Consider the following 1153433-nt stretch of genomic DNA (forward strand, 5'->3'; position numbering starts at 1 on the left):
TATGGATTATTTCTGTGATTTACTGTTTGACCCACTTATTTTTTATCATTAAATTATTTAATTTCCAATTGGTTTATAGTCTATCTTTACCTGACCCTTTATTGAAAAAAAATGTATTGAATTGTGATCTGAAAAGAAAACATTTATTATCACTGCCTTGCTGCATTAGATTTTTTAGGACATAATAACGTGGTCCATTTTTGTGTAATTTCCATGTACTGCCAAGAGAAAAGTGTATTATTTTCTGTCTCCATTCAATTTTCTTCAAACATTTGTCATATCTAGGTTTTCTATTATTCATTTTGTGGTTAGATATCTAATTCTGATAGGAGAAGCTTGAGATCTCTCCATTAATAAAATTTTGCTTTCTTTTTCCTCCTATAACTGGCTTATTATATTATCTAGGAATATGGCTGCTTTACTACTTGGGGCATATACATTTAACATATTTACTACTTTATTGTTTCCTATCCTCTTTATCAATATGTGCTTTCCTTTCTTATCTCTTTTAATGAGATCTATTTTTGCTTTTGCTTTATTTGAGATCAGAATAGTTACTGGTGCTTTTTCTGGCTTCAGCTGAAGCACAAAAATTCTGTTTTATCCTTTTAGCTTTGATCTGTATGTGTCTCTCTACATCAGATGTGTTTCATGTAAACGACATATTGTAGGATTATGTTTTTTAATCCACTCCACTATTGACTTCTATTTTATGTGAGAGTTCATCCCATTCCCATTCCCATTTATATTTACTAATTCTGTATTTCCCTCCATCCTATTTTCTCCCCTGTATAAACTTATCTTCTCTCTTTTCTCTCTATTTTTAGTAGTGTTTTAGCATTTTTGACCCACCCCACCCATTATCTTATCTCCTATCTTATCCCTTCTCTTACTAGTGTTTTAGTTTTTAACACATCCCACTTAATATATTACCTTCTATCACCCCTCCCCATTCTCTTACTTTTGTTTTCCTAGTATTTCTGCCTTCCCTTTTATATAGCTCCTTCCTGTCCTTTCCACTTTCTCCTCCTACTTCTTTATAGGTTATATACTCAACTGAATGATTAAGTTATTTCCTTCTTAGAGCCAAAATTGATGAAATCAAACTTCATGCAATGCTCATCCCTTTACCTTTCTTTCTCTTGATTGTCACAAGTGTTTATCTGAGAAGAGTTGAACACCCTTTTTACCCCAGTAAGACTGGCCTTTCTTGAAGTTTCCCAATCGGTGTTAAACTAGATAATACTTTCATTCCATCTGACTCTGTTCAGGGCTTGGTTTTGTGTGGTTTTCTAGGTAAACTGGAAGAACTCAAAACAGCTTCCTGGCTTCACTCTACCATCTTTGCTCCACCTCCAGAAGTCTGATCTTGTTATTCTGATGAAAAATAATATTCATTCTTTCTCATATCTCCCTTCTCATCCTCCATTTTAAAAGCTTTTTCTTTCATCTTTTCCATTCTACTTCTCCATTTAATCTTCCTCCCATTACATTCCTTTCTCAACCTTTTTTTTTTTTTTAGTTATCATCCCTACATAGTCACCTCAAACCTCCACCCGCTTTTTATATTCCTTCTAAATAACTTATTAATGAAAAGTTTATTATGAGTTATAAGTACCATCATTCCATTTAGGAATGTAATCAATTTAACCCTATTGAATCCCTTATAATTTTTCTTTTCTGTTTACATTTTAAAGCTTCTTAAGCTTTTTATTTGAAAGTCAAATTTTCTATTTAAAGCTATTCATTTTTGGAAAAATTCTTGAAAATCCTCTTTTTCATTGAATATCACTTTTTCCCCCTGAAAGATAATGTTCAGTTTTGATAGAGATGTATTTTTTTTTTTAGATTTTTATTTAATAATTACTTTATATTGACAGAATCCATGCCAGGGTAATTTTTTTTACAACATTATCCCTTGAACTCATTTCTGTTCTGATTTTTCCCCTCCCTCCCTCCTCCCCCTCCCCTAGATGGCAAGCAGTCCTATATATGCTGGATATGTTGCAGTATATCCTAGATACAATATATGTTTGCAGAACCGAACAGTTCTCTTGTTGCACAGGGAGAATTGAATTCAGAAGGTATAAATAACCCGGGAAGAAAAACAAAAATGTAGATAGTTCACATTCGTTTCCCAGTGTTCTTTCTTTGGGTGTAGCTGCTTCTGTCTGTCATTTATCAATTGAAACTCAGGTCTCTTTGTCAAAGAAATCCACTTCCATCAAAATATGTCCTCATACAATATCGTTGTTGAAGTGTATAATGATCTCCTAGTTCTGCTCATTTCACTTAGCATCAGTTCATGTAAGTCTCGCCAATCCTCTCTGTATTCATCCTGCTGGTCATTTCTTACAGAACAATAATATTCCATAACATTCATATACCACAATTTACCCAGCCATTTTCCAATTGATGGGCATCCATTCATTTTCCAGTTTCTAGCCACTACAAATAGGGCTGCTACAAACATTTTGGCACATACAGGTCCCTTTCCCTTCTTTAGTATTTCTTTGGGATATAAGCCCAATAGAAACACTGCTGGGTCAAAGGGTATGCACAGTTTGATAATTTTTTGGGCATAATTCCAGATTGCTCTACAGAATGGTTGGATTCGTTCACAACTCCACCAACAATGCATCAACGTCCCAGTTTTCCCGCATCCCCTCCAACATTCATCATTATTTTTTCCTGTCATCTTAGCCAATCTGACAGGTGTGTAGTGGTATCTCAGAGTTGTCTTAATTTGCATTTCTCTGATCAATAATGATTTGGAACACTCTTTCATATGAGTGGTAATAGTTTCAATTTCATCCTCTGAAAATTGTCTGTTTATATCCTTTGACCATTTATCAATTGGAGAATGGCTTGATTTCTTATAAATTTGAGTCAGTTCTCTATATATTTTGGAAATGAGGCCTTTATCAGAACCTTTAACTGTGAAGATGTTTTCCCAGTTTGTTGCTTCCCTTCTAATCTTGTTTGCATTAGTTTTGTTTGTACAAAGGCTTTTTAATTTGATGTAATCAAAATTTTCTATTTTGTGATCAGTAATGGTCTCTAGTTCATCTTTGGTCACAAATTTCTTTCTCCTCCACAAGTCTGAGAGATAAACTATCATGTGTTCCTCTAATTTATTTATAATCTCATTATTTATGCCTAGCAAGGTTGCCCACTATCACCATTATTATTTAAAATCTTATTAGAAACACTAGCTTCAGCAATAAGAGTCGAGAAAGATTTTAAAGGAATTAGAGTAGGCAATGAGGAAACCAAACTATCACTCTTTGCAGATGATATGATGGTATACCTAGAGAACCCCAGAGATTCTACTAAAAAGCTATTAGAAATAATTCATAATTTTAGCAAAGTAGCTGGCTACAAAATAAATCCCCATAAATCCTCAGCATTTTTATACATCACCAACATAACCCAACAGCAAGAGATACAAAGAGAAATTCCATTCAGAATAACTGTCGATACCATAAAATATTTGGGAATCTATCTACCAAAGGAAAGTCAGGAATTATATGAGCAAAATTATAAAAAAGTCTCCACACAAATAAAGTCAGACTTAAATAATTGGAAAAATATTAAGTGGTCTTGGATCGGCCGAGCGAACATAATAAAGATGACAATACTCCCTAAACTAATCTATTTATTTAGCGCTATACCAATCAGACTTCCAAGAAAATATTTTAATGATCTAGAAAAAATAACAACAAAATTCATATGGAACAATAAAAAGTCGAGAATCTCAAGGGAATTAATGAGATGTATTTCTTGATTGTACCCCTACCTCCTTTGCCTTCTAGAAAATAATATTTTAGGTCATCTAATCATTTAATGTAGAAAATGTAAATCTCGTATTTATGCCTCTGGCTCCGTGATATTTGAATTGTCTCTTTGTAGTTGCTTAAAATATTTTCTTCTTGACCTGGGAGCACTGGAATATGGCTATAAAATTCCTGGGAGTTTTCATTTTTAAATATCTTTCAGAAGGTAATTGGTGAGCTCTTTTAACTTCCATTTTGTCCTCTTGTTTCAAGATATCCGGAGAGTTTTCCTTACTAATTTATTTTTAAAATTTTTTTAAATTTCTTTTAAAAAAATTTTTTATTATAGCTTTTTATTAACACAACATATGCATGGGTAATTTTTCAATGTTGTCCTTTGCAATCACTTCTGTTCCAACTTTTCCCTTTTTTCCCTCCCTACCTTCCCCTAGATGTTAGGCAGTCTCATACATGTTAAACATGTTAAAGTATATCTTAAATACAATATATATGTACATATTTATACAGTTCTCTTGTTGCACAAGAAAAATTGGATTTAGAAAGGTAAAAATAACCTGGGATGCAAGTAGTCCATATTCATTTCCCAGTATTTTTTCTCTGGGTATACTTGGTTCTAATTCATCATTGACCAATTGGAACGGATTTGGATCCTCTCATTGCTGAAGATAGCCACTTCCATCAGAATTGATCCTCATATAGTATTGTTGTTGAAGTGTATAATGATCTCCTGGTTCTGCTTATTTCACTCAGCATCAGTTCATGTAAGTCTTTCTAAGCCTCTCTCCATAACATTCATATACCACAATTTACCCAGCCATTCTCCTATTGATAGGCATCCATTCAATTTCTTGTTTCTAGTCACTATGAAAAGGGCTGCCACAAACATTTTTGCATATAAAGTTCCCTTTCCCTTCTTTAATATGTCTTTGGGATATAAGCACAGTAGTAACACTGCTGGATCAAAGGGTATACACAGTTTTATACCTTTTTGAGTATAGTTCCAAATTACTCTACAGAATGATTGAATCCATTCACAACTCCACCAAGAATGCATCAGTGCCCCAGTTTTCCTGCATCCCCTCCAACATTTATCGTTATCTTTTCCTGTCATCTTAGCCAATCTGACAGGTGTGTAGTAGTATCTAAGACATGTCTTAATTTGCATTTCTCTTATCAGAAGTGATTTGGAACACCCTTTCATATGAGTAGAAATCATTTAAATTTAATTATCTGAAAATCCTTTGACCATTTATCAGTTGGAGAATGGTTTGATTTCTTATAAATTAGAGTCAATTCTCTATATATTTTGGAAATGAGGCCTTTATCAGAACCTTTAACTGTAAAAATGTTTTCCCAATTTATTGTTTTCCTTCTAATCTTGTCTAAATTACTTTTGTTTGTACAAAACTTTTAACTTGATATAATCAAAATTTTCTATTTTGTGATCAATAATAATCTCTAGTTCTTCTTTGGTCACAAATTCTTTCCTCCTCCATAATTCTGAGTGGTAAACTATCCTATGTTCTTCTAATTTATTTATAATCTCATTCTTTATGCCTAAATCATGAACTCATTTTGATCTTATCTTAATGTATGGTGTTAAGTGTGGGTCCATGCCTAGTTTTTGCCATAGTAATTTCCAGTTTTCCCAGCAGTTTTTGTCAAATAGTGAATTCTTACCCCAAAAGTTGGGATCTTTGGGTTTGTGATTCTCTTTGATGAAATTATTGATTGTGTCTATGATTTGCTGGTTCACTCCATTCATTCTTTAGAATCAGATTATTTAATTTCCAATTAATTTTTGCTGTATTTTCCCCTGGCCTTTTATTGAATGTAATTTTTATTGCATCATGATCTACAAAAATGCATTTACTATTTCTGCCTTTCTGCATTTGATTTTGAGGAATTTGTGCTCTAATACATGGTCAATTTTTGTATATGTTCCAGTAACCACCAAGAAAAAAACATGTACTTCTGTCTTTCCCCATTCAATTTTCTCCAAAGATTTACCATAACTAACTTTTCTAAAATTCTATTTACCTCCTTAACTTCTTTCTTATTTATTCTGTGGTTTGACTTATCTAGTTCTGAGAGAGCAAGGTTGAGATTCCCCCTAGTATAGTTTTGCTGTGTATTTCTCCTTGCAGCTCTCTTAACTTATCCTTTAGGAATTTAGATGCTATACTACTTGGTGCCTATATATTTAGTACTGATATTACTTCATTTTCTATGATACCCTTTAGCAAGATCTAGTTTTCTTCCTTTATTTCTTTTTAATTAGATCTATTGATTGGTACCCCTGCTTTTTTTTTTAATTTCATCTGAAGCATAATAGATTCTGCTTCAGACTTTTACTTTACTTTGAATGTATCACTCTGATTTAAAAGTGTTTCTTGTAAACAAGATATTGTAGGATTCTGACTTTTAATTCAGTGTGCTATCCACATCCATTTTATGAGAGAGTTCACCCCATTCACATTCACAGTTAAAATGACTAATTATGTGCTTCCTGCCATGTTATTTACCCCCTAAATATGTTTTTCTCTGTTAAGTATTTTCTAAGTGAAAAACACTGAGCTAAATATTGGGAGTACAAATAGAAAAGTAAATATAACTGAAAACACTCAAATTAAGCTTTGATTTGTTACTAATACGAAACAGGTAGTAGTGGGAGACAAAGATGCTTTATGAGAAAATCTTTTTTTTTTAAATTGGAAGAAAAACACAATGCTCACATTCTCATACTGTTTCTGCATACTTTAAATCTTTAAAAACAGGTATCTGAAAATCATGAATATAAAATGTTCTCAGAAAGAAAAAATATGTACACAAAAAAGGGACAGGAAGGAGAAAGGTAGAATAATGAGCATAAAATGCCACTTCTTAATCTATTTACAGTCAACTAATAATATTCAATTTTAGCTTAAAATTGTAAAGAGCAAGTTAACCACATCCCAAATTAATGTACATCATAAATGTTCTAGAAAAACTTGGCTCAATATTAGTTAAGTTTCACTGCCCCTTGTATATTCATCATGCTTATTCTATGATCTTTCTTGAGGTTATATATTCTTATAGAAAGCTATGAACCAAAGACAGAACTAGGTACTGAAAAGTACCATAAATAATTTTAAATGCCATGGAAATTATCTTGTTTCCTTACATTTACATATTGCAACAAAGTTTTTCTTAAAACAACTTTTACTTTGAAATTCCATTCCTATTTATTAGGGACACAGGCCTTTTGTAATAAAAAGATGTGATATGTCAAAGTGTATATATATATATATATATATATATATATTGCTGTCAGAGGGTGGCAGTAGCTGAACTGTTTTATTCCATGAAGAAGAATTTCTTTTAAAAGTAGGTTTAATTATGCCATATACATCAGCATATTTAAACAATAAAGTACTGGGCCTAGAGAAAAAGCCTTCTATTTATATTACAAATTTTCAAGAGAGAGGCTTACAGGTTGGTGATTTATTTATTAATTTGTTTATTACAAGCTATGATTCTCTTTGTTATTTTATGAAAAATACAAAATGTCAAAGGACAGTATGATGTAAAATCCTGAAGTTCTCACCATTCTGGGAACTGAACCAAGTTTTACAATGATAAATATTAAAATGAATAGTATCTGCTTTTATAACCATGGAGGATTATTGCTGATTTCAGAGCTCTTGATGCATCAAGACTATAACAGATTCTTTACTTAGTTCAACATTGCTCAGTTATTATATATAAAAGAGGAAGGAAAATGGAGAAATAATTATTCCAATTGCAGTAGAAGAAATGAATAACGGAAGAAAAAAAGTACATTATTTTCTTCAAGCTTTTTTTTTTTTCATTTTTTTTTAAGGTGGAAGGGAGAATAATGGGACAACAAGTGGGACAATATAAGTTTTGCATTTTTTTCTTTTTTCTTTCTTTATCAAGTATGAAAAGTGCTTGTTTTTTTTTATTAGATTATCCAAAGACCAGAGAACAGAATGACATAGACACAGCATCTAGTACAATGGCTTGAACTTAACAGGAATTCAATAAGAAGACTTTGCTCTTACATCAAAACATTAAAACTGAAAACAAGGCTCCTGAGGATGTGAAATATGTGTTAGGTGCCTGAAGACATTAATTATCATGTATTGTCTTACTCTCATTCTTCTCTTTTTCAGAGATCATTTTTCATAGGCGGTTGCCATTCTAACAGTTCAGAAATATTATGGAAGAAAAAAATATCAATCCCTCATATTTAGGCCTAATGATTTTGTTCTATTTAGGGCCTAAATAACTCCTCAGTAATTAAGCACTGGATGGGTATATTCACATTTTCCCAAGCACTAGCAAATTCTATTCCTCCTGCGTCACATGAATGTTTATAGAAATATAGAATAGCTAGGGATTTGTGTGGTTGTAAAGCATCACAGCACTGCCCTCCTTTACAAATAGTGACAGATGAGGACAGAGAAATCATCTAGGCTAACCTCTTCAATTTATAGATATAAAAATGAGTAATAGAATAGATTGACCAAAGTCATAAAATTAGTTGATAAGAGAATCCAGATTAGAATTCAGATATGAGACAAGTTCATTGTTCATTTTACTATAGCATTATCATTCAGTTTCTTCATTTGTAACATCTATGAGCTAAGAGGAAAGAAAGATTAAAATATTCACTCCTTAAACTGATACTTAATATCAATTTGAAGTGATGTTACAACCTCAGTTTTTGAAAAGCCACTTGTAAGGAACTAAACTTTGGAAATAGGTACATGGAAATGTATTGTTCACATTTATAAACAATGGTTTGCTTTAATAAAATATTCTCTTGCTATATTCCTTTAATTGAAGATTTTCTTATTATTTTGAAATGTTTGTCTCATTCTTTTATTTGTAACCCCAGCAACATCATAGTGCCTGAAATATAGTAGAATATGATTAAAACTTTCTTGATTGACCTATTCACTGAAGATCATCAGCTACTTAAAGGAAGGAGGAAAAATTCTTAAAATTAAACCATGAAAAACCATCACTAATGAATTATTTATTCATAAACAGAAATAATACATCACATGCTATAAAGTGTTTCAAAAAGAAAAAAAAAGGTAAAGTAAGATTTACATAACAGAATTTATATTTTCTGAGCTACATGTATTGTTAAAATGATGGGTTTCTGTAAATTTGTCTTCTTGAATAACTGCATTTCAAATTTGAAATGCAAGTCTACCTTTAAGCATTATATATGTGTAAGACAATTGCAAAAATAAGTTGATTTACTATGGGTTCCTATAAAGTTGCAATCTACTCCAATCTGACATTGTTAATTAATTTCTTAAGACAATCAATTTTATTCTAATCTACTGGGGAAATACTTATTGTAATAAATCTTTAAGCTAGAATCATTTAATAAAAGGCAATGGACCTGCCTCTACCAGTATAGAATTTACTTCCTTTTGGAAGGTATTTTGTATAGCTGAATTCTTGGACACATTTTACACAATACCATGATAAAATCAACAAGGCCTTCCCAGTATCACAAATCAAGAACCTTTCACAATTGTTGAACTGGAAATTGTGGTTCAAAGTACCATGAAAAATGAGAAATATATATGTTCATCAATAAAAGCCTTGCTGATTGTAATCCTAATGATATAAGGTGTCTAAGCCATTAAGTTTCAACACTTGTATATTTAAATTGAAAATTTTTACGGAAACATGTTACTACTATTAAATTTTTCTGATTTGAAGTCTTTTAAAAGAAGGTTATTAATGGAGAGCTTTGCTTCTCTTCTAGTACCACTAATTCAGAAGTAAAACAATTCAAAACTAAAATAATATAATATGATGTGTCTTTTTTTTTTTTTTCATTAGGGATTAGCGGGGAGTATTGGTTTTTCTTTCTAAAACTTAAGAGTACATTAAGCTCACAAACACTAAAAATGGATCCTAAAAAGTACCCATAATGGTTTGAAAAAAATTGATAAAAAGCATAGTTTTCAGAATATGATATATATATATATATGGTTAGATAATACTTTGATCTATTTGATATGTCTGTTATCTATATTTATTTCAAGTTTGTGGTTATTGGAAAAAATTCTACAATTGCTTACTTTACTGAGTAATGCCTTAGTCCCTAAGCAAAACAGAATCATTTTGTAATAACATGAGGGACTGACATTTTCCCCATGATATTTCATAATTGTTACTATATAATTCCCCCATTGAAAAATAAGGGGGAAGAGAATTAAGACAATATTAATCTCATACAACCTATTTATATGAACACATATATGTATATTTTAGATAGTAATAATAGAAAGATAATGATCTAGGACCAAAGTTAAGAAAAAGCAGAAGGATATTGGGTTAAATTTCTTTGTGCAGTGTTTTCAATTGTTCTGTACAGCTTGCTGTTGCAAAAACTGATCTTTTAAACATAATATGTTCCTAGAACAGCTATGAATCATGGAAATCTATGAAGTCAGAATCATCATAATGGCAGATGGCATAAAGGAAAAATGAAAGACATGGTTATAATCAGACTGCAATATATTATCAACAATAGCTTGAAATTGAGTAGAGACATAAAATATATTATAAAAAATGTCTTACCAAAAAATGACAGTATTCTAGTTACATAAGAATGAGACCTGAAAAATATACAATCTGAGTATTATTGGATATCTAGCAACATAAAGGAATTAGAGGAAAGTCTCTTGTTGATTTGATTTTTCATATAATATTTGAAGATGAATGAAAATCAAATATGTATAAGATGTAAAAGATTTCTAGGAATCTTCCCTAACCTACAAGGATGAAAGAGAATAGAGAATGCTATGGTAAAAAGAGCATTGGCTTGGGTTCTTAATTCAATTCCTTTTTCTGATGCTCACTTTCTCTGTGATCTTTGGTACAAAAATTAACCTTCAGAGATCTCAGTTTCTTTATTTGTAAAATAAGGAAATTAGACTAGATGTTCATTGATGTTCCTTCAGCTGTTTGTGATTTATTAGGACAAAGTATTTTTTTTCTTAAGGTAATGCTATATGAATAAAATTAATCCATCTTAGAGAAGCAGGATAACATTTAATAGCAACATTAAGGAAAAGCAAGTGTAGAGGAAGAGAAGCTTAAATAGCAAGCAAAAAAAAAAAAAGCCCCAAACCTTTGAGATGTTAGGCTGTAAAGGGCAGGAACTCTGTATGATTGTTTTAATCCTACAACAAGGTGTTAACTCAATAGAATTAAGATAATGATTCTCTAGTATTTAGTATAGTTTTACAAGTTGACACCTATTCTACAAGATTGAAACCTATGATGAAGTACTTATAATAGAGTATATAAGAGCTAAGAAATCTGGGAGAAGAGACAGGCTTCAAGATAGAGACCCTTGGTGGTGGTTTTCCTGCCTTGGTTTGAACCCAAGACCATGCTTAGAAAAGAGCCTTCCCCACCACAAGGGAAGTGTGTAGAATGCATAGTAAAGCTAATGAAAAAACAAGGTTTGATTGTAACTTGGAAGCAGATCACTTAACCCTTCAAAACATTAAAATACACATCTCCTTGGTTCTCTAAGGAAGAATAATTAGAACCAGATAAGTGGAAACTAGTAGGAGATGTTACAATGATAATGGTCCTAATTCAATTTCTAAAGAAACATTACATATATATTATATGTATGTATATATAGGTATATATGTATACATATGTAAATATTATGTATAATATTATATAATGTATGATATATATTATACTATATTATAGATATAATTTAATATAATTGGCTTTAAAGAATTCCATAAATATTTGAATAAGGAAGAAGAAGAAAGAGCAGGAAGGGGAGGGTGCTGATAAAACAGCTGAAAAGCATGAAGAATTATACAAGAAAGGAGTTAAGTATAGTGTTGATGAAATTAAGGAGTGTGGCACTTCACAGCAGGAGCTATTAGGGCAATCCCCAACCTCTGACCTACCCCCTTCAATTAACCATTCATAGATGAGTGGAGAGGGAGGGGGGAGAGGCAATGACACAATCAGTGTCACCCATGAAGCAGCTTTGTCCACCCCCTATGAGAAGATTAAAAAAGACATTGATTAAAACTAAAAAAGAAGGACAGAATATATCTGATTTAAGAATAGATGCATACACTGTTGTTTAAAAAGTTGACTCTTCAGGCCAAGAAAGGAGAAGATACACTCCTTTTGATCTAGAAATTATCAAAGATCTGAAAATGGGTTGCATTCTATGGGGTTACATAGTCTTATGTTAAGATAGTATTAGAGATTTTAGCTTATCTTTTAATCTCTAGTGATTGGAAATCTATATCAAGGACATGTTTAGAACTCAGACAAAACTTGTGGCTTTCAAAGTATAGTTAACTTTATAGAATACAAGCCTAATGAAATAGGCAAACTGGAGTTAATATACAAATCACCTTTGATCAACTAGCAGGTATAGGTCATTATTCAGAAGCTTTAGCACAGATTAATTATCCTTTTATAGCATATGAGCAAATTATTGTTGTTGCTGCTGCTGCCGCTGCTGCTGCTGCTATCAAAGCATGGGGCACCCTCCCAGGAAAAGAAGATAGAGAGAAAGCCTTCACAAAAATAGAGCAAGGTCCAAATGAACCCTTTGCTGATTTTATGGGTTGTCTGCAGACAGCTGTCATATGAGCTATTGGTGAAAATGCAGAAACAGGAATAATGGTAAAACAACTTGCTAGAGAAAATGGTAATGAGGTTGGTAGAATAATTATACTGAGCCTGCACAAGGATGCTCCTTTAGAGGAGATGCTGTGCCACAGTGAGCACAAATGCCTTTTATATCCAAGCCATAATGGAGAAAATGGGAAGATAGGGTGCCTCTTGGCAAGGGACTTCTAGAGAGACTCAACAATGCTTTCAATGTGGTAAAGTAGGGCATCTACATATCTCAAGGTAGGCATAGAGACAGAGTGAGAAAACAGGGTAATGACCCAGGGAAATGAAAGGAGGGGCCTAGCTCCAGGACTCCAGTGGACATCAGAATATAGATTGGCTCAGGGCAATGAGAAGCATGACCCAGCTCCAAGACCTCAAACCAAAAATAGATGGGGCATGATGGCAGCTGAGGTTACATCCAGAGAGTCTTTTGAAGTTCAATAATCTGATATGATCAATCAGCCAAAAAGCAATCTGATGGGAGAAAGGGATTACAATTGGGGAGAATATAGGCTTTTTTTTCTTTTTTTAATTTTTATTTAAAATTACTTTATATTGACAGATCCATGCCAGGGTAATTTTTTTTTTTTTACAACATTATTCTTTGCACTCGTTTTTGTTCCAATTTTTTCCCCTCCCTCCCTCCACCCCCTCCCCTAGATGGCAAGCAGTCCTTTATATGTTGGATATGTTGCAGTATATCCTAGATACAATATATGTTTGCAGAACCGAACAGTTTTCTTGTTGCATAGGGAGAATTGGATTCAGAAGGTATAAATAACCCGGGAAGAAAAACAAAAATGCAGATAGTTCACATTCGTTTCCCAGTGTTCTTTCTTTGGGGGAGGGGCTGGGTGTGTTACCCAGCTTCCTCTACAGACTGCGGGGGGCAGCAGTGAGGCACTAGCCCTACTGTGCTGCGCCTGCGCTTGAGATCCCAGAGCGTGCTTAGTCACTGTGGGGGGGGGGGGGAAAGGGGGGGCGGCCAGGTCCCGAGAGACTCCAGCTGTTTGGGGTTGTATTCTTCAACCCCGGTGTTTTTAGCTTCTCTGCTGGGCTGCTGACTTGCTGCCGGAGCAAAGTATCCAGTCCTGTAGTGAAGCTCTCCCCGCAGAGACGGCTGCGATCACTCCCCACCCCCTCTCCAGTCTGCTCCCGTGCTCTCACTGCCGCTGCCCGCCGCCTGTGCCCGATCTAAAACCGTCCCAGCCCTCCAGTAAAGACAGACCTTTCTTGGTGAATCTCAAGGATGGCTTCTCTTGGTAACTATTTGTGGGCTTTTTTTTTTTCAGTCAAGCATTAATTCAGAGGCTTGTAATGAAATGGATAGTGAGAGATAGCATGGAGCTTACACAGCTGTGTGCCTCCTCTCCACCATCTTAACCGGAAGTCTGAGAATATAGGCTTTTAAAGCCAATAGAATGACAATAAACAGTGCTAGTAGCTCCAATATAATCTCCAGTGATTTGGAGAGATCCAGAAAATGGTTAATGGAAGGGACCAGATAGGTTAACTGCTTGGGGAAGAGGATTTGCTTGTTTCTCTACAGATGCAGAAAGAATCAGATGAGTGCCAACTAGCAGTATTCCTCTTGCCCATGGGAGAGAGACAGAGAAAAACCTCAAAACAAAGGAGAAAACTCAAGAAACATTGGATGGTTCCATCTGACTACATGTGCCACTGAAAAAACAATGATCATTAGCCAAATGTGTATGGCAATTGACTCATGAACATCAAAAAAAAAATGTTGATAAAATTGTTACACTGCTTCAAAACCCACAGGAATCATTGTATTCCCTGAGATGAAAAATTGTCGATAAGACTGATACAGGACTTCAAAATCTGTCGGAATCATTGGATTCCATCACACATGATGAGACTATTGCAGGACTTCAAAACTTGCAGAAATCATTGGATAACCTGACACATGAAGTAATGGACAATAGATTAGTTCTGGACTATTTCTAGGACTTATAGATATGAATAACTCCTTATGTTGATTTATGTTGTTTGTTACATCACTACTAGCCTGTGTCATATTACTATGTGCTTGTGTAATCCCTCCCATGCTGATGGATTTATGCATACCCCTTTCAAGTGAGACCCTTCAGAAACCCACTAACAAAATTTGGTTTGATTCCCCATTTCCCTTTGGTGTCTTCATCTCCCTTCCTGAGACATTAGGGCGGGCATGATCACCTTCTTTTTGATGTTTTCACCTCCCTTACTGAAATGTCAGGGAGAGTGTGATCACCTACTTTTCCAGGTTATCACCACCTTGAGAAGTCAGGAAGGGTAGGACCACCTATGTTCTAAAACAAATGAAAGCAGGAGATGTAAAGGGAAGAAATCCTGTATGATTGTTTCAAAACTAAAACAAGGTGATAACTCAGTGGAATTAATAAGATACTCTAGAATGGATCTTGGTTTCAGTGCAGGATGCAGGAGAGCCACCACAAGGGTCTCTATCTTGGAGTCTGTCTCTCCTCCCAGATTTCTTAGCTCTTATATACTCTATTATAAGTACATTATCATAGGTGTCAATCTTTTAGAATAGGTGTCAACTTGTAGAAGTATACTAAGTACAATAGAATCATTATCTTAATTCTACTGAATTAACATCTTGTTTTAGAATTAAATCAATCATACTGAACTAGAGAACTCACATGCTAAACTAGATAACCCAATTCCACTGAGTTTAACACCTTGTTGTAGGATTAAGTCAATCATACATTTTTGTATGCCCTTTACATTAGGCTACATTAAAAGAGAGAATATTTCAAGAATTTAGAATGAACTCTTTTCAGGCCACATCTATAGACTGTATCATTTCAAGGATCCCCATTTTAGGAATATTATTTATAAGCTAAAGAACAATCAGCATTGATCAAGCAGAATGGTGAACATTATTGAGGTCAGGTCATATGAGGACTGGTTGAAGGATATTGATTTGTTTAATGTGGAGAAAAGAACATTTAATAGGTAATAACAACAGTTTTCAAGAATTCCAAGGATTGTCCACATGAAAGAGGAATGAAACTTGATCACGTCGCCCCTAGAAGGAAAGACCTAGAAGTAATGAGAAGAAGTTTTATAAAGGCAAATTTAGGTTTGATGTTAAAAACATCAACAACAATAACTTTTCAATTAAAACTCCCCAAAAGTGGAATGGAACACCCCGTGTGGTAGGCTTTTCTCTGTGTCCAATATTTTCAAACAGAGGCTAAGGATGATTTGATAAGCATTTTGTGCAATAGGAGCTCTTATCTTTTTACAAAAAAATATTCTGACAGTTTGAAGAAGCCTATGACTCTCTTAGAGTGATTTTTGTTTTTTACATTAAATTTTTTTGGAAACATTACATTTCAATTAGAGATTAATAAAAACAAAATGAAATTTTTTTCTCCATCCAAATTTATAGACTCCTATAATCTATCCACAGTACCTTGGACTCAAGGTTAAGAAGCCCTCTTGTAAAGGATACATAGATAATGCACTTAACAAGTAGTTATTATGTACCAGACACTATTTTAAGCACTGATGATGCAAATATCAGAAATTAAAATAGTCCCTGACTTTAATTTGAAAAATTATATTCTAATATGGTATTAAATTATCTAGATTTTATTATTAAAGTGATTAAAACTTAAAGTCCTGTTAGGATTTTGGGGACATACTGTACAAAATGGATCAGGAAATTAGGAGAGATGTTTTGAATAGTATTGTGTGATGGCTTAAATACAATCTAAGATGAAGTTAGGTATTAGAGTCTACCAGGTACGCCAGAGTATACCAGGAGTTTAGTTCAGATTATGGGCAGCAGGGAAGAATCTGGAGACAAAGGCTTAAGCAGCAGAAACATGGTCTGGAGATGGGCAGATGGTCAGAGAGTAAGATGGAGACATGAGTTTGGGTAAGATGAGAAAAAAACTCACCTATGGAAATAATTGTTATTCATTTCAGGATTAGATGTTTCTAAAAATTCTTCCATCTGAGGTTCTGTGAGCCATGAAAGACAAAGGGCAGGCAAAATTCGAACCCCCAAATTTTCTAGTTCATTTTCAAAGGCAAAATAAAATACCCAAAAAGGCATTGAGTATATTTTAAATCCAAATACTTACAGAAAGTTGGTTCCTTTTATTTAAAATGCTGATATACTATACCCCAACAGGAGCTGCCTTCAGGAAGTGCTCCAGAATCCAACAAAAGTCTTGCCTATGCCATGCTACTAGCCCATATAAAAAAGTATATATATGTATTTATGTGTATACCTCCCTCCCTCTCTCTCTCTCTCTCTTTATATATATACATATATATATGGATACATACACACACACACACACACACACACACACACATATATATATATATATATCACACACAGATATATATATTCATACCAATTCTTAAAATCACAATAAGAAACTATATTTTCAATAAATTTATAATAAATTTAAATAAATAGAAATTAAATAACATTAAAATTAAATTAATTAAATAAAATTAGATATATAAATAAATTTAAAAGATACTGAAGTCCAAAATAATTGCCAAATAAGGGTGATGTGTGATGACTGCGTATTTAAAATCAGCCGGAGTCAGGAATTCAGGTTAAGGGAAAAATCTTCTATCTTTATTCTCAGTAGAAGTGAGGGGGGATTGCAATAGCAATATGGGCAAGAAGGATTGTGATAGTAATACGGGTAGCTGCAACAGGAAGCCCTCTAGCAGAGGGGGATTGGCGATGAAGGCCGGTCGCCATAGCAATGCAAGCAGCTGTGTCAAGATGCCAGCCAGCAGTCTCTCCTTCCACTTCCCTTTTCACTCCCTTGCCTCCACCCACCAAAAATGTCATTTCCTATAAAACACATCAGGACTTGCATAAAGAGTGGGCAGGGCCATTCTTTCTCCAAGCATATATATTAATAGAGTATAGTCCAATGACTATTGGTAGTATAAATAGTATAAATGTACTATTTAGCCTCACGTGCTTGGGACTTGAGTGAATCAACTCAAGCCTCAGCCCCTTACATCTCCCACTTTCTTGTGTTTTAGAACACAGGTGGTCATTCCATCCCTGACTCCTCAGGGAGGTCAGAACCCCCAAAGGGAGGTTATCACACCCTCCCTGACTTCTCAGGAAAGGAGGTGAAAGCACCAAAAAGGAGATAATCACGTCCTCCCTGACATCTCAAGAAGGGAGATGAAAAGCACCAAAGGGAAGTGGGGATTGCTAGCGGGTTTCTGGGCTGAAGGGTCTTATTATGCACAAACCCATCAGTATGGGAGGTATTACACAAACACATAGCAATAATGCAGAGGCTATTAGTGATGACTCTCCCCACAGTCAGTGCAGGCTTGATGTGATGTAACAAACATGAATTGTACATGCAAGTAATGATATAACAAACAATATAAATCAACATGGTGTTGTAAAAGATTGCCAGAAGTCCTAGAAGGAGAATATGTAAACAGCAGTCATACATACGCCTTCTTCAGCAGCCAAGATAGTCCAAAACCAATCTATTGTCCATTGCTTCAAATATCAGGGAATCCAATGATTCCCCCAAGTTTTTGAAGTCCTGCAAAAGTCTTTTTATGTGTTAGGGAATCCAATGATTCCAGCAGATTTTGAAGTACTATAAGAGTCTTATCATTTCTCAGAAAATCCAATGATTCCTGAGGGCTTTCAAGTCTTATGTCTCTAAGAATCCATTGATTCCTGAGGGTTTTCAAGTCCTACAACAATCTTATGTCTCAGAGAATCCACTGATTCCTGAGGGTCTTCAAGTCCTACAACAATCTTATGTCTCAGAGAATCCAATGATTCCTGAGGGTTTTCAAGTCCAACAATTTTCCATGTCCATGAGTCAAATGCTATAAGTGCCACGCTCTTTCAATGATGAGCACAATCAGCAACAGAACCACCCGATATTTCTTGAGTCTTCTCCTTCGTTTCAAGGGTCTGCTCCATCTCTCTGTGATGGACAAGGCGAATATGGCTTGTTGGCACCCATCTGATTCCTTCTCCTCCTGTAAAAATACAAGCAAACCCTCTTCCCCACGCAGTTAAACTATCAAATTCCCTTCTATTTACCACTTTCTGGATCTCTTCACATCACCTGGTGATTATCTAAAGATAGTGGAGCTGTTTGCACTGAACACTGTCCTGTTGTGTTAAAAGGCCTGTAACCTCCCCAACTATAGTCCTGATTGCTTTTCAGTTGGTTGATGACATCAGAGTCCTGAATTTCTAAATACTCTCTGGGTGTAACCTCAGTTGCTATCATGCCCCACCTATCTTTTGATTGATACCTTGGAGCTGGGCCTGGCCTCTCATTTCTCTGGGTCCCATCTACAATCAGAGGCCCAGTGAAAGCCTCAGTTACATTTTGGACATGGGGTTTTGGGTTTTATTCTCTCACCCTGTCTTCTCATTCTATCTCAATATCTACAATGAGCACTCAAATGTCCTACTTTTCCACACTGAAAGCATCTACGAGTTTCTCTAGAATTCCATTGCCAAGAAGGACCCTCCCTTTCCATATTCAACATAGTTTGGGTATAATAAGCATTTGTGCCCACTGTGGCACAGCGTCTTATGATCTCCTCTAAAGGAGTATCCTTGTGCAGTCCTAGTATAATTCTTCTGCAAACCTCATTAGCATTTTCCTTAGCAAGTTGCCTTATCAAAATGTCTGTTACTGCATTTTCACCATTTGTTCTTGTGATAGCTGTCTGCAAACATCCCACAAAGTCAGCAAAGGGTTCATTTGGCCCCTGTGTTATTTTTGTGAAGACCCCACCCTTGTTTTTATTGTGGAGAGAAGCCCACACTTTGATAACATTAGCAGCAATTTGCTCACATGATGCTATAGAATAATTAATCTGTACTGCAATGTCTGCATAAGAACCTACACCTGTTAGTAGGTCACAGGTGATTACAGCATGAACTCCACTTTGACTATTTTGTTGGGCTTGTATCCTACAGAGCTCACTATATTAAAAAAGCCACAAGTAGTTTTGTCCAGGTTCTAGGCACACCCTTGCTATAGATTTCCAATCATTAGGGGTCAAGATTTCAAAAGCCAAATTCTGTAATAACATCTTAACATAAGCTGATGTAGCCCCATAAAGAGTGCAAGCCTTTTTCAGGTCTTTGAGGATTTCTATATCAAAAGGAGCGTATCTTCTTCTTTCTTGACCTGAAGAATTAAACTGCTGAATTACAGGAAAAATATGTTGTTGAAATTCCAATACATCTTTCCCTTCTGCTTTGGCCTTAATTACTCCCTTTTGCAATCTAGTCATAGGAGTGGCTGGATGCTGGGGGAGTGGTGGGTGGTTGGTGCTGTCACTGCTCCCTCCTTTCCCTCCCCCTCCCCCCAGTACTTCTCCTCCCTCCATTGAGGAGGATGGAGTTGATGGAGGGGAGTCAATTACCTGCTCCTAAGGTGGGGCTGAAGCTGCCTCAGATTCACCACACCCTTGAGCCTCACTTAAATCTCCATGCCCTATGGGGATATGGCCATTAATCTGTTCTTTGTCTTCCTCCTTTCTCTTAGGCTTCCCCATTTGGTTATTCCTAGAGTTTTTTCCTTTTCTTCTATAACTTATCTGATTTCTTAAGGCCAACTGTATTACATTGTATAAATAGACTGCCTCGATGGAAATTGAATGAAGACTGTTTTCATTGTAATATGTGCAGAGCTGTTGCCCAATTAATGTCCAATTATCTGGAGAGATTTGCTCTTCCTCTAAGAATCAAGGGGAGGTGCGTTTTAATGTACCAAGAAGTCTAGCTGTCTGTTCCCAAGTTATAAGTAGCCCTTGATCTTCTTTCAGCTTAAGCAGGCTTTCTATAGCTCCACTCCTGGGTGGGAGTGGGGGTGGGGGGGTTGGAATGGGGGATGGAGAATCTTTAGCTAGCATCTGTCCCATTTCAGCCAAGAAAGGTTACTAGTTTAGTCTATTATACTCACCTAAGTTCCTGGTCACTGGAAACTTCTTCAGTGAAAATAGGGTCCTTGGTTCCCACTCTTAGGCGCCAAATGTGCTGACTGTGTATTTAAAATCAGCTGGAGTCAAGAATTCAGGTTAAGGGGAAAATCTTCTATCTTTATTCTCAGTGGAGGTGAGGGAGGATTGCGATAGCAATATGGGCAGCTGTGACAGGAAGCCAGCTAGCAAAGGGGGATTGGAGATGAAGGGCTGCTGGGATAACAATGCAAGCAGTTGTGTCAAGACACCAGACAGAATTCTCTCCTTCTGCTTCACTTTTCACTCCCTTGCCTCCACCCACCAAAATCGTCATTTCCTATACAACACATCAGGACTTGCACAAAGAGTGGGCGAGGGCCATTCTTTCTCCAAGCATATATGTTAATAGAGTATAGTCCAATTACTATTTAACCTCATGTGCTTGGGACCTCAGAGCATCAATTCGAGCCTCAACCCATTACAAAGTGGTGTCTATAGGGGAAGAGCTTCTGTTCTTTGGGACTATTACTTGTGCCTAAAGATTTTATGTTTCTATAATACTCGATATAAATGGTACAGACCCCCTATATCTCTTAGTTTATAATCTGTAGCCCAGACAAATTTATGGAAAATGGCAGATCCAGTGAGTGGAGGTGGGGAGGAATGGTCTCATACTAAAATAGATCTCAAATTTAGTCAGCCTCTGTATCATATCTTTTATGTGAACATTAATATGTCCAAATGTTGGAAGAGGAAGTATAGATGCTATTAGGTGATGTAGTGGATAAAGCAAAAGACCTGGAGCCAAGAAGATCCAAGTTCAAATCAGGTCTCAGACAATTACTATGTATATGACTTTTGATGAGACATTTAAACTCTGTTTGCCTCAGTTTTTAAAACTTTAAAACAGGTATAATAATAGCACCTACCCCCCAGGATTGTTATGAGAATCAAATGAGATTGTTTAGCCCAGTGCTTGATACATAATCAACACTACTAAATATTATACATACTAAATATATAAATACTAGCTTTTATTATTACCAAGAAGTTTAAGAAATTAATGTTCTTTTAATGCTTATACAATGTTCTGATTCTTTATCATCATATTTTATCCAGTTTATTATACCAGAGTTGCAAAAATAAAACAAAGAAGAAAACACATGTTAAAAAAAACTCATGAGGGTTTTAAATTGTGATAGGTTCTCTCTTCGGTGTCCTTTGTCAAGGGCCTTCAGTAGCAGTACTGCTAAACAGAATGACAACTCAAGAAATGATTGCTGTGCTAAAATATTTTGGTGCTCAAAATGCTAACAAAAAGGACACACTAGATTATTTTGGAATAATTATTTCTGTCAGACAGTTGGATTATTTCACATATATAACACATGATAACTCTTCTTGCTAGATATTTGGTTTTTAAATATTTTAATACAAAATGTATTCATTTTCTGAATCTTCTGATAATATTTAATTGTAGTAATCTATATGAATTTTCAAGCTAAATTGTTCATGTATGCAGTCAGAGTAATAGGGAAATGAAGTCATAAAATATACTGGGACACCATGACATCTACACATAGTACCATATGTAGGTAATGTTTGGAAATGATGTTAGGGAAGTTCCCAAAGTATACTGATTTCATTTAATAATAATCAAAGGCTAGATAGAAGAAATGTTTGAAACAAGTGTCAGAATCAAGTGGCCCCTTTAAGATAGGGGCTGAGGTATGGTAGTTTATCTAAAATAAAAGAGGCAGTGTTTTAACATACCTCAGAACATTGATGGTGTATTTCTATAGTGAATTAACTTAATATACTTGTGTTGATTTTTCTGTGGCTTCAAAATTACCATTTGCCATCCCTCCCCCTATTTGATACATATTTTTCCTGTGTCACTTGAACTGAGGTTCCCAGAGCATTTTCTGGATCTTGTTGATTTATCTTATTCTCCTTTCCCTTTTCTGCCTGCAGCTTTGACTTATCGTTGTTCATTCCCTACTTACTCTCTAACTCACTACTCTAAATCTCATCTCATACACATTAGCTTTCCAACAAAATTCCCATGATGCTTCATTCTAATTGCATACATATGACCCTTAAGCATTTTTAGAGTCCATTGATAATGAAAAGATCTTCTCTCTTGTAGATTTTCTGTCTTAATCACCTCACAGAATTCAAGTGCAGAGGTAATCAGGCTAATTTTCTTTATAGGTAAAGAAAAGGGGTTGAAAAGGGAGCCAGAAGAATGAATAATAAAGTCAAATGAAACAGAATGTGTGCAAGAAATGTTTAATTCAGTAGACTACCTTAAAATGCTGTAATGATAGAGACAGAAAAAATCAATAAAGAATTAAATTGCAGGATTTAAAAATGCACTGAGAACATGGAGAAAATTATTTACAAATAGAAACATTCTCTATTTATATATGTGATAAAGACAAAACAAGAAATATGATCACATTTGTGATTGCTTTTTTTTTTAATAATTACTTTTTATTGAGAGAACCAGGGTAATTTTTTTTTTTACATTATCCCTTGCACTCGCTTCTGTTCCAATTTTTCCCCTCTCTCCCTCCACCCCGTCTCCTAGATGGCAAGCGGTCCTATATATGTTAAATATGTTGCAGTATATCCTAGATACAATATATGTTTGCAGAACCAAACAGTTCTCTTGTTGCACAGGGAGAACTGGATTCAGAAGGTAAAAATAGCCTGGGAAGAAAAACAAAAATGCAAATAGTTTACATTCTTTCCCAGTGTTCTTTCTTTGGGAGTAGCTGCTTCTGTCCATCATTTATCAATTGAAACAGAGTTAGGTCTCTTTGTCAAAGAAATCCACTTCCATCAGAATACATCTTCATACAGTATCGTTGTTGAAGTGCATAATGATCTTCTGGTTCTGCTCATTTCACTTAGCATCAGTTCATGTAAGTCTGCAATTGCTTTAAAATGATGAAACAAATGTGCCAGCATTTGATTCCATTTAGATTTTATATCTTTACTATCTGTGGATAGAAAGTAAGAGGAACATTAGTTAGGTCAAATGCATCCAAATGTTTCTTAAGATGATGTTAAAGAAACACGTTATATAAAACTGCTTTTATAATTGTGTTTTCATAGTTTATGTGGTGTCTTATGTTTATTAAGTTGTAGATTATAAAGGGAATAGAAACCAAGCTCTCTATTCCATTTTATGGTCCAATGTATACATAGTGCTCTGAATATAGTATATTTTTAAGAAATCCAAATTTTCATATTTGTGTGTATAGTGCTTATAAATTGATGCTAAATAAATGCTAGACAAATTGAATAGATATGATTACTTAATACTATATAATTTTGTACCAGAAAAATGCATAATTCATGGCAGAACAATTTTCTCTATACATCCTACCTCAGAAAGGAAGAAAGGGCAGCAGAAATTCTCAGTTAACATTTCATGCAGTCTGACTATTTTGGTCATTAAGTATTGCAGAATTTGAGCAAAAAAAAAATTAAACTGGAATCTGTGGATAGCTTTCAGTGGGACTGTTAACTTGGATGGCAAAAAATACATTTTTTAAAATTAATTTTTAACCAGTATTTACTATTTTTTTATGATTGAAAATAAAACACATTATTTTGTGAAGAGGGGCACAGGCTTTACCAGACTGCCAAATGTGTCTATGATACAAAGAAAATGAAGAATTTTTTATTTAAATTCTTTAGTCTTCATCTTTTCCCTTCACTATTTAACTAAAATTTTCTTGATTATTTTCCATCTTGACTCTGCCATTTTGAATTTGTGACTGATTTTTTGAGGGAGTGTGATTCCTTCTCCACCTGTAGAGACACAAGCAAACCCTCTCCCCCAAGTAGTTAGCCTATCTGGTTCCTTCCATTCACCACTTTCTGGGTCTCTCCACATCACCTAGATGATTATCTAAAGATAGTGGAGCTGCTTGCACTGGATACTGCTCTTCTGGTGGGTTATAAAACCTGTCTGCCAGAGCTAGTGCATCTCTGTCAAAAATCAAGAAGTTAATAGTATAAAGGGTTAGATTTAGAAGTTTCTAGGATTGCCTGTGGTTCCTCCTTTCTTTTGTTTTTGGAGGAGCGTCTTAATGTCTCTGTTTCTCCTCTCTACCATTGCCTGTCCTTGAGGATTAAAAGATATGCCACTGGTGTGCTTATACTGTACACAAAAGTGTGCAAAATGTTTGGAAGCATATGCAGGACCATTGTCTGTTTTTATTGCTTGTGGCACACCCATAATGGCAAATGCTTGTGTGAGGAATTCAGTGACCACTCGGGCTGTCTCTTTTGTTGCTGGTATTGCAAAAATGAATCCTGAAAAGGTGTCTACCACAACATGCATAAAAGACAGACGACCGAAGGATTTACAATAGGTCACATCCATTTGTCAGATTTCATTGGGTCTCAAACCACGAGGGTTCTTCCCTGGAGGCAATGTAGGACTGTGGAAAGGAAAGCAAGCCATAAAAGCTTTTACTATGCTCCTAGCTTCCTCTTTTGTTATTCCAAATTGTAAACGTAAAGCTCAAGCAGCCTGATGGTATTTAGAATGGGATTACTGGGGCTCCTGAAATAAAGGTGTACTGGCTTACATAGTTAGAAGGCTATCTGCCTTTGAATTTCCATCAATAATAGGATCTGGAAGTCCACTATGTGAGTGGACATGCAAAATATAAATCTTTCCTGGAAGCTTTCTTACTTGCTCTTGAAGTTCCTTAAAGAGCTGATATATATTAGAAGCTGCAAATTTTATTTGGGCTGTGGCAATTCTTTGTAGCACATCTACTGAATTGGCTGAATCAGACATTATATTTATGTCTCCTGGGTAATAAGTAAGAGCTAGCATGATCACATATAATTTGTTCTGTTGAGTGAACTGAAAAAGGAGTTCTGACTACTCTTTTTATGGTTAAATCATGAGAGTATACAGCACAAATATTATGTTTGGATGAATCTGTAAAGATAGTTGGTCCTTTAAGAGGAACTTTATAAACTTTTTCTTCAAGAATCCATTGCCAAGAAATTAGGTATGGACCGACACTTAACACCATATACCAAGATAAGATCAAAATGGGTCCATGACCTAGGCATAAAGAACGAGATTATAAATAAATTAGAGGAACATAGGATAGTTTATCTCTCAGACTTGTGGAGGAGAAAGAATTTTGTGACCAAAGATGAACTAGAGACCATTATTGATCACAAAATAGAAAATTTTGATTACATCAAATTAAAAAGCCTTTGTACAAACAAAACTAATGCAAACAAGATTAGAAGGGAAGCAACAAACTGGGAAAACATCTTCACAGTTAAAGGTTCTGATAAAGGCCTTATTTCCAAAATGTATAGAGAACTGACTCAAATTTATAAGAAATCAAGCCATTCTCCAATTGATAAATGGTCAAAGGATATGAACAGACAATTTTCAGATGATGAAATTGAAGCTATTACCACTCATATGAAAGAATGTTCCAAATCATTATTTGTGGTGAGCTTTTTCTTCTCAAAACGCAGCCAGGTGATAAAAGTTCAGATCTTTTATTATTTCCAATATAGCCCGGTTAGCTTGGAGGCTTATCTCTCTGCTTGGTTCCAAGAGCTCTCTCCAAATGTCTTTAAATCCAAAGGTCTGGTCCTTCAGCCTCTGCCTCTGCTTTCTTCAGCCTCCCCAGCTCCAGTCTTCATGTCATTCCAGTGAAATCTCGACTTGTAGCGTCTTCCTCTCTAGAACCTCTTCGACTGGCCCATTGGCCTATTTATGCTCCTTCCAGAGAGAGGGATTATGGGTAGTTCTACTTAGTACCTTGTTTCAGGTTCTGCCCAAAACATCTTCTTGTAAGATTAGATCAACTCTAATTAATTAGCAGTTAGTAAGGATTCCAACATCTCCCCCTTTCTTTTGTTTTAAAACATAGGGGGTTTCTGAGGGGATACACATAAATCCATCAATATGGGCCAGAACTTTGTAACAGATATACATGGTATACATAAATCCATCAATATGGGAGGCATTATACATAATTTACATAAGCACATAGCAATATAACACAGGCTAGTAGTAATGTAACAAATAACATGAATCATCCTAAAAATTTACACATGTCCATAAGTCCTAGAAACAGTCCAATAGGATTCCATTGTCCATTAGTTCATGTGCCAGGAATCTAATAATTCCTGTAAGCTCTGAAGTACTGCAAAAGGTCTCATCAACAATTTTTCATCTCAGGGAATCCAGTGATTCTTGCTGGTTTTTCAGGAACTGAAAGCTGAAGATTTTAAAGTTCTTTTGACAGTCTCATTGTTAGCCTTTTCCACCTGTGAAAATATAAGCAGATCCTCTTCCCCAAGCAATTAACCTATTTAATTCTCTTCTATTTACCAAGTTTGGGATTTCTCCTCATCATCTGGTAATTACATTGGAGTTGTTTGCATTGGATATTGTCTTGTTGTCTTAAAAGGCCTGTATTCTTCCCAACTGTAATCCTGATTGCTTTTCTGTTGGTTGATGACATCAGAGTTCTGAATTTCTAAAGTCTCTCTGGGTGTAACCTCAGCTGCTATAATGCCCCACCTGTCGTTTGATTGATACTTTAGAGCTGGGCCCTGCCTCTCATTCCTCTGGGTCAATATACATTTAGAGGCCCAGTGAAAGCCACGGTTACATTTTGGACATGGGGTTTTGGGTTTTCTCTCACCCTGTCTTCTCACTCTATCTCCATATCTACAATGAGCTCTCAAATGTCCAATTTTTCCGCACTGAAAACATCAACGAGTTTCTCTAGAATTCCTCTGCCAAGTAGGACCTTGTCTTTCCATGTTCATCATAGTCTGGGCATAATAAGCATTTGTGCCCACTGTGGCACAGCATCTTATGATTTCTTCTAAAGGAGCATTTTTGTCTAGCCCCCATATAATTCTCTTGCAAATCTCATTGGCATTTTCCTTAGCCAAATGTCTAGTCATTATTTCTGTTGCTGCATTGTCTCCAATGGTTCTTATTACAGCTGTTTGTAAACGTCCCATAAAATCTGCAAAAGGTTCGTTGGGACCTTGCTCTATTTTTGTGAAAGCATTATTTCCATCTTTCTGTCCAGGGAGAGAATTCCAAGCTTTTATTGCAGCCTTAGAAATTTGCTCATACACTGTTATGGGATAATAAATCTGTTCTGAACTCTCTGCATACTGACCTTCTCCAGCTAGTTGGTCAAAAGCAACTTGTACAATAGCTCCTGTTTGCCTATTGCATTGGGCTTGAAGCCTACATAATTCATGAAACTCTGAAAGCCACAATAAATTTTGTCCCGGTTCTAGACAAGTTTTCGCTATGGATTTCCAGTCATTCGGGGTTAGGATTTCATAAGACAAATTATCTAGTAACATCTTCACATAAGATGATGTAGCCCCATAAAGAGTGCAACCCTTTTTCAAATCTTTAATTTTTCCCAAATTAAAAGCAGTGTATTTTCTCTCTTTTTGACCTGAGGAGTTGAGCTCTTCAATCACAGGATATGCATTTATAAAATCAGATATATCTTCTCCTTCATTTTTTGCTTTAATTAATGCTTTTTCTAATCTTGTCAAATTCTGCTTTACAGGAGAAGCTGACTGTGTTTCTGTCTCTCTCCCTCCCCCTTGTTCCACCCATGAAGGGTTCATTGTGGGGGGAGGGTCATGAGATGTGGAATCACCTAATTCCTCCTGCTGTGAAGTATCACACTCAGAATTGTAATTAACTCCATTCTCATCTGATCCGTCCTCCTTTTCACCTTGTAAAGTTGGCACTTCTTCCTCCTGTACTTTCCTTTTCATCATTCTATCACTTAAATAACCTCTTATAGCCAATTGTATTACATTATATGTATTAATAATTGAGTTAGGCCCATTTTTATCATAGAATTGACAAAGATCCTCTCCAACCAATTTCCATTCATTTAGATCTAATTCCTTATCAAGAGAGAAACAAGGACATATGTCCTTTACAATTTGTAAAAATTCAGTGATTTGCTGTAAACTTATAATTAAACCTTGGCTTTCCATAATTTTGACAATGCTCTCTAAACATTTTCCTTGAACAGAAACAGGCTGTTTTCTAAATATCTGTCCCATCTTAGCTGAAATTCTACTTTAACTCTTCTAACAAAATTTCTTTGTTGCACTCACCCTAATTTCTGGGTTGAAGTCTTTTCCACTGGATCAGGATCAGAGGCTTTTCCACTTGAATCAGGATCGGAGCTTTTCCACTGAAATCCACTGAGGGGTCTGTTTGTCCCTGTTCGGGCGCCAAAATGTGGTGAGCTTTTTCTTCTCAAAACGCAGCCAGGTGATAAAAGTTCAGATCTTTTATTATTTCCAATATAGCCCGGTTAGCTTGGAGGCCTATCTCTCTGCTTGGTTCCAAGAGCTCTCTCCAAATGTCTTTAAATCCAAAGGTCTGGTCCTTCAGCCTCTGCCTCTGCTTTCTTCAGCCTCCCCAGCTCCAGTCTTCATGTCATTCCGGTGAAATCTCGACTTGTAGCGTCTTCCTCTCTAGAACCTCTTCAACTGGCCCATTGGCCTATTTATGCTCCTTCCAGAGAGAGGGATTATGGGTAGTTCTACTTAGTACCTTGTTTCAGGTTCTGCCCAAAACATCTTCTTGTAAGATTAGATCAACTCTAATTAATTAGCAGTTTGTAAGGATTCCAACAATTATTGATCAGAGAAATGCAAATTAAGACAACCCTGAGATACCACTGTCAGATTGGCTAAGATGACAGGAAAAAATAATGATGAATGTTGGAGGGGATGCGGGAATACTGGGACACTGATGCATTGTTGATGGAGTTGTGAGTGAATCCAACCATTCTGGAGAACAATTTGGAATTATGCCCCAAAAGTTATCAAATTGTGCATATCCTTTGATCCAGCAGTGTTTCTATTGTGCTTATATCCCAAAGAAATACTAAAGAAGGGAAAGGGACCTGTATGTGCCAAAATGTTTGTGGCAGCCCTGTTTGTAGTGGCTAGAAACTGGAAATTGAATGGATGCCCATCAATTGGAGAATGGCTGGGTAAATTGTGGTATATGAATGTTATAGAATATTATTGTTCTGTAAGAAATGGCCAGCAGGATGAATACAGAGAGGCTTGGCGAGACTTACATGAACTAATGCTAAGTGAAATGAGCAGAACCAGGAGATCATTATACACTTCGACAACGATATTGTATGAGGATGTATTCTGATGGAAGTGGATTTCTTGGACAAAGAGACCTAACTCAGTTTCAATTGATAAATGATGGACAGAAGCAGCTACACCCAAAGAAAGAACACTGGGAAACGAATGTGAACTATCTGCATTTTTGTTTTTCTTCCCGGGTTATTTTTACCTTCTGAATCCAATTCTCCCTGTGCAACAAGAGAACTGTTCAGTTCTGCAAACATATATTGTATCTAGGATATACTGCAACATATCTAACATATATAGGACTGCTTGCCATCTAGGGGAGGGGGTGGAGGGAGGGAGGGGAAAAATCGGAACAGAAACGAGTGCAAGGGATAATGTTGTAAACAAATTATTCTGGCATGAATTCTGTCAATATAAAGTTATTATTAAATAAAATAAAATAAAATGTTAAAAAAAATAATCCATTGCCAATTATGTAATAGTCTGGTTATCTTTAATGGAGACCCATGTGCATAATTTGGAGCCATGGCTAATAAAATTTGCCACTCTGGGATGGTCTCACAGCACACATTAATTTATGTATTGGTGTAAAAGGTGTATATCTTGTCAGGTCTTGTCCCAGATAATTTTACTGCTCGCTTAATGGCCTTTAATAAAATTCTAGCCACAAGCACTGGGTAAGGAGTAAGGCTTTGTTCTGGTTGTGCTGGGAGGTTCACCCACTCTATCACACTGTCTCCTTGATGAAGTACTGCTGTGGGTGCCTCTTGTGTGGCAAAAACTGATAATTCCAAGGGTTTTTGAGTGACTCTTTCAACCACATTGGATAAAGCCAGTTCAATTTCTCTCAAAGCCTCTTGAGCTTCTTTTGTAAGCTGGCGTGGTGAATTTAAAGCACTGTCTCTCCTTAAAATGTCATATAAAGGTTGTAACTGATAGGTAGTCAAGCCTAATACTGGTCGCATCCATTGGATATCTCCTATCAATTTCTGAAAATCATTTAAGGTGTTTAGCTTCTCTGTTCTTAAGGACAGTTTTTGTACTGTAAGCACTTTAGGGTATACTTCGTATCCTAAATATTGAAAAGGAGCATGTCTTTGAATTTTTTTTCTTTAGCTATGTAAAATTTGTAGTATCTTAGTGTTTCTATGGTCTGTTGTAGACATGCTTCTAGCATTTGTTCCTCAGGTGCACATCCCAATATATCATCCATATATAGCATAACTTTTGGAAATGCTTTTCTTCCTGGAGTAAGAGCAGCAGCAGCATACATTTGACACATAGTGGGGCTGTTTTTCATTCCCTGTGGCAAAACTGTCCATTTATATCTTTTATAAGGCTCAGCTAAGTTAACGCTGGGCACTGAAAAGGCAAATCTTTTCATATCCTCCTTATACAGAGGGATAGAATAGAAACAATCCTTAATATCTATGACCAAAGAGGCCATTCTCTAGGCAACTGAGTAGGAGATGGAAGTCCAGACTGAAGAGTTCCCATAGTTTCCATCTGTTCATTCACTTTTCTTAAATCAGTGAGCATCCTCCATTTTCCAGATTTCTTTTTTACAACGAACACTGGGAAATTTCAAGGACTTAGAGAAGGTTGTAAATGCCCTTGTTCAAGCTGCTCCTGTCCTATATCTAATAAGGCCTGAATTTTATCGCTACCTAAGCGCCACTGTTCTATCCATATCGGTGTATCAGTTTTCCATTGGATAAGAACAGATGAAAGTGTTGGCAGGCCTTCAACAGCAGGCCTGCTTAAAAAAAAAAAAATGAAGTACTCATTTTTAACCCTAATTGCTGTAAAATGTCTCTTCCCCACAGATTGATGGGTATTTTTTCAATGAGTAAAAATTCCTGTTTTGCCTTCAAAAGTCCATCTCATAGGGGCAGCACTAACTTCAGCTGCTATTGATCCTCCTATGCCAGACATGTAGGTGTCTCCTTTAATCTTTGGCCAATGACTGGGCCAATTGACACCTCTAATGACTGTATGATATGCACCTGTGTCTACCAATCCTTCTAATGGTAGGCCATTTATATAGATTGTGAGCATAGGTCAGTCAGCTGTTACAGCTGCTGTCCAGTATATTCCTGGATTTCGTGGTCTGGAGTCAGAATCTGGGTGACTATCATCAGGTTGCTTATTAGGATTCTGTATGAGTAAACCTGATGCTACTACTTCTCCTGGGTGATGTCACACATTGTCTACCTGTATTAGTGACTGGGATATTATCTACACATTCCCCAGTTTCCTACATCACTGTGTGGATGGACACTGTTTTGTATGTATAAAAAGGAGGTGAAATGATCAAGCCTACTGTGCCTGGAGGCAAGGGATCCATAGGCTAGAGAGGAACAGATTTCACCTTTCCAGGGGTTATCTCAGTTGTCTCAGCTGCATACAGCTCTATCCTCCTCAATTGTAATTCATTTCTCCTATCAGGTTGCTTCCTGGCTGGTTGATTGTGTAATCCCCCTTCTCCCATCATATGGCTTTCTGGCTGATTGGTCATGTCTGGGTACTGGACTTGTAGGCACTCTCTGGATGCACCATTGGCTGCCATCATGCCTCAAGTGTTTTTTGCCTTGGGCCCTGGGGCTGGGCCCCTCATCCCGTTTCCCTGAATCTGTCTACATTATGAGGCCCAATGGAAGCTTCTGTTGCATTTTGGATATGGGGTATTGGGTCTTGTTCTCCCACCCTGTTTTCTCATTCTGTCTCTATACTGACACTGAGATTTCAGATGCCCTACTTTACCACACTGAAAGCATCTACGAGTCTCTCTGGAAGTCCCTTGCCAGGAGGGACTCTGTCTTCCCATGTTTGGATTTTGGGAAGTCTGCATCATAGCCTGGCTATAAAAGGCACCTGTGCCCACTGTGGCACAGTGTTTTATGAGCTCCTCTAAAGGAGCATCCTTGTGCAGTCCTAGTATAATTCATCTGCAAACCTCATTAGCATTTTCCTTAGCAAGTTGCCTTATCAAAATGTCTGTTACTGCATTTTCACCATTTGTTCTTGTGATAGCTGTCTGCAAACATCCCACAAAGTCAGCAAAGGGTTCATTTGGCCCCTGTGTTATTTTTGTGAAGGCCTCACCCTTGTTGTCTTTATTGTGGAGAGAAGCCCACGCTTTGATAGCATTAGCAGCAATTTGCTCATATGATGCTATAGAATAATTAATCTGTACTGCAATGTCTGCATAAGAACTTACACCTGTTAGTAGGTCACAGGTGATTGCAGCATGAACTCCAATTTGACTATTTTGTTGGGCTTGTATCCTACAGAGCTCACTATATTCAGAAAGCCACAAGTAGTTTTGTCCAGGTTCTAGGCATACCCTTGCTATAGATTTCCAGTCATTAGGGGTCAAGATTTCAAAAGCCAAATTCTGTAATAACATCTTAACACAAGCTGATGTAGCCCCATAAAGAGTGCAAGCCTTTTTCAGGTCTTTGAGGATTTCTATATCAAAAGGAGCGTATCTTCTACTTCCTTGACCTGAAGAATTAAACTGTTGAATTACAGGAAAAATATGTTGTTGAAATTCCAATACATCTTTCCCTTCTGCTTTGGCCTTAATTACTCCCTTTTGCAATCTAGTCATAGGAGTGGCTGGATGCTGGGGGGGAGGTGCTGGTGCTGTCACTGCCCCCCTCCCCCACTACCCCTCTTCCCTCCATCGAAGAGGATGGAGTTGATGGAGGAGAGTCAATTACCTGTTCCTTAGGTGGGGCTGAAGTTGCCTCAGATTCACCATACCCTTGAGCCTCATTTAAGTCTCCATGCCCTGTGGGGATATGGTCATTAATCTGTTCATTATCTTCCTCCTTTATCTCAGGCTTCCCCATTTGGCTATTCCTAGAGTTTTTTTTTTGGTTTTTTTTTTTTCTTTTCTTTTCTTCTATTACTTATCTGATTTCTTAAGGCCAACTGTATTATATTGTAAAAATAGAATGCCTCGATGGAAATTGAATGAAGACCATTTTCATTGTAATATGTGGAGAGCTATTGCCCAATTAATGTCCAATTATCTGGAGAGACTTTCTCTTCCTCTAAGAATCAAGGGGAGGTGAGTTTTAATGTACCCAGAAGTCTAGCTGGCTGTTCCCAAGTTATAAGTAACCCTTGATCTTCTATCATCTTAAGCAGGCTTTCTATAGCTCCACTCCTGCGTGGGGGTGGGGGTGAGGAGCTTGGGGTGGGGGATGGAAAATCTTTAGCTAGCATCTGTCCCATTTCAGCCAAAAAAGACTGGTTTAGTCTTTAAGAAAATAAGTTCCCTGTTTGTCTGTTACAATACTCACCTAAGTTCCTGGTCACTGGAGACTTCTTCAGTAAAAGTAGGGTCCTTGGTTCCCATGCTTGGGCACCAAATGTGATGAGAGCATGAGATTCTTAGTTTCAGGGTCATGGGTTCGTGCCCCATGTTGGGCACCAAATGTGATGACCGTGTATTTAAAATCAGCTGGAGTCAGGAATTCAGAATAAGGGAAAAATCTTCAATCTTTATTCTCAGTAGAGGTGAAGAAGGATTGAGATAGCAATATAGGCAGCTGCAACAGGAAGCCAGCTAGCAGAAGGGGATTGGAAGTGAAGGGCGGTCGCGATAGCAATGTGGCTGTGACAAGACGCCAGCCACCAATCTCTCTTTCCACTTCCCTTTCCACTCCCCTGACTCCACCCACCAAAAATGCCATTTCCTATACAACACATTAGGACTTCCACAAAAAGTGGGCAGGGGCCATTCTTTCAGCAAGCATATATATTAATAGAGTATGGTCCAATTACTATTTACCTTTACGTGCTTGGGATCTCAGTGCGTCAATTCAAGCCTCAGCCCATTACAAGGGAGGAAAATAACTGATTTCATTTAATAATAATCAGGAAGACTTGAATTAAAATCCAGCATCAGGTAAAATACCTGATAATAATAACTTGCTATGGGACATTGGGCAAGTCACTTTAACACTGTTTCCTCACTTGTAAAATGGAGATAAGATTAGTACCTGCTTCCTAGGGTTATGGTACAGAACAAATGACAATATTTGCACAGGTTGAATATATTAAGTGTTTTATAAATGCTATCATCATCATCATTATCATTTTTATTATTATTTCAATGACTAAATAAAGTCAATAAGTATTTATTAGGCACACTGCAATGTTATCTTCTATGAAAATTTTCCTTCATAAAACCTGATTCCTTTTCCTTTACTTTGAATTCCTGAAGTGTATATGACTATTGCCTGTAGCATTTATATAAGCCAACCCACACAATCATTTGCTCTATATTAGGTCCTCTGATTAGAAGGCTAAACAATGAAGCACTAAATTCCTGAGAAGCCAGCTTTCCTTTATTGCCATAGGATTTGATGTTTACAGGCCACTCTCTTCTTTCTATATCTCTACTTGTTTAAATTTTATCAGATAGGCTCCCCCAATGCCAAGTACCTCCCAATATTGCCCTCATTTCCAGATTTCTTCTGCATGTTGTCTTCTTCATTTTTTAAAATTTATAGCCCCAATGATTAGCAGAGTGCACGACACTTAGTCAACAATAAATGTTTATTGAATTGAAATAAAATGTGTTGTCTTTATTCATTTCTTGCACATAATTATTTTGTAGTTGTTTCATATATGCCTTATAATATCAACAAGCCTTTAAGCTGTTCAAGGCAGAGACCTTATATATATAATTTTTTTCACAATTTCTAGTATACTATTATTCTCACAGGTGATTCACAGTTGGTGCTTGTTTAATGCTTTCTCTTTCACATTCACTATGGACTTCCTTAGTATCTTAGAATTGGAGCAGAAAATGTGTTTGATATCATACATTCTCACTTTTTTCCTTTGGACTTAATGGTTAACAAAAAGATACAGATGAGAGAGGAATAGAAAATAAAAGGGGGATAAAAAAAAAGAAGAAGAAAGAGGAAAAAGAAGAGCAAGGCAAGGAAAAAAAAGTGATGAAAAATCATCTTACCAATATCATTCTTAGATAGATTCCAGTCAATGTATTGCCTCATAATAAATCCATACAATATACTAATATAATAAAATGAATATGTATTAAATGCCTACTATGTACCAGGCAATGTGGTGAGGGTACAAAAAGAGGAAAAAAAGCAACTATTGCTCTCAAAGAGTTTTATTGTTGTTCAATCATTCAGTAATGTCCAGCTCTTTGAGACTCTGTGAAGCATAGAATGGCCATACTATCCATGGTATTTTCTCGATAATGATACTAGAGTGGCTTGCTATTTCATGGATTAGGAAGAAGAGAAATTAAGTGCTTTGCATAAAGTCACAAAGCTAGTTGGTATCTGAGACTGGATTTAAACTCTGCTCTTCCTGATTCCAGACCCAATGCTCTATCCACTGAGATACCCAGTGACCTCTCTGAAAAAGCTAACACCCTATTTATTATCTATACTTATAGGGATAAACCCGACTTTTGGGGTGATTTCAATCTCTTCTTAGCTAAGGCCATGTGAAAGTGAAGCCTTCAGTTTTCTTCCCTCAACAAGGATTTGATTTTTCAAGAAATGAAAATTTCAATAAATGAAATTAGTCTTAATTTTTGAAAATTCTTGAGTTCTTTAGAACTTCATATTGTATCTATGATCAGCAATATGCTTCTTTCCTCTTGCAGTTTACAAATAGATATTTTTGCCTTTTATTTAAAAAAAATGTACTTGGGAAATATATTGAATAATTGGGGATTGAGGTATAGGTACCCGAGATTCAAGCTGAGTTACCATCTGGATATTTGATTCTAAGATACATTAAAATCTAGAAATTGAAAGATTATCTTTTTATTTTTCCTCCACTTTCCCCACTCTCCCATTTCTGACAATACATGTGTTGTTCTGCAAAAATAACGTATGCCTGTTTTAAGAGTATTTGTTCACACTTATTTTCCTTCCTGTATTTTTTCTCAGGAGACAAAATTCATCTTGAGCATGGAACAGCATATTTTGCTCTGGGCTTGACATCCTGGGGAAAGGAAGGCATGGATTGATGTCTAATAAGAATATTGTTGGGAGTTCTTTATGAGGAAATTACTACTACCAAATGCAGATTTATACTTTCAGGGGGACTTACAGTCTTATGGAAGTTATGTGAGGGTAATGAAAGATTAAGTGACTAGTTAAAGATCACATAGCTAATCTGTATCAGAGTTAAGGATTGAACCCATTTTTAATTTTTGTTTCTAAATTTTCTTTCATCTCTAAACTTTATAATTCTACCTTTTACTTATAATAATAAATTATATATGTCTACATGTTATGAGGAAATATCTTGTGATCAATTTGAATAGTGACATGTGACACATTGAGATTATTATTAAAATGAGGAAAGTGTAATTCATAACTAAACCCTCAAAATTGTAAACTTGGAAAACCTTTAGCTGTTTTGGGGTCCAACTTAATATGCTCATTTCAAAATAATAAAAATAATTGAATTATGTGTCATTTCTAGAATTAAATGACACATAGAGAAAGCTTAGCTAGAAAATTCTTAAAGTTAAAAAAATTGAAAAGGACAATTAAAATTTTATGTTAGTTCAAATAAAGATTACATCCAGCTATTATTTTATTAAAATTTAATGTTCTTTTGGTTCATTCTCATTTTAATGTGGTCTGTAAAATAAAAATCATATTTAAAGTGATATTCTGAAGGATATTGCACAATATAATTATTTTAAAGCACTCACATAAAAGCATGGAGTTTCAACTTAAAGTTTATGAATAATATCCCTTTGGTTTACTATACCACAACTCTGTAGAAATGCATCTACTTGCTAGTAATTATTCTGTATTCACTTTTATAATATAAAATAGGTAAAGTAAAAAAAATACCTACCAAAAATATGACTTAAGAGTCATGTCAATTGAGGGTTATTTCTCACTTGAACCCTCCCACAAAAACAAAAATAAAACAATAGATTCTTTAGCAGGTGTTAGGGAGATGCAAAGATTTCAAATTTTTGTCCCCCAAAAAATATTAGGTCAGGTCTGATTTTACTGTCTTTCTTTTAAAAAATATATATTTTAACATTCATTTTAAAATAATGAGTTTTGAATCCTCTCTTTTCCTCCTCTTCCCTCTATTGTGAAGTAAAGAAAAATGATCTCAACTACATATATGTGAAATCATGTAAAACGTATTTCTAAACCAGTGTTACCAAAAAATGCATGATAAAGTGAAAAAAAATTATGCTTAATTTAATATTCAGGCTCCATCAGCTCTTTATCTGGAGTTGGATGACATTTTTTATCATAGGTCCTTTGAATTGTCTTGGATCATTTTATTGATCAGAATGGCTAAACCATTCAAGTTGATCATGTTACAATATTCCTGTAACTGTGTACAATATTATCCTGGTTCTTCTCACTTCACTTTGCAACATTTTAATAAGTATTCCCAGGTTTTTTTTTCCTGAAATCATCCTCTTCATTTATTATAGCACAATAAAATTCCATTATAATCACATACCACAACATGTTCAGCCCTTATGCAATTGATAATATCCCTTTACTTTGCAATTTTTTGCCATCACAAAAAGCTTCTATTTTTCTTGATGTATGTCTTTTTTATTTCAACTTTGGGATATAAACCCAGTAGTTGTATTACTTTGTCAAATTCTATGCAAAGTTTAATTGCCCTTTGGTGATCTAAGTCCCTTTATTTACAATCCTATCAATACTGAGTTAGTATGCCAATTTTTCCACATTCCCTCTATCAATTGATAACATGAGTCATGTATGCACAGCAAAAATTCATGAGAAATTGAAACTCTATAGCCCAAACTTCTGTTTCCCTTTCAAACCTCTTGAGGTGGGGTTTAAGAGGATGGTCTCTATAGCTCTAGCTGTCAACTGTGTTACTGTTTATACAAGAAATACTTTCTGATAATATTTTTTTTTACAAAAAATTCTGCAATACTATGTATTCTTCACTAAACTGGACAAGATATAGCAACTTCAGAATTTTATTAATTTTTTTTTGCACTTTTGAGAACATGAGAGGAAGAGTGAAAACAAGGGTGTGAGAGAGAGCTGGAAGGAGGAAAAGAAGGAGAGAGGGAAGAAGAAAGGAAGGAAGGGAGAAAGAAGTGAGGGGGAGGGAAGGAGTAAGAAAGGAAGGAAGAAAGAAACAAAGGAAGGAGAGAGGGATGAAGGGAAAAGAAAACAAAACAAAGGAAAAATAGAAAATTTTGGAATTATAACAATTCATTTAAGTATTTGCTATATGTAAAACACTGTTTTGGACAAAAAAAATATCATGGCAATCCTTGCTTTCAAGGGACTTTCTAGTAGAGGAGACTATCTATAGACATCAGATATAAATCAGATGAAAAGACATTGTGTTACTTAAATTTTAGCAACAAAGTAGATGGTAATACATCTTCTTTTATTTTATTTCCATTAGTAAAATCACATCAACATATTATTTTGACAATTCGACAGTGAATTTTGGTGGCAAAAACTTTACCAGGTCTTCAGTGATGATGGTTTCTGAGGAAGCAAGGCCCACAGTACCTTCTGAGGGAGTTGCTAGATTGAACCTCACCAAAGCACTGCTTCCCTGCTATTGAAATGGGCCAGCTGTCTGAGAGATGTTTTTGCCAAGGTTCTATATAGCTTACCTGCCTAAATGTCAATTGGGATGGCAGTTGGTAATGGTGAGAAATGGCACGTCTCTTCTCCCAAAGAATTGTTCTTTTCAGGAAGTACAAAGCTGGGGGAAAAAGTTCTTATAGCCAGTGTTTCTGATAAAGGTATTTTATGCTATTGACAGTTATTTTGAATGCATTTTCTCTTTGTATCTCTTGCTGCTGGATTTTGTTGGTGATGTATAAAAATTCTGAGAATTTATATGTATTTATTTTGTATCCTGCAACTTTGCTAAAGTTATGAATTATTTCTAATAGCTTTTTAGCAGAATCTCTGGGATTCTCTAAGTATACCATCATATCATCTGCAAAGAGTGATAATTTTGTTTCCTCATTACCTACTCTAATTTCTTTTTTTTTAATTTTTATTTAATAATTACTTTATATTGACAGAATCCATGCCAGGGTAAATTTTTTTTTTTACAACATTATCCTTTGCACTCGTTTCTGTTCCAATTTTTTTCCCCTCCCTCCCTCTACCCTCTCCCCTAGATGGCAAGCAGTCCTTTATATGTTGGATATGTTGCAGTATATCCTAGATACAATATATGTTTGCAGAATCTAACAGTTCTCTTGTTGCATAGGGAGAATTGGATTCAGAAGGTATAAATAACCCGGGAAGAAAAACAAAAATGCAGATAGTTCCCAGTGTTCTTTCTTTGGGTGTAGCTGCTTTTGTCCGTCATTTATCAATTGAAACTCAGTTAGGTCTCTTTGTCAAAGAAATCCACTTCCATCAAAGAATGTTCTCATACAATATCGTTGTCAAAGTGTATAATGATCTCCTGGTTCTGCTCATTTCACTTAGCATCAGTTCATGTAAGTCTCGCCAGTCCTCTCTGTATTCATCCTGCTGGTCATTTCTTACAGAACAATAATATTCCATAACATTCATATACCACAATTTACCCAGCCATTCTCCAATTGATGGGCATCCATTCATTTTCCAGTTTCTAGCCACTACAACTAGGGCTGCTACAAACATTTTGGCACATACAGGTCCCTTTCCCTTCTTTAGTATTTCTTTGGGATATAAGCCCAATAGAAACACTGCTGGATCAAAGGGTATGCACAATTTGATAATTTTTGGGGCATGATTCCAGATTGCTCTCCAGAATGGTTGGATTCGTTCACAACTCCACCAACAATGCATTAGTGTCCCAGTTTTCCCACATCTCCTCCAACATTCATCATTTTTTCCTGTCATCTTAGCCAATCTGACAGGTGTGTAGTGGTATCTCAGAGTTGTCTTAATTTGCATTTCTCTGATCAATAATGATTTGGAACACTTTTTCATATGAGTGGTAATAGTTTCAATTTCATCCTCTGAAAATTGTCTGTTCATATCCTTTGACCATTTATCAATTGGAGAATGGCTTGATTTCTTATAAATTTGAGTCAGTTCTCTATATATTTTGGAAATGAGGCCTTTATCAGAACCTTTAACTGTGAAGATGTGTTGGAATCCTTACTAACTGCTAACTAATTAGAGTTGATCTAATCTTACAAGAAGATGTTTTGGGCAGAACCTGAAAACAAGGTACTAAGTAGAACTAATTAATACAAGGCTTGTGTTCACACCTTTACTCATTGGAGTCCACAAGTATGCTAGCTTCACAAAGTACACTTTCTAACTTCAAGGGAGTCCACACCTCCCTTGAAGCTCTTTGGGCCAGAGAGCACTAGAATAAATAGAGCTTCAATGGGCCAGTCAAGGAAGTTCTTCAGAGTGAAGAAGCTACAAGTCGAGATTTCACTGGAATGACATGAAGAATGGAGCTGGCTGGAGGCTGAAGAAAGCAGAGGCAGAGGCTGAAGGACCAGACCTTTGGATTTGGCGACATCCGGAGAGAGCTCTTGGAACCAAGCAGAGAGATAGGCCTCTAAGCTAACCGGGCTATATTGGAGATAGTAAAAGATCTGAACTTTTATCACCTGGCTGCGTTTTGAGAAGAAAAAAGCTCACCACATTTTGGCGCCCGAACAGGGACCGATTCAGATCCATCTGAACTAGATCACAACATTTTGGTGCCCTGAACGTGGGGCTGACAGACCCCTCAGTGGATTTCAGTGGAAAAGCTCCGATCCTGATTCAAGTGGAAAAGCCTCTGATCCTGATCCAGTGGAAAAGACTCTTCAACCCAGAAATTAGGGTAAGTGCAATAAAGAAATTTTGCTAAAAGAGTTAAAGTAGAATTTCATCTAAGATGGGACAGATATTTAGAAAACAGCCTGTTTCTGTTCAAGGAAAATGTTTAGAGAGCATTGTCAAAATTATGGAAAGCCAAGGTTTAATTATAAGTTTACAGCAAATCATTAAAGTTTTACAAACTGTGAAGGACATATGTCCTTGTTTCTCTCTTGATAAGGAATTAGATCTAAATGAATGGAAATTGGTTGGAGAGGATCTTTGTCAATTCTATGATAAAAATGGGCCTAACTCAATAATTAATACATATAATGTAATGCAATTGGCTATAAGAAGTTATTTAAGTGATAGAATGATGAAAAGGAAAGTACAGGAGGAAGAAGTGCCAACTTTACTAGGTGAAAAGGAGGATGAATCAGATGAGAATGGAGTTAATTACAATTCTGAGTATGATACTTCACAGCAGGAGGAATTAGGTGATTCCACATCTCATGACCCTCCCCCCGCAATTAACCCTTCATGGGTGGAACAAGGGGGAGGGAGAGAGACAGAAACACAGTCAGCTTCTCCTGTAAAGCAGAATTTGACAAGATTAGAAAAGGCATTAATTAAAGCGAAAAATTAAGGAAAAGATATATCTGATTTTATAAATGCATATCCTGTGATTGAAGAGCACAACTCCTCAGGTCAAAAAGAGAGAAAATACACTCCTTTTAATTTGGGAAAAATTAAAGATTTGAAAAAGGGTTGCACTCTTTATGGGGCTACATCCTCTTATATGAAGATGTTACTGGATAATTTGTCTTATGAAATCTTAACCCCGAATGACTGGAAATCCATCGCTGAAACATGTCTTGAACCAGGACAAAATTTATTGTGGCTTTCAGAGTTCCATGAATTATGTAGGATTCAAGCCCAACACAATAGACAAACAGGAACTATTGGACAAATCACTTTTGACCAACTAGCTGGTCAAGGTCAGTATGCAGAGAGTTCAGAACAGATTTATTATCCCATAACAGTGTATGAGCAAATTTCTAAGGCTGCAATAAAAGCTTGGAATCCTCTCCCTGGACAGAAAGATGGAAATAATGCTTTCACAAAAATAGAGCAAGGTCCCAATGAACCTTTTGCAGATTTTGTGGGACGTTTACAAACAGCTGTAATAAGAACCATTGGAGATAATGCAGCAACAGAAATAATGACTAGACATTTGGCTAAGGAAAATGCCAATGAGGTTTGTAAAAGAATTATATGGGGGCTAAACAAAGATGCTCCTTTGGAGGAGATCATAAGATGCTGTGCCACAGTGGGCACAAATGCTTATTATGCCCAAACTATGATGAACATGGAAAGACAAGGTCCTTCTTGGCAAAGGAATTCTAGAGAAACTCGTCGATGTTTTCAATGTGGAAAAGTTGGACATCTAAGAGCCCAATGTAGAAATGGAGATAGAGTGAGAAGACAGGGTGAGAGAAAACCCAAAACCCCATATCCAAAATGTAACCGAGGCTTTCATTGGGCCTCTAAATGTATATTGACCCAGAGGAAGGAGAGGCAAAGCCCAGCTCCAAAGTATCAATCAAAGGACAGGTGGGGCATGATAGCAGCTGAGGTTACACCCAGAGAGACTTTAGAAATTCAGAACTCTGATGTCATCAACCAACAGAAAAGCAATCAGGATTACAGTTGGGAAGAATACAGGCCTTTTAAGACAACAAGGCAATATCCAGTGCAAACAGCTCCAATGTAATTACCAGGTGATGAGGAGAAATCCCAAATTTGGTAAATAGAAGGGAATTAGATTAACTGCTTGGGGAAGAGGATCTGCTTATATTTCCACAGATGGAGAAAGAATCAAATGGCTGACAAGGAGACTGTTAAAAAGACTTTTAAAATCTTCAGGAATCATTGGATTTCCTAACACAAGGTGAAACTGTTTTAGTTCTTGAAAAACCAGCAAGAATCATTGGGTTCCCTGAGATGAAAAATTGTTGATGAGACCTTTTGCAGTACTTCAGAGCTTACAAGAATTATTAGATTCCTGGCACATGAACTAATGGACAATGGATTGCTTATGGACTATTTCTAGGACTTATGGACATGTGTAAATCTTCAGGTTGATTCATGTTGTTATATTACTACTAGCCTGTGTTATATTGCTATGTGCTTATGTAAATTATGTATAATGCCTCCCATATTGATGGATTTATGTATACCATGTATATCATATGGATGGATTCATGTGTACCCCCTCAGAAACCCCCTATGTTTTAAAACAAAAGAAAGGGGGAGATGTTGGAATCCTGACTAACTGCTAACTAATTAGAGTTGATCTAATCTTACAAGAAGATGTTTTGGGCAGAACCTGAAAACAAGGGACTAAGTAGAACTAATTAATACAAGGCTTGTGTTCACACCTTTACTCATTGGAATCCACAAGTATGCTAGCTTCACAAAGTACACTTTCTAACTTCAAGGGAGTCCACACCTCCCTTGAAGCTCTTTGGGCCAGAGAGCACTAGTATAAATAGAGCTTCAATGGGCCAGTCAAGGAAGTTCTTTAGAGTGAAGAAGCTCCAAGTCGAGATTTCACTGGAATGACATGAAGAGTGGTGCTGGCTCTGGAGGCTGAAGAAAGCAGAGGCAGAAGCAAAGGACAAAGCGGCAAGAACTCTTGGAACCAAGCAGAGAGATAGGCCTCTAAGCTAACCGGGCTATATTAGAGATAATAAAAGATCTGAACTTTGATCACCTGGCTGTGCTTTGAGAAGAAAAAGCTCACCACATTTTGGCACCCGAACAGGGACCGATTCAGATCCATCGTACATATGAGTATGCAGGATTTTTTTTTTTTAATATAAAGCCAATAACTACTTGCAGTTTTAAACAGGATTGTTTATTAAGTTGAACTTTATTCTCTGCATCCTTGATAGAAAAGCTGTATTGACTGATGTATAGAAACAATGAAAAATGGGAAACTGTAGGGAGAGCAATTTGCCTCCTAAAAGTTAGCAAGCTAGCATCTAACATCACACCATAAAGAGGAGATGTTCTATTTGAAGGGAAATTTTCATTTATAGGCAATTATTTATCTACAGTTAAGCAACTTGTCCTAAGTTTTGAAAATAAAAATAGGGTTTCCTCCTCCAATTTTAAATGACATGTAATGCCAAATATTAATTATTTGCTGATAGTGTCTCTGAATTTGTGAATTGCTTTCTTCAGCCTCCAGAGCCAGCACCACTCTTCATGTCATTCCGGTGAAATCCCGACTTGTAGCTTATTCACCCTGAAGAACTTCTTTGACTGGCCCATTGAAGCTCTATGCTCTTTCAAGAGAGGGATTGTGGGTTTTCTCCCATAGTGCTCTCTGGCCCAAAGAGCTTCAAAGGAGGTGTGAACTCATTGAACTCCAATGAGTAAAGGTGTGAACACAAGCCTTGTATTAATTAGTTCTACTTAGTACCTTGTTTCAGGTTCTAGCCAAAACATCTTCTTGTAAGATTAGATCAACTCTAATTAGTTAGCAGTTAGTAAGGATTCCAACAAAGATGTTTTCCCAGTTTGTTGCTTCCCTTCTAATCTTGTTTGCATTAGTTTTGTTTGTACAAAGGCTTTTTAATTTGATGCAATCAAAATTTTCTATTTTGTGATCAGTAATGGTCTCTAGTTCATCTCTGGTCACAAATTTCTTTCTCCTCTACAAGTCTGAGAGATAAACTATTCTATGTTCCTCTAATTTATTTATAATCTCGTTCTTTATGCCTAGGTCATGGACCCATTTTGATCTTATCTTGGTATATGGTGTTAAGTGTGGGTCCATGCCTAATTTCTGCCATACTAATTTCCAATTATCCCAGCAGTTTTGATCAAATAATGAATTCTTTTCCCAGAAGTTAGGGGCTTTGGGTTTGTCAAACACTAGATTGCTATAGTTGACTATTCTGTCTTGTGAACCTAACATTTTCCACTGATCCACTAATCTATTTCTTAGCCAATACCAAATGATTTTGGTGACTGCTGCTTTATAATATAATTTTAGATCAGGTACAGCTAGGCCACCTTCATTTGATTTTTTTTTTCATTAATTCCCTTGAGATTCTCGACTTTTTATTGTTCCATATGAATTTTGTTGTTATTTTTTCTAGATCATTAAAATATTTTCTTGGAAGTCTGATTGGTATAGCACTAAATGAATAGATTAGTTTAGGGAGTATTGTCATCTTTATTATGTTCGTTCGGCCGATCCAAGAGCACTTAATATTTTTCCAATTATTTAAGTCTGACTTTATTTGTGTGGAGACTTTTTTATAATTTTGCTCATATAATTCCTGACTTTCCTTTGGTAGATAGATTCCCAAATATTTTATGGTATCAACAGTTATTCTGAATGGAATTTCTCTTTGTATCTCTTGCTGTTGGGTTTTGTTGGTGATGTATAAAAATGCTGAGGATTTATGGGGATTTATTTTGTAGCCAGCTACTTTGCTAAAATTATGAATTATTTCCAATAGCTTTTTAGAAGAATCTCTGGGGTTCTCTAGGTATACCATCATATCATCTGCAAAGAGTGATAGTTTGGTTTCCTCATTGCCTACTCTAATTCCTTTAATATCTTTCTCGACTCTTATTGCCGAGGCTAGTGTTTCTAATACGATATTAAATAATAATGGTGATAGTGGGCAACCTTGCTTCACTCCAGATCTTACTGGGAAAGGTTCCAGTTTTTCCCCATTGCATATGATGCTTACTGATGGTTTTAAATATATGCTCCTGACTATTTTAAGGAAAAGTCCATTTATTCCTATGCTCTCAAGTGTTTTTATTAGGAATGGATGTTGGATTTTATCAAATGCTTTTTCTGCATCTATTGAGATGATCATATGGTTTTTGTTTGTTTGGTTATTGATATAGTCAATTATACTAATAGTTTTCCTAATATTGAACCAGCCCTGCATTCCTGGTATAAATCCTACTTGGTCATAGTGTATTATCCTGGTGACGATTTTCTGTAATCTTTTTGCTAATATTTTATTTAAAATTTTAGCATCAATATTCATTAGGGAGATTGGTCTATAATTTTCTTTCTCTGTTTTCAGCCTACCTGGTTTAGGTATCAGTACCATGTCTGTGTCATAAAAGGAGTTTGGTAGGACTCCTTCAATCCCTATTTTTTCAAATAGTTTATTTAGCATTGGAGTTAATTGTTCTTTAAATGTTTGATAGAATTCACATGTAAATCCATCTGGTCCTGGGGATTTTTTCTTAGGGAGTTGATTGATAGTTTGTTCTATTTCTTTTTCTGAGATGGTACTGTTTAGGATATTTACTTCTTCCTCTGTTAGTTTGGGCAAGCTATATTTTTGGAGGTATTTTTCTATTTCATTTAAGTTGTCTAATTTATTGGCATAAAGTTGGGCAAAGTAACTCCTAATTATTGCTCTAATTTCCTCTTTGTTAGTGGTGAGTTCTCCCTTTTCATTTTTAAGACTAACAATTTGATTTTCCTCTTTCCTTATTTTAATCAGATTTACTAAGGGTTTGTCTATTTTGTTGGTTTTTTCATAGAACCAACTCTTAGTTTTATTAATCAATTCAATAGTTTTTTTACTTTCAATTTTATTGATCTCTCCTTTTATTTTTAGAATTTCAAGTTTAGTGTTTGACTGGGGGTTTTTAATTTGTTCCTTTTCTAGCATTTTTAGTTGCAAACCCAATTCATTGACCTTCTCTTTCTCTATTTTATACAAATAAGCCTCTAGAGATATGAAATTTCCCCTTATTACCACTTTGGCTGCATCCCATACATTTTGGTGTGATGTCTCATTATTATCGTTTTCTTGGGTGAAGTTATTAATTATGTCTATGATTTGCTGTTTCACCCAATCATTCTTTAGTATGAGATTATTTAGTTTCCAATTATTTTTTGGTCTACTTCCCCCTGGTTTTTTGTTGAATGTAATTTTCATTGCATCATGGTCTGAAAAGGATGCATTTACTATTTCTGCCTTACTGCATTTGAGTTTGAGGTTTTTATGTCCTAATATATGGTCAATATTTGTATAGGTTCCATGAACTGCTGAAAAGAAAGTGTATTCCTTTCTGTCTCCATTACATTTTCTCCAGAGATCTATCATATCTAACTTTTCTAGTATTCTATTTACCTCTTTGACTTCTTTCTTATTTATTTTGTGGTTTCATTTATCTAATTCTGAGAGTGCAAGGTTAAGATCTCCCACTATTATAGTTTTACTGTCTATTTCTTCTTGCAGCTCTCTTAGTTTCTCTTTTAAGAATTTAGATGCTACCCCACTTGGTGCATATATGTTTAATATAGATAGTGCTTCATTATCCATGCTACCCTTTAGCAAGATATAGTGCCCTTCCTTATCTCTTTTAATTAGATCAATTTTTGCTTTAGCTTGATCTGTGATCAGGATGGCTACCCCTGCTTTTTTGACTTCACCTGAAGCATAGTAGATTTTGCTCCAACCTTTTACCTTTAACCTGCATGTATCTCCCCGCTTCAGGTGTGTTTCCTGTAAACAACATATTGTAGGATTCTGGTTTTTAATCCATTCTGCTAATTGCTTCCTCTTTATGGGGGAGTTTACCCCGTTCACATTTATGGTTAGAATGACCAATTCTGTATTACTTGCCATCTTGTTAACCCCAGTTTATGATTTTCTCCCGTCCTTCCCCTTTCCCCCCTTCCCAGTATTAAGCTTGTGAGCACCACTTGCTTCTTACAGCCCTCCCTTTTTAGTATCCCTCCCCCCGCCTTAGAGTTCCTCCCCCTATCTTACCCCTTTCCCTCCCAGTTTCCGTATTTCCTTCTGCTTAGCTTATTCCTTCCCTTTTCACTTTTCCCTGCCCACTTTTCAAGGAGGTGGGAGAAGTTTCACCATAGACTGAATATGTCTTAAGATTTTTCACTTAAAGCCAATTCTGAAGGCAGTAAGATACCCACTATATTCATCCCCCTCCATTCTTTCTTTCAGATATAATAGGTTTCCTATGCCTCTTCATGAGATGTACTACCCCCACTTTACCCTTTTTCTGGTACAATGTCCTTTCCACATCAATTTCTAGAACAAGGTATACATGTATTCTTTATACATCTATATAGTCAAAATATAGTTCCCAAAATTAATCTTTACCTTTTTAGATTTCTCTTGAGTTCTATATTTGTAGATCAAACTTTTTGTTAAATTCTGGCTTTTTCATCAGAAATGGATGAAATTCGTTTACTTCGTTGAATGTCCATCTTCTTCCCTGGAAAAAGATGCTCATTCTCGCTGGGTAAGTTATTTTTGGTTGCATACCAAGTTCCTTAGCCTTTCGGAATATCATATTCCAGGCCCTTCGATCTTTTAATGTGGATGCTGCCAGATCCTGGGTGATCCTTATTGTGGCTCCTTGATACTTGAATTGGGTTTTTCTAGCCGCTTGCAATATTTTTTCCTTCGTCTGAGGGTTCTGGCATTTGGCCACTATATTCCTTGGTGTTTTGATTTTAGGATCCCTTTCAGTTTGTGATCGATGAATCCTTTCAATGTTTATTTTTTCCTCTGTTCCTATGACTTCTGTGCAGTTCTCTTTGATAATTTCCTGGAAAATAGTGTCCAGGCTCTTTTTTTCATCATGTTTTTCTGGAAGTCCAATGATTCTCAGATTGTCTCTCCTGGATCTGTTTTCCAGGTCTGTTGTCTTCCCCAGAAGGTATTTCACATTCTTTTCCATTGTTTGATTTTTTTGGATTTGCTTGACTGATTCTTCTTGTCTCCTCGAGTCATTCAATTCCACTTGTTCAATTCTGATTTTCAGTGAAGTATTTTCTTCACTCACTTTTTAAAAATCTTTTTCTAATTGTCCCATTGAGTTCTTTTGTTCTGTGGAATTTTTTTCCATTTCGCCAATTTTGTTTTCCAGTTCACCAATCCTATTTTTCAAGGATTTTACTTCTTTATCCACTCTCTCTTCAAATGACTTCTCCAGGCTCTTTTGCCAAGCCTCCCTCTCCTTTTTCCATTTTTTTTCTAGCTCCCTTGTGAGAGCCTTTTTAATCACTTCTATGAGGTTCATCTGTGCTAAGGAACAGATGATCTCCTCCTTTGGGGATTCACCTGGAAACTGTCTATTTTTAGTCTCCTCAGGATTTAGAGTCTGCTCTCTATCTGTATAGAAGCTGTAGGGTTAAAGTCCTCTTCAGTTTCTTGCTCATTCTGTCTAATAATCAAAGACAAACTAGCAAAGAAAAACAGAAAAAAACTGGAGTCTTTCTTTGGGGGAAGGGCTGGGTGTGTTACTGAGCTTCCTCTCCAGACTGCAGGGGGCAGCAGTGAGGCACTAGCCCTACTGTGCTGCGCCTGCGCTCTGACATCCCAGAGTGTGCTGAGTCACTGTTGGGGGGGAAGGGGGGGGGAAGGGGGAGGCGGCCAGGTCCCGAGAGACTCCAGCTGTTTGGTGTTGTATTCTTCACCCCTGGTGTTTTTACCTTCTCTGCTGGGCTGCTGACTTGCTGCCAGAGCAAAGTATCTAATCCTGTAGCAAAGCTCTCCCCGCAGAGATGGCTACAATAACTCCCCACCCCCTCTCCAGTCTGCTCCCGTGCTCTCACTGCCGCTGCCCGCTGCCTGCGCCCGATCTAAAACCATCCCAGCCCTCCAGTAAAGACAAACCTTTCTTGGCGAATCTCAAGGATGGCTTTTCTTGGTAACTATTTGTGGGTTTTTTTCAGTCAAGCATTAATTCAGAGGCTTGTAATGAAATGGATAGTGAGAGAACGCGTGGAGCTACACAACTGTGTTCCTCCTCTCTGCCATCTTAACCGGAAGTCCCTCTAATTTCTTTAAGATCTTTCTCAACTCTAATTGTGAAGTTAGCATTTCTAATACAATATTGAATAGTAATGGTGATAGTGGATAACCTTGTTTCACTCCTGATCTTATTGTGAATGCTTTCAATTTATCCACATTATATATGATGCTTACTGATGGTGTTAAATAAATATTACTAAATATTGTATAGAAAAGTCCATTTATTCCTATACTCTCTAGTATTTTTAATAGGAATGGATGTTGGATTTTATTGAATGCTTTTTCTGCATCGATTGAGATAATCATATGATTTTTGTTAGTTTAGTTATTGATATAATCAATTATGCTGATAGTTTTTCTAATATTGAATTAACCCTGCATTTCTGGTATAAATCCTACTTGGTCATAGTGTATAATCCTGGGGATGACTTTCTTTAATGTTTGTAGATGCCATCAATTGGGGAATGTTTGAACAAATTATGATATATAAAAATAAAGCAATATTATTTTTCTATAAAAATGATGAACAAGCTGATTTTATTTTATTTTTATTGTATTTATTTTTAATTTTAAAACTTATTTTCAAATAAATATTGAATTTATTTTCAAAACATATGCATGAATAATTTGACAACATTGACCCTTGTATAGCCAGTGTTCGGGATTTTCTCCACCTTCTCCCCTACTCCCTCCCCAGAGGATAAGCAATCCAATATATGTTCAATATGTTAAAATATATGTTAAATCCAATATGTATAAACATATGTACACAATTCTCTTGCTGCACAAGAAAAATCAGATAAAAAAATAAAATATATGAGTAAGAAAACAAAATGCAAGCAAACAACAAAAAGGATGAGAATGTTGTGTTGTGATCCACATTCAGTTCCCACAGGCCTCTCTCTGGGTATAGATGGCATTCTTAATCACAAGAGCATTGGAATTGGTATAAATCATCTCATTATTGGAAAGTCATGTTCATTAGAATTGATCATCATATAATATTGATGTTGTCATGTATAATGATCTCCTGGTTTTGCTCATTTTACTTAGTATCACTTCATGTAAATCTCTCCAGGCCTATCTAAAATCATCCTCCCGATTATTTTGTATTGGAAAATAATATCCCATACCATTCATATATCATAACTTATTAAAGCCATTCTCCAACTGATGGGCATCCACTTAGTTTACAATTTCTTGCCAGTATAAAAAAGGCTGCCACAAATATTTTTGTACATGTGGATCTCTTTCATTTTTTTAAGATCTCATTGGGATATGGTCCCAATAGAAACACTGCTGGATTAAAGTGTATGCACAGTTTGATAACTTTTTGAACATAGTTGCAAAGTGCTCTCCAGAATGGCTGGATCCATTCACAGTTCTACCAACAATGTAATAGTGTCCCACTTTTCCCACATCCCCTTCAAAAGTCATCATTGTCTTTGCCTGCCATCTTAGCCAATCTGAGAAGAGTGTATTGATATTTCAGAGTTGTCTTAATTTGCATTTCTCTGATTTAGAATACTTTCTCATATGATTAGAAGTGGTTTTAATTTCTTTATCTGAAAATTGCCTGTTCATATCTTTTGACCATTTTTCAACTGGAGAATGGGTTGAATTCTTATAAATTTCAATCAATTCTCTATATATTTTATAAATGAGGCCTTTATCAGAACTCTTACATATAAAAATGATTTCCCAATTTATTGCTTCCCTTCTGATCTTGTCTGCATTAGTTTTATTTGTACAAAACCTTTTTAACTTAATATAATCAAAATTATATATCTGGTGTTCAATTATGTGTTCCAGTTTTCCAGACACAAATTCCTTCCTTCTCCATAGATCTGAGAGATAAACAATTGTATGTTCTTCTAATTTGCTTATAATATTACTCTTTATGTCTAAATCATGAAGTCATTTAGATCTTATTTTGCTATGTGGTGTAAGGTATGGGTCAAATCCTAAATTTTTCCTTCCTAGTTTCCAATTTTCCTAGCAGTTTTTTTTTTTTTTTTTTTTTTTTTTTTTTTTTTTTTTTATAATAAATTTTATTTTATTTAATAATAACTTCGCATTGACAGAATCCATGCCAGGATAATTTCTACACGACAATATCCCTTGCAATCACTTATGTTTCGTTTTTTTTCCCCTCCTCCCTCCCCCCCCCCCCCCCCAGGATGGCAAGCAGTCCTATATATGCTAAGCATGTTGCAGTATATCCTAGATACAATACATATTTGCAGAACCAAACAGTTCTCTTGTTGCACAGGGAGAATTGGATTCAGAAGGTAAAAATAACTCGGGAAGAAAATCAAAATTGCAAATAGTTCACATTCATTTCCCAGTATTCCTTCTTTGGGTGTAGCTGTTTCTGTCCATCATTTCTCCAATGAAACTCAGTTAAGTCTCTTTGTCAGAGAAATCCACTTCCATCAGAATACATCCTCATACAATATCGTTGTCGAAGTGTATAATGATCTCCTGGTTCTGCTCATCTCACTTAGCATCAGTCCATGTAGGTCTCTCCAAGCCTCTCTGTATTCATCCTGCTGGTCATTCCTTACAGAGCAATAATATTCCATAACGTTCATATACCACAATTTACCCAGCCAATTCTCCAATTGATGGGCATCCATTCATTTTCCAGTTTCTAGCCACTACAAACAGGGCTGCTACAAACATTTTGGCACATACAGGTCCCCTTCCCTTTTTTAGTATCTCTTTGGGTATAAGCCCAATAGAAACACTGTTGGATCAAAGGGTATGCACAGTTTGATAACTTTTTGGGCATAATTCCAGATCGCTCTCCAGAATGGCTGGATTCGTTCACAACTCCACCAACAATGCATCAATGTCCCCGTTTTCCCGCATCCCCTCCAACATTCATCATTGTTTTTTCCTGTCATCTTAGCCAATCTGACAGGAGTGTAGTGATATCTCAGAGTTGTCTTAATTTGCATTTCTCTGATCAATAGTGATTTGGAACACTCTTTCATGTGAGTGGTAATAGTTTCAATTTCTTCATCTGAAAATTGTCTGTTCATATCCTTTGACCATTTATCAATTGGAGAATGGCTTGATTTTTTATAAATTTGAGTCAGTTCTCTATATATTTTGGAAATGAGGCCTTTATCAGAACCTTTAATTGTAAAGATGTTTTCCCAGTTAGTTACTTCCCTACTAATCTTGTTTGCATTCGTTCTGTTTGTACAAAGGCTTTTTAATTTGATATAATCAAAATTTTCTATTTTGTGATTGGTAATGGTCTCTAGTTCATCTTTGGTCACAAATTTCTTTCTCCTCCACAAGTCTGAGAGATAAACTATCCTATGTTCTTCTAATTTATTTATAATCTCGTTCTTTATGCCTAGGTCATGGACCCATTTTGATCTTATCTTGGTATGTGGTGTTAAGTGTGGGTCCTTGCCTAATTTCTGCCATACTAATTTCCAGTTATCCCAGCAGTTTTTATCAAATAATGAAATCTTATCCCAAAATTTAGAATCTTTGGGTTTGTCAAACACTAGATTGCTATAGTTGACTATTCTGTCTTGTGAACCTAACCTTTTCCACTGATCAACTAATCTATTTCTAAGCCAATACCAGATGGTTTTGGTGACTGCTGCTTTATAATATAATTTTAGATCAGGTACAGCTAGACCACCTTCATTTGATTTTTTTTTCATTAATTCCCTTGAGATTCTCGACTTTTTATTGTTCCATATGAATTTTGTTGTTATTTTTTCTAAATCATTAAAATATTTTCTTGGAAGTCTGATTGGTATAGCACTAAATAAATAGATTAGTTTAGGGAGTATTGTCATCTTTATTATATTTGCTCGGCCTATCCAAGAGCACTTAATATTTTTCCAATTATTTAAGTCTGACTTTATTTGTGTGAAAACTTTTTTGTAATTTTGCTCATATAATTCCTGACTTTCCTTTGGTAGGTAGATTCCCAAATATTTTATGCTATCAACAGTTATTTTGAATGGAATTTCTCTTTGTATCTCTTGCTCTTGGATTTTGTTGGTGGTGTATAAGAATGCTGAGGATTTATGGGGATTTATTTTGTATCCTGCTACTTTGCTAAAATTATGAATTATTTCTAATAGCTTTTTAGTAGAATCTCTGGGGGTTTCTAGGTATACCATCATATCATCTGCAAAGAGTGATAGTTTGGTTTCCTCATTGCCTACTCTAATTCCTTTAATCTCTTTCTCGACTCTTATTGCAGAGGCCAGTGTTTCTAATACAATATTGAAAAATAATGGTGATAGTGGGCAACCTTGCTTCACTCCAGATCTTACCGGGAAAGGTTCCAGTTTTTCCCCATTGCATATGATGCTTACTGAAGGTTTAAAATATATGCTCCTAACTATTTTAAGGAAAAGTCCTTTTATTCCTATGCTCTCAAGTGTTTTTATTAGGAATGGCTGTTGGATTTTATCAAATGCTTTTTCTGCATCTATTGAAATGATCATATGGTTTTTGTTTGGTTGGTTGTTGATATAGTCAATTATGTTAATAGTTTTCCTAATATTGAACCAGCCCTGCATTCCTGGTATAAATCCTACTTGGTCATAGTGTATTATCCTGGGGATGATTTTCTGTAATCTTTTTGCTAATATTTTATTTAAGATTTTAGCATCAATATTCATTAGGGAGATTGGTCTATAATTTTCTTTCTCTGTTTTCAGCCTACCTGGTTTAGGTATCAGTACCATATCTGTGTCATAAAAGGAGTTTGGTAGGACTCCTTCAATCCCTACTTCTTCAAATAGTTTATTTAGCATTGGAGTTAATTGATCTTTAAATGTTTGATAGAATTCAGATGTAAATCCATCTGGTCCTGGGGTTTTTTTTCTTAGGGAGTTGATTGATAGTTTGTTCTATTTCTTTTTCTGAGATAGGAGTGTTTAGAATATTTACTTCTTCCTCTGTTAGTTTAGGTAAGCTATATTTTTGGAGGTATTCTTCTATTTCATTTAAGTTGTCGAATTTATTGGCGTAAAGTTGGGCAAAGTAACTCCTAATTATTGCTCTAATTTCCTCTTCGTTAGTGGTGAGTTCTCCCTTTTCATTTTTAAGACTAACAATTTGATTTTCCTCTTTCCTTTTTTTAATCAGATTTACTAAGGGTTTGTCTATTTTGTTGGTTTTTTCATAGAACCAACTCTTAGTTTTATTAATCAATTCAATAGTTTTTTTACTTTCAATTTTATTGATCTCTCCTTTTATTTTTTGAATTTCAAGTTTAGTGTTTAATTGGGGTTTTTAATTTGTTCCTTTTCTAGCATTTTTAGTTGCAAGCCCAATTCATTGACCTTCTCTTTCTCTATTTTATACAAATAGGCCTCTAGAGATATGAGATTTCCCCTTATTACCGCTTTGGCTGCATCCCATACATTTTGGTATGATGTCTCATTATTATCATTTTCTTGGATGAAGTTATTAATTATGTCTATAATTTGCTGTTTCACACCCCAATCATTCTTTAGTATGAGATTATTTAGTTTCCAATTATTTTTTGGTCTACTTTCCTGTGGCTTTTTATTGAATGTAATTTTCAATGCATCATGGTCTGAAAAGGATGCATTCACTATTTCTGCCTTACTGCATTTGAGTTTGAGGTTTTTATGTCCTAATATATGATCAATTTTTGTATAAGTTCCATGAACTGCTGAAAAGAAGGTGTACTCCTTTCTGTCCCCATTACATTTTCTCCAGAGATCTATCATATCTAATTTTTCTAGTATTCTATTTATCTCTTTGACTTCTTTCTTATTTATTTTGTGGTTTGATTTATCTAATTCTGAGAGTGCAAGGTTGAGATCTCCCACTATTATAGTTTTACTGTCTATTTCTTCTTGCAGCTCTCTTAATTTCTCTTTTAGGAATTTAGATGCTACACTACTTGGTGCATATATATTTAATATAGATACTTCTTCATTATTCATTCTACCCTTTAGCAAGATATAGTGCCCTTCCTTATCTCTTTTGATTAGATCAATTTTTGCTTTAGCTTGATCTGAGATCAGGATGGCTACCCCTGCTTTTTTGGCTTCACCTGAAGCATAGTAGATTTTGCTCCAACCTTTTACCTTTAACCTGCATGTATCACCCCGCTTCAGGTGTGTTTCCTGTATACAACATATTGTAGGATTCTGGCTTTTAATCCATTCTGCTAACCGCTTCCTCTTTATAGAGGAGTTTACCCCCCGTTCACATTTATGGTTAAAATGACCAATTCTGTATTACTTGCCATCTTGTTGACCCCGGTTTATGCTTTTCTCCCTTCTTACTCCCTTACCCCCTCCCTTACCCCCCTTCCCAGTATTAAGCTTGTGAGCTCCCCTTGCTTCTCACAGCCCTCCCTTTTTCAGTATCCCTCCCCTCCCCTTAGAGTTCCCCCCCCCAACTTACCCCTTTCCCTCCCAGTTCCCGTATTCCCTTCCACTTAGCTTATTCCTTCCTTTTTCACTTTTCCCTTCTCACTTTTCAATGAGGTGGGAGAAGTTTCACCATAGATTGAATATGTCTAAAATTCTTCTCTTACTGCCAATTCTGAAAGCAGTAAAATACTCACTATTTTCATTCCTCTCCATTCTTTCTCTCAGATATACTAGGTTTTCTTTGCCTCTTCATGAAATGTAGTACCCCCACTTTCCCTTTTTTCTAGTACAATGTCCTTTCCTCAACTAGTTTCTAGAACAAGGTATACATGTATTTTTTATACATCTTTACAGCCGAAATATAGTTCCCAAGATTAATCTTTACCTTTTTAGATTTCTCTTGAGTTCTGTGCTTGTAGATCAAATTTTTTGTTAAGTTCTGGCTTTTTCATCAGAAATAGATGAAATTCGCTTATTTCGTTGAATGACCATCTTCTTCCCTGGAAAAAGATGCTCAATCTCGCTGGGTAAGTTATTTTTGGTTGCATACCAAGTTCCTTAGCCTTTCGGAATATCATATTCCAGGCCCTTCGATCCTTTAATGTGGATGCTGCCAGATCCTGGGTGATCCTTATTGTGGCTCCTTGATACTTGAATTGGGTTTTTCTAGCCGCTTGCAGTATTTTTTCCTTTGCCTGAGGGTTCTGGCATTTGGCCACTATATTCCTTGGTGTTTTGATTTTAGGATCCCTTTCAGTAGGGAATCGATGAATTCTTTCAATGTCTATTTTACCTTCTGTTTCTATGACTTCTGGGCAGTTCTCTTTGATAATTTCCTGGAAGATAGTGTTCAGGCTTTTTTTTTCATCATACTTTTCTGGAAGTCCGATGATTCTCAGGTTGTCTCTCCTGGATCTGTTTTCCAGGTCTGTTGTCTTCCCCAGAAGGTATTTCACATCCTTTTCCATTGTTTGATTTTTTTGGATTTGCTTGACTGATTCTTCTTGTCTCCTCGAGTCATTCAATTCCAATTGTTCGACCCTGATTTTCAGTGAGGTATTTTCTTCACTCACTTTTTTAAGATCTTTTTCTAATTGTCCAATTGAGTTCTTTTGTTCTGTGGAATTTTTTTCCATTTCGCCAATTTTGTTTTTTAGAGAGCTGTTTTCTGTTTCCAGTTCACTAATCCTATTTTTCAAGGATTTGGTTTCTTTATCCACTCTCTCTTTAACTGACTTCTCCAGGCTCTTTTGCCAAGCCTCCCTCTCCTTTTGCAGAGCCTCCCTCTCCTTTTCCCATTTTTCTTCTAGCTCCCTTGTGAGCGCCTTTTTAATTTCCTCCATGAGATTCATCTGTGCTGAGGGATATAAGGTCTCCTCCTTCGGGGATTCACCTGGGACTGTTTGTTTTTAGTCTCCTCAGGGTTTGGAGTCTGCTCTTTATCTGTATAAAAGCTGTCCAGGGTTAAATTCTTTTTCAGTTTCTTGCTCATTCTGTCTATTTATCAAAGACAAACTATCAAAGAAACAGAAGGAAAAAAAACCCCTTGAATGGAGGCTGCTTTCTTTGGGGGAGGGCAGGGTATTCGTGAGGCACAGGTCCTACTGTGCTATGGCGCCTGCGCACTGAGATCCGAGCGCTCTGAGATCCGAGCGGGCTAAGACACTGTGGGGGAGGGGTGGCCAGGTCCCTAGAAACTCCAGCTGTTTGGGATTGTGTTCTTCACCCCCGGTGTTTTTAGCTTCTCTGCTGGGCTGCTGACTTGCTCCTATAGCAAAGCTCTCACCGCAGAGACGGCTGCGGTCCTACCCCCCTCTCCGCTCCACCCGGTTCTGAGCTGCTATCTGTGCTCTGGTTGCAGCTGCTGCTACCCGCAGACTGCTTCCAAATACCGTCCCCGCCCTCGCGCAAAAACAGACCTTTCTTGACGAGTCTCAAGGATGGTTTCTCTTGGTAAGTAATTGTATGGTTTTTTTTTTCAGTCGAGCATTAATTCAGAGGCATGAAATGAAATGAATAGTGAGAGAAAAACACGGAGATTACACAGAAGTGTATTTCCTCTCCGCCATCTTGGCCGGAAGTCCTTTCCTAGCAGTTTTTGTCAAATAGTGAGTTCTTATCCCAAAAGCTGGGTTCTTTGGGTTTGTTAAACACTAGATTGCTATAGTTATTGACTATTTTGTGCTGTGATCCTAACCTATTCCACTGATAAACTACTCTATTTCTTAGCCAGGCAAAATGGTTTTGATGACCACTGCTTTATAATATAGTTTTAGGTCTGGCACAGGTAGTTCACCTTCATTAGCATTTTTTTCATTAATTCCCCTGCAATTCTTGACCTTCCAGATGAACTTTGTTATTATTTTTTCTAGATGTGTAATTCCCTGATAGTTTGATTAGTATAGTACTAAATAAGTAGATTAATTTAGATAAAGTGATCATTTTTATTATATTCACTCGGTCTACACATGAGCAGTTGATAATTTTCCAACTTATTAGATCTGACTTTTTGTGTGGAATGTGTTTTATAGTTGTGTTCATATGGTTCTTGACTTCCCCTTGGTAGATAGATTTCCAAATATTTTATACTATCTACAGTTATTTTGAATGGAATTTCTTTTTGTATGTCATGTTGTTGGACTTTGTTGGTAATATATAAAAATGCTGATGATTTATTGTAGAGTTCTTGTTCTTCTTTTAAAATAATATTAAGATAATGGTTCTCTCTGGGAGAAAGCAGGTTTCTTGGGCAGGATTTATGGAGGCAGGCTTAGTTTCGCTTAAGAGTAATAATTACCCAAAATGTAGCCAGCTGGTAAAAATGCAAACATTTATTTTCTCCTTCCAAAATAGCCCGGTTAGTTGAAGGCTATCTCTCTGCTTGGTTCTAAGAGCTCTTGCAGTTTTGTCCTTTGCTTCTGCCTCTGCTTTCTCCAGCCTCCAGCTAGCCAAGTGGAAAATGGAATGAATCTCTCTTGCCTCTGAGAAAGGGCTTCTGGCGCTCAGTCTCCCAGAGTGCTCAGTGTCTGTCGCAGTGTGCTCCTCTCCAATCTAATTCAGCTGAACTCTGCTGACTGGGCTCACTGAAGTTCTATTTATGCTCCTTTCAGAGGGAGGGATTGTGGGATGTGAGAGAGATGGATTATGGGTTTCTTCCCAGAGTATTCTCTGGCCCTAAGAGCTTCAAGGGACATGTGAATTCACAAAGTTACACAGTTAACTTTGTGAATCTCCCATACTTGTGAATTCCAATGAGTACTTAAATACTTCTTGCTCATATGAGTTCTCTAAAGGTGTGAACACAAGCATTATTGTCTATCAGTTCTACTTAGTACCTTGTTTCTTCTGGCCCATAACATCTCCTTAAAGGAATAGATCAATCATACTGAACCATGCTAAATTAGATAATTACTGTCTCTATCAACTCTAATAACTTAACAGTTTGTAAAGATTCCAACAATTTATGTGGCTTTGTTTTGTATCCTGCAATTTTGCTAAAGTTGTGAATTATTTCTAGTAGTTTTTTAGTTAATTCTCTAGGGTTTTCTAGGTATACCATCATATCATCTGCAAAGAGAGATAATTTCCTCATGAACTACTCTAATTCCTTTAATCTCATTTTCTTTTCTTATTGCCCAAACTAACATTTCTAATACCATACTGAATAATAATGATGACAGTGGGCAGCCTTATTTCACTCTGGATCTTATTGGGAATGGTTCTAGTTTGTCCCAATTACATAATATGTTTGCTGATGTTTTTAAGTAGATGATACTGATCATTTTAAAGAAAAGTTCATTTATTCCTATATTTCTGTTTTTTAATGGGAATGGGTATTGGATTTTTTCAAATACTTTTGCTGCATCTATTGAGATATGATTTTTGTTAGTTTGGTTATTGATATAGTCAATTATAGTAATAGTTTTCCTAATATTGAACCAGCCCTGCATTCCTGGTATAAATTGTACTTGGTCATAGTGTATAATCCTGGGGATGACTTTCTGTAATCTCATTGCTAATATTTTAAGATTTTTACCTCAATATTCATCAGAGAAATTGGTATGTAATTTTCTTCCTGTTTTCATCTTACCTGGTTTAGATATCAGTACCACACCTGTGTCATAAAAGGGATTTTGTAGGAGTCCTTCTTTCACTATTTTTCCAAATAGTTTATATAGCATTGGAGTTAATTTTTATTTAAATATTTTGTAGAATTCAGAAGTAAATCCTTCTGGCCTTGGAAATTTTTTCTTAGAGCATTGATTAAAAGCCCAACAAGCTGATTTTAGAAAATTCTGAAAACATTTACACGAACTGATACTGAGCAAAACAAGCAGAACCAAAAATAAATTATACACAATTGACATGTGATGTATGATGATCAATTATGAAAGACACACATTATTAATCAGAGAAATGGAAATTAAGACAACTCTGAGATACCACTACACACCTGTCAGATTGGCTAGAATGCCAGGGAAAGATAATGTGGAATGTTGGAGGAGATGTGGGAAAACAGGGACACTGATACATTGTTGGTGGAATTGTGAATACATCCAGCCATTCTGGAGAGCAATTTGGAACTATGATCAAAAAGTTATCAAACTGTGCATACCCTTTGATCTAGCAGTGTTTCTACTGGGCTTATATCCCAAAGAGTTTCTAAAGAAGGGTAAGGGACCTGTATGTGCCAAAATGTTTGTGGCAGCCCTGTTTGTAGTGGCTAGAAGCTGGAAAATGAATGGATGCCCATCAATTGGAGAATGGTTGAGTAAATTGTGGTATATGAATGTTATGGAATGTTATTGTTCTGTAAGAAATGATCAGCAGGATGAATACAGAGAGGACTGGTGAGACTTACATGAACTGATGGTAAGTGACATGACCAGAACCAGGAGATCGTTATATACCACAAAACAATACTGTATGAGGATGTATTCTGATGGAACTGGATTTCTTTGACAAAGAGAAGATCTAACTCAGTTTCAATTGATCAAGGATGGACAGAAGCAGCTATACCCAAAGAAAGAACACCGGGAAATGAATGTAAACTGCTTGCATTTTTGTGTTTCTTCTCAGGTTATTTTGACCTTCTGAATCCAATTCTTCCTGTTCAACAAGAGAACTGTTCGGTTCTACACACATATATTGTATCTAGGATACACTGCGACATATTTAACTTGTATAGGACTGCTTGCCAATTGGGGGAGGGGGTGAAGAGAGGGAAGGGAAAAGTCAGAACAGAAGTGAGTACAAGGGATAATATAAAAAAATTACCCAGGCATGGGCTCTGTCAATAAAAGTTATAAAAAATAAAATAAAACAATACATAAATAAATAAATAAAAATACAGGGTGATCCAAAAGTCTGAGTTTAATTTAAAGCAATTAAAATTTAAAGTAAAACTAAAATAAATTCAACATGTTATTTTCAAAAAAAATATGAAAGACTCAGTTCTTCTCAGTGATTCATTGATCCAAAGCAATCCCAATAGACTTTGGACAGAAAAGGCCATCTGCATCCAGAAAAAGAACTGTGGAAACTGAATGTAAATCAACATATGTTATGTTCACTTCTTTTTTCTGTTTTTTTCTCTCTCCCATAGTTTTTTTTTTTTTTCTTTTGCACTGATTTTTTGTCCCAACATGATTCACAAAGCAATGTGTATAAAAATTATAAATTTACTAGGAAAAAAAGGGGAAAAAAGAATTGCTCTTTTCAATAATGGTTATTAAATCAGCTTAATTGGAATCAGGTAGAGTAGTCTGGGAGCACTACTATTTTCAGATTACTTGACTTTAGAATCCTTGTCTGTCTTCAAGAGAGTCTTAGAAGAAGTACCAATGATTTCACCCTATTACTTTCTGTCTTAATCTCTGGGTGTCTTATTACTTCAGTCTGGTTGGCTTGTCCTATAGATAGAAGTCTCTTGCCAGGAAAGGATCTATTTGTCCATCTACCAGAATCTTCCTCATTGCATTAAAAAACAAAATATACACACAATATAAAACAAAATGAAAACAAAAAGAGCAAAACAAAAACCCATGTGCAAGAAAAATAAATGAATTGCTTAAAGTCAACACTACTACACATGAGAAAAGGAATTTGAACCTAGGTTATCTAAATGCACAGCTTTTATTCTTTGTCTTCAATTTGATGCCTTATACTGTCAATGAGATGAGAAATTCAACCAAATGATAGATTCTCATTAAAGCATTTTCTGTTTGAATATGAGTTTTTGGAAAATTGGTTCTCCTCAGGCTATTGGTTTCCCCCCCCCAAAAAAAAATTTTAAAAATGTTTTCAATCCTAAGTTACAGTTTATGGATCATGATGCTAACCATGGTTTTCTTGTTATTTACCCATAATTCATGCTTAAGAGAGCACTTACTTTGACAGATATATATTTCAGAATATAAATTGGATCCTTGTGTGAAATAATTCCAACTCTACACAATATTAAATAAAAACAATCTAATAAAGTCCCTGGATTCAAGCTGAAGAAAGAAATTGTTATGACACTGACCTTCTGAGAGTCCTTGAATTTATAATCTATATAACAACATCAGTACTGTAATTCAAAGAACTTGCATGTTCCAATTTCCTTAAGAGGACAGATATGATTGTAAGTAGCCCAATATCAGCAACATTCCAGAACAATTTTAGCAAGATATATGATTTTTAAAAAACAGCTTTGGGGACTAACTTTATATAGATATATTCCCACAATGTTTTTAAATAATATTTTTAAAATAATTAGGAGTATTTTTCTATGGATTTTGAAGAAATTTAAAAATCTCTAAAATATCTGCTTCCTCCTGGTATTTGTGTGTGCACATATAATACACACACACATACAAACATATATACATGTATATATATACATATATATGTATATATATACATATACAAAACACATTTATGTATATATGCATATCTTAAATAAAATTCAGAGTTTTTATATAGTGGTAATATAATATAATGTTCAGGGATAGTAATGAGCAAAAAGGGATTGTAGTCTAAGTGGAAATAGCATAATGTGAAAATGGGATATAGAACAGAGACCACGTACTGGGTAAAATAAAGAAAAAGCTTCCCTGGTGAGCTCAGTGTCCAAGAGGTATTTACCATGGTCCTGATAGGGAATGGAAGATGTGGGGCTGAGAGTCATAGTATAGAGATGGATAGAATTGGTTACTTTTACATAAAACATCATCTAATGATCCAAAGGATTTCTGGAGAAGCCATAATTCTAGAGGCCATCTAATAATAGAGTCAAGGTAGGTTTGAAACACTTCTATAAAACAGTTTAGTTAAAAAGTAGTTGAATTATTTACATGTAGAAAAATATATTTCTCTAATAATTATTCCCTTTATTGTTATTTTTATGTACCTCTTATAATGGATAGTAAACCATAATATCTGAAAAATATCATTGTTGATATAAATATACATTTGATATATTTTTATTCAAAATATCTAAAACAACTTATTATTCCTTTCCTAAATCCTCCTCCCTTACAACTTTTCTCTAACTCAAGGTATCATTATTCTTCCAATCATGAAGGATCTTAACCTCAATGTTACCTTTTCCTCCTCACTTGCACATAACCCAAATTTCCAATCTGTTGTCATTTCTACTTTCAAAACAAATCTTTCCTAAGTACCTTTCTTTCTACTCAATGCTACCACCCTGGAAAGATGCTCATCTCTTTTTCTCTTATGTCTGTTCTCTATGTCTAAATATTATTTTCCCCTCCTAACTTTTTTCTATTAATCATTCTATTAAAGAAATGTATACAGAAGATTCACTTTCTATTCTATCATTATTTTTCTTTTAATTCTTCCTTCATGAAAATAAACTCTTGCAAAACGACTTGTATGAGACTTACAGTTAAGATGGCGGAGAGGAGGCACACAGCTGCATAAGCTCCACACTTTCTCTCACTATCCATTTCATTACAAGCCTCTGAATTAATGCTTGACTGAAAAAAAAAAAAAACCACAAATAGTTACCAAGAGAAGCCATCCTTGAGATTCGCCAAGAAAGGTCTGTCTTTACTGGAGGGCTGGGAAGGTTTTAGATCGGGCACAGGCGGCGGGCAGCGGCAGTGAGAGCACAGGAGCAGACTGGAGAGGGGGTGGGGAGTGATCGCAGCCATCTCTGCGGGGAGAGCTTTGCTACAGGTTTGGATACTTTGCTCTGGCAGCAAGTCAGCAGCCCAGCAGAGAAGCTAAAAACACCGGGGTTGAAGAATACAACCCCAAACAGCTGGAGTCTCTCGGGACCTGGCCGCCCCCCCTCCCCCTCCACAGTGACTCAGCACGCTCTGGGATCTCAGAGCGCAGGCACAGCACAGTCGGGCTAGTGCCTCACTGCTGCCCCCTGCAGTCTGTAGAGGAAGCTCGATAACATACCCAGCCCCTCCCCCAAAGAAAGAATCCAGTATTTTTCTGTTTTTCTTTGGTAGTTTGTCTTTGATTATTAGACAGAATGGGCAAGAAACTGAAGAGGACTTTAACCCTTGACAGCTTCTATACAGATAGAGAGCAGACTCTAAATCCTGAGGAGACTAAAAATAGACAGTTTCCAGGTGAATCCCCAAAGGAGGAGATCATCTGTTCCTCAGCACAGATGAACCTCATAGAAGTGATGAAAAAGGCTCTCACAAGGGAGCTAGAAGAAAAATGGGGAAAACAGAGTGAGGCTTGGCAAAAGGAGAGGAAAGCTTGGGAAAAGGAGAGGGAGGCTTGGCAAAAGAGCCTGGAGAAGTCAGTTAAAGAAAGAGTGGATAAAGAAGTAAAATCCTTGAAAAATAGGATTGGTGAACTGGAAAACAAAATTGGCGAAATGGAAAAAAATTCCACAGAACAAAAGAACTCAATGGGACAATTAGAAAAAGATTTTTAAAAAGTGAGTGAAGAAAATACTTCACTGAAAATCAGAATTGAACAAGTGGAATTGAATGACTCGAGGAGACAAGAAGAATCAGTCAAGCAAATCCAAAAAAATCAAACAATGGAAAAGAATGTGAAATACCTTCTGGGGAAGACAACAGACCTGGAAAACAGATCCAGGAGAGACAATCTGAGAATCATTGGACTTCCAGAAAAACATGATGAAAAAAAGAGCCTGGACACTATTTTCCAGGAAATTATCAAAGAGAACTGCCCAGAAGTCATAGGAACAGAGGAAAAAATAAACATTGAAAGGATTCATCGATCACCCACTGAAAGGGATCCTAAAATCAAAACACCAAGGAATATAGTGGCCAAATGCCAGAACCCTCAGACGAAGGAAAAAATATTGCAAGCGGCTAGAAAAACCCAATTCAAGTATCAAGGAGCCACAATAAGGATCACCCAGGATCTGGCAGCATCCACATTAAAAGATCGAAGGGCCTGGAATATGATATTCCGAAAGGCTAAGGAACTTGGTATGCAACCAAAAATAACTTACCCAGCGAGAATGAGCATCTTTTTCCAGGGAAGAAGATGGACATTCAACGAAGTAAGCGAATTTCATCTATTTCTGATGAAAAAACCAGAACTTAACAAAAAGTTTGATCTACAAATAGAGAATTCAAGAGAAATCTAAAAAGGTAAAGATTAATCTATATTTTGAGCTATATAGATGTATAAAGAATACATGTATACCTTGTTCTAGAAATTGATGTGGAAAGGACATTGTATCAGAAAAAGGGTAAAGTGGGGGTAGTACATCTCATGAAGAGGCATAGGAAACCTATTATATCTGAGAGAAAGAATGGAGGGGGATGAATATAGTGAGTATTTTACTGCTTTCAGAATTGGCTTTAAGTGAAAAATCTTAAGACATATTCAATCTATGGTGAAACTTCTCCCACCTCATTGAAAAGTGAGCAGGGAAAAGTGAAAAGGGAAGGAATAAGCTAAGTAGAAGGGAATCCGGAAACTGGGAGGGAAAGGGGTAAGATAGGGGGAGGAACTCTAAGGCGGGGGGAGGGATACTAAAAAGGGAAGGCTGTGAGAAGCAAGTGGTGCTCACAAGCTTAATACTGGGAAGGGGGGGGAAAGGGGAAAGAAGGGAGAAAAGCATAAACCGGGGTTAACAAGATGGCAAGTAATACAGAATTGGTCATTCTAACCATAAATGTGAACGGGGTAAACTCCCCCATAAAGAGGAAGCGGTTAGCAGAATGGATTAAAAGCCAGAATCCTACAATAGGTTGTTTACAGGAAACACACCTGAAGCGGGGAGATACATGCAGGTTAAAGGTAAAAGGTTGGAGCAAAATCTACTATGCTTCAGGTGAAGTCAAAAAAGCAGGGGTAGCCATCCTGATCTCAGATCAAGCTAAAGCAAAAATTGATCTAATTAAAAGAGATAAGGAAGGGCACTATATCTTGCTAAAGGGTAGCATGGATAATGAAGCACTATCTATATTAAACATATATGCACCAAGTGGGGTAGCATCTAAATTCTTAAAAGAGAAATTAAGAGAGCTGCAAGAAGAAATAGACAGTAAAACTATAATAGTAGGAGATCTTAACTTTGCACTCTCAGAATTAGATAAATCAAACCACAAAATAAATAAGAAAGAAGTCAAAGAGGCAAATAGAATACTAGAAAAGTTAGATATGATAGATCTCTGGAGAAAATGTAATGGAGACAGAAAGGAATACACTTTCTTTTCAGCAGTTCATGGAACCTATACAAAAATTGACCATATATTAGGACATAAAAACCTCAAACTCAAATGCAGTAAGGCAGAAATAGTAAATGCATCCTTTTCAGACCATGATGCAATGAAAATTACATTCAACAAAAAAGCAGGGGGAAGTAGACCAAAAAATAATTGGAAACTAAATAATCTCATACTAAAGAATGATTGGGTGAAACAGCAAATCATAGACATAATTAATAACTTCACCCAAGAAAACGATAATAATGAGACATCACACCAAAATGTATGGGATGCAGCCAAAGCGGTAATAAGGGGAAATTTCATATCTCTAGAGGCCTATTTGTATAAAATAGAGAAAGAGAAGGTCAATGAATTGGGCTTGCAACTAAAAATGCTAGAAAAGGAACAAATTAAAAACCCCCAGTCAAACACTAAACTTGAAATTCTAAAAATAAAAGGAGAGATCAATAAAATTGAAAGTAAAAAAACTATTGAATTGATTAATAAAACTAAGAGTTGGTTCTATGAAAAAACCAACAAAATAGACAAACCCTTAGTAAATCTGATTAAAAAAAGTAAAGAGGAAAATCAAATTGTTAGTCTTAAAAATGAAAAGGGAGAACTCACCACTAACGAAGAGGAAATTAGAGCAATAATTAGGAGTTACTTTGCCCAACTTTATGCCAATAAATTAGACAACAAAATAAATAAGAAAGAAGTCAAAGAGGTAAATAGAATACTAGAAAAGTTAGATATGATAGATCTCTGGAGAAAATGTAATGGAGACAGAAAGGAATACACTTTCTTTTCAGCAGTTCATGGAACCTATACAAAAATTGACCATATATTAGGACATAAAAACCTCAAACTCAAATGCAGTAAGGCAGAAATAGTAAATGCATCCTTTTCAGACCATGATGCAATGAAAATTACATTCAACAAAAAAGCAGGGGGAAGTAGACCAAAAAATAATTGGAAACTAAATAATCTCATACTAAAGAATGATTGGGTGAAACAGCAAATCATAGACATAATTAATAACTTCACCCAAGAAAACGATAATAATGAGACATCATACCAAAATGTATGGGATGCAGCCAAAGCGGTAATAAGGGGAAATTTCATATCTCTAGAGGCCTATTTGTATAAAATAGAGAAAGAGAAGGTCAATGAATTGGGTTTGCAACTAAAAATGCTAGAAAAGGAACAAATTAAAAACCCCCAGTCAAACACTAAACTTGAAATTCTAAAAATAAAAGGAGAGATCAATAAAATTGAAAGTAAAAAAACTATTGAATTGATTAATAAAACTAAGAGTTGGTTCTATGAAAAAACCAACAAAATAGACAAACCCTTAGTAAATCTGATTAAAAAAAGTAAAGAGGAAAATCAAATTGTTAGTCTTAAAAATGAAAAGGGAGAACTCACCACTAACAAAGAGGAAATTAGAGCAATAATTAGGAGTTACTTTGCCCAACTTTATGCCAATAAATTTGACAACTTAAATGAAATAGAAAAATACCTCCAAAAATATAGCTTACCCAAACTAACAGAGGAAGAAGTAAATATCCTAAATAGTCCCATCTCAGAAAAAGAAATAGAACAAACTATCAATCAACTCCCTAAGAAAAAATCCCCAGGACCAGATGGATTTACATGTGAATTCTACCAAACATTTAAAGAACAATTAACTCCAATGTTATATAAACTATTTGAAAAAATAGGGATTGAAGGAGTCCTACCAAACGCCTTTTATGACACAGACATGGTACTGATACCTAAACCAGGTAGGCTGAAAACAGAGAAAGAAAATTATAGACCAATCTCCCTAATGAATATTAATGCTAAAATCTTAAATAAAATATTAGCAAAAAGATTACAGAAAATCGTCACCAGGATAATACACTATGACCAAGTAGGATTTATACCAGGAATGCAGGGCTGGTTCAATATTAGGAAAACTATTAGTATAATTGACTATATCAATAACCAAACAAACAAAAACCATATGATCATCTCAATAGATGCAGAAAAAGCATTTGATAAAATCCAACATCCATTCCTAATAAAAACACTTGAGAGCATAGGAATAAATGGACTTTTCCTTAAAATAGTCAGGAGCATATATTTAAAACCATCAGTAAGCATCATATGCAATGGGGAAAAACTGGAACCTTTCCCAGTAAGATCTGGAGTGAAGCAAGGTTGCCCACTATCACCATTATTACTTAATATTGTATTAGAAACACTAGCCTTGGCAATAAGAGTCGAGAAAGATATTAAAGGAATTAGAGTAGGCAATGAGGAAACCAAACTATCACTCTTTGCAGATGATATGATGGTATACCTAGAGAACCCCAGAGATTCTTCTAAAAAGCTATTGGAAATAATTCATAATTTTAGCAAAGTAGCTGGCTACAAAATAAATCCCCATAAATCCTCAGCATTTTTATACATCACCAACAAAACCCAACAGCAAGAGGTACAAAGAGAAATTCCATTCAGCATAACTGTTGATAGCATAAAATATTTGGGAATCTATCTACCAAAGGAAAGTCAGGAATTATATGAGCAAAATTATAAAAAAGTCTCCACACAAATAAAGTCAGACTTAAATAATTGGAAAAATATTAAGTGCTCTTGGATCGGCCGAGCGAACATAATAAAGATGACAATACTCCCTAAACTAATCTATTCATTTAGTGCTATACCAATCAGACTTCCAAGAAAATATTTTAATGATCTAGAAAAAATAACAACAAAATTCATATGGAACAATAAAAAGTCGAGAATCTCAAGGGAATTAATGAAAAAAAAAATCAAATGAAGGTGGCCTAGCTGTACCTGATCTAAAATTATATTATAAAGCAGCAGTCACCAAAACCATTTGGTATTGGCTAAGAAATAGATTAGTGGATCAGTGGAAAAGGCTAGGTTCACAAGACAGAATAGTCAACTATAGCAATCTAGTGTTTGACAAACCCAAAGCCCCTAACTTCTGGGAAAAGAATTCATTATTTGATCAAAACTGCTGGGATAATTGGAAATTAGTATGGCAGAAATTAGGCATGGACCCACACTTAACACCATATACCAAGATAAGATCAAAATGGGTCCATGACCTAGGCATAAAGAACGAGATTATAAATAAATTAGAGGAACATAGAATAGTTTATCTCTCAGACTTGTGGAGGAGAAAGAAATTTGTGACCAAAGATGAACTAGAGACCATTACTGATCACAAAATAGAAAATTTTGATTACATCAAATTAAAAAGCCTTTGTACAAATAAAACTAATGCCAACAAGATTAGAAGGGAAGCAACAAACTGGGAAAACATCTTCACAGTTAAAGGTTCTGATAAAGGCCTCATTTCCAAAATATATAGAGAACTGACTCAAATTTATAAGAATCAAGCCATTCTCCAATTGATAAATGGTCAAAGGATATGAACAGACAATTTTCAGAGGATGAAATTGAAACTATTACCACTCATATGAAAGTGTTCCAAATCATTATTGATCAGAGAAATGCAAATTAAGACAACTCTGAGATACCACTACACACCTGTCAGATTGGCTAAGATGACAGGAAAAAATAATGATGAATGTTGGAGGGGATGCGGGAAAACTGGGACACTAATGCATTGTTGGTGGAGTTGTGAACGAATCCAACCATTCTGGAGAGCAATCTGGAATTATGCCCCAAAAATTATCAAATTGTGCATACCCTTTGATCCAGCAGTGTTTCTACTGGGCTTATATCCCAAAGAAATACTAAAGAAGGGAAAGGGACCTGTATGTGCCAAAATGTTTGTAGCAGCCCTGTTTGTAGTGGCTAGAAACTGGAAAATGAATGGATGCCCATCAATTGGAGAATGGCTGGGTAAATTGTGGTATATAAATGTTATGGAATATTATTGTTCTGTAAGAAATGACCAGCAGGATGAATACAGAGAGGACTGGCGAGACTTACATGAACTGATGCTAATTGAAATGAGCAGAACCAGGAGATCATTATACACTTCGACAACGATATTGTATGAGGGCATATTTTGATGGAAGTGGATTTCTTTGATAAAGAGACCTGAGTTTCAATTGATAAATGACGGACAAAAGCGGCTACACCCAAAGAAAGAACACTGGGAAATGAATGTGAACTATCTGCATTTTTGTTTTTCTTCCCAGGTTATTTATACCTTCTGAATCCAATTCTCCCTATGCAACAAGAGAACTGTTCGGTTCTGCAAACATATATTGTATCTAGGATATACTGCAACATATCCAACATATAAAGGACTGCTTGCCATCTAGGGCAGGGGGTGGAGGGAGGGAGGGAAAAAAAATCGGAACAGAAACGAGTGTCAATATAAAGTAAGTATTAAATAAAAATTAAAAAAAAAATTAAAAAAAACTACTTGTATGAAAGATTTTGAAAAAAGGGAAGAAGGTAATACAAACATTGGGTAATTAGAAATTGTGATAATAATTTGAAAAAGAAGACAATAAGTCTTTGGGTTGCCTATATCTTAAATTATTAAGCAAAATATTGATGCAGAAATGATATAATTAATCTTTAAGATCTAGATAATACATTAATTCATTTTACAGTAGGTGCAAACATTTCAGCTAGATTTGAAACTATATCATTATAATTCAATTATTTGGTATGGTGTAGATCCATAGCAAGCTAGAAAAACTGTTCTTAAAATGTCAGTGTTGGGTAGCTAGGTCTTCCTGACCAATTTGAATGAAAACCATGGTTCAAAGAGTTGCTTTTCTATGAACATAATTCTTCATCTTTCATTCAAACATTTAGTGCAAAAATTCAAATAAGATATATTCCATACACAATCTGCTACATCATCCATGAATGTTTAAGCCATGAAAAGCAGTTCAATTTCTGGGTTGTTGGAATTCTACACCTGCCCTAATGCCACTTCCTATATGTAGGATGTGTGTGTGTGTGTGATGTGTGTGTGTGTGTGTGTGTGTGTGTGTGTGTATGTATACATACATACACATATTCGAGTTTGTCCTTTGAATTCCAGCATATGATTGGAAAAGAAATGTCAGAGCTCTATATAATTCTATAATAATATGAAGTAACACTATATTTTGAAAATTGGAATGGTGACCTCATGGTTCACTTTAAGACATAAATTTACATGTAATATACTCTACTCTCATCAAAAAATCATCAAAAAATTTCCATTCAAATTAGATTTTTATTTACTGAAAATAGTGCTTTTCCTTCAAGGGCAAGTCACAAAGTCTTTTGCATTTTGTGCTTCCTGGATACAACTTAACTTTTCATTGGTGCTCAAATTCTTTGCTACTTTTTGTTTAGATCTGAAAAATTTATGCCCTCATTAAATAAATTCCAGTGATTATCTACCATATCCAGAATCAAATAGAAAGTCTTTTGTTTGGCCTTTAAAGGCATCACAAACTGCTGTCTACCTCTCTTACCAACCTTTTTATACTTTACTTCCCTCCACTCACTCCATGATTTAGTTACCTTAGCTTAATTGAATTTCCTTTAATGTGATCCTGTATCTGTCTTTATTTCTATACTGTTTCTACCCCTACCTCAACCCCTGACTGTACCTTTAAAGCTCCATACCTTTACTTCTATCTTCTGGTTTAATTTAAGATATAGCTCAGATAAGAAAGTCCTTTATAAGAAGCGCGTGCACACACACACACACACACACACACACACACACACACATGTACATTGTATTATGTTGTGTGTGTGTATATATATATACATATATACACATATGTACATATACATACATATAATGTACATATATACTGTTGTATGCAGTTATTTCTCTTACCCTCACTATTACTGAAAAATTCTTTTAAATCCAGCTATTTTTTTTTTTTCTTTCCTTGTATCTCCACTGCCTGGCACATAACTGGTGCTTAATAAACACTTATTGACTACTTTTCTAGAAAATTGTTCTGATAGTTACAGACAAGGTAACTATAAACCTGGCACCTGTGTGTATGTGTGACAAGGAAGGTAGTGGGGGTGGAGACATGAAAATAAATTCCCCTAGTGGGCAATGGATCCTCTCCTTCTAACAACTTTGGGATGTAAGCAGAAAACAATGGGCATGGTAAGTGGACAGCATCAAAAGAAAATCATCCCCATCTAAATCTCTCTTTACAATAGAACTCTGATATAAGAGTTTAGAGTCTTGAGTTCAAGTACATGTTGCTTCCTTCAGTTACATTGTAAAGTCTTCTAGGGTAGAGATTATTTTATTAAGTAATTAATAAATACTTGTTAATTGATTAGATGTCAAGGGTATCTACAATAATATTAAGCATGGATACACACACACACACACACACACACACACACACACACATATATATCATCCATACACATTCATACACATACAACGATCAACTTAGTAGCTCATACTATACTTTTAGGACATTGGCATGGATGGCACTATCATGCTGCTATACATAACTCATACAGCCCAAACTAAATGAGACTACTTAATGGCTAATATATAGCACCATGAAGATGCATTGCAGAACTTAGAGATGGCAGAAATTCTAGGCTCAGTTCTATGATTAACTAGCTGTGGGCTCTTGAGCAAGGCTTTGTCTAAACATACTTTTAAGTTTTATCACTTAAAGAGGTAGCAATATATGCATCTCTGAGATTCATTCTAGCTCCATAATTCTACTCAAAACAGCTATGTGCAAAATAGTTAATTTCCTCACGATTCAAAAATAATCCTTTGCTAATAATATCATTGCGATTATATCTCGTTCCCTTTCTTGATTTTTTGGAATAGGAACACACCATTTTCTAGGCTTTGTGTTTCTTTCTCTGATTTTCTTTCTTCCTTTCTCTCTTCCTTTCCTCCTTTCTTCTTTTCCTTTCCCTTTCTCCTATTATTTCTTCTTCCTTCCCCTCCCTTCCTCTTCCTAATCTCCTCTTCATTTTTTTTTCTTCCAGATAAATTTAGAACACAAAACTGTGTTCTATACAATACCATACACCATATATGTATGTATAGTCTTAATTTATATAATTTGTATATTATAATTTATTTATAATTCTAATCATAAAGAAAACCCTATATTTATATATTAACCAGTGGTGGTAGAGCTGTGAACTGTAGTTTGAGGGTGCTGGTTTTTACCACTTGCTACCTGTGTGAGTTGGGCAAATCACTGCTCCTGTCTGGGTTTTAGGTTCTTGATGGATTCAATGACTTTGCAGTCACCTATGCACCTATGATCATATAAATTACACTGGATTATCTCCAATATAATATAAACCACAATCTCTGATATCAAATACAGAAGTCATGTATCATAAGATAGGAATAGAGATTATACTGATGTTCTATAATAGTTTAGATAGATGCAAGAGGAAGTGCACTTTACCAGAAACAAAAAGTCAGATTTAGGATTGATATTAATTCCAACTCCTTCCCTTTCCTCTTCTCAAATAGTTTATTAGCAAGGGTGTGCTGAAAAATGTTTAACAAACAGCTCTTTGAAGATAAAATGCACCCAGGACAAACTTTTAAAGTTTAATCTACATTATTAATATTCTCCATTCTTTCTCCATTTCCACAAATCAATAATTTCCCCTGCTTTGTGGCATTTGCTGATTTCTAAATCATTAATGGTAAACTGAAAATTTAATAATCATGTCTCTGAAGTCAGTTCAAGCTGACTGTAACACTGTTAGGAAAGGCAAAATAATATTTTAATTATGGTAACATGAACCTTTATGTTCTTCCCCTAATTAATAAACAGTTATAAAGGAGTGGTGTCATTCAATTTAGTCCTAGTATGAAATGTTTTCTATTACATCCATCTCACATTTACAAGAATATCAGTGTCCCCATGCTTTAAAATGTCATGTATACAACTAAATGAACAGGCAAGAAGATTGTGCTATTTGGTGTTTCACATAGTAATTTTGAACATCTGGCATCCTCCCTGCTTACATATGTAGAATTTAATGCAAGTACATGTTCAGAAGTCAAAAAATGATAGATGATTTGAGAAACTGCCAGTATGTGTAAATGTTCTTAAGCTTGTCTTCACTGAAAAAGTATCTGTTAAATAAATATCTCTCATCATGTTGGTTAAGGGCTAAAGTAAAAAGGGTGTAAGGAGCTTACATAAAAGACATAATTTATTGCCCCCTAGAAACATGCGATAATTTTATGTGACATTTATATGCTGTTTTATTTTTTTCTAGTTTGGTAATTTTGCTAGTATAGGAAAATCTCAATGATGAAATTCCATATTAAATCCATGTCAACACCTCTACTACAGTTTATAGTCTTAGGGAGTATTCTGGATTAATGACAGATAGTCTTTGCTCAAGATCACAGAACTAATATTCATCAAAAAAGTATTTGGTCTTCCTTACTCTGCTATTCTGGACTCCAAAGCCAGTTCCTGTCCCACTATAAGAATGATCTTTCTAAATACAGGGCATTTTTCATGTATATGCACACCTCTCAGTTTGGCTAAGATGACAGGAAAAAAAATAATGATGAATGTTGGAGAGGATGTGGGAAAACCGAGACATTAATATATTGTCAACATTAATATATTGTTGAACGAGATGTGACCTTATCCAAACATTCTGGAGAACAATTTCAAACAATGCCCAAAGGACTATCAAAATGTGCATACTTTTTGATCCAGCAGTATTTATCCTGGATTTGTATCCTAAAGAAATCATAAAGGAGAGAAAGTGACTATAATGTTTGGGGTAGCCCTTTCTGTAGTGGCAAAAAACTGGAAATTGAGGTAATGGCGATCAGTTGGAGAATGGCTGAATAAGTTTTGTAGATGAATATTACGGATATTATTGTTCTATAAGAATTGATGAGAAAGATGATTTTAGAGAGGCCTGGAGAGACTTACATGAACTGATGCTAAGTGAAATGAGCAGAATCAGGATATCATTATACATGGCAAGAAGAAGACTCTAAGATGATCACTTATGATGGACATGTTCTTTTCAAGGTGATTCAGGCCATTTCCAATGGATTTGTGATGAAAAGAGACACCTGCACCAAGAGGACTATGGGGACTGAGTGTGGATCACAACATAATATTTTCACTTTTTTTGTTGTTTGCTTGCATTTTGTTATCTTTCTGATCTTTCCCCCCTTTTTAATCTGATTTGTTTTTTTGTGTGCAGCATGATGATTGCAAAAATACATATAGAAGAATTGCACATGTTTAACATATATTTTATTATTTGCCATCTATGGGAGAGGTTCGGGGAAGAGAGGGAGAAAAATTTTGGAACACAAAGCTTTGAAAAGGTGAATGTTGAAAATGATCTATGCATATGTTTGAAAATAAAAAAGCTTTAATTAAATAAGTAAATATTAAAGACAAAACAGAGATAATCTTGCTTGTTAAATGCTTTAAAAAATTCTTCCTGAACAAGAGAGAATAGGATACTTTGAGAAAGAAGCTGCTTTTCTTTTAATATACAATACAATCAAGTTACAATTAAAAAGAGCTTGATCAGTAAGGCACAGAAGAACAAAAGAATTGTAGTGGCCTATTGACTCTATCCTGAAGAACAATGAGCCAGGTGGCCTGATAACAAGAAAAAGTAACATGTTTTCCCAGAGTAATAGAGACTTTCTATATTTGTCAAAACAAATGAATCCTATCCTCTTTTACTAATTTAGTATGGGAATAGATGATACTACTGAAAGAGCCTCAGAAAGCACCACCAACAATAATAAAAAGGTAGGCCAATAAAAAGAAAAGAAAAGAAAAGAAAAGAAAAGCTATAGGGCACAGGTGATTTTCTCATTACTCTATCATAATGAAGGCAGAAAGAAAAGCTATTTGGAAAACTGAATATCTTGCTTAGAAAATGATATCTAGGTATCAGTTTTAAAGTTCTAGACTATAGCTTTAAATATGTTAGTGAAGTGCTCTGAGTCATTAATGAACTTTACCTAACAAAGACAGGTTTGAATATGCTTCCCTCATGTCTCAAATATTTAATCAAAAGGGAAATACATTGAAAAGAATAGGAAGGAAGTAAGTAATCTGGGCTGGTCCTAGAAAATAACTGGAAGGAGGTGGAGCCATGATGGTGAACAGTAGACATAGTTTTCTGTGACCTCCTCCCACCTTCTCTCAAACTAATAGCAGATTAAGCTTCTGAACTGGTTTTAGTGTGGCAGAATTTACAAATATTTGGAGTACAACATATTTCCAGAAGAAGATACTTTGGAAGAACTTCAGAAGAGGTCTGTTTCAATCAGGCAGGGGGACAGTCTGCCAGCTCAGATCACAGAATAGAGAGGGAAGGAGCACAGAGAGCACCAGAGCAATAAGGAGTCCACTCATCTAGAGAATTGTCTGTAAAGCTCTTAAGCTACTATGTCCTAGTTGCAAGCAGGTGGGTTTAGCAGATTTGCTGTTAAATGCCCCAAAGCAAATACAAAAGGCAAACCATAACCTACTAAACTGCAGAAGAAGGTGGGACCTGGCCACATTTACCCAGCCCTGGAAGTTAGCAAAATTGCCCCAGAGCAAACTAAAGCAGCTGTTGCCCCTTAGCCTTGAGAGCAGACCTCAATGCTTAAAATAAAATGAGCAAAAAAGCAAAATGAACTCTGACCATAGACAATTTTTATGGAGAGAGAAAACAGACCTCAAACTCTGAGGTTCCTGAAGGCAAATCAACTTTAGATGAAGCCCCAAAGGGAAATATGAGCTGCTCCCCATACTACAAGGTTTTCTTGGAAGATTTAAAAAAGAATCTTAAAAGAGATTTAGAAGAAAAAAGGGGAAAAGAAATGAGATCTTTGCAAGAGGGAAGGAAAAGGAAAATAAAAATCATCTGAGCAAACATGTTAAAAAGAAGTGTGATGAAATTGGAAATCATGTAACTCCCTAAAAATAGATTTAATAAATTGGAAAAAGCATATAACTCCTTAGAAAATAAATATGAAAAAGAAATTAATTCATAGAAAAACAGAATTTGTGAAATGGGAAAAAAATGCAATGAACAAAACAACTCATTAAAAAATTTAATTGGCCAAATACAAAAGGAGCTAAAAAAAAGGTAACTAAAGAAAATAATACAATAAAAATTAGAATTGAACAAATGGAAGTGAATGATTCAATAAGACTTCAAGAATCTGCCATACAGCACCAAAAAAAAAATGAAAAAATAGAATAAAATGTGAAATATCTCAAACAATGACCTGGAAAACAGATCTAGTAGAGACATTCTAAGGATTATTGGACTTCCTGAAAACCATGATGAAAAGAGCCTAGACTTCATCTTTAAGGAAGTCCTCAAGGAAAACTGTCCTCATGTCCTAGAATCAGAAGGTAAAATAGCTATTGAAAAGATTCACCAATTCACCTTCTGAAAGAGACCCTGAAATGAAAACTCCCAGGAATATTGTAGGAAAATTTTCAGAATTATTTGATCAAGAAAAAAAAAATATTGCAAGCAGCCAGGGGAAAAACAATTCAACTATCTAGGAGCCAGAATCAGGATTATTGAGGACCCTACAGCTTCTATCTTAAAGTATCAAAGGGCCTGGAATCTGCTATTCTGAAAGGCAAAGGAACTTGGATTGCAGCCAAGAATAAACTTTCCAGCTAACTTTAACATTCTCTTTCCAGAAAGAAGTTGGACATTCAATGGCAGGTTACTTTCACTTATTTCTGATGAAAAGACCAGAACTGAACAAAAAGTTTATCTCCAAAGGCAGAACTCAAGAGAAGCCTAGATAGGTAAAAAAGGAAAGAACTCTTGAGAACTATATCTCTGGTATGGATACACTTAGAGAGTATGAATATAATTTGATTTTATGTGATAATATGAAAAAGAAACTAAACATGGAAAGGGAATTGTACTGGAAAAAGAAAGAAATTGAGGTAAAATTAGTGAAACTACATCTCATGAAGAGGCAAAAAAAAAAAAAACTATTATAATTGAGGAAAAGAAGGGAGGAAGATGAGTGTGGGAATATTACTCTCAACAGATTTGGCTCAAAGAGAAAAATCAAACATATTTGGTTTCATAGAAAAACTTGTCTCAACATAAAGGGAAGTGGAAGGGGAAAGGGGAAAAGAAAGGGGAAGGCTAATAGAAGGGAAAACAGAAGTAATAGGGGAAAGATGTAAGAAAGGGGAAGAGCTCTAAAAGGGGAAAACTGTTGGAGGCAAGTGGTGGTTAGAAGCCAAAGACGGGGAAAAAGAGAAGGGGGAAAGTAAAGATAAAAATATGAAGTGGGGTAAATAAGATGGCAGAAAATACAGAATTAGTTATTTAAACTGTGAAGTGAATATGATGAACTCTTCTATAAAAAAGAAATGAATAGCAGACTGAAATAAAAGCCAGAATCTATAATGTGTTATTTACAAGAAAGCCATTTAAAGCAGAGTGATACATACAGAGTAAAGGTAAAAGGGTGGTGCAGAATCTATTATGCTTCAAGTGTAGTTAAAAAAAAAAAAAAAAAAAAGCAGGGGTAGCAATCCTGATTTCATGGCAAACAAAAGCAACACTAGATCTAATTAAAAGAGATAAGGAAGGAAACTATATCTTGCTAAAAGGTCTTATAGATAATGAAGTAATATCAGTTCTAAAAGCATATGCATCAAGTGGTATAGCCTCCAAATTCTTAGAGGGAGACATTAAAACAGAAGCCAAACTACACTAATGGGGGACCTCAACCTTGTTCTCTCAGTACTATGTAAATTGAACCACAAAAATAAATATGAAAGTAAGGAAGTAAGTAGAATTTTAGAAAATTAGGTATGATAGGTCTTTGGAGAACATTGAATAGAGACAGAAAGGAGTGTACTTTTTGTTTATGGAACCTCTACAAAAATTTTGCACAACTTTATGCAAAGAAATTTGATAATCTAAGTGAAATGGAGAAATATTTTCCAAAATATAGATTGCCCAGATTAACAGAAAAGAAATTATTTAAATTGTCCCATTTTAGAAAAAGAAATAGAACAATCAACTAAGAAGATAAAAAAACTCCAGGGCCAGAAGGATTTATTTTTTAAAGTTTTTTTTTTTTTTGTTATTTTCAAATCATATGTACAGATAATTTTTCAGTCTTGACCCTTGCTTAGCCTTGTTTTTCAGATTCTCCCCTCCTTACCCCCACCTCCTCTCCTAGAGGGTCAGCAATTCAATATATGGTTATACATGTTAAAATATATGTTAAATCCAATATGTATTAATTTATTTATACAATTCTCTTTTTGCACAAGAAAAATCAGATCAAAAAGAAAAGAAAATGAGTAAGAAAACAAAATGCAAGTGAACAACATCAAAAAGAATGAGAGTGTTCTGTTGTGATCCACATTCAATTCCCACAGTCCTGTCTTTGGATGTTCATCACAAGTTTATTAGAACTGGCATCAATCATATCATAAGATTCCTCATAAGGAAAAGTCCATTTATTCCTATACTCTCTAATGGTTTTAATAGGAATGAGTGTTGGATTTTATCAACTACTTTTTCTGCATCTATTGAGATAATATGATTTTTGTTACCTTGCTTATTGATACAGTCAATTATGCTAACAGTTTTCCTAATATTGAACTAGCCCTGCATTCCTGGAATAAATCCTCTTTGTCATAGTGTATTATCTTGGGGATGACTTTCTGTAATCTCATTGCTAATATTTTATTTAAGATTTTTTTGCATCAATCTGCATTAGGAAAATTGGTCTATAATTTTCTTTCTATGTTTTCACCTTATCTGGTTTAGCTATCAGCACTATATCTGTGGATAGCATTTTTTCATCAAAAATCCTCTGTAATTATGTTGATAATAGCATTGATCTATATTATATCTTTCACAGTTTTTCTCTTTGCAATTTTGCTGTTATTATAACAACTCATCTTCTGGTTCTATATGATTTACTTTGTATTGGTTTGTACAAGTCTTCCAGATTTTTCTGAAACCATCTCTTTTTTCATTTTTTTCATTAAAATAGCATTTTGTCATATTCAGATGGCATAACTTGTTCAGCTACTTACTAATTAATAGGCACCTCCTCAGTTTCTTATTTTTGCCCTGCCCCTCCCAAGAGGGGCTATACATATTTTTATACGTGATGTTCCTTTTACTCTTTCTTTGATTTCTTTGGAGGTATAGACCATATATAAGAATTGAGTAATATTACTTGGTCAAAGATTATGCATTATCCAGTTAATAGCTTTGGAGGGAAATGGTACAGAACTGTTTCCCAGAATGGTTGAACAACTTTTCAACTCAATATGCCTGTTTCCTCACAGTTTATCTAAAATCTGTCAATTATCTTTTTTTGTCAACTTTGCCTATCTATCTGAAATAAAGTGGTATCTCAGTATTGTTTTAATTTATATTTCTCTGATTATAGTGATTTTCAGAATTTTTCTTATGCTTATTGATAGCTTGGATTTTTTCCCTGAAAATTATCCTTTTATAAACTCTAATTTTCAGTTAGGGGGATGGCTCAAGTCTCAGAAATAAGACTCTATCAGAGAAAGTTATGGAATTTTTTCCAACCATATTTTTCTTTATCTTATAACTTTAGTTATATTGGTTTTGTTTGTGCAGAACTTTTTACTTTATGTAAACAGAATTTTTCATTTTACTTTCTCTGGACTTTTTTATCTTTTTTGTGTTGTCGTTATGAACTCTTCCTCTATCCATATATTTGACAGATGATTTGTTTTATGCTTCTCTAATTTATTTATATCACTCTATATTTCAAACTTGCCCTCATTTTTAGCTTTTCTTGTTATATAATGTGAACTATTGCTCCATACCTAATATTTTTTGAAATTGCTTTCCATTTTTTCCCAACAGTTTTTTTAATCAAATAATGAGGTCTTGACCCAATAGCTATGATCTTTGACTTTAACAAACAGTAGATTGCTCTGTTAATTTGCTTCTGTACATTTTGTACTTCATCTTTTCTATGATCAAGCCTATTTCTTACTCAAGGCAAAATTGTTGGTTTTTTTTAAACAAATATGGCATTGTAGTATAATTTAAAGTCTGGACTGTTTATATTTTAGCAAAGTATTTAGTAAAAAAAAAATCTTGTGCTATTTAGAGGAAGAGATGTAAAGTAGATAATAGGTCATTTAAATGGATTAAGAGTTTTTGAATGATCAGATTCAAAAAGTTTTTTAGTAATAACTCTCTCAGTTTAATAGGACTTCAATATTGGAATACCTTAGGAGTCTGTGCTTAACTATGTACTACTTAATAGTTTTCTCAATGACTTCGATAAGGCTTAGTCAGCATGTCAATAAAACTTATAGATGATAAGATACAGATTTGGAGAGAATAATGGATAATACAATGGGTCACAGGATCAGGAGTAAAAAAATAGGTTACAGCATTAGGAAAAATATAAGATGAAATTGAATAAAGAAAAAAATTTGACACATTTATTTAGAGTTTTTTGGGCTTTACAATTAGAAGATGTGGTGGAAGGCATTGGCAGACAGAAGTTTGCTTCTAAAAAACTTAGGGCCCTGAGTTAACAACGTGATATTATTGCAAAAATAAATAAAAACAAAACAAAAAAAAAGATAGTGTCATTTGGAGCTGCATTAAAATCTGGAGTATTATGGTCAGTTCTTATCATCACAAGTTTGGAAAGATACTGGCAAATTGAAAAATCTCCAGAAAAGGGCAACTAGAATACAAAAGCTTTTTCATATCAGGAAAGGTTGGAAAATGGGGAGATACTTAGACTGCCAAAGAAAAGATTCTAGATGTATTTAATTGTTTTCAAGCATTTGAAGTGCTTTGACATAGAAGAGGGATTAGACAGTTTTGTTTGATCTGAAGTGACAATATTAGAAGCAACGTCAGGAAATTGCAAAGAAGGCATTGTAGCATTAATGCCAAGGAAATCTTTCTGATCTATCAAAAAATGGAGTCAGCTGCATAGGGAGGTGAAAGGATTTTCTTTCACTGGATATATTCCAGCAGAGGTTGAATGCACATTTGTCAGGGATATTTTCATATAGATTTTTATTTGCATTGATTGGACTAAATTCTATGGTCAGACAATTAATATATTTTAAAAATTATTTAAAATTTTACTTGCCAAAGTTTTTCATTATCTCATCAAAAAGATAGGACACAAATTCCAGTCAATATTTGGAGGTTCTAAAATTTTGTACCGAACAAGCCTGGGTATGAGATATTTAATAATTAATGTAGAAAATTACATTACTTGGAATAATGGAAAGAGACATAGACCTTGTATCTCCCTAATATTTACGAGCCCTACAACTTAATCCTTTCAAGTTCTTCTTTCATAGGATTTATTACTATATATGAATCATTTAAAAGTCTTATGTAAATAGAGGATTTTGAATGTACATATAAAGAGCATAGGATAGTCTACCTCTCATACCTGTGGAAGAGGGAGGGATTTATGACCAAAGAAGAACTAGAGATCACTCGACCACAAAATAGAAAATTTTGATTATATCAAATTGAAAAGTTTTTGTACAAACAAAACAAATGCAGACAAGATTAGAAGGGAAGTAATAAACTGGGAAAACATTTTTACAGTCAAAAGTTCTGATAAAGGCCTCATTTCCAAAATATATAGAGAACTGACTCTAATTTATAAGAAATCAAGCCATTCTCCTATTGCCAAATGATCAAAGGGTATGAACAGACAATTCTAAGATGAAGAAATTAAAATTATTTATAGCCATATGAATATATGCTCCAAATCATTATTAATCAGAGAAATGCAAATTAAGGCAACTCTGAGACACTACTACACAACTATCAGATTGGCTAGAATGACAGGGAAAGACAATGCAGAATGTTGGAGGGGTTGTGGGAAAACAGGGACACTGATACTTTGTTGGTGGAATTGTGAACACATCCAGCTATTCTGGAGAGCAATTTGGAACTATGCTCAAAAAGTTATCAAACTGTGCATACCCTTTGATCCAGCAGTGTTTCTACTGGGCTTATACCCCAAAGAGATATTAAAGAAGGGAAAGGGACCTGTATGTGCCAAAATGTTTGTGGCAGCCCTGTTTGTAGTGGCTAGAAGCTGGAAAATGAATGGATGCCCATCAATTGGAGAATGGTTGAGTAAATTGTGATATATGAATGTTATGGAATATTATTGTTCTGTAAGAAATGACCAGCAGGATGAATACAGAGAGGACTGGTGAGACTTACATGAACTGATGCTAAGTGAAATGAGCAGAACCAGGAGATTATTATATACCTCAACAATGATACTGTTTGAGGATGTATTTTGATGGAAGTGGATCTCTTCGATAAAGAGAGCTAATTCAGTTTCAATTGATCAAGGATGGACAGAAGCAGCTACACTCAAAGAAAGAACACTGGGAAATGAATATAAACTGCTCGCATTTCTCTTTTTCTTCTCGGGTTATTTATACCTTCTGAATCCAATTCTCCCTGTGCAACAAGAAAACTGTTCGGTTCTGCACACATATATTGTATCTACGATATACTGTAACCTATTTAACATATAAAGTACTGCTTGCCATCTGGGGGAGGGGGTAGAGGGAGGGAGGGGAAAAATCGGAACAGAAGTGAGTGCAAGGGATAATGCTGTAAAAAAATTACCTTGGCATGGGTTCTGTCAATAAAAAAAGTTAAAAAAAAAAAAAAAGAATGTACATATAGCTGTGTTAGGTAAGAAACAGGTGCCTCCACTTTCTCTCTTTTCATTCTCCCCTTAATCCCTTATGATATGACTTCTGACTTCAAGACTCCACCAAAACTATTTGCTCCAATGTTGTTACCGATCTCTTAATTGACAGATCTAATGATCTTTTCTCAAATCTCATTTTTGTGGCCTTTGATAATTTTTGTTGCTTTTCATTTTTGACACTCTCTTTTATGTTTCCCTCCCTTCTTCCTTCCTTTCTTGCTCCCTTGCCTCCTACCTTCCTTCTATTATTTAATTACTCCATTTCACTGAAGAACAATTAACAATCTACCTGAAGAACAACACTGGATCTCTTCCCCTTAGGTAATTAAAATATCTTTATAGCATTGCTTACCTTGACAGGCAGTGGTAAAAGATAAAAAAAAATAATAATAATGCAGACTTAGAAACTGGAGGACTGGGCACAAAGTACTGGATTTGTCTCTTAAGAGTTTTACAAGTTGGGCAAATCATCTTACTGCTTCATTTTGGGTTCCCCTATAAAATAAGTCAAGAAATGTGATCTGTATTAAAGGTGTCAAACAGATGGGGCTAAGGCTGCATGTGCTCACAATACTTCCAAGTATAGCTTGAATCACATTAAAATTAAATGGAAAATATTAATGAAATAATTAAAAATCTCATCAAACATAGATGTTATAACATTAAAAAAAAAAAAAAACTAAGTCAGTATACCACCTACAGGGATTCGTATGTACTGGTCAATGGGCCCAGTCTCTGTTGGAGTTTGTCACTCTTAACATCTAGATAAATTCAGAAGTTCCACTTCCAGTGAAGCCATGATTCTTGCTTTGCTTAGATTATTATTGTTAATTACAATTATAAGGGCTATAACAACCACTTTTTAGAACTTAAACACACAAAAATTAAAAAAAATAATAATTTGTTGAAACTGTTACTGTATTAATGCATGGTGCCTTATGTCTTTTAAGGCAAACTTGATTATTAACATATTTGAATATCAGACATTGCTTGCCCTATATAGAGTGCTCAAGAAAACTGATTCTAAGAAGTACCTTCTTGTATTGGCAATTTTCTCTCGACACTGAAACGTGGTTATATGTTTCAAACTTGCCATAAGAAGCAAGCTGTGCAAAAAAAGTGCTGGGAGAAGACAGCTACTGCATATTAAATAATTGTTCACTTTGCTTGCATTTGGGGACCCATCAAATTGATTATGATTCTACAGAAGGAAATCAACTGGGGAAGGCTCTTTTGAGGACAGTGCAAATCATAAACCTCTGGCATTCAAAGAATCACATCCTTCTGTCATTAAGGTGATACTTTATAACTCTTTCAGATGGTGTTACATAAAAGTGAGATCTCTTTGGGACACAAGAGAATATGGATAAATATCATGGCATCTGGTAGCAATTTCTTTGCTCTGGGAAATCTTTGATTTCTTTCCTAAAGTATGTTTTTCTTAAAGCTTTTTAAATCCAAGTTGTTCTAATTGTTGGTTCAAAAAAAAAAAAAAAAAAAAAAGAAACTACTGCCCAGAGCGCTAACTCATTTGAGATGGGTAATAGGGGAACCAAAATGATTTTGAAAACACTGGACATGGTCTTCACAACTCATGTTTTCAATTCATCAGGGTGGTCATTTATTCTATTACACAATTCAGTAGATGATGATTTTTCCTGAAGATCACTGCTTTTCAAATTTCAAATTTCATCAGGTACTTTGCTAATAGGTCCAGATTATGTTGAGTCAATAAAGTTGTGCACATGTGTGCATAAACATGCACAAGAAGCACAAGAATGGCAAGAATATAAGCAAGTAGCCCTAAAGCTATGAGGACCAATATTCAAATTTCAACTCTGATGCATGTTAAATGTGTGAGCCTAGGCAAATCATAACCTCTTTTGTAACTATCTTAGACCAAAGGTTGTTAAGAAGGTGTTGATCTATACTGACAGAAACAGTTTCCTCATGTGAGAGTTCATATACCAGTGAAATTACAGAACTCTATTCCTCCCTCCCTCCCTTCCTCCATCTCTCTCTTTCTCACCTCTCTTTTTCTCCTCACGCTCTTTCTCTTTCTATGTATGTGTATAGAGATATAAACACATATTTGTACATTACCATTATATAGAGAGATGCACACATATACATACATGTGTGCATCTCTCTATATAATTCAACTTTGATTGAGTATATTTTATTCTTATTTCAAGAAATTAAAAGTGAAACAATCTTCAAGGACAATTTAGATATATACTCAAAACCAATACATAAAAGAACAAAATAAGTAAACTATAGTTATAATGTACAATAAAAATAAGGTAATGGCAGCCCACATTCCTTATTTTAAAATATATTCAAAACTCTTTATATACATTATTTCATTTGAGCCTGACTACAATCATATGAGACACATGCCATTATTTTCTTCTTTTATAAATTAGTACAATGTTAGGGGTAGGAAAGTGAGATTCCTGTCCTGGGAGCATTTTCAAATATGTGTTTATTGGTAGGTTAGAGAGAACATGTTTAACATTGTCTGTGACCAGTCCACCACCTGATATTTCAGAAATTAGTTTTAGGCATGAAGATTCATAGCTAATACCATAGCATGATGAAAAGTCTTCAGGTTTAATGAGAAGTTAAACATTTTAATAGTGAGTAGAGATTGAGCCAAAATTGAGTGGTTAAACAAATGATTCAAAACCATCATCTTTCACTTTATTTTCTGGTTTATTTTGAGTGAGAGTCCTGCAGTAAGTCATGAGGTTGGGGGTAAGGGGGTTAGGAGACAGTCAGTAGCTGCCTTGACTGCCCCATCTGATGCCATGTATATGAACACTTGTTTTTTTTTTTTTTTATCTTTCATGTTTATTCTTTTTTCACATAATATTAGTATCTAGAGAAAGAATTAGCCAGGTTAATTGTGAGCTTTGAAATATCAGCAGAACCATCATGAGGTCCCTTTTGCAACTAGAATCTACTCCTGAAAAAGTAAAGGAGAGATTCAAGCATTTATTAAGTACATACAATGTATAATGATACCATTCCTCAGAGAGGCTAATTGATAGCTATTCTGGGAAGGGAGTAGAGCACCCCAGAATCAGAAAACATAAAGTACTCCTTGTACATGTGTTCCATACATGTGTGACTCACTATTATGGTACTTAAATTCATTCTTCTTCTTATGTCAAATGACTAAGCAAAAGGTAGGGTATGCCCCCACATTGGGAAAATATTTCATATCATTTAATTTAAGGTTGAATTCACTAGCCTTCTGAATGAATTGTAATCATTCAGGAGAGGAGAATGTTAATGATCAATAGCAAAACAGATTATCTTTGTCTTAATATTAACTTCCTGATTAATTTGAAGAAACCTGTGGGGGCAAGGGGAGTGAAGTAGCTTTTGTATTTTTGCATGTGTCTTAAAGGAGAGAAGGAAGGTTTAATTTGGGGAATTGTCTTATGTTTTTGCTATCTTTTCCTAGTAACTCTCCATTTGCAAGAATTAATTCATAATTGATTGATAATTGATGGTTAATGTTTCACTAATCGCATAGGATAGGGGCTTATTATTCATAGTTTTAGAAACCAAATTCACTCAAGTTTATCTTCAGAATTCTGATAGAAGTAGTTAGCTGTTAGCACTTGTCAGTGCCACATAAAGGGAGTACATGGCCCAAAATAAGATAACAAAGAGTCATAGAGTTTAAATGAAAAGAAACATCTCACAGATAGCTGGTAGATATTGGAAGACAGACTTCTGACTAGGATATTGTAAAAGATTTCAGGAAGAAAGTGCCATTTGGGGTGCACATATAAGGCAGTGAACTCATTTTTTTTAGAATGGGTATTAATAGCATTTCTGAAATAGGGAGTAGTTTGAGCAAAGTCACAGAGATTGAAATGTGATACATTTTCAGAGAAGAATGAGTTTAAATGGAGTGTTGAAAATGTGAAAATGTGAAGCAGATAATGTAAGATAAGGCTGAAAATGTAGGTACAGGAAGGAAATTATAAGGCCTAAGATGGAAGGGTAAGAAATTTGGCTTTGATTTGTCATAAAAGTATGCCAAATCATTCATTCAATTATGATTTTGAGAAGTAAAATGATATGATTGAAGTTTGACTTTGAGGAAAATATTGTAGCAAAAAATGATAAAATAAGACAGGAGAGAATGGAAAAGGAAGGGTGATATTAGACATCCTATAATGAGAAAGTGGGGGCCATTTAGGAGTGAATTGTAATCATCCAAGAGAGGAGAATGTTAATGATCAATGGCAGGACAGATTATCTTTGTCTTAATATTAACTTCCTGATTAACCTTAAGAAAACTATTCTTTGTATCTCAGCAACCTAATATGAAAACTAGACTATAAAAATTCAATATTCACCTAAAAAATAAAATATGAAACTAGTACTTTATTATCTATTAGTATTGTAATACTAGACTAAAATTGTTGACTTCTAGTTCTAAACTATGATGGCTTTTATTCTATTGATGTGAAAATATAGTAGAAGTATAATTACAGAGAACCACATTATGAAATAAAACTAATTTGTGCTTTGTACTTCCTTATTCATTGTGAAATGAATAGAGAAATAATTTATTTTTATCTTATCAATCTCCTATCAATTTTCTCAGTCTCTACTGTCATTAACTACCTTTTACTGCTACAAAGTTCAAGTGATATTTATTTGAAACCTACTTCAGTAAGTTACTCTTCACTATTTTTGAGAATGTCTTTATTTTTAAGTTCTTTTAGTATTTTAAGTTAAGGCTTCAACAGCACTTAAGTTCTACCTATCTAAATAACTGATTTAAGCTATCTACAATCATTAGTATTGGGTCAGAAAAGAAAAGATGCTTCATACTATTTGAAATTCAAAGATAGTAATAAGAAAGTATAAACACACAATCTTGAACACTAATACCCTTAATCAAGGAAAAAAGATTTAAGTAATCAGTTTCATTATCATTGACAATAGAAGCACAATACATATTCTAACAGATGATTCTGCTAATTAGTTTTTACTGCTGTGGATAATAGCCAATCATATAAACAGTTCTAAATTTTAGCCATTAATAGATAAGGAAAGAAAAACTATTACAAACTAAGCTAAAATAATGATTAACTTTAAAGTTCACTATTGACTTTGGAATAGTCAGATACATGCAGTTGTGTACAGATTTAGCATGTGGTGGTAAGGAAAGTCATATAATGGATACTTTTGCTGCATATGATATTTTTGGCTGGAAGCCTAGTTTTTTGATTGTTAATATATATTATTCCAGCAGCTGTGCTCTTTCATTGTGACTGCTGATAAGTCTTGTATAATTCTAATTGTAGCTTCAGCATATTTGAATTTTATTGCTGTTGCTGCTTGTTTCATGGAGAATATTCTCTTTGAGCTGGGAGTTTGGGATTAGGCGGTAATATTTTCTATGGGTTTTCCATATAAGATCTTTCTGAGGTGGTGATCAGTGGATTTGTCTCTATTTCCCCTCATGTTCTATCACTAAAAATATTTTTTGGATTATTATTACATTAAATATTAATGTATTTTAATTAATTAATTTTATTAATTTAAAATTTTAAATAAATAAGTGAAAATTTAAAATAAAACAAGATTAAATCTTGTGTTAAGATTCTTTTCAGTCACAGCTTTCAGCTAGTTCAATTATTTTTATATTTTACCTTCTTGATTTGTTCATCAAGACTTGTTGTTTTCCTTATAAGATGCTTCAACTTCTGTTTTATTCTTTTTTTCATTTTTTACATTTTATTTTGTTATTTCTTGGGCTCATAGCTTCACTGGATTCCCTTTGCCCAATTATAATTTTCAAAGAGTTATTTTCATCTTTGAGATTTTATTACCTTTTCTAGTTATTTTTTAAAATAACTTTCTTATTTTTTCTTGGATGGTTTTGTTTTTTGATTTTTTCTTAGCCTATCTCATTTGCTTTTAAAATTTTTTTTTGAGTTCTGTAAATTCTCTTTTCACTTTGCTATGAATTCACTGTATGAGCTTAAGCAAATCATTGAAATTTTCTGACCCTATGTATCCTAGACTGCAAAATGAGAATGTAAGTTTGATTTATATTTAGATCCCTTTTAACTTTTAAGCTATGATGCTACATTATTTATAGATATTTGCTATTATAAAAACTGCTGTTAGTAATATTTTGGTCAATGTGAAATCTGTCTTTTTGTTTTGTTTTGTTTGTTTTTCACTTTCTTAAAGATTTTTAAGCCAATGGGATAAGAGCATTTTGTCATGTTTTCACCATAATTAAGAATTGTTTTCCAAAATTATTGCTTCAGTTCATAATTTTGCAAACAGTATGTTAATATATCTATGCTTCTGCAGATTTTCAAGCATTAATTTTTCCCATTTTTATCACATTTTTCCATTTGGTCATTGTGAATAGAAATCTCAGATTTACATATTTGCATTTATTTTATTACTCTTTTGAATAATCTTTTGCATGATTATGAATTTGTAATTCTTTTGAGAGCTATTCACAGGGAAATGGCTCTATCTTATATATTTATGTGTATTCCATCTGTCTAATATATCAGATTCTTTGTTCAATTGACAAACTTTATTCCTACTCCAAATGTACTGTTATTTTGCAAATATTTCAATTTTGTGTAAACAGGATGATTTGTATTATCTTTTGTCATACTTTCCCTTGACTAATTAAAACTCCCTCTAAATAGGGATTTGAAAGGTGTCTGATATGATTCTCTTGTCATTTTTTAAAATAGCTAGTGACACTTCATATGAGATTGTTTGTGCAACTGCTCATAAGTTTCTGATTAGAGCGTATTTTGAGATGGAGGCTCACCCTGATCATAAAATTGAATATACTGATAGTCCGGAGAGTGAAAGAATGAAAATAAGTCCTAGGTTAAGGGATAGGAGTGTATTGGGTATGAGTAATGCTGTTCAAATTGATGTAAATTTTATTGTTAAATTTTACATCCATTTTGAGCTCAGTGTGGTATATGGTGTTAGGTGTTTGTCTAAATTAAAATTCTGCCAGACCATTTTTCAGTATTCCTAATATTTATTTTCAATAATAATTACTTAATTATAAAATTCAATGACCTTTTCTTTCTTCTTTCTGAAGCATATGAAAAAAGTTGGCCTTTCTCTCTACTAGAAATTCTCCTTTTGCTATTTTTACATCATTTATTTTTCTTGGTTTTTCTTCTAAGTGAGAACTTCTCAGTTGTTTTTGATAAATCAACATCCACATTCTACATCTTAACTGTGGAGTACCTCAAGATTTTGTCCTGGACCCCCTTCTCTGCTGTTTCTACAACTTTCTTAGTGACATCTTTAATTCTTAATGACATTATTTTCCTTTTCAGATGACTCCAAAATCTATATTGCTAGTTCAACTATTTCTTCTAAGCACTAACTCTGCATCATCATTTTCCCCTTGGAATGTTCCAATGGTTATTTCAACTGAAAATTTTATAGGTATCTTAAATTCAATATATCTAAACAGAACACATTAATACACTAAAACCCAACTTTCTTTTTAATCTCCCTATTCCAATTACTGCCATAATTCTAATGATCTAGGACTGCAATCAAATTCATCTCTGACTTCTCATCTTTCTATTTCACTTAATCATTCCAGATGCCAAATCTGTAATATTTATTTGCACAAAATAAATATCTTTCTTCTAAGCATATTATTCATTCAATTTTTCAGTCGTGCTTGACTCGTTGTGACCCCATTTAGGATTTTCTTGACAATGATAATGTTTGTCCTTTCCTTCTCCAGCTGCTTTTTAATGAGATAATTGAAGCAAACAAGGTCAAATGATTTTCTCAGGATTACACAATTTTAGTTTCTGAGCCCAGATTTGAACTCAGGAAGATGAATTTTCATGACTTCAGGCTAAGCACCTCCATTGTTCCACCTACCTGCCCCTGCATGTACTATATAACAATTGTAAGTTAGGTTATCATTCTCTGTGGATTAAGAAAATAGCCTTCTGTTTGGTATCATTGCCTCATCTCCTCCTTTTCTTATCCTTCCTCCACACAAATGTAAAAGTGATGGTCTTAAATCATAGATATGATCTCAACTCCTCCTACAATAAATTCTGGTGGCTTCCTATAACTTCTGGTATCTAATGCATTACCTTTTCTTTTGGAACTTATGTTTATATGATTATTTATTACCTGACACACAGTAAGCATTTAATACTTGTTTTTTGATTGACTGATTGATATATAATCTTTCATAACTTGACTGTCTGTCAGTTACTACATATTTCTCTTCACTTATTCTGAGAAGAAAAAAAAAAGTGGTGTTCCTTTTAAATCACATTCAATTAAATCATAATCAAAACCTTTTCAGACCTTTCATATTCTCCATAGCTGTTAATACCTATCCCCTAAAAGACCATTTATCCTCTTCTAAATATATTAATATATTCTGTATATATATATATATATATATATACACACACACACATGTTTCATTACCCTTATAGAATGGAAAATATCTGAGGACAGTGAAATATTCATTTTTGTATAAGTGATTTAATAAAGTCATGAGATAATACAGCAGTGCTCATTTATAAATAGAGTCAGAACTAATATCAGGTCTTTTAAAACCTAGTCCAATAATCAGTCCATTAGGAGAAGAACAAAGTCGAAAGTTTATAGGACATTTTAATCAAGAATTGAATGACTTTGCCAGAGTCTCCTCTTCTCTTAGGGTATGATTTTGCTCATATGTAAAAGCAGACAATTGAGCTATGTAATCCCTAAGGTGCCTGAGTCTAAAGATAATGTTTTTTCTGTGTCAGCCTGTTACCATATACTCTTCACCATTTTTTTAAAAAATGTGTTTTGTCATAGGAAGCAATTTCCTAACTTTTCATTTTTTTTGTCATACTATCACTTCCAAAGGCATACAATATAAAGTATTTTTGGACAAATCTGCTTTTTTCTACAGCCTTTTTTGGGATTCTTTTTTAGTATTTAACAACTTTCTCATGAAGACTTTCTTCCTTTATATTAGCCTAAATTCCCCTAACATTATTTTAAAGCAGATCTGTCCTTGTTCTGTCCTCAACACAGATGGAGAACAGCTGGGTACCATCTTCTATATAACAACACTTTGTGTATTTATAGATATTATGCCAACACTCAATCTTGCTTTGTCCAGCCTAAATAATCCTAATTCCTCTAGTTTTTTCCATATGGTTCTTTCTACCCTCTTTCTAATTTATTAACTGTTTTCATTCTTCCTTTAACTCTTTTCTAGGATATGGATGTCCTTAAAGAGAAAAGATTTGAAAAGTGAAAATTCTATGAAATTTATTTAGGTTGGAAATAAGAGAAGTGTGGGGTAGCTAGTTTGTCCAGTGGATAGAGCACCAGCCTTGCAGTCAGGAGGACTTGAGTTCAAATCTGGTCTCAGACACTTAACACTTCCTAGCTATGTGACCTTGGGCAAGTCACTTAACCCCAATTGCCTCAGCAAAAAATAAATAAATAAATGAACAAATAAATAAATAAATAAATAAATATAAGAGAAATGTAACACAAAGGCAGTATTTTGAAATTCTTTTCTGTCAAAAAAATTCTTTACTATACTGTTATTAAATTGGTTTTTTTTTATTATCTTTTTAAAAAGTTTTTGAAAAGGATATAAGTGTAGTAGATAGAACCCTGGGCTTATACTTAAAAAAAAAAAAAGTTCAAATTCAGCCTTAGACACTAACTAACCATTTATTACCTTAATCCTGTAAAAGTTACTTAACTTCTTTCTGCCTCAGGGATAATAACACAACCTACTTCTCAAAGTTGTTAGGTGAAAAAAATTTAAAAAATTATAAAACTTTCTGAAAACCCTAAAACAGTACATAAAAGCTATATAGGTATAATGAATAAAAATTCACTAACAAGACTATCCTAAATGATAAGATATGAGTCCTTAATTTGTTTTAATTCATAACCAGCATTACAATATTAGTATGTTCCATGATTACTAAGCTCTATATTTAATTGCACTTTACAATATGTTACACTTTATTTTTTATCACTTTAAGCAACTAATCCAGTATAATCAATCAATATTTGTTGATCTATAAAATCTTGTATTTTGTCTTTTTTCATGTTATACATTATTTCCTGCAACTAAATATTAGGTGATCATAATAGCACGTGGCATAATAGAAAAAGCACAGAACCAGAGGAAAACAGACCTACTTAGAAGTTTAATAGTTGTATGACATTGAATAAGTCACAATCTTTGGGTCTCAGTGATCTCATTTGTAGAATGTATTGGCAGAGATTGATAACAATAAATGTTTTTAATTTCTGCATCTAAAAATTGTTCACATTCTTTAACAATTTATCAGTTGGACTTCCGGTTAAGATGGCGGAGAGGAGGCTCACAGCTGCATAAGCTCCACGCTTTCTCTCACTATCCATTTCATTACAAGCCTCTGAATCAATGCTTGACTGAAAAAAACCCACAAATAGTTACCAAGAGAAGCCATCCTTGAGATCCGCCAAGAAAGGTCTGTCTTTACTGGAGGGCTGGGGCGGTTTTAGATCGGGCGCAGGCGGCGGGCAGCGGCAGTGAGAGCACAGGAGCAGACTGGAGAGGGGGTGGGGAGTGATCACAGCCGTCTCTGCGGGGAGAGCTTCGCTACAGGTTTGGATACTTTACTCCAGCAGCAAGTCAACAGCCCAGCAGAGAAGCTAAAAACACCGAGGCTGAAGAATACAACCCCAAACAGCTGGAGTCTCTCAGGACCTGGCCGCCCCCCCTTCCCCCCCCCCCCCCCCCCGCCCCTCAGTGACTCAGCACGCTTTGGGATCTCAGAGCGCAGGCGCAGCACAGTCCTGCTAGTGCCTCACTGCTGCCCCCTGCAGTCTGTAGAGGAAGCTCGATAACACACCCAGCCCCCCCCCCAAAGAAAGACTCCAGTTTTTTCTGTTTTTCTTTGGTAGTTTGTCTCTGATTAATAGACAGAATGAGCAAGAAGCTGAAGAGGACTTTAACCCTTGACAGCTTCTATACAGATAGAGAGCAGACTCTAAATCCTGAGGAGACTAAAAACAGGCAGTCCCCAGGTGAATCCCCAAAGGAGGAGATCGTCTGTTCCTCAGCACAGATGAACCTCATAGAAGTGATTAAAAAGGCTCTCACAAGGGAGCTAGAAGAAAAATGGGGAAAGCAGAGTGAGGCTTGGCAAAAGGAGAGGGAAGCTTGGAAAAGGAGAGGGAGGCTTGGCAAAAGAGCCTGGAGAAAGTTAAAGAGAGAGTAGATAAAGAAGTAAAATCCTTGAAAAATAGGATTAGTGAACTGGAAACAGAAAACAGCTCTCTAAAAAACAAAATTGGCGAAATGGAAAAAAATTCCACAGAACAAAAGAACTCAATTGGACAATTAGAAAAAGATTTAAAAAAGTGAGTGAAGAGAATACTTCACTGAAAATCAGAATTGAACAAGTGGAATTGAATGACTCGAGGAGACAAGAAGAATCAGTCAAGCAAATCCAAAAAAATCAAACAATGGAGAAAAATGTGAAATACCTTCTGGGGAAGACAACAGACCTGGAAAACAGATCCAGGAGAGACAATCTGAGAATCATTGGACTCCCAGAAAAACATGATGAAAAAAAGAGCCTGGACACTGTCTTCCAGGAAATTATCAAAGAGAACTGCCCAGAAGTCATAGGAACAGAGGAAAAAATAAACATTGAAAGGATTCATCTATCACCCACTGAAAGGGATCCTAAAATCAAAACACCAAGGAATATAGTGGCCAAATGCCAGAACCCTCAGATGAAAGAAAAAATATTGCAAGCGGCTAGAAAAACCCAATTCAAGTATCAAGGAGCCACAATAAGGATCACCCAGGATCTGGCAGCATCCACATTAAAAGATCGAAGGGCCTGGAATATGATATTCCGAAAGGCTAAGGAACTTGGTATGCAACCAAAAATAACTTACCCAGCGAGAATGAGCATCTTTTTCCAGGGAAGAAGATGGACATTCAACGAAGTAAGCGAATTTCATCTATTTCTGATGAAAAAACCAGAACTTAACAAAAAGTTTGATCTACAAATATAGAACTCAAGAGAAATCTAAAAAGGTAAAGATTAATCTTGGGAACTATATTTTGACTATATAGATGTATAAAGAATACATGTATACCTTGTTCTAGAAATTGATGTGGAAAGGACATTGTACCAGAAAAAGGGTAAAGTGGGGGTAGTACATCTCATGAAGAGGCATAGGAAACCTATTATATCTGAGAGAAAGAATGGAGGGGGATGAATATAGTGGGTATCTTACTGCCTTCAGAATTGGCTTTAAGTGAAAAATCTTAAGACATATTCAATCTATGGTAAAACTTCTCCCACCTCATTGAAAAGTGAGAAGGGAAAAGTGAAAAGGGAAGGAATAAGCTAAGCGGAAGGGAATATGGGAACTGGGAGGGAAAGGGGTAAGATAGGGGGAGGAACTCTAAGGCAGGGGGAGGGATACTAAAAAGGGAGGGCTGTGAGAAGCAAGGGTGCTCACAAGCTTAATACTTGGAAGGGGGGGAAAGGGGAAAGAAGGGAGGAAAGCATAAACCGGGGTTAACAAGATGGCAAGTAATACAGAATTGGTCATTCTAACCATAAACGTGAACGGGGTAAACTCCCCCATAAAGAGGAAGCGGTTAGCAGAATGGATTAAAAGCCAGAATCCTACAATATGTTGTTTACAGGAAACACACCTGAAGCGGGGAGATACATGCAGGTTAAAGGTAAAAGGTTGGAGCAAAATCTACTATGCTTCAGGTGAAGTCAAAAAAGCAGGGGTAGCCATCCTGATCTCAGATCAAGCTAAAGCAAAAATTGACCTAATTAAAAGAGATAAGGAAGGACACTATATCTTGCTAAAGGGTAGCATGGATAATGAAGCACTATCTATATTAAACATATATGCACCAAGTGGGGTAGCATCTAAATTCTTAAAAGAAAAACTAAGAGAGCTGCAAGAAGAAATAGACAGTAAAACTATAATAGTGGGAGATCTTAACCTTGCACTCTCAGAATTAGATAAATCAAACCACAAAATAAATAAGAAAGAAGTCAAAGAGGTAAATAGAATACTAGAAAAGTTAGATATGATAGATCTCTGGAGAAAATGTAATGGAGACAGAAAGGAATACACTTTCTTTTCAGCAGTTCATGGAACCTGTACAAAAATTGACCATATATTAGGACATAAAAACCTCAAACTCAAATGTAGTAAGGCAGAAATAGTAAATGCATCCTTTTCAGACCACGATGCAATGAAAATTACATTCAACAAAAAAGCAGGGGGAAGTAGACCAAAAAATAATTGGAAACTAAATAATCTCATACTAAAGAATGATTGGGTGAAACAGCAAATCATAGACATAATTAATAACTTCACCCAAGAAAACGATAATAATGAGACATCATACCAAAATGTATGGGATGCAGCCAAAGCGGTAATAAGGGGAAATTTCATATCTCTAGAGGCCTATTTGTATAAAATAGAGAAAGAGAAGGTCAATGAATTGGGTTTGCAATTAAAAATGCTACAAAAGGAACAAATTAAAAACCCCTAGTCAAACACTAAACTTGAAATTCTAAAAGTAAAAGGTGAGATCAATAAAATTGAAAGTAAAAAAACTATTGAATTGATTAATAAAACTAAGAGTTGGTTCTATGAAAAAACCAACAAAATAGACAAACCCTTAGTAAATCTGATTAAAAAAAGGAAAGAGGAAAATCAAATTGTTAGTCTTAAAAATGAAAAGGGAGAACTCACCACTAACGAAGAGGAAATTAGAGCAATAATTAGGAGTTACTTTGCCCAACTTTATGCCAATAAATTCGACAACTTAAATGAAATAGAAAAATACCTCCAAAAATACAGCTTGCCCAAACTAACAGAGGAAGAAGTAAATATCCTAAACAGTCCCATCTCAGAAAAAGAAATAGAACAAACTATCAATCAACTCCCTAAGCAAAAATCCCCAGGACCAGATGGATTTACATGTGAATTCTACCAAACATTTAAAGAACAATTAACTCCAATGTTATATAAACTATTTGAAAAAATAGGGATTGAAGGAGTCCTACCAAACTCCTTTTATGACACAGATATGGTACTGATACCTAAACCAGGTAGGCTGAAAACAGAGAAAGAAAATTATAGACCAATCTCCCTAATGAATATTGATGCTAAAATCTTAAATAAAATATTAGCAAAAAGATTACAGAAAATTGTCACCAGGATAATACACTATGAACAAGTAGGATTTATACCAGGAATGCAGGGCTGGTTCAATATTAGGAAAACTATTAGCATAATTGACTATATCAATAACCAAACAAACAAAAACCACATGATCATCTCAATAGATGCAGAAAAAGCATTTGATAAAATCCAACATCCATTCCTAATAAAAACACTTGAGAGCATAGGAATAAATGGACTTTTCCTTAAAATAGTCAGGAGCATATATTTAAAACCATCAGTAAGCATCATATGCAATGGGGAAAAACTGGAACCTTTCCCAGTAAGATCTGGAGTGAAGCAAGGTTGCCCACTATCACCATTATTATTTAATATCGTATTAGAAACACTAGCCTCGGCAATAAGAGTCGAGAAAGATATAAAAGGAATTAGAGTAGGCAATGAGGAAACCAAACTATCACTCTTTGCAGATGATATGATGGTATACCTAGAGAACCCCAGAGATTCTACCAAAAAGCTATTGGAAATAATTCATAATTTTAGCAAAGTAGCTGGCTACAAAATAAATCCCCATAAATCCTCAGCATTTTTATACATCACCAACAAAACCCAACAGCAAGAGATACAAAGAGAAATTCCATTCAGAATAACTGTTGATACCATAAAATATTTGGGAATCTATCTACCAAAGGAAAGTCAGGAATTATATGAGCAAAATTATAAAAAAGTCTCCACACAAATAAAGTCAGACTTAAATAATTGGAAAAATGTTAAGTGCTCTTGGATCGGCCGAACGAACATAATAAAGATGACAATACTCCCTAAACTAATCTATTCATTTAGTGCTATACCAATCAGACTTCCAAGAAAATATTTTAATGATCTAGAAAAAATAACAACAAAATTCATATGGAACAATAAAAAGTCGAGAATCTCAAGGGAATTAATGAAAAAAAAATCAAATGAAGGTGGCCTAGCTGTACCTGATCTAAAATTATATTATAAAGCAGCAGTCACCAAAACCATTTGGTATTGGCTAAGAAATAGATTAGTGGATCAGTGGAAAAGGCTAGGCTCACAAGACAGAATAGTCAATTATAGCAATCTAGTGTTTGACAAACCCAAAGCCCCTAACTTCTGGGAAAAGAATTCATTATTTGATAAAAACTGCTGGGATAATTGGAAATTAGTATGGCAGAAATTAGGCATGGACCCACACTTAACACCATATACCAAGATAAGATCAAAATGGGTCTATGACCTAGGCATAAAGAACGAGATTATAAATAAATTAGAGGAACATAGAATAGTTTATCTCTCAGACTTATGGAGGAGAAAGAAATTTGTGACCAAAGATGAACTAGAGACCATTACTGATCACAGAATAGAAAATTTCGATTACATCAAATTAAAAAGCCTTTGTACAAATAAAACTAATGCAAACAAGATTAGAAGGGAAGCAACAAACTGGGAAAACATTTTCACAGTTAAAGGTTCTGATAAAGGCCTCATTTCCAAAATATATAGAGAACTGACTCAAATTTATAAGAAATCAAGCCATTCTCCAATTGATAAATGGTCAAAGGATATGAACAGACAATTTTCAGAGGATGAGATTGAAACTATTACCACTCATATGAAAGAGTGTTCCAAATCATTATTGATCAGAGAAATGCAAATTAAGACAACTCTGAGATACCACTACATATCTGTCAGATTGGCTAAGATGACAGGAAAAAATAATGATGAATGTTGGAGGGGATGCGGGAAAACTGGGACACTAATGCATTGTTGGTGGAGTTGTGAACGAATCCAACCATTCTGGAGAGCAATCTGGAATTATGCCCCAAAAATTATCAAATTGTGCATACCCTTTGATCCAGCAGTGTTTCTATTGGGCTTATATCCCAAAGAAATACTAAAGAAGGGAAAGGGACCTGTATGTGCCAAAATGTTTGTAGCAGCCCTGTTTGTAGTGGCTAGAAACTGGAAAATGAATGGATGCCCATCAATTGGAGAATGGCTGGGTAAATTGTGGTATATGAATGTTATGGAATATTATTGTTCTATAAGAAATGACCAGCAGGATGAATACAGAGAGGACTGGCGAGACTTACATGAACTGATGCTAAGTGAAATGAGCAGAACTAGGAGATCCTTATACACTTCGACAACGATATTGTATGAGGACATATTTTGATGGAAGTGGATTTCTTTGACAAAGAGACTTGAGTTTCAATTGATAAATGACGGACAAAAGCAGCTACACCCAAAGAAAGAACACTCGGAAATGAATGTAAACTATCTGCATTTTTGTTTTTCTTCCCGGATTATTTATACCTTCTGAATCCAATTCTCCCTACGCAACAAGAGAACTGTTCGGTTCTGCAAACATATATTGTATCTAGGATATACTGCAACATATCCAACATATAAAGGACTGCTTGCCATCTAGGGGACGGGGTGGAGGGAGGGAGGGGAAAAAAAATCGGAACAGAAACGAGTGTCAATATAATGTAATTATTAAATAAAAAATTAAAAAAAAAAAACAATTTATCAGTTGAAGAATGGTTTGTATTCTTATACAGTTGAGTCAATCAATTCTCTCTATATTTTAGAAATGAAGTCTTTATTCAGAAACCTTAGATGTAAAAAAATTTTTCCAGGTTTATTGCTTGCCTTCATTCATTTTATTTGTAAATAAAACAAAACTTTTAACTTTAACATAATCAAAATTATGCATGTTGCATTCCATTTGGCCACAAATTCCTTCCTTCTCCATAGACCTGAGAGATATATCATCTGTTTTCCTTCTAATTTGCTTATAGTATCACTCATTATGTTTAAATCATGAACCCATTTTAACCTCATCTTGGTATATGGTGTTTGTTAGGTGTTGATAAATGTCTAGTTTCTGCCATTGTAATTTCCAATTTTCCTAGCACTAATTGTCAAATAATGAGTTCTTATCCAAGAAGCTTTGTGTTTATCAAACACTAGATTACTATTATCATTGACTATTGTGTCTTGTAAACCTAATCTATTCCACTGATCAGCTACTTGTTTTTTGGCCAGTAAAATGGTTTTGATGACTGCTGCTTTATAAATAGTTTTAAGCCTGGTACAGCTAAGACACCTATTTTGCATTTTTTTCCATTATATTCTTATGAAATTCTTGAACTTTTCTTCTTCTAGGGGAACTTTGCTTATTTTTACTATTTCTGTAAAATAATTTTTTGGGAGGTTGATTTGTATTACACTGAATAAGTAGATTAATTTAGGTAGTATTGTCATTTTTATTATATAAGCTTGGCCTACCCATGAGTACTTGATATTTTTTCAGTTGATTAGATCTGACTTTATTTGTGTGAAAAATGTTTTGTAATTGTGTTCATATTATTCCAAACTTTGCCTTGGTAGGTACAATCACAAGTATTTCATATTCTCTCCAGTTATTTTAAATGGAATTTCTCTTTGTATCTTTTGTTGCTGGACTTTATTAGTAACATATAAAAATGCTGACAATTTATGTGGATTTATTTTGTGTTCTATAGCTTTGCTAAAGTTGTGAATTGTTTTTAGTAGTTTTTTAGTTGATTCTCTAGGATTCTCTAAGAAGACCATCATACCATGTATAAAGAGTGATAATTTGGTTATGTGATTACCTACTGTAATTCCTTTAATTTAAATTTCTTCTTCTAAAGTCTATATTTCTAATACAATATAGAATAGTAATGGTGACAATGGGCAACCTTGTTTCACCCTTGATTTTATTGAAAATTAGTCTAGTTTATCCCTATTACATATGATGATTGCTGATGTTTTAAATAGATGCTACTAGTCATTTTAAGGAAAAATCCATTTATTCCTATAATCTCTGATGTTTTTAATAGGAATGGGTGGAGGTGGAGCCAAGATGGGGGAGAGGACACACACTTATTTCTGAACTTCTCTTTGGACCTTTAACTAATTTCTAAAATCAGCCTCTGAATTATGGCAAAATCTATGAATAATGGGAGTCAAGCAAATTAACAGCAGAAGATAATTTTGAAGATTGCCAGAAAAGGTCTGTTTTGGTTTGGCATGGGAGGTGGCCAGGCACAAGCAGTAAGCAGGCAGAGCATGGAGGCCAGTGCATGCTGTGCAGACACAGGGCAGGGTGCAGACTCTGTGTGGTAGAGAATCTACAGGAAGGACTTATCACAATGTTGTCTACTCAGTCCTGGTCGCAAGCTAATAGATCAGCAGAGAAGGTACAAAACATCCAAGACAAACGCAAACAAATAAAGAGTGATCCCCAAAGTGCTAGAGTCTCACAGGACCTGGCCACACTCACCCAGCACCAGGAATGAATCAACACAATCCCAGCACAACTGCTGCTGCCCCCACTGGTACCTTTGTAGGAAGCCTGGAAAATCTTCCTTGCTCTAAAAGCAGATCCCAACTTAAAAAAAAATAAGTAAAAAGGGAAAGCAAACTCTAACTATAGATAGTTTTTATGGCAAAAGAGAAGAACAGATTTCAAACTCTGAGAAAACTAAAAGCAGATTGTTCCCAGATGAAGACCCAAAGTGTGCTATAACCTGTTCCCCACCACACAAGGCTATCCTAAAAGAAATTTAAAAGGATCTCAAAAGGGAACTAGAAAAAATGGGGGGAAAGAAGGAAAATTCAGCAAAAGGTTTGGAAAAAGCATATAATTCTTTAAAAGAATTTGATAAAGTGGGAAAAAAAAAAACAATTCCCTACAAAACAGAATTTATGAAATGGAAAAGGTAAAACAAAAACAAAAACAAAACTCCCAGGAAAACAGAATTTGTGAATTGGGAAAAAAAAATAACTCCTTAAAAAATAGAATTTGTGAAATGGAAAAAAAATCTCATTTAAAAACTCAATTGGACAAATACAAAAAGAAGTAAAAAAAAAGTAATTGAAAAAATAATTTAATAAAAATCAGAATTGAACAAATGGAAATGAATGACTCAATGAGACATCAAGAATCAGTCAAGCAAAACCAAAAAAAAATGAAAAATTAGGAAAAAATTCTCCTACTTAGGAGAATAACTGAATTGGAAAATAGATCTAGGAGAGACAATCTAAGGATTATTGAACTCCCTGAAAATCATGATGAAAAAAAGAGTCTAGACACTATTTTTCAGAAAATCTTCAAAGAGAACTGTCCTGATGTCATAGAATCACAATGTATATAACTATAGAAATAATTCACCAAAAACCTCCTGAAAGAGATTCCAAAATTAAAACTCCAAGGACGATCATGGCTAAATTTCAGAACTATCATGCCGAGGCAAAAATATTACAAGCATCCAGAAAAACAAACAAACAAACAAACAAAAAAACCCTCAAATACTGAGGAGCCACAATAAGGATCACCCAGGATCTAGCAACTTCCACATTAAAGGATCAAAGGGCCTGGAATCTGATATTTCCTGAAAGGCAAAGGAACTTGGAATGCAACCAAGAATAAACTACCCTACTAAACTGATCATTTTCTTCCAGGGAATAGATGGGCTTTCAGTGAAATAGGTGAACTTCATGTATTTCTGATGAAAAGATCAGAGCTATACAAAAATTTTACCTCTAAATATAGGACTCATAGAAGCATAAAAAGGTAAAAAGAATTCTTGAGAACTTTATTTCTGTTGTGGGTATACATAGAGAGTGTATGTATAGTTTGATTTTATTTTTATAATATAAAAAAAAAAGGAACTAGAGGTGGAAAGGGGTTTGTATAAGAAAGAGAAAAGTGGAAGTAAAATGAGGGAAATTATGTCTCAGGAAGAAGAAAGGAAACCTATTACATATGAGGGAAAGAAAAAAAGGGGGATGAACATTGTGTGAATCTTTTATCAGATTTGGCTCAAAGAAAAATATTAGACATATTGGATTAAAAGAAAAACTCTCATCTTATTGAAAAGAGGGAGGGGAAGGCTAAAAGGGAAGGGGTAGGCCAAATAGAAGGAAAAACAGAAATAGTAAGGGAATCATATAAGAAAGGGGGAGAGCTACTTGAGACAAGCACTGCTCTTAAGTTAAATACTGAGGATTAAGGAAATGGGAAAAAGAAAGGGAAAATATAATCTGGGGATAATAAGATGGCAGGAAATACAGAATTAGTAGTTTTAGCAGTAAATGTGAATGGGGTGAACTCTCTCTCATAAAGAAGAAGTGGATAGCAGACTGGATTAAAGACAGAATCCTACAATATATTACTTATAAGAAACACATTTAAAGCAGAGTAATACATACAGAATAAAGGTAAAAATTTGGAGCAGAACCTTTTATTCTTCAAGTGAAATAAAAAAGCATGGGTAGACATCCTGATCTCAGATGAAGCAAAAGCAAAAATTGATCTATTTAAAAGTGATAAGGAATGAAATTATATCTTGCTAAAAGGTTCCATAGATAGTGAAGCAATATCAATACACCAAGTGGTATAGCATGGAAATTCTTAAAGGAGAAGTTAAGAGAACTTCAAGAAAAAATAGACAGCAAAATTATAATTGTGGGAGATCTCAACCAATCAAACCACAAAATAAATTTAAAAAAATAAGTTAAAGAGGTAAATAGAATACTAGAAAAGTTAGGTATGATAGATCTTTGCAGAAAATTGAATGGAGACAGAAAGGAGTACACTTTCTTCTTGGCAGTTAGCGGGACCTATACAAAAACTGACCATATATTAGGTCATAAAGACCTCAAAATCAAATGCATAAAGACAGAAATAGTAAATTCATTTTTTTCAGATCACAATGCAATAAAAATTGCATTCAATTAAAAAGCCAAGGGAAAATAGACCAAAAAGTAATTGGAAACTAAAGAATCTCATCCTAAAGAATGAATGTGTCAAAAGCAAATCATAGACACAATCAATAATATCATCCAAGAGAATGACAATAATGAGACAACATACCAAAATATATGTGACATAGCCAAAGCAGTAAGAAGGGGAAAATTTTATCTCTGTATGGTTACTTGCATAAAATAGAGAAAGAGAAGATCAATGAATTGGGCTTGCAACTAAAAAAAAGCTAGAAAAAGAACAAATTAAACCCACCCAATCCAATACTAAACTTAAAATTCTAAAAATAAAAGGAGAGATTAATAAAATTGAAATTAAAAAAAAAAACTATTGAATTAATAAATAAACTAAGAGTTGGTTTTATGAAAAAAAAAACAAGCAAAATAGATAAACCTTTAGTAAATTTGAATAGAAAAAGGAATGAGGAAAATGAAATTGTTAGTCTTAAAAATGAAGAGGTAGAGGTACTTTCCCCAACTTTATTCCAATAAATTTGATAACCTAAGTGAAATGGATGAATACTTACAAAAATATACATTGCCCAGATTAACTGAGGAAAAAATAAATTTTCTAAATAGTCCCATTTTAGAAAAAGAAATAGAAAAATTATATTAATGAACTCCCTAAGAAAAAATCCCCAGGACCACATGAGTTTACATGTGAATTCTACCAAACATTTGAAGAACAATTAACTCCAATACCATATAAGCTATTTGAAAAAATAAGGAATGAAGGAATCCTACCAAATTCCTTTTATGATACAGATATGTACTGATACCTAAACCAGGTAGGATGAAAACAGAAAGAAAACTAAAAACCAATTTCCCTAATAAATATTGATGTAAAAATCTTTAAAATATTGTCAAAGAGATTACATATAATCATCCCCAGGATAATACACCAGACTAAGTAGAATTTATACTAGGAATGCAGGGCTGGTTCAGTATTAGAAAACTATTAGAATAATTGACTATATCAATAACCAAATTAACAAAAAGCACATGATTATTTCAATAGATGCAGAAAAAGCATTTGATTAAACTCCAACATCCATTCCTATTAAAAACACTAAAAAAAAAAGTATAGGAATAAATAAACTTTTCCTTAAAATAGTAAGTAGCATTTATTTACAACCATCAGTAAGCATCATATGTATTGTGGATAAATTGGAAGATCAGGGGTGAAACAAAATTGCCCAGTATCACCATTACTATTCAGTATTGTACTAGAAAATGCTAGCTTTGGCAATAAGAGAAGAAAAAGAGATTAAAGCAATTAAATTAAGTAATGGGGAAACCAAATTATCACTCTTTGCATAGGATATGATGGTATACTTAGAGAACCCTATAGAGTTAACTAAACATCTATTAGAAACAATCCACAGCTTTAGCAAAGTTGCAGGACACAAAATAAATTCATATAAATTATAAGCATTTTTATACATCAGTAACTAAATCCCATTGAAAGAGATACAAAGAGAAATTCCCTTTAAAATAAGCATTGAATAACATAAGATATTTGGGAATCTATCTGGCAAGGGAAAATCAGGAATTATATGAGCAAAATTACAAAACATATTCCACTAAAATAAACTGAGATCTAAACAAATGTAAACATATTAAGTGCTCTCGGATAGGCTGAGTGAATATAATAAAGATGACAATACTCCCTAAACTAATCTATTTATTTAGTTCTATAACGATCAAACTCCCCAAAAAACTATTTTAATGACCTAGAAAAAAATAATAACAAAATTCATCTGGAAGAACAAAAAGTTAAGAATTTCAAGAGAACTAATGAAAAAAAATCATATGAAGGTGGTCTATTTGTAACAAATCTAAAACTATATTATGAGGCAGAAATCATCAAAACCATTTTGTACTGGCTAATAGACTAGTTGATCAGTGAAATAGGTTAGGTTCACAAGACAAAATAGTCAATAACTATAGCAATTTAGTTTTTTGACAAACTCAAAGACTACAGCTTTTGGAAAAATAATTCACTATTTTACAAAAACTACTGGGAAAATTGGAAATTAGTATGGCAGAAACCAGGCATTGACCCACACTTACCACTATAAACCAAGATAAGATCAAAATGAGTTCATGATCTAGGTATAAAGAATGAGATTATAAATAAATTAGGTAGGCTAGTTTACCTCTCAGATCCGTGGAAGAGAAGGAATTTATGCCCAAAGAAGAACTAGAGATCCATATTGATCACAAAATAGATAATTTTTTATTATATTAAGTTAAAAAGTTTTTGTACAAACAAAACTAATGCAGACAAGATTAGAAGCGAAGCAATAAACTGGGAAAACATTTTTACATTCAAAGGTACTAATAAAGGCTTCATTTCCAAAACATATAGAGAATCAACTCAATTCTATAATAGTTCAAGTCATTCTTTAATTAGTAAATGGTCAAAGATTATGAACAGACAATTTTTAGATGTAGAAATTGAAATTATTTCTAGTCATATGAAAAAATGCTTCAAATCACTATTGAGCAGGGAAATGCAAGTTAAGAAAATTCTGAGATATCAATGTATACCTCACAAATTAGCTAAAAAGACAGGGAAAGATAATGACAAATGTTGGAGGGGATGGTGGAAAACTGGAATATTGATACAGTGTTGATGGAACTGTGAACGGATTCAGCCATTCTGGAGAGCAATTTGGAACTATTCTCAAAAAGTTATCAAATTGTGCATACCCTTTGACCTAGCTATATTACTACTGGGCGTCCCAAAGAGATATCAAAGGAAGGAAAGGGACCCACATGTGCAAAAGTGTTTGTGACAGCCTTCTTTATAGTGGCAAGAAACTGGAAATGGAATGGATGCCTTTCAATTTGAAAATGGCTGAATAAATTATGGCATCTGAATGTTATGGAATATTATCGTTCTTTAAGAAATGATCAGCAGGATGATTTCAGAAAGGCCTGGAGAGACACGAATTGATGCTAAGTGAAATGAGCAGAACCAGAAGATCATTACATAGGGCAACAAGAAGAGTATATCATGAGTATATTGTGAAGACTGAGTTTTAACTCTAAAAAATAATTTAAAAATATAATCAATTGGGAGTGCCTTTTGTTCTTTACATGTTTAAATCAGTTCTGCAATATTATCAGTCTTTATAGACCAGAATTGCTCAGGGCAGTTAGATGCCCAGTGAATAAAGTGCCAGATCTTCAAGCAAGAAGATTCATCTTTGTGAGTTCAACTCTGACCCCAGACATTCACTAGATTCATAATCCTGAGCAAGTCACTTAATCCTATTTCCTTCAGTTCCTAACTTATAAAATGATTTGAAGAAAGAAATGGCAAACCACTTTAGAATTTTTGCCAAGAAAACTTCAAGTGAAGTCATGAACAGTTGGACATAAATGAAATAAATGAACAACAGAATTGCTCACCTCCTTTTTGGCATTCTATTTTTTTTAAAAAAAATCAAGAGCTAAATTAATAAATGGGAAAGACAATGGCTATTGTATGGGTGCTGGTATTCTTTAAATGAAATCATTTTCAGTCATGCCACATGCTACATGAATGAAACATTTACTTCCATGTCTGCCACAAAATGTCAAAGTAAATATACAGCCTACACATGCAAATGTCAATTTGTGATTCCTCTTATTTTCTTTTAAATAGAAGTCTTATTTATCAAATATAAAATAAAGGAGAAACAGAATAACTGTATAACAGGTACAGTGAAAAATCAACAAAATTGAGTCAAAAAATTAGTCAGTGCTGTTGAGTACAGGCCCGGAGGGGAAATTCCCAACATGATTAGACACTCTTCTACTTCTCCTGAAGGACTGGCAAATTGCTTGTTTGCTGCTTATCAAGTCAAAAATATTTTAAAAGAACACTTTGACTCCTTTATACTTCAATGTGTTTGTAATTGGAGAGGGAAAATCCTTTTGAGCTTTCTAACACAAGGAAAGCCTTTCTCAAGCATGAGAAAGTCTGTTTTTAAATGAACTTCAGGTTCAAACTGAAGACAAGATAAGAGATCTCTAAAACAAAGTGAAACTAGATAGACACTTCAAAGATTATAGGTGATAAGGAATTGAATAGTAGATAGGTAGAATATTGCTTTTAAGAAAGAAAATAACTTTCACAAATCTGTTTCCAAGAAAAAAAAACACTCATATTGGAAATAATCTTTTCAGGTAAAATATTACAATAGTGAATTCAGATTTTTATTGAGACTTGCAGTTTTAGGTAAATTAACAATATCTCCAAGTCCTGTTAATGAGGAGAAAATATTAGCCTTTGTTTGATCTAACATATCACCACCCTTTAAGTAGAACACTGTGGTGGTAAAAAATGCACACTAAGAAACCTATTCAAGCCTATTAGGATGGTCTGTGGAATGTTAGATTTCATTTTTATTTATGCTACTTGTAAGGGCATTGTACTGGCCCCACAAACTAACTAGGAAGCCAGGAAGTTCTAAAATTTAGTGATGTTGTGATGTTGGGGAGCAATGAGCAAAAAGAATTAAGGTAAACAGAAGACTGCATTGCCTTAACAGGTTGATCCAGTTTTTGAGGGGAAAGCAGCAAAAGTTGACAATGGGATTTCTTTTTGGAAGTGTAAAGGAAAGATAAAATAATCTACTTCATATTGGTAGGTATATGATGGACTGCTCATTTTACACTGACAATATGCTTAGTTTACATATGGTTAAAAAAGAATTTGGAAACACACCTGTGTCCATTTTGTATGAATTGTCTTTTCATGGTAGAAAAAAGCATTAAGTGCACAACTATTAAAATTTTATCATCACAATCAATTGATGATTCCCCACTGAGACTACTGAAGCAACATTTTGTCAGTTTGATCATAACTACTAAGTAATGTTTTGCAGTTTCAGAGCAGACATATTAAAGATATCACAAAAAACAACTCTAAACAGATCAAACTAAACCTTAGTTACTCATTTCTTTGATTTACATGGGAAATGGCAATTTTAGAAGGAACCTAAAAAGTATGTCCAACAATTATGGATTTCCAACATGAAAATGAAAACACAAAAGCATATGTTGTGTTTTCCTTATTTTTGACCATTGAAGGTAAGGAATGGAGTACAGAAAAATTAATCTTGGAAAAGAATAGTTTACTAAGAAGATGTTATCTGAGAATATTTCATGAGTTACAATTTAAAATATAAAGATAACGAATTACTCTACAGAGATGGAGTATTCCCATCAAAACCTGCTAATATTATTTGTTGGGCTTCTTCCAAGTCAAATTAAAAAGACTTTGAACTTTGGAGTCAGAAGACAGATTATATCTAGTTGTTGAGATGTAATAGTAGAAATATTGAAGGAAATCACTATTCCAAGACTTTGTGATATAGAAGAAATCCAGGCACTGTCTCACATGTACTTTATATTTTGGGTAAACAAATTGGAAATGATTCAGAGAAAAATTTGTTAAGTTTCCTGTGAACCAAAATGCTGGAGGGAAAATTGGACCAAGAGGAGTGCAAGATGCTAAAGAATAAAATCTGAACAAATAGTATGAAGGAATGATTAGAGGAAAAAAATCTTATTTATCAAAATGTACCCATGTGGATGTGCCTAAAACTCAACTAAAATTTTTTTAAAGGTAGCTAAGATGAAAGAAAGACCAAGTAACAGAGGTTGAATAAAAGATTCACATTTACCTTAAAATTGTTTCAGGAAAATTAAAATCAAATTAAGCTAAGGCTGACAAGGACATTAGGATTACAAACAACTTTTAGTTATGAAGGAAGAACAATTAGCATTTATTATCACTAAGCATTTTTAAGCACCTGATATTTTAAACAGTGTGCTAAGCATTAGAGATAGGTAGAAAGAGCAAAACAAAATAATAAAACAAACAAACAAACAGAAAAACCATAATTTCTGTCCTCAAATACCTAACAAACAGGGGATACAACCTTCTAAAAACTGAACACAAATCACATACATAAAGGATAAGTAGGAAATTCTCATAGAGGGAAGACACTAAGATAAAGGAGCATTGACAAAGGTGGAACATTAGTTGGAACTTTAAAGAAGCCAGAGAAACTAGGGGTCAGAGTTAAGAAAGGAAACCATTGCAGTTATAGAGATAACTAGTGAAAAAAGACCCAGAATTAGAAAATGGAGTGTGGTGTACAAATAACATAAAGCCAATGTCACAGAGTATAAGTCACAAGAAGACTGGAAAGGTAGGACCTGGCCTTTTATGGAGGGCTTTTAAAAATATTGGGATTACTTGCACAATTAATTAGTTTTATTGTTTTAAAAAACATTTAATGACATCAACTTAATGTAATTCTATACATACTTCCATGATTATCATACTGCACAAAAACCAGATCAAAATAGGGAAAAAAAAGAGAGAAATAAAAGAAAAAGCAAGAAAATAACAACTAAAAAGTGAAAATTCTATGCTATTATCCAGACTCAGTTCCTACAGTTCTTTTCTGGGTACAGATGGCTCTCTTCATTACAGTAGCATTGGACTGAATCACCTCACTGTTGAAAAGAGCCACATCCATCAGAATTTATTATTGTATAATCTTGCCTTTGCTGTGAACATTCTTCTGATTCTTCTCACTTTACTAAGCATCAGTCATGTAAGTGTCTCCAGGCCTCTCTCAAATCATTCTGCTGGTCATTTCTTATTGTTCTATAAGAAATATTCCATAACATTCATATACCATAATTTATTCAGCCATTCTCCAATTAATGGGCATCCACTCAGTTTCCAATTCTCCTTGAATAATGAGCAATATAAAGAAAGGGGACATTCCAGTGGGTTATTACAATAATTCAGCAAAGAGAAAACGAGGGCATGCATCAGGATAGTTTGACTATATCTGAGGAGAGAGAAGTCCCATGTAAGAGAAGATAAAAGAGCAATCAAAAAAGCTATATGAGTTTTCCCTTAGCTGGATAAGATAATAATATCAACAACAAAATCAGAGATGTTTAAGTCTTATTTTGATTTTGTTTTCTTTGCCAAATTTAATTACTTTTACACGAGAATTTATTTTTAAAAATTACTAATTGACCTTCAGAGATAAGTAAATAACTGATTTTAAAAAGTATGAATCATCCCTTAATGAATTCAACACAATTGGGTCAGAGAATCCATATCTATATCTATATCTATATATTTTCCTTTTCAAAAAATATTTTATTAAAAATGGGAAAAAAGAAAACCAGAACAGTAATAAAAAGCAGATGTAAGATTGTCATGTACCCAGCAGAACATTAGGGAGGATTCAAAATGCATAACAACAAAATACCAGTTCAAGAAAGTATATATAGGGGCAGCTAGGTGGTGCAGTAAGTAGAGCACCACCCATGAAGTCAGGAGGACCTGAGTTCAAATCTGATTTCAGACACTTAACACTTTCTAGCTGTGTTACCTTGGGCAAGTCACTTAACCCCAACTGCCTCAGCAAAAATTAAATACATAAATAAAATAAAATCTTCAAAGTTTAAAAAAAAGAATAAGAGAAGTTTATCTGTGGACCCAAATATCTCTGATATCTCTCTTTGAGCCAAATCTAATAAAAGAAAGATTCACACAATATTCACCCTTTTCCTTTCTTCCTCTCAATAATAATAGCTCTGCTTTGCCTCTTCATGAGATGTAATTTCCCTCATTTTACCCTCATTCCCTCCTTTTTCAGTACAATCCTCTTTCTAGCTCTAGTTTCCTTTTTATATCTTCATAGTAAAATCAAATTATGCCTCTAATCTCTAAGTATGCCCATAACAGAGGTATAATTCTCAAAATTTCTGTCCTTTTTTATCTTTTTATACTTCTCTTGAGTTTTGTATTTGGAGAGCAAATTTTTTGTTCAGCTCTGGTCTTTCAACATAAATAAATGAAATTCACATTTATCATCAAATGCCCATCTTATTTCCTGAAAAATAATGCCCAATCACATTTATCATCAAATGCCCATCTTATTTCCTGAAAAATAATGCCCAATTTAGCTGGATAGTTGATTCTTGACTGCAATTCAAGTTCTCTTTCTTTTTGGCTGCTTGCAATATTTTTTCCTTGGTCCAATAATTCTAACATTTAGCTACTGTATTTCTTGTAGTTTTCATTTTGGGGTCTCTTTCAGGAGGTGATTGCTTAATTCTTTCAATGGCTTCCAATGGCTATTTTAACTTTTGTTAATACCTGTTGGTTTTAGTATATCAGACAAGTTTTCCTTGATAATTTCCTGAAAGATAATATGTAGGCTCTTGTTTTCATCATGGTTTTCAGGAAGTCCAATAATCCTCAGATTGTCTCTCTTAGATTTATTTTCCAGGTCAGGTGTTTTTCCAAGAAGGTATTTTACATTTTCTACAATTTTTATTCATTCATTCATTCATTCATTCATACATTTATTTATTTATTTTTTACTTTTGCTTCACTGATTGTTGATGTCTCATTGAATTCATTTCCAATTGTTCGGTTCTAATTTTTAATAAATTGTTTTTTCAATTATCTTTTTTAGCTCCTTTTGTATTTGGCCAATTGAATTTTTAAATAAGTTGTTTTGTTCAATGTTTTATTATTCTTTTTCTTCATAAAAATTATCTGTGGTCAAAGTTCTTTTTGCTTTTTTGCTCATTTTTTTAAAAAAAGGTTGAGGTCTGCTTTTAGGCCAAAGAGGAAGTTGTCCAACTTCTTCTTCAGGTAACAGTAGCTCTGCTGGAATAATGCTGACTAAATTCTGGTCCTAGGTGGGCTTGGCCACATCCCCTGATATTCTGGGATTTAGGGGCTCATAATTTGCCTTTTTTTTTCACATTATATGTCTTGTAATCTTGTAGTTAATGGACAGCATAACCAACACTTCTGTAGATTCCTCCACTTATTCCCCCCCCCCCCCCCCCGCTCTTTACCCCCCACCCCTTTCCCCTGGACAGCACATCATCCTTGGTTCCTGCACTTACCTGTGCTTGGCTCCTCTCTCCATGCCAGATCGAAACAGACTTTTCTGAAGTTCTTCCAAAATATCTTCTGCTGGAAATTTGTTATACTCCAAATATTTGTTGGATCTGTCGCTCCAAACCAATTTAGAGGTTTGATTTAGTGTTGGTTTGAGGGATATAAGGGAGAGAGCTCAGATAAAGACATATGTTCTCTCCACCATCTTGTTTCTGCCACAGGGGTTTACATTTTTATTATATAATTTATAAATTTGGGGATTATTAGCCTGAAAAAGAGTGAGAGGTATGTTTGTGTGTGTGTGTGTGTGTGTGTGTGTGTGTGTGTGTGTGAAACGATAAATGTCTTTAAGTATTTAGAAAGTTTTTTAAAAAATACTAATTCCATTTGGCCCTGGGAGACAGATCTAGAAGGAGGCATAGAAGCTTCAGGGGGTTAATTCAAATTTGAGATCAGGAAAAACTTCTTAAGTACAGTGGGGTTAAATCAAGAGCCTAGATGATCTACTTATTAGATATATTATAATAGAAATTCCTTCTGTGCATATGTTGAACTAATACTCTACTGAAGTTTCTTCCAATTACCAAATCATGTGATTTTATGAAGCTATCTCTAATGGAAAGTGAAGAGGCAGAAGAGGTTGACTCCTTATTTCTTTTCATAATAGGATTCTTGCTCCAAAATTTTTCAATCATTGTCTTATCAGCTGAAGTAGCTCAAATTAGAAATAGGATTGAAACGAATATTTACAAGACATTAATTGAGAGGAATCCAGCTCTATTCATATTATTTTGGATCCTGCTAAAAAATCATTTGTCTTAAAGGCTAACTGCAGGCAAAATTATAGTACAAATGATAATTATTCATTTCCTTTTAGCATATATTTCCTTCCACTGGACCTTCTCCTTTAATCATTTGCTTAAAACCTCTTTTTTATTCCCAACCTGGTCTCAGAAAAAAAAAATTTGTCAGGCATTGATATATTAATATAATTTAAGATAGATGAACCTTGTTCCTATTGCAAAATTAAAAACCTTCTTTAAAAGGAATTTTCATCATTAGCAGACTAGATAGGCTAGAGATCTTTAAGGAAAAGGAAAACTTGTGTGTATTCTGGCCAAATGGGCAGATGTCCACTTTGTATTAGGGATTTTAATCACTGATCAGCCATCAATTAGATGAATCTTCCTGAAGGCTCCTTCCTCTGCCCATGCTGCAGCTGTGCCTTCAGGCAGAGCAGGCATAAGCAGCAGGTGGAAGCAGGAGGGGATGGAAATAGAGTTGGGCAGAAAGTGATCATTAGTATAAGCCCTAAACTCTGTAAAATAAAGACAGTGAGACCAAGAAGAATCTATATGGCCTATTGTGTGGATTCATAAGCAGAGTCCCAAAATTATAATTATCCTGTTATTTGGGAGGAGAGGTTGATTTTTATTTTTATTTTAAATTTCTTTCCTTTTTCTTCTTCCTCTTTATTATTTAGGTATATTGGAAACAGTGTGATTCTTTCTCCAAATGAAATTGGATAGAGAAAAAATTTAATTTAAAGGCAAAATAGCACTCATACTAAAGCCCATCCTCTGATACTTTGTTACCCATTAGAGCTTGGACAAGTCTCTTTACTGGTTGACTTCATTTAAGTCCTGTGCGTGGCAGGGGAAGGGATTTCTTGAAATGATCTTTGATATCTGATCCAAATCTAAGTCTTATTATTCTATTAAAAATTTCTTAAATTTCATCTAACAACTCCTTGTGTGTTTGATATTATTCAAAGAGAAATTAAATGATTTGCTCCCTTAAGTAACTTTAATTACTTTGGTGAGTGTATATAATGCTAGTACTTTAGTGAGCATGTACATTGCTAGGAAAAGATTAACTTGAATGAAATGTCACACTAAGTATGAAAACATTGATTTTAATAAGGTTTTCTATTGGTTATTATATACCACAATTATTGAGAGTATACCTTGTTCAATATACTCTGCTAAATGCTGAAATTATAAAGACAAAAATGATATTGTAGCTTCCTTCAGAAAGCTTAGTTATTACATGAGGAAAACAAAATGTGTGCAGATAACTAAATAAAAATTAACTGTAATTATCAGGAAAAGATTATTGTTGGAGGTGGCTCCTGAGTTGTCCTTTGGATATATTTATGGATTTTGTAAACAGAAGTGAGACAGGGAGAACAGTCCCAATTCAGGAAAGGCAGGCAGATGTGATTGGTAAGTTGAAAATTTTGATTATTTAGCCAAATTCATCCAGCATATAAATAATAACAATTTTCAAACTCTTTGGAAGATTTATCAATAATTATTTAATGGGGGGGGGGGAAGAAGACAAGGTGGCAGAGAGCAGATAAGGCTTTCTGTGACCCTCCTTTGACCTTTTATCAAACCAAAAGCAGATCAAGCCTCTGAATTGGTTTTAGAGTCACAGAATCCACAAATATTTTTAGTGCAACACATTTCCAGAAGAAGATACTTTGGAAAACTTTCAGAACAGAACAGGTCTGTTTCTTTTTTATATACCTTTTTATTTACAAGATATATATATATATATATAATATATATATATATATTATATATATATATATATATATAGAGAGAGAGAGAGAGAGAGAGAGAGAGAGAGAGAGAGAGAGAGAAGAGAGAGAGAGAAAGAGAGAATTTACAAGATATGAATAATTTTTCAGCATTGACAATTGCAAAACCTTTTGTTCTATTTTTTTTCCCTTCTCCCTCCTCCCCCAAATGGACCAATACATGTTAAATATGTTAATGTATATTTAAATACAATATATGTATATATGTCCATACAGTTATTTTGCTGCACAAGAAAAATCAGACTTTGAAATGATGTACACTTAACCTGTGAAGGAAATAAAAAAGGTAGGTGGACAAAAATAGAGGGATTGGAAATGCTATGTAGTGGTTCTCACTCAACTCCCAGAGTTCTTTTACTGGGTATAGCTGGTTCTATTCGTTATTGAACAAATGGAACTGGTTTGGTTCATCTCATTGCTGAAGATAGCCATGTAGAACAGGTCTGTTTCAATCGACAGTCTGTGAAGCCCAAGCCACAGCATAGGGAGCCTGGGGAAGGAGCTGTGGTGGGGAGCCAGAGCATTGCTACATCTGTGTACTGGGAAATCTTTTGTAAGGCTCTTAGGCTACTCTGTCCTGGTTACAAGTGGGCAGTTTAGCAGATTTGCTGTGAAACACCTAAAAAACAAATACAAAAAAAAAAATGTAAGCCACAGAATCCCAGAAGAACTTGGGATCTAGACAGGATCACTCAACCCATTCCACACAAATAAAGCCAGATCTAATCATTTGTAAAAATATGAAGGGCTCATGTGTAGGCCGAGTGAATAAAATAAAAATTAATCTACTTATTTAGTGCCATACTGAGCAAACTGGCAGGAAATTAATTTCCAGATGTAGAAAAAATACTAGCAAAGTTCATCTGTATGAACATCTGTAAAAGGTCAAGGATTGCAAGAGAATTAATGGAAAAACATGTCAATAAAACTGGCCTATCTGTGGCAGACCTAAAACTGTATTATACAGCAGCAGTCATCAAAAATTTGGTACTGGCTAAGAAATACAGCAGTAGATCAGTGAAATGAGTTAGGTGCACAGTCAATAACTGTAACAATTTAGAGATCGACAAACCCAATGACCCTGACTTTTGGAATAAGAACTCATTATTTGACGAAAACTGCTGGAAAAATTGGAAACTATTATGGCAGAAATTATAAGGTCAAAATGGGTTCATGATTAGACACAGAGTGATAGCATAAGCAAATGAGAAGAATATAGGATAGTTTACCTCTCAGATCTGTGGAGAAGGAAGGAATTTGTAACCAAAGAAGAACTAGAACTCATTACTACCAAATAATTTTGATTATATTAAGTTAAAATGTATTGTACAAACAAAATTAATGCAGACAAGATTAGCAAGGAAGCAATAAACTGGGAAAATATTTTTATACTTAAGAGTCCTGTTAAAGGCCTCATTTCTAAAATATATAGAGAATTGACTCAAATATATAAGAATTCAAACCTTCTCCGATTGATAAATGGTCAAAGAATATGAATAATTTTCAGATGCCGATATTAAAACCATTTTTAGTCATATGAAAAGGGGCTTTAAACCATTACTGTTCAGAGAAATGCAAATTAAAACAACTCTGAGATACCACCACACACCTCTCAGATTGCCTAAGATGACAGGAAAAGATAATGACAAATGTTGGACGGGAGGTGAGAAAACTGGGACACTAATACATTTTTAGTGGAATTGTGAATGGATACAGCCATTCTGGAGAGTAATTTGGAACTATGCTCAAAAAGTTATCAAACTATCCATACCTTTCGATCCAGCAGTGTTTCTACTGGGCTTATATCCTGAAGAGATCTTAAAGAAGGGGAAAAGACTTACATGTGTAAAAATATCTGTTGAAACTGAAATGAAAATGAAATGAAATGAAATCATCTGGAGAATGGCTGTACAAGTCATGGTATATGAATGTTATAGAATATTATATTTCTATAAGAAATGAGCAGCAGGATAATTTTAGAGAGGCAAGGATGATGCTAAGTGATGAACTGATGCTAAGTGAAATGAGCAGAACCAGGAGATCTTTACATACAGCAACAATAAGATTATACAATGATCAATTCTAATGGACTTAACTCTTTCTAACAATGAAATGATTGAGGCCAGTTTCATAGATCTTATGATAAAGAGAGCCATCTACACCCAAAGAGAGAAGTGTGTGAACTGAGTGGGGCCCACAATATAATAATTTTACTCTTTTTTGTTCTTGTTTGCTTGCATTTTGTTTTCTTTGTATTTTTTTTCCTTTTTGATTTAATTTTTTTGTGCAGCTAGATTATTGTATAAATATGAAAACATATATTGGATTTTATGAAAAAATAAATTATTGAATAAGTAAAACTTCTAGTTTTCTAATTGGGGGGAAAAAACCCTTGTAGGGTATAAGTAGTCTAAAAGATGAGGAGTTTTGCAATGATCTAAAAAATTTAAACTACTTACTGGTGATCAGTACTATATTTGGCCCTGTACAAATAGAATAAGCTTTCTTTATGTTAAATTTTGATGGGTACCCATAAGGGTCATTACAAATCAAATATTTTCCCTCTTAGACTGCCTGAAATTCTTCCAATTCGAGTTATTCTTTTAATTTAAGGAATTGTGTCTTTAGATACAATGAACGAATGTTATCAAAATTCATCAAAGGTCTCTTATATAGAATATTTATACAGAGTAATTTCAGATATTGTATAACAGAGCTCAAGACCTTCAAAGAATAGGTCATAGAAGTGTGAATGGGTGCCACATCCATATACTATTTTAGAATATAGAAACAAGTGTTATATGACACAGATTACATAAATGTATTCATTATCATATCATAGCTTTTATTAATGGGAACAGTTATTTCTGGCCAACTGAGTCTTGTACTAGTGAGCATTCATATGCAAGTCTTCTATAAAATGTATGTAACTTGAATTTTCTCACCTCAGCACACATGTATTATATTCTTATGCAAAAAGCATTATATTAGCCCTTCAGAGAATATACCCTAGGGGCAAAGGAGGTAATTGAGTTGGTCTATTCCATTTAAATTAATTCACTCCAACCCTGATACCTTCATCAGCTGAGAACTCCTCTACTTAATCAAAGAACTAAAGCCATTAAGCTAGAATGTACTCTGTGGGTAAAGATGTAAAATGGCACACTAACTTGGAACCCAAGATTAGTTAAGACAATAATCTTTTCTCTTCAAATGCTCATTTTGTATCATAAAACATAAGAGATGTCCATATATAGGTATAATACAAAAATTTGCAATGAAAAAATTTAAAGTGTTTAAGGTTGAACAAATCTTTTTAGCTGATATATTGAAGAATCCTTCATTCAGATGACATGAGCTAGATTTGACCATGAAGAATAGCTATGGATTCAAATGGTGGAAATTAGAGCAAAACAAAGTAGGACATTCAGATAATGTTAAAGATCATGAGTAAAATCATGAAACCAAAGAGCCCAAAGAATATTAAAAAAAAAAAAAAAAAAAGCAAATAGCTCCGTTTAGCTAGAATGGAAAGGAAAAATTTATTTTTTTTTAATTGTCCAACAATTTCTGTTATTGTTAGCTTGAATTTTTGTTTTTCTTCCCAGGTTATTTCTACCTTCTTTTTAAATCTGATTTTTCTTGTGTAGCAAGACAATTTTATAAATATGTATACATATATTGTATTTAATATACTTTAACAAATTTAATATGTATGGGACTATCTGCCATCTAGGGGAGGGGGTGGAGGGAAGGAGGGGAAAAGTTGGAACAGAAGTTTTTGCAAAGGTCAATGTTGAAAAATTACCCATGCATATGTTTTGTTAATAAAAAGCTACAATAATAATAATAATAATAATAAAAATGGTCATCTCTAGGAGAGGCATAAGAGCACTAAATATCAAAAAAAAAAAAAAGAAACTCTTTAAATTAAAGAAATTATATTATTTCTAAAAAACGAATGAGGGGCAGGCTTGAAGTCAATTCAAGTTAATAGGCATTTATTAAATGCTTATTATGAATAAGGAACTGTTAAATATTAGGAATATAAATATAAGGTCAAGGTGAAATCATTGATGGGTTTATTGTTACATGGACATTTCTTCTACAACTTCCCTCCCCCAACCATCTTCTCTTCTTGGATTCATGTGGACTTTTTTTTTTAATTCAAGAAATATTTATTTTACTTTCTTGCAAGAATGATTGTCTAGGCGAGTAGACACAATTTAAAAAATCTAAAGGCAGCATTTTATTTCCTATCCTGAAGCACAAGTCCCACAGGGGTGGGACCCTTGATTTCTCATTAACTGGATGTTACAAAACTAACACATCATGAATCTCCACCTCTCATTACATAGTTATTGCCTGCCCCAAAGGAGTTTACATTCAAAAGTGATAGAGTAAGACTAAGAGCAAAGAACAAAAGATCCTTTTAAAAGGAAGAAGGAGTTTAGGAGGTGGAGCCAAAATGTCAGATTAGGGCCCAGGTGAACTTTTCCAACTTTCCTCTCCAAACAACTTTAATATAATGCATTGAATCGAATTTTGGAGCATCAGAGTCAACACAAAGTTGGGTCAAGATATTTTTTTCTGGCCTAGTAAAACTTAAGAAGTAATCAAGGGAAGCCTATAACACCCAGATGGTCAAAGTCTACCTGGAGTCCACACATAGACTATAGCAACAGAAATAGCAACATGATAAACTCTTAAGCTCAGAGATGGTGAGGGAGTAGGAAAACTACACAGAAAGAGATAACGGAGGACCCTTTGTTGAAAATGGGTAGAGTTAGCACTCATTGGTAACTCTAATGCTTATACACAGTTTCTAGTAACAGTTTCAGAGTACAGAGGAGCACTTGTGGAAGCAGAGGCCCTTGTATTAAGCAGAGAGGAATGACACCACATGCAACTGCAGGAAATCAGCTATCCTTCCCAGTTGTAGATCAGAATACTTGCAAAAAAAAATGGTAGTTATTCCTCAACTAGGATCACACTACCTTAATAATACTTTTTAAAACATGCAGAAACCTATAATTAGCTCTGAAAACAGCAGCACAAAAAAAAAAAATCTAAAGTTTGGGAGAATGGCTCTCAATCCTGAGGGTAGCAGAATCTGATTTTAATGTAAAGTTCAAGGTACAGAAATAGAATGGAAAAATGAGAGATTTTTGTATGTTTCTAGGCAGGGCTCTGTTCCAAGAAAATGTAATTTCTATTGAAATGGAGTATAGATTCCTCTTTCTCACACTCTGGTTTATTGTACTCCTATCTTGATGGTCTAGAGAAGAAAATGATTCAGAACTTGAGCTTTCATTTATATCTAGGATCCTCAAGAGAGGTGAATAGAAAAGTGTTAAGTATGAGAATAAGGTATGGGACAAGTATCTATTTCCTATATAGAAATGACTCACCTATTTGATTTACAAAACAAGTTAAAATAGATTTCAGTCCTTGAATAATGACATATTATGAACTCTAAGAATGCTAGCTAATCTACTTAAACCTCATTAAGAGAAAAAACATATTTTAGGACAGTTAATAATAATGGCCACTTTTCAGTCTGCTTTCCATTTTTCAAATAACTTTACTTCATCCTGCTAGGACTTTATATATATATATATATATTTGCTGAGAAAATTGGGGTTAAGTGACTTGCCAGGGTCACACAACTAGGAAATGCTAAGTGTTGGAGGTCACATTTGAACTCAGATCCTCCTGACTTCAAGACTGGTACTCTATCCACTGCACCACCTAGATGCCCCAGGACTCATATTTAATGAAATAACTTCACTGACAAACAATAGATTCCAACACATGGACCTGATAGACCCCTGTAATGTTAAAATCATAAGATCACCTCTAAGTTTAAATATGTCTTCTTGAGGCTGATGATTTGCCACATATTTAGGAAAGGATTCACAAAATAAAAAATACATCCAAGAATCTAAGTGTAAGATTATATAGCTGAATGCTTTGTATAGTTGCCAAAAGGTATATACATACTTGGTTATGGATTTGACCTATGGAGGTCTCAACTCTACTGATATGGGATTAAAACTCCCTTTTTTGGTACTCTTCAACTCATTACATTCCTACGTTGGTAGTTTGATGAAATATTATGCTGCTGCAATGGTCCAAGTGTGGGCTTTGGATAGACTTTTATCAAACCACTCCCTGGCGTTATAGACTTCTGCCTACTTCTTATGTTTTACTAAGAAAAAATATCTTACTCCAACTTTTTGTTGAGTCTGACACCCCAAAATTTGATTCAAGGCATTATTTTAAAGTTATTTGGAGGGAAATATTGAAAGAATTCAGCTGAGTCTTAATCTGACATCTTAACTTCTCCTACTAAGATTGTTTTTAAAGTCCTCCTGAACCATCAGTTCCCAAAGCTTAAGTGCCAATGAAAAGATTATTACATCATTTAAAAATGTCCATGGCCTTCATTGTTGAGTTATATGTATACCTTTAACTGAATTAGTGCACATAAGCAAAAAGAACTCTGAAATTGTTTAATGGAATTGCTCTTGTTATCCCCTCCAAAAAAAGCTTTTTCTTTTCTTTTTTTGATTGTTTTATTTTTTAGATAAAATATAACTGTACTTGTTGGCAGAATAAAAGGAGTTAATAGATTGAAGATGAAAAGGAATAAGGAGTGATCGAAAAAGGTCTGGGTCATGTATGCAAAGTCATACTTTCAAGAGCAAATGCCAAAGCAGTAAAGAACCTCAAAGGTTCATATGATACAAACACTATTTCAACCAATTCTGTATATATAATACATACATACATACATATATATATATATATATATATATATACATAACATTTCATAGATCCTTTTTGACTGACTCCTCCCACATTTCACTTTGAAACACATAAGAAAGCTTTTTTTCTTATATTGAATTGAAATCTGCCTCTCTGGAACTTCAACACACTATATTAAATTTTCTCTATTCTGGGCCATAGCAAGCATGTTTAATCCCTCTTCTCTATATGCAGCCTTCAGATAATTGAAGACAACTATCATCTTTCCCTACATACCTCTTAAGACTTCTTTTCTCCGTTCAATACATGTTTAAGAAATGTTTACTAACTTTCAGGTCCTGTGCTTTCTGTTGGAGAAAGACAACAAGGGAGCAATCCCTGACCACAGGGAACTTGTTTTCACAGATTCCTTGATAATATTCCATATCGACAGGAAAACCATTAAAGTTCCCAAGCTCATACTTTCTCACAACTGCCAAACTGACTCTCATTCACATCCCATTTTGTTTCATTTCACATTTCTTCTTGCTGCTCCGGTTATACTTCTTTACTCTGATTGCAATATGAATTTTCAATCCAACTTCCTTTCATAATCCAGGGATTAATCTCTATCACCACTATCAAACACAATAGATTATCCTAATGCTTACTAAACAAAATCAGGACAAAACTAGTAGCTATGAAGGACTCTGTACCCTATCCTTCCCATATAAGGCTGCATTTATGTAGTCAGGCTTTTTCAAATGTTAATAGTTACTTTTTTTCCCCTGGAAAATTTTTATTTGTCAGTATTATTAAAATGATAGTATTATCACAAAAGGTTAAAATAAAGAAAATTATAAACCAATTTCTCTAATTCATATTGATGCAAAAATCTTAAACAAAATATTAGTGAACAGATTACAGAAACTTGGCAGCAGGATAATACACTTTGTCCAAATGGGATTTATACCAGAAATACAGGACTAGCTCAATATCAGGAAAACTATTAGCATAATTGACTATATCAATAACCAAACTAACAGAAATCATGATTACATCAATTGATGCAGAAAAAGCATTTGACAAAATACAACGCAAATTTCTTTTTAAAAACCTAGAGAGCATAGGAATAAAATAATAAGGAACATCTAAAAACATTAGCAAGAATTATATGTAATGGGATTAAACTAGAAGTATTCCCAATAAGATCAGTGGGGAAGCAAGATTATCCACTATCATCACTACAATTCAATATTTGACTAGAAATGTTAGCTTCAGCAATAAGAGAAGAAAAAGAAATTGAAGAGAAAATAAGGAGGAAACAAAATTATCATTCTTTGAAAATGATATGTGGTATACTTAGAGAATCCTAGACAATCAACTAAAATCTGTTAGAAACAATGAGCAACTTTAGCAAAGTTGCAGGATATAAAATAAACCCACATAAGCCATTGGCATTTCTATATGTTACCAACAAAGTCCAAGGGACACAGAAAAATTCCATTTAAAATAACTTTAGATAATATAGAATATTTGGGAATCTATCTGTCAAGACAAAGCCAAGAACTATATTAACACAATTACAAAACATTTTTCACAAAAATTAAGCTAGCTCTAAACAGTTGAAAGAATGTCAATTGCTCATGCGTAGGCTGAGGTAATATAATAAAAATGACAATTCTACCTAAATTAATCTATTCAGTGCCATGCCAATCAAACTGTCAAGAAATTACTTTATAAAGTTAAAAAAGAATTCATCTGGAAGAAGAAAAGGTCAAGAATTTCAAAGGAATTAATAAAAAATACAAAGGATTGTCTACCTCTACCAGAGCTAAAACTATTATTAATCAGTGATCATCAAAACCATTTAGTATTATAGTGTGGTGGGTCAGTGGAATAGGTTAGATTCACAAGACATAATAATCAATGACTACAGTGTTCTAGTATTTAATAAACCCAATCTTCTGGGAATAAGAACTCACTATCTGACAAAAATTGCTGGGAAAAATGGAAAATAATATGGTAGAAACTAGGCATTAACAAACACTTAATATCCTATTGCAAGATAAACTCAAAATGGGTTAATGATTTAGACATAAAGGGTGATGCTATAAGCAAAGTAGTAGAAGAAGGAATAATTGTCTACCTCTCAAATCTATGAATAAGGAAGGAATTAATATTCTTTGGAGAAGAAAGGCCACAAAAAAACTAGAGGACAAAATAGACAATTTTGATTATATTAAACTAAAAGGCTTTGTGCAGAGAAGCCCAATACTGCCAAGATTAGAAAGGAACCCAAAAAATAGAAAAAAAAGTTAAGTCCAGTGTTTTTGATAAAGGCTCCATTTCTAAAATACATAGAGAATTGACTTAAATTTATAAGACTCCAAGGCATTCTTCAATTGATAAATGGTCAGAGCATATTAATAGACCATTTTTAGATGAACAAATTAAAGCCATTTCTAGTCATGTGAAAAAATGCTATAAATCACTGATGATTAAAGAAATGCAAATTAAGACAACTCTGAGATACCACTTCACACCTCTCATATTGGTAAGATAAGAGGAAAAAGAAATAATGATGAATGTTGGAGGGGATGTGGGAAAACTGGGACACTAATACATTGTTGGTAGAGTAGGCCTATCCAAGCATTCTGGAGAACATTTTGGAGTTATGTCCAAAGGGCTCTCAAACCATGTATACTCCTTGATCCAGCAGTGTTTCTATTGTGTCTGTATCCCAAAGAGATCATGAAAAAGGAAAAGAACCCACATGTAGAAAAATTTTTGTAGCAGCCCTTTTTTATTGTGATAAAGAACTTTACCTGAGTGGATGCCCATTCTTTGGGGAATAGATGAATAAGTTATGATACATGAATGTAATGAATATTATTGTTCTATACAAATGATGAGCAGGGTGAATTCAGAAAATACTGGAAAGACATACATAAATTGATGCTGAGTGAATTAAGTAGAATCAAGACATCCCAAGATTATGTGACGATTTGGCTCTTTTCAAAAATGAGATGATTCAAGGCAATTCCAATACATTTGTGATAGAAAGAGCCATCTGCTTTCAGAGAGGATTATGCATATGGATCACAACATAGTAATTTCACCTTTGTTGTTCTTTGTTTGACTGTTTTTCTTTCTCACTTTTCCCCTTTTAATCTGATTTTTCCTGCCCAGTATGATATATGTGGAAATATGTTTAGGAGACTTACACATGTATAACTTATATTGGATTACTTGCTGTCTGGGAGAGAGAGTTGGGAGGGAAGGAGTAAGAAAAATTGAAAACATAAGATTTTATAAGAGTGGGTATTGATAACTACCTTTGAATTTATTTTGAAAAATAAAAAGCTACTATTATTTTTTTTTTTAAAGAAAGAGGTAGCCTCAGCATCAAGAAGGTCTTGGTTACAGTCCCTTCTCTGACAAATACTGGCTATGGCATATGGAATAAATAATTTATCCTTTTGAAATCATGCATTAAAAATTCTTCAGTGCAATGAAGTCATAGAAAATCTGAACAAACAACAAGATTTGGGTACACTTGTCAGATGAAAGAATAGAAGCAAATTAGATTTTAGATAAATTAATGTGTTCTCCTTTAATTCAACAGAGCTATTTCTATGTGAGAGGATTTAAGTATATTATACCCATATAGTACCAGGCCAATTTTCTTATGTAAGCTATGTCAAGGAAAGAGCAATTCCATTTAATGCTATTGTGTGTATATCGTGTGTATATGGGAGTTGTAAGATAGATTGTTCCAATAGTTATATGTCTTATAAAAGCTGAAAAACTGTTTCCTTCAAATAATAACATATTTCGAATTGTGCCAATGTTGCTTGGGATCTTTATAAATTCATCACATCCTCACATTCAAGCACTGGTTTTCTTCCTAGAGCTCTAGGGCCATTATACTTCTTAATAATTTACCATCATTTTATATTACAAGAAAAAGAAAATAAATAAAGCTTAAAGGACTTATTTATTTTGTCACAGAGCAAGACTTACAATGTGAAATGTAAGTGACATAGTAGATAGAGTGCTAGGTTTAGGAGCAGGAATATCTGAATTCAAATCAGATACTTAGTAGTTGTGTAAACTTGGGCAAGTCACGTAACCCTGATTGCATTAGTTTCCTTATGTATAAAATGAGGTGGAGAAGAAAATGGCAAACTTTTCCAGGATTTCTGCCAAGAAAACACCAAATGAAGTTAGATATGACTGAAACAACTGAACAAAAGAACTCAATAGCAATTTAAAATATTGTTTGGATATTTATCTAGTTTTAAGGTCATATTATACATGCATAGATGGTGCATAAAAAGAAATTTCTAGTAGTGTTTTTTGTTGCTTTTGACTTTGTGCTTTAGGTTCTAATATGTTTTATCTAATATTCAAGGAGAAGAGTTATTCATAAAGATAATAACCTTATCAAAAAAGGGGGAAAGAAAAGTGTTAACTAAGACAGTAATTTCACAAAATATATGAGAGAAAATGCTGAATATTCAATTATAAGGAAATGAATAAAAAGTGAACATAAGTACAAAATTGTTAGAACTTTCAGTAGTAAATAATTGTTAGCAAAAAAAAAAAAAAACATCGTTGGGAGTAAACATTTCAGTTGGCTAAAATAAATGTTATTTAATGACTGCCATTTCCTAATTGCTTGATCTTAGAAAAAATACCTCCACATACATTTCTTTATCTATAATATGGAAATGATAAGTGCAATGTGTTTCCAGTAGCATTGTAATGCTCAAATAGTATAATACTTATAATTATTACAATGTTGTTTTTTAACAACCGGTTCTCTAGAAATTAAAGAAAGCATGATATACTTTCAAATTTAATCTATGATTTTCCAATCATTTTTGTAAATATAGAAATCAACAAAATTATAAATCAAGCCCTGATTTACAGCATTTGCCAATTTCTGACTTGTAAATGCTCAATTGAAAATTTAACTGTCAGCTGTCCTGTGCCAATTAGTGTTGACACCAGCACAACCTCACTTCCCAAAATAATAATAAATAATAATAATAATAAAAATTTTTCTAGTTTATAAAGTATTATCTGGATGTTTTTTTCCAGTTTAACTAGTACTCCCCAGATGTCAGGGCTGGATATAGAAAATATTACTATGCTCAACACTAAAAAGGAAAATCAAGCTACTAATTAAATAAATGATCGAGGCCACAGCATGTGAAATACTAACTACACAAAAACCATCAGACTCTGAGATACCTAGCAATAAAGATGCTATCAAAGCATTTGTCAAATAAAAAATCGATGGACATTATTTGTGATCAACTCACCCAGGTGAGCAAATTATGAGTGTGGCCTATTTTTTGTTTAAGTAACTCTAGTCAGCAGAACTTCAGATTCTGAATTAGTTAACAGCAATATCCAAGGTCAACCAACTTCAGTGTGACTGACTATAAGTAACCATTAAAGTCTAGTTTTTTAGGACAGAATTGAGTTCTGCCTCATTAGGAATGTATGCAACAACTGTGCTATTCAATCACAGACAGAAGAAAATCCAGAGGAAAAAGGGAGCTTGGGGATATCAAATCACAAGAATAGAAAGTGTGGACCATTAGATCTCAACAGATGTTAGACCTGTTATTAATGAACTGCAAAGCAGCATAGCAAAATGAATAAGGGCTGGCATTGGAGTAGGGAAAATCTGAGGCAAAATCTTTCCTCTGTAAAATACTGATTCTGTATGATCCTGAGCAATCACTAATCTTTTACTGTCCTAAGAAAATCCTTAAAACTTCAGATTGTAGAGCATTGTTGATCTGATTTGTTAGCACAAGGAGTTCTTTGTACTATGAGTTTCCAAAGGGGTATACTTACCCAAGGGTATACAAGATGATCTTGGGGATGAGGCAAAAAAAAAAAAATTAGGACTTCTTTTTATATTTTATATGAAAAAAGAGAAAGAGAAAGACTTGAGCCTTACTAATTCTTAATTACAAAATGACATTAATACTTTTATTTGATCCATCTGTCAGATGGTTAGCTATCATACAAAATATAATAGGAAGAATATGAATGAAGAAGAGTTCAACCTTAGAGATAAACAGAGAGTGGGCATCTTACATTTCATGTGGTTTTAATGCCATATTGAAGTTATTGTGAGTCTGATGACATATATCTAGTTTACACATAATTAGCTATGAAAATAAAAGATGTTTGTTCCATAGAGGGAAATCTATGGCAAATCAGAGACATTATCTTGCCAACAAAGGTCTGTATAGTCAAAACTATGGGTTTTCCAATACTAATGTATGACTGTGAGACTTGAGCTATAAGGAAAAATGAGAAATGGAGCATCAACTTTTGGATGCAGCTGAAGAAGATTTTTGAGAGTCCATTGGGCAATAAGAGGATCAAATCAGTAAATACTTAAAGAAGTTAATTCAGACTTTTTATTGGAAAGGCAAATACTGAAGTTAATACCTAAAAACTTCATCCACATAGTGGGAACACAGAACTCATTGGAAAAGATTCTGATGTTATTAAAGACTGAAGGCAAAAGAAGAAAAAGATGGCAGAGGATTAAATAGATAGATAGTGTTAACAGACTTTGAGAAATAGTAGAGACAGAAGGGCTTGGTGTGCTTTGGTCCATGAGGTCATGAAGAGTCAAATACAACTGAACAAATGAACAATTAGCCTCACAATTAACAATTAACCTAACAATTGACCAGTGGCTTAAAAAGATTCATACCAAATCAAACAAACAAACTGCACCCTTGCAAATTGAAGACACCATTTATGATGTAATTATAAGTGAATGAAAGCTTTAAAAAAGGCTCAGTTTATTTTTCCAGTTTAACTATGAGCTCTCTGTAAGTTACATTATGAGGTATAAGGAATGAAGCTCTAACCAGATATAATGAAAGTAGCCTAAAATTAAAAATTTCCAAGGTTATTTAAGTATGGATTTATATGCATTGTCATTAATAATGTACCTTTCACTCTGTCTATAGTTTCCCTTGAGATATTAGCTAATGATATTATGATGCCATCATATTTTGAAACTAAGCTTTTGTGAATAAAATATTACCTTTACCATTCTGCCATATAAGCATACTTAAAGCATATGGAAATTATTTTACAACTTGCATGAAAAATCTTCTAATTGAAGATTTCATTAATTATTAATCCCTTTGTTAAAAATACTATAACACTTTACAGATATCAATACAGATGGAAATTTACTAGCCAGATTTCAGGAAAAAAAAAAAAAACTTTACATAATTGAGGATGGGATTGAACTTTGAGTAACTTGATTAATAAATGCATCCAGTAGTATATTTTTCCCATTTGCATCTAACTCTTTTTCCATTTGTATCTAAATATATTTTGCAGGAAAAACAGTCATTAAAACCAAGAATCAAAATAATTTAAACTTGAAATCAGACTTTGGTATCACAGGACATTTTTTCTGGCTGTTTCCTAGGGCTGGGATGTTCTCTCTTTTCATGTGTATTTCCTAGCTTCTTAGACTTCCACCAAGTAGCAACCGAAATCCCATCTTCCGTAGGAAGTCTTGCCCAGCATCTTTTAATCTTTCTATCAGTTATTTTCTATTTGTTATATACACTAATCAACTATGTATATTTCTTTACTTGATGATTCCTTTGTTAGGTTGTGATTTGCTTGAGAGTATCCTCTTTTGTATACCCAGTTTTTAGTACAGTGTCTGACATTATAGGTATTTAATGAGGGTTTATTGGTTAGGATTGGATTAGGTACAAATAGCAATACTCACATTTGAAGAGGAGGTATCTTGCTCTTGCTGCAAAATGATGGCTGTCATGTTAGGTTGATTGGAAAGACTGTCTCAAAAGTTTGAAACAAAAACATGTGCACATTTCTACTACTAAAATAGCATTACCATCTTTACTAAAATATATTAAATTATTATTTTTTCAAATGAGTATAACAATTTTGTGCTTTTGATGGAAATATTTTTTTAAAATATTATTCAATTTGTTATTTTATTTCCTACCCTACATGGGTTCAGCTCCATAGTTACCCTTTCTACTATAAACTCATTGCTTCCAAACTCATCACATTTCTTGCTGAAATCTTGTTTGATACTACCTCTCTCAGCTTCCCCAACTTTCTAGAAGGCTGAGTGTTGAGTACCAAACTCTTCTCAATGCTTTCCTAGATAGAAAGCAGAAACTAGACTTGATTGTTCTTGACTGTTCAAGAATGAGACAGCTCATTCTTGTTCCCCTGTCTGGTTTCAACTTCATGGACAAGATGCCTGCACATTAGGTGCCACACAATAAGGTTTCCTCCCTTTCCTCCCTTTTATGTCTTATCTCTACCTATAGATCATAAACTTTTGAGGGCATGGACTGTTTTTCATTTCATTAACTAAGCCACAATGCTTAGACAAAGTGCTTGCTTGGTATATATTAAGTAACTAATAATTATTGATTTAATTGATTTGTTGGACTGTATCATCCATTTTAATTTGTATTTTGTGTGTGCTCTATAATGAATACAATAAATTAGAATAGTGCTATATGTATATGATTTATAAATAATATCAATTTTTAGTGACTGGTGTGTGTGCCCTCCAAGTTTTGAATATAATTATGGCAAACACTTTAAGATTTGTAAAATACCTTATAAATATGACATTATTTGATTCTCATCACAAACCTATGTGGCAAATTATTATTCTCAACTTTATGGACTGGAAAATTGAGTACAGATGAGGATAATTTACTTGGCCAAGGTCATATAGCTGATAAGAGTATATAAGGTAGTATTTGAACTCAGATTTTTCTTGATTACAAGTCAACAATTCTATATACAGGACAGTATCAATATTTATTATAAATAAATAAATAAATAAATAAATATTTATTCAGTATCTACTATATTTCAGATACTATGCTAAACACTGGGGATAGGAAAAAAAAACAGAAAAGATATCCCTTTTCCTCAAGGAGCTTAAACTCTAACAGGAGAGAACATACACACTTATATATACAAGGCAGGCTATCTCTAGGAAAAGAAATAATTAATAGAGAAGGCACTAGAATTAAGAGAGGTTGGCAAAGACTCCTGTTAAAAGCATAATTTTAATTGTGACTTATCAGAAGGCAGAGAGTTCATTTATCAGAGTAGAAGAAGGGGAGAGTTCCAGGAACAGGGACAACAGAAGAAGAATGAAGAGCAGGAACAAAATGAGGAGGGTGAGGAGAAGGAGAAGAAGGTGAAGATTCTTAAAAAATGAATGGGTCAAATAACAAATAAGAAACGATACAGAATTCCATTCAAGAAAATTATAATAATGAGACAACATACCAAAGGTATGGGATACAGCCAAAGCAATTCTTAGGGGAAATTTTGTAACTCTATATAGCTACATAAACAAAATAGGGAAAGAGGAGCTCAATGAAATAGGCATGCAACTAAAAAAGCTAGAAAAATAACAAATTAAAAAGCTCCAATTAAATACCAAATTAGAAATTTTGAAAATCTGAGAGATTAATAAAATAGAAGCAAAGAAATCTATTGGATGAATAAACAAAATTAAGAGATGGCTTTATGAAAAAACTAACAAAATAGATTCAATTTTTTTTGACCAGAAAAAGGGAAGAAATCCAAATTGCTAATATCAAAAATGAAAGGGGTGAACTTACTACCAGTGAAAGAGAAATTAAAACACTAATTAGGAACTATTTTGCCCAACTTTATAGCAGCAAGTCTAACAATTTAACCAAAATGGATGAATATTTACAAAAATATAAATTGCTCAGGTTAACAGAAGAGGAAATAAAATATTTCAATAGTCCCATTTTAGAAAAAAAAATGAACAAGTCATTAATGAATTCTCTAAGAAAAAAGTCTCCAGGGCAGAATGGATTTGCAGGTGAATTATACTAAATATTTATAGAACAATTACTTCCAATACTATGTAAACTATTTGGGAAAAAAAAGTGAAGAAGGAGTATTGCCAAATTTCTTCTATGATACAAATATGGCACTGATGCCTAAATCAGGAAAGGTCAAAAAAGTGAAAGAAAATCAGAGACCAATCTCCCTAATGAATATTGATGCCAAAATTTTAAATAAAATATTAGCAAAGAGATTGCAGAAACTTATCAACAGGATATTATACTATGATCAAGTTGGATTTATACCAGGAATGCAGGGCTAATTCAATATAAATACATCTATTTCCCTAATTAACCATATCAATAACAAAACTAACAGAAATTATATGATAATCTCAATAGATGCCAAAAGAGCTTTTGACAAAATACATCATCCATTCCTTAAAAAAAAAAAAAAAAAAAAACAAAAACACCTGAGAGCAAAGGGATAAAGAGGAGCTTTCTTAAAATAATAAGCAATAGCTATCTAAAATCTATAGCAAGCATTATTTATAATGGAGAGAGAAACTGTATGCATTCTCAATTAGATCAGGGAGGGAAAAGGATGCTCATTATCATGACTATTATTCAACTTTGTCCTGGAAATGTTGGCTTTACCAATAGAAAAGAAAGAGAAATTAAAGGAATTAGGATAGGCAATGAGGAAATAAAACTATCACTCTTTGCAGAAGATATGATGATATACATAGAGAATCCTAGAAAATCTTCCAAAAATCTACTGGAAAAAATTTATAGCTTTAGCAGATTTGCAGAATATAAACTAAACCCACACAAATCATCATCATTTCTATATATTACTGACAATGCCCATCAGCTAGAGATAGAAATATAAATTACTAAAGACAACATAAAATACTTGGGGATTTACCTACCAAGACAAAGTCAAGAACTATATGAACACAATTACAAAACAATTCTCACACAAATAAAATCAGATCCAAACAACTGGAAAAATATCAATTGCTCATGGCTAGGTCAAGCTAATATAAAAATGACAATTCTGCCTAGATTGACCTACTTTTTCAGTGCCATGACAATCAAACTACCAAAACATTATTTTATAGAAGTAGAAAAATTAATAATAAAATTCATCTGTAAGAACAAAAGGTCAAGAATATCAAGGAAATTAATGGAAATATGCAAAGGATGGTGGCTTAGCAGTACTAAACCTAAAACAATATTATAAAGCAGCAGTAATCAAAATCATTTGGTAAGAAATTTAGTGGTTCATCAGTGGAACAGATTAGATACATACAACCCAATAATCAAGGCCTATGGCAATCTCATATTTGATAACCCTCCAAACTCCAGCTTCTGGAATAAGAACTCGTGATATGACAGATTTGCTGAGAAAACTGGAAAATAATATATCATAAACATAGCATAGACCTACATCTCACACCCCAAACCAAAATAAAGTCAAAATAGATACATGCTTTAGGCACAAAGATGATACCATAAACAAATTAGGAGAACAAGGGATGATTTACTAATGAGATCTTTGGAGAAGAGAGGAATATATGACCAAAGAACACCTAGAGAACATTATGAAAGGCCAAATGGACAAATTAGATTATATTAAATGGAGATGTTTTTGCACAAACAAAATCAACAGAAACAAGATTAAAAGGGAAATACAAAGTTGGGGATAAATCTTAACAGACAGTATTTGTGATAAAGGTCTCATTTCTAAACTATATAAAGAACTATGTCAAATTTAGAAAAAATACAAGTTATTCCCCAATTGATAAATCTTCAAAGGATGTGAACAAACAATGAGGAAATTAAAGCCATTTTTTGTTATATGAAAAAATGCTCTAAATCACTATTGATTAGAAAAATGTAAATTAATACAATGCTGAGGTTCCATCTCATACCTCACAGATTGCCTAAAATGACAGGAAATAATAATGAGAAATATTGAAGGGGATGTGAAAAAAGTGGAACACATGCATTACTGTTGGAGTTGTGAAATGATTAAATCATTCTGGAGAGCAATCTGTAACTATGCCCAAAAAGTAATAAAAGTATACATACCTTTTGGGTCTGTAACCCAAGGAAATCATAAAGGAGGGAAAAGAACCCACATGTGCAAAAATATTTGTTGTCGCCCTTTTAGTGTTAGCAAAGAATTGTAAAAAGAGCAGTTGCCTATCAATTGGGGAAAGGCTGAACAAGTTGTGGTGCATGAAGGTAATGGAATATTATTGTTTTATAAAAATGGTGAACAATTTGATTTTACAATGGCCTGGAAAATTTTACATGAACTGATGCTAAGTGAAAAAAGCAGAACCAAATCTCAATCTCAAATGGACTTTGGACAGAAAGTACCATCTGCATCATTACAAAAAAAAGAATTAAGGAGACTGAATGTAAATCAAGACATGCTATGTTCACTTCTTTTTCTTTTTATGTCTTCCATGTTTTTTCTTTTTTGCTCTGATTTTTCTTTCCCAACATGTTTCATAAAGCAATATATATTAAAAATAAATAAACATACTACTATAAAAAGAAGGAGAAGGAAGAGATAGAGGAGGGAGAGAAAGAGAAGAAAAAGAAAAAAATAAGGAGGAAAAGAAGGAGAAGAAGAAGAAGATGATGATGTTAATAACTATGATTATTCATGTTACCTTTTGTATATTACAGAAGTTTTAGTCACTGGAATTATAGCACTTTAAATAAATAAGTGAATTCACCTGTTATATACATGTTAACTCCAGAATTTTAACATTTATCTTGGTCAGCTTTAGGTTACATTCTCTCTAATCTCTGACTTTTTACATCAATTCATTAAGGACATTAGTAGTAACTATTTAAGTCCCATGACTAAAAAGATGTAGCTATTACTTTTAGTTTGCAAATGCAAATTTATTGAAAATTCAGAAGAGAAATAGGTCATAAAGGAAAAAAAAAATCAACAGTGTAACTTCAGGTTAACACCACCCCACAAGCCCTTAATAGAGCTTTTTAAACACACCCTGTTGTAGATGCTTAATTATTTCTTATCAGTATTAAACTTCTAGGATTATGTGTACTCTATACAGTATAGGTGATCTGGTTAGTTTTAGGCATAGACACATTTGGAAACTATAAATAGAAAGGACATTCCATCGGATATAGGATCCTATATTTACAACTTGAAGAAACTTTAGAGGCCATCTATTCCAATTCTGTCATTTTTGTTATTTAGCCATTTCAGTCATGAATGATTCTTTGTGACCCAATTTGGGCTTTTCCTGGGAAAGATAATGAGGTAGTTTGCCATTTTCTTCTTATTTTTTTTTTCAGACAAGTGGCTTGGTTATGATTATACAACTTAGTGTCTCAGGCTAAATTTGAACTCGGGTCTTACCAACTCCAGATCAGCATTCTATCCTGTAAGCCATCAGCTACTAGTGTTATTTTAAAAATGAGACAATTCATCTGGCTGCAGAGAATTAATCTAATTTGCTCAAAAATACACAATACTTGGCAAGCCAAGATTGGGAAACTAAGTCATCCAATTGGATTGTACCAACACTGACTTATTTCACATGTTTTTAAAGTCAGTTCTTTATAGTAATAAGTAAAAACAAAATGTTTTTAGGATATATTTATTATATGTTTATTAGGATAAGGTATTCATAGATAAAATAGAATGTAATGGGCTGAAGCTCGAGTTAATGCACTGAGGTCCCAAGCACATGAGGCTAAATAGTAATTGGACCATACTCTATTAATATATATGCTTGGAGAAAGAATGGCCCCACCCACTCTTTGTGCAAGTCCTGATGTGTTGTATAGGAAATGACGATTTTGGTGGGTGGAGGCAGGGGGGCAGAGAGGGAAGTGGAAGGAGAGACTGCTGGCTGGCTTCTTGACACAGCTGCTCACATTGCTATCATGACCCCCTTCAACTCCAATCCCCCTTCACCTCTGATTCCCCTTCACCTCTGCTTCCCCTTCACCTTTGATCCTTCTTCACCTCTACTATGAATAAAGATCAACGATTTTCCCTAATCTGAATTCCTGACTTCGGGATTTTAAATATGCAGTCATCACAATAGAAAGTCCCATTTATGGAAAAACAAGACTAAGGTTTGGAAGAAAACTTTGGTTGAAATGAAAGCTATGATATATCACTTCTAATGAATAACTGTGATAATTCTATATTGACATTAATATTCTCACCCCACCTTTTGTTTTTCCTGACTGCTTTACAGTCAGTGTGTGTAAATTCCAGGCTGACATCATTTTTCTACTTATGCCACTTATTTTGTATTCATCTGTTCTGATTCTTTCTCAGTTCAGTAAAGAACCTTTCTTATTGAGCTATCTGACTTATGAAAACTGATGTTTTCCTAAAATTGCCCTGACCTTTCTGTTTTGAATTTGTCCTTTAGAGAGTCACCAGGTGAATAATTCAGTGACTTAGAAACATGAGTCTCTTTAAACAAGCCCTATTATTTTATACCTCAAACACACATTAAACAAAATTGGCCCACATGAAGAGAAGAGAAAGGGAAAGACATCCTCTTTGAAAATCCCCTTTTACCAAGTGTAATTAGAGTTGATATTCCTTTGGAATGTATCTGAATCAATTGCAAGGAATATGGTGAGAGAAACAATTGGCTTAACACAAAACTAATTAACTACTCATCTCACAATACTATTATTACAAAATGGTTAAGTGCAATTGATTCACTCCACTCTAAAAATTCATCTAAAAGTAACCTACTTCTTCTTTCCTATGACTCCTATTTGAAACTTCAATTGATGAAGGCATTCACAAAGGAAGAATAAAACTGTCACATATTATCTAGGTACTGTTTTTGAGTAAATTCACCATATAGTAACTATTAACTCTTTTTTGAAGATTGGAGTAAGGGAAAGGAGAAAAATAGGAGGAAAAAGTTTATTTTACTGGCCTCCTTAATTCAATCTCCTCTTTTAGCCAATTTCTTTAAGATTCATATGTTGCAGAAAAGGTGCTGACCTACATTCTTAGAGATTTTCTCAGTCAATGTCTGTTCATTAACCCAGCTCTGTGATTGTGGCAGTATAGGCATCCTGAGTTCCTTTCTCCCTCTTTGCCCCCTGTTCCTTCTTCGCCCTCTCCTTTTCTTTGTTCTGTTCCTCTTACTTCTCCAGGCTCCTCAACCCTCCATTCCCAGAGGAATCACACAGGTTAGATTCTTTCTGCTTCTGGACTCGCACTGCATTCCAACCTTGAGGAAATAAGGTACCAAATTGGGATGCTGTCTCAGTCACCAAGGAGGCAATGGTGGCAAGATGGACAAGTCCAAGAAGATGTCCTAATCAGTGGTATCACCAACCAGGATGATTTATATTTGGATGAATTCTTCTTGGGAGGTGGTGATAAGATCTATGGAATTATACCTCAATTATATTCCTTCAATGCCAGTGGATTGGATATCTCTTTAAGAACCCCTGGATTCATATTGAAGGAAATTATAAAATTATATTATACAGTTCTCACTGAAAATACTTGAAGATAATGATGTGAAACTTGCAGAGATCTACTAGTAAGAAGCCCACTCTACAGCTTCTTGATTCAAGGAAGACTTGTGGGCTGTGAAGTTCTACTAAATCTTAACAAGTAAACTTTATGGAAAAGTATAAGAAATACAGTAAAAAAAAAAACTAACCCTTTTAATCTTCTCTCACCATTTGGAGCAGCAAAACTATGTTTACTGAATTTTGGTGAAGTTCTTCAAGGCCTGCAATCTGTTTGTTGTGAATGGTATTTTTTTTTTCAAACATGAGAATCCCTGGGACTAATTTTGTAACTGTAAAAATTAGCCAATCTGTAGTTGAAATTCACCATGGACAATTGGAGAGCTTTGGTTTGGGGAATCTGGATCCCAAGCAAAATTGGGGCCATACCAAGGACACTGTTGAGGGTATGCAGCTAATCTTTAGACCAATGAGCCAAAACTTTGTCATTGCAACTGATGAAGTCCACAGTGTTCCTGAATTTTTAGTTAAAACATTTTTTTATATTGGGAAAATTATTGTATAGGAAGGAAAGTATAAAAATGAGGTGTATTGATATAAGGTGACTGGCAAGATCCATGTGACTGTAAATCTAGTGCAAGTATTACAAGTATTATTACAAGTAATTACAAATATTAAAGGCCAACTGCAAGGAGACTGTACTAAAGCAAAATAAAAACTAAACTGGAAATCTACTGTCACTTTTGATGAACTAGTGAAAAACATGGTTGAAGCTAATGTGGATCTGTTGAAGCACAAATTCAATGCCTAACATTATGACTTCTGATTCCCATCTGGGCAGCTGGTCTCCTGAAGAGACATGATCACCTTAATCAACCCTAAGGTTAAGATGAAGAGTTCATTTTTATTTCTTGATGTGGTAGAGAAGAGGAAGATTTAATCACCTCCAACATTAATCCTCCCCCTCCTTACCCCCCTCCCCAATTCTTTGAAGCTATTGATTGTCTCTTATTGTCTGGAAAAAGTATAATTTTTCATTCTCAGAAAGACGGTAAAATGAAAACTATTAACATTCCAATGCTTAGTTCCACATTGTCTCATTATAGATGTTTCATGCAAACTATTTTATGTAATAGATAGGATGGTTTTAATTGGAAAGCATTCATTTTACTTAAAATTATGTCATAAGACAACAGAAAGAGTAGGTCTTTAAGTTGTCTTCTTTTTTTATATTAAATTGGTCTTTTTACAAGTCAGGATTAAAAAAATAACTCAACCAAGTTTATTTTCTCATCCAGAGATTCCCTACACCAATGAAATCATAAGTCCAATCCCTAACCCTAAATCATTTTAAGACCTGAAATCAATTAACTAGTTAAGTAAAGAATAAGGAAAATATCTGCAGAGATGGCTTTTAAAATCCATTAAAAAAAAAAAAACACTTTTCCAGTGTTTGACAGCTCCTTGAGGGTTAGAATCTTTGTTGAATATCTTTCTTTCTATTCCCACAGAATAAATATATATTGTATTGAACTGATAATTATATTTGTTATTCCTGGGCAATTAACTCTTTGTCAGCCTCAGGTCTATAAAATGGAAGTAATAATATCTACCTCACAAGATTGCTAAAACAATCCCTTGAAATAATATTTATAAAAGCCCTTAGGGGTAGGTTGAATAGGTCAGAAAATTCCATACTCTCCTGATTTCCTCCACAAACAAAGTTAAATTGTACCTCAGGGCTAACACAGATGATAAAGAACAAACAAGACTTGGAGAAGAATAGGCATCTTTCTAAGACAACCATAGAAGGCATGAAGAAAGAATCCAGTGAGAAAATTGGAATTATCCGGAATGGGTTATCAAACTGCGCATACCTTTTGATACAGGACTGTTTCTACTGAGCTTTTATCCTAAAGAGATAATAAAGGAGGGAGGGGGCAGTTAGGTGGTGCACAGTTAGGATAGAGCACCAGCCCTGAAGTCAGGAGACCCTGAGTTGAAATCTGGTCTCAGGCAACACTTTCAGCTATGTGACCCTGGGCAAGTCATTTAACCTCAATTACCTCAGCAAGAAAGATAAAATATAAAATATCCCAAGTTGTCCCTGAAAGTTTGTTTACAGCCTCCAGAGGTAGTAAAATAGGTTCGCTGAGACTGAAGTTCTTGCTTTAGGATTTTAGATTAGAAGGGAGAACTGAAGTGATGCTAGAGACACTATTGCCTTGCTCAAGAACTAAAGGTGATTACACTATTGCGTTATTATTAAAAAAAAAAAAAATACCAGGAAAATAAGAAAGAACCTGACCATAGAAAGCTACAGGGAAACAGGGAAAAGCAAGGTTCATCTTCAGAGGAGGATTTTGAAGTAAAAACAAAACAAAACAAAAAATCTCAGCTATTTCAAAGTTTAATGTTAAATGACTACTGACTCAAAAATTTCAAAATCAAATGAGAGAAATTAAGGAAAAGCTAAAAAAATCAATTCAAGAAAAAAACAAGATCATGATAAGAAAGTCAACCAACTAGAAAATGAGATCCAGAGTCACAAAGAAGAAAGATTCTTTGAAAATTACTCTTGATCAAGGGGAAGCCGCTGAAATTACAAGTAATCCTGAAATAATAAAATAAAATACAAAGAATGAAAAAACAGAAGAGAATGTGAAACATCTTATAAGAAAATCAATAGCTCTGGAAAACAGATCAAGAAAAGAAAACATAAGAATAATTGGATTATCTGAATGTTTTTACCAAAAAAAAAAAAAAAAAGAAAAAAGAAAAAAAAAAGAACCTTGAGTCAATAACAAAAGAAATAATTCAATTGTCCTGAAGTAAAAATTAAAATAGAAAAAAAATCCACTGATCACTACCTCAAAGAGATTCTATAAAGAAAAACAGATAGAAATTCATCGCTAAATTTCAAGAACCCCAGATCAAAGAAAAAATTTATAAGAAACAAAAACAAAACAAAGAACAATTCAAATATACTGGCATTACAATTATAATTGCACAGGATTTATCATATGTTACAATAAAGAGCCAGGGAGGGAGAAAAAAGGACCGACTCTTTTCTGAGATGTTCTCAAAAAGAAAGAGATTGATATGAACCAGATAAATTGTATTAATTCATATTTTACAGCTTCACAAAAGAATGAATTAAAAAAAAAGATTTCAAATGTGTCTTACATATATGTTTAATAATAGCTTTGCTAAGGGGTAATTTGAATCTGGCATGTAAATTGACATCTCTGCTTTTTCTCCATTCCCTTTGTTTTGCACATGAGAAATTTTAAAGATCTATTCTCCTCTCATCCTCAACCCTAGAAATACAATAGAGTCAAGGGCATTGATTAGAAAGAAAGTCATGACCCTAAAGGAGAGCTAGGCAAAAGGAGTGATATCTCTTGTTATCATTCTTTCACTAAAAATAGCTAGGCAATGTTCTATTTTACTAATAAGCAAAACAAAATTCTGGGTAAATTAGGTAGCACAGTGGATGGATTGCCAGAAAAACTCATCTTTATGAGTTCAAATCTTGCTTCAGACACCTACTAGTTATATGACCCTGAGCAAGTACTTAATCATGTTTGCTGCCTCAGTTTCTTCATTGGTAAAATGAACTAGAGAAAGGAATGACAAACCACTCCAGCATCTTGATACTTTGATACTAAATAGGGTCATGAAGAATTGGACTGGAATCTTTCTACCTTTGGACTCAGAATATGCTTGTGAGAGTGTGTGTGTATGTGTGTGTGTATGTGTGTGTGTGTGTGTGTGTGTGTGTGTGTGTGTGTGTGTGTGTGCGTGTGCATGAACACACACAGATCAACCTGCTGCTTCTCCCCAAGGACAACAAAAACTGAGTCTTTCATCTCCTAACAAAAGACCCATCCTTTTGCCTTCTTAAATACCATCAATTAAACACTGCCTCTGAATGCTGGAAAGATGAATTTGTGATATCACTTACTCATTTTTTCCCAGTTCTTCAGGGGTCTTTAATTACAATGCTAACACAATCTTAGATTATCCAAAGGATTAGTCTGAATAGTGTTTCCTTTTACATAGTATTTTGCATTTAAAACACATTTAATTAGAATATCTTTGTAATTGAATATTATTTTATATTTTACAAAAAGCCCATCTCACTATGACTCAGACAAGAAGGCAGAGGGTGGATTATGCTGTTTATCTTACTTTTTTTGGAAATTGGGTCTCAGAGTGTCAACGTGACTCACTAAAGAAACCCCCAGCTAGAAAATACTGGAGCCAAGACATTGGACCCATACCCCTGGATGTCTTTTATAATGCTTGGTTTTCCTAAAAAAAAAAAAAAAAAAAAAAAAAAAAAAACTTTTATTGATGTATTTTGTTTTTATATTACGATTATGTAAAACATACTTTTACATCACTAGAAATCACAGAAGTCTTGTTAAAAAATTAAAATGGTTAAAGGAAAACTAATAATAGAGGGACTTCATCTGAAAATACATGAAACATTTCACACCTGCAATATTCTCCCCCACTCATAATACCCTCTATTAATTTCAAATTAATAACAGTATGTTTTCTTTTCTTTGACCCTTCACCCCATTGGAAAGAAAGAGGAAACAAATTTCTTCTTCCTTTTTTTTTTGGTAAGGTAATTGTGATTAAGTCACTTGCCCAACTTCATGCATTTAATAAGTATTTAGTGTTAGATGTCAGATTGGAACTCAGATCATTCTGACCCCCGGGCTGGTATTCTAGCCATTACACCATCTATCTGCCTCCCAAAACAAAATTTTTTGCAACAAATATGCATAGTGAAAACAAATTTTCTCAATAGTATAGAAAATTATATACTTACAACCTAGAAGCATATGGTAATATATGTGTGTGTATTTCTTATTTGGTGCCCTGTCACATAGCTATGATGAATAGCATATTTCATCATCTGTTCTCTGGAGTCATGAATATACATAACAGTTCTTCAATGTTTTAAAATTATTTGTTTTTACAGCATTAAAAAAAAATCCTCCCAGTCCTTATCATTTCCTTTTATTTCTTAGTAGTTATTTATTTAACATTATTCTTACTCCTTTGCAATCACAAAAATATGAAATTGCTGTTTTTTTGCATTTCTGCAGGGTTTTTATGTCTTAAGACATGATAGATTTTTGTAAAGGTGCCATACTCAACTGAGAAATAGTTCTGTCACCTGCTCTTTCTATAAAATCATACCAGGAGAGGGCAATTCCTCAATGACAAATAGCTGTCTTTTAACCAAGAGCCTCAAATGCTTTGGGCAAAGAATCACGGCTAATCATGAACAAGTCATCAACTATAAAATTTCTCAAGTTCTGGAAACATATCTTTGAAACTTTAAGTGGTTATTCTACATCTAAGCAAGGACAGTTTTAACCAGCGATACATCTGAGATTTGTAGCTGAGAAAATGACAGAAAATGTTAAACTGCCTTTTGGAAACACTTTCATAGGCACGTTTAAGGAAAAAAAAAAAAAAGAAGACGTGCTTGATATTCACATCACTGAACTGATGAAGAAGGAAAACTTATGAAAGTCAAAAATAAGAAAACTTTCAAGCTCTTTAAAATAGATTTTGTTTGAAATCCAAGTGAACATGTTGTTTTATTTTAGCCAGTGCCTGATAGCATTGCCAAACCTCCTAACCATCCTCATCCATTACACCCAACTTTCCATTCAGCCCACACAAGCCTGCTGTTACTTTACTTCTATCATTGTAAATCACTGACATCAGATAATGCTAACTCCAAACTTACTGACAATGCCATTTCCCCTATTAGAATGAATTCTATATCATGCTAAGCTTTTGATTTAATTTCTTCCATTTTTGTTTGCTGGCCTTTTCCCTTTCAATGGATTTGTTATATGAAGAAAAAGGAGAGATTTGAAATGAGATCCTGAAGCTTTTTTTTTTAATCTAGCAAATTTTAATTTCAAAGGGTGAAGAGAATTGATGTTAAAGGATTTAAAAAGCACTGTTACTTGAAGTGAAGAATTGTGGCATTTTTCCTATTATCTTCCATTTAGCCCACTCATTATGTAATGGGGACAAGCTGGAGAGCTTTTGTATTATTCATTCTTTATAGTTCCAGGGCCTGGGCCAGTGCTCCACCTGTTCCTGGTCCCAGACTTGGTTCTGTTTAGTTATATTTATATGTCTGTACTCATATGCAGAAAAGCAGGCAGATGTGAATATTGCTTCTCTGGTGATCTTTTGTCCTCATTGTTGTTATTCCTATTATTTTTCTTATCTAATGTTATTCCTATTATTTTCTTATTAACTTTATTTAAATGGGGGGAGGCTGTGAGATTACTTGCCTCACTTTCTCCTTCAAAGTCATGTGGATTCAATGGGCAAATATAGAGATAACTCTAGATGTAGCACAAAGATCTCCTCCTTTTAAAGCTAAGGTCTTTAACAGGTCTGGGTTTGACTGAGGTCACACCCATTCAGTGATTAAGGATGGGAAGCAACTGAGGCAAAAATGATCTCTTTCACTTAGTCAAAAAAAATTAAATTAATCTTGGAAAGAAAGATGCTCAGGATTTTTGGCCAAACACAAATGATTGTTATTTACATTCACTCTGAGTCAATCAGGATGCAATTCACTTGCTTAGCATCAACTCCCTGAAGTCATGGTCCTGATATGGTATAGTCCTTAAGAAGAATATAGCACTAACTCTAAAGCCTGCTTGCTTGAGAGTAATATACTTAGAAATGATGAATTTTTCCCCTAAGCTATCCTGCCCCAGTTTATTCTATATGACAGAATACTAAGACCACAAATATTGCTGGCTGTCACAAAACAACCTGCTTCCTGTGATAAGGAGGTTTTTGAAACTAATAAGCAATAATAAGGAGGTGCTTAAAGTTGACATAGGCACAGAAAAATGTGGGTGTCCGCCACCTGACCTAGTGACATTTAAACCCTAAAAACACACCACCAAAATGTTCCCTATGAGCTCTACCTAAATAATTACTGGTATTGTAGTTGCACATAAAGTCACACTTGGACCACTCATCAACACCACCTTTAAGGTATAAAATTAGCTTATCAGTGACATGAAGCACCTGTTTCTCTAACTTTTCCTTATAAATTTATCTTTCTGCTCCTGGTTTTTTGCTAACTTATTTTGGAATTTTTCCAGCTCTAATTAGTATTACAATTAAAATAAACTTTGCTCCTTGACTTGGAAACGGGTCAGAGCCTGCAAATTCTTTTGAGATATTTCACAACAGCAGCCTGAAACCCAATCAATTCTCAAATGGAATATGTCAGTTTCTTCATTGTCTTGACTAGCCTCTGCCAAAAAGCTATGGCTTCTTCATAGCTAGGATTGATGTGATTGTAAAAACCAAGCTAGCTGGCCTCGAAAATAATGACCTTAAAAATGCAACCCTTGAAAATAATGTTGTATACGTCTTCTTGGGATTTAGGTATCCCTGACTTTAGATTATTTTGCCCTAGTTTATGTTTTGTGGCCAGCTTTAATAAGATGATTAAAATGAGGTGCCCAAACTAACCAATCCCCAACTTCACCTCTAAACTATAAAATTAGTATATCATTTATAGTCTGGAGCTAACTAGTAGCAATAATGAGATGCTTAATCAAATCATTCCCCAACTACACTTCTAATATCAGTGACATGAAGCACCTGACTTTTTCTCACTTTTTTCCCCTACAAAAATTACCTGTTGACTTTTCCCTGCTTTTGCACTAGTTCCATTTTGTAACTTAGTCTACTATAAATGGCTTTATAATAATAATAAAAAAAAAAACTTACCTCTTGATTTGGAAATAATCTAGGCCTATAAATTCTTTTGAGACACCCATGATTGCCAAAAAGGACAGAGATTGAACCTGTGATTTTATTTTATTTCATGTAACTCTCAGGGAAAGATATTCTCTCTACCAATGTTCCCTTTGTGAATGCATATCTGTATCTTTTCTGCAACTTATAACTGCTATTTAGAGAGTTGCTTAGAGTATCAAAAGAGCAAAAGCAGGAATAAATCTAACTAAAGTTATAAAGAATATTTGTTTCAGAGACAGGGCTTGAATTCGGGTCTTCCTGGATTAAATGTTATGGCAAGTCTCTCTTTAACTTTCCTTTTTAAAATGTATTCATTTAATATGTCCCCTACTTACATTTAAAACATTTTTTTACATGTTTCTAAGAATTTTTAAATTCTAGATTCTCTCCTTTATTCCCACCCATAATTAAGAAATCATTTGTGAAGTTATACAAAACATTTCCAAAAAAGTCAAGTTGTGAAAGAAAAAATACATTTCTTACCCTAATGAAAATAAAAATCCTCAAGAAAAATTAAGTTAAAAAGAGACAGACAGAGACAGAGAGAAAAAGAGAAAGAGAGAGAGACAGAGAAGAGAGAGAAAGGGAGAGAGAAAAAAAGAGAGAGAGAGAAGAGAGAGAGAGAGAGAGAGAGAGAGAGAGAAAGCTTTGATTTGTATTTAGATTCAATTAGTTCCTTTTCTGGATATGGATAAGATTTTTCATCTTAAGTCCTTCAGAGTAATTGTGAATGATTATACTATTGTGATTATACTATTGAGAATAGCAAAGTCATTTATACCTAGTAATCCCAAAACATTATTATTTCTTTTTATACAGTATTTTTCACTTTGTTCATAAAGGACTCTCCAAGTTTTTGTTTTTGTTTTTGTCTTTTTTGTTTGTTTGTTTGTTTGTTTTTCCCCTGAGAGCATTCTACTCATCATTTCCCAGATACCAATACTATTTCATCAGACAAACTTGCTTTGAATTTTTTTTTACAATTACTATTTCTAATTTTATTTCTCCCATTTATTCTCTCTCTCATTTCACCCTGTCTCTCCTCAAAAGTGATTTGCTGCTGATCACTCCCTCCTCCAATATGCCCTTTCTTTTATCACCCTCTTCTCACTTTCCAATATTCCTTTCCCCTCCAATTTTCTTGCAGGATAAGATAGATTTCTATATCCCTATTGAATATATATTTTACTTTCTATTTGAGCCAATTTTAATCAGAGTAAGGTTCACTCACTCACCGTCTTCTTATTCTCTTCCCCTCAACTATAAAAACTTCTGCTTGTCTCATTTTTATGGCAGATAATTGGCACCATTCTACTTCTCCTTTTCCCTTCAATAAAATGTCTTTAATATTCCTGGGAGTTTTTATTTTGGGATCACTTTTGGAAAGTGATCAGTGGATTCTTTCAATTTCCATTTTACCCAATACTTCTAGAATATTATAATAGTTTTTTTTTTCTTGATAATTTATTGAAAGATCATTCCCAGGCTCTTTTTTGATGATGACTTTCAGGTAGACCAATATTTTAAAATATCTCTTCTGGATCTATTTTCCCATTTAATTGTGTTTCCGATTTTATATTTCACATTTTTTTTAATTTTTCTTTTTTGGGATTTTGTTTTATTATATCTTAATTTTTCATAAAGTTGTTAGCTTCCATTTGGTCAATTCTATTTTTAAGCAATTATTTTCCTCAGTGAGCTTTTGTATCTCATTTTCCAATTGACCAACTTTCATGTTTTAAGGCATTCTTCTCCTCCATAGTTTTTTTTTTTTAATTTTTTTATTTTGTACCTCTCTCAATTCTTTCCCTTCTTACTTGATTTTCAATCCCTCTTGAGCTCTTTCATGGCCTGTGTTCAATTCTTATTTTTCTTGGAGGCTTTGGATGTAGGAGCTTTGACTTTGTTATCATCTTCTGACTATATGTTTTGATCCTCTTTGTCACCATAATAATTTTCAATTATAAGAAACTTTTTTTTTAATCTCTACTCATTTTCCCAGCCTATCACTCTGTTTTTAACTCTTTGTTAAAGTAGGATATGTTTCCAGGATAGAGGGTACACTGTCCCAATCTTCAGGAGTTTTATGAAGCTGTTTTCAGAAATTCTTTTAGGAATTTGACCACAGTCATACTTGTCTATCCTGGAACTGTTAGTTATGTCCCTGCCCCACAGTAGCTGTAAGATCTTTTGGGCCAGCCAGTGTACTGATTGGGGCTGCACTGGGACTGCACGCCAGCCCCCCAACTCATTGCCACAGACCCTCTCCAATGACCTTCTGAGTCCCCTGGTGTCCCTGGTCTGAAAGGTCCAGAAGCCTCCAGCACTACTGCTGATCTCAGGGTCCCACGTTGATGAAGCTTGGTGTCCAGGTCAGAATGGGGCCAGGCCCAGCCTGCACTGGGATTGTGGTTCCCATTATGGTTCCACAGACCTTTTTTGCTGACCTCTCAGATCCTTTTTGGTGTCTCTAGGTCGAGAGGTCTGGAACCCATCAGTAATACTGCTAATACAGAGGTTTGACTCTGAGCCAGGGCTTCACACTGGACTCCAACCCTAATGTCACAGACCTCTTTGTTGCTGAGCTTCTAGGTTGGCTTCAGCTGGAAAATTTGCTACTCTGTTTATTTAGAGTCATCATTTTAAGGAATTAGGAATTTAAGGAATTAAGGAATTCAAAGCTGTTTGTGGAGGAGGTTGGACAAGTTCCTGACTTTATTCTTCCATCTTGTCTCTACCTCTCTCTGAAGTATCATAATTTCTTCAACTCAACAAGGCAAAATGGTCAAAACTAAAAACTTTGCTTCCCATGAGTCCTTCTTCTCACTCTAATACAACTCCACTCTAATTGAGGATGTTTCCTTATGGTGAGGTAGTGAATATTTAACAACCAAATCTTGGGGAATGGAGAATGTACACACAACACATTGAGAGTTTAATTTTTATTAATATTTTCTTCATCATTTCAGAAGTCTAGTCAATCATTAAAACAACAAATCAAACCCTGATTGGTAATGTTTTCCAATTTCCAAAGCACATGTGGTAAAAACTTAATAATCAGCTCTTATCAATTATTTCAAGTTGGATATAGCTCAACCTGGATTGTCCCCCAAAGTCTAGGGTCTTATAGGGTCATTTTATTTGCTTACTATATGCTGTCTAAGAGGTCCCAATAGCCTCACCAATCAAACTATTGCCACTACGAAGACAATTCCCAATTCTCCGTTTCTAGTTCAAATCTCTTGCCAACTCCATCATTTAATTTCCAATTCCCTGCAAAACCTCTCCTTCAGGATGCCCATAAAACTTCAAACTTAATATGTTTAAATATAACTTTTAATCATATCCTGAGAATTCTAAATAATCCCTTTGACTTCCTTTGTTCTACTGGAAGCCCTAAATATCCCTCTTATGAGATAGGTTTTCAACTTTGGTATAATTCTTGCCTCCCCTTCTCCTCTATTGCAACCCTCAAATTCAATGAATTGCCAAACTTTGTCAGGTTTATCCCTTTTCCCTTCTTGCATGAACTACTATAATAGACTCTGAATTTGTTTTGCTCCTTTCAATATCTTCTTTCTCCAATTCATCATATTTACATCTATAAGAACACAAATGTAATATATAAATCATATTTTCCTTTAAAAATCTCCTTTTGAAAAAAAATTGAGCCACAGAGTTATAAATAAGTGTCTTACAAAAGTTCATATCATTAATCACACTGGAAATTTTCCAAAACTAGAATCCTCAAAATGTTGGTATCTTAAGTTACATTTCTAGAAATTTCATTTCAGCATATCTAGAGTACTTGAAATAGTTCTTCTTTTACATGCTAGAAATTTATAAAAATCTTCTAAAGGCAGAAGGACCATGTAATTGTATACAGCAGCAGGACCATGTAATAAGGAACTTCTGGATGCATAGGGACAAATGATAATTACTCTATTTGCTCAGTTTATCTAATTAATGTGTATCCTTGTATACCAGAGAAAAATGATCTTAAATTCAGGAACCAGTCAATCAACAAACATTTATTAAGAGGCTTTTAGATGCTAAATATGGTTTTGGCTAATGGGAATAGAAATGCAATAAATCAAATACATACTGATTATGACTCTGGGAAAATCACTTAACATTTCAGTACCCTGGACAGCTCTCAGAACAAATGTCATTCTCCATTGATAGTTAGAAGGTTTCTCATCAGGAATTCACTATTTTAGCATTGAAATTAGAAGTCGTTTTCCCCAAAATATTCTATGTATATTCATAATTAATAACTATATGCACATATGTACCCCTTAAATATTATAAAAATGGAGGTAGAACTGGATGTAGCAATATGACAATAAACTAATTGCACACATGTATCAATGAAAGTGCAAATCTGGAATCCATTTTTCCTGTAAAAATAATGAAATAAAAGTATCTAGGATGAATAACAAAATGCATGCATTTTTATGAGAAAAAAACTCAGTTCTTTTCCATCTTCTTGCTGTCTGAACTAAGAAGCCAGTTGGGCATAAAGAGGTTGAATGTATTTTTCATAAGATCTCTTTGACAATGCAAATGCATTTATTTTCTAATTTATTCTTTCAAGGGAGAAGTTTTCTCTAACCCACAGCTGTTGTCAATAATGAACCAAACTTGTTTCTACTAGATTTCAAAGTCACATGTCTACTGTTACAATGTTTACAAAAAATATAATGGGTTTTCTTCTTCCCTCTTCAAAAAAACAAACAAATAAAATCCACCAAAAAAAAAAAAAAACTTCAAGGATGGGAATGGCACCTTTTCTGAAGAAATTTAAAATTGTTTACTTGATTTAAAAGAAAAAATATTTTTAAAAGCATCAAGCAATATCACATGGGACTCAGTTGCTGTTATGCCACTTGACAGGCGATTAGCACTTCCCCATATCTGTTTCTTTGCATTTCACTTTGATTGAGACAAAGAATGATTAGGACTTAAACTGATATATAATTCATATCCTGACTATTGATCATCTTCTAATTCCTCCTTTCAAAGTCAGATGATAATTCAAAAAGCTTCTAAGATCTAAACAATCTAGTCGCATTTAGGGGATAGAAACTTTAACCAGATAAAAATGTATGTCACTTTCAGCTGCCCCTGAAGCAAGTAAAAATTAAGCTTTTTATTTTCAAAAGATAAGGCGTAGGTTGTTATAATAACAATACAATTTCTTATTCTTCATATTTTTGTGGCAACTTTTTTTTGAAAAGCTCTTTCTGCAAATTTAATATGGTAGATAGGTGCAAAATCCATGTTGAGCGATAAATTCAGGCAAATATCCTTATCATTCCCTAATGAAAAATGTATTCCTTATTTCTTTTCAATATATTCCTGTATTTTTATGTTTGTTAATGCTTGTTCAGTTCATAATAAAGGACATACATACATTTCAACATAATCCCTATATACATACTAACTTATTAAACCAGAAACTTCAAAAATCAATAAATAATAATTTATTAAACATGCAACATAAAAAAGGAATTGTGTGGGGTCATCCCTTCTCATGCAGTATCTTTTATCGACTGAGTCATACTCTATATCAGACTCATACATTTAAAGATGGAAAGGACCATATGGACTGTTTCTTCTTAAATCTCTTATCTGGCTTCTTATTATTGAAGTGAAATTTCTCATTCCAAAGTTCCCAGTGATCTCTTAATCACCAAACACTTCTCAATTTTCATTCTTCTTGACCTCTCTTCAGCTTTTAGATCACTTTCTCTTTCTCTTTTAAGCTGAGTTCTCTGGTGTTAAGGGCTGCTAAGTCTTTTTCAAGATTTCTTTCTACCATTAGTGTCCACCTGATCCACCTCACTCTCATTTGTACTCCAAAAAGCTGTAGCATGCACAGCAGTCTCACCTTGTAAAACATTTTGGTAGATGGGCTAAACCAGGGTGAGGGTAACTGAAGGATCTTTTTTTTTTTTAGCTTTTTATTTTAAAAATATACACCTAGATAGTTTTCAACTTTCACCCTTGCAAAACCTTGTATTCCAGGTTTTTCTCCCTCCCTTCTTCCCACCCTCTCTCTTAGAAAGCAAGTAATCCAATATGTTAAACATGTGCAATTCTATACATATTTCCACAACTGTGCTACAGAAGAAAAATCAGATCAAAAAGGAAAAAAAATGAGAAAGAAAACAAGCAACTGAACAACAAAAAAGAGTGAAAATACTATGTTGTGATCTACATTCAGTGTCCATACTATTATATCTGGATGAATATGGCTCTCTCCATCACAAGTCTATTGGAATTGGACTGAATCACTTCCTGGTTGAAAAGAGATACATCCATCAGAATTGATCACCCCATAATCTTTTTGTTGCTATGTACAACATTCTCTAGATCTACTCACTCCCCTTAGTATTAGTTCACTTAATTCTCTCCAAGCCTTTCTGAAATCATCCTTTCTAATAGTACAATACTGTTCCATTACATTCATATATCATAATTTATTCAGCCATTCTCAAACTAATGAACATTCACTCAGTTTCCAGTTCCTTGTCACTACAAAAAGGTGAGCTACAAACATTTTTGCATATGTGGGTCTTTCCTCCAATTTTTATGATCACTTTGGGATACAGACCCAGTAGAAATACTTTTGGATCAAAGGGTATGCACAATTTGATAGACTTTTGGACATAGTTCCATATTGCTTTCCAGAATGGTTGCATCAGTTAACAACTCCACCAACAATGAATTAGTGTCCCAATTTTCTCAAATTATCTCCAACATTCATCATTATCTTTTCCTGTCATCTTAGCCAGTCTGAGAGATGTGTAGTTAACTGAAGGATCTTAAACCCATCAGTGAATCAGGGGGCTATTTTCCCCAAGCATGTGAAGATTTCTCTTGATGGGTAGATGAGAATGATTTGTTCCAATTGATCATGAGGTAGCTGAAGCAGGTATTGCAGATCATTTAAAGCTTAGTTAGGCAGGAAGATGCCAAACTAATCTACTGCATCTCAAATCATCACCAGTTATCATGCCACTAGACAGTGATGACTTTGGATGAGAGAGTGAGACTGACTTCAAGCAACTGTGCCTTATTAAAAACCAACTTACACATGAATCGGAAAACATCACTCAAACCATTTTAGAATTTATACCTATCTCAAAGTCCTGTAATGACAGGCAAGTAATGACAGGCAATAAAGCAGCAGATGTGGACACACTGGGAGCTCTAGTCACAACCCTGCACATCTTCTCAGTGGAAGCACCAGTGGTGTTTGGCAGTTTTGGCAGCTGTCTGTCCAGAAAGTAAAACTCCATCAGATTAGCCACATTGTTCTAATGTCAAACTTAAATTTGTCTAAAAGATAATTCTATGGAGAACTTAACGTGGCAAATGTTCATATGAAGGTCATAAAAAGAAATACAAGGACAATCTCAAAGTCTCAATAATTTTGTAATTGATTGTGTGACATGGGAGGCAATGAAATAGGACCACAGAGCATGACATGCCCTCATCAGAGAAAGGGCTGTGCTCTCTGAGCAAAGCAGAATTGAAGATGTATAGAATTAGAGAAAGCACCCCAAATGCTCACATGGACTATTTGTGCCCAACCTGTGGTAAAGCATTCTGAGATCGTCTTGGCCTGATCAGCCACATTTGGACACACTGTATCTTGAGTCTAGTATCTTGAGTCTAACATAGTGATATCATTTTGGTCCTCTTTGAGAATGAAGAAGAACAACCAACCAACCCTCTTTACGTGTTCAAAATGAAAACCATTATTTCATTTCCTTCCTATTCTATATTCCTAATTATGCTACTACTATTGAGGGCACTATCATCCTCCTATTCTGAAAATCATTCCCAACTCTGTGTTTTCTCTTTTCTTTCCATATTGAATTAGTTGCTAGGTCCTTACTGTTTCTACCTCTTATATAGGCTTCCTTCTCTCCTTTGCCACAGAATACAAGCCCTTATCATCTTATAGCTGGACCACTGGAATAGGCTAAATGTTAGTCTCCATGTCTCAAGTCTATACCCAACTACAATCCATCATCCAATAAACTGTCAAATTGATCTTCCTAAAATACATGTCTGTGAACTGATGCTAAGTGAAATGAGCAGAACCAGGAGATCATTATACACTTCGACAACGATATTGTATGAGGACATATTTTGATGGAAGTGGATTTCTTTGACAAAGAGACCTAACTGAGTTTCAATTGATAAATGACGGACAGAAGCAGCTACACCCAAAGAAAGAACACTGGGAAACGAATGTGAACTATCTGCATTTTTGTTTTTCTTCCCAGGTTATTTATACCTTCTGAATCCAATTCTCCCTATGCAACAAGAGAACTGTTCGGTTCTGCAAACATATATTGTATCTAGGATATACTGCAACATATCCAACATATATAGGACTGCTTGCCATCTAGGGGAGGGGGTGGAGGGAGGGAGGGGAAAAATCGGAACAGAAACGAGTGCAAGGGATAATGTTGTAAAAAAAAATTACCCTGGCATAGATTCTGTCAATATAAAGTAATTATTAAATAAAAATTAAAATAAAATAAAATACATGTCTGACCATTCTATATCTTTATTCCTTCAACTTCAGGGGTTCTTTATCATTTCCAGAATCAAAGATAGAATCTTCTACTTGGCTTTTAAAGCCTTTCATAACCTGACCTCTTTCTACTTTCCCAGTCTTATTATACCTTATTCCTCTTCTAATCTGATTACATACTTTGAGATACAGTCCTCCTTGTTGTTTCTTGAACAGGAAATGGGATCTCTCTAATAAGGAGATTTTCATTATTTGTCTCCATACACGGATTTCTTTCTCTCTTTTCTATCTTCTGGCTTCCCCAACTTCCTTTGAGTTTCATCTAAAGTCTCACCTTTTACAAGAAGCTTCCAAATTCTCCTTAATTTTAGTATCTTCCTTCCTAATTATTTCCTATTTCTCTTGTATATTTCTTGTGTATACACTTGTACTTTACACACACATATATAGACATAATCCTACATTAAACTGTAAGATTATTGAAAAGAGAGCCTTTTTGGCCTTTCTTTTAATTCTCTGTTGTTGTTGTTTTATTTTATCATAATCCCTGGCAAATAGAATTGCTTAATAATTGATTGCTTCATTGAATACTTTCTTATTCTATGATAAATATGCCTTTAAATTTATATAGTATAATTTGTTTAGCTGTTCTCTAATTATGGACATCTGCTTTATTTTCAATTCTTTCCCATTACAAAAGAGTTGTTACAAAATTTCAATATAGTTAGATCCTTTTCTATTTCTTTTACTTTCTTTGAAGGCATAAGTCAATTAGTCCGACCCCCTGATTTTACAAATGACAGAAGGCCCAGAATACTTCTGTGACTTGTTCTCCATCATAAAGGAAGTAAGAAGAAAAGATAAAATTTAAAAACAAAGTGTTTGGTTCTAAATGCAGCATCTTTTCCTTTGCATAATATTTCCTTCTGGAATAATAGTAGTTTCTTCTTCCATATGGCAACACTTTTAATTCTTTGAAGATATGTATAATTCAATTCATTTCAATATCTCTAAAGTGAACAAAATTCTGTATTAGGTACTGGGGAGATAACAATGCTAATGAAGCTTTCAGCATAGTTGGAGGCACATATACCAATAATGCTAATACAAAATACTATTTGATAAAAAAGGTAAAGATAGTAAAGAATGTTTTAGGAAGCTTAATGAGGATCCAGTCATTTCCTTCTGGGCTTATCAGAAAAAAAATTCTCAGGATCAGGAAGGGTATTTGAGTTAAGCTCAAAATATTTTTTTTTTTGTTTCAACAGAAAAAGAGATGGAGAAAAAACACTCTATACCAGAGAACTCAGTCTCAGATGTAAAAAAAGCTATTGTATTCCCCTGTATCTTCCCTTATTTAGGCCAAATAGCTCTAGTTCCTTCAACTGTTTCTTATATCACTCTATTTCCAGACCTCTCACTCTCCTTTTTGCTGACCTCATTTGTCACTGTATGTCTTAAATCTCAGCAACCCAAATGCTGACAATACTAGTCTAATCATTGCTATGAATTTTTGGCTGATTCCCTGCCTTGATCTGGACACCATGCCTCTAATAATGCAGCTTGACATTGTATTTAATTATTCTGGAAGCTAATGTAAATAAAAAAGCTTTCATGCAGAAAGAAAAAAAATGACCAAAGGTATGCAGTGAATAAACATACAATAATAAAAAGGATTCTGAATTGTCATCCAATTGCTAAGGTAGATGAGCCATTGAAAAAACAATTAAGATATCTGATTGGTCTATAAAGAAATCATCAATTATCTCAAGTTATCAACACAAAAGTAATCCATACACCTCTTTTAATTGAATTCTCATTCATTAATGAAAATAATAACGTAAAGATAGAACATTTCCTAAAGATTGATGTTTGGCTGTTCTATCGATTACTCCTATGTTTGCCATTTATCCCTAGATATTTTCCAGCACCTTGATCATTACTGCTAATTTAGAAAATGTAGCTATGAAACCATGAGACCATTACAAATCAGCTAAGACAAAAAGACAAGAGTGATTAAAGAGCACTTTCTGGAAAAGTATATTCAGCAAATAAGTCCTTCACAAACAATATTGTTAATTGGCTCCATTATGGTCATCCAAGGCCTTAACTCCCTGGAGATTGAAGAAAGACCCAATTTACTTAGAAGAGCCATTTTAGAAAACTTTGAATTTGCAGTCTAGATCTGCCAATTCCCAATTTATCTGCGGATAAAATGTAGGACTTGAATTTCCTTACTTATAAAATAGGGACAATAATAATTACAATATATTTCACAATGTTGTGAAAAAAGTAAAATTAAAGCATTTATGTTTTAAATCAATAATGTTAACTGTTGTTTCTGATATCATCTGATACATCATCATCATCAGAATCATCATCGTAATCATTGTTGATTTTTACCAGGGTGTCTAGGGATCATGAGGTAAAAGCCTTTACCAAGGTACACTCTCAATTTTAGTTCCAAAAATGTGGATGATAACATATCTTCAGAAAGTATGTCTCCCTGGTCTCAAGCCATATAAAACTGAGCAGAGATTATGGAAACTTTTTTTAAGTTGACAAGGAGTAAGAAGGGGCAGAAATGGTACCATCTTCTCTACAAAACACTCTGTGAGGATATACTGTCTAAAAGTGTATAGCCTTCCTTCAAATCTTGATCATGCTCTCCCACAAAATAACCCATAAAAAAATCTAACCAAAGGTAAGTAACTATGCTCCAAATCTTTGAATATTTTGTGGGTGTCAGAGAATCCCTGGGGTTGTTATTCTCATTGTATTGCCAGCTTACCTTCTTGTTATAAATTTTTTTGGATGATAACTGAATTTTTAAAATTATCTTAGTAGAAATAAATGGGAAAACTGTTTAATAAGAAAAATTGCTTCTTTATGAGAATAAAAATCTAAATTTTTGATATTCATCATTCCTTATGTTTCAAAAATATTCTATTATATACAGATACTGTTTGCTTATCCATTTCTCATTCATTGTGTATTTGTTTCAAGTTTTTTTTTTTTTTTTGCTACTAATGACAATGCTATTAACATTTTGCAAACTGATAAAAACAATAATTAAAAATTATATAGCACTTTTAAGATATACAAATTCCTGGACATGTTTTTCTTTTGATTCTTATAACAACCTTGTTCAAACTTATTCCCATTTTAAATATGAGAAAATGTGTTGAGAGATCATATGAGTTGCCCAAGTTCACAGAGTTAGTAAATATCGAGTTGGGATTTGATTTCAAGTTAATTCTTCCTAGATGGTGCTGTGTATAGCATTCCAGCCCTGGTGTCAGGAAGCTCTAAGTTGAATTTGGTCTCAAACACTGATTAGCTGTGTGACTCTGGGCAAGTCATTTAACTCTATTTGCCTCAGTTCCTCATTGCAAGATGAATTGGAGAAAAAAATGGCAATTTCAATACCTTTGCCAAGAAAACCTAAATATTGTCACACATTGCCAGATAAAACTGAAACGACTAACCGAGAAGTTTAAACAAAACAACAAAAAGTCTTGTGATTTTAAGTACACTGCTCTCTTTATATCTATAAAAACAACAATATACTTCAGGGTACTCTACTAGCAGGGTACACTAGCTAAGAGTTATAAACAATTTTTACCACTTTCCTTGTATAATTTCAGATTATTTTCAAAAGCAGTTGAAGCAGAATTCAATCAGCATTAGAATGTCTCTCTTAGAACTTGTCCAATAATGCATTTGACCATTTCTATTTTTTTTTCAAACTCCATGGATTGTATTTCAGGGTTTTTTTTTTTTTAAATATGCATTCCTGGGGCACCTAATTAATGTAGAGGGTTAATGTAAAGGGTAGAGCACCAGCCCTGATGTCAGGAGGACCTGAGTTCAAATTTGACCTCAAACACTTTCTGGCTGTGTGAACCTGGGCAAGTCACTTAACCCCAATTGTCTCAAGAAAAAATAATGTATTACCTTTATAATTAATTGGTCTATAAGAAATGATGAGGAGAATGATTTCTGAAAGGCCTGGAGAGACTTAAATGAACTGATGTTAAATGAAGTAACAAAATGAAACAATAAAATTATGTACCACAACTCTCATGGACTTGGCTCTTTTCAACAATGAAGTAATTTAGGCCTATTCTAATAGACTTGTGATTGAAAGATGTAAAGGGCTGAATCTCTGAGGAAATGCACTTGGATAACCAAACACTTAAGGCTAATTACCAATTGGACAATACTCTATTAGCATTTTTTTGGAAAATGGCCCGCCCTACCATTCCGTGTGGACTTGATCTGTTGGCCTATAGAGAGAGATTTGGAGGAGGGATTAAAGGGTGGAGTAGGACTAGCTGGGTGACTCCAGGCGGAAGAAGAAAGAGAAGATTCCTGTGTCCACTCTTTCTCCTCTCCCTTCAACAAAGAATAAAGATCAAGGACTTTTGCTTATCCTGACTCTGGCTGATTTTAAAGTATCCAGGGTGCTAATGTGGTCTTCACAGAGAGAACCATCTGCATCCAAAAAGAGAAGTGTGTGGACTGAATGTGGATCATAATGTAGTATTTTTACCTTTTTGTTGTTGTCTGCCTGCTTTTTTCTCTTTCTCATTTTTTTTTCTTTTTGTTCTGCCTTTTCTTGTGCAGCATGATAAATCTGGAAATATGTGTAGAAGGAGTACACATGTTTAACATGTATTTTATTATTTGCTGTCTAGGGGAGAGGATGGAGGGAAAGGAAGAGAGAAAAACTTGGAACAAAGCGTTTTGCAAGGGTGAATGTTAAAAGCTATCTTTGCATGTATTTTAAAAACTAAAAGCTATTTTTAAAAATAAAAATAAAAATGTTTTTTTGATAATTAGTGATTCTGAAATAAACATTACTGGTTGTGTATGAATTTCTTTAATCTTTTGAAAAAAATTTGTTCATATATTTTGATTATCTGTCAAATCATTAGTGGTACTTTCCTGCAACTATTCTAACCAATGATAGTCCTCTGGGTCATAATTTTGATTCTCTAAGTTTTAGTATTTCATGTTTTGTTGCAAGATAGTACTACCAGGAGAAAGTTTATGTCCAAAAGATTTATGTTTGTATTAGACTGAGATTACTGAAATCATGGTATGATTTCCCAAATGTAGTTTAACTTATTCTCTTCGTTCTTTTCATTTCTGGGCTGATCTCACTGTCCATTCAACAATGCAACAACTATTTACTAAATATCTAACTCATGTAAGGTGCTATGTTGGGCATTGTGTATCCAAAAAGCACTACAAAATACTCTCTAATATGCCTGTTTGTTTTTCATGTTTAAATGTTTTTTTCGATTTCTGTCCTTCAGCATTTTTTAGGCTACTTAGGAGATATATTCACAATTAAATATAATTCAAAACTATTTGAGGAGAGAGAGAGAAACTGGGAGAATCAGTGAAGGCTTTGCAAATAAGGTATATGATAGGCTATGACTAGACTTATGTACATTAAAATAAAAGTAGTAGGTACTAGGTAATAAACAGGATTTAAGGAGCAAAGCTTTGAGTATGCATTTAAGGCCCTAAAATATAGTTTTCCATTGTTTAAGAATAATTGAAATCACAGATATAACATTAATTGCTAATAAAAACCATATGAGAGTATGAATGAACAGATATCATGTTTAACTATGTACCTCAACCCCCCCAAAATTTGAGATTTATAAGGACTGATTTAAATTCAAGGGCTTTTCACTAAGTATCTCTATTTTATTTCTTCCTTTCATGATTTTTTTTTGGAAGTGTCACTACTTGCCTTGTTATTTTCCATTCAGAATTTCTCCTATGAACATAAAAATTTGATTTATTTCTCAGACCCTAGATTCAGTTGTAGTATTATCACAAAAAAGAAGAATCTAAATATGTGCCTATGTAAGTGCACGCGGTAGTCTATAAATTGGCATTTGTGTGTGTGTGTGTGTGTGTGTGCGTGTGTGTGTGTGTATGTAAGAGACACACGCACACACACACACACAGAGAAAGAGAGAGAGAAAGAGAGAGAGAGAGAGAGAGAGAGAGAGAGAGAGAGAGAGAGAGACTTGTTAGATTTACTTCTTTTAGTGACAATTGATCTTATTCAGTAGCCCCTGTAGCATTTGGAGTTTAATGTCATTATGATAACACCATTCATAATGAGAAGAATTCACAATCTCTCAGTATTTATTGGCATCTTCTATTTTGGATTCTGCTCACAACATCTATGGCATTGTTGACCACCTTTGTTAGTCAACCTTCTACAAGTTTTATACTTCAATTAGCATCAGTAATCAGTAATCATAAGATTGTAGAACAAAGGTGTCTTTTTTTTTTTAGCAAAGAATATTATTTGCTCTTAATATATATTAAGATATCATAGTGAATACAGTGCTTGACTTGGGAGACAAAAAAAGAAATTCAAAATCCCCTGCATGATGCTGCCTGAGTAACTTAACTGCTTCAGTTTCCTCATCTGAGTTAAATAAACAAACATTCTTGACAAGCAAGAGAACCTACTACTGTGTAGTATTTTCAGCTTTTTTATTGTTGTCTACTTTCTTTTTTCTTCTTTCTCATTTTTTTTCTTTTTGTTCTGTTTTTTTTCTTGTGCCACATGTATTCCAGAAATGACAAAAATGCACTTTCCATTTACTTGTATTATTTTACACTCCAAGGATCTGCCATTTCCTAAGTACAAACACTTCTTCCTCTTGTGTGGGCCATAGTTCCTATTCATGTAATAGCTCATCTTCATAGGTTATGGTGTTAATGAGACTAAATTTGTTTGACTGACCTCATGTGGCAGATAGTCCTTAAGAGTTCATGGCAAAGACCATGCTTGAAGTCTTTCAGCTTGATATGGTTTACCACAGCTTGTGCCCAATTGGAGTAGCTTCTAGATTCTAGAGTCTCCTCCATTGAAAAATAAAACATTAGCGTTTGGCAGGAGTGGAAGTGAACAACTCCTATATCACTACTGTAGTTCTGTAGGAGGCAAAAGAGTTAAAACAGAGACAACTAGTTGCTCAGACTTTAAAATAATCTTTTCACATGGGCTCTTCTGTGTTACTTGGGGCTGTGCTCATATAGGCTTAAGGTATCCAATTAAATCCAATCAGTATCCCATAATATTTAATTCAATAATTGGATGCAATAAACATTTCAATTTGATCCAATATATTTTAACTAAATCCAAATAGTAATTATTAAATGTTTCCTAGCTTTGAGGTGCCCAGATCATCCCACTATTCTTTAGTTGGGACACCTTTTAAGAACAATTCCAGGAAAATAGTGTCACTAAGCTTCTTGTTTCTGGGTTAATTTCTATTTTATTTCCTTAGTACTGGATTAATGATATTTTTTAAGACCCTTAATGATGATTGGATATTGCCTCATAGAAATGACCTAAAATGAATTATAACATGTTAAAAATAACCCTGTGGCTTGTCATAGTCACATGGATGCCTCTGAGATATCTGCTGAGCCACTTTTAAAGCTCTGAAGGAATGACTGTTAGAATCTAGAGCATGAATGTTTTCCTTTGATGTCTGTGTTTCTATTGCAGATATTGATTTTTTCTTTAAGTCGGTTACCTCATAAGAAAGCTGTAATGTGTGAAATGGGATTTTAATTACTGCTTGGTGACAACTCTTCAGGCTATAATTTTTCTTGTTGATATGAACACTTTTTAGAAAGAAAACCCTATTTTTCTGTTTCCTTTAATGATTAAGATATATTCTCTCTTGGAACTCTTAGGACTGGCATATCACAGCAGAATATGATGAATTTGATTAGGCTAAGTGACATCAATACATTATAAGCATGGCAAGTTTTTCATCTATTATCCTAAACAAACACTTTTATGTTGGGACAAGAGGGGGTTGGGCATCACTTTTCATTTGTAAAATAGTTGAGTATATTTTGATTTCATTTTGCTTAAACCTTATAGGATGATGCTGGCTTTTCATTAAGGATGCTTGGGAGCCCCTTATTTAATGTGCAAATCTCATGGGCAATTACATTTGAGCTGCATTTTTAAATTATTATTACCAAGAATGAACTAGTAGGAAGAATAGAGAATCATGGATCTGGATTCCTTCTATAATTTTTATGGTATGATCATATGAGTTATTAATTTTCCCTTTTACTATTCAGAGCTGAGGATGGAGAGTAGATGGTATTCAGGGGATTTAATGAGATATTACAAAATTGCTTTTACTACTATCAATGAAAATAATGAATAAAATGTAAATATAAGCAGATTGCTTTAATTTTAAGTGTGTTGATAAGAATACTTTATACTAAGGCCATTTTTAAGTGAGATCATATATGTAAAGCAGTTTATAACCCATAATGTACTACACAAATATCATCAATTATCATGATAATCATTATCATTATATTATCATCATTGTCATCTAAAATCTTACATTCATGCAAAATGACTACGAATTAAGAGGAAGCAAAAAGGTCTCAAAACAATCAAAATAAAAGAACTTCTTTATAGGCAATCTATAAGCAAACCTTCAGTTATAGATCATTTACTCTTTGATTATTGTTACTCATTTCCAACAAGATGGATTACCTGGTTTCCTAACCCACAGCAAAAACATATGTTATGTATGTAGGAGTTATAAGTAAATGGGATATCTACTAGAGGGTAGAATTATAACTAACACAGAAAGGACCCCCCACCTTCCACTCTGCTCCCCTCAAAAACCCTAGAAAAGTCAATAGTAAGGATTCAAAAACTATAAGAATACAGGGCCATTTTATAAAGGTCAAACAAATCTATATCCTTTGAACAGTTCCTAAGAACAACAGAGAATCATTAAACACTTGAAGACTTTAATGATTATCAGGAAAATGTCAAAATATATTCAGTGTTTGCTTTTTAAAAAGCAAAATAGTACACAATTGAGTTTAGAAAACTTTTGTGAGAACACTCATAGTATTTCTAAAAGATACCTTACAAGGCATCTGCACTAGACAGCTTAGGCCTGTTTGGCAAAAGGAGCCAACCAGGAGCCTACAGTGAGCCAAAGTCTTTGCTCCCATATACCTTTGCTGGTGTTCACTGACTGACCTTGATGAGCTGTGCTCTCTCATCCCCCTCTAAACTATCCTGAACCAATTTTGCAGTCAACTATTCCTGCAAATCATCCTGCTTTTTTATCTTACCAGTTCCTGGACAAGACTGTACATTTTTTCCCTAATCTCTCCCTGAACCTCCCTTTTGTAGTTTTCAAGTATAAATCTCCCCTCCCTTTTCTGGGCTGAGGACTGCCTTGTACATTGTATCAAGGTGCTTCATTCAGCATGTATATCATTTTCTTCTTAATAAAAACTTTTTCTACTTTCAATTCAGCTTGTTCTCTTCTTTATTTTGAAGGATAGGAGTCACCCAATTAACATGTTGTTTACAATGTTATTTCACTACCCCAGAAATATACATAAAGTACAAGGGAGCTAATTAAAAAGAAGATTATTAGTGTGTGATCATGAAAATATATAAGCTCTTCTATAATCAGAGAGGTAGCATCTTGAAAGCCCAGTTGTATAGGATAAGGTATGTTAAGATATACAGGGCTTAAACCTATAATTTAACTATAGCAAAGTGACCCAAAGGGTTAAATTTCATTTCTCTGGAAAATTCTCTACAATGGAATACATAATTTCTCAATGAGATGTTGCTGTAGCCAACCATTAGAGATGAGAATATTTTTTTTTGTCTTCATAAATGTTGCTCTATTTTACTGGAACAAGGGGATTGACATTTATAAGCCAGTATTAAACAATTTTGAGGAAAATCTGTGTTTATCTAATCATATGACTATTAATGATATTAATTTCTGACTAATCCTCTATCACACTTCCCATGTCAGCTTTCCTAAATTTTCTCTTCCCTTGGCTCTTTAAATCTATTTTAATCCTATTCTCTCTTTGTATGTGATGTTTATTCAATAGATAATAGGATAACAATATGGCCTCCCAGCATACAACCTTTCCTATCCTTGGCACTTTTCAGGTTAGTGACTTTTCCTATTCTTTCCTCAGGCCCCAGAGGACAGCATAGATGGCTAATCCTTGTAGCATTATACCTTCCACTTGTGTCCTTTATTATATTTACCTCATCTCCAAGATGAGTAATGCTTTATGGCTTACTCTCTTTTTCTCTATATTTTCCCTTTTGTATAAAAGAATACAGTTTTCTCTAATAGAAAATTTTAGAAATACATTCTTGACACTAAAAATCAGATAATAAGGAAAATTTATTTAAAAAGAATCTTAAAGTATTGTCTAAAATTTCTGGAAAGAAGTGGGATGTGCTCCTTTTTTAGAAGACGGAGACCTGATCACAGAAGTGAGAGAAGGTTTATACTTGTTAGTTTGCTACAGCCCCTCCCTTCAGGTAATGGATTAGTCCATTCCTTCCAGGTTGCAATCTTTCTGATACATTCACTACATGTTTTCCCACTAAATATGAATAAACATGTTCCCATGCTCTCATCATACTCCCATATCCAAAAATGACAGAAAACTCCTACGAGGTGTGTTGTTTAATATTTGATTAGTCTATTAAGCAGGTGCAACAGTGATTTGGTCGTCTGGTCATTGACCCCAAATAGTTTGGGTTGGATCTGCTCTTACATTAAATTTGTTGTTTTCTTAAACCACAAGACCCTTTCTGATGGACTGAATCTACCTGTGCCTTCCTAACTCCCCAATTCCTTGTTTGCTCAAGGCTTCTATTAATCATTTAATTATTCTGTGGAATCTTAGCCTTCCTTAAATTCTCACATTCTGAAAACCCCTTGGTCAGTGGTACCCACTATCCCATACTACCTTAAAGCTTACAGTACTATGGAAACCCAACTTCTCAGCCTTTCTCAGGAAACAAATCAGAATAAATTGATCCTGCCATCCTCTCAAGTCAACTTCATTTTGCTCTACTACTCTTTTTTACTAAACTTCTAGAATGTTTCATATATATTATTTCTTCTTTCTAACTACCATTCATTCTAAATCTTTGTAATATGGTTTCAGTCTCCAGCACTGTGGAAAGTGCTATCTCTAAAGTTCCTACTTAACTCTCATTTGCCAAATCCTATGGACTTTTTTTTTCTAATTCTGATCCTTCTAGATAGCTAGTAAAATGATTTTCCTTAAAACCAACCAACAAAAAAAATGCAGTTCTACCCAAGTGATCTCCTCCTCTTCCTGTCCCCCCAAACAACTCCAGAGATTCCCTATCACTTTTAAGTAAAATATAAGTGGCTGCTTGATATTTAAATCATTTTTCCCCAGCCCCAATGTATCTTTTCAGTCTTAATACATAATATTCCCCTCCATGGTCTCAATGGTTTAGTCCTCTTACTGTTTCTCACATTCCCCATCTCTGTGTCTTTTTATTAGTAAGAATCTGATGAGAGGGACAGAGAGACAGAGACAGAGATTGACACAGAGGCAGAGACAGAGAAAGAACATTCATTAGATACTTAATATGGATATAACATCAACATATTTTAAACTGAACTTAATTATCTTTTCGATAAAATCTTCTTTTCCTTCCAGCATGTCTATTTCTGATGATAGTATCATTATGTCATCTTGGTTTGAAAACTTTTATGTTATTTGAAGTTCTCAAATCTTATTATCAAATAATGATTGTTTTTCTTGTCTTCTTCCAACTGCACATATTCACATAAGGCCCATGCCTAGAATACATCTATATATCTCTATATCTTTACTTATCAGTATTTTTTTTGCTTCAGTTATGAACTCTCTTCTAAAACCCTCAATTCTTCTAGATGAAAAACTCTTTTTTTTTTTTAACACTTTACATAGTTTTCTTTAATCTTTCCTTAAATCACATTTCATAATATTAATCATAATGATGATGATACATTTATAAAGTGAATAAAATTTTGAAAAGTATATAATGTCTATCTCATTTGAACTTTACAATAACTTTCTAAAATAGCTACCATTTTAAATATGAAGAAGCTGTGATTCTGAGAAATCAAGTATCTTATCATTACTTAGCTAATGTTTCTAAGAAATTCAGACTTAGACTTCACCTCTAAATCTAGTGCTCAATTCACTATATAGTTTTTTTTCCTTTGATCAAGATCATTAACACACATATATAATCTCTTCCTCCCATGTAAATTTCTTTAGAATAAGAGTTATGCCTTTCTTGAGTTTCATTTTCTACAATCAGCACTGGAAATCTCTACAACTTTGCCTTGTGCAAAGTGTGATCAGTGGGGGGATGATTTTGATCTGGGTATACATATGTGATTATCAGATCAGTTTTTAGGATTACATCATTATATATTCATACTATACTGATAGCTTTCTTAAGTCATTGTTCCTTTCTATCAGCATTTTTTATCCATATCTTAAGGTCCAAGAAAATTAAAGATGGCTATGCTGGAATATGAAATTTGTCTGATTCCTTATTGGAGCTACAAGCTAGCACTATAAACTAAGTTTTGTAAATCCAATTATTCCCTATTCATTCCTGGAGTGAGGGGAAGAAACAATTTTTGTTCTATTACATTTGTAAACCACCAGTAGCCATGGCAGTAGAGGCTTTAAAAATCTTGTCAAACAAATAACATCCTGTAATTTTGTTTTCATTCATAATATCTCTTTCACCAATCCTTACTTCTAATTGTTTATATCCCATTCCAAGTCATCATTTCCTCATGTCTAAACTGTATTGAGTAGTATAATAACCTTGGAATCATGAAGATCTAAATTCAAATTCTGTTAAAAAAATTCTTATTAGAAGGGCATCTCACTTAATTTCATTTTGTCTTATTTACTTCACATTTAGAATAAAATGATTAGATTTATTGCCTGTTAAGATCAAATTTAGTTCTAAATCCATTATCCTATAGTAATTTTCTCATAAAAGATTCCTGGCTGTTCACTGTCTAATTTAGCATATGGTTAACACTATTTACCACTGTTAATTTAATATCCTTAAGACAAAGGTTTTCACACAATACAATGGTGCTCAAAATATTTTTTTAATAACTTTTTATTGATAGAACACATGCCAGGGTAATTGCTCAAAATATTTTTAATGGCTTTTTATTGCTTTCAGGGAATATCAGAACTTTTTAGTCTGTAATTTATGCACATCCCATATCAAGTGGCATTCTATTTTCCAAACTTATCTCCTGATGCTGCCATACATACATCCATTGCTTTGATGGAATTAACCATTACTTTTTAACCATGTTTCATGCCTGCCTTTATGCATTTGTTCTTCCTACTTTGCTATCTGGCATGTCTTTTCTACTTCTTTCAATTTACCTAAGCCTTCTTTAAAGACATAACTTTTTAAAATGAGTAAAATTAAGTAGCCATGACAATTTTGTATGTGTTTACCTTTATGTTTTGTTTTAATTTGATGTTCAAATCAGTCAATAATCCAAGAGTTCACAGACAGCTGATTCTGAAATACTGCTAAATCTATAATTAATTATCTTGCTTTTTCTAGCTTCTTCTAGAAATGATGATGATAATGATAGCTAGTATTTTATCATTTACATAATGTTTTAAAACTGGTATTTCATGGGGCACTACTTTAGATAGTGCAGTGGATAAAGAACCAAGTCAGGAAGACCCGAGTTCAAATCTGTCCTCTGACACTTAAAACTACCTAGCTTTTGTGACTCTGGACAAGTTATTTAATTGCCAATTGTCATGCAAAATAAACAAAGAAAACCCAAATATTATCTCACACAATAAACTTAGGAGGTAGGTGATGATATTATCCCCATTTTATAGAAGAAGAAACAGAAAACAAGAAGTGACTTGCCTATTCACATAGCCAGTAAATGTCAGAATTTGAACTTAGTTCTTTGAATGTAGCATCTTAATTACTTGTTATTAATGTCAGAATTTTTTTTTAATGAAACAAACTTCAAATCTTCTTTATAAGACTGTTTTCATGGGGAAAATGTAAGATCCAAGAAACCAATTCACAAAATAAACTTTTTAAATATAACATATTTGTAAGTCAACAATTGTTTGTATAAAATATATAGCACACAGATAATCCATTTCATTTTTTCAAGTGATGACTTTTTATATACTTTATTTCTACTATTTTCCAACTCTGTTCTTGTGGAGTAGATCTAAGTTTTGTGAGGGTGCTATTTCTGCATGGTCTCCAATCTTTGGACATTTTCAGTTTCTGATGCAAAACCATACTCTCCAAAATAGGTTTTATTGTCATGCATTGAGCCTATTTTCTTATTGAAGTAACCAAGTAGCAAGATATATTTCTAATTAATTTTGAGGATCTTGTTGAGTTCTTCACAGAATACTGATCTTTTTCTCGTTGACAACAAATGCTGCCTCAAAATTTACAATAATTTAGTGTTTGCTTTTGCTTACTGTGAGCATAAGTACACTTTACTTACAATTTTAAAAAATTCCTCTTTTAACATCTCTATTTTGTGTTAATTCTTCAATGATGTCATCTTATTCCTCCAATGTAAAGTTTTCTTTCCTCCTATTAAGGCAAGAGTTCTGTGAAATGATATGGTTTGTTGATTTCAATTGTGTGGGAAAAAAAATTCTAAAAAACAATTTATTCACCTGGCCAAAGAGAACTTTCCAACTTTTTTTCTATTTAGCTATAATGTCATATTCTTTAGTATTATTTATGAGAATTTCAGCATTCAGCAGATTTCTCCAGTAAATTGTCAACTCAGTGGTTACCAGACAAAGATTTAACAATTAAAATAATTGTTGATCTGACTCTATTTCTATCTTATTTTAACAGATTTAGCAGAATCATAAATTCTCATTGTTAAGAATGGACTTCACTGATAAAACCTGTTATTACCCTACTTGCACAGAGATAATGAAATAAGTGTACTGAATGAAACATAAATTTGTACAAGTACAATGTTGGATTTTTTTCTGCTTGATTTATGTATTAACTAAAATGATGTAGGTTGAGAGAAATAAATTTTTGTTCATTAAAAATAATTATAAAAAAGCAACTTCATATTATTTAGTTCTATATATAATGGAATAGGTACAGCTAAGTGGTCTAGAGCACTGCTTCTGGAATCAGTAAGACTCATCTTCCTAAGTTCAAATTTGACTCCAGATAATTACTTGCTATGTAATCCTGGCCAAGGCATTCAAGCCTGTTTGCCTCAGTTTCTTCATCTATAAAATAAAATGGAAAAGGAAATGGCAAAAAACACTCCAGTATCTTTGCCAAAAACAACAACAAAAAAAACAAACAAATCCAAAATGGGGTCATGAGGAGCTGGCCACAACTGAAAAAAAAATAACATTCTTTTCTATAATATTCATATGAAAATAATCAGCTAACTGAGAATTAAAATTCTGTAACTTTGGGAACTTACTAACTTCCAAGATAATCAATGCCCCTTTTATACAATTCTAAATATTAGAACGAACTCCCTTCCCTCTTTTTACATGAACATAGATTCTTCTTTTCTACATCTTTTCACATTGATCCACATTCTTTCCTCTGAATCCAATAATGAAAGTCTAGTGCTTCATCCACAGAATGGGTTTCCAACGACTAATATATTGTACATAAACCATATTTCTTCTGTTTTTTTCTCTCTAAACTAAATAGTTTCAGATCTTTCTAATAATCTTTGTATGTCATATTTTTTTTTACTTTTTTATCTTTTTATTTTTTTTTACATAGTATTTTCCTAAAATGTGGTACCAACTGTGTCAAATTTATAAAAATAATAACCAGCCCCCAGGTGACAAATGGTCAGAGAATATGAAAAGGACATTTTCAAAATATATTAAGGCTATCTTGCTCTTACAACTGATTAGAGACATGAATGTTAAAATATCTCTGAGATACTCTGTCACACCTGTTAGATTGGCTAATATGACAGAAATGAAAAATGACAGACACTGGAGAAGATGGAAATACTGGAAAATTCTATCCATCTCCAGAGAGAGAATTTATGAATTCTGAATACTGATTGAAACACACTGTTTAAAGTTTTATTTTTCTGTTTTTTTTTTTCTTTTCTTTGTGTTTTCTTTTTTATCATGGCTAATATTTCTATATGTTCTGCATGATTTTACATACATAACCAATATCAAATTTCTTGCCTTCTCAAGAAGGGAGGAAGATTTGAATCTCCCTTAATCAAATTAAAAAGAATTTTAAAATGTTATTTTTAATATATAATTGACAAATATTTAATGAAATAACTTTAAAATTAAAAATGAAATATGGCATTGAGAACACAATCTGTCAATTATGGTCTGGCTATAACAAGAGGTGATCACATAACTTTGGATACTTATAATTCAACAATTTAAAGTATAGATTAGCATCTTGATATGATTGCTCACTACAACACTTCATATTGCTTAAGTGCAGAAAGAGTTTTTGGCAAAAACACAGTACCCATTTTTATTAAAAACATTAGAGAGCATAACAATAGTTATCCTTAAAATGATAAGTAATATCTATATAAAACCACCAGCAAACATTATATGTAATGGAGATGTAATTGAAGCCTTCCCATTATGAACAAGGGTAAAACAAGGATTCCCATTATCACCTCTATTATTGAATATAGTACGAGAAATATTGGCATTAGCAATAAGAAAAGAAAAAAAAAAAAGAAATTGAAAAAATTAAAATAGGCAATGGAGAAACAAAACTAACATTCTTTGAAGAAGATATGATGAGATACTTAGAGAATCAACCAAAAATTACCTGAAGTAATTAAGAACTTAGCAAAGTTGTGAGATATAAAATAAGCCCACCTAAATTAGTGAAGTTTCTGTATTCTACTAACAAAGTTGAGCAACAAGAGATGGAAAAACTGACACTTAAAATAACTATAGACAATATAAAATATTTGAGAGTCTACTTTCCAAACAAATTCAGGAGCTATATGAACACAATTACAAAGCCTTTTTTCATGAAAATAAAGTCAAGTCTAAACAATTGGAAAAAAATATCAATTACTCATGGGTAAGCCAAGCTAATATAGTAATGATGATAATTCTATCAAAATTACTTTACATATTCAGCATCATACCAATGAAACTACCAAAAATATGTTACAAAGCTGGAAAAATAATAACAAAATTCATCTGGAAGAACAAAAGGTCAAGAATATCAAAAGGATTAATAAAAAATGCTAATGAAGATGGTCTAGCAGGATCAATTAAAAAATTATGTTTTAAAGCAAAAGTCATCAAAACTATTTGGTACCAGCTAAGGAATAGAGTAGGGGTATACCAGTGAGATAGGTTAGGTTCACAAGACATAGTAGTCAAGACTTCAGTTTCTGCAAAAAGAACTATTTGACAAAAGCTGCTGGGAAAACTAGAAATAATGTCAGAAAATAGACATTGACCAACAACTTACAATATGTACCAAATTAAGATCAAATTGGGTACATAATTAAGACATAAAAGGTGATATCATAAGCAAATTAAGAGAACAAGGAACAATTTACCTGTCAAATTTATGGAAAAGGAAAGAATGTGTAAATGAACAAACTTTAGAGAACATTATGAAATACAAAATGAGTAACTTTGATTAAATTAAATTTAAAAAAAAGTTTTTGCACAAATAAAACTTAAAGATCATGCCTAAATGAAGGGGCAGGTCAATTCTCCAAGAGCCTCCACAGTTATAAATCATAACACTTGAAGGAGTTGGAAAATAGCCTTCACAGATGTTCCTTGTGGATTGGGAATGAAATAAATTGGAGGCAGAGGGAAGAGGACAGAGGTTTAGAGAATGCAAATGCCTCTTGGTTTCCTTGTATCATCATCCTCCTCTTACATAAAGAGATCCATTCTACAGATCTGAGTTAAACCTCCAGCAGCCACTGGCAGGTGGCTTCTGTATCACAACAAAAACTGATGTAGCCAAAATCAGAAGGAAAGCAGAAATCTGGAAACAATATTATAGCCTGTGTTTCTGATAAAGGTCTCATTTCTAAAATATAGAGAGAACTTAGTCTAATTCATAAGAATACAAGTTATCACTTCCCAATTGATAAACAGAGAGAGGATAAGAATAGGCATTTTTCAGAGAAAGAAATCAAAACTTTATAGTCACATAAAAAAATGCTCTAAATCAATAGTGATTAGATAAATATAAATCAAAATATCTCTGAGGTATTACCTTTCACCTTTAGTTTGGCTAAGATGACAGAAAGGGAAAATGATAAATTTTGGAGAAGATGTGGGAAAATAGGAATGTTGATGTATTGTTGGTGGAATTGTGAATTGTTCCAACTATTCTTTAGAGTGTTTTGAACTATAACCAAAGAGAAATTAAACTGTGTTACTATTTGATCTAGCAATACTAATACTAAGTCTGTATCCCAGAAATCATAAAAAAGTGGAAAGGGCTCACATACACAAAAATATTTATAACAGTTATTTTTGTAATGGAAAAGAATTAGAAGTTAAGGAATTATACAACAATTGGGCAATTTCTGAATAAATTGTGGTATATTAATAAAATTGTTCCATAAGAGATGATAAACAGATGAATTTTAGAAAAAACCTGAAAAATCATAGATTAACTGATATTGAATTAAGTGAGCAGAATTAGAGTACCATTGTACATAGTAATAGTAACACTGCATGATCAGCTTTGCTAGACTCAGCTCTTTTCAGCAATTCAAAGATCCAAGACAATACCAAAACCTTATGGTGGAAAAAAGCCAGTCACTTGTTGTTGGAATCCTTACTAACTGCTAACTAATTAGAGTTGATCTAATCTTACAAGAAGATGTTTTGGCCAGAACCTGAAACAAGGTACTAAGTAGAACTAATTAATACAAGGCTTGTGTTCACACCTTTACTCATTGGAGTCCACAAGTATGCTAGCTTCACAAAGTACACTTTCTAACTTCAAGGGAGTTCACACCTCCCTTGAAGCTTGTTGGGCCAGAGAGCACTATGGGAGAAAACCCATAATCCCATTCTCTCAGAAGAGTCAGATAAAAGGCCAGCGATGAGGGCTCTATGGCAGAATACATTTTTTCCTCTTGGCTGGCTGATCGCGCTGGACTCGAGAGGAGCGACTCTGGTGCAGAGAACACTTTGAAGGATTTCAGTGGAGCTAGAAGCCCTCTCTCCGCGGCAAGTTGGTGGCTGGGCTCCCCAGAAGGAGATAAGAGAGACCTTCCATCTCTGTCTTGGTTGGAGGCAGAAGAAAGCAGAGGCAGAGGCTGAAGGACAGAACCTTTGGATTTGGAGACATCCGAAGGGCTCCAAGCCTCTAAACCGGCTTTGCCTTGAGAAGAACAAGAACTCCAACATTTGAACTCATATCAACTTGTAGAAAAGGAGCGATGGAGTCTGAATGCAGATGAAAACATACTATTTTTACTTTTCCCCCTTTCTTATGGTTTTCCTTTTTTGTTCTGAGTCTTTCTTTACAAGATGATTTATGTGGATATATGCAGCTATATCTATATCTATCTATCATATTGCAGTCCATTTATACATTCCCAATCTATGCTGTTCATTTTTATATTTTCCAATATATCTTGCAAAAAGTATATATATATATATATATATATATATATATATATATATAGTCAATATATTAAAGATTAAATATCATTTAATACTTCAGGGATACTGTTAATATACAGACTTGCAATTATTGTCATCATTTGACTTGTATTACCTCATTTTCTGACATGTTTTCTGAATGATTTCCTTTTTGGAATTTCTTGCATAAAAATCATATCATAGTGCACAGAGAAATAAACTTGTAGTCAAAAATACCAGAGTTTGACACTTACTGATCAGAATTTCTACCTTTGAGACCCTAGGCAAGTCTTTTAACATCTTTTTATATAGTAGATTTTTATTTTCAAATAGATGCAAAGACAATTTTCAGCATTCACCCTTGCAAAACTTAGTGTACTGTAGTGTGCTTTCTAAAGCCCCCAAGTTGGAGTGCCAAAATATACCATCCAGACTACCTCTCTGGAGGCCCTTGAGATCACCTGGAGTCCTTGGTCTTAGTGGAGGATTGAAGAAAGCAGGAGACCCATGAGGATGGTCATAGATGGAGTCTGTCCTCTCAGCCCCTAAATATCTTAGTACATTCACATCACTACAGCACATTAAGCATGTGCCAACTATAGAACCATTACATCACCACATCACCACAGCACACTGTGCAAGTACTAACAATAGTAGCATTACATCACCACAGCATGTGTTAACTATAAGCACCCTGCTATAGATATGAAAATGCCTTTTACTGTAAGTATCCTTACTTCAAGTAGAACACAGGTAGGCACACCCTCCTTGACTTCTCAGGAAGGATGACAGCACCACAAGGAGGTGGGGAGCTAACCAGATATTGTCAGCAGGTCCCCTCTGGGCTGAAGGGTCTTATACCTTACCCACAGTTCTCCCACTATCTGTGGGCCTCCAAATGTTTCTCCCTTCCTTCCCCCTACTCCATTTCCTAGACAACACAAAATTCAATATAGGTTAAACAGGCAATTCTTCTAAACATGTTTCCACATTTTAACATGCTGCACAAGAAAAATCAGATCGAAAAGGAGGAAAAAAGCAAGCAAGCAAAGAACAACAACAAAGGTGAAAATACTATGCTATGATCCATATTCAGTCCCAATAGTACTCTTTCTAGATGCAGATGACTCTTTCCATCACAAGTCTACTGGAATTTGTCTGAATCACCTCATTGTTGAAAAGAGCCAAGTCTATCAGAATTGATTGTTACATAATCTTGTAGTTACTATGTACAATATTCTCTTGGTTCTATTCATTTCACAGTTCATGTAAATCTCTCCAGGCCTTCCTGAAATCATCCTGCAATCTTTTCTTATAGAAAAATAACATTCAAATACCATAACTTATTCAGTCATTGCCCAACTGATGGGCACCCACTCCATTGACCAGTTTCTTGCCACTACAAAAACAGCTATTACAAACTTTTTTTTTTGCAAATATGGGACATTTTCTCTTTTTTTATGGTCTCTTTGGGATATAGATCTAGTAGAGACACTACTGGATCAAAGGGTATGCACAATTTGATAGTCCTTTGAGCAGAGTCAAAAATTGTGCTTGAAAATTAACTTCTTTTTTAAAATCTGTAAAACAGATAATAATGATATACCAAACTAGGATATTGTGAAACTCAAATGATATAATACATGTAAAACACTTTGCACATCTTAAAGTATTGTGTAAATTGTTTTCATAAATATTTTCTCTTAGATTGTATTTCATTGTTTCTATTTTCTCATGTGCCTTTTAACATAATAAATTCAATAAATATTTATTAAGTACTTTCTATATGCCAGGTACTATACTAGGCATTGAAGATATAAATAATAGTGAGAAAAACAATCTGGGATCTCTAGGTGCTTAAAATCTAATTAGGAAAGAAAACACTCAAAAGGAAGCTGGACAGCAGGAGTAGTGGGAATATACCATAGATAACTTGATAGGGAGCATCTTGTTAAAAGGAAGCAGAGTTATAGATCTAAAGTAGGGTTAGAAAATCTAAATGCTGCCTCTTTGGAAGAACACAATGGGAGTTCAATGTTCTACCCTCTATCAATCAGAGGGGAGAAGAGACTGAGAATGGGGAGGAGGTGAGCATCTAAGGCTGACTTAGTAGCATGATTACGAGATTTACAATGAGTTACTTATTCTTGGAGGGACATGTTATTCTTTGGAGTTGTAAACAAGCAGAGTAGCAGAAAGTATAGTGAATAACTTAATAGCCTTCCTATTTTTTCACATTGACTATTTATACAGTTTTCAACTTCTTTCTTTAGCAGTCATTTTGTTTTTGTCATCATAATTTTATTTTGAGAGTAGGAGAGTATTCTTACTGTCTTGGGATGACTTCCTCTACAGAATATTAGATCATGAGGTCCTTCCTATTCTCAGTAGATATCCTTTGATATTTATTCCTGAAAAATCCAAAGTCTGTTTCAGTCTTTCCTTAGCTTTCTCTTCCTTCTCTATCATGAATTTTAAAATGGCATGGCCACTTTCATTCCAAAGTTTCTGTCAATACCACTTCCTGAAAGAACTTCTGTTTGGTCAGAATCAGCCCCATTCATGACTTTCTCCACTTTGGAAAAATGAACTTATCTTTAAGTAAAATGTAAAACAACCAACCACCAAAATAAAACAAAACAAACTTTTTAAAAGCTTTTCTGCTTATGGCACAGGTAGCTCTAGCAGATGTTGAGGGTAATTCTTACTATTATTTCATATTTTCAGGTAAGATTTGCGATTTATGTTTTCTACTTATACATTTTGACTAGATCTTTTGTATAGAACTATATTCACAATATATTTCTGTTTCTACCTCTACTGATTTTCATGCAAATCTTATTAGCATAAAATATTAAATTATGGTTCATTGTTTTCTTCAAATAACTATATCTTCTTGATGAAGAATTCTGTTCTACTACTTCTTTATATAGTTCAAGTGTTTTGCATAAAACATTCCTTTCTGCTGTGATACTCCAAATACCAGTCTCTACTCCACATAATCTAATCATTTCAGTTTGTGAGACACAGAATCTTGTAGAACTAGAGATTGAGATCAATGTGTCCATTATCTAGTTATGTATGGTCTTACTTAATGGGTATTATTAGTAAGATCATAATCACATGACAATCCACAACATATTTTTAGTTTAAAAGTAGTCTTCAGACTCAAAAATGTTCTTAGCCTATTATGCATTCTCTACCTTAGTCATAAAGAATGACTCAGATTCCATCTCTGTGACTTTGTTCACACTGCTCCCCCTCCCGCACAGGAACAGACTGCCCTTATCCCTCCTCCAGCATTCCATCTGCTGAAGTTTCTCTCTTTATGTAAAACCCAACTCAGATTCTACCATTTTCATGAAGCTTTCTGTGACCCTCTTTGGTTCCAGAATAAATGATCTTTCTTCAAATTTCTCTTAGCTTTTTGTTAGGCCTTTTCTTGGACATTTCCCTCATTTTACCCTTGCCCTACTTAGATATGGAGAGTTTGTAATCTACTCATTAAGCCTAGGTAGCATCTATCTATCTATCTATCTATTTATCTATCTATCTATCTCTTTATCTCTTTTTATAACATCTATATTTATGGATTTAGACTAGTATCTTGGATATAATAGTCATCAAGTATATGTGTATTTACATTTCCTCACATGCATTATTTCTGTCTCAAAATAATTATATTATATGCCTGAGAAAGAAAATAGGGCAACGGAACTTTGCCCAAGAGTGCTAATATACATTGAATACTTGTTCTACTGTGCCAACTCTCTGCTCTACCTCCTAAATATGCTTTCTCTCGAGATTTTCATGTCTTCTCACTTTTGGTTAATGCTTTACATGTTTGGCTGCTTTTTCCTTATAAGACCATAATCTATTATAGGTCTGTCATTTTGAGAATACTCTTAAGACCCTATTCTAAGAGATGTTTTTTTTTTTTCTTTTTTTCTATAGTCATTTATTTGGTGATCTCACAAACTACCATGAGTTTAATGATTGTTTCTATGAAGAAGATTTATCACTTTATTTACTCTTTTGTAGTCCTCTAGTCTTAACTCCTCCATTGTCAAATTCCTGTGACATATTTCTGAAAAAAAATTTATTTATAGGAACATCAAACTAAACAGGTCCAAAACAAAAACAGGATCTATTTTCACCAAGACATAGCCCTGTTCTGAATTTCTTTGTTTATGTGAAAGTCAACATTATTCTTTTAGTCAATCAGTTTCATAATTATGATTTTCAATACCAAGTACTTGTTCCATATACTCAATTACTTCTCAAATCTTGTCATTTCTGTTAGCAATATCTCATGTACATATTTTCTTCTCTATACTTACACAACCATATTCCTAATTCAGGTCTTTATCATCTGAACATTTTAAATATCTTCCTTGGAGTATTAATTTTGTCATTTATAAAATGGGATTGGGAGATGAGGGAAGAACTTTCTGAAAGCTCTAAATGTGTAATCTATAGTGTTCTTTTTCTCTCCTCTCTCAGGGATCTCAGAAAACATAGAAACACTATGTGTATGGTACTGTTCTAAGTATCAGGGCTACAAAGAAGGAAACAAAATATTTTTTCTTAAATATCTTTTAGTCTAATGGAGAAGATAACATATCAACCCCAGCTTTTTAAACTGGCTCACAACCCCATATGAAGTCTTCTAACTGAATGTGGAGGGGGGGTCACAAAATGATGATTTGTTATCAGTAAATGTTTGATTTATATACCCATTTTATATCCCTATGTACCTAAAGATACATAAAAATTTCTTGGGTGAAGAGAGGTCATGAGTGGAAAAAGTTTAAGAAGTTCTCATATAAACAACTATCTGCAAAATGACAAGACATATAGATAGCAACCGGAGGTTATTTAACAGGTAAACAAGGGCCTAGAGGCAACATTAAAAAGGCTTCTTGAAATAGCTTCAAGAATTAAGGAAATTTAAAATTTAAAAACTTAAGTTTAAAGAAGTCAAAAAAGCTAGGAGGAAGGAGGAAATATGAAAGAAGTAAGCATTTATATAGCAACTACTATGTTCAAGGCATTGTGCTGTGGTTTCTTAACAAATGTTATATCATTTAATCCTTATAAAAACCCTATGAAGTACATGCTATCACTATTCCCATTTTATCATGAAGGAAAATGAGATAAAAATAAGTTAAATGACTGCCTCATATATAATAAATGTCTGAAGCTGGAACTGAACTAAGGCTTTCCTGATTTCAGGCTCAGTTCTCTAGCCACTGTATCACCTAGCAATAGAGGGGAGAAGTGAGAGTATTTCAGGCATGGGAAAATAGTGAAAAGGCTTAAAGTGGGAAAGATAGAGCATCCTGATCCAAGTATATTAAAAGAGAATAGCATGGAAGTTGCAGTTATTGGATGGTACAGTATGTGGACAAGACCAAAATATAAGAGCATGGGGAAGATTGAAAGGTACCAAGTTATAAAAGGATTTTAAAGTCAAATGGGTCATATTTGGCAGTAGAAACAACTCATTCAGTGCTCATAATTTTGAACATCATCTCCATATAGATTATTCTCAAATTTACATACTCTGTCCTAATTTTCTGCTTGATTTTCAAACCCAAACAGTGACTTCAGGAAAATTTTCCCCCAAGATTCCATAATATCTCAAACTCAACATGGCAAAAACAAATATATTATCTTTTTGACCATCCCCCAGAAAGGAACCCTGAAAGTCTCCCCATGTTATGCCTTTTTTCTAGAAGTTTCACTGATACTTAATTGCCTTTCAGAAAAGACTTTCAAAATCATATTCCAAACTACTTTTCCATACTTCTCACAAATAACTCTCCTTTGTGCACTGTTACAATAAAACGTTCCTACTTACTGTGCTCTATACATGATATTATCCCTATTCTCTCTTCTTTTGTACATTCCATCTACTATGCCTTGAGTAATCTTTTCCTCATCTCCACCTTATAGAACCCCTAACTCTTTTTTCAGGTACAACTTAGATACTATCTACTATAAGAGGCATTTCTTGATCCCCAAAATTAGAGCTGTGCCTCCTTCCTGAACCAGTTTTTATTTATTATTTATAACATTCTGCATATGGAGCAACACAGAGAGAACTGACCTCAGAGCCAGGAAAACCTGGATTAAAGTCCATCTTGGTAGTGTTTCACTGGGCAAATGACAGCCACCAAGGCAACTTTGAAAAACTAAAAAAAAAAAAGTTGCTAATCTTTACTAGGAGAGCAAGTTACTTTGTTTTGAAATTCCCACGAACCATGAAATAATAGACGTAGACTAAATTCAAGCAGTTTATATATATGCCTTTTTATGCGCGCGCGCGCGCGTGTGTGTGTGTGTGTGTGTGTGTGTGTGGTATGAGATGGAGGATTTGATGTGAGTGTGTATATGTTGCTTTTCTCCAATAGAATTTGAGCTCCTTAAGGCTATAAGGCTATTTCATTTTTTTTTTTCATTTCCAAGACCTTGCACATAATTGTCATTCTATATTTTTTTAATTGAATTGAACCTAAATGAAATGAATATTTCTTTCTTGTTTGCATGTTAATGTTAGGGAAGAATATATCTCCCTGTCATGTAAAAAGAACTCTTTCAGAGAAGTATGCAAAAATTCTATTTCCTCCTCAGAATATACAATTTTCGAGTTCCTTTGAAGTACCTCAGAGTATGTATGGAATGGTAGCTCCAATTTCATTAAGCTATTCTCCTGATTCAGAGGAATGTAAGTGTGTCTTTTCAGTGATCTACCACACATCAATTCCCTAGAAAATAATGTCCAAATGGTAGATAGGAGCATAAAGTCTTTCAGGTATGAAAAATAGAGCCAAACGTTGTTTAACCAATGCAAATTTATATTATTCTCATATCATAATAAATGTTATGATCACTGCCACTGTTTTCTTTTAATACTACCAAGCTAGCAGAAGAAAGTTTATGAGTTATCAACTTAAAAGCTAGAAATTCAATGCATATAATAAAATAAGACAATGAAAATTTTATAAAAATGCTAGGTTCATTTTATAGCAAGATAAAACAAAGTAATACCATTGTAGCTGTTAATGTTATTGTGATACATACAAAATTAGTTCCATATACACTGGTTTCTTACTAAACAAAAAATGTAAGTACTGAATTATTTAATTAATCCACCTTTATGAATACAATGAAATGCACAGGTAAATATAAATCCCACAAAATGAAAAGAGATTATTCTTATTTATATATTTATGTTTGTCATTAGAAAAATAATATTTAAAGTTTTTTTCAAATCATCTTGCATTAAAGTGGTGCAATGTAAAGAACATTGACTCAGAGTGTTGAACTTATTTTTGTGGGCTCTAAATTCAAATCTCAATTTTGCCACTTACTTTTTAAATAACTTTGGGTAAGTCATTTAACCTTTGTGGAGTTCGATTTCCTCATTTGTTCAACAAGGGAGTTATACTAAATGAATTTTAAGGTCTCTTCTAGTTCTAGAAGTATAATCTTGTAATGCATACATGGAATGATCATTATATACTATAGGGCCCCACATACTTCACACTGGGCATTTGGATGACTAATTATTTGTTGGACTGATTTACTCATCCCAATCTGTTTTTATACTGACAAAACGAAGATTCCAGAGAAGAACAACCACAATAATCTCAAACTCTCTCATAAACATAGGAGTAACTTTGTTGTGGGGGGACAGATTTCCTACTTATTGCTATAGTACTTAAGTCCCCACCAGGCACTTCCATTTACACAAACCTATCTCCTAACAAAGAAGAGATATTTAGATCTTAAAATTGACTATTTACTTAACCAAAAAAAGAGAAAAGAAATAGTATCATTTACAGGTACTCCGTATTGAAGAAAATTTACAAATAATAACAAACATACCACACTCTACAAGTATAAACCTAGGTCACATTTTTTTTTTTTTTAACAAATGCACTCGCTTGAGAGAAAAAATACATACTTAAAAATACCTCAAAAAGAATATGAATATACAAAAATGTATTTAGGGTAGCTTGCAATGCTGAAATAGTAAATTGTGAGGTTCTCTTTTTATCTCAGGAATTATATATAAAAATCCCTTAAAAATAACTTCACTGTTGGGCAGTTGCTTCTATTGTTAAGCTGATAAGATCCAGCCTGCTCTTGACTAATACTTAACTGTGCATAGCTTTCAAACTGTTTGATTTCCTGAGTGATTTCTCTGATTCTATGCTTCTGATCTGTCTCTCTCTTCTCAGTCTCTCAGTCAGTCTTAATCCTCAACAGGAATCTTAGTATCCATAATTTTCAGCTTCAGGCTTAGTTGATAAAGTCTAAAATCTGTCTTTTCACCTCTCTTATTTTCTTGGATTCAGTTAAGGGTCCTTTCTGTGAATAACTCAGCCTAAGTTTTTGACAAATAATCAAATTTCAATTTTTTTTTCATGGCCAAATAAATGCTATTTATCCCATACTCTTTATCTCTGGTTATTAACCCAAAAGTTCTCTGTTTTTCCATATACAAATGACAGAAATATATTATGTTTTAAATTCATTCCAAAATTCAAAAGCTTATCATCTTTAAAGGTAAGCAGTTGCTATCCCAGAATTCTGAGTCAGGCAATTTCAGTAATTTATTTTCTTAGAATTATAAACAGATCTATACTCCTAATAAAAGATCTATCAGCTCAAACTTAACTCATAAACTGCTTTATCTTAGAAGGCTTCTGTCCTGGAAAATTCAACTGTCATTACCTATAAATCTATAGCAGATGTAAATTTCATCTATGATTTTTTATCTTTTCTATAAATTTGCATTTTTCAAGTTTTCTTAAAAGTGAATAATTTTTTTAAAAAAATATATTTATGACCTACTTTTTTGATATACAAATTGAATATCTTTTTCATTTAACAATAACAAAAGTTTTATTTTCTTGTATATATCAATTTCCATAGACAAGGAAAATATGGTTGGATTTGGGGTTAGGAAGACCTGAATGCAAATCATGTCTCTAATACTTACTAGCTATAAAACCCTGGAGAGATCACTTCTGTCTGCCTCAGTTTTCGCCATTGAAAAATGGGGATAAGAATGTCTCCTATCTCATTGAATTGTGAGGATAAAAGGAAATAAAATTTGTAAAGTGCTTTATAAACTCTGAAGTCTTATATAAATGCAAACTATAATAATGACAATAATTATTAATAATGATAATAATTTTATTCACTTTTCTGCTTATAGATTTACATAAAAAGCTTCATTTTAATGTAGTAGAATAAACTTTCCTAAAAATCCCCATCCTCTAGTCTATGTACCTTGAATACTTCACAATTACTGTATATTAAGGTATCGCGTGATTCTTAGTGGGAACAAGAGAATTGCTATAAATGAGCAATTATAAGTATGCTCCAAGAAATTTCTGTGGGTGAACACCTGCCTCATCCTTTCCTTAGAGATATACAGCATAGATAATTCATCAGGGAAAAGGCCAGGTGAGATGAATCATGTTTTCTTCTGTTTTATTTTTTATTTTGAAGGAGAATTTATAATGAAGACTAAGAAATTATGATGTGGCCTTAAACTGTTGTTCAGTCATTTTAAATTTCTTTTTGACTCTTTGTGACCTTATTTGGGGTTTTCTTGTTAAAGATATCAGAACAGTTTGCCACTTCTTTCTCCAGCTCATTTTAGTGATGAAAAAAAGTGAGACAAACAGGTTAAGTGATTTGTCTGGGATCACACAGGTAGTAAGTGTTTGAGGTAGATTTGAGCTCAGAAAGGTGGAAACTTCCTGATAGTATGTAGCTGAGACAACTGCTTTATCTTAGAAGGCTGTCACTGTGCTACTTAACTGTCCCTAGATTAAACTACCCAATCACCAGCATGTTTGATGGGAGAATTAACAACTCTCTGTAAGAATTTATTTACCATTTACCATTTCAAATTTTAATTGAGAAAGCATGATAATGTGTATAGAGAGCTTGCATGTAAATCTGGAAGATCTGTGTTCAAATTTTGTCTCTGATATATGTTATCTGGGTTACTCTGGGAAGGTTAAGTACACTTCCAATGTCTTGGATAATTATTCTAAGATAAAGTAAACTTCCTCCTGGCGAGACTTACATGAACTGATGCTAAGTGAAATGAGCAGAACCAGGAGATCATTATATACCTCAACAATGATACTGTTTGAGGATGTATTCTGATGGAAGTGAATCTCTTCGATAAAGAGAGCTAATTCAGTTTCAATAGATCAAAGATGGACAGAAGCAGCTACACCCAAAGAAAGAACACTGGGAAATGAATATAAACTGCTTGCATTTTTGTTTTTCTTCCGGGTTATTTATAACTTCTGAATTCAACTCTCTCTGTGCAACAAGAAAACTGTTCGGTTCTACACACATATATTGTATCTAGGATATACTGTAATGTATTCAACATGTAAAGGAGTGCTTGTCATCTGGGGGAGGGGGTGGAGGGAGGGAGGGGAAAAATCGGAACAGAAGTGAATGCAAGGGATAATGCTGTAAAAAATTACCCTGGTATGGGTTCTATCAATAAAAAGTTATTTAAAAAAAAAAAAGAAATGAAGGACAAACAACAATAAATAACTTCAAAGTTCAGCCTTCTTGGTGTAGCAACAAATAACATTAATAGCTCCCATTTCCTAGTAAGAGAACAATAAAGTGATGATGAGAAGAATAATGACAAAATATAAAAAAAAGTGAACTTCCTCCTTGGAAGCTTATATATAAAATTTATTTTAAAAATTAACAATGTCAAAGGTTTGGGAATTTTTCAATACAAAGTATCCTAATGTCTAAGTTGGTCAAATTTTGAAGCTTGAAGAGTTTATGAAAAATGGAATTTATACACTTAGAAGGGAAGTAAGAGGTTTGGAATAGAGAGATGGAGTGTCTTGTGCAAGAAGGAAGATCATAGTGTACCCAGATGGAAGTGACATAACATATAAGAAAAATGAAAAGATAGAAAAGTTTCAGGCTTTGAAGGACTTCAAATACTAAACAGAGGACTTGATATTTGATTCTGGAAATTCCGGGGAGTCATTCTAGCTCATTAAATGGGGGACTGATGTGGTCCAAAGAAATTTGGCCAAAATTATCCACTTGATTACAAAAAGAGAATTAAATCATATTTCTCCTGGCTCCTTGAACAGGATGCACCCCATAGAGCCTCTCCTCATTTTAAAATGGTTTGGTATGCTAAGGAATACTACAAATTCCTATGCCTCATCATTTATTTCTGTCTCTCAGATCTATGATCAAATTTTATTTCAACACCCAAATTCTTCCCTAGAGACTGAAATACTACTTAAAAGTATAAACATATTATTATAATATTTTGGATATACACTAACATCTGCCTTAGCACAATCTGTATTTATCAAAATCAAGTGCCTAGAGTGATTATGCAGCTGCCTCTGTAATGAATTAATCCTATACCTTTCATGTTCTTCAGTCTCTTTAATTAAAGTGTTTGTTCAGATCTATATATTGAGGAGAATATTTGATTCTTTCAGAAGATGTCAAGAACAAAGAGCTGAGAACTCTTTTACTTGAGTGACTATTAATAAGTTCATTAACTTTTCCAAGTTTTGATTTTTTCATCTGTAAAGCAGATATAATTCTAAGGTACTTAGATCACACTTATAGTGTGATCATGGGCAAGCTCCTTAACTTTTTTTGAATTTATTTCCCCCCTTCTAAAATCAGGAAAATCATATCCATAGTTATGATGGAGGATTGTTGTGAGGTCCAGGTGATCTAATATATGTAAAATGCTCAGCAAAACTGACATAGTTGATTCTTATGATTTTCCTTTCAGTACAATTGTGAAGAAAGCTCATGCAGATCATTCCCACATTTGCATTTTCAGTTTTAGTCTCATTTGAGCTGCAGACCTTTAACTTTAGCTGCCTATGGGATTTTCCCATTTGGTACATATAAAACCTACAAGACATGCCCACCTGGAACACATCCAAAATTAAATTTACTAACCTTCCTCCACAACCTGACTCCTTTTAGCTTCATTATTTCTATTTTCATTTCCTCAAGGGTTTCTGTTATTCTTCTATATTGAACTCATCTATCATATGCAGGCCATTACTTGGTCTTGCCAATTTTGTCTCTTCAATATGTCAATAAATCTATCCAATCATTCATTCAATCAACAAGCATTTATATGTGGTAGGCACTGCGCCAGGTGCTAGACATCTAAAGGCAAAGAATAAAACAATTCCTACTCAAAAAAGTTCATATTATAAAAAAGAAAAAAGCAAGTGTATATCTGAATATTTAGCATAAATTTGATCTATAAGTGTATATTAAAATTATAAGACTGCCTATTTCAGCTAGTCTGGAAGAGGCACTGACATTCATTGACAGAATATCAGTGCTATTTGGAACAGAAGATTTCTAGTATATTTCATCCTGCAGTCTGAAAGAATCTCTTTGACTCCAGATATCTAGAATTGGAACATTATATTTCTTAGGGAATTAAACTGATAACAAGGGCCTGAATTAGTGTAGGGAAAATGGAAATAAATGCATTAGACTCACTGTGTAGATTATACATGGACTATTTATAGAAAACAAGACCAGAATCACAGAGGGTGAGAAAGTACTAGCGAGGGTTTTATCTGGTCACTGGAAGAGAAACCTACAGTGATGACATAAAAGACAGATCTTACTATCTTAGCAAAATGTTAACCAGTAGTTAGAACTGCATATCAGAAATATGTTATCTTTCATGGACTAAGAGATGACAAATTTCCATGCTATAAATATATATATATATTTCAAATTTCTCCAAAGATCTCAATCAGTAAACTGTATTGAATCTAGTCACTTCTTACAATGTAAAATATTCTTCAAAATTACCCAGATATAACTGATCCATACAAATGCAAAAACAAATAGCAATTCAACAAACGCTAAACCAAAAATTTATAATGTCCAAGTTATGTGAAAAAAAATAGAGTTGAGTTGTGGAATAATGTAGATTCATGCATTTTGAGCACATTTGGGGAGTTTCAAGAAATATTTGAATATTTTAAAATTACAAAAGTTTAAATTGTCTGAAAAAAAATCAAAATTCTACCTAATGGCAGTGTACTTGCATATATTAGCAGTTACACTTTACAAAATAAAATATAAAATGTTAGGTTTACCCATTAAAGTAATTTAAGTAAATTCAAAGGCCGGAGGGTGGGATGAGGTGGGAGATAATTCCCAAAGAAATGAATGAAGTTGATAAACTATCTAAAATAAATAACTAAGCTTTTCTTAGTGACATGCCAAGTGTACACATACATATAATGGCATGTAAAAGGTCAGTCTCACTCTTAACTGCCAAATAAAAATCCCAAATGGTGTTCTTTCTTTTGCCAAAATGCAAACAGACCTTTGCTTTGTGGTAATTCATTCACTACATAGAACCAGGACAGCAGGAAACAAGATGCCTTTAGCTAGGTCAGATGGAACAAAGAGCTTCTAGGGAATGCTAAAATTTCGAACATAACCATTTTCTAATCTATTTGACTTGGAGGAAATGTGGAGAAATTAGATTTAAAGTATGCTCATTTCCAAAAGCATCAAGAAATGTTAATTTGTTTTAAAAGGAGCCAAATGAGTGTGTTTTCATGTATTCATAGAATTACATATATTGAGAATTTTAACACAGAGAGAAATTTAAGGTCACACTCAAAGTTCTGTCCATTAATATTTTTTCTATGATCATTTTGGGAATGTGAGAAAATTTAGATTTGTACATGACACCTGCTGAAAATGTTAATGTCTGCGCAAGTGCAGCTGTGTGCCTAATTAATTCAACAATTGGCAGAATGAAATATGCACAAGAGAGCATATCTTTTAAAACCAAAGCAGAAGTGCTTAATTGAGGCAAATACTCTCTATGGTGTGTCCTTCCTTGGAGGAAAAAATGTCTGAAAGTTTCCAAAATTTACTCATGCAGACAGAAGATATTGATATTATTAGGGTCCAACTTCTAAACCCACCTGACTAAGGTTGGAAGCAATTAAATCTCAGCCATTTTTCTCCATGGAAACAGGTAAACATCTGTAAAAATCTGTAAATAAAAAATTTAATAAGCCAAAACCAACCCACTGTTTAAATATACAATCAAACCACTTTATTTCTTGCTAAAGCTTTCAGATCTCTGTTAAGAAAAAAAAAAGAGAATAAAAAGGCATTTAACATCACTTGTTAATGTCATTTGCTTTTATCTATCCTCTAGACTGAATGGGTTGATGAGAATGTTAATAGAATGGGTTTTAAATTTAATTTGAATGCTTCATTCAGCCATGGTTATCTCAGAGAGTATACACACTTGCTTGAGGTGCTATTTCATTAAATATTTTCTTTCCTTAATAACACTAGAAGAATTCTGTGGAGTTTACCAGAATTTGCATTGTAAAATAAAAGGGCCTCAATGATAAAGCATCATTTTCCCTTAGTATTTTTATATTTGAAGTTGAATTTTATTTGTGGAGTATTTGATTTTAGATCTTTTTAAAGCTCTTATATTTAAATCTTTTAAGGTATCATTACTTATTCATGTGACACTTAAGAATTGTGTGGCATTGGTGAATGGATACTTAAAAAAAATAAATAGAAACTAATCTACATATCCAAGGTAAAAGCCACTTTTAAAACAGCAAATATATAGGCAAAATAAACTAGTCAATATGGAAAAAGCTCTCCCATGAAAAGATAGATCATACATCTCCATCTTTTTCAACTTAAATTTCCTTTTTGCTGCAGATTTGTTTTAAAATACTAGATTCTTCTGGATCATCTCCACTTGCACTTCCTTTGGATATGTCAAATCTCAAACTAACCTTCCCGAACCATGCTCATGTCTTTGCACAAACCACATATCCTATCTATTAACTGAATTTTACTAATGATTTATTCTCCCAAGTCAGAAATCTTGGGGATAATCTTTGTCTTCTTCCTTATCACCTGAAATCAATTTCACATTAAATCATATTATTCTTTCTTTCAAATGTTTCTTATTTGTTTCTAATAAAAGCCCTAAACACTATACACTTGGGTTATGGCATTAATTTTAGAACTGGTATCTCTGACTCTTCTTTTATTTTAATGAGAAGTCATTTATTCTTATCAAGATAATTATTTATTTATTCATCCCTTCAACAAATATTTATTAAGTGATTTCTATGTGCAAAGTATAATGGTCCCTGATGCTGGGTTGCACAGGGGTTACTTTAGAAGTTGATATAAGCTTTGCCCAAGTTTAACAACAGTCCATCAGTCTCAATTCCAGTCTTGTATTTCCTGCTCAAAACAAACAACCAACCAAAAAAGAAACAAACAAAACCAATTTTCTATTGCTTTCTTGTCAAGTTTAACTTTCTTTATCTACCTATACAGAACCTGTATAGACTAACATCTGCCTATATAATTTCATTACTCAACACTTCCCAATATTACACATACCTTTCTGATTCAAACAGTCCATTCTCTTCATTTTATTGTCAACACACAATATTCATCACCACATCCCTACTTTTGCTTCTCCTATCTTCTATGTTTAGAATCTCTTCACAGCTGATAGATCAACAAATATTTTCAGTGCCAAGGAGTATACTAAAATCCTGGGGATATACAGAAAAACAATCATAGTCCCTTCGCTAAAGGAGCTCACATAATAATAGATAAGGTCATGGATAAATAAGTACATCAAAGTGGATAGAAAATGAATTTAGAAGCAAAAGTTTTAGCAGCTGCAGAAATATCTTCTGAAGTGTCATTTTGAGGTAATTTTTAAAGAAAACCAGGTAATCTAAGAGGCAACAGTGATGAGTGAGAGCATTGGAGGTATTGAGGAAAACAGGGTAAAGGCAGAGAGGAAGGATAGAGTATTTTGCATTAAGAAATAGCAGATAGATTATGTAAGTTCTTTGTCTATCTAAAATTTATACATCATGTTTTCTAAATCTTCTATCAAAACTGAGCCTTCTATAATCAACATACTACTCCTAGATATCTTCCTTCTTCAAACTGCTGCATATGGGTTCCATATCAGACAAATCATTATTTATTTTTTCTTTATTCTAATTGTGCTAGCCTTGTCTCTCCAGCAGAAGATAAGATCTTTAAAGACAATGAGTCCTTATTTCTGTGTCTTCCATTGCACAGCACCATTATCTGCTTAGAAGACCAGGTAGATTGCCGGTAAGTACTATTTGATGGATTATTTAATTGAGAAATCAGTTGAGTGTTCAGATAGTTTACAGCACAAAAATTAACTCCTGCTAAAAAATGTCCTATTTCATAACATCCATAGTTTTAATACTGCTTTATGACAGGTGAAGCAATTATCCCTGAGTACTTTGGCCTGACTAAAAGATTTGGTAGGTCAAGGATAATTCACTGTTACTATTCCTGATGATACATGCATAGTAGGAAGAGATTCATCTTAGCAACAGGAGTTGTACCAGCAAGGCATAAAACATGGAGAGAAAAGGTCTGGCTTAATTTTTTTCTGTGATGCTTGCTATCTGAGTAACTTGGGGACAGTTACTAAACATTCCTCCTGCTGTCATGTCATCTGTAAAAGGAAGGATCCCTAAAATCTCTTCTAGCTTTCAATCTTTTTCAAAATATACATTTCTTTGACATCCAAATCAATATCAAAATCAAAAAAAAATCTGTGACTATTAAAAAGGTTTGAAAATGTAGTTTTTAGGTGATTTAATCATTTTATTAATAAGACCAGCACAATATTAATAAAAGGATGGTAGTTTAGCTATCTGTCTTAGATCAAAGAAAATCATGGTGGCAAAATGACAGTTAATATATCCTTCCAAGAATAGATGTTAGTAATGTGCTGAAAGTGATATCCTGTTATCTTTGTACAGAGAGACTTATTTTTATGACCAGACTATCTTTAGCTTTGTGCAGTCAGTCAAAAAATAGAAATACCAAACAATTTGAACAAAACACAATGGCTACTCCATTTGGGTGGCGTCTGAACAAGAAAGTTCAATCTTGTCACCAGCAATGTGCTTCAAGAGACTGAAACTTTAAAATCAGGACTTTAGAAAAATTGAAGATGGGGGGGGGGCACTCTGGATCTTCCCAAATCATTGTTTATAATAGTTATTTTTCTAAAATCTGAAGCCAAATATAAAATAAAATTATAAATAAAAACAAAACATTGTGTTGTATTCTACCCCACTCTACTTTCCTGCCTCTTTTGTGTATTTCTGTCTGTGTTATTTTCTCCTAGCTTCCTTGTTTCCCTGGTTTTTAGAACAGTACTTGGCACATGGTAGACACTTAGTAAGTATTTATTAACTTGGAGTGGATTATATTGGGAAAAAACTGAAGGAATTTATCATTCACACAATTTTCTAATCATTTAAACTACATATCAATTCACTAAGATATGACAAATAATATAGTATATGTTATGTATGTCTGCATCTATATCTATCTATCTACACATTGCTAAATTAAACTTACACTTTCCTGTTTTATATATAGCAATCCATATGAAGAAAAAAAAAAGATCAGTATGATGATGGATAGCAGCTGTCTAACGAAAAGCTCAGACTCAATACAATGACCAGTATACACACACACACACACACACACACACACACACACGCACGCACGCACACACACACACAGTTGAATCTGGGATGAGACAAGCAATAAAATAAGAGTGATGGATATCAATAGGACTGAACTCTGTGGGATTTAGGTATAGTCAGTGCTATTAAAATGATATAAAAGGTATTCTAGGACTCAGAGCTCAGCCTTCAGAGAAATCTGTATTTTGGAAGAAAAACAACAACAACAAAAAAAGATGCAGTAATGCTTTTTCAGATAAAAGAAGATTTAGACTGAGGGGCACTCATGCAGAATATTAGTGTCACCAAGCACAATAATAAGGGAACAGAACATTGCTCAGTGTGTAGTATATAGCAATTGATCCGTGCCAAAAGTATGAAAAGGTAATTGTAGATATGGGAGCCACCTGTTTCCTGCTGTTCCTACTATTTTTATGTAAATACTAATATATATTGGAATATATCCTGCTAGTCATTAGTTTATTTATTTATTTTTTTGTTTGCTTCATTTTTAGATTTGTTTTCTAACAAATGAACAAAACATGATAGCACAGCAACCCTACAGATTTTTTTTCAGTCTGGCTTTATAGAGGTAGCTTTGACAATTTGGTGCATTTTTCATCCCATTTTAAATGGCCTAGATGAACAAACCAAAAATCACTATCTTTAAAGCTGTACAGTTACATTTGACCTCAAGGCTTTCTTTTTTAAGGGGAGAGGGAGTGGTGGTGAGAGAATGCACTGTAGAGAAAAAGAGTGATGTTGGTTAACAAATACTTATTTAATTAAAAATGTCCTCTTGCTAAACATATTTGGAAGCCTTCAAAATTCTTAGGCATAAATTGTCAACATTTCATATATTTAAAGTTACTTTAAAAAAATGTTTCAATTATCCTATTTGTGGAAATTGTAGTGAAAAGAGTGTTGGACTCACAGTTAGGAGATGGAGATTCAAAGCCAAGATCTTGTGCTTATTACCTGTGTGACTATAGATGTCAATGTACCTGGGACTTAGTTTTCTTATCACTAATGGGAATAATAGTGGCTGAATTTCCTATCTCAGAATTATTGTAATGAAAACATTTTGAATATAAGCTTTTGTATGCATATTACCAACAGTTTTATTATCCCTCATACTTGCTTAAAGGGTTATAATTCCATTCCACATATGCCAATTAATGGAAAGTACTATAGCCATTCTTCTTTTGTTCATATTTTATTCCATGTAAAATTGCATTTACACTTGCATTACATCAACCTGCATTACACAGTAGACATGCAAATACATAGTGCCTCTAATATTAAAAAAGGAAGTAGGGAAGGATGTAAATATTTTTTAGTATTTATTATATATTGGCAATTGTGATAAATGTTGAAGTTACGAAAAGAAGAAACAGTTTTGTCAGAATTGAAGACTCAGATGGTCAAGAATATGAATTTATGCCACAAAATCATATCCAATTTTTATGTTTTTCATTTATGACTGTTACTTTAATCCTCAAAAGATCACTTTTACCAGTAATTGCACTTAAACTTTCATAGAATTTTAGTTTTTCTTTTCCATTAAGTTGATTATTTCTACAGAATATTTTTTGCAATTGTGTTTTCAATAGCACTAGCTTGCCTATTGAAAACATCTTAAGCTTTTCAGGGGTCAATTAATACTTGTCCAATATAACTTGTTTTTAAAGTATTTCATCATCATCAGACCCTCCATTCTAGCAACTAATCTATTGGAATAGCTCATCTATATTTCTAATTTGTCATGACCATCCTTTCCTAGATGGTAGAAAATATTCCATCTTTTCAGTTGGTAATACAACTCCTTCTTCCTCCATAATGTCTTCACAGATATCTTGGCTAGAAGCCTTTACTTTAAACTCATATAGTACTTGTTGCATGAAGCTTTGGGTTTCCTTTGTAATTTTATGCATGATTTATTTCTTAAAGGAAATTATAAACATTTTAAAGAAAGACAGCTCTTATTATTATTTTTTTTATTAAAGAAAGACATACTCTTTGCATATCTAGTGCCTAGGACAGTATTACACCTATGGTAGATGTTCTATAAGTTCATTCCTGTAAAGATGGAAGATGATATTTATAAATGTAAAAGCCAATATTAATTCTAATGGTGACAAATAATTACTCAGAAAATAGATTCATTAAGATCAAAAATTTAAAAGTAGAATTTCCATTATACTTTTGTTTGATTGCAATCTGTTTAATTATGAAATTTATAGCCAGTTTTCTCTGCAAACAATTGTTATTGAAAAATCACATTTTAATATAGTATCTACCATGTGCCAGGAACTGTGATAAGTGCTTTACCATTATGATCTTATCTGATCCTCACAACAACCCTGGGAGAAAAATGCTATTGTTATCCTGGTTTTACAGATGAGAGAAGTAGGGCAAACAGAGGGTAATACACTTGCCCAGGATCACATAGCTAGTAAATGTCTGAGACCAGAATTAGAGTTGGATCTTTTTTGATTCCAGGTCCAGTATTTTCTTCACTGAGACTTGAAGAATCTACTAGGACAAAAGGAAAAACAATCACTTCCTGTTGTTAAAATATAATTGATTATACAAAAAAACATATATATCTAAGCTTACAATATGTGGATAAAGGACATTGCAGTGGAGAGAGCCACCTTTGGAACATAAATACCCGTGTTTAGGTTCAATCTCTTATACATACTTGTGTAATATTGAACATGGAATTAAAATTCTCAGTACTTTCAGCTATTTTCTAAGATTATCAGCTCTAAACAAACTGCTAAACTGCATTGGTATCCTCATCTGGGAATTATCTAATGCTATGAAATTATACATTTAGTCTCTATCCTCTCTGGAATTAAAATGGATACGAAACTTCAGTAAATAATTTGCTTTATTCTAAGTACTTTAAATAAATAAGGCTTATTTCTCAGTAATTGACAGTAAAAAGTTTTAAATGAGGATGCTTGAATATGGCAAGTTAACGTGAATTTTGAGCAGTTGCAGCACTGTTCAGAAGGTTTAGATAAACTTATCCATAGCACCAGGTTTTTCTAGAACACACACAAATGACTCATATTTTCTGGTTCATAGAATAATTTATTTTATTGTTATGGGTAGAAAAGTCAATACCCTGCAAACATCCATCTTAGCTCATCACAGATTATTTCTTAGTCTTTTTTTTTTTTTTTCCTGAGGCAATTGGAGTTAAGAGATTTGCCCAGGATCACACAGTTAGTAAGTATTAAATATCTGGGATCAGATTTGAACCCACATACTCCTGACTTCAGGGCATCTTTGCCATCCAATTGTCCCCTTTTTATGTTAAGTAATTTGCTCAGCATCACACAGCCAGGAAGTGTTAAGTGTCTCAGAATGGATTTGAACTCAGATCCTCCTGACTCTAGGACTAGTGCCCTATCCACCATACTGTCTAGCTATCACTCTTATTCTTAAGATAAAGAATGTCACTAGACTATGCTTTGGTTAGAGGAGGGCAGCATAACTGGAGAAAAAAGTAAAAAATATATGCATTAGTATGGTATAGCAAGTGGTCACTGAACTTTGTCAAGAGATTCTAGTTTACAGCCAATTTCTGACACTTGATAATTCTCTGACCCAATTCAAGTAGTTACATGCATTTTCTAAACATTAGTTTCCTCATCTTTAAAATGGTGGTGACTTCTATTCCAGAGGATAGTAGTAATAGAAGTACTTATAATGATATGAAAGCAAGCTGTTGCTATTTTTTTTATTAGACTTGATTTTCTCAGTAACAATAAAATGATAATAATATTTTTATTCAGCTCTGAAAGTAGTCATTTGCTCAACTTCACTCTAGTTTCTAAAACATTAAATAAAAAATAAAAAGACTTGTAGCATAACAACTTATTCCTTGGCTATATGATAAATGAAGGACATTTATATCTTACTTTAAGGTTTGAAAGTACTTTGCAAAAATTATCTTATTGGGATGGAGCCAAGAGAGCAGAGAGAACACACACTTCCTTCTGATCTTCTCCCTGGAATCTCAACTAATAAGCAAATTCAGCCTCTGAAATAGTTCTAGTTTGGCAGAATTCACAAATATTGGGAGTGCAGCAGATTACCAGCAGAAGATAATTTTGAGGATCAACAGAAAAGGTTTGCTTTGGTTGGGCAGAGAGGGAGGTGGCCAGGTGCAAGACACCAGCATACTCTGTGCAGACTTGGGGTAGAGTGTGGTCTCCACAGGGTGGTGCAGACTCTGCCCAGTAGAAAATCTACAGCAGGACTCTACCACAGTGTTGGCTGCTTTGCCCTGGTTGCAAGCCAGTAGATCAGCAGAGAAGTTATAAAACATCCAACAAAACAGAAAAGATAAATAATGAACCACTAAGCACTGGAGTCTCATGGGACCTGGCCACACCCACCCAGCACCAGTAGTGAGTCAGTATGATCTCATGCCATGGCCACTTTTAAAGGAATCTTGGAAAACCTCCCTTACCCTAAAAGCAGATCCCAACTTAAAAAATAATAATAATAAGTGTTGTGATAGGGGAGCCACCTGTCAGTGGCTGCTGGAGGTCTAACTCAGATCCTATAGAATGGATCTCCTCATGTGAGAGGATGATGATGATATAAGGAAACTGAGAGGCCATTGCTATACTCTGATCTCTCCACTAAGAGATCATTGCATTGTCTGACCTCTCTCCTCTTCTCTCTTCCTTCAATTTATTCACATTCCCAATCCACAAGGAACATCTGCATCAGCAAAGGCTGCCCTGCAACTCCTTCAAGTGTTATGATCCACAGCTGTGGAGGCTCTCAGAGAATTGACCTGCCTCTTCACTTAGGCATGATCCTTAACAATTCCCCATTTTTTGTTTTATGGAAACACGATTATTTTCCCCCACAGCACAGTCAGTTGCTATATGCATTAGCTATTATCTAACTCCACATGCTAAAACATATCTGAGTGTGCATGTTAGGGAATGCAAATAGCACTATAGCAGGTGTGGAATCTTGTGAGATGTCATGGACACAAACTTTCAAACAGAGAAGAAAATTATAGTAAGAAGATTTTCATAATTCTCTCATCAGTCTTCTAGCTAGCCCTTTGATGTTTTGGCCCACTTAATTATCCCGACTAAAAAAGTCTTACCAAGCCCCTTCTCCCTTTCCTTCCCCACATGTTACCAAAGGAACTCTGGGAGGATTCTACTCTCGAATAATTCTCAAGAGCTCCTGCTTTGAATTTCTAGGCCAAGATGGTGGAGAAGGCACATGAAACTTTCTAAGCTCCTCTCATACCCTCACGACCAACATTAAATTCAGCCTCAAAAATAGCACTGACTGCTAAAATTCACAAAGATTGAAAGCACAACAATTTACCAGCAAAAAATAATCTGGAAGATTGCCAGAGCAGGTTTGCCCTGAGGGGTGGGAACAGACCAGCAGAGAGATAGGAGAGACTAGCGTCCTGAGCAGAACAGGGGCAAAGGTGACCTCTATGGCTAGAAAAGTTATAGAGACGACTCTACGAGAGGCTAACTGCTCTGCCTTGATTACAAAGCAGTAAACCGGCAGAGAATTTAAAGCCCAAGACAGAGGGTACTCTCTAAAATACACCAGAACCTAACAAGATCTGGCTATACCCACCCAAAACCAGAAGTGACTCAGCACTGACCACAGCACAGTAGTGCAGCTGCATCCTGAAGGCAACTACAAATCTGCATGGTAGGAGAGCACAGCCCAGGGCAGCCTCTAATCTGCACAGTGGGGGGCTCAGCCTGGGGCAATAAAACTTTTGCAGCCGACTGTGCTTCCCTGAGCAGGGACACTTCCGGTCCCTAAGGGACTGTTCACTAGTTACCTGCTAATACCCACAGCTCCACTGCAGGCTTTGGCCTGGGGTAGTGATACTAGTCCCAGGGAAGTCGTTAACCTGCACAGCATGGCTCTTCATAGGGCACTCCTGCAGCTTGACCTGAGTCACTTCCAGTGGAGTATTCTTTCGCAGAGCACTCCCATACCTCACTGCTCTTTGTAGCTGGTTGGCAGGACAGCTACCCATCCATACACCTCTCACTGTTCTGCAGAGAAAGTGGTAACAAAAAAAAAATGAGTAAAAAATCAAAAGGATGATTGATAGCTTCTATACAGATAGAGAGCAGGTTTTCAACCTTAAGGAGACTAATAACAGACAATCTCTAGACAATTGTTGGTCCCCAACATAAAAAGCTCTCCTAGAAGAGACTATTAAAAACCTTAAAAGAGAACTAGAAGAAAAATTGGGAAAGGAAAGAGAAGCTATGCAAGAGAGCAACAACTTCCTGAAATGTGAATTGGAAGAGGTTAAAAAAAAAAAAAAAAACTCCCAAGAAGTGCAGGGAAACAGAATTTGTGAATTGGAAAAGGTTAAGAATTCCCAAGAAAGTAGGATTTGTGAATTGGAAAAAGAAAATAACTCACTAAAAAAAAAAAAAATAGTGACATGGAAAAAAAATTCCATAGAGTAAAACAACTCATTTAAAAACTCAATTGGACATATACTTGATATATATTGTATCATTATCATTCTCTCACGTAAAGGGAACTATTCTACAGGTTTGAGTTAGACCTCCAGCAGTCACGGATACTGGTTCCTGTATCACAACAGTTTTTAAGTTGATTCTCTAGAATTTTCTAAGTATACCATCATATCATCTGGAAAGAGTGATAATTTGCTTTCTTCATTACCCACTCTAATTCCTTTAATATCTTTTTCATCTCTTATTGCCAAAGCTAGCATTTCTAATACAGCAGTGAATAGTAATGGTGATAGTGGGCAACATTTTTTCACCTCTGATCTTATTGGGAATGGTTCTAGTTTATCCCCATTACATATGATGTTTTTGGTGATGATTTTATTGTCAAGTCGCAGGAGTCTTCTGCAGTGAGCATCCCCACACAGAAAGAAAGCTCTGCTTGAGCATAGAAGCTCCAGACAGCATTGATCATGCTCTGGGGAGTCAAACTGTCTCTCCCTGCTATAGAAAGGGTGGGGTGGTGGCTTACCAAAAAACAAACAAACAAACAAACAAAAAAAAAAACCTAGTGAACAGTCAGTCACCAAATGGGAAATCAGCTATCACTAGAAACATTGAAATCCTTGACTTCTAGTGAAAAAAAAAAAAAAAAGCTTTAGTGTTCTCCATTCAATAGCTCCTCACCGGCTCTAGACAGTATCCAAATTCTCTAGCCCCTCGTCCTTCTCTAGAGAAGGAAAGCAACAAAATGCTCCTTGAGCTGTAATGCCAGAGAAACTGAGGCAAGATAGAGATCAGTTTAGGAAAACTGAGGCAGTAAAAGAGAACTGCAGCACAACAAAACAAGGGAGAATTTGTCAGGGCCCAGCTATAGAATAGAGAACAAGTCTAGAGAGAGACACAAGGGAATTCTGCAAGCTAGAGAAAAGGCAACAGGAAAGGCCTCTTTTCCTTTAAAGGTGTTCACCAAATTGAAAGTAAAGAGTTTTAAAATACTTTCAGTCTCTCCTTCTAATTCATTTCTTGCTGCAGTCAAGGTAGGAGAAGAGAAAAGAAAGAAAGAAGTTATCTTCACTCTTAATAATTTAATTAAATTTGTTTTGGAATTTTATTTCCCAACCATCATTGCAAAGGTCTTTCTTGAAGCTGCAACCTGGCCAGTATTGAAACTTAGAAAATAAACCTTTAATTGCTGGCAGGAACATAGAATGCCAATCCAGAAAAATAGGAGAGAATATGCTAAGAGCAAAAGTTCTTCGGTCTGAGAAAATTAGGAGTGAAAAGTTCCCACCTGTAAAGTTGGGTAGGAGAGAGAGAGAAAGGACATAACCTGCTTTCCACAGCTGGATTATTCATCTCCCCACAAGGAGCTGAGGAAGTAGCACTTTAAGCAAGTGCCCTGAGACTAGGAAACAAACAAACAAAACAAAAACAAAAACAAAAACAAACAAACAAACAAAACGAGAGCAATTTGAAACCCCTTGTCTTTAAAAAGGCTGTGACAGGAGGCACTGCTCTAAAGCAGGATGGCCAAATCAGGGAAACCAAGCGCGCATTTGGGACAAACATGTTTCTTGAGAAGACTGGAAGCTGTGGCTCCTTTAAGAACCAGGCAAAGGTACTGGGAGGGGTGTGCCTCACTTGTTCACATTGCCGGTAAACTTCTGTTAGTTTAAAAGTTGGTGAAAACTTTTCCAGAGATTTGAGAAGATTGATAAGATTGAGTCCCCAATCTCCCCACTGTACAATATCCCAATAAGGGGACAGGACAGGAGCATGTATATAACAGGTTGCCAAGCCATATGAGAGAGGTCTGAAAAAGGCCTTGATTTCTCTGCAATCCCCTCTCCATTATCTCCCCAAGACAGATCAAAGACAGGGCTGGCCTTGGACCTCCGAGAGGGGTCCCAGAATGGACATGTATCTCCTTGTTCTGGGGAGGGGTTAAAGAGACATTTCCTCTCACATCTAGGAGTTCCTGCCTGAGGGTAGGGCTTTCTGGTAAGAGAAAAAAGAATTTAGGAATGCCTTGAGATTCAAAGGAAGGTCCTTTGTCTTTGGAGGGGCTGAACAGAGAGAGGGAGTTTTTTCAAGCCAAGTATCTCTGTGCAAGGAAGCATTTTTAGAGGCCGAGGTATAGATTGCAGAAAAATAAAAGCTTTTAGTTTTCCCAAATTCTTGTAGCATCTCTAGCATCTCTTGTGTGTCTATTCTGTAGAGAACTGGGAAAGAAAAAAGGTCTTTTACTTGTCCGGAGTTAACACAGGTATTCTCTATGGGAGAATACTGCTCCAACAGCTCAAAACCCAAATTGGTTCTGCGTGTCCAGAGTTTTAGTGTTCTGTTTGGTTGCCAAATGATATCTAGTATTTTTGGGTTCCGTTTGGTCAGGGAGCCAAAATGATAACGTTTAGATTTATGGAACCAAAATGAGATTAGGGTTTCTGGTGGTCAGGGAGTTAAAGGTCTAGTGGCAGGTTCAGGGTTCAGGGAACCAAATGGAGAATTTTGGCTCCCCTGCAACCTCTTGGAATTTGGCCCAAGGGTAGGGAGTTTTGGGGACTCCCTTCTGGCGGCACAGAGGTTCTCTGTAAAGGAATTTACAGACCTGAAAACCTACATTGATAAAAGGTTTATTATGGGGATTGGAAGTAAGGTTAGAAATACTGATAGAGAGGCATAAAGTCTGGTTAGGGAAATAGATGAGGGTAAACAGAGAGTGGCACTGGAAAGAATATTCCAGTGGACAGAAGCTCCTTGGCATCCCAAGCATGGCATAGCTGGCATGTTTGGAACCTCTGCCTATCAAATGCTTTTTCTGCAGGGTGCGATAGTTCTGAAATTTAGCCACAATATTCCATAGAGTTTTAATTTGGGGGTTTCTTTCAGTAGGTGTCTACTGAATAGTGTCTACACTCTTTTTTTCATCATGGTTTTTGAAGTCCAATAACCCTTAGATTGTCTCTTCTATATCTGTTTTCTAGGTCAGTTGTTTTCCCAAATAAATATTGTCCTTTTTTCCTATATATATATATATATTTTGGAGTTTTATTTGACCGATTCTTAATGTCTCGTTGAGTCATTCATTTCCATTTGTTCAGTTCTGATTTTTAGTGAATTATTTTCTTCATTTACTTTTTTTTACTTATTTTTATGCTTGTCCAACTGAGTTTTTAATTGAGTTGTTTTGTTCTATTTTCCATTAATCTACTTCTATTTTTCAGGGAGTTGTTTTCTTTTTAAGGAGTTATTTTCTTTTTCTTTTTCACAAATTCTGTTTTTGTGGAAGCTGTTTTCTTTTCCCATTTTGTCAAATCTATCTTTTAATGAGGTATATCCCTTTTCCAAACCCTCTTACAAAGTTTTCATTTCCTTTCCCCATTTTCTTCTAGCTCTCTTTTAAGATCCTTTTTGAGTTCTTCTAAGAGAGCTTTTTGTGGTGAGGACTACATTATATCACCCATTTGGACTTTATCTGGAGACAATCTGCTTTGAGTCCCCTCAGGATTTGAAATCTATTCTTCTCTTTCACTATAGAAGCTATTTAAGATTAAAGTTCACTTTGCTTTTTTACTCATTTAAAAAAAAAAGAAAAAAAAAATTAAGTTGAGGTCTACTTTTAGGGCAAGGGAGGTTTTCCAAGCTTCCTCTACAAGCAGCTGTGGATGTGCTGGGTTAGTGCTGATTCACTTCAGGTGCTATTTGAGCATGGCCAGGTCCCATGACATTCTGACACTTTGGGGTCCACTATTTACCTTTTTGTGCTTGTGTTGGATGTTTTATAACTTCTCTGCTGATCTACTAGCTTGCAACCAGGGCAGTGTAGCCAATACTGCTGCAGTAGATTCCTCCCTGTACATTCTCTGCTTATGGAACTTCCACCACTGTAGGACTCTGTGCTGGTTTTTGGCAATCTTTGAAATTATCTTCTTCTGGTAATTTGTTGCAGTCCCAATAGTCATAGATTTTGTTGTCCAGAACTCATTCAGAGGCTGGATTTGTGAATTAGTCTGAGGGTTGTGAGAAAAGATCAGAAAGAAATGTATGTCCTTTTTATCATCTTGGCTCTGCGCCAAAGTCCCTCATTTTTAACCTAAAGTGGTAAAGTGATTTTATAAAGATTATAAGATTGTACATAGCTGCATTGACATTTGAACTCAAATCTTATGACACTCACCCTTGTATGCTTTATCTTTCTTTTGACAATTTGAAAATTATCCTTTTACATATTGCAGCTTCCTTGTTTTTCTTGTGTCTTCTGGCTTCACTTACAGTAATAGAATTAAGTTATTTTGACATCATTTCATTTGTAATTAGACAAAGATCTCATATGTAGAATATCAATGATAAATCAAGCTTTGTTGTAAGTCTAATCTTTATTCCCAGCACCTTTGGCTCTTTTTTAATTGTTTTAAAAAAAGAATTCCAATTTTTTGTTTTTTTTTTTTTTATTTTGGAAGAGGAAGGGGATAACACAAAGTAAAGACTAAAGTTTTTATTTGTTTCTTAATCCGACAAGATCAAAAACATTAAGCAATTTGGTTAATGTGCTAATGATTAGCTTCACCATAATTTCTAAGTTGTTCCTCAGAAAGACGGCATTGTTTGTCCCTGAAGATAGTGTTAAAGACTTTCCTAATTGGCAGAAAATGCCAGACTTTCTGTTCACCTCAAATAGTTAAGCTCTTAGACTTACTTCTGAGACAGAATAAGGCACAAGAGTAGAGCTTTGTTGATTTAATATATTTAATTTAATTAAAGCAACAATTCTTTCCAGGCTGCTCTTGTTACTCTCCTTTTGACTCTATAAGTTTTCATTAAAGTTCACCCTATAATAACATACCTTATTTACTACCTTGTGGTCCCAGGCTAAGCCATTGTACCTCATCTACTTTAATTACCGAAATAGCAAGATTCTTGGGAAGCAGAGCCAATATGGAAGGGTAAAGGCAGTGACTTATCTGAGCTTTCCCAAATTCCTGTTTAAACAACTTTAAAATAATACCATAAATCTAATTCTGGAGTGGCAGATCCAACAAAACATCAACCTGAAGGAATTTTCCAGCCTGTGGTAATTGAGATGGTGGGCAGAAAATATCTGGCCCACCTGTATGTTCTGAACCTAGAGCACTGTGAAATACAATATACTCTACAGCAAATCATCATCACAATTTGGGGGCTGCTGCATCAAAGGTCAAATTCCTTTATGAGTTCTCAGTCCACAGACAGGAAAGGAATCAAACAATTGGTTGGGAGATTACAGAAGACTGCTGATACAGAGTACAAGGCTGTGTTGCATTGCCCAAATAAGATTCAGGTTCATAATTTCATCATGAAACTCAATCAGGGAGCAGGGACCCTAGAGTAAAGTCCAAGGAAGAAAATAATACTAACACTTGTGATCATAGGAGAATAGAAGTATGAATCACAATTCTAGAGTGAAAATACTTGTATTTACAAGGGAACAAAATCTCTGTTCACAAGTCTAGAATAGAGAAAGGTACTTGTGGTCACTCACAGAGCAGGACTCAGAACATACCTCTACTTAGATCATTCCACCTTCATCAACATGTGCAATTCTATACATATTTCCACAGATATAATGCTGCATAAGAAAAATCAGATCAAAAAGGGAAAAATAAGAAAGAAAACAAAATGCAATCAAATAACAAAAACAAAAAATTAAAATACTATGTTGTGATTATCACTCAGTCCCCATAGTCCTCTCTCTGGATGCAGATGGCTCTCTGTCATAAGACCATTGGAATTGGTCTGAATCACCTTGCTATTGAAAAGAGCGATATTGGTCAGAATTGATCATTGTGTAATCTTGCTGTTGCTGTGCAATATGTTCTCCTCATTCTGCTCTTTTACCTTAGCATCAGTTCATGCAAGTCTCTCCCAGGTCACTCTAAAATCATCCTGCTGATCATTTCTTATAGAAAAATAATATTACATAACATTCATATACCATAACTTATTCAGCCATTCCCCAACTGATGATCATCCACTCAGTTTCCAGTTGCTTGATACTATAAAAAAGGCTGCTACAAACATTTTTGCACATGTGGGATCTGTCTCCTTTTTTATTATCTCTTTGAGGTACAAGCCCAGGAGAGACACTGCTGGATCAAAGGGTGTGCAGTTTGATAGTACTTTGGGCATTGCTATCTGGAACAAATAACTATTTCCTACTGGAACAAATAACTTTCTCTACACAACAAGGCTCTCTATAAATTAATCTCTAGCCTGCCTCTATATAGAAATGATATATAACTTCATTTCTCATTATTTTTGAACACCCTCCATTTTCCTTATTGTAATTCCAACACATAAACAAAAATACATACATATACAGACATGCACAGAGAGAAACAACTTATCACCACCTTCATGGCTTTGCTTCTATTTCCTATGCTTAAAATATCTTCACAATCAATTAATAGATCAATAAAAGTTTACTATTTCAAAGAGTATACCAAAGTCCTGGGGATACTAAGAAAGGCAAACATAAGTTCAAAAGTTCATATTTTAATGGGCAAGATAACAGTAAATAAGAATAAAAGGCAAATAATATCAGAGGAGAAAGTTATAGAAGTTTCAGAGAGTAGAAATATCTTATGAAAAAATTAGCATTTGTTCTGATTCTTGTGAGAAATTAGAGACAATAGTGAGAAGTAAGTATTTCAGGCAATGAAAAAGTCAGGATAAAGACTCAGACTTAAGAGATATTCTGCCTATCTAAAATGTATACATCATATGATCTAAATCTTCTATGAAGATGGAGCCTCCTATCATCAGCATCCAAGTACTTCTATCTCCCAATATCTTCATATCAAGACAATCTGGTACTAGTTAAGAAATAGGGAGTAGATGAGTGGAATAGATTAAATAGACAACTTAGTTATTTAGTTGTTTCATTAGTTGTTTGACTCTTCATGATCCTATTTTAGTGATTTCCTTGGAGCTATTTTCTAGTCAAGCTTATAGATGACAAAAAAGAGGCAATCACAGTTAAGTGACTTGCTCAAAATCACCTTACTAGGAAGTGACTTAAGGCCAGAATTTAACTCTGAAACGTGAATCTTGCTGACTTCAGGTTTAGTGGTCTATCTCTGTGACAGCAACTGTCCCTATACACAGTAGTAAATGAACATAATAATCAAGTGTTTGATAAATGAGAACAAAAAGTCACTATTTTACAAAAATTGTTGAGAAAACTAAAAAGCAGTTTCACAGAAACTGGGTATAGACAAATCTTTATCTACAAAATTAAGGACAAAATTGGAATGTGATTTGGACATAGTGGGTGATATCATAAACAAATTAGGGGAGCATGGAATGTTTTATCTGTCAGATTATAATCTGTTCAGTTTGGAGTGAGTAAATTAAAAAAAATAGAATAAAAAAATTTCTCTTTCTGTACCATGTCATTTCCTCTATGAAGTCTTCCCTGACTTTTCAAACTAAAAACAAACACTGCCTCTTCAAATATTTCATGCCAGCACATATAGACATTGCATTTATTACATTCTAATATATTTGTGCATCTTATTTGCATCCAATAGATTGTAAACTCCTTGAGAGCAAGAGCTTTGTCATTGTTTACTTTATTATCCCTAAAAAGTAGCATTGTGCCTTGAACATAGTAATTGCTTGATAAATGTTTATTAAATTTTATGAAACTTGAAATCTTTGATCTCCTGTCTGGTATTACATTTTTATCCACAATCACTGTTTTTGAAAAGGGTTACTGTTGATTATACTTCATCACAGAAGGAAAAAATGAATATAGATACTATGGAAATGCAATGTGATACACTGAATAAATATCTGTAAAGCAATGAGAAAGGTGCTTTACTAATCACTGAAGATATACACAGATGAAAAAAGGCATTACTCCTGCCTTCAAGAAATTTACAATAGCAACAATAATAACTAATGTTTATATAGTACTTTAAGATTTAAAAAATATTTTATATATGTTAACTCAGGAACTACAAAGATAGAAAAAGATGATTTTTTGGTTCTAGGAAAACAATACAAAGTTATTCTTTATTCTAGATAATATAAAAAACAATCTTAGTATAGGTAGAAGTAATTTTTCTAGACCAATCTACTGTCAGAAGATTATACTATTCCAGCCTGGGAAAAGAATAGTCCTTACATCATATCTTATATGGCAGGAAAATTATTTCTCTGCTTCTCTCTAACATAGAAAAAAATGGAGATAGGCTAGTGGTTGATAGGATGAGAATTTCTATGAGTGGTATTTAATTATTCCAATGAATAGGATGGAGAACAATTTGTTTAGAGCATGAACAGATCAAGTATCATGGGGTCATTGGCAGTGATATAGCACTAGGTATATTCCATGATGGACATAGAATGTTTGTGTGAAAAGTGAAATAAACATGAGTAATCAAGGCAATGTTCATCACTAACTGCACAGTTTAATCTTGGGCCTCCTCATGATGTCATGGATATGTGTGTATGTGCATGTATGTGTGTACGAAGGGGATGGAAATAGGAGATATATGCATGAGCATTTATGTTGATCTGGATAAGTGGTTTGCACTGCAATCTTACTTACCTCCTTACTCTAACTTAAAAATGTACAACAATATGGAAAATGAGTAATGATGAAGCTGTGATGTCAGTTCTAATCCAATATTGACTAGCAGAAGAGTAACAGCTGAGTTTTCTCCTATTTCTAGAACAGAATGCTAGAAATGGATATTTATAATTTAGTTGTTGTTTCTTTTCCTCAGAGACAATGTAGTGTAGTGAATAGAAAACTAGTCTCGGAGATGATCTGGATTCAAAACATGGTTCTGTCTCTGATTTCCTGACTCTAATAAATCACTTAACTTTTTAGTGACCCAGATATTTTTCTACTACTATCGGTTGCAAAGAAGATACCTTCTTACACTCAAAGAGGGAAATTCCTTCATTGGGAAATTACTTTCCCAAAGAAATTAGAAGTCCATTTTCTATCCTTCTTCAGACTTTTTTTTCTCATGTCATACGAGTTACTTTTTTTTTGAAGGGGAATCAGAAGGTAGTTTGTTATGTCTGTAGTTCTACTTTCTTTAAAAAAAAAAAAAAAAGAAATACTTGACAGCTAATGAGACAAGTTTAGTTCCTCCTAAATATTCATAAAGGAATTCTCAGTGTTTTTCTGGCACTCTGATTCAATTGTCATACCAGTCTAAAACATTAAAGATAGAGAAAACACCATGTAAAACCTGAATAGATATTGAGGGAAAAGCTACAGAGTTTGAACAATATAAAGTTGATTAAAACCAATATCTGACCTTTTAGCTTGCATTCACCATCTTCTGGTTTCAGCTATTTATTTTTGAAGAGGAAGAAAAAATGATCTTTATCTTGAGATAATGTCTGTATACTTTGGAAGAGGCAACACCATTCTTTGTACTATTTCAGCAAAACCATACATAAAGCACATGTAACTTCAATTTCCCCTGCATTCTAATAGGGTACCAGTCCAAAACAGATTCATTTTCAGGTTTTGCCATTCATTTCCAAGGGTAGGAATACAATAGAACCAAGATTACATCTTTCTCCCTATACTTTTAAAGTGTGAAACCTAGAGGTAAAATATTTTCCCCTGAAGTAATCTAACACTGTATTAAAGAAAAATATGTGTGTATTGTAAATACACACATATGTTTAACATACACATCTTCTATTTTAACTTTCATTTAGCTTAGAGATTTCATCTGAGCCATTATATTAGTATAGCTTATGTAGTATTCTATAATGATCAGTTGAGCTTAATTGTCTATCTTTTGTTGCCATTAATTTTTCTTTTCATTAGGCTATGTAATTATGTGGTAGGGAGTAGCATAAATAAACCAAAACAAAACCTCATTAGTTTAGGGAAAAGCTTTTGGCAAAGACCCCCATGGATATTTGTATTTCATGTTCTGCTGAGTCTTTTAACTTCATTTAAGACACCTGGTTCTTGGTAAAGAGAATGCTTTTATGCTTACAGAAGCATTGGATACTTTTGCTGATTCAGCTATTCTTCATGTCTCTCCTCCACTGTCATTTCAATGAGTCAATGCAGATTATAATGGAGAAATCGTCAACTAACTGCATTTCCTAATGCCATTTTTATGACATTTTTCTTTATGATTTCAAAATGCTACAAAGCATACATATAATGTGGAAATAGCTAGCTCTTATTAAAACAATTATTAAATGTTCTTTTTTGTATTTGTTATACAAATCAATTTTTCATGCATTTTAATACATGAGCAAGTTTCTATTAGTAAATTATTTAAGAAGTTAATTTGTTGGTAAGTTACAAGTCATGTGTGTATATATTTTTGCTTTCAGAACATAAACACATGGTTATGTACCCCAAGTTAGTGAAATGAAAACCTCCTAGTGTTATAGGTACAGAGACATAGAGCTGTATGTGATATCAGAGGATATGTAGTCCTACTCTCTTATTTTATTTTTCTGGAAACTGAGCATAAAATTGAATGACTTGTACATTTATAATTATACATTTATAAATGTACATATACTTCACTGCTAATGTAACTAGAATCACTCAATGATTAATCACTCAATTAACAAAATATTATTAACTATTTACTACATGCCAGATACTGTGTTAAGTACTAATGATCCAAAGATAATAATGAAATGATCCCTGAGTTCAATTAAGGGGTTTGCATTCTAATGGAGAAGAAAACACATATAATTACAATTATACAAAGTAGTTAAGGGAGGAAAATCATTAGCTAACAAGGGCATCAGAAAAAGGTTATAGATGGTAATACTAGCTGAATCTTGAAGGAAAGTTTAGACTTCAAGAAGTGGTGATAAGGAGGGAGTACTTCTTAAGAATGAAAAATAATCAATATAAAGGTAAAGAAAATTTAGAGTATAGACCTTCATGTAGACCAGTATGACTGAATTCATGAGTATAAGGAAAGTAATGCTTAAAAACATTGGAAAAATAGAAAGGAAGTCAGATTTTGAAGAGTTTTAAATACCAAATAAACATTTATATTTGCTCTGATAGGCAAAAAGGTAGCCATTGGAATTTGCTTATCAGGGAAGACAATATGATGAGAAAAATTTTAGGAGAAATCAAGTAGGCAGTTATATAAAGGATGGCTTGGACTGGGCAGACCTGAGAAAAGAATATCCAATAAAATGCTACTGTCATAGTCCAGGAAAGACATGATAAGAGCCTGAAGTAGGAGGTTGCTGTATGAAGGCATAAAAAGAAATAAATGCAAGAAATATTGAGCATATATCAGTTCAGCCACTTCTATAATTTATACAAAGAACATGTTATTAGCTGTTGGATGTTTTCTACTGAAGCAATAATTTACTGAATCAATTCTTTCTGGCCTAAAGGAATGCAATTTTGCAAAGACATCTACCATCTTAGGAAATGGCCTTGATTCTTACTGAACTTAATTAAACCCCTGATAAAAAGTGAATTAGTCTGCAATTCATATTTACTAATTTTCCCACTAGGGAATCATTTCAGGTAATGCTGAATTGGACTGAAATAATTAGGGAAACATTTACCAGTGTTTGCCAATGTTAACCAGTATGCTATGTACCTAATATAAAAATTCATGACTCAGGCATGGGGGGAAAAAGAACCATATTTTGTTGTTTAAAGGGACACACATGTTCTTAATTGTTGGTATAGTGTCAAAAAAAAAGTCATCATAGCTAAAATAAGGACTCACTGACAAAGGGGCTTTGAAGAAATGGTCATTTTTTTCGCCAAAATATCCAAACACTATTGGGGCAGCTCCCATTCATAATGGAGAAGGGAAAGAGGAGGAGATATTCAAACTGGAATCCCTTAGAAACTTGAAAAATGCATAGTAAGCTTTTTTTCTATCTGGAAGCTCCAAAGTATATTCAAAAGATTAGTCCTTTCCTCTTTTTATTTTAAACATGGTAATCTGATACTATTCTTCTTGAAGATATTTTTTCCTAAAAAATTACTCCATTAAACACATAAATAGTAAAAATATTTCAAATTTCTGCAATGATAGGTTATACAATTAAATTTACATATACTATCATGTTTCATCTTCATATAAACCCTGAGAGGTAGGTACCATTATTTTTTCCCTCCCCCATTTTATAGAAGAACATGAGAAAGAGAGAGGTTAAGTGACTTCTCCAGGAATACACCTTTGTATCTAAGACGTCTTGACTTCATAATGTAATTTTCTATATAATACATGAGAAAATTATTTTCAGTGATACTGTTTCCTCTAACCAACCTAAGCTTTTAGATCAGAGTGTGTTATATTGTTGTTTTAATGAGATATAAAGGCAAAACTAAACTCATATTATTAACCACTTAAATCTAAAGTTCTTATACATCCTTATCTTTGATATTATCCTTAGATTCATATATAGAAAAAACATGGAAGAAATATTTTAAACAAAAAAAAAAGTGTGCTCTAAGCACACATATTCTTAGCTGATAAAGTGGCATTTGAATTCCATCGGTAAGTGGAAAATACTTGTGGAGGTTGTGTCATTGATTATGGTTCCAACTTCATCCTTAAGAGTTGGATGCTCAACTTTAAGAGTTGAAAGTTAACTATGTGCTTAAAGGTTAAAAAGAAAACCAATAGGAGACAAAAAACACTAAAAGAGGCAGTCTTCTGAAAGTGAAAATTATCTGCTGAATTGCAAACTGAGATAATTAAAGAAGAACAAAATCATCAAAATAGAAATAAAAATTGGGCAAAACAAAGTCTACTATAGAAAAGTCTCCAAACAAAACAGAAGTGACCTAGGAACAAAAGTCTTATTTAGAGACAAGTTAGAACAAATTTGAAACTGGTAATGTAAATTTGTTGTTATTTTATGCTTTAAGTCTAACCAAATTTATATTATAGTTTTTTTTTTATCTTACTTCTTCTCCCTCTCTTCCATCTATGAGAATAGAAGCTCCATCATGACAAACAATTCAGAATTCTTGGAAAGAATAAGTACCTGGGAAATGCTTGTTGATGATTCTTTGCAATGACCTCTAGACCTGCACCTACTGCTGGAAAGCTCCACCTTAGATTTCAAGTTCATGCCTTCAAAATTCATTCTTCATGTTCAACCAGAAAGCTATTTTCTTGTTAACTTCTCCAATTTGTAAAGATCAAAAAGACAATATCATCTTCAAGTCACCCAGGCACTTAACTTTTAGCAGACTTTGGATTATCCTCTTTTAAATACTTCCATATCCACTAACCAAATTCTATTAATTCTGCTTCCAAAGCATCTTTAAAATCCACTAACTTCTCTCCACTAACATTGTCACTACCATCATTCAAGCCTCCACTCACTAACCTATCAAGATAGGCTTTTGCATCCATGGAGTAATATATGGATTTTTGACAGCATTTTTTATTGTTTGTGTAATATTAGGCAAATTCTCTAACTTCATTATTATATTATTATAATTATCTAACTATCTAGGACAAATTTTCATCTTTTATACAATGTGTAGGCTGTACAGATGATCTTGAAGGCTGTAAAATCTCTGAACATTAAAAGAGAAGAAATAAAAATAAACAAATGCATAAGAAACCAAGAATTATTAGAACAGAATACAAAAAACTTGAAAAATAGAAGAAAACATCAAAAATCAAATTATATGAATATCATAATTTGGAAAAAGGAAAATACTTTAAAAATCATTCTATTTCCTAAAAAACATGTTTTAAAAGTCTGGAGACTAAACTTCAATAAAATATAAATTGAAACATTCCAAAATTATTAGAACAAGCAAGCAAAGAACATAGCAAGATCCCACTGTTTACCTCATGAAAGGACTTATAAAATAAAATCTCCCATGAACAACATAAGAAAAATATTTTCCACATTAAAAATATTATTGCAAGCAGATAGAAAGGAGTTTAAGGAACTTCAGGAGAACTTATACAAATCTTCTAGTTTTAAACTCTAAATGAGAAGATACTGGAATGTAATGACCGCATATTTAAAATCAGCTGGAGTTAGGAATTCAGGTTAAGGGGAAAATCTTCAATCTTTATTGAAGTGAAGAGATGAAAAAAGATTGTGATAGCAATATGGGCAGCTGCGACAGGAAGCCAGCTAGCAGAGAGAGACCTGAGCTGAAAAGCCGTGGCAATGGTAATGCGAGCAGTCTCTCCTTCCCCTTCCTTTTCCACTCCCCTGCCTCCACCCACCCAAATCGTCATTTCCTATACAACACATCAGGACTTGCACAAAGAGTGGGCGGGGATCATTCTTTCTCCAAGTTTATATATTAATAGAGTATGGTCCAATTACTATTTAGCCTCATGTGCTTGGGACCTCAGTGCATCAACCTTAGCCTCAGCCCATTACACTGGAATGCAATATCTATCTATCTATTTATATATTCTTAGAATTAGGAATAATAACATGCAAAGATGAATATAATATCATAGAAAAAAGTAGATCTTTAATGGCATGGAAGACATTTAACCATTTTGGTTTGCAAGACCAGAGATGAATATGGATTTTGAATGCAAATACAAGAAATCAGAGAAATCTATAAAAGTAAATTCAGTCAAGCATGAAACTGCCATAAAGTGTAATCCTTGCTGTCACCATTCAATGAGCTAATGTTATCTATAAGCCATAAGTTTTTTTTTTAATTAAGATTAGTTTTAATGAAAGAATCCATTGTCAATAAGAAATAATAGGAATGTGAAATGGAAAAGATGATTAATAATTAATTTTAAAATAACTGTTTTCCCTTTAAACATTTGTTATATTTATGTAGTATTTTATTTTCCCCTGATTACTTGTGAAAATGGATTTTGATATTCATTTAAAAAAAATAAGTTCCAAATTTTCTCTCTCTCTTAGTTCTCCTCATTGAAAAAGTAAACAAAATGATATAAGCTAAACATATATAATAAGGAAAACATACTTTCATATTTACCTTGTTATAAAAGAAAACACTGACCAAAAAAGAGAGAGAGAGAGAGAGAGAGAGAGAGAAATAAAAAGTAGGCTTCAATTTGTATTTAGGCACTATTAGTTCTTTCTTTGGGAATGGATAGAATTTTCTATCATAAATCCTTCAGAGTTGTCTTGGATCATTGAATTGAAAAATAGCTAAGTCATTCATAGTTGATCATCTTACAGTATTGCTGTTACTGTCTACAATGCTTTTTACAATTCTACTAATTTGACTTTGTATCAGTCCATTTAAGTCTTTCCAGGTTTTTCTGAGAGCATCCTATTCATTATTTCTTACAACACAATCCTGTACTAAAACTTGTCCAGGCATTTGTTGGGTAATTGTTGAGTAGACCCTCAAATTCTAATTCTTTGCTATGTGAAAATAACTGCTACAAATATTTTTGTACATATAAGTCCTTTTTCATTTTTTAACCTCTTGTGGTGTACAGCACTAATAGTGTTTGCATTCAGCCAAAGGGTTTTACATGCTTTTTATAGAATTTTGGTTATATTTTCAAATTGTTCCTCAGAATGGTTGCATCAGTTTAAGACTCCATCAACCATGCATTAATCTCTCAATTTTCCCACATGTCCTTCAATTTTTGTAATTTTCCTTTTCTGTCTTATTAATCTATCTAATAGGCAAAAGGTAGTAATCTTAGAGTTGTTTTAATTAACATTCTCCAATCAGTAGTGATTTGGAGCATATTGATATGATTACAAATAACTAATTATTTTATCTGAAAATTTTTCATATCTGTTATTCATTTATCAATTGGAGAATGGCTCTTTCTTTTAAAAATAAATTTGACTGAGTTCTTTATATATTTGAGAAATGAGGTCTTTATCAGAAAAACTCACCAATAAAAGTTTTTCACAGTTATGATTGCCAACTATTTCCCTTCATTTTCTTTCCCCACTGTTGTTTCTATTCTCTCTCTCCTTTCACCTTATCCCTCCTCTAAAGTGTTTTCCTTCTGGCTATACCTCCTCTAATCTATCTTTTCTTCTGTCACTGTCCCTTCTCTTATCCTCTTACTTTTCTGTAGGGTAGATAGACTTCTATACACAATATTCTATATGTTATTTCCTCTTGGAGCCAATTCCAATAAGAGCAAAGTTAAAGCATTTTCCATGACTTCCTCTAGCTTTCCCTCCATTTTAAAATTTTGTCTCTTTTCTGTGAGATAATTTAGTCCATTCTAGCTTTCACTTTCTGCAGGCATTCCTCTTTTTCATTCCTTAATTTTATTTTTAAAGGTCTTATCCCTTAATATTTAATTCATACCTGTGCCTTCTCTATATATACACTCTTTCTAACTACCTGAATAATGAGAAAGTTCTCATGAGTCTTAAATATTATCTTCCCATGTAGAAATATAAATAGTTCAATCTTATTGAATTTCTTATTATTTCCCTTTCTCAATTATCTCCTTATGCTTTTCCTTTATCTTATAATTAAAAGTCAACTATCTCTTCAATTCTAGTCATTTCATCAATAATATTTGAAAGTCCCCCACTATTTGAATGTTCATTTTTTCCTCTGAAGGATTATACTCAGTTTTGCTAGGTAGTTGATTTTTGCTTGTGATGCTAGTTTCTTTTTCCTCCAGAATATCATATTTCAAGTGCTCCAATCCTTTAATGTAGAAGCTGCTAAGTCTTATGCTGTTCTGACAGTACTTTAATTGTTTCCTTTCTGTTGCTTGCAAAATTTTCTGGGAGCTGTGGAATTTGGCTACAATATTCCTGAGAGTTTTCATTTTGCCATCTCTAGGAGGTAACTGATATAGTCTTTCAATTTCTATTTTATTCTTTGGTTCTATAATAGCATAGTAGTTATCTTTGATAATTTCTTGAAAGATGATATTTAGGCTATTTTTTATCATGGTTTTCAGGTAGTCCAATAATTTTAAATTATGTGTCCTAGATCTATTTTCCAGGTCAGTCGTGATTCCAATTTTTTGACTTAGTTTTCTTCTTCTGAGTGTGTTTTGATCTTTCTTATCAACATAAAATATTTATTTCAGTTCTTTGCTCATTTTTAGTCTATTTCTTTACTTTCAACTGTTTGCTGAAACTGGGGTTCTGCTTTCAAGTTGGAGGATACATTATCTGAAGTTTCAGAGGTTTTGCACAGCTGTTTTCTAGAGACCTGTAAGTTTTCCGTTCTTCCATGTAGGATAATCTAAGGTAAGATATGTTTTATCTATTTTCCTGGATTGTCCTCTGGTTTATGAGCCACCATAAGCACTCTTTTCTTCCCTGGAACTGTAAGGAGAATCCCCACTTCAACTCACTTCTAACCTCTGGTATGTTACTGCTCCTTTTCCCCCTGGGACTATCACCTTCCATCTGGATCTGGGTATAGACAAAGCAACAGAGTTTTCTGATCCCAGTACCAGCAAGGAGATCCCTATGATCTTCTTTTGACCAATTGTTTAATTTCTTTACCATCCATGAGTTGAAATCTCCAGAAGCTTCTAATTCTGCTGATTCAGTCACTCCCAAGATCTCCTACTAGTTTGCTGAGGTTTGGTATATACCTGTGTAGACTGCACTGGCATAACTAGCACTAGTAAGACCTACACTGGACTGTGGTCTACTTTTACCTTGATGAGACACAGTTTTTCTGTCAATTTTCTAAGTTGTTTTGAAAAAATACTTCACCTCATCCTTTTGTGAGCTCTGTTGCTCCAGAATTTGTGTTAGGACATTATTAATTGATGTAGTGAAGAGTTTAGTGGAGAGCTCAGGTGAATTCATGACTTTTCTCCATCATTCTGGTTCAAAGGTCTATAACCTTTTATTTTTTAAAGGAAATGTGATCTTGAGGTTACACACCCATGATTTTCTCTCAATATATACCCACTATTCTTATGTACTTTAGACTTAAAGATAATATTTATTAAAACTAAACTTTTTATTACTAATTTAGAATGCAAGAAGTTAGTTGAGGACAACAACCAAGTGCAGAGATAATCAGGAATTGATTACATTTTGAATTCTTAGGAAACCTTTATTTAAAAAAAAATGTGAAAATGACTTTTTTCATTTAAGGCGGAGTCAGGATAAGAATGACACTGATGTTTTAATTCTCAATTTCTATATACATATCCAAAGGAACCTGAATCCTAAATAATTATGAACATACACAAGCAAAATCTTTTCAATAAAATTAGAAAATGTGTGAAGTAGGATCATGCATTCAACTTTATTTTTATATCTCAGTGTATTTATATACATATATATGTATGTATAATTATACCAAATACTTTGTAAATGTAAATTGTATTATATTAAACATATTATCATCAAAGGGTGTATAAAAGTAGATGAATTCCTTTCTCAGAGGTTTCACATAGAATAATTAATCTGCTTTTATCCTTCTCTAGATATTATTACTCAAAACACAGGCAACCAGGTGTTCTTGAAACACCTACTCTCTTCTGGATATCATATACATGACAATATATGAATTTGGCTTACTACATCTATTATGATGGTATCATCCCTAATCATTGTGATATATTGTCAAGTCCTATTAAATAAACCTCATTATTTTCTCATCATGTCACCTGCTGCCCCAATTATAGATTCCATTATCTTTGATTTCAACATTTCCTTAAATAAAATTATACATTTATTAATGTTTTAAAAGATATCCCAGAATGAATATTATTAGAGCCATAGTGAAAAATGTCAATTATAGTTTGAATTTAATTATAATTATAGTTTATAAAGGAGTCTGATGTGTACTATGTTATGTTCTGCTTTAATTCATGGTGGTCACTTACTGAATGTGTTGATGGGCACACTTGCTGTCTAGGATTTGATGCTCAACTTTAATTGTATGAGGGAAATGCTCATGATAATAAAGTTAGCTAAGATCACCTAAATATTAATCTCACTTGAATTTAAAGGAAAGAAGGGATCTAAAGATTTCTCAGTCTCGCCATCTCATATGATAGATTAGGAAACAAAGGTAAAGAAAATTTAGCTAAGTAAGTCTTTCCTCTCTTCACTCCTTTTTCATACAGGTATCATAGGGATATTATTAAGCCAGGTCTGAAAATTGTCTCTTTCTTGCACAAGAAATTCTTTTGGTTTCCTGTTAACTTTTGGATAAAAGTTTAACATTTACAACCTGTCCCAAATTTGTCGTATTAGTTATTATATACTCTTTAGTCAAAACTAACTGGTTTTCCTGCTGTTTTAACATAGTACTCAATTTCTTATCTCTGTGACTTAGTATGGACTGTCATCCATGCCTGGAATGCAGACAGCTCAACAATTTCTTTTCTAATCCTTATTTTCCTTGAAGGTTCAGCTCAGATAAGACTTTCTACATGCTACTTTTCCTGATGTGCAAATATCTGCTTCTGTAAATTGACTGAAACCCACCCCCTCAAGATACAGAGGAATCCAGCTAAGTTAAAGCGGAATAGTTTTAATTCAGAGGAAAACCAGGCACTTAGTACTGAGCCACCCCAGTACAAAGTGCAAGGGAGCCCACAGCCCAGGAGAGTCAGGGGAGATTTATGTTTGAAAACCCAAAGGGGAGGTTCAGGGAGGAGTTGAGAAAAATATTGGACAGTCTTTTCCAGTAATATGTGGACAAAGGAGCAGTATGTTTTGTAGGAACATCTGATCACATGACTGGTTTAAGCTAGTTTGGTAATGGTGGTGATGTGCACGGCTCAACAAGATCAGTCAGAGAATTTCAGCAAAGGCAACTGGGAGTGATTAAGATTTTGGCTCACAGCAGGTTCCTTTTGACAGATGAGCTTATTCTTTATACAGTGCACCTGCCCTGGTAAGGTACCTCCTAGGAAATAGACATATTAATCTCAGGGATACTTCCACATTTCCTTCCTCCATATTATCTTGTACTTATTTTGTATATAGATATGTGGAGACAGTATCTGCTTATTTGTAGAGAAAATACTGCTCTTTTTTTTTGAATTTGTATCCTCAGTATCTAGCCTAGTGCTTGGCATAATGCTTGATAGATAGATGGATTGATTGACCTACCTAAAGTCATACAACTGATTATTAGTTATTTTAAGACTAGTGCTCTTTCAATAAAAAAAGAAACAGACAAAAAAAGTCTAACATATAAAATGCTTAATTTTTAAAGGAAGGGGTAATTTGTGTGAAATTCATAATGAAGAAACAGAAACTATGAATTGGGAATAAAATAATTTTTTGTTGAACTAAAACTTTTTTTAAATTATACATAATTTTTCATAGTTCTATTATCAATTGTTTTATTTAGACAAAATGAATTCTTGACTCTATACCTAATTTCACCTTGGACTGACTAGGATATAATTTTGATTAGAAAAGCAAACAAATTTACACATAACTGTGTCATAAAAATTACCATTTTAAAGACTATCTCTTGTTCATAAATATGCATATATATTTGAAAAAAAATTTCCTTGGGAATATGTCATTTCAATCTAAGAAGACTTGCTTCAAATTCAAAAGAATATATGCCTTCAATTTTTCTAAATTTAAGGAGAAATTTTTTTCTACTTAAAACTCTTCTGAACTGCCTATGAAATTGTAGCATGTATTTTGCTGAAAATATATGTTTCAATACATTACTTCAGTTGGTTCTTCTGTGTTTTATCGAAAACAAAGTTAAGGAAAAGTCCAGGACTTATTTAAATTAAAAAACAACATCAAAGATAACAAGCCACTATCACTAACCAAAGTAATAGTTACCCGAAAGTTTAAAAAGTTAAAATAACTTTTAGACAAAGCTATTATATTACATTTATATATCATAATTTATTCAATCATTTCCCAATAATGGAGAATCCACTCAATTTGAAATTCTTTGCTACCTCAAAAAGGGGTGCTACAAACATTTTTGCATATATAGATCCTTTTTCCTTTTTTATGCTCTCTCTGAAATACAGACCCCAGAGTGGCACTGATAGATCAAAGAGTATACACAGTTTTATAGCACTTTGGGCATAGTTCCAAATTGCTTTTCAGAATAGCTGGATCAGTAGAAATTCCACTAACAATATATTAGTGTCCCAGTTTTCCCACATTCCCTCCAACAGTTATGTTGAATAAAATATAATGATCTTTTCCTATCATATTAGCAAATCTTATAAATGTAGAATGGGATTTAGGAGTTGTTTTAATTTGCATTTCTTCAATCAATAGTAATTTAAAGCATTTTTCCTCCTATAACTATTCATAGTTTTAATTTCTTCATCTGAAAACTCTTTGCTCATATTCTTTCATCATTTCTCAATCAGGGAATGGCTTGTATTCTTAGAAATTTGACTTCATTTTCTCGGCATTTTAGAAATAATACTTTACTCATTTCTAAAATATATAATTAACTCAAATTTATATTGCACATGAAGAATTGCACTTATTTAACATACATTGGATTACCTACTGTACAAAGGAGTGGGGGGGAAGAAAGGGAGAAAAAAAATGGAACACAAGGTTTTGAATGGGTAAATCTTGAAAACTGCATATATTTAGGGGAAAAAAAGAAATGAGGCCTTTATCAGAAACACTGGCTGTACAAATTGTTTCCCAGCTTTCTGCTTCCATTCTAATCATGCAACCATTGGCATTTGTGTAAAAACTTTTTTTTTCCTCTGATGTAATCAAAAATATCCATTTTGTATTTTATAATGTTCCCTCCTGTTTGCTCAGAAATTTTCCTCTTCTTCATATATTTAAGTAAACTATACCTTGCTCTCCTAATTTTCTTATGATATCAACCAATTTGTCTACATCACATACCTATTTTGACTTTATCTTGGTATACAGTGAGATGTTGATTGGTGCCTCATTTCTGCCATATAGTTTTATAGTTTCCCCAATCGTTTTTGTCAATAAAGAATATTGCAGTAGCTAAAGACCAGGAGTCTTTAGTTTTATTAAACAATATATTATATAGTCACTGAGTAATGCGTCTTGTGTACCTAATCCATTCCACTAATCCATCACTATTTCTTAGCAAATGGTTTTGACAACTGCCATTTTATAATATAATTATACATCTGATATAGCTATGCCCCCTTCCTTTGCAATTTTTCAATACTTCTCTTGATGTTTTGACATCTTACTTTTCCAGATGAATTTTGTTATTTTTCTAGCTAATAAAATAATCTTTGATAGATTGATTGGCATTGCATAGAAAAGTAAATTAATTTCCATAGAATTGCCATTTTTATTATATTAGTTTACCCTGTCTGTGAGCAATTGTTAGCCTACCAAATGTTTAGATATGACTTTATTTGTGCAAGTATTTTCTAATTGTGTTCATATAGTGCCTGAGTTTGTCCTGGAAGGTAGAATCCCAAATACTTCATATTGTCTACAGTTAATTTGAATAGAGTTTTTACCTCTTGTGCAAGGCTTTTTTAATAAAATATAGAAATAATGCAGATTTATGTGGGTTTATTTTATATCCTGAAACTTTGTTAAAGTTGTTAATTATTTTAAGTACTTTTTTTCCTGTTGATTCTCTAGAATTTTCTAAATATAATTATCATGTCATCTGCAAAGAGTGGTGGCTTTATTTTATTATTGCCTATTCTAATGACTTCAAATTCTTTGTCTTCTTTTATTCCTAAATCTAACATGTCTTGTACTATATTGAACAATAGAGGTCATGATGGACATTCTTTTTTCAATCCTGATCTTAATTGGAAGGTTTCTAGATTGTCCCTGTTGGAATCCTTACTAACTGCTAACTAATTAGAGTTGATCTAATCTTACAAGAAGATGTTTTGGGCAGAACCTGAAAAGTTCACCTGAAAAGGTGTTCACACCTTTACTCATTGGAGTTCAATGAGTTCACACCTCCCTTGAAGCTCTTTGGGAGCATAAATAGAGCTTCAATGGGCCAGTCAAGGAAGTCCTTCAGAGTGAAGAAGCTACAAGTCGAGATTTCGCCGGAATGACATGAAGAGTAGAGCTGGCTGGAGGCTGAAGAAAGAAGAGGCAGAGGCTGAAGGACCAGACCTTTGGATTTAAAGACATTCGGAGAGAGCTCTTGGAACCAAGCAGAGAGATAGGCCTCTAAGCTAACTGGGCTATATTGGAGATAATAAAAGATCTGAACTTTTATCACCTGGCTGCTTTTTGAGAAGAAAAAGATCACCACATTTTGGCACCCAAACAGGGACCGATTCAGATCCATCTGAACTAGATCACAACATATTGGCGCCCAACGTGGGGCACGAACCCACGACCCTGAGATTAAGAGTCTCATGCTCTACCGACTGAGCTAGCCGGTTTCTGAAGGGGTACACATAAATCCATCATGTCCCCATTACATATAATGCTTGCTGATGGTTCTAGATAGATACTGATTTTCATTTTAGGGGAAAAAAATCCATTTATTCCTATGCTTTCTAATATTTTTATCTTTTTAATTCAATAGTGTTTTATTTTTTCCAAACACATTCAAGGATAGTGTCTAAAATTCATTCCTATAAAATGCTGCATTCCAAATTTTTCTTCTCCTTTTTCCTCCTTCCCCAAGACATTCGCTATGACTTTTATAGGAACAATTATAATCATCTCAATAACTAGATTCACAACTATGGTATCAGACTTGATTCCTCACTCACACTAACATCAAATATCAAATTTATTAACCCATCTTATCATTCAACTTCATCATCCCCCTATTCAACAAATTCTGGTGATTCTCTATCACTTCCAGGATCAATATAAAATACTCATGCATTTGAAGCTCTTTACAAACTGAACCTCTCCTATCTTCCCAGTCTTCTTACATCTTAATACTCCACATCTCTCCCCTTGCCTCCCACGTCCATATGCATGGCTTCCTTGGTTTTCTTTTATTATTATTATTATTAAAGCTCTTTTATTTGCAAAACACAAAGACAATTTTCAGCTTTTACCCCTGCAAAATCCCATATTACAAATCCTTCTTTTCCCTCCCTTTCCTTCAGCCCCTACCCTAGATAGCGAGCAATCCAATATATGTTAATCATGTACAATTCTTCTATACATATTTCCATTTTTTCTTTCTTTCTTTCTTTTTCTTTTTCTTTCTTTTTTTTTTTTTTGTTTTGTTTGGTTTGGTTTATTCCTGTACTTCTATCGAGTCATTCATTTCCACTTGTTCAATTCCAATTTTTAATGAATTATTTTCTTCTATTAGCATTTTAATCTCTTTTTTCTATTTAGCCAGCTGAACTTTTAAATGAGGTGTTTTGTTCATTGGATTATTTTTTCCATTTCACAAATTCTATTTTTCAATGAATTGGTTTCTTTTTCATACCTATTTTGTAAGGAGTTATATGCGTTTTTCCATTTTGTCAATCTATTTTTCTAAGATGTTATTTACTTTTTCCATTTTATCAAATCTATTTTGTAAGAAGTTTGATGATTTTTTTCATTTTCTTTCTATACTCCCTAATGTTTTTAATAGGAATGGGTGTTGGATTTTGTCAAATGCTTTTTCTGCCTCTATTGAGATAATCATATGGTTTTTGTTAGTTTGGTTATTGATATACTCAATTATTCTAATAGTTTTCCTAATTTTGAACTAGCGCTGCCTTCCTGGTATAAATCCTACTAGGTCAGGATGCATTATCCTGGGGATAACTTGCTGTAATCACTTTGTTATATTTTATTTAAGATTTTAGCATCAATATTCATTGGGGAAATTGGTCTATAATTTTCTTCCTCAAAAGTGTTTTGACCCTATCTGATTTAGATATTATCCCCATAAAAAGAATTGGTAGGATTCCTTTTTACCCTATTTTTCCAAATAGTTTGCTTAACTGGAATTAATTGTTCTTTAAATGTTTGGCAGAATTCACTTTTAAATACATCTTACTCAGGAGAATATTCTTAGAGATTTCATTAACACATTATTTCCTTTTCTAAAATGGGACTATTTAAGTAATTTATTTCCTTCATTAATTTGGACAATCTGAATTTTGGTAAGTATTCATCCATTTCACTTAAATTATCAGATTTATTGGCATACAGTTGGGTAAAATACTTCCAAATTATTACTCTAGTTTCTTCTTCATCAGTGGAAAGTTCACCCTTTTCATTTTTGATTATAACAATTTGATTTCTTCATTCCTTTTTCTAATCAAATTAATTAAAGGTTTATCTATTTTCTTGATTTTTTTTCATAAAACCAACTCTTAGTTTTGTTTCTTAATTCAATAGTTTTTTTTTTTTTTAATTTTCAATTGTATTAATCTACACTTTTATTTTCAGAATTTCAAGTTTGCTATTTAATTGGTGGGTTTAAATTTTTTTTTTCCTTTTTTTTTTTTAATTGTGTGCTCAATTCATTGATCTCTTTCTCTATGCAAGTAACCATCTAGTAATATAAAATTCCCCTAAAAACTGCTTTAGCTGCATCCCATAAATTTTGGTATGTTGTCTCATTATTGTCATTCTCCTGGATGAAATTTTCAATTATATCTATGATTTGTTGTTTTACCCACTCATTCTTTAGGATTGATTATTTAGTTTCCATTTAATTTTTGGTCTATTTTTTTCCCTGTCACTTTATTCCATGTGATTTTTATTGTCTAATGATCTAAAAAAGGAGCAATTTCTATTTCTATTTTCTGCATTTGATTTTAAGGTTTTGATGCCCTAACCCATTTAACCATGTGTAGTTGTTGTGTAGGTTCCTTGTACTGACAAGAAAAAAAGTGTGTTCCTTTCTATCTCCGTTCAATTTTCTCCAAAGGTGTTTGAACCAAATCTAAAGAGAACAAAACAATGGTCACCCTCCCCCACCTTCTATCCCTCAATTGTATTAGGTCCATTTTGCCCCATGATGTGATATAATTTACCCCATTTTACCTCCCCTTCTCTCTTCTTCCAGTACAATTGATTTTCTATCCATATCTTTTTTTTTTAATACCATCACAGTAAAGTCAAATTATACCTATGCTCTCTAAGTATAGGCCTAACAAATATACAGTTCTCAAGGTTTAACATGCTGCCTTCCCTTTGGGGCATGCAAGCTTTTTAGCCTTTAAAAGACTTTTTTCTTTGATTTTTACATTTTTATGCTTCTTTTGTGTTCTATTTTTGAAGATCAAATTTTCATGCTTTGTTGACCCACATTATGCTGGGGTTCAGGGCCTCACTATTTGGCTTTTGTAGTTGCATTGAATGTCTCACAGCTATTCTGCTGATCCACTGGTTTCTGCACCGGGACAGTGTAGCTAATGCTGCCGTATTTTGGCTGAGGGATCCAGTAGATTTCTCTGTAGCATAGATGTCATTCCACCCTGGGTTCCTCTTCTGTGCTTGGGTTTCTTGAGTTGTCCCATCTCCCCTCACCCAGCCAGATTAAAGCAGACCTTTTCTGCAGTTCTTCCAGAATATCTTTTGCTAGAAACTTGGTACACTTCAAATGTTTTCAGGTTCTGTCACTGCAAAACCTGTTCAGAAGCTAGATTTGGTATTGATTTGATGGAAGCCAGGAAGAGTTCAAACAAAGACCTGTATTTTCTCCATCATCTTGGCTCTACCCCACAAGAAATTATTTCCCTTAGTGGATTTTTTCCCATTTGGCCAACTGTGTTTTTTACAAAATTATTTTCTTTAGTCAACTTTTGTTTTTCTTTTCTTTTTGAAGCTATTGACTGTTTTATTGCATACTTCTCACTTTCCCCACCAATTTTTCTTCTATTTGTCTTATTTATTTGACTTTTGAGATTCTTTTTGAACTCTTCCAAGAAGACTTTTTGACATTGACATGAATTAAAATTCTCCTTTGATGTTTTGGCATTTTTGCCTTCCTGTGAACTAATGTTTTCATTTTCTTTGTCACAACAGCAGCTTTTTATCATCAGGATTCTTCTCTGTTTCTCTCTCTGTCTCTCTCTCTTTCTCTCTCTCTCTCTTTCTCTCTGTGTTTTTTCTCTATTTCTCTCCTTGTCCCTTTTTTCCCTCTCCCCCTATTTCATGGCTTTTAAATCTGAGCTGTACCCCTGGGGTTCAGGAGGTACTATCTCACACTTCTTGTGCTGGGAACCAGATGCAGGGTCACTTGCTTTGAGCTCTAAGATCTTAGTTGCTTAGTGTTTTGATAACTGCACTGGGATATTCTGACCTAATTTTGCTTATTGTTGCCTGGTTTTCAGGGATTGGGATTTGCCTTCTGAGCTGGGGCTAGAATTTCCATAGCTGGTTTGCTGTGGCACTGTCTTATGAAAAGGTAGCAAGGATTTTTGGTTGTTGAACTATGCTGTAACTAGTAGTCTCCTGCTGGCTTGCCTGTATACCATCCTGACTAGGCCACACTGAGCTTTTTTTACCTTTCACCCAATTGAGACTCACCTTTGCTAAAGTCATTCCAATCTATTTTAAACTGTTTCATTCTGTCTCTTTTTAGGTTCTGTTTGGCTCCAGCTTTAAAGGTTTTTTGTTTGTTTTTTCCCCCTAGGGAACTTAGGTAAATTTTTGGCTTCTTTCCATCATCCTGTCTCCACCCCACCTTTTTACTTTTTTACACTCTTAATCCAGCAACACTGGTCTCCTTGCTCTTCCATGAATAAGAAACTCCCTCACTTGGTTGTGGACATTTTCTTCTGTTATTTCCCATTGATGGAAAGATTTCCTTTCTTCATCTCTACCTCCCAGCTTCTGTGATTTTCAAGTTTCAAATAAAATCCAAATTTCTCCAGAATGTTTTCCCCAATCTCTCTTAATTCTGATGTTTCTCCCTTTTAATCATTTTTGTTATATCCTCTATAGCTTATTTTTATTTACTTATTAGCTTAGTCTTTCCCCCATTAGATTGTAAGAAGCATGAATAATCAGAATAGCAGTTAAAAAAAGCACTGGGACTTTAGACTATTTATTGAATGGCTTTTAATAAATGGAATAGCTAGAAATCTAGTTGCACATAATCTGGAATGAATTAAGATGTGATACTAGATAGAGGACCAAAGTTCACCCACAAAATAGCATACACTTTGAAACATGGACGTGGTTCATTGTTAGGGATAAGGAAAATAAATGCATAGTTGAACCAAGATATCTTTTTTTTCCCCCAGTGGGCTTAGTTGTCATGTTTCCAGAAGTATTCAGTATTTTGGTTAGAAACACAAAAGGAAGTAGGTGGGTATGATAAGGGATAAACTTACTACGTACAAAAGATTTTGCCAATTATTTCATTGGATTCTCATAATAACCTGTGAGGTATGTAGGTGTTATAATATTTTTACAGTTGGGAAAACTGAAGCAAACAGAGCTTAAATGACTTTCTCACAGTTACATAGCCAGTTAATGTGAACTCCACTCTTCCTTATTTCAGATCCAGATCTCTATCTACTATGCTACTAGCTACTTATGAGGACTTACAGGGCAGGCTTCTAGGGTAGGATGTGAATAACATTAGAACTAAAGAATGGGTGCATTTCTACTTCAACACTTCAACTACAAGATCAAGATTGTGAAAAGAACATAATGATGCTGGAACAGGGATGTTACAATGAGGAGAAATAAGAGAATGGAGTTAGGCATAGGGAAAACTATATGTTTAGAAAATTAACATCAAAGATGGGAACTTGTGAGTTGAAAATACAAAAAGTTATAGCAAGTGGTGTGAGGCAAAATCTCATTTGATAAATTGGGAAACCTTGTAGTTTTAGAGGATATTGGTGTGTATTTTGAAGTGCCCAAGTGAAAGAATAAGAATGTGTTAGAAAGAAAAAAAAATTCTACAACCTAGATATGGAAGTTTGTGGAAAGGGGGAATATGAAAGTTGGTAAATCTTATCAACAAAAATATGGCCAGATGGTGTAAACATATTGGAATAATCTTGAAAATCAGCAAGTTTGCTGAATGACAGTGGTTGAGAAAGGGTCTGTAAGTGACCCTAGAGGGCAATGAGTATGGCAACTTCTTCTGACTCAGTTTGTCTAGGGATATAAGAGAAAGAACAAAAAGCCCTAGGGAAGGTGGTCAGTTATGCAGTGTGTTCCAGAGAAAGAGATCCATAATTCCAAGAAAATGGAAAGAGTATATACAAAAAGAGAAATCAGGAATCAAAAGAAATTTATTTTTAACTGAAAAGAGATTTAAAGAAAGTAAAAAAGGAAAAAAAGGGATTAGAGAGCATCAAGACTAACTTGGTTGGGGACAAGAATTTAAAAGAAGGTAGAAATGAAAGGAGAATTTCATATTCAGGTAAATTAATTCCTGCTCATTAAGACTGAAAACATAACAGGACATATGTACTTCTTAAAAATATCAACATTGCATAGTTCTGTGACAGCAGATGATGATGGTGCTTTATTCTTTCCTCATACATTAAAGATCTGGGCATTGGTAACAGGGAGTGGTTAGAAATCTTGGTCCCCAGGAAATGGAATGATATGTGGTACTAGAAATAAAGTGTCTTATCCAAGTTCACAAAATTAGTAAGTGTCTTTGGCCAGATTTGAACTCAGTTTTTCTGAATCCAGCTTCAATGCTCTATCCACTAAATCTTCTAACTGCATGATGTAATAATTATAATAAATAGACATTCCAAATATTTGCAATTTCAAAATACATGGAATTAAAAAACTCTCAAAATATAAGTACCTAACTGAAAAGATCAAAACTGGGGTAAAAGTTTGAATAAATATCCTCTCTGTTACTTTGTCTGCTATTGAATCTATACCAAGAAAACTGAGAAATGTCTTATTTCTTAGGCTTCAATCATGAATCACTCATTGCCTGTTGAACATTTCATATCAAACACTCCCAGAATTATCTTAAATTCAACACATATAAAGCTGAATTTAATATATTTCCTAATTTTATTCTCTTCTAAATTTTTATATTTAATAGGATTACCAACATCACTTCAGTGGCTCAAATTTGTCATCTTATCCTTATTGTTAACTTCTCATTCTTTTCTACTATATATCCAATCATTGCCACGTTGATATGTCTGTCTTTGTAATATCTCCCAGAACTCCCAGAACTGATTTCTTTCCCCCACTCATATAGTTACCACTTCACCTCAGGCCCTGATCAACTCTTACCTAGATTATTCTGCTTGGCCTTCTAGCCTCAAGCCTCTTATTACCCTATTCTCATGCTACATATTGCAGCCAAATTGTCCTTAAGCACCAAGCAGACCCTGAGATTTCTTTACTCAGCTAACTCCAATGGCTTCTTATTGCTTCAAAAACAACAAAAACAACAAACTTCACCAATGCATACTTTCTATATATCCTTCTATCAACAAACATATTCATATTCATATATATGTATATATATTTACATATGTGTAATTATACACATATGTACATAGCTTTTAAAGCCTAGTAGAACTTGGTCCTTTCTTGGAAGTTATTCTCTACTTTATGCCATAATCCAGAATAATTCTGTTTATATAATTATACCACTCCTCTACTAAAAAAATCTCCAGTACATCCTTGTTGTCTCTTAAATAAAAGTGAAAGTCCCTTTCCCTGATCTTTAAGATTTTTTCATATTCTAGCAATATATTCTTGCACTATTCTTGCAATATATCTCATATTTTAATTCTATTTTTATTGAACATTCTAGCCAAACTGGTTTTCTTCTGACCTTTGTTTATACCTTTCCCCATTTCTGGAATGCTTTTCTTCTGTTTCATAACTCCAATGGCATGTACTCCAAAAGCCTTATTTAATTCTTCTTCCTCACTTTGTAGGGAAAAAAAGAACATTTCTATCTTGTAACTTTCTGAACCTTTTAAAAAGTCTTATATTTCATTTATTACATAACATTTTATGTAATAATTGTGATTTTTTTCTAATCTTTTTAGTAAGTTGCTTTTACAGAAACCTTGTTTTCTCCAAACTTTGTATCCATTTTAGCACCTAGCACAGTGCTCTAGAAATTTTAAGTTCTTTATAATTATTTAGTCAATCCATGACTATTGGAAATTTTAGATAAGTTTGGACTATTCTGTGTACACCATCAAAAGCCATTAAAGGATAACTAATGGCCAAAATTCATGAGCTACTTAATATGGTTCAGGTCTCTATCCTAATGAATCTTGTCATTTTACTGACAAAAAAAAATCAACCTAGCTTTTTGGAGCTAAGTTCACTTTATCTTACAGACTTAGGTCATATAAAGAGGCTGTGTTAACCTTAAAGTTTCAAATAAATTTAAATGATTTTCATTTCAAAGGAAAAAAAAAATAACACTGTGAATTGACATTCCTGAGAAGGTATACTGACTACATTCTTCTGTACAATATATGGAAGGAAGATTCATTGTGAAGATTAATGAATAAAAATGATTATAAATAATGTTGAAAACATAAATAGCCCAGAAATTTCAAAACTGATAAAAAACATGGGATAAAACTCAAATTCTTTTGTTTCCCTAATTAGTAAAATCTTAGTTGCAAAATCATAAATTTAAAATAATAAGGATCTTGACAGATTATAAAATCCATTCACTTGAAGAAACTGAGGTCCAGAGACATGGATGTTAAGTGGTAGATATGAGATTCAAACTCATGTCCTCTGTCTCTAAACAAATTCTTTTTTCATTGTAAAACACCATTCTGTTGTGTTACATGATTTAATTACAAGTTCTGACTTTGGAGATATTTTGAGTAACTTTTGAAGTCAGAAACAACTTTTAGTAAATATTTTAAAATATCTATGAAGTATGTAATACATATATAGCATATGTACTTATGATTCTGGACCTTTTCACTAAACCTGCAATATGGTTATTTAGGATAGTCAGTAATGCAGTTTATATCCAGAATCCTTATCCAGTAAAATGTTTTTGTAAGAGAAAAATATAAAATCAATATTAAAAGCATGTAATTGAATTATGAAAGCATAAAAATATTATCAGCAATAAGGTACTGATGGGAAGTGAATGTTTCCACCTGGAATTACAAAATAGTGTCTCAGATCAGGAAAGCCTTGGGATTTTTGAACTCCAAGAAGATGAAAGAGATCTGAGATGGATATACACTGATGATGAGCCAATAGTAAGTGAAGAGTACTGCTAAAATTGAACATAATCATGAACAGCTGGAGCTTTGTCAGTCTCACTGATCTGCTTAGGCACTGAACTGCTTTAGACAGATTTTGTTCTTTGACTGAATATATCTGATTTGCCACTCCATGGGAACTGCTTAGAGTATCAATTCTCCCTCCTTCTACTCTCCTATTTTTAATGCTACTGGTATAGCCTGAAGAATAACAGTTAGGAGTTTTCTGAACACATACATAGACACATAGGTTTTCTGTCTGTATTTTTATAATGGGTTTTGTCTCTAGATAGCAATAAGCTGTTTTTTATCATATGAATGCTTTGTGATAAAGGAGAGTACAAAGTATATCCACAGTGAGGAAAGAATAAAGGATAAAAGGGAACCTGTGAGACCAATTGTTCTAGACATTAAACCTTCCTTCCAAAGACAAAAAAGGAAAGCTTTAACAAGGGAAACACAGTGGGGATAGAAATTTCCTGGAATTCTAAACTTTTATTTTTTTCTTAAATTTAATATTTAGGTTTCTTGATTTTATCTCTAATTTTCTCTGTATTTTACCCAAATTAAATATTTTTGTGGATATGAATACTTTTGTATTGTATTGTATTGTATTGTAGCTGGACAAGTTAAATTGATCACTTTGTACATTGCTTTTTGGTGATTAGTTAAAAATTGTAATTACTGATGCATATGATATATTTTTGACAGCAATGCTTTTAAAATATGTTAACTTTTTTGTTGTTGTTCAGTCATTTCAGTTGTAACTGATTTTTTTGTAACCCCATTTGGAATTTTCTTGGCAAACATATGGGAGTAATTTGCCATTTCCTTCTTCAGCTCATTGTACTTATGAAGAAACTGAGGCAAAATTAAGTTAATAAGTGTCTAAGATCAGATTTGAACTCAGGAAGATGACTCATTCATCAAACCCTGTGATGACCGCGAATTTAAAATCAGCTGGAGTCAGGAATTCAGGTTAAGGGGAAAATCTTCAATCTTTATTCTCAGTAGAGGTGAAGAAAGATTGCGATAGCAATATGGGCAGCTGCAACAGGATGCCAGCTAGCAGAGGGGGATCGGGGGTGAAGGGCGGTCACGATAGCAATGGGAGCAGCTGTGACAGGACCCCAGCCAGCAGTCTCTCTTTCCACTTCCCTTTCCAGTCCCTTGCCTCCACCCACCAAAATCGTCATTTCCTATACAACACATCAGGACTTGTACAAAGAGTGGCCGGGGCCATTCTTTCTCCAAGCATGTATATTAATAGAGCATGATCCAATTACTATTTAGCCTCACATGCTTGGGACCTCAGTGCATCAACTCAAGCCTCAGCGCATTACAAAACCCAATACTCTACCTAGTGTTCCACCTAGCTACCCATACCGTCAACTAGTAAATGATAATATTTATAAGAAATTACTGATGCTGAGGCAACCTTGAGTAAAAGAAGGAAGGCCTTATAAATGTTCTTAAGAATAATATGAAGTTATTTGGGGGATTTTGGAATAGTCCATTTAAGGATATCATTAACAAATGCATACTAAGGATATTCCATGTTTATTGCCAGACTTATGTAGAATCATATATTCATTTAATACAAAAACAGAATAATACCTTAGTATTGAACTTGATCTTCCATAAGGGGAAAATAATGTAAGGACAAGAAATGAAGTAGTAGAAAAATTTTGCTCTATACACAAGAAGATATGAGTTCCTCCTCCTACTTCGTGGAAGTAAAATAGAAACTCCTCAGAGAAAACTTATTTGCTACTGATGAAATGCTCCCATTTCATGAAAGGCCTGTGATTTCATTGTGTATTTAAATCTCAAATGAAAAAATTTCCTCTGCCAATTCACGTCTATGACTTCTGTGCAACTTATAGACAAAGTTTAAGTCATCTGTCCTGGATCACACAGTTGGTATGTATCAGAGATAAGTTTTGAATCCAGGTTTTCAGTGTTTGGAGGCCAGCTCTCTACTATCAGAATACAATTTTTATCCTTAACATATAATCAAATCAAATCAAATATCTCTTCTGTTTATCCCTCAGTACATCTCAACTGCTAGCAGATGGGATTTGCTAACTCCTTGTCTGTAAACTGCAATATGCTAAACTTCTTGGTTTAGGACCATCAGTATTTATTTTCTCTTTGCATCCTCCAGCATTTCAGTCCAGTCTCTTGTATCATTCTTTAATTTTATTGCCCCTTCCCTCCCCTGGATTCCTTCCCATCCCACATCAAAAAAAAAAAAAAATCAACTATTTAAACTCTCTCTTTAGTTAAGGATTCCTCATCAAATCATGTCCTTGCCAATCAGATGGCCCCAATCTGTAGTCAGAATACAATATTCTGGGGTATGTAATCCCGGGAATTTTTCTCTTGGCAAAAAGCACCTTGGGAAATATAATTGAATTCAGCTGAAGAAAATTAAAAATCCATAGATCTTGCAAATCATTTTTGGCTGCTAAGAAATATCTGTAAGCACATATTATAAATATCATTTTTTTGCTTGGAATATATAACAATCACAGGTCTTTCAAAAAAAAAAAACTTTTTTGGACAATAAGATCAATGGAAAATGAAGTCCATTGATCTTTTTTTTTTTTATAATAATGTGGAGCCATTATATGGGGATATGATCAGTTTGTCATTGAGAATAGTATCACATCTCTAAATACAGGTGATAAGAATCTTAAACTGGGATAACTGTAGGCAAGATTGGACCTTAGACAAAATTTGTCTGTCACCTTTCCATTTTCATAAGAAAAACCCCAGATTCATCTTCGGATAACCTCAATAACTTATTTTCTCATTGCCTTGCCCTCAGGTATTTATCCTATGGAAATTGATTTGATGAATATATTCATAAAATGATTACAATAATGACGATATTTATGAAAGCTCTGAAAGTCTTTCTAGAAGATTTCTATAGAAACAAACAAATGATATAATTTCACATCTTACAAGATAGGGATAGGGTAATATTTTTGAAATAAAAGTCTCTTCAATTAAGCACTTAGTTAGTAGTCTTAGAATTAACATTGAGTAGCATTCTATAAAAATGTCAAGAAATGTATCTGTACCTCCATATGCCTTCCCTGTCTCATTTCCTCCATAACTAACATAAGCACATGCATTGATTTTTATACCCAAGTCATAGAAATAAATATGCAAATCTAGTAAAAAGTATTTATTTTCTATTTTCCAGTATGCTCCAATACAAAAGTACAGTTTATTAGTAGTACATTAATGAACTTAAACATCTAAGTGACTGTTTGTCACAAATATTAATTTACATTTTACAAACATCCACCAAAACAATTAAAAATGAAATAAATATATTTATAGTTTAACTTTCTATTTTCATTGCAGTTTTTCATATTTATAAAATATATAACACTTTTAAATTTTATTTTCAAAAACAAATTTAAATGTGCAAATGAATGATAGGGTGTTTTAAAATTTTTCAAAAATAGAAAGAAATTAAAAAGTCAAGATTGTGGAGGCATGAAACAGTAATTCTTTAAGAAGGCCTATTAAGTACAATGATTTTCATAGAAACTCAGGGCAGTGGTTCTTAATTATGAAAGTGTTTCCACTTACCTTAAAGAAACACAAGACTTTGCTTATACTTTTTAAGTTTCTTCTGCCTTCTGCCTTCTGGCAGTAGACCTGAATTTAGACAATATGATTACTTTTTTCAAGGCCAGTGTAGTGTGGGCTTCTTTAAAATTTTAGGATTTGACCTCTAAATTATAGTATTAGAAAGAAAGGATTATATAAGAACTAATGAAATTACCCTGGCATGCGTTCTATCAATAAAAAGTTATTAAAAAAAAAAAAAAACTAATGAACACAAAAGTACAACTCTCTGCTGACATAGCTAACAGGGAATTAATGCAGTTTTTCAAGTAGTTGCTGAATGGAAATCCAATGAACAAATATTTTCAAATTAGAAGTCAGGAACACCTCTGAAACATGAGCAAGGAAAGATTTCTTTTTCCCACATAAAAACTTTGGCAAGATATTTTGATGTTAATACCTAGGTGATATGTTCTTGTTTTCTCTTAAATATTAACATTTCCTCCAAAAAATAAATATCCTTTGATAGCTCCTAAAATGGCATATCCTTTAAAAAAAATTCTGTAGCTAAATGCTAAATGGAAAAAAAATAAAATAGAAGTATCCCAGAGAGAAAACCATATTACTGATATTAGGATATCAGGATATTAGGAAGGGTATAAAGTGATACTTAAACCCCTTCTATGGTAGATAATGCTTCAAAATGTCCCTTTTAGATCTGCAGTATGTACACTATTGTACAAAGAGGAGGACTTAAAAGGATTTTTATAATGCAAAAAACTCCAAGGCACTGAAGGGGTTAACATTTGTAACATATATTTAGGTGCCTGAAGGTTCTACTATTCAAGTGTTGTATTACATACAACTGTAGATGTCTCTAGGGATTGTAATAAATAAATTTCATGCAGCTAAATCTAAATTATATGGGAATATAGTTTACCTGATCACTATTTCACCATTTCTAAGAATTCTCATTCATAAATTTTAAACAATAATAAATAATAGTATTTAACAATTATGTAGCAAAAGTAAAATGAAATTATTAATTGATGAATGGATTAAAATACATTTTCTAATATGAATGATGGTAATCATGTAACATCAATTTTGACTTGTGACTCATTAAAACATCAATAATAAGAATTTGGAAAGTGTTATGAATTTTAGCTCAAAGTATATTTTGTATTCTAAATTAGGGAAAAATATGTGTGCATGAAATGCATGTATATTAACAGGTCAGCATTTATAGGGAATATTTTTGGTAGTTTTTAATCATCAGTTTGCATATTATGGGATACAAAATTTATACACTTCTCATTTGCATAATAGACTAGGCAAAAAATCAGTAACCTAGTATCCAGTGAGTTTCACAATGAATTGCCCGTTCATTTTTTTCCTCTTTAATCACAATTTAAAAAGGTTAATGTTGATGTTCCAAATTAGTTTTCCAATATACTAGTGCTTTACACTGAAATTATAATATTACAACAGTGGAATTGTTTGCTTCCTGTAATAGTGATTCCTTATTCTCTATAGGCCAGTTCTCATATTACATAATAGTACACATTTTACAAAACTCAACATAGGTTTGAGGCAATAAGGATAGTTCAGAATCAGTGCTTAAATATTTGGTGGGTTTCTATTCTACCCCTACAGTGCATACTACCCAGTTGTCCGTAATTAGGCCTATGAAGATTACATTTATGAAGACTTCAATATGATTATATTGGCCTAAAATTGGCTATTATGATAAATTGGGAACATGAAGATGCCAATTCTGCCATTTGCCCAGGAATAGGACAGCTTCTAGTGAAGTGAGCTGGTCACGGTGAATCAGTTTTGCCACCCACAGAGATTCAGGGCTAGCTCTTCTTACTAACTCACACATCTGATGTGTCACATCTTGTTTCTCATTGAAATCCTAGAACCTCTGTTAATGAAATTCATTAAAGTAGTTTGCTGGTAAATGTTTAACAACTGGCTCTCCAAAAACATCCACATATGATATACTTAAGTTTAATTTGAATTATTAACATCATCTCCATTGCTTTCTTAATGAACAAAATAGGCTAACCTTAATTTGCAACATTTGGCAATTTCTTATGTTTAAATGTTCATACTCACATTTTAACAATTGGTTCTTGAGATCTCATAGGAATTCCAGCACTTCTCTGCCTCATTATTTAGATTTCTTAAGCATCCCACTGCTTCTAGAATTAGAGGAAGCTTTTTATAGAATTATCCAAATAGAGAATATGACCCTATTTACATGAATATGAAAATATCAGATTTGGCTTTCTTTTTCTGGTTGAATCCCATCATAATTAGAACCAAAAACTGTGTCAGTGTACTCCTGCCTCACCTTGTAGTTCTCAAAATAATTTTATAATGATACTTTGAAAACTAAAATAGAAGATTAAATAATATCTCACAAAATATTTTCTCATTCTATTGTATACTTGATTTTGAATTCTTTCTGTCTTGGGGAAAATTAATTTTTAGGCCACAGTTTTATATGATTTGAAAAAAGTTAAAAATTAATGTTGACATTTAAGACTTTTTACTTTTTTATATCAAATGTCACCAAGATACTTAGGTTACAAGATCTCATTATGAATTTTCAGATGGAAAAAGGATATTAATAAATATAGAGCATATTTCTATCTCAGCTTTTAGAAATGAAATAATCACTTCTGCCTCAGATCAAATCTACAAAATTTCCCCAGCTGACCATCTATAATTCAATTGAATTGTGACTGGTAAACTGATCTGGTCTCCTAAATATTAAAAAAAAAATCTATAACCAAATGTTTTGGTTGATAAGCTCAAATCAGCAACCCTTATTCAGCTACCTGATAATATTAGACTAACTAGCTTGATTCCCAAATGGTTGTTCTATGCAGAACACCATAAACATGTGCTATGTAATTTGAATGTTCTAGCTATTCAGAATTAATACTAATAAAAATAGAATTACAGAAGAAAATATAACATGTTGAAATTGGGTTTTTCATGAAGTTTGCTTTTTTATCAACAACTCAAAAGATATTTTCCAATAAAATTTCATTAATTTATGATTGTTTCACATTTAGAACCTTTGGAAAGTATGCTTCCTCACATATGTATTGGAAAGGTAATTTTGCACACCTTACATATGTATGAGAAACAATAACCACATACTTAGAAAATATTTTCATAACTAAATTCTTCAAGACATAAAACATTTAGATCACTTGTCAATTATGACAAACATTCCAAACACACTCAACGTACTATTATTAGACCCAAACCTTCAAAGAGCTAAGGCAGAGTGGTTTTAAAAGAATATCAAAAAATTGAAAGCAAAGCTCACCATTGCCTAATAAGCAACAACTGACTGTTGAATTCAGTGATATCCTACAGTAAATGAATTATAAGGAAATGCTTTAAAAGTGGAAAATTCCACTTTCTTTGCTGGTTCTTCTTGGTCCTTAGAAATGTTTTCCATTCAGCACATTTGAGAACCATTCAGAATAAAATAAAATAATCACTAGTTACTCATATCATAAAATCAATGGAAACAATAAAATATGAATATAAATTTCATGTACTCTCTATAAATAGAGTTCTGGTGTAAGCTTCCTTTTAAGGGAGCCTTCTTTGCTTTAAAGAAAAGATTTTCCATCTTTTTTTTTTTTTTCAATATTAGGTCACACACACATAGTAAACATTTTGTCAAATTCACAAGTGTGTGTTTGTGCAAAATTAATTTGAAAAAAGATGAGGGGTGAGACTTGAATATTCATATGATGCTCCCAGTAAAGCCATAGCTTAGGACCAAGAAGATGGTCCAGGGTATTCAAGTAGTGTATTTTTGAAATCTGACCAGTGGAAGAAGCACTAACCATTCCAAATTTACAGCTCCTCCATTTTTACATTCACCATGAGTTAAAACATCAAGAATATACAATACATTCTTGTATTATGAGCAAGATGCAATCTTCAGAGAGTGAAATGTCTGTAAGATAATATTGTTCTATCTTCATAGCTTACTTATTTCATTTTCCTCTAATAGTGATATTATAAAGTAGCCATGCCATTGAACTAACAAATCCCTGCCTATAAGACTGTTTTGTAAGTAAATCTGAGTACCTGATTGATTAATCAAATCTGAATGACAAAGACTCCCTCACCTGTTCTCTCTTATATATTCTAACCTTTTTAATAATGAAAATTTCATTAGGTCACAGACACTAGGCTATTTCAATTAGGTCAATAAAGTACATTAGAATAAAAATAAATTTCCCCACAATAAAGATAGAAAAAATGAAACTACCAAATCTAGTTACATTACATATAACTAAAATAATGTGTATTTCATTTTCAATTGGCATTAAGGCCTATGTCTGAAAAGTTATTTCAGCAGTGATCCAAGAAGTCATTTTGTATTTTGTCTGTAATGAGTCAGCATGATTACCTGTTACAGATGATTACAAAGGACTAAAGATAAAACAATGAGAACAGAATGACAGTGTTACACACACTATGGAGCAGGGGTATAGGTAAAAATTTATAATAAGAATTAAAGTGCTTTCTTCTTTGAGGAGATATTTAGACAAATGTTTTTCATGCTAGTCTCCTTGTAGCCATAGGGGTCTGTCTTTTGCTTGCTTTATGTCACTTATAATACATAGCTGGGATATGAGTTCAGGTTCAGGATCTAGCACATTGTCATAAAAAATAACCTGGAAACAAGAAAATGACCATTCCATTTGTAGTTTCTTATTGGGCAGTTGAAAAATTTATTCCATATTTAAGTGTTTCTTCATATTATTAATTCTTTTGTCTCTACTTTTGCTTAAAGTGTTAGGTTGGTACAAATAGATCAGTGGAAAAGCATATCGATCCTCTGCTGGGTTTTCAGCTAGGGTTATTTACAGATGTCTTGCAGAACTGAGAGTAGTTTGTGATCCATTGGGACATTTATGTTTGCCAAAACTGCAGTATGAACTTGTCTCTTGGATTGGTGAATTTGTGATTCTTCCAGGGTCTGTAGTGATGAATATTTGTACACAGTTTATTTGTGGCAGTATGAAATATTGGGTATCAAGTTGTATATTTTCCTTTGCCAGCAGCAGCAGAAGAAGCAGAAGTAGAAGCTGAGGCCGAGGCCTGGTTGCCTAAATATAAAGGGTCCAAACAAGCTACTTTGGCAGCAAAGAAGGAATGGATACAATGGAGAACAGCAAACAGATTGGAAAACTCCAGCTCCTGAAAGGAAAAGCAGAAACCAGGTTACATGAAAATAAGCCAGCCACTAATTCTTGAGAAAATTCACAATAGCAATGAATATATCTGGATATCAAGCCTGGAACAATGATTGATTATATTTAATATATAGAAACTACATGCATTCTATCAGTCTTAAAAAACAAAAACAAAAAAAACAAAAAAAAAAAAAACCCTATTTCTATATTTTATGCTCTGCAGCTCTGCAAGCGTATTTCAACTAATGGAGGAAAACAAAATTAACATGTATAGACTATAGTTTCTTAAGTCACATCTATTAATGAGCAATATATGGTAATAAATCACCAAGTTATAGTATTATTAAAGTGAATTCTATTTTGGGATGAGTAAATTTCACAGTCAGAAAGGCTGAGTAGTTGGGTTGTAGGTAATAAGTGGGCCAATAGTGCTAAAGAGAGCATCAATCCCTTTCGCACTCTGAGGCTGCTTATACAGAGAACCCAAACCTGATGCGGGAAAGATTCCTTTCTAGATTCCCACCCTCTCCTAGTAAATAATGTAAATGGCCCTTTAACTCACAAATCCTGGTCCCTTTGAATTCCAATAGAAGATCTGACCTGTTCCTAGCCCCACCCGGATATGAGCCAACTTTGGGGCTACACCCGAAAGCCCCTCGAGGAGCTAAGTCTCCTGTTATAAAAAGGCCACGCTGGGACCCCCTCTTTGCAGAGATTCCAAACATGGCTACCATGTGAGGACCCTCTGTCCACTGGACCCTCTGTCCAGTGCCCTCCTTATCTCTACCTTCACCTATACTTTAACTTTGCTTATCTAATAATAAACCTCTTTTATCAATCTAGCTCTCTGGGCCAATAAATGCTTTTATTGGGAACTGGCACCGCTACTAGACCCCCTTGAGCCGAATCTATACCCCAAACCTGCCATTAGACCTTAACCCTAATTTCATTTAGGTACCCCAAAGCTAGACCTCAACAAACCCATGACATTTTTATTAAATTAGACTTTTTCCCCTAAAATGGCAAAAGTAGTACTTTTTGGAAGAAAGGAGAACAAAGAAACTAGGTAATCTCCCTTCAAAGCCCAATAATTTGGCTCTAGGGTATGGTACCTTCTCCAATTTGCCATTATCATAATCTTTTTTTGTTGTGTAAGTCTCTGGGGAAGCCTTTTTCTATTGGGCTTCTAGACAAGCTACACCATATATGGGGCGATTCAAAGAGAGAAGTTAATATGTTAGCTTAAAGAGAGCTCAATGTGAGCACATATTGAGTGCTAGTTGTAGAGTTAAGAATACCTGGGTTCTGCTTAGAGTTGAGGAACACCCTCAAACATTTTCTGGGGCACTTGGGTAATATGATTCTGGTCAAGACACATAACTTTTCTCAGCCTCAGTTTTATTTCAAATGTAAGATGGAGGTAACAATAGTACTTAATTAAAAGGATTGTTGTGAGGATTGTGGAAGCATAGTAAAATGATTTTTTTCATTTCTCTAGAAATGCTAAAGATAGTGTTTCTGATGACTGATTTTCTAAAATGGCCTTCCCAGTCTTCAGATTTAAAGGTGGATTATTGAGGACAAAAGGGCTTTCTTAGATAAATTAAGCTATAACCAAAATTTTAACAAAGAATAACTCGTGTTCTTTTTAGATTATGCCTTCCTCACCCAGAAAATAATTGAGCTCTAGATCTAACTAAAGGCTGTTTTGTTTGTTTGTTTGTTTGTTTTTTCCTTATTTCCTGAATTGTTTGATTCTATGGCCCACTTTTCTCTTTTGAGAAAGGATTTAAGATACTGATATCATGAAAAGGCCCTTTGTTTTATTTCTGGAAAACACTTTGAGATTATAGTCCAGGGAGGAAGGAAATAGTGTCTAATTTGGGGGGGGGGGGGAGACGGGGGATGTTATTACCACAGACTGTATTCTAATATATTATAATGATTTTCTTGTTCAAAATTCTCATTAAATATTACTTAACATGATCTTGCTATAGAAAGTCCTGTCTCAAAGTATAGAAATAATGTCATTTTGGACACCTTTCTACTAGTTTAGAAATGCTTAGATATTCGATTAGTATTAAATTAAATGTAATTCTTTTGGCAGTCTTGTGCCTATAAGACAAGACATAATATTTCCTTCCAGAATCAAATGAGATAGCATGTGTATCCAGCTTTGCAACACTACTGACATGGAAGCTACAGTACTAAAGAGCTAGAATGATGATGACTTTCTCACATAACATCATCAAAATCAGCATTCTTGACAAAATTTGAGGTTGGACTAGATTGTCTTAGGTTTTGTCTACCTTTCAATTTTAAGACCTTTTAAAATTTTCATGGAATTTTAGAGCTAAAAAAGTCCTTAGAGAACATATATTTTAAAATCCCTTACTTATCTGTGAAAACTATATTTAGAACAAAATAAATGCTTTACACAAATTCACATAGACAAAAATGCTAAGTCTCAGACCCATGTCTCCTGACTACTCCATCCAGGGTTTCTTCTTTTATATCAAATCTGCCTTTGGTTAGCATTTTGCCTTAACTAACTTTCAGTAAATCAATTTACATTATTATTGGAGCAGACCTTATGACATCTTTTGTCATGGTTTTTGTTTTATGAAGCTGGGATTTTATCAGTGTGGGAAAGTTCTGTATAGATTTGTCTTCTATTGCAGCACATCAGGAGCTAATCTGTACTTTGTGGTTTTAATTATCTAGCCCTTTTAGATGTTAAGTGACTTGACTGAATATCAGTGGCAGAACTTGAAACCAGACTTTCTCTCCTTAAGACAGGCTACAATGGCTGGCTGCCTCTCAAGGTTCTGCATGCTTTACAATGCACTGTATAGAACTACAAAGGAATTAAATGACATCATTGATGTCACAAATAAACAGAATACTACAATTAAAATGAGAAAAGAGAGAGATTACAAAAACACTGTTTGCAACTGTAAACTCTCTTCTCCCATCCACTTATCACTCCAATCTAGCAAGGCATTGGTTTTCTTCCCTCCCTCTTTGGACAGCCCAATACCAGCATTTTGCATAAAGTTAGGGATACTTCAGGAGTTTCATCTCACTCAGCATGAAAATTATAGTCTGTCTTTACTTTCTTTTCTCTCATTAACCCTCAATCTTTTGCATTCTGGCTTCCAACCTTATCATGTAAAACTGCTCTTTCCAAAGTTATCAGTGATCTCCCTGGAGGCTCCTTTCTCAATTGTCATCTGTCCATTCTATGCTACATTTAGCATGACTGGTCTCTCTCTTTCCTGGATAACCTCTGTTCTCCAGGTTTTGTTGACATTCTAGTTTTTTTTTTTTTTTTCTACCAGTCCAATTCTTCCTTCTTAGTCTCTTTTGATAGTTTATAATTTATATCATGCCACCTAACTGCATTTAGAAGTATTCCCAAGGCTGTGCTCTGGGCTAACATCTTTACCCTCTTGTTTGGGGAACCTCATAAACCCACTAGAGTTTGATTAACCATTCATATGACTCCCATTCTTAAATAATCATCACCTTAATTCAAATACTTTTCACTTCTTACCTAGATTATTCCACAGGTTTCCTACCCCAATTGGTTTCCCTAAATGAAATCTCTCTTCATTCAATTCCATTCTCCTCCAGACTACCAAAGTAATTTATATTAAGCATAGATCCCTAGATGTTCTTCTCATCAATAAAATCTACAAGCTTCCTATTATAACAGGATACTCAAGCCAAAATAATTTCTCTGTTCCTTAGATGTAACAATGCAGAATTCTCTCAACTCTGAGCTTTTTCATGGACCATCCCTCATTACTGGGATGAATTTTCTGCCTACTGCATCTTTATAGAATAAATCTATTTCAAGATTCAAGGAAAGGATGACAATACTATCTAAGCTAATCTATTTATTTAGGGCTATACCAATCAAAGTCCCAAGAAACTATTTTACTGACCTAGAAAAAATAACAATAAAATTAATTTGGAAGAACAAAATGTAAAGAATTTCAAGGGAATTAATGAAAAAAAAAAAAAAAAAAAAAAAAAAGCAAATGAAGATGGCCTAGCTATACCAGATCTAAAACTATATTATAAAGCATGGTCATCAAAACCATTTTTTACTGGTTAAGAAACAGACTAGTTGATCAGTGGAATAAGTTAGGTTCACAGAACAAAATAGTCAATCGCTATAACAATCTAGTGTTTGACAAGTCCAAAGATCCCAGCTTTTGGGATAAAAATTTACTATTTGACAAAAACTGCTGGGAAAGTTGGAAATTAGTATGGCAGAAACTAGGCATTGACCTACAAATAACACCATATACCAAGATAAGATTGAAATGGGTTCATGATCTAGACATAAACAATGATGTTACAAACAAATTAGAAGAATATAATATAGTTTTCCTCTCAGATCTGTGGAAGAGAAAGGAATTTGTGATCAAAGAAGAGCTAGAGGGACTTCCGGTTAAGATGGCGGAGAGGAGGCTCACAGCTGCATAAGCTCCACGCTTTCTCTCACTATCCACTTCATTACAAGCCTCTGAATCAATGCTTGACTGAAAAAAACTCACATATAGTTACCAAGAGAAGCCATCCTTGAGATCCGCCAAGAAAGGTCTGTCTTTACTGGAGGGCTGGGGCGGTTTTAGATCGGGCGCAGGCGGCGGGCAGCGGCAGTGAGAGCACGGGAGCAGACTGGAGAGGGGGTGGGGAGTGATCGCAGCCGTCTCTGCGGGGAGAGCTTCGCTACAGGTTTGGATACTTTGCTCCGGCAGCAAGTCAGCAGCCCAGCAGAGAAGCTAAAAACACCGGGGCTGAAGAATACAACCCCAAACAGCTGGAGTCTCCCGGAACCTGGCCGCCCCCCTCTTCCTCCCCCCCCACCAGTGACTCAGCACGCTTTGGGATCTCAGAGCGCACGCGCACACAGTCCTGCTAGTGCCTCACTGCTGCCCCCTGCAGTCTGTAGAGGAAGCTCGATAACACACCCAGCCCCCCCCCCCCCCCCCCCAAAGAAAGACTCCAGTTTTTTCTGTTTTTCTTTGGTAGTTTGCCTTTGATTATTGGACAGAATGAGCAAGAAGCTGAAGAGGACTTTAACCCTTGACAGCTTCTATACAGATAGAGAGCAGACTCTAAATCCTGAGGAGACTAAAAACAGGCAGTCCCCAGGTGAATCCCCAAAGGAGGAGATCATCTATTCCTCAGCACAGATGAACCTCATAGAAGTGATTAAAAAGGCTCTCACAAGGGAGCTAGAAGAAAAATGGGGAAAGCAGAGTAAGGCTTAGGAAAAGGAGAGGGAGGCTTGGCAAAAGAGCCTGGAGAAAGTTAAAGAGAGAGTGGATAAAGAAGTAAAATCCTTGAAAAATAGGATTAGTGAACTGGAAACAGAAAACAGCTCTCTAAAAAACAAAATTGGCGAAATGGAAAAAAAATTCCACAGAACAAAAGAACTCAATTGGACAATTAGAAAAAGATTTTAAAAAAGTGAGTGAAGAGAATACTTCACTGAAAATCAGAATTGAACAAGTGGAATTGAATGACTCGAGGAGACAAGAAGAATCAGTCAAGCAAATCCAAAAAAATCAAACAATGGAGAAAAATGTGAAATACCTTCTGGGGAAGACAACAGACCTGGAAAACAGATCCAGGAGAGACAATCTGAGAATCATTGGACTCCCAGAAAAACATGATGAAAAAAAGAGCCTGGACACTATTTTCCAGAAAATTATCAAAGAGAACTGCCCAGAAGTCATAGGAACAGAGGAAAAAATAAACATTGAAAGGATTCATCGATCACCCACTGAAAGGGATCCTAAAATCAAAACACCAAGGAATATAGTGGCCAAATGCCAGAACCCTCAGATGAAGGAAAAAATATTGCAAGCGGCTAGAAAAACCCAATTCAAGTATCAAGGAGCCACAATAAGGATCACCCAGGATCTGGCAGCATCCACATTAAAAGATCGAAGGGCCTGGAATATGATATTCCGAAAGACTAAGGAACTTGGTATGCAACCAAAAATAATTACCCAGCGAGAATGAGCATCTTTTTCCAGGGAAGAAGATGGACATTCAACGAAGTAAGCGAATTTCATCTATTTCTGATGAAAAAACCAGAACTTAACAAAAAGTTTGATCTACAAATATAGAACTCAAGAGAAATCTAAAAAGGTAAAGATTAATCTTGGGAACTATATTTTGACTATATAGATGTATAAAGAATACATGTATACCTTGTTCTAGAAATTGATGTGGAAAGGACATTGTACCAGAAAAAGGGTAAAGTGGGGGTAGTACATCTCATGAAGAGGCATAGGAAACCTATTATATCTGAGAGAAAGAATGGAGGGGGATGGATATAGTGGGTATTTTACTGCCTTCAGAATTGGCTTTAAGTGAAAAATCTTAAGACATATTCAATCTATGGTGAAACTTCTCCCATCTCATTGAAAAGTGAGAAGGGAAAAGTGAAAAGGGAAGGAATAAGCTAAGTGGAAGGGAATACGGGAACTGGGAGGGAAAGGGGTAAGATAGGGGGAGGAACTCTAAGGCGGGGGGAGGGATACTAAAAAGGGAGGGCTGTGAGAAGCAAGTGGTGCTCACAAGCTTAATACTGGGAAGGGGGGGAAAGGGGAAAGAAGGGAGAAAAGCATAAACCAGGGTTAACAAGATGGCAAGTAATACAGAATTGGTCATTCTAACCATAAACGTGAACGGGGTAAACTCCCCCATAAAGAGGAAACGGTTAGCAGAATGGATTAAAAGCCAGAATCGTACAATATGTTGCTTACAGGAAACACACCTGAAGCGGGGAGATACATGCAGGTTAAAGGTAAAAGGTTGGAGCAAAATCTACTATGCTTCAGGTGAAGTCAAAAAAGCAGGGGTAGCCATCCTGATCGCAGATCAAGCTAAAGCAAAAATTGATCTAATTAAAAGAGATAAGGAAGGACACTATATCTTGCTAAAGGGTAGCATGGATAATGAAGCAGTATCTATATTAAACATATATGCACCAAGTGGGGTAGCATCTAAATTCTTAAAAGAGAAACTAAGAGAGCTGCAAGAAGAAACAGACAGTAAAACTATAATAGTGAGAGATCTTAACCTTGCACTCTCAGAATTAGATAAATCAAATCACAAAATAAATAAGAAAGAAGTCAAAGAGGTAAATAGAATACTAGAAAAGTTAGATATGATAGATCTCTGGAGAAAATGTAATGGAGACAGAAAGGAATACACTTTCTTTTCAGCAGTTCATGGAACCTATACAAAAATTGACCATATATTAGGACATAAAAAACTCAAACTCAAATGTAATAAGGCAGAAATAGTAAATGCATCCTTTTCAGACCACGATGCAATGAAAATTACATTCAACAAAAAACCAGGGGGAAGTAGACCAAAAAATAATTGGAAACTAAATAATCTCATACTAAAGAATGATTGGGTGAAACAGCAAATCATAGACATAATTAATAACTTCACCCAAGAAAACGATAATAATGAGACATCATACCAAAATGTATGGGACGCAGCCAAAGCAGTAATAAGGGGAAATTTCATATCTCTAGAGGCCTATTTGTATAAAATAGAGAAAGAGAAGGTCAATGAATTGGGTTTGCAACTAAAAATGCTAGAAAAGGAACAAATTAAAAACCCCCAGTCAAACACTAAACTTGAAATTCTAAAAATAAAAGGTGAGATCAATAAAATTGAAAGTAAAAAAACTATTGAATTGATTAATAAAACTAAGAGTTGGTTCTATGAAAAAACCAACAAAATAGACAAACCCTTAGTAAATCTGATTAAAAAAAGGAAAGAGGAAAATCAAATTGTTAGTCTTAAAAATGAAAAGGGAGAACTCACCACTAACGAAGAGGAAATTAGAGCAATAATTAGGAGTTACTTTGCCCAACTTTATGCCAATAAATTCGACAACTTAAATGAAATAGAAAAATACCTCCAAAAATACAGCTTGCCCAAACTAACAGAGGAAGAAGTAAATATCCTAAACAGTCCCATCTCAGAAAAAGAAATAGAACAAACTATCAATCAACTCCCTAAGAAAAAATCCCCAGGACCAAATGGATTTACATGTGAATTCTACCAAACATTTAAAGAACAATTAACTCCAATGTTATATAAACTATTTGAAAAAATAGGGATTGAAGGAGTCCTACCAAACTCCTTTTATGACACAGACATGGTACTGATACCTAAACCAGGTAGGCTGAAAACAGAGAAAGAAAATTATAGACCAATCTCCCTAATGAATATTGATGCTAAAATCTTAAATAAAATATTAGCAAAAAGATTACAGAAAATCGTCACCAGGATAATACACTATGACCAAGTAGGATTTATACCAGGAATGCAGGGCTGGTTCAATATTAGGAAAACTATTAGCATAATTGACTATATCAATAACCAAACAAACAAAAACCACATGATCATCTCAATAGATGCAGAAAAAGCATTTGATAAAATCCAACATCCATTCCTAATAAAAACACTTGAAAGCATAGGAATAAATGGACTTTTCCTTAAAATAGTCAGGAGCATATATTTAAAACCAGCAGTAAGCATCATATGCAATGGGGAAAAACTGGAACCTTTCCCAGTAAGATCTGGAGTGAAGCAAGGTTGCCCACTATCACCATTATTATTTAATATCGTATTAGAAACACTAGCCTCGGCAATAAGAGTCGAGAAAGATATTAAAGGAATTAGAGTAGGCAATGAGGAAACCAAACTATCACTCTTTGCAGATGATATGATGGTATGCCTAGAGAACCCCAGAGATTCTACCAAAAAGCTATTGGAAATAATTCATAATTTTAGCAAAGTAGCTGGCTACAAAATAAATCCCCATAAATCCTCAGCATTTTTATACATCACCAACAAAACCCAACAGCAAGAGATACAAAGAGAAATTCCATTCAGAATAACTGTTGATACCATAAAATATTTGGGAATCTATCTACCAAAGGAAAGTCAGGAATTATATGAGCAAAATTATAAAAAAGTCTCCACACAAATAAAGTCAGACTTAAATAATTGGAAAAATATTAAGTGCTCTTGGATCGGCCGAGCGAACATAATAAAGATGACAATACTCCCTAAACTAATCTATTTATTTAGTGCTATACCAATCAGACTTCCAAGAAAATATTTTATTGATCTAGAAAAAATAACAACAAAATTCATATGGAACAATAAAAAGTCGAGAATCTCAAGGGAATTAATGAAAAAAAAAATCAAATGAAGGTGGCCTAGCTGTACCTGATCTAAAATTATATTATAAAGCAGCAGTCACCAAAATCATTTGGTATTGGCTAAGAAATAGATTAGTGGATCAGTGGAAAAGGCTAGGTTCACAAGACAGAATAGTCAATTATAGCAATCTAGTGTTTGACAAACCCAAAGCCCCTAACTTCTGGGAAAAGAATTCATTATTTGATCAAAACTGCTGGGATAATTGGAAATTAGTATGGCAGAAATTAGGCATGGACCCACACTTAACACCATATAGCAAGATAAGATCAAAATGGGTCTATGACCTAGGCATAAAGAACGAGATTATAAATAAATTATCTCTCAGACTTGTGGAGGAGAAAGAAATTTGTGACCAAAGATGAACTAGAGACCATTACTGATCACAAAATAGAAAATTTTGATTACATCAAATTAAAAAGCCTTTGTACAAATAAAACTAATGCAAACAAGATTAGAAGGGAAGCAACAAACTGGGAAAACATTTTCACAGTTAAAGGTTCTGATAAAGGCCTCATTTCCAAAATAGATAGAGAACTGACTCAAATTTATAAGAAATCAAGCCATTCTCCAATTGATAAATGGTCAAAGGATATGAACAGACAATTTTCAGAGGATGAAATTGAAACTATTACCACTCATATGAAAGAGGGTTCCAAATCATTATTGATCAGAGAAATGCAACTTAAGACAACTCTGAGATACCACTATACACCTGTCAGATTGGCTAAGATGACAGGAAAAAATAATGATGAATGTTGGAGGGGATGCGGGAAAACTGGGACACTAATGCATTGTTGGTGGAGTTGTGAACGAATCCAATCATTCTGGAGAGCAATCTGGAATTATGCCAAAAAAATTATCAAATTGTGCATACCCTTTGATCCAGCAGTGTTTCTATTGGGCTTATATCCCAAAGAAATACTAAAGAAGGGAAAGGGACCTGTATGTGCCAAAATGTTTGTAGCAGCCCTGTTTGTAGTGGCCAGAAACTGGAAAATGAATGGATGCCCATCAATTGGAGAATGGCTGGGTAAATTTTGGTATATGAATGTTATGGAATATTATTGTTCTGTAAGAAATGACCAGCAGGATGAATACAGAGAGGACTGGCGAGACTTACATGAACTGATGCTAAGTGAAATGAGCAGAACCAGGAGATCATTATACACTTCGACAATGATATTGTATGAGGACATATTTTGATGGAAGTGGATTTCTTTGACAAAGAGACCTGAGTTTCAATTGATAAATGACGGACAAAAGCAGCTACACCCAAAGAAAGAACACTGGGAAACGAATGTGAACTATCTGCATTTTTGTTTTTCTTCCCGGGTTATTTATACCTTCTGAATCCAATTCTCCCTATGCAACAAGAGAACTGTTCGGTTCTGCAAACATATATTGTATCTAGGATATACTGCAACATATCCAACATATAAAGGACTGCTTGCCATCTTGGGGAGGGGGTGAAGGGAGGGAGGGGAAAAAAAATCGGAACAGAAATGAGTGTCAATATAAAGTAATTATTAAATAAAAAATTTAAAACAAAACAAACAAAAACAAAAAACAAAGAAGAGCTAGAGATCTTTATTGATCACAAAATAGATAATTTTGATTATGTACAAATAAAACTAATGCAGGCAAGATTAGAAGGGAAGCAAGAAACTAGGAAAATATTTTTTATATTTAAGGGTTCTGATAAAGGCCTCGTTTCTAAAATATATAGAGAACTGACTCAAATTTAAAAGAATTCAAACCATTCTTCAATTGATAAATGGTCAAAGGATGTGAACAGACAATTTTCAGATGCAGAAAGTAAAACCATTTCTAGTCATGTAAAAAGTAGCTCTAAATCACTATTGATCATAGAAATGCAAATTAAGATAATTGAGAGCACTACACACCTCTCAGATTGGCTAAGATGACAGGAAAAGATAATGATGAATGTTGGAGGGGATGTGAGAAAACTGGGACACTGATACATTGTTGGTGGAACTGTGAATGGATCCAGATCTCCATTGATGTGGAAAGCAATTTGGAACTATGCTCAAAATTTTATCAAATCATGCATACCCTTTGACCCATCAGTATTTCTACTGGGCTTAAACCCCAAAGTGATCTTAAAGTAGGGAAGGGATCCACATGTGCAAAAATATTTGGGGCAGCCCTTTTTGTAGTGGCAAGAAACTGAAAACTAAATGGATGCCCATCAATTGGAGAATGGCTGAATAAATTGTGGCATATGAATGTTATGGAATATTGTTGTTCTATAAGAAATTACCAGAGAGGCCTGGAAAGACTTACATGAATTTATGTCAAGTAAAATGAGCAGAACCAGGAGATCATTATACACGGCAACAACAAGATTATACAATAATCAATTCTGTTGGATGTGACTTTTCAACAATGAGATGACTCAAATCAATTCCAATAGTGGAGTGATGAAGAGAGCTATCTACACTCAAAGAGAGAACCACAAGAACTGAGTGTAGGCCACAACATAGCATTCTAACTCTTTGTGTTGTTGTTTGCATTTTGTTTTCTTTCCCAGTTTTTTTTTTCTTCCTTCTTGATCTATTTTTTGTGTGTGTGCAGCAAGATAACTGTATAAATATGTATACATATATTGAATTTAATGTATATTTTAACATATTTAACATGTATTGGACTACCTGCCGTCTAGAGGAGGGGATAGGGGAAGGAGGGGATAATTTGGAACAGAAGGCTTTGCAAGATCAATGCTGAAAAATAAATACATTAATTAAATTAAATTAAATTAAATTTAAAAAGAATAAAGGAAACTATTATCTTCTATAGGAAGACTTTCCTAAACTTTCCAAAATGTCTTCTCTCACTAATTATATTTTATTTTTGAATTTACTTCTTATTTTTGTTTACTCTGCATACACATGTACATGCATGTACATATATATGCACAGCACATATATACATTCATACATTCATATTCACAAGAGCATAACTATCCATGCATTTATATTTATATACATGAATGTATATAGACATATACATATATACATGCATTTGTGTTGGTGTGTGTATTATATGTGCTTGCTTACACAAAGTTCCTTGAGAATGGAGATAATGTTAAGGACCATGTCTAGGTGAAGGAGCAGGTCAATTCTCTGAGACCTTTGACAGTTGTAATTCATAAACTTGAAGGGGTGACAAAGCAGCCTTCACAGATGTTCCTTGTGGATTGGGAATGAAATAAATTGGAGGCAAGAGAGAAGAGGAGAGAGGTCAGACAACGCAACTGTCTCAATCTCCTTGTATTATCATCATCCTCTCACATCAAGAGATCCATTCTACAGGTCTGAGTTAAACCTCCAGCAGCCACTGGCAGGTGGCTCTCATATGATAATTATATTCTTTTATTTGTATTTTGTATGTTCAGAGCTTAGCCCAGAGTAGACACCTAATACATGTGAAAACATATTAATTGATTAAAAAGAAGTTGCTTTTTTCTAGTGTTCTGTTTACATCTCAGAATCTGATCCATTTGCAAATAATTGTGCCTATTTATAAATCACCTCCTCCCCAAAAAAGAAAAAAGAAAAAAAAAAACCCTTGAAATTGAATTAAAAGGTGATTTACAATTAATTGAAAAAAAATCAATAAACTTTCAAAAAATTACTAATGCCAGACTGATTGCTATCTGAAATCAGTCTTTGAATCACAGGCATTGATGAACGAAACATCCATCTAAAAAGCTTGAACAGATGAGGATGATAAAGTTGGTCATGTATCTGAAACCTATATTATATGAGATGTTCAAGGCAATGAGGCTGTTTTAGCCGCAGCAAAGAAGACTGAATGGAGCTATTATAGTTGGCTTAAATTCTCCGAAATATAATAAATAAAATGTGGAAAACTAATTAAATTTATTTTCTGTAACTTTAATTGAATTGCTTTAAATCAGATCAACATCTTTCTAAGAACTTGTTATGTGGGAATATTCACTGGGGAGCTGATAGGGGAAGTACTTTGCCTCTTTTGGATTATCTGGGTAGCAAGCACTTTAAAACTAAGACTTTAAAGAAAGGTGATATCTCAGATCATGAGGAAGGTCAGAGGACAACTTCATCAGAGACCGCCTTAATAAAGCAGAGATTTCTTCCTCAGCTTTTTTATTGCAATTTATACAATTTTAGACCTTATAGATATTTTGTTTAAATGAAGATCTTTATACTAGTCTTCCTTCTCTTATACTCTTATTACATTACCATGAACAAGTCTTTTCATTTTTTAATGATTTCATGTAAGGGGAATCTATAAAAAATTGTTTTGTCTTAATTCCACATTAAATTTCAGGTCTGGATCTCTCATCCCTATCCGCATTGAAATCTCTATCCTTATTCTTTTAATAGTCTAATATTAGAACACCATGCCTTTGCCAGTAAGAGAATAATGACTCCACTGTTCTGCATAACTCCTTCTGTGAGATACACCTAGTAAGACATAAATTCAAACTCCTCTATTACTTAATAGATAAGTATTAAAGCAAAAGTTCCAAATCTTTCTTGAATCATGGTACCTTAAAGGCTCAGTATTTTTTTTTCAAAGCTCCTTTATGCCAAAAGTTATACCTAATAGTCTATTAAGCAGTTAGCTTCAAACAACTCCATAATCTATATACTAAAAGCTCAGTGGTCATTAGAAACAAATGGATAAATTGAAAGAAATAACAATATTTTTATTACATTCTTAAATATAGTTATTGACTAAAAAGATGAATGTGTCTATTGAACACTGTTAAACTTTTTAAATGAGATTGAATACTCCTACCCTCATTTCCTTTTCTACAATGATTATTATTGATAATTACATATTACTTGCTTTTTATTGCAAAGAAAATGATCTAAAAATTGTAGGCATAGCCTAAAGCAAAAATAATCAAAAATATCTCAAACATTGGTGAACATAACAGATGTGGAACACTATTGTGTTTCCCTTGAAAATGTAAAATAGGAGCAGCTAGGTGGTGCAGTGGAGAGAGAACCAGCTCTGAAGTCAGGAAAACATGAGTTCAAATATGGACTCAGATACTGTACATTTCTTAGTTGTGTGACTGTGGGCAAGTCACTAAACCTCAATTGCCTCAGCAAAAAAAAAAAAAAAAAAGAAAAAAGAAAAATATGTAAAATATCCCAAGTTGTCCCTGGAAGTTTGCTACAACATCCAGAGATGCTAAGTACACAATTAAAGCTTGTAATTATTAGAGAATTGTTGAAGTAAATAATGGTAAAGTGCAGATTTGACCAATATCATACAAACAGTAATTGCTGGAAGTTATGACTCTAAATGTAATAATCTAATAAGTACACCACTGAATAATCACTACTGATCTTGCTTTTACCATTTTAAGGGTCACAGGAAGAGGAGGAGTCATGCACTCCACAGTCAGGAAGTTAACAGAGGCTTTGAAGCCCTGAGATCCCTGGTTGTGATTTGCTATGAGCAAATAAGGACCATCTCATGAGCGGGAACTCTGGCCACATTGAGATTGCATCATCAATGGGAAGTGTCTCCTTCTCTGATTGGCTGTGCATATGACCTCATAAATCCTATTTAAGCAGTGGGATGAGGAAGTAGGTCCTCTCTGACATGGTGTTCATTTGGGAGTCAGCACAAGGTCATCAAGAGGTAAGATATAAACACATGAATAAAAGACCTTGAGCTTGCACATGGCTGTTTTCTAGCATGCTACCGTGTATCTAAACCATTGTTCTTATGAAACAATAGCCAGAGATCTCTGAAGATCTCAGACAGAGATAAGCTTGGTAAAATTGTTTTAAGCACTGCAAAAGACAGTCTGAAGATATCTCTGAGGGCCTGGGAATTAGGAAAGATGGGCAATGGTAAATGCAGAGTGGTATAAGGGTGTTTCCAAATGAAGTGAATGCCTAGAGTAAGTATTTATATACCATATGTTTAGATTTGTATCTCTTCTAGAAATCTTTTAACTATATCCATTTCAAATGCGAATGATTCTTGGTATAAGGAGATTTTTTCTTTCTAACTACATACAAGTGTATTCCACTTCTATGGTAATAGGAAGGGAAGATTTAGAGCATGTTTTTCAGCAAAGAAAATGCATTCAATTCCTTTTATAATGCTGAATTTTAAGTAACAAAAAATTAGCTTCACTAAGGAGAGACTAATAAGTTATGTTAGATAATATATCAGGGAAACTAATTCTTAGTAGAACTAAACTGTGAAATTTCCATAACTACTACTAGGTAAGAAGCTTTTTTTTTGCAAATAGATGCTTCTTCTTGTTTGCTTGAATATCTACTAATAGAAAGTTCCATACCTCTTCAAGTAAATAAACTTCAAATATAGTATTACAGCTATGTTATCATTAACATAGCAATATACAATTTATTAATTTACTTTTATGCTTTTTCAACTTCAAGTTATTTTTTAAAGTTAAATACTGACTAATAATTTATCCACATGTGGATTTTTTTTACAAATCCATTGAAATATATTGGCTATGGAAAATATATGAGATATGGAAAATGTGTGGGAAGGAGGACTGGGGAAAGGAGGACAGCAATGGATCTTTTAAAGAACTTCTGAAAGGTGGAGCGAAGATGGTAGAATAGAGACCAGGATTCTCCCCTAAACTCCTCCAAATACCTTTAAATAATGACTAAACAAATTCTAGTATTTCACAACACACAAAGAAATGGGAATGAAACAATTTTCCAGCTGAAGACAACTTGGAAGATCAGCAGGAAAACTCTGTTGCACTTGGGTGAGGATGGAGCAAAGACTGTTGTTCAAAGCTAAGGCTCATATCTGGAGAGAATTTGGGGCAATGTCCCCTGTAAAATAACTCATTTAAAAAATAGCCAATCTAGAAAACATATCCAGAAGAGAAAATTTAACTATATTAAATGTATATGTATCAAGTGGTAGAGCAACCAAATTCATAGAGAAGATTTTAAGCCAGTTACAGGAAGAAATAGAAAGCAAAACTATAGTTGGGGAATTCAACCTTTGTCAGAATCAAACATATCTAACCACAAAATAAACAAGAAAGAAATTAGGGATCTTAATGGAATCCTAGAAAATCTAAATATGATAGACTTCTAAAGAAAATGGAATAGGAATAGAAAGAAATAGACCTTTTGGCAGTACATGGCACTTACACAAAAATTGACCATGTATTAGGGCATAAAACACTCACAATCAAATGCAGAAAGGCAGAAATAGTAACTTCTTCCTTTTAAGATTATAATGCAATAAAAATCATATTCAATAAATCAACAGGGAAAGATAAACTAAAAACTAATAGAAAATTAAATAATCTAATTCTAAATAATAAGTGGATCAAACAACAAATTATAGAAATAATTCATAATTTCATACAAAAGAATTACAATAATGAGCCAACATATCAAAATCTATGGGATGCAAAGCAGTTCTTAGGACAAATTTTATATTTCTAAATAGTTACATGAATAAAATAGAGAAAGAGGAGTTCATTGAATTAAGTATGCCACTAAAAAAGATAGCAAAAGAACAAATGAAAAACCCACAATTAAATACCAAATTACAAATTTTGAAAATCAAAGGAGAGATTAATAAATTTTAAATTAAGAAAACTATTGAGTTAATAACACAGAGGTAATATTATGAAAAAACCCAACAATATAGATAAACCTTTGTTTAATTTGATTAAGAAAAAACAAAACAAAACAAATTACCAATATCAAAAAATAAAAGGATGAATTTACCACCAATGAAAAAGAAATTAAAGCAAGAATTAGGAGCTATTTTCCTCAACTGTATCCTAGCAAGTCTGACAATCTAATTGAAATGGATGAATATTTACAAAAATATAGATTATCTAGCTTAACAGAAGAGGAAATAAATTACTGAAATAGTCATATTATAGAAAAAAAATTAAACATGCCATCAGTGAACTCCCTAAGACAAAAATTCAAGAGGTCGAGATAGATTCATAAGTGAATTGTATCAAACATTTAAAGAACAATTAATTTCAATATCATGCAAATTATTTGGAAAAGTAGGGAAAAAGGGGGTACTGTTGAATTCCTTCAATGATACAAATATGGTATTGATGCCTAATCCAGGAAAAGCCAAAACAGAGAAAATTACAAAAAAAAAAAAAATTCCCTAATTAATATTGATACAGGGAACCAAGCTAAGATAATGGAAAGTAGACAAGTCTTTGTCTGAGCTCTTCCTATCTTCCACCAGATCAAGCCCCTGATGCGTTTTGAAGTGAAAGAATCTATAAATATTTGAAGTGAAACACATTTCCAGCAGAAAATATTTAGAAGAATTTTAGTAAAAGTCTGTCTCAATCTGGCATGGAGTGAGTTGTCCAAGTGCAGGAACAGAGCAGGGAGACCTTGAGTAGATACGCCTCCATGTACTGGTGGAATCTAGTGGTAGACTCGGCCAAAGTACATCAGTATTTGCTATTCTATCCTAGTTTAGAAGTCAGTGGATCAGCATACTAGCTGAACTCCAATGGAATAACAGAAGGCAAATAGAGAGCCCTGAAACCCCAATGTAACAAGCAGGACTTAGCCATGCCCACTCAGCTTGGAAAGGAAGATGGCAGCACTGACTCAGGCCAGCATGAAGCCTCTGTTTACTACAGAGGAAGCTTGTGACAATTCTCTTTTTGCCATAAGGGCAGACCTCAACCTTTAAAACTGAGCAAAGCAGCAAAAAAGAGCTGTGAACATAGACAGTTATTACAGAGACAAGGAATAACAGACCTCAAACCCTGAAGACATTAAAAACAAAATGTCTCCAGATGAAACCTCATAGTTTCACACATAGGGTGATATGTGTTGCTCTCCAACACAAAAGACCCTCTTGGACGAATTCAAAAAGGTTATTAAAAGAGAGTTAAAAGAAAAATGAGGAAAGGGATTTATAGCTCTGGAAAAGGAAACACAGAAATTATGTGAAGAAAATCAGCCCTTAAAAAATAGTGTAATGGAAAAAAACAAACAAACAAACAAACAAACAAACAAACAAAAAACAAAAACAACTCCTTGGAAAAAAGAATCGGTGAAATGGAAACTGAGAACAACTCCCTAAAAAATAAAATTGATAAAAATAGTTCAAACGGCCAGAAATAAACAATTCAAATATCGAGGAGTCACAATCAGGATTACCCAAGACTTAACAACCTTTTAAAGGATCAAAAGGCTTAAAATATTATATTCCCAGAAGCACAAAGCAGCTTGCTATACAGCTATGCAGCAAAATTATGCACTATTTTTTCAGAGGAAAATATGTACAATGAAATAGGGGAATTTTATTTATTTTTGATGCCCTTTGGGCATATTTCCAAATTGTTCTTCAGAATGGTTGGATAACTTCACAACTCCTCCAACAATGAATTAGTGTCTCAATTTTCCCACAATCTCTCCAACATTTATCATTATATTTTCCTGCCAGCTTAGCCAATCTGAACAGAAAATTTGATCTTCAAATACCAAACTGAAGAGAAGCATAAGCATGGAAAAAGAAAAGAAAAATAAAATTTTTAAAGATTAAAAATTTTACATCCCTATATGGGAAGATGATATGTTTAATTCTTGATAACTGTAATTTTGTTATGGATATGTAGGTATAATTTGACTTTATTGTGATGATATATATAAAAAAAATAGGGATGGAAAAGGGATTGTACTGGAGGAAGAGGAAAAGGGAGGCAAAATGGGCTAACTTACATCAGTGATGAGGCAAAAATATAACAATTGATAGTCATCTGAGTATTGTGTGAACTTTAATCTCATCAGATTAGGCTAAAAGATATATAATAAAAAGTGAAGTAATATCAGACATATTTTGTTCGATAGAGAAACTTGTCTCACCCTATAGGAAAGTAGGAGGGGAAAGAGAAAGGAAAGAGGAAGGCTAATAGAAGGGAAAACAGAAGTAGAAGGGAAAACAATAAGAAAGGTGGGAGGGGCTATAAAGGAAAAACATAATTCAGGGACATGATGGTCAAAAGAAAAATACTGGAGAGGAGTGAAAATGTGAAAGCATTAACTTGGGCAAAGTTAAATGACAGGAAATAGTAATTTTAACTGTAAATGTGACTTGGATAAACTCTCCCAGAAAATGGAAGCAAATAACAGATTGTATTAAAAGCCAGAGTCCTACAAAAAAAAAAAAAAAAAAAAAATCCTTGTTTGCAAGAAACATATTTAAAGCAGAGTAATACATGAAGAGTAAAGGTAAAACACTGCAGAAAAATCTTATTGTGCTTTAACTGAAGGTAGCAATCCTGACCTCAATATAAGCAAAAAGGAAAAAATAGATTTAATTAAAAGAGATAAGGAAAGACAAGACATTTTGCTAAAGGGTACCACAGACAACAAAATAATATCAATACTAAACATATATGTACAAAGTGATATAACATCCAAATTCTTAGAGAAGTTAAGAAAACTGCAAGAAGAATCACAGTAAAACAATACTAGTGAGAGATCTCAAACTTGCCCTCTCAAAATTAGATAAATCAAACCACAAAATAAACTAGAAAGAAGTTAAAGCGACATATAAAATTTTAGAAAGTTCAGTATGATAGACCTTTGGAAAAAACTGAATGAAGACAGAAAGAAATGTGCTTTTTACTTAGGATATATAAAACCTAAACAAAAATTGACAATATATTAGGGTATAAAAACCTAAAAATCAAACATAGACCAAAACTTATTTGGAAACTAAATAATCTAATCCTAAAACGAGAGAGCTAAACAACAAACCATAGAAACAATTCATAATTTCACCCAAGATAATGACAATCATAAGAAAACATAACATAGGTTGAAGCCAAGCAGTTTTTAGAGAAATCCTTAAATCTCTAGATACTTACTTGAATAAAATAGAGAAAGAGAATATCAATGAATTGGGCATGCAAATGAAGTTTTCCTTAAAATAACCAGTAGGATCTATTTGAGACCATTAGCAAGCATCATATGTAATATGTAACTAATAAACTAGAAACATTCTCAATAAGATCAGGGATGAAACAAGGTTGCCATTACTATTCAATATTGTATTAGAAGTGTTAGCTTTAGCAATAAAAGAGGAAAAAAAGAAATTAAAGGAAATCAAATAGGTAATGAGAAAACAAAAGTATAACTCTTTGCAGATGACATGGATATAATTAGAGAATCAACTAAAAAACTAGTAGAAAAAATTCACAACTTTAGAAATTTACAGAATACAGAATAAATCCACATAAATCAACAGCATTCCTATATGTTACCAACAATGTCCAGCAGCAAGAAATAAAAATAAAAAAAAAATCAATTCCATTTAAAATAACTATAGATAATATAAAATATTTTGGAATATTTGTAGATAATGTAAAATATTTGGGAGTCAGGAATTATATGAACACAGTTACAAAAACTTTCCACACAAATAAAATCAGATCTATCAATTGGAAGAATATCAAGTGTTCATGAATAGGCCAAGCTAATATAATAAAAATGACAATTCTACCTAAATTAAACTTCTTTTCAGTGTCATGCCAATCACATTGCCAAGAAATTACAGAGCTAGAAAAAATAACAACAGAATTTATCTGGAAGAATAAAAGATCAAGAATTTCAAGGAAATTAATGAAAAAAAAAATGACAATTAAGGTAGCCTAGCTGTATCAGACCTAAAACTATATTATAAAGCATCAGTCATCAAAATCATTTGCTACTATCTAAGAAACAGAGTAGATGAGCAATGTAATAGGTTAAGTTCGCAAGACACAATAGTCAATGACTATAGCAATCTAGTGTTTCATAAACCCAAAGAACCCAGCTTCTGGGATAAGAACTTACTATTTGACAAAAAGTGCTAGGAAAATTAGAAGTTAGTATATCAGAAATCAGGCAGTGACCCACATGTAACAATGTATATTAAGATAAGATGGCTTCATGATTTAGACATAAAGAGTGATACTATAAGGAAATTAGAACAAAAGATAATCTCTTTCTGAGATCTGTGGAGAAGTAAGGAATTTGTAGCCAAAGAAAAACCAAAGTACATTATGGAATGCAGAATGCATGACTTTGATTATATTAAGTTAAAACATTTTTGTACAGACAAAACCAATGCAAATAAGATTATCAGGGAAGCCATAAACTGGGAAAAAAATTACATGCAAGGGTTCTGATAAAAGCCTCATTTCTATAGAGAATTGACTCAAATGTATAAGATTTCAAGCCATTCTCCAATTGATAAATGGTCAAATGTTACCTACAGACAATGAAGAAATAAAAACCATTAGTATTCAAATGGAAAAAATGCTCTAAATCACTAATGCAAATTAAGACAATTCGGAGGTACTACACACTTCTCAAATTGGCTAAGATGACAGGAAAATATAATGATAAATGTTGGAGGGATATGGGAAAACTGGCACATTGATACTTTGTTGTTTTAGTTAACTTATCCAAGCATTCTAGAGAGCAATTTGGAACTATGCACAAAAGGCTATCAAAATTATGAATATGCTTTGATTCAGTTGTGTCTCTACTTGGAGTAGTATCCCAAAGCAATCATAAAAAAGGAAAAAGGATTCACCTGTACAAAAATATTTGTAGCAGCCCTTTTTGTAGTGATAAAGAAATGGAAAGTGAGTGAATGCCCATCAGTTGGGGAATAGGTGAATAAGTTATGATATATCAATGTTATCAATTATTATTGTCTTATAAGAAATAATCAGCAGGATAATTTCAGAAAAACCTGGAGAGACTTGCATGAAATTACGCTAAGTGAAGTGAATAGAACATTGTACAGAGGAACAAGATTATGTGATGATCAATTCTGATGGATGTGGCTCTTTTCAACAATGAGATGATTCAGGCCAATTCCAATTGACTTGTGACGAAGAGAGCCATCTGAACCAAAAAAATTAATTGTGGTGACTGAATGTAGAACACAATATAGTATTTTCACCTTTTTGTTGATATTTTTCTTCCTTTTTGTTTCCTTTTTGATCTGATTTTTCTTGTGCAGCATAATTGTGAAAAAATGTATAGAAGAATTAAATATATTTAACATATATTGGATTACTTACTGTTGAGGGGCAGAGGTAGAAGGTAGGGAAAGAGAAAAAATTTAGAACACTATGTTTTGCAAGGGCAAATGTTGAAAATTATCCATGCATACGTTTTGAAAATAAAAAGCTATTATTTAAAAATGAATTTCAATGTAAACTTTAAATAAAGTTATAATGAAAGATTATAACAATTTATTAGCATGGTAATATATTATATATAATAATAACATATAATATACATAATATATAATAATATAAACAGGTGAGATTTATAACAGAAATGCAGGTTTGATTCAATATCAGGAAAACTATTGCCATAATCAACCATAGCAATAACAAAATTTACAGAAGTCATATGATAATCTTAATAGATGCAGAAAAAGCTTTTTGACAAAATACAACACCCATTCCTAATAAAAATATTAGATAGCATAAGAATAAAAGATACCCATCATTAATGCTATTATTCAATATCCTACTAGAAATATTGACTTTAGCAATAAGAAAAGAAAAAAAAAGAAAATAAATACAATAGGAAAGGAGGAAATAATTGCAGATTATATACTTAGAGAATCCTAGAAAATAATATAAAAGCTAACTCAAAATAAGTCACAGCTTTAGAAAAGTACAGTATATTAAATAAACTCACACAAATCATCAACATTTCTACATATTACTGATAAACCCCAGAAGGAAGAGATAAAAAGAGAAATTCCATTTAACATAACTGTAGACAAAACAAAATCTTTGCAGGTCTACAAACCCAGGAACTATATAAACACAATTACAAAATATTTCTCACACCAATAAAATCAGATCTAAACAACTGAAAAATCTCAATTGTTCATGGATATGCCAACTAATATAAAAAAATTACAATTCTACCTTAATCGGTCTATTTGTTCAGTGTTGTACCAATCAAACTGCCAAAAATTATTTTATAGATCTAGAAAAAAAATAATAAAATTCTTCTGGAAGAACAAAAGGTCAAAAATATCAAGATAATTAATGAAAAAAAATACAAAGAATGGTGACTTAATAGTGCTAGACCTAAAACTATATTATAAATTAGTAGGCCTCAAAACCATTTTGTATTGGCTAAGAAGTAGAGTGGTAGATCACTAAAAGGTGTTTTATATATATATGACACTAGCATATGACTATAGCAATCTAATATTTCAGAAATCCCACACTCCAGATTCTGTGATAAGAACTCACTATTTCACAAAAAAATGCTGTCAAAAATTGGCATAGGCCTATATCTCATGCCCCATACCAAAATGAGGTCAAAATGGATATCTGATTTAGGCATAATTTTTAAAACTATAAACAAATTAGGAGAGCAAGGGATAATTTACTTATCAGATATTTAGAGCAGGAAGAAATTTATGACCAAAGAACAACTAAAGAACATTATGAAATGCAAAATGGATAACTTCAATTACAATAAATTAAAAGGTTTTTGCACAAACAAAAGCAACAAAAACAAGATTAAATAGTAAGTCCAAAGCTGGGGATATTTTTTTTTTTTACAACCAGTGTTTCTGATAAAGATCTCATTTCTAAAATTTATAAAGAATTTTTTAAGAATTCAAGTCATTCACCAATTGAGAAATGGTCAAAGGAAATTTTCAGATAACAAAACTAAAGTCAATAGTTTTTTTTTTTTCATGTATAGTTTTATGAAAAAAACTCACTATTGATTAGAGAAATGCAAATTAAAACAATTCTGAAATACCAACTCACTTCTCAGATTGACTAAAATGGCAAATGTTGGAGGGATTATGGGAAAACTGGGACAGTAATGCATTGTTAGTGGAGTTATAAAACGATCCAGTCATTCTGTGGACTAATTTGGCACTATGCCAAAGGACTATAAAACATTGCATATCCTTTGACCCAGCAATGCCACTACTGAGTCTGTATCCCAAGGAAGTCATAAAAGAAGAAAAAGGGCCCACATATGCAAAATGTTTGTAGCAGCGCTTTTCATGGTAGCAAAGAATTAGAAAATAAGTAGATGTCCATCCATTGGGAAATGGCTGAATAAGTTGTAGTATATGAAGATAATGGATTATTATTGTTCTATTAAAAAAAAAAATAACCAACAAGCTGATTTTAGAAAGGCCTGAAAAATTTACACAAACTTACGCTGAGTGAAACAGGGCAGAACTAGGAATACATTGTACACAATAACTGTAAGAATGTGTGATGATCAACTATGAAAGAGTTGGTTCCTCTCTGTGGTTCAGTAATTCAAGGCAATTCCAATAGACTCTGGATAGAAAATGCCATCTGTCTCCTGAAAAAGTACTATGGAGACTGCATGTGAATCAATACAACTATGTTCACTTTTCCTTTTTTTTTTTTTAACCTTCTCATGGTTTTTCCTTTTTGTTCTGTTTTTTCTCTTCCAATATTGTTATGGCCAGAATGTGAAACAAAGTGCTAAGTCAGTGGAATTGAGACAATAGTTATCTAATTTAGCATGGTGCTTAACAGTTTTCTAGTTCAGTACATTTACTTAGTACTTACTGTAGTTCTACAACATTTACATCTTTAAGAGAGCATATATAAGCTAGCAGCCTCAGCCAGATTGCAGTTGGGGACATTCAGAAGCCAGAGAAGGCAGAGGGGGAGCTCAAGCTCTTGGAACCAAGGCCAGACTGAAAGGCTCTTCAGAAAGCTGCCCAGCCCCAGGAAGGCTATAATAAAGGATCTGCACTATAAGAAAATTAACAAGGCTGCAGGAAAGGAGACAAGACTTGGAAAGAGACAATAAAGGATTTGGACTTTAATCCCTGCCTGCACTCGTGTGGTGATTACTGAACTGAAAGGAAGGCTGCTCCCAGAGAGTCCCAAAGAAAAAGAAACAGAACATGACATTTTAGAGAGAATATTACACAACATGAGTCAGAAAGAAGTGTGTATTAAAAAAGTTAATATACATATATAACCAGAAAAAAATAAACAATCAAAAAAGATAAATTGGAGTGCTTTTCACATCAGAAAATAACTTCTGAGTCACAAGAAATCAACTCACAAAAGTAACTTTTGAAATATAATAGTAAATCGGCAACTGTTTGTAGGCATTATTATAATTTAAGAAAACTCATATATTTCAAAAAAGGAATATGATGTGTTTATAAATATATAATACTAAAATAATAATTACCATGTGTCATGTTCTATGCTAAGAATTTTTCTTCAATTATCTCATTTGAGCCTTGCAACAACCTTATGAAGTAGGTGCTATTATTATTCCCATTTTGCAGATAATTAAATTGAGACAGATAGAAGTGACTTTTGGGGTAAGTAAATGTGTGGGGCTTGACTTTATGAGCCTGGATTTTTACTCGTGTTAAACTCCAGACCCTGTGCTCAATCCACAGTACTACATTATACATGATTGTGTGAGCCTCTGATTTCTTTATAGCATCACAGAATCTATCTTGGGAAATATAGAAACACTAATTTGTATAGAAACTCAATGTGTGGCACTGAGTAAGTTTTCTCTTTTCTGGGCCTCACTTTCCTCATTTTGGAAATCAGTTGCTTGGACTGAATGGACTAAGGTATGTTTCAACTTGAAAAATCTCTAAATATAGTCTCTTTTCATTTCCAAAAATAATAAAGCAAGTTATTGTGAATTTGCAAATAAAAGCAGTACTTCTCATTACTTTGATGTGCAACATTATACATTTTCATTCCACCCAGGAATCTTTAAAAGTCATTAAGAGACTTTCAGAAAAAAAGAGAAAGAAAAGATAGAATTATTGGCTTTCTGATTAATGAAGTGAGAATTTATGAGCCTCTGCAGTCAATGATAAAAATAAAGTTGACTCCGTAGTTGCAACATCATCAGTATCAGTATCATCAAAATTAGTATTTTTTTACAAGTTGTTCTCTGTTTAGACAGAGAATATAGAGAATTAAAGCAACAGAACAACAACAAAAAACAAATATGCCTTTGGATACTCAGCAGAATTTCTAACTTCCTCATAGCCTAATTGCACTCAGCAATCATTTCTGAAGCGACGATTTAAGTTTTGCCAAGGACTGCCATTGTAACCTCACATATAGAAATACTAATCAGTATATTTTCAACAAATTTTGTTCCAAATAATGTATAATAAGGAGCCAATAATTAACATACTTGATATTAAATAGCATAAAAGAGCCCCTTTTCACCTCATTTCATATGCCCCAATTTTATAGTAGAAATATAGATTTTTAGTTTTTTTTTTCTTTCTTCCCAGTGAGTTTGCAATTGTCACTAGCACTAGTTCTGAATCTCTGAAGGGACAGGATATAAAGATTTTTTTTTAGTATTTTCATAAACATTCTAGTAACATTAAACATGCTTGTTAATAAACTGGGAAAACATTTTTACAATCAAAGGTTCGGATAAAGGCCTCATTTCCAAAATATATAGAGAACTGACCCTAATCTATAAGAAATCAAACCATTCTCCAATTGATAAATGGTCAAAGGATATGAACAGACAATTCTCAGATGAAGAAATTGAAACTATTTATAGACATATGAAAATATGCTCCAAATCATTATTAATCAGAGAAATGCAAATTAAGACAACTCTGAGATACCACTACACACCTGTCAGATTGGCTAGAATGACAGGGAAAGATAATAGGGAATGTTGGAGGGGATGTGGGAAAACAGGGACACTGATACATTGTTGGTGGAATTGTGAACACATCCAGCCATTCTGGAACTATAATTTGGAACTATGCTCAAAAAGTTATCAAGCTATGCATACCCTTTGATCCAGCAGTGTTTCTACTGGGCTTATACTCCAAAGAGATACTAAAGAAAGGAAAGGGACCTGTATGTGCCAAAATGTTTGTGGCAGCCCTGTTTGTAGTGGCTAGAAGCTGGAAAATGAAAGGATGTCCATCAATTGGAGAATGGGTGAGTAAATTGTGGTATATGAACGTTATGGAATATTATTGTTCTGTAAGGAACGACCAGCAGGATGAATACAGAGAGGACTGGCAAGACTTACATGAACTGATGCTGAGTGAAATGAGCAGAACCAGGAGATCATTATATAACTCAACAATGATACTGTTTGAGGATGTATTCTGATGGAAGTGGACCTCTTTGATAAAGAGAGCCTTAATTGATCAAAGATGGACAGAAGCAGCTACACCCAGAGAAAGAACACTGGAAATGAATATAAACTGCTTACATTTATGTTTTTCCTCCCGGGTTATTTATACCTTCTGAATTCAATTCTCCCTGTGCAATAAGAAAACTGTTTGGTTCTGCACACATATATTGTATCTAGGATATACTGCAACCCATTCAACATGTAAAGGACTCTTGCCATCTGGGGGAAGGGGTGGAGGGAGGGAGGGGAAAAATCGGAACAGAAATGAATGCAAGGGATAATGCTGTAAAAAATTACCCTGGCATGCGTTCTATCAATAAAACATTATTTAAAAAAAAAGGTAATTATGATAATATCTTTTGATGATGTGCTATTCACAATGAGAGCAACAATCATTATTTCCATCTATACTATTGCCAAAACTGTATCATATTTTTTTATTTGCCATGTCCTTTAATGAGACATAATTTAGGCTGAAACAACTCCAATTGATACAATACGTAGTTTGGTGGTTGGCAAGAAAAAAAGAAATGGCATATTAGATGGTGATGTGATTATATTTTTTTACAAGTTGTAATAATAGATTTAGATCACTAACCCTTTCAGCAGTCTTATTAAACTTAAGGAACCCCTTCTCAGAATAATGATCGCAAATGGATATCATAAAATATATATAATTTCAAACAAAATCAATCACATATGCACATATTTAATTATATATGCACATATACATATATGAGTACATTTTATACACACACACACATATAGAGAAAAAAGAGATGAGACAAAGAAAAAGAAAGAGAAGGAAAAGGGAGGGAAGTGGAGAGAGAGAGAGAAATATCAAAATATATATTATTTATTTATCAATTTATTTATTATATTTACTCATTACTATTTATCATTATTTATTATTTTTTATTTTAAAGTTCATAGACCCCAGAAAAAGAACACTTGATGTATGTGTTTATATTCAGATATGGAAAATAAGGTTGATCTTTTAGAATATATTCCAGATTGGAAAGGAAAATAATGTCCTTTTTAATTTTTGCCTTTTTTGGAGTTTCTAGCATGTAGCAAAAATTATGCCTTCTAATATGTAGGACATTTATCAGAAAAGTGGGTGTACACAAATATATACACACATATGTATAATACATATATACACATATACTGATATTTACATGCATATATACACACATATATATCTATGTATATGTAACCAGCTAGGTGATATAATAAATATATCACAGGGCTTGGAGTAAGGAAGACCTGAGTTCAAAAGTGGCCTCAGACACTTCTAAACCTTGTGATTCTGAGCAAGTTGCTTAATCACATTTGTCTCAATTTCTTCAAATATAAAATGAGTTGGAGAAGAAAATGGCAAACTACTTCAATATCTTTACAAATAAAACTTCAAGTGGGGTCACCCACAAAGATATATACATACACATACATACATACATATATTTGCCTATAACCATCATTTTACTAATGACTTTAAAATATCTTAGTTAAATATCATAGTTAAAACTAATAAACTTAAAAAGGTCAAGAAATGAAGATTTAAAAAATCCCAAATTAAAAATATCTAATTTTCCTCCCTATATATGTGTCTACTTTGTAAGTGCATAATTATTTTTAGATAAGTTTTATCAAGGAGATTTGCATTTATATCCTGAGCCTGACATATATTAGCTATTTGATTCTGAATAAGAGCTTATTTAACTTTTCTAATAGTAAGGGTATTAATTGAAGTTGTTACATTAGAAGGAGTTTCTTACATCAATGAAACCATAGATCTACATAAAAATAGGTATCTAAATGTACAAATATCTCTGTGTTTTAATGCTTTATAGTTGCCTTATTTTACTTTTTACTGATATTTATGAAAGAAAACAAGTTGTCTGTTATGGGCCAGAACTCTGAAACAAGGATTCTTTTTTTTTTTTTTTTTTTTAACTTTTTATTGATAGAACCCATGCCAGGGTAATTTTTTACAGCATTATCCCTTGCACTCACTTCTGTTCCGATTTTTCCCCTCCTTCCCTCTATCCCCTTCCTCAGATGAGAAGCAGTTCTTTATATGTTAAATAGGTTACAGTATATCCTAGATACAATATATGTGTACAGAACCAAACAGTTCTCTTGTTGCACAGGGAGAATTGGATTCAGAAGGTATAAATAACCCGGGAAGAAAAACAAAAATGCAAGCAGTTTATATTCATTTCCCAGTGTTCTTTCTTTGAGTGTAGCTGCTTCTGTCCATCATTTATCAATTGAAACTGAGTTAGGTCTCTTTGTCAAAGAAATCCACTTCCATCAGAATACATCCTCATACAATATCGTTGTCGAAGTGTATAATGATCTCCTGGTTCTGCTCATTTCACTTAGCATCAGTTCATGTAAGTCTCGCCAGTCCTCTCTGTATTCATCCTGCTGTCATTTCTTACAGAACAATAATATTCTATAACATTCATATACCACAATTTACTCAACCATTCTCCAATTGATGGGCATCCATTCATTTTCCAGTTTCTAGCCACTACAAACAGGGCTGCCACAAACATTTTGGCACGTACAGGTCCCTTTCCCTTCTTTAGTATCTCTTTGGGGTATAAGCCCAATAGAAACACTGCTGGATCAAAGGGTATGCACAGTTTGATAACTTTTTGAGCATAGTTCCAAATTGCTCTCCAGAATGGCTGGATGTGTTCACAATTCCACCAACAATATATCTGAAACAAGAATTCTTACAAGATGTTTAAGTCAGTGGAATTGATGAGATAATGGTTATCTAATTTAGCACTGTGCTTGATAGTTCTCTAAGTTCAGTATGATTGATTTAATCTTACAACAAATAAATGATATAATGATTAATTTATATTCAGTGTAGAGCACATAAGCTGGGATCCTCAGTCAGATTCATAGGTAGGGAAATCAAGCAGACTGGAGACTGAAGCACAAGCCCTTGGACTTTCATTCATTTATCCCATCTCACACCCTGTGGTGGCAGGCCTGTCCTCCTGAATTTTCTCCACTGAAACACAAGACTCCAGGAAGGCTTTTAAGAAAGCTAACCTGGCCCCAAGAAAGGAGACAAGACTTTGAAAGAGATAATAAAGGATTTGGACTTTAACCCCTGTCTACTCTTGTGGTGATTACTTAACTGAAGACTGCCCCAGAGACTTCCAGAGAAAACGAATTAAGAACATTACAGTTATCCAACATCATCTTCCTTTGGTTTGCTGAAATTCTACATTGACATATGAATACAAACATATTATCTGCTGTTTGAATGATGAAAACTTTCTACTCTGTTGGATCTTATACAATTCCGATATAAAATCCTTGTCATCACTGTACTCAACTCCAGCTATGTACATAGTTACAAAAATAAGTTGGTGCACTTAATTATATTTGGTTCACAGCCTTTACTGTAAGCCTTATGATGTTTACTGACATCCTCAGATTCCTTTTATGTTGCTTACTATATCAGGACTTTAGAAATATGTATGAATTTGCAAAGAGCAAATACTAAAAAATTCTCTTACAAGTTTCCATGAAAACCAGATGAAATGAGTAAACATTGATGTTATTTTCAGAAACTGATTTTCATTATTCCACCTGTGTTTATTTAATTTTTGGATAAATGGGAGAATAAGTATTTTGTACTTATTTCATCATATTTAGCCTGGAAAGAAATGCTCATGCTTTCACAATATATAATCAATTCAAAAGAACTTCAGAAAGAATTCATGTCTGCAAAGATTTTACTACTAAGCATGTGTATAGGTTACTTAAAAAATAACTTCAGCATATAGCTTTCAAAACATTTTTCATAAAGTCTAAAAAAATCAATGGAATAATTTTGCCCTCATCATGTGACTCAAAATCACAAAGGAACAAACATGTCTGATTGGTCACATGTTTCTTCTATTTATTTCTGAAAATAGTCATCATTTTTCTCCTTAAAGAGAGCCATGCACTTTAGGAGGGAAAATATAACATGCTACTATAAAGGAAATAGATAAAACCCACATACTGGGAATTTGGAGATATTATCTCCTCAGGGAGGGAAAAAAAAAAGTAGCCATTAGAGATCAAAGAAATAGAATTGCAGGGTTTTGTTAGTAGATAACCTCTCAAAATGTATTTTAATACAGCTAGATAAGTCCATTGATTCTATTTTCAGGGAAGGGTCCCTTATTTTTGGAGACCTTCTGTTCTGATGAGAATAACTGAGACCTTTTTTATCTCATGCCCCAACAAGATGCTTTGATGGAATTGATGGAAAAATTCCTACTAAAACAAATCTGATTTTTGCTTAGCTAAACAACAAAGTTAACAATTTATATTCTCAAGATTAAGCCTTTGTACTACCCATATCACTTGACATGCTTTCCTTTTTATTCAACCTTCCCAAGTAAAGAAAGTAGCTGAACAGCATCATTTGCTAGTTCACATTTGCCACTTGTACTGTTGCCCTAAAGTTGTATTGTAAGTGCTTATAGAGTTACTGTCCTCCTAGCAATTGCTCACAAGCTGATGTCAATTGAATGATTTTATCTTCTAATGTTTTCCTCTTCATTTACTGATCTTCAGCCAAATGGACTAAGGTATGAGGAATTATTCTCCAGGAGAATTGTGAGATCTCTGAATTGAGGAATTCTTCAATGCTACAACAGACTATCAGTACTCCTCCCTCTCCCCTTCCCATATTTCTATAATAACTGTTGATGAACTAGAAAACTAGAATTATTTCAAAACTTTCTTCATGTCTTAGTATAATAATAGGTCTATGAAGAATTTTGTCGTTATGCTAAGGGAATTTTATTTTTATTTTTAATTTCCTTTTATTATTTGTGACTGAGGGCCTTTTCTTTTACAAATTTTGATTCAATGGAAGTATGTTTTCAATTAATATTAATTTTACCTGACCAAAATCTGACTCATCAAATAAAAGAAGATTATTTGATGTTCCCCAGACAGAAGTCAAAGATGAGACAGAGTATTAGTTATTTGTTAGCCTCTCTAGCTAATTGTTGAAAGAAAGATTTTCCTGACAGTCTTTTTGATTATCTTGGTGACATATACATTTCCCCCTCAAAGTATTTGTTAACTTGCTAAATATTAAACTTTAAATTAACTTAGCTAACTTATAGAATTGTTTGATGGAGTTTATTTCCTTAGGGTCTGTATGAGATTAGAATTATTTTAAAAAAATTATTCACTGTCTATAGCATTGGAGGCATTGAATTTTTCTTTAAGTTTTATGTATAGTTCAAGAGGAACATACAAGATTGATAGATGTCAAATACTCATTTCTCTGCCCTCTGACATATTTTTTCCTATAAAAAGGCTTCTGAATCTTAATAATTGTTCAGGTTTCCTCTGAGCACTAACCTATGCTTGATCATAGTAATAAGAGCTAAGGTATTAACTCTGTGATTTATGTGTTATGGGGAAAATATTTGGGTAGTGCTTACCTACAACATGAACTCAGAGAGGAGATTTTTTTTCCCTATAAAATGATGCAACTTTTATGAAAATGCAACTTATGTCAGGGGCTACCATAATACTCTACTTTGAAGTAAGTTCATTGTTATTATCATGATTAAACTCTGCAATGAGTTTGGTATTTACATTATGATATTATTATTTGTGACTTGGATTTGAGCAGAAATGGTGGTCAATTATTTTAAGCAATAATAAACTCAAAAATAGAGTGGAAAGCCTGATAAAGTAGAGTGTAATCTGCAAGTTGGATAACAGATGAAATTTGCTTCTAGGAAATATGAAAAGTGCTATTTTCATGTTTAAAAGTAAATAAAATTATTATTTATTTTGTTTTTGACAAAGATTAATTTTACCTCAAAAAAAGTTAGTCATTATTCTTGAATCAATGTATTCAACACAATTCTATTTATATTCCTTTGAAGTGGTTTTGGCATTTTTTTACATTCTAGTTAAATCTTTTCCCGAGTTCATTTTAGCATGTTAATGAGTATGTACCTTGGATTGTATGTGTGTGTGTGTGTGTGTGTGTATGTGTGTGTGTGTATGTGTGTGTGTGCTCAATAAATATAGAAATAAAATTAAAAACTAATGGAAAAATAAAAATATGAACCAGGCTGTGCTTCTCATTCTATATTTTAGGCAATTACATAGAAAATCATCTTATGACTCAAGTAATTTATTAAAGTCCATATTGAAATCTGAAATCCATACATATAGATTCATATGTACATTTTTGGCATAATATATATACACACACACATATATGTATATGTATATGCATATGGTAAATGTATTTTGTAATTATAAATATGTGTGTGTGTGTGTGTGTGTGTGTGTGTGTGTAATTTGTGGTAGTCCTACATATAGGAAATAAGTATCTATACATTTAACAGATCTGGAAATACGCAGGTATTGAGTCTTAAATCAAGAATACTTTGGTATGCTTCACAAATCTGGGCAAATCAAAAAACAATCTCATACTTTTATATTTTCTTAACAATGACAACATGTTTTTAATGTGTTTTTTTTTTTAACAATGACTTAACAATAGTAAAGAAAGCAGAGTAGATGAAAGGAATTAAGGGCATTTCACATAAATAGATCTTGTAGTAAACATATCTTGGCTGATAAAGTAAATTTGCTTTACTGCTCACTTTTCAGAAATCCATATAAATTTTATGTTTATCCAATTAATTCTCATTTTAAAAATAAAATTACATTCCATGGAGGAAGTATTCATCCAAGAAAAAAAATCACATTTGAGAAAATATTATTTTCCCCAAAGATATACCTAATGAAAAGCAATAATCTCTTGAGAAAACTTTGATAAAATTTAAAAATAAACCACAAAATAGAAATACCAGATACTCTGAATTCTGTGGGGAACTTTTCACGTCAAAGATTCTAATTGCAGTTTCATTTCATTCCCAAGTGTGACCACTCCATCTTTACTTTATATAGCTATGATTCAGTCCAAATTTTATGCCTCAATCATGTGGATTTAACAAGTGTGAAAGTATTCTTTTATCAAACTTTTCTTCTTTTGAGTGACTAGATGGAGATGTTAAAAGCTTCTAGTTGATTAGTTTTTGCTTGTTTAGAAGTGACAATTTAGAAGGTATTCAAGGACTTTGTAATGCTTTACAATCTTAATCTTTAAATTTAACTCCCTTGCCTTCATGCCACTTCATAATGAATGAAGTAGTGAAGTAGCATATTCACATTATAAATATGCAAAGCAATTATATCAAATAAAATATTTTTCTTTCATTATATATTATTGAGAAGCAAGATGATATAGTGGATAGAGAACCATCCTGGAAGGAAAAAATAATACTGGGCTCAAATCTTATTTCTGTTGCATATCTACTTTGTCATATTTAGTAAATGACAGCTTTTCTATCCTTTAGACAATCCTCAAACACTCTAAGCTAAAAAAAATTGCTAGCTAGCATTTTTGGAATGCTTTAAATTCTGAAACACTTTTTTATATTAACTCATTTAGACTACATAACAATCCTTATATTCTTTTTGCAGATGACAAAACTGAGGCTGAGACAGAATTGAATTCAGGTCCTCTCACTCCAAATCCAATACTATTATCCACTATTTAATCTAGCTGTCTGTATGTCAAGATAGGTACTAGTGGAGGGAATTTCCCCATTAGAATTTCTCTACATGAAAGAAATCAAAAATCTGTCTTTGTCTCCTTTCCTTCCTACCAAGTAAATTTTAATAGTCTTTTATTTTTCCAAGCATATGCAAATAGTTTTCAGCATTTACCTTTTCAAATTCCTGTGTTCCAAAATTTTTTCTCTCCCTCCATTCTCTCCTTTCCTCAAGCAATATAAGTTAAACATGTGTAATTATTCCAAACACATTTACATATTCTTTATGCTGTGCAAAAAAAAAAAAAAGATTAAGCCAAAAGAGGGAAAGAAACATGAGAAAGAAAATAGATAACAACAGCAAAAGGTGAAAATGCTATGCTTTGATCCACAGTCTCCACACTGCTCTCCCTCTCTATACAGATGGCAATTTCCATCACAAGTCTATTGGAATTGCCTAAGTAAAAAATTTTTTAAAAAGGTTATCAGTTATACTTTCATAAAAATACAAGAAAGATAACTTTGTCTTTAGAATGATTGGTGATGGACTGAGATCACTTCACTTCAGATAGGTAGAAAAGACAATGATATAAATAAATAAGGGAAAACTTATTCTTTAATTGATTACTACCCTTATTCTTCTCCCTATTAAGTTTTTTTTTTGTTTCCATCCATTATTCTTTGTTTCTTTTTGCATTTCTGGACACACCTGTTCATATTTCTAATGGTTTGAGTTGCATGATCAAATTTGTGTATTACTTATTTTATCACTCATGAATAAAGATAACATAATTATCATAAGATCAATCAAATATTTTGAAAGTAAAAACAAAACAATAAAAAAGTCATTGACTCAATAATGAGTTTATATGATGATCATGCATTTATTATAATTTCCCTCTCTTATACAATTATCTTCATTTTCTTCTGATAAGGAAGGATAAGCAAGGTAGGTGAACGATAGTTTAATGTTATTCTAGTTTTTCCTTAATATCTAAGAAGAACTAGAAATATGTCAAATAAACATAAAAATAACAACAACAACAAATTAAAGAGGAGGAAGATATCTAATAAGGAAGATTGTATTATAGGGGAAAATCAGCTGAGAAACTGAATAATTTAATCAGCAAAAAACAATAATACAGTTTATAAGTACTATAGTATAAAAGAATTTCATGATAAAAATTAAGAAGAGAATAATTGTGCAATAACTAGATAAGATCAGGATGGGAGTACGGAATGAAAACTAAAAATAGTTTCAAAGAATTTAAAAATGGAAGGAAGGGATAGCAACTAAAATAGAAATATTGGATGGGATAGAAGTTCAGGAATTTAGGAAAGTAGAAAAGATCCTTAAAAATAAAAGGAGTTTGATTTGAAAAATCCAATAATATAGCAAAGAACAGGAAATCAAAAGATAAAAAACTTGAAGAAAAAAAAAATCAAGTACCCAAGCAAGCACTTATTAAGGCCTTGCTATAAGCTTGAAACTTTGTTAGACTCTGAGGAAAATGATAATAATAAAATAAAACCTGTCTTTTAAGGAGCTTACACTATATCACAGGAGATATTTATTATAACAATTCAATTTGAAATCAGATCTAAAGAACAATTTTAAAATTTTCATTTCCTCAAAAACTAAGTTTAATAAAAAGCACCTGAATATTGGAATATATTGAATCCCAAAACAAATTATCAGTAGTATTAGGTGAGAATGGAATGTAAATTAATAAAATTCACAGAGAGAAATATGAGGCTTCAGTACTTATATTCAGAAAGGTGAATTAATTTCAGTTAATTTTTGATCTTGACTAGTTATTAAATTTAGAAATATTCTGAGACAAAATAAGAGGAGGAGAGAAATACATTTAAAGCTCCTCATAATATAGAAGAAAGGAAATCATAAATCTGGACTTTAAAAAAGGAAAATTAAAGGAGAGAGAGAGGAAAACATTGAAAAAGGAGATAGACACTGAGTCATAGACTGAGAAACAGAGAGAGAGGTAGACTGAAAGACATAGAGACAGAAAGAGGTATAGAGAATGAGTGAGGCTACATTTAATGCAAATATATAAATTAAACAGCAGTAGATATTTTTGAGTTTGGGAATAGAAGAAAAAAACCCAACAGATATTTACATCACTGATTTAAAAGAAAAGACAAGATAACAAAAACAATTATGCTAGGTTTGAATTGAAAGAGAAGTGGGAATTAAAGTAAGTGGATGAAACTATTCTACTATATACTAATCACTAAAATATAGTAAAGATTGAATACGTTTCACAAGAAACACTATAACAGAATATCTTGTAGAGTATTTAATAATTATTTGTATTAATATGAAGGCATTAACTTACTCATAAAATAAATGAGGGTGGCAGAAAGGGTTAGGAGACTAACCCTAAAAACTTACAGTGTAAAGTCAACAAAAAGTTTTAAAGAGAACTAAAATTAAGAGTTGGAATATAATGCATTATGTTTCAGCTGAATTTTTTTAATAGAGTATGACTGACAATTTTAATCCTAGAAAAAATTCTCCATGACACAGATATAGCTGAGAAAGTAATATTATCCTTAAAGCATAAATGATAGAAAAAGAAATAGGGAGGAAGATTTTGGAATGGCATCTAAGGAAAATCTAATTAGAAGGCAATCACTGTTGGTGACTTCTAGATATGCCTTTCCTCACAACTATATATACCAAACCTAGAGACACCAAAAAAAAACCCCAAAAAACAAAAACAAAAAAAAAACACTAATTAGGCATTTAGTTCATTGTGGCATTATTTATACTTTTATCACTAAAAATAATAATTTCTAAACTACCATTTTCTTATCTTTCTGAGGTATGATTTTTTTTTTGGTGAAATATATATTTCCACATAGTAAACTTTCAAGAACACATCTATACTGTGGAATTGTATTTTATTCGTGTTTTACTTCAAATAAAAATGGTGAGGAATACAGTCGTTTTTTGCTATTAAAATACTTAATTCATTTTTATAAAAGTTCCTGTAATATGTAGATATGAGAATATAAAAAGAAAAAAAAAACTCCTTATAGACACCACAAGGAATAAAACACTAATGGGACTACAGTTTTCCCTGTCACATATAACATTCTTGAGTTGTGAGGGTGGAGCCAAAATCCTGGAATAACTAAAGGCAGTGGCTCTAGCTCTCCCAGTTTCCCATGTAAACCATATGAAACTAAGCTTCTGAAAAGAGTCTGACAGAATGAACCACTCTCAAGTTCAAGATAGCTTAGAAAAACTTTGAGAAAGTCAGTCTCTCTAAAGTGAAAAGGATGCTCAGCCCAGTTTGGACAGAATCTGGAAAAGCCAGTGAGAAGTGCTTAATCACAGCAAATCAAGACCTGAGACCTTCAGTGCTGGCTCAGTGCAAGAACAGATCAGTAAGGTTGCTTTTAGTCCCAGTTCATAAGACAAACTCTGAGAAATCAGGCTGTTTCCTAAAAAGAGCAGACAAAGCCTATGCCTTGCATAAACAAAGGGTGCTTGTGCTCAAACCAAAGAGTAAGATCTACATAGGAAGCTTGGGATAGTGACTGTGTTACCCCAGGTGCAGTTATATATAAGACATTAAATAAATAAATAAATGAGGAACAAAAAAGAATCTCGACCACTATTATGGAGTCAGGGAAGAGCAAAACACCAAATAAAATAAATACAAAATGTCCACAGAGGAAATCTCAAAGAGTGATATGACTTTATCTCAAGCCCACTTTCTTCTTAAAAGTGCTTACCAAAAAAAAAAAACCTATAAAAAACAAGTGAGGTAAAAGAAAAAAAATGAGAGATATTCAAGAGGAACTCAACAGCTTGTAAAAGGAAGGCAGTTCCTAAAAAATCAAACTGGAAGAGAAAAACAAAAGAGATTAAAGGAATTAGAGGAAAAAAAGATTAAAGGAATTAGAGTAGGTAACAAGGAAACCTAAGTATCACTCTTTGTAAATAATATGATGATATACTTGGAGAACCCTAGAAAATCAACTAAAAACAATTAAAAATAACCCACAATTTTAGCAAAGTTGCAGGATACAAAGTAAATCCACATAAATGAGCAGCAATTTTATACATCACTAACAAAGTCCAACAACAAGAGATAGAGAAATTTGATTTAAAATAACTATCAATAGGATAAAATATTTAGGAATCTATCTGCCAAGGGAAGGTCAGGAACTATGTGAACAAAACTACAAAACACTTTCCACCCAAATACATTCAGATCTAAACAAGTGGAAAAATATCAAATGCTCTTGGATAGGTCGAGACAATAAAAATGACAATACTACCTAAACTAATCTATTTATTTAGTGCTATACCAATCAAACTCCCAAGAAACTATTTTACAGAGTTAGAAAAAATAGTCACAAAGTTCATCTGGAAGAACAAAAGGTCAAGAAATTTAAGGGAATTAATGAGAAAAAATGCAAATGAACATGGCCTAAGTGTACCAGATCTAAAACTATGTTATAGAGCAGTGGTTACCAAAGCCATTTGGTACTGGCTAAGAAATAGAGTAGTCAATCAGTGGAACCAGGTTAGAGTCATAGGACAAAATAGTCAATGATTATATTAATGAAAATCTCTTTGTTAATCTCTTTGTTAATATCTTATTTAAGAATTTTGGGTCAATATTTCTTAGTCTATACTTTGGGTATATATTTTTCTTGAAAAATTTGAAAAAAAAACTGTTGGGAAAATTGGAAATAAGTATGGCAGAAATTAAGCATTGACCCACAATTAACATCATATACAAAGATAAGGTCAAAATGGCTTCATGATATAGACATAAAGAATGGTATTATAAATAAATTAGTAGAATATAGGATAGTTTATCTCTCAGACATGTGGAGGAGGAAGGAATTTGTGACCAAAGAATAACTAGAGATCATTATTTATCACAAAATAGAAAATTTTGATTATATCAAGTTAAAAAGCTTTTGTACAAAGAAAACTAATGCAGACAAGATTAGAAGGGAAGCAATAAACTGGGAAAACATTTTACATTTAAAGGTTTTGATAAAGCCCTCATTTACAAAATATATAGAGAATTGACTCAAATTTATAAGAAATCAAGCGATTCTCCAATTGATATATGGTCAAGGGATAGGAACAGACAATTTTCAGATGAAGAAATTGAAACTATTTCTAGTCATAAGAAAAGGTGCTCCAAATCACTATTAATTAGAGAAATGTAAATTAAGACAACTCTGAGATACTACTATACACCCCTCAGATTGGCTATGATGACGGGAAAAGATAATGACAAATGTTGGGGGAGATGTGGAAAACTGGGATACTGATACATTGTTGGTGGAACTGTGAATGAATCCAACCATTCTGGAGAGCAATTTGAAACTATGCTTAAAAAGTTATCAAACTATGCACATCCTTTGATCTAGCAGTGTTTCTACTGGAATTATATCCCAAAGAGATCTTAAAGAAGGGAAAGGGACCCACATATGCAAAAATGTTTGTGGCAGCTCTTTTTGTAATGGCTAGAAACTGGAAACTAAATGGATGCCCAGCACTTGGAGATTGTCTGAATAAGTTGTGGTATATAAATGTTATAGAATATTATTGTTTTGTAAGAAATGATCAACAGAATGATTTCATAGAGGCTAGAGAGACTTACATGAATTGATGCTAAGTGAAATGAGCAGAACCAGATCATTATACATGGCAACAACAAGACTATGAAGATCAATTCTGATGAATGTGACTCTTCTTCACAATGAACTGATTCAGACCAGTTCCAATTATTCAGTAATATAGAGAGTCAGCTACACCCAAAGAGAGAACGATGGTAAATGAATGTGGACCACAACATAGTACTTTCATGCTTTTTGTTGTTCACTTACATTTTTGTTTTCCTTCTTAGGCTTTTTCTTTCTTTCTAGATCCAATTTTTCTTGCAGCAAGGTAACTGTGTAAATATGTATACATATATTGGATTTAACATATATTTTACATGTATTTCAGTACCTGCCATCTAGGGTGGGAGTGGGGGGAAGAGGGAGAAAATTTAGAAGAGAATGTTTTGCAAGAGTCAATGTTGAAAAATTACCCATGCTTATGTTTTGTAAAGAAAAAGCTATGATAATAATAATAATAAAGAAAAGGTGCTCTAAATAACTATTGATCAAAGTAAAGCAAATTGAGACAACTTTGAGATATCAATACACACCTCTAAAATTGGCTGAGATGATAGGAAAAGATAATGACGAATGTTGGAGGGGATGTGGGAAAAGTGGAACACTAATACGTTATTGATGGAACTATGAATGGATCCAACCATTCTGGAGAACAATTTGGAACTATGCTCAAAGTTATCAAACTGTGCATACCCTTTGACCCATCAATATTTCTACTTGGGCTTATATCCCAAAGAGATCTTAAAGGAGGGAAAGGGTTCTATATGTGCAAAAACGTTTGTGGCAGTCCTTTTTTATCGTGGCAAGAAACTGGAAACTGAATGGATGCCCATAATTGGAGAATGTCTGAATAAATTGTGGTATATGAATGTTATGGAATATTATTGTTTTGTAAGAAATGATCAACAAAATGATTTTAGAGAGTCCTGGTAAGATTTATATGAACTGATTCTGAGTGAAATGAACAGAACCAGGAGATCATTATCCAAGACAACAAGAAAACTATATAAAGATCAATTCTGATTAGATGTGTGGCTCTTCTCAACAATGAGCTTACTCAGACCAGTTCCAATTGTTTAGTAATGAAGAGTTAGCTATACCCAGAGAGAGAACAATGGGAATTGAGTGTGGACTACAACATAGCATTTTCACTGTTTTTGTTGTTTGCTTGCATTTTATTTTGCTTCTCTTTTTTCTCTGGTTTGATTTGATTTTTCTTGTGCAGCAAGATAGCTATATAAATATGTATACATATATTGGATTTAATATATATTTCTACCATATTTAACAAATATTGCATTACTTGACATCTAGGGAAGGGTGTGGGGAAGAGGGGAAGTGGAACACAAGGTTTTGTAAGGACTAATGTTGAAGAATTGAACACATATGTTTTAAAAATTAAAATAAAATAAAAAATATATAAATAAAATAAATAAAAATTTAAAAAGAAATAAATTAATTAAATTAAATTAAATTAAATTGGCCAAAGGAAAAAAATCCACTGAAAAAAACACCTTCAAAAGTAGAATTAACCAATTGGAAAAACAGATACAAAAGACCTCTATGTCATTCTTCAAGAGATCATCAAGGAAAACTAATATGCATTGAAAGAATCCATCAGTTACCTTTGGAAACAGGTTCCTCAAAGAAAACCTCAAGGAACTTTGTTGCAAAACTCCAAAACTACAATTTAAAAAAAATGTTATTATAGTTTTTTATTTACAAGATATATGCATGGGTAATTTTTCAGCATTGATCCTTGCAAAACCTTCTGTTCCAACTTTTCCCCTGCTTCCCCTGACTCCTTCCCCTAGATGGTAGGTAGACCAATACATGTTAAATATGTTAAAGTATATGTTAAATATAATATATGTATATATATCCATACAACTATTTTGCTGCACAAGAAAAATCGGAGTTAGAAATAAGGTAAAAATAACCCGAGAAGGAAATCAGAAATGCAAGCAGACAAAAACAGAGGGAATGGAAATGCTATGTTGTGGTTCATACTCATTTCCCATAGTTCTTTTGCTGGGTATAGCTGGTTCTCTTCATTATTGAACAAATGGAACTGCTTTGGTTCATCTCATTGTTGAAGAGAGCCATGTCCATCAGAATTGATCATCATATAATATTATTCTTGAAGTATATAATGATCTCGTGGATCTGCTCATTTCACTCAGCATCAGTTCATTATTTCTTATAGAACAATAATATTCCATAACATTCATATACTCCAGCTTATTCAGCCATTCTCCAATTGATGGACATCCATTCAGTTTCCAGTTTCTTGCCATTACAAAAAGGGCTGCCACAAACATTTTTGCACATACAGGTCCCTTTCCATTCTTTAAGATCTCTTTGGGATATAAGCCCAGTAGAAACACTGCTGGATCAAAGATTATGTACAGCAAAACTACAATCTTAAGGAAAAAATAATGCAAACTTTCAGACAAAACCAATTCAAATAATAAGGAGGAAAAGTCAGGATTACCCAGGATCTGGTATGTTATATAATAAAAGATCAGAGGGTTTGGAATACCATCTCACAGAAGGCAAGAGGTTATAACAAGAATTAACCACCCAGCCAAGACTGAGCATCATCTTTCAGGGGAGGCAATAGATCTTTGATGAAGTAAGAGATTTTCAATCAATTCCATTGAAAAAAATCCAGAACTCAACAGAAATGCTGTCTACTAACACAAGACTCAAGAGAAGCATAGAAAGATATATAAGGGAAAAAAAAAGATATATCATTTAAAGATCAAACTGTTTACATCTCTGGAAGGGAAAATGATACTTGTAATTCCTGAGTATTGTGTCTTTTACTAGGCGGACAGAGAGGGACATCATGTGGACTTAAGGTGTGGTTGTGAATGGAGTCTGATGTGATGATGTCAAAGAAAAAGACATTAAAGGATGGAAAAATATGTATTGGAAGAATAGAAAAGGGAAGGTATAATGCAACAATTAGATCATATGAAGAGGCCCAAAAGTCCTATTACAATAGGGGAAAAGAAGGGAGGGGGGTGAACATTGAAAATTGATCTCATCAATTTTGGCTCAAAGAGGGAATAATAATTATTCAGTTTGATATAGAAATTTGTCTAATCCTATAAAGTAGGAAAAGAAAGAAGAAAGAAAAGGAAGGGAATGGATAGAAGGGATCCAGAAATACTAGGGAAAGAAAGGTGAAAAAAGGGGCAGGGGTGATAGAAGGTAATGTAATGGATTGGATAGGTTAAAAAAACTGCTCAAAAAAAAAAAAAAAAGTAATGACAGGTTGCAAAGAGAGAACAAAAGTATTTAAAGAGGAGACAATAAGAAGGAGGGAAATACAGAGTTAGTAATCCTAATTGTGAATGTTAATGGGATGAACTCTTCCATAAAATGGAAGTGAATAGGTGAGTGGATTAAAAAACAGAATTATACAATATGTTTTTTGAAAGAAACACATTTGACACAAAGAGACATATATGGCATAAAGGAAAAAGGCTAAAAACAAAATTTATTGTTCTTCAGCTGAAATAAAAAAAAAAAAAAGCAGCAGTATCAATCCTGATCCCAGATAAAGCAAAAGCAAAAATGGATCTAATTAAAAGTGATGAGGAATGAAAGACCATCTTGATCAAAGATACCATAATCAATGAAATAGTAGCTAAATATTAAATGTATATGCAGCAAGCGGTAGAACATACAGTTCCTTGATAATATATTAAGCCATTTATAGGAAGACATAAACAGCAAACCTTTATCAGTGGGGGTTCTCAAACTACCTTCTCAGAATCAGAAAAATCTAACCACAAAATAAGCAAGAGGGTAACTAGGGAGCTTAATGGCATCCTAAGAAACCTACATATGATAGACTTCTGGAGAGAACTGAGTAGAGATATATAGGAATACATGGGTTTTTTTGTTTGTTTGTTTGTTTTTCTTAGTAGTACATGGCACTTACACAAAAACTGATCATGTATTAGAACATTAAAATTTTCACAATAAAATTCCAAAAGGCAAAAATATGAATTGCTTAATCTTCCAACCATGATGCAATAAACATATTCAATTAAGAGGCAAGGAGAGATAGACTAAAAAACAATTGGAAATTCAATATTCTAATTATAAAAAATGAGTGGGTCAAACAACAAATCACAGAAACAATCCACTACTTCATCCAAGACAATGACAATACTGAGACAATACCCCAAAATTTATGGAATTCAGCCAAAGCAATTCATAGGGAAAACTTTATATCTCTAAATAGCTGCATGAATAAAATAGAAAAAGAAAAGATCAATGAATTGGGCATGCAACTAAAAGAACTAGAAAATAAAAAGAACAAGTTACAAAAATTAATTAAATGCCAAATTAGATATTCTGAGACTCAAATGCTAATAAAATTGAAATTAAGAAATTTATTAAACTAAATAAAACTGAGTTGATTGTATGAAAAATTAACAAAATAGATAAAACTGGTTAATTTGATTCAAATGAGAAAAGAAAAGAAAAAAAAAAAAAAAACAAATCACCACCATCAAAAATGAAAAGGGTGAATTTACCACCAATGAAAAAGAAATTAAAGCAACAATCAGGAGCTATTTTGCTTGATTAAATGGCAGCAACTCTGACAATCTAATAGAAATTGATAAATATTTACAAAAATGTAAATTGCTCAGGTTAACAGAAGAGGAAATAAATTAGTTAAATAGGCCCATTTTGAAAGAAAAAAAAAAAAAAAGATCGAACAAGCCATTAATGAAATCCATAACAAATATCTTCTGGGCTAGATGGATTCACAAATGAATTCTAGTAAACATTTAAAAACAATTAAGTCCAATTAAGTCCAATGCCATGTAAACTACTCAGAAAAATAGGTAAAATAGGAGTCCTACCAAATTCCTTCCATGACAGAAATATTGAACTGATGCCTAAACCAGGAAGAACCAAAACAGAGAAAGAAAATTATGGACCAAATTCCCTAGTGAAAATTGATATAAATATATTTTAAACAAAACATTAGCAAAGAGATTATAATGACTTATCAGCAGGATAATTAATATACTATGACCAAATAGGATTTATACCAAGAATGCAGGGCTGGTTTAGTAACAGGAAAACTATTAATTACCACAATTGATCACATCAATAGCAAGACCACCGAAACCATATGATAGTATCAATAGATGCAAAAAAGACTTTTAACAAAATACAGCACACATTTTTATTAAAAACCATAGAGAGTATAGGTATATAGGGTTTTTTCCTTTAAATTAACACGCAGTCTCTATCTAAAACCAATAGCAAGTGTTATTTGTAATGGAAAGAAGTTGGATGCATTCCCAATGTGTTTCAGGGGTGAAACAAGCATGCCTATTATCAGCACTATTATTCAACATTGTACTAGAAATGTTGGCTTTAGTAATAAGAAAAGAAACAGAAATTAAAAGAATTAAAATAATCAAGAGTAAAGAAAATCATCACTCTTTGCAGATGATATGATAATATACATGGAGAATCCAGAAAACCATCCAAAAAAACATTTCCCATCTTTATAAAAGTTGCAGGATATAAAATAAATCTTCAAAATAATCAGTATTTCTGTATATTATTGACAAAGCCCATCAGCAAGATATAGAAAGAGATATTCCTTTTAAAATAACTTTAGACAAAATAATATATTTGGGGGTCTATCTGCCAAGACAAACCCAAGAATTATATGAATACAATTACAAAAATACTCCTCACACAAATAAAGTTAGATTCAAACAACTGGAAAAAATAGCAATTGCTCATGGGTAGCCTGAACTAATAAAATAAAAATGACAATTCTGCCTAAATTGATCTACTTATACATCGTCATATCAATCTCCCAAAAATTATTTTATAGAATTGGAAAAAAAATAATGACAAACTCATCTGGAAGAATAAAAGATCAAGAATATCAAAGGAATTAATGAAAAAAAAAAGGAAAAAAGATGTGGCTTAGCAGAACTAGAAGTAAAACTATATTATAAAGCAGCAGTCATTGAAACCATTTGCTATGGGCTAAATATAGTGTTGAATCAATGAAATAAATTATATACACATGACACAATAATTAAGGCCTATAGTAATCTAGTATTTTATAAATCCCCAAACTCCAACTTCTGGAATAAGGACTCACTATTTGATAAAAATTGGAAAATAACGTGTTAAGGACTTGACATAGATCTACATCTATACTCCATGCCAAAATAAGTTCAAAATGGCTACATGATTTGGGCATAAAAGATGATACCATACACAAAATAGGAGAGCAAGGGATAATTTATCTATCAGATCTTTGAAGAAGGGAGGAATTTATGACCAAAGAAGAACTAGAAAACATTATGCAAGGAACAATGGTCAACTTTGATTACATTAAATTATTTTTTTTTTACCCAACCAAAAACCAACAGAACCAAGATTAAAAGGGCAACACAAAACTGGCAAAAAAAAAAAAAAAAAAAAAACCCAAAACCCAAAAACCTTAATATCCAGTGTTTCTGATAAAGGCCTCATTTTAAAGATTGTATAAAGAACTGTGTCAAATCTATAAGAATACAATTCATTTCCCAATTGATAAACGGTTAAATGTTATGAAAATATAATTTCCAGATGAAATTAAAGCCATCTATAGTCATATGAAAACATGCTCTAAATCACTATTGATTAGAGAAATGCAAATGAAATCAACTCTGTGATACCACTACATATCTCTTCAATTGGTTAAGATGACAGGAACAGATAATGGTAATTGTTGCAGGAAATGTGGGAAAACTGGAACACTAATGTATTGTTGATTGAATTGTGAAATGATCCAAATATTCTGAAGATTATTCTGGAAGTATACTCAAAGGGCTATCAAACTGTGCTTATTCTTTGACCCAGCACCACCACTACTGAATCTGTGTCCTAAGGAAATCATAAAGGAGGGAAATGGACTCACACATGCAAAATGTTTGTAGCAGCTCTTTCTTTTAGTAACAAAGAATTGGAAAATGAGTAGTAGCCCACCAGTTGGGGAATGATTGAATAAGTAGTGATATATGAAGATAATAGAATATTATTGTATATTAAAAATGATGAAAAAGATTTTTAAAAGGTCTGGAAAGATTTACACAAACTGGTGCTGAGTGAAACAAAAAGAACCCAGAATACACTGTATACAATGATAGTAAGACTATGTGATAGTCAACTATAAAATACTTGGTTCCTCTCAGTGATTGAGTAATTCAAAGAAATCCCAATAGACTCTGAACAGAAAATGCCATCTCTATCCACAAAAGGAGATATGGAGATTGAATGTGAATCAATACATTTTATGTTCACTTCTTTTTTCCTCTCTCATGTATTTTCCTTTTTGTTCTGATTTTTCTCTTCCAATATGATTTACAAAGCAAAGTGTATTAAAATAAACTAATTAATAAATCAACTAAATATCTATTTACATAAATAAAACATTCTCTTCCTTCATCAAATATGATTTTAACTCTCATGAAGAAAGCCATTTTCAAGAAGACTATGTTTTAAATGTAGAAATACAAAGTGACTGAACCTCAGCAGTTGTGCCTGTTAGAAAAGTATTTGTTTTCAGTATTTTATGCTTTGGTTAAATCTTTAAGAGGTATATTTGAAAGACCTATTCCAAATTGTTCTTCAGTAGATCATTTTAATAATTTCCTTTTTGTCAAATTATTGTAGGAAGAATACTTTTAACGTTGTCCAACATAGTGACATCAATGTGAAAGCTAGAATTTATGTAATATATTGTATAAATACTTTGACCTCAATGATGATTATGATGGCAGGAGTCCCTGAGTTCCTAACAAAGGGTTTGTAGTAAAATTTTTATTATAATAAAAAAACTAAGTGTAGGTAAAATTGTATTTAAAGTACATTATTTGTCTTATGCATGTTAATTATTAATTATAATAACATAAAGTAATATATTGACTGATAAGAAGACTGAACTAAGAAATCTTAGAATTATAAGCATCCTTGAAACTCATCTAGTCTAATCTGTAAATGAACAGTACTCTTTTTCTACCACATGTCTAACCAGTGGCCTGTCCATTGATTTTTGTATCCAGAATACTTCTTGTATCTCAGCATCCTTTTTCAATTATATCATCATTTTAGTTTGGTTCCTCATTATCTTTTTTTTTTTTACTTTTCTATTGTACTTGCCATTAATTAATGACCCAGACTTTATTTTCTCTCTTTCATCTTTCATATTGCTATAAATGTAGCCTTTCTAAAGCATAGTTCTCATTCTCAGACTTCGATGATGTTTACAAATGGTGTTTACAATGGTCTATCAAAGAAAATCCAAATTCTTTCATATGCCATTTAAGAGCCTCTATAATCTTGTTCCAATCTACATTTTGGGGGGCATATTTCATAGTATTGACAACAAATTTAGAAGTGGAAGAAAACTAGTTCATCTAAAACAACCTTTTCATTTTCTAGACTAAGTATAGATATTGACCTAGATCTGAGTTTAGTGAATCAATTCACTAAACTACATGGCTGTCTGCTTATATGTTTTCTGTTCTTTAGTCAAAATTGATGAGAAACCAATATGGTATAATGTGAAAAATATTGTCCTTAGAGTCAAAAAATTTGTGTTCAATATTCAGTTTTATACACTCGTTAACTGTATGACTTTGAACAAACTCTTTCTCTCATCTGGGTCCGAGTTTTCTTATCTCTTGGTCCACTGTTACCAGAGGTTTGTGTCTAAGCCAACAATGTGTGTTTCTGTGTCTATTCATGAATCTTATTTTATTCTCTTTGGTCTTCATGCATACCTTTCTCTGTGCCTAGAAGGTCGTGTCTCCAATCTAATTTATTGATATACATTTCTTCCTACATAGTTAGTACTGATCCCTTCAATTAGAAGTGATCCTTTCCCCCTTGAATTTCTTGAATTCCTTTTTATGATTACTTTTGTGGACTTAATATCAAAGTTATAGTTATTCTTATCATTCCTTTATTAGAATATAAGCTCTGCAATCAACGGGGCTGTCTTTTTCATCTTTGTATTTCTTAGTACATTGTTTTGTACATAATTAAAGCATATCAAAATTTAGTTTTAGAAAATTATAAGGAAAGTAAAAGAAACACATTAAAAACATAAATTTATGATTTTTATCACCAAAATAATTTGTTTTATTTTAAACAATGTTGTTTGGCTTTTTTCAAGTTTATTTCTTTACACTAATTTTACCTTTCCCTTTTTTATGCTCTCAAATACCATATCTAGGATGAAAGTGTATAAATATATAGGGCCAAAAGTCTTAGAATGCTTTGAATCCAATCCCTTAATTTTACAAATGAGGAAAATAAGGCACTCAAGGGTATTTAAAGTTGAATTTGAATAGAGGTCTTCTTGACTTCAAGTCTAGTTAGTGCCTTCTTTTCTCTACCAGACTGCTTCCCATGTACTTTCTTCCTGTGTTGTTTGTGGTGTAACTTACATGGTGATGTTTATTTGAAGTCATATTAAAGTCATGTTTTGTTCCCCATACCTAAATATGCTAAGGAAATTAGTGACTGACATTCAGAATATTTAGCATAGTATATTAACCTTATAAAACTAAAAATTTACAATTGGAAGAAAGAATATTGGTCTCATCCTTTTTATTCCATATGCATCTGCTGAGGTAAAATGTATCCTGGTATTAAATTTAACTCTTAAGGTTAATAATATTTTGCATTTCTTTAGAATAATACAAACACATCACAAATACATATTTATAAATGATTATTTTTTACAAAAAAATACCATGATGTATATCTAAAATTCTCCATTGCAAATTAAAAAGTGATTAATGAAATAGTTTACATTATAACAAATTGTTGTGGCCTCATGTGCATATAGTTTATAAGATTAGACAATGAAAACATAGAGTAACTTTTCTCTGTTCAGATTTCTTTTTTTCCCTTTTAGTTTGGTCAATAAATAGTCCTTACACAATTGTGAATCCAGTCCATGCTTTGGGACATGATGGACTTTCAGAAGGAATAAGTACACCATTGAACATTTGACCTCACCAATTCACTCAAGTGTTCTGTACTTCCTATTGCTTTTGATACAATTATAAGTGAATAATAGGATAGATGTTTTGCTTTTACCTTTGCTTCAATCTGCTTAGTATCTGGATTCTGAAACAAAAATTTGATTTTGCTTTTGCCGTCATCTGAAGAACCTTTAAGCTGAGAAAACTTGTACCTCCAAAGTACAGCCTGAAGGGGAAAACACACACACATACACACACAAAAAAAAGATACATGTCAATGAAATTAATATCAAGCTTTGGAGAAAACTAAAAAAAAAAATTCTTCTTTAAAAACATTATATAATATGAAAGGAAAATACGTCATTTTATCTTAATTTTAGAGTGACTCACATTTCATGGTAGCCAAAGCACATAAATATAAGAATTTATCATAATATCCTTGGGTTTCATGACCTTTCTAGCCATTGGACTGGGCATACCCCCAAATTTACAAATGACTTAAAACTACAATCACTCAGATACTAATGAATTCTTTTTAAAGAGATGAATATCACTTTAATAAGAGGTGTTGTTTAAAAATGCAAACACATTACTTACTGCTTTAGCATTCAATACTACTATGATCATTTTTCATTTGGTAATGTTGCAACTTCCTGACAAAGTTCTAAATGACAATCTTTATCACATGATAGATATGTTTTATAACAAATAAAAGGTAAGATTACATAGGAATGAAAAAAGATAACACAGCATTCTTGTGCAGTAGGAATCCAAAGAACAATGTTGCTGTCATTTCCTCATCAGCTTGTCAATTCTTTAATAGTGAGATCTCTAATTATAATTGATCTGTGAAGTGTCAAGTGGAATAAAGATACTGGAAAGTAAGTTGTGAATTTTTTTTAAATAACAAGGTCAGAGCAGAGAATATTTAAGTGACTAATCAGGGAAAATAACCCATTGAGGAATAATATTCCTTGTTCAGTCTCCTAATCACTGAATCCTCATACTTCAGCAGGGTTAGCTATAATACTTGATACTTCAGAATGACCACAGATAAAGTTCAAATAATAAATGCCTACAGATTAAACAGTTCAAATAATAAAAGCAATATACTTAGTGTCAATGATATGTTGGAAGCCAGAGACAAATGTAAGTATAGAAGTAAAATCATAGACATACTAATAAGTATATTACTTGATATTTCACTCCTCATTCATTCTTTCTGACTCCAGATCAGTCACTGATGTGGAGAATAACAAGAATGACTTCAGACCTCTCAGTTATAGCTACTTCATCTGACATTGGAGTATAGGGCTGGCTGAAGATGTAAAAACTAGCTAGATATAAAAAAAAAAATGAGAGCAAAGGGGACTAACAACATCATAAATCCTGACCAGTTATAGCCCACAGACAACTCCAGCTTTAAATAGAACATAAATAAATATTTTTCTTTACTTACTCATTTGAGTATTTCCTACAATGTCTTTAAAAAAAAAAGGTAGAGCCATATTCCATTCTAACTTCATGTAAGACCTGTAAAATGCTATTATTATCTTCATTTTACAGATGAGTAAACTGAGCTAAACAGATTAAGTGGTTTGCCTAAGGACAAAAGCTACTAAGTCTGAGATCAGAATTTAGCTTAAATTTTCTTGAATCCAAGTTTAAATCTCTATCCATTATGCCAACTAGATAGAAGGGAGCTATTGTGAAATCTCATGAGTGAATCTGAAGTTAGCAGGTTTTCTGAACAGGGCCAGTATTGGTTATCCCATAGTCAGGCCCCTAAAAACAGGTCCTAGCTGTGATCTATAAGAACAGAAATGAAGAATAGAAAAAACAAAAAACAAAACAAAACAAAACAAAAAAAAAAAAAAAAAAAACTAAAACATTGTAGGTCACTGTTTAGGGAGACAGTGTGGAGTTTGTACCTGAGAACAATGAGAATCACAGGAGAAAATACCATCTACTTGGCATCCAAGTAGCAACAAGAGGAAGACTGAAACAAATGTGCTCTCCAATATCTTGCTATATCCTCTTAGGGCCCCAGTAGGAGATAGAACCAACTCCTGATTTGTTATTGTGCAAAGAATAATAACAGAGACCTGAACCCATGATATAAAATCAGCAAACTAAGATGTAAGCTGGGGACAGAAGCAGTGAGTTCAAGCTAATGCCAACTACTCCATCAAAACTGGTAGAAATAGTGGGATTCAAATCCTAAAAGAGATAGTAGCCCAGAGTTCCAGTAAATATTAGATTGGCCATAACATAACATATCAAGACAAGAACTGAAGTTGAAAATATGAGTGATCAAAAGGCAGCAGATGTGGTGATAAATATTATTTGGTAAGAAAAACACGAGAGAAAGCAGAAGGAAAAAAAATAGCTGAAGAAAAGACAAGGTAAGCATGGCTTTATAAGTATTATCATGTAAAATTTTAATTATATCCTCCCCCAAAATAAACTAGACAAAGTTGAAAAGAAGAAAAGTATAAATAACAGATTTACAACTTCATTTATAATCCTGTTATAATAATGTTAAATGTTCATGTTTGTTGATATTTATGCAGTTTGTAATAAAAACAAACAAACAAACAAACCGTAACTTCAACAATTGAAAAAAAAGTAGAGCAGGTACAGACCTCATCCAGTAGAATTTCAGTTTATATCAATTTGCTTTAAGATGTGATTTATGGTAGGACACCATATTCTTTAAAATAAGTAGTTATTTTTAAGTACTACAATATCTTCCATGATATATTTTACTTAATTTCTCCAAAATCTCTATTTCTCTCCCTCTTCCTCCCTCCCTCTCTCTTTCTCTTCCTCTCTTTTTTTCTGTCTCTCTTTCTATTTCTGTCTCTACCCCTCTCTCTCTCCCTTTCTCCTCCCTCTTTCTCTCTATTTCTCTCTCAGTCTGTTTTTCTCTCTCTCCCAACTCCCTCTTTTATAATATATTGCAGCCTTTTATACATGCAATCTACATATCATATAGCTTTCCATTGTCCTCCTTCCATTGGTTAATCATTTTTTTTGAGACTAGTAGCAGTCCATAATTCACAATTATTCAATAATCTTTGTACAGTATTAATCTTAAAAACCACCATTCATTTCAAGAAGTTTTGGGACACTAAAAAGGATACTGAAGTTTCCTAAAGGTAAACAATCTATTTCACATCTCATGATCTGTTCTAGTTCCAACTTATTATTCAATTGCAATATCTAGCCAAGATGCACACATATATTCACACAATAGTGGATGAGCTTTTTAGGTTGCCCAGGAATTTAAAAAGGTACATGAGCAAAACAAAAAATGCACTTCTTACCTGGCAACATGTTGAGAATAAGGAATAACTCCTTTGGTATTGTTTCAGTTATAGAAGGAGTTAAGTGACACAATGTGAGGAAGACAAATCAAGTCTCAGATAATTACTTAAATTAATCTCAATCTGTCAGTTTTCTCATCTGTAAAATCTGTATAATAATAACACCTATCTCTCAGGTTCATTATGAGGGAAAATGAGATAATATTTGTAAAGTTATTTGTAAACCATAAAATATTACATAACTACTAGTTGTTATTGTTGTTGTTGCTAAAACATAGGAAGTCTTTCCTTTTTTAAAGGTAAATTAGATGGAGAGCTATTTTTTTATAGTAAAGTATTAGAAAACATGGTTTCAAATTCTTTTTTCAAATCTGAGTAAGTCACCTAACCTCTCATGCTTAGCCAACTGTAAGGTAAGGATGGTAAGGAGGGTAAATGGCTAAGGAGGAAATGAAAAGTTGAACTCTGTGACCTTTTAATGTACCTTTTAGCTCTGTATCTTTGACCCTATATCTTGGAGTGGTATAGACAAAATTCACAAATAATGGCTTACAATTAGTATGTTGGAAAGAATATCCACATTTTTTGAGTTCACAATTCCACTTGAGTAATTTAAAAATATTCAACAAAATTACTAAATCATTATCCCCCCCTAAGATTCTCTGAGAATTTAAATTCAACCAATTTCTCAAAAGTTCTAACAACTTTCAATTACATTCTGTAGTCACAAGGTACCCAAATTACTATGAAAGGTAATAGCAGAGCCAATTTACTCCAAGACAAGCAGATCTCCACATGCTTCTCTCTCTCTCTCTCTCTCTCTCTCTCTCTCTCTCTCTCTCTCTCTCTCTCTCTCTCTCTGTTTCTCTTTTTCCCTCTCTCAGAAATCATGAGGCATTTTTCATTTTTCATACTTGGTTACTCTATGGAATAAAGCTAGACAGGAAGGGGGATCACAAAAAAATCATCTTTCTACACATAAGAAACAACATTCCCATATTCAAAAGGAAGGATCAGTGCTGTATCATTTTAAAAAGAATAGAAAATGTATTATGTCTCAACCATAATAATTTGTCCTTATTTGTACTGTTTAAAACTCTATCTTGATGCGTTGGGTCTTTGAATGAGGGCATGCTGCTTGGCCTGGCTCTCAAAAGCACATTATATAACATATGGTCCATTAAGTACTCATTTAATAGTTATGAAAAATGTAATAGCTAGTATTAGGTAAAGTATGAATTGCTACCAACCGTGTTTTCTGAAGGTGAACAAAGCAATAATTTGATGGTTGGCCAATCTAGAGCTCTAAAGAAAGTATTAATTTTTTTTTCATTTTCTTTCCTCCCATTCTCAGTGGCAAGAAGAATAAATTGCTTGACATTTCAAAGAAAGTTTATCAGCTATTGATGGTATATAATTTTTAAAAACAGCAGAAAGCATTTATAAGTTATTATTACTAGTTTGTTGTTCAGTCTTTTCAGTCATGTCCAATTCTTCATGATCACCTTTGGAGTTCTCTTGACAAAGAAAGTGGAGTGATTTACCTTTTTCTTCTTTAGCTCATTTTACAAATGAGAAGACTGAGGCAAACAAATAATGTAGGAAGAGCCAGCATCACATGCGAATGTAAGCCTAATACAATGACTAGTTTATTATAGGTATTAAGTTGTTAATTGATTAATTCATCCTTGATAAAGTCCTGAATACAGAATCATATTGACCTGAATTTCAAGTTCATTCTTTGACACATTAAACTTGTTTATATGGAGCTAATGGACTTTATTGTATAGGGGAGTGATATGCTTAGACATTCTTTGTGAAAATCATTGTTAGGTGTGTATAAAGGAAAAACAGGAAAAGGGAGAGACTTGAGCTAGAGATGCCAATAAGACTATTTCATTATCCTCTGCAAAAAGATGTGAGGACTTGAAATAAGGCAATGAGTATGGAAGTAGTTAGAAGCAGCTCATTGAAAGAAACATTGTAGCTAGAAATGACATAATTAGGCAGTTTCAGAAGTTGAACATGAATAAGGAATAGAGAATAATTGATTATGAAACTGAGTGATTGGAAAAATGATGATGCCTTTTACAGAAATAGGGAAGGGGAATGATTTTGAGAGAAAACATAAAGCATTTGATATTCACCCTTTTTTGTAGAGTTATCCCTTCTACATTGTGACTTTCTCCATCACAATTTTGATATATATTTTGGTTGGCATAAAAATTAAGTGGGAATTTTAAGGAAATTAATTTTTTTTTTGAAATCTACAGATGACATGCAAAGGCCAGCATCATAAATGAATAAAAATATATGTATAGTATTGCATAATATCAACAAATTTTATCTTTTTGTACCATAATAATTCAAATTTCTTTTCTGGTATGAAAGGGAAGAACAAAAATTTTATGTGGATTTTCCAGGGGATTTTCCAGACCACTAGGTGGGTTGGTGGTGGTATGAGATGGGGTGGTGGTGGGAGGTGCTATGCCCCTAACTTCTGCAATGTGAAAGAAATCATTGTATAAAAAATCTATCCTAGTGAGCAGATAAAAAGTGTGATCACATGTCAGCTATGCTCAGTGGGATATCTTGTTTATGCGTTAATTGGATTAGATGGTTATTGAGATGTTGAAATGCTGGAATCATGGAAACTGTTTATTGTGTTTGATTTATAGTTTTGTGCTAAATCATTCCTATAAAGAATCCATGGAACTTGGCATATCATCTTAACATCACTATTTCTGAATTAAAGTCAATTCCCTCATTCTTTTTTTCAGAAGGCACATTTTTAAAGCTATAAAAGCTCACAGTGCTTTATAACTCTTTTCCAGACCTAAAGCTTAAATGAACTCTAAGGGAGGACTGCTGTAGAACACTAGGAAAACAAATATCTTAATGTATCTACATTCCTGACTATAAGCTCATCAGTTATATGATTGGCAATCTTTCAAAAAAGAATTATGCAAAAGCATGTTTTTTCCTAGAAGGAACCCAAACCACAATTTTTATTTTAATGAAAACTTCAATTAGCTGTTTTGAATATCAAATAGCAACAGATCTATTTGTTTATATCTATTTTTTAATAAAATTGTCCAAATTTTGTCATAGAATTTTGACAACATGAGGAATGAATCTAAGTGGAATAGTTTTAACTTAACATAAAAGAAAAAAGTCTAACTTAATTAAAATAGATATGTTCTATTGATGCTTTAAAAAATCTTTTACTTTAATTCAAGAAGCATTTCTTAAATGCTGACTATGTGCCAAGAGAGGTATCTCAATAAATACAGAACTAGTTTTAGAGTTAGGACATCTGGTTTAAGTTATAATTCTGACCCACTATCAGTGAGTCCCTGGGAACATCACTTCTCAGATTCTTAGCTATTATAGCATATCATAAAACTGTTAAAGTGTACAAGTGTTCAGGAAAGACTACCTCTTTAGGTACTAGGTGTTAGGGCTGTTGAGACCATTTTAGGGCTACTTTCCACCTTTTGTGTCTAACGAATCACCCAAATTTAGATTGAGAGTAAGTATTGGAATATAAATTACTGAACAGTTATTTACCTCCTGTAGCCTCCCAGAGGTTACGGTTATCTGTCATGCCTAACTCCCAGCCTTCAGAAAATCTCTGTCCACTGTCTTATACAGTGGTTCTTTACCAATCTTACCTCAATCAGAGGTCTTCAGAGATCTCTGGCACCGCCTCATCAAGTGGTGGTTCTAACCATCAGCAGAGTACCTGAGAACAGCTGCATGCAAGCTCAAGATCTTTATTCCACATGTTCACATCCGCACACTCCTGTACTCTTACTGACCTCCTGCTGACTCCTAGTGAATTCCCTTGAATTCCTAATGAACTTCACTTACCTCCTAGTCCCCACTACTTATACTGGGTCTATGAGGTCACATGTACAGCCAATTAGAGAAGGAGATGCGATCTCAATGAGACCAGAGCTTCTGCTCACATGACAATCCACTTTGTTCACAGATAACCACATCTGGGAACCTCAGGATTCAAGGTCTTTCTTTGTACTTCCTGATTGTACTGTGGGGGTTTCCTCTTTGGACTCTTATAATCTCCTTTGCTAATTTTTTCCCCCAATTTGGAATTGCTAATAACACTGAAAATACAGAGTCAGAATATCATTCACTGTCCTCCCAACACGAATCCCCCCCCCAAAAAAAAAAGTGCCGTACACATGCACAGCTTTTTATGTATATATTTCATTCTTACAAGGAAGATATTTTGTCCATATGTCAAAGCCAACATAGTGCACTACAATGTTCACTAGATCTAGACATGGGTTCCACTTTTGATAAGTCTTAGCCATTAGAATGACAGGGAAAGATAATGGGGAATGTTGGAGGGGATGTAGGAAAACAGGGACACTGCTACATTGTTGGTGGAATTGTGAACACATCCAGCCATTCTGGAGAGCAATTTGGAACTATGCTCAAAAAGTTATCAAGCTGTGCATACCCTTTGATCCAGCAGTGTTTCTACTGGGCTTATACCCCAAAGAGATACTAAAGAAAGGAAAGGGACCTGTATGTGCCAAAATGTTTGTGGCAGCCCTGTTTGTAGTGGCTAGAAGCTGGAAAATGAAAGGATGTCCATCAATTGGAGAATGGTTGAGTAAACTGTGGTATATGAACGTTATGGAATATTATTGTTCTGTAAGGAACGACCAGCAGGATGAATACAGAGAGGACTGGCGAGACTTACATGAACTGATGCTGAGTGAAATGAGCAGAACCAGGAGATCATTATATACCTCAACAATGATACTGTTTGAGGATGTATTCTGATGGAAGTGGACCTCTTCGATAAAGAGAGCCTTAATTGATCAAAGATGGACAGAAGCAGCTACACCCAGAGAAAGAACACTGGAAATGAATATAAACTGCTTGCATTTATGTTTTTCCTCTCGGGTTATTTATACCTTCTGAATCCAATTCTCCCTGTGCAACAAGAAAACTGTTTGGTTCTGCACACATATATTGTATCTAGGATATACTGCAACCCATTCAACATGTAAAGGACTCTTGCCATCTCGGGGAAGGGTGGAGGGAGGGAGGGGTAAAATCAGAACAGAAATGAATGCAAGGGATAATGCTGTAAAAATTACCCTGGCATGCATTCTATCAATAAAAAATTATTAAAAAAAAAAAAAAAAAAGATAAGTCTTAGCCATATAATAGAGAAGTCATTTAAAAGTACCTGGATCTAAGTTTTGTTGCCTATAAAATGATGAGTTTGGACTTCATAACTAGTCTTGGAGCTTCTTTCTAGATCTAGATGTAAGAACTATGAATACGTGCACAAGGTGCATAAAACATCTGTAAGGTATCACCTTACACATATCTGATTTTCTAACAAGAAATAAAAGGAAAATTTCAAATGCTGAAAAATATGTGGAAAAAGAGGTTCAGATCTGTGAACTGATCCAATTATTCTGCAGAATCTGGAACTACAACCAAAGGACAAAAAAACAAAAAACAAAAAACAAAAAAACAAAAAACACCTGCTCAGGACTTGTAGGGGTGTAGCCAAGATGGAATGGAGCCAGGAAGCTGCTCAAGCTCTCAGTTTCAATTAAAAAAAAAAAAAAAAACATGAAACCAAACCTCTGAACAGAGAATCATTAAATGAAACCACTCCCCAGCTCAAGAAAGACTGGAAAAACTTCAAAAAAGATCATTCTCACTGGGGTGAAAAAGGTGTTCAGCCCAGCTCAGACAGACTCTGGGAAAGCTGTGAAAGGGTCTTAAAAATCAACAACTAATATCCTCAGTGATGGCTCAGGAGAGGAGCAAATGGGGAGGGGGGGCAGCTTCCAATCCCAGTTTAGAAGGCAAACTCCAGAAAACCAGGCTGTTTCCTGAAAAGAGCAGGCAAAGCTACCCCCTGAAAACACAAGGGGCCTCTTTGCTTAAATCAAAGATTTAGAGCTACACAGGAAGCTCATCTCCTTTACTATAGGAGCAGAGTTCAACTATAAAAGTAAATGAGAAAATGCTAAAAGAAAAAGAAAATGAGCAAAAAAACCCAGAAAAGAACCTTGACCACAGAAAGCTACTGTGGTGAAAAGATAGACAACATAGACAAGGACAAAATGTCCACAGAGGGAAGAGTGATATAAATTGGTCTCAAGCCCAAAGAGGTTTTTGAAAGTGCTCATAAAAGAAATTAAAAGTCAAAATAAGAAAGGTAAAAGGAAAATAATAAAGAAAATGAGAGGCATTCATGAGAGAGTCAACAGCTTGGAAAAGGAAGGAAAAAATCACCTGAAGAAAACAACTCCTTCAAAAGTAGAATTAACCAAAAGGAAAAAGAAACACAAAAGGTAACTGACAAAAATCATACTTTAAAATATAGAGCAGGGCAAATGAAGCTAATGACTCTGTTACAGCAATAATCAGTCAAACAAACTAAAATGAATGAAAAAAATTGAAGAAAATGTGAAATATCTCATTGGAAAAACAGCTGACCTGGAAAATAGATCTAGAAGTGACAATTTAAAAATTATTGGCCTACCTGTAGACCATGACCCAAAAAAGAGCCTGGATAGAGTTCTTCAGAGATCATTAAGGAAATTGCCCCAATATTCTAGAAACAGAGGGGGAAATATTCATTGAAAGAATCTATTGGTCACTTTCAGCAAAAGATCCCACAAGGAAAACTCCAAGGAACATTAATGCAAAACTTCAGGACTGCAATATCAAGGAAAACATGTTACAAGCTGTCAGACAAAAACAATTTGAATATCAAGGAGGAACAGTCATGATTACACAGCATCTGAAAGCTTCTATAATAAAGGGCTTGGAATCCCATATTTTGGAAGGCAAAAGAACTAGGTTTGCATCCAAAATCTAACTATTCAGAAAGACTCAGCATCTTCTTTTCAGGGAAAGGAATGGATCTTCAATGAAGTAAGAGACTTTCTATTGGAAAAAAAAAAACAAAAAACTAAACTAAACAGAAAATTTAATCTATAAACACATCACTCACAAGAAACATAGAAAGGTAAATGCAATATATGTGTGTGTATATATTGACTGAGAATGGTCTCTGATTGAATAACATCAAAGAAAAATATATTATGGGATGGGAAAAGGTCTGTACTGGAAAAAGAGGAAAGGGAAGGTGTAATGGAACAATTAGTTTACATGAAGAGCCACAAAAGACCTATTACAATCCAGAGAAAGAAGAGAGGAAGATGATCATTGTCTGAATCTTGATCTCATTAGGTTTGGCTCTAAGAGGAAATAACTTTATCATTCATTTGGGAATAAAAATGTATTTTACCCTATACAGGAGTAAGTGGAGAAAGAGGAAATAAAAAGAAAGGGAAGATAGAAGAAAGGGAAGAAATGGTAGGGGAAAAGGTAAGAGAAGGGGGAAAAGGGTGATGCAAGAGAAGGTAGTGGGTGGAGGGGTTAAAACCAGATACTAAGAGAAGGAGGAGAGTTGAAAAGGAGATAAGGTAATCAGTGTGGTGGGTAAAAATCATCTAAGGACAGGGTGGAAATAGAGAACAAAAATATATCCAATGGAGAACATTGGATGGAGGGAAGCATGGAGCTAGTAATCACAACTGTGAATGGAAATGTAGCAGAGTGGATTAAAAAACAAAAATGTGTTTTTTCAAAAAACACATTGGACAGAGAGAGACACATACAGAGTAAAGGTAAGAGGCTGAAACAGAATTACTATGCTTCAGTTGAAGTAAAAAAAAAAAAGCAAGGATAGCAACTCTGATCTCAGATAAAGCAAAAGTAAATGCAGATCTAATTAAGATAGATAAAGAAGGAAAGTAAATTTTGATAAAGGATACTATAAACAATGAAGAAGTAAGGATACTAAACATATATATATATATATACCAGATGGTAGAAAAGCTAAAGTCTTAGAGAAGATTTTAAGCCAGCTACAGGAAGAAATAGATAGCAAAACTATAATATAGGGGACTTCAACCTTCCCTTCTCAGAATCAGACAAATCTAACCACAAAAGATACAAGAAGACTTCCGGTTAAGATGGTGGAGAGGAGGCACACAGTTGTGTAAGCTCCACGCTTTCTCTCACTATCCATGTCATTACAAGCCTCTGAATTAATGCTTGACTGAAAAAAAAAAAAAAAAAAAAAAACCACAAATAGTTACCAAGAGAAGCCATCCTTGAGATTCGCCAAGAAAGGTCTGTCATTACTGGAGGGCTGGGATGGTTTTAGATCGGGGCGCAGTCGGCGGGCAGCGGCAGTGAGAGCACGGGAGCAGACTGGAGAGGGGGTGGGGAGTGATCGCAGCCGTCTCTGTGGGGAGAGCTTCGCTACAGGTTTGGATACTTTGCCCTGGCAGCAAGTCAGCAGCCCAGCAGAGAAGCTAAAAACACCGGGGCTGAAGAATACGACCCCAAACAGCTGGAGTCTCTCGGGACCTGGCCACCCCACCCCGCACCCCCCAGTGACTCAGCATGCTCTGGGATCTCAGAGCGCAGGCGCAGCACAGTCCTGCTAGTGCCTCATTGCTGCCCCCAGCTGTCTGGAGAGGAAGCTCGGTAACACACCCAGCCCCTCCCCCAAAGAAAGACTCCAGTTTTTTCTTTTTTTCTTTGCAGTCTGTCTTTGATTATTAGACAGAATGAGCAAGAAACTGAAGAGGACTTTAACCCTTGACAGCTTCTATACAGATAGAGAGCAGACTCTAAATCCTGAGGAGACTAAAAACATACTGTCTCCAGGTGAATCCCCAAAGGAGGAGATCATATGTTCCTCAGCACAGATGAACCTCATAGAAGGAATTAAAAAGGCTCTCACAAGGGAGGTAGAAGAAAAATGGGAAAAGCAGAGTGAGGCTTGGCAAAAGAACCTGGAGAAGTCAGTTAAAGAGAGAGTGGATAAAGAAATAAAATCCTTGAAAAATAGGATTGGTGAACTGGAAACAGAAAATAGCTCTCTAAAAAACAAAATTGGTGAAATGGAAAAAAAATTCCACAGAACAAAAGAACTCAATGGGACAATTAGAAAAAGATTTTAAAAAAGTGAGTGAAGAAAATACTTCACTGAAAATCAGAATTGAACAATTGGACTTGAATGACTCGAGGAGACAAGAAGAATCAGTCAAGCAAATCCAAAAAAATCAAACAATTGAGAAAAATGTGAAATACCTTCTGGGGAAGACAACAGACCTGGAAAATAGATCCAGCAGAGACAATCTGAGAATCATTGGACTCCCAGAAAAACATGATGAAAAAAAGAGCCTGGACACTATTTTCCAGGAAATTATCAAAGAGAACTGCCCAGAAGTCATAGGAACAGAGGAAAAAATAAACATTGAAAGGATTCATCGATCACCCACTGAAAGGGATCCTAAAATCAAAACACCAAGGAATATAGTGGCCAAATGCCAGAACCCTCAGATGAAGGAAAAAATATTGCAAGCGGCTAGAAAAATCCAATTCAAGTATCAAGGAGCCACAATAAGGATCACCCAGGATCTGGCAGCATCCACATTAAAGGATCGAAGGGCCTGGAATACGATATTCCGAAAGGCTAAGGAACTTGGTATGCAACCAAAAATAACTTACCCAGCAAGAATGAGCATCTTTTTTCAAGGGAAGAAGATGGACATTCAATAAAATAAGTGAATTTCACCTATTTTTGGTGAAAAAGCCAGAACTTAACAAAAAGTTTGATCTACAAATATAGAACTCAAGAGAAATCTAAAAAGGTAAAGATTAATCTTGGGAACTATATTTCGACTATATAGATGTATAAAGAATACATGTATACCTTGTTCTAGAAACTGATGTGGAAAGGACATTGTACCAGAAAAAGGGTAAAGTGGGGGTACTACATCTCATGAAGAGGCAAAGGAAACCTATTATATCTGAGAGAAAGAATGGAGAGGGAAGAATATAGTGGGTATCTTACTGCCTTCAGAATTGGCTTTAAGTGAAAAATCTTAAGACATATTCAATCTATGGTGAAACTTCTCCCACCTCATTGAAAAGTGAGAAGGGAAAAGTGAAAAGGGAAGGAATAAGCTAAGCGGAAGGGAATACAGAAACTGGGAGGGAAAGGGGTAAGATAGGGGGAGGAACTCTAAGGTGGGGGGAGGGATACTAAAAAGGGAGGGCTGTGAGAAGCAAGTGGTGCTCACAAGCTTAATACTGGGAAGGGGGGAAAGGGGAAAGAAGGGAGAAAAGCATAAACCGGGGTTAACAAGATGGCAAGTAATATAGAATTGGTCATTCTAACCATAAATGTGAACGGGGTAAACTCCCCCATAAAGAGGAAGCAGTTAGCAGAATGAATTAAAAGCCAGAATCCTACAATATATTGTTTACAGGAAACACACCTGAAGTGGGGAGATACATGCAAGTTAAAGGTAAAAGGTTGGAGCAAAATCTACTATGCTTCAGGTGAAGTCAAAAAAGCAGGGGTAGCCATCCTGATCTCAGATCAAGCTAAAGCAAAAATTGATCTAATTAAAAGAGATAAGGAAGGGCACTATATCTTGCTAAAGGGTAGCATGGATAATGAAGCACTATCTATATTAAACATATATGCACCAAGTGGGGTAGCATCTAAATTCTTAAAAGAGAAATTAAGAGAGCTGCAAGAAAAAATAGACAGTAAAACTATAATAGTGGGAGATCTTAACCTTGCACTCTCAGAATTAGATAAATCAAACCACAAAATAAATAAGAAAGAAGTCAAAGAGGTAAATAGAATACCAGAAAAGTTAGATATGATAGATCTCTGGAGAAAATGTAATGGGGACAGAAAGGAGTACACTTTCTTTTCAGCAGTTCATGGAACCTATTCAAAAATTGATCATATATTAGGACATAAAAACCTCAAACTCAAATGCAGTTAGGCAGAAATACTAAACGCATCCTTTTCAGACCACGATGCAATGAAAATTACATTCAACAAAAAGCCAGGGGGGAGTAGACCAAAAAATAATTGGAAACTAAATAATCTCATACTAAAGAATGATTGGGTGAAACAGCAAATCATAGACATAATTAATAACTTCACTCAAGAAAACGATAATAATGAGACATCATACCAAAATGTATGGGATGCAGCCAAAGCGGTAATAAGGGGAAATTTCATATCTCTAGAGGCCTATTTGTATAAAATAGAGAAAGAGAAGGTCAATGAATTGGGCTTGCAACTAAAAATGCTAGAAAAGGAACAAATTAAAAACCCCCAGTCAAACACTAAACTTGAAATTCTAAAAATAAAAGGAGAGATCAATAAAACTGAAAGTAAAAAAAAAAAACTATTGAATTAATTAATAAAACTAAGAGTTGGTTCTATGAAAAAACCAACAAAATAGACAAACCCTTAGTAAATCTGATTAAAAAAAGGAAAGAGGAAAATCAAATTGTTAGTCTTAAAAATGAAAAGGGAGAACTCACCACTAATGAAGAGGAAATTAGAGCAATAATTAGGAGTTACTTTGCCCAACTTTATGCCAATAACTTCGACAACTTAAATGAGATAGAAAAATACCTCCAAAAATATAGCTTGCCCAAACTAACAGAGGAAGAAGTAAATATCCTAAACAGTCCCATCTCAGAAAAAGAAATAGAACAAACTATCAATCAACTCCCTAAGAAAAAATCCCCAGGACCAGATGGATTTACATGTGAATTCTACCAAACATTTAAAGAACAATTAACTCCAATGTTATATAAACTATTTGAAAAAATAGGGATTGAAGGAGTCCTACCAAACTCCTTTTATGACACAGACATGGTACTGATACCTAAACCAGGTAGGCTGAAAACAGAGAAAGAAAATTATAGACCAATCTCCCTAATGAATATTGATGCTAAAATCTTAAATAAAATATTAGCAAAAAGATTACAGAAAATCGTCACCAGGATAATACACTATGACCAAGTAGGATTTATACCAGGAATGCAGGGCTGGTTCAATATTAGGAAAACTATTAGCATAATTGACTATATCAATAACCAAACAAACAAAAACCATATGATCATCTCAATAGATGCAGAAAAAGCATTTGATAAAATCCAACATCCATTCCTAATAAAAACACTTGAGAGCATAGGAATAAATGGACTTTTCCTTAAAATAGTCAGGAGCATATATTTAAAACCATCAGTAAGCATCATATGCAATGGGGAAAAACTGGAACCTTTCCCAGTAAGATCTGGAGTGAAGCAAGGTTGCCCACTATCACCATTATTATTTAATATCGTATTAGAAACACTAGCCTCGGCAATAAGAGTCAAGAAAGATATTAAAGGAATTAGAGTAGGCAATGAGGAAACCAAACTATCACTCTTTGCAGATGATATGATGGTATACCTAGAGAACCCCAGAGATTCTACTAAAAAGCTATTAGAAATAATTCATAATTTTAGCAAAGTAGCTGGCTACAAAATAAATCCCCATAAATCCTCAGCAATTTTACATCACCAACAAAACCCAACAGCAAGAGATACAAAGAGAAATGCCATTCAGAATAACTGTTGATACCATAAAATATTTGGGAATCTATCTACCAAAGGAAAGTCAGGAATTATATGAGCAAAAGTATAAAAAAGTCTCCACACAAATAAAGTCAGACTTAAATAATTGGAAAAATATTAAGTGCTCTTGGATCGGCCGAGCGAACATAATAAAGATGACAATACTCCCTAAACTAATCTATTTATTTAGTGCTATACCAATCAGACTTCCAAGAAAATATTTTAATGATCTAGAAAAAATAACAACAAAATTCATATGGAACAATAAGAAGTCGAGAATCTCAAGGGAATTAATGAAAAAAAAATCAAATGAAGGTGGCCTAGCTGTACCTGATCTAAAATTATATTATAAAGCAGCAGTCACCAAAACTATTTGGTATTGGCTAAGAAATAGATTAGTGGATCAGTGGAAAAGGCTAGGTTCACAAGACAGAATAGTCAACTATAGCAATCTAGTGTTTGACAAACCCAAAGCCCCTAACTTCTGGGATAAGAATTCATTATTTGATAAAAACTGCTGGGATAATTGGAAATTAGTATGGCAGAAATTAGGCATGAACCCACACTTAACACCATATACCAAGATAAGATCAAAATGGGTCCATGACCTAGGCATAAAGAACGAGATTATAAATAAATTAGAGGAACATAGAATAGTTTATCTCTCAGACTTGTGGAGGAGAAAGAAATTTGTGACCAAAGATGAACTAGAGACCATTACTGATTACAAAATAGAAAATTTTGATTACTTCAAATTAAAAAGCATTTGTACAAACAGAACTAATGCAAACAAGATTAGAAGGGAAGCAACAAACTGGGAAAACATCTTCACAGTTAAAGATTCTGATAAAGGCCTCATTTCCAAAATATATAGAGAACTGACTCAAATTTATAAGAAATCAAGCCATTCTCCAATTGATAAATGGTCAAAGGATATGAACAGACAATTTTCAGAGGATGAAATTGAAACTATTACCACTCATATGAAAGAGTGTTCCAAATCATTATTGATCAGAGAAATGCAAATTAAGACAACTCTGAGATACCACTACACACCTGTCAGATTGGCTAAGATGACAGGAAAAAATAATGATGAATGTTGGAGGGGATGCGGGAAAACTGGGACACTAATGCATTGTTGGTGGAGTTGTGAACGAATCCAACCATTCTGGAGAGCAATCTGGAATTATGCCCAAAAAGTTACCAAATTGTGCATACCTTTTGACCCAGCAGTGTTTCTATTGGGCTTATATCCCAAAGAAATACTAAAGAAGGGAAAGGGACCTGTATGTGCCAAAATGTTTGTAGCAGCCCTATTTGTAGTGGCTAGAAACTGGAAAATGAATGAATGCCCATCAATTGGAGAATGGCTGGGTAAATTGTGGTATAGGAATGTTATGGAGTATTATTGTTCTGTAAGAAATGACCAGCAGGATGAATACAGAGAGGACTGGCGAGACTTACATGAACTGATGCTGAGTGAAATGAGCAGAACCAGGAGATCATTATACACTTCGACAACGATATTGTATTAGGACATATTTTGATGGAAGTGGATTTCTTTGACAAAGAGACCTGAGTTTCAATTGATAAATGACGGACAGAAGCAGCTACACCCAAAGAAAGAACACTGGGAAACGAATGTGAACTATCTGCATTTTTGTTTTTCTTCCCGGGTTATTTATACCTTCTGAATCCAATTCTCCCTATGCAACAAGAGAACTGTTCGGTTCTGCAAACATATATTGTATCTAGGATATACTGCAACATATCCAACATATATAGGACTGCTTGCCATCTAGGGGAGGGGGTGGAGGGAGGGAGGGGAAAAATCGGAACAGAAATGAGTGCAAGGGATAATGTTGTAAAAAAAATTACCCTGACATGGATTCTGTCAATATAAAGTAATTATTAAATAAAAATTAAAAAAAAAAGGTACAAGAAAGAAACTAGGGAAGTGACGAGAATCCTAGAAAGCCTGTATTTGATATACATCTGGAGAAATTTGAATATGGACAGAAAGGAATAACCTTTTTTTTTTCAGAAGTACATGACACCTATACAAAAATTCACCACATATTAAGGCATTAGAATCTCACAAACAAATGCAGAAATAAAGAAATAGTAAATGCTTTATATTCAGACAACAATGTAATAAAAATTATATTCCATAAAGAGGCAGGAAAAGATAGAATAACAACCAATTGCAAATTAAATAATCCAGTTTTTAAAAATGAGTGAGTCAAATAACAAATCACAGAAACTCTCCATATATTCATTCAAAAGAAGGAACATAATGAGACAACATACCAAAACACATTAAATGCAGCAAAAGTAGTTCTAAGAGAAAATTTTATATCTCTAAAAAGCTTACATGAGCAAAATAAAGAAAGAACAGATCAATGAATTGCAACTAAAAATCTAGAAAAAGAACAAATTAAAAACCTTCACTTAAATAATAAATTGAAAAATTTAAACTAAGGAGAGATTAGTAAAATTGAAGATAAAACTATTGAACTAATAAATAAAACTAAGAAGTGGTTTTATAAAAAAAAAATAAAACAAATAAACTTTTGGTTAATATGAATAGAAAAAGGAAAGGAAAAAAAAAATCACCAATATCAAAAAAGAAAAGCATGAACTTACAACCAATGGAAAAAAAATAAATTAAAACAATAATTAGAACCATTTTTGCCCAAATGTATGGTAGCATATCCAACAGGCTAATGAAAATGGATGAACATTTGCAAAAAATATAAATTGCCCACATTAACAGAAGAGCAAATACATTACTTACATAGTCTCATTTTAGAAAAAGCAATAAGATACCACATTAACAAACTCCCCAAGAAAAATCTCCAGTGCTAGGTGGATTCACAAGTAAATTCTATCAAACATTTAAAGAACAATTAATTCCAATGCTATGTAAACTATTTGAAATAAAAAAAAAATTAAAGAAGGAATACTGCCAAATTTCTACTATGACAGAAATATTGTACTGATACCTAAACCAGGAAGAGCCAAAAAATAATAATAATAATAATAATAATAATAAAAGAAAGAAAATTTCAGACCAATGTCCCTAATGAATTTTAAATAAAATATTAGCAAAGAGATTACAGCAACACATCAGCAGGATAATATTCTATGACCAAATGGGATTTATACCAGGAATTCAGACCTGGTAGAAAGCTATTTCCATAATTGACTACATTAATAGCCAAACCAACAGACATCATATGCTAATCTCAATAGATGCAGAAAAAAGATTTTGACAAAATATAACATCCACTTATTACAAACATTAGAAAGCATATAGATAAAGGGAGCATTCCTTAAAATCATAAACAATATAGGGGCAACTAGGTGGCACAGTGGATAGAGCAAGGGCACTGAAGTAAGGAGGACCTGAGTTCAAATCTAGTCTCAGACACTTAATACATCCTGATTATGTGACCCTAGGCAACTCATTTATCCCTAATTGCCTCAACAAAATAATAATAATAATAATAATAATAATAATAAGTAGCATCTATTTAAATCCAAAAGCAAGCAATATTTGTAATAGAGAGAAGGTGGACACATTCCAATAACATCAAGAGTGAAACAAGGATGCCTATTATCACCAGTATTATTCAACATTGTACTAGGAATATTAGCTTTACCAATGAGAAAAGAAAAAGAAATTCAAATAATGGGAACAGGCAATGATGAAATAAAGCTATCACTCTTTGCAGATGATATGATGATACACTTAGAAAATCCTAGAAAATTATCTAAAAACATTCTTAAAACAATTCACACTTTTAGCAAAGTTTTAGGATGTAGAATAAACCTACACAAATCATCATTTCTAGATATTACTGAAAAGCCCATTATCAAGAGATAGAAATAGAAATTCCATTTAATATTGCTGTAGACAAAATAAAATACTTGGGGGTCTACTTGCCAAGACAAACCCAAGAACTATATGAAAACAATTACAAAAAAACTCCTCACACAAATAAAGTCAGATCTAAACAATAAGAAAAATACCAATTGCTCATAGATCAGCTGAGCTAATATAATAAAAATGGCAATTCTCCCTAACTTGACCTACTTGTTCAGTGCCATATTAATCCAAAAAATATTTTATAGAAGTAGGAAAAATAATAACAAAATTCATCTGGAAATACAAAAGGTCAAGAATATCAAGGGAATTAATGAAAACAAATACAAAGAATGGTGGCTTAGCAGTATCAAACTTTAAAACTATATTATAAAGCAGCAGTCATCAAAACCATTTGGTACTAGCTAAGAATTAGAGTGGTGAATCAATGGAATAGATTAGACTCACACAACACAATAATTAACATCAATAATAACCTAGTATTTGATAAACTCCCAAATATCAGCTTCTGGAATATGAACTCACTATTTGACAAAATTTCTGGGAAAACTGGAAAATAATGTCAGAAACTCAGCATAGACCTACATCTCACAACTCAAACCAAAATAAAGTCAAAATGGCTACGTGATTTGGGCATAAAGGATGATACCATAAACAAATTAGAAGAGCTAAGGATAATTTACTTATAAGATCTTTGGAGAAGGGAGGAATTTATGACCAAAGAAGAATTAGAGTACATTATGAATGTCAAAGTGGACAACTTTGATTATATTAAATTAAAAAACTTTTCTGTATAAATAAAACTAACACAAACAAGATTAAAAAATAAATACAAAGCTAAGGGAAAAAGCTTTACAGCAGTGTTTCTGATAAAGGTCTCATTTCTAAAATATATAAAGAACTGTGTCAAATTTATTAGAATACAAGTCATTCCCCAATTGATAAATGGTCAAAGGATATGAAGAGACAATTTTCAGATGATGAAATTAAATCCATCTACATTCATATGAAAATGCTCTAAATTACTATTGATCAATGAAACAATTCTGAATTAGCACATCACACCTCTCAAATTAGCTAAAATACAGAAAAGGTGCTGATCCACTGTAGAAAGAGCTTCCTTATCTAGGTAGTCTTTATGCTTATGAAATTACAGTTGTTGTTCATTCATTTTTCAGTCATGTACAACTCTTTGGGACCTCTATTGAGGTTGTTTTGGTAAAGATTAAAATTAGTAGTAGTAGTAGTAGTAGTAGTAGTAGTAGTAGTAAAATTAAGAGTAGTTTGGCATTTCCTCCTCTAGCTCATTTTATAGATGAGGAAATTGAGGCAAACAGGATTAAAGGGCTTATCCAGGATCGCATTCTCAGTAAGTGTCTGAGGCCATATTTGAACTCAGGAAGATGAGGCTTCCTGATTCCAGGTTCAACACTTTATTCACTATGCCACTAGCTGTCTGCTCTGTAATTCTCTATCTTTCTACATTGTACTTTCAATCAAAATATTTATGCTTTACTCTATATTTATTTTTCTTATACATATTGAGAAATTGCTTATATTTCTTGAATTAATTTGTTCATTCTTGATACATTGTTCTTGAAAGATAATCTTATGAAGCAAAGATCATCAAAGTGATTGTCCTAAAAATTATATTTAATTTTTAATTTTCTGGTGAAGTAATTTATGTATTTTATAGGTAACTAATAATTTCTCAACTCCTGTCTTCTTGATCCATTGTATTTTTCCCAAGTTTTTTTCTTAATTTAAAATGTAAGTTACTTTTAGTCAAGGAAATTTTTTTATGTTTTCTTCATATCCCAGCTTATGAATATCTATTACATGTTCACTAAATGATCATTTGGTTGATTTTAACAATATCTTCTATGAAAGAAAACAACTTTCTGCTATCAATGTAAACATTTTCTCCTTTAGAAGGAGACCACATTAGAAGTATTATAAACTCAATAATTTGCCTACCTAAAAACTCTTGCCTGAAACATTATCCTTCCACAAACTATATTTATTTTTCTCATTCAGAAAAAATAAATTAATCAATACTTAATTCTTATAGCTTCAATACTATCACCATCACAAATATCTTTATTTATGTGGCATTTTTGTGTAAAGTATGCATTTATGTTACTGTTAAATTTTCCCGAAATAAATATTTATATTGCATATTTCTAGAGGACAGAAATTATCTTGCTTATATTTTAAATGGTACCCAACAATTTTTAAAAATTATTTTGTGCTACACATGGGTTTTACATACTTTGGTTCAGATATAGTTTCATATCAGATAATCTCAGAGAAAGAAATGGTTATGATGACAGGCTTGTGAACTTTAGCTATAGGTTTAATTCATTTGATCTTTGTAACAACACCATAAATTAAATGCTTTATTTGCCCCTTTAAAAAATAGAAACTGGAGCACAGAGAAGATGAATGACTTGCCCAATATTAGGAATCTGGCATATATCTGAAATGGAATTGAAGTTTGATCTCCCTGATTCCTAAAACTACATAAATGTACTCTTCTTAACAAACATAGGTCTTCACTGTTACCCAACAGTATAATTAGTGTATAACATTAATATTATGATTACAATGATCCTCATTTTAGAAATGTCCATGAGTTCTAAGTTTCAATATGGGTAAGGTCAATTGTAATACAGGTTGGTTAATGAGGGAGAATCCTCTGAAGGACAATAATTTAAGAACTTCTATTTAGAGTTGCCTAGAGCTCATTGTACTACACTGGAAAGCAAACTTCATTAGGAATCAAAGGAGCTAGTTTCAAATTTAAGTTTTGTCTCTTGTTCCCTGTATGACCCTGGGCAATCTCTTTACTTAACTAGACATTAAATTCCTCATCTATAAAATGTGAAAGTTTGACTAAATAGGCATTAAGATTCAATCCAGCTTTCAAGTGAAAATATATCTTTCAGTAAAATATCCATCTTAAGAAAATCATGAGTATAAACAATTGGACAGTTTCAATTCTACTCATGCATAATACTTCTGGATAAAAAGGAAAACATTTATTATGAATTAAAATTCCATGAGGCAGTTATAAAACCTCTCTAAAGCTTTAAAAAGAAATATTTCTTTTAAAAATCCAAAGAATTGTTGCTGATATTTATAAACACTTAATTAACCAATAGAGCTAGGAGGCAGCCTTTGGAAAATGTTTCATACATTACATCATAACTGCCTCAGCTGTATTTCTTACATCCCTTGAATGTATCTTTATTCATGGAAAATTGTTTCTGAAAGATGGTCCTATGAAGAAAAGGTCACCAAAATGATTGTCCTAAAAACTGTATTTAATTTTCATTTTCTGCTCAGAGGTGGGGGAGGAAGACAGTAATGCATCTCAACAATAATCAACAAGAATTTCTATCAGAATTTTGGCACTAAATGTTTAAGTGATTCCCTACTATACACAAAGAGCTATGAGAAAGCTTTTCCTCAGCCTTCTCACTGTCAAGTTCTAAAATTCTTCTTGTTGAGCTACCTGATATTTAACTTCTCTCTTTTTTTCTCTATTTATATTTATTCTATATATAATTTCATACAGCTTTGTGCAATATCAAGTCTCTTCTATTAGAATTTAGGCTATTTCTGAAAAGGAATACTTTCATTTAGTGTCAAATGCCCAATTCTTATCACAATGCACAGGAAGCAATTAATGAATGCTTATTGATTGATAAATTGAAAAATTAGTTCTCTCCAGATTTTCAGTGAAAATTAAACCTAAGGTAATAACTGTCTGTAGCAATTCAGTTCACACCTAGGGAAAAAAATATTAAGTGACCCATATGACTGAATATTTTAATAATATTTTTCATTGCTTTAAAAATATAGTTTCCCACAACCCAAAACAATCCCATCTGACTGAAATATGGAACCAACACATTGAGGATCTTTCACTATTTTTCTTATGAAAAACACAAGCATTTTGAATTTACTTTCTGTGTAGGCTACATAAAAGGCACAATGAGAAATAAAAATCAATTCTATTTTACTGCTAAATGGTACTTGGAAGTTAGAAAAAAAAGTTTTTTTTTTAATTTTATAAAGAAATGCTTGTGTAGGCCATGTGTTAATAATTTAAGAATCTTGAGCATCATGGGCATTGAATGGTGATTGCTCCTTTTCTTTTCTTTCTTCACCACTGCCTCTCTACCACCCCAAAGTTAAGCAAGATACTTTATTTGGGGGGACTCTTCTTCATAGCATAGATATCAAAGAATAGACCCCTCTTTAAGTACAAACCATGTACCCATTTTGATCTTATTTTGGAATGTGGTGTGAAATATAAGAGTATGTCATGTTTCCCAGAAAGTTTTATTAAATAGTGAGGTCTTATATCAGAAGCTGGAGTTTGAGGATTTCTCAAATACTAAATTACTATAGACCTTAATTGTGATGACCACATATTTAAAATCAGCCGGAGTCAGGAATTCAGGTTAAGGGAAAATCTTCAGTCTTTATTGAAGTGAAGAGGTGAAAAAGGATTGCGATAGCAATATGGGCAGCTGCGACAGGAAGCCAGCTAGCAGAGGGGGATTGGAGATGAAAGGCCATCCCAATGGCAATGCGAGCAGCTGTGTCAAGATGCCAGCCAGCAGTCTCTCCTCCTGCTTCCCTTCCCACTCCCTTGCCTCCATCCACCAAAAACGTCATTTCCTATACAACACATCAGGACTTGCACAAAGAGTGGGTGGGGGCCATTCTTTCTCCAAGCATATATATTAATAGAGTATGGTCCAATTACTATTTAGCCTCATGTGCTTGGGACCTCAGTGCATCAACTCAAGCCTCAGCCCATTACATTAATTATTGTGTCATGTTTCTCTAATCTATTCTACTGATCTACCATTCTATTCTTTAGCCAATACCAAATGGTTTTGATGATTATTAGTTTACAATATAGTTTTAGGTTTAGTACTGTTAAGCCACCATTCTTTATATTTGTTTTCATTCCCTTGATATTTTTTTGTTATGTTTTTAGTTCTGTAAAATAATTTTTGGCAGTTTTATTGGCATGGCACTGAAGAAGAAGACACATTTATGCAAATTTGTTATTTTTATTATATTAGCTCAGCATACCCATGGACAATTGATATTTTTTCCTGTTGCTTAGCTATGACTTTATTTATGTGAGAAGTGTTTTGTAATTGTGTTCATATTGTTCTTGAGTTTTCTTGATAGATAGACCCCCAAATATTTAATTTTTCTGTAGTTATTTTAAATCAAATTTTTCTATTTCTTGGAGATGGGCTTTTTCAATAATAGAAATGCTGATATGTGGGTTTATTTTACATCTTCAACTCTGCTAAATCTGTGAATTGTTTCCAGTAGGTTTTTGGATGATTTTCTGGGATTCTCTAAGTATGTCATCATATCATCTGCAAAGAGTGATAGTTTTATTTCCTCATTGCCAGGAATAACCAGGTCTTTCATAAGTCAGGTAGATATTTGCTTCTAAACTACTCAGAATTAACTGTATATCCGAATCAATTGATTTAGTATAACTAAATCAATGTTTGATCTCCTCTAATACCATCAAACTCTCTGCATAGCTCACCAGAGGGGTCTATTCTTTGCCATCCATGCTATGAAGTCTCCAAATCAGCACATAAAGTATCTTGCTTGACTTTGGGGTAGTAGAGAGTCAGTGGTGAAGAAAGAAAAGAAAAAGAGAAATCACCATTCAATGACCATGATGCTCAAGATTCTTAAATTTAGTAACACATGGCCTACACTAGCATCTTGCTTTCTTGAATTATATGTATCATAGAAATCTTAAACTCAACATGATCATAATTGAACTCATGGTTATTTCTTTGAAGCCTTCTTTCTTCCTAACTTCCCTACTATTTTAGAGGGTACCATATCATCTTAGTTTATAATCTAGAAGTCATCCTCAATTCTTGAGTCTCTCTCATTCTCCTTATGCAATCTTTTGCTAACTGATTTGAATTCTATTTTTTTAATTAAAGCTTTTAATTTTCAAAACATTTGCATGGATAATTTTCAGCATCCCCCCTTGCCAAACATTGTATTTCAATTTTTTTCCCATTTTTTTCTCCCACTCCCTCTCCCAGATGCCAAGTAATCTAATATATGTCAAACATGTGTAATTCTTCCATACATATCTCCTCAAATATCATGTTGCACAAGAAAAAATCAGATCAAAAAGGAAAAAAAAGAAAGAAAACAAAATGCAAGCAAACAACAACAACAAGAGTGAAAATACTATGTCTATACTCAGTTTCCACAATTCTCTTCTTTGGTTACAGCTGGCTCTCTTTATCACAAGACCATTGAAAATGGCCTGAATCATTTCATTTTGAAGAGAGCTATATCTATCAGAATTGATCATCATATAATCTTGCTGTTGCCATGTGTAATGATCCCCTGTTTCTACTCATTCCACTTAGCATCAATTCATGTAATTCTCTCCAGGCCTCTGAAATCAGCTGGCTGATCATTTCTTATAGAACAATAATATTCCATAAAATTCACATACCATAACTTATTCAGCCATTCTCCAATCGATGGGCATTCATTCAGTTTCCAGTTTCTTGCCACTACAAAAAGGACTGCCACGAACATTTTTTTTGCACATGCAAGCCCCTTTCTCTCCTTTATGGTATTTTTTGTCATAGAAGTCCAGTAAAAGCACTGCTGGATCAAAGGATATACGCATATTTGATATCCCTTTGGGCAAAGTTCAAGTTGCTCTCCAGAATGGTTTAATCAGTTCACAATTCCACCAACAAAGTATTAGTGCCCCAATTTTCCCACACTGAGAAACAGCATTCTTCATTATCTTTTTCTGTCATCTTAGCCAGTCTGAAAGATGTGTAGTGTTCTCATAGATGTTTTAATTTGCATTTCCCTAATCAATAGTGATTTAGAGCACTTTTTTCATGTGACTAGAAACGATTTTAATTTCTTCACCTGAAAATTGTTCTGTGTATTAGCTTTGATCATTTATCAGTTGGAGAATGGCTTGAATTCTTATAAATTTGAGCCAGTTCTCTCTATATTTTATAAATAAGGCATTTATCAGGACCTTTGAATGTAAAAAAAAAAAAAAATTCCCCAGTCCATTGCTTCCTTTCTAATCTTGTCTGCATTGGTTTTGTTTGTACAAAAACCTTTTAACTTAATGTGATCAAAAAAAAAATTTTTTTTTTGTATTTAATAATGTACTCCAGTTGTTCTTTGGCCCAAAATTCCTTTTTTCTGCTTTAATCTGAGAGGTAAACTATCTTTTGTTCCTCTAATTTGCTTATAGTAGCATTCTTTATGTCTAAATCATAAACACATTTAATTCTTATCTTGATATAGAGTATTAGATGTGGGTCAATGCCTAGTTTCAGCCCTATTAATTTCCATCAATTCTATTTTCAAAACATTTCTCATCAATGTCTCCTTCTGCTCCAAGGCCTGATCACCTTTTGCCTGGATGCTTCATTTCTGTATGAGTCTCTTTCTGCTCCAGGCCATCTTCCATTCAGCTATGAAAGTGATCTTCCAAAACTCAGATCTGATCATATTATTCCCTTATTCAGCAATCACCAGGGGCTTCCTATTACATTCAAGATCAAATATAAAATACTTTTTTTTATTTTTTAAAGATCTTCATAAGCTGGTCTTGCTTGCCTTTCCAGGCTTAAAAGGTATCTAGGTGGATGAAAGTGTAGATACAATATTTGCATAGAACTAGGAAAAGCTGAGTTTAAATCTGAAGTCAGAAACTTACTAGATGTATGATCCTGGACCAAGCACTTAACCTCAGTTTTTCAATATAAAATAGAGATAAGAATAGCACTAATATGAGGGTTATTATGAAGATCAAATGAGATTAATATCCAATTTTTAAAGTACTTTGCCACCGTGTATGGCACATAGCAGGCATTTAATGCTTATAATCTTTCCTTCCCTTCATTCACCTTTGTCCCTTACAAATATTGTAATCTCCAGTTACATTGGCCCTCTTGTTGCCCATTGTTTAATGTCCAATTCTTCCTGTTCATTTTTACTGGCTATTCCCTGTACCTCAATGTTCCCTTTTTCATATCATGTTTCTAATGTCCCTGGCTTCCATTAATTCCCAGGTAAACCATACCTTCTGCAAGAGTTTTTCCTAATTGTTGTTAATGCTTTTCCTCTGATATTATTAACATTTTGTCTTGTTTGCATGTTGTCTCCCCAATTAGATAGTAAGTTCTTTTGTCCATTTACTTTGTATCCCCTGATAATCTCATTTCCACTAAAACTAATCTTATATCATTAAGTTTTGGGGGGATTTATTAATTGCTAAATTGAACAGACTTTTCTCAGCCTTCATCCATCTTGATTTTTCTGCGGAATTTGATCTTACTGACTACTTCATTCTCCTGGATACCCTCTCTACTGTGCTGCCCTGGTTTCCCTACTACCTCTCTTATTCTACCTTTCAATTTCCTTGGCCAAATCATCATTCATGTCATTCCATAGCCTGGAGCTTACTGCTGAAACAAAAACAGGAAGCAAAGGTATAACAACACCAGTTCCTACACAAAAAGCTTCCAGTTTTGACCTGGACTCTTTCTCAAGGAAAGTGTGTTACTACATTTCTTCTTTACTTGCTTCAGTTTATCCATATCTTCCACCTGCTTTGACACGCAGAACAAAGACTATCATAAGCTTCAATCTCTGCAATTTTCCTGTTGGAGTCTCAAGTGTTTTGACTGGTGAGTGCTGCTCCTGCTCCATTGCTTCACCAAACCCCAGGAATGTTTCTGCTACTACTACTACTACTACTACTACTGCTGCTGCTGCTGCTACAACTATTACTACTACTACTACTACTACTACTTACTACTACTACTACTACTACTACTATAACATCTACTATTCTTCATCTATCTTCCCAACAGTAATCTTGCTGCCATGTACATACATTTTAAAACAAACATCCTATTTCAAGTCAAAGCTAAGTCCCTCATACAAAAAGCTTTTTTCCAGTTCTCCTTAATCTTAGTGCCTTCTCTTTGAGATTATGTCCAAATTATTGTTTGTATGTCTTTTATATGTACCTGTAGATGTATACACATGTAGACATATGCATACATGTGTGTGAGTGGCACATAATAGGTACTTAATGATAGTTGATTCTAGAATTTAGTTTGAGGACACTACCATCCTTCTGACTATCTAAGCTCAAAATTTGGGCTTTATTATCATTTCTTTTTTCCCTTTCATCCCCTTGCTTCCCATTTAATCAAAGCCAAGTCTTATTGATTCATCTTTCATCTAGACTTCCATGGTAGCTCCTAGCTTCCTAATTTACATTCTTTCCTTTAACATTTCATACTACTGTTATTACTCTCTCCTTTTTCAAATAATTATTGGTGCATATACATGTGTATCTACATATATCTATTATCAATGTGTACCCAAATATGTATTTTATCTCTCCATTGGAATATAATCTAGTTCACAGCATAGACCATTTTGCCCTATCTTTTAATCTTTATCACCAATCACATTGATGTGCATATAGCAGACACAATAAATATTTGTTGGCATATGGTGAATTAAATTCAAAGCTACTAGATAATCTTCAGAAGGAAGCTCTTTCCCATTCCTCACTGATCTATTCATTGTGGTATGCTGGAACCTAACTCCAACTTTCTTATTGGACTAAGGGTGCTTATTCTGTCTCTTGTGTTAGGTTCAAATATCACTCCTTGCAAGTCTGAGACAGAAAATGGCATCATAATAAGTGAGAGATGGTGCACTACTATGCTAACTTGACTGGTATAGAATGATGGCATAAGTATGCCTCTAAAAATCAGTATTCCATATTAGTAAGGAGATAATCTCCTTATAACTCTTGTTTTGATCTTTTAATTTTTTTTTATTTTACATTTTAAAATAATATGAGAATATAATCAGAAGCTATTGTGCTATAATATGATATAGTTCTGTGAAATCTAGAACAGAAGTTCTTAACTTGGGAGTCATGATTTTTTTTTAAGTTGGCAACTATATTTAAATATAATTGATTTTCTTTCTAATCCTAAATTTAATTTTAGGCATTTAAAAATATCATTCTGAGTAGTCTATAGATACTACTCTATAGTCTCAGAACTACTAAAGGGGTCTATGACACAAAAATTATTCTCTTAAAGTAAACAAATCTCTTAACAAGTAGCAAAGACACTGTTATTGGGCAACTCAAGAAAGATTTTTATAAAATCCTAATTGTAGGTATATTAAAATAGTTAATAGTGTGCCCATTTCAGTTCAATATTAGTGATCAGGATGATTTAGCAGTCAAAATGTTAATGTGATATAAGGATACTGACTAGGGAGTTGATAGGTTTTTTTTTTTTGTTTGTTTGTTCGTTTTCTATCAGATTTCTTCTGAAATAGTCTTCCACTTTGGATCACACTGCAAATATGCAAAGCAAGGCAATAAGGATGGTGTGAGATATTAATACTGTAAGATAGGTGAGTCTTAGTTTAAAGAACCAGGAGTGATTACTCAAAGACCAGCAGACTCATGACAAATAAGAAGTTTCTATTAGTATCTGAAGGGATAGATGAAAAATATGTAGAAATCATGTAGAAATGGGAATAACTGTGTTTTGCTTGCCCTTGTAGGACAAAACTAAGAGTCTTGGGTGAAAATTTCAAAGAGGAAAAAATTTAAATTTAATGTTAAGGGGAAAAGGCTCATAATATTGCCTGAAAGTACTATGGGCTGCCACCACAGGCTGTAAACAATCATAGATCTTCACAGACCCAATTTTGGATAAAAAATAGTATAATTAGTATAATTATAGTAAATAGTATATAAATAAATAGTATAATTAAGATTTTTATTTTATTTTGATCACCTTTTCCCATTTATTTGAGTCTTATTATCAATATTCAAATATTTAAGAAAAAAAGTTAAGTAAAAAAAAACATATATATATTGCTTAATTTCTTATAGGGAATAATAATAAGGGTATCAATATTCAAAATTTTTATGGTATTTTAATGTTTGCAAAGGTTTTTTTTAATGCAAATAACTCATTTGCTCTTCACAACAATGCTGTGAGGCAGATATTATTATTATTATTATTATTATTATTATTATAGTCATTTTATGACTGTGAAAAATGATGCAAAGAGAAGTTGAATGACTTGCCAGGCTCAAGATAACATAGCTATTAACTGTCATGCAAGATTCTTACTCTGATTTTCCTGATTCCAAGTGCAGCTGTAGTATCAGAAGTGAGATTCCAAATCTCACATGCTGTCAAGGCTCTAACAGAAATAGGTGTATTTAATTATGTATATATGTGGAAGTATGTGCATATATATGTAAATATCTATGCATATCTATATATGTATATGAATGTTTTGTTTTATTTTAGAAACTGGAACTTTCTACAATGTAGAAGCAATAAGGGTATTACTGAAGATTCCCCCCACCCACCCCCGGAAAGAAATAACAACAACAACAAAAGTTTTATCCTGAAGGTTAAGAAAACCAGAATAACAAAAAATCAAATAATCTTTTTGTCTGGGTTGCTGAGATCACAATCTTTCATGGATGGGCAAACAATGAATTGGAAAATTCAAGTTTATTTTAATTATAGAGATTGTATACATGGAAAAAGTGGACTGTTTTGCTTTCCATACCCACTGGACTCTAAGATTTAAGGTCAACACATTCAATCACAATAATAATCCAGGTAAATTAGTTACAATTAATAAGGGATCTATGTGAGCTATATTTGTTTGATGAGGAGATGTTAAAATGTCAGGCAGCAGTGTCATTCCTGTGAAGGGGAAATAGTCTAGACTTATTATTCATATTCAATAAGGCCAATGAATTAAAAGATATCTAAAAGGGAAGAAAACCATTACCCAAATTCATTTACTGTTTTCTTCAGCTATTAAACAAGGAGACATATCCCCTTGTTATTGGATAGATATCTGGCCTTGAAATCAGGAAGAATTTTGTTTCAATCAAGCCTATATAAATATATGATCTTGGGAAAGTCACTTAAAGTCACTTAATCCCTTAGAGGTATTGGCAACTCTAAGATAATCAGAGAAAGTGCCAACCTAAATGAGTAGAAGATAATTCCTCACTTGGGGATGGGGGAAGTCCCATTATCAATAAAATTACAGATCCAATTCTTATAGTCATCTCAAAAATAAGAGCTAATATAATAATAATAGTATAATAAAATCTTACAACCCCTCTTAGCTATATCCAAGTGCTTTAAATGAATGTAAACAAATAAATTTGTAGATTAGTCCTTCTAAAAATTTAGACAAGATTTAGTATAGAAATGTTAAGCTTGCTGCTCCTGTTCCTGGAGTCATGTCTGACTTTTGATTATTCCTTTTGAGGCCATCTTAGCAAATATAACAGTAGTTTTTCATTTCCTTGTCTGTAAAGGCCTGAAACTCCAAAAAGTTGTGCTTGAATCAGACAACCAAGCACTTAAGGCTAATTACCTATTTGATATGAGGCAGTGACTATTAGCGTATGTTTGGAAAAATGGCCCTTTTCACCATTGGTGCTGGCTCAATGTTTGGGATTAAGATGATCATAGAAAAGGATTAGAGAGTGGGTGGGACAAGCCAGACTTACTTGTTGGCAGGATGAGGAGGAGAAAGGTGGAGATTCTAGACTTCAGAATGGAGAAGAGATCTTTGGCCAAACTCCTGGCAATCTGCCTGCTTCTCCCCCTAAAGACCAAGGACTTTTACTTATCCTACTCTGGCTGATCTTGAGGCCTTTATAAGGAGCTAGCCCAGACATAACACTTCTTCATCTCATTTAGGAAAATAGAGTTAAATGACTTGCCCACATAAGAAGTGTGTGAGGCTGTATTTGAACTCAGGGCCTCTTACTCCAGGTCTGGTGTTGTATCCACTAGATCATCTAGCCACCAGTTGTGTCCCTCTGGTAAACTAGAAGCTTTTTTGAGTTCAAGAATTACAGCATTTAATTTAAAAAAAAAAAAAACTCATCCTTATTACTCCAGTACTTATTTCAGTGCCTTGCATATAATAGGATACCTTTTAAATGTTTTTATTGAATTATTGGCATATAATGCAAAACTGAAACCATTGATAGAGTTTATATTTTTAAGTTCAGAATAGACTAAGCAAGAAAATCCAACTAAACTAGTGCTATCAAACCAAACAAGATCTTGATCTGTAACTTTCACAATTAAAGACCATAACATTCTAACTTAGGATGAAAAAATGTGTAAATATATTTTAAATATTGATGCCTTAGGTGCCATTAAAAACAGATATGTAATTCATTATATTTATGAGGTTTTTTTTTTTTTTTGCATTCTAAGGTCTTCTAAAACAATTTATAAACCATATGAGTTATTATTCTTTCTATTAGGTTTTATGAAACAAAAATTCTGCTGTTTGGCTCATAAAGAGATATGCTTAAATGACCTTAACTTTAGCAGTTGCTCTTGCTCATTTTTTAGATCATTTTGTTTAAGGTTCAAGAACAAATTTTGCTCTGTCTTTAAAGTCCCTAGAATACCAATCATACAATCATATGACATTTGACATTAACCCAGACTACCACCAGTAAAAACTACAACCTAAATGTTTTTTGTTTTGTTTTTGTTTTTGTTTTTGTTTTTTTTCAATCATTTCTGGTTAGTCAATTTCCTTGTCAAACAGTCTTATTTTCCAATATGGCAACATTTCTTTCTTGTTCATCCTGTCTTTTTTTTTGCCACTAAGAATAAGATTTGCTATCTAAGAATAAGAATAAGTAGATAAAAGAATAATGTCTCTTCTCATTCTCACCACAATTAACTCACAAGAGACATTATTGCCAAAAAACAAAACTAATCCTCCAGAAAGCGATTATGCAGAACAAAAAGTACTAAGGCTTTTCTGGGCCTCTGATAGACATATGTTTAGGATTGAGAATATTATTTACTCTTCTTTCATATGTATACTTTCTCATGTATTTCCCATTTATATGAAACATTATCAATAACAGTTTATAGTACTATTTTTTCTATCTATAAACTCAAAATACCTGTTCACGAAAGGAATGGAAACAAAATTGTTGAAGGATTCAGAAAAATGAAACTACTGAATAATATTTGGAATATAGATATAGATTGTCCTCAAAATCTTAGAACAGTTCAAGCTTTAATAAACTTAATTTGTACTGTTAGGATGGTCTGTAGATAGACAGACAGAAAGACAGACAGGTAGATAGATCTCTCTCTCTCTCTCTCTCTCTCTCTCTCTCTCTATATATATATATATATATATATATATATATATATAAATACATATACACATACACACACAACACAGATATCTGATGAGAAACTGAAAAATGACACTCATACATTTCTGTTACTAAAATAATACAGAACCATCCCACAAAAATTATGTATAGAAGAATTACAAGTGTTGTAATTGAATTACTTGCCTATTAGGGGAAGGGATGAAAGGGAAGGAGGGAGAAAAAAGTTTGGAACATGAGGTTTTACAATGTTAAAAACTATTATGAATATGTTTTGAAAATAAAAACCTTTATAAAAAAAACCAAACATTTCTACAAAAGTTTTTGATTACTATCATGTTTTGAAAATTTTCAAGCATTGATGTCTTCTATAGTTTTAAAGATATCAAAGGTTCTACAAGTTTTCTTCTCTTTAAATCCATTTTATTTTCATGCATTATGGCTCTGGAATAAGGTTATTCCTTAGGTTTTATCCAAACACTCTTTAATACTGAATGTTTATAGAAATAGTTGAATATCATCTCATGGGCTTTAATGATATGAAAGCATCAATTTTTTATAATAATTCTATTTGCTTTAAATTTTCTTAGAATCCCAGAGTCTCAGACTTGGAAGGTACCTAGGAGACCCAAAATTGAGCAGGAAACTCCTTTATTATATAACTGATCAGTGACACCAATGCTGCTTAAGAATAGTTCTAATGATGTAGAGCTCATTAGTTTAAGAAGCAGTCCTTTCCATTTGGGGACAGCCTAATTTTTAGTGATTTATTCCTTTATCTCATATGTAGTTGAAATTTTCTTTTCATTAAATATCCCCATTACTTATAATACTGCCCTCTAAGGGAAGCAGAAAAAGTCTCATGTAAATACTTGAGGAAGGCTATCATTCTTCACCTATGTCTCCTTCCCCCACCCCCCCAAACAATTTCAGTTCTGCCTTAGATATGGCATGGTTTCAAGTACCTTCACCTTTGCAATGATCCTCACAAAGTGTACACCACTTTATCAGTGTCTACTTGTAACATATGGTACATATGAATGCAATTTTTATATGTGGTCTGACCAACATACAGCATAGCAGGAGGATAGCAGGAATATCACCTTCTTTGTCCTAGATTCTATGTTCTTATCAATAAAGCTTAAGATCAGAGGTTTTTTTTGTTTGTTTGTTTGTTTTATTTTTGTGTGTGTGTGTGTGTGTGTGTGGTTGTTTGTTTGTTTTTGATTCTTTTAGCTGCCATATCCCGCCATTATTTTTGGGTTTTGGTAGTTAAGAACAAGTGTCCATCTCCCCTGTACTAGTGACAGTTCTAAACCCAAATATAGGACTTTACTTTTGTTACTATAGAATATGATGACATAATCATCAAAGTAGAAAGACAGCAAGGTTAGAAATCTGATTTCAAAATCCTCTTTCTGACACATACTAAAATCACTGAAATTCACTAAGTTGTTATTGATGTTTTTCCTTCCTTTTTGAAGAGGACCAGTGACATCACAAATTATAATCTGACTTGCACATGAATTGAAATGAGATAGAGTTGTTACATAGTCACCTCATTCTCTCTTCCTGAGTCATTGAAGTCCAATATCAAAACAAAGGGCAAGACGATTGGTGATTGTCCAAGATACAGTGAAAGATGATCTTGTTTTTTTTGGTGACTGACAGAGCTCTAAGAACTCCACAGCATCTGATTCTATTACTTTCATGGCTATTGGAATAAATTTTTCTCATCTGTATATTCTGCTGGGGAAGGTCTTCATATGCTGAGATTATACAGAAGAGTCGGAATATCCACCAAGTTATAAGGAAAGTATATTGATAAAGGCTGTTTGTTCATGTGGGAGTTTCTTATACCAATAAATTTGTCCAATCCTATTTCTATATTATTAAGGAAAATAGAGAATGGTTCAACTGTTCTTTTTTTCCCTGTCAGAATTTGAGCTTCAGCAAATAATGAGATAGTTTGCTCATTTTCTCACTGCTTCAGTCTTCCTTGTTTCTGATATTTATTCATTCATTTATTAATTTGTTTACTTATTTACTTATTTTTAGTCCTTCCACATGGGAAATTCTGCAAGATATTATCAACATAATATTGTTTCTGGTCTTTCCCCTATTGTCACCCAAATATTCACTATTATGTTTCTAGTCCCCTCTTCCCACCTTCATGGAATCCTTCTAAAGGTACATTTTCTTGACCTACTGGATCATTGCATTTTGTTCTTTTTGAAGAAGGCATATCCTTCCTAGATTCCAGCCATAAATCACATCCACCAAATCTCAGCAATATTTAAGAGACTGAGTTTATGGGTTTTTTTTGTCAATATTTCTAGTTTAATTTTATTGAACTGTGTATTTATTCACTGTGTATTTATGTAGCAATTATCTTAGATCATGAATACTATTAACTACTCTCCTTCCTGGATGAGGTAATGAGGCACAGTAAACAAAGAAGACTTGAAAGACAGACAGTTCAAATCCTGTCCCTGTGAGAACTGGCTCTGTCACTAAAAGTCACTTCTCACAGAGCTTAGAACAACTCGTTAAGATAATAAATTACAGAGGGAGTGTTGATATCCTTTGGGAAGGGGAATTTCCTTACTTAAGAATTCTTTAAACCAGTGAAATATGGGCCAGTTCTCTTTGCAAGAAAACATGAGATTCCTCTCATTGTTATATTTTTTTGGCCTTTATAGCTGTCACATTGTGGAAACTCCCTTCAGTGGTCTCTTACTCTGACTGGCCAGTTCCTCTGGAACTTCCATTATAAGGAAGGACTAGGTAGGCCATGTTTACTCTTTTATTTTTTTCCATCTCTGCTCCTGGATTTCTGTGTTTCTTTTTCCATCATTGCTAGAACTTTTCTTGTCTTGGACCTTAGATATCATGTCTAGTAGATTTGTTACCCTGGAAGATAGTTCTGAGGTATATCTTTTCATTCTGTAACATCTTCTGCTTCAGTAACTTCCCAAATCCCTTTTGGTTTCCTTTTATATGTTGTCTTTTTTCATTGGATATAAGCTTCTTAAGAGTAGGGCTTGATTTTTCTTTCTTTTTTGGGGAGGTAATTATTTGTATTTTCAGCTCTTAGCACAGTGTCTGGCACTTAGTAAGTACTTAATAAATGCTTGTTGACTTAACTACTACTTTCCTTCCCCTAAAAAAAAATCATTTTCTCTTTCTCTGCCTGTCTCTCTGTTTCTCTCTGTGTTTGTCTCTTCTATCTCTGTCTCTGCCTCTGTGTCTTTGTGTCTCTGTGTCTCTGTGGGTACTAGATATACCCACACTTCACTTAATTTTCTTGTATCTCAATTTCCTCATGTGTAAAAATGAGAAGGCTGGATAAGATTGTCTCAAAAGGAATCTTCTAGTTGGCATATTCCATAACTCATTCTGTAAGGATCTTTCCAGGATGGCTTAAGGAAAGCTATTCTCCTTCATGTCTCAGTCTTTGGCTGGGTAGGCTTTACCTTTCCCTGGATCCAACTTCTCTTTATTCTTTGGGAAGAACTAACTAAAATGAGCCATTCACTATGATAATCCATCTAAACCAGGAAATTCCTGGGAGCTGTTTCCCACCTTGGAGTAGGTTATCAAAATTTCTAACTCTGTACCCAGTAACAGAACTCTATGTCTTACTCACAACCCTTACTCACTAAAAAAAAAAAAAAAAAAAGCTAAATCATACCTATCAAACTCTCATGTCTGTCACCATGTTCTCCCTACACAGCTCCCATAACCTATCCTAAGTTATCCCTGCAGAAAAGGAATATCCAGTATTAATGGTAGATTCATGAGTATTGCAGATGCCAGGTCCACAATGATTTATCAAGTCAGAGTTAGATATTTGGAAGTAGATGAATTCTATAAGCAGAAATATGATAAATTGTGATATGAACAGGAAAAAAAAATAAAGTTGTCTAAGACTTGTGAGAATCTAAGAGCTTTTCCCCTTCTCCTCATTTTTAGCTCCCTCCAGTCCTATTCATCTAACTCCATTGATAGAAAGGGCAGAACATTATCAATTCGCTAGAAATGAAGACCTCTCCCAACCCTTAATGGGGATGGGATTGATTTCTAGACCTGTTAAAGCAATATACTTGAACAAAAATAAAAGAAGCATATGGGGAAGGGACTGCTATCCTATGAATTCTGGGGATTGGTGGTAAATGATATGATCCTGGGAGGAAGCCATGTGCGGGGACCAAGGTGAAGGATGTATGTTGCATTTCTCTTGTCTCTAATGAGTCTACTGAGCTAGACTTCTGGGGAAAAGAAGGGTATGGCTAGCTTGAGTCAGAAGGTTGGTGGTCATATAGTGGTTGCCATAACCAAGGCATGATGTGATGTTCTTCTTAAAATATGTATATTCCAAGGAAACAATTTCCATATTGGCTGGCAGAATGGAACTTTTTTTGATAAAGAACAAACTACAATATATTTTGTAACTGTTTACAGTATGTATGTGAACATGGTAACATGTGAAATGTGTATACTTAATATGATTAAACAGCTTTGTGTACAATATATTTTATATATGCAAGACAACATGATAAAGTATATAGAGAGCTAGCCTTGAAGCCAAGTCTTCACTCTAACATGTATTGACAATGTGAATGCAAGGCAAAATTTGCTAAACTCTCAGTGTCCCATGCATCCCTACATAATTATAAAACACAAAACAAATGCTAATGTTTCTTTGTAGCTAGAATTTCTTATACCTGTGTAATCTCAGTTTCTGTTTTCCTCTCCCTAATACCCACAAAAAACAGTGCTGCATTGGAATGATATGTTGCACTGTTCACATTACAAGATAAAAGCATTTCTTCTTAGTTAAGGATCCAAAGTAGCCTTGACAGCCTAGAGGATTCTATTTATTTAATAAGAGAAAAGCTGAGTTCCTGTGAAGAGGAAGCTTAAAGGAAACTTCTTGTGATCATCAGATAGGGGAAAAATGATTGAGGTTCTGGCTATGGAAACTGGAGTTCCCAAAGAAAAACCCTGGAGGTTAAAAAAAAAAAAAAGTTCAAGAGTGACAAAGAAAATTGTAGAATCATTTTTTCTTCTGTTCTGTTAAATCAGTTGAAAATCAATTGACTTTGATAGTGCCTAGAAAATAAAAGTTGATATACTCAAAGTCCTGCTTGTCAAGAATTGCCCCATGCATTGTAAACTTCAAAAAATCATCCTAGATCTTGAGTTATAATTCACACATGCCTGAAAGTTTGAGCCTGATTAATCCAGAAAGAGGGAGTTTCTAAGTCATCTCTAGTCACTGTCATTGCTACTGTCTCTATATTGTTCCTTTCTTTTCTTCTCTCTCCCTTTCTTCTCTCTATTAACAATAACATTTATTCAGTTTGATGGTTCTATGGATAGTGTTAGATTTTGATTCAGAAAGTCTTTAGCATTCTGTCTCAGATAATTAGTTTTGTTATTACACAGCAATTCACTTTTCCTCTCTTTTTCAGTTTCCCAATCTATAAAATGGGAATAATAATAATACTTAACCCACAAATGAGTTAAATGTCAAGAGCTTTGCAATTATGAAAAACTAAAGAAATATTAACTATTATGTTTTTAGTGTAGCATGAGGGGGAAACAAATATGTAAGCACATACAATTTACTAAGTGCTATATATTATTTCACTTGAGCATTTTTTAAAGATTTGAAAAACTCTGTTTCCATTTTATGATATATAGTTTGATATATATAACATTATCCATATCTAGTAATTAGTCCACATTCACAGTTAGTAAATGTCATAAGGAGGAATTGAACCCATGTTTCTCCAGATGTCATTCCATAACCACAAAATATGGATATATTTATACATGAATCCTAAATGGTATCTATTAGTAATTAATGAAACAAAAAAAATTAGGTTTTTTGTAAAATCTATTGAATGCTCAGAATTTGAAATTGAACCATTGTTTGTGTTTCATATCAAGAGATATCGTTGCTTTGTGATTGTAACTACAAAACTGAACATCAGTCCAGGAAATGTTTCTAGGCCAGGGACATGTAAAAGTTGTAAACTATATTCTCTGAATACTGAGAATCTGGTTCAGTCTGTATTTCTTCCTTTAAAAGCCAAAGACCTCTGATGAAATTCTGATTGTTACATGACAGATTTCTTTGTCTTGGTTATTATTTCCTTGAAACCTACAGCTATGTCACATTATTTGGATCTGGGCTTCTGTGTTTCCTTTAAATTATTTCCTTGGCTTTCAGTTGTTACTATATTCTAAGCTCCTTTAACATGTAGAAGCTACTTGTACACTGTGTGGTTGTATATTTTTCATTATGATGGAATTCAAGCATGATGAACATTTTTCCAATGACCATAGCTTGCTGCTACAATGATAATTAATAATAATAATAATAATATAATTGCTAGTATTTACATAATACTTTAAGGTTTGCAAAACTCTTACAAACATAATCTCATTATCCGCCCCCAACACACCAATAACCCTAACAAGTAGATACCATAATTATCCCCATTTTACAGATGAGGAAACTGGGGAGACAAAGGTTAAATGGCTTGCCTAGGGTCACAGAGTTGCTAAGTATGTGAAGTGGAATTTGAAATTCAGAATTTTACCTTTAATCAGAGTTGAAAAATTAATGAAAGCATAACTTTTTTTTTTTTTACAAAACACTTTATGTGTAGAATTTTGTGATTATTTATGAAGATATAGGATTACCTCTTTGAAAATAAAACCTGCTACTTTTGCAGGTGTTTTCCTGTACCTCCCTAGATCTGCCACTTACTATCTGTGTGACCTTGGGCAAATTACTAAACCTGACACCTAGCATCTATTGCGTTATCCATGCAAAGGAATGATAATCTCAATCTCTTTAGAATATCTGTTCAGTTTTAAAGCATCTTTGAGAGTTTACATGCCACAACAAAATTGTACTTCCTTTAAAAGTCATTTATGTTAGAATCTGTTAGGTCTGCAGAACTTAGTTAAGGAGTGATAGTGAGCAGTGAATGTATGATTATCCATTTATGTATCATGTGCTCTACTGAATTGTAAACTTCTTGAGAAACTGTTTATGCAATCAATTGATCAGCAAGCATTTATCAAGCATCTACAACGTGCAAAGCCCTGCCTTTTTAAGAACTTACAATCAATTATAACAATTTGTATTTTATTGAATATTGTCATTGTGGCATCCCTATTAAGCAAAATGTGCATTACTAGGCATTCTATAAATTTTGGCTGAATGAATTAGGGTATACTTGTAAATAATTTTGCCATTAAACAACGTACCTGATGGCAAGAATAATAAAGGGAAGTTCTGCTTTCTAAATTAAAAAAAAAAATACCCTTGATCATCCCACAGAAATCAGAATGCCTATACAAGCATTTATGTGGTGATCATAATTCATATCTTGCCTTTGACATTTATGGCTTGTGTGACTTTGAGCACTGATTGAGCTTCCCTGGCTCTCAGTTTCTTCATCTTTGGATCTATATTGTACTCTGATTGTTCTTTAGATTTGAAATTTCTTTGGATATGACCAAAAAAAAAAAAAATCCAGGAAGCAAGGGACTGACTGTTAGGTGCTAGTTGAGTGAGAATATTCTTTCAAGTAACTTTTTGGATGTGACTTTCTTCCTTTTCTATAACCATCCTTTAGTGTCTCTGGATCCATGAACTTAAAAGTTATTGAATAACTTCAGAGCTCTTTGTAATGCTAATATTGTCACTGTAAGCAACATTTGCCATTATAGGAAATGTGGAAGAACTGATTACAAGTCAACTACTCCCCCAAGGTAAATTTATCAAAATGAATTTGCATATGGCTTAAAATAACTATGTACTTGCATATAATTGATAAGACTGAAAAAGTACACAAGGGCAGAATTTCACATTATGTGTCTTCTCCCAATAGGCCTCAAGAGAAGCACAGGGTGACAGCCTAAAGCAAATACTTTATATTTGAAGAATTCAGCAAGTGCTGCTAAAGTCTGGTACTTGGGAAATGGTTCAATAAAAGCAGATAAAATTGGATTTATGTCTTGGATAGTTTGAAACAACATCTCAAAGCTAATGTTAACTGGGGATTTTGACTTTTTTCAAGATAAAACTTTAGAAAGGTCAACAACTTTTATCATTTTACAACTTTTTTTTCCCCTTTGGTGAGATATATATTCTTTGTTGATTTTTGTCAATTATTGACATCAGATATTTTTAAGATGGACACTACTTCTTTTCAATTAAATACAGAAATTTCCCAATATCATGATTTTATACATCATGTCTATATTTACATATCACAAATTTGTATTTACAACTCTAAGCAATTTAATCAGAGTTGAAAAATTAAAGAAAGCATAACTTTTTTTTTTTTTTACAAAACACTTTATGTGTAGAATTTTGTGATTATTTATGAAGATATAGAATTACCTCTTTGAAAATAAAACCTGCTACTTTTGCAGGTGTTTTCCTGTACCTCCCTAGATCTGCCACTTACTATCTGTGTGACCTTGGGCAAATTACTAAACCTGAGCCTTGGTTTCTTATCTATAAAATAATGAAGTTTGATTATGTGACAGATACAATATAGGGCAAATGTGGGGGTCCAATATTCCTAAGTAGCTTTCTCTTAGTGTCAGTATTTGTGTTTTTCTTCATAGTTTCTGTGCCTGGTAATGGGATGCCAGAGAACACGTTTTGGGTGATGGTATTTCTGTGAAAAGATCAATCGTAGACATGACCTTGATCTGACCTTTTGAGCCCTTCTCTATTAGAGGGCAAATGATATCAGATATGAGGTGATTGTTCTAGAATTGTGGTACTGCCCTACACATTTGAAGGAAGTATAAATTCTCACATTCTAGAAGTAGAAAATTTATTGAACTTTAGAAATAATCTTTTAGATCTGTTAACAGGGAGAAATAAAAGATTAATACATTCAATTTAAGTTTGGGAAACAAGATTTCTGTGCATCATCTAGATGCACTGCATCTGGTTTAACTCATTTTTACATAAAGATCCCCTAAGATTGCCTAATTTACAGTCAGAAAACTTCAGTTCAAGGTCTCAGTTTATCATTTACTGTTATATGATTGGAAAGTTACCTCACCTAAATCTTTATTTGTCTAACCTCCCTTACTTTTACCTGAGTCTCATGGTTACCCAGAAATAAAAGTATATGAAATTGTGAATTTCTTTCAGTGGCAACATAACTAGCCTAAGGAAACAACTGTATTCTGCTTGAAAGGCTCACTTATTTGATAAAATATGTTTTTATGAAAACAAAATTATATTCTCTACTTTCAACATTAAAAAAAATTCCTTGCCTCAGATGTAGAATGAATATTAATTAACTTGTTTAATAATGATTATAAATTTATAAACCATGACTGCATTTTTTTCTTTAAGTATGGAAAAATCCAGGATTATGTTTTATGCATTATGTTGATATAAATCATTATGGATGAATCTTTACCAACATCAAGCAACAGATTTTTTTCAAAAAATGAACCCTATACTTATTGACAAGTATTTCAATTTTGATCATATGTTAGATATTCCAAAAATAATTTAAAAGCCAATCTAACTAAGTGTGGCTAAAATTTTTCTGAGAGGATATACATTATTATGTCTTCTATGAGATTAGAAATTATAGCAATTTACAAGAATATATATTTATTTGAATATTGAGCTGTCGAAACAAAAGCTTCATTATTTGCTCTCTTAAAAGGTTACTGCCCACTACTATGGCAATAATATGGTAGAGTAAGTAAAAGTATGGTAGAGGAGTAAGCAGTGGTAAGAAGTTGATTCCTATAAAGTAGTGATGATATGAATTAAGTGTGAGTAAATTATAGGGTGCTACCTGAATAATAAAAGAGAAGGATTCTTAATGATATAAAAATTATATATCAAGACAGTAAAGCAGAATGTCAGTTATTATTTTTAAAGCACATAGCAAACTTAGTTAACATGAAAGGAATACATTAGGAGTATGAAATAGCATATAATTACTGCAGGCCCAGTTACACATGGTCACACTTTGGATTTTTCTTTTCCATGTGTATCTCAAGTCATTTTCTTAATTATTATCAGCAAACCAAAAGCAAATCATTAACTAAAGCAAATAGTTCTCCTCTATAGTTAATCACATGTTATTATTATTTATGCACTTTTAACAAAATGGCCAGCTACATTTTTGAAACATTCATCCTCTTTACTCAGGAACTTTGTTCAGGGAACATAAACTAGAGAACTTGGAGATTATCTAATAAAAATTCTTCCACTTAACTAATCCTAAAACTGTGGCTCAGAAAGGTTAAAAAAAGTTTAAGTTCATATTGATGTTAAGTAACCAATTTAGGATTATATCCAAGGTTCTTTAACTACAATCTAATCTGCTTTGACCAAATTATAAAAATGCATGACAATTCAATATTTAATTATAAGAAATACTATTATTAGAATCTAATTATTAGAAATATTATTTATATGGAGTTTTAATATTTGTAAATCTCTTTACTTAAACTATCTTGTTTGATAGATTCACATAGGTGAGTGTTAGTCTATGCTGAAGACAAAGGGAAATAGAGAAGGTTTTACTTTGTAAATTTCTTGAAGGGAGAAAGTGTTTCTTTAATAAAACAGTAGTCACCAAGTAGGTTCAATTAAGTGATACAGTGGAAACAGTCCTGGTCCTGGAGTCAAGAAGAGGAATCTTCCTGAATTCAAATCTAATTTCAGAAACTTATTAGCTGCACAAGCTTATTTGAAAAGTGTCTTTATCAAGAAAACCTCAAATGAGATCATACAGCAACAGACACAACTGAAAAATAAATAAACAACTGAAAATCATCAGGTCTTTATTAAGAGCTTATTATGACCAAGACACATTACTAAATACAAAAGAGACAGAGTTACAAAACATTTTCTCTCCTCAAGGACCTTGTGTTATTTAGGGTAAGACAGGTGTGTGTGTGTGTGTGTGTGTGTGTGTGTGTGTGTGTTTGTATATATATGTATGTATGTAAATAAAATTATGATGAGGTCCTTGGTAGCTAGATGGGTATTGGCAGAGCCTGAAATATTGTAAACAATTTGTAAGCCAAGCTACTCCCTGAGGCAAGCAAGGAGGAGCAATGATATGATTATCTTAGCCTTACAAGATCCTTTTGCTCTTAAGGAGGCCTTTTGGTCTTTGCATTGATAAAATCATCAACATTCCATAGTTTACTGTGTTAAATTAGAAAGGCGATTTGCCTATGGTCATGAAATTAGTAAATTAGAAAAATTTGAACTCAAGTGTTCCTAATTACAGGCCTACTGCTCTGTCCTCTCTGCTGCCTAAACTGCCTCTGATAGAATCCAGGTCATGAAGGGATTTAAATGACAAAGATTGGGGAAAATAACTGCTTAAACAAAAGTTGGCAGACTCACAGCTATAGAACAGTTTGCTAGATATAGCAACAGTTATGTTAAGTAATGGTGCTTGACATAGGAGAATATTCTATCCTCCTGGACCCTATCATTTTTGGGTTTCTGTGACACAGTTTTCTCATGATTCTAATCCTATTTGCCTAACCACTTCTTGTTGTGTCTCCATGCCTCTCCTATTTTCTCTCTCCTCCAGAGTAGTTTATTATCATGTTTAAGTCCCAAGGTTCTGCTCTAGGTCTTGTCTTTAGTCACCTCAGCTTCCGTGTTTTTTACTATTATCTCTATGACTCTTAGAGCTGTATTTCTAGCCTGAATCTCCAGAGTACCAGACCTATAACATCATCTTACTATTAGACATTTCAAATTGAATATTACATAGGCATGTCAAAAATAGCTTAACCAAAGAAACTTCATTAATTTTTTCTCTGAACCTGTCCAGATTCTGAACTTCTCAATTTTCCTTGAGTATATCACCCTTCTTCCAGTTACCATGACTCTCCCACTTTCTCCATAATTGAGTCAGTTGCCAAGTCTTTTCAATTCTACTTTTACAAAACACTCCTACTTCTTCCTACTCATGTGGCCAGCATTCCAGGCCAAATATGCATTATTTCTCATCTGAAATGCTGTAGTAGACTCCAAGTGATCTCCCTCAAATCAGATTCTTTTTTTCTTTTGGGATGGGTGGAGATATGGGAGGAGAATGGCAAATAGGAGAATCTGAATATATGACATATATAAATATATGTAAATTTAAAAATAATTTTTTTTATTTTAAAAATGAAAAAAAAAGTTAACATCATTTATATTGGGGGAATTTGATCTAAACTATATTAAAATCCATTATTAATGTGTAATGATCATAAATTTAGAGCTAGAAGGCATCTGAAATATTTCCTGTTTCAACACCATTATTTTATAGATTTGGAAACTGAGGTAGAAATTGTTACATTATTTATCTAAGGTTACCATAACAGTGCAAATAAATTTAAACTGAAGCAGCAAAGATCCAAGCAGGATCTATTTATTAGTTAGGCTAGCAGTAGCCAATAATTGGACTTTTCAGTAATCAAATACCCCAACTGAGAGGAGAGAGATTAAAAGAATGACAGAGGAATAATTTGAGCAATATAGGTGTGTTTTATGATTGGTTAGAAAATTTAAAACCCTCTGATATCAGTTTGATATTAATTTTGAACCTCTCTTTCTGAAACCCCCTTAATCACAAAATTTGTTTTCGATCACAAGACTAAATGATTGTTAGTCAGTCATGTCTGACTATTGTAATTTCATTTGAGATTTTCCTAGAAAAGATTCTGGCACAGTTTTTTTTTTTTTTTTTTTTTTTTCATTTTTTTTCCAGATCATTTTACAGATGAGGAATTCAGGAAAATGAGGTTGAGAATTATCCACAACTAGTAAATGTTTGAGGCCAGATTTGAATTCATGAATATTCTTTCTAACTCTAGTTCCAGGGCTTTATCCACTGGGCCACGAAGTTTTCCCAAAGACAGGTAAAATAGCACCAGAATTTCAATGAATAGGTGGGATAAAGGTCAATTCCACACTTCCCTATTGCCTTATATGGAGATGAGACCAATTCTCTAGGGTGATGGATGTGATCTTTATGTGATGGAATTAGTCTATAAGGGAAGGAGTTGCTACAATTTAGATTGATGAGAATGACCTTTAGACTTTTTTTTTTGGGGGGGGGGAATGGGGTAGTTTGTGAAGTTACAAAATAAGAATTGTGAGACAAGAAATCTGAGGTTATCAGAATAAAATTTATAGTGAAGAAGAGGAATACTTAAAAATCAGTTTTCAACTTCACATTATACAAACAGTAAATGGTGGCACTGGAATTCAAACTCAGCTCCTTAAACACCAATTCTCTTACTTTTTCCATTGAACCATACTGGATGTATATGTTTTGTTATTGTTCAGTTGTTCTAAATGACTCCCTGAATTGATTGGGTTTTTTTGGGCAAAGACACTGTTATGATTTGTCATTTCCTTTTCCACTGTGAGCCCACTTTTACAAATCAGTAATTAAGGTAGGGATTAAATTTGTCCAGAGTCAAATAGCTAGTAAATGTCTGAAGCCAGATTTGAACTCAGATCTTCCTGATTCCAGGTTGATGCTCTATCCATTGTACCATATAATTCCCCCCTTCTGTATATAGAAAAACATAAACTTGTAAAGAAAACTAGTTTTCTACTTCCAACCAAAACTGAAAGGTAGATTCATTACTATAGGTGAGGGATCCAGCTTAATAAGGTTGACTTTCAAATTTTTATTGTGAGGATCTACACCTCAGAAATTGGCAAGATAACAAATCAGGGGCTGAATTATTGTTTTGTTGATTTTCTAGATTTTAGAAAACAATGAGAAAATTTTAGTAATACACATTAAACATAAAAGTGTGAATGCATAATTTTTTTTCTGCCTATAGAACCAGGTGATAAATATTTATCAATACTTCCCTAAATATATTCTAAAGGTATTGCGTTATTTATCACAAACCTTTTTCACTTAATTTAATACTGATTATCTCCTTGGCAAAATATATTAAAAATCATAGCAGAATTAAAATACAATTTTGATGCATGAAGGGAAATAGGAAATATCTGGTTCTGTTCCCAAGTTAGAAAACAAAGACTTATAAAACAAAAGAATATCATATGTGTGTGTGTGTGTGTGTGTGTGTGTATACACACATATATAAATAGATAGATAGATAGAAATACATAGATATTGATATTTTCCTGTGTGACATCTTCCTTGTTTTTCTATCTCTTTGACTTCCTTTTGATTGAGTCATTATTTGAACACCTTCTTCCTTTAATCTCTAAAAAGAACTGAAGGTAAATTCTGATCTAGAAATACCCTTAAAAACATAATTTAATACAAAGTACTAATCTAAAATAAAATTTTAGAGATGAAGAAAATTATAGAGGTTACCTAATCAACTCATTCAAAAAAAAATCATTAAAAAACATATGAGAAGTTTTCATCTAGATTTTGTTCAAAGAAATCCAAAGAGAGGGAACCTATTAGCTCCATTGATAGAACCCATTTCATTTCTACATCATGATAATTATCAAGATGCTTGTTTTCTTTCCTTCTTTTCCACATTTCCCATTTGAAGTCCATTGTTATTTGTTCAACCCTCTGTGGCATAAGTAATTCTGCATTCCTTTTTCAGTGAAAGTCTTTCAGTTATTCAGTTATTCATCTTGTCCCTCTGAAGTATATCCTCAATTTAAAGCTTTCTATTTCTTTCTCTTGATCCCCTCATTATGTTTTAATAAGTGATACCCATTACATTCTTGGCTGATCAGCTTTAGTTTAGGTTAAGGAGTAGAGGTGGAGTATTTTGTAATAATTACTTTAAGTTTGAGTCTACTTTCTCTGAGACTAAATGAATCTTCAAAGGGAAGATTGTGTCTCTGATTTGGAAGGAGTTAGATGAATGTTATTGTACTACAATCCTTGCTGTACTTTTTTTGCTACATGTAGTTGTTAGGTGATACAGTGATTAAAAGATTGAATCTGAAGTCAGGATAAACTAAATTAAAATTCAGCCTCAGATACTATTCGTGTGAATGGGGTAAGTAACTTACTTTCTGTTTGTTTCAGTTTTCTCATCTATGAAATGAGGAGAAAAAAAATTGGCTTCCCAGAATTATTGTGAGATTAAAAAGATGATCTAATATTTATAAAGTATTTTTGAAAGCTTAAAGTATATCAAGTTGTTATTGTTAAGTTGTTTTTCAACAATGTCCAGCTCTCTGTGAGTCCATAGGGATTTACTTGACACTGGAGAAGTTTATATCATTTTCTTTTCAAGCCCATTTTATAAATAAGGAACTGAGACAAACAGGCTTAAGTGGCTTGTCCAGGGTCATTCAGCTAGTAAGTGTCTGAGGCCAGATATAAATTCATGGAAAAGTGTCTTCCTGACTCTAGGCCTGGCACTGTATTTACTGTGTAAACCTACGTATTATTTTTCAGTATTGTGAAAATGATTGAAATTAACTGGTTAAGTGAAACTGGGGAGAAGTTTACTTGTTAAGTGATATTGGGGAGCATAAAATATGGGAGTTTATGAAAGACAGTCCTAGTAAAGTCTCATAAAATACTTTTTTAAGTTTCTTTCATGTAATTGTCAATGGATTCTTTCTATTTCTACTTTGTTCTCAGTTTCTAAGAGTTGAGATAGTTTCCTAAAATATTTTACTATATGAAATTTAGGTTCTGGTTTTAGTTCACTGTGTTCAGATTCTTATTTTTTTCTCTATTTATTTTCTAGGTCGATTATTTTTGTTATGAGATACCTTACATTTTCTAACTTTTGTTACTATTTCTCATTGTCTAAAGGAGTCATTAGCTTTAATCTGATTGATTCTAATTTTCAAAAGTGAATTTGTTGCTAGTATAGGGTTTTGTACCTCCTTTGCCAAAGTTATGTCCAGGTCTTTTTCACATAGTTCCCGTTTTGTCCATTTTTCTCCTCTAGCACTCCCATTTCATTTACCAAAACAAAACTTTTTTTGAATCTCTGGCTTTATCTCTACTATATGCTATAGTTTAATTCTAGAGTCCAAAATATATTTTTATTTGAGTTTTGGTTAGAAATGTTGTGCATTCAACACCTTCTTCTGAATTTATGTTTTTCATGGCTCTGTCACCATGATAGCATTTTTTGTATCCCCTCATTTTTTCTTTCTCCATACTGGACATAATATTAAAGCCTGCCTCTGCACACTTTTAGAGGGAACATCATGGCTGATTTGATTGCTTTCTTGGGTTAGTATTACCCAATACTTAATTTTAATAGTCATCCAGAAGAAACAATTAGCCCAAAGTAAAGACATTTATTTACTAAAATAATATTAATAATAGTGGCTACACAATATACATCACATCAATTGGTAGTATGTTAATGAGCTGAAAATATGCTAGCAGTGAGGCATATATGTAAGAAACTAATAAGAGCAAGGCCAGTGGATATATGTATGTGTTACATTTTATTTAGCATATTAATACTTTATTTACCTTGCTTATCTAACCCCTAATTTTTGTGTGTGTGTGTGTGTGTGTGTGTGTGTGATTATACCAACTAGGTTGGAGGGAGAATTAACTTCTCAAACTATATAAGATCTATCTAAACACTGTTAAAACTGTAATTATCATGTAGATTTATTTTCATTAATTTTACTTTAATTTCATTATTACAGCTTCCTTTATATTTATGTAGAGACAAAAATATGGACAAAATCTATATTACACTATGATTATTACACTGAACTTTAAATGAAGAAACAACCCCTACCAACTCATGTTGGCATTTTTGACAAACTTCATATTTTATATTTTGATCAGGTTATTGGTGGTTGAAGGTAATATAAAATCATGGTATAATACCCAGTGCTTAACTAATGAAAAATATATAATAATATTAGCTATTTGTTAAAAACTTAATTAGGTTTTTGACTTGTTGATGAACTAGACACAATAAATAGTGATTGAGAAATTTATATGAATATGAAAATAATTGATGAGTAGAATTTTCCCATGATTTGATCGTGGTTCTTTGCAATTTCATGTTTTAAAGTCAATGAGTTGTGGAATGGTAAAAATGGTATGATTATCAAGTTAGATGGCACAGAGCTGGGAGAAATGAGCCAATGAAATCTTTTTTTAATGGAATTCAATCTAATTAAATATAACTTAATACATATACATGTGAAATTCCTTATGGTTTGAAAATTAACTGCAAATATAGAAAGCCTAAGACATGGCAAAACAACAACAACAACAACAACAACAAAAAAAAAAAAACCTTAAATGAGAAGTTCTAGCAGCTTTTAACAAGTTCAATTCAACTCAACAATAGAACATGGGATTCTTCCAAAAGAGTAAAAACTAACTTCTAATACAATATTAGCTAATTACTGCATTCATAAAGACATGGTGATTTAAAAACTTATATATGACAATTCTGCTATACTTTGCCTTAGTCAGACCATATCTGGAATATGTTTGTTTTCATGTAGTTATTTCAGGAAAGACACTGACAAGCTAGTGTAACCAAGTGTGGGCTTCAAAAGTATTAAAACAATTGGAAATCATGTCATATGAGAATTGATTGAAGAAACAAAGGATGAATTTGGACAGATTTTAGGGAAATATGATTGCTATCTGCAAATATTTAACAACCTGCCAAGTGATAAAGGAATTCAACTTGTTTGAGGTGGCTAGAGATAGTAGAACTAGAAACAGTATTTGAAAGATTAAAGGGTAAGATTTTTTATTGTATAAAGGAAAATTTTCAACAATTAGAGCTGCTGAAAAGGTTGTGTCAGGAAGTTGTAAGATTTCCATCACTGAAGGTCTTTAGTTATCTAGAAGCTGAATAATCACTTGCCAATTATGTTGTAGAGAAAATTCATGTTTATTCATCAAATATCAAACTCTGTTTTCTCTTCCAATTCTGAAATTCTTGGTTTCTTTCTTCATTTACAGATAAGACTCAACTCTTTGATGGCAGTTATATTTGTTAAGTCTTTTACATTAAAAAGCGTTAACTAATATAAATTCTGCTAGCCTAAAATGACTTTAAGAATGACAATATTGATATCTATCAGTTCAGAAATGGCTGAATGAGTTATGATATTTGAATGTAAGGGGATGGGATATTATTGTTCCATAAGAAAAGATGAGCAGACTGAAAAAGTGGAAAGACAAGAACTGATACTAAATAAAGTGAACAGAGCTAAGAGAACATTGTACACATTAAGGACAAGAGTATGTGCATTTTTATACATCACCAACAAAACCCAACGGCAAGAGATACAAAGAGAAATTCCATTCAGAATAACTGTTGATACCATAAAATATTTGGGAATCTATCTACCAAAGGAAAGTCAGGAATTACATGAGCAAAATTATAAAAAAGTCTCCACACAAATAAAGTCAGACTTAAATAATTGGAAAAATATTAAGTGCTCTTGGATCGACCAAGCAAACATAATAAAGATGACAATACTCCCTAAACTAATCTATTTATTTAGTGCTATACCAATCAGACTTCCAAGAAAATATTTTAATGATCTAGAAAAAATAACAACAAAATTCATATGGAACAATAAAAAGTCGAGAATCTCAAGGGAATTAATGAAAAAAAATCAAATGAAGGTGGCCTAGCTGTACCTGATCTAAAATTATATTATAAAGCAGCAGTCACCAAAACCATTTGGTATTGGCTAAGAAATAGATTAGTGGATCAGTGGAAAAGGTTAGGTTCACAAGACAGAATAGTCAACTATAGCAATCTAGTGTTTGACAAACCCAAAGCCCCTAATTTCTGGGAAAAGAATTCATTATTTGATCAAAACTGCTGGGATAATTGGAAATTAGTATGGCAGAAATTAGAAATTATGGACCCACACTTAACACCATATACCAAGATAAGATCAAAATGGGTCCATGACCTAGGCATAAAGAATGAGATTATAAATAAATTAGAGGAACATAGAATAGTTTATCTCTCAGACTTGTGGAGGAGAAAGAAATTTGTGACCAAAGATGAACTAGAAACCATTACTGATCACAAAATAGAAAATTTTGATTACATCAAATTAAAAAGCCTTTGTACAAACAAAACTAATGCAAACAAAATTAGAAGGGAAGCAACAAACTGGGAAAACATCTTCACAGTTAAAGGTTCTGATAAAGGCCTCATTTCCAAAATATATAGAGAACTGACTCAAATTTATAAGAAATCAAGCCATTCTCCAATTGATAAATAGTCAAAGGATATGAACAGACAATTTTCAGAGGATGAAATTGAAACTATTACCACTCATATGAAAGAGTGTTCCAAATCATTATTGATCAGAGAAATGCAAATTAAGACAACTCTGAGATACCACTACACATCTGTCAGATTGGCTAAGATGACAGGAAAAAATAATGATGAATGTTGGAGGGGATGCGGGAAAACTGGGACACTAATGCATTGTTGGTGGAGTTGTGAATGAATCCAACCATTCTGGAGAGCAATCTGGAATTATGCCCAAAAAATTATCAAATTGTGCACACCCTTTGATCCAGCAGTGTTTCTATTGGGCTTATATCCCAAAGAAATACTAAAGAAGGGAAAGGGACCTGTATGTGCCAAAATGCTTGTAGCAGCCCTATTTGTAGTGGCTAGAAACTGGAAAATGAATGGATACCCATCAATTGGAGAATGGCTGGGTAAATTGTGGTATATGAATGTTATGGAATATTATTGTTCTGTAAGAAATGACCAGCAGGATAAATACAGAGAGGACTGGTGAGACTTACATGAACTGATGCTAAGTGAAATGAGCAGAACCAGGAGATCATTATACACTTCAACAACGATATTGTATGAGGACATATTTTGATGGAAGTGGATTTTTTTGACAAAGAGACCTAACTGAGTTTCAATTGATAAATGATGGACAAAAGCAGCTACAGCCAAAGAAAGAACACTGGGAAACGAATGTGAACTATCTGCATTTTTGTTTTTCTTCCCGGGTTATTTATACCTTCTGAATCCAATTCTCCCTATGCAACAAGAGAACTGTTCGGTTCTGCAAACATATATTGTATCTAGGATATACTGCAACATATCCAACATATAAAGGACTGCTTGCCATCTAGGGGAGGGAGTAGAGTGAGGGAGGGGAAAAAAATCGGAACAGAAACGAGTGCAAGGGATAATGTTGTAAAAAAAAAAAAATTACCCTGGCATGGATTCTGTCAATATAAAGTAATTATTAAATAAAAATTAAAAAAAAAAAAAAGAACAAGAGTATGTAATGATAAATAGTGATGGACTTTACTCTTTTCAGTGATTCAAGGCAACTTGAATAGACTTGGGCTGGAAAATTCTATTGATATCCAGAGAGACAATTGTGGAGACTTGAATGTGCATCAAAGCAAAGAATTTTCACCTTTGTTATTATTGTTCTTGTTTGTTTGCTCTTTTTTTTCTTTCTTGTGATCTTTTTTTCCCTTTTTTATCTGATTTGTTTTGTACAACATGACAAATGTAGAAATATTTTTTTTAAAGAATTACACATGTTTTACCTAGATCAGATTACTTGTTGTCTTGGGGAAGAAGGTGATAAAGAAGAGAGAGAGAAAATTGGAACATGAAATATCACAAAAGATGAATGATGAAATTTATACTTTAATTACTTGAATTTCAATCACCAGATTGCTATTTTTTTTGACATACAGGAAATTCACTTATATTAAAGAAATAATTTATTATCAAATAATTTATTTATTAATATAACAAGAATTTTCACAATATATGACCACCACCAAAATAAAAGAAAAAAAAAAAAAAACGGTTGCACATTAAATCAGAAATCCAATATGTATCCTTGTTATCCTAAACTGACATAAAATTTATGATCAGTATTAGAAGGAAATATGAACAAATTCATGTCATTTAGCCTCTGTGGCCCTTATTTTCCTCATCTGTAAAATGCTGGATTGGGGTAGATGACCTTTAATATTCCTTTCAGCTCTAGATCTATGAATTCATGAACACAGGGAACATAGCAAATGCTTTGGTTCCACACAATCTTTAAATATCTTTAAATGTGAATGTTCAGCATGGTGGAGTGTGATGACTAATGTTAGAGATTATTGCTATTCCTTTTACTCCTTTGGACTTTCCCCTTGTCAAATTTATTTGGACTCAACCCTCATTTCTCACTAAGTGTTTTTGCCCCCTAGATGGAAATGCAATAATTTTCTTAGCATTTACCAACTAATCAGATTCACTAACTGCTTCCTGGCTCCTTCTGGGAAACTTGCCAGAACACCCATGATATGAGTAAGCACATAGTGATATACATTGTTTGAGACATTTGTATCCTCATTATCCTCAAGCTGCACAAGTCACAAAAGTTGAAAATCAAGACATCAATGGCTTTGATCTAACTTGAAGATAGAGCAATAAAAGCTTTAGGCTCTCAAAAAAATGCATGTAAGGCTTTTAAATAGATTTTCCCAAATTTATTTGATTGCTATAATGATGCTTCTGATGTCATTAAGAATCACAATGCAATAAGACTACCCATGGAGTTAACACATGTATGTAATAGTTCTTTTTGTTCCCTTCTGAATTTGATTGTGTAGGTATGACCTTTGAATTTCATTTAAGATCAATGTTTTGCACAAATATACATATTTTGAGTACATATTATTTTTGTGTGCATGTCTGTGGTGTGTGTGTGTGTGTGTGTGTGTGTGTAAGAGAAAAAAAAAGAGAAAATGAGTGGGGAAAGGGATGACAGAGAAAGGCAGGAAGGGAGAGAATTTCAGTAATGCCAGAAAGCTCAGCTCCCAAATATTCATCTGTGTCTTCATGCCATGATTTAGGATTAATTCTTTTATTTTAAGTCTTTGCCTGCTCTTAAACAATGGTAATAATGATAGCAAAAACAGCAAGGGTGTGATTTTAATCATATGGAGGGGGCATGTCATAAAACCAGATCAGTAATTAAGACTTTAATATGAAAGAATTTACCAGATCATTTTCTGAAAACAAGTTTTGACAAATAAAGTTCAAATAGTGCAAAGACACCAGGTGCCTGATGCAATAGAAGGCTCTACTGAGTGGTAGAAGATACAGTCATAGCTTTTGAAAATGGAATAAAGACTGAAATTGTTTGTCTCTAAGATTTCTTCCAAATCAGAGATTCCATAAGTCTGAAATAGTGATTAGGAAGGTAAAAGCACACACAAAAAAAACCTTATCATAAAAGAAATTACTTTTATGCTAGCAATTTTTATATAGTACAAGAGACATAATTTAGAGACATCTTTAAGGCAATTCTTATTACTGAGATACATTTTTTCCTTAGAATAAGGGAGTAGCTTACTGAAGTGCAAATAACTACAATAATCATTTACTATATTTTGGATTTTAGCAACATAAGTACTTATTATCTTATCAGTTTTTATTTTAAATATTCTATAATCACATTAAAACACTACTTAGCCCATTTTAACTAGAAAACAATCTCTTGGTTTATGCTATAACCTAGAGAATTGCCAAAATATAATTGGCTATAAAATTATAAGAAAATGTTTTAAATATATTTGTTAAAGTCCAAAGTCAGAATGCCTGCACCAATATTATTAGAGTCAGGAGTGAAAATTTTACCTTTGTTGCAGCATCAAAGCAGACAAATCCCATACTAAAGTCAATAGTTAGTCCCATTAGATGACTTTCCAATACACAGGCATAGGTCTTGCACTAGAAAGATTAAAATAAAAGTTACTTTATATATATTTATATATAAAGAGACTGTTCTGCCTCATTGCACAAAGCTGCTATAAGAATCACTACATATTGACAGAATCATATTGAGGATTTTTTAATAAGTGCTATTTCTGATGCCTTTATGTTATAGTTTTTTTAAAACACCAATGAAAATTTTGTTTAAAATTCTATCATGTAGTTTTGGGATCCAAATTTCTCTGATTCACCAAAATAAACCCTGAAGCAAAGAAATATAATGGAATTCATGACTTGGTGAAAGGTCTATAATTTGAGCCATGTGCTACGCTGATATAAAGAGATGGCCTTTCATAGTTTTTGAATAGAAAACTCTAAATATGTTGCTAAAAGAACTGTAGTCTAAGGACAAAAGAGGGACCATTCCTACTTAACAAGACCAATTTACAATCAATAACATTTTAATGAAGATGGAAGCATAATAAATCCCCTGCCATATACTCTAAATATCTAATCTACATTGAATGTTTTCTTCACTAGACCTTCTGAATTACTGAGAAAAAGATTTGCAAAATACATATTTCATTCAGTTAGCTGTTACCATAACAAGAGAAAGATCCTAGAGACATCTTTAAGAAAATTTTGTCACTGGAATAGATATTTTTAAAAGTAAGAATTAGGAAACTAGAAAGTCAAACTTCATAACAAAAAATGTATTTGATTAAATTTGATAGGAGAAAAGCATGTAATACCATGTTAACTCCCATTATTTTCCTATTATAAGAATTGGAAGATATTTCCTATTGGTATAAAGAATGCACATCAAAGATCCTATAATTTAAGTATTTCATTGAGATGTCTTCAGTTTAGTCAAAACACTCATCATTTCCCTTCCCAAATTTCTTCAAATGTAATTCAGTAAAGAGTTGAACTGTATATATTGACAATCTGAGTCTTAACCACAATTTACCTAACTTCTTGAATCTATATTTTCTTTCTTGATTCTATTTGTATCTCTTCTATTTCATTCTCTAGTATTTCCAATCTAAAAACAAAAATGCCTTTTAAAATTAATCATGTAAGGGATGAGATTACACATAGAGGGCACCATGCTCTATTTACATAATATGATGTATGATTATATTTGTGGATCAGTTGCTTTATTTGCATTTAAAAATGATCTATAGAGGAATCTTGACAATGATACATAGTCTTATTTGGAGCAAAATAGAAAAAAAAATAGTCACCAAAACTACTGTACTTCATGCTTCAAACCTGCATTACCAATTTTGACTTCATTAGAACTGAACATAGTTGATTTTTTAAGTGTCACTACACTGTTCAGTCCTTGTAACACTTTGTAATACTATTCGAGGTTTTCTTTGCAAGGATCTTGAAATGAGTTGCTTTTACTTCGCCAGCTAATTTAATAGATGAGGAACTGGCAAACAGTATTAAGCCATTTGCCCAGGGTCACAGAATTAATAACTAAGTGAGGTCAAATTTGAACTTGGGTATTCCTGATTCCAGGTTCTGTGTGCTATCCACTGAGCTTCTCATACCGCTGCATTACATTAATCAAGTTCTGTATTACATACATACTAAATGGCTCCATACATAGAGGCCACATTAAAACTTTTATTACTTATATGATCCTTACTTCCTAAAAAGAAATTTATTCAGTAATATATTTATGAATAACTTCCTCTTCATAAGAATAAACTCATTTACAATGAGCAAAAGGTGAACATAAAATTACCCATTTGTTAAACAATAGCAACATTAGATAAAGGAAGATAATATCAATGACACAGTTAAGGGATAAGGATTTGAGCTGTTATTTCCCTAATATTGGGCATTCTAGGTGTAGACACTCTCTTTAACATATAGAATTTTACCTTTTCTACAACTTATTTGCCTAGAAGAGATCTGAGATGTTACTAGTCCAGGGCCACATCACAAATACATGTCAGAAGCAGGGTTTAAATTCATGGTCTCTTGGCCACGAGACTAATTCTCTATTCATTATGTTACACTGTTTATCATGGTACAATGAAATAAGGGCTAAATCTTGAGTCTGAACACATGAGGTCAAATCCCAGCTCTGTTGATTGCTGTCTGTGTAACTGTAGGAATCTTTCAGGCTTAAGTTTCTCATCTATAAAAATGAGAGGTTTAGACAACATGACCCTGTGATGTTCTGATTAAAACCCTAATAAGCATATGGAAATGCTTATTAGAAGCTTGCAACTTAATGATTATAATATAAACTCCTTGAAAACCAGATTTTTTTCTGATCTATTTCCCCAGCATCTAATGCAGTATTTAGCACATAATATGCACTTCAATACTTGTTCATTGATATATACCCTAATTTCCATAGAATTGCTTTTTTAAAAATTTTGTTTTTGTCTTCTTACTTCTGAATTTTTAAGAATTAATATACTTATGATTTCATTTATTTCCTTGTGAGGAAGTTTCTCTACCAGCACCTTCTCTGCAGTATACAAAATATTAGAATATTGTCTGTGGGCATTTAAAGATAAGTGATACACCTTCATTTGGTGTTAAAGTTGAACCAATGGTTTCTGACTCAGCAGCCAATTCTATAGGTACTTCATTACACCTTTTCTTACTTTCAATGGAACTAGTTGGCACAGTGGATAGAATGCTGGGCCTAGGATGAGCCAAGAAGCATTTATTAAACACCGACTTAGAGACACAGTTACAAAATATAATTCCTGCCATCAAGACAATGTAACAATGTGATTATTGCATTATAATTAAGACAATGTTTTTGTGTATGTGTGTATATATGAACATATGTGAAAAATGGAAAGTAGATGGAAAATTATTTTAGAAAGGATGGAACAAGATGGGTACAAGAAGACAACAGTCAAAGGCTTTCCATTCAAGAAATTTAAATTCTATCAGATAAGAAAATCTATCAATATATTAATATGATCTATAGAATAATTTCAGAGACAGACACTGGTGTCAAAGACCTAATAGAGGAAAGATTGAGTTGAGTTTTGTAGAAATTTGATAACTATCCTTCAGGAAAAATAGAGGACTTTCTTTCCTCTCCTCTCCACAAAAGAAAGTTAAAATAATTGCATGTGAAATAGATGACTATTTCCTTGTACTCAAAACATTAATTTTAATGTACTTGAAAAAAATTTAAATCTACTTGCAAAAAAATTCCTCTTGGTTTGAATTTGGGAAGATTTCTGAACAATATAAATGAGGAGCTTAAAAAATATTAGTGAGAATAGCATTTGGGGAATATCTGTTACCATTATCCAAATAGGTTTCAAATGATGATAGAAACATGATTTCTCTTTCAAAATCAATATCTCATTTACCCAATGCAATGTTTTAGAGAATCCATCTGAAATCTTCACATGTACTGACTATTTGTGCCCAACCTGTCATAAAGCATTCTGAGCTTGTATTGGTTTGATAAGCTATACTCTGGGATGTAGTAGCTTGACTTTAGTCCTCTTTGAGAACAAAGGACAACCACTAGCTAATCACTAATTGATTTTTACCCCCAGCATTTAGCAAAGTATTTGACATGCAGTAGATAGTTAATACATGCTTATTGACTGATTGATTAATAATAAATACTATTATGTGATATTAGGATATATAAAGATAGATCAGAGTGAAAAATATTTTAGTTTTTTTTTCTGAGTAGATTGATTTCAGAAAAAATAGAAAATGTGATAAAATAAAGTGGATGAGGATTAGTAGAGAGATCTCTCTATATTCCCATATAAAGGAAAATCCAAAATAAACATCTGTTCAACAAGGAAAGATATTCATTCCTATTCTTCTTTACTCATTTACTTTCCACTGGAACTTACTTTTCTCATAATCTTTATTTCCATATAAATTTCAGGGTCCTGAGGCTTTTGTGCATATGAAAAAACTAAACAGATAATTTTCAGTAGGTAGACATATTCAAATTCTTGCTACTTTAAAAGATTCTTTCTCCAAACATGTAATAAAGTGAATTATCTTTGATTACATATTTCTCATTAAAAAAAACACAAACTTGAAACATGATAAATTCTAAGTTAAAAAATTAGATATTTCATTTCTCATTTCTAGTGTACTCCAAGTGCAATGCATCTCAAATTGGCTTATGAATAATTCACCACCATAAGTACTTCTTCTAACAATGCAAAGCTTTATTCAGTTGCTCAGAACTAAGGCTTAGAGAAGTTTCAAAGTTTAGAAGAAATGAGAATCTCAAAATATTAACTTCCATTCAGGCAAACATTTAAAAAAAATGACTCTATACCCATTATATGACCATTGATCTTCCTAAATGAAAGCAATTAAAATGGTAATTAAAGAGGCACAAAGGAGAAATACATTCCCCTATCAACTTCTATTCAATTAAACATTATTACTAATGTAAAAAAAAAATTAGTGTTGAGATTTCATCCAAGATTCTAGGAGTAAGGTATTATTTTAAGATAAAAGATTCCTCTACTTCAATTATTCAGAATCAATTTTTAAAATTATATTTTTTATAACAAAATAGCAAACATTGCAGTATATTTAGGCTGTGTTAGGTTCTGAATAGTTTGCATAACAAAATGTTGTCACTGAAATAATCTTTCATTACTAGTATATTTTTTCACAGATGCATGAAGAAATGTGTAGAATTAATATAGACAAACTGAGAAAGAACTGAAGCACTCTTATGCCACCTCTGCCATCATCCCTATTATACAACAGTTGTTACACAACAGTTGTTACACAGTAATTTTATACAAAGAGATGAGTTGGAAAACATTGAAATATGTTTTATGCTTGATCAAAAAATAGTAATGATACTGGTTCTATGGGTTTATGACTCAAATAAATCTACTAAAGATACTGAAAAATTACTTCTGTGAGGTGTAAAGAAGATTTTTTTATGATATGAGAATTTCAGTTCATCAGTTATACATTCTAGAACATCCATTCATGGCGATTGCTATTATAATAAATGTGTTTGTTTAAATGACAGCAATCTTTTTGGAGTGGTTTTCAAGGAAAAAATTACTAGCAAATCTTACATCAAACACTCACTTTTCACAGTGCCTAGAACACAGTAACTTTAGTACTTTTTTCTTCTTTTCCTCTTGCTTCCTTCCTTCCTTCCTTCCTTCCTTTCTTCCTTCCTTCCTTCCTTTCTTTCTTTCTTCTTTCCTTCCTTCCTTCCTTTCTTCCTTCCTTCCTTCCTTCCTTCCTTTCTTCTTTCCTTTCTTTCTTCTTTTTTCTATCTATCTATCTATCTATCTATCTATCTTCTCCTGTTTACTCTTGGCTACCTTGAGGAAGAGAAAAACATAAAGAAAGGGGCAATACACAACCAAATATATGTAGAAAGTTTTTATTTTCCTTGAAAAAGCAAACATATTGTAAATATAATTGATGTCCATTAATTGGGGAAAGGTTAAACCAGTTGTGGTACACTGATGTCATGGAAGATTTTTGAGATTTAAAAAATGATGAATTATGAAGAATTCATGAACTGCTGCAAAAGTAAATAAAACAGAAAATAATGTATCTGGTCTTAAAGACAAAAGATCAATAAAAATCTCAGATTGACATAAAATGGCTGATTTTCTAGCACATATTAGTTCTATAAGTAGACCACAGAAATTGAGAGAGATTTAATGTTTAAATCTGTGTGATTAGCACATATGGATATAGGCTTAGATTTTTAACAGCAATTGCATTATTCCTCACAGATTATATTACAGAATGGGTAATTTCTTAATGGCATTGTACTTTCCTAGAAGGATATATTTGAAAAATTATCATTTTTATAGTTTAAATTTTAAAGTTCAACTGTTTCTGCCCCCATAAAATATTTAAGGTTTGTTAATTATAAAACACCCAATATCTCAGTAGTTATATTCTTAATCTATATTATCTCAATTTGAAAATATTGATTCATTATTTTGTAATTATATTTAAATTGCCTCATCACTCAGGATTTATCTCTTTACCTAGGCTCTTGTCATTTCCATAGCAACTACATTGTCTTAGATGATTGTTTTTGTTGTTGTTGTTTTCATGTATAAACTGTTGATATACACTAATGTTTTTCACCCAGCAAATGTTCAATAAATTCTATTTATTTAAGTTACTGGAAGTACATAAATATGTATTATACAACCTCCAATCTACTCTCAGAAATCTCCATCAATACTACCTGCATCCAGAAGGAGAAATATGGTGAATGAATATGGATCAAAGCATACTATTTTCACATTTTTGTTGTTTCCTTTTTCTTTCTCATGGTTTCCCCCCCATGTTCTGATTTTTCTTTCACATGATGTATATGGTATTATTTAGAGTGATTTAGATGTATAACTTATATCAAATTTCTTGCTGTGTTGGGAAGTGGGATGGTAAGAAATAAGGGAAAAAATTTGGAACTTAAAATTTTATAAAAACTATCTTTACATTTGTTAGGAAAAATATAATACTAAAAAAATCTCTTTAAACTATGTATCTTCTGGTACTTTTCCCCAGCTGCACAAATGTTAGATAATGGTTAAATGATAAAATTGTTTTGTCTTCCTCAATTTATATTCAATTTAGTTTTATATAATTTTAAATTTAATAATCAAATATTGCTTTTTAATAAACTCAACTCTATAGCATACAGGAAAACATAATATTATTTGCTACAGGAAAATTCAACTTCTTAAATTAGTTTTATTTCTTTTATAATGAAAATATATTCCCTAAAAGAGACACTCAATTGATTCTTACCTGTATCCTTTCAACTTCTAAAAATGTTGCTGTTTGGAAGGCTTTCTCCCATTGAGCAAGGTCACTCTCTAACTCCACTGAAAAGTAGAGGTCCTCTCCAGTTTCTGATTGAACGCCAAAGCAGTGTTTCCGACGGTCCAGTAGATCACTGTCCTGATGAAAACCTGAAGTTATATAATCTGGCATACATCAATTCATATTTCTTATATGACCATGCCTTAAATATAATTCTAGTAATCTGTTAAAAACTATGTAATCCAAAGAGAGAAATATTAAAGGATATCATGAAGTTTTTAAAAAAAATATGTAAGCTAGTCAAATGTGTTATTTGTTGTTCCAAAATGTTTTAACTATGTGATTTTGAGTAAATCATTTTAGCTTCAGTTTTCTCATGGGTAAAACTGGGATGGAATTTCTATCCTAATTCATAGAGAGGACGATTGGAAGTATGAAATGAGATTTTGTACATCAAAGAGTTCGTTTGTTTTTTATACTATACCCCTGTCAAGTCACTTTCTCTTTCAGCACTCTGTGCAATCATACATGTTGAAAAAGGAGTTTCCCCACTAAGAAGTTCCTAATTCCAAGGAAATTAGTAGTCCTGATTCCTGAAATTTGGTTCCTATAAAATCTGATATACACATGGATTTATATATGAAAAGTAATGGAATTAAAGATAGAGAGCTGGTCTGAGAGTCAATGAAGACCTGTGGTCAGTTTTCATCTCTGATGACTGTCAAATTCCCAATCAGAACCCTAAACAACTTGCTAAAAGGATAATTTATAAATTAAGAACCAAGGAGGCAGAAGGAGTTCTCTCTTTGGTAGTTTCTTATACCAATGAAATCAGAGGTCTGGTAGGAAATCAAATTAAATAGTCATTATTATTATTTATTAAAATAAATATCATCTCTAAAATAAAATTTTCAATCATCTTTGATATAAGAAAGTAATTTGTCTGCACATAAAAGAAAATCAACAACATATATCTATGAAATATTTTTTTTTACTGTACTATTCAACTATTTTTCCAATAGTGTATAAGGTCTTTGACAGTAAACCTTGTACTTTGCTACTACCTATAACTTATTTGAAGTTATAGAATTATATATGGATGTAAGCACTCAAAACACACAATAAAAAAAAAAAAATCACTGGAATGTTAAATTCTTGTGGTGAAGGATTGAGTCATTCTTTATATCTCTAGTACAGTGATTAGCACATAATAGGCACTTAATAGTTTTCAAATGATTTCTTTGAATCATTAAAATGGACACCTCCGATCACTTTGGGCAAAGCATATGAATGTCTAACTGCCTCGTATTTAATCATATTCTAATGTGTATTAAAGATTTTTGTTTCTCCTCCAGTGGAATGTGTGCTATTTGTGAGTAGGCATTGTGCCGGTTTTCATCTTTGTTTTTCTAGCACACTGCTGAGCATAGTATATTGGGCACTTAATGTATATTGAATTTAATTTTCTCTCAAAAAGTTCTTAAAGTTAAACTTTAGATAACCTAGATTGTAAATAATCAAGATTTATCAAAAAAAAATTAAACAAATCATCTCATTCTCTCATTATATGCAAGATAAAAAGATAAGGATTCTCCAATATTCCAGCAAAGTGATTGAGAATAGATTGAAGGAATAGACCCCAAAAATAGTCATCAATGGTTCTATGTCAACTTGCAAGGAGATAGATATCGTATGGATTGTACTTTTTAATTATATCTTTTTATTTTCATAACATAAGCATGGATAATTTTTCAGCATTGATCCATGCATAGCCTTATGTTTCTAATTTTCCCCTCCTTTCCCCCCCTTCCCCTCTAGATGGCAAGCAAATAGATTGTACTTGATATCTACTCTTCTACCCAGTATGGTAAGAATGTTGGTTCCCTTGGCATAACTGATTGCAATTTGAATTAGGCCAACAATGTGATAAAATGTTTTATATTTGTTTGTTTGCTTTTTAACTTGTTGGTAAAAAACACATATGTGTTATCAACTTATTTTATTAATATATGTAATTATTAAATGTATGAGATCCCCAGAAAGGGCAGATTACCCATGGGAAAATTTGATAAGCAACTTCATCATTAGCTAGTAATTAGGTATCAATTAAGTTAATTGATATAATTAATTGGTTACAGCTACTAATCAGAACTTGGGGATAAGAAGCTAACATCCCTTTACAATAGTTTAAACTTATAAGAAATTCACCAATCTCTAGCCTACAGCCTTCTCTTGAAATAGATATTCCCTGGCACCTGTAGTTTAAGTATTGTGCTAGATACTTGACTTGCCAGGCCAGTTCCAGGCACTGCATAGGGAGACTTAACAATCTCTAACTAGCTTTAGAGGAATCTTATCATTGAATACTAGTATGAGATACACTTACTGAGAAGTCCAATGAAATCAGGTAGATAATATAAACTAAGTTTTGCTCACAGTGAATAATAAAATTTGATTTCTGACATTGATTAATGTTAGTTTAATCAGTTCTTTGGTCACAGTAGTTAGCCACAAGTAATAATAAATTAGTTTTTTGTGTGTACTGTATCTTATGCTTGAGCTGATTGATATTCTCATGAATGAGTTGGAATTTGTATTGTAAATCTTCAGAGCATTTCATATGATGATTGATAAAGGGAGCTAGGGTTGCTAATCTCATAGAAGAGAAAACCAAGACAAGGCACAAGCATAGTAATCATCCTTCAGTATTTTAAGAACTGTGGCTTGTTTTGTTTTATTCCAGAGGACAGAAGTAGGAGTAAAGGTTAGATGTTACAAAGAGGTAAATGAAAGCTGAACAGAAAGAAAATTTATCAAACAATTAGTCTATCCAAGGACTGATGAGGCTTCCCTTCACTAGGTTTTTAAGCCAATATCTTGATTGCTAGGTTTCTAATATTGTAGAGCACAACTTTTTTAAACTATGCATCATAACACTACATGGGGGTCATAAAATTATGGTTTCTTATCAATAAATGTTTGATTTGTATACTTTTTTATACTTAAATATTGTATGCTTGAGATCATGTACAATTTTTTTGGGGCAAAAAGGGATCATTTGTGGAAAAAGTTTAAGAAGCCCTATTGTAGAGGACATTGAATAAAGATATGCATTGGATGAGATGGTCTCGAGTTATACCTTTTAACAATGAGATTACTTGATTCTGTAACATAAGTCATTTACTACTATCATACACAAGTCAACTAGTCATACGTCTAGATGGTTGCAAGTGTGTAATCCTCCCTCTACTATTTATCTTCATTTTATCCTCTATATAGCTTGTCTGTATATTGTTGTTTGCATGTAATATCTTCCCCATTAAACAATTGAACTCATGAGCAAGGACTGTCATTTATCTTTTTTTAATATCTCCACTATTTAGCATAACACCTGGCACATTGTAGACATAATAAATATTTATTGAATGGATGACTGGTTAATATTGCTATAAGGCAATGTATGAGGAATAACATGTAGCTAGAAATACGAGGATAAGGTAAATGCAAGAGCAAGGAGGACTTCTTTAGTTAGGGCCTCCTGATACCACTGAAGGATTAAAAAAATAGTGGCTAGTTGGTTCTAAAGGCAAACTAATGGAAGCAGTTTTATCTGTAGCACTTTGAGATGGTTTGTTATTAAAAAAAAAAAAAAAAAGGATGCCACCTGTAAGTTAAGAAGAACATATCATCCAGTATTTTTCAATAATTTGGACTAAATAATGGATTTTAAAATGTAATGAAAATGACATCTGTAAAAATAAGTGTTCTCTAACATTATTTAACCAAAGTATGCTCAAATATGTAATAGAACTGACTGATTGAAAAACACCCAATCAGTTCTCTAACTCCTAGTTCCAAGTCTGACACTTTTCTTGATACTGATGATGATTCCCATATCTTCTTAGATAACTTTCTTGACAGCTGTTTTCTCCATCACTGATGCATTATGGTTATTACAGATATTTTCCAAAAGGCTCTTTAAATGATAATACAGACATGCAAACTGGACACTTTTAATAGAAGAACCTACAGCTTCATGGATATATAAAAAACACATTTTATACATCCTTTTAGCTTTTATCACTTTTATCCTTTATTTTGATGCCATTATTCTTCATTATGTCCATTATAAAAATCAATCTCATTTCTAGACAGAAAATATTAGCCTTATTTTTTATATCAAAAATTGTATTGGATAATTTTTTAAAAAATACTTTTGAGTTTAGATTTTTCCTTTTCCAATTAATTTTTATTTTCTAAAAAATCCAGTCTAATTTTACACTACCCAACTAAAGTATTGACAAATTATATTTATATGAAACTTCCAAGTTTACAAAGTGTTTTCCACCGACACTTTTAATAAGGGAGAAAGATCTTTTAAGGGGGAAAGCTGTTTGAAGGAGGTGGTGGTCAGAAGCAAAATACTGGTGAGGAAGGAAAGGGGAAAAGGAAAGAGAAAAGCATAATTTGGGTTAAAATAAGGTGGTGGAAAATAATTAGTCATTTTAACTGAGAATATGAATGGGAGGAACTCTCCCATAAAATGGAAGTAAATAGCAGACTAGATAAAAAGCCAGATTCCTACAATGTGTTGTTTATATGAAACACATTTAAAGCAGAATGAAACATAACAGAGTAAAGATAAAAGGCTGGAGCAGAATCTATTATGCTTCCAGCAAAGTGAAAAAAGCAGAACTAGCCATCCTGATCTTAGATCAAGCAAAAACAAAAATAGATTTAATTAAAAGAGATAAGGAATGAAACTATATCTTCCTGAAGAGTAAAATAAATAGATAATGAAGTAATATCAACATTAAATATATATGCACCACATGGTATAGCTTCCAAATTCCTAAAGGAGAAGTTATGAGAGCTGCAAGAAGAAATAGAGAGCAAAACTATACTAGTAGGGAATCTCAACTAGTAGGGAACTCTCTCAGAAATATGTAAGTTGATTCATAAAAGATAAGAAAGCAGTTAATGAGGTAAATAGAATGTTAGAAAAGTAAGGTATGATAGATCTTTGGAGAAAATTGAATAGAGACAGAAAGGAGTACACTTTTTTCTCAGTGGTTCATGGAACCTATACAAAAATTGACCATATTTTAGGGCATCAAAACCTCAAAATTAAATTCAGAAAAAAACAGAAATAGTAAATGCATCATTTTCAGATCGTGATGCAATAAGAATCACAAGCAATAAAGTGAGGAAAATTTAAATCAAAAATTATTCGGAAAATAAGTAATCTTATTCTAAAAAGTGAGTGTGTGAAACTACAAATCATAAACACAATCAATAAATTCATCCAAAAATGACAATAATGAGAAACTATACCAAAATTTATGTAGCCAAAACAATTCTTAGGGAACTTTTTATGTCTATAGATGCTTACTTACTTGCATAAAATAGAGAAAAAGAAGATTATTGAATTGGGCATCCAACTAAAAAAACTAGAAAAAGAACAAATAAAATATCCCTAAATAAATACCAAATTTAAAATTCTGAAAATAAAAGGGGTAATTAATAAAATTGAAAGTAAATTAAGAAAAAAAAAACAGACCTTTTTTATGAAAAAAAATAGATAAACCTTTAGTTAATTTGATCAAAAATGAAAGAACAAAAGCAAATTGTTAGAATCAAAAATGAAAAGGATGACCTTTCCACTAATGATGAAGAAATTGGAGCAATAATTAGGAACTATGCCCAAATATATGCCAATAGATATAATCATCTAAGTGAAATGGATGAATATTTACAAAAATAGAGATTGCCCAGATAAACAGAGGAAACAAATTACTTAAATAGTCCCATTTTAGAAAAAAGAAATTGAACAAGCTATTAGTTAACTGCAGGACCAAATTGATTTACATGTGAATTCTACCAAACATTTAAAGGACAATTAATTCCAATATTATGCAAACTCTTTGGAAAAATAGGGAAAGAAGGAATCCTTCCAAAATATTTTTTTATGATATAGACTTGATGCTGATATCTAAACCAAGGGGTCAAAACAGAGAAAGAAAATTATACACCAATTTCCCTAATGAATATTAATAAAAAATCTTAAATGAAATATTATCAAAGAGATTACAGCAAGTTATTGCCAGGATAATACACCATGAGCAAGTAGTATTTGTACCAGGAATGAATATTAGGAAAACCATTAGCATAATTGATTATATCTATAACCAAACTAACAAAAATCACATTGTTATCTCAAAAGAAGCAGAAAAAGCATTTGACAAAATTTAACATCCATTCCTATTAAAAACACTAGAGAGTATAAGAATAAATGGAATTTTCCTTAAAATGATCACTAGCATCTATTTAAATCCATCAGCAAACATCAGATGTAATGGTGATAAACTAGAACTATTCCGAATAAGATCAAGGGTGAAACAAAGTTGTCCACTATCACCATTACTATTTAATATTTTATTTAAAATGTTAACTTTCATAATAAGAGAAGAAAAAGAGATTAAAGAAAATAGAACAGGTAAGGAGGAAACCAAATCATCACTCTTTGCAGATGATATGACGGTATACTTAGAGAACGTCATAAAATCAAGTAAAAAACTACTAGAAATTATTTACAACTTTAGCAAAATTGCAGGATAGAAAATAAATCCACATAAATCATCAGCATTTTTATATATTATTAACAAAGTTCAGCACCAAGAGATACAAAGAGGAATTCTATTTAAAATAACTCTAGATAATATAAACTATTTGAGAATCTACCTGCCAAGGAAAAATTAGGAACTAGATGAACACAATTACAAAACACTTTTCACACAAATAAAATCAAGCATAATTGATTAAAGAAATGCCAAGTGCTCATGGTTAGTCTGAGTGAATATAATAAAAATGACAATACTACACAAATTAATCTACTTATTCAGTACCATAACACTCAAATCCCAAGAAATTCTTCACAGAGCTATAAAACATAATAACAAAATTCATCTGGAATAACAAAAGGTCAAGAAATTCAAGAGAATTAAATAAAAACAATGCATATGAAGGTTACCTACCTGTATCAAACCTAAAACTATATTATAAAACAATGACCATCAAAACTAGTTGGTACTGGCTAAGAAACTGAGTAGCCAATCAACTGTTGCTTGGTTTGTTTTATTACTGATAGAAGAGTCAAAGTCCTCTTTATAGCAGCAGAGATAAAATGTATAGATAGAAAACATCAGAAAGATGTCATAACTTGAAAGTAAATTGGATTTAAGTAAGAAAGAGCTTTCCAAATTGTGGTATATGAATGTTATGGAATATTATTGTTCTGTAAGGAATGACCAGCAGGATGAATACAGAGAAGACTGGCGAGACTTACATGAACTGATGCTGAGTGAAATGAGCAGGACCAGGAGATCATTATATACCTCAACAACGATACTGTTTGAGGATGTATTCTGATGGAAGTGGATCTCTTCGATAAAGAGAGCCTTAATTGATCAAAGATGGACAGAAGCAGTTACACCCAAAGAAAGAACACTGGGAAATGAATATAAACTGCTTGCATTTTTGTTTTTCTTCCCGGGTTATTTATACCTTCTGAATTCAATTCTCCCTGAGCAACAAGAAAACTGTTCGGTTCTGCACACATATATTGTATCCAGGATATACTGTAACCTATTCAACATGTAAAGGACTGCTTGCCATCTCGGGGAAGGGGTGGAGGGAGGGAGCAGAAAAATTGGAACAGAAATGAATGCAAGGGATAATGCTGTAAAAAATTACCCTGGCATGCGTTTATCAATAAAAAGATATTAAAAAAAAAAAAAAGAAGAAGAAGAAAGAGCTTTCCAAGTCTCTTTGAGGCATGGTTTATAAAAAAAGCAATTTCACCTCTAAATCCCAAGATTTCTTGCTAGATTTCTGTGATGAAAATGTATATTCCTTTGGGCAGAAGAAACCAATACAAATAAAGTTATGGATTACCTAATGGATGGACAGAGAAAACAGGATGGAAGTGGAGGAGGAGATGGGCAAGGAGAGAGGCAAAGAGGGAAAAAGGAAGGAAGGAAGAACAGAAGAAAGGAAGGAAGGAAGGAAGGAAGGAAGGAAGGAAGGAAGGAAGGAAGGATAAGGAAGGATTAGCATTGCCCAACTGGAACTGGCTTTTGAGTCTCTAGTGAGGCAACTACTGCAACTCACAGTAGTCTTGTTTGTCCTTTCTTCTCAAAGAAGACAATGGCATCAAGAAGATATTGTGACTTCCAAGTGAATTGGACTTAAGTGAGGGAGTGTTAGGAACTTTCCTTCTGAGAATTGCCAAGTATGCCATGTCATCTGGTAGGGTGGACCCAGGAGATAGAAGGGGGCTTGGCCTCTGAGGCAGGAGGTGTTGTGTCAAGGTGTTTCCTTGAAATGGTGAGAGGTGTGTCCTCTTGCTAGATCTTTTCTTAGGACACAGCACTGACTCCAGGTGTCTCCCTTCTGCAGATCCACCTATGCAGTGCTGAGTGGACTAGATATAGGGTAATTGCAGAGGAGAGTAAATATAAATGGTCAGCATTGCTATGGGTGAAGAAGGATGTGGAGAGAAGTAGAGAGAGACAGAGATGCAGAGAGATTCAGGGTAGCAGAGAGAAAAAAAAGCAGAGACATATACACTCCTGCTCTTGCTTCCTGCTAACCCCTGCTGAGATTATCAATAAAGAAAGGCTATTTGGCACCTTAACATCAGCTCATTTTCATGTGTTTCCAGGAAAGATTAGCATGTATGGCCTTGGCAATCAGTAGCCTCAGGGGGAGGTTACAAGGGAGTGTTGTGCAAAGTTATCAACTTCACTCTCTCCTCTGGGCTATTCGGGTCCAGTGGTGAGTGGACTCACTACTGATCTGTATAGATCAGTATAACTGGATAAGGCCTCAGATGCTGTAGGAGGCCTTCACCTTTTTGAGGTCTCAATTTGTCTGAGGCATCACAATTCTATAATCAAGGCTTGGCAAAAGGAGGCAAAGAATAACTTCTTTTACCTAGTCAAATAAATAAAATCAATTTGAGAGAGGAAGACCCTAAAGATTTCTGGACTGTAATGACTGTGTATTTAAAATCAGCCGGAGTCAGGAATTCAGGTTAAGGGAAAAATCTTCAATCTTTATTGAAGTGAAGAGGTGAATAAGGATTGCGATAGCAATATGGGCAGCTGCGATAGGAAGCCAGCTAACAGAGGGGGATCTGAGCTGAAAAGCCATCGCAATGGCAATGCAAACAATCTCTCCTTCCCCTTCCTTTTCCACTCCCCTGCCTCCACCCACCAAAATTGTCATTTCCTATACATCACATCAGGACTTGCATAAAGAATAGGCAGGGGCCATTCTTTCTCCAAGCTTATATATTAATAGAGTATGGTCCAATTACTATTTAGCCTTATGTGCTTGGGACCTCAGTGCATCAACTCAAGCCTCAGCCCATTACACTGGACAAAACAGAAACAGTTGTAATTGATACTCTGAGCCATCAGAGTCCAAAATAAATAATGAAGTCCACAAGTAAGAAAATATATATAAAGAAGAAAAGAGCAGACACTATCTTATAGGATCCTGTGGTTTATGGAGTCATATGTTGCAGAGTTAAAGATTACTGAGAAATGAGAAGAGACCATTAGACCTTAGATTTGTTTATTTAGAGACAGATCTTTGGTAACTTTGAAAAAAGGGAAACCGGACTTCCGGTTAAGATGGCAGAGAGAAGACACATAGCTGTTTAGCTCTGCGTTTTCTCTCACTATCCATTTCATTACAAGCCTCTGAATTAATGCTTGATTAAAAAAAAGGCACAAATAGTTACCAAGAGAAGCCAACCTTGAGATTCGCCAAGAAAGGTCTGTTTTTACTGGAGGGCTGGGACGGTTTTAGATCAAGCGCAGGCAGCGGGCAGCGGCAGTAAGAGCATGGGAGCAGACTGGAGTGGGGGGGAGTGATGGTAGCCATCTCTGTGGGGAGAGCTTCACTACAGGACTGGATACTTTTGCCCTGGTAGCAAGTCAGCAGCCCAGCAGAGAAGCTAAAAACACTGGGGGTGAAGAATACAACCCCAAACAGCTGGAGTCTCTCAGAACCTGGCCACCCCCCTCTCCTCCTCCCACCCCCCCCCCCCCCGCCACAGTGACTCAGCACGCTCTGGGATCTCAGAGCGCAGGTGAAGCACAGTAGGGCTAGTGCCTCACTGCTGCCCCGCTGCAGACTGTAGAGGAAGCTTGGTAACACCACCCAGCCCCTCCCCCAAAGAAAGACTCCAGTTTTTTCTTTTTTTCTTTGCTAGTTTGTCTTTGATTATTAGAATGAGCAAGAAACTGAAGAGGAATTTAACCCTTGGCAGCTTCTATACAGATAGAGAGCAGACTCTAAATCCTGAGGAGACTAAAAACAGACAGTCTCCAGGTGAATCCCCAAAGGAGGAGATCATCTGTTGCTCAGCACAGATGAATCTCATGGAGGAAATTAAAAAGGCTCTCACAAGAGAGCTAGAAGAAAAATGGGAAAAAGGAGAGGGAGGCTTGGCAAAAGGAGAGGGAGGCTTGGCAAAAGAGCCTGGAGAAGTCATCCCACTCAGTTAAAGAGAGACTGGATAAAGAAATAAAATCCTTGAAAAATAGGATTGGTGAACTGGAAACAGAAAATAGCTCTCTAAAAAACAAAATTGGCGAAATGGAAAAAAAATTCCATAGAACAAAAGAACTCAATGGGACAATTAGAAAAAGATTTTAAAAGAGTGAGTGAAGAAAATACTTCACTGAGGGGACTTCCAGTTAAGATGGCGGAGAGGAGGCACACTGATGCATAAGCTCCACGCTTTCTCTCACTATCCATTCCATTACAAGCCTCTGAATTAATGCTTGACTGAAAAAAAACCCACAAATAGTTACCAAGAGAAGCCATCCTTGAGATTCGCCAAGAAAGGTCTGTCTTTACTGGAGGGCTGGGACGGTTTTAGATCGGGCGCAGGCTGAGGGCAGCAGCAGTGAGAGCACGGGAGCAGACTGGAGAGGGGGTGGGGAGTGATCGCAGCCGTCTCTGCGGGGAGAGCTTTGCTACAGGTTTGGATAGTTTGCTCCGGCAGCAAGTCAGCAGCCCAGCAGAGAAGCTAAAAACATCGGGGCTGAAGAATACAACCCCAAAAAGCTGGAGTCTCTCGGGACCTGGCCGCCCCCTCCTTTCCCCCCCACAGTGACTCAGCACACTCTGGGATCTCAGAGCGCACATGCAACACAGTCCTGCTAGTGCCTCACTGCTGCCTCCTGCAGTCTGTAGAGGAAGCTCGATAACATACCCAGCCCCTCCCCCAAAGAAAGACTCCAGTTTTTTCTGTTTTTCTTTGGTAGTTTGTCTCTGATTATTAGACAGAATGAGCAAGAAGCTGAAGAGGACTTTAACCCTTGACAGCTTCTATACAGATAGAGAGCAGACTCTAAATCCTGAGGAGACTAAAAACAGACTGTCCCCAGGTGAATCCCCAAAGGAGGAGATCATCTGTTCCTCAGCACAGATGAACCTCATAGAAGTGATTAAAAAGGCTCTCACAAGGGAGCTAGAAGAAAAATGGGGAAAGCAGAGTGAGGCTTGGGAAAAGGAGAGGGAGGCTTGGCAAAAGAGCCTGGAGAAAGTTAAAGAGAGAGTGGATAAAGAAGTAAAATCCTTGAAAAATAGGATTAGTGAACTGGAAACAGAAAACAGCTCTCTAAAAAACAAAATTGGCGAAATGGAAAAAAATTCCACAGAACAAAAGAACTCAATGGGACAATTAGAAAAAGATTTTTAAAAAGTGAGTGAAGAAAATACTTCACTGAAAATCAGAATTGAACAAGTGGAATTGAATGACTCGAGGAGACAAGAAGAATCAGTCAAGCAAATCCAAAAAAATCAAACAATGGAGAAAAATGTGAAATACCTTCTGGGGAAGACAACAGACCTGGAAAACAGATCCAGGAGAGACAATCTGAGAATCATTGGACTTCCAGAAAAACATGATTGAAAAAAAGAGCCTGGACACTATTTTCCAAGAAATTATCAAAGAGAACTGCCCAGAAGTCATAGGAACAGAGGAAAAAATAAACATTGAAAGGATCCATCGATCACCCACTGAAAGGGATCCTAAAATCAAAACACCAAGGAATATAGTGGCCAAATGCCAGAACCTTCAAACGAAGGAAAAAATATTGCAAGCGGCTAGAAAAACCCAATTCAAGTATCAAGGAGCCACAATAAGGATCACCCAGGATCTGGCAGCATCCACATTAAAAGATCAAAGGGCCTGTTATATGATATTCCGAAAGGCTAAGGAACTTGGTATGCAACCAAAAATAACTTACCCAGCGAGAATGAGCATCTTTTTCCAGGGAAGAAGATGGACATTCAACGAAGTAAGCGAATTTCATCTATTTCTGATGAAAAAGCCAGAACTTAACAAAAAGTTTGATCTACAAATATAGAACTCAAGAGAAATCTAAAAAGGTAAAGATTAATCTTGGGAACTATATTTTGACTATATAAATGTATAAAGAATACATGTATACCTTGTTCTAGAAATTGATGTGGAAAGGACATTATACCAGAAAAAGGGTAAAGTGGGGGTAGTACATCTCATGAAGAGGCATAGGAAACCTATTGTATCAGAGAGAAAGAATGGAGGGGGATGAATATAGTGGGTATCTTACTGCCTTCAGAATTGGCTTTAAGTGAAAAATCTTAAGACATATTCAATCTATGGTGAAACTTCTCCCACCTCATTGAAAAGTGAGAAGGGAAAAGTGAAAAGGGAATAGAATAAGCTAAGTGGAAGGGAATACGGAAACTGGGAGGGAAAGGGGTAAGATAGGGGGAGGAACTCTAAGGCGGGGGGAGGGATACTAAAAAGGGAGGGCTGTGAGAAGCAAGTGGTGCTCACAAGCTTAATACTGGGAAGGGGGGAAAGGGGTAAGAAAGGAGAAAAGCGTAAACCGGGGTTAACAAGATGGCAAGTAATACAGAATTGGTCATTCTAACCATAAATGTGAATGGGGTAAACTCCCCCAAAAAGAGGAAGCGGTTAGCAGAATGGATTAAAAGCCAGAATCCTACAATATGTTGTTTACAGGAAACACACCTGAAGTGGGGAGATACATGCAGGTTAAAGGTAAAAGGTTGGAGCAAAATCTACTATGCTTCAGGTGAAGTCAAAAAAGCAGGGATAGCCATCCTGATCTCAGATCAAGCTAAAGCAAAAATTGATCTAATTAAAAGAGATAAGGAAGGGCACTATATCTTGCTAAAGGGTAGCATGGATAATGAAGCACTATCTATATTAAACATATATGCACCAAGTGGTGTAGCATCTAAATTCTTAAAAGAGAAATTAAGAGAGCTGCAAGAAGAAATAGACAGTAAAACTATAATAGTGGGAGATCTTAACCTTGCACTCTCAGAATTAGATAAATTAAACCACAAAATAAATAAGAAAGAAGTCAAAGAGGTAAATAGAATATTAGAAAAGTTAGATATGATAGATCTCTGGAGAAAATGTAATGGAGACAGAAAGGAATACACTTTCTTTTCAGCAGTTCATGGAACCTACATAAAAATTGATCATATATTAGGACATAAAAACCTCAAACTCAAATGCAGTAAGGCAGAAATAGTAAATGCATCCTTTTCAGACCACGATGCAATGAAAATTACATTCAACAAAAAACCAGGGGGAAGTAGACCAAAAAATAATTGGAAACTAAATAATCTCATACTAAAGAAAGATTGGGTGAAACAGCAAATCATAGACATAATTAATAACTTCACCCAAGAAAACGATAATAATGAGACATCATACCAAAATGTATGGGATGCAGCCAAAGCGGTAATAAGGGGAAATTTCATATCGCTAGAGGCCTATTTGTATAAAATAGAGAAAGAGAAGGTCAATGAATTGGGTTTGCAACTAAAAATGCTAGAAAAGGAACAAATTAAAAACCCCCAGTCAAACACTAAACTTGAAATTCTAAAAATAAAAGGAGAGATCAATAAAATTGAAAGTAAATAACTATTGAATTAATTAATAAAACTAAGAGTTGGTTCTATGAAAAAACCAACAAAATAGACAAACCCTTAGTAAATCTGATTAAAAAAAGGAAAGAGGAAATTCAAATTGTTAGTCTTAAAAATGAAAAGAGAGAACTCACCACTAACGAAGAGGAAATTAGAGCAATAATTAGGAGTTACTTTGCCCAACTTTATGCCAATAAATTCGACAACTTAAATGAAATAGAAAAATACCTCCAAAAATATAGCTTGCCCAAACTAACAGAGGAAGAAGTAAATATCCTAAACAGTCCCATCTCAGAAAAAGAAATAGAACAAACTATCAATCAACTCCCTAAGAAAAAATCCCCAGGACCAGATGGATTTACATGTGAATTCTACCAAACATTTAAAGAACAATTAACTCCAATGTTATATAAACTATTTGAAAAAATAGGGATTGAAGGAGTCCTACCAAACTCCTTTTATGACACAGACATGGTACTGATACCTAAACCAGGTAGGCTGAAAACAGAGAAAGAAAATTATAGACCAATCTCCCTAATGAATATTGATGCTAAAATCTTAAATAAAATATTAGCAAAAAGATTACAGAAAATCGTCACCAGGATAATACACTATGACCAAGTAGGATTTATACCAGGAATGCAGGGCTGGTTCAATATTAGGAAAACTATTAGCATAATTGACTATATCAATAACCAAACAAACAAAAACCATATGATCATCTCAATAGATGCAGAAAAAGCATTTGATAAAATCCAACATCCATTCCTAATAAAAACCCTTGAGAGCATAGGAATAAATGGACTTTTCCTTAAAATAGTCAGGAGCATATATTTAAAACCATCAGTAAGCATCATATGCAATGGGGAAAAACTGGAACCTTTCCCAGTAAGATCTGGAGTGAAGCAAGGTTGCCCACTATCACCATTATTATTTAATATCGTATTAAAAACACTAGCCTCGGCAATAAGAGTCGAGAAAGATATTAAAGAAATTAGAGTAGGCAATGAGGAAACCAAACTATCACTCTTTGCAGATGATATGATGGTATACCTAGAGAACCCCAGAGATTCTACTAAAAAGCTATTGGAAATAATTCATAATTTTAGCAAAGTAGCTGGCTACAATATAAATCCCCATAAATCCTCAGCATTTTTATACATCACCAACAAAACCCAACAGCAAGAGATACAAAGAGAAATCCCATTCAGAATAACTGTTGATACCATAAAATATTTGGGAATCTATTTACCAAAGGAAAGTCAGGAATTATATGAGCAAAATTATAAAAAAGTCTCCACACAAATAAAGTCAGACTTAAATAATTGGAAAAATATTAAGTGCTCTTGGATCGGCCAAGCAAACATAATAAAGATGACAATACTCCCTAAACTAATCTATTTATTTAGTGCTATACCAATCAGACTTCCAAGAAAATATTTTAATGATCTAGAAAAAATAACAACAAAATTCATATGGAACAATAAAAAGTCGAGAATCTCAAGGGAATTAATGAAAAAAAAAAAATCAAATGAAGGTGGCCTAGCTGTACCTGATCTAAAATTATATTATAAAGCAGCAGTCACCAAAACCATTTGGTAATGGCTAAGAAATAGATTAGTGGATCAGTGGAAAAGGCTAGGTTCACAAGACAGAATAGTCAACTATAGCAATCTAGTGTTTGACAAACCCAAAGGCCCTAACTTCTGGGAAAAGAATTCATTATTTGATCAAAACTGCTGGGATAATTGGAAATTAGTATGGCAGAAATTAGGCATGAACCCACACTTAACACCATATACCAAGATAAGATCAAAATGGGTCCATGACCTAGGCATAAAGAACGAGATTATAAATAAATTAGAGGAACATAGAATAGTTTATCTCTCAGACTTGTGGAGGAGAAAGAAATTTGTGACCAAAGATGAACTAGAGACCATTACTGATCACAAAATAGAAAATTTTGATTACATCAAATTAAAAAGCCTTTGTACAAACAAAACTAATGCAAACAAGATTAGAAGAGAAGCAACAAACTGGGAAAACATCTTCACAGTTAAAGGTTCTGATAAAGACCTCATTTCCAAAATATATAGAGAACTGACTCAAATTTATAAGAAATCAAGCCATTCTCCAATTGATAAATGGTCAAAGGATATGAACAGACAATTTTCAGAGGATGAAATTGAAACTATTACCACTCATATGAAAGAGTGTTCCAAATCATTATTGATCAGAGAAATGCAAATTAAGACAACTCTGAGATACCACTACACACCTGTCAGATTGGCTAAGATGACAGGAAAAAATAATGATGAATGTTGGAGGGGATGCGGGAAAACTGGGACACTAATGCATTGTTGGTGGAGTTGTGAACGAATCCAACCATTCTGGAGAGCAATCTGGAATTATGCCCAAAAAATTATCAAATTGTGCATACCCTTTGATCCAGCAGTGTTTCTATTGGGCTTATATCCCAAAGAAATACTAAAGAAGGGAAAGGGACCTGTATGTGCCAAAATGCTTGTAGCAGCCCTGTTTGTAGTGGCTAGAAACTGGAAAATGAATGGATGCCCATCAATTGGAGAATGGCTGGGTAAATTGTGGTATATGAATGTTATGGAATATTATTGTTCTGTAAGAAATGACCAGCAGGATGAATACAGAGAGGACTGGCGAGACTTACATGAACTGATGCTAAGTGAAATGAGCAGAACCAGGAGATCATTATACACTACAACAACGACATTGTATGAGGACATATTTTGATGGAAGTGGATTTCTTTGACAAAGAGACCTGAGTTTCATTTGATAAATGACAGACAAAAGCAGCTACACCCAAAGAAAGAACACTGGGAAACGAATGTGAACTATCTGCATTTTTGTTTTTCTTCCCGGGTTATTTATATCTTCTGAATCCAATTCTCCCAAGCAACAAGAGAACTGTTCGGTTCTGCAAACATATATTGTATCTAGGATATACTGCAACATATCCAACATATAAAGGACTGCTTGCCATCTAGGGGAGGGGGTGGAGGGAGGGAGGGAAAAAAAAATCGGAACAGAAATGAGTGTCAATATAAAGTAATTATTAAATAAAAAAAATAAAAAAAAATAAAAACTCAATTGGACATATACAAAAAGAAATTTTAAAAAAGTTAATAAAGAAAATAACTCAATTAAATTCAGAATTGAACAAATAGAATGAACAATTCATCCAGACATCAAGAATCAGTCAAGCAAAAAAAAAAAAAAAAGAAAGAAAGAAAGAAAGAAAGAAATAGAAAAAAATGTTAAATATCTACTTGCAAAAAAAAAGAGACCTGGAAAACAGATCTAGGGGAGATAATCTGAGGATTATTGGACTTTCTAAAAATTATGATGAAAAAAAGAATCTAGACACTATTTTACAGGAAAGCATCAAAGAGAACTGCCCAGATGTAATAGAATCAGAAAGTAAAATAAGCATTGAAAGAATTCATCAAATATCTTCTGAAAGAGACCCCCAAATAAAACATCCAAGGAATATTATGGCTAAATTTCAGAACTATCAGACTAAGAAAAAAATATTATAAGCAGCCAGAAAAAAAAACTATTTCAAATACCACAATAAGGATCATTCAGGATCAAGTAGCTTCCATATTAAAGGATCAAAGGGCCTGGAATATGATATTCCATATGGCAAAAGAACTTGGAGTGCATCCAAAAATAAACTACTCAGCTAAGCTGAGCATTTTTTCCCCAGGGAAGAAAATGGATATTCAATGAAACAGGTGAATTTCATTTATTCCTAATGAAAAAACAGAGCTAAACAAAAACTTTGACCTCCAAATATAGGACTCAAGAGAAGCATAAGAGATAAAAAGAACTCTTGAGAACTATATTTCTGTTACAGACATACATAAAAAGCATGTGTATAATTTGATTTTATTATTCTAGCCTATAAAAAAGGGAAGTAGAAGTGGAAAGGGCTTTGTATCAGAAAAAGGGAAAAGGGGAGATAAAAAGAGGGAAATTGCATCCCACAAAGAGGCAAAGGAAATCTATCATATCTGAGGGAATTAAGGGAGGAGGAGGAACATTGTGTGAATATTACTCTCATCAGATTTGATTCAAAAAGAAAATATTAGATAAATTTGGTTTACAGAGAAACTTCTCTCCCCTCATTAAAAAGTGGGAGAGGAAAAGGGAAAAGGAAAAGAATAGGCTAAATAAAAGATGTAACTACCATGCTAGCACCTAGGACACCCCAGAATCAGCTGGAGTCAAGATAAGCAAAAGTCCTCAGTCTTTATTCTTGGTCTTAGACTCAGGATTGAACAGAATGGAAGCAGATTCTCCTCCACAACCACCTTCTCCTAGTCTACCGCCAAGAGTGTGTCCCTGGCTAGCTTTTCTCCATCCCCTAGTCCCTCCTACAATCCTCTATACACCAATCATTGAGCCAGTACAAATAGTGGAAAAGACCATTTTCCAAGCATATGACCATAGAGTACTGTCTAATCAGTAGTTAGCCTCAAGCACTCAGCAGTCATGACCTCAGTGCATCAACCCAATAGTTTCAGCCAGAAAAACAAAGGAAAGGTATAAGAAAGGGGGAGGGACTCAAAGGAGGTGGAAGGGATTCTAAAGAGGGAGAGCTGCATAAGGCAAGTGGTGGCCATAAATTTAATACTGGGGACAGGATTAAGGGGGAAAGAAAAAAAAAGTTTAATCTGGGAATAATAAGATGGCAGAAAATAAAGAATTAGTAGTTTTAACTGCAAATGTGAATGGCATGAACTTTCCCATAAAGTGGAGGCAAATAGCAGACTGGATCAAAAGCCAGAATCCTAAAGTAAGTTGTTTGTAGGAAACAAATTTAAAGCAGGGTGATAGATACAGAGTAAAGGTAAAAGGCTGGATCAGAATCAATTATGCTTCAGGTAAAGTTAAAAAAAAAAATCAGGGGTAGTCATCCTAATCTCAGATCAAGCAAAAGCAAAAATTGATCTAATTAAGAGAGATAAGGAAGGAAATGATATCTTGCTAAAGAATAGCATAGACAAATGAAGCAATATCAATACTAAACATATATGCAATAAGTAGAATAACATCTAAATTCCTAAAGGTGAAGTTAAGAGACTTGCAAGAAGAAAAAGACAGCAAAACTATAATAGTGGGAGATCTCAAACTTACACTCTCAGAATTAAATTCATGAATACACAAAACTAATAAGAAAGAAGTTAAATAGAAAAATAGAATATTAGAAAAATTAGGTATGATAGATCTTTGGAGAAAACTGAATAGAGATAGAAAGGAGTATACTTTCTTCTCACCAATTCATGGAACCTATATAAAAATAACCATTTATTAGGATATAAAGACCTCAAAATTAAATGCAGGAAGGCAGAAATAGTAAATGCCTTCTTTTCAGATCACAATGTAATAGAAATTACATTCAACAAAAAGCTAGGGGTAAATAGACCAAAAACTAATTGGAAATTAAATAATCTCATCCTAAAAAATGAAAGGGTGAAACAGCAAATCATATACTCAATTAATAATTTCACCCAAGAGAATGACAACAATGCAACAACATACAAAAATTTGTGGGATGCAGCCAAAGCAGTAATAAGGGGAAATTTTATATCTCTAGAGGCTTACTTGAATAAAATAGAGAAAGAGAAGATCAATAATTGGACTTGGAACTTAAAAAGCTAGAAAAAGAGCAAATAAAAAACCCTCCAATCAAATACTAAACTTGAACTTCTAAAAAAAAAGATAGATTAATACAATTGAAAGAAAAATAAAAACTATTGAATTAATAAATAAAACTAGAAGTTGGTTTTATGAAAAAACCAACAAAATAGATAAACCTTTGTTAAATTTGATTAGAAAAAGGAAAGAGGAAAATCAAATTGTTAGTCTTAAAACTGAAAAGGGAGAACTTTCCACCAAGGAAGAAGAAATTAGAGCAATAATTAGGAGTTACTTTGACCAACTTTATGACAAGAAATTTGATAACCTAGGTGAAATGGATGACTACCTTCAAAAATATAGGCTGCCCAGATTAACAGAGGAGGAAATAAATTGCTTAAGTAGTCTCATTTCAGAAAAAAGAAATAGAACAAGCTATTAATCAACTCCCTAAGAAAAAAATCCCCAGGACCAGATGGATTTACATGTGAATTCTACCAAACATTTAAAGAACAATTAACTCAAATGTTATATAAACTATTTGAAAAAAGAGGGAATGAAGGACTCCTGCCAATTTCCTTTTATGACACAGACATGGTACTGATACATAAACCAGGTAGTTTGAAAACAGAGAAAGAAAATTATAGACCAATCTCCCGAATGAATATTGATGCAAAAATCTTAAATAAAATATTAGTCAAAAGATTATAGAAAATCATGTCCAGGATAATATATCACAGCCAAGTAGGATTTTTACTAGGAATGCAGGGCTAGTTCAATATTAGAAAAAAATATTAGCATAATTGATTATATCAATAACCAAATTGACAAAAACTATGTGATCATCTGAATAGATGCAGAAAAAGCATTTGCTAAAATCCAACACATTCCCATTAAAAACACTTGAGAGTATCAGAATAAATGGGCTTTTCCTTAAAATAGTAGCATCTATTTAAAATTGTCAATAAACATCATATGTAAACTGGAACCATCCCCCATAAGATCAGAAATGAAACAAGGTTGCCCATTTTCACCATTATTTTTCCAGAACTGAGAAAAAGATTAATTGAATTAGATTAGGTAATGAGGAAATCAAATTATCTTTGTAGATGATATGAATTTATTCTTAGGGAACCCCAGAGATTCTACTAAAAAGGTATTAGAAATAATCCATGCCTTTAGCAAAGTTGCAGGATACAAAATAAACCAAAATAAATCATCAGCATTCTTTTATATCACTAACATAATCCAACAGAAATACAAAGAGAAATTCCATTTAAAGTAACTGCCAATAGTATAAAATATTTGGGAATCTATCCGCCAAGAGAAAGTCAGGAACAATATGAGCAAAACTACAAAACACTTTCTACAAATATAAAGTCAGATTTAACCAATTTGAAAAATATTAAGTGCTCTTGGATAGGTCTAGCCAAAAATAAAGATGACAATACTACCTAAACTAATCTATTTATTTAGTGCTATACCAATCAGACTCCCCAAAAAACTATTTTAATGAATTTGAAAAAATAACAAAAAAAGTTCATATGAAAAAAAAAAAAAAGGTCAAGAATTTGCAGGGAACTAATTAAAAAAATCAAATGAAGGTGACCTAGGTGTACCAGATCTTTTTTTTTTTTTAAGAATTATAATTTTTTATTGACAGAGCCCATGCCTGGGTAATTTTTTACAACATTATACCTTGCATTAGCTTCTGTTTCGACTTTTCCCCTCCCTCCCTCCACCCCTTCCCCAAGATGGCAAGCAATCCTATACATGTTAAATATGTCACAGTATATCCTAGATACAATATATGTGTGCAGAATCAAACAGTTCTCTTGTTGCATGGGAAGAATTGGATTCAGCAGATAAAAATAACCCGGGAAGTAAAACCAAAATGCAAGCAGTTTACATTCATTTCCCAGTGTTCTTTCTTTGGGTGTAGCTGCTTCTGTCCATCATTGATCAATTGAAACTGAATTAGATCTACTGAAGAGAAATCCACTTCCATCAGAATACACCCTCATACAATATTGTTGTTGAAGTATATAATGATCTCCTGGTTCTGCTCATTTCACAACAACATTATCTTTGTAACCAGATATAGTTCCAGAATATATAGTAACCAGAATAGTTCATTGGTCCCTATCAAAATATTGCATACAGAAGATGCTATTAAAATAATAATTCTTCAGAGAAAAGACTGGAATGTGTTAAAGAGGGATGATCTTGATTGTGAACTTGATAAACAATGTATAGATATATTAACTGATTTTGAAAAGTGTGTAAGTTCTTCATAGAAATATAATAAAAATCATTTACATATTAGAAGGGGGGAGTTGTGGGGAATAGATAGGGTGAAGAACTTACAGGAATGTATGAATTCTTTTTCTGTATTTTATTATTTCTGTGTCTCCCCTATGACCTGTTTATGTGCAGGCTCATATCTATTTGAGCCTTGGCCAGCTAGAAACATATTTACTTAACCTGAGCTGATGACATTTATTGGTATTTGACGTTTATCGATATTTAGTCTATTAGCTGGACCACTGTCTGCTTGATTAAGCCTGAAGGCTTGACTGGAATGGCTCTCTCGCCTTATATGTGAATCTTCTGAGAGAATGGGATTATGGGTTTTCTCCCATAGTGCTCTTTGGCCCAAAGAGCTTTAAGGGAGGTGTGAACTCCCTTGAAGTTAGAAAGTTTACTTTGTGAAGCTGGCATACTTGTGAACTCCAATGAGTAAAGGTGTGAACACAAGCCTTGTATTAATTAGTTCTACATCAGTTCATGTAAGTCTCTCCAAGCCTCTTTGTAGTCATCCTGCTAGTCATTTCTTACAAAACAATAATATTCCATAACATTCATATACCACAATTTACCCAGCCATTCTCCAATTGATGGGCATCCATTCATTTTCCAGCTTCTAGCCACTACAATCAGGGCTGCCACAAACATTTTGGCAATACAGGTCCCTTTCCCTTCTTTAGTATCTCTTTGAGGTATAAGCCCAGTAGTAGCACTGCTGGATCAAAGGGTATGCACATTTTGATACCCTTTTGGGCATAATTTCAGATTGCTCACCAGATTGGTTGGATTTGTTCATAATTCCATCAACAATGCATTAGTGTCCCAGTTTCCCCACATCTCCTCCAACATTCATCATTATTTTTTCCTGTCATCTTAGTCAATCTGACATGTGTGTAGTGGTATCTCAGAGTTGTCTTAATTTGCATTTCTCTGATCAATAGTGATTTGGAACACTCTTTCATATGAGTGGAAATAGTTTCAATTTCATCATCTGCAAATTGTTCATATCCTTTGACCATTTATCAATTGGAGAATGGCTTGATTTCTTATAAGAGTCAATTCTCTATATATTTTGGAAATGAGGCCTTTATCAAAACCTTTAATTGTGAAGATGTTTTCCCAGTTTGTTGCTTCCCTTCTAATCTTGTTTGCATACAAGATTTGTTTGTACAAAGGCTTTTTAATTTGATATAATCAAAATTTTCTATTTTGTAATCAGTAATGGTCTCTAGTTCATCTTTGGTCACAAATTTCTTTCTCCTCCACAAGTCTGAGAGATAAACTATCCTATGTTCCTCTGATTTATTTATAATCTCATTCTTTATGCCTAAATCATGGACCCATTTTGATCTTATTTTGGTATCTGGTGTTGAGTGTGGGTCCAAGCCTAATTTTTGCCACACTGATTTCCAGTTATCTCAGCAGTTTTTGTCAAATAATGAATTCTTATTCCAAAAGTTAGGATCTTTGGGTTTGTCATACACTAGATTGTTATAGTTGACTATTTTATCTTGTGAACCTAACCTATTCCACTGATTAACCATTTTATTTCTTAGCCAATATCAAATGGTTTTGGTGACTGCTGCTTTATAATATAGTTTTAGATCAGGTACAGCTAGGCCACTTTCATTTGATTTTTTTTTCCCATTAATTCCCTTGAGATTCTCCACCTTTTGTTCATTCATATGAATTTTATTGTTATTTTTTCTAGATCATTAAAATATTGTCTTGAGAGTCTGATTGATATAGCACTATATAAATAGATTAGTTTAGGGAGTATTGCCATCTTTATTATATTCACTTGGCCTATCCAAGAGCACTTAATATTTTCCAATTATTTAAATCTGACTTTATTTGTGTGGAAAGTTTTTTTGTAATTTTGCTCATGTAATTCCTGACTTTCCTTTGGTAGATAGATTCCCAAATATTTTATGCTATTGACAGTTATTTTGAATGGAATTTCTCTTTGTATCTCTTGCTGTTGGATTTTGTTGGTGATGTATAAAAATGCTGAGGATTTATGGGGATATATTTTGTATCCTGCAACTTTGCTAAAGTTATGAATTATTTCTAATACCTTTTTAATACAATCTCTGGAGTTCTGTAAGTATACCATCATATCATCTGCAAAAAGTGATAGTTTGGTTTCCTCATTACCTACTCTAATTCCTTTAATCTCTTTCTCCACTCTTATTTCTGAGGCTAGCATTTCTAATACAATATTGAATAGTGTACCAGATCTAAAATTATATTATAAAGCAGCTGTCACCAAAAACATTTGGTATTGGCTAAGAAATAGACCAGTTGATATGTGAAATAAGTTAGGTTCATAGGACAAAATAGTCAATAACGTTAATAATCTAGTATTTGACAAATCCAAAGACCCCAGCTTTTGGGATAAGAATTCACTGATTGACAAAAACTGCTAGGAAAATTAGAAATCAGTATGGCAGAAATTAGGCATTGACTCACACTTAACACCATACACCAAGATAAGGTCAAAATGGGTTCATGATCTAGGCATAAAGAATGAGATTGTAAATAAATTAGAAGAACATAGGATAGTTTACCTCTTGGACCTGTTGTGAAGGAAGAAATTTGTGACCAAAGAAGAACTAGAAATCATTATTGATCACAAAATAGAAAATTAAAAAGCTTTTGTACAAACAAAACTAATGCAGACAAGATTAGAAGGGAAGCAATAAACTGGGAAAACATTTTTACCATGAAAGGTTCTGATAAAGGTCTCATTTCCAAAATATACAGAGAATTGACTAATTTATAAGAAATCAAGCCATTCTCCAATTGATAAATGGTTAAAGGATATGAACAGACAATTTTTGCTTGAAGAAATAGAAACCATTTCTAGCCATATGAAAAGTTGCTCCAAATCATTACTAATCAGAGAAATGCAAATTAAGACAACTCTGAAATATCACTACATACCTGCCAGATTGTCTAGGATGATAGGAAAAAATAATGCTGAATGTTGGAGGGGATGTGGGAAAACTGGGACACTGATGCATTGTTGGTGGAGTAGTGAATGAATACAACCATTCTGGAGAGCAATTGGGAACTATGCTCAAAAAGTTATCAAACTGTGCATACCCTTTGATCCAGCAATGTTACTACTGGGCTTATACCCCAAAGAGATCTTAAAAAAGAGAAAGGAACCTTTATGTGCAAAAATGTTTGTGGGAGCCCTTTTTGTAGTAGCTAGAAACTGGAAATTGAATGGATGCCGATCAATTGGAGAATGGCTGAATAAGTTGTGGCATATGAATGTAATGGACTATTATTGTTCAGTAAGAAATGACCAGCAGGATGAATTCAGAGAGTTCCAGAAAGACTCATATGAACTGATGCTGAATAAAATGAGCAGGATCAAGAGGTCATTATATACTTCAACAACAATGCTATGTGATGATCAATTCTGATGGACATGGCTTTCTTCAACAGTGAGATTAACTGAACCAGTTCCATTTGTTCAATAATGAAGAGAACCAGCTACACCCAGCAAAAGAACTATGGGAAATGAGTATGAAGCACAACATATCATTTCCACTCCCTCTGTTTTTTTCTGCTTGCATTCTTGATTTCCTTCTTAGTTTATTTTTACCTTATGTCTAAGTTTAATTTTTCTCATGCACCAAAATAACTGTATGGATATGTATACATATATTGTATTTAACATACACTTTAACATATTTAACATGTATGGGTCTACATGCCATCTAGGAGAGTGGGTAGAGGGAAGGAAGGGAAAAGTTGGAACAGAAGGTTTTGCAAAGGTCAATGGTGAAAAATTACCCATGCATACATCTTGTAAATAAAAAGCTATTATATAATTTAAAAAAGCAAATAAAATATTATGAATTATCACAGGCTAGTAGATCCCTATTTTGTTTCATCAGCCTAATTACTACAAATTGTATAATAAAATATGAATGTTTATCTAGTTTCCCACCATTCTCTTTTCATTAGATTTAAAGAACTCATTGTCATTTATCAATTTAATTCCCATGGAAGGCTTATAATAAAACATTTGAAACATTTTAAGTTTTTAAAATAAAAGCAAATAAAAACAAAAAGTAGATCCTTTTTATCATAAACAAGATATTTGCAAAGTCATGCAAATGAATTTATGGATCTGATGATGTTTACATTTAATATTGTAATCAATAATAATATTTTTAGAAATAGGCATATGATTATTTGATTTAAAAATTCTATTATTTTAGATGATTTAGTAGCAGCTTTACCAAGATAACTACTAAGCAGCATTAACATTGCTCCCATATAAATATTTATATTAACTTAAAAATGGTGAGAGTCATGAACTACCAAGAAAACAAGTCTTTTGCCATATTTTATGAATTAGTTTCATATAAATACCAGAAACTTTTTAATATGAAACATAAGACATCTAAAACAATATTGCAGCAATATTAATAGTGATAATATGACATAACATCCTTCAATATTGGGGAAATGTCTCTCCTCTCACTTTTATGCAGTTAAAATTTTATGATTAATTTAGGCTCTGACATGTTTTCTTGATTTTAGAAATGTAGAATTAGAAACATTGAATCATGCCTGATGAAATTGTAAGGGTGAGTTTGTGTTGCAGAAAAATATCAAAATTTGACATCTAGTCAGTTTGACTGGATATATGAAGTGATTTGGGGCTAAATTAATTGACTATAAAGAATTGTAATCATTTTTTTCTTTTTATGTATGTAAAACTTGAAAGCCAATGAAATGGTTCCAATAAAATGAAGTGATTTAATGATAAAGGATTATTTATTTTCCCTAACACATTTGCAATAGGACTATTGCTTCAAGCTCTACCTTGGAAGTGATATTTTGAAATAATTAAAAAATAATTTCAAAAAATTAATATTAGGTTTCTTTCTTAGACTCACTACTGTCAAAAGAACCATCACTTTAAGCTAACATTTATAAGTAACATATCTTATGGTTTGAAACAAAATAAAATCCACAAAAGAAAATGAAGTGATATTCAAATTTTTTTTTTAATTTTTAAATTCAAAATAAAATATCTGGTTTAGGATATTAAAAACTAATTAAAAGTATTCTCAAGTTACTAACTTGCCAAATCTGTAAGAAAATCTGTTTTACTATAGTGTAATAAGATTTCTTTTGTGTGCTTGGGGCTTGATATTATTTTTTTTTATGATCCCACACTTTGTATATGGAAACTTGGCAAGTAATTTAACTATCTGCCAAATATTTAGTTCATCAAAACATTGCAGTTGCCTAACCATGCTAGAGAAAGGAATTAGATTTACAACAATTTATGACTAATGTTTTTTTTATGCCCCTATATGCTCAACCATTTTGCTTCCCTTTAAATACCAAAAGAAAGACAGAGTATGTAATGATGTTCCCATTATGGATAGTAGCTGGATATATGAGAAAGAAGAAATAGATAAGAATAACAAATATTTTGAAGGGCTTGGCATCTTCAAATATGTAGGTAACAAAGGCTATATATTCTTAAAGTGCCCAATGTCTGAGGATGTTTGATTTTTTTTTTTTTTTAATGTGGCAATTGGGTTTAAATGACTTGCCCAGGATCACACAGTTAGGAAGTTTTAAGTGTCTGAGGTAAGATTTGAACTCAGATCCTCCTGACTATAGGACTGGTGCTCTATCCACAGCACCATCTAGCTGCCCCTGAGAATATTTGATTTGATCCTAAAATAGGCAGAATTGTCTGGATTGAGATGAATGCTTTACACAAGATATTTTTCATGAGATGTTTCTAGTATTGTCTCATACTTAATAAAAGCAGTTATAATGAGAGCAATGGATAACTTTGACACTTGTGATTAGGGCTGCATGTATCCAGAATATTTAAGGGTAGTAGATAACATAAATATTACTGAAATATTCTTTTGTAAGTAAATTCAAATAAATACAAGTTCATCAAAAATATGAAATATAAATATCTATGATTGTTCAATAAATTTACATTTAAATTCATTTCAAAAGTAAATAATTATTGAATTACAATAGTTATTTGGCTATCTGAGTTGTTTCAAAGACTTGCAGAGAAAGTATATATCAGTCTCTTAATCTAGGAGCTATATTTACTAATGAAGTCTGAGAACTAGAATCTAATTTTGCTATTTTAAATAATATAATCATTTTTCTGTTTCTCCTAGTTCTCATCAGAGATTCTTAAATTTTTCATTTACTTTTTTTTTTTTTTTACAGAATTCTAGTAAAAATCTTCTGGTCTCTGTTTCCATCTCTATGTCCATCTCTTTCTCCCTGTCTCTGTCTCTGTCTCTCTGTATTCCTTTACATTTGCCCATTTTAATTGACTTGACTTGAAGACAGAGGACCTAAGTTCAATATTCTGCAATTCATTTAGCCTTTCTCAAATTCAGTTCCTTCATTGTTGGAATCCTTACTAACTGCTAACTAATTAGAGTTGATCTAATCTTACAAGAAGATGTTTTGGCCAGAACCTGAAACAAGGTACTAAGTAGAACTAATCAATACAAGGCTTGTGTTCCCACCTTTACTCATTGGAGTCCACACCTTGAAGTCATTGGGCCAGAGAGCACTATGGGAGAAAACCCATAATCCCTCTCTCTGGAAGGAGCATAAATAGGCCAATGGGCCAGTCGAAGTTCTTGGGAGAGTGAAGACGCTACAAGTCGAGATTTCAGCGGAATGACATGAAGAGTTGGAGCTGGCTGGAGGCTGAAGAAAGCAGAGGCAGAGGCTGAAGGACCAGACCTTTGGATTTGGTGACATTTGGAGAGAGCTCTTGGAACCAAGCAGAGAGATAGGCCTCTAAGCTAACCGGGCTATATTGGGATAATAAAAGATCTGAACTTTTATCACCTAGCTGCGTTTTGAGAAGAAAAAGATCACAACATTTTGGCGCCCGAACCAAAATGTTGTGATCTTTTTCTTCTCAAAACGCAGCTAGGTGATAAAAGTTCAGATCTTTTATTATCCCAATATAGCCCGGTTAGCTTAGAGGCCTATCTCTCTGCTTGGTTCCAAGAGCTCTCTCCAAATGTCACCAAATCCAAAGGTCTGGTCCTTCAGCCTCTGCCTCTGCTTTCTTCAGCCTCCAGCCAGCTCCAACTCTTCATGTCATTCCGCTGAAATCTCGACTTGTAGCGTCTTCACTCTCCCAAGAACTTCGACTGGCCCATTGGCCTATTTATGCTCCTTCCAGAGAGAGGGATTATGGGTTTTCTCCCATAGTGCTCTCTGGCCCAATGACTTCAAGGTGTGGACTCCAATGAGTAAAGGTGGGAACACAAGCCTTGTATTGATTAGTTCTACTTAGTACCTTGTTTCAGGTTCTGGCCAAAACATCTTCTTGTAAGATTAGATCAACTCTAATTAGTTAGCAGTTAGTAAGGATTCCAACACTTCATCTTCAAAGAAAGTTTGGCTTTCTTTGTGTAATGTGTAAGTTCCTTTTCAGCTTGAAATCTATGATCCTGTATTAATGTATGTTGATTTATATAAACATTGTCCTGCTAAGACATTCAATTTGCTTCCAGTTTTATTTTTAATTACTTGTAATGCTACTATTTAAAATATTTAAATATCCATAATGATGGAATTACTTGGTCAAAAGGTATCATTTGTATAACCTTTACTGTATTTGTATTACTAGATATATCTCCAAAAGCCTGTACATGTTAAAAGTCAGCACAGTTAATATTTTGTGAAGCACTTATTGGCTAGGATTTCTGTTGATAGCTGAGACCTTGAGAGGGAAGTGCAGGGAGATGGGGATGTAGCTGCTGCAAAGTATGTTTTAGGAGAGTCTTCCATTGCTGACTAACTAGCAGCAATCAAGTTCTGTCCCTTTTGTATGGCATTTAAGTGCTTTCCTAATGGGCTCCCCTTGAAAATACTATCAAGGGAGTTGTGACATCTAATCTATAAGGACTTGTATTTATGTTTCTGTACTGGTACTGCTGAAATGGGTGTATCTGAACTAGGAATTGTGATAAAATCATGATTCCAGAGTTAGTGAATATAATGAACTTGACAGCACTTTTCCTAGGCTATTAATGGGGTAAGGACTCAAGGATATATCTTTGCCTTAAAAAGTGAACCTTGTATACTGAAAAGATTTAATGAGGAGACAGAATACGTGTTGATATTCATGGAGTATTTGTCTGATTATTCAGCTTTTGATCTATGCAGGTCATTGCCACGCATCATTTTGCCCACTGGAATGTCTTCCTACATAACTAATAAGAATGAGAAGTATCATTTTATGGGCATTTCACAGAGTGAATATAATTGGCACAATTAGGTATCTAATCTTGTACATAGTAGGTGCTTAATAAGTATTTGTAGAATTATATTGTAGAATTGTAGAATCATTTTTGATAATATCATGATGTAGTTGGCTTAATTTCTTATACAAATTGAGCTATATTTATATAAGGATACTTTTATTCCTTCAGAAACTGTTTGGGTTTTATCACTTCTAAAAGTCTCAGTTTCTTTTCTAGCCTAATATTCACGAAAGATCATTAGATACAGACATGTCTCACTTTGGATATCAATATTTTGTCTCTTCCTTGCTCATGATACTGCTACTTTTTAAGATGTTATTATTTTCTAGCCCCAATTTAGCTCCTTTGACTGTTGTATATTAAGGAAGTTAAGACTGGCTAGTGAAAGTATCTAAAACAAATGAATCATTGGTTCTGCCCAGCTCATTTATTTGATAACATGTTAACAAAGCAGACACCTATGTAGGCTTCTTAACTTCCTCTTCCTTCTTCTTGCTCTGTCTCTGCTTCATGGAAAGTGCTATATTCTGGTATAGATGAGGAACAAAATGTTAGTATTTTTTCTTTTCATGAAAACATGGCCAAAGATATGAACAATTAGACATTCAATTTGCTTCCGGTTTTATTTTTAATTACTTAAATGCTACTATAGAAAATATTTAAACATCATTTCAATCCTTCTGATCTTTCCACATGGTGGATAGATACTCCAAAATTTGATCAGGATCCTGGAACTGTTAATGCCCTAGTTCCAGGTTATTTTTAGAGAGTTCTTGGCAACTCTTCCGTGCTTTAGGACCATTGCAATCATTGCCTTTTTTGAGTAGAAAAGTTCTTTGACCTTTTCCTATAGCCCTTATAGTTCAGTGACCTCATGAAATTGAAGAAATTTACTGTTCAATAAAACTCAAGCTTTTTTAAATCAGAGGCTAGCAAGATATGAAATTACTCTTTTGTAACAAAAGTTATAATTCATGATGAGATCTCTCTTCTTGGTTTTTGTGATTATTCTCCTAGTTTAAAAAAAATGGCATATTAGCTAATGTAATCAACTGTGCTCTTATTATTCCAGGACTTATACTTATGTTTGGGCTTTGCATTGATTTCTATGTTACTTGTTATGTTAAAACTTTTTTTTTAAGTTAATACCTGAGAAACGTATGACAATTATGTTAATCCTGATTATACTTATCTTCATCCTGACTGTATATCAATCCATCTATCTAATTAATTATAGATAAATGATCCATGGAAGGCAAATCTTTCAAGGATCAAAGGAGGTAAGTGATAATTGTGAAATTATAAATAATACATTTTTTTGTGTGATAAGGCTTATTTTTAATAAATTTACTTAGCTTTGATAAGACTTAATCGATCTGGGGGGCAGAGCCAAGATGGCAGAGAAGACATACACTTCTTTCTGAACTCTCCTACTACTCTCATATTAATTACACAATTCAGCCTTTGAAATAGTGCTTGACTGGCAGAATCCACAAATATTGGGAGTGAAGCAAATTACCAGCAGGAAATAATTTCAAAGATCACCAGAAAAGGTCTGTTTTGATTGGGCACAAGCACAGGAGGAGATCAGGAGCAGGCATGGAGGCAGGGCATGGAGGCTAGCAAACAATGAGCAAACTGGGGGTGGGATGGGTAGAGATCCTCCAGGGAAGACTCTACCAGACTATTGCTATTCTACCCTGGTTACAAGCCAGTAGATAAGCAGAGAAGTTAACACAAATGCAAAAGATAAAGAGTGAACCCCAAAGCTTTGGAGTCTCAGGGGACTTGGCTATACCCACCCAGCATTGGGAGAGACTCAGTGAGATCCCAGGGCAGCCATTGTAGCTTCCTGGTTTATAGAGAAAGCTTGGAACCTTCTTGCCCTAAAAGCAGATCACACTTTTTTTTTTAATGAGTAAAAAGGCAAAGCTAGATCTAACTATAGACAGCTTCTATAGTGAAATAGAAGAACAGATTTCAAATCCTGAGGAGACTAAAAGTAGATTATCTCCAAATTAAGCCCCAAAGGGTGATATAACTTGTCCACACCCCACAAAGCTCTCCTAGAAGAAATTAAAAGGATCTTAAAAGAGATCTAGAAGAAAAATGGGGTAAAGAAAGGAAAGCTCTGCAAGAGGGTTTGGAAAAGGCATATAACTCATTAAAAGAAAAATGTGATAAAGTAACTCCCTGAATTGTGAATTGAAAATGGTAAAGAACTCCCAGGAAAACAGAATTTGTGAATTGGAAAAAGAAAATAACTCCTTAAAAATTTTGTGAAATGGAAACAAATTCCATAGAACAAAACAACTCATTTAAAAACTCAATTGTACCAAAAAAAAAAAATAAGTAAAACAAGTAAATGAAGAAAACAATTCATTAAAAATAAGAACTGGACAAATGGAAATGAATGACTCCATGAGACATCAAGAATCAGTCAAGCAAAGCCAAAAAAAAAAAAAAAAAAAAAAAAAAAGAAAGAAAGAACGAAAAGAAAATATAGAAAAATGTTAAAAACCTACTTGGGAAAACAACGGATGTGGAAAACAGATCTAAGAAAGATAATCTAAGGATTATTGGACTCTCTGATATTCATGATGAAAAAAAAAAAAGAGCCTAGACAATATTTTTCAGGAAACCATCAAAGAGAACTGTCCAGATGTCATAGAATCAGAAGGTAAAATAACAATTGAAAGAATTCATCAAATGCCTCCTGAAACAGACCCCAAGGAATATTATGGCTAAATTTCAGAACTATAAGTCCAAGGAAAAAATATTACAAGCAGTCAGATAAAGAAAAAAAAAAAAAAACTCCTCAGTGGGAGGGAGGGAAGGTAACAAAAAGGATTACTTAGGATCTAGCAGCTTCCACATTAAAGAATCAAAGGGCCTGGAATCTGATAATCTGAAAAGCAAAGGAACTTGGAATGCAGCTAAGAATAAACTACCGAGCTAAACTGAGCATTTCCTTTCAAGGAAGATGGGCATTCAATGAAACAGATGAATTCCATTTATTTCTGATGAAAAAATCAGAGCTAAACAAAAAATTTGACTTACAAATAAAGGGAATCATAAAAAAGATAAAAATAACTCTTGAGAACTGTATTTCTGTTATGGGCATATATAGAGAGTGCATGTATAATTTGATTTTACTGTTATAATATAAAAATGAACTAGAGTTGGAAAGGGGATTGTACCAGAAAAAGAAAAGTGGAAGCAAAAAGAGGGAAATTACATCTCACAAAAAGGCAAAGGAAAGCTTTTGTATCTGAGGGAATTTAGGGAGGGGATGAACATTGTGTAAATCTTATTCTCATTATATTTGGCTCAAAGAGAAGATATTAGATAAATTTGGTTTACAAAGAAACTTCTCTCACCTCATTGAAAAGTTGGAGGGGAACAGCAAAAATAGAAGGGGTAGGCTAGATAGAAGGGAATACAGAAATAGTAGGGGAAAGGTATAAGAAAGGTGGGGTAGATTTCTAAGGGGGAGGGATTCTAAATAGGGAGGGCTGCTTGAGGCAAGTGGTGCCTGTAAGTTAAATACTGGGGAGGGGGATAAGGGAGAAAGGAAAGAGAAAAGTATAATCTGGGGATAATAAGATGGTAGGAAATACAGATTTAGTAGTTTTAATCATAAATGTGAACAGGGTGAACTCTTCCCATAAAGAAGAGGAAGATAGCAGACTAGATTAAAAGCCAGAATCCTATAATATGATGTTTACAGGAAACACACTTAAATCAGGATGACACATGCAGAGTAAAGATGAAAGGCTGGAGTGGAATCTATTACACTTTAGGGGAAAGTTTAAAAAAAAAAAAAAGCCACGGTAGCCATGCTGGTCTTAGATGAAACAAAAGTAAAAATTGATCTAATTAAAAGAGATAAGGAAGGAATATGTATCTTGCTAAAGAGTAACATAGATAATAAAGTAGTATAAATTCTATGACATATATTCACCAAGTGGTATAATATCTAAATTCATAAATGGGAAGGTAAGAGAGCTGCAAGAAAAAATAGACAGAAAAATTATAATAATGGAAGATCTCAACCTTGCACTCTCAGAACTAGGTAAATCAAACCACAAAATAAATAAGAAAGAAGTTAAAGAGGTAAATTTAATACTAGAAAAGTTAGATATGATAGATCTTTGGAGAAAACTGAATGGAGACAGAAAGGAGTACACTTTCTTCTTGGTAGTTCATGGAATGTATACAAAAAGTGACCATATATTAGGACATAAAACCCTCAAAATCAAATGCAGAAAGGAAGAAATAGTTAATGCATTATTTTCAGATCATGATGCAATAAAAATTACATTCAATAAAAAATCAGGGGAAAATAGACCAAAAAATAATTGGAAACTAAATAATCTCATCCTAAAGAATGAATGGGTGAAACAACAAATCATAGACACAATTAATAATTTCACCTAAGACTATAACAATGAGTCAACATACCAAAATTTGTGGGATGCAGCCAAAGCGGTAATAAGGGGAAATTTTATATCTATAGAGGCTTACTTGCATAAATTAGAGAAAGAGAAGATCAATGAATTGGGCTTACAACTAAAAAAGTTAGAAAAAGAGCAAATTTAAAACTCCCAATAAAATACTAAATATGAAATTCTAAAAAGAAAAGGAGAGATTAATAAATTTGAAAGTAATAAAATATATATTGAATTAATAAATAAAAGTGAGAGTTGGTTCTATGAAAAAAAATAACAAAATAGTTGAACTTTTGGTAAATTTGATTAGAAAAAGGAAAGAGGAAAATCAAATTGTTATTCTTAAAAATGAAAAGGGAGAACTTTCCACCAATGAAGAGAAAAATAGAATAATAATTAGGCGTTACTTTACCCAACTTTATGCCAATAAATTCGATAACCTAAGTAAAATGGATGAATACCTAAAAAAAATATAGATTAACAGAGGGGGAAGCAAATTGCTTAAATAGTCCCATTTTAGAAAAATATATTGAACAAGCTATTAATCAACTCCCCAAGAAAAAATACCCAAGACTAGATGGATTTACATGTGAATTCTGCCAAACATTTAAAAAAAATTAATTCCAATCCTATATAAACTATTTGAAAAATAGGGAATGAAGAAGTCCTACTAAATTCCTTTTATCACATAGACATGGTACTGATACCTAAACCAGGTAGGATAAAAACAGACAAAGAAAATTATAGACCAATCTCCCTAATGAATATTGATGCTAAAATCTTAAATAAAATATTAGCAAAAAAAAAAAATTACAGAAAATCATCCCCAGGATAATACACCATGACCAAGTAGGATCTATACCAGGAATGCAGGGCTGGTTCAATATTAGGAAAACTATTAGCGTAATTGACTATATCAATAACCAAATTAACAAAAACCATATGATCATTTCAATAGATGCAGAAAAAGCATTTGATAAAATCCAACACATACTTATATTAAAAATATTAGAGAGTATAGGAATAAATGAACTTTTCCTAAAAATAGTCAGTAGCATCTATTTAAAACCATTAGTAAGCATCATATGTAATGGGGACAAACTGGAACCATTCCCAATAAGATCAGCAGTGAAATAAGATCGCCAACTATCACCATTACCCTTTTAATATTTTATTAGAAATGCTAGCTTTGGCAATAACAAATGAAAAAGGAATTGAAAGAATTAGAGTAGGTAATGAAGAAATTAAATTATCACTCTTTGCAAATAATGTGATGGTATACTTAGAGTACCCCAAAGAATCTACTAAAAAGCTATTAGAAATAACTTAAAACTTTAACAAAATTGCAGGATACAAAATAAATCCACATAAATCATCAGCATTTTTATACATCACTAACAAAATCCAACAGCAAGAGATAGAAAGAGAAATTCCATTTAAAATTACTGTTGATAGTATAAAATGTTTGGGAATCTATCTATCAAGGGAAAGCCATTAACTATATGAGCAAAACTACAAAACACTTTCCACACAAATAAAGTTAGATCTAAAGAATTGGAAAAATATCAAGTGCTCCTATATAGGTTGAGCAATTATAATAAAGATGACAATACTTTCCAAAGTAAACTATTTATTTAGTGCTATTCCAATCAAACTCCCCAAAACTATTTTACTGGCCTAGAAAAAAATAACAGCAAAATTCATCTGGAAGAACAATAGGTCAAGAATTTCAAGGGAACTAATGAAAAACAAACAAACAAACAAACAAACAAACACATGAAAGTGGCCTAGGTGTACCAGATCTAAAACAATATTATAAAGTAGTGGTTATCAAAACCATTTGATGATACTGGCTAAGAAATAGACTAGTTGATCAGTGGAATAGATTAGGTTCACAGGATAAAATAGTCAATAAGTATAGCAATCTAGTGTTTGACAAACCCAAAGACCCCAGCTTTTGGGATGAGAATTCACTCTTTAGCAAAAACTGCTGGGAAAATAGGAAACTAATATTGCAGAAACTAGGCATTGACCTACACTTAACACCATATACCAAGATAAGGTTGAAATGTGTTTATGATCTATACATAAAGAAAGATATTATAAACAAATTAGAAGAAAGTAGGATAGTTTATCTCTTAGATATGTATAAAAGGAAGGAATTTGTGATCAAAGGACTAGAGATCATTATGGATTGCAAATTAGATAATTTTCATTATATTAACTTAAAAAAGTTTTTGTACAAACAAAACTAATATAGCCAAAATTAGAAGGGAAACAATAAGCTGGGAAAATATATTTTTTTAACATCCAAAGTCTGAAAAAGGCCTCATTTACAAATTATACAGAAAATTGACTCAAATTTATAAGAAATCAAGCTGTTCTCCAATTGGTAAATTGTCAAAGGATATAAACAGACAATTTTCAGATGAAGAATTTGAAACTATTTCTATTCATATGAAAAGGTGCTCCAAATCATTATTGATCAGAGTAATACAAATTAAGACACCTATGACATACCACAACACACCTCTCAGATTGGCTAAGATGGCAGGAAAAGATAATGATGACTGTTGGAGGGAATGTGGGAAAACTGGGACGCTGATACATTGTTGGTGGAATTGTGAACGAATTAAACCATTCTGGACAACAATTTGGAACTATGCTTAAAAAGTTATCAAACTGTGCATATCCTTTGATCCAGTAGTGTTATTGCTGGCTTATATCCCAAAGAGATCTTAAAGAAGGGAAAGGGACTTATGTATGCAAAAATGTTTGTGGGATCCCTTTTTGTAGTAGCTAGAAACTGGAAATTGAATGTATGCCCATCATTTGATGAATGGCTAAATAAGTTGTGATATATGGATGTTATGGAATATTATTCTGTAAGAAATGATCAGCAGAGGCCAATTTAAAACTAGCTCGATTTTCTGCTAGAAGGATTTGTAATAACTTTTTATTTTTTTTTCTAACTGCTAAACTAGTGAGCCTAACTTCCTGATTCTGAAAACTCCTCTATTTTTGCAAGAATTAAAGTTACCTTTTTGTATGTGAATTAGTTTCACATGATACTAAATTTAGTTAGTGATGATAGTTCAAGTAATCATGTACCCTTGTTGTCAAATTCCTCATAAATGTTTATTATAATTCTTTATTCCTAAAATTCAGTTTCCTAATTTTAATTTCAGTTTTTCAACGTTAAATTTTAGTTCTTTGTAACCTGTTTGAAACTGGATTACTTCCTTTTTTATTATAAATTTGACCACCTTATCCTCATAGTATAACTTCCTTATTTATATTTTTGAATACAAAAAACTGTATTTAATCTCAATGTTTGTCTTTCTTACTGTGAAGTCACTGGAATAATATATTGATGAATTGATAGCTTTGTTTAATAAATTAATCATACTCAGAACTTTGTGACTCAGTTTACTACTACTTTTTTTTTTTTGCTGAGGCAATTAGAGTTATGTGACTTGCCCAGGGTCACACATACAGGTAGGAATTTTTAAGTGTCTGAGTCCAGATTTGAACTCAGGTATTCCTGACTTCAGGGCTGGCTCTCTACTCACTGTGCCACCTACTTTTATTTCTCATGTACCATCAACCAGGTACTTGGCAGGTTAATGAATATGGAAACTGTAATACTTTGATAATTGTTGTTCATTTGTAATTGTATGTTTGCATTTTTCACATTTAAAAATATTCTTCTGAAAAGAGATTCATGTTTACCAGATTGCCAAAAGGAATCATGACCAAAATAAATAAATAAAGTTAAGAACAACTTAACCACTTTGTTCCTCTGTGGTAGGGCAGAGGCTAGGATATCATATATACAAAGATCTGTATGCTGTACCTTAGAATGTGATGAGGGCAAAGGAAAGCTCTTTTAAACAAAATGACAATAAAATCTGAGGGAGGAGAGGATAATTTCAAATGAAGCCATCATGGCAAGTTCCCTGATTAAGGTGGAACCTAAGCTGAGTTTGGAAGGAAAAGATCCAGGATGGCAAAGAAGAGGAAGAAATACATTCCTAACTTTGGAAAAACCCTTTGCAAATGCATAGAGGATAGAGCGGGTATTTTCAGAATAAGAAAGTGTAAAAAACTGAAGAATACAGTTCATGAAGGGAAACAGTGTGAAATAAGGTTTTTAGAGTGGGTTAATGCCGGATTGTAGGAGGCCTTGAATATCAACCTAACAAGTTTGTATTTTATCTTATAAGAAATCAGGAATCAAGGAAGTTGTGCAAGCAGAGAAATGACAGTGCAGTATTTGGATATAAAGTTCATAATTTTGGCAAATTTATCAATCAAGGAACAAGTATTAAATTGATCAAATGACACCATGAGTACTACTTAATCCAGATGCAAGGTGATGAGAGCTTGAACAGAGTTGTGACATTGTCCATAAAGAGAACAACACAGATGAAACATGTCTTATGGAGGTAAGATTCAGAGAATTTAGAATCTTATTAAATATAGAGGGAGTAACTATGAAGGAAGAATCAAAGATTATTCCAAAGTTTTAAGCTTAGGCAAAAGAAGATAGTGGTACCACAAACAGAATTAAGGAATTTGAGAGGGCTGATCCTAAAGTGAGAAAGACGAGTTCAAATTCTTCCTCTCACATATACTAGTTGTGTCCCTATTTGTAGTTATTTTACCTCCCAGAGTTCCAAGCTCCTCTTTAAGACTATAAGTAATGGAATCTGTATTGACAGGAAGAAACCCTACACTATAAAAAACATAGGCCTGAACCAAATAAAATCTTGTAAAATAAAAATAAATTAAAAATTAAGAAGGCCTTGGTATGCTTATGAAACAGAGAAGCTCAAGACTGAAAATAGATATTGATAGAAGGATCTATCTATCTATGTAGATAGATAGATAAATATATAGATATCTCTTTATATGGAAGGAGGGATGAAGGGAGAGCCAGATAGAGACAAAGAGAAAGAGACAGACAACGAAAGAGAGAGAGACATACAGAGAGACACACACAGAGGGAGAGAGAGAGAGAGAGAAAGAGAGAGAATTACTCATTTAGACTGAAGTAATAACTGAATTCATAGAAGTCAATGAGAGCACTATGAAATATTATAAAGAGAAAGTAGTCAATAAGTATTTATTATTCTGGGCTAGATAGTGTAATAAGGAAAGATTTCTAGGGGATAAGTACTTTTCTTGGGGAAAAGGTTTATGGTGAAAGAATAACTTGAAGGAGTGGTTATATGTCTGTCACATTGTCTCTGCTTTTAGAATGTAGCACATGTAGGAGGTACAGTGGATAGAGCACTAGGCCAGTCAGGAAAACACATCTTACTGAGTTCAAATGTGAGACAGGATACTTACTAGCTGTGTGACCCTGTGCAAATCACTTAATCCTGTTTGTTTCACTTCTTCATCTGTAAAATAGGCTGGAGAAGGAAATGGTAAACCATTCCAGCACTTTTAAATCTTCCTTTTTGATTTGCTTTTGTCCATTATTGAATCATAAAGACACATTAGAAAATGTTTAAAGTTCAAATTGAGAAAATCAAGTTACTGGACAACATATATAGTTGAGTTTGCTCATTTCTAACTAGATTAATTAGGCTATTGAATTGAAACTTGAATGTTTGCCCTCAGTCTTGCTTTTTTCCTCTCTTTCTCTTTGAATGAAATTTAAAATCATTCCCCCTTAATGTCTCCTCAGTGGATATTGAAAACAGCTGGTCACTGCTCTCCAAAAAAATAACCTTCCTTATACTTGAATACCATTATTGGGTCACTTCTTAGCTTTCTCTTGCTAGCATTAAATGGAACCATTTCTTTTACTCTTTCCTCATAGGTCCTATTTTTCAACTCTTTAATTATCTTTGTCATTATCCTCTGAACCTTGTCCAACATTTTCTAATCTCTTAAGTACCAAAAGTCTAAAACTGGGCAAAGTACCCTCACAAGTATATGACCCTTTGTGGAACACAAAGGGAATTACTTGTGTCACTTACCAATTGCATTTCTATTTATATAACCTAGTATCATGAATTAGGATGTCTGGGGAGGGATAAAAAGATCTAGGCAATTGTGAGCCGCTATATTTGGTCAGAAGAATGTCTCAAGAAATTGGTTCCATTAATACAGTACATTTTGTCAGAGTGAGGAGGATGTTTCTGGCCATATTGTTCAATTAGTGCTCATTAAGAGAAAGTGGTCTGTTGGCCTAACTCCTGAATACCCTCAAGAAAGCCAGTGCATAGAAGGACTCTCATACTTCTGGATTGGGAACTTTAATTTGTTGTTATTGGTGTTGACAAGCCCAGAAAGACTTCTCACTGTACAAAAATAAAATAAAAATTGTAAATACATAAATACTTTGTCCTAAGTTAGATATAACCATAGTTACTTTATTACTACTGTTTAAAATATTTAGTTTCATATAAGAATATGCTACTGAAGTGAGTATTTCTTGTTCAAATTGCATTAATATTACTCCATAAGTGTGCTGTGTATAGAGAACATAGGGTCTAGAAGACAGATTGATAAATAGTCTACATTCATTCAGGAAGAAGTTGTATAGCAATGCTCTCTGAATTGTATATTTTCTAAAGTTCCTGAATGAAGTTGAGATAATTATTGTTGTATAACATCAATTTGAAAGCATGATTTTAAGCCATGAAAAAAAAGAGTATCTCCAATTAAAACAAGTCTGAGATTCTATCTCATACATTTCAGATTGGCTAAGATGACAGGAAAAGACAATGATTAATATTAGAGGGAATGTGGGAAAACTGGGACATTATTGCATTGTTGGTGGAGTTGTAAACTGATCCAACCATTCCAGAGAGCAATTTGAAACTATCCCCAAAGGGCTATCAAACTGTGCAAACACTTTGACCCAGCAGTGTTTCTACTGGGCCTCTATCCAAAGGAAATCATAAAGGAGGTACAAGAACCCACATGTGCAAAAAATGCTTGTAGCAGCTCCTTACGTGGTAGCAAAAAAATGGGAAAAGATAGTAGATGCCCAACAATAAGGGAATGGCCATATATAAAAGTAATGGAATATTATTGTTCTATAAAAAATGATGAACATGCTGAATTTAGAAGACCTAGAAAGATTTACATAAACCCATGCAGAGTGAAACAAGTATACTCAGAATGCATTGTACACAGTAACAGCACGATTGTGCAATGATAAATTATGAAAGATTTGTTTCTTCTCAGTGCTTCAATGATCCAAGGCAATCCCAATAAACATTTTTTTTTGTTTGTTTTCTTTTTAGTATTTTTTTCTCTAAGATGTTTATAAAATAGGATACATACATGACCTCATTATATTTAATATTCTTTTGGGGATAGTTCCAGGTTGCTCTTAAGAATGCTCTACATTCAAAATTCCACCAACAATGCATTTGTGTCTCAGTTTTCCCACATCTCTCCAACAATTATCATTACCTATTGCTGTCATTGTAGAGGTATGAGATGGTACCTCAGATTTATTTTAATTTGCATTTTTGAATCAACAGTGATTTAGAAAATTTTTTCATATGACTATAGATGGCTTTAGTTTCATCATCTGAAAATAATCTATTCATATCCTTTGCTATTTATCAATTGTGGACCAATAAACTTTGAATATAAAACACTTTCTACATCCAGAAAGAAATGTGGAGATTGAGTATAAATCAAAATATGCTATGTTTTCACTTCTTTTTTCTATTTTTTCCCTTATGTTTTTTCCCTTTTGTTGTGATTTTTTCTCTCCCAACATGATTCACAAAGAAATGTGTATTTAGAAAGTTAGTTTACATGTATAACTAGAAAAAAGTATATCTCCAACTAAATATTACATTGTATGTATTCAGAATATACTCAAGTATTCAAAGGATATGCAGACTCTTAAATGTGGGTTTCCTATATCTAAAACAATATCTTTTCCAATGTTCTCTCACAAATTCTCCCCAATGGGCTCATCCAACATGTTGAAGAGTCTCCTTAATTACCCCTAACATCTGGAGGGACAACTTTAAGCATTTGGGCCTGCATTAGTTCCTCCTCAAACTCATATGTAATAAGCACAATTTATACATACATATGTGTGTATAATTCTTTTATAATATTCCACTATCTAAAAGGAATTATTAATGTCTGTGTTTTCTCCTACTGTGTAGATAACAAATATTTACTTTTGTCCATTCTATGCACTTGTCATCTGTGTCCTTGTAAAACTTTTCTGTAGCTGTTTCATCATGTATGAGGGCTTCCTTATTTTCTTTTAATATTCCAAAGTTATCAGTGGAACAATCTGGTCATCTTTTTACCATCCTTTAATTTTGCCATATTACCACCCCATTTTCCTTTTTTATCATATAATTCATTAATGTCAACCTTTACTACCCCTTTTTTTAATATTACTTATTGGTGCTATGTTACTGACTGTTTACACTACCATTCACATATGTCATACACCCTGTTCCTTGACATGAATAAAGATCATCTTTTGTTCTTTGGAGGTAGTATGTACCAGGTCTTGCCATGAATCAACAATGGTCAAAAATGTTAATATGACAAAATAGATCTTTGCTATTAGAGAAACTTGGGAATCATAATAAGTATTTTATGACATCTTGAAAATGATACTTCCTGCTTTTCAATTTTGCGTTCAAATCATAATTCATTTGTACTTTCTATCCCAGAGCTACATACTGTCTTTATCTATTTGATCTTTCCTACATGACTAGGTAGACCAAAATGATACAAAGTTGCCACAGATTTCTTCTTGGAGTCAGTGTGAGATTATGTGACTTAATGCAACATTATTTATATACATTAACATCTCAAGGGCCTTGACATCTATAAGGAATCATTCTGCTGCCTTGACTCTTCTCAAGGTCTCCTCTCTAATGATGGTAATTATTTTTAAAGAGCATTTATCTCAGTTTTGTCTCATGACATTTACTATCAATGTTTTGAACAGAGTTATCTCATCTTCTAAGGGATTTTGAATGATATAGTTACGTGCACAGGGGACATCTTTTTTTAAAAGAATCTGAAAAGGGCAGCTAAGTGGAGCAGTGGATAAAGTGATGTAACTTGAGTTAGGAAGACCTGAGTTCAAATTCGGTCTTAGAATGTGTTATTTAGGCAAGTCACTTAACTCTGCTTAAGTTTTCTGAGCTATAAAAGGACCTTGAAAAGGAAATGCCAAACCACATCAATATCTTTGCCAAGAAAATTCCAGAGCACATAACAAAGAGTTGAATTCAACTACAACAACTCAGTAAGAAACAAACAAAAAAAATGATGTTTGGGTCTGCCAAGATGAATGCTTTTTAAAATAATTAACAAAAAAAAATACAAAATGGGATCTTTATAGTGATTTTATTTTTAAATAAATTATGAAACAGAAAAGATGTGGTTCAGAATTGAGCATGGTATAGATTTGAAGTTCATAAGGATTTTATATAAATAAGAGAGTAGGTATTTATTTTGTTAGATGTTGCAATTTTCTTGGTCACCTTTTAAAATCCATAAAGTCTGAAATTTGTTACCACTTCTTTGCTCTCTTTACCTACCTTAGATACTATGTAATAAAGTCCTTCAAAAATTTCACAATTGTATTTATTCCCTTCTCTCTCCTTGTTCTCTTTGCTACATATTTATTTCCTCTATATTTTATTTATATTTCCTCTATAAGCCCCCCAGAGAATAAATTTTTAGGATTACTTGATAAGAATTTCAAGTCTTGATTGCTTAGATTAAGTTTAAAGATAATGTGAAAGTAGTGTGATACTTAACATTCTTTGGCTCCATTTCTATCATTCTGACTCTGTCCCTGCACAAAAAGAAGAGACCTATACAGTACCTTTGTCTCATGGGTTGCCATAAACAGAATTCATCATCAGTGTACTTGGGTTGTCTCTCTATACTCAGCTAAGCTTCTTCCCAGAAAACAGATATGGTATATTATTATGACCTACACTTGAAGTCTTTCCAGAATGGTGCAACCTACAAGAATAAGTGTTTTGATCAAATTGGACTCCAAAATATTGGGTCAACAAAATTTTTATAGGAAAAATGCTTTAGGCACTAATTTCTTACATGATAAAAAATACACATTCCATTGTAAGAATTTAGACTTTACAACTAGTATTGATTTTGAAATAATCATGTTTTATAATGCCTCATTGAAAAATAATCTTGGAATTAATACACTTGGACTGTGCCTCCTCAATACAATGAGAAAGCTCCAATGACAATTTACAAAATGAAATTGGGCTGAGGTGATCGAATTGATCAAATAAAAAATAAAGAAACAAGACCATCTTATGGGATTTCAGGGACAACATTTTGAAATATGAAAAAGGGGCATTGGAATGAAGAAGCAAGAGAATGAAAAAGATCATGGATGATGTACAGGGAGAATAAAGGACATATCTTAAAGCATAAGTTTTATGCCTACTTTCTCATTTGTATTAATATTTATGGTAATAATAAATAAACAATTCTCAGAGTACATATGACAGTATCCTTATTTGGCATATAGAATTGGAATGAAGTTAAGACTAAAAGGTGATATATTGATGTATAATCAGATAATAGAAATGGACTCCTCCATTCAAATTATTGATACTATTTTCTTGTCTTATGACACTATTTAAGATGTATTATTGATGAAAGATTTTTATATCTGAAATCTAAAAGTCAAAAGTCAAATATACTGTGGAATTGTGGAATTAAGTATTTATGTTTTCTTCCCTTTGGCTCTTACCTGAACTTCAATTCTACTGACCCTTTAGCTTTGGAGTTTCTATTTCCAAGCAACTTTTTTTATATTACTATGATGAAGGAGAAAGAGATAAAAGGTTGTGCTCTTGTGAGCATGGGCAGAGATAGAAAAAGAGATTGCTAACATTCTGTCACCAGATTTAGCCTGAAACACTCTGACTATAAAGTTCTATGGATTTAACATAGTTTCCTTTTAAGGGAATGAGAGGAAAGCTTAAAACAGCAATTTTACCTATAGCAACAGTTCATAGTATAGGTAGCAAGCTTAAGATAAAATAAAAAATCCAATTGTGTTTTATTTTAATATTTTAATAATTTGATAATGTTTTAATATTTTGAAATTTTTATAATGGTCCAAATTAAGCCTGTAGAAGAATTTCCTTCAGAATTTTATATTGGATTAATCCCATAATGTTTCATTGTAATTAATCTACCTATCACAAATCTAAGGCTTTGTTATTGTTGTTGTTGTTGTTGTTGTTTTTTTAAACCTTGTCTGTTCTACTGGAATGTGCAATGTGAGAGTTTTATTTCGATTAAAAGTCCTTAAATTATTGTTACTATAGCAATTTGTAGAAAAGAAAATTCCATCTATAGCTTGAAATTCTTTTTATTTTTGAAGGCATATTATTATAGAATGGTTTATTCTTTCTCCCAATGGCATGCAGATTTAATAGACAGATCAACAAAGTGAAGAAGTGCTAATGATCGAGAAAATTACTAGTCTCCAAAAAGATTCTCATAATGGAGGGTAGCAGACAGAACACTGCCCTGGGAGTCAACAAATGAGGGCTCTATTTTTATCTCACCCACAGACTCCTTGTGGGATAAAGACCCAGCAAATATGACAATTTAAAAAAAATCTAACTCACACACATGAACACACACACACACACACACACACACACACACAAAAAAAAAAAAAAAAAAAAAAAAAAAAAAAAAAAAAAAAAAAAAACCCTTTTTGGAGGAAGGAGTAGCAATTGCATTTTTCCAGAGTCATGAAAGAGTACTAACTAATATGTTACCTAGTTCTTTGAGCCAGTTCCTATGCCTTTTTTAATGGAAAGTATTATATGAAATGGACCTTGCTATCATACCTATCTGATATTAATTGAAATTGATTTATCTAATTCCAAAAATGCCTTCCACAGGAATGAAGCTTCTTTGAGAATCACAAAGATATTCAACCAACTATAACTCCATTTCCAAAGGAATCCAATTAATTCTTTTTTTTTTAATATCTGGAACTAGTTCAAAAAATGTGGCACATGTGGTAAAAGTCCCGATACAACAGATGTTCACTTGCATCGTTATAATTTTTTTCAGCTTTTTATAGGTACTAGAAAGCCCAATAATTAAGAAAATGTTGGAAAAATGGAAAAACAAAAATATTGGATTGATATAATTATTAAGTGAATATTTTAACATGCTATGCCAATAATTAACATCATCTAAGCACTATAATTCAATTCAAATTATTAAACACTTATGAAGCAATTATTATGTATCAGACACTATACTAGGCAATAGAAAAATAAAGACTATACTGAAAATATCTCCAAACCTCAAAAAACTTATATTTAATGGAGGGAAGCAACATGTATGAGGACAAATAAATATAAAACATATAAAAATAAATATAAAGCAATTTGTGATTGGGAGTTCTAACAACTAAGGTGGAGAAATGATTAGGAAAGGCTTCATGGAGGATATAACACATACATTTTGAGCCTTGAAGGAAATTAGAGATTTCAAGGAGTTGAGATAAAGAGAAGGAACATTCTAAGCATGGGGCACAAATTTTTAAAAGGTCAAGACTGAAAAACGAAATGTCATTCAGAAGAAGTAGAAGTGAGCCAGTTTGTCTGAAATTAAGAGTGATTGAAGAGTAATAATTACTGTAGATTTCATTATCTATTGTGAAACCATGCAAATAAAAATCAATTTAGTTTTAGCTAATGAGTTTATAAAAGGTAATAGCCTCATAGATTGAAATTTCAGCAAAAAGTTAAATAAATATCAAATTAAAGCAGAGAGGTATTATGACATAATGCATAAATAAATGCCTTGAAGCTAGGAAACTTTAAGTTCTAGTCCTACTTCTGATATAAGCAGCTTTTTTTTTAACCCTAGAGAAGTCTTCTAGCCACTCTTTAGCAGGAACAAGTCTCAGGGAGGATGAATCAGCGGTAGCAGTGGGGTATATAGATCTCTCAGCTCACAGATTATAAGGGGATTTGACAATGGATCAGAATATTTACAGGTTTCCCTTTGCTGCACCAGGAGCAGAACTCAGTTGAATTATCTATATTTGGATTTGGGTCACACAATCCTAGGTCTTGGTCTCAGTGAAAGGAGGAATACTACCACTGTAGAATTTGGGGCCCCAGGAAAGCAGGGATCCTGGTCACAGTTCAAGAGCTAAAAATAATGCCTGAGGTCACTTACAAATAATTTCATAGTATAGGAATAAACAAATCTCTCCTAGCTTATACCACCTTGGAAGTTCCACACACTTACAGGTTCCCAGATTTACCTTTAACACTAACTAACTAAATAACTATACTATAATATATATACATATATATATATATATGTGTGTGTGTGTGTGTGTGTGTGTGTGTATATATATATATATATATATATATATATATACATATATATATATATATATGTATATATATATATATATATATATATATATATATATATATATATAATTTAAACCCTGAAGCTTGGGACACCTTATCCTCCTCCACTTGGAAAGCAAAACTTAGCATGGAATTAAAATTATAGAGTTAAAAGTCAAGAAATAGATTGGAAAATGAGCAAACAATAGAAAAAAATAATTCTGAGCATAGAAAGATACTATGGTAACAAGGAAGATCAAAAAACATTTAGAAGAAGAGATTTGATCAAGGTCAAAATGAAAAGTAAATTCAAAATTTCTTATTGAAAACCTCAAAGAAGAATATGAATTGGTTTCAGGTCCTAGTAAATTTCAAACAGGATTTTAAAAATCAAATAAGAGAATTAGAAGAAAAATTGAAAAGAAAAATGAGGGTGATGCAAGAATAACATGAAAATATAGTCAATATGGTTGTAATTGAATATTATGCTGCTTTAAGAAAGAATGAGTAAAATACTCTCAAAGAAACATGGAAAGACTTACATGAACTGATATAAAGTGAACTGAGCACAACCAGGAGAACATTATGTATAGTAAAAGCAATATTGTTTGATAATCTAACTATTAATAACTTAGCTATTCTCATCAATGTAATGATCAGACTGTTCTGTAGGACTTATAATAAAAGGTGATGTCCATTTGCAGAGATTTATATCCAGAGATACAATTTGTAGATCCTTAATGTAGATCAAAATACTTTTTCTTTACTTTTACTTTTTTTTTCTTTTTGTTTTTGCTTTCTGATGGAAATGTGCTTTGCATTACTATACATGTATAACCTATAGTCAAAATGACATGGTGGGGAGAGGATGGGAGATTATTTTGAATTCAAAATTTGAAAAATTGAAAATTTTGAAAAAGAAAAGGCTAAAATTATTTTTACATGTAATTGGGGGAAAATAAAATATTCAGTAATATTACAAGTATACTGTGTTAAATGTAGCTTTTTATACCAGTTCCAAAAAATAAAGCACACACATACACATGCACATGTAATGGATTGAAGCTCTAGTTGATGCACTGAGGTCCCAAGCACGTGAGGCTAAATAGTAATTGGACTATACTCTATTAATATATATGCTTGGAGAAAGAATGGCCCCTGCCACTCTTTGTGCAAGTCCTGATGTGTTGTATAGGAAATGACGATTTTGGTGAGTGGAGGCAAAAGGGTGGAGAGAGAAGCGGAAAGAGAGACTGCTGGCTGGCTTCTTGTTGCAGCTGCTAACATTGCTATCGCGATCCCCCTTCACCTCTGCTGGTTGGGTCCTGTCGCAACTGCCCATATTGCTATTGCAATCCCCCTTCACCTCAAAAAGAATAAAGATTGAAGATTTTCCCTTAACCTGAATTCCTGGCTCCAGCTGATTTTAAAATATGCAGTCATCACACACACACACACACACACACACACACACACACACACACACACGCACACGCACACCCAATAACTGAACTGAATTAAATAAGCTAAAGATAGGCCAAGAAATTCTCATGGCTTAGGAACGAAAACAAAAAAAGTGACTGTATTAAAAAGAAATTTTAAACACTATTTAAATCATGAAGCATATAATTGAAATAATAGTCCTACTGGATAAGATTTTAATATCAATGATTAAGAACAAATGATGGCATGACTCCAAGAAGTTGGATCCTTCTTTTATTGTGACCAGTTGCAGAATCATATAGTCCTCAAAGTCTCAATAGTGGGTATAAAATGGTGGGATGAGTATAGATTTCGTTATTCAAACTATACAAATACAGAGTGAGTTTTCAATAAGTCATGCTGACTGAGTGTGAACAATAGTCAAGAGTTAGAGAGCAGATCATTTATTAAAAGACAAAGTAGTGGCAGAAGTTTTGCTTGCTACTCAGAGCTACCACAGGTATCTGGACAATCCCTGTGATACATTTGTGTACTCCCCCCAAAAAAATTGCTAAAAAACCTAGAACAATACTTCTATGACTTTTATATCTCTATAAAGTTAAAGAGGAGTATCAGAGAATTGAAGAACAGTTAGATGATTAGCCTTGGAGTCATGGAAATATAAGATTAAGTCCTTTTACCCATCCTACCAATGTAATCCTCAGCAAGCCTCTTAACCTCTCAGTGTCAAAAACAACTCTCTGAGATGATAAATTACAGTCCTAAATTCTGGACCTTCACTGATAAAAGTTTCCATAAATCAATGAAATTACATATCCTGGGAGAAAATAAACATTAATTACATAGAACTAAAAGCCTGGGATGAACCTGTGAAGTGTATTTGTTGTGTCTTTTCAGTTGTGTCCTATTTTTTGTGATCTCATTTGGGGTATTATTGACAAAATGGTTTTGCCATTTCCTTCTGCAGCTCATTTTATTGATGTGGAAACTGAGGAAAACATCATTAAGTGACTTGTCCAGCATCTCCCAGATAATAGGTGTCTGAGGCCAAATTTAAAATCAGGAACTAGCATTCTAACCATTGTGAAACCTAGCTTCCCTATGAAGTGATAAGAACACAAATCCATATTAAAATATGTGAGTTGCCAGAAGGGTATATATATATATATTTACTGAGAAGCAATCCCTAAGATGCATTCAAAATTTTCCTATTGCCTACTTTGATTCTTTTGAATAAATACTTTGAGACAAAGGAGGAAATAACTAGTCTCAACAAGCTGTAAATGCTCAATTTTCCTTTTACTTCTTAATATGCTTAATACAATAAGCACTTCTCAGCTTGAAAATTACATATTCTATTATTTAAAGAAAAGAAAAAAATATGAAAACACCCAAATGCAATTCTATGATAATAGTAATTCCTGAAAGATTATTAAATAAGTCCATTAAGAATATTTTTATAGGATCTAAAGGAATGATACCAAGGACTGACATCTTGAAAAGGAAATCTAACATCCTTTGAGAATCCAAGCTTAAATGAAGAAAAATGTCCTTTTTTTAGTCTGAAGAAGATCTACTTATATCAAATTTCTCTTCATATGTACTTTTTGAAATATCAAGAAATATCAGACACAACAGAGGAGGAATTTTAAATAGCTCACTTGTTTTGATGAATGAAATAAGATGATTGCAATATAATAAGAATGCTTCCTGTAAATAGATTTAGTATTCCAATTGAAATTAGTTTAACATTCAAAGATGTTAATAAAATAAATGTTATAGTGGAAAGAGTACTAAATACATAGTAATAAAACCTGTATTTAAATATTAGTACTTTTTTTATCAAATGGTTGGACCATGGACAAGTTATTTAACATGTCTGAGGCTTTCTTTTTTTTTTTTTTAATTTTTATTTAATAATTACTTTATATTGACAGAATCCATGCCAGGGTAATTTTTTTTTTTACAACATTATCCTTTGCACTCATTTCTGTTCCAATTTTTTTCCCCTCCCTCCCTCCACCCCCTCCCCTAGATGGCAAGCAGTCCTTTATATGTTTGATATGTGGCAGTATATCCTAGATACAATATATGTTTGCAGAACCGAACAGTTCTCTTGTTGCATAGGGAGAATTGGATTCAGAAGGTATAAATAACCCGGAAGAAAAACAAAAATGCAGATAGTTCACATTCGTTTCCCAGTGTTCTTTCTTTGGGTGTAGCTGCTTTTGTCCGTCATTTATCAATTGAAACTCAGTTAGATCTCTTTGTCAAAGAAATCCACTTCCATCAAAATATGTCCTCATACAATATCGTTGTCGAAGTGTATAATGATCTCCTGGTTCTGCTCATTTCACTTAGCATCAGTTCATGTAAGTCTCGCCAGTCCTCTCTGTATTCATCCCGCTGGTCATTACTTACAGAACAATAATATTCCATAACATTCATATACCACAATTTACCCAGCCATTCTCCAATTGATGGGCATCCATTCATTTTCCAGTTTCTAGCCACTACAAATAGGGCTGCTACAAACATTTTGGCACATACAGGTCCCTTTCCCTTCTTTAGTATTTCTTTGAGATATAAGCCCAATAGAAACACTGCTGGATCAAAGGGTATGCACAATTTGATAATTTTTTGGGCATAATTCCAGATTGCTCTCCAGAATGGTTGGATTCGTTCACAACTCCCCATTAGTGTCCCAGTTTTCCCGCATCCCCTCCAACATTCATCATTATTTTTTCCTGTCATCTTAGCCAATCTGACAGATGTGTAGTGGTATCTCAGAGTTGTCTTAATTTGCATTTCTCTGATCAATAATGATTTGGAACACTCTTTCATATGAGTGGTAATAGTTTCAATTTCATCCTCTGAAAATTGTCTGTTCATATCCTTTGACTATTTATCAATTGGAGAATGGCTTGATTTCTTATAAATTTGAGTCAGTTCTCTATATATTTTGGAAATGAGGCCTTTATCAGAACCTTTAACTGTGTTGCTTCCCTTCTAATCTTGTTTGCATTAGTTTTGTTTGTGCAAAGGCTTTTTAGTTTGATGTAATCAAAATTTTCTATTTTGTGATCAGTAATGGTCTCTAGTTCATCTTTGGTCACAAATTTCTTTCTCCTCCACAAGTCTGAGAGATAAACTATTCTATGTTCCTCTAATTTATTTATAATCTCGTTCTTTATGCCTAGGTCATGGACCCATTTTGATCTTATCTTGGTATATGGTGTTAAGTGTGGGTCCATGCCAAATTTCTGCCATACTAATTTCCAATTATCCCAGCAGTTTTGATCAAATAATGAATTCTTTTCCCAGAAGTTAGGGGCTTTGGGTTTGTCAAACACTAGATTGCTATAGTTGACTATTCTGTCTTGTGAACCTAACCTTTTCCACTGATCCACTAATCTATTTCTTAGCCAATACCAAATGGTTTTGGTGACTGCTGCTTTATAATATAATTTTAGATCAGGTACAGCTAGGCCACCTTCATTTGATTTTTTTTTCATTAATTCCCTTGAGATTCTCGACTTTTTATTGTTCCATATGAATTTTGGTGTTATTTTTTCTAGGTCATTAAAATATTTTCTTGGAAGTCTGATTGGTATAGCACTAAATAAATAGATTAGTTTAGGGAGTATTGTCATCTTTATTATGTTCGCTCGGCCGATCCAAGAGCACTTAATATTTTTCCAATTATTTAAGTCTGACTTTATTTGTGTGGAGACTTTTTTATAATTTTGCTCATATAATTCCTGACTTTCCTTTGGTAGATAGATTCCCAAATATTTTATGGTATCAACAGTTATTCTGAATGGGATTTCTCTTTGTATCTCTTGCTGTTGGGTTTTGTTGGTGATGTATAAAAATGCTGAGGATTTATGGGGATTTATTTTGTAGCCAGCTACTTTGCTAAAATTATGAATTATTTCTAATAGCTTTTTAGTAGAATCTCTGGGGTTCTCTAGGTATACCATCATATCATCTGCAAAGAGTGATAGTTTGGTTTCCTCATTGCCTATTCTTATTCCTTTAATCTCTTTCTCGATTCTTATTGCCAAGGCTAGTGTTTCTAATACGATATTAAATAATAATGGTGATAGTGGGCAACCTTGCTTCACTCCAGATCTTACTGGGAAAGGTTCCAGTTTTTCCCCATTGCATATGATGCTTACTGATGGTTTTAAATATATGCTCCTGACTATTTTAAGGAAAAGTCCATTTATTCCTATGCTCTTTTTTTTTTTTTTTTAAAGTGTTTTTATTAGGAATGGCTGTTGGATTTTATCAAATGCTTTTTCTGCATCTATTGAGATGATCATATGGTTTTTGTTTGTTTGGTTATTAATATAGTCAATTATGCTAATAGTTTTCCTAATATTGAACCAGCCCTGCATTCCTGGTATAAATCCTACTTGGTCATAGTGTATTATCCTGGTGACGATTTTCTGTAATCTTTTTGCTAATATTTTATTTAAGATTTTAGCATCAATATTCATTAGGGAGATTGGTCTATAATTTTCTTTCTCTGTTTTCAGCCTACCTGGTTTAGGTATCAGTACCATATCTGTGTCATAAAAGGAGTTTGGTAGGACTCCTTCAATCCCTATTTTTTCAAATAGTTTATTTAGCATTGGAGTTAATTGTTCTTTAAATGTTTGGTAGAATTCACATGTAAATCCATCTGGTCCTGGGGATTTTTTCTTAGGGAGTTGATTGATAGTTAGATCACGACAGTTTGTTCTATTTATTTTTCTGAGATGGGACTGTTTAGGATATTTACTTCTTCCTCTGTTAGTTTGGGCAAGCTATATTTTTGGAGGTATTTTTCTATTTCATTTAAGTTGTCTAATTTATTGGCATAAAGTTGGGCAAAGTAACTCCTAATTATTGCTCTAATTTCCTCTTCATTAGTGGCGAGTTCTCCCTTTTCATTTTTAAGACTAACAATTTGATTTTCCTCTTTCCTTTTTTAATTAGATTTACTAAGGGTTTGTCTATTTTGTTGGTTTTTTCATAGAACCAACTCTTAGTTTTATTAATTAATTCAATAGTTTTTTTTACTTTCAATTTTATTGATCTCTCCTTTTATTTTTAGAATTTCAAGTTTAGTGTTTGACTGGGGGTTTTTAATTTGTTCCTTTTCTAGCATTTTTAGTTGCAAACCCAATTCATTGACCTTCTCTTTCTCTATTTTATACAAATAGGCCTCTAGAGATATGAAATTTCCCCTTATTACTGCTTTGGCTGCATCCCATACATTTTGGTATGATGTCTCATTATTATCGTTTTCTTGGGTGAAGTTATTAATTATGTCTATGATTTGCTGTTTCACCCAATCATTCTTTAGTATGAGATTATTTAGTTTCCAATTATTTTTTTGTCTACTTCCCCCTGGTTTTTTGTTGAATGTAATTTTCATTGCATCGTGGTCTGAAAAGGGTGCATTTACTATTTCTGCCTTACTGCATTTGAGTTTGAGGATTTTATGTCCTAATATATGGTCAATTTTTGTATAGGTTCCATGAACTGCTGAAAAGAAAGTGCATTCCTTTCTGTCTCCATTACATTTTCTCCAGAGATCTATCATATCTAACTTTTCTAGTATTCTACTTACCTCTTTGACTTCTTTCTTATTTATTTTCTGGTTTGATTTATCTAATTCTGAGAGTGCAAGGTTAAGATCTCCCACTATTATAGTTTTACTGTCTATTTCTTCTTGCAGCTCTCTTAATTTCTCTTTTAAGAATTTAGATGCTACACCACTTGGTGCATATATGTTTAATATAGATAGTGCTTCATTATCCATGCTACCCTTTAGCAAGATATAGTGCCCTTCCTTATCTCTTTTGATTAGATCAATTTTTGCTTTAGCTTGATCTGAGATCAGGATGGCTACCCCTGCTTTTTTGACTTCACCTGAAGCATAGTAGATTTTGCTCCAACCTTTTACCTTTAACTTGCATGTATCTCCCCGCTTCAGGTGTGTTTCCTGTAAACAACATATTATAGGATTCTGGCTTTTAATCCATTCTGCTAACCGCTTCCTCTTTATGGGGGAGTTTACCCCGTTCACATTTATGGTTAGAATGACCAATTCTGTATTACTTGCCATCTTGTTAACCCCGGTTTACGCTTTTCTCCCTTCTTTCCCCTTTCCCCCCTTCCCAGTATTAAGCTTGTGAGCACCACTTGCTTCTCACAGCTCTCCCTTTTTAGTATCCCTCCCCCCGCCTTAGAGTTCCTCCCCCTATCTTACCCCTTTCCCTCCCAGTTTCCGTATTCCCTTCCGCTTAGCTTATTCCTTCCCTTTTCACTTTTCCCTTCTCACTTTTCAATGAGGTGGGAGAAGTTTCACCATAGATTGAATATGTCTTAAGATTTTTCACTTAAAGCCAATTCTGAAGGCAGTAAGATACCCACTATATTCATCCCCCTCCATTCTTTCTCTCAGATATAATAGGTTTCCTATGCCTCTTCATGAGATGTACTACCCCCACTTTACCCTTTTTCTGGTACAATGTCCTTTCCACATCAATTTCTAGAACAAGGTATACATGTATTCTTTATACATCTATATAGTCGAAATATAGTTCCCAAGATTAATCTTTACCTTTTTAGATTTCTCTTGAGTTCTATATTTGTAGATCAAACTTTTTGTTAAGTTCTGGCTTTTTCATCAGAAATAGATGAAATTCGCTTACTTCGTTGAATGTCCATCTTCTTCCCTGGAAAAAGATGCTCATACTCGCTGGGTAAATTATTTTTGGTTGCATACCAAGTTCCTTAGCCTTTCGGAATATCATATTCCAGGCCCTTCGATCTTTTAATGTGGATGCTGCTAGATCCTGGGTGATCCTTATTGTGGCTCCTTGATACTTGAATTGGGTTTTTCTAGCTGCTTGCAATATTTTTTCCTTCGTCTGAGGGTTCTGGCATTTGGCCACTATATTCCTTGGTGTTTTGATTTTAGGATCCCTTTCAGTGGGTGATTGATGAATCCTTTCAATGTTTATTTTTTCCTTTGTTCCTATGACTTCTGGGCAGTTCTCTTTGATAATTTCCTGGAAAACAGTGTCCAGGCTCTTTTTTTCATCATGTTTTTCTGGAAGTCCAATGATTCTCAGATTGTCTCTGCTGGATCTGTTTTCCAGGTCTGTTGTCTTCCCCAGAAGGTATTTCACATTCTTTTCCATTGTTTGATTTTTTTGGATTTGCTTGACTGATTCTTCTTGTCTCCTCGAGTCATTCAATTCCAATTGTTCAATTTTGATTTTCAGTGAAGTATTTTCTTCACTCACTTTTTAAAATTCTTTTTCTAATTGTCCCATTGAGTTCTTTTGTTCTGTGGAATTTTTTTCCATTTCGCCAATTTTGTTTTCCAGTTCACCAATCCTATTTTTCAAGGATTTTACTTCTTTATCCACTCTCTCTTTAACTGACTTCTCCAGGCTCTTTTGCCAAGACTCCCTCTCATTTTCCCATTTTTCTTCTAGCTCTCTTGTGAGAGCCTTTTTAATTACTTCTATGAGGTTCATCTGTGCTGAGGAACAGATGATCTCCTCCTTTGGGGATTCACCTGGGGACTGTCTGTTTTTAGTCTCCTCAGGATTTAGAGTCTGCTCTCTATCTGTATAGAAGCTGTCAAGGGTTAAAGTCCTCTTCAGTTTCTTGCTCATTCTGTCTAATAATCAAAGACAAACTAGCAAAGAAAAACAGAAAAAACTGGAGTCTTTCTTTGGGGGAGGGGCTGGGTGGTCTTACCGAGCTTCCTCTCCAGACTGTGTGGGGCAGCAGTGAGGCACTAGCCCGACTGTGCTGCGCCTGTGCTCTGAGATCCCAGAGCATGCTGAATCACTGTGGGGGGTGTGGGGGAAGGGGAGGGCGCAGCCAGGTCCCGAGAGACTCCAGCTGTTTGGGGTTGTATTCTTCACCCCCAGTGTTTTTAGCTTCTCTGCTGGGCTGCTGACTTGCTGCCGGAGCAAAGTATCTAATCCTGTAGTGAAGCTCTCCCTGCAGAGACAGCTGTGATCACTCCCCACCCCCTCTCCAATCTGCTCCCGTGCTCTCACTGCCGCTGCCCGCCACCTGCGCCCAATCTAAAACCATCCCAGCCCTCCAGTAAAGACAGACCTTTCTTGGCGAATCTCAAGGATGGCTTCTCTTGGTAACTATTTGTGGGGTTTTTTTCAGTCAAGCATTAATTCAGAGGCTTGTAATGAAATGGATAGTGAGAGAAACCGTGGAGCTTACACAGCTGTGTGCCTCCTCTCCACCATCTTAACTGGAAGTCCCCTCTGAGCCTTTCTTAACACATGGTTTAATATATATTAAAACAATAATGATAATAATGATATTCTACTCAACACACAGGGTTGTTGTGAAGAAAGTGGTTCACAAATTCTGAGATGTTATATATATGTGAACTACCACAAAGTATTACATATTGAATTGAAATTTGGGCTGGAAGACAAGAAGACCTGAATTCAAATGTTGTTCCTGAAACATATGTAGCTATATCACTGCGGGCTAGTTATTAATTTTTCCACCTGATGTAGAAAAGGATAGTGGCGGAATGTATAAAGTGGTGAGTCTAATGTCAAGAAGATTTATCTTTCTGAATTCAAATCTAGCTAGATATTTACTACTAATATGACCCTGGGAAAGTCACTTTACCCTGTATGCTTCGGTTTCATTTTCTGTAAAACAAGCTGGAGAAGTAAATGGCAAACCACTCCAATATTTTTGCTAAGAAAACCTAATAAGGGGGTCACAAAGAGTCAGATATAGTTGAAAAATGACCGAACAAGAACACATGACCTAATCAATTGTTTAGTAATTTAAGTTACAGAGAAGTCGTCCACCTGTATCAGAAGAGGTAGATTCCTAATTTGGACATTCCATGTAATAAATAAATCATAGGCCCCATCTTTATCCTGATTTCCAACATTATTTTCACTCATTTCCTAAATCAGATTATAATGCACCTGTCTTACCTTTTATTGTTACTTAAAAACATATAAAATGATTCCTAAGCATCCCTGATAAATTGTTTGGTGGAAAGGCATCTCAAAAAGAGATACTATTCTTGATAAAAGAATAAATATTTGGTAATTATCTGATTTGTTTGATTTTTAAGGATCTAATAGAATTCCAGTTTGTTAATTTATCTTCTTCATGTGTACCAAGCTAATTTATGCTTGAAACAAAATCTTCTTTGAAATACCTTAAACAACATAAGATTTGCCCTAAACTTAAGAGATCCCTGATGGAAAGTAACCCTTTCTCCATTAGTATACAACTCTGTTTTAAAATAGCTCACTTATGCAGATGTTTTCTTATAAATGTTATTCCTTTACTTTATACTTAAGCTAAAATACCCCTTGTTTTATATCTTCAGTTTTGCACTGTCTTGGCTTTGTGCCTCGTAGGTATTGCCATACCTTAGAATACATTAAAGATACACATTGATTAAATCCCATTAATATGAAAAAATTATGAAACAATGAAATAAATAAATATTAAATAAATGGGGGAGGGGTGAAAGAAACTAGATGCTTACTAATTGTCAAACCCCAATAATACTATCCTCAATTGTAGTCATTTGGAAACATAATATGCAGAGTACACAATGGCTATATCAATTCACAAGCCAATCAATAGTTCATTGTTACTTCTATTTCTTTGAAGTCTCTCTAACTTTGACATAGCATAGGTCTATAACCCAAAAGGATCAAAAAAGAAAAGAAAAGAGAACCATATAAATGAAAATATTTATAGCAACTCTTTTTGTGGTAACAAAAAAGCAGGAAAATATGGGGGTGCTCACCAGGTTGGGAACTAGATAAATTATGATTTATGAAAGAAGATTATAAGTTAATACCATAAGAAATGAAAAAAAAAAAAGGATTGATTCAGGGAAACCTTACTAGATTTGTATGAGTTGCTACACTGTGAAGTAAGTAGAACTATGAAAATATTTACATACAAACAACATTAAAAAGACTGACAACCTTAAAAATACTTAAGATGTCAATGCAATGAACAGCCATGATTTCAGAGGACTGATATAATTCATGCTACTCAATTGAGAAAAACAAGAGGATTGATTAAAAATACAGAATAGGACATGCACATATATATGTGGACATGTCAGGGTTTGTTTTTCATGACTGTATATGCTTTTACATGACTTCTATTTTTCTTTTAAATGGGGGGAAGAGAAACTAGATGCTCGTTAATATAAAAAGAAAATGAAATAAAAATAAACATTATGTACAATCACGTTGATTTTTCTGTTGCTCAAACTTTATTTTTTGTCATTGAAAATTCAACCTCTCAGCTTTGATATCTATTTATTTTTAGCCAGTAGAATTAACATGGACAACTCTGTAGGACATGACATGTCAAAATAAAAATTTATTTGCCATTATTGACAGAGTATTGGAAGGTGATAGATAAGAAACTGACATCCAGTCAGGAAATCAGAGGAAGGAAAAAGTGGGCTTTTTTGAATAAAAAAATCAAAACACTAGAATTCCCATTTGGGTCTAGATTTATTAGTATTTGAATAACTGAGGCACTTGATATTAAAATCATCACATCTGCAGGAAAACATCAAGTCTTACTAGGAAAAAAACAATATCTCCAAGAAATATTTGAGCAAGACTCTTCAACTCCTTTACAGCTTTATAAATGGTTTTCTTAAAGCTTGTCATTCCAAAAATGCAGTTTGGATTTTCTCCCCTTGCAAATTCATTTCCATTCACATGTCCATGAGAAACATCACCTACAAGTTGCTTTTTTTCTGTCAGTTCACATCATGCTATAAAATTTTATTGCTCTTTGATTCCATCAATTTTTCATTTTACCTTATAGTAAGGTAGGAAAGTATATAATCAAAGTAAATAAAATTTAGGTATCTGAATACAAACTCATTCAAGAATTTTAGAATACTAGATAGAATTAGGAAAACTTTTGAAGCTTAAAAGTAGTCTTATTTTACAGTTGATGAAAACAAACATTACTTTAGACACCAGATGTTACATTTATGGAACTCATTACTTCAAGTCTGAAAATATAAATAGATTTAAAGCAAAGTCATGGAATTATGAAAATGCTTATGGCACATAATACTTAATGAAGGGATGCTAAACATATCCAGTAGGAGGTGTTCATCTTTTTTTTTTATCACTGACATAGATAGTAAATCATTTTCTTATTGCCACTTTCAGAAATAGGAAATTATACCACAAAGGTCATATCTCTGAGCCAATATGACCATATGAAAAGGTGAGTGAACAGACTAAAGCAAACACAAAAAAACCCTAATTCATCTTAATTTTATCTGAGGCAAAAAGAGTTGAAAAAATAAATTTGTTAGTTAATAGTCTTATTAAATTAAATTAAATTAATTAATAGCCTTAAAGATAGGCAGTTCTATTCATTCCAAAAATGATAGATTATTTGGAACTTTAAACTCTTTTTACAATATTTATCGTTAGGTAGACAGGGCTCTTTTCATCAATGAGATGATTCAAATCAGTTCCAATTGTTCAGTAATGAAGAGAGCCATCTATACCAGAGAAAGGACTGTGGGAACTGAGTGTATACTACAATATAACATTTTCACTCTTTCTGTTGTTTGCTTGCATTTTGTTTTCTTTCTCAGGTTTTTTTTTTTCCTTCTTGATCCTATTTTTCTTGTGCAGCAAGATAACTGTATAAATATGTATACATATATTGGATTTAACATATATTTTAACATATTAAACATGTATTGGACTACCTGCCATCAAGGGGAGGAGGTGGGGGAAAGTGGGGAAAATTTTGAACAGAAGGTTTTGCAAGAATCAATGCAGAAAAATTACCCATGCTTATGTTTTGTAAATAAAACGCTTTAATAAAAATAATAATAAAAAATATTTATCATTAAGGAGGGTAAGTTTCATATATTCAAAATAATATGCAAACATTTAGATTTAGTTATTTAACTTATACACACACACACACACACACACACACACACACACATGTATTACCCTTAATGTACGCCTTCATAATGGCTTCAGCATTCTTTCAAAATTAGCATTTATGGAATAAATATTTAACTTCATCATATGTTATATTCTACAAAAACTTATATTTTTGAGGCAGCTAGGTGATATAATATATACAGTGTTAAACTGGGATAAAGAAGGATAAAATTGAAACTTTCCTCAAACACTTACCAGTTATTTGACCCTGAACAAATCACTCAACCTAGCTCAAGTTTTTTCACTTGAAATGGGGATTATAAGAGTACCTAATTCACAAGTGATTGTGAGAAAGTATTTTGCAAATCTTAAGGCATTACATACATGGTAGGTATTGATGTTATAATTGTATTTGGAATTTGGATCAAAGTTAATTTTCATAAATTTTATAAGAAAATAAATTACAATGATTTCAAATGACTTATTTCTCGATTCAATTTTTTCAAACTAGGATAATGCTGTGGATATGAAAGAACCTTTGTTTCATAAGACTTGTCAAAACTTGTAGTTCTTTTTGAATTTTTTTGCTCCCCCTCCCCCCATTGAAATGGACTGTAGCAAGTTTGGTTTTCAAGAATTTTTGACCATTTACTTCTTGTCTATTCAAAGAATCTATTTTCAGAATATAAGGAGTTAAAAGTATAGTGAATAGTTTGCTTAAAATTGTATTAATAGGGATCAAGGTCATTTATTTTATATCAGAGTGGAAGGTGGAGTTGTGTTTATATGACAAAAAGAGGATTGATTTTGTAAGTAGGAGAAACTTATGTCTGAAGTGTTATTCTGACATTTTCCTAGCTTTGTGACTATGGGCAATTCATGTAACCTCTTAAGATTCAATTTACTTACCTGTAAAATGAGATAAGAATACTTTCATTATTTATGTCACACAGTTGCTATGAAGAAATTCTTTTAACTTAAAATACTACAGAAATGTAAAAGAATATAGCACATAGCTTTTGGTAGAATTAGAAAGAATGTTAATTTAAACTAAATGAAAATCTTTTTAACACTGTAAATGTGCTGATAGATTTCTCCATTTTAAATTGGTTTTAAAATCATATCTCTATTAGCTTGCATTATTACTTAAAGGTCCTTGACTAAAGTAAGGAGAAAAAGTTATCCAATTTAATTTTTAATGTACCTACTATGTGTCTCACACTATTCCAATTGTTACAGATACAGACAAAAATGAAACAATGCATCCCTTCAAGGAGATTATGATGGAATTCAAACATGTATTATTCTTAGACACTGTAAGATTCATGACTGCAAAACTGATCCAAAATTGGGAATTTTTGCCATACCTAGATCATTTGGCTTGTGTCTGTTCATTTTGGCATGTATTTCTTTGTGCTTCAGGAGAGTCTAACTTCATTGTATCTCTTGTATGGATCTCTTGTTCTCCATTCATACAATTAACACCCTAGTTCAAGTCCTTAATTCTATTCACTTAGATTAATTTAGTCTTCCAATGGTCTCCCTGCTTCTAATTTCTTCCCATTCCAACAGCAAAAACTGACAATTTAATGGCATAAATTTTTTGATTTGTTTTGTTTGCTTGTGTTTTTTTCTTACCTATTTGCAAACTAAGTCCTCTAAATTATTCAGTAAATATTGTTCTGGCCCATCAATTATAATAGTAAAATATACAGTTGGAAATGTTAATTTAGCAGCTGCTTCTATTAAGGTTAAGTTCATTTATTTTGTTTAATTGTGGAGTCTTTTTGGTCTTATTCATATTCTACCTATAATGCTTAAGAATGTCTCAGTGCTTAATACACATACATACAACTAACATATAAAATTTTACATGTATTTTTCATACCTTGAAGATTTTAAACATAATCTCATAAACTGAGAATGTTTTTTCTGCTCGTGTCCAGTCCCAAGTGGTTACCTTAAAAAAATGAGAAAATTGTATGGTAATATCATAATTGTTAGGCATAAAATTTATTTTTATTTCCTTTAATCTTTTCTCCACAAAACACAAAGTATTTATTCATAAAGACTTTTATAGATGAATTTTGTCTTGCCTTTCTTCAAATATGTTTACAAAACCTGTATGTTAAAGTATTTGTTCAATTTTCTTTCCTCATTCCCTTTCTCACACCTTCAAAAAATACTTTATCACTCATCAGGCAAAAGGCCTAATGTGTCTGCATATTTTGCTTTATTCTTTGACTCTTAATTTTTAAAATTTATTTTGTTGACTATTTCCCAATTTCATGCAAAAATTAACATTTAAGAAAGTTTTTTTTTTTAAAGCTTCAAATCTCTCACACCTGTAATCCTCTCTCCCCTCCTTGAGAAGACAAGCAATTTGATATGAATTAGAAAAATGTGAAGTCATGCAAAATATATTTCCAGATTAATCATCTTGCAAAAAAAAAAGCTACTATTAATAAAAAAATTAAAACTAAAAATTCAACCTGCCTTCAGAATTTATCAGTTATCCTCTCTGTAGGTGGATAGCATTTTTCAACATAAGTCCTTTGGAATTGTGTTATCAGCCTTAATCAAAATATCTAAGTCTTTCATAGTTGATCATCCTTACAAAACTGTAGCTATGGTGTATAATGTTTTCCTGCTTCAACTTACTTCACTTCCCATTAAATTAAATGGGAAATGGGAAAAATTAAAGATTTTTCCAAAAGCATACTGTTCATCTTTTCTTATAGCATAACAGGCTTCTATCACAATCATATATCATAAGTTATTCAGCCATTCCCCTATTAATGAAAATTAACTTGATTTCCACAAAAAGAACTGCTATAAATATTTTTGTACAAATAGATTTTTTTTCATTTTCTTTGATATATTTGAGATACAAATCTAGTAGTAGTATTTTGGGATGAAAGGGTATGCACAGTTTTATAGCCTTTTAGGGATGGTGCCTAATGTTCTTCAGAATATTTGGACTAGTTCACAGCTATACCAAAAGTGAATTGATGCCCCAATTTTCACATATTCCCTTTAGCATTTGTCATTTTTTCTTTTCTGTCAAGCCAGCCATCTGATAGGGATCAGGTGGTATTTCAGCATTGTTTTAATGTATATTTCTGTAATCAGTTGCAATTTAGAGCATTTTGTCTGCATATTTTAAATGTATATTTGAAAGAAATTAAATTTCTTAAGTACTTCACAAACAACAAATGATGATGTTTCATAAATTCTCTGTGAAATATTAGCTTTCTTCCTTTTATTCTCTTCCTCTCAGTCTCTTTCCTTTCTCTCTTTCTTTTGCTTTCCTTCCTTTTTTTCCTCCTTTCCCTGGTAAATAGATCAAGGAGTTATATAGAAGTTCTTCATAAAATGAACAAATATAGAGTTTTCTCTGTTTAAAATAGTGTTTCTATCAAAGGGTCAAAAATATTTAATTCATGAAAATCAATAGGATTTTCTCACTATGGTATCATTAATACACAAATAATTTGAAGATGATTCATGTAAAAAAAGAAGTATTTTTACATTTTATAAGATAATGAATTCAAAAGTCTGGGGAATTAATGAAGTGATCTAAATTCCTTTCTATTCCTTTTTGTAGACCTCAGAGAAGGCTATTGAATTTAGAGTTTACTCAAATTCTATTATAGAAAGTATGTAATATATGAATTATAATATTAGCATTTTAATAAAAGTTGCTTTTCTAGGACAACTTTTTAAAAGCTGATCTAATTGATGGTTGATCTAAAGCTATCATAGAGATAATACTATGGTAACTAATCATCACAAAGATTTATTAAATACTTCTCAGGTTCTAATTTTAGGTATGAAAATTTTTTTTCTTGAAGTTTTTTTTTTCAAAGCATGCAAGCATTATTTTTCAACATTGACCCTTGAAAAACCTTGTGTTCCACTTTTTCATCTCCTTCCCCTACCCTTGATTACATACAATCCCCTTAATTACATATAATCCAATATATGTTAAACATGATAAAAAAAATTATATCTTAAATCCAATATAGGTATACATACTTATTCAATTATCTTGCTGCACAAGAAAAATCAGATCAAAAGGCAAAGAGAGAGAGAGAGAAAGAGAGAGAGAGAGAAATTCAAGCAAACCACAACAAAAAGAGTGAAAATGCTATATTGTAATCTGCTTTCAATTCCCACAGTCCTCTTTCTGAGTGTAGATGGCTCTCATTATCAGAAGATCATTGAATCTGGCCTGAATCAGCTCATCATTGAAAAGAGCCATATGCATCAGAATTGATCATTATATATGGGTATAACAATCTTATCTATCTTAAGTATACATTTCAACTTCATAAAAGCAGTCTTGAGTCTCTCCCTTCCCTAACTCCTCAACAGCAAAAGTAGAAAGAGAAAAAGCAAGATTGAGTAGCTCTAGGACCTATGCCAAGAGATGCCTTTCCGTTTGATTTTCACAAGTTTAATGGTGCCCAATGCCCTTAAAAATCAAATAACCAGAGTAGTGAATTTAGGTAAGATATACTAACTGTTGTTGAAATGCTTTGTTTGAATAGCTAATAACAACAGATGTACTTTAAATGCAAATTAAAATACAAGAATTGCTTGATATTTCAACTTAGAAGACAAGAATATAGCTTAATTGTGTATGGAAAATAATTAATATTAAAAAAAATAAGTTCTATTATGTAATGCAAATAGGGAAGTTATTTTCTGGCTGACTGACCAGTGATTGTTAAACTTTGTTCTATACTATTTCTATGGAAATTTAGCCATTAAAATAAAAAATATTACTTGTTTTCTATTCCTTTAAAAAATTCTAATTATATCTCTTCCTTTTTGTGTCACTATTGTAGCTTCTAGATAATTTATTAAATCTCCTTAAATTTCTCCTCTGGTATGAATTTTCTATAAATGTAATGATTAATCAGAAATTGAACTAATAAAATCATTGCACACACTTCTTTTGGCCTTCCTCCAGGAATTCTTCTTTGTAATGCTCATATGCAACATGAGTAGATGATCTTGCTCTTGAAACTTTTCATTGTGTAATTTTCATGGTCTGTTGGAGCCCATAACTGAATCCTGAGGTGAGAGGTTGACCATTATCATTGTTTCTAAGCTTTATAATTTGAAAAAAAAAATTTCAGATTTTTCATGAGTTACCAAAGTTAAGGAAATAAAATTGAGGATAATTGAATTATCTGGTGAAAATTCTTTAGGATAGATTTTAGGCTCCAAATTTAAATTATTTTATTTGTATTTACTTATTTTTTCTTTAAAAAAGAAACATTTTATTTTTAATTTATATAGCAAAATAAGGATTTTCATAACAGTATAATAAAAAAGATGATTGCACAGTAAACTTCAAATTCTTTGCACAATTTACTATTTTTAATACAAAATACAATTCTATAAATTCATTTTTTTCCTTCCCACCATCACCATATTATCCCTCCATCTTTCTCTCTTTCTTTCTTCCTCTTTTCTTTTCTTGATCATTCTTGTTCTTTTTCCTTTCTTATCCTTCTTTCTCTTGTCTTTTTCCTTCTTTCACAAAATCATAGAATACAAGAATAGGAAGGGAGGTCAGGAAATGCCTAATCCAATCATACAAAAAAAAAAAAAAAAGAATACCTGTTTAACTTAGCCAGAATGTGACTATTCACCTTGTGATTGGTGATCAATAAGTACAAGAAACTATCATTTCTCTAACTATCCCATTATATTTTTGGAGAGCTCTGTTAGGATATTTTTCCTGATCTTAAGCCTGTAGTTGCCTCTTTGTAGCTTTCACTCATTTTATTGTTCTTGGTTCTGTCCTCTGGAGTCAAAAAACAGAAGTTTAATCTTTCTTCTGTGTGATAAGCCTTTAGATACTTCATGACGTCAATTTTTAGTTTCCAGCCTGAACATGCCAAGTTTATTCAGTTGTTCCTCATATACTTCTTTTTTCTATTTGCTTTTTAAATCTAGATCTATAATTTAATTATTTTGGAAAGATCCTGAGGCCCCCTGGAATTCCACCAGTGGAGCATGGCAACTCTTCTCTAAATTATGATCTTAGAGATTAAGTAACTTGTTGATGGTTGCCCATCTAGGATGTCTGAAAAACCGGACAGACATCTAGATTTGTTCTATTTCTGAGGCCAACTTTTCTTAGGATATGCTACAATGGTTCTAATTAATATTTAATAATAGAATTAAGTTGAGTACATGATACATTTCTATATATTTACAGCAAAAATCAGTTAAAATAAAAATATGAAAAAATATACTTACTGGAGGTGCCAGAAATTTATAAAGAGAAGAGCCTCTCAGTGCTAAAAACTTTGGCGTGTATTTCCTATCTTGAAGGGAATCTTGTTCTCGTTCTTCAGTCCAGCCCATGTAGACTATCTGAGAGGGAAATTAATAATTTTGACTGTTACATAAGTTTATCTCTATTTCAGTCTTTGTTATGCAAATATGGTAAAGCATTTCTAACTTTTGAATAATTATTCTCAATTAAAATGATAAAAACAGTCATATGTTAAAAATTCCATTGCCCATAAGGGTAGGTGTCATAAAAACAAAAAAATATAGACCAATATTTTCAAACATTTTAGACCCAAGATTAGAATGGTTTGAAAATTCCCATAAAGACAATAAAATGAAAGAAATGAAGACCTGTTACATAAGTCTTATTTCCCTGAGGTTTTCTACACTATCTTTCTATCTTTCTCATTGAAAGGTGATAACTTCTCTTACTGTCTGGACATGACCTACTCAGCATATAATGATTTTGCTTCTTATTCAAGATGGAAAACTGCTACATTATTTACTGCTCTTAAACTTGGGTAGAAAAAGGGAGCAGGCCTGAGATTCAGTTCATTTGTATAGTGAACTCCCCATATAAGTAAATTCCTCTTTTTGACATCTTTAATTTATAGTCTTAGATGTTGCCTAAAGCCTTGGAAAATTAAGTTTCTTGCCCAGAATGAAAGAGCTGCTGTGGATCAAAGATGGAATTTAAACTCAGGTTGTCCTGACTCCAGAGCCAGTTTCATATATACTATAACATGCTGTTTCTTAAAATAAAATTGCTATATTTTTGGTAATTAGTAACTCGAAACAAACTGCTCTCTTTTTCTCTCTCCATATGATATATATAAATTGTGTAAGCTCTTTATACATTTGAAAGTGATATAATAATGCCAGTTATGATTTATACTATGTAAGCTCTTTGAGGGAAGGAATTATTATTTGTACTTTTGTCCTTTTCCATAACCCAACTGCTTAGGTTAATGTCTGTGATGCCTACACATTCAAGGAGACTCTTAGCTAAAATAATATGCTGCATTCTTTCAAGTAGTTTGTAATTCATAGACTGGTATTTAGTTCTATAATCTATCACACTTACAATTTCACTATGCTAAGCTGGAGAATTCCTGGGTGATTTTAGAGGGAGGCTGACAATTGTGCAAAAGATGAAACATGAGGAAGAGGAACAGAGTCAAGAAGACAGAATAAGAATTAGCAATTTTGCATTTGTTCCTTCACATTATCCCCTACAATAATTGATGGAAAGAAGAACAAAATCTGATGCTAGAAACCCAAGTACAAGATACAGTGAGTCATTTTTTTTCCATACTTAGGGTAGCTTAAGAAGACTGAAAAAGAGCTCTGTAAACATTGAGTTAAGGATTGGCTAGGAGCTCAAAAACAGGTGTATGATAGCATTGTCACCCATTTCCCATTTCTAACTAATAGTTCCAGGGTAAGGAAAAAAAAGTGGTTATAGTATTGAGGGAACAGAAACCCTATTGTTTAGGAAGCAAGGAACAAATTTCAGGGGAAAAAGTAGTTTTGTAATTTTGAGCCCAAGAAAGGAGTAAGGATCGAGTTCTAACTTTTAGCCCCATACAGAAGCCTATAGTACAATAAACTAAGGTAGGAGAAAAAAAACAAGGAAGAGACTGCAGATTAGTCTAGTAGTAATTAACTATGACTAAGTCCAGCAGCAGTTTATAAAAACTGAATCACACCCAAGTCAACAAACACAAAATGGATCAAAAATTTTCAGAGTAGGGAGCTGTAAAGAAAATTCTTCCTGGATCACATAATGTTAGAAATACCAGAATATTATAAGTCCTTAGACTAAGAAATGAAAGCAACAAAATATTAAAGACAAGACAGAAGCAGAGTGAGCAGAGGACAATATTAACATAATTTCCAAACTCAAGAAGAAGACTGGAATGTGAATAAACAAAACAAACAAACAAAATAAAAAACAAATATGAAAAAAAGCCTTCTATGATTATAAGAAAGCTCAAGATACAAATATAGAAGACAATGATCTGAGAATTTCTATAAGTAAAGCCTCAAAAGAAAATAGAGATTGTACACAAAACCAAAAAAATTCCTAGAACAGTTAAAGATAGAAATAAATGAGCAATTTTTTTATTATTTTTTTATTTACAAGATATATGTATGGGTAATTTTTCGGCATTGACAGTTGCAAAACCTTTTGTTCCAACTTGTCCCCTCCTTCCCCCCACTCCTTCCCCCAGATGGCAGGTTGACCAATACATGTTAAATATGTTAAAGTATATGTTAAATACAATGTATGTATACATGTCCAAACAGTTATTTTGCTGTACAAAAAGAATCGGACTTTGAAATAGTGTACAATTAACCCATGAAGGAAATCAAAAATGCAGGTGGACAAAGATAGAGGAATTGGGAATTTTATGTAGTGGTTCATAGTTATCTCCCAAAGTTCTTTTTCTGGATGTAGCTGGTTCAGTTCATCACTGCTCTATTGGAACTGATTTGGTTCATCTCATTGTTGAAGAGGGTCACGTCCATCAGAATTGATCATCATATAGTATTGTTGTTGAAGTATATAATGATCTCCTGGCCCTGCTCATTTCACTCAGCATCAGTTTGTGTAAGTCTCTCCAGGCCTTTCTGAAATCATCCTGCTAGTCATTTCTTACAGAACAATAATATTCCATAATATTCATATGCCACAATTTATTCAGCCATTCTCCAATTGATGGGCAGTTACTCAGTTTCCAGTTTTTGGTCACTACAAAAAGGGCTGCCACAAACATTCTTGCACATACAGGTCCCTTTCCCTTCTTTAAAATCTCTTTGGAATATAAGCCCAGTAGTAACACTGGTGGATCAAAGGGTATGCACAGTTTGATAAGTTTTTGAACATAGTTCCAAATTGAAGAACAAAAATTACCTGTAAAATCAAATAAGAATAGTAGCACACAAATTGGGAAAAGAACAGAGAGATTCATGCAAAAATATTATGAGAAGAAAACAACATAGTAAAAAAGATACAAAAATGCACCCAAAAAGTAGCTTCTTTTTTTTTATTAGAGCTTTTTATTTACAAAACATATCCATGAGTAATTTTTTTAACATTGATCCTAGCAACGCCTTCTGTTCCAACTTATCCTCTCCTTCCCCCAATCCCTCCCCTAGATGGCAGGTACTCCAATACATATTAAATGTGTTAAAATATATGTTAAATCCAATATATGTGTACATATTTACACAATTATCTTGTTGTACAAGAAAAATTGGATCAAATAGGAAAAAAAGAAAGAAAACAAAATGCCAGTGAACAACAACAACAACAACAACAACAACAAAAAACAAGAATGAGAATACTGTATTGTGATCCACACTCAGTTCCCATGGTCCTCTCTCTGGATGTAGATGTTCTCTTCATCACTGAACAATTGGAACTGGTTTAAATCATCTCATTGTTGAAGAGAGCCACATCTATCAGAATTGATCATTGCATAGTCTTATTGCAGTGTATAATGATCTCCTGGTTCTGTTCATTTCACTTAGCATCAGTTCACATAACTCTCTCCAGGCCTCTCTGAAATCATCCTGCTTATCATTTCTTACAGAACAATAATATTCTATAACATTCATATACCATAACTTATTCAGGTATTCTCCAGTTGATGGCATCCATTCAGTTTCCAGTTTCTTGCCACTACAAAAAGGGCTGCCAAAAACATTTTTGCACATATGGGTCGCTTTCCCTCCTTTAAGATCTCTTTGGGATGTAGGCCCAGTAGAAACACTGCTGGGTCAATGTATATGTACAGTTTAATAACTTTTTGAGCATAGTTCCTAATTGGTCTCCAGAATGATTGGATCTGTTCAATAATGTATTCCACCAATAATGTATCAGTTTTCCAGTTTTCCCACTTCCTCTCCAATATTCATCATTATTTTTTTCCTGTCATCTTAGCCAATTTGAGAGTATGCAGTGGTATCTCAGAGTTGCCTTAATTTGCATTTTTCTGATCAATAGTGATTTAGAGTACCTAAAAAACAGTAGCTTCTTAACAATTGAAATTGTCCAAATGGAAGCCAATGACTTCATGAAATATCAAGAAACATTAAAACAAAGTCAAAAGATGGGAAAAAATAGGAGAAAATGTGAAATGTTTCAAAGGAAAAATGACTGATCTGGAAATAGAACAAAGAAAGATGATAAAAACCATAAATCGAAAAATACTCTAGATAAAATATTTCAAGGAATTATAAAGGACAACTTTCTACATATCTAAGGGGAATTTTTTTTTTGAAAATAAAAGAAACTGCCAGTCACCTCTTCAAAAAAATCTCAAAATGAAAACTCCTGGGAATTTCATAGCCAAAATTTTGAATAAGAAATAATGAATAAGAAAATTTTGGAAGGAATGAGAATGAAATATTTCAATTATCTTTGAATCACAGTCAATATCATTCACAATTGAGTAGATTCCACGCTAAAAGACAAAAGGGTTGTAATATGATACTCCAGAAGGGGGAAAAAATTAGAATACAACCAATAATAACTTGCCCAGGAAAGCTGAACATATTCATATACAGGGAACACAGATATTGAATGAAGCAGAATGTTCAAAAATCCCCCAATGGGAAAAAAAAATAAACAATCAAACAGCTGAATAGAAAATTTAACAATTGAACATAAATTTCAAGGAAAGTATAAAAAGTAAAGATAATTAAGAAGTCATGAAGTTTAAACTATTTATATTCCCGATATGGGAAGGTGATATATGTAATACCTCTGAATTTTATTATGACTAAGCTAGTTAGAGGAAGTCCACTTAGACAAAGGCCATAGGTGTGTTTTTACTGTTTTAAGATGATCTCATCAGAAGAAACAAAGAGTGAAAAAGAGAAATGCATTGAAAGAATGGGAAACATAGATTAAGGAGGATAAAAATCTCAGAAAATGGGTCACAAAAAGAAGAGTTTATTTTAAAAGAAAAGACTCCACTGGAACTACGATTTGAAATTCTTAATTATTTCACAAAATTCCAAAATATTGTTTGGCTAGGCAAGGTTATCTGGTGATAAGTCCTATTAATGTGAAAAGAGAACAGTTGGTTATTGAATATAGGAAGTAGGAGCTGGTACTCAGGCAATGAAGTATGGAATGTTTTTTGAATCCAGTGAAATAGAATGGGGTAAGAGATGGGAGTAAATAATATGACTATGTATAGGGTGGGACTAGAATGATAAACAGTGAGAGGGAAAACTAGAAAAATATATATATATATATAAACTAGGAAAAAAAATATATATATATAGTCCTTAAATGTAATCCCATGTTCAGCATAGGGATGAATGTGTTATAGGACCATGCTTAAACAGATAACTGTGTCCTGCAGACCTGGGAATAGGAGAAGAAGTTGCCAATATTGTATGTTTCACTAATCCCCTAAGAGCAATATCAACATTTTGAAGACTAATAAATAAATATCTCATTGTAAAGATTTTTAGAATTCTCTGTATCTGATCAATAAAGACATATAATGTTAATGTCTCCTAATATATTAGGAGCTCAATGAATCTTTGTTAAATGAAAGATAGTGCCAGGGGAGAAGTCAGTGAACATAGTTTGATACTAATATAAATGGAATATGTATTTGAATTAGTACCATGGAGAAGGTACAGAAAAGAAGTGGGGTGAGGATTCTAACATAAAAGAGGTCTGTGTACATTAAGTTTATAGTCTGTTTCATATATGTATTTTGCATCTCTAACTTAATTAAAATAATATATTATTATTATTAGTGTATTAATGTATCATATTAATTAAATCATCCTGCTGGTCATTTCTTACAGAACAAAAATATTCCATAACATTCATATATCATAATTTATTCAGCCATTCTTCAATTGATGGACATCCATTCAGTTTCCAGGATGATTTCAGAGAAGTCTTGGAGAGACTTATATGAACTGACACTATGTGAAGTAAGTAGAATCAGAAGAACATTATACACAGCAACAGCAAGATTATATAATAATAAATTTTGACAGATGTGGCTCTTTTCAACAGCAAGGTAATTCAGGCTTGTTCCAATGGTGTTGTGATGAAGAAAGTCTTCTGCATCCAGATAGAGAACTGTGGGGACTGAGTGTGGATCACAACATAATATTTTCACTTTTTTATTGATATCTGCTTGCATTTTGTTTTCTTTCTCATTTTTCCCCTTTTATCTGATTTTTCTTGTGTACTATAGTAGTTGTGATTGCACACATGTTTAAACTATTGGATTACTTGCCACCTAGGGGAGGGGTTGGGGGAAGGATAAAAAATGATACTATACGCAAATTAGCAGGACAGAGGATAGTCTACCTCTCAGATTTGTGGATAAGGAAGAAATTATGGCCAAATAAGAACTACAGTACCTTATGTAATGTAAAATGGATAATTTTGATTATATTAATTAATACATTACTGTAATGGGCTGAGGCTTGAGTTGATGCACTGAGGTCCCAAGCACATGAGGCTAAATAGTAATTGGATCATACTCTATTAATATATAATCTTGGAGAAAGAATGGCCCCCGCACACTTTTTGTGCAAGTCTGCTGGTACAGTAATGCCACTTTTATTTGCATTGTTTTTCATTAATTCTATTGAAATTCTTGATCTTTTTTTAACTATTTTTTTCTATTTCTTGTGAGTTTGATTGGTATGGCACTGAATAAATAGATTCATTTAGGTAGTTTTGTCTTTTTATTATATTAGCTTGATTAACCATGAACAATTCATATTTTCCCAATTGATTAGTTGTGTGGAAAGTGTTTTCTAATTGCATTTATATAGTTTTGTCTTGGCAGGTAGACTCCCAAATATTTTATATAATCAACAGTTAGTTTAAATGAAATTTCTCTTTGTTTCACTTGCTCCTGGACTCCGTTGATAACATGTTAAAATGTTGATGATTTATGTGGATTTATTTTGTATTCTGCAAATTTGCTTAAGTTGTGAATTGTTTCTAATATTTTCAATTGATTCTCTAGGATTACCTAAATATACCATCATCTCATCTGTAAAGAGTGTTAATTTGATTTCTCCATTATCTGTTCTAATTTCTTTAATTTCTTTTTCTTCTCTTATTGCTAAAGCTAACATTTCAAATACAGTACTGAAGAGCAATGGTAATAGTGGGCAAACGTTTCACCTCTGATCTTACTAGGAATAGTTCTAATTTATCTGAATTATAATATGATGCTTGCTGATAAATTTAAATAGATGCTATCACTCATTTTAAGGAAAATTATATTTACTCCTATACTCTCTAGTGTTTTTTTAATAGGAATGGATGTTGGATTTTGTCAAATATGTTTTCTGCATCTATAGAGATGATCATATGATTTCTGTTAGATTGGTGATTGATATAGTCAATTATGTTAATAGTTTTCCTAATATTGAACCAGCCCTGCATTCCTGGTATAAATCCTACTTGGTCATGGTGTATTATTCTGAGAATAACTTACTGTCTATAATATCTTTTGCTGATATTTTATTTAAGATTTTTGCATCAATATTCATTAGAGAAATTAGTCTACAATGTTCTTTCTCTATTTTGTTTCTTCTGTTGTTCTAGGTATTAGCACCATATCTGTGTCATAAAAAGAATTTGGAAGGATTCCCTCTTTCCCTATTTTTCCAAATAACTTGCATAGTATTGGAATTAATTGTTCTTTAAATGTTTAGTAGAATGCATGTGTAAATTCATATGGCCCTGATGATTTTTTCTTAGATAATTGATTCATTTTAGATTTGCAATGTGTCTAAAATAAATAAACAATTTTTTTAAAAAAGAAAAGAAAAAAGAATTTAGGAAAAAATACTTTTTGCAGAAAAAAGGATTTTCGCTTGTATATTAAGGAATTCAGGAAAGCAAGGAGATGGCAATGGAAAGAAAGAACAATTAAGCCTGAAATCATATAGCCACTGAAAATTCACTGCACTCCATCAATGAGGAGGTTACCAGCAGCCTCCAAACATGAAAATCTATCATAAAACAAGGAATACCATTTAAAGCATTTGTACTCTATCTCTTCCATGTGGTCTTTATTGATTCTCCTAGTTTTTAATGCTCTCCTCATATTACTTTGTACATATTTTGTTTGTTTTTTTCCTTTTTTGTCATTATAAAGCTTCCTCTGGAAGAATATAATCTCTTTGAGGTCAAACACTATTTATTTTTTTTTTCCTTTCATGCATAGTACAATGCCAGTATCATAATAGTTGCTTTAAAATGCTAGTTCAATAATGTCCCATATTCTTCTCTAAAACCAACATGAGCTATATTTTGATGTCTGTTTTTATTTTTAAAGGCATCATGGTAGTACTTATAGCATTATTTTCAGAATACATTTGCAGGTAAATGTTGAAGAATGAGCAAAGGAGAGTGATCACCTTTTTAAGCCTCTGAAATTAGTGCCTTGAATTTAGGACACCTAGCTGAATCATTGTTTTATCTTCCTTTATTAGTTCAATCATATGCATTTCTTTATTTTGCAACATTTGCACTCTCATTGAAATCCTTCACATTATTTAGTGTCTTCACAAATAATCTGAAAGTACTTCAAAGACTGAAACTATACCTCTTCCATTTTCACTACCCTGCCATTGCAAAGAACTTAAGTATAAAAACTCAGAGTATACTTATAAAATATCACGGAGAATATAACTATGACTAAGTATGCTTCTGCAATTCAGAAAAAAAAAAGAATAAGTGAATTTTGAAGGAACCGGACACCATCTTTCCCATATAATAAACATATATACTAGAGTTTCTTTTTGGAAAATTAACATGCTAACACATCATCTATAAAAGTAAAGTATAATTCAAAAAGTCCTATTCTCAAGATAACTGAATTAGAGTTGAAGAGACTCTAAAAATCATCTGAATCAACCTTATCATTCTATACATAAAGGAACAAAGGCTCAGAGAGGTTAATTGACCAATAAAATATTATACAGATTTTATCCAAAATAATTGATTCCCAACCACACACATACACACACACTCACACACACACACACACACACACACACACACACACACACCACCACCATATATGTATTAATGTGTGGAGTTTTCCAAATACATGAATACACATAGAAAATATAAACATATTCTCCAGGTTTTTCATATTTATATGTTTTCATATTCATAATTATATGTTTCATTTGTGCTTTTATTTTGTGTGTATCCTTATTTCACATGGTTTTGTATGCTGTCTACACATATAATTATATTATACATTGCTACAGGGGAGGAACTTCTTCTTCTGGTTAAAATTTCTCCTACTGTGCAAAGCACAGTGGAGTCGAAATAAACACTGATTAGCTTTGTGTTTCTATGCCACCTGGTATGAGAAAGAGTGGGAGGTTAGAAAGGAAAAGAGCATTTATCCAACTGGTGTCAGTTTTGACAATCGTTGAAATATCTAACATTTTGAGAATTGTCATCCTAAATCAAACTATGTTCCATCTAGCCCAGTACTCTAGCCCTGGATAGAGTATTTGGAATCAAGGCATTTCATATGAAAATATTGTTTTTCACAGCATCGGTATTAAACACAGATTCACAAAGTATCCCTGGCTTCCCTTGATAAACCACTATGAATGCATTGTTCATGAATTTATTCAAAAGATTCTAGAAACCATTCATATTTTCAGCTTATGCCACTTCTTGGAATAATAAATTCTCTAAGTTTACTATATGAAGCAATATTTTCTTCTATTTATCCTAACATTCCTCTTTCAAAATCAGTGAATTATTCCTCTCCCACTTCTCTCCACAGCTTTAACATACCAGGGATTTATAAACAACTCTATATGTTTCTATATTTTGAAGATCCTTTCTCTCCTTTATCTGTCATTTCAGGCTGAAGAAACTGAACCAATGTTTGCTAGAAATCTCATCTTCCTGATCATTTAGTTGACTTTACCTAAATTGTGCTATTGTAAAAGAGGATGACCTGAATGTGCTTCATTCCTGAGAGTATGTGTGTAAAATATAAAAGAAGACATTTTTATGATTTTGCTTTGATGATTCTCACCCTTTGCAAAAGTGATAGACTCAACTCAACCTACTTTTAGGGAATAGCTACAATGACAGATCTTCCAAAATGAAAGTAGAACAGGGGCACTGTCAAATGTGCCAGAATAGTAGCAGAATGGTTAAAGGGAAAATGTCAGGGATTCCAAAATCCTTGATGAATGTAGATTCAACAATACAATAACTTACATTGAATAATTTTTCTCCAAAACCTCGACTTAATGCATCATGCAATTGAAATATAAATGATTAGTTACTGCTATACAATAATTACACTTCTGATCCCCTGATACATATATATATTTAATAAAGATTTGGCCATATATTAATTTGCGTATCTAGGGCTAGGTATAGCATGTGGCTTGGGATCAGGAATATTCATATTTATAAATTCAAATCTAGCCTCAGATATGTACTAGCTACTTGACCCTAAACAAGTTTTCCTCATTGGTAAAGTGAGCTGGAGAAGGAAATAGCAAACCACTTTGGTATCTTTATCAAGAAAACCTCAAATAGGTTCACAGAAAATCAGACATGACTGAATAAAAATTTTATGATTGCAGGCCCAGGGGGCTCTATCCACTATACTATCTAGTTGCCTCTGCAGTGAATGGAATTTTAACATGTCAAGAAGCCACTGGAATAAGTTAATAAAAAGCTAAAGTTTTTAATTTTTTTTCTATTTTTCTATTATCCAATTTCATGTTCTCTAAATATCTGAAACTTTCTATGTATAAATCAGTGAAAAGAACTGGAAAAAAGAAAGCTGAGCATAAGCAGAATTCACATTAAAAAGTTAACTGATCTAGAACAATATGGTAATAAACAAAAGGAAGGAATGCTGAAAAATCCTATTGAATCATTTTAATTAGTAAAGAAAAGGCCTGCAGAGCACATCTTTTGATGGATGCTTAAAGTGACTTCAGATGCCAAAGGCTTAATGTAAATGATAAGCATGATCCTTTGACCCATATTAAAGAAACAGCAACTTTCAAAACAGAAGGAGACATTGATTCTCTAAATTAAAAAAAAATGAAATATTGAACAATAGCTATGAAAATGAATGTCTTCTTTTTGGAAGCCAATAAAGACAAAAAGAAATATTTAAAAATGTTGACATGAGTTACATGCCAGAGAAATGTACATAAAACATGAAAAACAACAACAAAAGAAGTGGAAGTTATGAGAGGAGTAAAAATAAATTGGAAAATTATTAGTCTCTAATTCTTTGGTTTTTGGAAGCCATAATCCAATGCTTGGATGTTGTCAGGAAAAGAAGAAAAGGCAATCTTTAAATTCTTATCATACTTTTGGAATAATAGTGTTTCCAATAACATCATGTCTTGTAGGAATGTGTTTTCATTCTGACCATGTCCTTTATCTTCTATTGTATTGTTGTTCATCCTTCATAGTCAAAGAGGACCAAAGGTACTACTATGTTGAAATCAAAGTACAGTATGTTTGTGGCAAATCAGTCTGATGTGAGCTTGAAGATTCTACCACTTATTGGGCATACTCCATCTGAATATTTGTAATCTTTCAGAGCACTTATCATCTCTTACTTTTCATGTTTAATCTCTTGCCAAAGCCTATCTGTTTTACATTTCCAACAGCTTTCAAATATATCCTCTTCTTTCTTATGACAGTGTCATCATTATGGTACATGCTTTCATGTGATAGTGATGTCGGTACTGGTGAATTTGCCTGCATCATTTTTTCTCACTCTAATCCATACTCCATTTAGTTGTCAAAACAATTTCCTTAAACCACAGGTCCACTCATATCACTACCTAATCAATAAACTCCAGTGGCTGCATATTGCTTCCAGGGTAAAATAAGTCCTTTGATAACAATTCAAAGTCCTCCCTCTTTGAGTCATCTTACACCCTAATTAACTACCATATATTATTTTGTTTAAAAAAAAAAAACTAGCTTCCTGGCTCTTCCACAAAAAAAGACATCCCATCTCCTTCCAGGCATTTACTCTGCCTATTCTCCATAGCAGGTATATTTTTCTCCTCAACTCTGCTTACTGAATTTCTGAGCTTATTCTAAGTTCTAGAAGTAATTTCCAATATCTCCTAATTCCAACGCCTTCCCTTTTAGAATTATTTCCTTTGCATGCTATTTATACATTATCTGTACTTATTATTTTTTTGTGTGTGAATTACTATCTTATTAGATTATGAAGTCTTTGAGGCCAGGAACTTTTTTGGCTCTTTTTGTATCCCTGGCACTTACAATGCCCAATATATACTGCTTAATAAAGAAGTTTTCTGATTCAAACTGTGACAATTTGTGATACCACAGAAATTCTCTCTCAGCTTTAAGTAAAATGGAGTTAATGAAATCATCTGTGGCATTTCACAGAATTTGGGGGAGTATCATGTACAAAATGTATACAAAGTATTTTATGAACATTATAATGAATGCTTCGAGCCTATTTTATTAGGAACAGTATGTCTTTGTTTGGCAACTCTTTTTGGCAAAGAGTTGACCATCATGCTACCAATTACATTTTTTTGGCCTCAGAAACTCATTAAAGTGCCCTCTTTAAAGGCTGCATGAGAAAATTGCAGTCTGTATTAATAGACAGAACATTTGCTCCTGTGGAATCGTTAGACCTTGATATTTTGAAAAAAAAAAAAAGTATAGCAACTATTTAATTGTAAGCTCCTTGAGATTACAGAATGCATCTTTTTAAAAATCCCTTTATCTCTACTGATTAGTTTAATGATTTGTACATGCCAGATACTTATTAGATGTCAATTTAATTAAATTGTATTGAATCAATTAAAATAAATTTTGGGTTTAAAATCTATCAATAAACAAATTACTTAGACGGAAATGGAAGTCTTCTTTTAATAAAATAGTTACTCAAAGCTATTTAATAAATATAATGTAAGAATGTGTGGCAAAAATGTTAAAGTTAGCAATAACAAGGGATATTCTGTATGCTCTTCATAATTGTTTTTTATGAAATAAGAATCAATAATACTGAGAAATATGGAAAGATTATATGAAATGATGCAAAGTGTACAATAGGCAAAGAGAACAACATATCCAGTGACTATAATATGTAAATGATAACCGTGAAAAGGCAGTTTGACAATGATTTATAGCCTAAAATCTTGATCCTAGAGAATGAATAATAGAATATGCTTCTCATATCTCAGTGGAAATTTAGGGGAGTATGAATGTGTGATGTGGCATACATACTATCAGGTGTGATTGCTAGGTTGGTCGACTTGCTTAAATACTTTTGTTATATTATAAGTATGGTTGGCAAAGAGGTTTAAGGAGAAATATCTAAGGTATCAAACAAAAGACAACAACATTTTAAAAAGAAATTTAAAAAGTTAAATTTTTAAAAACGTATTTGGCATCATAATTCAAAGCAAATAATTCAAATAGGGCTTTGATTAATTATTATAAATTGTTTAAATCACCATGCAAATGATTTTAAAATATTTTAATAGTAAATATAGAAACTAATAAACAGAAGTGTTAAATTTCTACTAAAGGTCACATGGTAGGTAAAGGCCCAATCTAGAAATACATATATTGACTCCCAGTACATTATTCACTTTTGAAAATTATGATGTTGGAAGATTGTGTTACTATCTTATCTTTGTTAAGATGCTCAATCACCTTTTTACTCCTAGCTTTGTTGGAAATTACAATTGCTTTAAAAATGACTTGCTTATATTGACAGATTATTTCATTTAAAGTAAATTAATTTGTGCTCTATTCAGAACATTTGAATATAATAATAAATTATTTTCATTTCTTGACTTGTCAGGATTAATTTCCTCTGCTCCTTACTACCAGTTTGCTTCAAGGATAAATACTTCCATAAAAGAAATAAAATTCGGGACAGCTAGATGGCCCAGAGGATAGAACACCAGACCTGAAATCAGCAGGACTTGAGTTCATACCTGGTTTCAGACACTTAACACTTCCTAGCTGTGTGACCTTGGGCAAGTCACTTAATCCCAACTGCCTCCCCAAAATAAAATAAAATAAAATAAAATAATTTAAACTCTAACATCTGCAATGCAAAGAAAATATTTGAGTAATTTGTAATTTGAGTAATGAGTAATAATGATCACTTTGCAGGTTTTCACAAAATGATACCATAGGGAGATTTTGTATACATAATAACAAGTTCCTTCTTAAGAAAAGAAAACAATATCATATTTATACAATATATAGAAATTGAATATATAATTCAAGATTAATGTACAAAAATACTATTGTTAAAATATATTGAAGCATGGGCAAAGCCTGGGCAAATCCTGAGAGATAAGGTAACACTTTTAATAAAGGGTTTGGTCAATTGCTGCACTGGAAGAGAGAAGTGTGTACTAGTTACTTCCCTAAAATATTAGAATACAAATTCCTCAATAATAATTCTCCCATTCTTTTCCACACCCACCCTGGGACCACATTAATGCACCAATGTATCAATGTAAGTACTTTTTCATATAACAAATTATTATTGTAAATTTATTTCACATCCTAAAAGCAGCAATGAGATTTTTATATTTCCTTAATAAAGTTGAAACATATGAACTTGATGCAATAATTTCTTGGAACAGCTAAAAAATAGTTATGGTTGAAAACTTGAAAACTTTGGGTAATCCACAAAAATGATTTCCAGAACTTTTTGATATATATCTTAATCAAGATTAATAGGCAGCCTAAGCATCTGTGGTACACAAAGGCATGCAAAAAACCCAATATAAACAGATTCATCAATGCATCTGAAAATTATACTTTTATGTTTCATAGAAGGTGGAAGAAATAGGCATGGAGATGATGTGGTAAGTGGAAAAAACATTGTGTACAGAGTCAAAGAACAGACATTTTATTAAATAATAAATCAATCAATAATAATTACTTTTTATATAGTTTTAAGGTTTGTAAAGTGCTTTCCAATATTATCTCATCCTATCTTCACAACATACCAGATGAAGAAATTGAAAAAGATGAAGGTTATATGAATTGACCAAGACCACACAGCCAGTTAGGTACTTGAAATTGGATTTGAATTTGCAGATCTTCCTGGCACCAGGTTCACTATGCCACCTAGTTGCTGAAATCTCCCTTGCCTTGTGTGACTTCATTCAGGCTTTTAAGTTATGTCATTATTAAGTTATTCATTTAGGCCTTTAACCACTAAAGGCCTCAATTTCCTCCTTTGCTAAATGAATAGCTTGGAACTGCTGGGTGATGCAATGGATAAAGTGCTGGACCGGGAGTCAGCAAGATTCATCTTCCTGATTCCAAATCTGACCCCAGATACTTAATAGCTATGTGACTTGGGGCAAATCACTTTACCCCATTTGGCTCAATTTCCTCATCTATAAAATGAGATAGAGAAGAAAACGGCAAATCATTTTAGTATCTTTGCCAAGGAAATTCCAAATAACATCACAAATGCAAAAGACAGAACAATTTTAATCATAAAATGAGAAGGATGAACTAATTGAGTTATTCATTCCTAATTCTAAATTGGCCTCTACTTTAAGAGGTTATTCTCAGTAAAAGTCTGTTTATTTCACAGTCCAGAAATATTGCTTCAGCAGACATTAGTAATAAAATTAATTATTCTTATTCACAGAGTCAGAGAACTCAGAATAGTAAGTGCCCTAGAGCAGGTAATGCATACTGCCTGATAGATAGGAGGCACTTAATATATGTTTGATTGATTATTGAGCCATTAGGCTCAAAAAGCATCTAGTCCAACTCATAGTTGAAACAAGGATCTGTTTGATGACATATCTTACAAGTAGCCTTTATAATTTCTCTTGAACTCCAGTGAAATAGAAGCCTTTATCCAGTATATTTTAAAGCAATTTTCTAATTGCTGGGAATTTTTTTTCTTACATGAAATTTACATTTTTCTTTTTTTCTTTTTTCAATTTACACCCATTACTTGTAATTCTGCCTTCTGGAATTAATAGCTCAAGTCTAAAGCTTACTATTTATTAATTGACCCTGATAGAACTAAGAAGTGTGGAAGATGTAGGAACTTTCAGTTAAATCAAAATTAAAATCAATTCAATCAAAGGCAAGAAAACCAAAGAGATCTGCTAACACAGTGGTCACATTTCAAATCAAAGTTCTTATACTGTATATAAACTAAAGATATTGGCAGACATGGTAGTAATATTTTAAACCAGGATTCTTATAGTGTATGTCTTTGAAAGCCTCATTCAAAGTATATTTTTATATGATTTCAGAATTTAGAAGAGAAAGGGAGTAAATTGAGTTCAAGAGATGATGGATTAAGGTCATAGATGAATTAAGTTTCAAAGAAAGGATTAAAATCCTATTCTTTTGACTAAAAATTAGGTGTTATTTCTATTAAACCATGAGGCTATACCAAAAATATGCAATATAATGTTATTTTACATATAGAAAGGGGAAGAAACTATGTTTGCACTTAGGACTAGTTCTTCTAAACTTGAGGGGAAAAAAAACAAAACAATAAAAAGGCTAAGATAGATGGAATCACACAGTTTTACTATTTTTTGAGAATTTCTCACCTTCCTCAAATGTTCTATTCTAATTCCCCAACCTGACAGGAAGGTGAAATAAATTCTCTAAGATAACAACAAAGGAACACAAATATTAACAATCTGGAAATGATTGGGACAAAGGCCCAATAATAGATTGTATTGGGAATCATATTAAAAGGGTACTTGAAAAATTTTTGAAAAACTAAATAAAATACAACAAAACATAGGTATTAATTAAAAAAAAATTAATACATGACCCACAAGGATCCTTACATATAAAGATTAATGGTCCTATTTCTATTTGAGTTTGACATCATTCTAAGAGACAATAGTATATGAAAAGTATTTTTATAAAATTGCAAGAAAAGCCCTTTATGAGATTTGTGGGGAAAATATTTATTGACTTAGGAGAGTGACACAGGGGAGACTTCATGAAGAAAATGACATTTGCACTGTGCTTCAAGGATGAGTAGGAATTCAAAAAGCAAAGAGGAAGAAAAGAGCATATCACATATTGGGACCACCTAGAAGTACAGAAACATGAAGACACAAGTCATACATATACAGAGCAGAAACACCTATTGATTTTGAGGGGTATTTTTTGAGACTTAGTATCTCACAAAACTAAGGTAAAGAATTGTGATCTGAGAAATCTTTTAAGAAAGTACATCAAAATGTCATAGAAGCCTAAGATCAGAATTTTTTTTTCAGATATATTTTCACATAAAACAATTATTAGTGAGTTTGTTCTTAAATATTTGCCTACTGTTCTTTGAGTTAGTAAGTATCAAATTGTATAGAAAATAGTCTAGACTAGACTAGAAAGGAACCTATTTTAATATAACTTTGAAAAGAACTCATCAGGGGCTCATGATTTCTAAACTCATGAGTACCAAAATTTTTTGGAATGGGAATACCCCCATACAATAGAGAAGAAATTGAATGATATTGTTAAGGATACAGACATAGTTTATCTTGGACATAAATTTGAACTCAGGAAGATGAATTAGTCTTTTTGACTTTAGCCCTGGAACATTATCCATTCTGTCATCTAGCTGTCCCTGGCTTGAAGGGGTATTTTACTATTAAAACTACTCAATTATTCCCTCTTCCCCATCCATACTTTCAGTGTTCTGCCAGTAAGAGAAGACTATTGATTCCCAAATTCCCCTTTCTTTCTGTGGCTTCATTGCAAACTCAAGAACCTTAACTTCAAAAAGTCTCTACAACAAGAAGTTTTCTTTACCCTTACAGTATAGGCAACTGAACTGTTCATGTGCTGTATTTCACACAGCAGAGGTGACTAATGGATGACACTGTTACCAATGTAACTTGTTTATCATTTCTGGGATAATATAAAACCTTGTCTCTGTGATCTAGGTTTTAAAAAAGTATATTTTCACCAAAGGATTAATCAAGGTAACATGGATGTTTCCTGAACTGCTGAACTCTAAGTAATAACTAAATATCTTACAAATTATTGTCTTAAGTTATTCATTCTACCTGGTGAGTAGAATTGATTTCTTACCCATCAATCATCTTTCTGTTCTGATGTATCTGTAATTTTCAATTCTAGGATTATCTAACCCAGCCTTTTGCAAATTATGTTCCAGGAACCCCTGGTGATCCTCAAAACATTTTGGGGGTATATGAAGTCAAAACAACTTTCATAATAATACTGAAAAATGTTTATTTCTAATACAATAAATATTGCTAGATGTGATCTAACAACAACAACAACAAAAACCTCTTGGAGGTAGTCTCAATCACTTATAAATTTAAAGGAGTTCTGATACTAAACAATATGAATACCATTGCTTTGTTCTACTCCCTAGCAAGCTGTCGATGGTATAATTTATGGAAATATTGGAATCACTTATGGCTTGTACTTAATTAGTTTTCCCTTCATCCCTAACTCTTAAATCATAAACTGACTAAAGCATTTGCATGGAAAGATGGATTTTGGTGTTATCATCAATGTTATGGGTATTGCCATCAATCTTTCTCAAAGATGTTTCTTTGGCTTCTAGATTGTGGTCACAAAACTGTAATTTCAAGTTGAGGGTTGCCCTGTGTTTAATCATGATATATGCATTCACATAAGAATCAGCTTAATTTCCAAATGAGAACTTCAAGAGATTATGAAGCAGTCCATGATTTTAAAGAATATAGTTTCATATCCTTATTACTGTACAACTTTAATGGAGGGGGAGGGGAAGGAAGCTTGTAGTAGTAGAAGTAGTAGAGAACTTGCATATAGCTCTTTAATAATGTAAAGCACTTTGCACATATCTTATTTGATCCACTTAACTCTCTGATGTGTATTTTATTTTTACCCTCAGTACATTCCAATTGATAAATGGTCAAAGGATATGAACAGACAATTTTCAGATAAAGAAATTAAAATCATTTCTAATCATATGAGAAGGTGCTCTAAATCCCTATTGATCAGAGAAATGCAAATTAAGACACCACTACACACCTCTCAGATCGGCTAAGATGCAGGAAAAGATAAGAATGAAGGTTGGAGGGGATGTGAGAAAACTAGGACACTAATACATTGTTGGTGGAACTGTGAATGGATCCAACTATTCTGGAGAGCAATTTGGAACTATGCTCAAAAATTATCAAACTGTGCACACCCTTAGATCCAGCAGTGTTTCTATTGGGTCTACATCCCAAAGAGATCTTAAAGGAAGGAAAGGGACCCACATATGCAAAAATGTTTGTGACAGCCCTTTTTGTAGTGGCAAGAAACTGGAAACTGAGTAGATGCCCATCAGTTGTAGAATGCCTGAATAAGTTATGGTACATGAATATTATGGAATATTATTGTTCTAGAAGAAACCATCAGCAAGATGATTTTAGAGAGGGCTGGAGAGACTTACATGAACTCATGCTAAGTGAAATGATAAGAACCAGGAGATCATTATACATGGTATGATGAATATTATATGACAATCAATTCTGATGAATGTGAATCTTTCCAACGATAAGATGATTGATGCCAATCCCCAGGACCAGATGGATTTACATGTGAATTCTACCAAACATTTAAAGAACAATTAACTCCAATGCTAAATAAACTATTTGAAAAAATAGGGATTGAAGGAGTCCTACCAAACTCCTTTTATGACACAGACATGGTACTGATACCTAAACCAGGTAGGCTGAAAACAGAGAAAGACCAATCTCCCTAATGAATATTGATGCTAAAATCTTAAATAAAATATTAGCAAAAAGATTACAGAAAATCGTCACCAGGATAATACACTATGACCAAGTAGGATTTATACCAGGAGTGCAGGGCTGGTTCAATATTAGGAAAACTATTAGTATAATTGACTATATCAATAACCAAACAAACAAAAACCATATGATCATCTCAATAGATGCAGAAAAAGCATTTGATAAAATCCAACATCCATTCCTAATAAAAACACTTGAGAGCATAGGAATAAATGGACTTTTCCTTAAAATAGTCAGGAGCATATATTTAAAACCATCAGTAAGCATCATATGCAATGGGGAAAAACTGGAACCTTTCCCAGTAAGATCTGGAGTGAAGCAAGGTTGCCCACTATCACCATTATTATTTAATATCATATTAGAAACACTAGCCTCGGCAATAAGAGTCGAGAAAGATATTAAAGGAATTAGAGTTGGCAATGAAGAAACCAAACTATCACTCTTTGCAGATGATATGATGGTATACCTAGAGAACCCCAGAGATTCTACTAAAAAGCTATTAGAAATAATCCATAATTTTAGCAAAGTAGCTGGCTACAAAATAAATCCCCATAAATCCTCAGCATTTTTATACATCTCCAACAAAACTCAACAGCAAGAGATACAAAGAGAAATTCCATTCAGAATAACTGTTGATACCATAAAATATTTGGGAATCTATCTACCAAAGGAAAGTCAGGAATTATATGAGCAAAATTATAAAAAAGTCTCCACACAAATAAAGTCAGACTTAAATAATTGGAAAAATATTAAGTGCTCTTGGATCGGCCGAGCGAACATAATAAAGATGACAATACTCCCTAAACTAATCTATTTATTTAATGCTATACCAATCAGACTTCCAAGAAAATATTTTAGTGATCTAGAAAAAATAACAACAAAATTCATATGGAACAATAAAAAGTCGAGAATCTCAAGGGAATTAATGAAAAAAAAAATCAAAAGAAGGTGGCCTAGCTGTACCTGATCTAAAATTATATTATAAAGCAGCAGTCACCAAAACCATTTGGTATTGGCTAAGAAATAGATTAGTGGATCAGTGGAAAAGGCTAGGTTCACAAGACAGAATAGTCAACTATAGCAATCTAGTGTTTGACAAACCCAAAGCCCCTAACTTCTGGGAAAAGAATTCATTATTTGATCAAAACTGCTGGGATAATTGGAAATTAGTATGGCAGAAATTAGGCATGGACCCACACTTAACACCATATACCAAGATAAGATCAAAATGGGTCCATGACCTAGGCATAAAGAACGAGATTATAAATAAATTAGAGGAACATAGAATAGTTTGTCTCTCAGACTTGTGGAGGAGAAAGAAATTTGTGACCAAAGATGAACTAGAGACCATTACTGATCACAAAATAGAAAATTTTGATTATATCAAATTAAAAAGCCTTTGTACAAACAAAACTAATGCAAACAAGATTAGAAGAGAAGCAACAAACTGGGAAAACATCTTCACAGTTAAAGGTTCTGATAAAGGCCTCATTTCTAAAATATACAGAGAACTGACTCAAATTTATAAGAAATCAAGCCATTCTCCAATTGATAAATGGTCAAAGGATATGAACAGACAATTTTCAGAGGATGAAATTGAAACTATTACCACTCATATGAAAGAGTGTTCCAAATCATTATTGATCAGAGAAATGCAAATTAAGACAACTCTGAGATACCACTACACACTTGTCAGATTGGCTAAGATGACAGGAAAAAATAATGATGAATGTTGGAGGGGATGCGGGAAAACTGGGACACTAATGCATTGTTGGTGGAGTTGTGAACGAATCCAACCATTCTGGAGAGCAATCTGGAATTATGCCCAAAAAATTATCAAATAGTGCATACCCTTTGATCCAGCAGTGTTTCTATTGGGCTTATATCCCAAAGAAATACTAAAGAAGGGAAAGGGACCTGTATGTGCCAAAATGTTTGTAGCAGCCCTATTTGTAGTGGCTAGAAACTGGAAAATGAATGGATGCCCATCAATTGGAGAATGGCTGGGTAAATTGTGGTATATGAATGTTATGGAATATTATTGTTCTGTAAGAAATGACCAGCAGGATGAATACAGAGAGGACTGGCGAGACTTACATGAACTGATGCTAAGTGAAATGAGCAGAACCAGGAGATCATTATACACTTCGACAACGATATTGTATGAGGACATATTTTGATGGAAGTGGATTTCTTTGACAAAGAGACCTAAGTTTCAATTGATAAATGACGGACAAAAGCAGCTACACCCAAAGAACGAACACTGGGAAACGAATGTGAACTATCTGCATTTTTGTTTTTCTTCCCGGGTTATTTATACCTTCTGAATCCAATTCTCCCTATGCAACAAGAGAACTGTTCGGTTCTGCAAACATATATTGTATCTAGGATATACTGCAACATATCCAACATATAAAAGACTGCTTGCCATCTAGGGGAGGGGGTGGAGGGAGGGAGGGGAAAAAATTGGAAAAGAAACGAGTGCAAGGGATAATGTTGTCAATATAAAGTAATCATTAAATAAAAATTAAAAAAAAAAAAAAAGAAAGTCAAAAAAAAAAAAAAAAAGATGATTGATGCCAGACTGGTTACAATGATCTTGTGATGAAGAAAGCCATTGACACCCAGAGAAAGTACTTTGGGAACTGAATGTGATCACAACATAACGTTCTCACTCTTTTTGTTGTTATTCATTTGCATTGTTTTCTTACTCATTTTCTTTCCTTTTTGATATGATTTTTCTTGTGCAGCAAGAGAATTGCATAAATATGTTTACACATATTGGATTTAACATATATTCTAACATATATTGGATTGTTTGCCATCTAGAGAAAAGGGTGGAGGAAAGGTGGGAAAAATCTGAAACACAAGGCTATGCAAGAGTCAATGTTGAAAAATTATCCATGCATATGTTTTGAAAAAAAAAAAAAAACATTTTTTAAAAAAATAAATAAATATAACTGCAGGGAAAAAAAAAATCAATCCATATTAGTTCTAGGCTTTTATTTAAAAATACATATCTCCCTTACCAACTGAAAATTAATTTGAGATTTTTCCTAAACTCACTGATTTTCTTTCAGCCTCAGATATGGCTATACCTAGACATGAATGCATTCAAGGATCTCTCTCATATAGATAATAACCTCAGAGTGGTGACTATGAGTACCATACTGGGCCTGAAGCAATCTGAGAAACGTAATAGCTGTATGATCCAGGACAAATCATTTAACCTTTGTCTGCTTCAGTTTTCTTAACTGGAAAATGGGACTAATAATACTATCTATTTTACAGAGTTGTTGAAAGGATCAAATGAAATAATATTGGTAAAGCACTTACATGTCACATATAAGCCCTTAATAAATTTTGTATTCCCTTCGGCTTGCTTCCATTCACATCTTCATATCTCAATGGTCACTTCAACTTTGATAGCAACACAGAAGCTTCAGTAAGTGAGAAATTAAAAGATTTATTTGAAATGTGTTACAACTTTTAACTCAGAGTTTCTATGCTAATTTCATACCTCAGTGAGGTCACTGACACAAAACTTAGATATACCCCAAAATTTTTATAGCAGCACTTTTTTTGGTAGTAAAGAATTAAAAACAAAGTAGATACCAATCAACTTGAGAATGGCTTAATTGCAATAAATGAATATAATATAATATTCCTGTCCCATAAGAAGTAAAGATTATATTAAATAGAGAGAATCATGGAAAGACTGACCCAACATGAAATAAACTAAGTCAGGGAAACAATATACAAAATGAGTAAAATAATGTAATGGAAAATAGAATAATTACAAGTTATCACAAAAGTTGCAATTGAGTACTGCAAAATTATAAACAATAAACAGTCCTTAAAAAGATAATTTTCTCAAGAACTTCTTTTTTTAAAATAACTTTTTTATTGACAGAACCCATGCCAAGGTAATTTTTTACAGCATTATCCCTTGCACTCACTTCTGTTCCGATTTTTCTCCTCCCTCCCTCCAACCCCTCTCCTAGATGGCAAGCAGTCCTTTACATGTTAAATAAGTTTCAGTATATCCTAGATACAAAATATATGTGCAGAACCAAACAGTTTTCTTGTTGCACAGGGAGAATTGGTTTCAGAAATAACCCGGGAAGAAAAACAAAAATGCAAGCAGTTTATATTCATTTCCAAGTGCTCTTTCTTTGGGTGTAGCTGCTTCTGTCTATCCTTGATCAATTGAAACTAAATTAGCTCTCTTTATCGAAGAGATCCACTTCTATAAGAATACATCCTTGAACAGTATCGTTGTTGAGGTATATAATGATCTCCTGGTTCTGCTCATTTCACTTAGCATCAGTTCATATAAGTCTTGCGAGTCCTCTCTGTATTCATGCTGCTGGTCATTTCTTACAGAACAATAATATTCCATAACATTCATATACCACAATTTACTCAACCATTCTCCAATTGATGGGCATCCATTCATTTTCCACCTTCTAGCCGCTACAAACAGGGCTGCCACAAACATTTTGGCACATACAGGTCCCTTTCCCTTCTTTAGTATCTCTTTGGAGTTCAAGCCCAGTAGAAACACTGCTGGATCAAAGGGTATGCACAGTTGGATAACTTTTTGAGCATAGTTTCAAATTGCTCTCCAGAATGGCTGGATGTGTTCACAATTCCAACAACAATGTATCAGTGTCCCTGTTTTCCCACATCCCCTCCAACATTCCACATTATCTTTCTCTGTCATTCTAGCCAACCTGAAAGATGTATAGTGCTATCTCAGAGTTGTCTTAATTTGCATTTCTCTGATTAATAATAATTTGGAGCATATTTTCATATGGCTAGAAATAGTTTTAATTTCTTCATCTGAGAACTGTCTGTTCATATACTTTGACCATTATCAATTGGAGAATGGCTTGATTTCTTATAAATTAGAGTCAATTCTCTATATAATTTGGAAATGAGGCCTTTATCAGAACCTTTGACTGTAAAAATGTTTTCCCAGTTTATTGTTTCCCTTCTAATCTTATCTGCATTTGTTTTGTTTGTACAAAAACTTTTCAATTTGATATAATCAAAATTTTCTATTTTGTGGTTAATAGTGATCTTTAGTTCTTCTTTGGTCATAAATTCCTCCCTCTTCCACAGTTCTGAGAGATAAACTATCCTATGCTCTTCCAATTTATTTATAATCTCATTCTTTATGCCTAGGTCATGAACCCATTTTGACTTTATCTTGGTGTACAGTGTTGTTAAGTGTGGGTCAATGCCTAGTTTCTGCCATACTAATTTCCAATTTTCCCAGCAATTTTTTGTCAAATAGTGCATTCTTATCCCAGAAACTGGGGTCTTTGGGTTTGTCAAACACTATATTATTAAAGTTATTGGCTGTTTTGTCCTTTGAATCTAACCTATTCCATTGATTAACTAATCTATTTCTTAGCCAATACCAGATGGTTTTAGTAACTGCTGCTTTATAATATAATTTTAGATCTGGTACAGCTAGGCCACCTTCATTTGATTTTTTTTTCATTAATTCCCTTGAAATTCTTGATCTTTTGTTTTTCCATATGAACTTTGTTGTTATTTTTTCTAGGTCATCAAAATAGTTTTTTGGGAGTCTGATTGGCATAGCACCAAATAAATAGATTAGTTTAGGTAGTATTGTCATCTTTATTATATTTGCTTGCCCAATCCAAGAGCATTTAATATTATTCCAGTTGGTTAGATCAGATTTAATTTGTGTGGAAAGTGTTTTGTAGTTTTGTTCATAAAGTATCTGATTTTCCCTTGGCAGATAGATTCCTAAATATTTTATAAAATCAGTAGTTACTTTAAATGGAATTTCTCTTTGTAACTCTAGCTGTTGGGTTTCATTAGTGATATATAAGAATGCTGATGACTTATGTGGGGTTATTTTGTATCCTGCAACTTTGCTAAAGGTGTGGATTGTTTCTAATAACTTTTTAGTAGAATCTCTGGGGTTCTCTAAGTATACCATCATATCATCAGTAAACAGTGAAGATTTGGTTTCCTCATTGCCTATTCTTATTCCTTTAATCTCTTTCTCAACTCTTATTGCCAAAGCTAGCATTTCTAATACAATATTAAATAGTAACAGTGATAGTGGGCAACCTTGTTTCACTCCTGATCTTATTGGGTATGGTTGCAGTTTGTCCCATTACATATCGATGCTTACTGATGGTTTTAAATAGATGCTAATGATTATCTTAAGGAAAAGCCCATTTATTCCTATACTCTGAAGTGTTTTTAATAGGAATGGATGTTGGATTTTATCAAATGCTTTTTCTGCATCTATTGAGATTGATCATATGTTTTTTGTTAATTTGATTATTAATGTGGCCAATTATCCTGATAGTTTTCCTAATATTGAACCAGCCCTGCATTCCTTGTATAAATCCTACTTGATCATGGTGTATTATCCTGGGGATGATTTTCTGTAGTCTTTTTGCTAATATCTTATTTAAGATTTTAGCATCAATATTCATTAGGGAGATTGGTCTATAATTATCTTTCTCTGTTTTCAACCAACTTGGTTTAGGTATCAGTACCATGTCTATGTCATAAAAGGAATTTGGTAGGATTCCTTCATTCCCAATTTTTTCAAATAGTTTATAAAGCATTGGGGCTAAATTGTTCTTTGAATGTTTGGTAGAAATCACATGTAAATCCAGCTGGTCCTGGGGATTTTTTTTTAGGGAGCTGATTAATAGTTTGTTCTATTTCTTTTTCTGAAATGGGACTATTTAAGCAATTTACTTCCTCCTGCGATAATCTGGGAAGCCTATATTTTTGGAGGTAGTAATCCATTTCACTTAGGTTATCAAATTTATTGGCATAAAGTTGGGCAAAGTAACCCCTTATTATTTCTTTAATTTCCTTTTCATTGGTAGAAAGTTCTCCCTTTTCATTTTTAAGACTACTAATTTGATTTCCCTCTCTCCTTTTTCTAATCAGATTTACCAAAGATTTGTTAATTTTATTGTTTTTTTCATAAAACCAACTCTTAGTTTTATTTATTAGTTCAATGTTTTTTTTTTTTTTTTTACTTTCAATATTATTAATTTCTCCTTTTAATTTTAGTATTTCAAGTTTAGTGATTGATTGGGGGTTTTTAATTTGGTCTTTTCCTAGCTTTTTAAGTTGCAAGCCCAATCCATTGATATTATCTTTCTCTATTTTATTCAAGTAAGCCTCTAAGGATATAAAATTTCCCCTTATTACCGCTTTGGCTGCATCCCACAAATTTTAATATGAAGTCTCATCGTTGTCATTAACTTGAGTGAAATTATTAATTGTGTCTATAATTTGCTGTTTCACCCAATCATTCTTTAAGATGAGATTATTTAGTTTCCAATTTCTTTTTGGTCTATTTACACCTAACTTTTTGTTAAATGTAGTTTTTATTGCGTTGTGATCTGAAAAAAAAGCATTTACTATTTCTGCCTTCCTGCATTTAATTTTGAGGTCTTTATGTCCTAATATATAGTCAATTTTTGTGTAGGTTCCATGAACTGCTGAGAAGAAAATATACTCCTTTCTGTCACCATTCAGTTTTCTCCAGAGATCTATCATTGCTAATTTTTCTAGTATTCTATTTACCTCTTTAATTTCTTTCTTTATTTGTTTTGTGATTTGATTTATCTAAATCTGAGAGTGCAAGATTGAGATTTTCCATTATTATAGTTTTGCTGTCTATTTCTCGCAACTCTATTAACTTCTCCTTTAGGAAGTTAGATGCTATTCCAATTGTTGTATATATGTTTAATACTGATATCGCTTCATTGTCTATAGTATCCTTTAGCAAGATATAGTTTCCTTCCTTATCTTTTTTTTTTTTTTTAATTAGATCGATTTTTGCTTTTGCTTGATCTGAGATAAGGATGGCTACCCCTGCTTTTTTGACTTCACCCGAAGCATAATAGATTCTGCTCTAACCTTTTACCTTTACTCTGTATGTATCTCCCTGTTTTAAATGTGTTTCCTGTAAACAACTTTTGATTCTGACTTTTGATCCAGCCTGCTATCTGCTTCCTCTTTATAGTAGAGTTCATCCCATTCACATTTATGGTTAAAATGATTAATTCTGTATTTCCTGCCATCTTAATATCAACAGATTATACTTTTCTTTTTCTTGCCCTACTTCCCTTCTTCCCTAGTATTAAACTTATTGGTCCCACTTGCATCATGCAGCCCTTCCTCTTTAGTATCCTTCCCTCCTCCCTTTGAATCCCTTCCCCTTTCTTGTACCCTTCCCTCATTACTCTTTTCATTTTCCCTTTTCCTCTCCCACTTTTTAATGAAGTGAATGAATTAATTTACTTCTCTGTAAAATATATGGCAATTATTTTCTCTTTGAGCCAACTCTGATGAGAGTAGGAGTCACACAATGTTCCTCCTCCTCTCTAAGTTCCCTCAGATATGATAGGTTTCCTTTGCCTCATCATCGCATGTAGTTTCCCTCTTTTTATCTCCCCTTTTCCCTTTTTCTGACACTATCCCCTTTCCATTTCTACTTCCCTTTTTTTATGTTATATCGGTAAAATCAAATTATACATATGGTTTTTATATATATCCACAACAGAAATACAGTTCTCAAGAGTTCCTTTTACTTTTTTCTACTTCTCTTGAGTCCTATTGTTGGAGATCAAATTTTTTGTTTAAGTCTGTTTTTTTCCTTAGAAACAAATGGAATTCCTCAATTTCATTAAATGTCCATCTTCTTCCATGGGGAAAAAAAAAACACTCAGCTTAGTTGGGTAGTTTATTCTTGGTTGCATTCCAAGCTCTTTTGCCTTTCAGAATATCTGATTCTAGGCCCTTCGATCCTTTAATTTTGAGGCAGCCAGGTCTTGCGTGACTCTTATTGTGGCATCTCGGTATTTGAACTGTTTTTTCCTGGCTGTTGTAAAATTTTTTCTTTAGTCTGAAAATTCTGAAGTTTGGCCATAATATTTCTCGGGGTCTTTATTTTAGGGTCTTTTTCAGAAAGTGTTTGAGGAATTCTTTCAACACCTATTTTCCCTTCCAGTTCTATTACTTCTAGGCAGTTCTTTTTTGACGATTTATTGTAAAATAGTATCTAGGCTCTTTTTTTCATCATAATTTTCAGGTAGTCCAATGATCCTCAGTTTATCTCTCCTGATCTATTTTCCAGGTCTGTTGTTTTTCCAAGTAAATATTTGAAATTTTTTTCCAATCTTTCATTTTTTTGGTTTTGCTTGACTAATTCTTGATGTCTCAATGAATCAGTCATTTCTATTTGTTCAATTCTGATTTTTAGTGAGTTATTTTCTTCATTAGCTTTTTTTTTTACTTCTTTTTGTATATGTCCAATTGAGTTGTTTTGCTCTATGGAATTTGTTTCCATTTCACTATTTTTTTTTTTTTTTTAGTGAGTTATTTTCTTTTTCCAATTCACAAATTCTGTTTCCCTGCACATCTTGGGAGTTTTTTTACCTTTTCTAATTCACATTTTAGGAAGTTGTTGCTCTCTTGCATAGCTTCTCTTTCCTTTCCCCATTTTTTTTCTAGTTCTCTTTTAAGGTTTTTAATAGTCTCTTCTAGGAGAGCCTTTTGTATTGGAGACCAACAATCGTCTGGAGACCGTCTGCTATTACTCTCTTCAGGATTGAAAAGCTGTTCTTTCTCTGTATAGAAACTATCAATCATTCTTTTGATTTTTTTTTACTCATTTTGTTAAAGCCTGTAGGGTCTGCCTTCAGAGCAAGGAGGTTACCATCTTCCTCTGCAAAGCAGTGAAAGGTATATGGATGGGTAGCTGTCCTTCCAGCCTGCTACAGAAAGCAGTGAGGTACTGGAGTGCTCTGGGAAAGAGTTCCCCACCCGGGAGTAACTCTCGTCTGCAGGGTGCAGCTGGGAAAGTGCCCTGCAAAGAACCCCTGCTGTGTGAGATAACAACTGCCCTGGGGCTAAATGCTGAGCAGTGAGAGTTTTACTACCCCAAGCCAAAGCCTGCCCTGGGGCTGTGGGTATTAGCAGTTGAGCAATGAATGGATTTGCAGGGACCCTGTCTGCCAGGGAAGCACAATCTGCTGGGGAAGTTCTATTGCCTCAGGCCACTTAGAGGCTGCCCAGGCTGTGCCCCTCTGCTGTGCGGATTTGGAACTGCCCCAGCAAAAGCCCCCAACTGCAGGATGTGGCTGCCAGGTTACATTACAGTCTGCCTGAGTCACTTCAGGGTGGTTACAGCCAGATCTTGTTAGGTTTTGGCATTTTTTAGAGTACCCTCTGTTTTAGGCTTTAATTTCTCTGCCAGTTTACTGCTTTGTAGTCAAGTCAGAGCAATTAACCTATAGCAGAGTCATCTCTATAACTTCTCTAGCCACAGAGATCACCCCCGCCCCTGGTCTGCTCAGGATGCTAGACTCTCGCTGCCTGTGCTAGTCTGTTCCTGGTGCCTCAAGGCAAACCTTTCCTGACGATCTTTCAGACTGACTTCGGCTGGTAAATTTTAGTGCTTCTAATCTTCATAATTTAAGCAGTGAAGAGCTATTTTTGAGGCTGGATTAAATAGTTGGTTATGAGGGGAATGAGAGGAGCTTAGAGAGTCGTGTGTGCTTTCTTAGCCATCTTGGCTCTGCCCCCTCAAGAACTTCTCAGGGCAGAGCCAAGATGGCAAAATGAAGCCAGGAAGTTGCTCCAGCTCTTCCAGTTTCCCTGTAAAACTACATGAAACCAAGATTCCAACCCAAATCTAAAAGAATGAAACTACTTTCCAGCTTAAGATAGACAGAAAAAACTTTAAGAAAAGTTAGTCTCACTGAGGTGAAAAGGGTGTTCAGTGTAGGTCAGACAGACTCTGGGAAAGCCAGTGAGAAGGTCTCAATCACAGCTGCGACCTTCAGTCCTGGATCAGTAGGGGAGCAAAGCAGAATGGCAGTTCCTCAATCCCTGGTCAGAAGGGTTTTTTTTCTGGAAAGAACAGATAAAGCTAACTACTGCAAATACAAGGGGCTTCTGTACTCAAGGGCAAGGTTCAGAGCTACACAATAAATTTAGGATAGTGCTCCTTTTACTGCAGGAGCAGAGGTTGGCCTCAAAAGTAAAAATAATAATAATAAATGCCAAAAGAAAAAGAAAGAAAATGAGCAAGAAACAGAAAAGAACCTTGATCATAGAAAGCTACTATGATGACTTGGAAGACCAATACACCAAATTAGATGAGGACAAAATGTCCACAGAGGAAATCTCAAAGAATGATATGAATTGATCTTAAGCCCAAACAGGTTTTTTGGAATTGTTCATAAAAGAATTTAAAAGAAAAATAAAAGAGGTAGAAGACAAAATGAGAAATGAAATGAGAAGATGCAAGAGATAGTCAACAGTTTGGGAAAGGAAGGTAATTCCTTAAAAAAATACAATTGTCTAAATGCACAAAGAATCCACTGAAGTAAATAAAACCTTTAAAAATAAAAGTAACCAAAAGGAAAAAAAGATACAAAATTTAATTGAAGAAAATCACATGTTAAAAACTAGAACAGGGCAATTGGAAGGTTATGACTTTAAGATATGGAAAGAATTAGTCAAAGAAACTAAAAAGAATGAAAAAATGGAAAAGAATGTAAAATATCATATTGGGAAAAGAACAAAACCGGAAAATAGTTCCAGAAGGGACAATTTTAAAATTGTCTACCTGAAATTCATGACTCCCCCCCCAAAAAAAAAAAAATAAAAGAGCCTGCATAGCATTATTCAAGAGAGCAAAAGCTGCCGTGACATTTTAGAAATAGTCATTGAAAAAATCCATCCATCACTTTTGGGAAGAGACCCCACAAGGAAAACCCCAAAGAATATTGTAGTAAAACTTCAGAATTACATTCTCAAGGAAAAAACACTGCAAGATGCCAGATAAAAACAATTTAAATATCAAGGAGCAACAGTCAGAAAAATACAGGATCTGGTAGCTTCTACAATAAAGAATTGGAGGGGCTGGAATATAATAACCCAAGAGCAAAGGATATGGAGTTACAACTAAGAATTAACTACCCAGAGAGACTGAGCCCTTTCAGGGGAGGCAATGGATATTCAATGAAGTAAGAGACTTTCAATCATTGCTATTGGAAAGAAAAAAAAAAAACAGAACTAAATAGAAAATTTCATGTTCAAAAACAGGACTCGAGAAGCATGAAAGATAAAAAGGGGAAAATATTATCTCTAGATGACAAAATGATATCTCGTAAGTTTTAAAAACTGTATCTATTATTCGGACAGGCAGAGAGTAGTAGTATTATTAAATAGAGACAAACTGTGGTTGTGAATGAAATTTGATATGATGATATCAAAGAAAAAGACATTACAGAATGGAAAAAAAAAGATTGTACTGGGAGAAGAATAAAGGGGAGATCTAATGGGACAAATGAAATCATATAAAGAGGCATAAAAACATTACAATCTAGGGAAAGATACAAAGGAATTGAGAATTGTTTGAAGCATGATTTCATCTGTTTTGGCTCAAAGAGGAAATAACTTAATCACTCAGCTGGCTAAAGAAATGTATCTAACCCTATAAAAAGTAGGAGAAAGAAGAAAGAAAATGGAGGGGCTGAATAGAAGGGAGGGCAAAAACATAACAAAAAAAAAGGTAAAAGAAGTGTATATGATGATATAAGGAAAGGAAGTGCATGGAGTGGGTTAAAAAAAACAAAACACTACTAAAAGAAGGGACTAGGGGTGATAGAAGATAAAGTCAATCATGGGGTGGGTCAAAAATAATATCAAGGACAGGATATAAAGAGAGAACAAAAATATATACACGGAAAAAAATCAGATGGAGCAAAATATAGATCTGGTAAACAAACTGAGCATGTGAATGGAATGAACTCTCCTATAAAACAGAAGTAAATAGCAGAATGGATTAAAAAGCAGAATTCTATAATATTTTGTTTATAAGAAACATATTTTGACACAGAGAGACACATAAAGAGTAAAGGTAAAAGACTGAAACCGAATTTATTATGCTTCAGCTGAAGTAAAAAAAAAAAAAAGAAAAAAAAAAAAAAAAAACAGTAGTAGCAATTCTGGTTTCAGATAAAGCAAAAGTGAAAAAAAAAGATTTAATTTAAAAAGATAAGGAAAGAAAATACATCATGATAAAGGATTATCACAAACAATTAAAGCAGTAATGATATTAAATGTATATGCACTAGGTAGTAGAACATACAGATTTCTCCAGTAGATACCAAGCTAGTTACAGGAAGAAATAAACAACAAAACTATGGCACCTCTATCTTCTCCTCTCAGAATCAGACAAATATGACCAGAAAATAAAAAAAAAGAAAGAAAGAAACTATGGTGGTTAATGGGATCCTAGAAAAGTTAGATATGATTGACCTTTAGAGAAAATTGAATAGCAACAGAAAGTAATACACCTTTTCTTGACAGTACATGGCACCTACACAAAAATTGACCCTGTATTAGAATAGCAAAACCTCAAATCACATTCCAAAAGGCAGAAATAGTAAAGGCTTCCTTTTCATACCACAATGCAAAGAAAATTATATTCAATAGACTATGGAAAGATAGGCTATAATCAATTGGAAATTAAATATTCTAATATATGGCCCAAATGACAAATCACCAAGAAAACCATTACATCCAAAAGAATTATAATAGTGAGATAACATATCAAAACCTATGGGTTCAGCTAAAGCAGTTTTTAGCCAAAATTCTATATCTCTAAATAGCTACATGAATAAAATAGAGAAAAAAGAGATCAATGAATTAGGCATGCGTGAAAAAACATTAGGAAAGAACAAATTAAAAGCCCCCAGTTAAATATCAAATTAGAAATTCTGAAATTGACAGGAAAGATTAATGAAACTGAAAATAAGAAAACTTAGATAAACCTTTGGTTATTTTAATTAGAAAAAAAGAAAGAATAAATGAAATCACTAACATCAGAAATGAAAAGCGTGAACTTAGACCAATGAACTAAAGCAGTAATTGGCAACTATTTTGCCCAACCGTATGGTAGCAAATCTGATTACCTACTTGAAATGAATGAATATTTACAAAAAAATGTAAATTGGCCAAATTAACAAAGAGGGAATAAATTAGCTAAGTAGGTCAATTTTGGAGGGAAAAAAAAGAAATTGAATAAAGCATTAATGAAATCCATAGCAAACTATCTCCCTGGCCAGATGGATTCACAAGTGAATTCTACCAAACATTTAAAGAACAATTAACTCCTGTATTATGTAAAATATTTGAAAAAATAGATAAAGAAGGAGTCCTTCCAAATCTCTTCTATAACACAAATATAATATTGATACCTAAATCAGGAAGAGCCAAAACAGAAAAAGAAAATTACAGACAAATCTTCCTAATGAATACTGATGCCAGATTTTTAAATAAAATATTAACAAAGAGATTTCAACTATTTATCAGTGGGATACATTATGATCAAGTTTAATTTATACCAGGAATGCAGAACTGGTTCAATATCAGGTAAACTATTGCCATAATAGACCAGATCAATAACAAAAATCAAGACAAATCAAATAGCAATCTCAATAGATGCAGAAAAAGCTTTTGACAAAATACAGAACCTATTCCTATAAAAACAAACAAACACTAGAGAGCATAAGGAACAGAAGTGTTCCTTAAAATAATAAGCAATATCTACCTAAATCCAACTGCAAGCATTATTTGTAATGGACAAAAGCTGGACACATTCACAATAAGATCAGTGGTGAAATGTCCATTATCAACACTATTATTCAACATTTTATAGAAAAGTTGGAGTTAGCAATAAGAAAAGAAAAAATAAATTAAACGAATCAGAATGGGCAATGAGGAAATAAAATCATCACTCTTTGCAGTTGATATGATGATATACTTAGAGAACATTAGAAAATCATCTAAAAACCTGCTGGAAACAATTAACAACTTTAGAAAAATTGTAAGATATAAAATAAACCCACACAAATTGTCAACATTTTTATATATTACTGACAAAGTTCAGCAGCAAGAGATAAAAAGAGAAAATTACATTTAAAATAACTGTAGGCAATCATTTCCAAAATATATAGAGAATTGACTCTAATTTATAAGAAATCAAGCCATTCTCCAATTGATATCCAAAGGATATGAACAGACAATTCTCAGATGAAGAAATTGAAACTATTTCTAGCCATATGAAAAGATGCTCCAAATCATTATTAATCAGAGAAATGCAAATTAAGACAACTCTGAGATATCACTACACATTTGTCAGACTGGCTAGAATGACAGGGAAAGATAATACGGAATGTTGGAGGGGATGTAGGAAAACAGGGACATTAATACATTGTTGGTGGAATTGTGAATACATCCAACCATTCTGGAGAGCAATTTGGAACTATGCTCAAAAAGTTATCCAACTGTGCATACCCTTTGATCCAGCAGTGTTACTACTGGGTTTATATCCCAAAGAGATTTTAAAGAAGTGAAACAGACCTGTAGGTGCCAAAATGTTTGTGGCAGCCCTCTTTGTAGTGGCCAGAAACTGGAAACTGAATAGGTGCCCATCAATTGGAGAATGGTTAAATAAATTGTGGTATATGAATATTATGGAATATTATTGTTTGGTAAGAAATTACCAACAAGATAATTTCAGAAAGGTCTGGAGAGACTTACATGAACTGATGCTGAGTGAAATGAGCAGAGCCAGGAGATCATTATATACCTTAACAACAATACTATATGATGATCAATTCTGATGGACCTGGCCATCTTCAGCAATGAGATGAACCAAATCAGTTCCAATGGAGCAGTAATGAACTGAACCAGCTACACCCAGCAAAAGAACTCTGGGAGATGACTAAGAACCATTACATTGAGTTCCCAATCCCTATATTTTTGCCTGTCTGTATTTTTTATTTCCTTCACAGGCTAATTGTATAATATTTCAGAGTCCGACTCTTTCTGTACAGCAAAATAATGGTTTGGTCATGTATACTTATTTTGTATTTAGTTTATACTTTAATATATTTACCATGTATTGGTCATCCTGCCATGTAGGGGAGAGGATGGGGGAAGGAGGGGAAAAATTGGAACAAAAGGTTTGACAATTGTCAATGCTATAAAATTACCCATGCATATAATCTGTAAATAAAAAGTTATTTTTAAAAAAGAAAAATAAATTTCAAAAAAAAAATAATTGTAGGCAAAATAAAATATTTAGGTGTCTATCTGTCAAGACAAACCCAGGAAGTATATGAACACAATTACAAAACATTTCTCAAACTAATAACATCAACTCTAAACAACTGGGAAAATATCAAATGCTCATCGACACACTGAGCTAATATAATAAAAATAATAATTCTGCCTAAATTGGTCCACTTGTTCAGTATCATACCAATCAAACTGTAAAAAAAAAAAAGTATTTTATAGAACTAGAAAAATAATAACAATCTTCATCTGCAAGAAGAAAAGACTGAGAAATGAACAAAATTAATGAAAAAAAAATACAAAATATGGTAGTTTAGCTGTACCAAACCTAAAACTATATTATAAAATAGCAGTCATCAAAACCATTTGGGACTGGCGATGAAATAGAATGGTGAATCAACAGAAGAAATTAGATTTATACAACACAATAATCAAGTATTACAATAGACTAGGATTTGATAAACCCTTAAAATCCAGCTTCTGGAATAACAATTCACTATATAACAAAAATTACTGGGGAAAGGGGAAAATAATGTCAGAAACTTGGCATAGACCTATATCTGACACTCCACACCAAAATAAAGTCAAAATGGGTACATGATTTGGGCATGAAGTATGATACCTTAAGGGAATTAGAAGAAGAAATGATTTATCTAACAGACTTTTGGGGATGGGAGGAACTTATTACCAAAGAAAAACTAGAAAACTTTATGAAAAACAAAATGGACAACTTTGATTACATTAAATTAAAAATTTTGGCACAAATAATCCTAACAGAATCAAGGTTAAAAAGGAAATAAAAAACTGGGAAAAAATCTTTCCAGCCAGTGTTTCTGATAAAACCTTTATTTATAAAATATATAAATAACTGTGTCAAATTTATAATACAATTCCCCGGATTATAAATTGTTAAGAGATACAAACAGACAATTTTCAGTTACTGAAATTAAAGCTATCTTTGATCATATTAAAAACACTCTAAATCATTATGGATTAGAGAAATGCAAATTAGAACAACTGTGAGATCCATTTCACCCCTCTCAGATTGGCTAAAATGACAGGAAAAGATAATGATAAGTGTTTCAGGGGATGTGGAAACACTAAGAGTTAATGCATTGTTGATAGAGTTGTGAAATGATCCAAGTATTCTGGAGAACAATTTGGAACTATGCCAAAAGGGCTATAAAAGTGTGCTTACCTTTTGACCCAGCAGTGCCATTAGTTGGTCTGTACACCAAGGAAATCATAATGGAGGGAAAAGGACTCACTTCATATAAAGGGAAAAGTGTAAAAATAGCATCTCTTTTTATGGTAACAAAGAACTGGAAAATGAGTTTATGCCTATCAATTGGTGAATGGTTGAACATGTTGTGGCATATTAAAGTAATGTAATATTATTTTTCTACAAAAATGATTAATAAATTGATTTTAAAAAGGCCTGGAAAGATTTACATGAACTGATACTGAGCAAAATAGGCAGAACCAAGAATACATTGTGCATATGTGTGATCACCTATGAAAGACTTGGTTCTTCTCAGTGATTCAGTGAGCCAAGCCTATCCCAATAGACTTTAGATAGAAAATGTCATCTGCATCCAGAAAGAAAAACAAAACAAAACACGGAGATTGAATGTAAATCAAAACATGTTATGTTCACTTTTTTTTTTTTGTCTCCCATGGTTTTCCCCTTTTGGTCATATTTTTCTCTCCCAACATCATTTATAAAGCAATGTGTATTTAAAAATAAGTAAATAAATGAATTTTTAAAATAAATATTTTTTCTCTAACTTCTTCAGAGAGGGGATTATGGGTACAGATAATTGCACCTAACTTCAGGTTTTTGTGTTTGTTTTGTTTTGGATATTGATTAATTTATTGATGTATAAAGGGAATAATCCAGGAAACATAAAAATAAAACATAGCAAAAACCCCAAACAAACAAAGAAAAAATTCAGATCTCTTACCTGCTCCCAGCTACTGGTTTCCTCTTGAGTCCATTACTAAAGCCCATTCCCACCTATAGTTTTTGTGAATCCTATCTAGGGACTATTCATATTCCTAATGCCAAGACCAATACATCTCTTGCATCAAGACACCTTCAAGAAAAGTAAGACATTTCTATTCCCTAAATTGAGTTCCATACTTCTGCCTTAACCTCTCTGCTCTGAGGTCTCCTGACCTTGCCACAAGAGCTAGTATCACTATTTGTTCCTAGATATATATGTACATTTTCCCAATTACTTCTTTCATGATCTACAGTGAATTGAATTTCAGAAATCTGAGAACAGGAAGACTAGTTTAGAAGATTTTCAGAGACAGTTGCATAGAGACTCTATATTGGAGCATTTAAATTTTTGTTCTATTTTTATTTCATTTTATTTTTCATTTTCTCTGTGAACTTTGAACAATTTGGGCAAAATATTTTGATTTTTTTTTTCTGTGCCTGATGTGAATCACTTAAAAAAGTGTACTAGACCTAGAGTCAAGAAGACTTGACCTCAAATTTGACATTAAAAATGACTAGTTATACGATCATAGACAACTCACCCAATCTCTGTTTGGGTTTTCTCTGTCATAAAATGGAATAATAAAAACATCTACCTTGAAGTGCTGTTGTGAGAATTAAATGAAATAATATTTGTAAAATCCTTAGCATAGGGCCAGGTACATAGTAGTATATAAATGCTTATTCTTTTCCCTGTTAATCCTGCTGCTGCTGCTACTCCTACTGATAATTATAATAATTGGGAGGTCAGTAATAGCATGTGAATAGATATATAGTTTTAGAGTGAGGATTATTGCAGTTCAAGTCCCATTTTAAACATAAAGTTGCTATGTAGCCTTGAGCAGATCATTCAGTGTCTCATTGTCACAATCAACTTTCTAAGACTATAGATTATAAAACTTTTCCTAATCAGCATGGGTAAAAAATAATTTCCATAGCTAGGACCTCCCTATACTGACAAAGTCACAAGTATGTAAACAAATGAATATTACAAGTGCTCATAGACTTTTACAATTTAGAGTGCCTTATAAGTATCCTAAAAATACTAAAAAATATATATCCCCAAGTACTGTGTGTATTTGCTAAGGATATTTAATAAAAAAAAAAAAAGTAGCACAAATAAGAGATATAAGTTGGTTATGATTTGAACCCAGAGAAAAGAGTACCTACAAAACTGAGGTGTGAGATTAATTCAAGTAATTAAAGAACAATTCACATTTACCAAGTCATTTCCTCCGGACAATCTTGTGAGGTAGACAGTACAAATATTATTTTATAGATTACAAAACTGAGTCCCAGAAATCTCAAGTGTCTGAACCCTGAGTATTGTATATTAAGTGTCAGAGCCATAATCAAATTAAGGTTTGCAAGATCACTGCAATTTTCACAATACCCACTTAGATTGAAAATCCTAATTCTAAGGAAGAGTAAACAAAATATTTTCCATCTAACACCCTAATTTATACATCTTTGCCAATCTTGATTCAGCAAGTCTGTAAACTGTTGAATTCAAGACATATGTCATACACAAACTTTTTCACTGATATTTAACATGGTTTAAATGAGGGTTCTTATTTTATGTCTGCTTTATAAATTTAAATATGTCATCAGTTCATAGAGTAAGTTGCTAATTAAAGTGTCATTAATTTTATAAAAATTTATGGTAGTAATATGGATAAAGATAGATAATCACTTCACAAATTATTTTGTTATTGTTTTACTATTATTGTGGCTTAAAATGAATATGAACATGGGAATGCTTAGACTTGATAATCTGCGTGTTCTGTCTTCTCATTATTGGCTATATATTCAGCTCATAAAACCTAAGTACCATTGAAATCTTTGTCTTCTAGTGTTTCTATTTCAAGGAAACTATCTCTTCTTAAATTCATCCTTAATGCCTAATCACTTAGCATGCTTAACATGCATTGGAGGAGCTTTAATATAGTTCTCCTGTAAAATCAGAATTGCAGTATGTAGTAGACTTGGGTATTAATTTAAGTGTCTACTTCATCAAAAATGGTAGAAGGCAGGCTATGGCAATGAAAAAATTGTTCTGCAATGGTTGCATTCTGTAGTATAGATTCAATCACTTTTTATAAACTCTATATGGAGTAGATGGGTCTCTTAAGCCCAAACCTCCTTACTGTGCTTTTCTCTATCACTAATCACTTATATTTCGTTTCTCAGCTGAAGGGAATTTGATCGCCACTTTCATATAATTAAAATGACATTTGAAAAAGAAATAAAAGAAAAATGATTCACTTATTATATTACCCTACATTACTTAAAACTTGATTTGTTTTTAATTTATAAATTTTCCTTGCTTTCTCATATCTAACATCTTCACAACATATTATAAGTTATTTGAATCAGCTCATTGTCTATAGGATTGAGAGGCTTTCATTAATTTAATAAGGCCAATAGGTTGTTAAATCTTAGTGACAAAGAAAAGGTACTGTGTTGTTAAAAACAAACAAACAAACAAAAACAGAGAATATCTGTTAATTAAAATGCCATTCCCCCGTAAATTAAATCTCATGCTCAATGAAAAGCTTAAGAAAGAACTCATCCATTTTCTCTTTTTCATTCATAATCCCAAACTAAATCCACACTCAACTTCTCTTTTCTGCTAACTACAGCTATATTCTATCTATGACTTTTTTTTACATTTTAAGATTTAAGAGATTTAAGATTTTAAGGGATAAAAGTATGTCAATTAACATTTTTTTTCCTTTCTCTTCTGAATGGAATTTCAAACTTAGCTTCTTATTTTCTTTCTTTTTTCTTCAAATGAAGTAATTGTAGGCATGAATTAAGATTTGAAACTTTTATTCTTTATTCTCAATCTTAGATGTGTTTACCTGCTCTTTCAGCTTCCTAGTAAACTCCCTTCCCAACACACACAGCACACACACACACACACACACACACACACACACAAATCTTTTAATAGCCTTTATCTTTACTCTGCATAATATATATATCTATATCTATATCTATAGATATAGATATACACACATGTGTGTATGCACATATATATAATATATATGTATATATATATATATATATCGAATTGGCTATTCAATACTGTTTGTAGTTTTCTTGACAAATCTGTAATCATTAGCATCTATTCAAGTAAGATTATTAAGTTATTAAGCTGAGGTTATGAAGTCCTTTTCTTTGTACCCTGAAAAGAAGGAAATATAGACATCCTTTTTCTATTGGGCTACAAGTGAGTCTATGAGCTCATAGTCAATGACTAGAGACTTAGGATGAGTCCATGTAAATACAGAATTAGAGAGCAGTTTATACTGGAACAAGAATTTGTAAGTGAATAGTATGAAGTTTTAAGCTTAGAGAGGACTGTGGGCCCCAGCCATAGGTATAAACATGATCTTCAAGAATTATGATAAATAAGAAGACTATTAATGAGCAGGAGTGAGAAAAATGACTTAATGGGAAACAAAATAGATAATTTGAACTATTCTTCTATAACCTTGGCATTACTTCTTCAAAAATTCCAGAACTAATTATTAAAGAGATTTTTCATGAGTACATAAAAAGGAATGAGGGTGGGGAGAAAAATAACTATCAGCATAATTATCAGTGAGAAGTCATAACAGAATAGCCTCTTTTATTTAACAGGTTTAGTAGAAAATTAGATTCAGGAACCATTTCAATAAAGTATTTTGCAAAATATCTCATACCCTTAAGAACAACATGAACAGACAACAAAGGATTTTTTTAAAAATTAGAATTTCAGGGTTTCCAGGGTCCCTAGAGTTATTTAATCTAATCCATAGCCTAAAGGAATCATTTCTCTATGATATCTGACATATAATTACTCAGCATTTCTTGAAGTCCAAAAATGAAGGGAAAAGTCATCATCTAATAAAACAAAACACTCCAGTTTTCGAGAGTTTTAATTATGAAGAAAAAAAAATTTCTCATGTTGAATCCAATTTAAATTTATCTCTTTGTAACTCCCTTCCATTTGCTATTTGTTAGCTTTGCCCACAAGGAACAAAGTGTAAGCTCTTTTCCAAGTGATAGCCTTTAAAATATCTGAATACAACTACCATGTACCTCCTAAGTTTTCTTCAGGCCAGTTTCTTCAAGCAATCCTCACATGCCATTATTTTGAAGTAGTTACTCTACTCTGGATCCTCATCAGATTGCTAATGTCCTCCCTAAAACATGGTGCCTAGAACTAAATATGACACTATAGAGTAGTCTTTAGTATAATTGCCATTTTCTTATCCCAGAAACTATCTCTATCCTTTTCTCTTGTAATTTATTTTCTTTTAATTTATGTAATAAAACAAGCTTTCTTTAGTATAATACAATAAAAAGGTGAATGCACATAAAACTACAATTCTACTATGAACAATTTGCTATCTCTTTCCCATATGCAACAAAGTTATTATGTAAATTTCTCTTTTTTTCTATCCTTACCCTTAAATCATGTTTATTCATTATTTTATTAGTTCTGTCTCTAGTTACAGATAGTACTTTTAAAAGATTCATTTTAGCTAATTTGGGTATGTATATATCTCTCTTAATGAAACTTAACTCAAATTTGCCTTAAGGGTTATCGTTTTACAATTTTTTTTCCATTATATTGAGATTTAGGTGCATCAAAGCCCAGAAATATGTTATGACTGAGAGGGGAAAGTACTAGTGGAATAATAAAAAAGTTCTGTCCTCAACCCCATTCTACTAAGCATTTTAATCAATTATTTAAATGGAATTATAAACAGTATGTTTATTGAATTAACATGACATGATATTGAGAGGAATTGCTATTGCATTGCATGACAGAATTAGGATTAAAATATAGTCAATTCTGCTTTAACATTTGTTTTGAAAATACAAATTTGTTCTGCTATGATTACTATATTAGGCAATTATTTGAGCATAAAGCAAAATTTGTGTTTGCTTATGCTTGATTTCATCTTCAAGAAACAGTGAGAAAGCACAGAAAAGTGAAAAATTTCAGAATAATTCATAAGCTGCATCCTTTCTATAAGCAAACCACATCTTTTTCAAGATAAAGTATCAAATACTGTATATTTTCTGGTGAGGTAGGAGCTGTGGCCTGAAGAATGTTGAATCACCCTCTCCCCACATCTTCCACCACAGTCAAGATGCAATTAGCCTGGGTTACCAAGGCATTGTGCGCGCATTCCCAGGAATTCCTGTGGAAACTGGGGCACAAGACTCGAGTTCAAATTTACACTGAGATATTTACCTAGTTGTGAAAAAAGAACCCTTTTTTCTAACTTGTGAAAGTGGAATTTTAACCATATATTTTCTAATGAAAGGTGTCTGCACAAGTTACCCTCTATGGACTTGAGGGATGAACTACATTCTCATAGCTCTTATTTAATGCCTTCTTTTCTATCAAAGTCTCTCTATTCATATCACCTCCATGAAGCTTTCACTGATCACCTCAACTTAACATTACAATTTCTAAGTTTCTCCTAAAATGTTTGTTTTCTAATTAATGCTTATGCCATTCTAATATTGGAAACATGTATTATATGAACTGTCATCCTTAGTTATAAGTCACTTGCCAGCTTCTTATTTTACTCTGTCACATATTTAATCTTAGCATCTTGATGTAGAGTTATATAGAAATATGTCTATATATTTGCTCATTAATTAATGCATTTTCAAAACATCTATTAATCAACTAAATTCAGAGACTGACCTTGGTTCATGTGGAGGGCTGAAACTCTTGAATCATTGCACTGATGTTGATTCAAGCACTTAGGGCTAATTACTGATTGGACAATATTCTATGGGCCTATGCTTGGAAAATGGTCCTTCCCACTATTCTGTGCTGGCTCAATGATTGGTGTATACAAAGTATTGTAGGAAGGACTAGGGGGTGGAGTAAGACGAGCCAGAGTCATTTTTTGTGGTAGATGAGGAAGAGGGCGGTTACAGAGATTCTGCTTCCATCCTGTTCAATCCTGAGTCTAACGACCAAGAATAAAGACTAAGGATTTTTGCTTATCATGACTTTAGCTGATTCTGGGGTTTCCTGATGCTAGCACGGTCGTCACAGGTTCATCATATTTTTAATAAACTAGAGAAGACTCCATTCATAATAGTCACTCAAGTCACTCTGTATTAAGTTCCATAACATTTTTGGATTAACTAACTATTAAAGTTATCTCACTAATACTGCAAATGACTTTTCTTACTTCTAAAAACAGTGCTATCACTTAGTCTACTTAAGACAACAAAGAATCTCTTGATCCTTTTTAGAAGAGACATCATGATAATCTTTTACCAGAGAGAGATCATAAAAAGAAATCTTTTTTAAATTTTTCTTTGCACCACATTCAATTTCTCTCCAGCCAAAAACGAAAAATAAACTTAAAAAAAAATGACTTCTCATAGAATAGCTATTGCTTCTACTACTATTATTAATATCACAGCTTCTCTGGACTTAAATAGACAACAGTTTTTTTTTTTTTTTGTTGTTGTTGTTGTTTGTTTGTTTTGTTTTGTTTTGTTTTGTTTTTAATGATTTCTGTAGTAAATAGATTATTGAAACAAGGCCTGACCTTGTAGTATAATAGCCAAGAGAATTGACCAATGAGAATTCAATTCTTGGTACATATACAAATATTCTCTTGTTGGTTATATAACATCAGGTAATCAGTCAGCATGCATTTATTAAGTACCTTCTATATGTCAGGCACTGTGCTAAGTGATTCTCTACCTACTAAGTACAATCACATAAATATCTTGGTGAGCTATTTCCAGCTATCTTTAATTGAGTGGTTGCTACTAAATATTGATGTTTTTTAATGGGTTTTGGAAATCAAAAATTTGAGGATTCTGGAGTAGTTGGGCAAGAATTGTGTACATATATAAAAGAGATGACCTGTCCCTCTCTCACTCTCTTTCCTTGCTGACTTTCCATGTAAAGGAATGCATTAGCTTTCTGGGTAGCAGAGAGACAATTAGGTGAAATTCCCCAATGAAACACTATATTTTCACAGTCTATGGGTTAATTTCTTTTGTGTTTTCTTGTTTATGTACTTTAATGAACAAGTTTTCTAAAATGACACTGCCCAAAAGATCATGTAATTTTAGAAGATCCTGAAGTAACATTAGAGGCTGCTTCAGCAACCAAAATTGAAAGCAGAGTCCACTAAAAAGTCTAACAGTAAGTTCAGGAATTGGGAGAAAGCCAAGCAGGATCTGAAGATACATATCTCCAGGGAATGACCTTGTAGGCATTTGAAGGGATTATTAAATTGTGTTGAATGGCCTAGCCAGCGATAGTCAAACCAATTAAGGAAACATTATAGCAATTAGAAGGCAAGTAGCATCTTACTTTTCTCAGGAACTCAAGCACAAAAGAATATTAGCAGTGGCAGAATAGCTCAAGACAGTAGATAGTTGAACCAATGAAGAACCAGATAATTGAACCTCTGAGGAACTTTTATGAGGACTCCACAAAATGTGAAAAGTACTTCTAGGTCTCAGATTTGGGAAACACAACTTTTTTAAGTGTTTTGTTTGTTTGTTTGTGTGGTTTTTTTAATGCACATACTTGGATAAAATTTAACTTGGGGCTCATTCTTCACAGGGATCTTGCCTGTCCAAGGTGAAAGCACACTCCTGGATTAAGGGAAGTGTTTCATGCACCCCTATTCTAGTTATATTTTCTCAGTCAATCCCATTTGTAAAAGCCAGTAGGGTTAAGCTGGTTGAGAGATACTTTGGAGTACTCTGGTATCAGCACATGAAAAGTAACAGAAAGCCACAATGTAAAGTTATCTTAAACATCCTTTGAATTATCCTAAACCCTGAAGGAGTTATCCTAAACCCTGAAGGATGTAACATTCAACTATAGTCTATGAATGCCAGTGTTGCATTGGTCAAACAAGTCTCAGAGTGTGTGCTACATCTGAGTAAATTTCATCTACTTATAAATAGCTGAAGTAGATTATTAAAAAAAAAGAACATCACATTTGTCATCTGTAGACCTGGTTAATATTTTCACCTTTGTTTACTGACTGTGTAAAGCTGAATAATAACTTCATTTATGGGTCTGAATTCCTATACCTATAAAATAAGGAGTTTGAATTAAATTATCTTTAATATCCATTGTAGCTCACAATACAAAGTAACTTTACTAAGGACAAATTAATTTTTCATGTTTATAGTCCCTGTTTCTAGCATGATGTAGAGGCTCAGTAAAGATTTTATTTAATTATTCAATTGGACTAGAGAAATATCAGTAGATTGTTGTATAAATAAGTGATATGGATTCCTTAATTAGTTGAATATTATTTAAAACAAATACTCATGTTCTGCTCTAACATTATTTAATTTAATTCAAATATTGTAGCACTATATTTTAAAGATGATCCATTTACAAGTCTTGACAATTTTTCCTAACACACTTTTAAGCCTTTTTTTTTTTTTTAAATCAGGTGAATTGTTTTGGATTCTTAATTCTTACAAAGGTAGAGCTATTATTTCTAAGCAAAATTTAAAAAGCATTGTTTTGAACACAATTAGCTTTCACTTGGAAAACACAGACCAATTAAACTTTATTTTATCTAGTTCCAAATACCCAAATTGAGAAAACAAAATATCACTATGGTAATTATATCTTAGCCTTAGCACTGATTCTATTGCACATTGCTATATTTCCACATTAATTTTAATAGAAATTACCAGATACTTTAAGGAAAACATCTGAATTAAACATAATTAAATGGAATGTTAGAGAAGTTAGAACTTTCATGGAAAAAAATCTTTTAACTGGAAATAAGAACATTTGATAAATACCTTTTTAAAGGAAGAGAATTATTTATATAAAATCAATTACACATTTTTGATAAGAAAGTCAGTGCTGAAAGTTTTTTTCTAAACTGTATCTTAGATTATGAGTAATCTTTCTAAACAGCACTTTGAAGACTAATGCTCCATGGTAAAAATAATTTTCATGAAGAATAAGGAAGGGAAACTATGAAATTTACTGTTTCCTGTTGATATAATCACAGATATTATGATATAAATATCTTTAATGTAACTTCATAGTCAATGTGATTTAAACATTTTCTTGGTAAAATGTTCTGTGCATAATATTTCACAGCTGTGGAAGGATAGTAGAGTCACTGAATGAGATGAAGTTTTCCATAGAAGTTTTAATTGCATAGATTTAATAGTTATTTCAGATTATTAAAGTAGTTCCATTCATTGATGATGAATTCCAAATAGCTTCCTGTCATGAGAGCATCAAGCAAGATTCAGAATCATTGTAAATCTGAGAGTGGTGTTATTTTTGGATTCTTGCCTTTGTATGTTGAGTATAATCTCAACGGTATTAGTACAAAAATTAGGAGACTTTACAAATGTCAAAAACTGCATACATTCACAACAAATTGAACTAAATACTGCAATAAGGATCACTTTTCTTCTAGAACATTTTATATTTGCTCTAGTTTATCTGAATTATTTCACTATTTTTCCTAAAACTATGATTGAGAAGACCACAATAATTATGGGATATATGAAATATTTTACTGCATAGTATTCTTCAGGAAAAAATGCAATGCTTGAAGAACATACAATTTACTGCTCATTCTATTTTGTTTTTCCTCTAAAACAAGGAAGCAAATTTATGGGTTCTATTCTAAGAACAAGAAAATTGCACATTTGTTACATTTTCAAAAAAGGTGTTTTTTTTTTTTTTTTTTTTTTTTTTAAAGAGCTCTTCCTGTTTTAAGAAATGAGTACAATCCTAACATAAGTTCTTTTCTATCATAAATAGTTTTGGACGTCGATTCTAAAACATATGAGTGGAAACCAACAAGGATTAAAAAGGAGAGGAAGAGTATATAACATACATTCAATTGTTGAATGACTCATTTTAAGTAAACAGTTGATACAGAATCATGGATTCATATATCTAGAGTTGTAAGGATTCTCTTTGACACTAGTGGTATCCTGGATCCTGGTAGCACTGTGGTAAAGCATTGAATCTAGCATCAGGAAGACCTAGATCCAATATGGACAGAAACACTTACTAGCTGTGTGACCATGGGAAATTCACTTAACCTCTGTCTACCTCAGTTTTCTCACTTACAAAATGAGGATATTAATGACATCTACCCAATTGTGTTGATGTGAAGATGCAATGAAATAATCTGTGTAAAGCATTTAGTGATACAATGATGTTGTTACTGCTGTTGATCCCTATAGCTACATACTGATTTGGAAAACTAAACATTAACGATGTATTGTACTGTATTTTAATTTATTTTCTTAAACATTTTTCAATTATATTTTAATCTGGTTTGTGGCTGTACTGAGGAGTTTTACCAACTAGGATGAACACTGTGAGGTGATGGCACTAAAAAAGTACTGTCTATGAAATAATCTTGAACAAGTTACTCTCATTGGTTCTTAGTTCCTTCACTTATACAGTGTAGTTCATCAGAACTTTATCACCTCAGAATGCTACCTTCTCCTTTTCTTTTATCTCTTTCTACCACTAAAATTAAATCTGACCACTCAGTTTTTGTGCCAGTCATAGATCTCACATTTGAAGGTCTTACAAGATGGTGGATATTGAAAACAAAGAATCTGAACTTGACCAATAAGATATGGAGGATGATGAAGAAGTGGACATTTTCAGTGAATTAAGAACATGATGAACCTATTCTGAAGCAATTGAAAAATATCAAAGTGAAGTTGTCAGAAGCTGGCCAACCTATCAACTTTTATGTTATAAATTTACTTTGAGCCCAGTAAATATTTCAGAAAAAAGATGCTGTTGAAGAATATATCATAAGAAGTTAGAACCAGATGATGTTGATCCCTTCTTCTTTGATGCACCTAAAGTTTTGAGTTATATAGTGTCAGAAAGATTTGAAAAAAGGGGGAAATAGAACTTTGAAACACATGAAAAAGAAAAAGAAATGCAAGAGACATGGGACTGTTTGAATTATGACAGAAACTATTTCTATTGATTATTTCTTCATTTTTTTCCCTCCTGAAGTTCTTGAAAGTGGAATCTTATATAATGACATGAATACTATCCACTCTGGAGATTTCAAAATTGGTCACTTTTTCTGTGGGCATATTGTTCTGGGATAAGTATTTTAATTCACAGGAGAAGTTATTACAAATAATGAAGATGATGAAGATGAAGAGGCAAATAATGAGGAAATAGAAGAAAAAACATGATGAGGAAAATGATTCAGAATTTGATTCACAAAAAGACCCAAGATAGCTGAGTGCAAACAGCAGTTAGTAGTGTGTGCTGTGTCCTTGAGGATTACCACACTACCTAACCCTAAACAAACCTCCTGGTTACTTATAGCCTTATGTTTTTCATTTTCTTGATAAAATCAAGTAAATATTTTTTCTTAAAAAAAGAAAAAGAATGTTTAAAACCCAGTGTAATTATAGACCCATTCTACATAACAATTTAATAAGATAATTTCTGCCAAATATGTAGAATGCATTCATCACCCACCCATTACATGTGCATTGCTGCATAGTTTGGTTTTTGGAAAGTCTTTTGTTATATGGTAATTAGACTACAGTTGCAAAAATTATCAAAATTATTCATTGCAAATAATATTTGTTTATAAATAAATCCTTCTGAAGAATTGATCAAAGTGATTTTTTTAGCCCAGTTAATTGAATTGGCTTAAGTTTGCTTGCATTAACTGTGCCTTTGTGAATTTATTAGAGAAAAGCAGTGAATTGTACTAACTAGGAGAAAACACATTTTAAAATGTGATTTTTTAAAGAGATTAGTATGTGGTTAAAAATTTCCAGTTAAAGCTACATTTAATGTTCATAATTGTTGTCTTGTTTATGGATTTTTGTATTTTAATATAACATAGTGATCTGCAAATAAACTTAATCCTATTAAGATTGTTGTTAATTACTCTCATGTAAATAAAATCGAATATCTTAAAAAATTATCATCCCTTTATATTTGTATAAACCAGTACATTCAAACTGAAAAGTTCTCTCCTTTTCTTTGTGGTACTGTGGTATAATTCAATGAAAATGATCACATATAATATAAGCACATTATGTTATTTTGTTGAAATTTTAAAATAAATTACCAAGAAAAATTTTAGTTCTTATAAGATAATGTCTAATTTTTGACACATTTGGATATCTACCTTGAGAATTGTAAATAAAGGACATTATTTGGAAGATTTGGGACATTATTCATATCCCTATGAGATTTTAAAAAGCAGTCCCATATTTATCAATATGTAAGTATAAAAGAATCAATAGAAAAAAAAATCATATAATAACTTTTTTCTTTTTTTCCTCAATTGTATTTTATTTTTCCACACACATATATAATTTGTTTTCATAAGCTTTTTTATTTATTCATTTTCATAAGATTTTGTGTTTCAAGTTTTTTTTTTCTCCTTCTTCTCAAGACATCAAGAAATCCAATATATATTTTACAGGGACTATTCTTTTAAACATATTTCCATATTTGTAATGCTGTGCAAGAAAAATCAGACCAAGACAAGGAAAAAAAAACACCAGAAAGCAAAAACAAGCAAACAAAAAAAGAAACGTGAAAATACAATACCCATATCCATTCTCTTTTTCTCTCTCTCTCTAGGTGTGGATAGTATTTTACATCCCAAATCTATTGGAATTATCTTGGATTAAAACATTGCTGAGAAGAGCTAAGTTTATCAGTGTTGATGATCATATAATCTTGCAATTATTATGTACAATATTTTCTTGGTTGTGCTTACTTCCCTCAGCATCAGTTCATGTAAGTCTTTCCAAGTTTTTCTGAAATTGGTGTACTCATCATTTCTTATAGAACAATAGTTTACCTGCAAATTAAGACAACTCTGAAGTACCACTACACTTTTCAGATACACTAAGATGATAGGAGCAGATAATGATAAATGTTTGAGGGTATGTGTGAAATAATACATTATTGGTAGAGTTGTAAACTGATTCAACCATTCTGGAGAGCAGTTTGGAATTATGCCCAAAGAGCTATCACAAGCTGTGCATACTCTTTGATCCAGCAGTGTCTCTATTGTGTCTTCCTCCTAAAAAAGATCATAAAAATGGAAAAGGATCCTCATGTGCAAAACTGTTTTAGCAGCCCTTTCTGTAGTAGCAAGGAACTCGAAACTAGGGGAATGCCTTTCAGTTGAGGAATGGCTAAATAAATTATGATGTATAAATGTTATGGAACAATTTCCATTAAAAATTATCAGCAGGCTTTCAGAAAGGCCTGAAGAAATTTATATGAACTGATTCTAAGTGAACTGAATAGAACCAATCAAACTTTGTACACAGCAACAGAAAGATTATGTGATGATCAATTCTGATAGTGATAGATGTAGCTCTTTTCAACAATGAGGTGATTAAGGCTTATTTCAATAGACTTGTGATGGAGAAAACAAGCTGTATCCAGAAAAAGGACTGTAGGGACTTCATATGGATCACAATATAGAATTTTCACCTTTTTGTTGTTTGCTTGCTTTTTATTTTCTTTCTCATTTCCCCTCCCCTCTTTGATCTGATTTTTCTTTCACAGAATGATAAATGTTTAAATATATATAGAAGAATTGAATATAGTTAACATATATTGAATTACTTGCTTTCTAGAGAGGATGGAGTGAAGGGAGGGATAAAAATGTGGATCATAAGGTTTTGCAAGGGTGAATATTTAAAACTATTTTTGTATATCTTCTGAAAATAAAAATCTATTATTTAAAATAGTTTTCTATTATACCATATTACTTATTATTATATTATAATGTGTTATATTATTATAATTAGCTATAAAATCATAACTTATTCAGCCATTCCATAATTGATGGGCACCCATTTAATTGTAGTCCCTTTCCATTACAAAAGAAGCTTCTACAAACATATTTACACATATGGTTCTTTTTCATCTTTTATGACCTCTTTGGGATATAGACCTAATAGTGACACACTTCTGGATCAAACAATATCCACAGTTTTATACCCCTTTTTGAATAGTTCCAAATTGTTCTCTAGAACGATTGGATCATTTCATAACTACACCAACAATGCATCAGTGTCCCAGTTTTCCCATACCCCCTCAAACATATATTATCTATCCTTGTCATCTTGGTCAATTTGATACATGTAAAGTATCTCAGAGTTGTTTCTCTGATCAATAATGACTTAGAACATGTTTTCATAAAAGTAAATAGATTTAATTTCTTTTTATGAAAATTGTATTGCCAGGTATTTAATTAAGTAAAATTTTCTAACCAGAGAAATTATTCAGTATATTATGGTAATATGGGAGAAGATTAGTAATCAAGTCTTACGCATGCACATAGTTGTGTGCCACCTCTTGATTTCCAAGAAAAAACAATAATTCACAAATTTCCTATAGAAGAAAGCTGTTTCACTTCTTCCTATAGTTGCCTATGAAATAGTTAAGTACTGATACCATCAAGGATTTATGATTCAAACATACCACTGGCTCATGGTTTAATTTATCACAATATTATATTAAATATGTAAGGCATGTAAACATGCAGGTAAATGGTGCAGTGGATAGAGTGCTGGCCATCAAATGAGGAAGGTCCATTTTTGTGAGTTTAAATCTAGCCCTAGGTCTTTAATTAGCTGTGAGACATTGAGTAAGTCACTTAAGCCTGTTTGCTGATTTACTTCCCTCATCTGTAAAATGAGCTAAAAAGAAAATGCTAGCCATTCCAGTATCTTTTCAAGAAAGCCTAAATGGAGTCATGAAGAGTCAGACAGTATTGAAACAAATGAAGATCAAAAACAAATCACTTTGGAACTTATCTAAAAATATGGGGTGAGATATTGTTCTGAACTAACTTTGATTAGACTGTCCTTTTAACTATCAGACCCTTAACTTCAAATACGTAGGCCCAAATTGGTTTGATGTTTATAAATTATATCTAGGGCTTGACCAAAACTTCTTTTTCTGAGGAAAATTTAAAAGTCCTATATTTTATTAAAAATTCATCCCTCCTGTTTTCCATAAGATTATATTCATATCTTCTTGATAGATTTTTCTTGGCCATAACATTTGTTTAGAATACTATATTTTAAGTTTATTTTAAGCTTTCCTTAAGAGGAGCATCTGTCAAGTCTTGTGTGATCCTGTCACTCCTTTGTTCTTTTTTTTCCCCTTGATCATTTTTAATTTGATCAGGAAGTGCTAAACCTTGTCTATGACATTCAGAGGTACTTTAGTGTAAAAGTTTATTTCAGAAGGTAACTCATATATTATTTTTATTTTACTTGCCCTTCTAAATCTAATAAATCTTGGCAGTTCCTGTTTCTGGGTTTTCTTTGTTTTTGTTTCAAAATATAGTTTCTAGGCTTTTTGGAGGGGTGAAGTAGGGTAATAGCCATTATTTTCAATTAATTGAATGATTCTCAGATTGTTTCTTTTTTAACATGTTTTCTTGTTCACTTATTTTTGAAAAGGAATATCTAGTTTTCTTGAAAACTGTTGCTTCTGATATCTATTTTGAGCTTATAGGGTTGTTTATAATATATCTGTATTTTTATAATTCCTAAAACCACTATCTTTCCATAATTCTGACACATCTTTTTAATACCACTATTTTACTAATGTTATGGTATGACTTTAATTCATAATACAGTCTCTGAAGAACTGAAAATGAGTCTCATTCAGAGGGGACATGTGTAGTAGTGATGTTCAGTCTATAATTACAGATCAAGAATTATGAAAGAGAACCATAATAAAATTATCATTAAAGAAATGTAGAGATGAAAAAGAAAACAGGCTAATTGGTAGGTTTCCTATGTTCTCCACATTACTATTCTTGATAAGTATCAAGAAAAACTAACGAATAACCCATACTCTCCCAATATATTGGATCTATTTCATTTGAAAACGTGTAAGCTGGTCTAGCTAAAAGTTTCATTCCAAAGAAGAATGCACGGAGACACCATAATCTGCATCTTCCTGGAGAATGCCAACATGAAGAAGATCCATGTACATATTTAAGTGCACACTTAAGTCCCTATTAGTATAAATAATAAATTATTCAAATTGGTCATGTGTTCATATTTTGAATTTTCATGATTCCCTTTGTTTTCATTATGAAATCTTACTCATTTCCTATACCATGCCAATCCCTCAACCAATTAATTCTATCCCAAATCTTCATTCCTGCACTAATCATACCCTCCTCATTTTCTAATATTGTGTATTGATGAATAAGTATAACTCTATACTCTCTTTTTTTTTCAGACCTTTGTACTTTATTATGCAGTTGAATGTGCACTGTCAAGTCTCAGGCAGGGAATTATTCTAGTTTCTACTATCTTTACTCCTATAATATATGGACCTAAATGAATATAGAGAAAATTATATTACTTTCTTTTCTTGTTCCATTAAAAATTTATATTACACAAAATTAATTGAGCCCTCACTACTCCTAAGTAATCCTTTTTTACCTTCCTAATTAAATTTATTATCCCAGTTATTTTATTGGCTTGTCTAAATTTTTTAATTCCTTCTCAAGCTTTCCATGATTTTCCCTCACACACTTTCTCAGCTAACAACATTGTCATATATTCTACTGAAAAATTAAGAATATTGACCAAGATTCCCTCTCCACTCCTCTTCTTTATCTCATATTACAAAGATGGCTTTTGCTACTATCCTCTCTTTTTTTCTGTATAATACTATAATAATAATATAATATAATAATATATTTTCCTATATAAGACTATAATAATAATAATATAATAATATAAATAATAATAATAATAGGAAGACACTTCTTCTTGCAAAAGTCAGTCCCTTTACCTGTGTAAGCAATACTATTACATCCCACTTTCACCAGCAAATTGCTCCCTTTATCATAGCTGCTGTTTAATTTATTTTTAATCTTTCCCTGAGGTGCATTTAGGGAAAATGAATACCTGTAGTATGAAGACTGGTCTCTCTTCAGGACTGTGTTCTACTTTTGTTGTCTATCTCATTGGAGGTAAAAATGAATCAATACATGATTGACAATAGTGATACAGAAAAGGAGTGGACATCTTTCAGAAATTTGATGTACAACATTGTCATTGCTAATCTGCATCAGAATACTGTCAAGCATCAAGGCTAGTTTGAAAAAAAATGATAGAAATTCAGAACCTGCTAACTGAAAAATGAGAATTCCATGAGTTTTACCTGGTTATTTGTCTCTAAGAAGACAACATTTAGGTCCATCAAAAGTAAAGTACAAGGAAAGTTTAGAGAAATGCAGAATTCTTGACTTAAAAAGGCTGATAAAATTTAGTTTTATGCTGATGGTAAAAATCCAAAGTACTTTTTATAATTCCCAAAAAGCTATTTATTGGCTGAATTCCTTTTGATTACTTTCATGTGGCACAGGACTGGGTATTGGTTTTATTTCAGCTCAGATTTAAAAGGTGGGAGAAGATTGCTCATAAAAAGGAATGGCAAGAAGAGGTTATCCCCCAGAAGTTCAAAGACAACCTCCATTATCTATTTTTTTTTGAGAGATAGTTTTATTTTTTATTTTTTAAAATAACTTTTTATTGATAGAACCCATGCCAGGGTAATTTTTTTTACAGCATTATCCCTTGCACTCACTTCTGTTCCGATTTTCCCTCTCCCTTCCTCCACCCCCTCCCCCAGATGGCAAGCAGTCCTTTACATGTTTACATATATCCTAGATACAATATATGTGTGCAGAACCGAACAGTTTTCTTGTTGCACAGGGAGAATTGGATTCAGAAGGTATAAATAATCTGGGAAGAAAAACAAAAATGCAAGCAGTTTATATTCATTTCCCAGTGTTCTTTCTTTGGGTGTAGCTGCTTCTGTCCATCTTTGATCAATTGAAACTGAATTAGCTCTCTTTATCGAAGAGATCTACTTCCATCAGAATACAGCCTCAAACAGTATCATTGTTGAGGTGTAAAATGATCTTCTGGTTCTGCTCATTTCACTTAGCATCAATTCATTTAAGTCTCGCCAATCCTCTCTGTATTCATCCCACTGCTCATTCCTTATAGAACAATAATATTCCATAACGTTCATATACCACAATTTACTCAACCATTCTCCAATTGATGGGCATCCATTCATTTTCCAGCTTCTAATCACTACAAACTGGGCTGCCACAAACATTTTGGCACATACAGGTCCCTTTCCCTTCTTTAGTATCTCTTTGGGGTATAAGCCCAGTAGAAACACTGCTGGATCAAAGGGTATGCACAGTTTGATAACTTTTTGAGCATAGTTCCAAATTGCTCTCCAGAATGGCTGGATGTGTTCACAATTCCAACAACAATGTATCAGTGTCCCTGTTTTCCCACATCCCCTCCAACATTCCACATTATCTTTCCCTGTCACTCTAGCCAATCTGACAGGTGTGTAGTGGTATCTCAGAGTTGTCTTAATTTGTATTTCTCTGATTAATAATAACTTGGAGCATATATTCATATGTCTATAAATAGTTTCAATTTCTTTGTCTGAGAATTGTCTGTTCATATCCTTTGACCATTTATCAATTGGAGAATGGTTTGATTTCTTATAAATTAGAGTCAATTCTCTATATATTTGGAAATGAGGCCTTTATCAGAACCTTTGATTGTAAAAATGTTTTCCCAGTTTGTTGTTTCCCTTCTAATCTTGTCTGCATTTGTTTTGTTTGTACAAAAACTTTTCAATTTGATATAATCAAAATTTTCTATTTTGTGGTCAATAGTGATCTCTAGTTCTTCTTTGGTCATAAATTCCTCCCTCTTCTATAGGTCTGAAAGGTAAATTATGCTATGCTCTTACAATTTATTTATAATCTCATTCTTTATGTAAGTTTATGTAAGTCTTTCCAGGCCTTTCTGAAATCATCTTGCTCATTATGAGTTCAAATGTTGAGTTCTTGTTCTTCTTTAAAATATTATAAAAGTTCTCTCTGGGTGCCTTCCCTGGAATCAGAATTTTGTCTGTCCCTGTTCGGGCGCCAAAATGTGGTGAGCTTTTTCTTCTCAAAATGCAGCCAGGTGATAAAAGTTCAGATCTTTTATTATCTCCAATATAGCCCGGTTAGTTTAGAGGTCTATCTCTCTGCTTGGTTCCAAGAGCTCCCTCTGAATGTTGCCAAATCCAAAGGTATGGTCCTTTAGCCTCTGCCTCTGCTTTCTTCTGCCTCCAACCAGCACAGAGATGGAATAAATCTCTTGTTTCCTTCACTTGGGGCTTGGCTAGCTTTCTGGTGAGTCCTTCAGACCAGCTTGGTCTCAGTGGGGGGTGTGCAGGAGCCCAGCCACCTACCACAGTGGTGTGAGATGAAGATCATGAACCCATTTTGACCTTATTTTGGTGTACGATGTTAAGTGTGGGTTATTATCTATCTTTATAAAGGTAATGGAAATACAGTGTTCTATGACAATCACAAGAAGATCTTTCTCTTAGTCATTGCTGTAAAAATTCTTGCCAGAATCCTCCCTAAGAGTCTGATTCTTCACCTGGAACATGGGCATCTATCTTAGAGCCAATGTGTCTTCAGAGTTCAAGATCCTAACCCTATCAGACCTAAAACTGTAATATAAAATGGCAGTCATCAAAAGCACTTGATAATGGCTAAGAAATAGAGTGACAGATCGGTGTTAGTCAATGACTATAGTAATTATTATTTGATAAGCCCAAAGATAAATTCTGAAACAAGAACTCACAACTTGACAAAAATTGCTGGAAAAACTAGAAAATAATATGCCATAAACAAGGCATAAACCAACATCTCACACCTTTTATCAAGATAAGATTGAAATGGATTTGTGATTTCAATATAAAGTATGATAATATAAGCAAATTAGGAGAGCAAGGGATAGCTTAAGTATCAGATCTTTGAAAAAGGATGAAAATTATGAACAAATGATAAATAAAGAACATTATAAAAAGTAAAATGGATAATTTTGATTACATTAATTTTTTTTAATTGCCCAAGCAAAATCAATGCAGCCAAGGTTAGAAGGGATGCAGAAATATGGGAAACAAGTTTTCCAGTCAGTGTTTTTTTAAAAACCTCATTTCTAAAATATATAAGAGAATTTAATAAAAGGCATTCCAAAATTGATAAATGGTCTTATGATATGACAAGAGAATTTTCAGATGAATAAATTAAATCCATTTTTAGTCATATGAAAAAAAATGCTCTAAATCACTATTGATTAGAGAAATGTAAATTAAAACAACCCTATTAAAACATGTCTATCAGTTTGGCTAAGATGACAGGAAAAAATAACGATAATTGTTGGAGAAATGTGGAAAACTGGAACATTAATACATTTTTGGCAGCAATTCTGTTGAATAATTTGGAACTATGAGAAAAGCACTATAAAACTGTGCATAGTCTTCGATCCAGCAGTGCTATTTTGACTCTGTATCCCAAAGAGTATATAAAGGCAAGAAAAGGACCAACATGTGTTCTTTTTGTGGTGGCAGGAAATTGGAAATTGAATGGAAACCTACAAATTGGGGAATGGCTGAATAAGTTGTAGCATTTGAATATAATGGAATATTATTGTTCCATAGGAAATGATGAGATCATCGATTTCAGAAAAGCTGGAAAATAGTAACATGAACTAATCGAATAAAGTGAAGTGAATCAAAAGAACATCGTTCACAGAAAAAGCAAGATTGTGTGATGATCAGCTATGACAGATCTTAGCTCTTCTCAGCAACACAGTGAAGCAAAATAATTCCAATAGACTTGGAATATTCCATCTGCATCCAGAAAAAGAACTATGGAGACTGAATGCAGATCAAAGCATACTATTTTCACCATTTTTGTTGTTTCTTTTTTCTTTCTCATAGTTTTCCCTATTCTAATTTTTCTTTCACAATATGCTTAATATAGAACTAAGTTTAAAATGATTTTATGTGTATAACATATTAGATTGCTTGCTGTCTTGGAGAAAGGGGAAATAAGGGAGGAAAAGAGAAAAAATAATTGGAAAGGGCCAAGGAATGGTTAATATGAAGTTTACTGCTCAACAACACTGGAGAAATGGCAGTATTCTGTCATTAAACTAGCTCAAAGAAATGTAAGATGAGCATATTTAGATGACCTACCCCAAAAAAGTTCACTTGGACTATTTATGCCCAGTCTATGGTAGAGCATTCTGAATTCATATTAGTCTGAACAGTCACAGCGATAGGCACTATAACATAGTGATGTCATTTTGTTCCTTTCAAGAACAAAGGACAATAACTAAGCAATCTTTACCCATCCATTGGCTGCTTCCCTACTGTTTATATACTTACACTTTTGCCATATTTAAAAAACCTTACATAATCCATCTGTCCCTACTAAATATCATTCCATTTTTCTTGTATCTGCTGTGAATGAATTGTTTTGAGAAGAGCATCTACAATAGGTGCATTCACTTCCTCTTCTCTCACTCTTTTTGAATCTAAAATATGGGTTTCAGCATCATCATTAAATATAGATTTCTCTTCCTGTTTGCCCAATCCAGTAGCTTTTTCTAATTCTTCATTCTTTTTACCTCTCTGAGATTTTTGACACTTTTGATCACCCTCTTCTCCTTGATATTCTTTTTTACCTAGCTTTTTATCACAATACTCCCTCTAGTCTCCATCTGAATACTCCTCAGTTTCCTTGTTGAATTTTCATCTTTATTTTAACTGCCACTGAGTTGTATCTTGACTTCTCTTGTTATTTTTTACTTTTTTCACTTGCTCATGTCATTAGCTCCCATGGATTTAATATCATTTCTATGTTAGGGATTTTTAAATTACTTTTTAATTTCTTTTTTTGTTCTTTGTTTTATTATTATCATGTAATATTTTATTTCTCCAATTACATGTAAAACAACTTTTAACATTTATTTCTCTTCCTTCTTCCTTTCCCCAACCCATTTGAAAATGCATTTGTGAAGTCATGAAAAACATTTCTGCAAAAGTCGTGTTGTGACTTTGGTAAAACTAAATTTTAAAAAATATATGCTTCAATCTATATTCAATCAGTTCTTTCACTGGGTATGGTTGTTGGTTTTTGCCCTTCATTTTTGAAGAGGACCAAAATGAAACTACTCTGTTAGAATCACATTACAATGTATCTAGCTGTGGCTAATCAGATAAATATGATTATAATTTGGAATTCTTGGCCTCAGGTCAGATACAAATAGTCCTTATAAAGACTGGAGGTAGATTCATTAATTTGGGGTATCTCATGTTTTTTCTGAGCTGATTCAATTCTATTTTGCTCATAGAGCCCAACATTTTCTCTGATGAGGGCATACCATGCTGCAACGTACTATGCCAGTATCTTTCTGGTCATGCAATCAATTCTAAAGTTCTTAAGAGAGACCTTGAGAATATCATTTTTTTTGACCACCGTATGAATGCTTGTCCTGTATGAATTCACCATAAAAATATTCTTTTTGGTAAACACACATTTGGCATGCAAACAATATGGCCAGCCCAATACAATTGTGCTCTCTGCCGTAGAGTTGGATTGTTGGTGCATGATTTTTTGTTTGCAGATGATTGTGGACTCAATACTACCTCTAAAACTGAGATGAATAAAGTATGAATTGATTCTCAGGTGCTTGTGCTAATTTTGGCCTAACAGTTAACATAAAGAAAACACAAGTTCTCCATCAGCCATCACCACATCATCTATATGAGGAATCATTAGTTAGAGCAAGTGGTGAATCTTTGAATGCTGTGAATAATATCATTTATCTTGGCAATATATTTTCCAGAGATGTCTTAATTGATAATGAAACTGACCATGCATTGCCAGAGCTAGATCAGTATTTGGGAAGTTACAAAAAAAAAAAAAAGCATGAAAAAGGAGAGATATTAGACTGACTACCAAACTGAAGATCTACAGCGTTATTGTGCTGACCTCATTGTTATATAAGTATGAAACCCAGACAAACTATCAGTACCTTGCCAGGAAACTGAATCACTTCCATTTTAATTGTCTTTTCAATTTTAATTCTCTGGCTGTGGATTGCATTCATCACAATAAGTCCTTCAGAATTGTCTGAGATCATTGTATTGCTGAGAACAGCAAAGTCATTTACAACTGATATGACAGAGAATCTTACATACATTTTCTCGAGCTTTAACCTCTCTGCTGATTTCATGCCTCACATATCCAAATGGCTTAGATTTCCAGTAGTATTAGGAATCACCATGACCTAAATTGCACTCATTTTTCCTACCAAACTTTTCCCCACACAAAATTTCTATTATGGTTGAGAATACCAATATTCTCCCATGCACAGACACATTCACCTTCTTAGTTCCCTCTGCTTTTAAATGGTCAACATCCTTGACCCCTGGCTCTCACATCCCATTCCCAATCTGTTGCAAAATTTACCTATTTGATTTTTATAATATCTCTCAAATTCACTCTTTTTTTTCCTCTGAAACTATCACCATCCTGGAGCAGAATTTCATCTCCTCATACTTGGATTATTGCAATAGCATGTTTGATCTGCTGATCACAAGAATATCTCAGTGCATGGAATGGGGAGATAGAATCTGCCAATGGTACTGTGTGACATTAGGCAGATTGTTTTTCTTCTCTGGATCTCAATTTTCTCCAATTTAAAACGAAAATAATGCAATGATGAGAGAATGGGTACATGCATATAATGGAATAATACTGAATTCAAAACATGATGAATATAAATTTAGAGAATCATGTAATACTTACATAAATCAATGTATAACAAAAATAAGAAAGTACAACCAAGAAAACAATATACACAATTGACTACAAAATCATAAGTGGAAAGAACAAACAAACAAAAAACTAAGCCTGAAGATTCTATAATTATGAGGACCAAATTTGACTCTAAGAAAATATGTCACCTTCTTTTCTTTACTGAGGTGAGGACTAAATAAAAAAGACTCAGTCATCTGCAGTGTATAGTTTTGTTTTGTTTTGTTTTGTTTTGTTTTTCAGATTCAATCAATGTGTTGGTTAGCTTTGCTGAATTCTTTGTCCCAAGATGTAAAGGGCCAGAACTTTGGAGAAGTATACTTGAAACAAGATGTTAACTCAGTAGAACTGATAAGATGATGGTTCTCTAGTTCATATATATATACTTAGTATTTAGTATAGTGATGTAATGGTTCTCTAGTTCACACATATGCAGTATGCTCTAATGATGTAATTGTCCTAAGGTATATAAGGACTGAGAAGGACTGAAAATGAAACACTCCCATATTTGACTATCCTGGTGGCTCTCCTGCCTCCTTCACTCCTTCAGTAAGACCAAGGCTGGTCCCAAGATCCTTCAGAAAGCGAGCCTGAACATTACATTTTAGCTCCCAATGTGGGGCATAAGGACCTCCATTCAGCAGTTCCACTGTCATGATAATCAATTCAGTGGAGAAGTCCCTGTGACCAGGAAATGGGGTGAATAAATTAGTCACTTTCATTTTTCAACTAAAATGGGGCAAATACTGAGAAAAGAGTTTTCCCACTTCAAGGGAAGTGTGTAGAATAGTTAAATTAATAAAGAAGCAAGGTTTGTTGGTAACTTGGGAGCAGATCATTGAACTCTTAGAAATATTAGAGTGTGCATCGTTTTGGTTCTCTAAGGAAGAAAAATTAGAACCAGATAGGTGGAAACTAATGGGGGAGCAATTAATTGAATATTACAATGATAATGGTCCTGATTCAATTCCTAAAGAAACATTCTAAATATACAACATAATACAATTAGCTTTAAGGAATATCACAAGTTTTAAAATAAGAAAAAAGTAGAAAGAACAGAAGGGGGATGCTACTGACAAGGGAGTGAAAATCATGAAGAATTGGACAAGAAAGGAGTTAAGTACAATCCTGATGAAATTAAGCATTATGGTGCTTCTCAATCAGCACCACACATGCAGAAGCTTTGTCCACCCCCTATGACAGAATTACAAAAAGCATTAATTAAAGCTAAAAATGAAGAATAGGGTACCTCTGATTTGAGAAGAGAAGAATACCCTGTGATTGAAGAGTTTGACAATTCATGTCAAGAAAAAAGAAAATACACTCTGTTTAATTTGGAAATTTTCAAAAAATGAAAAAAAGGCTTGCACTCTTTATGGTTCTACATCATCTTATGTTAAGATATTATTAGAGAATTTGGCTTCTTAATTTTTTTTGAATTTAGTGATTGGAAATCTATAGCAAGGCATGTTTAGAACCTGGACAAAATTTGTTGGGGCTTTCTGAGTATAGTGAACTCTGTAGCATACAATACCAATAAAATAGTCAACTTGGAGTTAATATATCAGTCACTTTTGTAGCAACAGAAATTATGATAAGACAGCTTGCTAAAGAAAATGCTAATGAGGTTTGTAGAAGAATTATACTAGGACTATACAAGGATGCTCCTTTAGATGAGATCATAAGATACTGCAGCACAGTGGGCACAAATACCTTTTATACCCAGGCAATGATGCTGGCTTATCAAGATCAAAACATGGGAAGACAGGGTCCCTTTTGACAAGGGACTTCCTGAGAGACTTGTCAATGCTTTCAGTGCTCCAAAATAGGCATCTGAAAGCTCAATGTTAGTATAAAAGACAGGGTGGGAGAACAAGACCAAAACCCTCTGACCAAAATGCAACAGAGGCTTCCATCCATTGGGCATCATAATGTAGAATGACTCAGGCAAATGAGAGGTGGGGCCCAACTCCAAGGCCCCAGGCAAAAAACACCTGGAACATGATGGCAGCCATTTGTTATACCCAGAGAGTCTTTAGAAGTTCAGTACTCCTATGTAATCAATCAGCCAAGAAGCTGATGGGGGAAAGGGATCAATCAGTGAAGAAGGAGACTGATAATCCTGTGTTCAGTATTTAAAACACTTCATAATATACCACCTTCCCATTTCCAACTTTCATATATATTATAACCCTTTCACATATTCTTCTTTTGAATATTACTTATTTTGTACTTCCTCAGCTAAGACACTCTAATTTTCACTGGACATTTTCATTCTGTCTCACAAGTTTGGAATGCTCTTTCTACTCATCTCTATCCACAGCCTTTGACTTCCTTCAAGTCGCACCTTAAATTCCACCTTCTACAAGATTCCCAATTTCTCTTAATTCTATGGTCTTCCCTCTATTAATTATTTACTAATTATATAAATACAATATATGTGCATATATTATTTATTTTTAATTTTAATAATAGCTTTTTATTTTTAAAATATATGCATAAAAAGTTTTCAACATTCATCCTTATGTTCCAAAGTTTCTCTCCTTCCCTTGCCACCAGCTGCTCCCTAGACAGAAAGTAATCCAATATATGTTAAAGGTGCAATTTTTCTATACCTATTACCACAATTATCATGTGTATATTATTATTTATGCACTTGTCTGTATGCTGTCTCATTGAATGCACAAACTCTATTTAGTCATTATTTATTTTATCAGTGCTTAGAACCGTAGGCTAAATAGGTCTGACACATAGTAGTCACTTAATAAATGATTACTGAATGGCTGACTGATTGAATTTCCATGCATTAGGAGAGGCATAATATGAAGAATTAAAGAATTATCCTTTTATCTACTCTGTTCCTTTCAGACAACATCTAGGATATTATGTCAGCCTGGATTTTAGATGTAATTTTAAGAAGGATATTTGTAAGAGGAAACTATTCAGAATGAAGCAAAGAGGAAAATTAAGATATTTGGCTTCCTATCATCTAGGAAGTTTTTGAAGGACATGAGGATAGAATAATAACATTTAAAAATTATGTAATACTTTAAGACTTAAAAAGTGCTTTATGAATATTTTAACATTTTATCCTCACCAGAACCCTAGGGGGTAAGTGCTATCATTATCTTGACTTAACAGATGAGGAAACTGAAGCTAAGAGAAATTAACTGACTTGCCCAGGATCACATAGCTAGTTAGTTTCTAAAGTTGGATTTGATTGCAGATTTCCTAGTCTTGTGTTCCAATATTCTGTTCATTGTTATATTTTCATGAAGATGAAAACATAGTTGACAAATGATTTTTTTTTCAAGTATTTAAAGATTTATCATGGGGAAGAGGGTGTAGACTAGTTCAACTGACATTAGTGGGTGAATTTAAAGCAAAGTTAGAAGTGACAAAGAAGAAAATTTAAGATTCATATGAAGAAAAAACTCATTAATTAGAGTTATTTAAAAGTAGAATATGCTTCCTCTGGAGGTCATGGGTTCATCATCTCTAAAGTCTTTATGCAAAAAATTAAATGAGTAATTTTCATGTACGTTGAAGAGGATATATTTATAAAAAATTGAACTATTTTTCCCTAATTTGAAATTCTGTGACTATAGATGTGGTTGATAAGGCCAAAGTACATCTGAATTATCACTGAATTAGAATAATCATTTCTTACATGGTAGGTATGCCACTAAAGGCTAAAAAAAATCTTTTTCAATAATAATAAATTGAATTTAGAATCATGAGATTTGGAACTGAGAGTAAACAGAAAGATAATGTTGTCTTTCCATATCAGTTTATAGGTGAAAAAAAAAAAACGAAGTCCCTAAAAATTAAGCAACTTATAATGTTAATTTATTTGAGCATTATGCAGACAGCTAAAATATTTCAATATTCAGAATTTTCTTTTATATCCATCAAATACTTAATTGTTTATTCATTTAGTAAAAATTAGAGCGTAATGTTAATAATAAACTGCAACTATTATTCCCCATGATTATTCTTTGAAGCAAAATATTTATAATTATTTAGGTCTGTACAAAGAAAATCTATAGCTAAATAATACATTAAATTATTAGAATAGCATTAATTGCTTTCTATTTAACTTATGGGGTTTAGGGAAGCAATAAAGACATAAGTAGTTTGAGGTACAGAATATTATTGATTTCTTCATGTACATGAGAGTGAGTGGGCAGAGATCATTTCTATTTCATTTAATTTTATTCTTATTAACCCTCAAACTTCATGAAAATTATTTAAAATAATTCTGTATATGATTAGAATTCTTATATTGTATTGTCTTTATTATTTCCTCAATCAATAGATTTTATAACAACATAAAACCATATATATTTCAGATAGAAATATAATTTTCTCTAGTAGATGACTGATGCTACAATTTTACATTTGTGTCCAAGAAAATTTAAATGATTTTGCCAAGATTTCATAGGTAGAAGATAAATGCAGAAGTAGGATCTTAACTCAAGTTTCTTGATTCAGATGCTTTGTTTACTTATTATAATTCCTTAGTCATGAGATTTGGTAATATTTAATTCATTTTGGTATACTACAAAATTGGTAGTAAAAAGACTTCAGTTGTTTAGGATTAATAATAATATTCTCATCTTAGGTAACCTCTTCAATATTTCTAGACTGTAGTTTTCTCTTTTGTAAACTAAGTTAATTTGGCGAGGTCAGAAGTATGATCTGAATTCACAACACTCCTGAGTACTGCCAAAATCAGATTAAAATGAATATGTGAAATATATAATAAAATAACTAAAAACACAACAAAACATACATAATATCTCATTATAAAACCATGTAATAATTCTAATGTATGGAATAATAGTTCCTATTTCTTTTTGAGCTTGACAACAGTTGGCTGGATGATCACTCATGTTACCCCAGTTATAAAGTATGTGATTAGCACTTAGATCTTGATCTAGAGTTTCAGTTGTTTTTAATATTTTCTAAGAGATGTGTTATAACTTAAAGGATTAAAAATTTAGAATTGGAAAGGATTCCAGGAATGACTTAACCCAACTTTCTGATTTTATTCATAGAGAAACTATGGCCCAGGAAGGTTAAAGGACTTGTCCAATGTGACACAAATGTATAATAAATGGTAAGGTGCTAGTTTACCCATAATAACTATTGAGCTTCTGAGGCATAGCCAAAATGGAAAAATCAAGTCTATCTGAATCATCTCAAAATTCCCCTCCAAACAACTTTAAAATAAGGCTTCAAATTGAATTGTGGAGTAGCAAAGCTAATAAAAAAAATCAGAGTGAGGCATTTTTCTGTCCCAAGATAATTTAGGAGGTTAGAAAGGGAGATATATGACACAGGATAGAGGCTGGTCCAGAACCCATGTGAATGAAATACTATTGTTGGAACTAGGTAAAAGAAATAGAAGGGGCAGCAGCTTTTGGATCTCACAAGTGCAAGATGTTAAGGGGACTTGATAACAGGTTAAAAAAAAAAAAGAGGCTCCAGGGGACTCCTTTATTAATATTAAATATAGGACAAGATGTTGTTTGGCAATTCCCTTATCTCTACCTATTTCCAGGTCATAGTTCAAGGGCAAGGAAAAGCATTTTCAGTCAAGAAACAGTAGAAGTTTTGAAAGAGAGTAATACTTCCAATCCTAAGAAAATCAAGGATCCTGAAGAGCAGTATAAATTATAATTCCAAGGGATGAGGGGGCCCTTTCTGTATGAAAACAAAATTCAGAGTAGGAGAACAGAAACAATAAAATACCTCTTCTCATATCATACCTTAAAGCACTGAAACTTCCAAATTTCTAGGCCCAGCTCTGAAAACAGCAATGAGAAAAAAAGCCTGAAGCTTAAGACAGTTCCAAATCAAAAAATTAGATAGGAAAACAAACAAAGCAAAAAAGAACTTGACCATTGTAATCTACTATGGTGACTGGGATGACCAAGACACAATCTTCAAAGAAGACAATGAAATCAAAATAGCTACAAGCAAAATCTCAAAAAAAATAAAAGTGAATTGGACACAAGATTCTTAGAATATTTTTAGAAGAGATAAAAATAATTTTTAAAATCAAGAGTATTAGAGAAAAATCAGGCAAAGAAATGACATCAAAGAAAGAAAATTATGAAAAGATAAATAATGGCTTAATAAAAGAGGCATAAAAATGCCAGAGAAAGTAATATTTAAAAAAACAGAATCAGCCAAATGGAAGATGTATAAAAATTCACTGCTGAAAACAAGTCCATAAAAATCAGAAATCATTAAATGAAAAAAGAGAGGTATAAAAAATCACCGAAGAAAATAATTCCTTAAAAATTACAATTGGGCAAGTGAAAGCCAGTAACTTCATGAGATGTAAAGAAACAATAAGCAAAATAATGGAAAAAATAGAAAAACCTGTTAAATACAGGAAAAACAAATGACCTGAAAAATAAATTAAGGACTGGTACCGCCTCACACCTATCACACTGGCTGATATGACAGAAAATAAGGGAAAGTTGAGATATTGTGTTGGTGAAGTTGTGAACTTATTCAACCTTTCTGGAAAACAATTTGGATCTGTGTCCAAAGGGATACCATGTTCACCTTCTGAAGCTCAGCTTAAATGTCATCTTCTAGACAAAATGTTTCTTTATCCTTCCAGAGATTAGAAACTTGCCCTTTAAGATTAGTTTTTACAACTTCTCTCTGTCTCTCTCTTTTTCTGTCTGTCTGTCTCTCTCTCTCTCTCTCTCTCTCTCTCTCTCTCTCTCTCTCTCCCCCTCTGTTTCTGTCTCTCTTTGTCTCTTCCCCCCCCCTTCTTTCCCTCCTTCCCTCCTCTCTCTCTCCTACATTGGTACATATTATTTTTCCCATTGGAATGTTATTGAAGGGAGGAACTGTTTGAATTAATTATTTTTAAAAATCTATTAGCACTTAGCACAATGTCAGGAATATAGGAAAAATGTTAATACATATTTTATTTATATCATTATCATCATTAGTTTTGGAACAAGTACTACATCTTCAATAACTCTTTTATGCTATTTTCAATAAAATATTTCTTGGCAGTATTATTGTCAACTAGTTGATTGCAGGGACAGATTTAATCAATATTTTAAATGTTGTGATACAAATTTTTTTCCAAGTTTCTACATGGAAGTGAATGGAACTGATTGGATAAAATTTTCTCTGTTTATGAGACTAGGCCTAAGTCACATGATCCCAATTCCCATAGCTGGGAGATCAGGCCTTTGACCCTAAGTCCAAGAAAGACCCTGAGAAGTCACATGATTTCTAAAAGGTCAGATCCTAAGTTATAGGAAGTGACAGGAAGTGACATGACTTGTGGGGAGCAGACAACATTGGTGACCATTGGTCAAGGATGGTTAAATCCTTTTAGTCTATCCAATGAAAAGGCTTGGGTCTTTTGCTTTTTAAATCCCAATAAGCCATAAGCTGGTCAGGTTCCACAAGCACATGACAAGAGCTAGGATGGCTCCCAGGTGTGCCTGCAGGCACTAAAAAAATGCTTTCTCTTTGTACTTGAAGATGTCTTTGGTTAGTTAATTTGGGAAAAGTGGGTCTTGTACTTGTCCCACACATATGAATTAAGGGAAGGCAGACATTTTCCCTAATCATATCTAGACTTTTATACCTTGTAAATCATTGAGATTACTCAGATAAATTCATGAGTAAGCTAAAATAAATAAAGAAGTGGGTAAATCTGTGAAAAACAAAGCACTGATATCAATAAAACCATATGACACTTTTGAAATTTCACTTCTGCTATTAAAACACCTGTGTGTGATCTTTCTTCAAGTCATTTAACCTCTCTTGGATTTATTTTCCTTCTCTATAAATAAAAACAAAAGAGACTATCATCTCAAAATTTTCTTTCAGCTTTAAATCCCATGAGGTAGCAACGCTTAAATATTTGTGTTTACAACAAACAAAAAATTCTACTTCATTTTTCATAGAGATTAATTATCTTATTTATAACTTGTCAGCAGAAAACATTCAATCTACCCCAAAGAAAACTGTCAAAACCAGTTTATAAATAATATGAGCTAAAGGGACATAAGACAAAGATTTTTTTTCTTATCAGGTTAGTAGTTTATAGATACAACTTCCCCATACTCATCATATTTTTATTAATATTTTCTTAGTAAAAGAGAGAAAAAAAAGAAGTTATATAAATTTGAAATTTGCAACATAGAGACAGAGACAGAGAAATACACAGAAAGACTGACAGAAAGACAGGCAGAGAGAGGGTGAAAGAGGGAGAATGGAAGGAGGAGGGATGGGAAAAGGAGGGAGGGGGAGAAAGTGAGGGAGAGGAAAAGAGAAAGAGAGAGGGGGGAGGAAGGGAGTAAAATGTTTTTTTTTTTTCTTCTTTTTCATACATTTGCTTGGAAAACAAATGATTGTGAATGATTTCCTCAAATGATAAATGACTGCATCAAATCTTTTCTTTCCTGTTTCTTTCACATAGCCTTAAATGGAAGTTCTTATATGCTAACAGGTTCAATAATATAAAATAGTTCAAGAATAGTTTTAATATATGAAGATATTTAAGAAAACTAAATTATCAAAGTATGTAGAATCACTGTAACCATAGAAGCAACTAACAGAAGAATACTAGGATGAGTGTATCCTAAATGAGGCTCTTACTTGATTAATATCTTTGACATTAACATTCTCTCTGTGTCTCTGTTTCTGTCTCTGCCTCTGTCTCCCTATATATCTCTGTCTCTCTTCCTCTCTTCTTTCCTACTTCTCCCTCCTTCTTTCTTCCTCATCCCTCAATTCCCTTCTCTTTCTCTCCTCATAATTATGTGTGGCTATGAATATATATGTATATGTATATACTTATGTCTCATTTACATGAACTATTGCATATAGAAATGAAATTAGATCCTTTATCTTATAAAACATCTGTATCTCTCTACTTATCTATATAAAATGACCCCATTTAAAACTCTTTCTTAAAAATTAAACAAAACATTTAAAACTAATTTAAATAAACAAGAAACACTGCCCCTCACCTCTAATTTCTACCATTTCCACCCCCTAAAAAATCATCAATGAGAAAAACCTGCAATTCCTTCCTTCTTCCAACTTGCTAAAAATCTAAAAGTCATCATAATCATCATCATAACAATAAGCAATAAATAGCAACAATAAATAATAATGATAAACAAGACTATTTCTTACTTTCCCCCATTGACTTCCAACTTAAAGAAGGAGAGTGCTAAATTTAAAAGGAGAAGAAATTTCAGAAAAATTGCACTGAAATGAGATTTTTTTGGTCCTTTTTATATTATGCCACTTTAAAAGAGACTTGATGAAAATAGTATCAAACAGGGAATTATGAAGATTAGTTGTTTTAAGTGGTAAGAAAAATAATTAGTAATAACCAATGATTTGAGGAGATTCAGATACTCCCTTTTTTTTGTGATGATGATTTCAATATCTCAGTCTCAGAAGGCTGAGATAACCTTCTCTTCTTATCACAAATCTTCTTAAATTGTGGTTCACAGCCCTAAATGGGGTCACTTAACTGAATGTGGGGATCACAAAATTATGATGTATTATCAATATTTTTTTTATTTGTATACCTATTGTATGTGTCTATATAAGCAGGTTTGTGTAAAAATGTCTCTCGTGAAAAGGGTGAGAGTGGGAAAAAGTTTAACAAACCTTGCTCTAGTAGACCCCATCCTTATGGGGTCATTCTGCTCTACTCAGGATTGGGTGGAGATAAATTATTTTAATAGATTGCTCAAATCTAAATGACATGATCAAAATTCATTTAAATAGGTTCAGTCCCTCATTGTAATATTTGTTTCTCATTAATTATTAATCAGAGTTGGTTCCCACTTGTAGAAATACTCCTCCCTTCCAATGGATATATAAACCACAAACCTGCCACCATGATTGTCTTTGGTCTAAGAGAAAGCCAGTTATATGATCAATTTTTAATTAAAATGTTGGCATTAGTAGTAAAATGACTAAAATACATAGAAATTGGGTCACTCGAACCTTTTTAAAAGCCACAGTAGAATTGATCTGATTATTTTCACTAGATGTCAATCAATTATATCATGAGATAAAGGATATGTAGTGAACTGTGTTATACTGCAGAATTTTCTTTGCATTATTCATTCACAATAGGAAATATGATTAGGTTTCCTAACCACATGTCATCCTTGGGGATAACAGAAAGACAGTACTCAATTGATGAGAATCTGGAGGAGGAAACTTAATTTGCACTGAATAATAAATACTGGACAATAGTCAGCACATCATTTAGCACCTCACCCATTCTTCTGAGAGAATACAGAAGTTATTTTTTTCTTTATTGTTTACCACAGACTTGAGTAAGATATGTCACACATTCTTCTCTTTACTTTATCTCCCCTCTCTCTTTCCTAATATGCCTCTCATCTTTCACTGTATTCCCAAAAATACATATTTGTACATACTTGTTGAATTCATTTATGGCATAATTAAAATTAAAAATTATATTTTATTATATTTTGAGTATTAGAGGAGAATTTAGATGAGGACAAGGATTGTAGTGTGATATGAGTATTTTAAGGAATTTCCACGTGAAGAAGCTGCTTTCACCAAAGCAGGCTGCACCTTGTTTAGGATAGAGAGTCACCTAAATCACTGAAATGATGAATGAATTAGCTGAGAATCATACATTTCTCAGAAGGTGGACTTAAACCAAGATCTCTCTGGCTCTGAGAATAGAATTTTATTCACATTCCATGTTACTTTTTAATGAGTGTAAAAATTGTACATGTCAGTGAAATATATATTACGAACATAATAAAGGTTGAACCTGAGAAGTCATGTAACCATAGGATTATAAGGTCACTGATCCATAGACCTAGAGTTAGAAGAGATTTTAAAGGACCTCTAATGCATATTCTCATTTTATGGATAAGGAAATCGAGAACCCTAATGGTTGTTACTTATGAAAGGTGACACATTTATTATATTGTATTAACATTCTATTTAATAAATTCATACTTATATGTTGGCCGTTATTGTATAGTTTATTGTTTCCAAAAAAAAAAATGTAAAATTGTATCTAATAAAGATAGTCCGATCTGTATCTGTACCTAATCTGTATATAATACAATCCTTTAAATATACACAAACATATATATTTGTAAGTACATTATATATAATGCATATATATCCTTATATACCTATATGAAAGTATATAGATACTACACTTAAATATAATAAATATATACTTATACAAAATTCTGTAATATTCTTATTCTATAAATATAAATATTTATATATAATCAAATATAAATTGATGTAATTAGATTACTCATGTGGCATTTTCAAGAATATAAAATTGCCTTATATAAAACGATCAATGGAAAACATTTTTGCAGATTTTTGATAGTGTGTATATGTAAATATTTTGTTTGTACAAATACATGCATATATATATGTGTGTGTGTATATATACACATACATATGTATATAGTTATATGTATCTTAATCTCTCAATTATATATGTATATGTATCTATATCTATACATACAGCTATATTTATCTTTAACCTAGAGATAGATATATACAAAAATATAAGAATACTGTGTTTGTGTATGTGTGTGTGTTTGTGTGTGCGTGTGTGTGTGTATGTGCACATGCACACACGTGCATGCATGTGCCTGAATACTTTAGGGTATGTAAAAGAAAAGTTTTTGTCCTCAGCTGAGGTGTCAACTTCCCAATTTGGCAATTTCTTCTGATTTCATGTATTACTATTTATTGTGTTTCTTCACCAGCATCTGAATAGAAGAATAGAGTAAATGTATCTTTCCAGTGAATGTCATTGTTATTTCAGAACAATGAAAGACTGTATATAAAGTAAGGGGAAAGTGCTGCTTCTTTATTCAGATATTTGAGTTTTAAATGTTGGCACTATTATTTAGTCCCTGAGTGACCTTTGGCAAGATGTTTACCTCTTGGGACTTTAATTTCCTCATTCTCTCAACATATATGTATATAGATGTATGTATGTAGAAGAGACTGAGGATATATATATATATGCATATATGTGTGGGCATATTCAAGTCCTGTCATTTCTACCTCAGGAACATGCCTCATAGGCATCCCCTTCTCTTATGGCACTATTATAACTCTGGTACAGACTTTTATCATCTCACACTTAGCTTATTGCAACAGCCTTCTCATTATTCTCCCTGTCTCATATTTCTTTTCTATTTAAAAGTTGCTTCACTCAGCTGTCAAATTGATCTTCCTAAAAAGCAAATCTGATCATCCCCACTACCTCTCTCATTTAATACATTCCAATGGTTTCCTATGTCTAGTATCAAATATAAACTAATTTGTTTAGTTTTTTAAATATTTGAAATGTTTTTTTTTTTTTTTTCCTAACTATCTAGACTTTTAACAATATATTCCCCTTCAAGGAGTCTTTGATCCACTGACACTTATTTTCTGGCTGTTCCTCCCATAAGACATTCCTTCTACTAAGAGAAGTAAATATAGAATAAACTCAAAAGCAAAGGAAGTGATTTGGAGAAAGTGTCACAAACAAATCAGGGAATAAGAAATATTTGTGAAACTGGGAGGATGGGAGAGAGGAGGAAAAAACATTGAGAGAAATAATGCCTAGTGTTTATGATGTAGGCTTTAATGCAGTTCATTTGGTCCTCCTTATCAGGATAATGGAAGGAGCCTGTTCTGTCTTGTTTGAATAGAATGACCTGAAGCTGATATTTATTTGACTTTGTAATCCATACTTTATCCAACCTCTGTGATTGTCTAGTTAGTATCTTTAAACAACCTTTGCGCAGACAGATTCAATATCTCAATCCACTCCTCCCTTGATCCACTCTCACACTCCTCCATCTCACCTGGCTGTAAAAGATTGTGTTCCTCCACACCCAATTGCTCAGTCCTTCTGACTAAAAGTGATATACTTGCTTGACCTCATGAAGCTATTTTCATGTAAAATAAATAATTCTGAAAAAAGTTCATGTCCAGAACTAAGTCTACCATATCTATTAAAGTGCTCCTGCTGGTTAAAAGGTTTCTCACATTCTTTACATTTAGATTTCCCTCTAGGGTGAATTATCTGATGTTTCTTAAGATTTCAGCTGTACAAGAAAATTTAATGAAAATGTTTTTTCAGGAATTACAAGTATTATTTTTTCATGTAGAAATGTAAGCAGTTTTTCTTCACTGAAACTTTCAGGATTTATCTTTCCTTTTTACCTTTTTACACTTTTTATTTCTTATATGTGAAAGTCAAACTGTCCTTTCAACTTTAATGTTTTCATCAGGAAATATTTCAAAGTGTTCTACTTTGGGGAGGATTCAAGGAAGATAATGGAATAGATTAGAAAATTCCAAGCTCTCCAGATTTCCTCCTTAAACAAAATAAAACAAAATTGTACCTCAGGGCAAACATTTGCCAGTGAAAAACAAATAAGACTCAAAGCAGAACAGGGAGCCACCTAGGACAATGGAGAAGACCTAAAGAAAGACCCAAGGACAGAATTTTAAGCATTGTGAAGTGTTAACATCTCCAGGCTAGCTGTGCAAAAACAGCAACTTGCAGCCCTGAGGCTAGCTGAGTTCAGACTTAGACTCAGTCCAAACTAAAGGAATTTTTACCCATCCTGACAACATGAGAAGTTGGAGGTCTGAGAAGACTGAGTGAAACTCATCATATTAAGAACTGTCACTCCAGCTATGTTGCTGGGCCTTTGCCCTGGGCAAGAAGAGGTAGCACACCTAGTAAGTGAAGAAGCAGAGGTTGTAATTAGGGGAGAAGTGAAGCAAAGCCAGAGGCATCATTCCCCTTACACTAGAGTAGAGATAATTACATTACTAAATTCTTATTTAAAAGAAGAACAGGCAAAGGAGAAAGAACCCAACCACAGAACCTTACTATGGGAATAGGAAGAGCAGGGTTTATATTCAGAGGAGGATATTGAAATATAAGAAACCTCATTTACTCCAAAGAGTAAAGTGAAATAACTACTAGTCCAGGAAGAATTTATAGAAGAACTTAAAAAAGAATTTAAGTGAGAGAGATTGAGAAAAAACTAAAAGAAAAAATAAGAATCATCTAAAAAAAGAGAAAAAAAGAAGATAAACAAAAGTCAACTAACTAGGAAAGGAGATTCAGAATTTTAAAGAAGACAATGATTCTTTGGAAATTAGAGTTGGACAAAGGAACTGAAGCTATTAAAGATAAAAAAAATTACAAAATATAAACATTAAAAACATGGAAGAGAATGTGAAACATCTTAAAAAGAAAAACAACATGTCTAGAGAACAGAGTAAGAAGAAAAAAAACATAAAAATAATTGCATTAGCTGAAAATTATGACTAAAAAAAGAGCCTTGTTACAACAATACACAAAATAATTAAAGACAATTACCCTCAAATGACAAAACAAGAAAGTAGAAATAGAAAAAAAAATCCATCACTTGAAAGAGATTCTACTAGGAAAACCTATAGGAATATTATTTCAAATTTTCAAAACCCCAAGATCAAAGAGAAATTTTTACAAGAATCAAAAACAAAACAAAACAAAACAAAACAACAATAAATAATTAAAGTATGTTGGAGCTATAATTAGAATTGTATAGGATTTATAAGTGGCTACAATAATGAACGAGATAAAATGAGATCTTTCAAGACAGTTGTGAAAATCTAGTAAGGCTTCATCTATTTCAAAGTTTGAATAGGCCTGAAGGACTTTAAGGTCAAGGGCATACTTAGTGTCTCCTCCCTGCAAAGTGTCTCCTCCCTGCTATCTTAAGGACATACTTAAAGTCTCTTCCTGCTATCCCCAACCTGTTAGCCCCCTAAGGGCATACTTAAGTCCCCTTCTTGTTTTCCTCCCTATTTCAGCCAAATATGGGCAACTATGTACTTGTTGGTCAAGTTCAATTTCTTGGATAGTTCCTGTGTTTAGAATGTAAGATCCTCAGCCAATAAGGATGAGGGTCAGTGGTGGGAGGGTGAATTTGCGTTAGGGATAAAAGCGCCGATCCTACCCCCTAGGGTGCCTCCTCCCTTCAATTGTCAGCTCGATTGGTGGGACACCCGTTCTCGAGAACATAAATAAACTTTGCTTTGCTTATAGAGATCTATCCAGTTGTTTTATTAATAGTTTCTGACCCACACACTAACATACCCTAAATCCTGGAATATTAAAATCAAAATAACTAGGTCTGCATCCAAAAATATTTATTCCAGCAAAATATTGAATGAAGGGGGAAAAAAGGACAATGAATGAACTCTCAGATCTTAAGGATTTTGTCTCAATCAAATCTGAACTCAATAGAAAATTTAACATATAAGAGCTAACATCAAAGACTAAATTGAAGAGACTCAATAATGACAAACTGTATATGTTTTATTTGTGGAAATGCAAACAATATGTCTAAGACTGGCATTAGTAATTGAGTAGTCTAAAAGAAAAGTTGAGGCAGAGCCAAGTATGATCCAAATCTAAAAAGCAAAACAATCTCAGAAAATAGTAAATTTGTCATAAAGAACTAAGTGGAGAGGGAATAGGATAAGGTTGGATATAGAAGTGTATGTAAATTTACAACAGTGGGATAAGATATGTATATCAATGGGAACAGAAAAAATGAAAGGATAAGTAGGATAGGAGTGAAGATATAGGCTACAGAATGGTGTTTAGATTAATAGGATTAGGATAAAGGAGGGGGGATGGTAGGGAGAGAAGATAAGAGAAGGATTATTGGGTGAGGGAAGGTTAAGTAATTGCAAGGCAAGTTAAGGAGTAAAACAAATAAGGAAGTATCAGAGTTAGCAGGGATAGAAAATAAGAAATATACACAATAACAATGATTAGGAATATAATTTATGTTTAAAAAGTAGAGCTAGTAATCATTGATCTCAGATAATCCATCGAGACAACTATGTCAGCCATATTAATATGTTTAGATTTGTGTAAAGGCATTTGGATGTATGTGCCTATATGTTTATAGTTATGCATGTGGGTGAATATATGTCTATAGAAATATGTATGATACATATGTGTGTTTTTATATTTGTATACATAAATATATCCCTGCTAAACTATAGCCTGCCTGAGAGGGAATGAAGAGAAAAATAAATTTAAAAGTGCACAACAGAGACCAAAAAATAATAATTTACAAGAAAGCAAAGAAAATATGGATAATCATGAATATGATGCCTTCTATTATTATATATGTTTTCTTTAAATATTAATTTATTGTTACTTATTTTGAATGTTCTTCTAGGCCCAAGATAATGTTTTTTCCCCTTTTTCTTTCCTTTTTATTTTTTTATTTTATAATTAACTTTATATTAATTTTTTTTTTGAAAAAGGTTTCTATTTCACTAAATTCCCATCTCCCCTAAAGGGTTGTACTCAGTTCTGCTAGGGAGGTGATTATTGAGTATAATCCTCTCTTTTTTTTTAACCATCTCAAATATATTTCTACACCTATTATCCTTTAATGTAGAAACTGCTTAATCTTGTGTTATTCTGACTTTGACTCCATGATATATGAGTTTATTCTTTCTGGCTTCTTGCCATATTTTCTCCTTCACTTGGAAACTCTGGAATTTAACTAAAATATTCCTGTGATTTTTCATTCATGATCTCTGTTGGAGAGGAGATCAGTGAGTTCTTTCAATTCCTGTATTATTCTCTGGCTCCTTTTGTGCCTCCTTTACAAAGCTGTTGACTCTTATTTTCATGATCTTGCATCATTCTCATTTATCTTCTCAATTTTTCTCTACCTCTCTTACTTGATTTTAAAAATTCTTTTTGAACTCTTCAATTGCCTAAAACCAAATTATACTTTCTCTTTGACACTTTGCATATAACAGTTTTGATTTTGTTATCTTCTGAGTGTGTTGTGATATTCCTTGTCACCTTAGTAACTGTCTATGGTCAGAATGTTTTTGACTTACTCACTCAGTCTCTCAATCTATTTCTTGCTTTTTAACTCTATGCTAATGTGGAATTCTGCTTCTGGGGTGAAAGGCACATATTCCTAAGCTTCTAGGATTTTTTATAACTATTTTTAGAGGTAGTTTTAGAGGTAGTTTAGAAGCTTTCAGTTCTTAAGGTGGTATGATCTAAGGAGTAATATGTTTACTATTCTCTTGGACTCTATTCTGATCTGTGAGTGCCCACTATACTCTTTTCCATCCTGAAAAGTGTGTCCATGGTCTCTTCTCCCCTACTGTGATAGTTTTCCTCATAGGCTTAAAAATACCAAAGACCCATGCCAGGAACTGAGTATGGACAATAAAATGTAGTACTGCCCCCAATGCCAGAAAAGGGAATTCTATAATCTCCTTCTGACCAATTGTTCTACCTCTTACTATCTATTGTGAGAGAGCTCTCTAAGTAGCACTGCCTCTTCTGATTCAATCATTTCTAAGGCCTCTTCCTAGTCTGTGCTAATATAGAAAATACTAGACTGCATTCCCCTCTTTTGCTTTTATGATAGATCTTTTATAATGACAATCTAAGTTGTCTTGGACTGGAAAATTGTTTTTCCTCTGTGGTTTTGTGGATTCTGCATCTCTCCAATTTGTTATGGGGATTTATTTAAATTTATTTGGAAAAGAATTTGGCAGAGCACAAAGAAGTCCTTACCTTTTCTTTGCCAAATTGATGTCAACCTCTCTTAAAGCTACTAATATCTTAAAGATGATCTTTTTATTCCAGATCCATTCTAAGGTCTTTTCTATACTCTTTTTGCAAGGGCCAACTCAGGAGCTCCTGTGAAGCTTTCTTTTATTCTCAGGTTTCAAGTAGCATTTTGCCTCTTTTTCTTTAGACTTGTCTCATTTTCTATGATTTTATACTTATTTGTATTTGTTTTCTTACCATTTAGATTACAATAAGTACTTTCACAGAGGTGCTACATAACATATATATTTGTTCCTTCTCCAAAAAAACAAACAATGGTCATAACATCTGAAATGAATTATATATTTACTAAATGTTGCATTTTATTGAATTGAATATGTTGATTTTATTTGGAGACAGAGAATAATGGGAATAAGAATGGAAGAAAACAAGCTGGTATCTCTAAAGCACCACAAAGACCTATTTGTGACACTAGTTCCAATTTGTAGGATGGAGAATTGAGATTGAACAAATTGTGCTTTGTCATCAGTAGTGAGCTAATAATGATCACTAAACATGATGGCCTCTAGTTAGTTTTTAACTTACCCCCAGCAATAAAGCAAATTCTGTTTATTTCCTATTATTGTTTTCATCAAAAATATTTTGTACTCTGTTATGGGCCAGAACTCTGAACTTGAAATAAAGGATTCTTACAAGTTACTATGTCAGTGGAATTGATAGAGACAATAGTTATCTAATTTAGCATGGTTTGGTATGATTGATTTAATCCTACAAGGAGATGTTATGGGACAGAACTTGAAATAAGGTACTAAGTGGAATTGAGGAGACAATGATTAAATCTAGTTTAGCATTGATTTAATCCTACAACAAATAATGGTTTCCCAAGTGATATAATGATCCGTGTACAGCACATAAGCAAGAAGCTCTCAGGGCCAAAAAAGGACAAGCGCACTAGAAGCTCTTGGAGGATGAGACAGATTCATTCCATCATCCACCTTTGTGGGGCTGGTGGCTAAAGGCTGGAGCACAAACCCTTAGACTCAGATTCATTCCATCTCACACCACCTTGGTGGCAGGCTCTCCTCCTTGGCTTCTCCACTGAAATCAAGACACCAAAAGGCCTCCAGAAAACTAGCCTAGCCACAAGTGAAGGAGATAGCACTTTGAAAGAGACAATAAAGGATTTGGACTTTAACCCCTGGCTACTCTTGTGGTGATTATTGAACTGAAACTAAGGCTGCCTCCAGAGACCCAAAGAAAACCCAACAAGAGAACATTACATTTTAGAGAGAATACTACGGGAATACTATAAATGCCTTCCTTTCTCCAATCTGGGAATTGGTATTATGTTCAAAATAGATTTATAATGTTCCAAAGGTGGGAAAAAGTTTGATGCCTTTAGGAAAAATAGGAAATATTATGTTAAGAGAAAGTCAGCTATAAAAATCTTAGAAAATGTTAAGGTAGATTAAATTTTTCTAGTTTTTTTACATGTATGGTAGTGGTGAATTTCAAATAGGATGAATACATAACTACAGGCCTTATTGCCTAGTGTGAGTAAGATAAACTTTGATCCTGATTGGAATGAAAGGTTATTTTTCTAGTATACTTATATAGATTCCATATTTTTCTCAGTATCGTTTTGAAATATGAAGTAAAGATAAAACAGAAAAATGGCAGAGAAATCTAAGTTAAACTTTATGCCCAGAGAAGAAAAGGAAACAATACTTAAAAGTTGCCCTAACCTGGGACAATATCTTATTAAACTAACAGAGAATGGCAAGTAAAGGTAGGCCATAGCCTGCTGAGAAATAAGTTCTGACACAGTCTAAAGAAAGATTAAGATTATTCCTAAATATAATTTAGGAATATGCAAAAGAGAGAAACATTTAAAGGATTAATATATCATAAAATAGCATAAACTCCCATAGTCTTTGCCTAGTAATATGTAAACCAAATATTCTTTTCTAAATTGGAAATACACATCCAGTTATTATTTATAGCTCTCTATGCATGGAAATCATTAGAGCAGATATCATGAAGAATGGCTGCTTGTAAGTAACAAAACTTCTATGGGTTTTAAAGGGAGGAAAAGGGAAGCATTTCTACTACTGGTTCAGTTGCAAAAATAATAATAATAATAATCAGGGGCAGCTAGGTAGTGCAGTGGATAGAGCACAAGCCTTGAACTCAGGAGGATCTGAGTTCAAACCTGGTCTCAGACACATAATGCTACCTAGTTCTATGAACCTGGTCAGGTCACTTAACTCCAATTGCCTCAGCAAAAATAAATAAATTAATAAATGATGATAATAATACTCTTTTTATTCATGCATAGCAAGCTTCTAATAGCAGCTCAGCTTGAGAACACTTGTTTTATTTTTTATCAAAAGAATTATGATTTAAAGGTACTACAGCTGCCATATAATATCTCATTGTGAATGCATAGTTAAAATAGCATTTACTACATGAAATGATATTATAAATGATCTCTTTTTGACCATTGTAACTCAGCAAATTTGTTGTAGCAATAACAACAATAGTAGTTCATGTATGTTCACTGATTAATGATTTTTGTAGCACTTTATGGAATAATCATGTGCTTTTTGAAAGAAATTTCAGGTTTAATATGCTAAAGTCCATTAATTGCCCAATTATGTTTAATCCATCAATACTGAATGTTTATCCTTTTGGTCTCCAAGCTGACTGCCAATGATACTTCCATGATAAACTTTTTCGATTAAAAGCATTCCATTTATAGAGTTTATGTAGCAGATCCTGCTATCCTGTTATATCTTCTAATTTTTTCCAAATTGGGTGTGAGTTTAGAGATGAAAAATTAACCAATTTTCTCTGCTTGGGGGGGTAGTTATTTATACATCATCACCACTAAATCACACCCCTCTCTACAATTTCTGAATACTCACAATCTCTATTTTGACCTTTCCTGAAAATAATATGTCACAGAATTGAAATAGATTAACTCCTTGAGAGCTTTCAGCATAAAAAGGAAAACTATTTCTCAAAGGTACTGTAGAGAAGATTCATGCTTTAATTAAAAATTGCATGACTACTGTGATCTCTTCCAAATCTAATATATAATAATTAGCATAAAATGTAATTATATATAAAAAAAAAAACCCTCAGGAATGGAAAGTGCCTTGATTATGTGGGCCAATGTGTATCTAAAGAAGAATATGCTCTCTAGCATGTCTAATGAGTAGATATGTAAGTTCTGCTTAATAATGTCCAGTGACAATGAATATTCTACAACTATATGCTGAATTCTTTCTTCATTCATCCCTAATCACTTAAGCACATTATTCTAACCTGTTCAGACACTTTTAATTCCTTACTTTGTTATTGTTATTCTTTCTGACTTTGTATTATCTGCACATCTGACATGCTTTATATGTTTGTCTTCATAAGAATAATAAATAACAATATTGAAGAGCACAAAACCAAGCCCAGGGGTCTGCAGCACCCCATTGGAACTAGCCTTCAAGTTGAAACCAACTCAGTTAAGAACTCTTCTTTGAGGCCAGCTATTCCAAACATGTTTAGCAAACACTTATCTATCCTCTTCCCTACCTCATCCCCCAAAAAGGAAAACACAAGTCTGTCAAATGATTTATTTACAGAACTCGTATGAATTCTCTTAAAGGGACAGGTACTGGACCTCTGCTTTTATGGATATAAGGAACTCCTTAGTGAGGGAATTTCATCTATCAATGCAAGTCAGTAACTTCTCTGAAAATTATAGTCTTAGACTTCCAAAGACTAAATAGAGTAAATAATTTGCCAGGATTCACATAGTCAGTATATGTAACAGGCAAGATTTTATTGCAGACTTTCTTGGCTTTTAGCATGTATCTCATATTAAAAATATATGTTTAGTAGTTACCTTATGAAAGAGAATGATGTCAGTTTGGTAAGATTTGTTGCTGGGGAAGCCATGATGGCTCAATGATTATCAGAAGCCTTGTTAATGCTCATATACCAGTCCTGCAATGTTACTTCAAAACATCAACAGATTCTTGATATATGTCCATGTTGATATTGTCTCCAATAATAAAGAACAAAACCTATCTAGACCTCATTCTGAATGACTTTGTGCTATGTCCTAAAAAGAAAGAAGAAAAGAAAAAAAAAAAAAACCTCTATAAATAATCTATTCCAATGTACAAGAATCAATTCTTTCTGACTGTTCTTTTTTTCTTTATTCTTACTATATATCTCCTTTCCAACGATATATTTACTATATAATATTAATATCACTTCTTTCACTATATAACATATATGTATGTGTATAGTATATATAATGTATATAACATATAATATCTGATAATATATTATATATGTATGTGTCTACATGCATATCACATATACACAATATGCACACACACATATATGCATAAACATATATATGTATTGTATGTTAGTTATCACTTTTTGCTATTTGGGTCACCTACAACTTTGATTTTTCAGAGTGAAGTAGTCCGCAATCTTCAGCCATATTATATCACCAACAAAATATTGGTGTTAGAAAAATGGACTTTTAGTTTGGCCAAAGACATGGGATCAAAGTTTTATACTATTTTTCAAATACTATAAAGCTCATTATGTTTCTTTATGATGTCTTTTTTTTCCTATTTTATCTTTTATGTCTTTCTAAGATATATATTTACCTGCATATCATAATCTAGACAGTAGGTTTTCTTTATCCATTTGTGTTTTGCTGCATGGATAAATGGACTGCTTATTAGTTTAAGGAAAGCTTCTTTTATTCTTATGTTCTCTAATATTTGTAATTTGAATGGATGGTGTATTTTGTCAAAAGCTTTTTCTGCATCTATTGATATTAGCTTATGATATCTGTTGCTTTGGTTATTGATATGGTCAATTATGGTAACAGTTTTTTCTGATATTGAACCAGTCCTGCATTCCTGGTATAAATCCCACTTGAGTCATAGTGTACTATTCTTTTGAGATTTTTTTTTAACTCTTTGCTAATATTTTATTTAAAATTTTTGCATCAATATTCCTTATGGAGATTAGTCAGTAATTTTCTTTCTCTGTTTTGCTACTTCCTAGTTTAGGCATTAGTGCCATATTTGTGTCATAGAAGGAATTTGGCACTACTCCCTCTTTTACCTATTTTTCCAAATAATTTACAGAGTATTGGAATTAGTTGTCCTTTAAATGTTTGGTAGAATTCACTTGTGAATCTATCTGGCCCTGGAGATTTTTTCTTAGGGAGTTCATTGATGAAAAATTTCTATTTCTAAAATGGGACTATTTAAATATTTTATTTCTTCTTCTGTCAACCTGAGCAGTTTATATTTTTATAAATATTAATCTATTTCTTTAGATTGTCAGACTTGCTGCCAAAGAGTTGGGCAAAGTATCTCCTAAATATTGTTTTAATTTCTTTTTCATTGGTGGTAAGTTCTCCTGTTTCATTTTTGACGCTGGTGATTGTTTTTTGTTTTTGTTTTTTTCTTTCTTTCTTTCTTTTTCTGATCAAATTAACCAAAGGTTTATCTACTTTGTTAGTTTTTTTCATAAACCACTTCTTAATTTTGTTTATTAGTTTAATAGTTTTCTCAATTTCTATTTTATTAATCTTTTCTTTGAGTTGCAGAATTTCTAAACTGGTATTTAATTGGGGGAGTTTTAATTTGTTTTTTGCATGCCTAATTCACTGATATCCTCATTTTTTTATGTATTATAGCTATTTCAACATATAAAATTTTCCCCAAGAATTGCTTTAGATGCATCAAATAGGTGTTGCTTTGTGGTCTCATTATTGTAATTTTCTTGTATGAAATTATGGATTATTTTAGTGATTTGTTATTTGACTCACTCATTCTTTAGAATTAGATTGTTTAATTTCCAATTAGTTTTTAGTCTATCTTTCCCTAACCCTTTATTGAATATAACTTCTATTCCATTGTGGTCCCAAAAGAAAGCATTTATGATTTCTGCCTTTTTGCATTTGATTGTGAGGTTTTTATGCACTAATACATGGTCAATTTTTGTGTAGGTGTTTTGTACTGCCAAGAAAAAAGTGTATTTCTTTCTGTCACTATTTCATTTTCTCAAAAGGTCTCAAAAGGCTTTTCTAGGATTCTATTAATCTCTCTAGTTTCTTTCTTATTTATTTTGTGGTTGGATTTGTCTGATTCTGACAGGGAAAAGTTGAGGTCCCCCACTAGAATGATTTTGCTGTTTATTTCTTCCTTTAATTGGCTTACAATCTTCTCTAGGAATTCGCTTGCTCTTCTACTTGGTGCATACACATATAGTATCATTACTACTTCATTATTTACAGTACTCTTTATCAAGATGTATTTTCCCTCATCTCTTTTAATGAGAGATATTTTTATTTTTGCTTTATCTGAGATCAGAATTGCTATCCGACTTTTTTTTTTTTTTAACTTCAGCTGAAGCATAATAAATTCAGTTCCAGCCTTTATTTTTAGTCTGTTTGTGTCTCTCTATGTCTTGTAAACAACATATTGTAGGATTCAATTATTTAGTCCACTCTGCTATTTGATTCCATTTTATGGAAGAGTTCATCTCATTCACATTAACAGTTATCATTACCATCTCTGTATTTCCCTCCATCCTATTTTCCGTATATATTTTTTTTCTCTTTTTCTAACCTATTCTTAGTAATACCCATTATTTTATCTCCTATCATTTCTCCCCCCTTCTCTTACTAGTATTTTTTAATTCACACCAATCACTACCTTATCATCTATCAACCTTTCTCCATTCTCTTACCTTTTATCCTAATGTTTCTGTTCTCCTTTCCATACGGGCCCTCCCTTTTCTTTTCCTCTTTCTCCTCCTACTTCTTTATAGGGTTAGATAAATTTCTATATCCAACTGAATAATTAAAGCATTTCCTCTTAAAGCCAAAACTGGTGAGATCAAGCCTTAGACAATGTTTGTTCATCCTTTCTTTCCTTCCATTGTAATAGGTCTTTTGCACCTTTTCATATGAACTAATTTTCCTATCATAACTCCTATTTTCTCTTTTTTTTCCAGTATAGAACTTTTTTTTACCCCTTAATGTCTTTTTCTTTGATGTTATCATATCAGAGTTCATTCATGACCACAACCTCAGTTCATGTGATGCCCCTACTCTCTGCCCCAGTGCTAGATACAGTTTGGAAGATTTACAGATATTGTTTCCCTATCTAAGGATGTAAAAAATTTTAGCTTTAAATATATATTTTCCCCTTGTTTTCCTTTTTATGTTTCGCTTGTGACCTGTGTTTGTGATTAAATTTCTGTTTAGTTCTGTTTTTTTTTTTCAATAGAAATGATTGACAGTCTCTTACTTCATTGAAGATCCATCTCTTCCCCTGAAAGATTATGCTGAATCTCACTGGGTAGTAACCCCAGGTGTTAGAATATTGGAGCAATTTTCCTTAATGACCTCTTGTAGGATGCTATCCAGGCTCTTTTTTGGTCATGGCCTTCAGTTAGGCCAATAATTTTTAAATTGTCTCTTCTGGATCTATTTTCCAGGTAGACTGTTTTGCCAATGAGGTATGTCACATTTTCTTCCATTTTTTTCATTCTTTTTACTTGTTTGATTGATTCTTGCTGTCTCATAAAGTCATTAGCTTCCATTTACCCTGTTTTAGTTCTTAAAGTGTTTTTTTCTTCACTTATCTTTTGAATTTTTTTTCCCTTTAGTTTATTCTACTTTTTAAGAAGTTGTTTTCCTCAGACAATGTTCCCTTCCTTTTCCAACTGTTGATTCTCTCATGCATACCTCTCATTTCTTTTCTTATTTTTCTTCTACCTCTCTTATTTGGTTTTTGAAGTCTTCTATGAGCATTTCTTAGAAACCTCTTTGGCTTGAGTCCAATTTATCTCATTCTTTTGAGATTTTTTCTATGGACATTCTGTCCTCCTCTGAGTTTGTTTTTTGGTCTGTCCTGTCACTATAGTAGCTTTTTATGGTCAGAGTTCTTTTCTGTTTCTTTCTCATTTTCTTTCCTTTTCTTTTGGTATTTCCTCCTTTTTATTTTAGAGGTGGAGCTCTGCTCCTGGGATAAAGGTTGTGCTGTCCCAAGCTTCCTGTGCACCTCTCAGTCTTGACTTTGAGCACAAGGGTCCTTTGTATTGGGAGGGATAGCTTGGCAGCCCTTTTCAGGAAACAGTTTGCTTTCCCAGAGTTTGTCTTCTGAGCTGGAACTGGAAACTGCCCTCCTGATTTGCTCCTCTACTGAGCCAGGATTGAAGGTCTTAGTTGCTGATTTGCTAGCATTGAAACCCTCTCACTGGCTTTCACAAAGTCTGTCTGACATAGGCTGAACATCCTTTTCAGCCCAGGGAGACTGATTTTTTCTTTTTTCAGTCTATCTTGAGCTGAAGAGTGGTTTCATTTCATTAGATTCTTTTTTTGGTTTCTTGTGTTTTTGAGGGAAACTGCAAGAATTCAAGCAGCCTGATTTTACTCTGCCATCTTGGCTCCACCCCCAGAATGCCTTCTTGGCTAATACTTATTAATCGTCTATTAGGTTCCCAAAATTATGCTAGATATTGGAACTAGACATTGAAAAAATTAAACACCCCCTAACCTAATGGAGCTTATAGTCTATTGGGGAAACAAAAAGCACACAAGAAGTATATATACAAAATAAATATAAGGCAAATCTATTAGCAGGAAGAAACTAGCAGTTGGGTTAATTGGAATAGTTTCATATAGAAAGATGGTGACTCTGTCAATAGAAATGGTCAGAAATGGGAGAGGAATTTTTAGGAGGAATATAATAAATTATCTTTTTGATATATTATATTTACAATGCCTTCAGGCCATCCAAATAGCAATGACTGGAAGATAGTTGTCAGTGTAGGACTAATTTCAGGATAGGACTAAAATTTAGAAAAATAGATTTGGGAATTTTCTGCTTAAAAGTGATAGTTCATCTCAAGGTTCACTAAAAGTATCTACATCATGGTTAATGTCTTTTGCAGCTTTCAAATGCAAATTGAATTCCCTATAGATAAATTCTTCAGATACATTTTTTTGGTAAATAATATTGTGCTAAATGCATTGTTTCTAAATACTCAAGTGTCTTCTCAGTAACAATTACACCCAATAAGAGAAAGAGTTAACAAATTACATTCAGAAAATCAGGAGGATAAAAAGTATGAATTGCAAAAGTCACAATACATAATTGGTTGGGCAGCCAATTGATTTAGTCAGTTAGCATTGAGTCACATTCAGCCCAGTGTCTGTTTTGGAGCTGAGTATTTTTTCTTCTTTTTAAAAAGATTTTTAAGAGCTGTAAAACTTTATTTAAGATGCAAAAACCATCCTTAGCTCAAGGGCTGTACAAAAAGTGCTGGGTCAAATTTACTGTTTGGGACAGTATATGTTGGCCTCTAAATTAAACATTTATCTTGGACAAACACTTGCAGTTACAAACTGGGTCTAGAATTGAACAGGAATATGTTAACAAAGTTGATTACATTTGGGAAATTATATACTAATTGTGATTGGATTAATGGTGAATTGTGTAGTTTTGTAGCACTACCAACATTCTATAGAGGCTCCTTTGCTCTCCAAATAAATCTTTTCTATGCTGGACTCCCAATGTGCTCCATAGTTTTGAATTGTAGTACACTACTATCTCCAACAAATCAATGTTGAACTAACTAAAGGTCACCAATAGAAAAACCCCTGATAACTATTTATATATGCTGAGAATCTTTATTAGTGATGCCTTGTGTACAAAAAGGGCCATGAAAAACAATATAAAAGATATATGTGGTCAGAAAAAGAGGTGGAAAGCTCATGTAGATAAAATTAGGAATAATAGATGAAGAGACCAAATATTGTTTTGACATCCACAAAATGTTAAAAATATATATATATATAGGTTTTCAGCACATAATATTGATGCTTTGGGCAGTATGGCAGGAAATAAATTCATAGAATAGGAAAATACAGAAATTTTGAATTTTGCACTGGAAGAGAAAATATCCACAACATCAAGATCATATATTTACTGCAATTTCAAAGTATAGCTAATAATTACATAAAATTACTAATACAATTGTTGACTTTATGGGACCATCAATTCTAATGTGTTTTCTTAACAAAAGACCAATAAACTTTATTTTCTAATATTTGAAATTATTTTATTAATGAATATTTCTAATAGGATTTATTTTTGATTCATTATTCACAATAGTTGTAGAAATACAATATTGTAAAAATGATCTCAATGGCAATAACTATATATTAAATAAGGAGGTTTGAAATAGGAATAACCTATATAAAGGTAAGCATATTTTCTCATGAAAGTAGGAATTCTGAAGTTCAAAATAAAGTAAAACATTCTCTCTTGTATATCTGTTCCTTCTACCATATCCAATTTCAAATACCACTGGATAGTATTTAAATAGTTTAAAATAAAAAATCCTTATTCTTCCTGAACTTTCCATAGAATATAATACTCTCCATCATTTTCTCTTCCTGGATTATCTCTTTACTCTAGGCTTTTGGGATATTGCTTTGTCTCTTGTTCTTTGCTTCCTTATTTAACTTTATTGGTCTTTGTTGGATTTTTTAATTCAGTAACACTTATTAAGCATGAATATTCAAGATTCTGTCTTGAGCGCCCTTTTTTTTCTTTTTGGATGATAATTTTTCCTTAGTAAAAATTAAATAAAATATAATACACTTCTCCTTAGTGAATTCATTAGCCTACTTGTATTGTTGTAAAACATATGTATGTATGTGTATTGCATTGCAATTCATTCTCTACTCAATTACAAAATGAATTTTCCTAAAGAGCAGGTCTAACTATCATTGTTTAATTATGTCTCCTTTTTACTCCACTGGCTTTCTATTATTCCAAGAATCAAATGTAAAGTCTTTTTTTTTTGACATTTTCAAATGTCATCTGGTTCAATTCTATATTTCCAATTGTATTAGACTTTATATTATGACTCATCTTTGATTATTGAACACAGATTTTCTCAGTGAATTCTCTACTGCAATACAAAGTATGCCAATAATAGAAAATGATTTTTGTTCAAGTTTCATAATGGAAATCTAAAGTGAATTCACAAATATGATTCCTACAATGCTTTGAGCAATAACAGCATCATTAGAAAATATAGTCTCCTGTGGTGACTATCTTGGTTGGAAGTTGAAAGGGCCTTGAAGGGCAGGAATTTTAACAAGTAAAAGCTTATTCTAGATTAAAAGAATAACTGATACAAATATATAAAATTGGGAAAATAAATTTAAGGAATAAAATATGTTGAGTCTTCTAATTTGACATGAGCACTTGTTAAGATTGAGAAAGAATCAGCAGTTCCCCAATTTACAGAATCATAATATTCAAAAACATGAATTAATTTTAGTAGACATCTAGTCTAAGTGAGGTATGAAAGGATGCCATTCTCACCATAATATGCAAATCACTGAATCATCCAGCCTCTATTTAAAAAGCTTAAAAAACATAAAATAAGAAGAAATTTATCTACTCTAGAGGCAGCTCATTCTATTTTTGAATAGCTCTAATTACTTTTTTAATTTTTAAAGCACTATTTTTTCTATTTCAAAAGCAGCAATCATGATTGATTTTATACCATAGATGGCAAGTCAAAATAAAATTAGCAAGGACAAACTTCTAAGTGCAAACAAGGAAAAATCAAATACATAGGAAAAAATGTCCTGATTGTTCAATGAGTGGAGTATAAAATCAATAGTCAAATTCTTTATTTTCTAAGAGTTCAAAGAATTACTGTGCCTAACAGTTCAATGACATATTCTTCAATTATAAAATACTGAGTCTATAAATGAGGAAAGGCAGGCAATATTTTAGCACTTGTATCAAAGATATACTTGTTCATAAGTTTATATTAAAGTAGGGCCTGACATTACAATTGTTTCACAAAATATAGTATTTCTCTGATTAAAATATGTATTCATTGGAATAATGAGCCATCTTCAGAGTGCAGAAAATAAAAATACCTTAAAGCAAAGCTTTATCACTTTAAAACAGGCAAGCTAAACTCTTTTGCTACTTTAAATTTAACATGTTAGATAACTGAATATTTTGTTATTCTCTATTAATGAAGAGTAGCTCCAATTATTTAGGAAGTTTTTCTTTCTCTTTTTTTCCCCTAACATCAGGCCTAAAATTTCCCTCTTTGCAATGGCCACTAATTGTTCCTGATTATACCTTCTCTATATATTACTTCTTTAGTCTCAAAATATCCCTGTGAAATAGTCACCTATTTTACAAAGAAGAAAACTGACAGAGAAGTGACTTGCCCATAGTGCCATAGGAAGTACATATCAAAGATAAGATTTGAACTCAGAAATTCCTGACACTTAGTCCAGGATTCTATCTTCTGTACAAAATTTGTGACCAAAATATCTAAACATCAAGTTATTATTGAAACATACTTATATTTCAGGGAAAAGACATTAGAAAGTATTCACTGTCAATGTACATGTATTTGTTACAGACAGAATATGATGCTTCCACATACTTTAGAATATCACTCTTTCAAAAACAAAATTTCCACTGTCCTCTATTCTTTCAAAGCATGTAAGTCCTTGATCTTTCTTTATAAACTTAATTTTTATAAAATTCCCCATATATAGGTGCTAAATGAATTATTCCTCCGAATCTTCTATAAACCTTGTCCCATTTCAGGGAGAAAACTTTCAGACTGAGTACTTGTCTGGTGACTAACAACCATATAAATTTCAAATCAGACAGAGCTTTGTTCCTTAGAGCATTATATACTCATCCATTGAATTCCATTAAGGCATCTAATCTGATGACTTCTTGTTGCAATATATCCCTTAAAAATCTGCAGGCTGAATTTGTTTGTATTTTGAATTGGTTGAGATTTAGTGTTGTTTAAATATGTTCACATTTTAGTTTGAATTCTTCCCCACCTCTTTTCTAAATGATATATTTTAAAATGGCAAAGCCAGGCATTAACAAATCATTGAATAGCAATGAGTGTCACTTACATATGCCTATCCAATCCAATGACTATACTTATACTCAATAAGATAGGCTTTATACACACACACACACACACACACACACACACACACACATATGTATATATATATATGTCTATGCACAACATTTCCCACTTACATTTTCATAAATAATACATTTTTTTCTATCCTGCTTTGTAAAATGTTATAGATATGTTTCCATGGTTGCAGAAATAATGAACACTATATAGTTTATTATAGAATAAATATATCCAACAGAATGTTGATTTCAGGATAAAGAAAAAGAAAAGGAAGGATAGTAATACAGAGAAATACGAGAGATAAACTATGTAACAGATTGATAAAGGGATAAAAACAGGTAGAAATTAATTAAGAAAAAGTAAGACAAAACAAAAGGAAAGCATAGACCTGGTGAAGTGAGTAGTAGGGAGAAAAGCAGAGAAACATGCTTACATAGATAGAGACATAATTATACATTCTCAAACAGAAACATTCACTGATTAATATCTCATCTCATATTTTAAAATTTTAGAATACTTCCATTATTTAGAAATTTGATATCAAGTTGCTCTTTTAAAATTTGGAATTAATTTGACGTAGATGTAAAAAAAGTAAAGCTAAGGAAAAACTTAAGCCATGGGATAGAGTTGGGCCAGTACTGATTTAATGGAAATCATATCATGAGCAATCTTTGTGCAACAGATAACTTTCAGAGATAACTGACATTATATAGGAATTTCCTTAATTGAATTTATAGATCTCCAACTGTCTTCACATCCACCTAAAAAAGTGTACACATAGTTATTATGCTATACTTATATTACATTTAGAGTACCATGTTCTCTATTAGAAGGTGAAGGAAGACAACATTTTCAATGGTGCTAATGTGATGAAGCACATTCAGAGGAAGGCAATCAAATGTTTGAAGACTGAGCATTATGCCACTGGTTGAAAGATTTGAGTGATGTTTATGCTGAAGAAAAGGATATTCAGGGATTCAAAAGAGGTATATTCAAATATCTGAAAGCCTACCATGTGGAAATTTTGATGAGAGAAGCAAATGGTGAAAAGGGTTATTTATACTGTGAACTGAGTTGTCTAAACAGGGAACTGGTCAACTTATATATTAAAAATAATGTGGAAAAAGGTAAACTAACTTGAATACAAAAACAAAGTACTTGATTAATAGATTTAGGAACAAAAGTTAAACAATAACCTCACCTTTGGCACTCTATGTTATTCACTTATTTTTATGTTTTATGTTTTGGATACAAGAAGAAAGAAATCTGCTCTCTTGTATCTCTGGACTTAGAGGCCTAGTACATGTAAGCTAGTAAATGTATGAGACAGGATTTGAACTTATATCTTTGTAAGTCCAAGTCCTTTTTTTTTTTAAACTAGGCAACCTCATTTGCCTCTAGGTTTGCTCGAATTATGAAGGTTCATTTAAACTGGACAAATCCTCTTACAACAAGGTAATTAACTCAATTGATATTAAGGACATTGCATATCTGGATGTTAGCAATTTATTTCACAGGTTTTCATGAGAACCTTATGGACAAGATGGGATAATATAATGTTACATGAATCCTAGATTTAGAGATACATGGGACCCCAGAGACTATAAATCTAATCTTTCAGTTTATAGATGAGAAAACTAAAGCTCAGAGAGTTTAGGTGACTTGCCCAGCATTATATAGCTAGTAAGTGTATGAGGTAGAATTTATATTCATGTTTAAATGAGTATAGCCTTAGCCACTGCACTGCCCTTGGTATAAGAAAGAATGGTATCACCAATAAGGAATATCTTGGAGGTATTAACAAATGTCTTTTTCTCTTGTTACTTATAAGGATGGATAAGAGTATAATAGACAGTAACAAAAGGCATGTCAGATGTAGGAAACAAAAGTTGCAGGGGTGAGAGATGTATGTTCTAATCCAAATAAATACATTTGTCTTTGGCTTCAAGTGATTGCAGAAGAGTACTCTGAAACAAACAGTGATTGAACGTCGGCAGTGGTAATGAAAAATGGATCTTCCAGAGTGTCTAACCTAAAATTAAGAAGTCTTGCCTCTGACAACATACCAATTCTGTAACTTTGAGCAAGTCCCTTTTCTTATTTCAATTTTCATAATTCTCTAAGGCTGAGTTACGGATACGTTTTTAATATGAGTTGGTGAAAACAGTTTTCACTCCAGGAAAAATTTTTCCACTAATGAAATCACAAATCTGCATTATTGGGTATTAATAAAGAATGTATAGTATAGTGGAAAGAACATTAATTACCAAATCAGAGAACCTGAGTTCAAAATAGATTAATGTGGACAATTATAACTGTGATTTCATGCAAATCTTGAATCTTCCTTGTCCTTGTTGTCTTTTCATTTCCCTTAAATAGTTCTAGTTCTGCTTGATGTCCACACCAGAAATATCACTAATTTCATCATCAAAATCATTACTACACAAATTTTCTTTGAAACTCAAAATCTCAGCCCTTTCAGCCTCTTTTTCCCTCTAATTGGAAGATTGTGGAATAAGAGCAATAAACACTTTTTAAAGCCTTCCTTTATGGAGGTCTTAGAACTTGTGAAGGAAATCTTCATTTTTCACAAACAGCTCTACCTGGTTTCCACTGCTATAAGCTTCAGCATTTTCCAGCAGGCTAAAATGCCCCAAAACTTCATCGTAAAGATGTCCACCTGATTATTATCTTGTCTACAAAATCCCTGAATACCTGAAGTCCTCATTACTTCAGCTCAATATTTTTAGCTTGTAGCATAAATTTTCTTTAAAAGCCTTAATGATTGCATTCTTCAGGGAGCAAATCTTCCCTGTCATAAAGAATCAGTAACAATCCTTCACTTTGCTCTAGTTGTGACAAAAAAAAAGCCTTCTCAATCCATTTTTTTCTGCCAAAATTCCCAGTCTCATGGAACAATCAGTGTGAAAATCTAGTATAATTTTCGGGGTTGAAGTATTTTAAATAATATGCATCCTTTTGATTCATATCCTTTGTTTTTATCCTTCTACTTTCAAGTTCACCTATATTCCCAAAAATGTTTTTTGCAATTAAATAAGAGGATAGGTAAGTCACTTTTCAAAACTTAAAGAGCTATATAAATGCTAGCTAATATTATTAACTGCTTTCAAATAATTTTTTTGTGAAAATGTGAAGCTATCTAGTTGTAAGACTTTCAATTCAATGTAACATGTATTCTTTTTATATATTGGGACCAGAAGGGGCACAAAGACAATTTACAAAAATGAAACAGTCTCTGTAGTCTTGGAGTTTCTATTTCCCTCAAATGAAATCTCTTCTACTCTAAAAGGCTTTTGGGTGCTAGTGCCTTTTTCTTCAAGATTATCTTGAGTTTGATTTGTAAAGATAGTATAAATATCTAGAATATAAGAAGGAAGTCTTTAGCCTTATGCTTGGTACATAGTAGGTGTTTAATAAATGATTTTGATTGACAGAACAGTATCTAACAATACTGATTCTCTCATATAGAATTAGCATACCCTAAACTCCTTAAGGGCAGGACTTTCCTTCTTTGAAAATCGAGTTACTAATTACAATTTCAGTTACAAAAGTGGTGCTTTAAAAATGCTTTGTTATATTGAATGCTATTATCAAAGTCAAATTATACAGTCATTTGATTATAGAATAATGACTTCTATTCTGATTATAATCAGCAATTATTTTTAAGTTGGAAGGATTTTCCTTCAAAAATAAATAAGGAAAAATACACACTGATATTCTAAGCTATCTTCATATATTAGGCAATGTGGTGCAGTCTAGTATAGTTGCCTAAATGGCTGGCAATGTACTCTGAGTGAGTTATCACAACATAAATTCACACCCTTCTGAGTCTCATTGCTTAATTTAACAGCAAGACTACTCTCCCCCTGTGTGTTTCAATAAACATTTAGCCATGGGAGATCCATTTCAGAATGTTCCTTTCTAAAATGAACTTGATCGAAATCCGGTCTGAGACAACAGATGGAGAAGTCCCAGATGCACTGAAGACTGGAAAAGTCGCTGTTTTTAAAAGGTGGGCCAAGATATGCACTGGAATTACTCTCCTACTGATTTAAACAAGAATGAAGGAGCCAAATAATAACCTTGATTTAATGTTAATTGCTAGAATTCTTTTAGAATCATGCACTTCATAATTTTATTTCTTAAATAAAAGGTATTCCTAAGTTTTTTCCATATAATATCTTGGGATTTTAAGGACATTTAAACTTGCTTATTCGTTTAAGGTATAGTCCAAGGAATTATTCTTTTGTTGTATCCTGCTTAAGAAACATATTCCTAAGGGAATAGCCTAATTATTGGCCAATAACATCTAAGAGCAAGTCTGATCCTTTCACTTCTCAGCTCCAAAATCTTCATCTGTTTCTTATTACTTTTCAGATAAAATACAAACTTCTCAGTTTGACACTTCAAACCCTTCAAAAATCTGTCTCTAGCCTATATTTTCAGAAAACTTTTTTATATTTACTAACTCAATATTCCAGCCAATAGCTCGTTCCCAGAATTGGGTATTACATATCCCATCTTGGCGTCTTCACATAGATTTTCTGTAGTAATAACAATAAAAATAAAAATAACAGCAATAAGTGTCATTGAAATAGCTCTTTTAGATATGCAAAATTCTTTAAACTATTAACTCTTGATCACCACAATTAGTCTGTATGGTTAACCCATTTTAGAAATGAGAAAACTGAGGCAAAAAGTAATGAAGTGACTCAATTAGGGTAAGTGACTAAATAAATAAAGTGACTAAATTTGAACTTAGGCCTTCTTGACTACAGGTCCAACTTTTTGTCTACTTAATAGTCACTTTTTCTCTTAAAATTTATGTCTTTCTTCAATTAGCAGTTCAGATGCTGTTTCCTTTAAGAAGCCATTCCTCTTCCGGTTAAGATGGCGGAGAGCAGGCAGATAGCTGTGTAGCTCTGCGCTTTCTCTCACTATCCATTTCATTATAAGCCTCTGAATTAATGCTTGACTGAAAAAAAAATCCACAAATAGTTACCAAGAGAAGCCATCCTTGAGATTCGCCAAGAAAGGTCTGTTTTTACTGAAGGACTGGGACAGTTTTAGATCGGGCGCAGGCGGCGGGCAGCGGCAGTGAGAGCACGGGAGCAGACTGGAGAGGGGGTGGGGAGTGATCACAGCCGTCTCTGCAGGGAGAGCTTCGCTACAGGACTAGATACTTTGCTCCGGCAGCAAGTCAGCAGCCCAGTAGAGAAGTTAAAAACATCTGGGGTGAAGAATACAACCCCAAACAGCTGGAGTCTCTCAGGACCTGGCCACTTCCCCTCCCCCCCCATGTGACTCAGCACGCTCTGGGATCTCAGAGCACAGGCACAGCACAGTCCTGCTAGTGCCTCACTGCTACCCCCCGCCCCGCCCCCCACTCCCACAGTCTGTAGAGGAAGCTCGGTAATACCACCCAACCCCTCCCCCAAAGAAAGACTCCACTTTTTTCTTCTTTTCTTTGCTAGTTTGTCTTTGATTATTAGACAAAATGAGCAAGAAACTGAAGAGGACTTTAACCCTTGACAGCTTCTATACAGATAGAGAGCAGACTCTAAATCCTGAGGAGACTAAAAACAGACAGTCTCCAGGTGAATCCCCAAAGGAGGAGATCATCTGTTCCTCAGCACAGATGAATCTCATGGAGGAAATTAAAAAGGCTCTCACAAGGGAGCTAGAAGAAAAATGAGAAAAGGAGAGGGAGGCTTGGCAAAAGAGTCTGGAGAAGTCATCCCACTCAGTTAAAGAGAGAGTGGATAAAGAAATAAAATCCTTGAAAAATAGGATTAGTGAACTGGAAACAGAAAACAGCTCTCTAAAAAACAAAATTGGCGAAATGGAAAAAAATTCCACAGAACAAAAGAACTCAATTGGACAATTAGAAAAAGATTTTAAAAGAGTGAGTGAAGAAAATACTTCACTGAAAATCAGAATCGAACAATTGGAATTGAATGACTCGAGGAGACAAGAAGAATCAGTCAAGCAAATCCAAAAAAATCAAACAATGGAAAAGAATGTGAAATACCTTCTGGGGAAGACAACAGACCTGGAAAACAGATCCAGGAGAGACAATCTGAGAATCATTGGACTCCCAGAAAAGCATGATGAAAAAAAGAGCCTGGACACTATTTTCCAGGAAATTATCAAAGAGAACTGCCCAGAAGTCATAGGAACAGAGGAAAAAATAAACATTGAAAGAATTCATCGATCCCCTACTGAAAGGGATCCTAAAATCAAAACACCAAGAAATATAGTGGCCAAATGCCAGAACCTTCAGACGAAGGAAAAAATATTGTAAGCAGCTAGAAAAACCCAATTTAAGTATCAAGGAGCCACTATAAGGATCACCCAGGATCTGGCAGCATCCACACTAAAAGATCGAAGGGCCTGGAATATGATATTCCGAAAGGCTAAGGAACTTGGTATGCAACCAAAAATAACTTACCCAGCTAGAATGAGCATCTTTTTCCAGGGAAGAAGATGGACATTCAACAAAGTAAGTGAATTTCACCTATTTTTGATGAAAAAGCCAGAACTTAACAAAAAAATTGATCTACAAATATAGAACTCAAGAGAAATCTAAAAAGGTAAAGATTAATCTTGGGAACTATATTTCGGCTATAAAGATGTATAAAGAATACATGTATACCTTGTTCTAGAAACTGATGTGGAAAGGACATTGTACCAGAAAAAGGGTAAAGTAGGGGTAGTACATCTCATGAAGAGGCATAGGAAACCTATTATATCTGAGAGAAAGAATGGAGGGGGATGAATATAGTGGGTATCTTACTGCCTTCAGAATTGGCTTTAAGTGAAAAATCTTAAGACATATTCAATCTATGGTGAAACTTCTCCCACCTCATTGAAAAGTGAGAAGGGAAAAGTGAAAAGGGAAGGAATAAGCTAAGCAGAAGGGAATAAGGAAACGGGGAGGGAAAGGGGTAAGATAGGGGGAGGAACTCTAAAGTGGGGGGGAGGGATACTAAACAGGGAGGGCTGTAAGAAGCAAGTGGTGCTCACAAGCTTAATACTGGGAAGGGGGGGAAAGGGGAAAGAAGGGAGAAAAGCATAAACCAGGGTTAACAAGATGGCAAGTAATACAGAATTGGTCATTCTAACCATAAATGTGAACGGGGTAAACGCCCCCCATAAAGAGGAAGAGGTTAGCAGAATGGATTAAAAGCCAGAATCCTACAATATGTTGTTTACAGGAAACACACCTGAAGCGGGGAGATACATGCAGGTTAAAGGTAAAAGGTTGGAGCAAAATCTACTATGCTTCAGGTGAAGTCAAAAAAGCAGGGGTAGCCATCCTGATCTCAGATCAAGCTAAAGCAAAAATTGATCTAATTAAAAGAGATAAGGAAGGGCACTATATCTTGCTAAAGGGTAGCATGGATAAAGAAGCAATATCTATATTAAACATATATGCACCAAGTGGTGTAGCATCTAAATTCTTAAAAGAGAAATTAAGAGAGCTGCAAGAAGAAATAGACAGTAAAACTATAATAGTGGGAGATCTTAACCTTGCACTCTCAGAATTAGATAAATCAAACCACAAAATAAATAAGAAAGAAGTCAAAGAGGTAAATAGAATACTAGAAAAGTTAGATATGATAGATCTCTGGAGAAAATGTAATGGAGACAGAAAGGAATACACTTTCTTTTCAGCAGTTCATGGAACCTATACAAAAATTGACCATATATTAGGACATAAAATCCTCAAACTCAAATGCAGTAAGGCAGAAATAGTAAATGCATCCTTTTCAGACCACGATGCAATGAAAATTACATTCAACAAAAAGCCAGGAGGAAGTAGACCAAAAAATAATTGGAAACTAAATAATCTCATACTAAAGAATGATTGGATGAAACAACAAATCATAGACATAATTAATAACTTCACCCAAGAAAACGATAATAATGAGACATCATACCAAAATGTATGGGATGCAGCCAAAGCGGTAATAAGGGGAAATTTCATATCTCTAGAGATCTATTTGTATAAAATAGAGATAGGAATGGGTCAATGAATTGGGCTTGCAACTAAAAATGCTAGAAAAGGAACAAATTAAAAACCCCCAGTCAAACACTAAACTTGAAATTCTAAAAATAAAAGGAGAGATCAATAAAATTGAAAGTAAAAAAACTATTGAATTAATTAATAAAACTAAGAGTTAGTTCTATGAAAAAACCAACAAAATAGACAAACCCTTAGTAAATCTGATTAAAAAAAGGAAAGAGGAAAATCAAATTGTTAGTCTTAAAAATAAAAAGGGAGAACTCGCCACTAACGAAGAGGAAATTAGAGCAATAATTAGGAGTTACTTTGCCCAACTTTATGCCAATAAATTCGACAACTTAAATGAAATAGAAGAATACCTCCAAAAATATAGCTTGCCCAAACTAACAGAGGAAGAAGTAAATATCCTAAACAGTCCCATCTCAGAAAAAGAAATAGAACAAACTATCAATCAACTCCCTAAGAAAAAATCCCCAGGACCAGATGGATTTACATGTGAATTCTACCAAACATTCAAAGAACAATTAACTCCAATGTTATATAAACTATTTGAAAAAATAGGGATTGAAGGAATCCTACCAAACTCCTTTTATGACACAGACATGGTACTGATACCTAAACCAGGTAGGCTGAAAACAGAGAAAGAAAATTATAGACCAATCTTCCTAATGAATATTGACACTAAAATCTTAAATAAAATATTACCAAAAAGATTATAGAAAATCATCCCCAGGATAATACACTATGACCAAGTAGGATTTATACCAGGAATGCAGGGCTGGTTCAATATTAGGAAAACTATTAGCATAATTGACTATATCAATAACCAAACAAACAAAAACCATATGATCATCTCAATAGATGCAGAAAAAGCATTTGATAAAATCCAACAGCCATTCCTAATAAAAACACTTGAAAGCATAGGAATAAATGGACTTTTCCTTAAAATAGTCAGGAGCATATACTTAAAACCATCAGTAAGCATCATATGCAATGGGGAAAAACTGGAACCTTTCCCAGTAAAATCTGGAGTGAAGCAAGATTGTCCACTATCACCATTATTATTTAATATCATATTAGAAACACTAGCCTCGGCAATAAGAGTCGAGAAAGACATTAAAGGAATTAGAGTAGGCAGTGAGCAAACCAGACTATTACTCTTTGCAGATGAGATGATGGTATACCTAGAGTACCCCAGAGATTCTACTAAAAAGCTATTAGAAATAATTCATAATTTTAGCAAAGTAGTTGGATACAAAATAAATCCCCAAAAATCCTCAGCATTTTTATACATCACCAACAAAACCCTACAGCAAGAGATACAAAGAGAAATTCCATTCAGAATAACTGTTGATAGCATAAAATATTTGGGAATCTATCTACCAAAGGAAAGTCAGGAATTATATGAGCATAATTACTAAAAAGTCTCCACACAAGTAAAGTCAGACTTAAATAATTGGAAAAATATTAAGTGCTCTTGGATAGGCCAAGTGAATATAATAAAGATGACAATACTCCCTACACTAATCTATTTATTTAGTGCTATACCAATCAGACTTCCAAGAAAATATTTTAATGATCTAGAAAAAATAACAACAAAATTCATATGGAACAATAAAAAGTCGAGAATCTCAAGGGAATTAATGAAAAAAAAAATCAAATGAAGGTGGCCTAGCTGTACCTGATCTAAAATTATATTATAAAGCAGCAGTCACCAAAACCATTTGGTATTGGCTAAGAAATAGATTAGTGGATCAGTGGAAAAGGTTAGGTTCACAAGACAGAATAGTCAATTATAGCAATCTAGTGTTTGACAAACCCAAAGACTCTAACTTCTGGGATAAGAATTTATTATTTGATAAAAACTGCTGGGATAATTGGAAATTAGTATGGCAGAAATTAGGCATGGACCCACACTTAACACCATATACCTAGATAAGATCAAAATGGGTCCATGACCTAGACATAAAGAACGAGATTATAAATAAATTAGAGGAACATAGAATAGTTTATCTCTCAGACTTGTGGAGGAGAAAGAAATTTGTGACCAAAGATGAACTAGAGATCATTACTGATCACAAAATAGAAAATTTTTATTACATCAAATTAAAAAGCCTTTGTACAAATAAAACTAATGCAAACAAGATTAGAAGGGAAGCAACAAACTGGGAAAACATCTTCACAGTTAAAGGTTCTGATAAAGGCCTCATTTCCAAAATATATAGAGAACTGACTCAAATTTATAAGAAATCAAGCCATTCTCCAATTGATAAATGGTCAAAGGATATGAACAGACAATTTTCAGAGGATGAAATTGAAACTATTACCACTCATATGAAAGAGTGTTCCAAATCATTATTGATCAGAGAAATGCAAATTAAGACAACTCTGAGATACCACTACACACCTGTCAGATTGGCTAAGATGACAGGAAAAAATAATGATGAATGTTGGAGGGGATGCGGGAAAACTGGGACACTAATGCATTGTTGGTGGAGTTGTGAATGAATCCAACTATTCTGGAGAGCAATCTGGAATTATGCCCAAAAAGTTATCAAATTGTTCATACCCTTTGATCCAGCAGTGTTTCTATTGGGCTTATATCCCAAAGAAATACTAAAGAAGGGAAAGGGACCTGTATGTGCCAAAATGTTTGTAGCAGCCCTGTTTGTAGTGGCTAGAAACTGGAAAATGAATGGATGCCCATCAATTGGAGAACGGCTGGGTAAATTGTGGTATGGAATATTATTGTTCTGTAAGAAATGACCTGCAGGATGAATACAGAGAGGACTGGCGAGACTTACATGAACTGATGCTAAGTGAAATGAGCAGAACCAGGAGATCATTATACACTTCGACAACGATATTGTATGAGGACATACTTTGATGGAAGTGGATTTCTTTGACAAAGAGACCTAACTGAGTTTCAATTGATAAATGACGGACAAAAGCAGTTACACCCAAAGAAAGAACACTGGGAAACGAATGTGAACTATCTGCATTTTTGTTTTTCTTCCCGGGTTATTTATACCTTCTGAATCCAATTCTCCCTGTGCAACAAGAGAACTGTTCGGTTCTGCAAATATATATTGTATCTAGGATATACTGCAACATATCCAACATATATAGGACTGCTTGCCATCTAGGGGAGGGGGTGGAGGGAGGGAGGGGAAAAATCGAAACAGAAACGAGTGCAAGGGATAATGTTGTAAAAAAAATTACCATGGCATGAATTCTGTCAATATAAAGTAATTATTAAATAAAAAGTTAAAAAAAAAAAAAAAAAAGAAGCCATTCCTGATTGCTCAGTTTTTAATGCTCTCTTCTCCCCATTTATACTTATCTGTGTGTGTGTGTGTGTGTGTGTGTGTGTGTGTGTATTTCTTCCTGATCTCATCCTCTTCCTCTAGAATTTAAGATTCTTCAATTGTTATAAACATAGTGACTATCATTGTGCCTTGTACAAAATAGGCAATTTGAAATGTTTATTAAGTGAATTTATGGTTATTGATGTTATATGAAGAGATCTATACATATTTTCTTTTTTAATAAATTTATTTTTAAATGTAATCTGCAGAATAATTGTCAGAGTGCTTAAATAGACAAAATAAAATTAGAAAAAATTGCATTAACATCAAAGGTTTTGCTATCAGTTCAAAATTACAGCATAAGAGTATATCATCATGTATTTACTCATATGTAATGAGGATGGGGGTAGTTCTAAGAAATATAAAGATAAGAATAAATAAATGACAGCTCATGATTTTAATGATTATTTTATTTTAGTGATTTTTTAAAAAAATTACATTGTTTAAATGTTTTTTTTTTTCACTTACATGTAAAGGAATTTTAAAACACTTATTTTTAAAATTATGAATTAATTCCCCCCCCCCCCACTATTGAGAAGGCCTAGGTGATATTGTACAAAACATTTCCATAAAAGTCATTTTGCCAAAGAAAACATAGATTTCCCCCCCCCAAAAAAAAAAAAAAACCTCAAGGGAAAAAGATAGTTAAAAAAGTATGCTTCAGTCTGTATTCAGACATAATCAGTTCTTTCTGGGTATAAATAGCATTTTCATCATAAGTCCTTCAGAGTAGTAGATCATTGTATTGCTGAGAATGGCAAAGTTATTTACAGGTGATCATCCTTCAAGTTTGCTATTATTATATACACAGTACATTTTGTGGTGAGCTTTTTCTTCTCAAAACTCAGCCAGGTGATATAAGTTCAGATCTTTTATTATCCCAATATAGCCCGGTTAGCTTAGAGGCCTATCTCTCTGCTTGGTTCCAAGAGCTCTCTCCGAATGTCACCAAATCCAAAGGTCTGGTCCTTCAGACTCTGCCTCAGTTTTCTTCAGCCTCCAGCCAGCTCCAACTCTTCATGTCATTCCGCTGAAATCTCGACTTGTAGCATCTTCACTCTCCCAAGAACTCTCCGACTGGCCCATTGGCCTATTTATGCTCCTTCCAGAGAGAGGGATTATGGGTAGTTCTACTTAGTACCTTGTTTCAGGTTCTGCCCAAAACATCTTCTTGTAAGATTAGATCAACTCTAATTAGTTAGCAGTTAGTAAGGATTCCAACATCTCCCCCTTTCTTTTGTTTTAAAACATAGGGGGTTTCTGAGGGGGTACACATAAATCCATCAATATGGGCCAGAACTTTGTAACAGATATACATGGTATACATAAATCCATCAATATGGGAGGCATAATTTACATAAGTACATAGCAATATAACACAGGCTAGTAGTAATGTAACAACATGAATCAACCTAAAAATTTACACATGTCCATAAGTCCTAGAAACAGTCCAATAGGATTCCATTGTCCATTAGTTCATGTGCCAGGAATCCAATAGTTCCTGTAAGCCCTGAAGTACTGCAAAAGTCTCATCAACAATTTTTCATCTCAGGGAACCCAATGATTCTTGCTGGTTTTTCAAAAAGTAAAACAGTTTCATCTTGTGTTAGGAAATCCAATGATTCCTGAAGCTTTTAAAAGTCTTTTTAACAGTTTCATAGTCAGCCATTTGATTCTTTCTCCATCTGTGGAAATATAAGCAGATCCTCTTCCCCAAGCAGTTAATCTAATTCCCTTCTATTTACCAAATTTGGGATTTCTCCTCATCATCTGGTAATTACATTGGAGTCGTTTGCATTGGATATTGTCTTGTTGTCTTAAAAGGCCTGTATTCTTCCCAACTGTAATCCTGATTGCTTTTCTGTTGGTTGATGACATCAGAATCCTGAATTTCTAAAGTCTCTCTGGGTGTAACCTCAGCTGCTATCATGCCCCACCTGTCCTTTGATTGATACTTTAGAGCTGGGCCTTGCCTCTCCTTCCTCTGGGTCAATATACATTTAGAGGCCCAGTGAAAGCCTCGGTTACATTTTGGACATGGGGTTTTGGGTTTTCTCTCACTCTGTCTTCTCATTGTATCTCTGTATCTACATTGGGCTCTCAAATGTCCAACTTTTCCACAATGAAAACATCGATGAGTTTCTCTAGAATTCCTCTGCCAAGAAGGACCTTGTCTTTCCATGTTCATCATAGTCTGGGTATAATAAGCATTTGTGCCCACTGTGGCACAGCGTCTTATGATTTCCTCTAAAGAAGCATTTTTGTCTAGCCCCCATATAATTCTCTTGCAAACCTCATTGGCATTTTCCTTAGCCAAATGTCTAGTCATTATTTCTGTGGCTGTATTATTTCCAATGGTTCTTATTACAGCTGTTTGTAAACGTCCCACAAAATCTGCAAAAGGTTCATTGGGACCTTGCTCTATTTTTGTGAAAGCATTATTTCCATCTTTCTGTCCAGGGAGAGAATTCCAAGCTTTTATTGCAGCCTTAGAAATTTGCTCATAGACTGTTATGGGATAATAAATCTGTTCTGAACTCTCTGCATACTGACCTTCACCAGCTAGTTGGTCAAAAGTGATTTGTACAACAGCTCCTTTTTGCCTATTGCGTCCCAAATTAAAAGGAGTGTATTTTCTCTCTTTTTGACCTGAGGAGTTGAGCTCTTCAATCACAGGATATGCATTTATAAAATCAGATATATCTTCTCCTTCATTTTTTGCTTTAATTAATGCTTTTTCTAATCTTGTCAAATTCTGCTTTACAGGAGAAGCTGACTGTGTTTCTGTCTCTCTCCCTCCCCCTTGTTCTACCCATGAAGGGTTAATTGCGGGGGGAGGGTCATGAGATGTGGAATCACCTAATTCCTCCTTCTGTGAAGTATCATACTCAGAATTGTAATTAACTCCATTCTCATCTGATTCGTCCTCCTTTTCACCTAGTAAAGTTGGCACTTCCTCCTGTACTTTCCTTTTCATCATTCTATCACTTAAATAACTTCTTATAGCCAATTGTATTACATTATATGTATTAATTATTGAGTTAGGCCCATTTTTGTCATAGAATTGACGAAGATCCTCTCCAACCAATTTCCATTCATTTAGATCTAATTCCTTATCAAGAGAGAAACAAGGACATATGTCCTTTACAGTTTGTAAAAATTCAGTGATTTGCTGTAAACTTATAATTAAACCTTGGCTTTCCATAATTTTGACAATGCTCTCTAAACATTTTCCTTGAACAGAAACAGGCTGTTTTCTAAATATCTGTCCCATCTTAGCTGAAATTCTACTTTAACTCTTCTAACAAAATTTCTTTGTTGCACTCACCCTAATTTCTGGGTTGAAGTTTTTTTCCACTGGATCAGGATCAGAGGCTTTTCCACTTGAATCAGGATCGGAGCTTTTCCACTGAAATCCACTGAGGGGTCTGTTTGCCCCACGTTGGGCGCCAAAATGTGGTGAGCTTTTTCTTCTCAAAACTCAGCCAGGTGATATAAGTTCAGATCTTTTATTATCCCAATATAGCCCGGTTAGCTTAGAGGCCTATCTCTCTGCTTGGTTCCAAGAGCTCTCTCCGAATGTCACCGAATCCAAAGGTCTGGTCCTTCAGCCTCTGCCTCAGTTTTCTTCAGCCTCCAGCCAGCTCCAACTCTTCATGTCATTCCGCTGAAATCTCGACTTGTAGCATCTTCACTCTCCCAAGAACTCTCCGACTGGCCCATTGGCCTATTTATGCTCCTTCCAGAGAGAGGGATTATGGGTAGTTCTACTTAGTACCTTGTTTCAGGTTCTGCCCAAAACATCTTCTTGTAAGATTAGATCAACTCTAATTAGTTAGCAGTTAGTAAGGATTCCAACAACATTTCACTCTGCTTGAGCTCATGGAGGACTTTTCAGGTTTCTCTGAAAGGGTCCTGATCATCATTTCTTATGGAATAACAATATTCTTTCTTATTTTTTTTTGTAAATTTGACTCAGTTCTCTATACATTTGAAAAATGAAGCCTTCATCAAAAAAGCTGCTTCAAAATTATTTTCATAATTACTAATGCTGTTTATTTTCCTACTGTTTACTGTATTCTCTCTTTCCTTTCACCCTGCGCTTCCTCAAAAGTGTTTTGCCTATGATTGATTAGTCCTTCCTCTGATGTGCCCTTTCTTCTATTACTCTTCGCTTTCTCTTATTCTCTTCCCCTTCACTTTCCTGTAGGGTAAAATAGATTCCTATACCCATATAGAGTATGTATGTTATTTCATCTTTGAAACAATTCTGGTGCCGCTGCCACCGTCGCCGTCACCTCCTCCTTCGCCGTTGCCGTCGCCGCTGTTGTTGTTGTTGTCGAGGCCGGGCCCGTCCGGTCCCTTCCGCGGCTCCGAGAGCCGGCTCCGTCCCTTCTCGGAAGCCACCGCCATGAAGTGGATGTTCAAGGAGGACCACTCGCTGGAACACCGATGTGTAGAGTCTGCCAAAATCCGAGTCAAGTATCCCGACCGAGTCCCGATGATTGTGGAAAAAGTCTCAGGCTCTCGGATTGTTGACATTGACAAGCGGAAGTACCTGGTTCCATCTGATATCACTGCGGCTCAGTTTATGTGGATCATTAGGAAACAGATCCAGCTACCCTCAGAGAAGGCAATCTTCCTGTTTGTGGATAAAACAGTCCCACAGTCTAGCCTAACTATGGGACAACTTTACGAGAAGGAAAAAGATGAAGATGGATTCTTATACATGGCCTACAGTGGAGAGAATACATTTGGCTTCTGAAGGCCAATGCCCAATTAGGTGCATCTTTCCTGCTTGTGTATCTTGTAAATAGCCGGTCACTTTCATTTATTACACCAGACCCTCTTCACATAGACTCATAGTGCATTTGTAACTGGATTTATTTCTTAATATATTGAAAGGTCTTGTTTTATTAGACTGGTAAATTATCAGAGTTTTATTTTCATTTTCTTTTCTTTGTTGTGCATTGTCCTCATGGCTGCAAGCTCCAAGGGACTCTGCTCCTCTGGAACTCGTATTTAATGAAGTTATTTCAATATGGAGATGAGGTAGTTGGGGGACTCAAGTGAAAAGGGGGAAGGTAACACATTCTTCTGGATTATGTTTGTGGTGTCAGTTGGATAAGTATTAAAAGCATCTAAGTTAAATCCTTAGCAGTCAGGTCACTTGCTTCACTAGATTATTCCAGCTGCCAATCATGTTGGACTGAGCTAATCTGTTATTTCTGAACTTTATTGAGGTGAATAATTACAATAAAATTTCCTCTTACAAAGGCAAAAAAAAAAAAAAAAAACAATTCTGATGAGAATAAAGTTCACTCACTGTCTCTCCTGTCCCCTTTTTCTCCTCCACTGTAAAATATTTTTCCTTGCTTTTTTATGGCAGACAATTTACACCATTCCACCCCCCCCCTTTCCCTTTGTCTCAGAACTTGATTTTATTTTCGTTTATTAGATATTATCCCTTCCTATTGAAATCACACCTGTGTCCTCTGTCTATGCTTTCTAACTGCTCTAATAATGAGAAAGTTCTTATGAATTACAAGTATCATCTTCATATGTAGGAATGTAAACAGAGATCTTGTTAAATCCCTTATGATTTCCCTTTCCTCATTACCTCTTTATGCTTCTCCTGAGTTCTCTATTTGAAAATCATATTTTCTATTGGGTTCTTTTCTTTTTATCACAAATGTTTGAAAATCCTCTTTTGCACTAAATGTTTACCTTTCCCCCTGAAAGATTATTCTCATTTTAGTTGAGTAGGTGATTCTTGCTTGTAATCACAGTTCCATTACTCTGCAGAATATTTTATTCCAAGACTTCCAATCTTTTAATTTCAAAGCTGCTAAATGTTCCATAATCTTTTATGTGGCTCCACTACACTTGAATTGTTTCTTTCTGGATGCTTGCAATAAATCATCAAAGAAAACTTCCTTGATATTCTAAAACCAGAGGATAAAATAGAAAATCAAAGAATCTATCAATAATTTTCTGAAAGAGATCCCAACATGAAAACTCCCAAGAATATTATGGCCAAATTCTGGCACTCCCAAGTGAAGGAAAAAATATTGCAATTAGCTTCCATTTGCTTAATTCTAATTTTGAAGAAATTAATTTCCTCAGCGAGCTTTTGTACGTCCTTTCCCTTTGGACAATTTTGCTTTTTAAGGCATTCTTCTACTCAGTAGTTTTTCATATTTCCTTTTGCATCACTCATTTCTCTTCCCACTTTTTCCTGGACCTTTTTTACTTGATTTTCAAAATCCCTTTTGAGCTCTTCCATGGTCTGAGACCAATTCTTATTTTTCTTGGAGACTTTGAATATAGGAGATTTGACTTTATTATCATCTTCTGATTGTGTATTTTGATCTTCCTTGTCACCACAATAACTTTTTATGGTCAGAAGTTTATTCTGTTCTTTACTCATTTCCCCAGACTATTATTTGGCTTCTAACTCTTTGTTAAATTAAGTCTCTGTTTCCAGGGTGCAGCATCCCAAATTTCAGAGGATTTGTTCAGCTCTTTTCAGTGATCCTTCTATGGATTTGTATTCTGGGCCAGCACTGCAACCCAGATCTGATTAGGGGAAAATCACAGAATCCTGTTCCAATGTCAGTAAAGAGGCCCCCTGCAATCTCCCTCTGACCAGCTGTTCTGATTCCCCTACCTGTGTGCATTGAGATCTTCACAAGCCCAGTGACACTGCTCCAGTTCATCTCATTGTGGTCTGTCACTGTTTTTGATTCAGTGGTTCTCAAAGCTGGATTCTGAGCTGTGATTCTCCTCATATCCTAGTAGCCAAACCTTTCCTGCTCAGTTGTCCTTTGCCTTTGTGGGCTGAGGGGTCTGAAGAACACTGATGTGTTCCTGCTTTCATGAGGCTATATTGGGCTGGTATGCTTTGCACTGAGACTGCCCTCTTGACAAACTTTCAAGGCTCTTTCAGCTGAAAAATTGTTCTACTCTTTTTTGTGGCTTCTGATGCTCTAAGATTTGTCTATTCATTGTTCAAAGTTATTGGTAGAGGAATGGGGAAGAACTAGGGTAAGTCCCTACCTTCACTCCACCTTCTTGGCTTTGTCTCATGTTTCATAATCTCATTAGAAAAAACATTATCTGTACATAGACTGACTCTATAAGGCAATATGTAAATGACAAGGGAGAGACATAGAAGTGAGTAATATAAACATTCAGATAAAGAAAATAAGTAGGGGCAGCTAGGTGGCACAGTGAATAGAGCACCAGCCCTGAAGTCAGCAAGAACTGAGTTCAAATGAGGCCTCAGACACTTAACATTTCCTAGCTGTGTGACCCTGGGCATGTTTCTTAACTCAATTGCCTCAGCAAAAAAAGAAACCAAAAAAAAAAGTAAAAAATAAGTAAAAAATATTTATTTGGTGTCCCTCATTTACTGAGAAAATCTCAAAGAGTATGGAGAATAACAATTAAAAAATAAAGTAAAAATAAAATGTATGAGACCTATTCTTTTTTTTTTTAATTTGCATTTTCAAATGGACCTCTAAGAACTGAATGATCATCAAGAAATCTAAAGCTTCCGTTAAAGAAACTTTCAAACATTTGAAAGGGCAGTTATAAAAAGCAAGCACTGATTTGGAAATCCTGAACTTAAAAGTATAACCTTAAAAATAAGTGAAAACAGAATTTCAGTTCAGGGGAAAAGTTTGGATTATGGGCTTTCAAAGTCTTCATAGGAATGTTCACTGACATTTACAATTTTCATCTTCCCCTCTCAGAACCCTTCTCTTCCCTCAAGGCCTACCTCAGGTGTCACTTCTTCCATCAACCTTTTCTTGATCCCTTATGGCTGTCCAACTCTATCAGTTAATATTGTTCCTTCTTTCTTCAAATTATCTTTACTTATTTATCTGTATGAATGCTATGTCTCCCCACCAAAATGAGGATAGGAAATTTTACTTTTTTTTTCTTTGTAATCTCTAAGTATATTGTGAGTCTTTACATAAAATGAATATTTTATATGTGACTTTTGAATGATAAAGTGTAGATGCAGAGTCATGTTTTTGTATGTGGCATATAAAATACTGAGTTAACACTTACAATTTCTAATACAGTTAGTTAAAGATATTAGCTCCACTTGAATGAGTGTTCTATGGGTCTTTGAAATGAGTCTGCTTCTTTCCCACCCAATGTCCAAGCATCTTCTCATAAGAATAGGGGAATAACAGTAAATATGGAGACATTGCCTCTGACCACAGATCAAGTTCCATATCATCATTTATAAAATAATTATTATTGAAAGCATCGAGGAAAAACAGGCATATTAATACATTGCTGGTGGAGAGACATAAAACAGATCAACCTTTCTGAAGAATAATTTGGAAGTTAGAAAAAAAAAAGGTTTCAAATGATTCATATCAGTCAAAACTCATCATTAGTCCCATTATGTGTGAAATATGGCGCTGTCAGATTCTCTGACTTTTGCTGGTGAGAGTTGTGGGGAGGTGAAGAGATTGCATTCCTAGCAGCTAAAGTAAAGTCATGGAGATGAAAATCTTAGTTTAATAAAAGTCTGATCTGGGTAGATCATAGACTATTCTGAAGGGTTTTTTTTTCCATAATAAAGCTTAACAGGCAGGTTGTAGTTGGATTATAAAGAATTTTAAATGTGAAATAGAAGAATTTAAATTTGATACTAGAGGAAATAAAGAATTGCTAGGGTTTTCTGGCACTGGTGTAACATGGGCAGACATGAGGTCAGTGGGTTAAAGACTAAATTAGCAAAAAATAAAAGAATTATCTTTCTGCAGTGGGGAATCTGCTGAGATTAGCTAGCATAAATTTGTAATTTCCTCATTTGTGTGACTTCCAGTAGCTCTTTTCAGCAGAATATTAGTAGGAGTGAAGAAGACAGATGGTAGGAATAATACAAGGCTAGAATTTGCAAGGCATGAGCATCAATAGGACAAAAGATCAAGAATTTAGAGTGCAAAGGACAGGATAGAGTTAGATTCTTAACCACAGGGAGAAGAGCTATCAGGGAAAGAGAACAGAAATAATAACCTGTTTTTTGGTGTAACAATTAGGTTTGAATCCCCTTGACCAACATGCTGTAGAAGTGAACGCTGAGTAATATAGTAGATTGTTAGACTGTTATTGGAAAAGTTCATTGTGAACTTTTGAATTTAGCATTATTGTTACTATTATATTACAAGTGTTAGAATGGGGAGGGGGTATTTTGTTTATTCCACACCAATAAAAATAACTACCTGAGTTAGGTACTAAGACTATTTATAGCTATAGATAGAAAGATAGACAGACAGACAGACAGACTGATAGACCCACATACACACACACACACACATATATGTAATTTCTCTCAATTACATGTTAAAATAATATTTTAATTATTAAAGTTTTGAGTTCCAAATTCTATTTCTCCCTCTTTCCCTCCATTCCTTCAACTTTAAGACTGAAAGCAATCTAATATAGGTACAATTATGTAAAACATTTCCATTTTAGTTATGTTGTACGTGAAGATGATAAAATTCTTGATATAATTAATCAAGTAAAATTAGATAAGTGAGAAGGCCCAGACTTCCAGATCAATGAAATTTTCAATTGAATCTGTTCTTATTGGGTGAGGGAAATTGTCACATACCCTGTGGTGGTAAAGATTTAAGACTTTGTTAATGAAAAGGAAGGAATTCAAGAGAATTAGCAGTATAGGGATAACCAATGAAAAGAAAGAAAATTTAGCATTGAGGAAAGGTAGTTATTGGACAGATTGAGTAAGTTTTTGGCCCAAATTATCTGTAAGCAAGGGCAGGTGGGTGGTGAACTGCATTAAATGCCAGGTCTGAAATCAGGAAGATTCATCTTCATGAATTCAAATCTATTTTCAGACACTTACTAGCTAGATGACCTTAAGCAAGTCGCTTTACCCTGTTTGTCTCAGTCTCCTCATTGGTAAAATGAGGAGAAAAAAATGGTAAACCAGTCCAGTATCTTTATTTAAAAAAATATATATCAAATGGGGTCATGAAGATTTGGATGCAACTGAACAACAAATATCCAAACAGAAAATGTAAGCAGATGCTTTCCACCTCCTCAAATATTATTTGTTCCTAATTGCCCTTCTGATTCCCATCTGTAAACAAACAATGTAATATACTCTGTTGCTTCCCTTAACTTTCATTTTGCCACTACCACAATGAGGCCAAAGGTTAAATAGAGATCAATACAAATGTAAACTAAAGTAAAGAACCAACTCTTTACCTAAGGTTTATGAAATATCTATTTAAGGGATTTTATAATTGTGATTATCCTCCTAACATTTCATTCAATACAAACTCTCTAAATCAGCAGAAAGAGGAACAGAATTTCAAATATACTGATTCTAACAAATAGCACAACTAGGGTTGTGTTACTGTAGGCAGATCACAAAACCTCTTAGTACCCTAGCCAAGTGCCTAGGAATAAATGCATTATAGAGCAGGTGCCAATCTGCATAGTTAGAAAGGAATTCATTACTGGAAGTTTCCTGTATCTGTCATATAATAGATCTGAAAAGAAAATTGAAGCATAATATAATAATAGGAAAATATTTTCACAAATTTTAATTAATGATTAAGTGAAAATACTTTCTTGACAGTTGGTGATATATGTCAATAATTAAGATATAGGGCCATAAAAAAATCAAACAATTTGAAAAAGATATGTTTCATTGGCTGACAATTTGTGATATCCTCTGTTGTTCTGCTCTATGGATGGACCTTCCATTTAGAATCTGCCAGATTTCTAGAATAATGTTCTTTTGCAATGACAGGCTATTCAATATCAGTACCTCTGAAATCATATCCTTTAATTGTTCCAAAATTCTACAGTTACTGCTATTTCAGGTGATTCATTTAAATACAGTTGTCAAATAAGTTTGAAATATTACATGCATTCATCATCATATTTGTTAGTATCAAAACATACTTTGAAATTGAAGTTTGATGGTTAAGTTCTGATTTTAGAAATGACAAGACGACTCTTCTCAAAGATTTAGGCCTCATGTTATACTGGCAGAACAGTCCCTTATCAATTGTTTCAGATAAAGGATTTGTAGTGTCATTACCTTATCAATGTTCTGTTCAAAATTTTGAGGCAAGACTCTGACTTAATGTCTCCTTGTAGCAACAAAATGTTACATACCTAGAATTTTTACTCCTTTTGCCATTAATATGTGCCTTCCCCCTAATTCCCAACTTTTTACTTTTTTCAACCCTGTCATCCACACCTGCTGCTTTTGGAACAAACTCATTATACCACTACTGCCAAGTCTTGCTACAAATAATCATAGAGCTTTCTTGCTGCCATTCTATTTTTCTCATCTCTTTTCACTGCCAAATTCCTAACTGAGTGATGTATTCCTGCTGTTTCCAGTACTCTATCACCCACTCATTCCTCAACCCCTTATAATCAGCTGCCATCCCTATCACTCTATAAAATTTATACTACTGAAATTCACCAATGATTTCTCAGTTGCTAAATCCAATTTTTAAAAAATCCATTATTACCATTCTTGACCTTTCCAAAGCATTTAATATTAACTACCATCTCTTTTATCTTGAAATTCTCATTTCTCTCAGTTTCCTTGATATGACATACTGTTTTTTTTTTTCCTTTCCCTTCTCTATAATCTCTTTGCTTTAAACCTTTCAGTCTCCTCTTTCTTCTCCTGCTCATTAATTGTGGAAACTTTCTATAAATCTGTTCTTCCTTTACCCCTTGTTCTTCCTCTCAGAGACTATATATATCCAATTTTGTTATTCAGATTTTACTTCTGTGGCTAACTCTTAAATCCTTATTTCTACTACTGGAATATCTCACATTTCTAAGCTATAATGGACATTTTCATCTTAAATTCAATAGTTTTAAATTAAAGCCATTACTCTCATTAGTTATCTATATGAACTAGTTCTTTATTCCCTAATTCGGTCATTAATCTATCCATCATCCTGACTTTATATTTCAGTATCACTAAATTTTAGAATGTAAAAAGATGTGTTAATAAAATCATCTTTCTTTTACTCTCTATGTCAACCATTTAAGAAGCCTTAAGACTTCTTTTCTCTCTCTCTCTTTTTTTTTTTTTTTTTTTTTTTTTTACTATTATACTAATTCAGGAATTAATTGTATAATACTTAGAGGATTTAATAGCCACTTCACTAACTCTCTTCACCCCCTCTCCTACTATGCTTGACTTTCTTGAAAAGAAAGATCATTGAGGTTTGGCTGACTCAGGAACTAAAGATTCAGATTGTCAATATAACTTTCTTGTTCACTGCTTAAAAAAATAATTACAATAATGTTCAATTTCTTTCTCTCATTCTTGGCTAGTTAATTATAATAGGAAACTCAGACAAGGTAGCTTCCTTCAGTAGAATCAACTCCTCGCTCTTATAAAATATTCTTCTCCTACTATAACTAAGTATATCTCATTTTTGTTAACTGATCAGTGACCTATGACTGAATCATTACATTATAAAACCAAACCTAACCTACCAGAGTACTTATGTGAGTCATAACAGCCCAGGAAAACATCTTAATGGATCTTCCTTCCTCCAATCTATTGCTTCCTTAAATGCATTTTATGCATTCTGGCCATATTCTTTTTCTCAAGGTAATCTCTCTATTAATAAAGACTTAAACCGGATTCTGGCACATAAGCATTTCTTAGAGTTTCCTAAATTTCCAGGAATTTTGATCTTGGGGGAACTACCTTCTGGTAGACTAGCCATACTTGGTGAAATGCAGAGAAATCATGATGAAAGGTGGAAGAGGAAGACTGGGAGCCATGCTTCTTTATCCAGCATGTTTCTTCTGCTGAGCAAGAAAGGAATGAGGGATATTGAGTGCTGTCCCTAGGATAGAAATCAAGGAAATTGAGTAGAACTAAGACTTTCTGATGTAACAAAGCATATATGAAGGTAATCACATATATATGTGATTAAAGGAGTGAGTAATAAAGGATTGAAATAAAAGAACTCTATGGAAATCAGGAATTTTAGTAGTTGATAAGACAAGTCACCAGGGTTCAATTAACAATATTTCTTCATCAACATGTTCTCAAGCTACTTCCCAGAAAATCTCTAGTTCCCCTTTTGTATTGGACTACTTCTATTTCCATTTCACCTGTTTACTAGAGTGTTTTACTAGAGTGGGGAGAGGAGGAGCGATTCAACCCTATCTCCTTGGTTTTTGGCATCATAGACTGCAATGGGAAGCCTCCTCCTTTAATCTGTTATATAAAATCCTGTTGTTTAAAGATGTTATTGAAGAATATGGCCACATAGAATTATCTTAGTCCAAGTTAATAAAAGTGGTTTGAAGAGAAAGTTCAAGCAAAAGTAAAATTAAAGGATGAGGTTGGGGAGAACCATTAAAGAAAGAGTTTCTAAAGTTTTACTAGTCTCCAAACCATTTCATAATTCAGACCTCTTTTGAAATTGGAGAGCTAATTAGGAAGTAGTAGTCAAAAGAGGTATATGGTAATCACTCTGCCCAGAGCACACACCTGTCCACACTAAACATATGATTTTAACATCCATAGAAGTCCTACCCCAAAAAGAACCTACATGTACAAAAAAATGTTTAAAGCAGCTCTTTTAGTGATAGCAAAGAATTGGAAAATGAGTAGATTACATCAACTGAAGAATGGCTGAACAAGTTGTGGTATATGAAGATAATGGAACATTAGTGTTCTATAAAAATGATGAACAAACTGATTTTAAGAAGGCCTCAAAAGATTTACATGAAGCTGAGTACAACAAGCATAACCAGGAATACATTGTACACAATAATAGCAAGAATGTGTGATGATTAACTATGAAAGACTTGGTTCTTCTCAGTGGTTCAGTGAACTAAAGCAATCCCAATAGACTTCCAACAGAAAATGTCATCTGCACCTAGAAAAGAACTATGAAGACTGAATGTAAATCAACACATGCTATGTTCACTTCTTTTTTTTTTTTTTTTTTTTTTCTGGTTTTTATCTCTCCTATGGTTTTTCTCTTTTGCTTTGATTTTTTTCTCCTAGCATGATTCATAAAACAAAATATAATAAAAATAAATTAATTTATTTTTTAAAAAGAAGTAAAGGGAGCCAAGATGGTGGAGAAGGCACACGCCACTTTCTAAGCTCCTCTCATCCTCTCACAACCAACTATTAAATTCAGCCTCAAAAATAGCCCTTGATGGGTAAAACCCATGAAGATTAGAAGCACAACAACTCACCAGCCAAAGATAATCTGGAAGATCACCAGAAAAGGTTTGTCCTGAGGGGCCTGGAACAGATCAGCGCAGGCAGGGAGAAACTAGCGTCCAGGAGCAGACCAGCAGTGGGGGTGACCTCTGTGGCTAGACATGACTCTCCCATAGGCTAATGGCTCTGCCTTAATTATAAAGCAGTAAACCAGTAGAGAAATTAAAGCCAGGGCAGAGGGTACTCTCTAAAAAACGCCAAAACCTAACAAGATCTGGCTATAATATTCAAAACAGGAAGTGACTCAGGCTGACCCATAACACAGCCCTGCAGCCACATCTTGCAGTGGGTTTTTGTGGGGGCAAGTACAAATCTGCATGGCAGGGGGGAAACAGCCTCTAATCTACACACTGGAGGGCTTTGCCTGGGGCAATAGAACTTCCCAGGGCAGAGACACTTCCCTTCCCTGAAAGGCTATTCACTAATACCCACAGCTCCAGGGAGGGATTTGGCTTGGGATAGTGAAACTTTCATTGCTCAGCGTCTAGCCTCAGGGCAGTCCTTAACCCCCACAGCAAAGTTCTTTGCAGGGCACTTTCCCAGCTCAGCCCTGCAGGCCTGAGTTACTTCCGGGTGTGGAACTCTTTCCCAGAGCACTCCTGTACCTCGCTACTCTTTATAGCTGGTCAGTAGGACAGCTACCTGTCCATTCACCTATCACTGCTCTGCAGAGGAAGCTGGTAACCCCCTGGCCCTGAAGGCAGACCCTACAGGCTTTTAAAAATGAGTAAAAAAATCAAAAGGACAATCAAGAGCTTCTATACAAAAGAGACCAGCTTTTCAACCCCGAGGAGACTAATAGCAAACAGTATCCAGACAATTGTTAGTCCCCAAAACAAAGGGCTCTCCTAGAAGAGACTATTAAAAACCTTAAAAGAGAACTAGAAGAAAAATGGAGAAAGGAAAGAGAAGCTATGCAAAAGAGCAACAACTTCCTGAAATGTGAATTGGAAAAGGTAAAAAACGCCCAAGAAGTACAGGTAAACAGAATTTGTGAATTGGAAAAAAAAAAATAGTGAAATGGAAAAAAAATTCCATAGAGCAAAACAACTCATTTAAAAAGTCAATTGGACATATACAAAAGGAAGTAAAAAACAAACTATTGAAGAAAATAACTCACTAAAGTGACATCAAGAATCAGTCAAGCAAAACCAAAAAAAAAAAAAAAAAGAAAGAAATATTGGGAAAAAATGTCAAATATTTACTTGGAAAAACAAGAGACCTGGAAAATAGATCTAGGAGAGATAACCTGAGGTTCATTGGACTACCCAAAAATGTTTTTTTTTTTTTTTTTTAGAATTTCAAGTTTAGTGTTTGACTGGGGGTTTTTAATTTGTTCCTTTTCTAGCATTTTTAGTTGCAAACCCAATTCATTGACCTTCTCTTTCTCTATTTTATACAAATAGGCCTCTAGAGATATGAAATTTCCCCTTATTACCACTTTGGCTGCATCCCATACATTTTGGTATGATGTCTCATTATTATCGTTTTCTTGGGTGAAGTTATTAATTATGTCTATGATTTGCTGTTTTACCCAATCATTCTTTAGTATGAGATTATTTAGTTTCCAATTATTTTTTGGTCTACTTCCCCCTGGTTTTTTGTTGAATGTAATTTTCATTGCATCATGGTCTGAAAAGGATGCATTTACTATTTCTGCCTTACTGCATTTGAGTTTGAGGTTTTTATGTCCTAATATATGGTCAATTTTTGTATAGGTTCCATGAACTGCTGAAAAGAAAGTGTATTCCTTTCTGTCTCCATTACATTTTCTCCAGAGATCTATCATATCTAACTTTTCTAGTATTCTATTTACCTCTTTGACTTCTTTCTTATTTATTTTGTGGTTTGATTTATCTAATTCTGAGAGTGCAAGGTTAAGATCTCCCACTATTATAGTTTTACTGTCTATTTCTTCTTGCAGCTCTCTTAGTTTCTCTTTTAAGAATTTAGATGCTACCCCACTTGGTGCATATATGTTTAATATAGATAGTGCTTCATTATCCATGCTACCCTTTAGCAAGATATAGGGCCCTTCCTTATCTCTTTTAATTAGATCAATTTTTTGCTTTAGCTTGATCTGAGATCAGGATGGCTACCCCTGCTTTTTTGACTTCACCTGAAGCATAGTAGATTTTGCTCCAACCTTTTACCTTTAACCTGCATGTATCTCCCCACTTCAGGTGTGTTTCCTGTAAACAACATATTGTAGGATTCTGGCTTTTAATCCATTCTGCTAACCGCTTCCTCTTAATGGGGAAGTTTACCCCGTTCACGTTTATGGTTAGAATGACCAATTCTGTATTACTTGCCATCTTGTTAACCCTGGTTTATGCTTTTCTCTCTTCTTTCCCCTTTCCCCCCCTTCCCAGTATTAAGCTTGTGAGCACCACTTGCTTCTCACAGCCCTCCCTTTTTAGTATCCCTCCCCCCGCCTTAGAGTTCCTCCCCCTATCTTACCCCTTTCCCTCCCAGTTCCCGTATTCCCTTCTGCTTAGCTTATTCCTTCCCTTTTCACTTTTCCCTTCTCACTTTTCAATGAGGTGGGAGAAGTTTCACCATAGATTGAATATGTCTTAAGATTTTTCACTTAAAGCCAATTCTGAAGGCAGTAAGATACCTACTATATTCATCCCCCTCCATTCTTTCTCTCAGATATAATAGGTTTCCTATGCCTTTTCATGAGATGTACTACCCCCACTTTACCCTTTTTCTGATACAATGTCCTTTCCACATCAATTTCTAGAACAAGGTATACATATATTCTTTATACATCTATATAGTCAAAATATAGTTCCCAAGATTAATCTTTACCTTTTTAGATTTCTCTTGAGTTCTATATTTGTAGATAAAACTTTTTGTTAAGTTCTGGCTTTTTCATCAGAAATAGATGAAATTCGCTTACTTCGTTGAATGTCCATCTTCTTCCCTGGAAAAAGATGCTCATACTCGCTGGGTAAATTATTTTTGGTTGCATACCAAGTTCCTTAGCCTTTCGGAATATCATATTCCAGGCCCTTCGATCTTTTAATGTGGATGCTGCCAGATCCTGGGTGATCCTTATTGTGGCTCCTTGATACTTGAATTGGGTTTTTCTAGCCGCTTGCAATATTTTTTCCTTCATCTGAGGGTTCTGGCATTTGGCCACTATATTCCTTGGTGTTTTGATTTTAGGATCCCTTTCAGTGGGTGATCGATGAATCCTTTCAATGTTTATTTTTTCCTCTGTTCCTATGACTTCTGGGCAGTTCTCTTTGATAATTTCCTGGAAAATAGTGTCCAGGCTCTTTTTTTTCATCATGTTTTTCTGGAAGTCCAATGATTCTCAGATTGTCTCTCCTGGATCTGTTTTCCAGGTCTGTTGTCTTCCCCAGAAGGTATTTCACATTCTTTTCCATTGTTTGATTTTTTTGGATTTGCTTGACTGATTCTTCTTGTCTCCTCGAGTCATTCAATTCCACTTGTTCAATTCTGATTTTCAGTGAAGTATTTTCTTTGCTCACTTTTTAAAAATCTTTTTCTAATTGTCCAATTGAGTTCTTTTGTTCTGTGGAATTTTTTTCCATTTCGCCAATTTTGTTTTTTAGAGAGCTATTTTCTGTTTCCAGTTCACTAATCCTATTTTTCAAGGATTTTACTTCTTTATCCACTCTCTCTTTAACTTTCTCCAGGCTCTTTTGCCAAGCCTCCCTCTCCTTTTGCCAAGCCTCCCTCTCCTTTTCCCATTTTTCTTCTAGCTCCCTTGTGAGAGCCTTTTTAATTACTTCTATGAGGTTCATCTGTGCTGAGGAACAGATGATCTCCTCCTTTGGGGATCCACCTGGGGACTGTCTGTTTTTAGTCTCCTCAGGATTTAGAGTCTGCTCTCTATCTGTATAGAAGCTGTCAAGGGTTAAAGTCCTCTTCAGCTTCTTGCTCATTCTGTCTAATAATCAGAGACAAACTACCAAAGAAAAACAGAAAAAACTGGAGTCTTTCTTTGGGGGAGGGGCTGGGTATGTTATCGAGCTTCCTCTCCAGACTGCAGGGGGCAGCAGTGAGGCACTAACAGGACTGTGTGCGCCTGCGCTCTGAGGTCCCAAAGCGTGCTGAGTCACTGTGGGGGGGAAGGGGAGGGCGGCCAGGTCCCGAGAGACTCCAGCTGTTTGGGGTTGTATTCTTCAGCTTCTCTGAAGAATTTTTAGCTTCTCTGCTGGGCTGCTAACTTGCTGCCGGAGCAAAGTATCCAAACCTGTAGCGAAGCTCTCCCCGCAGATTCGGCTGCGATCACTCCCCACCCCCTCTCCAGTCTGCTCCCGTGCTCTCACTGCCACTGCCTGCTGCCTGCGCCCGATCTAAAACCGTCCCAGCCCTCCAGTAAAGACAGACCTTTCTTGGCGAATCTCAAGGATGGCTTCTCTTGGTAACTATTTGTGGTTTTTTTTTTTTTTTTCAGTCAAGCATTAATTCAGAGGCTTGTAATGAAATGGATAGTGAGAGAAAGCGTGGAGCTTATGCAGCTGTGTGCCTCCTCTCTGCCATCTTAACGGAAGTCCTCTACCCAAAAATGTTGATGAAAAAAAAGAACCTAGATACTATTTTACAGGAGATCATGAAAGAGGACTGCCCAGAAGTAATAGAACTGGGACATAAAATAGGCGTTGAAAGAATTCATCGAAGACTTTCTGAAAAATACCCTAAAATAAAAACTCTAGGGAATATTGTGACCAAATTTCAGAATTTTCAGACTAAAGAAAAAAAAAATATTACAAGCAGCCAGGAAAAAACAATTCAAATACCAAGGTGCCACAATAAGGGTCACTCAAGATCTGGCTGCCTCAACATGAAAGGATTGAAGGGCCTGGAATCTAATATTCTGGAAGGAAAAAGAACTTGGATTGCAGCCAAGAATAAACTACTCAGATAAGTTGAGCATTTTTTCCATGGAAGAAGATGCACATTTAATGAAATCGAGGAATTCCATTTGTTTCTAAGGAAAAAAAAAATAGGTTTAAACAAAAAAAAAAAATTGATCTCCAACCACAGGACTCAAGAGAAGTATGGTGAAAAGAACTCTTGAGAACTGTATTTCTGTTGTGAATATACATAAAAACCACATGTATAAATTTGATTTTACTGATATAACATAAAAAAGGGAAGTAGAAATGGAAAGGGGATAGGGTCAGAAAAAGGGAAAAGGGGAGATAAAAAGAGGGAAAGTACATCCCATGATAAGGCAAAGGAAACCTATCATATCTGAGGGAACTTAGAGAGAGGGAGGAACATTGTATGAATCTCATCACAGTTGGCTCAAAGAGGAAATAATTGATGTATTTGTTTTACAGAGAATCTTCTCTCACCTCATTAAAAAGTGGGAGAGGAAAAGGGAAAAGGAAAAAGAGTAATAAGGGAAGGGTACAAGAAAGGGGAAGGATTCAAAGGGAGTAGGGAGGGATCCTAAAGAGGGAGAGCTGCATGACACAAGTGGTACCCATAAGTTTAATACTAGGGAAGGGGATAAGGGGGGCAAGAAAAAGAAAAGCATAATCTGTGGATATTAGGATGTCAGGAAATACAGAATTAGTAACTTTAACCATAAATGTGAATGGGATGAACTCTTCCATAAAGCAGAGGCAGATAGCAGACTGGATCAAAAGCCAGAACCCTATAAGATGTTGTTTATAGGAAACACATTTAAAGCAGGGAGATACATACAGAGTAAAGGTAAAGGCTGGAGCAGAATCTATTATGCTTCAAGTGAAGTCAAAAAAGGAGGGGTAGTCATCTTTATCTCAGATCAAACAAAAATAAAAATTGATCTAATCAAAAGAGATAAGAAAGGAAACTATATCTTGCTAAAGGGTAGCATAGACAACGAAGCTATATCAATATTAAACATATATGCACCAAGTGGTATAGCATCTAACTTCCTAAAGAAGAAGTTAAGAGAGTTGCAAGAAGATATAGACAGCCAAACTATAATAGTGGGAGATCTCAATCTTGCACTCTCATATTTAGATAAATCAAACCACAAAACAAATAAGAAAGAAATTAAAGATGTAAATAGAATATTAGAATAATTGGATATGATAGATCTTTGGAGAAAACTGAATGGTGACAGAAAGGTACTTACTTTCTTCTCAGTAGTTCATGGAACCTATACAAAAATTGACCATATATTAGGACATAAAAACCTCAAAATTAAATGCAGGAAGGCAGAAATAGTAAATGCTTTCTTTATAGATCACAATGCAATAAAAACTACATTCAACAAAATGTTAGGGGTAAATAGACCAAAAAGTAATTGGAAACTAAATTATCTCATCTTAAAGAATGATTGGGTGAAACAGCAAATTATAGACACAATTAATAATTTCACTCAAGATAATGACAATGATGAGACATCATATTAAAATTTGTGGGATGCAGCCAAAGTGGTAATAAGGGGAAATTTGATATTCTTAGAAGTTTACTTGAATAAAATAGAGAAAGAGAAGATCAATGAATTGGGCTTGCAACTTAAAAAGCCAGAAAAAAGACCGAATTAAAAACCCCTAATCAAATACTAAGCTTGAAATTCTAAAATTAAAATGAGAAATTAATAATATTGAAAGTAAAAAATCTATTGAATTAATAAATGAAACTAATTTGGTTTTATAACAAAAACCAATAAAATAGATAAACCTTTGGTAAATCTGATTAGAAAAAGGAAAGAGGAAAATTAAATTATTAGTCTTAAAAATGAAAAGGGGGAACTTTCCGCCAATGAAGAAGAAATTAGAGCAATAGTAAGGAGTTACTTTGCCCAAATTTATGCCAATAAATTTGATAACCTAAGTGAAATGAATGACTACCTCCAAAAATATAGGCTTCCCAGATTAACAGAGGAGGAAGTAAATTGTTTAAATAGTCTAATTTCAGAAAAAGAAATAGAATAAGCTATTAATCAAATCCCTAAGAAAAAATCCCCAGGAATAGGTGGATTTACATGTGAATTCTACCAAACATTTAAAGAACAAATAGCCCCAATGCTACATAAGCTATTTGAAAAAATAGGAAATGAAGGAGTCCTTCCAGATTCCTTTTATGACACAAACATGGTACTGATACCTAAACCAGGTAGGTTGAAAATAGAGAAAGAAACTTATAGACCAATCTCCCTAATGAATATTGATGCTAAAATCTTAAATAAAATATTAGCAAAAAGATTACAGAAAATCATCCCCCAGGATAATATACTATGACCAAGTAGGATTTTTACCAGGAATGCAGCACTGGTTCAATATTAGGAAAACTTTTAGCATAATTGACTATATCAATAACCAAATTAACGAAAAGCATATGATTATCTCAATATATGCAGAAAAAGCATTTGATAAAATCCAACATCCATTCCTATTAAAAACACTTGAGAGTATAGGAGTAAATGGATTTTTCCTTAAAATAGTCAGGAGCATATATTTAAAACAGTCAGTAAGCATCATATGCAATGGGGAAAAACTGGAACCTTTCCCAGTAAGATCAGGAGTGAAGCAATGTTGCCCACTATCACCATTATTATTCAATATTGTATTAGAAATGATAGCCTCAGCAATAAGAGTAGAGAAGTAAATGAAAGGAATTAGAGTAAGTAATGAGGAAACCAAACTATCACTTTTTGCAGATGATATGATGGTATACTTAGAGAACCCCAGAGATTCTACTAAAAAGCTATTAGAAATAATTCATAACTTTAGAAAAGTTGCAGGATACAAAATAAATCCACATAAATCCTCAGCATTTTTATACATCACCAACAAAATCCAACAGCAAGAGATACAAAGAAAAATTCCATTCAGAATAACTGTCGATAGCATAAAATATTTCAGAATCTATCTATCAAAGGAAAGTCAGGAATTATATGAGCAAAATTACAAAAAACTTTCCACACAAATCGTCGGATTTAAATAATTGGAAAAATATTAAGTACTCTTGGATAGACTGAGCGAATATAATAAAAATGACAATACTCCCTAAACTAATCTATTTATTTAGTGCTATACCAATCAGACTCCCAAGAAAATATTTTAATGATCTAGAAAAAATAACAACAAAATTCATATGGAAGAACAAAAGATTGAGAATCTCAAGGGAATTAATGAAAAAAAAAATCAAATGAAAGCAGCCTAGCTGTACCTGATCTAAAACTATATTATAAAGCAGCAGCCACCAAAACTATTTGGTATTGGCTAAGAAATAAATTAGTTAATCAGTGGAATAGGTTAGGTTCACAAGACAAAATAATCAACTATAGCAATCTAGTGTTTGACAAACCTAAAGATCCTAACTTTTGGGATAAGAATTTATTATTTGATAAAAACTGCTGGGAAAACTGGAAATTAGTATGGCAGAACTTAGCCATGAACCCACACTTAACATCGTATACCAAGATAAAGTCAAAATAAATTATAAACATTAAATTACTATATCAGTCAAGTCAATAAACATTTATATTTTGTACTTATTTTGGGCAAGATACAATGATAAGTGACATATTTAAGATGTAAAAACATATATATCTGTATATCTGTATGGTATATCCTAGTATTTTATGGGGAAAAAAAAGTTTATTTTTGTTGTATAATGATAATTTACTTCCTCCCATGGTCTGACATTTTTGTGGCTAATATAACAACTGCACAGCAGTGATGTATTCCAAGAAAAGAAAACATACATCTGCTGAGTTTTGCTTCCTGTTCCACCTTGGCTAAACAGATTTAGGCGTCCTTATCTGTCACCTTGTCAATTGCTTGTCTAACTTTATAAAAATCTTGCATAGTAAATTATGTGCTCTTGACTACCTGCCTTCAAACTAGGGGTTTAGTCTCAAATATAATCTGTTTACTATTGGAACATTAGAAGCCTATGGTACACTGGAAAAATAATTTTGTTATTCTCTTAATCAGTTATTAAAGAAAATTAAGGGCACATATGACAATAACATTATTAGACTTCAGTTTTAAACTATATAAATCACAGTTTATATTTCTAATGATAACTTCTACTTATAGCTTCTATTAATACCCAGAGCTTTCTATTCACCCCCCCAACTTTTCTGTATTTTAAATCATTTTAATTTATTCCCTATTCATTTTAAAGCTTTTATGCACATTTAATAATCTATTGCTTTTTCTCACTTTATTGTCACTAAAATCTTTGACTCCTTCTTGCCCTTCACTTCTCACACTCTATAGTGTGAATTTTACTGTCACATTTTTTTTCCTTTTTTTATGTATCAATTGATTGTCCTCCATCCCGTTTTACAAATAACCTAAACAACTTTCCCACTGTATCTTAATCATCCTTGGCCTCTGTAAAATGAGAGGTTTGGAGCAAATAATCAAAGGTTCCCTCTACATCTAAAGCCTATGATTTTAAGATTATTACATGAGTCTCTTTAAAGGTAATCTTCCATTTTCTTCATAGAACAAACTTTCCTTCACACCACTCAGAAATTTTTCTTGCTCATGAGAGTGTCAAAATTATATTACACAATTAACTCCATGTAAAGTTAATTCAGCTTACCAAAAAAGGAACTGAAATTTTTAGAATGCAACTGATTTGTGCAGGATGGCACAATTAGAACATTTTCAAACCTGGAGTTTTTCTGACACCTCGTTCATGTCTTTTCCAGGATCCTATAATTGATGACCACATAAATTTGGTCCTAGCATTACACTCTTCAGAACTTTTTAAAAGCATCTGTTCCTACTAAGTCACTTCTTTGCCTAGCATTCAGGATATTTGCTAATAAGTAAGTACTTTGCAGACTAATTTCCTACTATTCTCCATTATTAGATTGATTACTCATCATTTCTTTAATATGAATTCTGTTTTATAGGGACCATGTCTTTCCTTATACTGCTTCTTAGGCTTTAAATCCCCTTCCCACTCCTATTTGCTATTGAATTCCTACCTATCTGCAATATATATCACAAATGCTGCCTTTTCCAGGAAACTTTCTTTGACCTGTAGCCTTTTACTTAATATCAGCCCTTAACATTGTACTTTCCAGAGCACCAGCCTCGCCATCTGTCCTTTCTTTTTTAGAAACATATTCTGTCCTGTTCTGTGCATTAGAGACCTAGCACTGGGAACTTAATTATCTCAAAACTTGAAATCTTACTGTGTGAGCTGTCCATACTGGTGAATCAACTATGTCAAATTAAATCCAGCCTGTTTCACACTGTAACCTGGCCATCCTCTTGTTATGTACTTTGAGAATGTACCCAATGCATCCACTTACTTTCCCTATAACTTCTCAAAATAAATACTCTTTCTTGACCCTAAATTACAATAAATGTCTCACCTCTAAAATGCTTTTTTTATTTGCTCATTTAACACACATTGTTCCACCCCTCCAAAATGTTTTTAGAAAAAAGCCATGGTGTTGAGATTTAAGTTTTATTTGAGAATCTCTTATAAGGAGGAACTCACCATACCATGAGGGAAAGCATTTCACTCTTGGAACTCTGTAATTGTTAAGATGTTTTCCCTTCCTTTGGTCTAAATTTGTCTTTTTTTATCAGAGCAAGCCTAATTATTTTCCATATCAATTTTCCAATCAATTAAAGACAACTCTCATGTCTTCTCTGAAGTCCTCTGTTGTTCAGGCTAAATATCCTTAATTCCTTCTATGATCTTCATGTGCTGTGAACTCAAGGTCCTTCTTTATCCTGGATGCCTTCATTCAAGAATCTGTTTAATTGTGAAGAAATTAATCTCCAGAAGACTTTCCACAACAGGAAATGGAGATCATATACTAAGATGTTTGGCTAGCATAGTCTTGGGAGACTTAAAATCACCACCATATCATTATGAAATGTTAAAGAAAAAAGAAATCTGAATTATAAAATGTGAAAAGGCTAATTTGTGATTAAATTCTAGTTCCTTTTATTTAACTATACATATATTTTCCACAGAGCCTTAATGTTATACCTTTTAATTATTTTCTTCCCATCATAGATTTATACAATGTCACCTGTCACAAAATGTTCAAAACTTGATTTTTTTTTAGATAGAAAGAATTTAAAAGAAGCCTAGATAACATATCTGTGTCTTTCTAGATAGCAGACCCATTTAAAAATAATAAATTTATTTTGAAAAGACTTTATACCATGTATCATTTGTTTCTAACTTGCACAAGGGAGATGTTATTCTTTTTTTTTTTTTTAATTCTTATATTAACTGGCTTCATAGATTTTCTGGAATCCTTTAGCCCTATTATAGCAATTGTTTTATATTGATAAGACATCTTTAGGAAGTGGACAAAAAACTTTTATAAATGACTTATTTTTTCAGAGTCAACTTTCAAAAACAAATCAGTTTGGGTTTCTAGAATTACATAGAGTCTATTTAATCATCCTGTCTCCCTCCATTTCTTTCTGCCTCCTTCCATTTCTTCCTTCCTTCCTTTCTCTCTCAGATTCACTGTCCTATAGTTCAAAATGGTCACCTCTTCATTATTGAATTTATCTTCTTCCTCCAATGTTCCTTCCATTTTCATCCTTTCAAGACTGTTCAGTTTTATTACTAGACTTTGAAACTTTCAACCATTCTAGGCATCTTAATTGTTTGATGTCACAAGCTTTATTATTTTTGATAACATTTCAAAATCTTCTGACTTGAAATTTAGGGCATGTTCAATTACAACATATCCCATATTAGTTGTAGTATAAAACCCCACAACCTTTTTGTATCCATCTTTCTTCTCACTTACTCTTTTTTTTTTTTTTTGAATCATCTGAAACTTTCATTCTTTTGATAACTTGGTGGTGGAATTATGAGAGAAAACACATCCCAAAGAGAATAGTAAGAAATTCATAAAGGAATATCAAAAAGCATGGCAGTTTTGTTTCTGTCACGTTAAATAAAAAACTACTTAAGAAATTGCCAGAGAGGTTTGCAATTATATGTATACACATACACACACACACATACACACACACACACAATCCTCCATCTTTTTCTTTGTTGTAATATTCTTTCTTTGTTGTGACTTTCTTTTTTGTTGAAGTTCATAATATATCATGCCTATAAAATACTATTATATTTTTAAAAGAGAGATGTACTGATAATCCATATAGTTATAACAAAAATAAAAAGGGTAATGTAATATATGCACTATTTATACATACATGCTTATATACATGTACATATATACTCACATACAAACATAAACATATGTATATATGCAATTTCTGTACTATTTGTAAAAATATAGAAACAGATTTTTATGATTCTCTTATGTATGTATATATGCATGTATTTATGTGTGTATCTATCTATTTACCTATCTATTTATCTAACTATAGATTTGTTCTGACCAGACAATAAGAGAAAAAGAAATGGCTTAGAACTAAGTAGGAGGGAGATTGTACCAGATAATATTTATAAAATTATGCACTGCTTTCAATAATCCCATTCTGTTACTTCTACTCCTACTCTAGTTCTGTTTCCTATAGAAAATATAAACTTCTTTGTTGGGAAGGTTAGGTTCTTTAACATTTCCAGAATTATTTTACATTAATTCCCTCTCGTTCAACCAGCTTTTATCTCCATTTATCAATACAAGCATTTTCTCATTGTGTCCTTCTTCCCTAGAACAAAACTCTTCATTATCTATTCCCGTTGCACTTTCTTGAAGATATAATTATATATTACCTCCTCCAAAAACTGTTTTCTGACCCATCTTGTTGAAAGTAGTCTTTCTTTTTAAAAACTTTCTTAAAATACCTCATCTAAATCACTCCTTTTTAACATATTACCTTTACTTTATAACATATATGTATATATGTATGTATGTATATGCATACATTTACGTATTTCTGACATATCCCTACCCCTCTAATGTATTTTGGGACAGCTAAGTGACATAATAGATAGGGTGCTGGACTAAAGTCAGGAATACTATCTTCTTGACTTTAAAACAGGTCTTAGACAGTAGTTTTGTGACCCTGGGCAAGGAATTTAACCCTGTTTGCTTCAATTCTTGATCTGTAAAATATGTTAGGAAAAGAAATGGCAAGCCACTTCAATTCTCTGACAAGAAAAACCCAAATAAGGGAATAAAAATGTAGATGGGCAGAAAATAGTGAACAAAAATGCATTGCAAGTTCTCTCAGAGGAAAGATAATTTTGTCTTTCAATGTTACATTCATATGTTGCCTAATAAACAGTAGGAGCTTAATATTTTTGGAATTGGATATTTTCCAGTTTTCTCTTGAAATTATTCCCAAGTATTATATCATATAAATATAATGGCATAATGTTGCAATAGTTTGATGTTGATATTCACAGAAATGTCAACATTAGACACCCTAGAAATTGACAAATAAATGGATTCTTGAAATTAAAGGGTAGGAATGATATTTAAGAAGCAGATGACTCTCAGTAGTCAGTGAGCAAACAAAGCATAATGATTACTTGTGAGTGATCAATAGACTCTATTTCTACCCCGATTACATTTATTATGTTTCCTGGAACCCATTTTTCTAATTCCCTGGAATTCCTCCATTCATTCTTTCTTGGCTCTTTGTACCTATATTCACCAACTGTCAGTATATGTAATATTTTTCAAACTTGGTAAGCATATTACTCTGTTTTTTCTTTAGTACTTCACTCCCTGTCCTGTTGCTTTCCTATGTATGATTCTTCTATTTCCATTTCAGATGATCTGGTTTATACTCCCAGTGCCCTGTTCCACTACTTATAGGTAATAGTGAATGAGATAGTGCCAGCTCTTTCTTAGCATGAAATTGTGGGGATTAATTTTTTTTTCCTCACCACATTATTCCTCCTCACCTTATTTTTCCTTTTAAGCAGTAGCTAATAATTGATATATCTAAAAATTATTTGTCATTTGGTGTATAGGGCTACAGATAGTGAAAGAACTCTGGGTAAGGTATAAGACCCTTTAGCCCAGAAGAAACCCACTGACAATATCTAGTTAGGCTTTCCATTTCCCCTGGTCTTCACACCTTTTCTTGAGAAGTCAAGGAGGGTGTGATCACTTTTGTTCTACTTGAAGCAAGGATACTTACAGCAGGATGTTTACTCAGTGTTATTGATGAGATAATGGTTCTCTAGTTTGCATATACTTAGTGTGATATGGTGATATAATGGTTCTACAGTTGGCACATGCTCAGTGTGCTGTAGTGATGTAATTGTACTAAGATATTTAAGGACTGAGAGGACTAGTGAGGAGAAAGCGTGTGCTTGAGCTCCATCTCAGACTCAGAGACTCAGACACAGACACAGTCCAGACTCCATGCTTGACCGTTCTTATGATGGCTCTTCTGCTTTCATCACTTCTCCACCTAAGACCAAGGCCCATCCAGAGATCCTTCAGAAAGCTAGTCCAGACATTATAACTTGGGTTTTCCATCAAATAATCAGTTTTGCATTTTATGTTTATATTTTAAGACAAAATACTTAAAAATAACTCATGCCATTTTCATTCCTTAGTTACATACTATATTAATATGTTTCCAGGACTCTATATGGTAAATACCCCCAATGATTAAAAAAATATTTTGGCCAAAAAATTTTAATTTTGAAAAATTGTTTAATAAAAGTTTGCTATATCAAATAATTACAAATATATTATTATGATTTAATATTTTGATATATTTTAAATCTGTTGCATCAAAATATTTGATAGTCAATATCATTGTAATGTTTTAATTAAACATATATAGTCTACACATATACAGAAAAACCAAAATAACAACAAAAAATTTAACTGTATTTTATAGTAAGTAACTGGAGGCAAAATTTGAAATTTGATGTTTATGTTGAATTTAGTTCTATGACATGGGCGGGGGAGAAAGTAGTGTTATATTACATACTATCCAGAATTAAAAAGTATAGTTAATATATGAAGATAATGAAGTTTAGCCATTCATTCTACATGTGTACATTTTTATACTTGAGTAAATCAATCTTTACTTTTGTAAAATGTATCCCAAATTTCAAAAATGTTAAATTCTAATCAGTTTAGAATAAATATCTGCTATGAAAAGAACTGAATATATCTATGCCCTCCAGCAGGTCTCCAATCAAATGCTTTTTCTGAACCCTAAAACCCATAATAGAGAATGTATGTGTGTTGTTTTGTTGTTTTATTTTTTTTCTCTAAAATCCCTTTTTTGGTGAAAATATATTCAGTAAAAACTAGTCAAACCAAACAAAACAAAATCCCATTCATATACAAATACTCTTCTGGACACTTGAAGGCTTGTTATATTCCAGAGTTGGTAGTTTTGCTTTTTCTCCCCCTTTCTTCAATTATAAGTTTTATTTTTGAAAAAGTCAATTGTTTGCTAATTTATGATAACTTTCAAAAAAATTGGACAGCATTGGCTGACATTCCTGAAAAATCTCCTTGGTTATTATTTTGTATTGTTGTAATGGAAAGTAATTAAGGAAAATGCTATTAATTTAGGCTTTCAAACTTTCAACATATTCAGCATACAATTAGGATTTTTAATCTACTAAGCCTCTAAGAGACAAGAACCAAATGCCAAATGAAACAGTAAGAGAGAAAGCAAAAGAAGCAAAACCTTAAGGATAGTAATGAACTTGCTTGCAGAGAAATGGGAAGTTATTTTTATTATTCTTATAGTAAGTAAAACTGATTATGTTTATTTAATAAAGTCATAGTTATTAAAATAAATTTAAACTTTTAAAAATATGCATTCTTTTTTGTTTAATATATAAACTTTTGCTCTTATAATTACCATTTAATTTTATATCTATGGAAATTAACATTGGCAAAAATTTCTTAGGAACTCAAAGTTGCTATCCTGTGATAATTATTTCATTTTGAAATGAAGTTGTTTCAAAGATAGATTAGTTCTTTGTAGTAAAATGAATGATACTTACTATCATAACTAGTGACCCAGGGCACTAGAATCTGGATTCATATACACCAGGTCAATTCTGACCCAAAATATTACTCAGTCTTGTATTTGATAGGTTTCCATCCAGAGTATTCTCTGGAAATCTCTGAATATAGCACAATTATGCATCTCCAAAGATTAGAATAAAGGTTCATCAGATCCTTTATGAGTATTGAATATAAAAAAGTGCATTAACAATAAAAAAAATAGCTTTTATTTGATCTCCACAATTAGTCAGAAATTGCAAAGAATTCACAGGGGCCCATAAACAAAGAAAAAGACATAGAAAGGACTCAGGGTTAAATTGTCAACAAAATTTTCTTCCTTCTCTGATGAATATCACTTTTCTAAAAGGTCCTGTCCAGTCTTTCCATTCCTTGGATTCATTGTGCCACTTTCTCTTTAATAACCCTCTCAAAATTTTAGACTTGGAATTGCTAATGAGAAAATACATTAACATTCTAGTGAGTAAATTTTGGCCTCTATTGGATGAGATTACTTCCCTTTATGTAAATTATTCATGGAAATACAAGTGTATTAGAGCAGCTAAATGGTTCAATAGATAGAACACCAGCTTTGGTGTCAGAATAACTTAAGTTTAAATGCAACCTCAGAAACTTAATACTTCCTAGCTATGGGATCCTGAGCAAGTCACTTAAGTTCAATTGTCTCACAGGGGAGGGGGGAAAGAAAGAAAGGATAAAATTCAAGTTTTTAGGTCCTTCATTCTTAATCTTTCGCTTTTTTTTACAATCTTCTCTCTCTTTTCTTTAAGACATATGCTGCACTAGAACTACCACATTTCTAAATGCAAGAGTAGCTCCACAGTAGAGCCAAGATGGTGGAGTGAAGCCAGGAAGCTGCTTGAGCTCTTCTAGTTTCCCATGAAAATCACTACGCCTTTGTACATAGTCTGATGGAATAGATCTACTTTCCAACCCAACACCGATTGGAAGAACTTCAAGTAATGTCAAATCACTGGGGTAAAAGCGGTGTTTGTCCTAGCTCACAAAAAATCTGCAAAAATCCAGTGAGAGCGTCTTAAACAGCAAATAAGGAGCTGAGACCTTGGCTCTTGACTCAGTGATGAAGCACATCAGTGAGGCCGCCCTCATTCCAGCTTTTATGTCAAATTCTGGGAAACCAGGCTGTTTCCTGAAAAGAGCAAGCAAAGCTAGCTCCTGTAAATAGAAGTGGCCCTTGTAGTCAAAGCCAACACTCAGAGTTGCACAGGAAGTTTGGGACAGCACCCTCTTCACCCCAGGAACAGAGCTCAAACCATAATGTAAAAAAGAGGAAATACATAAAAAGGAAAGAAAATGAGCAAAAAACCCAGAAAAGTACATTGACCATAGAAAGCTACTATGGAGACAGGGAAGACCAAAATACCAACTCAAATGAGGACAAAATGTCCACAGAAGAAAATTCAAAGAATGATATGAATTGATCTCAAGTACAAAGAGGCTTCTTGGAAGTGCTCATAAAAGACTTTTTAAAGGCAAATAAAAGAAGAAAAAGAAGAAAAAAAAATGAGAATAGATGAGATGTATGCAAAAGACAATCAATAGCTTGGAAAAGAAAGGTTATTCCTTAAAAAATACAATTGATTAAATGCAAAAATATCCCCTGAAGAAAACAACACTTTGAAAAAATAGAATTAATGAAATAAACAAAAAAAGAAATACAAAAGGTAACTGAAAAAGATCAAACATTAAAAACTAGAACAGGGCAAATGGAAGCTAATGATTCTATAAGACATCAAAAATCAGTCAAAGAAACTAAAAAGAATGAAAAAATGGGGAAACATGCAAACTATCTCATTGGAAAAGAGCCAATCTGCTAAATATATCCAGGAGAGAGAATTTAAAAATTGATGGTCTACCTGAAGATCATGACCAAAAAATAAAATAAAATAAAATAAAATAAAATAAAATAAAAAGCCTGGATAGCATTCTTTAAGATATCATCAAGGGAAATATCTCTGATACAGTAGAAATAAAGAGAAAAATTGGCACTGAAATAATTCACTGATCATCTATATATCCCACAAGGAAAACCCAACAAACATTGTTGCAAAACTCCAGAACCATAATCTCAAGGGAAAAAAAATACTGCAGGATTCCAGACAAAAGCAATTTAAATATCAAGAAGTAATAGTCAGGATTGCCCAGGATCTGGCAGGGTCTACAATAAAAGATCAGAGGGCCTGAAATACCATATTCTGGAAGGCAAAGGATCTGGGGTTACAACCAAGAATTAACTACCCAATGAAACTGAGCATCATCTTTCAGGGGAAGAGATGGATCTTCAATGAAGAGACTTTCAATCATTTCTATTGAAAAACCAGAATGAAATATAAAATTTAATCTTTAAACACAGGACACAAGAAAAATATAGAAAGGTAAACAGGGGGAAAATATATCATTTAAACATTAAACTGCTTACATCTCTAGATCAGAAAATGGTATCTATAACTCTTGGGAACTGTACCTCTTATTGGGGCAGTTAGAGCAGGCACCACATGGACAAAGGCTATGGATGTTAATGAACTCTGATGTGATGATATCAAAGAAAAAGACATTAAGGGGTAGAAAAAGGATGTACAGGAAAAGAGGAAAGGAACCAAGGGAGAATATAGGATGGAGGGATGATAATCATAACTGCGAGTTTGAATGGGATGGACTCTACCATAAAACAAAAGCAAATAGCAGAGTGGATTAAAAAATAAAATTCCATAAAATGTTGTTTACAAGCAACACACTTGATGCAGAGAGACACATACAGAATAAAGGTAAAAGTCTGGAACGGAATTTATTATATTTAACTGTGTAAGTTCAAAAAAAAAAAAAAACAGGCGGGTAGCAATTCTTATCTCAGATAAAGCATAAGTAACAATATATCTGATTAAAAGAGATGAGCAAAGAAGTACTTATTAATAACAATTAATAATGATACTAAATGTATATGTACCAAATGGTATAGTGTACTTATTCCTAGAGAAGATATTAATACAGTTACAGGAAGAAATAGACAACAAAACTATATTAGTGGGGAACCTCAACCTTCCCCTATCAGAATTGGATAATTCTAACCACAAAATAAGAATAAACTAAGGAGCTTAATAGAATCTTACAAAGTTTCGTTATAATAGATTTATAGAGAAAATTGAATAGAGATAGATAGGAATACACCTTTTTCTCAGCAATACATGACACATACACAAAAACTGACTATGTGTTAGGACTTAAAACCTCACAATCCAATCCAGAGAGGAATTAGAAAAACAAATTGGAAAATAAATAATCTAATTCTAAAGAATTAGTGGGTCAATGAAGCAAGAATGCCTCTTAACACCACTATTCTTCAACATTGTACTAGAAACATTGGCTTTAGCAATAAAAAAAAGAAAAAGAAAATAAAGGAAGTATAATAAACAATGAAGAAATAAAACTATCACTCTTTGTAGATGATATGATGATATACTCAGGAAATTCTAGAAAACCATCCAAAAATCTATTCAAAATAATTAACAGTTTTAACAAAGTTGCAGGATATAGAATACATCCACAGATATCATCAGCATTTCTATATATTACTTACAAAGCCCATCAGCAAGAGATAGAAAGAGTGATCCTATTTAACATAAGTATAGACAAAAAAAAATTTGGGTATCTACTTGCCATGAAAAACTCAAGAACTTTATGAATGCAATTATAAATACTTCTCACACAAATAAAGTCAGATTTAAACAAATTTGAAAATAACAATTGCTCATGGTTGGGCCAAGCTAATGTAATAAAAATGATAATTCTGCCTAAATTGATCTACTTGTTCAGTGCCATACCAATCAAACTACAGAAAAAAAAATAGAAGTAGAATAAATAATAACAAAATTCATCTGGAAGAACAAAAAGTGAAGAATATCAAGAGAATTAGTAAAAAAAAAAAAATACAAAGGATGATGGCTTAGCAGTACCAAACTTAAACCTATATCATAAAACAGCAGTTATCAAAACCATTTGACACTGGCTAAGATATAGATTGGTGGACCAGTGCAATAGATTAGCTACAGATGACACAATTATCAAGGCCTATGGTAATCTATTATTTGATAAACTCCTAAAACCCAGTTTCTGGAATAAAAACTCACTATTTGACAAAATTTCCTGGAAAAATTGGAAAATAATATCAGAAACTCAGCATAGATGTATATCTCATACCCCATACCAAAATAAGATCAAAGTGGGGACATGATTTGGCCAAAAAGTATGATATCATAAGGAAATTAAGAAGCCAAAGGATAATTTAGCTATCAGATCTTTGGAGAAGGAAGGAATTTATGATCAAAGAACTAGAGAACAAAGCAAAATGAACAACTTGGATTACATTAAATTAAAAAGTATTTGCACAAACAAAACCAACAGAAAGTATGAAAATGGGGCAAAAAAAACAACTTTACAGCCATGTTTCTGATAAAGGTCTCATTTCCAAAATATATATAAAAAACTATGTAAAATTTATAAGAATACAAGTCATTCTCTAAATGATAAAGGATATGAATACACAATTTTCAGATGACATATTCAAAGTCAGCTATAATCATATGAAAAAAAATTGCTGTAAATAACACTTCATTAGAGAAGTTCATCAAAACTTCACTCTGAAGTACTACCTAACCCTTCTCATATTGTCTAAAATGACAGGAAAAAATAATGATAAATGCAGGAGGAAATATGGGAAAACTGGGATGCTAATGCATTGCTGTGAAATGATCCAACTATTCTGGAGAGCAATTTGGAACTATGCCCAAAAGGTTATAAAACTGTACAATTGACCCAGCAATGCCATTACTGGGTCTTTATCCCAATAAAATCATAAAATCAGGAAAAAGACCCACATGTGCAAAAAAATATTTTTATCAGCTCTTTTTGTAGTAACAAAGAATCGGAAAAAAGAGTAATTGCCCATCAGTTGGGGAATGGCTAATAAGTGGTATTATTTTTCTATATATTATAGAGTCAATGGAATATTATTTTTCTATACAAAATTATGAAGAATATGATTTTAGAAAGGCCTGGAAAGATTTACATGAACTGATGTTGATTAAAATAAGAAGAACCAGGAATGCATTGTACACGATATGTGTGATGGTCAAGAGGAAATATGTGTGATGATTAATTATGAAAGACTTGGTTCTTCTCATAGATTCAGTGATCCAGGGCAATCCCAATAGAATTTGGATAGAAAATCTTATCCAGAAAAAGAACTATGGAGATTGAATGTAAGTTAACAATGCTATATTCACTTCTTTGTTCTGACTTTTTTTCTCTTCCTTGGTTTTTCCTTTTTCTTCAATTTTTGTCTCCCAACATGATTCATAAGTCAATATGTATTAAAAAATAAATTTTAAAAAGAGTGGATACATAATTTTCAAAATTGGGGTATATTAGGTATTTCAAAACTTGACATTGTCCAACAAACATCTGATGTTATGTTTAGATTCTGTGATCATGAGGTCTAGAATATTCCCAATATGTACCTAGAAGGTTTTATATTATGACAATATTGGCTTAGAATTAATCCCCTCTACCTCCATATCCATACTTTAATTAGAACACTAAGGTTATGAAACAAAACTATGAAGAAAAATCCCTTCTCTATCCATGTGAATTGGCATAAAACAAACTCTGAAATGTTTTCATTAATTGATTACAGAGTGAGTCTATTTCTCCACACAAACATACCTGCTAAACTCACAGGATTCCTCAATATAACCTCTAATCTTTCCACAATTCTTGATGTCTCTGATATGTATATGTTGTTTTCATTATGATCTTCTGTATCTTCACTCCTCTCTATTCAGAGCTCTTCCACATCATTATCTCTTAATTACATTTCTCTTCCCTTATTTCCTAACTATTATTGTATAGTTTAATTGGTGTAACTTCAGGCTTTTTTCTAATCTGTAATCTCTCGATTCTTTTTCACTTATGTTTTCCTAAAACCTGTCCCTAGGTTAACTTCATTATCTTTCTCCCCTGCTCTGTATTTTTTAATCTTAACTAGGCCCTCAATACCATAAAGAAATAAACAATTATAACTGAATGTCTTGCATTGTTACAGCAGTTATTCCAAACTTTACCTTCTCTCATCAAATTCCCACATTTTTTCCCCTCTCTATAATCTTCAGTTTCTCTTTTTCTTTTTTCTACTGTTCCTTTTTTGTCACCTAAAAATAAGTTTAGGAGGACCTCATCCTTAAAACACTCAAAATGATATTAGGATCGCCTACTCATATTAGGATGCTTTATTTTGCCTTCCTTCTGCATATCAGTTTTTTAAATAAATCTTTTATACCCATCCTCTGGAAAAGGCTAAATGGACATGGTCACACACTCTACAGAGATAGATACACAGGTAAAAGTTGCAAACAAATTCTCATTTCCTTGACTTATTAGTTTCATGTGAATTAATAAGAACAGAAAAAAATAATTTTATTAACATAAAAAATCCTATCTTTTTTAACATTAATTTATTATTAATAGTATATAGTGCTCTTTTATTACAATCACTGTCTTACATGATTAGACATTGAGTTCAGGACTTTTTTTACATAAATATTTTAATTCTTCCTCCTCACAAAATTACACTTTTACTAAAATGAATAGTTCAAAAGTACCCTTGACACAGTAACCATTTTTCCAAGTCTAGCATTTTTAATATTCCATAAATTTTCAAGGGGGTTAAAATAAACAAACTATTGAAGAATCGTTTCTCCAGATTTTGTAAAAATGTTCTAACCTTTTATGATTTGTGGCATGATTCTAGGTTATACTTCAACATTCCCTCTCCATTTGGGAATTTCCATGATTTTAGAATAATTTCTCCCAGATCAGCAGTCATTGAATTGTGTTGGTTAAAAGCTATAACTTCTGTATATTTTCCTTAAAGTAAGATTCATAACTTAAAAGAATAAGTTTAAAAACACAATGAACAAGAGAACTGAAATATATATTGTGCAAGAAATCTGAATTCATATGTCAGAAAAGTAATAAAAGGCAAGGAAACCAACTCAAATCTCTTTATTCTTGTAAAAGTCAAATATTTTGAGTCAGCATAGTTTCAGAAGAAAAGAAAATATGCTTGCATGAATATTATTGGTATGAAATGAAACTACAATAAGTTTAGTTCTTCAAATAATTTTCAAAGCAATATAAAATTTACTGGGCAATCACCTATTTGTTCCTTATATTACAGATATAACATAAAATCATGTTAAATAGAATAAAGAAAATATTTCCTAAAACAAAGTTTTATTCAATCATAATTCTTAAAACTATTTTCATTGAGTTAATAATATCTAAATTAAAAAGATAAACATATTGCCATTATAAGAATTTATGTCAACTGTGACCTGTTCCTTCATCTGACTGTTTTAGAGTTATGTTCAGATAGATAGATAGATAGAGATGTAGATGTGTATACAAAGATGCATTGCAAACACAGAGATACATAAATGTGTGTATATGTATATGTATATCTATTTATGCACACATATATCTTTCTATCCATATTCATAGATAGATACATAAATCTTGTATTGGTATCAAATTCATACTTTATGATTTTTCAATTCTAGAATCATTCTCTAAAGAGAGAAGGCAGGATAGATTTTGATATTGTACTCACATATATACCATTTTTTTCTTTCAGCTTTCTCATAATTCTGATTCAATTAATAATTTATTTTAAAAATATATTCTTTAAGTTTACTGAACACAAAATAATAAAAAATGAACCTTCTCTTATCTTTAAGAAGCTTACTCATTGACAAATACTCTAAGTTTTAAAAGAGAAAGAAAGGAAATTAACATCAGTCAAGTGAACAAGATCGCAAGATCCTAGAACATTTTTCAAAAATATTTTATGAATTTGGAAAGACTACAAAGTAATTTGGGTTCATCATGACATTGCAGTACTAACCTAATCTTGCCTCAACTGGGGCAACTAGATGACATTGTGGATAGAGCACCTGCACTGTAGTTAGGAAAAATCTGATCTCAGATACTTAATACTTACTAGCTATGGTACCCTAGGCAAGTCATTTAAACCCAATTAACTGAAAAAAATTCTGAATAATTTGCATTTGTTTTTATCAACTACACTAATGGATTAGAACTTCAGAAAGTTACACTACAAAGTATTTTGTAACAACATTCTTAATAGAGGAGATTGATACATATTAGATTAGAATTGGAGACAGTGAAGTGGTTCAATGGAGAAGAGAGAGCTTGGCTTGGAGCAAGGAAAACCTGAGTTCAAATGTGACCTCAAAAATTTATGAGCTTTGTATCCTGAGCAAATTACTTAATATTTGTTTGCTTCAATTCGCTGGAAAAGGAAATGGCAAATGACTCTTATATCTTTCCCAAGAAACCCAATAGATAGTTTCAGCACAATATGGTCCATAGAGTTTCATAGAGTCAGACATAACTGAACAAAATTAGAATTAGGTGATTTGGATTTGCTTAGATAATCATAATCAAGTAGTTTTAATTGATAAATTACTGTCAACTTAAAATCTCCAGTTGAGTGCAACAACAAATAATAATTGCTTTTTATTTTTCAAAATATATGCAAAGATAGTTTTCAACATTCACCCTTGCAAAATCTTTTGTTTCAAATTTTTCTTCCTAATCCCTCCTTCTCTCCTCCTCTAGACATCAAATAATCCAGAACAGGTTAAGTATGTTCAATTCTTCTAAACATATTTTCACATTTGTCATACTGCATAAGAAAAATCACATCAAAAGGAAAAAAAATGCTAAAAAAAACCAAGCAAACAAACAATATCAAAAAGGTGAATATATTATGCTTTGATCCACATTCAGTTTTCATAGTCCTCTCGCTATATATGCATGGCTCTTTCCATCACAAATCTATTGGAATTGCCTAAGAAACACTTGATTGTTGAAAAGAGCCAAGTCCATCACATTTGATCATCAGGTAATCTTATTATTACCGCATATAATGTTATGTTGGTTCTACTCACTTAACTTAGGATCAGTACATATTAAATCAAATCAAATTTATTTATTTTTTAATTGTTTAGATAGCTCACTAGGGGTGACTGGTTATGTTTAGCTTTGGGAAAACAGAGTTGGTAAAGCAAGTTAACTGAGTATCTGAAGAATTGTAGTACTGAAGAAAAACTGGAAACATAAGTGATATTTGTAGAGATATAGATTCAGGCTAAATATAATATGTTCTCCAAATTAGTGTAATTTTAAGTTTTAATAATTTGAGATTGAGGGGAGTTCTAGTAATTATAGTTACTCAAGAGCAAAACAGACTCCTTAAAGAGAAAGCATGATCTCCCTTACTAAAGCTCTTCACAGCAAGACTAGAATTTAGTTTGCTTGAGGGGGTAGAAGGAATTGTACTTCAGAGTAGTTGGAGCTATATGTTCTGATTTCCCACTTAACTCCAAGTTTCTATAAAAGTGATTAAATACCTTGAATTTTCCTTCATGATACTAACTTCAATGGCATTTAAAGCAGGTGAATGTGCTTAAAGAAATGATTTTCTGGATCACTAATTCAAGGTTCTGATATTTGAGGTCATCTATTTGAAAATAAAGAAAGATAATGCTAACTGCACATACATCTAGATCAAAACCAATTTTTTTATGTCTAAACGCAGACACAACTTTACATTTGCAAAAAAAATCATCATTATTTATTGCTAGTACGAAGATAATGAATATAATGAAGAAATACATCTCACATGAGAAAAAAAGCAAAAAAGAAAGACAAAACAAAACAAAAATAGAATACCTTGAAAAATAAGAGATGAATAGTCAACTATCCCACTTTGACCATAAATTACATTCATTACTATTATATTATATTATATATATATGTATAAATATATATATATATATATAGATAGATAGATAGATAGATCTATATACATTTGATTTCACAAGTATTTTTTTTGTCTTACCTGCTGGTTTACAGGGAAGTTTCTGTTGATTTTTTTAATCTGTAAAAAGGGAGAAAAAATAAAACCTCAAAGCATGGAAAGACAATACAATTTAATATTAATATAATATAATAACCCCAATAATTTTTTTTCTGGAAATGATATGTACAAAGGTGCCTATATTGTCAATAATTATAATGCAAATACTTATCTAATAATGTATAATGTCTACCAAATGCCTGCTTGTAAGTGTAATTGCCTTCATTATTAAATATAATTACAATTTAAAAGCTCATATGAAAATAATTCAAGGGGATCTATTTATGCTATCCTGAGAAATATTGTGCTAGGTACTTTATTTTTCTAGTTCCTAGTTTTCTTTGCTATAAAAAAGATGGATTATACTAGAAAATTCCCATTTTCTTATCAACCATTATCTTTTCTGTAGTCCTTTGGTTTGGAAACCAGAACCCCTTATAAAAGCCCTGTCAAGAAAGAAAACTGCTCATCAATACTTTATAGAAATTAAAAAAAAAATTATAACTATTATTTTAATTTTTAAATATACAGTAGAATAAAAACTCCTAGTAATATCATTTCTTTTTTCCAAGCTATCCACCATCTTGTTGCTTTTGACTTTTATGATTGCTGAAGAAATAGGCAATCTAAACACTGAAGGATAAAATATGTCTATCTATATACTGTCAGTCAGACCCCCAAATAGAACATAGCATTTACACTAAGCCAATTTAATATATGACATTTTATCATAACATAAGCTGAATCTTCTGAGAAAACATTTCCTATATTACCTGATACCTAATCAAACATTTCCACCAAAATGGCAATACTCAAGAATTATTTTAAAGTAAACCCCATAATTCTGCTGACACTTAATGTAAAATGTCTTATATTAACACTATTTTTTTTACTCCTCTACTGAGTCTTCAGCATAATGTGGAAGTAAGTCTGGATTCTTGAAGGATATGTCAGATAAGTGCCAGCTTTCACAAGTCCCATTATATTGGAGGCAGGGAGGCAAGAGGAAATGAATATAGATTTAGGCACTACCTAAGATTAATTAATTCCATAGTGGGCAACAATTGAAAAGTTGGCCACCAGATTATTATTTTTTTCAACATTGATGCAAGGATACTCCTTGAAGGGAATTGATGGGAATGCCCACATCAGTTTCTTTTTGTTTCTTTTTGTTTGTTGTTGCTGTAGTTATTAAGTACCAAGGGATTCTATTTTTCCCTCTATTTCTTATATTGTTTCTATAAACATTCCATATGATACAATTTCCCCAGTACAAGCTATTTTCTTATATGAGTTTTGACAAGCAAGTAAATTGAATTTGGTGAGGGAGGGCTATGCAAAATCACTAATATCATTTCTTCTCCAGAATCATTTGGGTCCAGTATCCAGATATAGATCAAAATGATTGAAAATAGTTCTGAATGCAGTGGAAGATTTTGACTTTTTTAAACTAAAGTCTTTAGCAGGTCTCAGTTTGACTGAGGCAACCACTCATTCAGTAATTAAAAAATGAAGCAAAAAGTGGCTTTTTTAAACCTAGTCAAAAGAATCTTGCAATCACAGATTTAAGCTAGGAAGGAACTTAGGAAAATTTTAGTCTGACCTCTGCATTTTATATATGAAGTAGCTATATCTCAAGGACAACTATATGGTGCAATGGGTAAAGTATCATCTCTGAAGTCAGGAGAACCAGAGTTCAAACATGACCTCAGCACTTACTAGCTACGTAACCTCAGGCAAATATTGCTTCCAAAACCAAAACCAAAGAAAAACAAGTCAAATAAATAAAACAACTACAACAAAATGATATGTGATATAAAAATCATTCTTTTTCCCATCTGTGAAACTGAATAGCTTTTTCATGAAGAAAATTAAAGTGAATAGGGCAAGAAGGAAAGCAAAAGAGGGAATATTTTTTGTCAATATTTTTAAAAAGATTTAGTTTTTTAAGATTATCACCAACTAACAAATTTATGACTCAAGCCATTTCATAATAGAAAAAAGGTAAAAGGATATAAAAAAGTTGTCTTCACAAGACATGCAAACTTTTAACGATAACAAGCAAGTCTAGAACTATACATCATTCCCTATTCCTTTTGCCACCACAAAGCCACTCATCAATTGAGTCTTCCAATCTAGACACCTGTAAATTCTCAAGATAAGACATCCCTTCCTGGCTATCATTCTTCCATATGTTTTGTTTTCTGCTTCTTGAAGGAAGGAATGTTGTATCACTTTTGTGTTTGTATTTCCAGCTTTAGAATATTTTTTAATATAAAATGAGAGCTAAAAAAATACTTTCCATTCATTCATTTAATTAAAAAACAGGAAAAAAACAATAACAAGCAAGATTATTTTGAATCACTACTAAAATACTAATTAAAACATCTTTGATATTTTAGTTTTCATACAACAAATTTGCAATCATGATAGAGGGAGGGAAGAGCCAATGTTGGATTTTTTGGTGGAGTTGTGCATTGAAATAGCTATTGTGGAATTCAGTATGGAACTATGCACATTAATGGACAGTTGACTTAACTGTGAATTAGGTTTAAGAATTTTAGAAAGCAGGAATTATAAGAAAGTGACTGCAATGTACATTTCTTTAGGCATATACTTTAAAATGATCAAAGATTTTTTTCATGTAAAATCATTTTTTCTGGTGATTTTCTTTTATTATTATTATTATTATATTTACAAGATATATGCATGGGTAATTTTTCAGCATTGACAATGTAAAATCTTTTGTTACAACTTTTCTCTTCCTTCTCTCCACCCCTTCCCCCAGATGGCAGGTTGACCAATACATGTTAAATATGTTAACGTATAAGTTAAATACAATATATGCATACATGTCCAAACAGTTAGTTTGCTGTACAAAAACAATCGGACTTTGAAATAGTGTAAAATTAGCCTGTGAAGGAAATCAAAAATGCAGGTGGACATAAATAGAGGGATTGGGAATTCTATGTAATAGTTCATAGTCATCTCCCAGAGTTCTTTTGCTGAATGTAGCTGCTTCAGTTCACTACTGCTCTATTGGAACTGATTTGGTTCATCTCATTGTTGAAGAGGGCCATGTCCATCAAAATTGATCATCATATAGTATTGTTGTTGAAGTATATAATGATCTTCTGGTCCTGCTCACTGATCAAAGATTTTTTTAAAAAATTAAACTCATATGTCCCAAAATACAAAATTTTTTCTTGGTAGTAGCAAAGTAGGCCAAATTAAATAGATAATCATTAATTGGGGAACTATACCCCAAGTTTTGGTACATCAATAAAATGTATGATTTTCTTAGGGAACTTTTGTGCCTTCCCTGAAGCATGAATATCAACATGAAGAAGACATTTATCTATTTAAAAGTATAAAGAGAGATTTTTTTAAAATAATAGCTTTTTATTTTCAAAATGTATGCAAAGTAGTTTTCAGCATTCACCCTTGCAAGACTTTGTGTTCCAATTTTTTTCTTCATCCCTTGCCACCACCCCCTCCCCTAGACAATAACTTATCTAATATATGTTAAACATGTGCAATTCTTCTAAATTTAATTTAGATATTTCCACATTTATCATGCAGTACACGAAAAATCAGATCCAAAAGGGGAAAAATGAGAAAACAAAAAACAAGCAAACAACAATACAAAAGGTGAAAATACTATGTTGTGATTCACATTCAGTCCCCCAATCTTCTTTCTGAAGATGGCTTTCTCCATCACAAGTTTATTAGAATTGGCTTGAATCACTTCATTAGTGGAAAAAAGCTACTTCCATCAGAATTGATAATAGCATCATTTTGTTAATGTTGTATACAATGTTCTCTTGGTTCTTTTCACTTCACTTAGCATCAGTTTATGTAATTCTCTCCATGTTCCACCCCCCCCCCCCGAGGCAATTGAGGTTAAGTGACTTGCCCAGGGTCACATAGCTAGGAATATTAAGTGTTTGAGACCAGATTTGAATTTAGGGCCTTCTGACTTCAGAGATGGTGCTCTATCCACTTCTCCAGATCTTTCTGAAATAATCCTGCTGATCGTTTCTCATGGAACAATAGTATTCCTTAGCATTCATATACCATAACTTATTCAGCCATTCTCCAACTGATGGGCATCCACTCAGTTTCCAATTCCTTGCCACTACAAAAAGGACTGCTACAAACATTTATGCACATGTATGTCATTTTCCCTTTAAAATATTATTCTTGGGGAAGATTCTGGGAAGATGGTGGAATAGGTTGATAAATTTCAAGCTCTCAGATTTCACCCACAAATAGGACAAATTTGCACCTGTGAACATAGAGTGAAAAATCAAGACTTGGGGCAGAATGGTGATCCTCTTAAAACAACCTGAGAAGATCTGAAGAAAAGTCTTGGGGTGGGGATTAACCTGCCAGAAGTGCAAATACCTTAGGACTAGCTCCCCAGAAACATCTAGTAGGGATCCGTTGGACTAGCTGGGTGTGGCTGAAGCCTCAACAGGAATCACAGAGATTTTCACCTCCAGGATTGTTTGTGAAGTTGGATTTTGAGTCTGGAAAGACTGAGTGACTCTCAACTGATTAGGAATGCCAGGCCCAGGTGTGCTGTTGAGACTTGGCCCTGGGTGAGAAAGAACCACCACCCTGTGAGTGCAGAAGTAGCAGTGCAGGGGTATTGCTCATTGTGAGCACTTGCAGGAGGGTGGAGCCCTTAGTTTGGGGTTCCTGGTCAGAGTTCCTGGTCAGGATCTTAAAGGAAGCTTGAGGCATCAGCCCCCCCTACACACACACACACCTTTTGAGATATTTACACCAATACCTCTTATTTTAATAAATGAATCAGCAAATAAGAAAGAACCTCACCAGTGAAACATATTATGGGTACAAAGAATACTGGTAATTATCTTCAGAGATCACTTTGGTTTATAAAAAAAAAAAATAAAAAAAAATAAAAAACTTCTACCCCAAAGAGTAATGTGAAATGTCTCCCTGCCCAGAGAAAATTTATAGAACTCAAAAAAAAATTCAAAAATCATGTGAAAGACATTGAGGAAAAACTATGGAAAAAATTAAGACCATCTAAGAAAAACAAAAGCTTATAGAAAAAAGTTAACCAACTAGAAAAAGAGGTACAGAGTTTCAAAGATGAAAAAAAAGCTTTGAAAATTAGAATTGGGCAAGAGGAAGCCAGTGAAGCAGAGAGACCAAGAAATAACAAAACAGATTATAAAGAATGAGAAAACAGAACCAAATGTGAAAAAATCTTATTAAAAATAACAGATCTGGAAAACAGATCAAGAAGAGAAAATATAGGAATAATTGAATTGCCAGAAAATTCTGACCAAAAATAGAAGGTTGACATAGTAATGCAGGAAATAATCCAAGAAAATTGTCTTGGAATGATAGAACATGAAGGGAAAGTAGAAATAGAAAAAATCCACCAATCACCACCTCAAAGAGATCCTGTGTGGAAAAACAAATTTCAAAATTTCCAGATCAAAGAGAAAATTTGGCAAGAAACAAGAAAAAAACACAATTTAAATATGCTAGAAATACAATTAGAATTGTACAAGGCTTATCAGTAGGTACAATAAAAAGACTGCAGGTCCTGGAATCATATCTATCAACAATCAAAAGAACTAGACCTGTGACCAAAAATATCATATCCAGCAAAATTATCTAATCATGAATGAGAAAAAAAAATGAACATTCAACGAACTTACAAATTTTTAGGACTTTCTATCAACCAAGAACAGAAATTTTAACATATAAGAGACAATATGAAAGATCAATTTTGAGAAACTTTACATGGATAAACTGTTTAAACATGGATAAATTATATTTTATATATGTATATATATATATATATATATATATACACACACACACACACCCTTATATATGTGTACACACACACACACATATATACATATATATGTATGTATATAAGATTCACATCAACAATAGGGGAGCCCAAAAGAAAGACTGGCAGAGCTAAGGTAAAAATATCAATCATGTTATACAAATGAGGTGCAGAAGAACAACAGACACAAAGGCATTAGAAAGGAGATGAGGGCTCATAGTTCTGAAAACCTTCTCACATCAGGAATGGGTTCAAAAGGTAACACTACATAGATACCATGAAGGTTATATCACCATCCAAAATCTATAAAGAAATAAAGAGGGAAGGATGAGTAAATGGAAAAGCAAAGGGTGAGCAAAGAAGACAAGGGAGGGATCCTGGAATAGGAGGAGATTAAGTAATAGCAAGGCAAGTTAGGGAGAAAAATTTAATTAAAGAGGCAGAAGGACAAAAAAGACATGTATGTGAGGGTGGGGTAGGGGTGAGTATGTATATATTTCTATATATTTCTATATGTATACATAAATATATCTTTTTTTGAATGTAGCTTGCTTGGGTGTGGGGGGAGGATGAAAAAGGGAAGAAAAGAATAAGGGAAATAAGGTGAGCAGCAGAGAACCAAAGAACAATTTACAAAGAAGTAAAGAAAAAATGGTCATTCATGAATGTAATTTCTTGTACTAATATACATACTTTCTTGATCTGGTAATTTGTTGTTTTATAATATGAATCCTCTCTGATATTCTGCTTAATACATGATAATGTTCTCTTTTGTTTTGCTTTATTTTGTTTTGTATTTTTTTCCATTTTCCATTTGTTCTTATTCTGTTTTTTTTTTCACACAAAAAAATAAAAAAGGGGGCAAAAAGTAAAATGTTATTCTTGTGCCTTTATATAAACTTCTATAGAGATTATTGTGCCATAATCTGAAGAATTCTTGTTATTAAGAATAACTGAAATACTAAAATAGAAACAATGAAAATCCTTAAAAAGTATAAATTTAATAATGAAGCAAACAATATAAAATTATTTCTCACATTAAAAAATAGCAATTGTAAATCAAGTAATGAACAATAATATTTTCATATTTTTTTATGAACAGATAACTCTAATGTCCAAGCCATTTTCATCAGTTGAGGAAAAATGATTTTTTCTTTAAGATTTACAAAAACCTTTTAATAAATTACCTTACTTCATTTTTACAACAATCCTGTGGCTATTCTTATTTTCATTACACTGATAAGGAAATTAAGGTTGATATTCACTGAATAGACTAAGATCACACAGCTAATCTTTTTCAAAGATGATATTCTAACCTAAGTATTCTAGATTTCAGATTTACTAATTTACCTGAAATATCAATTGTATCTCATTTAAAGAAAAAAAAGTTTTACATGCATATTGAAACTATATTGCCAAGATGATGAAATGTTATGTTATGACAAAATGAAAAATTAGTATCATCTTGAACAACATGAATACTTGCCAAAATATAATGGCTAAAAGAGATAAGATGGAAAAAAAAAACAGTTATTGTAGTTTCCATTACAATGAATATTGCTTATGGGGTAAATTACTGAAGTTATCAATCACAGTTGACTTGGTTTTGTTGTTGTTGTTTTCCTACGAAGTAGGCTGAAAGTGATTTAAAAATCACAGGAAACGTGTCAGCCTGTAAATCAGAAATGCATTTATCCTGTTCTCATGTACTTTAAAAAGAACTGATATGCGTAGGGAGTAAAATGGCAGGTAGTATGAACTGGTCTTAAGGAAACTGTTTCAGAGAAAATAGAATATAATTTCTTTTAATTCTTAGACTAGAAAAGATGGAAAATAAATTCCATATCTGTTTTCTTTATACCCTCTTTTGAGGAGAGAAGCAGCATATTGCAGTGGATAGAACAGTGTGTTTGGAGAAAGGAAGAAGAAGGTTCAAATACTTCAGATATTAGTTTTGTGGCCTTACACACCACTAATTTTGTGCCTTACTTCATAACTAGAAATCAAACATTGTGATTTAATATTTTATTTTTTCTCTTATTTATAAATCTCTGATTTTATATTGGCAGAGATTATATCTTACATTACTTTGCATCCATGACAATTGACACACTATAGAATCATTTGCAATAAATTTTATCATTCAGATGATTAAAATTTATCATTTTCTTGAATCAGATTGCTCATATCAGTTTCCTCTGAGCTCCAATACAAAATTAAACAGATCTACTATGTTGATTCATATAAGAGATTTAAGGTGAAATCTTAATAATAATTTAGAAATTATCTCTAATGCCTCTCTTCTTAATCTTATACTTGTTTTTTTCTAGATAAGTTCCAATTCATCAATATAGGTTTCAAATTCTCCTGATTTACTGTACTTCTCAGTTTCAAATAAGTCATGACTGATACAATGAATAAAAAATAGTATGCAAAAAGAATGGTTGCTTTTATTGGGTAAAACAGGGCAAAACATTTAAATAGTGGCATAAGATATAATTAAAATCACTTCCTGCTATTTTCTTATTTCCTGCCAATGTCATGCACTTGAAAGATCCTCCTACCACCCAGGTAGAGATTATCCTCATGGAGTTAGGAATTCCATTATGTCTGTAATATGGAAAAATAAATAAATTTATAGATATGTATAAATGTATATGTGTGTACATACACACATATACATTTATACATATCTACCTATTCCTATATATACATATGTGTATGCATGTGTACATATATGTATGCATTTGGAATGTGCATGCATATGTAGAGGGATGAAACTATTGAATTCAATGCACTGAGGTCAGGACTGCAGAGTGCTTGAGGCTAACTACCTATTGGACAGTACTTTATGGGCATATGCTTGGAAAATGGTCCTTTTCACTATTGGTACTAGATCAATGATTGTAGGATTGTATAGAGGATTCTAGAAGGGATAAGGAGGTGGAGAAAAGCTAGCCAGGGACACTCTTGGCAGTAGAGGAGGGAGGAGGAAGGTCACAGAGAATCTGCTTCCATTCTGTTCAATCCTGTGTCTGGGGACTGAGAATAAAGATTAAGGACTTTTGCTTATCCTGACTCTGAGTGATTCTGGGGTGTCCTGGGTGCTAGTGTGGTCGTTACATGCATATATATTGTGTAATAATGTAATACACACACATTAAAATTGTGACTTACTACAATTGAAATGGTCAAGGATATGAACTGAGAATTCTCAGATGATGAAAATAAAGTCATTTATTGTTATGATAAAATGCTCCAAATCATTATTGATTAGAGAAATGCAATTAAAGCATCTCAAATATCTCAAATTGATTAAGATGACAAGAAAAGATAATGATAAATATTGGAGGGGGTATGGAAAAATTAGGACACTAACAATGCATTTTTAGTCAAATTGTGAAATGTCCATTCTATGTACCAAGGGCTACAAAACTGTGCATACTTTGACCCATCTCGTATCACTATTGGTTCTGTATCCCAAAGAAATCCTACAGAAGAGAAAAGGTCTCAAATGTAGCAACTTTTTGTGGTAGCAGAGAATTGGAAAAAAAGAGTAGATCAATTAGGGAAGTGTTGAATAAGTGATGGTATATGAAAGCAATGAAATATTATTGCTAGTTTAAAAAATTATGAACAAGCTGATTTTAGAAAGGCATGGAAAAATTTACATGAATTGATGCTAAGCGAAACAAGATGAACCAGAAATACATTGCACACAGTAACAGCAAGATTGTGCCATAATCAACAATTAAGCTTGGTTGTTCTCAGTAGTTCAGTGATTCAAGGAAATCTCAATAAACTTTGGAATAGAAAATGACATCTGCATCTAGAAAGAGAACTATGGAAACTGAATGTAAATCAAGAAACACAATGTTGACTTTTTTCTTTCTGTTTTGTTTCCTTCTGTTGTGGTTTTCCTCTTTTATTCTGATTTTTCTCTCCCAATATGATTCATAAAGAAATGTATATTTAAAAAGTTAACATGCATGTAAAAATAAAATAAAATACATACGTGGGAAAAATTGGGACATTTTTAGCATGCAAAAATAATGCTGCAAGGAGATGGGTTAGATTACACCCATTATTTTAATGTCTATGCATATGTATGTATGTATGCATGTATGCACTTATACATATTCAAATACATATACATATATGTATATGTGCATATATATAAACATACACACACACACATATATATATGCATACTAACTCCTTAGTATGACCCTTACTGCCAGATGATTTATAATTCCCCCTTCCCCTTTCCAAGATCATCTCCCTAAGAAAGTCTGTTATGTGTTACATTCATGCCTCTTTCTTTTACCATGAGTACCTTTAATATTTTGTGGTGTTCTCTTACTTTTGCATGCTGAAATTGAGTCAAAGTTTAATTGTGAAATGTCACTTCATGGTCTTAACAACCAACCAACCAAAAAAAAAAAAAAAAAAGATTGATTTTACTTACCAGATAAAATCTTCTAATGAATTTGTCCCTTAATCATAGCTCCCCACGTCTACTAAGTTTGTTCAGTATGCTTTTCTTTGGACAGCTTGGGCTACATTTTAACCTCTAATGAAACCAATGGCTTTTGTTCAATTGTCATACAAAGACAGTATTTTGATTTTAAAGTTTGGAAACTGTAGGCTCTATGTAATTAATAATTGAAAATGCTATAGACATAACTGTCAGATTCTAAGTTCAGCAGGGGATTTTTAGTCTAGGGAAAATTCTGTGTTTATATATAAAGAAAATCTTTAATCACAGCTCAGAAAATTCTTTGGAAAATAGTGATTCCAAGATAGAAAGATGCATGGACATCTTTAACAGCATGCAAAGTTCAAAAAATAAACATAGCCATCTGTCTTCAATAGCAACATATGTAGTCACCATGAAAGTTATTTGTAAACTATACAATCTACTTGTTATTTGACTATATGTGATTTCTACCCCATGAGCTCCTTAAAGAACAAAAGCAGAGTACTTTCTTTTTTTTTTCTTAACTTGGTATCTAGTAAAAATTGTCATGTATACAGCAAAAATAGAAGCAATAGTTGCTGATAATAATCATATGACTGACTCACGTGTGCTCTTTTTATACAGATAAACTCGGTAAGGACAGGCACTATTAAAATGTTGCATACTATTTGAAAAACAGCAACTGTTTGTTAACAAGTTTGTCTATAACCAATATTTACATTAAAAAATTAAGATTTGAAAGATACATTATGAAGGTTATCTCATTTGGTCCTCATGGCAACCCTTAAGGTAGGTACTATTAGTATCTTTATTTTAGACATGAGGAAACTGGGATCAAGGCAAGTTAAATAAATTTACCAAAATCATATAATGAATAAGTTGCTGAGCTTAGACTTGAACTTAGATCCTCTGAATTCTACTAACCAGACTGCATTCAATAATATTATTCATTCCTTTTCATTTCTCATCTCCAGAAATTTTCACAGGCTACCCTATCACCCCCATTTCTCTTGCACTATTATTTTTTTCAGTATAATCCATTATTTCAACTTTTGAGAATCCCTAGTTCTTTTCAAAACCCAGTTCAAGAAACTTTTACATTAGGCCTTGGATGATATTCTAAACTGTTAATATCCTTTTAAAAATTATTTTACAGTTACCCTGAATATATTTTATATGTCCATATGTTATTTAATCTAGTAGATTGTTTTTTCCTTGAGACCACACTAAGTTTCCAATTTGTTTTTGGTACCTAGTGCAGTTAATACTCTATTAATATTTGGTAATTGGCTGATCTTTCTTCATTATAATATCTAGCATGATATTTTGAAAATCATAAGTATTCAAATGCTCCCAAGTAATTTAATGCATTTCTTGGGCCATTTATGCCACTAAAATCTAGTAAATATAAAAAAGAGCAATGAGTATTATTCATTTCTTTGCTATTGTGGCTATTGTTGTAGATTTTTTCTGCTTTCTATTATCCATAGCAATATCCTAAATTCAGCTGATGATCCATAATTACAGTTGGCTTGTAGTCAGGATACATGAATCCCTACATGATTAATGACTATAGCAATGATTCCCTCTCACCCTGCTCTTAAACCTCAAATAAACTGCCAATAACCTATTTTGGATGCATGAAATACTACCATTAGAAATGAGTTATTTCAGGTTAAATAATTGCTAGATATAAAATGAGTTCTTACCAATAGATACTTAACTCATGCCACAAGATTTTAGATCAAGGATAATAAGTAATGCATTTGAATAAATAAACTGCAATCTCCTTTTTAACTCTCAGATTTTATGATTCTCTGATAGTAAGGGTATATCTTAGGGATCATTGGTTTGATATGTTCTTAAAGTGTTAGGTCTATTCAACTAGGGAAGATGGTATAGTACGAAGATACTGAATGTCTTGAAGAAACATTTTTGTTATTTAACTACTCATTCAGTGTTAAAAAAAATCCTGCAAGTAAGTAAATGAGCAGATCAAATAAAAAATAAAATGTTATCAAATTTGTTCGTATTTCATAAGAGTTTCTAGATTTAGAAATCGAAGGACTCTGAGAGGTATCTAATCTAGCTCTCTCATTTTATATGTTATTTCTGTTAAAGTTTCAAATTTATTTTATTGCTCATCTCCAGTGCAATAGTTAGATGTACCTCAGGACATAATTATAATTCTCTTACCTATTTATTTTTTTATTAATACTGTGCATATGTAATAGAGATTTCCTCATACACCACATTCTCATCCCTACACACAACCTTGAAAAACAAAGAAAAACAAGTAAACAAAACTAACCAATAAAACCAATACAATAGGTAACCATGCTTCACATCATATTCCCTTATATGTTCTGAGAAGAGAGAGATATGCTTCATCATTTTATCTTTTATCAACAAGATTATTTTTTACAATCAATATTTAGTGACTTATTGTTTTACATATATCTATTAGTCATTATTCACCTAGAAGGGGAGAGAAAGCAGGGTTTGGAGTAAGGAAGACATAGTTCTACTTCTGACATTTAATAGTTGTATATAATTGTCACCCATTTAAGCTCTTACTGATCCAGAATTCACTGAGATTATAATTTTTGGAACAAATGATGGTCTGATGCAGTATTTAGAGTTTCCTCACTATGAGGTTCTATTAACAATTTCCTAAAGACAATTCAATCTATGCTACTCCAAATTAATTCTTTAACTACTTTGTTGTCCATAGGTGCTATATCTACATATGTCTCTATAAACACACACAAAAAAATTGTATTTATATATATGTATCTATTTTTACATATCCATACACACACACACACACACACACACACATATGTGTGTGTGTGTGTTTATATACTTAAACAAATATATGTGCATGCAAACACACATATATTAGTGTGCATGAACACACACAGACATGTCTTTCCAAATTCATGGCATAATTTGTGCACTACTCATTCTTCTTCCACTTGGTCTTTCACATGTAGACTCTAAGGCCAAACTTCTTTGAATAATAATGTGTCACTTCTAAGTGGGTCTCCAGTATTCTAGAACTTGACAAAAGCAGAATATTAATCTTCAAGCAGGAGTATTTAGAAGAAATACTTCTACTTTGACAATGCTAGATTTCTTACCATATTGGTGATTTTTTTTGGAGAGAAACGGTGTATTTCTCTCTGCTTATATCTTGCATGATATATACTGTTGTGAGCTTTTTGGTGAGCTTTTTCTTCTCAAAAAGCAGCCAGGTGATAAAAGTTCAGATCTTTTATTATCCCAATATAGCCCGGTTAGCTTAGAGGCCTATCTCTCTGCTTGGTTCCAAGAGCTCTCTCCGAATGTCACCAAATCCAAAGGTCTGGTCCTTCAGCCTCTGCCTCAGTTTTCTTCAGCCTCCAGCCAGCTCCAACTCTTCATGTCATTCCGCTGAAATCTCGACTTGTAGCGTCTTCCTCTCTCTGAAGAACACTTCTGCCACCAGCCAGCCAAGTGGAAAATATTCTGCCTTGCCTCGGAGAGAGGGCTTCTGACGTAACTCTACTGAAATCTGACCGAGAGCTTCTGTCTGTTTCTTTTATCCAAGAGGGAGGAATTGTGGGATACAAGAGAGAGGGATTATGGGTTTTCTCCCATAGTGCTCTCTGGCCCAACGAGCTTCAAGGGAGGTGTGAACTCATTGAACTTAGTTCTACTTAGTACCTTGTTTCAGGTTCTGGCCAAAACAACTTCTTGTAAGATTAGATCAACTCTAATTACTTAGCAGTTAGTAAGGATTCCAACATCTCCCCCTTTCTTTTGTTTTAAAATATAGGGGGTTTCTGAGGGGGTATACATAAATCCATCAATATGGGCCAGAACTTTGTAACAGATATACATGGTATACATAAATCCATCAATATGGGAGGCATTATACATAATTTACATGAGCACATAGCAATATAACACAGGCTAGTAGTAATGTAACAAATAACATGAATCAACATGAAAATTTAACTACTGCAAAAAGTCTCATCAACAATCTTTCATCTCAAGAAATCCAATGATTCTTGCAATTGCTTAAAATACATAAGCACATAGTAATATAACACAGGCTAGTAGTAATGTAACAACATAAATCGACCTGAAAATTTACAAATGTCCATAAGTCCTAGAAATAGTCCATAAGGAATCCATTGTCCATTAGTTCATGTGCCAGGAATCTAATAATTCCTGTAAGCTCTGAAGTACTGCAAAAAGTCTCATCAACAATTTTTCATCTCAGGGAACCCAATGATTTCTGAAGATTTTAAGAATCCTTTTGACAGTCTCATTGTCAGCCATCTGATTCTTTCTTCATCTGTGGAAATATAAGCAGATCCTCTTCCCCAAGCACTTAACCTATCTAATTCTCTTCTATTTACCACTTTTGGGATTTCTCCTCATCATCTGGTAATTACATTGGAGCTGTTTGCATTGGATATTGTCTTGTTGTCTTAAAAGGCCTGTATTCTTCCCAACTGTAATCCTGATTGCTTTTCTGTTGGTTGATGACATCAGAGTTCTGAATTTCTAAAGTCTCTCTGGGTGTAACCTCAGCTGCTATCATGCCCCACCTGTCCTTTGATTGATACTTTAGAGCTGGGCCCTGCCTCTCATTCCTCTGGGTCAATATACATTTAGAGGCCCAGTGAAAGCCTTGGTTATATTTTGGACATGGGGTTTTGGGTTTTCTCTCACCCTGTCTTCTCACTTTATCTCGATTTCTACATTGGGCTCTTAGATGTCCAATTTTTCCGCACTGGAAACATCGACGAGTTTCTCTATAATTCCTTTGCCAAGAAGGACCTTGTCTTTCCAAGTTCACCATAGTCTGGGCATAATAAGCATTTGTGCCCACTGTGGCACAGCGTCTTATGATTTCCTCTAAAGAAGCATTTTTGTCTAGCCCCCATATAATTCTCTTGCAAATCTCATTGGCATTTTCCTTAGCCAAATGTCTAGTCATTATTTCTGTTGCTGCATTGTCTCCAATGGTTCTTATTACAGCTGTTTGTAAACGTCCCACAAAATCTGCAAAAGGTTCATTGGGACCTTGCTCTATTTTTGTGAAAGCATTATTTCCATCTTTCTGTCCAGGGAGAGAATTCCAAGCTTTTATTGCAGCCTTAGAAATTTGCTCATACACTATTATGGGATCAGATATATCTTCTCCTTCATTTTTTGCTTTAATTAATGCCTCTTCTAATCTTGTCAAATTCTGCTTTACAGGAGAAGTTGACTGTGTTTCTGTCTCCCTCCCTCCCCCTTGTTCCACCCATGAACGGTTAATTGCGGGGGGAGGGTCATGAGATGTGGAATCACTTAATTCCTCCTGCTGTGAAGTATCATACTCAGAATTGTAATTAACTCCATTCTCATCTGATTCGTCCTCCTTTTCACCTAGTAAAGTTGGCAATTTTTCCTCCTGTACTTTCCTTTTCATCATTCTATCACTTAAATAACTTCTTATAGCCAATTGTATTACATTATATGTATTAATTATTGAGTTAGGCCCATTTTTATCATAGAATTGACAAAGATCCTCTCCAACCAATTTCCATTCATTTAGATCTAATTCCTTATCAAGAGAGAAACAAGGACATATGTCCTTTACAGTTTGTAAAAGTTCAGTGATTTGCTGTAAACTTATAATTAAACCTTGGCTTTCCATAACTTTGACAATGCTCTCTAAACATTTTCCTTGAACAGAAACAGGCTGTTTTCTAAATATCTGTCCCATCTTAGATGAAATTATACTTTAACTCTTTTAACAAAATTTCTTTGTTGTACTCACTCTAATTTCTGGGTTGAAGATTCTTTTCCACTGGATCAGGATCAAAGGTTTTTCCACTTGAATCAGGATCGGAGCTTTTCCACTGAAATCCACTGAGGGGTCTGTCAGTCCCACATTCAGGGTGCCAAAATGTGGTGAGCTTTTTTCTTCTAGCCTGGTTAGCTTAGAGGCCTATCTCTCTGCTTGGTTCCAAGAGCTCTCTCCGAATGTCACCAAATCCAAAGGTCTGGTCCTTCAGCCTCTGCCTCAGTTTTCTTCAGCCTCCAGCCAGCTCCAACTCTTCATGTCATTCCGCTGAAATCTCGACTTGTAGCGTCTTCCTCTCTCTGAAGAACACTTCTGCCACCAGCCAGCCAAGTGGAAAATATTCTGCCTTGCCTCGGAGAGAGGGCTTCTGACGTAACTCTACTGAAATCTGACCGAGAGCTTCTGTCTGTTTCTTTTATCCAAGAGGGAGGAATTGTGGGATACAAGAGAGAGGGATTATGGGTTTTCTCCCATAGTGCTCTCTGGCCCAACGAGCTTCAAGGGAGGTGTGAACTCATTGAACTTAGTTCTACTTAGTACCTTGTTTCAGGTTCTGGCCAAAACAACTTCTTGTAAGATTAGATCAACTCTAATTACTTAGCAGTTAGTAAGGATTCCAACAATATACAATCAAGAAATTATTGATAAAATTTATTTCTTTGTTATATCTCTTAAAGATTCCTGAATGATTTATGGGTTAATAGGAGATACTTTGTTGGAATAGCCTTTAAAGTAGTGCTTTATTCTATTAAAATAAATGATTTCTCATAATCAACAAATGATAAGTACTGTGAGATTTTATGTTCTCTACTTCTTATGTGCATTTTAAAGGTAGTAAAAATACTATATATTGTTGAATATCATTTGTGAAAACTCCTAGCTCTCTAGTATTAAAGATGATATCATGAAGATTTTTGTTTATGTAAGAAAGTACATTGTTCTTCTCAGTTAAACTATTTCATTGGTATTAATAAGGTTTAAGTATTTTTCTATTGTTTGGAGTCTGTCTTAGTGCTTTTTCATTGTTCTATTTCCAGCAGAGATCCCTTCAATGTATGCTTGTTCATATCTTGCTACTTTCCACCTTTGTTCTTGTTAGTACCATTTATACCTCTTCTATAAGCACATCAGAATTGTCATGATAGAATCAAAGTGGCTACACTGTCCTTGATTATACAAAGCAACTTGTTATATAAATCATTGGGAATCTTTTTATTTTCATTTGTTTTTTTTTTTCTTATCCTCCATTGCTTTTCATATTTAACTGCCCCCAGGATTACTTTACTTAGTTGGACCTTTGATCAATCTATATTTAAATTGAATTTGTTTTTAAATGATTTTCTCAATTTTAAGAAGTGGTCCTACTTACAATTATTACATAGTAGTTTTGTTATTATAGAATATCCATTCTGCTCACATCTTTCTTTCTAAATAAAATTTATGAACAAGTTCATAATTTAAAGTGATATTATCCTTTGCCACCCTTTCTCTCTGCTTAGCCATTAAGTTTCATCTTCTGACTGTTTTTTTTTGTACTTATCTCATTATGAAAATTTATTTAATCAATTCAAATTCTGAATAAACTTATTGTAATTGATTTTGACATAATTTTATTATTATCCATTTATCATTATAAAGTACATGTTTAAATAATTTCAAATTTTGTGAATTTCATTATATGATATAGCTTTTTCAAATCATCAGTCTTTCTCCTGACTAAGTATAATCTTTGCTCTATGAAGTTAGTGGTCTGATTGTAAACTCAAAAAAGATTTGGGGATGACTTATACATCAGAAATGGTTTGATTCCTATTAAAATATTTTTGTCAATAAATTTTTTGGCATGTCCACAGCTAAACTATTCTTTTTTCTCAGAGAAAAAAATTAATGTAGAGACACAATGCTTCTGTGTAGTCTGACAATCTTTTTATTTTTCATTCCTTCTTCATCCATGCTTTCTGCTACATTTCTTCCTATCCTCACCTATTTCTCTTTTAACAATTAAGTCACTAGATATCAAAACATATGTGGGTTTAATTTGAAGCTTCTACTTGACTTATTCAGTCAAGTAAGTTATTCACTTAATTTCCCTACCTTTTCATCCTCTGCAAATAATAATAGTGAATAGGCAGCAATTATTTTCACTGAGATTACAAGTTCATGTTTTTTTAATGAAGACTAAATTATTATATTTAATATTTTTTTGCTTCAGCTTGTGAAATAAAATATTTCCTAGATAAATAAGCAAATATTTTTCAGTTATTTATAATTATGTATGTATAACTAGATTGTATAATTATGCACAATTACACATAATTAAACTTTAAAAAGTGATTATTAATTTTTAGTGAATAATGATTTTACTACCCAATATTTTCAAGGCATATATTTACTAATCATAAATCTCTGTAAATGTATGCAATGGGATTTATTTCTGTGTTAGTGAAATAAAACCTTTGCCCTATTCTGATCTTCCAAACTTTGTCTTAGCTGCAGGTTTACTTAATTGCGTTCCTGGGGCCTTCTCAACTTGTAACACTTATTTCTAATGTTAGCCCTCTGTTCTCAAAATCTGCATTTTGCGAAGAAGGTAAGGTTGATCAGTATTTATTCTCCTCTTTGGCTCTCCATTTGACTCAACTAAACTTGATTGATACCATTCCCTATCTCCATTAGCCTAATCTATTAAAATCAACTGGACTATTCTGTTACATATGCCTTGTACTATGTCTTCATAATTTGATGCATGTGCATTTCTTACCTTTTATTATTGTCAAGCACATTTCATTTTAAAATGATTTTCCTACATTTTAAAAAAATAATGTATAGAAATGCATGTTATTTTGTGAGTTAATCTTACTTATTTTAACAAAGATTGTTGCTACCTCTCTTCATTGTTGATCATCTTGAAGTTACTCGATATATGAAATTCATCATCTAAAAAATATAAATTTTTAATTTTTGTGGCCAATGATTTTTGCTTTAGTTTATTTTAATATCTAATGGTTGTTACTAAAATTTATAAATTCATAGTACATAGGACTAATAGGAATACTCTATTTTATATTTATTTCTTCTATTAGTACCATAATTAAAGTACCATATTTAGTACCATAGTTAAAGATAAAAGAGAATTTTGTGGCCTTCTAGTTCATCTTGCTTATTTTATTGATTAAAAATGCAAGGCCTCATTTCTTGAATCTATTAATCCATCCATCTATCTGTCTGTCTATCTATCTATCTATCTATCTATCTATGTATAATTTATGATTACAAGTCATTCCTCAATTGATAAATGGTAAAATGATTTAAATAGGCAGTTTTCAGATTTAAAAAAAAAATGGAAGTTGTTTATAACCACAAAAATCAGTATTGATAAGAGAAATTCAGATTAAAACAATTCTAAGGTACCATCCCACACCTATTAGATTGATTAATATAATAGAAAAGAAAAAATGACAATAGTGGAGGGAATGTAAGAATCTTGGGACACTAAAGCAGTATATTGAGTTGTGAACTGTTCCATCAATTCCAGAGAGCAATTTGGAACTGTATGCAAAGGGATATAAAACTGTGCATACTCTTTTATCCAGAAATAGGGGTGTGTATCCCAACTATGTCTGAATCTTTAAGAGATTTTTTTTAGAGGAAAAAGATTTATTTGTTCCAAAAAAAAATATTTATAACAGCCCTTTTGTGGTAGAAAAGAATTGAAAATTGAGGAAATGCCCATTAACTGGGTAATAACTGAAAAGTTGTGGTATATAATTGTGATAGCATACTATTATGTCCCAAGAAATGACAGGCAGGATTTTCCCAGAAAAACCTGGAGAGACTTAGATGAATTGATGCAAAGTAAAGTTAATATAACCAGGAGAACACTGTACACAGTAACAACATTCTATAATTATCAAATATAAATGACAACTCAGCAATAAAATAGTCTAAAACAATTCTGAAGGATTCATAATGAAAAATGTTGTTACTCAAATCTGGAGAAAGAATTGATTGAGTCTAAATCAAGATCAAAGCAAAATTTATTTTTTTTTCTTTATTTTAATCTGTGTTTTCTTTTACAACATGATAAAAATGGAAATGTTTTGCATGACTGTATGCATATAATATATCAAAGCCTCATTGACTATTGCTCATCTTCTGTGAGTCTATTATCAGACAAAACTGGCCTTTTCCATACTCTTCACTATGACACTTCATCTACTATCTCTATGTCTTTACCTTTGTGCTTTATCCTTACTTCCAACTCAGATAGTTTTTTTTTCTTCCTTTAAGAAGCATTTTAGTTACCATCTTTCACATAAAGTCTTTTCTGTTTCTTGATTTCTATATCTTCCCTCCAAAACTACATTGTATTTAACTACTTTGCATGTGTATTTATATCTATTACATTTATATTTTTCAACATATTCAGCTTCACTATTATAGATTCTCAATTAGAATTGAAAACTCTATTGAGAAAAAGGAATGTTTCATTGTTTGTGCTTTTGTTCATAACATATAGCAGAATAACTGGTAAATAGTAGGATCCTAATAATATTTATGGATTGCTCAACTGTCTTACTGAATTTTTTTCTGTTTTCTCCTTTTTTTCCTTGTCATAACTGTGTTGGTGATATCTTCTAAAGAGAAAATACTTTTTATACTTATCCAAAAGTTCAGTTTTTAGTATACATTTTAATTTGTTTTGTATATTTAGAGAAAATGAATAAGCCACTATTGTGGAAGTAAATCAAAGGTGATATATATGTATATCTAAATAATCAATAATGGCAGTGTAAATATCATAATGTTTGCAAGAGGCTTATTCAACAAATGCTGTCTTAATAATGCTTAGAATTTCTCGTCAAATTTTCTTTTGCTCCTGACTATTTTCTAATCCACTTTTATAATTGTTTTAGTGATAAAAGTTGACATTCTCTAATTTACATAATTGGACAAAATTTGCCAGAGGTCAGTGTTTGTCAACATTTTGGGATGGCAGATAATTAAAGGATTTTCTTAAGTATGGTGGAATCACTTGTGTGTGAAAAGTAACTTTCATAATGCTTAGCAGGTAATCACCCCTATCAAGCACCTGTGTCAAGCATCTCTGTCATTTGAGTAAATAATGATAGATATCATCTCTTGTTGTCACTTTCCAGTTTTGCCCAGAAGCTCGATTTTCCTTGAAATAAACAGATTGTTGTTCATTATTATAACTGTGCTATTACTGGATCTGTATCCCAAAGAGATTATAAAAAAGGAAAAAGGACCACATGTGTAAAAATGTTTATAGCAGCCTTTTTCTGTAGTGGCAAGGAGCTAGAAACTAAATTGATTCCCATCATTTGAGGAATGGCTGAATAAGTTATGGCATATGAATATTATAGCATATTATTGTTCTATAAGAAATGATCAGCAGGATGATTTCAGAAAGGTCTGAAGAGACTTACACTGACTACTAATAAATGAGGAGAGTAGAACCAAGATAACATTATACACAGCAAAAACAACATTATGTGATGAACAATTCAAACAGATGTATCTCTTTTCAACAATAAGGTGATTCAGGCCAATTGCTCATCTTCTGTGATTCTGTTATTAGACATTATTACAAGTCTAATTTGGATCTGCATCCAGAAAGATGACTTTGGGGATTAAATGTGGATAACAACATAATATTTTCAAATTTTTTGTTGCTGTTTGCTTGCTTTCTTATTTTTTTTTCCTTTTTTGATTTGATTTTTTGTGCAACATGATAAATGTAGAAATATGTATAAAAGAATTACACATCTTTAAGATATATTGGATTACATATTGTCTATGGGAGGGGATTGGGGGAAAGGAGGGAGAAAAATTTGGCACACAAGCTTTTGCAAGAGTGAATGTTGAATGTATTGGTCAAATTGCTATCTGGGGAAGGGGGTGGGGAAAAGAGGGGAACAATTGGAACAAAAAGTTTGGCAATTGTCAGTACTGTAAAATTACCCATGCATATAACTTGTAAATAAAAAGCTATAATAAAAAGTGAATGTTGAAAACTAACTTTACATGTATTTTGAAAAGAAAAAGCTATTATTAAAAAAAAAGAAATTGCTTTTTGTGGGACCATAGAATTTTAAAACTACAATTGCTTTCTAAATTCTGTATTTTATATTTCTTTTCACTTCCCTTTCTAAGAGTAAAACAGTGTTTAAGTTTTATAAAATCATCACCAATTAGATAGGTAATGGGATTAGACAGATATTCAAAAGCTTTTCTAAATCGTTTTTACCATGTCAGTTTATAACATTTTTTAATAAAGAGTCTCCCTGAGACAGCTAGATGGTGCAGTGTAGAGCACCAGCCCCGAAGTCAGGAAGACCTGAGTTCAAATCTGACCTCAGACACTTAACACTTTCTAGCTGTGTGACCCTGGACAAGTCACTTAACACCAATTGCCTCAGGGGAAAAAAGAGAGTATCCCTAAATAACTCCAAATTTTCTTTTTTCTTTTTTTATTTATTTTTAACACACAATGATTTATGAATCATGTTAAAAGAGGGAAAAAATCATAGCAAAATGAAAAAAAAAAAACATGGAAGAGATTAAAAAAAAAACAGAAAAAAAGAAGTGAAAAACATTCTTTTTTTCTGAATACAAATGATGTTTTTTGTCCAAAGTCTACTGGGATTGCTTTTGATAACTGAACCACTGAGAAGAACCAAGTCTTTCATAACTGGTCATTTCACATTATTGCACAATGTCTTCCTATTCCTGATTCTGCTTGTTTGACTCAGCATCAGTTCATGTTAATCTTTCCAAGCCTTTCTAAAGTCAGATTATTCATCATTTTTATAGAACAATATTCCATTGCCTTCATATACTACAACTTGTTCAGTCATTCCCCAATTGATGGGTATCTACTCATTTTCTAATTCTTTGCTGCCACAAAAAGAGCTGCTCTGAACATTTTTGCACATGTGACATTTCCTTACTTTAGGATTTCCTTGGGCTATAGACCTAGTAATGATACTGCTGGGTCAAATGCATGGTTTCATCACTCTTAGGACATAGTTGCAGATTATTCTTTATAATAGTTGGATCAATTCACAACTTTACCAACAATGCATTAGGGTCCCAATTTTTCTACATTCCCTCCAACGTTTATCATTATCTTTTTATGTCATCTAAGCCAATATCAAAGGTGTGATGTGGTACCTCAGAGTTATTTTGATTTTCATTTCTCTAATTAATAGTGATTTAGAGCATTTTTTTCACATAACTCTTGATGACTTTAATCATCTCAAAATTATCTGTTTATATCTTTTGACCAATTATAAATTGGGGAATGCTTTATATTCTTATAAATTTGACCTAGTTCTTTATATATGTTAAAAATAAGACCTTTATCAGAAATAATAGTTATAAAGATTTTTCCCCAGCTTATACTTCCTTTTTAGTCTTGATTCTATTGATTTTGTTTGGGGGGAAAAACTTTTTAATTTAATGTAATCAAATTTGTCTATTTTACTTTCCTAATGTTTTCTAGTTCTTCTTTTGTCATAAATTCCTCCCTTCCTCAAAGATTTGATAGGTACATTATCCCTTGGTTATCTAATTTGTTTGTGGTATCATCCTTTATGCCCAAATCAAGTCCCCATTTTGACCTTATTTTGGTCAAATTCGGTGGTGTGAGATAGGCCTATACTGAGTCTCTGACATAGTATTTTCTGGTTTTCCAGCAATTTTTGTCAAATACTGAGTTTTTATTCTAGAAGCTGGAATTTGGGGATTTATCAAATGCTACATTTCTATAGGCCTTCTTATTGTGTCATGTGTATTTATTTTGTTCCAGTGATCCACCAGTTATTTCTTATAAAATACCAAATCATTTTGATGACTCCTGTTTTATAATATAGTTTTAGATTTAGTACTGTTAGCCACTACCTTTTGTATTTTTTCCCTTAATTCCCTTAATATTCTTAATTTTTTGTTCTTCCAGATGAATTTTGTTGTTATTTTTTTTAGTTCTATAAAATAATGTTTTGGCAATTTGACTGATATGGCATTAAACAAGTAAACCAATTTAGGCAGAATTGTCATTTTTATTATATTAGCTTGGCTCAGCAATGAACAATTGATATTTTTCCAATTGTTTAGATTGTACTTTATTTCTGTGAGAAGTATTTTGTAATTGTGTTCATATAGTTCTTGGGTTTGTCTTAGCAGGTAAATCCCCAATTATTTTATTTTGTCTGCAGTAATTTTAGATGGAATTTCTCTTTTTATCTCTTGGTGATGGCTTTATCAGTAATATTTAGAAAGGTTGAAAATTTATGTGGAATTAATATATATATATATTCTGCAACTTTGTTAAAACTGTGAATAATTTCGAGTAGGTTTTTGGATGATTTTTTAGGATTCTCTAAATGTATCATCATAACAAAGAGTGATATTTTTTTTTCCTTATTGCCTGTTCTAATTCTTATAATTTTTTTCCCTTTTCTTATTGGTAAAGGCAACATTTCTGACTTAAAATCTTCCCTAGGAATTTGCCTACTCTACCCTTTGGTGCATACATATTTAGTAGCATTATTCATTATTTATGGTACCCTTTATCAAGGTATATCTTTCTTCCTTATTTCTTTTAACAAGATATATTTTTGTTTTTGCTTTCTCTGAGATCAGAATTGTTACCTCTGATTTTTTTTTACTTAGCTGAAGCATAATAAATTCTATTCCAGCCCTTTACCTTTACTCTGAATATGTCTCTCTGTGTCAAATGTGTTTCTTGTAAAGAACACAATAGGATTCTCTTTTTTTAATCCACTCTGCTACTTGTTTCCTTTTATGGGAGAGTTATTCCCATTCCCATTCCCATTTATGATTACTAGTTCTGTGTTTCTCTCTATCCTATTTTTTCTCCTATATATACTTTTGTTCTCTCTTTTCACCTTGTCCTTACTCATCTCACCCATTACCTTATTTCCCACCACTGTAATGGGCTGAGGCTTGAGTTGATGCACTGAGGTCACAAGCACATGAGGCTAAATAGATGTGACCAGTGTTAGGCTTGACTACCTATCAGTTACAACCATTATATGATATTTTAAGGGGAGACAGTGCTTTAAATTCACCACGCCAGCTTACAAAAGAAGCTCAAGAGGCTTTGAGAGAAGTTGAACTGGCTTTATCCAATGTAGTTGAGAGAGTCACTCAAAAACCCTTGGAAATAACAGTTTTTGCCACACAAGAGGCACCCACAGCAGTCCTTCATCAAGGAGACAGTGTGATAGAGTGGGTGAACCTCCCGGCACAACCAGAACAAAGCCTTACTCCTTACCCAGTGCTTGTAGCTAGAATTTTGTTAAAGGCCATTAAGCGAGCAGTACAATTATCTGGGGCAAGACCTGATAAGATATACACCTTTTACACCAATACACAAATTAATGTGTGTTGTGAGACCATCCCAGAGTGGCAAATTTTATTAGCCATGGCTCCTAATTTTATACATGGGTCTCCATTAAAGATAACCAGACTTTTACATAATTGGCGATGGATTCTTGAAGAAAAAGTTTCTAAAGTTCCTCTTAAAGGACCAACTATCTTTACAGATGCATCCAAACACAATATTTGTGCTGTATACTCTCATGATTTAACCATAAAGAGAGTAGTCAGAACTCCTTTTCAGTCCACTCAGCAGAACGAATTGTATGCAATCATGTTAGCTCTCACTTATTACCCAGGAGACATAAATATAATATCTGATTCAGCCTATTCAGTAGGTGTGGTACAAAGAATTGCCACAGCCCAAATAAAATTTGCAGCTTCTAATATATATCAGCTCTTTAAGGAACTTCAGGAGCAAGTGAGAAAACATCCAGGTAAGATTTATATCTTGCATGTCCACTCACATAGTGGACTCCCAGGCCCTATTTTTGATGGGAATTCAAAGGCAGATAACCTTTTAACTATGTTAGCCAGTACACCTTTATTTCAGGAGGCCCAGGAATCCCATTCTAAGTACCATCAGGCTGCTCGAGCTTTGCGTTTACAATTTGGGATTACAAAAGAGGAAGCTAGGAGCATAGTAAAAAGCTGTACAGCTTGCCTTCCTTTCCATGCTCCTACACTGCCTCCAGGGAAGAACCCTCGTGATTTGAGACCCAATGAAATCTGGCAAATGGATGTGACCCATTATAAATTTTTCGGTCGTCTGTCTTTTATCCATGTTGTGGTAGACACCTTTTCAGGATTCACTTTTGCCATACCAGCAGCAAAAGAGACAGCCCGAGTGGTCACTGAATTCCTTATGCAAGCATTTGCCATTATGGGTGTGCCACAAGCAATAAAAACAGACAATGGTCCTGCATACACCTCCAAACATTTTGCACACTTTTGTGCACAGTATAAGATTTTACACACCACTGGCATACCCTTTAATCCTCAAGGACAGGCAATAGTAGAGAGGAGAAACAGAGATATTAATATGTTGCTCCAAAAACAAAAGAAAGGGGGAGGAGATGGCTCAGTGGGTAGAGCACCACCCCTGAAGTCAGGAGGACCTGAGTTCAAATCCAGCCTCAGACACTTAACAATTCCTGGTTGTGTGACCATGGGCATGTCACTTAACCCCAACTGCCTCAGCAAAAAGAAGAAGAAGAGAAAACAAACAGAAAGGTCATGGCAATGGCAATGCAAGCAGTCTCTCCTTCCTCTTCCTTTTCCACTCCCCTGCCTCCACCCACCAAAATCGTCATTTCCTATACAACACATCAGGACTTGCACAAAGAGTGGGTGGGGGCCATTCTTTCTCCAAGCTTATATATTAATAGAGTATGGTCCAATTACTATTTAGCCTCATGTGCTTGGGACCTCAGTGCATCAACTCAAGCCTCAGCCCATTACACACCACCTCTCCTCCCCTCTCTTAATAGTATTTTTAACCATTCCACCCACCCATTACTTTTTCTTCTATCAGCCTTTCTCCCTTTCTCTTATCTTTTTCCCTGGTGTTTCCACCTTCCCTCCTATCCTATCCCTCTGTTTTCTTTTCCCCTTTCTCCTTCTACTTCTTTATAGGGATTAGATACATTTTAGTAGCCAACTGAATAATTAAGTTATTCCCTCTTAGAGCCAAAACTGATAATATCAAGTTTCAGACAATGCTCATCTTCTTCCCTTCTTTCCCTCAAATATAATAGGTCTTTTGCTCTTTTTCCTGTGAACTGTCCCATTATAGCTCCCCATTCCTCTTTTCCCAGACCTTCATGATGCTGAATCTCACTGGGTAGTTAATTCTTGATTATAAATCCAGGTCCTTTCCCTTTCAGAATATAGTATTCCTGGCCTTCCAATCCTTTATTGTAGAAACTGGCAGATCCTGGGTAATCCTGACTGTTGCTTCTTGATGTTTGAATTGTTTTTATCTTGCAACTTGCAACATTTTTTTTTTCCTTGAGAGTGTATTTTGTAGTTTTGCAAACATTGTTGCAAACAGTGTTCCTTAAGGGAAGGAAGTGGGGTAGAAATAAGATGGCTTAGAGGACACACTTTTCTTTATGACCTTCTCTCTTGACCCTCACATTAATTACCAAATCCATTCTCTGAATTAGTTCTGAACTGGCAGAACCCACAAATATCGGGAGTGTTAATAAATTACTAGCAGAAGATAATTTTGGAGATCACCAGAAAAGGTATGTTTCAATGGGGCATGGAGGGAGGCAGGCCAAGCACAAGCAGGCTGAGCACAGATACCAATGTAGACAGTGCAGATCCGGGGCAGTGTGGACACTGGAGAATCTATGGGGGAGGAATCTACAACAGTGTTGGCTACTCTGCCCTAATTGCAAGCCAATAGATCAACAAAGAAGTTATAAAACATCAAACACAAACACAAAAGTTAAATAGTGAACCACGAAAGGCCAGAATTTTATACAGTCTATGTCTACTCAGCACTGGTTGAGAGTCAGTATGAATGCAGTGAAGCCACTGCCACTTGTAGAGGAAGCTTGGACAACTGCCATTTCCCTAAAAGCAGTTCTCACATTTAAAAAAATAAATGAGTAAAAAAGCAAAAGACCTATGACCAAAGATAGTTTATATGGTGAAAGAAAAAAACAGATTCCAAACCCTGAGGAAACTAAAAGCAGATCATCTTTAGATGAAGCTGCAAAGGGTAATATAAATTGGTCCCCATCACACAAGGCTTTCCTAGAAGAAATTATAAAAGATCATAAAAGAGAGCTGGAAGAAAAATGGGGGAAGGAAACGAGAACTTTAAAAGAGAGTTTGGAAAAAAAAACACAGAAATTTTCTGAAGAAAAGTCATTACAAAATAGACTTATTGAAATGGAAGCACATAAACTCCTTAAAAAATAGAGTTGACAAAATGGAAAAAGAAAACAACTCCCTGAAAAAGAGAATTTGTAAAATGGAAAATGAAAATACTTCATTAACAAATAGAATCTCTGTAATGGAAAAAAATTCCATAGAACAAAACAGCTCATTTAAAAATTAAATTGGGCAAATACAAAAAGAGTAAAAAAAAAAAAGTAAATGAAGACAATAATTCACTAAAATTCAGAACTGAAAAAATGGAAATGAAAGACTCAATGAGACATCAAGAATTATTCAAGCAAAACCCTCCAAAAATGAAAAAAATAGAAAAAATGTAAAATATCTACTTGGGAAAACAACTGATATGGAAAACAGATCTGGGAGAGATAATCTAAGGATTAATGGATTTCCTAAAAACCATGATGAAAAAAAAAAAAGAACCTAGACACCATTTTTTTTTCAGGAAATCCTCAAGGAAAACTTCCTGGATGTCATAGAATCAGAAGATAACTATCTCTGTTTACATAGAGAGTGCATGTATAATGTGATTTAATTTTTATAAAATAAACAAGAAACTATAGGTAGAAAGGGGATTGGATTGGGGAAAGAAAAGGAAAGTGGAGGTAAAATGAGGGAAATTACATCTCATGAAATCTATTATATTGGAGGAAAAGAAGGGAGAGGGATGAACATTATGTGACTCTTACTCTCATCAGATTTGGCTCAAAAAGAAAATATTAGATATATTTGGATTCACAGAAAAACTTCTCTCACCTTATAAAAAAGCAGGAGGGGAAAAGGGAAAAGGTAAGGAGCAGGCTAAATAGAAGGGAAAACAAAAATAATAGAGGAAAGGTAAAAGAAAGAGGAAGATGCTAAAAGAGGAGGGCTGCTTGAGGCAAGTGATGCTCATAATTAAAATACTGGAAAGGAGGGAAAGGGGCAAAGGAAAGAGAAAAACATAATTTGTGGTTAATAAGGTGACAGAAAATACAGAATTAATAGGTTTAATTGTGAATGTGAATGGGATAAACTCTCTCATGAGGTGGAAGTGGATAGCAGACTAGATTAAAAACCAGAATCCTATAATATGTTGTTTAAAAGAAACTCATTTAAAGCAGAGCAATAATATAGAGTAAAGTTAAAAGGCTGGAGCAGAATCTTTTCTGCTTGAGGTGAAGTTTAAAAAAAAAAAAAAAAAAGCAGGGGTAACCATCCTGATCTTGGATCAAGCAAAAGCAAAAAATTATTTGATTAAAAGATCTTGCTAAAGGGTACCATAGATATTGAAGCAATATCAAAACTAATCATATATGCACCAAGTGGAATAACATGGAAATTTCTAAAGGAGAAGTTAAGAGACCTGCAAGAAGAAATAGACAGCGAAACTATAATAGTGGGTGATCTCAATATTGCTCTCTCAGAATAAGATAAATTAAACCACAAAATAAATAATAAAGAAGTTAAGAAGGTAAATAAAATACTAGAAGAGTTAGATATGTTAGATCTTTGGAGAAAATTGAATGGAGAAAGAAAGGAATACACTTTCTTCTCAGCAGTTCATGGAACTAGTACATAAAGTGACCATATATTAGGACACAATGACCTCAAAATCATATGTAGAAAGGCAGAAATAGTAATTGCTTTTTTTTCAGATCATGATGCAATAAAAATTACATTCAATAAAAGACCAGGGGAAAATAGATAAAAAATAATTGGAAAATAAATAATCTCATCCTAAAGAATTAATGGGTGAACCAGCAAATCATAGACACAATCAATATTTTCATTCAAAAGAATAACAATAATGAGACATCATAGCAAAATTTGGGGAATGCAACCAAAACAGTAATAAGGGGATATTTTATATCTCTAGAGCTTACTGGCACAAAATAGAGAAGGAGAAGATCAATGAATTGGGCTTGCAACTAAAAAAAAGTAGAAAAAGAACAAATTAAACCCCCCCACTCAAATACCAAACTTGAAATACTAAAAATAAAAGGATAGGTTAATAACATTGAAAGTTAAAAAAAAAAAACTGTTGATTTAATAAATAAAATAAGTTTGTTTTATGAAAAAAAAAAAACAAAATACATAAAACTTTAATTTGATTAGAAAAAGGGAAGAGGAAAATGAAATTGTTAGTCTCAAAAATGAAAAGGGAGAACTTTCCACTAATGAAGAGGAAATTAGAGCAATAATAAGGGTTACTTTGCCCAACTTTATGCCAATAAATTTGACCATGTAAATGAAATGAAGGAATTCTTACAAAAATATAGATTGCCCAGATTAACAAAAGAGGAAATAAATTACTTAAATAGTTCCATTTTAGAAATAGAAATAGAACAAGCTATTAACCAACTCCCTAAGAAAACACCTCCAGGACCAGATGGATTTACATGTGAATTCTACCAAATATTTGAAATTAACTCCAGTATTACATAAACTATTTGAAAAATAGGGAAAGAACGACTTCTACCGAATTCCTTTTATGACACAGAGATATGATACCTAAACCAGGTAGGAAGAAAACAGAGAAAGAAAATTACAGACCATCTCCCTAATGAAGATTGATGCAAAAATCTTAAATAAAATACTAGCAAAGAGGTTATAGAAAATCATCCTCAAAATAATACAACATGAACAAATAAGATTTATACCGAGAATGCAAGGCTGGTTCAATATTAGATAAACTACTAGCATAGTTGACTATATCAATAACCAAATTAACAAAAAACACATGATTATCTTAATAGATGCAGAAAAAGCATTTGATGAAATCAACATCCATTCCTATTAAAAACACTAGAGATTATAGGAATAAATGGATTCTTCCTTAAAATAGTCAGTAATGTCTATTTAAATCATTAGCAAGTATCATATGTAATGGGGATAAACAGGAACCATTTCCAATAAGATCAGGGGTGAACCAAGGTTGCCCATTATCACCATTATTATTCAATATTGTATTAGAAACGCAAGCTATGTCAATAAGAAGAAAAAGAGATTAAAGGAACTAGAGTAGGTAATGAGGAAACCAAATTATCACTCTTTGTAGATGATATGATGTTATACTTAGAGAACTCTAGATAATCAACTAATAACCTATTATTATTCCACAACTTTTAGAAAAATTGCAAGATACAAAATAATTTCACATAAATCATCAGCATTTTTATATATCACTAACAAAATCCAACAAAAGAGATACAAAGAGAAATTCCCTTTAAAATTACTGTCACTAGGATAAAATATTTCAGAATCTATCTGCCAAGGGAACGTAAGGAACTAAACTATATGAGCAAACTATAAAACACTTTCCATACAAATAAAGTCAGATCTAAACAATTGAAAATATCAAGTGCTCTTGGGTAGGTCGAGTGAATGCAATAAAGATGATAATACTACCTAAACCAATCTATTTATTTAGAATTGTACTAGAATTTAGAATCAAACTCCCAAGAAAATATTTTTATTGACCTAGAAAAAAATAACAACAAAATTCATCTGCAAGAACTAAAGGTCAAGAATCTCAAGGAATTAATGGGAAAAAAGCAAATGAACATGGCCTAACTTTACTAGATTTAAAACTATATTATAAAGCAGAAGTCATCAAAACCATCATATGTGATGGGGATAAAGAGGTTCATTTGGTACTGGCTAAGAAACAGAGTAGTTGATCAGTGGAATAAGTTAGGTTCACGGGACAAAATAGTCAGTAACTTTAGAAATCTAGTGCTTAACAAACCCAAATACCCCAGCTTTTGGGAAAGGAATTCACTATTTGACAAAAACTACTGGGAAAATTGGAAACTAGAGAGTAGAAACTAAGCATTGAGCCACACATAACACATATACCAAGATAAGGTCGAAATGGGTTCATGATTTAGACATAAAGAATGATACTCATAAACAAATTAGAAGAACATAGAATAGTTTACCTCTCATATCTGTGAAGGATGAAAGAATTTATGACCAAGAAGAACTAGAGATTGTTATTGATCACAAAATAGATAATTTTGATTATATTAAGTTAAATAGTTTTTGTAGAAACAAAACTAATTCAGACAAGATGGAAGGGAAGAAATATACTGGGAAAACATTTTTTATTCAAAGGCAAAACTTCTGATAAAGGTCTGATTTCCAAACTATATAGAGAATTGTCTCTAATTTATAAGAAATCAAGTCATTATCCAATTCATAAATAGTCATAGGATATGAACAATTTTCAGATGAAGAAATTGAAACTATTTCTAGTCATATGAAAAGATGTTCCAAATCACTAGTGATCAGACAAATGCAAAGTAAGACAACTCTGAGATACCACTACACACCTCTCAGATTAGATAAAATGACAAGAAAAGATAATGACAAATGTTGAAGGGGATGGTGAAAAATTGGAACACTGATACATTGTTGGTGGAACTGTGAAGAGTTTCAGCCATTCTGGAGAGCAATTTTGAACTATGCTCAAAAAGTTGTCAAACTGTTCATACCCTTTGACCCAGTGGTGTTTCTACCAAGTTTATATACCAAAGAGATCTTAAAGGATGGAAAGGGACCCACATATGCAAAAATGTTTATGGCATCCCTTTTTATAGTAGCAAGAAACTGATAGCTGAATAGATGCTCATCAAATGGAGAATGGTTGCATAAATTATGGTCTATAGATGTTATGGAATATTATTACTCTATAAGAAATGATCAGATTTCAGATTATTTCAGAGAGGCCTGCAGAGACTTATACGAACTGATGCTAAGTGAAATGAGGAGAACCAGGAGATCATTATACACAGCAACAACAAAATTATATGATGATCAATTCTGATGGATGTGGCTCTCTTCAACAATGAGGTGATTCAAACCAGTTCCAATTGTTCAGTGATAAAGAGAGCTATCTACACCCAGAGAGAGGATGGTTGGAACTGAATGTGGTTCACAACATACCAATTTTCACTCTTTTTGTTGTTGCTTGGTTGCATTTTTCTTCTAATTCTTCTTCTTCTTCTTCTTCTTCTTCTTCTTCTTCTTCTTCTTCTTCTTCTTCTTCTTCTCTTCTTCTTCTTCTCTTCTTCTTCTTCTTCTCTTCTTCTTCTTCTTCTTCTTCTTCTTCTTCTTCTTCTTCTCCTTCTTCTTCTTCTTCTTCTTCTTCTTCTTCTTCTTCTTCTTCTTCATCTTCATCTTCTTTCTTCTTCTTCTTTACTGGTTTGATTTGATTTTTCTTGTGCAGCACAATAATTATATAAATATGTATGCATATATTGGATTTAACATTTCAATGAGGATATGGGGGAAAGGAGGGAAAATTGGAATATAAAGTTTTGCAAGGATTAATGTTAAAAAATTATCCATGCATATGTTTTGAAAAATAAAAAGCTTTAATATAAAAAATAAATTTAAAAAACAATGTTCCTTGAGGTTTTCTTTGTGTGATTTCTTTCCACAGGTGATGGATATTCTTTCAATTAGTATTTGCCCATCTATGTCTAAATATTAGTGCAGTTTTCTTTAGTAATCTTTTGTAGAGTGCTATCCAGGCTCTTTTTTTTTTTTTTTTTTTTTTTTTTTTTTTTTTTTTTTTTTTTGGTCATGGTCTTCAGGTAGGCCAATAATTTTTTAAATAGTCTCTTTTATATCTATTTTCTAGGTTGCAATGAAGTATTTCACGTTTTCTTTCATTTTTTTTATTCTTTTTAGCTTGTTTGACTGATTCTTGCTGTATCACAAACTCATTAGCTTCTGTTTGTTCTGTTCTAGTTTTTAATGTGTGATTTTTCTTCAGTAAGCTTTTTAATCTGTTTTCCTATTTGGTTAATTTTACTGTTTAAAACTTTATTTTCTTCAGACAATTGTTTTCTTTCCTTTTTTCAAGCTGTTGACTCTCTCGTGCATATCTCTCGTTTCCTTTTTCATTTTTTCTTCCACCTAATTTATTTGCCTTTTAATGTCTTTTAAGAGCATTTCCAAAAAGCCTATTTGACCTGAGGGCAATTCATATCACTCTGAGATTTTTTTCTATGCACATTCTGTCCTTGTCTGCATTTGTGTTTTGGTCTTCCCTCTCACCATTGTACTTTTCTACGGTCAAGGTTCTTTTCTGTTTCTTGTTCATTTTCTTTCCTTTTCTTTTGTTACTTTCGCATTTTTATTTTTATTTTTATGCTTGAGCTCTGCTTCTGGGGTAAGGAGGTTGCTGTCTCAAGCTTCCTGTGTAGCTCTGAACCTTGACTCTGAACTCAGAAAACCCTTATGTTTGCAGAAAATAGTTTTTGCTTGCTTTTTTCATGAAACAGCCTGGTTTCCCAGAGTTTGTCTTCAAAGCTAGGACTAAAAGCTTCCCCACTAATTTATTCCTCTCCTGAGCCAGGACTGAGGTTCTTAGTTGTTCATTTGTGTGATTAAAACCCTCTCACTGTCTTTCCCAGAGTCTGTCTGAAGAAGGCTGAACACCCTTTTCACCCTAGTGAGATTGAATTTTCTTGAAGTTTTTTCAATCTACCTTGACCTGGAGAATGATTTAATTCCATTAGAATCTGTTCAGAGGCTTGGTTTCATGTGGTCTTTAAGGGAAACTACAAAAGCTGGAGCAGCTATCTGACTTTATTCCATCATCTTGGTCCACTCCCAGAAGTCAGTCAAATTCTCTCTTCTTTTTTTTTTTTTTTTTTTTTTTTTACATTAGCAAGGGATTTCATATATACTTTTTGATGCAAAATTCTAAAGTATTTTCTAAAAAATATATCTAATATTATGGTTAAATATATTTTTCCATAATGGCTATAGCTTATTCCTGTTTTGCTAATTGATTTCATATCCTCAAATTTAAAAAAAATTATTTATCAAAATTCCAATTTATGTTCATCTTATGTTCATTATTTCATAATCCTATACATCACTAGCATAATTTTCCTTAATTTTTTTTTTTTTTGCTATTTGGAAATTGTTAAATATTGATGTTTAATGATTTCAAGTTATTCCATTTTCCCTCCCTTTACATCTTAGTAGCTCCTTTATTTTAGGTATTTCATCTACTCTAGGCTTAGAGATGTGATTATTTCTTGAAGTTTCTTTGTACTGGTCTGGAATATATTTATTATATTGCTTGCAATTGAGACAAAATTCTCACAGAGCATCTGCCTATACTATTAGGTTGTGTTTCCAATGTTGTTACCATTTAGTGCTGTTATATATAAAAAAAAATAATTACAATCCATTTCTTCAGTACTTGCAATTTTCCAGACATTATGATCATGGAAAGGTGCACTAAGACATTTCCAGTAGATTGAATATTGATATTTCTGATTTATAACAAAGGATCTTGCTTTCTTGTGGCATCAGAATACTGTAATGCTCTGGTTAGCTTTCTGGAGGTCTCAGGGCCAGGCTTGATTTCAGCAGAATAATCATCACAAGAATAGTCAGGAATAAAGTCCAAAGTCTGTCTCCTTCACCTGGGACCAGATTAGCTTTCTGAAGAACTTTCTGATGGGTCTTGGTCTCAGTAGAGCATTGCAGGAGGCAGGAGAGCCACCAGGAGGCTGGTTAAGTCTTCTCTGTCTTTGGCTGAGTTTGTCCCCAGTTTATATACTCTTTTACAATTACCTCATTACAGTATACTGAGTATAACCAATCATTATATCACTAGGGAACCATTATTTGTTGTAAGATTAAATCGATCATAGTGAACTAGAGAATATTAATCACCATGCTAAACTAGATAACCATTGTATTATCAATTGCACTGAGTTAACACCTTTCTCCAGAGTTCTGGCCCACTGCAACCTAGCAATCACTTTGTTACCTTACATGGCAAACTATCATCATCTCAGTTAGATAAGGACTATGCTAAAAACCCATAGCACTTCATTTATTTCTTTGACTCTTAGGAATAGTAGGAGCATTACACAAAATATGATACTGATTGAATCAATGGTGTCATAAGATATCAATATAATAGTGTCCCTAGTCCCTGTCAGGCTTTTATAACTACTACAATGGTTCAGAGTTTAAGTCCTTACCACTTCTCAGCCTAGCTGACATTCCTGGTTGACACATTTAGTCCACATCACCTTGTTTTTCACTCCAAATTTCAAAGCATGAACAATGCTTTTTGACTTTCTTAGGGTTTATCATTATCATCATCATCACCACCACCATCACAATGATCATTATTTTTACTTTAATTGAGTTGTGTGAGGAAGATTCATTCACTGGACTAAAAAAAATCTCTAAAATTATACCTGTATGAATTTCTGCATAATGTACAACAAACAATTCCCCCCAAACCATCTAATCTTTCTAAAAATCAAAAGTAGGCAATCTTTAAAAAATAAGCTTTATTATACTAGCCATAATAAAAAGACCAGACAGAACTTTAAAATGACAGAAGTCAGTCAGACACAATGAATTCCCACAAAAGGAGATTTCCTGAAACAAGTCTAAACTGTGATCCATAGTTAATGGCATCATGTAACTTTGAAAGGCATAAGTTTCACCTATGTTGATAGTTTTTTTCTTCTTTTTTTTTTATAATAACAGGTGACAATTTTAAGACTTTGAAATAATATCTAAAAGGTAAGTGTACTGATTTTTAAAATGGATCTTTTAAAATATATATTACATTTGACTTTATTAATGCCAGGTTTTTAAAATTTATGATACAATTGGGTTATTAAGAATGTACAATGTAAGTGCTTGTACAGTAATTTTACTGCACTAAAAAATTACTTATAAAAAATTTATAATTTCATTTTTAACAGTAAAATAATCACATTTCCTACCTGTATTGTAGTCAATTTTAGTACTATATGAATGTAGAGACAGCATCTACCATCTCTATCACCACCAAAAGTAATTAACAAATACCTTTCACTTATGAGCAGATAAAACTAAATGTTAGGCATCTCAAAATTAAACCAAAAAAATTACTACCTTTTAGAAGAAATAATATCAACCTATTTTTAGTGCGATCAAAGTATCTTTGATGGCTTAATAAGAAAGGAAAATTTAGCCTTTTTACAGACTTTTTTCCCTAATAGAGAGCCATGGTTTTGTTATTGAGTGGAAAGTGTAGAAAATACAATAATCTTATTATGTTTATTGTTTGTTGATTATAAGCAATTGATTTGGTAGAAATATCCTTCTTTACACAGAATGATACTTTCCATATATTAAAAACAATATAAACCAGATAAAAAATGAGAAATATGTTTAACAAAATTATCTCTGTCATGAAAAATGTAATAGGTAATGGGACAGAGACAAACAATTTTAGATTTTAATTTGGATTGGGAATCAATTTTTTTGAGTTTGTGATTTGTAGATCTGGAGCTTGTGGGGAAAAAATGAGTCCTAAAGTTATTTCCAAGTATAATCTTTGATATATATATATATATATATATTATATATATATATATATATATATATATTCCACTAAATCTTTCAAAAATAGAAGTGCAAAAGAGATTCTTTATACATGGTGAGATTCTCCAAGTACCCATTTTTCAACTGAATTAATTGGTGATGGTCTGTTGAGAATACTATGGAAATGGTCAGTCCATCTCTCTAGAATCATGTCCTCATCACTAATCAGTGTGGCACAATCATCACTGAGTAGTTGAGTTATACCATAGGTTTTTTGGCCCATTGTGTCATAAATACTCTTTGGATTGTTGGTATCAACATAAAGCTGAATTTAGAGCTAGAATTATCTGAAGATGACCTTGCAGCATAAGATACTAGACACTGAAGTCCCCTCTAGATCTAAACTGCCAAGCATTCCAAATCTACTGAATAAAGAACAACTGGGTTTAGCTGACCACATTATTTAAATACCAAATGTATGCCTGTCAAAAAATATTATTTTATGGAGAACTCACATAGGACAAGCAATCACAAGGTGGTTTGAAAAAGTGATACAAGGACACTCTCAAGGTATCTCTTAAAAACTTTAGAATCAAGTGTATGATATGAGAGACACTGACACAGCATTGCCCAGCATGGCATGCCCTCATCAGAGAATGTACTCTGATCTATGAGCAAAGCAGAACTGAATTAGTCCTAAAGAAACATGAGATTCACAAAATTAGGGAAGATACTCACTCCAAAATTTCATATGCACTATTTGTGTCCTACCCACAGCAGAGCATTCCGAGCTCATATTGGTCTGATCAGTCATAGTCAGGCACACTGTAATTAGACTCTAACATACATCTAATTAGATGTAATTAGACATCTAACATTTTGATCCTCTTCCAGATGGAAAGACAACAACCATCCCATATTTCTAGATAAACAATATGCTAATTGAATTATGACCCTGAATATTCTTTTTAAAGAGACACAAGATTATTCACATTTAATTAGAAAAGCATGTCACCTGGGAAAATCATTTAAATCAATAATACCTAACCAATGAGATTATGGTATGCATTTGAGTGGGCATTTGATTGAGTTGGAGAATCATAATTTATAATCTGAATAGACATTCAACTATGTTTAAATTGTACATGAAAAGGGAAAATTTCATTTAAGAAATTGTTAATTGTCTTCTATGTTTCTAAGGTGTGCACTAAATTGGGGGAAAAGGTACCCTCCGCCCTTTTATTTGCAACACCAATCATTTCTCATTGATAAGAATTTGACCATTAATAATAAAACATGATTTCATTAGAATCAAATATATAGGTAATCTAAAAAGCATTGGAGAGATGGATGATAAGTTTACATGAATTATAATGCACTAGCAATGAATTCTGTGTGAGAAATATCAAATAATACATCATCTTTCCTCATGAGGAAAGGAAGAAAGCCAGTCATGAAACTGATGCTGAAGCAGGAAATCTAATTATTGGCCTTGTATGTAAACAGATACAAAAGTCCCTAATGAAATTTTCCAGTTCCTTGGGTAAAATCTTTGTATATAAAAAGGCCTTGAAGATATGTGTGTATATGTGTGTGTATGTATGTAAGTATATATCTGTATGTAGACATATATCTATACATATATAAGAAACTGGATAAAATTATGAAGGCTAAGAATTTATGGATAGATGGTATGGTAAAGAAAGTGCACACAATGACAGGATCACAGATCCATTCAAATCTTGAAGTACCATTACTAAAACTAGTAAAAACAAAACAAAATTTCTCTTTTTATCTGAATAATTCATTCAATATACAATTACCTAAATAATATAGGAATAGGGATATGGGAGTCTGAGAATATGCACTATAGATGAAAGCTATGAATTCATAGTAATCCATTATTGTAAAAGAAAATGAAAACAAAATAAGGTCATTAAGATAAGCAGAGGAAGACAATGTTCATGTTTAGGAAAATAAAGTTTCAAAAACCTGCTTTAACAGGAACTCATAATATTCTTAAGAATTCCATTTCATTGCTGAGGTACATGAGATTAAAGTATCCCCAGAGTGCCATATGTCTTACTTAAACTTTAGAGATAGGCCCAAAGGATGACCAAAGTATCAAGGGCATTAAATAAATATGATAGAAGAAAGGTATTAAAAGTGAGGGCCAAAGTATTGCCTTTAGAGAAAAATCATCTTGGACTATTGCATTCACAATACAAAGGCAGCTTTATCAGCAGCTTGCAGAAAGGGTAATATTGTCCATGGTGGTGCCCAAAGGTAGATATTATTTCTAGTTTGTTGAATTTGTTGCTATTAAAATAAAAATTTCTAACATTCCTTCCAGATCTGTTAAATAGAATTGGCCCACTTCCCTCTGAGCTTGGAAAAAATTCTCTTAGCTTCCATAATGGCAATTTATTTGCAGAAATATTTAAGACCACTTTCCTCTGTGTGTGTGTATATATATGTATATGTCTTATTAATAGCTCCAAATTTAGTTCAAACTTAGTACAAACATTCACCAAGTTGCATTAAAGTTGTTTACACATATTTTTAGACATTAAAATATAGAATTTTACAATAACCAAAAGAGATAGAAATAGAAAGAAATGGGTTGAAGGAAACATCTTAAGTGCACTACTACTATTTAACAGGAAATTAGATTACATTATAATTCAAAGTACTAAAAAATATATCAAAAGTTCAAGAAATTCAAAGGAATTCATGATTTTTTTTACTGAAAACCTACTGCCAGATCCCTACTACATGGGAGGAACTAGGCTAAATTCAGAGATTTAAAAGATTGAAAACCAAGCAAATACTTGCACTCAGTGCAGTCTCTTAATGAAGATGGAAAATACACAGGACAAAATATTAGTATTCAAAATTCAGTCAAAATGCTTTGAGAAAGTTGAGAAGGAAGAAATCCCTTTTATATGAAGAAACCAAAGCAGGATTGATGAAGGAGAGTCAGTACATTAGCTGGAAATTTGAATTAAGAGAAAGAACTTAATAAGAAGAGTTGTTAAAAGAGCATATAAAAAGTAAATGGATAGAAGCAGTAGAAGGTACAGCAGGAAATAACTGTTTGTCTTAAATGCTAAATGAAGAAAAAGAAGAATATAAAATATGTTTATAAAGTCAAATTGGAACTATAAGAAAAAGGCCATAAATTAAAGACTAACAATTTATTATTTTGTCACATAGGCAAAAAAAATAAAATAAAATATAATTTTGACCCATTGACCAATGATAGAGTTAGAGTTAGTTCTTGAAATTTGTAATTAAACACTCTATGCTACTATTTTACACCTGAAGCTAAGAGAAAGTATGGAAGACAATAATAAAGATTTCATTCCTTTTTTTTTTTTTTGAATGCAATAGTATTTTTTCCAATCACATGCAAAAAATAATTTTCAACATTCACTCCTGTAAGAGTTTGAGTTCCAAACTTTCTACTCCATATTTCTGTCATCTCCTCCCTCCCCAAAACAGCAAGTTATCAGCTACACATCATACATGCACAACCATTTTAACATATTTCCACAGTAGTCATTTTATAAAAACAAAATCAGAGTAAAAAAAAAAAACACATGAAAGGGAAAAGAGATGAAAATGATATGTTTGTATCCACATTAGGTCTCCATAGTTTTTTCTCTGGATGCAGATGGCATTTTCTATCCCAAGACTGTTGGAATTCTCCTGATTGTTGGGAAGAATTGAGAATACATACAGTGTTAAGAAGAGCCAAGTCTATCACAGTTGATCATCATATAATCATGCTGTTATTGTGTACAATGTTCTCCTGATTCTGCTCATTTTACTCAGCACTAGTTTTTCTAAGTCTTTCTAGGCTTTTCTGAAATCAGCCTGCTCAACATTTCTTATAGAACAATAACATCCCATTACATTCATATACCACAACCTATTCAGTCATTCCCCAGTTGATGGACATCCACTCATTTCCACTTTTCTTCTCATCACATAAAGAGTTGCTACAAACATTTTTACACATGTGAGTCCTTCTCCATCTTTTATGATTTCTTTGAGATTTTATGACAATGCTGGATCAAAGGGTATGCATTATAGAATTAATTCTTAAAAACAACAATAATAATGATATACATGAGACTATGGGGTAATGTATTGAAAATACAATAGTCTTCCAAATAAAACAACAGAACTTATAGAGGCTTATATTTACTAATTTAATTATACATATATTTTAAAAATCAGAGAAAACATTTCTAGATTCTCCTTTATGCAAATTGTTTGCAAACAACCTTACTATCTTAGAAGCAGGTGTGTAATTTTCTTTATGTCAATTAAAGTTGCAACACTTCAAGGCATTTTTCTGAGATGCTTGTGTGATTAAACATTTGATGTAAAGTAAATATCAAAGAAAATAAAATAGAGAGGATGGAAGGAAGAGAAAAATGTTTTCTATATTGTATTCCATTTATCAAATTCAAATATGTATATATTCTACAAGTAAGAGGTTGAAATGCACTTAAGCAAAATCAAGCAGATGTTCCATTTTAAGACTGCTGTATACTGCAAAATTTAGTGAATGCATTATGAAGTGATAATATCTGAATGATTGCAATGATATCTGATGATGTTAGGGTAAACTGTTGTTTAGAAGAAATATGGTTAGAAACATAAAATAAAGTATGGGTTATAAATGATGTTTCAAAGTACCTTTAGAAAAAAAATAATACATTAAGTTTAAATTTCAAAGAAAAGTATTTATTGAAACAAATATTAATTTTATTATTTTTTAAAATTTCAAATGTTATAAATAATAGGGTTTTTTTAGGAATAGCGTGGGAATATTTTGTCCCTTAGGAGTTCTGATCTCATCTTGGATCATTTAATAATAACATGGCAAAGATCCTTGAGCCATGCTTACTTTCTTAGCCTATACAGCTCTCTTCCATGTCCTGAAAATCTTCCTCAGAGGATGTATGCAACATATGATGGAACTTCTTCCATATCTCTTGACATTATGTGACTACCAATAAAACACACAGACTTTCCATTGATTATCTTTCACTTCACTTGTTGGCTGGGCTGGTAATCATCTTTTATCTTATTCTTTTCTTTGATAACATCTTATTTTCTGTTTCTTCTACATAATTATTTTTCAATAAAATTTTTCAGGTTTCAAAGATGTTTTTTCTCTGACCAAAGAATAATCATGAGACAAATTTTTTAACATGTAAACAAAAAACATTGAAATTAAATTGTTGGCTCTTAAATGAGTACATTGAATAAAAAAAAATACATCAAAATTGTTCTGTTTTCTATTCCCAAACTCCATTCTGTCTACTTTTTGTTTTTTATTAATATGCTTTTATTTTGATGGGATTTTTTTTTTATTTCAGGTATGTTAATATCCACTAATTCCATCTCCTGCAACAAATCTCTGCCTTACAGAAACACATAGAAAGATGTATATATGTAAAACAAATCTATTTGTTGACTATATATAAAAATATCTGCTTAGTTCTATATCTCTATATCTTTCCATTTCCCTTTTTTCTTCTTCTCCTCCTCTTCCTTGTGCTCCTGATAATTATTCTCTTTCTACTTTTCTCCCTGATATCATAGAAAGAAAAAAAGATCAATGCACAACAATTGCTTTCATTTGATCACTTCCCAATCAGTTCTCAATACCCCCTTTGCACTCTAGTTTCCAAGTACACCACTTGATAGAACTATGTTCTCCATGATTACTAATGATCACTCAATTGTGAAATCTAATGATCATTTCTCCTTTCTCATCCTTCTTGTCTTCTCTACAGCAGTTAACATGGTTGACCATCTCCTCCACTCACTGACTTTTCACAATACTGTTTCACTCTTCTCTGCTGCAACATTAGGCACAGTTTCAAACCTAGCCATGAGTATTCCCTTTTAAGTTTTCTCTCTGCCTCTTCCTCTCCCTTTTCTTTTCCCTCTGTGTCTCTGTCTCTGTCTCAATCTCTGTCTTTTTTTCTCTTTCTCTGTGTGTGTGTGTCTCTCTTTCTCCATGTATCTCTCTATCTCTTGGTTTGTGTCTCTTTCTGTCTGTGTCTGTCTCTTTGTTACTGTCTCTGTCTCTCTGGCTCTTTGTCTCTGTATCTCTCTCTGTTCTCCCCTTGTTTCTTTTTCTTTTGGTCCATCTTTATATGTGTGTTTTTGCTTCTCTCTGTCTCAGTAGGTCTGTGTTTCTCTATCTGTTTCTGTCCGTTTTTATCTCTCTGTCTCAGTCTGTCTTTTTCTATGTCTGTTTCTGTCTCTGTACCTCTCCCTCTCCCCTCCCCTTTCTTTGGTGACCTATCATGAGCCATCATGTCTTCAGTTATTATGCCAGTGCAAAAACTGTTTATCCAACATTTAACTGTTTCCAAACTCCTTAAGTAAATAAACATTTTCTATCTTGAAATAGAATATAGATCCTAACATAAGGGTCCTATATTAGGCCTCAAGCTTTAATGTAATGCTCATTAGTTATTTATAGACCTATGGATAGGTCTTACTTGCATAATTGCAAGAATACTGACTTGGAAAATTCTCCATTGTATTTTCCTCAAATTCCATGACCATACCAAGCATGGATGTTGACATATACAGAAAACTTTCCCTCCCCATTCTTGGTGCATATGCATAGCTTGTACAATCTCCTCTTGCTTAACCTCAGGGAGAGCCCATCCATCTTGTGACCATGTCACTCCAAAAGAGAAAAAAATAATGAAAGATTTTTATGTAAGGAATATCCAAATTAGGGTGTCTCTGATGGAAGATACTCAAAGGATAGGACAAATGTTCATGGCATGGAGGGAGTAATCCCAAAGTTAGAAGAAAAACTGGAATCCTGAAAAACAGGTCTGGAGTTGAGGAAAAAGAATAAGTATTTAACTAATGCAAAATCATTTTAACCTCTTTTAAAATTATTATGAGAAGACCATATAATGCCAGGCAAAGAATGCTCTTAGAATTCTCTATCGGAAATAAGGGAGAAAAAAATAAACTCATAATAACCATTAGTACAGTGGTGATTAGTTAGCAGTACAATATGGTTTCTATTTAAATGGAAAGGGGAAAGAAGAAGAAAAACCAAACAGTTGATGTTTGTCTTGATGAGTGAGATTGATGAAGCAGACATTATGCTGAACTTGAAATGAGGAAGATCAGAGTTCATATATTACCTATTAGGTATGTGATCTTAGCAAAATCACTTAATCTCTATCTGCCTCAGTTTTCTCATTTTAAAACAGGGATAATAATAGTACTTACCTCATAGGGTTGTTGGAATTAAAGAAGATAACTTATATAATGTGTTTGTAAACATAAATATGATTTGAAAAAGGTAGGCACCCACATGGTAGACCAACCACTGGAGAACAAAGACATAAGGGTGTTTTTATTCTGGTAACTTAAAGTGGAATAAATCAACCAGAGGGTGAGGTGTAGATCAGTTTATAGTTAAGAACAGTTATATTTGGTTAAAGAAATTAATAGCTTTTAGAGGTTTAAAGTAGCTCACTTCATGCTGTGCTCTGACAGCCCAAGTTTCAAAACAGTAGGAACTGATGAAAACAACAAATAGAAATAACAGAAATCTTACTGAGCTTTGACTAGAATTAATGTACCACAAGAGAAAAAGTAAACTAAGATATTTTATATATAGATTTAGTTACTTAGGATTGGTAACAAATGACAACAGAAAAAAAATCACATTTTCTAATTTTCAAAAAAATATGTTTTTCCAATGTTACCTACTATATATATAATGGTCTTTGTAAAATGGATAATAACATGGAAAATTTGGGTTATGTACCTTAATCTCTGATCTCCACTCATAAACACCAAAGAATAATAGAAAAGGAAGTCACACTCTAACACTAAGTGACAGAGATGGCTACCAGAATTGAATTTCTATCTCTGAATAGGTCTCTGGGGGAAATCATTGTAAATTCAGCACAACAAAAATCACTTAGGGAGTACAAGAGAAAAACATTACCAATTTTACAGTTTTACTTCAAATACCTTCTATGTAATCATAGAATAAAAGAACTGTAGTATTCCAACCCTTAAATTCAGACACTTAAAGGATTTAGAGGTGAGAAGAGCCCTAGAAATTGTTTAGTTCAATCCTTTAATTTTACAGATGTGGCAACTGAGGTTTGAAATCTTATCCAGTGTCAGCAAGACCATATGTAATAAACTGGGGACTTGGGTCCAAGTCTTCTAACAACAAATTCACTGTTCTCCCCTCCTTTAAGCATTCACTCAGCACAATATTTCATTCAGCCAAATCATAAAAATCATAATATAAAATTAGAGTGTATTCTAATTTCTTTTTTTATGTAATTAAAAGATATTCATCTTAGTAAGATGACATATTGGATTAGAAAAGATACCAGAGAAACAAGATTCAAATCCTAGTTCTGTCTCTTACTGTGTATGTTGTGCAAATTGGCTCTCTCTTCTTGTCTCTGTCTCTGTGTCTGTGTCTGTCTTTCTGTCTCTCTGTTTCTTTCTCTGTCTCTATCTCAATTGAGGGAGTTGGTCTAAAGGATCTCTAAGACTTCTTTCATATCTAAATTTACATTCCCATAGGATACACTCTGACTAATTTTGTGTTATGATTTTCCATAAATTGTAATAAAAATAATATGAAGTTTCAGATTGTATTTTTAAAGATGTGGGATATTTAGCATTCTTTTCTCTTTTTTTTTTTTACCATTATTGAACATATAGAAATGGATTACTGATAATTATTTTGTGTTTTTCTCTATCACATAACTGGCTCCAATTTAAAAAAAAATCTCAGAATTTAATTGCATAATGTTGATAAATATTTCTGAAGTTAGCTAAGTTGATACTATACACAATAATGAAACTTGCAACACTGGGCAAAATCTGAGAGGAAATTTCATATGCGTTAATGTAAAGTTAAGAAAACAATAATCTTGTAAGCACATGATGGAGAAGAGGAACCTCCAAAGCTACTTATCTAAAAAGGATCTTAGGGGTTGTTCTCACAAAGCAATGCATTATGGCTGTCAAAAAAAAAAAAAAAAAAAAAAAAAAAAAAAAAAAAAAAAAAAAACTAGAGTGGCCTTGGTCTGCATTAAGAAAGGCATAGCTTTCAGGAATAAGGAAGTGATATCTTGCGATGCTCTGCCCTGATTGCATCACATCAGAAATACTGAGTTTACTTCTGGGAAGGACATTGATGAGCTGGCAAATATCCAGAGGAGAGCAGCCAGACTGGTAAAGGTTGTCAAGATGCATAATTAGTTATTAAATTAAAGAAGAAACTGGGATTATTTAACCTGGAAAAGAGAAACTTTTGTAGGGTCATGATAGCTATCACTTCAAGTATTTGGAAGGTTATCATATAGAAGAGGTTGTATATTTTTTCAGCTTAGCCTAGAAGGGAGAACTAGGAACAGAACTATGAAGGTTGAAAAAAAGGGCATATTTAATTCTTATTTACTGAAAAACTTCCTAATAATTATAAATTTCAAAAAGTAGAATGTCCTGGGGCATTTGAGATTTTACCTCATTGGAAATTTCAAATACAAGTTAACAAAACACTTTACAAATACTATCTTTTTGTGACTCTCAAAACAACCCTGCAAAGTAAATGCTATTATTATTTATTTCCATTTCACATATAAATAAACTGAAGTTCGGACCTCAACTGACTTGCCCAAAGCCACACAAAGCATCTACTAAATGTCTCGAAAAGGATTTGAACTCAAATCTTCCACAACCAATCTAGTGTTTTATCTGTTATGCTACCTGATTGGTTCATTAATATGAACATTGTCTATTGTACTATCTACCATTAATACAAATCCTATTCCTTGTTTGATCTCCGCCCCCCACCATAACCATATTTTAAAGCTTAATTTTCTTATATGTAGCATCCATCATTAAACACAGCTGATTCAGGCATTTTTCTGTCTTTATATTATTTTTATAGCTCAATGTTATTCTTTGAAAAACAAAACTCTTCAATGAATTTATTGTGAATCCACATCTTTATTATAAATTTTCCCTTTTCCTTTCATGATATATATATATATATATATATATATTTTGCTTTTTGCTTATATTTTCATGGTCTCATTTTTGATAGCTTCTTTTTCCTCTCAAAGTGAATTTCATTGAATAATACACAATTAGATCCTAACTTTAACTTTATTTTTCTTTGGATGATTGAAATATGCTTTCACAAATGTAAAATATCTTTTAGAGTATGCCTGATTTCCTCTCTTGATTTATCATAACTTTATGAAGAAATTTTTATTTATTCTTATGATTACCATCTTTTCAATTTCTACAGACAGCTATCATATTAGTCAGAATAACAACTCCCAAATCAGTTCTCCTGTTGGCTCCTTTTGAAAGCTGAGGTCATCTTTAAGTCAATATCAGCTATACACTTTGAGGGTATGAGGAAGACAGAGGAAGAAGGAAAATGAGAAGAGGAAGTCGAGAGGAAAAAAATTAAGGGAGGAAAGGAGGAAACAAAGAGCAGGAATAGAAGGAAAACATATATTCACTCCACAATAGATAGTTGAGGTCTCTCAACACTATATAATCTTTCAAATTTGTGATTTGTTTGCTGAATCCTCAGCCAATCATTTTTTTTTCCCAACTAGCAGCTCTCTACTAAAATTCTATGACATTAATTCTTCTCCCCTACTGCTCTCCCACACTCAAATATTCTTCACCATTTTCTTCCTTGTGTCCCTTGATTTTTCTCATATGAATATATTAAATACCTTAGTACATAATACTACTCTACCTCTTGTTCTACTTATTCTGATTCTTTTGAATATGGAATATTCTTCAAAAGCCATAATCTGGCCATTAGGCTTATCTCATAATACTAAAATGTCAAATTTTCTTCTGTAAAATTCAGTCTGCTTATGACCAACAATGCTGTATTTGCTTACAGAAAAAGGAGCCTATGGGATAAGAGCTGGATATTCTCTTACATATGATTTCTTAAGAATTTCCAGTTCATTCTTCTGCTGTTATTCTTCTAATGTTGTACTTGTTACTCTATTGTACCTGAGATGATAGAACTCTGTTCTCCTTTTAATTTAAAATTCTCTTGATCATGAGAGTTCAAGTAAATTTGTTCCTATAAGACTTTTTTGGGTATACTTTATCCCTGTACATATATATGTTGAGTTATAGTTCAATGATGCAAATCTATTTTTCAAATATTATCTTCATAGATAGTCACTTCTAAAGTAGACTTTTCTTTTCTTTTTTTTTTTTTTTTTTTTTAATTTCACTAACTGCTGTCAAAGGACCTGAATCTCAATCCCAATTTAAGGTTAATGGTTACTTCCTCTGGGACTTCAGATAAATTATTTATACTCTGTCACTTAGAGCTTTGTCATCTGCAAAACAAGGACATTAGTTCAGATGGCCTCTGACATTTCATCCAATTTTGGACCATTTTTTTAATCAATATATTGCCCATTTATACTAAGGTCTTGAGATTTTTCTGTTGTTTGACAATTGGTTGAGTTTTGCTTTGTTGTTTTCCTCATGAATTTCATAATCATTTGCATTACTTTTTTTGTTCCATCCAGTGGAATTCTTCTTCACATAAATCAAAAGACTTCAGTAAGATTCTATAAATCTAAGGTTTTCCTTTATTCTAGATACTTCATAGCTAATGGCCATTTGTGACTGAAGCCCTATTTAAAAAAAATTGTCACCAGATACTAATATTTACTTCTTCTTCCTCTTATCATTATCAAATGCTTTATATTCATCCAAATGATTTCTATTTTGGCAAAATCAATATTAATACTGTTATTTCTCTTAACATCAACTAGGTATTACAGTGTTTAGAATGTTGAACTTGAAGTCAGAAGAACTGAGTTTAAATTCTGCTAGGCTTTTACTATCTTTGTGACTCTTTAGATTATAGGTTCCTTGAGGGTAGAGACTGTTTTGTTTTGTTTTTTTTTTCCTTCTTAAATTGTAGTCTTAACACTTAACACACTTAAAGATGCTCAACAAGCATTTAGAAAATGCTTCTTAATTTGATTTAATTTGATCCTAGGAAAATAACTTGACCTTTCCCTACCTCATTTCCTCCTCTGGAAAATAGAAGATAATAGCACCTACCTCAAATGGTTGTCTTGAATATCAAAATAGATAACCTATTCAAAATATTTTAAAGCACATATAAATTATTTTGTAAACTTTAAAGTATTATATGATTATAGTTATCATTATTAGAAACAACAAAACTAACAAATCTAAACAAAATTTAAAAACGCAAAACAATCTTAAAAAGAAATTAAAATTTTTAAATGAAAGACTGAAAAATGTGAATAAAATAGAAATCGACATGGCCTCAATTAGAACTAATTTGGAGAAAATATTCAATTTAACCAGTCTTTGTTTCCCAATGTCCCAATAATATGTATTATCCATAAAAACAAAATAAAATAATCTAAACTTTAAAATACTAAGACCTCACACTGATTCATGTATTTAAGACTATTCAAAGACAGTACTAGATTGAGATTTAAATTTCAAAAGTATTTGGAGACCTACTCTAATTGTCCTGTGTTTATTTTTATGTCTCAGTTTTATTGCATTTCTATCAAGTTTAATCTCACTTTTCATGCCTCCTCTGCAACTACTATCGTTGATTAAAGTATAACTGAAAATACCACTTTAGACTAACTGAAAGAGTAGAAGAGCAATCAAGACAAATTTGCCTCCTGCTACATCTCTGAAAGATATTTTGACTTTTAGACTATAAAATGACAGCTTTGTTTTTCCCTGCCATTAAAAACAATGGTGAGAAGAATATAAAAAGATTTAAGTTTTCTTTGTTTTTACATATTACTTTATTTGGCATTTCAATTACATTTGTTTTCCATAAATTGCATTAGTCCCATTTTCAAGGTTTAATAAATTATAGTTGTGAAATAAATTGATTCACTTTAACTTGGTATTATGAAATCCTGAAATGAATTGCTTTTTTACTATTACAACTATCAGCAATAATAAGTTATTGAAATGAGGAATGTAGTGTAGGACAATGTAATAAATATTAAACAATAACTTCGCTACTCTGCATCTTAGTTTTCTGAAAAATGAGGGATTAAAATAGGTGAACTATTAAAGATCTCCTGCTTCCAACTTCTGGGATAGTCCTAATGGTCATTACTTTAATTGGCCATCTTGAATCAGATACTTAATCTGACATCTGTATGAGGCAGCTTCAAAATCTACTCTATTTCTTGCTATGCCATACAAGTCCAAAAATATATCAGAAGCCTTTTATTCTTTAATGACTACAAATGTTAAAATATTGCCTCAGAAAAGGGTATATCTATTAATGTATAAAGAACAGAAAGGTAGCTTGGTACAGCACATAGAGAACTAGACAACAGGACTTGTATACAAGCATAAACTCTGATAATTACCAAATGTATATATGTAATTCTAGGTATATTATTTGAATTCTCTTTATTCTCTCTGAGACTATAATCACAGGCTTTGGCCCTAGATCTACATACAATGGTTTTAATTACTGCTTCATTTACCTATGTGTATTTGCTATAGATACATATAATAGTTTTTTTTCCTAATTTTACTTCAATCTTAAAAATAATTTCTATTTTTTGTTTTTATGTCATGTTCATATATATATATATACATATACTGTGTATATTATGTGTGTATATACATGTACATATACATAGATATATAAGCATGTATAATATGTTTATATATCTCTACCTATATATAACATATCTATATCTATCTATCTATCTATCTATCTGTCTATCTATCTGACTACCTATCTAACTACCCTTCTCTTCCCAAACCACAAAGACATCCCTGGAAACAAAAAAATAAGTAAATAGAAATAACAAAGAAAACAAGCAATTCTATAATATTGACTAATCTATCAAAAGGCCAACAGCAAATGAAATTGCACGTATCCATAATCCTCCTCCATTTGGACAAAGAAAGTGGAAGACCAGTACATTGTTTTATCTCTTTTCTTAAAGCAAAAACACAGTTTCTATTTTTGTTCTTATTGTTTACATTGTTGTAGCCTTGTGAATACTATTTTTCCAGATCTGCTTACTTTATTCTGTATTAGTGAATTTTCAACATTTTCAGAATTATTAATATTCATTGGTTATGATACAGTAGTACTCATGTAATTGTAAAATAATTTGTTGATCTATACCCCAAACAATGTCTATCTACTTTGTTTCCCATTTTATTTTGTTGTTTTTAACTATATGATATATTAGGAATATTTTGTTACATTTAGGAATTTATATTCTCTTTTTGACTTTTGGGGGGACATATACCTAGAAATGAGCTCTCTGAGTCAAAGGGTTTTATAAGAACTGACTTAAAGTGAATTAAAGTGAACAATGAAAAGACTATACATAAGAACTAACATAACATAAATCAACAACAGCAACCAAAGATAAAAAAAAAAAAAAAATAGAATGTTGTATAACTTTAAGGACCATGTTTGACTCCCCAGTTAGAGGGAGTGATGATGAGACTCTTGCAGGACTTCAAAACTTGCAGAAATCATTTGATTCCCTGCCACGTGAAGTAATGGACAATAGATCAGTTTTGGACTACCTCTTGGCTGCTGAAGGTGGCGTATTTGTGATTGTTATTTATGTACCCTCCTGTAGGACTTAGAGGCATGTATATTCATATTGTTTGTTATATCACTATGTTGATTCATGTTGTTATAACATCACTACTAGCCTGAGTTATATTAGTATGTGCTGTGTAATACCTCCCAAGCTAATGTATTTATGTATACCTGTTTCAATTTCAGCCCAGAGGATATCCACTAATAATATCTGCTTTGATTCCCCATTTCACTTTGGTGTTTTCATCTCACTTCCTGAGAAGTTAGGGAAAGTGTGATCACCCCCTTTTTGATGTTTTCACCTCCTTTTCTGAGAAATCAGGATATGATCACCTGTGTTCTAAAACAAAAGAAAGTGGGAGATGTAGAGGGATGGAACTCTGAAAACCAGGTATATTTAAGACCCAATTTAATTGATGAGATAATGATTCTCTAAGTAGATACTTAGCGTGATATTTCATGTGATGTAATGATGTAATGCTCTACAGCTGGCACATGCTCAGTATGGTGTAGTGATGTAATCATACTGAAATATTTAAGGGCTGAGGGAGAGACACAAGGGTCTCTCAGCCACAGCTCTCAGCCACCAACACAAGAGAAGATGCCAGATTTCAGACTCCATCTTTGACCAGCCACATGGTTACTCTGTCTCCTTTGCTCTTCCACTAAGACCAAGGATTCGGACTGATCCTGAGGTTCTCCTGAGACTTAGGCCAGACATTACACCTAGTGAAGAATATGACAATGTGTATCTTTTCCTTTAATGTAGAGGTGAGAGGACTGTTGGAATGAATTATTATATATAATATCAGACTTGGATAATTTATTGGTTAGCTTTGTTTTTACATTTTTTATTTGCTTTTTTATTTATTTATGTTTTATAAGAATACTTCTGGAAGAGAGAGAAAATAGATGTATTGGGAACTATAAAAAACATAAATATTTCAGTAACTTAAAAAAAAATCTTATTACTGCCATTTCTTTGCTACATTACAAAAAGAAAAAAAAAACTCCTATTATTTTAATCACTTAGCAGGTCAGTACAATATATTATTTATATATAACATTATAAAGTACACATATCTTCAACATACTATTTTTCTCTTGAAATCAATCCCCTAAGTCCCTCCACATCCAAGAAACCTGGCCTTCTCAAATTATGAAGGATTTTTGTTGTCATTTTGTTTATTACGAGTCCATTTTAAAGCAGTTTCAACTCTAGAGGATTTAAATATCACTGTAAACAGATGTCAAACAATTGATAATACAAACTTCAGCTAATTACTTGAACACATGATAGCTATTCTTTTATTAACTAAATGTGCCAGAAAGAAAAAGTTTGATTTCTAGATTAAACCCTGAGGTATTTATTAAACAAAGAAAATCAATGGATAACATTCTGAGGATAAGAAAAAAATCAAAGCAATAGAAGTTCCTTAAGATGAAGTGCTCTGGACTTCAAAGATCTAGCAGGAAATAAACTTAGAAGTTGGGGACCATAACAGGAATTAAGTGACTAAGATCAAGATAAAGATCCACTTTACAAAATCACAACATGAGAGATAGCCTGGCCTTGGCACAAAGTCCTAATCTAGGCCTTGAGATTAGAGTGTTAAGTAAACTGAAAAAGGCAACCACTATTAAGATCTATGTTATTCCCAGAGATGTTCCCCAAATCCAACCCAGAAGACTAGGGTAACACATATTAAAAGAAACAAACAAAAAGAACTTTTCTACAAGGACCACATATAGTGATGTACTTTGAATGGTAAACCTAGAATTAGTAAGACCTGATTTCAAAGATGATCTTAGATATTTATTCTTCCTGTAACTCTTTATAAGGCACCCAACCTTTGTCTGTTTATTCATCTGTAAAATGATAGTACCTGCTTCCTAGAGTTGTGAGCATAAGTAAGAAATTATTTGTAAAACACTTAACAAAAGAAAATGCTATATAAAATGATAGTTTTAATTCCTAGAATAAATTAGATGGGGGATTAAAAATGAAATAAAAACTTCAAAGGAAAGAATTTAAAGAATAAATAATAGCTTAAAGTGGAAATTCACAAATCTTATCCAAGTTTCAGATTCTCTGCAAACTGGAACAGATTAAACAGGAATCAATGGATAGAAAAAATAAATCTAAACAAAAACACTGAAAAATGAAGATTCACAATTTGTGATATCAAAAACAGCTGAACTGGAAAACATATCAAGAAGAGATAATTTAAGAATCATTCAACTTTTTTGAAAACCATGGAATTCTATTTCAAAAAATCATAAATGAAAATTATCTAGATCTTTTAGAACCAGAGACTAAAAAAAGGAAAAGAAAAGAAAGAAAGAAAGAAAGAAAGAAAGAAAGAAAGAAAGAAAGAAAGAAAGAAAGAAAGAAAGAAAGAAAGAAAGAATATAACCAGTCATTTCTTAAAGAAACTGCAAAAAAAAAAAATTCAGGAACATCATAGCCAAGATCACAATGTCTACATGAAAGAAAAAAAAAAAATACCACAAACAGAAGATAACTAAGGAAATTAAGTCAGCATAGAAAAGAAATTTACCATTTGATAACTTAAATATTAAATAAAGCCACTTGGTTTTACATGTAGAGTCCTCTTTTTATACTTATCTGTATACATGGAAATAACTGGTTTTAGTGTTTAATTTCAAAAGTGATTTTAAAATTTAAAAGGAAAAAATGGAGCAACCCCTGTGGAAGCAATTTCCTCTATGCAGGATTGTTCTTGTTACTAGGTTTCTTGTTACAACAAAGTTACAGAACAGAAAATCTCATAGTATTTTTCTATATTTTCAATTCTTGGAAACAATGCAGAACTTTATCTCTACTATTCAAGGAAATTCCTTACCTGTTGCAATTTTTTTTATAATATCCTTATGAAGTAGGTGGAGATATCATCATCATCATCACCAGCATCTCTATCACTAAATTTTAAATAGCACTTTGTATGAAACAGAGGGAATGCTAAATATTTTTTATATTCACTCTTTTGATCCTCACAACAACCCCATAACATAATCTTTATCTTATAGACAGTGGAAACAGAGAAAAGAGAAATAAAGTGATTTGTGGCAATTTTCACAAATAATAGTAGAATGTGACTAGCATCTTGGCCTCCTGATTTTGATGTAATATATTATTAATAAGTCCAATTCTCATCTTGAAGTTGCAACATCATACCATTACTAATTCAAGTTCCTGTCAGCTTTTCCCAAACAAAAAGATTCTATTGGCAAATGCTTATTCATCAGTGTGGTAGTTCTTCATTAAGGCAATTGGGAACTTCATCTAAATGCTAATAAGTCTTACATACTTGATCGACAATCAAAGAATATAAAGAGATTTGTCCATGGTCAAATAAAAAGTTTCAAAAGCAGAATTTGAGTACAAATCAAGTATTCTATGCATGGCACTAGGAGTTAGAGATTCATTTATTTAATTCTTTAACTCTTCTTAAGACAATTGGAGATTTTGTGGAAGTAGAGCTGAAAATCACCATGTTAGTTTACATTCCTTTTCTAATGGTTATTGTCTTAAGTGAGCAGATCAGTTAAGGTAGTGAAATAGATTTGTTAAAGTATTGACCAAAATCTCTAACTAATATTCTTCAAAATATCTCATCATGTGATTACAGATGTAAAATCATAATTGTGAACCTCTTACTAAATGGGATTTTATTAGTTAGAAAACTGAGGCAAAGAGGAGTTAAATGATTTGCCAATGTGTGCAAATTATTAAATGTCTTAGATGAGATTTGAACTCAGATCTTCTAATGCTTTATTGACAATACCACCACTATCTCTATTCAAAACTATTATAAAAATGTAATGTAATGAAACATTCAACTTTTTAAAAATAAGTCTATTTAATTTCCCTTTGTGTTGGTGTGGAAGAGAGCTCTGTCTTCCAATGACTATTTCAGAGAAGCATATGATCTGGAAGTTTCTACCATGAGGGAGAAGCCTTGCTTTTAATCCAATAACAGATTATGTCTTTCTTTGGAAGATCAACTTAGGAGCAGCTAAGTAGCACAGTTGGCCTCAGACACTTGTTAGCCGTGTGACCCTGGGGCAAGTCCCTTAACCCTAATTGTCTCAAAAAAGAAAAAGGGAAAGGGATCAGCCTAGTTAAGCATGGAGATTCTCAGAATTTGCCATTAGTTTACTTATTCTATCACTTTGGCAATCTATGAAACCAAAATATCAAAGCTACCTTTGATAATTTAACTTGAATGCAATAGTGACACCATTGGTATTATAAGGATTAAAGTTATGTTTTACTTTCATGCACATAAAAACATACATTTTTCATATTAATTATATTTCTATGTACAAATCTGTTTTATATTTTTTATCTTATCTATAAACCTATTTTTTCATTCTTTCTGGAGTCTTAGAATAAGTATGAAAAATAGAGAAAATATATATACAGGGTAGAGTTTGGTGACTGTAGTCCAAACATGAGTAAGAATTTAATAATATGCCTTATAGAAGAGATTTCTGTAAAGGTAGAGATTTTTCTATATGATTCCATATGCTGATATACATATATAAAATATACATATATCATAATTACATATATGTATATATGTAATAAAGATGATACTTCCATTTGAAACAGTAGGGGCAAAGCTAAGATAATAGAGCTCTTCCTGGCTTCTCTCAAATGAACAACAAATCAAGCATCTGAACTGGTCTTGAAGTGACAGAACCCACAAATATTTGAAGGGTAACAAATTTCCAGCAGAAGAGATTTTGGAAGAACATCAGGAAACATCTACAGGAGACTCACGGCAGAGAGGCTTCCTTGAGCTGGGGGAATCTAGTGGGAGGCTTGTAGGGAAAACACAGCAGCATTTGCTACTCTGTCCTGCTTCAGAAGCCAGTGGATCAGCAGATTAGCTGTGAGACCTCCAACACAACTACAGAAGGCAAATAGCAAGCTCCTGAAACCCAGCATAGCAAACAGGAGTTAATCATGCCCTTCAAACACAGGAAGGAAGCAAGCAACTTTGGCCACAGGGTAGCATGAAGCTGCTTTTCTCTGTAGAGGAAGTTTGGGACAATCTCCCCTTTGCCCTAAGCACAGACCTCAAACTTTAAAAGTGAGGAAAAAAGCAAAAAAATAGCTTATAGGGAGACAGGGAAGGACAGACCTCAAATCCTGAGAATACTAAAAACAGACCACCTCCTTATAAGGGTCAAAGGGTGATATAAATTGGTCTCCATCTCACAAAGCTCTGTTGGAACAATTTAAAAAAGATGTTAAAAGAGAAGAAAATGAGAGTCCTTGAAAAGGGAACACAGAAATTGTCTAAAGAAAATCATTCCTTAAAAATTAGTTTTTTGTGAAATGGAAAAAGAAAACAATTCCATGAAAAACAGAATTTGTGAAGTGGGGAAAAAAATCCAATGAACATAACAACTCATTTAAAAGTTCACTTGGCTAAATGCAAGAGGAGATTTAAAAAAGCTAACTGAAGAAAAAATTCACTAAAAATGTGAATTGAATAAATGGAAGTGACTGATTCAATGAGACATCAAGAATCAGTCAAAAAAAATGAAAAAAAATAGAAGAAAATGTAAATTATCTCATGGTAAAAAAGCAACAAACCTTGAAAACATATCTAGGAAAGACATTCTAAGAATTATTGGACTACTTGAAAATCTGGGAGGAGGAGAAAGAAACTAGATAACATATTTCAAGAAATCATCAAGGAAAACTACTCTAATGTCCTAGAACCAGAGGATAAAATAGGCATTGAAAGAATCCACCCATGACTTCCTGAAATAGACCCCATAATGAAAACTCCAAGAAATGTTATAGGTAAATTCCAGAATTATCAAATCAAGGAAAAAATACTGCAAGCAGCCAGGAAAAAAATAATAATCCAAATATCAAAAAGCCACAACCAGGATTATCTAGGACATAGCAGTTTCCAATTTACAGGACTGAAGGCCCTGGAATATGATATTTCTTGGGGCAAAGGAATTTCGAATGCCACTAAAAATCAACTACCCAGCAAAATTTAGCATTATCTTTCAGGGGAAAAAATGAACATTTCATGAAACTGGGAATTTTCAATTATTTTTCATGAAAAAAATTAAAGCTGAACAGAAAACTTGAACTTCAAATATAGAACTAAAGAGAAGCATTAAAAAAGTAAAAAGGAAAGAAAAAACTTTTTTTTAAAGATAAAAGGTGTACATCCTTATATTGGAAAATGATGTATTTAATTCTTGAGAATTGTACCTTTGTTAGGGGTATACTTAAAGGTGTAGGTATAATTCGACTTTACTATGATGATTAAAAAAAAAGAAAGAAATTAGGCATGCAAAAGGGATTGTACTGGAAGAAGAGGAAAGGGGAGATAAAATGGGGGGAAGTTACACCACATGAAGAGGCAAAAATACCTATTATACTTGAGTGAAAGAAGGGAGGGGAATGAGCATTATATGAACTTTAATCTCATCAGATTTGGCTCAAAAAGAGAATATTAGACACATTTAGTTTAATATATAAATCTGTTTCATCCTATAAGGAATTAGAAGGAGAAAGGGGAAAGCAAAGCAAGAGATAATTGAAGGAAAAATAGAAATAGGAGAAGAGGATAAGAAAGGGGGTAGGGGCTATAAAAGAGGAGGTCAGATTGAGGGAGGTCAAAGTCAAAAGCAAGATGCAGGGGAGGAGGAAAAGGAGGAAAGGAAATAGAAAAGTATAACTTGGGGAACATAAGATGATGGGAAATACAGAATTAGTAATTTTAACTGTGAATGTGAATGAGATGAACTCTCCCATAAAACAAAAGCAGATAGCAGACTAGATTAAAACCCAGAATCTACTCTAAGATGTTAACAAGAAACACATTTAAAGCAGAGCAATACATAAAGAATAAAAGTAAAAGGCTGGAACAGAATCTATTACGCTTCAGCTGAAGTAAAAAAAAAAAAAAAAAAGCAGGGGTAGCAAACCTTATCTCAGATCAAGCAAAAGCAAAAATTAATCCAATTAAAAGAGAAAAGGAAGGTAATTACATCTTGCTAAGTTTAGCATAGTTAATGAATATCAGTATTAAACATATATGCACTAAGTGGTATAGCATCCAATTTCCTAGAGGAGAGGTTTAGAGAGCTGCAATAATAGACAGAAAAACAATATTAGTGGGGGATTTCAATCTCGCTTTATCAGAACTAGATAAATTGAACTAAAAATAAGCCAGAAAGAAGTTAAGGAGGTAAAAAGAATTTTAGAAAAGTTAGTTATGATAGACATTTGGAGGAAACTGAATAGGTACAGAAAGGAATATACATTTTTCTTGCTAGTACATGAAATCTACATGAAAATTGACCATGTCATAAAAACAAAACTTTCAAAATCAAATATAGAAAGGCAGAAATAGTAAATGCATCTTTTTCATATCATGATGCAATACAAATTACATACAATGAAAGACCAGGGAAAAATAGACCAACCATTGATTAGAAACTAAATAATCTATTCCTAAATAACAATTAGGTGAAACAACAAATCATAGAAATAATCGATAATTTAATCCAAGAGAATGACAATAATGAAACAGCATACCAAAATTTATGGTATGCAGCCAAAGCAGTTCTTAGGAGAAGTTTTATATCTCTAGATGCTTACTTGCATAAAACAGAGAAAGAGATCAATGAATTGAGTATGCAATTAAAAAAGCTAGAAAAAGAACAAATTAAAAATCCCCAACTAAATACGAAATATGAAATTCTGAAAATAAAAGGGCAAGTTTGGTCACTGGTCAGCTACTTTATTTCTTAGCCAGTGCCAAATGTTTTTGAGGACCATTGCTTTATAATATAGTTTTAGATCTAGTACAATGAGGCCACATGCATTTGCATTTTGTTTCATTAATTCCCTTGAAATTCTTGACCTTTTGCTCTTCCAGATGAACTTCGTTATTATTTTTTTCTAGCTCTGTAAAGCAGGTTCTTTATAAGGTCTAGGTCAAACCTTTAATGTCTAGACTGACTCTCTGGAGGGCCTCAGGATCAGTTAGAGTCAGGATCAATCAAAGTCCTTGGTCTTTAGGGGGAGAAGTGAAGGAGGCAGGTAAGCTGCCACATGGCTTGCCAAAGATGTACCCTGGATTCTGGAGTCCGGAGTCTCCAGCCTCTCTCCTCCTTGTCCTGCAGCCAAGTGACCCTGACCTTTCTTCCTCAGCCCTCCAATCCTTGCTTATGATTACCTCACTACCATCCATACAGCAAGCACTAATCATGAGAAGAGCCATCACATTACCATATCATCTAAGTATATGCTTATAGAGCCATATCTCACATAGATATGTAATTAGATTAGATAATTAACCTTAAATGCTCTGCTGTCTGATTCAAGCACACTTTTTCAGAGTTTCAGTCCTCTACAATTCTTGGCAGTGTGATTGGTATGGCACTGAAAAGGTAGATTAATTTAGGTAGCATTGTCATTTTTATTATATTATTTTGGCCTACCCATGAAAATTTGATATTCTTTCAATTGATTAGATCTGATTTCATTTGTGTGAAAAATATTTTGTAATTGTGTTTATATGGTTTTGGGATTTGTCATGGCAGGAAGACACCCAGATATTTTATTTTGATTATATCAACTTAAAAGTTTTTGTGCAAATAAAACCAATGCAGACAAGATTAGAAGGGAAACAGAAACCTAGGGAAATTTTTTAATATCCAATGGTGATGATAAAGACCTCATTTTTAAAATATATAGAAAATTGACTCAAATTTATATAAATACAAATCATTCTCCAATTGATAAATGGTTAAAAGATATAAAGAGACAATTTTCAGAGGAAGACATTAAAATGATTTCTTGCATAAAAGTGCTCTAAATCACTATTGGTCAGAGAAATACAAATTAAGACAACTCTGAAGTACCACTACAGAACTCTCAGATTGACTAAGAGGACAGTAAAAGATAATGATGAATGTTGGAGGGAATGCGGAATACTGGGACACTAATACATTGTTGGTGGAATTGTGAATTGATTCAATCATTCTGGAGAGCAATATGGAACTAGACCCAAAGGGCTATTAAATTATGACTATCCTAGTTTATCTCTCAGACTTGTGGAGGAGAAAGAAATTTGTGACCAAAGATGAACTAGAGACCATTACTGATCACATATAGAAAATTTTGATTATATCAAATTAAAAAGCCTTTGTACAAACAAAACTAATGCAAACAAGATTAGAAGGGAAGCAACAAACTGGGAAAACATCTTCACAGTTAAAGGTTATGATAAAGGCTTCATTTCCAAAATATATAGAGAACTGACTCAAATTTATAAGAAATCAAGCCATTCTCCAATTGATAAATGGTCAAAGGATATGAACAGACAATTTTCAGATGGTGAAATTGAAACTATTACCATTCATCTGAAAGAGTGTTCCAAATCACTATTGATCAGACAAATGCAAATTAAGACAACTCTGAGATACCACTACACACCTGTCAGATTAGCTAAGATGACAGGAAAAAATAATGATGAATGTTGGAGGAGATGCGGGAAAACTGGGACACTGATGCATTATTGGTGGAGTTGTGAACGAATCCAACCATTCTGGAGAGCAATCTGGAATTTTGACCAAAAAGTTCTCAAACTATCCATACCCTTTGATCCAGCAGTGTTACTTCTGGGCTTATATCCCAAAGAAATACTAAAGAAGGGAAAGGGACCTGTATGTGCCAAAATGTTTGTGGCAGCCCTGTTTGTAGGGGCTAGAAACTGGAAATTGAATGGATGTCCATCAATTGGAGAATGGCTGGGTAAATTGTGGTATATGAATGTTATGGAATATTATTGTTCTATAAGAAATGACCAGCAGGATGAATAGAGAGAGGCTTGGAGAGACTTACATGAACTGATGCTAAGTGAAATGAGCAGAACCAGGAGATCATTATACACTTCAACAACTATATTGTATGAGGATGTATTCTGATGGAAGTGGATTTCTTTGACAAAGAGACCTAACTCAGTTTCAACTGATAAATGATGGACAGAAGCAGCTACACCCAAAGAAAGAACACTGGGAAATGGATGTAAACTATTTGCATTTTTGTTTTTCTTCCCAGATTATTTTTACCTTCTGAATCCAATTCTCCCTGTGCAACAAGAGAACTGTTCAGTTCTGCAAACATATATTGTATCTAGCATATACTGCAACATATCTAACATATATAGGACTGCTTCCCATTTAGGGGAGGGGATGAAGGGAGGGAGGGTAAAAATTGGAACAGAAGTGAGTGCAAGGGATAATGTTGTAAAAAAAAATTACCCTGGCATGGATTCTGTCAATATAAAGTTATTATAAAATAAAATAAAATATATTTTAAAAAATATGACTATCCTTTTATACAGCAGTGTCTCTATTGGACCTGTATCCCAAATAAATCATAAAAAAGGGAAAAGGACCCATGTGCAAAAATGTTTGTAACAGCTTATAGAGGGCTAAAACTATGGAATCAATGCACCGAGGTCAGGACTGCTGAGCGCTTGAGGCTAACTACTGATTGGACAATACTCTATGGACATATGCTTGGAAAATGGTCCTTTCAACTATCTGTACTGACTCAATGATTGGTGCATAGAGGATTGTAGGAGGGACTAGGGGGTGGAGAAAACCTAGCCAGGGACACACTCTCGGTGAGAGATGAGAGGGAAGGCAGTTGCAGAGATTCTGCTTCCATCCTATTCAATCCTGAGTCTAAGTCCAAGAAAAAAGAAGAACTTTTGCTTACCCTGACTCTGGCTGATTTTGGGGTGTCCTGGGTGCGAGCACAGTCATTACAGCAGCCCTTTTTATAATGTCAAGAAACTGTATACTTAGTGGATACCCATCAGTTGAGGAATGGCTGAATAAATTATGGTATGTGTATGTTACAAAATTTTATTGTTTTGTAAGAAACAATTAGTAGGATCATTTCAGAAAGTCCTGGAGAGACTTACATGAACTAATGCTAAGTGAAGTGAGTAAAACCAAGAGAGCATTATGCATATCAACAGCAAATTTATACAATGATCAGTTCTGATGGATGTGACTTTTTTTCAACAATGCGGTGATTCAGACCAATTTCTACAAGTTTGTGTTGGAGAGAACCAGAGAGATGACTGTGGGGGCTGAATATGTATCACAATGTAGTTTATTTTTTATTTTTTTATCTTTTTTGTTGCTGTTTGCTTACTTTTTTTTCTTATTTTTTTTTTCCTTTTTGGACCTGATTTTTCTTGTGCAGCATGATAAAAATGGAAATCATATAGAATTGTACATGTTTAACATATATTGAATTGTTTGCTGTCTAAGAGAGGGGGTGGGGAAAAGGAGGGAGAAAAATTTGGAACCTGAGATTTTGCAAGGATGAATGTTGAAAACTATCTTTGCATGTATTTAAAAAAGACATTATCTTAAAAAATCATTATTACATATATACTGGCATGTATAAACATGAGCTTCTATTAAACAATAGATTTGATTTCTTATTGTATGCCTACTCTTTGAAAGTCTTTTTTTTCTCTTTTTTAGACGTCCCCTTCTTTGCATAGTTACTTTAAAAAGTATAAAAATGAATGATAATAATTCATAATAGGTAATAGATGTATTATGTATTTTCTATGTGCAAATAACAATACTAATTATTGGGAAGATGTTGCAAATACAAGCAAAACAGTTCCCATCCTCTGTGTACTTAATATAATGTACAAAGTATAAATTTGTGCCTATGTATCCATATTTCCATAACAATCTTTAGGGTTGCTCATTTAAAAAAAAATATTGCAAGATTGAGGACACATTGTCATCTCACCTACTATAGGCTTGTTATTTATATCCTTACATCTCAGTGTCCTCTTTGCAATTCTTCCTCCATAGAGTAATCAAGCTGATCTTCCCAAAATGGAAGTCTGACTATGCTATTCTACTCAGGAAGATTGAATAATGATTCAGCAATTTAAAGATAAAATTTAAAATTTTTAAAAATATCGTGTTTAAAATTTTATGTGATATTATTACACTTTACTCTTCCTCATCTTTTCTATACTGTATTTTGGTTTACTCCCCCTCATATATTCTATGTGCTCTGCTGTGTATACTATTTCTTGTGTATGACTTTATATATTTTGTCTCCATGTCTTTTTAGAGGCTATTTCCCCATATCTGGAGTAATCAACCAATACTGCTACCTTTTGAATTCTGTAGTTCCACATTTGACTCAGCTCAAATGCCATTTTCCTCAAATGCATTTTCTTATTTATTGAGTTGTTTGTATCTCTCTTATCTTTACCTATGTATTTTTTACTATCTATCTCTCATCTGTTTTTTTTTTTTATTTACTTCTCTGTGAACATCCATTGTTTTATCTCTCTAGCAGATTATAAGCTTCTTGAAGACAAGATCTGTCTCACATTTGTATTCACACTTAGTATAACATTTATCCCTAAGCAATTCATTTTTCCATCAATTTCCAGTTATGTCTTATGCTTAATGCTTCCATAACAGGTTCTTTATAATTACATGCCAATTGATTGGTTATATATTAAACTGATCAGGAAGATGTCTTATAACATTTGTTCTCAATTTTCATTAAAGTCCTATTTCAAGTTGTTATATAGAGATGAAATTGTTCTTCAGAGATTATGTTAGTGAGACCAAATGTGTCAAGTTGGAAAGGTATTAAATAGTTCCTGGAGAGAGCCATCTCCATTTATTCTGATCTATATCTTGCCATTGAATCCAAATTGCTATGGAGGAGAAAGTAAGGCTAATGACTTTGCACAGCCTTCCCTCACTTAAATTAAATTCACTCGCATTTCACAGAATCAACTCCTTGAAGTCATGGTCCTCTTTGAGAATAAAGTACAAAGGAAAAATTATGTGACCAATAGTAGTAGCAACTGCCCCACTGGGACCCAAATGAAATTGGTCAGTTGGGTAACTTGGCTCTTCTTTTTTTTTTCTTCCTCCTTTCCTTGTTTTCTATTTCCTTCCTTCCTTTCTTTTTCCTTTCCTTCCGTCCTTCTTTTCTTTCTTTCTTTCTTTCTTTCTTTCTTTCTTTCTTTCTTTCTTTCTTTCTTTCTTTCTTTCTTTCTTTCTTTCTTTCTTTCTTCCTATTCTTTCCTTTCTTTCTTTCTTCCTATCCTTTTCTTTCCTTTCTTTTCTTTTTTTCCTTTTCCTTCTGTCCATAATAGGGTATCATACCATATATTATACCATAATAGGGTATCATGTCCAAAGGAATATAAGTTTTGATTACTGAAGCCTCACAAGATCTTTGGGTTTGTGGGATAAATTTCTTTCTTAAGTTCTATGCTTTAAATATCATTGATTGGTGAACAATAGTCCCACCTGGTTAGTGTCTAGGCCTTGTTGTCTCAGAGTGAAAATGAATGTGGATGTCAGTTGTGTCTGTTTTGGTTAGAAATCCTGAGGCTCTTCAGCTCCCAGATTGATTTTTTTAACTAGTGAAAAAGGCCATCTCTGCCTCAATTCTCACGAAACTTAGTAACTTATTTGGCGTTGCTTCAATCAAACTGAGGCCTTAGCTTAAAAAGGACAAGATCTTCCATTGCATCTGGGGCCATCTCTAGTCATCTTGATGTTATCTTGCCACTGTTGCCAGATAGTTTTGGAGGGGAAAGTGAGACTGGTGACGTCTTACAACTCATCCTCACTTAGATGCAATTTTTTTTTATGTTTTGGCACCATTTACCTGATGTTATGGTTGTCTTTGTGAATGAAGGACAAACAAATCCCTAGAGAAGAATAAGAAAAGATCAACAATTTGAAGGCCAACAACTCCTCTCTCATGTTTTTGGAAAGCTTTGTCCTTTCTTATATATTTTAGCCATTTTCTACCTATCAATTTTCTCTGTTAGAGAAAGAAAATGCTTTGCATGAAACTGATCACCACAATTCCCCAGTAAATAATACTGAATTATGGTGGTACTTTATAATAAATCTCATGAGATCTCATGAGCATTCTTCTGCTAACACTACAATTATTTTATGTCACCAAGGAACATCTTGAATGATATATTAGGTCTCTTACAAATGGCTTTGAAGTAGCAAAATTTTAACCTTTTTTACATGAACATCAGTTTATAACATCTGTTGGTATTTAAAAAATAAAGAACTAGAGAGATGATCATTTCCTCATTTGCTTTCATGGATGTATGTATATGAGATCCACAAATGGGGCAAAATGAACTATTAGTTAAATAAATTCTAATGAAAAAGAGATTTAGGGGTCTAAGACTTAGCTCACTATGGAAATAAATAAATGGGAGTTCTTGCTAAAGATGCTTGATCATGCCACTGATGATAATAAATGACTAGATAAAGAAAAATTCAGGCTGTGTTTCTACGGTTAATGAAGTAGATTGTTTTTGATTTGGCACTTCATGAAACTTAAATTTGAAAAATCTGTACAGACCACCTTGCCCTAAAATTCCAACACATATGAATGGAATAAAAGTAAGTAGTTATAAGATAAAACTGAGAATCATAGAATCTCAAAACTGAAAAAAAGCCTCAGCTATTTTTGTCAAAATAACCCCATACCATATATGCAATTCTATACCTTTACTGAAAAACATCAAATGATGGGGCACTCAATATATACTGGAGTTTCCCATGTCATATTTGAAAGGCTTACTTAGTTTCTTTTTTCCCCCTCTGAAATAAAGTTTAAATGTGTCTTTATGCAACTTATACCCTACTGTTCCTAAATCTGTTTTTTTGGGTCCCATTAGTTGAAACTATCTTCCATATGACAGGCCCTCAAATACTGAAAGATATCTATCAATTTCCCTTATGTTTTCCTTCATCAGGACAAACATCTCCATCTCCTTCAACTGACATCATAGTCCTTTTTCATCTTTTCCCTATGCTTCAGGCTTCATTCTAGAATATTTATGTCTTTTCATGTCCCAGATTTGATTCAGGCAGAGTATATTTGGATTCTTAACTTCTCAGTGTAGTACACTGTGCCTATCTTATTGCAGTAGTAATTCAAGCTAGATTTTTTGATGTTTGAAGTCATATATTGAAATACTTATCCACTAAAATTTAGAAATTTTATTGAGTGCTTTTGAAATAGAAATTTGGTGAAATGCAATTTTGCATTTTTGAATTGACAATGTTCAAGAGGTTAGGTTTGCCTTATTTTGCCATTATTCATTATCACTGTTTTCAATGTCCTACAAGATGAGATAAGAAAACATTATAAAATCAACATAAAAATCTTGAAATAAACAGAAAATGAAGCATTACATTTCTTGATATAATAATGATGAAAAAAAATCTTTTCTGCACATTCAATATTACATTAAGTATATGTCCCCCAAAATAGATATACAAACCTCTCCTTATCCCCTTGCTATGCATATACTTATGCATACTATATAAGTATAACAATAAGTGGAGGCAAGATGATGAAGTAAAGCCATGAAACTGTTTGAGCTCTCTCAATTTCCCTTCAAAACTACATAGAACCAAGCCTCTAAACAGTCTGACAGAATGAAACCACACTCTAGCTCAAGACAGATTGGAAGGACTTCAAAAAAGGTCAGTCTTTCTGAGATGAAAGGGTATTCAGCCCCTGGGAAAGAAAGTGAGAAGGTCTTAATCACAACAAATCAGTAGCTAAGACCCTTAGTTCTAACTCAATAGAGGAACAGTCCCAGCTCACAAAGCAAACTCTAGGAAACTAGGCTATGTCCTGAAAAGAGCAAACAAAACTAAGTCCTTCAAACACTAGGAGGCCCTATACTCAAAGTCAAGATTCAAAGCCACACAGAAAGCTTGGGACAGCAAACACTTTAGAGCAGAGCTCAATCATAAAAGTAAAACAGAGGAAATACCAAAAGAAAAGAAAAGAAAATGAGTAAGAAATAGAAAAGAACCTTTACCCAAAAAAAAAAAAAAAAAAAAAGCTTTTATGGTGACAAGACAGACTAATACACAAATTTAGATGAGGACAAAATGTCTACAGAAGAAATCTCAGAGTGACATGAATTGGTCTCAAGCCCAAAGAGGCTTCTTGGAAGTGGTCATAAAAAACTTTAAAAGGTAAATAAGAGAGATAGAAAGAAACTTGAGAAAGGAAATGAGAGGTATGCATAAGAGAGTCAACAGCTTCTAAAAGGAAGGAAAAAAATTGACTGAACAGAACAACTCCTTAAAAAATACAATTGACCAAATGAAAAAAAAAACAAAAACAAAAACAAAAAAAAAACTAAGGAAAATAACTCCTTCAAAAGCAGAATTAACCAAATGGAAAAGGAGATACAAAACTGACTGAAGAAAATCACACAATTAAAAACTAGAATGGGGCAAATGAAAGCTAATGACTTTTTCATACAGCAAGAATCAGTCAAAGTGAAAAGAATTAAAAATGGAATAAAATGTGAAATACTTCATTGGGAAAACAGCTGACATGGAAAATAGATCTAGAAGAGATAATTTAAAAATCATTGGCCTTCCTGAAGGCCATGACCGAAAAAAAAATCATTCAAATGATCATCAAGGAAAATTGCTCCAATATTCTAGAAACAGAGAAGAAAAGTCTCATTGAAAGATTCCATCAATAATCTTTGGAAAGATATTCCACAAGGAAAACCACAAGGGACATTGTTTCAAATCTCTAGAACCACAATATCAAGGTGTGGTGTTCTCTTCTTTTTTATAATATGATTGTTCTCTCTGGGAGCAGGTTTCTTGGGGAGGTTTTCTGGAGATAGCCTCAGTTTTGGTTCAAAGTAATAATCACTCCAAACACAACCAGGAGTTAAAATCCAGTCCTGTATTGTGTCCTTCAGAGTCTTGAGCTTCAGCCTCTATCTCCCTCCAAATGTCTCCAGCCAGCACAAAGGTGGAATATGGAATGACTCTGTCTCTGCCTCTGAGAGTGGGCTTCTGTCCCTGGCCCTGAGAGCTTCTTGCTTATATGCTGTACACCGAGTACACATAAATCATTATATCACTGGGAAACCATTATTTGTTGTAGGATTAGATCAATTCTAAACTAGATTTAAACATTGTCTCCTCAATTCCACTTAGTACCTTGTTTCAAGTTCTGGCCCATAACATCTCCTTGTAGGATCAGATCAATCATACTGAACCATGCTAAATTAGATAACTATTGTCTCTATCAACTCTAATGATTTAACACTCTGTAAGGATTCCAACATCAAGGGAAAAAAAAATATTTCGAGCTGCCAAAGAAAAACAAATCAAGTATCAAGGAGCAACAGTCAGGATTACACAAGATCTGGCATGTTCTACAATAAACAATAGGAGAATCTGGAATACCATATTCCAGAAGGCAAAGGACCTAGGATTACAACAAAGAATTAATTACTCAGCAAGACTCAGAACCATCTTTCAGGGAGGTGATGGATCTTCAATAAAGTAAGATAATTTCAATCATTTCTTTTGAAAAAGACAGAACTAAACAGAAAATTTAATCTACAAACATAGGATTCAAGAGAAGCATAGAAAGGTAAACAGGGGAAATATATGTTATTTAAAGATTAAATTGTTTACATCTTTAGATGGGAAAATGCATCTCCTGAGAATACTATCTGTCACTGGGGCAGACAGAAAGGGTCATTACATAGACTAAGAATATGGTTGTGAATGAACTCTGATGTGATGATATCAAAGAAAAAAATCATTAAAGGATTGGAAAAGGTCTGAACTGGGAAAAGAAAAGAGAGCTATAATGAGAAAATTAGGATACATGAAGAGGCAAAAAAGACTTATTACATTAGAGGAAAAGAAGGGAGAGAGATGAGCATTGTCTGAAGCAAGATAACATCAGTTTTGGCTCTAAGAGGGAATAATTTAACCATTCAGTTAGGTATAGAAATTTATCTAACACTGTAATGAAGTATGAGAAAAAAGAGGAAAGAAAAGGATGGCTCAAGATAGAAGAAAGGACAGAAACATACCAAAAAGGTAAGAGAAGGGGGAAAAGGTGATAGGAGATAAGGTAGTGGGTGGGGTGGGTAAAAAACAAAACACTACTAAGAACAGAGTGGAAAGAGAGAACAAAAGTATATATAGGAGAAAAAATAGGATGGAGGGAAATACAGAGCTGGTAATTATAACTGTGAATGTGAATGGGATAAACTCTGCCATAAAAATAAAGTGAATAGCAGAGTGAATTAGAAAACAGAATCCTTGAATGTGTCATTTACAAGAAACACATTTGATACAGAGGGATACACAGAGTAAAGATAAAAGGCTAGAACAGAATTTATTATGCTTCAACTGAAGGGAAAAAAGCAGGGGTTGTAATTCTGATTTCAGATAGAGTAAAAGTTAAAAAAAAATCTTATTAAAAGAGATAAGGAAGGAAATGCATCTTGATAAAGGGTATCTATAAATAATGAAGTAGTAATGATATCAACTGTATATGCATGCAGTGATAGAGCAAGCAAATTCCTAAAGAAGATTTTAAGGCAGTTATAGGAAGAAATCGACAGTAAAACTATACTAGCAGAGGACCCCAACCTTCCCCTCTCAGAATCAGACAAAACTAACCACAAAATAAATAAGAAAGAAACTAGGAAAGTTAATAGAATCCTAGAAAACCTAGACATGATAGGCCTCTGGAGAAAATTCAGTATAGACAGAAAGAAATATACCTTTTCTTTAGCAGTACATGGCACCTACACAAAAACTGACCATATATTAGGCCATAAAAACCTCACAATCAAATGCAGAAAGACAGAAATAGTAAATACTTCCCTTTCAGAACATGATGCAATAAAAATTATATTCAATAAAGGGCCAGTAAAAATTACACTAAAACCCAATTGGAAATTAAATAATCTAATTCTAAAAATAAATGAGATGGTCAAACAAAAAATCAGAGAAGCAATCCATAATTTCATCCAAAAAAAAAAAATGACAATAATGAGACAACATACAAAAACCTATGAAACTTAGGCAAAGCAGATCTTAGAGGAAATTTTATATCTCTAAATAGTTACTTGAATAAAATAAAGAAATAGCATAGCAATGAATTTGACATACAAAGAATGAATTAAAACCTCCCAATTAAATACCAATTTAGAAATTCTGAAACCCAAAGGAGAGATTAATAACATTGAAACTAAGAAAACTATTGAACTAATAAATGAGAATAAGAGTTGGTTTTATGAAAAACAAACAAAAAATATATATAAATCTTTGGTTAATTTGATTAGAAAAAGGAAAGGAAAAAATCACCAGCATCAAAAATGAAAAGGGTGAATTACAAAGAAAGTAAAGCAATAAATAGCATCTGTTTTGCCCAATTGTGTGGCAGCAAGTCTGACAATCTAACAAAAATGGATGAATATTCACAAAAAATATAAATTGTCTTTATTAACAGAACAGGAAATAAATTACTTAATTAGTGCCATTTTAGAAAAAAGAAATTGAAAAAGTCATTAATGAAGTCCCTAAGAAAAAAATCTCCAGGGCCAAGTGGATTCACAAGTGAATCCTATCAACCAATTAATTCCAGTACTATATAAACTATTTGGAAAAATAGGTAATAAAGGAGTCCTTTTAAAATTCCTTCTATGACACAAGTATGGCACTGATACTTAAACCAGAAAGTGCCAAAATAAAAAAAGAAAATTACAGAGCAATCTCCCTAATAAATATTGATGCAAATATTTTAAATAAAATATTAGCAAAGAGATTGCAGCAACTTATCAACAAGATAATACACTGACCAAGTAGGATTTATACCATCAATGCAGGGTTATTTTGCTATCAGTAAAACTATTACTATAATTGACTGTATCAATGAGAAAACAAACAAATCATATAATAACAAGCATGACCATTATCACCACTATTATTCAATATTGTATTAAAATACTGGCTCTGGCAATAAAGAAAGAAAAGGAAATTAAAGGAATGGAGAAGAAAATGAGAAAACAAAACTATCACTCTTTGCAGATGGTATGATGATATACTTGGAGTTTCCAAGAAAATCATTCAAAAGCATACTGGAAATTGTTACCTTTAGCAAAGTTGCAGAATATAAAAAAAATACACATAAATAATCAGTATTTCTATATATTGCTGACAAAGCCCATCACTAAGAAATAGAAAGAGAAATGCCATTTAAAGTAAATGTAGACAAAATAAAATACTTGGGAGTCTGCCAACACAAACCCAAGAACTATATGAACACAATTACAAAACACTTTTCACACAAATGAATTTAGATCTAAACAATTGGAAAATTATCAATTGCTCATAGATAGGCTGAGCTAATATAATAAAAATGATAATTCTGCCTAAATTGGACAACTTGTTCAGTGATATACCAATCAAATTGCAAGCAAATATATATATAATATATATATATATATATATATATATATATATATATATATATATTATAGAATCTGGAAGAAGAAAAGGTAAAAATATCAAGGGCATTAATGAAAAAAATACAAATAACATTGACTTAGCTGTAATAAACATAGAACTATATTATAAGGGAGCAGTCATCAAAACCGATTTAGTCCTGGCTAAGAAATAGAGTAGTGGATTGATGGAATTGATTACATAGATATGACACAATAACCAAAGCCTATAGTAATCTAGTATTTGATAAACCCCTAAAATCCAGCTTCTAGAATAAGGAATAAATATTTGATAAAAATTGCTGGGAAAACTGAAAAACAATATGTCAGAAACTTGGCATAGACCTACATCTCACACTTCTTACCAAAATAAAGTCAAAATGAGGATATGATTTGGATATAAAGGATGATGTCATAAACAAATTAGAAGAAAAGGGGATAATTTATCTATTAGATCTTTGAAGAAGGGAGGAATTTATTATCAAAGAAGAAACAAAGGACATTATGAAAGGAAAAATGGACAACTTTAATTACATTAAATCAAAAAAAAAAAAAAAAAAACTTTTGCACCTACAAAACCAACAGAAACAAGATTAAAAGGGAAATACAAAGTGGGAAAAAAATCTTTATAGCCAGTGTTTCTGATAATGGTCTTATTTCTAAAATATATAAAGAACTGTGTCAAATTTATAAGAATACAAGTCATTCCCTAATTGATAAATGGTCAAAGGATATTAAGACAATTTTCAGATGAAACTGAAACCATCTATAGTCATATTTTAAAAAAATACTCTAAATCACTATTGATTAGAGAAATGAAAATTAAAACAACTCTGAAGTACCACCTCACACCTCTCAAATTGGCTAAGATAACAACAAAAGAATGATAAAGATTAGAGGGAATGTGGGAAAACTGGAATATTGATGCATTGTTGGTGGAATTGAGAAATGATCCAACCATTCTGTAGAGCAATGCCATTATTGGGTTTGTATCCCAAGAAAATCATAAAGGAGGGGAAAGGACTCATATGTGCAAAAGTACTTATAGTAGCTCTTTTTGTGGTAGCAATAAATTGGAAAATGAGTAGATTCCCATCAATTGGGTAATGGCTTAACAAATTGTGGTATATGAAAACAATGGAATATTATTGTTCTATAAAAAATGAAGAACAAACTAATTTTAGAAAAGCCTGGAATGATTTACATAAACTAATGCTGATTGAAATAAGTAGAACCAGGAATTCATTCTATTCAACAACAGCCAAGATGATGTGATGATCAACTTGGTTCTTCTCAGCAGTTCTGTGATCCAAAGTAATCCCAATAGACTTTGGATAGAAAATGCCATCTGCATTCATAAAAAGAACTGGGGAAATCGAATATAAAACAATACTTTCAATGTCCACTTCTTTTTCTCTCTCTCTTTTTTTGTTTCTCCAATGTTTTGTTCTGATTTTTCTCTTCCAACATAATTCATAATACATGTATTAAAAATAAATAATTTTTTAAAAATAAAAATTTAAAATAAAAAAATGTAATATTGTATCTAGGATATACTGCAACATATCCAACATATATAGGACTGCTTGCCATCTAGGGGAGGGGGTGGAGGGAGGGAGGGAAAAAATCAGAACAGAAATGAGTGCAAGGGATAAGGTTGTAAAAAAATTACCCTGGCATGGATTCTGTCAATATAAAGTAATTATTAAATAAAAATTAAAAATAAATAAATAAATAAATAAATGAAAATGTAAATATAACAATGTCTATGACCATTTTTAAAGAATGGTATATGATATAGAAAATGGCTATATATCCCATTATAATTATTATAATCTAATTGACTTTCTTTCATTTAGATATTCTACTGATTTTTCAAGGTGACACAGATGCCACTGTCTTTGTGAAGGTTTTTCAAATTTCTTCAGTGTTATATTAAATCTTGACTCTTGTCTATCCTAAATCATATTATAATTTTATATGTATATTTTATACTACTTTATAGATTACAGGTTCCCTCTAGAGAAAAATGACTTACCCATTTTTTGTATGCTGCCCATATCCTTACAAATGATAAGTGTTTGGTCAATATTTGTAAAATTCAGTTGAATTGCATGGGGAAAAAAATTGGAGAACCTTTTGGGAAGGAATAATGATGGTCTTTTTCTCTCCTTAGATCATTTGGTGCAAATTTGGGGAACTTAAAAAGGAAATAATTTTGAAATCATCTTCCCTAACACTTCACTATTTTCTTGTTGTATGTTTTAATTTGTTTGCTTTGTCTTTATGAAGCTACAACTTCATGATTTCTTCCGAAAGTCAATGTGACTTTTGTATTATTATTTTTAGTATAATTAATAATAATAGTCCTTTAAATACATACAGTCTTTTATAGCTCTGAATGCTTTGTAATCAATAATGCTTTGAAATATTAATGAATAACAAAACGAAAAGGACATGTAATTAGAGATAATCATACTTAGTAGTGTAACACACACACACACACACACACACACACACACACACACACATTCCTATATTAGCATAATAGGTAAATAGGTTCCATAGTAGTTCAGATAATTGAGAACAGCATCTGCTATATCAGATACTCAGAGAGACTTTCAGCACTGGAGAAAGGCAACTATTACAAGAGTGAAAATCCAGCAGTAAAGTGTAGCTTATGTCATGGAAGTGTAGAAATGGAACAAGTATCTATGTTCCATATTTTCTTTTACAAGTGATGCTTTCATTTTTACAAGTTGGAATATTGGCTCATACATGTAGATTTTGGAGGGTATTAGAGCCTTCATGGTATTTACATAGTGTTTCCTATTTAATCCATTGCCAATTTGAGCAAGTTTTCAGAAACCCCCCCCCCAATACCTGTCTATTCTTCTGTACCTCTTTTTCCTACACAGTTTTGCTTTCTAGTCAGATTATATCTAACTCTGCCCCAGTCTTTGTTATGAGCTATCCAATTACTAATGTCAATTTTGAACAATAAGATATATAATTCCATGTAAAAAAAATCATAAACAAATTGTCTATGTTAAATTTCTTGAAATTATTCTTTGATATTGGCTTTTATACATGAAATTTTCTATTAAATTTGGGTTTGGTTGAAAGTCCTGAAGATCTGCAAGTTCATTAAATGCCCACTTTTTTTTCATTCATCATTATGGATAACTTTCATGCATATGATATTTTTGGCCACAGGTCTACTTCTTTTGATTGCAGGTATATATGATTCCTAGACCTGCAATATTTTATTGTGGCTACTGATAAGTCTTGTACAATTCTAATTGTGGCTCCATTATATTTGAATTGGTTTTTTGTTTGTTTGTTTCTTGCAAAATATTCTTTTTGACAAGAAGATTTCAAAATTTGGCAATAGCATTCTTATGTGTTTTTCATAAAAGATCTCTTTGAGGTGATTATTTGATATTTTTTTTTCCTTTTTCTATTTTCATGTTCTATCATTTCAGTGTAATTTTCTTTGATTATTTCTTGCATTATTGTGTCAAGATTCTTTTTATTTTGGTCACAGCTTTCAAGTAGTTATATTCTCTCTTCTTGATCTGTTCTCCAGATTTCTTGAAATTTACTGACCACCATCATCTCAGAATCCTTCTTGCCCTCTTATTTGAATATAAATGATCTTCAATAGGTAATTTATTATTCTATGCAGAAGGTTGAATACAGAATAGTTATGCAAACTTGGGTGGTGGAAGGAAACATATGGGAGGCAGAGTGAAATAAGATGGTGAAAAAAACAGAATAACTTGAGGGGATTTTTTTATAGTTGGTCTACATCTTTGGTGTTGACCTCTGCCATGTTTGTTTGTTTGTTTAATAATAGTATCAACCTAGACTATCAGTATCTTTTTAGAATTTTGGCTATGAATGTCTCCCTTTCCATTTCTCTTCCCCCTAGCTTTTCAAACATTTCCAAACTCTATCCTATAGAATATAAAACTAATAAACCTGCTAACATCACCGTGAAATTCTTTAATATAAGCATGCTTCATTTTGTTGTAATTCACTTTATTACACTTTGCAAATATTGCTTGTTTTGTTTTTTTAATTGGAGGTTTGTGGCAACCTTGCATTATATAATTCTATTGACACTATTTTCTTAATAATGTGTGCTCACATCTTATCTCTTTGTCACATTTAGGTAATTCTTATAATATTTCAAACTTTTTCATGATTTTGTTGATGTTTAATCTTTCATGTCTGACTCTTCATGCCTCTGTGGATTAGCACTATAGACCCTTCTATCCTCCACTATCCATTAAAATAAGTCCAAGTTCATATTTGTTGTTTCCATGATATTATCTATCCATTTCAACCTCTGCTAGTCCCTCTTCCTTTTATCTTTTATTCTTCCTGAAATCAGAATATTTTCCAATGAATCATTCCTTCCTATTTTGTGTTCAAAGCTTTTAAGTGTTCACTTTAGGATCTGTTCTTCCATAAGAAGTATGAATTAATTTATTTAAATATTGAGTGGTTTGATCTCTTTGCTGTCCAAGGAACTCTCAAAAGTCTTCTCTAGCACCATAATTCAAAAACATCAGTTCTATGACACTTGTAGTTTAACTTTTATGGCCACAGATTGCTATTGGAAAAAAATTATTTCTTTGCCTGTATGAATGTTTTATAGATAGCCAAAGTCATGTTTCTGCTTTTTAATATTTTCATTATTATTATATTAATTATGATCACTTGTGATTATCTTTAATATTTCTATTGTAATTGTTTTGGGATGCCAACAGTTACACTTTTATAAAAAGATGAACTTAATTGACAAATATTACATATATTATGGCTATTCTACTAATCAGTTATTCCACTATCTTTCTCCTCAGGCCACTAAAATATTGAAGAATATTATATAAATTTAGTTGATAAAGTAATGGTAAGGTTTGAGTAGATTGACTCCAAAGTTGAAAAAAATATTTTATTGTGAGTAAAATGTTATCAAGTAGCATCACATGCTAAAGAGGAGTCTTTCATAAAGAGTCAGTCAATGTGGCAAACTTCATTGTTGTCTTATTTTAAGAAATCGCTACCGATACTCCAACCTTCTCTAATCACTACCCTGATCAACCAACAGCAATTAACATCAAAGCAAGACCCTCCACCAGCTAAAAGTTTACTACTTGTTGTAGCCTCATATGATGGATAGCATTTTTAGCCATTATGTATGTTCAATTAAAGTATTTACATTGTTTTATAGACATAATACTATCGCTCATTTAATAGACTACAGGGTAGTATAAAATAAATTTATATTCTCTAGAAAAATAAAAAAAAATGTGTCCCATGGTTTATTGCAATATTCACTTTATTGCATTGATCTGGTATTGATCCTGCTAGATATATCTACAGGATATATCTCTACTTGAGTCAAGAAAGCATATATTTATTTGCATTTAATAAACATAGTATGCATAAGAATATATATATTGAGCATAACTAACATTTGTCATAAACTCCTGCTGGTCATATACTGGTACCTGGTGGAGAAAGTACTTTGTTCTCGTCCTGATAAGTAAGGTCCTGTAAGATAGCTTAGAGTAAAATGATAACCCTTTTGGTTATCCATCCTTTCAGCTGTCCAAAATAGCTGCAAAGATAGACTGGAATTGGCTACTTTGTGGGAGCTCCAAGTAATGCTTATGTACAATTAAGTCTAGGCTGAAACTCAAGAGAATTTTACAATAGTTTTCATTCAACATGATTGGAATCCCCCAATCATTTAGGTTCATACTTACATTGTGCTTTGTGAGATTTGAAATATTTGTTGCTATTGCTTGTAGCCAATCGATGCAGTCTTCAGTTGAGAGACATTGAATTATTCCACTGCAAACCCCATCCACAGCAATTACTTGAAATGCGTTCTGTCTGTCAATATTCATAAGAGATCAAATCAGAAAATAATCTTATTTACCTAAACATTCATCTCTTTGCAAGGCTTGTTGGAAATATTTTCTTCTTAACAATGTGAAGCACACATTCTGAACTCACATCTGATTGCTGGACTGTTTTATAAATGCCTAAGTTTGAAAATGGAACAGTAAAGATCAATTTAGGCAGTACACAAATTCAAGATAGTAGAAACTGTTCTTGAAGGAAAAAGAAATATTTGCCAGAGAAGTGTTAATTATGTTCATGGCAGAGGTCTCAAGAAAATTTACATAACAAACAATGCAGAATTAACCAGGCAAATTTACATAGGAGAAACTATGTCATTATATCTGTCTGCTTTTAAAACCACTTATGGTTTTATAGCAGTGTCATCAAATACTTACCTGGGGAGGTCATTGAAATAATGGTTATAAAGAGAGGCCTAATTACACAGAACTAATAGAACAGAATCACAGAAATACAGGATTTAGGTCTGGAAAGTGACTTTGGAGATCATTTCTTCTAACCTTTTCCTTTTGCAGAAAAGGATATAGTTTTATTTTGCTTTGTTTTGTTTTATTATTTACTACTTAACCTTGGATAAATTGCTTAACCTTTCTAGGCCTCAACTTCCCCAACTGTAAAAAGAAGTTAGTCATCTTTTAGGTCACTTCATGGATAATAATGTCTTCTATCTCTTGTGTAAAGTTTGTGCTTTTCAGTAATGACCAAAGTTTTCTTTAGAATGAAATGAGCAGTGTCTAAGTACCCCTTATGGGCTTTCATTCATTATGTTTTTGTTTAAGAAAATGAAATGATCCTCTTCTAAATTGCTTATGAAAATGCTGTAGAATTCCAAGTTACTCCCCACAGCTTTAATGATTCCATTTTACATTGTGCTTTTGTATTGTTTGGACATAAGCTAGGCACAACAGAAGTGTGAAAGACACTGAAATGAATGGAAACCATCCAAGCCTTTCATGCCTCTCTGTTCCACTATGTGCATTTGCCATAGCATATTGAATTGCATAACAAACCATGTTTAAGTTCCAAGCAATTACAAAGCAGTGGAAAACTTCTGCCATTCAGTGTTCAAAATGCTATAAAAGTTGTACACATTTCTCAGTTTTCAGTAAACATCCTTTTTGGCTTTCATCCAAAAGCTTTGGTAGTGAAGATCCATGGATATTAGATATTATTTCATTTCCCAAAACAAACAAATTTTAAAAAATACAAAGCATATGGTAGGTACAGAATGCTTCATTAGGCATTCTGCCATTCTCCTCCTCTCTGTATTCAATTCATAGTTTATAACTTGGGCTCACAGTGATGCCATTGGAATGTGAGACTGCACACTTATCCAAAGTTCATTTTGTTTTTGCATGAGTTCTAGTTCTGAACTCCTGGATATGTATTTTCCAATTTTCCTTTCATAAATCAGAGATATTCTACTCCTCAGGTATACCTATGCCCCTTCAAAAAATATAAAAATCTACCTCAGTAGGAAATATATAAAATATATTTATATGTTTTTTTTTTTAGTTTCTCATGAGGCAAGTATATGTGTAGCCAGAAAGAGACTCTGGGAAACAATCAATAATTACATAACTTACTTGGCTTCAAGGACAATGATAAGCAGAATATGTACATTTTTTCAACTCTTTTTTTTTCAGAGCAGGAATTCTTAACCTAGAGTTGATTAGCTTTAAAAAAAAAAAAAAAAAAAAAAAAAAAAAAAAAAAAAAACCTGTTAATTCCCCCCCCCCAAAAAAAAAAAAAAGTTGTTTTCTTTGTAATCCTGTGTATTTTATTTTATGGATTTAAAAATATCATTTTGGGAAAGGATTCATAGGAATTACCAGACTTCTATAGAGATCCATGAAATAAAAGGTTAAGAAATTCTAACTTAAAAGGCATCATGTAGCTGAAAAGAAAGCATATTTTTAAAAAATTATGACTTTTGTAAAACAAATACATCTGGACAAAAGTATTGATATATTATGTATTAATATCTGATTCAAATAATATCCATTTAGATCAACTTTTGGACTATAAAATTATGCAATATTCCTATATAGTCATAATTATATATAAACACATGAGTAACAAGATATAAATAATTTCAAAATGAATTTATAACTCATAAATCATATATAAGACACTATATCATTTTTCTTACTCTCTTAATCAACTTTTCTTTATTTTGGAGTAAATTCTTTTTGATATGCCAAATGAATTAACTCAAATATTTTTTTGAGTTTTGGTCTCTTGTCCATGACTTTTTCAAGTGACTAGATGGATTAAGAATCCAGAAAGTATACTCTTTTACCACCTTTTTGACCACCTAATTTAAGAAAGTAGATACATCATATAGTCTTCTTGTATTTCGATTTCCTCACATTATATCACTGCTATCTGCTGTGATATACTCAAGGTAATGTTGATTGGTCTTGCAATCCTAACACACTGTCAATTATTTTTGGCTCATAATTTTCAAAGACTCATGCGTACTCTAGAGATAGGTGTTACAAAAGGAAAAAAAAAGTTTGAATTTAATTTCAAAAAGACCAACTTATTGGATGTGAAGTAAATGGTAATAATTAATTTACTTAGTTAATAGTTTATGAAACTCTTTTCTGAAATCAGTATCTTTCATTTCCTATTTATTTAGTATAGAGGGACATTAAACTTTAACAAAGTTGGCTGTCCTCTTGAGAATATTCAAACTGTTTAAATGATTCTTTCTCAAAAAGAAATATATTTGTTAGAAAACTACTTGTAGAGGACCAGAACTTTGGAGAAGTATACTTAAAACAAGATGTTAACTTAGTGGAATTGATGAGATGATGGTTCTCTAGTTCACATATATACTTAGTATGGTGATGTAATGGTTCTCTAGTTTACATATAATGAGTATGCTGTAATGATGTAATTACAATAAGCTACATAAGGACTAAGAAAGACTAGAAATCAGATAGTCTATCTTTGACCATCCTTCTAGTGGCTCTCCTGTCTCCTGCACTCCTCCATTAAGATCAACACTGGCTCAGACTGTGACAGACACAGATTGTAAAGAAGACAGACTGTGAAGGAGACAATAAAGACTCTAGCCTCTATTCCTGACCATTCCCGTGGTACCTATCCTTCCAAGATTAAGGGCCATTGGAAGGATCTCCAGAAAGCGAGCCCAGATAGTACAACTATGTAATTAAAATGTTATGGAAAATGTAATTTTGTCTTTATATTTTTTATTCCCCTTTATATTTTTATTTTTTTTTCAATAATGCTTTGGAATCTTTAAGGATTCCTACTTATGTTTTTGAAAAATTAATTATTCTTAAAAACTATTGTATTTCATAACAATTTCAGTAATTTAACTCAAAATTGTAGTCTTATTTTCCAATAAAGTAAACTACCCTGCAGTTTACAGGCTGTGTTTCCTCTTTAAGTTAGAGCCATAGATAGAAATATGATATTACTAGTTAGTAAATTTTGCCCAACCTTTAGTTACTAACTAAATATTATGGTTTTAGAACTGCTTATTAAACCACCATTACATAATTAAAATCAAATTTTACCTATGAATTTTCAGAATTCAGCTTTTTGGTTTAGGGAAAATAGAAGAAGATCAAGAGGGGAATCCATTGTTCTCTGAAGAGCAATTTAGGGTTATATTTACTATTATTAAAATCCCTCAGTCACCTTTATCTAGTATTTCTATGAATGAAAAGTTAGCTGTAAAAACAATAATTTCCTTCTACTTAGACAGATTTTTATGGATAAATGCCTTGTATGACCACCATTGTAGTTAAAACTTCTTGGGTTTAATTTAATGCTTGTGGAAGAAGATTCATTTTTGAAAACATATGGAGCATAGATAGACATTGGTTGACAACATTGTGGCATTAATTTAATATTTATATTTGCTTCTGCAAATATAGCATAAGCATCATGATGATGTAGCAACTTAAAGTCAGAAAGACATAGATTTAAAGTCCATTTTTAATGCACTTAGATGTGTGACTTTCAAAGCCTCAGGCAATTCAACAAGATTAGAGATTCAAGGAAGCTGTAAATAAGCATCTGTGGAGAGGTTTTTCTATACTGAGAATCTCCATATTCAGATGATATGGCATGACTCTAACAAAATCACTGTGTCTTTACTGATATTTATATGAAAATAACTTCAAATAAAGTAGGAATAATAATAAGGAATAACTAGTATTTATATAACACGCAGTATATGCTAGGTACTATGTTATGCTTTATAATTATTATCTCATCTAATTCAGATAACAATCTGGAAGATCAGTGTTTTTGTGATGTCCATTTCACACAGTAATTTGTGTCTGATGCCAAATTTGAATTCAGGTGTTCTAATCCTGTAACCCAGTATTTTATCCTCTGTACCACCTAGCTGCCTGTAAATGTAATATAATATTTACTACTACATAATATTATGACATTTATATATAAAATTCTATTGGAGCTATAAAGTTTAGGGTTCTCTACATTCAAATTATATATTCAGATAGTGGGGAATTTTGATAAATTTCCAGATAATTTTCATTGATGTTTGTAGAGAAATCAATGGAAAGGGGAAATGAGATTTGTAGAACTGGACATGAAATTGACATTAAGTTCTCTAAATTTGGGAGCAGCTAGTTAAAAAAAACTCACCTCGGTAAGTTCAAATCTAAACTCTGCCACAGTAGTGTGTAACACTGCACAAGTCACTTAAACCTATTTGTCCCAATTCCTCATCTATAAAATAAACTAGAGAAGGAAATGGCAAATTATTCCAGTATGGTCATAGAATTGGACATGACTGAAATGACTGAAAACAACAACAAAATCCCTGGTTTTAGTCATTCAGTATTTTAAGGTTTATTGCTGTCTTTTCCTGCCAAGATTTTTTTTTTCATAATTTATGACCAATATGCTTGAATTTCCTTTTCATATCAGTGTGATTTTATTCTTTCACAAAAAAGAAGCAAGAATGACTTTTCTCTTTAATGCACAAACATAGCTGAATTAGAGCCAAACAAATGTAGCCTGAAAGATTTCTTACAAACTTAAGTCCTTTTAAGAAGGAATTTGTTGTTTTAGTTATGTACAAGTTTGTGTGTGTGTGTGTGTGTGTGTGTGTGTGTGTGTGTGTGTGTGTAACTGCATTTGTGGTTTTCTTGGCAAGGGTATTAGAGAGTTTTTGTTATTTTGTTTTCCATTTCATTTTATAGCTGAAGAAATAGAAATAAATCGGGATAAATGACTTGCCCAGAGTCTATAAGTCTAATAAGTGTCTATAAGGTCTTCCTGCTTCTAGCTGAGTGCTCTATAGTGTTTCACGTTTTAGCTGCCCCTTAAAAAGGAATACTCTCCCTCCAAACAAATTAAGTAGTTCTATATTCTCTAGTGAGTGTGAGGCAGTAGAAACACATGGGTTCAAACCTTGTTCCTGACAACTTGTTACCTATATGACTTTAGTGAAGTCATTTAACCACCCTAGGACACAGTTTATTTATCAGCAAAGTGAATGGATTGTAGTAATTAATTTTTAAAGTTCTGTCCAGACATAGATATATGGTCATTTAGAAATCAGCATCTGCCCATTCATTTAAATACCAAAAAAAAATAAAAAATAAAAAATAAAAATAAATCCACAATCAAACAATGACAACAAACAATTATGCTTTGGGGCCTGCAACTAACAGTTCTTTCTCCATCTCTTTTAAGTTCAAATTGTGATTAAGTAGTGAATTTACATGCCCTGTCCTAAAGGTGAAGTTAGGCAAAATCAGCATATACCCATTCACATTATACACATACACACATGCACACATTCATGTTACACACACACACACACAGAGACATCTCAAAAAATGAGTTTATAAACACATTTTCTTGCTGATAGAAAATTAATATGGAGGCACTCACCGACACAAATCTGATCCAGGAAGGTACTGGGAGAAACGAGAATGAAGTAAGGGAATTAATCGAAGGTCACACCATCTCTTTTCCCATCTCAGACCTGGTGAAGTTGGCCATGAAGAGCATGATAGTGTATCCTGAAAAGAATTCAGAGGCTCACAAATCTTTCCAAATGTGTATTAATGAATAAGTACTATTGTATACTTTTTGAAATTCGATGTCACAAATATCTATCAATCTGAAGAAAAATGTTTTTCTAAATGATCATAATTTTAATTATATACTGCTAGAAATGTACCTGTAGTTAGCAGTTTGTTCCTCATCTTTTTATAATGTGATGAAAACCGATCAGGGTAATTATATCAAATAATGTTCAAATATACTTGAGTACTATATTTGTGACATAGAAATAAGGATAATATATGACAAACTGTAAGGAAATTCAATATTTCTATAAACCTCTAGCAATGAATATTTTAATATGATTAAAAAAAAAAAAGAAATTATTCCCTCTATCTAAATTCTTAACCCAGGTTTCCTAGCCTTGTTGTTATTTTAAAACAATATTTACTTAAATATGTTTCAATAGAAATGGGTTCCTTTATAATTCTATTTAATTTTATGTTTTTAAAAACATGCTGAAAAAAGTTCTGTAGGTTTCATCAGTTTGCCAAATAGGTCAATGCCACATGCAAAAATAGAATCCCTGCTCTAGATGATGCTTTTCCTTCCATATAATTGAAGATTATTATTAAGTCACTTAGATTTTTGAGCTCTAGATTTTGATCTTAGTCTTATAATGATAAAAGGAGAAAAGATTACAAGAATTTAAGAAGAGTGTGAACTTAATAAAAAGTAAACCAATATAGCAGAAAAAAAGGAATGAATAGGAAAAAATAATAATAAATAAGACAGAAAGGTAATTTAGATTTAAGATGGGGATACCAGTCTGAAAGAAGAATGATGGGATTTGAATAGTTATGCAATATACAGAATAATGAGCCAATACTAAATCCAGTAAAGCTAAAGTTCTATATTGGTGCCTCTTGAGAGCAAAGTCTGGGAAATCCTATTTAAGCTAAAAAATATTTCCCTGTGACCCAGGTATAAGTTGTATGTATATACTTCTAAGTGAGATTGCTATCTTCATTAAACCAAAGATCCCTTATACTATAACATATTTAATATGTAGAAGACTGCCTGCCATCTAAGGGAAGGTGTGGAGGGAGGAAAGGGAAAAGTTGGAACAGAAGTATAAAGGGTAATGTTATAAAAAATTACCTATGCATATGTACGTCAACAAAAAATTATTTAAAAACAAAAACAACAACAAAAAAAAGATCCTTGAGAATAAGATTTTATTCCCCACTCTTTTTATTTGTATTCCCAGGGCTGGTCGGTGGCCCACTAGATACAATGCCTATCTTGTAGTTAAAAAGACTTAAATTCAATCCCAATTTCAGACACATAGTAATTGTGTGATCCTCGATAAATTATGTAATCCTGTTTGGTTCAGTATCCTCATCTGTAAAATATGCCAAAGAAGGAAATGGAAATTCACTCAAGTATCTTTGCCAAGAAACATCCAAATGGGGTCATAGAGAGCTGGACTTGATTGAAAATGACTGAACAATACTACCAAAATCTGTATTACAATATGAAGCAGAGTGCCTTCAACATAGTATACACTTACTTAATCAAAACTTCTTGGTTATTGATAATCAACTGATTATTACCTGCTTGTTTTTACAACTCATGAAAACACTATACAAAGGCTTTAGTCACTCTTCACATAATTAAAAAGAAGCAAGGAATCTCAGATCCTTGAAACATTGAATTAAGGAAATTTAATTAGCCAAATAAATTTAAAATAAATTTATAGTTCTTGAATATTTTCAGTGATACCTATAATAAATTATTATAACAAACTTGAAAAAAATAAACTTCTTTTTTGGTTACCTGGTATATTAGATACCTTGTCATGACAAAATAAAACTTAATTGTTCCTCTTTTCATGGACCACATTTTGCTTTCATTGATTCAGAGAATAGCTACTCAGGAAGTTTCCATCTCCCAATACAAACAGGAAACTTTTACCATGTATAATCTCCGTTTGGTGACGCTGAGTACATAAAGAGCTAAGCCTAGTATCAGGAAGACCTAACTTAAAATTTGACCCCAGATAACTTGCCATCTAAACACTAGTCATTTAACCTGTTTTTCTCAGTTGGCTCAACTGTAAAATAGTGATAATCACACCACCATATCAAAGTTATTGTAAGAATAAAATGAGGTATTTCTAAAGCACTTAATAAGAGTGTGTAGTACATAATAGGCACTGTAAATATTAGCCATTACTATTACTATTATTATTACTTTATTCAACATGTTATTACCCTTTTCTTTTGGAAATAATACTTAAATGCAATTCATTCTGATGCCAAGACTTCATTTCTCAAAATACTGATATCTACATAGATATATTTATATAAAACTTTATCTAGAACTATATTTATATAAATTTCTATACATAAATAATAATTACATAGAAATTTAAAAGTTTACAAAGTCTTTTTTTCATGTGAAGTGGAGCCAAGATGTCAGAATATGGGAATTACTAAAGCTCACTTCTCCTAATATTCCCCTCCAAAAACTTTATAAATAAATGATGCCTTAAATGAAACTGTGAGGTGGCACTGTCAACAAAAAGTTGAGGTGAGAAAACTTTCCAGCTAAAGAGAATTTAGGAGGTTGAACAAATTGTCTGTGACACTGGGAAGGAAGTTAATGCAGAAAAAATGTGGTAAAAAATACCATTGTGGGCCTTGGAGGTGGAGGCAACAATAGCAGCAGTTGATTCTGTGGACTTCTACCAAGATCTGATAAGGGGACCAGACAACTGCTCAGAATTAGAATACAGGGTACCGCTCTTCAAGCATTCTGTGCAGGAAAGGATGTTTTTTGGCATCTTCAATGTATGTACCCACTTCAGGTAGCAATTCCAAGATAGAGAGGAACACTTGCTATGGCAAGGGAGAAGGGAACTGAGAAGCAATTGTGTTGCAGCTATGAGGGAAAAGTCTCTTCCTAGATAAGAACCAGAGTACAGACCAGGAGAGCAGTGACCATACCTCTGCCGAGGAAATACCACCTTGGAAAAAACTTAAAACTTCCAGTTGTCTTGAACTGCCTGAACTTTGAAAATAGTAATGTGAAATATCTTGAAGCTTGGGAAAGTGCTCCTCCTCATAATGGCCAAAGATTCCAATTTAAACATAAAGTTCAAAGTTAAGAAATAGATGCAAGGCAGCTAGACACAGTGGATAGAGCATCAGCCCTGAAGTCAGGAGGACTTGGGTTCAAATCTGACTTCAGACACCTAATAATGATGCTAGACAAGCAACTTACCCCCATTTGCCTCACCCACACCCACACACACAAAAAGGGATAAAAAAAAAAAAGAAAAGAAAAGAAAGAAAGAAATAGTCTAGAAAAATGAGCAAATAATAAAAATGACCATGGAAAACTACTAAGATGACAAGAAAGAACAAAACAGAAATTCAAAAGAAGACAATGCTAGAAGCAAAGCCTCAAAGGGGGTAAAAAAAAAAAAAAGGAAGTGAATTGGACACAAACACAACAAGAACTCCTAGCTAAGAAATGATGTTTAAAAATCAAATAAGAGTAGTAGATGAAAAATTGGATGAATTAATGAGATCAAGGCAAAAACTTAGGAAAAGACAATTAACAGCCAGAGAAAAGAAGCACAAAAATACAGAAGGCAAAAGAGCTAGAATAATAACCAAAAATATAACCTGCCCAACAAAACTGAGTATAATCTTCAAGGGAAAAATGGATATTTAATTAAATAAAGTACTTTAAAATATTGCTGATGAAAAGACCAGATAAAAATTAAAAATTGACTTTGAAATATAAGAGTCAGGAGAAGCATAAAGAAGTAAATATGGCACAGAAATCATAAGGGATTTAGCTTAAGCTGTTCATATTCCTATATAGGAAGATAATACATGTAACTTCCAATACAATTACCATTATTAGTACAGTTAGAAGGTTTCTACATAAATAGAAGTTATGGGAATATGTCAAATATTAGGGCTGACATAAAAATAAAACATTGGTGAAAGTGAGGGATATGCTGGAAAGAAGCGAGAAGAAGTATGGAGGGAAATATCTCATAGAAGACATGGGCAAAGAAGAGTTTTATGATGGAGGAGGACATGATTGAAGGTTAGGTGTAATGTCAGGGCTAGCTTTCTGGAGATCCTTCATACAGGTCTTGGTTTCAATAGGATAGACACCACGAGAATGCTCAAGAATAGAGTCTAAGATTCTTTATTCTAACACAGTCTTGATCTTAGTGCAGGAGGCATGAGAACTACCACCAAGCTGGTCAAAGATAGAATGTCTATTTTCCAGTCCTTGTTAGCCCTTATATACCTTATTGTAATTACATCATTCACAGCATACTGATAATGTGTGAACTTAAAGAATCATTACATCACCATATTAAGTATTAAATATATGTGTGAACTAGAGAACCATAATTTCATCAATTCCACTGAGTTAACACTGTGTTTCAAGTATACTTTTCCAGAGTTCTAGTCCTCTACAGTTAGGCAATGCTGAAATCTTACTCTCATACAAATTGATAAAAAGAGAGGAAAATTTATATCATACTCCATTGGGTATAGAAATCTATTTTATTTTGAATGTAAATTGGATGAATTCATTCATAAAAGACACAGATAGGATAAGTTAGAAATTAATTCAAAATATTAACACAAAAAATACACTTGATGCAGAGAAGCACATAGAGATGTAAAATAAAGGAATGGAAAAGAATGTATTATGCCTGAACTAAATTAAAAAAGGGAGAAGTAGTGATCACAATGACAAATAAGAAAAAAACAAAACAAAAAAATAGACCTAATTAAACAGAAACAGATTGATAAAAAGAACTATAAAATTTGTATAAATATCTATGTGAAATGTATATGAACCAAAAAGCATAGCATACAAATTATTTTTAAAAAAAATCAAAATCAAAGAAAGAAAGAAATACAAACTCTACTAGTGGGAAAATTTTACTTTTCCCCTCTCAGAGCCAGATAAATCTAATTTTAAAAATAATAAAAAATTAAAGGAGAGGAACAGAATCTTTTAAAAAGTTTCATATGGTAGACATCTGGAAAAAATGAACTGGAACAGGAAGATGTATGTCTATAATGCAACTTTTGGGGGCTGCAAATGTTTTAGGGCATAAAAAACTCCTAAGTTAATGCAAAAAAGCAGAAATATTAAATTCACCCTTTGAAGCCATAATGCAACTACATTGTACTCAATAAAGTGCCTTGGAAAGCATTTATTAAAATTAATTGGGAAGATAATTTAATTTGAAAGAATGAGTGAGTCAAAGAATAATTCTTATAAACTACTATTAATTTAAAAAAAGACAACAATGAGACAACATACCAAAATGTGTAGGATATAGCCAAAGTTAGATAAAATTTTCTCTCTCTAAATGAATATAGAAGTAAAAAAGAGAAAGGACACATCAATGAAATGAGTATGCAATTAATAAAAGTAGCAAAAAAAAAAAAATCCTCAATTGGAAATAATGAAAATTAGAGATGAGCAAAATTATAAGCTAAAAAATGAACTAAAATATAAAACAAGGACTAATCTCAGGGAAAAAAAAGTAAAAGAGATAGATCCTTAGTTAATTTTATTATTTTTCTAAATAAGAAAACCAAATTAGAAAGAATAAAAATAAAAAAGGATGAAGAACCATAAATACAGATGAAACTGATTTTTGCCTAGCTATATATCAGTAAAACTGGCAATCTAAGTGAAATGTATGAATATTTACAAAAATATAAATTGCCCAAATTAACAAAAGAAAAATTAGAATACTTAAACCTTTGTTTGAAAAAAAAAAAAAAAAAACCTTAAAAAATCCAGAAAAATCCTTAGGACTGCATGTATATACAAATGAATTTTACCAATTATATGAAAAAATAAATAATTCCAATATTATTTTTTCACTTGGTTCAGCCATGTCTGACTCTTCATGATTTTCCTAAAAGTTTTCTTAGCAAAAATACTGGATTAGTTTATCATTTCCTTGTCTGGCTCATTTTACATATAAGAAAACTATGGTAATCAAGGTTAAGTGTCTTGCCCAGGATCACATAGTTACTAAGTGTCTTAGTCTAATTTGAACTCATGAAAAGTAATCTTCCTGACTACAGTCCCAGTACTCTATCCATTGCACTAGCTGCCTAAGATACTATAAAAACCTATTTAAAAATAGGTGAAGAAGTACTACCAAAATCCTTTAATGATATAAATGTTTTGATATCTAAACCTTGAAGAGCAGAAACTGATAAAGAAAATTATAAATTTCCTTAAATTATCTCAATAAAAAAAAGTTTTAAATAAAGTACTAACAAGGATATACAGAAGTATATCACAAAGCCATATACCATAACCAAGTAGGATTTATACCAGGAATTCAGGGATGCAAAACTATCAGCATAATTGACCATATTAAATATAAAAAGAAAAAAATCACATTAATATCTCCCCAGATACAGAAAAACCTTTTGATAAAATGCAATAATATCCTTTCCTCTGGAAAAACATTAGAAAGCATCGAATAAATTTTGAGCATTTCTTAAAATGATAAGCAATATCTAAAAGTAAGAGCGAGCATCAACTGAAATGGGGATAAATTTGAAGCCTTTCCTGTGGTGTTTTTCTTCTTTATAATATAATGGTTCTCTCTGGGAGAAAGCAAGTTTCTCAGGGAGGTTTTCTGGAGGTAGCCTTAGTTGAAATTGAAAGTAATAATCACCTCAAAATGCAGCCCAGGTGACAAAAGTTCAGATCTTTTATTGCCTCCAATATAGCCCAGTTAGCTTAGAGACCTCTCTCTCTGCTTGGTTCCCAGAGCTCCCTCCGAATGTCTCCAAATCCAAAGGTTTGTCCTTCAGCCCAGCCAACACAAAGGTGAATCTGTCTTGCCTCTGAGAGAGGGCTTCTGGCTCTCAATCTCCCAGAGTGCTCCTCTCCGACCCCAGTCAATGTTCCAAAGTAAAACTCCTCACTCAGAGAGGGTTTCTGGTTGAACTCAGTTGACGCTCCCCTCTCAATCTAAATTCAGCTGAACTCCCTTGACTGGGTTCACTGAAGCTCTATTTATGCTCCTTTGAGAGAGAGGGATTGTGGGATACAAGAGAGAGGGAATATGGGTTTCTTCCCAGAGTGCTCTCTGGCCCTAAGAGCTTCAAGGGAGGTGTGAATTCACAAAGTTACAAAGTTTACTTTGTGAATCTCCCATACTTGTGAACTCCAATGAGTAAAGGTGTGAACACGAGCATTGTATCAATTAGTTCTATTTAGTACCTTGTTTCAGGTTCTGGCCCAAAACATCTCCTTGTAAGATCAGATCAATAATCTATCAACTCTAATGAGTTAGCAGTTTGTAAAGATTCCAACACTTTCCAATAAGTACAAAAGGGTAAATGACATTCATTTTCACCACTCTGTGTGAGATGAGTGCTAAACTCCCTTACTCAAACTAACTATTCAGAGACATCTTTAGATACAAAGAGAAAGCATTCATTTGGTCCTTACAAGGAGAAGTCCAAACACACCTGAGAAGACATAAAGCCTCTCAGTTCCATCTCCCAGAATGTGCCTGGTCTAGCGAGCTGGAAGTAATGAATCTGGTTAAACAGCAAAAGACCCAAGTCTTTTCAATGAATGGACTAAAAAAGAAGCAACCATTATTGACAAATGTTTAGCAATATTGTCTGCTTCCTGTGGGTCACAACACTTCCCGAAGCTTAGAGATCACATGACTTCCTGCAAATTTGGGCCTAAGACCTGCCTTCTTACCCTGCAGACCTCTGGGAATAGGGATAACAGGACAGGCCTGAGGGTCTAAAGTTGACCCACTCTATCTCATAGACTTTTTGAAAAATTTTCACCTGGTCCCATTCAACTATTATTCAATATTGTATTAGAAATGCTAGCTATAGCAATAAGACATGAAAAAAAATTTATAAAATTCTATTATTTTAATTAAATGTAGTTTTATAAAAATTCCTAGGCCATATGAATTCTGCTTTCTCACTTTTGAGTTCTTCATAAATGGTTTATTTTAGGGTCAGGCAAATTGACTTATTTTCCTAACTTTTAATTAAATTCTCATTGCAAGTGCTATATTTTGTATGCAAATGAGTAGAAATCAAGGTAATTTATTTCCATTATATTTTAATAGACTTTAGCCACATTATAATTCACTTAGGGAACATTTGTTTTTGTCTTTCTATTTATGGCAAACTAATGTGGAAGGGCCACATGTATGATCTTTGCAAAATACTTCTACTGCTTTACTTTAAATAGTAACAAGATTTCTCCCCCAAAGTATTTACAGCAGTTAACTCATTTCTCTATGTTAGAATTTTTCTCAAAATAATTCAGAGTGCATTTCCATCAATCAGTGCCTATCAAAGCACAGAGAACACTTTGTTAAAATTCAAGTCATTATGAGCTATAAGTGGGTCAAGTCTGACTTTGATCAGTGAATTGTTGTCATTGATTTTTTTTTTCCTTTTTTGCTAGTCACGAAATTTTGGGGATAAGGTCAGCCTCAGAATATTTTCTCCAAATAGCTGTTGAATATCTTACAAATGTAAATTCTGTTGTTCATTAGCACAGTCTATACAATTGCAGATTTCATCATTTTCCTACATTTTAAATTTCATTAAAATGACTGCATTTTTTAAATAATCATCACAAATAAAATTCTGGCAAATACAGCCTTAAGAGTTATGATTCTGAGTGTAATATTTGTAATGTTAGTTGAAAACAAGGATTTTTTTTTAAGTTTTTTTTTTTTTCAGGCTAAAATCATGGTCTGAATCTTTATAAAATGAAATATGAGTCAAAAATATGACTTTAAATAAAAAAGTCAATACATGACTTCAAAAATTAACTGCATATAATAAAGATAATGAGGTATCAGTTAATAGCATTTTATTTCAGAACAATTTGAAAGCACCAGGAGACTGAAATATCAAAATGAATCCCAAACCTAAGTATCAAAAGTGAAAAAGAATCAATAACAAAGCTATTTAATCATACTATCATCATAGTTTTCATTTATATAGGATCTTAATGTCTGTAAAGTACTTTAGTTTAACTTATTTGATTCTAAAGACCATCCCATCTTGCAAGGTAATACTGTTATTATTCCCTTTTTTTTCATATAAGGATGCTGAGATTCAAAGGTTATTTACCCAGAATCACAAAGCTAGTTAAGTATCTAATGCCAAATTTGAATTCAGGTCTTCTAGACTCCAAGCCCAGTATTGTAGTTACTCTATCACTTAACCTTAATACAGATACAATTAAAATGGGAGTGATATGAAGGAATTCATTGATAAGGCTCCTTTAGTAGTTATCATTAATTGATTGATAATTTAGAGTATACATAAATCTTTGTATGAACAAAGTAATCATAAGTTTAAATCAGATGTTTCCAGCTTTTTCTGACAGTTAAGTTACTTTTCCAGTCTTAATAAATAAGTTCCCTTTTTCTTGAAATCTCTAAAGTAAGATCCCTTTTGTTGGTCAAACTACAGATCCCTTAAAAAGTGATATTTCTCATTACAAAAACTACAGCTACAGTGCAAGGTTTTTATCTCTCTTCCATGGAGAGATTATAGACCCAGGCACTAATACAATAGAATATCAGATTTAATAGTTGTCCCACCCTAAGAATGCCCTGTTACACTAAGACATATCTACACACTAAATGTTGGTCATAACACCAAATTGTATTAGGAAACCCTTAGGGGACTGAGGAGGCCAATGAAAAGGGAGAAAGTAAACTAGTCAGATGACATGTATAATTCAATTGATTTATGTTCAAAATAAGTTTCCCATGATTTCTGTAATTACTCTTTTTCATTAAAAAATAAGTTTTATAAATCATTCTTTTGTCTCTGAACCCTGAGGAGTCAGTAGAATTAATTTGATTGCAAATGTTACTCTTACAAATCATTATTCTCAGAAGCTTTGTACTTCAGCCCTTTCTGTTTCAAATATTAAATTAACAGATAGTCCCCATTGTATTCTGTCATATATGCATACATATATATATATATATTTAAATATATATATATGTATATGTATATTCATATTTGGAATATTCTGTTCCTTTCTCCCACCACCTTTTAGAAAGCACATTGATAAAATAGAGAAAATCTAGAGGTATGTGCCAGAATAATGAGAACACTTAAAGATAATGCTTTAAAGAAGACTAAAGCAATGGACACATTTAGTGTGGAGAAGACATAGTAAAAGGTGAATATTAATGTGGAATTTGAAACCAACTTATTCTCTTCCTCATGAGGAAATGCTTGGGGGGAAGTCTTCTTGCTATTATCAGCCATGATCAACTTTACAAAAGGGTACAAAAAGCAGCTATTTCCTGTTTGTTTAGAATGTAAGGTGTAAAGTTTTTATCAGTCTCCATTGTTTAGAATTACAATCTGGGGATGGTCTACTTAGCATTTTCAAACAACCTTTGAAATTAGGCAAATGGGGAACAACAAACAAATAAATAAATAAATAAGGAATTGGGCAAATGGGAACCAAATTTTCCCAAATTATCTTTTAGACATTCTCAAAATGTCTACATATCATAGACATTCCCTAAATCTTGCCTTTATTTCCCCCCTTCTCCTTTTGAGCTGTAAAAACTTCTCCCTTCCAAAACATCACAAAATCACCTTTGGATTTTGTCCATGACCTTTTCTAGTGAATAAAGAAAGGTATCATTGGCAAAGAGAATGCCATTGTGATTTCATCTCATGCACCTTGTGTCCTGTACCTCACTTTTCAGATCAGGAATTGCTCTCTTGACCCTCATCGAATATATAAATATTTTCCAACATTTAAAGGATTGTCATGGTAAGTAAAGGTTAGGTTGGTCCTGCTTGACTCTAGAGAAGAGATCAGATATTAATGGCTAATAGCAAAAAGTCAGATTTACATTTCATATAAAGAAGAATTTCCTGGTAATTAGATTTTTGAATGACTCAGTGTGTGGTAGGATTTTTATTGTTGTATTTTTCAAATGTTAGTTGGATTACAGTGTTAGAAATATTTTAGAGGAAATTTTCATTTAAATAAATTTTGATTTAATTGACCTGCTGAAGTCCCTGTGAACTCTGAGATGATTTTATACATGGATATGATTTTATACATGTGCATGATTTTATACATGATTTCTAGATCCTTTTTTGCTTTGGATGTTATAATCCTATATTATAAATTTCTAAATTGTAGAGATTGTGTCAACTTGCACTGGTAAAATAACCTTGAATGAGACTGATTGGGTAAAGTTTTCTCCATTTATGAGATTAGGCCTAAGTCACATGATCCCTATTCCCAGAGCCAGAAGATCAGATTTTGGACTCTGGGTGGCAGGAAGTCACATGATCTCTAAAATGTCAGACTCTAAATTAAAGGAAGTGGCATTACCCAGAGGAAACAGACAACATTGGTGACCATTGGTCAGTGATAGTTATTTCCTTTTAGTCTATCCAATGAAAAAGCTTGGGTCTTTTGCCTTTTAAATCCTGACAAGCCAGAAGCTTGTCAGTTTCTAAGAGCACATGGTTTGAGCTAGGATTCCTCCTGGGTGTGTGTCTAGGCCTCTCCCTTCAGGGACTAACTAAATGCTTTCTCTCTGTACCTGAAGATGTCTCTCATTAGTTAATTTGGGAAAAGGGGTCTTGCACCCATCCCGCACAACCTTATTTAATAATAAACAAGGTATTATTTATAACATTGAAATCAGAATCAATTTCTAAATTTCAATGATATAATATACTTAGAAAATATGAAAATACTTTGGAAAGACTACATAAAAATAAATAATACTAATTGAACAGGATGACTGATGACTAGAAGATTTGTAAAGCATACTTTATTAACTTAAGATTCAAACATTACAAGATTCATCATTTTAAATGAACATTTCTTCTCTTGTAGAAGACAGATTAATGGTATGAGATGTACTTGTCATCACTCAGACTAATTTTTTTTTAAGTACTTATAACAAAAGTACTATGCTCATCCCTCGTATGTCTTTATTATTTCACCTTAACAGGGTGGATAGAGGGGGGAAAACCATGCCAGATCATATACTTTGTTTTAAATAATCTTTTAGCCAAAATCCTAACCTGGCCAAAGTGTTATTAGATATGCTTTATGGGAATTTTCATGCTAAGACACATTAAAAAAAATGTAATTGTATTAAAGACTTTATATTGAAGATACTGATGAAAAGTAAGTAGTTTTGAAGGCATGCTGTTTTTTTTTTTTTTTTCATGGTCACAGAATAAAACTGTAACTGTCATTTTATATACTACTTTAAGGTTTTCATTGTACTTCAGAAACAATACTCCATTTTATCCTGAAATAACAAGAGCAAAACCAGATGCAGTTCTGAAAGAATAAGAATAAATGACACATGTACCATAGCTATTATTAATCTCTTTCTAGGGATAAATACATATATATGTATATATGAATGGCATTCATTTCATTATACTGCACTAAACCTCTATTCTTAGTCATATCCCTTTCTGTTCAGTCAATTCTACAATTTTCTATTAACTAGTTTAGCAACCAATAGTTGAACTCCTTCATTAAAGAATGTGGGTCAAAAACTGAGCACAACTTCCTCTATCTTAGTGAACTGAACACATCTCTCCTCATTTTGTGTTAAGTATTAGCTCACATTTAAAGGCCCTCCTTGACATGATCCTCCATCTCAAAGACTCCCCACCCCCTCCACACAGACTTCAAAGCAATCAAATCGATCCTTAAGGTTAAGGTTTAAAATCAGTCTGCTCTAGAAATATCTGCTCCCAATTTCTTGAAGTCTTTCTCCCTCCTTTGTGGCTTAAACTTTGTCCTTTTGTTCCTTCATCCAATCTCTGCTTAGTGCAGATGGAGTTCTCCAACCTTTGAATTCAATGAACCTTAGGAGAAGTTTAAAATTCTGGGTTCTCCTAATTTTGCATTTCCCACAATTGGTGGCAGTGGTATTCAAAATTAGTGGAGTTAGCATGCGATCTCAGAGTCACTGTACCCTGGTGGACTCTACACACTTTTAATCTTCTACTCTGGTAATAAGAAAAAGAAATTGGGTGACTAGAATTTATTTCTGTTGTATTTTATTTGAGTAGTTGGGATTCCTTTTCTAGAGGATTAGAATTATCCAGATGTCCTTGATAAAGGAATGACAATACACTTAATCTGACCTGTTGAGGTGAGATTTGGGTTAGATTTACAAATTATCTTTGTTTTAAATCATCTACTTGGATAGTAAGTATTTTTGTCCATATTGTTTTATATGTCTAAATTAAGTTTCTTCATATTTTCTAAGGATGCTGTGAGTTGGACTTCTGTTTAAAGAATTTTCTACCCAAGATCTGGAGAGTCTTACATAAAATGATGCTAAGTGAAGTGAGTAGAACCAAGAGAACATTGTACACAACAACAAAATGATTATATGAAGATCAATTCTGATTGGCATGACTCTTTTCAACAATGAGGTGATACAGCCAGTTCCAATACACTATCCCAACTGCAGGGCAACCCCGGACACCACGTCTTGTCTGATCCATCTTGTTCAACTGTAAAATATGTCTAGTGTTTATGAAATGAGCTCAGACTCAATCTGCACAGGATATCCAGAATTATACCTCATTTTTTTTCTGGCCAGTAGCCACGCAGACATATTGGTAAATATGGGCATTAGGTCTGGACTCATTCACTTTGTGAATTTTTAGTTTAGTGAGGGAAATTTGTATTTGGCAGACAGTAAGGTGGGCTTGATAGTGCTCCCACTTCAGAAGGTCGCTAACATACAAAGTGTTTTTACATTAAAGAACTTTAAAATGTAACATAGTAAATGTAAAATGTAAAATGTAACCATAGAAAACAAAAGCAAAAACAAAAAACAAAAAAAAGATACAGCCCAGAAATTGACTCCAGACAGTTGGGAAAAGATGAAGTCTCAAAAAAGTCTCTTCTGTCTATTAGTAATAATAAGTAGAGATGTATTCACACTGACTATTTGATTAGATTTTCAGTGGAAGAGTAGGAGGAAAACTTTGAGATTCTTGCTTTCTCTATGCCTTTGTAACCATGAATGCCATAAGCCAGGATGGAGCAGAGGTAAAGACAGACAAGAAAAGGGAGGTGGGTAAATCCCTTGTTTGTAGAAATTTGACATTATAAATAGAGACCAAAACTTATAACTGAAAGATAATATTACTGTATTTTTCCAAATTATGGTAACTGTTAAAACATTTTTGGAGGTTTGAAGCCAGGATTAAGATTAATGCACCTGTCTCCCCTTTCTGAACAGTAATAGACTTCTAAGGTTCTAAGAGAAAAGCTACTAGCTTATAAACCAAAGCAAGTTAGTTTAAAATAATTAAACATAATTTAATTGTTTAGATAAAATACTAGCAAAGTGACCTAAATTAGTATAAACTAAGCAATTTCAGAAGTGAAAGTATAGTGAATTGGTATTATATATCTGTATAGGAGAGACTCAGTTAAATAATGAAACTAGAGTATGATTAAGAAATAAGATGAATTGCATTTAAGAAAGTAATAAATAAATAGAAGGAAAGAATTAAAGAGTAAAATAATAGTTTTAAAGTTGCTTTAATTTAAGCCTACTAAAACAGTTGGAAAATATAAAATTGATTTTAGTTAGTAGAAAAAAAGCAGGAGAATGGATAGAAAGTTCAAGAAAATTGTAGTCTGTTTGCACTGACAGTGTGAATAGAAGTTTTGAAAGTCAAAAATTTTGAATTTTGGGAAATGGTTTCAGTATATTTTCTATTTCATTGAGATAAGAAGGCTTTGAGAAACTTTTTAATAGAAATACCAGTTACCAATTTCAGATAGACAATATTCTATCAAATTATTGAATGGAAACCACAGAAATAAATTGACAACATGAAATTATTTGAATTAGAACTTTAACATGCTGTCTCCCAGCTTCTTCCAGAACTGATAAAATCTTATGTCCTTATCTGAATAGAAAAAACCAAGAAAGGAGGATTCTAGGAAGATGGCAGAGTAGGCCAGTAAATTTCAAGCACTCCAGATTTGTCCCACAAACTATAATGACAGCAAAGAGTGCTCTTCGGAATGAACATAGATTAATGAACAACAAATAATACTTGATCTAGAACAGAGGACCTCCTTTGACAATTGGTAAAGAAAGACCCTAGGACTGGGGGTTTTAAATGATATTAAGTGTAAATATCTTTGCCAGTTCCACAGAAACAGAAGCAGGAATTAACCAAATTTGGCTGGAATGTCAGCTGGAACAACAGGAACTTTCACTTCTGGAAAATTTGGGGAGTCTAGGTTTGAGCTATAGAAGATTGAGGGAACTTTGACTGATTAGGAATGCCAGGTCCCGTATGCTGCTGATTTATAGCCCTGGAAGAGAAACTACTAGCACAGCTGGTGAGTGAAAATCAGTAGAGCAGGGATGCAGCTAACTGGAGGGTGGAGCTTTTGGTTTGGGGTTTAATGTCAAAGGAGAGAGCTGAAGTGAAGCTAGAAGCATTATCTGCCCTACCTTAGGATTAGAGTTATTTACACTAATAGTTCTCACTTTTAAAAAAATGAACTGACCAAAAAAAGAGAGAGAGAGAGAGAGAGAAAGAGAGAGAGAGAGAGAGAGAACTCAACCATAGAAACTTACTATGGGAATAGGGAAAAATGGGGTTCTTCTTCAGAGTGAAATAAAAAAGCCTTTTCTACCAAAGAGCAATGTTAAATGGTTACCTGAACAGAAAAAAGGCATCAAAAATCAAAAGAGAGAGATGGAGGGGAAAAAATCCATCAATCAATTAATAAATAAGAACTATCCAAGAAAAACAAGAAGATTATGAAAAGAAAGTCAACCAACTAAAGAAGAAGACACAAAGTCTTGAAGAAGAAAGTGATTCTTTGAAAATTAGAATTGGGCAAGGGGGAGCCAGTGAAGATATAAGAATCCATGAAATAACAGAACAAAATATAATGAATGAAAAAATAGAACAGAATAGGAAACATCTTTTAAGAAAAGCAACAGATCTAGAGAATATATCAAGAAGAAATAATATAAAAATAATTAAACTATTTGAAAGATGTGACCAAAAAAAAAAAAAGTCAAAAAAAAAAAAAGGAACCTTGACACAAAAATGTAAGCAATAATCAATGAAAATTATCTTGAAGTAATAGAACATGAGGGGAAAGTAGAAATGGAAAAACCCAATCAAAGAGATCCTACATGGAAAACACACGGGAATAGTATTGCTAAATTTCAAACTCCTTAGATCAAAGAGAAAATTCTCTGAGAAACCAAAAATAACTAAATAATTCAAATATGCTGGAGCTACAATAAGAATTGCACAGGATATATCAGCAATTACAATAAAAGACTGTGAGTCCTGGGATTATATTTTTATATATGTATGTATGAAATCAAAATGAAAAGAACTTGGCCTGCAGCCAAAAATATCATACTTAAAAAAAATAACTATAATATTAAACAACCAAAAAAAAAAAAATTGACCATCAATGAAATTGCAGATTTTCGGGACTTCTTCTCAACCAAACCTGAATTTAATAGAATATGTAACATTTAAGACCCAAAGTAAAAGACTAATTTCAAAGAACTCAAAATGGACAATTTGTTTATGTTTTTTGCATGGAAATGTACACATGATTGAAGAGCAGAGGAAAAATAGACATGGAGGCACGATAATAGGAAGGAAGGCTCACATTGGGAATGGGTTAAATAGGGAACATATACTGTGAAGATTATAGTATCCTTCAAAATCTATAAAGAAAATAAGGGGAGGAGAATAGGATAAAGTAGAGTATAGAAAACTGTGAAGATTTATAGCAGTGGGACAAGATATGTAGATTAATGGTAGAGGTATAGAGTGGGGGGGGCATGGCATAAGATAAGGTAGGGTACAGAAAGGTATTGGGAGAAGATAAGGGAGGGATCCATGGGTGGAGGATAATTAAGTAATAGTAGGATAAGTTTGTAAAGGGCTGGAACTTTGGAGAAGTATAATTGAAACAAGGTGTTAACCCAGTGGAATTGATAAGATAACAGTTCTCTAGTTCATATATATGCTTAGTATGGTGATATAATGATTCTTTAAATTCACACATAATCAATATGCTGTTGTGATGTAATTACAATAATGTATATAAGGGCTTACAAGGACTGGAAGATAGACATTCTATCTTTGACCATCCTGGGGTGGCTCTCCTGCCTCCTGCACTATGGGGGAGACTGGTTGAGACTGTCAGACTGTCAGACTGCTGAAGGAGACTAGGTCAGACTGAGACTGGACTAGACTATGACAGACACAGACTGTGTAAGAGACAATAAAGACTTTGGACTCTATTCTTATCCATTCTTGTTGTGTCTATCCTGCTGAGACCAAGACCCTTCTGGAGGATCTCCAGAAAGCTAGCCTGGACATTACACAAGTTAAGAAATAGAATTAAAGTAGAAAAGTTAGCAGGAAAAAACACTACAACAAAGATCATGAGTAGAATTCATTAGAAATTTTTTAAAAAGTAGGGCTAGTAATAATTGAACTCGACAAAGTCAGACTTAAAAGATTTAATCAAGAGAGAAATCTACATTATATGTCAGCCTATTAATAATGTTTTAGATGCACATTTACATATGTGTACATAAATACATTTATATGGGTGCATATGCAGGTAGGTATATGTATGTGTATATATAGATATATATGTGTGTGTTTGTGTGTATGTGTTTAGATATATATATACATATCAGTGTTTAACTGTTACCTGATGAGAGACAAGGTGGGATGAAAGGGGAGAAAAATAAATTAAAATGTACACATCAAAAAACCAAATAATAACCTAAATTAAAAACAAAAGACAGAAAATCATGGATAGGATATCTTCTATTATAATATATACTTTGTTGAAAAGGAAATTTATTATTACATATTTTTAATACTTCCTGATGTTCTACTGGACACAAGATAATATTTTGTTTTGTTTTGTCTTATTTTCCTTTTCTGTAACTTTCTATTTTTTTCTTATCTTGTATTTAGTATTAAATAAACAAATATTTTAAAAATAAAAGTGCCAAGGAACCTCAGAGATAAGAATTATTAAAATGGTTTATCCCAATCATTGGAGTCTCATGGACTCCATAAAGAAAGGGAGAGTAATATGAGATTGTCACCATGAATCTTTGAAAGTGAATTAACTGACAGCAGTGGGTTCTAAAATTTGGAGTACTGGCAGTTTATGGTTCTTGGAAAATTTTCCAATTTTGAATATTACTGATTGTAATGATTGTAATTCAGATTTGATTTTGCTGAAGTTTGTCCTAAAATTAAATCATATTGTGGTCTCATTTTCAGCAAAGTGTGTTCTCCAGTGTTAAGGGGTATTAAGGATCTTCTGAACTTATCTTTTTAAATTGCCATATTGTCCAGAAACCCTAAACCCAGAGAATGCAGGAGGACCTGAATGTGTCAAGGATGAAGTCACATCTCCTTCCAATTGACATAATTTGCTGTTTGTACCTCAAGCTGGATTCCCTATATGTCCTTGGAGGGCAAGAGAAGCAGCAGCCTGTCTGTTCCAGGGTGGGAAGAATGCTTGTGCAGCTGGGGTCTTTTGGAGATAAGCAAACACTCTTATCTTCGTTGTTTAGCAGTTTCCAAAGGGAAAAGAATGTGACTTTTGCCGTTGCCTTGTTTCTGCCCTTCAGGAGGATACCTTTCCCCTCTTATGCCATGACCTTTCCTGTTTTCTCCTCATCCTTTTGTTGTATAGTCATAAATGTGCAAACTTCTGGAAGGACTGAACTCTTTAAGTTCCAGGCAGGAGCCTCTTAACTCAGTTTCCCCACTGTGCTATTTGCCTTCTGAACAGGAAATTTTCCTATCTGGCTAATTCTGACTGGCTATTCACAAGGGGGTGAATAATGTGGAAATTTGCTCTTATGAGTGACTGTGAACTAAGACTCTTAACCTGGAATCAAACAGAATATTACAAAATGTCAAAGGGAAGATAATTATGGTGTGCATTTAGTGTATGTCATGACTTTGGACAACAGTTTTGCTGCTGTCAGAACTTCCTAGTTGTAAATGATGGCCCATTCTTTCTCATCTGACGCTCTGTCTATGAGCAATGTTCATGCAGAATCTGTAGCAAAAATTGTAATTTTTGGTAACTATATTCACACTTCTCACTTTCCCTTTCTCCCTTCAATCAATTATGATCCCTTGTTTTTCTCTAGCCACTTAATAACATTTCAGATACTTGTCCTGACACCCTTAATAGGTCTCCTGGACTGCCTTTAGACTCTCTCCCAACTCTGATGGCCTATATGCATTTAAGGCCAGACAACTGTTATACTTTATTTATTGTTTCTTATATGGGTTCCTGAGGTCCACTCTGTCTCCTACAAACCAAAGAGTGGTGATGGTTGAAATCTTCAGGGATTGAGAGGTCCCAGGAATAATCCAGTTAGTCAGACTAGTTTGCCAACAATGTCATTTTTGCATGCATCATAACACAGGGAAAAGAGTAAAAAATGAGTTGGAGACACAATAAAAACCTTGGAGTCCCTTCATCAACATCAGTGTTCAAATAAATTTAACTAAAATGTCACCCTTGAAAGGGTTCTGATCTTAATAGACACTTTTCCTGTAGGAAGACAGATGCTGTCACAGTAGCTAAGAAATTACTGACTGAATTTCTAGGTAACCATGACATGTGCCCAGTATCTTACCACCTGCCTCTAGAGCTTTCTACTCATTTTCATGGTGCTATATTAGCAACCAATTCTGAAGTATCAAGTACCTGCTAAAACCTATTATGCTTCTTTATATTCTGATCCTGGGAGAATTAGGAAACTATGAGTTCCCCTTCTTCCCATACCCCATTCCCCCTCATAGATCACTTCTCTTTCCACATACTAGTCCTTGCTTATAGGAATTCTCTCCCTTGAAATATAAGTTATGAGTTAAAGCATAAAAAGAATTAAGGGAAAGAGTCAGAGAATAGGGAGGGGGAAAGAAATGAAGATCCTGGATCATAAACTGATCATAATTTCCTCCATCATTTTAATAACTAAATGACCTCCTTACTATCTTCTCACTCCAATAAAAACATCCCATGTGATAAAAATCTGTTCTAAGAGACTTCAAAATTATCCTGATTTTAGGAATCATCATGGTCATTCAGATTGAGATAACATTTTTTTTCAACATTCTTTTCCTATCTCCTTTTTCCTAAAGCTTTTCCTTTGTTTTGTGCTTTAAGCATACTGCAATATATATTTATTATATTATAATATATATATTATTATTATTATTATAGCACAAAATATATATTCACTCATATATTTTAAGCATATATAAACTTTGTCTTTTTCTTCCTTCAAGGAGTCTCTTACTATCAAAGTGGGACTCCCTTGCTACTGAACCCAAATCCCAACAAAAGTCTGATAACTCTGGGGTCTTGTTATTCTTATCTCACTCACAAGAATTACTTAGAAGCAAAGTCATCCTCCCAAAACAACAACAACAACTGTTTTGCTTAGAAATGGAAAATAGAATATAGTCATTTAGACTTAGAGGGAATAGTTTTATTATTTCAAAGAGGCTAATGATCTAGAAAGAATCTGGAATTCTTTCAGGGTAACAGGTGCTTCACTATTTACAATTAACATCTGGGTCCAAAGGAGATATCTGGTATTTTGTTCCTTCAGACAAAATTGGGTCAATATATTTTGTAAAAGTCTATTTTCCATTATTATTTTTGAGCATAGTTGGCTGCCATTTTCCACAGAAATATTAACTGCTGGGCTTTTGCATTCTTACATTTCTTAATTTATCTGTGTATTCTCCTGAGTGCCTTGCAAATAGTAAACACTTCACAAACATTTGTTAAATGAGGAAGTAAATGACATTGCACAAAGAAGGGAAGGAATCTTAAGCCCAAAGGGTAGAACAGTTTCTAGAAGTCATATTTCTACTGACAACTCATTTATTTTATACAGTAGAAAAAGGCATGCATCGAAGCACATATTTAGGGCAGTGTTTTGCATTGTAGAAAGCACTGAAAAAAATGCTTGTTGAACTGAATTAAATTCAAATGAAGCAATAAAAAATGACATTTGAAAAGATTTCAGCAACCTTTCCTTCAATTTTTATGTTGCTTAGCTACGATGTTGGAAAAGCAGGAGGAGAGGGAATTTTGTCTTTACACACAGTAAGAATTTATTCTAAGTAGTTATAAATATAGAAATGGTTAATTTTGGAAAATACTTTCTCAATTATAAAAACACACAAATTTGATTTTTATATTTGAATTTAATTATTATGTTCCACAAAAATATACATTCTTTTCCTTCCCTCACATGGGTGACATAATTTGAAACATCAAAGGAAATCTCAGATATACTTCAAACAAGAGAAAGGAAAATGTGGCAATTAGTAATGAAAGTACACTAAAAGCAAATGCATTTCAAAAAAAAAAGTTGAAAAAAATTGGCTTTTTATTAAGAACTAGGAAAATTTAAAAACAACAAAGCCAAGGAACTTTGTGGATCATTTTCTTTTTCAGAAAAACATAACATAAATATACTGGACTCAATCCAAAAAAAAACCCCCAAAATTCAAATTCTTCCTCAGACAAGTCTTAGAAATACAAAGGAGTGTATGGGTCATCTAGTTCAGGGCTTCTTAAACTTTTTCTACTCCGGCCCCTTTTCATGTGAGAAATTTTTATGTGATGCTGCATTTAGATATACAAATCAAGCATTTAGTGATAACAAATGATAGTTTTGCAGTTTCCACATTCACTTACATGACCCCATATTGGATTGTGAGCCACAGTTTTAAAAGCTTTGATTTAGTTCATCATTCTTTTACAAATAGGGAAATTGAGTTCCAGAGAAGTGAAATGACTACAGGGTCACTAAGTTACTAAGTGTCTGAGATATACATGAACTTAAGTATTCTTTTTTACACTAAATGCAGTTTTCTAATACATAATACATAATCTGATTTCTAAGTTTATTCAAACAAAATTTCACTAGCAAATTTGAAGTGTTAAAGAAAACCAGCATCTTTGGTGTGAAGGCTTACCAAACCCTGTTTGTGGTTGCTTATCCATTTTTTGTGTCTACCTTATTCACCCAAACTTTATTTGTGGTTCAATGAAGTAAAAACATGAGCAGCAGCTACACCCCACTAAACCATCTTGACAGATGGACTGAAACAGGTTGAAGCTGATAAACCTCAAACTTATTAGTGAGTTAGGAGGATGTCTATCCTAAACATATGAAAACTTTCCCTGATGGAATGGATGGGTGAGAACAATTTGTTCCAACAACCATGAAGGAAGCTGAAACAGGAGCTGTGGTCAGACATTGAAGTTTCCAAGGTCATCTACTGCATCCTGAATCATGACTAGTCATTTTGACTTTTGTCCTGTCACTGGACTTTAATGACTCAGGAAGAGAGACTTAGATTAATGACTTTGTGCAACTCTGCCTCATTTAAACCCAATTTACACACAAGTCTAGACATCACCAATGATGTCATTAGTCCCCTTTGAAAATGGACAAACAACAACAACAGCAAACTACCTGGCTTAAATTGAACACTTAATTTATATTCAGTTCTCTATAAGATTTTAAGGGTAGTACAAAAGAAATATCACAGATACTTTTTGTCCTCAAAGAACTTGCAGTCTCCTTGGCAAGACACAAATATGAAACTGAAATAAGAAAACTGAATGACTTGCAAATTTTAAATCACTATGGAACTGAGAGGTGGTTATGTCAAAAGGATTAGCAGAGTCAATAAGTGCCATAGAATATTACAGTCTGAAGAAACCAGTGTCATACCCTTTGGATTAGTAAAATGGAACTTGACATATGTCTGAAAGAAGAAACAGTATTTGGGTTAGGAAAAAAGTAGTTTTCACATGAAGGGACTAGTGAAGGCAAATAGCAAAGAAATTAGAATGAGTATGACATTATTTAGATTAGCTTGATTAAAGTGAAGAGTTAAAAATTTACCATATCTTCTCATTCTCTCAACTTCTGGGCATCCATTATAAATGAGTGGCAAAAACATTTATTAAACACTTACTATGTGTCAAACCCTGTGATAACTACCAGGGAAAAGAGAGAGAGAGAAATGAGAAAGAGAGAGAGAGAGAGAGAGAAAGAGAGAGAGAGAGAGAGAGAGAGAGAGAGAGAGAGAGAAGTACAATAGTTAATGATAATGATAAAGAAATGCAATGTTTACTTTCCAGAAACGTATTAAATTCTATTTAGTTGAGATAACATTATAGGAGAGAGGTAGCTAGAGAATGCGATTTTGTTCTGGAAGCCCACCAAATGGAGAGTCAATTGATAGGTCCTTTTGAAAAGCAATAGTAAGTTTGATTTCTGTTCCTAAAGAAAAAGTTAGAAATCTGAAGGGAAGTATTAAAGATGTAGTAGTTTGGATAGAAAATGGCAGAAAAGAATTCTAGTTCAGAGTCATTGACTAAGATGGTGTATTGGGGTGAAATCAATAAATGCAACATGGTTTCAGGATTAAAAATATAAAAATGAATGACTTAGCTGCTCCAGGACATTGTCTCTGTGGGTCTAGCTTAAAAGATTCAGTATAGCATGAGGATAGCTTGAATGAAACATGGTTAAAGGACTGAGGTCAACTATATCTTGTGGGTTCATAATCACTAAGTTAGAAAACCATATTTTGTTTTCCCATAGCTTCCTAGCACCAACTAGGAATTGCCCCACCAAAAGTAAATGAATGTCAATATGCCCTTCTCCTTACCACCCCCCCCCCCACAAAAACAACAAAAAACAAAAGTAATTATTAAAAAAATTATTGATATATATGTTTCATTCACTTGGAGCTATGTGTTCCAAGATGACAACTAGTCATTTGATAATATGTTTCACAAAAGTGTTCATTGTAATCAATGTAATTATGAGTTTTCTACAAGTTATTTGCATTTTTATAATGGTTTGCTAGAGTCTCAATGTCAAGAAAATAAGTGTCTCGTTATAAAGTCAAATCTTTTACAGCAACTAGGAAGATAACTTTTGGCAGCAGAGGCTTTTGCCAGTGTTCCACAAAGCACACCAAAAAGGCAACTATCCATTTCAGCTACATGTGAGGCCATTAAAAAAAAATCAAAAAGCATTTTCTAAGCTCTTACTAGGTGGCACACATGTAATTCATGCAGGCTATACAAATACAAAAATAAACAAACAAATAAATAAAACTGTGCCTATTTTCAAGGAGTTTATATTATTTGGGGAAAGAAGATATACAAACATACATATAGAATTGGGCAGCTGCATGGTGCAGTGAATGGAGCACTGGAGTTAGAGTCAGGAAGATATGAGTTCAAAACTGGCCCCAGATACTTACTAGCTATGTAATGTTGGGCAAGTCACTGAATCTCTATTGCCTCAGTTCCTCATCTGTATACTGGGGGCAAAATAAAGAATGAAACAACCAACCAATTCAGTATCTTTGCCATGAAAACTCTAAATGGAATCATTGAGACCATATGACATGACATGACTGAAATGATTCAGGACAGCTAAATGGCACAGTGGATAAAGTACCTGGCCTTGAGGTAGGAAGATCATCTTCCTGAGTTCAAGTGTTGCTTCAGACACTTACTAGCTGTGTGACCCTGGCAGGTAATTTAACCCTGTTTGCCTCAATTTCCTCATCTGTAAAATGAGCTGGAGAAGGAAATTGTAAATAACTCCAATATCTTTGCCAAGAAACCCCCAAATGTAGTCACTAAGAGTCATACACTACTGAAACAATTGAGTAAAAGCTACAAAAGTGAATTAGCTTCCACTTTATGTGCAAATACAATTGTTGTGGTAACACATTCTGCTATAGTATAATGCAAGGAATATTTCAATTAACAAATAGTTCATTTTCTCAGTTCTTCATAGTGAAGATTTTTTTTGATACTATGACATGTTGGTGCATTTTCTTCCATATATATATATAAAATTGCAGATTCTGAGAGATATGAGAGTGGATAGATTTTGGAATATGAAAATAAAAACTATAATCTTCAGAGGAATGCACTGATTGAATAGGTGAATATTTATCTGTAGATTTTCTAGCTCTAAATGACAGTTGAGTATTATGCTTTCATTTGTGAAAAGAATTTATAATTCAGATTTATGGAATTTCAAAAATCATATTGTGTTTATGCACCACATTCTCATTTAAATCTATTCATAATGTAATAACAAACAAGTTTTTTCTATATAATGGCATGTAGAAATAGAGAGTCAAGGCTTATATATACTAATTTTCTTCACTAAACATGCATCAAGTCAGGTAGTCCCAGACAAAAAAAGGGAGGAAAATCCTCTTTAAAACTCAATTCACATTAAAAGGATATTGATGAGTTTGAGAATACATAGATCTAGAGATAAATATTCAGTTTCTGAGCCATAAAAATTCCTTTGAGTAGTATATTTTCCCTGTTTTATCAGAAAAGTATAAACCAAGAGCAAATATTTAGAATCATAGAGCCTTAAGGCTAAAATGGGCATTCCAGATCATCTATCTCTATAAATTGAAGGGGGTGGATCAAATAACTTCAATGATTACTTCCAGATTAAAATCTAAGATACTATCATCCAATCCAATTACCTCATTTCACAGAGTAGGAACCTGATGTCAAGAGATACTAAGTGATATATGTTCAAGGTCACTCCATTGTCTAGGGACAGGACTTCAAATAAAATCTAGATAGATGTCTAAATTTCCAGATATGTTAGCACCTTCTGTTGTACTATGTGGAGCAGATGTTGTCAGTTGTTTCAGAATTAACATTTAAATAATCAAGATACATGTCAATTTATTCTCAGAAGAATCTTAGGCTAGTTGTTCAAATTATGCCATTTCATTTATTATTTCCATATCATTACATTTGTAGTAAGAGTAATTTTCTTATAGAATTTGCATTATAATAAAGCTTCACTCATTAGGGATTTCCTAATAAGTGTTAATTAGTGACTTTAAGAATGTCTTCTATGATAGTTTTCAGGCTCAAATTCAAAAAAAAAAAAAAAAAACTATTCAAAGATTACAGGAGAAACTTTGATTAGATACTTCAGAATTTTTTTTTCCTTCAAGTATTTCTTTTCAATTACTGGAGAATCTCTTTTTTTTTTTTTTTTTTGAGACTTTTTTCTAGATCAGGAGAGATATGCTTGTGTCATAAAAAGATTGAAACAAAAATATAATTCTTATTTAGTTGATTGGAATTGGGTACAAGATTGTAATAAATTAGGTTAAAAAGCATATTCTGAGATAAAATTATATATCCTGTAACAGCTTTATCCATATCATATAATTATTGTGTTCCAAATCTCTGATAATGATTATGTTCAGTTGGTCCTCATCAAAAGAAATCTCTAAGTTTTAAGCCACTCAGTCCCTGACTTCCTCTGAGGGAATTCTTAAGTAAGGCTTGTTTTATGGAAAATCTTTCTCTAATGAGGAATAGGAAAATCACAAGAACTTGGTCAGACATGTCTAGAAAGGAATGTCCTCTAGTAGGAAGAGAATTATTAATTCTGCCATCCCCATAGGCAGAAGGCAAACATAGAACCAAAAATAAATGCCACAGAAGCAATATTGGTCTCATTAGAGTAAGGGTTGTGAATAATTTTTGAGCCATGGATTCCTTTAGAAGTCTGTTATCGCTTACAGACCCATTCTCAGAATATTTTCAAAAGCATGAAGTAAAATACACAGGATTAAAAAGGATAAAATTATGTTGAAGTAGTTATAGAATACTTTGAAAAATAAGTCCATAGATCCCAAATTAACTATCAGAGGAGATATTACAGCTAAGAAAGGGTGATAAGAAATTTTTTTTGGAGGGGCTAGGTATCTTACATAAATAATTCAATGCTGAAAGAAAATTGCCCACATAATTTGCCAGATGATATGCTATACCTAACATAAAATGTGACTTTTAAGTTTATTCAAACTAAATTGTATTCGTCGAATCCAATGGTCTGTTCTCACTAATGATTCTCCTTTATCTCTACAGCATTGTTGATGACTCACTTCTCCCTGTTACTCTCTTCTTTCTAGTTTTTTAGGACACAAATTTCTTTTGGTTCTTGTCCTACCTTTCTGACCACTCCTCTGTCTTCTTTGCTGGATACTTTTTCAGATCATTGATTCTAACCATAAATTTCCCTCAGGATTCTGCCCTCACCTCTCTCCTCTTCTGCCTCTATTCTATTTTACTTGGTAATTTTATTACCTCCCATGGATTTAATTGCTATCTTTATGCTAATGATTCTAAAATGTCCCTATTCTGCCCCAATCCCTCTATTTACTTCCAATATCACATCTTCAACTGTCTTTCATACGTATACATTATATACATAATAAGTATTTTTAAATTATTGATATAAAACAAATACAAAATAGAACAAGAAAAACGAAACAGAAGCAGAAAAAGAGCATTACCATATGCATAGAAGAACATGAGAGGATTCAGAATATGAAACAGTAAACATTTCAAGAAAGCATATGTAATAAACACTACTTTACAACAATAACTTTATAAGTATGTATACATATATGGTATTTAATATATACTTTAACATATTTAATATGTATACATATATATTAAATACCATATATGTATACATATTTATAAAGTTATCTTGCTGCACAAGAAAAAAATCAGATCAAGAAGGAAGGGGAAAAAAAAAAAACTGTGACAGAAAACAAAATGAAAGCAAACAACAATAGAGAGAGTGAAAATGCTATGTTGTGGTCCAACCTCAGTCCAACAGTCCTCTCTCTGGGTGTAGATGGCTCTCTTCATCACTGAACAAGTGGAACTGGTTTGAATCATCTCATTGTTGAAGAGAGTCACATGCATCAGAATTGATCATTGCATAGTCTATTGTTGTCATCTATAATGATCTCCTGGTTCTGCTCATTTCACTTAGCATTAGTTCATGTAAGTCTCTCTATGCTTCTGTGAAATCATCCTGCTGGTCATTTCTCACAGAATAATAATATTTCCTAACATTCATATACCACAATTTATTCAGCCAATCTCCAATTGATGGGCATCCACTCAGTTTCCAGTTTTTTGACACTACAGAAAGGACTGTCACAAACATTTTTGCATCTGTGGGTCTTTTTCCTTCCTTTAAGATCTCTTTGGGATACAATCCCAGTAGAAACACTGCTTGATCAAAGAGTATGCACAGTTTGATAATTTTTTGAGCATAGCTCCAAATTGCTCTCCAGAATAGTTAGATCTGTTCACAGTTTTCCCACATCCCCTCCAACATTCATCATTATCTTTTCTTGTCATCTTAGTCAATCTGAGAGATGTATACTGTTATCTCAGAATTGTCTTAATTTGCATTTTTCTAATCAATAGTGATTTGAAGCTTTTCCTATGACTAGAAATAGTTTCAAATTATCTGTTTATATTATTTGACCATTGATCAATTGGAGAATGATTTGAACTGTTATAAATTTGAATCAATTCTCTATATGTTTTAGAAATGAGGTCTTTATCATACCTTTGAATACAAAATATGCTCCCAATTTTTTACTTCCCTTCTAATCTTGTCTGCATTACTTTTGTTTATACAAAAATTTTAACTTAATATAATCAAAATTATCTATTTTGTGATCAATAACAATCACTAGATCTTCTTTGGTCACAAATTCCTTCCTCCTTCACACATCTTAAACTATCCTATGTTCTTCAAATTTGTTTATAATATCATTCTTTATATCTAGATCCTGAACCCATTTCCACCTTATCTTGGCATACAGTGGTAGGTATGAGTCAAAGCCTCATTTCTGCCATACTAGTTTCCGATTTTCCCAGCAATTTTTGTCAAATAGTGAATTCTAATACCCCAAATTGGGTTCTTTAGGTTTGTCAAACACTAGATAACTGTAGTCATTGACTATTTTGTTCTGTGAATCTAACCAATTCCACTGATCAACTGCTTTATTTCTTAGCCAGTACCAAATGATTTTGATGACCACTGCTTTATACTATAGTTTTAGATCTGATACACCTAGGCTACCTTCATTTGCTTTTCTTTTCATTAATTCTTTTGAAAGTTTTGACATTTTGTTCTTTCAGATAAATTTTGTTGGTATTTTTTCTAGATCAGTAAAATAGTTTTTTGGGGAATTTGGTTTAACACTAAATAAATAGATTAGGTTAGGTAATATTGTCATCTTTATTATATTCACTCGACCTATCCAAGAGTACTTGATATTTTTCCAGTTGTTTAGATTTGACTTTATTTGTGTGGAAAGTGTTTTGTAGTTTTGCTTATATAGTTCCTGGCCTTCCTTGGCAAATAGATTTCCAAATATTTTATCCTATCAACAGTTATTTTAAATGAAAGTTCTCTTTGTATCTCTTGCTATTGGATTTTGTTAGTGATGTATAAAAATGCTGATGGTTTATGCGGATTTATTTTGTATCCTGAAACTTTGCTAAAGTTGTTGATTTCCTCTAATAGTTTTTAAGTTGATTCTCTAGGGTTCTCTAAGTACACCATCATATCATCTGTAAAGAATGATAATTTGATTTGCTCATTACCAACTCTAATTCCTTTAATCTCTTTTTCAACTCTTATTGCCAAAACTAGCATTTCTAATACAATATTGTATAATAATGATGATAATGGACAACCTTGTTTCATCTCTGGTTTTTTGAGAATGGTTCTAGTTTGTCCCCATTATATATAATGCTTGTTGATGGTTTTAAATAGATGCTATATTGATCATTTTAAGAAAAAATCCATTTATTTCTATATTATCTAGTGTTTTTAATGGGAATGGATTTTAGGTTTTATCAAATGCTTTTTCTGCATCTATTGAGATGATCTTTTTTTTGTGAATTTGGTTATTGATATAGTCAGTTATACTAATAGTTTTATTAATATTAAACCAGCCTTGAATGCCTGATATAAATCCTACTGGGTCATGGTGTATTATCCTGGGGATGATTTTCTATCATCTCTGCTAATATTTTATTTAATATTTTTGCATCAATATTTATTAGGGAGATTGGTCTATAATTTTCTTTCTCTGTTTTCCTTCTACATGGTTGAGGTATCAATACCATGTCTGTATCATAAAAACAAATTTGGTTAATTCTTCTTTTCCTATTTTTCCAAATAGTTTATATAGTATTGGAGTAAATTGTTCTTTAAATGTTTAGTAGAATTCACATGCAAATCCATCTGGTCCTGGGGATTTTTTCTTAGGGAGTTCATTAATAGTTTGTTCTATTTCCTTTTCTAAAATGGGAACATTTAAGTAATTTATTTCCTCTTCCGTTAACCTGGGCAATCTATATTTTTGTAGATTTTCCTCCATTTCAAATTTATTGGCATAAAGTTGGGCAAAGTAGCTCCTAATTATTGCAATAATTTCCTCTTCATTGATGGAAAGTTCTCCCTTTTCATTTTTGAGACTGTTTGATTTTCGTATTTCCTTTTTCTAATCAAATTAAAAATTTATTTTGTTGGTTTTCTCATAAAACCAACTCTTAGTTTTATTTATTAATTCAATTGTTTTTTTACCGTCGATGATTTAATTTCTTTTATTTTTAGTATTTCAAGTTTGGTATTTGATTAGAGGTTTTAAATTTGTTCTTTTTCTACCTTTTTTATTTGAAAGCCCAATTCACTGATCTTCTCTTTCTCTATTTTATGCAAGTAAGCAACTAAAGATATAAAATTTCCTCTTATTACCTCTTTGGTGGCATCCCACAAATTTTGATATGTTGTCTCATTATCGTCATTCTCTTGGATGTAAAATTATTGATTGTGTCTATGATTTGCTGTTATACTCATTCATTCTTTAGGATGGGATTATTTCGTTTCCAATTACTTTTTGGTCTATTTTCTCTTAGCTTTTTACCGAATGTAATTTTTATTGCAACATGATCAGAAAAAATTGCATTTACTATTTCTGTCTTTCTTTGATTTTGAGGTCTTTATGTACTAATGTATGGTCAATTTTTGTATAGGTTCTATGAACTACTGAGAAGAAAGTGTAATTTCTGTCTCCATTCAATTTTCTACAAAGATCTTTTGTGCCTAATTTTTACAGTATTTTATTTACCTCTTTAACCTCTTTATTAAACTTTTTATAATATATAATAACCATTACATGAGGTTATTATATATAATATACATAAAGTTATATAATACAATAATATAATAACCTTTATTAACTTCTTTAGCTGGTTTGATTTATCTAGTTCTGAGAAAGCAAGGTTAAGATCCCCCACTAGTACAGTTTTGCTTTGTATGACTTCTTGCACCTCTCTTCACTTCTCCTATAGGAATTTAGATGCCATACCACATGGTGCATATATGTTTAGTATTAATATTGCTTCATTATCTATGATACCCTTTAGCAAAATATAATTTCCTTTCTTATCTCTTAATTAGATCAATTTTTGCTTTTGCTTGATTTGAGATCAGGATGGCTACCCCTGCTCACCTGAAGCATAATAGATTCTGCTCTAGTCTTTTATCTTTACTATGTATGTATCACTCTACTTTAAATGTGTATTTTGTAAATAACATATTATAGGATTCTGACTTTTAATCCAGTCTGCTATCAGCTTTCACCTTAAGGGAAAATTCACTCCATTCACTTTTATAGTTAAAACTACTAATTCTGTATTTCCTGTCATCTTATTAATTCCAAATTATACTTTTCTCTTTCCTTCTCCCTTTCTTTCCTCTCTAGTATTTCACTTATGAGCACTACTTGCCTCAAACAACCCTCCCCTTTAGAGTCCCTTCCCCTTTGTTTTACTTTTCCCTTACTATTTCTGTTTTCCCTTCGATTTAGCCTACCCTTTCCCTTTTACCCTTTCCCCTCCCACTTTCTATAAGGTGAGAGAAATTTCTCAGTGGAACCAAATATGCCTAATATTTTCTCTTTGAGCAAAATCTGATGAGAGTAAGATTCACAATGTTCATCCCTCTCCCTTCTTTCCCTCAAATATAATAGGTTTCCTTTGCCTCTTCATGAGATGTAATTTCCCTCATTTTGCCTCTACTTTCCCTTTTTTCCAATCCAATACCCTTTTCACATCTACTTTCTTTTTTATGATATAACAGTAAAATCAAGTTATACATGCACTCTCTATGTATACCCATAATAGAGATACAGTTCTCAAGAATTCTTTTCTTTTTACCTTTTTATACCTCTCTTGAGTTCTATATTTGGAGGTCAAATTTTCTCTTCAATTTGGTCTTTTCATCAGAAATAAATGGAATTCACCTGTTTCATTAAATGTATATCCTCTTCCTTGAAAGAAAATGTTCAGTTTTGGCAGGGTAATTTATTCTTGGCTGCATTCCTAGCTCCTTTGCCTTTCAGAATATCATATTCCAGGCCCTTCAATCCTTTAAGGTGGAAGTTGTACAATTGAGTTTTTAAATGAGTTGTTTTGTACTATGGAATTTTTTTTCCATTTCACAAATTCTGTTTTTCAGGGAGTTGTTTTCCTTTTCCATTTCACAAATTCTGTTTTTTAAGGAGTTATTTTCTTTTTCCATTTCACAACTTTTTTTTTCCTGGGAGTTGTTTTCTTTTTCCATTTTAGCAAATCTATCTTTTAATGAATTATATGCCTTTTCCAAACCCTCTTGCAAAATTTTCATTTCCTTTCCCCATTTTTCTTCCAGCTCTCTTTTAAGATCCTTTTTAATTTCTTCTAGGAAAGTCTGTATGGGGACCAATTTATATCCCTTTTGGGACTTCATCTGGAGACAATCTGTCTTTAGTCTCCTCAGGGTTTGAATCTGTTCCTCTCTTTTACCATAAAAACTGTATGATCAGAGTCCTCTTTGTTTTTTTACTCATTTAAAAAAAATAAGTTCTGATTATAGAGCAGGGGAGGTTTTCCAAGCTTCCTCTACAAGCAGCCATGGCTGTGCTGAGTCTGTACTGACTCACTCATGGTACTGGGTGGATGTGGCCAGGTCCAGTGAGAGTCTGGCTCTTTGAGATTAACTATTTATTTTTTTGTGTTTGTGTTGGATGTTTTATAACTTCTCTTCTGATCTACTGGCTCACAGCCAGGACAGAGTAGCCAACAGTGCTGTAGATTCCTCCCTGTAGATTCTCTGCTATGCAGAACTCCCTCCACCCCAGGTCTGCAATATCACACTGGCATCTGTGCTTAGTCTGCTTGCGCTTGGCTCGCCTCCCTCCATGCCCAATTAAAACAGACCTTTTCTGGCAATCTTTGAAATTATTTTCTGCTTGGAATTTGTTGCATTCCCAATCTTTGTGGATTCTGCCAATTCAGAACTCATTCAGAGGCTGGATTTGTGAATTAGTCTGAGGGTTATGAGAGAATGTCAGAAAGAAATGCATGTCTTCTCTACCATCTTGGCTCTGCCTCCCCTGCTATTTTTCTAATAAATTATACTACTGACCATTATTGTTTGTGCCTTTATCATGTATCCTATTTCTTCTGACTCTTCTGCTTCACTTTTTCCTACTATCTTGCTTTGCTGTTACTTAATCTACCTAGTTTTCCCTACCCCACCAGTTTCCCTTCTTATCTTTTCTCCCCATCCTCATCCCACTCTCATTAAGCTACATACCTTATCCCATTCACATTAATCAACACAGCCTTCTATATCCTACCTTATCCTCCCTTTCTTATTTCTTTATACATTTAGAAAACTTTTATATCCTTTGAGATATATATGTATTGTTTCATCTTTAATCCATTCCTGATTTGACTAGAATTTCAAAACTACTAGCCTCTGAGTTCCTCCTCTTGCACCTCATTTGTATAATCTAATTTCACTTTTTACCTTTTCTTACATGAAAATGACTCTAACCCAGTCATTTTTAACTACCCAATTACTAATGACAGTCTTAGACACATAGTTAATATTTCCACATATAAAATATAAACAATTTTTCCTTATCTCAGAGTCTCTTGAAATTAGTCTTTGAAGTTTATCTTCTATTTCTCCTGGATCTCATATGTGAAATTTCTTATTAAGTTCAGGTCTTTTAAAAATAAAATTCTGAATGTCTAGTAGTTCATCAAATATTCCTTTATTTTGGTGTCAGGATTATACTTAATATTTCTACGTATGATATTTTCATACACACTCCTAGTTCTTTTGCTCTTCAACATTTGAATTTTTTTTCTTGTTCTCTTTGACTTAGGGTTTTTAGAATTTGGCTATGATGTTCCTATAGATTTTCCTTGTAGGATCTCTTTCAGGTGGTTTCTATTTCTACTTTTCCTTCTTGTGTTAATACTGCAAGACATACTGTTTCTTGTATTATCATATCAAGATTATTTCCTTTTATTGCAGCTTTCAGTAGTCTTATTATTAAGTTTTCTCTTTTTGATCTGTCCTCCAGACAGATCTTTTTCTTATGATATGTCTTTTTCTTATGATATGAGATTCACATTCTCTTTTTTTCATTATATATTTTTTTAATTTTTTCTTTGTGTCACAAATTTCCTGGCTTTCCCTTGCCCAATTCTGGTTTTCAGGGTCATTTTCTTCCTTAACATTCTGTATCTCTTTTTCTAGATGATTGACTTTATTTTCATAATCTTGTTTTTCTCAGGTTGTTCTTATTTATTTATTTATTTTTCCATCTCTCTCATTTGATTGTTAAAGTCTTTTATAGAGTTTTGTGAATTATTTTGGGGCAGAACCCTAGTATTCTCTATTTCCAAAGTATTTTTCTATGGTGGGGTTCTTTCTCCTTTGCCTGATCATTTTATTTTTATTTTTTAACTTTATAGCAGATTTAATTACTTCTAGTCGTGGCGTATAGGCATAATATTTCTGGTCTCAGGTAATCTTTCAGTTCTTCTTTCTGGACTGGAAACCAAAACCACGGGCACCACCCTCTTCTAAGAATCCATAGCCAACAACAGTCTGCTTCTCTTTTGCACTCCCTAGGCATATACTGGTTCCTTTTCACCTATCTTGGAAGCAGAGTTGGATGTAGTGTCCCTTTTCAGCAGAGGCTCCCTCAGTCTTTTTCAACTCAGATTCCCAACTCCCTATACTTCTAGGAGGTGAAAATTCCTGTTGCTGGGGCCCAGGCAATCTTCTAACTGAGCTAGCAGCTTGCTGTTTCAGGGATACTAGCCTGGAGGTGTTTGCATCACACAGTAGACAAATCTCTGTTTTGATATCTTCCTTCAGGTCTTCCTTGATTGTCCCATTAGGACCACTTGCATTTCCCTAACTCTTAATTATTTTTAGCACTCTGTATTTGCCCAGAGGTGCTTTTTTGTCTTGTTTGTGGGGTAAATTCTGGAGAGCTTGAAATTTTCTGACCTACTGTTCCCAGGATTCTCTCTCATAATAAGTACAGATTAGGAAGAAGACTATCTAAACTAAGAACCAGGAGTAAAAAAAACATGCTCTTAAGGGCAGCTAGATGGTACAATGGATAAAGCACCAGACCTGGAGCCAGGAAGACCTAAATTCAAATTTGGCCTTAACTTAACAATGACTAGCTGTATAATCCCAGGCAAGTCATTTAACTGCAATTGCCTCTCAAAAACAAAAACAAAAACAAAAAGTGCTCTCATATGTCAATACACAAAAGCACAAAGTGTAAATTAAGAGACTGGTACTTCCAGCCCCATGTTGATCTATGTAGTAATTATAATGGGAAGATGAAGAGTTAAATGTATAAAAAATATGGTTTGTACTCTTGTGATCTCGGAGGCAGAAATGTCTTAGATAAAGTGAAGAAGAGTGTTTTTTTAAGATAATGAAACCAGCTAATGTATTTTAAAAATTTGAGGAATTTCATCAGTGAATTTCTCTAATAATGAAATAGTCTAGTAGTAGACGAACCCAAATACTTCTGTTGATGTTTTCAGTTTGACAGGTTCTTTGCACATCTTATAAGTATTTTTTTTTCTCATTTTTGAATGTGAACTCCTGAGAGCAGAAACTGTCTTCCTTTTTCTTTTTGTATCAGCTGTGCTTAACATGATTTTTCTTTGCAAATTGTAAGTTCTCAGGAATTTTTTTTCATTCATTCATTTGTTCATTCATATAAATGTGAGTTGTTATGTCACTTGGGTTTAGACACTGGGCAAGTCATTCAACCTCTTAATGCCCTCAAGAATTCTTTAAGACCATCAGTTTCAGAGAAGGTACTAACCTACATAAATAGATGAAGTTTGCTCACCTGAGAATTCCTCATATTATTGCAATAAATCTAGTTACTATACATCTCACAACTTTGTATTTCTGAAATTATGTTGCAAAATCATAACAAATAATGAATGTGGTACTAGAATCTCACATTATATATTAGTAGATAAAAATCAATTTCAGCCCTATAATTTCAAAGTATTCCATCAGTGGTAATCTTGGTTAGTATAGCTATTTAGAAAACATGCCTAGTAAACATTACATTTTGGATCCAGAAATTCAGGTATATTCTTTAGATACCTGATATTAGAAGACCTCATGAAATGCTGACTCATCAAGAGAAAAGATAACAGCGAATTTTGACCCATTTATTTTTCCCTTCAGCTTGTTGTACAAATACATAATGAAACAACCAAGGATTTAAATCTCCATGACTCAGGATTAGTGAAAGTTCCTAGCTATTGATTAAATTGGATTTTTCTCTGGTTGCTCTTTTTGTTCTTTCCTCCTATGTTTTATTCATGCATCAGACCTCTTACCGTGTTGGTAGGATGGTAGTTGAGATGCAAACCACTATCACAAAGAGGAGAAGATGTACCACTGCTCTGGTCACTTGGAGCACCTACAGGAAAAAAAAATATCTCTGTAATCTAAATGTTTAAAAAGAATATATTTTTGATTTACATTTTTGATTGGCACATTAATATATTATTAACAATATGATTCATGATCTCATGTTTCCTTTAAGTCTCAGCTAAAATCTCAATATGTGCCAGAAATATTTTGTCTAAAATACTTCCATCCCCATTACTTGTTCCTTTTCTCTCCAACAGATTTGACAGTGATCTGGTTTGTACACAATTGTTTGTATGTTACACCTAATTTCCTCAGCTTAGCGTACAGCTTGGCATATAGTATATAGTAAACGCCTGTTGACTTTTAGCAATGAAGAAATGAGTTAACTACTTCACTGAAAACAAAACATATTTTGATTGAAAAATTTCTGTATTGTTTAAGAGGGAATAGATTTTATTTTTTCCTTAAAGTTGTGATTCTTTAGTTGTAATTTTATTTTATATTTTTATACTTGTTTTACTATGTAGGAGATCCTTTCAAATAATGTTTCCACTATAATATGCTATTTAGAGAAGCTCTTTTATATAAACCAACTCCAGCAAATGAGTTAATATGGAAGTCTTAATTTCTATGTGTTAAAATGTACTTAAATATATCATATTATTTCAAAGCAGCAGCTGTTAACTTTTTTGTATATATATACCATGGATGTCTCAGAATCATGTTTTAAAGACATAAAATACTTAGAATTACAAAAGAAATCAACAAAGTTAAAATGAAGTTTATCTATTTTTCTATCCATGCAAATTTATAAAACAAGTTCATGGACTCCACGTTAAGAGCCTCTGTTTTATAAATGCATTTTGTAGCCAATTAAAAGAACCGTAACTGAGATACCAACTTTATAGCTATAGGTATACTCTATAATAGAACATGTAAAACATCCAAAATTCAATCCCATGATAATTTGTACTGAACATGCAGTGAGGGGTTGGGAGAGGAAGGATGATCTCATGCAAAAAATTCTCGATGCAATCTGTATTAATGCTTTAAAAAAAATTAGGCTGTGGGAGCAGTTTAAATTTTTCTAATAAATTTAGATAACTGAAATGAATGTCAGTGAATGTCACATTTTAAGATTCAGATTCTCTATCCACTGAAGATGATAATCCATACCTTAGTTACAAAGTTGGAATTGATGTAAGTTGAAGGGCAAAAGTACTTAGAGGTTCTGTTCTCTATGTCATCTGAGCATAGCAGTTATTGTAATAGTAGTGTAGTAAGTAACTGGCTTTTATAGATTACCTATCCTCAGTTTTCTAGATAGTTCTTTCGGTAATTTTTAAGATTCTTTGTGATTAGAAGGAACAATGAGTGTTTAAATTCTACCTCAGATGCTTACTTTCTATGTGAAACTAGGCAAGTCACTTAGATTCTTTCCTCCTATTTCCTTATTATAAAATGGGTATAGCAATAGTTCCTACCTCACAGAATTGTTCCAAGGATCCAAGGAGGTATCATGTTTAAAATATTTTCCAAAATTTAAAGTGCTATATACCAGCCATTTCAATCTAGATTTCTAAGCCTTGTTCTTCTTGCTTTGGTATTTATTGGTAAAGTTCAAAGCTAAGATTCACTTACATGGATATTCCAATCCAATAGTATTTATTAAATGCTTAATATATGACAGATACTATGCTAAGTGGGGAGATACAATCAATTAGTACAAGACCCTCCCTGCCTATAAACTACCTATAGGAGGAAGACAACACACAAAAGGCAGGAAAAAGATATGTATAAGGGGAATTTAGCAAAAGGGCATCTTATTCTGTGAAGCTGTAACCAAGTAGAATGGCAGATGCGGATGGAAGTGAGAGAAAAAGTGTAGTTTCTGCCTTGTATAAAGGAAAGAATTGGAAGAAGTTTGGAAAGTACTCTAGGAGTACTCTTCCTGCCTAAATTCCATTTATTATTTTCTTTTGTAAAAAGTTGTTAGAAGATGTATGTGATCAACAATGTAATGTTCTACTTTTATTTGATTCAATTTGATAAATTAAGCTAATTCATATGTACTTTTCATTTAAAAAATGGGATCCCTCCAATAAAGCTCTCTTCCAATTCCTGATGGCATAAAAGTGACCCTGGGATCCTGAAGGAAATGCCTTCAATGGAGTCCAAAATCTGGCAGGGCCTACTAAATTAGAAAAGCTTTGGGAATGAGAGCCGTTAATCAAGTTCAGTATGAGTCAGCAATTTGATGTACTGCCAGGAAAGCTAATTCCATCATGAGTTGAATTAAGGAAAGTAAGAGCTTCCAGAAAGAATAGGTGATTATCTCACTGCACTCTACTCTCTTCAGCCCCAATCTGGGTTGTTATGATCAGTTCTGGACACCATGGTTTAAGTGAACATTTAGAAGCTGGAGGGTATCCAGAGGAGGGCAGAGCAAATTAGTAAAGGAGAGGCTATGACATATGAGGATTAATTGAAGAAAATGACCATCTTGAATCGAAGGAAGATTCAGGAAAGAAATGCAAATTTTCTTAAGCATATGAAAGAGAGAAATTATGAACATATTCTATTTAGCATCAAATTATTGAAAGAGAAGGAATGGATAAAAATTACAAAGATAAAATTTTAGACTTGATGTCAGGGAAAACAAACAAGAGACAAATGCAAACTTCCTAGCAATTAATTTTCCAAAGTGGAGTGAGCTTCCTCAAGAACTGATGAATTTCTCATTTTTGGAAATTTTCATTGAGGGTCTAGATAACCTTTTTTCTGCTTCATATAGCAGAAATTCCATATCAACACCTATACATACATATGTGTGTATATATAACACACATGTATATATATACATAAATGCATATATATTACACATAAATATACATATATGTAACACATATAAATATAAATAAACACACCCACATACATATACATAATATAATATGAAACTCAATAGCCACCAGACTCCTTTCCTACTTTGAAATTTTGAAGTTCTCTAAATTAATTCTGTTTCTATTGTCAAAGAACTACCCTTACTAAGTATATAAAACATCCTTTCTAAGAAGAGAGCAGCTAGATCTTGATTTTTTGAAGTTCACAGTAACTCATATGAAATGAGATAGAGACAAAGGGTTGAATATTCACTAGTGAAATCATGAGTCATTTTAAGAAAGAAAATTTAGGTTCTATTTTTATTTATCAATTTAGGAAAGGAAGGTTGAAATGAGGCAGATAAAAGTAATTTCAGAGACATATTATATAATTGATTATAATTACAAAGAGTCAACTGCATCCTTCCATATTCTTGCTAATGAAAGGCAAGTAAACACAAGACTTCTTCATTAATACATTCTCTAATCAAATTAAAAATGCAAAAATCTTTAGCTCTAGGAAATCTCTTAACAAAGTCTCTTGATTGGAATTAAAATGGAGGTACAAAGTGGATGTGATATGATTTATTTTTTTTTTCCTGTCAAGTCTTGGCATGGGAAAGTATCTTTAAATACTCTGAATTCTTCCTGTGGAAAAGATAGTGTCTATTACCTTTCCCCAAAATGTTAATAAAGTACCTGGTGATATAAAATGTTCACACACAGACCATAATCTTGACTTAGAAAGGAAGATGCCAATCACTGTCAGAAGTCATAATATAGGCATTTTCTTTCAATTTGTTATAAATGCTTACATGCACAATCTTCATTCAGCAGCAGTTTGAGAAAAGCAGGTGCTCTTTTTAGGAATGACACAGTTAGGGTTACTTCTTCGCCTGCATTCCGAAGAACCTGAACCTGAAGAATCAATGAAAACAATAATATTAGACTTGGTTTTCCAAAGCTTTTACCTTTGACTTATACTTTGAAGTTATTTAGCTTCCCTCTCTGCCTGTCCTTTTCCCACCTGCATATAAATTTCCTTCCTTGTTCTTCCTTCAGCACTACAGCAGAAATGATATGAAATGACAGAATACAAAAATTGTCAGTATAGGTGCCAGGTGAACAACAGGCGTCTTGTACACAGCATCACCATTTTTATCACCTGACATTTACTACTAAGCAAATAATCTTGCTTGCTTTATCATTTTATATTAGCTAACCTGAGAGTTTATATATATATCAGATAAAATTTATCTCCTATTTTCTAAACCCTTGGAGTTAAAAGGAGATAGGTCCAAGCCCTGGTTGCATGAATGCAAAATTTTGGTTACTAAGGCTACCTGCAAATGCACTTAATAGCAATAACATCCTTTTTCTGCTATTTCACTAATAAATCCATTTTATTCCCCTTTCCAGTCTAAGCACAAATAATAGTGGCAGTGACTACTATTACTTTGATGTTTGAGTGTCTTTTTGAATATTTATTTCAACTTTTTGGACTGGTTTTGTGCTTTCTTAATTATATGGAATTCCTTGATATGACAACTTTCTATATCAATGCAGATAGGTATAGTCTTTACCCTAGACTTAGTGAGCTTGACTGAGGTAGTAAGAGTTTAAGCCACACAAACACTGTATGCATCAAAAGTGGGATTTGAAACCTGGTTGTCCAGACTCTAATGCCACTTCAACATTCACTTCTCATATCTTGTGTAGCTCATGAAAATTATACACTTGACACTTCCAGTAACAAATCGATAATTTCCTTTCCTGGAGATACATCTGCTGTCTTAGAACATTAAGTTTAGTCTTCATCTTCTCTAATGTGGATTCCTGCAATAGTGTTCTAAGTGGACTCCGTGACTCAAGTCTATCCTTATACCACTCTATATACCTCAATATAACAGTCAGTTTTTTTTTTTTGTCTCAATTCTGACAATGTTATCCCCCTACCAAAATACCAATGCCTCCTTAGTACTTAGAGTATCAAATACAATTCCTCTTATAATTAATTTAAGTCCTTCATAGAGAATAGTGGCATGTAACTAGAATTATGGCAAATCACATTTTCTGTCATATCTTTATCTCTCTAACCCTAAAAATTAGAACAAACAAAAAGAATTATGCACCAGATTTAGAAGAATTATTGTGAATCCAGGGAACAAAAATTACTCTGAAAAGATAAAAACCTTTTGATGTAACAATGGAGAACACTAAGTCTTAAAATGTCTATTTGTACATCTCCCTCAACACTATGCAAGAAAACAAGTGATCTCTTTCATTGTATATCTTGTATCTATCTTAAAAAAAAATAATAATTTATGTAATAAAGTAAGATTTTCTATAATGTAGCATAATAAACAAATATATGATTGAACATGAAACTACAATTCTATTATGTATGATTTGTTATTCCTTTTAAATATATAACAAAGATGTCATACCTAGAATCTTTCTTAAGATTTTCTCTTTCTCTGACATAGAAGAAACTATGAGAAAATTTCTTATTTCCACCCTTGCCCAACCATATGTAAATGAAAAGGAAGGATAGGAAGGCTAAAAAAAACTTCTGTTTTTGGACAGTGGATCTAATTTTTGGAACCCCAGAGCTGCAAAGATTCTTTCTTCCACATTCATCCATGCTTCCCTTCACCCCACCAAAAAAAATTTCTCACTGGTTCTTCCCAGTCAGAGGAGGAAAGAAGGTCATTGTGTATGGCTCTGTTTGGCTTAAACCAGTGTTTCCCAAACTTTTGATATACATGTACCCCTTCTATAATTTTTGTAATGCTGAGTACCCCTTGTCAAAAAAAAATTGTATTTTAATAACAATAAAAATACATTTGTTTTTTTCTTTTTTGGTACATACACAAAATACTAATAAATGAAAAACAAAATTATTCATAATAAAATATAAATCCATGCCAGAAGGTTTGTTGCATGTGGAAGAAGAGCAATTGTTGGAATTGGCTTCAGAGGGATTCTTGAAAAATTAACATAAGGAGTATACTTTAACATCATTCTGGTTACAAATGCAACATGTGTATCTTGTTTTAACAGAAAAAGTTCTGAAATACATCTTGCCTTTTCCAACTTCATATTTATGTGAAGTTGCTTTTTCAGCATTTGTAGACATTAAGTCAAAAAAAAGGAACAGACTATTCAATGTGGAGCAGCATCTCAGATTAAAATTAACAACCAGGGAACCAAATTATGACGATCTGTTATCTCACCACAAACAATTTCATCCTTCTATATAAAAATAATCAAAATCGGTGGGACTTACTAAAGCATATAACAAACCTTTCCTGTAAGAAAAATTGCACAAAAGCTAAAAATACACAGGCGCCTGGAGATGCCACTAACTATTAACGAAGTAAGTTGTCTCTGTAACGAAATGCGTTATATTCACACTGTGTCACACCAGGCCATCTCAGGCCTCACAAGATTGTCTTAACTTGACTCGAGAGAACATAGAATTAGGTGTAGCTAAGCTGCAGTGCATATCCCAACCAAACTTCGGTGCTATGTGTACCCTCACCAAACTTTTCCCGTAACCTTAGGGGTATGCATGCCACACTTTGGGAAATACTGGCCTAAAATAAAAGGCCCTAAGAGCAGTCCAATTCTGCTGGTACTCCTCCCCCTCAAGCAACACAGGGATAGGGACAATGAATGGAAAATCCTATAATCGCCAATTTAAGTAGTCTGTAGCAGCCCAGTTACTCAACTGAGGAGATATAAAAATCAGCCAAAAGAAATTGAATAATGGAGTACTGTTCTGAAAGTTTAAAACACTGGAGATTTCAACAGAAAACATCTTTATAAAAGGCAAGAACACTAGAAAACTTGTCAATAGACAAGACCTTAAAACAAAAAGAATGATTCTCTTTGAATAACTCTTTAAAGAGAAAACAGATGCTTAATTTAAAAATAATCCACAATGGATAGTTTAATAACATAAATGAGAGATTAGCAGATTTGGAACATATGAATATGAAATATAGAGAAAATCTAACAGAAGAAAGAAAGGCAATAGATTAAAAATAACATAAAACACAAAAACTTTTCAAAAAGATTTGACCTTGAAGACAAGATAGACAGAGACAACTTAAATATAATAAGATATGATAGGTCTTCTGTTAGAAAAACATGACAGATTAAAGTAAAAACATGATCATAACATAAATAATAAAACTTTTTAAAAAATGTTTATAATTTCTTGAATACAGAAAACAAAGCTCCAATTAAGCACATTCACAAATCATTCTGTACATTAATACCAAAACATATAATAATTATATTTAAGAATTTCTAAAACAAGAGCTAAAGGGGATATTTTGTTCCTTTTAAACCATAAAGTTATGTTCACCCTAATGCAAGATAAAGTTTTCTGAAATACATTTATGGGGCATCTAAGTGGGGCAATGGATGGAGTGTAATGCTGGAGAAACTGAGCAAGATAAAGACTAGAGAGTATTTAATAATTTATTAAATGGAAAAGATATACTGGGACCAATGGATATGTTTGGTCCCAGAGCTGAATGAGACTATCCTCTCCAAGAATCCAGCAAACAATGAGAGTTCTCAATGACATATATATATATATATATATATATATGTGGCTCAGACACAGAGGGTAGACTGAGGTGGGGGTGGAGTCAGAGTGCTGACACCTTGGACATGGGGAGAGGCATCTTGATATGACAGTATCTGATAGTCTGATAGCTTGGGATGGGAGAGGCATTCTGATACTCTAAAACATAAGATCTTTTATCCTTATCAAATATTCTGATAAAGAGGGAGGGGAGGTTTTGCAGGACTGGGCTTTGACTGAAGCAGAGAAACTGACTCAGGACTTGGTCAGGATAATTAGGGAGACTGAGAACTGTGGCATAACAGGAAGACTGAAATTGTGAAATTCTGATTTCAAATGCAGCTTCACACACTTGCTGACTGTGAAATCCAAGGCAAGTCCCTTAATCCCCATTTGCTTTAATTCCTTATCTAGAAAATGAAGACACAACAGAGAAGGACTTTGTTATTTTTGTCAAGAAAACTCCATTGCAAGTCCATGGAGTCACATAGACTCAGATACTTCTGAAAGATAACAATAAAAATCATCAATTTTTATCTATTTCTATTTATTTTATTGATCTGTTTTATTTATCTTCTATCCAAGAGAAAGAATTTCAAAAATAAAGCAAAGGGAATTCATCTATCATAGATTATTTCCTAGATAACAACAACAAAGAAAATTGTAGGGATTTGAATATTATGAGCAAAATGTAAATGAAGTCAAGATGCAACTTTGAGCCAGTGTAGATAATATAGACAAAATGCTGATTTAAATAAAATAGTAAAGGGATAATTTTTTTAAAGGCATTAAAGAAACGTCTGTCAAATTATTCAAGTAAATTCTTTTGTGAATGAAAAATAATTTAATAAAATCAGAGTGGAAGATGGATGGGAAAATAAAACTATTCTCTATAATTTATAAGAAACATTTCTAAAGAACAAACAGAGATAGAATGAAAATGAAAACTGAGAAAAAGTATCATACTTTAAGTGAATCAAAAAATACAGTAATTGTAATCTTGCTATCAGGGAAAAAATAAAAATAAAGATTTGTGATATCAATAAAATGAAGTTATATTTTGCTTAAAGGAATGAATGTATAAATTTATACCACATTAAACATATATGTGTGAAATAGCAAGAGAGCTAAATTCATAATGACAAAGTTAATTGAATTGTAAAAAAGATATAGAAAATAACATAACATTAGTAGCAGTTCTTCTCTCAGAGGTAGAAAATCTAACAGAAAGATAAAGGGTGAAATATAAAGCTGAAAAATTTGCTAGGGGTATTTAGGGTCAAAATATTTCTGCAAACTTCTGGACAGAAATGAATAATATTCCCATTTCTCAAGATCACATGGCATATGTGGCAGAGAAATTTTAGTGAAATTAAAAAAGAAAACAGAAAAAAGAAATATCTCCTTTATAGATATAAAAATTAAAATAGTAATTAAAGCAAGGATTACAACAAAAAGACACAGACCTAAATGGAGTTAAATAATTAGAAACAATAATCAGATTAGATTAAATTAGAGAAAAAAATATCAAATGTCTTTCACAGAATGTTTAAGGGATCAGTTCTTAACCAAATAAGTGAAATAAATTATTATTAAAGACATAAAATATTAATTAGATGAAATTGAAAAGCTTTTGCCTAACACAAGTAATACAAATAGGAAAAGAAGTAAAAACATAAAGTGAGGGAAATCTTTGAATCCAATATTTTTGATAAAAGTGTGATATCACAGTTTCTACACAAGTATCAGGAATATGTGAGGACAAAAACTATTCTCCAACAGATAAATAAGATATGAACAGTTTTCAAAAGCACAATTGAAAAATTTTAATAACTGCATTAAACTTTGCTTGAAGCAATTAATAATAAGAAGAATATCAGACAAGACAATTGTGCAATTTCATCTCCTATCCAGATATTGATAAAGATAAAATATGGAAATATCAGTCTTGGAAAGCTTGTGAAAAAAATAAGCGTACTAATTGGTTCAAGTAGAGTAGAATATAATTTGTAATTATTCTAATAAGTGTGCGTGAATTATGCATGTCCTGTAACTCAGATTTTACCCTGAAAGGCCAGTTGAAGAATTAGGGAGCCCATGTACATTAAAATGTTTGTAGAAATATTTTGGGATTAATAACAAAGAATAGAGAATACAGTTGATGTCCAATGATTGGTTAATTCCTAAAGATTGTAGTGATTTAATATAACATGAATTTACTTATGATGATGAATTTAGATTTAGAAATGATGAATGTGAATATAGAGAAGCATTACAAGACTATGTGAATTTAGGAAAATAGAAGCAAGCAGAGACGGGAGAAAAAAGATTGATAGAACACACATATGTGTTGTCTGTGTGTGTGTGTGTGTGTGTGTGTGTGTGTGCATGTGCAATACACAGAATATGGTAATATTACTTTACATCTACCCACCACTTTGGCTTTGAAGCACCCGCCTTCATAGACGTAGTATGACTATTCCTATATGTATCTATTTACTGATGAGGCTCATATTTTTCTAGTGTAATTAGTACTACTGATTTCCAATCATTAAGTTCTAGGTAAAACCAGAGAAAAATAATTAACCTAATCCTATCCCTTCTAATCAACTCTGCTTTAGCAACAATCGTAGTTCTCATTGCCTTCTGATTACCATAACTCTACTTATTCTTAGAAAAGACTAGCCCTTACAAATGTGGCTTCGACCCTTTAGGCTCTGCCCACCTTCCATTCTCAATAAAATTCTTCCTAGTTGCCATCACATTCCTCCTATTCGACCTAGAAATCGCCCTCCTCCTTACTCTGAGCTATCCAACTATCAACTACCAGCACAATACTTGCCCTGGCCTACTCCCTTATCATCCTACTCACGGGGGGCCTAGTATATGAATGATTCCAAAAAGGCCTTGAATGAACTGAATAGGTTTTTAATCTAACTAAGATAATTGATTTCATCTCAATAAATCATGGTTCTACCCCATGAATACCTTATGATCTCTATTAACCTAAACCTGATCGTAGCTTCTTCTTAGCATTTGCAGGAGTCCTAATCTATCTATCCCATCTAATATCTACCCTCCTATGCTTGGAGGGTATAATGTTGTCCCTATTCATCCTTATAACTCTCCTAATTACCCACTTCCACATATTCTCAATATCCATAACCCCTTTAATCCTACTATTTTTTTCAGCTTGTGAAGCAGGAATTGGCCTCATACTACTAGTCAAAAATCTCCGCTACTCACAGTAATGACTACATCCAAAATCTTAACCTACTACAATGCTAAAAATCCTCACAGCAACTTTCATGCTTATCCCGCTAACATGATATTCCCAAAAACCCTGAGTATGGGTTAACACTACTACACACAGCTTCCTAATTAGCATCTGGAGCTTAACCCTTCTCTATCATAACTCTGACCTAGGCTACAACTATAACAGTTCCTTTTCACTAGATTCTCTATCAGGGCCACAACTAGTTCTATCATACTGACTTCTTCCACTAATAATTATTGCTAGACAAAACCACCTAAGCCCACAAACCCCTAATGTGAAAAAAAAAAAAAATCTACCTAATACTTATCATCCTCCAACTCTCCCTAATTATAGCTTTCATCTCATCAGAACTTATCATATTTTACATTTTATTCAAAACCACTCTAATCCCCACTCTGATCATCATTACAAGATGAGGAAGCCAAAACAAATGACTCAATGCAGGCCTATACTTCCTCTTCTACACACTAGTGGGATCACTCCCACTTCTAGTAGCTCTACTCCACCTACCCAACAGTCTAGGCTCCCTTCACATGCTAACCATATCCATATCCATATCACATATAATCCATAAATGTCATATCACTAGTCTCCCCGACCCTGAACACCTCCATATCAACTTCTCTACTCTGATACGCCTGCATAACAGCATTCATAGTAAAAATACCACTATATGGCCTCCACCTCTGACTGCCAAAGGCACACATGGAGGCCCCTATTGTGGGTTCCATGGTTTTAGCTGCCATTTTACTAAAACTAGAGGGATATGGCATCATACGGATCACAGCCTTTCCTGAACCAGTGACCATAACCCTATGCTACCCATTCATAATTCTATTCCTGTGAGGCATAATTATAACAAGCTCTATTTGCCTATGACAAACAGACCTTAAATCACTCATAGCCTATTCCTCCATCAGTCACATAGGCTTAGTAATATCACTGCCCTCAGACAATCCCTTCTCGGCTTTATAGGAGCAACAGTACTAAAAATCACCCGTGGACTTACCTCTTCAATACTATTCTGCCTAGCCAACACTAACTATGAACGCATCAGCAGTCGAACCTTAATTCTAACTCAAGGCCTCCAAATAATCCTTCCACTCATATGCGCCTGATGACTACTAGCAAGCCTTGCTAACCAAGCACAACCTCCTTCCATTAACCTTTTAGGAGAGCTAATAGTTATTATAACCTCATTCTCCTGATCCAACTTCTCACTCATCTTCTTAGGTATCAACACAGTAATTACTGCCCTCTATTTACTCCATATACTAATTACCTCTCAAGGAGGTATGTGTGTGTATATATATATATATATATATACACCTCCACATATACCCCATCAAACCAACCTTTATCTGAGAACACACACAGATAATGTATAAATGTATTATATAACAAAAATTATATATATATATATAGTTTACTATAATTAATAATGGATAAATAGATAATGGCTTTAGCAATGTAGAAATAAAGAAAAGGAATGGTAAAGCAAACAAAAGTGAATATTATAGTTATCATTTAGCAAATTTGTCAACAGCCAAAGAGATGTGGGAGAATTAACCTCTCTCTTTGTAGAAGTACAGTCTATGCATCTAAAACATTAGAGGTGATAGCAGATTATTTGATATGCTGATTGTTTTTCTTGAATTTTTCCTTCTCTAAAACAATTCTGTGTATTAAGGGATGGTTCTCTGGGAAAGAGGAAGAAGTTTATACTAAGGAATGGGGGTGACATTAGAATAGTGATAATGGTGGAAATTTATACAAAAATAAAAACAAAGCCCATTAGAATCTTGCCCTCACTCTATCTTTATTGTTGTTCAGTCATGCTCTATTCTTGGTAATCCCCTTGATCTTAGACACTACCTCCCTTTCCCCTATCCCTCTGATTCTAGTGTGCTTCCTCCTACAATTCTGTTTTCTTCATATGCATTCTGTATATATTTTCACATATATGGTATCTTGTATCAAGTGAATGTAAACTCACTGAAGACAAGAACTAATATAGGGCTTAACAAATACATGTGGATCAACAAAATATTGAACAAGGTAATGTCCTGAATGTATTTTCCTAAACTACAATAGTTAATATATTTTCTGGAAGAACCAACACTAACATTTGGACTTAGTCCTTAGCTACAGAGTTGGTATAGATAGTACTTTTCTTAGATTCAGTGAGTCATAAATTTTCACTTGTAGAGAAAAACAAGTCTGGTTGTTTTGAACTTCATTAAACTATTAGTATAATTTTATAAGGCACAGTAAAGCTGAATTCCCATTCTCCCTTGTGATCAAAAGTCAGTGATAAACATTTTAGCTACTGGAGTTGCCAAAGCAGGTAAAATGGAGATCTCTCTGCCCACTGATTCAGTTTAAATGGCAATATAACACTATTTCTGTTGATAATTTCTCAGGTTATCACTTTTGTAGTGATAATTTAAGTCATGAGGTGAATTTGGCTATCTTTTTGAAGGACAAATCAATGTCTAATAGATTTGTTGTCAACTATATATGCATGATAAAGGCATGAATTTAGGTCAGAGGGATGATTTGCAAGTTTCTGTAATCACTTAGAATTTGATTATTCAAATTCATTTCCATGTAAAGATACAAAGTTTTTTATTTTGTTTTGGAGAGTTATTTTTTGGGGGAGCTGGTCATGGAGGTGCACAAATATGAGGACCCAGTGACTATTTTGAAGTTTATCAGACTTATCCTGAACTAATTTGAGGAGAGTACAGATGGTCAATCTAAAAAACAAAAACAAAAACAAAAACAACTTTTTTTAAACTTAAAAAAAACAAAAAAAACAACTGCATATGAGGAGGGCCTACTTTTTTAAAAGTTATAAAACTGAATCTTTGAGACTAAGCTAAAAGAGAAATGTCAATGCTCATATTTTATGGGTAAGAAGTATTATCTTAGACATGGACTTGAGTTGATTTCTAAATGTCATAGAAAATAGCAGTGAGCGGAAAATATGGTATATCTTTAGCATATTAGAAGAGACATAATATAACAACCAAGGTACAAGCCCAAGAAAGAGTTGGATATAGCAGAGATCAAGCCCAGAGAATGATTACATCATCAGAAGACATCTGTTGTCCTGCAACTTCGGAAGTATACAAGTTTTCTTGTCATATGTTCCTCCATGCAGATTCTTTAGCCACATGTACCATGTGCACACACACATTCCCTGTCTGAGTATATACTTCCCCAAAATTATTAAGTAAATATAATTTACTTGCTTTAAAAAAAAAAAAGAAACAATTTCACCAAATATGTTCCCTTTTAACCAGATTTTGTTTTTCTTAACTAGTAAAAATAGAAATAAAAAATAGCAGAGACTTGTGAATCACAGTTTTAACCGAGTACATAAAGTATTTTAAGCTTGAAGTAGCTTGTCTGAGAGCTTTGCATGAGAAACAGAGATGACCAAGGAGTTACATCTTAAACATTATAGAAGATATAATTTGTCCAAAAAATCTGCTGCTCATTTGAGCTCAACAGGCTATAAAACTGTGCATACCCTTTGATCCAGAAGTGCCACTACTACTCTGCAAACCAAAGAACTCATAAAAGTGGAGAAAGGACCCACATGTGCAAAAATGTTTGTAGCAACTTTTTTTTTTTGTATTTTCAAAGAATTGGAAAATGAGTAGATGCCTATCAATTGGGAAATGGTTGAACAAGTTATGTAATGTTAAAGTAATAGAATATTATTGTTTCATAAAAATGATGAACAGGTTGATTTTAGAAAGATCTAGAAAGACTCACATGAACTGATGCTGAGTGAAACAAATAGAATCAGGAAAACATTGTACACAGCTAGGAAGTATTAAGTGTCTAAGAACAGATTTGAACTCAGATCCTCCTGACTCCAGGGGTGGTGCTCTATCCACTGTGCCACCTAGCTGCCCTAGAAGATTACTTTTAAAGGAATCACCTAAATTGGATCTAGAAGGAAGACAAGAATTCTGAGAGGTAAAAATTGGAAGAAAGTGCATATCAGGTATGTGGCAGAACAATGAAGGGGGAGGAGGGGACAAAGTATAAAATTCAGGATTCTAGGTATAGAGATGGATGAGATCTCTGAAACTATCCACTTTAATACCCTCATTTTACAGATGAAGAAACTAAGTACCAGAGGTTTTAATTGCCTTATCCAATGTCATCTAAATACAAAATAATGTATTTGAATCTAGGTCCTCGCATTTGAGTCACAACTCTTTCTCCTGTTCCATATTGCTATTCTAATTAGCTTATAACTTTTTGAATTCGTTGGAAAATATAATTACCAAAGAGAAAAAGTTTAGAACTAAGGTTGGAAAAGTAAATTGGAATAAGACTAAGGAATATCTTAAGTATCAGACTTAGAAATCTCCATTTTATTCTACAACTGATGTGGAAACATTGAAAATTATTGAGCTCAGGATTAATATGAGAGAAACCTGTCCTGTGCTTTAAGAAGATTATGTTTGTTTCTGGTTAGAAAATGAATCAGAGTGGAAACTAGTTAGGAGTCTCTAATAATCATTTTAGTGAGGATTATGAAATATTATAGCAAATAAACTGTTTACGAAATTGTGATAATATTCACTATGTAAGCTAAACAATAGTTTGTGATTATATCTTCAGATAATTCTTAATAGAATTGAGGTTATTAAGAATTAGAACAGGTTAATTAACTTTTTAAAAATAAAAAGTCAAGAGCCTTGCTTTCCTATCAAAACTAAAAGAACTTTTTCTGAGGGAAAATAATGTCACTCAAACCTCCCAGCTTCTAAGAATGCCTGAATCTCTAGTGCAAAGACTACAGTTAAGTATCTATTTAAAACCAGATCTCCAATAATTAATGCAAATACTCCAAGATTAGAATGTTTTCCTATTTGACAATATTCCTTTAATTAAGAAGATGACCAAGTACTTATGTGTCTAGAATTCAAGCATAGTGTTTTAATTTAGGAGTGCTAGTAGATAGTTTTATATAGATATTTTCAGTAATTACTTTAGATAATTATACCATAAACACAAAGTAATTCACTTAAAAAAAAAAAAAAAAAAGCAAGAGGCAGTTAGGTGGCACAGTGGATAGAGCACAGTGGATAGAGCTTGAAGTCAGGAGGACCGGAATGCAAATCTGATCTCAAATACTTAACACTTCCTATGACCCTGGGCAAGTCACTTAACCCCAGCTGCCTCAGCAAAAAATAAACAAACAAATAAATAAAACAAGGGAATCACTAATATCTATAACACAAAACCTTTTTATATTAAAAAGAAGCACTAGTTGCATTTTTGATTTATAATTATCTCTACATATTAAAGAAATTTTATTCATGTGGTGTGATATTTTAAGACTTTTTCCTAGTCTTGATTAGTGATGTGTTTACGCACCTGACCTACCTTTTGGAAGGGGAATCAGTATCTTTGCTCAATGTTCACTCTTATTAGACCTGCTTCTTTTATTTTGACTGATAGAAATCTTGAATTTTAAATTTAACATCTTCCAGTTTCATATATTCAAGAGAAGAAATAAGAAAACAAAGAGAAAACCTGAGACCTGATATAAGAAACGGACAGGAACTGGCCTTTTTATTAGATTGGTGTGGGGAACTCTTAGATGAGCAATATTCCTCTACCAATATCCCTCCAATCCTTAGTCTTATAAAAATGATCACTCTGCCAGCATGTAGTAAAGAAGTGGCTTGAATCCAGGTCTTTCATACTTCAAGGACATTCCTCTATCCTGTTTTGGCTTGAATTACTAGGACAACAAGAAAAAAAAATTCTTGATTGAATACTACTAAAATAGAACTGTGTTTATAAAGGGAGATTAGAGCATATGCTTGCAAAGGATCTGGTTTCAGAAAATATAATTCATTTATCTGGGGCAGTTGTTCCTGACTGTACTTATTTTCAGTGATGAAACCATTATTTATTTTCCAATGGATCTTTCCATTGATGAATCATTCTAAAAGAAAAGATTTCTCCTTGTACTAAACTGACAGCACCTTTGCCAGCTTTTGCTAATAGAAATCTCACTTTATGAAATAATATTACTTTTCTGAGGTTTGGTATATATATACACACACATACACACACAGTTGATTGGAGTGTTTATTCCCAAGTCAAGTCCTCTCTTTCTTTGTGATACCTACTGTTTTCTAACCTTCCCTTTTTCCTCACATCAATAATTCACTATTTTAGTCTAGGAACTTCTTATGTGTTAGTTGATTGTTGTCTCACACTCTCTATTTTCAGATATGAGAAAACAATATAACCTTGTGTTCAGCATTGTTCTCTCACCCTCCCCCCCAGTCCCATACACACACAAAGCAAGAACCAAAAACAAAATAAAAAACAACAACAAAAAGACATCAAAAACCCTAAGCTGCTTTGATAAAGCTGTATTTCTCCCTGAGATCAAGTTTCCTTGATTATGGAGCTACTTCTAGATACATCATAGATTATTCCTGCAGATCTTCTGAAGACCTTATTCTGAAGGTGTCTTGGTGATGTCCTTGATGAATTCCTTTGTGGCCCTTTCCTAGTTCCACTTTGAAATCATTAGTGTCCTGCCTTAATGTGAATGGAATCAATGGATTGACCTTGTTGGAAGGTATCAGTTGCATCACCAATGTAAGGTTGTGGACATTCTATACTAGTGGTTTTTCCTTATTATTTTCTTTTCCTCTTTCTTCTCCCCTGATTGCCTTTAATTAAACCACATGATTTTTCCTTATACATGCCAAATATAAAGATAAATTGTTTTTCTGCATTGATTGGCTTTTATGAGACCTTTTTATATTAATGTACCTTAATGTGGCTAAGTAAAGGGAAAATTAAATATTGTGTGAAAACATTTTTATTTTGATCATATTTCATTCTGTGATCTCTGATTTTATTATAAAAAGTAAAATTATAATAAAATTCTTACTGATATTACTTCTCATTGTATATTCCAATAAATAGTCTGGATACCTCATTGTCCTCCATTTGGGGCTTATAATTATCCCATGTTGCTCATACTTTATTATAGGTCTAGAATGCTCTTTTTCTTATCTAAATATATCTGTTGAAATCCTGCCTATCCTTTATGACTCACCTTAATGGTTATTGCTTCCATGATGTCTTTCCTGACCGTATAACTTTTCCTAGAATCACAATTGGTTGTGACTTCAACTTCATCTGAATTACTATTATTTTATTGCAACTCTCCTATCTACTTATGAATATTCTAATTTTAATTATACTTATTTCTGAATCTGTCATCTCTTTCTAGATAATAAGCTCCAAGGAGTCAAAGTCCATTTCTTATTTATTTTTTTAATTTAACCTGGGACCTAGCACATTTTGCTATGTATAATAGATAAATTTTGCATATTAAAATGGCAATTGAATAACAAGATATAATATACTGAATAAAAAAATAAAATAACTTTTTAGCAGATAATTTATCATATTCTTGATAGCGATGTATAGAGATATAAACATAAAATAGATATAAACATTTATATCTATGCATGTTCATATAGCATTTTGTCCATGGAAAAGTAGTGCGGTATAGAATAAGCAGGATTCTGTAGTGAAAAAAGCATTGGCTCTGCACTGTGGATAACTAATTGAATCTCAGTCTTGCTATACACTACTCTTTTGTTAACTGTAACTATAAGTAACTCATTTCATATCAAAACTAAGTCTGAATTAGAGTGACAGCGTTAGGCTAACACCTAACATATGACAAATTAAAAAAAAATCTGAATCCCTTATTCAATATTAGAAACTAATATTACTTCATAATAACACATAGTCACACAAGTCACACAAGAATACTATCTAAAAATTTCAAATAGAGACAACAAAGCATTAATTAAATTAAAAAATTTTGACAAGAAAAAACACACCTGTATTATATATTTTAAGACACCAGAAGTTAAGTTTTAATTTTTCAGTGGTTAATCAATCTTCTAAGTAGTAATGATGGCAAGGAAATTACTAAAGACACATAAGAAAATTTTGCAATCACAGAGAATTATAAAAGGAGATGAAATAATACATTACAAAATCACAGGAGTCTAAACTTCAATTAACAATAATATATCCTACAAACAATCAAATAAAACAACCAATTCAAAAATGCAGGTGTCAAAAGGAGAGTTTCTGAGCTACTGGGGGAACTATAACATTTTAAGTGAAATAAACACCAGAAAGCTCAATAAGAACAATTATCTAGGAAAGAAAAATCAATAAAATTAATTATTTGTATTGTTTAAACTTAGAAATATTAGACTTTAGGGTGATAAATTATAAATACCTCACAAATGTAAGTTATTTTTATTTTCTAATGAATACAAACAACACTTCCATTCATTACAAAGACTCATTATTTGCCTATTATACAAATTGACGAAGATATAAAGAAAAAGGTGAAACAGTCCCTACCCTCAAAAAATCTCATGTTCTAACAGGGAAAACAACATCTGTGTACATTTGTGTTGGAGTTGGTACTAAAACTAGGGAATGAGGATGGGTTTCAAATAGGAAACAACTCCTGAGCTATATCTTTGAAGGGCTACAAATACAAAACTGTCTTATTTAATGATAAGTTCATCCCAGTCATTGGGGTCAGAGAATACAAATATATGTAAAAGGGAATGGGCATGGTATATATTAGAAACAGTGAAAATAGCAGTTGAACTATAGCATAGAATATATGTAGGGGAGTGATTTTAATAAGATTATACAAGTAGTTTGGGACCAGATTGTTGAGGGCTTTAAATGCCAAATCAGAGTTTATATTTGACTTAATAGGGTTTATTGAGTAGAGTGTGGCTAAGATTATATGTAAGCTTTGAGCTTGAGAGACAAAAACGAAATAATAAAGGTCTGAATTACTGTGATACTGTGATATTATGGAGAGAATAGGTCAGATGGGCCAAAAATTATAAAATAGATGGGTCAGCTGATTTGATATGTAAAGGAGAGTGAGAAGAGGAGTTGAAGACAAATGAGGTTGGGAAACCATGTAACAGAAAGTATAGTGGTGTACTTGACAATAATAGGGAACTTTGAAAATGAGGCAAAATCAGCAGGAAGGATAGTCATTCCTGTTTGAGACATTGAATTTCAGCTGTGTAAGAGACATCCCAGTTAAAATCTCTTCTAGACAGTTAGTGTTGTGGAACTTGAAACTGTAGGGGGACTGTAAAGCTGCATATGTAGATCTAGGATTAATTTACAGTGATCATAATTAAATCCACTAATGCTGATATGGTTGTTAAATTAAACTGCAGCAACAGAAAGGAAGAAGCAAGGATAGGCCAGTGTTATATACTCATAGTCATATTCTCAAGTCAGATGGATCTAGTAAAGAATACTGAGAGGGAGAGGAGTTATCATACAGCAAGGAAGAGAAAGAACAGGAATAATGTCTCATAATTATGGAGAATATAGATCATTGTTAAAGAATAGGTATTGAACACTGTCATATGCTTCAAATGAGATCAGGAAGTGGGAAGAATGAGAAACAAAGCCATGAAATTTAATAACTTGAGAAAAAGTAGTTTTGATTGAGTCAAAAGGGTACCATAGTATTCTTACTGAAATTAAATATTCATTTTGAATTTTTTCATGAAAAATGTTTCAAAAATTTTTGAGGGGTTCGTAAAGATTGAGTATTGATCACATCAATGTTTACAAATGCTTTAATATTAATAATTATGTTAAATAAATAATTTTGATGTTCAGTTTTTTTAAATTATTTTTTCAACATGGCTGATTCCTACAATGAAAAGTTAAATGAATCATGCCTAATGTGAATGGCATTTTATGATATCTGGAACTCCTATTAAGATTGTTAACTGATGATTCCAACTGAGAGTAAAATATTTTTCTAGCAGTCTTAATGCCAATCTGAGCAGCTTTTCCTGCTAAATATCATAAACTTTGATTTGTTGTGTAAACTGCTGATTTTAGATTAAATAAAAACTGACGACCACAGTTATTGGCATCAGCAAAGTAAAGTACAACTTAGCCCAATTATCTTAACCTATGTCATCCTGAATAACACACACACAAAAAAAAATAACTAAAATGTAGGCTTATATTTCCTATTCCTTATAGTTCCTCACAAAAACAAAAAAAATGGCATAAGGTCTTTTAAGGATTTTTTTTTAATAGAACAGATTTCTTTTTGCCTGTCTTTACTGATTCAAAGAGCTTTGATTTTTCTCACCACTAGATCATTATCAATTATTTCATCTTCTCCCCCCTGTAATATGCAAAATAGAGTTCTAACAGTGAATCTGTTTCATACTTAGTAGATGAAGGAAAACAACTTATTAGGTCATGTTGAAATTTTTCTTTCACTTCAATGCAAGATATTGTTTAGACTACCTAGACAAATATCATTTACTGCTAAATTTATCTCCCTAATTCATAGGTATGACCATCTCAAACCTCTCTTTTTCCCACTTCAATAAACTACATTTGCTGTGTGTTACCTTCAAGATCAAATATAAAACATTTTGTTTTGAATTTGAAGCCATACATAATCTGTGTCTCCTATTTTTCCACTCTTTTTCATCTCACTCTCACTACCTACCCATGTACTCTATACTGGTATCTTTGTTGTTCTTCCCACAAATAAAATACTTTAAGTATTTTACTGGCTTGGCCCTCATACATATAATGTTCTTCCTTATCATCTCTGCCTCCTATATTTTCTAGCTTCCCTCAATATAAAATTCTACCTTCTGAGCCTTTCCTGAACCCCCTTAATTCTCACACTTTCTTTCTGTTGATCATGTCAAGTTTATCCTATATTATTTTGTACATTGCTGTCTATATGTTCTCTTCTAATTGGACTTGAGTTCTTAGGAAAGGGATTTTCTTTTGCTTTTTTTTTTTTTTTTTGGTACCACCAAAATGTGGCACTTTGTGCAGCCCATAAAAGACATTTAATTGTTGACTTACTACTCCTTTTTCTTTGGTTTTAGAGTAACTTTAGTAAATAACAAAGATTTAATTAATTGTGGTACTGTTATACCTATAAAAATAAATATTGCCAAAACAAATGTTGCACTGTATAATTTAAAAATTAATAGAAAAGTTTAGCTAAATTTCAGTTTGAGATACTCTCTCTCATAAAAGTCAGAAACACAGGTAAATAAATATATTAATACATGTAATTTTTCTATCGATATTTACTGTGGGAGGCAAAAAGAACCCAAAAGGAGAAGCAAAAGTGTGCACACACACACACATAAAATAAATTGATGATTATACAGGGTGACTAAAAGAGATCAATGCAGAAGTAGATGTTATGCTTAGATGGTTCATTCAGACACATTCAAACTGTTTTATTTCTTCTAGATTAAAGATACTAAAATAGGACAATCTTCAGAAGCAGATGTAAATAATGACCTAAAAAATAACATGAAATGAAAAATCACTATCTTAGTCTGTTCAGAAAGATTTTTAATCAGATCAGTGTTAGGTTATTTCATTACACATTACATGCACAGCCATTCAGTAATGAACCAGACTTTACTCAGAGGTAAAAATGCTTCCCAATAATAGAGCTTAACATTCAGAGAAAAAGGAAATGCCCTTGAGTAATGTTATTAAAAATATCTCTTTGATTTCTTATCATAGCCTACTTCAATAACTTTAATATGCCTAAAATGCCAATTCCTAAAATAACTTGATATTATGAGTGGGACTCACAACTACAATGATTACCAGAAAGAATTATTGAGTGAAGAAATGCATGAAGTAATTTTGTGATGCCTTTTAAACATTAAAAAGTAAGTTTTGAAAGATATTTTATAAAAATTATTATTTAAATGTAACTATAGTAAGGATTATTTTATAAATTTCCCTCAAGCATTTTAACCCATAGTTAAATTATTCAACAAAGAGTTCAATATACAGACATATCTGCCAAGAAGCTCAAGAGACAACTGTGTCCAAACTCAGTACTTCACAATCAGTCATGATAATAATTCACTCTATGGTTAGTAATCTCCAGGAAAGGATAACTAGTTCCTGAAAACTTTTACCATTGTATTTCAATAAAAGTTTATTCATTTATATTGTAATCTATATTTCCTGCTTGCATATCTTTTTTTTAAGCATAAGCCTTATCTTTCTTTAATATAAAAGAACACTAAAGAATTAAAAAAAAAAAAAAAACACTTCTGATGAGGATCCCAATTTTTTTTCTCAACAGTATTTTATTTTTCCAAATACATGTACTTTTTAACATTCAATTTTGAAAGTTTTTCTAATGTTTTTTTCTTCCTTCCTTCCTGCAAGTAATATGATATAGATCATATGTATGTATACATTTTCTTTCCAACATATTTTTATATTTGTCATGTTGTCCAAGAAAAAACAGACCAAAAGGGGGAAAAAAAAACATAAAATAGAAAAAAACAAACAAAAAAGGTCAAAATATGAAGCTCAGATCCAAATTCAGTCTCCATAATTCTCTTTCTGGACGTGGATGACATTTTCCACCTTAAGTCTATTAGAATTGTTTTGGATCGCCACATTGCTGAGAAAAGCTAAATCTGTCTTAGTTGATCATCATATGAGCTTTCTGTTACTGTGCACAATGTTCTCTTGGTTCTGTTCACTTCATTCAACATCAGTTGATATAAGTTTTTCCAGGCTTTTCTGAAATTAGCTTGGTGCTCATTTATTACAGAACAATAATATTCATTTGTATTCTTATACTATAACTTATTCAGCCTTTCCCCAATTGATGGGCATCCACACAATTTCAAATTCCTTTCTGCTACAAAAAAGAGTTGCTACAAGCATTTTTGTACATGTGGGTCCTTTCCCTTCTTTGATTTTCTCTAGCAGTGAAAATGCTGGATCGAAGAATATGCAGTTTGATAGCCCTTTGGATATAGTTCCAAATTGCTCTCCAGAATAGTTGGATCATTTCACAATTCTATCAACAATTTATAAGTGTTCCAATTTTCCCCACATCTCATCCAATGTTTATCATTGTCTTTTCACATCATCTTAGCCAATTTGAGAAAGATAAAGTCATACCTCAGAGTTGTCTTAAATTGCATTTCTCTAGAAAATAGTGATTTAGAACAGTTAGAACACCCAATAGTGATTTAGAATTATAAATAGCTTTAATTTCTTCTTCTGAAAATTGTGTGTTAATATTCCGGGACCATTTATTAATTGGAAAATGACTTGTATGCTTATAAAATTGACTCTGTTCTCTCTATATTTTAGAAACAAGGCCTTTACCAGAAATATTGGTATATATTTTCTATATATTTCTATATGTTTCTCTCCCAGCTTTCTGTTTCTTTTCTAATCTTGACTGCATTGGTTTTATTTGTGCAAAATCTTTTTAATTTAATGTAATTAAAATTATCCATTGTGTATTTAATAATGCTTTCTAGTTCTTCTTTGGCCATAAATCCTCCCTTTTCCAAAGACCTGATTAGTACACTATCCCTTGCTCTCTTAATTTGCTTATAGTTTCATCTTTTATCATGAACCCATTTCAACCTTATCTTGGTATAGGATATGATCACAATATTTTAGACAGTCTTGCATACTTGTAGATTTCCCCCTCCTTAGAGTTTAAGCAATTAGAGTTAGGTGACTTGCCCAGGGTCACACAGGACACATTAAGTATTTGAGATCAAATTTGAACTCAAGTCCTCCTGACATCAGGGCTCGTGCTCTGTCCACTGCACCACCTAGCTGTTCCCAGACTTATAGATTTTAATAAATATTGCTTTTATAAGATACTATCTTTTCTTATCCAGAAAATTAAAAAAAAAAAAAAAAACTTGAAATGAAAAGGGCCACTAACAAAATGCAAAGTTGCAAAAAATATATTTTGAACTCTCTAGCAAACTAAATTTTGGTAATGTTGACCTTTTCTCCCCTCAGAAACAAACAAAAAACACTTTGAAAGTAATTGAACTAAAACATATATATATATATATTTTTTTTTAAACTTTTAATGAAATTCTCTGAACATAATTTGAATTAAGTTGATATTTTATTTGTTGTTCTAGATTTTGGTTTTATGTACAGTTTTAAGAAACTCTTAATTATTATTGTTTTAAATGTGTTCTGTATCCAGGATTGGATACATAATTATGCTGTGATGTTAGGATTACATATTTTATATCTGAAAATTCCTTAGGAAAATACCACATCCTCAACTTTCTAGTTATTCAGAAAGGGAAAGACCCTCTGAAAAAGCATTGTGATTTTTTTATAACACTTTGATATTTCAACTGTTCTACGATTTCATGGATACAGAGGTAACCCTTCCACTGATGCTGGATTGTCTATAAAATTCAATAAATATTTCATTGGTAACTCATAATTAGTTGAGATCCTTTCTTTCAAATATCCGATATTGACAAATAGTAGTGGAACAAATATGCTCTCGATATCTTATTCTTTATTTTTCCACATGACTGTCTCTTACTTTATTTTCCAGTTCTTTGTTATAAGATATTCTGTGAATTATTTTTTTTAATGAAAATTCTTCATTGTGAAATCTCCTGGCATTTTCATGATCTTGAAAGCCCTTCTAACTCACATTCTTTGATCCTTAGCACAAGAGAACATTGTATTTTCTGCAACCTTCAGGCAATTGTGTGACTCTAAATAATGATTTACAAATGACTATTTGTTACTTCTTTTAATTCAATCAAATATATCTTAAATAGCTGTGTAGATTATTTTTATGATTTGTAGACATGGAGAAGTAAGCACATGAGTCAGTAGTTGTTTATGATTTCTCAGTTACTTTTTTTGTTAAGAGAAATAAAAAAGTATGACTTTTCCCCAAGCCATTGTGTTTTATGCCTTTTTACATATATTCAAAGAAGCTCTCAGCACTGTTACAATTTTTATCATCAAATATGGATCTCAAAACATAATTGATCTTGAGCTGCTTTTGATCTCCATAATATGTAGGTATAAGACAATGGAATTGTCATAACATTTTTGTTTTCTATCATTTTTTACTCCTAAATCATTTTTTTTCAATATATATTCAAGATCTTGTTCATGCCTTCCTCTGAACTGATATTACTAATATTACTATATATGCTAATTCACTTTGAAGGATCTTTTGGAATTCTTTATTGAATGTTTTCTATATTATTATACTCTAAAGTAGATATTGGTAGATGAATTTCAATAGCTGAGATTTTGTTTTGCAAATAATTACTGTTAGTTCTAAAGTGAGATAATAAATATCGCCATAAAATGATGTTTTTTGTTTCCTTTGGATGCATTAACACACACACACACACACACACACACACTCACACACATGGATGCAATTCTTTCATTTCCTTCATTTGCTTTTCTTCAACTGTCCATTAAACTCAAACTTCCCTTTAATTTCTGGCTTTGTGAATAACAAAAATTCATTCTTCACATATTAATAAGATTCACTTTTCCATTAGCATTTAAATCTTCCCAATGGTTACTGTAGAAGGATTGTACAGGCTTTCATGTTTAGAGGATTAACAGCTAAATTAATGTTTGTAGCAGATCTAAGAATTATACAACTCTTTGTATCTCTGCCTTTGTTTCTGCCATTCCACCATTTTACCATAGAAAGGGAAGGAAGATTTCAAAGAAGTGAAAACTACTTTGTATTTTTGTTTCATGATTTCATAGTCAAAGAAGTTATTTACCAGGTTGTCAATAAACCAGTGTTTAATTTTTCTACATTTAGTTAAACAAGCACTGAATAACCATAATCAAAGCTTTTTTAGGACAATATGCTTTCTCTTCCACTGAAAAACTTTTAAAAGACCAAATGCCACCTCTATGTCATAAAGTCTTAAGAAACCATCCCTTAACCTATCATTTTATAGCTCTTTTCCCTCTTATATACACATTACTATAAAAAGTTGTATACAACTATTTTCTCTCAATCACTCTTAAACTCCTTGCAATTTGTCTTCCAATATAATTTTACTGAAGTTGCTCTCTCCTAGGTTACCAATAATTTTTAAGTGCCTAATCCAAATGTTTTATTTCAGTTCTCGTCATTCTTGATTTCTCCACAACATTTGACACTGTTAACCATCTGCTGACTGTAATGAAATAATGTTTCCTGTTTTCCTTGGATACATTATTGCTTCTCCTAGTTACCCTTTTCTTCCTGGGTTTTCATAACACTGCTGGATAATAATGTTCCTCTTGTCAGACTATTCCTTCCAAGTCTCCTTTGAAGAATCATCATTCTATATGCATGTGTATTTCTCCCTATTCTGTATCATCCTTACAATCTCTTTCAGGAGTTTCACCAATTACGTTATTTATTGGATAACATTACTATTTCTATATCATCAACTCTCAGTTCTATATATAGCCATATATACATATATATATATTCATATGTGTATAGCCTCAAACTCTCTTTGGTGCATACACAGAAGTATCTATTGAGCATCTTTATCTGATGTCATATAGGTTATCTCAAAATTAATTTATCAAAAATAAAACTTATTTTATTTTCTTTGAAACCTTGTCCTCTTACTAACTTTACAATTTCTATTCCCAGCACAACTATTCTTTTGGTCAACCCGTTTTGCAACCTCAATGCCATCAACATTTCCCTCTCCCTCATATCTAGCCAATTCTACTACTACCAATATATCTTTTTAAAATACATTTTATTTTTCCAAAGTTCATTTTTTAACATTCACTGTCTAGAATGTTGAATCCCATTCCCTCTCCTCCCTCCATCCATCCCCACACTTTCTGAGATGGTATGGGTTATACAAACATCCAAAACATATTTCCATGCCAACAATATATCTTGCACCTCATTTGGATCTATAGCAAAATACATGCTATGGAATTCTAATTGTAGAAGGAATAAAAAGGAGGAATGTTATCTTTTTGTCTTTGAGGATTAATGCTACATAGAGTTAAAAAATGTAAAAGATATAAAGAGAAAATTTGAGATAGAGGGCTTCAAAGGTTCAGTTAGAATGCCATGAGATTTTCTAAACGAGGTGTCTTCCCTCTCCTTCTACATAAATTTATAAGAGTTGCTTAGAAGTCCTAGGGCTTCTTGGAGTTGAATTTAGTTTTAAAAATTTGAAATATTCTAGCAACAATTTTCAAATATTGTTTCTGCAAAAAAAAAAACAAGTGGATATGAAGGATCTACATTTTACCACAAACAGAGGCACAGACTAGTAACTGGACAGAAGAGAAAAAGAGCCATCATTGATTACCTTATTTGAATAGCAACAGATATTAAATAGCCCCAAGAAAACTCCTTTGAATCACTTTTCAACTCTATTAAAAATGGTGACTATAAAGTATAATTCTGGGAGCTAAAATGAAAGACTATCTGAGTAAATATTTTTTTAACCCCCCTCCTTTCTTCTATACTTTGACACTCCTTATTCCCACACATACCTATTTTATATTTTTGAACTCTTTTTCACCTTGTAAAGTTAGTGGAGATGGTATTAATTTCAAATCAATTTAGTAATATTTAAAGAGGTTATAACCTGAAGTAGTTGAAGACTTTACTATTATTCAATTGTGAACAAATGATTTAGGTAAAGTATAATCTATTCCCCCAAATTCTGATGATTTTTATTTAAGTTGAAAGATCAGCTTTGAAAAAGATAGAAAAAATATAACTTTCAATATCCCATTTAGGCAATGCCACAGAGTTTAGCTTACAGATTTGGCTTGGTTTTTATTTTAGGTTACCTTGAAGTCTAATTAAATTCTTAGTAATTATGTGATGAAAAATATGTATCTATTGCAATTAGCCATGATAAGTGATATATTTTAATATGAAGTTCAATCATGGACCTAAACTATTTTTCCACAAATAAAAAGATTACTGTAGAGATAGAACTTGTTTATAATTTATGGAACATTACAATCACTAAACATTAACCTTGCAGCTCACCCTAAGGGCAAAGGAGAGTTCCAAAGTGCCAGAAGTAGCCTGCATCATATTTTAACTCAATTAATTAATTAATTCAATTACAGATAGTAATTTTAAAGAACAAGCACTGGTTAAATGCTAGGAATTCAAAACCAAAACAAAAGAGCTCCTTCCCTCAATTGGTTCATATTGTTTTGTTTCTCCTTTTTTTCTGAAGATCAGTGACATTGTGGGTGATGATGACTTGAGACAAATTAGTTTAATTGAGGCAGAGTTGTACAATGTCATCAGCCTCACTGTGTCTTACAGTGTCATCAAAGTCCAATGGCAGGACAAAAGTTAAAATGATTGGAATGCAATGAATGCACTCCACAGCCTTCATAATCATTGGAACGAATCCTTTCCACCCATCTATTCTGCTGTGTGAACGTCTTCACACACTTAGAGCAGAAATTCCCTTAATGCACCAAATGAATCTGAGGCCTACTGGTTACATTCTACGTGTCTCTTCTCTTCTGTCAAGGTGCCTTTAGCAAGGTGGGGCCATTGTGCATGCTATAACTTCTTGGAGCTACAGGTGGGAGCTGGGTGAAAGGTGAATCTCAAAGGTGGCTGGACATTCTTGAAAGGGGCTTGTCAAGCCCTCATACCAGAGATGCTAGTTCTCCTTCAACACCTCATGTGTTGCTATGTGAGGGATATAACACTCATCAGAATAATTCTAAGAGTGCTTATAAATAGTGAAAAATGAATCAGTAGAATTAACAATCAGCTTTGAAGTTAGAAGAAACATGAGAGGCCATCTAGTTCAAGCTCCTCATTTTAGAGAAGAGGAAACTGAGAACAAGGAAAGTTAATTGACTTGGTTAAGGACATTCTGGTAGTATCCAAGACAGGATTTGAAACACGTCCTCTGAAACATGCCAGTTTTTGTCTTTGTTTTTGTTTTTTCCCGCTATGCCACCCTCCTATATGGAAAGAGAAAAATGGAGGCAAAATGAGAAGAAGAAAAAGAGACAGGGAGAGACAGAGAGACAGAGGTAGACACACCCATACACCCCCCCTACCCACACACACAGACAGAGACAGAAACAGAGAGACAGAGATAGTGAGAGACAGAGGGGCTTAGAGGGAAGGAGAGAAATTGAAGATAGAAGTAACGAAAAACTACAAATTGAAATATTATCTTGAGAGAAGAGAAGAGCTGCTTTGTATTAATATATTGAAACAAGAGTGGAGAGGGTCATAATAATCATAATAGCTGGCACTTTTATAATACTTTAAGGCCTCCAAAGTGCTTCAAAAATATTCTCATTTTAACCTGATGACAACCATTAAAGGTAGATGCTATTATTGTTCCCCTTTTACACATGAGAAACTTGAAGCAAGCAGAGATTAAGTAACTTGCTGAGTGTCATATCTCTAAGTGTTTGAGGGTGAATTTTAACTTTAGTCTTTGAAACTCTAGGTTCAGTACACTATCGAGTGTATCACCCTCCTACCCTGTGTAGAAAGTATATGAGCTGTGGAGAGGGAGACTAAAGGGAAATTTATGGCAATTGGCCTTAATTTTGACAATTAATTAGGAGGCAAGTTTGCCTGCTGAGAGATGGTTTGAAGAGAAAAGAAACTAGATCCAGCTGCTGTGGGAGCTATGAAAGAGAATAAATCACATAAAAATAAAAGGAATGCCAAGCATCAGTGAGGGCCAAATTAATATTATATATCAAGATTTTGTATTGGTCTCAGTCATAGTGGCTATATGAATTTATCCAATAGCTTTCAGCAACTTAGAAGCAAGAAGGGAGAGAATGAGGCAGTTCAGAATTGCAGGTTGTGCATAGAAAGGGGTTCAGTAAATGTTTGATCAGAAAATATTTTTCTTTGTAATAAGATAAGAGAGATAAGCAATTAGCATACCAAGTGTGGCTATGATACTCACAAAATAGAAAGATGTAAAAAACAAAATAAAACAAAAAAGCCTCCAGTATTAAAAGCACACCATATAGAAGTGATGTGTGAGAAGGTAACAAGCATTTATTAAACACTTAATATGTGCCAGGCACTGTGCTAAATGTTATATAAATAATATCTTGTTTGATCTTCATAATAACTTTCTGAGTTAGGTGCTATTATAATCTTCATTTTACACTTGAGGAAACTGATGCAGATAGAAGTTACATGACTTGCCCAAGGTTATATAATTAGTGTCTGATGCCAAATTTAAACTCATGTATTTTCACTCAAGAATAAGCACTCGATCCACCTGGATGCCTATGAGCTTATGGACAAGAATCACTCAGGATAAAGATTTATGGTTGAGTTGTAATCTCTACTATGCTATGAACACTGAAGTTTTGAAGTATGAAATTCTTGTGTTGCCTATCTTTCATTAATAAATAATATCTTTTCCATGGTTCCATTCTATATAAATAGAAGTAAAAGATTTTTTTTTTTTATTAAGGACATATCATGTTTAATCATGATTGAAATATAACCATTAAAATTGCATGTGTCATTTCCAGAATTCCTTTTATATGTACTGAATAAGGGTAAAATATCTACAAATTTATCAAAGAAGTCTTCATTTCTTCTAAACTTTTTCTGAATGATAAATCAGATATGTGGTTATCATTAAATATAATCATAGATAATGAATTAGGTCCCAAAACAACAACTTTAATTGCTTTTTAGATAATACTTATTTTCCTTGATTTAAACTTTTAGCTTTTTTGGGGGTCAATACTCAATACAATTCGACATTTTACTAAATAATTTTAAAGTTCTACCTAAGAGGACTCTTAGCAATGAAGAATTTAGTGAGAAGTTCAGTAGAAACACATTTTAAAATCTGATACTTTTTTTATAACTTTTAGAAAATTCTATACTCACTGTAGATGAATAGGAAAACAGGAAGCTAATTCAATTCTATTTACCAAACATTTTCAAACTCCATATTGTGCATAAAACACTATCACTAACCCATTCTGCCCCCTGCACTTCAAATGCAATATACCCTACACTAAACTATTTAATAATTCCAGCAGTTACTTAGCTCCCTTACACACACACACACACACATTACACATATGCATATATGTATGAATGTTATTCAGCTCTTTTAGCCATATCTGACTCTTTGTGACCTCATTTGAGAATTTACTGGCAAAGATTATTCTCCAGCTCATTTTACTGACAAGAAACTGAGAGAAAAAAAAAAAATTAAGGGACATGTCCAGGATCATACAGCTAGCAGCAGTCTGAGACTGGAATGAACTCATCTCTTTCTGACTCCTAGTCCAGTCTTCTATTTACTATACCACTATTACATATAAATGTATATAAAACACATTTAAATTATGGATTTACACATAAGCATACATATACACTCTGTGTGTGTTTGTGTAAATCTATGTAAAGTTTGCTAAGAACATCCTCTCTTCCTGGAATGTTCTTGGCTGTCTTCTTTCTGTCTATCTCATTTTCCCACATTTTCATCTGTCAAACTTTACTCCATTTCATCTCAAATGCCATCTCCTCCATGAAATTTCTTGTGATCCCCTTAATCAGAAGTCATCTCTCTTCAAGTAGCACAATAACATTCTGTAACATTAGAGTGAACATTCACATTTTACCATGTGGCATAAATATTTATGCATTAATTTAACCAACATTTCCTTACAGAGGCTGTTTGGGGGCTCTGTCTGTGAGCTTATATGTTTCACTCAGCAGCACTATAAGTAGGAATTTTTTTTTTGCACACAGGGTAAGCACTACAAACCATACCTGGGAAAAGAAGCATGAAAAGAATCCTCAGTTAAACTGGGGTTAAGTAGCCACAATATACTATGGATATGACAGAAATCTTGGCCAAAACAAGAATACTTCTGGGAAAGAAGGGGGGGGGGGGGGGAGGAATGTATAAAATTACAAAGGAAACCAATTATATTGCAATGAAGTTTTTTTTTTAATTCACAGACATGAAGTTAAGAATTTTTGAATGAGGAGAGGTGATTTGCCCCAGTATAGAGAAAGACTCATCCAATTCTTACTTTTATTGAGATTGAAATGATAGTCAAATGGAGTCCATGTTGCACAGATAATTTGAAGCAAAAGGGACTTAAAGACAAATATATCTAAGTCATACATTTAAGTCAAGTCAACTAGAAATTGATAAGTAATGAAGTATGCTAAGTGCTGGGCATACAATGGAAAGAAAAAGATAATCCCTACTACAGAAGGACAAAAGATCTAATGAAGAGACATGTACAAAACTATGTACAAACAAAATATATGCGTGTATATACATATACACATATACATACACATGCATATATATATATATATGTAGAGAGAGACAGAAATAGAGACAGAGACATAGACAACTACAAAAATATAGAAAGAAGAGAGAAGAGATATAGATATATGTATGTGTATACATGTATGGCTATATCTGCATGTATATATGTATATATCTATAGGTATGTACATATATATCTGTATGTATGTGTGTGTGTGTGTGTGTGTGTGTGTGTGTGTGTATTTGTGATGAAAGGGCAGTAATCTAGGATATTCACTACTCTTCCATCATTCATTAGGTCAGTGGTTTTGTAAACCCAGATATTGGCTCTTAGGTTCCTAGACAAGTTTTTTGCCATATTTTGATTCCCTTTCTTAAAGTGAAATTTGTTTTGTCAGCCTAGACCTTCACCCACTCTTCCTTCTCAGAGGAACAGCCCCAGCTGTGCAGTCCCCATACATGAAGTGTTGTTAATATCCTGTGATACGAGGCATCAGAAGCATGTGAAGGCTTCTTACAGAATTACAAAAGCCATCATTATTCCAAGGTCACTTAATTCTTACTCCTGTGGCAACAATTTCTTTTGTTATTTGAACTCACATCTTCACATACTATAGTAAATTAATAATATTCCCATTTCTGGATAAGTACATTTTAAATAAAATTTCATATAATTTCAGTTAAAATTTCATTATCATAAAATCCAAATTTGTCTGTGTATAGTGATCAATAGATGTATAAAATGTCTTAATAGAAATAAAGGAAATCATTGTTCTGACATAAATCTAGAGCTTGTATTCAATCATGTCTAGTTCTTTATGATCTCATTTAGGGTTTTCTTTTTTTTTTTCTTTTTTGCTGAGGGAACTGAGGTTAAGTGACTTGTCCAGGGTCACACAGCTAAGATGTGTCAAGTGTTTGAGGGCAGATTTGAATTTAGGTCCTCCTGACTTCAAGGCTGGTGCTCTATCTATTGCATCACCTAGCTGCCTCAATTTGGGGTTTTCTTGACAAAGATACTGATATAGTTTACTATTTCCTTTTCTAGCTCATTTTACAAATGAGGAAACTGAGGCAAAAAGAGATTTAAATGACTTGCTTAAGGTCACACAGCTAATAAATATCTAAAGTCATATTTGAACTCAAGAAGATGAGTCTTCTTGACTCCAGGCTTGACACTCTATCTAGTACACCAACCAGCTGTCCCAAAGATTAAAAGCTTTCCTGTCATAAATCTTCAGAGGAAATGCTTCCATGGATTTATGTGATGATGGGAGGTGGGAATTGGGTTGGGGAGTCAGCAGAGAAATAAAATTTCCTGCCCTATTTGGAAATGAAGAAACTTTTTATATTATCTTTCTCTCAATTTCTATAGAATATAAAGTTATCACTTGTGCTTAAAACATTTTTCTATAAAGTATTCTATCTGAATGACCTATAAACGGGTGAGAGTAGATAATAGAATCTTTCTAAAATTTACTCCTTTTAAACATTACATAGAAGGGAGGTTAAGTTGATCTTTGGCTTATCTAATTGAGAACTAGACAACCTCTCTCTTTCTTTCATTCCCACTCCTCTCTTCTTTTCAATACTTCCTCATATTTTGTCTCTCCCATTAGAATATAGGGTCCTTGAAGACAGGAACTATCTTACTTTATATGTGTGTATGTACATCTATAAACAATATTATATATTAATTAAATTTAACATAATATATACACCATATATATGTATATGTATATATACATACATTGATATATTTATGTTTACATTAGGAATCAATACATTGTGTGGAACACAGTAAGCATTTAATAAAGGTTTCATCTATCTATCATTGCAAGCTATTAGGGATCTTAGAGATCATATAGTTCAGTCCCCTACTTTTACTTTTCCAAAGTCATATAGGTATTAAATATTATAATGAACTTTATCTCAGTAAACTTTCTCCACAAATCCTAATTCAGTATCCTTACCATTATACCATATTGTCTCAGTTACTGAATTTCTAGCCTCCTCTTCCTTTAAAGACAATTTCATGAGGGCAAAAGGAGTAGGACTAGAACAAGTTAAACAAGAGAATTAAGGCAACCTGCTAAAGCATTGCACCAGGGAAACCTGACAGAAAACATAAAAAGTACCAGGCAGGCAGATAAATAGAGCCAATAGGTAGTAGAGATCTAATAGTGAAAGCAGGGATCATATTTCTTGAATTAAGCTCAAAATAAGGCAGAATCCCAGGTCCAAAGTGAATGGGATATTCTTCAGGAAGTTTCAGTAGGTATACTTGGGCAAGCCTTGGCATCTGTCAGATAAAGTGAGTCAGGAGTTCACTTATTAGAAAATATCTGAAGTCTGTATAGAATGAACAACAGTGTGCTTTCATGAATTTTGATATTTTTCATGCCTAGGGTCTGAATTGATCCCAGAAGGAGGGGCACAATTGTGCCTGTAGGCAGGAATTAAAAGCAGCTCCAGTTTTGGGGATTTGATTAGAGAATCAGACAAAGAACAGAAAAATGGAATGAAAATTTGTTTAGTATGTTTATGCCTAAAAGTAAAGTAGGATTATTTATTTTCCAAATTTTACACAACTTTTGGAAGGAATACTATACCTTAATATTGAGCATGCTTTAATATGTTTTTCATTTTTCTTTGTAGTCTCATATTTTTCCCTACCCTACCACACCTAGCAGGTACTAAGTAGGCTTTTTTATTCCTGATGAAGTTGTAACCAGAAAGGAAATATATTTGTCCTTGCATGAAGATATGTATGTATATATACAAATGTTTCTATATACATATATGCAAGATCTACATATTGCACATGCATGCAAGAAAAATAATGTAATGCCTGAGAAACTGAGGCAAGATAGAGATTAGAGAGTATTTAATATTTTATTTGAAAGGGAGAGATTTACTGGTACCAAATGGATCCATGGTTTGGTCCCAGGACTGAATGAGAAAATCAACTCCAAGAATCCAGCAAACAATGTGAATTCTCAATGACATATATACCCATGGCTCAAATACAGGGGGTAGACAGAGACAGGGGCTGAGTGGAAATAGAACTCTGATAGGGTCAAGGGAGGCACTGGAGATGGGGATGACATAATGGGGGGAGGCACCAGAGATGGAGAGAGGCATCTGATAAAACAGTATCTGATATTCTGATAGCTTGGGATGGGGAGAGGCATTCTGATATTCTAAAATATAAGATCTTTTATCCTTATCAAATATTCTGATGATTAAGAGGGAGGGGTGGTTGAGCAGAACAATTAGAAAGTGAGGCAGGACAATTTAGGGAAACAGAATCAGGACAATAAAAGAGAACTGTAGCACAACAATAGAAAACAATGACTAATAACTAATTAGCAAATATGATTACTAGGGTGTCTGCCCTACTATTAAAATCTCCAAGATCTCCAATAGTCTGCACTATTATTAAGATCTGCAAGTATGTTTACTCATTAAAAACAAAGATAACAACTTGTTTAGCAGATGCCTGCTATTTTACCCAATAGCTTTCATTTTGCTCCAGGGCAAAAGCATTAAATGGTTACTATACAGTCATGGTCAAAAGGTGACCTACAGTCTCAGGGGAAAGATTTGGTCCACAAGGATCCTAGCTTCATAGATTTGGATCTGGAAGAATCTCAGAAGCCATCTAAACCACCCTTGAAATTTAACAGATGAGGATTCTGAGATCTAGAGAAATTGTTAAGTGACTAATGTTACACAGGTAGTACTTAATTGAGGTGGAAGTTGAACACATACTCTAAGATTTCAAAACCAATGTTCTTTCCAATGATTTCAGTGATAAAATATCTAGGCTATGTTAATGTCTTTTGAACTTATATTGGATCCATCAGCCACAGCTGAATCCACTGTACTGTGAATTTGGATTCATTTGCATTCATTTACATTCATAATTCATTATATCATTGATCTTAGAAAAGGGACAAACAAAAATAAATTGGCTGAATGCAAAAGAGAGAGCAGTTTTTTTTTTCTTGATTTTTGTTTTCTTCCCACCTGAATTCAACAAGTATTTGCCTTTGATGTGCATAATACACATAATTCTCAATGAACCACTTCCTGCCCTCAAGGTCATTATTGAGCCAGGGGAAGGAGGCAAGGCCTCAGTTTGCCATTTACACAGATAAAAAAATACAAAGTAATTTCAAAGAGAAAAAAGTACTGACAATTAAGAGAAGTAGGAAAACTCTTCTGTGTTGGGAGAAAGGAAACAAACTTTTTACTAAGTTTGTTTTTTACTAAGTTACTAAGATAACTACTATATGACAGGCCCTATACTAAATTGTTCAGTCGTTTTCTGTAACATCCAACTCTTCATGACACCATTTGCACCACTTGGCAATTTCTTGGCAAAGATACTGGAATGGTTTGCCATTTACTTTCCAGCTCATTTTACAGATAAACAACAGAGTAAAATGACTTAGTCACATTGTATGTCCAAGACTGTAACTCAGATAGATGAGAAATCTTCCTAACTCCAGGCCCAACACCCTCTTCCCTACCTACCTAGTTGCTCTACTATATGACACACCCCGTGTTAAGCATTTTACAAATATGAAATAATGTGTCTTCATGATAACTATGTGAAGGATCCCCATTTTACAGCTGAGGAAACTGAAACAAAGACTAGCAATTTATTCAAGATCAAATCTAGCAAATGCCTGCTGTTAGACTAAGTTCTGTGCAATTTAATTATAGGTAATGATGCTTTGAGTCTTCTTTGAAATAAGAAATAGATTCTAAATGAGAAGAGAAGGTAGTTCATTGCAGGCATTATGGACAGCCTAGTGGCACAGTACATAGAGAACTGGGTCTAGAGTCAGGAAGACCTGAGTTCAAATCCAGTCTTTGAAATTTACTGGCTTTATGATCCTGGGGAAAATATCTAACCTTGTTTGCCTCCATTTCCTTATCGGTAAAATGAGCTGACAAAGGAAATGGCAAACCATTCCAGTATCTCTGTCAAGAGAATCCCAAATGGGGTCAGGAAAGGCTAAACAGGCAAAACTCAGCAACAACAACAAAATGTGCCAGGCATTGGGCTATGTGTTGAGGCAAAAGATAATTTGCTCCCTAGAAGCATATAATTCAACTTGGAGCTTACTATCTAATGTAAGATCAGGAGCCATTAACACAAAACTAGAGTAAGACAAAAATTTGTCAACATCCCTTGAATAAGTTTGCGATATTCCAAATGTCAGAGTTAATGGATTCAATGTCTGTCATGGCTTAATATCAAATGATAAGTATTCCAAATTTAATTTTCTATACCCTGCCACACAAATTCAATACAATTAGAGGATAAATCTTTGCCCCCAATTAATTATCCAAACCTTTTAATCCTGGTGAAGCACGTTTTAACTCAAATTTGGACTTTATCGTAATGGTTTTTAATTGATTTTGGTCAATCAATCAACAAGCCAACTCATATGCAAAGTACTCTCTTAGGCAAGATTGAGGGATAGTATTAAATATGGTCTTCGCTCAAGAAATTTTAAATCTAATGGGAGAAAAGTGATATATCTGAAACATTTAAATAACAATACAAAACAGCGTGTAACCAAGAAAAACACTGTTAAGTCCTACGTGATTTTTAGCAGGAAGGGAGCTGAATGTTGAAGAAGTTGTTAGGGAATGCTTCAGGGAGGAGTGAAACTTCATTTAGGCCTTAAAATACATAAAATTGATATTAGAAAGAGTAAAGGTGAGGAGGGCATTCCCAGAAGATTATAGTGCAAAAAGAAGTATATTTGAAGTCAGTAGACCTGGTCTCACATTGTGTTTTTGCTATTTATTAATTTCATCATCTTGAGAGAACTTTTATTCCCTGGTCTTCAGGTACCTCATATATGAAATAAGATTACTAGCAGGATGATATACTGAATAAAGTACTGAATTTTAATCGGTCAAACTTGGTTCAAACTCTATCTCAAGTACTTAGCTGGCTTATCTTTAGCTTAAGTGTTTTCTGTCTCATTTTTCTCATCCATAAAGTGAGGAGGTCGCCCTTAAGATCTATCTGAATTTTAAAGCTATAATTCTGTAATCAACAACATGAACAAAAACATGCAGATTGGAATGAGAATGAATCATGGATGTTGTAAGGAAAGTAGAAAGAAGTAAATATAAAAAGTTAGGTTGCCTCTAGATTGTAAAAGATCTTGAATGACAAATTGAAGAGTTTGGACTTTATTCTTTAGGAAAAAAGAGCCATTGGAATAAGTGGCAACATAATGTAAGCCATTGCATACCACAGGGTTTGTGATGGTTGAGAAAAATAATGTGAACATACTAACAAAGGGCTTAAAGGTAATATGGTAGGTGTGAGCAGGCCATAGCACATTACAGATAAGGAATGGTATATGATGATGGGGGGAGGTGGGAGAAATGGGCCAGTCACATAAAAAAGCTGAAGGATAGCTAAAGGAAAGTTTATGAATGCCATTGTTATCTAGACAATGTTAAGCAATCTATAGAAAAATTTCCATTAAGTAGAACTTTGTGGTAGATTTAAAGGAGAACCTAGAGGAGTTTCATATAACATTAGGCACATATCAATGGATGGGCACCCAATGATACAGTTTGAATCGCTGGAAGAAGGACTCACAAACTAAAGTACTTGATCCACTAAAGTACCCAATTGGGCAAGAACATGCATATAGAAATGGAGATGAGGGAGAGTGGCAAGAAATATACTACTAGAAAAATCCAAGTATGAAGAAGTAATAGTCCAGATTATATTGGCAATAGGGTAAATCTACAAGATCAGAACTGGCTAATAATGATTGATATGTAAATAAATTGTTTACTTTCTCTCGGAGAGGAGTGAAAAGGAGGTAATTTGGACCTCAAAATTAAAAAAAAAAAAATGATTGAAAAAATTAAGGTTAATTACTACTTTAAGTAGCCTTTTTTTTTTCCTCCCAGGATGAGCATTGTCCTTTATTAAGTGGGTTAACATTATGGTCAAAAGAATGGAGTAAGGACAATTGAGTTCAAACCTGTTTGTTTTATCTCCCATTCAGATATGTGATCACTGAGTGCAGAGATTTTATTTTTGTCTTTATAATCCCAATCATTGACTTATTGTTGTTCATTCAATGGTATGACCCCTGTGGGCCATAGCATGCCAAAGCTGTCCATATAGTTTTCTTGGCAAAGATACTAGAGTAATCTGCCATTTCTTTCTCCACTTGATTAAGGCAATTAGAAGTTAAGTTGACTTGCATAGCATCACAAAGTTAATGCATGTGTGAGGCTGGATTTGAACTCAGGTCTTCTCAACTCCAGGTCCAATGCTCTAATCACTGAGCCATCTTGTTGCCTACCATATGGTAAATGCTTAATAAATTATTATTATCTGACGGTGTAATAATCAATTGGGAATTCAGGCCTTTGAAATGCATGATTAGCTATTTTCTTCAGTTTCGTTCCACACATACAGATATTTTCTTCCTACTGAATTAGAGCCAAAATATTCTTAATTATACATTTCAGTAGTATAAATTAAATAGCAATATTTGAAGATATTGATGAAGGAAAAAAAAAGCAATGGAATTAAGAGGGAAATGACATTTCTTTGGTACCTATCATGTTTTGTCCTAAGTATTTTTATAAGTATTATTTCATTGGATCATCACAATAAATCTGTGAGGTAGGTGCTTATTATTATTCTTATGGGATATTGGTCTATGGAGTGTTCACGGAGTATATTCCTGGGTTGGAGCAACCGGGCTTAAAAAAAGTTTTTTACACTCTAATGTAAAATAACTATTGACATTAAATTTACATTTTTTTAAACCTTAAAGTACAAACCTTATATCTCTATCTCTCATCTATGGAAAAAATTAAGTAGGGATAAGAAGATAAAGTCTCTTATAGCTCTTGGACACAGATACTCTAATAGCTCTTCCTCAGTTCATTATCCTCACCCTCTTACCTAGTGGAAAATCCCACTACGTAAATTACTGTTAACACATAAATTCTCATTTATCAGAGCAGAGTACTATTAGCACCTCAAAGGCTTAGCATGGTTTCAAGTAACAAAGTTCTTTCCTCACAAAAACTTTGGTTGGCAAGTAAAATTTTAAGCATGATATTTTATAGATTAAGAAATAAACTCAGAGAGGTGATTCAATTATAAATCAGAGCATTAGAGTCAGAGAACTATTAAATTTTTTGACTCCTGTGTTCAGGACTCTTTCAATATTATCTGTCTATCAACAGAACATGGTCTCCTAAAGAAAGGTCCTTGTTAGTGTTGAAATCAAGACTATGACTTAACAATAACCTCAATCACAAGACAATCACATGCCTAACAAGTGGCAGGACTTTCAATGATCATTTACTCTTAGAGTAAGAAGATGTACATGGCAACCAAACAGACTCTTTCCCTTTGTTTTCAATAGTCAAAATTCCAAAGTCTAACATCAAGGTACATCAAGCCCTATCTTAGTGGATTGGCAGAAATAATGTTCTTGCCAAAATGCCCCACTTTCAGAAAATAATAGAGGGGAAATACCCTAAATAATCATTTTGTGCTGAATTCAACAAACATAGTTTTTGCTTTACTGAAATTATATTTCTCTAGTGTACTATTACAGGCTAACAATTTCAATTGACTGTCATAGAAAAGAAAACACCATAAAGTAGAAAGTTAATGGGTACTTAGCACCAATCACAGATGCCAATATCCTCTCAGCACTTATGCTCTGATCTTTAAACAGAAGAATAATAGCTAGCTAGCTAACTAGATAGAGATAGATACACACACACACACATATACACACTCATATATGTATGTGCATGCATACATATATTTTTTCAAATGGTTTCAAACATTTTGCAATTACATTACAGTGTAGAGTGTGTGTTTGTGTGTGTGTGTGTGTGTGTGTGTGTGTGAGAGAGAGAGAGAGAGAGAGAGAGAGAGAGAGAGAGAAAGAAAGAATAGTAGAAAAGATGAAAGAGTAAAGCTAATAGAACTCATTGTACTTCTATAAATCTAAATCAACAAACCATCAAACATTTATCAAGCTCCTACTGTGTGGAAGTGACTGTGCTAAATGCTGGAAAATACAACAAAAGGCAAAAACAGATATTGTCCTGGTAGACCTCACATTCCAATAGGGATTCTAGGGTTTTTGCTGATACTGCAAAGTCTACTTTTCTGACCTTATCCCATGTTGTTATCCCTTAAACCTCTATAACATAGTCAAACTGGACTTATTTCTATCCCCATAATATTGTTTGTATTTTTCTGCCTCCATGACTTTTATCATTTTCCTCTTCCCTTGATGAATTATTATGCATTCTATAAAATGCAATTAACATGTCATAACATTGTTATTAATTATCTGCTGGGCAAAAACCTTTCCTCTTAGAATTTATATAATATGTTTGTTCTTTACCTCTCAAATATGCTTGTTATGTAACATCATGAATTATAATTATGTTCCTTGTGTTTTAAGCACTATTTAAATTATTAGTTCCATGAGGGTAGGTATTACACTTATCTAAAGTTTCTATTTCCTCAGTGCAACATCAGAGAAACTATCAGGAAAATCAAGTGCTTAAGAACAAAATAACAAAAGGAAAAAAAAAAGTAAAATGCAGGTTTTCTGGTAATTTTGATTTCCAGCAGTGTTTTTGATAAAGGCTATTATATACTTAAACACTGCCAGTTTTATATAATCTTCCTGTGGAAATTTTTTCATCTTTCTCCCACTCTCTATTCCCCCAAGAATAGAGTTAGTTTATAGATAATTTTGTTTTAATTATGGAATAGGGATAGAATGGCAAGAAGGGGGAGATTGAGAATATGGTTTATTCTGTTTATAAGAAAACTCATGTAATTTTAATGTCCATTGCTACAACATATTTTACCAAATAAATGTTCAGTGTTGTAAAACTAAACTGGTCACAAGCATACATTTGTTCATTCATATAACTATATATGATTGTTAAAAACTGGGACATTTGTAAATATCTAGTACATCCAAGGAATCTCTAAACAAGTATGATATTTATTTAATAGATTCAGGTTGCTCCACTTCTCTCTTGCTCCTCTTCCATTACAACTCCCTTGGTTTCAGGCAATACTAATAATACAATCTTCCAGAAATGAGAGATAATGAATTTCCTCTTACTTCTCTCCTAGATTTTCTAGGACAATTAGAAACTGTTATATTCAACTATGCTTCTAATTTTGTGGTATAAATCTGATAATTCCTTTAGGATACACTCAATTAATTAACAAATTTCTAAAAATATTTCTTGATAATTTAATATAAGCTAGCAATATAGAAATTGGTGTATATTTAGGGGTGGAGACAAAACAGGAAGTGGGGATTCAAAAATAATATCCATTTAACTAGTCTGTTTTCTTTGAGGGCAAGGATCTTCTCTTTTTAAAATTTGTATATATCTCAGTACTCTGTAAATAATAATTACATAATAGAATTTATTGAATCTAGTTGAGAAACAGAATTATCAGGCATGAAATAATTAGAGAAGCTACAATGAACAGGTCATCTTGATAATGGGTAATGATGTCAGACATATGGTAGAAAATGGTCTTTGAAGATGAAACAAATTGGAACTGATAGCCATACATGATTATTGAGGCGTCTAGCTCTCATTCTCTACCTTTTGGTATTGGATTTTTGACAATACAATGGCACCACATAGGCAACAGATCTGAAGTATCTTAACTGTGCCCAGGCAATATGGCTAAGTTATACATAACAAAGAGCCATATGCACAGACCCTAGAGTTTTGGATTTTGTCAGAACAGGTAGATTTTCTGAAACTGGTGGAATAGCCTGTAAATCTATTTGCCTCTGCTATAGTACTTCTGAGAATCATCCAAGTATTCCCTAATGTTGATATAGAAAATCAGTTGTAAATTAACTTTTTTTTGCTCTTAAACTATAGATCAGACAGAGGAAATAGAAGACAACATAAATGTGATTTCTCTTGCCAGAAGGTGCTGGATCTGACACTGAATAGAATGTGCCATCTTACATGCAATTCATGTTCTGTTTTTTTTTTTTTAATGTATTTATTTAGTAATCAAATGATGCTATGCACTGAAATTCATGACTTGAGTAAAGGTGATTGAACTAAATAGTAGAAAGAGAAGACTCAAGAAAGGATGGGGTATTTAGGTAGAAATCAAACTGGCTATTTAATATGTAATACTCCATATAAATTATATGAAGACTCTGGAAATTCATAATGTGGGAAGCACTTGAGTGATAATCCTATGCTTAGGGTTCTTAGTATTGAATAGAAGCAAGCAAACATACATAAGACTTAAATTTAAGGGCAATAGAGTAAAAAAGGGAGTAGGGACTAAATAAATGATTATGCAAGAAGTAGACATTGAATCTGGCATTTAGTCATTTGATAAATATTCCCTCTCTTGGAATATGATTTCCTCTGTTTCTTTATGACAGACAACTTTCTAAACTTGGATTGAGAGAAATGGGGCATTCTTAATACACTTGGAAAAGACAAAAGGTTCCTATATACCTTAAAAAAATTATTCTTCTTTCTCCTGTCACATATATTCTGCTGTGATTCAGGAGCCATCTGCCAGTGGCTGCTAGAAGTCTAACTCAGACCTATAGAAAGGATCTCTTCATCTGAGAGGATGATGATGATACAAGGAGATTGAGAGGCAGTTGTGTAGTCTGACCTCTCTCCTCTTCCCTCTTGCCTCCAATTATCTCATTCCCAATCCATAAGGAAAATCTGCATAAACAAAGGCTGCTTTGTGTAATGTTTGGGCTAGCTTTCTGGGGGTCCTTTGGAAGGCCCTTGGTCTCAGTAGGATAAATACCTAGAGAGTGTTCAGGAACAAAGTTTAGAGTCTTTATTCTGGCCCAATTTTGATCTTAGTGGAAGAGTGTAGGAGGCAGGAGAGTCACCAATAAGATGGTCAAAAATGGAATGCTTCATTTCCAGTCCTTCTTAGCCCTTATATACCCTATTACAATTACATCATTACAGCATACTGATTATGTGTGAACTAGAGAACCATTACATCACCATACTAAGTACTAAGTATATGTATGCTAGAGAACCATCATTTCATCAATTCCACTGATTATTGTGGACACTTTGTTGTAAGTATGTATCCTTGTTTCAAGTATACTTCTTCAGAGTTCTGGCCCTCTACATATTCTGCCTATACATTTTCCCTACAGAAAAGTAAGGAATGGAATAGGGATAATGAACTTCCTTATTTAGGGTCTTTTTCTTCCTTTTCTTTGCTATTCTATGATTTTCAATCATAGACAATTAAAACATAGGGTTTTATATTCCTCCAAAAGAAACCTAGAGAGAAAGAAAAATGAGAGACAGAGAAAGAGAAACAGAATTGTAGAGATAACAAAAAAGGGGAAAAAAAGCAAGAAAGGAAGAAAAAAAGAAAGAACAAAAAGAAATAAAGAAGAAAAAAGGAAAAATAAATAAATAAAGTAAGCTAAGAATGAAAGCAAAAGAATGAAGGGAGGAAAGTGAATTTGCAGGTGAGAGACAAAAATTGAGTGCTTCTTTATAATTATATCCTACAAGATGTCTCATTCTGTTTGGGATATGAGTGACAATGTAGCTATACTAGAGAGTATCTTCAGAGCAAAATTAGTGGCCTGAAATGCTTGTTTCTTTCTGTAAAACATCAGTCCGACTTCCAGAATCACAATTCTTTTCATTTTTACTGGAAAACTCAAACCTTTAGACATCCTTATCAGTTATCATGAAATAAAAGCCATCCAGCATATCTATCTTGGTTCACTCAAAAGTTCCTGGAGCCTTGTGATGACCCCTTCTTATTATTTCCATCACTTTTCCTCCTGAGCTTAATCAAATGAGACATACAAAGGGAATATGTCTTACTACTGGGAAAACAGTCTATTTTAACCTCATTCATTTTATGGGCCAAATTGTCTCTCCTCCTTTGATTTTTCCCGATCATTGAATATTGTTTGTCTAATCATTTATTACCTGTTAGTCATGTTTGCACCTTAGTGCTTGCCTTCATCCCTAAAAGAAAGGCTTTCAAGTGAGATTATGCTCATGTGTAGATGATGTGAAAATTGGAATAAAAAGATAAAAATTGTGCTCCATACACATTGAAATGCCTCCAAAAAGTGATTCATTTTTTCATCTTTTTATCTAAATATATATGGGTATATATATGTATACACACACACACACACACACACACACACACATATATATATATATTATATATATGTATATCATGTATGTGATCTTGTGGGTGGCTACAAATGGAATTAATAATACATAAGGGGCTATAGCTAATTGCTATTCAGGACAGCTAGGTAGTTCAATTGATAGGACACTGTAGTTGGAATCAAGAAGACTCATTTTCCTTAGTTCAAATCAGGCTTCAAATTAGGCATAAAGATAATTACTATCTGTGTGACTATTTATGCAAGTCACAAGCAGGCTTGCCTTAGTTCCTTATCTATAAAATGATCTGGAGAAAGAAATGACAAACCACTCCAGTAACTTTGCCAAGAAAATTCCAAATGGGATCATCAAGAGTTGTATATAAGTAATTGACAAAACAACAAATATAATTATTTAATCAATTCACAGTAAAACTTGAGCAATCTAGCAATATGACACTATTAGAGAGTCACCTACATTTAGAAAGTATTTCCATAAAAAGAACATTTAGGGCTTAATTGTCCTAAAGGCAAGCTAAAACCAAATGATTGTCAAAACCCAAGAGAAATACAGAATTGAAAAGCTCAAGATTTTGGAGACAGAAAAAAGCACATTTGGAAAATGATGTAGACATATGTAAAATTGCCAGGTTACTCTCCTATTCTAGGAACAGCTAGATAATATTCCATAGTGATTATATGAAAATATAATTGGATAGACTATACCCTTCATTCAGAGGCATTTGGAAGATACAATAGAGTGAGAGTGATGAATAAGGCAACTAGTAAATCTGAAGGAATTCTATTAGCCTCTGTGTAGCCTTACCTGTTAACTTTAGATCAATGCATTTGCAATGAGCATTAGCTCTCTTTGTCAGTGACAGGATAAAAATTCACCGGAGAAAATAACTTGAGGCCCAGTGTCCAACCATCTCCTTATCTAGAAAGAACTCTTATCAGACAAAATTGGAGCCCTAATGGTTGCAAGAAAGTTGTTTTCAAGTAAGTCTTCTTGAATCTTTCCTGTATCTATATTTCTATTTTTATTTATTTATTTATCTATTTTTTTTTGCTGAGGCAATTGGGGTTGTGACTTGCCTAGGGTCACACAATTTGGAAGTGTTAAGTGTTTGAGGCCAAATTTGAACTCAGGTCCTCCTGACTTCAGGGCTGATGCTTTATGGACTGAGTCACCTAGCTGCTCTTCTATATTTTTATATAGTGAATATATTATTAAATAACTTCTTTAGCTAGTTTTAGGTAGATCTTGCCAGGATTTTCATTTCCCTCCTACTTAGGCTTTTTGCCTCTACAGTCTGTCACCATCAATCAGTTTGAGGTCTCCTTTTCCTAGAACATCCCACTACCATGTCAGTCTCCTTTGTATATTGCTGGATTCTCTTCAGGGGCTTACCTTTTTGAAAGTCATGCTTCCTTCTAGCAATGCTTCTGCAACTTTAGATTTTTCTGACATGCCTCAACTGAATGCACTTTTCTCTGTCTCACTGATTCTGTTATATATTGTCTTTCTTTGTTAGAATATAAGTTCCTTGAGGGAAGAAACTGCTTTTCTTTCTTTCTTTTTTTTTTTTTTTTGCTTGTATTTTGCATACTACATCTTTTAGCACAGGACTTGGCACCTGGTAAATGCTTAGCAAATGTTTGTTGCCTGTCTTTCTACAGCTGTGTTCCTTAAAACCTCAAGTTTTATGGGATAAAGATTCTAAATATATTTCCATTTTTAGAAAGTAAGACTAAGATTCTGACAGGTTTAGTTATTTCCTCAATGTTATGCAGCTGTAAAGTGACAAAGCAAGTAATAAAATCAGCTTTTCTGACAATTCCAAAAGCAATGTTTTTAAAGGATAAACGTTTAAATTTATCTTAATTATATCCTTTAATGCTTACAATGTATTTTTCTCAACCATCACATTTCGTAATAATATAATACTTCTTTATGTGGATCTAGACAATAAGGTAGAATAGGATAACCAACTTGCCTTTGGCCATACCCAGAGAATAGCCTTGCATATAGCCAGAGAATGTCAAAACCATAATCTACAACCTGATCCTTTTTTTGCTAAATCTAACACTTATTCCATTGAAAATGTTGCATCTCTACTCTTTCCATGAATCAAAGAATCAAAATTTTCAGAGTAGATGGAACTTGAGATATCTTTTCAAACTGTATTTATACAACTAACCGGACAAATGATAACACAGCCTCTGCTAAAGGATTTCTAGTAAGAGGAGTCCATGACCTTCCATGACAGTACCCTCAACATCTGCATGATCTTAATTGTTAGGAAATTTTTTCTTAACATCAAGCCAAAATTCACTTCCCTAAAACCTTATACCCAATGTTCCTTGTTATGCTGCCCATACCACATAGAATATATCAAATCACCTTTTCATGATACTTGAAAACAACCCATAAAGGAATCAATCAATATTTATTATTGTCTGCTGTACAGTAGTCACAATATTAGGCACTGGGAATTTGAAGACAAAGACAAAAACAATTCCTGTCCTTAGACTGTACAATCTAGGAAAAAGAGCTGTGTGAAGGGTGTAGAGATATAATATCTTTGAAGAGAGGATATTAGAATTTAGAGACATCAAGAAAGGCTTCATGTGGAAGAAGGCAATTTGAGTGAGTTTTGAAAGTAGAATCTTTGAATGATGGAACTGATGAAGGAATGCATGCTACCCATGAGGTACAACCACTGCAAATCTCCTGAGTGGAAGATAAAGAATTATGTATAAGGAAGAGAAAAGTTAAATTTGGCTGAAGTGTAATTTAGAAAAGATAAAATTTGTTGATTACTTGGATATATTAGATGAATGTGAGTGAGGAAAGAAGAATAAAGCACATTGATCAATGAGAATATGAGGATGGTGGAACCCTCAACAAAAATAGGAATATTCAGAAGAGGATGGGCTTTGGATAAAAAAAAACAAAAACAAAAACAAACAAACAAAAAAAAAACAAATCCGTTTTTGACATGTTGATTATGAGATGACATTTAGTTTGCAAAGGACATTAATTAATTAGTGATATGGAAGTGGAGCTCAGGAGAAAGGTCAAAGTTATAAATATAGGTCTAGTAGTCATTTGCATAGGAATAATAATTAAACCCAAGTAAACAGATTATAACAATGAAAGAGAGTTTAGAGAGAAAAGAAAAGAGGGTTTAGGACAGAGACTCAGGCTATCTCTTAAGTGTAAACTTAAAATAATATTATGGATGATGACCAAGCAAATAACAAAGAAGATTTGTTCAGAAAATCTAGAAAACAAAGTATTTAGGATTAGGAATTGGTCAAAAGTATCAAATAAATCTAAAAACTCAAGAATTCTTCTTGATACTAATCATATTTATTTACTTCAACTAATCATCTTATTATATCCACATCCAATTTATGATATGTGGCCTAGTTTCCCTTTAAGGAAGGAGGAACACCTTCTTTGGAATCACTCTAATATGGTTTACTTAATGCCTGAAGTTAAAAAGGGCCTCCTCTAAAGGAAAGTTACTATTGGCAATTTTAATAGAATTTCTGTTGTCTTGTGAGAAAGTCTTTATGTCTCAGCTTGACTAGTTACTGTAGGGAATTCAGAGATGGAAGGGAGTAACCATTTTATCTGATATATTCTTAAATGTCTTTTAGAAAGACATTTTATTGAATTTATGTATAGTAAGCATTTAAGTATTTCATTCTATTTTAATCCTGAGACTGAATCATTCAATTTGTCTGAATTAAGTCAGGCCTAGAATATCTCTTTAAACAAACTCAAGACACTGAATCCTCTTACTTGCCCTCTTGGATACTCTTTGGTTTGCCAATTGACTTCTAGAATACAACATATTTTTTTTTTTTTCAGATATGATCTGATTATTATAGAACTCAATGGGGTTATCATCTTTTTATGACTGAATACTATAATTCTCTTCTATGAAAAAAAAAAGTACACAAAGTATTTTATAACGGTAAAAAGCTACATGTGTATATATACACACAGAATTAATTAACATAACAATTTTGTAGGATCATACTTAATATATTATAACCCAACCAGAAAATACATTGTGACATTTAGTCAACTACTTAATTATAGAGTTCTTCATTTAGAGGTAATTCTATAATAATATTTCAAAGTAATTTTATCATTAATATTAATAGTTAATAGTTTAGTTTATAATTAGTTAATATTTTTGATGATATATTATTTAGAGTTTAGTTAAACCAAAGATGTTAGAGGTAATTCTGTCTATATAAATATCTTTATTACTGGTAATGCAGATTTGTTTCTCCTAAGATCACATATAGGCTCTTATTTTTTAATAGTGCAAAAATGAATAGCCATTTTTTTAGTTATCTAAAATATTGCTAATGAATCTTGAAGATATTTTAATTGCCCATATTTCAGAAAAAGAAATTATCTGGTAAAAATTAGTTCCTATTGGTGATTATCTACTATAATGATTGGAATATATTACAGATAAAGAAAATCAGAGTAATGGAAACAAAAGAAGAACAAATTATCTCAATATGTTTGACTCATGGATTGCAATATATATTGCAAATACAACCAATGAGCTTATGTCCAATAAGAATGTTGAAAGCATCTGATATCCAAATGGAAGATGGTGCTCTCTTCTGAAACATACCACCAATAAAATAATGTCAAATACAATTGGCATTAAGTGTAATATTTTTTTCTGGGAGACATGTTAAACTTAGATTTTAATATTTTTCTTAAAAATGGAGTTGTAACTACATATGAATACACACACACACACACACACACACATATATATATATATACACACACAGATACCTGTACACATGTGTAGGTACATATACATAGATGATAGAAAGATAGATGGATAGTTAAGATAATTAGATGACGCCCCCAGATATATCAATAGATAGCTTAATATAAATTTGGTGGGGGTTTTTTCCCTATTAAAGTCTAGGACACTAATCTCATGGTTTTATGTTTTGCTTTTATTCATATTATTTTGGGGAAATAATAATGTCAGTTAATAATAGAATTCAGAAATCTTGAAACCCTCATATAAGAGAAAATAAAAATCTATATTTGTTCTTTACTGGTGACCAAAGACTAGCTCTTCTATAATATATTATATTCTTAAAATATCTCATTTAGTTCCTCTACAACCAACACTTATTCAGCAATAAAAATCAGTTTATTTTTGTCAGGAATCAAAAACCCATTAAAAAATAAAAAGCAAAAATGAACAAGGCTTAAGGAAATTTAAATTTAAAGGAAATGCTTTAATTTACTAGTAGTAGTAAGAAAAGAAGTAAAGTGAATGAAAAATGGACAAATTTTCTAGTTTCCAGAAGCAGACATAGTTAATCAAACAGCAGGTTTTATCCCAACAGATTACTCCTTAAATGGATCAGTGAGCTAGACAAATCTTCAGCTGCTCAGAATTATAATCAGTTGAATTAGCTCTATCCTTCCCTTGTGGCATTATATCTTTAATGTACTATAAATAGTTCCTAATACAATAAAGATAAAAGAACAATATCGATTTTTTCAAGTTGCTTTACATGTTATCTCATTTGATACAACAACCCTGTGAGGGAAGTACTACTTTTAACTCCATATTAAATGTGTAAATTGAGGCCTAGGCAAGTTAAGTAATTTGACCAGGGTTTGAAGTAAGATTTAGCCTCAGCTCTTCCTGACTCTACATATAACAATTTATCCACATTATTGTATATATTATGATTTAAATAATATAAAAAGTTTTATAAAGCATAATTAATATGTCAGCATGGCTGGAAGACAATTGGCCTCATTTATTATTTATCATTGTCCTCATTTATTCTTAAAAGTACATGAATCTTCCAACCATGATGGCTAGATGAATGGGATAAGGAACTTCTAGTTTTCTCTTCAACAAAATCTTTAAGTTCACATCAGAGTGTATAATTACCAAAAGATCCAGTGAGAAACTACAGTAAGTTACTTTTCCCATGCTAAAGCTATAAAAAAGTATAAATGAGAAATTACTCCTTATCTTTTCAATAAAATCAATATCAACACAGAGCAACTTTCCAAAATTACTGAAGGGCCAAGAACACAAACAACCAAATAATACTGGATCTCGATGCACGTGTACAGACCTCTCTTAAGAAAGCCTCAGTGTGGTCAGAAAACAGTTTGGTGAGAAATTCATAATGTGAGGGACTGAAAAGTATTGAAGATCATCATTAGGAAGCAAACAGTATATTGCTAAAGCACTGAGACCAGAGCAATGGCTCTGAGGACAGTGAGCTGCAAGAGAAGTACTAGAAAACAAAGTAAAGAGAGAAAAACTCTACCTCATTCCTTCCTGAAAGGAAAACTGAATTAAAACTTTCAGGAATGTCATAGCTAATACTCAAACATCCCACACTGATGTAAATTTAAAAAAAAAAAAGTTGCAAATAGCCAGAAAACACTTCAAATATTCAAAAACTAGTGAAAGCCTCACATAAGAATTTGCAGCCTGAACTAAAAATGAGAGATCTATGAATACAACATTCTCAACAGAAAAAATACAACTAATCCTATAAGGTTTTTTAAAATGGAATTGTAAACTTTCAAGCATTTCTGATGAAAACATCAGAAATTAATAGAAATTTTTAAATAAAAACACAGGAGGCCAGAAAATATTAGTTAAGCAAATATATTTCAGCAATTGGAAAGAACTCTATGATGATTAGTGCTGATAATAAAATAAGTCAAGAAAAAACCATGTTTCTTCTAAAATTTATTATCTTCAAAAAATGCAAAGGGAATTAAATGAGGAAAAAAAAAGTCCTAATGATAAGGTCCAGATTTAGGGTGGTCAGGGAACCAAATGATGATATTAGATTCAGGGAACCAAAATGAGAATAGGGGTCCTGGTGATCAGGGAGTTAAATGATAAGATTAGTGGCAGGTTTGAGGTTCAGGGAAACAAAGGAAGAGGTTTGGCTTCCCTGAATCCCCTCTGCATTCAGTGCATGGGTAGGGGTTCTGGGAACCCCACTTCTGGCAGCACAGAGATCCTTTGTAAAGAAATTTATGAATCTGAAAAGCTAGACTGGTAAAAAGAAGTTTATTATAGGCACTGAGAAGCCAGCCTTTTCTATGCATGAATAAAAAGGCTGAATTCCTTAGTGGCAAAGTCCCAACAGAGAGATCTAAAGTTAGGTCCCAACAGGAGAGTAAAATAGTGGAGGAGTCCTGGCAGAGAAGTAAAGTTTCTAATAGAGAAATCCTGACAGAGATATAAACTCTCAATAGGTGAGCATGAAAAGAGAGTAACACAGGAAGAGAATAACATCCCAGCAGGCAGAGGTTTCCTTGGCCTGGCCTGGCATGTTAGGTCCTCTGCAAGGAGAAGTTTTAAAATTGTCATATTTATAACAGAAGTCTTTGACTTCAAAGGACTTTGACCTCCGATAAGGCTGATGAGTGGAATTTGAGCTGGAATTGAATAGAAAATCTTCAATTGAATAGGGTGTTTCTCCAATTCAGTAGGATTGGTATCTCCAGCTCAGAACTCAACCAGTCCCATCCAGACAACAGAATGAAGCTGCTTGTTCTCAGTCAGGCTGAGTGCCCACAGGATTCAAGGAGAATTTGTCCTTCAAAAAGTTTTAGCGTTTCGGGGTCCCTTCACTAAGAGTGAATTAGTTCTATTCTGATAGTTTTAAGGAGGAAAAAAGAAAGAAGGGTAAAATCAACTACACTATATAAATAGGAAGAAGGAAGTCAACATTATTAGGTACATGAGGAGAAAAAAAATTTTTTTGTTTGTTTTTGTTTTGTTTTTTAAATGGAGAATGTAATGGGAGAGTAGACTAATAATCTCACTCTTAGCTGAACTACATAAAGAAGAACACACATTTACTGAGTTTGGCATAGAAATATATTAAACTCAAAGGGGAAATAAACAGGCATGTTAGGGGGAATGTTAAGATGAAGGATAATATCAAGAAAGGAATTGTTATAACCTAAAATAAACTTCTTGATTTTGAAAGGGAAGTAATAAAGGAGGAAAAAGAAAATTATTAGAATCTAAATAATTAGAATTTATTTGTCTTTGGCTGAACAAATTTTGATATTGAATCTTAAAAAATAATGAAGAGTTAACTGGAGAAAATCCTGAACGGTATAAACTAAAATATAGTGAAATAAACCACAAAATAAAATTAGGAAAACAATTAATATGAAGAGAACAACACTGTAAAGAAAATAATTTTAAAAACTTAAGAACTCTGACTCAAACAATGACTAAACAACTTTCCAGAAAAAGCATGTTATTCACCCCTTTCAAGAAGGTAAAAGGTGTAGATAGAGAGATGCATTTTGGGACGTGACCAATATCGAAATTTGTTTTATTTAACTACATTTATTGTTACAAGATTTTTTTTTTCCCCACTGTTTTTAATTTAGCAATAGTAATGCCAAAAAAAGACGATCACTGTGATATTTTTAGAAAACTGAAGAAAGTTCAAAAGGAAGCATATACAAATAGAAAAATTTTGAAAATAACTTGTAAAATGTATTATATACCTTTTAATGCAAGAGGTATGAAATGAAGATTTACAATTTTATGTGGAATTATCTTCTTGTGTTTCGTTGTCTATATCTGTTTGTTGTTATTGTTGTTGTTGTTCTTTTGTGGGAAGGGATATGTTCAGAATTTTGCAAAGTTCTTCCAGGGATGGAGGCAAAATGGCAGAAGTAGGTCAGGAGGTTACTCAAATTCTCCTAATTTCGTTCAAAAGCTACATAAAACCAAGCCTCTAAACAGAGTCTGATGGAATGAAACGACACTTGCCCCAGATAGATTGAAAAAACTTCAAGAAAGGTCAGTGTCATGGGAAGATGGAGAAAAGAAGGGGGGAGGGGGTTGAAAAGTATATTCAGCCCAACTCAGATAAAATTTGGGAAAGCCAGTGAGAGAGTCTTAATCACAGCAAATTAGCAACTAAGACTCTCAGTCCTGGCTCAGGAGAGGAGTAAATCAGGGGGGCAGTTTCCAGTCTCTTCTCAGAAAGCAAACTCTGGGAAACCAGGTTGTTTATTGAAAAGAGCAGGCAAAACTACCCTCTGTTAAGACAGGGACCCCTGTGTTCAAAGCCAAGACTTAGGACTGCAAAAGAAGCTTGGGACAGAACCTCTTTTACCACAGGAGCAGAGTAAAAATTTTAAAAATAAAATAAAATAAAAAAAGAAAATAACAGAATTTTGCAAAGTTGACTCCAAATGCATGTAATTGTAGCAGAACAATATGTCCAAAGTTTGGGAGACAATTTTTCTTTTTAACTAACTCAAAAGAAATTGTTCTGTAATGTGTAACATTCAAGGAAGGGGACATTTCCCTTTGACTCTACAAAGGATACATCACTAGCAAAATATATTGCAGTAAAAAAGGGGTTTTTATCATTGTTGGGATTTTTTTGGCAAGGATACCCAGACTTTGATTTTATTAGTATAGTAACCTCTCAGTGAAGCAAGTCCCTCTATCAATGCAGATAGGTACTTGTTTCTTAGTTAACAGTCTCATAGAGTTATATGGGAAATGAGAGGTTAAGGGGCTGCTCTGGATCAGATAATGTGTCAGGGATGAGACTTGAATCTGGATTTTCCTGATTCAAAGTCCCATTGCTCTTGTGCAGAGCTCATGCAGATATCCGGGGGGAGGGGGGAAGGGGGAAACAGGAGGGAAGGAAGGAGAAAGGGGGAAGGAAAGATGGGGGAAAAAAAGAAAGAAAGAAAAATAAGTGACTGATTTTCATTTTAATATTTCTTCTCTGTGTATTAGAAAAATTCCCTCTTTTATTTGAAATATTCCCATTATCATAATATGGCTAGATCTCTAGTTTCTGTGCTGATAAGCTGGCTAAAATTGTTTTATTTTTTTCTTTATTATATAATGATGTGACTAAAAGCCCTGACGTTGCTCTCATTACCTGGTATGCTGAAATACCCACATATATTTTGAAGAATGTTATTTTCCAGCTTAGTTATTCTGCTGGCACCATGGTCATAACTTATGTCATTTGAAAATTTTATGGCAATTATTACACTGACAAGGATGACTGTGTCAAAAAAAGAAGAAAACAGTTTTATTGAGGATTAGTAACAGTGAATCTCATACTGAAATGCCAGTTAGTCACAGTACCATTAAGTCATACTGTAAAAGGTTTTCTTCAAAAACTTATTTTTTATCTTTTTTTTCATGAAAATACTGGTGCATGTCTTCTCCTGGATTTTGGCAACACATGGAAGGCCATATCTGTAAACTTATTATCCAGAGTTTCTATACTTTTTTTTTTTTTTTCTGAGTCAATTGGGGTTAATCGGCTTGCCCAGGGTCACACAGCTAGGAAGTATTAAGTGTCTGAAATCAGATTTGAACACAGGTCCTCCTGACTTCAGAACTGGTGCTCTATCCACTGTGCCACCTAGCTGCCCCCGAGTGTCTACACTTTCAACCATTTTCCTTTAAAGTAACATATCAAGCTCTATTTACTAAATTTATTTGGGGAGAAGATGGCAGTGGGGCAGGAAGAAGTATGGGGAAGGCTATTTTGAGCTGAAACTTCTATGACTTCCCTTCAAATTTCATAGCATATTAAGTTTGTAAGAGCTTTTTCCTCATGCATTATTTTGGGTTACCATTTATTCCTTCAATCTATTAATTATTCTGAATTTTGTGTCCTTTATGTATACTCCAGCCATTGTACAACATTTGGAACAATGATTCACCTAATATTAAGCTTTTTGACAATGATGTCCAAAGTGCTGTTTCTGCAAATAGATTTGCTGGAGAAACTTACCCACTTACTGTGCCAGCAATACTCTGAGAGAATGAAAAAGAAGACAATGGAATTTTAACTTCCCAATCTTTTTCTTTAGAGATTAATAGAATCATTCATTGTTAGAGCTGGTAAGAGACCATTTGACCTAGAACAGCAAAATCTTTCTTTTTATTTTTAAATGAAGACGGTAGGGCCCAGAATTCTGAAGATAATCTCCCAAGGTTATGCAATTAACCATTGGAATAACTGCAATTGGAAAATGGAACCAAAGTCTTCTTATACCTAACCAGCCCTTTAGCTCTTTCTTCTACACTCTCACTCACTGTCTTATAATACTGAATAAAACTGGAAACCTGGAATAAAGACATAAGTTCACTAGCTAGTTAGTGGATAACCAGCTTTTTAGTATAAAGAATTCCTGAATGAATAATCTTTATCAATTAGTATTGACAACTTCTGGGCAACTTAAATGCTTAGAGAGTTTTCCTAGAGGATCCAGTGATTAAATGAGTTGTCTCCTAGTCAGAATGATCAGAGATGTTTCTCAGGCCAGCTCTCAATCCTCTATGTTTAAAATCAGCTTGTACTGACTTTGGCATAATTAGCATTAATTAACTATGTGCAAAATGAGCTATATAAATATGTTTCCTTGAAGTTGGTTCTATTAAGCCTAACTCAATTCAAAGAATATAGGATTTCATAATATACACAAACTATTACATAACATATTTGTCTGGTGTTTTGATTTTTCAAGACACTTTCACTGCTATATGCATATTACTACACTAGGAGATAATGTTCCTCTTATAGGAGCACTCTATAGATGCTTATAAATAATACAGTTTATGAATAGCCAATAAATGATGCTACTTTCCACACATGAAGATGAAAATTGTTCTTTGCCTGTCAGTTTTCCCCTGAAATTCTATCCCTTAGATTTAGTACTCATTTGAATTATCAGCTAAAAAAACTCTTATGAATTTGTGCCAGACTTATCTACCTGCTTCTGTTAATTCCCTGAAGTCTACAGCTTTGTCAAATACTGTAGGCTTTTTTCTCAGAATGTTTTAAGAATAGATATTTTGTTCTCTTTTGTTTGGAGTTATTATATCTATCCATAGAAGAAGAAATTGAAAACAGAAAGATTTTTCTTTCCCTAGTTGTTTCCTGAAATACTCTAACAATAAATCTCACTCCATGACTCATAGCCCATCAAGGTACTACCCAGGAATTGAGGTGTCTTATTTATAAAATTGTTACCAAAAATGGACTCAACATACCAGTTAGGCCCATATAACAAAATTGTAGGTGGTTTAAGTTGAACCACTATATTCTTTAAATTTAAAGTTAGAGTGGGACCATACCATGTTGATTCCTTAATCTAACTTCTGGAAATAAAAACAACAATAACAATAACAAAAAGAGCTCCAGTCAAGGAAAGATGTTTGAAGTGAACTTATTGCCTACGAATAACTAGAATCATACATATATGACCAACACTATCATTGCTTGTCCTAAGTAATTCATATATATGTGACAATCCTGTTATTATTCTACTATAAGGAAAATAACATGAACACAGATTAATTAATACAAGATATGTACACAATAAACTGATGGTCAATTTAGTGAATTGGTCAAGTACTAATCTCAGCATCAATATGACCATCTTTGTTTAATTATCATTTTTGTCAAATCATGGTTGTGTGAAGTCGAAGAAATAACTATTTCTCAGTACTGTAGACAACTAAGAATTGTAATGTTCTTTTCTAAAATATAATGTTCTCTGTGAGGAGGTTTCTTGGGAGGCCTTTGGGAGCAGCCTTCCTTTTGGTTCAATGTAATAATCACTTCAAATGCAGCCAGGAGTTAAAATCCAGTCCTTTATTGTTTCTTCCAAAATAACCTGGTTAGCTTTCTTAGAGGTCTATTTTTCTCCTTGGTTCTGACAGCTCTTGCTGTTTGTCTTTTGCCTCTGCCAACTTCAGTCTCTAGCTCCCTCTGAATCCAAAGCCTCCAGCCAGCACAAAGGTGGAAGTTGGAATGAATCTGACTCCTCCTCCAAGAGTGGGCTTGTGGGCTTCTAACTTGGGAATCTCCAGAAGTCAATCCTAGTAGAGGCTCCTAGCTTACATATGCTCTCTAAAGGTGTGAACTCTCTTAAAGATGTGAACTCTAAAGGTGTGAACTAAGTACATAAGCATTGTCTCTATCAATTGCTATGACTTAACACCTTGGTTCAAGTTCTGGTCCATAACAAAGAATGTGTTGTCTGTTAGTTCCTGATTTCAATTCAAAGACATAATTTTCTCATCAGAAAACTTCCTATGTTGATGAAAGGTATTTTGTTGATCTATTCCCTTAAAACTATATGTTTCATGAACCCTCATCAATGTATTTCCCTAGGAATATAAGCCAAAAGACATACTATACTATACTATAAGGCCATAGTGGCAAAAGTAGCCAGGAAACAGGAAGCTAGGTCACACTCATTTACAAGTACAAACCAGCATCAGTGAGGAAAATGAAAAGGAAACAAAAGGAAAGCTATATGTAGATGGAATACATATTATCAGAAGGCACATAGAGGGAAATGTACATATAGGAAATATGTAACCAAGGTATTTGTAAGAAAGCATAACTCAAGCCTTTGTGTTGTGGTATTATAGATATATTCCTGACTTCTAATGCATTTTGGTCTTATGGTTTCATACAGATGCTTCTGTGCCATTCAAGGCCCTAATAGGAATTTCAAGATATTTTTTGTTTTTGTTTCTGATTTTTTTTTTTTTTAGTGAGTCAATAAAAATCTTTCATCAACATAGGAAGCTGATTAGTTGTCTACAGTACTGAGAAATAAAGTCATTTGTTCTACTTCATACACCAAGATTTGACAAGAATGATATTTAAATTAAAACAAAGAAGGTTATAATAACTTTGAGATTAGTATTTGACCATTCTACTGGATTGATCATCAGTTTACTATGTATTTGGTGCATTGGATATTATTGGATTCATATTTTATCTACTAACAACCATCTTCCAATTCAGCATTAGCTGAAATCCTTGTATAGGGAAATACTATCCTACTTTAGAAAGAGCAGGAATGTTTATATAAGTTTTTATGCCATGTAAGTTAATATGTAAGAACCATGTGGGCTTCTCCAAGGAGGAGGATGAATCAATAAATTCTCTATCACTCACAGTCCCTAAACTCACTAAGTCTTACACTTCAAATTATCTCAGAGGTTACTTTTAAAGTTGGGGTTATACCAGAAATCTCTTTTCTCTCTTAAAATGCTAGATTCTAGAATATTTATGTCTAGGGAATTAAAAATTTTGCCTCTTCTATGCAGAAGGTTGGAATTCAAAGACATACTCTTGAGTTCTCCACTTAGCCCGCATACAAATCTTTCATGGCCATGTGCTTTTGCAATATCACCATCACTGTTTGTTTATTTGTTTGTTTGTTTGTTTGTTTTTTGGGGGGGCAGAAGAGTTAGTGGTAGAGAGAGAGACAGAATAAGAAATCCTCTAAAAGACTCTTCCCTCTCTCTCCTCAAGAAAAAAGGATGAAAACTAAGAGCATGGCTATAGTGAAACAATCTTGCTTTTTATCCATGATCATTGTGGCTGATTCTTATTCACCAGTAACTAAGAATTTTCTTTGATCCAAATTTTTCTGATAGGGTTCATACTAATATAACAGATATATTGAAAAGGTTTTTTCTAATCTAATTAGTGGCTAACAATTACCCACATCCAATTAATTATGTTTTCAGGTTGTTTAGGAAATTCCTTAATTTGACCAGGGACTTTCTTGATCCACTTTTTTTTACTTTAAGAAAACACAAGAAGGTTACATTAATTTAATGTATTCACTGCTTAATTTTGAATCTCGAATAAACTGGAATTCCCTCAAGCTTTGGTTGAGAAAATAGTATTAGCACTGAACTTATAGAATAATTATTATGTTAAGCTTTGCCTGTGTTCAATTTGCGTGGCATATCTAAATATGTACATGAAAAACCATTGAAAGATTGAATCTTTTAAGTTTATATTTAAAATTATAATTAGAATAATTACTTGAAATAAATGACTAATCTGTTCTTGCATCTAAATAAAATAATTATATAATCAATAGCTGTGAAATGATTTCTTGCTTTTTAAAAGTATGAGTTGAAAAAGTGCTGATTAAAATATATAAGTATCATTTAACTACACCTGAATTTATAAATCCTCACACAAAATTAAAGCATAATGATATCTCTTAGATCTGAAAAATAACATTTTAACACTAACACCCCCACATTAGAATTACAGCTGCAGAACATGCTTGCTAAATATTTGTTTATGCATATTTTTATAAACTGTTTGCACAACACATAACAAAAAACCAAATCATTTAGAACTGTTTACACTCATTTCTACCATATACTGTCATTTCAGACTATCAGTGCATCATTTAAGCAAGTTATGTTTAATTTTAAATGTCATCACCATGCCTTGCACATTAAGTACAATATAAATATTCTGATACCATTAGTGGCATTGTTGATGGCACTCCATAGATTAAGTGATGTCAGCATTTCCTTGTAGAAGCTGTTTTGAAAGGAGCCCAACACAGCTGTATGCTGTGTTTTCTTCAGAGCCCTTTTAACTATTTAAGAACAGCTTAGAAACTTCCATATCAAATGGAGAGAAATAAGAAATGGGAGTTGAGGATATGTTACATAGTTTCTAAGTATAGGAAACTAGAAATATTCTTACTAGTAAATGTAATAATTCAATTTCTTTAGACAAATCTCCTAAGTACTCAAGAACTATAAAAGCCACTTGTCAGAAGTATTCCTCATACTCCAAAGGAATTTTGCTAGAAGTATAGTTTATATAATAGATGATCAAATATCCTAAGATGACTCCAAAGTTACCACTTTCCCATATTGCAAAAAAGGGTAAGGAGCCAGAATAGATAGTACTATTTCTAAGGAAATGTTATGGTAAGAAATAACTATTATTATTGTATTATTCACCATCTTCCTTCCCAACTTCCCTCTTTTTTTCTTTTCTTTCTTTTTTTTTCTTTTTTAGCTTATTTATTTATTTTTAATACACATTGCTTTATGAATCATGTGGGTGGTTAAAAAAAAAAGTCTATTGGGATTACTTTGGATTTTACATGAACTGATGCTGAGCAAAACAAACAGAACCAGGAATTCATTGTACACAATAGTAGCAAGAATGTGTGATGATCAACTATGAAAGACTTGGATTTTATAAAAATCAGACCTTTTATAAAATCAGCTTGTTCATAATGTTTTTTTATAAAACAATAATATTCCATTCCCTTCATATATTACAACTTGTTCAGCCATTACTCAATTGATGGACATCTATTCATTTTCCAATCCTTTGTTACCACAAAAAGAACTGCTATAAATACTTTTGTAGTAGTGGCACTACTTGGTATGCACAGTTTTATACCCCTCTGGGCATAGTTCCATATTGCTCTCCAGAATGTTTGGATCATTTCAAAACTCCACTAACAATACATTAGTGTTCCAGTTTTCCCACTTTACTTTCACATTTACATTGTATTTTCCTGTCATCTGAGTCGATCTCAGAGGTACCTCAGGGTTATTTTAATTTGCATTTTCCTAATCAAGAGTGATTTGGAGCATTTTTTCATATGACTATAGATGGCTTTAATTTCATCATCTGAAAATTGTTCATATTCTTTGGCCATTTAGCAATGTAGAGAATTGCTTGTATTCTTATAAATTTGACACAGTTCTTTATGTATTTTAGAAATTTATTAAATTATGTATTAAATGTATTTAGAAAAGTATTAAAACACTGGCTATAAAAATTGTTCCCAGTTTTGTATTTCCTTTTTAATTTTGTTTCTGTTGGTTTTGTTTGTGCAAAAACTTTTTACTTTAATATAATTGAAGTTGTCCATTGCACCTTTCCTAAAGTTTTCTAGTTCTTTTTTGGTCATAAATTCCTCCCATCTCCAAAGAGCTGATAGGCAAATTGTTGCTTTCTAAACTAATTTGTTTATGGTGTCACCCTTTATGCCCAAATCATGTATTTATTTTGACCTTATTTTGATATGGAGTATGATATACAGGTCTATGCTGAGTTTCTGGCATTATTTTCCAGTTTTCTCAGGAATTTTTATTCTTATCTTTTGTTCTGGGATAAGTTCTTATTCCAAAAGCTGGTGTTTGGGGGTTTCTCAAATACTAGATTATTATGGTCCTTAATTATTGTGTCATGTGCATCTAATTTATTCCACTCTATTTCTTAGCTAGTACCAATGGGTTTTGATGACTGCTGCTTTATAATATAGCTTTAGGTCTGGTACCACTAAGCCACCTTCCTTTGTATTTCTTTTTCATTAATTCCCTTGATATTCTTGACCTTTTGTTCTTCCAGATGAATTATTGTTATTGTTTTTTCTAGTTCTATAAAATGATTTTTTGGCAGTTTGATTGGTTTGGTACCGAACAAGTAAACCTATTTAGGAAGAATTAACATTTTTATTATGTTAGATCAGGCTACACATGAACAATTCACATTTTTCCATTTGTTGAGATCTGATTTTTTTGTATGAAAAATGTTTTGTAATTTTGTTCATATAATTCCTGGATTTGTCTTGGCAGGTAGACACCCAAACATTTTATTTTGTCTATAGTTTTTTTGAATGAAATTTCTTTTTTATTTCTTGCTAATGAGCTTTGTCAGTAATATATAGAAATGCTGATGATTTGTGTGTGAACTTCCCTTTTTTCTAAGTATACTTCTCCATTTATTTTTTTGCTTAAATATTTTCAGAGAACCTCAGGATCTCCAATTATCCTGACTCCCCTTTGTCTAATATAATTGACGAAAACACCCTGCTTCTACTGCTAAAGACTTCTGTACCCTCACCTACTTCTTCACACTTAAAATCATGAAATTTTTAAGAAATTTAAATATTGAGATCATTTAACAATAAAAAAAATTTTCATTCTAGAAATAAAAATTTGAAGTTTAATAAGAGAAAAGATTGTTTGCCAAGGTCACAGAGCTACTAAAAGTTCTACTGACACCCTATCTAATATTGTTCCCCAACAGATGCCTCCTAAATGGCTTTGTATGTAGGGAAGTTATGTCACAGTGGATTGAGAGCCAGATCTACAAGTCAAGAAAACTTGAGTTTAAATCTGTTCTGCCACACTAGCTAGCTCTATAATGCTGGGCAAGTAACTGAACTGTTTGTCTCAGCTTCCTCGTCTGTATATAGGAATAATAACATCATCAACCTACTCAAGTGGTTGTGAGGATCAAATGAGATAATAATTATAAAGCTCTTACTACAGTGCTTGGTACATGATAATCACTACATATATTTTAGTTGTTGTTCTTGTTGTTGGAATTATTAATATTAATGTTATTTCCCATTTCTCAGGGTAATGTTAGAAAATGTTCAAGAAACTAGACTAAGGAAATTCTGCCACTATAACAGTGCCTATTGGAATGTCATCCTAAACATGGTTTGAAATCCCCTCCCTAGTAACATTCACACAAACTTATTCTAGTCTGTAGAATCCTTTGGATCATTCAATTTTGGCTTACAGCTATGAGATGAAGTTTTGAGAAAATCACTGTCAGAGGGATTTACTGACTAAATACACATGCGTACAAATACAAGAGTATAAATACCAGTACAAAATGAGGCAATTTTAAATAAAGGATGCTAGATGGTATTCCCACTCATCTTTCCTCTTGGTAAGTAGGGGTTTATGCCCTACTGCTTTTTCCCTGAGCAGTCAGCTCACTAACCATTTTGAATCTTTAGAGAAGCAATACATAATCTCCCCTACTAATTAAGATGAAAAACTCTGGTAAGAAGAGCACTTTCTTTCCTGAGTAATAATGGGAGAAAGCTGCCATTGCTTTCATATCTATTATTACTGTGGTTTCCATAGTAACCAGGGGTTGATTTATCACAGACAGAGCTCCACTGCAACTACAACTTAGTGTGGGAAAAGGGAGGCAGGGTGAAGACATTTTGACAGATTGATCGGGGCAACAATTTGTCAGATCACTGGACTGAGAAATATCTACAAGTCTACTCTGTCTCTATCTTAGCTTCATAAACTACAGAATAAATAAATATGTCTATAAAACATGGATTGTAGCATTGAAAATTTAGCATGTGAGTGCATTATCTCTATCTTGGATTAGAATGAACTACTATATCTACATTACTATAATGGCATCTAAAGGCTAATTGATAGTGATAAGAATAACTATCAAAAAATTAGCACAAAAAAAAAAAAGTGCTTCCTTACATTTGCTATCTCTTTCCATAAGAAGCTCAACATGGATTTGAGATATCTTCCATAAAATTAAATCATATGTCCTTAGCAAGTTGTATCTAATTAGATTCCCATTTTAGATTTGTTCAATGACCACACTTTCAAAAAGCAAAATTTGGGCACAAGATCTTACAGCAGATATTCCTTATGAAAAGACTTATATATAAAAGTATACTTTCTTTTCTTTAAATCAGCATTGTTCCAGTTTTGGAGAATTGTTATTACCAGCATGCATCAAGGGATAAGATGCTAAAAGGTTAAGCAACTTCTCCTAATTCAGTAGGTTTATATATTTTTATATATATAGTTCTTCTTCATGTTACTCTTTTTCTTTTTTCTCATCTTCTCTCTTCTCTTTTAGTTTCTCTTTCTCCTTTCTTCTGTCTCTCTTATTCTCTCTCTCCTTTCCTCTGTTTTCTATTCTTTCGTCTCTCTTTTTTCTCTCTTTTACCATTTTTTCTCTCTCAACTTCTCTGTCTCTCTCTCACACACATATATACTCATAGTTGTATATCACATACATACACTCTTCTCTTACTTGTATTTCAATGTATTTGGTTCTCTCTGCAAACTTAACAATATATAATTTTTTAACCTGAAAAATTCCCACAATGATACTCATAGTTGCCTATACCATGTAATTCTTAAAAATCAAACTCACAATAGATAATATCTGCTTTTAGCATTTTCTTTTGTGTTGCCAACAGCATGTTGGGGCTCTGATCTGCTGCAAGACAACAACTTAAATGCTAAGTTAATTTTGGACCAGAATCATAGATTTTTTTAAGAACAACTTTTTTTAAGGGTTAAATGTAAAAAATATATATATTCAACACAATAATTAGGGGGAAATGTACTTTTTCATTTTTATTTATTTTGCTTTTTATTTTTGTTTTTATTTTCCTATCTTACATAATAAACATATAAAATGGTAATGGATGGAGCCTAATCACTCTTAAAAAAAAAAGATGCTTCCAAAGAAACATCCTCCATGATTAAATTCCAAGACAATCACTATTTCCCCCCACAGGAGCTTTTGGATCAGGTGGGGGTGAGGGGTGGGGAGGGAGGTTGGACCCAAGTGTTGAAATGAAATAAAAACATTTCATTATAATTTTGACAAAATTTAAAATAGAATATGAATTTTTTAATATAAATTATCAAAGGGTATAAAACCACTCTTTTGCTTGACATTTAGTGTGATATCCTTGTGAAAGAGAATTATTTGAATTATGATACATAAGTTATATAGAGTTTTAACAGGTTTTTTTGGACCAAATAATTTATTTTTCATAATTGTCACAATGCTAAAAGGTTTTTTCCTCTTTTTTTTTTAAATGCAATTTATTATAACACAGTTTGTTATTCAAGAGGAACAGACTATACAAGAAACAATTTAAAATAACTCATGTATAGAGTCCATGTATAGTACTAACTGTGTGGTTTCACATAGAAGATTATCTCCAGATTTTGCTTTTCAATGATTACCTTGAGAAAAGAAAACTGGGGACTGGTTGGAGGCATGAGAGCAGTCTTCTTAGTATATGAAGAGCTATTATACAGAGGTAGACTTGATTTCAATAAAAACTTTCTACCAGATAGAATTATTTGTAAGAGACAAAGATTGCTTTGGCAATTAAGTGATTTCTATACAGTGATCTTCCTATGGAGGCTATATAACTACTTATTTGGTATATTGTAGATTGCATTCTTTTGTAGTTACAGACAAAATATTCACTGAGTTTTTTTTTTTTTTCACCTCCCATGCTATAAGCATATACTTCATTTAGCTTCTCTTTGCCATGTCTTGCAGACATCTTTGTCTTATGTTTCTGACAGTATTCCACACTATTGGTTTTAAATTTTTTAATCACTGAGGTAAATAATGAACTTTTGGTAACACCTTTTCATTGATGATTGTTAATAATTCAGTTCATTTCCTGTTCCTAACTGCTTTTGAAAATACAGGGAAATGCTAAAGAAAAGATACCCAAACAAGTAGGTAACACAAAAACAACCAAAACAGGGAATTTTGCATTTTGGAAAGGGAAGAAAACATGTATTAGTGAGACAAATGTTTCATGGATAGAAGAATATAGTGGGTAAAATAGTGTGCATATTATAGAATGTTTAAATAGAGAAAAAGCAAAGGAAATGTTGAGATAAAAGCTAGGGATTTTGATATATGAAATAATGAAGATGAAATATTATCACACCAAAGGAAATGAATTATATAAAGGGGAGGTCATTAGTGGTGATGAAATTAGATTGAGCTCTGTTCAAGAAATTCATTTTCATATGGGAAATATACTACTTCCAAGTCCTCTCTGTCATTGCTTGAATATTTTAGGATATGTGCAAAGGGATAAAGTAACAGTACATTTTCTTCCAGGGTAAATATTTGGAACTAAGAAAAATAAAATTGAAATTCCTATGTAGAAAACCCAGGAAGTTAGGTCAAAATTTAACTGGAATAAGACAAAGATTTGCTTACATTTAGATGAAAGGAAAATATATATCTTTAGCCAGTAAGAATAAATAATCTTCTAGGCTAATTTGAGTCTTCATTTTGTATGTTATCTGATTAACTTAGTCATATCATACTAGTGTAGATCAGAACTCACCCATGAGTTATTTTTGCAGAAATCTTCCATAAACATCTATCCAAATACTGGAGGACTTCTGGCTCTAGTAATATAGAGGATGCTATTGTGATCCTCAATTTATTCTTCCCTCATCCTTGTTGTAGAAAAGCACCCACTATCCTTTACAGTTATAGATAGATAGAAATAGAGATATATGGATAGATATTTACACATAGATATTGATATATATTATTTAGATATTATAGATAGTGTTTTATACTTATAAACATATATATATATTTATACACATACACAATACGATACATATAGATATTGTATGAGGATATCTGTCTATATATGAATAGATATTTATAGATAGAGAAATGTGTTTTATACTACTTTTACCAACTTTTGTTACATAAATTATCCATTACTGATTGCACATTTTAACTTACTTAAGTTGGATAGATCTTTATGGTCTGCTTGTCCCTTAGTTACCTAGAATTTTGACTCTTCTAAGATCATGGGTTGTCATGATTTGCTGCCAAATAGCAATACTCCATGAAGATTATGACTAAAATAATGGATTGACAGAATGGTTGTAACTCAGGAGCTCTGTAGAGAAAAGCTTCCCCAAAAGCAATCTAGGATTATCGCCATCTATTTAACAACAACAACAACAACAACAACAACAAACTTCAAAATGAATGTTCATTTAAAATTGAAATCTGGTCATTAAACATAGATATTTTTTCCAGGATACTTTCAATTTGCCCATCCATAGTGCTTTTCTTCTGAGACAATAATTCTCCAATGAATGGTAGTATTAATATTTCTTTGTGGTAGAGATTAATAATAGGGATACCTTGTGATTTTTAAAAATGTATTTTATTTTCTCTACTTCTCAAACACTTGTTTTAATGATTTACATGTTTTCTTTGGGAAAAAAAATCTTTCCATTTTGTGTGCTTCATATAAAGAATCATTGGAGCCTGATTTTTTTTTTTTCTCAGCTCAGTGAAATGTGTTCCCCCTTCTGGCATTTTAGTTTAATCCTTTGTTGTTCCAAGCTACTGAATTTAATTTCATTTATTGAGACTAGTGGGTATTGAACAATTAAATGGTTCACTGTGGGAGTCAGTTGTGTTAGTATTTCCTGTCTTTAGCCAGTAATATAGTAAAGAGTTTTTCTTCTAAATTTCTACGTTTTTTTTTTTTTTTTTTTTTTTTGATGATTATTATTTTTGTTGTTGTCTGATCATGGAACATTCATGGGAGGTGAAGTAGGGCCAGAAGCTACCTGATAGAGGAGCGTGATGTTTTGTGGCATGAAAACTGAAGAGGGAGGCTGATGGGAAAGAAAGAGGAGGCTGATAAATTCATACTCTTCTATAAAGGTGGCTCCAAGGAAGAATCTTTTGCTCCATCCTCCAGCCTTCCAAATGTAGAGAAGAAGCAATTGAATGTATTGACTGAGCAACTGAGTGTAAAAGCTGAAGAAATCTCCATAATGATGAGATAGCTGATGATAAGCTTATCCGAGGGAATTTAGATGGAACTCACATTCCTTTCATTTCCTACCACACTAAATCTTTCTTGTGTAAAACTTGAATATAGCCTACAATTAGTCATATATGTTTAGAATATATCTGCTGTATTCTCACCCCTTTAAAAATACTTTACTAAATAAATAAATAAATAAAGCTTCTTAATAGCTTTATTGTTATTAATGAGCATGGAAATTTGTACAGAATACTAAGGCATCACATTAATTTTGCCACTTACACTGAAGTCATACAAGAAGTTCAATAATCCAAGGAAATCTATATGGAGGATAGCTATTATGGAATTCAGTTGAAAAGACAGATAATAAATAAATCGATGGATGAATGGATATAATTTATATAGCACTTTTAGATCTATAAAGTGTTTTTCATGTTATCTTATTTCATACTTATGACTACCTTGTGAAATATAAGCTATTATTATCCCCATTCTACACACAAGAAATCTACAGAGATTAAGTGACCTGCCTCAGATCAGGGTAAACAATGGAATTGATTATGCCAATAAAATGCACCAGAAAAGTGAAATGCCATTGAGGGCAAGAAATGTTTTTTTTTTTTTTTTTTTTTGTATTTTCATCCCTTTAAATCTAGCACAGAATAGTTAGCATTTGATAAATACTTTATAAATTTATGAATAAACTCCCCATACCTATGCTTTTTTTTTTCCATTGTGTAGAACTCCTATTCACATTTATTATAAAATTTTCCAAAAAGAGTCTTCCCTATGCATTAGAAGTCTTCTTCTTGTTCAGTTAATATGTTTATTATACAAGTACTTGGGTTTTATAACTTTTGTTCATAATTTATATTGTCTTCTGACTGACTTCTTTTTCTAGTTATAGATAGATATAGATTTTTTGATAAATACACACACATACATAACATATATACACAACTCCCCCACCAGGAGATATACTAGATGTACATATATACATATACAAACATATATATGTGTGTACATTTATGTGTGTGCATATACATAAATATATCCATGTATCCATGAGTGTGTGTTTCTTGACAGATAGAGATAAATATTCAATAATACATTTTTTTTCTACTTGGCATTTAGTGATAAGTAATGAGAAAGAGATTCATTAATCTTTCTTTACTCACTTCAAAGTAATTACCTTTGTTAGGTAAAAATATTTCTTGATTGAATCAATAAATCAGAAACAAGTGTGATCAAGGTCTATTTACTTCTCTGACTTAATCAAAGCTACTTCTAGAGACTTGTTCATGACTTAAGGGATATAAATTTTAAAAAATCATGGAATTTTAGAGGTTCAAGAAGAAGAGAGATAGAAATGGGGATATGGAGATAAGCCAAGGACCAGCAAGCACAGGTCAACCAAAAAAGTGAAAGGAAAGGTAGGACAGAAAAGTGGCTTAGAAGGATAACATGGAGGAGGACCACCAATCACCAAGAGAAGGGAAATCCAGAGAAAAAGTATGCTGTTTTTTCATCATTCCCTCCTGGTGCCTCTCCACAGACACTGCTCTATCCTCACTCATTTTTTTTTTTTTTCTAGGAACTTGAATTTTGCTTCACAATGAAACAAGGGGTTTACTAGGGATGGCTTATAAATGTAAGATTAGTTGGACCAGTAGTATGGGGGGGAGCAACCAATATACCTCTACCTAAATGTTGACTGAATTTATAACTTTGTGTCTAAATAAATATGGTAAAATCATCAAAAAGAGAACTATGTAGACTTTTAGAGCTATTATGTTTCTCCTTTGTCTTAAAATCTATTAGACACACAATACTTCAATAGACACGTTTTAGGTACCTACTATGTCTGATGTACTGAGGATACAAAGAAAGGCAACAGAGAGTCCCTGATCTCAAGGAATTCATAGTCAAGTATGGGAGAAAATGGTCATTTTCTAAAACAAACTCTATGTTGGATGATTTGGGAATTAATTAATGTAAAGAAGGCAGTAGGATAAAGGGATGTTATTGTAATAGGGTGCTATACATTTAGTATGGTGTAGAAGGCCAATGGATCTATGCCCATACCAGTTCACCACCTCTAACAGGTGTAGAGGGCCAGTAAGTCCTTTCCCATACTGGCTTAACATCTCTTCTATCTTTGAAAGATGTATAGTGAGTAAAATTTAGGAGAATGCATGCCAAAAGAAACAAAGCATTTCAACTATACTATTTACCACTTAACAATGCATTAAGGACATACTTAAGACAAATACATTAGTATGATAATTTCTGAATAATTTTTTGATAAATACACACACACACACACACACACACACACACACACAGCTATTTACTATGCTGTTTCAACAAGTACCTTGGTATAGATAAAACATTGCAGATACTTATATGTGACAATTGCGCTAGCATCCAGGACACCCCAGAATCAGCCGGAGTCAGGATAAGCAAAAGTCCTTAGTCTTTATTGTTGGTCTTTAGGGGTAGAAGTGAACAAGATGGAAGCAAAATCTCTGCAACCATCTTCTTCCTCGTCTACCGCTAAAGTGACCCTGGCTCATCTTACTCCACCCCCTAGTCCCTCCTACAATCCTCTGTATACACCAATCATTGAGCCAGCATAGGATAGTGGGAAGGACCATTTTCCAAGCATATGCCCATAGAGTATTTGTCCAATCAGTAATTAGCCCTAAGTGCTTGACTCTCCTGACCTCAGTGCATGACTCAAGAGTTTCAGCCCTCTACACTTATAATTCTGTTGATGTTGATGAGCATCACAATTAGGCTATTTCCAATTCTGTGTTGATAAGTATCATGATATTGATGGCTGGAGTGGATACTGAAATGTCAAAGTATGGAATGTGCATTAATCCTGGAGAGATAATGATGTCAACTGAAGGTAGGTAATGTTGTAACACTCATCTAAATGGGTAAACCTGGCATTTCAGATTAATAAAGGAAAATGGCAAAGCAAATCTTCTGCCTAGCATTGGATATTCACACTCTTAATTTTCACTGGAGCTGGACTCCAACATTATGGACTTTAACATGGCCAATATTAGCCTTACCTTGTGTGTCCTTTTGAAATCTTTGCAAACATAGAACATGATTAGAAAAATAAAGATGTTAAAAAGATGGTATTAAGGGGGAAAAGAGGTTATATTAAAATAAATCCCCAAGCATATTTCAATAGATTTTCTTTAACTATGTAAGTTTCCTTTTAATACCTTGTCAAAGAAATGGACTAATAATAGGTGAATTGTTCACATTGTTACTAGAAGTTCACTATCCTGGTGTTAGGACTGTATGTATTTTTCACCTATTTTGATTTTCCAGTTGAATGCTCTGTTCACTATTTTTCCTTAAACATATAAACTAACTAATCACAGTACATTTAACATATTTGGGTTTGTCAAACATGGAATGTTTGGATATATCTCCTTAATTTCAACTTTGTTAGGCAGTTAATAAGTATTATGTGCTAGGCATTAAACTCAAGACTTGACAGATATTATTTCATTTGATAGTCACAATTACCATGAGAATTTGGTGCTAGTATTATCTCTGATTTAAATTTGACGAAACTGAGTCAGACAGAGATTAAATGATGTGCCCAAGATCATACAGTTAGTAAACGTCTGATTATAGATTTGGACTCAGGTCTTCCTAACTCCATATCCAGTGTGCTCTATTTACTGTTGCACCTAACTACCTCCCTTCATAATCAGAAAATTGGTAAGACAGGAGAAGGAAGAAAATGAGTTCAGTTTTGGATTGTTGATTTTGATATTATTTAATTGGTGTTTTTTATTTTATTAGTATGTACTTCTCACAAAAGAAGCATAAAGGATTTTCTTTTTTAAATTTGAGATCCTTTGCAGATATCTATAAAATAGTTAACAGTTTCTTGGTATGATTCCAAGTTACCACACTATCATATACTTAGAGTTTGAAAGGACCTTGTATGCCATCTACTTTAAAACCTTATTTCACAGATGAGGGAACTAAAACACAGGGAGTTTAAATGACTTCCCAAGGTCATAAAATAAGTAAATATTTTAGTATATAATCTAATCTAAGGTTGCTGACTATAGAGTCAGTATTTTTTCCACTGTACTATTTTTCATCTGCATCATCATTATCCTCCTCCTCCTTAACATTTTCTATAAACAAAGCAATAACAAATTACCTTTATAGAACAGTTTATCATTTAAAAGACAATTTTAATGTACATTACTTTATTTTAATCATCACTAAAATCCTTTTAGTTAATTATATAATAGGGAAAGATTGAGGAATTTTAAAGTTGAAAAAACTGAATCTCAGAGAAAATAAGTGGCTTATTCGAAGTCATAAGGATGATTATTGGAAGACTCTAAGGAAGTTAGTACCTTTTTAAAATCAGTTTGCTGGGGGGAAAAAGTATGAATACATTCAATTCTACATCATTTCTTCATGAAAGACACAGTACAAACTCATTTATGATAAGAACTATGCTGGGTAAAAGGTTAAATTTTTTTTATTCACATGGAAAATTTGCCAGTATTAAGGCTATCAATGATATTCAATAAAAACCCTTCCTCTTCGCACTCCTCAAACACTTGCAAAAAGATGCCATTGAATTAGACTTGATAAACAGCTGCACACTTGAACTACATTCATTGAAATCAGATGAAAAACTTAGAAGTGCTTTCAAAATCCCAATGTCATTATATTAAATATTGTGCCATATTTCAAGTACTTAAGTTGAAGAATTGGTTGCACTTGAGAATGTCTGTGTGGAACAAGTGTTCTTTGATCAAACTCACTCCCAAACCAATCAACACTGGAAAAGAAAGATGTGGTTTAGGCTTAGTTCACTGTATGTGAATTAACATTTATTTCTGTTCAAAACAGATCCATGACCATTTATTGGTGAAATGATACTTGTGTTCAACAAGATCATATGTGTCCTATTTCTCTTATTTTTACAATACCATAGTACAGCAGATAAAAAGTTATCCTTGACAAAAAATAACACATCCTGGCTGAGTGTTTTAGACAAGTGATTAATCTTTTAGTGTCATATATGAGTGGGGGTGGGGCCAAGATGGTGGAGAGAAGCCAGGAAGATGCTCAAGCTCTTCCAGTTTCCCTGGAAAATCACATAAAATCAAGGTTCTCATCAGAGTCTGGAGGAGTGAAATGACCCTCCAATAAAAGACAGACTCCAAAAAATTCAAGAAAGGTCAATCTAATGGGGATGAAAAGGGTGTTCAAGCCCTACTCAGATAGACTCTGGGAAAGCCAATGAGAAGGTCTTAACCACAGCAAATCACAAATCAGCAACTAAAACCTTCAGTCCTGGCTCAGTAGAGGAGCCAGTCAGTGAGGCAGTTTTCAGTTCCAGTTAAGAAGACAAACTCTGGAAAATCAGATTGTTTCCTGAAAAGAGCAAGCAAAGCTACTCCCTTCAAATTCAAGGGTCCCCTGTGCTCAAAGCCAAAGCTCAGAGCTGCACAGGAAGCTTGGGACAGCAGCAGAGCTCAACCATAAAAGTAAAAAAAAAAAAAAAAAAGAGGAAATATCAAAAGAAAAGGAAAGAAAATGAGCAGAAAAGAACCTGACCATAGAAAATTACTATGGTGACAGGGAATACCAAAAGACAAACTCAGACAAGAAGAAAATGTGCACAAAAGAAATCTCAAAGAGTGACATGAATGGGTCTCAAGCCCAAATAGGCTTCTTGAAAGATCTCATAAAAGACTTTAAAAGGCAAATAAGAGAGATAAAATAAAAATGAGAAAGGAAATGAGAGGTATGCATGACAGAGGCAATAGTTTGTTAAAGGAAGGAAAAAAAAAAATCTGAAGAAAACAATTCCTTAAACAATAGAATTAACCAAATGAAAAAAGAGATGCAAAAGTTAACCAAAGAAAATCACACATTAAAAACTTGAACAGTGCAAATGAAACTGTGAGACAGCAAAAATCAGTAAAACAAATTAAATTCAACATTAAACCATTACCATAATTGATGCTATCAATAACAAAACTAACAATAATCATTGATAAACTCATTAGATTCATAAAAAGCTTTTAACAAAACAACACTCATTCCTATTAAAAACACTAGAAAATCTAGGGATAAAAAAGCAGTATCTATAAAAAAAAACAACAGCAAGTGTTACTTGTAATGGAGAGAAGCTGGATGTGTTCCCAGTAAGAGCAGGAGTGAAATATGAATGCCCATTATTACTACTATTATTCAGATTTTTATTAGAAATGTTGACTATTTAGCAATAAGAAAAGAAAAAAGAAATTAAAGACATTAGAATAAGAAATGAAGAATTAAAACTATCATTCTTTACAGATGATATTATGATATATTTAGAGAATCCTAGAAAATCATTAAAAAACTTACTGGAAACAATTAACAGCTTTAGCAGATTTGTAGAATATAAAATAAACACAGAAATCACTAGCATTTCTATGTATTACTGAAAAAACCCACTAGCAAGAAATTCCATGTAAAATAATTGTAGAGGGACAGCTAGGTGGTACAGTGAATAGAGCACCAGCTCTGAAGTAAGGAGTACCTGAGTTCAAATCTGACCTTAGACATTTAACACTTCCTAGCTGTGTGACTCTGAGAAAATCACATAACCCTAATTGTCTCAGGAAAAATAAATAAATAAATAATGAAATAAAATAAAATAATTGTAGATAAAATAAAATATCTGACTATCTATCTCCCAAGACAAACCCAAGAACTATATGAACACTATTGTAAAACACATTTCATGTAAACAAACAATAGGGAAAAATCAATTGTTAATAGGTAGACCAAGCTAATATAATAAAAATGACTATTTGGCCTAAATTGCTCTATTTGTGCAATAGCATAGCAATCAAACTGCCAATTTTTTTTTATAGAAGAATAAATTTAAAAAATTCAAGTGGAAGAACAAAAAGTCAAGAATATCAAGGGAATTAATGAAAATTATATTATATATATACATATATATATAAAATTTTCATATATATATATATATATATATATATGATGGTAGCTTAGTAGCAACACACCTAAAATTGTATTATAAAGCAGCAATCATCAAAACCATTTGATCCTGGCTAAGAAATAGGCTGGTAGATCAATGGAATAGATTAATTATATACAACATAATAATCTAATATTTGAGAAATGCAGTAATTTAGTATTGGAGAAAATCCCAAACTCCAACTTCTATAATAAGAATTTACTATTTGATAAAAATTGCTGAGAAAATTGGAAAATAATGTCAGAAACTCAGCATAGAAACATCTCACAATTCATACCATAAAGGGTGATACCATAAGCAAATTAGGAAAACAAGGGATTGTTTACCTATCGGACAAGGGAGAAATTTATGACAAAAGAAGAACTAGAGAATATCATACAAAGTAAAATGGACAACTTTGATTACATTAAATAAACAAGTTTTGTACAAACAAAACCAACAAACACAACTAAAAGAGAAGCACAAAACTAGGGAAAATTTTTCACAGCCAGTGTTTCTGATAAAAAGTTTCATTTCTAAAATATACAAAGAGCTGTGTCAAATGTATAAGAATACAAGAGTTTCCACAAATAATAAATGGTCAATATGAATAGATAATTTTCAGATGACAAATTTAAATCCATATATAGTCATATGAAAAAATGCTGTTAATCACTGTTGATTAGAGAAATGCAAATTAAAACAACTCTGAGGTACTACCTCACTCTTGTATGATTGACTAAGATGGTAGGGAAAGATAATGATTAATATTGGAGGGGATGTAGGAAACTGGGACTCTAATGCATTATTGGTGGAGTTGTGAATTGTTACAACCATTCTGGAAAACAATTTGGAACTATGCCCAAAGGGCTATAAAACTGTATAAAACTATAATACATACTCTTTGATCCAGCAGTGACACTATTGGGTCTGTATCCCAAGGAAATCATAAAGGAGGGAAGAGGACCCATATGTGCAAAAAATGTTTGTAGCAGCTCTTTTTGTGATAGTAGAGAATTTTAAAAATGAGTAGATGTCCATCTTTAGAATTAGATTATTTAATTTCCAATTGGTTTTTAGTCTGTCTTTCCCTGGTCCTTTATTGAATATAACTTTTATTGCATTGTGATTTAAAAACAAACACTTATTATTTCTGTTTTTTTACATTTTATTGCGAGCCTTTATGACTCAATACATGGTCAATTTTTGTTAAGGTGTCATGTATGGCTTAGAAAAATGTACAATCCTTTCCATCCATATTCATATAGTTCATATTCATATTCAAAAAGCCATATCATTTTAATTTTATTTATTTATTTAAATTTATTTAATTTAAATTAAAATTAAAAGTATTTAAATTTATAGTTTTAAAATCAAAATCATGCAAGGTGGTATGATAAAATGTATTTTTAATATATATCAAATATCTCCTTCCTTTCTTGAATCCATAATGGGATGCCACATCTCTGAAGAGGATTGTTTCCCTTCCTTCCTTGAAAGTTTATTAGAAAACTAAGATGTCTGAATAGTCAAAGCGTAATAGAGCAGGTAAAAATATTTCTTCAAAATTCATCAGGAGACATATTCCTGTGAATCATATTTGTGGATAAAAGCACTGATTAGATTTAAATCCTTCTTGTAATTCTTACTACCTGTCTGATCATTGTCATATAACTTCCTTGAGGTCAGTTTTCTGAGTTGGAAAATAATGAGGTTGTACTTGATGCCATAAGAGGTTCATTCACTCATTAGAGCTCGAGTTAGAATCCTAATAAATGATTTAAATGGAACTATTCAATATCTTTGCCAAGAAAACTCAAAACAGGGACATAAAGTATTAGAAATGACTGAACAACAATAACAGCAACTTAAAGACACATTGAATTATACCAAAATCTCATGTTTTCTAGCCAGTGAATTATTTATGCTAGTTACATGAAACATCTTAAAGCATCTTACAACCAAAGCATCAAATCATCATAGAATACTTTGCATTCTTATGGTAGTCATCTACTGTTTTCCTTTTGTGTGTGTATGTGTGTGAGTGAGTGACTTAATTACGAGACTTAGAGTTGTCCTGTCTAATCTATCTTTCACCATCATTGTAGCCAGTCTTTACTAATTGCAAAGTAGAATGAATTTCAGAAGACAATGAGCCGAGGTCCCTAGCAAACAGAATTGAACTCCAAGAAGTTGAAATATCTTTTTTCAAAATCATATGCAGATGACAAATTCAGATTTAAACCTATATGCTCTGTTTCAAAATCCAGTGCATTTTCTATTATATTGTTGATCACATTTCTAATAAGCTCACCTCATTTCTAGGAATGTCAAATTAATTCTGTGAGGAATTAACTGAATGAAAACTCTCTCGGGAATATAGCCTTAAATTATATTTTAATTGTGAATTGATACTTTATAATAACAAATACAGCTATAGCTAAAAGTTGCAAGTGTTGACCTCTCCTGATTTCCTACTAACTTTTAATTAGCATTTAAGTACTTCTTTTAAAGTTATGGTCCTTTGAATTCTTTATCTGCTTGTATATCAGTTCTCCAGGAAAACTTAAATTAAGAATTTATTATTATTGACTTGTAATCTTTTGTTTCTGGGTTAGATTTCATTCTAATTCATTCATTAGATTACAGTCATATTAGAATGTAAGCCTGGACTTCCTCCAAACAATGGCAGAAAAGGACAGTCTGAAGGGTGGAGGCTTTGGAGGCTTCTAAGTTTAGACTATTTAATATTATGTTTACAAGTTTTGCTTTGCACTTCTTGGTTGACACACACCTTGTGGAATGGAAGATGCTTTCCCCCCTTCTCAGGACATTTTTTTTTTTTTTTTTTTTGCTTTTTGCTTTTTCTTACTCTGAGTCTTTGACTGTTTTTGTGTTCCTTACTGTCCCAGAAAGTTTGGGGAGCTCATTCTGGGATAGTCCATGTTTATGAAGGGTGTCTCCTATAATCCTTGGGCAGGCACCTTCCAGAGAATTTTCCAGTGGCCCTTGAACTTGGTTCAAGAACTCCCATTCTGATCAGGTAAACTCTGGAAGCAAGACACTCAGAAAAAGCAAAAACAGAAGTGGGCTAGAAAAGACAGAGGATTAATTTGGCCCAAGAGATAAGGCAGCTGAGAAAAGTTTGATACCCATCTTGTAACCCAGGCAAAGCCAAAAACTGATGAGGGGAAGAGAGATTTTGCCAAAAACTGGTTTGGTATCTGAGTTGCTAGGATTGGGATTGGGAGAATCTAGGCAGTTAGAAAGCACCCATTTCTCTCTGATATTGGAGAAGATCCTAGATGTTCAAGTTTTATTTTCCTTTGATAAAACCAGTTAAGTTCTCCATTAGATAGGACAAGATACTGTGAAACCTGGGAAAGGAAAGGAACAAACTAAAGTACATGACTCTAAGAACCTGTATAGTATACCGGAAGATAACCCTCTCAACAATAGTCTTAAGAACAAAATGTAATGGGAAGGGCAAAAAGAAAATGATTAAATACTGTTGTTTTGTTTAGATATAGGTGCCCCACTCAGATGAGAAGTCTTCTGGCCCGGGTACGAATCTTTGGAGTTTTAGAAGCCGAAGGGAAGTCAATTGATTTAAAACCATGAACTATTTCCTCTCCTCTTAGCCCTCTTAAGCAATAAGAAAACTTTCCACAAAGACTAGCTTGGTAACTTGTTTCAATCATTAGTTAGAAGAGCACATGAAGGATTGCCCACAGGGATAGAGGAAAACAAAAGATCTGCTCTCTCATAGGAAAGAAGGAGTGTCAGGGGTTCATTGAAAGAACCCATCCAGAGCCCTTGATAAATTTTAGACAAGACAAAGTAGAATTGGTTTTCTTGACAGATTGGGGAGGGGGAGGAAAAAAGGAGAAAGGGGGGGGAGTCCCAGATTGTCCAAAGAAACTCTCTTAATTTGGGGTTTAAAAAAGAATTTTATTGTACCTCTTATTGAGATTTTGGAATTAGAATATGTTGGGATACTGACTTGGGGAAATTCCTGCTAGTCCCAGAGGTAGGTATAACCAAATTGTCTGTCCAATTGATACCACAGGATTCTCAGATTATACCAATCAGAAGAATGTTGTTATTGAGAAAGGAGGAAAAAAATAGAATCAATTCTGAAATTTGGGCTAGGTCCCATAATAGAGGTAAAAAAAAATTAACCCCCATTAAAAGTTAAATTGAAGGACCCAATTATGGTATTTAGAGTTAGATCATATCCCATTTCTTTGGAGGGTTAAAGAGGACTATAACCTTGGACAGTAGTCCAAGGAATGGATAGATTGCTAGACCTTGCATATTTCCCTATAATACCCTAATGCTACCAGTTAATAAGGGAGATGGATCCTATAGGGTGATGCAGAAGTTGAGGGAAATTAATAAAATAGCCTTCCCTTTTCATCCAATAGTACCAGATCAGTATACAATAATGGAAAAGATTTTTGAAATCAGAAAGTGGTTTAGTGCTGTAGACTTAAAAGATACCCTCTGGGCTTGTCCACTAGATCCTGAAAGCAGGGGTGTCTTTGCCTTTGAATGGAAAGGGAGGGACACTGGAAGAAAACTGCCTTATAGGTTATATGTTCTACCCCAGGGATACACTGAATCCCTTAAGCTATTTAGGCAAGTACTAGAAAGTATTATGGGAAAACTTAGAGCTTCCCCAGTACCCAGATCTTGCAATATATTGATGAAAAAGAAGTTAGTTAAGTCTCCATTGAATTGAATGAATCCAATTGAATGAAATGAATCTAATTGAAACTACTAGGGAGAGAGGAATTCAGAGTCTCAAAAAACTTGGGGCACCTAATTAATGAGTGAAGTAAACTTTATGTACTCAGTCCAGCACTGAAGTTATTTGAAAAGAAGGAGGGGAATGTTTATGCTGAATCTAAGTATGCCTAGGGGGTGAGAAGGAATGCATGTTTTTGGAAAAATTTGAGGAGGGATAAAGTCAAAAATCTCTTCTTGCCTGAGACCATTGCTATTGTACATGTGAATGGGCATCAACCTGATGCTAGAGGAAACCATCTTGCAGATAAGGAAGCCAGAAGGGTAGGGAATGATGAACTTGAATAGATGACCCCTTCTTCGTCTTGATTTTCTTTCCCCCAAGTCTAGCCATTCTACCTTTGTCAGAAGAGAACAACAAGACCAAGAGTTGAGAACCCAATAGGACTGTAAAGGTACCTCCCTGATGGCCAGGAAGTGCTAAATGAGGCAAATATGAGGCAAATTTTATATCAGGGCAGCCACTGGGAAGTCCAAAATCTGTGTGATTCAGTTCATATCTCCTACCCTGTATACTCTTGTATATATGGTTGCCTTATTTGTCAAAAGACAAATAAGTCTGCCCTGCACCAGGCATCAGTAGGAGAAAGGCCCTTAGGAATCAGACCTTTTCAGGTAGACTTTACTGAGCTGCCTTTAGTAGGTCGCCTCAGATACCTGCTTTTCATAATAAACTGTTTGATCTTATTGGTAGAGCCCTTCCTAGTGACCCAAACTACTGTTCTGGTTGTTAGATTTTATTGGACCAAATTCTTCTCAGATATAGGAGAGGATAGACTTGGATCAAGGGACTCCTTTTACCTCTATGGTTCTCTAGTACTTGGCAAAGGCCTTAAATATTACCTGGGAGTTTCATCTTCTTTGGCACCCTCCTTCTTGGGTAAGGTAGAAAGAATGAATCAAGAGATCAAGAGGCAGCTCACTAAATTAGCATTAGAATGTCCTTGGCCCTCCTCAGAAGTGATATTGGATTATCCCCTTAGGGATTTCTATTTGGACATCCATGTCCAAGAAGAGGAGAGGGAAACTGGGACCCCATATTTGACAGTAGAGATAAATTCCTCAGGAATTATGTGTGTTTTCTGATAAAACATTGACTGTGCTGCAGAATAAAAGGCTGAATTGCTCAGACTCTTATTAGGGTTTTCTGATCACAAATTTCAGCTTGGGGAACTGGGTGCTGATCTGGATATGGAAAGAGTTAAAACACACTCCCTCCCAGGAGGGACTTTTCCAAGTCTCCCTGATGTCAGACAGTACTGTGAAGATCAAGGAAAGAGGTTGGACTCACCATACTCAGACTAAGGAACAATTACCATTACTACCATGGAGTAGTCTGTGGATTCAAACCATTGAGGTGACCTTCCACTGGGTGGATATGATGTAGGAGAAACCGCAGTGACTCTGAAACCCTTTTGACTTACTTGTATTCTTGTCTGTCAATGATTGTAAAAATCCTCTGGCCTAGGAATGTAAGTGCCTTTGTTTGTCAATAATTGTAAAATTATTATCCCTTAAATAATTCTGAAGCCCCTTGACCTGAGGGTGCTCTTAAATTGACAGTCTGTCTGTCAATAATTGTAAAAGTCCTCTGGCTTTGGAGGCCAATGCAAACATCGCTGACTGTCAGATGGATAATCCGTTGGTCACTGATAACCAAATTCCGGAGACCACTTCTTGGTTCTACCCCTACACCATAAAATTAGCAAATAAGTAACATGAAGCTCCTCATCTCTCTTTTTTCTATAAATTTATCCTCTTGCTCTTGGCTTTTTGCTAATCTCTTCTGGAGTTTAGTCTGCTTGTAATGGCATTACAATTACAAATAAATTTTGCTCCTTGACTGGGAAATGGATTCAAGTCTGCAAATTCTTTTGAGATACTTCACGACACTGGTCTGTGACCCCAAACTGTTGGGGTCCCCCTTTCCCAATCTCAACAGATACATGCGCCTCGAGAATATGTGTAGGAAGTTTGTGATCTGTCTGTTTCTTTTAACGTTTCTGTTGTTGCTGACTTAAGTGATAGACATTTTTCCTCTAATTATTAAGGACACAAATGTTTGGGGTGATAGATGGCACCAGATAGGATAAAAATGGAGGGATTGCTTTTTCCATGGGGAGAAAAGGCCAGGCTTGGGGTGGGGGAATCAGGAATTCTGCCTTTAGGCTATTTAATCTTGTATTTGAAGTTATTCTTTGTTTGCACTTTGCTGACAAACACCTTGTCAAATGGAAGATGCCCTTTCTCCCTATCTCACAAGAACTTAAAAAACTCTTTTTTTGCTTTTTCTTACTTTCAGTCTTTGATTGTTTTTGTGGATACTACCACCCCACACAATTCAACTTAAATCATTTGGAGGGTTATCCATGTTGTAAAACTGATAATCAATTCATATACCCCCAAGATCCTAAAATGAAGAAATTGACCTTTTTAATTACGATGTTCCATCTTTCAACTTAACCTCTCCTTTTCAAGATTGTGTTCTTTGCATTTATGATTTCCAGTCTTCGAAACTCTCCTAATTTGACCTATTACAACTATGTATTCTATCAAATTGATATTTAGCCTTGATCTCAAAGTTAGCCATTTTATTTCTAATTTTAAACATTTCCTTAGTCCATTTATTCTTTCTTTGTTCTCCTATCTCCCTTGGAGACTTTCCACTTTGCAACCACAGCTCTGCTTCAGTCACTGCCACTAGCAGGATAAACTGATTACCTCTAATCTCATCCCCATAGTGTTGTTGTTCTTCATTCTTTAAGAGAGCCATGATACCAGGGAGGTCATGTAGATAGGAAAGTGAGTTGGATTTAAGTGAGGGTGGGCTAAGTGGAACCTTTTGTGAGTGAATAGATCCCAGGCTCAGCCTTAATTAGTCATTGTTTGGGCCCTAATTGACTCAAAGTAAGTTAAATAAGAATTGTTGAACTGAGACATCTTAAAGACCTTTGTTTAAAAAATCCAAGGTCAACCATTGGATTGAGAGCCATCTCCAGTTGTCCTGACCTATATCTTTCCACTGGACCAAAATGGCCCTGAAGAAAAGGTGAGTGTGGTGACTGGGCAGCTCTTCTTCATTTGAATATCATAGCATCACCTTCCTAATGTCTTGATCCTCTTCAAGAGTGAAGAACAAATAAAAACCTGTGTAAAGAGGAGTAGGAGCTGCCCCACTGGAGATCTCACTGGAACTGATCAGTTGGGCAACACAGCTTTTCCTTTGTCTTGCCTCTCTCTCTTTCTTCCTTTCCCTTCCTTATATCCACATAGGGACACACTTACACACACACACACACACACACACACAGACTGCAGATGATATGCCTAAAGAAAAGTGTTTGCTGTTGTTTTGTTTTTTTATGCTGAAACTAGGGTTTACTATCTAGAATTCTTGTTTCATGCCTTCAAGCACACTGCTAACTCTGTCTTGAATATCCAACAGTTTATACTCCTCCCTCTATCCCCTTTCTGCAGCATTTAATTGGGTCTTTAAATATTAAATTAAATAGTACTTTTTTCCCCTGACCAAGAAGTAGAGGTGAGAATGGGAATGGAGCTTGGACTGAAGATTTTCTATCACATAAGCTTAAATCTCTTGAGTTTGGTGGACAGGCAAAAATATGGAAAAAAATGATCTAAGTGATGGGGCACTAGCTTCCCGTTGATTGGTTAATTAGAGCAATATTTGGTTGTTTAGGATATTGATACTATCTATGCCAAGCTTCACAAGAAGATGGTGTCAAAATTAAAGAGACAAATTAATTTTAAGTAGTTAGAAAAACGGCTATTCAACATCAAGATATTGTACATAATATATACAATTTGCAGCACTCAATTTTTAACATGCATGTGCATGTGTATTTATGCTTATTTATTCTTCCCTTCCAATACCCTCTAAATTAGTTATAGCTACAGAGCTCTCACTGTTACCAGCAATTTTACTCTCTGTGGAAAGGGCCATATCTCAGAGGTAAGAATTGTTGCAGAATTGAATTTGTTACTTTCAAAAGAAATTATCACTCTCTAAATAACACCCGCAGAAAACTAATAAAAGAAACATAAGTATTTATAATGGACTAGGATCTTATTTTTATTGTTTGAATCATGGTTTATTAAAAAATAATTGCTCCTAACAATATTACTTTGTATGTACATTCCCAAAATAATTGGACCATGGTAAACATTGAATGATTTCATGCATGATTTCTTTCAGTGATAGTACATGCAAAGGCAAACAAATGTTCTTCAATGATTAGTCCTCTTTAAGAAAGTATTTATCAATTAGGTTTTGAAAGCCTATTTCCAAAAGACTAAAAATAATGTAATTTTTCCAAGTTAAGCAAAACATGATTTGTTAGTCAATAATATTTCAACAACTGTTATAAAAATCTAAATGACTTGTCTGCCAAATCTATACCTCTAAGCTACTCCCCTGTGATTCATAAAATCCCCAATGTTCCAACACATACATTTATGCTGTATTCTCATAATGGTCTTTCCTTCTAATTTAAAATTAAAAAAAAAAGTATTTTGGACTTTATGCACAGGTTTTATACTGATTATAAATCACATACAATTGAAATGTCACTGGTTAGCATTTATCCATAGCTTGCTAAAAAGGAAAATATTTTGTTATCAAGGTAGAAATGTTATTATATATTTTTCACATAATTCTGCTGCTTTTTCTGCTTTATTCTTGCAAAGAATTATGCATGTCTGTGATAACCATTTATTTCAATACTTATTGGAAGATTATGACTTCAGAATGAGAGTAATAATTATTGCTACTTTCTGAAATCCATTGGGATACCCCAATGCCTTTGGAGTCATGCTGCTTAGGAAACACCATTAGGGTCCTTAGAAGACAAAAGTAATGGATATTCATTAAAAGAATTATTGAATTAATATCTGTAACCAAAATTAAATTCAAACATTCTCATAGTAAATGACTTTTTTACATTTTTATCACCAAAATCTCCCAGTATCTTTTCTTCTCCACATTCCGACAGAGAGCCATCCCATATCACAAAGCATATTAGTTAAAAAAGAAAAGACATAAAGATGAAGGAAATCAACCAAATTGGTCAAGAAATAAAAAAAAAATTGAAAATATATATTACTGATTCATGGATTTCTGCCATCTGTAAATTTGTATTTAGTCTTCTCATTTTTTTTTTCATTTGGAGCCATGATTATTCTTTTCAATTCTGCAATAATCTATTCTATTTATATTTCTGTAATCATTATGTATATTCTTGACTCAGTTTACTTCATTTTGTACCACTTCAGGTAGATCTTTAATTGGATCTCTGTATTTATCATTTTTATAGCATAACAATATTGTATTACATTCATCCACTACAATTTATTTCACTCTGTCTTATTAATAGGCATCTATTTGCTTCTACTTGTTGGCTACAACTGAAATAAATATTTTGATGCATATGGAAACTTTCTTCTTATCCATGTCTTCTTTGAGTCATATCCCATATCTGGTTTACTTTTGTCACTTTATTTACATAATTTGCCATTTGCATCCAAAATGACCGAAGTGATTCACTGTGATATGAGGCAGGTTTTTTATCCCTCCTTCCCTCTTTCTCTTTCTCCCTCTTCTCCTCTAATTCTGTCTCTGTCTCACCTCTGTGTGTGTGTGTCTCTGACTTTCTGTTCCTGTCTCTTTCTGGCTTCCTCTTTCTTCTCCCTCCCCTCCTTTCTCTCTCTTCCTCCTTCCATCTCTTTCAGAGCTCACATTCTAATGGGGAAGAAAACATCTTTAAGTAAGATAGAAAGATCTCATAGTCCTTAAGATATAGTAATGTTGTTTCCACAGATAAATCATATGAGTTTCTGGTTTTGAATCATCTGACTATACCAAAGGTCTTGATGACAAGGACTTCGTTTTCTGAACTTTTAGCAGATGTGGCTGTATCATCTGTAGAAGCTACTGGTAGGCTGCACATTTATGTGGATTGCTCCCCAGAATGATGGCTTTAGTTACTCTAGTAGAAGCAATGCTATTCCAAAATCTCTTAGGTTCTGGGTCCAGGCCTTTTTTCTTCAGGGTATGAAAAGTGATTATAGTAGTCATGGTTTAGAGTGGCATTGGATTTATTTGCTTGGCATAGGGGTGCCTCTTAAACTTTCCTCAGGATGTTTTTCTCTTTCATGTACACTGGCTTACCGGCCTTGTGAATAGCATATACTTGGCTCTTGGTAAGAAAGATTGGTCCCCTTTCCACTGGTGTTGCTTTGGTGGACAATGGTGTGATTTCATCTTGTACATCTGTTATTTTGATTTAACTTACTATCTTATTTAAAACAATAAAGCTGACTAATAGTTTATCAATTATTTTTTGGCTTTTCAAAGAACAAAGGTTTAGTTTTATCATTTCTACTCATCATAGACTTTTTGTATTCTAATTTACAATTCTCTAATTTTTAGTAACTCTCTTTTGGTGCTGACTTGGGTTTATGTATTAGATTTCTAAATTTTAAGTACATATTAAATTTGTTAATTCTCTTATTTTCCATTTTGTTAAGGAATGCTTTAGGGGATATTTTTTTTTCCCTTCAGAAATTGCTTTAGCTGTTTCCCAGGAATTTTGATATGTTGTTTCATCAATATCATTTTGAATATAACTCCTGTCCCCAAGGCCCATTGCTACAAAATTTTTTCTTTAGTCATGTAGATAAATATCCTGTCCTGGTGAAGGCAGGGGCTGATTTGGTGGAAGGAGGAGAGCAGTGTTTTTCAATCTTCTTCAGGCTTCTTCAAGCTTCAACTTTCTTTAGGTACTTCTAGCTTCCAGCTTCAAGATGGAGTATAGGTCAACACCACTTTAGTCTGCTAAAAGAAAGACTTTGGGAAGTCATGAGAGGAGCTGACAGTTTCCACTATATCTTTATTTCTATTTCTTGATTAGATGCCTTGGGAAACTTTCCTTTAGCTGAGATCTTGAACTCTCTCTCTCTTTGTTAACTTATTTCATTGCCAAGTAAGAACTCCTTTACTCTGTATTGTGTGTTATTTATTCTCCTATGTGTACTTTCTTTGGTTTCCATTTTGCTACCATTTCTTTTTTATTTCTCATTTCCATTCATTATGGAGTTGCTATTTGGTGGAAAGTCAGGTTAGTCAGATACAAAGCTTGGAATCCTTTCCCCATCATTGAAAAATTCCAATCACCTAATCATATCACTAGACAACAACATTTAAGGAATCAGATTAATATAATTCTGTTATGGACGAGAATACTGAAACAAGGATTCTTACAAGGTGTTAAGTCAGTGGAATTGATAAAGAGAATGTTATCTAGTTTAGCAATGGTGCTTAATAGTTCTCTATTTCAGTACATGTACTTAGTACTTAATATAGTTCTACAAGATTCACACCTATGATAATGTAATTATAGGAGAGCTTATATGCTAGGAGCCTCAGCCAGAGTCAGAAACAGAGAAGACAAAGGACTGGAGGCAGGAGCTCAAGTTCTTGGAGCCAAGGAGAGAGATTCATTTCATCTTTGGTCAGGCTCCTGGTGGCCTGTTCTCCTGCACTTCCCCACTGAAACCAAGACTCCTGAAGGACCTCCAGAAAGCTAGCTAAAGCCTCATGCAAGGAAACTACATTGCAAATGAGATAATAAAGGCCAGGCAAGGAGACAAGACTTTGAAGGAGAAAATAAAGAATTTGTATGTTAACACCTGGCTATTCTTGTGGTGATTACTCTACTGAAAAGAAGGCTCCCAGAGACCTCCAAGAGAACCAAAAGAACATTACATAAATCTATCCTAGAATAACCTCTCTCTGTGCAGAATTATGATCTCTGATCCTACATTTATGAGCTACTCTTCCTGGCAAGAATGAAAGTTTCCTTTGGAGAAGGATCCAGGGGAAAGAGGATAGATATATCTATTTTGTTTGCCTTTCAGTCATATATGGACATACCTGCTGTAGGTTGGGTGGTATAGATTCTTGTCACATGTGAACCTTGCTACACATGTGATTTCCTTATATTTACATCAATTTTTAAATTCAATTTTATTAATGTATTTGTTTTTCATGTCAACAGAATATCTTCCAGAACTCCCCTCTCTTTTCCCAGAAAACCATTCCGCATAGTAAATGTTTTATTTTTAATGAAAAAGGAAAGAGAAAAAATTAATACATTGAAACAGTCTGAAAATATATTCCACATGTGTGAACCTTCTAAGACTATAAACGAGTTTGCGTGCGCGCGCGCGTGTGTGTGTGTGTGTGTGTTTGTGTGTGTGTGTGTTGGGGTAATGGGTCTTAACATCTCTTCTTTGAGACTATTATAGAAAGAAAATCCTAACCCTTTCCCATATAAAAGTGAGGAAAGTTTGTTTGCTTGTTTGTTTGTTTTCTTTAAAAGGTCTTGAGGAATTCCTCAAAACTTTGATGGCTTGGGGTATTAAGGACTCAAATTGTTCATATCATTTCATTTCATCAAAAATCAGGCGTACAGATGCTTTCTGCTAGTGAATGTGATGAAACTTTACTCTATTAAAAATTTACATATAAACGGAAACAGAATCAAAGTGTTTCTCAGATATGGAATATCTCAAAGATATGTTCACTGAATATTCTTCAACAATGACTAAGTAAATTTAAATAATAATTCTTAGATCATCTAGAAGGGTTTCATTTTATTCCAATATTGTACCTGAATCATGAAGGGAGGGGCCTAGCCTGAATTAAGCCCAAACTAGATGAGGAACCATGGTTATTGCTTGTAATTTTGCAACATTCTAATTTGATTGTTTTGTGATTGTTCTTTCCTTTTGCACTATTGTAAAGGTGTATTTTTATCCATAGCTCTCCTTAATTTGTTCATCATCTGATAATATAAATATTTCCATTTTTCTCTGTTTTCACATTCTTTCATTTCTCACAGATATTTATGTTGTAAATTTTTGTTTTTGCTTTTCTGATACAATGATTGCAACTCCCAGTTTCTTGGATTCACTTGATTCAATCAATTTTATTTCAGTCCTTTATTTTTATTCTTTGCCTGTATTTGTTTGCTTAATTGTGCTTCTTATAAGCCACAGATTACACGATTTTGTGGTATTATCAAATGTGTAACCTTTGTTTTATTGGGTTTTTAATCCATTCCCATAACAAAGTTATATGTGTTAGGTAAATGTTTAACAATTGGCTTTCTGTGGGAGTAAATGTGATCACAGCAAAGTTTTTGTTTGTTTATTTGTTTGTTTGCTTTTTTGCTGAGGCAATTGGGATTATGTGACTTGCTCAGGGTCACATGTTAAGTATCTGAGACCAGATTTGAACTCAGGTCCTTCTTACTTCAGGGCTGGTATTCTATCCACTGTGCCACCTAGCTGCCCCCACAGCAAAGTTTTAAGTTTAATCTCTATCATTGACATTTTCTTAATTATTTTTTTAAGTCATGACAATCAACAAAAAAAGGAATCAAGTCCTAATTTGTATCATTTCCTGATTTCCCAAGTATAAATGCTTTCACTAGAAAATAATAATCAACTCTTTCAAGTCAATCCAAACCAGTTCTAGCACAAATATATGTGTATATGGTCATATGTATTGTATGCATATATGTGTGTGTTTATATGTTTGTGTTTTTATGAATATGTGCTTCAGCATGTCTGGCAATGATACAAAAGATATCAAATTATTGTTTTAAAAATTAGAATAGTCTTTTTTGCATAAAATTGTTTCTTAAACTAGATATCTTTTTAGGTTGTTGACTTTGAATAAGAAATGCAATGAACAAGAAGACTTTACTAAAATATCTTCATATTGTGAATATAGTCTGTCTTTTTTTTTTCTGTCCATCTTGGTTTAATTATAAAAATTTAATATCAATCACAGCCCCAAATAGGGAAATACTCTATTTATGTAATAATAAGGGAAGATAATGAAAATACAAAATAGATCATTATTGGAAAATCATAGATCACAAATATATAAGTATATTAGCACCTGCATTTTTAATCTGTAATGTCCCTTAGTGGAGGTAAAAATAAATAAGTTCGTTACAGAGGATCACTTATCATTTGTAACATACTCCCAGATGCCTTTTCTCTAAAACAGAATGAACCCAGCAAGTCTTATTATTAGTATATTCTAATTTTTTATACTTCACTAATCTGTTTCACCACAATTTGTCTAAGCATGCTGCCTACCTCTGAAGAACAAATTGCAAATACTATTCCATCTAACAGCATGGGGTTTTAAAATAGATCTGACTTTTTCCCCTTCCTGGATAATGAGTATAAAAACTCTTTATACTTACAGCACAGAATAAAATTGAAAGATGTTTGTTTAAAAAAAAAAAAAAACAAACCTTATATGGGTCTATTAAAAATTTACATATAAACGGAAACAGAATCAAAGTCTGGTTGGCCATGTGAAATTCTTTTCTCTGATTTATATGTGCAAAAGTAATATTTCCCTATATTATTCCTGAGAATTGATAAAGAGGCAGCACAGTAGATAGAACACTTGCTTTGGAATCAAGAGAGACCTAACTAGCTTCAAGAGCAGCAAGACACAGCAGATAAAATACAGATCTGGAGTCAGGAAGACTTACTTTTCTGATTTCAAATTTAGCCTTAGACACTTACTAGCTATGTGTGAAAAGAGGCAAGTCACTTAACTTTGCCTCAGTTTCCTCATCCATAAAATGAGCTGGAGAAGAAAATGTCATACCATTCCTCTAGCTTTGCCAAGAACTCAAATAGGTTCACAAATTGTCATACAAAACAGACTGTTCCCAAAGTAACTTCACTCCTTATTAGTCCTAGGTAATTCTCTCAGACCACAATTAAATTATGCATACTATTCTGCATTAATAGAGGGAATTTCTTATTTCATACATTGATGAAATGAGTCTGATAAAAAAAAGTGATAATTTATTTTTTAAAATTTTATTATCATCATTAAATTTAATTTAATGGTCTTAATTAGAAAGTAATGCTAAGGTAAATTAGTTTATAGAATATGTGGAAAACATTAAGGTTTGACTATGTATGTTTTTTTTTTCTTCTAGTAAGTGTTTCAACTTCTGCAAAAGATAGAATAGTTTTCTTAAAAGGTAACATTCTTATACAAATAGATTAGAGTAGAATTTTTCCCCAAACATATTCTAGGAACTACTGAGAGACAATGTACCCTGTAAAAAAAATTGGTTTTTCTTTTATTAAATTCCCAGGGAGTTTACCCTTTGAGAGTAATGAATTCCTGCCAATATTTTACATAACTAGAAATTCCTGATATTGCCACTGGACTATAATCAGTATAAATGACTGTTTTTGTTTTTCAACATGATCTTCCATTCAAAATCTAAACCTTCATTTGGGAGCTAGAAGGAATCTCTGATGCATCTAGCCAGACTTCTCATTTTGTTGTTCAGTAATGTAGTAGTGTCTGTCTCTTTGTAGTCCACAGGGTTTTCTTGGCAAAGATGCTTAAATGATTTGCCATTTCCTTCTCTAGTGGATCAAGGCAAACATGAGTTAAGTTATTTATCCAGAGTCACAAAGATAGTAGATGATGGCAGCTACATATGAACTAAGGTCTTCCTGACTCCAGGGCCAATGCTCAGTCCTATTAAAGCACCTAGCTGTCTTCTGTTTTCATATTTCTACTTGTGGTTATTCAGTCACTTTTCTGTCATATCTAATTCTTTGTGAACTCATTTGGGGTTTTCTTGGCAAAAATAATAGAATGGTTTGCCATTTTCTTCTCTAGCTCATTTTACAAATGTAGAAACTAAGGAAAACAGGGTAAGTGACCTGCTCAGTATCACATAGATAGTAAGTGTCTCAGACCACAATTGAATTCAGGAAAATGAAGCTTCTTAATTCCAGGCCCAGCACTCTATTCAGTTCCTTTGCTCCCTACCCAGTCATTTTAAAGTAAAGAAATTGACTTCCATAGAGGTTAAATTACTACCCTACCTTCACAAAAGTAAAAAAGCAACAAAGGCGTTTTCAAACACAGGCCCTATGACTCCAGATTCAGTGGTTTTATTTTTCCCTACCATAATCCTATCTACTTCTAGCAAAAGCAATCCTTTTAACTGAATTTACATGGCAACATTCTCCAAATCTTTCCATTAGAATGGTGAGCTAGGCTAAACCCCAGCATGTATCTCCTAGTCTCTTCATATACACAAATAAAGAATCAACAGGAAGCTCTAACCTCTTTTGCCTGAGGGTATGCCTTAACCCACTTATGGCTAAATCAATAACTAGCAGAGATTTCTGACAGTCTTAGAAGTTATAAATACTCCCACTCAGGTTCCAAAGGATCTAATGATGGAGGAGAGCTATTGGGATGCTTTATAAATTCCTGAAAAAAAGAGTGGGAATATTCCTTCTGGGGAGTTATCATAGCAACATGAATGCAGAATGGGAAAAGGTTTGGAGATCATCTAGTGCAGTATTCTTGTTTTATAGAAGAGGAAACTCTGAGTAAGGCAATTATGTGACTTTAGAAAATCACACAAATAAAAGGCATCAGAAACAGGAGTTGAATACAAGTCTCCAGATTCAGTGCTCTAGAGGAAAAGGCTATCTTTACCATTTTCGTGTGTTGGAGGACATCAATTTTTGTGTTCAACATATTTTAACTTGGAGATATAATAAGGACTCTTCTGAAGGAAGAAAAAGAGGAGACACTGTCAAAAAATGTGGTGTGTTCAGAGGCTGGCAAGAAAGAGAAGAACCTAAATAGAAATAAAGGAGAGACAATTGCAGAAAAACGTATTCTATTTTTCAACTGCCTTTAACTGAGTAGAAAGGAAGGATCTAAGAATTGTGCGGTTTTATGCCTTCCCTCAAAATTATCCTATTTGGACTTGATGCTGTAGAAAGGAATAGGTCTGAATTGTGCATGTTTATGAAATCAGAGATGTTGCATTCAAATTCCAGGTGTCACACTTACTAAATCTGTGACTATAGGTATGTTATATACACTTTTCTCAATTTCAGTTTCATTGTGTATTAAATTAGGTGATTTCCAAGATGCATTTCAGCTCTAAGGCTATGTATAATTCCATGGTCCCATGATGTCTGAAGTTCCCTCCAGAGATAGATCATGTAGTCCTATAAGACTTTTACTAGATATAATGTGGAATTGCTAGAGACATAATCATGGGTATATTGTTAAGTATTTAACAACTAAATCTCCTCCAAAATGAAAAATACTTTTATGTTTCAATTACTTCTTCCCTACTCCATCACAGTATTAGGTCTAGAAAAAAACAAAAATAATGAATCAAGCCTTGGTAGGCAGCATTTGAGGATTTCCAAGTTGTAAATGCTTACACTGAAAATTTAGCAATCTGCTGGCAAACAGATTCCACTCCAGCATACTCCTAGTTGTGATAGACTCAGGGAATAATCATGTTTCATAACAAAGAGAAAAAGGTATTTTTCTTAGGAGGAAAAACAAAAAAACAAAATCTGCTACTCATGGATAGAGTGAATTTTGCCCTATCAAAGGATTTGTGGGAAGGGAGTAGGAGGGAGTTGAGGGGAGTTTCCTGATTAAGTCTTTTGGGCAAAAATGAACTTCTGAAGTCTCAATGCTGCTGTTAACAGAGCACAGTAAGATTAACCTAAATGACAGCTACAGGTACCATCAAAACTATTTCGGAGAAACCCATATAGTTTGAGAAAAACCTAAATGTTCAGAACTCTGACTGGGGATTTGCAGATTTGCTTGAGGAACATGCCTGAGGAACAGATCTTGAAAATCTTAAGTACTTATTTGTGTGTTTTCCTCTTTTGTTTTCTTTTTCTTTTAACATAATTTTCTTATAAAATCTCTAGACTTAATACAAGAATTTTGTCTCTGGAAATCAAGAGGCACCAATAATATTTTCTGATTTTCATGTGAACTAAGATCAATGAAAAAAATCCTTAAAGTCTACCTAAGCCCTTCTTTTCCCTAAAGCTTCTGATAGAGGCATGACATTCATGCTAAATGCTAATTTCTTAATAAGTAATAATATATGCAATACATAATGTTATTCTTAATATTTAGTCTTCACTTTAACATTATTATTCACTTTAACATATATTATCATGAAAATATGAGAATTAACTCTTGCAGATGAGTAGACAGTTTTGCCCACAATTCTCAAATGTTTATTGATATTGAATTTGGTATTGGGAAAAATCTCTGAGTGCTCACCCTGGCCATTATATAGCTCTTATCTTGGACAACTGAAGCCATGACCCAATCCTCTACAACATTTCAACAATGCTTCTGCCTCTCTCACCAATCTATGTGACCAGACAAGATGTATAGACCCTAATGACCCTATCTCTCAATGTCCTTATCTAATACCAAATTTATCATTATATGATACTTTGGGGGGATGTTTAACTTCCAAATTTACTTACTGCATTTTGCTTTTCCATAATAATGATCACAATTATATCATGAGCATGAGGGGTTATACTACATTCATATAAAAATGTATATAGAGAGTGAGATAGAGAAGATATGTTTAACATTTGAGTATTTTGTCTCATTTTCGTTTACAAAGTTTTAATAGCAGGGCCTGTAATTTCCTCCACCGGGGCGGGGTGGGGGAGGAAGGGGGGAGGGGAAGAGGATAACACCAACAATAAACAAAAATAAAACCAAAAAACTCCACACTTCTTCAAACGTTAAAGTTTTCTCAGTAGTTTTCAGTCCTTTTGGTCACTCCATAATTATCAACTGGTGAAGAGCAGCTCTATCATTTAGCAAGAGGTAAATAATGGTTGTTAATGAATGCAAAAAAAAAAAAAAAATGAAACAAATGTTCACAACTAACAATTCCAAGTATTCATTCAAAAAATCTAGCTAAATACTTCATTTGAGACTGGGTCTAATAAGGTGGAAGAAAAAATTGAGAAAGATGTGCTTGCAGAATAGATGTTTGGCCTAGATGTTAGGCAAATCTACGTCCCTGTTCTGGACACAAAGAGGCTTTCTTCAGAATAGTATCAAACACTTGTTTACACAAATGCTCCGTCATTAAGAAAAATAAAAGCAAGCTTACCACTTCTTCATGCCTGCATTTTCTCACATTAATTCCATTAATCTGCAAAGGAAAAAAAAATATTGGTCTGCATTTTGTAAAGTGAGTTTGTGTTTTTCTTTTTCTTTTTTTTTTTTCCTCTTTTTTTTTTTTTTTTTTTTTTTGGCTGAGGCAGTTGGCGTTAAATGACTTGCTCAGGGTCACACAGCTAGGAAGTTTTAAGTGTCTAATATCAAATTTGAACTCAGGTCCTCCTGACTTCAGGGCTGGTGCTCTATCTACTGCACCACCTAGCGGCCCCTGTGTTTTTCTTTTAAGGAGAAACTATGCCAAAATATACACCTAGTATGTTTACGTACCTGAAGAATGGCATCTCCTATAAAGAGCAGTCCTGAAAGTTCAGCTACAAATAGAGAAAAAAAAAAATTATTCCTTCATTTTTGCCTTGGTGAATTAAAGTTTTGACAATTGGGTCATACATCTAGTGCTAGAACCCAAAACAAATAAAAATTCAGAGTTCATATAATCCAATTCTGATTTTTTTTTAAATAAATGAGGAAACTAAGGAACAGAGATATAGTAGGACTTGCAAGAGGTCACATAGGTAGTAAATGACAAATCAAGGTTCAGATCTAAGTCCTTTGACTTCAAATCCAATATTCTTTCTAGAGTATCACAATAAATGCCAAATATAATGGATTCAACAAAATCCTTATGAAACTGAACCAAACTTTTCTAATTAAAATATGCACTTAGAAAATGTCTTTCCAGATAACTATATATATATTTATGTCTCCTACTTCAGCACAGTATAGTGTTACAATATACTATATGAAGTCATTAAAATAGAAATTGATTCTTTGATAGTTTCCTTTGGATGGGGAAATTAAATTCCCAGTCTCTTTTGTAATTATTAAGAGGTCTTGTATATGCAGATTTCTGACACTCATGTTTCAAATGCACTAGCTAGAGAACTAGCCTCAATATTTCTATTTAGATATCACTTAATTTCATTGATTTTCAATCTAAGTGGGGAAAGTAGCTTCAAATTATGCCTAAATATATAATATGGTGAACTTTGATTTGAAAAATAAACATTAATTAGGTGTAATGATTAAGAAGGTTAAAGTGAGTTCCATATATTCAAATCAACTGCCAAAATGAATTGGGCTTATTCATGTTGTAGAGAGTTCCCCGTCACTGAAACTTTCCCAGTGAAGTCCGGATGGCCATATTTTAGAAGACATTCAGATCCAAGCATTAGTCAGATTAGATGATCTAGTGGTCCTTTTCAATGCATAGATTCTGTAAATAACATACTTTTTTAAAAAATGAAAGAAACAAAATATCCTCAAGGAGTGGGTGTTGTGTAGTAAGAAAAATTTTGAACTTGGAGGAGACATGGATTCCAGTCTTACCTTTGTTATTTTGTAAATATGTACTTCTTTATAAATTGGGGGGAGGGGGGAAGAATCACTTGTCCAATAAGGATTTAATGTAACTCATCTACTAAATAGATTTTTTGGACAAATTGATTTCTATGGTTCCTTCTAGATCTAATAAGAAATGAAATCTAATGAGGTACTTTTCATTGGTTGCCTTTTGGTAAAGTGTTTCACTTGCCATCAAAAGGAAGGATGGAAGAAAGAAAGAAAATTAAGGACTTGATTTTCAAAGAAGAGGCAAAGGCAAGACATAAGTATAGAATTTATGTATGTTCACAAAATGATGGGACAAGAGATAAAGTAAAATAAAATGCAAATGCAATGGAAAGAGGACTCATCCTGAATTTAGGGACATAAGTTCAAATTCTAACCCATAATTATTACCTATGTGACATTGGAGAAATCATTTAATCTTTTTGTATCTAAATTTCTTTGTCTGTGAACCAAATATCTAGACTAAATAGCCTCTGAGGTCTCTTTCCAGTTTTAGATCTTTGCTTTGTTTCAGTGAAGTGATATATTAGAATTTTGCAAATGGATTTGCAAACTCAGGAAGTTCTGAGTTTGAATCCTGCCTCAAGTTTTTATAGCTATGAAAGAAACCAGACAAATCACTTAAGCTCTTTATCTGTAGAATATAGACAATAACAGCAATTATTTAACAAGATAGTGAGGAGCAAATGAGATTTTATATTTATAATGCTTTGCAAAACTTACAATGCCATATAAATTTTAACTACTATTATAAAAAATACATTTTTCTTCCTAAGTGGTTTGCTGATCAGCATTTCTTTCTTTACACCATCTCCAGCAGGTCCTCATTTAAATGAATGTTGATTAGAATAAAAAGCACATTCTTTATGCAAAGCTCTAGTGAATTTACAAATGAGGGGAGCAGAGAAGGTCTCTAATATAGAGTGATGCTGGGAAGAGAAAAAAATGTTGGGTGCTTTCTTGAGTTACTAGAAAATATGAGAAAGCACATGATACTTTGATTATAAAGGATAGAATTTGTTCAAGTGTTTTGTTGATAGTGGGAAAAGAGAAGATCTAAGTACAGTGATGTAGGGGCATGGAAAAAGTTCTTATTTATTATGTTATCTATAACTTTTGTGAATATTTTTATTTAAAAAAAGAACATTTAAGTTTGCTTTTTTCTTTTTCTTTCTTTTTCTTTTTTTTTCTTTTATTTTTTTTAGCTGAGGCAATTGGGGTTAAGTGACTTGCCCAGGATCACATAGCTAGGAAATATTAAGTGTATGAAGACAGATTTGAACTAAGGTACTCATGACTAGCTGCCCCTTAAACTTGATTGTTATAGCATGCTTTTTAAACAATCAAGTTTAAGAACTACTTAGAAAGTAGTTAGAATTACTGTTATATTGAGACATACCTCTTTGTTCTTTGGAAATTTTTGAAATTACAACTGGAATGTTATGTTCTGCTCCTCCCTGGAAAATAATAAAAATAATTGCTTCTTTAAAAGTTTAAAACACATCCATAACTAAGAAATAAACAATTAATTCACAAAATTAATTTATCATGTTTTCAGTGAGTAGAATGAAACAACAAAAAAATTGTCCTCCATATTTCATGACTATTTTGAAAATGAATGAAAATAAATGAAAGTTTTTTTTACTTTTTACTTTTAAATAATATCAGATAGGATCAAAGTAGCATGTTAAGTGGGTAATGTGCATATTTTGAGATAGAAATATAAATTATTTTTCTTATAGTTGCCTGTCATTTCTTCTTATTAAATTAATTGCTTATGAAGGTACAATTAATAATTTAAATTATAAGATTACTGTATTGAGTTTTGAATGAATAACATTAATTTTTTAAAGTGTTTCATGGTTCATTTGAATTTCATGACTAATTGCTTCAACATTTCAATATGTGTACATAAACTGTCAAAATAATACAAAAATAAAATGAATGCTTTGTGATCAAAATAGCAAAAGATATGCTTTACAAATTAAAAACAAAAAAAATTTAAAAAAAAAAAAACTAACTTAAAAATAACTTTGCTCATGGAACTTCTGCTAGTCAGTTATGATTAGGTTGTTGGAAACAAAACCTGACCAAAACAGATCAAACATCATAAGAGTAAAAATCAGTTATGAAAAAAATAGTGGAAACATTTAATAGAGGAATGTTAGAAGTTTTTTACACAATGTAATTATCCTTTCCCCCCCAGAATTTGAGAGTATGCTTTCCTCCAAAATAAAATCCCTTCAAAACAAACCTTTCTTCTTTAAAAGAAGCAATAGGATAACCATCTGGCAATATGTTCATATCTCACTTTAGTAAGCTTTTATGTAGAAATTCCGTCTCATAAGCAGGGAAAAAATTCCTGAAGGGCTCAGTTTCTTTTAATAAACTGCTTAAGAATTATGTATAGGATGCATTGGAAAGATTTGCCATAAGACCTTTCCTTTGCAGAAATTCCTTCCTCGGGATACACAGGTGTTTCCCAATTCCATTAACTCTATAACTGAATTGAAATTTAGAGCATTGCAAGGGTAGGTTAGTTTATGCAATGCTGCCTAGGCATCCTGAAATCACCTCCACAGAACATCAAGCATATGTTCAGAAGGAAATCTTGTTGATAGGTATCCTCCCTGATATGTTGATAATGGATTTTTCAAAATAATCATTTAAATTCACTTTTCACTGAACTCCAATAATTTGTGACACTAAGTGCCTCATTACTTTGCTGCAGGTTCTTACATAAATGTAAGTAGTCACCAACTTCCTCATGAGTTATATTTTGAGCTCATTTTTAATTTGAGCTTTTAAATGTTAGAACCTATTTTATCTATAGAAACAATATGAGAAATTGTGATTCTTTCCTGAGACAAACCAGAAACACAATTTTAATGCTAAATACTACAACTATATATGTAAAAACTATTCAGATTAGCTTGATACTAGGAGCTTCCTAGGTTTATTAATAGTACTTTTTATTGTGAGTTATGGATAATGTAGTGTCATATGGATGAAGAGTTGAAGGAGTAGAAAAAATGAGGAAGATGTAGTCAAGAGAAAAAATAAAACAGGAATAAGATAAGGAAGAAGGGAGCTTCTTTCTTTAAGTAAAGGGATAGCACAAGGCAAATTTTAAAAACATAATTCCTGATTAATGTGAATTGGTCACATTTGCACTGCATAGTTCCATTGGGCTGGAACCAATTATCATAACTGCATAATTATAACTTTGAAGTTGAATTTGAACACTACTTCAAAATTATTATGATGATTTTTGGTACAAATTGCTACTGAGCTGTATTAATTTTTGTTCATTTCCTACATCGCTTTTTTCCCCTAGTTTCTCCCTGTTTCATAAAGCTCCCACTCCTCATGACAGTAGTGTCTTCATTGTGTGTCATTGAGAGTATCCTCTTATGCCTACCTTATCCATTCAGGTAGTCCATCCTCTAAAATCAATCAATTCTCAATCTAGGCAGTATTCTAAATGGACTTGGAATGAGAAGGCAGATTAAGAACCTTCCATTAACCAGCCCTTTATTACTTAGTAACCAAGTAATCCTGGATGACCAATTTTGCTACTCTGAGCCTAAGTTCCCCTATTTCTTAGGTAGTAATATTATCTATTTGTCTGGGTTGTTATGAGAAAAAAAACCTGTTTTTAAAGTGTCTTATACATGTCAGGTACTGCTATTATTCCTTTAGCACAATATGTATCCTCTAGATTCTAATAGAAAATTTGTTAGATGGAACTAATTTATTTTGCTGAGTTTTACTACACCAAAAGGATCAACAATTACATTTATATTAGTAAATATTCTGTTCCTCTATTTTTTTTTCAGTCTTCTATGGGAAGATAGTTTATAGGACACAGAGTACTTTGGGTATGTCTGTGTATATGTATACCTGTGTGTTTTCTGTTTTATAAGTTGATTTAGCCAAAAAACAAAACAAAACAACATCAACAAAAAGAGAACAAATACTCATTGTGATGAATCTGGTAATTATCTTCTCAGTATTTGAATGAGCTGATCCAGACAAAAGGTACAAAAATTATCATTAGGCCTGTATTTCTAGCATTTCTAGTTTTAAACAGTCTAGCAGAGCTTTCCTTCTAGGGACATAACCTTTAGATGAGGTTTTGGAAATGAGTTTTCATGGAAATTATGTCCACTGTGATAGATATTCCTGATTTTCAAAGTCTTCTTTGCATCTTCTACTTCTGACTCCACATAGTTTTCCAAGATCTTTAGTTTATAAGATAAAAGATTTAAAGCTGGAAAGAACCTTAGAGGTCACCTATTCTAATTCCTTCATTTTACAAATTAGGAAATTGAATCCCAAAAATGTTATGCAATTTGTCAAAAATCACATAGCAAGCGGTAGTACTTGGATTTGAATACAAGTTCTGTACTTCCCTTTGTGGAGAAAGAGGGAGAGGGAATAGTTGCTATTTATATATGTATACATCAGCTATAAATTAAAGAATACTTATATTTGAATTTCAGTTGTTGATTAATTTTAAGTGAATATTATTTTTCATTGATTTCCATTATAAAATAACAAGAAGTTTTTATACAGGTTATTCTTTATAGAATTTCATTTTAATTCTCCCAAATTGTTGGCCCCTTCATGCCCGTCCCAGAAATATTCTTATATAGTTAATCGGATATCATAAAATGTGACTTTCCTTCAATACATCTATATATAATGCCAGAGATTTGCCTCTACTGACACAGCCTTTAAATGAGGTATTGGAGAAGGGTTTAAATGGAAATTATTTCCACTATGATAGATATTCTTGATTTTAGAAGGCTTTTTTATATCTTCTACTATGCATATGAATGGTAGGAAAAAATATATCCATATAGCTCTATCTGTCTGTCTGCTATCTAAAACGCTACTACAGTACGCTCCCCAATAGATGTTATTATACAGTACAAAATCATTAACATTGTAAAATCACCTCAAGATTAAGGGTTAGGCCTTTGAAAAAATAATGTATCATTTGGTTCTTTCTATTTGTTTAGAATTCCATAAAATTTGTGAAGGAGTATCTATGTTTTCCCAAAAATAATTTAGAAATAGACATAATTAGTCTTGATGTTACTATAACAAACTATTGCCCAGGAAATTTTTTTTTTCATATTTTACATATGAAGTGACTCCTGAATAGAATTTAAAAATATACTTGTATATATAACATATGCATATATGTGTATATGTAGTCTATTTATACATATGTATGTAAAATATAGTTTTGGGGCAGAAAAGAGATGTGGACCAACTTATTAAAAAAAAGATGATACATTCTTAGTTAAAACTCAAATGAAAGTATGGCTATTCTAAGCAATATGTCAATCTTGTCATAATTTTTAAGAAATGTTTATTTTGTATCTTTTTTTTTGTATTATATTACGAGGAAGAGAAAATAATGAGTTGGGTTCCATCTTTTTACCCAGGAAGAGAGAATTTGGTGTCTCATGATCAAAGATACACATCTAAGCAGGACATATCAGTAGAAAGGTAACCTTCAGAGCCCAGCAAATGGAATTAAAGCTGAGTCTACAGATCTTCCTATATATTATTCCATGTATTGTAATTGCCATATATTCCAGATTTTCCAGAATTGCTTTGATTTTCAAAGGTATAGATTGTTAGATCTAGAAAGGATCTTAGAGATAATTTACACCAGTTCCTTTAAAATGAAGAAATCAAGGACTGTTGAACTGAAAGGAATTAGCAGAAAGTCACCTAGCTGCTTAGAAAAGATGCAAACTCAGGTCTTTTTAATCCAAGTTTAATACATGCTTTTCACTATATTACACTGCTTATAGAAGAAAAAAGAATGTGCTTTCAGTGAGTTTCTATAGTAATAACACATATTGAATCATGTGTTCTGAATTTGCATTGTAAAAGCTCAGTCACCATACTTGCTTCAAGTCTCATTTATCTGTTTTTATTGCCACTTGCTTTATTTCTTAAATATCAAGCCACTAAAGAAAAGGGGATTTTTTTTTCTTGGATTGGTTTCTAAAGGGATTGACTTAAAATTGAACAAGACAAAATAGTGATAATGATAAAAGTACAAAGCAACTTTTCTTCCTGAGTGACTAGAATTTCATCTAATTCTGATAAAAGAAATGTAGTCACTTCTACTAATGCACAGGTGTCATCAATAGCATCTTCATATTTCTTCCCTTCCCATTTTTTTTTTATTTTCCCCACTGGGAGTCTACTCATAAAATCACAGGAAAAAATTTCTAAAAGGAAAATATGTAGTGTTGGCCTTCAGTTAGAGATATAGATGAAGGGAGAAAATGGAAATTATTGGAAGGAACTTTCTGTATGGAAAGAAAATTGATTCCCGAGAATTGGTCCTGACATTTAAAAAAATGAAAAATTTGGTGGATTTCTCAAGAACAAAGATGAAGATATTGTTGCTGAAAATTAAAATCTAGTTTCCCCTATACAACCATGACTAATGGAATTATCAATGTTAGATATGAAAGTCTTTGTGAAACTTTTGTACTTCCACTTTAAAAATATTTTTGTTTTCAGTTTCTGCTAATATTGCTAGTAGAAAAAGTCTTAGAAAATTAAGGGAGGAGGGAATTTTTTTTTTTTTACGTTTATTTCAGGGACAGGAGAAGAAGGACGCTATAAATATATGTTTTGTTGTATGAGAGAAGAAACTTGAATATGGCATAGCAGATAATAACAGTAGAAAGAGATCAGATTAGTCCATAGGAAAAAAGAAAAGAGCTTCCTAGGGAGCTAATCAGGACTGAAACTTTTTTTTTTTTCTTTGTGAAAACATTGTCAAATTTCAAACAACTGACTCACAAATAAACTTTTGGAATATAGATTATTTATAAATTGGAACCTCCATATAGGTAAAGTTCTTTTTTGGAGGATACTTTGTTAGAGAATTTGCATGCTTTCAGTGCAAAAGTTTACTTATTGCCATATTAACACATGCACATATGAAAAAAATCTATACCATAAAATGAAAATAATGTCAATATCTTTTATTGACAATGTCAGAAAACTGCCAATGTTATTGTTTTCACAGAAAAAAGGGATATATTAATTTACTTTTAAAAATAGTAGAATGGATACTTGACAGTGATTCAAATTGATTTTTTTTTTTTTAGTGAAAATTTCTTAGTTTGTTTGGGGGTCATTTAACTCATCCATCAGTGGACAATATATCATGTTTAGAGTACTAGAAACAGGTAAACTTTTTTAGACTATCTAAATATGTTATATAGGACTATTAAGTGTCTCAGTGGTTAGAGCATGATCCCTGAAGTCATAAGGACCTGAGTTCAAATTTAGCCTTAGATGATTACTAGCTATGTGATCCTGCACAAGTTACTTAATCCTGTTTACATCAGTTATTTATCTGTAAAATGAATGGAAAGAAATGGCAAACCACTCCAGTATCTCTGTCAAGAAAACCCCAAAAGGGGTGATAAAGTATCAGATATGACTGGAAGAAAACTAAACCAAAAATATGGTAATATGGTATGTTTCTTAGCACCCTTACTATTCCCTTTTACCATTCTGCTTCCATTGAGAAAACAGAAGGGGGACCCAGAGAATAGGAGGCTATTTTGCATTTTTTCTTTACTTTTTCATTAAGCCTATTGGTAATGAGTTTTTCTATTATGGAATAACATGGATAATCAGTTATGAATGGACTGAACTTTGCATTTTTGGAGGAAATACAGATATATTTGGGATTACAGTAACTGAAGTACCATAGTATGAACTTGACTATGGTTATATTTGAATGACTCAAGTAGGTGTTTTTATTCATTCTTATAACAATTCAATTTTGAGAATTAAGAATAAGAACTATGAATATAGTTGTAGTAGAATATTCAGTATTTTGAGAAAACACTTCTACCTAAATTATATTTGCTTTTATTTTAATATTGCACAAAATTTTAAAATTTCAAAACAAAATCAATTAATATATCCTTTTTAAAGATGTTAGAAAATACATCAATTCAAATAATTCTATTTCTAGTTCTTCACTTTATACACTCCTTTATCTCTGATTCTGTCTTTTGGTTTTTCTGTGTTTATTCCTCTTTCTCACTATCTCGGTGTGCTCTTTGTTTATGACTCTACCTCTGTCTATCATTATCTCTCCTTGACTCTCTCTTTCTTCTCTCTTTCTCACTCTCCCCCATCCCTTTTTCCTCTGCCTCTCTGTATCTTTGTCTCTGTCTCTTACTAACACACACATACACATGCACACACAGACACAAACTCACAAACAGAGCTGAGTGATCTACTTGGTACATTGAATTGTCGTTTTTCATTTGTCTTGCAATGATTAAGAACATATGTGTTAGTATTTTGGAACTTAAATTCAAAATCCTGTTGTCTTAGAGACAGTCAAAATTGTAAAGAACATCTGAGCAAATATTTTAGAGAATAAAAGAAAATAATAAAGGGAAAGAAGACAAAGTAGTTAATTTTGATAATATTAAAAGGAAAGGAATGGTAAAACTAATGAAAAGTTTGCCTATGTCTTTACCATTAAAAACACAACAAAACAAAACATTTTAGGTCAAATAATGGAATTTTTTTTCTGCCTTCACCTGTCTTTACCTACAAATAAAAATGGACATATTTTCTTTTTCTTTCACCTACATTTCCAAACATATAACTCCCTTCTCCCCACCCTAGAGAGTCATCTCTTATAAGGAAAACATAAAAAGGAAAGAAAAACAAAAATATTTCAGGACAGTAAATATCATATAAACAGTTAACAAAAGTCTATGCATTTTTTCACACTTATAATCTCCAACCTATTCAAAGAAATAATGTGTGACAAGATGAAATGTGGTATGATAGAAACAAATTTGAGAACCCTGGTTCATATCCCACTTCTGGCAATTACAACTGTGTCACTTTGAAAAATTCATTCTACTTCCTTGGAGCTCAGTTTCCTCCTTTGTTAAATAAGGGAGTTGGAGCAGATAATGTATGAAGTCCCTTTTGTTTCTAGATTTATGATCCTAATAAAGGTGAATATTCTCATTGCTTCTTTATAGCCATGTCTACCTACCAAAATTTTTTAAGAACTCAGAATATTAAGTACATTTTGGGTTTCCTTAATATAGATGGTTAAAGAAAAATATGTTTGTGATTCTTTAAATAATTTTGAAAAAAATAAACCTATTTTTGAAAGATGAAAGAAAAAATGTAATGCAGTACATTTTAATTGTGTCAAAAATCTGGATTATATATGAATATTATAGTTCTTTTGCTACATATATTTAAACAATCCCACAATTTATACTTTCTATTTATATTGCTTTGTTTTAAATTTATTTTGTTTTGTTTACATCACAAATAAAAAGAATGTAGTCTTTTTTATAAATAATACTGGCTGGTATACCCTATAAGAAACAACAGTTGTAGTTACTTAACTGATGAGAGTAAGAAGGGGAAAAAAAGAAGCAAAAATTATATTTTATTTGTTGACGCAGATTGCTTGAAACAAAAATAAATGTCTGCAAACTTTTAATAAAAGCAAATATGACTTTAAAATTAGAATAATTTAAAAATACTTTAATCACAGATGCCTTTATGTTTGAAATTGAAAGATGCCCATGACCGTGAGGTAATATCCATAGCAACAAAGTTAGGGAAGGGCCAAGTTCATTCTGTGTTAAGAATAGCTGAAGGAATTAAGGGATTGTCTACTCTGAGTGTCAGAACACTGGTGAAAAGAGTGCATCAATAGCTAGCTTCAATGATTTCAAGATCTGTCATGTGAAAAAACAAATCATGTTGGTTTGTAGTTGGCTCAGTGAATAGAGTTCAGGGCTTGGAGCTAGGAAGACACATCTACCTGAGTTCAAATATGACTTCAGATACTAGCTGTATGACCCTGGACAAGTCCTTAACTCTGTGTACTTCAGTTTCCTTATATTTAAAGTGAGTTGAGGAAGAAAATGGGAAACCACTCTAGTATCTTTGCCAGAAAATCCCAAATGGAGTCCACAAAGTCAGACTTGATTGGAATGACTATATCATATGTATGTCAACATATGGATAAAAAATAACATGAAACAGGAGTTAGGCATATTTAGTTTGATGCTTGAAGACAGAGCTAGGAATAATGTATAAATGATGAAAAGTGGCAAATTCAAGGTTGGTATAAGGAAAAACTTTACAATTAGAATTCTGGGACTGTGATGGGATGCTTGGGAAGCTGGTAAGGCTCCCTTATTTGGTAACTTTTAAGAAGGGTTAAATAGACATGTCAGGTATGTTTTGAGATTCAATATTTTGCACATATAGGTTGCACAAAATGACTTCTGATATCCCTTCTAACATTAAAATTCCCATATATCCAATTTACTGTATTAAAGGGCAAGCTTATTTCTCATTGCTACTTCCAGATTTTTCCTTAATTAATATCACTAAGCAATCAATCCTCCTTCAATATTTATTCTTTCTGAATTTATGGCCCGAGTTAGATATTATTTTCTATCAATCCCCTAACCCCCAAAAGAAAACATTTTCCTTCCTTTCTCAATAAGTTCTGTGTCTATTTTTTATTCTTCATTTCTACTCCAACTCCTGGTTTTATGTTAAAGGATTTCAAGAATATATGTGCATATCCCTTCAAATACACTAAATAATCAGTTCCTCAATCCACTAGACTTTTATGATTATTCTTTGTCACCTCAATGACACACCATGATGATTATACTTGTCACTCAAAACTATTTCAGTCTCATTCTCCTCCTTAGTCAATTATTTTCCCCTACTGTGACCCTCCAATCTCCCCACCACTCAGTATTTTCCCCAGGCAACACCTCTTTTCTTTCTACATTTTTTTTCTTTCCAGGACCTAATTTCATTTTGGCCTATCTTCTAATCTTGGATTGCTTCTAACCTTCCACCATATGACACCTCTACTCTTACTCATATGCTATCAAATGAATTGAAGGAAGTCATGGAATTATACTAGATATTGTCAAAACAGGACTAATTTTCTCTCCTCTCTAACCTACAAACTTTTCTATTACTACTAAGAATATCATACACATCCGGTCACAATGGCCCACAACATTTCTTCTTCATTTCCTCGCGTATAATTGACCTCAGTAACTTTAGCTTTGCCAAATATTTTTAATTCCTCAACGTTTTTAGCATACACCAATTTTCTCCATCTATTACTCTATATTAGGCCCTTGTTACCTCTCACCTCCATTTGCAAAATGTTTCTAAAGGTTTTCCTTGCTTCTAATCTTGTCTACAAATTAACAAAATTACTTTTTCTAATGCAAAGCTTCTTAAACTGTGGGTCATGAACTCACAAAGGGTCATTTAATGATGTGGGGATCTTGCAATTATGATTTTTTAAATCAGCAAATGGTTTATTCTTATATATATTTTATACACCTATATACCTGGTGTTACATAAAAATTTCTTGGGTGAAAAGGGGTCATGAGTGAAAAAAAAAGTTTAAGAAACCCTATTCTAAAGCACAAGCCTGACCATGTCATTCCTTCCTCCTTGCTACTCAATAATATCTACTGGCTCCCTGATACCTGTTGGATCAAATATAATTTTTTTTTGTTTGGTCTTTAATTGTCTTTATAATTACTTCCCTTAATGCCTATGATTTGTTTTTATAATGTGTCTTCATCCTATCTTTTAATCTCATTTATACATTACTTCCCTTAATGCCTATGATTCTATGACCAGTGAATGTTTCTGGAAAATTAACTGACTGATTCTGGTGTTAAATGTTTAGTAGCATAGTATGGCCTAATGTAGCATCTAAGGAAATAGTAATATATTCAGCTGTAACACCAAAAGAAATTTATTTGGTTGTCATGCATGTCATTAGACAAAGACTTCCTTTGTCTAATTTGGTGTTTCACAATAACTTTATGATTTTTTTTTGTGCTAATTGGTGAAGAATTTACATATAAATCAACATTTTGAAACAGAAGTCATCATAAAACCTATTGCCTTGACTAAGAGAAATAACAATTATTTACCTGAAAATGTGGCATGGTTGTAGATTGTTTGGGGTAGGGATATTATTGTTTCATTTTTTACAATTGTTTAGCCTGAATATTAAACAAAAAGAAAAAAGGCAAGGGCACAACTTAACCATATTTTAAATGATCACTTCTTTCCCCCAAAAGATAATGTTTTCATTTTCAGAACCATATTATCATATCTGTTTTTAAGATATACATATCTATATCTATATATCTCATATTTGCTTGACTTGAAATTAAGAAAATATGAGTTTAACTCCAGCAGCTGATAATTTTTATCTTTATGATTTTTTGAAAGCCTCAATTTCCTATGAAATGTCCTTCCTTAACTGTAAAATGGGACTAATAATTTACACATTACAACTACTTTATAGGATTGGTTCATAGCTCAACTTAGATAACTTGTATGAAATATCTGCAAAACCTTAGATGAAAGAGGAGAATTGCTCCAATTGTTATGTAGCCTAATTCGCTGACTGGGTGCAGCCTCAGTGAAACTGAGACTTGTTGAATATCTTAGCTTAAAAAGGCCAAGTACTACCACTACATCCAGGGCCATCCCCAGTTATCTTGATCTGTATCTGGCTACTGGACTCAGATGGTTCTGGAGGGGAAGGTGAGAAGGTGACTTTGCATAGACCTTCTTCACTTAAATCCAATTCACTTTGTACATCATGTCTTCTCTTCTCTAATGTTATGGTTCTCCTCGAGAAGAAAGGACAAACAACAAAACCTAAACCATTCTATAACATTTCATAATAATAAAGTTATGGCATAGTAAAAAGAACACTGCCTATCGACATGAGTTCTGATACCACCTGCATTTCTTATTACCTGTATGAATTTTGACAAGCCAGTCAGCCTCCTAAGATCTCTCTTTACTCAAGTACCAAATGAAAAGCTTAGACTAGATAACCTTTAAAGTCCCTTCCATCTTTAAATGTATGAACTTGAACTCTGTATTACACTACAGAGTTTGAGATAGTACACAGAAGGAGATAAAATCGCTGCCTACCTAAGAGAATATTAAGCATGCTTGTATATTTGAATAAAGGGACTACATGGAAAACGTACTAAGGTTGATGGAGATGGCACAGATGGTTGAGCATGAGCAAGCATGGGCTTTTCAATAGCTATTGGACATCTCCAAGTTGCAGACATTTAAAGGGAGCCATTATCATCCTCAACTCCAACTATGCACTTATACACAGACACTCTCTTCCTTTTCCTCTCTTTTTATGCCCTTTAAATTCTAGTGTTTGTAATCATAGAGAAAATAGACTCCCTTTAGTCAGTTCCCTTTTAGATTGAGATGAAGTGTTTTATCTTGTTCTTAGCCAAAGAAATCCTTTACTATTATGTATTGTTTGGTGTATTTTAATCGGTATTGTAATCATGAATGCCCCAGCTTTTTCATTTTATGTTTAAGTCTGTTATCAATGACATGATATTAGAAGATGATTTACATTATTCCCCACCATGTAATATAAAAAAAAGGTAGGAGAAAAAGACTTTCTGATAAGCTGTATTTCCTACTAAATATGGTAAGGAGGAACCAGCATGATCCTGATATGTGTGACTAATTGAATTTAAAACACACAGAATATCACACAAAATATTGAAATTTCAGATATAAATTGACATAAGGATTACAACTGGATGGTGTGTGGGGAGGGTGTGTATGTGTGTGTGTGTGTGTGTGTGTGTGTGAGAGAGAGAGAGAGAAAGAGAGAGAGAGAGAGAAGAGAGAGAGAGAGAAGAGAGAGAGAGAGAGAGAGAGACAGAGAGAGAGAGACAGAGACAGTGAGAAAAAGAGAGATAGAGAGGGAGGGAGAAGGAGGAGGAGGAAGTGGAAGAAGAGGAGGAGGAAGACAAGAAGAAATACAAGAAGGAAAGAGACAAGTCTCTTAAGGTTATATAATGAATGTGAGAATACTGATTTTTTTTTTTTTGAGAATAAAGATTTTCTAACATAAATCTACAGAGACATCAGACTTCTCAATACCTGACACAAATACCATTTTCCATTAGATTCCCAAACTCTTTTATATGTAATATGACATGAATACCTTTTAAATGGTATGCTTTAAAAAAAACTGAACTATAAAAAATGCTGCTGTTAAATAGTTCAGTACATTTCAGTTCAGTTCAGTTAAAAATGTTCAATACATTTTTTAAGTAAACAAGATTCCTTGGTTTACTTCTACATTGTTTCATTTTAATACACAATTCTTTACAAGGATAGTTATTTTGAGTTTCCATTAGTTGTGTGTTAAATGGGGCACTCTATATTAAAAAAAAATAGAATAGTGTTCCCAAGTGGTGTGCATATTATGATAGCTTGACTAAGTGGGAAGAATGCCAGTGCACATATAATTACTCTTCCAAAATAAGTCAATCATTTCCACATAATTTCATATAGTGACTCAAACTCAAGGCCTAAAGTGCCTCCTCAACATTCTTAGGTGGATTTGAGCATATCAGGACAATTAAAATACATATCCTTGCAGCATAAAAAGGATTTTCTTATCCTTAGCTTGACTTAATGTTTAAGAAAATTTGAGCAGAATATAATAATTTGTTTTCATTTATAGAAGATATCTGCTATATCAAAAAAGAAAATAAAAGAACAAAGTGAAATTTAAAAAAATTCCACCTGGAAATTTTCTTATAATAGGTAACACAAGGCAAATACACATTCATCTTTCTGAATCATTTTTATAAAATCAGCTGAAATCACATATTCACACAAATGGTAGTTTCACTTTGCAGGTAAATTTTTAATTTATTTTTCATGCTTTGAGATATTTCTTCTTAGTTCTTAAGCACTGCTATAGTAATCTGAAGATAACTATACACTGACTAAGAAGATGAAAACTTCATTTCTTTTGTGTGTACTTAAAAAATTGAAATCAGGTATATTAGTGTTTCCTCTCTCTTCAAATTTACCATGCATATAGTTACCAGTTTACCCACTATATGCGCCCAGGAGAATATAAATTGCCTGAAAGCAGTGGTTGTTTGTAATTAAATTTTTATATCCCCAACACAAATATAAAAGAACTAGACTTTGAATATGATAGGGAGTTAAGGTGTGTTTTTGTTCTTTTCTTCTTTTCATTCTGGTCTTTCTGCGGTCTTCCTCCCTGTTTCTCTCTTTCTCTCCTTGCTCCCTCTCTCCCTCCCTCCCTCCTTCCTTCTTTCCTTCCTTCCTCTTTCATTTCTTCCTTCCTTCCTACCTTCTTTGCCTTTTTTTTTTAAAGTGGAATGAATTGGATACAAACAATCTGATTTTGTTCGATTTAATACAATAGTGATAGTAAATTAAATAAATAAATTAAAGTAATTCAATAGTAATACCATTGTTAAATTTTTTTTTTGAAAAAAAGAGTGGGTCTTTTTGTACAGCAAAATAACTGTCTGGACATGTATAAATATATTGTATTTAACTTATACTTTAACATGTATTGATCAACCTGCCATTTGGGAGAAGGGGTGGGGGAAAGGAGGGAAAAAGTTGGAGCAAAAGAATTCATAACTGTCAATGCTGAAAAATTATTTAAGCATATATCTTGTAAATAAAAAGCTATAATAAAAAAAGAAAAAAAGAGCATAATAAGCTACATTGATAGTCATCTCTTTACTAAATAAATATCAGAGAAAGAATAGCACCTTCAGTTTTATTAATGAATGAAAATGAATGAATAAAAGAGAGTCATCTGATCAACTGAGATAATATTGCTAAAGCACTTAGCATAGTGCCCAGCACATAGGAGGTTCTATATAAATAAAAGTCATTTCCCTTTCTCATCTCTTCCTCTTATCTCCTCTTTTTCTGAGAGCTGTTACTAAACTGACTCTCCCATGGACTTGTTTTTGTAAAATGAAATTTTATTGAACTTTAAATCCATAATAGAAACAAATAAAATTAGTCAAATGAAATTTTGCTGGCATATCTTAATGGATATGGACTTTATTGGAGATATCTTCCCCCTATTTCACCCACTAATAGGTACAATCTGTGGTATATTTATTCATTACAAATGATATATAAAATGCCCTTTGTTTTAGAGTAGAAAACAAAGATGGAACCCCATGCCAGAGAGAGGTGCAAATCCCAACTACTATTTTTCCCTCAACTCACTCAATTAAAAGAAAGGCTTTATTTGATATTTTGGATTGTTTAGCCCAATTTGTTCCCTAAGCCAAATAGGAGGGGGGCTTCACAGCCCTCTCCTGTGCTTTCTTCTTTATTCACAAAATAAAATGCATGATAAGGCAGGCATTAGAGCATGGCCTATGCGATGATAGACTGAAATGACATGCTACCTTTATGCTTAATCCAAATCCTCCTACAGTTTGTCTTCTAATGGTCACCGTTCTTTCCTGAAAGAGAGGGTTTTTTTTAAAGTGGTTAGTAGATTCTAATACTGTACTTACATTTACATTTCTATTCTCTCTCGGTTATTTGATCAAATAACATCAGAATTTAGATTCTTGCACATAAAAAGATTAATTTTAAAAGTTATAATAAAACTAATAACCTAAATCTCAAATTACTGAAAAATGATTAAATTGTTATTATATTTCATTGTAAATTAAAAATTAAGCTCTGTTCAAACCATATATGCTCATGTTTCAAAATCTAATACTTCTCAAGCCTCCTCATTATATCATGTTGTACTTTCCTGATAGTACTTATGAGGCTCATTTTTTACATACACCCAACTTCTGGTTATCCATAATAGAAACCACATAACAACCAAAGATAACCTATCTACCATTATTTGACCAAGTTTCAGCTTTGGATGGTAAAGATATCTGAGTAAGGAATTAAGCCTAGGAATAGAAGTAATTGAGAAAAAAATTATATTTCCAAATGCATTTTTTGTTTTGTATGCATTCGAAAACTGTAGACTATTAGAAATAGAAAGGAGAATTTTAGGTGCAATAAACTTAAACCACAATGATGTTATGTGACTAACTTAAAGTCAATTACCTGTAATATGAATAGAATAATTTCCTATAGGAAAAAAGTCATGAATCTTTCACTCTATTTTAAACCTAAATTAAAATAATTGTAAATCTACTTTTTCAATTGCATAGGAATCTTTATCCTTCAAAAAGCAAGAAAATGTTAACTTTATATTTGAATTTATATCATCACAGGTAATTTTTGGTCCCAAATAAATATGAACATACTTCTACCTACATATTCAAGCTCTCTTAAGCAAATTGCATATTCTGAGTTATAGAGTTATTAAAGTTATAAAAAGAATTTTGGTAATTGAAATCTTCCATAACAGGGCAACTTGAATCCTTTTCATATGTTCATCATCCTTGGATCATCCAAATGAACTTTCTTCTTGGATAAGCATATTCTATTTAGTTCTAGGTGTTACAGAGTCTTAAGCATTTTCCTCTATTTCAGCAAGATTTTTTTTTTTCCTCTCTTATGGTAGTTCTGGTATTACAAGTACTTTCAGAATAGAATATGTTCAGAGAGAGAGAGAGACTAAAAAGAAGGAAAAGAGATTTTTGTTTCAGTAGTTTAGGAGCACAGTCTACATCTTCATTGTGTTTTGGCAAATTTGCACATTTTCTTAAGCATAAGCTAGTTTTCATTTAAACAAACAAACAAAAAAAAAGGATAACTCCTTAAGGACAAAGTTGTATTATGTGAAAGTAAAGTTTCTTAAATCTTACATAATATATATTCCAACAAGACAGGTATGCCATTTTGCATACAGAACTTCATTTCTCCTTGGCATAAGACATAAAAGATATTAAGAGCTAGATTTTTATCACAATTAATAAGTTAAATAGAAAACATTCAGCAGTAAGTATATCTGATCTTTTAGAAATTGTTACTATACACAATCCTAAAAATAACTTTTATATTTTCACAATAAATTATTTTTTATCAGAACTTTTTATCAGAATAAATCTATTTTAAATTCTTCTTTTTTAAATATAGGGAGAAAAGTTACAATCTATTTTAATGCAAATAAAAATAATACAATGAATATTTTCTTAAAATTATAATTAATTTAACATATGACCATATAATTCTTTAACTAAACTGTGATTTTCAACTCTGCCTGTATTTGAGTATAGTGTACTAGGTGGGTGAAAAAAATAGTTTTTCTTGTAAAATTCCATATATATGTATTGTATATAGATATACCCCAAATAGAAAATAGTTAAATTATACATACATGTGTGTGTACATATATATGTATGTGTGTGTACATGTAACATTCTAATACAATTTTAAAGTAATTAAATGATTATTATAAATTAATTTTACATTTAATAAGTTAGGCATGAATTTAAGTCAGACAGGGCACACAAAGCATTTAAAGAAACTATTTGATTTATCCCAATCATAGATGCATAAAGAGTTATACATAAGATGCAGTATAACATACATCCAACAGACATATACACATAAAAGGATCACATGAAACAAAAGTGTGGAATAATCAATAGACTCCTTGTATATAGTTCTGGATCCCATGTTAATTATTCAGTCCCCAAGCCTTTCTTTTAAAAAAAAATACTTATTTTAATACACATTACTTTATGAATCATGTTGGGAGAGAAAAATCAGAGCAAAAGGAAAAAAAAAATCATGGGAAAGGAAACAGAATACGAAGTGAACATAGCATATGTTGATTTACATTTAATCTCCATAGTGCTTTTTTCTGGATGCAGATGGCATTTTCTGTCCAAAGTTTATTAGGATTGCTTTGGATCACTGAACCACTGAGAAGAACCAAGTCTTCCATAATTGATCATCACACATCCTTGCTCTTATTGTGTACAATGTATTCCAGTTTCTATTTATTTCACTCAACATCAGTTCATGTAAATCTTCCCAGAGCTTTCGAAAATCAGCTGGTTTATCATTTTTTTAATAGAACAATATTATTCCATTATCTTCATATACCACAACTTATTTAGCTATTCCCCAATTGATGGGCATTATTCATTTTACCACAAAAAGGGCTGCTACAAACATATTTTGCACATCTGGGTCCTTTTTTTCCTCCTTTATGACTTCCTTGGTATACAGACCCAATAGTGGCACTCCTGGGTCAAAGAGTATGTTTTATAGCTCTTTGGACTTAGTTCCAAATTGCTCTCCAGAATGGTTAGGTCATTTCACAACTCCACCAACAATGTCCCTATTTTCTCATATCCCTTCCATTTTTTTTCATTATCTTTTCCTGTAATCTTAACCAATTTGAGAGATGTGAGAGGTACCTCAAAGTTGTTTTAATTTGCATTTCTCTAATCAATAATGCCTAGACCATTTTTTTTATATGACTATAGATGGTTTTAATTTTGTCATCTAAAAATTGTCTGTTCATATCCTTTGACCGTTTATCAACTGGGGAATAAATTATATCCTTATAAATTTAACACAGTTCTTCATATATTTTAGAAATGAGACTTTTATCAGAAACACTGGCTGTAAAGATGTTTTTCTCATCTTTATACTTCCTTTTTAATCTTTCTTCTGTTAGTTTTGTTTATGCAAAACCTTTTTAATTTGATATAATCAAAATTGTTTAATTTTGCCTTTCATAATGTTTTCTAGTTCTTCTTTGGTTTTTTTCTCCCTTCTCCAAAGATCTCCACAAGTCTTTCTTTATCTAACATTTATTGTGTTCATACAATATGCCAAGTGTCATAAAGAAGAAAAAAAAAAGGTCAAAACAAACAAACAAATCAAAAAAGAAAGAAAGAGAGAGAGAAACCAGTTGCTCTCAAGGAGCTTATTTTTGAATAAAGGACATAATATGTAAATAATTAGGCACATTCAAGAAAAAACAAAGAATATGGGAGAGAAGGCCCTAGCAAACTGAGGTGGATCAGGAAAAGATGGCATGAATGTTTTATCAGGATAAGCCTTGAAGGCAGCTGGGAAAATTAAGAGATGGGAAGGGAAGGAGCAAAGAATACCAAGAATAGGAGATTGCTAGAGGAAAGGAACAGAGGTGGAGTGTCATGATCAAGGCACCCTAAATAGGATAGAGTAGTTAGAAACAAGAGTATATGGTTGGGGGAAAAAGAATAAGAAGACTAGAGGATCTCCCTTTTGGAGAAGGGAACAGTGCATGAAGAACTTTAAGGGCCAAAAACATAACTTTATATTTGATCATTGGAGGTCATTAAGCAGAGGAGCAACAGACGTAATCTTTAGACAAAATCATTTTTGCAGCTGCTTGGATGATGGCTTGAAATAGAGTGACACTTGGAATAGGGTGGTTTGTTAAAAGATTATTTTACCAGATCATATAGGGAACAATGGAGCTCTGAAGTATAGTATCAGCTGTGTAAGTGAAGAGAGGTTTAAAAAAAAAAAGGGGTGAAGGAGAGTTAATGGTCGAGAATGACATCAAAGACTAAGACCCCAACTACATAGATTGGGATGATGGTGGTAATAAATAATAATTATAAGGAAGTTTAGAAAATGGTAAGGTGTGAAAGGGAAGATCATTAATTCTTTTAAGGGAAATCCAATCTGAAACATCTAATTTGCAGTTTAAGTTTCAGGACTGAATCTAAAAAAGAAACCAAGGCTTGCTGTATAAAACTGGGAGTTGTCTAAATACAGATAAGAATTGAAGCCACTGGAGTTGATGATATTTTCAATTGAGATAATAATGAAGTGGAAAAAAAATAAGAGGAAGGTTTTAGAGCCTTATGGGCTATACAAGGATAGTACCTGTGACATGTACAAAAAATGAGCAAAGAAGAATAAGTAGCCAGACACCCTAGACATAAGCATTATTACTCACATACACATGCACATGCACACACAAACACATACAAATAGAAAAGAAAGTATGTAAAAGAAAAATTATTGATAGTCAAATGTTTCCAAGAATTTAAGGAGAATGAAGATTGGGAAAATACCAGTATATTGAGAATTAATTAAATGACATTGACAGTTTTGGAAAGGGTAGTTTCTATTAGTTGATGATATCAGAGGCCAGGTTGTAAAGCGAAGAAACAGGGATGTTGATTATAGAAGGTTTTCTGAAGAAATTAAGACATGATGGAGAGTTAAAATACAGAATAGTAGTGGGAATAGATAGAATAGAACTTTTTGTTTGGTTTTAATTACACTTTTTTTTTTGTCCTGAGACAATTGGGGTTAAGTGACTTGCCCAGGGTCACACAGCTAGGAAGTGTTAAGTGTCTGAAGGCAGATTTGAACTCAGGTCTTCCTAAGTTCAAGGCTAGTACTCTATCCACTATGCCACCTAGCTGCCTCTTCACATCTTTTTTTTTTTTTTTTTTTTTTTTTTTTTGAGACACATTTGTCTCATTTAGGATTAAGTAATTGCTCAGGGTCATATAACTAGTAAGTATTGAGTATCTGAGGCTCATGTGAACTCAAGTCTTCTTGACTCGAGAGTCAGTGCTCTAGCCACCAGATCATCTAGCTGCCTCTGATTTCAGTTCCTTAATGATGAGGATGAATGCTTAGAATTTTAAGTAGGAGAGAAAGTGTCCATTAACAAAGACTGCAAATAAAGGAAAGAAGAAGTTAAGAGTTAATGGAGGAAAATTGGAAAGGGATAGAGATCAAGAATGTTTATAGAGGACTTTGCTTTGGGAAGACGATCAGACACTATTTAATCAGATATTGGGGTAAAAAAGAACTGGAAGGGAGGATCATATCTGAGTGATGTGAGATAAGAATGTGGGGAAAGGAGAATAGAAGGTTATTGTAGGAAGTTTAAAGAGACAAGAAGGTTTGGAACAGAAAAGTGGGTTGGTGAACCAATTGAGGAAGAACATAATTTTAGAGTAAAGGATGGTATAGGATTTAATTTGATCACAGATGTAGAAACATTGAAGAAAGGAGAATGCCATAAAGTGCAAGGATGATGAAAGTATTGAGGAAGAACTAGTAGAGGGACTAGGGGTATAACAGCCATTAGACTAGTTTTTCCTTAGTTTGCATGAAAACATTGTGTCTCTGTTACTGGGTTAATTCCCTTCTGGGCTAGGTCAAGTAGGCTGTTTTTCAGTGTTGATTCTTTACTAAACTCAGTCACTTCAGTCACTGGCAGACAGCTGCTATCTACTCTGGTCACTGAACTTCTAATTTTTCAAAGGTCAGAACCGTTTATTCCATGTCTGTGTATTCATTCATCCAATTTCATGTAGAAATAAATAGAAGGGATAAAGAAATAGGTACCATGCTCTTACAGTCAAATAACAACTTGGATAGGGATATAAAGTAGTTATAATCTCTACTTCTGTCCCTCTCTCTGTCACCTTAAAGCACTCAGTATTTCTTTCTATATTTGTGGCTAGACAGGAAAAATGCAAAAGAGACTGAGGATCAAACATATTGAATTTTTTGAATGGAAAAAAAAGTTCCAGGTCCATTATCAATCCTTTTAGCTCCAAAGCCAACCCTAAAATTTCTTGTCCCCTCATTTTGGATTGAAACTGAAAAAAAAAAATAGCATGTATGCTGTGTACAACACATCAGGAAGGGCATCATGCCTGTATGCTCTCAGGACTAGGTCTTCATTAATTGAGTAACCTATTATAGATTTATAAATGCTATTTTTAAGCATTTAAAATGATTTAATAAAAAAAATAGGCTTTCTTACACATTGTGCTTTCATTCTTTAAATCAAAAAAATATTTTTGAGCATTTATGAGATACAAAAAGAACTCTACTTAGCACTGTGTGGGGTATAATTATTTTTTTAAAGGTAAGACATGGCCCTAGCAATGATAAAGTTCATATACAATAAATACTTATGTCATTATGATTCTACTTGATGAAATTTATTAGCACTTTCATTTTTCCTTTAGTTCCAAATTAGCATTTCACTTGTCTAGGGAATACTTGGAAAAGAAACTCTAGCAATAAAAATATGAAACTTAAAGTCTCTGAGATTTGCCTGGAGTATTAAGAGGTTTAGGGAGGTACCCACTGTCACAAAGCCAGTATATGTTAAATGTGGGACTTCAGCCTCTGTCTTCTTGACACTAATTTATCTCTCTATCTCTATCTATTATTATACAGTAATCCTTGAACAATTCCTAAAATTTATAGAAAGAAGTACCCTAAGCAGGTGGGAGAAACTAGCAACCTAGTGAGCTAATTCGTCATTTTATTCTGTTGAAACTGGCAGGAACTCTTCTTTCAAAAAATTCCTTATCCGCTAATAGTTACTCTTGGGCTGCATCAACTATTTTCTTAACTCTAGTTCTGTGGATAATAAATAAAGGATTGCTTAAAATAGAACCAAGCCCAATGGTGCAGTCAATGCAGGCAGAAAGCATCAGCGGTATCAAGATGAAGTTTTCAATCTGTCAGAGAAAAATGCATCTTAATTAGCCAGGGTCATCACCCAAATTACCTAGAACATCTTGCATAGCAATAATTAGCATTGAACACATTTTGGTCAGTTAGTTTTGTTCCATAGCTGATTTTGTGCTGGCACACTGATTTCCTTGGATGGTAGCCGGCAAGCCTGCCAGGGTTATCAAAGATCTTTCTTCAATGTTCCTTCTCATTTCCTACAATCCTGGCTCCAAAATCAGTGAACATTTAGAACATGTTCCACTACAAAAGAGCTGATGCAGATTGGTAAAGTATGTAGAGAGTCAGCATAAACTGAGACTCTCAGAAATAACACTTATTTTGATGGTTTTTAAAAAACATATAAACCTACTCCAATCCATATTCCACATCTTCACAACACATATAAAGCGTGGAATTTAAACCGATCATATTTGTTGACTTTAAAATATGAGAAAAAATCCTTCCCATTGAAACACCATCACTTTTTAAGCAATGTGAAACATAAAATAAATCATAAATCTTTTCTCAAGATCAGTTCTTCTCTAATGATCCTAAACAGATTATGTCCATTTCCCAAATTCTATTCTGATTTTGCTGTGCTTAGTGAGCACATGTCTTTATTGGTTCACTGAAAGACCAAAAATATGTTTCTAATCCCATTTATACTCCTCTTTCTTTATTCCTTTCTGCTTTCCAAGGAGAAAGCAAAAAATGGGGTTTCCAAACTTAAAACATGATGTTTTGCAAGGGGAAAGTTGAAAATTATGCAAATGTTCTGAAAATTAAAAAAAAAAAGATTTAATTAAAAAAGATTTATCAAAAACAATAAAAATGGGGGGTTTCAACATTTTTTTTTGTTATGCAATTCATTAATTAGTCTGTTCCTGGGACCAGGATTTGAAATTTAGTTAGTAAACATATGTAAGATACTGTAAGCCACATAGTATTTGCCTGATTATAAGCCACGTAAGTATTTTGAGAAGCTAAGGTCTATCCGGGGTTCTCAAACATTTAAAATAGGGGGCCAGTTCACTGTCCCTCAGACTGTTGGAGGGCTGGACTATAGTAAAAACAAAAACTTTGTTTTGTGGGCCTTTAAATAAAGAAACTTCATAGCCCTGGATGAGAGGGATAATCGTCCTCAGCTGCCACATCTAGCCCGGGGGCAGTAGTTTGAGGACCTATCTAAACTTTAAAGTTTCATCAAAACTCAAAGCTAAGGATGCAAAGCACATGTTATATATTTAAATGAAGGGATTTACTATAATTCTTTAAAACCTCTTAGAATTGAAAAGTCTGAATTCATGTTGGAATGGTAGAAATAACATTGAAGATCTAGTTAATGTCTCAGTTTACTAATTCCTAAAAAGGCAATGACAATATCTGTCAATTTCCTCTGTAAGACTGTTGTAAAGATCAAATGAGATAATCTATGTGGAAACAGTTTGTAAACTGTAAAATATCTATATGAACTATCACAACTGTGTTCTTATTCTTCATAATTAAAATATTTATTGTCCTTAATCATACTTATATTTTTGTTGGTACTTAAAAATATTAATTCATTCTAGATCACATTATTTTCCTTTAGGAAGGTATGATCTTTAAATGACATAACTGATACACAATAGATATCACATATGTAAAATACACACAATATAACCTATCAACCTATATTTAATATGTATTTCCTTAGTTTCCTTAGATATAAGATATATATCATAAATTCATAATCTTCAATAAACCCCCAGGTTCCTTAACTCTAATATTATGAGCATTTCAGTCTTAAGCAACAATCATGAAAAAACCTTTGTATTCACAATGCATTCACAGTGAGATAGCATTTCCTAAAATTTTAATGACAATAAATTATTACTATAATTCACATTTCTCAGGTATGACAATCACTGGAAAATTTCTGTCTCTGATGCTGTTTATACATAGTGGAAACAGAAAGGAGCAATTAAATAGCCATTCATCCTTTCATTCAACAAACACATGAATGTCTTACATTTTTCAGGCAATAGGATAGTTGGTGTGAATAGCTCTGCTACTTAAAAACTGGGTCACCTTGGGGCAAATCATGTCATGTCTTGGACTCAATGTTATTATCTATAAATGGAAAAGTTTGGAGTAGATGACTTCTAACTTCCTTGAGAACCTAAAGATGTGAGCCTTGTTCCTGTGCACACTTACTTCCTTGCATGAACAGGTAATGTTTTAAAGAATACTTCCCAATAAATAAACAGATTTAAAAAAAAAAGAAAGAAAAGAAAAAGAGGGGCAGATACTTGGTGCAGTGGATAGAGCACCAGCCTTGAAGTCAGGAGGACCTGGGTTCAAATCTGGCCTCAGACACTCAACACTTCCTAGCTGTGTGATCCTTGGCAAGTCACTTAACTCCAGACATGTTCCAAATCATTGATGATTCTCCTCATATCTATTACATTGACAAGTAACAAAAAATGAAAATGATACATGTTGGTGGGTCTGTTACCTTCCCCTTACCATACCTACTGAAATAGATGCTTCATCATTTGTAACTTGTGTCTTTGTCTACTTGCACCATGCTACAAACTATGATAGAAAATTTCTATTTAATACGTTGTTTTCAAGTATTTTAATATAGTTTGATATTATTCAGATATTTTTGTTTCTATATATATATATTTATATATATATGTATTATTTTCAGCTAAAAAAAACAGTATCTCAAATGAGTGACTTTATAGTTCTAAAATGAAATGGGAGAGATTTATAAATAAACTTATCCTGCTCATAAAAAGACAATTCAGCTTTTAGATACATTCTAGTCAAGGTATATCTGTCACTACGAGCTGATGTTCATTAGTGAACCAATACTGTGTGGGCAGAACAGACTTGAAACACAGACAAACCCCAGCAGTCCAGAAGCAAATGAAGCATTCTGTACAAGCTTCATAGAGTCCATGTCAGTCCTGCTGATTTGCCAGGTTTGCTTGGCTCTCACTAAGTTAATTGATTAATACTTTGTGTCTGATTCTTTCTCATCACTTCTTACCTGTGTTCCCTTCACCTGCTGTTGTGATTTGATTCCTGTCAAAAGGCTAGGAATTAGACCTCTCTGGGCCTATACCCTCCCATCAACCCATATCCCACAGCAGCAGTCTGTATTTAAATGGCTTCTACATCCCTTCTGAAACAAAAATTATACCATATAAAGTTTCTGTGATAGACTTTCTATTTGCCAGGGTCCCCCGATATCTCTGCAGTATGGATTAAGCCAGTACAGATGAAGCCCTGAGTTAATCAGAGGGAACCAATCTACTACTAGAGGCTCTCCATTTTGTCACTACTGGATAAAAAGGATTCATTGACTGAAGATGCTGGTCCATTGAACTTATATGCATCAACATGCTGCCTCCAGTAGAATATCCATTATTAAAGCCAGAATAATCATTGTAACATCAAGTATTGGGCCTTGCAGAGTGATTGCTATTTCATCTAGTGTCTGTGCATTGTAGGTGATTTGGTAGCAACTTGCAGACTTAAGAATCTTGTTAATCAAAACAAGCAAAGACTCGTTTTCTCTCCACTTCATAAATTGATAGCATGTTTGGCCAGTTTTTATCTAATTAAATAATAGTTCACATTACTAAAACACTTTTTAAAATACAATGTCCTCACAAAACTCCTGCTATCATCCATTACATAAATAAGGAAATTGGCTTAAAAAGAATATGAGAATCACAAAATTTCAGTCAGAAAGGATCTCAAAAGCTGTCTAATTCAATTTCTAGGTGAAAAACTATTCCTTCTGTCAATTAATAGTTAAAACAGCTTCTATTTATATAGAATTTCATGGTCTGCAAAAATATTGTATTTATTTATAGACCATCCCCCGAATCTTAGGGGAGTTTTAAGCTTCAATTGCTTAAAATTGCACTAAATTTTTAGGACACCCTATATTATATTGTTTGAACCTCATAACATTACTTTGAGTTAAAATGCTGTTCTTATTTATATTTTGTAGATGAGGAAACTGGAACTGAGAGAGGTGATTTTTCAGAATCACAAAGATAATTAGCATCCGCTATAGGATTTGTTTTATAATTTTTAAAAAAATTATTGTATAAAGTAAACATTACCATAACACAGTACAATAGAAATAAGAAGAAAAATTAAATTTTATTTATTGCAGTATTTGATCTCAAGCATACCTGCCTTCAAGCATACTAGCATATTCTATGTGATGCCCAACCAACAACCAACAAGCATGTAATTAATGTGAATGATGTGACTGTAATTGTTCCAGAGGCTAGAGGATACAAATGGTATTTTTTTTAAAAAATAGCCTTCACTATCTAGAGGTTTGTAATACACTCTACAATCTTATCCAACATGTTTCTAACCTTTACTTGAAAATTTACAATGATGGCAAGCCCAGTAGCTCCCAAAGTATGTCATTCAAGTTTTGGAAAACTAGTTGCTAGGAAGATTCTTTTCTTTTTTTTTTTTTTTTACCTCTCAAAAAAGCCTAATCCTCTCCTTTTGTAAACATCTATGTCAATGAGGTGACAATTTCCAGAGGCATAATCTGCTGTCTGACAGAGCTGCTCCAGGTTCCACTTTTTGTTGATTCAGTGGAATAGGACCTGTGCAATCTATCTTTTATGAGGTTCTCTCAAGTTGTCTTTGCCCTTTTATTTTTGTTGTCTTCATTCTTTTCCTGGCAATTTCCTGTCTGTGGAAGAAATCTGTAAAATTTGGTTAAGCTTTCTGGTTACTTCTGACCTACTTGACAATCTTCCCAGAATGTCTACCATGTCTGCAATGTTTCTTGCCATTTTTAAGGTGTTATCTTATACCTTAATGGGATCGCTAGGTGGCATAGTGGATTAAGTTCTTGGTCTGAAATCTAGGAAGACACATCTTTGTAAATTCAAATTTGGACTCTGACCCTTACTATGTGACCCTGAGCAAGTTATTCAACTATATTTGCCTCAATCTTCTTATCTGTAAAATCAACAGGAGAGAGAAATGACAAACTGCTCTAGTACCTTTGCTAAGAACATTTCAGATGGAGTAACAGAGTTTTACTCTACTAAATAACTAAACAACAACAACAATATAAGAATTACATATGAAACTAGTCCAAGCTTCCTCATATAATAGTTTTATAAGCTCACATTACACAGCAATGACATGGAAAACACCATGCTTGATACCCATCTTAATTACATAGTTCTTATAAAAATACATTAGTAGACATAGAGCATCACTGGTTTTCATTACTTAAACAGTTATTTCCTTTTTAAGAGGAACATTGAAAAAATGGTATCTTAATGACAAAATTATTCATAACTTCCAGTAAGTTGATTGAAATGTCAAGCAGCATCAGAAGAGGCAGATTTTTTTGATCATCAAAACAAAATGAAGCACATCTTGAGCAGATGGATCTGACTTGAGGCAATAGAAGAGATACTGGTATTAGAAGCATAATTGGAACCTTGACTTGTTTATGTACCACAGTGTGCAAGTCATTTCTCTTAGCTTCCTTGTGAGGTAGTGAGTTCAAGCACATTGGATGTCCCATAGATGATACCTTAACAGAAATTCTGTTGACAAGTTATATAAGTAAAAGTTGGAGTAGATGGTCCCTGATGTCCATCTTGACTGTAGCATCCTTTGATTCTGTTTGACTAGATGATAGTTATGTCCATCCCAGGTTAAAAATCTTGAAATTCTGTGTTGCTGTATATCATTCTGATGATAAATTATGATTGTTCAATTATCAGCAGAAGAGGGTTCGTCTCTACTATGTGCACAATGTTAATAGCTGAATCACAATGGTTATAGCTTTTGTGAGATATAATAATGGAAAGACAGAAACTTTGGGCATTCTCCCCTCTGTGACAGGACATGCACCTCTGTGAATACAGACCTAGGTCTTTGCTTAACCTAAAATTTGTTTTATCATTTTGGGTGAAAAGACGGTGTCTTCTTGGTATACCAATATGCAGGTTTTGAAGACAGCTGAGGATGTATATACTTTGAAGAGCAAGAAATAATCTTTGGATTCTAGCTTTAAATGTCAATTTATGTCAAGTGGGCTAAATTTAAGTTTACTTTTCTATAAGATGAAAGGGAGATAGGAGAGTAAACCCCCAAGGTATTGGAGGGAAATGTTTGTACTTTTTTCTTACCAATGTAAAAGCTAATGGATGCTAGTCTTAAATGGAATTAGGGCACTAGTCACTGATAACTAGCTTTTGGAGAGAAACCTATCCAGGGAGTACTTAAGTTAAAGGTAGTGCAGTAATATCCATAAACCCCTCAGGTAAGGTAATAAGTATTTGTTAAGTACTTACTACTACATGCTAGAAATTGTGCTAAGTGCTATGAATAAAAATAGAGCAAAAAGTAAGATAACTTTTTCCTTCAAGGATATTTATATTCTAATAGTAGAAGTCAATATACAAAAGATCATCCCAAAGACTCTTTGGAAAGATAGACACAAATTCACTATGAAATAGTAGGCCACAGCATACTTGTTACGGAGAAAGGTGACTGTAAGTTGGGGGTGGCAGGGGATGGATGTATTGTGTGTGTGTGTGTTTGGGTGTGTGTGCATTTGCATTCTGGACTAACGATAAATTGCCTCTTAGGAAAGAGAGAATTCTATAGTGGATAAGGAATCCTGTTCACACAGAAAATTTTTGATTCAAGCCTTATCTCTGACATATGTTTGTTTAATGACTTAGTGCTCCAGGTAATTCTGCTAATCTGTAAGGTTTAGGAAGTGTATTGATCTGCATTAGTAGAGTTTCTTCACTGGGAATTCTACCAAAAACATCACAGGAACAATCTAATCTAATAAACATGTAATTGTGTTAAACTCTTGAGATTAAAAAACGAAACAAAACAAAACAAAAAACAAAACAAAACAAAACAAAACAAAAAAATCAGATTTTAACCTGAATGAGCTATAATCTAAAAGGGGTTTACATAATCACAAAAGGTGGCAGAGAAGTAGTGGGAGAGTGGGTAGGTAAGAGGAGGGAGGACTTAACAACAGGAGGTACCATAATCCATTGAGTTTAGTACAGTCAAAGCAGCTAGATGGTAAAATGGATAGAATTTCACTGAAGTCTTCTTCCTTAGTTCAAATATGCCTTAGTTCAAATATATATACTAAGCTGCATACACTTAGTAGCTGTATGACTCTGGGCAAATCACTTAATCTTGTCTGTCTCAAGTTTCTTCATGTGTAAAATGAGCTATAGAATAAAAAATGAGAAGCCACTCTATTACCTTTGCAAAGAAAACCCCAAATGGGGTGACAAAGAGTCAGACTCAACAACAGGATAGTAGATGAAAAGTGATATAATCTAAAAGTTTAATTTCTCTAAAGGAAGACACTGGAAAACATTTGGTACTTTGGTTTCCAGACCTCCCAAGAAAGGGGAGAGAAAGCTGAGCCAGGTACAGTTAGTTCAGGTTTGAGTTAGCTATTTGGTGATGTGATTAGAGGTGATGAATTCATGTTGAGAATAACATCTTGTTTCATAGAGTTGAGACTAGTCAGGGCAATAGGTGCAAGGTAGAGTGAAAATAAATTATCAGCAGGACAAAATTGCAGCCTGATTTTATTGTCATAAGAAACATTCAGTATCTTTTCCTCTTCAAATATCTGGATCCCTTTTTAATATTTCAAGTTTAATTTATTTGTCCTTTCTTCATTAAGTTGTAAGTGCCTTGATATCAGAAGTGTGGCATAACTAATTTTTTTTTAATTAGTGCCTTTCACAGTGTCTGGGACATAGGAAACAATTTGTCATTCTTGTGACTTATCCTTCATAAAATGAATTACTTTCACAAAGTTTTTAGAAAATGTCTATTGCAAGATTTCATGAATATAAGTGAAATGTGTAGAGTTAGTTAATCTGATTAAAACCATAAACGTATCCTTTAAATCTAAGCATTATCATTAGCTTTTCTATTGTCAAATAACAGTAGCATACAATACTGGTGATTTTCATTTTTCTAAGTGTCTTTGGACTGATGTAAGTGTGCAAATACAAGCACAAGTTTTGAAATTCTGGATTTATATTGTCATTTCTTTCTAATTAAAAGAATTTTGCAGTACTATGTGAATTATGACAATCTCTATAGATTTCATCAGTACCAGATGTTCAACCAGATGAGAATGGTTATATAGCACAAAATATTTCATGTTCTGGGATGGCACTAATCCCACCACAGTGATATGTCACCTTTAACTTCAAGAGCATAGTGAGACTATAGAAGTTAAACTGAGATGACTAAGTATTATACTAAAGTTCATAGTAATATGAATAATTCTAGGAATGCCAGATGTTTATCTTTGCAGAGTAGGGAAGCAGTGTCTGAATATCATGGCCCATCAATTGATTTTAGGCCCTCAGAGAACTATTTCATGTCATTATTTTGAAGTTTGCTGAAACCCAGTTGTCAATTTCACCCACCATATTGTTTATGTAGATTGCATGCCAACTTCTTATCATTCTATCATCAATCCAGGTCAGGCATCTGTCATATATATCACTATAGTTTATCATAAGCTGCCATCATTTTAATGAAACATATTTTAGAATCTCTGACTCTTTTAGCTAAATGTATTGAAGAAGAGAGATCTTTTATAAATTAAACAGTTTCAAAGTGTAGTAGCTCTTTAAGTGGATTTAGAGTCTGGTACCTTGCCATCACTGTATTCTGACAGCTGGGACTCATAAAGACATGTCAATCAGAACAGAGGAAGGTCCTGAGGGAATATTGTATTAAATGGTTCATTTAAATAGGTGCAATAAAGCAAAGTAAGTGCAGCTAGGTGGCAAAATAGAGTACCAGGCCTAAGTCAGGAAAAGGGGTTCAAATCTAGCCTCAGACACTTACTAGCAAGTTACTTAACCCTATTTGCTTCATTTTTCTTATTTGTGAAATGAACTGGAAAAGGAAATGGCAAATCACCTCAGTATCTTTCTTTACCAGTGAAATTCCGGATGGGTTTATGAAGAGTTGTACATGACTGGAAAGACTAAAGAATAACAAGAGTGTCAGATTCTCAGCAATCACTTCCTTAAGCAAGTATTTGATTATAAGAGCACCAAGGGCACCAAAAGGGATGGAGAGTGTTGAAATAATGAATCAAGAATGAAATTTTTTGCCTCCTTGATAGCTATGTTGTATATTATTCAAATGTAGCTAATTAACATTAATATAAAAAGAGAGTCTGGATGAATCTTGGTGCTGAACTTGATTCTAACTTCTATTTTTTTGTCTATCAGATCATCACATTACTTTGATAGTATCTTTCAGTTTTGAAGTTCAAAGAAAGTCATTGGCTTCATATATGGAAGTGGAGACATTCTTAGTATGGAGTGGAGACATTCAGTATTCTTTTGCAAAATTAATAACTATGTGAGGAGTCTACAAAATGATGTGTGATCTCAAGTACATGATGTACATGTCTATATACATATACACACAAATATTTACATATATGCACATAATATATAATGTATGTATACCTGTGTACATAATACACATGCACATAAGCATATTTTATGTATATGTGTGTAGATGTACATATCTTTATATATAATATGACATATATTCATAGATTATATTCTCAGATTGTAGTCATCATTATATAGTAGCTTTAGAAAAAACAATCTCTGTCTTTCAACACTTTAAAACTGAAAGGATTCCCTGAAGAATCAGAATAGTAAATATCAAATTTCAAGGTCATCATTTTGTTGGGAAACTTCAAAAAAAATAGAATGATGTGGACCTTAAATTATATCTCCTTTATTCATAGTTTCAATGGAAGGCAATAGAAATAACAAAATACTATGTCTTGATGTGCTGGCATGGTTTTAGCTTGCCAGGGCCTCTCTGGCCACCCACATCTATTTAGTAGTCTCTGGGATCTGATACTATCAAATGATTTTAGAGAGGGCAAAGAACAGAGTATAAAGCTCTTGATATAAACAGTTGAGAAAGCTTTTCCTCTAGCTGTCTTTTCTCTGATCATCTCCTCTTTATGACAGGCAAAGAATATGTCTGCTGTGCAGTGGTGAATGAGTTTTCAGTCCCACTCCCAATGTTATCATTGTTCAAAGCAAAAGGAGAAAGTGCAATATCTTGAGTTATTGATTTGATGCTTTACAAACATAACAGGTTGAATTCTTTGTCATGGCTTTTGATCTGTTTCCTCTGTCATTTTGAGCTCTCCTCATTTTTTTTCAATCCCCCTTAATACTTAGAAAATGTCTGCACACTGCTGTCTAAAAAATTGTTGTCTTCACTGACAAGACCCACAAATAAACAAAGTTTTTTTTTTTTTCTTTAGTGCTGGACCTGCCAGAGTGTATGCATTCTAAATACAAGCTAAAATAATGTTGACTTAAATCAATCATACAAGTGCAAAATATCGGTGTTACTTCCTGAGAATACAAAATAAATTCTCCACTATTCTGTTACTAACAAGGTGAAGGAAGAGTAGCCTTATGGGATTTCCCTAATCAGCTTTGACAACTGGAGCACTTGATTCAGGATGATTTAAACTGTCTGACAAAAAAAAGATAGTTAACAGTCTGTGAAATGTCCATTATCCTTAGTTGGAAGAATACTCCTGATTTAACACCTTGCCTTGGTCTCATGGGGCGTTAGAGAGCAGGGAAACATTAGTTCAACAACAACCAACAAAGAGTAATAAATCTGAGCTAAAACTGTTAATGTTTTATAAATGTGGTCTGAATACCTAAAATGAACAGGTTAATCGATAGAGCAAGATAAAATAGGTCAATCAATGTCCCGTCTTTAATAATGTTCTCTAAGTAGATAGAGCAACTGTTGTGTAACTAGACTCTAGAGTGGTACTCCATAGACTTTTAATAATTATAGTCCATTCAAAATAACATTGCAGACTCTTCTCTCTTGCAGGGGAAAGAATCATATGTTCTCAGTAAAGGATGGCTAAGGGGTGGAGTTAAACTTTGGATTTGTAGGAACTCCTCATCCTTAATTACCAAGCAAGGATTGTTACTTTGGACTATAATTCCCATAAAACTTAGCAACTTAATTCTGGAGCTACACTCAGAAAATAAATCCTTTTATGTTATATTGGACTGAATTTGGCACAAACATATCATTATATTTTAAAAATGAAAAAATATAGGCTAAACAAGAGAACTTATGTTGAGTGGTCAATTATTTTTTAGTCAATACAATTTAATTTGACCTAATTTAATTAAAACTTTGGTTCAAGGAAAATTTAAGGATTGAGATAAAATTCACAGTCATTTACTAGACTAATAGTTTCATGTCATCAGGATAAAAAAATACAACTTTGGCATCATTCTATTAAAGATATTCATGCAACTATTTATATATGATACACTTGGGAAAATCATTCACACAAGGTTCAATGACAGACTATATTATCAGCCTCATGCTTCACTGAAAATGAGTGAAGTAAATTGTATAAATACTAATCCCAAAAGTAAAATGTGATGGCAATGGAATACCAATATCAGGGCAGAGTAACCCATGCATTGCTCATGCAGGTCCCATGGGAAGTGGAAGGAGAGCTGGGCATGTCATTCGAATATTTTTTTTTTTAGAAAGCTAATCTATTTACGTAATAAAAATAAAAGACAATAGAACATCAGATTATACAACAACCCTTTGTGTTCAGTTCTTGGTCAATAAGGGCATTACATCAAAGGAAGAGTTCTTTCTCTTGGATTTAACAAAAGGTACATGTAGTTAGAGCTATTATGTTGTTCTTGCAGGTAAGAACATATTGAGCAAGTTCTCTGAATAGAATGACTTTTTTAAAAAAAGAAAACTTCAACAGAAGAAAAACTACTTACACCAGAATAGAAAGGCTCGCCAGACACACATATCACATCCTGCTCCTGGATCATCAAAATATCTTTGGCTAGGTGCAGTCGCACTTTGAAAGGCTCCTGATTACCATCCTGCAGCAAACAAATTCCTGTCTTTGTCTTTAGTACAAAAAAAAAAAAAAAAAAAAAAAAAAAAAGGAAAGAAAGAAGGGAAGGGGGAAGTATGCTTAGTTTCCAGATTGTTATTTCAATAGCTAAATTACATTAAAACATTATGAATAAATTGCATTTATGAGCAGGCAAAATATCCCATTGAATCTAGGATCAAAGCATTAACAATGCTGCTTTTGCATAGGAAAAAAAAAAAACTATTTAAATTTATACAAAGCTCTAAGGAAATGAAATTTGTGTATCAGAAAATGAACCCAAGATTCTCTCATAAATTTTGTCTTGAGTTTTCCTAAATAAAAGGAACTCTAAACTTGGTTTTGAATGGTTTTTAATTGCATGGTGACAATATAGAATATGGATTGTCTTTCTTAATATTACTTTTGTCCTTCAGTAGTTAGTTACTCATTCCCTTTAACACAACTACATGCAACAGAACTATAATATGAAGTTGACTTGTCATGGATCTGGCTGTGAGTATTTTGTCTCCACAGGCAGGAACACATATGCTCTGGCCCCTTCCTAAAGGGAATAAACAATCTGTGTAGAAAGCAATCTGTTAATTCATGCCCTTTAGGAAGGGACCAGAGCATATGTGTGTCTCTCCATCGAGCCAAAGTATTTAGATCCAACTCTATGGGAAGAATTTCAATCCATCACCACCACTACCACCACTACTATCAGTACCATGCACCCTCCACAAGAAAAAAAAAAGATTAAAAAGGATTAAACAAATTGGTTCTATAGAGAGGGAAGACTAAGTAGGGGAACAAATCATTTGGGGCATTTTAATCACCTACCCTGATTCTTTATTATATTGTAGAGATGATCCCAAAATTTTAAGGTCAGTGCCAAAGAATTAAAATCCTATCCAGATGGAAAAAAATTTCCATTGGGGGCATAGCACATGATTAGCTCCCAAAGAGCAGCCTTTCTAGGATGCAAACTCATATTCAGAAAGTTTCCCACTAATTGATGAACATTTTCAGTTATCTTACATCATTCAAAGCAATAATTAAGGCATAAAGGAATTCTAACCTGTCTCAGTGCTAAAGGAAATAAATGCACTGATGAAACCACAAATACTTGAAGTTGAAAAATAAACCAATTAATCAATGGTTTTGTTTGATTTTTTTGGGGGGTCTCCTAAATCTTTGATGTTAACCCAGCTACATAGAATACAAAAATAAAGCCAGAGAAAATACTTCACTCAAACTCTCTCATTCTAGGAGATCTTTATAAGAATTGAACCCAATAATAACCACACAAAATAAAACACGGGATTTATTTCATAAAGGAGTTCAGGAATTGGGGAGGGTATTTAGTCAGTGGATGGATTCTTCTCTTAATCACTACAATTATAGTAGGACATCTCTCTCAATTTTCCTTTCCATGTACACCTTAAAATACATCTTAACTCTATAAAAAAAAAAAAATTACAAGGTAAAGCATAGAGTGATGTAATGATACCTGGACTTAAAAGGGAAAATTGCCCCTAGAATTGCCTGGTTATCTTTAGGTTTTAGAATTTTTAGAATTGTTGATATCTTGTCACTTAGAGCATCTTCTTTTTTAAAAAAAAATGTAATATTCTTTCTAAAATGTAATAGTCTCTGTTGATGTTTTCTTGAGGTCTCTGGGAGCAGCCTTCCTTTCAGTTCAGTAATCACCACAAGTGCAGCCAGGGGTTAAAGTCTAAATCCTTTATTGTCTCTTTCTAAATTTTGTCTCCTTTGCTGAGGCCCAGTTAGCTTTCTTAGAGGCCTAGCTCTCTCTTTGGTTCCGAGTGCTTAAGTTCCTGCCACCAATCCTTTGCTTTTGCCAGCTTCTTGAAGTCCTCCTGAAAGTGTCTTAGTTTCTATGGGGGAGGCAGGAGGACTGCCACCATGGTCTCTGTCTTCCCTAGTTCTGATTCTGGCCGAGTTTGTTCGAGCTTACATCCTCTCTAATCAAAGGTGTGAATCTTGTAGAACTATAGTAAGTTCTAAGTACATGTACTGAACTAAAGAACTGTTAAGCACTATGCTAAATAACCATTGTCTCTATCAATTCCACTGACTTAGCATCTTGTTTCAAGTTCTGGTCCATAACAAAAATTTCTGTTCTTGAACATTTATGAAATTATTAATTCTCTTTAAATATATAATACAAATGCTTGGAAGAGAATTCACCATTATTTTGGCCAGAGGGTAACAGAAGATATTGACAGAGACAAAATTTGTATCAAAATGTTTTTCTACAAACTCTTCATATTATCCATAGAGAAATTAAGGCCAAGGAAAGTAAAATAACTGTGTGTGTGTGTGTGTGTGTGTGTGTGTGTGTGTGTGTGTGTGTGTGTGTGAGAGAGAGAGAGAGAGAGAGAGAGAGAGAGAGAGAGAAAGCATGCTGTGTGAGTTGCATAGTTCTTTCAGTACAGATAATGATCTTTCTTTATTGAAATGTTTCTCATTCTTCAAAGCCCAACTCAGCATCATGATCAAAATCTAGACACCTCAGCTATCTTTGAATGTCTTGGGACATTGTGACTTCTTTAATTTTTGTTCTTCAATAGTTTCAGTCACACCTGACCTGAGGTTTTCTTGGTAAGGATTCTGGAATGGTTTTTATTTCATTCTCTAGCTCACTTTAGATGAGGAAACTGACACAGAACTAAATGATTTATCAGACACAGCAAGGGTCTGAAACTAGTTTTGAACTCAGTAAGATAACTATTTTTTACTCTAAGACTTTTCAGGGCTAACCCAAAACATGATCAAAGGAAAGGAGGCAAAAAGGCCACAAGATATATTTGGGATTGTGATGAAGTATAATAAGATATTTTTGTTTGGCTTCATTGTGAAGAGAATAATAAAAATGACAACTAGAAATGGAGATTGTTAGAGGGTGGGGGTGCATGAACTTCTTACTGTAAATGGCTTGAATATCAGGCAATATAGATTGTGCAAATTTTTAAAATTTTTATTTAAAGTTTTCAATTCCAAATATATCTCTCCCTCCCTCCTCTACTCCCTCTAAGATGATAAACAATCAGATATATATTATACATGTGCAATTTCTCTAATTGATACTTACAGAGCATTTTATCTATGACTAGATAATTTTGGATTTCTTTGTCTGAAATCTTTGTCTGAAAACTGTCTGTTCATATCCTTTTACCACTTATAAAATGGGAAATGACTTCTATTCTTATAAATTTGGCTCAGTCCTCTATAAATTTGATAAGCAAGATCTTTATCAGAGATAATTCTTTCAGAATTCCCCTCTGTGCCATGGCTTTTCTTTTCCTTATAATTTTGGATGCATTGGTTTTGTTTATGCAAAACCTTTTTTATACTATATGCAATCAAAATAATCTATTTTACACTTTAAAATTCTCTCTATATTTTCTTTTGTTCTAAATTCTTCCCATATCCATGTATATGAAAAATGAACTATTCCATGCTTCCTTAATTTGTTATGGCATCACCTAGTATACATCATGTATTCATTTTGACCTTAACTTGTTATTGGATGTGAGATGTTGCTATCTGTTTGTTCCAAACTGTTTTCCAGTTTTTCCAGCAGTTTTTGTGAAATGATGAATTTTTCTTTCAAAAGCTTGGATCTCTGGATATATCATATGTAGAGGGCTGGAATTCTGGAGAAGTATACTTGAAACAACAAGCTGTTTCTCAGTGGAATTGATGAAATAATGGTTCTCTAGTTCATAAATATACTTAGTACTTAGTATGGTGATGTAATGGTTCTCTAAGTTCACAGATAATAAGTATGCTGTAATGATGTTATTACAATAAGGTATATAAGGGCTAAGAAGGACTGGAAGATAGACATTCTATCTTTGACCAGCCTTGTGGTGGCTCTCATTAGTCCTGTACTAAAATAGAGACTGGGCCAAAATAAATAATCTAGACTCTATTCTTGACCATTCTTGTGGCGTCTATCCTGCTGAGACAAAGGCCTGTCTGAAGGATATCCAGAAAGCTAGCCCGAACATTACAATCATATACCAAGATTTCTATGGTTATTTATTATAGTGAAATTTGTATTTTATCAATTCCACTGATCCACCACTGTATTTATTAGCCAGTACCAAATTATTTTGATAATTATTGTACTATAATATTGTTAAAAATCTTGTATGTTTAAGCCACATTATTTTCATTTTTTTTCTTTGATGCCTTTAGTATTCTTGAGCTTTTGTTTTTCTAGGTGAATTTTATTATTTTTTTCTATCCATATAAAATATTTTTGATAGTTTGATTGCTATGGCATTGAATAAACAGATTAAAGTAGAATTATCAATTTTATTATAAAGACTTAATTTACCCAGAAGCGATTAATATTTCTCAATTGCGTAGAACTGATTTTATTTGTGTCAAAAATGTTCTGTAGTTGTGTTCATCTAATTCCTGGTTTGTCTTGACAGGTAGACTCCCAAATACTTTATACTGTCCACCATTATTTAAAATTGAATTACTCCTTCTGTTTCTTGCTGCTGGATTTTACAGGTAATAAATAGAAACACTGATGACTTATGTGAAGTTTTTTGTATACTGCAGCTTTGCTAAATTTATTAGCAATTTTAAGGATGTCTTTAATTGATTCTTTAGGATTTTCTAAGTATAGCCATTTATCCTCTGCAAAAAGTGATGATTATGTTTCTTCATTACCTATTCTAATTCCTTTAATTTCTTTTTCTTCTCTGATTTCTATAGTTAACATTTCTAGTACAATATAATATAATAAAAATGAATCCTTTGTCACCTTTATTGGGTATTCCTGTTTTAAAGAATATTTCTTGTTTCCCCTGATTATCTTGGGAAGGGATCTGGCTTATCCCCATTACAGACAATGCTTGTTGATGATTTTAGATAAATATTACTTATTGTTTTAAAGTAAGCTTCATTTATTCCTATAATTTTTAGTGTTTTTTAATAGCAATAGGTGTTGTATTTTCTCAAAGGCTTTTTCTGCTCCATTGCTGCTCTGCTCCAGGGATGGGGCCTTGCTTCTGGGTTGTCATGGTAACAAAATCTTTGTGGTAGCTGCCTCTGAAGGAGTGATCTTATTGCTAGTCTGCCCATCCCTGCTGCTGGTAGATTCCAGGGGCAAAACCTACCTTTTGCTCAGACCAGAGAAGGGTTTCACTGTTAGTCAGCAAAGGAGTCAAGCCCTGGCTGGTGATTAGTTCTGGGGGTGGGATCTCTGAGGTGGAGACTTGCTATGTTGCATAGAGTATTTACTTTCCTAGAGAGCTGCTATTGGATTGCTAAAAGACTTGTAGACTTGCAGCAGGTCCCCCACAATAAAGATAGTTGGTGTTCCTGCTCTTGTATCTTGCTCACCTCCCACCCTAGTGAGACAGACCTTTCCTCGTATACTTGTAAGCTACTTCCTGATCCTAGATTAATTTTGATGCAGTTTTCTGGTTGTTGGTTGGTTGGTTGTTTCTGGAATTTCAAAAAAGCTTCAGGTTTCTTCCTCACTCTACTATCTTGGTTCTAGAAGTACCAGATAATAGATTTTGAATTAAAAAGATAGAAGGAGACACTGAAGATTTTTGAGCAGAGGAGTAACAGTCAGATTTATGGATAAAGAAACTTAGTTTGGCATTTATATATAAACCATGGATTCAGCGGGAGATAGTGAAAATGAGAAAATCTATTCGGTATCATTTTCAAATATAAAGAAGACCTGTGATTGTAGCTATGGGAACACAAAACACAAAACAAAACAAAACAAAAAGTAACCAAACAAAAAACAAAACAAAACAAACAAACAAAAACTAAAACTTAATGTATCAATAATAATATCCACATAGGGGCAGTAAATAGGATTTTAAGTGATCCAAAACTTAAGGTAAAGGAAGCAGAGGAAGGAAAAATAAGGGTAGTACTGAGTTTTGAATATGCAAGGCTGAGTATGTAGCATTGTCACTAACAAAAATAAGGATGAGAAAGAGGAATATGTTTTTTGGAAATGATGTTTAACTGAGGTTGGGTTATGTAGGGTTTTACATTCCCAGCAGGATATCCAAGGAGAGGTGCCTTATAAAAGTAGGAAATACAGATCAGAAGACATATTTGTCCATTTCTCTGTGGAAATGATAATTTAGATAACTGTACAGAATCTCTCCAGACACTTCTTCAGCAGATGAGATAACATAGGAAGTAGTATGTTGGGGTTCATTAAGTCCAAACTTTCTGCTTATTAGTTGCTATTATCCAGACATTTTTTTCAATTATGTCCAATTCTGCAGCTCATTTAATATATGAGGAAACTGAGGCAAACATACTTAAGAAGTTGACTTTCCCAGTGTCACACAACAAGTATATGAGGCCATATTTGAATTCAGAAAGATGAGTCTTCCTGCCTCCAGGCCCAGAACATTATCCACTCTGCCACTTAGTTGCCTTACCTGTCCCTTTTTCCCTCCCACCCTTCCCACCTACTCAACCTTTCTACCCCTACTTTCTTTTAAAATTTACTACCCTACTTTTAAAATTTATATTCAAGGAAATAAAGATCCATTGAGTTTATATCACCATGCCAAAATTCAGACAGTTAATTGAAGATCAGGAAATAGCCCAGACCCTGCTATCTCTCAGATCAACATACTTTGAACTAGATCGCAATTACATTTCTTCTATAAGCAAAACTCAACAGTCACTTGAAGAAAAGATAAGGTTTTGCCTGATATCACCCTGGAGCCATGGATATAATTCTAGATTCTTTCCAGATAACAATTTCCCTTATTCAGTCAGGTTCAGTAAGTTTTAGAATGAGCAGGTTTCCAAGGAGGCAGGGGGAAAAGAGAAATTAAGAAAAAATCAAAGAAATCATTTTACTACTTCTTAGTCCCTTATGCTTAAGAATAATTCTATATACTTCCAAGTAAGATCAAGTTAGAACAAACAAATCTTGTCTGGTATTTCAAAACTTTGTAAGGAGCCTCAAGTACTACTACCTCCACTGAAGTCTATCTTCAGTTTTCAATGACTATTTCCCACTTACATTAACTGTTCTAGTATCAGGATATAAGAGGTGATCTTTTTTTCCCCCTTTACTCAGAAACATTTGAAAGGCAGAAACTTTTGAAGTTATCTCCAATAAGTTCAGTATATAATTTAACTTTACTTAAAGTTTTTTGTAGCTTTTAAAGTATTCCATTTAGAATATATTTTAGAATTTTGATGAAACTATGCTCATTTCAGCATGGATATTTCCTCCAATAGATGAGATGACAAAATGTTTATGCCCTCTCATCTTATGTGTGAGTTTTGCTCATATACTGGTTTGGGTGAGAGGTGGTGTTTGTTAAATGTGAGTGTAATTTCCATAGAAGTCTTGAAATTATATGTATATCATTGAAGCATACAAGAAAAATAATATAGAGGGTATTTAAACCATATCTTTAAAAGTATTTTTTTAAGACCCCACATGGTGTTTTTTGGAAGTCTTATGATTTTATTGGCATAGGGAACTCCAGGTGAGAAAGCTCTCTTCATCAATGAAAAAAAAAAACAACAACAACTCCCTTCCCCCAAAAAAACCCCCAGCAGAAACAAACAAACAAACAAAAAAAAAACTTCTTTTGCTACTGATAGTTTTTTTTTTAATTAAAGCTTTTTATTTTCTGAAAAATATGCATAGATAATTTTCAACATTCTACCATGTAAAACTTTGTCTTACATTTTTTCTTCCCCTTCCCCCACCTCCCTTGATAGCAAATAATCCAATATATATTAAACATAGTAGAAATATATACTGAATCCAATATATGCATATGAATTTATACAATTTTCTTGCTGCTCAAGAAAAATCAGATCAAACAGGAAAAAAAAAGAGAAAGCAAATAAAATGCAAGCAAACAATAACAAAAAGAGTGAAAATTCCATGTTGTGAACCACACTCAGTTCCTACATTCCTCTTTCTGGATGTAGATGGCTCTCTTCATCACAAGATCATTGGAAATGGTCTGAATCATCTCATTGTTGAAAAGAATCATGTACATTAGAATTGATCATATAATCTTGTTGCCATGTACAGTGATCTGATTCTCTTCATTTCACTTAGCATCATTTCATGTAAGTCTCTCCAGATTTCTCTAAAATCATTCTTTTCATTTCTTACAGTCTATTTTTTACAGAGCAATAATATTCCATAACATGCATATACCATACTTATTTAGCCATTCTCCAGTTGATGGGTATCTATGCAGTTTCCAGTTTCTTCCACTATGAAAAGAGGTGCCACAAACATTTTTGCAATATGGATCCCTTTCTCTCCTTGAAGATCTCTTTGGGATATAAGCCCAGTAGAAACACTGCTGGGTCAAAGGGTATGCACAGTTTGATAACTTTTTGAGCATTATTCCAAATTGCTTTCCAGAATGGTTGGATTCATTCATAATTTCACCAACCATTCATCATTCATCTTAGCCAGTCTGACAGGTATGCAGTGGCATCTCAGAGTTGTTTTAATTTGCATTTATCTGATCAATAGGGATTTAAAATTTTTCATATAACTTTTCATATGACTAGAAATTATTTCAATTCCTTCATATGAAAAATGTCTATTCATATCTTTTGACCATTTATCAATTGGAGAATGGCTTGTTTTCTTATAAATTTGAGTCAATTCTCTATCTATTTTAGAAATGAGGCCTTTATCAGAACCCTTGAATGTAAAAATGTTTTCCCTATTTATTTCTTCCCTTTTAAACTTGTTTGGACTAGTTTTGTTTATACAAAACCTTTTTTAGTTTATTATAATCAAAATTATCTATTTGGTGTTCAATAATGAGTTCCAATTTTTCTTTGGTTGTAAATTCCTTTCTTCTCCATGGGTCTGAGAGGTAAACTATCCTATGTTCTTCTAATTTGCTTATAATATCACTTTTTTATCTAAATCATGAACCAATTTTGATCTTATCTTGGTATAGGGTATTAGATGTGTATCAATGCCTAATTTTTACCACACTAGTTTCCAATTTTCCCATCAGTTGTTTTTCAAACAGTGAGTTCTCATTTAAAAAGTTGGGGTGTTTGGGTTAGTCAAACACTAGATTGCTATAGTTATTAGCTATTTTGTTTGGTGAACCTACCCTATTCCACTGATAGACTACTCTATTTCTTAGCCAGTGCCAAATGTTTTTGATGTCTGCTCCTTTATAATATAGTTTTAGGTCTGGCACAGCTAGGCCATCTTCATTGGCATTTTATTCATTAATTCCCTTGAAATTCTTGACCTTTTGTTCTTTCAGATGAACTTTGTTATTATCTTTTTCTATATCTGTGAAATAATTTCTTGGGAGTTCGATTGGTATGGCACTAAATAAATAGCATAATTTAGGTAGTATTGTCATTTTTCTTATATTCCCTCAGCCTACCCATGAGCACCTGATGTTTTTCCAACTTATTAAATCTGACTTTATTTATGTGGAAAGTATTTTGAAGTTGTATTCATATAGTTCCTGACTTGCCCTTGGCAGATAGAGTCCCAAATATTTTATACTATTGACAGTCATTTTAAATGGAATTCCTCTTTGTTTCCCTTGCTGCTGGACTTTGTTGGTAATAAATAAAAATTCTGATGATTTATGTGGATTTATTTTATATCCTGCAACTTTGCTAAAGTTGTGAATTATTTCTAGTAGTCTTTTAGTTAATTCCCTAGGGTTCTCTAAGTATACCATCATATCATTTGGAAAGAGTGATCATTTGGTTTCCTCATGATCTACTCTAATTTCTTTAATCTCTTTTTCTTCTCTTATTGCCAAAGCTAAAATTTCTAAGACAATACTGGATAGTGATAGTAATAGTGGCCAACCTTGTTTCATCTCTGATCTTATTGGGAATGGCTCTAGTTTGTCCCCATTACATATGATGCTTGCTGATGGTTTTATATAGATGCTATTGATCATTTTAAGAAAAAGTCCACTTATTCTTGTACTCTGATGTGTTTTTAATAGGAATGGATGTTGTATTCTAGCAAATGCTTTTTCTGCATCTATTGAAATAATCATGTAGTTTTTGTTAGTTTGGTTATTGATATAGTCAATTATGCTAATAGTTTGTCTAATTTTGAACCAGGCTTGAATTCTTAGTATAAATCTTATTTGGTCATAGTGAATTATCCTGGGGATGATTTTCTGTAATCTCTTTGCTAACATTTTACTTAAGATTTTTGCATTAATATTCATTAGGAAAATTGGTCTATAATTTTCTTTCTCTGATTTCATCCTACCTGGTTTGGGTATCAGCACCATATCTATTTCATAAAAGGAATTTGCTAGGACCCCTTTTTTTCCTATTTTTTTCAAAGAATTCCTATTTTCCCCATCTATATGTCAATAAATTTTATAATCTAAGTGAAATCAAAGAATAGCTACAAAAATATAGATTGCTCAGGTTAACAGAAGAGGAAATAAATCGTCTATATAGTTCCATTTTAGAAAAATGAATTGAACAAGCTATTTATCAACCCCTTAAGAAAAAATCTCCAGAAACAGATGGATTTACATGTGAATTCTACCAAATATTTGGAGTTAATTGTTCTTTAAATGTTTGGTAGAAAATAACTCCTATTTATTGCTCTAATTTCTTCTTCTTCGGTGGAAAGTTCTCACTTTTCTTTTTTGAGACTAGCTATTTGATTTTCTTCTTTCCTTTTTTCTATTCTATAATATTCTTCTCTAAATTATGATCTTCTCTCATTGGGGTTTCCTTGGGGGACTTAGGAGGCAGCCTTAGTTTCAGTTCAGTTATCACCCCAATGCAGCCAGGAGTTAAAGTCCAAATTCTTTATTGTCTCCTTCAAAGTCTTGTCTCCTTCACTTGGGGCTCAGCTAGTTTTTCTGGAGGCCTATCTCTCTCCTTGGTTCTGAGAGGTCTGCCTTCTCTGGCTTCTGAATCTCCCAGACTGAATCCTGGCTGAGGCTCTGAGAGCTTCTAGTGGGCTTGTCTTTTCTGCCCCTGAGAGCTCCTCCTTAAATGTTCCACATTGAGTATACACCAATCCTTATATCACTAGGAAAACATTATTTAAACATTATTTAGGTAAACTAGATTTAACCACTGTCTCCTCAATTCCTCTTAGTAGCTTGTTTCAAGTTCTGTCCCATAACACTATTCAAATTAACTAAAGTTTTATCTATTTTGTTGGTTTTTTCATAAAACCAACTCTTAGTTTTATTTATTAGTTCAATAGTTTTCTTACTTACAATTTTATTAATCTCCCCTTTTATTTTCAGAATTTCAAATTTGGTATTTAATTGAGTGTTTTTAATTTGTTCTTTTTACAGCTTTTTTAGTTGCAACACCCAATTCATTGATCTTCTCTTTCTCTATTTTACGCAAGCACACATCTAGAGATATAAACTTTCCCCTAATATCTGCTTTGGCTGCATCCCACAAATTTTGGTTTGTGGTATATAATTGTTGTCATCCTCTTGGATGAAGTTATTTATAGTTTCTATGATTTTTGTTTTTTGTTTTTGTTTCAGTCATTCATTCTTTAGGATTAGATTATTAACTTTCCAATTAATTACCTGTCTATTTCCCCCAGTTTTCTATTCCATGTGATTTTTATTGTATTTGCTGAAAAAACATGCATTTACTGTTATGTCCTTTCTGCATTTGATTTTGAGGTTTTTATGTCCTAATACATTATCAGGTCTTATGTAGGATTATTGTACTTCTGAGTAAAAATGTGAACTCCATTCAATTTTCTTCTAAACAAGTAGTAGAAATGACCTAATTTCTTTTATTTTTCTATTTACTATACTATATTGACTAGGCTCTTCTTTTAAATATCTAGTACAAATCTAGTTGCTTGTTTACTTCCATCTTCAAATGGGAAAATCAAACTTTATTTAGCAAATATTTATTTAATGTCTTCTTTGCAGGTTATGCATTGTATGAAATATAAAAGAAAGAACCAGACATTTTCTGAAAAGAAGTATTTCAACAAGTTTCTTAGCTATTTTATTTAAATAAATTATTTATTAGATATAATGAATAATATTATTTATTGAGTGCTTACTTATGAAAGGTAATACCATGGGTGCTTTGGAATTTTGTTTAAATAAAAACAAAATCAACAAAACAGATGTTGTAATGAAGCTATTTAAGGTTAATTGTATGATAAATATTATGGACTATTAAAAGTATCATATTTGAGGAGAGAGCGAATGAAGTGGTTTATGAAGAATTCAGGACAAATGTGCATCAAAGAATGGGCAAATATTTAGCTATAGAGAAAGGAGAGAGAAGGAATTCTACACAAGGAATCAGCAAGCATAAAGGCAAATAATGAAATTCAAAGAGCAAGGTTGAGATTCTCTACTAGTATGTTGTGCTGTCTCTATGTCTTCTTTCATCTCTTTTAACTTCTCTAGTAATTGGGATGTTATACTACTTGGTGCATTATGTTTAGTATTGACATTGCTTCATTATCTTTGGTACTCTTTGGCAAGATATCATTTCCTTCCTCACGTCTTTTAATTAGATCTGTTTTTGCTTTTGCTTGATCTGAGATCAGGATCACTACCCCCTGTTTTTTTTTTTTTTTTTGTTTTGTTTTGTTTTGTTTTGTTTTGTTTTTTACCTTCACTTGGTATGTATTGCTCTGATTTAAATGTGTTTCTTGTAAACAACATATTATAGGATTCTGGCTTTTAATCTAGTCTGCTATCCACTTCCATTTTGTGGGAGAGTTAATCCCATTCACATTAAGTTAAAATCACTAATTCTATATTTCCTATTATTTAATTTACCCCAAGTTATGCTTTTCTTTTCCTTCTCTCCTCCCTAGTATTTTGCTTCTAACTACCATCTCCTTCAAACTGCCCTTCCTCTTTAGAATTCCTCCCCCTTTCTTGTACGTTTCCCCTACTACTTCTGTTCTTCCTTCTCTTAGTGTCCCCTTTTCATTTCTTCTTTCTCCACCCACTTCCCTATAAAGTGAGAAAAGCTTCTCTTTGAAACCAAATATATCTATTATTCTCTCTTTGAGTTAAGTCTGATGTGTAAGATTCACACAATGTTCATCCCCTTCTGTTCTTTCCCTCAATTATAATAGATCTTTTTTGTCTCTTCATGAGATGAAATTTCCCTCTTTTTACCTCCATTTTCCTCTTTTTCCAATACAATCTCTTTTCCACCTCTAGTTTCTTTTTCATATTAAACTCCAAATATTTATGGGTTTTGTCACTTCAAAACCAGTTTAGAGGCTTAATCTGCTGTTAGTGTGAGAAAAGGTGGGAGACGTTTAGATATAGCCATGTCAACTCTCCACCATCTTGGTTCAGCCCCTTGACCACTGACAGTCTTAAAGAAAATTTATATGATTTTTCAGGTCAACAAAACCAAAAGATGTCAACTGGGACTTCCAGACTTTGAAAGCGGCTCCCTATTTACTATATCAGACTGTGCCTCAGTGCAGTTTTCCTGACCAAAATTTTTCTTCACTACATTCCTAAGTCATTCAACAAAATGAAAGACATTAAAAAATATCAAATTGCTTTCACGTATTACATCCAGGCCTAAAAGAAAACTGTCATAAGAAAAACAGTTTGAACAAGCTTTAAGAAATGAAATTAAAAATAGATTCTCAATATTAGAGCATATTGCATAATATGTATTGTTAAATAATATGCACTATAGCTTCAGCAATAAAAATTAGCATGCTTACTTCTAGTTTATAATATATAATTTTTCAACCATAAAACTTCACAACTTTTAATAAGTGTGACATTTTGTACATTGTAGAATATTTAAAAACAAATGAGTACATTGAAGTTCATTTCACGCAAGGCACATAAAACTAGATTTAAATTTCATTATTTGCCTTTATGCTTGCTGATTCCTTGTGTAGAATTCCCTCTCTCTCCTCTCTCTATAGCTAAATATTTGCCCATTCTTTGATGCACATTTGTCCTGAATTCTTCATAAACCACTTCATTCGCTCTCTCCTCAAATATGATACTTTTAATAGTCCATAATATTTATCATACAATTAACCTTAAATAGCTTCATTACAGCATCTGTTTTGTTGATTTTGTTTTTGTTTAAACAAAATTCCAAAGCACCCATGGTATTACCTTTCATAAGTAAGCACTCAATAAATAATATTATTCATTATATCTAATAAATAATTTATTTAAATAAAATAGCTAAGAAACTTGTTGAAATACTTCTTTTCAGAAAATGTCTGATTCTTTCTTTTACATCTCATACAATGCATAACCCACAAAGAAGACATTAAATAAATATTTGCTAAATAAAGTTTGATTTTCCCATTTGAAGATGGAAGTAAACAAGCAACTAGATTTGTACTAGATATTTAAAAGAAGAGCCTAGTCAATATAGTATAGTAAATAGAAAAATAAAAGAAATTAGGTCATTTCTACTACTTGTTTAGAAGAAAAAACCGCCTCTAGCACTGTGATATGGTTAAAAAGAGCATTGAGGACATAGTATCAGAAGATCTGGTCCTACTATAAATTAATTATGTGATTTCACTGACTTAGCCTACTGGGTTTTCAGGACCTACATTCAGGATCCTCCCCTCTGGGCAAATTTCTTATAATTTCAGAGCCTTAGATTCCCCTTCACAAAGTACAAGCAAGACCACTTGATCCTAACGACCCTTTAGCTCTTTAATTCCCTGATGACATATTAAAGAAAAACATAGTTGACACCGTCATTTCACTCCTTAGAGAGGCATAATATGATTAGTCAATTGTTTTGAGTCTCAGCCTATAACATCAATGAAGAGGACAATGCATGGCCCTGTACAAATCTTTTTTGGGTTGTGCAGATCAAATTTAAACTATGGAAATTATAGTCTTTTTTTTTTTTAATTCCTCTTTGCTTTTGATGTCACAATCATTGTCCCCATTACTCAGGATTAAATAATAGTCATATTTGACTCTTTCTAGTTCCTCAATGTCTTGATGCCTTCAATCATCTAAAGAGAGCTTCACATTATTTATCTCATGCATCTCTTCTAATTGATCAGCATTAAACACCTACTATATTATGGACACTTTTTTGGATGACAGAGATTGAAACAGAAAAATTAAGACAGTACTTACAATGTTATTGTCTAGTCACTATAATATAGCTTCTGTTCCAGGAAGCCAGTAATTCATAAATATAGTTATATGAAAGAAAACTATTAATAGAGCAAGAGATAGTTTCTCTGTCTCTGTGTCTGTCTCTCTCTGTCTCTATCTCTGTCTCTCTCTGTCTCTGTCCCTCTCTCTCTCTCTCTCTCTCTCTCTCTCTCTGTCTCTCTCTCTCTTTCTGTCTCACATACTTCAATTTTCCATGAGTTTTGAAAGTATGAGGTATAATTTTTGGTAAGAAATATTTTGATCTTACTCCCTTTCTTCTATATGAAATATAATGTTTCTCTTTCAACCCAATAGTCATTACATTAGGATTTCCAAGGATTTCATCATATATGTAGCTAACATCACATTGTAAGGGGGAAATTTTTATATCTTAATTTTAATTGTAGTGAAATTAAAATGTAAGATTAATATCAAATAATAGGCAGATTTTTAGAATATCAAAAAAAATGAAAATATTTAAATAACATCTTAAAAGATTAAGCTCATCTAAATATAATAAAGGGTCTTTAAAAATAAAAATTAGAGACTCATTTGCATTTTTACTTCATTAAAATTTTTTTCATATTTTATTTGATGTTTCTTTTTTTTCTGTCTATCTCTTCATCTTTATCTTCTTTTCATCTCCAATGTATAAAGCAAAATTCACTTATAGGAAAATCTAAAGTTTTCATAAATTTGAACTCAGGACATTCTTGATTTCTAAATAAGTGTTTTTTTTTTCCCATGATATGCTATAATAGGCTGACTCTCAATAAAGAAAACCTCACGATTATCCTATTCTTTAATGTTTTGCAGTATCTATGACTTCATTAATACGTATCTTCTATTAATATATATTATAGCTCCTCAATCCTTCATACTATGTGATTCTTGTCCTTGTTCTCCACCAAAAAGAATTTATATAAGAAGTCCTTCCTCCTGATAGTGTATTCATGTTTAATTAGCATTTTTATCATTTGTTTCAAAAGGATGACTTCAGAATAATTTTAAAGGGTATAATGATAAATAAAGAGAACAATTCCATCAAATCAATGATCTGGTTGACAAAATTCATGTTGAAGACACAATTATCTGGGCAAACATTGGTTTCTGCACAATGGCAAAAAGGTCATATTACTTCAGTGCCTAAATGGATCAATACCTTAGTGCACATTCCAAGCTGCTATGGATCCAGTCATACAAAACTAGGTTGAAATAACTTTTGCTTGTTTTTTTTTTTTTTTTGAGGGAGACTTGGGAGTACAGTGAATAAATCCACACAAAAAGAAAAAAAAAATTTTCACCTACCTCTTCACAGCTAGTCCTGAAATCCATGTGCTATGGCACAATAGAGTATTGTCTGAAAAGATAGAGAGATAGTATGCCATTAAATTAAACATTGATAGGAATATGAAAAAAAGGATTATAAAATTATGAAACATATATCATAGTCTTCTTGGCGAATTGTGTTTCTGACTATGCACAATTATCAAGGATTGTAAGGGTATAATGAAGTGAGAGGAATAAGGGGAAAATAGACCCTAATAGTAGCTTGTATAAAATATAAACATCCTGATTTTATTCACTGTGATTAAGAAAGAAAGTGAATTTTCACCTCTCTCTCCACTCTATGTAGCATTCAAACATAATATACTCTATGATTAACCTCTTCTTACAAGTGTTAGCTTACTTCTAACATTTATTTGGAAAGTTGTGTTTGCAGCAGGGAAAGAGCCTTTGAAAGAGTAATTAAAAGTTGCTTTTCATATGGTTATCTCTTGCAAAAGGTTGACTAATCTTTTTTCTTCTAATTAAAAAAGATGCATGCATGAATAATTTTTTTCCTTAGACTTGAGATTTTATTCACAAACATTACTGCTCAGAGAAAACAAACCATTTATCAAGTAGGTTAATTTTCAGAAATTTCTCTGTCATGAAGTAGAGGGAATTATCTCAACTAGGACTAGGTAGTAGGCCACTGGTTTTATACAAGTAAATGCTACAATTACTGAAATGACAAGTCTAGGCCTAAATGAATCTCAAGATACACTTACACTTCTGTAAAGTGTATGTTAAATACCTTTGCTTTAGTTACAAGGTAAATTTAAGGGATTAAGTTATTGTTGTAGAATAATGTTATATTGTTACCATAAAATGCCATTGAGACAAAGTATAATAATGTAGAAAAACAAGATGTCAAAACAAAATGAATGTTTAATTTCAAAACATATCACTAAATTGATTAATACATCATATAATGGATATAAGTGAAATAGGCTGAAAATTGTCTCACCTTTATCAATTGACTAATAAATTATTGGTCGTTTAGGACAAAGGAATAACATCTTTTATTGATGTTTATTTACTTTCATTTAAAGCTGTGTATATTTTCCCCATTTAATAAAAGTAACAATACTATTATTTATGTAATGTTTTAAGATTTTCAGAGTGCTTTATAAATATGATATCATTTTATCCTCATAATTACCCAAAAGGTAGTACCAATATTATTCTCACTTTTCAGATGAAAAAACTGAAGTAGATATGGATTTTGTCTGAGGCATAATCAAATTTAGGTCTTCCTGATTCCATTTACTTTACTTTATTATACCATTTAGCAGTCTTCCTTTGCATGGTAACATGAAAGAAATCTTCAAAATCATGAAAATTGTGTATAAACAATTCTAATAAGTAAAATTGGTTCTAGGAACTGTTAGTCAGTGTTTAAGATTTCCCTAATTCATAGATAAGAAATCCTTAAGCTATAGGCCTTTTTTACATAGATATGATAATGATATCAATGCTTCTTCTTGGGCATTGAGCTATTAACTAAGCTTAGGTGTAAAACCAAATTATATTTATATGGGAATGGTTCACATTTACTGAAAATACCTTGTTCATGACCTAAACCCTAATAATTTTTTTGGGAGAAACTCCTATCATTGTTATATATTTATATTACATTAATATCTCATTGTAAATGCTGATTAATATTAACCACTTGATCAATATTCACATATTCAGGACACCAGAGCAATTTTATTCTCTCAAGCTTATTCCTTAACATGCTGAAAAGAACAATAACATTCTGACTCCTAGAAACTTAACCTAATGGTATAATGTGAGTTGGGCAAGTGGTCCCAAAGGTTCAGAAGGGATTCATAATGTACTACTATTTTAGAATCTTGAAATACTACTCTGTTGTCTGCTGTGTACATAAAAGGAGACATTGCTCCTAATTTGCTGAGAGATGTTTAAACACTGAGTACCATTAGAAATGAGCAGCTAGGGTGTGCAATAAACAGGGTGGCAAGCCTAAAATCAAGAAAACTTATCTTTCTGACTTCATATCTGTACTCACTCCCTTCATAGATGAAAAATCCAGTATCTTTACCAAGAAAATCCAGAATGAGATTCCAAAAAGTCAGACAGGATTGAAAACAACTGAACAACAACAATCTGCAATAAGGCGATTTATTTGGGAGCTGGTTGCAGACACACAAATGGAAAAAGGAAATAATGAAAGAAAATATTTTAAATATTGAATTGAAACCCTCAAAAATAGATTCATAAAGGTAGTCATTTTCATAATGTTCTTTGACTTTTGTTCTATCTCTATCAGTCTCCTTGACATGCAAATCTAGTGACTTATGTGAATGATCTCCCCTGGATGAGATCATTTGTCTCCCTTTCCTGCTTGTCACCATGTGGTGAGGTCTTATCTTGCTCTCAGCTGAAGAACTTCATTTATTCTTATATATTATTTGTTATACTTCAACTTGTAGAACTTCTGTAACTTCAGTTTGCTGTTTGATTTGAATAAATGAATTTGCCATTCTTTTTTGACAGCCTTTTATGGAACCAACTACTGATAGAAAGGGACTAAAAAATAAATGTATATTTTAAGAGATATTAAGGAATTGGTTTTCATTCTGAATATCCTAAAATTACATTTCTAATATAGAATGTTTTAGAGTTTTCTAGATATCATTCTAACCCAAGATACTCACCCCATTCCTTATCTATTCTGGATCTTGCCTGTCTCTCTCTCTCCCCATAGGTAAGTTGATGAATTTAAAGGAAAGGCTTTCTTCCTGCTTTGTTCAAAGGTAGGTCCGAACACAATCATATCTATTCATGCCATCTCTAAGAAAAGCATCTATATATTTACATATGGACAGTCTATATGTGTATGTATGCATACATACACATAAACACACACACATACATATACACATATTTATGTGTGTGAATATATAATATATATGTCAATATATGTATATATATATATAATATATATATATATATATATATATATATATATTTCTTTCTATTTTAATTAGATACTAATTTCATTGTGGTAGGGCATGTTCAGTAAGGAATTGCTACCAATGTAGAGCTTTATCTACTTTATAATCTTTAGTCTTAAAGACTTGCCAACAGTCTCAGTTTAAGTGACAAACCTAGAGTCACCCAACCATTCTATGTCAGTGGTGGGATATGACATTTTCCTGACTCTGAGGCAAATTTTCTGTCCTTTTCTCCATGTGGCTTATCTATTGCTATCTAACATTTTAATAGATTAGTTGATGTCCTGATCTGCTCATGGGAGAGCTATGGGGGCCGGCTCTGTTTTCTAATTCATGGACAAGGAGTGAAGAGGCAAAACTCAGGAAAAGTGGTGAAAACAGGAGTCTGATTTATTCGGGATTACACTAGTGCTAATATGCATGTCATTTAAGGTTTACATAATTGGTTACAAATGCCTAAATTCTCAGTTAGATTACTACTACCTCTGTATTCTAACAATAGGCAATACATCATATACAAAGATATTCAGATAGCAGATAACAGATAATAGAATATCTGGTAGATGTCCTCCAGACATGTTTCTTAGAAGTCAGTAATCATGCCTTCCTCCAAAGATTACTACTAATCAACAAGGTTAGACAAATCTGCTACCTGCAGTGGGGAATGAGAAGCCAAGCCAAACATGATTAGCAGAGTTCTCAGAGGACAAAAAGATCTTATACCTTTTCCAGGCATCTCTCTATTATCTGTGGCCCTCAACAAATTGAATAAAGAAATTGATCGCATGATTATTAAATATGTAAAGGATATGAACATGGCAGGGATAGTTAACATGTTGGATGAAAAAAAATCAATATCTAAAACTATCTCAGTAGTTTATAACTATAGGCTAAACATAATAAACCATTTAATGGTGCCTCAAAGGCTTAAATTGTATCCCCCCAAATAATTACATAATGATAAGATCAGGAAGAAGTAGATAGGCAGCAGTTTTTATTAAAAATGTGTAAGGCTTTCATTGACCTTCATTTCCAGTGAATGGACAGTGTTTAAGGTAAGCAAGATATCTGATTCAAGTGTTGATTGCACTAAGAGAGCTTTAGTGTCCAGGAATAGAAAGATGAGAGTCTCACTACAAATTGAACTATTCAAGAACTATAAAAGCTTCTGAGTTTCACATTTTAGGAAGAACATATCTTTGTATGGAGAACAATATGAGGATGATAACCAATAAAAAGCATGAATTCAAGAATAAACTATAGGACAATTATGTGAAAGATGAAAATTAACTCAAAGAAAGAAGACAGAGTGGGAATGTATGTGTAGTGGTGATAGCCATTTTTCAGTATATGAAGTGATATCACAGTGAAGAAGAGAGAGAAAATGGGTTTACTTTAGGTTTGATATAATAAAAGATTGTCTAATAATTCCCTAAAACTTAAATGGGGCAATTTGAGAGATAATGATTCCTCTGTCATTGGAGATCTTCAAGCACAGGTAAGATGATGACTTATTGGGTAAAAAATAGATTCTTGTTCAAATAGAGTGAAATAGATAGTGTCTGAAGTACCTTCTCAATTGATGATTCTGTCAGTTGAAAGTATTATATACTCTAATAGAACAAAATTAATGATAAATATTTTTGTTGTTTAAAAAGTCATTATACATGTGTGGTGTATTGCCTACATGCCTTGACAACTTCTAAAACAAGACAAACAAATAAAATATATTAAACATAACTAATGCAAATGGAATAAAAATCCATTAGAATGAAAAATTATCATATCCATTTTCATAAACAGCACATAAACTTTATGTTTCAATAAACAAGGTACATAAATATTCCTTTTTTTTATTTTGACTCATTTACCAACCTATGGAAAATGACTATTATGTCATATTTTCAATTACTCATTCAGAAAACAAAAGAATATCTAAGCAATTAAAAATGTGTCAATGATCAAGGTAGCTAGTGGTTTTTATAGCTGTAATAAAAGTCTTTGGAGTGATTGTAAATGTCAAGAATAGTTATTTTCACTCTATTAACAAAAGCAGTATATACAACTTTTTCCACATCATTCACATTCTTTTTTTTTTCTAAATTCACTAGTAAACATCAATATGACCAATTAAGTTGGATTCGCAACTGCTTAACTTTATACACATGAATTTCAACACACAAAACATCATAAATTATTTTTAGCCCTTTTTTTTTTCTAAGTTTCCCTCAGGTTTCTTAGTCTATTTATTCTCATTTAGTTTTCACATGTTTATAGTATAGTATGTACTTTGTACTTTGTGTTGGAATTTTATTTTGCAATTTTCAGCATTTTATAGGGGTCCTTCCAATGTTCTATTATTCATATCTATCATTATTAATTTGCATTAATCCATGACATGAATGTTCCAGAATTTTGGCCATAATTACAATATTGCTAAATATTTACATTGCTTTCAAGTTATTTTCTTTGTTTGTTTTATAATTCTCCATAATGCTGATGTGTTGGAATCCTTACTAACTGCTAACTAATTAGAGTTGATCTAATCTTACAAGAAGATGTTTTGGGCAGAACCTGAAACAAGGTACTAAGTAGAACTAATTAATACAAGGCTTGTGTTCACACCTTTACTCATTGGAGTTCAATGAGTTCACACCTCCCTTGAAGCTCTTTGGGCCAGAGAGCACTATGGGAGAAAACCCACAATCCCTCTCTTGAAGGAGCATAAATAGAGCTTCAATGGGCCAGTCAAGGAAGTTCTTCAGAGTGAAGAAGCTACAAGTCGAGATTTCACCGGAATGACATGAAGAGTGGAGCTGGCTGGAGGCTGAAGAAAGCAGAGGCAGAGGCTGAAGGACCAGACCTTTGGATTTGGCGACATTCAGAGAGAGCTCTTGGAACCAAGCAGAGAGATAGGCCTCTAAGCTAACCGGGCTATATTGGAGATAATAAAAGATCTGAACTTTTATCACCTGGCTGAGTTTTGAGAAGAAAAAGCTCAACACACTGATGTATAAATCATTCATTTGCTTTTTTTAAACCAATCTTTAATATTATAACAAATTTGAATCATCCCCACTTAGAAGAGAAAAATGGAGGGACTTTTCCTTTTCATCCAGATATGAGTATATTAGCAGCAAATAAAATAAATTGTAATAAGTTGCTGCAGCCAAAGAAAACATATTTACTGAAAAGTTTGTTTTGATACCAGTGTGTTTTCCATTATTTCTAAGAAAGCTGTTTATTAAATTGTTCTATATTTCTTTTTCTTTAAACCTGTGGTTACCACCACTTTCATGTTGTTTCTTTGCTTAAGGAAACATTCTTTGAAATTTCCCTATATGATAATTTTAAAATTCACTTTTACAGAAAAAAATAATTTAACAGCACTAATATGAATCCAAATTATTTTATCTTCTAAATTAATTAAAAAAAAAAAACTCAACAAACTGTTTTAGCAGTACCTGGGGCAATTCATATTGAAGGGAAAAAAGATTTGGCCACATCTGGGAGAAAACTTTTTTTTTAAGATTAAACTGACAGTGCATTATAAAATTTAAAGAGGAAACATCTTCCTATTTGCTGCCTTACTGAAAAGATATTGGTTGTTCTTGGTGGAATATTTGATATACTGCACTGAATGCTGGATTTGGAGCCTAGAAGATATAATATCTACCTAATTTTACTGCAGCCACTTCTTAATTCTATGATATTGAACAAGTCACTTAATATCTCTGACCCTCAGTTCTCTTATCGTAAAACAGCAATCATAATAGCACCTAATACTCAGAGTTGTTTTGAGGTTCAAGTAAAATAATATGTTTAAAGTTCTTTCCAAATCATAATTTGTTATATCAAAATTAAATATTATCTTCTTTTTATCTATTTCTATGGTGTTCAATCTATGAATCAATTTCCATTCTGTATATTTGTTGTTCTATAGAGTATGGTTTTGTTCATTTGTTTGTTTTGTTTTTTGTAATTGACTGATATTTAGCATAGTGCTTGGTACATATGAAGTGCTTAACAATTATTTGTTGACTTGAATTTGTCAGAAGTATGGGATAAAAATTTCAATTTGTGTTGACTCATTGAAAGAATCTTTGGTATAATTCCAGCAGACAAGAAGAAAGGCTGGAAATGATGATCCTGATGATGATATTCATAACACAATACAATATTTTGGGTGTTAATTACAATGAGGCAGACTGGGAAACAATGGGTATTTTTATATACACATATATGATCAACGAATATTGATAAATGTGCATACATATAAATGTATGTATATATACACACACACAAATTTAAGTATACACACATTTAAATATGTGCATATTTGAAATTTACATGAATAAAATTTGTCATTCACATCATTATAGGAATACACATATCAATGAGACCTTAGAAGTTTTCATATTATAAGTATTACTTAATAAATAAGACAAAATTCCTAGTTTCTTAGATGTTTAATTTTGAAAGGATCTTGTGGCTTCCTCTGGTTTAAGCATCACATCCAAATTTTCCAGATGGGCTTATTTCCCATTTTCAATCCCCGATATACTCTCATTATGTGTGTGTGTGTGTATACATCATCTACATATATCTATATATCTATGAAGAATATTTTACTGTTTTATATATATATATATATATATATATATATATATATATTATCAAGGAAAACTAAGTTTCTATATGCAAAAATTTTTTGGAGGAGCTTTATAAAAGAGTTAATTTCAATGATTTTAGAATCACAATATAAGTATACAGTTGTTTTGTTTTGTTTTGTTTTGTTTTTAACCCTAACATAGCTAACTTCTTTGGAGACGAAGTGACCTACAGTTAATCCATACAACTTGGCAATGTCCATGTTTTTGAAGAGAAATGTTTGCTTTGCCTTTACATATGTGACTAAGCATCACAATCTGAACAATTGATAGTCTAATGCCTTCTTATATTGTAGAAGATTTAGCTTATTATGGAGTGTGCTCAAATTGTACATATATCATCAGATTCTGCCACTGCCCAGAGGTCCTACAATCTAAAATTAAATCTAATACTCAAAAATTAATCATAGCTGTTGCCATCAATTATTTGGAGTACAGGTTCAATTGCTGTTGATGAAATTTCAACTCTGCAAACAAAATAAACTAAGAGAGCCAAAGATCTGATCTTAGCATGCAAAGCACTCTGCATCTGCTTTTCCATTGACAGCAGGGTGACTGACCAACAATGGAGAGATGAATCTCTAAAATTGTAACAATAAAGGGAAATGGGTATGAAGGACTGGTTTAATTTGCTTAAAGGGGGAAAACGAAATAAATGAGAAGAACCTTATTTGAGGAAATTTTGTTTTTTGTATTATTTAGATAACTGCCATTTTTTTTTACTTGGGACCCAATGTTCCAATAGCTTCTGGAGCATTTTGTATTCACTATGGCAATTCTATTTAATTAAAAAAAAATAACTAATGTGGGTGTTAATTACAACTAGGCAGACTGGGATAATTAAATTAAATTAAAGACAGGGGCATCTAGATAGTCCAGTGGATAATATAGCACTGGTACTATAGTCAGGAGGACCCAAGTTCAAATCCAGTCTCCAACAGTTGCTATCTGTGTGAATCCTGGGCAAGTCTTATTAAATATATATATATATATATATATATATATATATATATATATATATATATTTTAAAGAGTGAAAAAAAATAAATTTAGGAAAATTTGAGATAGATCGAATTTGTTTTCTTTGGCTACATTGAGTGTCAAATTCTTCTTCTCTTATATAACTTTCTAATTCTACCTTTTCTTCACCTTCTCCCTCTAGTTTGTAGGTTGATCATGATAGAGACAGCAATATGGTAGAAAAGATTGGCCTTTAGTCCCATTGAATTTCTAAGGACTTTGCTTCTTTAAAGTTTCCAAAACTGATGGTATGATGATTTCCAAAAGAACTGTATAGGAATAAATTTCTACTGAATGTCTGCTGCTCATATGTGGTGCTTTATAAATAGCAGATGCTATCTAAACATGTGCCCCTACTCTGTGCCAAAAGGTTTAAAAATACTATCTCATTTGATTTTCACAATCCTGTAAGGTAGGTGCTGTTATTATCTCCAGTTTACAGTTTAAGAATTGAGGTAAACAAAGGTTAAGTAAACAAAGGCTTCCTAAGGATCATTTGAAATCAAACTTTGTTGACTCCAGACTAAACACTCAATCTACTGTACCACTCACATGCCCCAGCAGAGTTCAGTGAAGTTTAATCATACAAAAAAAAAAAAAAAAAAAAAAAAGCAAGCAGGACAATCACAGCTGGATATGAATTTACATGCATTCACAAGTTCTCTAGTTTTCAAATAGGGTCTTTTTTTTTTTTTTTTTTTTTTACAACTTCTAACAAATTTAGCAGGCTCCTTTTCTTGTCTTCTTAGGTACCTAATTATCTGTAAGTGATTATCTGGTCAAAATCCAAAAATTTAATTCCTTGTGATATATTAATGTTCTAATGCATTATTTTGGGGAAAAGAGTTAGGGTTGAGGGAATTGTGTATTTTAAAAGAAGATTACTGATAATACAAGTTTTAACCCAGAGGAATAAGTAGCAAATGATGGGATATTTAGTCACTATGGTAGATCAATATAGTATAAATTTAAAATTTTCAATTCAACCAGTTTCCCTAAAATCACTATATCCTCCCCATCCTTCATATAAACACACCAAATACGGATTTACCAAGCGTTTGTTCCTCTACTCTTCTGGTCATAGAATATTTACACATTCTGATTTTGAATTTCTGCCATGTCATTGAATTAAAACAATTAAAATTTTCAGTTTATTTCCTATGACAATAATTGTCTGTCTTTTTGAATCTCTGTCTCTGTCTTTCTGTCTTTCTCTCTCATATTTGTTCAATAAATGAACTATATTTTTGCAATCAGTATAAATGGCAATTTAAAGGTATGCACTCAGTATAAATAGGTGGGTAGATAGATCTATATCTACATAGATCACTAAATAGATAAATAGATAGAGATATAAATAGATAGACAGAAATACAGACTTAGAACAGGCTTGGAGGGAGAATGAATAGAAGAGGAACAATTGAATAAAGTCTTGTCTTTGACTTGGCTTTTAAATTGGGCTTTATTACTTATATAATTACACAAATAATTACAGGTCAATTTATTTCTTTGTGTCTCAAAGTACTTATCTGAAAAATGTGAATATTGCCACACCAGAATATTATGAGACTTAATTGAACTAGGAAGATTTAAAGTATATCAAAAACATTAGGAAAAGACTATGTAGAATTTCTTTGTTCACATTAGAGAAGAACATATCGTCCCTCTTAGTTCAAAAGGAAATGTCAAGATCCCAAAATAATTATTACAAATACCATTACAAATATGGTTTGTATTTTTTATTTTTTGTATTTTTTATTTTATTTTGTATTTTATTTATTGTATTTTTATTTTTTTATTTTTGTTACTATTTTAAGTGTCATTCAAATTCGCAACAATGCACAAATCTCAGCTTCTTAGCATTCAACATATTTGATATATTTTCAATATATTATTTTCAGCCTTTTTCATCAGTATTTATGTGCATTTGTGTCTATGTCTACTTAATTTTACTAAATTTGATTATGGACATATAGAAATAATTTCAGAGACAGATATAGCACTTTCAGGCAGTCTCTATAACATGAGATTGTTACATGTGTGTGGGGAGAGAAAGGTACTGAAATGGAATAGATTTTCATCTAGTAAATGACATTTTAGATGAAAAGCTTACCTAAAGACAAAAAAAGAGACTCTTCTTCAAAGTCATCCATCATCTTCTCTCATCATCCTTCCACCACATCCCAAATAAAAAGGTGCCTTACAACAAACCTTAAATGTATAATTTATGTACTCTGTGTGTATATGTGTGTGTGTGTGTGTGTGTGTGTGTGTCAAAGAGAGAGAGAGAGAGAGAGAGAGAGAGAGAGAGAGAGAGAGAGAGAGAGAACTTTCTTTTAAATGATATATAATACCAATTTAGCAGTATATGGTGATCATCTACTTAGTCCAGTACATTAAATATGGAAGATATTATATATAATTGAAAATGCAGGGCTAATTTAGTTAGATACAATGTAATAACATGTTTTGGATTTCTTCCAGGATATTGAAACGAGGGTTTAATTTTAAATCTTTTTCTCTCAACAGATAACACCACAGTCATCTTAAAATATTTAAATATTTCCCAGAAGAATTTAGTCATAAAAACACTGATAAGGGTGGGTATGCAAGTATAATTAGGTTTTGCAAAAAGCATTATATTTCATCAGAAGACCTAGGTTAACAAAATAGATGTCCATAGATTAGACAAACAATGGCTAAACAAAGCCATTGAATGTGAGAAAAGACAACTATGAAAAAGTTAGTGAAGCATGTTAATATTTATATGAACTGATGCAGCATGAAACAACCAGAAACATGAAAATAATATATACAGTGATGGATAAATAAAAAGAACAATGACAAGAATAAACTGAATATTGTATAATTTGAATGATTCAGAGGAGAAAATGCATCTTCTTCCCTTCTTCCTTTCTATATGTGAGGGTTGTGGTTTCTGAACACTAAATCTATAGTCAGTCTTAGATAATAGACTGTTTTTTTTTCTAAATCATTATTCCCCCCACCCCTTTTCCACTTTGTTTTATATTAAAAAGAAAATGTTTTCTAGAGACATGATGAAGGGAGTGAAAGACAACTAAAAATGTCAAAATATTTTGTTGTTGTTGTTGTTGTTGTTGTTGTTTTGATTTTGAAATTACTTGCTTAAAAAACTAGATGGGCCACTTACTAGCTATGTGGTCTCAGTCAAATCATATCAGTTTTTTGGATTTCACTTTTTTCACCTAAAAATGAAGGGATGAGACTTTAAGAAGACAAAGTTTCCTTCAAGTTCTAAATGTCTCATATTCTGGATATATTTTATACATATTTTCAGAGTTTAGATGTGTTCTTAATAGCAATTTAATCCATTATAACTTAATTCTGAAGATACTTAATTCACTGTAATAAGTTTCTGTTCAATAAACATTAAGAGCACACTAAGTACCAGTCACAGTGCTAAGCATTGGAGACATAAATAGAATAATGTATTATAATTATAAGAAATAATATATAATAAAAAGAAAACAGAAAGACAATCCCTAACCTCCAGGAACTTAAATTTTAATGGAAGAAGACAATATACAAAAGGAAGAGGGAAGGATAAAGTATCCTAGGGGATATCCAACAAGGGACCATGATGTTCTATGGAGTCAAAGCCGAATAGAACTGCTGATAGAGATTGAAAAATTATCTGGAAACTTTTGAATCAAGACCTTTATAAAAACAAAAGCAAAACAAAAAACAAAAAGCCTTGGGAAAAATTTATTGCTCCACTATCTATCTCTGCAATCAGAATGAAGAGGCAATTGAGAGAATAGAGAAGGTATTGAGTATCAAAAACTGAGTTAATCTGTATGATGAGATTTCAGGTAATCAGCATAATCTATGAGCCATGATATCAATTAATATCTCCCAATAAATAATAATGCATTATTTTTTCAATACACTCCTTTTAGAGTAAATATAGACTGAAAATCTATGATAAAGTTGAAGGAATAAATAATTATCATTCAATATTAGGTAAAGTTTTATTACTTGAAATACTTTTTCTTATTTTTGTTGGTTTAATTTTTTTTAATTGAACAACCATTGTATTTTGCAAAAAGAGGGAGATGAATTTATTGTTGAATTCTATATATGGTACAATGTTTAATTTTATCAACGCTTCAAATAATATCATCAATTACAGGAATAAAATTTCATAGAACAGATGACATAAAGTCAATATCTTCTTAATATAAAGGTTTGACTTTCTTCCCTTTTTCCTTCCTTCTTTCCTTCTTTCCTTCCTTCCTTTTCTTTTTCTTTCCTGCAATCTTTCTTTTCTTCCCCTCTTTCTGTTGCTTTCTTCCTTTTCTTTTTTTTTCAAAAGATATTATTTTATAAATTTTTTGATGTCTCATTTTCTTTTTCTAAAAAAGAAATTACAAAAGTGAGCTGAATATATTCCTTATCTGATTTTTAAAAAGTGCTACCATACTGTTATTTGGGATGAAAAATAGCCCGATTATAGATTATGTCTTGAATACATTTTTTTGGCACTTGAAATGCCAAAATCAGAATACTTACTTAATTTCTAAGAAATCTTACTTTGCCAGGATAACTATTAGATCCATCTATGAATGGAAACCTACTATGAATGTCAAAGTATAATTCACTAGTTTTTGGTAAGTATAGGAAGATTACAAACTTTTTTTTCTTTTTTCCTTTTTTTAGATTGAATAGCCTAGTTTCCTTACTATTAATGAATGAGATTTATTAATCAGATTAATTAAAATATGTTATATTATCTTAAAGCAATGATAACTGTGAGTTTGAGGTTAGTAAAGATGATCATAGAGTTGGAATACTTTGTGGAAGAAGGACTTTGGATAGGTCTTGAAGAATTAGTACAATTTGTTTAGATTGAAGGAAAGGAAGGAATAATGAAAACAGAGAAGAAAAGGTATGGAGTTAAATAAGGACAAAAATTTACACAAGAGTAAACCATTTTATTTGTACCTTACCTGAATTTATATGTACAAAAAGTTGAAACATGTTAGCAAGATAGATTGGGATAAAATTATAGAGAATCTCAATTTGAGCCTAAAAATTTGGCAGACTAAATGAATTCATGATCTAGTAGTTGATAGGTTAGCAAAGCATTATTTTATGTTAAGGCATTATTTGCCTTAGGTTAGATAGATAGATCTGTTTCTATATCTATATTAACCTATATTTGTATTTATATTTCATCTCTATAAGTTTCTAAATCTATATCTGTACCCTCCCACCTTCTCTCTTTCTCTCTATCCATGGCAGAGCCCAAGAACTTAAAGACAAACTTTTCTTAATAGTTGGCATTTGTCAAATAATCTTCTTGATGCAAGTCAATTTCCTGGTAGCAGAAGTTTAATATTGGAACAAATTAAGACTAAGACAAATTAAGGCTAAGTTACTTAGCCATAGTAAGAAAAGAATGTTAACAAGTAGCAGCATTGAGTCAATTCAACTAAATGAAATTTCCTTGTGTTAACTATTGAGACTCAGCTGCCATCTACCAAAGCACCTCCTATATCTCCTCATGGCTGCATTGTACCTAGGTAAAAATGAACATCTCTATACTTTTTAAAGGCAAAACAAGGCTAACTTGCAATGGGGGGAAGAGTTTGAATATTAATTCTACCATAAGACTTACATAAACAAGCACTATAGAAGCATTATTTTATTTGAGCCTCACAATAACCCTGAGCAGTAAACACTTCCGACATTACTATTTTCATATTTAAAAGAAAAAAGCTAAATATTAATGATCAGGTAACTTGTCTATATTCACATGATTAGAAAGTGTCACAGATCTTATTCTAAGTCTTGCCATATTCTATCATTTTTGCTTTTCTGATACATTACACTACACTCAATGTAACCAAGTAAAGTTTCATTTATATATTATTTTCAAGGACTAATAAATGTGAGACCTTTCATTATATAGTTTTTGTTGGCTTCTTTCACTAAAACAGGACTGAACTTTTTTTCCTTTGTCTCTGCTAACAGACTCCAAAACTAAACTTTAATGACTGTAGAAAAAAATTTTTTACCATAGAATTTCTAAAAAAAAAAATCTCTAAATTATAAGCAAAACTGTGGTATAACCTAGATCCCAAATCCAGACACAGTAGCCATGTAGTAAATGTGTCCTCCCTTAAGAATCACATAATAATATAAGGATAGTGCAGGGACTTCATTTGCATAGCACATAATTGAGATTTGCCAAAGATTTGTACTTCAGCCTGCTACACCTTTATTTATTTTTTTTTTGGGGGGGATTGGAGGAGAAGGGAGAATTAAGAGATCTGAATGGATAAACCAAATGGTACAAAACAAAAAAAATATATATTTTTTACAAATGCATTTTACCTTATACAAAGGAAGTTCCTTCACTTGAGACAATGTGGATGAGGAAGAAAAATAGGAAAGCAATGAAAGGACACTTTGAAATGATGAACAAAATAATTATTTTACACTATGCTTCTAGGTTTGGAAGGAAATGATTTATATATGATCATTGATATAGAGCTAGAAGGACTTCAGAAATCATCTAGTCCAGCCTTCTCATTTTATAATTAGGAAATTAAGATTGAAGAAGGTTAAATGTTTTGATTAAGGTCACAAAGGTAATAGGTATCAGAGGTAGTTTGGAATCCCAATATTCTGATTCCAAAGCCAGTGATTTTTTCACTATACCATACTAGCTCTTACAAATATTATGTCATTCAATCCTCACAATAACCATGTGAGAAATTACCCACATTTTACTAATAAGTGAACAGAGGCTAAGAGATTTTGCTTAGACTATAATATCCTTGAAGACTCTCCCAGTCAAACTCAGTTGATTCTTACCCACTTACAAGCTGCCTGTTAAAGCTAGTTACAAAAGTAATGCAAGTGTGGCATCATCTATTGGTTGAACAAAATATATGTATATTGTGTTTCCTTCCTTGATGTCATTGACTCAAAACTGGCAGAGAAAAAAAAAAATCTATCCCTGTCTATATAAGACTAAAAACCTCAAATTTAAAAGGAAGAGAATGAGCAATAGAAGTTGTCTAGATTTTGATACACATCTGCATGTTTTCCACATTTCCATGAACGTGGCCTCTGAGAAACTTTCAGCAAATTATCTAAAACTGCTCTGACTATATTTCAATACCAGTAAAGTATGAGAATGCATATTGTTGTAATTCATTGCCCTTATGATTTGCTAGAAACAAAATTTCTAAAGGCTGATTGTTATAGAGAGAGGGATTATAGAAAATAGAAGGAAGAATATTTTTTCTTCTTTCCTTTCTCCAACTTCTTCTTCCATCATGTGAAGATAATATAAACCTCATTATCACTACACTGGTTTAATTAAACTTTTTGAATTTATTTTTTGGTTTTCAAATTGATCCAAATTACAACACTTCTATGTCTTCACAAGGTTTTATGACTTACTGTGGCCAAAAATGAAAACATTAGCCAATGGTAATCAAAATTCTACCACAGGATAGAATTCATCATGTATGACTATGTTGATGATTGGAAGAAAATTCATCATTAAGTCTATACTCAAAACCTACACAACTTTATTGGAATTGAATGAGAATGTTACATTTTCCTAAACCAAAACTTTCAAAAAAAAAATCCAGTATTTCTTGTATGCCATAAAAAGGAATTAGAATTAAAATATTAGTCGAACAAGTCAATGTCTTAAAATTGTGCCCCAGAATATACATCATGAACAAAAGATTTCACCTTCCTCAAATTACTCATAGCACCATATCTTTCAGTTCAGTGAAAGAAGTCCAATGGACAAAATGGTGGACTTGGAATCAGACTTGAATTCATATCTACTTCAGACACTTATTAGTTCTATGACTTTGGGCAAGTCACTTAATCCCTCTTAATTTCAGTTTCCTCATTTGTAAAATGGGGATAACAACAGCATGGATCTTAAACAGAGTGGTTGTGAGAATTAAATGGGATATAATTAATCACTGATTTAGTTAACATTTATTAAGTGCCCAATATGTTCCATATATTGAGTTGCTAAATTCTGGGATTACAAAGATTAAAAGACAGTTCTTGCCTTCAAGGATCTCACATTCTACTGGGGAAGACAACATACTATGTTTATTATACAAATAAGCTAGAATCAATGTGGATTGGGGGAATGAAAATTTATTTTTAAACAAAAAATGTGCTATAAAAACAGTTATTAGTATGCATTGATTCTAATGTGGATCAATCATTTATACATCATTTTAATCTCTAGCTGGAATGTAAAGTCCTCAATAGTAGGAAGAACATTTGATCTATCTTTTCACTAGGCAATCCCTAGCATAGTGCTTTGTAAACAATGAGCTCTTTATAAACATACATTAAATTGAATAATATCTTTCACAGTACAAAGAATACAGACTCTTGTATCCTTGGCTTATTAGAAAAAAGGAGAGGAAGTCAGCATTTATTAAGCAATTATTTATGTGGCAAATAGTATACTATATACTTTAGAAATATGATTTTATTTGATCCTAACAATAACTCTGCAGTGTATATACTCCAATATATATAAAATTTGAACTCAAGACTTCTCATTTCATAACCAGCATTACAATTATTTTGATTCTTCACTGCCTCAATTTATATTTATACATAAAATGGTGAGATGCAAATGGTAATAAATTTTGTTCCTTCATTTTATATATAGGATGTAGAAACATTCAAAAGCCATTAAATGAATTGCCCAAAAATCAAAGCTATTAAAAGTGATAAAATCACAAGTTGACTCCTTGCCCTGGTTAACAAAAAAATAATATCACAAGTCCATGAAACATGCATTGCAATTGGACTTAATACAAGAGAAATGAACATGCATTTGGAACATTATGCAAAGGCAAAGAATTCACAGCCCAAGTTAGCATATTTATGAGATTTCAATAACAACAAAAGAGGAGGGACAACAATCCCCTCCCAAATGGGAATGGCATAGGAGGAGGAAAAGATCAGTAATAGTGGAGAAAGAATAATTCCCTCACAAAAGGGAAGAAAAATGATAAATAAGTTAGATGGCAAAAACAACATTCTTTTCCCTTGGAAATTGCTTGGTGAGTTAAACAGGAAACTGAGGACTTCTCAGAATAATAATTTTGGTGGTTTAGTCTCAGCACTAAGGTTCCGTTTAATTATTAAGACTCTGGGAGAAGAGCGAAGACTTGCTCTTTCAGCAGAAAATACTTGAGATAACTCCTTTAATCTTTGTTCAACAGTTTAAGGGAAAAAAAAAAAAACTGACCTATTGTTTAATGGCCTAGAGATATCTAGTCATCCCTATCTGATTGATTGAGGAAAGCAAAACAGACTAAATCCTCTTAATTACTTGCTCAGTAATTTAGAAACCTTTAACCCCTCTTGCTTAATTGATTATTTACCTTTGAAGTAAAACAGACACCTTTTTCTTAATAACATTTTGAAACACTTATTGCTTAACCAAGACCCTGGTACCACAAAAGCCTACTTATATCCCAAAGACAAATAAGGAATAAAGATCAAGTTGGCCAATGATTTTAAAGAACTAACAGGAGGTGGGTGAATAGGGTTTCTGTAAACCTTGACTATATAACTATGCTCCTTACTTCTGTAAAATTGTGTTTCCCTGCTCCAGACTTTCTAGTAAAGGGACTGCCCTCTGCTTCTCACAAGAAATGAAATAAAGAAACTTTCTGTTTGTAATATGCCTTTGAGCACTCAATTTGAGTTAGGATCTTTGTATCCTCCCCCCCCCCCCCCAGTTTCTGGGACCTCATTAGTAATAATTCCTTCAGGTGAGATGGCTGGCATATTAACCAAGAGGCAGACCCCCCCATTAGGAGATTTTTATTCCTATGGTCCCAGAAGAAAACAGCCCAAAGCAAAGGTACTCTGTAAAATAGAAGGTGTCAACATCCCGGGAATTTGGAAAATAATGTAAGTCCAACCAGTCGGCATCAGGAGAATATTGTGAATTGCAGTTAGGCAACTTTTGTGCACAAAACCCAGAGATAAGCCCTCTGAACAAGTCTAAGGGTCAGTTTTGGAAGTCTTAGACTTAGGGAGACATGGATAGCTCCCATCTAAATTAAGGAGGGACTGTAGAACCCAAGGGGAAAGGATTCTCTGAGAATGCTACTGGGTGACTGCTAAGTAGGAGCAATGGGAATCTAATAGAAATACTAGAACATTTGTTGAGTCCTGTACTCAGAGGTATCTGGTGACAGCTTTTGGAAAAATGGGAAGGAGTAGGCCAAACTTTAAATAAAAAGAAAGGGATATATCAGTGGATAGTCCTTTAGGTAACTGGTTACACAACTGGGAATTAGAAGATGATTAAGGATTATTGTTTTGTATGGGGTAACAAAAACAATGGAGGAGGTTTAATCTGGCCTAAATAGGATCCTCCAAAGATTTTATATGCTGACAATTAAACTTATATGTTAATAGCCAGGCTCCTCCACACCCTGAGGGAATTATGTACACGAGCCAGAGGCTCCAGGGGACTCAATTGTTCCTATCTCAAACAAAGGTGAAAGGGAAAGAACAGGAATCAGTCCCATCACACTATTAAGGACCCTCTTCTTGACCTTCTACCACTCTGTGTAGATCAGGCAGAGTCTCCCTTCTACCCCTCTTGAACCCAGTAGCGACTGACTTATAGATTTAGGATACTATAGCAAAAGCAGTTCTGTATTATTGAAAATTTAAGAAATTTGACAATTGGTTATTTCAATGTTGCAAAGGTGCTTAACATTTAAAAAAAAAATCCTTGTTTTTTTAAACTTCTTAGTCTGTTTGCACTAATTTGAAAGTAAAAGGAACAAAAAAGCTTGGCTATCTTTAAAACTATTTTTAAAAGCAGTTTTTTTTTTTTTTTTTTTGAAAAGCCTGCTAGTAGAGGAAATAAAAAGAAGAGGGCAATAAAAATCTTATCTGATTCAAATTGCCACTCTGTCTTGGGGGGAAGATAAGAGAGAGAAGAAAAGTTGACTCAGGAGGGGAAAAAAAGTCATCTTATCTAGTCAGGCATCTGACTGAGTACTTTAAAATATATATGTGTGTGTATATATGTGCATATATATGTACATATGCAACCAATTGGTAATTCAGTTTGTCTGCAACATTTAGTTGGAATTTTAGAAAAACTTACTTAAGTGGGAAAAAGCCATATCCTTTTGGATTATTGGTCTATTGAATTTTGAGAACTTAGTTTTTAAAGTGGTACTGTGATTCTGAAATTGTGAGAGATAATTACTGTTGCCTTGTGCATACTAGATTTTTTTTTCTGAATATAAGATCTTAGGAATTTGAATATTTAATTTTTACTAGGGAAAGAAGAAAACTAATATTTTAAGTTGTATTTGATTTGATTCAGTTTAACAATAGCTTGTTAAAACAAAGTCCTGATAACATACTTGAAGAGATCACATACTTTCTAATTAGGTGAAGTATGTTATCTTCTGAAACATATTTTGGGTAATTTGTAAACATTCTAAGTTAAGCTTTAAATTTTGTCAGCTCTGCTGAACATGTGTATATGCTTTATGGAGTTATTGAGGTGTTCACTACATTGTAAATCTTAAAAAGTTTTGAAGGAAAGGAAAAGAGAAGGAAAGGAGAAAAGAAGGTGATTTAAAGAAATGAGAAAAAAATGACTGATTAGGAAAATGTTGACAATTTGAATGATTTCAAAAAGAAATCAGTTAGGAAAAGAAAGAGGGAACTTGTTGGGAAGAGCAGCCAGAGAGGAGACAGATGATCTGTGTTGCTAGGAGGTAGTGTTGAAATTGAGAGAAGACAATAGGAGAGACAGTATTAAGGATCTGAGAGAAAGAGAGAGAAAAGAAGAAAAGAGCAAGTTGGAGAAGGAGAGAAGAGGACATTGGGGAAAAAATAAAGAGAAAAGTCTTTTAATGGAAGATACATTTGTTTGGAGAAAGAAAAACACACTGGCTGGCTGAATCCTGAGAAGGATTTGGCACCCTAAAAGTTAAACATAAAAGAGAAGTTGAGTGGGGGAGGGAGAAATAGGAAAGGATCTTTTGGCTTCAAAGGTGAAAATGTAACTCGACTCCCTTGCCTCTCACTGCTTATTATTATTATTATTATTATAAATGAAGATGAACTCTCTGCTGCAGAGAATATTTTATTATTTAAAGGGACAGCCTACTCTTACATGGTGTTAATTGACTGAATATTTCTTTCTTTAGATGCATAATGATCTCCTTGTTTAAGGAATATGGTCACAAATGTGATCTATAATTTGATAGGGTTATTTCCAAAGTTTAATTGGTATTTTTAAGAATAAAGAAATTATTAATGCCAAGTGTTAAGAATCTTTAGATTCTTTTGTGTAGAATTAAGATATTCTGTATGAGTTTTAATTTATGGTATTGAGTCATTTAGAGGTTGTGCCCATTATTTAATAGGGCTCAGAGAATAATAGTTTTTGCCTTTGTCCCTTTGAAAATGTTTCTGTTATGGGCAATATGCAATTTAGAATCTTCTGTGCATTGGGTATTTTAAAAGCAAAATAATTTGTGTAATATTGAACTCAAAACCGTCTACTTAGATATGAAAGATAAATTGTGAACTTTTTTAGGATGAATCCCTTACTGTGATCCTTGAGAGCTAGATTCATCTGAAGCTTTAATTAATGAGAATCGCTGTAGGAGATACATCTCTTAGGACTTCAGCTGATATTATTTAGAGTTTTTAAATTCAGGTATGACTTCATAGATCATCAAGCTAGTGATCCACCATCTGAAAGGAATATGTCATAAACTACTCACAAGTTATTACAGATAGAAGTTAGTATCTGGGAACAAATTAGAAGGACAATGTTGGCCTCTGCTGAACGTAGGATCCTTCTGACTCAATTTCCTAGTGGTGTTCTTTTGAATGAGAATACACCTGATTATTCCTGAGTCTGGTTTAAGGTGAAATTGTTAAAAAATTTCGACAATTACCTGAAGTAAAACTGCTTCAAGTAAATCATTTCCCTGATTTTTCCTCTTATAGCAAATATCTTAATCAGAGCAAGTGGTCATGGAAGATATAAATCACAATACAATTATATAGATATTTTAACTTGCAGCCCAGCCCTGGAGGACTTTCTGGTTGCTGCTATAACATCTTTTAACTCTTTTGCTTCCTGGAACTAGAGTTTCTTTATCAAAAGGCCTACTTTGCCCAAGTATTTGGGGCCACTCCCACTTTCCCTTTTGTTCATTGAAAGGAAGCAAATGGAAAGCAGGGCTAGGTCTTTGAGATTTCTAGAACCCCAGTCCTAGATCCCTGGCTTACTTATCAAAGATCTGTACTGACTTCAAATTCATTTCTCTTGTTTTGCATGATCATGGGGAGGTTATATGAAAAGAAAGGGGATTTTTGACAGCCAAACAATTCCCCATTAATTATGCAAAAAACCCCAATTAATTCCCCAACTCCTGACTACTGCATTCCCTCATATAGCTCCCAGACAAGTAAATTCTGAAAGGACTGTTAAAAGGGCCTACATATGTGTCCCTTGCAGGGGCTTCAAACTGCCTTTGGTTTTGTTAACAATTGTACTGATTAGATAAAAATCTTCCCTTGTAAGGCTCTAGGGTTTTTGCTGGAAGAGATCATACTCACTGAACTGCACATGTTCCACTCATTGCACCTACTCCTTTGAAGAAACAAAAGCAAGAATTTGGGAAAAAAAAAACATTCTGTTTGTAATATGCCTTTGAGCACTCAATTTGAATTAGGATCTTTGTATCCCCCCCCCCCCCCCACAGTTTCTGGGACCTCATTAGTAATAATTCCTTCAGGTGAGATGGCTGGCATATTAACCAAGAGGCAGACCCCCCCATTAGGAGATTTTTATTCCTATGGTCCCAGAAGAAAACAGCCCAAAGCAAAGGTACTCTGTAAAATAGAAGGTGTCAACATCCCGGGAATTTGGAAAATAATGTAAGTCCAACCAGTCGGCATCAGGAGAATATTGTGAATTGCAGTTAGGCAACTTTTGTGCACAAAACCCAGAGATAAGCCCTCTGAACAAGTCTAAGGGTCAGTTTTGGAAGTCTTAGACTTAGGGAGACATGGATAGCTGCCATCTAAATTAAGGAGGGACTGTAGAACCCAAGGGGAAAGGATTCTCTGAGAATGCTACTGGGTGACTGCTAAGTAGGAGCAATGGGAATCTAATAGAAATACTAGAACATTTGTTGAGTCCTGTACTCAGAGGTATCTGGTGACAGCTTTTGGAAAAATGGGAAGGAGTAGGCCAAACTTTAAATAAAAAGAAAGGGATATATCAGTGGATAGTCCTTTAGGTAACTGGTTACACAACTGGGAATTAGAAGATGATTAAGGATTATTGTTTTGTATGGGGTAACAAAAACAATGGAGGAGGTTTAATCTGGCCTAAATAGGATCCTCCAAAGATTTTATATGCTGACAATTAAACTTATATGTTAATAGCCAGGCTCCTCCACACCCTGAGGGAATTATGTACACGAGCCAGAGTACACGAGCCAGAGGCTCCAGGGGACTCAATTGTTCCTATCTCAAACAAAGGTGAAAGGGAAAGAACAGGAATCAGTCCCATCACACTATTAAGGACCCTCTTCTTGACCTTCTACCACTCTGTGTAGATCAGGCAGAGTCTCCCTTCTACCCCTCTTGAACCCAGTAGCGACTGACTTATAGATTTAGGATACTATAGCAAAAGCAGTTCTGTATTATTGAAAATTTAAGAAATTTGACAATTGGTTATTTCAATGTTGCAAAGGTGCTTAACATTTAAAAAAAAAATCCTTGTTTTTTTAAACTTCTTAGTCTGTTTGCACTAATTTGAAAGTAAAAGGAACAAAAAAGCTTGGCTATCTTTAAAACTATTTTTAAAAGCAGTTTTTTTTTTTTTTTTTGAAAAGCCTGCTAGTAGAGGAAATAAAAAGAAGAGGGCAATAAAAATCTTATCTGATTCAAATTGCCACTCTGTCTTGGGGGGAAGATAAGAGAGAGAAGAAAAGTTGACTCAGGAGGGGAAAAAAAGTCATCTTATCTAGTCAGGCATCTGACTGAGTACTTTAAAATATATATGTGTGTGTATATATGTGCATATATATGTATATATGCAACCAATTGGTAATTCAGTTTGTCTGCAACATTTAGTTGGAATTTTAGAAAAACTTACTTAAGTGGGAAAAAGCCATATCCTTTTGGATTATTGGTCTATTGAATTTTGAGAACTTAGTTTTTAAAGTGGTACTGTGATTCTGAAATTGTGAGAGATAATTACTGTTGCCTTGTGCATACTAGATTTTTTTTTCTGAATATAAGATCTTAGGAATTTGAATATTTAATTTTTACTAGGGAAAGAAGAAAACTAATATTTTAAGTTGTATTTGATTTGATTCAGTTTAACAATAGCTTGTTAAAACAAAGTCCTGATAACATACTTGAAGAGATCACATACTTTCTAATTAGGTGAAGTATGGTATCTTCTGAAACACATTTTGGGTAATTTGTAAACATTCTAAGTTAAGCTTTAAATTTTGTCAGCTCTGCTGAACATGTGTATATGCTTTATGGAGTTATTGAGGTGTTCACTACATTGTAAATCTTAAAAAGTTTTGAAGGAAAGGAAAAGAGAAGGAAAGGAGAAAAGAAGGTGATTTAAAGAAATGAGAAAAAAATGACTGATTAGGAAAATGTTGACAATTTGAATGATTTCAAAAAGAAATCAGTTAGGAAAAGAAAGAGGGAACTTGTTGGGAAGAGCAGCCAGAGAGGAGACAGATGATCTGTGTTTCTAGGAGGTAGTGTTGAAATTGAGAGAAGACAATGGGAGAGACAGTATTAAGGATTTGAGAGAAAGAGAGAGAAAAGAAGAAAAGAGCAAGTTGGAGAAGGAGAGAAGAGGACATTGGGGAAAAAATAAAGAGAAAAGTCTTTTAATGGAAGATACATTTGTTTGGAGAAAGAAAAACACACTGGCTGGCTGAATCCTGAGAAGGATTTGGCACCCTAAAAGTTAAACATAAAAGAGAAGTTGAGTGGGGGAGGGAGAAATAGGAAAGGATCTTTTGGCTTCAAAGGTGAAAATGTAACTCGACTCCCTTGCCTCTCACTGCTTATTATTATTATTATTATTAGAAATGAAGATGAACTCTCTGCTGCAGAGAATATTTTATTATTTAAAGGGACAGCCTACTCTTACATGGTGTTAATTGACTGAATATTTCTTTCTTTAGATGCATAATGATCTCCTTGTTTAAGGAATATGGTCACAAATGTGATCTATAATTTGATAGGGTTATTTCCAAAGTTTAATTGGTATTTTTAAGAATAAAGAAATTATTAATGCCAAGTGTTAAGAATCTTTAGATTCTTTTGTGTAGAATTAAGATATTCTGTATGAGTTTTAATTTATGGTATTGAGTCATTTAGAGGTTGTGCTCATTATTTAATAGGGCTCAGAGAATAATAGTTTTTGCCTTTGTCCCTTTGAAAATGTTTCTGTTATGGGCAATATGCAATTTAGAATCTTCTGTGCATTGGGTATTTTAAAAGCAAAATAATTTGTGTAATATTGAACTCAAAACCGTCTACTTAGATATGAAAGATAAGTTGTGAACTTTTTTAGGATGAATCCCTTACTGTGATCCTTGAGAGCTAGATTCATCTGAAGCTTTAATTAATGAGAATCGCTGTAGGAGATACATCTCTTAGGACTTCAGCTGATATTATTTAGAGTTTTTAAATTCAGGTATGACTTCATAGATCATCAAGCTAGTGATCCACCATCTGAAAGGAATATGTCATAAACTACTCACAAGTTATTACAGATAGAAGTTAGTATCTGGGAACAAATTAGAAGGACAATGTTGGCCTCTGCTGAACGTAGGATCCTTCTGACTCAATTTCCTAGTGGTGTTCTTTTGAATGAGAATACACCTGATTATTCCTGAGTCTGGTTTAAGGTGAAATTGTTAAAAAATTTCGACAATTACCTGAAGTAAAACTGCTTCAAGTAAATCATTTCCCTGATTTTTCCTCTTATAGCAAATATCTTAATCAGAGCAAGTGGTCATGGAAGATATAAATCACAATACAATTATATAGATATTTTAACTTGCAGCCCAGCCCTGGAGGACTTTCTGGTTGCTGCTATAACATCTTTTAACTTTTTTGCTTCCTGGAACTAGAGTTTCTTTATCAAAAGGCCTACTTTGCCCAAGTATTTGGGGCCACTCCCACTTTCCCTTTTGTTCATTGAAAGGAAGCAAATGGAAAGCAGGGCTAGGTCTTTGAGATTTCTAGAACCCCAATCCTAGATCCCTGGCTTACTTATCAAAGATCTGTACTGACTTCAAATTCATTTCTCTTGTTTTGCATGATCATGGGGAGGTTATATGAAAAGAAAGGGGATTTTTGACAGCCAAACAATTCCCCATTAATTATGCAAAAAACCCCAATTAATTCCCCAACTCCTGACTACTGCATTCCCTCATATAGCTCCCAGACAAGTAAATTCTGAAAGGACTGTTAAAAGGGCCTACATATGTGTCCCTTGCAGGGGCTTCAAACTGCCTTTGGTTTTATTAACAATTGTACTGATTGGATAAAAATCTTCCCTTGTAAGGCTCTAGGGTTTTTGCTGGAAGAGATCATACTCACTGAACTGCACATGTTCCACTCATTGCACCTACTCCTTTGAAGAAACAAAAGCAAGAATTTGGGAAAAAAAAAAAAAAACATTCTTTGGAATCTATCCTAGGAAAGCTGTTTGGATGAGAACAATTTATAATAGCTTCATCCCTGCCCTCCCCTCAATCTTCCTCTGGGTGAGTTTCTGGTTTTGGTTTGGTTTTCAGTTTAGACCCCATTGGGTAGGGTCATATGCCCCTTGTTAACCTGAAGCAGCTTCAGAAGATGAAATCTTTGTCCTTTTGTCCCAAATGAATCTGGGTCTGGACTTTTTGAGGTAGGAATGATGTGACAATGGACCTAAGGCCCCTGGGCTTCCACAGTGCTTAGTTTTATGGATAACTGGCTGCCAGAAGCCAATCTGTTTTGTGATGATAGGGTTTCCAAGACAGATAGTGCAAGTTGGTAGAAGCACGATTTTTGATTTCTGCTCGTTGTTTTAAGCTGCAATATCTTGTCATCCACTTGCTTATGTCATTAGAGATTAGATCATTAGAGTAGTTCAAGATCTAGCTAAGTTCAGGAGTAGTTAAAGTGGTTCCTGAAAGTTTCCCCTAATGTTTGGGTGTTGGTTCTAAATGGTAGAAGATGAATTACAGTTAGTACTAAAGAAGGACCAGTCTGAAGGCCTCAGTCAGAGACACCCAGTGGCCTTCCTGTCACAAATCCTGGATCTGGTGGCCAAAGGTAGCCAACCTGTAAACAGGCTGTGGCAGCCACCACTCTCCTAGTAAAGGAAAGCAGGAAAATCATTTTCAGGGTTTGCTTAATTGTGAGTCTGCCCTTGAATAAGAAAGCAGGGAGGTGGCTAGGAAAAGAATGACTTGTTCTTATCTCAAGATCATAATCTTAACCCAGATAATTTCTTGTCTGTTTCTCCAGAGGAGACTATGGATTTAGAGTATTGTTGTGTAGACATTATAGATTATCAAGCCAAGGTGAGAGAAGATTTGCAAGAATTCCCATTACCTGGAGGAGTGAATTGGTTCATAGATAGCTCCTCCAGAGTAGTGAAAGGAAAGAGGCTGAATGGATATGCTATAATATAGATGGGGACAACCATTCTCTGGTTCAAGTCAGTTCTCTACCCAGGATGGTAGTTGGGGATAGGGATACAGGACTTATAATACCCCATTTAAACATATCTTGGTGGTCCTGGTTTAGAGGAAGCTGGTGGAAACAGTTACTTTGATTTGGACTTATAGCATTAAGTGTTATTATACTGCTCTCTGTCTGTCTACCATGCGTAATTAAGATGATCTTGAGGGTTGTTCAAAATTCCCTCTCTAACTTAATGTATCTAGAGGCAAAAACAGAGGGGATAGTTCAATTAATGATCCTCTGGAGGGAAGGATGGACTCCACTAACCTTGATGGATGGAGAAAATCCTAATGAGAATAAGAAACTTGACAGATAGTGAAAGATTATGTTACAGGAATTTGAACAAAAATGAGAAGCCCTCATATGTTAATAAGAAGGGGGGAATTGAGTGAAACAGGAAACTGAAGACTTCTCAGTATAATAACTTTAAGTAGTTTAGTCTCAGCTCTAAGGTTGAATTTAATAAGTCTCTGGAAGAAGAAGAAAGGCTTGATTTTCCAGCATAAAATACATGAGGTAATCCCTTTAATTCTTTTTCAATGACTTGGGGTGGGGAGGGTGGGAAACTGACCAATTGTTTAATGATCTAGAGATATCTAGCCATCCCTATCTTATTGATTGAGGAAAGCAAAACAGATTAAATCCCCTTAGTTACTAAATCAGTAATTTAGAAACCTTTAAGCCCTCTTAATTGATTATTTACCTTTGAAGCAAAACAGACCCCTTTTTCTTAACCCCAGAACTACAAAAGCCCAAGTATATTCTAAAGACAAAGATTGAGTTGGCCAATGATTTTAAAAGGATTAATGGGAGGTGGGTGAATAGGGTTTCTGTAAACCTTGACTATATAACTATGCTCCTTACTTCTGAAAATTGGGTTTCCCTGCTCCAGACTTTCTGGTGAAGGGACTGCCCTGCTTCTCTCAAGAATTGAAATCAAAAAACTTTCTGTTTGTACCATGCCTTTGAGCAGTCAATTTGAATTAGGATCTTTGCATCCTATAAACTAGGCGATGAAGATATGACTGCTTATCTACAAAGGGTTCCACCTACAAAAACAATTTCTCAATCTGGTGTAAATTGTTGATTTGTCTTGACTCCCACCAGGAGTTCAGCTTGGCATAAAAATAACAAATTCACCCCTGATCCATGGTCAGGGCCTCTTGTATATCTTGGGTCCAGTATTTCTGGACAATATGGAACTTCGAAAAGATAAATTCAAGGAACCTCTTAACACTTCTTAACTCCTATAGGGAATGAACATTTCCTCCATTCCAGAAGAACATTTAAAAATGCATTTTTTCCCCTCATTTCTATTTTATTTTTCAGGAAATTGATTGGCAAAAACCAAAATAGTTTGGCCATGGCCTAAGCTGGCCTTGAAAAAACACAAAAAAATCTATTTCATTTTTTGTATATTGTACTACAAGTTTGATCTGCACTTGGTGCTAATGCTAATAAAATTGGTCATATTCCAATGTGCTAATTACTAGATATTTTTTCACCAAGTAGTGTAAGATTGACTACTTTAATATATTTAGCCAAATGTGATAGATGCAAATGAGACACTATCAAACACTACATTATAAACAGTGGTTAAAACATGTTAACTTGTATTTTCCTCGGACTCATTATCCAAATAATGGAATACTGTGAGAAGCAAAAAAAAAGTAAACATTTTTTTTCTTTCTCTTGGAATGAGCATATTAAATATCTATAAATTTTGCATATGAGGTAGCATGTAATTGATATCTTTTTTTCAATTCAGCTTATTAAAATTAGAGTAAACATAATTAATCTAAAATTAATTTATTTTTATTTTGAGATGGGATACATTCTATATAGCAACAGTTATTTTTAAGATCCTAACCTGAAAACTATGCAAATTTTGTCAATTTCCTGGTACTTAAGTGCAGCTAAATTGTAAAGCAATGACATTCACCAAAGCCAAGGTTAGCTAACAGTTTATCTGAAAAAGATCAGGAGATCTTACTGGACTGAATTAAATATGACTCAATATCATGATATATCAATGAAGAAAACTAATTCAATTTTAGACTGCATTAAAAAGGCACAGTAATAAGGATGAGAGAGGTGATAACAATGTTGAAATTTGTACTGGCCAGATCACACAGCACCAAAGGAGCTTAGATTTTAGAGGGGGAGTGAATTTTAGAAGTCATAGATTCATAGAGTTAGATCTGGAAAGCACTTTAAAAGACACCTGCTTTAACCCCTTAATTATAAAGAAGAGGAAACTATGAACCAAAAAAAGATAAATGTCTCACTTAAAGTTCCCAAGTTTGTTTGTTTGTTTCTGTTTCTGTTTTTGTTTTTGTTTTTGTTTTTTGTTTTTTGTTTTTTGTTTTTTGTTTTGTTGTTTAGGCATTTGGTGTTATTGGGGTTAAGTTATTTGCCCAGGGTCACACAGCTAGGAAATGTTAAGTGTCTGACACTAGGTTTGAACAACTCAGGTCCTCCTGACTTCACAGCTAGTACTCTATGCCAAATAGCTGCTCCCAAGTTGCCCAAGTTGTAAACACCATAGAATATATGTGAACCCAGATTCTGCAATGCTGGAGTAACCTTTGACTGCATTTTTAGAAGGACATTGATTAACTGAAGAATGTTTAGAATAGAGTAAAAAAAAGATGTCAAAAAGTATTTAAGTCATATTTTATAGGGATAGACTGAAGAAACTAGGAATGCTTCATTTGGAGAATAGAAGATAGCTAGCTGTGTTCAAGTATCTAAAGTTTAGGAAATCAGTTAGAACAAAAAGGAAACTTGTTTTGTTTGGTCCCTTAGGAAAAAGATTGAAACTAGCTGCTAGTGGCAAATGAACAAATTAAGGCTTGATATCAGAACAAGAAGTCAAACAAATTTCCTGACAATTATAACTGTCCCAAAGTTGAATTGCTACATTAGGAAATAACTAGTCACCAAATATAGTGCAAAAGGGAAGGGAAGGTTGAACTAAATGTACTCTGAGTTTCTGTTCAAATCAGTTTCTATAATATTATGTCAATTAGCTTTAGAATTTAGAAAATACATTATTATACAGTTCAATTGTGATATTTCAGTTGCATCATACTCTTCATGATCTCATTTGGGATTTTCTTGGGACAGACGATGTCCTGGTTTGACATTTCCTTTTTTAGCCATTTTATAGAGAGGAAAAATGAGATAAACAGAGTTAATTGACTTTCCAGGGTTACACAGCTAATAAGTGTCTGAATTTAGAACTGAACTTGGAAAGAGGAGTTTTCCTGACTTCAGGCAACTTAGTTGACCCATTACTATATAATTACCTGAGAAATTCATTAGAGGGAAAGAAAAATCAATTAATGGGTTAGTGTGATATATACCAGAAAAATACTGTACATAATGTCAGGAGTGAACTAAATTGAAATTCCATAAAATCCTCTATCTTAAATTTAACTAAGGAAACTAAAACAAATCACTTACATAATCTGAAACTCAGTTGCTTTTATAAAGCAGTGAAATGGGAATAAATAATACCTATATCATCTATCACCAACATCTATTTACTGTGAAAATCAAATGAGATTAAATTGGAAATTTTTCTCTAAACCTGAAAACATTGTAGATAGTAAATGTCAACTGTTATTAATATTTTCAGGGCAAAAATCTCAGTAAGTCGACCAACTTTTTGAACATTTAATTTTTGTTTCATTTAACAACATGGTATGGTGGAAAGAATCAGGAGATACTGAGATCTGTCACTAGCTAATTCTGAGCTTGGAGAGTCTTTCAATGCTCAAAGATGTGGAAGTAGAAATTTTCTCAGAGAACTTCTGACTTTACATTTCTGTCATTCTAATTGTATGTAGATCTTTATTTTGGTCCTTCCCCAAATATAGAAGTATTTGCATTAAATATAAAGAATATAGGAGATATTCCACTGAGAAGAATCTGTCTTAAAAAATGAACCAGGGTACAACTTAAACAAACAAAAATGATTAGAAAATCATTGGGAAATAGAAAAAAAATCACTACTAAAATCCATATTTTTTAAATGTCCTGCTTATAGCAGCCAATTAATCCTAACTATACTAAATATGACTATTATATGAGTTATTTTCCAATATCAAGAAAGGTTTGATTTAAGCTTTTAAGTATAATGCCTAAAGTCAGATCTAAATTTCTTTTGCAGTTGAAGCAGGCTTTGAAAAACCTTATTTTCAGAGGGATTTGGGTTGGAAATTAAAGACTAATAGGCTTTTGAAAGATTTTATGAAATTTAAATCCAATAAAAAAACAACTGTTGCTGACACTCATCTTTTGTGATCATGAGAGTTCTTAATCAGCAGTCACAATTAAGACATCACCCTCAAGAAAGCAAGCTTTTAAAATAACAAAATGGGAAATATTAAAATAAAACATGCAGACAGATGAACTTCAAGATATTTATTAATTTTCTTTTAATCTCATAAACTAAACAGGACTAAAAACAAAGGTAAAAAGCAGACAAAGTGAAATGGAAAGACTTAATGTCTTTGCATTTATACTTCAATTATACCTTTAATAACTCTTAAATATCCATTTTTTAACTGTAATAACCACAAAGTATCCATAATGTTGTATATAAAAATATACTGTTGGAAGGATGTGTGAGAAAGCTAAACAATTATTTAGTAAATTCAACTAATATGGACAAGGAATTTCAATTATTTAACTTTTTTTTGTTTGTTTGTTTTTCTTAATCTGCATTTGTTTTCCCTATCTTAGGTAAATAATTTAATGTTTGATCTAATTTAGGTCAATATTTCATTTAATGTCCAAAAGCCAATAAGTGTATACAAAGATATTAGATACAGATTAAGTGAGAAATAATAAACAGAGAAGGGGCTAAAGTTAGGGTGGGTTAAGAAAGCATAAAGTTTTCTTAAATAAAAGTTGTAATTTTAATTGATATTTGCAGGAAGTCAGAGAAGTCAGGAGGAAGAGATGAGGAGAGAGAGTATTGCATATATGTTTGACACTCAGTAAAAATGAAGTGTTAACAGTTGCTGTCTCACTGATTCAAAAAAAATTAGGTATTGAGGTATAAGATACTATAAATAGACTTAAAGGTGTGTTTGTGGTAGGGGGAGATAGTAGTGAAATGTTTGAATACCAGAGAATTTTAGGGAGGAGAGATATGGATCAATAGCTCTTGGAAACAAGAGAAAGTTTGTACCTAGTTAGAAAGTAGTGGATATTCAAGAAGAAATTGAAGATAAGAGAGTGAGGATGATTGAGAAGTTATAATTGAATGGGATCACTAGTAAACATATTGGGGATTTTTCCTTGGCATTGTGACAGACCATCTGAAATGAAACAGGAATGAAGCCAGAGATTTCTAGAAGAAGGCATCTGGGTGATGTGAAAATGAGGATGTTACAAGAGAGAGCTCTTGGAGAGTGGCATAATTTTTTTAAAAAGTAAAATAGGAGGCAAAGTTCTTAGCTAAGAGGTTAGAGTGAAGAGAAGTTGGAAAAGAGATGAAAATGTTGAGAAAATATTCTGTGGTGAGTGGGATAGTGAATGAATTAGGGAGGAATAAAAGGTATAGAAATTGCCCTTTACCAATATGGGTATTTTACATCTATTAGGCAGAGTCTCTAATTTCTAGATTTACTCGGAGGGAACTGATACAAAGACCCAGTATGTATCCAATTCTGTCCTAGGCATATACTTGTATACCAAGGATTGCTCTGATAATTATCTATTATGTTTACAATTCCACAGAATCCTATGGATGAGCTTAAATCATCTATATGATCCACACATGGGCATATTTTTCCTGTTAATTTGTTGTTCAATTATTTCAAACATGTCTGACTCTTTAACTTTCCATCATCTCCCCCTTCCAAAATTTCACAATTTCTGTAAAGAATTTGATCATCCTTCCAGTCATGCAGATTCACAAACTACATATCATTTTTAATTTTCTCTACATTAACCTATATATCTAATTAATGTCATATTTTTATTTCTATCTCTTTAAAACCTTTCATAAACATCCTTCTTGCAGCTAACCCATGAGAAAATGGTTGTTGACAATGGTTCTGTGTTTCTTAATGTTTGTAAGTGAAATATTGAATTAGAAAGCATATTTGTATCTTGGGGCTTTCTTGATTTGCCATATCCTTCTTTAGCTCCATTTACAGGTGAAAAAACTAAAGGGAAACAAGGTTAAGTAACTTATTCAGCATCATACAGATAGTAAATGTGTAAAATTGGATGTGAACTCAGGTTCTCTACTCCAAGACTGATGATTTATTCACTGCACTATCTAGCTGCTCAGTGTGCCTCCTCAATAAGTTGTTACAACAAAATCCAATACCCATTCCTATTAAAAAACACTAGAGAGCGTAGGGATAAATGGAGTTTTCCTTAAATTGATCAGTAGCATTTATTTAAAGCCATCAGTAAGTATCATAGATAATGTAAATAAATTAGAATGACCCCTAATAAGATCTAGATAAAATAATGTTGCTCACTGTCATAGTCAATATTAAATATTGTATTAGAAATAGTTTTAGTAATAAGAGAAGAAAAAGAAATTAAAGGAATTAGAGCAAGTAATAAGAAAAGCAAATTATCGCTCTTTGCAGATGATATGATGGCATACCTAGAATCCTAGGGAATCAACTTAAAATTTACTAGAAGCAATGCGCAACTTTAGCAAAGTTGTGGGATACAAAATAAATCCACATAAATTATTGTATTTCTACCTGTTATCAACAAAGTCCAGGAGCAAGAGATACAGAGAGAAATTCCATTTAAAACAACTGGGGATAATATAAAATATTTAGGAGTCTACCTTCCAAGACAAAGAACACAATTACATAACACTTTCCACACAAATAAAATCAGAACTAATAAAATAAAGCAATATCAGGTACTCATGGGTAGGCTGAGTAAATATAGCAAAAATGACAATTCTATCTAAATCAATATACTTATTTAGTGACATACCAATAAAACTGCCAAGAAATCATTTTATAGAGCTAAAAAAGATAAAAAGAAAGTTCATATGAAAGAAAAAAAATATTTCAAGGGAATTATTAAAAAAGAATTCAAATGTATGTCATTAAAACCATTTGGTATTGACTAAGAAATAGAAGAGTTGATCAATGGAATAGGTTAGTTTCACAAGAAACAATAGTCAATAACTATAGTAATTAGATATTTGATAAATCCAAATATTCCAACTTTTGGGATAAGAACTCACTAAGAACTGGGAATATTGGAAAATAGTGTGGCAGAAACTAGGCATTGAACAATACCCATACCCTATAGCAAGATAAGGTTGAAATGGGTTCATAATTTAGACATAAAGAGTGATACTATAAGCAAATTAGAAAAACAAAAGATAGTCTACTTCCCAGATCTGTGGAGAAGGAAGGATTTTGTGGCTAAAGAAAAACTAGAGTACACTGTTAAGTGCAAAATAGATCATTTTGATGATATTAAATTAAAAAGTTTTTTGTGAAAACAAAACTATTGCAGACAAGATTAGAAGGGAAACAGGAAACTAGGAAAAAATTACATTCAAGGGTTTTGATAAAGACTTCGTGTCTAAAATCTATCAGAAACGGACTACAATTGATAAAAATAAAATTCATTTTCCAGTTGATAATTGGTCAAAGAATATGAAGAGACAATTTCCAGATGAATAAATTTAATCCATTTCTAATCATATGAAAAAATGCTCTAAATCACCATTGATTAGAGAAATGCAAATTGACAACTCTTAGGTACCACTACACATTTAAGATTGACTAAGATGACAGAAAATGATAATGATGAATGTTGGAAGGGATGTAGAAAAACTCTTACACTCATACATGGTTAGAGGAGTTGTGAGTTGATGTAACCATTCAGGAGAACAATATGAAACTATGCCTAAGGAGCTCTAAAACTGTACATGCCCTTTAATCCAGCAATGCCTCTGCTGTGCCTGTATCTCAAGGAGATCATTAAAAAGGGGAAAGGACCCATATGTACAAAAATATTTGTAGCATCCCTTTTTGTACACTGGCAAGAAACTGGAAACTGAGTGGATGTCCATCAATTGGGGAATGACTGAATAAGTTATAGCATATGAATGTTATGGATTATTATTGTTCTATAAGAAATAATCAGCAAGATGATTTCAGAAGAGACTCAAATGAATTGATGCTCAGTGAAATTAGTAGAACCAAGAGAACATTGTACACAGCAAGAAGATTGTGAGATGGTCAATTCTCAGAGACATGTCTCTTTTCAAAAGTGAGTTGATTCAGACCAGTTCTAATAGGCTTGTGATGGAGAGACATCTGCATCCAGAGAGAGTACCCTGGGGACTAAGTGTGGATTATTACATAATATTTTTACTTTTTGTTGTTTTTTTATTTGCTTTGTGTATTTTTTTTGTTTTGTTTTTGATCTTATTTTTCTTGATCATCATAATTGTGGAAATATATTTTTGTTTACTTGATTTTTTTTGTTATTGTTTACTTGCTTTGTGTTTTCGTTTTTTTCATTTTTATCTAATTTTTCTTGGGCATCATAATTGTAGAAATATGTATAAAAGAATTGTACATGTTTAACATACATTGGTTTACTTGACATCTAATGGAAAGTGCAGAAAGGAGGGAAAATATTTGGAGCACAAGATTTTGCAAGGGTGGATGTTGAAAACTATAATTGCATATATTTTTTTTTAATTATAACTTTTTATTGACAGACCATATGCATGGGAATTTTTTTTTACAACATTATCCCTCACACTCACTTCTATTCTGACTTTTCCCTTCCCTCCCTCCACCCCCTCTTCCCCCCCCAGATGGCAGGCAGTCTTATACATGTTAAATATGTTATAGTATATCCTAAATACAATATATGTGTGCAGAGCTGTACAGTTCTCTTGTTGCACAAGAGGAATAGGATTCAGAAGGTAAAACTAACCTGGGAAGAAAAACAAAAACTTGCATATAATTTGAAAAAAAAAAGCTATTTTGAAAAAGAAAAAGAAATACTCCAAGTTATTGAAGATGAGCAACAGAATGAAGATGGTGGCTAAGTAAGTTTCAAGAAGGGTATGCATATGAAAGGTATTACAGAGATAGAAATGACAAGATGACATCTAATCTGATACATAGAAGAATAAAAATGATATATAGTTTGTTAATCTGCATACCTATAAGGATGGTCAAGTTCTTGCAGAAATACTGAAATTTTGGAAAAGGCAAAACATGACTTCCATTATACACCTGTTGAGTTTGAGTTAGATAGTTTGAAATATCTAATAAATTCAAGGGAAAGGTGGAACTACATGAAAAAAAAATCAGAAGATGTATTAAGTCAGATAGAAGGAGTTGTAATTTGTGTGGAGATCATTAGTGAATCCAGGAAAGCTAACGAGTTCATCTAGTAATAGTTCAGAATGAGCAGAGAAGATCAAACAAGTCAGAGCTCCTCAGAAAATTAAGGAATGTGATATGAAAGATAAAATCAGCCATAGAAACCAGGGAAATGCCAGACAGATAAGAAAATAAACAAGAAAAAAATTGTTATTAAACCCAGAATGTAAAGAGAATCCAGAAGGAAGAAGTAATCAACAATTTCTCGCTATATATTTAATTATAAAGAATTATGGTGAATCACAATTTTGGTGGTTTATTTTTTTTTTGGTGTTCTTATTCTATTGTCTTTATAAAGTCAGTAATTTGCCTTATTAATAAGATAATAAATAAAAGCAAAATTTATTTCTTTGTTTCTACAACATAGGCTCTAACAAGGACAGAAGCCATCATCAACAGGTTGAAATCATGAGTCACTAACGTGGAGGATTTATGGAAATAATAGGATCAAATTTAATGCTTTTGATTCAAATTAGTCTAACTCTATCATTTTACTGTTTGAGATATCTCCAAGTAGAAAATTATAGGAGCACTATATGTAAACAGTTCTTCGGGATCCAAATAATTTCCATTGTATCTTACTGACATTCTGATATTAATTCCAAGAATTCAGTAGTGACCTTTATATTTCAGAGTAAATGCATATCTTAGGATAGCATTATTTGATTATATACTATTTTATTTTAAATCTATTGAAGAAGTCATCTTAATTACTTCCATTTTTCCTTTGTCTTGGCCTTGAAGTAAGGAGTTGCAATGTTTAGTACCCTTGTTATTTTCTTTCTTTCTCTTTCAGATTTTATATTCTGCTGTCCATAAATATGTTGATCATCTGATAAAATCAATGAAATCTAAGTAATGCTTAGGTGAGCCTTAAATTGGTACCCTTCTTCATCTTGCATTTTATTACAGTATATTTAAAAAAAATGAACATAAAAAAATTAGAAAAAGCAGATATCTATGTTTCTCTAGTATATAAAACTTAGTCATCCAATTCACAGATTTATTTAAGACACTTAGATTCATTGAGCAGGTTTAAACTCTTATTCTTAAAAAAAAAATAGATTTATCCAGTTAGCCAATTGTGTAATAAAACTTTGAAAAATCTTAGTGCTGAAATGATGAAATGTTTTTTTTTTTTCTGTGATAATATAAATATATGCTTCCTAATTCAATAATGCATTTTCAAACATTAAGTACTTCAGAGTCATCTCAATGGCCATCTTGTCATGTGGATGAATTCAAAACTCCTCCCATACAAACACATTATCCTGATTGGTGAATAACTTACAGGGTCTATCAGATTTAGGCCAGCTCTAGCCATCCTTCACTTTATTCCTACCTTGAAGCCATATACCTACCCTTGGTCATATACTTCTTACCATAAATCAAACCAATAAATCTATTTTTTTAAATATAAGTCAATGCAATTCCATATGATTTATCCATCATCCTTGGAACTTATAAAATCAAAACACTTTTCATTAGCCATCACTCCCATTTCTCCCTATAAAAATATAAACTCCTTTTTTTCTTTGGAAGATTGTCTTAGTCTTTATATTTGTATCCCCAGTGTTTATCAAACTGATTTTCATACATTAAATGCTTAATGAATGTTCCCTCCACACTAACTCAAGGTATTAACTTATATGCTAAAGATAAAAAAATAAAAATAAAAACAAACAAAAACACAACATAAGCTTACCCCAAAGTATTTTTTATTAGATCATGAAAAGCTACAAAATTTTTTCATATTTGGTCTTTTTTAAAAAGTAATTTTAGTAGCATTTTATGTAGTCTAGTGCAAGATTATTAGTTATTCAAACAGCTCAATTTCTTATATACATTGATCATAAATTAAATTATAAAGTATACAGGAGTGAAGGAATTTGACTTTGTATCTAACCTTGTAGTATAGCTACCAGATAGGTAAATAGAATTTTGTTTTTGATAAATCGTGAAGAAATGGAATTGGACTTATGATCAGGCAACATGAATCTTAGACAAAATAATGTGAACTCGGGGATTTAATGTTCTTAGCTATAAAAATGAAGAAATTGAACTGGGAGATCATTTAACTCCTAATTGACAAAAAAGGAGAAGAGAATGGTGAGGAGGATAGAAAAGATATGAATAAAAGAAAAGAGAGAAACAAGAAAGTTATAATGACAATAATGTCAAGTGAGAAATACAAGAACATTTTGGGTGCTGCTAGAAGGTGGGATGCCTTAAAGATCATAAAGCCACTTAAACCAGTACTTAGATTTGGTTGGGGAATCAACATAAATCCATTTCAACTCATACCTGCCTAAGAGTACCTTCTACAATTTAACAAAAATCTGGACATTCAAACCTTGAAAGAAAACCTACAGTGAGAAGAAAGCTACTACCTCCTGAAGAATTCTATTTTTGGACAGCTCAGATTATAAATAATTGCAACAAGATATGAGGGAAAATATTTTTCTTCAATTTCCATATATTGTCTTATTTTTTACCCTCTAGCTCTGAGTACAATAAACCTTATCACTCTTTCACAAATCATATTTTCGATATTTAAATACAATTTTCATGCTTTTGCTATGTCTTCTCTTCTTCAGGCAAAATAACCTTTCTTCAACTAATTCATTATCTCAAAGACTTTTAAAAATTTTTTTCAGTGTTATTGCCTTCCTTTAAATGCTCTCTAGTTTGTCAAAGTTCCTCTCCTTCCCCAAACTGTGTTCATTCAAACTGAACACAATTTTCCACATATTACTTAATAAGATAATAGCACAGAGTCTACTGAAACATCTGCATTTTTCAGAAATTTTTTTTTTTCTGATTTCAGCTTCACCATCAAGAACATGTGAAGTTGAATATATTTGATTCATTTGTAAGACCTTATATTTATCCCTATTGTATAACAATGTAGACAGCTAATTGCTCTGGCTGCAAGATAGATTTGACTCTGAGCCTTGCATTTATTTTTTGATATACACCCCATCAATGTATTTGTCCATTCCTTAGTTATTGATAAAAGTGTTAAGCAGTATAGGATTAAGCCAGATCCCTTCCTTCCACTGAAGACTTTCAACTAAGTTTACATTGATATGTTACACTTGGCATAATTTCTAGACCAGCCACAAGAGCTTTCCTCCTACATTACATTGATCTGTTATCATTGGTTTAATCTCCAATCATTAAACTATTTCCAAATCCATCCAGTTTTATATTTTCCTTAGCCCATATTGCTTCATTTTTGTTGATAAAAATAAAAAGAAAATGTTTTGTAAAATATTTTACACAAAATAAAACAAGCCATACCAATAAACATAAGTCTAGCATATATTTTTTTTCATTAAGCCTTTTCTGGCATTTTATAATCATTCCTTTCTTTTCTAAAGGTTTATTAACCTTTCCTTTAATGAGATATTGAAGAATTTGGCTGGGAATTAAATTCAAGCTCACTGTCCTTTAGTGGGTAGATTCTTTTTGATTTCTAACTCTTACCTATATAATCCGTGGCTTTAGTATATTTAAATCTCCATGGGTGTATACTGTTCTTGTACCTGTTATTAAAGTATAAGCATGCTGTCCTGCTTATGTGATGACCTGATATAAAAATGTTGACTGTTGCTCTAGTTTGAAGGGAAAAGAATATACAGTGTTCTGAAATCTCCTATGTACTGAGGCATCTTGAAGTTAATGATTTGTATTTTTTATTGGCGGATTTCCACATTATTCTACACAAGACAATGGTAGATATTGATTTTAAGACAAATTATTGATCATCACAATATCTTTGAGAATCAAGAAACTATAACTTATAAAATTTTTTTTCAAGTTCACAAAAAAGATATTGACCCATGTGGTTTTTTCATAGTTGACCTTAATAAATTTCTATGATATTATAGTTTTCCCATGCGCTATTTAGAGAATTATTCCCAGAGGCACTTTTCTATCAATTTGTTTCTTTAACATTATATTTGTGATAGTAAGTATTAGAGTATATACTATACCCAGTGCTTCTCTTTTCTTTGTGAGGAAGCCAAGCAATATAGTTCTCTTGGGTACAAAAGGTTGAAAAAATATTCAGAGCACTCCAAGGACATTTCCCAGTCTAGTTTTAGAATGACCCATTTTCACTGTCTAGGGGACAGAGAGATTCAAGGAAGTATAATCCACCTATGCAATGTTCCCTGGCAAATAGTTGTATTTTTTTCAGAAGACAAATTTAGTCTCTGTTATCGAGAGTCAGAATTCATCCATGTAAAGGGTAAACTCCTAAATGGTATTTGAATAAATAAGAATACAATACAATTTTTTTTAGGATGCAAACATATAACTGTTTAAATGCTACAAATCCTGTTTGTTCTGATTCTTTTCACTCTCAAACAGATAGTAAAATTTTGACAATTATCAATGGTGCAGTAATGAGAATATATCCAAAAGGAAGTCAAGAACTGAGAGAAAAAGAATTAAGTGTCCATGAATACTTATGGCAAAGAATTTGGAATGTAATACCCATTTATTTTGTTATATAAAGATAGTAAAATAAAATATGTATTTATTAATTGGAGAATGTCTTTAAATAATTTGTAACTAATTGTGATTTATGAACAAAATTGTGATTAATGAACAAAAAATGAGTATAACATAATTAGAAAAACATGGGAAGGCTTGAATTAATAGTATTCAACAAGCATTTACTAAGCATTAATTATGTGTAAAGAAGTGAACTAAGCACTGGATATATAAAGAAAGCAAACAATCATGATTATGCCCTCAATGTTGTACAGACATGTAATATATATATATATATATATATATATACACATACAAACAAACATACTGAATTTAAATGGAAGATAATATGAGAGGGAAGTCATCAACAATAAGGAGTGAAGATTGGGGAGCATCATGGTGACTGTCCTGGAGAAGATGGGATTTTGAACTGAATCTTGAAGGAATGGAAGGAAGTTATGAGGTGTAGGTGAGGAGAAAGTGTTCCAGGCATAGGATGAAATAAGAAAAAACAGAAAATCAATTTCCATGATAATAATAAAGTAAAAAACAAAACAAAACAAAAAACACTGAAAGATCTAGGAACACTAATCAAAGCAGAAAATATTTGTGAATTTAGAAGACTGGTTATGAACCATATCTTTTGATTCATGGCAAAGAAGAGAAAGACTAGAGATACAGAATAAGAAATGCACACACACATATACATCTATCTATATATACATACTCACATACAAATACATATACCCAAAAATGCATATGAATGTACACACATATATGTTATACTGAGGACTTCTAAATCTAGGGAATGGTCAGTTAATAAGTGTCAGTCTAAGGACCTAAAAAAATCAATTAAAATATTCTTAACATAAAGAAAAAAATGAATAAAATATAAATGGAGCTATTTTATTGCTACCTTATTAAAATATCCATCCATATCATCATATGTATATTTCTTTGTAATTAAACTATCCTTTATTCTTTATTCAAATTTTATTATTTCTTTTGTGATCCTTTTAATTGTTCTTATTTATATATGAAATGTTCATGATTCTTAAGTTGATATTAAAAATAATAATTCACACACATGTGATTAGAAGACAAATTTAACCAGATGGCCCCAACTTTCCAACTCTAAAGTGGTGACTCTCTAAACTATATGAAAAAAAAAAAGAAAGATGGACATATTATCTAGTTGGTTAACTGTTTCAGGACTTAGGTTCAAATAAGTTACTACTTTATATAGCTTTTGAAAAGTTCCTTAAACTTTTGGTACCTCTGTTTTCTAATCCATAAAATGAGGGGATTGTATTGGGTGGCCTCTAATGTCTTTTCTGGCTTCATCTATGATCCTATGAAAGAGAAAACAATTGGACATGAGTTATAAAATGGAAAAAAAAAAGTATTTTGACCAGATTTTATTAAAATTCCTTCTGAAGTTTTTAAACTTCTAAGCTCTACTCTCTACTTTAATTCAAACAACATCAACAAACAGAAGAGCATGAAACACAAATATACCTATGAAGGCAATTTTGATCTCTAGATTTCATAAATATGTAATATTGATTTTATATGTTATAAATATAACATTTTTTAAATACATGGAAAATTTGGGCTTGAAAAATTTGTTCTTTCTGTCTTTTTAAACAGTATAAAGCTATCTAGAATCTTTTGCTAGAAACTTGAGACAGTTTTTTTTTTAAATTAACATGTTCTAACAATTACATAATTATGGAAGATGCTGATTATACAATAATTGTTTACCATGAGGCAGATGGAAATAATTATCTTGCATTTATAATTTCTACCTCTTTCATATCCATTAGCTAATGTATTTTCACTAATGTGAGTCAATTATTATGGTGTCTTTGATTTATGTCGATGAAAACTGAGAGCAAACATTACAATTTAAACAATAAGTCCATTTGGAAGACTTACTTACACTTATTATCCATTCCAAATTTACTCAAAATTTATGAAGTAAAACATAGCTTTTACTGGTTCTAAAGCTAGGTCTCTATCCATTGGACAACACTGCTTATCACAAACAGATCTTGGTGGTATTAGCAAATAGAATTCAGATCCATGCTATATGAAAAGGGATAGGAGGACAGGGTCTCATTCTTTAAAACCTGTAAAAGACTTGGGTGTGGAAGAATACTAAAAGGGTCTATAGTATTAGTCTTTAAACTAGAAGATTTCCTAGAAGTTCTCTAATCTAATCCCCTAATTTTACAAATGAGGAAACTGAGGTTCAAAGTGGCTATGACTTGTCCAAATTCACATACCAGTTTGTGATAGAATTGGAACTGAAGTTAAAGTCAACAGTACTTCTGTATAGTACCTATGTTGTTGTTGTTGTTAATTAAAGCTTTTTGTTTTCAAAACATATCTATGGATAATTTTTCAACATCGACCTTTGCAAAACCTTGTATTCCAAACCCATCTGTTTTAAAATAAATTGAAAGAGAGATCTAAACAAGTTAATCAGTTTCAAGGCCCATTTCTGCCTTTTAGGAATTTCAAATTGGCCACAATGTGCCATCTGCAAATAGGGATTTGATTTATTTGTTAATTGCTTGGACTTAAAGTGGTATATTTAATGCTACAGATTAAACTTAAAGTGTGACATGAAGTAAGACAGACAGATAGACAGGAGATACTTATAGAGAGAAAGGGAAAAGGAAAGAAAGAAAAAGGAAGGAAGAGAAAGAAAGAAAGGACAACAATAACAAAACATTTGACCTTAATTCTTTCTATTAAGTTCCTCTGTGTCTGCAAGGTAGGATCTAAGTGGGATATGATATGGTCTTTTATACACAAAAACTTTAGCTATTTGGAGAGTAGTGAAAGAAGATTGTGTGGGAAGGCTTGACCAAGAGAATGAGATGACAAAAGAGAAAGAGGAGGAACTGTGAAGGATGTTTGAAGGGTTTTATATTTTTAAAGAGAACAGTGATTAATTTTGGAAAGAAGAAAAATGAGAACACTCAAATAGGAGTTGAAGCAGGAGGAAAACATAGAAAAGAACTCAAGCTGAAGAAGGACTAAAGGGGAAAGAGTAAAATGGTTAAAACAACGAAGGGGTCTCAAGCAGAATGACTTGAGCAGGAACAGAAGAATAAGGAACACACACACACACACAAAAAAAAGAAAGATAAGGAGAGGAACTCAAGGAAAATGCTCAAGATCAAGTAAGGTAGTAGATAAGACATAAGAAAAAGCCAGGCATGACAAATTAAGCTTTGTATTGTTTTTAATGAGGTAACACCTTTAGAGTGCTAAGTGATAAGGTACTAATTGAGATTAAAGGAAAAGAGTAATACCTCTTTAAGGAAACAGTAGGGCACACACACACAAACACAAACAATTGACATAGGATCAAAATTTCAGAAAGTATGGTGAGCTTGATGACACTTCCCTCTTTTCAAAGTGCATGCTGTACCAGAAATATAAACAATGCTCATTCCACACAAGTTACTGAAAGTCTGTTATACTATCCATAGTTTTTGTATACATCCTCTTTTCTGCATGGATGAAGGAGATAAAGGATAAAAGCGAGCTGCTCAATTTACCATTAATATCCTTTACTAAGGATGATTATTTTGGGATTATAAAAGATAAAAGAAAAGTGATCATAGAACTCCATGAAAAGTAGAGAGATGGTAAAGAGCAACTAACTGCTCTTGATGAATTAGAGTAAAAATTCCTAGATTAATTACTTAGTAAGAACTGGCAGGTTTGATTACTGATTTAGGTTGGGAAAAAAAACAAAAACAAAAACTTGTAAAATTGAAGTCTATGTAGACACAATTTTAAATTATAATTCATATTGTTAATCAGTAAGCATTTTCATATGACTTGTTTTAAAAATGCTTATTAAATCTAAAATATTTGCCATGTTTTGCATTGGAGTGAAAGTGGGGGAAGAATCAACTTAGCTAGTGAGATTTTCCAAAATACACTGATAGAAACGAACATCCATGAAGTTTTTTAAAATATCCTTTTCTTGGCAGTGAATTAGCATATGGATATAGTTAGTTCATTCATGAATTCAGGATTTTTTTTTCTATGTTGCCACATATTATAGCAGTTAATACTCTATATTCGTAAGAATATTGGTGTTAGGGCTGGAATATCTTGATACTTTGTGCCTCGGGCAAATTCTCAATTAAATTTCTGATTGATAAGGAATAACTTCTTACATATAAGAAAAACTCTGCGCATTTTTACTATTCTAGTTGAATGGGCCTCCTATTGTCCTTAGTAAAATATTCTGAATTACATATTATCAATAACCTTTGATTTAAACAAACAAGATAAAAACCACTATATGTGATGTCTGGAACAAGTCAATTAGTATGTCAGTATAGGAGAAGGGCAAATATTTTGTTGATTGTCAAAAGAAAATAATAAAATTTATAAACTATAGACATGTGATTTCTGATTTGATTCCTGCCAAAATTACAGAAAATATATTGTTAAAGGGATGACTTCTATATATTTAAAAAAGGAAGCAGTAACTACAAAAAGCCAGCAAATAATCATCAAAAACTAGTTATATCAGACTAAGATAACTCTTTTTTTAAAACAGTTACTAGACTGTCATAGATCAATGTAATGCTGTAGGTACAATTTGTCTAGATTTTAACAAACATTTGGAAAAATCTGTCATGCTAATTCTGTAAACAAGATAAATGTTGGCTATGTGAAAATATAGTTAAGTAGATTATGAATTAATTAAATGATTAGACTGAAAGAGTATTTATTAATGGTTTCATATCTCCACTTAATTTCCCAGGGATTTATGCTTCTCCCTGTGCTATTTAAAATACCAATTACTTGAAAAATAATATCAAGTTTGTAGATTTTGCATATTTGGAAAGAATAGCTAATACAAAAGACTTTGAACAATTATAACATTGGGTTTAATCTAATAAGACTAAAATTTAATGGGGATAATCATAAAATCTTATACAGGGATTCATTAAAATAAACTTCATAAGTATAATATAACAGATGAGAAGTAGGTAGATAGTAACTTATTAAAAAAAAAAGATCTTGGAGTTTTAATGAATTTCAAAATCATTGTTAATGATTGGCTCTCCCAAGTTATTTAAGCTGTCTCCAGCATACCACTGGTTAAGGCCTTGAGCTAATTCAACCTCTATTTACTAACTCCTATTTGCAGGAAGTGAGGCTAGTTAGTGTAAAAAGAAGGCATACAGGAGGAATGAGTGCTCTTGGGTTGCATTTTTTTATCAGCCGCATTTCTTGATTTTGACTCCACAGAATATCACACCTCTTCCAGAAAATGATGATCATCTGAAATCTAATCACCATGAAGAAAATCATATTCTCTTGACATTGTCAAGAGTGTTGAGTACAGCACACAGAAATTCAGTGACTTCCCCAGGGATGTGTAGCACCTGTCAGAGGCAAGATTTGTACTTATGTCTTCCTGGTTCTAAGACCAGTTTTCTAGCAACTGCATGATTACACTTCATACTATTTTCATAAGCACTATTTTCTTGGCAAAATACTATTATTTTCAACTTGCTCCTCACATGAAAAAATTTTAAATAGTAACGGTTATTCCCTAATTAAATTCAGATGGTTATTGCCAATGAATCTCATGCAGTGGTTCATTCCCTATGGGAATGCATACCAATTTTTTTTCCCTCTGGAAGTTGTTCAATAACACTGACATGTTATATAGATATTAAACTCAGATAACAAATCAGGACATTGAAAATTACCATGTTCAATAAGCTTAAAAATCTCTGAGAGAAGAAAGGAAACTATAATGCTAATTCAGCATAAAGTATTAAATGATTTTTTTTTCTGTAGCTAAGTTTTTTTGAGTGGATAAATTATTTGCAATTAATTTCAGATGTAGACAGAAGTGTTATAATTAAGAATATTATAAATGAAACTGAAAAATACATTTGAGTAGAGGAGGTTACCTTTCAGCTTATGCCAACAAAATTCATACTTAATAATTGGGGCTTCAATTTTCTTTCTGTTCTCTACTAATTCTACAGTTTGACTTCTACCACAATACTCTATATTTTTTTCTCTAAATAAACAAATAAATAATAAAATTCTATGTTTCCTCAATCCTGATCCTTCTTGACATCTCTGCAGAAATTGACATTGTTGATCATTCACTGCTTAAAATTATTTTCTTAGCTTTGCTAATATTGTCTTAGTATGCCTTCTTCTGTCTCTGATCATTCCTTCTTTGATTATTTTAATATTTCTTCCTTCTCCCATTCTGAATAAAATGATTGGGAAAAGTTGTGACTTATTTCCCCCTCATTCTTTCTTCATATTCTTTCCTTCAGCAACATTGTGAACACTTTTAAATATCGCCTTTATGTATTTGTTTATCAAATACATGCTTATAGATATGCCCTCTTTCTTAAGATTAATATTTCAAATTTACATAACACTTTAAAATTTGTAAATTTTGTCTTTGGATCCTCCCAACAGACCTATCAAGTAAAGATTAGAGGCAATGGTATTAGCATTTCCTCCTTTCCATTGAGTTATGTTTTTTCATTCTCCAACCTTCTATTGCTCCCATTGTCTGTCACCTTCACTTCTATTTATATGATGATGAAAAGAGTTAAATAAAATCACAAAATTACACTAATTCGGACCAAATATTTTGTTAATAATCCCAAGTGCACCCCAACTAAACCAAGGAAGTATTTTTATGCTATCGTAATATTCCAACATTTTTCATCTATTTTAAAGCTTCTAATAGCTCAACCTGTAATAATTCATACTCCCTGCCCCTTCAAAAATATTGAGACTATTAACTGAAAGATGTTTCTTTTCTATCCCTCATCTTACATCTTACATTACTGGAGCGTCTTTTGCAGTAATTTTTTTTTTTTACAGCTATCTAAAAAAGTGGTGCCTTTTCTCTTTTGCAAAGCAAACACCTTTCTATATACTTTTGATCCCATTCTATCTAATCTTCTTAAGCTTATTGGCTTCTATCATTCATAACTACTCTCCAATTTTAAATCTCTTCTTATCTATTGGTTGCTTTCAAACTGCCTATAAAAATAACTGTCTCCCAAATCCTTGTAAATAAGCAATAACAACAACAGGGTCATTTCATAAAACCTCCTTAACCATTCTCCATATTGTCCTATTTTCCCCCTCTCTTTTGTGGCCCAAATCCTTACCAAAACCCCCCTTTTACTTTTACAGTGTCTTCTGATTTTTTCGTTCAGCTTAAACTGCTTTCCCCAAAGTTAATTTTTATCTGTAAATTACTAAGTCCAATGATCTTTTCTCAAAATGTTCATACATTTTGATATTTCTATAACCTTTGAGCACCATTATATCTGGGATTCTCTTTCCTCTTTATGTTTCTGTGATACTGCTCTTCCCTATTTCTCTTAACTAAGGCTCTATTCAGTCTCCTTTGCTGGATCTTCATCCAGGTTACAGCTACTAATCATGATGATCTTCCAAGAGTCTCTTTTTGACCCTCTTCTTTCCCTCTCTACTATCTTGCTTTTTAATCTCTTCAACTGCCATGGGTTTAATTATCATCTCTGTGCAGATAATTCTAAAATTTATTAAGCCTAATTTCTCTCCAGAAACTATTCTTACATTTCCAATTGCCTATTGGTCATCTAGAATATGTCTGAAAGATAGATTATTCCCTCTTTTCTAAAATTGTCTATTACTGTTGAGACTACTACCATCTACCTAATCACCTTAGCTAATAATCTCAATGTCATCCCACTCATAGTTAACCCATATATCTAATCTGTCAGTAAGAGTTATTACTTCTACATTCACAGCATTTTTCACACATTTCCCTTTCTACTCCTCATACAGGAGTCACCATGGAGAGGTCTCTCAATACATAACACCCAGATAATTACAAGAATCATTCTAATTGACCTTTCTGTTCCAAACCTGCCTGTTTCAGTCCATTATAGTCTCAATGCTCAAAGTGATTTTTTTAAAATTCAGGTATGACTATGTTACTTTTCGAACTTCCTTCTTCCCTACCCCAACTCATAAACTTAATACAATAGCTCTATTTTATCTGCAGGATCAAATATAAAACTCTGCTTAGCTTTCAAAATTCTTTACAACTTTTTTCCCCCTTTCTTCTGCAATCTTCTTATACTTTATTCCTTTCTGCATATTGTAAAATTCTGCAACACTGGTTTCCTTGTAATCCCTTGCACAATATTCTTCATCACTTGTTTCATTGCCTCAATGAATATCTCCATTGTCTAACATATTATCAATTCTACTTAACTTCCTTCAAGGCTTAGCTCAAAGCTTACCTTCAACGTGAGGCCTTTCTCAACCTCTCCCCTTCCAGGGTGTGGGGTGGACTTTCTACTTAAATTATTACCTAGTAATACTGTGTGCATCCTACATATATACAGTTGCTTGTAAAATGCTTTCTTCATAAGGACATGATTTCTATGAGGGTTGAGACACACTCTCTTTCTTAAAAGATTATCAATCAGTATTATGGCTGTTACTATTACCAGTATCTCTTTTGCTACTGCTCTCGCTGTCATAAGAGTTACTGAGAATACAAGATGAATAAATTACAATCCTTTCTCATATGTTTTTGGAACATCCAGAACAAGAATAAGGTATAATACAGCCTTAGGCAATCATCAAATATCAAGAATTATTTTTAAGCCTCCAATATGTGCCAGACACTGTGCTAAGGCAGAATATAATAAAGGAATAAAAGGAAAATAAAAATATCATCCTAATTATGAGGCATTGGTCCAAGTAGAGATATTAAGATATTAGTTAAGATAGTAGAGATATTAAGATACACACACACACACACATATACATATATACATACACACATGTATATCCAAGTCTTAGATGTCAAAATGCATATTGTACAAGGGGGAGGTAAGACCAAAGAGATTTCAAAAATAGAAAACTTGTTAAGACCAAAGAGATTTCAAAAATTAAGAATGTGTACTCAAATGACAAAGGAGGATGCAGTAGAACAAAAGGCAGGACCTTACTTTATCTCTTTTCAGATAGATGAAAGAGAGAGGGAGAGACAGAGACAGAAAGAGAGAGAATGAGTGTGTGTTTGTGTGTGTGTGTGTGTGTGTGTGTGTGTGTGTGTGTATGTGTGTGTGTGTGTCTATCCTCAAAGAGATCACATCCTCATGGAGAAAGCAATTTACAAACAATTATATACATGTCAGATATACACAATATTACTAGATAATAATCGAAGCAAAGAGTTTACTCCACTCCCTGGAAAGGAAGAGGTTGAGAAAGGCCTCATTTAAAAGGTAAGGTTTGAGCTATGTCTTGAAGGAAGCCAAGCAGAGTTGATAACATGTCAGATAAGGAAGATATTCATTGAATAGGCAAAGAAACAAGTGATTGAGTATATTGGGCAAGGCATTACAAGGAAGCTAGTGTTGCAGAATTTTACAATACACAGAAAGGTAAATTGAAAATTATTTTAATAGATGTTATTTTACCAAATATTTATGGTATATGAGATACATGAAATAAAAAGCTTTTCAACTATAGGTCTTAGCAGAGAAGATCACGAGATTCATATAATTTCTATTGTTCTTTTTGCTCATGAAGCTATGCCAAGGATACTTTCAGAGAGTCTTCATAAAATGACCTTATGTCCTAGTTTTTTATTCAGCTATAAAAAGTAGTTATTTTTAAGTACCCAGGCAATAGTGTATAAAACATTAGATAAATTTTCCAAAATTAAATAAAATAACTGGATAGCAGTTGTCCCAGAATTATTTATATTTAGGTGCCATTAAAAAGAAAAGACTGAAATGACAACATAAGAACCATTTAAATCTTGAATCTTATTGAACAAGGTATATTAATACTTAAAAATAATAATAGTGATGATGGCAGATACATGCATTTTATACACAGACCAGATGTGCACTATATGGTAAGTTTGAAGGCTTAAGTTTAAAACAAAATGTTAACTTTAATGAGCTATATAATAACATGTAATTCACTGAAAACTTCTGAGTTTTGGCATCATTTGGGCACCTAAGAGATCACTTGTTTTAACTAATTCATAGGATTTTGAAGAAAATTCTTTATTAATTTAAATGTCAACCTACATGCTATTAGTAGCATTTCATTTGCCATGAATATTTGTTGAACTTGAATGAAGAAAAAAATGGCAAGGAGAGGAGGAAAGAAAATAAAGCGATATCACAGAATCTCATGAATAGGAGGGACGTTGGAAGTCATTTGATTTGACCATATTCCTAAACAAGAATCTTCAATAAAATATACCAGACAAGTCATAACTCAAGCAATTGATCCCTTCAATGTGAAATCTAAGAAAAGAGGAAGAAATCAAGAAATGTAAGGATGGACAGATGAAGGAGGAAATGTGACATAACTGATGGGAGTAAAAATATTGAAAAAGAAAAACAAGAATTAAGGAGATAAATATATCAAAGTCATAGAATATGTTTCTATATAAAATTTTCCAAGGTCATTCAATATAAATGTTTCCATTTTATCATTTATTCTAAGTGTACTAAACAATACTAAAAAAAATTTCAAAATAACATTTTGAGTGGCCTCACTAAATTTGTGTAAGCACTACCCACTTTAATTTTGACCACTATCAATTTTTGCTATATTCTACTGAGAACAAGCATTTAATTCACTAGATCATGTTAAGAGTGGAAAATGGTATCTATAATTCATTCAAGAAAACAGCCTTAGAGTAAAATTTCTTTAAAAGGCTTGTCATATCCTAGAGAAGCATGAAAAACAAAAATGCAGATAACCAGACTTCATCTGGAAAATTTCCCAGCATCCTAAGAAGCATAGTGTGCCGGTTAAAATGCCAAGAACCTATAAAATGCTGATAAAGAAAACAGATTGCATGGATTAATATCAAGTTCAATTCAAATTCCAGATATCAAAATACATACTAGTGATTGTAAGAGTTAGATAAGTGAGAAGTGTGACAATGAAATCACAAAGGAATATGACGAACAAGAAAATCTGAGATCCAGAAAACCTGTCAAGAACAGAGATTTCACAGATTAAGGCAGTGAACTCAAATGACAAAGGAAAATAGAGTAGAACAAAAAGCAGGGCTATTTTAGGAACTCTTGGCATTCAGTTACACAAGGAAAGTCTTGGCTGTCTGTTCCTCATATGACAGCAAAACTAATGCTTAAGGGAAACCAGGAAGGACATACTGCAGAGAAATGGAAGAAATGCTCAATCGAATATGACACAGGAGTCCAGTATGACATAGTATTCTCGCAGATGAATAGCAAACAATGTCAAGGATGTCATTTTCAGAGGGCACAGAATACAAGCAAATCATTTTATTTATGCTACTATATAAATAGACATATATGTGTGTGTGTCCATATATACATGCATAGGCACATATATCCTTATAAGTAACACACATGTACACTTGTAAATATATGTGCGAATGTGTGTATACATATATGTGTGTATGCATATATTTCTTTTTCTATGAGAAGCAGCATAGTACATTGGAATATTGATTATCTAGGTTCAAGTGCTTCATCTCATACTAGTTGTATGAATACAGACAGATTCTTTAATTTCTCTGAGGTTCAGAAAATGTTCTAAGATAATAAGAAATAGCAACTATTCATATAGATGGAGGAATTTCATATTAGGAGGTTCTACCTCATTAATATCACAGGTTGAAATGTGTTTTACTTTAAGCAAAACAGAGATCCATTTATGTCCTAATACATTAAATTTTTTAAGCCAGATTATAAGTTTATCTAAGACCAACACTTTCCTTATGTATCTGATATACTTGCATATTAATAGAATACACTATATTAAAAGAAACAACAAAAAATTTAAAAAAACCTTTGAACCTACACTTTTGTTTATATAAGGAACTCACATGTGAAAAAACTCAGCATTTGCAACTTAACAGTCTTAAGTGGTCAAGTCTCATTCAGAGTGTCACATGGAAAAGTCACTTTCATTTTTGTTTATTATTTTTCCCTTTTATTCTATTTTTCCACATGAAGAATGTTGAAATATACTTAACGTGATTGCAAGTGTATAACCTTAAAAAAGAAGACAATAGCAAAGGAAAGAAAAGATGTGTCAAAGGTGGAATTTAAACCAGGTTTCCCTGACTTTTATGTTAGCTCTCTAGCCATGATAACAAATTGCCTCTCAAAATACAAATAACTATGCTTTTAAACATAGTCCCAGGTATAACAGGAGCATAGAATCAGAGAATTTTGTTGTATGTACTCTTCAAATTAACATTTATAAAATAGAATCTCTTCCCTAAATCTTCTTTGATTTTATATTTACCAATGTCAATGTCAATATCTAAGTTTAGTGTAGAGAAAAGAACATTGGATTTGAGGAAAACCTAGATTTTAATTCTCTCTGTCTCTTTCTTCCTCTCTCCCTCCCTCCTTTCCTCTCTTTCTCACATTCTCTTGTTCTCTTGTTATTCTCTTTCTCTCCCTCTCTCATTCTCTCACTGTGTCTCTCTCATTTTCTCTCTCTGTATCTGTGTCTCTCATTTTTTCTCTCTTTTGTCTTTTATCTCTCTGTTTGTCTCTGTCTTTCTCTGTCTCTGTCTCTCTTTCTCTAGTTCTCTCTCTCACTTCAGAGCTATGAGTCTGTGGACAAGTCACTTACTCCTGAGCTTCCATTCTCTCAACTATAAAATTGTGGTAATAATGCCTATGATACTTACCTCACAGGTTGTTGTCAGGATTACATATATTAATAAATGTAAATAATTTTGTGGTATATAAAATGATTACATATTAGCTTTCATTTTCATTCCTGTCTGCCTTTTCTTCATTATTACTTTGTTTATAATCATAGGGTCATGCTTAGCTCCATGTTATCATTTATCTAATCTAATGACAATACTATGAATTCTCCTGCTAATTGAACTATTTTAATGTCCTCTCCATTCCTAATTCTACCATGTTAGTCAAGGCCCTCAATACTTCTCAGCAATACTACTGAAATAAATAGTCTTCTATAAAAAGTATTCTCTATTGCTTTCCAAAGCTGAATTAAACCTTTGGTTTCTTACTTGCATCCTATATTTAGTACATATTGAATAGGATGACTTTCAAGCCCTTCATTTGCCATTTCTAACTCTATTCCAAGTAATATTAGTCAGTGAATAGACATAGAAGGATTGATCAAAGGTGAAGAAGCAGCATCAAAATGCTACTTTCCCGAATCCAAGAGAATAAAGATTATGAAGAACAGAAGAAAGGTCAATGGGTTTGAATGTTAAATGATGATTATGCTCTCACTCCTAGACAAAACATGCATTTGAAAAGCTACCATTTTCTGCATTAAGCACTGATTAATAGTGTATTTATCAAGCACGTAGGTTGTTTAGGGCAGATTATTTGAGATAGGAAGTTATTCATCAGTGCCATTAATCTCACCACAATTAATAGTCATGTGGGGCATTTACCTTTTCCAAGGAAGCACAATGCCAAATAGGAAGACATCAACAATTTCCAAAAAATAAAGTACTTTTCTAAAGTAACTATTTCAGTATAATAAATAACTCAGCCTTTACTTCAGCTTCACATTAGAGCAATAGTTTTCTTAATATTTCAGTCATGGTCACTTTTTCTTTTTAAAATATCTATTGATCTATTTTGTTTTCAAATAATCTGTGTTAACTACTTTATTCTTCCCCTTGCTCTCTTTGACAGCCTTCTTTCATAATAAAAAAAATCAAAAAAAAAAAAGAAAAGAAAAAAAAAGTTCAGTTAAATACTGATCAAAAGTATCAAAAAATTCTGATGTCACATGCAAGGTTCATAACTACAATTCCCCACTTTTGCAAAGAGTAGAGAGAAGTCTCTTAACTTTGGGGTTATATTTTTAATATTACTTTGCATCATTCCTTTTTTGATAATTTTGCTTTCATTGTTCATTTTGTTTCTATTATAGACATTCTCCACATTATTTCCTTGATTATACTTCTTTCATATTGTATTTTTTGTACTCCTGCTTCTCTGTACTCATTTCTTAAAGCAAATTAATATCCTATTACTTTCCTATAATGCAATCTGTTTTTGCCATTCTCCCAATAAGAAATCATAATATCTTCTTAATCAAGTTAATGTTCCTAGAAGCATGAGAGTGGCAGCTTGTTGTCTCAAAGGATAGAGCACCAGGCCCCAAGTCAGGAACATGTGAGTTCAATTCTAGCCTCACACATGTATAAGCTGGATGATTCTAGACTAGTCTCTCAACCTGCTTTGTCTCAGTTTTCTCATCTGTAAAATGAGATGAAGGAAATAGCAAACCACTTCAGTATCAACCCTAAATGGAATCAGACACAAGTGAAACTAATGAACAAGAAGCAGATTAGAGGTAACTACTAGCTCAAACTCCCTTTGCTTTTGTAGCCATCCTTCTACAATATGAGTAGTAGGGATAGGGGGTCCATATCTCTCAGTATGCTCCAATCAGAAAAAAAAATCATCCAAATGGAACATCTGGAAAGGCTTAACTGCATTATAATAACTGTTAATTTATATTTAAAACAAGACAATAAAATATTTTGATTTTTCCCATTAACTTTAAGATTCCCTGCTTCTGTTTACAATCCCATATTTTAAACACATCAAAACATTAGCTGATATTTAAACAGTATTTTAAAGTTGCCTTAGGTGTTCATGTTGATAATCTCTTTTGATACTTACATAGTCCTGAAAAGTTAAGTAATCCAGGCAGTAATGTTAACTATTTTACAGATGAGAAAATTCAGACTCAGAAATATGAAGTGATTTGTACAATGTTACATATTTATTGAGTAATAGAGGTGGTGAAATGAAGAAAGCACTAGAGATTAAGAGGTAATAAGTTCATATCCCCACTAATTTAGATAGTAACTATATAATCCTAAATAAATCACTTAATCTCATTTGTGTTTCTTCATCTATAAACCAGGGATGATAATATAATGGTTATATAATTATATACAAGTATTATATACTATAATTATAAAAATAATATAATAATAGTAATTACCTCACAGAATTGTTAGAAGGAAAAATGAGATAACTGTAATATTCTTGTTTTGTTTTCTGGAGGTTTTGGAAGCAACCTTTTTCTCAGTAGAGTAATCACCACGAAAACAGCCAAGTGTTAAAGTCCAAATCCTTTATTATCTTCTTCACAATCTAGTTTCCTTGCCTGAGGCCGGGGCTAGCTTTCCAGAGAGCCTTTCAGAGTGACCTTGGTCTCAGTGGAGAAAGTGCAGGAGGACAGACCAGCCACCATGGGGCTGATGAAGATGGAATGAATCTCTCCTTGATTCTGAGAGCTTGAGCTCCTGCCTCCAGTGCTCTTGCTTCTCTGGCTCTGACTCTGTCTGAGTTTGTCTAAGCTTATATGTTGTCTTATAATTACATGAATTTTATATGAATCTTGTAGAATTATCTTAAGTACTAAATACATGTACTGAATTAGAGAACTATTAAGTACTATGCTAAACTAGATAACCATTTTCTTTATCAATTCCACTGATTTAACGCCTTGTAAGAATCCTTGTTTCAGAGTTCTGGCCCATAATAGATAACATGTAAAGTTCTTCACACATTTTAAAACACTACAAGCCATACCAACACCAACACCATTATTACTCCCCCTCATCCTCCTCTTTGTCTTCTTCATGCTCTTTCTCTTCCTCTTCCTCCTTCTCCTTCATTATTCCTCCTCCTACTTCTTACTGCTTCTATTGCCAATTCAATTCACAATAGTGACATTCTGTCAGAAGGAGATAGATTTTTGGAAGTATGAAAATTCCCTGTGATTTGGAATTGAGAAAAAATTATCATTCATACCATTCATGTTCATATAAAATTGACTATTGGGTAAATGAAACTTTGTTTAAAATAAACAATTAAATTATAACTAAGCTTCTGTGATATGCCAAGTGCTCAACTAGTTACTTGAAGTACAAATAATCAAATAAATAAACAAATCATATACCTCTTTGGAAAATTTTAATAATTTTTCATTAGAAAGAATTCTCAATTGGGATGTGAGAGAATTGGGTTTTGTTGTAGGCTCTGATAACTAATTGTTTGGTTTTGGATCCTATATTGAATTATTCTAATCCAAGGTCACTCACTTATGAATTGAAGTAATGGTTTTCACCAATCTCTTTTGGTGGTTTAATTTTCTCACTGGTGTTAAATCAATAACATGTTTTTTTTTTTAAACAAAATTTGAATTTCTTATACATTTTCCCTTTGGGATATGAAATATAATTAGTAAGAATAAACTTGTCATTAAAAAAAGTAAAACAAACTTTTTTATCTTTAAAATCACTATATTCTTTTAAAATATTTTCTAGATTATTTAAGACATGTATAGTAGTTTATCTCATTGTGCTAATTTAGGATAATTTTTTTTGTGTGCCAAAGAAGTACAGTTCCACATTTGGCTTTCCATAGTCTGTCATCAATTTAGGGAATACAGGACTAGAAACATCTTACTTCCAAACCACTCTTCCTCCAATACAAACATTACTTCATATGGACTAAATTTTTTTTACAACCCTTATATTAGGGACATCTAAATTATGTATGTGAGTTTGTATATACGCATACATACATATATTTATATCTACATATGGTTCATATGGCACATGTTTATACATACACATAGGTACATGTGTAAACATTCAAGTGTAAATAAAAATTAAATGTGAATTAATGGTAGGCATATAAAGCAGGGATCTCAAACTGTGAAAATGAGCTACTTTTAGTTATCTATGTGATAGCAAGAATCACTTCACTCTATGTTGATATTTAAACTCCCTGAATTCTAGCAAATGTCAAAGTGGTATTAGAAAAGAAGTGAGGGGAATGGCTTCAAGAACTGACCTAGAAATCTACCAAGTGAAACTTTAAGGTCTATAAACTAGCCCTAATATACTGATTGCAAAACATCATTATAGGGGCAAGAATCATTTGCCCGCCATAATTAAATGAAATTCTAATTATTTCAAACTTGTAAAATGCAGAATGGAGCTAACTCTAGATGAAAAATATAATTTGACTCACTGGCTTAAATGAAAATATAACTAAAAATTTCTGAGGTTGACATTTATATCATGAGAATCTAGTCTCCCCAATTTAATGTAGATTTTAAAGAGTGATTTAAAGTAATTTGATGGGAAATATTGGGAGAGTTCATTTGGATTGCTCCTTGTACTCCACCACATTGCCCTCTAATATCATTTGTTTTTTATCATTAAGAATCTCCTTCTAAAATCCCCCAGACAGCCATATCATATAATTAATATTTTGAAAGAAAAAAAAAGAGAAAAAGGCAGCCAAATTGGTCAATGTATGTATAAACAATTCTAAAATGTTTTCTAAGTTGAATATACTAATTCACAACTCAGCTGATAACTTTGACTCAGAGGTTAAATTGAGATTAAAAGAATTCACTGTTCATTTTCTAAAAGAGGTCCTACAGTGAAATCACTCAGAAATAGTGTAATCATATTCCAGATCTCCCAGGTCAAGGAGAAAATATTGCAAGCCACAAGAGAGAAACAACTCAAACATCTTATTGCCAATAAACATAATCACACAAGTTTTAGTGACTTCTATGTTTGACGAGCTGAGGGATTGGGATATGATATTTTGGAGGCAAGAAAAAAATAGGAATAAAACCAAAAATTACCTAACTCAGAAAAACTGATCTATTTTTTTTTCTGTTCCTGTTTCTTTCTCCTTTTAGGCTCTTCATTCTCAAAACTCATATGTTTTTGAATAATGCCTTCCCTAATATACTCTTCCTTTGAACATCCTCATTACTTATCTATAGCCCTCATTCCTTTCCTTTTTTATTTCCCAAAAGGAAATGGGAAAAAAATGGAGATAATTGTATAATATAAAAGAGGTAGGCAACGAAGGGTTTTTACAGTGTAGAGAAAGACAGGGTGGAAATGCAGGCAACTCTTGAACCTAATGTAATTATCATCAGATTCAATTCAAATAGTAAACACACACACATGCACAGGAACAATTGAATATAATGGAAGAAGATACAGAGTGATCTTAACTGTGAATGTGAATGGATCGGACTCACTTATAAATGGAAGAAAATAGAAAATAGATTAGTAACAAGAATCTAACAATATATTTTCATAAGACACATTTGAAATAGAAACACACATAGAGAGTTAAAATAAAAAGCCAGAGCAAAATCAGCTCTTTTACTTCAGCTGAAGTAAAAAAGGTAGGTGGAGTGATCATGATCTCAAACAAAGACCTAATTAAAATAAATAATTAGGGATACTACATTTTAGTAAAAGATAATGAAGCAATATAAAAGGAATTATAGCAAAAACATTTTTTTTCTGATAAAGGCTTCATTTTTCAAATATATAGAGAATGAAGTTTAGTTTATAAAAATAAGAACAATTCCTCAAATTAATAAATGTTCAAATGATATGAAAAGGATTGATTTTAGACAAAAAATAAAGCTATCTGTAGTCATATGAAAAATACTGTAAATCACTGTTGCTTAGAGAAATGCAAATTAAAGTAATTCTGAAGTGCCACCTCATTCTTATTAGACAAATACTGGAGGTGATGAGGAAAATCAGATACCCTAATATACTTTTGATTTATGAACTAGTCCAAACAGTCTACAAAACTATAAAAAACATTTTATTCACCAATAGCTACTACTAGATCTCTGCCTCAAATATATCAAAGAAAAAGGATCTATATGTGCAAAAAATACTTATAGCAACTCTTTTTTGGAATGGCAATGAAGTGGAAATTGAGGAGATGTTCATTAATTGGGGAATGGCTGAACATATGGCATATTATTATGATAGAATACTATTGTGCTATAAGAAATGAATAAGGGGTGTTTCAGAAAAAAAATGTGGAGAGGCTGATATGAATTGATGCCAAGTGAAATGAGCTGAATCAGAAGTTCGTTGGGCTCAGTAATAGCAATGTCACAACGATGATCAACTGTGAAATACATAGCAACTCTGATTAATACAACAATCCATGCAATTCCAAAGGACTCATGATGAAATAATACTATCTACTTCCAGAAAGAGAACTGATAACTCTGAATGCAAATTAAAGTATAATTTTCTCAATTTATTTTTTCCTTTTCTTTTTGTGTGTTGTGTATCTCTGTGTGTATTATAGCTAATATAGGAATATGTTTTGTATAACTGATAACATTTGCTAGCCTTCTCAGTGAGTGGGAGATTAGTGGGAAGGAGGGAAAAAAACTTGAAATTCAAAATTTAAAATAAGAATCTAAAAATAAATTATATATATATATATATATATATATATATATATGTCAAAGATTTTTTTAAAAAAATAATTTAGGATCCTGACATACCTAAACTGTAAGAATGTTATCTTCCCTCTTATTTGGAACTTTTAAAATTTGCAGTAGAAATAGTTTTCCCTTCATAAGGTCCACTTTGGTTCTACAGCTGGGGAGTTATTTTCTGACAAGTCGCAAAAGAACATGGCCTAAATACATCTTTACCTGTGAGCTTTGTTCATTTGGCAGAAACAGAGATCACATCAGAAAACGATTAAAGAGCATTTCATCTGCATAATAAGACCTTTTCCAGCTTCCATTTTTTTTGTTTCATCTGTAAACTCTAGACAACTAGTACCCTTCACTAATTCAGAAGTCATATTTATCCAAACAATTTTCAAAGGCCTGAAACTAATGACTCCCAGTTGATATAGAGGACTGAGATCATTTGTAACAAGATTTAGTACCACTAGCTTTTTTTCCTTTACAAAATGAAATAATATAAAGGAGTCACCTATAAAGGTAAGGATGTCATTGAAAATTTTTCCTTATCTATGATTTTTCAACTTCATTTTATGTCCCTTTTGCAATATCTTGTTATCTTTCCCCTTAGGGAAAAAATTGGGGAAATATATATATATATATATTTTGTCTATGGATTTCTATAGCACTTTTTAACAGTATTTAAACTATACAATCTGATACTAACTTAATCCTTCTAGCCTTATTACCGATACATTACTCATCTTGAAAATCTTTTTGTCCAGCCAAACTGGTAAAAGAACTTTTTTACTCTTCCTTGAATTTGCTGATGGTTTGGGTAATTGTCACCTTCTGCTAGTCAATTGGGCCTTATAAACTGGACCTGTTGCTCATAGTAGCTTAATAGACTGAATGTAGCAAAGCACCTCCTTAGCTTGTGTCTCACAATGATAGCACACAATTGTCTACAAAGGTACTGAAGTAGTATGTCAATGAGTCCTATCCTACCTCACTCCTACTTCATCTTTATAGATGTTCCTATCCAGCTTATAAACTCTGAAATGGAGTGTTGCTAAGATGCTGTTATCTCACTCAGCAGGCATCTTTGCCCAGGCTTTTGAATGTAGTTGTAAAAAGAAGAAACAAAAGAGCAATCTACTTTTATTACAATACCTGACCAGGTAAAGCAGATTCTGCCTGAAACCAGATGTACTAGCTAAAGAGTCAAAATTGTGAGCCATATTTTCTTCTGATGTCTTTTAAAACAATCCCTGGGAATTTCTAAGGATTTCCCTCCCTTTTCTGTATTTGTGCACTTGAGTCTTTTATTTTCAACATAGAGCCATATCTTGCCACAAGACTTTTTTGCCTTCAAAACTTGGATTGATCTAATCTTGATTTGGTCATAAAAGTTTTTGAGGTAAGAAGTGATTTTTAAGGGGCAACTGGAAATAATATTGACAGCTCAGTGTTAAGACTTAGCTCAAATATGAATTTCTATAGGAAAATTTTCCATGTTGATCCAGATGTTAGCACTCTCTCTTCTGAGGTTCCTTTCCATTAAGAAGATAAAGGTATATGTCTTGTATGTATCTAACTATGAACATGTTCTCTCTCTGTTAGAAGATAAACTCATTGTGGACAGGGAATAATTTACTATTCTTGGTATTCCCAATATTCACTACAAGATATAACACATAGCAAATTCTTAATAAATGATTCATTGATTGATGAATACATATTAGTTTAGATTAATGCCAAGTAACTGACTATAGCAAAGGTGATAGGTCTTTACAAATCCCCTTTTTCACAATTTCCCATTTTAAAGGACTCAGGAAGCTTGTGTTTAATTCTTAGATCTGCTACTAACTCTGTTAATTTTAGGACTAGACACTTAATCTCTCAAACTCTCAACTTTATCCTGTAAAATTTTGTCAAATGGGGGAATTAGACTAGACATCTAAATTAGATTAGACCATTATAGTAGATCTCTAAACTCCATTCTAATTCTTAACAATATATAATTCATTTCTAGTTCCCTAATTCCTAAGGATTAGGCAAGAAAAGACTTCCAGGAACAATATGTAAATTAAGGAGGGAAAGAAAAAGATTGTCTTTATATTTCATGTATCACATGACATAAGTAAAGGCACTTTAAGGTGGGGTTATCTCATTTTTGTAGGGATGTTTAAAAACAAAACAAAATACATGCCCAATTGTCAGGGCATAGAGAGCAAAAATCCTACCTTGAAAATGGGAACCTACTAATCTTGACATTTGGTGCCATAATGGATATGGCACTAACTGTTTGTGCCAAAGATAAAAGAATACTTCATAGCTATAAGCTATAAGAAAAAAAAGGTATAAGTTTTCTGTAGTGATGGTTAATAAAGGTACACTCAAGTTTGCCTCAGCAGGAGTTAAAACAGAAAACACACACGCACACACACACACACACACACACACACACACACACACACATCTTTCTCTATGTAGGTAGTGAAGGACAGCTTATCCTGCAGAGAAAAGTTCAGCTCTGGCAATAATAGAGCATATAGTTCACTTGTCTGGCCTTCACAGATAGATACATGCCCTGCTGAGGGTTTATGGGCTTCCCTCACCCTGGGGAATCAGATGCACACTATCAATTAGTCTCTCTAAAGCAGCATGATTTTCTTTTGGGGACTAGTGACTAAAGTAATTCCTTCAAGCAGTTGTATGAATTGGGTCTGACAAAACAAGATTTTAATCCATACTTTCCTCACAACTCTTTTGTTCTAATTTACTCATGTAATGCATGTGCCTGATGCTCCAATTCAAAATGTTACTCATGTTTACAGACCAGGCTTTTCTCTCTCCCTTCCTCCCACCCTATCTCTCTCTCTGTCATCTCTGTCTCTGTCTGTCTCTGTCTCTCTGTCTCTCTGTCTTTCTCTCTCTCTCTCTCTCTCTCTCTCTCTCTCTTCTCTCTCTCTCTCTCTCTTTCTCTCTCTCTTTCTCTGCATGTGTATATGTTTTTCATCTTCTTTATTCAATGTGAATGGTAAGTGATGTCATATGGCCTCTGTGTGCTATTAGTCAACAATAAGAAAGATTCCACTTGACCTTCATGATGCCTTTGACGTCACTGGCAAATGTACTTAAAATAAATGTCCTTTGTCTAAATCTGTCATGTGGATCAGAGGAAATAAAGCACTATGACTTGCCATTTCCCAAGAAAGGTCATGTTCTGCCTTGTTTTACCTTTCAAAATAGCATCATTATTCATCAAGAAATTAGTGGGTACTACCTGCCTATCAAAATGCAAAACATTTGCAATGGTTTTGCTCAGTTGTAGTGCTATTACATATTTCCAGTTTGCAGGATAATTGCTAAAAGTGCACTTATGGTGCATCTATTTTTAAAAGCTAAAATGCTTTACAAATAGGCAAAGGCACACCATTTCAAATACTTAATATTTGCCTTAATTGGTATAGCGGTCCTTTTTCAGGACATAATGAATGTAAAAATAATTATTATAATTTTAGTTATATCACATGACAGTGAGCCATGGAATCCCCTACCATTGTAAACAACTCTGCTATCTCATTTCATTATCTGCAAGAAAAAGAAAGCTTTAGCAAAAATCCTCTCTCTCTAAGCTAAATAAATCAAGGCAGTATATGTCCTATTTCTCTTATATGACTATTACATTTTAAATGTTATGCTTCATACATTTCTATATAAAATTCAAACTAATATTTAGTTTCAGTTCATATTAGAGCTTACTTGGGGCAAATTTCTTTTCCTTGTGGGACTTCCTTATCTTTCCTTATAGATTAAGGGATTGTACTAAATATCTATGATCTCTTTCTTCGTTAAGGTCCTATGAATTTTATTCTCCTTCCTATTTCCTGGAATAGATAATTCTATTTCCTTCTCAAAGATGGAAAGGTTTTTTTTTTTTTAAGTGTCTAAATAATTGATTGGGCAGAACATGTAAAATTATCTATGAGACAATTGATATAACTTTATATCTACCATTGGATTACATTGTAATAATGATTAATTTTAAAAGAAAAGAAATACATACAAGTCAAGTAAATAATATCCTGGGATATTACCTTTCCTTTTTATTGTTGAAAGCATCATGTAAACAAAGTAATAGCAATTTAATGAGTAAAGAAATGAGTTCATTCATTTATCAAATATTTATTAAATGATTTCTTTGTCTAATAAATTATGCTAGATTCTGTCATTGCACTAAGGGCAAAGAAGAATTTAGGGAAGATATGAATACAATCAGCATGTTTATACATGGAAACTAATGATTTACAAATTCCAACTCTGAAGCAATTTAGCTTAATGAAATTTTTGAATATCATATAACATTTTAAGAATCAATTGTAACTAGGCATTCTCTTAAGAAACACAATAGTATTTTATTTTAGATTATAATTAGAATTTTAGATTTGGAAATTCATTTTAAAAAGATTAAAAGCTATAAGGAACCACAAAGTTTAAGTCCACCCTATTATTTATTGGGTGAGGATGTCAGAAGCACAGAGTAGTTGTGATCTGGCCAATATCACACAGAAATAACCCCAATTTAAACTTAGAACTTTTGACTCCCTTTTGAATACTCTTATCATTATACCTTATTATATTCCAATAGTCATTTAAGTCATTCTCTTTCTAAACAGTATTCCCCACTAATGGACATGTATATCTCTTCATCAAGTTTGTTTAGGATCATACATGCATTTCTTAATTCAAGCCTCATGACATGATACTGTATCTCCACGTTTTTAGATGAGGAAGTTGAAAAACAGAGCAGTTGTTATGCATAGTCACCTAGCTTGTGTCAGAGGAATAAGTAATTTAAACCTAGCTCTTCCTAATTGCAAATCTAACATTTTAAGTTGCCTTTTTATAGTATCCTTGACAAGCGGTCATTTAACCTCCTGTAAAAGACTTGTATTAGAAAAATCTTTATCTTTCAAAATAGCCAAGTTTGGGATAACTTTAAATTCCTAGAAATTTTTTTCCCCTATAAAACAAATCAATACAATCATATGTCTGAAAGTCTTACCCATTGTTTTTAGTCCTCTCTGAGATGGAGAACAAACTTATTGCTTCAAACACATCATTGCAGATTATATAACACCCTCATTAGTCTTTCTGACATAAATATATCTAGTCACTTCAAATAATTATTTTATGGAGGGTTTCCTGTTTATCCATCATTCCAATCACCACTCTGTAAAAAGTTCAGTTTATCAACATTCTTCTAAAATATGATGCCCAGGACCTAACCTTCTACTCTATTTTGTAGTTTTATCAAATTAGGGAAAAGTGGGACTATCATGTTCCTCATTGTGGACACTACATATTTCAACTCAACAAATATTTATAAAAATCCTGTGTATAATTTTTAATTATGCACACTAAGAAATGTGCAAAATAATATATTGGATCAATGCAGCATTAGAATAATATTGCCTGATCATACCAAACCCAAGGATTCTGTCCATTCTATTAAATCTGATCTAGAATCAATTCAAAAAATTTAGCTGGGGTGGGGCAGCTAGTTGGTATAGTGGAGAGAGCATCAATTGTGAAGTCAGGAGGATCTGAGTTTAAATATGGCCTCAGACACTTAATATTTAACATTTCCTGGCTGTGTGACCCTGGGCAAGTCACTTAAGTACAATTATCTCAGTCAAAAAAAAAGTTTAGCTGGGTTATTAAGGGGATGCCTCCTTTCCAGGCTAAGATATGCAGTTGGATGGGCAGCCCAAAGAGCAGTTCAATCAGCAAATATATGCATATATAATACATATACACATATATTCACAAATACATATATAAATGTACAAATGTACAAATTTACACATGTGTATGCACCTATATATGTGTGTATGTATATAAAATCCCAAACTTCTCCCTAAACAATGATCAATCATTTTGATGTGAACATTTTTTTGAAGATATGTTTGGAGTCATGGAATAACTTAGTCTCCAAATAATTAAGACAGATTGTTACAGAAGAGGTAAAAGAGAGGCATATGTTGAGAATGAATTGGCTGTAGCACATCTTCAATAGAGAATTGGGTGGAAGAAATAGATAAAAATACATTACACAGAGCAAGTGAAAAGAAAAAATGTGACCACATTTCATAGATATTATGGGATAACCAATGAACAGTCTGTGTTTTTAAACTAAAATATAAGACTGCATTTATTCCTAACAAATTTCATCTTAGATGATTCAGCCCACCATTCATGTCTTTTGAGATTTTAAAAAATTAATTATCCTTCTAAAATAGTAACCATTTCAAGAGTTTTGTTATTAGGAGAGAAAAAAATCTAAGGCCAACAATGATATTATATTTGTAGGTTAAATTTAAATGCCCCTCCACCCCCCACCCACTCCCACCCCAGTCTAGAATCACAACAAAAATCAAAGCTTAGGAGAAAGCTTTTAAATGAAGTTAATGGCTCTATGTTTAGGGAAAAAATGAGTTTTAAAAATGTTCTTTCCCCACAAATTCCCCCCTGGCTTGAACTACCTTAATACTGTTGAGAACACCATTATTTTTCCATATCACATTGACTCAGCTTTCTCTCTCTTCTCTGTCTCTGTCTTTCTCTCTTTATATCTGTTTCTCTATTTCTCTTTCTCGGTCTCTAGCTCTTTGTCTCTGCCTGTCTCTCTTTCTGTCTCTGTCTCTGTCTGTTTCTCTGTCTTTCTCCGTGTCTCTTTTTCTCCCTCTCTTTGTCCCCTGACATATCCAATCAGATACCAAATATGATTTTTTTCTACAATATCTGTCAAATACATCTAATTCACTACATTCACTATTTTAGGCTTACATTTTTTTCTCTGTGTAATAAATTTCTAATGGGTCTCCGTATTTCTACATATTCTCTTCTCTAATTCAACCTTGACACAACTGATACAGTGTTTTTGTTTATTTGTTTGTTTGTTTTTTCTGAAAAGTAGGACTGATCTCTTCAAAATCCTGTTCAAAAAAACTCCAGTGGCTCCATATTACCTCTAGGATCAATTATAATTCCTGTTTGGATATGAAAGTTTACACAATTTGGCCCCTTGCTACTCTGCTAATATTCATATATTCTATACCCCAAAACTGAGATAATATGAATAAAATGTTTAATGAAAGGGCTTTCCATAATAGATGCTTTCCTTCTCTTCTTATTGGCCTACTGTCTGTTCCTTACAAACAACACTTCATCTTTTGTTTCTATGTCTTTGCAGTGGTTGTTTTTCATGCTACAAGTGCTTTCCTCCCCAAACTATGACTCCTACAATTCCTAGCTTCTTTTAAATATATAACTGAAGTGCCATTTCATTCAGAAAATTTTCTTAATCCCCCCTCTCTTGCCATTGCATACTTTCTATAGTTACCTTTTAGTTACTCAGTATTTATCTTGTATGTTCTTATATGTGACTGAGTATGTATGCGTGCATGTATATCTGTGTGTCTATCTGACTTTCCGTTAGATGATTCTAAGCTCTCTACAGAGATAGGATTAGATTTTTACTAGGTGTTTTGGTTTACTCTGGGAGCCCTGATGGTTGGAAATTCTCCTGTTTTTGAAAGTTGGGGTGGAGATATTCTTACCAGCTATTTTTATTTAAGTTTGTTAGCAAGAATTTCTTAATGCCTGTATGTAAGAGTCAATTTTCAGTATTTCTTTTTAAAAATTCTTGATCCTTGAAATTTTGTCAAAATATTCATTAGAGCTTGAAGATTCATAAGAAAATACAGTTACTCTTTTACCATATAATCTTTCTGAATGAGGACATGTATGGTATTTCTGAGTCATTTCTTTTATGAAATATTCTAACTCTTGCTTTTACTATCTCTAATAAATCTTTCAGTTCCAGTCTTCCTCAACCAGAGGAAAATCTAATCCTTCTTTAATGTTTGCTTATAACTTCTGTGTAAGGTCAACTTTATCTGTCACTGTTTGAACAGTGCCTTCATCACTATCATCTAAAGATCCCAGAAGGTAGATTTTTCACTTATATCCAACAAAATAATAAGACCAAATCACAGTTTTACATCAAGTCTTCAGAAATTTTGGTAGCCATCAGCACTTTCATGTGACTTAGAGCTAGGAGTAATTTTGGAAATAATCTTGACTGACAAATTCATTTTAAACAAGAAGAAACCAAGATGCAAAGTTATGTCTGTGTCACTTATTACTTTAAATAAGTAGCTCAACAAATATTCAAACTCAGCTCTGTTGACTTCAAATGCAATAGGTATTCTCTTCATTGCCCAAAATACACACTGAAAAGAGATGTTTAAAATTTTTCCTGTGTGCATTTGATCATTCTTTTTTTTTTTTTTTTTTTTTTTTTTTTTTTTTTTTTTTTTTTTTACTTTAACAAATTTCCTATCAATGTTGGTATTCCCCAGGACTTGACGATTGTGTCTTTCTGCAGTTTTGTATTAAGTGATTAATTACCCTTGCCTTACAAATTTGTATTTACCTTCTGATTCAAATAAATGTTATTGTTATTGACAATTCAGTTTGTAAGATACATTTTGGTAGATTGCCCTTATGCATGTGCCCTTATTTATTTATCATTATTTTATCATTCATTCATTCATTCATTCATTTATTTAACATGGCTTCCTTTCATAGAAAGGGGAAAATATATACAGAAATAGGGAATACATTATTTCCTCAAGTTCCTAACACCATTAACTCCAATTTCTCTTTAGTCTTGATTTGTGGCTTATTTTTGAGTTTGTTAGATAGAGAATTAAATGCATTTATCAAATCTGTGATGGCACTAAGATTTAGATTTTTGATTTTTTTAAATCAAGAATATGGCTGGAGAAATGTTTGCTTCATTTTTTCAGGAGACTATGTATAATCTTTTAAAATATTAAATGTTCACAGGTCCATGCAACTCTATTTCTATTGCTTTTCCTGATCTCTTCATTACCTTTATTATGTCTAAATTATTATGAAAGAAAATTTAGAGAAAAAAGAAAGACAGACCTTTATTGCTGAGTTTTTAATTCCCTTTGGCTGAAAAATGTCCTATTCCATCTATTGGGTATTCTGATGCTTTAATATGTATTTAGAGTCATTATTTAAAAGAATTTGGAGCAGTTTGGCGTAATGGTTGGGCACGTTCTTGCCTTTGCTGCACCATATTGGCTCCATCTCCCCATCCATTTTTTTAAAAAATGAAAAGTAAGTAAATTATTTTTACTTTCTATTCTATTAAGCCATAGGCACTATTTCTTATAAAGTCAAATGAACAAACAGTTATTAAGTACCTACTAAGCACCAGGCACAGTATATAAATAGGAAAAAGAAAGATAGTCCTTTCCCTGAAAGAGCTAAAGAGCTTGATATCTAATGGGGGGAGACAACATACAAAAAGAAGTGTGTTAATATGTGTGTGTGTGTGTGTGTGTGTGTGTGTGTGTGTGTGTGTGAGAGAGAGAGAGAGAGAGAGAGAGAGAGAGAGAGAGAGAGAGAGAAGAAGGAGAAAGAGACAGAGAGAGACAGAGAGGAGAAAGAGAGAGAGAGAGAAAAGAGAGAGAGAGAGAGAGAGAGAGAGAGAGAGAGAGAGAGAGAGAGGAGGAGGAGGAGGAGGAGGAGGAGGAGGAGGAAGAGAAGAAGAAGAAGAAGAAGAAGAAGAAGAAGAAGAAGAAGAAGAAGAAGAAGAAGAAGAAGAAGAGGAAGAAGAGACAGAGAGGAGGAGAGAGGGAGTGGAGGTTAACACACATACCAGGTGGCATAATGTACTCTGGATTTGAAAACAAGCGGTCTGTAGATGGTAAGTGGAGTGATTTACAAAGTTCAGCCTCTACCATCAATAAAGGAAAACTTTTGATGGAGTTGAGTGTTCTACCCTCCAATTCTACAATCTGAAGAAAAAGGAAGCCAAGAAAAGTAGCAAAGTTTTGAATATCCAAGACTTAGTTAATTACTTTGAAATGAGATCTTTAATGACCAGGTTATCCTGAGAGGACCTTTTTCTGTGGAATAAAAAAATGTGTTTTATCTACCTTTAGAGTTCTTATTTTAAAGCCCATCGACATAAGTATTATCTTTGTTAGGGGGAAAATGCCCTATCATACAGAAGTCACTAAAGTTAATACTTGAACATTTTCAATTTAGTAGCACGCAAATAAGCTACTTCCAGATTAATGCTTTGTGGTCTACTAAATTAAAGCTGGTTAATGGGTTTTATTTTTCTCTTTTACCTTTTATTATCAGGTTTAAGGGAATTATCACTCAAAAAATTCAAAAAAAAACTTCAACCATAACAATAAAACTTTGTAAAACATTAACAAAATGTGCTGGGTGTTTATTTTAAGAGTTTATATGAATGTCATAGATTTTTTTGATAGTTTTGTATTTTTTAAAAAGGGATAGAGAGGGAACATATATCTGGCAAGTCAAACTACTACTACTATACCATCACCTCTACCACTTTGACCATTAGACCCTGATGGAAAGTGGGCAGCCCAAGATCCTGAAGCCCAAAGCCTTGAAAATAAGTGTTTCACAAATTGCATTTTTGCAATTACTCGAGCACAAGAAATCTTAGAAGGAATAATTAACACAATGGACAATAGAGTTGAGATAAAAAAAATGGGCTACAATGATAAACTAAATAGATAATAAGATAAACTTAATAGAGATAAATGTAAAATCTTACATTTGGGTTCAAAAATCATATGCAGAAATATAGATGGGCAGGACAATAACTTATGTGGGGAAAAATTTTAGGTATTTTCTTGACTTGAAATTCCAAATAAATAAATAGATGGTTGGCATTTTTTTTATGTCTTAAGAAAAAAGGAGGAATAGAATCTAGGACTAGAGATATTATGGGTTTGAATCCAAATATTTCCAATTTTTGGTAGAATATAAAAATTAAAGAAGCAAATTTTAAAATTATTATTTAATATTTTAACACAGCAAAGATGGAAAGATATCTGCTTTATTTTGTGCCCTTAGTTCCACCTATCACTAAGTAACTTTTAGAAAATAATTTAACTCTGTTTCTTTTAATAATTACATTTCCCCTTTAACATAGCTGTAGAATCAGCTTTCACACCTCATCAGTATCCCTCATGTACTTCTGCCTTTCTGATTGGAGAGCTGGAGGGTGGGAGGGAAATTCCTCTCATTTCCTCTCTTTACAGGAAATTCCAAATGCCACATATCTCTTTTTTATTGCTAGCTGTTCTGATTAGTTTTGACTGTACCGTCACCTTTATCATGCCCCGTGACTGGATAACCTCTGTCATTTTTATCCTCCCTTTTCAGATTCCTTTATATATTGTCTTCCCCATTAGGTTGGAAGCTTCTTGGATGCATGAAGTGTCTTTCTTTTTCTTATTTGTATCTCCAGTGCTTAGAATACAGCATGGCACTTTATAAATATTTATGCTATTATAACACAGGATTACTGATTCTAGAACTGGAAGGAACATTGAGAAAAGTTGTTTAACAAATTTCTAAAAACTCTGTAATAATGGGTGATTAATGTCATGACATTTAGCATGAGAGAAAAAAAGTACAGGTTTGAAAAATAGAGTATCATGAAGATATTCTTATGTAACATCAAAAAGATCAATTTGGCCATAGGTGCTGGGCTGTCTGCTAGCCCTCGAGTGTTATCTGCAGCTTCTGTAAATCTCCCCACTCTCGAAATTCCTATTTAATGTCTCATGCCAACTTCCAATATGTAGAAACCACAATGAGGAAAATTGGTTTGTAGAAGCATAAGTGTACAGGACATTTGATGTCTGAGGGTCATCTCAATTTTAAATAATTAAAAATAATTTTATATTTCCATATTATGCTTACATGGATATAAAGCATGAAAAATGATATTTGAATTCATGTCTTGTATCTCCATGCATGTTATTGCCTTTTTTATTCACAATTAGGTTGGAAGATACTGACATTTTTTAAACACATTTTTGGGGGTGGAGTGGGGTGGGGGGAATAGTTAGGTTTTAGAAGGGAATTGTAGGTGAAAAATTTATTAACTGCTTTAACTTAAAACGCTACATTTCTGCCAAAACCTACCCCTATTCTGATTTTTCATACATGAAGCAGCAGCTAGGTGCCACAATAGAAAGAGTACTGCAACTGAAGACAGAAAACACTGAGTTCTTGCCTCAGAAACTTAGCAAGTGTGATCCTGGACAACTAATTATTACCTCTGATTGGTTATCATCTTGAAAATAGGAATGATGGTAGCATCTACCTCCCAACAACTTATGAGGATAAAATGAAATGATATTGCAATAGCCTCTTAATTTGTCTATCTGCCATTAGTCTCTGCCTATACTATCTTGTCCTTTCCAAGGTTATCAAATGTCTTCTCAAGAGGTCATGTCACATCAAGTCTACACAACTAGAATGTAAGTTCTTTGAGGACATGACCAGTTTCACTTTTTTCTTTGTATCCCCAATGGCTAGTACAATACCTGGTACAAAGAAGATGCTTGTTAAATAACTGATTAGATATAAGATCTAAATCTATGTTGAAACTATGGCTTTCAAAACTCATTTCTTCTTTAAATGATGGAACTCATTAAGGCAGATGGGAAGTAGAGACAAGATAGAGTTAAATTAATTCATCCCATTATTCATTATTACTACTACCATAAAGTTATTTGGAGTTGTGCAGTTATTTGATGATATCTTTTGAAAATTATTTTTTTCCCACAGGAAGAGTTGAACAAAGATTTTTCTGCTTATTGACTATAATATGCTACATCCCTTACATGTTTATATTTTTAAAAAAAAATTCTATCTTGTACTTTCACATTCCCTTTTTATGCTTAAGAGAAGACAGACTGATTAATTTTACCAAGATTGGAGATGGAGAGTATTAGATATCCCTGCTTTCCATCTCATCCCCAACTTCAAACATGTTCAGGGCTTTCTTATTCTAAAAAGATGAAAAAATCTTCCAATAATCCTGTCACCAATTCAGCTTTAATACTACATCTGTCCATCCCAACAAAAGTAATTCTCTAAAAAGAGTGATCTAAATTTGTTTCTAATATTTCATGATTTTCATTCAGTGATGTCCTGTAATCTTCCTTTTGTCTTCACCACCACTAAAATTCTCTCCGACTACTAAATCCTCTTTTTTCTATCTTATTTGTTCTCCATCTTTTTTTAAAAAATAAATTTGAATGCGAAAACTTTACTCCTTCTTAATATTATATTCTCCTAGTTCAGTTTATAAGACAGTATATTCTCCAGCTTCTCAATTGGACTGCATTGTCCATTTCCTTTATTGGTCCATCTTTTACTCCCCCATGAGTGAAGATATCACTCAAGGCTCTGCCCGAATCCTCTTTAATGAGTTTATTGGCTCTCTTTAATTACCATTAGATTTCATCTCTATGCCAATGGCTCCCAAATCTACATATACAAACATGATCTCACCCTGAGATCACATTTGCAGTTACCTGCTAAACTGTTATACATGAATATCCCTACAGTATTTCAAATTTACAATCTTATAAATGGAATTAATCATCTTCCCATCAAAACTTCCCCTCCTTTCCAATTTCACTATGTCTGTTGATGGTATCACTAGTCTCCTTGTCACCCAGGCTAAAACCTCACAGTTAAATTTGACTCTTCCTTTTCCTTCATTCTCTATTACCCAACAATTATTGAGCCCTATTGATTTTATGTCCAGAAAACATTTCACATCCATTTCTTTTTCTTTTCTCATGTTGTCTCTATCCTACTTTAAGACTTCAACACTTCTTCCCTGTACTATTAAAATTGATTCTTAAATCTCCAGTCAGCCATTCATTTTTCATAGTGTTAAAGATAATTTTCTGAATGCATGAGTTTTTTTTTTTTTTTAATAGCTTTTTATTTACAAGTTGTATGTATGGGTAATTTTACAGCATTGACAATTGCCAATCCTTTTGTTCCAATTTTTCCCCTTCTTCCTCCCACTCCCTCCCCTAGATGTCAGGATGACCAGTAGATGTTAAATAGATTAAAGTATAAGTTAGATACACAATAAGTATATATGACCAAACCGTTATTTTGCTGTACAAAAAGAATTGGGCTCTGAAATATTGTACAATTAGCCTGTGAAGGAAATCCAAAATGCAGGCAGGCAAAAATATAGGGATTGGGAATTCAATATAATGGTTCTTAGTCATCTCCCAGAGTTCTTTCCCTGGGGGTAGCTGGTTCAGTTCATTACTGCTCCATTGGAACTGATTTGTTTCATCTCATTGCTGAAGATGGCCAGGTCCATCAGAATTGATCATCATATAGTACTGTTGTTGAAGTATATAATGATCTCCTAGCCCTGCTCATTTCACTCAGCATCAGTTCATGTAAGTCTCTCCAGGCCTTTCTGAAATCATCCTGTTAGTCATTTTTTACTGAACAATAATATTCCATAATATTCATATACCACAATTTATTCAGCCATTCTCCAATTGATGGGCATCTACTCAGTTTCCAGTTTCTGGTCACTACAAAGAGGGCTGCCACAAACATTCGTGCACATACAGATCCTTTCCTCTTCTTTATGATCTCTTTGGGATATAAGCCCAATAGTAACACTGCTGGATCAAATGGTATGCACAGTTTGATAACTTTTTGAGCATAGTTCCAAATTGCTCTCCAAAATGGTTGGATGTATTCACAATTCCACTGACAATGTATTAGTGTCCCTGTTTTCCCACATCCCCTCCTACATTCCACATTATCTTTTCCTGTCATTCTAGCCAGTCTGACAGGTGTGTAATGGTATCTCAGAGTTGTTTTAATTTGTGTTTCTCTGATTAATAATGACTTGGAGCATCTTTTCATATGGCTAGAAATAGTTTCAATTTCTTCATCTGAGAATTGTCTGTTCATGTCTTTTGACCATTTATCAATTGGAGAATGGCTTGATTTCTTATAAATTAGAGTCAATTCTCTATATATTTTGGAAATGGGTCCTTTATCAGAACCTTTGACTGTAAATTTATGTTCCCAGTTTATTGCTTCCCTTTTAATCTTGTCTGCATTAGTTTTGTTTGTACAAAAACTTTTCAGTTTGATATAATCAAAATTTTCTATTTTGTGATCAGTAATGATCTCTTGTTCCTCTTCGGTCATAAATGCCTTCCTCTTCCTGTGTCTCCCTCTCTCTGAGAAGTAAACTATCCTGTATTCCTCTAATTTATTTATAATCTCTGAATGCATGAATTTGACCATGTAATTGTCTGGCTCAAAATACTGAGATTTCTATCAAACATAACTTTGATAAGAAAAATTCACTTTAGTTTTACATTAAAGATCCTGTGTAATCTGTCTTTAATTACTTTCTAGTCATATTTCCCCAAATTCCTTTTTATATGTTTTACATACCAGTCAAACTGGATGATTAACTATTTTTTACTTCATTCTGCACTGTTACACCTCTATAGACCAAATTTCTTATGAAAATACCCTCTTTCCTCATATCCACCTGTTGAAAGACTTCTCCTACACCTCATATTCGATCTTCTTTATTACATCTTATTATATTCTTTCTCTCATTTAAGCAAAAGGGAGGGAGGAAGAGAGGGAGAGAGGAAGAAAGGGAGAAAGGGAAGAAGGGAAGGAGCAAGGGAGAGAGAGAGATGGAGGGAGGGAGAGAGAGACAGAGGGAGGGAAAGAAGGAGAGAGAGGGAGTAAGAGTGAGAGAGAGCAAGGGAAGGAGTGAGGGAACAAGGGAGGGAGTGAGGGAGAGAGCAAGAGGGAGAGATGGAGGAAGGGAAAGAGAGAGAGATGGAGGGAGGGAGAGAGGGAGAGATGGAGGGAAGGAGCAAGGGAGGGAGCGAAGGAGAGAGTAAGGGGGGAGAGAAAGAGGAAGGGAGGGAGGGAAAGGGAGAGGAAGAGGTGGGGCAAGGGAGAGAATAAGGGAGGGTGCTAGAGAGGGAGCAAGGGAGGGAGTGAGGGAGAGATGGAGGAAGGGAGGGAGGGAGAGATGGAGGAAGGGAGTGAGGGAGAGAGATGGAGGGAAGGAAGGAGAGAGAGATGGAGGGAGAAGAGAGGGAGAGAAGAAGAGAGAAAGAGAGGGAGAGAGTGAGGGAGGGAGGGAGAGAGTGAGGGAGAGAGTGAGTGAGGGAGAGAATGAGGGAGGGAGGGGGAGAGGGAGAGAGGTAAGAAACGAGGGAGGGAGTGAAGGAGAGATGGAGGAAGGGAGGGAGAGACAGATGGAGGGAGGAAGAAAGAGAGGGGGAGGGAGAGAGAGATAGAGGGAGGAAAGAGGGAGAGAGGAAGAGAGGGAGGGAACAAGCGGGAGTGCACAGGGGAGCCAGTGGGAGCGCACTGAGGAGAGAGGAAGGGAGGAAGCGAGAGAGGGAGGGAGCAAGGGAAGAAGAGAATGAGGGAGGGAACGAGGGAGGGAGCGAGGGAGAGATGGAGGAAGGAAGGGAGAGATAGATGGAGGGAGGAAGAAAGAAAGGGAGGGAGGGAGAGACAGATGGAAGGAGGGAAGGAGGGAGAACCAGAGAAAGGGAGGGAAGGAGAGAGAGGAGAGAGAGATCTAGCCATCCCTATCTGATTGATTGAGGAAAGCAAAACAGATTAAATCCCCTTAGTTACCAAATCAGTAATTTAGGAACCTCTAACCCCTCTTAATTGATTATTTACCTTTGAAGCAAAGCAGACCCCTTTTTCTTAATAACATTTTGAAATATTCACTGCTTTAGCCAAAACCCTGGTACCACAAAAGCCCAAGTGTATTCTAAAGACAAACAAGGAATAAAGATTGAGTTGACCAATGATTTTAAAAGGATTAATGGGAGGTGGGTGAATAGGGTTTCTGTAAACCTTGACTATATAACTATGCTCCTTACTTATGAAAATTGTGTTTCCCTACTCCAGACTTTCTGGTGAAGGGACTGTCCTGCTTCTTTCAAGAATTGAAATCAAGAAACTTTCTGTTTGTACCATGCCTTTGAGCAGTCAATTTGAATTAGGATCTTTGCATCCTATAAACTAGGCGATGAAGATATGACTGCTTATCTACAAAGGGTTCCACCTACAAAAACAGTTTCTCAGTCTGGTGTAAATTGTTGATTTGTCTTGACTCCCACCAGGAGTTCAGCTTGGCATAAAAATAACAAATTCACTCCTGATCCATAGTCACGGTCTCTTGTATATCTTGGGTCCAGTATTTCTGGACAATATGGAACTTCGAAAAGATAAATTCAAGGAATCTCTTAATACTTCTTAGCCCCTATAATGAAAGAACATTTCTTCCATTCCAGAAGAACATTTAAAAATGCATTTTGCCCCTCATTTCTATTTTATTTTTCAGGAAATTGATTGGCAAAAACCAAAATAGTCTGGCCATGGCCTAAGCTGGCCTTGAAAACACACAAAAAATTTATTTCTTTTTTTTTATATTGTACTAGAAGTTTGGTCTACACTTGGTGCTAATGCTAATAAAATTGGTCATATTCCAATGGGCTAATTACTAGATATTTTTTCACCAAGTAGTGTAAGATTGACTACTTTAATATATTTAGCCAAATGTGATAGATGCAAATGAGACACTATCAAACACTACATTATAAACAGTGGTTAAAACATGTTAACTTGTATTTTCCTTGGACTCATTATCCAAATAATGGAATACTGTGAGAAGCAAAAAAAGTAAACTTTTTTTTTTCTTTCTCTTGGAATGAGCATATTAAACATCTATGAATTTTGCATATGAGGTAGCATGTAATTGATATCTTTTTTTAATTCAGCTTATTAAAATAAGAGTAAACATAATTAACCTACAACTGATTTATTTTTATTTTGAGATGGGATACATTCTATATGGCAACAGTTATTTTCAAGATCCTAACCTGAAAACTATGCAAATTTTGTCAATTTCCTGGTACTTAAGTGCAGCTAAATTGTAAAGCAATGACATTCACCAAAGCCAAGGTTAGCTAACAGTTTATTTGAAAAAGATCAGAAGATCTTACCGGACTGAATTAAATATGACTCAATATCATGATATGTCAATGAAGAAAACTGATTCAATCTTAGAATGCATTAAAAAGGCACAGTAAAAAGGATGAGAGAGAGAGATAGACATTAGCTGTCCTGCAAATATGCTGCGAAGTCTGTGAAAGTGCCGCTGTCCTGGTAAGAGGGACTGAGCTGAAGAGTATGGCTGGCTACCCTGTGACCGTGCTAAGTCATTCCTAGTGCTGAGTGGATATGGCTAGGTCATGTGAAATTCTGGCATTTTGGGGCACACTGTACCATTTGTGTTTGTGTAACTTCTCTGCTGATCTACTGCTTTGCAACCAAAGCAGAGCAGCCAATATGTGGTAGAGTCCTCCCTACAAATTCTTCACCCATGGAGACTGCACTCCACTCCCAATATGTTCAGTGTGTGCTGTCCTCCATGTTCTGCTTCCCTGCCTGTGCCTGCCTTCTCCCGCTTGATCAAGACAGATCTTTTCTGGTGATCTTCCAGATTATCTTCTGATGGTCATTTTTTGTACTCCCAAAATTCACAGATTCTACCACTCAAGTACTATTTGAGAGCTTGAATTTTATACTCAGGTGTGAGGGTAAAAGGGGAGCTCAGAATGAAGCATGTGTCCCCTTTGCCATCTTGGCATGATGACTATTTTCAAAACAAATTATATAACAAGTAGAAACATTGCTAAAAATTATGAAGTCCTAGATAGAACACTGAAAACCTTGAGGATACAGTCAGGTTTTCTATTTATTGGTTAGAACTGCCAAAGGTAAAGGTTTTCTTTAAAAGCATTAATACTGCAGTGATGGCTAAAAACGGAATTTAAATTTCTAGACTTTGACTTAAAAGATGGAAATGATAGAATTTTAATTAAGAATGAAATGTACTAAGTACCTTTTGGTTAAATATACATTTGCCTAAACTACAAATAAAATCAAAAATAGCTTTAAACACACAAAAAATGAGATGGGAGTGGGACAATATCTATGTGTAAATGCCAAGAGATCATAGTTAACAGTAGTTATTGCCTTCCTTTATCTTCTCTTCCCCCTTTTCCTCCCTTGTCTCTGTCATTCTTTTTCTTTCATTCTTCCTGCCTTTGTATCTTTCTGTTTCTCTCGGTCTTTCTCTGTTCCTGACTTTGTCTCTGACTCTTGTCTCTATCTCTTTTTGTATCTCTGTCTCTGTCTTTCTCTGATTAGCACTGATTTTTTTTATTTGAACCCATAGGGACTCTGTCCTCTTATACAGAAACTTCTTGGAGTTGGAATTATGCCAATTAGGTATTTTATATCTATTAGGCAGAGTCTCTAAGTTCTAGATTTACTTTGAGGGAACTGATACAAAGACCCAGTATGTATCCAATTCTGTCCTAGGCATATACTTGTATACCAAGGATTGATCTGATAATTATCTATTATGTTTACAATTCCAGAGAGTCCTTTGAATGGGCTTAAATCATCTATATGATCCACACATGGGCATATTTTTCCTGTTAATTTGTTGTTCAATTATTTCAAACATGTCTGACTCTTTAACTTTCCATCATCTCCCCCTTCCAAAATTTCACAATTTCTGTTAAGGATTTGATCATCCTTCCAATCATGCAGATTCACAAACTACATATCATCTTTAATTTTCTCTACATTAACCTACATATCTAATTAATGTCATATTGTTATTTCTATCTCTTTAAAACCTTTCATACATTTATCCTTCTTGCAGCTAACCGATGAGAAAATGGTTATTGAGAATGGTTCTGTGTTTCTTAATGTTTGTAAGTCAAATATTGAATTAGAAAGCATATTTGTATCTTGGGGCTTTCTTGATTTGCCATATCCTTCTTTAGCTCCATTTACAGGTGGAAAACTAAGGAAAACAAAGTAAAGTAACTTATTCATGATCATACAGATAGTAAGTTAGAATTGGATATGAACTCAGGTTCTCTTTACTCCAGGGCTGATGATTTATTCACTGCACTATCTAGCTGCCCAGTGTGCCTCCTCAATAAATTGTAAGTTTTTTTAGGTCAAAGATTATAAGAGGGGAATTGGTCATGCATTTTAGGAGCAAGGCATAAAGCAAGGTACCAAGAATCAGATAAAGAAGGTAGAGTGAAGTATGTGAAGAAATACAAGTATCTCAGCCTAGACAGATTGCCAAGTTCAGGAAGAGGAATAATATATACTAACAATGGAAAAAGAAAGAAATAAGTCCAGGGTGGATGCAAAAAAAATAATTTAAAAGATAAATAGAGAAGCTCATATTTGGCTTGCAGTGCAACAATACTTTCCTAGTCAAGAAATGGAATTACTAGTATACAGTTAAAGAAAATCCCTGATGAAAAATAGGGCCTTGATAACATTTTTTTCAAGAAATGATCAAGGAAAACTGGCCTGATGTCCTAGAACCAGCGGATAAAATAGTCATTGAAAGAATCCACCAATCATCTCCTGAAAGGGACCTTAAAATGAAAACTCCAAAGAATGTCATAGCTAAATTTCAGAATTATGGGATCAAGGAGAAAATACTGCAAGCAGCCAGAAATAAACAATTCGAACAATGAGTAGCCACATTCAGGATAACCCAGTACCTATCATCTTCCATTTTAAAGGATTGAGGGCCTAGAATATGAGCCTGGTTGACTAAACCAGGTAGAGTCAAAATAGAGATAGAAAATTAAGACCAATTTCTCTAATGGATATTGATGCAAAAATCATAAATAAGATATTAGGAAAGAGATTATCTTAATGTATCACTAGGATAATGGACCGTGATTAGGAAAATATTTGCACTATTCACTACATCAATAACTAAACTAACAGAAATCACATGATAATCTCAACAGATTCAGAAAAAGCATTTAACAAAATCCAATACCCATTCTTATTAAAAACACTAGAGAGCATAGGAATAAATGAAGTTTCTTTAAAATGATCAGTAGTGTTGGAATCCTAGTGTTAACTCAACTTGAAACAAGGTGATAACTCAAGGGATTTGTTAGAATCCTAGTGTTAATTCAATTAATTGATTCAATGCTTATGTTTACACCTTTACTCATTGGAATTCATAAGTATGTTCTAAAACAAAAGAAAGCGGGAGATATTGGAATCTTTACAAATTGTTAAGTCATTAGAGTTGAGATGTTTTGGGGCAGAAATTGAAACAAGATACTAAGTAGAACTAGTTGATACAATGCTTGTGTTTACACCTTTACTCATTGGAATTCACAAGTATGGGAGATTCACAAAGTTAAAATGTGGTGTTTTTCTGCTTTTAAATATAATATAAGAATATTTTTTTCTGGGAGTGAGAGCAGGTTTCTCTGCAAGGTTTTCTAGAGGCAATTTTAGTATCAATTAAAAGTAAATAATCACCCAAAATGCAGCCAGGTTTTAAAAATGCAAACATTTATTTTCTCCTTCCAAAATAGCCCGGTTAGTTTTTCTAGCGGCCTCTCTCTCTTCTTGGTTCTAAGAGCTCTTGCAGTTTTGTGCTTTGCTTCTGCCTCTGCCTCCATCCAGCACCAAGGTAAAAGTTTTAATGAATCTTTCTTGCCTCCAATATAGCCTGGTTAGCTTAGAGGCCTATCTCTCTGCTTGGTTCCAAGAGCTCTATCCGAATGTTTCCAAATCCATAGGTTTGTCCTTCAGCACAGCCAGCCAAGTGGAAAATGGAATGGATCTCTCTTGCCTCAGAGAGAGGACTTCTGACTCTCAATCTCCCAGAGTGCTCTGCATCTGTCCCAGCATATATCTAATTCAGCTGAACTCCTGCAGCTTTGTCCTTTGCTTCTGCCTCTGCTTTCTTCAGCCTCCAAGTCAGCTGAACTCTCTTGACTGGACTTATATATGACTCTTCTGAGAGAATGGGATTATGGGTTTTCTCGCAGAGTGCTCTCTGGCCCTAAGAGCTTCAAGGGAGGTGTGAATTCATAAAGTTACACAGTCACCTCTATCATTTTACTGAAGAGAAAACTGCTGTTTGAAATATCTCCAACTAGAAAATTACAGGAGCACTATATGTAAACAGTTCTTTGGGATCCAAATAAATTTATCTTTCCATTGTGTCTTACTGACATTCTGATATTCATTCCGAGAATTCAGTAGTGACCTGTATATTTCAGAGCAAATTTATATCTTAGGATTGCATTATTTGATTATATACTATTTTATCCAAATCTATTGAAGAAGTCAGATTAATTACTTCCCTTTTTCCTTTGTCTTGGTCTTGAAATAAGGAGTTGCAATGTTCAGTACCCTTGTTATTTTCTTTCTTTCTCTTTCAGATTTTATACTCTGCTGTCCATAAATATGTTAATCATCTGATAAAATCAATGAAATCTAAGTAATGCTTAGGTGAGCCTTAAATTGGTACCCTTCTTCATCCTGCATTTTATTACAGTATATTTTTAAAAAAATGAACATGAAAAAAATTAGAAAAAGCAGATATCTATGTTTCTCTAGTATATAAAACTTAGTCATCCAATTCACAGATTTATTTAAGACACTTAGATTCATTGAGCAGGTTTAAACTCATTCTTTTAAAAAATAGATTTATCCAGTTAGCCAGTTGTGTAATAAAACTTTGAAAAATCTCAATGCTGAAATGCTGAAATGTTTTTTGTTCTATGACAATATAAATATATGCTTCCTAATTCAATATTGCATTTCCAAACATTAAGTACTTGCAGAGTCATCTCAATAGCCATCTTGTCATGTGGTGGATTTAAAACTCCTCCCATGCAAACCCATTATCCTGATTGGTGAATAACTCACAAGGTCTATCATATTTAGGCCAGCTCTAGCCATCCTTCACTTTGTTCCTACCTTAAAGCCATGTACCTACCCTTGGTCATATGCTTCTTACCATAAATCAAACCAATAATTCTATTTTTTTAAAAAATATGGGTCAATGCAATTCCATATGATTTATCCATCATCCTTGGAACTTATAAAATCAAAACATTTTTCATTAGCCATCACTCCCATTTTTCCCTATTAGAACATAAACTCTTTTTTTTTTTTTTGGAAGATTGTCTTAGTCTTTATATTTGTATCCCCAGTGTTTATCAAACTGATAATCATACATTAAATGCTTAATGAATGTTCCCTCCACATTAACTCAAGGTATTAAATTATATGCTAAAGATAAAAAACAAACAAACAAAAACACAATATAAGCCTAACCCAAAATATTTTTTATTAGATCATCAAAAGCTACAAAACATTTCCATATTTGCTCTTCTTTTCAAAGTGATTTTAGTAACATTGTATGTAGTCTAGTGCAGGGTTACTAATTATTCAAACTTAGCTCAATTTCCTATCTACGTTGATCATAAATTAAATTATAAAATACAGAGGAGTGAGAGAACTTCTTCTACAACTCATATTCTATCTTCTTTATTACATCCTATTATATTCTCTCTTTCATTTAGGCAAAAATGGTCTTTCCTTCCTCAAGAAAATCTTAGAATATTTTGTCTCTCTTGTTACTATTATATTTCATATATTATATATTACATAATAAATATTTTGAAAACTCCCTCAAGAAAAGGAATACATAATTGTTCTTTTTTGTATCCTCACTTTCTATAACCAATTAAATTACCCAGGACTTTGTACCCAGGATTATTTCTCTTTATTCTTTACAACTTCTTTCTTGGTAGTCTCATTAACTCTCATAGTTTCAGGTATCAAAATTATGAACTATAATTGCTCCACCTATCTATATAATTTCAGTCTTTAGTCTGACCTCCACTCTTGAAGCAGTATACATCTAGTAGATATTTCAAAGTGAATGTCCTATAGAAATCTCAAATGCAACACGTCCAAAACAGAACTTTCCTTTTCCTCTGAACATTTTTATTTCTATCAGCATACCAACATCCTTCCAGTCATTTAGAATTGCAGTCTTAGAGTTAGTGTGAATTTTCCCCATTCCATATATATGATACATTGCTGTCAATGTTTTCTTCTGCAGCATCTTTTGTGACCTTTTTTCTATTCACAAAATCACACAAACTATTCACAGGCCCTTTTCAACTCTGAACTGGATTATTACAATAATATGTTTTTGTTCAGTCATTTCAATTGTGACTGATTCTTTGTGACCTCATTTAGAGTTTTCTTGATAAAAATTTTGAAGTACTAATTAAGACAACTCTGAGATACCACTACACATCTGTTAGATTGGCTAGAATGACAGGGAAAAATAATGTGGAATGTTGGAGGGGATGTGGGAAAAATGGGACAGTGATACATCGCTGGTGGAATTGTTAATACATCCAAGCCATTCTGGAGAGCACTTTGGAACTATGCTCAAAAAGCTATTAAACTGTGCACACCCTTTGTCCCAGGAGTGTTACTACTAGGCTTATATCCCAAAGAGATTTTAAAGAAGGAAAAGGGACCTGTATGTGCAAGAATATTTATGGCAGCCCTCTTTGTAGTGGCCAGAAACTGGAAACTTAGTGGATGCCCATCAATTGGAGAATGACTGAATAAATTGTGAATATATGAATATTATGGAATATTATTATTCTGTAAGAAGTGACTAGCAGAATGATTTCAGAAAGGCTTGGAGAGACTTACATGAATTGATACTGAGTGAAATGAGCAGGCAGGAGATCATTATATACTTCAACAACAATACCATATGATGATCAATTCTGATGGACATGGCCCCCTTCAACAATGAGATGAACCATATCAGTTCCAATAGAGCAGTAGTGAACTGAAGCAGCTACACCCAGCGAAAGAACTCTAGGAGATGACTATGAACCACAATATGGTATTTTCAATCCCTCTATTTTTGTCCTCCTTCATTTTTGATTTCCTTCCCAGGCTAATTGTACACTATTACAAAGTCTGACTCATTTTATACAACAAAATAACTGTTTGGACATGTATACATATATTGTATTTAACTTATACTTTAACATATTTAATATGTATTGGTCAATCTGCCATGTGGGAGAAAGGGTGGAGTGAAGGAGGGAAAAAGTTGGAACAAAAGGATTTGCAACTGTCAATGCTGAAAAATTACCTATGCATATATCTTGTAAATAAAAAGCTATATAATTTTTTTTTCAAAAATGAAGTATTTTGTTATTTTCTTCTTTGGCTCATTTTATAAGTGAGGAAACAGAGGGAAAAAGTTATTTGCCAAGGATAGCAAAGTCAGTAAATGTTTGAGATCATGTTTGAAGTCAAGTCTTCCTTACTACAGACCTAGCTCTTTCTTCAAAGGACAATCTAGCTGCTCAATAAATCACTCATCTGCCTATTATATAATAATAAATATATATGTTATGTTTTTATTACAATAATAACCCCTAATGTTTATATTCTATCAGGCAAGCCTACTCTTTTCTCCTATAGAATATAAGCTCCTTGAGGGCAGGCATTTGTCTTGGTTTTTGTCTTTGTTTCCCAAATACTTTATATAGTACCTAGAAAATAGTAAGCAATTAATGAATCCTTGTTGATTAATCCATACACTTAGAATGCTATTAAAACAATTCAAAAATTTCCTTAACTATAGAAAGTGTATTAATATAATTACATATTATGCCACAAGTAATGTACCTCGTATATACAATGCCTACATAGATACTGTTTTCCATGTGGTTTCTTTATTTAATCTCCAAATTTGACCTGTTATCACATAATTTTTCTCATGCTTTATATTAATTTTTTTGTACATAATTGAATCATTATTTTAAGTCTGATACTGAATCCAAGTTCATTTATAGATATAGATATAGAAATCATCATAGGTCACATGATGAGATTTTGATTGTTTAGCCTTTCTATAAGTATGTCTTATAGGTTCCCTCAATAGTAAATTTCCTTTTCTGAGCTGCAATGATACTGTTTTATTTTCATAAGTGAAATGAACTTCTTTCCCTCCTGAGTGATTAGTAATACATTAGTTTCCAAAAAAACCCACAGATATTATAATTAAGAAAGGATGAAAGTAACTTACATACACACACACACACACACACACACACACACACACACACACAATAGATGAATTGGTTATATAGCAAAAAATAAATGATAACCACTGGACATTTTACTGCTATTCCTATTGATATCAAGAAAAACTAAAGAAACTCATCTTCCCTATCTACCACCTTCAAATTTACCTGATAGATTCTATAGACAGAAGTTGAACAGTTTTGGCTGATGTTCATGAGTTGTAAGAGGGATAATAATGAAATCACTGATTTGTTCAAGTATATGACAATATAAATTCACCTAGCTTTAGGTTGCTAGCCTTTAGACAGCATTCTTTAACCAGTATAATTTATTGTCTTACCACATCTGGATACTTCCAAGATTTGTTAATTCCCCATAGACAAGTTATGAGCTTTGTTGGGGCTTAATGATTGTCTTTATTTTCCCATCCCTCCTAGTGGGTTTTACTAGGTTAATCAATTTCAGAGACATTGACTTCTGTGTAAGCTATGTGCAAATTTGTATAATTAGAATGAAGAGGAAAAGGATGTGAAATAGCCTTAGGAATAAAATGCCTGTTTTGTGAATCTTAATTAAAACTGTTATTAAAATTCTTAATTTTTTTCTAATTTATTACTTTTTGACTTTAGGCCAGTCTTCATGATTATTTTCAAATAGGGGGAGGTAGTAAATAGGAAGTAGAAAAAACAATTCTCTATTTCTCTATCTTTGTCACCATGTTTAGTTCTCAATCTGTCTCTCATTTTATTTTATTTATTTTTAATATCCACAATAAAAAGTGATAGAAAAGAAAAATGCAAATAGCATAACTAAAATTCAGTTAAACATTATAAAATACTTTTTTAAAATCAAAACCACATCTTCTTGCAATTTATCTTGATAACTAATCCTCTATTAAAAACTCATGCTACATAAATGCTGTGTTCCAAACTGGGTAGTAACAGTTCAAATTTGAAGACATAAAATGTGAGTAGCAGAGTCAATAATATTAAATAGTTAAATTCAAAGGCAAAAATGCAGTGAAAGAATGGGTAGGATTTATATTATAATGTAGTTACTTGTGCTCATATCTAGTGATTTCCTACATAAGAAAAGCAGAACATTTACTCTCATGGTAATGATAGGAAAGATAGACATGTATTTTCCCGAATGTCAGGTTTAACAATACAATAATCAGTTACTATATAAAAAAGTTTTTAGCTACTAAAATGTCCATCAGTTATGATTGTCTAGCATACAATAGATGATAATAAGTGAGAGAACCATTCAAAGAAAACCTATTGGTGACTTACATTGAATTGAACTTGTTTCAATTTAAGATTAGGTTAATAGGTTTTATTATTTTCAAAAATTCAGAAAGTAGGTGAATCACACTTGTCATATGAAATATAATTTCTTGTTAAAATAAAAAGGTACCCCATTTCTTAGATACAGCATCTAAGATTTTAAATGCTTACAACACACTCCAGTAGGTGGCAATCTATGACATTAAAAGGTTGCACATGATATGCTGGAAGCTTTTAAATATCTTCATGCAAATCTAAACAGAAAGATTCTTCTTGTTACTGTTTGCCTATTCTTTAAAGCAAACCAGCTTAGCTAAAACAAAAAGCGAAGAACAGGAGGTGGCCCATGTCAGACAAGTCAAACACTCCCAACACCATTTGTTGTTTGTCATTCATTCTCAAAGAAGACTACTCAGGGAGGCTATGTCATTACATACAAGTGAATTGGACAGAAGCGAGGGTGGGCTGTGCAAGGTCACCTGCCTCACTTTCCCCTTCAGAGCCTTTTGGGTCCAGTGGCAAGATATAGATCAAGATGACTAGAGATAGAGCCCTAAGGAACCAAGAGCCTTAGATAACAATGGTTCCAGCACAATACCCAAACCATCTTCTTAAAGGCAATATGCATAGAAATGTGGCAAATGGACAGGTACTGAACACCTAGAAAAGAAACTTCTTCTCATGAAAGATCTTGATTGACATTATCAAATGGTTCAGGATCAGAAATTGCTATGATTTTTATTAAAGCTTTTTATTTTTCAAAACATATGCATGGATAATTCTTCAACATTAACACTTGCAAAACCTTGTGTTCCAGTTTCCTCCCCTTTTCCTATACCTCCTCTCCTAGATGGGAAGTAATCCAAAATATGTGAAACATGGTAGAAACATGTTAAATCCAATATTAGCATACATATTTATCTTGTTGCACAAGAAAAAACAAATCAAAGCAGGAAAAAAATGAGAAAGAAAATAAAATGCAAGCAAACAACAACAAAAAAAGTGAAAATGCTATGTTGTGAACCATACTCAGTTCCCATATTCTGTCCCTGGATGTAGATGGTTCTCTTCATCACAAGATTATTGGAACTAGTCTGAATCATCTCATTGTTGAAGAGAGCCACATCCATCAGAATTGATCATCATACAATCTTGTTGTTGCCATGTACAATAATCTCCTGGTTCTGTTCATTTTACTTAATTGTTACGATTTTCTTTATCCATGGAAATGACTTTTTAAAAGATGTTTTAACTTCTGCTTTGCAACTACTCCTTAAGGTCTATGGAGCCTTTCTATCTAATTTACATTTAAAGTCTTCTTTCTATATGTGGTGTCTCTTCATTAGAATGCAATAAGGACTATCTAACTTTTCTAGTTATGCTTTGCATAAAGTAGGCATTTGATAAATTCTCATCCATTCATTCATGTCATATCCTCACTAGAAAAATCTGGCTGAATCATTCAGGCAAGAAAAATTAATCAGGAAAAGTTAGTGCAGCAGGTTATATGTATTAACTGTTGATTACATTTAAACTGACACATATATAAAAGTCTGTACAACTTATTTTCGCACTCATCTTAAGCACCTATATGATGTAGTAAATAGTACATTGGGCGTGGAATCAGGAAGATATTAGTTCAAGCAGCCCTGTTTGTAGTGGCTAGAAACTGGAAAATGAATGGATGCCCATCAATTGGAGAATGGCTGGGTAAATTATGGTATATGAATGTTATGGAATATTATTGTTCTGTAAGAAATGACCAGCAGGATGAATACAGAGAGGACTGGCGAGACTTACATGAACTGATGCTAAGTGAAATGAGCAGAACCAGGAGATCATTATACACTTCGACAACGATATTGTATGAGGACATATTTTGATGGAAGGGGATTTCTTTGACAAAGAGATCTGAGTTTCAATTGATAAATGACGGACAAAAGCAGCTACACCCAAAGAAAGAACACTGGGAAACGAATGTGAACTATCTGCATTTTTGTTTTTCTTCCCGGGTTATTTATACCTTCTGAATCCAATTCTCCCTATGCAACAAGAGAACTGTTCGGTTCTGCAAACATATATTGTATCTAGGATATACTGCAACATATCCAACATATAAAGGACTGCTTGCCATCTAGGGGAGGGGGTGGAGGGAGGGAGGGAAAAAAAATTGGAACAGAAACGAGTGTCAATATAAAGTAATTATTAAATAAAAATTAAAAAAAAAGATATTAGTTCAAATCAAGGCTCAGACACTCACTAGCTGTGTGATTCTGGGAGTCATTTACCTTCTGTTTGATTCACTGTTATCCTCATCTACAAAAGAAGGATAATGACAGTATATATCTCCTAAAATTCTTGTGAAAATAAAATGAGAAAATACAAATCCTAATGAATAGTAAGTACCATATAAATGTTAACTATCATCATCATTATTATTATATAAACATTATTATCTTATATGTCATAATAAACATTTAATATATATCAAACTGATTGCAAGTAGGGAGCTAAATTAAATGATTAGTCAACAGCACTAAGGAAAATAAATTTTTGCTCAGTTATTTTATAATTTAAGACTAAGAAATCAAAGCCAACTTTTTTTTTCTTTTAGAGCTTCAAAGTTTCAAACTTCAAACTTCAAAGAATTCAAAGCTCTGTTATATACATTAACTATTTTATTCCTCATAACAACTCTATGAAATAAGTAGGGGTGAGAAATAATAATATCTCTATTTTACAGATAAAGATAAGAGCTCACAAAGTTTTTGACATGCCTATCATCACATAAATAGGAAGTGTCAAAGGAGGGAACTCAAAATCTAGGCCAATCATGACTGTAGGTCTAAAATGTTGTCTGCTACTTCTGATGAAATTTGAAACATTTCAAAAAAAAATTTATTACTAAAATACTCGGGCTTCACAAAGCTGCTGGGTTTTCTGATTCTCTTGTTAATAATTATGTTGACAATAGATGTACATTTTTAAGTTCTGAATTTCTTAGAAATATAGGCATAAAATTCACTGACTTCAAAACAAATAAAATCATATTGATATTTAAATGAAGTTATTTAATGTATTTTACATTTCCAGCTTGAGAACAAATAAGAAATATAATTGACCAAATGGCTATGCTGGTTAAGTGAACAAAATAACTTTATTTAAGAAAAGAAGAACAGTTTCAACAGAGTTGTACTATATGTCTGGACCTTTTCTTTTGACATTGTAATCATTAAACACTATGAAAGCCTGAAACATCTTTGACATTAACGCTAGCTACTATACTGTTCCTTTTACTCCAGAGACCAGGGCATAATCTACTCTAATGGCACTCGATATGAATTGCTAGCAGAGCTTTCATTTTAATTTAAGAAACAGAAGGCTGCATTAGTGGACCAGTCATGCATACCTAGAACATACATTATTAATGGTGGATGACTTGAAATTTTGACGTAACACCAACTCCATGTGGAGAAGCTCATAATCACACAAACAGGCAAAAGTTGTTTCCTTATTATTATATATCTTTAGGCCTTCAGAACTATTATACATAAAAGTCAGTTTGATTCTCCCATTTTGGAATTAATTTTAATTTTCAATTTCACTTCTAATAAAGAAAAATAGTAATTCAGATAATTTGTTTTCATATTTTAAGTGATTTGCTTTTTTTGAATAGTGAGACTATTTACTACATTAAAAGATCATTTCCACATCTAGGCCTTATAAAATAGTTTTATAACTTCCGTGGTTAAAAATAGTCATTTTTTGGACAAGATTCTAATGTTAAATATTTTTGAAATTAGCTAAGGAAAGCTCTTGGAAAAGAATTTCACAAAGTTATCACTAAACCCATTCTGAAAATGTTTCCAATTTAATAAAAACAATAAGCGTTTTCAGCCTAATCTTTGATTTCTCAGACTCACCTGCAAACCAGAATGCTACAATGAGTAAGGAAGTTGAGGGAATGTAGTTTATAAAATCAATCAAATAATAACATTTCATGGGCTTACCACTATTATTTCTAGGAATATGCCATTAATTTTAGGGGAAAGAAAGCTATGTTATCATAATATTTTTTGGGAAATTTTAAATAAGTCATTATAGGTACTGGAGAAATAGTGATTTTTTTTAGTCAAGTTCAGAGTTTATCCATTAATACACTTAGTGAGCAAGGTTAAAGTGAGAAGAATTTTCACCTGAGTGCTTCATATTTGTCTGAATCTGAAGTGTAAATGGGAAGAAATGATCATACTTTATCTGAGATTATTTGAAAACTTTTTAAAACAATAAATCTCAAAGTTCATCTTTATTACTTAAAAAACCTTCGATAACCTTTCATTTAAATTGAAATGCATTTCATAATTAATAACATTAATGTGTACACAAAAGGCGGTGGCTTTTTAACCATCAGCATGACTCTTCCTTCTCTGAATATAACTTTCTTTGTAATTTCTCAGCACCATAAAACACAAATCTTGAAATGAAAGGAAAAATAACCTAACTAAAAAGTAAAATTAAAGATATCTCTGATATAGGTTCCATTTCATTTCAGTTACTGGTATTGAGGTGTAAAGTCCTTTTGAAATTACAATTACAGCATGAGAAAATGACAAAGTACATCTTACACTAGTGACTGTACGTTAGATAAATGATAGGAAAATCATGAAAGCATCTGAATTGTCTTTGAAATACAGTCCATAGAAATACCTTCTGATCTTTCTTAAAAATTGAGAGCATATCATGTCTTTTCCCCCCACATGTATGTATAATCTTGTATTTAGAGACATTATTTCCCATTTTAAAATTGTTTTCTGTTCATGAATCCCATTCTTTTCATGTGAATGACTTTTGGGGGAATCAAAGAGGAAAAAAATGAATTTATAAATCATTAAAGAACTTTTTAATGTTTTCATTCATTCTTTGCTTGCTCACTGATAACTTCCTCTTTTCCCTTTGTGTAATAATGATTTCTTCAACATTATTACTCTTCATCTTTCTCCTCAAGCCTGAGAAGAGAAGATGGAAAATGATATTCTGCTCAAACTTTATGTTCAAACTGTATTAAAATACTCATGGAAAGCTGTCTAATGAATGACCTGTCTTTAGATTACATTAATGAAGGTTACTTGAGGACTGAAGTAAAATTTCAAAGGAAATGGTTCCAAATTCCAAACAGCTAAAAGCAGTGCCTCCATTGTTTTCTTTTCATCCTTTTTAAATTTTTAAATTATTTTTTGTGGTTGTTATTACAGTACATATTACCATAGTCATTTTTTTCTTATTTAAACAGAGAGGTATCACTTTAACTCTCATTGTCTAAAACAGTAGCTTATTGTAACTTAAATATAAGCCTATAGTAGATATTTTATGAAATATTGACTATATGATAGAAATTGTAACAGGTTACAAGATGAAAAGATGAAACATGAAAAAAAAATCCTTACCTTAAAGGAGTTTACGTTCAACTAGAGATTTAATCAAGCAATTAATCAACACATATCTTTAAGATTATTAAGAGCATTGAATGTGAAACACAAGTTAATATTTGATCATAAAGATGAATGGGGACTCAAAGAGCCACTTGAGAGGAAAAAGAGAGAGGGAGAGAGAGGGAACAAGAAGAAGAAGAAGAGGGAGAAGAAAGAGAGAAAAAAGGAGACAGAAACAGAGATAGGAAAAGATAGAGACAGATGGAAAGATAGAAAAACAGAAACAGACACACAGAGAGATAGAGACAGAGGGAGAGACACACACAAAGATAGAGAGAAACAGAGAGACAGAGGCAGAGACACAGAGACAAAAAGAGAGGCAATGTCAGAGAGACAGAGACAGAGATACAGAGACACACAGAGACACAGAGAGAAAAAAAAAACAGAGAGCAAGAGAGAAAAAGTTAGAGAGAGAGAAAGAGAGCTTTTTAGGGATGGCATGACTAAAACTTCAAATAGGTAGGAATGGAATGAGATGAACTCCTGACAAAACAGAGAACTATAAAACAAATAAGCAGAATTCAATAATTTGCTGTTAATACAAAGCATAAAAAATTTAAAGATTCACATAGAATCCTTATAACAGATTCATATGAAATTTATTATTCTTTAGATTATCATTTTTTTAAGAGGAGAGAATAATTATTTCTGACATCTGGATGTTACTTAAAGAAAATCTTAAATGAGATAAGAAAGAGTCAGATATTACTGGAAGTGCTAAACAAGAACCAAGGAACAAAATTGTTACTTCAATAATACATACAAGCTGGGTGAAATACAAACAAAATGTAGTTTATTTGTTTTGATTTAAAGGTTTGAGTATCAGAAAGAAAATAGAAATTTTTTCTTATGGGAATCCTGGCTGAATGATCTTTGTAGGTTGAAATGTTTTTTTTATCAGCATTTTTTTAAATGTGTAAGATCTCACAAGATAATGTAAGAATATACTATTTCACAATAAATTCTGAGTTTACCTAACACATGGAACTGTTGGGGAAAAATGAAACTCTGTGTTTCTGTGCATGCACACACATACATAAATGAATGAATAAATGAATATTTGTGTACACTCATATTTTCATTTCCCCCAAGTTTTTTTTTGTGTGTGTATACATACATATATATATATATATATATATACATATATATATATGAAAATATGACAGAGAGAAGTATATATGCAGTGGGTTCTCTCCTATCTTATTTTTAAAGAACTGCTTTATAAAAACAGGTAATATGTGTGAAATCCAGGAGGAAACATTGTTTCTTCTTAGAGCCCTAGTATGTACTTTCTTTGAATACTTGGTTTTGCTCTAGTCTTCATAATTTAATACAACTTATAAAATATATACTATTAAAAAGCCAAGGAGAGTCCACAATAATGGTAGAAAGATTGAAGAATAATACATATCAGAAGATACTGAAGGAGACCAAGTAATAAAGTAATATAACCTAAGAAAGAGGAGACTCAAGGGGAACATGATCAGTATCTATAAATGTCTTCTAAGTAGCCATATAAAAAAGGAAGGGATTTACTTATAGCCTCAGGATTTGGCAGGACAAAGATCAATGTCTAAGAGATAAAAGAAAGATTTATACTCTCTATAGCATTAGGACAAGTTTTAACAACAAACATATTCAATAATAGAGCATTTATTTCTTTTATAAGATCACATCATTGAGTACACTCAAAGATAATCTAAGCAATGAGAAATTAGTATAAATGATCTTCTCAAAATGCCATCATAAATATGTAAGTTAACAACTTCATGGCATAACATAGTTATAACTGTTTCCAATGTAGTATCTATTTTAAAACTAATATGATTTTCAAATAGTAAAAAGAAGAAAAAAAAAAACACAGCCTATGAATTAGTCCATGAATCTGTCTTATTGAACAATATTACTTTTCAACACATATAAATATAATAAAATAAATGAAAATGGATTAAATATGTGTATGGTAACCTAGATCAATATATTAAATTATTATCATATAATGATATAAAATATATCAATATATTAAATAGAATATACAATAAATATTTATAAACATAATGGGATAAGGATAGTGGTGAATATTTAGGTGTGAATGAAAGGAAGGAGCGAGTTATACATTACAGTCCCAAATCAGATGGAAGCAATAGATAAGCTTTCTACTTTAGGCATAGTATTCTATCCACTGTGCCACCTACATGCTCTAAGGAGAACTTATTAGAAAAAAAATGAAAATTACAGGAAATTTGGGATAAAATTTAATATTAAAATAAATAGTGATATATTATTATATTGGATAATGTAATAAAAATGTGATAATAAGGGATTGCAAGCTAAAGTTGTTATTTATACTGTAGAACTTAAAAATTGATTTTTAATAAGTTCAGAGATAATATAGCCAACTCATATGACCTGAGATATGCAAAATGAAATAAGAAGGGATAAAAGATACTCAGGGGGTAAATTTTATTACATAATTTATATGATTTAAAATAATAAGAAATGAAAGAGAAACCTAAATAAATATTATAAGATATTTATATGAAAATGAGTTAATAGATATAGATGAAGAAGAATTTTCAATTCTGCTTTTCTCCTTTTTTTTTAATTCCTATCAAAGAAAACAAGGTAACTTTTAGGATAAATAGGTAGCACAATGGATAGAATGTGTGATCCAGAGTAAGGAATATCTTAATTCATATTTAGCTTCATATACTTAATATCTATGTGACCTTGAACAAGTCACTTAACTTTGGTTTGCTTCAGTTTCTTTATGTGTAAAATAAGTTTATGTGAATATCAAATAAGTTAACAATTATAAATCACTTAGAACAATATTTGGCACATATTGGCACTAAATAAAATTATTTATTTATTAATGATACATAGATGAGAGTATATAGATCCAAAAATATATAAATATATAAGATCCAAAAGAGATCCAAAAGAGAATTGCAATATAAGATAAGTGGACTTATATCAAAAAAATTTTCCAACTCCATGAAGTAATTAATACAATTCTATTATTCTTTCTTTTCATTCTTTTTTTGTTCTCTATATTTTAAAAATAAATTATATTGATTTAGAAGAAAATTGGCATATATATCACTTGTAGGCAACATGAAGTTGTGAAGGGATTAAAAATTATGGATGACAGAATCAAAATTCAAAACAATCTTTACATGCTTTATTAATATGTTCAGTTTAATAAGAAGGAATAAGACAGGGATAAGTTTTAAAATATTAAATAAATTATATAAGTACAAATAAACTATATAAATACAAAATTGGGAAATTTTGCTCAAACAATTAAGTTAATATTATTTTAGCCTATAATTAAACATGGTGCCCACAAAAAGAGAGATTAATGTGCTACAATAAAATGCCCTAATTAGACCATTTGAAAATTGTTTTAAACTTTTTTGGTCTCCTTGTGAAAAAGTATTTATATTAGTTAAACTTCTATAGTAAGTTTTTTTTTTTTTTGTCTCTCCTGCCTATTACTATGAAGGAAGATTTAACTTTTTCTATTTTATTCAATTGAGAAAACCTAGCAAAAATAGGTGCAATTTGCAAAAATGAAAACTGGCTTGATCTATGAGGGGAAATTCTTAATAATTACATAATGAATGTAAATTCATTACAATGATACTATTCAGATTCATCACTTCAAATAGTCCAGCTGAATCAATTATTTGACATTAAAAAGAGAGGATATTCAGAAGATTGACAATCACTGACAGAAGTGACTAAATTCTAAATTTTGATCATTTGAGTCTTTGTAATTGAATTGATTATCTAGACATATTTTTAAATTCTTGATCTCAAAGAATGAAGAATCAAAGGTAATTAAAAACTTAAGAAATCATTTAGTTAAATCATCTAGCATAAAGCTGGAGACAGAAAGATAATTCAAGTGATTTGGTTATGGTTGACTATCTCAGAAAGAAGTACAACCCAATTTTCTGTTCTTATTTCAATGACATTATACCACCTTAGCAACTGCAATCTATAGTCATGGAATGTTAATTGGAGGTAAGTTGGTGGTGTTTAGTTAAATATCTCAGTCTAAAGCATCTATTTATAACATTATCTTATCTGCTTGATGGTCACTCTGCTTCTCCTTATACACTTCCAGTAATATCTATTGAATATGAAAAAAAAAAGTTCTCTACAAACACTATTGAAGAAAAATTATCATTAGCAAAAGAGAAAACTGAACCACTTATATGAAACATAAGTATGTTTTACAAAGCCTAAACTTTCTCACCACCCTGCTTTTGTATAGGGTAATTGAAAGTCAACAGTGTTGGGAAAGAATGTCTTCCATCTGTTCATCTCACCAGAGAGTAAGAGTTAATTTTCCCTTTGGGGAGCCAACATGGAGTTTAAATCTGAGTCCTTGCACTATTTGGCCTTTTCTTTTATACTTTAAGATTCTTGAGAGCTTTAAGCAATCACTCTATCATGTAAAGTTTTTTTTTTCCCCTAACCTGGTGAGGATGTTTTCTCTATCAACAACAAAAGTATGCTACTTTAGAAATTGACATTGTGGTTTTTACAGGAGATTATTCAAACTTTTATTTCATCTTGTGTATTTGAGGCAAAGATCGAAAATAAACATCATAACTACCTAATGCTTTCATATTTATTATTGTGGTTTTAACTAAGATCACATGGTTTTTTTTTATTACATTTAGTAAATTAAGCAACAAAGGGAACGAAGATAAAAATATGCATTTCTCCCCAAAACAAACACTCTGAAAATATATTTTCCTCGTCTTACATAAATAAAATTGATGCAAACTTCTGCTTGGCATCATTTTTTGTTATTTTTTTTCCATGGCAACTACAAAGAAATTACTCAGTTTGGAATGGTGAGGAATAGAAAGCACACTAAGATATGTCATGTGTGGAACATTATGTGGAGAAAGTAAGTGCATTTTTATTAGCAATATGCTTGAGAATTTAAATTAAATTAGGGCTAATTTTCATGGTAGTGTGGCAAGCATAAAAAGAAGGAGAGATTAATTGTGGGGCAGCCAACCAGAAACTGCCATTCAAAAAGCTGAGCTTTAAAACATAGCTCAAATCCTTTTGGACAGACAGCTCTTAAATGCACTGGCTATGCTTCGCATAAAGAAGTGTTTCAAAACACTGTGGCTTTAAGCATTCAACTAGCATGTAAATGATATTTTTTTTAATTGTGTTCATGATTTAGAAATAGACTTAAGTGTCTTGAAGCTTACTAATAGTAAAGGCATTTTCTTATATTTGTAAAAAAGAAAATGTGTGTGTATGTGTGTGTGTGTAACTTTCCATCTGAGTTTACTTATCCAACTCCTACTTCCATTTGAAGTTCAGGTTCCCAGAGAGTGCCTCCTCCTAGTTTCATCAGGATCCTTTGAGTTATTTCAAGGGAATGTTTCCAGTACTGATTCTCATGAAACTCCATTGGTGTGTTTCCCATTGACAATCGGAAAACTGGACTTAATTTACTTCTAAAGAAATTATTATTATTATTAATAGCACTTTTTGTGAAAACTAAAAAAATAGAAACAAATCAAAGTCCACTGGAAAGCTATTTACTAATCTTAAGAGTCCAGCTTCTGGGATTAAAAAAAAATTCAGTATTTGACAAAAATTGCTGGGAATATTGGAAAATAGTATTCAAGAAAATAGGTATAGATCAACATTTCATACCCTAATCCAAGATAAGGTTGACATGGGTTGATGACATAGATATAAAGAGTGATATTCTAAGCATATTAGGAGAATAAGAGATAGTTCACTAGTCATATCTATGGAGACAATAACAACACCAAAAAAATTGGTGGAAAAAAAAAGTCCTGAAAATCTGCTAAGTGTTATTTTTTTTTTTCTGCAGGCCTAATTCTTTTGATTGCTGGTACATATGATTATAGAACCTGCTGTCTTTTATCGTGGCTGTGGATAGGTCCTGTAGAACTCAAAGTTTAACTCCAGCATATTTGAATTGTTTTTCTTGTTTCTTGCAGAATTTTCTCTTTGATTTAGCATTTTGATATTTGGCAATAATATTCCAATGTGTTTTCCACAAAGGAGCTCTTTGAGGTGGTTAATGGTGGATTTTTTTCTATTTCTACCTTCCCTTCCTGTTCTATTACTCCAAAACTATTTTCTTGGATTATTTGTTACATGATTGCACCAAGGTGCACCTCTCAGATAATCCATTTATTCTTATATTTTATCTTCTTGATCTGTTCTTTAGATCTGTTACTTTTCTTAGAAGATGTTTCACATTCTGTTCTATTTTCTCATTATTTATGTTTTGTTTTGTTATTTCTTGGTCTCATACCTTCCCTGGATTCTTCTTGCCCAATTCTAATTTTCAGAGTTATTTTCATCTTTAAGACTCTGTATCCAGTGGACTTCTGAGGTTGTAGGCAAAATAGCAGGGTAAAGTCAAGAAGCTATTTAAGTTCTCCCAGTTTCCCTCAAAAACCATATGAAACCAAGCCTCTGAACAGAGTCCAACAAATAAAACCACTTTCCAGTATAAGATAGGCTGAAAAATCTTCAAGAAAGGTCAGTCTCTCTGGGATGTAAAGGCTGTTTAGCCCAACTCAGATAGTTTGTGGGAAACCTGGAGAGAATCTTAATCATAACAAATCAGTAACTAAGACTGTCCCAATAGAGGAATGATTCAGTGGGGTAGCTTCTGTTCCAAGCTCAAAAGAAAAGGATAGAAATAGAAAAGCTATGATGGTGACAGGACAGACCAAAACACAATCTCAGACAAGGACAGAATGTCCACAGAGGAAATCTCAAAGGGTGATATAAATTGGTCTCAAACCCAAAGACACTGCTTAGAAGTGCTCATAAAAGTGCTTTAAAAGTCAAATAATAGATGTAGAAATAAAAATGAGAAAGGAAATGAGAGGTATGTATGAAAAAGTCAACATTTTGAAAAAGGAAGGAAAAAAATTGTCTCAATTGTTGGAGGAAAATGACATCTTAAGCAGTAGAATAAATGAAATGAAAAAAAACAATAATTAAAGAAAATCACACATTAAAAATTAGAACAGGGTAAATGGATCTGTGATACATTAAGGGGTAGGAAACGATCTGCACTGGAAAAAGAGGAAAGGGAAGGTATAATGTGAAAATCAGTTCATAAGAAGAGGCACAAAAAACTCATTACAATTGAGGGGGAAAAGAGAGGGGATGAGCATTATCTGAAGCTTGATCTTATCAGTTTGGGCTCTAAGAGGGAATAACTTAATCATTCAGTTCGATATAGAAATTTGTCTAACTTTATAAAGAAGTAGAAAGAGAAAGAGGAAAAGAAAAGAGTGGGAGAGAATAGAAGGGAGGGCAGAAAAACTAGGGGAAAAGATAAGAAAATGGAGGAAGGTTGTATAGGAGATAAGGTCCTATTATCTAATATCTATATATTAAAGGAGTGTGTTAAAAAAAACAAAAAAAAAACAAAACCACAGGGCTGAGGACAGGGTGGAAAGAGAGAATAAAATTATATACAGGGAGAAAATAGGATAGTGTGAAATACAGAACTGGTGATCATAAATGTGAATGTGAAGGGGATGAACTCTCCCATAAAATGGGAAGAGATAGCAAAGTGTTTGAAAATAAAAAACAGAATCCTACAATATATTGTTTACAATTAATATATTTGACACAAAGAGACAGAGAGAGAGTAAAAGTAAAAGACTGGAACAGAATTTATTATGCTTCAGCTGAAGTCAAAAAAAAAAAAGCAGAGATAGTAATTCTGATCTCAGATAAAGCAAAAGCAAAAATAGATCTTATTAAAAGATATAATGAAGGAAAGTACATCTAGATAAAGGTTACTGTGAATAAAGAAGTTATAAGAATGCTTAGTGTGTATGCTCCAAGTAGTAGAACAGGCAGATTCTTAGAGAAGATTTTAAGCCAGTCATAAAGAAATAGACAGCAAAACTATTCTAATGGGGGCCCTCAACCTTCCTTTTTCAGAATCAGAAAAATTTAACCACAAAATAAACAAGAAAGAAACCTTGGAGATTAATAGGATCTTAGAAAATTTAGATATGATAGACCTCTGGAGAAAATTGAACAGGAATAGAAAGGAATACACTTTTTTCTCGGCAATACATGGCACCTGTTCTTGTTGGTTTTCTGGAGGTCTTGGGCACAGCCTTTGTTTCAGTTGAGTAATCACCATGAGAATAGCCAGGTATTAAAGTACAAATTCTTTATTGCCTCCTTGGTTGGGGCCAGGTAGGTTTCTGGAGAGCCTTTCAGCCTTTCAGAGTCTTGGTCTCAGTGTGGGAAGTGCAGGAGGCCAGCCACCATGGTGTGTGAGATGAAGTGAATGAATCTGGCTCTCCTTGCCTCTGAGAGCTTAAGTTCCCACCTCCAATCCTCTTGTCTTCTCTGGCTCTGTTTCTGAGCCTCTTGCTCTCCCAGGAGAGATATCAAGAGCCTGACCGAAGATGGAATGAATCTTGTCCAGTCCTTGCTGGCTGTTATATACTCTATTATAATTACATTATCATAGGTGTGAATCTTGTGGAACTATATTAAGTATTAAGTACATGTACTGAACTAGAGAACTATTAATCACCATGCTAAACTAGATAACCATTGTCTTATCAATTCCACTGACTTAATAACCTGTAAGAATCCTTATTTCAGAGTTCTGGCCCATAACAGCACTTATGCAAAAAATTGACCACATATTAGGGCATAAAGACTTCATAAGCTAATGCAGAAAGACAGAAATTGTAAATGCTTCCTTTTTCAAACCACAAAGCACTAAAAATTATATTCAATAAAAGGTCAGGGAAAAATAGACTAAAAACCAATTGGAAATTAAATAATCTAATTCTAAAGAATGACTGAATCAAACAACAAATCACAAAAACAATCCATGATTACATCCAAAAGAATGGCAATAATGAGACAACATACCAAAACTTATAAGATGCAACAAAAATAGTTGTAAGAAAAAACTTTATATTTTTAAATAGCTGAACAAAATAAAGAAGAGGAGATCAATGAATTGGATGTGCAACTAAAAAGCTAGGAAAAAAAAACACAAATCAAAAACTCCCAATTAAATACCATTAGAAATTCTGAAACTCAAAAAAGTGATTAAATAAAATTGAGTTTATTTTATGAAAAAACAACAACAAAATAGATAAGCCTTTGGTAAATTTGAACAGAAAAAAGGAAAGAAAAAAACAAATCACCAGCATCAAAAATGAAAAGGGTGAACTTAGCACCAATGAAAAAGAAATTAAAGCAATTATTAGGAGCTATTTTGCCCAGCTTCATGGCAGCAAGTCTGACTATATAACTGAAATGGATGAATATTTACAAAAATATAAATTGCTCAGGTTAACAAAAAGAAGAAATAAATTACTTAAGTAGTCCCATTTTAGAAAGAGAAATTGAACAAGTCATTAATGAACTCCCTAAGATAAAATCTCTAGGATTAGCTGGATTCACAAGTGCATTCTACCAAAATTTTAAAGAACATTTAATTCCAATACTATTTAAACTATTTGGAAATATAGGTAAAGAAGGAATATTGCCAAATTTCTCCTATAACATAAAGATGGCACTGATACCTAATCCAGGAAGAGTCTAAACAGAGAAAGATCATTACAGATCAATGTCACTAATGAATATTGATGCAAAACATTCAAATGAAATATCAACAGACATTATGGCAACTATTAAGCAGGTTAATACACTATAATCAAGTGGAATTTATACCAAGAATGCAGGTCTGGTTCAATATCAGGAAAATTATTACCCTTATTTACAATATTAATAAGAAAACCAACAAAAATCATATGATAATCTTATTTGAGGCTGAAAAAGCTTTTGACAGAATACAGCACCTATTTTTGTTAAAAACACTAGACAGCATATGGATAAAGGAACTTTCCTTAAAATAATAAAGAGTATCTATATAAAACTTATAACAAGCATTATTTATAATGGAGAGAAGTTAAACACATTCTCAGTAAGATTAGAGGTAAAATAAGGATGCCAATTATCACCATAATTATTCAACATTGTACTAGAAATGGTGGCTTTAGCAATAAGAAAATGAAATTAAAGGAATTGGAGTAGGCAATGAAGAAAAAAATTATCACTCTTTGCTGATATGATAAAATAGAAAATCATCTGAAAACAATTCAGTTTTAGCAAAGTTGCAGAATACAAAACAAATGCAAACAAATCATCAGCATTTCTATATATTACTGACAAAGCCCATCATCAAGAGATAGAAAGAGAAATTCTATTTAAAATTACAGTAGACAAAATAAAATCCCTGGGGGACTACCTACCAAAGCAAACCCAAGAACTACATGAACACAATTAAAAAAAATACTTCTCACACAAAGTCAGATCTAAACAATTGGAAAAATACCAATTGCTCATGGGTAGTCCAAGCTAATATAATAAAAATGGCATGTTTAGAGCCATACCAATTAAACTGTCAAAAATATTTTATATAACTAGGAAAAATAATAATAATAAAAAAAACTAATCTGGAAGAACAAAAGTTCAAGAATATCAAGGGAATTAATGAAAAAAGAAAGAAAGAAAGAATTGTGTTTAGCAGTATCAAGCCTAAAACTATTATAAAGCAGTAGTCATCAAAACCACTTGGTACTAGCTAAGAAACAGAGTGGTGGAGCAGTAGAATAGATTAGATACACAGGACACAATAAACAAGGCTTATAGCTATCCAGTATTTGATAAAACCCCAAATTCCAGCTTCTGTAATAACAACTCACTGTTTAACAACAATTTCTGGGAAAACTGGAAAATAATATATCAAAAACTTACCAAAGATTGACATCTCATACCCAATGACAAAAATCATGGACATGATTTAGGCACAAAGGATGATACCATTAACTAATTAGGAAAAAAAAGGGGGTAATTTACCTATCAGATCTTTGAAAAAGGTAGGGATTTATAACCAATGAACAACTACAGCATATTATAAAAGGTAAAATGGTTCACTTTGAATACATTAAATTAAAAAAAATTTGTAAAAACAAAACCAACAGAAACAAGATTAAAAGAGAAGTACAAAGCTGGGGGAAATCTTTACAGCCAATATTTCTGATAAAGGTCTCATTTCTAAAATACATAAAGAATTGTGTCAAATTTATAAAAAAAAAATACAAGTCATTCCCTAATTGATAAATGGTCAAAGGATATGAACAATTTTCAGATGATAAATTTTAATACATTTTAATTTTAATATATTCATATGAAAAAATGCTCTAAATTGCTATTAATTAGAGAAATGCAAATTAAAATAAATCTGAGAAAGATGCCATCTTGTATTTCTCAGATTGGCTAAGATGATAAAAAATAATGATAAATGTTAGAGGGGACTTGGGGAAATTGAGACATTAATGTTTTGTTGGTGGAGTTGTGAAATGATCCAACCATTCTGGAGAGCAATCTGGAACTATATCAGGGCTACAAAACTCTGCATATTCTTTGACACAGAAGTGCCATTACATGATGGAAATCATAAAGGAGGGAAAAGAACCGACATGTGCAAAAAGCAATGTGTGTTAAAATAAACAAGCAAATAAATAAGGCTCTGTATCTCCTTTTCCAGTTGGCTAACTTGTCCCTCTGCTTTGCTTTCATCTCTCTTCTATGACCTGGAATCCTAAACCAAAAGTTGCACGCTTCTGCAAATGCTGGCCCCATTGCATCTGCCCAAATAAGTGAAATGGCTCTTTCCCCTTCAGGTAGTTCCAAAGGTCTCCCCCTTTGCATTTATGTGTTTGCACTTCACAATTCTTAATCTGGACCTAGGGTCTTTCTTCAGATTTTAATGCATTGGACCAGGAAGGCCCCTATTATTCTTGGTATTTCACTAGTCTATGTTTGCCCTGAGGTGCAAATGGTAGAAATGTAAAGAGCTTGAAATTTACTGAGCTACTCCATCATCTTCCTAGAATCCTCTATCACACTACAGTTATTTCAAATGGGATTTCACTTTTTTTCTCTTGCTTTTGGACTTTGTTGATAACACATAGAAGTGGCAATGATTTGTGTGGGTTTATTTTATATCTCAACTTTGGTAGGGTTGAAAATTGTTTCAAATAGATTTTAGTCGATTCTCTGAATTTTCCATTATAGAATTTACAAAGAGTGATAGTTTTGTTTCCTTGTTGCCTGCTCTAATTCCTCTCATTTCTTTTTTTCTTTAATTCTTTCTGAAGCTAACATTTCTAGTGCAATATTGAATAATAGTGGTGATAATGAGCATTCTTTTTTCACTCCTGATCTTATTGGGAATGCTTCTAGCTTATCCTCATAACATATAATGCTTACTTATGATTTTAAGAAGATGCTACTTATCATTTTAAGGAAAACTCCCATTTATTGCTAATTGATCTCTAGTATTTTTTAATAGGAATGGGTATTGGATTTTGTCAAATGCTTTTTCTGCATCTATTGATATAATAATATGATTTCTATTCATTTGGTTATTGATATAGTCAATTATCTTAATAGTTTTCCTAATATTAAACAGCCCTTCATTTTGTATAAATCTACTTGGTTATAGTATATTATCCTGGTGCTAAGTTGTTGTAATCTCTTTGCTAATATGTTATTTAAATTTTTTGCATCTACATTCATTAGGGAAATTAGCTTATAATTTTCTTCCTTTCTTTTAACTCTTCCTGATTTAGGTATCAACACCAAATCTGTGCCATAAAAAGGAATTTGGTAGGGCCTGTTTTTTCAAATAATTAATATGATATTGGAATTGTTGAAATTTTTAACAGAATTTCCATGAATACCCATCTGGCCTTGGAGATATTTTCTTAGGGAATTCATTGATGACTTGTCAAATTTTTTTCTGAAATGGCACTATTTCAGCATTTTTTCCTCTTCCATTAATCTGAACAATGTATAATTTTGTAAATAGTCATCCATTTCACTTATATGGTCAGATTTATTGCTTTAATTTCATTTTGATTTGTGGTAAATTAAAGCTTTTTTTTTCATTTTTGATACTGGTAATTTGATTCTCCTTTTAAGAAAAAATAAATTTGCAAAAGTATATATTTTATTGTTTTTTCCCATAAAACCATGTCTTAGATTTATTTATTAATTCCATCATTTTATTACTTTCATCTTTATTAATCTCTCCTTTCACTTCCAAAATTTCTAATTTGGTATTTAATAGGGGGTTTTTAACTGGCTTTTTTCTAGCTTTTTTAAGTGCATGCTAATTCATTGATCTTCTCATTATTTTAATCATGCAAGCATCTAGAGATATAATATTTCCCCTAACAACTGCTTTGGCTGTATCCCATAAGTTTTGGTCTGTTGTCTCATTATTGTTATTCTCTTGAAAGAAATTACTGATTGTTTCTATGATTTGTTATTTGACCCACTCCTTCTGTTGGGTTAGATTATTTAGTTTCCAATTAATTTTTGGCCTATTTTTTCCATGACCCTTTATTACAAGTAATTTTTATTGGATCATTGTCTGAAAGGGATGTATTTAATATTTCTGCCTTTTTGATCCTGATTGTGAGATTTTTATGTGATAATATATGGCTGGTTTTTGTGTAGATGTCATGTACCGTTAAGAAATAGGTTTAATCCTTTCTATCTTTATTCAGTTATCTTCAGTTGTCTATCATATCTAACTTTTATAAAATTCTACTTACCTCCTCAACTTCTGTCTTATTTATTTTGTGGTTAGATTTATCTATGTGTGTGTGAGAGAGAGAGAGAGAGTGCTTGAGATCCCCCACTAGTATAATATTGCTTTCTTGTTGTTCCTGTAGCTGGCTTAACTTCTCTTGTAAGTATTTGGATTCTATACTTCTTGGTGCAAATATGTTTAATATTTATATTATTTATTTATCTATTATACTCATTAGTAAGATGTAGTTTACTTCTTTATCTCTTTTAATTAAATCTATTTTTGATTTTACTTAGTCTTAGATCAGGACCACTATCTTTGTTTTGTTTGTTTGTTTGTTTTTATTTTTTCTTTAATTTAAGCATCATATATTTCCAGGCTTTTTGCATTTATTCTGTGTTTATCTTTCTTCTTAAAATGTGCTTCTTATCAACAAAATATTTTAAGGTTCTTGTTTTTAAGCTGCTCTGGTTTCCACTTCCATTTTATGGGAAAATTTATTTCATTCATACTCATAGGTATGATTACCAATCCTTTTATTTCCTTCCATCATATTTTCCCCATTTATACTTTTCTCTCTTCTTTCACCATTTCTGTTTTTACTGGTATTTTGTTTGTAATCCCCACACTTTCCTCAATCTTCCCTTCCTTTTATCAGCCTTCCCTTTTCTTGTTCTTTCCTATCCTACTTTTTTATAGGATGAGATGAATTATTATATTAAACTATGCATGTATGTTATTCCTTTTTAAAGCAAAACTGATGAAATTAAGGTTCAAACAATGCCCATTCCCCTCGCTTCTTTCCCACTATTTAATAGATCTTTTGACCCTCTTCATGAGATATAATTTACTCTATTTTATTTCCCCTTTCCAATTCTCCCAGTACAATCCTTTATTCTCCCCTCGATTTATTTTTTATATCATCACATTAAAATCAACCTATAAACACATTCTCTGTCTACTGTATAAACATTTTAATTTCCCTGACAAAGATACAGTTCTCAAGAGTTGCAAGTATCACTTTCCCATGTAGGGATGTAAACAATTTAATCTTTAAATGACTTTGTTTTTCTTTCCTATTTATCTTTTTATACTTCTCTTGAGTATTGTATTTGGAAATCGATTTTTCTGTGGACCTCTGGTCTTTTCATCAGACATGATTGAAAACCCCCTATTTCATTGAATGTTCATCTTTCTCCCTGAAAGATAATGCTCAGTTTTTCTGGGTAGTTGATTTTTTCTGGTTTGATCTTTTTTTCCTTTGAGAATATCATATCCCAATAAATGGACTTTTCCTTAAAATAATCAGTAGCATCTATTTAAAACCATCAGTAAGCATCATATGTAATGGGGATAAACTGGAACACTTCCCAATAAAATCAGGAGTGAAACAAGGTTGCCCACTATCACTATTACTATTCAATGTTTTATTAGAGATGCTAGCTTTGAATAAGAGTTGAGAAAGAGATTAACAGAATTAGAGTAAGTAATGAAGAAACCAAATTATCACTCTTTGCTGATGATATGATGGCATATTTAGAGAATCCTAGAGATTCTATTTAAAAAGCTATTAGAAATAATCCACACCTTTAGCAAAGTTGCAGGATACAAAATAAACCCGCATAAGTCATCAGCATCCATATATATCACTAACAAAATGCAACAGTTAGAGTTACAAAGAAAAATTCCATTTAAAGTAACTACTTTCCACTTCCACACTTTCCACACAAATAACGTCATGTCTAACCAATTAGAAAAACATCAAATGCTTTTGGATAGGGCAAGAAAATATAATAAAGATGACAATGCTACCTAAACTAATTTATTTAGTGCTATACCAATCAGACTCCCCCAAACATATTTTAATGACCTAGAAAAAATAACAACAAAGTTCATATGGAATAACAAAAGGTCAAGAATTTCAAGGGAACTAATGGGAAAAAAAAGTCAAATGAAGGTGGCCTAGCTGTACCAGATCTAAAATTATATTATAAAACAGTGGTTACCAAAACCATTTGATATTGGCTAAGAAAAAGACTAGTTGATCAGTGGAATAGGTTAGGTTCAAAGGACAAAATAGTCAATAACTTTAATAATCTAGTGTTTGACAAACCCAAAGATCCCAGCTTTTGGGATAAGAAAACACTGTTTGACAAAAACTTCTGGGAAACTTGGAAATTAGTATAGCAGAAACTAGTCATTGATGCACACAACACTGTACCCCAAGATAAGGTCAAAATGGGTTCATGACCTAGGTATAAAGAATGAAATTATAAATAAATTAGAAGAACATAGGATAGTTTATCTCTCAGTCCTCTGAAAGAGGAAGGAATTTATAACTAAAGAAGAACTAGAGATCATTATTGATCACAAAATAGAAAATTTTGATTATATCAAATTGAAAAGTTTTTGTACAAATAAAATTAATGCAGACAAGATTAGAAGAGAAGCAATAAACTGGGAAAACATTTTTACAGTAAAAGGTTCTGATAAAGGTCTCATTTCCAAAATATAGAGAGAATTCACTCTAATTTATAAAAAATCAAGATATTCACCAATTGATAAATAGTCAAAGATATGAATAGACAATTCTCAGATGAAGAAATTGAAACTATTTCTAGCCATATGAAAAGATGCTCCAAGTTATTATTAATCAGAGAAATACAAATTAAGAAAACTCTGAGATACCACTACACACTGTCAGATTGGCTAGAATGACAGGGAAAGATAATGCAGAATGTTGGAGGGGAAGTGGGAAAACAGGGACACTAATACATTGTTGGTGGAATTGTGAACACATCCAGCCATCTGAAGAATGATTTGGAACTTTGTGAAAAAGTTATCAAAATGTGCATACCTTTTGATCCTGCAGTGTTACTACTGGGCTTATATCCCAAAATGATCTTAAAGAAGGGAAAGGACCTGTATGTGCAAGCATGTTTGTGGCAAACCTCTTTGTAGTGGCCAGAAACTGGAAACTAAGTGGATATCCATCAACTGGAGAATGGCTGAACAAATTGTGGTATATGAATATTATGGAACATTATTGTTCTGTAAGAAATGACCAACAGGATGATTTCAGAAAGGTCTGAAGAGACTTACATGAACTGATGCTGAGTGAAATGAGCAGATCATTATATACTCAACAACAATACTATATGATGATCAATTCTGATGGACATGGCCCTCTTCCACAATGAGATGAACCAAATCAGTTCCAATAGAGCAGTAATGAATTGAACCAACCAAACTAGAGAAGGAACTCTGGGAAATGAGTATGAACCACTACATAGAATTCCCAATTCTTCTATTTTTGTCTGCCTGCATTTTTGATTTCCTTCACAGGTTAATTGTACACTATTTCAAAGTCTGATTCTTTTTGTACAGCAAAATAACTGTATGGATATGTATACATTTATTGAATTTAACATATACTTTAACATATTTAACACATATTGGTCAACCTGCCATCTGGGGGAGGAAGTGGGGGGAAGGAGGGGAAAATTGGAACAAAAGGTTTTGCAATTGTCATTGCTGAAAATTATCCATCGATATATATTAAAGTGCATTGGATAATGAAATCCCCGCAAATTACTTGCTAAGGCTAAATAAAAATAAAAATAATTGGATAATTGAGACCAAAAGAAATGAAAGGGCCATAGTGAAAATCATTATCATCACTCTTCAATCCTCCTAATGTGGTATACTAAATATACCAGTTGACTGATTTTCAATCCTCATATTTACCTTCTTTTAAAATTATGCCAACATGTTTATATGAAACAATGCAACTAGTTTGGAAAGAAATAAGGCACACATAAACTGTCTAAAATATCTATACCCTTTGAATAAAATATTCTCCTTTCCAAGCTTATATCTCAAGAAGGGAATTCATAAGAAGAAACTTCCTACATATACCAAAATGTTTATATAAGCACTTTTTGTAATAGCAAAGAGTTTTCTAACTCTTTCCAATTCTATAAAATAGATGTGATTTTTTGAGGAATAAATATCTAAACAAATATTGATACATGAACATAATTGAGAATTAATATAAGAAATGGGAAATATCATGAAAAGAGGAGCACATGGAATTATTTATAAGATCTATTGCAAAAGAAAACCATTAGCACAATACAAGTGAAAAGAATAACCACAAAACCATAAAACATTCATGCTATAAAGTGTGGATTCTAAAAGCTTGCCTGAATTGCCATAGAAATTGAAGGAGAAAAATTCAAATAAATATGCAGGAAGTTGTTTGGTGAGGTATGGAAGCTCTTCAAGGATAGAGATTGCTTTTATTTCTGTCATTGTATTCTGAGTGCTTAATAAATAGTAAGAGTTTATGAATGCTTACTGAATTTAATTAAGAAAAATTGAGTAGAATTGTTGGACAAGTAACTTCCATGTATGGTTTTAATTTAACTCCATGTCTTTTGAGTAAAAAGTATTTCTTCCCTTTTCCCATTCCAAACTGCACCTATATTTTCTTGAAAAAGAAGGTGGGAGCAAGAAGATTAAAAGATATAGCTAAATTAAGTAAAGATAGGAATAAAATGAGAAACAGAAACATTTTTATTATTGCTTTTTTCCCCATGCCTCAAACTCAAAAGATACATGAAAAATACTTCTGACCAAGGTTTAAAGCTATCCTGTTTGAGTCACATAATAAATATTCTCTTAGAAAGTACATAACTATGAATGGAATAGGAAAGATGCAGTCATCATTGATTGCAGGGTTTTTCCCTCTTAATTCCCAATTGTCTGAATTTCCAGGTATCATTCCTGTCATTAGAATTTAAAAAGTAAAGAACTCTATATGTGTGTAATTGGCTCAATTTCCGTGCACACCTGTTCACTGTTAAGTTTAATTGCACTGCAGATGTTCATGGCAAGAATAAAAGATAGTGGAGTTTTAATGATTTGCTGTCTTCACATTTATAGTTCATTGTTTTTCTTTTTAGTCGTTTTAACAGGAAGTTAATTCTAAAGCCATGGCTACTTTCCATAGAAGAGATGAAGCAGAAATGGAAAAGTTTCAACCCAGAACTGCAAGCTTGCAATTATAACCATTCAACAACCTTAGTCCATGACTGTTTGCTTCTTTCTGTGATCCCTAATGCTACCTAATCTGCCTAATTACCCATCTATGTTTCTTTTCCTTTCTTTTAATATTTTTACTTTTAAAACTCTAAGATATAACATATTCTAAAATCATAATTTTTATTTCAAATAAAAATATATTATATCTGATCCTGGTGATAATTCATCCTGCTCACTGATGCCTCTTAGAATCTCTTGACTTCTTTTAAGATTCAGCTGAAATCCTACCTTCTCTGCAAAAGGCCTCACTTGGTCAACACACAACACACACTTAAAGTTCCTTCCACTATCAGATGGCCTCCAGTCTACTCCAAATATATATTCTTTGTACCTATTTATAAGCATTTTACCTCTCCCATTAGAAAATGAGCTACTGAGACCAAAAATTAGCTTTTTGCTTTTTTTGCCTTCAGAGTTTATCATAGTTCACAAAGCATAATAAGCCCTTGATAAATGTTGGTTGACTTAGAGGGTCTAAAAATAGGTGACAGTAAAACAAAACAAAATAACCCTGGCATTTGAAGACCAGTATTCTTCTTGATCAGAACCATAAAAGCTTTTCCTGAAAGAACTTTTGGTTTTTCTACATGAATGACATTTCACAGAATCACTCTGGAAATTTTAGATTTCTAAAATTGTTAGAAGATTAATTTATAAAAATTATACTGCTTATATTGTGACAAAAGAAAAAGTCTATTTTGAGGTAAATGATGTTCTCTTTGATATAATGTTATTTCTTTTTATCTCTCTATATAGGCCAAGATGAATTTTAAACTATATAATATAATGTCTTTGAAAAAGAAAATTATGGTACATAGCCATTACCTGAGTATCTAAAGATTAGATTTTCCATACTATACAATACCATTGTAGTGTTCATATACAAGGGAGCAAGAATGTCATTGAGGACTGAAGCACTGAAAGAACCTTTTCTAAATTTAACAAAAATCAATGGTTAATTCCAAAGGTGTTTCCCCATTGAAACCATAGAAACAGATTTTAGAAAATAATGGGAGCATTATTCATGAAAGATCAGTAACAAAGAAAATAAAAGATAAACTATAGAATCGCAGGAAAAGAGCAAAAATGATTGTGAGAAAGAGATTAATGAAAACATGAAATTAAAAGGTAAGAGCAGAAGAAAGAAATGATTGGTTATATAAATGAGGGTATAGTATAAAAGTAAGGACTGTGATAAGAGAATTGAATTATTTATCACTTGTGTAGACATCAGAGACATTCTAGAGTTAATAACTATTTCCTGCCAAGCTTTCATAATCTCCAGTAAAAAAACAAAACAAAACAAAACAAACAAAAAAAAAAAAAAAACTGGTTTTGAAGTAGAAGATCTAAATTGAAATCACACCTCTAATGATTATTACCTATACTATGACTTTAGTTAAATCACTACTTCCCTGACTAGCAAACTAATATTTACTAGAAACAAAGATTTAGAATATATGGCCTCTGAGGTCTCTTCAAGGTCAAGATCCATGATATATGCTGAGCTCAATGTGTGTTATTGACTAACTGGCTCTATGGAAATAGCACCCAAGATATTTCTAGATCCTATTGATCAAGATTTAGTAAGCAGAATTCGCAAGTTGGTATTCTGACCCTCACAGTTGCATCTTCTTCAAATATAAATAACAAATAAGAAAATCTTTTGTCCTGGGCCTCAGTTTTACGTTATATTAGCACTTTTATTACAAGGAAGCTTGTAAATTGAAAGCTAAGATTATTGAGGAATTATTATAGACTGTTTATCACTAGAGATTGAGAAAGAACCAAAGAAGTCAAAACTGATTACTGTTCAGAAAAATAATATGCTTACTGAATGAACCACGACTATAGAGAAGAAAAAAAAAATAGAAGATGGATATTGAGAACCAAGACAGAACAATACAAAAAAAAAATTAAACTAGGAAGAAATAAATCATCAAAATCGACTGAAGTTTCTAGAAAATGAAGACATGGGACATATATATGGCAATGAAATAGAAACACATTAATAAATATAGTAAAATATTGTTGTTGTTGTAGTAGACTAAAACTCTTAGTACATGAGAAATAAAATATGCCAGAAGTCACTGAAAGTAACTGAACAAGAAAATATTAAACTGATTATTAGGACTTGAAATTCAGAGAATATCCTGATGTTCAAAGAGCAAAATAAAATTAATCTTTATTGATATGGTATGTTTATCTATACTATTCTAGTTAGAATTGAGAGCATTACCTTTTTAGTTCCCCAACCTTAATCCAATTTGCAACTCAGAGAAGGTGTTAAACTGCATATTCTACCTGGACTCTAAAAATTTTGTACCTGAGGAGGCTGTGGGAGGTTGTGTGTTTTGTGTGTATTCAAAAATTGGTCTTTGGCTAATACTCTCTCCCTTTCTAGAGACTTGTGAAACAGTAGAAAAAAGGGGAGGGGATGTCATGACTTAAAAAGGAATCCATTGTCTTGCAAAACTCAGACCTGTTTTCCAATTTACTGATGGCTATGGGGGAATAGAATGGAAATTCTCAATTTTCCCATGATCACAGAGATCTGAGCAAGGAGTTAAAAACATACTGGCTATGAAAAATCTGATGAATGAAAAATCTGAGACGTGCTGAACTGGGAATTTCATCAGTATCTGGGAACAGACAGAAGAGGTAAGACACAGACAACTTATATTGTATTTAAAGGAAAAGATTTTATGAAGCAACACTAAGGCTGTCTTCACTGACTTTGGCCATCCCTCATTTAGACTACAGAAGAACCTTGATCCTGCACAGGTCTTATCCTAGAGGAACATGAGTTTTTTGTTTTGTTTTTTTGAAAAAGTCTATAGGGCTTCTTCTCTGGAATCAGAATGTGTTATTTTGTATTTTTATATATTTTGTATTTTTTATATTTTTATTTTATTGTATTTTTTATTTTTATATTTTCTTCACCACATTATTTGAAAGCTTGTTTTCATCACCAATCTTCTTAATATCCCAAGCTTCCTTTAAAGAATAGCTCAGGTGACAGCTTTTATTTTGGATCTTTTACAATTGAGGAAATCAAGGCTCAGAAATGATATTTGACTTTCCTAATAACACAAAGATAGGAGAAAAAAAAAAAACATGAGTTCTAATGAAACTGTCCAACTCTAATATTCAGTTTGAGAATTATTTTAAAGATAAGTATGCATTAATTTTTATTATGGAACACTGTGTAACATTCACAAAATTTCTGTGTTTAGTAATAGACTGAGCCTTTTATTTCACTGATATAGTAAACTTTCAAGAAACTCAACATCAGTATAAGCCAGCACATTCTCTGCTATTTTAATTCTTATTTAAAGATACCTAAACTCTTAGAAAGTTTCCTAGTGAAATGAGATGTTAGCTGACTTACCCCGGGTCATATGGTATATATCAGAAATGACATTTAAATCCAGGTCTTCTGGCTCAGAGGTCAGTTCTATTTTTATTATGTTACACTAGTTCTCAGTAGTTACTGCGTCTAATTTAGACTGCATTGATATCTATATGAATGGATAACACATGAGTTTAATATCTTTATTTGGAAAGCAGAAATTAAAATATAGGTATTTTGTGACCTTAGTATATGGGTTAAATTTATCACACAGAGATACACAATATGTTTATTTTGTCAACACATGGGAACAAAATTATGCACGTACACATACACACACATCTTTTCTCCCCCATTTTTGCTCTTAATTAGGCTACATAATTCAAAAATCAAACTTCTTTTTGACAGAATCTTATAGCTATCAAAATATACCCTTTCTACAAGTTGAGTATAAATGTGCAAATGTAGTTTTCAAAAATATTTCTTCCAGAATACAAATACAAAAAAAAATTAGTGAAATATGTCATAAAAATAGAGAATGTTGACAAATGCTTATGATCTTTTAACATCCAAGATATTTTGCACTCTTACACAAGTGAAACACAAAACTTTTTTTTTTTTTTGAAGAGAAAGTCATTTGCAGCTACAAGACAATTCTGCAGTATGAATAGGCCAATTATTTCTAAGTATGTGCATAGATCCTACTCAGACTAATCACTTCAAGTTCTATTGCTAATGAAAGGTTAATTTTGCTTTCAGTCAAATGTCATGTATAAACACAAACTCTATCAAAATGCGATTAGAAAAGCATTTTTGTTCTACATTTAAAATGGGAAATTATAGAGGTTAATCAACACAAACATAGTAGACCAGAATGGGACATAACCTCTTCTAAAATGGTTTACAACCTATGTTTTCTCAGTCTCTGTTGATGAATGCTTATACAAGGACCCAATTAGTGAATGCAGCTAAAGTTGTAGACCCTTTGACCACTGAAAAAGAATACCTATAAAGAAATTTAAAAGTAAAATAAAACGACCAGAGAAACCATTAAAATTCAAATGATTAAATAAATTCATTGTCAATTAATTTAATTATTAATCATTTTGATATTTCATTGCTATTAAAAATAAATTTATTTAATAATTATAACAATTAAATTAAAAAGAATGGCTTGACCTAGACACATAAAATATGATAAAGGAAAATTTTATTTTATTTATATGTACATATACATATACAAATATACATATGTGTATATGATATTTTATGAGGAAATGAGTTTGATTTTAAACAAGCATATTAGAATTGTTATATATCCTTATGTTTTACTGCCCTGAAAACATACATTTATTTCAAAGACGTGACCATTACCCAAAACTTTATTTCTTTTGAAACAAGTTTCCAGCTTTTAGAAATGTTCAGCAGTAACAAATGTTCATTCTTGATAACAGTACTGTTCATTTCTAGAAGGGAATAAAAGTCATTTGAAACAAAGATTACTAAATGTGACAAATAAACTAATTGAGCAATTGTTTTTGTTTAAATTATTTTTTTCTCTTAGAGAATACTGTAGGCAAAGATTAATGTCAGATTCTTTTATGTGTTTATGAAGACGATTTTAAATGAGAACTTTTGAACATTTTCTAAACATGTCAAAATTAAGGAAAGTGATATGGTTTGCAAAAGTGACTACACTGATGAACAACATATATAAATTGCACTATGCTTGTTTATAAAGGTATTTTATTACTTTCTAATTCTAACTTTTTTGCACTTTTTGAGTACATGTCCATTTGTTCATACATATTCACAGACATTGATAGTCATAAAACAGAAGTTCTCAACTCTGAACTTATTTTATCTTTTATTCTTGATAACTACATTTCAATTTAACCGACTTGCTTTGTAATGCTATATATTTCATTTTGTTCATTTAAAAATAATCTTCTGAGTATAAAATCTACCCACAAGTTTAAACAGACTACATATAATAACAAAAGACTATGATGAAAAGAAACAAAGAAAAAAAAAGAAAGAATGGAAGGATTCAAGGAAAGAAAGAAGAAAAAGATACAGAGAGGAGAGAGAGAGAGGCAGGGGGGGAGGGAGGGAGGCAGGAAGAAAAGAAGGAATGAAGGCAGGAAGGAAGAGAAAGAAGGAAAGAAAGAAAGAAAGAAAGAAAGAAAGAAAGAAAAAGAAAGAAAGAAGGAAAGAAAGAAAGAAAGAAGAAAGAAAGAAAGAAAGAAAAAAGGAAAGAAAGAAGAAAGAAAGAAGGAAGAAAGAAAGAAGAAGGAAAGAAAGAAAGAAAGAAGGAAAGAAAGAAGGAAAGAAAGAAAGAAGAAGAAAAGAAAGAAAGAAAGGAAGGAAGAAAGAAAGAAAGAAAGAAAGAAAGAAAGAAAGAAAGAAAGAAAGAAAAAGAAAGAAAGAAGGAAGGAAAAAAAGAAGGAAAGAAAGAAGGAAAGAAAGAAGGAAAGAAAGAAGGAAAGAAAGAAGGAAAAAAAAGAAGGAGGGAAGGAAGGAAGAAAGGAAAAAAGAAAGGAAGGAAGGAAAAGAAAGAAAGGAAGGAAGGAAGGAAGCAAGGAAGGAAGAAAAAGAAAGAGTTTGAAGCTCTTATAGAAAATGATGCAGAAAAGGGGGTCTGTATTTTTATAGTCAAAGCAATAATTTTATATGAAATGTCAAGATGGTGAACACAGAAGTGTTCAAATTATTTAAATCATTGACTGGTCATTTCTCAATTGTTTTACTGCTTGCACATTCAAACTTTGTGCCTGGTTTTGTGCAAGCATGTGTAAGCATAGAGTTAGTGAGATGACTCAAGCTACTTCTTAGCACATGCTGTCTAAATACATCCCCCCCACCCCCCAAGAAATATTTTGTCATTGGTGTTCAATCACTTTTCAGTCATGTCTGACCCTTTCTAATCCCTTTTGGGGTTTTCTTGGCGAAGCTACTAGAATGGTTTTCAACTTCATTCTTCAGCTCATTTTATAGAGGAAGAATCTGAGGCAAAAAGGCAAAAAGTGACTACCCATGGTAACACAATAAATTTGTTTGAGGCCACAGTTGAACTCAGGGAGGTGTCTTCCCTCACTTAAGGCTCAGTGCTGTCTCCATTGTACCCCCTAGCAGCTCTCTAGGACAGCTGCATTTATACAATTTTCTGGATATGGGGAAAGAATGGTATTTGGATCTACCTCATTTCTAAAATTAATTCAATTCTCTACTCTACTTGATGAGGCAGACCTACTTTTAATAAGACAGGCACCAGCACAACTATGGCATACTTGTTCTACTACTATTTTTATTAGTCAGTCAGGAAGCTTTTTGTATACTTATTGCAATAGGAAAGGAACTAGATTGATTGGTGGAATGAATGAGTGCAAGTGATATGAACATTTCACCTTCTTTTTCATAAATGAATTTAATAATTTATCATTTAGGTTGTGAGTTCCTTGAAGGGAACCTTTGTTTTACAAGTTTTATTCACTAGCTCCTACTACCAACTACTTTTGGGATGATAATAATGTCATCATTATCATCAGTCATAGTTTATTTAAAATATATAACATTTTAATTATAATAATTTAAGTATTTATTTAAGTATAACCTTCCCCAATCCCTACTTCCTAACATGCACAGATGTATTTGCCTGCTTTCAGTAGGCTATGTAGCAGCTCTAAGGGACAGAAATCTTGATGTTTGCTTTGGAAGAAAAGCTGATGGTCCACAGTGTCACAACTGTAAGGAAGAGATGATTTTTGGGTCATCAAGGAATCACGAGTCCTGTATCTTCTATCCCCAAATGAAGTCACAGAAGATTATGTACATATTTAAAGTGGTGGGAGTTAAATATGATTTGCCAAGATAAGTACATATATTATCTTTTTTGTCTTTTAGAACAATTTTAGAACAATTCTGATGAAGAAACATGCTCAGATAAGTTAATGGACATGATTACACTCACATAGCCACTAAGTTGTAGGGCGAGGATTCAAAACTTCATTAATTGATTGCATGTCTCACTCTCTTTCCATAAAACACTGCACTTCTCTTTTGTATGTAATATAAATTAATATGAATGGCTATAAGGCCACCTAATTTCTTCTATGTTAAATAATATAGACAAGATTCTTTCATGATAAAAAGAGACAAAAAATCACACTACAGCAACCATCAGAAAGCTTCTAGTCTGACACTTGCTAGCTAATCTTAGTGACTAAGACAACTAAAGTCTGATCATCATCCTCTCATGTCTGATGATATTCCTTACATAATTGATCTCACAAAATTGTTGTGAAGATCAAATAACATGATATGTAATGATACAATTTGTAAATTGAAACACTTTATAAATCCCCCTTAATCATTATAGATCATTAGTTATTCTGGCAAATAATACAGTGATTGAGTGAGCAAAAGGAAAGGAAAAAATACACACACACACACACACACACACACACACACACACATATATATATATGAATGATATTACCATGTGCCAGGAATTCTTACAGTATTTTCTTGCAAACCAATTATTTTTCTCCTATAGATTAAGAAGTATAGTATATTTAACATTTAGAAAGTATAAAACCAAATTGATTTTAAAAAAAGATATAACTAAATATATAGTTTTTCTCTTATCAAGACTTACTACCCTTCTTGATTTTGGAAATCATAACTATGTGTCACAAAAGAGGGATAAGCCTGGGTCCCTTTTCAATACATAGTTTTGAGCACATGCTATTTCTTCATCACATGCATCCTAAGCTTGATTAGGCTCACAAAAGGTCTATGATGCTACGGAACAGCTTTAGGAAAAAAAAAAAAAAGAATCACTGATTGCTTCTAAGTATTAGCTGTTCCCAGATGACTTTTAAATCTCCTGCAAATGGCTGGAAGTCACAAAGATTTATTTGCTTCTCTGAATCCCCTCCAAAGGCACCTTTGAATGTGTGGATCAACACTACTGGCTCCTAGTTCTTGATAAAAGGAATTGGTTTACAAAAAGAGCTATCATTTAGAAAACAAAAAGCCACAAATCTTTAATGAACAAAATAATTCAATATGGTTTTCCACCATTCACCATATACAGGTTGAAAAAATTGTTAGGGAGAAATAAAAATGCTCTCTCATGTCCCCCACATGACAATTTAAACTCCTTAAAAGCAAAGATTTGTTTTGTTTCTTTCAATGTCCTCATATCACAGTGCCTTAACCTAGAGCATGCCTAGAAAATCTTTCTTGAGTTGGAAATATATATATATATATTTCCTATACACACACACACACACACACACACACACACACATACATAAACACACATAACTGTCTATCTATCCATCCACATACTATACACACATAATGTGTGTGTATATATATATATATATATATATATATATATATATATACACATAAAAATGTGTGTATAGAGGTATATATCCAATTTAACATATATATTTTTGATTCAACAAAGACATATATAATTATATGTTATGTATGCTACACATGTTATATACACCATATCCTTTCTATAATAGACATGTAATTTATGCATATATGTGTATGCATTTTATATATTCACATTCATAAATACATAGATACACATATACAAAGAGGCATACACATATAAACATATAAATATAGTCTCAAGTATTATGACCCTTATCCTACTTTTTTTCTCCTGGAAAGAATTATATATACATAATGATTCCCTCTTTTTATGTCTTTCAACATTGAGTTACATTGGAAAATTTCACTACAGAAAGATCAATAGATAAGTTGTTAGTAGAAAGTAAATTAGTTATAGGGCTATTGCATGCTACATATACCCAGCATATTTTATCTATATTAGGAGTTGATTATAAAAATGAGGAGCTGGGGTGAAAAAGGCCTTAGGAAAACAAGATAGCATTTTATTTGAATCCCAACTGTTTGAGAGAATTATCCAATTTTCTTGGATTAAATTAAGTCTTGGTATGCATAAAACATGGTCATATTGATCAAAAAGATAAAGGGTGTGTCCAGAGAAAGTGCCATTTTTTGTAAATAAAATACATTTAACAAATGTTTAGTGAATTAAACTAAAAACTCACTGAAGAGTTTGTGAAGATCTCAGATTTTTTTCACCACCAAATCAACTCCATTGTTAAAAATAATAATAGTAAACAATTATAAATTAGCTATTCTTTGCTAGGCACTGTGCTAAGTGCTTTAAAATTACAATTTCTTTTTCCTCCCTTTCTACAGCCCTAGGAGGTGGGTGGTATTATTAGTAGTACTATTTTACAGATGAGAAAACCAAAGAAAACAGGGATTAAGTGACTTGCCCTGGATCACATTGCTAGTAAGAGTCTGAGGCCAGGTTTGAGGTCATGTTTTTCTGGCTCCAAATGATTTCTATAGTAAAACTCCTCGAGATAGATTGTACACATATTTGTATTTGCATATGAAAAAAATTGGAGTTCAGACAGCTTAGATAACTTGTCTAAAGTAAGAGAGGTAGAAAATAGACTTTATGGAACTCAAACCATGTTTCATGACTTTACATCTAAAGTTATAGACATCAGCATTATATGATAGTTAAATTTTAAAACACAATCTTTAAAGTATTTGGGCTCCTTTCATACAATAAGACAAAAATATTAAACCCAACGCAGGAAAAGCAAAAGTTGTTTTTAATATCTTAGATCTCATAGAAGTTGTACTTGGGACCGAGGCAAAGTCAGGACTTTTCTTATTGCTTTTATAAACTAACTGAAGCAGAGAATAAAATGAAGCCAAAAAAGCAAATGACTGAAAAGCAATACCAATAGCAGACTAATATTACCTAGGGCCACACAAAGTCGATAGATGATACGGCTGAAGAAGTTGATTAGCTGGTCCCTTCATTTCTTCTCTCCTCTTGACTGTTCACTGTCATCAGGGCTACTGGATCATTAATGCAAGTTTATAACCTTCCAAGTAGCAGTACTTAACCCCTACCCCTCATTTTGACTTTGGTCCACTGCTTTGCCCACACTGTGACACTAATCAGCAAAGAGGACTGCTGTCTCATCATTGAAAGGGAAGGTAACATGAGTTATGGAGTCTATCAGAATGCTAATATGTGGTTTGTCAAATTACTGAAAATGGATAAAAATGGATGAATGGATAAAATAATGCCTAAATTATTCATAGTGTCATAGGCTTTAGTGCACAAAAGACCCCTAAGATCATTTAATCTAAACCTTTCATCTTATAAATGAAGAGGCTCAAAGAAGGGAAGTAAAAGATCATATTACCTACTGGGAGGAAAACTTAGATTTGAACACTGGTCTTTTGGCTATATTGGTTAAATAACTCAAGTGCTTCCATTGATCTTTATACACCATAATATGAAGGTATCTTTCCAATCTTATTTCTCTTTTTAATATTTCCTTCACTATATCAATGGCCTTTGAAAAATGTAGTGACATGAAGTGAACAGTCTGGGTGTGATATGACTAAGGAAGGTGGAATTATTATCTTATATATTCTCTATACCATGTTTCTGTCAGTATAGCCCAAGTTCTCATTTGGTTTTGACCACTCATATTGAGTTCTCAGTTTAATAAAATCCCCTATATTTTTTCTATGCAATTTATTTTCTAGCCATTTTCTTCCTTATCCCTATATTTGTGAAGTTCTGATTATAAAACCTACATTTGTCCATTTTAATTTTTTCTTCTTTGTATCATTTTTAAAAATAGCTATCATTCCACTGAAATTTATTTAGAACCAAAGTCCAATATATTAGCTAACCATCCTTTTGTGAAATCTGCAAATCTGATCAACAATATGCCACATATGCCTATATTTATGTCATTGATCATTATGTCAAAGAGCATAGGGCAAAGAGAGAAAGCTGGTATAATCCATTAGAAATTTCTTCCTAAAGTGATCTTGATCCATGATCACTGTTTGGATTCATCTATTCAAACATTTCTGAATCTTCTTACAAAAACCATCATCCAAATCCCTCTTTCCCCATCAAACCCCACAAAGAGAATATGAAAGATTCTGTTAGATTACTGTAGTTCCACCTTTACTTCTAAATAGGTGGTGACATTCATTCATTTACTCTTTCATGTCATAAAATAAAGATTCCCTATTAACTGTGGCATCCTACTTATTGTGGTCACTATTCTGATTTCAGAAAAGCAGAAAAAGGCATTTTGAAATTATTAATCATATTTATAATCTTCATTTGAAAGTTATGTCAGGTGAAGTCAAATCTTGAATAAAGAAGCAGAGAAAAATTATTTATTATAAGACTCAAAGCTTCTGATTGTCTCATAAATTTCTAGCTCTATACAAGAGTGACAAGTACACAGGGAAACTTGGTAAGTTGTGTATTTATTTATTATTAATCTAAATGAAATCTACTCTGCCTTGTTCTAGCACTATATTTACAGCATCTGCTCAATAGCTGTACTCTTATCTCTCTGGACCATGTCACTGTGCTCAATAAGATTCCCGTTTGCTACACAGGCAATGCTCTAGGAAAGCCATTCTCTAATCCTGCTGCTGAACAGCATTATTTTCTGCATTGCATTTAATCCACATAATTCTTGCCTTCATAAGAAGTTGTCAGTAGTGGATAAAAATCTCATTGTTGAGACAGGACAAACCCGGGATGTTACACAAAGTGCAAACACATCTCTTTTGATATAATTCTATTCCAAGACAACATAATACTACTTTTCTTACTGAATGTGGGGAAAGCAGGATTAGCATTCCATGAAACTCTTTTGTCTAAAGTAACATAATAGGTTGGTGTTAATACAATAGGTTTTGTTGCTTCTGATTGTAACTTGAAATAAAATTAAGTTTTCTTATTCATATTCAAGTTCTACTCTAACAAATCATTATAGCCTAAAGATAGTGTTGGGCCCTTGGAGGTACTCAAGAATAGGACAAGCACTGGCAGCAACTCTCAAGCTTGAAAGACATCAAGCCTAGGTCAGGAAATGAGTCTCATTTGGATAAAACTAATTCATTCTCATTCAACTGAGAAAAAAAGAAGAAAAATGGTCAAGTATTTAAGTTCAAAGAATATAAGTAAAGACTTATTCTATTCTAGGTTGTAAGATTTATTCCTGAGTCATGTGTCTGTGTATAGTAAGACTATCATCATAACTAAATGAAGAATTATTTTTTTTAAAAAGAAAAGATATGACATACATTTACATTTAAATCATTTAAATAATTTACTGGAAATCAACAATATGAAATAGAAAAAAATAGAAAAAAATCTAATATAAAAATTTCATCATGAGATCTAACCATTGCAAATTAGTTGTTGCAAAAAGACTCATAAAGTCTTTGTCTGCAAACATTTTACTTACTTACCAAATCTTAAAAGATGTGGACCAAAGAAAATAATAAGTCATGATGTAAACTCATATATAAAACGTTATGAAATAGATTGATAGACTATTACAGACAAAATAATTTCATAAACCATAGAGAAGTAATAGAGCTAAAAGTTCAAAAAAATCTTAGCAAGATATCAAATCAAACAAACTAATTCCCAGGACATCTGAGAATGAAAATGAAAGAAGATCTTAAAAAAAGAAAAGAAAAGAAAGTATTTTCAATGAATGTTTAAATAAATGGTTGACTACATCAATAATGGAGAAAGTAGAACAACTAAACTTGGGTTCTTTTATCATAATTAGAAATAGTACTACAGTAACCACCAACAAGTATCATAAGTAATAGAGATAAAATAGAACCATTTTCAATAAGATAAGAAGTGAAACAAAATTGCCCCATTACCATTACTATGCAATATGATATTAGAAATGTTATCTTTAGCAATAAGAGGAAAAAAATAAGGTAAAGGAATTAGAGTAGGTAATGAGGAAACCAAATTATCACTCTTTACAAATGATATGATGGCATACTTTGAGAATCCTAGAGAATCAACTAAAAAACTATTAGAAAGAATTCACAGCTTTAGCAAAGTTGCAGGATACAAAATAAATTCACATAAATAATTAGCATTTCTGTCACCAACAAAATCCAGCAGCAAAAGATACAAAGAGAAATTCCATTAAAAATAACTATAGATAATATAAAATATTTGGGAATATACCCACTAAGACAAAGTCAGGAACTATACAAGCAAAACTGCAAACACTTTAAAGTCAGATCTAATCAAATGGAAGACTATCAAATGCTCCATGGGTAGGCCAAGCTAATATAATAAAAGTGACAATTTTATTGACCTAAATTAACATACTTATTCAGTGCCATGCCAATCAAACTCCCAAGACATTATTTTACAGAGGTAGAAAAAAATAATAACAAAGTACATCTGGAAGAACAAAAGGTCAAGAATTTCAAGGGAATTAATGACAAAATACAAAGTAATGTGACCTAGCTGGAACAGATCTTAAACTCTATTGTAAAGCAGCAGTCATCAAAACTATTTGGTACTAGCTAAGAAATAGAGTAGCTGATAGATAACACACTTGTGAGGGCACTGAAGTTTCATTTTATGAGGCATCTGAGGGAGAAGAAATATTAAAACTTAAAAACAAAAACAAAACACTCCAACATATTAATTATTGTTTAAAAGGTAACCAATAACTACAAACTTTTATGTTCAATCAATCAACATGCATTTATTCTTTGGATCAGTTGGTATATTAAATTTTAAGGTTATAAGAAAGTAAAACACATCCTCCCTTCACAGTATTCACAATGAAAAAGGGAACTCAAATACAAAATAATTTGGTATGTATAAGATGTATTTAGAGGAAATGGAAGACAATCTCAGAGGTGAAGGCACATAATATGTTTAGAGATCATGGAAGCTCTCTTGTAAAAGTAGAATTGAAAGACACTTTGAAAGAAGCCAGAAAAATCAAGAAAGAACTGTAGATAAGGGGACACACATTTTCATACATGAGGAATATCCAATGCAAAGACCTTGGAATATTATATGAAGTATTTTATTCAAACAACTCCAATTAAACTGATATAGGTGGATTTACAGTAAGTTGATGATAACAAATTTTTAATTTTGGAAATGAAAGAGAGAGCTGAGTTATGATGAGTTTTAAATGCCAAATGGGAGTATACATTTCATCTTGAAGGTGATATGGAGCCCCTGGACTATGGAGGTGATTGTCAGAATTTTCTGAAGAAAAATTACCTTAATTTTATAGTAGTAATTCCAGAATCAATCTATGCATTGTGTGATCTGTGATCAGAAGGGTTCATGCTGTTGATTTCAGTAAGAGGAAAAGTCACGTCAAGTGTATTGCGAAAAAAAAATGTGATTAAGCCTAAGAAATACTTCTTGTGAAAGTAGTTCCCCAATATCTATACTGCTTGAGAAAAGCACAGAGCTGTTCACTGATACTAAAAGCCTTTCTACTGGCCAGTTTGTATACTGTAATGGTAAACCTGTTTAATATTGGATAATAGCCTCCAAGGTAGCATTATGCCCAAAGAACATTATGCGTTGTTGAAAACAAAAGACTAGTGACCTGTGCAAGCATTATGCCATAATGATATCCTGTAATCCTGAGCCCAAGAAAATATTGGTGAAGGTACATTCAGACTTTAAGAAACTAGTTGATTCCAACAGAAAATAAAGTGGTAATTGTTATTATTAGAGGAGGTTTAATTGAGAAATGCATCCTTAAAGAAGGTCATCTTTACTGCAAATATAAGACTTAGGGGATATGATGACCACATGTTTGAGATGTGACCATGAACCTTGTGGAACATTCCTTTAAAGTAGGTTATCACCAGCATTTTGGAAAACCATCCATCATTTGAAAACACATTCTAGCTGGATTTAAGATCATCCACATTGTTGCCAAACACACTGGTCAGCTCTGAGATATACAGAAGGAGTGAAAAGACCCGAAATCCTGACAGGAAAGATTAGTTGGAGGAAAATAAAAGAAAAAAATCTTGGCAGGATACTAGAGAATAGATCTAACTGAGAAAAGACTTGTTAGGGATACCAATTAGAAGGCTAGTTTGGATGAAGTGGTAAGTCCTGAACTACCCATGACTTGTTATAATATTATATATACTATGATATTTCAACATGTGTTATATAATATAATAATATATAGTAAAACATTTCCATTCTTCTTTCATGTTTCATTGTTCAACACAGTCTCCACTACTTCCCACAGTCTCTCCATCTCCTTACCCTTAGCTTCCAAAGCCAAAATAAATAATAGCTTATATACCCTGAATCTAACATGTTCTTACAGAGAATCTAAATCTTATACTTTCATTCATTTTTCACAGAAACAGATTTTGTGGAGACTATTAGCAACTAGGTCACAACTCAGTCCCTATCATTGGTTTGTCCTCTATTATCTCCAGAACTATAACTAGGCATTTTTTCAACTGAGACAAAAATTATTGGGGAAATAATTTGAAAAATTTGAAAAATTGAAATTGAAAAAATATATATATATATATAGTAAGTCTACAAATTAAACATTTACTGATAATAAATAAGAAAGAAATTTATTTTTAAAATTCTTTGGTATACCTATAATTTTACTATTTGTTAAAGGTGAAAACAAATTTGCATACTTATGAGATGGATGTGAATTATTTAGATGTATATAAAGAATTAAATCTTGGTGGAATATTTGATACCTTTTACTATTACAATTTTTTTTGTACCTCCCACCTTCAGTTAGCGGTTGCAACATATGGTTAAGAGACTATGCTTTACACCAAAGCCCCATTACTGCACCCAAGTGTCTATGGCTCTGACTGTCCCTTTTAAATGTCTCCCACAAAACTTTGCATATGTCCCATTACTCAAATGTAACTGTATTCATTTTCAACCCACTATCAACAATCCTCTTAAGTTTTTTCCTAAGATGTACTGGCCTAGTCCAGAAACCTGGTACTCATATTCAATCATTAATTTTTCATGAATACTCTTAGACTTCAACACACACACACACACACACACACACACACACACACACATCCTGAGAACACACTCTCATAACAACTTCTGACTCTCCATTTAGCTATTATGCCCACAACTCCACAACTGCTTTCTTTAAAACAAGAATTTACAAATACCAATGTAGAGTATCTTTATAGCACTGGCAAATATGCCCTGTGGAACTGGAAATATTCTTTCATTGTTATTTGAAGTCATATCAGATAAATAAGGAGGTATGAAGATTTCTTCCTTCTCATTTCCTTCTCAATGTCTTGAAATTTGAAGAATCTGTGTTTTCAACATTGTATATACTTTGTCCTATCCCTCTATACTTTATTAGGTATAATTAAGCACTATTAAGCATAATTACTTTTATCTTATTAGGTAGTCTTTGTAATCCTTTTCAGGTATAAAAACAAAATGGAAACAAAACATCATTTTATTAGGTTATTGGTTGGTTTCAAGAACTTAAGTGGATTTGTCTTCATGAAAAAAATTATCCCAGATCATTGCTCCTTATAATCAAAAGCTTTCCCAACTTTGTAGGGCCTATCAGAACTGCTTTTCTACCATTTTAATCCTTGTGAACTAAAAGTCAGTCCATAATATGAAAGAGGAATTCATAAATTTGTAATATTGAAAATCAAGATCTATAAGATTATAAGAATCCTTTCATTTTATCCAAGAAACTTGAGTTCCATAATGACCTTACCACAAGCTTAATATCATAATCTTAATAAAGTTTAATTCATCATTACACAGATTAAATTGATAAACTTTTAATCTCTCATATAAAGTCTTTTGTCATGTTCAGTTCTATCCTTACTGATGACTTTGCTGAAAGTTAAATTTCAAAAGAATCTATTCTTAATCCTTCTTATGACTCTGAGATATTTTATTTTGTTGTCTAAACTTTAATTAAAGGCTATAGTGAGGAAAAAAGAACAAACAAATAACTGGCAGTATACGACGAGGCTAAATTGCCAACTTATTTTAATCACCTCCTTGTATTTTCTTTTTTATCCTAACTTTTGCCAAAATTTTTTATTTTTAAGAATTTAGTTAGTGATCTCAATTTATTAAAATTAAAATTCAATAGGCTCAGCACTCTACTATAATGAATCAATAGGTGACTTCACAAATCTGCTGCTGGTCTCTGGCCTTATTAATGAACTAAGTTATAGGTGAAACCTTTATAAGGCATTGCACTGGAAATTTTCTCAATTTCTTCTAATAATTTCCTTTAGAAAGCAAACAACTTTTGAGGGAGTTTGGGGGTGAAGGTAAGTTTCTCTGATGAAGTTTGAACATCAAAAATGACTGGCTTACTTTCTCATTTCTCAAATGTTATCAATATTATCATCATCATCATATAATTATAGATTCAGTTTAGGGAATTATCTCAGAAGTCTCTAATCCAATGCTTATCTGAAGTGAAAGCTCAAGTACGAAATCTCTAAGAACTGGTTGTTCAGAATCTGCTTCAAAATATCATTTTTAATAGCCTTAATTGTTAAGAAGATTAGTTTAATTGATTGTAAATGTCCTTCCCCTCAGCTTACAACTACTGATAAATTTATCATTGAACAAATATGTGTAAAATGTTTACTATGTTTTGGGCAATATGCTAAGAGTCAGGGATGGAAAGAAAAAGCATTTGAAAAAATACAAAACAAAAAAATAAATTTCCAGTCCTCAAAGACCTCACCTTCTATGAGGAGAAAACATGAACACAAATAGTTATATAAATGATACACTCAAATTAAATTTGAGGATAGCAAATATACCAGTATAGCTAGAGAAGAAAATACATGAAGAGAATTAATATGCAAGACAACTAAGAATAAAGGAAGGGAAATCAAGTTGTGAAGAACCTAATTCTGCCCCACCCCCAGAAAAAAATAATGCTACCATTCAATTAATAAATTACCATTTAAAAGAAATTTTAATTTGTTTTGTCCTTTTGTCTGATTTTTCTTGCCCAACATGACAAATATTGAAGAAAAATTTAGAACACAAAGTCATAAAAATAAGTGTCAAAAACTATCTTTACATGTATATAGATAAATAAAATACTATTGAAATAAAAAAAAAGCAAGTCTTATTTTTCATTTAGAAATGGACAGCCTCAAGACATTCAGAAAAGTGGAATCCTTCCCCTCACCCCAATTTTTTTTCCTCTGGGAATAGAAAAGACTCATATTGGAAAATTCTCTTTTTAGAGATGACTATATTTAGAAATGTGTTAATATTAACAGAGAAGACTAATGAAAAGTTTAAAAGGTCCCCTAAAATAGATTAAAAGTGGTTCATATTAGTGTATTTTTGAATTGTTTTCTTTTTCTTCCCTCATATATCAAGGAAACTTTGTGAATCAGAGAAGACTATCTGAAAACATAAAATCAGTCAATGACAGGAATTTGATTAGGACAGTTAGATACAGTATATCATTATTTTTTTAAAAGTTTTTTTTTTATTTTCAAAACATATACATAGAAAATTTTCAATATTCATCCTTGGAAAAGCTTGTGTTCCAAAATTTTCCCTTTCCTTTCCTCCCTCCCCTAGATGGCAAGTAATACAATACATGTGCAGTTTTTTTGTATATATTTCCACAATCATTATGCTGCACAAGAAAAATCAAATCAAAAAAGAAAAAAATGAAAAAGAAAACAAAATTCAGCAAACAACAACAAAAATGTGAAAATACTATGTTGCGATACATACTCTGTCCCTACGGTGCTGTCTCTGGGTACAGATGGATCTCTTTATCACAAAACCATTGGAACTGGTCTGAATCACCTCATTGTTGAAGAGTCACATCCACCAGAATTAATCATTATATAATCTTGCTGTTGCTATGTACAATGATCTCCTGGTTGTACTCACTTCCCATCAGTTCATGTAAGTCTCTCCAGGCTTCTCTGAAATCATCCTACTGATCATTTCTTATAGAACAATAATATTCCACAACATTCATATACCATAACTTATTCCACCATTCTCCAACTGATGGGTATCCACAAAGTTTTCAGTTTCTTGCCACTATAAAAAGGGCTACTACCAACATTTTTTTTTTTGCATACATAGGTATTTTTCCCTTTTTTATGATCTCTTTATGATACTGGCCCAGTAGAGATACTACTGGATCAAATAATATTTGATATCCTGTTGTTTGATTGCTCGTGAGCATAGTTCCAAATTGCTCTTCAGAATGGTCGGATCAGTTCACAACTCCATCAATAATGTATTTGTGTCCCAGATTTTCTACATCCCCTCTAACATTCATCATTATCTTTTCTTATAATCTTATACAGACTGAGAGGTATGTAATGGCATCTCAAAGGTGCCTTAATTCACATTTCTCTGATCAATAATGATTTACAGCATTTTTTTCATATGACTATAAATGGTTTTAATTTCTTCCAGATATAGAATATTATTTACTGGATTTGAAGACAATTTGGGTTTGAAACCTGGCTTTTCTGTGTCGTATTATGGTATTCTGTATATATAAATTCTATAATCCATGTTTCCTTAAGAAACCAGAAAGTATAATTGAAAATATATTAAATCTCATGTCAGAACCCTCAAATTCAAATACTGGATGTGTTACTACTTGTGTAACCTTAAACAATAAGCTGTCCTTGTTTATTATTCTGACTTGGTGTAATCATGAATTAGTTTAGGTTAAGATTATGATACATAGCTTGTGCTAAGATCTTCATGGGATCTTTTATTTTCCTTTCTGTGTTGCACTTGAATTATATGTAAAATTAGGTGATTTTATTAGCATCTAATTAAGGGATTATTCTTAAAGTTCCTTTAGCTCTGTTTCCATGATAGAATTGCTGCAGAGAAATCTTTACAATGTTAGAACCATTGTTTCAGACTTTTAGAGAAAAAAAATCTTACAGCTTCTTCTTGTACTTTGGGTTTTTGCATTGAAGTAGTTAAAAAGAATTAAAGTAGAATTGTCTTCTCAGAAAAGGCTTTAACTTGGCAGACCAAAATGGTTAATTAAGTTTAGAACTCAATAAGTTTTAATTAAGTTTGTAGTAATCTAGTGAGATATATATGAACTTTTTTTTACTTTTGGAGTTAATATTTGATACACATAAAGAAGTAAAGTATCAATTTTGTTCTTTCTTAAGGTCAGCCAAACTCTTTAGCCAAATAACATAAATAAAATGTAGCCCAAGCAGGTGACTTCTTGGAAATGCATTTTAAAAAATGATCAACATAATTGGATTTTCCTCTAACTGGCAGGCCATCTTGTATAAAAGAAAGACCTTGGTGCCATAAGTAAGACATATGCTCAAGAAAACATAAGCATAATGTAAATGTAGCTCAAGTAAATTAAAGAAATAGAATTGTACCATTATTAATCAGCTTGAATTAAATAACTTGATTTATTAACACCAAAACCAGGTTCTATTTGTAAGAACTATTAGGCAGGAGGTAACTTTTTCTAGTATCTTAAGTATTTTACTTCTCCCTTAAGTAAATGGATCAGCTCTTTTTCGTCAATCTTTTTTTCTTAGCTGTTTCTATAAGACTTTATCATGAAGAATATTCTTTTCTTTTTAAGCTACACAGAAAATGACTTTTTCAAATCCCCTTAGTACAAATAGACAAGTAATTGTCATAGCATAACTTCCATATGTATTTACCATATGTTGACTTCATTGCATTATATTCATGGAGCCTTTTATATTTTCATAGAGACTTGTAATTACTACTTACTTAATTCATTAACATACTTCTTACATGTCATCAAACAGAAGAGCAATGAGAACTGACCAAAACAAAACAAAACCAAACTTTAACTTTGGGATAAGAACAAAAGCAAAAACAAAAACCAAGTTATCTCTTAGTAAAATTTTCTCTTCATCCAATATTTTTGGAGAGGAGAGTAATTAGTTATGAGACACAACTAACTCTTCTCTCAAACTGTCATTTCTTCTTTCTCAAAGTACCTATTATTTCAGTTCTTACTCATGTAATGCTCTAACAGGATATGTTCTATAAATACAAGCCCGTGTTGCTTGTACTAGTCTGTGTACTCCATAGTCTTCAGCACTATTTTTTAACAAGACTTGAAATTACATTGGAATAGGGAAATCCTGGTGAGAAAATTCTAGTGAAGTAAATAAATCAGTGGACATAAGATATATACAGAATAGGTGACAGGGAGAAGGTAATTCAAAAACTTAGAAAGATGTCCTGGAGTAAGTTAGATGTAAGAATAATAACTGAACATTAGCTAGCATTTACAAAGAGCTTATTATATGACAGACACTGTGCTAAATACTTTGCAAACATCTCAATTGATCCTCACAACAACTCTGAGAGGTAATTGATATTAACATCCCATTTTACAGATGAGGAAACTGAGGCAAACAGAGGTAAATGTAGTTCTTGAAAGAATCTCAGGGAAACCAAGAGAGAGCAAGGGCATGGTTAAAGATTAAGAAATAGATTTTAAAAAATAAGATATGTGTGTCATGGTCAAGGAACTAGAAGTTGGCAAGTATTTTTGTAACATAGACTTTATAAAGAATAGTAAAATGAAAGAAAACTGGAAAGATAGGAAGTAGAAGTTTATGAAGTGAATTCACTATCAAACCAAGGAGTGATATTTCATTTTGGAGTTAACAGAAAAGCACTAGAATTCATCTATCAGGTAGATGACATGGTTGGACCTACTTTAAAAAAATGAACTTGTAATGCTATCCATCTCCAGAGAGTGAACTGATGAACTCTGAGTACAGACTGAAACATATTTTTCACATAATATTTTGAGCTTTTTTCTTGTCTCTCCCTTCTTGAAAAATTTTTTGCAATAACACCAATATGAAAATATGTCTTGCAAGACCACATTTATAATTTATATCATAATTTTTGCTTCCTCAATTACTGGGGGAAGAGAGAAAATCTAAAATTAAAAAAGAATGTTTAAAACAATAAAAAAGAATTAAAGGGGGGAACATTATCATGAAGTAGATTAGAAAATGTTTTGAAAGAAGAAAGATCTCTTAGTAGGCTATTGATGTAGTTCAAGTGGGAGGCGATCCAGGGTTGTAGCTATATTATAGCAGAGAAGTGAATGCAAACAAAGGAAGTTGCAAAGGTAAATAATGATAAGATTTGGCATTAATTGGGATATATAGATTAAATGAGACTGAGGATTACAGCATAATCAACATCTTGCTTTTGGGCCCACAGAGATGAAGAAGTAGGAAATAGGAAGCCTATGGGAGAATGGTAATGAATTTTAATTGTTGCTACTTGGTCATCCTAGTCAACTGCTGAATCATTAATATAGAGATGGCATTGGATGAGCATAGTCATCCAATGTAACTGTCAAAGGCAAAACTTGAATTAAGATCTCTGCTGACTCGATATCCATGGCTGTTCTTTCTTTTACATGTTACAGAATCCTAGATCCTTGATGTTAATAGCTTAAAAGTGAACAGAGACTTTGGGGATATGTTGTATTTTAACCCAGGCACACCACCTAGAGCCATAATTCCATATGAAGTAAATTAGAAAGGAAGAGCTATTGTTCCTTCCTTCCCTTACTCTTCTATTATATACTATCAATTAGAATCTGATTTAATTATTTAAATACAAAATTCAAAATAAGGAAATGTAATCTACAGTCAGATAAAGAGTTATAGATTCTAAATTCCTTCAAAAAGACCCTTTAAAAATCTATATATCATATCAACAAAGTCTCTCTTCCTTTAAAAAATGCCCTTAAATGTTTCCTTCTTTTCCTTTTCATTTGGACTACTTGGAGGTATACTTTAAAGAGAACCTGGATTTAAGATCACAGATATAGAACTGTAGATTATTTTTTTCTTTCCTGTTTATTGAAAGATGAGAAAACTGAAACCTAGAGAGGATATGTGACTTTTAAAATGTAACAAAAGCTAATCAGCAAAGCCAGGATGAAAACTGAGGATACAATTCATTCTACTAAATGATACTATCCTTTATCTCCCATTTCATTTTCCCTTTTAATGAGTCAAGCTTTGAATTCATACTTCTATTAGCAATGGTTATGAAAAACTCCTTCCCTAATGGCCATGGTACATGGCCAATGCTCACTCCATGATTATTATGAACACTAAAATACCATTATTTATTTCTCATTCATATATGACATTTTATCCCACCATCAAGTTTTTTCTTAGTTAAGCATGATTAGCAGCTTCCCTCTTCACTATTGTCTCCTGAAAGATGAAGTTAAAAGAAAGGAAATTTGTCAATGTATCTGAAAAATTAGTTTGTAGTGAAATTAAACTTTGAGTACTTGGTTAGTTAGTGTGAATAGTTATTATAATTTGCCTTAGGTTCAATTCTATGTTTTGTATTAATAAGTCATCATTGATCAAAAAACACCGATTTAATGCCTACTATATTACATAAATCAGGAATAAAAAGTCAAAAATGAAACATTCCCTGTCCACAATTACCATTCTTCAGTCATCTTCTGTTTGAGCCTTGCCTCTAAATCTTTCCATGACAGAGCTGAGTTAGAGAGCAGAGCCTTTTTCTTTTCTTTTTTTTTTTTTTTTTTTACTTTTGAATAAAGTATACTCCTCCATAGATGTATCTTAGTCTCAGGTGACATTCTACTAATGTCAACGATAATTTATGAAGCTGTTTTTTTTTTCTATAGAAGCAGAGCAGACTAACTATAGAAGAGTATTTTTATAGATTTATCTAATGTAACTCACTCCACTTATAAACTTGAGGAAAGACTCAGAGAGATGAATGACTTTCACATTCACCCAGCTGGTAAATGACTGAGATGAAACTGAAAACAAAATCTTTAGAGTCCAAATTCAGTGTACTATTCATGAAACTATACTTCCTCTCATTAAGTGAGCTTAAAGCTTCTCATTCTGCTCATAATCATGTTGTCACAATGCCTCTTTTTTTTTCCTTTGAGTGTCTTGTAAGTTATACAATTTCTTTACTTTTCTATTATAAAATCGATTAAAACTTTGGAGCATGAACATTAGAATTGTTAAAAAGAAATAACCTTCTAAAGTCCACCTTTGTGAGTTATCATATTTTTCCCATGATAACTTTTTCTCCTTTTTTGTTATTGTTCAGTCATGTTGACTCTGTGATTTCATTTGGATTTTTCTTGGCAAAGACAATACAATGGTTTGCAATTTTCTTCTCTAGTGTATTTTACATGTGAGGAAACCAAGACAAATGAGGTTGAGTGACTTGCCCAGGTCACGCAGCTAGTAAATGTCTGAGACCAGATATGTGCTCTTTATTACTCTGGCCCCAAAATTCTCCACTACACCATCTAGCTGTCTCCTTTCTCCTTTTAGTTTATTATATATGAGAGGACATGACTTTTGGTAATATGGTTTTCTCTGATCTTGTACCTGTATATATTGTATAGGATAACATGTAAGGGGAAAACTGTGTAACTAAACTAGACAGGAAGCAAAATCTGCAGCTGTTTCATTCAATACAACTTTTAATAATAACCAATGACAAACTGTTTTGTTTGAGTATTGAACTGACAGGGAATGAATATCAATAACAATATTCAGAATCAGACTAAATCCTTCAAGAAAGCTAGGGAAATTCTAAGGTTCTTGAGGTTATTTTGCTGGACAGCGACTTCAAAAACTTAAGGAAATTAGAAAGGGATACAGAAGGGAAGTTTTTAACAACAAATTACTGACTACATTAGCAAGTAAATTTGATACACAATGAGTGATTTTTTTTTATTTATTAACAATGGTTTCATTTGGTGTTTACTGAAATTAGAATCTTCCCAAATTATTTTACATCTATGTCAAATTCTTCAAAGATATGCAAAATCAGGATCATATTTTTTACAGTCATAGTCAAGATCACTGCCTCACATGGTTATAAACAAATTATTCTTGAAGCTCTATGTCACAGATGTGTTATCTTTTGTTTTGTGTGTTGTGGAATTTCTTGGTAGTTTTATGAAGGCTATCAAATGCTTGAAATAATATATTTAAAAGATTAGAATAAAATATTCAGGATAAAAGGGAACCAACTATATTGAATTAAAGGTATAATTGGTTTTTCCTATCCTACCTGATATATAATAGACCCTGCATAAATGCTTATGTGTATTCCCTTCTTTTCTTTCCCTTTCTAGTTCCCTTCTCCTTTTTTACTTCCCCTTCCTCTTCTCCTCTAAAATTTTCTTTAGATAACTTTGCTTTCTTACACTAGGATATCAGAATATTAAAAATATTTTACATTTTAACCTTAAAATAGAAAATTGATTTACATAGATCATCTCATTTTCTATGCATAACAACAGCAAGAAGTAGGAAAATCCCATTTCACAGATGAGGTAATAGTAGTTGACAATTTGAAGATTATGGAAAATAGAAGAGATATCATAAGATTAAAAATGGTAAAATGTTGATTAAAAAACAAACAAAAAAATAGAAGAGACTAGAATCTGCAAAATATAAACTACTGAATTTGACTTTCATTTCATTGAAAAATTTAGGACAACTGATTAAAAATGTGACTGGCAAACAATTTGAAAGTGAAGCATTAATAAAAACAAACAAACAAATTAAACCAAAAACCCTCACATGATTTCATCAAAAACAGGTTGTTAAAAAAAATCCAAATTGTTTTTACATGAATACTACATATGCTAGATAGATAACTGAATAACATTATAGTAAAATTTTTGATGGAGTGTGTTATATTGTTCTGTGCAGAAATGGTATTTGTTCTTGGTTTTGAAGATAACCAAAGATATGTTGAGCTGATGTTTTAATTCATGTATGAATTGATTTAAGAGTTTGCACACAGTTGTCAGCCTCACTTTCTCTTCAGAGTTATCAAAGTTCAATGGCAATTAAATCAGTCAGTTACAAAGATATAAATAGGCAGACACAAGTGTAGGATGATAAAGGCATGCATAGAAAACAGTTGTTCAGACAAAAAAGAAGATCTGGGTTTTGTAATGGACTGCAAACTTAATATGAGTCAAGATTGTCATAGAGCTGCTGAAAAAAGTTATAGCAAGCTAGGGCTGGCTTAAGAGAGACATAAATTCCAGAAACAAGAATGTGGTGGGCCCCCTGTTTTCTATTTTCATCAGATCTTTTTTAGAGTATTGTATTCAGTTCTTGGCACTGAAATTTAAGGAGATTAATCATCCAAAGACATTCCAAAGAAGGACAACTGGGACTATGGATATTGCAAAATTATGAGATATATTACAAAGGTAAAAGGTACATGGCTGTGGAACATTAAATATTTTTCCAGATTTTTTCAATACAGTGATTGGATTTGCTGATTATTTTTTCCTCTTCTTTTGAAAAAAAAAATTCTTGTAAGGAATATCTCTCTGGGATGAAGAGAGATGCAGGTAGATATCTATGTCTACATATTTAATATTTTTATATCATATATCTACATATATAAATGCAAATATAGCAGACATTTACATTTATATAAAGGAGTACTTCTTACCCTGAGATCCATAGACTTTCATCCAATGTTTCATGAACTTAAAAATAAGGAACAATAGTTATATATTTATTTTAACATAATTGGTTCCTTTTTAAAAATATTAAGTATTTTATTCTAATCATTTAAATCTAATAGTCTTAGGATTTTATAGGATTTATAAAAGTACCAAGAATCCATGGAACATGTACAAAATATCATGCTCTTCTGACATAGGTGGAGCTTCAAGGTTTACAGAACAATTTCCTAAGAGATCTATGAAGTAGTGAAGAACCTTGAGTCTAGGATCATATGAGGAACTCTGGAAGGAACTGAGCTTATTAAATATTTCCAATCATATTATTTTGAAGGTACATTAGTGCTATCTTGTCCAACATGTATTATTGTAGAAATCATCTCTACAATCTGGTCAACAAATTTTCGTTAAATCTTAACTTGAAAAACTCTTGCAAGAGAGAATCCAGTACCTCCTGAGTTATTTTATTTTTAGAGAGCATTATTTTTTAGACTTTCTCTTGTATCACCTAATTTCCTAGAAATTCTACCCATTTCCCTAATTCTGTATTCTGGGACTAATAATTCTTATCCTACATAAAAGTCCCTTAAATATTTAAAGACAGTTATGATTTTTCCTCTCTTTTCCAGGGTACATCCATTCAACAAATCCTGTGAAAAATGAAATATAAGTAGTCAATCAATAAAGGTAGCTACTTGAAGCTTCATGGATAAACCATTGGTCCAGGAGTCAGGAAGATCTGAGTTGGAATGCAATCTCAGACCCTAACTATATGAGCCTTGGAAAATCATTCAATCCTGTTTGCCTCAATTGCCTCATTTGTTAAATGAGGTAAAGAATGAAATATCAAACCATTCTGCTATCTCTACCAAGAAAAACTCAAATGGAATTATACAGATTCAGATAAAACTGAAACAACAAATAGCAAACAACAAATTGGCTCAATACCCTCTTTCTTTGGGCAAAGAAGTGAGGGCCAATAGTTTTTTAAATCTTGATGTGTTCTGATTGTCCTATCTGCACAGCATTTGAACCTCCCCTCTCAGTGGTAAAACAATCTTGATTAGTAGTCATTTTTATGAGGAGATGAGATTTGAGTAGCTCCAGCTCCCCTCTTTCAGAAAATAGGAATACTGATTAGGTAGCTAACAATGGGAGTAATTTGAAGCAGCAGCTTTGTTTGAAACCATTAGAATTCTGGTTGAATGAATGCTGATATTTCAAAAGAATTCGCATTTAAGTCAAATGGAAAGTTCAAAGGTGGAGATTCAATAATACAATTTAGATTTAAAAAATGGGAGGTTATTTGAATAAAGAACACATGTAATTATTAGGAAAATTCCCCAGAATATAAGTGAAGAATAAAATTACAAGAATAAGGCATTTAGACTCACAACACATACAAGGGCATTAAACACATCAGCTTTATTATATCTTAAAAATAGATTTAAAATGTTCAGTTTTACAAATATATGAAAAATAATGCCTCCTACAACATATCAAATAATTGATTCTCTGCCTCTTGTTCTAGTGAAAGGAAAAACGGTCAATCTCTTTTTTCCTCAAACCTTACCCTTTTCACGAACTCATCTAGGCAATTCATTCCCCTTTGGGATCATTTTAATTATCAAGAATTTTCCTATTGTATCAATCCTAAGCGTATTTCTTAGCAATTTCTAATCTTTGTTCCTGGTCTTGCCTTCTGGAGCCAAGTTAAACAAAATTGGATGTTTTTCAAGGTAGAATCATGATGCTCAATTTTTCTGAAATGAATAGAATGGGAAAAATAAGAGATAAGAAAGAGATATCAAAGGAAAGGTTCAGGCAAAAATGAATATGACAAATCATGTAAATAGTAAGCATTTAACAGAAGTGGAAGAGATTAAGAGATGGCATGAATCAACAAAATAGAACTTAACATCACTGATAGATAATCAAGATGGTATGATTACTGATTTGGAACCATTCTGTGGAAATAAGTCAAATGGGCCTTAGGAAATGTTGCTCATAAGAAGGCTAGTAGAAGTTTGTTTACAGCCTATTTCTAAAGAATGGCTACATCAAGAAATGCCCAAATTTTTGAATAGTTGTATTCATTTCACATTCCAGTAACTATATATATATATATCAGATTCTACAAGTGCATAGGCAGAGGAACTAAAAAAAAATGTGAAAAAAAAAATGAGGAAAACAAGGAAATTCCACAAAACACATCTTTTTTTTTTTTTTTTGGGGGGGGGGCTTTATTGACAACACTGAATTCTTTGTGTAGATCACAAATTGTATTGAAAGAGATGGAAGTATCAGATGATTTTACTTTTCTCCTGAGGAACATGCAAACTAAGAAGGAAGAGCTATGCAGATAAGATGATACTGCTCTAGTGTTTCTATTGGGCTTATATCCCAAAGAAATACTAAAGAAGGGAAAAGGACCTGTATGTGCCAAAATGTTTGTAGCAGCCCTATTTGTAGTGGCTAGAAACTGGAAAATGAATGGATTCCCATCAATTGGAGAATGGCTGGGTAAATTGTGGTATATGAATGTTATGGAATATTATTGTTCTGTAAGAAATGACCAGCGGGATGAATACAGAGAGGACTGGCGAGACTTACATGAACTGATGCTAAGTGAAATGAGCAGAACCAGGAGATCATTATACCCTTCGACAACGATATTGTATGAGGACATATTTTGATGGAAGTGGATTTCTTTGACAAAGAGACCTGAGTTTCAATGGATAAATGACGGACAGAAGCAGCTACACCCAAAGAAAGAACACTGGGAAACGAATGTGAACTATCTGCATTTTTGTTTTTCTTCCCGAGTTATTTATACCTTCTGAATCCAATTCTCCCTGTTCAACAAGAGAACTGTTCAGTTCTACAAACATATATTGTATCTAGGATATACTGCAAAAGATCCAACATATATAGGACTGCTTGCCATCTAGGGGAGGGGGTGGAGGGAAGGAGGGGGAAAATCGGAACAGAAACGAGTGCAAGGGATAATGTTGTAAAAAATTTACCCTGGCATGGATTCTGTCAATATAAAGTAATTATTAAATAAAAATTAAAAAAAAAAGATGATACTGCTCTGATGTCAGAAATTGAAGCCTCTTAAAGAAAGTGCAGAAGAAGAGTGTAAAAACTTCCTGGAAACTTAACAACAACAACAACAAAATTAAGAATTTGGCAATTCTTTCACTTTCTAGAAAATAAAGGGAGAAGAAATGGAAAAAGTGTAAGATTTTATATCCTTGGGCTCAAAGAGAACAGTAGATAGTGGTTATCACCATGAAATTAAAAAGATGCTTGTTCTTCAAAAGGAAAGCTATGACAAATCTGGATAGCATACTAAAAAGTAGAGACATCACCTTGTTGACAAACATCTGTAATAGTCAAATCTATGGCTTTTCCAATAGCAAGGTATGGCGTTGAGAGGTATACTATAAGAGAACTATTTTCCGGAACTAAGGTCTAGCAAGAAGGCACTGCCCTAAGCTTGACATAAAAATATTTTTTTGTTTGTTCTAGATGATTTCACTCTCTGGCAGAGAGTATTGTTTTGACCAGTATCAGGTGTTCAATGAGGGCTGCCCCTATTCCTAGAGACCTGAAAATCATTCATCACATCTCTTGACATATTCACATTCCCTATTTCTTGTAACTGGCTATACTCCTGTTCCTGTCATGCTCATTCTGTTTCTGAACAATCACAAGGCTCAATGATCATTACCTGACAAAATAAATTTGAAGATATTCCCAGTAGACCCAGGATTGCATGTATTTTCCATGCATGAATCTGCTGTGAGAGTTTCTGTTCAAGGACTAAGAATGATTATGTTGTATTCCAGAAAATTTGAGCCTTTTTAGGCCGCGTCCTTGTCCTATTATGGTAAGCCCTCCTTCTGGGGGAGGGCAGGGAAGGAAAAGGCTTAAACTTGCAAATGTTTTCCTCACTCTGAAAATTAATTGAATTTTTGTTTCATCCTTGACTCTATTGTGTCTGACCTACTCTGTCAAGCTCTAATCATTCACAATTTAGATGGCAATTCTAATGAGGTTGACAAGGGAAAGCTGAGCATTGCATAATTAACAGTTTTGAATTGTGGTATTAGAGAAGACTTTTGAGAGTCCCTTAGACAGCCAAGAGAACAAATGAGTCAATACTTAAAGAAATTAATGGGTGGAGACAAGATGGCAGCAAGTAGACAGGACTTTATCTGAGTTGTTCTTGGTTTCCCTCAAAATTAATATTAGATCAAGCCTCTGAATGGATTTTGGAGTGACAATCCACAAAATACTTGTAGTATAATACATTTATAGCATAAGATATGTTGAAAAGATTTCAGGGAAATCTCATTTGGACAGGAGAGGACATGGAGCAGGCTCCACATGGGGAGGCTCAGGGCAGACAGGCTCTGCATGGGGAATCTAGTGAGAGGCACTTAGCCAAAATGCAGCAGCATTGCCTACTTTGTCCTGATTCAGAAGGTCAAAGGATCAGTGACTAACTGTGACACCTCTAATACAAGTAGAGAAGGCAAATAATGAGCTCCTGAATCCTAGTAAAAAGCAGGTGGAACTTATCCAGCCCCATTCAGTATAGTGGGAAAGCCAGCAGCACTACCTGTCCCCAGGCAGTAAGAAGCCCTAATCAACCTATAGCTAAAGTTCAGAACAATCTCCCCGGAGTATACCACAACCTTTAAAAATTAACAAAAAAGTAAAAAAAAAAAAAGAACTCTGATCATAAATAGCTACTATGGAAACAAAGAACAGAACCCAAACTGTGAGGACATTAAAGGCGAAATACCTCCAGATGAAGCCTCAAAGGGAGATATGGATTGATTTCAAACTCAAAATACTCTTTTGGACGAATTCAAAAAGGATATTAAAAGAGAATTAGAAGACAAATTGGAAAAGGAAATGAGAGCTTTGCAGAATTTGAAACAGGAAATACAGAAATTGAAGAAAACAACTCCATAAAAATAAATTTGGTGCTGTATTCATATGAAAAAAAAAAAACCTCTCTAAATTACTATTGATCAGAGAAATGTAAATTAAAGTAACTCTGAGGTATCACCTCATATCTGTCAGATTTTCTAAGATAATAGGAAAAGATAATGATAAATGTTGGAGGGAATGTGGTAAACTTGGGATTTTAATGCATGGTTGGTGGAGTTGTGAATTGATCCAACCATTCTGGACAGTAATTTGGAACTATGCCCAAAGGCTATAAAAGCATGCATATCATTTGACCCAGCAATGCCACTACTGGATCTGTTTCCCAAATAAATCATAAAGGAAGAAAAAAATATGCACATGTGCAAAAATATTTGCTACAGTATTTCTGTGGTAGCAAACAAATGGAAATAAGTATATGCCCATAAATTTGGGAATGACTGAATAAGTTGTGATATATGAAGAAAATGGAATATTATTTTTTATTATAGCTTTTTATTTACAAATTATATACATGGGTAATTTTTCAGCATTGAAAATTGCAAAATCTTTTGATCCACTTTTTCCCCTCCTTTCCCCAACCCCCTTTCTCAGATGGCAGGTAGACCAATAAATGTTAAATATGTTAAAGCATATATTAAATACAATATATGTATACATATCCATACAGTTATTTTGCTGCACAAGAAGAATCAGACTTAACCTGTGAAGGAAATCAAAAATGCAGGCAAGCAAAAACAGAGGGATTGAAATGCTATGTAGTGGTTCACTCTCATTTCCCAGAGTTCTTTTGCTGGGTGTATCTGGTTCTATTCAAGTAATTGTTTGTATAGGTTCCATGAACTGCTGAGAAGAAAGCATATTCCTTTCTGTCTACATTCAGTTTTCTCCAAAGAGCTATCATACCTAACTCTTCTAATATTCTATTTAACTCTTTAACTTCTTCCTGAAAGAAATAAGAAAAGTAGAAAATTAAGGAGGAAATAAGGAAAGATGGGAAGGAAAGAGAGAAGAAAGGAGAGAAGAAAGGAAGGAAGAAAGCTATGAAGGAAAAGAGGAAGAGAGGAAGGGAGAACAAGGATAGAAGAAAGGGAGGGAGAAAGGAAAGATAGAAGAAAGGGAGGGAAGAAGAAAGGATGGAAAGAAAGGAGGAAGGGAGGAAGAAAGGATAAAGGAAGGAATGGTGGGAGAGAGGCAGATTCAGGTCTTTCTTTAATGTTTCCTCTATACTAATATGCTCTTTTACCTTCACATATTATGTATTCTATTTTTTTAAATTAAGATTTAAAGAGGCTAGGCATTGACTAAATATAAACATTTATGCAAATTAGGGCAGAGCTTAACTTTACCTTGAAAGTTAGGAATTTACTGACTAGGTTCTCTGATTAATTGGTAGTACTAACTTTTCTTCTGATATAGATTATATAAAGTAACAAAAAAGGGAATGGATGTGCCAGGTAGACCAGAGGGACCGTTATTTATTATTATTTTTTTAGCTCCTAGGTTAAAGAATGCATTGTGACTGGGGTGTGGCTAATTAAATCTCCACAGATAATTGACTAGGAAGGAGAAAGTTCTGATAAGTACTGACCCACTGTGCCCTCCACTTCAGTACCTTCAACCATTACTGCTCTATCAAGCTGTTCAGAATTGTAAGACATTCTAATTGCCCCAAATAAACAAAGGGATTTTTAGCTAATGCAACTTGTGAGAGAGACTCATTTTTCCTACTAGTACAAAGCCAATATGACTTTTTTGCGAGACATTTTTGGACTGCTGGTTTTGATTTTATTGATTTAAAATAGATAATAGATAACTGTGCATGTTTTAATATCTATTAAGTTTTCCATAAAATTTAGCATGCTTAGAAGGAATGATTAGTAAGAATATATCCATATATGTAATCAAGTAATTTTTTCTGAGAATATTGTATATTATTGCTGATGATCCAAATACTTAGTATAAGCTCTAAAAGTTCAAAATATCATAACATTTAACAATAGTTTCTTGTTTTCTTTTCTGCTGCATAAATTCAGACCCCTACATGCTATAATTAATGTCAATTATTTTTTGGCCTTGGTTTCAATACTATGACTTATTATGCCTGTGATCTTCTCTATGCAAGAAAGAAATGTTGATCTGTATGACATTAACTATTTCAGGTCAGGTCACAATTTTGATATATTCTAAACATTTCCTTCATTTACTAATGTTTAAATTTATGCTATTATCATCCTCCACACCCTGGAATAAGAAATCAGAAGCTTATACTGTATTTGCTAGAACATTGTGAAAAACCTTTAATGAGCTAAATAAACTTTTACCTATTGATTAAGACCATACCAATATAGTTATTCTAAGTGCCATTTTGTCATATTGACACATAATTTCATGAATTTTATGTATCTCTCTCTCCCTCTCCAACTCCTCTGTCATAGAGATAAATGTTTATGTATATATTTGTAAATATTGTGTATATACATATACATATAAGTATAAACATATGCAATACATATACACAAGTATACATGTGTTCATACCTTCATGCATATATAAATGCACACAAAAATATAAAACTATTTTAACCTCCTACTCTTTCATGATTAAAGTCAACTTCCTTAAAGAAAAGATCATTCTATAATTTTCAAACTACTAGACCAAAGAATTCAAAAGAAAAAATAATAATTCTAAATTAAAACTTGTTTTTATCATGTAAAAAATATAGAGAAATTCAATCTTGGTCAGAATTATACCCCAGAAAAATATTATAAACAATCTTGCATATATTGGATGCTCACTCTACATTTTCAGTGGCAGTTTTTCCCCCAGAATTTGGCTAAGTTCTAAAAGTAGGTCTGATTTGATGTAGATATAGTAGCGTTCTTTCTAGTGTTAGACCTCATAAGGTGACATTGTTGGCATGCTCCTACACAGCCATCATGGCTATCATTTTATAGCTATAAATCAGCCAGTTAGTTTTTTTTTAGAAAGACATATTTACTAAAGTAGGAGATCTATGTGGAATATTTCATAGGGTGCTAGGGCAGGAATCTAAGAGCTGAGTTCAAATCTAATGTCAGACACTCACGATCTGTGAGTAACCCTGGTCTGGTCACATCCCTGTTTGCCTCAATTTCCTCATCAGTCAAATGAGCTACAGAAGGAAATGTCAAATTATTCCAGTATCTTTGCCAAGAATGGGGTCATTAAGAGTCAGACACAACTGAAAAATCTGAACAATTTACCAAGGTGGAAACATAATAACTATTAATAGAAAACGTCCCCACCCACAGTCTATTCATAATCTAACTAATATATACATAGTTGAAGAAAGAATGTTAAAACACAGAATACATTAACAAAGAAGAAAAATCTCACCAGAAGTTTTTTTTTTTTTTTTTGAATTCTCAAGATATTCCTCTCAATGTTTTTGAGGGATACTTTTTTCCCTCCTGAAGTACTTGCAGAGTTTGGAAACTACATTTCATAACATGTATCCTAGGCTCTTGAAACAGGTACGACTGCTACCCCTGGTTCTAATGGAACAGGGCAAGTTTACTGATACGATATAGGTGGTAATAGAAAGTAATTGGAGTTTATTGAATAAGGGTATTGTCATAATTAGATCAACACTTTAGAAAAATCAATTTAATATCTGAGTAGAGGACAGATAGGAGAAAAGAGTACTTTGAGACAGTGATAAAATAGAAAGCCAATACAAAAGTTTGAGGTGTATGAGGGCCTGCACGAGGGTAGAGGTAATGATAAGAGAAAAAGGGGAATATAAGAATGATTATGAAAAAGCAAAATCCATAAACCAAGGCAAGTGACTGGATATGGCAGATATGGATTAGATATGGTGTGAGTGGTATCTAGGTTTCTAGCCTAGATAAGTGTGAGGATGGTACTGCATTTGAAAATAATAGGAAAGCTCCCATCTCATGAGATGCACAAAGTTAGAGAAACCACCCCAAATGTTTATAGGAATGATTTGTGTTCTTCATGTGGCAGAGCATTTGGATCATAGTCTGATCAGCCGGAATAGGACTTCATTCTAACTGTAACTTTATTCTAACATTGCAATGTCATTTTGGTCCCCTTCCAGGGTGAAGAACAACAACCCACCAACCAATAGGAAACCCAGGAAGAAAAAAAAATGGCTTTTGGCTGGGGAGAGGATTAGATAATGAATTCAGCACTGAAAATGTTGAGTATGAAATGTTGATTTTTTTCCACAATCAACATTTCTCTGTTTTTTATATTTATTTCTATCGGTGAAGTAATATTCCATTCTATTTCTATGCCATATTTTGTTTAGGTTTTTCTCAATCAATGGACATCTACTTTGTCTCCAATTCTTTGCTGGTCCCCAAAATGCTGCTATAAAGATTTTGTTGTAGATGGAGATTTTCTTCTTACAAAGCTTTCCTTGATTACCTATATAGTAATGCAATCTCTGGGTCAAGAGTTTTAATTTTATTATGTAAAAAACAGAAATTTAGATAACATTACTTCTAGTTCTAAATGTTATGTTTTTATTCTAAAATATGTAATGTAAAATATTAAAATATAGAATAGGCATTATACTACAGTGGTATGCCACATGCTCAATGATGTAGTGATAGATACTGATAGAAAATTTAGGATTATAAAAAAGTAGTTAGATGAATACATCCCCCCAAAAGAAGAAGGATATTATAGACAATTTGTATTAATTTAGGATTTTAAATGTACTAAACATTTGTGGGCTGTAATGTCCATTTAAGACCCGATTTTATTAATCAAAAATTAAAAGAACATAATTCTAGACTTAAAAAAGGATTTAAATTTTATTACCTTCAAAAATATCAAAGAAGAAAATCAGCTAGAGTAGAAGCTACTCCTAAGGGACAGTAAAAGCTAAGTCAATCTTCTAAACTAATTTCCTCCCAGGCTTAGCCATTTAAACTTCTGGCAGAAAGAGAAAAAGGCCAGCTTCTTCCTGGGTCAGTTTAGTTAATTTAAATCAATTTCTTAGCTACAGAATCCTGGACAGGTCTTTTGATAGAAACATAGGAAGAACAAAGGGGCAAAGACAAATACAAAAGAAGGAGGAATCTCAGACTACAAATGAATTTGAGCTGCAAATATAACCCTGCCCTCAAAAATACTTAGCCAGGGTACCTATTCCTGGTAGTATTCCCCAAACTAAAATAATCCCCTAATAGAGTAAATCATTAATACCCTGGAGCACAATACTGACTACAAATAAATCCTGACAACTCCATTAGGTTTGTCTGACTTTCTCTTGATTAGAATTCTCAAAAGGAGATAGGTTTTGGTAAGCTTGGAATCTACTTCAGTCTATAGTCCAGAGCCATAGAAGTCAATGGGCCATTTAAAAGCCAGCATGCAAGGTGAACTTAATTGTTTGTTTGTTTGTTTGTTTTTGGACACTACTACTATGAATATGTCTAATTCTTAAACCATGGTGGAGCAAGCAGAGACAGCCTTGAGTTGAAGATGTTCATGTCTTACATTCTTTCTAAAAGAGTGTTATAGAACCAGAACACCATCAAATTGAAACTTAATGATCTTCAAGTACCCTACCAGGTAAATAACCCCTTCTTCAATATCTGATATATAACTTAAGATTTTGCTTGACATCTCCCAATGAAGAACTAATTAATTTCCATTTCTACTTTTCATTTTTGAATAGCTATAATTAATAATAGCTAATATCTTTGCATCAAGGCTCTATTTGATTTTTTGTAACTTTCAGTCATTCTTACTAATTCTGTCCCAAGTTTAATGTCTCTTTCTAGGGGAAGTATGAAATACTTGACAATTACTCTATTGTGTCTCAATTACATCCTCTTCTACAAATTAAAAATCCCTGGTTCTTTCAATTTTTTCATAATACGATATGAACTCAAAATCTTTCCCTATTCTGATTGTTATCCTCAATACGTTCTCTCCATTTTATCAATACCTTTCTAAAATGTGGCATAAAAGATGGTGCAAAAGGCTGGCTTTCAATACATAGATTGTACTTTATCCAGAGCACAGCAGAGCCCAAGCATCACCTCTTATTTCCTAATTTCTAAAAGTCATTTTTTTCCTTAATGTGTTCTACTGGTGGTTTGAATTTTTCAGTAAAGCCTATAATTGAATATTTCAGCTCTATATTAGGTATTTCAAAGCATGACACTTTGAAATACTTAACCCTGACTAGATCATTCAGTAACCTTGAGATCTATAATCTAGTGATAGCCTAGTCTTATTGCAAGTGTCAAAAATATGAACAATTAAAAAAATATGTATATGGAGGATTTTTATTTTCCACTTACTAGATTTCCTAGTGATTAAAGCATTAGACCTGAAGTAAGCATGTTATGAATTCAAATTTGGTCTTAGAGACTTACTATGTGGCCCTGGGCAAATCACATAATTCTGTTGACCTCAGTTTCTTTATCTGTAAAATGAACTGGGAAGGAAATAGCAAAGTACTCCATTATTTTTGCCAAGAAAACTCCAGATTGGGGGGGGGATGTCACAAAAATTTGGGCACTATTGAAATGTCTGAACAATGCTATACTTTTCCGTACAAAATAGTTTCTTGAACAAAGATAGTTATATGATGATTTCAGCACCAGATACAGATTAACTATGATGAGATTTGTGACAATTTGGTATCATATTTTTAGATTGAACATTAGCTTATTAGTGATGTCCTCAAACAAAACAAAGGTTTGATTACTATGTTTAATTTAAGGAGGTGATATCCTCCTTAAACTGAAAGTTAGTAACAGTAAAGTGTAAGGTCCAACTACTAATTAAAAGATAAATTTCCCACTATATTAAAAGCTTGAAGTTCAACTGTTAGATACTTGCAAATACTTGAGTAGCAAAAATTAGTCTTAAATTTCATCACAATCCATGTAAATGAACTGGAAAAGCTTTCATCTCTCTTTTTATCCTTTATTTTCCTGGATTTTTTAATACAAAGGCCAATATTTTATAAAGTGCTATGTGTAAGATTTAATATAATTAAAGCCTTTCAATTCTTCAAAGAATATTTTGTTGAAATGAAGTGGACAATATTAGTATATGCAATTATTTCCACCTTCTGTTGTAGTATATTTTCTCTTCTGTTCTTTCTCATCTTTCTTAATTTTTTCCCCCTTTGATCTGATTTTTCTTGGGCAGCATGATAAATATGGAAATATGTTTAGAAGAATTGCATATGTTTAACCTACATTGGATTGTTTGTTATTTTGGAGGGAGAGAGGGAGAAAAATTTGGAACACAAAGTTTTGAATGTTGAAAACTATCTTTGCATATATTTGGAAAAATAAAATACTATAAAAATATTAGTAAGTACAACTTCCTAACAAGGATAACATCTCTTTTCTTTTTAAGGAGGGAATATAACACATAACATTCTTTTTAAAGCTAATTACCAAATTGCCCTACAAGCAATTTCTCTAAATGTCATCTCACATGACATTCCATTTCCTGTTACCTTTTGAATGAAGTTTTCTACAGCTATTTTTCTGATGTATTTTCATAATCCTATCCCCTTTCACATTCTCCATTCTATTCCCAGAGGTCTATTTGCTGTGTTCAGTACAGGTCATTCCATTTCCCAGATTCACCTCTATCTCTTTTTAATTTTTTTTTTTATATTTTACTTTTTTCTAATTATACATAAAATAATTTTTAACATTCTCTTAAAATAGTTTAATATAATGCACATATATCGAATATGTTTATTGTCTCCATCAGAACATAAGCTTCTTTGTAGGCATTATTTCAATTTTTATATTTGTCTTCAGTGTCTCATACACAATAAGTGGTTGATAAATGCTTTTTGGAGGATTGGTTCATTGATTCATAAATATTGTACAGAAAGCTTTTTAAAGCAATATCTTCTTAGTTCTAGAGCTGTCTAGGATCTTATTAGACACTGATATATACCATACTCATTACTAGTCTGTACTACTCTTTAAAAATGGAAAAAAAAAAAAGATCCCCAGGGATGTCATCAAATCAGTGACGAATATTTCACATAATTCCTTTAGTAAGAAATAGAAGTTCAGTGATCAGATCATCCCAAAGTTTACAAAGATAAATTGTAATGCATGCTAAAAATATAAATGTCCATTGTGCCAGAGACCTAAGCATAGATATGCTTAATATGTGAAGAGCTTTCTCTTTCCTTCACATATAAAACTTTATTTTCACTAAATGTACAGGAAAAAAATCTATCTTTTCTGCAATTTATTTTTGCTTCATTATTTTGCTCACAAAGTTCCTTTATTGCATGTATGAGATTATTGATTTAGTGTCCATTTAGTGTCCCTGGTATCTTTATATAATTGAGAGGTTTCTAACAAAGGACAATATGTTGCCAAATAGGAAAGTAGGATTCAGTATGAATCAATATGCATAGTTTTATATATAACTTCAAGAGTCCTTGTTTATGATTCACAATAAATTTAATCAGGAGGGGTTCTGAAGAGATTTCCATTTCAATTATGCATGCTTCATTATCATACTTTTAGTGAAGCATAAAGTGCATTACAAGGTGAGAGCTAACAGAGTAAAGAGAGAACGCAAATCTACCAAGAAAAAAATTCTTGATGTATTTTAAACACTGAATGAAAGATATAAAATATATCAGGCAGCCATATAATCTACCCCTCTGCTTCTGGGAATTTCTGTATTCAATCATTTTGAAAGAGTGGCTTTCTTTAAGTTTCCCAAGAGGGGAGTCTATGAATGGATTTTATGATATGAAATCCATAACGAAGCATCGTTTCAGTGATCATGAAGGCTTTCAAAGAAAGAATATAAGATCGGAGAACTTTCCCTTTGTCAGAACAAAGAATAAATTGAAAAAAAAATCAGAAAGGATTATAGGAAGATGGTACCACTCTCTAGGCATGGAGTGTTAATATCTGTGGCAAACACTTCACTGTGGCTTAGATAAATAACTCTACTAGGTCATCCAAAGTATTACCTCTAGATGCCCCCTATGCAATCAAAAAATCCTTAGCTAGACCTCTAAATTCCATCATAGATCTTAGCATAGGCAAGTCAGTTCAAGTCCAAAATACATTTAGTAGGGCAGTAATCTCTGACTTTCTTCTCCCTGACCCTAAGATACTGAGCATTTAAGTCTAGGCAAGCCCAAATCTTTCTTTCTCTAGGCCTTTGTTTACAAAACAGCAATAGCACTCTCTACTCAAGTCAGACAGGGACCTGTCTTCAATATGCTGATAGCTTAGTCCTGCACCATAGGGAATCACTTTAATGTATTCCTAGGCAGTCTTTTTGTAGCACTCCTAGAAACAAAGCCTGTGACTATCTCAGTTCCTAGAGTAATATTCCAGCACAGACCTAGCAGAAAAAGCAGTCTCAAATGAGATTAATAACAATCTCCAAACTATAGGAGAAAGTCTCTATAAAAAATACATCCTAGGCACTTCCAGAAACCCTATAGTGTGACCCAACATGGGAGTAAGTACCAAGAAGAAAGAACCTACATAGAGCACTACGTAGTGAGAGCTTCCCAGGAGCCCTATAAAGCAAACCCTCAGATAATATCCTTAGAAGGAAGAACTCCACTATCCTTAGAAAGTATGACCTAGTTTGGCTCACTACACTTAGGTCTACCAAGTCAGTTTGCAAAACTTGATGTATGCTGTGTTTCCCCTAGAGCAAAACAATGAAAATTCAAACCGCTATGACTACATACCTGTTTTAAAGAGACATCTAGGTGATACAACACCTATTCCTTCCCCAAGAGAAGGACTATTTACCAAATCCAGGTAAAATGTCAGGAGGAAAAAAGCAACAAACAACAACAAAAACAATACAAACAATAAAAACACCCTGAAGATAGGAATTGTATGAGTCCACCTAGGAAATGAAATCACATCTACAGAATGGAAAAGTTGAGAACAAAAACTTGCAAGGAAAATTGATGCTTTATAATAGAAGAAAGAATAAAGATAAAAATTCACAGTCAATACATATAGAACACTAGAATGGAGAATCAAAGAAGCTTCTACAATATCTATTCTGATTTTATTTATTTATTTTTTGGCTGAGGCAATTGGGATTAAGTGACTTGATCAGGGTCACACAGCTAGGAAATGTTAAATATCTGAGTCCCAATTTGAACTTAGTACTCCTGGCAAGCCTGGTGTTCTATCCATTACACCACCTTGCTGTCCCTGTTCTGAATTTCTTTAAGCAAAGGAAGTTATGAGGATAATGGACCAGGAGTTAGGAAGACAGAAATTTAAATCCTGTTTCAAATACTGCAAATATCATTGCACACAAATCATTTAACTTCTCTTGGGCTTAATTTCCTCATTTCTAGAATGGGATAGATATAGTATCATAGTCACACAATTTGAGAATCAAATTAAGATAATACATAAGTAAAGTGTTTTGGAAACCTTAAGCATTGTATGCATTAACTATTGAGAAAATGGAACTCCAAAGTTGTGTCCCAATCTATAATTTCCCGATTTAAGTGTCCAAATACTTGAATTCAGAAGAACCTGTGTTCAGTTTAATCTTCTGATATTTACAATGTATATGACCCTGGGCAAATCACTTAGCATTTCTAAACTTATATTTCTTTCTCTATAGTAAGGGGACACTGATACTTACATACTATTTCACAGGGCTGTGGTGAAGAACATTATTTAAAAACTTAATATATAAAAGACATTGAGGTGGAAAACTGGCTTAGAGGCTAGAAAACCTAGGTTCAAGACATACATCCTACAAAAGGCTAAATGTATGAATATTAGTGGTAACTCCCCAACCTCTTAAAGCTCCAAATAATTTCTCTAAGATTATAAGTTTCAGAGAAGGTACTGACCAGTTCTGGTAGATGCATATTTCTCATGAAAATATGTAGAGGGCTGTGACTGCTGAGTGTTTGAGGCTAACTTCTGATTGGACGATACTCTATGGGCATATGCTTGGAAAATGGTCCTTTCCATTATCCATACTGGCTCAATGATTGGTGTATAGAGGATTGTAGGAGGGACTAGGAAGTAGAGTAAAGCTAGCCAGGGACACAGTCTCTGGGAGAGGCAAGGAGAAGGCAGTTGCAGAGACTCTGCTTCTATCCTGTTCAATACTGTTCAATCCTGAGTCTAAGACCAAGAATAACGACTGAGGACTTTTGCTTATCCTGACTTCAGCTGATTCTGGGGTATCTTGGTTGCTAGCGCAATTGTCACAAAAATGAAACCACAGGTCTAGTTTCTATTAACTTTTCTTCTTAACAGAAAAATGTAATTAATTTGAACCTCAGATGATTTTAGAATACATATAAGAAACTCACTTTAGACAAGGGTATTTCCACACGTTAAGTAGATTTAAAAATAAACATATGTTTTATGTTTTTTTTTTTTACTGAAAAATCAGAAAGTAGACAGTAGAAGATACATGATAAATGTTATCAATATAGTTTAATAATAATACTTAATCATTAGCTAAGTAACACTAAGTTTTAAAGGAGCTTAGGCCTCCATCATCTTTTGCCTTGACTATGATGATAGTTTCCTAAGATCTTAGTATTTCTATTTTCTCTCCTCTTAATCCTCCACACATCAGTTAAAATAATTTTCCTAAAATACTATCTGATAACATATTTGGCAGAAAATTAAATATAAACTCTTCAGGTTGGCACTTAAGGGCTGCCAGAATCTGAGTCAAATTTAATATCCTTTCCTTTCTTTCCTTTCTTTTTTTGGGGGGGAGGGCGTATTATAATCCTTCATATATTCTACATTGCAATTCTGAATGCTGGCTATTTCTCAAATTCAATATTCGACAACTTCATCTAGATTGCACAGTGAGTAGAGGACTGATCATGGAGTCACATAGTCCTGGATTCAAATCCAGTTTCATATATTTTCTAGCTGTATGATCCTTGATAAATGACTTAAAAATCTGTCTTAATGTCTTCAACTGTAAAATGAGGAAATGAATAGCACTTATTTCTCTGTTTACATTTTACAGTTAGCTGAAAAAAGTATAGAATATAAGTGCTTAATTTTTTTTGATTATGGAAGGGCATTTGATTTGGTAGATCAAAATGTTGTTTTAGAGCAAGGACAGGGAACTATTGTTCCTGCCAAGGTACATTTGGATATATAAAACACTATTTAAGGGCCAGAGAAAATTATCAACTTATAGAACTCAAGCTTTGGGAGGTTTTTCTATCTAGCTTTCAACTCATTATTTCCTGTGGTTGCCTTAACAAATAATTTTCTATAGTTATAAGGACCGTGGGCTGAATGTTCTCCATTTGTGTTTTAGACTTCCATGAATTTAAAATCATTCAAGATGCCTAAAAATAGAAATGACTGTTCAAAAAGAGCTTAATGACCTTTGTTCAATGACAATACATATATAAAAATATTAAACAAGGAGATTTAATCTCTCCAAAAGTATGCATTGCTGTGATAAATGAAAATCAACAAGCACAGACTGCAAGACCATGTGGAATTCCTGAGAGAAAGCAAAATTCTCCAGATACTTCTTGCAGGTGATTTTTGCTGAGAGAATCAAGCTTAAGAATATTATAGAGCATTCTGAAAAAGATCTTAAATCACTTAAAGGAGCTTGTCATATCCATCTATGAAGAAAAACCAAGTAGTGAAGAATATCTCTAGCTCAGATTGAAGAGGGGATGTTGAAATTCTAAAAATCCTTAAAGGAGAAAATATCCTTCAACTCTGCCTCAGCCCTAGGACAAACTGGGTTTTGAAACCCAATGAATTCAATTCAAATTCCAGCTCGAAGTTGAAACCCAGCTAGGAGCCAACTTGGGACTCCACCCACGAGCCCCTTCAGCTTGTAGCCAAAGCCCCATATTATAAAAGAGCTAAACTAAAACCTTCTCTTTGCAGAGGTTCCAAACATGCCAATCATACTATGCTTGACACCCCCAAGGAGCTTCTGTCCACTGGAATACTCTTTTCTAGTGCCCTCTTCTCTTTAGCCTCAACTCTTTCCTTAACCAGACTTTAACCTTACTTCCAATCTCCATAATAAACCTCTTTTATCAATCTAGGTTTTCAGGTCTGTAAATTCCTTTACAGAGAACCTGTGCTTGCGCTGAATCCCAAAAGGTTGCAGGGGAGACAAACACCTCCATTCCATTCCCTGAACGCCGAACCTGCCACTAGACCTTATTTAACTCCCGACCAACAGAAACCCTAATTTCATTTGGGTTCCCCAAATCTAAACCTCATCAAGATTATGACATGCATTTCGATAGATAATTTATACAATTTCTCCATCAATATGTACACTTGGCACATACAGTGCATATAAGCCATAAGTGAGGCCAGAGTTGAACAGGCAGAGGTCAAGAGAATAGATGGCTTTCAGGCAATTACAAAACTCCTTTACTGATTCCATTCAATTACATCACCTAATAAAGGTTCATCTTTAAAATACTAACACTTTGCTGATATTTATATGTTGTAGAGATATAGAATAATTAGAAGTAAAATGAATATAACAAAGGAAAATCAAAACATACTTAATAGGTGAGCGCTCATTTTTCCATATAATTTAGGTGAGGCAATAGAATGCTAGACTTGAAGCCAAGAAAATTTGAGATCAAATCCTATATCAAATATTTTATTAGACAAGAGATTCCTCAGAAGTCATTTAACCTCTGCCTACTTTGATTTCTTCCTCTATAAAATGGGGATAATTTTAGCATTGGGTGGATCTCCTGGGGCACACTTAAGGAAGCACATGCACTAATCTTTAGTACCACAGGATAAACAGTTATGGATGGGTTGTAATCTATATCACTGAAGAATATAGCCAAATCAGTGATATCCAAGAGGTGTTTGAGTGTTTGACACAATTCATCATACTTGATTTAATCCAACAGTTTAGACTGTCACAGGATCTTTATAGATCCCAATCGTACCACAAAGCATGTCAATGATTCTTCCTTCATTTTATAGTCTATGATTGTATTAACCTTGATAAAGATGCTTTTTTCAAGGAATTTATAAAACTGTTAAAATCCAAAGACTTAAAGAAAGCTACCTGAAACACTTCTTTTGAGACATAGTTCAAAGCTTCTTAACATTCCTTCAAGTACAGCCATTCAACTAATTCCATGTCCATTTAGCTCTATTGTCTTCTAAACCCGTCTTGCCCTGTACCAAAAGCAAGAGACCTTGTTAAATGTAAAGCATTTAGCCTAAAGGGCTAAACTCAAAGTAGATTTGATTAAACTGGAAGTGTTTGGGTTATGTTTTTGTATTCCAAGAACATTATGCAAAATAAGACCTTGATAAGATTCTTCAAATTTGAAGTGAATAATTCATTTTACAGGAGCTAAGATACTTAGTGTGTTAGAAGATTGTATAACTCATTGAACTTTGTGTATGGAAAATGTGGTAATAAGTGCCTCTACTTCATTTGGGGTCTGAAAGAAGTTCACGATCAGTCACTCTTTTCACAGACTGAACAAATCAGGATTGTACAAGGCTGTAGTTTAAGAATTCACATTTTGTGTAATGAGTCGACATTTCTGACTTATGAAAGATTAAAAATGCTTAAATATCAGTATTCATCTAGAAAAGATTTTTCTATATATTTTTAAGGAAAAATGAAAAAGTCAGAGTTAAGTTAGTTTTGTGAAATTTTTACAAGATAAGCAAAGTGAACTTGATAAATTATGTGTTGATTTAATTAAAACATTTTCCTCCTAATAAACCAAATGTAGGATTTAATAACTGCAGTGTTAAATATCAGCCAATATTTTCACTATCAAAATTATCATCTGTACTGCTAAGGACATTACATTAATTTACAATGTATCTTCATTTATTCAATGGTTATATAAATGAACATATATCTATAAATCAAATAGTATCTTGAATATATTTGGATGGTGGGAAGTTTTGTTTTTCTTTCTTTTAAATTAACAATAATTTTGTATAAAGTACAATTATCTTCTAATTTATTTTGTGAATCTGGATTTTCATACATTAATTTTTTTAAGAGTATGAATGAATATACTGTACTAGGTTTCTAATTCCAAATCTACATGATTGAGAGGATTCTATAAAGATAGTGAAGCAGGTCAGAAAATTCACACAAAATTCACATAAATTTGTAAATTTTCTCTACAAACAAGACAAACAAGTCTTCTTACACTTCAGGGAGAGCATACACCAGTTAGAAACAAGTAGGAGTTGGAACAGAATAGTGGTCCCTTTGACACAAGCAGAGAAAATCCAAAGAAAGGTACCTGGACAGAGATTTGGTTCAAATTAAGTGTAAACACCTTTAGGATAGTTTTGCTGACAAGCAGTAAGCCATGGGATTAATTGGGTTGGGAAGTAGCCTTGACCTAATCATAAGAATGAATATCACTTCCCTGACAAAATGGGGCAGTTGGGTAGCTGAGTTGGAGAAGATTGAGGGAACCTTCACTGATGAGGAATGACAGGCAGATCTGGGCTGCCAAGATGAGACTGGGTAAGAAGGTACCAGCATATGGCCAGTGACTGCAGAAGTAGCAGGGCAGGAATGCTGATGGCCAGAGGTACTTATAGGAAAGTGAAGTTCTTGGTCTTGGGTGCTAGCTCAGATGGGGAAACAAAAGAAAAACCTGAGGCTAAAGGCACCACTACCCCTCATAGGCATACAGTAACAAATTCTGATTTTATAAAAAAAAAAAAAAAAAAAAAAAAGAAGAAGAAGAAAAAGGAAAAGGAACCCAATCGCAGAAAATTACTATGGGAATAAGGAAAGACTGAGGTTCATCTTCAGACAAGGATATTGAAATTAAAAAAACAAACAAACAAACAAACAAAAAACCTTTTCTATCCCAAAGAATAATGTCAAATGGTCAGGGGCCTGTTATGCACCAGACCTCTGAACTTGAAACAAAGGATTCTTATAAGGTGCTAAGTCAGAGGAATTGATAGAGACTGTGGTTATTTAGCATGGTGCTTAACAGTTCTCTAGTTCAGTACATGTAGTTAGTACTTAATAGAGTTTAACAAGATTCATACCTTATGATGAGAGAGCATATAATCTCTGACAAACTGAATCAGAATCAGAACTGGAAGGCAGAGACCGTGGTGGTGGTCCTCTTCCTCCCCCACAGAAACCAAGTGACATTCAGGAAGACCTCAAGAAGTTGGCAGAAGCAGAGAAGACAAAGGACTGGTAGCAAGAGCTCAAGCTCTCAGGACCAAGGAAAGAGATAGGGCTCTAAGAAAGCTAACAGGGCCTCAGGAAAGGAGACAAGATTTTGAAAGAGATAATAAAGGATTTGGACTTTAACACCTGGCTGTACTTGAGGTGATTACTGAACTGAAAGGAAGGCTGCCTCTAGAGACCCCAAGGAAACCTCAACAGAGAACATTACCTTTTAAAGAGAACATTATAGCTGCTCCCAAAGAATTCATAGGACTTTAGCAAAAAGACTTTAAAAATCAAATGTGAATGAGTGATGAAGAATAAAAAAGAATGATCCAAGAAAAACAAGATTATGTAAAGAAGATCAAACAACTAGAAAAAGATATTGAGAATTTTAAGGAAGAAAATTCCTCCTTGAAAACTTAAACTGGGCAAGGAGAAACTAGTAATGAGATATCAAGAAAGAATAAAACCAAATATGAAAAATGAAAAGGAAATAGAAGAAATTTTTAGATGTTACATTGAAAAAAAACAAATATGGAGTATGCTGTGATTCTAAAAAGCAAAACTTGGTATGAAATGGTTAAAAACAGTAATTATGTTATATGAATGAGAGAGCAAGAACTGACAGAATTAGATAGGAGAGAAAGTCTGGTAGTTTTGAAATCCTACTCACATCAATATGATTTATAAAGCAATTGTATTAAAATTAATAAATTAATTTTAAGATGGGAAAGAGGAAAATAAGGAATATTGAGGGTACTACAGTAAATTTATCAATTGACCCTTGTAGTAGAGTAGCTGCTATGAAATAGAACTTCATCTTTACTTTAGGTTTTTAAATGAATGAAAAATAAAACTAAATGTGACACACACACAAAAAGAAATGAGAGAGAGAATAGGATGAGGGGTTGTTTATTAAGGGGTGTATAGATTAATGGGAATGGGATAAGGTATATAGATTAATGGGAATAGATTAAAGAAGGAAGGCTAAAGTGTGAGAAGATAAGGGAAAGAATGGAAGAGCAGAATGAGTAATTGCAAGGCAAGCCTAGAGGTAAAATATAAGAGTCAACAGAAAAAAACAAGATATACACAAACACAAAAATAATGATTTGGAATAGAATTTATTAGAAAAAATGAATGGGTATTAAACCTTGATATCAGATAAAGTTAAAGTTAAAATAGATTTAATCAAAAGAGAAAAATAGAGAAACTATATTATATGACAGCCATATCAAGATTGTTTTAGACTATTTAAAACAACTAGATAGTAAAAGATTAGAATTTCACTATGGCATAGAAAATGATGTGTTGGTACATTTAGAAAAATATGGAAAGATTTGGACCTAAGAAAGATAATATTATTTAACCATTTCCAGAGAAAATGAGAATGAACAAGCATAGTGCAACCCTATATAGCTATAGATGAATGTATACGTGTATGATTATAGGTATAAATCTATCTTCTATTTATACTCATATATATGTGTGTATGTATATATATATATATCATACATATATATGTATAAACATATGTGTCTGTGTGTATATTTATCTAATTTATTTTTATAAATATATAGGAAGGAAGGGAGGAAAAGAGGGAGAAAGAAGGAAAGAAAGAAAAAAGAAAGAAGGAAAGAAAGAAGAAAGGAAGGAAGAAAAGAAAGAAAAAAGAAAAGAGAAAAAGAAGGAAGAGAGAGAGGAAGATAGAAAAGAGAGAGGAAGCAAGGGAGAAAGGAAGAAATGAAAGAAAGAAAGAAACAAACAAAACCAAACAAAACTCTTGTTTTCCTACTTAAATCATGACATAAATTTCAAATTAATGGTAAAATAAATATGTGTTTGATAGATAGATATGGATTATATCTATTTCGGTTAAAAAAAAACCTTTGAATAAGTGAAAGTTGGCAAGGAAAACTAATGTCAGCACAAAAACTTAAAAAAAAAAACCCTCTACTAATTAAAATAGAAAAATTCAAGACCAAGTAGAGATCCCTGGACCACTTTATTAGAGAACTTTTAGTTTGACACTGATTTTTTAATGACTCTTCAAAGAACCTAGTTCTGAATGTAATATTTCTTTTATTATCTAGAATTATAGTTTTATAGTTTTGGTTCAATAAATGCAATATTAATTGAGATAATTTTCACATACACAGATCTACTATGATTTATATATTTCTTTCTGAAATATAAAGTATCTTAGATCCTGTAAACAAGTAAATTTAATTTAATTCTTTGGATTTTTATTGTTCTTATTTTATATCATGCACATGTGATACAAAAGCGTAATCTAAAAATTATTGATTTAGTCAAATCTCCTTAATTTTTGGTAAAGTATTTGAAAAGTATGTTTTTGGTGTGAGGAAGACAAAAAGATGATAAAGAATAGAATTAAAGGAACTTAGAACTACAGTTATTCCCTTCCATATGGCTGCTTTTCCTATCAATTTCAATATATCACAAGTTGGCATGAGAAATTAAATGGAATTTTTTGACAGTCTTGCAGAAGTCAAGATAACACAGAAAAAAAAAACTTAGGAATTCAAAAATGCATAAAATACATGTGTAATATTGTGCAATAATAACATATTTTATGCTTTAATAACATAAATATACACAATTTCTTCTATGATATGAAGGAAGGGCCACAACACTTATACAGATTTTCCAGATCACAGGGCATTACATTTCTAATCCCCATGATGTGGAAAAGATAACTGTGATTGAATGGCTGGTTAATGAAAGTAAGTCTCTAGTGGAGGGCTTTAGTCAGCTAGCCTCAATTTTGTACAGTTTAACATTTTACTGGCTACTTTGATTAAACCACAGTTGCTAATTCGCAGAAGACAAAAGCAGAGAGGGATATCTGACATGTTTCATGAAAGAATTAGGATGTATAAAGTTCTTGACAGGCTAAAACATGAGGACAAATTGAATAGGATGAATTTTCTCAAATATTTAAATGGATCAGTTATCTTATCCATTTAGGTGCTCTTTCCAGTAAGACATTCCAACCCAAACTGTGTGACTTTTTTCTATGAACCAATAAACATGGATTTATTGATGGATTGGAAAATACAGAGAACAATAAAGCTAGACAATAATACCGTTGCATCCATCTAATACTTAAAGTATCAACAGAAATTTGGAAGAAATGTTTTTCTTTCCTTTCTTTCTTTTTTCTTCTTGAATTGACATACACCAGGTATCTAATTGAGACATAAGTAATTTAGTATTTTTGTCAGTGAATTCCATAAAAATGATGATGATATAATATCAAGTATGAACATGATAGAAACTTATGAGGGATGTCAATCTCACCAAAAGTAGCAGATGAAAAGCTCTCTGTAGGCTATATTTTTAGAATAAAGCTTAATGAAGTATAAAATTTTATTCTTTGGGTAAATTTATCTACTTTATAAATACAAAATGGGGAGGAGTAGCTTCATAATGTTTCATCTGAAAATGATATAGCATTTTAGTGCATTACAAGATTATTATGCTTCAGAATGTGGTTCTGTACAAAGAAAACAATACTAAAGCAATTTTGGGCTGAGTTAGAGTCAGATCTAGTGTCAAGAACAATAGCAAGTGAACATTTCCACTATTGTCTTCCCTGGGAAACTTCATCCAAAGGAAGAATTTTCAAACCTTTTTTTTTTTTTTTTTGTCCTGGATCTTTATGGCAGTTTGGTGAAACTTATGGATGTCTTAGAATAATAATTTTAAATTAATAAAATGAAACATAAGGCATTATTATGGAAATAAATTATAGGTATAACTATATATATTTATATACAAATCTACTCATATATACACATTCATACACACATATAATATATATGTGTGTGTGTTTGTGTTTATATTCATTGACTATTGGCTAAGAATAAATGATTTAGAACACTTCATTCTGAATTCTATATACCTCACAGTTTTTTCCAGAAGATCAAATGAAACAAAATGTATTAAATACTAAGTAAAAGCTATCAGTTATTATAAAGAACTTTGGTAATCTACAGAGCAAAAAATCTAGAGAATATCTTCAGCAGTGGAGCCAATAAGGTGGAGAGTAGACAGCTTTTTGTCTGAGCTCTTCCTGGCTTCTCTCAGATCCAAAACTAGTTCAGAGGTGGATCCACTAGTTTTGAAGTAACAGTATCCACAAATATTTGGAATGTAACAAATTTCCAGCAGAATATATTTTGGAGGAACTTTAGAAACATCTATTTCAATTGAGCAAGGAGGGGAAATGTAGGCGTAGCACAGGAACACAGAGCAGTGAAGTGTCCATGTGGTAGGGGAATATACCTGGTGGCTCTTAGCCAAAATATAGCTAGGCTGTCCTGGTTCAGAAGCCAGTGGATCAATAGGCTAGCTGTGAAACATCCAATGCAACACCAAAAGGGAAATAGTGAGCTCCTGAACCTCAGAATAATGTGGGAGTTGGCCAGAACTACTACCCAGCCCAGGAAGGAAACTGTTAACATCAGAACCAGCACTATGAGAAGCCTCTGTTGCTTATAGAGGAAGCTTGGTACAATCTCCCCTGTGCCCTAAGAGCAGACCACAACCTTTAAAAATAAGCAAAAGAAAAAGAGAACTGACCATAGATAGTTTTATAGAGAGAGGGAAGAAAAGACCTCAAATCCTGAGGACACTAAAGGCAAAATATGTCCAGATGAAACCCCAAAGGGTGATATGAGTTGCTCTCCATTGTACAAGACTCGCTTGAAAGAATTCTAAAAGGATCTTTAAAAGAAGTTAAAAGGAAAATGGGAAAAGGAAATGAGAGCATTAATGGAGAATTTGAAAAAAGAAGCACAAAGTAATCTGAAGAAAACTCCTTAAAAATAACATATAACTCCATACAAAATAGATGTGAAGAAATGGAAAAAGAAACCAACTCATTGAAAAAAAGAATTTGTGAAATGGAAAAAAAAAATAAATAAACAAAACAACCTATTTAAAAGTTCAATAAGCCAAATGCAAAACAAGATAAAAAACTAATTTAAGAAAAGAATGCACTAAAAAATTAGAATTGAAGAAATGGAAGTGAATGAGTCAATGAGACATCAAGAATAAATCAAACAAAACCAAAAAGATGGAAAAAAATAGAAGATGTAAAATACCTCATTGGAAAAACAATTGACCTGGAAAATAGATTCAGGAGAGACAATGTAAGAATGAAAACCATGAGGGGAAAAAACAATGGACAATAATTTTTAGCAATTATTAAAACAACAACAACAACAACAACAAAAAAGCCCTGCCCTGATGTCTTAGAACCAAAATGTAAAAAGCCATTGAAAGAATTGATCAATCACCTCCTGAAAGAGACCCCAAAATGATAACTCCATGGAATATCATTGCTAAATTTCAGAATTATCAGATCAAGGAGAAAATATTGCAAGTAACCAGGAAAATACAATTAAAATATTGAGGAGTCACAATCAGAATTACCCAGGACTTAGGAAGTTCCACTTTAAAGGATCAAATGACATGGAATATGATATCCCATAGGGCAAAGGAACTTAGATTGGAGCCAAGAATGAACTATCCAACAAAATTAAGCATTTTCTTTCAGGGGAAAAGATGAACATTCAATGAAACAGGCATATTTAATTTATTTCTGATGAAAAGACCAAAGTGGAAAAGAAAATTTGATCTTCAGGTACATTACTCAAGAGAAGCATGGAAAAGTAAAAAGGAAAGAAAAAAATAACTTTCTTTAAAAATTAAAAAGTTTACATCCATATATAGGAAGATGATATGTTTAACTCCTGAGAACTGTTTCTCTTTTATGGGTATACTTGGAGGGAATAGGTAGGAATAGGTATAATTTGATTTTATTGTGATGATATAGAAAAGAAACAGGGTGGGAAAGGGATTATACTTGAAGAAGAGGAAAAAGAAGGCAAAATGGAGTAAATTAGAACTCATGAAGAGTCAAAAAAGACCTCTTACAATTAAGGTAAAGAAGGGAGTCAGATGTAGCTTAAGGGAAGGGAAAAGGGATTCTTATACTGGAGAGGACAAGATTTCTAGAAATTAGGGGGATGAGAGAGAGAAACAGACAGACACAAAGACAGAAATGGACAAAAACAGAGAGGCAGAGACAAGAGAATGAGCAGAAAATGAAGGAAGAGGGAAAGAGGGAAGGAATGATGGAAGGAAAGAGGAAGGCATGAACTCGTGATGGAAGTTATTCTGAATTATCCATTATATGGAAACTTAAAGTTTAAAATATCTGGAAAATTGAAATCTATATCAAGTTTAACAGTTCATTATCTAAGTTGTGCTAGAACCATTAAAAAAAGATTTTAATATTATTTTCTATTGATTTCTCTGAAGACAACACACTTCTAGAAAGCTGAATGCAGTAAAGGTGGCCTTTTTAACAAAGTAATCATTGATAGTGATTTCACAAATAATAAGATTGCTAAATTGACAGTGCTTCATATTAATTTTAAGAATATTATAATACATGTTTGTATATATGTGTATACACATGTATACACATTCAGAATAAGTCATAGGGAAGTTTTATAGGTTTATACTCATATGTACATATGAATACATGCATATGAACATGCATATGCATATATATTTTACTAAAGTATATACTATAAAAATATGTACAGTTCTATATGCTATATGTAATATATTATATATATATGTGTGTGTGTGTGTGTGTGTGTTCTTTCAAACATATAGCTGAAAAGTTTCTCAGTTCAAGATAAAAATGAGATACATTTTGCAATGTACTACAATGTTAGTTTATTTTTTGTAGCTTTTGAAAATAAATGTCTTTTTTTATCTGCTTTTGAGAATATTGGTGGACATTCAGAAACCTTTCAAAGGTTTAGAAACTCAAAGCTCAAATCTTATGAATTTTGAATAAGACCAAACTCTCCTATGTTTTTAAAATCTCTGTCTATAAATACACTCATTATAAATTTAGCTATTACATTTAATGGTACTATCCTAGAAATAATTAGCTTTATCTATATTTCTTATTGAACATGCTATCTTCCTTCTGAATACTTTAAATTGATGGTACCATCCACTAACAAACAACATATTTTAGGCTCTTTTATGACAACCACTATAAAAGATATTTTAAAAAAACAATAATATTCAGGAAGTTTCTATTTCACAAAATCCCTGGTATTATTTTTAGCTCTTTCTTTGTATTACTAGAACCACCATTTGCTTTTCCCATTTTAACTTATAAAAAATCATAATTATTCTTAAATTCTCCTTTATAGTCAGATGATTGGAATAGTGGATAGAATGCTAGATGTGGAGTCAGGAAAAACTGAGTTCAAATAGAGAATTAGACACTACTAACTGTGTGACCTTGGGAAAACTTGACCTTCCCTATTTGTGGAACTTGGGAAAACTTGACCTTCTTTATCTGCCTCAATTTCTTCACCCGCAAATTAATTTTGCAAATGGCTGCCAAAATATATGGTTTTACCCAAAATAATATAGTTTATCCAAGACTATAAGGATCAGAATCTGGGGTAAGATCTTCATAGAATTTCTTGTAGTTTTAGAGAGTAGGAGAAAAAAAAATCATGCTGTTAGCTATGCTCTTGTACTTTAAACCCTTTCTGGTTGATAAATCTTGAAAGAGTTTGTACTCTTAAAAAAGAAACCCCTCTATAAAATGATTCCACTCTTAAAATACCCCCAAATTTCAAATCACTGAATATTAAGTTTACCAATAAATAAATATTTATTAATAAAATACTATGTGACAATGTGATAAATGCTGGGGATACTACAAGAAGAAGAAAATAAATCAGGTGCTGTCCTCAAGAAACTCATACTCTAATGAAGAAGACAAGAAGCAAAAAATAATGCATACAAACAAGCTATATTATAACATACATTTTATCATCAATGCGGAAGTTGACTTTGATTCCATGTTTGTCTTCAAAAGTATTTGAAAACATGCCTGAAAACATCATGGTAAAAAGCATGGGAGTAAGCACACAATCTTGTTTCACTCCATTCGTGTTTGGAAAAGCTTAAACACATTGTCCATTGTCCAGAATCCAAGCAAGCAAGCCATTATGAAACTGATATACTATACTGATGAATTTCTCTGATCAATAAAATTTTGACATACTTTTCTAGAAGCCTTCATGACTGAGGCTATTAAAGAGCTTGGTTAGATCTACAAATGTATACAGAACTTTGTTCTGTCCCTGACACTTTTCCTGGAGTTGTCTAGAAGTAAACATCCTAATTGACTGTTGTTCAACCTCTTCTAAAGTTACACTGGATTTTGGATAGATGACCTTTTTCCCAGTGTAGGATTAGCCTATTAAGGAGTTTGTCAAGAATCTTGCCATCAATGACTAAGAGATAAATATTCCTCCATCCTCCATGATTGTCACAGGATCATCTATTCCCTTTACCTTTATAAAGATGGACAAATGGAGGCATTCTTGAACTCCTGGAACATAACTTCCTCTTGTCATAAAAATCTAGAAAGATGTGAATTTTGGTGCATGATTTTTTTTGTTTTGTTTTGTTTTCAGATGATCGTGCACTCAATGCAGCCTCTGAAGCTGAGATTCAACAAAGTATGAATTGATTCTCTGTTGCTTGTATCATTTTTTTTGGTCTAACACCACCAAGAAAACACAGATTCTCTATCAATTAGCACCATACCATCCATATGTAGAACCATCAGTTACAGCAAGTGGTGAAGTTTTAGATGCTGTGAATAAGTTCTCTTACCTTTGCAGTAAACTTACCAGGGATGTCTACGTTGATAATAAGATCAACACACACATTGCCAGAGCTAGATCAGTGTCAGGAGACTCTGAAAGCAAGTGTGGGAGAGAAAAGTATTATCCTGACTGCTAAACTGAAGATCTAGAGTCATTGTGCTGATTTCATTCTTATATATCTGTGAAAACTGGACTATAGACCAGAGCCATGCCAGGAAACTGAATTGCTTCCATTAGAATTGTCTTAGGAAGATTCTAAAGATCATCTGGCAGGATAAGATACCAGCGACTAATGTTTAATTTGTAAATTTCCAAGCATTCCAATTCTACTGCAGAGAGCACAACTCTATTGGGCTGGTCATAGTATTCAAATGCCAAATGTACGTTTGCCAAAAAGATTATTTTAAGGAGAACTCACACAGGACAAGCACTCACAAGGAGGTCAGAAATAGTGATGCAAGGATATTGTCAAGATTTCTCTTAAAAATTTAGAATTGATTGTATGACATGGGAGACATTGGCAGAGGACTGCCCATCATGATGTGCCCTCATTAGAGAAGTTTCTGTGCTCTATGTGCAAAGCAGAAGTGTATTAGCTCAGAACAAAAACAAGATGTGCAAGGTTAGAGAAGCCACCGCAAATGCTGATAGAAACTGTGTTTGACTTATAGAAGAGAATTCAAAGTTTGTATTGGTATGATCAATCAAAGTCAGAAACATTATAACTCATTTCTAATATAGTGATGTCATTATGGTCCTCTTTGAGAACAAAGGACAACCACCAACCATTATAAAATAAATAGGAAATATTAAAAGAACTTCACTTCAATGTTCTTGACCTTAGGCTTTCCTGATTTGAGCATTGTGACACTCCAAAATTTCTACCCTAGTGTTTTCTGACCATGAAGAAGACTTCCAATGCTAGTCTCCACTCTTTCTTTGTTTTCAGTCCTATATCCTTGGGAATTACACTTGATCTATCTGTGGTTTTACTGGTAGACTGCCCTATGCTAACACTGGCTTTGCTGGGAGGACCACTTTATCATTTTCCCATACAGTTCTGACTGATTTATTTATTTGATTTTTGTTTTTTGTCAGATCTGACCTGAAAGAAACTACAGCTTTTAACATTTATTCAACTCTAGTGAAAGTTTTGCTGGAGTAGGTTTATTGGGGGGGGGGGGGAAACAGAGAGACAGAGACAGTGATAGAGAAATAGAGACAGAGACATATAGAAACACACACATGCATACACACAAACACAGAAACACTGAAGGAGAACGGGATTAATAAATGCAATGAAAATGCATCCCAAAGGAAAAAGAAGAGGATGAGATATAAGGGACATATATGTACAAGAGCAGTACCATCTATTACCTCAAGAAAGAATAAAAAGAAAAATGGGAAGAGTGATGAGGAATGATCATTCTGAGAATGAGGAGAGATTTGGAACAACTGTTATGGGGCATGGGATATAAATTTAACTAAAGATGATTAAAATGTCATGCAAAGGAGAGTGTCCATTTGAAGTTAGATAACTTTAATTTACAGTGGATCTAATTACTATGGTAACATCTCTTTCTAAATCAGTATGGCTGACTAGTGGAAGAGTGGGAACAAATTCCATGGTTGAAGTGATCCATCTTTGGGACTAATTGTTCATTATAGTAGGATAACAAAAAGACAAGTAATTCCCAAAATAGACGATATCTTCTCTTTTTTAATTAAAGGTTTTTTTTTAATTTTCAAACATATGCATAGATAATTTTCAATATTCATCTTTGCAAAACCTTGATTTAATTTTTTCCTTCCCTTCCTTCTACCCTCCCAGATGGCAAGTAATCCAGTATGTTAAACATGCAATTCTTCTATACATATTTCCACAACTGAAGATAATATCTTCTTAATATGGCTGACTTTAAGATCAAGATCAGAAAACAAAGAGAATCTTATACAAGGAGGGACTGAGTAAAAGAGAACTAGTTTAGGGGGAGTGATAGGGAGTGATAAAAGACTAGGCATCAGAATTTTGGATCATAGAACAGTTTTTAATACTGATAAAAATAATGGCTGAATTGAGGGAGAATGATGTTGGAAATTAAGGTAGTTAGGAATTTGACACTCATGCTGTTAGAAGGATTATCAACACGGCCATTTCAATCCCCACATATGAGGATAAAGTTTTGTTTGAAGAAAAAAACTGGAGTAAGTGCTAAATCATTTTGGAAGGGAGCAGAGTATCCAAGACATTAGTCAATGACAACCACAAAGTTTTGGACATGTTGCTATAATAGAATTTCAAGACTACAAAGAAGGAAAAATTGTTGAGGGATGATAACAGAGCAAGATCTGGAAATGGAAGTGGGGAAGGATCAAAAAATAAGCTGCCTCTTCCTCTTGATCTTGATCTTGATCTTGAACACATATAAGAAGAAAGTCAGCCTTCAATAAAAGCTGGATGATACTTTGTCAAGTATGTGAGAGAGAGTATCCCTGAACAAGTATGGTTTGAAATAAATGAACTCTGAGGTCACTGTTCACTTTTAGATTGTGTGATTTTATGGATTGTGGAAGTGTATATTTTGGAGGATTTTTTTTTTTTTGAGGTGAGGGGTAAAGTCAGTCTAATTCAATTGAAATTATAAGGTTCTAGAATCAAAGGATTTGGGTTTAAATCCTGCCTATGATACTTAGTGGCAATGTGACCTTGAATAAGTGACTTAATCTCTTTCAGTTTTAATATTTTTTAAATGAAGGGATTGGGTAAGGTTGCTGCTATAGTCTCCTTCCTACTTTAGATCTATGATCCTATGATTTTTAAGGTATTACTTAAAAGAGTTTGCTCCCAAGGTCTCGCATAACCTTGAAATTCGATAATCCTTTGATATCATGTATTGAAGGGAAAATCAGGTTTCAAATAATGCCACAGATAGAGAAGAGTAGGAGGAATAATGAAAGGGATTTTGCTAATAACTGAAAAGAGGTTGCAGAGAGAAGAGAAGAAGTGGGGATCAGAGATTCTAAATGTGAGGATGTACAGTGCTAAGTTGGTTATGGATGAAAATAAGGGATATAACAAAAAAATCTTAGTTATGGCTTTGAAAGACAAGCATTAGGAACACAAGGGTTTGTTCCTTGCTAATCTATGTATACATGAGTTTCCACATAGGCAGAAACATTAGAACAGAAATGCAACATGGCTTACTTACAATACTTCTATGACTCTATCTTTTCAGGTTCCCCATCCTACTCATTTGATTATAGCAGGAAAGGGCCAAAAGTTACAGTATGGAGAAGAGAATGTTTTAGGAAGAATGTCTTCACTATAGTAGGCAAAATGGATTTGGAACACATAATGGCAACAGGGTGACTAAGAAACAAATGCAATCCATCAAGGATGGTGAGATAAGATCCTATTCTAGAGGGTCAGGAATAGAAAATGAAGAGAAAATAAGCAAAACTTGGTGGCTATGTATATTCAAAAATGATTTCAAGGATTTGAGTCTGAATAACAATAATAGTAATTATATGACAATTTCAAGAAAACAATTGACATAGACTTGCTTTAAAGCATATGAGAGGTTAATAAATTTTGTAATACAGCCTAACAAATATTAACAAGTTTTAATTTCTATATGATTTTGTCACTTAGGATACAAATTGACTATCAAAATACATCCACTTAAATAGAGGAAATAATAGGAACAGAGAGAAAGAAGAAGTATTAAAAAGAAAGAGAAAGAACCAAAGGAAAAATTCATCACATGGATTGATATGGTAAAGGAATCTTCCAGATGAAGAAACTCCTTTAACCAATGCAGGTAAATACCTTCTCTGCAATTTGCCCATATACACAGTGACATTTAATCAAGCCTAAAAGGACTTTTACCTTTTAGAAACTGTCAGGATTTAAATGAAAGAAATGAAGCATTGAAAAGTAAATCAGTTCAAGATATCTAATAATGTTCCTCTGTCTTGTGATTAAGCAACTCTAATTTAGGTAAGTTCAGAAAGTTGTACCTTATTGCGGTGATGTAAAAATATTATAAAAAAAATTTGATGGACTGAAAAATAGCAAGCCAAGCATTTCCATTTTCAAACAGAAGATTTAAGATGGGAAGAGAGAAAAGAAACTTCAGATTTTGCATACTTTATATGCATATACATATATATATACATACATGTATACATGCATACATATACTTAGATGATAATATCTTTCATACTTTTTAAAAAAATAGAAATGGCTTTCTCAAGTATACACAATATGCCATTTTGAATATGCAATATTTTGGATAGGAATGTATATTCTTTCATAATCATATGTCAATTGTTATTAAACTTTTCAATTTCTTAGAAAAAGCATTTTCAGAGAATATAAATCACTTTTAGATGAAGTAATTTCTTCTGCAGTATACTCTACATGTTGAGCTTATGTCCTGTTAACATGAATTTCAAAGTTTTTAAAAATGTTTTGTATTATGCTATAGTTAATATAGCACATCTCATAAAATGTTAGCAAAGAGAAAATCCAGACTTCAAAACTGGTAATTCTTAGACAAAAGGTCCAGCTAATATGAATTTTTACTAAGTCTACTCTGCGTTAGAAGGAACCACTTTATGCTTTCATGATGTGGTAAGATAATAATTTTACCTTTAGGATAAAATTTCTAGGACTGTAATGGTCCCCAGGGATCATTCAGTCCAATTTTTTTTTTAATTTTTGTTTGATTTGCCCAAAGGCTTACAGAAGTATTATTAATGAGATAGCAAAAATGATACTTGAAAAAGACAAGATAAATATGGGTGAAAAAAGCTATTATTCTATGAAATATCATAGTAACAATAGATACAATTAAGATGAGACATGGACAAATAAAAGATTAAATCATTCAATAAGAAAGGGAAGTATCTACCCTTTTTTTTTTTTTTGCCTGAAAATTAAATACACATTTGTCAGTTAGTCTATATATCTAAGTGGAAAGACTAAGATAAAAAAGGAAAAATCTCTTTCTAAGAATAGGATTTTAGTTAGATCTGATGAAACCCAGGGAAGCCAGGAGGCAGAGTTAAAGAGGAAGAGAGTTCAAGGAAAGGGAATAGTCAGTGAAAATGCCTAGAGTTGGAATATGGATTTTCATGTTCACGGAATAGAAAGAAGTCAAAGGTGTGAATATGTTTATGAAACCCTAGAAGGTATGAAAATATTTGAAAGTCAAGCAATATTTATATTCTATTCCCTAGTTAATAGGGAGTTCCTGGAGTTGAATAAAGGGGAGGCATGGTCAAATTTAATAGGGAGTTCCTGGAGTTGAATAAAGGGGAGGCATGATCAAACTTAGACTTTAAAAAGGTCAGTTTTTTTACCTTACTGGCAGAGATATTAGTTAACAAAATAAATCAGAAAGCTATTGAGTAAGAAGAGGAATGAGGTGATGAGAATCTCTACACATTTCGTCTCAGTATCAAATAATAGAAGGGAGTGTTTATGAGATGTCATGAAAATAGGAATTGTATAGCTTGACTGTTATGAGTTCAAATGTTGGAGTTCCTGTTCTTCTCAAGGCAAAGCCGGTTTAGAGGCTTGGAGCCCTTCGGATGTCTCCAAATCCAAAGGTTCTGTCCTTCAGCCTCTGCCTCTGCTTTCTTCTGCCTCCAACCAAGACAGAGATGGAAGGTCTCTCTTATCTCCTTCTGGGGAGCCCAGCCACCAACTTGCCGCGGAGAGAGGGCTTCTGGCGTAGCTCCACTGAAATCCGTCAAAGTGTTCTCTGCACCAGAGTCGTTCCTCTCGAGTCCAGCACGATCAGCCAGCCAAGAGGAAAAAAATGTATTCTGCCATAGATCCCTCATCGCTGGCTTTTTATCTGCCTCTTCTGAGAGAATGGGATTATGGGTTTTCTCCCATAGTGCTCTCTGGCCCAATGAGCTTTAAGGGAGGTGTGAACTCCCTGAAAGTAGAAAGTCTACTTTGTGAAGCTAGCATACTTGTGGACTCCAATGAGTAAAGGTGGGAACACAAGCCTTGTCTTGATTAGTTCTACTTAGTACCTTGTTTCAGGTTCTGACCAAAACATCTTCTTGTAAGATTAGATCAACTCTAATTAGTTAGTAGTTAGTAAGGATTCCAACACTTGACAACTTATCAGAAATGATGTAAGAAAGTGAGGAATTAAGGATGACATCTGGGTTATGTGCTTGGTCAAATGAGCATATAGTAGTATTCTTTATAGTAATAGGGAAATCAGTAAGAACAGATTTGGAAGGAAAGATAATTCATTATTCATGTTGAATGTAAGAATATCTGTAGGTCATGTCTGTAAAACATGTCTGTAGGACAAAAGACAATTGAAAATATCAGTAGAAAAAATAGGGCTGGACATATACATCTGAAAAACATCTGAATAGAGTTGATAATTTAATCAAAAGACTTGGTAAGATCACCAAACTTAACAGCATATGGGGAAAAGATAGGAAAAAGAAAAGGCCTGGGACAAAGCCCAATGGACAAAGCCTTTGGTGAGCTAGTGAAAATCCAACAGTAGAGACTGAGAAAAAAAATGTTTAAAAAGAAGGAGAAGAATGTGGGAAGAAAACCATCACAAAGAGAGATAAGACCATCAAAAAAAAAAAAAAATGAAGTGTCCAAGGTTGAGCAGAGTTCAAGACTGAGAACGAACCTTTACATTTGGCAATTCAGATTTCATCAGTAACTTTGGAGAAAGCAGTTTCAAACGAATGATGGGGTTGGAATATATATTACAGAGTTAAGAGACTGAAAAGAAAGGAAGTAGAAGTACTGATTGTAGACAATCTTCAAGGTGATTAATCATGAAAGAGAGGAAGGATAAAGAATAGCATCCAGTGGAAAAGAATGGATCAAGTGAGGAACAGCCATTTCTTTATTTCCCACGAGACTATATTCCTTTAGAGTATTCTGTCAAACCAGAGAAGCCTCTTGTTCCTAATCACTTCAGCCCTGTAACTGGGACCTTAGAAATACCTTTTGACCCTGAGGTTCCTGCTATAATTATAAGACAAAGAACTCATCCCAATCCCTCCATTTAAGGAGGAAGTTCAGTCCTGACATCTTTTATTTCCTACTAGGTTTCCTTTTGTATCGTACACAGTTGGATACTATATTCTTCCACCTCTTAGTCTATATATTGTCTTCCTCATTCTACTACAATCTCCCTAAAGTCAGGGAATGTTGTTCCTTGGTAGTTGTATTTGTATTTTCAGTGCTTAACACAGAGCTTGGCACATAGTAAGCACATAATAAATGATGGTTGACTGATGATTTTTGTTTTTTTTTTTTTTTGGTGGATGGGGAGACATAGTTTCATCTGTAGATAGTAGGGATAAGCCAGGTGACAGGGAGATATTAAAGATTCATGACAAAATTGGTCTGGACCTGTGATTTCACTAGTAAAATGAACTCCTCTATGAGGAAATTCCCTTTGCCAATACAAATTCTGAATTACTCTGCTACTTAGTAGTTAGAGAATTGTCAGATGCACAAGAAACTAAGAGCTCAGTGGCTCAGTGAATAGAGTACTGGGCTAAGAATCACGTTCATGACTTCAAATCCAGCTCAAAGTCAAAACCCAGTCAAAAATTCAGACTCTGAGTTAAATGCTTTAGACATTTATTAGCAGTGTTACCCTGAGCAACTCACTTATCCTTGTTTACCTCAATTCCTCAGGAGCAAAATGAATTGAAGAAGGAAATGTCAACTATTCTCTTTGGCATGAAAACCCAAGTGGGGTCACAAAGTATTGGACACAACTGAAGTGACTCAATTACAACAATCTTACCCATGGCAATACATCAATATATGTCAGAATCTGACTTTTCTGACTCACGTTCATTTTCTATTATACCATACTATTTCTTACCTACTTATTAAGAATTCCTGAATAAAATACTTAGGGGCTAAGCATTTGAAAGGCTGAAGACAAACAGGGTAGATCTCTTATTATATCTTCTTCCCTCACTTCAGGACAAAACAAAATCTATTTTTTTGGTTATTGTATTTTATTCCTCATTTGATTGTGAGATCTAAATAGCCTTTGTCCTTTTCAAAGTGAGTTCTATCTAAAGATTTTCTGAGTCACAATGGAAAAATCTGTACAAGCTCTTGAATTTCCCATTGAGAGGGAAATAGGAAAAAAGAAAGAAAGGAAGAAAAAAAAAGAAAGAAAGAGACAACCTTCCCTTCCATCCTCAGCTATGTTATAAACAAGCTGAAGGACACAGCTATACCTTTCCATTTCTCGTTCTCACTTCTCATCAAAGCCAAAAGACTTAGGTGGAGGTGAAAGGTTCCAGAGTCCTGGGAATATTTTCCTTCCTGTCTGGTCCAATGGGCAGATTTCTTTTATTTAAGTGAAAATTGCTATATTTAGGTAATAAACCTTGTATCTATCTCTCAACTAAGAATACACATTTTTGTCCTAACAAGTGTAATATTCTTTTTGTATAACCACCTGTGTTTATGAATAGTCATTTTTCTTTTCTTTATTTCCTACAATGTTACTTTGAATAATGTTTAGCTTATGAAAGCTATCCTAAAAACTTGTATGTAAGGGAATACTTATGTCATGTTCAGGGTAGATTGCCATCTATCTTGCAATCTGCCTTCACAGCCTCAATAAACAACTACTTGCCTCACTCTTAATTGACTCCATACTGCTATTTTGCAACTCTCAACCTCAAGACTCCAGTTTAGTGACTAATGATCCAATTAGGTCCCGAAAAAAACTCTATATATTCCTCATAATTTGATTCCTTTCTCCTTTTTTCAGTCTTTTTATTTGTTTGTATTTTATTTTTAACATAAAATTTAAAAGAAACCCTTCCATAACATAGCATAATAATTTTTAAAATGATGACTGCACATGAAATTGCAAATCTATTATGTACAATTTGCCATTTTTTAAAATTGTTATTGTTGAGGCAACTGGAATTAAGTGACTTGCCCAGGGTCATAAAGCCAGGAAGTGTTAAGTGACTGAGGCCAGATTTGAACTCAGGTTCTCCTGACTTCAGGGCTGGTGCTCTAACTACTGCACCACTTAGCTGCCCCTGCTATTCTTTTTAAATATATAATAAAGTTTCCAAGTAAATTTCTTTTTTCCCCTTTTTTTCTTCTCTCCCTCACCATCTTAGATATGGCTATGGTTAGACATAAATAGGTGTATGTAACAGAATTATTCTATACACATTTCTATTTATCAGTTTTTTTCTGGATGTAGAAAGCATATTTCTTCATATTTTCTTTATTGGTAATTTGGATATTTTAATAGTCAAAATGATTTACTTGCTCAACAATGTTCATAAAAAAGTATCAATCTTACTATGTACCAGGGCTTTTTAAACTTTTATTACTCATAACCCCTTTTCACCTGAGAAATTTTTACATGACCCCATCTCAAATCTGAGCCAAAGTGTTTCTGTCAGTGTTCGGGAATGCTCAATGCAAAGTGCATATGTTGTGTGTTTAGAATCAAGGTTGCAGTGAAGTCACGTGATACACAGAAGCAAGTGCTGCTAGAAATACTTTGGATTTATTACGTGTTTGATTTTAAATTAATTTTGGTAGCTATAGTCAGAAACTTGTTACTATTGTCAAATCTTTTATGACCTCAACATTCAATTAAGTGAGCCCATATGGGGTGGCATCCCACAATTTAAGAAGCTTTGCTGGATACAACATTTTTCTTGGTTCCTCTAATTTCACTCTTCATTATTGTATACAAGTCTATTTATATTTTTTTCCTAAGATAATCAAGATGATCATTTTTTGTAGCATAGCAGCATTCCATCACAATCTTGAGCCACAATTATTTCCTATTGAAAAGCATTCTCACAATTTCCAGTTCTTTGCCACAACAAAGAGAGCTGGTATGAATATTTCAGAACACATAGGTTCCTTTCCTTTTTCCCTAATCATTTTTGGAATCAAAGGATTTAGGCTGTTTAATAATTCTTAGGGAATATTCCAGATTGATCTCTAAATTGTCTGAATCATTTCACAACTCCACCAACAATGAATTTGGTGCCCCAATTTTTCCACATCCCCTTAAACCTTTGTCACTTTCTTCTTCAATCATGTTAGCCAGTGTTATAGGCATAAAATGATAACTTAAGGCTATTTTAATAGTCACATAAAATTGTTCCAAATTTTCCTTCTTATCCTGATCTCTTTGCCTCCCAGGCTTCCTTTAAATCCCATCTAAAATCCTACCTTCTGCATGAAGCTTTTCTGCCTTAATACTTACTAGTGCATTCCCTTTCTCAATTGTCTCTGATTTATCTCATATATATTTTTATTGTACATAATTATTTGCATGTTTTCTCCCCATAAGACTGTGAGTTACTTGAGAACAGGAAATGTCTTTTTTTTTCTTTTTTCTTTTGACTTTCTGTGTGTTTTCCCTGCCTATATGCAGTAGATGCTGAATAAAATAAAAATGCTGGTTGACTGACATATATGTCAGAAACAAGCCATGTATGTATATATATATATGCATATATATGTATATCCACACTTACACACACATATATAGACATAGACATACTATGCAACAGTACAATAATGTATCAATTTTTGTTAAAATAAAAAAAAACAAACAAAAATAAAACTAAGCAATATTTTTTGCTAGATGAGAAACACTTGAGACTTTTTCTAAATTGCTGCTTTGACCCTGCTGTCTTGGTCACAATTGAGAAAGAGCTTTATCACTTCTTTCTTGATCTTGAACAGAGAATTTTTTCTCATTTTGATATCAAACCTGCCAGTTGTATTGAAAATATTATCTCACAAACTTCCCTTTTCTTCTTGGCTGAATCCCCCTTTTTCTATTTTTTTCTCTTCTGTAAAAATCATTTATCCCAGGTTGCCAGAGAATGTTGCTGATTGGCTGTGTATTCTTGGATGAAAAGTTATAAAAGGTTATAATGGTTTGAAAGTTTATAAAAAATAAAATCTGTAACCTTATGAATCTGTGGCTTCTATGAGCAAGTTGTCTTCCTTAGCTTATTAATAAATTGTTTGCCAACCTTTTCCTTTTCTGTTTTGTTGCTCAAGTTATTCAACCCCTAAAAGTGGATGTTGCCGGTGGGTGATATTCTCCTTCAAATGTCTAAGAGTCAGAAAGACTCACCAACAATAATCATATAGAACATTGCTATAAATTTGTCAGGTAAGTCAGAGATGATAAACAAAATATGAAAACCATGGACAGCAGAGAAACATAGTTTTGTCTCTTACTCTATTTGTGAAATAAAATGTAGACAGAATAATGCTTCCTTGCTATTTCTTTCACACAACGTTCTGTTTCCCTGGTCAAAATATTTTGATTGGCTTTCTGCTAATACCTGATATTCTCTCCTTCTTTGACACCTATGAATCCTTTCAAGCACCAGATAAAATTCTGCTTTCTATAAGGAGTCTGCCTCATTAGACTGTCATTACTGTTTTTAGATTGTTAATGTTGTTTATCTTTGTAGCAGTAGGGCTTAACATATTAGTTACCCCAAAGTAGATACCTGATTAAATGTTTGTTGGTTATTTAAAAAAAAATATTAAAGTACATTGAAATCTTCCTTACTGGACTTTCGGTTAAGATGGCGGAGAGGAGGCTCACAGTTGCATAAGCTCCGCGCTTTCTCTCACTATCCACTTCATTACAAGCCTCTGAATCAATGCTTGACTGAAAAAAACCCACAAATAGTTACCAAGAGAAGCCATCCTTGAGATCCGCCAAGAAAGGTCTGTCTTTACTGGAGGGCTGGGGCGGTTTTAGATCGGGCGCAGGCTGAGGGCAGCAGCAATGAGAGCACGGGAGCAGAGCTGAGAGGGGGTGGGGAGTGATCATAGCCGTCTCTGTGGGGAGAGCTTCGCTACAGGTTTGGAACCTGCAGCAAGTCAACAGCCCAGCAGAGAAGCTAAAAACACCGGGGCCGAAGAACACAACCGCAAACAGCTGGAGTCTCTCAGGACCTGGCCACCCCCCCCTTCCCCCCCCTCAGTGACTCAGCACGCTTTGGGATCTCAGAGCGCAGGCGCAGCACAGTCCTGCTAGTGCCTCACTGCTGCCCCCTGCAGTCTGTAGAGGAAGCTCGATAACACACCCAGCCCCCCCCCAAAGAAAGACTCCAGTTTTTTCTGTTTTTCTTTGCTAGTTTGTCTCTGATTAATAGACAGAATGAGCAAGAAGCTGAAGAGGACTTTAACCCTTGACAGCTTCTATACAGATAGAGAGCAGACTCTAAATCCTGAGGAGACTAAAAACAGGAAGTCCCCAGGTGAATCCCCAAAGGAGGAGATCGTCTGTTCCTCAGCACAGATGAACCTCATAGAAGTGATTAAAAAGGCTCTCACAAGGGAGCTAGAAGAAAAATGGGAAAAGAGCCTGGAGAAGTCAGTTAAAGAGAGAGTGGATAAAGAAGTAAAATCCTTGAAAAATAGGATTAGTGAACTGGAAACAGAAAACAGCTCTCTAAAAAACAAAATTGGCGAAATGGAAAAAAATTCCACAGAACAAAAGAACTCAATTGGACAATTAGAAAAAGATTTTAAAAAAGTGAGTGAAGAGAATACTTCACTGAAAATCAGAATTGAACAAGTGGAATTGAATGACTCGAGGAGACAAGAAGAATCAGTCAAGCAAATCCAAAAAAATCAAACAATGGAGAAAAATGTGAAATACCTTCTGGGGAAGACAACAGACCTGGAAAACAGATCCAGGAGAGACAATCTGAGAATCATTGGACTCCCAGAAAAACATGATGAAAAAAAGAGCCTGGACACTGTCTTCCAGGAAATTATCAAAGAGAACTGCCCAGAAGTCATAGGAACAGAGGAAAAAATAAACATTGAAAGGATTCATCGATCACCCACTGAAAGGGATCCTAAAATCAAAACACCAAGGAATATAGTGGCCAAATGCCAGAACCCTCAGATGAAAGAAAAAATATTGCAAGTGGCTAGAAAAACCCAATTCAAGTATCAAGGAGCCACAATAAGGATCACCCAGGATCTGGCAGCATCCACATTAAAAGATCGAAGGGCCTGGAATATGATATTCCGAAAGGCTAAGGAACTTGGTATGCAACCAAAAATAACTTACCCAGCGAGAATGAGCATCTTTTTCCAGGGAAGAAGATGGACATTCAACGAAGTAAGCGAATTTCATCTATTTCTGATGAAAAAACCAGAACTTAACAAAAAGTTTGATCTACAAATATAGAACTCAAGAGAAATCTAAAAAGGTAAAGATTAATCTTGGGAACTATATTATGACTATATAGATGTATAAAGAATACATGTATACCTTGTTCTAGAAATTGATGTGGAAAGGACATTGTACCAGAAAAAGGGTAAAGTGGGGGTAGTACATCTCATGAAGAGGCATAGGAAACCTATTATATCTGAGAGAAAGAATGGAGGGGGATGAATATAGTGGGTATCTTACTGCCTTCAGAATTGGCTTTAAGTGAAAAATCTTAAGACATATTCAATCTATGGTGAAACTTCTCCCATCTCATTGAAAAGTGAGAAGGGAAAAGTGGAAAGGGAAGGAATAAGCTAAGCGGAAGGGAATACGGGAACTGGGAGGGAAAGGGGTAAGATAGGGGGAGGAACTCTAAGGCGGGGGGAGGGATACTAAAAAGGGAGGGCTGTGAGAAGCAAGGGGTGGTCACAAGCTTAATACTTGGAAGGGGGGGAAAGGGGAAAGAAGGGAGGAAAGCATAAACCGGGGTTAACAAGATGGCAAGTAATACAGAATTGGTCATTCTAACCATAAACGTGAACGGGGTAAACTCCCCCATAAAGAGGAAGCGGTTAGCAGAATGGATTAAAAGCCAGAATCCTACAATATGTTGTTTACAGGAAACACACCTGAAGCGGGGAGATACATGCAGGTTAAAGGTAAAAGGTTGGAGCAAAATCTACTATGCTTCAGGTGAAGTCAAAAAAGCAGGGGTAGCCATCCTGATCTCAGATCAAGCTAAAGCAAAAATTGACCTAATTAAAAGAGATAAGGAAGGACACTATATCTTGCTAAAGGGTAGCATGGATAATGAAGCACTATCTATATTAAACATATATGCACCAAGTGGGGTAGCATCTAAATTCTTAAAAGAGAAACTAAGAGAGCTGCAAGAAGAAATAGACAGTAAAACTATAATAGTGGGAGATCTTAACCTTGCACTCTCAGAATTAGATAAATCAAACCACAAAATAAATAAGAAAGAAATCAAAGAGGTAAATAGAATACTAGAAAAGTTAGATATGATAGATCTCTGGAGAAAATGTAATGGAGACAGAAAGGAATACACTTTCTTTTCAGCAGTTCATGGAACCTATACAAAAATTGACCATATATTAGGACATAAAAACCTCAAACTCAAATGTAGTAAGGCAGAAATAGTAAATGCATCCTTTTCAGACCACGATGCAATGAAAATTACATTCAACAAAAAAGCAGGGGGAAGTAGACCAAAAAATAATTGGAAACTAAATAATCTCATACTAAAGAATGATTGGGTGAAACAGCAAATCATAGACATAATTAATAACTTCACCCAAGAAAACGATAATAATGAGACATCATACCAAAATGTATGGGATGCAGCCAAAGCGGTAATAAGGGGAAACTTCATATCTCTAGAGGCCTATTTGTATAAAATAGAGAAAGAGAAGGTCAATGAATTGGGTTTGCAATTAAAAATGCTAGAAAAGGAACAAATTAAAAACCCCCAGTCAAACACTAAACTTGAAATTCTAAAAGTAAAAGGTGAGATCAATAAAATTGAAAGTAAAAAAACTATTGAATTGATTAATAAAACTAAGAGTTGGTTCTATGAAAAAACCAACAAAATAGACAAACCCTTAGTAAATCTGATTAAAAAAAGGAAAGAGGAAAATCAAATTGTTAGTCTTAAAAATGAAAAGGGAGAACTCACCACTAACGAAGAGGAAATTAGAGCAATAATTAGGAGTTACTTTGCCCAACTTTATGCCAATAAATTCGACAACTTAAATGAAATAGAAAAATACCTCCAAAAATACAGCTTGCCCAAACTAACAGAGGAAGAAGTAAATATCCTAAACAGTCCCATCTCAGAAAAAGAAATAGAACAAACTATCAATCAACTCCCTAAGAAAAAATCCCCAGGACCAGATGGATTTACATGTGAATTCTACCAAACATTTAAAGAACAATTAACTCCAATGTTATATAAACTATTTGAAAAAATAGGGATTGAAGGAGTCCTACCAAACTCCTTTTATGACACAGATATGGTACTGATACCTAAACCAGGTAGGCTGAAAACAGAGAAAGAAAATTATACACCAATCTCCCTAATGAATATTGATGCTAAAATCTTAAATAAAATATTAGCAAAAAGATTACAGAAAATTGTCACCAGGATAATACACTATGACCAAGTAGGATTTATACCAGGAATGCAGGGCTGGTTCAATATTAGGAAAACTATTAGCATAATTGACTATATCAATAACCAAACAAACAAAAACCACATGATCATCTCAATAGATGCAGAAAAAGCATTTGATAAAATCCAACATCCATTCCTAATAAAAACACTTGAGAGCATAGGAATAAATGGACTTTTCCTTAAAATAGTCAGGAGCATATATTTAAAACCATCAGTAAGCATCATATGCAATGGGGAAAAACTGGAACCTTTCCCAGTAAGATCTGGAGTGAAGCAAGGTTGCCCACTATCACCATTATTATTTAATATCGTATTAGAAACACTAGCCTCGGCAATAAGAGTCGAGAAAGATATAAAAGGAATTAGAGTAGGCAATGAGGAAACCAAACTATCACTCTTTGCAGATGATATGATGGTATACCTAGAGAACCCCAGAGATTCTACCAAAAAGCTATTGGAAATAATTCATAATTTTAGCAAAGTAGCTGGCTACAAAATAAATCCCCATAAATCCTCAGCATTTTTATACATCACCAACAAAACCCAACAGCAAGAGATACAAAGAGAAATTCCATTCAGAATAACTGTTGATACCATAAAATATTTGGGAATCTATCTACCAAAGGAAAGTCAGGAATTATATGAGCAAAATTATAAAAAAGTCTCCACACAAATAAAGTCAGACTTAAATAATTGGAAAAATATTAAGTGCTCTTGGATCGGCCGAGCGAACATAATAAAGATGACAATACTCCCTAAACTAATCTATTTATTTAGTGCTATACCAATCAGACTTCCAAGAAAATATTTTATTGATCTAGAAAAAATAACAACAAAATTCATATGGAACAATAAAAAGTCGAGAATCTCAAGGGAATTAATGAAAAAAAAATCAAATGAAGGTGGCCTAGCTGTACCTGATCTAAAATTATATTATAAAGCAGCAGTCACCAAAACCATTTGGTATTGGCTAAGAAATAGATTAGTGGATCAGTGGAAAAGGCTAGGCTCACAAGACAGAATAGTCAACTATAGCAATCTAGTGTTTGACAAACCCAAAGCCCCTAACTTCTGGGAAAAGAATTCATTATTTGATCAAAACTGCTGGGATAATTGGAAATTAGTATGGCAGAAATTAGGCATGGACCCACACTTAACACCATATACCAAGATAAGATCAAAATGGGTCTATGACCTAGGCATAAAGAACGAGATTATAAATAAATTAGAGGAACATAGAATAGTTTATCTCTCAGACTTGTGGAGGAGAAAGAAATTTGTGACCAAAGATGAACTAGAGACCATTACTGATCACAGAATAGAAAATTTCGATTACATCAAATTAAAAAGCCTTTGTACAAATAAAACTAATGCAAACAAGATTAGAAGGGAAGCAACAAACTGGGAAAACATTTTCACAGTTAAAGGTTCTGATAAAGGCCTCATTTCCAAAATATATAGAGAACTGACCCAAATTTATAAGAAATCAAGCCATTCTCCAATTGATAAATGGTCAAAGGATATGAACAGACAATTTTCAGAGGATGAGATTGAAACTATTACCACTCATATGAAAGAGTGTTCCAAATCATTATTGATCAGAGAAATGCAAATTAAGACAACTCTGAGATACCACTACACACCTGTCAGATTGGCTAAGATGACAGGAAAAAATAATGATGAATGTTGGAGGGGATGCGGGAAAACTGGGACACTAATGCATTGTTGGTGGAGTTGTGAATGAATCCAACCATTCTGGAGAGCAATCTGGAATTATGCCCAAAAAATTATCAAAATGTGCATACCCTTTGATCCAACAGTGTTTCTATTGGGCTTATATCCCAAAGAAATACTAAAGAAGGGAAAGGGACCTGTATGTGCCAAAATGTTTGTAGCAGCCCTGTTTGTAGTGGCTAGAAACTGGAAAATGAATGGATGCCCATCAATTGGAGAATGGCTGGGTAAATTGTGGTATATGAATGTTATGGAATATTATTGTTCTGTAAGAAATGACCAGCAGGATGAATACAGAGAGGCTTGGAGAGACCTACATGAACTGATGCTAAGTGAAATGAGCAGAACCAGGAGATCATTATACACTTCGACAACGATATTGTATGAGGACATATTTTGATGGAAGTGGATTTCTTTGACAAAGAGACCTGAGTTTCAATTGATAAATGACGGACAAAAGCAGCTACACCCAAAGAAAGAACACTGGGAAACGAATGTGAACTATCTGCATTTTTGTTTTTCTTCCCGGATTATTTATACCTTCTGAATCCAATTCTCCCTACGCAATAAGAGAACTGTTCGGTTCTGCAAACATATATTGTATCTAGGATATACTGCAACATATCCAACATATAAAGGACTGCTTGCCATCTAGGGGAGGGGGTGGAGGGAGGGAGGGGAAAAAAAATCGGAACAGAAATGAGTGTCAATATAATGTAATTATTAAATAAAAAATTTAAAAAAAAAAAAAAAGAAATCTTCCTTACTGTGGATAAAAATAAAACAAACCAATGAGCCAAGGGGGGGAAAAAAAAAAAAAAAACTTTTGTAAGGCTCTAAGAAGGTTTTGCCAAGAAACTCAACAGTTAAAACTTAAAAGAATGGGATCCCTTATACTACTATCCATTTGTTCACCTGATAAATAGATTCATTTTTTATAATATTTCATTCATAATGAGGCATTTAAAATCTAATTTTATTTATAAGCTGAGAAGGAATAGGTTGTTGAACTATGGAAAATACTTTAGGGTCAATGTAGCATCAATTTTTAAATAGAAAATAAAAATTCCTATTGGAATGTAGGATATACAAAAATATTTTTAAATGGAAAACATGTTTTATAAAATATTAGGGATGAAAATAAAGTTGAAGTAAACAAAATAATTTATACTTTCTTGATCCCTATTGAATTGTTCTCCAGAATTTATAAGTGAAAGCTCTAAATGTCTTGCTAATGGAACATATCATTCTTTGGATACAAAACAATATGTATCTACTTGCCTATTTGTCCATCCCTAGGAGGAAGAAGCTTGGTTCTTTATGAAGCAACAAGACAGAGAAAAACAAACAAATCCTGATGTGAAAGTCCTATCAGATTTTTACACATTTGGTAATTAGTCTAGTAGCAGTATACACCTGACACTCACAGTCAACATTCAACAAATATTTGATGAATATCAATGGATGTTTGATTTTTCCAGTTTTATATCCTTACTGACAAAATACTTCCTTCTTACTCAATCTTTTTTTTTTAAATTAAATTTCTTTTAATAGACAACCATCATTTTAATTATTTTTCTTCAATTATATCATCTTTTCTTTCTTCCTATTCACTTTCTTTTCTGTTTTTAATTTCTTGATAGGATTGAGAAAGATTAGAATTTTTACAATAAACTTTAGCTTTCATCATTGGTAAATTTAAATCATTATTATGAAATATAATTATCACTTTTCATTTTTTCTGGATTTTTTTCTTTAAAAGTACATATATACAGAAAGTAATCTTGTGTTTTAGATGCATAACTGTTTTTTCTTTCATTTGTTTTTGTCTTTTTTTAATGTTTTCTTTCAAAGTCCTATGTTTGTTGCATTAGCCAGTGACTCTTGGGATGCTATTTGAAAGAGAAGAAGAAAGAATTTAAAGAATTATTTTGAGATTTATATTCAATCATATTTATAGCACCAATACCATCATCACCAGATCATAGGAATATGACTTCCACCCTCCTTCATATCATGATCCTTCATGTTGAGGTAGGACAGAGAGAAACTAGTGAAAATGATACAAATGGCAATATTTGAAAAAAATGATTAATTTTAGGGAAAATATGATGAGTATTTTTTTTCATATTTGTATTTGAAATGCCTATGGGAAAATCTAGGAGGAATTATACAGTTGGTATAGCAGAAAGGCCTAGATCTAGACAGTTGTTTAATTGGCAAAGTGATAACTAAACTCATAGGATATGATATAAAAATGATTTTAACTTTTAATGAAATATGAGACCACTATAGTAGTTTTGAATGTTTATGCTCTCAAAAACATTGGGGAGCAAAAAAATTTGATCATTTCAAAACTCCTAGTAGCTTTTATTTTAGAAACATGAACCATCAAAATAATTTTCCTAAAACCTGTCTCAATCCTAAGAAGGCAAACAAATTTTTTTCTCATTAAATGTCAATTGATGTTTATTTAATTGGGAATATTTAATTAGAAATAATAGTTTTATATATGTCAAATTTAGAAAATAGTAAAATTGTATTTTTATGTGTTTTGTGTGAACTTTGTCACAAATTGTCCCTCCGTACCTTATCTCTCTGTGAAAATAAATTTTTGCACATTTTATTGTGCATTATTTTATTGTAGTTGGACCACAATTTTAAAAGATTATAGAAGTTTTTGTTATATTTTAAAAATCAGATATGAGATTTACTTGAATTATAGCATTCCTGTTATTGGAATATATGTCTTGATTTGGGATGATACATTTATAACAGGTTTAAAGAAATACAGCATTTAGGGATTAAAATTGCAGAATATTTATTTTTCTGTCTCTGACTCTCCCTTTATGTGTGTGTAGGTGTGTGTGTGTGTGTGTGTGTGTGTGTGTGTTCATGTATGTAAGCAACTTCATCCTTTGTAGCTATTCCCATATGGAATATCACTGCTTCTGGGATTCATGATAACATGTAATGTAAGTACCCTGTAGAGACTTTGAGTATGTGAAGACATTTTGTTATTAGTTCTTTTGTCATCACTATGTGGTAGACAGCAGTTTCTTTAATTGACTTCAGTTGAGGAATTAAACCTGGGGTCATGGATCTGGACCTAGAGGTGATTTAAAAAGCCTTAATTATCTCAACATCCTTTCCTCTTGATAGATTTCTGTTCTTGATCTAACTCCTTTGCTGATACAAGATAGTCACAACTGTAAGGGAAGATGACCCATTAGTGGAGGTGTTTCCACACATCAATTTTTTTTGACATCTATAAATTTCATATCCTAGTTATAATAAAACTTCAACCCTATATTTTATTAGGATTATGCATTTCCTGCATACATATCCTGGCTATTTGTCAGGTATAATAAAACTAGTATAAATTAATATAATATAATCATTTAAAGATCTTTTTTTCTCCAACTAAAGATCTGCTTATTCAATTAGTCAATTATCATTATTATTAGGTTCTTTAGCATTTCAAGGGGTGGTTTTTAAAAATGAATTTTCTAAACAAAAGGGTAATGGCATGCATAATGAATAATTTCATTTGACTCAATCACTCAATAAATCTTTTCTTTTCTTTTCTTTTTTTTTCAGCAAATACAATGTGCCAGACACTATGCTAGGCACGAAGACTTGGCTCTCAAGGAAATTACAGTCTGATAGTGCAGCTAGTATCCAAAAAGTCAAATGTGTAGAAATAGAGTGTATACTAGATAAACTGAAGATAATTGAGAGTGTAAAGATGATAAGTTTTAGAGAGAATAGTAAAAATTCCTTGTAGTAGGTGGGATTTTAGATAGGATTATGGAAGGCAAAAATGCCAGGAAGTAGAGATGAAGAAGAGAACATTTCAGATAAGGAGAATTGCCAGTGACTATATTACATCTGATGTCAGGAGATAATTTTTTTTTTATTTTTTGTTGTTGTTCAAGGAACAGTTAGGAGTCCAGTGTCACTGGATTATAGAGTATATGGAGGGGAGTAAAATTGAAGAAGACTAGAAAGTTGTTAGATACAGTAATAGTCATATTGTTTGATGATCAACAATAAATGCTTTAGCCTATTCTGATCACTATAAAGATACAAGACAATTCTAAAGGACTCATGGTTGAAAATGTTATTTTTCACTTTCTTGTTTTTTGTATGTTTCTTTTTTCACTTTCTTGTTTTTGCATTTTTCTTTCTTTCTTTCTTTCTTCTTTCTTTCTTTCTTTCTTTCTTTCTTTCTTTCTTCTTTCTTTCTTTTTTTTGTCTTTTCTTTTATAACATGACTAATCTGGAAATATGTTTTGCATGAACACATATGTATAACCTATATCAAATTGCTTAAAATCTGAGAGGAAGAAAATTTAAAATGGAGAGATAGAATTTGGAACTTATTTTTTTTAATTCATCTTAAAATTATCTTTACAGTAATTTGAAAAAAAAGGAATATTATTTTAAAAAATAAATAAGGGTAATGAAACCAAACATAAAAAAGGAAGTTGCTAGTATGAATGTCTTTAAATTCCATGATTTTACTTCTATGAATTAATAAGTTAACTAACTTTTTACATGTACATTCCTTTTCTGAGTTTTGAGAATGCAGTATTGTAGCTTTTCTCTTGCCATGAGCAATTATAGAAGAAATGAAGGATGTTTTTCCCACATTTATACCAAAAAACACCTAAAATTTATATTGTGACAGAATCAGTTATCTATGAGGCATTTGTTCTGTTTTTGATTTTTATTTTCCTGTTTATATCACCTTCTGGTTCCTTGACTGCCTAGCATGCTTACTCAAAATGGAACGTTCAACCTTGAACTGCCATACCTTATCTTGGCTAGTCTCCTGCGCCCTACCTATAAGCTTTCGACAAAGCTATGGAGTCTTATGAGACTTATTTGAAGATTTTTTCTTCTTTTTAACTTTTCTTGCTCTGACTACTGAAAAATTGTGCTGTCTAGTTCAAGGAGACTGTGTCACATCATAGCAGTATTGACAGGATATATTTCTGGTCTTCATTGTTTTAGTCTTATCTTATTTCAGTATTTAACAATTAATAGAACACTATTTTCATGAGTTTCTTTCAAGATATTTCAAGCAAATATTATCATTGAAGACCGAGAGTTCCTCTGTTTTAAAAAAACAAAAAACAAAAATCAAAAAAACAATGGACCAATTTTCATGTCTACAATGGGCATTTTTACCCCATGCATAGCATTTCATGTTCAGTCTGTTAGGGTATTTTCAATATTCCTCCTTTCTTCCTTTCCTTCCTCCCTCTCTCATTCCCTTCTTTCTTCTCTCCCTCCCTCTCTTCATTCCTTCTTTCCTCCCCTCCTTCTTTCTTTGCTTCTGTCATATCAAATCTCAGATCTTACCATTACAATTAGGCTCCTAAAAAAAAAAAACTTAAAAGTTTTTCTATAACATTAGATGACATTATTACCACAACCCATAGATTGAGAGTTAGAAGTGACTGCAATGGTCACGTAGGCTGATTTTTTAAAGAAGTGAGAAAGACTCAAAGAGTTTTAATGAGTTGCACAAGGTCAGACAATAAATGGTAAGAGCAGAATTTGAACCTAGTATGCTGACTGTTAATTCATTTGGAATCATACCATATTATAGGTTGTTTTTAGTTAATCAGTCAACAATCATTTTCTAAGCTCCTGTTATGTGCCAGACACTGTGCTAAATGCTAGAGATACAAATACCAAAAAAGAATGACTGACCCTGACCTCAAAAAGTTTATAATTTAATGTAAGAATAATATAAGACCCAAATTTGAAATTGGAAGGGATGAGGTATTTGATACAGATGCATAGTAAAGAAATCCTAAGAGTCTTAAAGAGGGTAAACAAGTAGGAAATGAAGAGATGACTGGCCTAGAGCCCTCTTTAATTGGAAATTTATGGAAAAGCCTTTGCTCTGAAACCTTGCCACATCAACCTAGACTCTTCAATTTGGGAGTTTTTAATTATAAATAACTAAAAATGAGGCATTAAAATGAGAATTTATTCAAATTTAAACCATTCATTTATTTCTCTGTTTTTTTTTTCATTCTTATCATTTATTAGATTTCTAAGAGTCATTCTTAAATAAATAATTTTTTCTTTCTTATTCTATGAAAAGTCTTGGGCTTTTACAAAGGTGATTCTTAGTATTGTACAAGCATTACTCTTTCTTTCTTCTCTTAACAATTTACTTTCTAAAGAAAAAGGCATTTAATAATCCACTCACAATCCTTAGAGCTTTGCTGAAAATGGTTTTATCTTTTTTCCTTTCATGTTTTCCTCTTTTAGAGCTTTTTATTCTCTTAAATTTAGAAATAAAAGTATATTTTAGTTTGTTAAATATCCATTTTGGCAATAGCAGTTCTGTAAATGCTATGCAGATAGAACTAGGTCCATAGCCATAGGCAAGAAAACAAAGATTATGAGAGAAAAGAGAAAAAGAAATTATATTCTAAAAAAATACTGTTTGGGAAATAGATTTTTAAAGTACACATTGTTTTGACAATTATAAATGACCCTTTATTATGTTATAGTTAAGTGTCCCCGCACCAAATTGAACTGCACTTGAAATTTTTGTACTTTTAAGGGTTGGCAATTTTGTATATTCGCTGCATATGGTATTCACATTAACAAAAGCCATAAATGACTAGAAAACAAATGACCAGAAGTTGAATTCCCAATACAAGTTGGCAGAGACCCTATGCACAGTTCATGCTGTGAGTTCTTCCTTATATAAATGATAATTTTTCCCCTCAATGTTAATCAATCTCCTAGGATTTTGGAATGGAAAAAAAAAGCTAAAATTTTTTGGAACAAAATTATTTAAATATGCCATGTTTTTACCCCCCCATGTTCATTATAAAATCCATTTCAAGTCCATGTTTACATGTATATTATTTTTCTTGTTGTTTCACTCTCCTACATTTTAATGTGTATTTTCAGAGAGAGGTAAAGAAACAGTCTTGCATTAGAACTAGTAGGATTCTATGTGGGGCAGAATGTGGGCCTCTTGAGGTGGGCATGGGGAATATTGCTATGTCTTCTAATATGGTCAGTCTGATTAAATCACAGTTATGAAATTTCATTGTAGCACTAGCCAGATATTTTACACCATATAATTATAAAACTGAAAACTAATTTCTCTTAGAATCTCCTTTTAAGAACAATTTATAGAACAGAAACAAATCCTAAGTTTGAAACTCGAGTAGTTAGTATCACATACATTTTTTTCTTCACATCATAATCCACTCTGAATACATTAGTGTAATAGAAACATTAACCAAGATAACCCTTTTAGAGTAGAGTTGAGATACAAAATCTGCTATTATTTTGCAAGTCTGGAAATTCCTGCTTGTTAACTGATATTAGTGTACCCCAAATCCTCTGATATTCTTTCATGGTTTTGGTCACAGCTAAATCTGTGTTTTATGCTTGTTATGTTATATGTGTCTGAAAATGATTACTTTATAATGAACCAAAGAGCATAAAGCCATATAAGTCACTACAATGCAAATGAGACCATTCTTTGATGTTCTCTTAATTTGCACAATACTGTATGAGACTGACATTTTTTTAATCTTCCTTACAAATGGAATATGTCCACAAAATCAATAAATTCCCCATTATATTAAATTTATCAAGTGAAAATCTCTTGTCAAAATTTGATTTGTTAACAGAACTCTATATGGATATGTCATGCTACAGATACTTCCTGACCCAGTCTGAGATGCATATTTATTTTATAGTGTTAATCTATTTGCCAGGTACAATGGATGTTTACCTGTACAAATATTCATTAAGCAATTTTGGTGTGCTTGTCAGTTGCTGAGATTACTGAGGTATCATCTTCCTCTTGTATAACTTAATATCTTACTAATAGATAACATTTTTGCCAATCACTAATAAGTGCATTTTAAAAGTTTTCAATCATATTTCTCCATTGTAATCAAACTGTGTCCTTTGTTTCAGAAATAAATTTTGAAGTTTTATTGACATAATTTTGGTCAAGCTGAAGTGATAAATACCTGATAGATTTTATGTTTCTAAATCCAAACTCTCTAGATATGTTTAAATTAAAAGACTTTTAAAAAATGAACTACATGTTTAACTCTCCACTGGACTCTATGAGAAAACTGTGTGTCATAATTCCTGTGATCAGGCTATTATAATTATGTTCCAGAGATAACATATATATTTGCAAAAGAGACTAGGGAAAAACTCTAAGGTCATTTTTTTTTTCATCTGTTAAATACAATAGTCAGGATAGATTACCTTTAAGTTCCTTTCTAGCGCTAAATCTATGATCTGAGATCTAGACCTGAGACAACTTTGTCACGTAATCCCTCATTTTTCAGTCATTGAAAAAATATTACAAGCTTAAACATACACTTTATTTTCCATGGGGGGGGGCTCTCAATGATTATAGTTTACTTCATGTTCAGCAATGAACAAGAATGTGAGTTTTTATGTAAGAATCAAAGAATTACAAAACTTCAAAATTAAAAGGTAAACTCAGAGGTCTACTTCAACACAAAACCAAACAAAAATTCTCTCCACAATATATATGGCATAATGGTCAACCAATCTTTATTTGAAGGTCTTCAGTGAGGAGAAGAAACAAATGATTATTTTTAATAACTTTTTATTGATAGAACTCATGCCAGGGTAATTTTTTACAACATTATCCCTTGCATTCACTTCTGTTCCGATTTTTCCCCTCCCTTCCTCCACCCCCTCCCCCAGATGGCAAGCAATCCTTTACATGTTGAATAGGTTACAGTATATCCTGGATACAATATACGTGTGCAGAACCGAACAGTTTTCTTGTTGCACAGGAAGAATTGAATTCAGAAGGTATAAATAATCTGGGAAGAAAAACAAATATGCAAGCAGTTTATATTCATCTCCCCAGTGTTCTTTCTTTGGGTGTAGCTGCTTCTGCCCATCTTTGATCAATTGAAACTGAATTAGCTCTCTTTATCAAAGAGATCCACTTCCATCAGAATACATCCTCAAACAGTATCATTGTTGAGGTATATAATGATCTCCTGGTTCTGCTCATTTTACTCAGCATCAGTTCATGTAAGTTTCGCCAGTCCTCTATGTATTCATCCTGCTGGTCATTCCTTACAGAACAATAATATTCCATAACGTTCATATACCACAATTTACTCAACCATTCTCCAATTGATGGGCATCCATTCATTTTCCAGCTTCTAGCCACTAAAACAGGGCTGCCACAAACATTTTGGCACATACAGGTCCCTTTCCTTTCTTTAGTATCTCTTTGGGGTATAAGCCCAGTAGAAACACTGCTGGATCAAAGGGTATGCACAGTTTGATAACTTTTTGAGCATAGTTCCAAATTGCTCTCCAGAATGGCTGGATGTGTCCACAATTCCAGCAACAATGTATCAGTGTCCCTGTTTTCCCACATCCCCTCCAACATTCCACATTATCTTTCCTTGTCACTCTAGCCAATCTGACAGGTGTGTAGTGGTATCTCAGAGTTGTCTTAATTTGCATTTCTCTGATTAATAATGATTTGGAGCATATTTTCATATGTCTATAAATAGTTTTAATTTCTTCATCTGAGAATTGTCTGTTCATATCCTTTGACCATTTATCAATTGGAGAATGGTACAAATGAATATTTTTAAAGATCATTGGAAATTTTCCCTTAAATCAAACATGTTTCTCTACAACATTTTTCATCACTGCTCTTTTTTTTTTTCCCCTCTGGAGCCAAGCAGAATTCCTCCTTTCACATGACAGACTTTCAAATACTTTTAGACCGGCATCATGGCCTGTCTAGTTATCTGGGAGTTTTTTTGGACTCAATACCCCCTATTTCTTCCAAATAAGATCCTGAAATCTTAAATAAATTTGCCTTCCTCAGAACATTTTCCAGCTTATCAATATCCTTTATAAAATATAGATTCCTTAAGCAGTATAAGAGATACTAACCAGGAAAAGAAAATGAATCTGTTATGCAGAAAAATTGATAGATAACAGATGAAAAGACAGTGTGGCAAAATGCATGCAATTCCTACATAAGATCCTTTTACTGAGGACTTGTGGGAAATGTAAGAATGACTACCAAAGGATTGGATAGGTTTTGCTAAGTATCAATGGAGCGGATCCTTATAGCAATGAGCCACTGAAATACTGATGTGTAAGTTTATACTTTTAGTTGATCATTATGTATAATGGAAAGACCTCTGGAAAATGATTTAAGAGATATGGTCTCCATTTCTATTTCTCCCAATAATAATTTTGTAATTTTAGACTATTCATTTCAGTTCCCTTATTGCTTCATCTGTAAAATATCAGGGCAGAGTAAATCAATTTTATGGTCTTTTCCAATCTAACAATCTGTGGTTCTAATCAAGTTCGAGCAACATATTATCAGAATTTTATTATAATCTCTTCCTGGAAAATAGTAGCAGTACCAGAGAATAATAAAAAGTATAATTATAAAATGAGATTAAAACTGAATCTAGGACATTTCTTGAATCTGGAGAGTGTTTTTAGTTTTAGATATTAAAAGGTAATGTTATGATAGGTAAGAACAGTAATTTTGCAATAAGAAGAAATGAGTGTGAGTCCCAGCTTTGACTCATTTTTTCCTGATATTTGTAAATCATATAACTTCTTTGGACCTTAGTTTGCCAACATTTTAAATAGAAATGAAAATATTCATGCTACCTAAATTGCAAGTTATAGAAAAGCATTTTGGAACTCTCATAGAATTAATCAAATGTGAGCTAGTAAGTAAATTCTATAATAATAGAATTTAATTCAGTAGTCTACAGTTAGTTATATTTGTCCTTTAATGGCAAAGTAGAAAAAAAGAAATAAATATATATATAGTATCTTATATAATTCACCATATCTTTTGATTTTACTGTAATTGCTATTCATCAATAAACACATAATAAAGCATAATGTTTGCAAGTTGCTGTTACCACTTAAAATAATGTTTAGAAATGTCCAACTCTTCATGGTTCCATTTGGGATTATCCTGGCAAACATACTAGAGTGGTTTGCCATTTCCTTCCCCAGCTCATTTTACAGATAAAGAAACTAAGACAACAGGATTAAGTGACTTGCTCAAGGTCAAGAACGGTTTGGTGAAAATGATGACTAATTAATCTGATTCTATCAGCACTTTATAGCGCTTCACTATATCAAGATGCTCTACAGGTCTTTGGCCAATAATTAACCTTCAGGGCATCAAAAAGTGTTTAGGATTATTAGTATCAGCATACAACTGAATTTTATCTGACTTCTTATTGAGCCAAGAATCCTGAATTTCTCTAAGTTTCACTTGTACCATTCTTTTGATGCAATTAAATATTGCCTTCTTAAAGAAGGATTTATTGTTCTTCTGGTACACCCTGTTAAGGTTTCATTATTCATTCAGCACCTTCTGAATTTCCCCATCATTTTCTTGATGTTTGAAAGTGTTCTGACCCAGAAGAAAAAATGAAATGATAGACACCAAATCTCTGACAGCTGCCTACTCTTTTTCTGCTCCATAATGTATGTTGGTGCAACTTTCACTCCTAATTAGTGGCAAATTGTTATGGCTCTGAGAAGCACCCTATTGACATCAATTCTTCTGGCAGGGGCAGCTAATCGTGCAGTGGTTAGAGCACTAGCACTAGAGTCAGGAGGACCTGAGTTCAAATTTGGCTTCAGACATTTAACACTTCCTAGCTGTGTGGCCCTGGACAAGTCACTTAACCCCAATTGGCTCAGCAAAAAAAAAAAAAAAAAAAATCTTCTGGTAAACTTTTTTGCTTGGGATGCTTTTTTTGTTGATGCTGATACTTAGCTTTGAAAAGATAAGTGTATGATTAGTTCAGAACTCTGTACCACATATTGCCTTTGTCATTTTCATATCTGTCTGTCACTTTTCCTTACAATCACATAGTCTATTAAATATCATTGTTTTTTGCATGGGCGTATTTATAATATTTTATTGTGTTTAGGTAAATGGAAGATAGTATTAATGAAGAGAACATAATGAGAAGCATAAGCCTCCAATAGTGACTATTGCAGTTGCTGTTTCCAACTCCATTTCTCTCAATAACTCTGCTATGTATAAAATTTGAGGCTACTCTAGCATTAAATTCACCCAGAATTTTAAGCTTTGTGTTCTTTTGATCTCCAGGTCTTCAGAAAATTTTTCTTTGATCTCATCAGGGCTTGTCATGGTGGGAGTACAGGCACTGCTGATGGTGATGTGGCAATACATTGATTAGTATGGGCCTGCCATTCCCTCCTTTTAGAAGCCTGTTGATTAGATGAGTTTTTTATTGCAAAACTTACACAAGCTTCATAGTGCTCGCCTTCCATGTGTCCACTACAGAAAAAGATCTGCTTTCACAAAGGTGTCCTTCATTTGCCTTGTTTCACTCAAAGATGCTGATACCTTGTGAGTTTTTTCATGATAAGAACTGACCATCTTGCAGATAAGCTGGATTTCATGTTGTCTATTAGTGTATGCATATTTCATGTTTTAAAGATTAGTGGAATCATCTTTGCAGATATTTTTGTGCATTTTGTGTATATGTGCTACATTCATGAAGTGGGATCCCTGTCTGCTGTGGTAATTAGGCCAGGATTGGAAAAGCAATTTTTAGCACCTTTTCTAGCTCCTTTCTCACAACAAAAGGGGAACAGTGTGATCCTTAAAAGCCTTCTCAGATACCCAGGGGACTGCCAAATACCAATGCTACTTCTTATACCCTGAGATGTTTTTGTGAAGGTTTGTGACTATACTTCTCAGTGTATCTGTTCTTGCTGCCCATTAATTTGCCTATCAGCACAGGATTTTGAGATAGGTAGAAATGGTTAAATGGCATGGGTGATATTTTCTAATCCTTATGTAAACTGGATTTAAGTGATGTGAAATTGTGCAAAGACATTAACCTGTCTGACTTTCAGATCCATCAATTCTCAGTGGCTAGACTGGGTCAAGATGACTGATGATGACTCAAGATGCAGTGGATGACCTTGATGTCTGATATATAACCAAGTTTTAATCATTCTATAACTCCCTCTTCAGCTGTATTCATGTTAAAGGAAATAAATTGTTCTCATCTGGCCATTCAAAGAGGGGAAGTCTTCACATGTTTGGGGTAGACACTCCCCTAACTCACCAACAGGTTTGAGATTACTTGGCCACTCTCAATCTGATTTAGCCTGTAATGCTCTGCTTAGCCCTTAATAAAGTTTTCTTCTTGTCTATTTTTGTACTTTCCCTAATTCTGGGTCACTAAGACTTTTCCGCTGAACTTAGGATCATGTCAGTCTGGACTGCTGAGTATAAATCCTTACCCCCATGTTGGGCACCAAAATGTAATGTTCTGGTTAGCTTTCTGGAGGTGTTTGAACCAGCCTTCATTTCAGCAGAGTAATCACCATGAAAATAGCCAGAGATAAAGTCCAAATTCTTTATTATCTCCTTCACAGTCTGTCTCCTTCACTTGGGGCCTGGCTAGTTTTCTAGAGGCCTTTCAGATGGGACTTGTTTCCAGTGGAGAAATGAAGGAGAGACACCAGAAGCCTGATCAAAGATGGAATGTCTCTCTTGTCCAATCCTTGTTGGCTCTTATATACCATGTTATAATTACATCACCATAGGTGTCAGTCTTGTAGAATAGGTGTCAATCTTGTAGAACTATATTAAGTATTAAGTACTGAACTAGAGAACTATTAATCACCATGCTAAACTAAGTAACCATTGTCTTATCAATTCCACTGAGTTAACACCTTCTTTCAAGTATCCTTCTCCAGAGTTCTGGCTCTCTATATTAGCCCATCTGCCAAAATAGTTTACCAAAGTCTATTTCCTGTGCATTCTATACCAAGGGTGAAAATCAGCTTTGAAATGGCTAACAGCTCTCACAAAAGAGGTACTAAACTTCCCAGAATACACCCTCCATAGAGCTAATAATGTCTAAGTTTAGATTTGAGCTCAGAAAGATATCTGTCTCTAGACCCAGTACTTTATTTACTATACCACTTTGCTGCATTATAAAATAGAAAAATAGCTCTTCTAGAACTACATCAATATATTAAAAGAATATGTATTTTGACTTTATTCACTTTTCTGTAAAACATACAAATCTTGATTCATATCCAATGTGGACTAAGAGTCTGATAAGTTTTTAAAATTTTGTCAATAGTGCTGGATACAAACAAATATTTATTCATTTATTTTGAGGTGGGTAGAACACAGAATTTTGTCTCAAAATAAAATGTTTTTGCCTCTTCTCAACCAATACAAAAATAGATAATGTATTTTAATTAAGTCTGGGGAAAAATCAAAACAGAAATACATAATTCTTGAAAAATATCATAATAAAATATCGTTAGCTATTCTGTCACAAGAAGACACTTTCCTTATGATTTACATTTCATTTATATTAGCATTATTTTGACCTCTATTATCCCCACCCTGGTCTATTTGAGAGATTGTTCCCAAGGGAGAGTAATGATACTCTCTCATCTAACATGCATTAAGCATAAGAATTCTGTTCATGGGGTGGGGGTATCGAGTCAGTTCACAGATTTCTATAGTTTGAATTTTCTACAAGTTAAAGTGGATATGATTTAGTTTTGGCTATTAAGTTTTTGGAAAGGAAGTTTGTAGAGCACATGCTGAACTCTAACCCTAGGTCCTAGAGTAGCTTATGAACATTACTAAGATAAACACTTTCTAAAATCATTAAAATAAATATGTTTAGACTTTCTGGACTCATAGAAGGAATGCATGTTCCAAACACTGTTCCTTGAATCCAGGTAACCAAGTTGAATATTAGTATTATTAGACTTTTGGATCCACAGAAGGAACACTTGCCTCTTAACTATTCCTTAAACTCAGGCAACAAATTGGTATTTTCTATTTTTAACAGATCCTGTGGCTAAGCTATTGTCTGAGAAAAGATTCTGTTTTTAACAGTCTTAGTATTCCTAATATGACATAGAGCCAAAATTATGACATATAAACTTTGTCCCCCCTGACCCTGATTGCCAATTAGTTTCCCATGCTATTTGGACTGCCCTTCCTTTGGTGACATAAAACTTTAACTTAAAAGATAATTCTGTGAATATTCTCACTAAGATTCAGAAACAAAATTTTAGCAAAGGTGGCCTTGAAAATCAAGGTATAATATATATTGATGAGAATTAAGACAAAAAGATTTTCACCATTTTATGTGTGAGAAGATGTTTTTGTGAACTCACTAAAATTATTGGCCTATTTGAATTAAAAGTTAATGGTATATGCTAATTAATAGGCTAGATCTAGAATCACGAGGTCTGGTTTGAATGCTCTGTTTGAAACTTGGTGGCTCAGACTTCTGGCCAAGATGGCGGAGAGGAGGCACACAGCTGCATAAGCTCTGCGTTTTCTCTCAGAAGCTATTTCATTACAAGCCTCTGAATTAATGCTTGACTGAAAAAAAAACCCACAAATAGTTACCAAGAGAAGACATCCTTGAAATTCGCAAGGAAAGGTCTGTTTTTGCTCGAGGGCGGGGATGGTTTTAGATTGGGTGCAGGCTGAGGGCAGGCAGTGGGAGCAAGAGCCTGGCAGGCAGCTCACAGCCGAGCAGACCAGAAGGGGATGGGGTGTGATCTTAGCCATCTCTGCTGGGGGGGAGGGGAGGGGAGGAGAGGAGCTTTGCTGCAGGATTGGCTACTTTGCCCTGGCAGCAAGTCAGTAGCCTAGCAGAGAAGCTAAAAACACCTGGGGGGGGGTGAAGAATACAACCCAGAACAGCTGGAGTCTCTCGAGACCTGGCCACCCCTCCCTCACAGTGTCTCAGCACACTCTAGGAGTCTCAGAGCGCAGGCACAGCACAATCCTGCTGCTGCCCCGCTACTGACCCCACAGTCTGTAGAGGAAGCTTGGTAAAACCACCCAGCCCCTCCCCACAAAAAAAGCAGACTCCATTTAGGGTTTTTTTCTTTTTTTTCTTTGCTAGTTTGTCTTTGATTCTTCTCTGACAAAATGAGCAAAAAATTGAAAAGGACCTTAACCCTTGACAGCTTCTATATGGATAGAGAGCAGACTCTAAACCTTGAGGAGACTAATAACAGACTGTCTCCAGGTGAATCCCCAAAGGAGGAGATCATCTGTTCCTCAGCACAGAGGAACAAGAGAGCTAGAAGAAAAATGGGAAAATGAGAGGGGGGCTTGGCAAGAAAGACTGGAGAAGTCATACCACTCATTTAAAGACAGAGTGGATAAAGAAATCAAATCTTTGAAAAATAGGATTAGTGAACTGGAAACAGAAAATAGCTCTCTAAAAAATAAAATTGGTGAAATGGAAAAAAATTCCATAGAACAAAAGAACTCAATTGGACAATTAGAAAAAGATATTTAAAAAGTGAGTGAAGAAAATACTTCATTGAAAATCAGAATCGAACAAATGGAATTGAATGATTTGAGGAAAGAAGAAGAATCAATCAAGCAAATCCAAAAAAAATCAAACAATGGAAAAGAATGTGAAATACCTTCTTGGGAAAACAACAGACCTGGAAAACAGATCCAGGAGAGACAATCTGAGAATCATCGGACTCCCAGAAAAGTATGATGAAAAAAAAGAGCCTGGACACTATTATCCAGGAAATTATCAAAGAGAACTGCCCAGAAGTCATAGAAACAGTGGGTAAAATAGACATTGAAAGAATTCATCGATCCCCTACTGAAAGGGCTCCTAAAATCAAAACACCAAGAAATATAGTGGCCAAATGCCAGAACCCTCAGATGAAGGAAAAAATACTGCAAGTGGCTAGAAAAACCCAATTCAAATATAGAGGAGCCACAATAAAGATCACCAAGGATCTAGCAGCAATTACATTAAAAGATCGAAGGGCCTGGAACATGATATTCCAAAAGGCCAAGGAACTCGGTATGCAACCAAAAATAACTTACCCAGCCAGAATGAGTATCTTTTTCCAGGGAAGAAGATGGGCATTCAACAAAATAAGCAAATTTCACCTATTTTTAATGAAAAAAAAAAAAAAAACCCGAACTTAACAAAAAGTTTGATCTACAAATATAGAACTCAAGAGAAACCTAAAAAGGTAAAAAGAAATCTTGTGAAGTATATTTCTGCTATAAAGATGTATAAAGAATACATGTATACCTTGTTCAAGAAACTAGATGTGGAAAGGACATTGTACCAGAAAAAGGGTAAAGTGGGGGTACTACATCTCATGAAGAGGCAAAGGAAACCTATTATATCTGAGAGAAAGAATGGAGGGGGAAGAATATAATGGGTATCTTACTGCCTTCAGAATTGACTTTAAGAGAAAAATTTTAGACATATTCAATTTATGGTGAAACTTCTCCCACCTCATTGAAAAGTGAGAAGGGAAAAGTGAAAAGGGAAGAAATAAGCTAAGTGGAAGGGAGTACGGAAACTGTGAGGGAAAGGGGTAAGATAGGGGGAGGAACTCTAAGGTAGGGGGAGGAATAATAAAAAGGAAGGGCTGTGAGAAGCAAGTGGTGCTCACAAGCTTAATACTGGGAAGGGGGGTAAGGAGGAAAGAAGGGAGAAAAGCAAAAACAGGGGTTAACAAGATGGCAAGTAAAATAGAATTGGTAATTTTAACCATAAATGTGAATGGGGTAAACTCCTCCATAAAGAGGAAGCGGTTAGCAGAATGGATTAAAAGCCTGAATCCTACAATATGTTGTTTATAGGAAACACACCTGAAGCAGGGAGATAGATGCAGGTTAAAGGTAAAAGGTTGGAGCAAAATTGACTATGCTTCAGGTGAAGTCAAAAAAGCAGGGGTAGCCATCCTGATCTCAGATCAAGCTAAAGCAAAAATTGATCTAATTAAAAGAGATAAGGAAGGGCACTATATCTTGCTAAAGGATAGCATAGATAATGAAGCAATATCAATATTAAACATATATGCACCAAGTGGTGTAGCATCTAAATTCTTAAAAGAGAAATTAAGAGAGCTGCAAGAAGAAATAGACAGTAAAACTATAATAGTGGGACATCTCAATCTTGCATTTTCAGGATTAGATAAATCAAACCACAAAATAAATAAGAAAGAAGTCAAAGAGGTAAATAAAATACTAAAAAAAAATAGATATGATAGATCTCTGGAGAAAACATAATGGAGACAGAAAGGAGTACACTTTCTTTTCAGCAGTTCATGGAATCTATACAAAAATTGACCATATATTAGAACATAAAAACCTCAAACTCAAATGCAGTAAGGCAGAAATAGTAAATGCATCCTTTTCAGACCACAATGCAATGAAAATTACATTCAACAAACATCCAGGGGAAAGTAGACCAAAAAATAATTGGAAACTAAATAATCTCATACTAAAGAATGATTGGGTGAAACAGCAAATCCTAGACATAATTAATAACTTCACCCAAGAAAATGATAATAAGGAGACATCATACCAAAATGTATGGGATGCAGCCAAAGCGGTAATAAGGGGAAATTTCATATCTCTAGAGGCCTATTTGCATAAAATAGAGAAAGAGAAGGTCAATGAATTGGGCTTGCAACTAACAACGCTAGAAAAGGAACAAATTAAAAACCCCCAGTCAAACACTAAACTTGAATTCTAAAAATATAAGGAGAGATCAATAAAATTGAAAGTAAAAACAAACAAAAAAACTATTGAATTAATTAATAAAAATAAAAGTTGTTTCTATGAAAAAACAACAAAATAGACAAACCCTTAGTAAATCTGATTAAAAAAAAAAGAAAGAGGAAAATCAAATTGTTAATCTTAAAAATGAAAAGGGAAAACTCACCACTAACGAAGAAGAAATTAGAGCAATTACTTTGCCCAACTTTATGCCAATGTTTGACAACTTAAATGAAATAGAAGAATTCCTGCAAAAATATAGCTTGCCCAGATTAACAGAGTAAGAAATAAATATCCTAAATAGTCCCATTTTAGCAAAAGAAATAGAACAAGTTATTAACCAACTCCCTAAGAAAAAATCCCCAGGATGAGATGGATTTACATGTGAATTCTAAAAAACATTTAAAGAACAAGTACTCCAACAATTACTCCAATGCTATATAAACTATTTGAAAAAATAGGGATTGAAGTAGTCCTACCAAACTCCTTTTGTGACACAGACATGGTACTGATACCTAAACCAGGTAGCTGAAAACAGAGAAAGAAAATTATAGACAATGTCCCTAATGGATATTGATGCTAAAATCTTAAATAAAAATTAGCAAAAAGATTACAGAAAATCAAACCCAGGATAATACACTATGACCAAGTAGGATTTATACCAGAAATGCAGGGTTGGTTCAATATTAGGAAAACTATTAGCATAATTTACTATATCAATAACAAAACTAACAAAAACCATATGATCATCTCAATAGATGCAGAAAAAGCGTTTGATAAAATTCAATATCCATTCCTAATAAAAACACTTGAGAGTATAGGAATAAATGGACTTTTCCTTAAAATAGTAAGGAGCATATATTTAAAACTGTCAATAAGCATCATATGCCATGGGCAACAACTGGATCCTTTCCCAGTAAGATCTGGAGTGAAGCAAGGTTGCCCACTATCACCATTATTATTCAATATTATATTAGAAATGCTAGCCTCGGCAATAAGAGTCGAGAAAGAGATTAAAGGAATTAGGAATCATCTTTGCAGATGATATGATGGTATACTTAGAGAACCCCAGAGGTTCTACTAAAAAGTTATTAGAAATAATTCATAACTTTAGCAAAGTTGCAGGATACAAAATAAATCCCCATAAATCCTCAGCATTTTTATACATCACCAACAAAATCCAACAGCAAGAGATGCAAAGAGAAATTCCATTCAAAATAACTGTCAACAGCATAAAATATTTGGGAATCTATCTACCAAAGGAAAGTCAGGAATATATGAGCAAAATTACAACAACAACAACAACAACAACAACAAAAAAAAAAACTTTGCACACAAATAAATTCAGACTTAAATAATTGGAAAAATATTAAGTGCTCTTGGATAGGCAGAGTGAATATAATAAAGATGACCTCCCTAAACTGACCTATTTATTTAGTGCTATACCAATCAGACTTCCAAGAAAATATTTTAATGATTTAGAAAAAAATAATAACAAAATTCATATGGAACAATAAAAAGTTGAGAATCTCAAGGGAATTAATGAAAAAAAAAAATCAAATGAAGGTGGCCTAGCTGTACCTGATCTAAAATTATATTATAAAGCAGCAGTCATCAAAACCATTTGGTATTGGCCAAGAAATAGATTAGTTGATCAGTGGAATAGGTTAGGTTCACAAGACAGAATACTCAACTACAGCAATCTAGTGTTTGACAAACCCAAAGATCCTAACTTTTGGGATAAGAATTCATTATTTGATAAAAACTGCTGGGATAACTGGAAATGGACCCACACTTAATACCGTATACCAAGATAAGATCAAAATGGGTCCATGATCTAGGCATAAAGAACGAGATTATAAATAAATTAGAGGAACATAGGATAGTTTATCTCTCATACTTGTGGAGGAGAAAGAAATTTGTGACCAAAGATGAACTAGAGACCATTACTGATCACAAAATAGAAAATTTTGATAATATCAAATTAAAAAGCCTTTGTACAAACAAAACTAATGCAAACAAGATTAAAAGGGAAGGAACATACTGGGAAAACATCTTCACAGTTAAATGTTCTGATAAAGGCCTCATTTCCAAAATATATAGAGAATTGATTCAAATTTATAAGAAATCAAGCCATTCTCCAATTGATAAATGGTCAAAGAATATGAACAGATAATTTTCAGATGATGAAATTGAAATTATTACCACTCATATGAAAGAGTGTTCCAAATCACTATTAATCAGAAAAATGCAAATTAAGACAACTCTGAGATACCACTACACACCTTTCAGATTGGCTAAAATGACAGAAAAAAATAATGATGAATGTTGGTGGGGATGCGGGAAAACGGGGACACTGATGCATTGTTGGTGGATTAGTGAACGAATCCAACCATTCTGGAGACCAATCTGGAATTATGCCCAAAAAGTTATCAAACTGTGCATACTCTTTGATCCAGCAGTGCTACTACTGGGCTTATATCCCAAAGAAATACTAAAGAAGGGAAAGGGACCTGTATGTGCCAAAATATTTGTGGCATCTCTGTTTGTAGTGGCTAGAAACTGGAAAATGAATGGATGCCCATCAATTGGAGAATGTCTGGAAAAATTGTGGTATATGAATGTTATGGAATATTATTGTTCTGTAAGAAATGACCAACAGGATGAATACAGAGAGGCTTGGAGAGACTTACATGAACTGATGCTAAGTGAAATGAGCAGAACCAGGAGATCATTATATACTTCAACAACAATACTGTATGAGGATGTATTCTGATGGAAGTGGATTTCTTTGACAAAGAGACCTAACTCAGTTTCAATTGATAAATGATGGACAGAAGCAGCTACACCCAAAGAAAGAACACTGGGAAATGAATGTAAACTATTTGCATTTTTGTTTTTCTTCCCAGGTTATTTTTACCTTCTGAATCCAATTCTCCCTGTGCAACAAGAGAATTGTTCGGTTCTGCAAACATATATTGTATCTAGGATATACTGCAACATATTTAACATATATAGGACTGCTTGCCATCTAGGGGAGGGGGTGGAGGGAAGGAGAGGAAAAAATCGGAACAGAAGCGAGTGCAAGGGATAATGTTGTAAAAAAAAAAAATTACCCTGGCATGGGTTCTGTCAATAAAAAGTTATTATAAAAGAAAAAAAATAAAAAAAAATAAAAGAAACTTGGTGGCTCTTTGGTAAATTGATGAGGTCCTGAATTGTGGGTATGGAGTGAAGAGAGAAATTGGAGCATTGAAGGAAATTTTCCCTGCAGAAGTCAGGGAAAAGGCTCTGATAGAGATCATTTTAGCTTTGTGGTCTCACCCTTTGTGGAGAACCCCAGTCAGAAACCCAAGCTATGTGAAGTTCTTGAGGTCTACCTTCTGTGGAGATCCTGGACAACTTAGCTATGTTCTGTCAGAAGTCCCAGGCATGTCCCTAAGGTTAAATTTCTCCTTTGTCTATGGCTCAGATCATCAGTGCTGCTCTGCTTTGATCAGTCTGACTCATAATTGTGAATGTTTTCTTGGCCATTTACTAACTTGCTATATAATCATATTTACAGAGGAGACATTCATTTTCATGTCTTCATTTTTTTTCCTTTTCATCAATTTTTTTCTTATATTTCCAGTAGCCCATTCAATATCTCTATTTGCAAGTAGTATCAGGAACTATAATGCAATATTGTCCAATAAAATGTTATTTTCCAATGAAATGGCTTTCCTCTCTATTTCTATGAAAGCTATCACTTTTTTTTTAATTCCCCACCTTTCAAAATGTCATGGTTATATTTGCTAGTTTCCTCTCTGATTGCAGACAAACCATTTAATTCCTCACTTATAAAATGAAAGGATTATAATAGAGATTTGTCTATTGTCCCATATAGATTTAAATAATATGTTCTCTTAACATAGTCATGAAGGAGCATCGTAGTTATGAATCAAGGTGACCAAAGTGTTACTAGTTGCCATTCACCCCACAATCTCTACCTGTGTCTTTTGATAATCTAACATACTTCAGGTATGTCCAAGGTGTTTATGAGCTAATTAAATTGGCCAACCTGTACCCCTATCTCACCCTTTCTGAACAATTTGTCAAACATTCTCAAGCTATTATTAGTAATTATTACCTTTGTAAGAAGCTAAATGGGAATAAGTAAACAGTAATAATTTTGTTTTCTTCTTTCTTATGTTCAACAAAGACTGCATTCTTTTTAGTCCCTGGGAATAAATTTTTATGAAGGAAGAATTCCTATCTAAATTGTGATTCATCTAATCTCTTACTTCCCTCTTCCCTCTCCTTTTCTGCCTCTGTGATGAAGCTACTCATAATCATCTTAAAGTAGAAGTTAAGCTCACATAGTAATGCCCAAGGTCATAAATGTATAACTGATAGCAGCAAATAGATGTTGCCATTTGGTATTACTGTATCCTTCCAAATCTATTTTGTTTAGTCTTCAAAAACATACATACAGGGACACATATTCTTCATATTGTCTTTCCACAACCTTTTGAAGCAATAAGAAATCATACCTAATTCTCTCAGTTTTAGAAATGATAAAAATTAGATTCAAAAAGGCTAAACGACTTGTCCAATGTCAAAATTAGCTCCTCATTTTTTTATTATTTTCCAGAATGTTTCTAGGACTTGACTCCATTTGTCCATTCCTACTATCATTACTCAAATAATGTGAATATACTTTACATAGCAATATGGATTTTTATATCACAGTCATATAGGTCAAAACTTCCTAATCTTACAACACAGTAACAACTTAATAATTGTCTAGCATTTAATTTTTCTTTCTAAATTATCTTTCATACCACTGCCATACTAATCTCCATGACACAGTATTGTTTCTCTTATCATTTCACTACTTAAAAATAAAAATAAAACTTAAAATGCTTTACAACTCAGTATTCTATCAAGTCTAAATTTCCTACATAACTAATTTTACAGGCCCTCCATATTCTTATTTTACCTACCCATAGTTATGAACCATATACTTTAATGCAGTCATTCTCTTATAAATCAAAGGCAAGACTTACCCCTAATTCTTCTTGACACCAAGGCCAATCTTTTTCACCAATTCCTGGTAATATCTTACTAAGTAGTACTACTTATAATGAAATCAGCATTCATTATATTTAATAATAGCTGTTAACTAATCAATAATTACTGTGTTTTGGTAGTAGTACTAGTAATAGTAACAGAGGTAACATGAGCAGCAGTAGTGGTGGTGGTGATGATGGTAGTATTGCTAATAGAAGTAGATAACTGGCATTTACAGAGCATTTTAAGATTTCCAAAGGACTTTGCCTAAGGAATATCCATTATGTACTACCTTCCCCCAAAATGGTAGTTCTTCAAAATTTAAAAGTATATGTTGTTGTTTAGGACAACAAAATAGGACAACAAAACAACTAAAATAATTCTTGAGTCATTCCCACATTAATGAGCTTATCTTTAATAAGCAACTACATTATGCAGTTTTTTCCTGAATTCAGGCAAGACCTGATTTTGAATTCAGCTTTAAACACTTATTAGGTGACTGAGCAAATCAGTAAAATTCTGTTTGCCTGTTTCATGCAATGGCAATAAAATATAAAATGTGAATAAGTAGGCCATAATCTATTATAAACAAGAAATTTTGAAGGTCTTTGATCACTTATGTGATCAAAAAAAGGAGATGGATTACTTACAAAATAAAAGTGCAGAACAGCCTAAAGACAGTGTGTTGTGCTAGACTTGAATCCTATGTAAAGAAAATGAGAAAAAGATTCATATTATTTTAATGACACTCCTATGGCATGCAAATTGCAAAGTTCATCCAGAAGAGGGAGGCATGAATGACTTTACAAAAGGACAAGAATGAATTATATAGGATAAAAGGGTCAAGATGAGTTGATAAATTGTAATATACACTGAGAAAATATCTGCAGTGATAAGTTCATAGGTACAGAAAAGTATGAAAGTACTAAAGTTTTCTAATGCACTCTAAGATGATAAGGAACACAAATTCTTAAATTTAAGAACTGTACCTGTGAGAACATTAGGATTCTATTTTCAATTATGCTATAAATTAGTTTTGAGAACTTGGATAAGTCACAACTGTTTGGATTCCAGTTTCTTGTCATTTATTGATTTGGCACATAAACTGAGAGGCACAGTGGACTTATCAAGAAAACTATGGTTCAGATCAATTTAGATACCTGTGAAACAATTCAGATAATATACTTGTTTAGCTAAAAAAAGGGGGGAGGGGCATTTACTAATATAGTATTGCAAAAAAATTGCTATTAAACATTCCCTCCATTTTCAACACAATAAGACTGGGGCTTATTCTTGCACACAATATACAAATTTATAGTATATTCATTTGTGACATATACATATGGGCAATATGTACTAAACTTTGATATCTCTGGTACTGAAATCCCTGATATCTTTTCTCTTCTTATGCTTTCTTCACACTGCTTTCTTGTTAGGTTCCTAATCGACATGGATAATTTCCCCTTGGATCCATTCATGGCTGTCTTCTCTGTAGTCAGAAATCACCTTAAAACTTTCTGGCTTGGAATTCAACAGTTTCTCTAAGTGTGTGTTTTCTGAAAAGTGTGTATATTCCTGTCTCCTGAAATACCTCACTAAAAACCATGTCTTCTACTGAATAAATAGATCTGATACAAAACAGAATGGTCCCTGGGTGAAAGGAGGTGAATCCTCAGAATGGGGGATGAACAGAGGAAAAAAATTGTTCCTCTGCATTAGTGGGCTCTGGCAGCATTTCAGATGTCCCACTTAACACAACTACTCCTTGCTTAGAATGACTTTAACTTTCAAAATATGTTGCCACTTGAATTGTGACCAAATATTTATCAATCAGTATCCAAGCTCCCGCTCTAATTCTATCAGAGAAAACTCCTTCACTTCTTATAAGAAATAAAAGGATGTTAAAGTGTCTACATTTTGTTGGTATGTTAACATCACATTCTCTCTGATATTTGCCTCTTAATTTTCTCTAATGACATAAAAAGAACACAGAGAGGACCAAATTTTATGTATCCCTGCCGTACATCTCCCATATAAGTATACATCTCTATCTCTGTATCTCTTTAGAGATAGAGAGATATATGCAAACATGTCTTAATATAAATAAATATATATATATATACACATACATATATATATATATATACACATACATACACACACATATATATATACACACATACACACATATGTATGTTTAATATTCAATTTATACATGTATATCTAGATAGATAGATACATACACATGTATAGACACACATGTAAACATATAGGTAACCATATATGTTTGTATATGTGTGTGTATCTCTATGTATGTATATCACCTGAGCCTCACAAATAACCCTACTATAAGGGAGGTGCTGTCTGCATTACTGTCTCTACCATGAAGATGGGAAAATTAAGGGCTCAGGGAGCTTAATTGATTTATATCTGGTCACCCAGCTAGTAAAAAGTAAAAGAGACTATATATGAACTCATCTTTCTGGGTCTCAATATACCATTAAATACCCCATTTCCTATTGCCTCTCTAAAGATTTGTATGAAAGAGGGTTAGAGAATTTAGATTCAATGAACCAAGGAAGATTGGGACATCAGCATTAATGCAAGATCCCTAGGAGATCTCCTCTGGAGGGAATCAAATATTATGATTTCTTAATATTTCTTATGAAGTGAAATCGATTTTTTCCTATATTCCAGATAATATTAGCTGCCTTAGAACTAGACTTATTTACCCGAAGTTATAAACTTTTTATTTTATTTCAGCTGCATGATAATCAATAATTCTGCTGTGCATAGCTTCTAAAGTGAACAAATTCTATCCTGATCACATTTCAACAACTTTTATTACATTTCAAACTTGTCACTAGTCCACAAATTTTCTACTTCAGTGACTATAAAGAGGCTAAGTAAAATTTATGTCCTGTCTATGAATACAATAAATATTCCGTACTTTCCCTTTCCGGTGTTAAGGTCTATACTAAAATTAATGAAAACATTAGCTTTCATGCTTTCATGATGATTTGCACAAACAAATAAAAATACACATGCTTTTTTAATGTTTAAAATATATCACTCTTGGTAATGAGAATCACATTGTAGAGGTGTCTTCATTTTTCTCATTACAATACAACAATAATTTATTAAGAATCTATTATTTGAAAGCTTCTGTGTTATAAAGAAATACATAAGAGTAAGACATAATCATATTTATTAGGCAGCATACAGATATGGAAATAGTATAATAAAAATAGAATATAAAATGTATGCAGTACAAAGTGCTGTCATTCTTTGGAGTTCTGGGAAATCACATCACATCAGTAGAAAATAGGGAAACTTCATCAAGGAAATTGTATTTAAGCTCATCTTTAAAGGAGAAATAGCATTTTGATACATGGAGAGGGAATTATAGTTGGAAGGAATGGTACATGTGGGAGAAGTAGACAAAAGTAACCTCATCAAATGAACCCCAGAGTCTGACTTCTGTAAGTTTCCTGAGTTTGCCAATTTTATTGAGCCTCCTCAATTCTTTCACTTCAATATCATTTACTAATCTCCCCCCCCTTTTTTTTTGCATGAGACATAGACCCTTGCCTGCTTAAAAATAGGACTGCTTATATCCCTTAAAATCTTTTTTAAATACCATGACATGGAAGTAAAATATGCCCACATACTTTGTCTATGTATACTTCTAATTGCTCTAATAAAATATACAGATCCCAAGAGTTATAAATATCATCTTCTCATGTAGGGATATCAACAGTTTAATCTTTAAATAAAATGTTTTTTTTTCCTCTTCTTTCCTCTTTACTTTTTTTATGCTTCCCTTGAGTCTTCTATTTGTGGAATTAATTTTCTGTTTAGCTCTACTTTTTTCAATAAAATAAATTATTGAAAGTCCCCAACTTATGAAGATTCACTCCTCCCCTGAAAGATGATGCTTTGTACACACACACACACACACACACACACACACACTACTCGTACACACATATGTACTTATACACACACACATATATATATACATGTACATATAGATATGTGTGTATACATATGCACATGCATATAGATACAGACATAGAACATAAATAATCTGTTATCAGGTTAATTCTGAAAAGAGGTGATACAATTTTTATCATTGTTAGTTATATAACACTTGACCAAAGGACTTTGTCCTTTAAACAATGGCAACATAATTGAGGATTTCTCCATTTTGAGCTTTTGTTAACTTCATTTCTACATGATATTGAACAATTCATTTTACTTTTCACTTGAAAAATGAGAATTTTGGATGTAAATATGGTAGTCTTCCTTATTTATTTTGTTTAATTACTCACACACACACACATACACACACACACACACACACACACTAGTTCATGAATCATATTGGGAAAGAACAATCGAGCAAAAAGGAAAAACTATGGAAGACAGAAAAAAAAAAAAAGAAAAAAAAAGTGAACATAGCATGTTTTGATTTGCATTCAGTCTCCATAGTTCTTTTTTTCTAAATGCAGATGACATTTTTCTCCAAAGTCTATTAGGATTGCTTTGGATCACTGAACCACCCAGAAGAACATTCTTTTTTGTTTGTTTGTTTAATAATTAACAAAATAAGACTTATTTAGCTATAGTGTGAACTGAACATTATGATAAGGAAAATAATCTAGGATATAGTCTTAATTCAACCAAGTGCAGCATTCCTGTACCAAAATTGGCCATGATACTGATCTGAGAATATAAACCAAAAGTCCCTTGCCTGCTGATTGATTTTGTGCTCAGATCACTAAGAAGATACATCAGTGGTCTGAGACCCTGTGTCCTTAGTCAATTAAAAATGAGGACAACTTCAATACCTTTTAATATTAACCAGCTTTGGATAGGGCCTTAGCATATTGTGCTTATGATAGTCTACCGCTTAGTGATCATTCTTAAAGATGAAGAATAAAGTGTTTCACAGTTGATTATTGACTATTCTTGCTGTTATTGTGTACAATGTTTTCCTGGTTCTGCTTGTTTCGCTTAGCATCAGTTTGTTTAAATCTTTCCAGGTCTTTCCAAAATCAGTTTGTTAAATTTTTTATAGAACCTTCTCAAAAGATATGCAGTTTGATAGCTCTTTAAAGATAATTCTAAATTGCTCTCTAGAATTGTTGGATCATTTCACAATTCCTCCAACAATGCATTAGTGTTCCACTTTTCCCACATCCTCTCCACCATTTGTCATATTTTCCTCTCATCTGATGTGAGGTGGTTTTTCAGAGTTGTTTTAATTTGCATTTCTCTGATCAATAGGGATTTAGATGGCTTTAATTTCATCATCTGAAAATTTTCTGTTCATATCCTTTCACCATTTGTCAATTGGGAATCCTGGCTATTCCTCACTTTGACTCCTTGATACTTGAATTGTTTTTACTTATTTCTTCATAGAGTTTTATTGTCTTTGTTTTTCTGAAGCTTGTATCATTTTTTTCCCTCTTGACTTTATAATTCTGAGGTTTTGTAACAATATTTCTTGGAGTTTTCCCCTTGGAATGTTTTTCAAGAGATGGTCAGTAGATTCTTTCAATAACTATTTTGTCCCCTGCTTCTAGGTTGCCTATGTAGTTTTCTTTGATAATTTCTTAAAGAATTCTGCCCAGGCTCTTTTTTTTTTAATTGTCTCTCCTGGATCTATTTTCCAGGTCAATTGTTTTTCCAATGAAGGATTTTACATTTTCTTTTATTTTTTCATTCTTTATAGTTATTTGATTGATTCTTAATGTGACATAGGGTCAGTTGTTTCCATTTGCCAAGTTCTACTTTGTAATATATGATTTTCTTCATTTAGTTTTTGTGTCTCCTTTTACATTTAACCATTTCTAATTGTAAAGTGTTGTTTTCTTCAGAAGATTCTCCACACACACCATATTTGACCAATTGTATTTTTAAGGAATCTTTTAAGTCATTTTTCCCCCTTTTTTATGCAAGCTGTTGACTCTTTCTCGCATACCTCTTGTTTCTTTTCCCAATTTTCTTTTACTCTCTTATTTTATTTTTAACATCCTTTATGAACTCCTCTAAGAAGTCTTTTTGTCTGTTTCTTTCTTTCTCTCTCTCTTTCTTTCTTTCTTTCTTCTTTCTTTCTTTCTTTCTTCTTCCCCCTATTTCATACCTTTTGAAATTGATGCTCCTGCAACACAGGAAGCACTTTTCCAAGCTTTTTGTGTGGCTTTAAGCTTTGGCTTTAAGCCCAGGGGCCCTTTGTATTTGGTGATTTGCTCACAGTGCTGGGAGCAGACTGATATAGTTTCACATGTTGTTGCCTAGTTTCCTAGCCTGGGAATTTTCCTTCTCCGGGACTGGATGCTGCCCCACTGGTATGCTCTGCTGTAGTCTGATTGAGTCAGGATCAAGGTTAATTCTTGGTTGTTGATTTGTGCCATGATTCATACTCTCCACTGTTTTTTTTTTTTTTTTTTTTAATACTGTCTGATCTAGACTTTTATGAGATAGACTTTTCTTGAAGTTCTTCTAACCTATCTTTGTGATAGAAAGTTGTTTCATTTCCTTTCTTTGTAGGCTCTATCCTTCCAGGATTTGTTTAGAGATTTGTAATGTGATTTTAAAGAGAGTCCGGGAAAGTTCAAGCAGCTTCCTGGATTCACTCTGCATTTTGACTCCACCCCCAGAAATGGATGTATATTTACAAAAAAATATATAAATTTCACATAATAGCAGAAATGCAAAAAAAAAAAATAAATAAATAACTTCATTTTAGGAAAAAAAAAGAAATTGAACAGATCATCTGTAATGGGCTGAGGCTTGAGTTGATGCACTGAGGTCCCAAGCACATGAGGCTAAATAGTAATTGGACCATACTCTATTAATATATAAGCTTGGAGAAAGAATGGCCCCCACCCACTCTTTGTGCAAGTCCTGATGTGTTGTATAGGAAATGACAATTTTGGTGGGTGGAGGCAGGGGAGTGGAAAAGGAAGGGGAGGAGAGACTTTTTGGGATTGCCATTGCCACGGTTGGCTCAGCTCGCGTCTCTCTCTCTGCTAGCTGGCTTCCCGGCCCAACTGCCCATATTTGCTATTGCAATCTTTATTCACCTCTTCACTTCAATAAATATTGAAGATTTTCCCCTTAACCTGAATTCCTGACTCCGGCTGATTTTAAATATGCGGTCATTACAATCATCAATGAACTCCCTAAGAAAAAATTTCTAAGACTAGATGAATGGGCAAGTGAATTCTACAAAGCACTAAAGAATAATTCATTTTAATACTATGCAAACTCTTTAGAAAAATATACAAAGGAAAAGTCTTGCCAAATTCCTTTTATGAAACAAATATAGTGCAGATACCCAAACCAGGAAGAGACAGAAAAGGAAAATAATAGACCAATGTTCCTAATGCATATTGAAGCTAACATTTTAAATAAAATATTAGCAAAAAGATTACAACTTATTAGCAAGTGAGATTTATATCAGGAATGCTGCTTTGGTATAAGGAAAACTATTGAAATAATTGACTATATCAATAACAAAACTAACAGAAATTATATGATAATCTCAATAGATGCAAAAAAAAAACACTTTTGACAAAAAACAGCAGCAATTACTATTAAAAAAAAAAACATTAGAAGCATAGGAATGAATAAGGTTTTCCTTAAAATGATAAGTAGCATTTATCTAAAACCATCAGCAAACTAGAACTTCCCCCAATATGATCACAAGTGAAACAAGGATACCCGTTATCACCACTTACAGTACTAGAAATGTTGACCATAGCAACAAGAAAAGAAAAATAAATTGAAGGAATTAGAGTAGGAAATAAGAAAATAAAACCATTATTCTTTACAAATCATATGACAGTATATTTAGAGGCATACTTCAAGATACTTAGACAATCAACTAAAAAACTATTTGAAATAATAAACAACTTTAGCAAAGTTGCAATATATAATATAAAACTCACATAAATCATCAGCTTTTTTATATATTACCAACAAAGTCCAACAACAAGAAACAGAAAAGAAATTCCATTTGAAATAACTGCAGTGAAATGAAAATATTTAGAAGTCTAACTGCCAAGATAAATCCAGGAATTATATAACACAACTATAAAACACTTTTCACATAAGTGAAGTAAGATCTTAATAATTGGAAAAATATAAATTGCTCATGGTCAAACTAATATAACTACTATAATATAATAAAAATGACAGTTCTACCCAAATTATTTCATTTTTTCAGGGCCATACCAAACTGCTAATTTTAGAATTAAGAAAAATAGTAACAAAATTCATTTGGTTAAAGAAAAGGTCACGAATATCTAGGGAATTAATAGGTGGGATAAGAAGTATGTTTTAAGTCCTTTTTGGGTAGAAGTAGAGGTAGATGATATGAAAATGTAAAAGTTGGCCTGACCTTCTGTAATGGACTGAGGCTCAAGTTGATCCCCTGAAGTCCCAAGCATATGAGGCTAAATAGTAATTAGACCATATTCTATTAATATATATGTTTGGAGAATGAATGGCCCTGCCCACTCTTTGTGCAAGTCCTGATGTGTTGTATAGGAAATGACATTTTTGGTGGGTGGAGGCAAGGGGGCAGAAAGGGAAGTGTTAAGAGAGACTACTGGCTGGCATTTTGTCACAGCTGCTTGCATTGCTATCGTGATTGCCCTTCACCTCTGATCCTGCTCTGCTAGCTGGCTTCCTGTGGCAGTTGCCCATATTGCTGTCGCAATTCTTCTTTCACCTCTACTGAGAATAAAGATTGAAGATTTTTCCCTTAACCTGAATTCCTGACTCCGGCTGATTTTAAATATGTGGTCATTACATTTGGCGTCCAACGTGGGGCTGAATTGGAGGCTAAAGAAAGCAGAGGCAGAAGCAAAGGACAAAGCTGCGAGAGCTCTCTCTTGGAACCATGCAGAGAGATAGGCCTCTAAGCTAACCGGGCTATATTGGAGACAACAAAAGATCTGAACTTTTATCACTTGGCTGCATTTGGGGTAATTATTGATCTGAACTGATACGAAGGCTGCCTCCAGAAAACCTCCCTGAGAAATCTGCTTTCTCCTCCAGAGAGGACAATTATTATTATAAAGAAGAACAAAAACACCACAGCCTTTGGGTCCTGTTTTTTTTTTTTTGGTATCAGCTTAAATCAGTGAGCATGGTAGCAATGTGTTGACCTATTTGTAGATTTGCTAACAGGTTTAGTCGGTGAAAAATGTATGTAAAGTACCCTAGCTAGTACCTTCCCTAGGAGGGAATGCAAAGAATGGTGGCATAGAAGTACCAGATCTAAAACCTTATTATAAAATAGAATTCATCACAACCATTTGGTACTGATTAAGAAATAGAGTGGTGCGTTAGCAAAATAAGCTAGCTACCTGAGACATAATAGTCAATGACTATAGTATTCTACTGTTTAACAAACTCCAAAACTCCAGCTTCTGGGAAAAGAACTCAATATTTGACAAAAACTCCTGGGAACGGTAGAAAATCATGTGTCAAAAACTAGCCATAGACCAATATCTCATATGCCATACTAAGATAACATTGAAATAGGTATATGATTGTGGTATAAAAAGTGATATTATAAGCAAATTAGGAGGGCAAGAGATAGTTACCTGTCAGATCTTTAAAGAAAGAATGAATTTATGACAAACAAGAAAAAGAGAACATTATGAAATGCAAAATGGATACTTTTCATTAAATTAAATTAAAAAGGTTTTGCAGAAACAAAATCAATGCAGCCAAGATTAGAAGGGAAACAGAAAACTGCAAAAATATTTTATAGCTAGTATAATATAGCTGATAAAAGCTTCATTTCTGTAATATGTAAATAACTAAATCAAATTTATAAAAAATATAAGTCATTATGCAGTTGATAAATGTTCAAAGGATATGAACTTATGTATTTTTTAGATAAAGAAAGTAAAGCTATTTATATTCATAAGAAAAAATGCTCTAAATCACTATTGATTAGAAAAATGCAAATTAAAGCAACTTTGAAAAACCATTTCATACTTATTAGATGGGGTAAGATGACAGGAAAATATAATAATAAATGTTGGAGGAGATTTGGGAAAACTGGAAAAATAATTCATTGTTGAAGTTGTGAATTGATTGAATTCTAGAGAACAATTGGGAACTATGCCCAAACTCTTCAATCTTGTAGTGCCAATACTTATTCTATATCCCAAAGAAATCATAAAAGAGGGTAAAGGACTCACTTATGCAAAAATATTTGTAGCTATTTTTTTGTGGTAGCAGAGAATTAAAAAAAAAGAGTGGATGCTCATCATTTGGGGTTTGGATGAATAAATTATATATATGAAAATAATGGAACATTATTTTTCTATAAATAATGATTGATTTTAGAAAAGGCTGGGAAGATTTACATGAACTGATGCTGAGTGATATGAGCAGAACCATGATATTATATACCCAGTAAAAGCAATATTGTGTGATCAATTGTGATCTATTTGGCCCTTCTCAATAATTCAGTGATCCAAGAAAATCACAATAAATTTTGGGTAGAAAATGTCATCTGCATCCAGAGACAGAATTATGAAGACTGAATGCAAATCTAACCAAATCATTTTTACTGCTTTCTTTCCTCTCACAGTTTTTCCCTTTTGTCTTACATTCTCTGCTAACATATATGTACATGCATATGTATGTATATGAATAAAAATAAATAAATTAATGAATATACATTTATAAACTTAAAATAAAACAATACAATAAAAAAAAAAAAACAGAAATAGTCCTGCTTCAAGTTGTTGTGATACCTAGTATAGTTCATTCCTTCCTTTTTGCCTCTTATTAATTGAAAAAAGAAACAAAAAGAAGAAAGAAGAAGAAGAAGAAGAAGAAGAAGAAGAAGAAGAAGAAGAAGAAGAAGAAAGAGGAAAAGAAGAATTAAAATTACTTTAATTTCAAATGGTGTTTATCTTTTGAATATTGTTCTAAAATTTGTATATAAGGAACCTCTAATACCAGTTTCACTGTAGATGTCATCTATTTTTGGTATCTAATCTGGCTAGCCAAAATAAATGGCTGCTTGCTTCATTCTTAATTTATTCCTTATTGCTATTTTATAACCCAAACATCAAGAGCTAAAACTGATGAGCATTGACCCTCTTAGGACACTCCTAAATTCTGCTACACATGATTGAAAGCATAATTGCCATTGAACATATTCAAAAAAAGTAAATAGTATGGTTTGGCTGAAACATAGAAATGTATAAGTAGCTTGACATAAATTTAGAGAGCATTGCTTGATATTGGCAAATGAAGGCATTTCAATATAAAGTTAAGGAGTTTTAAGTTAATTTTAATAAGTAGGTGATGAGAACTAGGTAAATGAGTGTCAGAACTATGCATTGTGAAGACTGATCTAAAAATGTTTCCAGGATGAATGGAGATATAGATTACAGGTGGGAAAATATGTTGGCAACTAGTTTAAGGCCTGGGGGCAATGAGGACCTGATTTTGAATCATGATAGCATGAATGGGGACAAGAGAAGGGATATATGGAGTGTGTTCGATATTTCAGATTGTGAAACACAGAACAAGACTATTTATTACATATATTTAGTAAGGAAAAAAGACTCAAAAATAACTCTGAGACATCAGGTTTAGATACATGAAAAATTTCAGATTGTTTTTGCTTTATTTTCTTCCCTTTAAGATTTTTGACAGCCCAACTTTATTTGATTTTGAGAAACCCAAATTCTCTTTTTCAATATTCATCATAATATTATAACACATTAGGGTTGCAAAGTAATTTTTTCATCTATTTCAAAACTTCCTTTTAAACAAAAAGGACAAAAATGAAAGCCTGGAGACATGAAATGACTTACCTAGGAGCATGTGCCAGTTAGTGAAAGAGCCAGGAGAAGATGACAGGTTTTCTGATTTCAACTTCTATGATTAAAAACAAAACCATACAAAAAATTAAAAACCAAATATGCCTTGTGTACATATACATATACATATATTTAAATATCACATGTCATTATAGATGGATAATATCTGATTTTGTTCTGAGAAGTTTTTGAAAGTATAACATAATTCTTTGATATTTATAAAAATGTCAGATAATCAAAAACAACACACTATTGTTTAGAATCCATACACTCACATGTAATCACACACAAATGAAAAAGAATAACTAAGTAAGCCTAATGATTAATTTCTCCTAAATTTACACACACACACATATATATATATATATACTATATAATTAATTATATTAAATTACTTATCCTCTAATTTGTGCTTTTCTTAGATTCCTATTAAAGTGTATTTGCAATTCACACTAGGAAAATGTCAAGGGAAATTTAGCCTGCTTTGTGATTATATTTTTATATTCTGAGAATAATTCATTAAGAAAAAAATAGTAATTTTTTGTTGACTTAAAATTTTTGATTCAATGTACACTTTTAGAACAATCAGAAGTAATTATAAGGAACTAAGGAACTACACTAAGAGAGAAAGGGAGACAGACACAAAGACAAAAGGGGGAAGATTTTATACACACACAGAGAGAGAGAGAGAGAGAGAGAGAGAGAGAGAGAGAGAGAGAGAGAGAGAGAAGTATATATGAGAATCGCAAATGAAGTGACTTTTCCAAGGACATATAGGTAGCAAATTGAAATGTCAAATCCACATCTTCTGATTAAAAATCTTCAACTCCTTACAAGAAGAAAGACTAGACAATTCTCTTGTACTATTTGTAACTTCATGAAGGATAGCACTTCAGCTAGATTGCTGAATTGAGAGTAAGGAAGATATAATTTCAAATCTTGCCTCAGACACTGATTAGCTCTGTGACTCTGGACAAATCAAACAATCCCTTTTAAATTCAGTTTCCTCATTTATAAAATGGGGATAACAATAGTGCTTATTTCACTGGATGGTTGTGAAATAACATATAAAGTTTATTTCAGATATCAAGATACCATATAAGTGCTAACTATTATTGTCATTATTATTATAATATATTCCCAGTGAGATAACATTTCATTGCTTCTTTAGATCAAAGTGTCCATGTCACCTATACTACAATTTTGTTACTTTGCTGTGATTAATCACTAACAGGGACAGTAGGTGAAGAATTGGGCTCTAAATGAGGAAGACCACTGTTCCCACAGTAATTATAAAATTATGACTGTACACAATATTAAAAAAAGATGTGCTTCAATAAAATGCTATGCATCAAATGAAACTAAAAAACCAGATGTTGAAATCATGCAATACAGCAAAACAAAACATTTAAATCATAAAAAAGATAAATAATGAAACTAAAAAGTGCTGAAAGGAATAATAGGAAATTCAATATCACTATCAAATGCATAGATTCTAAATTAATATCTAAATTCATAAAGGAAAATATTAATTGAAATATAAGAAGGCAAAAGCAATAAAAGAAAAGTGACAAAAGATTTCAATGTCCCTCTTAGTTTTAAATAAGTAAGAGAAAGATTGGGAATCCAAGAGATACAGAGTGAGACCATCAAAAATCATATTCAAAGTCAATAATGATCCTGTCACAAAACTATAGTTCAGAAATTAAAGTTCAATAATTCAAAGAACCAAGAAGATACCAAACATCACCATCATCATCATCTACATTCATCATCATCATCATCATTATTATCATCACCATCAAGATGTAAACATGCTGGAACTTTCAGATCAGAGATCCGAGTAACTGCATAACAATTATAGAAATTCCAAGAGGGAAAAAATTAATGTTACCCAAAGATTATGGAATATTTATTATAAATTAAGCAAAAGATAAAAATAAATAAAACTTTTAGAAGAAGGAATTGAAAGAAAAAATAGCTCTGAAAAAGTGGTAATACTTTGCGAAGTAACAGGCTCTGAAAATCACAATAAACCAAATTGAAATCAATAATGCCATGAGGTAGCAAGGAATAATAAAATAAATTCAAAAGGTTCAAAAAGTAGAAGAAAAGATAAGCTGTGTAATATACATCTGTGTGTATGTTTATATACTCACATTCAAACACATATGCACAAATATATACACACATCAAACAGGCCACAAGATAATTTAAGAGAGATTGAACTCAATGAAAATCATGATTAAAAAAAAAAAGCCTCGGTAATATAGTGCAAGAAATTATACATTTAAAAAAAAAATCCCGGGGTGGAGGCGAAGTATTCATAAAGAAGGAGTTCATATGCCAGGAAATTATTGTCTATATCAAAAAGATCAGAAAGCTTTTAAGTATAAGGATATTTTAGAACATAGTATTCCAAAGGGTAAATACATTGTTTTAAAATTAATAATTGTTGTTCCTGCAAAACTGAGATTAACTTTTAGTGAAAATATCAGAAAGAAATATAAATACTAGTTCTAGTATACACAGATAGGTGACACAGTGGATAGAACACCAGCCCTGAAATCATCTGATTTCAAATCTGGTCTCAGACAATTAATACTTCCTAGCTGTGTGACCCTGGACAAGTCACTTAACCTCAATTGCCTCAGCGAAAAGAAGAAGAAGAAGAAGAAGAAGAAGAAGAAGAAGAAGAAGAAGAAGAAGAAGAAGAAGAAGAAGAAGAAGAAGAAGAAGAAGAAGAAACCCAGAGATGTATATGTAATGACCGTGTATTTAAAATCAGATGGAGTCAGGAATTCAGGTTAAGGGAAAAATCTTCAATCTTTATTGAAGTGAAGAGGTGAAAAAAGATTGTGATAGCAATATAGGCAAGAAAGATTGCGATTGCAATATGGGCAACTGCAACAGGAAGCCAGCTAGCAGAGAGAGACCTGAGCTGAAAGGCCGTTGCAATGGCAATGCGAGTAGCTGTGTCAAAACGCCAACCAGCAGTCTCTTCTTTCCCTTCCTTTTCCACTCCCCTGCCTCCACCCACCAAAATCGTCATTTCCTATACAACACATCAGGACTTGCACAAAGAGTAGGCGGGGGCCATTCTTTCTCCAAGCCTATATATCAATAGAGTATCATCCAATTACTATTTAGCCTCATGTGCTTGGGACCTCAGTGCATCAACTTGAATCTCAGCCCATTACATGTATAGAAACTTATATGAGGAGTTAGTGCTATGATTCAATAAGAAGAAAAAATATTTTGCCTTCATAACTTTGATATCTTCAAATGATACTGAGAAAGTTAAATATGAATAACTGAGGAACTGGGTTTCAATTGGTTCTATATGGGGGTCTTGATAGAAGAAACAGAAAGGATGTTTAAAGGAATATGTTAATAAAGAAAGAAGAAAGTAGGAATTGCATTTCTTCTATTTAGCATACATGAGGGGAAAAATGGAAGAAGAGGTAGGAGAAAAGTTATCAAATGAATATAAGGATAGACTGGTAAATTTTTAATAATCTGCTATTAAACAAAATTTTAAATAACACATTAAATTACCTATATTACTATAATTTTCTCAGATCACTTTCTTAAATCTAGATAATTAGCAAAATCAAAAATTACGTATATTTTTAAGAATTTAATATTTGGCTCTTAAGGGTAAATTTGGGCTGATTCCAGCAGTCCCCTGAATGAATCTCATTCTTATATGAAACAAATAAAGGTGGACTGAAAGCACATGCACAAACATGCACTTGTAAAACTACATCAAATTCAATAGGAAAACAAGTGGAAACAGGAAAGAAAGATAGGAAGATAGTTCTTCCTGCTTAATATAAGAAAGGCATAGTTACAAGCAAAACAGACTTTCAGATTGCAAATGAGATTATTAAAAGGAAAAAAAAAAAAGAAAAGGGAAAGAGATAGGAAAGAAGAGAAGGGAAGAAAAGGAAAGAGAAGAAAGTAAATGTAAGGGAAAAAAGAAAAGAAAAGAAAGAGAAGAGAAGGGAAAACATGACAAGACAAGAAAAGACAAAAGAAGAGAAAAGAGAAATATAAACTAAAGGAGATACCTTTTAGAAAAATGGAGAAAAAACACAGTGCATAAATGTAATTGAACATTAATGTGTTATAAGAAATGATGAGAGATAATTTCAGAGAAATCTGGGTAATATAAATTAATGTAGAACTTGACAGATTTGTGAAGCACCTGATACTTGAACTCAGATCTGTTTGACTAAGGGCTCAACTCTCTAGACCTAAGTGCCTACTGTGAGAAGCTCCAACAAATAGTCTATGTGTGTTTTGTCTAGAAAATGAATTCTGCTTTGAAATGCTGAATATTGTTGGTGGGGGTGGAGCCAAGATGGCGGAGAAGGCATATGTGACTTTCTAAGCACCTCTCCTACCCTCGACCAACATTATATTCAGCCTCAAAAATAGCACTCAAGTGGTAAAACCCACGAAGACTAGAAATAAAACAACTCACCAGCAGAACTAAAATCTGGAATTTCATCAGAAAAGATTTGTCCTAAGGAGCTGGGGAGAAGATCAGTGCAAGTAGAGAGAAAAGCCGGCAGGAGTGTGTACACACCCAAAACCAGAAGTGAAAGCACAGATCATAGCACAATCTTGCAGCCCCAACCCACAGTGCAGGGCTTTTCTTTAGGGCAGTTGTGAACCTGCAAGGCAGAGGGGCACATCCCAGGGCAACCTCTAATCTGCACAGTGTGGGGCTCGTCCTGGGGCAATAGAACTTTCACAGGGCAATTTGCTTCCGGGGCAGAGACACTTCCAGTTTGAATGGGGCCCTTTGTTGGTCAACCACTAATACCCACAGTCTTAAGGGAGGCTTTGGCCTCGGGTAGTGACACTTTCATTGCCTAGTCTCTAGCCTTAGGGCAGTTGGTAAACTACATGGTGGAGTTCTCCACTGGGCACTTCCCTACTTGGCCATGCTAAATCACTTCCAGTTGGGGAGGGGGGGACTTTTGCCCAGAACACTCCCACACCTGTTTACATCTTTCTCTGCATTGCAGAGGAAGCTGCTAACCCCCTTGCCCTGAAGGCATACACTAAAGGCTTTAAAAAATGAGTAAAACAATTAAAAGGAGAATTGATAACTTCTATACAGAAAAAGAGCAGGTTTACAACCCCAAGGAGACTAATAGCAAACAGTCTCCAGACAATATCCCAAAGGGAAATGTTACCTGTCCCCTTTTATATAACACTCTCCTAGAAGAGACCATTAAAAGTCTCAAAAGAGAGTTAGAAGAAAAATGGGGGAAGGAAAGAGAAGCTTTGGAAGCTGAATTGGAAAAGACAAAAAATTCCCAGAAGTGCAGGGAAACAGAATTTGTGAATTTAAAAAAATTAAAAAGTTCAGGAAAGTAAGAATTGTGAATTGGAAAACATAAAGAATTCACTAGAAAGTAGGATTTATGAACTGGAAAAGACAAAAAATTCACAAGAAAGTAGGATTTGTGAATTGGAAAAAGAAAATAATTCACTAAAAAAAAAATAGTGAAATGGAAAAAAATTCCATAGAGCAAAATAACTCAATTAAAAACTCAATTAGAAATATTCAAAAAGAAGTAAAAAAAAAAGCTAATGAAGAAAATAATTCATTAAAAATCAGAACTGAATAAATAGAAACTAATAATTCATTGAGACAGCAAAATCAAAAAAAAAATGATAAGTTGGAGAAAAAAAACATGAAATATCTACTTGGAAAAATGACAGACCTGGAAAATACATCTAGGAGAGATAATTTGAGGATTATTGGACTTTCCAAAAATTATGATGAATAAAAGAGTCTAGATACTATTCTACAGGAAATCATCAAAGAGAACTGTCCAGAGGTAATAGAACCAGAAGGTAAAATAGGCATTGAAAGAATTCATCAAATGCCTTCTGAAAAAGACCCTGAAATAAAAACACCAAGGAATATTGTGGCCAAATTTAAGAACGATCAGACTAAGAAAAAATATTATAAGCAGTCAGAAAAAAAAAAAATTCAAACACCAAGGTGCTACAATAAGGATCACCCAAGATCTGGCTGCCTCCACATTAAAGGATCAAAGGGCCTGGAATCTGATATTCCAAAAGGCAAAAGAACTTGGAATGCAGCCAAGAATAAACTATCCAGCCAAGCTGAGCATTTTCTTCCAGGGAAGAAGATGGACATTTAATGAAACAGATGAATTCCATTTGGAAAATGGACTGTGGGTATTAGTGGTTGACCAACAAAGGGCCCCATTCAAACTGGAAGTGTCTCTGCCCCGGAAGCAAATTGCCCTGTGAAAGTTCTATTGCCCCAGGACGAGCCCCACACTGTGCAGATTAGAGGTTGCCCTGGGATGTGCCCCTCTGCCTTGCAGGTTCACAACTGCCCTAAAGAAAAAAACAGAACTAAACAAAAAATTTGATCTCCAATTATAGGACGCAAGAGAAGCAGAAAAGGTAAAAGCAACTCTTGAGAATTCTATTTATGTTTTGGATATACAAAAAGACTAGATATATATTCTGACTTTAGTGATATAACATAAAAAGGGGAAGTAGAAATGGAAAAGGGAAGATGTCAAAAAAGGGGGAAAGGGGAGATAAAAAGAGGTAAACTACATCCCATGAAGAGGCAAGGGAAACATCATATCCAAGGGGATTTAGAGAGGGAGAAGAACATTGTGTGAATCTAACTCTCATCAGAGTTGGCTCAAAGAGAAAATAATTGGCATACTTGTTTTACAGAAAATCTTCTCACACCTCATTAAAAAGGGGGAGATGAAAAGGGAAAAGAAAAAAAGTAATAAGGGAAGTGTATAAGAAAGGGGAAGAGATTCAAAGGGGGGAGGGAGGGATCCTAAAGAGGGTGAGCAGTGTGATACAAGGGGGCACGCAAGATTAAAACAGGGAAATAGGGTTGTGGGGGGCAAGTAAAACAAAAGCATAATCTGGGGATATTAGGATGGCAGGAAGTACAGAATTAGAAATTTTAACTGTAAATGTGAATGAGATGAACTCTCCCATAAAGAGGACTCAGCAGACTGGATCAAAAGTCAGAATCCTACAATATGTTGTTTCCATGAAACACATTTAAAGCAAGGAGATACATAAAGAGTAAAGGTAAAAGGCTGGAGTAGAATCTATTATGCTTCAGGTGAAGTCAAAAAAGCAGAGGTAGCCATCCTTATCTCAGATCAAGCAAATGCAAAAATTAATCTAATCAAAAGAGATAAGGAAGGAAACTATATCTTGCTAAAGGGTAGTATAGACAATGAAGCAATATCAATATTAAACATATATGCACCAAGTGGTATAGCATCTAACTTCCTAAAGGAGAAGTTAAGAGAGTTGCAAGAAGAAATAGACAGCAAAATTGTAATAGTGGGAGATCGTAACCTTGCACTCTCATAATTAGACAAATCAAACCACAAAACAAATAAGAAAGAAATTAAAGAGGTAAATATAATCTCTGGAGATAACTGAATGGTGACAGAAAGGAGTATACTTTCTTCTCAGCAGTTCATGGAACCTATACAAAAATTGACCATATATTAGGACATAAAGACCTCAAAAATAAATGCAGGAAGGCAGAAATAGTAAATGCTTTCTTTTCAGGTCATGATGCAATAAAAACTACATTCAACAAAAAGTTAGGGGTAAATAAACCAAAAAATAATTGGATACTAAATAATCTCATCTTAAAAATGATTGGGTGAAACGGCAAATTATAGACACAATTAATAAATTCACTCGAGATAATGACAATGATGAGACATCATACCAAAATTTGTGGGATGCAGCCAAAGAGGTAATAATAGGAAATTTTATATCCTTGGAGGCTTACTTGAATAAAATAGACAAAGAGAAAAATCAATGAATTGGACTTGCAACTAAAAAAGCTAGAAAAAGGCCAAATTTAAACACCCCAATCAAATACTAAATTTGAAATTCTAAAATTAAAAGGAGAAATTAATAATATTAAAAGTAAAAAAAAACAACTATTGAACTAATAAATAAAACTAGGAGTTGGTTCTATGAAAAAAAAAAACACAATAAAATAGATAAGCCTTTGGTAAATCTGATTAGAAAAAGGAGGGAGGAAAATCAAATTAGTAGTCTTAAAAATGAAAAGGGAGAACTTTCCACCAATGAAAAGGAAATTAGAGAAATAATAAGGTGTTACTTTGCCCAACTTTATGCCAATAAATTTGATAACCTAAGTGAAATGGATAACTACCTTCAAAAATATAGGCTACCAAGATTAACAGAGGAGGAAGTAAATTGTTTGAATAGTCCCATTTCAGAAAAAGAAATAAAACAAGCTATTAATCAACTCCCTAAGAAAAAATCCCCAGGACCAGATGGATTTACATGTGAATTCTACCAAACATTTAAAGAACAATTGACCCCAATTCTATTTAAATTATTTGATAAAATAAGGAATGAAGGAGTCCTACCAAATTCCTTTTATGACACAGATATGGTACTGATACCTAAACCAGGTAGGTTGAAAACAGAGAAAGAAAATTATAGACCAATCTCCCTAATGAATATTGATGCTAAAATCTTAAATACGATATTAGCAAAAACACTACAGAAATTCATCCCTAGGATAATACATTATGATGAAGTAGGATTTATACCAGGAATGCAGGGCTGGTTCAGTATTAGGAAAACTATCAGTATAATTAGCCACATTAATAACCAAATTAACAAAAACCATATGATCATCTCAATAGATGCAGAAAAAAAATTGATTAAATCCAACATCCATTCCTATTAAAAACACTTGAGAGTATAGGAATAAATGGACTTTTCCCTAAAATCATCAGTAGCATCTACTTAAAACCATCAGTAAGCATCATATGTAATGGAGAAAAACTACAACCATTCCCAATAAGATCAGGAGTGAAACAAAGTTGCACACTATCACTGTTACTATTCAATACTGTATTAGAAATGCTAGCTTTGGCAATAAGAGTTGAGAAAGAGATTAAAGGAATTAGAGTAGGCAATGAGGACACCAAATTATGACTCTTTGCTGATGATGTGATGGTATACTTAGAGAACCCCAGAGATTCTACTAAAAAGTTATTAGAAACAATCCACATCTTTACCAAAGTTGCAGGATACAAAATCAACCCACATAAATCATTATCATTCTTATATATCACTAACAAAACCAATAGAGTTACAAAGATAAATTCCATTTAAAGTTACTACTGATAGTATACAATACTTTGGAATCGATCTGCCAAGGGAAAATCAGAAACTTTATGAGCAAAAATACAAAACACTTTTCACACAAATTTATTCTGATCTAACCAATTGGAAAAATATTAAATGCTCTTGGATAAAGTGAGCAAATATAATAAATATGATAATACTACCTAAATTAATCTATTTGTTTAGCGCTATACCAATCAGACTCCCAAAAAACTATTTTAATGACCTATAAAAAATAACAACAAAGTTCATATGGAAAAACAAAAGGTCAAAAATTTCAAGGGAATTAATGAAAAAAAAATCAAATGAAGGTGGCCTCGCTGTACAGATCTAAAATTATATTATAAAGCAGCAGTTACCAAAACCATTTGGTATTGACTAAGAAATAGATTAGTTGATCAGTGGAATAGGTTAGGTTCAAAGGACAAAACAATCAATAACTATAGCAATCTAGTGTTTGACAAACCCAGAGACCCCAGCTTTTGGGATAAGAACTTACTGTTTGACAAAAATTGCTGGGAAAATTGGAAACTAGTATGGCAGAAACTAGGCATCGACCCGCACTTAACACCATACACCAAGATAAAGTCAAAATGGATTCATGACCTAGACATAAAGAATGAGGTTATAAATAAATTAGAGGAACACAGGATAGTTTAACTCTTAGACTTGTGAATGAGGAAGTGATTTATGACCAAAGAAGAACTAGAGATCATTACTGATCACAAAATAGAAAATTTTGATTGCATCAAATTGAAAAGTTTTTGTACAAACAAAAGTAATGCATACAAGATTAGAAGGGAAGCAATAAACTGGGAACATATATTTACAATCAAAGGTTCTGATAAAGGCCTCATTTCCAAAATATATAGAGAATTGACTCTAATTTATAAGAAATCAAGCCATTCTCCAATTGATAAATGGTCAAAGGATATGAACAGACAATTCTCAAATGAAGAAATTGAAACTATTTCTAGCCATATGAAAAGATGCTCCAAGTCATTATTAATCAGAGAAATGCAAATTAAGACAACTCTGAGATACTACTACACACCTGTCAGACTGGCTAGAATGACAGGGAAAGATATTGCGGAATGTTCGAGGGGATGCAGGAAAACAGGGACACTAATACATTGTTGGTGGAATTGTGAATACATACCATCATTCTGGAGAGCAATTTGGAACTATGCTCAAAAAATCATCAAACTGTGCATACCCTTTGAACCAGCAGTGTTACTACTGGGCTTATATGCCAAACAGATCATAAAGAGGGGATCATAAAGAAAGGGAAATAATTTGGTAAGAAGTAATCTTTCAGAAAGGCCTGGAAAGACTTACATGAACTGATACTGAGTGAAATGAGCAGGGCCAGGAGATCCTTATATACTTCAACAACAATACTATATGATGATCAATTCTGATGGATGCGGCCATCTTCAGCAATAAATGAATCAAATCAGTTCCAATGGAGCAGTAATGAACTGAACCAGCTACACCCAGTGAAATAACTCTGGGAAATGACTAAAAACCATTACACTGAATTCCCAATCCCTATATTTTTAGCTGCTGGCATTTTGGATTTCCTACACAGGCTAATTTTACAATATTTCACAGTCCGATTCTTTTTTGTACAGCAAAATAATGGTTTTGTCATGTATACTTATTTTGTATTTAATTTATACTTTAATATATTTAACATCTACTGGTCATCCTGCCATCTAGGGAAAGGGATGAGGGGAAGAAGGGGAAAAATTGGAACAAAAGGTTTGGCAATTATCAATGCTGTAAAATTATCTATGCATATAACTTGTAAATAAAAAGCTATTAAAAAAAAAGAAAGAAATGCTGAATACTGTTACCTTTTTCATTTAGTCCCCAATATTAAACTAAAACTCTGCTCATGTATTTCCTCCTACATGACATTTTTCAAAAACCTTCCAGTAGTAGACTATTTCACCCTCAAAAAATTTTTGTCTGTTTTTGGTCATACTTTTTATATTTGAAGCAGTGCAAGTAAAAGAATAGAAAAAATATCATAGCCACCTTCACTCAGACACTGAGAGAGACATCCAAAGACAATAATCCCAAGAACTTTGGTATTAAAAATGCTCTTCAATCTGTCAGACATGCCTCCAGCCAAGAACTCACAACCAAAGAAATAATCATGGAAAAAAAGACTCAAATTGCTTACTATCATAAGCAATGACTGTCAAGAAATTACCACCAATAGGCAGAGGCAGAGAATTACAAGACTACTGATAATGATGGTGACCCATCCTCTCACCTCTGGACATCCCAACACCCACAGGAATTAATCAGGGAAGGAATTTATGTGAAGAAATGAGTCATCTCCAATTGTAAACCAAATGCCCCTCAATAGGAAAAAAAGTCAATTTAGTAAAAGCAGTTAAGTGCCAAGAGGAAAGGTAGGAACCAATATGTATCAGAAATGTCAAACCACTTAGGTCCTTGACCAATGTCTCACCTCAGACCTTGATGAAGACAGCCCAGGAGCCTGAACTTAAAAACCTTGGGAATAGTTCTGCTTCTAGACTAATGTGTGAAAATATCATGATGAGGGAAAAAAAAACAAAAACAAAATAAAACAAAAAACAACAACCATGGAGATGGAGCCTGGACATTACTTCTATAGGTTCTGTAGACAATTACTAAAGACCTAGAAAAAAAAAGTTTTTGTTCCATCAAAGGCCATGGTATTCCCAAAAGTCCAACTCCAGAAACATCAGATTTTATGTTAAAAATTACATTAAGGAACAGGCATTACTATATGTTTTTCTGCTGTGCCTTCCTATGTGTGTTGTTTGTTCTATGAGAATGTGGGTTTCTTGAAAGTAGAGACTGTCTCATTTTTAAAATTTGTATCCCTGATAATTAGCACAATGTTGTGCATTTGGCAAATTCCTAATAATTTTTTTTTTCTTCTTCTTCTCATTTTTGCTTATTCATGTTATTTCTACTCAGGAAAATATAAGCTAATTGATGGTAGGGACTATTTCCATTTTTGGCTTTGAATCCTCTTTGCTTTTTCCAGTGGCCAACTTTGCAAATGAGACTTAATAAATACTTATTGAAATTAGTTAAAGGCTCATGTGCTTAAATGTATAATTATTTTTCATGTATATTTCCTTGAAAAATTCACTTAGATAAGTCTCTTTTTATTAACATTTTGCATTTTAAAACTAAATGCACCAATATTTTCATTTAATAAGAACTGGGAAAAATTAGCCTCATAAACCCTTTGGTTCATTGCTGAAGTTCATGGAACTCTTTTTGTGGAACAGATTTGTGACAAATAACTTTTAACCCTCAATTTGGGTAGGTTCTTTGGGGAAAATTCCAGGAACACACTTTAATTAAATGTGATTTTAAAGGTTACAGCAGCAACTTTGGAGACTTCTATCTGACCTTTGTGTGATTATCATTCTGGAGACCTCATATTTTATGTATTGTGGATCCATTCACACTCTTGTGAATATGAAAAATCCCTTCACATGTATGATATATATATATCATTAAAATAAAAGCAATTACATTAAAATGGTTATCAAAATATTTTTAAAAATTAATTTGTTAATACATTTAGAAGAGTTGCACATGTTTAATTTGTATCAGATTGCTTATGGTCTTGGGAGGGGGAGTGGAGAAGTGAAAAAAAAAGGTTTGTAAAGGTGAAGGCTAAAAACTATTTTTGTGTGTATTTTGAAAAATGAAATACTATTAATTTTTTTTAAATATTAATGCACCCTAAGGTTAAGAATCCCTATTCTAATGATCTCCCAAATACACTGAAAGTTAATAACCATATATAAAAAAGCTATCATTAAGAAATGCTGTTTCTAAGCATAATAAATACTTTGCTAGCAAAATAGATTCAATTTAAAGTGCATGAATATGCACTCAAAGGATTCAGAGCTGCTCTACCTATAATACTTCAAATTCCGTAGCAGTAGTAGAAACAGCAGCAACAGCAGCAGCAGCAGCAGTATTAATAGTAGTTACAATAATAATGATCAATATGACTAATATTTATGAGGAATTTCCTATGTGCTAAAGGGTGGGATAAAATTAAATTGGATTGTATAATCACATTTACACAATTCCAGTCATGTAAACAAAGAAAGACTGTCAACTGGCAGACTTTTGAATATTAAGGAAACAGTATTAATGTGGCAATAAATCAGGAGGTAATATATAGTTTCTAGGTTTAAAAATAATATATGTATAAAGAGATTTAAATACAAAGTGCTTTTCTATATTGAGAAGGATACAGTGTCAGTGAGTAGATCCCTGTTAATTACAATTACAAGAGTGAGTGACTTTCCATTTGTCCACATACAGTGTTCAAACTTGAATCCCTAAGAGTTAGCAATTTGACTAAGTGTATTGCCAGTAATGGCAACCATATTTGCTAAAAGCCAATTTTTAAAAACCAAATTTCAGTTATTTTTCCTACAAAATGAAAACATTTATGCTTAAAATTTGGAAGTAATCAACCAGTAAGTCAAAAGTCCTGGATGCTTTGTGCTAAAAGCTTTACAATTATCTCATCTGATCATTATAAATTAATGAAGAGATATAGGTGCTATTGTGATCCCCATTTTACAGATAGGGAAACTGAGGCAAAGAGGTTATCCAAAACCACACAGATAATATCTGAGGCCACATTTGAACTCAAGTATTCCTGACTTTAGGGCAGACACTATACTGTACACCTATGTGTAATATTACATAATCTTTCCTTAGGGGAATGCATCAAGAATCTAACTCTGAGAATCATAGCATTGCTGAATATAGTAAAATCAATCACAATTGATCATCCCACAACATTGCTATTACTCTGTATACAATACATTTCACTTTGCTTGCACTCATGAAGGACTTTCTGTTTTGTTTTTTTCTGAGAGCATCCTGCTCATCATTTCACATAGAATAATAATACTCCATCATAATCACATATCACAATTTATTCAGCCATTCCTCAATTGATGGGTATCACCTCAGTTTCCAATTCTTTTCCCTGATAAGAGAGCTGCTATAAAATATTTTTTGTGCATATAGGTCCTTATCTTTTTTCATTTTTAATCACTTTTGGGATTCATGCCTAATAATTCTATTGTTGAGGTTAAAGGTTATGTATGATTTTTAGCCCTTTGGGGATAGTGCGTATCATTTAATTATTTATCAATTGAGGAATGGCTCTTATTATATTTTTATATAAATTTGATTAAATTTCCTATACTTTTTTTTTTTTTTTGCTGAGGCAATTGGGGTTAAGTGACTTGCCCAGAGTCATACAGCTAGGAAGTGTTAATTGTTTGAGGCCAGATTTGAACTCAGGTCCTCCTGACTTCAGGTCTGGTGCTCTATCCACTGCACCATGTAGCTGTCCTAGTTCCCTATACATTTGAGAAATGAGATTTTCATCAGATAACTTACTTCAAAATTCTATCTCCTTGGCAAAGATCCGGAGGTGGTTTGCCATTTCTTTCTCTACTTGTTTTCTTGTTTTTTTTTGTTTTTGTTTTTGTTTTTGTTTTTTTTTAAACTGAGGAAACTGAGACAAATAGGGTTAAATGATTTATCTAGGGTCATATAACTAGATGAGTCTTACTGATGCCAGGTTTGGAACTCTATTTACTGTGACCTAGAAGCTCCTAAAATAGTTATAGCCATTGTTCTAATCTTAAAATTCAAAGCTGTATTCCCATTAGGTCAGTTAATAACTTCTTCTTATAATCATAAGGTGTTATGATCAGAATCTTAAAAGAAGTTTCCCAGTGAGAATCATCAGTCACTTAAGTGGTACATATTTCAGAAAGTCTGTCTAATAGACAACCTCAAGCATATAAACATTGTTCAAGTTATGTTTTATTTTCCTACTAGAAGGAAACTAGCATAATTAGGACAGCCAAGTGGGTGGCTCAGCTAATAAATGACTATCCTCTTAGACAGATGCAGAAGAGGTCATGCCAGAAGAAAATCCAAAAACATTTATAGGACCATAGGAAATAAAAAGGAAAGAACTACAGAGAAATCTAAGTAACTTAAACTTTTAAATATCTTTTTTTTGTATAATATTAATCATTCCCTTCAAAAAATATTGTATCAATCAGAAATACAGAAAGTTTCTTGTAGACAGTGTATGAAGTATTTGAGAGCTTATGGAAATAAAGGCAAAAACTTAATGTTTTCATGGGGAATGAAGCACATGGAGCTTATGACAGTATATATGTTTGTTTTACGATAGTGTGTGTGTGTATGTGTGTGTGTGTGTGTGTGTGTGTGTGTGTGTGTATAGATAATCAGAGTTAAGTGATTTGTCCACAAATAGCTGTTAAATATGTGAAGCTGTATTTGAACTTAGGTCCTACCAGCTCTAGTTCACTAACCACTGTGTTACTGAGCTAGTCCAAGATATTATCTGTTTTTGTTTTTTTTCTTAGTGTTCATTTTAATATTTATTTCTAAATCAATGAATAGCTAGTATGGTGGCAGATGCAAAAAAAAGTCTCTAAAATGAATATATTGATGAAAGAGTGCTTCATTCAGAGTAGTATCAGGGATAGTCATAATGAATCATACTGTATAGCTTTTATTTTTTTAAATAATAGCCTTTTATTTTCAAAATATATGCAAAGATCTTAGTTTTAACATTTATCTTTGCAAAACCTTGTTATCCAATTTTTTCTTCCTTCCTTCCTCCATTCCTTCCTATAGACAGAAATTAATACAAGGTATGTTAAACATGTATAATTCTTCTATACTTATTTCCACACTTATCATGCTGCATAAAAAGGGGAAAAAATGAGGAAAAAAACCAAAAACAAGCAAATAGCAAAAAAAAAAAAAAAAAAAAAGATGAAAATACTATGCTGTGATTGACATCCGGTTCCTATAATCCTCTTTTGGGATATGAATGGCTCTCTTCATCACAACTCTATTGGAACTGGCCTAAATCACCTCGTTGTTTTTTGTTTATTTTTTGTTTTCTTTTTTATTGGTTCTTTTTTCTGATTATACATGTATATTAAGTTTTTTACTACACATTTATAAAACATATTGAGAGAAAAATCAGAACAAAAGGGAAAAAATCGAAGGAGAGAAAAAAGACAGGAAAAACGTAGTGAACATTGCATGTGTTGATTTACATTCAGCATCTTTCTGGATGCAAATGATGTTTTGCAACTGAAGTTTATTGGATCACTGAACACTGAGAAGAACCAAGTGTTTCATAGTTGATCATCATACAATTTTATTTTTACAGTGTACAAGGTATTTCTGGTTCTGCTTGTTTTGCTCAGTATCAGAAGATATATTATTTTCAATTCCCATTTAATTTTCTCCAGAGATGATATCTAATATTTCTAAAATCCTACTCACCTCCTTAACTTCTTTTCTTATTTGTGATTAGATTTAACTAGTTCTGAGAAAGGGAGATTGAGATGCCCCTTTAGTAAGTGGATGTTAAACCACTTGAGAATCACCTCATTTTTCAAATGAGCCAAATCCATTAGATTTGATCATTACATAGTCTTGTTGCTGTGTACAGTGTTCTCTTGTCTACTCACTTCACTTAGCATCAGTTCATGTAAGTCTCTCCAGAATTTTTAGAAATCATCTTACTGTTTATTTCTCACAGAACAATTATATTCCATGGCATTCCTATACCATAACTTATATGCCCAGCTGATGGGCATTCACTCAGTTTCCAGTTTCATGCCATCACAAAAATACTATTACATTTTTGCACATGCGAGTCTCTTTGCCTTTTTTATAATATCTTTAGCATACAGACTCACTAGAGACATTGTATAGTATTTATTTTTAAGGAATACAAGTCTTGTCAATGATTATATTCATTATATGATTACAGTCAAATTCCATACAGATTTAATTGCAGATGATTGGATCATAGAAATAAGAGCTAGAAGAGATCTCAGAGACTGTGTTTGCTTCCTTAGTGTGAAAAAAATTAAATATATTCTGGTAATACCAACCTTTTGTACTCCTAATGATAATGAAATACTTTCATTTTCTTTAAGTTGTCTGCCCACCATTTTTTCTTGCCTAATTCCTGCTTTTAATAATTATGCCTAGAAAGTAACATTAAAATCTATAATCTATTCAATGTTCATATTGTCATGTTAAGAATTCATATTATGATGCAAATAGCCTGAATTTGAACCAATAATATATAGAATCCAAACTCTGAAACAAAAGGTACAAACAGTTCACATTCATGGTTGATCTGAACTCACAAATACATATAAATAATTAATAATTTGTGATGGATTTGTGAATAAAGTATGCACATAAAGAGGGAAAAAACAGAGAGGGAAAATTGCCAGAACTAATTGTAATGATCTCTAGTAATGCCAGAAAGCCATCCTCAAAGATGGGGAACAAGAGACATGCTGTTAAACATCACTTTGCTTAGAGAACAAATATTGGACCAAGATTGGTTTTCTGGTTTCATCTGAAGGAGAATTTCCCCTCATCCAGTATTAGACACATGAGCTTTTAAATATAATTTATAGCCAATTAACAAAAAGACTGCAAGGTAAGTGATTTGCCAAACTATTTCAAATTTAAAATTATGCTCATCACAGATAATGCAGTCAGCTGTGCTCATGTGAATTAATGGAATAATGCTGACTCACATTGCATACTAAACCAATCATTTCCAACTGCTTGATGTTTCAATATGTAGCAGTAATATGTGAAATGCTATTCCCCTCTTGGACTACAATGATTTTTCTGATGAGGCAAAAATTATTCCATAATGTGGAATATAATTATTTAGATGTAATCTACATTCCCTAATATCATAGAAAGGTCACACTTGAAGTTGTTTGAAGCAGAAGTGATTTTGTTTTTCTTATTTTTAAGGAAAATATTCCTACAATGAAGATACCTATGGATAGGGGGCATCAAAGTTATGTGTCAATAGATTTAGTAAATCAATAATCTTTAAATATTTTTATAATGTACACCGAAATAAAAAAAGGAAAGAAAACTGATGAAAAAGCAAATGGAAAACAAAGAGGAAAAAGTGCAACTCATTTACCAGGATTACATATTAGAAGAATAAATTACTTATTTGCCTCTTTTTGGGGTTCAATTTCACCTTTGGATTGAGCCGAATTTCCTATTATAATTCTTGTCATTCTATTTTTTTTTACCTTTGACACTCTTGGCACACACTAGGAATTTAATAAATGCTTAATGACTTGACTCACTCAACCTCTTTTATCATAGAGAAGGAACAGATGGATTCTTCTCATAAAACTCAGTTCTTCAACTTTGTCAAAGGCTCCCTTCCCCCTGTAGCTATGTATATCACTTTTGAGATATGACATTATGAGTGTGTGATTCTCTTAAATATTATAGGAGAGTTGAGGGATTACTGTTTCTCACAATAAGATAATACCATACAAAACAGAGTATAAACTTAGATCATCATTTTAAAAAATATAAATGCATTAGTCTAGGTTTTCTTTTTCTTTTTAAAAGCATTTATATCTTCCGGCCAAGATGGCGGAGAGGAAATACACTGCTGTGTAACCTCTGTGTTTTTCTCTCACTATTCATTTCATTTCATGCCTCTGAATTAATGCTCGACTGAAAAAAAACATACAATTACTTACCAAGAGAAACCATCCTTGAGACTCGTCAAGAAAGGTCTGTTTTTGCGCAAGGGCGGGGACGGTATTTAAATCGGAAGCAGTCTGCGGGTAGCAGCTGCAGCGAGAGCATAGATAGCAGCTCAGAACCGAGTAGAGCAGAGAGGGGGTGAGGCGTGATTGCAGACGTCTCTGCGGGGAGAGCTTTGCTACAGGATTAGATACTTTGCTCCGGCAGCGAGTCAGCAGCCCAGCAGAGAAGCTAAAAACACCGGGGGTGAAGAATACAGCCCCAAACAGCTGGAGTCTCTCGGGACCTGGCCACCCCTCCCCCACAGTGTCTCAGCCCACTCGGATCTCAGAGCGCTCGGATCTCAGCGCGCAGGCGCCATAGCACAGTAGGACCCGTGCCTCACGAATACCCTGCCCCTCCCCCAAAGAAAGCAGCCTCCATTCAAGGGGTTTTTTTCCTTCTGTTTCTTTGATAGTTTGTCTTTGATAATTAGACAGAATGAGCAAGAAACTGAAAAAGAATTTAACCCTGGACAGCTTTTATACAGATAAAGAGCAGACTCCAAATCCTGAGGAGACTAAAAACAAACAGTCCCCAGGTGAATCCCCAAAGGAGGAGATCATATGTTCCTCAGCACAGATGAATCTCATGGAGGAAATTAAAAAGGCTCTCACAAGAGAGCTAGAAGAAAAATGGGAAAAGGAGAGGGAGGCATGGCAAAAGGAGAGGGAGGCTCTGCAAAAGAAGAGCGAGGCTTGGCAAAAGAGCCTGGAGAAGTCAGTTAAAGAGACAGTGGATAAAGAAACCAAATCCTTGAAAAATAGGATTGGTGAACTGGAAAACAAAATTGGCGAAATGGAAAAAAATTCCACAGAACAAAAGAACTCAATTGGACAATTAGAAAAAGATCTTTAAAAAGTGAGTGAAGAAAATACCTCACTGAAAATCAGGGTGGAACAATTGGAATTGAATGACTCGAGGAGACAAGAAGAATCAGTCAAGCAAATCCAAAAAAATCAAACAATGGAAAAGAATGTGAAATACCTTCTGGGGAAGACAACAGACCTGGAAAACAGATCCAGGAGAGACAACCTGAGAATCATCGGACTTCCAGAAAAGTATGATGAAAAAAAGAGCCTGGACACTATTTTCCAGGAAATTATCAAAGAGAACTGCCCAGAAGTCATAGAAACAGAAGGTAAAATAGACATTGAAAGAATTCATTGATCCCCTACTGAAAGGGATCCTAAAATCAAAACACCAAGGAATATAGTGGCCAAATGCCAGAACCCTCAGGCAAAGGAAAAAATACTGCAAGCGGCTAAAAAAACCCAATTCAAGTATCAAGGAGCCACAATAAGGATCACCCAGGATCTGGCAGCATCCACATTAAAGGATCGAAGGGCCTGGAATATGATATTCCGAAAGGCTAAGGAACTTGGTATGCAACCAAAAATAACTTACCCAGCGAGATTGAGCATCTTTTTCCAGGGAAGAAGATGGACATTCAACTAAATAAGTGAATTTCATCTATTTCTGATGAAAAAGCCAGAACTTAACAAAAAATTTGATCTACAAGCACAGAACTCAAGAGAAATCTAAAAAGATAAAGATTAATCTTGGGAACTATATTTCGGCTATAAAGATGTATAAAGAATACATGTATACCTTGTTCTAGAAACTAGATGTGGAAAGGACATTGTACCAGAAAAAAGGGAAAGTGGGGGTACTACATTTCATGAAGAGGCAAAGAAAACCTAGTATATCTGAGAGAAAGAATGGAGAGGGATGAATATAGTGAGTATTTTACTGCTTTCAGAATTGGCATTAAGAGAAGAATTTTAGACATATTCAATCTATGGTGAAACTTCTCCCACCTCATTGAAAAGTGAGAAGGGAAAAGTGAAAAAGGAAGGAATAAGCTAAGTGGAAGGGAATACGGTAACTGGGAGGGAAAGGGGCAAGTTGGGGGGGGGGAACTCTAAAGGGGGGGAGGGATACTAAAAAAGGGAGGGCTGTGAGAAGCAAGTGGTGCTCACAAGCTTAATACTGGGAAGGGGGGTAAGGGAGTAAGAAGGGAGAAAAGCATAAACCGGGGTTAACAAGATGGCAAGTAATACAGAATTGGTCATTTTAACCATAAATGTGAACGGGGTAAACTCCTCTATAAAGAGGAAGCGGTTAGCAGAATGGATTAAAAGCCAGAATCCTACAATATGTTGTATACAGGAAACACACCTGAAGCGGGGTGATACATGCAGGTTAAAGGTAAAAGGTTGGAGCAAAACCTACTATGCTTCAGGTGAAGCCAAAAAAGCAGGGGTAGCCATCCTGATCTCAGATCAAGCTAAAGCAAAAATTGATCTAATCAAAAGAGATAAGGAAGGGTACTATATCTTGCTAAAGGGTAGAATGAATAATGAAGAAGTATCTATATTAAACATATATGCACCAAGTAGTGTAGCATCTAAATTCTTAAAAGAGAAATTAAGAGAGCTGCAAGAAGAAATAGACAGTAAAACTATAATAGTGGGAGATCTCAACCTTGCACTCTCAGAATTAGATAAATCAAACCACAAAATAAATAAGAAAGAAGTCAAAGAGATAAATAGAATACTAGAAAAATTAGATATGATAGATCTCTGAAGAAAATGTAATGGGGACAGAAAGGAGTACACCTTCTTTTCAGCAGTTCATGGAACTTATACAAAAATTGACCATATATTAGGACATAAAAACCTCAAACTCAAATGCAGTAAGGCAGAAATAGTGAATGAATCCTTTTCAGACCATGATGCATTGAAAATTACATTCAATAAAAAGCCACAGGAAAGTAGACCAAAAAATAATTGGAAACTAAATAATCTCATACTAAAGAACGATTGGGTGAAACAGCAAATTATAGACATAATTAATAACTTCATCCAAGAAAACAATAATAATGAGACATCATACCAAAATGTATGGGATGCAGCCAAAGCGGTAATAAGGGGAAATCTCATATCTCTAGAGGCCTATTTGTATAAAATAGAGAAAGAGAAGGTCAATGAATTGGGCTTGCAACTAAAAATGCTAGAAAAGGAACAAATTAAAAACCCCCAATCAAACACTAAACTTGAAATTCAAAAAATAAAAGGAGAGATCAATAAAATTGAAAGTAAAAAAAAACTATTGAATTAATTAATAAAACTAAGAGTTGGTTCTATGAAAAAACCAACAAAATAGACAAACCCTTAGTAAATCTGATTAAAAAAAGGAAAGAGGAAAATCAAATTGTTAGTCTTAAAAATGAAAAGGGAGAACTCACCGCTAACGAAGAGGAAATTAGAGCAATAATTAGGAGTTACTTTGCCCAACTTTATGCCAATAAATTCGACAACTTAAATGAAATAGAAGAATACCTCCAAAAATATAACTTGCCTAAACTAACAGAGGAAGAAGTAAATATCCTAAACACTCCTATCTCAGAAAAAGAAATAGAACAAACTATTAATCAACTCCCTAAGAAAAAAACCCCAGGACCAGATGGATTTACATTTGAATTCTATCAAACATTTAAAGATCAATTAACTCCAATGCTAAATAAACTATTTGAAGAAGTAGGGATTGAAGGAGTCCTACCAAATTCCTTTTATGACACAGATATGGTACTGATACCTAAACCAGGTAGGCTGAAAACAGAGAAAGAAAATTATAGACCAATCTCCCTAATGAATATTGATGCTAAAATCTTAAATAAAATATTAGCAAAAAGATTACAGAAAATCATCCCCAGGATAATACACTATGACCAAGTAGAATTTATACCAGGAATGCAGGGCTGGTTCAATATTAGGAAAACTATTAACATAATTGACTATATCAACAACCAACCAAACAAAAACCATATGATCATCTCAATAGATGCAGAAAAAGCATTTGATAAAATCCAACAACCATTCCTAATAAAAACACTGGAGAGCATAGGAATAAAAGGACTTTTCCTTAAAATAATTAGGGGCATATATTTTAAACCTTCAATAAGCATCATATGCAATGGGGAAAAACTAGAACCTTTCCCAGTAAGATCTGGAGTGAAAAAAGGCTGCCCACTATCACCATTATTATTCAATATTGTATTAGAAACACTAGCCTCTGCAATAAGAGTCGAGAAAGAGATTAAAGGAATTAGAGTAGGCAATGAGGAAACCAAACTATCACTCTTTGCAGATGATATGATGGTATACCTAGAAAACCCCAGAGATTCTACTAAAAAGCTATTAGAAATAATTTATAATTTTAGCAAAGTAGCAGGACACAAAATAAATCCCCATAAATCCTCAGCATTCTTATACACCACCAACAAAATCCAAGAGCAAGAGATACAAAGAGAAATTCCATTCAAAATAACTGTTGATAGCATAAAATATTTGGGAATCTACCTACCAAAGGAAAGTCAGGAATTATATGAGCAAAATTACAAAAAAGTTTTCACACAAATAAAGTCAGACTTAAATAATTGGAAAAATATTAAGTGCTCTTGGATAGGCCGAGCGAATATAATAAAGATGACAATACTCCCTAAACTAATCTATTTATTTAGTGCTATACCAATCAGACTTCCAAGAAAATATTTTAATGATTTAGAAAAAATAACAACAAAATTCATATGGAACAATAAAAAGTCGAGAGTCTCAAGGGAATTAATGAAAAAAAAAAATCAAATGAAGGTGGCCTAGCTGTACCTGATCTAAAATTATATTATAAAGCAGCAGTCACCAAAACCATTTGGTATTGGCTTAGAAATAGATTAGTTGATCAGTGGAAAAGGTTAGGTTCACAAGACAAAATAGTCAACTATAGCAATCTAGTGTTTGACAAACCCAAAGATTCTAAATTTTGGGATAAGATTTCATTATTTGATAAAAACTGCTGGGATAACTGGAAATTAGTATGGCAGAAATTAGGCAAGGACCCACACTTAACACCACATACCAAGATAAGATCAAAATGGGTCCATGACCTAGGCATAAAGAACAAGATTATAAATAAATTAGAGGAACATAGGATAGTTTATCTCTCAGACTTGTGGAGGAGAAAGAAATTTGTGACCAAAGATGAACTAGAGACCATTACTGATCACAAAATAGAAAATTTTGATTATATCAAATTAAAAAGCCTTTGTACAAACAGAACGAATGCAAACAAGATTAGTAGGGAAGCAACAAACTGGGAAAACATCGTTACAATTAAAGGTTCTGATAAAGGCCTCATTTCCAAAATATATAGAGAACTGACTCAAATTTATAAAAAATCAAGCCATTCTCCAATTGATAAATGGTCAAAGGATATGAACAGACAATTTTCAGATGAAGAAATTGAAACTATTACCACTCACATGAAAGAGTGTTCCAAATCACTATTGATCAGAGAAATGCAAATTAAGACAACTCTGAGATATCACTACACACCTGTCAGATTGGCTAAGATGACAGGAAAAAATAATGATGAATGTTGGAGGGGATGCAGGAAAACGGGGACACTGATGCATTGTTGGTGGAGTTGTGAATGAATCCAGCCATTCTGGAGAGCAATCTGGAATTATGCCCCAAAACTTATCAAACTGTGCATACCCTTTGATCCAGCAGTGTTTCTATTGGGCTTATACCCCAAAGAAATACTAAGAAAGGGAAAGGGACCTGTATGTGCCAAAATGTTTGTAGTGGCTAGAAACTGGAAAATGAATGGATGCCCATCAATTGGAGAATGGCTGGGTAAATTGTGGTATATGAATGTTATGGAATATTATTGCTCTGTAAGGAATGACCAGCAGGATGAATACAGAGAGGCTTGGAGAGACCTACATGGACTGATGCTAAGTGAGATGAGCAGAATCAGGAGATCATTATACACTTCGACAACGATATTGTATGAGGATGTATTCTGATGGAAGTGGATCTCTCTGACAAAGAGACTTAACTGAGTTTCATTGGATAAATGATGGACAGAAACAGCTACACCCAAAGAAGGAACACTGCGAAATGAATGTGAACTATTTGATTTTTGATTTTCTTCCTGAGTTATTTTTACCTTCTGAATCCAATTCTCCCTGTGCAGCGGGAGAACTGTTCGGTTCTGCAAATATGTATTGTATCTAGGATATACTGCAACATATTTAACATATATAGGACTGCTTGCCATCTTGGGGGGGGGAGGGAGGGAGGGGAAAAAACGAAACATAAGTGATTGCAAGGGATAATGCTGTGTAAAAATTATCCTGGCATGGATTCTGTCAATACAAAGTTATTATTAAATAAAATTAAATTAAAAAAAATAAAAAATAAATAAAAGCATTTATAAATCCTTTCACTTTTCCAAATGAACATATCCCTATTCCATGGGGGACGTTAGAAAATTAGGGCAGAGTCTTCACTCTTATGCTCAAGCAGCAACAATTTGAAGTAACAGGAGGGGTGAATCTCAAAATGATTAAACAAACTGACCCTTGCAATTTGATAAACATAAAACATAAATCAGTTCAGTTCTTTTACTGCCCAATATGATTATTCCTTAATTGGATGTAGCAGGTGGGATGCTATGGGAGCAGCTTTAATTTGTGACCTAGAAATAGTTATTGAAGACAAGACAGAAAATTCCTTTGCCTATGTATGTATATATGCTGAATTTTAACTTGATATACTTAGCAAACATACATCTTAACTATTAACTAAAAGCCAGAAAAAGTAAGCAAGCTAAGGCTACCAACATTGGTTTGTCTTGCCTTGGATTTTTTGAGTACAGGATAACAAGAAAAAAGTACATGAAAACAGTCACCACCTGAATTTCTAACTGGGCTAGACAGCTGCCTGAAGTACAAAATTGGATTTATGAAGTAACTAAAGCAAAGAAATGCTTCTTTGCTCAAAGACTTACTGTGAATGACATTATGGAATGTGATAGCTAAAATGTATCATGTTGGCCAGTTTATTGGAAGAGAAATTGTCATATAGCTATAATGAATAAACGACTTCCCCATCCTCATATCTGAATCAGAAGAGATATATGTATGCATGAATGTCTATACACACACACACATATAAATCTGTCTATCTATCTATCAGCCAGAGAATAAATAACATTCTACCTATTGAAAGCAGCCTATAGAAACATCTTTGAAAACTAATCACTAAAAGAGACCAAGCTGAGAGAGATACCTTTTCAATGCAGGCAACATCTATATTTCCTGATTGTGCACTTGTAGAACAACACCAAGCACATAACAATAATGCACTGAAATTGTGGATTGATTGACTCCAGTGTTGTTGCACATTTCTTATCTCCCACAAGATGACTTTCATAAATGCACTAAGTTCAGAATAGGTAGTCTGACCATATTACAATAGTCTGCTTTTGGGAAGAGGCCAATGATGCTATCTATCTATCATAAAAGGAGATTTTTTTTTTTTTTTTTGCAGATTGAAAAAAAACTATATTGATTTTGGGCTAGAAAACATACTAAAACAAGCTTGAGCATTGAGAATATATGCTGCTGTGCTTGACAGGATCATCTAAAATGGGTAGCATTGTCTATATTTTAAAATGACACTCAAGGTGTTTTCTTTGACTTATTCTTTTACCTTTATCTTTCCTTCCACAAAGGAAAAAGAGAACTGATATTTTTCTTATTTGATTTTTTTATATATTGCTTTACTTTATCCTTTTCTATTTACTTTATTTCTTATACTTTATATCATTCTTCTTCCATTTGACATGTGACAAATAGTACTCCTTTTTAAATAGCTGACAAGCAAACTAATCCTGTGCTACTATACTGTGTCAAAGACCATCTTTGCTAACCTATATTCAAATATAAAGATTATTTTGTTTGTCGATGTCATTGTCCTGAATGTATTCAACCACAGAATATGTCTTCTAAATGAGATTAATAATTGTTCAAAAGAACTTGGTGTAATCAAATACATGGGAAAAAAATTAGTGAAGAATGATATGCAGTTGTGTACGTAGCCAGTACAATTCATGTTTCTATGTATATATGTATGTATCTGTTTTGGAGGGCAGACAGTGAAAATGTTAATGCATTAACCCCAGAACTTAACAAGATGAAGAAAACAAATTTTATTAGCTTTTGGAAATTGGAAAGTTCTATTAGAGACCGTGAAATTCAAGCTTAAATGAAGACACCTTTTTTGACATGAATATTTTTGAAATGATTTACATATGGCTACAATTAAGAAACATTAGGGTTTTTAAAGAATAAAACCAAGCATCATGCAATGGCAATAAAACAATATAAAATGTATGGCCATAATCTATTATAAACAAAAACAATTTGAAGGACTTTGATCACTTTGTGATCAAAAAAAGGAGATGGATTACTCACAAATAAAAGTGGGGAACAGCTTAAAGACAGCTTGTTGTGCTAGACTTGAATCCTTACTATGTAAAGAAAATGAGAAAAAGATCTCTATTATTTTAATGACACTTCTATGGCAAATTGCAGCGTTCATCCAGAAGGGGGAGGCATGAATGACTTTACAAAAGGACAAGAATGAATTATATAGGATAAGAGGGTCAAGATGAGTTGATAAATTGTAATATACACTGAAAGAATATCTGCAGTGATAAGTTCATAGGTACAGAAAAGTATGAAAGTACTAAAGTTTTCTAATGCATTCCACGAATATAAGGAACATAAATGTACCTGTGAGAACATTAGGATTCCATTTTCAATTATGCTATAAATTAGTTTTGTGAATTTGGATTAGTCACAACTGTTTGGATTCCAATTTCTTGTCCTTTGTTGATTTGGCACATATACTGAGAGGCACAGTGGACTTATCAAGAAAACTGAGGTTCAAATCTGTTTAGATACTATCTGTGAAACAGTGGGAAAGTACTTTAACCTCTCTTATTCAATTTCCTTATCTACAAAAATTGGAACTGATCTTGATAGTCTCTTACCTATGATATATGATCTTATGGTCTATGCTTCTTATGTATGAGGCAGCTGGACTTGGAATCCAGAAAAATTGAATTTAAATCCTATTTCAGACATTTACTGGGCTTCCGGTTACTTCTAGGAACAAAGACAAAATTCTCTGTTAGAAATTCAAAGCCCTTTATAGCCTGTTTCTCTCCCTACCTTTCAAATCTTCTCACATATACTCTAATTTGTAATCTATAATATAATGACTGACTTTCTTGCTATTCCCTAAACAAGACTCTACAAGTACAGACAGTTTCACTGGCTATTGTTCATACATGAAATATTCTTTCCCTTTATCTCCACTGTCTGGCTTTTTTCAAAGAGCCAGCTAAAACCCCATTTTGTAAGGAAAGCCTTTCATAATCCCCCTTAATTCTATTGTCTTCTCTTTATTATTTTCAATGTATAATGTATATAGCTTGTTTGTACAAAATTATTTGCATGTTTACTTTTTCATTATAGTAGCTCCTTGAGAGCAGGGAATTGTTGTTTTGTTTTCAAGATTTTGATTTTTGTTTTTCTTTTCTTTGTATTCTCAAGGCTTAGCATACTTGAGTGGCATCCTGTAGGACCAACATTACTACCTTTATCACCTTGGATAAATATTTAACCTTTGTCTGTCTCTATTTTATTATCTGGAAAAAAGAGATAATACTAGCACCTCTATCACAAGGTTGTGCTACAGACAAAATGAAATATTTGTCAAGTGCTTTATAAACTTTAAAACTATTAAGAAGGAAAAACTTCCTTGTGGGAAGTAACTTGTAAGGGAAAACTGATTAGTGAAATAAAAATGAAGAGCTTTTTGAGCCCGTTTCCTCTTTTATAAAATAGATACAGCAAATACAATTATATTCCAGGGCTAGAGAAACTATTGATTCCATTAGATTTCCACAAATTCTTTTAAAACTTTAAATATAATTTAAAAAGAAAACCAGTAAAACTTTAAATTTCTCCAACTTACACTGAATTCATCAACGTAAAATGATTTCCCAAATATCTATATAATTCCTTTTGGGAAAGAAAAGGTAAGCATTAAATAATTAACTTAGTTGTAAGTAACCTTTTATGTCCTGCTGCATTATAGTAATTCTCAGAAAAAGAAATAATTTTCTTTTTTTTCACTGCAGAATATTCTTTATTTTAATTAAAGCTTTTTTATTTTTCAAAACATATTCATAGATAATTTTGCAACATTAATCCTTGCAAAACCTTGTGTTGCATTTTCCTCACCCTCCCACCCCTCTCTCCTAGATGGCAAGTATTCCAGTATATGTTAAACATGGTAGAAATATACATATTTATACAATTATCTTGTTTTACAAGAAAAATCAAATCAAACAAGAAAATAAAATGCAAGCAAACAACAACAAAAAGAGTGAGAATGCTATGTTGTGAACCACAGTCCTCTCTCTAAATGTAGATGGAGCTTTTGATTGCAAGACTGAACTGGTCTGAATCAGATCATTGTTGAAGAGAGCCATGTCAGAATTGATCATCATATAATATTGTTAAAGCCTGTACAGCTTTCCATGCTCCTATGCTTCCTCCAGGGAAGAATCCCTCGTGGTTTGAGATCTAGTGAAATTTGGCAAGTGCATGTGATCCATTATAAATCTTTCGGTCGTCTGTCTTTTATCCATATTGTGGTAGACACCTTTTCAGGATTTACTTTTGCAATACCACCAGCAAAAGAGACAGCTTGAGTAGTCACTGAATTCGTGATATAAGCTTTTGCAATCATGGGTGTGCCACAAGCAATAAAAGCAGATAATGGACCTGCATATACTTCTAAACATTTTGAACACTTTTATGCACAGTATAAGATTTTACACACTAATGACATACCCTTTAATCCTCAAGGACAAGCAATAGTAAAGAGGAGAAACAAACTCATTAAGATGCTCCTCCAAAAACTGAAGAAAGGGGGAACCACAGGTAACCCTAGAGAACTTTTACATCATCATGCCAAGTACTAAGTATATATGTGAACTAGAGAACAATCATCTCATCAATTCCACTGAGTCAACACCTTATTTCAAGTATACTTTTCCAAAGTTCTGCCCTCTGCAATGTATAATGATCTAGTTCTGCTCATTTCACTCAGCATTAGTTCATGTAAGTCTCTCCAGTCCTCTCTGAAATCATTCCACTATTGTTTCTTACAGAATAATAATATTACATAACATTCATATACCATAACTTATTCAGCCATTCTCCAACTTATGAGTATCCATTCAGTGTTGGTGTTTTTGTTCTTCTTTATAATAATAATATAGATGATGGTTCAGATCTTTTATTGTCTCTAATAGAGCCCGGTTAGCTTAGAGGCCTATTTCTGCTTGGTTCCTAGAGCTCCCTCCAAATGTCTTCAAATCCAAAGGTTTGTCCTTCAGTCCTCCAGCCAGCCAAGTGGAAAGGATCTCTCTTGCCTTAAAGAGAGGGCTTCTGGCGTAATTCAGCTGAAATCTGACCAAGAGCCTCTGTCTGTCTCTTATGGGATAGAAGAGAGAGGGATTATGGGTTTTCTCCCATAGTGCTCTCTGGCCCTAAGAGCTTCAAGGGAGGTGTGAATTCACAAAGTTGCACAATCAACTTTGTGAATCTACCATACTTGTGAACTCCAATGAGTAAAGGTGTAAACACAAGCATTATATCAATTAGTTCTACTTAGTACCTTGTTTCAGGTTCTGGCCCAAAACATCTTCTTGTAAGATCAGATCAATAATTTATCAACTCTAATGAGTTAGCAGTTTGTAAAGATTCCAACAATTCAGTTTCCAGTTTCTTGCTACTACAAAAAGGGCTGCCATAATTATTTTGGCACATACAGGTCCCTTTCCCTTCAGTAACTTCTCTGGGATATAAGCCCAGTAGAAACACTGCTGTGTCGAGGGTATGCACAGTTTGATAACTCTTTGGGCATAGTTCCAAATTGCTCTCCAGAATGGTTGGATGTATTCACAATTCCACCAACAATGTATTAGTGTCCCAGTTTTCCCACATCCCCTCCAACATTCGTCATTATTTTTTCTTGTCATCTTAGCCAATTTGAGAGGTGTATAGTGATATCTCAGAATTGTATTAATTTGCTTTTCTCTGATCAATAATGATTTAGAGCACCTTTTCATATGTTTGGAGATTGTTTCAGTTTCTTCATCTGAAAATTGTTTGTTCATATCCTTTGACCATTTATGAATTAGAGAATGGTTTGAATTCTTATAAATTTGGGTCAATTCTCTATATATTTTAGAAATGAGGCCTTTATCAGATACCTTGAATGTAAAATGTTTTCCAAGTTTATTGCTTCTGTTCTAATCTTGTCTGCATTAGTTTTGTTTGTACAAAAACTTTGTAACTTAATATAATTATAATTATCCATTTTGTGATCAATAATGATCTCTAGTTCAAGTAAGAACTTTCTTAAGTGAAGATGTGCTTATTTTGTAGAAAAAGTTGATCTTAGTCAAAATGGTAAAGTATAGGTTTCTTTGGAAGCCTTCCTACAGTATCTCTCTACTTTCATTTCATTCATCTAATTTCCTCCCCTTCTTTCCATTTCTTTTCTGTCTCTTTCTATGTTTCTCTCTGTCTCTTTCTGTCTCTCTCTCTCTCTCTCCCTCTTTCTCTTTCTCTCTCTTTCTTTCTGTTTCTGTATCTGTGTCTCCCTGTCTCTCTTTCTCCTATTATTTTTCTCTTCTCCTTCCTCTTTCCTTCTTCCTTCCCTCTCCTCTATGTGACAGGCCACAGGCCATTGTGCCCAGACCTAGGAAAATACACACAATATTTAGATGAAATCATTTTTGTTTTGGAATACATGCAGACACTTGGGAGACACTTTAGAATACATGTAGAAATTATATAACTGGTTCTAATCTATTGTTCATGAACTGAAAATTGACCATTTAAATTTTTGCTTCATGGCTGATGATAGGAGTTTTGACAAGTCTTTGATCCACTAAAACCCCTTTCCTTTGATCTATCTCATTCCTGCAGGATAGCCTCTGGTAAAAGAAAAGAGACAAAGCTCTGAAGGGAGGAGCCTAGAGTTGTCTCCTTTTGAGTATGGCTCCATAATATGGGTCTTTGTTCTTTATAGGGCCTTTCATTTTATTTTGGCTTTAGGCAATAGAGATTAAAGATAGAGATTAGAGATAAGAGGTTTGTAAAATCCCCACCTAAAATCTGGGAGTCAAAGTGAAATAAAGGCTCAATTTTGCTGATAATCCAGTTTTGAGGTGCTGAGAAAAAGGGAACAACCTTCAAAACTCAGCTTATCAGGAGGTGAGACAAGAAAGCTTCCAGCAAAAATGTCTTTTTTTTGGAAGTGAAAGTAAATGGAATGAATCCTTTGTAGAAATGACTTTACACATGATTGTACTCTCCTCAAAGCCTGAGATGGTACTGAAAGGAGAGTGTACTTCTCAGTTTTAGAGTTATAGATTGTTCTTACTCTACCTTCAAAGATAATTTTGTTACCATTCAGCCATTTCAATAGTATCTGACTCTTATGAGTTTTTTTGGCAAAGATACTGGAGTGGTTTGTCATTTCCATCTACAATTCATTTTATAGATTAGGAAACTGAGATAAAAAGGGTAGTTAAAAGACTTTCTAGGATCACATAGCTAGGAAGTATCTAAAGTAAGATCGAACTCTTCCTGTCTTATTTGGTTCTCTATCCACTGCACTATATCCTTGCCCTCCAAGTAAATATTCCTTTGTAAAAGCTTTTAACGACAACATGCCATAGTGGAGAAATAAATGCTGTATTTGGAATTAAAAAAAAAAAAAACTGGTAAGTAAAACAGTAGAGAACATATAGTTAGTTTCCCTTCTGTTCTTATATTTTCAGAGAATGGAAAAATGTCAGGCACACAATTAGTAAGTGCTTAATAAATAACTGCTTGCATGATTAATTCTATTTTATACTTCTGAAAATATCTATATAATACACCCAATAAAAATCTTATGTTTTACATGCTTCTTCAGTCTTGTCCACTGTCAGGCACATTTGGGTTCTAAGGTAGTAAGGGAGAAAAACAAAACAAAACAAAACAAAATTTTGAATCTGGTTTAAATTCCTCTACCAGTTTTTCACTAACTGTCACGTGGAAAAACTACTTCTCTTTTAACTTCAACTTTCTCATCTATAATAAAAAAATATATATATAAAAATAATCAAAAGAAATAATGTCTGAGGATCCATCTAATTATTCTACTATCTGATAAGGGAGAGAAAGGATAGGACAACTTTGGGCAAGGTCATACATTAGGTTTTACTTCCTGAGCAGCCTACCAATGCAAAAAAAACCAAAAAATCTTTCATTAAGTTATTAAAGACTGTTATTAAGGCTCTACTGTCATCAGCTCAATATGCTTGATACAAGAATATTTCATTTTGCCACCATATATTTTTATCTTTTGGGGGGTGGGGTGGTTTAAAGGATAATGTAGTTGCATGTAATTCAAATTTGAATTAGGAATTTTGCAGATGTGTCCAGAAAGTTATGTGTGATAAAGGATCAGAATCAAAAATTAAACTCCAAACTTCATTAAACACTTATTCTGAGCAATGCACTGTCATAGGTGCTTGGGATAAAACAAATAAATAAATAAATAAAAATTGAAAGAAAAGATCTCTACTCTCAAGGAAACTAAAAAAAAAAAAAAGTAATATACAAGACAAAAATCAGGGGAAAATTTATGAATCAGGAAAAGTCTGAATTTGGTTACCATGTTTCTTCTCATCCCTACTTTTGGTTTCCCCTTAGAGAAATCACAGACCCTTTTTACTCTCTCTTCCTCAGTTGCTGAGCTCATTTAAATATGTATTTCACTTTCTAAGTGGTGAATATCTGGCACATTATGTATTTAAATTCCAGTTCTTATTGCATTTAATCAGTGAAAAACAGAATCCATTGAGTTTCTGTTCTGACATTTCAGTAGAAGCACTGTAATTTATGTCTAGAATTTCCAAATCTTACGCGACTTTATGCTTACATTCAATTCAGGCTCTTCTCTAATACCTCACAGGCTTCTTTTGCTTCTGGGTAAATGCCACACTATACATAGCAAGATACAACTGACACAGGAAATCTGACAAGTCACACTATATACTAGAGTTTGAATGTTGTTAATTCCCCTAATATTCTGAATTATAATCTCAAGGCAAATGTAACAATACCTCCAAAAATATTTACAAATAGCCAGTATAGTAGGATCAAGAAACAGATAACTTTTGTATTTACAATATTAATTTCATCTTATGTGCCACTTATTAGTACCCAGAGTTCCAAAAAGCAAATTACCATAGTAACAATTAATGATGTTTGCACTGAGCAAGAGTATAAAAGGTTTAAAAAAAAGTTTTTTTGCTTTTTTGTTTCCCCGCTCCTGACAAGAAGCCAACATTCTCCTATTTTTGAGATTTCTAGTGACTTGATCAATTTCTGTTTATTTCAATCTGATTTCTTCTCTCATCTGTTATATTGCTGCTCCCTCTCCTTTCCCTCTCCCCACTTTGTAAGTGAGACTTCCTAGGAGAAAAGAATGAAAAAAATTTCCTCCAGTATATATATGTATATATATATATATGTATATATGTATATATATGTATATACAGAGACAAAGAGACAGAGACAGAAACAGAGACAAAGACAGAGAGAGAGAGAGAGAGACTGGTTTGGAATTTTCACTTTGTCTTTAACTACATTCAACAACTGTATAATTAAATCAGATTTATCCTACAGATGTAATTCTATATTAGAATATTGTTATCAAGAACAATAGAGATGGATCTTTAAAATAGTCAAAAAATTTCTTATTTGACTTTGGGAGTCCACTCCAAACTACTTAAGGAAAATCTTGACGATGAATTAGAAAGATATCCACTTGAATTAGAAAGATGTCTAATGCTAATTGCAGTCTTAGTGATGAACAATTCTCAAATTTAAAGTCACCAGAAAAAATGCTGAGAGTCATGGAGGGAATGAGATATTTCAATGGGGATGGAAATCTTCCATATTCTCTATGTTGTAAGAAAACATTTATATTATAGTGATGATAATAATAATAGATAATATTTATTTAGTAATATATGAGTTTTGAAAGATTTTATTATATTATAAAATATTATCTCATTTCATCCTTATAAAAACTCTGGGAATTAAATAATATAATTTTCCTTGTTTTATAGATAAGGAAACTGAGGCTGAGGGAGGTTAAATGATTTACCTTCTAAGTGTCTGAAGCAGGATTAGAATTCAGGTCTTTTTTATTACAAATTCATTGTTTTATTAACTGTGTCATCTAGCTATTTCATTTACCAAATGTTTTTTGTTTGTTTCTTTGTTTTGTTTTTTTAGAAAGTTATTAACTACAGGGGCAGCTAGATGGCACAGTAAATTGAGCACCACTGCTGAAGTCAGGAGGACCTGAGTCCAAATTTAGTTTCAGACACATAATACTTACTACATGTATGATCTTAAGCAAGTTAATTAACCCCAATTTCTTTGCAAAAACAAATATATATATATATATGAAAATTATTAATTACAACATAATAGAAAAGAGTATGGAATTTGGAATTAGAGAATCTGAATTTGAAGTCCATCTCTTGTCACTTACTCAATATCTCTGTATAATAATAATAAGTACATCTCTGTATAATAATAAGTAACTCATCTAATTTCCTCTTCATTGGTGGAAAGTTCTCCCTTTTCATGTACCTTACATTTTGGGAGGAATTTTATTAAAATGTTTTTTATTCAACATATTTCTAACTGGTATTAATATTTGTACTGCAAGGGGCTTTGTTGTTATGATAGCTAAACATCTACTTAAAGGAAATTATTTTGAATTTTTGAATTGTCAATCTGGAGTTAAGCCAATCATTCCCCAGGAGAAAAAAGGGAAGGATACATGAGTCATGGTTAATAGTCTGAGCATAGAAGAGTTCTTACAGCATTCAGCCAAGCAAATAATAGGTGTCAAAGATCAACTAGTCCTGGTATGTGTCACATTTTCTTTACTAATGAAGAGGTTATTCTTGAAATATTTCATCAGAAAACTAGAAGTACACAAAAAAGAAATATGAAGGGAGAAGTTAGAAGGCAAAAGAAAGGATAAGAGGGAAATGGTTAAGAAAATAAAGAGAAACAATCTATGTTGAAAAGAAGACTATAGAAACCTGGTCTCATGATCTTAGGCTAGATAATATAGAACAGTTTCTTGTCTATATGAAGTAGCATGTGTCTATATATTTATATAGTTATTGATCCATAATATTCATGGTTAGTTAGGTGGCACAGTGAATAGAGTACTAGATCTAGAATCAGGAAGTCTCATTTTCCTGAGTTCAAATCTGGCCTCCGACACATCCTAGCTGTGTGACTCTGGGCAAGTCACTTAACCCTGTTTGCCTCAGTTTCCTAATTTGAGAAATAAACTAGAAAAGGAAATGGCAACACCAAATGGGGTCTTGAAGAGTCTAGACATGATTGAAACAACTGAACATTAAATAATATCTAAATCTATGCCTGCATCTATATTTACTTATAGATACATAAACTTAAGATAAAAGTTAGATACATATTTCATAACAATATTTCAGTATAGTGTATCTTTGTGATACTATGTATATTATTTTATTTATTTCAAAACATTATTCTGAGAAAAAAAATCTGGAGGCCTCACCAGACTGCAAAAGTTAAAAAAAAAAAAAAGTTAAGAACCTCTGGTCTAAAGCATTACCCTTGTGGACAGATTTAACCATTAAAAGATACATATAGGATTTTCCTTAAGCAGATGAATCTGAAAAAATTGGATGGTCAAGAGTGAAAGAAAGGTCAAGCATTCAGGGACAGAGTATTGAGAATTTGAAACTGTTTATTATAGAAAGTACAAGAAAATTTCATGCCAGACTGATCTTAGTTCCTTGTGTGATGGAATTACTAGACTGAAAGACCAACAGAACTGCTGACACAGGGTACTAGATATCAACAATGAATTTGACATATCTTACATACATATTTACTAATATTTATATTAGTTACTTTTATTTGTATTACAGATGTCACAAAGCAGAGGGGAAGAGGTAACATATAGGATAAGGATCAGGGTTCAAAAAAGATTTTTAAATGCTAGAGCTATATACTATCTCGAATAAAATGAAAATTGATACGAATAAACATATTTATCATTTTAAGTTCAAACACTACAATTTTTCCTTTTCTTTTTTGCAGATGAGGTGAGACTAGAAAACAATATATTAATACAAATATATATGTATTAATAAATACAATATATACTTTCATAGGAAATATTATTTATAATAGGATATAATCACCGGTATTCTTCTTGTAGGCAAGGACTATCAATTTTCTCTTTGTATCCATAATTTCACAATCTCTAGAATGTAACTATTATTTGCTCATAATTGATTGCCTTTTGCACAAAATGGAAAAATCTGAGTTTAATTGTACAATATATATGTTGGTTTAGAACCTAGATCAAATTCATTAATAGGTAACTCTTATGAAGAGATGTCTCTGATGAAGAGCTCCAGGATCTATATTTATCAAGTTTACAGATATCACAAAACTAAAAGGAAGGGGTAACTAATATGTAGGATGGTCAGGATTCAAAAAATACTTTGTAAAAGCTAGTCATAGCTCTGTACATTATTTCTTTTTTTTTTTTTTTTTTTTTTTTTTGGATATGAGGTGAGACTAGACAACAATTTATTAATGAAGTTCTGGGAGCTGTAGTGAGCCACAAATTCAAAATGGGTTAACAGTGTGATGTTGCCATCTAAACCAACTAATGTTATTATATTCTTCACTAAAATCAGAGTAGAATCCAGGATTAGGGAAATGATAACCCTATTGTATTATTTTTTATTAGACTATATCAGTAGTTTTGTACTTTGTTCTGAAAATCACATTTTAGGAAGAATTTTGAGAAAATAAACATATCCAAAGGAAGAAAACCCGAATGATTAATTCTTATAGGTACTAATTCAAAATATGTCAAGTAATAGGTGACTTGGAGAAAAGAAAACTTGAGGAAATTACATTGTTACATTTTTAATTAATTATTTGAATTGTTATTATATTAAAGTTCATTTAACAGAGTTTTTCTCAGCCTTAGGCAACACAACTAGGATTAATGGCTCTAAGTTGTGAAGAAGACTTTACCTCAATATAAAGGGAAACTTTTCTATAAGCAGAATTGATCTAAAATAAATTGGATTAATTGGAAATGAAATAATCTAATTCTAAAGAATAAGTGGGTCAAATAACAATAGAAACAAATTACATCCAAGAGAAGGACAATAATGAAATAGCATACCAAAGCTTATGGGATACAATCAAAGCAGTTTTTTGGGGGAAATTTTACATCTCTAGATGCATATATAGGTATAATAGAGAAAGAGAAAATCAATGAACTGGGCATATAACTAAAAAAGCTAGAAAAAGAACAAATTAAATCACCCTCAATTAAATGCTAAATAAGAAATTCTGAAAATCAAAGGGGAAATTAACAAAAATCAGAGTAAGAAAATTGTTGAACTAACAAACAAAACAAAGAATTGATTGTGTGAAAAAACAAATAACAAAATAGATAAACCTTTGGTTAATTTAATTAGCAAAAGAAAAGAAAAAAATCAAATTACTAGCATCAAAAATGAGGTTGACCAACAAAGAAGTAATTAAAGCAATAATTAGGAGATATTTTACCCAATTGTATGCCAATAAATTGATAATATTAAGTGAAATAGATGAATATATACAAAAAAATATAGACTGCCCAGAACAGATGAGAAAATAAATGACTTATGTAGTTTCAGTTCAGAAAAATAAATTAATCAAATCATTAATGAACTCCATAAGAAAATAATTTCCAGTGCCAGATAGATTTTTAAGTGAATCCCACCAAACATTTAAAGCATAATTAATTCCAATCCTATATAAACTATTCAGAAAAATAGGGGAAGAAGGAGTCCTACCAAACTCCTCTTTTGTCACAGATATAGTGCTGAAATCTAAAGCAGGAAACATCAAAACAGAGAAAGAAAATTATTGACAAATTTTCCTAATAAATATTGATGCAAAAATCTTAGATAAAATGTTTGCTAAGAGATCATGGCAACTTATCACCAGGATTATACACATATGACAGGAATACAGAGCTGGTTCAGTATAAGGAAAAAAAAAGCATAACTGATCATATCAATAACCAGTTAGCATAAATTATATGATTATCTCAATAGATAAACAAAAAATCACTTGACAAAATATACCTATTGCTATTGAAAACACTAAAGAGCGTAGGGATAATGAAGTTTTCCCTAAAATGATAAGCAGCATTTATCAAAAATTGTCATCCAGCATTACATGTAATGAGAATAAGCTAGAAGCATTCTCAATAATCATAGGGGTGAAACAAGCTTAATCATTACCACTACTATTATTCAATATTGTACTAAAATGTTTGCTTTAATAATAAGAGAAAAAAAAGGAAATTGAAGAAATAAAAGTAGGTAATGAGGAAACACAACTATCACTCTTTGGAGATGATATGATGGTATATTTAAGAATCATAGACAATCAACTAAAAAACTGTAATGTTCTGGTTAGCTTTCTGAAGGTCTTGGGACCAGTCTTCCTTTCAGCAAAATAATCACCATGAGAATAGTTAGGGATAAAGTCCAAAGTCTCTATTATTTTCTTCACAGTCTATCTCCTTCACCTGGAGACCTGCTAGCTTTCTGGAGGCCCTCTGGAATGGATTTTGGTTTCAGTGGAGGAAATGCAGGAGGCAGAAGAGTCACCAGATCACTATCTTGAAGTCTATATCTGGCTGAGTTTGTCCCAGTTTATACACTCTATTATAATTACATCATTACAGTATGCTGAGTATAAACCAATCATTATATCACTAGGGAACCATTATTTGTTGTAAGATTAAATTAATCATATTGAACTAGAGGACTGAACTAGAGGTTATCACTAGATAACCACTGTCTTATCAATTCCATTGAGTTAACACCTTGTAGAATTAAATCAATCATACTGAGTTCCTGACTTTTACAAAAAACTCCTAGAAACAATTAATGTTTTTTAACAAAGTTGTGGGATATAAAATAAACACACATAAATGATCACTTTTTCTACATATAACCAAAAAAGTTCACTAAGCAAGAGGTAGGAAGAAAAATGCCATATAAAACAATTGTAGACAATATAAAAATATTTAGGAATCTATCTGCCAATATTCCATGACACTTTTCACAAAACTGAATTTAGAGCTAAACAACTAGAAGAATATCCAGTGCTCATGAGTAGGGTGAGGTAATATAATAAAAATGACAGTTTTACCTAAATCAATACACTTTTTCAGTGCCACAGCAATCAAACTGCCAACAAAGTACTTTATAGAGCTAGATAAAACGATAACAAAGTTCATCTAAAAGGACAAGAGATTAAGAATTTCAAGGGAATTAAAGCAAAAAAAAAAAAAAAAAAAATACAAAGGAAGGTAGCCTAATTGTACCAGACTTAAAACTGTATTATAAGGCAGCAATCATGAAAACTATTTGGAACTGGCTAAGAAATAGTGCAGTTAATCAGTGGAATAGATTAGGTTCACAAAGTGACTATAATAATCTAGTGTTTGATAGATGCAGAGACTTCAATTTCTGGGATGGGAACTCACAAAAATTACTGGGAAAATTGGAATATAGTATGACAAAGGCTAGGCATTGGCGACCATTTAGCAGCCTATACTAAGATAAGGTTGAAATGGATTCATGATTTAGATATAGAGGGTGAAACTATAAGCAAATCAGGAGAAAAAAAAGGATGATCTGCCTTTAAGATCTGTGGAGAAGGAAGCACCTTATGGCAACGGAGAGCATTGAAAAATGCAAAATGGATAATTTTGATTGCATTAAGTTAAAAGGCTTTTTGTATGTCAAGGCCAATGTAGCCAGGACTGGGGAGGTGTGATAAGGAATAGAAAGCTGGGAAAAAATTTGCAGCCAGTATTTCTGATAAAGGCCTCATTTAAAAAAAAAATAGAGATTGGCTCAAATTTATAAGAATACAATCCATTCCCTAGTTGATGGGTCATCAGGAGATGTGAACAAATAGTTTTCAGATGAAGATATTGGGGGCATTTCTAGTAATGTGATGAGATGCTCTAGATCACTGTTAGTTGGAGAAATACCACTTAAAAGAACACTGAGATATCTCTCACATTGTCTAAGAAGACAGGAAAAGATACTGATGTATGTTCCAGTGAATGTGGGAAAACTGGTCAATAGTACATTGCTGGTGGAGTTGTAAATTGATCTAACCATTCTGGAGAATGAACCTGCAGTGTCTCTATTGAGTCTGTATCCTAAGGAGAGCATAAAAAAGGGGAAAACACCCACATATGCAAAAATGGTTGCAGCGGTCCTTTTTGTAGTAACAAGAAACTGGAAAATAAGTGGACATCCATAAGTTAGGGAATGGCTGAATAACTTATGGCATATGAATGTAACAAAATATTATTGTTTATATAAGAAATGATTGATTTTAGAAAAGTATGGAAATATTTACATGAACTGATGCTGAGTGAAATGGGAAGCAAGATAAACTGTACACAGTAATAACAATATTATATTGGGTCAACTGCAATGAACTTGACTTTTTTTTCAACAACGAGGTGATTCAAGACAATTCCAATGCACTTGTAATGGAAAGTGCCCTGTACAGTCAGAGAAAGTAGTTGTCTCTGAGACTGAATGTGGATCAAAACACAGTATTTTTATTTTTTTATTGTTGTGCTGTTGCTTAATTATTGGATTTTATCCTTCCTTGTGTGCTTTTATCATTTGATGTGATTTTTTTTTTGTCTGTATGCAGTATGACAAATATGGAAATATATTTAGAAGAATTGTACATTGTGATGACCTCGTATTTAAAATCAGCCAGAGTCAGGAATTCAGGTTAAGGGAAAAATCTTCAATCTTTTTTCTCAGTAGAGATGAAAAAGTATTGTGATAGCAATATGGGCAGCTGCAACAGGAAGACAACTAGCAGAGGGGGATCGGACGTGAAGGGCAGTCATGATAGCTGTGACAAGACAAGATAGCTGTGATAGCCAGTAGTCTCTCTTTCCGCTTCCCTTTCCACTCCCTTGCCTCCACCCACCTAAATCATCATGCCTATACAACACATTAGGACTTGCACAAAGAGTAGGCAGGGGCCATTCTTTCTCCAAGCATATATATTAATAGAGTATGGTCCAATTACTATTTAGCCTCACATGCTTGGGACCTCAGTGCATCAACTCAAGCCTCAGCTCATTACAGTACATGTTTAACCTATGTCAGATTGTATGCTGTCTAAGGTAGGAAGGAAAGGAAGAAAAGGAGAAAAATTTGGAACACAAGGTTTTACAAAGGTGAATGTTGAAAAGTGACTATCTTTGTATGTATTTGGGAAAAAATAAGACTAATAAAGAAGTGAAAAAAAATAAAATAAATTGGGCTATATCAATAGTAGACAGTTCCTCCTCATCAAAGGTCTTCTAATTAAGCATAGATAGAACTGCTGAGGTTATCTCAGGCACTATTTTTTGTTTGTTTGTTTGCTTTGAGGAAGGCTGGGACTTAAAGGTTTCCAAAAGAGAAAAAAAATTCAAAAGAGAAAAGAGAAAAAAGCTTCATGAGGAAATAGGGAAAAGTCATTTTAGAGGAGGCATTTGAGTTGTGCTGGAAAGTTTCTGAATTGGGATGATTTCAGAAAGGCCTGGAGAGGCTTACATGAAGTGATGCTAAGTGAAATGAGCAGGACCAGGAGATCATTATATACTTCAAGAACAATATTATATGATGATTAATTCTGATGGACTTGGCCATCTCCAGCAAAGAGATGAACCAAATCAGTTCCAATAGAGCAGTAATGAGTTGAACCAGCTACACCCAGTGAAAGAACTCTGGGAGATGACTAGAACCATTACATAGAATTCCCAATCCCTATATTTTTGTCTGCCTGCATTTTTGATTTCCTTCACAGGCTAATAGTACACTATTTCAAAGTCTGATTCGTTTTGTACAGCAAAATAACTGTTTGGACATGTATGCTTCTATTATATTTAATTTATACTTTAACATATTTAGCATGTATTGGTCAACCTGCCATTTAAGGGAGGGGGGAGGGGGAAAGGAGGGGAAAAATTGGAACAAAAGTTTTGGCTATTGTCAATGCTGTAAAAGTACCCATGCATGTAACTTGTAAATAAAAAGCTATAATAATAATAATAATAATAATAAAAGTTTCTGAATTAGGGAATCAGTTGTTTCTTAAAAAAAATTGTAAGTTTCTCTCTAGTACAGGAAAGTTGTCTTATTGGAAATGGTGAGAATAAGAACTTTCAGAATGAAGGTTGAGAGCTTTTCTATATCAAGAAACCAAATAAGACCAGGTCTGTTTTAAAGGATCCCACACTAGGACTCTTTCTAATTGTCTTTCTTATTCACAGAGCCAAAAAAACAATAATATCATTCTACTTCTCCTAGTTCATAGCTCTTTGCAGTTATGAATTAGAAATCTCTTTCTGGGAAATTGTCTAAAAGAAGTATCTATTAAAAGATCTGGGCTTGAATACTTGGAGTTGAAACTCAGGAAAATAAATTCTGAACACACAATAATGTGTCCACATTGAATTTACCCTCAGAAGGTAGTTATTAAAGAAGAAAGAAGGAATCAGTGAAGAATTGGGCTAAATTCCATTTAGTTGACTTTCAGGGTCAAAATGAATTATCCAGACCTCTATAATTTTATATTTCTCTTTAATTTGACATTATAACACTCTTGTATCCCACTTTTTCATAAGACTTAGTCACTCAATTAATCCAAAGAAACCTTTTCCCACGAAGTAAGGGAGAAATGGACAAGGACTAGATCAATTCCTCCAAGTTAAGTTACACAGAACAAAAACAAATTTAAAAAAAAAGAATAAAGAAAGAAAAAACAGAAACTGCCACCAGCAAGTCAAAACCTGATGCAAAGAAATCCTGGATACTGCAGTCATATAACTTCACAGGCTCTATTTTCATTCAAAATGATTTAGGTAAGTTTTTCAATGAATTAAAGAAATTTTGCTCTGTTTTTCTGATAAAAGAAAATATAATGCCATCTTTCTCCTTTTAGAGTTTATTTTTAGTTTTGTTTGCTTTATATTACAGTTTTCTCTCATTAGAATGGAAACCATTTAAAGGCACTGTCTGATTTGCTTATTTTTGTACGTTTCCTTAACCCAACATGGTACATTACTTAATCTCTCTTTCTGAATATGTTTCATTATTATATTTCACTGCATGAAATTGAATGTTCTTTTGTTTGTCCTAGATGGTTCATCCCTCACCCCAAGTTCATAGGTTTGCACCCTTCTGACATTCCAAGATTTTGTAAATTCATATTTACCAAGTCTTCAGTCTTCATAACCCTTTATTTTTAAATGTTGAACATCAAAGCATAGCTCCACTTTCAGAAGTAATGAATAAAAATGAATATTTGGTCTTAGTATACAAGTCCCATTACAATATAGATCTAAATGATTTTTTTTCTCATTCTTGTTTCATAGTATTCTCTACTACTTTCTCTGTTCCAATTGTATTACTTATTCTTTGCTCTCATGTAGTCCATTCCTGACTCTTAATATTTCCTATATCATCTCCTGCACATATAGTAGGCTCCTCTCAATTTTTTTTGTTTATTTATTTAATATTTTTCTCAGTTACATTTAAAACAAATTTTAAGATTTAAAAAAAAAAATTTAGTTCTAAGTTCTCTCCCTTATCTCCACCCACAATTAAGAAAACATTTGTGAAGTTATGAAAACATTTCTATAAAAGCAAAGTTGTGAAAAAGATAAAGAAATAAATAAGACTTCACTCTGTATTCAGACACAATCAATTCCTTCTCTTGAGTATGGATGGTATTTTTCATCATATGATTAAAAAAAAGTAGTTGTGGATGATTGTACTATTGATAATAGCAGTCATGTACCACTGGTCATCACAGAACATTGCTATTACTTTTAATGCAGTATATTTAACTTTGTTCATGGAGGACTTTCAAGTTGTTTTTTTTTTTTTTTTTTTTTTTTTTCCTGAGAGCATACTGCTCATCATTTCCCAGACAACAACAACATTACATCAGGGAAACTTGTTTCAACATTTTTTTTACAGTTACTATTCCTAGTTATGTTTACCTTGATTTATTCTCTCCTTTCACTCTTCCCTCCTCAAAAGTGTTTTGTTACCAACCACACTCTCCCCCAATATACCCTCTCCTTTATCACCTACCCCCCTTCCCATATACCATTACTATACATTATATTAAGTCAAGAATATATTTTCCTACAGGATAAGATAGATTTTATACCCCTATGAAGGAAGTATGTTTTTTTTTTCCTATTTGAGTCAATTCTCCCTCTCTGTCCCTCCACTGTAAAAGGTTTTCTTGTCTCTTTTTCTTTTACGGCAGAAAATTTGTGCCTTTTCACTTCTCCCGTTCTCCTAGTACATTCCTCTCTCACCTCTTAGTTCCATCATTTTTTTTATAAATATTATCTCTTCTTATTTAACTCAAAACCATGTCCTTGGTCTATATATCCTCCTTTTGACTGACATAATAATGAGAATGTTCAAATGAGTTGCAAGTATCCTCTAATCTAGGTATATAAAAAGATACACCTTATTAAGTCACTTATGGTATCATTTTTCTGATTACCTTCTTCAGCTTTTCCAGAGTCCCATATTTGAAAATCAACTTTTCCATTCAGCTCTGGACCTTTTATCACAAATGCTTGAATATCCTCTGTTTCGTTGAATGATCACCTTTTCCTCTGAAGGATTATACTAAGTTTTATTGGATAGATGATTCTTGGTTACAATCCTAGCTCCATTGCTGTCTGGAATATCATATTCTAAATCCTCTGGACCTTTAATGTAAAAGCTGCTAAATATTGTCTTATCCTGACTGTGACTCCATTATACTTTTTTTTCCCTAGATGCTTGCAATATTTTTTCCTTGAATTGGGAGTTCTGGAATTTGGCTTTAATATTTCTAGGAGTTTTCATTTTGAGATCTCTTTCAGGAAGTGATTGCTGGATTCTTTCAATTTCTATTTTATCCTCTGGTTCTAGAATATCAAGATAGTTTTTCATAAAATTTCTCCAAAGATTATGTCCAAGTCCTTTTTTTTTTTTGATCATGACTTTTAGGCAGACCAATAATTTTTAAATTCTCTTTTCTGGATCCATTTTCCAGGTCAATTGTTTTTCCAAAGAGAGAGTTCACATTTTTTTTCCTATTTTTCTCTTAATTTTTTTTTGGTTTTGATTTTTGCATCTTGATTCCTCATAAAGTCATTAACTTCTATTTTCTATTTTTTTAAGGAATTATTTTCCTCAGTGAATTTTTGTACCTCCTTTCCCAATTGGCCAATTTTAAAAAGGGTATTATTCTTCTCATTAGCTTTTTGTATTTCTTTTTGCACTTATCTCAATTCTTTCCCTTGTTTTTTCTCTATCACTCTTACTTGATTTCCAAAGTCCATTTTCAGCTCTTCCATGGTCTGAGCCCAACTCTTATTTGTCTTGAAGTCTTTGGATGTAGGACTTTTGACTTTGTTATCATTGTCTGAGTATGTTTTGATCTTCCTTATCACTATAATGGCTTTTAATATTCAGAATATTTTTTTGTTTTCAGCCCATTTTCCTAGTCTATTACTCTGCTTTCAACTGTTTGTTAAAATAGAACTCTCTATTTCCAGGGTGGAGGGGCCACTATCCCAAGTATTAGGGGTTTTGTGCAGCTGTTTTTTGAAATCCTTTTAGGAATCTTGACCACAAGCATTCTTTTCTGTACTGGAGTTGTTCGGATTGTCCCTAGTAGTTGTAAGATCTAGTGTGCTGGCCAGGATGCTGACCAGGGTTGCATTGGGATTACACACCAGACTCTCCTCTCATTTCTACAGACCCTCTCTATTGACTCTTTGAGTCCTCCCTGCTATTCCCAGGCTGAGAGGTCTAGAAGTCTCCAGCACTGTAGCTGATTTAGAGGTCCTGCCTAGTTAGAACTGGTATCTGGGCTAGAACTGCACCAGCCTATCCTAGGTCACAGACTTTTTCAGCTGAGCTTCTATTTTGCCTTTGGCTGGAAAATGTTCTATTCAATATTATGACATGTTCTGATGCTCTAAAATTTGTTTAGAGTCATTACTTAAGGAAATTGAAGTAGTTGGGGGAAAGTTTGGGAAAATTTCTGCCTTTGCCATCTTGGCTCTGCCCTTCACATTTTCACTTTTTGAAAAAGTATCTCCCTTTCTTTAAATCTCAACTCAGATTATTTATTTATACAGCACTTCATGCTTCTCCCAGATGAAAGTAAACTCTTCCTCCACAGATTATTCATGGCATTTTCCTTATGTCTATATTTTTCAATTATATGTGAGAAAAAAAATCTATTATAGTAATAAGGGAGATCAAATATCTATTGGCATCAGAGTATCTGGAATCAGATTCTTCCTCTGACGCTTATACTCTCTTTCACTTTGAATACAAGTCACAACCTCTTCTGTGGAGGATAGTGTGTAGAGTTCAAAATTCAAGATGCTATGATCACTTATATTATGATTTCTATATACATATCCCATAATATATAAGATGTTCATCAAAAACAAGAAGTATACCATATATCTCTTTCTATCCCCAAAGCCAAACACTGTTTTTAACACATCACTTTATAATTTATTCAGTCAATACATGTTTATTACCCTTTCCATGTACAAAAAATATTGCATGTGCTAAGTGTATAAATAGATGACATAGGTCCTACTTTCAAAGTCTTATAAATACTTACGAATTAATTAATTTAACAGGCATTTTCAAATAACCCTCAATATAAATTTAGTCTTATTGTTTGCCTTTTATAGATTTTGTTCAAGTCTGATATACCTATTCAGTTGTATAGAGTCCAAAATTCTTCAGTGATTATCTTTCTCCATTTGTCTGGTGAACAAAGTAGGATATCGTTTTGTCTTTATTTCCTGTGCCACAGAAGATGCCAAATATATTTATACTTTTAAACATTCCCCCTGGGATGTTTCTCCATCTAAAGAAATGATTTAACTCAGGTATTCTTATCATTTAAAAAAAATGACAGTCTGGTGAAATTTATATACACCTTATATTCTTATATGTAAACAACAAAACAACAAAAAATCTTTAGGATAACAAAGAATTATAATTATGTTAAATGTTTTCAAAAATAGATTTTAGATACTCCATGAATCTTAACTTAAGAATCGGTTTTCATTGTTTCATCTTTAACCACGATTATGTAGAAAATCTCTTAGGGACTTCTGTCTCTATTATCACCTATTCTTGTTCACTGAAGAGTCATTTGTATATATTAATTTTTTTCCTTCCTTCCTTCCTTCCTTCCTCTTTCCCTTCTTTCCTTCCTTTCTTCCTCCCTCCTTCCTTCCTTCCCTCCCTTCCTCTTTCTCTCCCTTCCTCTTTCTCTCCCTCCCTCTTTCTTTCTTTCTTTCTTTCTTTCTTTCTTTCTTTCTTTCTTTTCTCTTCTTTTTCTTTCTACCTATGTATATAGATAAATATAGGTAGATAGAGAGATAAATAGGCTATTCTGCATATAGACTTGCAAACACATTTTAGTTTTCTCAAACTTCAAATAGCCTTTAGCTAGGTAGAATTACTCATATTGTTGTTCACTACATTTCAGTGAAAAGCCAACTAGTGAGGGGAGTAGGGATGCAGAAGAAGGTATAAAAGACTAATCTGCCTATAAAAGAAAACAATGAGTAAGAGCTCCAGCCCCAATCCTACATTTCCATTTCCCCTTATTAAATGCCTTTCTCTTTTGCCTTAATCATATTGATCCTTGAAAATCAACAAAATTTTATTGGCTGCCAAGGAACTTCAGTACTAATGTCACCAAGGGGTCATATTGGTGAACATGGCATTGAATGCAAACTTAATCTCAGGCAATATAATCTATGTGACCCTGAGCAAGTCCTTTTACCCTGTTTGCCTTAGTTTCCCTATTTATAAAATGAGATGGAGACAAAATGCAAACCAGTCCAGTATCTTTGTGGAGATGGTATCATGAAAAGTCATATATGACTGAAACCACTGAACAACAATAACAATGTCCCCTGTCACCTTATCTTAATAATGAATCAACTCTTGAAAAATCACTGCTTCTGATTTTTTTTAAAGCATTTCAACATAGTGTTATGCACAATGACAATTTTTTTTTGCATTTTTTTTCAATTTTTGCATTGGCAATATACATTTTTGCAATGAAATTGTTGAAAAACTATATCTATATTTTTATATATAATTAAATACAATCATATATATATATATATATAATGATGTAGAACTACACTTAATCATATATTAAAATATAGACATATTCCTCAAGGGAAAAATTAATCATTAAATCACTTTTCTTAAAAGAAAGGAAGCTATCATAATTTCATTATTTCCATCTTATTCCATTTCATGAACATTGTTTCTTGCATTTCCTTTCTCTTTAATTATACATATTTTTTATAATAATGCTATAATAGGTTTCTATAATACTATGGTTTTAAAAATGGAATTATCCTTTGATTCAATTCTATATTTTATCTTGTTCTAGAAGCTGTAATCTAGCAAAAAAAAAAAAAAAACTATAACCCACAATAGAGAATAAAAACTGAAATTATTTTCAATTTTGGAAGCATTATTTATCTATATTGTATCTATTAAAATACTCATTATAATAGAAAAACATGTCAGAGGTAGGATCTTAATATATAAAAATGATGAAATTGTGCTTGTGTTCATGAAATAAAGAATTCAGAAAAATGACTGGATTTTTTAAATAGCTATTGATATTCTAGCCTGCCTCCTTAAACTCAAAATGCTAAGTCAAATATGTGACATGCAAATAAATGGAAAAAGTTGGAATATTTGGCCTTATAAATTACAATGTTCATTCTGAATCCTTTTTTTTTTTTTTAGCAAAGATAATGCAAATGCTTTCAATTAAAATACACTTTTCAGTTTCTTCTGCCAAAATTATGTCAACCACAAATACAAATACTCAGGCTCCATTCTACAGAAACGAAAAAAAAATGGAATATAAATATATGGTAGCAATAAGGAAACACACAAAGAAGAATAGGATATAAAGGGAAAACTATTCATAAAAAAAAATGGAATGAGTATGCTCAATGTATATATGATGCCTGGTTAAAAAATATCAGAATTCTGTTGTTGTTTTTAATGACAGATATATAATTAAAATATCCATATAACTATAGCTGTTTTAACCACATCCATTTATTTCTATTTACAGTATGAAATTTAAAATAATAATAATTATTTACATAGAACTTTTAAAGCTTCTATATTTTTTAATTAAAATTTATTTATTTTAGAACTTATTATTTATTTAATAAAAAATTATTTTTGGTAAATTTTGAGTTCCAAATTCATTCTCTCCCTCTCCCACTCATTGAGAAGACAATGATAGTAATTATACATATGAAATCATGTAACACATATTTACACATTTACCATGTTGAAAAAAAAAAGAGGAAAATAGGGTAGAAAAAATATATTTCAATTTTCATTCAGAATTCATCAGTTTTCTCTCTAGATATAGAGGTAAATAACATTTTTCATTATGAGTAGATAGATTTTTCACAGTTGGCCATCTTTACAATATTGTTGGTATTATGTAAAATGACCTCCTGTTTCTATTCACTTGATTGTGAATCAATTAATCTAAGTCTTCCCAGATTTTTCTGAAACCATCCCCTTCATTACTCTTTATGGGACAATGGTATTCCCTTATAATCATAAATTTCAACTTTTTCAGCCATTCCCCAATTGATGGGCAGCCCCTGAATTTTAATTCTTTGCCAACACAAAAAAGCTGCTATAAATATTGGGTTTTGTTTTGTTTTTCTTTATTTTTGTATAAGTAGATCATTTTCCCCTTTCCTTAACCAGTTTGGGATACAGATCTAGTAGTGATATTGATAGGTCTATTTTATGTTTCCAAAGTCAAAAGAATGGGGGGGAAAACCCTTTGATTGCTCAATGCTACTTTAAGAAATTATTATCTTTTGGTGAGTTTTTGTTTCTCTTGTTTTTTATTTAACCAATTCTGCTTTTCGAGGAGTTTTTCTTTTTTTTTAGTGAATTTTTGTACCTCTTTTACTGTTTGGCCAATTCTGTTTTTAAGATATATTCACTTGTAGTTTTGTATTTTATTTTTTACAAACTTTTAATTTTTTTTCTTATATTATTGAATAAATTTCATTACATTCCCCCATTTTTTCCTAACTCTATTATTTAGTTCTTTGATTCTTTCAGGAATTTTTGTTGGACTTATACCCAGTTTTAAGATTGGTAAATGGGAGGTAAATACTTTCCATAAGGATAGAGAATAACCTGAAATAGACTGACTGCTCACTCCCATCCAAAAAGAGAGCCCACATTTTTAAAAATTTATTGAAAGAAAGAAAAAATAATATTATAAACATAACAAATGTTTCACTTTCCAAAAAGAAATCAGTGGTTTTTTAAAAAGGATATTATTTTCATAAAATATTTGATTATTTTAATTTGTTTTATATGTTATGAATTGTTTTTAAAAATATGTCATTTTCCTTTAAATTTACATTCTCAAACTGAAAGTCTCAAAAGATTTTCATTGTTTATTTGACTTCACAATCAAAATTGTTTCATAGAATAATGATTTCAAGTGTCCATTTTGTCAATATCCCAAGTAAATGACAAATTAGAAAATAAATGTGAACTTCTAGAGGACAGACACCAACATCAATAAGAAGTAGCAGTGTACAGTCTGAAAGAAAGGAAGTTGATGAAAACTAAGAAATACAAATAAGAATTTTTAATATACATTAAAAGATGAATTTTAAGTTCAAAAAATGAATAAATCTATTTATGGAAGCCTAATAACCTTAGTAGCCTGAGAAAAATACAAAATAATTAATGTTCCTAATGTAACCTTGAGTCATCCATAAAAGATTAAGTTATATGTGGAATATTCTTGAATTAAAGTCTTATTCATGTTTACTTGGCTTTGGAAATGAGCATGGGTTCTCAAAACTCCCCAACAAGAATGCTAACTCTCAAAGTTTCATGTACTAGAAAAGTTTGAAATTGTGGTCTATAATAGATTCTGTCATCTGAGAACCAACAATTTGTTTTAGTGAAAAGAATAACATATATTTTGTTTAAGAAGATAGGAGATAGTGAAATTTTAGAAATATTTCCATCCAGATGGCTAAATATATGTTTGGTTAAATAATGTGCTGCTCAGAAGCCAAGGTTCAGTTATTTTCAACTTTCTTATGCATGCATGGAATCATCATATTTGATAAATAAACTATGATTCTACTTGTATTTTCAGTAGAAATACAAAAATGTATTTCTTGAACTCTAGTGTCTAATCTGAATAATTTTTTTTTTTTTTAAAGAAAGGGAGAAAAAAAAAACACTTTCATATTTTGAATAAAAGGCCCTCTTTTATCTCTCAAATTTGGATTCCCTGGGTGAGATCTGTGAATCATTTTACATTAAAATGAATATTATAGCTCAAGGCTTTTAGATTACATCATTATAGTATTCATGAAAAATGAAAGAATCTGAATTAAAATATAGTAGCTAGAAACTGAACAAAAGTAAAGGTAAAAAGAAAGAACAAGTTCAAGGACAGAAGCTCAAATGATATAATATATTCTAAATAGAATATAAACTCCAGTGATCTGTGAAAGATCTTTCCATGTTTCCTTTAAGTGCCACTTATTCTAATCCCAAAGCGAGTTAATTAAAAAAAAAAAATTCAAGCTACTGTGTGCTTACCAACAACTAGAATTGTTGTGTCATTTGGGCTAGAGCCAAAATATCAAATCAGGGTGAAAAGCTTCACTTGCTAAGAGAAAAAATAAAAGATTAGTACTTGACTCTCCTAAATTTTCATCCATCAAGAATCAGTATTTTATGGATCAACCCTTTGTGCTGGCTCGAAGCCATTTGGAATAGGCTAGAACTTCAAATCTCACTATGCAAAAAATAGTTATCAATTTAGCTCCATGGGAGCCTTTGAAAGAAAGAAAATACCCCCATATTCCCCAACTCTCTTTGAAAGAATTTGAATTTAAACATATTGAGCAAGAGACTGGAAACTTCAGGTCTGGGAATGATACTTCTGCCTCTGTGATGAATCTGATTTTTGAGTCAGGTTATGTCATGTAATCTATCCTTATCCAAGCTTTCTCATTAAATGTTTTGAAAATGTCCTGGGGCTGCACTGTATTATTAGACAGGGAGGTGCCTCAATATGATTTATTGCAGAAAAATCAACTATAGGTTGACCAATGTACAGCAACCACCATTGTGGCTCTCTCTGAATCCCTATCTGAAATCAACTAGAGATAATCCTTTTTTTTTCCCCCTGATTCATAACAAGTAACAAATCCATGAGCAGCAGCAGCTATTTCCTCATTCTTTAAAATTAATTTATACCTCATGCACAAGTGTAACATTAAGCATTCTGGTGGTTGAGAGTGTAAAGGAGATCCCTCAAAACTGCATTGCAAGTTAATAACTATGCAGAAGACATATAAAAAAGCTGTGATTAGTGAGCTGACCTTGAAGCCAGGAAGATCTGAGCAAAAATTTTACCTCTGTAAGACTATAAGTTGAAGGAAAAGTTCTGACTTAAGTGGGAAGAGAGAGTTTCCTCATGAGAAGGCTTTGCACCAATAAAATCACAGGTCCAGGTTCTATCATAGAGACATATATTTACTCTTTTGGAAGAAAATTCTTCTAAATTAATTTCAATGACTTTATTATACTTTTAGGATAGTTTTGGCAGAATCAGAAATAGCAATTTTTTTTTTTTTTTACCAAGTTTAAAGGAAGAAAACCTCAATTAATGAGAAAGGAGTGGTGGAGATCATAGACACTGGGGTGAGAAGTAGGAAAAGTTCAAGACTATAGATACCATAGTGTTCTGTTCTGTTATTGAACAAGTCTTATCTTTACTATGCAGGAGATATAGAAGAAAAATGGGAAACAATTATGTCTTTAACAGCTTAAATTTTAGTTTTATGGGGACAATAACAATTTCTAGTTTGGATATTTTGAAATAAAGTTGCCTATAGGATATCCAGTTGAAGAGATAATAATAGCTAGTTTTTTTTGTTTGTTTGTTTGTTTTTTTTTTTTTTTTAAGGTATTCAACAGACAGTTAAAATGGGATTGGATTTCAGGAGAGAAATTAGATCAAGGTGTGTATGGGGTGTGTATGTATATATATGAAAATGATCAGCAAGAAGATGATAATTACCTAGAAAACTAAAAAGATCAAGAAAGAATATGATTATTAACCTGGAATTCATAAACTTGGATGGAAATATACATATACACACATATGTTTCACACACATGCATACACAGATAATTATGTGCATATGCATATATAATTAAATGTGATTTATATCTATATATGTTGATTTCTCTTAATCTTTGATTTTTTGTAATCATATATATTTGATATCAATTTAAAAACATTATTAATTTTTAAAAGGGTTCATAGATTTGACCAGACTATGAAAGAGGACTCTGACCTCAAAAAGTTAGAAATAGCATTTAGAGAAAATAAAAGGTCTAGAACACAGTTTTTGTAGATAACTATGGTTAGCAACATATTTCAGCAAAGGAAATTCAGGAATGATCAGAGATATAAAGGAAGAATGGAAAGAAAAAAAAAATTCCCTGTAGGCAGAGGGGAGACCAGATTCAGGAGAAAAGATTGGTCAAAAGTACCAAAAACTATAGAGAAACAAAAAGGAAAATGTTATGAAAAAGGTTTGTAGACTTGGCAATGATGATTTTGGAGAGGGCAATTTAAGTGGTGAGAATAGAAAACAGATTGCAAGATTAAAGCACAGTCTAGCATATTAAGTGATGCTTTCCTTCCCTCCACATAAGGAATTTTGCAGTAATGGGGGAAGAGTTATAACTTGCTTTTTATTTATTTTTAAAAATTAGATATTATTTAGGTTGTATTAGATATTTCCAGGATAGTAGATGTAAAAGTGGTATTCTAATATCCTTCCCCAAAAACATGCATCTTCTTTTCCTCACAAATGGTGGGTATTATCACATCTCTGTCATGAAGTGGCTAAAGGCCGGACTCCTTCTTCGCAATATGAAAATAGAAGTGCCCATGAATCAGGCCAAATGATCCATGCCAAAATGTCCTCACTTCTGTTGTGGGAGGATGCAATACATGTTGGTAACAGAAGAAAGCAAATGCTTCTTCCTCCTACCTGAAATCTCATACTTTAGTTTTAACACTTAACTATAGGGGGAAAGAGTTTATGAGTTGAGACATTATAAGCACTCTAAATGTTTATGAAAGATCTACTTCTACAGTTCCTTACCCACTGATTTCTTTCCTATCTTTTTTACTGCTTTTGATATTTTTTGTTCTTCTTTGATTCCACTGCCTGGTCAAAGACTCCTATCTAAATAGGGCATGTCGCCACACCAACAAGATTTAGTAATGCACCAATCCATATTAAGTTTATACTCATTCTCCTATGCCAAAGTCATCATATTAAGGAACTATAAATTTAAGGGTCTACCCAACAAAACACTGCCTATGAACCCCTCCTGGTCTTGGAAGGAAGGTACTAGGATATTGGAATAATGTCAGCTGGTGGGAACTAATCCTTTCAGTCCCCTAGTCAAGAGGCAGTGATGAGCATCATATATTGATAGGAGAAACATAAACTGAACAGTGCCATTTAGTCTAATCCACCCTATTTTCCCGGCATAATTTTACTTATGGTTACTTAAGGATCTTTTTTATTTTCTTTTTAGTAAATTCTACTTTTCTTTAACACTTCATTTGTAGGCTTAAACCTCACAATTGATATTATATTTATAACAAACCAAGTTTATATAATAGATGACTTTCCTAACATGAGACAATGCCACAGGTAGAACTGAACATATGAAAGAAATATATTAATATATTGAAGTATTTACAATCTAACTTGATCCTCTCATTTTATAACAAGAAACTGAAGACCAGAGTCAGTGTCTTTCCATGTTTGTCTACTATCTTCAGGACTGGGGAAAAGATAATTAGCTTGAACTCTTCCTTGATAAAAATATGTTTGAACCTTTTGTTGTTACATTTTTAAAAGCAGAGAAGATTTGAATGAACACACAATAACTCTTAAGTAATGAGTTCCTATGGGTAAGCATTTATACTTATTCTTCCTCACCTCAGAGGGTAGAATTGATGATTGCAAGTAACAAACAACCAAATGAACTACTTTAGGATTGGGTGTAGGAAAACATTCCTACTATTAAAGATTTTTTAAAATGGAACTGGGTTGCCTTTGAGGTAATAGATTCCCACTTCACTAGGTATCTTCAATAAAGGGCTGAATGAGAACTTATCAGAAAACAAAACAAAACAAAACAAAATTGTTTTTGAGTAGAGTTCTGATAAAAAAGATCTCTGAGGACCCTTTCTACTTTGAGTTTCTGTGATAGAGGTATCTATTTCAGTAACATCTTTTCACTTCCTTATCACCTGCAAAACAGAATGAATTACAGAAGGAAGGGACAAAGAGCCCTAAGGCTCCCTGCTTCTTGTTTCTACAACGCTAGCCTGGACCTGTTTACACTTCATACTTTTAAAACCCCAATATTCAAATTTTTCTTCTGGTAGTCTAGGATTGTCCTGCAAAGATCCCTATTGCCCCAAGTCTTCTATGCTCCCCCTGTGGTGCAATTTTATTCATTTGGGGGGGGAAATCTGGAAAACTTGAAACTGTGTGGCCTACTCCACGATCTCCCAGAATCCTCCTCTATCAATTGTCTTAGAAGGCCATGGTATTAGTGCTGGACTTGAGATAGTTCCCTAATATTTTCTACTCATATCTTTTCTAATTTTAGTTTCATAGCCACCCATCATTTCCCCTTTAATAATAAAGATAGAACTTTTTTTTTAATAACAAAAGATAGGCTAAGCACTGCTTAGCAAAGCAAATAATAAACAAATAAAGAGAAAAATTAAAGATTAAAGTGATTGAATGAGAAAAGTGTTATTAATGTTATATTTGAAGGGAAGAGTATAGGCATTATGGTAGTTATAGTCTCTCTTATTATTCCCTGCTTTCAAATGAAAGGTGTTTGTTCGTTTTTAAGTTATGAAGCCAAAAATACCCCATTATTTCAATAGATATGTGATCTTCTTAAGGGTACTTTCTCCAAGTATTCCAGTAGCAGCCCCATTCATGCCTTCTTACTTCATGTCACTTTTATTTAAGATATCTTAAGTTCTACATTCAGGTAGAGGACCCACTAAGCTAGAGGTTTTCTTCTACTTCTCTTAGATAGTACTTTTTAAAAAAGTTTTTCCTCAATTTTTCTTATTTGTTTTGTGAAGTATTTTTAAAGTTCTTGTACAAATTCTTTCTGGGCCTTTACTCTTTGGGATAGAAAAGGAAGTTTTTTTTTTTTTTGTTTGTTTGTTTTTGTTTTTGTTTTTGTTTTTGTTTTTAATTTCACTATCTTTCTATGAACAAGTCTTTCCTATTCCCATAATAACTTAGTTGTATTATTTCTGTTTTTTTTTTCCTGTTCATTTTTTAAAATGAGGACTATTAGTGTAAACATCTCTAATCCTAAGGTGGGAAGGATGATGCTTCTAGGTTCACTTCAGTTCCCTCCTCTGAATTGAAATACCAAACTATAAACTTCCCCCTTCTGCAAGTGCCTATGGCCAGTAGTATCCCTGCCCTACTGCTTCTACACTCACTGGGTGTGCTGACTCTTTCTTAGTCAGAGCCATGTCTTCCTAATTAGCCAAACTTCCCTCAGTCTTATGAACTTAGACTCCCAATTTATCTTGTTATCCAAGAGGTGAAAATTTCTTGTGAATACAGGTAGCTGTAGGGCTCCATGCTTCTTGCTTCTACAGAGATAGCCTGGACCTGTTAACACTTTATACTTTAAAAAAACAGTCTTCTAATCTTTCTTCTGGTAGTCTAGGATTGTCCTGCAAGGACCCCTATTGCCCCAAGTCTTCTATGTTCCTCCTGTGGTGCAATTTTATTTATTTGGGGGGAAATATGGAAATCCTGAAACTGTGTGACCTACTCCACCATCTTCCCAAAATCCTCCTCTATCATCTTAGAAGGCCATGGTATTGGTGCTGTACTTGAGATGCCCATCTCCATCTTTCACTTTTACTATGAACCCAGCCCACATATATCTTGATTATAATTATCTATTTTTATACTACTTCTTACATAAAAAAATGATTGATTATGTGCTTTAGTTTATTGAGATCTATCTTATAGATTTCTTTGAATTTGAGTCACTTCTGATTTGGATTCTTCTGAGAAAATGGTGTTCATACAGTCATAAGCAATAAGTGGAAGAATACTAGATACAGAAGACTGAAGATATTCTTGAAAATTTTGCAAGATAAGAAGCATAGGTTTTTGCAGACTATTTTCTAGAACAAACAGCATTGTCACAGCTGCACAAATAAAAAAAGAGAGAGAAAAAATATGAGTTTCTATTACTTGTTGATTTAATCATATAATTTTTTCTTTTATAAGTAGCATCCAGGAGAGGAGCTAAGATGACCATGAGGAAGAGCATTCCTGACAAACACTCCCAAACTTAATCTCCAAACAAATTTAAAACAATGTATTAAAGCACAGTATCAATATAACTAGTCATGGGTCCTTTAGGCTGAGGCACCGATCACAGCAACTAACACTGCTGAAGCTCTTATCACCTGGAGAGAGTAACAGAATTAGGAAATTGACCAAAAATTTGTTACAAGGGCTGCTTGTATATGCACTGGATGCAGGACACAATTTGGCACTAAAATTGACCTTCGTTCAGTTTTTGGTCAATTCTGAAGTGGAGAAATCAGAGACCCTTGTTCTTTCACAAAATTGATGGGTGTAGAGAGGAGTGTTAGCATTTATTGTAGCAAGAGAGCAGGGGTGCTTCCTGGGTCAGAACCAAAATGCATAATCAGAGAACGGTGACCATATTTCTCCCCATTCTCCAATCTTGAAAGATTGGAAAATTTACAGACCCCTTGAACTAGCTATGAAAATATTGGGATTAAAAAAAATCCTTAAGCTTTTAAAGAAACTTCCCATAACAGAACAGATCTTAACTCTAAGATAATATTCGAAATCAAAAAATAGGCTTGAAAATTGATAAAACAATAACCAAAAAAATAACATGACCATAAAAAACAGAAAGCTCAAGACAAAACCTCTGTATATGAAAATAAGATCTAAACATCTACAAGAAAAGGTGTGAAGAAAAATTCAAATTTGACAGAAACCTAAGAATTCTTAGAAAATCTAAAAGAAGAGATAGAAAAATGCAAAGCAATATTATGAAAATCAAAAAAAGTGCAATAAAAGAAACTAGGTAAAGAAATAAGAATGATGCAAGAAAATTATGAAAAAAATTAACAGCTGGATAAAAGAAGCAGGAAAATTCCAAAGAAAAGAACTCCTAAAACTGGGACACTGATACACTGTTGGTGGAATTGTGAATACATCCAGCCATTCTGGAGAGCAATTTGAAACTATGCTCAAAAAGCTATCAAACTGTGCATACCCTTTGATCCAGCAATGTTACTACCGGGCTTATATCACAAAGAGATCTTAAAGGAGGAAAAGGGAGCCACATATGCAAGAATGTTTGTGGTAGCCCTCTTTGTGGTGGCCACAAACTAGAAACTGAATGGGTGCCCATCAGTTGGAGAATGGCTGAAATGAGGTAATGAATATTATGGAATATTATTGTTCTGTAAGAAATGACCAGCAGGATGATTTCAGAAAAGCCTGGGGAGACTTACATGAACTGAGGCTGAGTGAAATGAGCAGGACCAGGAGATCATTGTATACTTCAACAACAATATTATATGATGATCCATTCTGATGGACGTGACCCTCTTCAACAATGAGATAAACCAAATCAGTTCCAATAGAGCAGTAATGAATTGAACCAGCTATACCCAACGAAAGAACTCTGGGAGATGACTATGAACCACTACATAGAATTCCCAATCCTTCTATTTTTGTCCACCTGAGTTTTTTATTTCCTTCACAGGTTAATTGTACACTCTTTCAAATTGTACACTGATTCTTTTTGTATAGCAAAATAACTGTACGGACATGTATACATATATTGTATTTAACTTATACTTTAACATATTTTATATGTATTGGTCAATCTCGGGGTTGGGGGTGGGGGGGGAAGGAGAGGAAAAATTGGAACAAAAGGTTTTGCAATTATCAATGCTGAAAAATTACCCATGCATATATCTTGTAAATAAAAAGCTATAATAAAAACAAAAAGGAAAAGAACTCCTAAAAAATAAAATTGGCCAAATGGAAAAATAGGTACAAAATTTCATTGAAGGAAAAAAATTCATTAAAAATTAGAATTAGGCAGGTGGAAGCTAATGATTTCATGAGACAGTAAGAAATAATTAAACAAAGTGAAAAAATTAAACAATAGAAGAGAATATGAACCATAAGAAAACAATATGAAACATTTAATTGCCATCATATAAAAGCCAGCATTAAAATAAATCATATTTCAAAAAATTAGAATTTTATCTATATAAATACATAATTTGTACACACACCCACACACCCACACACACACACACACACATACACATACACATAAATTTCAAGAAATTATAAGAAAAAAAAAAAACTGCCCTCCTATATAAATATCAGGTAACAAAACAAATTTAAGGAATAAACTGAGCATCTCACAAAAGATTTCAAAATGATAGCTTCCAGTTATATTATAATTATTATAATCACATGGGCAACTAGGTGACACAATGGATAAAACACCATCCCTGAAGTCAGGAGGATCTGAGTTCAAACCTGGCCTCAGGCACTTAACATTTCCTGGCTATGTGACTCTGGACAAGTCACTTAATCCCAATTGCCTTAGCCAAATATATGTATATTTGTCTTAGCCGTGTGTGTGTGTGTGTGTGTGTGTGTGTGTGTGTGTGTGTGCATGTGTATCATCATCACATTTCAGAGCTGCCAGATCAAATATAAAATACCAAAATCAGCCAGAAGGAAATCATTCAAATACAATAGAACACAGAGCATCACACAAGATTCAGCAACATCCCTATTAAGGGAATAGAAGGTTTAGAATATGATATTCTGAAACACAAATGGACTAGGAAAAAAACAATGAGTCCACTCAGAAAAACTGAGTATAATTTTTCGGGGGAAAAAGGATATTTAATGAATGAATTTCAAGAATTCCTAATGAAAAGACCAGGGAAAAATAGAAATTTTGATATTCAAATACAAGTGTAAAGGGTTGAAACTTTGAATAGGTGCATTTGAATCAGACAACCAAGCACTTAAGGCTAATTACCTATTTGAAATAAGACAATGACTGTATTAGCATATGTTTGGATAAATGGCTCTTCTCACCATTGATGCTGGCTCAATGTTTAGTGTAAACATAATTGTAGGCAAGAATTAGAGGGCAGGGTGACAAAGGCCAGAGCTCACTTGGCAGCAGGATGATGAGGAGATAAAATGGAGATTCTGAACTCTAGAATCTAGGAGAGATCCTCAGCAAAACTACTTGCAGTTTGCCTGCTTCTCCCCCTAAAGACCAAGGACTTTTGCTTATCCTAATTCTGGCTGATTGTAAGGCCTCAAGAGAGCTAACCTAGACTTTATATACGAGAGCTAAGAAAAGGATAAAAAGGAAATCATTTTCTGTTTTCATCACTATTATTCAACATTATACTAGAAACATTAGCTTTAGCATAAGAAAAGAAGAACAAATTGAAGGAATTAGAATAGGCAATGAGTAACTAAACTATCATTCTTTGCAGATGATATGATAGCATATTTAGGGAATCCTAGAAAATCAACTAAAAAAAAACTATTTCAAACAATGGACAACTTTAGCAAAGTTGCACAATATAAAATAAAGCCACATAAATCCTTGGAATTTTTAGATTTTAACAGCAAAGACCAGCAGCAAACTATAGAAAGATAATTTCCATTTAAAATCATTATAGAACACACACACACACACACACACACACACACACACACACACACATATACATATTTGAGAGTCTACCTGCCAAGACAAATCCAGGAGGTATATGAACACAATCATAAAACACTTTTTACACAAAGTCAATTCTAATTTTAATTGGAAAAAACATCAATTCCTTATGGGTAGTCAGAGCTAATAGAACAAAATACGACAATCTTAACTAAATTAATCAACTTATTCAGTGGTATAACAAGCCAACTGTCAAAAATTATTTTATAGAACTAGGAAAAAAAAAACAACATTCACCTAGAAGAATAAAAGTTTAATAATACAGGAAAACTAATGGGGAAAAATAAAAAGAAGATGACCTTGTGATACCAGACCTAAAACTATATTAAGACATAAAAGTTGACACTTTAAGCAAATCAGGAGAGCAGGGGATAGTTTACTTGTAACATTTATGGGTAAAGAAAGCATTTATAGCCAAAGAAGGAATAAAGAATATTATAAAATGCAAAATGGATGATTTTGATTGCATCAAATTAAAAAAGATTTTACACAAGTCAAACAAATGCAGCCAATATTAGAAAAAAAATAGAAAGCTGAGGAATGTTTTGAATTTTGAATAAAGGCCTCATTTCTAAAAATAGAAAATTGATTTAGATTTATAACAATACAAGCTGTTCCCCAATTGATAAATGGTCAAATATTATAAACAATTTTCAGATGAAGATATTAAAAAATGAAGATATGAAAAATGCTTTAAATCACTATTGATTAGAGAAATGCAAATTAAGACAACTTTGAAGTATTGATTTATACCTATCAGATTGGCTAAGCTAACAGAAAAAAATAATAATAAATGTTCAAGGGGATGTAGGAAAACTGGAACTCCAATGCATTGTTATTGAAGTTGTGAACTGATCCAGACATCTGGAGAACAATTTGGAACTATATTGAATAGCTATAAAAATGTTCATACCAATATTGAATCTGTATCCCAAAGAAATCCTTATAAAAGGAAAATAGACCTACATGTTCAAAAATGTTTGTAGTAGCTCTTTTTGTGGTAGCAAGAAATTGGAAATTGAATGCTTGTTCATCAGTTGGGGTATGACTAAAGAATGGTACATGCACATAAGGGAATAATAGTGTTCTATAAGGAAAAATGATTAGACTGAATTCAGAAAAACCTAGAAAGAGTTACATCAACTGATGCTGAGTGAAGTGAGCAGAACCAAGAGAACTCAGTAACAGCAACATTATGTAATGATGAACTATGATCAACTCAGTGATTTAAGACAATTTGATAAAGTTGGGATAGAAAATACCATCTACATATGGGGAAAGAACTATGGAGACTGAATATGGATTGAAGCACAGCATTCTCATTTTTTTTGTTTGCTTGCTTTTTTTTCTCTTGATATTTTTCTTTTGTTCTGATTTTTCTCTCACAACCAGATTAACATGGAGATATGTTTAAAATGATAATAAATTTATAACCTATGCCACATTGTTGTTTGTGGAGGAGGGAAAAAAAAGTGAAACTCACAAATCTTACAAAAATGAAGGTTGAAAACTATATTTACATGTAATTTGAAAAATAAAAAAAAAATACTATGAGATTAAAAAGGTAATCATTGTTGCCTACTGGATAAAGATATGTCATGGAATTGTCCGGGAATGTCAATCATTGTTGACCTCTGCTAATACAATACAATAAACATTAATCACTGATTCCTAATAGTGATTTTTTTTTCTTTTTGTGCAAACAAATATTTAGTATGCCTACTATCTGCCAGCAACAATTACTATAATAATCCTAGTTTGCAAAGCACTAATGGTATCCCAAAATCATAGTGTAGTTTTAATTTTTAATACATCTAAATAAATAAAATAATGATGATGGTGCTGGTGCTGGTGATCTTGATGTAATTAATTCACCTTTACATAGCACTTTAGGTATATGCTAAGCACTTTGCTTATTTTCTCTAATTTTTTTTATTCCATACCATGAGATAGTTTTCTAAGGAATATGTTCAAATACTCTAAATTTTGTTGTCATAAAATCAGTGATAGTTTTTTTTACCTCTTCCTATGATTATAAATTCAGGTTTATTTAATAGCAATGTCATAATCCATGGTCTATTACAGACTCCACTTCATTTTGTTCATATGCTCTAGAAACATTGATGTTAGAAAAATTCCCTAATTAAGCTCTTTAGGCCAAACAAACACAAAAAAATCCCATAGTAGCCTGGGCTTGGGAGGGATATATAATATAGAAATTAAGGAATTCAAATGATTCACAAATTATTAGAGTCATAATGAACTTTTTGTTATTACTGTTTTTTGGGGGGGAGGGGAGAGGGATAAAAAATCTATTTGAACCTGTAGAGGAAAATATCACCTTAAAAATTCTTCTGCATCAGTGCATGTTTTATATATATGTTAAGGTCATATCAAACTTATTTGAAAAGTGAAACAATTGTGATAATTTTATTCCAGCAAGTGTATATATATTAGCTAGTGACTTTTGTCCTTGATATAAGTGCAGAACAAAAAAAAAAAAAAAAAAAAAAGCATTCTTTAGAAAGGGTGAAATGCATTAGATTCTTTTTGTAAATGATATTATGTTTACTGCATGAAAGCCTGCTTTACTAGAAAGAAAAGAAAAAATACTTGACAGGTAGTCACCTAGTTTTTGTTGTCAATAGTTTTCTTTAGAGGAAAAATTAGAAGATATAGTCATATTTCTAAAATCATATAATTTTAGTAAATCATGTGGATATGTCTTAAATTATTTAGAATGTAATTTAAGTATGTGAACCAAAATCTTATTTATGTCTTAAGAATGTTGTTTAAATATATGAACAGGAATATTATTTGTGTCCTAAAATGATGTTTCATGAAAATATGCAAATATTCAGTAAATTAAATAAGAAACAGATAGAACTGAGAAAATTTCTTTCTCAGAAAACAAAAAGAAATTTCCAAATTCAAGGGAATTTCATAAATCATTCATATTATATTGCAATCTATACTTGAAAAAGAATCTCTTTCATAAAATGCCTTTTAAATAGGTATCCAAAATTATTTTCAACACATTCAGTGAGGAGGGGCCCATCTCTTCCTGAGACAATGTGTTCGAATTTTGAACAGTTTTGGGGAAATTACTTTTTATATCAATCCTAAATTTGCTTCTTTTCAACTTCATAAAATTCTTCCTTGTTCTATTTTCTCTGTATCTCCCCAATTTATCAATAAACTTCCTGAAATTAGGATGATCAGAATAGAAGAAAATGTTCCAGACATGATCTGATGAGGGTATAAAAAAAAAAAAAGAAATATAATCTTCTCATTCTATTTCACTGACAAAAATTTAATATAAATAGAATTAAAACAAATCAAAATAACTGGAAATCAAACAGAAAAAATTTTTTCTTTATACATTAATTGTATATGCAATAATAAATAACAAATCATGTGCAAATATCACTCCATGTGGGCTATTTTGCAATGCTAAAAGCTTCCTTAGTCATTCTGATGATCTTTTGTACATCCATTGAATTGTTGTAATTTTGGCTTTGTTCATAAAGATGTTTCCATTTGTAAGACTTTCACAGATACTTCTTTTTTTCTTTATTTGACTAGAATATTTCATGATCTACTCATTTTTTGGTTCAATTTCTAATTGATAAGATGACAGGAAAAAAATAAGGATGAATGTTGGAGGGGATGCGGGAAAACTGGGACACTGATGCATTGTTGGTGGAGTTGTGAAAGAATCCAACCATTCTGGAGAGCAATCTGGAATTATGCCCAAAAAGTTATCAAATTGTGCATACCCTTTGATCCAGCAGTTTATATCAACTGGGCTTATATCCCAAAGAGATACTAAAGAAGGGAAAGGGACCTGTATGTGCCAAAATGTTTGTGGCAGCCCTGTTTGTAGCGGCTAGAAACTGGAAATTGAATGAATGCCCATCAATTGGAGAATGGCTGGGTAAATTGTGGTATATGAATGCTATGGGATATTATTGATCTGTAAGAAATGACCAGCAGGATGAATACAGAGAGGCTTGGAGGGACTTACATGAACTGATGCTAAGTGAAATGAGCAGAACCAGGAGATCATTATACACTTCAACAACGATACTGTATGACGATGTATTCTGATGGAAGTAGATTTCTTTGACAAAGAGAGCTAACTCAGTTTCAATTGATAAATGATGGACAGAAGCAGCTACACCCAAAGAAAGAACACTGGGAAATGGATGTAAACTATTTGCATTTTTGTTTTTCTTCCCAGGTTACTTTTACCTTCTGAATCCAATTCTCCCAGTGCAACAAGAGAACTGTTTGGTTCTGCAGACATATATTGTATCTGGGATATACTGCAACATATTTAACATGTATAGGACTGCTTGCCATCTAGGGGAGGGGATGGAGGGAGGGAGGGGAAAAATCGGAACAGAACCAAGTGCAAGGGATAATGTTGTAGAAAAATTACCCTGGCATGGGTTCTGTCAATAAAAAGTTATTATAAAATAAAATTAAATTTAAAAAAAGAAAGAAAGAAAAGAGCCAAGTCTGTCTCAGTTGATCATCACATAAAAAAAAAAAAAATTCTAATTGAATGTTATAGAGGGCTGAAACTCCGAAAAGATATGCTTGAATCAGACAATCTAGCACTTAAGGCTAATTATCTATTCTATGTGAGACAATGGCTTTATTAGCATATATTTGGATAAATGGCTCTTCTCACTCTTGGTGTTTGCTGAATGTTTGGTGTTAAGATGATCAGAGGAAAGGATTGGAGGAGGAAGGAGATAGGCAGGATCACTTGGTGGCAGGAAAAGGAGGAAAGAAGTTGGTGACTCTAGACTTCCAAATCCAGAATTCTGCTTGCCTGACTCTTTCACTTCTCCCTGTAAAGTCCAAAGAGTTTAATTTACCCTGACTCTAGCTGACCCTGAGGCCCTCCAAGGAGATGGCCCATACTCTACAATTGGTACTCAATATGGACCAAAGATTCTAATATCACTGAAAAAGTCCCTGTGACCAGGAAATAGGATGAGTATTTTAATAGAAAAACAAGTAACTTACTTTGTTAAGAGCTAAACTAGTAACTTTCCTTTTCTAGCTGAAATGGGGCAGATATTAGGAAAATATTCTCCTCCCTTCCCCCTACTCCAACTCTCACCCCAAGGGAACTCTACAGGAAGCATATTCAGACTAATAAAGAGTCAACATGTGCTTGTAACTTGGAAGCAGATTGGGGTTCTCTTGGATACATTAGAAGGCATGTCCTCTTGGTTCTTCAAGGAAGAAGAAATAGAGGCAGATAATTGAAAACTAGTGGGAGATCAACTATGTGAATATTACAATGATAAAGGTCCTGATTCAATATCTAAGGAAACATTCTATATGTACAACTTAATACAATTGGCCTTAAAGAATCCCACAAGTTCTAGAAAAAAGAAAAGTTTTAAGAACGGTCAGATGAGGAAGTATGAGGAGAAAAAGGAAGAGAAGGGAGAGGATAATGGAAATCTCATTGGAGGGCATGGGGAACTTAAAGAATGTGAATCTCACTCTCATTACCCAGCTCAACTACACCTGAGCAGGCTCTTGACCCTCCCCCATCAACTTCACCTTCATGGGTGGAGGGAGGAGGAGAAGTGGGAGGGCCAGTGATATCACCAAGACCTCCCCACCAGCAATCACCCACTCCTATGACTTGATTGCAAAAGTCACTACTTAAAGCTAAAGAGGAAGGGCAGAATATAACTGATTTGAGAATAGAAATGTATCCTGTGATCGAATAGCTTAACTCTTCAGGTCAAGAAAAGAGAAGATAGACTCCTTTTAATCTAGAAATTATCATAGATCTGAAAAAGGCTTGCACTCTTTATGGGGCTACATCATCTTATGTTAAGATATTATTACATAATTTGGCTTATGAAGTCTTAACCCCTAGTGATCGGAAATCTATAGCAAGAACATACTTAGAACCTGGACAAAACTTGTTATGGTTTTGTTAATACAGTGAATTCTATAGGAAGCCCAATGAAATAGGCAAACTGGAATTAATACTCCAATCACCTGTGACTAACTAACAGGCATAGGTTCTTATGCAGACACTAAAGCACAGATTAATTATACCAAAGCAGCATATGAGTAAATTGCTTCTGCTTCTATTGAACCATCATATTTTAAGCCAGGTAAACAGAACAGAGGAGAAGCCTTCACAAAAATAGCACCAAGTCCAAATGAACCCTTTGCTGATTTTTTGGGACATCTGCAGACAACTGTCACATGAACCATTGCTAAAAATGGAGCAACAGAAATGATGATAAGGCAACTTGGTAAAGAAAATGTGAATGAAGTTTGTAAAAGAATTATACTAGGACTACACAAGGATGCTCCTTTAGAGGAGATCATAAGATGCTGTGTCACAGTGAGCACAAATACCTTTTATACCCAGGCTATGATGCAGACTTCCCAAGATCCAAACATAGGAAGACAAAGTCCCTTTTGGCAAGGGACTTCCAAAGAGACTCATTGATGCTTTCAATGTTGTAAAGTAGGACATCTGAAAGCTCAAAGTTGGCATAGAGACAGAGTAAGAAAACAGGGTGGGAGAACAAGACCTAATAGCCCATGTCCAAAATGCAACAGAGGCTTCCATTGGGCCTCAGAATGTAGATTGATTCAGGGAAATGGGATGAGGGGCCTAGCCCCAGGGCCAAAGGCAAAAACTACCAGGGGCATGATGGCAGCTGATGCTATACCCAAAGAGTCTTTAGAAATTCAGTACTCAGACTTGACCAATCAACCAAGAAGCAATCTGATGGGAGAAAGGTATTACAATTGGGGAGAATAGAATTGTATGCAGCTGGGACTACTGAGATAACCCCTGGAGGTGTGAAATCTGTTCCTCTCTAGCCTATGGAGCCTTTGCCTACAGGCACACTAGCTTTGACCATTTCACCTTTGGAGAATATTTACAAAACAGTGTTCATCCATAAATTGTTGTGGGAAACTGGGAATGTGTAGATAATATCCCTGTCACTAATACAGGTAGACAATGTGTGACTTATCATCCAGGAGAAGTAGTAGCATCAGGTTTACTGATACTGACTCCTAATAAGCAATCTGATGATAGTTGCCCAGATTCTGACTCTAAGCAACAGAATGCAGGAATGTTCTAGACTGCAGCTGTGATGACCATCCTATGCTCAATATCTATATAAATGGCTTATGATTAAAAGGATTTATAGACACAGGTGCAGATCATATAGTCATTAGAGGTGCCAAGTGGCCCAGTCACTGGCCAAAGATTAAGGCAGACACCTACATGTCTGGAGTAGGAGGATCAATAGCAGCTAAAGTTAGTGCTATTTCTTTGAGATGGGCATTTGAAGATAAAACAGGAGTTTTTACTCTTTTTATAGTTGAAACAAATCCCCATCAATATGTGGGGAAGAGACAGTTTACAACAGTTAGAATTACAATTGAGTACTTTGGTTTTTTAAGCAGGGCTACTGTTCAACATTCTCACCTGTTCCTATTCAACGAAAAACTGATATACTGGTGTGGGTAGAACAATGGCCCTTAGCCAAAGATAAAACTCAGGGCTTATTAGATATAGTACAGGAGCAACTAGAGCAAGAACACTCATAACCTTCACTAAGTCCTTGGAATTCCCCTGAATTTGTTGTAAGAAAGAAATCTGGAAAATGGAGGATGTTGACTGATTTAAGAAAAGTAAATGAACAGATTGAAACTATGGGAACTCTTCAGCCAGGACTTCCATCTCCTACTCAGTTGCCTAGAGAATGGCCTCTTTGGGTTATAGACATTAAGGATTGTTATAAGGAAGATATGAAAATATTTGCCTTTTCATTGTTCATCATTAACTTAGCTGAGCCTTATAAAAGATATGAATGGACAGTTTTGCCACAGGGAATGAAAAATAGTCCTACTATGTGTCAAATGTATGTTGCTGCTGCTTTTACTCCAGTAAGAAAAGCATTTCCAAAAGGAATGTTATTACATTACATGGATGATATATTGGGATGTGCACCTGAGCAACAAATGTTAGAAGTATGTCTATAAAAGACCATAAAAACATTAAGGAACTACAAATTGTTCATAGCTTCAGAAAAAATTCAAAGACATGCTCCTTTTCAATATTTAGCTAAGAAGAATAGCCCAAGGTGCTTATAGTACAAAAATTTTCCTTAAGAACAGAGAATTTGAACACCTTACATGATTTTCAAAAATTGATAAGAGATAACCAATAGATGACTCCAATGTTAGGCTTCACTACCTATCAGTTACAACCATTATATAACATTTTAAGGGGAGGCAATGCTTTAGACTCACCATGGCAGGTTACAAAAGAAACTCAAGTGACTTTGAGAGAGGTTGAACTGGTTTTATCCAATGTCAAAGAAAGAGCTAGTCAAAATCCCTTGGAAATATCAGTTGTTTTTTTTTTTTTTTTTCCTACAAATGCGGCACCCACAGCAGTCCTTCATCAAGAAGACAGTGTGATAGAGTGGGTGAACCTTCCAGCACAACCAGAACAAAGCCTTATTCCTTACCCAGTACTAGTCTCTAGAATTTTATTAAAGGCCATTAAGCAAGCAGTACAATTATCTGGGATAAGACCTGACAAGATATTCACCTTTTATACCAATGCACAAATGAATGTATCCTGTGAAACCATCCCAGACTGGCAAATTTTATTGGCCAAGGCTCCAAATTTTACACATGGGTTATTAAAGATAACGTGAGTAGTACATAATTGGCAATAGATTCTTGAAAAGGTTTCTAAAGTTCCTCTTAAAGGACCAACTATCTTTACAGATGCATCCAAACATAATATTTGTGCTGTATACTCTCATGACTTAACTATAAAGAGAGTAGTCAGAACTCCTTTTCAGTCCACTCAGCAGAATGAATTGTATGCGATCATTCTAGCTCTTACTTATTATCCAGGAGATATAAATATAATATCTGATTCAGCCTATTCAGTAGGTGGGCACAAAGGATTTCCATAGCCCAAATAATATTTGTAGCTTCTAACATATATCAGCTCTTTTAGGAATTCAATAGCAACTAAGAAAGCATCCAGGTAAGATTTATATCTTGCACGTCCACTTTCATAGTGGATGTCCAGGTCCTATTTTTGATGATAATTCAAAGGCAGATAGTCTTCTAACTATGTTGGCCAATATTCCTTTATTTCAGGAAGCCCAAGAATCTCATTCTAAATATCATCAGACTGTTCAAGCTTTACATTTGCAATTTGGGATAACAAAAGAGGAAGCTAGGAGCATAGTAAACTCCTGTACAGCTTTCTACACTCTTACACTCCCTCCAGGGAAGAACCCTTGTGGTTTGGGACTCAATGAAATTTGGCAAATGGACGTGACCCATGATAAATCTTTTGGTTATCTGTTTTTTTTATCCATGTTGTAGTAGATACATTTTCAGGATTTATGTTTGCCATACCAGCAGCAAAAGAGACAGTCCAAGTAGTCACTGAATTCCTTGTACAAGCATTTGCAATTAGGGTTGTGCCACAAACAATAAAAACAGATAATGGACCTGCATTATTTCTAAACATTTTTCACATTTTTGTGTACAGTATAAAATTTTACAAACCAATGACATGCCCTTTAATCTTTAAGGACAGGCAATAGTAGAGAAGTGAAACAGACATCAAGACAATCCTCCAAAAACAAAAGAAAGGGAGAGCCACAAGTAACCCTAGGGAATTTCTAAACTTAGCTCTTTATACAATTAACTTCTTGATTTTTGACAGAGATGCATTGGCTTCAGCAGACCGGTTTTCTAACCCATCAGAAGGGCAGTGTACAGTGTGAGCAGCTCCACTATCTTTAGATAATTGCCAGGTGATATGGAGAGACCCAGAAAGTGGTGAATGGAAGGGACCAGATAATTTAACTGCTTGGGGGAGAGGGTTTGCTTGTATCTCTACAGATGGATAATGTTGGAATCTTTGCAAACTGCTAACTCATTAGAGTTGATAGATCATTGATCTGATCTTACAAGAAGATGTTTTGGGCCAGAACCTGAAACAAAGTACTAAGTAGAACTAATTGATAAAATGCTTGTGTTTACACCTTTACTCATTGGAATTCACAAGTATGGGAGATTCACAAAGTTAACACTGTGACTTTGTGAATTCACACCTCCCTTGAAGCTCCTAGGGCCAGAGAGCAATATGGGAGAAACCCATAATCTCTCTCTCTCACATCCCACAATTCCTCTCTCTCAAATAAATAGAGCTTCAAAGGGGCCAGTCAGGAGAGTTTTCAGAGAAAGAAGCTATGAGTCAAGAGTTCAGCTGAAGATTGAGAAGGCTCTCTTAGAGGCAAGACAGATTCACCTTGGTACTGGTTCTGGAGACTGAAGAAAGCAGAGGCAGAAGCAAAGGACAAAGTGTCAAGAGCTCTTGGAACCAAGCAGAGAGATAGGTCTCTCAACTAACTGGGCTATATTGGAGAAAATAAAAGATCTGAACTTTTTTCACCTGGCTGCATTTTGGGTGATTATTACTCTTAACCGATACTAAGGCTGCCTCCAGAAAACCTCCCTCAAGAGACCTGCTCTCTTCCAGAGAGAACTATCTTATATTATTATAAAGAAGAACAAGAACACCACAGGAGAAGGAAACAGATGGATGCCAATGAGACGTATCCACTTTGTCCATAGGAGAGAGACAGAGCAGACACTTGAAACAAAGGAGAAGACCCAAGAAACACCAGGTGGTTCCATCACTGATTTGTACTCACCACTGAAAAAGCATGGCAGTTATGGCAGTTGACTCATGGACATCAAAAATTGTTGGACTTCAAAATCCTCAGGACTCATGGGATTCCCTAATACATAAAAAGACTGTTGCAGGACTTCAAATACTTGCAGGGACCTTTGGATTCCCTGACAATAGATTGGTTTTGGATTATCTCTTGGCTGCTGAAGGAGGCTTTTGTGTGATTGTTATTTACATACCCTCCTTCTAGGACTTCTAGAAATCTCTTATAACACCATGTGGATTTATATTGTTTGTTACATCACTACTTGCATGTACAATTCATGTTTGTTATGTCACATTGAGCCTGCACTGGTTGTGGGGAGAGTCATCACTGCTAGCCAATATTTTATTGCTATGTACTTGTGTAATACCTTTCATGCTGTTGGGTATGTGTATACCTTTTTTCTAGTGAGACCTTTCAGCACAGAAACCAGCTAACAATATCTGGTTTGACTCCCCACTTCCCTTTGGTGTTTTTCATCTCTCTTCCTGGGAATTCAGGGAGGGTGTAATCACCTCCTTTTTGGAGTTCCCCCCTCCCCGACGGGGTGACCACCTATGTTCTAAAACAAAAGAAAGAAAAGAAAGGGCTGAAACTCCAAAGAGGTATGCTTGAATCAGATAATGGATCACTTGAGGCTAATTACATATTTGATGTGAGACAATGACTCTGTTAGCATATATTTGGATAAACGGCTCTTCTCACTGTTAGTGCTTGGTGTTAAGATAATCAGAGACAAGGTTTGGAGGGGGAGGGAAATAGGCAGGGTCACGGTGGCGGCAGGACATAGAGAAGTTGGTGACTGCAGGCTCCCAAATCCAGGATTCTGCTTGCCTGCCTCCTTTACTTCTTTCCCTAAAGACCAAGGACTTTAAGTTATCTTGATTCTGGCTAACTCCAAGGCCCTCCAGGGAGATAGCTCATACCCTACAGAATTTCAATATTTTAAAAATGTTCTAAGCTTTAAAATTAAAAAAATATATATCAACTCCTACACAATTGGTGTCACAGGAAGTATAAGCTTCACTTCTACCTTAACTCATCCAGTTATCCTGCTCTATTTAAAGAACTCTTGTCTCTCCAAACCATCAGAGCCTTTTGTTATAAAATAAAATCAATTTTAATACAGTGATAACTTCAAAATTAACATAACATCTGCAGCTCTAAACAGGCTTCCTGCAATGCACTATAAATATATGGATTAGAATTTGCATGGCAAGGGGCAAGGAATTTGGGAATAACAAGGTAATAGTGGCTGCTTTCTGAAACTGCAAGCTATACCAAGATGATAAGAAGTTACTTTGGAAGACTTTTCCTCCAAACTAGTCATTACAGGATGTGAAAGGTGATCTGTAACACATATTGAGTCATTTTAAAGAGACACAATAATTAAGCTGATAATAGATTAGCTGCTTCACTTAGAAAATATACAACTTCAATATAGCATTATTTATGTCATGGCCATACCCTTGTTCATTAGAGTCCATCAGAAAGTAGGAAGTGGCAGAAGATAAAACACAGATGGAAGGTGATTATGTTTTAAAGCTATAACCCTGGAACAATGGCATAGTTGCATAATCAGTATATGTTAAAGAGTAATCAGATTGAGATGTGTTGCCAAAAATCAATTAGGTTGACATCTTTTCATTCCTCTTCATTACATTCACAACACATCTAATATAAACTTATTATGTGGAGATGTGTGGCTGAAGACTGATGCTATTATTCACTTGCCTTCTGTTTACATCAAGTTTCAAGTCAAAGTAAAATTAAAAACAAATACTGTATTGCTAGCAAAAGCTTAAATGTCAAGACTAATTATGGCTTTTTATATTCCTTTCTTTCTCTTCTGCCTCAGAGTTCTGGGAAAATCAAACTAAAGAAAATGGTGTTGGAGACTCTGCTTTTAGGCTAAGATTGACTAAAATACTTCATTCTTTCCAGCATGTCCATGTGCATGTGTACCATTCATCTTTTTCTCTTTTGCAAAAGCCATCCATACAAATCAGTCAACAAACATTTATTGAACATTGGGAACAAACATACAATATAAGAACCAATCCTCACTGTCCTATCATATGTCTGCTGCCCTAGTAGTTCTAGTAAATCCCCTAACACAGCTGCAATAGACTGAGATCATCAAATGAATAAATATCATTGTTTTATGTTTGAGTCTCTATTTTTAGAGTTTTGTTAAAAAAAAGTAAATTTTTCATTTCTGTTAATTACTCTTATATTAACTAAGGAAAATGGTTTTATGTTTTGAGCGATTATTTATACCTTTTGCAACCTTAAACTGTTTCATATTTAAGGTTAATCTAGATTTATGTCACAAAAAAGAAAAAAAAAGACATAAAAATACAGTGTTAATTTTAATTGATGTTTAAGGGAAGAGTATTTTGGTAAAATTTGGAGATATTGGTGAATATATGGCTCAATTTGCCATATACATATTCATATATGTATATATGTAATTCATAAATATATTTTTCTATCTTCAGAGATACATATGACTTAACTGGTCTACTGACTATTTACTAAAAGAAAGTCTTTAATTCACAGAATGTCCCACGTCTGAAGAGAAATTATCTTCTAGCTTACTCCAGGAGTAATTCATTGATGACAATAAGGAAAAATGAAGAAGAAGGCAGACTGATTAACATCCCAACAAATCTAGCAAACCATTAATATATAAACCAAAATAAATTATTAAAGCTACTGAAAAGACACAGGCAATCTATAATCAATGTGCAAATTTGGAGGAATAAATAGGTTTCTGTAGCAGTTCTGCTAAAAAATATAGTGTTTTTCTTTATTTGTAAAATATCAGGTTTCAGACTAGTTAGAAGTATTGTAGTTGGGATTGTGAAATTGGATAGGGAAAAAATCAATATGGTTGGTTTATTTTCTAATTCTATGTATTTTATGTATTTAAAACATGCTTCTGAAAATGTTCATTGACTTTACTAAGTTACCAAAAGTTCTATGACATTAAAAATATATGTTATAAACCCCTGAATTTCCAGTATCCCCTCAAGTTTGAACATTTTATGAATCTAAAAATAATAGTTGATAATCATCCTATTATCCCAAAAAAATGAGTGATAAAGAAACAAGAAAGGGAAAATGATTTAATCATTTTAATCAGACCATCCTACAGATCTGAGTTAGACCTCCAACAGCCACTGGCATGTTGGAATCCTTACTAACTGCTAACTAATTAGAGTTGATCTAATCTTACAAGAAGATGTTTTGGGCAGAACCTGAAACAAGGTACTAAGTAGAACTAATTAATACAAGGCTTGTGTTCACACCTTTACTCATTGGAGTTCAATGAGTTCATACCTCCCTTGAAGCTCTTTGGGCCAGAGAGCACTATGGGAGAAAACCCATAACCCCTCTCTCTGGAAGGAGCATAAATAGGCCAATGGGCCAGTCGAAGAAGTTCTTCAGAGGAAGACGCTACAAGTCGAGATTTCACCGGAATGACATGAAGACTGGAGCTGGCTGGAAGCTGAAGAAAGCAGAGGCAGAGGACCAGACCTTTGGATTTAAAGACATTTGGAGAGAGCTCTTGGAACCAAGCAGAGAGATAGGCCTCTAAGCTAACTGGGCTATATTGGAGATAATAAAAGATCTGAACTTTTATCACCTGGCTGCTTTTTGAGAAGAAAAAGATCACAACACTGGCAGGTGGCTCATGTATCACTACATTTTGGTGCCTGAACAGAGACATTCAGAAGGACACTACATTTTGGTGCCCAATGTGGAGCACTATACATGAGGCTCTAGATGTGAGGCTCTACACTCAGCAGCTTAACTGAAGCAATTGGCAAGTTCAATGGAGAAGTCCTGGTGACCCCAAAATAGGGTAAGTACAAAAATAGACAAGCAGGAAAATTTGGTAAAGGCTAACCTAGTCACTTTCTTTTTTTTTTTTTTTTTTTTTTTAGGTGAAAAGGGACAAATACTAAGAAAAGAGCCTCTCCCACCCCAAAGGAAGTATGAAGGATATATAGTTAGGTTAATAGAGAAGCAAGATTTGTTGTTAACTCAGAAGCAGATCACTGGGCTCTTAAATATATTAGAGTGCACATATCCTTGGCTCTCTAAGTAAGAAAAATTAGAGCCAGAGATGTAGAAAATAGTGGTAGAGCAACTAATTGAGTATTATGAAGCTATGGGTCCTGATTCAATTCCCGAGGAAACATTCGTTATGGACAATATGATACAATTGGTTTTCAAAAAGCCCACAAGTTTTAAAAGAAGAAAATATTTTAATGTGGAGGGCAAGATAAGGAAGTGTGAGGAGAAAAAGCAGGAGGGGGATAGTACTGATAATACTAAAAGGCATGACCAGTTGGGCAGGAAAAAAGTACCTTAAGTACCTTAAGGACAGTGCTAATGACCTTAAGGGGTATGGTACTTCTCACCTTCACAGCTCAGTTTCACCTCCATTTCCACTCAAGGAAGCACCCTTAGAGTTTTTCCCATCTTCTGATCCTCCTCCCTTAACTTTACCTTCATGGGCAGAGGACTAAGGATGAGTGAGAGGAGCAGTGATACCATCAGCATACAGCAGTTTTGCCTACCCACCATGTCACCATTACAAGAGGCATTAAAGTTAAAGAGGAAGGATAGGATACATCTGGTTTGAGAATAGAAACGTATCCTGTGATTGAAGAGTTTGACTCTTCAGATCAAGTCAGGAAAAGATACATTCCTTTTAATCTGGAAATTAACAAAGATCTGAATAAAACTTGCACTCTTTATGGGTTTACATTATCTTATGTTAAGATGCAATTAGAGAATTTGACTTATGAAATTTTAATCCCTAATGATTGGAAATCTATAGTAAATACATGTTTAGAACCTGGACAAAACTTGTGGCTTTCTGAGTATAGTGAACTCTGTAGAATACAAGCCCAAAAAAATAAGCAATTTGGAATTAATATACCAGTCACCTTTGACCAAGTAGCAGGTGTAGATCCTTATGCAGTTATTAGCACAGATTAATTATCCTTTGGCAGCATATGAGCAAATTGCTTCTGCTGCTATCAAAGCATGGGATACCCTTTCAGGAAAAGAAGATAGAGGGAAGACTTCAAGAAAATAGTGCAAGGTTCAAATGAACCCTTTGCAAATTTCGTGGGACGTCTACAGGCAGCTATCACAAGAACTATTGATAAAAATGTAGCAACAGAAATTATAATAAGACAAGGCTTAGGAAATGCTAAGGAGGATTGTAGAAGAATTATACTAAGACTAAAAACAGATGCTCCTTTAGATGAAATCATAAGATGCTGAGCCATAGTGGGAACAAATAACTTTAATGCACAGACTAGGATGCAGGCTTTTCAAAATCTTAACATGGGAAAAAAGGGCCCTTTTTGGGAAAACTTCCAAAGAGATTCATCAGTGTTTTTTCAATGTGGTAAGACAGGGCATCTGAAAGCTCAGTATTTCAAAAAAAAAAAAAAAAAAGATAACGTGGAAGAACAGAGTGAGAGAACAAAACCCCAAACCCAAACTCCATGTCCAAAATGCAACAAGGAACAAGGGCTTCTAATGAGTGTCAGCATGCAGAGTGACTCAGGGAAATAGGAAGCAGGGCTCAGCCCCAGGGCCCTGAGCCAAAGGGAAAAAAAAACAAAACAAAACACTTGGGGCATGATGGCAGCCAATGTCACACCCAGAGAGTCTTTAAAAGTTCAGTACTCTAATATGATCAATCAACCAAGAAGCAACCTGATGGAGGAAGGGGATTGCAATTAGGGAATAGAGCTGTATGCTGTTGGGACTACTGAGATATTCTCTGGAGAACTGAAATCTGTTTCTATCCAGACTTGCCTTCAGACACAGTAGGCTTGACCATTTCACTTCCTGAGAGTGCGTACAAAACAGTGTCTATCCATACACTGATTTGGGAAAGTGGGGAATATGTAGCTAATATCCCATTTGCTTATATAGGTAGACAATGTGTGATTTATCACCCAGGAGAAGTTGTAGCATCAGGTCTCCTGATATGCAATTTGATGATATTTAATATCTTTAAATAATCACCAGGTGATGTGAAGAGATTCAGAAAGTGGTGAATGGAAGAGACATGATAGGTTAATTGCTTGGGGCAGAGGGTTTGCTTGTATCTCTATAGGTGGAAAAGGAATCAGATGGGTGCCAACAAGCTGTATGTGCTTTGTCCATCGGAGAGAAACAGAAAAAGAGAAGACCCTTGAAACAAAGAAGAAGACCCAAGAAAGAAATCGTTTCATCTCTGACTACATGTGCCATTGAAAAACCATGGCCGTTAACCCAACATGTATGGCAATTGACTCATGAACATCAAAAATTGTTAATGAGACTGCTGCAGGATTTCAAAATCTGCAGCAATCATTAAATACTATGGGACATGATAAGGTTGTTGCAGGACTGCAAAACTCACAGGAATTATTGGATTCTTTGACTTGTGAAGCGATAGACAATAGATTGATTTTGGACTACCTCTTGGCTGCTGAAGGAGGTGTATGTGGGATTGTTATTTATATACCCTCCTTCTAGGACTCACGGAAATTTTTTATAATACCAAGTTGATGCGTATTGTTTGTTACATTACTACTTGTTTGTGTAATGGCTCCCATGCTAATGGATTTATGCATACTTGTTTCAACGAAAATAAAAGAAAGCAGGAGATATAGAGGACTGCAGATAGTGTGGGATCTCTGGCTAAGGTATAAAACCCTTCAGCCCAGAGGGAACCTGCTGACAATGTCCTGTTTGGATCCCCACCTCCCTTTGGTGCTCTCATCCTTCCTTAGAAGTCAAGGAGGGCATGACCACCAGTGTTCTACTTGAAGCAAGGGATATTTACAGTAAAGGGAGGCATTTACATATCAATAGCAGAGTGCTTATAGTTAGCACTTGCATAGTGTGCTTTGGTGATATAATACTATTATAGTTAGCACTTACTCAGTGTGATATAATGATATAATGGTTCTTTAGTTGCCACATGCTTAGTGTGCTGTAATGATGTAATCATACTGAAGTATTTAAGGGCTGAGAGGACTTGAAATAAGGATTCCATCTTTGACCATCCTTGTAGGTCTCCTGCCTTCTTCACTCTCCACTAAGACCAAGGACTTGGCTGATCCCAAGATGCTCCAGAGAACTAGTCTGGTTGTTATATTTTAGCACCCCAGTGTGGAGGCTCTAGAAAGCATAGTATATTTTGGCAACCCAATTTGGTTCTCTAGAAAGCACACTACAGGGCCATATGAAGTCAATAACATTCTTTCCAGTAAATATAGATATGTCTATACTGTGTAATCAGGCCAATAAAAAATATAGTTCTGGATAAATTTATTTAAATGCATGTCTTACGTTTAAGAGAAGGGGAAAAAATACTCCACTTTTTCCCATTAATTTAATCTAATAAGTGGTATAAAGAAATGACTTTAAAAAAAATTCTAACATGGAAATTAGAGACAAGAAAAGTACCAGGAGAAATATAATCATTTGATCAAAGGGATTTTTTTCTGAAATAAGAAGTTTTAGGACAAATGAGTTTAGGACAAAACCATAGAGATGATAATATATGGCTTAGAGGAACATTAAAAAAAAAAAAACTTGTAAGAAAGTCATATTGTTGTAGTAGTCATTTGATAGGGTGAAAGAAGTAGGAGGGAGAGAGAGAGAGAGAGATAGATAGAGAGAGAGAGTTAAGAACGATAGTTAAGTGAAGGTGCAGGTTAATTCTCCAGGAGCCTCCAGAGCTGTGAATCATAACACTTGAAGGAGTTGTAAAGCAGCCTTTACTAACAAAGATATTCCTTGTGGATTGGGAATGAAACAACTTGGAAGTAAAAGGGAAGAGGAGAGAGGTCAGAGAATGCAGCTGCCTCTCAATCTCCTTGTATCATCATCATTCTCTAACAGGAAGAGATCCATTCTACAGGTCTGAATTAAACCTCCAGCAGCCACTGGAAGGTGGCTCCTGAACAAGAAAGAGAGAAAGAGAGAGAATAGTATAAACAGGGATGGAGTTGGGGTAGAGGTTAGAAATAGGATGAAGGGAAATATAAAGTAATCAAAACTATGAAAAAAATTATAAGAAATTTCTCTGTTAAAGAACTCATTCCTTAAATATATAGAAAATGGAGTAAAATTTATTAAAAAAAAACAAGAGCCATATTTCAATTGATAAATGGTTAAAAGATATGAACAGTTTTCTGATGAAGTAATCAAGTTAATTATAGTCATATAAAAGAATGCTGCAAATCACTATTGATAAGAGAAAAATGGAAATTTGAACAACTCTTAGATACTACTCTCACAACAATCAGATTGGCTAATATGACAGAAAAGGAAACTGATAAGTGTTAGAAGGGGATGAGAAAATTGAGATACCATTTAGTCTCAGTGGAGTTGTATAGTGAGCAAAATGCCCTTTTGCCATTGCGACGACCTTTCTGTTTGTTTCTCTTCTTCTTTTTGCTTTTGCTGAGGCAGTTGGGGTTAAGTGACTTGCTCATGATCACACAACTGGGAATTGTTAAGTGTCTGAGGCTGGATTTGAACTCAGTCCTCCTGACTTCAGGGCTAGTGCTCTACCCACTGAGCCATCTTTTCCCCTTCCTCCTGACTTCTTATGGGCAGCTGTGACAGGAAGCCAGCCAACAGAGGGGGATCTGAACTGAAAGGTCGTCGCAATGGCAAAAGCAAGCAGTCTCTCCTTCCCTTCCTTTTCCACTCCCCTGCCTCCACCCACCAAAATCGTCATTTCCTATACAACACATCAAGACTTGCACAAAGAGTGGGCGGGGCCATTCTTTCTCCAAGCTTGTATATTAATAGAGTTTGGTCCAATTACTATTTAGCCTCATGTGCTTGGGACCTCAGTGCATCAACTCAAGCCTCAGCCCATTACAAATACCTCTACTAAGTTTATTTCCCAAAGAGGGGGAAAGGATCTATATCATTAAATATATATATATATATATATATATATATATATATATATATATATATATAATATATATATATATATATATTATATATATATATATATATATATATATATATATATATATATATATATATATATATATATATATATATATATATATATAGCAGCTCTTTTAGTGGTAGCAAAGAATTGGAAACAGAGCATACACATTGAGGGGAATGGTAGAGGAGCCAATATGGCAGAGAGTAGACACATTTTTATCTGAACTGTCTCAAATCAACATCAGATCAAGCCTCTGAACTGGTTTTGGAGTGACTTAACCCACAAATATTTGGAGTGTGACAAATGCCAGCAGAAGATACTATGGAAGAACTTCAAAAAAAGGTCTGTTTCACTCAGAGAAGAGGAGGGAAGGGGGGGAGGAAGGCAGGTAGTTGAGTGCAGAGACAGGGCAATGTGGAGTTCACTCACTAGGGAATCTACTTCCAAGCTCTTAGACTACTCTATCCTGGTTACAAACCCTGGATCAGCAGATTAGCTGTGAGATATCCTGTTGGAATCCTTACTAACTGCTAACTAATTAGAGTTGATCTAATCTTACAAGAAGATGTTTTGGGCAGAACCTGAAACAAGGTACTAAGTAGAACTAATTAATACAAGGCTTGTGTTCACACCTTTACTCATTGGAGTTCAATGAGTTTACACCTCCCTTGAAGCTCTTTGGGCCAGAGAGCACTATGGGAGAAAACCCATAATCCCTCTCTCTGGAAGGAGCATAAATAGGCCAATGGGCCAGTCAAAGAAGTTCTTGAGAGGAAGACGCTACAAGTCGAGATTTCACCGGAATGACATGAAGACTGGAGCTGGCTGGAGGCTGAAGAAAGCAGAGGCAGAGGCTGAAGGACCAGACCTTTGGATTCGGTGACATTCGGAGTTCTGAATTTCTAAAGTCTCTCTGGGTGTAACCTCAGCTGCTATCATGCCCCACCTGTCCTTTGATTGATACTTTGGAGCTGGGCCTTGCCTCTCCTTCCTCTGGGTCAATATACATTTAGAGGCCCAGTGAAAGCTTCGATTACATTTTGGACATGGGGTTTTGGGTTTTCTCTCACCCTGTCTTCTCACTCTATCTCCATTTCTACAATGAGCTCTCAAATGTCCAAAAAAGCTCACCAATATTTTGGCACCCAACGTGGGGCTAACAGACCCCCTCAGTGGATTTCAGTGGAAAAGCTACGATCCTGATTCAAGTGGAAAAGCCTCTGATCCTGATCCAGTGGAAAAGACTCTTCAACCCAGAAATTAGGGTATGTGCAACAAAGAAATTTTGTTAGAAGAGTTAAAGTAGAATTTCATCTAAGATGGGACAGATATTTAGAAAACAGCCTGTTTCTGTTCAAGGAAAATGTTTAGAGAGCATTGTCAAAATTATGGAAAGCCAAGGTTTAATTATAAGTTTACAGCAAATCACTGAACTTTTACAAACTGTAAAGGACATATGTCCTTGTTTCTCTCTTGAAAAGGAATTAGATCTAAATGAATGGAAATTGGTTGGAGAGGATCTTTGTCAATTCTATGATAAAAATGGGCCTAACTCAATAATTAATACATATAATGTAATACAATTGGCTATAAGAAGTTATTTAAGTGATAGAATGATGAAAAGGAAAGTACAGGAGGGAGAATTGCCAACTTTACTAGGTGAAAAGGAGGACAAATCAGATGAGAATGGAGTTAATTACAATTCTGAGTATGATACTTCACAGCAGGAGGAATTAGGTGATTCCACATCTCATGACCCTCCCCCTGCAATTAACCCTTCATGGGTGGAACAAGGGGGAGGGAGAGAGACAGAAACACAGTCAACTTCTCCTGTAAAGCAGAATTTAACAAGATTAGAAAAAGCATTAATTAAGGCAAAAAATGAAGGAGAATATATATCTGATTTTATAAATGCATATCCTGTGATTGAAGAGCTCAACTCCTCAGGTCAAAAAGAGAGAAAATACACTCCTTTTAATTTGGGAAAAATTAAAGATTTGAAAAAGGGTTGCACTCTTTATGGGGCTACATCCTCTTATGTGAAGATGTTACTGGATAATTTGTCTTATGAAATCCTAACCCCAAATGACTGGAAATCCATAACGAAAACTTGTCTAGAACCGGGACAAAATTTATTGTGGCTTTCAGAGTTTCATGAATTATGTAGGATTCAAGCCCAACACAATAGGCAAACAGGAGCTATTGTACAAGTTGCTTTTGACCAACTAACTGGAGAAGGTCAGTATGCAGAGAGTTCAGAACAGATTTATTATCCCATAACAGTGTATGAGCAAATTTCTAAGGCTGCAATAAAAGGTTGGAATTCTCTCCCTGGACAGAAAGATGGAAATAATGCTTTCACAAAAATAGAGCAAGGTCCCAATGAACCTTTTGCAGATTTTGTGGGACGTCTGCAAACAGCTGTAATAAGAACCATTGGAGATAATGCAGCAACAGAAATAATGACTAGACATTTGGCTAAGGAAAATGCCAATGAGGTTTGCAAAAGAATTATATGGGGGCTAGACAAAGATGCTCCTTTAGAGGAAATCATAAGACACTGTGCCACAGTGGGCACGAATGCTTATTATGCCCAGACTATGATGAACATGGAAAGACAAGGTCCTTCTTGGCAGAGGAATTCTAGAGAAACTCGTCGATGTTTTCAATGTGGAAAAGTTGGATATTTGAGAGCTCATTGTAGAAATGGAGGTAGAGTGAGAAGACAGGGTGAGAGAAAACCCAAAATCCCATGTCCAAAATGTAATCGAGGCTTTCACTGGGCCTCTAAATGTATATTGACCCAGAGGAAGGAGAGGCAAGGCCCAGCTCCAAAGTATCAATCAAAGGACAGGTGGGGCATGATAGCAGCTGAGGTTACACCCAGAGAGACTTTAGAAATTCAGAATATCCAAAGCAAATACAAAAGGCAAAGGCAAATAATGAGCCTCTGAAACTCAGATCAATACAGGACTTGGCCATGCCTACCCAGCATTAGAAGTCAGTCAACTGCTTTGATAATTAAGATGTTCTCAGAAATAAAATAAACAAACAAATAAACAAAAAAAAATAATAATGAAACACTTATATCAACTGATGCAAAGTGAAATGAGGAGAACCAGGAAAAACTACACATAGTAAAAGAAATTCTGTAAAATGAATAGCTGTGAATGATTTTGCTATTCTCAGCAAACCAATGATCCAAGACAATTACATTCAACTTTTGATGAAAATTGCTATCCATTTCCAATAAAAGAACTGATGAAGTCTAAATATAGATTAAAAACATCTTTTTTTTTTTTTTTTTTTTTCTTTATTTTTCTTACAGGGCGGGGGAGGTCTGCCTCTTTTTTTTTTTTTTGTAACATGACTAACATGTAAATATATTTTGTATGACTAAACATAGATAATCCATAGCAAATTTCTTACCTTTTTGATGAGGGAATGGACTGGAGAGAGAGAGAGAGAGAGAGAGAGAGAGAGAGAGAGAGAGAGTTTGAAACTCAAAATTTAAAAAAGTAATAATGTTAAACTTGTTTCCACATGCAATTGAGTAAAAATAAAATATTTCTTTCAAAAGCATAGAAAATACTTCAGGATTCAATATGACATAAGAAAAGGGAGAGAAAAATAAATCATAAACAAGAATTTTTTTTTTTAAATAGTGATGTCTGAAGAATTATATTCACTGCTATCTCAATGGATAGAGCACTGATCACGAAGTCAGGAAAATGTGAGTTTAAAATGGGCTGTGTGACCCTGTTTGTCCTAATATATTGGAGAAAGAAAGGCAAAGTACTCTAGTATCTTTGTTAAGTAAATTCCATGGATCTTATAATCCATGGGGTCATGAAGAGTCAGACACAATTGAACAACAAAAAATGTTTATGTGCATATGTATATAAGTATATATATATGTATGTGTGTGCATGCGTGTATATATAATTGACATAAATATATTTATTTTAATAATAGCTTTAATTTTTAAGATCACCTTCTAGTTAGTTTTAACTAGTATTTGTATATGGGTTATCCCATCTCTTATCTCTAGTCTTATCTTCTCTCTTGAATTCCAAACCCAATTTCTAATGACCACCACATGTCTCAAATTAGATGTCCAAGTAGCTCATAAAATTAAAAATGATTCCACACAAACTCATTATCTTTCCAATTAACCTTTTTTTGATAATGATACTGCTATCCACTCAAGCAGTGAGATTAGAAAACTTGGTCATATTTTTCTCTCTCCTCTCTTTCATTCACAGAATTTTATCAGTTATGGGTCCCATTCTATATTAACCAATTTTTGACATATTTTCTTGCCCTTTGCATCCTTAATACTATGATAGTTCAGAACTTCATTCTCTTGCACATGGACTATTGGAGGGGTTCCAACCTTCAACTGCTATTCTCCTTTCACCAATCATACTCATTAACAATATAGCACTGCTAATGTCTCTCTCACTTAATGTGGTTGTTTGCTGGAATTGAGAGGCCACTGTGATCTAACCTGAAACTTCATTTTTTTATTCCTATCTCCTATGAATTCAGTGTCTTCTTATACCTTAGCCTTTTCAATTATTTCATTTGCCAAGAATTTTTTTTTTCTAAACTGGAGTTCCAGGGTGCTGCCTATTCTTCAAGTTTTAATTCAAATGCCACTTCTTAAGTGCAGATTTCCTTCTTTCTTTCCCTCCCTTTTAAACCTTTTCTGGACTTCTAGACTTCAGAACCTCTGTTGTCTCAAAATGTTGTTGTTGCTTTTGCTTTATTCTCAAAGAGGGCCATGACATTAATAATATGAATTGAATTTAAGTGAAGGACTGTGCAAGATCACCTGTCTCAATTTCTCCTCCAGAACCTCTGGATCCAATGGTTACATATAAATCAGGATGACCAGAGATAGCCTTAGATGCAGTGGGAGATCTTGGATTTTTAAGCTAAGATTTTTTAGCAGGTTTTAGTGTTACTTAGGCTACACCATTCAGGGATTAAGGCTAGATAAAAAGCTGTTTTCAATGTATTGGAGGCCTTCTTACCCTAGACTATCCAATTATCTCTCTAGTCTTCACAATCTAGAAAGTCTTTCCAGAAAACTTGAAAGTTTTTTCCATTGGTGATTGCCTGTTGGGATCTTCATTTTGTGAACAAGTCCAAGTCTGCCTTCATGAATTCCTGACTTCAAAATAATTCTTCTATGCCCTTCATATTCTACCCTCCATTTTGTATATCACCTTATCCCACTGGAATATAAGCAGGCATGATCTCTATTTTTACTGTTTGCATTTGTATCTATAATGTCTAGTACAGTGTCTCACACATAGCAGGTGTGCGATAAATGCTTTTTGATGAAGTGACTGAAACATCTAGCACATACCCAATAAATATTATTTGGATTGAATTGAGTTGAACTGAATTAAACACAGATCTAATTCTTATAAAAAAAAAAGTATCTTCAAAGTAGGATCACAAATAATGAATATTCATTACTAAAATGTTTTATACATTGTGCAGTAAAAGGACTATTGAACCTAGAGACAGAATATATCAAGTTTGAGGCCCGGCTCTGAATCTTTTTATCTGTGTGACTCTTGTCAAGGTACTTCATTCTCAAAGTTTCATTTTCTTTATGTGTAAATCAGGGATAACAATACTGCCTACTTTCTCAGTTAATCAATAATAATTAAATAATAAGAAAAGCAATTTATAGATTTAAAGTCCTACAAAATGGTAATATTGCATCAAAGTTTGCAAGTTACTTCATATATAGTCATAATAATTTATATTCATATACTTCCTTAAATTTTGCAAAGCACTTTATGTGCATTATCTCATCTAAGTCTCAAAACAACCCCTTTAAGTAGAACACACATACACAATCCCCTTTCTTTCAGATAAGAATGAATCCAGTAAGGATATGACTTACCCATGATCATTCCCTATTATTACGTGATGGAAGCAGAAACTAAACTCAGGTGTTCCTGATTTCAGAAATGTGAGCTATTAGCATAATTATTTTCTTTGCTTAAAAAACCTACTTTTAAATGCCTCCTGAGAGTATGTCCAGGAATGATTTGAATCTGTCACTTCCTGGAGAGCATCTTCTTGATAAAGCTTTAAGCTGACAGGCACTAGTAAATGAGGTTTGCCACCTCATCTACTGTTCATGCTTGTCAATTTAGAATTATTTGCTCTCTATTTGATCCCTTTCAGCCTTGATTCTGAAATACATCCATGTGTAACACTCATTGTAATTGCTAATCATGTCATCTAAGCTAAGCCCCACAGTAAAACTTCTGAATAGTAGGGCTCTAATATTTCATTTTATTAAAGCATCATAAGATTCCATATTTGTGAAGAATGATTTCTATTTGCAAATTATTACAGCCATTTCTTTAACATACTCAGCAGATTGAAGTTTGTATATAATACAAATAAATTTATACTTCCTTTCTAAAGAATCAACCTCTTCACTGGTTTTTAAAACATAAACTATTGCCACTTACATAAGATATAGGGAAATATGTCAGTTTGGTCTTTTATTTAAATAAAAAACAATCACTATTCCTATGACATTAAAATTTTAGTTTTATATTACTCAGTCAAGCTCCAGACAGAAACCAAGTTATCATAAGCTAAAGACATCCTAAACCTTTATTTCCTTTGGGGGGGGGGGGGGGAGAGTCGGAGCAAGCTATCTGAATGAATAACTCTTCCTCACTATCTCCTTTCTTACTTATCAGAGAAATCATGAATATAACATTTTTATCCTATATATTTTCATTGCCAACTGATAAAGTAATTCTCCCTCTGGCAATCTCAATCTTGTTTTCATGTATACACATCTTTAATTCCCTGCTTTCCCATTCCCATTTTATTTTCATAGTCTTGATCAGTTACCTTGGGGAATCTTTCCTCCTCTTCAATAGGATTAAAGCTCCCAAATGACTTTAATTATGACTGATAAATACAAGAGGCCTGTAGATATTAATCTTAAATAAAAGAAAAGTAAGACCATGACTTTAAATAAAATTTGATCATTTAGAATCAATATCATTAACGTGATATTGAATATATCTAAAAACCTTTTTCTGAAGTTTTATATTTTCTGAATGATCAGCCAACCATTCAATATTTAGTCTTAATATTTTATCTGTTTTGTTCAATTCCTAGTGTTTTAACCACATTACTTTCTACTCCCCCCCTCCCCCCCCAGAAAATTAGGACTAGATTTCCTTATTTTACCTAGACTGGAAAAACAGTGATCATTTAAAGGCTTTATGCCACTGCTGATCTGACTCACTATGTTTACAACCTGGGTAAGTTTATTCTACCCTTAAACAGTGCCATGCTCTTCTATTATTCTCCAGGCCTCACTATATTGTTGTTAGACTTAGAGTTGGCTTTTAACTGGCTTTTGCCTTATACCTCTGTTCTGAAACCTGAGTTAAAGAGATTCATCAACCTCTATCTCACTTCTTATGGGAGCAGGGCTTATAGGTATACAACCCTGTTATATATTATTACATGTTATATTTTATTACATGACTAGAGTAATTTATCTAATTTATCTAATTTGATGTACAAGTTTCCTATGGTAACAAATGACAACTCTATATAATCCTCTTCATCCTGTGTGATTATCAGCCATATATTTCAAAAAAACTTTCTAAAACAAATAGATCCAACTAACTTGGAAATCTTCATTTCTTGTGTAATATAAATCTAAATTCCTGAAAGTGTAGATTGCTGCTAGCCTTTTAAGATTGGTATCTTTCTAGTGCATATAGTTAGAATTTTCTCTGCCACAAGTGTTCTCACTCTCTGAAGTTACTTCTTTCAACAAGTGGTTATCTTTCTTTATTTGTGTCCGTGTATGTTTTTCTTCAGTATATCTGTCTCTGTTCAAAGTTGCATATGTCGCCTCCTATTGGCCCAGTCTCTGCAATAATATTAATGAATGTGTATGAAAGAGAGAAACATCTCTAGAATTGTAAAGGGCTGACACTATTGAGTTCATGCACTGAGGTTTGGACAAGCAAGCACTTAAGGCTAATTTACAATTGGACAACACTCTATTAGCATTTTCTTGGAAAATGGCCTGCCCCACCATTCTGTGTGGGCTTGATCTGTTGGTGTGTAGAGAGATGAAGAAGAGGGAAAAAGGGTGGAGTAAGAAAATCAGAGTTATTCCTGGCCAGATTCGTATTGCCACTCCTCTCACTTTGTGTCGCCATTCCATTTACATCTACAAAGAGTAAAGATCAAGGAGTTTTGCTTATCCTGATTCTGGCTGATTCTAAAGTATCCTGGTGCTAATGAGGTCATCAATAGAATGGTATCCAGTCAGGGCTGGACTTCAATTTAAATCCTCAAATGAAATCAAATCTTTTATTTCTGGTTTGGACCTCTCTGAAATATGGGAATGAATAAATTCTGCTATTTATTTTCCCCACAGGTATAATTGGCTTTTTTTTTTCTTTCTTGGTCTAAGCAAAGTAATTTTCAATGCAGGGAGTTTTGTTCAATTATTTTCAGTCACATACAACTATTTGTGACCCCCTTTTAGGAATTTTTTTTTAACAAAGAAACTGAAATGGTTTGATATTTGCTATTTCTTTCTCCAGTTCAATTTACAGATGAGGAAACTGAAGTAAACAGGGTTAAATGAGTAAGTATTTAAGGCTAAATTTGACCACAGGAAGTTGGTCACTCTATCTACTTTGTCACCTAGCTGCCAGATCTAATTGGGTAGATGTTTTTTGTATTATTATTATTTATACAACATTCACTTGATTGATATTTAATTTGGAGAAACATCCTAATCTGATTAAGGCATCAGGATATAAAGCATCTTATTAACTGAAGAGGATTTATAGTAGAATTATAATCTTTATACTTTTATGCAAATTATCATTGGTTTGTGTTATGGCCTTCATTTGATTACTAGACATTTTCCATTTTGTAGTTTGTTTATTCATTTATACTATGGTTTAAATAGTTTTTTTTTTTTTTTTTTTTGGCTTGGCAATAAATCATGATTTTTATTGAAAAAAAATGTTGAAAGGGGAAGGGAAGTGAATATAAATTTATTAAGGGCCTACTATGTGCCAGGATGTATGCTAAGTAATTTGTAAATATTATCTTATTTCATCCTCACAACTTTTTTGGGTAGGTGTTATGATCCTCATTTTACAGTTGAAGAAACTGCAGTAGTCCCATGGTTATGAACTTAGTCTCTGAGGCTAGATTTGAATTCAGATCTTCTTTTCTCTAGCCCTGGAAAAACTTAGAAAACTTCAAATAGGAAAGTGTATGACTGTACTTGAATGAAAAAAAAAAAAAAAAAAGGACATTTCTACAACAGAGACCACTTCAACATTGGGTCTCATATGTAGTTTACATTTTTAATTGAAAAATATATTTCCCCTATAGATAAGACGCTAACCAATGTCAGTAGAGAGTTGTTAAAACTGAAAACTATTGAAAATCATATAAAAGAATGCTTCAACTTACAAATAATAAAGGAAATAAAAATTAAATATTTCTAAGGTTTTACCTCATCTATCAAATTGCAAGGATGACAATAATGAGTGTAGTCAATGTTTGAGTAAGTGGGTGATGACAGCTACTTTTGATTAAACTGAATTAGACAAGCTATTTTAGAAAGCAATTTAGAATTATGAAAAGAAAATAAGAAATGTCTCCACCCTTTGATTTAGAGATTATATTGATAAGCATAAAAACCTAAGTCAATAATAAGGGAAACCCTACAGACTTACACAAATACAGAAGTTTAGATAAACTAATTCAAAGTGAAGGGAAACCAAGAAAGAAAAGAAATGTACACAATTTTCATTGAAAGAACAAGAATACCAACACCAAACAACTAAACAGAATGCTGTGAATAGTATGATAAACAAATGATACCAAAAATGAAACATGAAACTCTCTTACTCTTGACTATTTGCAGAATTTGAAAGATATTTCAATTTTGGCTGCTGAGCTATTTTAACTATTCCCTCTACCCCACTTTGATTCACTGTTATAAAGGAATGTTTTCTAAATATGTGGGAAGGGATCCACTTGGAAAAACAGGTATCTAAAGATAACTAAAAAATAAATAACGGCCAGACAATAAAATTATATGAAAACCCTGGGTATAATGTAGGAACTGAAGTAAATCTGAATGACAACTCTGTAGTGATTTTGCAGTGCTATTTGAAAAAAGTTGCAGTGATGAATGCCTTAGTTTACACACATACATTCAGTAATACATGCTAAATTAATTCAATTAAACAAAGTTTCAAGAAAAAAAAAACTTAAGTAGGTTTTTAAAACATTATAAAAAACATTATAAAATTTCTATCATAACAAAAAAATCAACAAACACTTCTCAGTTATCATTTGAGAGAGAACCAGATGAGGTGAGATCTTTCAAGACAGTTGTGAAAATCGTGTAAGGCTTCATCTATTTCAGAGTTTGAGTAGGCCTGAAGGACTTTGAAGATTGAGTCAAGGGCATACCTAAATCCCCTTCCTGTTATCCTCCCATGACAT

General features: G+C 33.1%; 2 protein-coding genes and 1 pseudogene across 2 annotated transcripts; 2 read left to right on the plus strand and 1 right to left on the minus strand.

The window, feature by feature from the left end:
• Positions 1-129826: 129826 nt before the first annotated feature.
• Positions 129827-140740, plus strand: LOC127546789 (GDP-mannose 4,6 dehydratase-like; annotated as a pseudogene).
• Positions 140741-235226: 94486 nt separating this feature from the next.
• On the minus strand, positions 235227-823225 carry SNTG1 (syntrophin gamma 1). The gene is made up of 17 exons (XM_051973745.1): positions 823196-823225; positions 822392-822526; positions 803474-803530; positions 788496-788553; positions 786017-786060; positions 785679-785720; positions 692914-693016; positions 689183-689265; positions 652223-652353; positions 646153-646282; positions 567386-567424; positions 423208-423324; positions 418817-418888; positions 355301-355453; positions 348440-348532; positions 291845-291955; positions 235227-240883 (listed from the first exon to the last, which is right to left on the minus strand). The coding sequence occupies exons 1-17, from the start codon at positions 823223-823225 to the stop codon at positions 240719-240721; spliced, it is 1563 nt and encodes a 520-aa protein (XP_051829705.1). The 3' UTR covers positions 235227-240718.
• Positions 531472-532470, plus strand: LOC127543884 (gamma-aminobutyric acid receptor-associated protein-like 2). The gene has a single exon (XM_051970217.1). The coding sequence runs from the start codon at positions 531582-531584 to the stop codon at positions 531933-531935; it is 354 nt and encodes a 117-aa protein (XP_051826177.1). The 5' UTR covers positions 531472-531581; the 3' UTR covers positions 531936-532470.
• Positions 823226-1153433: the final 330208 nt, after the last annotated feature.

The sequence above is a fragment of the Antechinus flavipes genome, chromosome 1 (genome assembly GCF_016432865.1).
Source record: "Antechinus flavipes isolate AdamAnt ecotype Samford, QLD, Australia chromosome 1, AdamAnt_v2, whole genome shotgun sequence".
Taxonomy (NCBI): domain Eukaryota; kingdom Metazoa; phylum Chordata; class Mammalia; order Dasyuromorphia; family Dasyuridae; genus Antechinus; species Antechinus flavipes.

Excerpts from the sequence above, each read along its gene's own strand:
- LOC127543884 (XM_051970217.1), top strand. The coding sequence starts at position 531,582 with ATGAAGTGGATGTTCAAGGAGGACCACTCGCTGGAACACCGATGTGTA.
- SNTG1 (XM_051973745.1), bottom strand. The coding sequence starts at position 823,225 with ATGGTACTGATAGTAGTGGTGGTAGTGGTG. Across the intron at positions 822,527-823,195 it reads TAGTAGTGGTGGTAGTGGTG|ACAAAGACAGGAATTTGTTT; the intron begins GTGATGGATTGA and ends TTTGTACTAAAG. Across the intron at positions 355,454-418,816 it reads TTATGTTTAAAATCTTCAAG|GACAGTGATCTACTGGACCG; the intron begins GTATGAAAAATA and ends GGTTTTCATCAG.